This window comes from Phodopus roborovskii, unplaced genomic scaffold (assembly GCF_943737965.1).
Source record: "Phodopus roborovskii unplaced genomic scaffold, PHOROB, whole genome shotgun sequence".
NCBI lineage: Eukaryota > Metazoa > Chordata > Mammalia > Rodentia > Cricetidae > Phodopus > Phodopus roborovskii.
The window spans coordinates 9,142,071-10,295,503 of record NW_026126469.1 but is presented as its reverse complement, the minus strand read 5'-3'; the positions used below and the strand labels follow the sequence as shown (position 1 = coordinate 10,295,503).

Below are 1,153,433 nucleotides of genomic sequence, written 5' to 3'. Positions count from 1 at the left end.
CATGGTGCACTTCTGATCTTAAATAGAGAGGAATAATGTGGCCTCTGCTCCTAGCCTCACTTATGTATACATAGCTCAACCACCACATGGAAAAGCCTGAGCTAGCTTGCTAGAAGCCAGAGACATAGTATCTCACTAGCACCATCAATTGACCGTAAACCACCTACTGCCTGTAGCTGCCTGAATATACCAAGGAAATGGCTGTGCAGCTGATCCCGCCCCAAATGATTAACCAAGAATCAGTGGGGCAATAAATATGTTATGCCACTCAGCTTAACACTGGTTTGTTACACAGAAAATGCTAACTGACATACATAGTGCATGCCGTTGAAGGCCATTTATTTTGGTGAAGTTGGCTTGGCCATTAACAAGCTTCTCAGACTTTAATAGAGACCCTGGAATGAAAAGGGTCATTAAAAGACTTTGAACACAAACTCACCATAGCATAAGCATAGACTGCTGAAGTTTTCATGGAACCTGTTTTGCCCCCCCCCCCAAGGGTGATGCTACCATATGCTTTAGACTTACAAAGAACATGCTATTCACTGTGATCCATCTTATATTTTACCAAGTACTTTCAAACACAATGTCTCATTTGGTCTGGAATTAAAAATCCTTAGAATTAAAAATCATTAGAGCTGTTCATTGCCACCAGATAAAGTCCCACAGAGCTGAGCAGCCAAGATATGTGACTTCACCAAGGACCAGGCAGCAGAATTCAAGAAGGTCCACCAGCTGTTTGACAGAACAGGTGATGGCCTCTACCTGTCCTACAAATGTGGGGATGTGATGAAGGCCCTGGGCCAGAACCCTACCAACACTAAGGTGGTCAAGGCCCTGGGAGAACCCCAAGAATGATGAGATGGATGTGAAGGTGCTGAACCTGGTGACAGCTTCCTGCCCATGCTGCAGACTGCGCTGAGAACAAGGACAAGGGGACTCAGGAGGGTTGTGTTGAAGGACTTCCTGTATTTGAGAAGGAAGGGAACAGTACCATCACGGGTGCTGAGAACCATCATGTCTTTGTCACATTAGGTGAGGTGATGGCAGGGGAAGAAGTGGAGATGCTGGTGGCAGGGGATGAGGACAGCAATGATTGTGTCAGCTATGAAGAGCTTGTCTGGGTGGTGCTGAATGGCAGAGGACATTTCCATATCCTGAGCCTGTGACTTGCTCAGTGTGAGATCTCTGTCACCCCAGAGGCTTCCCAGGCTCCTTGCCCATCTAGTCTGTTTTGCATGATGTTTGCCTTCACCATATAAATTTTGCTTTCTTTGCCCTAAACATAAATAGATAGATGATAGGTAGGTAGATAGATAGATAGATGAAAATTAAAAAAATCATTAACAGCTCAGCTCTAATATCAGATGCTTTCCAAGTTGCTATCCCAGACCTTAGGGCCCTTACCCCAACCCTCTGTGTTGCCTGTTTTTAAATTGAGATTTAGTTTGAAGAATATGTGAAATGGTAACCTATTCAACTCAAACTGTCCATTCACAGAAACTACAAATGCAACATTCTGCCTTCTACACACATATAAAAGCATGTTTTGTACCTCACTGCTTGCTCTAAAACCCCACTGGTTCCTATTTCCTTCTGGTTTGGTATCACTCAGCCTGCCAATGCTTTCATGCCAGCCTATGAAGTCTAACCCAGGTCTTCAACCTTGACAATGGTATTTGAGAACTTATAACTTTGTTAAAGCTGAAGCCACAGGTAGATTATACACACACACACACACACACACACACACACACACACACACACACATCTCACACACACACACACACAGCTGCCCACTTGTTGCCATGGTCACCATAAACAGATTCCTAGTTAATTTTAGAGAGTGAAATGGTCTATGTTTTGATATTCTTATATACATCTTTATGCACTAGTATTAAAAAAGCATTGGCTTTCTTCCATCAGTAACTCACAGAAGAGAGACAAGTTTGTCCTTGTAACTCAGAGGGTTAGAAATAAACTCAAAAGCTAGAGGCAGCTGAAGGCAGAGTAGAGCTTAAGTGAAATAATAATATCAGTAGTCTAATTATTATATAACTGGTGGCTACATTGGGGGTTAGAGCACTTGCTGCTTTGGCAGAGGATCTAGGTTTTGTGCCTAGCACCTACAGTGGGTGGCTCACAGCTGCCTGTGACTCTAACTCCTGGAGATCTGACATCCACTTCTAGACTCTGAGAGGATGCATACTAGTGCATTAAATAGATCTTTTAAAAATGGTAGAGACTGAATTCTGGACTAAGACCTTAGATAATATAACACCTGAGACTTATGTAAAGAAGTTTTCCAAGATCATGTTTGAATTCAGATTATCACTTTTAATGACTAAAAAAAAAAAAAAAAAAAAAAAAAAGCCTCTATCCCCAACACTGAATTCCTCATTCAGGGTTCTAGAGCACAAAGCAATTTGTCCTGTTAGCCTGGCACCCATAACTCTTCAGTCCATCATCTCTGACAGCACGTTACCAGAAATAATAGTCCAGCCTGCAAAGGTCTTGGGTATTTTTATTTTTTGTGAGAATACTGTCCATAGTGAGGGAACAAATTCCAATCCAGCAAGGAATAAACAAACCCCATCGGTTTGCCTGATTCCGTTCACACAGAAGAAAGAAGATGCAATGGGTGGAGCAGAAAACGCAGTAACACATGGCATTTCATTCATCCTTGAGTTTCTGTCTGGCGTGGTGCTTAGAGTTTTACCAAAATTATTTCTTTCCTCCTCAAGACAAGGTCCACTCTCCTTATTTCACACACAGGTTAAGTTTGTATGTCACCAGCATCCCACTCCCCATTTCTAAAGGGGTGACCTGGCTCCAAACATACGCTGGTACTCTAGAACTCACAGAGAAGGGTTTGGGCAGTAGGATGTATTTCTAGACTTAAATTTAAAAGAATACTGATTTAATGTATTTCAGCTACTTACTTTGTACATTCTGGGCATTCACCTCCCCCTCAGGGAGTCCTGGAGGAAAAGAGCCCTATTCTGGTTCCCAAAGTTCACCATGCCTGGCCAGAAGCAGGCCTCTGCTCAGCACCTTGCTTGCTTGTGATATAGGAATTTAGTCTATGCAATTTCTTAGGCCCAGTTTCTAGCTCTAAAAATTTGCATGGGCTCCATCAAAGGAAGCACTTATTACCTGAGAGATGCGTGTCAAGGAATTTCTTTCAATAGCAGAGAATCCCTATCTCCTTGAGTTTTATTTTTAAGCCCTTTCTCTGTGCTCATGCATTTTGGTATGATTAGAAGGTGTTAGAATTGGGGGCCTTTATTTATTCCCAGGGTGTTTTTGGCATAAGCAAGAACTGCTGTGAGAGCTTCCCCCACACATGAGCGTCACAGACACCTCTCAGAGGGTGTGAGCAGAGCCCTCCTCAGGCTTTGCTGAGAAGGTAGCAGCCTGCCATGTGGGGCTGGAGGTGATAGGAAGGGTGATGGGAGCCAGCTGGAAAGAGCAGTGTTAGCCATCATGAGATTCCATTCTAGAGCAGACCTGAAGTCATGGTGTGGGGTATGGTCCTCTTGGCCGGCTCTGAAACAGGCAGTTGGGTTGACAGCAGATGGCTAATGACCATTTAGCATTATTCATTGGTTGGGAGTCTTCAGTCCTTTGGAGCTAGATGTGAAGCAATCTCTTTTGCATTACTTTGTTCTTCATCCATCCTCTTTGACTATGTCTATGGGTTAACTTCCTGGTAGACTCTCTGACTCAAGATTCCAAGCCTGGGACTAGAATCAATTTTTCTGTTTATGTAAAAAGACATTTCTTGAGAATGAATAGTCACCTGGTAAGCATGCAGAATTCATACAAAATGACTGTGGGGAGATAATGTGTTCACCCTTGAGTACAGGTCTCACTGTCCCTCACAAACAAGCCAACAATGGATCTAGACTCCAGAATTTAGTCTCAAGTAGTCTGGGGGGGGGGGGAGGCTCAACTCAGTCTTTTCCATTGGTTTCAACCCAAGGCTTCAGACTGAAAACCTTTGGATTTAGTTCAGTTGGTAGAGAGTGCTCATCTAGCATGCATTTAGCCCTGGGTTCAGTCCCCAATATAGTCATAAACTGGGCACAGTAGCTAATAGGTGTAATCTCACCAATTGGGAGGCAGAAGTAGGTAAATGAGAGGTTTAAGGTTGTTTTAATTTCCTGGGCTATATAGAAAGTTTGAGGACAGCCTGGGCTAGTGGCCCTGTCTCAAAAATATATCTTGAGTGGTGGTGGCATGCCTTTAATCTCAGCACTCGGGAGGTAGAGGCAGGCAGATCTCTGTGAGTTCAAAGCCAGCCTGGTCTACAGAGCAAATTCTGGGATAGCAAGGGCTATACAGAGAAACCCTGTCTTGATAAACTGTATATAAAGCCAATTTGTTTAGAACATTCTAAAGGATAAATCATCTCCTTTCAGAACCATTGGCTGCAAGATTGTTTATCTCATCCAAAAGGCTATATTAGAGTTCATTTATAAGTCCTAGAGAATGAACTTGAACAAGAGACAGATATCTGCATTCAAGGTCATATGTCAGCAGCAATCTGGTTCACTGTAGTAGCTTTGAACTTCAACTGTCTTACTATTGGATCCCTAGCCTTCGCTTACTAAAGAGCCAACATCCTGGAATGTAATTGGTCAAGATCAAGCTGTGAGGTTCAAGCCTGGCTTCTTCTAAAGACATAATCACTGACTTTTATCAGGGAACATCTAGCACATTTATGTAGCTTCCTGCTTTACACCTCAATGGTACCTTCTAGCGACCCACCCCTGTCCTGTCGAGGAGAACATAATTATTCTCTGAAAGATTACTTTGTGAAAATGAACAAATTCTACCATCTTATCCAGTTGCAACTCCCAGCTGGTTAATTTTGTGTGTAGCTGTGCACTTCCAAAATCTTCACTAAAGCCTTCCAGTATCGTTTAATGAACTTTTTAATTGGCTTTTTAAAATAGTAGTGCAATCAGCCTCCTCATTTGATTCATGAACAAAAATCTCCAGGAAGGCTGAAAGGGAAAGTATGAATCATAGTTTAAAGAGATGCTTTTTAACTGTGCCATGAGACAAACAGGCACATTAATCAGTACCTACTCCAGGGCATGCTACATACCTATACGGTGGAAAGTGAGCAGAATCCTATCTCACCAGAGACAACATTTCCAGCCTCACCTACAAGATGACATTTTGTTTCTAGAAATGCCTGCTCCTGAGAGCAATGAGTCTGAGGCTTTTTACAGGTCTTCAAGGGCCTGGATGTGCACAAAATGACCTCTAGCTCTATGTAATGTATGTTACAGAAAGATGAGATGGCAGCCTCAGGATTGTGGGAAAGTCTTTCAGCAGACACCTGTGTGAAGAATCTCCATCATTGTAGAGTTAAGACTTTGGGGGGCTGGAGCAGTTAAGAGCACTGTCTGCTCTTACAGAGGTCCCAAGTTCAATTCTGAGCATCCACATGGTGGCTCACGACCATCTATAGTGAGATCTGGTGTTGTCTTCTGGAATACAGGCATACATGCAGACAGAACACTGTATAAATAAATACATAAATAAATCTTTTTTAAAAAGTCTTGTGAAGATGTCTTTAGAAATAGCACAATTGTGCCCTTACACGTCCAGAACTTAAGAGGAAGAAATTTAAAGTGGCAGGGAAGGTGAATATCCTGGTGTGTGTGGTATTATGCCGAGTGTTACAGATGGAGGACAGGTTCCTCCCCCCAATGAGATTTAAAGGGGTCACATGGATGTAGACGTGGATTTAACGAGTCACGTGTTCTCTCTATTTTGCTATTGTAGGAAACTAATGTTATTATGTGAAAGATGAGTGTTTTCTTCAGAATGAAGACCATGTGATTCATTATTGGACCTTTGCTATTGATCCCCACCCACTTTGGGTGGTTATTTGCACAGGGGTATAGGTCTGAGTTTACTAGGGCTCAGGCAGTAGACAAAGGATTATGTTTCCTCCTCCTCCAGTAATGTCATCCTAACATATACATTATTCTTCATATGTACTTGCTAAGTGAATGAGTTGTGAGACAGAACAAGGGAGACACGGGGATCCTTCTGATCTAGGAAGAATTAACCTTACTCACTTTAGCTTCACTGTGAAATTAAGAGGCCAGATATAAGCTACATAGTGGAAGTAAACAGGTTTCAACTTATATCCATTATGTACTTAGTCTCCTTTGGGGGGGGGCTCTATATTCATATACTGTCTTTGGCCAGATTGTATACTACTGGCATGAGTAAGCAAGATCCTGCCTCATAGAAATGAGATTGGAAATTTTGAAATTTCTGTACATTCCCAGCTCACCTTTAGGTTGCTATATTTATAATTTTTCACAGAACGAGGAGGAAATAACTTGTGAAAGAAAATCTTAATAGCATGCAAAAGATGTGAGTCACTACCAGCCCTTTTATCTAGGTAGAGTCTTACCCCCCCTCAGGTCATTCCCTAGAAAAATCATAATTATCAAGTGTGCCGGTGTAATCGAGACAAAAAGGCAGTGGTGTACTTGGCATGCCAGATGCAGACAGGAGGAGCCCACTTCTCTGACTGAAAAAGAAGTATGCTTGTTAGGGGTGTGGGCTCTGAGCCCCACCCTAGAATAAATGACTCAAAACCTCAAGACTGAGACTTGGAAGAAACATTTATACAAAAGAAAAATTTTCCAAGATGCTTCTGACATGAAGCCAAGAATAGCAAGCACTGTTTTTAGTGGCTGAATCATAGCCCCCAGAGCATCCCAACAGGGTGAAGAAGTGGAAGAAATATGATACCAGGAACAAATAAATGCAAATGCCTCAACTGAACAACAGCAGGAATTGGGGAAACAGGGCAGGGTGGGGTGGGGGATTGACAGCTTTTTATACTGAGGTTGCAGTGTAGCAGTCTCTCAGCATGAACCAGGTCTGAGCTGCATCCCACCAAAACAGCTGTGGTCGTGATGGTTTTCAGAGCAAGAGAGATCTGCCTCCCCTAGTCTGCCTTCTCAGAAGACAACTAGGGTGTTCTCATTTAATATATCAGTATTTGTAGTAGCAGTATCAAGCCATCAGTGGTAGTTCCAATAATTTTTGTAGAGTCTACCATTTGCAGTTGTTCTCTGTACAACATTTTATTAACTCCAAAGAAGAATTTTTTTGTCTACATATTAGCTTGTTGGTGATTATTTTACCACCTTAGTCTCACATACTCCTTAGAAAACTTATGGTAAAATAGTTGAAAGCCATGTCATCAGAAGTGCTAGGTTCTTTATCCTGAAGCAGACTAAACAGCTATGTCTCTTATTGCCAAAGGCCTGGCATTTCTTGGACAGAAGGGCAAGCATTGTTGAGTGAGTCCTCAGAGGCCAGAATTTGACTAGTGCTAAGGGTTACAGGGAGACAGACCCTTTGGGTCACACCAACCCAAGATATTTCTTCAAAGCCAACATGCTATAAAGGGAGTCTGGGAACCTGTTGACTAGGAATGCCTTCAGAGGTCCTGAAAGCAACTGGGTTGTTACAAAGCTTGGCCCTTATAGTGTTGTGCTGAGTATGGTGCCTGGGACAGGCTGGTGTGTGGATAAGGATGGCTGTCTTAGGCTTGGGAAACTCCCTCTCTATACCCAGAGGGCCAACAGATTCATTCTTGTCCTTTGACTTTTACTGGAAGAGCTCATATCTTACCTTGAGTTAGGCCATTGGGAGCAATTTGATATCCTTTCTGCTTTTAAGAATCAGACTCACCTTTGACACTGGCACTATGAGCCTGGGCTTAGTCATATAACTGCAGATACCCAGTGTCTACTTAGGGCACTCAGCCCACCTGGTAGTCATACAGATAGCAAAAGAAACAATTACCTCTGTGATGTTAATCTCAAACAGGAAGTACTGGAGTTGGACCAGACTCTCGGGCCAAATTCTATCTCTCATGCTCTTTCATTTTCCTGCAGCATGATTGCTTAAGATCATGGTGAGGGATGCCATGATAGAGCATGCTTCTCTCAGTGTGATGTCCCTTGGGTTAGAAGTTTCACCTCCTGTTTCTCACCAACCTCCTGTTCTTTCAATCTATTCCTCAAGGGAATGAATGTATCGACTGTCTCGGGAGTCAGAAGGGCCAGAGCAGAGCTCACAGTCACTCCTGCCCCTTCACAGAGCTACCTTCTCTGAGAGCCTGCCCTTAGCACTGCAGAAATTCTGTTGAAGAAGGCTGTAAACCCATCATACAGCTGAAGATCTTGATCAGCTGTGACTGAGGTTTATAAATGAACACTCTAAACACATCTTGGGTAATTCTACCTAATAATGCCCCTGTGTGTTATTTTCATGTGTGCATTGTGTGCTCAAAACCAGAGTTAGTCTCATGGTTGGAAAATAGAATTTAGAGTACAATAGAATTTATGCCACCCCCTTTCCCGTGTGTGTGTGTGTGTGTGTGTGTGTGTGTGTGTGTATGTGTGTGTGTATGTGTGTGTGTGTGTGCAGGGACGCATGAGTATGCAGAGGCCACAGGAGGACATCAGGTGTCCTGTTCCGTCTTGTCGCTTTCTTCTTTATTCCCTTAAGAAAGGGTCTCTCCCTGAACCTGGAGCTAGACTGAAAGCCAGAAACCCCCAGACATGCTCCTGCATCCACCCCCACAGAGTGCTTGTGTCACAGAATGCAGTAGGGCTGCTGGCAATTCAAAGTCAATTACTCCATGTTTATGCAGCAGTTCTTATCTGCCCAGCCATCTCCCCAGTGGAAGTTTGTCCTTTCAGATGACATGAAACAATAAGCAGGAATTGGTAGTTTTCCCTCACCTCCCACCCTCTCCACTCCTGCCCTTCATTTTCCTTTCTTTTCTCCTGACTCTTCCAACTCGAGGTTGCAGGAATGTACTGACTGGAGAAAGAACCTCCTTACTTTTCACGCTCTCCCATAAAGCTCTTATTTAAGGCTGCTCTATTCTGTCCTGCCTCTCAGCTTCTTTGCTGAATGAGGGTCAGAATTGGACCATCAGACCTTGCCCAGGGTCCTTGTTAAGTCTGAGGTACACACCCATTTGCTAGGAAGGACTACCTACTTCAGCAAGGCTCAGCATTTGCAGTCCCAAGCACCAGAGGTTACCCGAGTGCCTGTTTATGCTGTGTCAAAAATTCTTTTTGTGGTGGTTCACCACTTCAAGAAATTTTCCTTTCTTTCCTGGAATTTTCCACAGGATACTCTACCCAAAAGGTGAAATTTTCTACTGAGGAAATACAAATATCCCGTTTACAGATTTAAAACAAAAACGTCATGAGTGCCACTTTTAGAAGGAAAAATTCTCCAGCCAGAAGATCCAACTTTTTAACATCCAATTGCCCCCTATGAAGTGACTCTCTAGGTGAAGAACAGATTTCCCCAAATGAACACAAGCCAAAAGGAGTTTGGAAGCAGTGGTGGGAAATGGAAATCCTTAGGAGAAAAGAGTGAGCATGCAGATCGGGGTGCATTAGGAGGAAGGCCCCACATCTGCTCAGCTCGTTTCTGTTCATAAATCACTACATGGGCTCTCAGGCTGTTGGCAGAGTGCATGGCCAAGAGCAAGTGATTTCACCCCCCTCCCCAGCTCACATGTCTACCCACACATGTGCTATAAGAAACAAATAGGCAACTAACTCTACGGCATGATGAATGGCTTCCCTGGCAGCAGAAGTACTGAAGGAAGCTGGAGTGAGCAGAAAGCTGTGAGGGCAGACACAGAGAAGGTATACAGGGCATCTATTCTGGAGGCAGCAATGGCTAAGAGCAAGGGTCAGCAGGAGGCCAAGGCTGGCCTGAGCTGCACACTGATGGTCTTAGGATCCAGAAGGCTAACAGAAGAGACGAAGTTCTCAGAGGATGTAATGGAGTTCACACTTGGAGGTGGCAGGCTGGGATTGATAACATGGGTTCAATCCTCAAGACTCACATAGTAGAAGGAGATAACTGCAAGTTGTTGTCTGACCTCCATTTGCATGCACATATGTACACACACACACACACACACACACACACACACACTCACATTCTTTGACGACATGTACATATGCATTTTGATCAGGGATCCCAATCTTATTTTCGTGTGTTAGGAACTTGAGATTTGACTGTGGGCCTCACTGCCCATTTTCTTAGTATAAGAATATTGCTAGATAGGACAATTTCTTCTCTACCCATGATACCTATCAATTTCTGATTTGCGGACAGTAGTGCTGAACAAGGAGACAAAAGATGACACTTAATATACTTTTCAGAAGAACAAGGAAAAGGGATCCTGAGGATCTACTAGAACAGGGGAACCGTGCCCCATTTCCAGTAATCTCTGACAAGCACATTCTAGCAGCAGCAGCTTGCGTCCCCTTCTCGGAGTGTTTGTGGAACCGGAGATGCAGATTGTAAGTGGAAGTCACAATCTTCCTGTCTCCCTGACAGAAATATCTGTCAGGGACATGGTGAATATCTTTGAATGTCTGATAAGGGACGAGGAAAGGGGAAATGACATTTTATGTTAATTTTATTCATTCCATCAATGCATGCCAAGTACACATTATGAGTCTGTGTGCATGGCCTGTGGAAACCCCACTTGATTTGGGTCCTATAAAAGTTACAGTGTTGTGTAGGAGAAGGAGATGTAATATAAAAATCTACTTTACGAGATCCACCGAAATAAGACTTGGAGAGAGGTTGGATTCACATCTACTGGGCTAGTTTGGAAACACTTCCCACAGACAGATAGGAACTTGAAAGTTCAGTGAAAGCATTGAGGAAAGGGAATTCCAGGCTATGATGAGGGCATGAGTATGGCAAGTGGAAAATTTGAGGTATTTCTAGGGCCATGTTTCCGAAACACATAAACATGTGTGATCTCGGGGCTGGAGAGATGGCTCTGTGGTTAAGAAAACTGACTGTACTTCCACAGTACCTGGGTTTAATTCCCAGCAACTACATGGTAGCTCACAACTGTCTGTAACTACAGTTCTAGGGGACCTGATACCCTCACACAGGCAAAATACCAGTGCACACAAGAAGTTTTAAAAAAGAAAACAAAAAACATGTGTGATCTCAGAGAAGGAACCATAAGGGGAGGGTTTTTTGCTTTTCTTTAGTTTTTTTGTTTTGTTTTGTTTGCTTGTTTTGTTTGTTTGGTTGTTTTTGGTTACTTTAATTTTAATTGAATTTCCCTATGGCAATTACTAAGGAATTTTACCCAATAATTATTTAGGAACAAAGAACAAAAAAGATGCTTAGGAAGATGATGCCAGTGTTTAAAAACTCAATAAGCGGGTGGTCTGCAGATCAGGCATCCAGAACTATACAGAAATGATACATATTCCTGAAAAATAGACCTTGGTTTTAGTTGGTTTATTACTAGGAAGAGATATGTTGTAGCTGTAAGAAGACTTGGTGTTTATGATAGGGGGTCTTAGACAAGTCTTCTAGGCCACTTAGCTAAAGACCCAGGATGGATTAAACATACATTGGCCCCCCCATTCAAAGCCCCATTGCAGACTCTGACCTTAGACACAATCAGCTGACTTTTTTATATCTCAGCCTCCTCAGAAGATTGTGGCAATGCTGCTGACTTACCATGGCAGGCTCTCAGTGGGTGTGAGAGGCCACTGGAACTGACCACAGACTTACTCTAGTACTCCCACAGGCCGGCTCTTCTCGCTCCAGGACCCAGGTTCATCACAGGCATGTCTGAGAAATAAATGAGGCCCCGAAGCACTAACAGCACTGTGAAGGCATAATTGTTTGAAGCTAGCACTGCTTGGAACACTTGCTGAGCATAGACATGGAATAGTTCATTGAAGCACAGGTATACCCATCTAATCTCATATATTTACCACCAAGTTTATTTTCAGGGCAACAGTAGGGAAAAGTTGGGACAGTGAACTAATAGGGGATTGGAAAGAAGAGTTTCCTGGAGAATTTATGGAGCATAAAATATACAAGACGTACAGACTGTGCCCAGATCTGCCTGAAGTTGAATCTCTGAAATCTAGGGATTGGGACACACTGAGGGGATCTGCCCCTAACCTCAGCAATGGCCATTTTTGGCTTGGGGCAAGGCAGTATTCCCAGGATATCTGGTCTCCCTTGGGGCATCTTATACCTTTGGAAAGGTTTCCTTTGCTGGAGTCGAGGTCTTCTCCATTTACTCTTCAGAGTCTTCAGAAGAGGCCCTGGAATTCACCTAAGGCAAGCTCAGAAAGTCTGCATCCAGCACCCGGATGTGCAACCCTCACTGAACATTTACCACCCCTGTCTCAGCACTCCAAAAGGAATGCCAAGACAGAAGGTGACTAATTGTTAGGAGAGATGTGGCTCTTTCTCTGGTAAGGTTCCCCCCCCCCCACCAAACATTTCCTCTCAGCTATTGAATCTTTCAGTGACTGTGGGTCCCCTTAACTCACTCTTTGGAATCGTAACTTTCATAGCTCACTTACCATACCCTTGACTATTCATCAGGGACATGGAAATGCATTATTATCTCCTTCCTAGTGAATTATTCATTAAGTATTTCTGTTTAAACTTTCTCCTCAGTTTTCCTAAGACCATACCCACAACATTTATCTCAAATACTCCATTCTTAATAGTCACAGAAGCCAGGGAGACACAGACTTTCTCAGAGGCACTTCCCAAACCTCCCCTTAGAAGTGCTCTATTTGTCTCCATTCAGACTCTGACAAGGGCCTCCCTTGTCCCTTGGTCGTGTTCTGCCTTGTCTACAGGTCTGTGGCTATATATAGAAGTCACATGTTCTTCATGTCATCCTAAGTTTTATCACTCATCTTCACCTGTGTTTAAGTTTTAACTAATGATTCTGTTTACTATTCCTGTACATGGTTGAGGGATGGGAAAGAAGTAATATCTCCCCGCTTACTGTCACAAGAAAATAATATGAGCATTAGCTGCTGCCACCAGCACAGATTAGAAGATTCTGAGATCTATGGTTCACTTTTCTTGTCTTGTTTATGTCGATCCTTAGAAGAATCTCCAGATAGGAATGTTTGAGGACCAAATAAAGTCCTGTGTGACAGAGCCCTGGCTCACGGTCGCTGCTGCCATCAGGGTAAAATTAGAATTCATCACGACCTTGTAAGTGACAGACATTGGCATGAATATGTGGCACTGGGCTTGAGGGAAAAAAAATGAGTTCTCTGACAAAGGAATGGCAAAAAACTAATAATCGAGAAGTGAAATTGCCACTAATTCACAAAGTAAATATGCAACAGGAGGTAAAATGCAGAGAATGTTAAAGATAAAAATTACCCCACATTCAGGAACAGGTGAGGATGGATTACTTTAGAATTCATTAGACCTTTCCCACAGTTCATTGTCTTAGAACTGTAATTGTTTTATCTAAGTAAGGCCATATGCATCAGAATCTCAGACTTTCCGGGTACAAAATCTAGATGTGTTAAAAACATGATATCTAAGATCCCACCCAACTCTGAAATTTGTTCCGAAGCATTTCAACTCACCATATAACTCTTAGATCAAATATAGGTGTAGTTATCATAACAACAGAAACAGCAGTCACAATGGCAAACCCTCCACTTTTAATTAAGAATTGTAAAGAACATGAGAAATGCCAGGGAAACTGGTCGCAATGCTAGTTCCCAGGCATTGGAAAGGGTATTATTGTATGAGTGGAGGTTTGTAGATATTGGGAGTGTAGGGATAGATGGCTTCCTACCATTTCTACTGAAGGCAGAGCCAGAGTGAACTAATTTAAAGTGAATGAGGTCTTTCCAGTTACCAGAGTCATGTAGTCTGGAGAAGGTTTGAGAAATCAGGTCTTTATGAACAAGCAGAGAGAGTCAAAGGCTTTAGGATTGCCCCTCCCCACTGCCCAGCCCATTGGCTTCTCACCACACATTTGTACTGAGGTTATCAAATACTTCCTATTTCTGTGTGCTTTGCAGGCATGCCTGTTTCTACTTCCTCTCACTTTCACTTACTGTTACAGGGCTGATTGGACAGAGAGACTCAGAGCCATTTGGGCAGGTGGGATTCTTCCTTGCCCTATGATGTCAGTAGCAGCTTGGTGACACCACCCATGGTGGTGCACAGCTTTTGAATGTATCTCTTTTGCTATCCCTTGCAATGATTTTGAGCTATTGCCGCATTGCTAAGATGGAAAAGCTGATGCCCAGAAAGATGAAAGTAGAAACACAGCATCAAAATGAAGATGCTTCTTTCTGGTTGTTGGTCTTTAATCTGATCTTCTAATGTTGTTAAGTAGGGCCTGTAAATCACCCAGTATCCCCAGTATCCTCAGTTACTGCATAAGAGAGCCACATGGTGAAGATTTGGGAAGCAGGGAAAATGAGCACACATGACAGAGAATGTTGCTGTGGTAAGCTAGAACTGGGAGGAGGGTACAGACATCTAGCAGATGCTGTAAACATCTGGAGTCATTTGAATGATCATGGAGGAGAACATGGAGCCCATCTGTGCTAAGGCTGTGATCTGCTGTTCCCTGTGGCTGTGGATCTATCTAATGCATTCTATATTTGAAAAACAAAGGATGGCTTGGGGATGAGTGTGATGCAGGAATGGCTTCAGAGACCTTGGTTCCAGAGCTGGCAACACTATGAACTTGCCATGGGACTCCTGGTCCTGGCTCAGGGCTTGGTTTCCTTCTTTGTGGTGAGGCAAACCTTTAGGTGTTGGGACATGGGAATTCTGGTCAAGTCACAGGATGGCCTCTTTGTGGTTTATTGTGGACATGTGGACACAAAGGCAGATGCTGGGCAGAAAATGTAGGTATTCTACTGCCAGAATTAGCAGCAGACGACAAGCAGCATTCTGGGGAGAGCTTTAGAAATTCAGCTAACATTGCAGACATGCATGAGTAACACATGGCCTAAAAACAATGGCTTGGGTAAAGAGAAGTTGGTTTTTCTCCCACTGTGGTCTTACAAAAATGTTCTGGCCCAAACTCCTATGGCCAATAAATGAGTTAGGTTATGGGTCAAGCCCAAATTAGGGAAGATGGAACTAGGTTTGCTAACAAACTAACTTCAAAACAGATGGTTTTTGCATTATCTAGGCAGACGCATGTAATCATAACGGAAAGAGAGACCAGAGATATAATGGCACAAGGATTGGCTAGACACAGTTTGCTTTGATAAGAGACAGTCAGGATTCAAGGAATCTGATTAGCCAGCTTCTAGAAGCTGAGCAAACACAAGGAAACCAGCTTTCCCCAGCAGCTTCCTGAAAGGAATGCACAAGCTGACACCTTGATCCTATCTTTCCAAGATCCCTGCCAGACTTCCACAGAACTGTAAGGTTAAAACAAATTGTGTTGGGTGATAATTTGTCAGAGCAGCAATGAGAAATGAATGTAAATGCCTGAAAGACATTTGAAGCAGAAGTGGGAGGTAGGTAGCTTCTGTCCCCTAGATCAGCAACCCTCCCTTCCTGCTCTACTGTGTGGTTTCTAGTCACAAAACTGCTTCAAGGGCAACAATGGTGTTTGCTAGAGCTCCAACTATTACATCTAAAAAGAAGAGGCCATCTTTACATCTTTATAACCCCTTTTAGAGAGTTTCTAAAAGCCACACACAAACAGCTGCTACTTTCTGACTACCAGGAATTGGTCCCTTGGAATTATCAAGCCAAGGAAAGGCTAGGAATGGAGTGTTTGACTTGAGTCTGTCCCTTTGTGTCCAGCCAAACTCAGGGTGGTTAATGAATAGAAAAGAACAGGTTTGGGGCAGCGACTAGCACTTTCTGGCACATTGATGACATGATAACAGGTTCTTTCTCTCTGTCCAACTAAGATCTGTAAGGCTTTGAGCTTCTGGGGTGTGGTGTGGATGTGAGGTAGGGCCAACTGGAGGTCACATGTCTCCTGGACCTTCCTTGCTGAGACCTCTCTACCTTTGGTGCTGCTGTTCTGGTTAAGTTGAACGCTACCCGTTTTGTTACCATGGACAGAGGGCATATAATTAACCACCTCCTCTCCAAATGAGGATGATGGAGAGCAGGGAGGAGTTGGAGATGGAGAGCAGGCTGTGTTCTTCTAGCCACAGGGTGCAGATAGCAGCAGTTGCAGTATGCTTGGCTGACAGTTGGCTGTCTGATCTCTCGCCAGAGTCCATGACTGCCCAGGCCTCTTCATGGGAAATGAGCTAGCTGATCATGCACCGGCACTTGTTTTCTCTCCTATCAAACACTGAGGTAGTTTATAGTCTCTGTAGTGTTGACTGAGAAGCACAGAGGTGAGGGAGGTTGGGAGGAGTCAGAGATGAAGCTACAAGGTGGATGCTCTCCTCTGTAGCATCAGAGTTGGTATGCTGCTATTTACAAGGGAACCCTGGGACATCTCTAACCTTGGCCTTCCTTCCCCAAAGTCCCTATGGTACTTCCCAGGGTAGAAAGATTGGAATCATCTTTATTGTCCCCTTCTACTAGCTTATTTCCTAGTTTGTACCATGACTTCATTGCCAGATACTGTCTGTGTACAACCTGTCATTCCCACTGCAATCTGAGCCTGGGTCTCACTGCAGAGCCCTGAGCGTCCTGGAACTTGCTTTGTAGCCCAGGAAGGCCTTAAACTCACAGACATCTGCCTGCTTCTGCCTCCACAGTGCTGATACAAAAGGTGTGTGCCACTATCTCCAGCCTAGTTTTGGATTTCAAACTGAATGGGGTGGCTTCTTTTCCATCTCCCCCTTTGTTCCATATCAGTCCACACTCTCTCTTCTCCATGGAATTTTCTTCCTTTCCCACAACGTTCAAGTCATGTGTGCCTTCATTCCTGAGTGCCAATGGGACTTGATCTATTAAACATTCATACCTTTCTCCATGAAATGATAGTAAACAAGTAAGCCCTTTTGAGGCCAATATTTTCAAACACTGCTTAGGTGTGTCTCTAGCTTTAAAACCTTGCAACTTCCATGTCTTCTGGCTTGGTCTGTGCAACGGGTGTTAAATTTGTAGTGGGTGTGAGTTTTGCTGCCATTCTCTCTCTCTCTCTCTCTCTCTCTCTATATATATATATATATATATATATATATATATATATACATATATATAATGTGTATGCATATATGTATGTATGTATGGCGTCACTATGCGCACAGTGTGGTTTGAACTTGTAATCCTCCTGCTGCAGCCTCCAGAGTGCCGAAACAGACTTAATTCTTCAAGGACTAACTAGACTACACTGAATTTGTCTTTGTGTCTCTGTACCTTCTCCTGTCACCCTTACCCCATGTGTGTTATTCATTCAGGCAGCAAACAGTAAATGAACTAAATGTTACAAAGAATTACACGCATGCATTTAGGAAGCATCTTTGTCTTCCTTTGCCTAGAGCGTGTTTGGTTTTGGAGTATTAAGGTGGTGCCACCCCTTGCCCTCATTACGAGAACTTTTTGATAAAAGAATCCTTAGTTCTAAAGGGGGGGGGGATAGCATTTCAAATCCAAGACCAACATTTCAAAAGCAAGCAGATGGGCCCTGCAGGTAGCATTAAGTGACTAACTCAGATGCTTTCAACTCCCTGAGCTAAAATCGGTGCTGGGGGCTGTTGTCTAGCTTGTCCTGTCTCATTAGAAAGCCATTTTCTTTCTAAGATGTATTTCAGAGAAAGGCAAGAGAGAAATGAGAGGAGAAGAAAAGACAGCTGCCGGGTAACTGCCTGGGGAAACTGTCCAAAGACAGGCTGTAGCTGAGAGAGACTGGCAGCCTCACCACTCATCTCTTTATTAACTGGGCACTCTGCAGCAGAGCATCAAACTCCCCATCCCAATTGGAGCCTTACAAAGGAAGGAGCATGACCTTTCTTTTGCCTTTACCAGGCTTCCAAAGGTTCCTCTGATCTGCTCAGCTGCTAGTTAACTGAGCAGGATGCGACCTGGCTCCCTCCTGCTGATCAGAGGAGGAGCTGACAGGTCACCTGCCCACACTGGCAGTGGGGGTGCTTTGCCCAAATTAGCATCACTAGGAGAGCTCAGAGGTTCCTTCTGGCCTCAGCGTGTGGTTGTGCAGCTGAGGTTGGGCAAGGGCAGAGAGAGATAGAAGCCCTGTGGAAGCTAAGTCAGGGATAGAGAAAGCAAATAAGGCAGTAGACAGATGATAAGCCCACGCCCACAGAGCGATGCCCCTCCCAAGCCTTGGGGCAGTGCTGGCTTGGGATCTGAAAGGCAAATGTATGGGGACAGCACTTTGTAACTGATTTTTCCCAAACTGGCAGTGTGATAACTCCGCTTGGACGAAACTTGGCTGGGATGCCGTTTAGACTTCTTACTGTAGAAAGAACAAAGTTGAGAATTGTTTGACTATTGGACAGATCACCTTCTTCCTTTCCCGAATTTGAACAAGTTAGAAAAGGATTCAAAGCCTGAAGGGGAATGGAGTTTATCTGCTCTGGGTACAGGCCACCTGCATCTTTCCCCTTTTTTTGAGATATTGACAAACCAAAGACAAATCTAGTTTGAAGCTGTGACTTAAACTCTAACCTGGGAAGAAGTGAACATGAAGAATGGACAGACACCTGGGGAATAGGAGTGTGGGTCTCTCTTCAACTCACCATGATCTGTTGAGAAATGATCTTGACAGCAGATGTCTAGCCAGAGAGGGGAGTGTACAGTATGTACAAGCAAACCACGCAGACACCATCAACCCAGCAGGGGAAGTCACAGAGACACCAGGCAAAGGAGGGTCCATCAGAGGGACCCTGCAGATGAGGAAAGAGAAAGGAGCCTAATGTGAACCCTTTGGAAATCTAGTAACGTAAAATGAAGTTTCACATTCAAGACACAGAAAGTGCTCATTTGGAGACTTGCTGGTGAACCTGGTCTGCCATCATCACAGGTCTTCAGTCATGTTGGACATAGTTGGAACTCACAGAGCCATCTCCTTTGCACAGGCAGCTGCATTCAGGTGGGTTGCAATCCAGGCTACTCTGCCCAGATGAGCATCCTGTCCCTCCACCTGGGAGCATGAGCATGTATGTGTGTATGTGTCATCAATTTGAAAGCCTTCATGAAATTAGAGCTGTATATGTACAGTTGTTTTACTTAACTTGAATGTAAATAGTATCTACTTAAATCTTTTTTAATCAAAATATCATTCACATGCAATAAAAGTTACCATTTTGATATAAACAACAAACAAACCAAACCACACTGTCCTACTTATTTAAATAAAATAAAAATATGTAGGTTAAGCACTGGCTATTTTTCCAAAGGACCAGGATTCGGTTCCCAGCACCCACAAGGAGGCTCACAACAATCTATAATTCAAACTCCAGTGAACATGACACAATTTTCTGGTCTCCATGTGTACTGAAAGTATGTGTGGCACATATCTACATGAGGGTAACCCTCACTCCCAGAAAAATGTGTATTCTAAATAATCTGTGCTTTTATTTGTTTGTTTGCTTTTAGCAATGTGTGACCACAAAGGACCTTCTCCTCATGGTCTAAGATGGTGACTAATTCCATTGCATTGATCTTCTGGATCCAGAAGAGGCACACTCATTGTCTTTGAAGCTGGGACAATACTTCCATTCATACACTATTGGTCAAGTCTATCATATGGTGGGCTCAGAGGCAGACAATTTCCTAGCATGTGTAAGGCCATAGGTTTGATCCCTAATACAATAAATAAATAAATAAATAATTTGGGGTGGTGGTGCTGCACTCCTTTAATCCCAGCACTCGGGAGGTGGAGGCAGGTGGATCTCTGTGAGTTTGAGGATAGCCTGGTCTACAAACCTACACAGAAAAACCATGTCTTGAGAAAACCAAAATAAATAACTTTATATGTTTATCCAATGTTAGAAAAACCCATATACACTACTGTCTCATTCATTTAAAGTACATGTCATTTTTTAAAATTATTTAATTTATGTGTATGATGTTTTACCTACATGCAAGCACATACACCACACATATGCAGTACCCACGGAGGCCAGAAGAGGGTTGTTGTATCTACTGCAGCTTGAGTTCCAGATTGTTATAGCCTCCATGTGGGTGCTGAGAACTGAATCCTGGTCCTCTAGAAGAGCTGCCAGTACTTAGAGGGCACATCTCTATTTTACTTACATGAAGACCTCCCTGCCATATCAGCTCCCACACAGAGCCATGCAGTTGCTTAGAGCAGTGATGGGCGTTTCCTAGGATGCATCCATAGTTGTTGAATTATTGGTTGACATTTACACTCTCTCTTCTCTGTCCTCTGCAGTGAATATCCCTGACTACCCTCCAGTGTACTTGTGATAGGGACTTTTCCCATTGTCCTTCACTTCTTCAGCATGGGGTTCCCCAGAGGTGAAATATGCTGATTAGAGAAATCTTCCTCAGTCAAAACAGTGAGAGCCAGGGGAATGAGGAGAGTAGTAACTGAGCTTTTCTCTTCTCTGACATAAATCATCAGGACTTCACACATCTGGATTTCAACATCGCCAAGTGCCTTTCACTAGCCACATTCCTGCTAGCACTGCTTTGGTAGTAGTACCTATCTGTCCAACTTAGAGTGTTGTAATCAGATGGGAATAGACCCCTCCCTCCCACAATTCATCCTTTCATCCCCCAGTCTATCTTCATGAATGTTACAGAGGGAATTTGTAAACAGGCACCTTGGTGCATATGATCACCACACAAAAATGATCTTCCCTTGCTCAAGCAATGATGTCCATTCTCTTCAGTCTCAACTCTAAGGTCCTTGCTAATTGTCATCTGACCCCTGCTGGGGTCCCAGCATTCTCTTCTCCAAGACTTTCCTCTCAACTGATGCACTCTGATCTCAGATGGCTCCTGTGGTTGTGGGCATGACTGTTGTCATGACTTTCACACATTCCTGTCACAGGTGTGTGCATACTTACCTGCTTTAACTTCTGAGGTCTCACACAATACACGGGATGAAGTAGGGAAAGCAAGAATCCACAAGAGAAGCTCATGTAGACCAAGGTAAATAGGAGCCATTCCAGAGCCATGTTAGGATCCCATTTTCTATCACTGAGGACTCTACTTTCCCAACATCCAGCCTAGAAAGGCCCTCTTATTGATTTTATCAATACAACTCTCTGTTCTGCATTGTTGCTCCTTTTTTTTTTTTTTTTTAGGTCAAAAGCTTTAGAGGGAGTAACAGATTTAATCCATTGAAAATTAACCTGTGATATTTTAGGTTAAACTGAATAAAAAGGATATCTCTGAATTCCTTAATTAACACTAGGGAAAACCACAATGGCAGGAGGTCACTTTGGTTCTAGGATTTTAGGTAGATCAACCCAAATGGTAGATTTGGTAGATTTTCATTTTCCAGGAACATCAATCCATTATGTGTTTTGAAATATATTGACTTCATAAAACAACAGCACCTTATAGATTAAGCACTATATTCCAGGCACTGTGCTGGGCAGAGAAGGGAATAATGAATGAAGCATATGCTTGACCACTAGACTTAATGGTACTCAAGAAGATGGACAACTGAGCAGGAAGTCAAGATAGACAGGGACCCACACCACAGGACTATTTGGGTAAGTGGGGAGGTGTGGAGACCCTTGTTACTTGGAAAAGGGGTCAGAAATGAAAAGACAGCTGAATCAGTGGGCGGTTGGTCTGTCATGCATTTGGTGATCTGTTTCTGTTTCTTTTCTTCTTTCTTTTTTCTTTTCTTTTCTTTTTTTTTTCAAGATAGTGGTTCTCTGGAGCTTTGGAGCCTGTCCTGGAACATACTCTATAGACCAGGCTGGCCTTGAACTCACAGAGATCTGCCTGTCTCTGTCTCCTGAGTGCTGGGATTAAAGGAGTGTGCCACCATTGCCCAGCTGATCCTTTCCTTTAACCTTATTTTATTGTTTTGGAGATGCTTGGAATTCGACCCAGGGCCTTGTATGTGCTAGGCAAGTATCCTAATGCTGAGCTCCAGGCCCAACACTCTTTAACTACCGTTAGTCATCCTCTTTATTTCCATGAGACAGGCCTCATTATGTAGCTCAGCTAGCCTGGGACTCCCTCTGGATACCAGGCTGGACTTATTAGAGACTGGCCTGCCTCTCAAGGGTTGGGATAAATACCTGGGTCACCACACCCAGTTTTCTTTGGTTCTTCAAAAGATTTTAATCAGTAATAGTGACAGACATTCTTTCAAAGTCTGACCTCCATTCCAAGCCTTTTGTTCAAGTCATGTTCCATTTGAGAGTAGCCATTTCACCTAATTCTAGTCAAGACAGTAAAAGGGTGAAACAGATAAAGGGATTCTTAGAAATGTCACTGATGTCACACTTTCCTTTTATCCCACTCCCAACACTGTGTGTGTGTGTGTGTGTGTGATGGTTAGCACTGAGTCACTAGACTTCAACCTTTAGTCAATAAACATCTAGAGAGTTTTGATTTAGCACAGTTGCAGTGAGCATATTGAACTGCTAAACTATCACAAGCAATATTGTGTCTGAAAAACAATCCCTTTGCCTGAGTTACAATAGTGGCTCCTTAGAAACGTGTGGCTGAAAGAGTATCTTACACATTTGAGAGCACTGTTGACCAGGACTTTTGTTTTATGATCTCTTTAAACAAAGTTATCTACTGCCAACAATTTAAAAAAGAAAAAAGAAAAATTGTGGAGTGAAGAAAAGAGAAGGAAAGACAAGACAAGCAAAGCCAACCTTGGTAGATAACATCTCTTTGGTTACTCCTTTTTCCTCCACAAATGAAGCACTAGTAAGATTTATCACTGGGCGATTGGGACAAGAGTTATAGGTGTCTGGCCTTCTGTCTTTGCAACATCATATATTTCTTTAATGAAGTGTGAGACCAGAGCTTCATAAATTCACATAGTAGCAGAAGCAGGCAGGAGCTCGTCAGCGGAGCTATTCAGGGAGCCCAGCATCACTCTTTGCGTATTAGAGAAGTTCACAGCTGGTTAAAAATAGGCTTGGAGAGAAGTCACTTTTAGACCGCAGCTCATTTTGGATTTCTCTGGAGCCCCATTCTGGGCCACAGTGTATTTCCTTTTTCCTTTCGTTCTAGTAAGAGCACCCAGGCGGGTCAGAGACAATAGCTGCATGGTTATCTTTAGTTCCACTGTGCACTGAAAGCAGAACTCTGAAGAAATAACAGAACGCCCCCCAGGGCGCATGAACTGCTACAGTTTTTTTTTTTTTTTTTTTTTTTTTAATAAGCACTAACACGAATTGAGCCTTTCCTACGTCCTGGCCGCTGTTACTTGTTTTAAATTCTCAAAACAACCCCAGGAAATTTAAAAAAGAAAAATGCTATTAATAGCCTCCCTCTTTGATGAAGAACCAAAGATTCTGAGGAGACAAGCAAACCTGTTTCCAGCCAGCCACAGAGCCTGGAGGTGTGACCCAGTGACTGATCTCTTCAGAGCCTGTGTCCTAGGAACCACCCCTGGAAGGGGCTTTCTGATCACTTCAGCGTGACTCTTAGTATGGGCCTATGAATCGAGCCGAGGAGACACCCCAGGGCCTTCTCAGTGAACAGTCCCCACACATGAAACAGGGACTTGAGCGGACTTCTGACTTTGAGTGTCAGGATCTTCCAAGACACAGGTGGATTGGGCATGGGAGTAGGTGAGGAGGCACCCTCTCCGGGGATGAGTTTGAGGACTCAGCAGCTGGCCCAGGGCTGCCCTGATTTATTTGAGTGTCTGTTAAAGCCATGTTCGTCCCTTACACATCTAGTGAGCAATGTCTACGACTTTCGCTGAAGACTTCAAATGTAATACTGTTTTTACAGTTAATCTAACAGTCCTTCAAATCCCAGGAGCGGAGAGTGAGCTGAAGGGGATAGATAGCTCTAGTGGGAGCCCGGCCAAGTTAGCTGATAAAGCTAATACCAGATCTCTTGGAGCATTTAAATTATCTAGTGACAAGAAAACTGAGGCTAGCTTATAAGGGCTGGGGGCAGGCATTGTGAATGTGAATGTATTTTTTTTAAATACCTGAGTTTTGAAAAATAAAAGTGCTCTGCCCACATTTCCAAGCACAGTAGTAATCAAAAGGAACCTCTATGGAGGTAATAATACCTTGTATTTTAAGTACAGCTTCTCTCTGAGAAGCTCAAAGCACTCTGTAATCATTTCCTTATTATCATTCTCAAAACTTCCTGGGTCAAAAAGTTACAAAGTTTGGATCTTAACAGCCCAGCCTCAGTTTCCTCTTTGGGCAGAAGTGGTGGAGCTGCTATCTAAGAACTGCCACTTCAAACAGTTTTCCTATCCCCCCTCCCCCCAGTGGCTGCCAGCCAGCTACCCTGCTTAACTCATTGTAAGCCTAACAGGGCAGTCACAGGGCATAGAACCACACAACAGTTCGAGGAGAAAGTTTCACTCTGGTGAGCTGGAGGCAGAGGAAGTGGTTCCAGGTGCCATGTAATCAAGGTGGCTTCCACAATATCAGTTTTTACACACTTGGGAGACTTTATTTTTAAGGAAACGTGCAGTGTGATCCGGCTCCTTCATTTTACTGACACTTTGCCCCACTACTTCTGGGTGCATATTGCTTCCCATCCCTAGCGTAGACTCATGGCAGAGGGCTCAGACCCTGGGCTCTGGAATATGTTTGATACAACAGTCTTCCTGATTTATTCTACCTTGACTAGAATGTGAAGAAAGAGGCTGGTGCAGCTAGTTCGCACATGCTGTTTCCAGCTAGTCCCCAAATGGTTCTCCACCTCAGCTAGGTCATAAAGAAAAACAGTCAAATACAAACACACACATGCATGCACGCACACACACACACATACAGACATTTCTATAGCTACCATCTTCCAGTGAGCTCAAAGCATATGTCCAAATACATAATCTCATTGGTTCTCTTGATCATGGCAACTCAATTTGTCCAAGATCATTGTAGAGCACAATAGCTGATCTCTGCTTAAACCCTGGCCCAATTGGTGATACTGATGTCACTGGAAAGAGGTTTTATATTATGTTGGTGTTCTTTAGATGTGCTCTTGGTCCCTAGACCAGGGTTCCTAGCTCTTAATTTCAGTTTCTTCCAGTGGTGATTGGATAGAGAAAGGGTGTTGGTCATTTTCTTTCGATGGCTCCCTTCACTGAGGAAAGATAGCAAGGCACAGGGCTGGGAGCTGCCCACCTGCATGGGGGTGACTGCTCTCATTTGTAACTAGGGGCACTCCAGCTTTGGAGGAGTATGTGGCATCATAGTTCTGTTGGACTCTGAAAAGGGATACACAATGGTGCTGATCCATAGGAAGAGCCCAAGTCTTAGCTGTCGGTAACTAGGGCTGGGAGTGAGAACAGATGTGTGGATGTGGGCCTGGGTGTGAACATATAATTGGTAATGGTTCTGCTTACGGCCTTAGGGAGGCAGACTTGAAGCAAGATGAGGGACTGACTCTATTTGGGCCCAGGAGTGATTGGGTATTTGTAACTGTTTTAAGCTGTTTTGGGGCCTTATTTCCCTTTTGTTTCCCCAGAATGTTAGCTATCCTATTAAGTTCTCCTTGACATTGCTCTAAGGAAGCCCATGAAATGCTACTCAGCATCATTAGTCACCAGGGAAATGCAAATTGAGTCATCATACAACTCCATAGCCATATTCCACTTACCTAAAGGGCTATGCCAAAAATACAAAAAATGCAGAAAATTACAAATGTTGGCAAGTATGTTGAATGATGGGAACCTCACACGTTCCTGGTAGGAATGTATAGTTGTTTGGCCATGCCAGGAACAGGGTGGCAATTCCTCAAAACGTTAAAAATCACTTGGTAAGCCAGTATTCCAGGCCTGAGTGTAAACACCAATGAGTTGAGAACAAAGCTCAAAGCCAATCCCTATGTTCACCAGTCTTCATCAGAGATGATGAAGTCAGAAGATGGAATAAACTAAATGTTCATCGATGGGTGAGTAGAGAAATGAGTTGCTTACAATGCCATATTATACAGCCACAAAAATGGAAAGACACAAAGTAGTTCTAGAATTGTACATTAGCTAATTAGAATCAGAAGTAAGGGAGAGGGAGCAAGGTCTACCTATTGTGTTTGTGAAGTGTGGGGTGTGAAATGTGGTCTCTTGTTCTGTTACCAAATGTGATTCTGTGGGGACAAGCTGAGTTGCTTATACTCCCTGAACTCAGAGCAATAATTCCAGACAGATTAAGTGGGAACTTTCCTTGGCTCATTTCCTCAAGCAGTAGAGGAGCCATCACCCAGAGAACAACCAGTCTGAGCTTCCAGTGTGCATAGCTCAGTTTGGAAAGTCGAGGGGGAAAAACTAAAGGGAGCTGTTTCTGACTGAGGACAGCATGGTAGGCTGTTTCCCACTTGAACCTCATTACAGCCTGAGAAAATGTTACTTTGACCTGTTGGTTCATCCCATGATGATGGGAGGCGGCTTAAGGTCACAAAACAAGCATAGGGCTGTGATTCTCAGTTTGGGTTCCAGAGCTGTGTTCAAAATGCAGGAAGTTTCTGGACAGAGGTGGCGTCGCTGTTATCAAAAGTCAGCAGAGCTGTGCAATGCGTTCATGTTCAGGGTTTCCTTTTCCACATCTGCTCAGCAATGTAGGAGAGCCTTTCGAAGGCTTCCTCTGCTGCTCTGACCGTGGCTGCCCCAGCAAGCACGTAGCTTGGTGTTTCCAGCAGTTCAGGTTGACAGCCTTGCCAATGACTCACAGCGAAGCCTGGGACCACACAGCCTTCTGTCTACATACTTCCGCTCAGCACAGCTATGAAGAAGGTACCCTTGAGTTGTCCGGTAAACAAGGCAGGGAGGTTGCCTTGGTGTCTTTCCATCCCTTTCTGTCTCTTAGGAGATGCTCACAGTCCAGATTGGAGAAGCCTCTGAGCAACAATGAGACAAACGAAGCCAGAGCTTCTCTGTGCCCTTCCTTTGCTGAAATGCCTTCATTTTTGAGCAGGGCTTTGATGTGTTGTTTGGGAAAAGGCATAAGGTACTCACTTCATCTGAGGAAGGATTTAACATGTGTTATTATTGTTGCTTTATTCACCATCAGGGCTGTTCCAGTTTGGAAGGATGGAATGTGTTACCTGGGAGGTAGCACGTTCCCCAGAACTGTGAGTTTCAAATAGATGAGTGAAGAAGACTTGGTGGTACATATGGCAGCTTTAATAATGAGGTGGTCTCTTCAGTACGTCTTAGCCTTGTGACTGGATTATAAATATTCTGCCACCGAAATAAAACAGAGTGAGCTAATGCCACAAAAAGTCACAGAATGGGCCATTATAAAGGTATGACAGAGCCAAATGGGAGGGCAGTCTTTTTGGACAACATGGAATTTTCAGGTTCTTTGCTTGGGTGTTTTTTTTTTTTTTTTTTTTTTTTTTTTTTTTTAAACGAAGCAGTACACTGATACTGCTCCATGTGCATCTTCTGGACACTTGAGAGGACTGTACCTCCTGGCTACCTGTGGTTAGGGTCAAAACACCATGAGCAGCAGGGGTACCCACCATGTCCAGCAATGTTTTGTTGTTAAGTTCCATCCTTCAGTGCTTTTCTTTTCTCTGTTCTACAGTCCCAGCAGGATTTGAAGCAGGAGCTGCTCTATCCGCTTGAGTCTCAAATCCAGGGAACTAATGGCGTGGCAGTGAATTTCCGACTTCCAAACAAAGGTACATAGAGGGAGTGAGAAATAGCCTTCTATTATCTGGTAAACTTAACCTATTCTGACCAATGATTGCAGCGACAGCCGTCAGACTGAAGAGTTCTGGAGTACTAAGCAGGCCATGGTATGCAAAGTAGATTTCTTTAGAAATTAGAGGAGAGGGTGAGAAAAGCTAACCAAGAGAAAGCAAGTACATGGGGAAGGAAGTGGAGGAGAAGGTTAGGGAATTATGCCGAAAGTGACCCTCAAAAGTACTTTGAGGGAGGAGGTGACCTAGGGCCTAGAAGTCAATGAGAAGACTCTGCAGGTGCATTTTCAGTTTCACACAAAGACTTATCTATTGCTTCTATTTAAGTGCCTGTGTGAGAGAGTTTACCTGTATGTAGGTTCTCATGGAGGCTTTGTATTCCCTGGAACTATAGTTAAAAACAGTTGTGGGCCATGTGATGTGGGTGCTGGAAACCTAATCTGGGTCTTCTTCAAGAACAGTAGGTGCTTTTAATCATTGAACCATCTTTCCACTCCCCAGGGAACTGCAAGCGCTCTCATTGTCTTACTGTACTATATGCATGATTACCTAAAAAAACAAAAAACCAAAACCCTGGGATGTCATTCTTGGTTAGCCTCCCTGGAAAGAAAGCATTCATAAAGGAAGAATTACATTCTTACTCAAACTCAGCTTCTTTCTCATACACTGCCCCCTGAAAATTTAGCTTCTCATGGGATCTGGAAGAAGGCTTCTTTCCTGGACAGGTAAGGGAGTCTGCTCTGGAACCCGGCTTCCTGTGAACCCCCAATTTTAGCTTTCCCAAGGAGTTCTTATAAACAATCACACCCACTAGCACCTGAAAGCCAGTCAGCTGAGTGTCACCCACGTCCATAACCTCATGACCTATACAATGGAACAGCACCCTAGCAAATCCGGAAGGATGCCCTGACCTTAGAAGACCTCTCCCTGGAAAAGTTACAGGGTTCCACACATCATACTTCTGACCTTTACCTTGGGAGGCCTTTTCTCTTTTGAATAACAACAAAAAAGCAAAATCCCCTAACAACCCCTCTTTTGTAACCCATACTGTCCCAAACCCAGCTGCTTTTGCATGACAGGTGTGACAGCTAGTCATGCACAGTGACCATGGACCCAGACTCACAGTTCCCCTCTTCAGACTGCTGAGGTAGACGGACAGATGGGCAGAGAGCCTGGCAGGGGATCTTTGGATCCCAAGTCAACCAAGAAGGCTGACACATCTGGATTCTTAACCAAGGCTGTGCTCAAAATGGCTCATAGCCTTCCTCCCAGGTAGGCAGGCCACCCAAGACACTGACTGATTGCAATACCCTTCCTTTTTTCTTTTGAGAGAGGACCAACGTTGTCCATAAGGGCCAGTTTGCACATTTCCTGTTGTAACCTCCAGCCCCGGACTTCATTGAGGAATTCTCAAATGTTTTCTGGGCTTGCATGTCTTACCTGAGTAGAGTCCAGGGATGTTTGAGTTGGTTCTTTGGGGTTTTAGGCATACATACTGGATAATGTTTTCACTGGTCACTAAAGGCCAATATCATCTTTCTAAAGACTCTTGAGCTACAACTTTGTTGAATTAAGGCATGGTTGTGTTAAAAACAATAAGACATTAGTTGTAATATAGGGCAGTACTTTTGTCTTCCTTTTGGTGGCAGGACACGGGATGGTGGTAGATTGTTGGCACCTGAGAAAAACAACAGATGAGGGTATTGATAAGAAACTTTTGCAGAATTTCTCACAATAACTTCTGGGTATTTTTAAGGATTGTTTCAGGCTGGTGAACTGTTTTCTGTGTAATATCTAATTTCACTAGAAAATGAAGGCCTTCCTCTGTTTTTCCCTTGAGCTGTGGTTCATACTGCTCTTGGGGTTGTCAGACTCAGGGAGTGGTTAGTGCTGCATCTAATGAGAAGGAGAGGCTATGAACAATGGAGAAAAGAGGGTGAAAACCCTAGAGAGGGTGCTTGCCCACAGAAAAGAGATGTCCCCTAAGAGGAATTACCCCTGGAAGGTGGTGAAGGAAATGGGGTGGGAGCTACCACAGCTGCAAGATCCCCGATGGGGAAAAGAAAGAGTAAAGACAGTCCCAGTGCCAGCCATTTTCGTTCTGGTCTACCATAAGTCTCATGTGTATATAAGAGGATGTGAAGCACACTGTAGGTGATAGGTGTTTCTCCATAACCACAGCAGCAGCATAGTGGAAGACACAAGGAGTTGAGGCATTTGATTTTTCTGTTCTGACTTTTGCTTTAATCTACTCACTGCACAGTAAGTGACCACTGGAGAGAGTGGTTTACATGTCTGTGTAAGTGGACCCAGGATTGTGGTGGCTTCCATACCCTGTCACCAGCAGTGATAAATCAGGAGAGGTTCCTCTCCTGTGCAAGGCCTTTCTTCAAAAGTTTTCATTTATGTGATGCTGAGATTGAACCTAGTTCATCATGTATGCTCCATGGATGCTCTGCTATTGAGCATCACTTCTAGCCTATGTCCATGGTTATGCTTGCTGTGTGGACCTTGGACCATCCTTAAAGGCAGATTTGATCAGGAAAGGATGGAAGTGGAAATTAGAAGGTGCCCAGGCTGTAGGCTCACCTCCAAATGACCAATCATGGAGATCAGATAGAGGTCAGGAGTACCCCACCTTTGTAGCACCCCATCTTGAAGGAATTGTCAGAATGGAGAATGAAGAAGGAAGAGACCTTCCACACCTAACAGAACATATAGGAAAACCGTACTGTCCCATGGCTGTCATGTCAATTCTGTTGGGATACATTCCTCTAAACTGCAGAAGAAATGAGATAGCATTAAGACACACCAAAGGAGAAGAAACTATTAAAGATTGAGGGCTTATTCCATGGACCTGATGGGATTGCTCAGTGGGTAAAGGTGCTTGCCCCAAAAGCATGCTGACCAAAGTTGAGTTATTGAAACTGTGTGAAGGTAGAACTGTGTAGAAAGAGAGAGCGGACTCCATAGAACTGTTTCCTGGCCTCTACACACACACACACACACACACACACACACACACACACACACACACACACACACAGAGTTTTAAAAACATTATATATTTTATATTTAATGTATTGCATAGTTTTCTAATTTATCCATCAACATCCTCTCTAACTAAATGTGTGTGTGAGGAGCAGTTACAGATATTGACAGGCATCACTACTCAGGGATAATTAAGAATTGCTGAACTGGGTTGGGAGAGTGCCTCACCATGCCTGAACAACACAGTAGAGCTGGTCCTGAAGGAGGAGGTGTGGGAGGTCTGCCCTGGAGAATGTGAAAGTGGGGGAACTGGCTCTTGCTCATCACTGCAAGGGGTGAATGAGCCAGGGCAATGCAGGAGAGCTCACCCTGGTGCTGAGGACAAGGGAGAACTGGAGGACTGACCAACCCTGCAACTGCCCAGACCCAGAGTCAACATCCATCCCATCTGTGAACTGTGGTCTGCTGGAGCAGGCGAAGGAGCCAGTCCTGCACACCCAAAGCTGCACGATCTCCATGGCATAGGGCAACAATAGAATAGCCAAGAGTTGCAGGGAGGGCCCAGCATCAATAGTGTAGCAGAAACCAGAGGCCTGGAACCAGACCAATGACTCTGCAATGAACACTTGCAGGTAAAGATACATGGACTAAAGGGTTTACTGCCTGACTCACTGTGTCACTCTACAGATTCCATGACAACGCTGGTTTTTGCTTTTTTTTTTTTTTCTTTTTCCTTTTCTCTTAAATTTTATTTTGAGGGTGTTGCAGCAAGGGAAGAGGGTGGATACAAAAGGATGGAAAATGAATGGGATAGAGATACATGATGTGAAAAAGACAAAGAATAAATAAAAAGAAGGGGAAAAAATAAAAAGGAATCACCAAATTGCAAAATATCACTGTTCAGAAGTTCTGATTTCTCCTGTGAGGTACTTTTCATATCTTATTTTGATAACTGTATGCAAATGAGACCCAGCAGCCTCCTCTCACGTGTATGTATTCTCTGCATGATGGTACAACAGTGTCTGTTTACTATTGTCTATTAGTAGATGTGTATCCCAATTTAGACATATACAAATCACTTACATTTAGGGAGCTAAAGGTCTTTTTGAAGGCTAAAAACAAAGGCACTCTTTAATCGTACATCTATTGATTTCGCCTTTCTACAATTATTTTTGACTTTTTAGGTTGTATTGGTGTGTTCAATGGAGTTTGAACAATTGTGAACTCTTGTATATGGACGGATCACTGCTTCCCTTGTCCTTGGTAAAACAAAACAAAACAAAAAATCTAGCAAACTCCTTTTCTGGGCCTGTGTCATTGAGTTGCTGGGGATCTGGGAAAAGTATTAGCTGAGGTTTTCCTAGGAAGAGCCCCAGAGAACAAGGGACATCTATTCCATGTCCCAGCAGGTGCACAGACACCAAGAGCTCTTAGGAAAAATTAATTTAGCTGCTGTTGTTTTCGTCACTGTCTCCATTGTACTTCCTATGACTGCGGCTAACAGTCATCCTGCTGGTACCCTTTTAAGTGCCTCGTAATCATGTATAAAGTTAATTAATTCAACAAGCACTGACTAAGCCCCCGCCTTGCATCATACACTGTTAGAGGGAATACACAGCCAGATAAGAAACCTTACACACTCAAGTCGTTAATGAATGGTGGAAGTGCAAACAAACTCACCTAGGATCTGGGCTCTTTGTTGATAAGCTCCATTCCCAGCAGATGGCTTGGTGGAATGCTCTAGACAAGGTCTCTGTGAGCCTGACACTGGACTCTTCTCTCTAGTACCTAGATGAAGAAACAAAAGAAGTTAGAACATAGTCAGGCCTAGCCAGTGGTCTGCCTGTGATGTTTTCTCTTAATATCTGAGCTTCTGGCTTTAGTAGAGAGCGAGCATGTACTGGGGCCCCATTAAATATTGTGGCAAGAACTAAAAAGGCACGTAGTATTTTGTCTTAAAGTATGCATAGGTGGGTCAGATGCTGAGGAGATGCCCTTCTTCCCACACCCCAGCTGGCTCATTTGCTGCTTTCCTTCTCACCACACTGGTCATGCTTAGCAGCCATTTGCCACTTAGTGTGTCTCTGGAATTGACTGGCAAGTTGGAAGAATGAAGCAAGTCTTTGAAAGCATGTGGCAGGTGACAACGATGATCATATAAGACTTGAGACTGGAGAGGCTGTCAATGGAGCAGTCATTACTGTCTTTCCTGCATAGAACTAAACTGGGCACCTAGAGTAATGAAAACAGTGACTAAGCAAAGGTAACTCTATTATGTCAAGGATTGCCTCCTAGGGCTTTTAAAAAACAGGTTAATTATCATCATAGATAGCTAGAATATTAGGGTTATGTGGGGCTAATCATGCAATTATGATTACATGCTAATGAGTTGAGAAAATATTGGTCCAAATGTTTAGTATGGAGAGCTTAAGGTAGGATGGCAGAGTGGGTGGGCTAGCCCCAGGGTGATGACCAGACACAAGAGGCCTCTGCTTTCTGTGTAGTGGAAGGTCAGGCATCACTCAAAGGGGCCACGCTTGTGCCTTTGCAGGCGTCTTTTCCAGGATTCTCCATTTCTGATTCAGTCCTATTACTTACTAATTATGATACCTGAGGAAAGTCACAAACCTTGAAGAAACTCATCAGTACAATAAGATGACATCTTGTTTGCCTACTTCATGGTGTCTTGATAAGATTAAATTTGCAAGTACTTATAAAATGTGCTATAGAGCACCAACTCTCGGCTCTTTGTTTGCTGGCTACGGATGCAATGTGACCTGCTGCCTTATGTTCCCTCTGCCACAACTCAAGCCTTTAACATCACTTTGCTTTTTCCACCATGATGAGGTGTGCTTCTAAAATAAACCCTCCCCTCCTTAAGTTGCTTTTGCCAGGTATTTCATTGCAAAAATGGAGTCAGCTGTTGCTATGACAAACTGGCTGTATGTTTTTTTTAAAGTCTTTGCAGAGAAATATGGAAGGTCTTGGAGAGGTGGGATATAGAAACCCTACAATTCTGTAAACACATTTCATAAGATGTTTTTGTGGGAGTTTGGAAGACTAGAATGTGGAGAGACATGCATACAGCAGAGTCCTGGCTTGTGAAGCTTTGGAGCGAACAAGGACTAAATTGGACTTTGGGGTTTTTGAACAATATTAGAAATGCTATGCTTTTGAGGACTCTCACAATGAGCTAAATACATTTTGTATTTGGAGATGTCCACAAGCCTTTGGGGACTAGAGGTGGGTTGTTATGATAGAATAATTGTAAAAAGTGGGTTTTTATGAAGGTTAGTCTTTATTGTCAACTAGTCTGGATTGGGATTTACCCAGAAGATACATATCTGAATTGTAGGCAGGCCTGATTTTTGTTCTCACAGAGGGCAGAACTGCTGATTTTAGTTTGGATGGGGTTTGTAAGTTGTCTACTGTTCCATATTTTCCCTTCTAATTCCAATCTAAGTGCAAATCACATTTACTCCTGATTTTATACTATACACCAGGCATGTAGGATAATGAAGTGTACAAAATATCGTGATAAAAATGAAGTGCCGCACAAGTAATTGTACTCCAAGCAAACCATAGAGAAGTGAAAACAGTAGCTTTTGTCTGTGTGGGAGAAATGCACCCTGGAGGTTAAGGAATGACTCAGGAAGACCCCTCTATGGTCTTCTAAATTCTGGACACAGGCTCATTAGTATGGGAATATTCCAGATCTTAAGGACCAGAGTGGACTGCTTCTTCCACAGCCTTTTGTTGTCAGAGTGAGGTAGTCAGCAGCACTGCCAAGTGCTCTCATTGCCTCTTTGTGAGTCCTAAGCTCTGCATGGCTTAAGTTGGATGCTCTAGACCACCGCACATCCCAACGGGTAACCCTTAGGCAAACCCTGTAGACTCTCTGGAAAATGGGTGTCACAATATTTACTTCAAGGGAATTTTGTAATAGTTAATTGGTGTTTGCAAAACCTTCTGAGATCTATAGATGAAAGGCCTCAGAGAAACACAACACAGTTATTAAAGAGAAGTTCATGCCTTTGTCAGCTCCTGGCAGTGATGTGCTCTTTCGATGTGCACCCTCCTCTGTGGAGACCATGGGTATGCTTTTCCAGATGCAAAGCACTCTTAATGGGAAGACATACATTTGCTTGGTTTCCTGATCACCCTTTGGACTTCTTCAATTCTTCATCATTCTAGACATCCCTATCTTCTTGTCTTTTCCCACTTTTGAGGTAACAGCCTTGCCCTCTCCCTCCTGGTCAGCACTCTTCCTGAGTGTCCCTTGGAGAATGTTGTGAGTGAGGAAACATCACTTCCTGCTTTTTTAACTATGGCTGACCATCGTGCTCATGTTGGATACCAGTGACCTCTTGGATATCAGTGACATCTTCATTGCTTTCAAAACACAGGTCTATTGTCTGGAATCTGATACTCTACATGGGAAAGTTAATGTCATAGCATTGGTACCCTTCCCCCATTTCCAAACTACTGCAAAAATCTCATTTGCAAGCTTTTGTCTGTTGATCATCTGGCCTGTGAACACCTGCAGCAAAGGGGAATTCACTACCCAGCCATGCAGTCTCTGACATAGTTCTGAAGTTTCTCATTGATTAAAAAGCCTTTGTCAAAGTGGATCAGCTCCCAGAACTGGCTCATAATTCTTGCTCCTTTCTTCCCTATACAGGGCTTTTCAATTTGTCTCTCATGCATTCTCACTGAACTCTGTCTCAAGATTTCTCGTGATTCCAGAGGCATTATCAGTGCTTTGTCCAACAACGGGGTAAGCAGCCTGACATGCAGCAGAGTGGGTGGGAAATGCCGGGTCCTAGAGTTCTCAAGGCTACAGAGAACAGCACATCTAGGACACATTTTATCACTTAGATGAGAGGCAGCTATCCTGGCACCCAGTGCTGCTAGTGCCTCAGACACAGTTGGAACAAATACTGTGAATGGGAGTGTACAGTGAAACCTTTGCTGTGTGTAGAAGATACATTTTTCTTCGTCCACAACACTGTAGTTTTGAAATATATACTTTAACAGTTTTGCACATAAAGCATCACTGTGGAAAGATCACACAACTTTCAGTTACTTCTGCCCTGAGATGTGTGGAATCCCACTGAAGTTTTGCCTGTGAGGCTCAGGCTCCAGAGCCCATGACATGAATTGGAATTTGGTTGTAAAAGGGTGCTGCCATCCCACTTTTATCTGCAGCTCTTTCCCATACCCAGTTACCCGGTTACAAAACATTTAGCCGGAAACACCTGTAGTAGAAGTCTCATGGCATTAAAATGTGGTTGTAGGGGCTAGAGAGATGGGCTCAGCAGTTAAGAGCATTTGTACTGTTTGGACCTGGATTTGGTTCCAAGGACACCCACATGGTGGCTCACAACCAACCCAAACTCCAGTTCCAGGGAATCCAGTGTCCTCTTCTGACCTCTGTGGGTACCAGATGCACAAGTGGAGCACATGCATGCATTCAGTCAAGACACTCATAAATAAAAAATAAAATAAATAAACATAGATAGAACATGTGACCATGACTGAGTCACAGGTCCAAATGGGAGAGACGCTAGATATCAGCCAATACAATACAACTCCTGATATGATCTCCTTGACAGCATCACATCCTGGCTAGGTTCTTATTTATCAAGAAGGTACAATGTAGCCTATAGGGAAGCAAGATAGGTGGGACTAGGAGACAAGGAGGATTCTGGGAGATATAGTAGAGAGGAGTTGAGATGTAGGACACAAAAGGAGTAAGAGGTCCAGACCCTCCCTCCGGTAAGATAAGACCGCGTGGAAACACTTAGATTGATAGAAATGAGCCAATATTTAAGACAGAGCTAGCCAATAAGAAACACTAGTAACCAGCCAATAATTTCATATTTTTTTTAAAAGAAGCTACACTGTAACAGTCACTTGGCTACACATTCTTGCATAAAACATTCATTCCCTTCTCCCTTCTCCCCTGTTGTTGGTGGTGTTTCTTGTCTTGCTAAGGCCCCCAGCCACTTTGCCCCAAATAAGGACACAAAGACATATTAATTATAAAACTTTTGGCTGGTGGCTAGGACCATTTCCATTAATCCAAGTATGTCCACAGGGCCTCTAGCTTCTTGTGGCTACATGTTGTTTCTTTCTGGAAGACTTTCTCTGCCTACCTTTCCCAAAATTCTCATAATCTCCTAGTCCCACCTATCTCCATTCCTCTATTGGCCACAGTGTTTTATTCATCAACCAATGAGAGAAACATATATACAGAAGGACATCCCCCATCACTCCCCTCTGCAGTAATGCAGGTATTAAAGCCATCCTTCTCAATTAAGGAATTGAGACTGACATCAGTAATGTGCACCTATCATTAACACCTACCATTTCCAAGGCTATGTGGATTAGTTAAATCTACATGACTCTCAACAGCAGATCCAAAGTCCTTTCTTTCAAGCTTGTGGAATTATTGCAAGGGATTTCTACATCAAGATACAATTTTGGGATTGTCTAGGAACTGCAAATAGGCCTATTCACTTGATTTCCTCAAGTATACATGAACCCAATTATGATTAAATGCAATGTAAAATTTCTACTAAAACATGGTGGATTTTTCTCACTATGTATTGTATTAATTATTAAATTTTTCATAACTTATGAGGTAGTTTTAGATTCACAGAAATAATGACTAGAGAGTCTGAGGAGTTCCTTATACATCCTCTCCTTCCTCCCCCATTTCTTTCCCTGCATTGTGTTCACACATTACTATCAAAAAAAGTCTGTAGTATTCACTATGCCTTAGGGTTTAATTATTAAGTGCAATGTGTTTTGATAATTGTGCTATAACAAATATACTACTACCAAAACACACAGAATAGGGTCTGGCAACATGGCTCAAGTAAAGGAGGTCTAAGCTAATCCTGATGATTGGAGTTCAATCCCAGGACCCACATGATTGAAGGAGAGAACCAACTCCCACAGGACATTTTCACTGTTGTCCATCAGTTATCCTTCTCTTTCTCTCCCTACTGAAGCACCATGGGACTCCTTGTTGTTGCCCTAATTTTCCTTTCCTGAATGTTAGATACTTAAAATTGTGCAGAGTGCAGGGTTTTCCAATTGGCCCTTTGTTTTTTCATACACATTGACAATTTGTGTTTTTTTAAATTGTTAAATAACATTCCATTGTATTGATGAACCACAATGTTCAAAGAAAATCCATTTTCCTCTTAAATTGTATCTTGGTTGTTTCCAAGGTTTAGTAATTATGCATGAGGCTGCTAAAGGTATCCACATGCAAGGCTTTGTGTGGGCAAGTATTTCAATTCCTTTGAGTGGCTACTAAGGAATGTTTTTGTTGGATAGTATCATGAGTCCACATTTAATTCTATAAGAAATTTCTGAATTGTCTTCCATACTTTGTTTCATTTTGCATTCCCACCAACTAAGAGCCTCTGCTGCCCTACATCTTCATCAGCATCTACTGCTGTCAGTATTCTGAGATTTCCTATCTTCATAGGTTTGAGTAATAGCTCACTTTTGCTTGACCTTGCAGTACTTTAATGGCACAGCGTATCCAGAGTACTTTAATATGCTCCTTTATACCAGTTAGTTATCTTCTGAGAGGCACCAGCTCAGATCCTTTGCTTATGTGTTATTTGGACTGCTTGTTTCTGAACTGTTGAGTATTTTGTTTTGAGAGTGTCTCTGGTGGACCTGGAACTCACTGTATAGACCAGGGTGGCCTTGAACTCACTTAGATCCACATGCCTGTGCATCTTGAGCATTCTCAGGCTTATTGCTGAGTTTTAAGAGTTCTTTATATATTATCTCAGGGTTGTTAGCCTGGTGTTCTGGGGGGACTCCTAACAGTGGGGATGCTTCTGACTCTTTTGCTTGCTCTTGGGACTCTTTTCCTCTTACTGGGTTGCCTCTCCCAACCTTGATATGAGAATCTGTGCTTAGCCATGTTATATCTTGTTATGCTGTGTTTGGTGGCTATTCCTGGGAGGCATGCTCTTTTTTGAAGAGAAATGGAGGAGGAGTGGATCTGGGGGAGAGGGAGTGGGAGATTGTGGGAGGAGTGGAGGGAGGGGAAACTGGGCGTGGGATGTATTGAAACAAAACAAAACAACACAGAGTTCTTTATATGTTTTGGATGCCAGGCCTTTATCAGGCAGGTATCTTTCAAATATTCTTTTCCTAGTCAATAGCCTACGTTCTCACCCTTTTAGCAATGTCTTTCATAGTAGACCTTTTGAATTTTAAGGAAGTTCAGATGGTCATTTCTTTGATGACTCATACTTTTGTCACTAAGCTCATGGTCATCAGGACCCTTGATGCTACCTTCCAGGAACTTTAGTTTTCTGTTTTAAACTGAGTTCTTTTTTTGTAGTAGCTGTCTACATCCACAAAACAATTTGCTGAGATGTTTTTCCTTTTGAAACAAAGTCATACTATGTCAGCAAAGCTGGTCTTCCATTTGTGATTCTTTAACTTAGTCTCCCAGGTGCTGGCACTGCAGGCATTTCTCAGCATACCGTCCTGTTCTGGGGGATTGGGTTGCTGTTGTGTTCAATCTTTAGGTTAAGATGGGGAACACTGAAATCTTTACAGTACTGAATTTTCCTATTTGAGTATATGGAATAGCTTCCCATCGACTTAGATCATTATTGTACCTGTGCACTCATGTTCATGTGTGTATGCAAACTCTCTCTCTCTCTCTCTCTCTCTCTCTCTCTCTGTGTGTGTGTGTGTGTGTGTGTGAAGGCCAGAGATTAATGTTGAGTGTCTTCTATTGCTTTCAACCTTATTTTATTTTTCTGAGATAGAGTCCCTAAATCTGGCACTCAACTCACTGACTGGCTAGAATAGCTGATTAGTAAGCTCAGGGATTTTAGCTTTGTAGGTAGGTGTTGGGCATCCAATTTGAGTCCTTATCCTTTCAGACTAGGCGCTTTACTGATGAACCCTCTTTCCAGCATCTGGATCATGTGTTTGTTGTTTTTTATCACAAGTGGTTTGTCATATTCCTCATAGAGACCATTTGCATACTGTGTACACATTTTACTGGATTTATGTCTAAATATTTTTAGTGTCAATATTAAGGGTTATTAGAATTAAAAACATTTAAAAATGACACTTAATGGGAGGTCTGGGCAGGTTACAATGTAGTTCATTTATGTAGGAGATAAGAGCTATCTGGTTATACGACATTGTATAGGAAGCAACTAATGGCAGGTCTTTAACAATGCCAGTGGGAGCTAATGATGCTATCATTGTAATGTCACTTGAAGACCAGACTCCAAGAAGGAAAGAAGTTTTCCCAAGCCAAAGACCAAAGAGTTTTAAAGTCTTTCCTCTTGACACAACTCCCATTGTCAAAAGATGCCAGATGAAGGAACAGCCTCTGCAGAGAACACCCTCTCCAACTGAGGCGGTGACTCATGCCGTTGCTCTTAAAAGACAGCAAGAATTCCTAACCTACAGGGCTATGATGTCCAGTCTCTTAAACTACAACCTGTCTTCCTCCTCTGTGTGGTCACAATGGCCATACACATCATTAATGCACTTCTTCCATGGGGCTGTTGCACATGTGGTTCATTTCCCTATTTCTCCAAAGCTTTTATGGGCTCAGTTGATGATGTGACCACAAGTTTCAGGAGGGCAAGCACTGTGTCTGGTTTACCTACCACCATGGTCCTAGTAGCATAATTGCTGAGGAAAAGAATGATTGATTGGATAGCGTACACATGCATTACCTAGAGTTCTCATTTAAGAGTAAGGAGTTCATCAAGTATTTTGTTATCCTAAAGACTCTTCAAGTTATAAGTTAAGCCTCTATTCTGAGCATCTGAACCATAAAGACTGCAGTATGCAAAAATTTCTATTGTAAAATATCACAAGTAGAAAATTCTATACCCAACTTCATGAGTAGGTCATAATCAAAACACAAGTGGGCTACAAATAGTGTGTATAAAATTACCTTCTGGATGGATATGAAGTAAAAGTGAAATGCATATAAAATTTGTATTTATTTTGGGGTTTTATTTCCAGCACATCTCATCATGAACATTCAAGTATACCAAAATCTAAAAGGAAGTAAAAAGTTCAAATTATTTCTAGTCTGATACATTTTAGATACATGATATTTAGCCCATATAATGATATAAATAGTCAATATATTGGGGACTTTCACCCTAATAATATACTCAACATTCTGTTTGCTAGAACAGTAGAAACTGGGTCATGGCTTTTTAAAAAAAAACACTAAGTTAATTTAAAAAGTTCATTTATGCCTATAATCTCAGCCTTGAGGCTAAAGGCAGGAGGATTGCAGTGACTAAAACATGGACTACTAGGCTACATGGTATTACCTTATAGCTTGAAACTAAGATGCTATGAACTTCTATGAGAGAGTGTTTGTTTACATGTTAAAATCCTGGGTTTGGTCACCTGCACTACAAAAACAAAACAAAAACCCAAACACTCCTTCCAAACAACAACAAGAACATGGAGACCTTGGTCATGGACGTCACTGGAAGACAGTGTGATGTTGCTCCCACACAGAGTGCAATGCTCAGGAATAGAGCCTCAGTGGGGACCGTAAATGTGTCAGAGGGCCAAAGCCATTCCACTCATGCCTGTTTTAGTTCATTTTATGTATTGTCTGAACAGCCATTTGGGGCTTTTTTTTTTTTTTTTTTTTAACCTGAGTGATTCAGGCAGTTCCTGCACATTTTGTTCTCTGTTTCCTGTCACTCCCTACTGTCTCATGCCTGATTTGGAATTTGTCGTGACTTTGCTGTCTGTCTGTCTGTCCTCTAGATGCAGCCCTTGTCCAACGCTTGGTTGAGTCCAGCCTTACTTTGAGTCAGAGAAAGGGACTGCTTTTCACATTACTGTTTTGTGCAAAGTATGTTGTGATAGACGGTTAGATTTTGAATCATGCAGGGCCTTAGCATCCAAGAACTCACAGTCCACTCAAGAGTGAGACATGCACATAAAATGACCAGAATAGTCTGTGCCCGGGTGATTACAAAGCAGCTATGTAGAGGGACTGGAGCACACACTCCTGACCCTTGTGCCTGTGGCTCCTGTCCCTGGAACAGTGGAGGAGTGGGAGAAGATGAGGCAAACTGGCTATGCAGGTCATTAACTCATCCTTCCTGGTGACATTAACAGTGACGATGCAGACACTCAGCAATTTGCTACAACTTTACCTCTTGGAATCTCAATTTCTACCATATAAACTGGAAGTAATATTAAGTGGCAATTGAGCTATTACAATGCTCAAAAAAGAATGCATATGAGGACACTTTGCATGTTTCTTCATTTAGAAGAGACAACCAACTCCTATCAACCCAAATTTTGCTTCACAGAAACACCTATAGAATCCATTGCAGGATGTGTTTGCCTACCTCTCTTAGACAAGCTCTACAGGGTTTGGGACAGCCTTCATTCCTGTCCAGCCATCAGTTGTGCAGAACATTTTGTGCAGCTGCCGGCCTGGCCATGTGACCTCTAGTCTTTCTTGGCTGTTCCCCCTGGCAAGCCCTGAATAGCAATAGACACCCTCCGCAGTACTGAGGCCTTTTCCCAAAGAGCCCAGGGAATGCTCTGTGTTCCAAAGCTGGTCAGTCTTCTGGAGCCAATTCTCCTGAAGATGCAGGGTACAGAACTGTTTTGTGTTCTCCAGGTCTCCGCCCACTCCGTTGGTGGTCACTGAAGCCATGCCTTTTCATCACAAATGAAATGCTGGCAAGTCAGTACTTGACAGTCTCTGTGGTCACAGGCACACAGTTTTGGGAAGTAAGGAGGAAGGCATTTCCAGCCTTATTATGTGTCCCATTTCAGTATTTTATGGTGACAGAACTCAAGTCTCCAAGACACAAAGCTGAGAGCCCCTGCCTTCCCGACTTAGCTTCTGCTGCTCCAATCTCACGTTGCCCTCTGTGTGAATGCAGAAACACTGAACATATTAGGATGTTAACTCCAGCACTATATCCCTGAAGATGCCGTTAGGTGAAAAGAGTCTTCCGGGGAGAAGGGATCTGTGTAACAAGAAGTCAGGAGGATGTGGGGCCGCGGCTGTTCCTGGGATTTGCTTTCTCTTCTCCGACTCTTAGCATCTCTGCCTTTATATTGGCTCAATCCTAAGGCCCTCTTTTCCCCAGGAAGGCTTTCAGAAGTTTCCGGAGCAAAGTTCCCTCCAGATCACATGCTGTAGGAAAGTAGAAAAGTTCTCCACCCCAACTTTCTCTGTAAAAAACGGAACAGTTCACTCTGATTGGGCTTCTTGTGTCATGTGTCCTCTTGTGAGCCAATCGCAGGCTGGACAGTACACTGAGCTAATTGTGTAAGCCTAGGCTATGTGTTCGGCCTGGAGGAAATCGCTGAAGAGCCCGTCCAAATCCTGTGGACCATGTATGGAGTGTTATTAGGATAAGGAAATGGGGTTCTATGGACAAAAACTAAATGTAGCTTCTGTGACTTCTTTAATATTTATAGGTATAATACACTCATTGTGTAGTGGGTTTAAGGAGACTGAAACAGGGAGATTGCTTGCAAGTTCAGAGCAAGACTGAGCTGAACAGTATTAGGCTAAACAGAGCTACATGGCAAGACTATCTCAACAAAGAGCAATAACAACAGCACACACACACACACACACACACACACACACACACACACACACACACACACAGAGAGAGAGAGAGAGAGAGAGAGAGAGAGAGAGAGAGAGAGAGAGAGAGAGAGAGAGAGAGCAGAAAACAAAGTGGAAAACTTTTGCTAAGAAAATTTGTCCTAATACATTGTTACTGAAGATGGAAGTTGTATAGCTGTGAGGAGGCTGGGGTCTGTGTACCCTCCTGGCTGAACCTCTTCTGATCAACTCCTGAAGCTTGGTGCTAACCACTTCCGAAGCATGCCCATGTACCAGGCAGTGTACGAGGTGAGATCATCCAGCACTTTTCCAGGAGCCAGTCCCTGAACTTGTCAGTGACATAATTCAGATACCACCCTAGTGCCTTCACTTACAATCATCATGTTCTCTTATTAGGGGAGGCTACCACTTTATTTCTCCACATTAAAGGAACATGTCAAATGAAAGATGCAGACGCACAAGCAATACATCTTCCTTTATTATCAAATAGAAAAATGTTTAAAATATTAAAAATATCACATTTTATCCAGAAGGTGAGAATATGGGTTTTCTCCTCTATTGGTAGCTTTGTAAACTGATAACATCCTCCCAGTCAAATCCTTTCTAGAAAGTTCTTTTATTTTTTTGAGATTATAATTATATCACTTCCCCCTTTCCTTTTCTCTCTGAATTCCCCTGTGTGCCCCTCCTTGCCAGCAGTCATTTTAAGAGGTAATTGTCTATTTCTAAAGAGAAAAAGCAAAACTATTCATCATAATATCATTTAGAATATGTTATTGTAAGTTTTCTGTCCCAGCCTGGTCCCACAGCCATTAGCCCCAAATAAACACACAGATGCTATATTAGTTATTAAGCTGTTGGCTGATGAGTAGGGCTTCCTATTGACTAGCTCTGTCTTAATTATTAACCTATTTCTATCAATCTATGTATTGCCATGAGGCTGTGTCTTGCCGGGTAATGCCCTGACATGTTGTTACTCCTCATTTTAGGGCTATTGCACATCTATAGCAGCTGACATAGCTAGCTAACCGCCCTGTGCTATGTTAAAAGAATTGTGGAACAATTATACAGAATTAGACCATTTTCACAAATAGTAAATTGCAATATTTTTACATGAACTCTTTTAATTTTGCATATTTTGAGGATACTATACAGTATTTGAAATTGTGTTCCCTGTGTGGTGACCAAACCAGGTAGATTCTTAAACTTGGAATTTGCATAACATGCAGTAATGTCACCTATTTATGTTTTACAATGTGGTATTCCTGACACATGTACCATAGGCACTGAGCCAATTGGGGAAGCCGTTTTCCATCTCCTCATGGCTGCTTTGTGTTTGGGCATGTGATGCTCCTCTTTTTTAGTTCTTCATAGATACACAACAGGTTATTGTGAACCCCAGTCACCCCACTGTGCTACTGGATGCAGCACTTATCATTTCTGTGTTTTATAGCAGCCTGCTGGCACCACCTTCCAAACCTCCAGCTCTCTCTAGTGTAAATTCTTGCTATTTTTTATATAGCCTGTAGGAAAGATCATGATGCTTTGTATTTCCATACTTGGCTTATTATTTCACTTAATATGACATCCTCTGGTTCCACCCAATTTTGTTGTCAATGATAGGATGTTTCTTCTAATGACACTAGAACTAGGAGTAGAGAAAGTTTAGAATTAGTGGAGAATAGGAGAGAGGATGGGGTCAGGAATGAGACAGTCAAGGTCCACACAGCTTCTTAAAAAAATGGTTTGCTATTTTCCCAAGGCTCAGGGAGCATTGAGGAAAAGGGAGTGTCCAGAGTGTGAGAGCTGGAAGGTGGGGAGAAGTAGTGTGAGAAGCTATGCTCTGGACTCATAGGGGCTCTGGTTACCTAAACGAGGCCTGCCTGCTATCAAACCTCAAAGAAGTGCTAGCATGGGGTGGGGGAAGGGCTCCCGAGGTCCCATTCCTAGCTGAGAGCTGCTGGGAGTTAATGGTGTCTGGGGAGGGAAAGTCACTATTCTCTAAGACTGTGTAGGTTCCCCATGCCCAAGTGGATGGCCCGTGTCCAGGCACACGTGACCAACCTTAGTTGGACTCTGTGGATTTAAAAAATTATATATAAAAAAGAGGATATCAAGTTGGGAAGAAGGTGGGATAGGATGGGGGGGCGCTCTTGGGAGGATTTGGAAGGGGTGAGGATGGATATTATCAAGATACATTATATACATGTATGTATTTGCCAATGAAACAAAGAACAATTCTTCAATCCAAGCTACCATATTTGGTTCTGGATGTCATGAAATATTTTGCAGTAGTAAAACTCTCCTGAATACACCAGGACCAAATTAATTCCAAATCAATGCATAATGATTCCAGAGTGTTTCTGGGTGTGTTGACCTACATTGCCTGTGAGGACTTCACTGTGGCCTTTGTTCTGAACACACAACTTTTGCTGTTGGCACTGTGTGTGAAAAACGATACACAGTCAATGCACACTGCCCTCACCCCCCTCTCAGATCTGAGACTCCCTTATGTAATGCATCACGGTGTTTCCTCTGTAATACAAAGTTTGCTGTTTTTACAGAAACTTAATGGTTTATTTATGGAAAATAAAAGACTTTTAACATTTTCCTACAGTCTCTCCTCAGCAGGCATCAAGTTAGTAAATCTTTGTAGTATATCATGTGGGCAAGTTTTTTTTTAAAATTGCTTTTTTATTGCTGATTTGTGTTCTAATTTTAAAAAATATTAAATGGGTGCTGGAGAGGTGGCCAAGTATTTAAATCACTGGATGCTCTTCCAGTGGACCTGGGTTCAGTTTCTAGCATCCACATTGTGGCTCACAACCATCCATAGCTCTGGTTCTAGGGGATCTGATTTTCTCCTCTGGCCTTTGGGAGCAAGGCACACACATGGTGTAGAGACATATGAGCAGACAAAACACCTATGAACATTAAATAAATAAATGATAAAATAATTTAAGGACATTAAATGAGTTTTAGTTTGAGATATGACAGAGTTTTTAACAACCTCAAACGGCCCTAAATGTATTTATGTCACATAAGTATACAGTATTTATGTGAAGTGCTATTCTCAACACTGATAATTATGAAATAAAAATACGATCAACTCTGAAAATCATTGAAGGCACTCTATATCCTGCAGAAATATTCAACCAAAATTTAATCATTTATGCAAACAAATAACATATCCATTTTACAGTTTGCAAGCCTGCTTTTATCTTTAGCACATGGTAAAGTTATGTGTATATCATATAACTAGCTTAAAATACATTTCTTTATTATTTGTTATTGGTATATGTTTAATTTTTATACCTTTTAAGAATTCTCAGGACTGCATATGGATTTCTTAGGCATAAAAGAGTTGAGAGCAGAGAATATTTATGAAGTCCTGACCAAGGAGATGTTATCTGTGGTAGTTTTCACTTTCTAGAGTGTGTCTGTATTTGTATTCAACTTTTATAATTTTAATATTAAAATGTGCTTTTATCAAAGTATACTACATAATTTGGATTAAGACATTTTGTTGGTAGCTAAGTTTAAGAGGAAAAATAAGATTTTTTTTTCAGAACTTTCTTCTCAGACTAAATACATCTTGAAATCCTTCTTAGCCTCATGGCTTTGACACTCTGAATTTCACATCTACACATCTTTCATGCAGGAAGAAGGTAGACCTCAAAGGTACTTGTAAGTGGAGAAATAGCCTGCTGAGGATCACAGTGCAGTTACCTTCCTATTTCATTTCCAAACAACCCACCTAGTCAGGCCTATGTAGCAAAGGCTCAGGTCCTGGCTTGTAGTGTGGACACGCAGGCATCATGTTGCCTTTGTATTTTCTTACGACAATGGAGGCAGTCAGTGGTGATAAACGGACTTGGGGGCAGTCAACCATGAGAAAAAATGATAGAAGTTGATGTCATTGCTCTCATTTCCATTTCCCCGAACATGGAAATGTTGAAGTGACTTGCCCAAGGACAAGCAGCTACAGGACCAGGTTGTCTGGGCCTGTGGGTCTTTGTGGCACTTTGCAAAATGGGGTATTGCTTCATTCATTCCTGAGAGGCTCCCTGCTTCCCATTGAGGCAGAAGTCTGTGAAGTCAGAGGGAAAGACCTGGGCACCATCTTACAGTGCACTGCTATCAGGAGTGTGAACTTTGGTGGAAACATGGATGCTGGGCTTTCCCGTCTCTAGATTAAGTACTCAGGTACTATTGCTAAAACCCTCTTTAGTACCAGGAGTCTGTGACTTTAAGACTGCACTCCAACAGTACAAATCCTCTCTAACCAGATGACCCACTCCCCTAATCCACTGAAGCCTGGGAAGCTTGGGAAAGTCCTTTGGGGCTGGGCCAGGGTGAGAAGGCCAGGAATCATCCAGCTCTTTCATGTGGGGGCAATGAGCAGGCTTTTGTAGGAGCCTTAACTGTGGTGTCCTTGGCTGATGTGAGCTTGGATGTAATAACACCTTGTGCTCCTACAGCTTCTTGCTTCTGAGTAGCTCAAAGAGCTTCCCAGACATTATCTCACTGTTCCCACCATCTTCTTGGGAGGATGGTCGAGGACAGTCTCCTTATTCCCTGGTCCATCCCACACCAAACGGATTAAGTGGTTTTCCCACAATCCTATCCTGGCTGAGTCAAGTCCAGGATCCCAGAGGCCAGATTTCTGGCCTCCTAATTTGCTCCTGGCCTCATGTTGCTTTCAGGATTGATTAGGTGCTCCTGAAGCTGAGATGTACCTTCACTATCATACTAACTTGAGAGAGAGAAAGTGCCTGGGGAGCCCAGGGAAAGGAGACTCCTTCCTTCCAAGAGCATGATATTGCTGATGGATAAATTGATTAGAGAGAACAATTTGAGCATAGGGTGACTCATGCTAGAGAAGAATCTGGCAGCAAATCAAGAGACTTGTATAGATACTGGGATGATATGTGTAAGACGGTGGCCATCTTAGTCTACTAACTCATTGTGGGCTCAGTTAGTATTGTGTCTGACCAGTACAACATCCTGGGTTTTAGACAGATCCTCTGGCTCACTCCTTGGTCATTTTCTGAGTAGTAAATCAACATGGACGCCAAGAGAAAGGACTGAGCTTAAAGTAAGGAAATATGGGTTTTATTCACACTTTGTGTATTTTGGTCCTATATACTATTCTTTGTTCTTTAATTTCCCCATTCATGAAACTGGACAATATTTGCTTATCAGTTTGTTATGCAGAACAAGGAAAAGGCCATTGAAGTCATGTTTTTTTACAAGTATTTGGGTGACTTAATAATTCCAAGGGCAACAGACTACAGCTAGGATATCTGAATCTTCTTCGAATCCCCCAAGACAGCGCCCCTTACCAGCAGGAAGTAGTTTGGAAAGAACGACGCCCAAATTCCCAAATATTGTGTATAAATGTTTGTTTTCATTTAATTGGACTTTGTTATATAAAATTAAATAAAAAATACTCTATAAAAAAAAAAAAAAAAAAAAAAAAAAAAAAAATAATTCCAAGGGCATACTCCAAACCATGGTGCTTCTGGATTCCAACTTTACTACATATTTTGGGAGGACTAATTTTATATTAAAATCAGTAAAATTTATATTAAAATATACAAAACAGTATGCTAAAATGGAATACTTTAGAAAAAAAGACAAAATGTTTAAAATAAGTTTCGTCATATCTCTGGGGTAAGGTCACACCTGTTATGAGCAATTTACTGCCAGCCTGGTCCCATAGCCATGTCAATCCCAAATAACATGCATAGACACTGTATTAATTATGAAACTGTTGGCCAGTTACTACCGTTTCTTATTGACTAGCTCTGTCTTAAATATTAACCCATTTCTATCAATCTAAATGTTTCCATGTGGTTTTATCTTACCAGAGAGAGGGTCTGGATCTCTTCTTTCATTCCTACATCTTGACTCCTCTCTACTACATCTTTCAGAATCCTTGTCTCCCAGTCCCACCTACTTTGCTTTCCTATTGGCCAACAGGACTTTATTCATTAATAAATAGGAGAAACACATTTACAGAATGACATCTCCCATTACACACTTAAAGATAGATTCTTTATCTATCCTACTGAATAGAGTTCCATCTTTCTTCAGCATCAGACACCATCAGGAGTCTAAACAAAGACTCCTGAAGTAGATTTGCTGGACAGTCCATTTCTGTGGTTTTTCAAAGTTGTATTCTTTTGTCAGTTTTGGTCACTTACATGTAATCAGTTCATATTCTTTCATTGATATCTTTACACTTCTTTTTCCACCCCTGAAAACATATCCTTAGCTGTTATGACATGCCAATATAACAAATGATTGTATGGAACATTGTACGTTCACTGGAAATCCATTGCTGAAGGGCTTGTCTTTTCAGCCACTTATCGCCTCTTCTGTAAGGAAGCAGGGGACAAAACTCAAGCTGAAGTTTCAGCCCAGTAAGAGGCTGTTTGGCAGGAAGAATGGGGCTGAGGCTTTTGATCACGTGACTACTGCAGAACAATTCATCAGTGGTAGCCAGGAACCTCCATGCTGCTTCATTTTCATATTTAGTGTCATCCAAAGAAACAGCTCTCACCCCAAAGGAAATAATGGCTTATTCTAGAGCAAATGTAAGAGATCGTGGCTAGGTCACACTCATAGGTCTCCCCAGATATGACATTCGGGCATGGAGGCAGTTTGTGGAGTTCAATAGTAAGAGAACAAAGAGAGTCATTAATCAATGCAGTTTTAAAATACATTTGTGAGCACAACAGAGAGGTGGTTACAGGAAGATGGGGGAAATCTCTCCTATTGGCCTCCTGAGGATAATCTTAGCTTTCCGGTTGATGGTAGGAGAAATTTATAGATTCCAAAAGGATTTTATCTATTAGTCACAGGGCATTAGTTGCGGCTCAGAGGCGAGGAAGGAATGGCTATGTCAGGACTATAGCTAGTCCAAGATAAGGTAATTAGGCTCTGGACCTGCAACATTCCAATCTCTCCACAGGACTACAGTTCTAATTCAACCACCAGTCTCTACAGAGACGGTGTCTTTCCAGGAAATTGCATCACATAAAGACAAACAAATATGAGGTTTCTCTGTGTGTGTGTGTAAATTTTTTTCTTTTTAAAAAAGTTTTCATATGTGTGGGTATTTTGCCTTCATGCATGTCTGTGCACCATATGCATACAGTGTCTGAGGAGGCCGGAAGACTACATCAGACCTCTCAGAACTGGAGTCATAGCTGTCTTGTGGGTGCTGGGAATGGAACCAGGGTCCTGTGGCAAAGCAGAAATGCTCTTAAGCACTGGGCCACCACTCCAGCGCCCTGGTCTACGCATTTAAAGCTCTAGTGATTTAACAATAATTCTTTACCAGGTATTTCCACTTGGATTGTTTTAGTTTTTCTCTTTTGAAACAGATAGTATATCAATGACAAGGAATTGATTCAGCTATGGCTGTATTTGCATATCAACACAAAAAGTGTTGAGACTTGAATTTAAAGTATACAATTAGATTATTTCAGAGCTGAGTCCCAAAGGCAAGCTGGAGAAGGATCCTGGGTTTGCCTCAAGATTTTTTTTTAAAAAGATTTATTTACTCCTATATTATATGTGTATGAATGTTCTGTCTTCATGCACACCAGAGGAGAGAATCAGATCCCATTACATATGATTGTGAGCTATCCTGTGGTTCCTGAGAATTGAACTCAGGACCTTTGGAAGAGCAGCCAGTGCTCTTAACCTCCAAGCCATCTCTCCAATCCCACCTCAAGTCTTGTAAGCAACCCAATTCAGCAATTTCTGCTTAGGAGAAGGGCCTTTTGTCTTCTCTACCTCTACCTCATCCTCAACAAGAATCATTCCAAGTCTGTTGCTCTACCACTTCTGTCCCTCACCCAGCATCCTCAGGTCAGTTCAGAGTGCACATGGGGGCCTTTGTCGGCTGTTGTCAGCATCTGGTGCCACTGAAGGCCTGGCACTGATGTAGGCACCTCACAAGTTTCTCAAACTTTTCCACCCAAGTATCCCTGAAGAGTGGGGCTGGGGCGTAAAATATTGTGTCAGTAAGCTTTCTCTTCTGAAGAGGTAATACCCACTGAACAACCATATGGAGGAAAGACTCGTGGCTTCAGGATGTGGTCACCTGACCCTGTGACCCTGAAGCTCTGGTGCTTGGCAAGGCAGAACATCATGGTGGAAGCCTGTGGTAGAACAAAGCTCTGGCCATTCTATCAGAGAGTGAGGAGAGATGGAGAGAGGAGGGGAGGAGAGAAAGGGTTGAGGGGAGGAGGAAAAGGGAAGGAAGAGTATGGGATAGGAGGGTAGGGAGGGGGAAGGGAGGAGAGGGTATGGGAAGGGAGAAGAGGAGAAGGAAGGGGAGGGAAGGGGAGAGGAAGAAAGGGAAAGAGATGGGAAGAGAGGAGAAAAAAGAGAAATGTGGGGCTGGGATTAAAGTCCCATTATATTTGTAAAGAGAATACCCTTAAGGACCTTTCTTTTTTAAGTACCCCTGCCCCAATATCTACAACTTCCTAAAAATGCCACCTTGGTGATCAAGATTTTAATGCATGGCCTTTAAGGGCCATAACAAATGTCACTCACTTCTTTCATCCCTGGAACACCCTTTAGCATGAAGTGGATCTGTAAAGCTGTTCTTACTGCAATTATTTTGGGGTCAAGGTCTGGGCTCCATATCCATAATAAACCAGGCTCAGCCACATGTACTTGGTAAACCAATGAAATAAACAAGCAGTAGTGGACCACAGAAGAAAGATATTTATGTGAGTCCCAGAGCTGCGATCTGCTCTAGGTATGGGGAAACCAGGGGAGAGATGAGCTATGGCCTGGAAGTTGACTTTAGACCATTGTGTAGGGACATTTCAGGGCCTAAGGCACCAGAGATTCAAGATGTGCACATTCATGTGGTCTTGTGCACTTCTCACCTGAAAGAAAGGCTAGCATGGCAGGAAAGGCCAGTGTTCTGACCCTGAGGCATGGAGTCTGTGTTAGGAACAGCAGTTGTCTAAATATGCTGCTACCTTGCAGCTATTGTGCATAGGGCCTGCTCAGTGACCTATTCAGTCCTGGGACCCTGAAGTGTAGGAGCTGGGTGATCGTGGTGACCACCTGTCCAATGCCTCATTTTAAAGATGGGACTGTCAAACTCTACTGAAATAATGAAGCTCTCAAGTCCCTTATATTGTACATTAGCTACCCATGTAAGACGCCCCATCCCATACAGGGTTAGAGCATGGAGAAAAGAAAGATTCATATATATGTACTGGTAATAGCACAGTCAGATCCACTGCATTGAATATATCTGCAATTAGAAACTCCTAGAGGTCTTGTCATAAATTGTGAGAAATAAGAGCAAGGAGTAGGAAAAGAATACAATCAAGCTGGACTGTTAGAAAAAAAAAATACCCACCCTAATCCCAGATATATTGTACTTACTCCAATCTGCTATTGCAAAGCAGAGATAAAAATTAATAGCTTTGTTTCCTGTGATCTCTTTATCAGACAAAGTGCAGGACTATGGCTCTCAGTTACTTTAATGGAAAAACTGAAGTTGTATTATCAGATGATAAGGCTGTGTCAGGTGTTATTTTATTCTCTTATCTTCCTTGTTCAAGGTGAGGTGCTGGAGTCCTGATGGATGAGCTGGCCTGATGCAACTGTGGAGCCTTGATCTCACTCTGCCTTTCAAGATAACTGTGGCAGGTGAGAGAGGCCTCTCGGCCAGCTGATTCTGATCACAGGGACCTTGATGGCTGGGGTCCTTGTCACAGGACTAGGGACTTGGGGGAGATTCCAAACTCAATCACATGGCCCAGGGTAGCTGTAAAGCAGTCACTTCATGACTCCCCTGGAGAGTTTATTCAGCAAGCATTAGCAGGTGATCTCAGATGTTCCTTGTGCTATGTTTGATAACGATGAGTCATGCCAGTCCCTGCTACCCTTGGGAAGCTCACAGCCCAGAGGGCAGCAGGCTTGATCACAAGGGAAGGAGGCTTAGTCACATCCTCGTCCTCTGGGCTCCCAGAGCACTTTGTACCTATTTGTACTTCAGCTGTTGTTGTTGGGTGTGTGCAGTTATTTTTCTGCAAGACCATGTTTTCCCTATTTGAATGCATGCTCATCAGAAAAGGACAAAGGCTTAGATGTGGTCTCATGTCCATTGTTTAGCACCAGAGATGAAATATAACCAATATGCGTGAACTGTTAGTGTGCAAGACAGTTAATGAGCTTATTTGTTACTTAACGATGGGGGTATGTTTCCTCTTTAGCATCCCCTCTGATCAGTGCTTTGCTGAATGTCCTGCATGAGTCATCAAACAGGACAAACACTCACAAAATGGCTCTGAGGGCTCATCCTGTTAAGGGTGGATGAGGACTGACCACGGGCCAAAAGAATGTGGCCACCAGTGAGGCAACATGGGTGGTGGTGAGTGCTCCAGCTCTCCACTGAGATCAGGATTAGGGGACAGGTTGTTCCCTATCTAAAAGCCTGTTACTTTATTTGAGATTTTTAAAAAATTTTCTTTTGCATCATAAAGTTCTGTTTGACATACTTCAAAAGGCTATTGAGGTGGTATTATGTAAGTGGATGTAGGGGACTTCTGGGTTAAGATAGTAGACTATTCACTGCCCCTGTGTGTGTGACCAGGTGAGAAAAAAAAAATCAAAACATGAAGAAAACACACTGTGGTTGAAAAGGAGAAAGAGGAAGTGATTCAGAAATGCACAGAAGTAGTGATAGGATACCTTAAGAGTGTAAATCCAAAGATAGGCACTGCATGAAGAGGAGGCTTTGCCAGACAAAGCTCCAGCCGGGAGGCACATTCAACATCAGCTTTCCCATTTTCTGATCAATGGCCATTGGTGATGTCAGTGATCAATGTATTCCTGTATTGCTTGTCCATTTGATGCCAATGCCATTCTAACAGTTTGTGTTTTCCTCACTGACTGGTACTGGTCAGTGAGCCCTCAATAGTAGATTACTCAATAAGAAAATCCCCAAACCAAACTAGATGAGATGTCCAACAAATGCAAGGATCACATCACAGAAACACAAGACAAACCAAATGACAAGGTGAGACGACTCTGCTAAAAGATTGCAACTCTTTAACTATTGAATTAAAGATGCTAAATACTGCATGGAGGCTTCAAAAAGGAGGATGCAGACAAGCACATGAATTCAAGCCAGGACACGTGAAAGTCAGCAACTTAAAACAGAAGTCATCAACACAAATGAGAAGCTAAGCAATACAAGTGAAAAAGTGAGCAGCATGGAAGAATATTTAAACAAATAGAAGTTTTGGAAATGAGAAAAAAAAATGAAGAAGGAAAAAAAAAACCACAATGGAAACATGACAAATAAACTCAACCAGGGTATATTCCAGATGGAGAACAAGATTGAGGAAATGCTTCTCTCAAATGTCAAGTTAAGAAAAATGGGCATAACCACAACATTCAAGAAGTCTTGGAAAGTCTCAAGAGACCAAACCTAAGAATCCAGAGCCTGGAAAAAGAAACTGAAACAAATACTAAAGGAGTAGAGAATTTTTTATGACATTGTAGCAAAAAATTTCCTAATCTAGAGAAATGGATGTCCCAACACAAGAGGCAGTTAGATCCCCAAAGACAGCATGAGATATTCTCCAGAACATTCCAAGATGTGAAGAATACAAAGCAAATAGACTGGCTGCCTAGATAAAGAGCCTAGATGTAATTGCCCATTGTCTCTAATAAAATCTCACTGATAAGGACACCCAAAGTTGAGAGTCAAAGGGTAGAGATCACTTTGTCAAAATTAGTCAGAGGACCCAGACCCAGCACCCACACCACAGCTCACAACTCTTCCAGGCGATGTCCTCTTCTGACTTCCAGGTCAGCAGACATGCACATGGTGCACAGAGATGCATACAGGCAGAACACTCAGACACATGAAATAAAATGATCAAAAGAAACAAATAACAAAAAATAGAAGTCAATAACAAGAGAAACTACACAATACATGGAGACTAAATTATATACTCTTCAATAAACATTGAGCCAGTTAGATAATTAAAGTGTTCCCAGAACAAGTGGAAGAGAAAGTGTACCCTGTTGGAACCCTCAGGGCACAGGTAAGGCTGTTCTGAGAGGGAAATTTATAGCTTTGAGTGCCTACACTTACAAAATACCAGCAAGCTCCCCAATAAGTAACCTAACTTTACTTCTCAGCTGCTTTGGTAAAATGCCATGACCAAAGGCACTTGAGAGGAGGGAAAGGGTTATTTAGTATATATGCATCACAATGAACCATTGAACAGGTCAGATTAGGAATTCAAGGCAGAAACCAGGCCACTGAAGGAAGCTGCTTGTTGCCTTGTTCAGAAATTCCTCTCTGGCTCACCCACAGGTTCCTACTCAGCTAGCTTTCTTATTTTAACTTTATAGGAATGTGAATATGCTGTGTTCATGTTATTTTATTTTGTTTATGCTATTTTGTTTTGTTTTAATTTTATACATATGTGTGTGCTCTGTGTTTGTAAACATGTATGTGGATATGCTCAGAGGACATAAGAGTGTCAGATCATCTGGAGGCAGAGTTATAGGCATCATAAGCTACTGACATGGGTTCTGGGAACTGAACTTGGGTCCTCTACAAGGTCCTAACCACTGGGCCATCTCTCCAGATCCTTTGCTAGCTTTTCTTACAGTTCGGGAGCTGTACAAGGGTGTCCCCTCCACAGTGGTCTGGGCCCTCTTAGATCAGTTAAAATGATTAAGACAATTCATCATATATCATAGATATGACCATAGACTAGCTTGATGAAAACAATTACTCAACTGACATTCTTTTCTGGAGGTTCTAAGCCGATGCTGAGTCAAGTTGACAGCTAATGCTGCTAACTGAGACATTCGATAATGCAACTCATGACTTTAGAAAGACAAGAACCAGCCATACCCAAATGCAGCAGGTAACAGATGACAATAAAGATCAGTGCAGTATTAAATGGAGTATGCATATAATAAAAGAACAGGACACAGAATTGATCAAGCAAATATTAAGTCCTATGGAAGTATAAACAAGATTGGAAAATCCCTAGCCAAACTGACCAAAATAATTCTCAAAGTAAAAACTAGAGATGACAAGGGGCAGTTACAACAGGTTCTCTCCAGGGATCATTAAGTCATACTTTGAAAAGTTATGACCGCTAAAACTGGAAAATCCATAAGAAGTGGATAAATTCATAGGCAGATATGAGCCACCAAAATTTAATCAAGAAGACACAAGCAATGTAAACAGATCTTTAACAAACGATGAGACTGAGTTCTTCCCATAAAGAAAGCCCAGGTCTAAGTTATTCACTGCTGAATTCATTTTAAGAGCTAATTCCAATCCACCTTAAACAGCCTGAAACAGCGACATTGGCTAGAAAGGGAAAGAACACTAAACTCATTCAACCAAGCCAGTATTGTCCTATTACTATAACTGGTAAGAGCAAAATGAAGAAATAAAACAATAGACAAGACTTTCTGATAAATACTCTTAATAAACTCTTGTAAATCATAGTCAAGAGCACATTACAAGAATCCTATACCATGATCCAATTCCTTGGGGTCCAAGGATTGATCAACATGTAAGTTAATAAATATAATTCAACACATAAATAGACCTAAGAACAGAAATCCCAAGATAATCTTCATAGATACAGAAAAGACCTTTGATAAAGTTCAACCTTACTACCCAATTAAAGAACAGAAGAAACCAGGGTGCAAATGATGAAGACTACCCACTACAGCACTGCTATAGAGGCTCACTAAGTGGAGAAAAGCTGAAAGCATCTCTCCTAAAGTAGAGCAAGGAAAGGGTGGCCACTCTCACCACTCTTTCTCTTTCTTTCTTTTCATTTGTTTTTTTATTAATTTATTTTTTAATTTTTATTTTACATATCGATCCCAGTTCCTTCTCCCTCCCTTTTTCCCTCTCTCCCACCCTCCCATGCCCCCTGACCACCCTCCCCCCGACTCCCTCCAGGAGGGGTCATCTAAATCTGACAAGTCATTTGGAGTGGGAACTAGGACTTCTCTCCTGTCTCTAGGCTAAGGGTGTATCCTCCATGGGGGATGTGTCGGCAAGGTCCTTTTGTGTACCAGGGATACACCCTGGTTCCACTGTCTGAGGTCCCTTAGACTGCTCAGGCCTTCTAGCTGAGTCCCATGTTCAAGGGGTCTGAGTCAGTCCCATGCTGGATTCCCAGCTATCAGTCTGGAAACCCATTTTCTCCTCCTTGTTCAGGTCAGCTGTCTCTATGTGTTTCTGCAGCCTGATCTTGTCCTCTCCATCGGCATCTGGATTCCAGTTCAGCTCAGTGTTTAGTTGTGGGTGTCTGCTTCTGTTTCCATCAGCTACTAGATGAGGGCTCCATGATGGTGGATAAGTTAGTATTTGATCTTATTGTCAGGGAAGAGCATTTATGGTAGCCTTTCTACTGTTGCTCAAATTGTTAGTTGGGGTCAGTCTTATAGGTTTCTGGACATTTCTCCAGGTTCTGTTTTCTCTTCAAACCTATAATGGCTCCCTCTTTTATGCTCTCTCTCTCTCTCTCTCTCTCTCTCTCTCTCTCTCTCTCTCTTTCTCTCTCTCTCCTCTTGTCTATTCCTCCCCTGACTCAATCTTCCTAGTCCTACATGCTTTCCTCTCTTCCCCTTCCCTTTCTCCTAGTTCCCTTTCCACTCACTGACCCCCTCCACTATGTGCTCTGGAGATCTTGTCCCTTTCCCCTTCTGTGAGGGACCTTATATGAATCTCTTAGAATCCTCCTTGTATCCTATCATCACTCTTTTTCAATGCAATGCTCAAAGTCTTAACTAGCACAACAAAACAAGAGAAAGAATAAAAGAGGATGGAAAGGTAGAAGAAAGAATATCCCTGCTTGCAGATGACATGATTGTACTGCTAAACCATCCTCATTACTCTACCCAAAGACTTGAAACACTTATCAGGGTAGCAGAATGCAAAATGAACACACAGAAATCAATAGCCCTTCTCTGTAATAACAACTACCTTGCTAATAATCAATAAAAAATATCATTCACAGCAATTTGAAAAAATTACACAGAATTCCTAAGAATAAACCTAACTAAGAAGGTGAAAGACTCCTTCGATGGCAGCTTGAAGATGGGAGAATGCAATTGAAGACACTAGAAGAGATCTCTGATGTTCATGGATCAGTCAGTCAATATTGCAAAACAGGCCACACTACTAAATGCAATCTATGGATTTAGTATAACTTCTATCACAATTCCAATTATGATCTTTACAGAAACAGAAAAATAATCCTAAAGTTCATAAGGAAGCATAAAAGGTTCCAAATAGCTGAAACAGCCCTAAACAGAAAGAACAATGTGTAAGACATTACAGTACCCTAGGTCAAGCCATGCTACAGAGCCATGGTAACAAAATCAGCGGGGCACTGGCAGAAAAAAAAGAGCCATGTAGGCCAATGGGGCAGAATGTAGAACCCAGAAACAAGCACATAGAAGCACACAGAGCTACAGATCCCTAATTTTGAACAGATGCCAAAAGCATAGGTTAGAGGAAAAGAGACTCTGTGACAAGTGGTAGGAAAATATGATCTCTGCTTATAGAGAATGAGACAGAAATTTTCCTCATCACTCAGTATCTGCCAGCTATCATACCTGTGGACAGCCAGAGCCTCATCTCAAAGTGAAGGCTGCAGGTGTCCATTTGAAGTTCTGGAGGAGCCAGTAACAGCTGCTCTACTCTTCTGTCCTGAGCTGTAAATTAGCACCCACTTGGCATCCCTGTTGAGTTTAATCTGCTCACTGCTAGACTATGAGGCGGTGTTTAGATAGACCAGCTCTGACTCAATTATTCAACTCCAATGAGCACCTTTCTATGAGGCCTTCAAGATCGCCTTGTGGAACTTTCTCTTTCTTGAGCATTTGTGGCACCATTTTGTACTTTCCAAGGACTCAAGGCTTTCCCCTTGGCCCTTCAATTAACCAGGCCTGCTTCTTGGTTGTCTATAGTCTGTGAAGACAGTGAGACAAGCAGAATAATCTTGTTTCTTATATATCCTGGAAATTTTTTTTCTCACATGAATAGTGATCTGAGGAGTTTGAGATTTAGATTTGATTATTTTTATGCTTGGTTAGTTATGTTCATCTAAAGACTGTTGGTGTACAGAGAAGTCTGGTTAGTAGTAATGACTGAAGGAGGCATTAAATAGAATTATTTTGGCTGTGAATGACAAAAGCCCAACTGGAACTGCTTAGAAGTAAAGAAAAGAAGAGATGTTGGTGGACTTTTCTTTCCTGCCTGCCAGTTCTCAAGTAATTGACACAGAGACTTAAAATTAATTATAAATGCTCCACCAATAGCCCAGGCTTATTACTAACCAGCTCTTACAAACTAAATTGACCCATATTTCTTATCTAAGTTCTACTATGTAGTCTATGTAGTTTATGGTTCGTTACCTCATTTTGTACATGTTCTGCTTCCTCTGCATCTGGCTCATGACTCCCCTGACTCCACCCTCCTTCCCAGTGTCCTTAGTTTGGTTGTTCTGCCTATATTTTCTGCTGGCCAGTCAGCTTTTCATTAAACCAATTCAAGTTACAATTTTCTTTTACAGTGTACAGAAGGATTATTTCACAGCAAAAAGAAAAGAAAGAAAAAAGAAGAAGAAAAGATAGGACTGACTTACCTCTGGAGACAGAGCTGGCTTAGATTAACATTCTGCTCTGGATTAGTATTCTCACTTTTGTTCCTCTGCAGGTTACTGCTGGGGCTTACACCTTATCTTACTTAGTACCTGATCTATTGCTGGAAAGAGACACCAAGACCAAGGCAAATCTTACGAAAGAAATATTTCATTAGAGGTGGCTTACACTTTCAGAAGTTTAGTGCCTTATCATCATGGTGGGAAACATGGTAGCATGTAGGAAAGTTTTAGAGCAGTAGCTGAGAGCTATATCCTGATTTATAGGCACACACACACACACACACACACACACAGAGAGAGAGAGAGAGAGAGAGAGAGAGAGAGAGAGAGAGAGAGAGAGAGAGGACAGACCCTGGGCTTGGTATGGGCTTCCTCCAACAAGTCCAAAAATTTATATCCTTTAAATTCTGTGAGAGTCCCACCCCCTGGTCTAAGTATTTGAGCACATGAAATATGAACCTTTTGGAGCTATTCTTACTCAAACCACAACAACCGTCATGGTGGTGGCAATATGACTGACAACAACTTTAGTGGAAATGAGTAACTTCTTCTCTAAATTTTCAAGAGTGTCAGTTTATCTCTCAAACTTCAACAGCTAACAGTCTTTACAGCCAAAAGGGAACTAGGGACTGAAGGGGAGATCCTTTCCTAAAGGAAATGTGGACACTGCCACCATTGATTTCAACACAAGGCCAACTGGGAATGACAACAATATTTTCAGTGTTTCCAAAAAGTCTAACAGAAATGCCCCATCTGATAGGCCATGTTGACAATAAAGGTCTAAAACGCCATAAAATGGGCCACATTAACAGTAAAAGTCTAATAGAAATCTGTCATACAATGTGCCATGCCTGCATTCAAGGTCTATAAGCTAAAGAATGCACCCCATTTCGTTGTTTTCTCTGAAATTATATCATCCTAGTTTAGGAGCATTGACTATCATCTCTTGCTGACTAACCTTGTAAAGAAATTAACTTCTCGTAGATTCCATTTACAAGTGCTGGCTTATTATAACTCAACTTTTCCTTGAAGCATTCATCCCATTATATTGCCATAGTCTCACCAGAAGCTAGAGGACTAGTGTACATTCAACAAGAGCCAAACAAACTTGATTGGACTTAGTCAGTCCCCAGCAGCCCTCAGCCAATGAGTATGCCAGTGTACTTTGAGAACTGTCTTTGACAATTTGTGGGTTTTCCTCTATAGACAGGTGTTTTGTGCTTTAGCTAATAGCTTTACCTTGTTACCTCATAAAGGATTTAGAAATAAAATAAGTATTTGAAGAAGTTGAATTTGAAAATAAAAGTTTCAAGAAACCTTCTGAGAAACAATGCAGGGGCTCCAGGGAGATGGTTGTGGGTTACAAGTGCTGGCTGCTCTTCCAGGGGACCTTATTCAATTCCCCACAATCACATGGCAGCTCAAAATCATTTGTACATCCAGTCCCAGGGGATCCAACACCCTCTTCTGGCTTCCATGGAAGACGAATGTGCATGTGGTGCAGAGACATACATGTAGGCAAAACATGCAAATAAAAAAGTAAAATAAATAGAAATAGCCCAGAGCCAACATGTAGAAGCTAGGATTTATGGAAGTCTCAAGCTTGGAAACATTCAGGCGAGAACACTTGCACCCAGCAAGGAATGGTGGGCAAGTACAGATAGGGAAAGTCATTGGCAGACCAAGTTTTGGTTTTAGTACATGGAAGGAACCAGAAGATTCCTTTCCTAGAGAAACTAGAGGCTTTATAATGTGAGCTGTATCAGGTCAAGCTATAACATCTGGCTCTCACAGTTTTGAGGATTTGCAAATGTTAAAGGGAAAAATTTTATTTGCTGTATGGATTCATTGAAACACCCAAGGAAAGAAAAGAAATCATGCTTCTAAATTGTGTTCCCAGTCTTTAAGGAGTTCGCTCTTTCCAGGGTTCACTTCTTCTGAGCATTTCAACTTGGTTAACCTGTAGCATCACCCTGCAGGATGAGCTTGAGGGAGTGGGTGTGATGGGTTTTGTAGAGCTAAGAAGGAAATGTTTTAGGTAGAGTCAGTCTGCTTCTCAGACATTTCTGTTTGGGACAGGAAATGGGCTGCAGAGGTCCTACTTAAGGACATGTGATTGTATCCTGGGCCTGGTGTGGAAGACAGTAACTCACAGTCAGAACATTGTGGGTGGTGTGCAGCATGGAGGAACCAGCTGGGAGCCCTCAGCCGCCACACACTTCACATTGTGTTCTGCATAAATGAACTATCTTTGAGTCAAATGTTTCTGTAAGCACATGGCCTATTTGAACTACCAAGGCAACTGAAGGCAAAGGACAGCCAATTCCCAAGTCATTAAAACTCTGTTGCCTGAATCAGGGCAGAAACTCAGTGAGGATCCTGGACCTGCATCTTCTACTCCCCTGTGGAGAAACTGACAAAGAGAAAGAGTATGTGAAGGCTGACAGGGTCTGACAGGTCTGTGTGTCAGCAGGGGCTGGTCATGCGTGTGGAGTGCCAGTGCTCTCCCATACTTAGGAAATTTGATGCTCTGGAAGTGGTTCTAGATACTCCACTTGTCAAAGCTTTTTGCAGCAGACTTTGAAACAAAAGTCCTGACTATTTCAACTCTGTTCTTTGACACAAGTGAAAGCATAAGACAGTGGAGAGAGAAGAAGGAAAGAGGGAACTATAAGGAACCATATTTTATTTTTAATTCTTCCTACCATTTAAGGCTCCTTAGTATCCCCTCAAACTGTGTGTAAACTTAGGAAAGGAGTAAAAGGAGTCGCATTAGCCATCAAGCTGTAGTTACTCTGTAAACCTCAGGTAGGCCCACACAAACACCTCTCATTGTCTTTCGAGACAGTTACCAAGATTCCTGTTAGAACTTACACACTGGCACAATTCTTTGTATAGTTCTTGAAAACAGATTTCAAGTTACCAACAAAGACAAGTCACTTTACCTATGGACAGAAAATAAGAATGATTCACTATTTGGCTTGTTTAAAATGACGTAGTGCTTTATGGATAGTTCAAATAACATTTCCTTCTTGTTGTAAGTAGGCATGGGTTTTCAGAGTTTTTCACCTAATGACTCCTTCTAGTGTTTTGAGCAGATTTCTTTGGGATGCTCAAGAGCCTTATGTTACTAAAGATCACTTGATACAATGTTATTCTTTTAAACTACATATAGTCATAAATAAATTACCAAATTATGTATAAGCACAAAACAAAAAATATGATTTTTTAAGCAATTAGTTTATGTAGTATTTTTTTTTCTTTTTTACTCTTTGGGGGTCCACCACTCAGCTCTACTCAGATTTATTGTTACTTATGAATACCTAGACTTAACTTGGCTTGTTTCTAGTCAGATTTTGTAACAAATTATCCAATTTCTCTTCTACATTTTGTCTCTGGGCTTTTTAAATCTCTCTTTAATATCTACATCCATGTCTATATCTTCCCTTCTCACTTCATGGCTGGCTGGGTGGCTAGTCCCTGGTGTCCTCCTTGCCTTCTTCTTTTCTGGCTCTTAGCTCTTCTCTCTTGAGACCAGATTTCTTCTCCTAGTTATTCTCTTCCTTGCAGCCCTGCCTATTCTTTCTCCTGCCTAGCTACTGGCCATTCAGCTCTTTATTAGACCAATCAGGTGTTTTTGGCAGACAAAGTAATACAGTTTTATAGAGTTAAACAAATGCAACATAAAAGAATGTGACACATACTTGTATCATTAAAAATATTCTACAGCATAAACAAACGTAACACATCTTAAACTAATATTTCACAAAAGGTTTACAAATTGCTATAGAAAATTTAACTGATTGTTCAGTGCAGCTATTGAATCCTGACTCCATGGAGAGTATTCTGTGTAACCCTGGACAAGGCACTTCCCTTCTCTGGGCTCAGAATGGTGACATTGCTGGACTTGTGAAAGCTTCAGGGCAAAGAACTATCGGGTTGTGAAATGTCGCACAATGTGGGAAGGAACAAACATGTCATGACTTTGTTCCATCATAATGTTTCACATTTAGTGTCGTCCAACCTGTGAGAGGTCCTGTGGGACACAAATGACTCATTTCCTGTCCTAAGTGTGTCTTCTCTGAGATGTGGAACAGATCCTGCCCTCAGATATGGAGCCAGTGAAGGGGGTCAAGTCAGTGGGCCTCTGGGTAAATTCTGCAAGCTCTTATCTGTGTAAAAATAAACCTGGCAATCAGTGCACCACAAGTGCACACATGTGAGCACACACACACACATAGATACAGAAAGACAAACAGACAGACACACACACCACAGAGACACACAGATACATGCATGTACACACAGACACACACACACACACACAGACACATGTATATACACAGACACAGAGACACACACATATATACACAAATGTACAAAGAGACACACACACAGATACAGAGACACACATGCAGACACACACATATACACACACAGAGACACAGAGAGATAAACAGATACACAGACACACACACACACACACACACACACACACACTTGTATGCACATACCCCTCCCATACACACATTCACTGTCATTTATGGACACTGTAGTTTAGAAGACAGATATTCCTGAAAAGTGTGCCCATCAAGTTCCTACAAACTCAGTGACATTTTAAGCTCAGTGGAGCAGTTGGCAATTGAAATGAAGCTTAGATTTTGCAAGATAACAAATGCTTGCTGCTAAGTAATTCTGAGGGGTGAAAAATTGCAGTGGAGCTGTTACTTCCTCCAGGGAGCCTCCCCTGCTACTCAATGTTGGTGCCTTCTTTCTCCATTCATTCCCTCCTGTTCTACTGCACGCGATGGAACCACACCAGAAAGTAAGAAAACACAGCCTTAAGCCTATAGGCTTAAGAAGAAGAAGAAGAAGAAGAAGAAGAAAAAAAAAATGGAATACTCAAAGTTCTTCACTTCACCCTTAACTTCATTCATTCAGTTATTTATTGGAAAGAAAGAATGACAGCGAGGATGAGAGAGAGGATAGAGAGAGAAAGATAGGGAGAGACAGAGAGAGGAAGAGAGAGAGAGAGAGAGAGAACAAGCAGGTTGGTGGAATGGGGAACCACTGTGTTACATAGGATGGGTAGAGAAAGTTTTAATGATACCCTGAAGAATGAAATTGAACTGATCATGACAAATATTCAGGGACAAAGGAAAAACAAAAACCTGTCAGATACCCAATGGTGTGCGAGACCAGGGAGAATGTAAAGACTCAGACTTGAGAGAGGAGAAAGGCTGGAGGCATAAGAGCCAGGCGAGGTGGAGGAGAGGGACTTCTGAGAACAGGGGAAGCCTGTGGATGGTAAGAAACAAGTAAGTGACCAATCTAATGCATGTTCTGAAAAGATCCCTCTGGATGTCTTTGGGAAAGTGCATATGAAAGGCTGAGCAGGCAAGCAGAAAACAATGAACAGGTCTCTAGGTGTTAATGGGCCTATTTGGGGTTGTTAGGATGGGCTGCAGGAAACTAGACCTTTTCAGGCAAATTTGGGACTTGGTCACACAACACTTATTTCTGTGTGGGAAGAGGAGATTGAGAAGGACTTCAGGGCAAGCTCTCAGCTGGGGGACAGGGTGGGAGGAACTTAGTGCTGAATATACCATGGACCAGTGGTCCTCAACTTTCCTAATGCCAGGACCCTCTAATACAGTTCCTTATATTGTGGTAATACAGTTCTAGACCTTAAAGTATTCTGTCACTACTTCACAACTGTCACTTTGTTATTGTTATGAATTATAACATAAATATCTGATATGCAGGACATCTGATATTTGAAAAATATGAAAAAGTTGTTTGATTCCCAGAGGGGTGGAGACCCCCAGGTCACCATAAACTTTCAGAGGGACCATAAAAAGCTTGTTTCGGGTGTAGTAAGTTTTATGTTGTCATTGGAGTATTAATGGGAATTTGGGGTAGGACTAGAGAGATGGCTCAGTGTTTAGGAGTGCCTGCTGATCTTGCAGAGGACCTGAGTTCAGTCCCCAGAACCCATGTCATTTAGATCCCAACTCCTTATAACTCTAGATCCAGAGCATCTGATGCTCTCTCTGACCTCTGAGTGCACCTGCATACATGTATACAAACAGACATAATTTAAGTAAATCTTTTTAAGATCCATTTATTCTAAAAGAAAAAGGTGCAACTCAACTTAGGGTTGATAGATAGTAAGTTTTCTCAAGGGGAGCCAGAAATATGAATTTTAATGAGGAAATTCTCAGCTGCTAAATGTTGACTTCAATTTTTAAAAACTCACTATAGTCCAAACAAAACACTTGTACTGCCTTCACAGGACTCACCAGTGTTAAGCTTTATTTGAAGTTCCCATACACGACCATCCATCCATCCTAGGGAGAACAAAGAGAAAATAGCTCTCCTGACAACCCTGGAATATGAGCTGCATCACGTTTATTTGATCGTAAGATGATATTTTAGCTGCAAACACCATTCTTTAGCATGAAGAACTATATGCATGCCAGTTGTGTTTGTTTTTTTTTTTTTCCCATGTAACTATGGGCCCATAAGGTAATGTCTGCCATTCTGCATCTTGGTGTCTTCCTGGTATGTAATACAAAGGACAGCAAATAGGCACTTGTTTTGGAAGGAGTCTTAGAGACAGTTTACCTGTTTTCCTGAGAAACTGATGCTCAAAGAGAAGCCTCTTGTCACTGTCATCAGTAATGAACCAGCCAAGAGCAGGGATAGAACCCATATCTCTGAATGATGGGTTTCAGTAATGAAGAGCTTCTTGAGGCTCAGAGGATATTTGCTGAATTACCAAGTGCATACTAATGCACTAAAAAGGCAGAAAAATGAATGATTGTGTCAACAAATAGACACAACTTGACATTGCATCTTGGCTTGTTGCGCATAGTTTAGAGAATAGTATAAGTTAGCATCTTTTCCCTCATTTGTGGAAACTGTAAATTTAGTTCCTTAGAAGATGGAATGTATTAGTGGCTAGAAGAGAGTAGGAAAGGCAGGGCACAGTTGGACAGACAGAAGCTGGATAAACACAGTTAGTTCTGGCTTCGTATCAGAGCAGGATAATTGTTGGTTATAGCAATCTATGGTGAATATCAAAATAAACAGGAGTATTAAAGATCCCAACATGTAAAATAATTAGTTTGATTAGATGAAAGAACTTTAGTTGCCTTTATTTAACCATTATACATTATATACATCACATTATTTTACTGTGTACCATAAAGAAATACAAACATAATGTCCCCACTTGAAAAACAATATTAAGGGAAAAGAATCATGTGAGTTTTGAGTTGGATCTAGTTTTTCAGCCAGCTACCATGCTTCCCTAGATAAGTCCCTCTGCTCCTGGGATTTTTTTTTTTTTAAATCAAAGCATCTTATTTCTCTCTTTTCAAAAAATAACTATGTGTATGAGTGTTGGCCTGTATGCATGTATGTGCCACTGTGTGCATGCTTGGTGCCTGTGGAAGTCACAGAGGGTTTTGGGTCCACAAGCACTGAAGTTGCAGATGGTTGTGAGCCATTGTGTGAATGGTCCTGGGACCCAAATCCAGGGCCCCTGGAAGAGCAGTCAGTGCTCTTAAGCATCTCTCTAGTCCCAACATCTTGTTTCTTGATGATACTTCAAACTAACATAAAGCAACAACATTGGTCAACACTACTGTATGTGGTAGAGCAGTCTTGATAGACTACACAAGAGGTTTTGTTAATTATGCTTATAGCAATTCTATGAAGTCTACACTGTTTTCATGATCTCCCATTCAAAGATGAAGACACTGAGGTATGTTCAGCGTGGTGGTACACGCCTTTCATCCTAACACAGGAGAGAAAGAGACAGACAGATTTCTGTGAGTTTGAGGCCAGTCCGGTCTGCATAGTGATTTCTAGAACAACCAAGGCTATGTAGAGAGACCCTGTCTCAAAAACTAAAATAAAATAAGAAGAGAAAGAGAGAAAGGAAGGAATAAAAAGAAAGAAAGGAAGAAGGAAGGAAGGAAAGAAAGAAAATGGTAGGTCTCAAAGAAACCCAGGACAAATGGCTGAGGTTCCTATTTAACATATCAAAAGTGACTCTGGCCATCACAAGTATTTGCTACAGGGTCCTCTTGGCTGACATACCCTGCCCCCTACCCTAACCCTGTCCATCTCCTCAGCTTCACTTTTACCCCAGCTTCTCTGACTCCCACATAACCCAGTCTCTTGGTCTCTTGGTCCACTCTGGACTTTAGCAAGTGCTTTAATAGGTCTTAATAACAAAAACCCAGAGTCAGATATTGGGGGTAAATGTTGAAAGGTCAGAGAAGTAAAGGACCCAGTCACAAGAGAGACCTCTTACTAAATCCTCAGACCAAAGGGGTGATCCTGTCCCTATGAGCTCCTTTCTCCTCCAACTTTATATCCTCTTTCTGCCCACCAGTCATATCACACCTGTCTCCACCTCCCAAGTCCTGGGATTAAGGGTGTGAGCCTCTATAGTCCGGCTCAGTTTCTCTTTTAGCCTGGATCAATCTTTTATAGCCCAGGATGGCCTTGAACACACAGAGATCCAACTGCCTCTTCCTCCTGAGTGGTGGGATTAAAGGTGTGCGACACCACTGCCTGGCCTATATTGATTGTTAACTAGTGGCTAGCTCTGCACGCTGATCTTCAGGCAAGCTGTATTTGCTAAAGCACAAGCAAAATGTCAATACCCTGGATCTCTTGGTCTGCAGTTCCTGTTTTAGCCCCTTCTCTCCTCTCCCCTCTCTTCCTCTGTCGCTCTGCCTGCTTCTCTCTCTCCCACCTCAGTTTGGTCTGCTGGCCCCATTTAGTCTGTATCTTTACAGATGCTTTTGGCTGTCTCATATCTACAGTAAACCTTCTCCTCAACTTCACCTAGGAGCAGTCATGTCCTTATTTTTTTATTCATTCATTCATTCATTCATTCATTCATTCATTCATTTATTCAGAAGGGAAGACTGAGGCACAGAAGTGTAAGTAACTACTGTCATTTATAAATAATGAATGGAATTTGAATGATTTGAACTCAGGCATTTTACAATGGAATTATAAATATATAGAAAGTGCTTTGAAAAAAATAAAACTTAATACAAATGTGTCAAATAAAAATTTTGAGATATTTCAGGATAAGGCAATTTCTCAGATATTAGCTATTTTTTTCCCCTGTATGATTCAACATAGAATTGATATTAGCAGTGATGTGAGTGAGGCTTAGATGAAATGATGTCTGAGGGACACTGTGGACCAATTTAGAAATCTAGCTTCTAGTTCACTAACTTCTTTTTGTAGCTTCTAGCAGATTCTGCCAATGCCTCCATATAGACTAAGGGCTTAAACATATCTGAAATTCTCTCAACAGTGATATTTTAGTATCTTGTGGAAAAGTTAAGAAGAAACCCTCCTGCAACCATATTCTTTTTGGTTGCAAATCACAGCAACCTACCTCAAACTAATCTAACCTAAAGAGGGGATTTAATGTCCTTGTAAAAGAAGTTTGGAAGAGTGTTGATTTAGGTTGGCTAGTACCCATGGCCTGATAAACACTAGCTTTCCTTTCTCCATCTCTCTTTGTATTTAGGCAAGATAATTGTGGACATGGCATACATGCTCCTAACCATGTAAGCCTAGTGCAGAAAAAGGCTCACCATTTCTGAGAGCAGAAAGTCCTCAGGAGAAGTTGGACAGAGCCAAATTTGGTCACCTATTTGTCACTGAGTATTTATTTCTTTGTGGCCCAAGCTAAGTGATGCAATGCATGTAAAGCTATGCAACAATGGCTCATCTGCTTGCTTCCTTGCCTATGGGGAAAAGGTCTGTCTTCAACAAAACAAAGGGAGCAGGCTTTCCAAAGAATGTCAGTTTCTGTGTAGCAAGAAAGGGCAAGTGTTATGGGATGTTTGTATACTGTGTGACCATATATTGCCATGATTGGCTAAATAAAGAGCAGAAGGACCAATAACTAGGCAGGGTTATAGGTAGACCTTCCCAGAAGAGAGAGGATGTAGAAGAAAGAATGTAGGTGCACAAGAGACATGGGGTTCAACCTAGGTGACAGAATGTAGAATAATAGAAATGGGTAAAATAAAGTTATAAGAATTAGTTGAGACAAGCTTAAGCTAAAACCAAGCTGTCATAATTGATAAGAGGCCTCCATGTCATTATTTGGGACCTGGCTGGCAGGACAGAGAAAGACAGGTGGGCGAAGGGCAAGTAGAAATGATGGATGCTAAGCCCACCTGGTTCCATCTTCCCCAAAAGGAAAGAGACAGAACCTTTGTGGACCCATACCTTCAGCTCAGAACCACAAGCTGGGCTCTTGGGCCTTAGAATGAAGCAAACCATTTGTGTGTACGTTTTTTGGAATTTCTTTGTCCCACTTTTGGAAATATTAGGCATGCATAGTGACATTGCTGAATGCTTTAGAGTTGTTCTTTTACCTTTTCAGAACAGTTCCCTACAGTGGTGACCACTTCATATGCAAAGGAGGAAGGAAATAAATGATCAGGCCTTTAAAAAGGATTGCTGGAGCTATCTGAATTTACAAAATACTAACTAATGAAACCACATGATCAACACCTCCTATTTACTCAGTGTCTCTGGTTTGTGCTGCAGCAGGTGACCAGGTTCTTGGCCTCTTTAAGCTGGTACAGATAGTCATTTGTTGTGATTGACAGCAGAAAGCTGGCAAATTGTGATGATGACTTCTTCCAGGCTGTGACTCCTGTGAGATTAAAGGATAGAAAAGACCATGATTCCCATTCAAAAACATGGCGTGAGCTCACAGGTTGTTGGCTAGAACTGCTAGGATTTTAGACATTTCCTAATCCAATGCTTTCACTTTATAGATGAAAAAGTCAAAGTCCAGAGAAGGCAAATGGCATAGTGTGGGATTGTATTACAAAGGAGGACTTCATTGAATTGGAACCCAAATGCAAAGTTCCCTACTTTCCAAATGTCCTTGCAAGTTCCCCTTTGCTTTGAACTCCAAGGTTCTGGTAAGAATTTTGAATTATATAAGCTTTGCCCACTAGGAAATTGCATTAAATTTAATCTTTATTGGAAATATGGGTGTGTGTGTTTGTGGATATTTCGATATTCTAGGCCAGCGGTTCTCAACCTGTGGGTCATGACCCTCATAAGGGTCACATATCAGATGTCTTGCATATTAGTTATTTACATTATGATTCATAACAGTATTAAAATTATAGTTGTGAAGTAGCAACCAATGGTCGGGGTAGGGGTGCGGGGGATCACCGCAACATACAGAAGTATATTAAAGGGTCACAGCATTAAGAAGTTTGAAAACCATTGCTCTAGACTTAAATGGTCTTTAAGTCTCATTTTTCCAAGATAAAAGAAGGGATACCATGTAATTCCTCTACCTTAGAGAACCAAATCATAAATTTTGGGTCCCTGACAGAGATGAGGAGATGTAAATTCTGTTTCCTCTCCTACTCATATTTCTGTTTGGCCAACAGACACTGAGGTAGTGCTCAAAGAGTTGGCCATCTGCATTCTGTACCTGAATCTGGGTCCTGATGGGTAATGTTGTACACAGAAGCCTTTTAGGGTTTTGGTTTCCTCATTTTCAATTTCATACATTCTTAAGGCTTTAGTCACCTTTGGGCCTTGGGAGTTCTTTAAAGATTCTGTTTTGGGTGTCATAGTCAAGAAAAGAAAAAAAAAAAAAAAAAAGGAACTTTCTAGGTAGAAGGTTCCTGTGTAGAGCTAGTGTGCATCAGTGAATCTAGTGCCTCCCTGTGAACATAGTTCAACAAAAGGCACATCACTAATATCAAGATACTGAGTTTGCACAGGGATGATTCTTTGATTTTCCCTAGGTCTTAAAAAACAAAGCAAACAAACAAAAAACCCCAAGTCCAACACCCAGTTAGTACAGAAGACAAAAGAGGTAGAAATGTCTTGCTACATGCAGAATTTTTTTAAAATTTGGACTTTGTGCTTAATGGCAAAGAACAGTGTAGAGACACTCTACAGAATCATTAAATTGGCCAAGAGGACACCAAAGGAACAGTTCTCCTTTTCTTGGGATTACTTTGTTTTTATGACAGTACAGGCTGAAGCCATGATCAGTATGATGTGTGCACTCACCTTCTTGGGATAGTCCTGTCCACGAGCATCTTGGTGCAGTTACTAATAATATAATTTTTTTGTTCTTAAAGCTGTTTCTGCATTGGCAATAAATTACAGAGTTGCCCTAAACTTAGGTATTGTTTTTGTCTGGGCTCTTCATCTTATTTTTGAAAGATGAAGGTTCATAGAAGAGAAATGACTTCCTAATTCACTTGTTCAGTCTTCTCAGAGCCCAGCTGGCAAACTCCTTGTCTTTGTACCAGGGAAGGAAGGGGAGGGGCCCATCGTGAGAGAATGAATGGTTCTCATCTTTCCTCTTCAGTCTCTGGGATGGATTCCTTAGCAGGGACTCACCCCCATCCATCTCGATTTCCTGGAAAGTTATCAGTCATGGTGTAGACTCCAGTGGCCACAACAGAGTTGGGGAAGTGAATGTTACGGGAACCTAGAGAAGAAAGCATTTGTGGTGTGTGTGTGTGTGTGTGTGTGTGTGTGTGTGTGTGTGTGTGTGTGTGTTTCCAGTAGCCAGGAGACCAAGCCCAGAGGGAGAAGCACTGTCTATTAATGTAATTAGGTCTGGTTTAGTACTGCCAAAGCCAGGATCTTGACTGGTGTAACTCATTGGCTTTGTAAGTAAATGCTGAAGACATCATCATTAACCTTGAGAAAACAAGTCCTTTCAGATAGCTGACTTGCTTTAGGCTTCCCACTGAGCATCAGACTGAGTCTAAACCTTAGTGTCCCAACTCCTTGCTTAGCATTCCCTACATCTCCTTTCCAGCAAAATGCCCTGTGCATGTCCTTAAGGCATTTCCTGTGGCCTATCCCCATAGTAATGATAACAAGGTCTTCTTGACATTCAAGGAACTAAGTCCATTGGTTGGATCCCAAGGAGACCCTACCTTGTATTCTGAATTTGGCTCTGTGGACAGTGGTGTAAGAATATACTTCATGATCAACTGGAGACTGCTCAACAAGCATCTTTGCATAATGAGTGTGTGGATGAAGGTTAGGGCTTTTTATCAGGAAATAAGACTTTTGCCTTAAGTCATTTCTGGGATGTGAGGCATAGGGTCAGGCCACCCTGCAGTACCTAACTGCACTGTGCTTGTGAGTCACTGACCTGGTGACTCGAAGAATCCATTTTAGAAAGATTTGTCCTGCCAGACACTGAAATTCCTTATTTGTAACTCACAGCATCCTCGATCCGTAGGAATCCAGCTTGATAAGACATGCAGTTTTATCCATCACCATGGTTGCAGGATGGGTACAGGAGTCAGGGACCCCAGATAAGATCTCAAACCCTAGCTGACCCATGATGAAAGCACTTTTTCAATGGCAGGGTCTGGTGTTCTCAAATGCCAAATGTTGAACTTGCATTAATTGGTGTGCTGAGACTTCTAAGGCCACTAAATTTTCTTTTCTTTCTATGAACACTATGGTAATCTAACATATGTATTTAGAAGTGGGGCCAAGCAACTCAGCTACTCACTGTGATACCGTATGGCAACTGTGGGCTCTAAGGCAGAAATGGGGTATAGTTTTCTTTTAGCCTCCAACACCAGGCCTCTGGGGCTAAATAAAGGCTTCAAGACAGAGATGTCCCCTTTCCTGAGGGCTTGCAGTCAGTCTGGAATTCAGGATACAGAACTGGACAGATGTGGCAAAGGTTGTGAGACTAGAACTAAGTGTAGGATCTGAGGTTGCGAGCGTCCCAATCCACCATGCTTCATGAAGTTGTGTGTCACCATACTGCCCACTTGTGCACAAAACGTAATACTCTATAAAGTATTTTCACAACCACTGTGTCTTTTGGTATGTTGGCATTCACATAAAGGCTTTTTATGGAACACTATGAAAAGCTGTAAGAGAGATGCATACAAATATTGGGAAGACAAAGCAAAACCACCTCGTTTTTGTTTGTTTGTTTTGTTTTGTTGTTGTTTTCCCTCTCTGAGGAGGGGAGAAAAACATGCATAGAGTAGGAATCTTGTGAGGATAACTCCCTAAGTGGATAAATGAGAGCCAGCCATAAAAACCACACACCTGAAGCTGTGAAAGCCCCAAAGAGCCTAGTGCCAGAGAGAGAGAGAGAGAGAGAGAGAGAGAGAGAGAGAGAGAGAGAGAGAGAGAGAGAGAGAGAGAGAGAGAGAGAATCAGGGAACCAGGTGTTGGTAGTGAATATAGTACTACAACATGAAGTCAGGCTATGGGCTAACTGGTTAGACTTTGAATACAATGCAAAAACTTTGGACCCTAGGACATTCTCCAAAAGAGGAAACAGGCTCCCAGAAGTCAGGACCTTTGCTGAAGCCACACTTGTGTGTAAGGTGACCGCAGGGCAGGCTGGAGCTCAGCACTGATGCTGTTTTTTGCTACCCTGTGCTGCCTCCAGCAGGCCTGAGCCACAGCGGGCCTTGCCTTGCGTGGGAGAGGCCTCTGGGCTGTTTATCCTGAGCCAGTGGGGCTGGCTCTGGCAGAGAGTGGAAGTGGGTGGGGTGGGGGCTGTGGAGCAGAGGCGGGGCCTGACAACAAGGGCTATATTCAAGGCCTGCACTGGAGCTGCTGGGAAGAGAATGGAAAGCTACAGTCTCTTGGAGCCGTCCAGCCTTGGCAAGGCAGCCCGGGGCCTTATAAGGAAATGTTGTTCCCTCTCAGCCAGTGGGACTAGGATAGAGCCCCAGGCCTGTAGGACAGAGCTGCCCTTGTGGCAGTAGGCTGGGGGTGCCACCCGGGAAGCTCTCAATGGGCCACTTCTGCAGGCTCAGCATTCCCTCTCAGTGCTGGCGCTGAAGCCCCCACTCCCCAGACTCACCCAGTGCCGATTGGAGAAAAGGAAAAACAAAACAAAACAAAGACTTGGCAAGGTCCCTGGCCTCGTTGCTTTTTGATGCTGAATTTACCCAGAAAACAGATTGAAATCGAAATCTGTCTCTTCCCTGAAGGATATATGAATAAAGGAATCCCTCTTTGACCCCCTGACCCTTACAGCACCTTGTTTGTCTGTGAGCACAAGAATTAGCGCCTTTCTCAGTCTGCTGAAGAAGATCTGGAACCTGAGACTGACACTGACAGTGCCTTAAGTCCGTGAATTTGCCTTTCCCACCTCCCATGGGAAAGCAGAAGCCATTGGAGAAAGGTGACTCTCCTCGGCGCTTCACCTGTGCCAGGCAGGCCAGAGGGCCTGCTAGACGCGGAAATGTGTTGAAGAAAGACACAGATTGCCCCAGACTGAGAGCTGTCTTTCTTTGGGCAAGAACAGTTAAGCATTGCTCAGCCCACGGCGCGGCAAGGGGCGCCCAAGAGGACCTCACTCAACCTGGTGCTGAACTGGCCAGTGGGGTGGAAGCTGAACTAATATTTAATGTGGCCTTTTGCTTTGATTGCTCAGATACACAAAGATTCAAGAAATCCTGGTGCTAAGAGGCTTGGACCAGCCTGCCAGAGCAGTGCTCCTCCTTAGGCTCACATCCCCTTCCCAGCCTGCTTGGTGCTCTCCAGGGAACGTGTCCAACTATGATCATGTACTCAGTCCCTCAAGGCAGCCCAGCCAGGGTCTCCAAGTCACCCGAGGAATAATAATTGAGGTCAGGAGAGAATTGTTGGCATAAAGTGTGTGTCCAAAGCAAAGCTATTGGAAGCACACAGGTGATACAATGCCAGGGCTACCAGCCCCGGTGAAAACACAGGGAGGTGTTAGGAGCCTGTGGAGGGAAAGTTCTCTTGACTACTTGTCTTAGAGTTTCTCTTGATGTGATAAAACCATTGACCAAAGTGAACTCAGGGAGGGAGTGTTTACTTTATATTTCCAGCTAGTCACTGAGGGAAGTCAGGCAGGAACTTGGAGGCAGGAGCTGATGCAGAGGCTTTGGAGGGATGCTGCTCACTGGCTTGCTCCTCATAGCTTAATCAACCTGCATTCTTATAGCACCAGGGATCACCAGCCCAGGGGTGCTACTACCCACAGTGAGCTGGGCTCTCCCTATCAATCATCAATCAAGAAAATGCACTGTAGGCTTGACCACAGGCTAATCTGATGGAGGCATTTTCTCAGTTGAGACTTCTTCTTCCCAAATGACTCTGAGTTGTGTCAGGTTGACATAAAACTAGCCAGCGCATGATGTTCAGCCAAATAGGTGAGTACAAGTGCTGTAGAAAAGGTCGTTTGTGGTGGGGGGGGGGGAAATGGACAAGATTTGAAAAGTGGCGTTTTGAGAGAGTGGAAAGAAGGGGTTTCATTTCTAGAGAAAGCAACTACCTTGAGCAAGACTCAGTTGAAGGGAAGTCTGGGGCTCTTACAGTGCCTGTAGAGAGATAGGTATGGCTATACACAAAGGGAAAGGAAGGATTTATGGCTGGAAAATGGGTAAGCAGAATATTTTGGATCTTGAATGCTGGTGAGAAGACTCAAGAGATAGCCAGGAGACATAGGAAGCTCTTGAGCATTCAGGAGGTGTGGCTATAGTCACTGTAGATGTACTGTAGAAACTCGATATAGCCTCAGGAACACAGAAAGAACTAGGGGGTGGGGTATGGCCTTACAGTCAGGGCAGACTCTGGGCTGGGAGACCCTGCTCTTAGACTGTCCACCAAGGGCATCAAGCCACTGGCTCTTTGAGGTGAATCTGAAGAGTTGGTAACATTCCCCTCAGAAGAGGGTGGAGACTGGTTGCTTTGATTAATTTCTCTTCTCCCTTTGAGCTCTTCATACACAAATCACACCATTCAGTAGTATACTAGAAACCTAGGCTTCTGTTATTTTTTTTTATAGGACACACACACACAGAATTAAAGAGGAAAAGATACTATGTAAGGTGTCCACTGTCTACATTTCTGCACTTGCCTCATGGCCCCTGATATCAGAGCTGGTACCTACAACCTAACCACCCCCCACACACACACCATGTGATTCTTCCTTCCCTCCCTCTGGGGTTCTGCCTCTCTCTGCAATGGTACCAGGACACCTAGAAGACACAGGGCCTCTGCCAAGTGGTTTGGCCTATGTTGGAAAGACACAGAAATAACTTTTTACCCTTCAGGAAAAATCCAGAATCTCTAGAAAAGAGCAGTGGAGTGTTCCCTCAGTGTTCCAGACCTGTCCCATTACACAGCATGTCCAGCTCATATGTGATTGTATGGCCACAGAAGGATGTCCCTGAATGGCCGACGCTCTGTACCTTGGTAGCAAGCATTGCCTGCCATCAAATTTCTTCCTTGACATTACAGACACTGCTTCAGCACTGGGGTTCTGGTTCTGGATCATAAGGGTTTTTTTTTTCACGATATGAGTTTAATTTTTTTAAAAAGAGATTTATGTGATCGTTTATGGTGCAATGCTGTCATTACTGCAAAGAAAGAATTTCCAGGAGCGATCAACATGATGTTGGAGGTCTCGTTGGTAAAGCAAATGTTTGCTGCTGTTGATGTCTTGGTGTTTCTTTTCTTAACTTTTAGACTCTCACCTACATTGTCAACTAGCTAGTCTCAGGCTCTACACAAGGGAATGTCTTTGACAGTTCTCCCCTGAATGTTTTCATTTTGTTTGATTTCGCCTAAATGTTTATTCATTATTCGTGTAGTTTTCCAACATAGTAAAGGATAGTTTAAAGCCTCAAGTAGTATGAAGCCTTCTCTTCTTCCTCATTGCTGGAGTATTTCCCTCCCAGAGCAGTGAAGTTTCCATTTTTGGATGCAGATGAGCTATTTTCAAGGAAATGATCACCGATCACCAGAGGCTTTCCTTGTCCAGCTTGCACAGGAGGAAGCAGAACTATTCTCACAGAGTTCTCTGGGGGCATTTGTTCTCCCAGGCTTTTCTCCTCAGAGTGCAAAACCCTGCTTCTAAATGCCAGAAGACCTCATTTAGTGCAGACAAACCCAGAGCAACCCCTGACCCCTATCTTGACCCCACTTGAAGATTGCCTGAGGGTCCTGAGCTCACTACCTCGGATGACACTTAAAGGCTGCTTTATGCTTGTAAGATAACTCAGAATGAACCAAACTGGGACCTTCTCAGGTTTTGTGCCAAGATTTGTGTGGGGAGTAGGGTTATGTAGCATGAGGGGAGGCAGGGGATGGGGTGATATCTTAGCATTCTTCTCTCCAAGCTACATTTCTTTAGCTCCTTGTGTCCTGGGCTGGACTGAACTGGATACCATTTATTCTAGACCAAACCTTACATATTTGGGATATTATTTGACTATGCTTGCTGTATTTTGGTCCTACCTTCCCCATTGATGCTGTGGTGCTCTGCCTTGCTTTCCCATTGCCCTGAAGCCCTTCTCACTCACTAACAGGACTAGAGCCCTCTCCTGTTCCCTGATGTTCCCTGACTACTGTATTGTAGTTCTGAGGCTACATTTTTCTCAGAGAAGATCAGGATTGGTCACTCCCAGAAGCTGTCCTCTGTGCATGCTGGTTTCTGGGAAGGATATCTAGAGCCCATCGGGTCAACAGAAAAGGTATCTACCATTTGTGAGCACCACGGCCCTTTCAATGTGGTGTCATTGGACACTCCCCAAGATCAGCGGCCTGGAACACTTGCCCGGTGTCCTACGGGTTTCACTTACAGAGATAGCAACAAGTCAGCACAAACAGAACTATAAATATCTCGAGAGTGGCAGATGTATGAAATCCGACTGGGTGGGGAAAACAGATGCAGATAACCGGCTGAATAAGAGCACAGGTTTGGGCCTACTGAAATACTAAGCAAAGCAAATAAAAGGATAAAATTAAAGAAAAACTTAGCTGTGTGTCTTCTGACTTTAGTGGCGTTTTAATTTTCTGTCATCTCGTTCGTGCGTGCACACTATATATTTTATGTGGTTGCCATAATCATGCAAATGCTATTTAGCATTTTGTGTTTCCAGTTAATATCATATACACTTGCCATATTGCTCCAATCTTCATTTTATGGCTGCAGAAATGCCATTGTGGTGATTCACAGTGAGTGTTTTCTTTCTTACCTATAGCTGTAATTTTATGTCCCCAGCTGCTTAGCATTATGGATCATTTTTAAAGGAAGATCTTAGGATATTTAGTTCTGTGCTTTTATTTTATTTTATTTTATTTTATTTTATTTATTTATTTATTTATTTATTTTTAGACTGGATTCAAGGAGGGAATGAACTTGGTCAAAGTTTGGACTTCTTCACAGGCAACAACATTTCCTCTGGTATAATGCCAACAGTGTCAGGCTAAGCTCTAAGTCTCATACTGATCCTATTGGCTTGGAGCATGCTGAGCTAGTAACTAGCATGTCACCTGGCAACTGAGCAGAAGAGAAGACATTTGCTGGGTCCTCAGGGAAGCTGTTCCTACACAAGTTCTCTGCTGGTGACAGCAGGATGTACATGGGGTGGGTAGGATGTGTTCACTCCAGGAGTCTGTGTTTGCAGAGGTTAGCTCACTTGTGTCTGCCACTTTAAGGGCCTCTGAATTCCGATTGCTTGAGAGCAAAAGTAGGACAGTGCTGGGGTTGTGTTGTAGCTTAAGAGTGAGGGCTGCCTGGGGAGAAAGGATATAAAGTCAGAGTATTCTTAGTGATGGGTTACTACAGCCTTCACCAGTGACACCACACAGAGGCACACATCCTGTGGCAGATGTCTAATATGTATAGCACAGATGTCAGTTGAAGTCCTTATAGATCTGTTTAAACTTGACCAGACTCTACTGCCCAGCCTTATGAGAGCCTTGAACCCACAACATACTTGCTGTGAATGCCCACAGGACATGTGTCATAACATACTGCCCTGCAGCCATTTGAGGACAAATCCCACTTGCTCCCAGACCTCTTTGAGTTTGGTAGCTGCTGAAAATTTTGAATCACAAGAAGGATTCTCACAGAATGGGCAGCTTTTGCCACTGTCTTCCTCTTTCCCATTTTTCCAGCTCATTCATCTGAACAAGAGGCAACTGAGTTCTTCTGTCTTCTTCACAGCAGCAACCCATAGTCCGGCCCCTTCAGTGACCATCCAGGTATTTCCCCTAGCTATTACCTGAAAGAAGTCAGCTAGAAAATCTTTCTCCACATCTTTGCCAGCTGTAAATAATCTTGTCCTTACAGGCATGTGGTAGGTGAGTAGGTCCTTACAGGTAGGGTAGGTATGTAGTTAAGGTAAGGTATACCTTACAGGTGTATGGTAGGTAGGCGGGTATACCTTACAGGTATATGGCAGGTATATCTTGCAGGTATGTGGTACATAGGTATACCTTACAGGTATATGGTAGGTGGGCAATTATACCTTACAGGTATATGGCATATGGGCAGGTATATCTTGCAAGTATATGGTAGGCAGGCAGGTTTGTTTGTTTGCTTCTAGATGAGACAATTGCATCCAGGTTTCCCAGTATCCCCCACAAGTGTTTGGTTGGACAGATGCTCAGTATGAATATTGGTACAGCATTAAAAACTACCTGCTGAAACTCAGTCCCCAGTGTGAGAGCATTAAGAGGCATTGACTTGGGGAGGCCTTGTGATTTGTTCATATTGGAGGAGTGCCTCTGGATGGGATTAGAGTCCTTGTAACAGAGGCTTGGAAGCTTTCTCATCCTTCTGCCACTCAAGGATGCCCTGAAGAGAGAGTAGTGCAGGATGAAGGGCTTCTTATCTCCCCAGTACTTGACCCTTAATCAAAACCAAATACAATAAAAAATATTGTATATGCACAAAATGAAATATTATCCATCCATCATAAGGAACAAAATGCTGATACATACTGCAGCACAATAGGCCCTAAAACATTAAACCTGCAACTCTAGACTTGAAGACGCAGTAGCCTAGGATTCTACTCACATGAACCATTTACATAAGCAAATCTGTGTCAAGGGAAAATAGGGAGGTGTTGGTAGTCTCAGAAGAGCAAGAGATTGGTCATGCTACAGATTAGGATGAAGGTATCTTGTCACTCTCTAGGGGTGGTGGTTGTGCAACACAGTGATAGACTGAATGACACTAAACCGTGTACCTTAAAAGGGTTAGCTGTTATGTGATTTTACTGCAACTCAAAGCCAATGGAGAAACAGAGGAAGCGAGAGTGAAAATTGGACCAGTGCTTTTCCTCTTTCTACAGTGAGCCTCAGACATCCTTGCATGACTGGAAGCCATGATGCTGTGTCACTGGGTAGAGAATGACACATACAGTTCCTGACCCTGCTTGCAGCTGTATGGATTCCAGGATGTTTATGCCTCTCTGGATTTCATCCTCCCAGTTTAAGAGACAAAGACATCATTGAGACTGTACCCAAAGTATGTTCTGGAAAGTCTTCCAGGGATCCTGAGAGCAGAAGCAGAAGGCTTACACTGCAAGAGGAAGTGTTTTGTGGGATTCTTTGGAACTGCCTCTTCCCAGCTCAGAGGCTGCTGTGACTTTGAATATCCTATCACTTGGTCCCAGGGACAGTCACAGAGAGACCTGCATCAGCTCTTGATCTTGTTGGCAAGGCTGGGCCTCCCACCCACCATGCTTCAATAGCAATGGAAGCCCCCTGGCAATCCTTCAGTACCAACCAAATGCCTTCCATGGTGTCCCAGCAAGGAGAGCAACCCCAGCCAGATCATCAAGATTTGACCTAAGCAGCATTGTCAACATTCATGGAAATTTTAATTGGACTATGATTAGGAAACTCATCAGTGTTGAGACAGGATGAGCCCACTGTGGACTCACTCATTCACTTTGACCCACTTCCCACATGTGTTACACCCCAGGCACTCTTCTAGTCTTTAGGAAGATGCAGATACATTCAAGGAATTTATTTTCCCCCAAGAAGGAACCTCAAACAAGAAGATAGGGCAGCAATTGGAAATGTAAAGCAAATGGACAGGCAGAGCAGTTGAGAGACACAGTTGAGTTCGTGGTGGTGAATAGTGAGAGGGAGGTGGAGGGTTAAGGATGGTGAACTTACGCTGGGTTCTCGGGGGCAGATTGGGAGTTCCGTGCTCCAATGATACCATAGATGATGGCTGTTAGAGTCACAGCAGGAGGATGTCTTTTGTTACTGTCGATGGTTACAATTGCTAGTGCTGCCTCACATTAGAAGGAAGGCTAAATTTCAGCTGCATAATTAGTGGGTTTTTTCCTTTAAATTTATTTTACTTTTATTTATTTGTGTGTGTGTGTGTGTGTGTGTGTGTGTGTGTGTGTGTGTGTGTGTCTGTTATTAGTATTTAAAAATTCCCTGGAAATAGTCCTGATTCCCCCTTGTGAAGTGCTGAGGAGATGTATTTTCTTGTCTCACAGCAGGTCTGTGTCACTCACTTCTGCCAGGACCTACAGGCATTCACACTTGAAGCCTTTGCTTAAATCATCCAGTCCGGTCACCTTCAGTCTCTCCTGATTGTCTCTGAACAGGCAGGCTGTCAAGGGCAAAAAGGTCTTTCAAAGCTGGCTGCATCCCTGTTTTGGCTTTGACCATGCTCGTCTGAACTCTCCTCATAGGAGGGCAAAACACCTGGAGGCTGGTGTTGGGCATCTGTGTCTGCAGGGCTAAGTCATGCTCTGGTCATGCTCTTTTGGGAGGAAATGTGTTCAGGGCCTGTGATCTGTGAAGCTGGAGCCCACCACATGACTGAGCTTACTTGGCCTGTGCATATGGGGCATCACAGCCCACTGAGTCAAGTCGTCCTCACAAACAGATCTGAGGGACAGAACACCTGGATTGGGCTTTCTTATCAAACCTTTTCCCACCCGCTTCCTGCACAGTCTTCTATAATAGGAGGTAGGATGAACTCAATATTTGGTGGTAAGAGTAGGAGGTATTCACCAAGCCAAAGCAGAGCCCCCTTCCCCTCTAGTCTTGTACCCTTCATTTGAATAGTTCATGTTGGAGTGCACAAGCATCTAGCTTGTATTGTTTTAGAATGATCTTCTAAATAAGGAAAACTGGCATATGTGGTTTCAGATGCCTGGTCATCTTAGAACACACCAAACCCCTCTCTCAAAAGGTGGTCATTTGAGAACATGGAAAAGATCAGGCAGTCAACTCCCATCTAATTACCTTCTGCACTGCAGGTTAAGCCCAACCATCTCATAGGTTGTGTGCTTGCCTTGTTCTTCCAAGAGAGTACCATAATTCTAGATATCAACTGGTTCATTTATCTAACAAATACAGCACAGAGGCCAGTGGTCCAATGCAAAAGAACACAAGACAGCAGGGACTTGGGGCTGTAAATTCTGCGAGGAAGAAAACTGCCTGCTGAGTAGAGTCTTGCCTTTTGCTTGATTTAGTCTACCTCCCATTCTGTTGGCAACATGAGTCATGTGGTCTGACTTCATAGAAAATACAGCTTCTGGCTACTCTGTTGCTTCTAGAGGTAGTTCACATAGGGGAGTACGGGGCATTTGGAGGAACGCAGGCCATCATCACTGCCACTCCAGGGCCCCATTTCTCCATCTCCGTTTTGAGCATCTGGTGAGGAAACACTGAACGGGGAGTACAGATGCCCCCTTCTTTCGTCTAACTTCTAATCGGTAAGCAGTGTTTTCCCAGGCTTCAGTTCTGTAAATACCACTTTTGAGATCTTTGCTGAAGCTGCGTAACACCTGTACTATAATTGACTTAATATTCTCCTTAACTTGATTTGCATTATAATTTAGTTTCACCAGAAGAAGAATATCTTGGAAATCATAGTTTTGATGTGATAATTATATTTTTTCTAATATATTCTAAAACACATCTATAATTATTCCAATAAAAATATTTGCACATTTACCATACCAAATGCTCGCATCTCACCAGTGATGTGCACATTTTAGGGAAGATTGTGATTGAGCATAGACAGCCCTGTGTGCCCTACTTTTGATCTGAGTTTGTGTACTGTCTGTTTCCTCTTTCAGTGATCCCTCGCCTTAGCTAGTTATCTTTTATTTTTAAAGCCTCCCAACCATGTTATTCCTACCTCAGGATCCCTGTCTCAGGACCTCGGTTATTCCTAACTCAAGGCCTTGGTTCTTCCTATCTCCGGGCCTTGGGTATTTTTACCTCAGGCCCCCAACCTTGGTTGTTCCTACCACTACCAGGAACGTTCCTGTACCCAGATGGACTGTTTCCACCTCTCTCTGTCCCTGACAGGCACCCCTTGTCTCAGCACACTACAAACCCAACATTTTAAAAATTCATTTATTATTTCCTACCCCTAATTAAGTGTTCATTTCAAGCCAGATGTGATGGCTTATGCCCTGCAGTTCTGACACTCAGGCAGGAGAATAACAAATCTGAGGCCAGCCTGAGCCACGTAGTGAGACTCTCTCTCTCAAGCAACCAAACCAAATCAACAAACTGCAACCAGAAAAAAACTGGAAGGAGGAATCTCACAGATTTTATTTACTTTACCCTTCCCAGTATAGCCTGGCATCATTCAATAACATTTGATAAATGAATAAAAATTGAAAAGAATAAAAAATTAAAAATAAGTTTATTGACTATGCTAAAGCTTGCTATGCATTGTTCCATTTGTAGACTGAGAAGCAACTTGGCCATGAGGCTCTTGGGGGTCACATCTGAGCTTATAAGCTCACAGGCCTCCTGGCTTCTCTACCCACCCACAATGACAGAAGCTGGACAAGAGAGAGGAGCAGCCTGATCATCCACCAGTAGGCAGATCCTGCTCTCACATAAGCAACCTCAGTGGAGGTGCAGAGAGCATGAGGCTAGCCTCAGGCCCAAGGAGCCTACCCTCAGCAGACTGTCAGTCCTTAGGTCACATGGAAGGGGAGGGTGGATTTAAAATGAGAAGACCTGAAAATCCTAGCATGTCTGTTTCACAACTTAAAATGGAAAAGGAGGAACAGATTGGAAGTCTTCCTGTTCATAGAATTATGAAAATGGTGGATGTTGCTTTTGTTGCAGAATAGAAAGCAGATAAGAAAATCAGTCTGAGGTGAGGGAGAGGGTACCATCTCCCAATTCCAGCTCTCTAGAAAAATACCCAAGTGAACCCTCTAGAACAGGGTTCACTTCCCTGATCCCCTTTTGGACCAAAGAACTTTTTCTTGCTACTCATTACTGCTGTAATTAAAGCTGGTTTATCCCCAGGAAATGTTCTAAAAGACACACTTGCGGTAGGGGCAGCTCAGATTCAGACTAAAGAATATGAGGGTTCAAAGCCCTACTCTCCCTCTAATTCCAAAGGGCAGGACCTACTGGGAACCAATGACATTGCTTTGCAATCCCTCCTGTTGCCTGAGCCGCCTTCTCTCACATAGCCTGAGACTCTGCTCTGCCCTCTTTCCCCGGGAGCCACAAGACCTCATGTGTCAAACCCAAGTTGGCTGTGTCCTCATCATCGTTACTGAGTTGCCTAAGAACCAAGCAAGCCCTTATCAAGGCCTTTGGTACATGTATTGCATTTCAGGTTGAGACAAGCCACATCCAAGTAAATGGCGCTTCATGTATGTGAAAGAATTAAAACGACTCAGGAGAACAGGGCATGGTGGCAGGTACTTACTTGTCATCTGAGCTTCAGGGGCTCATCCTGGGAGAGCAAGGCTAGCAGCTCTATAGGCCAAGACCCTGACTCAGACAGACAGATAGACAGACAACTCAGACAGACAGATAGACAGACAACCATTACTCAAGACCAAGAGAGTTCAAATTATAACCTGTCTGTAGAGCAACCAGTGACTCCCCAATCTGTGCAGTGTATATGTGCTTCCATCCACTTGGCACAGTTGTCCCCTGATCTTCAGATTGCTCAAGATAGAGCCTGAATGGTTCCCACCTTCAAGGTGTCCTTCACTACTGTCAGACTTCTCATATGCCCTCTGACCCTTCCCATGAAGGAGTTGGGTTGTGGCTTGGCTTCTCAAAAGTCTCCTGCCATTTCGGTGCCCAGGTCTGACTCACAGGCCATGTCAGCTTACTCTGAGGTATGTGAGGAGCTTGCTTCATCATTGGTTGCCATAAACAGCCAGGTGCACCACATGGAAGTTTAGGAGAGCGATATTCATGGCGTGACCTGGGAGGGAGGTGATTTATATCCCTATATTTTTTTTCTGGCTCCTTTTAGCCCCATCAGTGTGCTGTTATGTACAGCAGGGGCTCCTACAGTCTCCATCACAGGCCATACTCTCTACGGGGATGTGCAGCATGGTGGTTGTCTTCTTGTTTCTTTTCCTGGTTTATGGCCCTTCCCTTTTCTCTTGCTCTGCTACCCTGGAATTATAGCATCTTTCCCCACCACACATACAAAGAAAAGCATTAGTATGTACACTTTTCTTATTTTCCCCCTTTGGGAAACCCAGGTGAAGACACTAAATTTGATTTATTTTATTCTCACTAAAAGTTTTATGGAGGTAGGGGGCGGTAGGTGATGCCCCAAGTTGCCCTGGAATTGGTAGATCAGGATATAGCCTGTTGTTCGACTCCATTGTTTAGCTTTTTCTTATGTCTTGATCATGGAGAACCTAAACAACTGATTAATGTTTCTTTCCCTGCAAAGGCAGTGGGGATGTGGTGTGGTGGGGGAGGGGTGGTGAGAGAAGTAAATGGTAATCCCTAGAAAGGAAATTGAAAAACGCTTCAGAAAGGAGGAAGAGGAATCTCATTTACTTTCTACAGGTACACAATCAAATGCTTAAAATGTCAAATGTCATTGTGCATGGTAGTTACCTAGGTCTGCCATAACAAACAGCCACACTAGCATGGCTTAAAACAACAGAAATGCTGGAGGCTTGAAGTCAAGGCACCTCCATGGGCATTGGAGTAGAACCACTCTCCTGGGTTCCAGGGATGCCAAGGACCCTTGACTGTATTCTTAGGTTAGTCTTCACATGTCAACTGTCCTTTGCTTGTCCCTCCTTTGAAGGTATTGGCAATGCATATAGGGTTTTCTCAATCTAGGATACTCTCCCCACGTCAAGATACTTAATTACTTATAGAAAATATATTTCCCAACAGGCAATTATAAATTGGTCAGAAGCTCGTGGGATTTAGATGGCTATGCTTTAGCTTACTAGAGTTACAGTGACATGCCTGGATATGTTTACATGTCCTTAAGTGTGTGTGAAGAATTTCTGCGTGTTTCTTCACACTGTACCATTGTTTTGTCTGTTGGTGAAGAGGGAGGATGTTCCAAGTTACACAGCCAGCTGAAGCCAAGCTTTCTGCCTATCCAATAGTTAGTGGCTCTGGACTGAAGTGTATGATGTTTCACCATCCCTGCCCAAGGTGGGGAGAAGGACTCCTTGTGGTGACCCTATCTGTCAGACTTTCTTGAGTCTGCTCATAGACCATGAAGGATCCTTGAGCTGCCTCTGTGAATCACACTGATCCAATATTTACATTTTCCAGAATAGCTTTGTGGTAAATTTAAGAATAAGAATCGTTCGTTCGTTCCTTCCGTCCTACCTTCCTTCCTTCCTCTTTCTTTTTACTTTTATTCTTTGTGGATTTCACATTTTGCATCTCAACCCCACTCATCTCCCTGTTTCCTCTCATCCATGCTCTGTCCTTGCAACCTCATCCCCTAAACAAAAGCAAATTTAAAAGAAAAATCAAACAAAACAAAGAAACAAAACAAAAAGAAACAGAAGAAAAAGGAGGAGAAGAAGAATAAGGAAGAAGTCATGGAAACTGTAGTGTGGGCCACTGAGACACACTGTTTACCCTTCAGTCTGTTCATCTTCACTTGCAAGTATTCATTGATAGCAGTCATTGGTCTGGCTTGAGGCCCCTGGTTTCTGCTACACCACCAATATGGCAGCCATGAGGGAAAGCTGACCCTGGGGGCATAAGAGTGAGAGAACTAGCCCTGCCCTATACCATCTACAGCACACAGGAGAATGGGCTGTGCAGCCCAATCAGGAAGTTGATCCTGCTGGGGTCACAGTTAAACCAACCCTTAGGCATGAGAGCAGGAAGGATGACAAAACCCCCTCACCTTGTATGTCCCCTACAACAGGAGAGAGGGTCCTACACCTTTCCTAGGCAAAACAGTAGAGCTGGCCCTGGAGATATGAGTGTGGGTGACCCAGATCTGAGGAGAACAGAACCGGCCCCTCTCCTTGCTGTAGGGCTGCTTTGGATGAGATAGCTGAGGCGGTGCTAGAGAGCTCATCTGTACAGTGACAACGAGGGAAACCTATCGAGCTGATCAACCTAGCTACCGCCCAGGCCCTGAACCAGGCCTATGAATTGGTCCTCCTCAGCATCCACTGATGATGCTGAACTGAACATCCACCCATCTATGAGCTGTTGGAGCATGTGAAGGGGATGAACCTATAGACCCTAAACACCTGCATCTATACAACACAGGACAACAGAATATCCAAGAGGAGTCCCAGTGAGGGCAAGAATCTTTGTAATCACAAATATTTTGTGCTTGACCTTGTTGCCCTGTGGTCAACGGTGTTGAAAACAGCCACATCCAGCCCCAAGGGCTCCATCATCATTCTTGCTTTCATAGTTTAGGGATAGAACTAAGATCCTAGCAAAGTTCTAGGTGCTAGAACAACAATCCAACATGTCTGAGGCCGGGTGCTATGTAGAAAGTCTTGGCAAATGCCAGCTTTCTCCTATCTAGTCTTAGGCCATCACTCTTCCTTTTCCATGGGAACTGTACTTATTTAATATTATCTCCCTCCCAGGTTCCCCTCCCAACTCCTCGCCTACTGCTTCCTGCAGTGCACACCACCCAAGATTTCTAGAAAGTCCAAGCTATTTAGAAAACCCTCTTGATGCAATATATCCTCCCCTTTCCCACAGGCACAGCTCCTTTCTGCTCTGTTCACCCCCATAAGCATCCAAAGCTAAGACTGCCTTTGCTATGGCTGTTTAGCTGTTTGCTCTCTCTTTTGTCCTCTTTCCTGCTTACTTATCATTTTTTGCAGGTCTAGAGATTGGGCCCAAGACCTTGTGCAAGTGATCTGCACAGAGTGGCCTCCACAGCCTTAGCTTTTCTTATCACCTCTGTATCTTAGCGCTTGCCCCCTTTCTCATAGTACCCTTAGGTGATGCAATTTACATCATAAAACTCACCAATCTAGGTGCACTATAATGGTTCATAAATGTGTAATATGGGTCATCTGTATCTAATTCTAGAATATTGTCACCATAACAAAAAACCCTGACCCACGCACATTTGAAAGTATTGTCCTTCTTCTGCCTTCTTATCTCTGCCCCTAGCTCTGTGTGTAGGATTTTCCCATTCTGAGCATTTCATGTAAGGGGCTCATATTTAAAAAATGGTCTTTTGTATTTGCCTTCTTTTACTAAATGTTATTTTTTCAAGGTTTATGCACATTGTAGTATATAGTAATGCTTTATGCTTTAATTTATGGATAATAGTCTACCACCTTTAATGTACCTATTTATCATGGACACATACCTAGAAGTAAAATTGCTGGGACATGAAGCATTGTGATGGGTCCACAGATTTAGAGGTAGCTGCATGATGTGCATCCATTAATTAATGGATAAATCCACTCACAGATTCATAACGTGATGCATTATTGGGAGCTTTGGAAACTGTGGAAGGTGGGGCCTTATTGGAGGAAGAGATTGTGGAGCATGGTTTCTCTCTGTCCACCATGTAGCCTACTCCAGGGTGGTTCAGTCTCACTCCAGAGTATCATGGATCGAAACCTCTGAAACCATAAGCCAGAATCACTCTTTCCGTCTTAAAAAAAAAAAAAAAAAACCAACTGCCAGTTTTTGTAAAATCACTTCTCACAAGTACTTGTCACAGTGAGTACAAGCTAATAACTTCATTATCAAAATATATCCCAAATTAACTGTACTGTATTCTCACTATAAAAAAATTCAGTTTCCAATTCCTCACCATCTTCAGCAACACATGTATTACTATTTTTATTATACCGAGCCCATTCAATGGATTTGAAATGGCATACCATTTTCTTGATGACTTCTCTATGTGACTGACAGTTGTTCCGTGTCCTCTTTGAAGAAATATCTGTTCCAATGCTTTGCCTGCTTAAAATCTGGGTTGACTATTATTGAGCTGTGCTCTTTAAAGTGTTTTCAAGATACATTAGTGCCCTACCTGATTTATACTTTGAAACTATGTTATTCCATTTTGTATGTTTTTTGTTTGTTTTTTTCTTTCATCCATTTTGTATTTATTTTCTTTTCATTTTTATTTTCTTGTGTTTGTAATTTACACATGCTTATAAATTCTGCTAAATTTATTATTAAGTCCAATTTACTTATAATTTTGTTGCCTGTCTTGAAGCAAGGTTTAATCCTTGATGATAAAGATTTATTTTCTTCTTATTTTCACTTCTAGGAGTTTATGTATTTTCTTTTTATGTTTATGTCTGTAATCCATTTTTGAGTTACAGTTTTATATATGGACTAGATTAGGTGTTCCAAGTCACTTTTACATATAGGTATATGGATATCAATTCTTGAAAAGATTATTTTCCCTATTATCTTTGTGAAAAGTCAGTTAACAAGGGGGTTTTATCTGGATTATCAGGTTTACTCCATTGACCTGTAAATCTATATGCTAGTGTGTACTATCTTGAGTGTGGTGTCCTCCAATTGACCCTGAAGTCAGGACATGCCTGTCCTCTAGGTTTGTTTGCTTAATGTAGCTTTGTTCACCTGGCTCCTTTAAATTTCCATCTGAGCTTTAGGAGCAACTGCCACTTCCTGTAAAAAAGTTAAATGAACTTTGGAAATGGTTCCTACCAAATCTGTAGACTGATTTAGAGAGGGTTACTATTTTAATAGGTAGTCTTTCTTGTTAATTTTACATTTATTCATTTTCTTTTATATGTATGAGTGTTTTGTCTTTATGTGTATACAGAGCCCTTGGAGGGCAGAAGAGGGCAATGGATGCCCCCAGAACTAGAATTAGGAATGATTGTGAGTCCCCGTCAGGGTGGTGGGGATTTAACCCAGGTCCACTATAAGAGTACCAAGCAGCAAGTCTCCTTCTTCTGTTTTTTTATGATAATATTTTTATTTTAGTTTGAAACAAGATTGCTTCACATGTCAATCCCAGTTCCCTCACCTTCCCCTGCACCCCCTCCATCCCATTCCCTTTCTGCTCCCCAGGGAGGATAAGGTCTTCCATGGTCTTTAGAGTCTGTCAAATCATTTGGAGAAGGGTCCAGTCGCTCCCCCATGTGTCTAGGCTGAGAGAGTATCCCTTTATGTGGAATGGGCTCCCAAAGTCAATTTGTATACTTGGAATAACTACCAGAAGCCCTATAGACTGCCCAGTCCTATTAACTAACATTCACATTCAGGGGGTCTGGGTTGGTCCTATGCTGGTTTCTGAGCTATCAGACTGGGATCCATGATCTCCCCCTTGTTCTGCTCAGCTGTTTCTGTGGATTTCTCTGGCCTGGTCTTGACCCCTTTGCTCATCACTGCTCCCTTTCTGCAACTGGATTCCAGGAGTTCAGCTAGTGTTTAGCTGTGGGTGTCTGCTTCTGTTTCCATCAGCTACTGGATGGCATATAAGGTAGGCATCAATCTCATTATCGGGGAAGGGTGTTTAAGGTAGCCTCTCCACTATTGCTTAGATTGTTAGTTGGGGTCATCCTTATAGATCTCTGGACATTTCCCTAGTGCCAGATTTCTCTTTAAACCTGTAATGGCTCCCCCTCCATTATGGTATCTCTTTTCTTGCTCTCCTCTATTCTTCCCCTGACTAAATCTTCTTGTTCCCTCATGTCCTCCTCTCCCCTTCTCTTCTCCCCTTCTCTTTCTCCTAACTCCCTCTCCCCTGTCTCCATGCTCCCAATTTTCTCAGGAGATCTTGCCTCTTTCCCCTTCTTAGGGGGACCATGTATGTCTCTTAGGGTCCTCCTTATTTCCTAGTTTTTCTGGCAGTGTGGATTGTAGGCTGGTGATCCTTTGCTCTATGTCTAAAATCCATATATGAGTGAGTAAATACCATGCTTGTCTTTTTGTGACTGTGTTACCTCACTCAGGATGGTTTCTTCTAGTTCCATCCATTTTCCTTTGAATTCAAGATTCCATTGTTCTCCCTCCCCCCACCCCGCTTCCCTGGCTGAGTAGTATTCCCTTGTGTAAAAGTACCACATTTTCTTCAGTTGAGGGTCATTTAGGTTGCTTTCAGGTTCTGGCTATTACAAATAATGCTGCTATGAGCATGGTTGAACAGAAATCTTTGTTGCATGAATGTGCATCTTTGGGGTATATGGCTAAGAGTAGAATTGCTAGATCTTGTGGTAGACTGATTCCCATTTTCCTGAGGAACAGCCATACTGATTTTCAAAGTGGCCGTACAAGTTTGCATCCCCACCAGCAGTGGAGGAGAATTTCCCATTCTCCACATTCTCTTCAGCATTAACTGTCTTTGGTGTTTTTGATTTTAGCCATTCTGACAGGAGTAAGATGATATTTCAGAGTTGTTTTTTTTTTTTTAAATGTGCATTTCCCTGATGCTAAGGATGTTGAGCACTTTCTTAAGTGTCTTTCAGCCATTTTAGATTCCTCTATTGAGAATTCTCTATTTAGTTCTGTACCTCACTTTTTAATTGGATTCTTGGGTGTTTTGGTAACTAGCTTCTTGGGCTCTTTGTATATTTTGTAAATTAACCGTCTGTCAGATGTGGAGTTTGGTTGGTGAATATCTTTTCCCATTCTGTCGGCTGCCATTTTGTCTTGTTGACTATTTCCTTTGCCTTTTCCTTTTCAGTTCAGGAGGTCCCATTTATTAATTGTCGATCTCAGTGTCTGTGCTACTGGTGTTATGTTCAGGAAGCAGTCTCCTGTATCAATTCATTCAAGGGTACCTCCCACTTTCTCTTCTAAGAGGTTTAGTGTGGCTGGATTTCTGTTCAGGTCTTTGATCCATTTGGACTTATGTTTTGTGCATGGTGATAGATATGGATCTATCTGCAGTCTTCTACACACTATCATCCAGTTGTGCCAGCACCATTTGTTGAAGAGAGCACCAAGTATTCTTAACCACTGAGTGATCCCTCTAGCTCCTTAATTAGTCCTTCAATCCACGAACATGGGATACAATCTATTTCTTAACATATTCTTCCTTCCTTCCCTGCTTCTTTCCTTCTTTCCTTCCTTTCTTCCTTCCTTCCTTCCTTCCTTCCTTCCTTCCTTCCTTCCTTCCTTCCTCTTTCCTTCTCTTTTTCTTTTTGGAGACAGAGGTTCTCTGTATTGCTTTGGAGCATGTCTTGGAACTAGCTCTGTAGACCAGGCTGGTCTTAAACTCACAGAGATCTGCCTGCCTCTGCCTCCCAAGTGCTGGGATTAAAGACATGCACCACCAAAGCACGGCTTTAACATTTTCTTTTAATTACGATTGTGGTTTCCTTTGTACAAATATTTTATGTAGTTTGTTAAATTCCTTGAGTATTTTATTCTTTTGACGTTATTATAAACAAGATAGTTTTCTTTTAATTGTTGGAATTGTTATGTACATGGAAATACAATGAATGGAGTGTTATTCTGCAAACTTACTAGGATTGTTAGTAGTTCTTGTGTGTGTGTTCATGCATGCATGTGTGTGTGTGTGTGTATGTGTGTGTGTGTGTGTGTGAGAGAGAGAGAGAGAGAGAGAGAGAGAGAGAGGAAGAGAGAGAGGGAGGTTATGTTTTACCGCCTGTAAGATCATTTCATCTATAAGTAGAAATACTTTTACTTCTTTTTCAGTATGAATTTGGTTTATTTTTCTTGATAAACTGTCCTGGCTAAGTAAGAATTCTGGTACATTGAACAGAAATGGCAAATGGGAATCATCCTTTGTTTCCTTATCTTAAGAATGATGTATTCAACATTAGATCATTTTGTAGGACATTAGCTGTGCATTTTCACATATGATCAAAAGTTCTTTGCATTCCTTGCTTGTTGAGTGTTTTTTTAAAATTTATTGCAAAACAGTATTGAACATTATCAAGTACTTTTCTGTGAACACTGAAATGCCATTCTCCTTTGTTATAGAAATATGATTTTCACATATTAAATTGACTTTGCACCTTTGGGATGGATCCCATTTGTCTGTGACATATAGAATCCTATTTATGTATTTTGAGCATACATTGTTGACTAATTTCTTTCATTTAATGAATAAACAGAATACAATTTCTTTCACAACATCAGAAAGACAATGTACCTTTTGGGTCATGCAACTTCTCTCCTATATTTAGTTAAGTTTTGGAGAGATTTGTCCTCTTTTTAGCACAATATCAATTTATCATTCAACCATATGGAAATGCTTTTATTGATGTATGAATGTCTTTCCAACTGCCAAACTCTATGCATACTTTATTCCTTCCTTTCTAGACTTTCTGTAGCAGTCTACAGTTTACCACTTCCTTCCTCTTTGAGACTTTCAAATCTCTAGCTGTCTTTTTATCTTTTTGGTTATAACATGTTGTTCTCTTTTGAGGATACTTTTTTCCATACAGTTGACTGCTGGTGTCCCTTAAAATTCTGCTTTAAGATATTTCTCATATTATATTCTGTCTATTGAATGCCATATTGTCTCAGAATTTACTGCTACCAATATGCTGATGAATGTTGGGTTGTTAACATTCTTATATCCATCCATGTATCCAGCTACCTCCTGAACAATTTATTTTTTATTGAAAATAGGTATTTTTCATACAATATATTCTGATTACATTTCCCCTCCCCCTACTCTTCCTGGTTGCTCCCCACCTCCTCTCCTGTCTGGATCTACTACATTTTCTGTCAGAAAACAAACAGATATCTAAGGAATAATAATAAATTACAATATAAGATAAAGCAAAACAAACAAACAAACAGGAATCCCATAAAAACACAAAACTAAAAGCCATAATATATGCACAAAAGAACCTGTAAGGTTAAAAGAACAAACACAAAAACAAGAAAAGTCCTGAATTAATATTATGTGGCAAAAAAACCTTCCAAAGATGCTGTTAAGTTCAGTTTTTGTTAGCCATCTACTTCTGGGCACCCGGCCTATCCTTCAGAGAGGTTTGTTTCTCCCTTGGAGAAAACTAATTTTTCATTTGCAAATGAATATCAATTGGCAATAGTTTTTCAGTTAGGGATGAGCATGTGTTCACTTCTTTCAATACTAAGACCCATCTGCTGCAGACCTGTGTATGCCCTGTGCGTGCTGCCACAATCTCTGTGGCACAACCAGCCTGTTGTGTCTAGAAGGCCTAGATTTCTCAGTGTACTCCATCCCTTCTTGCTCTTACACTCTTTCCACCTCCTTCTCTGCATTGTTCCTTGAGCTTTGAGGGGAGGGATTTGCTGAAAACATCTCTTTAGAGCTGGGTCTTCCATGGTCTCTCTGTCTCTGCATATTGTTTGACTGTGGCTCTCTGTATTTGCTCCCCCTTGCTGTAGGAGGAAGCTTCTCTGATGATGGCTGAGCAGGACACTAATCTATAAGTATAGCTGAATGTCTTTAGGAGTGATTTAATAGATGTGTTCCTTTAGCAGACCAGTAGTCTTTGGTTTTCCCCTAGGTCTCTTGCCTATCAATCTCAGGTTTTGGCCATCCAAGAAGCATCACTGACAGGTTCCATCTCATGGAGAGGGTGGGCCTTAAGTCAAACCTGATAGTGGTTGGTTACCCCTGCTATCTCTGTGCCACTATTGTGCCAGTGTATTTTGCAAACAGGCCACCACTTTGGATAGAAGTGTTTGTAGCTAGGATGGTGTTGACTTTTCTTCTTTGGTAGCTTGGAAAGTACCTTCTTGTACCATGAATACTAGTTCACAGGGGGTGAAGTTTCTGTGTAGGCACCAGCTCTGCTTCTCCACATTCAATGAGATGAGTAGCTGCTGTCTTCAGTAATAGAACCTTGTCATCATTTTGTGGAGAACCATCAATAGCCTTAACAGTAGCCTGGGTTGTTTCTGATTATATTTATTTGAAAATTCCCAGGGATTCTCAAATATAAAAAAGTCAAAACAACACTATGAAGCTTTTTTATCCTCCATGACCTATTCTTCCGTCTTGATACAAATTTTGGAATCCAGGAGAAAAAAATGGGCAGTTTCCTATATAAGGTAAGAAATGTCTCTGTTTGTTTTTGTTCTACCTCTTCATTAGAATGGGATGGAGAAAGATTGCTCGCAGATGGCTGTATTCCATGGCTGATGAAGAAAAACTGAGAAGAAAGACAGAGAGCTACAAAAGGACAGAGAGACAGGTGCTCAGCTAAGTGGGTCTTAGCACTTAGCTTCTTAGCTAGCTGGGCTGGTGGGAGGGATGATGCTCACACACACTAAGGAAATGTGTTTTGGTGTCTTTTGTGGAAGGTTGCAGGTGTCAAGGGCGAGGCAAGAATATGCAGTGCCTTGAACATCACATAGAATATTTGACACTTGTGCTTGCAGGGAAAAATCTCAATGCCACCACTGCATTAGGGTGGTGGCAGTTTTCAAACCATATTTTAAGAATACTTAAGGAGTCCTATGCATCTAGACTTTGTATGTTTCTCCCTCTGTGTTTTTAAAAGACATTGCTGGATGAGTAATATTTTTTTAAAATCCATTCTTCTGTTGAGGGACACAGGTAATTTCCAATTTCTGGCTATTATAAATAGAACATCACTGAACATAGTCGAGCAAATTTCCCTGTGATAGTATGAAGCATCCTTTGGGTATATGCCCAAGAGTGGGGTAGCTGGATTATGAGATAGATCTATTCCCGTCTTCATGAGGAACCGCCACACTGATATCCACAGTGGCCATCCACGTCTGCACTCCCACCAGCAGTGGACTCCACATCCTTGCCTGCATGAGCTGTCATTTGTGCTATTGATCTTAGACATTCTGACAGGTGTAAGATGACATCTCAAAGTAGTTTTGATTTGCATTCCCTTGATGACCAAAGATGTCGAACATTTCTTTAAGTGTTTCTCATTTGAGTTTTCTCTTTTGAGAGTTATGTTTAGGTCTTGTAACCCGGGTTGTTAAGTATCCTTTGGGTGTGAGTGTAGAAGCTTGTGGAGACTGGAAGGTGGCGTTACATTCTCTGAAGCTGGAATTACAGGAAGATGTGAGCCATGCAATGTGGGTTCCATTAGTATTAGCATGGATTCCAGTCTTCTTTAAGTAGAGCAAGCTCTCCAGGCCCCCTTTTATTAAGAATGTTATTCTTTGATAATTTCATACATATATAATACACTGAGATAGGACCATGACCTGTCCTAGCACGAGGGAGGTTGTGAATTTAAGGTCATCCTATGGTACATGATGAGTTAAAGGCCAATGCAGAAGAAAAAAATATTTTAAAAGAGTTTTGGATTGTAAATATGCATACATTTGTGAATAGTATCAATATACATTTTTGCAGTAATAACCTATATAAATATGGTGCTAAAGTTTTCCAAACTATATTCATTTATCTACACAAAAATAATTGCAAAAGTATCTAGAAGCACCCTCCCCCTTTTGGAAGTTTTGTGAGGTGAAATCTCCATCTGTAGCCCTGGCTGACCTGGAACTTGAGCATTTCCCCTGTAATGCATATGGGCATGGGCATGGACACGGTCAACTTCTTTAATAAAAGGAAATCCTGCTGTGACAAGAAACAAAACTAAACCCCAATGCCAGACATTACTGGGTACCTTAGAGTCAGCGAAAGGTAAAAGGTCTTGGGAGAGCACTTGTCACTCTCTGGAAAGTGTAACTCCTTTAAAAGTAATATATTACTAGCATGGTGGTAGTCTGCATTTAGTAGTCACAGGCAGAGGCTGTGAATCTCTGTGAGTTTAAGGCCAGCATACTTTACAAAGGGCATTTCAAGCATGAAGTGTTACATACTGAGATCCTGTCTAAAAACAACAACAATAACAGCAACAGCACCAACACACAGAGAGATACATATATAGAATAGCAATAACAACAACAGAACAGAAATCAATAAAGCATTACCAGACACCATTATTATTGGCATTAAGCAGGATTGATTAAAGACGTGGAGAATCAACCAGTTTTGAGTTAATGAAGTCCAGCCTTCCCTACTAGAGGAGTATCTTGTCCTTTGTTGTGGTACTGTACTTGCTGAAGCAGAAATGTGTGTCACTGTGTCCCAAAGGCAGGAGGAAAAAATATACATTAAACAAACAGGAAAAAAAAAGACAAAAGCAAAACCCACCAACAGTCACACATGGCAGGTGTACAGACTGTCCCCTAGTCGGTCTCTTTGCCCCAACATCCTGTGAAGCTGCTGCACCTGGAAAGAGCTGGAGCCAGAGAGGGGCTCCCTCAGGGCACAGAATTCAACTTTCTCTTAATTCATCATGATCTTGTTCAGGGTCTCCTTGTCCCCAGACTAAGGCTTACCTTGCATGGGGAGCAATCTCTCCCACTCTTCATCTCCGGTATAGATTTTCTCTTGCTCCCTTTCCTATGTTGCCTGAACTCTTGAAGGCAGGAACTGGGCCCTCTGGTACTGGTCAGCACAGAAGAGGCATCCCTCAGGACAGTGATCTGCAAAGTGTTTCTTGGTTGATGTGATGCAAAGTACAAGCTTTTGGAGAATGGGAAAAACATTCTAGAACTTCTACTCATGCATACTTCTTACCCTGAAATATAAAAGAAGCTAACCTTTATTGTTCTCTACGGTCTAGATTAAAGAGTTATCACATATAAAATATAAGACTATGAACAAATGACTTGGTATGACTTTTTTGGGGGAGGTGCAGGGTTGATTTAAAGTATTTGGGGATTACTGCTCTAGTGTGAGTTAATGATTATTGCTTCAAAAATTAATAACTTGAAAGAATTTAGCTTTAAATAGGAAAGCCTAATGCCCAAGAAAAACCTAGGTATTCATTTGTTTTAACCAATAAGTAAATACAAATACTAAGGCCAGCTTGTATATTGAAGATCACATATAAGGCCCTGAGAGTTATTTTGTTTCTCAAAGGTAATTCCTCAGGTGTTATTATAGAAGGATTTTAAGGAAGCTGTAACTCAAATTGCATCATCATGCAATAGCAGAATGTGAACAGGAAGGCTTTTGGGAGATGCATGTTCCTTATCTTCTGATGATGGTATTTGACACCATTTGTTTCTGAAGAACATCTTGACAAATATTTCAAGGCTTTAAAAAAATATCATGCCCTAGCAAAAAGAGGTCTATGAATATTTAGCATTTTACACACACACACACACACACTATCACAGCCTATTACTGTCATTATTGAAACTAATCCAGAAAGGCATAGAGACATCAGCAGGGGGGGTAGGAAAGAAATAAAACTGAATAAAAAGTCATGACCCCAACAACCACTGTTAAACATCTCTGAAGTCAAAGATTTATGTAGCTATTTAACCTAGAATGATTACCCATTGTTTCTAATGCTGAAAGTCATAATCAACCCTTATACCCAGCTATATTCAACATAATACATGTTTTATATCAATTAAATGTAGCACGAGCCAACCATCAAACTTGATACGCAACTCAGATTTAATTACATTGAACATTAGTACTGCAAAATTAGAATGGGTTACATGTTGTGTAATACAGAGAGATTCTATCAATATAAAGTCCTATAGGAAAAGCACATCTGGAGTATGGGGACTTCCCGAAGGTTGTATTTTTAAATCGGTATAGGCTAGATTACAGCTTTATGAGTGTAGGTTAGGTGTGGATTTGTATGACCATCACAGCCCTCAGGAGTGACAGGCTTCACATCAAATACACCTTGTGCTGCCAATTGGAGTCACATGGCCTGCTGTTCTTGCCTTGAATCTGTGGAGTTCCCTGCTGCCATATTTCCCCTTTCCCAAGTGTTGGGGTCATGCAATGCTGATGAGCCCTGTCCCTAGCCCTCAGCTGTCTGTTTTTCTCCACAAGGACATTTAAGGTATTTTCTCTCAAGTGACCTATGATCTATCATATCGGTGTATGGATTTTTATGTGAACATGTTCTTTGCTGGTCCTGTGGTAAGAGGATTTTTGTTTCATGTGATTCCGTCAAAATGTGCCCTTTTGCATCTCCATCAGAAATGTATAGGAGAGAGTGATCGTTCTATTGGATTCTTGTCAGCATTTGCTATTGTTAGCTTCTAGAAATGATTTTATATTAGTGATTCACACACATCGGAATGAAGCAACCCTGGTGTTTTGTTTTCAATCCTAATGCTGAGCACCTTATATACCATCCATGCATCTTCTCAGATGAAGAACTTATTCATAGCACAGGTACAATTTTTAAAAAATTAGAGGAATTGTTTACTCTGGAGTTGTGAGCATTCTTTATACACAGACAGAAATGCCTTCTTAGTTACAATGAGCAATAGTCCCCATTCTTTACCTTGTTTTTTGCTCTTAACAGAGATTTTCATAGGGAAATGCATTTAGTGTGGATGAACATTTTATTCTTACATGTATTGTGTTTTTATTCCAGTATCAAAAGCCTTTGCATAATAGACTATTTTGAGTTATGTTTATATGATAAGATGGTAAGCAGCTCATGCATTTGTGTGCATGTAAGGATCAAAAATAATCTGATTCTTACAACTCAGATTTTTTTTGAATTTTTGGTTATGTACATGTCAGTCTATGTCTGGACTGTGTGCTGCTTATCAGTGACCTCTGTGCTTATCCGCTTTCCAATACAGTATTGTCTGAGTACTTTACAGTACACCATGAAATCACAAAGGTGACTCCTCCAGCCTTATCCTTTCTGTTTTGTTTTGGTGATCCTAGTTCTGTGTTTACATAGACCTTAAAACCACCTTCTCCATAAATAAGAAAAAAAGGGATGTTTTTATTGAAGAATCCTTAATTACCTGTAACTATGTGTACAGTTATAAAGATCTCTATTTTAGCCTAGTGATAGCCTATACATATAACCTAGAACTCAGGAGGCAGAGGTAGGACTATTTCATGTTTGAGATCAGCTTGGGCTACATAGTGAACTCCAGGATGTCAGGAGATAGATGTCATTGACCCTGCTTCAAAACAAAACAAAAATCAAGTATCATCTCAACTGGACTGAATTTTCCTGTCCATGAATAGTTTATGTCCCTCTATTTGCCTTGACTTAACTAAAGTTTGTGATCACTTTCCATTTATTTCCTTCTTTGAAAGTCTCCTGTTGAAGTTTATTTAGAAATCAAAAGGCCTTTCTGCAAATAACAAGGGAGAGTTAATTAGGAAAACATTGGAGCTACAGATCAGGGAGGCTTGCCATTCTAACCTAGGGGCAGCTGCAGCTGCTAGGGAACTGATGACTTCTAGTGTCAGATGTGGTAACCTATGTGGGACAGTGTGGGGACCTATGTCTGAGGGCTAGTATCAGGAAGGACCAGGGGAAGGTGGGGACTCCCTGGTAATGGAAAAGCATCACATGTTGACTCTGGTAGTATCAGAGCATCAACGGGAATAAAGAAGTAGGGTCCTAACTCCTGGCATTTAAGTGGGATATACCTAGTTTTATGGGAGTGGATATTGTCAGCAAAAAGCTCAATATGGGTAGTAATTGCTTCAGAAATGCCAACTGAAATACATATAAAAGAAGAACTAGATAGAAATTCAAATCCAAAGTTTAACGTTGTCCTGAGACATAAGCCAGATATGTGAAAATGCCAAATTGTTTGGGAACGTAGACTATAGACTCCAATATTTTGTTCAGATGCATCTTGTGTTAGTCTGAGAAGAAGCACACACAATATTGTGCCTGCATTCAGGTGGCCTCAGCTGTGAGAAGAGGAGGAACACCAGGGTACTGAACCAGGTGACCCATTGGTCATTTGTTCATTTGTTTGCTCATTTACTACATGAAAGACATTCTTTTATTGCTACAGCTTGCTTGAGGAATGAACCAGACATTATGCTAACACATGCTTGAATACATCCACCTATTCATGCACGTGTGAGCATGCGAAAACACACACACACACACACACACGCTCACACACACACACACAGGCACACACACACACACACACACACACACACACACACACACACACGGGTGGTTGCACAGGAGGAATGGTAAGCATTGGCAGCTTGCCAGCTGGGAAACCCACAGCACTACTGAGCCTTGGGCACTGGGAGCTACATGGATCAGTTCACAAGACAGCTGACAACATCAAAGAGGGACAGGTTTGTTTCAGAACCTGAGGTCTTGTGTCACCAGAAAGCACATTGTCGCCTTGCCTTAGAATTAGCAGAAAAGAAAGAAAATATTTGAGTGGCCTTTGAACAGCTAAGCCCAGGGACAGGATGAACTGATCAGAGAGAGGACCCAGTTAAAAAGCCAATTAGCTCTTGAGGAGTGGGATCACATATTTCCAACAAGAAAGCAGGCCAGCAACTTCTTTTCAATATCTAAGAGCAAAAGCACAGTTAGTTTGCTGAGCTTGAACTTGCTTATTATAAACCTTTATCAGAAGTCATCACTCTTTGTGTATTGATTTCTAGACAACTATTAACTAGATATGACCTTAGAGCTTTGATAATAGCCAGGGAAGTCACCAAGGAGAGTGAAGCCTGCTGGTTTATGAACAACGCAGTTGTTTGTGGGCCCCCTTAGCCTCAGATGAGTACTTGCCCATCCAGGTGGTGTAAGAAGTTACGCCCAGCTCAATGGATCCCTTAGTGTCCGCTTGTGTGCCCACCCAAAAATGTGAGGTGATCTAGACATGACCAAGAATAACTTCAAAGCTGTGGTACTAGCTACATGCTTTGAAGGGTTAAAATTCATCCTCACGTAATAAAATTACTGATAATAATGGTATTTAGCGGTGTGTACTTTGCACTTGACAAAAAGTATTGATTATCATGACAACATTTTCTCTGTATGAGTCCATTTATGTGAAGTTCAAAACAACTGCGTTGTTCAGAAATCCATACTTAGGTGAAACTATGAAGCCTATTCAGGAAATGGCAACAGTTACATTGGGCCTTGATAGACACAAACTGAGAAAAGGTGTGTGACTGCGTTAGGGCATAAGGACCTTTGAGAATGCAGGCTGTAGTAATTTTTAACTTGAGTGGGTCTTACACAGGGGTTAGATTTATAATAATTTGTTGAGCTGCACATTTGTGACTTGTTTCACTTATGCACTAGTATTTTATTTCACATATACAACAAATAATCAGAAAAAAAAAAACAAGTTATTTTGGGGTGCTATGTCCAAAATTGGCTATTTATATCTCAGCAATGTTGGGGAAAATAATTAAAACTTAAATACATGTTATAATATTCTTGATATTTAGGCACATGGCTTATTGTTGGAGAATGGGAGATGTAAAGACAATACTAGAATAAGTATAGTATATAAATTAAACATGAGTGTATAAATTGAAAATGTAATCAAATGTTTCTTTAATCCCCACTCTAAAGCACCTGTCTTCCAAAGCTCACAGCTTATTATAATCGTCTCTGTAAAGGAACCATTATTATGTTATTCTAGATAGTTAATTATAGTAAAGGTTAAGAAAAATGCTGTCTTCATAAGAACATCATTATTACATCATGAAGTCTGCATAAGAACATCATGTCTTCAGTACTACAGTGTGTATCTTATGTATATTTGTACATATGTACGTACAATACTAAGACATTAAACACCAAATTACATATTAAAATTGTTTATTGGTTATTGTAGTTATAGGTTAGACATTAGGGATGACTCAAAGCCACATAATATAAAGCAGTAAGATTGACTTGGTAATAACTAAAATAAATATACATTGAGAAATTTTCTTGATGATGGGTGATGACTATGTTTGTGGGTATAAGGATAAAATTCTTAGAATATAGCTATGGATTATGCTGATTTAGAAAATTGATAATTTTAATACGGGTGTGGTGGCTTCACAGGGAAACCTTGTCTCAAAAAAAAAAAAAAAAACTCAGAGAGAGAGAGAGAGAGAAAGAGAGAGAATTGGTAGTTTTAGGTTCTCATACAAGTCATCCATGACTTCAGTAGCCCTGGATAGTGGGTTAGGTTTCCAGTAGGCGTGATTTTTCTCTTATTGAGTAGATCTTACACCCAATTAGAGAGCTGGTGGTTGCTGCCAAGGTGCGTGTGCCACTACTACACTCTTAGGGTTATTGTGCCATGCTGGTCATTGTTATGGTTCATAGGCTTCATAGCTGTGTAAGATGGTTGGTTGCCTCCCTCCTTTGGAAGCTCGTGAGGAATTCTCTGCAACAGATGGAGACCATCAAGCAAATCACAACCAATCAAAATGCTGAGTTATGGACCCCAGTTCCAAAGGATACATTTATAATACAATCCCTACACCTAAGGCCCAGGAATCACTGCAGAGAGGAGCAGAAAGACTGTAAAAGCCAAAGGAGCAGGGAGATTGCTGTTTAATTGTGTTTCCTAGAAATATCAGAGGCTATATCCATAAGGTTACACAACTGCCTAAACATGAGTTGAACAAGACAACAGCAAAAGCCATGCAAAGGTGGATGAGGGAAAATCCATGAGGTCTCAATGCTACACAAGAACTACAGGCAGTTAAGGAACACTGAGGGGGGAGAAATAATCTTCCTCAGGGAAGAACACTCCAATTGGTTATTCAATTCCAAATGTTCATCCCTGAAAAAAAAATTACAAATAACATTGTACAGACTGAGCAGTTGTACTTATGCATGTAGGAATGCACATGAATGCATGTACACATACATATGTAACAAGAATGAATGAAAAAAGATGCTGTGAGTTTGAAAGAGCACAAGGAAAGGTATATGGGAGGGTTTAGAGGGAAAAAAGGGAAGAGGAAATGCTATAATTGTATTCTAATCTCAAAAATAAAAGAATTAAATAATACACATTGATCTTTTGTATCACTTGCTTTTAAAGGTATCTCTGAGCCCAGAGCTTTCCAGTCTGGAGTTGTAACCTAAGCAGGACCAAGGGTCCTCCTGCTCAAGCTGTCTGCTAGTGGTCACTAGCTGACATCATGCAACTGTTCTGACCCTACATCGAATGTTCTGGAGAAGCAGTGACACTAATATTAGCAATTCCACACACTTCTTTATTTCAAACAGAACTGAGCAGGGATTCTGGGCTGATTTTGGAGACGTTCATTCGTTTTCAAGTTTTTTTTTTTTTTAAACTGGTCCTATAGCAGTTAGAAAAGTCTAAAAAGTTTTGCTTAGCTTAGCCTTTCACTCGAAGCCAGTGGGAAAGATGTGCCCGATTTCTCAGTAACAACAATACACTGAGAAACTGAAACTTTTACATATGAGGTTAAATCTTCTCGTGACATTTTCTACACAAGTATGTCATATGCTTATTACAAAATTCTTAGAAAAGTTCAGAGGAGACTGAAGATGGAAAGAAAAACCACTGAGAAGCCCAACATTCAGAGAAAATCACTGCTGCATTTATGTGTCTTTAATGTATGTTTGTAAGGTATTCACAAAATTCACATCCTGAAAATACCATTTTAATGATTCCTTTTAATACTCAGCATCACATTATGGCTATTTTTCTATAGTAATAATTCTTCAGTAACGTAATTCCTACTGCCTCTCTAACATAACATTGTATAGGATAATAATATAACAGTTGAAAGCCATTCTATTTGTTGACTATTTGTCTTTTTCTACTTGCTGCTGTTAAAATGTTCCACTAGTCATCACTGTAAATAAATCTTTATACATACCCATTATCATCACCTTAGAAAAAGCTCCTAGGAGTAAAATCACTGGGTATGGGTCAAAGGGTATGCCTTTGAACACTTTTGGTAGTATTTGCCAAATTGCCTTTCAGAAAAATTGCCTCAATTTATACTCCCACAGAAATGCATAAATGTATTTCTATAGTCATGCCAATACCAGATGGCCAAATTTAAATAAAAAAATTTATTTTATTAAGATTAACGTATTTGTGTTTTTTTAACCTTTCTGTTGATTTGATTGTTTTAGATGTTTAAGTAAAATTTTATGTTATTCCTCCTGTTAGAGCTATAATGATAGATGGAACTTGAGGACCCAGAAGCCTCAGTATTTACATGTCTTAACATTTCTACTTAAAACATCAAAGGATCATCTTTTTTAGAGACAGAATTTCTCGGCATTGCTTTGGTGCCTGTCCTGGAACTAGCTCTGTAGACCAGGCTGGCCTGGAACTCACAGAAATTTTGCCTCTGCCTCCTGAGTGCTGGGACTAAAGGCATGCACCACCAATGCCACAACTATTAAGACAAGAGAGTAGATTTGTCTGTATTAGCATTATATCAGTCACTTATTTACCTTAAGCAATGCCCGCATATCTGTCTGAGAACATACAATATCTAACAATCATTCACAGAAATGAAAAGTCCAGCAAACCTCATGTATCAATTTGCCAAATTCAACAACTCCTCGGCAATCTATTTAGAAGACCCTACAGGGGACAGCTGTGGGCAGAGGTTAGATTGCCCATTAGTTTGTGTGAAGGGCTCCTCATGCAGCAATCACAGTCTGTTTGCCTGCTCCTCATACATTGGCTTCTCTCTTTGAGGTTAGTGTGATAGAAAGCTATTTATCCCACAGTCATTTAGCATGATGGAAAAGTTAAACTTGGATAAAAGGAAGATGCTGCAATGCAAATCTTTCTACAACAGCAGTGTTGGGCTCTGGGGTGGAAGTCCATTCATTTGAAATATTTATTTTACGTCATAAAATCTTAACACAATAAAATAATTGGGATGATGCTTTGGCTGATTCTGTTGGGATTTAATTTATTAGAGGCAGCTTGACTAATGAGGCTTCTGGAAAGAACTTTGGTTAAAGTAGCCTGGAGAAACTTGGGAGAGGTATGGGTTTGTCTTTTGTTATTTCAGAGCTCCAGAGGATCGAACTGTAAAAGTGAATGATGGAAGCAGCAGAAAGGCTGTTTTTAGGTGGCTTAAGGAAAGGCATTTCTAGGAATAACAGCTATACCAAAAGGAGAAAAATCAGGGGACAGCTGTGGGCAGAGGTTAGATTGCCCATTAGTTTATGTGAAGGGTTCCCTCATGCAGCAATAATAGTCTGTTTGCCTTTTCAAGCTGTCCCTGGTGTCATGATAAAGCACAAGTGGCAGGCCAGGGTGACTGAGAAGGCAGGACACATGGACACACGGACACACGGACACACGGACACACGGACACACGGACACACACACACACACACACATACACGACACATATGCCAGGCAGAAAGAGCTTAGTGAGAAGTTTTATTAGAAAGTGGAGGGGTAAAGAAAGAGAAAAGAGGTAAAGAGACACAGAGACAGAGAGAGGACAGAAGAGAAGAGGGAGACAGGAAAAGTCCTCTCTGCCCCCGGGGAACAGCAGGAAAGAGAGGGAAAGAGGTCATAAGTGGAATCCTTACACCTGGAGATTGGGTAGGTATTTTGAGAATCCATGTCATTCTCTTGGGGCCCAAAATGGGTCATGTGGACATAGGTAACAGTGGGGGTTCTCCACCAAGGACTAGGCACTAAGCAACTGATAACAACAGGAAACTTCAACTTAACTATTCTCCAGATGGCTTATTGGCTTTTGAAGATTGGACTAATCAAATACAGCTCACAGGAGTAAGAAACCATCAGGTTGGGTTAGGCTAGACAGTGGTTCTCAACCTGTGGGTCAACTAAGACCACTGGGAAACACAAATACTTACATTACAATTCATAGCAACAGCAAAATTACAGTAGTAGCAAAAATACTTTCATGGCTGAGGGGTCACCAAAACATGAGGAGCTGTATTAAAGTGTCTAGGCATTAGGAAGGTTGAGAACCACTGGGCTAGAGTATTAGGTTAGATTGTTTTCAATTATCATAGAATTTCTTACAGAAACTTCCCTGGGAGCTTCATGGTTCTCCAAGGTAGCCTTCCTTCAATCAGTGACAATCCCATTTTCTTTAAGTTGCACCTTCATTTCTCAAAGTAGAGCTTCTGGCGTCTGCATGACAGGGAAGGAGACAACACAGGAGACTCCTGTCCTAGTCTGTTATCTGTTGCTGTGACAAACACCATGTCCAAAAGCAGCCTGAGTAGGAAGTGGTTTATTTCATTTTGCAGGTTACAGTCTACTGTTGAAGGAAGCCAAGGCAGAAACTAAAGGCAAGAGTCTGAAGCAGAAATCGTGGAGGAATGCTGCTTACTGGCTTGCTTCCAGGCTTAAGTTCACTACCTTTCCTGTGTAGCCCAGGCTCACTTGCTTAAGGGTTGCTTTGCCATTAGTGGGTAGGGTCCTCTTATATCAACTAGCAGTCAAGTAAATGTCCTATAGACATATCTACAGCCAATCTGATGGAGACATTCTTCAATTCAGAGTCCCTTCCCAGGCGTGTCAAGGTGACAACTAAGATTAGCCATCACTGCTCTGTGCTTTGCTTGATGTCACATTTACTTGTATCTATTGGCTAGAACTAGTCACATGGTCTTCTCTGGTAGTGAGGCAGAATGGTAAATATAGTGTCCTGTTCACTCAGAAAGAGACACATAAAATAGGTCTTAAGAACTCAGAGCATTCTTATTTTGAGAGGACACACCACTTTGCCTTAGTATTCTACTTTGTGTGGTGATAATATTGTTTATGATCTAATAAAGCTACTGAACATCAGAATGCAAAACTAGCCACCCACAGTCATAGAAGCTGGGCAGTGGTGGAACACACCTTTAATCCCAGGACTCAGGAGACAGAGGCAGATGGATCTCTGTGAGTTCAAGTCCACCCAGGACTACATGAGGGTGACTCAGTCTAAAAAAGTAACAGAGCCTACACGTTTAATCCCAGCACTAGAGAGGTATATAAGGAGGAAGCAAAGGGTCTCATGTGAGTTTCAGTTTTCAGTCTCAGGGAAGAGAGAATCTCCATTTCAGCCTTTGTAGAGTTAAGTGCTACTGGCTGGCTGCTTTGCTTTTCTGATCTTCAGCTTGAACCCCAATATCTGTCTCTGGGTTTTTATTATCCGTGCTAAAAATTTTGCTGGAAAATGTGTGAACTTTATCGCATCACAGAACAAATTGTACCATGGTTTATGCTTTACCAGAGAGACAACTGATTTGATGTAATTTTGGCAATATTTTTCTTTCTTCATAGTTGAAAAAGAAAGTTTGTTTTGTCTGAGGAATTTGGGGTCTGTTCCCTGTATCTACATTCATACCCTCACTTAAAATTATTGTCATGTATCAACTGTACAAATGACTTCATTATGGGTGACACTTCCACCATTCAGTACGTGGTGGTTTGAACATGAATGGTCCCTCTAGGCTCATGTGTTTGAAAGTTTGGTCACCAGAGAATGGCACTATTTGAAAGAATTAGAGGTGTGGCCTTGTTGGGGGAAGTGTGGTTATAGGGTTGGACTTTGAGGTTTCAAAAGCCCATACCAATTCAGAGCCTTTCTCTTCCTGCTGCAGATCTGGATATAGAACCCTCTGTTTCTTCTCCAGCATCATGTCTGCCTGTCTGAGTGCCGCCATAGTCCCCACCATGATGCTAATGGACCAAACCTCTGAAACTGTAAGCAAGCCCTAATTAGATGCTTTCTTTTGTGAGTTGCCTTGGTTGTGGTGTCTCTTCACAGCAATAGGACGGTGAGAAAGACACAATGTGATTTCGTCATATTCACCTCTTAAGCTTTCTCACAGGCCATGGTTGGCATCTGCTCCTTCCCCTTTCCTTGTGGCCCCTCCCTGCCATTGCCAGTAGACCTTTTAGTTTCTTGCTTCTTTCTCTTCCTCTGCATCCCCTTGCTTCCTGTGCAAGAGAAAACATGCAATATTTGTCTGTGTGGAACTTATTTCACTTAAAATGATGATCTTCATTAGTCTATATCCTTTGTTTAATTACTGTATTTTTGGGGAAGGATTATCAAGAGAAGTTTCTACGGCCTAGATCTAGTTATGACTTAGTCCTGGAATCTCTAAATACTGAGGATGTGGTCTGGATTAGTGAGCAAGACCACATGCTGGGTGGTTTGAACAACAAAATCCACTCTCATAGTTCTGTAGGCCAGAAGCCTAAGTTCAAGATGTCAACAGACATGGGCCCTCTGAGGACAATCTGTCCCAGGCTCCCTTCCGACCTTATGGTGTTTTGATAAAAATCTGGCCTTCCTTGGCTCGGAGAAGAGACATCCTGATCTCTGTGTGCCTCGTCTACATATGTTCTCTCTGTGTGTCTCTTGGTGTCCAGATTTTTCCTTTTTATAAGGACACCGAGCATATCTGATGAAAGCCCACTCTGATGACTTCATCCTAACTTGATTACCCCCAGAAAAGACATGATTTCCAAAAAAGGTCCTAGGCTGATGTCCTAGAAGAACTAGAATTGCAACAGAGTTTGAGGGAACACAGTTAAACCTGTCACTAGGGAAACAGAGCTGTTCTGGGCACAGCACATTAGTCAGGTTAGCTTGGCACACTGCCCACATGTGCCCATACCCATTGCTGCCCAATAACACTCTGCTATCACCGAGGATCAGGGACACGTCTCCTCAGTGAAATTGGGGCCGTGTATGGGCTAAATAGGAAGGACAATCCCTGTCCTTACTCCAAACATGAGGGTGACAAGTTTCTTTTTGTAGTGAGCTTTGGGAGAGGGTGTACTGTGTCCCAAGCCCCTCACCTTTTTTTGTGGAGCTCTGTTCTTTCTGGCGACATGGGTATAGTCCTGGGATAGCAAGGGAACACTGTGGACAAAGAAGCAAGAGACATGACTTTAGAGGTCTAGTTTCTGTTTGAACCTTGGATGGAGGTGGGCTGGAAGCCTGTAGTTCTAGAATACATTGAGTTTCTGTGTGACAGTTGGTGTTGTTAAAATAGATAAAGGCATATTAATAGAGGAACCTATGAAAGCCACAATGGTCTGTGTGGCTTTCTGGGGCTTGGGTGTGGGGTAGGACGTGGAGGGAGATAAGAATTCATGGTGTATGAGCCAATGGTGATGGTTGTAACTTGGCCCCTCTCTAAACTTCTCTCCATGCCTATCTCAGCACCTATTATCTATCCTGTCATCTATCTATCTTTGTATTACATACACACATGAATTCGCACAGCTACACTTTGGTGTGGGGGAGGGAGATGCTTTTAATAGCCAGTTCTTTACTCTTTCTTTCTTTTTCCTGGAATAAGATGAAATTGTTCATTTACTCTGAACCAGTTATAAACCCTAGAAAGCAGAGGAAGAGCTGAAAGCTTGATCATAAAAACATGTACACTGAGGGAGGAGGAGGGAAGGAGGAAACTGTTATTGATTGGCCTTGTAAAATCTGCTGCTGAATCGATAGCAATTTCTGGAAATGCCAGACATTTATTTTTGTGTGGCTCGAACAGCGGAGATAATAATAAACACACTTACAAAGTGGGTCTCCTGACACTATTTCCTTGAGTCCCTTAAAAGAACACATGTACATTAAAGAGTATGAAAGCCCCATGAAGCAGAGTGAATACACTTCCAAGGGGAACCCCAGCTGATACTCCTTCTGTGCTGGAGGTGGTGCTTGGGTAGGTCTTCTTCATTAGAGAGGCCCAGATGATTCATCTGCTTGACGGGGTTCGCCCATGTGAGATATGCGCTCTCAGCTGTGGAAAGCTTTGTGCTGTTCTTTTGTTCAGGGAAGACAGTCCCACAGTGACACAGCCAGACCTGCTCTGTACTCCAGGGTCTGTGCTCTCATCTGTGCCCTACAGTTCCGATCAGAGCTCAGGTCAGCATTTCCTTCTATGATGGTAGCTGTCCTGGATTCACCACAGACTTCATCTTCTGTTGCTTCCCTCTCCATGCTCAGGGCATGTAGAAATCTTACCAGGGTCGCTGAATCTCCGAAAACCTGGTGGAGCTTGGGAGAAATCATTCAACGTGTCTCAACAGGCTAAAGTCTGTCTACTGAGTGCCTTCTTTTTCGTGGGTGTCTCATTTCTTCCTCCATCCTTTGAGTTGTTACTTTTAAGCCTCTTGGGAGGACACTGAAGCTCATCAAGGCTGAGAAGGCCACACAAGATCATAAACCAATTAGGAAGTTGAGTCCAATCTGACGTCAGCTCTATTTTATATTAGTTCTCTTCATCTTGCTATTGCATGGTTGGGTATAAGCAGGATGAGAGGGGTCAATGTTATGACAGGTAGACTGTCTAGTGAAGGAATCTGGACCTTATTACTGGAGGGCACAGGATCTAAGGAGGTTTATTTGAAGGTAGAGATGGGGAGAAAAACCAACCCAGGTAAACTTTGAGGAGATCATGCTGGTGCCTCTGCTTAGAATGCACTGATATAGGGAGGCATAGGCTGAGCCCGTGTATAAAAAAGGATATGGCAGCTAACATGGTGGGGGTTGGGGTGGGGATGCCCATTTAAGAAGGGCAAGAGAATGAGGTGGATTCTGAAATCTCAAGGATAGAAAACTTGTGCCTTTCTCTTGCTTTTTCTTATCCCACCTCTGCCAGCTTTCTTCGCTTCTCCTTTAGTTCCTCCTGGTTTGTGATGGTGGATGATTCAGTCATTCCAAGCTCAGACCTCTCCACAAAGACAACTGTAATGATACTATTGCATATGTCTACCTGATGAAATGAAAACAGATAGAAGCCATTTTTTTCTTACTGTGCCTCCATCTAGTTTGCCACAGCCAGCAAGAATTTGCACTGCTGATTTTAATGGAGAAAATGGGCATTAGTTCTGTAAACTAGTGGGTTTCTTGTTCTCTTGCTGTGTGTTATCATTACACATTACTTGCAGTGTTCTGGGTTGCCATGGTATTGAAAGCCAAACAATGTCCTCTCATAGTGCCTGGATTGGTAAAGAGTGATGATTTCTCTCCAAATAGTCAAGAAAACAGCTCCCAGTATATAATAAACTGATCTATATTTAATGAGGTAGTCCTGGAAATACAGTTCTTTAAATACCTGGACATAGAAAGTCAAAGAAACTTCTTGATTGAACTACTATGTGGAAAAAAAGTTAATTATTTAGCTGTTTTTCTTTCTGTATACATTGTGCCAGGGTCTATAGAGAAGGCCAAAAAGTGTCACTTGTGGCTTCATACCTAGTTAGCTTTAACTGTCAACTTGACTGTCTAGGGTCACCTGAGGAGTCTCAATAGAGGGATTGCCCAGATGAGATTGGCTTGTGGGTGTGTCTGCGTGAGGTTGTCTTGATTGTTCATATATGCTGAGGGCCAAGCCTGCTGTGGGCTGCACTATCCCTAGGTCCTGAACTATGTAAGAAAGCCATGTCTAAAAGCTGGCCTGTGAGAGAGGCAGCATTCCCTCATGGTGTCTCCTTCCAGTTCCTGCCCTTTGACCTCCCTCATTGATGGTTTGTAACCTGTAGGCCAAAACAAATCCTTTCCTCCCTTCCCTAAGTTGCTTTTGGTCAGTAGCATGAAGGAAGCCAGAACACTTCCTAAAGGAACTCCGAGTCTGTTTGTGGAGATCAATTCATGTTGGCAAGATGTAGGAGGTATTCCATATCACAAAAATGCCACAGATCAAAAGGAAGTAGAAAAGTTAGGCTCTAGTTGCTGAGTGGTCAGCCCTTCTATGTGAACAGAAAAAATGAACTTTGGGGTTGTCTAGCTGTATGGAGTAGAAAAAGGAAGAGGAAGTAACATGAAATACAAGGAATATAAGAGAGGAGGGAGTCCCAGAATGAAGGAGCCAAAGACTGAAGAGGGCGCTTCAGACAGATAGTAAAGACTTTAAACATCATTTGGTAGATTTCTACGCTATTTCAGAGGCTTTGAGATGTCACAAGAATAAAAATGATACGGTTGTCAGTATTTCAGTGGTAACATCACAGTCTACTAGGATAAAACCCTGAGTTTAGCAGATATAAAACCATTTTAGACTTTAGTGGGACACACGACCCTAGGCTTTCTCCCACCTGCACCAGCAAAAACCAAGAAAGAACCATAGATTTCAGGGTGGTGAGCTAGCTGGCTTACTGGGTAACAGCACTTGTCACCAAGTCTGATGACCTGAGTTCCATCTCAAGGGCCTACAAGGTTGAAGGAGATAACAGCTGTCCCTGTACTCTGACCTTCATAGGCACTCCATGTCATGCAGTGCTCCTCATAAACAAACAAACAAATGAATAATGTAATTAAAAAATGAAAATATAGGGTCCTCTGGGTGCCAAGATGTATCCCTACATCTGTCCGTTCACTGGGTTAAAGCCACAAAGAGATATATTGGGGGTTGGTATTTGCATCTTCACTGGGCTCAGGCTGATTTAAGATCCTTTTTGACTAGCGTAGTATAAGCTTTTCAGCCATGTGAATGTCAGAGCCTGCATGGATACTCTGAGCCTCTCAGCCTGATTTCTTCCAAGCTGGAGAGTCACAGCTATGTCACTCTGTGGAATGAGGCCATGTTGCTGGTGCTGTCAGTGGGCTACAGCAATGAGGGTCTCCTTCGCCTTTGAACTGGGAGGTTTCTTTCTGGGGCAGGATTCCATTCTGCCCAGCAGGAATGAGGAGCCTCCCTTACTGTCAGCAGGGACTAAATACACAACCTGATTTTTTACTGAGGGTCTGTAGCCACAAAGTACATTCCTTTCTCTGATGAACACCATCAACAGAAGTCATCCAAAAACTCCCAAATTTGGCAAAAGACAGGTTCACATATGGGAGAAAACTTCACTCAGAATAAACTTGAGTGAGTTCATACCAAGGCATACCATACTCCATTTCTGAGACCATCATTTGAAAGCAGCCAGAGAGAAGCCAGTCCTTGGTTGCAGGAGAAAAGCAGCTTGGTGGCAGATCTCCCATTAGAAACCACACAGGCCAGAGAGAAGCAGCCCAGTGATGTTCAAGTTCTGGAGAGAAGCGAGTGAATTTGGGGTCTCACATCTAGTAGCATCACATCCTTTAGGAGTGGAGGGAAAGCAAGACACTCACAGATATAGGGAAATTGCTGAGCATGAGGGCAGGAGGGTATGTGCCTGGGATGCCAGCGCTTAGGAGGCAGAGGCAGAGGCAGAGGCAGAGGCAGAGGCAGAGGCAGAGGCAGAGGCAGAGGCAGAGGCAGAGGCAGAGGCAGAGGCAGAGGCAGAGGCAGAGGCAGAGGCAGAGGCAGAGGCAGAGGCAGAGGCAGAGGCAGAGGCAGAGGCAGAGGCAGAGGCAGAGGCAGAGGCAGAGGCAGAGGCAGAGGCAGAGGCAGAGGCAGAGGCAGAGGCAGAGAGGCAGAGGCAGGTGGAAGACTCAGAGTTATGTTACCAGAAGACTGTTCCGAAAAGAATGCCCAACAGATACTCTTTAAACAGAAGGGAATGAAACATGAAGAAGCTTACAAAACTGGGAAGGAAAAATACAGTAATCCCAAGTATAAGCGGACACGAAAAACCTTCTTTCAAGTTCTCCAATTTGCATTTGAAGATTGACACAAAGCATACAGCTCTCTAACATTATCCCAAAGTATAGAGAGAAGAGATCTAATGCAGAGCAGAGAGAAATGATAAAGTAGGTAAATTTTCTATACTTTAGGCAAATTTTTATTATGGCATGTATATGTGATGTAAAACCTAGAATGCTCATTTAAAGTACTTTATAAGGCGATATATTCAAGAACAATATGAGTTCCCTAATGTGTTCATGTAATATTTTTGAAAGGTCAGGAAAAACTGGACAATAAAAACAGAACAAATAGAAAAAAGTGACATGTCAGATAAATTCTATGTTATCTATAATTTTGTTGTATGCTAATGATATGATTATGTATATGTATATAAACTAAAATATGAAACAGAGTAAAACATATGGATCTATAGGTTGTGTGTAGTGGCACATACCTTTAATCCCCATGGTAGGAAGGCAGAGGCAGTTGGATCTCTGTGAGTTCAAGATCAGCCACGCTATAGAGTGAAATGGTGTCTAAAGAAAATGAATAGAATGTGAATGCATAGCTACATATATAAATACAAAGCTATGTAAGCTGCCCACAGGAGTTCACCACAAATACAATGCTGTGCAAGTAAAAGGGCAGGAGATGTAGCATGCAAATGGTCAAAGAAAGTACACATGGCTGGCAAATATCAGAGAAATAGACCTTTTGAAACATTTTGTATTGATTCTTTGGGAATTTCACACCCATGTCCCCCAATCGCACTCACTTCCCAGTCCCCCCATATCTTCCTTTCACCTTGCAGCATCCCTTCCTGCCAAAATAGAAAAACAATATTAATTAAGAACAAACAAGCTGAATGATAGTAAAACCCACCTTTAATCCTAACACGTAGGAGGCAGAGGCAGGAGGACTTCTGTAAGTTAGAGGCCAGACTGGTCTACAAAGTGAGTTCTAGGACAGTCAAGGCTACACAGAGAAACCCTGTCTCAAAAAAACAAAACAAAAAAAAACAGCAACAACAACAAACAAACAAACAAAAACCCCCAACACTTCCCTCTTCCATTTTTCCTGCCTTTTCATTGGTCTTAGTGGCATTGGGAGCTGTGGTGTATCACGCAGTATACCTTTTTATTCAAATAGCTTTACTTGCAAATCTTCATTGCAATGAGTTGTTGGCCTGGTTCAAAGCCTCTGGCTTCTGGCTCACCATCAGTCCTCACTAAAACTCCTTTTGGATGTCGAGTCATGGAGATGATGCAGCTATGGGTTCTGCAAGACCAGCCCCTTCATGTACTCCAGCAGATAACAAGGGGTAGATGTTGGAGTGGGCCAACTCAAAGCATGGAGTGTGGGCCTGGGTGGCAGCTGAGTTGGTCATTCCTGGTCACTGGGACCACCCCCATCTGGTGAGCCCGCTATTAACTCTCTTGCACTCATGATATTGGGGTCATTTCTCCCGCCAGGGTCTCATGTGGCTCAAACTGGCCTCACTTCAAGATGATCTTCATGCTCTGACCTTTCTGCCTCCACCTCCCAGGTTCTGGGGATTGTAAGCCTGCTTCCTCTGGTGCTAAGGATCAAGCCCAGAGTACTATGCATGTTCAATAGGTACTTTGAGACCTACCTTCAACCTACAGAGAGGGGAGTTCTTATAGAAAGGAGATGCTAGAGAGAGATGATGATAAAGAGGGTCATTTTAGCAGAAAGGCAGAGCATCTCTGAATGTGATTATATCACGTAACAATGTTGCAAAATATGTGAAATTAGAACTGATATGAAAAATACAAAAATCTATAATTTTAGTCAGATATTTCTTTTAAAATTGTTTTTCTGTGGCTAACCTACTTTGCTTGATAAGGTAATCTACATATGCACCAATGTTGGTACAAATAACATAATTTAATTTTTTGAATTTTTCATTGTTTGAGAATTTCATACATTAATATAATATAATATATTCTGATCAAATATACCACATTCCATCCCTACATTTCTTTCCTTGCTCTCACCTCTGCTTTCTCCTTGCAACTTCATGTACTATTTTTTTATTTAAACTTGCTAAGTCCACTTAGTGCAGCCTATATGAGCATGGGTATAAGATAATCTATAGCCTGGGTATAGTGCCCGCTGTATGAACATGAGTACAAGATAATGTGTAGCCTGAGTATAGTGCTGCCTGTATGAGCATGGGTATAAGATAATCTATAGCATGGGTAACCTCTCATGTTTGCATCCCTGAAGAAAACTGACTTTCCTTTCTGCAACAATTGCCAGTAGTTCCTAGTTTCTAGTTTGGGGTAGAATGTCATAACCCTTCCCCAACCCATGTTGGAATTAGGGCTGACTTCATCTTGTGCAGTTCTTATGCATGCAATCACAGCTGCTATGAGTTCAGTGTGTAGTGATGCTGTCATTCTAGAAAATACTGTTTTGCCGCAGTCTTCCAACTACCTTTGGCTCTTATAATCTTCCCACCTACTCTTCCATAATGATATCTCAGCCTTGTGGGGAGGGGATATATGTCCCATTTAAAGTCGAGTCTTCTATTCTCTGCATATTAACCGACTATGGATTTCTGTATTAATCAGGATTACTATGTCCGTCCAACAGCATAATAGTAGTAGGTTCTCTCCAGGGCCCATGGCCTAGTCACCCACAGGTTCTTGATGCAGTAAATGGTACAAGACATGGTCTCTGCCTTGTGGAACATGCCTTAAATACATTCAGAAAGTGGTTGGTTACTGCCACAACATTTGTGTCACTATTGCATGAGCAGCACATGTTGCCAGGCCAGTCATTACTGTAACTCTCAGGGTTCACAGCTGAGTAGGACTGTTGATGACTTTTTTTCACCTAAGAGTGTACAAAGAACCTTCCAGCACTGTCAAAAGGTAGCTAGTAGGAATGAAGCATCTGGTAGGTACTGGCTTCATTTCTTCACATCCTATAACTCGACTTTGTAGTACCTTCATAAAGTTCTAGAGGGCAATCAAGAGCAATGACAATAGCCTGTAATGTTTGGGGGTACTTATAGGATCCCACCAACCCACAACTCAAAAAAGAGGTCATCTATACCTGACAGTGGGGTTCTGTTTTGACAGCCTATGATGTCTGAGAAAGGCACTGCCCTCCCATTACAGGTTGATTCTATTTAAACTCCTTTTAATATATGTATATGCATATAAATCTGAAGTAACCATTTTCCATTTGGCATTTTCAAAGGTCTTCAGGATTAGTTATCCCTCTCTATAAGTCTATTCTGTCCTTCCAGCCTCCACACCATTCAACCCCTCCTGCTCCATTATCACCCATCAACCTCTTCATATCATCTGTATTCTCTCCCCCTTTCACTGAAATCTCTACCCTTACTAGATTCCCATCTTCTATGAGTTCTCCAATTTAAACACAATATGTCTAAAGATTCATTCAAATATGGCATCTATATGTGAGAAAGAACATGTGTTTGCCTTTCTGGCTCAGAGTGAACTTGCTCCGAGTAAGTCTTTTCAACTCCATTCACTCCCCCTTTAAACTTGGCAAGAAATGCCCATGAAGCAAGAGTGGCATGGATGTTATAGGAATAACTAACTACTTTCTGATTAGATTAAAGTCTTCTCCCAAGACAGAACCAAAGCCTACCATCTGACTATGGGTCCAAGTACCTACAGCTAGGTATAAGTCATAGCCCCTAGGGAAGAACCTACAATTATTACTCTATTAAATGGACATAGGGTTATACCAACACCTAATGACTTATATCTATATTGTATCTATGCCTCTTTCAACCCCCAAAGGGAAAGCTTCTTGCAAAACATGCAGATTAACACAGAGATTCACAAACTGGAGAAAGTGCAGAGAATAAGAGACTGCAGGATGCTCCAGTCTCGAACAAGGCATCCCTATTACATCCCCGCCTCTATGCCTCAGGGATGACTGTGGAAGACAGAGTGGAGATATTTGCAGAAACCATTGAAGCCACTACAAGGCTTTTACAGAAAGCCTTGCAGCCACTACAAGATATTTGCAGAAACCATTGAAGCCATTACTACAAGGAAACAATGTCTTCAGGACACATAAGGGCATCCATACATATGTTTTCACAAAAGTTGTGACAACGTGCACAAGACCTTGCAAGAACAGCCAGGATAAAGCTCCAGTGTGGAGAGTGAGATGAGCATGAAATCTCGTCCCTAGCTAAGTAGCTATTGGCAGTTGATAGCTGTGAGGAGCGGGAGAGACAATTTTCCTTAAGAGTGTGGCACCTGGTGGGATGACCATGCCCCAGTGGAAGGTCACATATCCATGAGTAAACATGCCGCACAGATTGGTCTTGTGAGGTTTATTTTACAAAATGATACAGAATTGGTGTGGTTTTGGGGGGCAGAGTGGGGAGAGTGAACCTGGGAGAAGAGGGACTGGGGGAAGGGCTGGATATGATCAAAATACATTGTACAAAATTTTCAAAAAACTAATAAAAATGAATATGAAGGAAATAAAAATGAAGAAAAAAAAGGACCCCAAGGAATACAGTCTGAAACCAATGGAATATATTAAGAATTCCACCAAAGATTACATACAGCTGGCCAGTAAGTGTGAGGAATGACTTTCAATGTTATCCATGAATGGAGAATCCAAGTTAAAATGGGAAGCATTGTATCTTTACACCCATCACAATACCAAAAATAAAAAATCATGGCAAAGTATGCAGAGAAACTGGCTCCCCCAACACCTTACACAGCGGATGGGAATGTAAAACAGCACTGTTTGTTTGGAAAGTAATTAGGGCAATGGCTTTAAAAAACAGGAAATGAAGCCAGGTAATGGTGGTGCACTTTAATCCCAGCACTCAGGAGGCAAGCAGATCTCTGTGAGTTCAAGGACAGCCTGGTCTATATAGTGAGGTCCAAGACAGCCAGGGCTACACAAAGCAACTCTGTTTCAAAAAACTAAAATAATAAAACAAACAAGAAGCCCCATAAAGCAAAGAGGCAAGCTAAACACCCATAGGAAATGGAGCTGGGTGGAGGGATAATTCAGTGTTTAGAAGTGTGGATGGCTCTCACAGAGGATCTGAGCTTGATTCTTAGCACCCACATAAGGTGACATGCAACCACCTTCAGGGGATCAGATGCCTCTTGTCTCTGCCTGCACTTGCATCCATGTGCACACACCCACATGTAGATAGGTACAGTTATAGAATTAACAGTAAAATAAATATTAAAGTGAAACCAAAGGAAACACAACTTCCATATACAAAACAAGTGTACTTTAAGTATATATCCTAGGGAAATGAAGATCTGTGCACAAATGAGGGAATTTATAGTAGCTTCAGAAATTACCATGATTTCATAACAGCCCCAAACTGGAAATAACCTAGGTGTCCTTGGTAGATGAATAAACTGAGGTGCATTCATTCATATGATTTTACCCAGCAATAAGTTGCAACAAACTACTGGCTAGTATTCTGGATGGATCCCCTCTTTACAAGTGACTATTTAATGGTAAGAAATTTTTATTTATGTGACTGAGTATTCAGTGTGTGTGTGTGTGCTTGGGTGTGTGTCTGGGAATGTCAGAGTCAGTGTATTTGTGTCTCTGTGTGAGTACATGCCTTGGGTGTTCCAGTGCCCAAGGAGGCCAGAATAGGATTTGGGATCAGCTGGAGTTGGAGTTTCAGGTGGTTCTTAGTCATCCAATGTGGGTGCTGGGAACTCTGTAAAATCAAGAAGTGCTCTTAACCACCGAGCCATCTTTCCAGCTCTGTGATGGATCCCTTGTTAGAAATTATCCCATTAGTAAAGGGCTGGTTCTAAAATGTTACACTGGGTATAATTACATTTATAGTGTATTTTTAAGTTGAAAAAAGTTTACCCAAAGAAGAGAATAACAGTTTTCAAGGTGGGAGCAAGAGCAAAGTGGGCGTGGCCCCAAAGAAGCAGCAACGAAGGATTCCTCAGCAATGGACATTCACTGGTGAGCACTATTTAAACATCAATAGTCAGTCATGACATTGTAGTACAGTTTGGCAAAATGTTAACATATGGGAAAGCTAGGTAAGAGGTGTACAGAATTGCCATGTAATTTCTTTTCAATAGCAATCACCTTGACATAAAAAGCTTAATTCAAATAAAAGTCCAGAGGTGACCCCACCTGTGATGGTGGAGGAAGAGTATCCAGGCTGTCTGGAGAGGCAGATGAAGAGTAAGGCATGGGTGAAAACTGAAGCTAAAGAGCTGCTTTAGCTTCCTTATTTTCCACCCTGGTCGCATCTCCTGGAGGACTGGATGCTCTCAGGCCTCTGGAGGACAGTGTCTCTCTCTGCACCTAACGTCCATCGCTGAGCAGGAGTTTGTGTGCTCTGATCTCTGGACATCATGTAAGACTTTCAGGGGCCCATCTGCCCCACCCACTGAGACTAAATTTGGAGAAACTACACTATATATATATATATATATATATATATATATATATATATATATATAATTCTTCAAGGTAGGAGGGAGGTGAGGTGCACAGTGTGGGGTTGAACTGAATATGAACTTGTTTATGAAACCCATGGGATTAATAAAGAGAAGGAACAAAAAGTGACGGGACATTGGCTTCTAGTGAGAAGACAACATTGTTCCTCTCAAGTCTTTCACAACATATCCTCACCATCCCTATGCCCACATTGCTCACACTCAGAGGTGAGTCTGGTTCAAAGCAAGGCTGTGAACCTTTGTGTTATGGAGTGAGCCTTGGCAAATGTGCTGACGTCATCAGTCACTGACGTCATCAGTTGTCTCCTCCTCTCCCGGGGTCTCTTGCCTGATGCTTGCAATGGGCTGTCCTCCAAAGACAAAGATGGTCCTGGGAAATCTGAGATGGGATTCAGGTGAGCTGGTTTGGCTTTTCCCTTTAGCCCTGACGAGTGGAAGTGTGCTGAGTGCTGGGGCCCAGCTGAGAAGAATCTGCCTGAAATCTGACTGCGGTGATGGGTCTTCCTCTGCCAGCCAGCCTTGTGGGCAGTTCCTGCTAGAAGTGACTACGGCAATGGGATCCAGGATTGGGATCCTGAATCAGAACTTAAAGTCAGGCTTGGGGGTCAGGGAGAGGGAATATAGCCACTGCATCTCTTTCTTTCCACAACGTCCTTATCTTTTCTTTCCTCATCTTCTCTACCAACAGCAACTTTCCTTCATACACTTTTGTGGGGCTTGTTTCCCATTTACTGTCCTTCTTGTCTTATTTTGTCGTTCATTATTTTTACTTTAGGCAGATGATAGCAGTTCTGTAAGTCAGCTCACAATCCCTATCTCACTCCGTGTCTTTAACCTTTCCCCCATTTCCTCTCTACTCCAGGCTTTCTTGATTAGTACTGTTTCTTGAACATGCCGCTGTGTACTGGTCTCCGGGCCTTTGTACGCGCTATTTCAGTTGCTGACTCCCATTACCACATAGGACCACATGCCTCATTTTCTTCTCTAGAGCCTGTTTAAAAAACAAAACAAAGACACTTTCAAAGACATTGTCCCTGAGCAAAGCTGCCCCACTCCTCTCCCAATGCACCCACCCCCTTCCCTCTGTTCTCTGGTCCAGAAAGCACAGGTAACTCTCCAAGCCAGTCTACTCCTTTCTCTTATTCATTGTCTGCACCTCACAAACCAGACTATAAACTTTATGGAAGGCAGGGCCTTGCGTCTGTTTCTGTGCACTCCTGAGAATATCTAGGACAGAGCCTGGCAGGATAAATGGAATAAGAGAACAAATATGATTCTTTCTAATAATAGATAAAATATACACATATACTATTTTACTACTATAAATTAAATCTATTAAATATTTTATTGGTTCAATGGCCATCATTAACTACACTTGAGATAAACACATTAAGTGTTTTATAGATGCCCTTATTTCTGTAATGTCTGTAGCTTTGAACAGGCTCCCGGGTTGGAGATTTTGCGGAGCCAGGTGAGACCTGCCTTCTTGTAAACAATGGACAGAACAGCCTTCTTCATCCTTGTCTTGATGTGGTGTCTCTGCTAGAGAAATGGTTTGCACACTCCCTATGGACCTCATGGGATTATTGGGTTAATTGAACAGCACCTTGACACAGACATGCAAAGACTCAAAGCTAAGTCACAGGCATGTGCAGACCGCTGCCAGGTCAGCACTCACTGGTTCTGTTACACAGCAGGAGCAGAGGTCAAGAGTGGGCTCCTCTTGGTAATGGAGGCACCTGAAGGGACAAGAGAGCCAGAGACTGTGCGGGACTCAGCCTTCGTGGGGACTGGGAGCTGCTTGGAGAAAGAGACCTTACCAGACCTGAATGTTATTTGGAGCTTATCATTAGGGGAAGGAGAGCAGAGCCAGCTGTGTCATGGAATATTCCTTCCTTTCTTCCATTCCCCCAAGCTCTGAGCTCTGGTATCGCTTGCTGTGGATTATTGACAGAGGAAATGCTGATTCATGGGCCTGAGTTACAGGAAACCTTGTTTCCTGGTGAAGAAACAAGCTTGGTGGTGCTGCCAGCACCCTCCCTGCCAGTTGCTGCCACATGCCCGGCTCTGGGCCTGCACCCAGACCGTCTGAGGAGGGGCAGGGCCCACTCAAGCTTAGCCAGTGAGGTCACTTTCCCTGGCCCAGCTCCTTAACTTGCCTCTCTGGGCTTTTCGGCTCTGACCTCACAATACCTTTCCAGCCCATCTCCCTTGCTCCCTGCTTGCCCCATTGGTTACGGCCACAGTGAGCATGCCCACCCAGCTCCCCGAGAGCACCCTGTATTTCCCAGTCTGTGCCACGGCTCCTCCTGTTTCCTGCCTGCACTGCCCCTGACCCTTCGTTGGTGTACTAAAAAGCTACCCCTATGTCGGCTCTGCTACAGCTGTGCTACAGGAGGCCTGCTCGGCTCCTATTTATTAATATTTCTTTTAGTAAATATCTTTGACCACTTGAGTAACTTACTGGATCCAGCAGTTACATAATTCCTCCTAAGAAGCCCTAGCTCTCTCCATCTTTGAGCTCCCTGCTAACTCTTAAATGCCTATGTAACTTCAGTTGCCTGACTTGAACACAGAAGGTGGTCCATCGGTGGCTTTGGACTTCTTCACTCACTATATAACAGATGTGAGCTGAGCTGGCCAACATTATGAGACAAGACAATGGCACGCTGAGACCATTGCTTTCTTTTTTTTTTTTCTTAAAGGCCTCATGGTCTAATTGAAAATGATCTTATAGTCACTGTATTCTGAACACACCAGAAGCTCAGGTTACATTATTAGTATGTAGGGAATGAATAAATTAATCCTCTAGCCAGTTGATAGATACATGTACTTAGCTTAAGCTAAGCACTGGGCAGTTAGCACCAAGCAGCTCATTCTGTGGCCTGGTCTGCTCTGTTATATGACCTCCACCTGCTGCTGGAGATGGCCAATTTAGACAGAAAGAAAGCTGTCTGATTGTAAAGACCCATGTGAGTTAGTCAAAGTTTAAATTGGTAAGTATAATAAAATTGTTTGTCTTCTGCTGTTACATAAACTAGAAAGCAGACATCCACTAATGGGGGACTAACTGCTCTGAAGATACCTCTTACTGGGTGGGAAGAGAAATGAAGCATGTTTGATGTGTGCACTTGGGGAAGAAGGCATGAAGAGAGTGTTGGAAAGATAAAGCAAGACACAGAAAGCCAGTCCTGGAAGAGTGGCCCCCTTTCATCTGGATCCAGACACGGCTCATGCCTAAACTTTTGGGCTAGAGAAAAGGGTCTCCTGAAAGTCCGAAGGTGCTTGGATTGTCCTGTGTCACTATGGGAGGAAAAGGCTGTCTGGTCACCAGCCAAGAACTGAAGCTGTTGCCAAGGTAGAGTGGGGTTGGGTGAACCAAGTGAGTGTGTAGATAGACTTTCCTCATAAGCATGCTTCCAGAAAAAGGTAGGTGGCTCTGACCAACCCCCTCTCCCCAGCTACTATGCCAGCTCTGCCTCTTTTAGAAGATGATCACTGACTAGGTCACATGGAGGGTCCCACAATCACTATAATAAGGGACCAAAATGGGGTTTCCAAGCCTCTGGGAGTCCGGCTCCCCACATTTGGCATTGTTTCAGTTCAATGTTGGCAGGAGGCATTGTGGCTGAAGGAAGGAGAAGAGGTTGGGAAGAGGAGGAGAGTTAGGAAGGGAAGCTTGCACACCACAGTGCAATGTGAACCAGAGACACGGGTAAGGATACAGCTGGAGACAGTCCTGGGACTCTTGTTCTTTTCCCATGTCCTGGTTTTCTGTTGTTACTCCTGTAGAGATGCACATAAAACCTGTGCAAAGACAAAGCTGCCCATGTGCCAGGATTGGGGATGACATGTCCAGGCAGGGTTTGTGGGAGGAGTGGGGTGGGGAGAAATGTTCAGCATTCCACAGCAGTTACAGTTGTAAAGAGATGGGAATAAGTGGGATTTGTGAAACCAAATGGGGGAAAACACACAAAATCTAAGGTTTAACTGACAGGTATTTTCCTGGATTGGGCTGTGGGGAGGTCTTTCAAGTACGGGGAGAGAGAGAGAGAGAGAGAGAGAGAGAGAGGGAGGGAGAGAGAGAGAGAGAGAGAGAGAGAGAGAGAGAGAGAGAGAGAGAGAGAGGCAGGGGGTGCTTTTCAGAGGAAACTCAAGAACTCCATGACAGGCAGGCAGGGTTCCATGACAGCAGATGGCTGTCAGCCCACAAAACCATGAGACTGTTTCCTCATGAGGAGACCCACCTCTCTTCCCTCTCACAGATCACAGTTCTCATTACAGAAAAGCAAGAGATAGTTTATTCTGGAGCCATTGTGAGAGACCATGGCTGGGAACACAGATTTAGGTTACCCAAATTCCATGTTCCAGCATGGAAGCTGTTTCACGGGGTTTTTAAGTGATTTTTCAGAAGTCATGCCTCCAGGCAACCTTAAAATATGCTGGTGGGTGCACAAGGGGCAGCTACAGTGAGATGGAGTAGCTAATCTATAGGCTTAAGATGCTACCTGACTACATTCTTAGCTGTTGGATCGGCAGAAACTAGTGTTCTGCTGAATTAATAGCTTCTAAAACATTTTTATTTATTATCACAAGGTGTTAGTTCAGATGTTAATTCAGGGTGGGACAAGGAGTAGCTGTTCCAGAAGGCTAACACTAGCCCAAGATAAAGTAACTAGCCTCTGAACTTACAAAATTCCAACCTCTTCACAGCACTGACATTCCTATCAGTCCATCAGCATCAGCCTCTGTGGACACAGAAACTCCTTCCAGGAGTTTTACATTCGCAGCCAGACACAGTCTCTTTTCAGGGTTTTTCATCCCCATCGCCCCACGGCTCGCATGCAATGCACCTATTGATTTCTTTAATGAAGTCTTTCTTCGGGAGGATTGGCTAGGAAGTATGACCTGGCACTGAGCATCTTTTGCACACTTCCATCGTAGTCATCAGTACAGCGAGCCTTCACTGAACACCACAGAGTGGGAGGGAGGGAGAGCCAGGGCTCTCCCTCCGGACTCCTCCAGGAGTCAGAAATTAAATCGCTAGCGGTTTGGGCTCCCATGGTGCTTGTTGTACCTTAGCACATGTGTGTTGTTTGGAACTCTCCCAGCAAGAAGGAAAGGCAGGGCTTCCTTTTCATCTGCAAAAGGTTTGCCTACTTCCATACAGTTCTCACTACAGGACTTTTCCAAGGCAGCAGAAGCATTCCTGGAATGGATGGAGGACACAGTCACCGAGGGCTTGGGAGATTTCCATCAGTGCTCAGGGGAGAGTGCATCACCATGAGGGAGCCTCACAGGGAGGAAGTACTTGGGCTGGCTGCCTTGATCTCATTAGTCATAGGGTTAATCCTCCTGTTACTGTACATTCCTAGCCTGTTGGGTTTCTGTGATGATGTTTCCATTTCTTTTTTCAGTGCCTGGGATTGAACTCAGGACCCCACACATGTTAAACACATGCTCTACCACTTAACTACAGCCCAATTCCTATTTCCACTCGCAAACAGAGGTTGTGCTGTAGATTTTGATGAGGATTTAGCATTATTTTCACTGAGATGCAGGGCTAGTCTGTGGACATAAATTCTGAGACCTCCTCTTGATTGGATTATAATTGCAAGTTTAGGCCTGATGATCAAGCTCAAAGAGCATAGAAAAATGTCAATTATCTGTACCTGTGAGCCAGTAAATGTAAACAAACAGCTCTTGAGGGGTAAGTGGTTAATTCATAGTGGGGAAGTCTCGGTTTTGTTTTGGTTTTTATGGCTGCTTTTAAGCTCTCAATATGATAGCCACTGGCTACTAGGAAGCGGTGTCAAGAGCCAGTTCTCAGAGTAACACATTGACCCTAGCACAAGGCCTGTCAAAAGTCAGAATAGACAGACACACAAAGACTCAGTGGGGGGAACAGAGAAGTGAGGAATTCAGTCGGTATGTGTGTGTTTGGATGCAGGAAGCATTGGCAGTAAGTGATGACTGGCCAGGCAGTAGCTGGCATCAAGTATCCAGTCTGTCTAATTAATGCCCATCTTAAGGAAAGCAGCGATTGTTCACTAGACAATGATTCTATGTGATACTCTATAATATTGTCCATGTCAATGTCAATTCTCAGAGATCTCTATAAGGACACTTTCCTTGTTTTACAAACAAGGAGATTAAAACCTCATCAGATAAAATAGCTGGTCATAAATGAAGCAACAGATAATTCAAACCTGGGGTCTGTGTCTATTCTAGCACTATATTAGGGAGTGAGGTGTTAGATAGTTCAGACAACAATTGGTGGTTTTGTAGAAATGAAGACAGGATGAGATAAAATAGTGGCCCAGAATGCATGGTAGAAAGGGATGAATTTCATGCTGGGTCAGTCAATTTTTTTAGATTCTTCCTAACCCGAAACAAACTCAAGGCCATCAGCCCTGAAAGTAGAACTGAGCACAAAACTGGGATCTCTAACTGTCAGTCAATCAATGTATTGATAACTAAGTTCTTGCTGAAGCAGTTGAATTTCTGATATAGAGCCCTAGGTAAAATGACTCCAGAGATATGCTTTGTATCTACAGTACTTCAGAACAATATAGAGTCTAGGAAGCCAGCTTGGAAATGCTCAGGTGTATCTTGTTAATGTTACGTTTTATGGTCAAACATCATTCCATGGTGGTGTCCAGGCCATTCACAGCTGTCTACAGTGTAAGGCATGAAGACTGAAGTGCGGAAGTAGAGCTATAGTTATAGAGATGTAGATCCAGGTGAGCTAGTTTTTGGGAAACTGGTACTCCAAAGCATCAAGTACTTGCAGAGGGCCTGAGGTCTAAGATGAGAGCAGGAAGGATAGAGAAAAGGCCATAAAGTCAGGGGAAGACCAGCTTCCATGAGGAGGTTGAGAAGAAGGCTTGGCTCTGGGAAGAACCTGAAAGCCCTCCAAGGAGGTTTCCTCTTCTGTAGTTAAGAAATTTATAATCTTTGCCTTTCCATGTTTTGCATACCAAGTTTCAGCAGTATAAGAGGAAGTTAGGCTCTTAAGAAAAACACAAAACAAAAAAACCAGTGCAGCCTTTGGGGGTGGGATGCTATGATAGCAGGCGCACGCCCCCCTCAGGTCACAGAGGGAAACCCCATTGTAATTCTCCATAAACCTCTGATCATGTGACACATGTGGCCAAAATCTGTGTCAGTTCTATCAGGTGGGGATTTCTTTCACTACAACCCCCTCATGGTGTGGATGGTTGGTGTGGGATGATGCTCTTGTTCACTTTAAAGACTTACCACTTGTATTGGTTTAATAAAATGCTGTTTGGCCAGTAGCCAGGCAGGAACTAGGAGAATTCAGGGAAGAGGAGGGCAAAGACGGAGATACCATATAGCTGCCAAGGAAGCAAGAGACTTGGGCATCACTGGTAAGCCAACACTACATGGAGATACACAAATTAATAGAAATGGTTTAATAATTAAGAGAGAGCTAGACAATAAAAAGCCTGAGCCATCAGCCAAACAGTTTATAATTATTATAGGCCTCTGTGTGTTTATTTGGAACCGAATGGCTGCAGAACTGGATGGGACAGGAACTTCCATCTACAGATGGTGATTCATGTCAGGGGACAGGTGTGAGTCTCTGACACTTTATAAATCCTGATCCTGTATTATTAAAGCTCATGAAATTGATTATGTTTTTAAATCTTGAGACTGAGGGCTCAGATGTTAACAGCTCATTTTGCTCTCCCAGAGGACCTAGTTTCAATTTCCAGCACCCACATGGTGGCTCACACCTTTAACTCTAGTTCCAGTGGATCTGTGGTCCTGTTCTGTCCTCTTTGGACATCAGAAATGCACATGGTACAAAGACACCCATGCAGGGAAAAATACACATGCACTTGAAGAAAAAAAAAACATTAAAAATAAAATAAAAATTGAGATTGAATGTTGGTGATTCTTTGTCACTTGCTTTGACCCTCTCTATCTACTGAGAAGGAACCAGAAGTAAACAGATGTTGGTAATCCTGAGGCTAGAACAATTGACCAGCTGCAGCTGAAATGCAGAGCACTGCCTTAGTGGGAAAGGTAATCTCAGGCGCAGAGGTGATGAACTTGCAAGGTTGTCAGCACCGGACGTGACTTGAGTCTTCTCTTTAGGGAGTGGCCACTCGGGATGACTTAGCTGGCAAGAACAGGAGGAGGAGACAGCATGTTTCTGGGGAATGAATTTCATTCTAAGATGGTTCTCCCTAGTGAATACGTTTACTGCTTGCAGCTCAGCATCTTGGCTCCCTGTTGAAACTTGGGGAGAACAAATGGTGCTGTGGTAGAAAAGCCAGTGTTTGCTCATAGTTCTCCACTGGCTGAGCAGGTGGCTTCAGGAATATCCCTTTCTCTCCCTAGGGCCTGCGTTCAGTGGGCAGGCTTAGTCTTTTAATATTTTCTCTAGCTAATAAGGAGACTCTTAACAACCTGGAGATTCTTGGGAACCTTAAAAAACTACAAAAGGTAGGAGGTGGGAAATAAAATGTTCAATCTCATAGCTAGCACTGTGCTGTCTAGTCAGGAATTCCTAAAAGACTCAATGCTGGGGGTTAGCAAGAAGCCTAGGAAACATCACAAGCCTGGCACAGAGCCTTGTATGCCACCCCCACCCCAAGCTTCAGCTTCACCTGCCGCTGTGGGTGATTAGTGCAAGGCCTACCACTATGTGGGGCTTCCTGCCCTGCTGCTCCAGGGTGGGACCTCTCCCAGCCCCATTCTTATGGCCACCTCCTCATTCCCTGTGTGAGACAGCTGTGTATAATCCCCTTTCTCCTTCCTGCCCCAGCCCAGAACTCCCACCTGCCCCTTCTGATTCAGTGCCAGCAGCTGGTCAGTGAATAGTGCCAAATGTGCTGAACAGATGTGTGCAACACTGGCTGGCACGTGCAGGGAGACTGTCCAGCCCAGGCCTAGTGAGAGCTTCCTGTCAACGGGCGGAAGGCGGCTGGGAAGTCACTTTCTGGGGCCCTGTCAGAAGAAGGCATTATGCTACAGTGCTTGCCATCCGGTGGTCCTTCTCCCCAGCTTGCCATTCTCTCTACTCTTATTTACCTCATCCAACTTTTCATCCTGTGTTTGTTCCTCTCTAACCCGTCCTCCTTAATCAAGCTCCCAAGCATGTTAAGGATGTTATTTTTAAAAGGTTAAAACGAAGGCTTCAAAAGAGGTTTTGTAAACTTGGTTCTTCCAGATTTATAAAAGACATCACAACAGGTCAGAAACCAGCCAGAACAATAACAGCTGGTCTTCACCACAGCTTGCCCAAACCTAGGTTCTTAACATTATCACTTCCTTCCTTCCTTTCTTAGTCAGTGGCATGCAAAAGTCATGGTGATTCTCAGAAACAGGTACCCTTGCAAGCAAGCATCTTTGATTTTCTATACAATTGGCTAATCCTCCTAACTGCCACCCACCTGCCTACTTGGGGACGATTTAAGTACAGTAGCAGTTAACCTGAGAGAGTCCTGAGACAGATCAGAGCCGTATGGAGAGTAAAACCTTGTTGAAGATGAAATTAGCAAGCCAGGCATAATGATTTGAAGGTTGTTCAAATTTTAGGTACATTTACCTTATAGGCATGAGTTGAGACAGACAGCCTCCACAAAAAATGAAAAAACTGTAGCATCAACAAAAGTTTAGTGACATTTTTTTTATAGGTGCCTTTTTAAAAAAATATAAGGTCTTAACTGGGTGGTGGTAGCACACGCCTTTAATCCCAGCACTTGGGAAGCAGATACAGGAGGATGTCTGAGTTCAAGGCCAGCCTGGTCTACAGAGCTACTTCCAGGACAGCCAAATCTGCACAGAGAAACCCTGTGTTCAAAACCAAAACCAAATCAAACCAAACAAACAAATAAAAAACAAAGAGATACAGAAGAATAGTATAGTCTTAGATGTTAACAATCACCTATGCCTCTCTGCATTACCCATGAGTTCACAGACATGCCTTTTACATATTTTCTGTACTACAGAAACTACAGAAACAGAAACTACAAATAGGACCTAGTCTGGATTTTGTATATCACTTAAGGGGTCAAGGATGTTCACAGACTATTAAATGGTAAGGACAGGTTTTTTAGTTTCCCCTGACTTCTAGGAAGTTCAAAGTTGAATCTCATGCTAGGTCCAGTGATGGGTCTAATGCTAGCCTTTGGCATCTCTTTTAGTTTAATCACAGTTTCCACTTCCATTTTTAAATATGCTTTGTATATAACTCATTTTGTGATGCCAACTGCCTGGTGTTCTTTTTAGAAAAATTAGATGGTATGATCAAGAAAAGGAAACTCTATAAAAGAAAGACTTCGACTAATGATCAAAAGGATTCCTGACACATCCCTGTGACTTTAATGAGCTGTTGTTGCTTTTATTGTAAGGTCTGTTTCATGCTGCATGCTTCCCGAAGGTAGGAACTGCTCATCTGCCTCCCTGGTGCTGTGCTTAGTGAGATCCTGTTTAATAAATACAGCTTTAGGGTTAATTTCAGAGGCAGCAGAGTGAGGCTTCCTGTCCCTTTCCTTCCCCCTTTTTCTCTTTTTAAAGGAGACTACTGATAATGCTTGAAGTGGAGACTGCCCTGAGTTAGTCTGGTGCCTGCTGCTGTGATGATGGGTGAGATATTCTATGTTTCTCTTTCCTCCAAGAAGCCTGTCATAAATTTTTCCCCTATCTCTACATTGTTCTCTCCCTCTTCCTGAATAATACTCAGTAATGTTCTCCTACATAAATAATAACCACTTACATTTACATAAGCACTGCTAACATTGACGCATTCTTTCCAAAAAGGATTTAAGATGGACGTCTTAGAGGATTTTTAAGTTTTACAATGCACTCTCGGATGTTATTGCTGCCGTTATTAGCTAATAATTTATTGTGCATTTACCATGTGCCAGGCACTAGGCAAGGGCTTTCTGTACACTTTCTAATTTAGACCTGCCGGTAATCCGATGGAGAAGCCACTCACATTACTTTCCCTTTGAATGCAAACAAAGAGGCTCTGGGACTTGCCTATGGTCACACAGCCAGGAAGGGAGCAGGGCCCTAGGCTGCAAAGCCAGGAGCTGAGGTTCTGATCTCTATGTCGCTGTATCCCTTTGGACCATTGCTAAACACTGGGAAAGGGGAAGATTATTGCCTTGTCTTGAAATTGGAAGGAAAGGGAAGAGGCATCCGAGTGTGCTCATAGACACTTTTAGTCCTTTCAGTAGTCTTAGCAGGCAAACATAGGTATTTATATCACCAATCTGGGTTCAGAAGCCAACTGTCCTGAGATAACTCCCCCATCCACTCAGCTGAGAAAGCAAGGTTTCATTCAGGGTCTATTTGACTCCAAAGTCCTTATTTTCTCTGCTGTTGACTTAGAGAAACTGGTCCATGTTCACACAGTATACTATCAAAAAACACCACCAAATGTGATTGAAATTAACTTTCTTCAAGGGCTTTATACAAGTTCTGCCATTCTAGATGTGATCATGACCTACAGAATGAAGAGTGCAGCTCCAGATCTGCTTTTAATTAGCTTCAGGTGACCTTGTTTCAAACTGGCCTCATCTCCAAAGCTGGTCACACTCTACCCTGAAAGAGATGGGAACTCAATTACATTTTTGCCTTGTCAAGTCACAATAAGGTATGCCTCCAGCATCCAGGTCACATGGGAGAAAGGTGCTTCTCAGTTGCTAGGCACTATAAATTTCATGGTCACATGATTCCAGAGTAGAAGGAATAGAAAACTTGATAGACTTTCCATATAACCTCTAGACAGAATGAGAACATTATTCTAAAATTTGTACATGGAGTTGATAGTGGTTAACAGTAGATCAGGGACCATGCATCCAGACCATAAAGATGCCTAGAACTTGAAGCATGGAGTGTGAGGGCAGCTGACCTTTTTCTGTTTGGGCTTAAGTCTACTTGTGGGCATATGGTGGTGCCAAACACAATGCTAGTAGCTTGGCATATATCACATCTAATGCTCCCAATGACCCTATAGCATAACTGTCATCACATTTTCGAGAGGGGAGAAAGGAGAGACCTCCAAACGATCCTCTCCTCCATGGCTATTAGCTCTTGCCCAGTTAAGGGAGTACAGTAACAAGAATTCTAGTTTTTCAAACTATCAGAACTTCAAGGAATAGTAAAGATTATGTCTGCTTTTTGAGATTAACAGTGGAAAGACATCAAAACTGGGAATATGAAAGAGTGTTCTTGAAGCCACAGTATAGAGCTAATACATACACCCAGTCCTCTGGGGTGTCTCTGCATAGTGGACCAGTTTTTTCTTCTTATTAACATCAGGAGAACAAAGAGAGGAAATTGCCATCTGGGATGGATGGAACAAATGTCACGGCCTGCTCTGGCTCTAAACAACCATAACCACTGACATGGCATTTTTCAAAGAGTGTCCCACTTCAAAATAGGAAAAGTAGAGCCTTGACGTTCTGAAATAAAGCAATTTACCAATATAAAATTGTTCACTGATCTCTGTGAATACCATAGCCTCTCAGAAGCAGGGCTTGGAAAGCAAGATGCCCATAAGTTTTGAGTTTCGTCTTAGCTATCACACTGTGGTGAATCTTTGGAAAGCAGTAACCAGTTGCTTTTCCTATCCCTTGATTTTTTTTTTTTTTTCTCCAAAGTGACTGGGGTTCCAGGGGCAAGGTCTTCCAAGGGATCTTGCCTTATCTTACAGATCTCGCTGGACTTCATACATTGCCAAAAGAATTGTTTTGACTCTGTAAATCAGAAACCAGACCGGACATATTGTGGGACATGACTATAGGGCACTGTATGAGATAGCTGAGAAACAGCAGGACTGAAGAGGATGGTAGAGACTACATCAAAAGTCACATGCCACTTGTTCTCCATGTGACCATTGGCCCTGAGAAATTCTCAGATGCTGAATCTGTTGCTATATTGGTAACCAGCCATTTGCAAGAGCATAGAATAAGTGGTCTTCTAAACATCAGCTGGGGGTGGCTTGCTGTCCCTGGCTAATGTCTCCTTAGAGATGATATCTCTGCTTCGTAAATATCCAAAGGGATTTGGTGCTCAGCATTTTCTTATATGTCTGGTGAAAAAGTACACACTATTTCACTGACTCCCAAAAGGGCCTGTGGAGCAGATAGGAACGTTATTCGCATGTATGTATTCGGTTAGGGTCACTATTACTGTGATGAAATACTATGACCAAAACTAACTTGTGGAAAAGGTTCTATTTGGCTTACTTATCCCAAGTCACACTCCACTGAGGGAAGCCAAGGAAGGAACTCAAACTGGGTGGGAATCTGGTGCAGAGGCTGTGGAGGGGTGCTGCTTGCTGGCTTTCTCTTCCTGTTGTTTTAGCCTGCTTTCTTATAGAGCCCAGGACTACCAGCCAAGAGTGGCACCACCCAAATGGGCTAAGTCCCACAACATCAATCAATAATTAAGAAAATGATCCATAGGTTTGCCTATAGTCCAATCTTATGGATGCCTTTTCTCAATAAAAGTTCCCTCCTCTCAGATGACTATAGCTTTTGTCAAGTTGACATAAAACTAGCCATCACCATGGACCCTTGTCAACTTGACACATAAACACATCACTGTTAAAACATAAATTTCCTTTCTTATTCATCCCCAAGATCACAAATTAATGTCAACATTGAGATATAAAACATTTTATCCACTTCAAATGTCCCATAACCTTACAAATTCAAACACTTTAAAAGCTGTCTCTTTAACAATATCCAGTCTGTTTTTTAAAAACAAAATCTCGGTAAAACTCCAAAATCTCTTTAAAAGTTCAAAGTCTCTCAACTCTGGGCTCTGGCAAAATCAAAAATAAATACTTTCTTATTCCAAGAGCGAAGAATCTGGGCACAGTCACAATCAGATCAAAACCAAATCAAGCTCCACTAGTGTAAATAAATCACTGTTCAATGTCTGGGATTCACTCATGATCTTCTGGCCTCCTCCAAAGGTCACTTCTCTGGCTCTACCTTCTGCTGCACACACAGATTATCTCCAGTTCAGGTCAGACTGGCTCCATTACAAAGCTGATGTTGTTCTTGGCACTTGGTGGCCATCCCGTGGTACTGACATCTCTAAAATGCTGGGGTCTTCCATTGCCACTGGGCTGCACTCTCACCAGTAGCCTCTCCTGGACTCTCTTCACGGTGTCTTCATGGTCCCTTCAGTCCTGGGTTGTCAGTTGCTACCAAGGCTGCACCAATGGCCTCTTTTTATCATATAGAGGCCTTTTCTCAATTGAGGTTCCCTCCTCTCAGATAACTATGTTTTGGTCAAGTTGACATAAAACTGGTCAGTGTAAGATCTTTACTCTCCTTCTGCAGAGGAAGAAATCAAGGCATGTATTGGTGAAATACCCAGATGAAGGCCATACATACAAGACAGTGTCTCCTGACCTTCAGTCTAGAATTCTTCCTTCTGTATGGTGTGGGATATTTTCTCCACTTTCCTTAATCCCCAAGGATCTTATTCCCTAAGGACCATGAGGACCCGTGCCTTCTTGTTGTGACTATCTATGAAGGGATTGTTCTGTGCTCTTTCTTTCCCTCTCTGCATGGCCAACTGCTCCTACCCACAAGCACTCCCTGAGAGGTTTCCTTTAGTCTTCATGGTCTCTTTGAATGCCTCTGCTATAGTTCATCTGTGGACTCTGATGTGTATCTAGGTACTTTTTATGCAATCAGAAAAGGGAAAGAACCCAGTGACTAATTATGATGGAAGCTTGTTGAGTCATGGACTGAATATTTGTAGTTTTTTTTAAACACAATTTATGGTGATTCTTGGAATATAATAAATAGTCAAGAAGTGATTGACCAAAAGTTGCCTATCAGGCTATTCTGAAAAAGAAAGGGTCCAAGGTGGTAAGAAATGGAAACTAAGTTTTCAACTTTCAATATTCAGAGATTTCTTGAGGCGATAGATGGCCTCTCAAGCCCTGTGAATCATGTGATGATTATGAATAGTTGGGAGGAAAAGGGACTCTGGGAAGCTCGTTGTAAGATGGGTCTACCAGTACTTCTCGTTCTCAGTGTGCCTAAGCTCCCTTAACTGATGCCCTGAAGAGTTGGCATGAGCACATTGTTGCTTTAGTCCAGATTTTCCCTTTAACCAAGTGTCAAAAACAACTTTAGATGGAGAAAAATGAATTGGGTGAGGAAAAAAATTCATGAGTCCCAGAATAACCTCCAGTTTGGTAATGATTTATCCTGTTCCATTGTTAATTTTGCAATTAAGCAAGAGTACTTTATATGCCTGAATGACCCATGGATTGTATCTTAATCAAATTAATGTGTCTGCAACATCAGACCGATCCAGTGCTCAGCCATTAGAATGACAAATGAGCAAAGTTCACATTTTCTCTCTCCTTTCTTTCTCTTTTTCCCCTTCAGACTGTCTATCAAGAAAGGCCAGTTGCTGAAAGCTGTTGTTCTGAGGGCTGCCATGGAATCCTATTGGTTAAAAAAAAATGTGAGAAACCAGCCCACCCTGCCCCTAACTTCTGTCAAAGCAACTGTAAATGTGTGTGACTCTTGAGTTTGGATGAAAAAAAAAAAAAAAAAACATGTGGTTAGTTCTTCTTGTTGGGTACTTCCTGCCACTGACATTTGTTGCTGTGGCTGTGTAATGAGGTTGAGGCTGTGTAGGCGAACACAATGCAAGTGACCTATATATGTATCCCTGATTGTCACCACCCCTCTCAAGCACCATTCTTAGAACACCTGGGAAGGAGAAAAAGTTAGCTAGGAACATCATCTAGAATTTGCACTTCCTTATAACAACCTTCTCAGATTTTATGATCTACATTGATAAGACATCTGAATAATATGATTCAGCTTAATAAAATAATGTGCGTCTTTAAGATTATAAATCACAAACAATTGTTATTTGATTTAGATAAAGGGCCTATAGTTTGAGTCAAGGTCACTCACTATTGAACCTTTCTCTAGCTCTACTCAAAAACTTCCTGCGAGGATGTCAGCAACAGTTTTCTTGTCCTACAAGCAGTAGACAAGATCATTGATGGCTTCCCATTGTCCTCAGCACCTGTATGGAAGTTCAGAGTTCTTCCCATGGCTTAGAATCTAGCCCCTGCCTTCTCCAGTGATGCATCTTTTAAAAATTCTTCTGCCATTTAGTTGAGAATGTTATACATTCATATGATGAGAAATGATCATGCACTCCCCTCCAGCTCCCTCTCATTCACTGTGTCCACTTCTCTTGTAACCCTGCCTCCCCCACCCCCAGCTGCAGTGGCCACTCCCCTTCCATCCTCAGGCTTCCCCAGGCTATTCCTCCCCCGGCTCCCCCTCTTCTTGGTTCACAGCTGTGAAGGTCATTTTTTTCAGGCAGGGCTCCCCTCTCCCACCCTGAAGAACCAGGCCATCTCCTCTGCCATTTTCCTTACATGGCCCTGTGCTATTTCATCTTGGTCTCCTTAGTCTGTAAATGTTTCTGTCCCTCCTAATGTCAGTGTGTTTGCTAGCCAATACTCCTCATATCTGCTCTGTTTCATCTTTATCTAGTCCTGGTTGACTTCATAATATTTAAATTCCATGGTCTGAAAGTGGAGAGTATTCATGCTATCCTTATTCCACCGACTTTTGCTTCGTTCTGAACTTTGAGATAGTGGGAGGTCAGCAGGATGTGGAGGACACGTGAGGGTTTTGTTTTGTAATGTGCTTTCTTTTCCTGGGTTCAGAGTTCAGGGGCTCCTCAGAGTTTAGGAACTGCTATTGCTTTAACACACTCCAGGCAAGGCTGGCGGCACCATTGCTGCAGCTTCTTCTCTGGCCTCATTAGTCAGCATCTTTCCCTTATCCAAAGGGGCGAGGCACCGAGGACACTCAGCCAACCATTGGGCATGCTTTCCAAAAGGACTTTCTTGTCCTCTGCACAGCTTTCCAGAAGGTAAAGGAATCACTCAAAAATTGTTGAGGAAGGTACATGAGATGTCAGCGCTCTCCCATTTTTTTTTTTTTTTTTTTTTTTTTTTTTTGTCAAAGGGCTGAAGACTGGTCCTCTCCAGGCCCCCATGTCCTGAGATGCCATGGCCTAGACTTATTTCACTGTGTCTTCTCAGAAGCCAGGGCTCCGACTTCTTGTCTTCCCCTCTCTCTCCCAGGATATGCTGCTGTGTGAATAGCAGGGGCACAAAGGAACTCCTCATTTTTAGGAAAGCCAATGATTCTCTCTGTAAAAGAAGGGCAAAACAACCTTACACAGCTTCAAGACTAAATAAAATTACACATGCAATGTTTTTTCCAAATTTCTTACCTGGCTCTGCAAACATGCTAACTGATCATTACTCTGCTACCTTTTCTAGTCCCTGCTCTCTATCTGCCTCCAAGTGTTTGAACCCAGGATGGATGAGAAATCAGTTTCTGTTGGCTCATCTTGTCACAAGGAGCACTGGCTAGTGTAAAGTGGGTCATTTAGGAGCATTGGCCTCACTGCAGCCTTCATTTCTAAGTCTAGATTTCAACTCCCGAGTTTCTAGGATGTGAAGGGCATTTAGTGGGAAGCAAGTCCAGCCTGCCCTATTCATTCATAGCCAGCAAATCGGAGGACAGTCATGGTTAGAGCCATGCCACTATCTGGTTTTCTAGGCACATGCCTTTTCCACTTCCCAAAGAAATAAACCTGAGAAAGAATGTGAAGTGAGCAGGAAAGAAAGAAGTTGTCACTAAGCTACCAACAAATCATCAAAACCAAAGTAGAACTGTTTACTTTGAATGTTAGGCCTGGAAGGAAATGGTTGAGTTTTTAACCAGGAAGGCAGTTCTAAGGTTGCTACTGTTTTTATAGCTGTTCCCCTTAAATGTTGAGAGTTTCCTTGACTTCGAAGAAGTTACGTGGATAGCAGACATGGAAGGACACCCAGACGTGCAAGGGTAGCTGCCTGGGAGGCATAGTGAGATTAATAACTTTAGAAATGGGCCAAAGAATTTCCCAGCTGGCTTTCCAGCTATTTCTTTTTGCTGACTTCCAGCAGGGCTGAGTTTTGGAACCTGTTGCGTTTGTTTTTGGGGGCTCTACCTAGGTTCTCAAGCTGAGAAAGAAAGCTTCCTGCTCTGTGCAACAGTCCTGTTTCAAGATTTCCACTCCTTGAAGGGACCCAGCCTAGAAATGCAAAGTTAGCCCATTTGAGTTGAAGAGTGGAAGCCATGCTCCACTGTTGAGTAGTGTGAGCTCAGCCATCAGTTCCATTGCCTGCCCGTTGCATTCTTCTTTTATGGGGCAGTAGAGAAGGAGTTGGGGGAGGGGGTCAGACATCCACAGAGTGCCCAGCACAGGTCAGTCAACAACCAGTGCCGACTGACCAAGGCGGGGAGCCTCAGGACAGGAGGGTGTCAGGGGGTTTTGAGAGACAGATGGAGAGCTCTCTTACTGTGGGTGTGTGAGTGAAGCGGCCTCATGCTAGGCATTCATGTAAATGGATCTACGGTCTGAGAGTGGGAAATGACATTGTATGAGTAGATGAAGTTCCTATCGTGATGTGTTTATGTGCTATTTTGAATATACCTAAAAGCCCAGAGGAAGACTTCCACTTTAAAAATGTGCAGCATTTCCCCCCTGTATTTTGATTTTGGTTGAAAGTGGTCTTTTCAGTAAACCAGCAGGAGCATGGGGGTAGTTGGTGAGGAGCTGGGGTTGAGTTAATATGGGATAATAGATCCATGCCGGCCCCATCCCACCTGCTGTTATCAGATTCCCCAGCAGAGAAACTGGGATATTGAGTAATAAAAAGGACACTGAAGAAGTGACATGAGACAGGTGGTGTTAGGACCCTGAGACTACCTTGCAGGGTATGGAACCCTTGGAAGACAGAGGATGCCAGCTGTGGGCAGGAAGCCCTGCATGGAAGCGTGGCAGCTGAAGTGAGAACAGAGAAATCCAGGCAGAGTCAGGAGAGTGCCACTGTGCCACAGCCCCAGGGAGCACCCTGACAGTAGAGGACTGAAGGATGTTTGCTTGGGCTGCAGTCGCAGAGCGGGCAGGGGTCATTAAGGTTGTAAGCAGGATCCAGTTCACGAGAAGCCAAGTTGGGGGCTTTGTCTCCATCCTAGAATCACTTAAGTGTTTTGTTCAAGGAGTGATACCTGTTAGCAATGATGGCTGCAGGACCTGTCTAGACACAGGACAAGCAATGGAGCAAAGTGGCTGGACTCAGCCACTTTGATGATGGCGAAGTAGGGGAGAGGGAAAGAAGATGTTTTGGCAGCACAGACCTTGGCAGTAGGGCAGTGGGATAGATGCCGGGTGCTTGAGGAGGAAGGGACTTTGGAGTTTGATACCCTGGAATTTGAATGCGGGTGCTGGGTGCTGGGTGCTGGGAGCCAGTCAGAGAGACAGGAACCCAGCCAGGAAGAAGCAGCTGTGTGTGGAGATAAAGATTTGGGGGTTATCGGCATATTCATTATTACTTCTGAAAATATTTATGGGTGCCACCTGAATCAAATCCATCTGTGCCACTCAATAAAGAAGTTGCCAAGGAAGGGTTTAATCATGGCTAAACTGTCTGTAAGCATGTTATGTATGAAATAGGCACAGAGAATATAAAGTCAAACATTCTTTCAGAACCAAGTGACAGGGACTGACGGTTTCGGGTGAGAAACTTGCAGACAATGGTGGAGAAATGCGAGAGGCTTCTTGCCTTTCTCTTGTCTCTTATTTCTCCAGTTATTGGTTCATACTCCTTTGCCCTCAGCATGTGCTAATTTTATTTGTATTGGTTTAATTGGGAGGTGGGGACACAGTACAAATAAGATCCAGCCCACTCTCTCTCCCTTCCTTCCTTCCTTCCTTCCTTCCTTCCTTCCTTCCTTCCTTCCTTCCTTCCCTCTCTCTCTCTCTCTCTCTCTCTCTCTCTCTCTCTCTCTAACTCAAGGGGAGGGGCAAGCTTTCATCTAAAGACCAGATATCTTCTGCTGTGGTCTTTTGTGGTCGTTTCATTCTATTTCATTAGAAAGAAAATTCTCTTGCACACGAAGCTCATTTAAACATAATGGCAAACCCACAACAGGCTCTGCACAGTGGTGCTTTCGGCTGGGCTGGGCTCAGCCCAGGAGACCAAACAAGGAGATGTCCTGTCTCTTTGGCTCCCCCTTTTCAGGGGCCAGAGCAGCTGCATTACAGATACAAATGGAAGATGGGGAGGGGGACAGTGAAAATGCCCAGGAAGCTGGCCTGCAGGTGTTGAGGATTCCAGACATCACTCCAACAACAGGCTCTGGGAACACAACAGGCTTGAGCTTGCCCACTGGGAAGGCTCAAGTGGGCCCGCAGCTGCACTGGGCATTCCTCTTTGTGGTCATCAATGGGCCTTGTATTGAAAATATGAGAGGGAGCAACTGGCAGGTTCAGAGAAAGGAAACACTTTGGAAATGGAGTGAACACCAGGTTGTGGGGGCTTCCCCTTGGCTATGCTCACTAGTTAAACTCACGCCCATGCATAGAACAGATATTTGATATATGATATTATGGCATCTGAAGTCTGGAAGGAATCCAGGGAGTCATCCAGTCCACCTGTTCCTAAAGATGTGAAAGTACTCTCCCAGGGGTCAGGGACTTGTCCCAGGCCACACCTTGTGTCAGTGAGATAGAGAACACAAGAGGGGACCATGATACATATTGGGCCCTCTCTGCCCTAGACATTGTATATTTATACAATCTACACTGGAAAAGCTATGATATTGGCTTCATAATTTCTTCCTTTTTAATATGGGGAAATTGAGACTAGTTATCTTAAAAATTATTCCAAATTAAAAAGTGAATGAATAAGTCAGGATTTGGATCTATGCATATATTTGTGTGTACATGTGTTTTACTCTGAAATTCATCCCCATCATTATACTTTACTCCTGACTCCCAGGCAAGTGTTGTTTTCTCTCAGAAACAGCACTCATATCAGTACAAATGCAAATATAGTTTCTTTTCCCATATGTGTAAAATGCACTAACCTACATTTACATCTCAAATGTAGAACATTTGTCTTCAAACATATACATTAAAGTACTGAGCTATCAAATGCAGTATAAAGCAGTTCTGGCCAGGGTTGGTGGTGATCTCTTTCACATAATATGTGCCCAGCAACCAATTGGACTTTGTTTGTTTTTCTTAATTTAAAAGACAATGTTAAGAAAAACAAACCTGGTGTCCGCTAGCTTTATTATTTCTGTGAATCTTTATGTTTGCACTCTACCTGTGCTCATGAGACACGTGCAAGCCCTGGTTTAATGCATCTTGGCAATACTAGAAAGGAGGAAGCCAGCAAAGCTCTCAGTGCTATCCTATAGCTAATAACACTGAGGGTCAGAAAAGACAGTAATTCTCCCAGGGAAATCTAAGCTCAGGTCTTCTCACCAGCAGAAGCTGTTCAGTTACGGGCAAACTGTTGATAGAACCTGAAAGGTCATCAACACAGCTAAATTACACTTGCTTCCTTTTGAAAGATTATGTGGTCTGATGAGTAGAGCTACAGGTCTGTAGACAAACAAGCTGTGTGTGTGGGGAGGGGGTGTGCATGTGCGCGTGTGTGCGTGTGAACTCGTGGGTGGCACCTCAAGGTGTGGGTGGTACTGGAAGGGGAAGGGATGGAGGAACTGTGACCTAGAAGAGGTGAGACTCTGTGGGTGGCTTTCTTTGCACAGATGTATCACTCTCTGCCTGCCTGAATGCTGTGGCAATCCTTGGGTGAGAGCTGTCAAAAGAGGACCCAGTGGGTAGAGGACAGCCATGATTATGCTGATGGCATGACTAGGGTCATGTCCTAAGGTGGCCCAGGTTCTGGGTGCTGGTTTTAAGCAGATTCGTGACTTCAACCTGAGTTTCTATTTTGCTGTGTAGGTGGACCCACAATCCTTCCTTGGGAAAATTAACTCAGCAATATCCCCTGCTGACTGATGAGGCAGAAGAGTGACCTGCCTGTCTGAAGAGCAGTACAGCATGAGATCTGAGACTACAATGGTGGTATGCTGCCCAGATCACACACCTGTGTTATGGATGGAACACTGGTGACCAGAGGCTAAAGTAGCCTTCGTGCCCGCCTTTGGCAGATCACACACTCAACAAACATTTGTTGAGTGGCTACTTTAGAAAGTTATTTTCAGCGATCTCTCAGTTCACAGGAAAGGAAGCATAATCAAACAGGAGCAATAGAGGGCTCCACGGGAGAGAAAATTCGAGCCAAATGTATAAGGTAGGGAATGCTGGCTAAGAACCATACCTGTGAGAAGGAGTGGCACAATTGAAGATTCAGAAGTGGGAAAGAGGGCAGTGTGATACAGGACTCAGAGGGCTGGCTGCAATCTAGGGTGTGCCACTGTATGCATGAGTTTTGGGGTTGGGATCAGCAGGTCAAACCAGCAGGTAGAGAGGTGCTGGGTGATGACAGGCCTGAATTTCGACCATCGTATGAGAACTGGAGGAAGTGTGGAAGATGGCAAACTGAAGCACAACAAGACTATAAATGAAATTTGAAAATGTCATTCCACACACTGTCTGAAAAATAGTCTGAGGAGAGACCAGGAGGCAGGAAGACAAGTCAACAGAAGCGAGAAGCAGCTAATGGATGACAATGGTGAGTTGTCTACATCAGCTGTAAGAGGGAAGGGAAGAGAAAAGACAGGAGGAACCCCAGAGCTGGAGTTCATCTGGACATAGATGTGATAAGAACATATCCTGGGGTCTAGCTTGGGCAACAATGTAGATGTCACAGTCCACCAGCATAGCAGATGGATGTGATCACATGAGCTTGTACCCTGTGTTCAGGTGCAGATGTGCTGCTTGCATAAGCTCAGGGATGTGAAAATGTAACTGGGGGACAGTCTGGGACCTGGCAGCCTGTCTGGGTTAGAGCTAATACAAACTGACTTGGGTGATACAGGACATGTTTTTAAACCCAGCCCATTCCTGTGATACTCAAGTGTCCAATGCCCAGCTAACAGTGTCTAGAGGACTGAGGATGCTCAACATCAATACTGAAGGACATACAGGAAGCACATGAGGTGAAGTAGAAAAATACACAAGAAAGCTCTCAGGCCCCACCCTGTCTGTGCTGTCAGAGCCAGGACGGGGACCAGATCTGATCTCTTTATGTTGGAGCCACCCTTCATCAGATACAGTGTTCGCTCATTTCCTCTTCGCCCCCACCTGCTTCCCACTACCAGTACCTCCTCCCCTTAGTCACCGACCTGAGTCATCTCTGAGGCTATTCCTGTCACCTTTCTTCCATTGGGGTACATAGGGTTTGAGAAGGATCTACAGGGAGGGCAGAGGCATTACAGGGACAAGAGAAAGGTTCTCTTACTCTGGGTTCCAACCCACATTTCACTCAGGTTGCCAGAAGCCAGTGCCCATGGTTCTTGGAAAAAAAAAATAGGAGGAAAAGAGTTATGGCAAGAGAGTCCATCTGCCTTGCGTGCTCAGCAAAGTCCAAGTTGTCAACATCTGCTCCCTTCCACACCATTCGTAGGCAATGGTGTTCTCTTCAGTGAGGTTAAGCCTTCTCCTACGGCTTTACTATATGTTTAGCTGTAATGTTTCAAAGACCATTGTGTTGCATCACATTTCTCTGCCTCCTTATATCACTCCAGGGGAGAATGATTTTCAAGCCAATGCACAAGGAGTACCTACTATGGGCATCAGCCTACTACTCACTCGAGGGGTCTGTAAGATTCTGTTCTTGAGATGCTCAGAGTCCCTTAAGAGAGCTCATTGTCCATTGATTTACCCCTTGATAATCTCTGAGCCCCACCTATAAGTAGAGTTGTCATAGAGGTGTTTAGGTAGGTAACCAGAGCCTCTGCTTTGTCACTTTCTAATACTGTCCACAGGATGTTGTGGACAGACAAGATGGGTGCTGAATATTCAGTGACAGCTTCATGGGAGATCTCTCAGTTCATTTAGATACATCTTGGAGCATGAAGCTTTGTTAAGCATGAAATATGGAGCCAGAAACCACGGTCATGTCGATGAAGTGCATTGACATGGGAGACTGTGGGAAATGTCAGGTACCTGGTGAGATATGGAGGGGCAGCAGGATGGTAACTGTCAAGTGACTGAAACAGGCTTTCAAAGCTCTAGTAACAAGAGATAAAGTTTTGAGTACTTGTTTTTCTGATAGTCAGTCAGTTCTCTGTTTTATGCAACCTTGGTTCTACATGCTAGAGCATTGATTATGTTACAAAAGTGACCAAAAAGCAAGAGCAGCCTTGACATCAAGGAGCTCAAAGACACATTTCAATGATTGTTTTGAAAACTTGTATAATATGAAGAGGGTGGGGGAAGTCCACAGAATAGGGGGAATTGGTATGGGGGGGGAGTGGGTGGTAAGAAAAGGCCCTTTGAAGAAATGGCATTAAAATTGAATCTGAAAAACAAGCAGCAGGTGTGTGTGTGTGTGTGTGTGTGTGTGTGTGTGTGTGTGTGTGTATAGAGGACAGTGGACACAGGGAACAGCAGCAGGTGATGATGTTCCAGTATGATGACCTTAACAAAAGGAATCAGATGATAGGACAAGAAAGTCAGTAAATTAGCAAGACAGAATGGTCTGGAAGCCAGCTACACTCTGCTGACTTCCTTGAACTCAATTGTTGGGGTCATGCCCTTGAGTTCATCCTGAGAAGCAGCTGCTGAGCCCTGGTCTTTGGCTTTCATTGTTTTTCATTTTTGGTTTTTCTCAGTAACTAGGACCTTCATGCATCAGCATCTTCTTTTGAGCCCAGCAGAATACATGCCCTGGCACAGACATGAAACAACAACACACAACTTGTCTATAGACAAAATAAACCAACTACTGGACTTGATGTTGAATGTAAGAAAAGGGCACTGTAGCTTTAATTGATGATGCCTGTACACACACAGAACCCAGGAATTGAAACTGTCTGTCTCCAGTGTACAGGCATGGCATTTTTTTTTCCTGCCCACATATACCTAAAGGAAGAGGTGGGCTTTGAACTGATGATGCAGGGTACCCGTGCTCATTTGTGCTCCTTGGAACACTCTTGAGAAGAAAAACTTAACTCCATTTGTCTTCATTTCCAGGCACTTCCTTCCAAGGACTTGAAAAAGACTTCAGTGTGGAGCCAAAGTACATCATATACAGAGACCAGTGTCTGAGACAGGATGGGGGTCTTGACATCTACACTGTTAAGTGTCACTTTCTGAAAAGCCAGGCCAGGTTTTTCCTCTGTGGTTATTCAAGAGCCTAAGGAAATTTATGTTCTGCAGCTTTCAGAGACAAATGCAGAAAGATTTCCATGGTATACAGTAGGTCCCCATCCTGGGAGCTTTGTGGAGTGTGACATTTCTCAGAGTGTTGATGTACTGTAGGGGCACCAGCTTCGAAGTCAAGGCATAACATTTTGTTTTGGCTTCACTACATATTGTCTGATTACCTTTGGACATGGCCACTTTCCCAATTGTAGCCCAATTTTCTTGTCCCTGAAACAAAGCAGTTGGTGTACAGCCATTAAAGTCCTTGCAGCCTTTGCAGAGGACCTTGGGCAGCATTTAAGAAGGATTTGGGCAGCCTGGTTGGTGGACTGGGTTGTGGGATGGTGACTGGATTGTTTACTCTGTGGCTGGAAAGGGCCTGTTCTTGTTCATTCTGATGCTGTGCCACCTGAACTCAGACTGGAAAGGATTTCCTCCACGAGTTCGGTACTAGCATTTTGTGGATGGCTTCTACACACTTTGAACATTCTGTTGTGGAGAAGACCTCTGCGTCTATGCCAAACAAAATTTGATTTAGAATTTCAGTGACGCAGCGCTCAGCTGTTGCAATACTAAGGAAAGGTGACAGGTATACAGTGATACTGCCAGGGCCCAAACCAACAGCTGTTAAAACTTTCCCTTTCACCCCGCTATCCATCCATTTCCCTCCCCCAGGGGCCTAAGGATTGATTCCCCTGACAGTGAAGAGTCTGCTTGTGAAATTTAGTACTTTGTCTATTTTTAAATATTCATGACGGATGTATGTGCATATATAGTACATTTATGATTTGATATCTTCATATTCCTTGATTGCAATATCTTTGCTTTATCTAGCTAACTCTCAGGCATCTATGGTTGATTTATTTGGTTGGTTTAAAGCAGGGATAAAGAGTGTCAAGAGTTACATTGCTGTAAGACAGCCAGTTAGAAGCTGGCTGATTTCTCCTGGGCTAAGGTAGTTTTAAAACGTGGATTGATTCATCCTCCCAACCTCCCAACTCGAATTAGGATAACTCTCTTATATAATTTCTTAGCTATTCATGGGCATGGTGGCCCAGGCCTTTAATCTCAGCTCTTGGGAAGTAAAGGCAGGCATATCTCTGTGACTTCAACACCAGCTTGGTCTATATAGCTAGTTTTAGGACAGCCAGGGCTACCTAAAGAGATCCTGGGAAAAGAAGAGAACCCAGTGCTGTAGGTAGGACTGGATGAGGAAATGGCTCAGGAAGTCATTGACTCCCTGGTGCTCCAGGGTTGCAATTTGGCTAGGCTCTGTGAGTGACTTGGACAGATGCCCATCAAATGGTGGGCTTCCCTTTCCTTCGTTATGAACGTTACCACTCATGCTCACACATCTGTTATTCTCTGCCCCTTTGAAAGCCTATTTCATGGTTCAGTAGAGCAGGGTTTCGTTCAGTAGCACTCCAACTTGGTGACTTCCAAGTGCAGCCCCATCCCACCCCTGCTCTGACTTGGGTTTTAGGCAGTGATACCCAACAGTTCGACGATGAAGTGAGAAGCACTAATAACACAACAGTCAGATTTGGTTCCAATACCCTGATGAGGCCCAAGCCTCAAGCTATAATAGAATGATTACAAAAGGGTACATTTGTAGTTCTGAAGAATTCCTGCTTTGTTCTTCTCTAGCTAGATAGGACATGGAATAAATTTCTCCATGGACCAGGATGCTATAAATTTGAATTCTATAGACCACCTTCCAGATTCCATATACAAGACCAAAAGTAAGCTAGAATAATGAGTTCTAAAATTACCCCAGACAACCTTCCTTCTACATGTCTGGACTAGGCTAATATCTAAAGTGTATGACATTTCAGTTTTTTTTTCCTAAGCATTAATTAAAACCCCATCTCTAGTTCTGGTGCCTTGGGCTCTAAGGTCCCCAGAAATAGAGTGTCCTAACTTGTTTCTGTCCCATTTCTAGGCCAGTCCTGGCACGAGGACCCTGGTGTGATGAGGCAGTAGAGTTGCAGAGTTCAGTACCCTCAGATGCTCCAGGAAGGAAGGCTTCCTTCATGGTTCACGCCAGGACAATGCAAACTGAGCTATGCATTTACTGTAATTCTAATCAGATGATTCTATAATTGGAAGGACACCAGTGGCATTCTGTCTTTGGAGTCTTCTCCATTAAGCGACTGAACAAGGGCCAGGGGACCTTTGCTTGTCCCAAATGCAATCCTGATAGAGACTCTGGGATGTGTGTGTCATTGTGTTCCATTCTATTATAAGACTGCATTCCCTCTGTCTTGGTAAGAATATGTCATTCCCATATATTCTCAATAAATTCTTACTAACAAAGAAAGTCTCTCTCTCTCTCTCTCTCTCTCTCTCTCTCTCTCTCTCTCTCTCTCTCTCTGTGTGTGTGTGTGTGTGTGTGTGTGTGTGTGTGTGTTTGGAGCAGGGGTGTCTGCAGGTATGTGGATAAATATTTTAGGTATTTCTGAGTTTAGATAATAATCATCTTGGCAACAACTATCTGAAAACAACAAAAACAATAATTGGAACTTATGAATTTCTTTCAGTACCTGAGGTGGAAACAGGAACATTATGAACAGAAGTGTTATGGAACTAGTTTGTTATGGGAACATCACAGTGCGGTGAGAAACACAGAAATAAATCAAAAGTAAACCTAAGTTTGAAATACTAATTGAGAGTGGGGAGAGAGAGAGAGAGAGAGAGAGAGAGAGAGAGAGAGAGAGAGAGAGAGAGAGAGAGAGACTATGATCATAAAACCCATAATCTGAGGCATGATATTTGGATTTAGAGAAGAGATCTCTAACTGGCAAGAGCTGGTTGGATAGTGCTCGATGTGATATTTTTAAGGCAGACTTTACTGGATAGGAAAGATTTAGCCCAGGGGCAAAAAGACAGAGAAGAAACTGCAGGGTCCCAGGCTGGCACAGAAACAGGAGGACATAGAGCTGGTGAAGGTTGCCTGTGGGGTAAGCCAATATTACAGCCGATGGTGACCTCCCCCACCCCACCATGAAATGATTTCATTGCTCCTTCATCACTATGATTTTGCTACTGTTATGAATCGTAATGTAAATGTCTGGTGATATGCGGGATATCTGACCCCTGTGAAAGGGTTGTTCATCCCCCAGAGGGGTCGCAACCCATAGGATGAGAAGCCTTTACATTCTTGGCAGCTGGCACAGCAGGGGGTGGTTTCCTCCGATCATTTGCTTTGTCCCAGCTTCCTTTTCTTCTTCTAATGAACTGAAGAACCCAGATGGCAAGAGTACAATGACGGTTAGGGAGGGGGAGCACACTAAAGACCTGGATTCCAGAAACCAGACAGTGTGAACTGCAGTGTGAATGTTGCTTTGGTTTCACAAATGGTTCCTTTTCCTAAACTGTTTCCTGAAGGGCGAGCGTGAGCTGATTAGCTCCTATATATTTGGCAATGACTTAAATACCGGCCTTCTGGCTCGATCGCTAATAAAATATTATCCTAAGCTGGCGATGTGTTAGTTGTAGGTGAGGAAAGAGCTGGAATGAAAATCAGAAGAAGGTCTGGTTTAAGTTCTTTAACTGTCTTGCCTTCAGAAGCCTTTCCCCAGCCACTTCTCCAATTCTGATAAAAATCAAAAAGCTAACGGGCATAAGCTGGAGGTTACGAGACTTGCAGATGTCTTGGTCATCTCTTCTTATGCAAGGAGACATTAGCCTTTTCTCAGGTCCTGGAGGTTTCTAGTGGAACAAGTTAGTAACCAAAGGGAAGGAATCCAATAGTCTTAGGGTCCAGTCCTTAGGTAGCATGGCAAGAATTTGGTTTCCCACTCTTCAAATCAGGGTGCCACTGTGGCTGCCTGAAAGATGTACCTTTGTGTCTGGCTGTATAGCTTCCTGCAGTCTCTGGGGAAATGTTATCAGCAGCAATATTGCCACTCACACTCTCCCCTGGGAGTACCTTGGGGGCTATATTCAAATGCCACATCTGTTTCCTGAGTTATGACCTCTGTGCTTTGCTGCCCCTAGAAGGTCTTTTTTGGCCATGTTCCAGAGCAGGTATGTAGGTAGATAGGAGTGAGTGTTTGCCAGGTAAAAGCAGAGGCAGGACTAGAGGGAAGACATCAGCAGCCAACTTTTAGAGACAGATGTACCATTTAAGAGGAGTAAAGGAGGTAATTTCAAGAAAACCTATCTGTAAAACCAATACCTGGATCAGAAAGATGAACTGGAAAAATTCTATGGCATTGCATGGTTAATGGAATTGAGTATTCTTTAGATAAGTCATCAGTATCATGGAGGTCAGGTTTAATCCTAGAAACCTTTGCATATATATAGAACCAAAGTACTTAGCAGAAAGGTCTTTCCCTGGTTACTCTGAATTAAGAAAAGACTCCTGGACAAATCCCCATTTCTTGCTGTTTGAGGAGGGTCACCAGTGTTGTTCCTCCTGGTTTAGCTTCATCACCTGCAAACCTAACAAAACTTCCATCCGCTGACACTATTCTCCATACTGCAGTATGCAGGTGCAAATCCCAGGCCTGACGATCACCTTCTCCAACATCCTCTCAGGGCAATCAATCAGACCTTCTCTAGCATCCTCTCAGGTGGCAATCAGACCTTCTCCATCATCCTGGGTGGGTGGGTGGGGTTTGCAGGGTTGCAATTGTACTCAATCCCTGCTCTGAGACTCACCTGCTCTAAGAAGAATCAGTGAACTCTTCAAGCAGTTAACCACAGGATGGTGCCTAGGCCTGTTTTCTCAACCAGGTGCTCTAGGAGGGAAGTTGTATGAGTCACTGTCGGCCAGAAATGTAAATCTGGCCCAAGGTTTCCTTTGCAGTAAAATCCAGGTCATTAATAGTAGTGACCATCTGCATAGCACGTTACACTCACAAAGCAGTTTGCATATTCATTTGCTTAGCACAACTGTTCAGAAATGTGTTATTGTTATGTGCCCATTTTACAGGTGAGGAAAGTAGGCCCTGGAGGTATTGCATTATGTCCAAGGGGAGAGGAAAGAGTGACAAGTCATGGACTTGGTTAAGTCTTTGGACATAATAGTTCATGGTATTTGCAACTACATTTCCTATGTTAGGCTTTCCCTTTTGCCTAGTCAATCCTGAGCTGTAAACAAAAGCCAGGAAGGTCAAGCAGCCTGGGGTCATTTGCTCCAACTCCTTGTTTGAAAAAGGGCAGTCACAGTGTCCATGTGGTGTGACAATCATGATGCAGTTCTTTGGACAGGCAGGAAATTAAGCATGTTCTGACTTTTCTTATTCCTGCCATCTGGACTTTCTTCATAGCCCTTTTAGCTTTTTAAGGAAACAAACAAGCAAACAGAGAAATAAAAAAATAGCCTAGTCCTTTGTAGCTCACCTCTTCCTAGCTTTTTCTCTCTTGTAAGTGGAACTATCATCCCCAAAATGATGTGTTCATGTCGAGCCTATGTTTGGTTCATTTATTCCATAAGTGACAAGGACAATGTCAAGTATTGTTTTCAGGAATGATACAATGTTGATTTATTCTGAAGATTGCTCTTTTTCTTTTAATATTGTTGCTTTAAGCATACCAGTCTTGGTACCTTAGTCTGAGTTCATTCTCTGTAACTTCTACCTCTATAACATCTCTTTGTATGTGTATGCCACGATGTCTTAAGCAATTCTGTACTGGTGAGCCTTTAAATGACATTTCCCTCTTAGAAGCAATGATGCAGAAAATGTCCTTATACAAGGCCCTTTGTGTATTTATGCAAGGATTTCCTAGGTTGTATATGAGTGATCAGAGTTTCTTAAATAAAGTGTGTGCCTAGCCTCACCTTTGGGGGTATTGCAGACCTCTCCCCACAAGGTTATATCCATTTATAGTTTTATCAGCTTTTGGTTTCTTGTTTTATTGTTGTTTAACATCACCAAATCCTCCTGTTGTCAGATGTAAGACATTTTGGGCAAATGACAGCTCTTGCTTTTCGAAGTAGTGTTCCCTTGGCTGTGGGTAAAGGTATCTGTATGTACTTAAGCATCACTTACTTTCCCAGCTCTGTATGTTGATACATAGTCTGAGCGCTTATTTCTGTTTTCCATTCTTATGGCTGTGTGGATATTTTTTTCCCTCCTGTATCCCGAGTACTCGTTCTCCGTCAGTCACATAAGCTGCTAATTCACTCTCTGTATCTGACGTGTCTTTAATTTGGTTTACTGCCCAGTCACATTCTCTTGCAGGCTGTCAGCTGTCTCATGCACCCACTTGACTCTTTGGATCATAGCAACTCTGTGGTGAGAGTTGCTTGGAGCTGTGCTTTGGAAAGCCTAGGTGAATAGATGTTCCCTGACTCTAAAGGTCTGGAGTGAGCTGAGGGTGGTGTTCTTGCAGGACAATCTGGGAAAGACCTGTTTTGCTTGCTCAGGACTCTCGTTTGCTAATACAACTGTGTAGTGAAAGCAAAAGAACCAAGTGTAAGTGGAAAAAACCTTAGTCATTGAGGGTTGTTTGGGCTGCTTAATGGCTACTGTGGCAGATGGTTTCCCTCACCACAGGGCATCCTGGCCCAGTTTGCCTGGGTGTTTTTACATTTTGTAGACTTGATATATGGGTGAGAACACCTGAAAGGGTTGTCAGATTCAGTGTTTGCTCCTGTCCCCACCCCAACCTTGAACATCTTCACCAGAGACCACGATGCCTGCAAATTGCCACCAGAAGGTAGGAATACACAGATAGGTTGGAACATTTTCCCTTTGCAGTGAGAGTCACTTTGAGGCTTTGTTTATCTCTGGGTGTCTCAGCTATTCCCAAAGGAAAAGGGGAGCACAGGACAGGAAACAAAGAGCACCCAGAAGGATGACTTTAAAGCGTGGTGCTATTTATGCCACCTGTTGCCTGCCCTCCACACTATCCCACAGGGGGCTGTGAGGTGCAGGTGCGCTGAGTAGGGAGGGCACATGTGTGCCACCACTCCCTAGGAAGCCAATAGGTATTCAGGAGCAGAGCTCTGGGATCAATTATGTTGGTAAAACTACAGAGGCGGGGAGTGAACTAGAGGCTTTATGGCTTAGGAAGACTTACTGGAAAAAGACCTGAGGTTCCCAAGTGGAACCCTGTGGCCCTAGGGGAGGTGACCCCAGCTGTCTGGTTGGGCAGCCAGAGCACCAGGCCTGGGGAGCCAGGACACACCTTCCGTTCCAGTTGACTCACTTGAGTGGCAAATTCTTTTCTCCCTCACCAGCCTCTCATCTTCAAAGGGAATTCATTAAGTCCTACCATGCCTTCAACACTTGGCCAGGTGTCGTATTGGCCCATTAGGTGGACACGGGCCATAGCCCCAGGGAGCATGCCAAATGAGGTGGAGAATGGCAGCTGAGACCTATTGACATGGCGAGATGGTTCCACTGCACTTTCTATAAACCCCCAGCTGTTTCAAACTATTTGTATGATGCTTTCCATACACACTATGTTCTTCCCCTCCCCTGGCTTTAGCTCACGATGTCCCCTTTGTCTGGAAAGCTCTTCCACTGTCTGTTCGATAGTCTCACAAGCTCACTCTGGGGAGGAGCCTTCTCTGGTGAGTCTGGGCAGAATTACCGCTGTAGACTCTTTATATCCCACAGTGCTCTGTCTGTCTAATACAGCGCATACAGTCTGTGCAGGGGTCATGCTTGTACTACTATCTCCTCTGAATGTGGATTCTACTTATCCCTCTGGTTTCCCCTGCCAGAACTTTGTAGACACTCAGAAAATGTGAGCTGAATGAAGAGAAACAGCTCATGGCTGGATCTGACTCTACTTCGTGGTATAACTGGAAGCAGGCCCTATCTTTTTGAGTCTGAGTTTCCTTTTCTGCAGAATGAGTAGGGTGAGGCTAAATGAGAAAAAAAAGATCTTTGGGAGGTTTTTCTGGTCCTGCTGTCTATGATTTGAGTCCTCGACTGGAGAACAGAGTTCACCAATCTTTAGAGACCAAGATGATCTTTGACTAAAATCCAACGTTTCCCTCCCACCTCTGTCTGTCACCTTTTAAAAATATGTCTATTAGCAGTTTTCAAATGTCTGACTAAAGTTGCAGGAGGCTTTGTAGAATTGATTGATTACAGAAAGTGTGTACATTTTCTCTTTCTTGGGGAATAAAATTGTGGAACCAATTGATTCCTGGGAAGGGGCTTCTAACTATACTTTCTGACGAATTTGCCAACCTGGATGTTTGTAGGAAGGAGACACCATGTAGCCTGTGGCTGTCACCTGGAGTCTCTCACTTTTTGTCCCTGTACAGGACATGATGCACAGGCATGCCACTCCTCAGAGGGCCTGCCTCGTGAGACCTGTGTGTTTCCTCTGATACCACTTTGTCCTTTGAGTGGCAGTTATCCAAAGGTGATAATGACACCTGAACACAACCTTGAACATTCACATCTGTCGATGAAGTGAAGCTGGATGGGGCCATTACAGACCCGTTAAGTCTCAGAGAGCTTCATCAATGTCTCATCTGGTCACGTGGCCTTTATAAACTTAGTTATGGATGGCTTTTCTTTTAGTTAGTTAGTTTGGTTTTTGAGACAGGGTTTCTCTGTGTAGTGCCAGCTGTCCTAGAACTTGCTCTGTAGACCAGCCTGGCCTTGAACTCACAGAGATCGGCTTGCCTCTACTTCCCTAGTGCTGGGATTAAAGGTGCACCACTCAGTTTATAGATGGCTGTTTTATGACTGGCCGGTGTCAGGCGACTTGTCCAAAGCATATAGATTCTGTTAGAAGGAGAAGGAAAAGTAGCTACCTACCCAGGATTGACTTTGTGGGGTCAAGCAGCTGCATGCATTTGTGAGAGAGGGAGGAAGTCAGCTTAGTTAAACTGGCCACTTGGTGGCTGCTGTTATTAGCTCCTCACCATGCCAGTAAGCGAATTGTTGAAGCCTGAAGTAGAGCTTCCTTCTGAGAGCCCAAGAAGATTCTGACTGCTGGGCACTGTTGGGGTACATCACAGCAGGCTCTGTAACTCTTCACAGACAACAAGAGAGAGCACGGGTGTTTGGTGGCCCTCCCAGGGATTCGTTTCCATCTCTGTGAAATTGGGTAGTAAAGCTTCCCCAAACTGTCCCTGAAGACATTTGTGAGGGCCGGGTGTAGTGACGGTGGGGGCAGCATGCTCGGAGTCAGAATGGGCGCCATCATTTCACTGCTGCTCCCTTCCCTACTCTGGATCTTAGGGAAGGCTCTGAACCTCCTAAACCTCTAGAATGTACTAACCTTGAGAGACCATGGGCACTTGTACCATCTCTATCCTGTGAAGATGATAAAGATAGGACTCCATTTCCCAGTTATGAAAGTCATCATTGTGATTTGCTATCCCCATCCCTAGCCTATCTAACCCTTCCGCAGGCTTCCCTACTCATGGGGAGAACAGTGTGTTCCTGGAGCAAAAGTGGAAGGCAGGCCGGGCTGGAGCTCCGCTGCTCTGGGCTTCCTCTCTGTACTATTTGGCTGCCTATTTTGAGTCAATGTTTCTAGTTGTCTTTAAGGATATGTAAACTTCATACTCTCATTCCTAAGTCATCTCAAACTGAACATATTCCAGAGTGGACTTAGTACTTTCCCTCTAAAACTAGTTCAGCACCCTAAGCTCACTGTCTTAGTTAAAGCATCACACACACACACACACACACACACACACACACACACACACACACACACACACACACACACCGCTCTTGGTGCCATCTTCATGCCCAGTCTGTCTTGGACACTGCTTCTTCACTGACAGTCCAGTCCTCATCTGCTTTCAGCCCACCACTACTGCTGTAGCTCAGAGTCCTGTCATCGCTCACCCAAACACTATCGTAATGCCTTCTCAGCTTGCCTTCTTATTTCAACCTGGCTCGACACTGCCTCTCTAGAAACTGATCTTAAAAAAAAGTCTAACCTCATTTTTCTGAGACTCCTGCAAAGGCTGCCCATTGCTTTCAAGGAGAAATCTGCATGTGGGGCTGGGAACATGAACATGTCCACCTTCTTAATCCCTGCCTCATCTGCTGCCACATCCCTCACAAATCCCCTGTTCTAGTAATGCAGGCCACTGCACCCTTGGTGCACATGACTGCTCTTCCTTCCCTGCTTGGTACATGGAGCATACCTTGCGCAGACTATACCTTCTGCTTGGAAGTTCCTCTTCTTTTGCAAACTGGTGTTCTCCTGCTCTGGGTCACTTGCTCTGTCCCTTTGCAATGGTTTCTTGCCACGTTCCTCCCTGTGCTACAGAGTCTGTATATATCTCAGGCTCATCACACGCTGCTGTGACTGTCACTGCTTAGTTTCAATCTCCAAGACAATGGAATCCTTAAAATGAAATCACAGGTCCGAGTTTTCCAGCTCTGTATATCAGCCTAATATAGCTGGAGTTTGATGGGTACATGCCGATAATGCAGGGGGATACAGTGTTTATTTTTGACAGGGTCTCTTTACATAGCTCTGGCTGCCCTAGAACTTGTTATGTAGACCAGGCTAGCCTCAAACTCACAGAGATTCCTTTGCTTCTACCTCCATAGTACTTGGATTAAAGGCATGTGCCACCACACCTGGCTAAGGTTGAACAGTTTTTGATGCGATACCTGCTAGGCTAGGTATCACATGAAGGAATGAGGGGATGTGTTTTAGGTAAATGTGTCTGAAACCCTCTCTGATGACCTTGGGTCAGAGCTAGGCAGGAGAGAGTAGTTTTGTTCTTTACAGAGGTCAAGTATGCCTCCTTGGGGTGTGGCTGTGCATCTTGACCATCCTGTGTGTGTGGATAGAAGTATTGATGTGCTAGTAATGGAGGAAGAGGAAGCCTAGCCTGTAGCCTGGCAGTGTGTTATGAGGGTTCCCACTGCACATGCAGGGCTTCCCTGAAGCTTTGTATGCTATTGAGTGCCTGAGCCAATCGATAGAAAATCCTTCCTTTATTCCACTCCATCAGGTTTCATAGCTTGCAGGTTTCTTTTTTTTTTTTTTTTTTTTTTTTTTTTTTTGTTTACTTCTGCTTGTGAATTAATGTGAATTAATTACGTGAATTAATGAGGCCACTTATTGAAAATGCAGATTCCCAGGTCCCTATAACTCACTGGGGCCATGCCCCACCTGCTTTTGGTGGTTATGGTAACGTTGGGTCTGTCAGGGCTCGGGCTGCCTATTGCTTTAACCTCCACGGATCACTGGTGGTGAAGGCTTGTGGGCAAAACCAGTCTCCAATGTCCCTTGGCCCTGGATAATACCGCTCCCCTACTGCCCTCCAGGCTGTTCTGCATGTTATACAGCCCTTCTTGAGTACAGCTATACTTAGCAGAAGAAAATACAGGGGCTCATACTCTAGGAATAGGATTTGAATAGTTGGACAGGGCTTGGCTGCCATGGCACAGATTCCTATTTATTATTAATAATAACGAAGTCAGACCGTTTATTAGTCAAGGTTTGAAGTAATTAATAACAGCAATCTAAAGCAAACCCAATCTTGCTGCTCTCAAAACCCACACCCCTGTGTTAGTGCCTCTGGTCTCTGAGTCGCAATGCTGAGTGAGGCAAAGGCAGAGTGACCCATTTTACAGATAGGCTCTAGGCCACAGAAAGCAGGCAACTTGTACAAGGTCTCACAGATGAGATTGATGATAATTGGTTCCAGATTTGTCCGACTCCTCTTTCCTGCATTGTTTCATTCTACTTTATTTTCCTTCAGTCATTAGATTTGAAAACCAAGGGTCCCTCCTGCCCTTACATTCCTACCTCAACAATGTCAGAACTATAGTTTAGGAATCAACAATTTTGACAAAGGCACAATTAAAAGCAAGACTTCCCATCTGAAATTACATATGTATATATAATTTATTTTCTTTTATTATGTTCATGGGTGTTTTGCTTATATGTATGTGTGTATGAGGGTGTTGGATCTTTTGGAAGGGAAGTTTCAGACAAGTGTGAGCCACCATGTGTTGTGCTAGAAATTGAACCTGGATTTCTGGAAGAGCAGCAAGCAAGTGCTTTTAACCTGTGCCATCTCACCAGCCCTCACTCTCCATTTGAAGTATTAGAGGAGGTGATCTAGCGGCTGTCTATAATTTAGTGCCATGAGTCTAACAGGCTTGCAAACTGCATGGTACTAAGTAATATTTCAGAAGTTTCCAGTGGGGAGCAGAGCTTGAACTGGCATGTGTCTACATGTGTGGGCTAGCTATGGGCACTGGCATGTGTCTACACGTGTGGGCCAGCTGTGGGCTTTTTCTCCTCACCTGGTGTTACTGATGGCCTACTGATAACCGTGAAGTCAATAGGCCACGGTGCAAGTACTTACTCAACAGAACCCAGCCAATCTTATATTTCAGGGTTTTTGTCACCCCCACAGAACAGTTGTTAAACATTTACCAGCCACCCAGGTTTGCAGCTAACTGCGACTGGCATCAACTGGTGCAAATGTTCTGTCATCTGCACAGGCTCATCTGCAGGGCTGGTTTTGACTCTAACCACAAGTCATACCTGAGTGCCATTCCTTAAATGGGACATTCCTTCCATCTGAGCTTGCAAAAATTGTACTGATGGGTTTCCACTAATAGTCCTCTGCATTTGTGTAGCTTGCAAAGTGTTTTCACATCCCTCATCGCGTCTGTGCTTCATGTGATCCATGGAGCAGATGCCTTCCCTCCTTGGTTGAAAGGAAAGGGCTAGGGGTCTGACAGGTGATGCGACTGCTCCTATAGTCAGAGGACTTGCAAGTGGCATGTGGGACTTGGCAGTCTTCAGCTTCCTTGCTCTGTGCCCCCCGCCTCTCTTGCCAGCTGCTTCGTTCACCTCGGACACTTGAAATGCCTGCAGCATCGAAGTGCCCAGCAGCAAACTGGAGTTAACTCTGGTCCTGGATTTTGACAGGAAGGATTGACTATATAGCTTGAGGGTATGAGCATATGCTGCCCATTTCACTGGTCTGCTGCAAACAAAGGTGCCCACTTTTGTTCCTCCTCTGTGCTTGGCCCTCTCTGTGACCCCATTATCCACTGTTATGGGGACCTTGTGTTTTTGGATCCTTGCTCTCAGCAGGAATAAGATGCCTCTCAAATGACCCAGCATAAATGCTCTGCTTCCTCCCTTGCACAACCCCCAGCCTTGCTACTGCCCAGTGGTGTATTGATTGGAAAGCATTTCACAACACATTTTCAAAACATGCCGAAGGTCGAGATTGAATGACTCACAGGCAGTCACATTTCTTTCGGCCTTAGTCCCTCTGGACTTTATTGGTTAGGTTGGCTAATGGAAGTCCCTAAAGAAACTGAGTCGAATGTTTAACTCTGTATGGTCCTGGCCAGCAGGATTAGTAGAGTAGGTGACTTCACAAAATAATTCCCTGTCATGTTTATGGTTATGGACCTGTGGAATCTCATTGGTTTGGGATGTCAAGTCTCTAAAAGAGTAAGAGAAAGCAGGGAAAGGGTCCCGATTTCATTTTTCCAGCTTTGGATCCCAGAGCATCAGAACAGAGGAGTCAGGTGAGCAAGTCAGCTAACATCTGGGGTTCTTCAGCTGCTCTGGTGGCCTATGATTCCACAGTAGTCTGCAGAACTTGGGGCTATGACCCTAGTTCAGGCCTGCAGAGCAGCTGCCAGAGGCCAAAGGAAGCTGGCTTGTGGAGTAAAGAATGCCTTGGAGCATAGTAGTAATGGATAGTTCCGGGTCAGCAGTAAGGGATCTGGGTTGACACACACTTGCCTCCACCACCTGAGTTTTCTGACAAGTGGCTTAGCCTGTTAGCATCTTAATTTTCTACTAACCTGGTAAAGTAAGGGAAGGTCTTGATGGTGCTTTATTCTACAGGATTGCTTCGAAGAGCAAGTATGCAAGCATCTGGGATATGTGGGAAAACCTACAGTGTGGTTCTTGTGGTCCTCGTGGACTAGTAGAAAGCTTTTCTTTTTAATTCTTTACATGCAAGTTTTTTTTTTCTAAAAAGTAATTCGTCATAAAAATTAAAGCTTCTTCCAGACAGTGGTGGGTGCCTCCCAGCACTCGGGAGGCAGAGGCAGGCAGATCTCTGTGAGTTTGAGGTCAGCCTGGTCTACAGAGTCCTGTCTCAAAAAACAAAACAAAACAAACAAACAAACAATAAACAAACCAACAAATAAATATTAAAGCTCCCAAGTGAAGCTTTGGTTTATGTAGAGCTGTCTTGGGGTTGAAAACTTTCTTAGTGACCCTCCTCCCCTGGGATTTTACCCTCTTAAGTATCTTCAAGGTCCTTTCACTCCACCTTAGCATGATCACGGGAATAGTGCCACAGAGCTGAGGTAATTCTGCTGTCTGTGGGCTCTCTCACCAGCCTCATTTCAGTCAACCCCTCCTGCGAGTGTGCTGATGGCCCTCAGCCTCAGGCTTTCACTCCTGATTGGAGGATGACCAGTATAAAAACAGCAAATTCCACCATCCAACGTACATTCCCAGTGAGGAACGGCCACAAAATCTTTCTGCTCCACCGGGATTGTCCCACATGCCACTGCAGTCACAGCTCCTAACTCTTGACTTTAGAAATGAACATACTAAAGCTCCGTACTGCGGAGTTGGGGTTTGGGCACAGGACTTCTCACTATTGTGTTGCACCCAGACACTGAGAGGACCCAGAGAGCCCAGGAGAAGAAAGGATACAATAGATCTTTGTGGCGTGTGTTGGACATCTGGGTTTCAAGGAGATTTATATTAAGTAGCAATGAAGCCTCAAAAGCCATGGTAGCTAGCTTGAATGAACTTATGTAATCAACATTTATCAGGAACATGTGTCATCAAACACCTGCCAGATCTGAGTGTTGGCACCAAATCTGCTTTCATTGTCAAAGAGAAGAAGGGAGAAAAGGAATTTGGCTGAATAAAGTTGGCAGACATTTTTACTAGAAAATTCAGAGATTATTTTCTTGAGGAACAGAAGTATACTTTCAACATCTTAAAAACTGGTTTCAACACGATTGTGTGACCTTAGTCGTCAGAGTAATTTAAAAAAAAAAAAAAAACCTGCATAAGGTCACCAGGCTCCTATCCTTCCTGTCTGCCTTGGTCACCAAAGCCTGGGAATGGCATGTATAGAGGTTACCCCAGAGCAAGACCCCAGGTTGGTGACCTCCTAGACAGAAATACCCCAACATGATTTTTGTTCTCAGTGGAATCTCTTCTCAAGGCTACAACACAAGCAGGTCAGAAAAACGCAGGACATTGTCCAGCCAAACTAAGTCCACTTCTATAAAGAAGTTAGCTTGCATTAGTTGAATCTGGAATGTCCCCACAGGCTCACAGTTTGTATACTTGGTCCTCAGCTTGTGCTACTATTTTGAAGTCTGTGGAGCCCTGGGGTGGCAGAGCCTGACTGATGGAAGTTGGTCACTAGGGATTTGCCTAGGTTGTTTACTGGTTATAACTAACCTTGGTCCAGGCTGTTGATGGGAGATGTCATTCTGTATATGTTTCTCATACTGGGTAATAATAAAGCACTGTTGGCCAATAGGAAAGGAAGATAGGAGAGACAAGGAGGAAATAGGAAGTAGTAAGGAGGAGCCAAGATGGAGAGTCTGGAGAAAGCAGTATGCAGCCGGCTCCTGGTAAGAAGACCACGTGGAAATACATAGATTAACAGAAATGGGTTAATACTTAAGACAGAGCTAGCCGATAAGAAACTAGCACCTGGCCAATAGATGGGAGATGTCATTCTGTATATGTTTCTCATACTGGTTAATAATAAAGCACTGTTGGCCAATAGGAAAGGAAGATAGGAGGGACTAGGAGACAAGGAGGAAATAGGAAGTAGTAAGGAGGAGTCAAGATGGAGAGTCTGGAGAGAGCTGGACGCCAGCCGCCTCCCCGGTAAGAAAAGGCCATGTGAAGATACATAGAAATGGGTTAATAATTAAAGGCAGAGCTAGCCGATAAGTAACAAGTAACCGGGCCAACAGTATTGTATCAAATACAGAGTCTCTGTGTGTTATTTGGGGCTGGTGGCGTGGTAGCAGGACAAGACCGGGCAGCAGGCGGAAAAACCGTACTCGTTACAGGCTGTAGTTTCTGATTCCTCGCTGGTGCCATACAAACAAGCTCCCTGATACAATGCTCCCACTGCTGCAAGCTCTGCTGCATCTCTTTCTTTCTCTGGTGAACTAAGCCCTCTGAAATCGTGAGCCCAAATACATTTTTTCTACTTTACCTTGTTTCTGTTGGCCTTTTGATCACGATAGGAAGGCAGCTAGTATAGAAAATTGGTGCCAAGGAGGGGTGTTGTAACTGTAGCCAAATCTAAGTATGTGGTGACAGGCTCATGGTGATTTGCATTAAAGATTATAATGAAAAGTTTATGAAGCTAGGGAAAGTGGAGCATGGGTATACGTCTTGTAAAGACCCCCTGAAAACCAGTTTATGAATCTGTTAAAATGAAGCCCACGTTACACTGGGGACCTCAAGAAGTTAGAGATGCCAGAACCATGGAAACATCTACTAAGGAAAGCTGCAGCCTAAGGGAGGGCCCATATGTACTACAGACTGAACTCAGATGTGCCGGAGTTCATATCGTGTCGCCATGGGTCCCAGATACCATCCAGGAAGCCATTAGGTTTCATGTGTGTCCCGCTGGGCTTCAGTCTTGCTTTGGTCCCGTCTTTCCTGGTATGCACCCTTTCAGAATGGGGATGCTTATGCTACTGTTTCTTGGAAGTGTGTAACTTAAAATATTATAACTGTTTAGAGGGACTCGAAGTTATAAGTTTAAGATAATCTCAGAAAAGATGTTGGGCTTTTGAACAATCTTGAGACTACTAAGACTTTGGGGACTCCTGAAGTCACTTTGAATGCAGTTTTCATTATGATATGGCATGATCCTTTAGGAGCCCCGGGAGGAAGATAATGGTTTAAATCTGAAATGTCTTCCTCCCCAGGCTTACGCTTTGAATGTTCAGTCCCCAGCTTCTGAGGTAGAGCCTCCTGATCAGCAGTTGGGGACTAGGGGAGGCTTCGGAATGTTACACCTGGCCCTAGTTCTCTCTGGACCCTTTGCTTCCTGTATGTTGCCAACTGAATAACACCTTGCCACATACTCCCATCACCATGAATTCCAACAGGCTTTCCCCACTGACAGACAGCAGCTGTCTGAAAGTGTGAGCCCAGCAAGCCTCTTACTTGTTTCTGTAATTGTGAATATACTGTGCACTGCGGGTTGAATTTATTATCCTCCCATCCCAGTTTCTTGAGAGCTGGGATCCAGGTGAATACCATACTCCACTAGAGTGATTCTTATTGGTCCCTGGGATCATGTAAAATCCTCCAAACTCCTTTTTTACAAATTCTTAATTTTGTCATTTTTTTAAAAGGTGCACACCTGCCTTCTTGAATAAACTCCACTATCTCACTGACAATTCACCTTCTCTTGAATAAAGTGCTTTGAAATATCTTCAGTTCTGTCTTCATTCATCACAACCTAAAGATAGGAGAGTTGAATCCTGGATCTTATTTCAGGGGAGTGGGGGATGAAAGAGAAAAGGATGGAAGAAGGAGAAAGAAAGGAAAGGGATTATGAGATTCATAGCTACTTTAATGGGATTTTTTTTTCTCTCCTTTTGCCAAAAATTCAGGTTCCATGTAACCTGGGAAATAAGTACTTCCATCCTTTTCTTTTCCAATTGGTCAGCTGTAACTCTTTCCAGGGATTTGGTGTCAGAAAGCAAATCTGATGAGTGGGAAGTTTGACAAGATTGAGAACAGTGTTGTCACATAGCAAGTCAGAGGGGTGAGGTTAGGTCATGTATAAAGGGAAGCTATGATGAGGATGTGGGCAAAGGGACTTAGAAGATTGTTGCTGGGAATGTAAGTTGGTCCAGTCATTATAGAAACGAGCACAGAGGTTCCTACAAGGAACTAAGAATAGGAGTATTCTATATGATCAAGCTATACCACTCTTAATTGTACACCTGAGAGCATTCCCTTTGGCACACTGCAGAGGTACCTGTCCGCCCATGTTTATTATTTATAATAGCCAAGTTATGGAATCAGTCTGGACACCTACCACCAGATGAATGGATAAGGAAAAGACATAGTATATTTATACAATGGAATAGTATATATTACACAATGCTCAGCTGTAAAGATGAGCAAAATTAGGTCATTTGCAGGAAGATGGACAGAACTAAATACTGTGTTAAGTGAAATATCCAGTCAGAAGGATAATTATCATGTGTTTCTTCTTACGTGTGGAATCTAGATGTGGAATATAAAATGAAATGAAATGAAAATAGAAGAGAGACAACTAAGAAAGAGAAACCAACAGGAGGCTACATTCTATCCTTGAATGGAAAATGGCATAATGAAATCCACTGGTTTGTACAATCCGTATTTACTAATAACAAACAAGAAGTAAGCTCAGCACTGGTGTGCTGGCTTAGCAAGGACAGGGTCCTGGGTTCAAGCTCCAGCATAGCAAATACAACTTTGAAAGGCAGCAAATACGAAGTTAATAATGACCTTACCATATATTTATTTGTATTAGGAAAAGGATTCGGGCAATAGCAGTTGAATAAACTGCTGTATGAATAAAACAGAAAACAAAAGAAACAGTAAGGAAGAACCAGGAAAAGCACCAGATGAGACTTTTCTTCTTGTAGGAATCACTGAGGCACAGACCCCTCCTGTAGTTCATGAAATAGATGCTCTAGTATTAGCAAAACAATCATTACAGCTAAAAACATTGCCATGGAATGAACAAAAGAGAGGGGGAAAAAAATCATGGCTCAAAGCATAATCCCACCAATTTAGAAACATCTTAATCCATAGAAACCCCAAAGGAAATTGGTGTACATTCATCATTATCCAGGTTAGAACTCTTGGGTGCCTAAGTAAGTAAGCCATGTAGTGCTGGATTGTTCCAGACAATGTAGGAGAAATTTAACACTCACCTTCAGCTTTTAGAACAGAACACATCATTCCCCCCTCCCCAACACAGACAATGTTCCATCAACACAAACAAGCAAACAGACCTAAGCAGGTCATTTTTCTCTCTTTGGCATGGTGCAGGACCATATGTTTCCAGAGATGGGAATTTAAAAATAGCCTGTCACACAGCTCTGCACTGTAGCCCTGGGACAAGGTGGGGGTGGGAAGGATTGCCTCACACTTAATAATAGTGACACTTCACTTTTGTGACTAGCTACTTTTTCAGAGCAATCAAAAGTAATTTTTCAGCTATTATTTTTGTCTCTTGAAAAAAAAAGATAATCTCATCTTCCTGATGCAGTTGAGAAGGAAGTAACTCTTCCCTCTTTGCAGAGATGGAGAGTGGGGCTTGGGGAGATCTAGCACTCTGAGTGATTAGTGTCTCTTGCTGTATGAATGGTCCGGAATGGCCACCTGCAGCAATATCCTGTGTGAGTTGTGGGTTGATTGGTCATTGCACAATGAGCTTGTTGCTTCCCATGGCCAGTGTTGAAAAGCTCTGCCTTTCCTTGTGACAATTTCATCAGGTTCTACTTTTAAGGCAGATATCTTATGTGTTGTGGTGACCCATATTCGCTGACATTTGAAATCCAAACCTCATACCACTAATAGCCTTGGATTTGCGTCCGGTACCTCCTTACAGTGTCAGGCGAATCCGGTAACTTTCCCGGGTCTTCTAATTCCTCCCTCGTAAAGGTTTGACATTTACCATCTCATCAGATCTGTATGCCAAACTACAGTTTGGGCTGAGTGGTTACCACAAGAGGGAACAGGTCCAGGGATGGAGAGAACCCGTCCATCTGCTAAATGCCACAGAAAGTGACCCCAGCCCAGGTCTTCTCCCAGCAAATCTGAAGTCCTTTCCTGCCAGCCACAGTGCCTCCTGGGTCTAAGGAATGCATGAGATTTGGCTGCAAAGCTCAACCCTGATGGAGAATTCTGAATCTGGCAGGGTCCAGGGGAAGTCAATAATGAACTTCCTTATGGGGGAAAAGACAACTGTGCATACTAATGTGTCCTGGCAGACAGTGGGGCCACATGAGCTACATTGACGATGGCTAGGTCTACTCCCTTCTCCAACATGCCTACTGTGCACTGTAGCCACTCTCCCCAACAATCTCATTTTTCCTGCAGGGTTCCCCCAGCTGGCAAAACATGTGCCTCTTACTCTGTGTTCTCTTGCACCTTGGCAGTGGGCTGTTGCCAAAAGCATCAGAGATGGTACTGACCAACTTGCATTAAGTACACCATCAAACACTTCTAGGGGCTCATCAGGTGGGTCCCACATGACTCACAGAAAATGGTCTTTTCAGTTTCTGGATTAACGTTTCTACGTCTTGGCTCCCTACTGTTCACCACATGCTCTGTGCCCCCACTCCTCAAGGTGATGATATGGCCTTCTTCCTGTCAGAGAAGAAGTACTTCATCTTTGTCAACAATAGCCCCTTAAGCCAAGCTGCCTGTGCCTGCTCCTACTATGGCTACTCCATCTAATCACATTGGCTTCCATTTTCCTTCTTGATCCCATCTTGTTCTAAAAAAAATATATACCAGGCTGTTTTCAGAACTATAGCTCTGTAGTAGAGCTTAAAGTCAGGGATGGTGATGCCTCCTGAAGTTCTTTTATTATACAGGGTTGTTTTGGCTATCCTGGGTCTTTTGTTTTTCCATATAAAGTTGATTATTATCCTTTCAAGGTCAGTGAAGAATTGTGCTGGGATTTTAATGGGGATTGCATTGAATCTGTAGACTGCTTTTGGCAAGATTGTCATTTTTTACTATATTTATCCTACTTGTCCAAGAACATGGGAGATGTTTCCATTTTCTGGTATCTTCTTTAATTTCTTTCTTTAAAGCACAAGTCGAATAGAAAATCCTGATATAAACCCACATACCTATGAACACCTGATTTTTGACAAAGCAGCTAAAAGAATACAATGGGGCGAGGACAGCATCTTCAACAAATGGTGCTGACACAATTGGATGATGGTGTGTAGAAGACTGCAGATAGACCCATGTCTATAGCCATGCACATAACTCAAGTCCAAATGGATCAAAGACCTCAATATCAATCCAGCCACACTGAACCTCTTAGAAGAGAAAGTAGGAGGTACCCTTGAACAAATTGGTATGGGAGACTGCTTCCTGAACATAACTCCAGGAGCACAGACACTGAGATCAACAATTAATAAATGGGACCTCCTCAAACTTAGAAGCTCCTGTAAGGCAAAGAACACAGATAACAAGACCAAATGGCAGCCCACAGACTGGGAAAAATTTTCACCAATCCTACATCTGACAGAGGGCTGATCTCCAAAATATACAAAGAACTCAAGAAACTAGTCAACAAAACATCAAATAATCCTATTAAAAATAGGGTACAGAACAGAAGAAAGAATTCTTAATAGAGGAAATCAAAAAGGCTGAAAGACACTTAAGAAAGTGCTCAACATCCTTAGCTATCAGGGAAATGCAAATCAAAACAACTTTGAGAAACTATCTTACTCCTGCCAGAATGGCTAAAATTAGAAACACCAATGGCAACTTATGCTGGAGAGGATGTGGGGAAAGAGGACCACTCCTCCACTGCTGGTGGGAGTGCAAACTCGTACAGCATTTTGGAGATCAGTATGGCAGTTTCTGGGGAAAATGGGAATTAGTTTACCACAGGACCTGGTAATCCCCCTCTTAGGCATATACCCAAATGATCCACATCCACTCAACAAAGACATGTGTTCAACTATGTTCATAGCAGCATTATTTGTAATAGCAAAAACCTTGAAGCAGCCTAGATACCCCTCAACTTAAGAATGGATAAAGAAGATGTGGCACATGTACACTCTGCAGAAAAAAATAATGGAATCCTGAAATTCGCAGGCAAGTGGATGGCACTAGAAGAAACCATCCTGAATGATGGTAACCCAGTCACAAAAAGAGAACATGGTATGTACTCGCTTATATACGGATTTTAGACCTAGAGCAAAGGATCACCAGCCTATAATTCACACCACCAGAGGAACTAGGATACAAGGTGTATTCTAAGAGATTCATATAAAGTCCCCAGAGCACATGGGAAGTGTGGGGGGCAGTGAATGGAGAGAGAAGTAGAGGAGGAGAGGAAAGCACGTGTGACTAGGGAGATTGAGCCAGGGTAGGAATAGAAAATGAAAGAGAGAGAGAGAGAGAAAACATAAAAGACGGAGCCATTATTGAAGAGAAAACTGAACCTAAAGAAAGTTCTAGAGACCTACAAGACTGCCACCAACTAACAATTTGAGCAACCGTGGAAAGGCTACCATAAATGCCCTTCCCAGATACTGAGATCAACAACTAACTTATCCACCATTATGGAGCCCTCATCTAGGACCTGTTGGAAACAGAAGCAAACACCCATATCTAAACACTAAGTGGAACTAAAATCCAGATGTAGAGAGAGAGGACAAGACCAGGTTGCAGAAACACATAGAGACAGCTGACCTGAACAAGGAGGAGCTAAAGGGCCCCCAGACTGATAGCTGGGAAGCCAGCATGGGACTGACTCAGACCCCCTGAACATGGGTCTCAGCCAGAAGGCCTGGGCAGTCTAAGGAACCTCAGACAGTGGAACCAGGATGTATTCCTGGTGCACAAAAGGACCTTGCAGACACATCCTCCATGGAGGGGTACTGCCTTAACCTAGAGACAGGAGAGAAGTCCTAGTCCCTACTTCAAATGACCTGACAGATCTACATGACCCTACCTGGCTGGCATTGCCCTACATGTGGAAGTGGGGTGGGGGGATGGGAGGGGAGGGTGGTCAGGGTGCATGTAAGGGGGCAGAGAGGATAAGAGTGAGTGAGGGAAGGAGGGAAGGAGAGAGGGAACTGAGATTGACATGTAAAATAATAATAAAAAAGAAATATACCTTTGGCCAACAAATATACCTTTTTGATGACCATTAAACATGCTCATAACTGTATGTCCCTCCACCTTGTTAACTTTGGTGCAGCCACGAACTTTTTTTTCTTTTGAATAAGATCTACATTTCCTGCCTGTACTTCTTTCAGCCCCTGTTCTTGTCTCAACTCTGTTCCAGTTTTCTTCTGACCCATCACGCCACTCAAGCAGCCTTTATCAAGGTCACCAATGACCTACATAGTTCCAAAGCCAAAATGTACTCAGCTAACTGGACTCTTGAGCAGGACGTGACACTGTTGTGCCTTCATGCCTCTTTAAACACTTGCTCCTCCAAGCTTCTTGGATCCTGAGTGGCCCACACCTCCTTGCCTTTCTGTCTCCTGTGTAGCCCTCTCTTGTAGGTCATAATTCCCAAGTGCTCCTAGGCTGTTTTCTGTGTACAATCCTTTCTGGATGACCTCTGAATTTCATGGCTTCACAATACCACCTATAGCCCGACAATGCCAAACCTCTATCTTTTACCAACTCTCCCTTGAGCCCCGAGCAGAGTGAGCTCTGTTTTTCCAGGTAATAGGCATTGCAAACACTACACTATGGGCCAATTCCTCTCCTCTCCTGGTTCCTCTTTCTCAAGTCTTTGTCAGTGAGTGGTTGTCTAGCCTGGCAGAGGACAGAACCAATAACAGTTATTGCAATTTTCTTCACTTTTTTTTTCCAACTATTTAAACGAGTCACTCAAGTAATGTTGACATTACATCAGAAATATCTGTAGTTTAGATGACTTCACCATTTCTGCTGGTGACTAGTTTATTCCCTTCCATCTTCATATTTTTCCTGCTCACTTCTGACCACCCCATAAGCCATATTTTCATATAGCAATGGCTGGTTTTCTCCTCACCCCCTGCACTCAGTTCTTACAGTTGTTTTGAAATAGGACTTTGTGGGCTAGAATTTTATACATAACTCAGCCTGGCCTTGAATTCAGAATATTTGTGCCTTAGATCCCTGTGGTTACAGTACTGGGCTTACAGGATGAGTTGTGTTCCCAGCCCCCAGCTGACTTTTCTCAAGCTGTAAAATAGTCCCCTACTGTTGAACTGGTCACCATGAACTACGCAGGCCTTTCTGATCTGGCTTCGGTCCCTTGCTTAGCCTCATCTCGTTCTTTACTTCATATGTAAGTCATCAACCTTCCTCTCTGTCACACTTCCCAATACTTTCCAATCTCAGAACTTCTGTATTTGGTTTTCCTTACGTATAGATGCTTGCCTTCCAGATTGACACTAATAACTTGTTGTCACTTGGTCCTCAATACACTTGTAAATTCACTTGAGCCAAGTCACTGAAATCTTGTAAATCCCAACTGTACTTCTGAGGAATTACTTATAGTAAGTTGAGTTTTAGTAACTAAGACCTCCCACTTTGGCAAGAACTAAATTAAACTTTCATTGCCTTGTCTCTATCTCTTGCTTTTATTGCTGCCAGTACATGAGTATCTGCAGGAAGCACCCAATGGGGTTCTTTTAGGTTTAAGTACATGAAAAGGTTCATTTTCCTAGATGAATTGGTAATGCTACACTGATTTTACTTTTCCTTTTTTGGTTTGGATAATATGACACTCAGACCCAAAGTTTTTGATAATTTATTACAAATATATTATCTGTCTAGATAACACTACACAATAGAAATTGCTACAATTGTGGCAGTATTCATATTTGCAATATCCAGTAGATAGTCATTAACCATATGTGGCTATGTGCTCTGTGAGCCCAGATTTTAAGTTTTAAACCATATCCAATTTTGATTAATTTAACCTAGATAAATACAGTGGCTATCAAGTAGTAGCATGGACCAAGATATTTTATAGACTCTTTTTATGATATTGGGCTGCATTCATTTTTATACACTCTTCATTGTCCATCATCATATTTGCTGTAAGTTGCCTGAATTCTTTGTGGCTAGAGGGATAAAGAAGGTGGGAAGGGGTGAGTCACTTTTGTTTTTGTTTGCTTTTTGTTGCTGTGATAAACATCATGACCAAAAGCAACTTGAGGACAAAAGACTCGATTTCAGTAGGAGCTCAAGGCAGTAACTTGAAAGAAAGAATGACAGCGAAAGAAAACATGTAGAGTTGCTGCTCACTGGCTTGTCAGGCTCACACTCAGCCCTCTATCTTATACAGCCCAGCACCACCTGCCTATGGATGGGACTGCCCGCAGTGGGCTAGGTCCTCCTCCATCAATTAGCAACCAAGAAACTGTCCACAGACATACCTATGGGCCAATCTGATGAAGGAAATTTCCCAGTTGCAGTTCCCTCTTTCCAGGTACCTCCCTAGGTTAATGTCAAGTTGACAGCTAAAGCTTACTCTGGCAACATTGAAATGAATAATTGAGGTGAAGGCAATGAGATTATGCATTGTTTAGAGGAAGCAGTCAGTACCTGTCTCCCATCTCTCTTGAATTCTGGGAAACTGCACCAGTCTAGTCTTCATTTTGCTGTTGCACATAATGTTTGGAGATCCAGTATGTTCTCATATAAGATGAGACTTCTGAATGGGTGAACTAGAGGCTTTGGCATTTATGCACATTAGCCACTTTACCCATCCCTACTTCTTCTCAAGTCCAGGAAGCTGACCCCTGGCTATGCACTAAAAATAAAAAGGAGACTAGAGCCGCCATCTTACTCAAGCTGCTACGTTTTAGGCAGGTGACTACTAAACTAACTTAAAACAAATAAGAACAGCCCTATATTTGAAGTACGTTCTGGGAAGGGAGAACATCACGAACCTGATGCTTGTAAAGAACTGTCATGCTCTATGGAATATAGAAACACAGCATGGGAATCAGAAGACTTAGCCAGGTGTGGTGGCTTATACCTGTTCTAGCAGTGGAAGCTGAGGTAGGAGATTTGTTGCAAGTTTGTGGCAAACCTGGGCTACAGACAGAGATGCTGTCTCGAAATAATGAAGTTCCAGTCAGTGAAGCTATGAGCTATCTGTGTGACACTTCTAGAGTCAAAGTTTCCTATTCTTTCAAGTGAGAGGACAGGACAAGATGACCTTTAATTTCCTGTCTAGCACTGGAGTAGATGAGCTACTGTACTGAGCATAAACACCGAGGAGGACAGTTACCTCATCCAGGGCTGTGCAGGTCAAACAGCTTCGTTTCCATTTCAAAGACAGAAGGAACAGGGCTTTGACGTGTCCCAAACCACAGAGGGCAAATGGAGGTTTCTGTCTGAACCCCATGATCTGGCTTCAGGAGTCGCCTCTTATCTGTTCTTCCACTCTAAAATTTAGTTGTCTAACAGGGCAGGATGCTGTGGTTTTCCTGGAAAGTCAAAGAACTGGGATCTTTAAAACAGAGCTTTCCAAACAAATTCTGCCCAACACAGTCAGAATAAGCAGGAATGTTGCTAACCAATGAGAACAAGCGCTTGTTTGCCTGGTACTAGGGCACATGATATTCCTAGCTGGGTATGCCACTGTATGAAGAATGCAGGAATGCATGGCTCAAACACAGTCCGACAGGCTCACAGGGCTTAGCACACACATCTCACAAGTCAAATCTCAAGAATTTCACAAGATACTATCAGAAAGGATAACTCAGTCAAAAACCATCAACAATCACTTTTTGAACTGCTTCCTTAATCCTCCTTGTATGCTAATGTGTTGGCCCTAGGTCCTGGTCCCAGATGGCCCTTAATACATAGCTTATTTTTCTATTGATAGAGCAACATTCTTATGCTGGTGAGTATCATGGAAACACAGGAACTTTGGAAATTTTAAGACTGACCTAAAGGAGATGAGTTTTTTTCTCAAAATCAGTATAGGAGCTGGGAGTAAATTCCTGGTCTTTCTTGCTTGCAGTTCAGTGCCTTCTTCCCCTTTTATCGGACTGGGAATGAGAGCTGTTTCCTAGGGAGCTGGGGCAAAGGAAACAGCTGGAATTTTATCTCACCCCTGCAGATGTCAGGAGCAATGTGGAACAGGCAGGAGAACCTATGTCCCCTGGCTACAACAAAACTCCAGACCTATGAAAACTGTTTAGCCTGCTCTGCGCCACATGCCTGGAGGTCACAGAGGCAAGCAGGAAAGTGAGAGGAAGTAGAAACGTGCTACCAGAGGGCTCAAAGCAATGTGCTCACCACCGGAAAAAAAAATAAAAATAAACACACTCAGAAATAGTGTAACTGATATGCAAAGAAGATCAAAACAAGGTTTAAAATATCTTGGCTGATTTAGAGTTGGTGGGGGTGGTAAATGAAGTTGAGGGCGCAAATGTGTTAGGGGGTGCTGAATAGGCCTCTGCAGTCTGTCACACTCTGGGAACCCTGGGCCTCAAGGTGAAAAATAGGACATTTACAATACCCCCCCAAAAATTGAACCCACAGAAGCAGAGAGAATGGTCATTCCAGAGGTCATGGAATGAAGGGACTGGGGAGATGTTGGTAAAATGAATGCAGGATTTCAGTTAGAAGAAAATAATTTCAATAATCTCATTGTATGTGGTGAGCAGAGTTAACATAGAATAATAAATAATATATTATCTTCTTAAAAATTGCAAAGGATTTCTTTTCAGTATTACAGAAGTAATAAGGTGATTCATATATTAATTAGCTTGATTTAGTCATTCTATAATGGGTACTGATATCAAAACATCATGCTGCATGTCTTATATATGTGAAATTTTAATTAGTTACTTTAAAGATACAATAAATTCATAAAGCATATGTGGGTGTTACAAACTCTCCTGGCTAACTGAGAGGCGGATATGGACTCCAGAGCAAGAACCTGGGGGTTCCTGAGTCCCAATCTCCTCCCTCTCAACCCTCTTGCTGTTCCTGAAGACTTGCTCCATTTGGAATCATGGGTATTTGTTCCAGGGCCCACAGGGCTTCAAGGTTCAGACAGCTCAGCGGGAAGGCACCAGTGTGTCCACTTGACTTGGCTGAATTTCAATGCTGAAGTTCTAGTTTGGAACAAATGTTCCTAGGTTGGAGACCAAGGCAGAGCTAACTTGGGGAAGATGAACTCGGTCTCATGATGACAAACTTTCAGTGTGTTGTGTGTTGTACAGACTGCCCAAATGTACTGGAGTTATAAAAGCAAGAAATTAAAAATGGGAAACCAAAGGGTTACTGCCGGCTGTTTTTAGCCTCCCTCTGCCAATTTAACCAAACCTAATAATAGACCAAGCATCATGGGGGCATTTCCAGCATCAGAAGGCCATGAGTGAAGAGCACAAGTACAAAAGGCAGCGTTTTCTCTCTTCAGATGTCCAGCAGGCTCGGGATGTTTAACAGAAGAAATATGTGGAGGGAAGACTCGAGGCAGGTGCTGCAGCAGGTGCCTGGGCTTGGGAAGCTAACCATCTGCCACACGTGTGTCTTACAGCAGGACTTACAAAGCACTTTCACAGCCATGATCCAGAGGGGTGGAATGGGTGAGGCTGATCACCAATTTCCAGGTGAAGAAACTGAGGTTCCGTGGCGAATGATTCAAGGTCACAAGTACGTTGTCTAGGTGCAAGGTGGGTTTATAAAAACCTTTGGAACCAGACACAGGAATGTGATTCTTTCCTTTTAAACAGGAAGCATGTTCCTCCACCTTGTCCTCCTCCCTTCCTTGATGAGGAAGGGCCTGTGGATAATTTTGTTCTTCTGTTTCTCTTGTTTTGTGAGGATAAAAGCCTCTCTCAAGTATGATCTTGAATTGATATCATAGTAGACCATCACCATGAGATGCTCAGAAGTAGCTCTTTCCTGGTTTGCCAAGCCCAGCCTCCGGCCGAGGTGGGAGGTGGCAGGTGTCCTATTTTGCTTTCTGGTCCTGTGATATGTCATGAGCCAAAGCAACTTTGCAAAGGAAAGAGCTTATTAGGATTCACACTTCCACATCACACTCCATCACCCAGAGAAGTCAGGGCAGGAACTCGAGGCAGGAACTAAAGCAGGAGCCATGGAGGAGCATTGCTTATTGGTCTGCATTCCATAGCTTTGCTAAGGCTGCTTTCTTTTCTTTGCTTCCTTTTTTAAACCTCCCAAATGACTCATTTATTAAAAAGCTGTATATTAAAAAAAGATTCCTTCATGACCAAGAGTTGGGGTCCCAATTTCTTTTTTTAAAAAATTAATTTTTATGTAAAATTTTAGACATGTTTTGATCAAATTCTTTCTCCATTTTCCTTCTCCCCTCTAGAGCCTCCCCATCTCTCTACCTACCTAACTTCATGTTTTCTCTTTGTTTCTTGCTATATATTAAAAACTCCAAAATCAAAACAAGTAAAATACCCACTCCAAACAAAAAAGTACCCAAACAAAACGTGCACAAAAGATATGAAGTCTGTTTTGTGTTGGCCAGTTACTCCTGGGCATGGGGCCTGCCCTGGATTGTGGTTTATAAACTTGGTGTCTCTCGCTTGGAGAAAACTAATTTCCCTTTCCAGGCAGGTATCAATTCCCATAGCTGATGTGGGAGGTCCTTCTGTATGTTGCAAATATGTATTACTTTTATTGGTTGATGAATAAAACTATTTCAGCCAATGAACAGGCAGAATTTAGTTAGGTGGGAATTCCAAACAAAGAGGCAGGGAAAGAAAGACACCATGTAGCCACTGGGGAGGCAGGATGCATCATTGGTAAGTCAGTCTATGTGGAGATGCTCAAATTAATAGAAATGGTTTAATAATTAAGAGAGAGCTAGGTGGTAAGAAGCCTGAGACATTGCCAAACAATTGTAACTGATATTAAGTCTCAAAGTGGTTATTTCTTCAGCAGCTTCTTGCCCATTGGGGAGTGTTAAGGACACAGGACACGTTCTCAGGTACTTTCTTCCTGACCCCTAGTGGGCATACAAGCATCAGGACCCAAAGTGGCAGGCCACTTGAGCTGGCCTTGGCCTTTGGGCTAGCCTCAAAACATTTGGGTGTGTTCATATCCGACTCCTAAAACCAGAATGTAGAAGGAAGTTTTCTCCATTTACCTAGATTCCATTGGACCAGTTTTCCTCTGCCCACTTGGTCCCACAGCTGCTTAGTTAGGAGTAGGATGCTGCATCCCCTCCCCTTCTCAGTGCTGGGATTTTGTGTTTTAAAGCTATGCACTTGTTATACGTTCAGCCTGCTTTCTTACACAACCCAGGACCACCTGTCCGGGAGAGGCACATCCCAGAGTGGGCTTGGCCTTTTCATATCTACCATTAATCATGAAGATGCTCCACAGATATGCCCACGGGTCAATCTGATGGAGGCCATTGCTCAATTGAGAGGATCACTTCCCAGGTGATTCTAGTTTGTGTCAAATTGACAAAAGCTAACCAGCCCACAGGCAATGGCAGCTTGCATCCCCACCTGGTGTTTCCTTACACTGCAGGCCCAGAGAGTACATGGTGTGGCAGGCTCAAGCTTTGGAATGTCAGAGGAAGAGGTGAGTTGGGGTGAATCCAGGAAGGTAAGGTGTTAGCAGAAGGTAATCTCAGCCTGTGTCTAAGTGTAGTGAAACCTAGGTGAAAACACTCCAGGGGCTTAAAAGCATACTGTGGGGTTCAAGCAGCCTACGGATAATGGGGGAAGGCAGGGCTTGCTCTTGTGGATGATAGGAACTGCTGAGTTGAGACTAGGCTAGGAGGATTGATAGAGAAGCATCTAGGCCTGCAGCCAGCCCTGGGCTTCAAGTGGAAGCATTTCACAACCCCTTTTCTCCAGGGGTTATGTCCTTGGATTGAATAGCCACAGGGGCATTTTGAGGTAGTGGAAAGTGTACAGGACTCAGAGCCAGAGAGCTGCATTCCAGGCCTTGTTCTGTTGCTGCTTGTTGGTGTGACCCTTCCTTCCTGGCCTAGGGTTGAAGTAGACTGGGTAATATCTGGGTTTTTTTTTTTTTTTTTTTAGATGCAGACCCCTTTCAGACCCTTTGCCTTTTCAAACTAGGATATAGAAGGATAGTGACAGTGAGCTGACCCAAATCCCAGAGCAACTGAATTCTATGACTGGGTTCTAGGTTTGGCCATGATGGTAGCCTAGAGAATTTCAAGCATGTTTGTATTAGGGCAGAGACGACTGTGTGTGGGCCAGATGACTAAGAAATGTGGGATTCCTCTGAGTTGATGCCTTCTGTGCTGTGAAGTTCTATTGTCCTGAAGGAAAGTTCCCTAATCAATACAGAGTCTCCTTCAGTTGGGGTCACAAGGCACAGACCATCTCCTTCCATTCTCATTTTCCAGTTTCCATTCTTAGAAGGTAATATATCTGCCACTCTCTTCCCCCATCTCCAAGCAGATTCTCAATGATAAATTAACCTTTTCTCTTGAACTTGCTTCATTTTCCTGGTCAAACAGAACAATATTATGTCTTTTTGGGGTGTTGGGATGTGAGGATCAAATTCACTGAGTTGACTGACTACTCAGTCACTTGCGTGGCCCAGGCTAGAGTGTGGATCCATCAGGCAGAAATGTTCCATAACAAGTTTCTCTATCTGAACATGGAACCCTCCATTCTTCCCCAGCAGTCAGTATCACCACCAAATGTCCCCAAAGCCAGAGGTTTTCAACTCATGGGTCACAATCCCTTTGGGGGAGGTTGCATATCAGGTATCCTGTGTATCAGATATTTGCAGTACAATTCATAACAACAGCAAAATTATGGTTATAAACTATCTGTAAAAATAATTTTATGGTCGGAGGTCACCACAACATAAGGAATTGTGTCAAAGGGTCACAGGATCAGGAAGGTTGGGAAGTGCTGATTGAAGCTCTTATTGCAGAGGTCAGAGAAATAAGTAAATGAAACAAAACTCATGGGAGCTTCCAGGACCACGATTAGGTGAAGGATGTGGGGTTGTCACAGTCCTTACGTTCAAGGAGGAGAACAACACAAGCAAGTAAGTCACTGATATGCCCTGCAGAATGCAGAACAATCTTTAAAATGCCTTCCTAAGGAATACAGGGCTGGGGGTGGGTGTGGGGATGGGCGTTGGTAATGTGCATTCACGCAATCACTAGGCTCTGAGTTTGGATCCCCAGTAGCCACATGAAAGCAAGGGAGTGTTGTGAATCTGTAACCTCAGCACTGGGAACAGGGATTGGGAGAGGCAGGGGGATCCCTGGAATTCATTGTCTAGATGAATAGGTGAGATTCGACTTCAGTGAGACACCCTGTCTCAAAAATTAATATGGAAAGTGATCAAGGAAGATACCGGTATCTGAGAAGGAGAAGTGGGATTCAGATGTGAGATCATAGACTGCCTTTTGAAAGAGATGGTGCAAGACAGGCCAATGGTCAGTGTTTCTATTATTTCAATTATTGTGATTTGTGCTAGCTTTTTATTCAGCATTATGTTTCAAGATACTATGCTCTGCACTTCCAGTTTATCTTAGTTCCTCTTCATGAAAATCCTCTGAGAGAACTCCATTTTGCAGATGAAGAAACTGAGGCCTGAGTGGGCTAACAAACTTTCTCTGAATCACCAGAGAGGGAAAGATCAGAGCCCGAATTTGTTGGAGGATTACAGGTGAGACATTATTTATGGAGGGTAAAGAACAACACTAGAATTTGGGTTGAGTGAGGGGACTGTGGCAGTTAAGGCCAATGAGAAAGGCAATCAACTCTCAGAATTGTGAGTTAGATGAGGTGGGCTCAGAGACTGGAGTATGACAGGTGATGGGGACTTGAGCAAGGGATGCTGGCCAGAGTCAGAGAAGTAGCAGCCCAGGACTGAACACCTGCCTCTCCCTTTCTTGCTCTGAGCACCAAAGACAACATTCACTCTGTTGCAGCTGCACAGGTGTCCTGAGAGCTTCCTGGCACTCAGTCTTGCATCCCAACGCATGCATGCCTCCCCTCCATCTTCAGTGAGAGTTCACTGTCTAGGATAGGATGCTTTGTACTCTCGGACAGTGCCCTTTCTCAGCCCTTCTTGGTTCCCCAGGCCTGGAACCCTAGAAAGGCAGTGGCGAATGAATCACTGAGTTCTTTTATTGGAATGGAAGTCTGAAGGAGAATACCTGGGTGGGACTGAAGAGGGGGTGTTCTGAGTCATCAGCCACCTCCAGAAGATCAAACAGAAGATAGATCAGAGAGACAGAGCAGGATGAGAGGCTGTGAATGTCCCACAAACTGTTAAGTTCAGGGTGTCTGGTAGGACTCCCCAATATGCATGCTGGCAACTTCTTTTTCCAAGATTCTAAGGAGAACCTCAGAACAACAGAAGCCAAGGCTATAGCAGAAACAAAGGCCATAGTGGTTTCTCCTCAAGGGGAAGGTCTGCCCACTGAGGATCACAGTCTGCCTTGGCCCTTCCCAAGAGCTTCTTGGGCACGAGTAGTACAAGGAGTATTTCCAGGACCACCATTTGGTGCACCATCCAGTTCAGTGTGTGTGTGTGTGGGGGGGGGTGTCTGAAGACCCTCATCCGGCCTGTGAGCTCCCTGGAGGCTAGGAATGACTTACTTAATGTTGCAACTTGGCTGTTACATCTCTTTTACAAATAAAAAAATTGAGGCATGGAGATGTCTCACAAGTCAGCGAAGGAGCAAAGCCTTCAGTTTGGCTACAGAGTCCAATTTTAGAACTGCTTCCCCTGTCACCTTTTATTCTGCTTTCTACTCTAAGATCATGGTTCCTACAATAAAGAAGGTCAGCTGCCTCATTTCTGACATCCTGGTATCCATCTTGGAATCTTGTCCTCTGTGTAGTTCAGGAGAATTAGTGCAAAGTTAGGGGCAGGCTGTCAGCCTTCAGTTGGCTGTTAAATACTTGGTGATTGTGTCACAAACATCTTGCCTCTCAAATATCAAAAATCCCAGCATTTCTTGGCTTGCTGCTACTGCAACACAGAATCAGCTGTGTCTGCAGACCCACTGGACCCCAGACTTTCACATGGGCCACCTACACCGGTTTGCAAACCACGAGCTGATCAAGTGGGAAAATAGGCCTCATCTAAGCAAAGCAGAGTGAGATAAGGCAGTGGCTCAGAAAGATAAGGGCAGGAAGCAGGAGCTGGAGCAGGGCTGTGGGAGAAGGTGGGAGTCTTCGGTTTTCTCAGCCAGGAGAGTGGGGCAGATGGCCCGATAGAAACGGGGTTATATGAGTTGAAGAAGTGGGTTTCCTCTCGTGTCCCACAGTGAGAAAGGTTCTGTAATAGGGACACAGTTTCAAAACTCCCTGGCTTGTTTAATCAGTGGGATAAAGGCTAGATTAACACTGTAGGCAGGAAGGCTGCAGACAGAGAAGAATGTGGTCTGTGTTTGCTTTTTTGTTTTGGGTTTTTTGTTTGTTTGTTTGTTTGTTTTTCAAGACAGGGTTTCTCTGTGGCTTTGGAAGCTGTCCTGGAACTAGCTTTTATAGACCAGGCTGGCCTAGAACACCAGAGATCTGCCTGCCTCTGTCTCCCGAGTGCTGGGATTAAAGGCGTGCACCACCACCTGGCATGGTCAGTGTTTGAACATCTACCTTGCAGCCCTTAATCTTCCAACAAAGTGTAGAAGCTTAGTCGTGTGTATCTCCCCTTGGCCTCAGATTGCCCACAATAGCAGCAACTTTCCCCTGAGTATTTGCTCTGCTGTGTTTTCAGAGCCTAAGAAATCTTATCACAGTCTTTTAGAAGTTCTAAATTACAGACACTGTAATTCAGAGGTGGAAAAGATAGCTGGAGAGGTTATGTGACTTAGGTGAGATGGCACAGTGAGTGGCCAGAGCTGGGAGTCTGTCCCAAAGTCTGAATACCTCCCCACCCCCCAGCACAGAGACACAACACCCTGCATGCCCCTTCATAAGCTGGAGGCACTTGAGATAGGGATCATTAGTCCTGACAGTGAAGTGTTTCTTTTAACTTAGGGTATTTGTGCTAACAATGGCCCCTCTTGGCACAGAAAGCAGCTTTGCTCTCTGACTTGAGTCTTTGTCTTGGTTGAGCCTGTGTTCTGATCACACGTGCAGTTTTGGTAAAGCATGACACTTTTTGTCACCTTGGGATTGGATTTAGGGATCTAGCATTGGACTCCTTGAGATAAGGATTGTGGCTCCAGTGGCATGACTGAGTAACTGCAGGGAGACCAAGCCCTCAAAGCAGAACAGCAATGAAGCAGCAGGGGACACAGAGGCAGAATGTAATGAGCTCAGTGGGGTGTGGCAGGTGCCATGTCTAGATGGCTCAGAAGCTAGAGCCCATTGCAGAGAGTCTGAGCTTGTCTTTCAGTTCTGTGAAGCTCGGGAGTCTCAGGATAACAAGGCACACTTCAGTCTTATTATTTGGGGCACATCTATTAAACACTGTCCCCCAAACCCAGCTGCTGAAGGAAAACTTTTAAGAGCTGTGCCCTAGGAGCTCTGTCAAGTCCACTAGCTTCTGCAGGCTGGGGGTTCCTGCCTTTGTCTAACTGCGGTGTGTACTCGGCCATGCATTTGCCATGGGCTGAACCCGAGTCTTTTCTACATTTTCTGTCCTGTGTCCTGCACTCCCAGAATCCTGTTCTCAGCCAGCATCATTAGCTGCTCTTAGGTTTTCATGCGCTCGCACCCACTTTGCCCATGTCCTCAATGACCTCATTAGTGATGGGTCCTGGGCTAGAATTTAATAACAGACAAAATATTTTCTTATTCCTCATCTCATTTGATTTGGTTCTTCTCAGGTGGATATGACCTGTCACTTGCAAGGGCAGGCCAAGGATCACTGCGGTTCTCTGTGAGGACAGAAGAAATAGATTTGTGTGGTTCCACCTCGGTCCTGCCCTGGGGCAAGGGCTTTAATTTTTACTTAATTTTTTTTTTTCAATTGCAACCTAGCATCTGATTAAATGTTTGTAGGAGTTTTGTTTACAGGAGAGTGTGCTGGCTGGACCCTCTCTGGTGTTCTCTGGTGTTGACTTCCTAAGATGCGGGTGTGGTAAGCTGTGTTCTGCAGAGGGACAGGCAAGGTTCAGCTGGCCCAGGCCATGTGATATACATGGTGTTTGTTTGTAGCTCCCTACTTGGTATGCCCAGTGTGTCACATGTCACCTGTCCTGAGGGAGTCAGCACAGAGGTTATTGTTATTAGTGGTATTATTATTTTCAGGTCTGAGATATACAGAAATATTAAAGATTTACATCCTGGGATTGAATAGAATAGTCTGGGATTTAAATGCAGAATTGGGACCCCACCCTGCTTGTGGAGCACATAGGATTTCCTGGTCTGGATTTTGCTGAACTCTCCTGAGGGCCTGTTCCAGACTGGCTTCCAGAGAGTTACAGCAGAGCCCAGGAACTTTATTCTGAAAGGCCAGAACCAGCCCACTCCCTGACTTTGTACCACATTCTCTGCAGTCTTCTTGGCTATCCTAGGCAGCGGCATTCTCCAGGGTGTTCAAGACCAAACCTTCTGATCTGTTCTCAGAGCTTTCTCCCAGCTTCTCCAGGATGCTGGATTTGGTGGATATTGACTGGAAGGGTCCCTTATCGTTTAGCTCCTGGCTAGAGTCAGATGAGAACTGATGATGAAGAAAAAGGTGGGAGAAAGGGGAGGCTGCTGTTTTTGCCCCTCTCTGGTACCCATAGTTGCATGGCTGCTTCCCTCCTGAAGCTCATTGCTGTTGCCAGGCTGCCTGTCCCTTCCACACCTCTCCAACATTCCCCAGACTCAGGGAACTGCATCTCCCTTGTTCTTTCAGGCGTAGGGCTGGGAGAGCTCTCTGTTCTTGTAAGTCTCAGCATGCATCAGCATCTCCTGCATTTTCTCAACTGTACCTGCACTTCTGGGAATTACTACTCATGTCTCTTCCCTCACAGACTTCGATGTGCTCTTTGCTTGTTTCTAGGACCTCGGATACACTCTGCCCCAATCTTGTTCCTGATCTAACATGTCATAAGAATATTAAAATTAGCCCGATTTTTTATTTGTCTTTAATTTCATGGGAAGATGTGGGGGATTCTGGGGGTGCGGGTATATGCATGGAGGAAGCCAGAAGGGAGCATCAGATGCCATATTGCTGAAGTTGCAGGTGACTGGGGGCCATCTTAAGTGAGCACTTGGAGTGCACACTCTTAACCACTGAGCCCTGTCTCCAGCCTGACCTCAGGTTTGTACAGGCTCTATAGATGCTGCTTCTCTCAGTGTGTGTGTGTGTGTGTGTGTGTGTGTGTGTGTGTTTTAAGCAACATAGAAGGAGGAGGAAGAGGAGAAGGAGGGGGAAGAGGAGGGGGAGGAGAAGGAGAAGAAAGAGAAGGAGAAAAAACAAAGGTAGGGATTGGTGGAAGTCAGCTTTCTGAAAGCATGGCAAAATACCAGAAATAAATAGTTTAAATCCAGAAGTTTGGATCCATCGTCACTTCGTTCCTTTTTCCGAGCTATGGGAAGACAGACCATCATGGCAGGAAACATGCTGTAGAGAAAATTGCTCATCTCACAATAGATGAAAAGGAGAGATTTGGGGGAATGTGGGAGGGAGGGGGAGAGGAAAGGAGAGCAGGGAATGGGCTAGGAACAGAGTGAGACAAGAGACAACACCTAGCTACCAAAGCCACATCGTGAATGACTCTTCATCCTGATCCCACTTTCCATCTCCACCACCTCCCAGCAGTCTGTCAGGTTATGAACCCATTAATCAATGGATTAATTTATTGATGAGGACATAGCCCTCACGATTCATTGCTGCCCTAAAAGCCCGGTGTTGGAATACCAGTGCACCAGGGGCAAGAATTTCAACACAGGAGGACATTTCAAAACCAAAATACAATAGGGCTGCAGGAGTTATAACAAAGGCCTGAGGCTAGGCCTGGGGGCTAAGTGACCCAAGTATGGCACTTACTAGTTATGTCATATTGTCTGCCTTCCAGACTAATACAAATGAGAATAGATTTTTTTTTCCTGTCTCCCTCGAGTGCCTCCTGGGAAAATGGAATTCAAAAAGTCTAAAGGAAGTACTCTGTAAATGCTGAAATGCTTCCCAAACAGCAGGTGTTGGTATTGTTTCCATCACACAAAGCATCCAGGTTAAGCCTTCAAAAGGCCACACACTGCATTTTCCAATGTATTCAGATGTCCCCTCTGCCTCTAGGCCTCCTGGATTCAGAGACCTGGCATTTGTGGAATCCAAGATCAATGTCCAAGAAGGGTTGGCAAAGTATGGGCCACATGGCATCACTAAAAATACTCCTGATCTCAGAGGGAGCATTTTAGGACCCAAAGGGGGCAGACGTGGTTAAAAAGGGGAAAGTGATCTCCATCAGCTGGGGTTAGGAGAGGTCAGGAAGGTGAATGTTCCGAGGTGCCTGCCAGAGTTTCCTTCCCCCCTCCCCCTTTCTGTGTGTGTGTCTTCTCCCCCAGCCACCCCCCCCCAGCCCGGTGTGGTGTGGTGTGGTGTGGTGTGTGTGTGTGTGTGTGTGTGTGTGTGTGTGTGTGTGTGTTCCAGTGGCAGGTGTGGATGGGAAGGCCTGATCTGACCTTTTGTGCTTCTCTGTTGGAGTAAAGGCTATGCCTTCAAGCCCTTCCTCATGGCAGGATGCTTCGGAATTTCCCCAGCCTGCCAGTTGGACAATAGACACCCAGAGCCTGAAGGAATTAGGGAGGGGTAAGCTGAAGAACCTGGTGTGGAGCGGTGGAGAGACAGATCAACAAGCCTATCATCTCCAGGCATGAGGGGTGGGCGGTTTCCTACCCCAAAACATACAGTTTTACAAACTCTGTATAACTACAGCTCTGAGCCTTTGCTACTTAAAATTCAATACCCAAGTCAGCACCTCCCATATTAACCAGGAACTTGCTAGAAACAGATTCTGAGCTCCTGCTCCAGACCTCCAGGGCTCTAAACTAAAGCCTGCACACAGACCACAGATGTTTCCACTTTAGACACACATGTGAACTCATACTCTTGAACAACTGTGAAGTCCCTTAGATGATCACCAATGAGTGAGATCCAGTTGTAAAAGTGAGGTCTAATTAAAAAATGAAATAGGACAGTCAAGGACGTTGGCACATGCCTGTAGCCCCAGCATTTAGCAGAGTGTATGGTAGAAGGATTACTGAGAGTTTGGGGCCAGCCTGGGCCAATAGTGAGTTCCAAGCCAACTTGGGCTACACAATGAAATAAAAAGAATATATATATATATATATATATATATATATATATATATATATATATGAAAATGCCTTCATTTGCATTTAGAAGATTACAAAGTTGAAACCATTGTAGCCTTTCTCTTCTTGTCATAGGTGAAGGAGTTCTATTTACATGAGAACCAGCAGACTGCTTTTCCTACAAAGTCCCCTGCTACCTGAACCCTGCCTTCTTTGATGTCTGAGTCCCTCTTGCCTCAAACAAGCTAGGTTGAGAAGGGAAGCTGCACTAATGAAGGTCCATGTTATAGGACTGGGGAATACTGGTTGGTTTCCCAAGCCAAGGCATTTCCAGCCCCAAAGGGCCAGCCCAAGTAGGGTTGCCTAGTGAGATGCTGATAGCGCACAAAAGGATCCTGTCATGACCTGGGTGTGCAGGATCCAGCTCCATCCTCTGAGAGGGGAGGGTAGAGCTTTCTCCTCTGTAGGTGGAATTATGCAGGCAGCTTAGTGTTTGTTGTATGAAGAACATCCTGGCAGGATGGGAAGAAGTGCCAGGAGCTGAGAAGAGATAAGCCTGCTTCCAGCTGGGATCTGGGCACAACCCTGCAGCAGGCAGCAGGTTTTCAGGATTCCAGAGGGAGTGCTTGGCGGCCAAGGCAATGTCTTTTCAGAGCCTCCGTTTGCGCCATTATAAATAACTATGATTTGCATTGCCTTTGCGCACAAGCCTGGGGAGATCTAAGCATCCCAGGCGGTCCAATGCTCCTGGCCCAGCCTTTCCCTAGTCATCTATGGAGAATATTCCTGGCTTCTGTTCTACAGAAGGGTAAACTGAGGCTTTAAGAAATCCTGCCAATTATACCTGAGATGGGGTAGGACCAGCAAACTGTGAACTCACTTGGAGAGTCTTAGTATGTAGTCTCAGAGCTCATCAGGATGCTGGCCTGACTCTGGCCTGCGTTCCCCCTCTCCTCTTCTTGTGTCTTGTCCTCTGCTCACACCATCCTCCTGGTTTACCTGCTCTGGATGCTCTGGCTGCTGCATGCACACATCCCCTTTTTCTGTTCCCCAACTTCTATGCTCCAGACAGGAATCTTTATTTCCCTCTGGTGACCCAGTTACCTCCCTTGATGGGACTCAATAATATGCTCCCTTGCTACTTGCTTGCCTTGAAAGCTTTGAAGGCAAGGGAGTGGCCCAGCCGCTTGGAACCCAGCAGAGTGTTGTCCTTGAGAAATGCTTGTATAATGATGAATTAACCAGAAGACTAAAACATTCAAGTTAGTGGCTAAAGCAGAGTCTGTGTTTATAGACAGCTTGGAAGGAGAAAGGCTTCTGTTGTTCAACAATACTGGCCTCGAGGAGGTGGTGGACCAGGTCTGAAAGATTTGGAGTAGAAGCCCTAGCTGTCTCTGGAAACTGCTGTGATTAGAGTGGTCTTAAGAGGCATGGCCTCAAGAAACTTGAGTTTCCCAAGTTAAAAATGTTAGGCTCCCCCTCCCCTCCTTCTACCTGTAAATAGAAGTATCCCAACTTACCATGCAGTTGTTAAGAGGTAGGCACTTGTAAAGCATGTCTTGGAGGATTGGCACCTATAATACCTTTGATATAAGGTAGTACAAGGGACCATCATTTCTTCTCCTTGGAGCCAACCAGTGCCTAAGTACAAAAAGAGGTGAAATCCCAGATTTGGACCCTGAACTATCTTCTCAGTGAATGAATGCTGTACATTTCAGGAAATTGTTATCTAGAATGTTACAAGATGCATGTTTTTTGGTTTGTTTGTTTTGTTTTGTTTTTAAATGGTGTCATACCTGGCCCCAGGCTAAGCAATTCCTTCTTTCCAATTATGTAAGTATTCAGCAGTAATTCACCAGTCAATTGAGTCTAGTCCCTGGGCCATGGACTCTGTTCTGGTGACCTTCCTTTGGAAAGCCACAGGTGTAGAGGTGGTGAAAGGAGGCAGGGTTCCTCTCAGCATGGAGTTCTCTGACTCACTCTCGGATCATGGACCATTCACTCCCCCTGTGGGCACCAGGGGAGACTGGACCAAGGTCCTTGTTGCTCAGTCTGCTGTGGAGGAGGGAACTCCACAGTCTCCTCCCTCCAGGTACATCTTCTTTTACTCATCTCCATGCCTGCCTCTTCTGGAGAATGGGGTGGGAGTTGTTTGAGACAGTGTGGTGATTTCTGTCTTTATCTTGCCTCCACATCCTTTCCTAGATGAAAACCTGCCCTGCAAAATACATAAGGTGTGTGTCATAATTCCCATCTTACAGATGTAAAACTGAGGCCCAGAGAGGTCAAGAAGCCCAGGATCCCCTTGTTCTGAAGGGGACAAAGTACTTTTACTTTCTCTGTTTTGATTTTCTTGACCAGTGACTTTTAGGACTAGTGGTGGCCACGGCTGAGTTGGCTCCTTTGCCAAAGCAAGGACCTTTACTCCTCCTGATCTGGTTTCCCTGTCCATTTGACTTGTTCCTCTTGCTTGCCCCACGCCTCACTGCCATCCTAGGCGCAAGCCTTCTTCAGGTAGCATCTTATAAGGAAGCCTTCCTTCGAGGACCTGGGGCACTAAAAGTGACTGTTCTCCTGGGACTCTGATGCAGAGTCCTGCTAGTACAGACAGGGCCAGGAGCAACGGTAGCCAAGTGTGACAGGGAGACTTCTGAGCTGCATGGTTGACCTGCTCTGAGGGGTTGAAGACAAGTAATTGGGCAGAAATGCACCTGGAAGATCAAAAGATAAAAGCTTTCTAAGAGGGGGAGGGGCAGGGAAAGGCATATGAGTCAAGGAGTTGGAGGAATTCAGGCTACACTGTTGAGACCTTTTTAGTTTCTCAGGTCTATGCCTTTCTTCCAATGTTCACTGCTCCCACCCTCGGTTGTCTCAAAAGGCTCCTGCTCCTGCTCCAGACTGGTCTCCCTGCTCCGTACACCCCTGCCTGCATTCCGCCTTCCTGTTAAGCCCTCTCCCTCTTGCTCTAGTTTGAGCAGGCAGCGCTGCATGGCAGCCGAAGCTGCTCATTCTTCCTGCTCCTGTATTTTTCCACTGTTAGTCCCCTCTCATGCACTGTCCCTGTGTGACATTCCCAGTCCAGGGAGTGCAAACACAACTTGAGACTTTTGGTTGGATCCAAATGTACCTGTGGACTAACCCCTCAGCCCTGAGAATGTATGTGGCAGCCTCCTCTGCTTTCCTGTTTCTCCGGTATTTGTGGCCATTTTCCTGATACCTAAGCTACTTCTCTACCTGTTTTACCTCCTGGACAGATGGAAATCTTGCTGTTAGGAACGGGCTCACATTCAAATTTGTGTCCTTCAGTATCTTGGTTGTCACTTAGTTTTTCCATGAATTAGTAATGATGTAAAGGAAGGGAGGTTCCAGTATTCTAGAACCTAAGCTTCAGTTAGCTCAACAATAAAACCCCGAGTAAACTGAGATATATTTTAATGGACATGCAGATAAACACCTTCAAAGAATGGGGGTGTGGGGAACACTGGCAAAGGAGTTGTATGTAAATCAGGGAACCAAGAAATTAGGTATGAGGCGGCATTGCTTGTCTAATGCTTGGTAACAGAAGTCAACAGAAGCTGGAAGAAACTTCAAAGGGTGGGTCCAGAATGAATCATAAAGTTTTCATTTAACCCTTATACAGCAACATGCATCTTCCTAGGCAGAAGTCAAGGAGGAAGAAACATCCAGCACATCAGTGGGCTTCTGCAGCTACTACAGTCCTCCGTATGAGCCAGACCAAATTGGAAAGTTCACAGCCTGTTTGGGAAAAGACAGCACCATGTCAAAAGTCCTGCCTGAGCACAAAAGCCTGTGTTTCTTCACTATATATCTAACTTCCTGTGGATGCACAGGAAGTCCCAACAGGTGTGGTGGGAGCAAAGACAAATGGAGAATAGATTTTAGAACCAAAGTTAGGTAACACTAAATCACACAAGTCTGAAGAAGTGGTCTGGGAGGAGTCATGTGTCAGTAGAAATAGAGAATTGGGTAAGGAGGCAAGCAAGCCTAGTTTCATCAGGGCCCGGGCACATGCAGTATGAACTTAGCCTTTCTGGGGCCACTTGACTGATGGAATGGCCAGAATGCCCATTTTGTCCTCTCTGTGCCTGTTTCTCTCTCCTTCCCTTCTTTCCCTCATCCCTCCTATTCTCTCAAAGGCCTAATAAAATTGTGGGATAGAATATCCCACTGAAAATGGACCTTCCCCACCCAAACTCTCACTATGCAGGTGACTTCAGGAGGAGGACAGGATGAGAAGGGATCCCCACCTTGGGCTCTTGTCATTCCGTGGTTTGGGGTTAAGGAATGTAAAGGCCAAAAAGAACAAGAAGTCCTTTTCTCTTTAGCAGACTTGCTTATTCATGGGCCTCATCTGCATATGTAAATAAGAGCAGTGGACAGTGTAGGATGGCAGCTGTGGCCCTGCAGCTGTTGCTCAGTGAAGCCCTGGGGAGTCCCCCAGAGCACTGGGCCACACAACCCTCACTGTTGGGGGGCTCATTGCATGAGAAGAGGGAGCTTTAAAGAAAGGGAATGAGAGATTGCATCAGAGATGGGTCCTGGGTGTCGTTTATATGAAAACCCTACTTCCCACACAGAGAAACACAAGACCAGAGAGTTGATCCAGTTAAAATCATTTGATATCTGGACTGGTTAGAAACTGCCTCTCCTGATTTGAGAATGGGGAGTCTGTTTTTGTTGTTGTTGTTTGTTTGTTTACTTTTTGGAAGACTGGAGTGGAAGAGATGGACAGTAACATACAGCTAGAGGCAAGCCATTAAAAAACAAAACAAAACAAAACAAAAACCCCAGTGTGTCCCAGGAAACAAGTTGGCATCTCTGAAGTCTCTATTCCCTGCAGGTCAGCTTCTGTGCTTCATTCTCCATCCATACTACAATCCTCTGGGCTCACAGAGAGGTCTGGGACATATGATTCCATACGAAAGGCGTTCACATACCCCCATGAACTCAGCAAGTTGATTTTGCTGTTTGTTTCAATTTTAGTGGAATTCTTTAAAGTATTTTCAGTGGCTTATTTTAGTTTTATTTGTTTATTGTGGGCAGAGATTTATAGGCACTAATTCTTTCTGAAGATTTCAATTTGTGAAAAGATGAGCATTAAAAAAATTCTTTACATTTTTTTAAAAGGATGATACATGTTCTGTGTTCTGTCTTAACTGTTTAAGGTGGACAAGCCTAGAAGCATCTATGTTCTGAAGGAAAACCTGGAACATTGACCACAGAACAGTTGATGTTCCCTTTTCTTAGTGAACTTAATTTCTGCCATCAGAAAGACAACCGTGGGCTGGGGAGTTGACTTAGTAGGAAAAAGCACTTGTCATGCAAACCTAGCAACCACATAAGGGTTAAAGAAGAAAACTGATGCCCTGGTCCTCTACACTGACACTGTGGTATGTGTGCCCCTTCTCTCCATAGGCCATGCTTGTGCACAGACAATATTAATAACTAATTAGCTAAAGAAGAGTTAAGAAAGAAGGACCAGATAGGGGAGCACACTTTGCAGAGTCTAGCAGGATGCTGGCATGTAGTAGCTACATAAACCACACACACAGGATCCTATCATGACAGCACAGGACTAGGAGGAACCTTACTTCAGTCTCAGACATGATCTTGCGATTCTCAAGATGCTCAAGTGTGCTGTCCTGGACCTTCCATTGAATGGTCATAGTCCTTCAATTTCACTATTCTTCTAATCTTTTCACACACACAAAACACTTGCCATGTATAAAACCTATGATTTACAAGATCATTGACCGAGATCAAGATCATTCACCCTTTACCTGTCTGTAGAATGGTTCCTGTCACATGGATGAGTTTTACTAGATTTCTAGATGTTTTGTCTCTTGAGTGACTTCTCTTCCTGACCTTCCTTTGGTGACTAGTAAGCACTTTCACTGAGACAAAGAAAGCACCAACAACTCTGCCTCTCAGTGACTTGGAATTAAAAAGGGAGTGAATATATTTCATGGTCAACAAAATGTCCACCTGACAATGGTGCATCTTAGGGGATTGGCCTTTCCAGTGGTGGGTGGTAAATGGAAGATGGGTCTCAGAACCTCACAGATTAATAGATATAATCCGTAAGGAAAAACTTTATGTTTCTATTTTGCAGTATGTATGTATGTACAGTGGATAAGACATGTGACAGCAGACACTGTGACAAGGACTTGATATAGTCACAGAACATATCAAACACCCAGGTTTCTTGAGGTACAATATCAATGCTTATCACTTTAGCCTTCCCAAAGCTAGAAAGAATACCTAATACTCTTCCTCTGGTTTTTAAGATTCTCTTATGTGATTGTTCAGTATATTAGAATTCTGCTCACAACACTGCCTTTAACAAATAGGACTGAGTACAGAATTTAAAATCTAGAGGATATAAAACGTGAGCCTCATATTTGTTGATTGGAATTTCCAATTCAAAAATAGAACCCAACCGGATATAATAAGGGTAATTGTGGAGGAAGGTTTTGCTGAAAATCAACGAAGAGAAGACTCTTTGGCATGTAGAACTCTCAAAATGTAAGCGCTATTACTGTGGAAGTGAGTGTTTGTTTTCCATTAGAGGTGAGCAAGCAGGGGCTTATGAGGCTGATGCTCTGCCTGGTAACCTTCATGGTCTCATGCATCTTCAGCAAACCCATGTGGAATGAATTTGATCCGAGTGTTTAAATAATCACCTCTTACAGCCACCTGTGCATGTGTGCTGCCAACCGGTTGCTATCTCTCTCCAAACTCGCCATCTACTATGCAAAGTAGTACTTCCTTTTATTGACTCTAAAATTAATTCTGGCAAACTTGGGCTAAAGGAGGCTGTTGTTCTGAGATTTGCTGATTAAGTGCATAGTTCCATACTACCATGCATTGTCAAATCCCCACTCACAGGCTCTTTGTTGGTTGGAGAAATATGTTTCTTGTATACCAACAAGGTTCCATCATAGGCATGACCTAAAAAGTTCTCTTCTGTTTCTGTCCTATGTCCCTGGTCCACTAAACGTTCCTTAAGATCCTTGAATAGGACTGCCAAGCTTTTCTTTTCTGAGCCCACACACTGCTGTATTGTGCTAAGGGTGGCTCACAAGTTTTCTACATTTCTCACTGAACCTGGATCTGGGTATTGTGATTAACTAGCCAGCCAGCCAGCCAGCCAGCCCTGAGAATCCACTTGTCTACACCCTCTCCTCCAAAGGCTGGATCATAGATGCATACCACCAAAACTGGCTAGTCCATGGGTCCTGATTCTGCACCCTTTATACTTGCCTGCCAAATACTTTGCTCATGGAGCCCTCTCCCTATCATGAACACAATTTCTGAAGGTAAACCAACAGACAACTGTCTTAACTAAAACCAAGCCAAACAAACAAGCAACACCCTTCTCAACAAGAAACACCCAATGCTGTGGCATTGAATTTATTTACTTGATCTGGGACACAGAGTTTGAGCTCAGTTGACTTAAAATTCAAGTCTTATCAATTTTTAACTTGTGGTAGCAAACAATTTGCTGAACTGTTCTCAGTTTCCTAATTGAAAGGAGAGAGAGAGAGAGAGAGAGAGAGAGAGAGAGAGAGAGAGAGAGAGAGAGAGAGGCCATTCTACTAGTGCAGCTAGACCTAGTCCTAACCATAATTCAACAGAATATCTGTATAGTATGGCCCCTGAAGAAGGACACGGGTTGATCTGTGGCTTGTACAGGTGTGCACACATGTTCACATGTACCTTCACCCAGATATGTGCCTACATGAACACCTACACACACACACACAGCCACACATAGCCACAGGCATGCATGCACAGGGAAGTCAAGGCTTTAGAGCATAAGAGAGAGAAAAAGAACAATCCATACAAGTATATTGAGTGGGTACCTAATGAGCGGCTGTGTTCAGTGTGTTCATGGAAGGGAAATGCAATGCATTTAAACACATTGAACACATCTTGAGTTTTGGTTCACTGGAATCCATGGTGTTAGAAATAGAGTTGTAGTATGTTTTGTCCAAGAGAGTTCTGTAGTTGCCCAAACCGGACTCAGTTGTTAACCCCCCTTTCCTGTTTATTCTGGGACTTCTATGTCCCTGGGGTTTAAAGTCATATGATTCCAATGTGAGTTCCATCTCTGACTTACTTGCTCTACAATCTTGGCCCATTAACATTTTTCAGGTTTTTGTTGGTTTGTTTGTTTCTCTCTCAGTTGTGGCATTGAGATCACTGAAATACTTGATCTGGGACACAGAGTTTGAGCCCAGTTGACTTGCAATCCAAGTCTTATCAATTTCTAGATTGTGGTAACAGTCTGCTACTATGAAGAAAGAAAAATAACCCTACCATTACAGATAGTCCTAGTTGTAATTCAACAGCATAACTAACTATAGCAATTAATGTAGTCCTGGTCACTCATGGGATCTTTATCTCCTTGCTATGGAATCATCCATGTGTGTAGCAACCTTAGAGATGTGTAGTTACTGGAAGTGTCCATCCACTGTGCAAGAGAAAGACTAGGTTGGAGGCCAGTTGAGATTCAAGTTCCCTAAGCTTTGGAAAGCTGTTGTTCCTTGTATGTGGGTTCCCTGTGTTAAATGGGGATGGACAGAAGGTGTCTCCCTGATTACTTCATGGGATGGTTTGGGTGTTGTTGATGGAGAAGCAGTGTAATCTGAAAGTGAGGCACTATGATAAGTATTTGAAAATTGAATATTTTTATGTCTTTATGCTTTTTCTGTTTCATTCATTTAAATGTAAAGTAAGATTCAAACTATGATCTTATTTATCTCCCCATTTGTGATTTCTGGAGGTCTTTGATATTATCTGCCACACAGGAAGGTTATGTCACATTTTACTGTACCAACACAGTTCAAGAGCTCTGCACCATGCCAACCAGTTCTTTACTTTGATATAAAATGCCAATGACAGACATCTTGCATTTGTTAGCGTTAAATTCTGTGTCAGGAATCTCTTCCTAACAGCTTAGCTCTGAGTTCTTAAAGGACAATGGCTTGTTAAAGTACGTCAGTCATTTTGCACATAACAGGACAGTCCATGATAGCAATCTTTATTATAGAATCCAGACATTGAAATAGTATTTTAGCTTATAATTTCCAGGTAACCCATCATGTGGATGGAATCCTGTGGGTAGTGGGATATTTTTCCTGGAGGGGTGACTGTTTATAATAAAGACTCTATATTCTGCACAATGCCCACACTCTTTGCTTACTACTTACTCCAGAATCTTCAAGTAAATGCTACCCAGTCTTGCCAGTCTATGCATTCGGTTTGTCTACTGTGTTCAGTTGGAAGAGAAGTTACAGAGCCTTGGATTGAGAGGTAAGCAATATGGGTAACTCCTATCTGCTAGTAATGTCTTAGATGAACCTGAGCCAAGTTTTTATTTCCCTTTGTGGCTCAACATTGTCCTTTGATAGTGGAAGGGATAGAATAAAATATCTCTGCTATCTCTCCCAATTTTGTCAATTTGTGATACTAAAATGTGCTGTCAGTCATAGTCTTCCTGGAAAGTTCCCTGATAGAATTGTCTAAAACACCTGATATATACTTCTCTTTTCTTGCCAGCACCCAGAAGCTTCATTTCAAATACATTTTTAAGGAAAAAACCTTTGATTAAGCATATTGGATACTATGAAATGCAGTAAGCCTCATGCTGACTTGAACCAGGTAAGGACTCAAAGGAGACAATAGGAACTCATCCATATTGGTTTTCTATTATTCAAAGAAATTGAAAAATACCGTTTTACTTTCCTTCTATTGCTGTGATAAAACACATTGACCCAAATCAAGGAAGGGTTTATTTGGCTCACACTTCTAGGTCACAGGCTATTGTTGATGGAAGTCAGGACAGGAACTCAAGCAGGACCTTGAAGCAGAGCTTGTGCTACTTTTCTGGCTTGGTCCATGGTCATGCTTAGCTAGTTTTCTTATGCAGCGCAGCCCAGGATCTCTTGCCACCCACAGGAGGTGGTGTCAAGGCATACCCCATTCTCATAGATATTTCCATAGGCCAAGCTGATCAGGCTAATCAGTTCCTTAGCCGAGACTCCCTTCCTAGGTGAGTGTAGGCTGTCAACTTGACAGTTAAAGTTAACTAGGATACCCACCAGTAAAATGTAGTGTAAAAGTTCAAAGAAAAAAGAGATTGCCTTACTTAGTCATTCTGCTGGTACTGTACTCGGGCTCAGGGAGGGCCTCATGTGAAGGCTCACACAGGAGACACACTGCTAGAGTCTCTCATGATTCTGGATGGTGGCCTGGGCACATCTGCTATCATTGCAGCTTTTATGTCTATCTATTGATGGGTATCTTGGACCACGAGGACGGTCTTGTTATAATGCAGATTGTGATTGAGAATGAAGCAGAAGGGAACAGCAAAGAAACCTCAAGTGACAAAGCTGCATATGGCCATGGCAAAACAACATGCAGCTTGCTGCCATTTGCAGAGAAGTGCAGTCGACTGTGGTGTACAGGTATGGTCCCGCGTGGACCCCTGCTTCCCAGTAAACCCGGAGGGAGCACTGCTGTAGAAAATAGGTGAGGGAGAAAGAAGGGACCAGTACCAAGAGTACCGAGAGAGGGGAGCCTCCAGGGCTAATGGAGCCTGGGCAGCTCTGACTTCCCAGAAAGGGTGCTGCAGGCTGAGGAGTCCCTGCCTGAGCCTGCTGCTGAGGCTGGACCCTCAGGTGCTGCCTTGGGCAGAGGTGTGGGGGAAGGAAAGTGCTTCAGCACACCACCAGTTTCACTTCCTGCCTCAAACCCAGAGAGTCCTTATATAAATATCGACCTCAGCAGCTGCTGCTCTCACCCCCTTCTCACTATTACTCCTGAGGCCCAGCTCCCAGGCAAGCGCCTGCAGCCTCTCACTTTCCCCAGGTCCCACAGCACTTACATCAGGCCCCACGCCAGGTGGGTGCCTGGGGCAGAAATGAATCACAACCTCTCCGTGGCCCTTCAGCCAGCCATGCCCAGAAGCTCTTGCCTGGCTGAGCAAGAGAGGGTGTCCTGACTAGTGGCCCACGTTAATCAAATTAAATCCTGTCCTCAGACATGACAGGCACCCAGCCCATCTGTGGAGGCCACAGAACGCATAGTCAGCACTCTCACTGGTAGCGGTTGGGCAGCCCAGAAATTGGCGTGATCACCTAGATGCACTTCGCATTCTGTGGACTGAACTAGACTCAAGACTCTCAGACATTCTCCAAGGCAGCAATGTAGCATGCTTTAAGGGATAATCTGAAAGGAAAGGTCAAAGTGTCCTCCCATCTCCATCCTACCATAAACAAATAAAAGAGTCACCAACCTTCAGCCATAGGAAACTTACCTTTGGACACTGGATCATTTTTAAAGCTATTTTATTTTTGGAGATAGCGTTTAAACAAACAAATGAGTAAATGAACAAGCCCATCCAGGTCACATAATCTCCCTGCATCTCAATATCTTCCTAAAATATTGGCGGGGTGTGGGGGAGTATCATGGGGAGATGGTTCAGTGGGTAAGAGTGTTTGTTGTACAGGCACAAAGACTAGAGTTTGAATCTAGGAATGCACATATAAAAGCTGGGCATGGCCAGGCCCACCTGTTCTTCCAGGGTGGCTGCAGATGGAGGCAGAAGGATGGGAAGGCTGCTTAGTCACAGGTTCAGTGAGAGATTCTGTGTCAAGAAGTGAGAGAGTGACAAAGAGGGACATTTTACATCCTCTTGTGCAGACAAAGGTGAGCATACCTGCACAATACACACACACACACACACACACACACACACACACACACACACACACACAAATAGCAAAATAAGCCAATGGTCGGAGAGATGCTTTTCTTCCAAGGTTGATGTGTGTCATGCAGGAGATAGATGCCATCCCCTTTCTGCCTACTGCTCAAACACAGTTGGCAAGTACTAGTGTCAAGTAAAACATAAGTTGTTATTCAAAAGTATTTTGATTTTATATAATATTTATAAAACTTTCTATTTAATTCACATAAAATAGTTAATCATATAATTTATATATATAATTATATATATTACAATATAGTACCTTAGATATATGATTTGTTATATTATGTAATCTGTAATAACTATATATATTTAATATACAATTTCATGTGAAAATATATATACGAATACATTACAATGTACGTGTATGTGTGTGTGTGTGTGTGTGTGTGTGTGTGTGTGTGTGTGTGTACACATTACAGTCTTAGGGACTCAACCCAAGGCCCTCCACATGTTAGGCAAGTACTTCACCATTGAGTTGTATTTCCATCTCTTCTCACTTTTCATTTCAGGACTATTTCTCTGACTGTCCCTGAACTTCCTCTGTAGCACAGACAGATCTTTAAATCTGCAATCCTCTTCCTGTAGTTTGCTGTAACTGCAATTATAGTCTTGTATTGTCAGGCCCTACAACCGCTCATATTTAACAACATCACAACCTTAGTCATTTTAGACAGTAAATCTCGGGCATATGATAGTAAATGGCCTCCCTGGGCCCCTGAGGTAAAGAAGGCACTGTTTAGGAATCTCCAAAGATTAAATGTTGCCAAAATATTATGTTTATTCTCTCCTTTGTTTTACATCAGATTTGATAGTTGTGATTTACAATTCGATGAAGGGAAAAAAACAGATCACCAAGCTGTTTGTTTGGGATAAATTTATTAAAAAATTACATATACTCTTCGAATAAGAAGACTGAGAAAAGATGAACACTGAACCAAAGGTTGACTACTGGCCATCTCTACATGTGGTTTCACGATGGGTTGTATTTCTTTCTCTGTGTCTTTGAACCATCCCAGGTGAGGTTTGTGTAGAGAAACCTGACAACACTCGGGAGAAGCCCATGGAAATAGCAGCAATGTGCATTCTCCCTCTGACTCTCAGTTTTGTTGTTTTCCGCTTTTAAAGGCAGGGTCTCTCGCATGTGCCACTGCACCTGGCTTTACTCTCAGCTCTGGATCTGTTCCATAACAGGTTCATGAAGACAAATGTTTCCAAGTCTTCAACCCTGGACACTCTATGAAATGAGCTAAAATTCAGGGGGAATTCAGCAGTCCATATGTGACACTGAATATTTCAGACAGTATTGGAAGTCCACAGACACTCTCTGGATCTGTCAGTGCTGATTTTGAGACTCTGATGCTCTGTCATATCAGGAGAGAGATGGAGAAGAAGTTGTACACGGCAAGTTAAAATCCACTTGAAATTCACAGACAACAGAAAATCACAAAATATGTATAATGCTTTTGCCTCCCGTGAGCCTCACCACCAATGATTTGTTCCTCAGATTTCACTGGGAGTCTGAAAGGGGAAGGTAGAAAGTGTGGGCAGTGATGAGCCCTGGCATGGCAATCTGTACCTCAGCTGGTGGCCAGCTAGGTGACAGCCATTCATTCTATCACTCAGCCAGGGAGCATTTGTAGAGCATCTACTATGTGGCACACACCAGAGCTAAGTTTGTGCTTCTGGAAAGCATGTGTGGCCTGTTCTTATTTACTCAATATCTTAACACCCGCCCTAGTGATCACCAAGGTCTGATTCTGTTGTGTCACCAAGGTCTGACGTTTACGTAGTGCCTTGCATGGAGAAAGGTCTGCATACAGACACAGAACAAAGGTCACAGAATAACCAGCAGCAGAGGTTAAATGAAACCACGAAGCCTCCAGGGAGTGTGTGAAGCAGCACATCCCTGCCTCCCCAGCTGACCCAGAAGGGCAATTGATCTACTCAGGCTCAGTAGGGCCTAGAGCAAGGCATTGGGTCTGTAAGGACCTATATGGTACCCTTTGTGGAGATGGAGCTTACATGAAGACCCAACGAATGGTGTCCTAACTGTTCCAGTACTTTAGACTTCAAACAGAGTGTTGGTGACACTATGCATAGAAAAATTAGAATCATTCAGGTCTTGTCACCTTCCCTGCCCCCCATGCTTTACCTGTGTCACCCAAAGTCTCAGAGAATAGCAACACCTACCTCACACTTAACTAGGCTGACTGAATGTGAAAACTCATGTAAGAGGTCTTGGTAAACTCTAAAGTGCTTTATACATGGAAAATAGAATTATTCATGGAGGAGGGAGAGATAAAGGTACATTAAGAAATCAACAGTCACAACCCAACTAGATAGCTGTTTAACTGGCCCAAGAGTGAGTCTCATGAGTTGGGACTATCACTACTCCCATCCCACATATGATATGCAGGGTAAGTACTTGATTAATGTCTCCGTCAGTAAGTGGCAAAGCTAGGACTCACACAAAGTAGTCTGCTTTCAGCGTTACTGGCCACTATGCCCTTCTGTTTCCTGTAAGGAAAACAATTCACTTCTACCCAGTGAACATGACCTGGGTGCTGGACTGTGCACAGACAGGGTAGATGACAATGAGGCACACAGAAACATTCCGAGGAACAAGGACTAAGGTGGTGGGAGTATGGTTGGTATTGGAACCATATGGAGAATACTGTGGCTATGAGGAAAATGTGAATTTCAAAATCTCCACTTTCAGCAGACTAAGGAAACCAGGGTGTGACAAACATGGGCTCAAGATTAGACTCAAAGCGGATGTGTTGGATCTCCATGATGAATGGTCTTGATTACCATACTTTAGTCTCCAGTTGGAAGGGGATTATGACAGGTATATGTGTGATAATATGGAATTTGAAGAAAGCTAAATTAGAAGAGAGCATTTACCTCAGGCCAGCACTATTACCATAATCTGAGGACTGAAGAAGATAAAGAGATGAAAGGGAAGGTTTCAAAGCAGACCTCTCATGCAGAAGAAAGGGAAGTGAAATGTCATGGATTTGTTATATCTGTGGTGCCCAAATCATGAAGAGTAGAGGGACAGAGAAGACCTGGATGAAGGGATACTTCAGAGTGATCCTCCCCATCCCATGTGTGACTTCCCTGCCCCATTATTGATGTGGTACCTTGTCATCTGGGAACTTTTCCAGTTGTAGAAAGTTTTAGATGATCAGACAGCCTCCTCATTGCCCATCAGAGAGACTCTACTGTTGGAATGAGCTACTACTGTTTGCTTTTATTTCTCTTATTTATCTCCAAGTGTTTAGATTTTGTTTTATGCAAATCTAAGCAAGTCTTTGTCTCAGAATCCCTCTTTTGCTAACCTCTTGGGGCCCAGACCTTCCTTAGTTGTCCACTCACTTTAAAGTGATCAAGAAGACTATAACTGGGATACTCAGGACTGAAGAGACCAACACACACACTAAGATTGTGCAGAGGGAGGGAGCCAGCCAGGTAGGGGACACCCAGTGTTTACCAGTAGAAGATGTGAGGTTGTTATTTGTGTGGTCTCATTAACCAAGCCCAAAGAACAGAGTTTTCATTATAACTGTTAGGAAATGAGAGAAGGGATCCAAATTATCTCTAATTCTTACAAGTAACTAAGACCTCACAGATCACGCAAACAGTAAATTATTGGTGTTAAACAATGGTACTCATAAGTAGGTTAGATGGGACTCCTGCCTCTGAGGGGTTTGAACTACAAGGAGGCAGATAAGGGGGACACTACCTATGTGTCATGTTACTATATGACTATATGTTATAATTATACAGTGTATCTACGGGGAGCCATCACTTTATATAAACTTCACAAAATCATCATAACTTATGGTTTTGTATACAATACTGTGTCCTTTGTGTTTAGAACAGGGGCAAGGACAGCCTCAAAAATATTTGTTGCAACATATAAATGAATGGATACCAAGATAAGTACCTGATAGTATCTGGTATAAAATAGGAACAGGTTCTTCTGCCCTTCAACAGAATACTTTACTCAGTATGACAAGGTGAGCCCCATATTATAATGACTACAGTGTGAGGCTTGCCTAATTGAGGATACCACAATGTCATTTCCTATTTTATATGCTAACACTGTCCATCCCAGTGCTAGTTTCTTGGCTATAGGACAATAGTCTTTGACCCAATCTATCAGGAGCCTGATCTTAGAAGGAAATGACAAAGGCTGCTCATCTCCTTAGCCATCCAGGGAACTTGGGCAAGTCATTGCTTGTCTTGTATGTTGAAGAAATTCCTTGTATGTTGAAGGATAGAAGCATCACATCTATTTGGCATAGTTGTTAAATCATTTCATTCTGGACAAGAGACCAATGTTGTTGAAAAAGTCTCTAAATTCAGTCGCTAGGTCTCATCCCTGAAGGGGCATGGTCTTTGAGAGCACTCACATTGAAGCTTCAGCTTGACAGAGCAGTTGAGAAAGTGGTATTTGAGCCTGTGAACTTTTAGCTTAAAAGTAAGAGTTCACCTTTCTATGGAGTTACAGTGTTGGCCAAGTGTGGCTGCTGCACCCTGCCTGTGTCGAAGACCGGAAACCCATATTAGCTTGCAGTCATCTGACAGAAGCACCTTCCCCAGTCCACCTTCAGATGTTCCATGGGGGTTGATGTGAGGAGGAGTTAACCTAGTGTGTCTGATGAGGTTAAGCATGCGTGTGTGCGTGTGTGTGTGTGTGTGTGTGTGTGTGTGTGAGTGAGTGTGTGTGTGTGTGTGTGTGTGTGTGAGAGAGAGAGAGAGAGAGAGATTATTGGGTGGGAGTATTCCACCCTGCTAGTGTAAATCAGGCTCACATCTACAGTGTTTTATTAGCCAGAAGGAAAAGATTCTACAACCACACCGAGGCTTTTCTGTGAGAAAGTTTAAGGCATTGCTTTTTCAGAAAGCTGCCAAGATTCCCTGATCAGCAGCAATATTTCAGTGACTTTTGCATACCTTCCTGCTTGTGGCATCATGAGTTGGGCTTTGCATTGATGGTACTTAATGCAAGGCCTGACCTTATTATTGGAGAGAGCATTCATAACCAAAGCCTATACATAGAAGCTTCAGACTGGAGTAGATAAAGATGTAGGTTGCATGGCAATTTTGTGTGTGAAACTTAATGTAAGAGGGACATAGCAAAGTGCTCAGAACTCTTGAGATGCTGCCATTGGCTAGAATCCTCCCAATATTTATCAATGTCTGTGAATAAATGTCTGTTTTCAGCTAAGGATTCTAATGCCACTTTCCATTCCTGCACAGCACATCCCCTCATAGAGGGGAAATTTGCATAGTTTACAAATGTCTTCGCTTCCTTGTAGTTCTTCATGGTTACCATCCATAATTACTCAACAGCCAGCTATTTAAAATAACTTATGTCACTTACCAGAGGGAATTATTTCCTTAGCGCCACTGGTTTTCCAGATAAGCATAAAGCAAATTCCTCAGCTTTCCAACTGGCAGGATCTGGTAGTTGCTGTCTTTCTGATTATGTCTCTGCCACTCCCTTTTATATTCTTTGATCTACCAAACTGAAAAACATCTGCGCTTACCAGTTCCTCTGTCTTCATCTTTGATTCTCTTATGGATCATTATAGGGTGGCCTTCTTCAGTGTCTCTCTGAATGTCTGTGTCTGTTCTGAAATACTTGAGCTGCATGGGATTGTCTCCATGAATCCTTCCTGACCTCATTTGCTCATGCTTACCTGCTCTTTGTTTCCAAATGATCTGATCATGGGTTATTCTACTTTCTACTTTGCTGCCTATGTCTTATATTCCATTCTGGTATACCAGGAGCTCCTCGAAGTCAGGGCAAGCATAATGTGGGAAGTATTTTGTACAATAGTATGTGCTATGGATCGCTTTTTGTTTTCTTTTGGAGGCTGCACATGGTGGCCCATATGTTATCTCCGCACTCTGAGGGCAGAAGATTCAGAAGTAAAGAGATCAGCCTGGGTTACACAGTGGATTCCATGTTAGCCTGGGCTACAAGTAAAATCCTGTTTCAAGAGCAATACATGCACACACGACCAAGCATCTGAATTTGTTTTGAGAATGTACCAATGATGATTTGCTGGGTTTTCTTTACTATGTTCTTGCTAGCTCACTTAATCACCACACAGAATAACCATGATGTTATTATTAGTGGTGTCACCTTCAATAAATGAAAGAACCAAAGCTCCAAGAAGTCCAAGCTTCACCTGGTGTTACACAACTGGCTGATCAGTAGGCCAGTTCGGAACCCATGACTATCCAGGCCAAGGACTGTCGGGAGCTACCTTCCTTAGTTCACAAGATCTGACTGTAAATTTCAGAGGCTCAGTCAGCTGGCTTGAAAGCATTATTTTAAATCATAATATTAATTCACAACAATTAATTCACATGACAAAAGAATTAGCAAAGTTATACTAAATGCTCATAACTTGCTGTTTCCTGTTTATTTTTAACTATTAATAAGTATACACTTTATGTTGCATACATTATCGGTACTTGGTAAGCTGAAGATAGTATACAAGGGTATATAGCTGTGTCTCTTTCAAATTTTATGTTAAAAAATGTTCCATTTCCAGCTTGAACTGGCCATTGGTGGAAGTGTTTTCACCAAGGACATTGGCAACCAGATCAGATGAGGGCTTCCTGTTTGTGAATGGGTCACTAATCATTAGAAGCACATCTCTAGCCTGAAAGACAGCTTATACTGCAGTAAGCAACAGGCTTTGAGCCCAAGGCACACATAAGCCCTTTCATTTCTTGGCTTAACTTTCACCAAGTCAGGCCCAGCTTTGTACCATCACAGACAAGCTGCCTCCTGAGATTAGAAAATTGCCCTTTGCGTGGCCTACTCAGCCTTCAGGGTTGAACTAAACAAAAATCTGTGTAGTGATCCTATGCTTATAGCTATATGTCCTATACCTCTATCACAAAATGTGGTTGCACACTCATCATGCTATCCACAGGAATATCTGACACAGCTTTGACAGGGTTAAGTGGGAGCTCTGAAATGTTAATGTGAATTTATTTACCCAAATTTACTTTAACATTATTTCTTCATTGATTCTTTGGAAATTTCATATCATGCACCCCAATTCTGCTCATTTTCCAGCCCCCTCTATATCTGCCCTTCACCCTTGTAGTATACCCCCAAACAATGAACATTTAAAAAAATAAAATCAAACCAACCAACCAAACTAACAAAAACTGCAATTCGATCCTGCATCTTTCCACCTCCCAGACATCTCTTCCTTTGTCTTAGTGACTGTGGGAGCCTTGCTTTTGTTCTGTCAGTTTTACTTGCAAATGTTCAATGCAATGAGTCACTGGTCTGGTTCAAGGCCTCTGGATAACCCACTGTTTTATCAGTTAACCTCAAACCTCGATTTCATGCAGTTTCCATACTGTGAGTATTTTATGGGATCGCATGAAATGAGACACACTTAGGCTCCGAGATTATACATGTCAGCAATGGGGTTTTAATTCAAGAAGTCCATCAGCATTGGACTTGCATGTCTTCACCTGTCTACAGATAAATATGGCCTAGATGCTCTTTGGCTGTCCTGCTGTATGTGTTCTAAATGATACTACACAGCCATTCTCTTCTACAGAGCTCAGCTCCCACACTCTATACTATGGACCACTGAAGTTAATAACAACTTTGAAGTCTTTCATAGCTGCATAAGCTTGAAGATTAGCATGGAAGACCAGGCTTTGCACTAAATGTGTCATTTTGGTCAGACAGATTCAACTTCACCATTCCAAAATGCCACCTGCTGATCACCCAAGGAAAGACTTTAGAACAGAAAGCCTTTCTGGTCAAGTGCTCTTACTGCCATAGGGGCAGACTGCAGCTGACCTCAAGTCAAAGGGAAGAGCACAGATGGGGAGAACTCCCGAGCTATTTCCTTTTAACAGTCTAGGAAACTAAACAAGAAAGAAAAGGAAAGCCTAAGATGTAAAGCAGATGATACTTCCTATTGGATTAAGAAGGCCAGAGGAGAGATGATGGTATCTAAGGGAAACATTTATGCCTGAGCCTCTGGTGGAGTTCTCATGGTCAGAAGAGCACACACAGCAGCTCAGGTGGAGCATCTACCACCTTACATTTGTTGCTCTTGATACTGAACCCGTAGATCATGTTTTTCTTCATGGAACATGAAGGACTGTGTCAAAGTAACTCCTCATTCTCATGTCCAACTAATCACTTCCTTCAGGTTCTAGGTTTACAAGCAATTCCATCTACCAGTCCACAAGGTTACTTTGTGAAATAGACATTATAACTTCTTCTTCTTCTCCTCCTTCTCCTCCTTCTTCTTATTATTATTACAAAAGAAAGAATTGAAGATTCTGCTAGGAAGTTAGGCCAGATATGATGGTGCATGTCTAATCCTAGTATTCAGGAGGCTGAGTTGAGAAGATCATTATGGGTTTGAGGAAAACATGTGCTGTGGAGAGGAAGCCTGTCTGAAAAATAAATTAACAGGCAAGGATGTTGGGTGTTGAGCCAAAATTGAAGCTGTGTGCTTTTGACTCTACTATGGGCGTGCTTTCCCAGCTTCCAATGACTCTCGTTACCTGGTTATATCAAAACTGTTAGCTGAGATGAGACTTCTAAAACTGTTACTTGCTTGAGAACCCACAGCACCACACTAGAGAAAGAAAAGACTCAATAAACTCATGGGTTCAGCAAAGCTTACAAGGGGAAAGGTTGTTCCTTTAAGTTTCAGGAGAAATGGAATCCACTGAGAATGTGGCATGCCCAATGTCACATAGAGTCAGAATCAAGTCTGGGACCCACACACAGACCTCCTGTCTCCACCCAAACATTCTTCATTCTCCCTCTCCTTCAGCTACCAGCAACATTAAGGAAAAAAAAATCACTACCGACAAATCCTTGACCATCATTGCAAGGACAACATAACATTCCCTGCCAGATTGGGATGGACTAAAGAATGGGGACAGAGGGAGGCAAGCATGCTCCAATCTCTGCTGTCACTTTGCTTTTCATCTGCCCTGTGCCAGGCACTGGATTTATTGCTGCTGAGAAGGATGACTCATGTTCTTCTAATGCCAACCAACTAATTTATCTCACCATGGCTTGGTAGGCTCAATCGTTTAGTATGGGATCAAAAATAGAGGCCACCTGTCATCCAGTACCTTGGAACTGGTCTTCAAGCCTGAGGACTTATTCAAACCCACATCAAACTTTTCACCCAAATGTAACCAGACCAACTTTGTTTTTAGGAATCATCATTTTATAACGCAGTGACAGAAATTAGAAAAGGTTAATGGAGAGAGGCATTCCCACTTGACATATTAAATTGACTTGTCTTTCTTTTTTGTGGGGGGAGGGGCAACTAATTTTCCTCTCTGAGCCCCATCATCATTATCTGCAGGAAAGGGCTAAAGTGGGTGGACCTTAGAGGATTGTCTTTATCTCTTTGTTTAAAAAATAATACTTTTAAATTAATTCTTAGAAAATTTCATACCATAATCTTGATCATATTCACCTCAGCTGTTAGCTCTAATTCCATCCAGATTTACCCCTCCTGCCCCTATTTTATCCACCCCCCTTTTTTTGTTTTAAGTTGTCACACAACAGGTGTCTTAGTCCTCTGTCTCTTACTACTTTTCACCCCCATCCCATGATGTTTCTTGAATGGTAAGTGTTGGGGATGTGTTATAAACGTATTAACTGGGTCTAGTACTCCATGGTCAGTTGATCTCTGCATTTGGACAGTTGTGACTTTCTATAATGATCTCTGTCTACTACAAGAGGAGACTTCTTTTATGCAGATTTGGAGGTACACTTATCTGTAGGTACAGGAAAAGTATTTAGGATGCTGTTAGGAATTATACTAGCTTAGGAAAGTGATCTCTGGTCAGAGATAGTGATTATCTATTTGATAGGGTCCTTAGGAGATCATACCTTATCAGAGGCACCTGCTGTATCTTGTTTTCTGTAAGATTCACAGAGTGCTAGAGCCTTCTATGTTATGGGAAAACAGTATAAATTCAATATGCTTTGACCAGCACCTTAGAATCTTCTATTTGACATCTGTATATTTCTGTGACTTAAGGTGATGGCTTCAGTGTCCTAAGGAAGCTTCGGGCAGTTTGATGGCTAGTGTTAATTGGGCATGCCTGTGGGGGGTTATCTTTACCTCATTCATTAACACGGGAAGACCCATCTTAATTGTGGGTGCCATCATTTCCTGAGCAGAGGATTCTGAGTTTTCTAAACAGAGAAAGGCTTGAATTTGTGCCTCTCTGTTTCCTAATTGTAGTTGTGATGTGACCAGATGCTTTGAGCTTCAGCCACCTTCAGACCATGATGGACAGTACCTTGATCAGTGAGCAAGTATAAGATGTTTTCAACAAGTTATTTTATCGCAACAATGGGGAAAAATGAAGACCACCTAGTCATTCAAAAGAACCTGAGATTCCATCTCATTGAACAAGAGTATACGGGGTCTTGATGGTTAGATGAGATTTTAATTCAGTGTGAATAGAGGAACTTGAGAGCTTACTCCAGTGTATTCATCTTTAAGAAACAAATCTGTAAAATGGGCTGGGAGCATCAGCTACATAGCCTTTTATGTATAACTAAGAAATCAGCATGCATTAGCACTCTAACACAAAACTTCCTGTGACATTTTAAGTGCTTAAAATATTATTTTATTCTTAGAGTTTGAGTGAAATTATCTACAAGTTCCTGTAGTCTCAAAAGATAACTGTGGAGGGAGAGCCATGATGGGCTAAGGATATGCTGTCATGTTTTCTCTCCTCTGTCCAACAGCTTTTCTCACAAGTCTGTGCCTCTAACACACCACACACACACACACACACACACACACACACATACACACTCACACAGAGAAACCTGTCAACCCTCACATACAGACAAATAGACAGAAACACACATTCACACACCCATATAGACAGAGACATGCACACACACATACATGTACACATATACTTATAAAGAGACAGAGACCATCATAGTCACATGTCACACATATAAACACACAAACACACACACAGGTAGACACACAGACAGAGATACATATTCACACTCATACACAGATGGAGACATGTACGCACACACTCACACATATATGCACACATACAATCTTTTCTGCAGAAACTGAACTATTTATCCAAAGCCCCTAGTACAAGTGTCTACCAAATACTCTTTGGAAACTGAAATTGCTTTGGAGATAATAGACTCAAGGATGTGGGTGTAATACAAATAATAGGCAAGTTCATACTGAAATCTCTACTTTTAGGAGTCATGGGCTTTCCTTTTCACTTTTTCTTTTCCAAAAGCGTTATTTTTGTGGTTTGTAATGATCTTTCCTCTGGAAATTAGACATCACAACATAAAATGCAAAATTGCAACTGATTAAATATATGAAAAACTCAATTACTTTTAAAGCAGGTTAAGTCCTTTTTCTGGCACGGCAGCCTACAAGAACAAATTTGCTTTGAGTCACATCTTTTACATAAACCAAAGAGGTTACCCCTTAGAATGACTGTCTGGCTTATTGCTCCCCACCCCCATGGTGTCCCACATACTATAACAGGAAGATATTAGCAGTTTCAAGACTTGAACTTTCAATTTTTTTCTTCACTTAAACAAAGCAGAGTTTCTACAGTCAAAAACAGTGATCACCATGGCACTTGTCCTGAGTGGTCATGGGCTGTTTGTCCTTTAGATAAAGAGACTGTGACTGGATAGTCTTCACACACCGAAGGATGCCAGGCAGGAAAATGCCCTCCTGGATTCAGCTTTGTTTCTCTGATTCCTCAGTGAAAAGTGTTGTTCTTTTGCTGCGCAGCTAATGCCTAAGAAACACAAACATGAGACTCAGAGCCCACGTGGAGTTTATTGAGAGAAGGGAGAGAAAGAGGGGGTAGCTGGTGGCCAATAGAAAGCAGGAGAGAGAGAAAGAGGGGGGGCAGAGAGAGAGCAAGAGAGGGCAAGAGGGGGCAAGAGAGAAACCAGAGAGGAACCAGAGAGAGAGACCAGAGAGAGTCGCGCGCTTGGTGTCTTGCGCATGTGTAACTGAGTCCTCTGGCAGCCAGGTAAAGCTTGAGCCACCAGGTAAGGCTGACATAGCCATGACATGGCCATGAGCGTCCTGCGGGCAGCGGGGGTCAGCTGGCTGCTAGTTCCTAACAATAAGAGCATGTAGTTGCTAGATGTTGGCCAAGATTAGGTTCTTAGGGATTATCTTACTTTACCCCCAAATCTCTTCATGATTATAAAACAGGAAAGAGAGAACGACTCATCCAAGGATATTTATGGATCAGATGCTTGAATCATAGGCCATGATTCTGGTAGTAGAACAAAAGGTTAAAACTCTAACCCAACATAGAAAAGTGGGTTAATAACATAATAAAAGTGAAATGTCTGTGCAAAATCTTTAAGTACCAAATGGATGACAACACTGTGGAACATCAACTCAAGGAAAAGTGAAAATAAGGTTGTTGGATTGTTTTTTATTTTCAAATAAAACAGAATATCCAAAGGTTTGTTGTTGTTGTGGTTGTTTTTAGACAGTACTCCATGCATCTTAGCCTGGTCTTGTGAACTCACTTTGTTACCATCTTCCTGCCTCTACCTCCTGAGTGCTGGGATTACAGGCATGTTCCACCACATCTGGTATATGTGGTGCTGGGGTCAAACCCAGGACTTCCTGCATGCTGGGCAAGTACTTTACCAATGAAGCTTTGATGGCTGCTGTAAGTGTCTGTGGGGTACAACCTTCTTTCATCCAGAAATTTCCTTTGCATCACTCAGTCCTAGATGTTTCACAGCATAGTCTAAAACGGAAGATAATTTATGTCAGTATGTCATACAGTTGAGACTCTGCAACCAAGTATCAGCTTTGCCTATGGTCAAAAGTAGGACCATTAAGTTTTTCTGTGTTATTTGTTGACCTAAACTCAAGCGATGAAGTCTCTACTTCAAATGGGGGCTCTACAATATGTGAGTAAACAATGTCTGTGACATTCTGAAGACTTTCCCTCTAGAGCAAATGAGATCGGAAGAGAAAGTTGATGAGTGATAAGAAGGTTGTTGATATGGAATTGCTCACTGCTCATTGGACTTTGAAGATAATAGTTTCAGATAAATGGAGTTACCCGCAAGTTGGAGACCATATGTCTGCACATGTTGGGTGTAGGATCAGACTTGATTGAAGTGAACCAGAAGAGGAGATTGCTATTAGACAGACTACAGTTAAGAACTTCTGCAAATTAAAGCTATAGAACATAGAGTTGCTCTACTCCATAGTTAGTGAGAGCCTTATCCCAGAAGCCCTTCTACAGAGGCAACAGAAAGGATGCTAAATGGGAAGAGAAAGGCAAGAGGGTTGCAGAATAACAAAATGTCTCAGTTGGATTCCCATGAATCTCTCCAAAGGTCTAAAATTTTTTTCTTTGAATAGGAAAGATTCTAGAATGGCAATGGGAATGGAATGACAATAAGCAGATCAAAACTTGGGCAAACTTGCCTCCTCTCTTCCACCCTGAGAAAATAATGGGATTCTCCCCTCTGGCAAATGAAAGGGCAGTAGAACCAAGACAACACAAGGCACTATCTCTATCCCTAAGCTCAGGGGGCATGTGGAAGTCTTTGGATTCAGATGGTCTATGGGTATTTTTTTTTTTTTTTACACAATGGTTTCTGTGGCTGTCAGATCCAGATTGTACATCTGGAATTGCTCAACTTTAGGTGGCACTGGACCTGAAGAACCATACTTCTTGGTGTAGCACGTGCGACACTAGCAGGAGGAGAGTGTGAAGATTTGTAGGCTGGAGTGGTTATAAAATCTGTAAGAATGTATACAACTGCTTCTAGAGACCAATGGGATAAACAGGGATGTTCATAATAGTACCATGAAAGGCTTATTCCATCGATCCACAGTATAGGGCCAAGTTTGATGAATGTTGCATGTCTGTAATAGACTTATGAAGTCTAAACAGGGTTAAAGATAACCACCATTTTGAATAATGGTACTTTTCACTAACTTATTTTGCTATGGAAGTCAGGTTATCATTTTTTCCCCCAACAGTCCTACTACCCGGGGAACTAATGCTCCAGAACAGACACTTTGAATTCAGCAGTCACTCATTCATTAGTCCACAGAGTGTTTGTAAATTAAACAGCATTTCTTCATATTTTGAGTAAAGAAAACTGAGGCCTAGAAGTGTTGTGTCAATGTAATGACCAATAGGCATTAACCTTAACCTGTAAGATCCCGAAATTTAAAAAGTCACCAGGTTCCTGGAGCATTTAGATCATGGGCTATGGTACATAGAGCATTCTATGTCAGGTTAGATGGAAGTTACTGGAACCGTGGCCTAGGAACCATAGCACTGGCACCTCTGGATTCCTCATCTTTCCACTCTCATTAGCATCAGGTCCCGTCATCTCTAAAGTGGGGAGGGTAAGGCTTGTGTGACTGATTTCACAAGTTCTGGTAAGAATCAAGAGAGAGAAAGGATGTGAAAGTTGTTTGTAAGTTGTACTGTGCTATGTAAGACAGGAGTCCTTCCTCCTGCTAGCAGGCTGATGCTGCCTGCAGACAGCACCCAGAGGATGTGTCTGTTTTCCGTTGCCTTGCTCTTCCTGAGGGCACTTTGCATGAATCTGTCCGCAGACTTCATCCTTTAACCACTGTCACGAGTTAATGAGGTGGTCTGTCACTCTCACCAAGCCACTTATCCCCAGGCATGGGACAACTGAACACACAGTTGTGCTCACAGGTAGCAGAGGTGACTAGCAAGGAGAATGGGGCAAATGGAAAGCTCTGAGCTTACCCAGGCTCTCAACAGGTGTTTAGATACTCAACTCCTGGTCCTAAATGCCACTGGAGGGAAGACAAGCCATCCAGAGTCTGTGCCATTCACACTAAAGCGAAGACGTTGTAAAGGGAGAACCCTGCAATACTATAGCAAAAGAAAAGGGGCAGTGAAGGGAGACAAGTACCGGGTTGGTGAAGTACTGGTTAGTATCTTATCTCTGGGATGTAATTGATGATCTGAGTATAGGGTGAGATCTTAAGTGAAATGAATCGGTGGTTTCAGTTCCGGATATGGTATGCAAAGAGAGAGAGAGAGAGAGAGAAAAAAAAAAAAAAAAAAAAAAGACTTGCTCTTTGAAATTCAGCACTTCCTTGTCTGTGCTTCAGGAAGCCACACGCCTGATGTTGAGTGTGGAAACTGACTCATATCTGGCCCTTTGAGATTAGCCTCTCCAGCCCCCAGACTGTGGGCAGGATCTGGGGCCTAATGGGAAGCCAGAATGGGGTCTAGTCTAATCTAGAGAAGAGGGCTTCGACACAACATCATTGATGCACAGGGACTCCACTTTCTGGAATGTTCTATAGGCAGTGCAACTTCTGGGCCATCACCAAAGCATTTCACCTTGTACTTGGCAGTGACTGAGTGGCCTGAAATGACAGAAAGCAAAATCACAAAAGCAGTGCCTCCCAACACCATATGTTCAGAGTTACACTTAAAGGAAATCAGCCAATTGAACCACTTAGTGCAACCACATGACCCCGAGATCTTATCATGTGTTTTCTCACCAAGAAGCCTCAGCAATCCACAGCCATTCTTCTCCTTGACTGTTCCAACATGCTTTTGTATGATAGTTAGGCTTGTTTAAGAGGGGAAAGCTTATCAGAGCCTGAGACGTGAGACCCTGAGTGACAGAGAGCTCAGATCTCCTACAGGGAGCCATGAGTGGTTTCCAGGCATTTCCCAGGTCATCTCAAGATGGGAAAGACCCACTAAAACAGCACATTTGCTTAATTCTAGTTGACATATTAGAAACAGCTTGCCCAGGAATAATGAGAAGACACTGGCTTAAATGAGAAGCCGATGGGAGACAGGTGGTGCTGAGAGAAAACTCCAGCAGAAACCAGCTTAGCGTTAGAAGATCCAAGCTTCTCTTTGACCTCTGGATAGACACTTGGTCTCTTCAACTTCCCTTTTCCCATCAGTACAATGCAAGCACTACTTACAAAATGAGATCATTCATGGGGAAGTATTTGCTTTATAGATGGGAAGACCTGTGCAAAGATTCATCATATTTCTTTACCTATAGATATTTGAATATTAATGGCTAACTTGTACTGCAAGTGAAGCTATAGCAGTCAGCCATAGAAAAAGGATTAAGCTCCCCAATTTTCTTATCTGAAATCTTTCATAAGATATATTAGTCTGAATGTTTACCTGCATGTTCCTTATTTACAGAAAGGGTATAGTGATCACTAAAGCACAGGGAAAAGATTAAGACCTTGTCGTGGAAGAAGAGAACAGGTGTGTGTGGGGGGCAGAATAAGAACAATTTTAATGAGGCATGCAGCATGATTTTGAGGTCCTTAGCATCTCAGAAAAAAGAAAACTTGGTGGATTGCATTATGCAGCTGTCTTTATCCACTAAATGAAGAGCAGTTATGGGTCAGGGTCAGCCAAATCCTTCCTGGCCATGAACATCATAAGAAACGTGTATCCTTGGTTAAGGGCTATCAAAAACAAAACGATAGGATCTTAAGGAGACACAGCGAGGATGCTGCTCCAGCTGGAGCTCTAGGCATTATTTTCCCTTGTGAATCAGTATGTTCCTTTCCAGACTACACAAGCAGCAGGATGATTACTAGAAGGAGAAGGCTTCCTTAAAAACAACAACAACAAACAATAACAAAACAAGGCATTGAAAGTCAGCATTCTCACTCCCAGGTTGGGGTGCTGCTGGCCAAGGTGTTTACAGAGGCTGTCACTTAATTTTTAGGGGGTGGGCAGTGAAGTAGGCAAGGCAAGATGCCTTGCACAAGGTCACTTGAGGTCTCTGAAACTGATTGTGCATTCTGAGCTCCTCAATAGTATTTTGTAGGTCACAGTGTTCTAGGCAAAGCTCCCTGTTGATGTACATCTCTCATGTAAGATTTAGATCACCTCTTTTTGGGCAGAGCTCCATGGAAACACCACCCATGATTTCTGAAATGGAATCTGATTGGGTCCCTGTAATGCCTGGCTGCTGTGGACAGCAATTGTACTGCTGACATACCACTGGACAGTGGCAAGCCAGAGACGACGAGTATCTAGTCACTGTAGATTATTATTATTCTAATGCTAAAGCAAGTTCCTGTTTATAGAAAATAGCTAGGGAATGGAGTCTTCTAGGCAATGGAAAATTCTGGTTCATCTGGTTACCATCCATATCATTTGAGATTCTTGGTTTCCAAAGAAGCAATTACAACACACCTTGCTAAAATGATAGAGTGTGACTTAAGCTTTCTTTGGTGATTCACAAGGTGCTTCAGGATCTGTCAGCACCCAATAGTATAATTAGCATCGTGGCTTCTCATTTTCTAGGACCCAGAGTGGAAATGTAGAAAGTGTGGAAATCTGGGTGGCAACCACAGGGCATTTCAACCAGATCATTGACACAGCTGGCGCTGCCGCAGGTGGGAAAGCATCATGTCATTTTTCAGTTGGGTGACTGGTGGAAGCACAGCGGCAGACACGTTGCATATTACTGAACATACAGTCAGCTATTGCATTACTAATATGCTTCTTCTTAAGGAGACCTGGGAAGCTGGCCACAGTGACTCAGGCCTGTAATTGGAGCTCTTGAGAGGCCGAGACAGGAGGGTTTCCAAGAGTGTGAAGGCAGTTTGGAGTACATAATAAGTTCCTAGCTGGAACTCTTTAAAAAGGGAGGGGGGAAGATAGATAGATGATAGATAGGATAGAGATATAGATGATAGAGATAGGTAGATAAGGAATGTTAGGGAAAATGAAACAATCTAATTCATTTACTTCCCCAGTTTGATGTTTGAGCAAAATCGGCAAACAGCATCAGTTGTGCTAGAGACCACAAAGAGAATACTTCAGGACTCACCATTTCTTTTCAGTTTTAACACTTATGTATTGGTTTATTTATGTGTGTGTACACATGAATTGGCACGTTCATGTTCACACCTGTGTGTGTGACCATGTTCCAGCATGTATACAGAGGTCAGAGGAAAACTGACAGGTGGTGGATCTAAAGCCTTGTGGGTGCTAGGAATCAAAATATGTCGTCAAGTTTGTCATCAGCAAGTGCAGTTACCGAACCGCCTTGCTGGCCCACCATTGTCACTTACCAGAGAAAACTCAGGCACAGAAAGGGTCTGTGAGTCCTCTACAGTCATGCCCAGTCTGGGTTACAGCTGCTGACTTAGTATTACACACACACACACACACACACACACACACACACACACACACACACACACACACACATACACTGTGTCTGCTGAGGCCCACGCACAGCAGAAGCACACACTGAACTTCCCTCAGTTTGAAGGCTATCAAAGTCTTCTTCTGTGTGAATGCCCTTAGTCCAGACCTGAGAGAGTTCACAGAGTAAAGGATGAACAGAGTCCCCAGGATTCAGTCAAAATGAAAACCTTCCAAAAATAGCAAAGAGCCACACAGCTCCCCACATGTGTGAGAAAAAAAAGTTCAAACAGCCACCCAGGCAGGGCTACTTTATGGCTGTCTTGCTTTGCCTATGCTTTGAACTGACCGGACTCATCCCTTCCTCTATCCTTGGGGACTTTAAGAAAGGCCCCGTGTGCCCACTGCATTTCCACTATGAATTCATGGTGACTCTTCTCTCTGAAGGAGGGGAAGAAGGATGTTCTTGCTGGTATGCTGATTACATCCCCACCCCACTTTGATTTTTCAAGACAGGGTTTCTCTGTGAAGCCCTGGCTGTCCTGGAACTCACTTTGTAGACCAGGCTAGCCATTAACTCACAGAGATCCACCTGTCTCTGCCTGCCAAGTGCTGGGATTAAAGGCATGCTCCACCACTAGGTGCTGCTTACATTTCTAAGGGCAGTATTCAGTCTGTTTGGACTGCGCTCTGGGGGTCTGGACATAGTTTTTCCTTCTGAGCTCCTGAGTGAAGGGCCTCTCTTCTCTTCAGCACCCACTCCTCTTACATTTGACCCTGGACCTGGAAACACCAGAGGCTTGGATCACAGTCCAGAGTGAAGGCAGTCGTCTCTAGGACCCAGCTTCCCTGCCAGAGCCGTGCATCAGATGTGCGGGCTTCTAGATTGTACCTCTGCAGCTCCAGATGACTTCAGAGCTATCTGAATGTGTGTCTGCGTGTGAACATTTTCCAGTTTTCTATAAATGCTTTGTATTGGTTATAAAGACACTCCATCACAGACTCTCCTTGGAAGGGGCCTTAGAGATTTCATGTCCAGCCCTCCGTGTGGGTGGGGATACTGCCAAGCCTTCACTGTTTGTGGTCATCCAAGTGAGAAATGGATGCAAGTCCACATGACTCTCCTGTACTCTCCATTTCCTGCAGTGTGTCCTAAACTATGGGTGTTGACATTCAGGGACAGCAACAGGGTCTCGAAGAACCTGGCACAAGATGATTTTTTTTAATTACATAAAGAGGCAGGTCCCTAGAGGTGGCCATTCCTTCTTTCTCACACGGAACAGTGTAGGATAAACATCCTCTTTTCTTCTCACCCTCATGTCTCTCTTCTCTGAAACACATTTGTTTAAGCAGTTTTCCTAGCTGCCATAGTGAATCCCTGCTTCCTTTCTTGAACATACTTTCTCTTCCCTTCCTCGTCCTTTCCTCGTCCCTTCCTCTTTTAAAGCATCATCCACGTGGCTTCCCCTCGGTTCTGCATATTACTTACTGACACCATCTTGTCATGTCACTGATCTTCTGGTGTGTGTAGACTCCCCACAGACAGGAAACATTACATTGTCCCCTGCGTCCTCCATACCATCTGAGATAGAGCTTAGCACATGACTGCATCAAGGTAGGCCTTCTGGCTTGACACAGACCTCAAATAAACTTCTCCTCTAGCCAGGCCAAGAGGAAATGCTGAATCTCCACTCTGTTCTCCTCAACTGAAACAGATTTAGAGGCTCTATCTATCTTGACCTCTGAACTAAATCTGTACATATCTGTTCTAAACTCTACACCCACAGGACCAAGGAAAGGCAAAGATAGCCACTGGAACCATGCATATATACCTGACCAAGACCTCTAATGGCTCTGGAAAGTTACAGGAATGTATAGCTGTGCTGTTTCTGAACCAGCCCAGAAACCTGTTTTTCTAGAGGGTTCTTCCCTTGGCAGGTATGTTGACATATTATGAATGTTGCCAACTGGGACGGGAGGACACTCAGCCTGTGCCCGAGATTTCTTTTTAACTCAGGTCAGGAGACAACACACTTTTTGATCTCTACTCATGAACCTGGAAGCCCTCTGAGTTATCTCAAGCAACCAGGCTAAGTAGGATTTCTGTTTCCAATGACAACAATAATCCTTTGTAATTTACTGACTCTTAGACCCAAGGATGTGAGGTCTGGAAACAAGCTTAGAAATCACCTCATCTTCTTCCAGTCAAAGATTGCATATAGACTGAATCTGGCTTGCTTTTAAAAAATGGGGAATCAACTATGGTTTATTCACACAATAGTAAATTCTTCCTATCTATGTATCAATCAATCAATCAATCAATCAATCAGTCAGTCAGTCAGTCAGTCAGTCAATCATCTATCCATATTTTCCACTCAATTATCTACCCACCTGATAGTTCATCAAATACCCATTACTGCTAGGCACATAGCCTGTGCTTAGCTCTTATCTATAAAAACATGAAGATATGGAGCTTGCTACAGAACTGTTTATTCTATGTATACATACAAATACTTACAATTCAATGTGATGCCTGCAAGTGTGAACCAAGCATGTTTTGAACACACAAAAGTTGCTGACTAGTCTCCTAATCCCCCTTTCCTGAATAAGAGAGGAAAGAGTTTTTAAAAATGACATAAAAAAAAAAAAAACCTCAGGGAAGGAAGGGAAAGGGCCCTCTCAGTAAGGACAGTGATCACAGAGGTGACTACCCCATGCCAGATTCTAGCCACAGATCAGGTCAGCATCCCATGAGAGCAGTGAGCAGGAGGTGCATGCAGGGCGGCTGAGACTCAGGAGGAGAACTAACTGGCTCTGTGACTGGGAAGGCAAAGTGGGAGGCTGATGTGGAGCCCTTCACAGATGTGCTGTGATAGTAGCTAGATGCTTGACAAGGAGCGCTGGAAGTTGTCAGAAGGAGCAAAGGCCTGTCTGTCAAGTCCAAAAGAGTCTTGGGATAAAGACTGTCTTTGGTGCCCATTAGCATACTAAAGGATGTGCTGACCTCTAGACTTCCTCAGTATCACAACTACCTCTGTCTCTCCTCAGGTTTCTCTCATCCCACTCCTTACCCTAAACTTTCTCAGATCAGGGGAGCCTTACCTTCCACAACCCTCAGCTTCACATTCCCATATAACTCTGTTGTTTCGGCGTCTCTCTCTCTCTCTCTCTCTCTCTCTCTCTCTCTCTCTCTCTCTCTCTCTCTCTCTCTCTTCTCTCTGTCACACACACCCTCCTTTCTTGGCCCTCTCTCCCTTTTTACTCTCACTTTCGGTCTCCTTTGCCTATATGCTCTTGCTCTCCCTCCCCTCTCTCATGGTTCAGGTTGGATCTACTACTTTCGCTGCTCTGGATTCTTCCAGATACCTCAGGCTGTACTATCCCCCATATCTACAATAAAAGTCTTCCTGTCAGCTACCCCTTGGAGCAGTCTTGTCCCCAGCTTTTACAATATCCCCTGCAAAATTTTTTAAAGCTCTCTTTGACTACAGTAAGAGAAGACGGAAATGTCGTTGAGAAGAGGAATGGCACTGCTGGGCAAATGTCCTAGAAATAAAGGCCACCAGAAGAAGGGTCCAAATACACACACCAGGTCGTGTCTCCATCTTGCTCATGACTCTTCATACCATTCCCTGCTCACTCCTGGGGATCTTCCTCACTGGTCTCTGTTGACTTTCTCACTTTGTTTTTTGACTAGCACCTATTACTATGTTAAATTATTGATTTGTTTGCACAGTCTTCCTCTATAAGGTGAAATCACTGTTAAAGCATACGCCTTCTACATCCTACTCTCCACAGGGTCTCCAGGCTTAACACGTGAATGTGTGTTCATATAGTGACTGGTAGAGAAACCTTGACCTTGGGGGGTGATAATGAGGCTGGGTTGAAGATGGCAGACAACCCGCTATTTTCCACTCTGGTTACATTTTATGAGTGGATATCACTGTCCTTAGTCAAGAGGGGATGAGTCCCTTCTCACCGACAGTGTTTGCTGCCCATATTTGAGAACTTTTGTGACCCCTGATTGTGCTAATGTCTATCATTTGTGTTTCCACACATTACCCTTTTCTGAAATAGAATCTTCCAGGGCTCTCCTGCCGTGTGTTCCTATGTTTCAACCCCAAGTCTGTGACTGGCTGCCTGGGGGACAAAGCAGCTGTTTTTCTCAGGGGTTTATTTGCACAGTTGTAAAATGAGAGCATTAACCAAGGACATAAAAGATTCTATCTAAGTTGCATGCTATGGGTCTGATTTTTTTTTTTTTTTTACAGCTAAGGTAAGAGTTCATATGTTTTCATTTTCCTAAGAATATGCAATAATTATATACAAAATTTCAGTAATTTTTTATGTTTCTTCATTATGTCTCAGCATTTAGTTCTATTTTTATCATCAGAACATATATATAGACATGAGTTCCACTGTTGCCCTGGAACATTATTTGTTATGTGTCTTTCATGTTGCCACAGAGTCTTCTCATTTATCATGTTAATGGGTACATAATTTTCTATGGAGTTAATATATCATAAGTTATTTAACCATCTCCCAGGGAATTTGGGTTCTTTCCAGGTTTTGCCATTTGAAAGAGCTCTGAGCATCAAGTTTTTTTTTTTTTTTTCTTTTTAGAGACTTTTACCTTAGGGTAAATCCTTAGGAGTGGGATCACTAGGTGAGTTTTATAGTTTTTAAACAGTATTGCCAAATGGCTCTCCAAAAGGATTGTTTCAATTTGTGTTCAATTTCTGTTCAGTACAGAATGCCAGTTTCACAGAAACCTTGCCAGATTCTTCTTTTTTTTAAATCAATTCCCTTTTTTCAAGTTGAACTTGTATGCAATGGAACTTCTTGATTGTTCCTCTATGGGAATTATCATACCAGTAGGACTGAAGTTTTAATACAGTGCTTGACAAATAGGAACACTCAATAATCAGTCTGCTATTAAATGAAGAGCAAACCTAGGAGGGGCAAACACACTTGGCCTGTCCTTGAACTCATCTTTTTTTCCTACCCATTGTCTCCAGTTCAACTTAGTTTAAGAATTCATCTTTTATCTTCAATATGGCCTCCTGTAACAGTGACAGCAGTCCCCCCTCAGTCCCAAAGTGACCAGTTGTCTTCCTGGTGAGTTCTTTCTTCCTTTTTGCATCTTGGATGAGAGTGTCCTCAACAGATATGGGACATTCCTTCCTTTCCAAGGGCTTCTCATGTTCACCTGAAGCCTTCAAGGGCTATCTTCAGTTCATCATCCCAGAGCTAGCCCCTGGCTACTTCATCCCAGAGCCGTGTCCTGGCTACTTAAGGACAATGATCATTTCCTCAGTGAACATTTCCTTTTTCAAGTTGGAATTGATTCCTTATTCCATCAAAATTGTTGCCCCCTCTCTGAGTGTGAGATCTAATTAGTACACTTTTCCCTCTAAATACTAGACCCATTTCTTTATTAAAATGCATTGAAAACCATCTAGGCAGCAATCAGGATAAAAAGATGACCGTGATCTAGTTTCTGCCTTGGAGCAGAGTGGGCCAGAGAGGAGCACTAGCCTTTGTCCTTAGAGACTCTTGAGCAGCTGGCTAAATGTTACTAGGTCAGGGATGATAACCTCGGGCAAATCTGGTGTCTCCTTTTCGTAACCAGCTCTACCAGTTCATCAGTAACATGAAGATTGTCCTACCAAGACTACATGTGCCATCTGATAGAAGTGCCACTCATGTTTAGAGCCTGAATTTTTGAGCCTTACTTACACCAATAAAAGACGTGCAAGTCGGACGAGTAGTGACCTGAGCAGAGCTGAATGATGCTCTAGGTGAGATGAAGACCCATACTCCTAGATGTCACCTAAGTGAGACTTCTGACTATTGTGCAGTTGGTAGGAAGCTAAAGCAGGTCATTCTCTTAGGTGGAAAAAAGAGGAGTCTCTGATTAGCTAGAGAAGAGGTGAATGGGGAAAACCCAGTTCTTACTCTGCCATTGTTTGATAAGTTGGCTTATTCCACTCAGCTTCTCTAGAATGCAGTTTATTTATGTATAGAAGTGTTTAGTGTTGGGTGGTTTATTTGATCTGCCGAATAGACCACACAGCTCTTACAACCCATGATCCACAGGACAGTAAATGCTGATTGGCCCCTCTTAACATCTCCAATCCTCCTTCACCTATCCCTGAAAAGCACAGGAAAGAAGGTGACCTCATGGCTCATGGCAGATGTTAGAGAGGCCCCTGGGAATCCATGTCCTCAGATCACCATAGTAATGGCGATTGTGCCCAGTCACAGCTGCAATCTGTTGCTGGCAGGGTTTGTGCTGTAGCTGTGGCCGCTTGCTTCCTGTCATTAAGGCAAACCACCATCTTATTTTGTTTTGTTTTCCCTCATGTTTTGAGTTTGCTGCTCCCCGGCGCTTGTTATTAGAACAGACAAAATTAATAACTCCTGGCACGTGGAGCAGCCAGATTGGACAATCTGCCTCCTGCTTTCTCGAACAGTCTTTGGTGCCTGAATTTATAGCCTGGACTGAATACAATGGATTGTTTTGTAATCTTAAGCAAGCTTCATAAACTCACCATACTGACAGATGAAGAAATAAAATTCTCTTTGTAGTTCTACGTAGATGTTTTACCCACTTCTTCAGTTAAGAACTATAAGCAATCCAGCCATGGTGGTCTGTGATGTAATCCCTGCACTTTGGAGGCCTGGGTAGGAGACTTACCAACTGAAAGCTACCCTGGGCTACACAGTGAGTTCCAGGACAACTTAGGGTGCATAGTGAGAAACTATCAAAAATTAAAACATGCAAATAGAAACAAGTAAAAATAATGGTTATGTTCTTTCTTAAATTCCCATTGAAAAAGAAGATTCTCTAGCTTTCCTTGGTTATGATTCCAGAATCTTCCATTTTGGGTAACTTGGATTCCGTTTCTGAAATCTAACTGAGTTAAGCCTAGACCCATTTTTCTTGGAATTCAAAGACTGATCATACTTGGTTTAGCTTTTGTGCAGTGGGACATAAGTTCACATCCCCTGTTTTCATCCAGTGCAGCTGCAAATCCAGAGCCTTTTCTCCTGAGGGGCTTCTGTCCCCAAATACCCACCATCCGAAGCCTGCTGTCTGGATTTATTCACTTGTCTTATTCATTGATGGGCTAGAACCTAAGTAAATCAATGTAACCATTTAGTAATATTTTCTGTGCTGTTCCTTTTGTGTGGTTCTGTGGGGAGCAGAAATTTAATAAAACAATGAGTTTACAATTTATAAAAAGTTGTGTGTTAATGATTACAACACAAAGTTTATTGTGTTTGAGGTATGACATTACTGTATACCACTGTCTCCAGAACCTGTCTGTGTATTGAATCTTTGGGGAGAAACTAAGCAAGATATAAAGGGCTTGTGCCACCCTTCAGAGGTTTCAGTATGATTGCTTTGGATGTACCTTGGACCTTGAGAGTTTTGGATGATCATGAGTGGGCCTGGTGTGTGGACCATTTTGCAGAAACACTGAGAAACACAACAAAGACAGGAGCTGTCTCTTCACTAGAGATTTCATGAATGCTTCACTGGAGGATTCAGAATAGAATTCCACTAAAGATTCTGTTTGACAATGGGAATGTAGCTGCTGGTTTGGGGGCTAGGCAAATTTGACTGGAATTTCAGTTCTGTCTTGTTTTTAGATGCTCAGGGCTCTAGGGTGACTTACTCTATCTGAAGATAGCCAGGAGCAAGGGCATAGACATTCTGGAGGAAGGGCACATGATGGAAGGTGGGAAGTTAGGGGAGGTGCAGAGTTTTCTGGACTGAGAAAAGTATATGTGTGTGGGGGGGTGGCGGGGGGTTGTAGGCCAGCTGGCTTCAGAGGAGACAGAAAGGAAGTGAGTGAAATAAATCTAATTGAGATAGATGTTCTTCATATCCAAAAGTAAAAGAGACCCTCCTCTCCATCTTACCTTCTAAAAAAAGGCCCTTCCAATGAGTTCCTGGTATGAGCTAGAATACAAATCAATGGCACTGTGTTGGAAAAGCCCATCTAAGCCATATCCCACTGACTGGTACTCCTGAGAAGGGCATGGGAGACCGCTCATACTCAGCATAGTATACACCCTCTCCCTGTCCCACTGAGAACAAAGGACACAAAGAAGAATCATGTGGTACTGAAAGGGCAACAGACTTGGGAACTGAGTATGAAAAAGACAGCCCTGGAAATAACATCTCTTTATCTGGCAATCTAGATCTGCCCACATTACCATTAATTGCCTTTAATGGCCTCATTGTAATGTTTGCTGAGGTGGAGATTGGTATACATGGAGAATCTTGGTTTCTTGAGCTCTGTCAGGAGGCCTGTGGTTGACAAGAAAGAAATAGCCCACACTTACAGAGCTGTACTGAAAAATTACAGAGAAAATGTCTCAAGAGTTCTGAGTATTGCATAGTCAGAGAAAGAAACTGTAGATCTTCTCCAAAAAGGAATCAAGTTATAAAATCCAGGTAATAGAAAAGGTTTGAGGTTCATCTTGTCCAGTCTCCCCTGTGTACCAAGTAAGGCTAAAGGGGGAAGGGAGATTATATCTTTTGCTTCTTAGTGAAGAATGTGGACTTTCCTTGGGTGACAGATTATCTTGCAGACTTCTGACACTCATCTGCGACAAAGTTGAAGGACCCCACATTTTATGAACCAAACTTTTCATCCTAATTTACTGCATTGCCTTTACTTTCTTCTTCTTCTTCTTCTTCTTCTTCTTCTCCTCCTCCTCCTCCTCCTCCTCCTCCTCCTCCTCCTCCTCCTCCTTCTCCTTCTCCTTCTCCTTCTTCTTCTCTCTGTCTCTCTCTCACACACACATATGGCCTATGTCTTTCTCAAGGATCACTATGTATGTATGTATGTATGTATGTATGTATGTATGTATGTATACTTTTTTTCTTAAGTCTTAAGTGAAGGTGAATGGAACAAGGTAGGGCAAAAATACATAGAAGACATAGGTAACTTCAATCCTTTTGGACTCTGCTTGCCCATAGTTCAGAATTTAACATCTATTGTGTATGCACTATGGTTTCTAGACTTTTTTCTTTGAATTCTCCTCACAGTGTCAACACAAGAAATGCACTGTTATTGTCCTCATTGTACAAATGGGGAAACAGTGTCATAGACATTGTCTAAATTGTGCAGCTGGAGTAAATGAGGTAAAATCCAGGTTGGGACTGAAACTGGGGTTCATACCCCTTCTATTACAGAGTGGATCTTTGGAATCTTCCCTCCCTGGAGTGGGAAAGCTCCCTACACTCAAACAAAGGCCTCAGCACAATGCTTCCCCATAATTCCCTGTTTTTTATTTATTAGAAATAACTAATTTCTTCATTCAGAAGACCTCAAATATTATCCCAAACAGCGTACTTCCAAGGAGTTGGCTATTTCCCTTGTTTTTAATGTCAGGGTGGGGGGAAGAAACCTAATCAGCTATTTTTCTTTTCTGCTGCAATGCTTTACTAGAACAAAAATAATCATATTAAGATGTCAAGAATAAATTTTAAATGTGCAAACATGGGATAAAGGCCCTCTTCTCTAAGAAGTTCCGAAGACATTTAAATAGAACTCATATGTGCTCTTCGTGTGAAACACAGTGGCCACAATTCAAATGAGGCTGTTAACAGGACATTAATGAGAATGAGCTTGGGATAAATATGGGATTGCAAAATAAGTTCACAAAGTTGAAAATGGGAACACACTGGTGGGAAATCTGCACTGCCATGTCCTGGCCATTCACGCTGACCCCTGGAGACAGCCTGGGTTTCTTCCAGTTGCTCCTTCTGTACATGACTAGACTCTGGGGCATTTTCAGTGCCTAACCCTGAGCCAGATACAAGGGGGGAAGAGGGAGTAAACAGTTGGTGCGCTTAGGGAGTTTCTTTGTGGCTCAGGAACTTGACATTGGTTATACCCAGCAAAACTTGTGCTCAAGAGACCATTAGCGTTCATAATGCCAGGCATGGTTGGACATAGCAGTATTTCCCTTTCATCTCAACACTTGGCAGGGAGATCTAGTTCATATAGCAATTCCCAGGCCACCCAAAGCTGCATATGAGACCTTGTCTAAAACAAAAAAAGTTATTCAGGACAGGTAAATTTCAGGGCTAAATGGTTGATGGAGCTTGGTGTGACCTCAGAGACACTAGTGATAACTCATTTTATAGAAGGGGGTACCAGGGAAAGGAAGAGGCCATCCAGAGAACCACTCCATTACTGCTAATAATCATGTCTATTCATTATATTTCATATGCTGTACTTTACATATTCAGACTCTTATATACACCATGGCAATACTTAGAGTTAGGTGTTTAGAGATAAAGGAACCCAGGCATAGAATTGAGAACTCCTAGCTACCATCATATTGTAGCTTCTCATAGAAGTAAGATCTGAATTCTAGGATGCATTATGTGGCTAAAAAGTCTACCTTCCTTTTTATTAGATCTGGCACTAGAATCCACAGACAATTTTATTTCACTGAAATGCCTCCTTTACCACAAAGAATCTCCAAATGTCTTCTCTAATAAATTTAATCTTTCCAAGGGCGGACTATGAGCAAACCTGAGGACATCAAAAGGAAACACAGGTTATCAAGCCCATGGATCTTAAAGCATATGGAGTGACATATGAAAATAAAAATTACAATAAAATGTGGTATTACCAAAATCCAAACAATTGCTGTGTAAGATTGGGGACAGGGTACGCAGTTCTGGCTGGCTGGAAAAAGGGGCAACTTCACAGGGGTGGTGCAGTGTCTGTGAGGTCTTGTTAATCACAGCACAAAAATATATCCCAGGAAAAGGTAGAGACGTGTGCAAAGCCTTCCTGCCCCCAAATTATAGAAGAAAGTGGAATGCTGATTTAAGAGCTCTAAGTAGCTGCATTATGTGGCAAGGATGCAGATGAAATATGTCAAGAGGATGTGTGCCCAGCCAGAGCATGTTTTGTAGACAGTGGACAAGAAGGGGAGTTTCAAGGAAGGAGTGTACCTTGATTATATTTCCTTTCTAAGGTGATAACAAGAGGAGACATAAGATGTAGGACATAGGTGATACAGGGGTCCTATTGGAAGAAATGAGGGCATTATGGGTGGAGAGGAAGGATAGCTGAGATGCTAACTTCCAAAGTTAAGCTCCCAGGGTTTAGTGATTGGCATGTGGCAATCAAAGGAAAGCCTTCTTTCTAACTTCCTGGCTGTAGAGGATGCTAATGCTCCAAATCAGGCAGAACAAAACAACCAAGAGCAGAGTTAGCAACTGAAGTGAAAGAATGGAAACCAGAGCTCTTTCAAGCACATTTTTAAAAGTGCCAGCAGGAAGCACTTCCCTGGAGATGTGGGGTGGTGTTTGGGAGGGCAGTGGTGGTATATGGGAGAGAAATAGGGACTAGCGGCATAGATTTTGGACATACTAGGATTTGAAGTGTATCTAGAAAGAGAAATTGGTAGAAAACTGAAACATATTCTTGAAGAATATCAGTACTGACACATGCACATCAGAGGACGGGCAGTGGGGACCAGGAGAGGTGTTTAATGCCCTCGAATTTGGGGTGGTAGCTCAGTGGCAGAGTACTTGCCTAGCAAGAACAAGTCTCTGGGTTTGGTTCCAAGAACACTAAAAGAATGGATGAAGCAGTTAATTTTGTTTTCAAATGAAAATACTATTGTGGGTATGAGAATGATGAAAATTGCAAAAGGATTCATTTGGCAATGAAGAGTTCCCCGGGGACCACAATGGGACCACAGAAAGAGGGCTGCACTCATTGGTGAGCATGTGTAGGGTGCTCTGATCCAGTGGCAGCAGGTAAGGAGTGAAATGAGACCACCACTGGCTAACTTTAAGCTCTTTACCAGTCTAAGCCTTTGCTTTCAAAAATTGTTCATCCAGTAACAATTTATGGAGAGCATACCGTCTGGCAGGGTGTAGAGCAAAGAGTCACTGTCTCTGTCTTCATGGAGTTTTTGTCTAATATTAGGGAGTGAAACAGCAAATTAAACAAAAAGTGTGAAAGTGCTTAGCGGGGTGCCCAAAATTTAGATGAGAAACTATTTTCATTTTCAAATTGATATACGTAAATAACTGAGAAGAAAAGGATAAGAAGGGCTCTGGTAACAAAGGGCTTCCTAGGTTTTTGCTAGGGACGTATTTTCGTTGTTGTGTTTTAGATAAGGGCTCACTCCATAGCCCAGCCTGGTCCTTAACTCACAGCAATCCTCCCAGGGCCTTCCAAGTGTGGAGACTGCAGGCATGCTCCATCTTGCTGGGCCAAGGAAAGGCTTCTAAGAAGAACTTAATTGTGAACATGAAGTATGGGTGAGATCTGAAGAAGCAGAGCGTGGATTACTGGTGTTCAGGGGACATTTCAGATGGCTAGGACTGGGGTTCAGGGGACATTTCAGATGGCTGGGACTTGCATGATGGAGCAATTGAGTTTGAAAGCGAGAAGAATTATTGATAGGAGCCAGAAACAATTTAGTGCCTATCTCGTAGCAATCGAGTTCCAGAACCATGGTTCTTAAGGCTAACTACCAGAAACAACACCCTTTCCTAAGAAAAAGGGCCAGAGACATTTGAGAGCCTTCCCCGCCCCCATTCTGACTCATTGTGGAACTGACTTGGGTTTTAGTACTTCATTTCCCTTGGTCAAACCAACACCATTTGAATGCACCTGCCTCCCTTCTGTCACCCCTGCCTGGCCCAGTGAGGGTGGCCATTGTGAAGGGGAGGGAGTACTTCCTAATTACCCTCCTGTGGCCAAGGCGCCACGTGAAGGCTTTTGGCGGTCTCACTCAAATGAAGTGGGGGGCCGGCTGACTGCTTCGCCACATGTGGAGGGCGGCTTGGCTAGTCCTCCCAGTGAACCCCTAGTTTGGTTTTGAGGTTGCAAATTTCAGATGCTGGTGGCTATTCTTAAAAAAGGTTGAAGACCAGGAGGGGTGGTGAAGTGGAATTCCACCTGAAAACCAGCAACCATGACTTGGCCACAGTCCATGTCCCCACTGTCCCCACTGTCCCTCACCCTGCCAATCTTAATTGTTCCTCTCCATCCAAGTAGTTGGCCCTGATATACCTAACAAGTGGCCTTGCAGGAGGTGTGTGTGTGTGTGTGTGTGTGTGTGTGTGTGTGTGTGTGTGTGTGTAAACTACAAGGGAATAAAAGGTAGCAATCATCACCACGCACATGGAAGGGCCACTATGAAGTGATGTGCCTAAGGACTCCTGCTCCAATAAGTAGGGAGCCACCTTGTTTATCTGCAAGTGCACAGAGCTCAGCTACTCTTACATCACACCTGCTTGGTGGCCAACAAACTACAGAACCCCAAGATGTATTAAAACAGCATAGTGGGGTCAATATTCCAATCAGAAATAAAGAATTTTCACCTATTGAATTTCCTTGGTCTCTAGAACAGATGGTGATAGTGATGGCTATGGTGATGGTGATGGTGGTGATGATGGAGATGAAAGAAACGTGTCAAGAGTCATTCTGCATATTACAATGTACCAAGACACATAAACTCATTTTCTCTCAAAAGCTCGTCTGAGATCCCAGTCGTCCTCCTCGTATCTGGAAAGGAGTAACCACCACATCTAGTAAAGTTAGACAAGTTCAGATTTGTTGCTTAGTACTAAGCACAGTGGAAATTCAGAGTTTTGCATTGTGGCCTTGCCCTTACCAGCTGGGTGACCTTGAACAAACCATTTCACTCCTCTGAGCTTCAGTGTCTTCATATGTAAAACTGTGTTAATAATAACCATCTCAGAAGGTTATTGTAGGGGTTTAATGATTTCATGTAAATAAAAAGGACATTGTAAACTCTAAAGCATTATGCAAATATTAATTACTATCTATACAAGAATGGGCTATCTGCAAGGATGAATGCCAATGCTGAGAAGCAATGTGTGCTTAGCCCGAAAGAGCATTTAATTTTGAATCAGAAGACACAGGTTCTATTTTGGTCCTGCATGTCAGGTGGCAGGGGAGAATGACTTTCAACAGGCAAACACAACCAGTGGTGCACTTGCCAGCAAGAAACAACTGCCACCCTCCACCTGTCACCTTACCACCTGCGATAGGCTGAATGATGGCCGCAGAGATGCCCACAGCATAATCCCCAGAGCTGTGAATGTATGCTAGCTCCCTTCCCAGACAGGATTAAATTGAGAATTGAGAGATGGAAGACAATCCATCCTAGATCATCCAGAAGGAACTACATAAGCACCGGAATGTTTAGAAGTGAAGTGAGATTGGGGTTGGGATGCGGAAGGATCTGAGTAAGACTGATGAAGAGGCTCAAATCAAACAAAAGAGGTTGAAGAGAGGAGGAACAGAATCCTTACATTTAACTTAAACTTCAGAAGTCTCTAGAACCTTAGCAACATAATTTGTCTGGTTTTAAAATACAAATGATTGCTTATTTCCTTACGGCAGCAAGTAGAAACTCACACATCAGCCCCTTCTCATGGCTCTCCGCTTCAATCACATTGACTGTTTTTTCTAACTTTCATCCAGCTGCTACACAGGCTGATTGGCTGTATGCTTTCTGCTCCACATGCTCTCTCCTTTGGCGATCTGGTATGGAGCTGCTCTTGCTGCTTCTACAGGGCTCACACATTACCAGGATTTATAACTAAATGGATTCTTCTGTTTGATGCCTCCAGTTGCTGAAGCTCTTTGTGGTGTATTCAGGCTGAGGAAATGAGACTTTGTGCCTCTGGATGAGTTATTGAAACTTCTAAGCTCTTGATTTTCTCATCTGTCATTTAGAGGTAAATTGTGCTTCTATGCCTATCTCACAGGGTGGAGACTTAATAGAAATGACAGCAAGGAAAGTGTGTGCCCTGTACAATTCTGCATAAATGTGGACCACTGCTATCATCATTATCATCATTACCCAGTTTAAAATATTTACTTTAAAATATCTGTGTGCATGCATGCTTGTGAGCACTTGCACACACATGTGTACTTGTGCATGTTGGTGCCGTTGAAAGCCAAAGGGCTTCAGCTCTCCTGAAGCTGGAGTTACAAGTAGTTGTGAGTCATCAATTGTGAGCAATGGGAGCCAAACTTAGCTCCTCCAGCCCCAGTCACTATTATGTTAGGCACGAAGAATCCTCCAGCATAAACTCTTAACATGTTACGACAATTAGAAAATGCTCTGATTCTAAACAAGTGAAAATATTTTTCCAAGGCTGCTTTCCACGTGAACATTGGAGTGTAGACACCTGGGTTGTCCTTGAGCTTGAACACTAATAAAATATGGACTGCCATCCCCAAATATACAAACCTTAAGCTGTCATACTCAAAACAATTGCATGTTTAACACTGCCCATTTGAAAGTGGTAAAGTCTAGCAGATTTCACTTGAGGAGCAACAACAACAACAATAACAACAATCACAGAAATGACACATGCAGATGAGTAACGAGTTCATTCGAAAAGGAGCCTTAAAAATATCTTTTGCCAACCACGTTGCCAAGAGCAGGGAGTTATTGTCCTTGCTGTAATTTGTCATGAGAAATGAACATTTCACCAGTTCACGATTCTTTCCCATACATTTATACCGGAATTTATGTAAAGCTCAACTTCAACACTTAGAATAGCCTATTACTTTGACTTCACTAATCAGAAATAAATAAATAAATAAAACCAACACTCATCTTCTAAGTTTGATCAAAGAGTAGAGCTTTTAAATGCAAAGGGAAAAGGCTGCCAGTGGGTGTATCAAGATAACCTTTACCAATCACTTAGTTCAAAGTTCTTTGTGTTTAAAATGATAGTGATGGTGGTGGGAGGGCTGGCTAGCTGATGAATCCATGTTGCTCTCTCCCCATGTCAGATGTCTCACAGCCTTTTTCTTAGCTACTGACTTATTTCTCGAAGCTCTAGTCCCATCATTTGTGTATTAATCCCCATTTTCCAGAGGAGGAAGCTGATATCAGAGACAGACATTAACACATCCAATGACATGGGTCCTACTTGACTTTCAGACTTTTAGTTGATTCTTTACACATACACACATATAGGAAAATGAAAGCTTGTTCTTTGCCCTGGGGTCATAGAATGTTCTGGGTTCTAAAATTAAGGTTATTAAACAATTGGTCTTGACTCTACTCTTTGAAGTTGTTCCCACATCTCTAAGAGTTCTTACAAATCCAGGAAAACCCAAATGGAGAGTGTGGCCATCCTTAGGCTCAGGTTTGGTGCCCTGGACAGCTTTTTCTGGTGAAGTTCATGGCTTCCTTGGAGTTGAGTCCATTGTGTGACTCTGCCTGGGTTTATTTTGTGGTAACCAATATTCCCTGGGACTAGTAAGGAGAAACTTTCCCATGCCTAATGTAAGAAGGAAAGCAAGGCTTTCGTCTTTAAATCAAGGTACTGGAGGTCAGAAACTTGCTTAGCTGTTCCTCACTGTGCAACGTGAGAATCAGGAGTGGGTCTGAATGATACCCCAGCTCCGCATTTCTCATTTCAGGGCATTCAGTTGACAGAATTGATGACTGGTAAAGAGGGTCTCTAAATGTGGCTGGCATTGGTCTTCTGAAATCTATTCTCCTGTTTGCTCATAGTGAGAATAAGCCTTGTGTTTCTTTGATGGTCCAGCAAGGTACAATGAGGCTGTGATAAAATGTGTATTTACTAAGTAGATAATACTAGATATAGGAAAGAGGGTAGCTCAGCACAAATGGCCAAACTAGAGTAGACTAAAGGGAAGAGAGAAAGGATACAGGAGAGAAGAAGCTAAGGTAGGCTGTGAGCGCTGACGATTCGTTAGATGGTCTAGTTGAGAATCAGCATCCAGAAAGCAAAAGATCTTGTGGACTCTGTCCAGGAGGTTGAAGTTCCTTGTACATCCGTGAGCTGCTCAATCTACCCTTGTCACTTTCCTGGGCGTACAGCTGCCCCACAACATTGTCATAAAATTTACACGAAGGTGGGGTATTTGAAATGTGTTGGTTATTTTTCTCATCCTTGTCACTGAATACCTGGCAGGAATATGCCAAGAGATGCAGACTCATAGTTTTGGAGATAGCTCATCTTTGAGCAGATGTCATGGTGTTAGGAACCTGTGGTTTCTTCTATCTGCACAGGTTAGGAACACAGGGAGCTTAGGCCAGGGCTGGCCTTTCACCCTCAGGCCCTATTCTTATGGTCCTGCATTTGTCAGCTAGACCCTGTGTCCAAACAGTCCTACCACTTTTCAAAAGTATTCAAACATAAAAGCCTGTGTGGAACATTTTCCATCCAAACCATTATAGGGACATATCCAGGACAACATGAAATGTTATACAGTGAAATCGTCATCATTTGCTGTAGAGCCCCCATGGACTGTACTATTAGCAGTAATTGTATTATTATTTATCATTATTATTATTACTGTATTACTACTACTACTACTACTACTACTACTACTACTACTATTTTTACACAAGGCCTTGAGTAGAGCTGGAACCCACTATGTAGCCAAGACTGCCTCAACTCAATTACAATCACTGTGTCTGCATCTAGGAAACAAGTCTTGTTCTTTATTAGATGAGGAAAATAATGCCTCAGATACTTTGGTAAGGGTTTTTGTTGAGTAGACGACAGAGCCAGGTACAATGCCACTAACAGAGAAAAGAAGGGGAATGGCTAGACACTAGCACGCCCTGCTGTGTGTCTCTGCTGTTGTATCCAGAAGCACCAGTGAGGCTGCTTGCTGCAAGAAGAAACACCCCAGAACAGAGTACCTGAGCTGTGGACTGAACTCTGAGGAGCCACACAGGGCTTTTCTGACTCAAGTAGCTCTAGTGATCATGGTGTTAGGAAGCGGTAGGGTTGGCAATGGAGTACCGGAAGCAGGGGTGGGGCCAGTAGTCCGCATCTCCTGAGACCATCTGTGTGGTCTCTCACTATGGATCACTGAGTTTCCTCACAGCATGGAGCCTCGAGGTGTGTGGATCACTTACATGTGCAAGTGTTTTAGAGGACAAGAAAGAAGTGACAATCACTTTGGAAATCACATGGGATCACTTACATTTAGTAGATTCTGAGGGAATTACCACTGTGCCCAAATTCACTCAAAGGAGACCAAAAACTGCCTTTTAGCCAGAAAAGCACAACTTTCTAGATGAACAGGTGGTATGGGATAAATTGCTTGCACCTGTCTTCTGAAAAGCAACCTGCTGTAGGAAAGAGTCTGGGACCATCAAAGTAAGTGTGGGGCTGAAACCTTGTGAAGTGGCCCAGATTTTTTCTTACCAAAAACATTAATTATCAAAGAGTCTCATGTTGGCAATACAGATCGCTTATGAGGGGAAGCAGAGATGAACAGCAACATCCTACCATTTAACAAGGAGTGCTATGAACTGGCAATGGGTTAATGGGGTGGGGAGCATACTAGGGAAGGGCCTGAACTCCTACCTGAGCAGGGCTGTCAGCTTCCTGCCTCTGGAAGCTAGTAGAGAGACCTGGGGACCAGTTGTGAAATGGCATTTTGCAGATCTGGCTTCTGTAAAATATTTTCAAGTGTGGGTTCTGCACACAGCATAATTGTCTTAGGGCATCTCTGTGTTCCCTGGCCCATCCCTACCACACATCCTACTTCACTGAGAGCCTGTAGATTTTTAAAATAAATGCAAGACCCATTAGCACCTAATCATCCCTTGGAAGGGCTGTTTTAAATGACAGGGAAAAGGAATTTATCCATGAGGTTACCTTTTTTTTTTAACCAATTTTATGGTACTTTGTGCCAAGTGCCACACTTTCTTCTGGTGCAAAGAGACATCAGGGAGTAGGGGCTACTCACGCTGCTAGAGGAAGGGAGTGAGACCAGGTTGGGAGTGAATTGTGACCTGAGAACACAATCCAAGGCCCAGGTATCCAGACTGAAGAAACGCTAACAGAGGCTATGTTGAAATCTGCTGTGCACCTGAACAGGCTTCACATGTGTGGCTATTAGAGTCCTGGAGTCATTGCATAACATCCAGAAGAACAGACAAACGGACAATCAAAGTATGCTGTTGCTATTATTAGGATGGATTTTAGCTTATTTTACTTTCTTTTTATTTACTAGTGAAGCTCAAGTACTAAATCTTCCATCACAAGCTCATGACTGCGTAGAAATATCTGAGTGGGCCACTATTCCCAGCCTCTTGGTTAACATCGGCATTAGCTATCCCATGACGAATGATTTCTGGTTTATAAATCACTTGTTTAATTGTGATAATATCCTGGTGATTTTAGCAGTGTAGTTAGGTCCCCCCACTTCACACTCCCGACATTAATATTCATGGAGGTCAAGTGAATCCTAGCTAGGAAGTGGCAACGTGGGCATTTTGAGCATGGTCATACACCAAAGCCACCCTTCTGACTCTGCCATGCTCTTTCTAGATTGCCAAGTGACCTTGCATGAGCTTTCTGTGTCCCGTCCTTCGCCCTGCAGACTAGTTTCTGTGCTTGCAAAGTCAGAAGGCTGAATTAAATTATGTTTAAGGTCCCCTTTGGGTCTCAAGGTCTCTGATGAAAAGCATGTGTTTCAGCCTGACTCCTGATTGCTCCCCAGCTTTTTGCACAGTTTGGATTCAGAAGGGCCTGGAGTCTGACCCCATTCCAGAAGCACAGGCCTGGAGTTGGCTGCCCTAGCTGTCTCTGACTGCTAGCAGGGCAGAATTCTCCTGAGGACTTGCATGCAATCTGGCCAACTCCTGATGACCTCAAGTTCTCCTCTGACCTTGGTCTTCTGGTTATCTGAACTTTATTAACCACTTAGGAATTGTTACAATATCTATCTCTCTGGCTATTGCTTGGTTTTCTTACCCTCATTTTATGCCTCTAACAACAGAGAACACTAACTGGGAGACAGGCGATCTGTGTAATCTTGTCCTCGATGCTGCCCTCCCATGTGATGTTAGGCAAGTCACCTCAAACCTGGGCATTATCAAGAAGGGCTATGTTGGCCTGAGGGTGTATGGAGGCATGTGGTCTTTTGAGGGGGGAAAATGAAAGATCCAAGTTACATATGACTAAGATGAGAACAGTATCTAATGTCTAGTAAAGGTTGGAAAACTGTCCAGGGATGGTCCATTTCCGATGCCATTGCGAATGGCTTTTCTGAGGTAAAGTCCTACAGGAAGTCAGTATTCCAGCAATGCTAGATGCAGCCTGCTCACTGGAGTCCAGCATGGATTCTCCTCAGTCATGACCTCCTTTCTTTTGTTTTGATTTAAATGCTTATTTCCATTAGTTATTTGACACTGAAAAATTCCCTCTTTATTTTTTAAACTATCTAATCTACAATATCTTAGGAAGACTATTAAATGGAGTAAACACCTTTCATATAAAAATACTACTAGGAGATATAAAATATTTATTCTAAATTTAAAATCCCTATCTTGATATTATAATTTCTTCAGAAATTCTTCTTTGTAGTTTTAGTTCTCACTCAGTACATTCTCTCTGGAGGAATTTTAATGTTAAAAAAGATTATGTTTCCATTCAGAGGAGGGAATCTCTTCAAAACTAGTGGCAAATACCACTTTATGGTATTACAGAAGCGACTAGGTGTTTTGAGGTGACAGTATGTGTTTGCAAGGTAGGTTAATGTGTGGGCTTTGCTTGCTTGGCCTATGAGTGAGGTTGATTCTAATACTTCACCAACCTTAAAAATGAGCATGCACATAGTTGTTTATGATTTTTATTTTATTGATAATAGTTTTTCATACAATATGTTTTCATTATGGTTTCTCTTCCCCTTACTACTCCTACTTACTGCCCATATCCCCTCTCATCCACTTCCCTTCTGACTCTTGTTAGAAAACAAACAGGTATATAAGGGGTAATACTACAATAAAATATAATAAGATAAAACAAAAACCATCAGAATAGGGAAAAAAAAAGCAAATGGAAAGAGCCCAAGAAAAGACATGAAAAAAAGATATAGACCCAGAGACACACTCATTCACACAATCAGGAATTCCATTAAAATGCAAAACCAGAAGCTGTAATACATAGGCAAAAGACCTGTAAGATTAAAAGTAAAAAGATAAAATTTTTTAAGAAAAGGCTGTAAGATGACATTGTGAGGCAAGGAACCTCCAAAGGTGCTTTGAGTTCATTTTGTATTGGTCATCTACTGCTGGACATGCTGTCTGCCCTCAAAAGTAGTTTGTTACTCCATGAGACTCCTTTGAAAAAAAGTAAATTTTCATTTGCAAGTGGTTATCAGTTGGAGATAGCTTCTGATTTAGCAATGGGGACATGTGCCTTTCAATTCTAGGACCCTATCTGGTACAGACTTATGCAGGCCCTGTGCATGCTGCCTCAGTCTCTGTGAGTTGGCATATGCATCAAATGTGTAGATTTAGAGAGGGCCATGTTTTCTTGGTGTCCTCCATCTCATCTGATTCTTACCTTCTCTCTCTGCCTCTTCTTCCATGGGTTTCCCTGAACCTCATGAACCCTGAGGGGAGGAATTTGATGGAGATGTCCCATTTAGGGTTGAGTGTTACAAGGCCTCTCACTCTCTTCTTCATGTCTGGCTGTGGATCTTTATATGTGTTCCCATCTGCTGAAGTAGAAAGGTTCTCTAATGAATGTTGAGCAGTGTGCTGGTCATATATGTTTTGGTTTCATTTTAACAGGGAAAGGGAAGACTGCTCTCTGACCCATGTACCACTTTCAGAATATGTTCAGACTCCATTGCTGCCAGTTGTCCCTGGGGTAAAGAAGAGGTCAAGTGCAACAGCCTGAGGACAGCACTTGCACAAGCCAGCCCAAGGCTCCAGGACAGTGTGGAAGAGATGACTCCAGCCACATAGGCAATGGATAAAAACCTGGCCTTGCTTCTAATCACAGCTAGCCTACCAACTCACTTCCAAAGAGTTTTGTCTGCTTCCTCACCTGTCAAACTAGGAAACAGGATGCTCTGTAGAACAAAATCCAAGTTTCTGTTTGAAAAGAACCATTGGTACCATTTAGTGCCTACTTGTTTTGTGAAGGTTGGAAACTGGGTGCCAGGCTCATTTCTAGAGCCTGAGATGTCCTTCTCATATCCAATTCCTGGTTTCTCTTCTAGATGGTGCATAAGGTTCATTGCAGGCCCGAGCTTTTCACTTAAAGACAGTGTCCCTCCCAGCTGCACCACGGGTTTGCTCTAGTATTGATCACTAGAGGCTCCGTTGGGTACTGCGGATGCCATACTGTCTACAGCTTCTTCCTTCTCTACAGTTTGTAAGGCCAGTAAGTCAGGACAAATGATCTGCACTGCCAAGCTCTTGGAAGGCACACTATACAATGTGTTTAACCATTCAAGGGTCAAGTCAGGCAGTATCTTTAAACAGGCTATTGGGCAAGGACAAGATCAGCTTAGCAAGTTGACACTGTAACCTGGAACAAACCTTATCCTCCACTGAGCTTCAGTTTCCTTATATTTAAAACAAGTTTGTTGACCACGCTGATCCCTAAGGCACTGTTCAGCTGTGTGTTCTGCTGCAGAGTGTTTCCTAATCTCTCTGTTCCTGGGGGAGTTTTAGTTAGAACCCAGGGGGGATGTTCTTTACCACAGGAAACCTAGGAATGTCTGTCAGCTTTGGTATTACAAAACATATGTAATATTTTGTGGTACTATACTTTTTGCTCATGTTTTCTAAGTCCTACATCAAATGTTCACAGCCTAACTGTATCTTAATTTTTTATGTGTAGACATATGGAGAGGGGAAGCAGGAGTTACTCTTGCTTTATAAATGACCTGTGCTTCAACAGAATTACTGTTTGCCTGTGTTGGGGGATGCTTGATTAGAGCCTCAGCTTCATAGAACTCGATCCTACTAGCCAAGTATTTATATATCAGGGAGTTCAGATGTGCATATTAGTAACTTGAAATATATGGCATTATAGCCAGAAAAAGTATCCTAGAGAGGAAAGAGAGAGCCTGCTTGGGTTATTGTGAAAATATTCACAAAAAGAGGAAAATAACATGAACAAGAGTAGAAAAAACACACCATGGGAAGTCTAGTGGATGGCTATTTGCTTTGCCTGAGCACAGTGATTTAAAGAGGTCATATTGCAGAGTAATTACATGCAAATGTCATATTTTTCCTGACTGGTACTAAGTTTTTGTTTATTAAAAAATATTTGTTCAACTCATCTTTGGTTTCTTATTAGGACTGATAAAAAAGGCATCTCTCAAAATTGATTAATGAATACATGAGCCTATGAATATATATGGGTGATATGATGAGGCACTTTCTCCCAAACTACCAATATACTGTAAAGACACAACCTTATCATACACTCTAGGAGTAAGGTTGAACATGACGCTTACTTTATTCACTGTCAAAGATGTGAAATGCTGTTCCTTAGCTCTGAAACTGCAGATAGGTTATCTCTCACCTGGGGAAAGGTGTGTTTTGGTCATCAGCTTCTAATAGTTAAGATGTGACACGTACATGACACAAACATGATGCTGAATTCAGTAACTGATACAGAGATAAACACATCAGCCGCAGACCTTCTTAATGGTCCATGAGACCATTCCTACAGACAATAGAACAAAGACAGGGGATTGTTCCTGCTCATCCCCTTAAAAAAAAGGTGTGTTCGTTACATTAGGGAAGGAAGGGCTCACGTTGCTTCACAGTTTGAGGGTGACGGTCCATTGTGGCGGGGAAGTTGTGGAGAGAGGAGTTTGAGGCAGCCAGGCACATTTTATCTACAGTCAGGAAGCAGAAAGATGAATGCCAATGCTTGGTCTGGGATCTCAGACCATGACATGATGCCGCCCACAGTTAAGGTGCATGTAATTAGTTCAATTCACTAAATGTAGATAGTTTCTCATGGCTGGAGGCTTGTCTCCTAGGTGATCTCACTTCCTGTCCAGTTGAAATCATTGTCAACTATCATAACAAAGATGTGTCCAGTTGTGACAATACAGGTAAAAAGGAATCTAGACTTTTCTCTGCATCTGGATTCCTAGTGTAGATAACATGCTATTACTTATGCTAAATTTTCATAGACCTAAACAGAGACACACAAATGTGTACAATCAAAATGAAGAAATTTAAATAACATAGATTGTGTCATGCAGGCATGGTGGGACACACCTTGTAATTCCAGCACTTTGAAAGCTGAAACAGGAAAACTGCTGCAAATTTGAGGTCAGTTTAGGCTACAAAGTTAATTTGATGCTAATCTGGGTCACATACCAAAACCTTGGTTAAGCACTATACAACTACAAGGTATTAACACTGGGGAGACTAGATAAAGGAGTAAGGTACCTTCTGTTTTCACTTACATCTACACTAAGGCTACAGTTACCATGATAAATTTTTATTTAAGGGGGCGAGGGAGATCAGATGGGTTCATTAGTGAATTTTTTTTTTTTTTCGAGACAGCATTTCTTTGTGTAAATGTGACTGTCCTGGAACCCACTCTGTAAACCAGGCTGGCTTGGAACTCATAGAGATCTGCCTGCCTTTGCCTCCCACATGCTGGGATTAAAGGTGTGCACTACCATCTCCTGGCCCCTCACCAATGAATTTTTAAAGAAAAAAATTACATCAGTTCCCTTTGAGAGGATATTATATAAAACACTTTCCAATGCATTCAGTGATGCCATCATTACCATAATACCAAAACTGGATAGTCAATAGAAATAAAGATGAATTCTATTGGCCAGCATCACTAATGAACACAGAGCAAAACTCTTGGGAGAAATAACAATTGAACCCAGTAATTCTTTAAAAGAATTATACATGTGGATAAGCTAGGGAGATGGCTCAGTGAGTGAGAGCATGTGCTTTGCAAGCATGAGGACCCAAGTCTGAATCTCTAGCAGCCCCGAAGTTAAACCCCACTAGACATGGCTATCTAAGACTGTCATTAGCACTGGGAGTTTGGGGGGGCATGAAGAATCTGGGAACTCATTGGGCAGTCAGCCTGGCTAGAAGATGTGAAATTAGGGTTCAGTAAGAGACCCTATCTCAAGAGAGTAAGATGGGAAGCACAGAGGAAAACACTGACATCCCCTTCTGGCCTCCTCAAGTGTATACACACACACACACACACACACACACACACGCACGCACAGTCAATCAAACAGTTAAAAAATAAAAATTATGAGCCACAAACCAAGTGGGACTTATCTTAAATCTAAAAAAAAAAAAAAAAAAAAAAAAAGGTAGTTTGACATTGAAAAACCAATTTATGAAACAATGTGGTGACAGGCTAAAGAGTAAACAACATAGGAGCATATTAATAATACAGAAACAGTATTTGACAAAATCTATTGCCCATTCATGATTGACAAAATAATATATAACCATGGTGGGTACTTGGCATTCATTGTCTCTTTGTCAAAATCCAGAGAACATCCAACTCCTGCAGGGACACTAATGAGAACTGTAAGATCTGAGTGATAATATCATGTCACTCAATGTAGGGTCACAGACTAGAAATGTTCCTCTGGGATGTGACACATGAACAGTGAGGGAGCTTGTACACGTGTAGGGATGGGCCATATGGAAACCCATTAGTGTTGTTCTTACATAAGACTGCTGCAAAAAAAAAAAAAAAAAGTTCACAACGACAACAAGGAATAAGTAAGACAAAAAGCCAGGACAGCTGTAAGTGGTGGTTCTCAGAGTGCTGTCCTGGAACCCCTGTGGCTCTCTGGAACCTGACTGGGGAGAGCTAATTTCACAACAATGATTTCATAATGGCCCTAGCACAGTGCACTACTTGTTTCTCTCACACTCATTTAATCATGAATGCAGATGGAGTTTTCCAGAGGCGACATGATGTGATATTGCAACAGAGGGCATGTGGCAGCAGCTAGGACTTTCAGCTGTCCCCAGTTAGGCAAGACACTAGAGAGATTTTGAAAAAAAAAAACAAAAACAAAAAACAAAAAACAAACAAAAAAACGAAACAACAACAACAAAAACCCCAAATAAAATAAATAAATAATAAAAATGTTAAATAGTAATTGTCTTTCACACTGCATCTGATTTGGTGAGGAAAATAGTTTCTTTTTAATATGTCATTTTAGCATGTAATGGATGTATTATTATTTTAAATAAGAGGTAATAAACATTTTCTTTTTAAAAAGGAAATGTGACAGGTTTGCTCCTTTGTGCAAGAGAGTAACACACAGGAGTTACAAAGGTGCCCACGTATATTATCACATCTGAACGAGTGAGTATTGAGGGGCCTCAGAGCACAGGAACTCTCCTCACAAGTGTAAGCAGAGGCTCCTCTGTAGCAGAAGTAATAAAATACTAGAGACAGATATTGGGGTTTGAGCTGATGATCAGAGAAGCAAAGCAACCAGCCAGTCACCCTTATCTCTACCAAGGCTGAAATGGAGATCCTGTCTTCCCTGAGACTGGAAATTAAATCTGGCACAAGACCCTTTGCTTCTTTCTTATATACCTTTGTAGTGCCTGGGTCTAAAGGTGTGAGCTCTGTTACTCTTTTAGACTGATTCATACTCATATAGCCCCAGGTGACCTTGAACTGACTGAGATCCATCTGCCTCTGTCTCCTGAGTCCTTCAATTAAAGATGTGTGCCACCACTGCCTGGCATCTATGGCTAACTAGTATGGCTAGCTTTGTATTCTGATCCTCAGACAAGCTTTATTAAATCATAAACAGTAAGTATATCACCATACTCCTCCTTAAGGGAAGGGACACATGCTAAGGATGGAGAAGGCACTGAGCAGAGCACACAGACACCATACAAGTCTAGTTAGCTATAAACTGAAGCCTGAGGCACAGAAATTGGAAGCCAAAGCTGACAAATAGGATGGGTCAAAAGTGTGTGGGGGTGGGGGGGGTGGGGGGTGGGGGTGGGAGTGGGGTTGGGAGGTCCAAGTAGTTAAATAGAAGATGTTGTTTTGTTATTATTTTGCTGTTCCAAGAGAGGCTTATGTAGATATGAATTATCTGCAAAAATTTTCTCCCATTTTTATCATCTAATTGTGTAAGTTTTGACAAATGCATATAGTTGTCTAGCCAACATCACAGTTAAAGCATAGAATAGTTTCATGAAAAGAGAATTTCTTTTTGATCTTTTGTAGTCAATGCCTCTCCTATCCCAAAAGCCTCGTAGCCAGGGCCACATAAGTAGAATGAATCAAAGTATCACTTTAGAATTGTTTCCTTTACATAAAATCCACTGGAAACTCACGTTGACAGATTTTTTAATTGCTGAAGGTAAGTTCATTGTATGGATTCTCTAGACCTTTAGCCATCCACCAAGCTAGGGACCTTTGAGTTGTTTCCAGTTTTAGGTGATCATTAATAAAATATTTACATATTACTTTACAGAAATTTCTGTGAATATATAGGTTGGAGAGTAGATTTACTTGAAGGAAAGGTAGTAGACATCGTCCATGAAGACAGTGAATCGTCTCAGTTTAAGCAACATGCCTACCCTGGTTCTATTCTGATTGTATGTGACTTAATGACTGTCACTGCAGGATTCCTAAAATCAAGTATTTTAGAGTCAATTTGACTAATAAGAGAGATGAAGTGAACAACTTAAACAACTTGCCAGCTTAGGCCTCAGAGATTCCTTTCAAGAGGCCAAAACCCAGCAGGGTGAACTAGACAGACAGACAAACAAACAAGATCCCATGGAAATTCAAGAGTAACCCTTGGTATTTTTCTCCATTCATCATCATGGTGGTCAGCCAAGAAGATTATAGCTGACACAGAAAAGCATGCAGACCCCAAAAGCGATCAGCAAAAACAGATGATGAACTCCTACATCATCATAGAGCTCACATGTTAACCGTTCTCTAGGATCCATTTAACGAATCTCAAATGAGTTGTCATCCAAGTAACAGTTCACCACAGAAAGGAAACTATCTTTTTTTGGTGTGGGTTCTGTCTGTAGATCAGAGAATTTGAAGTTCTAGCGGAAACTTCTGAGGGTCAAATCCCATACTGCACTGCATAGATTATCCAAACACAACAAAATTTGCCCTGGTGCCATCTATCATGAATGGGTTTTCTGGGAACGTGACAAATGTTATAGAATGGCGTGAGTGTAGAAACTCATTCTTCCCAGAGCATGTTCTGAGGATCCGCTTTACTCAAAGCAGCCGCACATCCCACTCTTGTTGCTTCCTTTAGTTGTGTTTGCTTAAGATCAATAATTCTGATGTCTTCATTCCCTGTAATTCCATTTCTTTAAACAGTACCTAGCTTGTACCAAGTACCCAATAAACATTTTTTAGCTAACAGTGACTCACTAGCTCCTGAAGCAGTCTGTTCCATTTGTCACTTGTAAACTGTTCTAACAGCAGTTTTCTTCTTGCTCCTCCTCCTCTTATATTATTCCTTCTCATTCTCCTTGTCCTTTTCCTCTTCCTCCTCCTCCTTCCCTCCCTCCCTCCTCCTTCTCTCCCTGCCTCCTTCTCTTCCTTCCTTCCTTTCTTCTTTTGACAGGCTGGCCTTGAACTTACAGTGTAGACAAGTATAAATATAAACTCTTGAACCTGCAGATTCCATCACATTGAGCTGAAAAGTTCTCTTCTCAGGAAATCAAACCAGGTCTTGGTGATGCTTCACCAGCCTCTTTGTGTTAGGAATCAGGACCTTTGCGGGTCCCCAGAACCATATTCAACCTACACATTTGATAAAAGCTGTCATGGGCATATTTGAATCTTCTCATTTCCCAGTGAAATTCTGCCTGTTTCTTTACTTTGTTTGAATTAATGTTTCTTTTATCTATGTAATTCAGGCAAGAGAAACCACACTAAAAATGTCATTAGGGATATGGTAATTGGCATAATAAACTGAAATTGGGAGGTCTGTCATGAATCATCCATGGTGATTTCACTTAATTTTTATTTTCTTTATCTAGGGGGGGGGATACAACCTGTGATTTTGAGGCACTTGCTGGATGATAGATTTAGCTGCATGTGGCCGCCTCCCGAGATCACAGACAATTATCTTTGGAAGCTGGAATTTCTTGCTGGCTTAACAATGACTTCGATGAAAAAGACATGTGAGGCTCAGGGACAGAAACTCTCAACTCTGACTTCATACTTTCATACTGACAATGCACCAAGCAACGTAGATGGCTCAGCAAACAGCCAGTAACTACAACAAACAACACAAGCTTACTTAACTTCGTATATAGGATTTCTCAGGCCAAAGCAGTACCAACAACAAAAATCTTTTGCAATTCAAGATAGTCCAAAATTAAGGTCAATTCACTTCAAAACTGTTTGATTATTTATCAAGGCAAAAAAAAAAAAAAAAAAAAAAAAAGACAAAAACACTTGTGTAGCCACCCCATGTTCAGTTCTTCAGCAAAAAGCTGGGGGTGTTGAGCCAGCTCTGAAAATTGATATTCCTTCTACAGGCCAGAGTTTCTATCTAAACATTTGATTATTCACATGGGGTAATATAGAAATAAATAAGATGCCAAGATGTCAGGACACACTGGAGACAGTACTCAGCCTGAGACAGTCATGAGTGATGTCACGGGACACAACACTGGAGTCCACTTTAGTAGTATTGCACAGACACAATTCACAAAAAGATGAGCAACCAGAATAGTTTTCTTAATGAAAAAAAAATCACTGACAAATATGCAGTAGACTCTCTTTAAATTTTATTACAGGCATTTGTTTTTGATATTTGGCTGACATCTTACTACAAATCTCATGAAGTCCCTATATCCACCAAGTATTGGAGAAAGACAAACACAAAGAGACACAGGGGCTTTGAACTGACACACACTTAAGGAAGCAGAAGATGCTGATCTTTGAAAAGGGCACGGGCTCTGGAGTCACAAGAGAAACTCATTCTAGAGCCAGCTCAGGCTCTGTTTACTTACTCAGTGTTTACTGAGCAAGGCAAACACAATCCCTCAGAGCTCACCAACCAACACTGTCACCACGGGGCTACAAGCAGTCACTTCTCAGTCACTTCTCTTTTCTAGGGGATGTTTCACTATGAGCAAAGAGCTGTCTTTACTTTCACTAGTCCAGAATGCAAGTCTCTTACCACTTTCTCCCTTTGCAGATAAACCAAAAATAGGAACTGAAAGATGGACTGAGATCGAATCCACCTGTCTCAAAATCCTGGATTGGGCAATCAGCCCTGACCCACAGGGGGAACTGAGTTTTCTTTTAATCCGCTGACCTTATTGACAAGTAGAGCTAAGGTAGGTGGAATACATCGATGATGTTACTAAAATTACCAGGCAGGGTATACTAAGATGTCATCAAACAATTGTTTCTGTCCCCAGTTATGAAATATGTAGATTCCAATAAGACCACCCCAAATCCCTCCATTGCTCTTTATTCTACTCTCCTTCCGTTTTCATGTCTCATGTCTCATGTCTCTTTTTCCACAAGGCCTCTTCCCCCTCTCATGTGTCACCTCATAAAACTTAGAAGTTAGGCTATACCTAGCAGACTGAACTGCAGTATTTGTCTTCCTGAGCCTGGGATAGCTCACTTCATCCTCTCTAGCTCCATACATCTTCCTGCAAATTTAACAGGTTTCATTTTTTTTTTAAATATCTGCCTGTGTTTACTTTATATGTATGAGTATTGAGCCTGTCCATATGTATGTGTGCCACAATCATGCCCATTGCCTGAAGAGGTCAGAAGAAGATGTCACATACCCTGAACTTGAATTACAGAAGGTTTTAACTCATCATGTGGGTTCCGGGAAAGGATCCTAGGTCCTTTACAAGTGTTCTTGTATACACATTGTGCATTTATACAATTTATAGACAATAAAATATGCATACCACATTTGATGTACATTAGGTTAATTCCATTCTTTTTCTGTTCTTTTCTCTCTTCTCTGTGTGTGTGTGCACACATGTGTGCATGCACAGGGGATTGATCTCACAGCTTTGTGCATTCTAGACAAACACTGTACCACTGACCTCTGAAAACTTCAAAATGCAGATTAAACACCAACCTAGAAACTGAGGATGGATGCATTCAACACACATTCAAGCTAGATCAGTTTCCCTGAAGAAAATGGGTGGAATTTACTGATTGTAAAGGATGCCTGGAGGAACATACTAAGCCCAGGATACAAGATCAATGATGGCTGGAAGGAGAAACACATCCCAGACAAGCCTGCCTGGGATGGAGGGTGATTCAGGAGAGAGGGACACACAATTTGGGAAGACAGATGGGTTAACACTGCTTAAGATCTTAAGAACCTGTTGTTGAGCTTAAGAGCCCATTTTTATTTGTTTGTATGTTTGTATTACATTATATAGTTTAGGGATTCCATTACTCAAGGACAAAAAGGCAAAAAGGGTTCCACTGCTCACATTTGATTCAATTCAGTGTGTGTGTGTGTGTGTGTGTGTGTGTGTGTGTGTGTGTGTGTGTGTGTGTGTAGGTGAGGGTATGACTTCATTCCAAATAATGTTAAGTAATCTCTTGTTTCATGTTGAGAAGTATGGGTTCATGCTCTATGTAAGTGGACTCCCAGAAGCAAGTTCCCAGCTCCTCTGAGAGTGACATCATGTTAGATGCTGTTATCTAAACCCTGGACTTGTTGAGGACACCCTCTATGGGTATGGGGACCAGGGTTTAGAATGTAGTTAAGGGTTATGCTGGTGGAGTAAAGTGCTGCTTATAGGTTCTCCCCTAAGATCCACAACTTCACCATAGCCCTGGGTAGTTGGCTAGGTTTCCTGTACCAGGCATGATTTGCCTCATGTTGAGCAGGGGACAGATAAAATTTAAACTCTGTATTACAGAATAATTTCAGGCTTTTAAGAGAGTTGTAAATATAGATTGTTCCTGAGTGTTCTCTCAGCATTTAGTAAAACCAGGAGCTGGGAAATTAATGTTGATAAAATATTAATGTTAATCTATAAGCCTTCTACGGATACCACCACTTGACCCACTAAAGAGCTTTTCCTGCCAGCATGTTGACGATAGTTTCTAGGGGTTCTTGTGTAGCAGCAGATCTGCCTAACATTCTTCTGTTTCTTTTTCATGGGGCAGTAAGTAGCATTGTTGATTAATAGCATTTTGTAATATTTATTGCACAAAAGAAGAGGTGTCTTCTTTATACCATTTCCCCTAAAATTGAAAAGCACTGCTTTAACTAATCCTCCATCGATGGGCATTTCAGCTGTCCAGATCTCACATTCAAGCATGCTGTAGGAAGGAAATGTCTATCTCCATCTTGTTAGCAACATGTGGTTATTTCTATGGATAAATGCAGAGAATGAAAGGCTGCAGGAAGGTATGTAGCAGAGATACTGCAGTGCCCCAGCTACCCCAACAGACATTGTAAGGATCATTCTGGCTCTTGTAGCTTAGATAAATATTTATTCCCAACTGAGCAGTTTCCAGGCTTCAGGAGATGTATACAAACATGGAAAGGCCTAGCTCTCCCCTCCCTCCAGCTTTCTGTGTTTTTAATTGCTGTGCATCTAAGGACAACTTTCCTCTTCCACGTCAGGGAGACATTAGAATTTTGAACAGGCTCTGAGCCGTATACAAATCCGCTTGCAAGCTCTTATCATCTGGGAGCTATAGGACCATTATCTATGCAGCTAGCAATCTAGGCAGCCTGGAGAACTCACAGTAGCAAAGAACAGTCACATGTGCTTGTCCGATCCAGCAGAGGTGATCATCTTCAGCAGGTAATGTCACCTCTCCCTTTCACTCATTTTCTGGGACACTATGCAAAGTGCTTGATAGAAATCTTTTCAGACCTGGAGATGACTCAGTGGTTATGAGCCCTCACTGCTCTGTCTGAGGACTGGTGTTCTGATCTCAGCACCCACATCAAGTGGCTCACAAATGCCGGAAACTCCAGCTCCAAGGGATGTGAGATCCCTATTCTGATCTCTGGGGGCTCCTGCACACACATACACGTAGACACACAGAGAGAAATAAAATAAATCTTAAAATGTTTTGTTTCCAAATAGTCCATGTTTTTCTTAGTATGAAAATCTCTGAAGGACCCTGTGGGGAATGGTGAAGTATCCCATTCTTCAGGAAAGAACACTATGTATGGAAGAGATGAACATAGCCAGCCCCAGACCAAGAAACACTTATACCTTCCTACTCAAAAGCATGCATATGCAACCTCAGAATTTTAGAGCTGTCCATTTTACATAAGAGGAGACTGAGGCTGACACAGGAAACTGCCTCTTGTCTCATAGTGGCCATTGTCATGGGCTCTTGGCAGGGCATCAGCAAGGGTGTGTTGGGGGAGGGGGAAGTCAGCAAGTGCTCACGGATTGCCAGAGTGTTAGATATTCTGGTTATATGATTTTTGAAATAATTTCTGATGCCCAGGAAGTTACAAAGTCAAATCAAGGGTGGTCCCTTGCAGCCTTCACCTAGTTTTCTCCAAATGCTGTCCAAAATCAAACCAGGGAAATCAACACTTGTGCAAGCCACAGCACTTGTGTTGAGTTCTCATGTATTTACATGTACTCTCTATGTGTGTATTCTTGATTGTTTTCCCACATATATAGATTTATGTCCATCAAGAAGTTATATTTATGTATACATTTTAAAAGTACAGAGAACTTTGCCAGCTTATATGTATTCATATTTCATAATATCTGAGCCAGCTGGGAGAATGGCAATTGAAAGCTGTTGCAACCACATTTATTCTTTTGTTTTTGTTGTTTTGGCTCATTTGTTCGAGACAAGATCTCACAGTGTTGCTTGACTGGACTGGAACTTTTAGTGTGGACCAGGTTGGACTTGAAAAACTATCCTGCCTCTGCTTCTTGAGTACTAAGACTTCCTCACATAGATTCTTTGGCTCTCAGTGTGTTGTGACTATCTTAGGGTTTTGATTACTGCCATGAAACATCAATATCAAAAGTATTTATTCAGTTTATACATCCACAGCATTGTTCATCACTGAAGGAAGGCAAGATAAGAACTCAAACAGAATCCTGGAGATAGGGCTGATGCAGAGGCCATGGAGGGCTGCTGCTTACTGGCTTGTACCCCTTGGCTTGTTCAGCCTGCTTTCTTATAGAAATCAGGACCACCAACCCAGGGATGATCCCACACATAATGGGCTGCCCCCCCATCACTGATCACTAACTGAGAAAATGCCTTACAGCTGGATCTCATGGAGACATTTTCTCAGCTGAGGCTCCTCTGAAAACTCTAGCTTGTGTCAAGTTGACACAAAACCACCCAGTACAGTGACATCTGCTAGTTAACAAGAACCCCATCAAGTACAGTTTGGATTATAGATTATTATCTTTTTAGAATGGACTCCAATGTGGTAAAAATGATTTATTCCTTAAAGGATTTGGACAACTAGCAGATTGAAAATAGTATCTATTCCACAAAGGAGAATCAGACAACAAGGAAATAGCAAAGTTGCCCATTCTGCATCTTCTAGAATATTCTCTGACTGAGGAGGTAGTTCAGTTGCTAGAGTGCTTGTCTACTATTCTTGAATCCCTGAGCTCAGTCCTCTATACCACATAAGCCAGGTGTGGTGCTCATACCTGTACTCCCAGAACTTGCAGTTAAGAGCAGGAGGATCAGATGTTCAAAGCCATCCTTGGTCAGATAGTGAGAGATAAAATTTTTCTACTGGATACATTACAAGTTAAAAACAAGTAACTATCTAACCAATAACAACAGAAAGTCAATCACAAAGAAACTGCAGATTTCCTGGAGTGATTTTGAAAATGGATTTATAGCCACTCTTTCTCACAAAACTCTGTGTGTTTTGTCATGATATAGTCAATGGCATGAAGAGGACATTTTGTGGACATCTTGAGTGTGATGGAAAGCCTTTATGTGGCAAGAAGTGAAGCACAAATCCTTCCCCTGCTGAACATCTGTATGTTGGCTGTCACACATGCCTTCCTGACTTCCTGACAGAGCAAGAAATAAAAGATGTGAACAAACTTCGTCAACACTGGCATCCTGTGCAAATAAGATATCACTGATTTTACCGTGACATTTTAGGATTAATTGATAGAATAAGATTTCTATGAACCAACAGGCACATACCCGAGAAGGCATTGTCAGTTTTTTGTTTCTTGTTTTGTTTTTGGTTTGGGTTTTTAGTAATGTGAGTAGAGTAATGATTCAAGGGAGAAAATATACTTGGGTCTATCCACATGGTATAACATGGACAGCCCTGGGCTTTGATGCTGCCTGTTATAGGTCTGAACTTGGTCAAGACAAGTCTACACAAATGTTTGTTTCCTCACTGGCAAAGGAGAATGACATAAAATCATCTTGAAGAGTCATTGTGAGTGTCCAGTGAGATGGCATATATACAGAGTCTGGCATGGTGCCTGGCACATTATAGGTTCTGAAAGCATGCTAATTTTCTTCTCTTTCCACTCTCCTTTCAGGGGTTTATGGAAATAGCTGACAGAAAGCTCCTGGTATTCTATCATTTTGTCCATTGTTTTGCATCCAAATATAACAGAGCTTTTTTGGACATTGGGGCTGATTGTCCTAATTTCTTTTTTAAGTTTTTGTTCCATTTCCCCCCCCCCATAAAATACACTGAATTTAACTATTTTATCTTATAATAGGTATAGTAAAGTCTTGTTTGGAGAACAAACAGTTGGGTCTAATGATCTCTAACAAGGGATTAATTTGAGGCCTTAAACCAAGAGCCTTTGGCCTTAGGAGTTCTAATACTAATGCTACAGCGTCTTGTCTTTATTAGAATGTGCCCTAGTCAGAGTCCTTCACAAGCAGGTATCATATACATGCAGTAACCTCTTTGATTTGTACAGAACATTCCAGTTTCCACAGTGCTTTGACATCCATTATCCTATTTGGTCTTTACTATAACCGCTTGAGTGACTTGGGCACATACATCTAAAGAGAAATTGTAGATATGTAAAATAAAGGCTTATCTAAGGCTACAAGGCCAGACCTCAGACAGCACTGGAACAGCCTGTAGCTAGAACACCAAATACATTTTGTTCATCACTCAGAGTTCCTAGACTCAACTTCTATTGACACTTGAAAAACTATACCAAAACCTAGAGACACACAATAATTTTACCAGGAGTGTGGATTCTCTGTGCCAGGAATTCAAAAGCCCCTAAAAGAGTCAGTTTGCTTTTACTTCAGGATGCCTGGTCCTTGGCTGGAAGGTGCACAGGTTGGAGATTCACAGCTGTAGATTAGAATCATCTAGAAGCATTTTCAATATCAGAAGTTCATACTGTCTCTCTGCTCATATGACTTGAGCTTTCTTACAGCTTGATGGCATGAGGGTGAAAATACTCCTTGCACATAATGCAGGCTCAGACTTCTAACTCCCTACCTCCAAAGGCAGGAGCTAGGTGGCCTTGTTGATACAGCACTGGAGATCCTGTCCTTTGTATTCTTTGATGTGTACTTTACCAATGACAAACAATTTCTGCCTTCACTTGCATCACAGGGGGAGGGGTGCAAATCTCACTCCTTCAGAGGGAGAAAGCAAAGAAATGGCAATTCCAGCGATTGGACTGTGTCCTACAGAAGTTCATGTTGGGACATCAGTTGCCAGTGTATCAGTCCTGAAAGATGGGCCTTTGCGAGGTGATTTGGTTACAGAGGTGGAGTGCTAAGGAATACTATTGTTGTAGAAGCAAGCCAGTTCTCAGAGTGAAATATTAGAGTGAGTTCAGCTGGCACTCACAGCCTATTTTAAGTACATTTGAGTTTTATATTCTGCCATGTTGTGATACTGTGTGAAAGCCCTCTGCAGATGCAGGCATTCTGTCCTTGAAATTCCCAGTTAGCATGGTAACAGACATCCTTGTGGCATTGAATAACACTTAGTTTTAGTCAACACTTTCCCCTTCTTGATCATCTCTCCCATTACTCTGATCTCTCTCCTATTTGTTCCCTCCCATGCCCGTGCCCACACCCTTCTGCTTTCATGCCACATGAATCCTATTACCTTTCCTATCCCTTCCTTTAAGACTCCTTTTCTTCTCTCATGGGCTCCTTTCTAGTTTCCTGACCTCTATCCACACCCACTCCCACATACACACACAAATGTAATATAAAAATTGGGATCTAGAATCTCCACATGAGAGAGACCATGTAGGGTTTGTTTTTCTGAACCTGGGTTATCTCAACTAATACAGTTTTTCAAATTCTATCCATTTTCTTGCAAATTTCATATTCCTTAATGGAGGAATAAAATTATCACCCAGTCATCAAATCATGGACATCTAGGCTGACTTAACATCTCTGTTGTTGTGACTAGAGCAACAATAAATGGACATGCAAGCACTCTGTGTTTGAACATAGAGCCCTGTCCAAATATGCACCAAGTGGCATCATTGCTCACAAGACAGGTCTATTTGAGTTGTTTGTTTTATTTATTGTTTTTGTTTTTGAGGAAATTCTACGTGGACTTCCATGGTTTCTGCACTCATTTCAACAGTACCAGATACCTTCCGTTTACATCCTTACTTGCATTTGTTGCCATTTGTTTTCCTGGTGACAGTTGTTATGACTGGGTTGAGACTGAATCTCAAAGTAGTTTTAATTTGCATTTCCCTGATGGTTGAAGATGTTGATCATTAAAAAAAGAAAAAAGCAGCTATTCATATTCCTTCTTTTAAGAACTGTTAAGTTCACTGGCCTATTTATTGACTGGTGGTATGGAGATGGTGTGTATGTGTGTGATGTTTATTTTTGTGGTTTTTCCTATATTCTAGATACTATTAAAAAATTAAGAAATACTCAACACCAACACTTTCAAATTGCTCCACAACATACCACTTTTATCCTGAAAAGCCAGAATTGCCCTTGCACCAAATCTGGTATCAGCATAAAACAAATCACAGGCTGATTTCTCTGTTGAACATGCACACAAAAATGAATGACAAAATAATTCCAAATCAAATTTTAAAAATATATATTAAGAAAACCATGCAACTTAACCAAGTTGGTTTTATTCTAGGGATATAATGTTGATTCAATATAAAAACCAGTAAATGTGATGTACAATATCTATAGTAGTTAAAAACAAGAAAATATATAATCATCTTAGCAGTTTAGCAGTCAGAAAAGACATTTGAAAAAGTCCAACATGGCTTCATGGTAAATGTCTTAGAAAATATGAATAGACTGAAAATAACTCAATATAAAATATAATGAGGGCTGTATATGACAACCTAGAGTCAACATTGTACTAAAAGGGGAAGGGTTGAGCCATTTCCTCTAAAATCTTGAATGAGACAGGGATGGCCCCTCTCTCCATGCTTATTCAATATAGTGTTCAAAGTCTTAGTTATATCAATAAGACAAGAGAAAGATGTAAAAGAGATAAAAATTAGAAAAGAAATTTAAGTATTTTAATTTGCAGATATACAAATTAAAATTCTACCAGCAAATCTTTTAGAGCTAGTAAACAGTTTCAGTAAAGTTGCAGGATAGCCAAAGCAATCCTAAGTAGAAAGAACACAGGGAACTTTAAGAGATCATTTCTATATTTTGTTATTCAGGAACAACACAACAGAAGCATTATAACATCTGTCCTTAAACTATAATACAGTGCCTCAGTGACAAAGACATCATAGTACTGTGCAAAAACAGACTCTTAGGACAACTGGAGAGGATCCAGAAACAAATCCATACAGCTTTCACCTTCTTTTGGCCAAAAGCATCAAAAATATAGCCTGGAGCTAGCGAGGTCACTCATCAGGTAAAACTATTTGCCATCAAGCCTTACACACTGAGTTTAAACCCCAAAACCTACAAGGAGTTGGGACAGAGCCAACTCTTGCAAGTTGTCCTTTGATCTCCACGTGTATGTCATAAATAAATGTATAAGAAATACACACATGGGGGGGGGCTACTTAACAAATGGTGCTGGTAAATTCTGAATATACCCTCTAGAGAATGAAAGTGCATCTTTATCTCTTACCTCGAACAAAAATCAATTAAAGGGGATTAAAGGTCTTAATTTAAATCCTGAAACAATAAAGCTGCTAGAGAAGAGGGTCTCAACCTGTGGGTCATGACCCCGTTGGGGGAGCCAAACAACCTTTTCACAGGGGTCACATATTAGATATCTTGCATGTCAGATATTTACATTATGAGTCATACCAATAGCAAAAATTACAGTTATGAACTATCAATGAAGTAATTTCATCGGGGGCACTATGACATGAGGAGCTCTATGAAAAGTCTCAGCATTAGGAAGGTTCAAAACCACTGTGCTGGAGGAAAACAGGGAATACACTTCAAGACACAGGTATAGGCAGGAACTTTAAATAGAGCCTCAATAGTCCAGGCAATAGTCCAAGAACTGGCAAATGGGATTACATGAAATTAAAATGTTGGCAAAGCAAAGGATACTTTCAGCATGGTGAGCAGCCTACAGAATGGGTGATATTCTTTGTGAGGTATACTTAAACTTCTTTCTTCATAAACCACCTGGACTATGGTGCTCTGCTATAGCAACAGAAAATGGACGATGACAATAGGAGATAGCATGCCCTTATTTGAGTAATACGTTCTTTCTAAGAGTATTTAAGAATGAGGAAATAAAAGCTCAAAGAGGTCGAGAAAATGCTTCTATTCACACAGCTAGAGTAGCCAGTCACCCAAGGCCTAAATTTTAAAATAAGTAAAGAAAATATTCTTCATATTGAAAGTTTCATGGAAGACCTTAAGTTTCATGCAAAATATGTGGTCTGTGTGAACAAAAGGCTCCAGTGTGTGGTAACTTTTTGTTTATGATCTAACAAATAAAGCTTGCCTAAAGATCAGAGTGCAAAGCTAGCCACACAAGTTAGCCATAGGGGTAAGGCAGTGGTGGCACACACCTTTAATCCTAGCAGGGACACTAGTTAATCATAGGGGCCAGGCAGTGGTGGTACACACCTTTAATCCAAGCACTGGAGAGACAGGGGCAAACAGATCTGTTAGTTCAAGGCCACCTTGGGCTACACAAAATTGATCCAGTCTAAAAGGGAAACAGAGCTCACACAAAGATGACCTCAACACTTGGGATCCCATGCCTTTATTCCCAGTGCTAGAGAGGAAGATGAGATGGGAGGAGACAGGAGGTTTGGTGAAGATAGATGCAGTCTGGAGATGCAATCTGAGGACAGGATTGCCCTTTTGATCTGAGCATTTGGTAGAAGTGAGAACTCTCTAGTGGTAGGCTGCTTTGCTTCTCTGATTTTCAGCTTTAACACCAATATCTGTCTCTAGGTTTTTATTATTACTACCAATCAGATGCTGAGAAGCCATAGGAAAGCTGGGTGTGCACACAACTGTGGTCCTTGAGTTTCTGAGGAAACATGCGAAAAAGAGATGTAAGAATTCCTGGAAACTCCTGACCAGCTAACCAGGAGCCCACTGTGGAAAAATGATGAAGAGGCCTTATGTCAAAAAGAAGTTGAAGGCAAGCACCAACCGGCACATGAGTTTGAATTCCTACTTCAATGTTTGCACCGTGGTACACATATGAACATTTGCTCACACACATTATTAATACACACTGCAGCACACACACACACACACACACAAGAGAGAGAGGGAGACAGAGGCAGAGTAACAGAAAATGAGTGAAAGATGAACTGAGACTTGAGAATGAATAAAATGTCAAATAAAATGTGAATATGATCATTGTAGGCAGAATGATATGGACAACAGCACAGAGAAAGTGTGAATGTTCAGGTCATGAATGTGCATAGTGAGGATTTAGTGAAAATACAAAGTTACTTCTGTTTTGTACAGATGGAAAGCAGAGGTCATCTAAAGACATGATTCCAGAGGAAATGATATAGCAAACACCATCTGGTCAACCTTGCGTGTCACAATGCTCTAGAAAGCTAAGGTAAAAGACAATGAGGAAGAGTGGGACTGAGGGAATTGATTGGGCTATTACTAGTACAGAAGCCATGTTCCTGACTCTGGTTAATGTCAAGGTGTCTGAGCAGGGCAGTTAGTGGTTTTGCCCATGGTCTTTAAAACATACTTAAGGAACTATGTACACCTTCAGAGGTAACGAAGCAAATGTCATCGAATTATTCTGACTCAGATAGCTTTACTATTTAAAACCTTCCTCTTCAGGGCCTCAGTACCTGAGGTCTGCAGTTTGAAATATATGTATGTATGTATGTATATATGTATACACATTTGTATATATATATATGTGTGTGTGTATATATATATGTAAATATGTGTGTGTCTCAGGAATTTAAGACTAAGTTAGTTATAATTTTTGCATATATAGTCTTTAATTTACTTAAACAATTTAATTTAAAAAACACAAAACATCTTTGACCACATGAACCCCATGTTCATCTATTCCACCGCTGCCCAAAGAAGACACTGTTTCCAATGGTCTTTTTCTCATTCCTTGCTTTCCTTTCCTATACAGTTTTTCTTATTTGTATATGTTTATTTTAAAGCATATTTTATTAATGTTATTCTTAACATTACGTAAGGGACCTTATAAACAATTGGTTCTCAATATTTTCACTTTTTAATTAGGGTTGTATTGTGAAGACTCACCTATACTGCTTCTCACAGTTCATTTAACTTTTACTGTTGTTTGGTAAGAATATCCAATAGCTTATTCTTTAATTCTTCTATAGAGTGGATTTTTGAAAGTTGTTGGCATGGGCAGTCATTCTGTGCACATTCATATCCATATTTCTTCTCTACACATGTAAAAGTTCTTGGTAGCATTCTCATGTGGGTAGAATTCATAATGCCCATAAATGCTCACTTTTATGAGATAATATCAAGTTGTTTTTCTTTGTGGTTTTCCAAACTTCTGGTTCTAGCCATGACTATCTCTTTTATGAAAACCAACTGTTAAACTTGGTCAAAGTCTATGAGATAACAGAGTGAAAGCATGGAAAGAAGCCAAATCAGGCAGAAGTTGAGGCATTGCATTGCTATGCTTGAGTCGTGGGAAGCTCACAAGGTAGACACTCTGCTTTCTTCTTTCTTCCTTTTCCCACTTCAGTTGTGGGGAAAGAGTACCCAAGTGGGGGGGGTGAATGAGGGAGCAGGCTTGCTGGGCTGAGGAGCAGACTGAAGAGATCAGAAGAGCTAGGTAGGCCAGAAGGGGGCCTCCTGAAGAGAAGAGAAGCAGTTCCTAGACATCTGCCTGAAGTTTCTCTTTAGTTCTGCCCATTTTCTGAGAAACACATGTGAAGAAATCTTCTAAGCTGAAAAATAACAGCAGAGCTAAGCCAAGCTGTCAGTAGCAGGAGGTGTTTCAGGCCTAGAAGATAGAGTATAAGTTCTATCATGGCAAAGGACCCTAGTAAGTCATGTGCGTGCTCTGTTAAAGCCCACAAAGAGCCACAACCCCTCCTCCATTTCCCTTCAAAAAAGGGCAGGTCTCCCAGGGATATCAACCAAATAGGCACATCAAGTTATAATAAAACTAGGCACATCTCCTTATATTAAGGCTGAACAAGGCAAGAAAGACAGTAGGAGGAAAAGGGTCTCAAAAGCAAGAGAGTCAGAGACAGTCCCCACTCCCACTCTTAATAGTCCCGCTGGAATACCAAGCTACATAAAACGTAACATTTATGCAGAGGACCTAGGCCATATCCATACAGGCTCTGTGAGTCCCTACAAGCCCTGCTTAGTTGGTTCTGTGGGCTATTTTCTTGTGGGGACCTTCACCCCTCTGGCTCCACCCCTTCCTTCTGAAAGTTTCCCCATGCTCTACCTAATTTCTGGCCATCAGTTTGCTCCCATCAGTTGCTGTATGACACCTCTCTGATGATGATTATGCTAGGCTCCAGCCTATGTGTATAGCAGAGTATCATTAGCGATCATTTAACTGACTCTTTTCTCTGCATTATGCTTGGTTTTATCCTAGGTCTCTGGGTTACCCAGACTCTAGTTCCTGGCCCTCCAGGCAGTGTCAGGAGTGAGTTCCCTCTCATGGCATGGGTCTCAAGTTGGATCAGTCATTGGTTGGACACTCCCACAACTTCTGTGCTACCTTTACCCCAGCACATCTGGCAGGCAGGACAAATTGTAGTGTGAAGGTTGTGTTGATGTCCCAAACCCTCCACTGGAAGCTTGGTTACAGAATATGGCTGGTTCAGGCTCCGTATCCCCCATTACTTGTAGCCACTGCTAGGATACCCTAGTGGATCCCTATCTCATCCTCTGAAATGCCACCCCCCTCAATTCCAGTCTCTCCCAGTACTCTCTCTCTCCACCCTACAACCTGATCCCTATTATTTCCATCCCCACCTGCTCCCAGTCTACCCATGAAAGCATTCTATTTCCCCTTCCCAGGAAGATCCTTTTATTTCCCCCTAGAGCTCTCATACCTAACCTGTCTGGGTCTGTGGATTATAGCATGGTTATCTTTTACTTTACAACTAATATCAACTTATGAGTGAGTACATACCATGTTTGTCTTTCTCAGTCTGGGTTGTGTCTCACATGATTTTTTTTTTGTTTGTTTTGTTTTTGTTGTTGTTTTTCTAGGTCCATCCATTTGCCTGCAGATTTCATGATGTTATTTTTTTTTTAGCAGCTGAGTAATACTGTATTGTATAACAACCTAGAAGTCTCTCAACTGAAGAACAGATAAAGAAAATGTGGTATGAATACTGTCACTTTTAATACATGATGGGTAAATTTCTCTTACTTTAAAACTTTTTTAAAAATACTTTTATTTTTATTTTATGTGTATTAGTGATTTGCCTGTATGTATGTATATCTATCATGTGCTTGCATGATATCAGGAGAGTTCAGAAGAGAGTGTTGGGTTCCCTGGAAATGGAGTTCTGGATGGTTATTCGCTACCTTGTTGGTGTAACAATGGTTCTTAACCCATGAGATGTTTCTCCAGCCCATGGATTTTAATAAGAAATGAAGACTGACTCCAACTAACAATTTGAGAAACAGTAGAAAGGCTACCATAAATGTCCTTCCCTGATAATGAGATCAACGACTAACTTATCCATCATCATGGAGCTCTCATCTAGTACCTGTTGGAAACAGAAGCAAACACCCACAACTAAACACTGAGCCGAACTAGAATCCAGATGCAGAGAGGGAGGACAAGACCAGGCTGCAGAAACACATAGAGACAGCTTACCTGAACAAAGAGGAGCTAATGGGCCCCTCAGACTGATAGCTGGGAATCCAGCATTGGACTGACTCAGACCCCCTGAACATGGGTCTCAGCTAGAAGGCCTGAGCAGTCTAAGGGACCTCTGACACTGGAACCAGGATGTATTCCTGGTGCACAAATGGACCTTGGGGGCACATCCCCCATGGAGGGATACTCCCTTAACATAGAGACAGGAGAGAAGTCCTAGTCCCTACTTCAGATGACTTGACAGATTTAGATGACCCCTCTTGGAAGGCATCACCCTACATGTGGAATGAGGGGGGATGGGAGAGGAGAGTGATGGGGTACATGTGATGGGGGAAGAGAGGGAAAGAGGAAGGGAGGGAGGTAAGGAGGAAGGGAGAGAGGGAGGGAGGGAGGGAGGGAGAGGGTACTGGGATCAATACATAAAATAAAAAAGTTCAAAACAAAAAAAAGGAAGTATAACATCTGCCAAAAAACAAAACCAATTTTTTTTAACTTTTCTTCTCGTCTTTAAGCAGCTAATTTATTTTTTCTTATTTACTGTAAATCTTTAGTTGATATGATGAATTATGTTTATAGATTTTCTAATATTCAAATTATCCTGTACCATTTGAGAAGCTCAACATGCTAAACTAAAGGAACTGTTGAAATAAATTTATTAAAATTTTGTTGAGCTGTGTGATTTCTCTCTTTCTCAGTTTGCCTTTTCTTCTTTTTTAAAGCTCTTCATTGTTTTTGGTATAAATTCTGTAATCTTCATGGTATATGATAATAGTAAATGTCTTAGATTCTTTGCCTGTTGCTGTGATAAAATAAAAGCCCTTAAGGAAGAAGGGCTTCACAGCTCCAGGGTACAGCTCATCATGGAGGATGTCCATAATTAGGAACAGAGAGACACAGATACTCCCAGTCTGCTTGGCTTTGTTTCTGTACCTGCACAGTCCAGGATTCCAGCCAGGGTATCAGGGGGCTCTTTTTCTCATCCCAAGTAACATAATCATAATGGTCCTCACAGGCATGCTGGGAGACTCCATCACGGGTGATTCTGTATCTCATCAAATTGGCGATTAGACTAATCGTCCTACATGCCAAGACTAGCTCTGCTTACGACTTCGTGATTAATCATTTAAGTCATATTTTTAAGTCACTAAAAATATGTGTTGCTTTAGACTGTGTGTGATGAAGAGCAAATATGTGGATTATTTTTAGTTTGGTGAGCTCAGTAATTTAAATCTGAAGTGGCTATTCACATAACCAGTACTACTCTAGCATCACGTCGACTTTCTAAATATCTATATTCTTTTTCTTCTTTGGTTATGATATGTAAAGTTGTTCATATTTTCACTCATATAAGACAATGTCTTCAATGTACTTTCATTATCCCCTACCTGTTATGGGAGTCTCATTAAGACTTTAAATTTTTGGTCTTTTTGGACATGCTTTCACTTCCTATTTTCTTTGGTCTCTTAACTTGTTTTTTAAGACAATAACAAACTTGCATGACATATCTCTTGCATCATCCTCTCTTTTGTTTCACTGAAAATGTTCTACATATGGTTGTTTGCATATCACACTTTCAAAATTGCATGTTTTAGAGCATTTTAACATGCCTTTCCATTTGAATAAATTTTGACTGGATACAAAATTTTGTATTTTCAAAAATTTGATAACATTTCTCCATGATCTTCTTACATCCTCCCTTGTTGCTGAAAAATTTTAATAACATTGCTGTTCCTTTGTGTTTATTCTTTGGAACTTTTATAAATGTATATTACACAATATATCTCAATCATATTCATCCCTCCATTCCCCTTCAAATCCCTCCAGGAGCTCACCATCAGATCTCCTTGTCAATTTCATGCCCTCTTTTTAAAACCAAGTACATGTCTTTCTCTCTTTTGCACACTGAGTCAAATAGTATTGTCCATATGCACATATGGTGTAGGCTCATTTACTGGGACATGGGGAACCTACCAATGATGTAACACAAAGAAAAGTGACTCTCCCCCAGCAGTCATCAGTTGCCAGTGGCTCCTTAGCTAGGAACTGGGCTGCAGGAACAACTTCCTCCTCCACGCTGGAATTTCTTAACTGACTTGGTCTTGAACAGATGATCACAAAAGCCATGGGTTCACGTGTTCAATAGGCACATCTATTTCACAGCACTCCTCTTTATCCTGTGGTTCTTCCCACATCTTCTGCACAGTGACAGTCTCTGCATTAAGACTGCAATAGGAAGCTTTTTGATCAAGGTTGAGAACAGAACAAATCTATTGAGAAACAAATATTTACAAAGCAGTTTGATAACAGGACTTAAAGTACCTCTAAGTCAGCACAGGACCTCTAAGACCAAGTTCCCAGGACAAAGAAAATTTATTTTCCCCACAGGGTCAAAGGACAAGGAATAAGAGACAAAAACAGGTGTCAGAGGACAAGGGAGAAAGGAAGAGGAATAAGGAGGAGGGGAGAAAAGGAGAAAGGGAGAGGGGGAAGGGATATTTGCCCCAGAGAGAAAAGACTACCTCTGGATAGCAAGGAGAAAGAGATGGTAAATGGCAGTTTATAAAGGAAAATGGGGAAATCCTGTGTTAGGATGAGATGCTTAACTTTGAGTGGGCATGTTAAATAGTGTAGTCAAAAGGGGGCTTGTGATAGCTGGACCTTGGTGGACAGCTTCAGCAGGAAGAAGTGGCCAAATAAAGTAATAGACCTCAGTGGCTAGCTTTAAGGAATCTAATGTTAGCAAGGAAGAGGGAATATGGGAAAGGCAAGGCCTGCCAAGAGCCATGTTTGACATGATTGGGCCTGCAAGAGTTCCTTCAATGACTATTTACAAAATAAATATCTGTAAGTACTCTAGTAGAGCCTATGACCTCCCTAGCTATAGGTTACGGTTTTAAGTATAAATTTTGTCCTGGGATCAGATTTCAAAATGCAATCAAGAAAGAAGTTGGTTAGCACATAGACAGTCTTGACACTATTGTACCAGAGTCAAGCTGGTCATTTTGTAGTGGATATCTTTCCCCAACTCCTTGTCTTTGTCCTGGTTTTACTGTTTCTTCCTGGAAGCTTTTACAACTTTTCATTTCTTCCAGTGTTTAAAATTTCAGTATAATTTGGGTTCAAATGCTTTTCATTATTTTATTTTCTTCTATGGGTTCTTTCAATCTTTGAATTTTTACCCTTTATTAATTATCTCCCATTATTCTCTCTTCTCTATTTAAAAACCTTTTCAGGACCATCATTGGCTTTTCTCTATTGACTATTGTTGTGTGACAAGACTTTTCCTGAGGGGCAGGCAGCACACACATCTATTCACTCCACATAGGAAGCCAGTGACAGACCAAAATACAGATACCATCAAACTTCACCTTGGTGAACTAAGGAGTTTTATTGGAGTTATTTACAGGAATATGGGTGAAGGGTTGTTTATGGGAGCAGAAATGACTCAAAGACAGCTGCATCACCAAAGCCCACAGCAGCATGGGTGACAGATCACAAAAGATGGGAACCTCAGCACACTGCACAGCCTGCAGACATCGGGACAGGTTAGAGAAAGTCCTTTCCAAGTGACTCAGTTGGACTACAGCTCTTCCAGGCAGTTTGGCTGGTTTCTGCTTCTTCCAGGCAACTAGTCTGGTCCAAGTGTCTTATTTGCATCTCGGTTGGTGTGAAAGTGACTCTCTTGGGAGAGAGGTACCTTGTGAATCTAGTAAGTTTCATGAACTTCCTGGAGCTATTTTGAATTGATTATCTTGTGGCCGGAGGAGCTTCCCTTCGGGATGAAGCATTTCAATCTCAAAGGAAATTGCCACACAACATCTAAATATTTTCTACCTTTAAAATGACTTCCTCAAGTTAGTCTCTCAGTTTGCTATCCCATTGCACTAATAAATGTATGCTTCTAATTACCATCATTATCTACAGTCTCAGACTTATAAAGACTTTTATTTATTTATAATTACGTGTGTGAGTATGTGTCTAAGTGTGAGTGTGTACACATGTGTGTGGCTGCCCCCCAGAGACCAGAAGTAGGTGTTGAATATCTTGGAGCTGGAGTAACAAGCAGTTGTGAGTCCCCTGACATGGGTCCTGGGAACCGAGCTGGGTCCTTTGCAAGAGCAGTACTGGTTTTTAACAACTTAGCCATCTCTCCTGCCCCCAAGTATCACTTTCTTATGCTCAGCATTTTATTTGATTCTTTCTATGACTCCTTTTATACTAGTACTAAGACCCCTTAACTGTGTTTATAATTTCCTTTATTTCTTACTGTTCCACTGGGGTGGGTAAATCACTTATATTTATCCATTGATAAATACAGTTGATCCATATTGATTTTTTTCCCACTCTAGCAACTGTTTTTAGAGAATTTTTAAAAACTTTTATTCTTCTCTCATACATTGCATCACAGCCTGAGTCTCCCTCTTACTTCTCCCAGCCCCTCCTTCTGACTCTCCTCTTCCCAAAATCAGCTCTTCCTCTGTGCCCCCACCATCACCAGAAAAAAAAAGAGTCTGTTTCCCAGGGATATCCACTAAACATGTCCTAACAAGTAACAAGTTACAATAAGATTGGGAACAAACCCTCATATCAATGCTGGATGAGGCAGCCCAGTAAGAGGCAAAGGGTGTTTAGTAAATTCTTGACCTGTCACTTTTAACACCTTTGGTTTCTATGGAATTGCTAACTGCTCTTTTCAGTTGGAAACATTTGCTTCTTCTTTCGAGCCATGAACTACCACTCCTTGAAGTCAGTGGGTGGTTCTGTCCAGCAACGTTGAAGGCAGAGGCTGAAGGCAAAATTCCAACTTCACATGTGCAGGGTGGAGATGAACCCGAGAGAGGACTTGTAGGTAGTAGACACCAGAGCGCCTCACTCCTTGCCTCACCAATCAGCTCCTCAAAGTGCCCTTGTGAAAGAAGGGATTGTAATCACCATCCCTGGAGGGTTAGGGGAGAGGATGGGGCAGTGAGAAACTGAGGCTGATCCTTCTGTTGTTTTCATTTTTCTCACTGAGGTACAGGCTTCAGCATCACCCTGGCTTTACACCCAAAGAGCCCTTGTTCACAAATTCTAGTTTCCTAGGCAGTGTGGTTGAGAAGGGAGTGAGGTGGAGATTTAGAGAAGTAACAACCCAAACTTACTCTGTTTTGCCACAGGAGCCTAGATACTTTCTGCTTTAAGTTGGGACAATTCCAGATACATAAACCCCACAGTCAAAAAATAAATAAATACATAAAAATGGCAGTGTTTTGTCTTCTATGGTTCCTCAGAACCAACAGATCAGGCTAGTTAAGCATCTTCAGAAACCCATTTTGCTCTTTCTCCACAGAGTTTTCACACTGTCTTCTGCCTTTACCCCATTTGCCTTTTGTAAAACAGAGGTGATTTTGAGATAGGCCATGCACCAAGTGCTCATATGAGAAACAAGGTGGGCTCTTCTCCTGGGAAGAAAGAGGAGGGTGAGTGAAGGAGTGCCAGTCAGAGGTCTCACTCTCATCCTGTTCTCCTTCTGTCACCAGACGAGTTGGGTAGCCTTAGACAAGTCCCTTCACTTGCTTGAGCCTCAGTGTTCACTTGTGAAGAGTCAAATTAGTAAGAACACCAACATAATTAGGGTGATAACAAGATTCAGATGAAAGCCGAATGTGGCAGGACTTTGTCAGCTGTTGCAGTGTTTTTATTGATCATCTGGAGGGGCTTGATGAAAAATTGACTTTGCCAACTTCAAATTTTTACTAAGTGTTGGCCCTGCTCAAAAACCTGATGCAACCGAACGAACGTTCTCTTAATATAGAGAATGACGAATCTGTGTTTGTTGCCAGAGTCGTCACATTCTTCCAAGAGTGCAGACTTTTATGGGTCCTTGGAAGCTCTGCTGGGCTCTATTTCTGAGGACGGGAACATTGTGCCTCGTTGGCAAGGCTTGTTAAACCGAGGCCACTTGTGGTCATTGAAGAATCTGGGTCTGCCTTTGTGACGCTGGGGCTAAGTTAAGGTACTAAAGCCACTCCACCCGTTTCCAGTTTGGATACACAGCTTCTGCGCAGTTTGGTACCTTTTGCTTCCTTGTGTCATGAGGGTCTATTTCTTTTTCCATTCTAGTTAAGGAATGAAAACTTAAAGAAGAAGAAGAAGGTGGGTGGAGCAGGTCCAAATCAAAGACAAGTAGCAGAGGTGGAAAGGAATAAGAATAATGTGTTCTCTGGGGATTTATGCAAGGACAAAGCTAACAAAACTTTGTTTTCAATAACTTAAAATGTAGTTTGTCACTGGAAAGATGATGTCATGGCTTTAAGACAGCAAACAAGCCAGAATCCCACACCGTATCCAACTATCTGTATTTCTGCATATTCTTATCTATTTCTTGTCTTTTCATCATATGCATGCATAATGCATATTTCATTTTATGGCCTGATTTTTTTCACTTAACATTACATAATGAACATTTCCTTTTAAAGTTTGCATTATAATGCCTAGATAATATAATTTACATAATGTTTTCTAACTAATAAAACCATGCTCTCACTTAGAAACTCTGCAGTTGTCTTAAGCTCTGTCTCTGTCTCTCTCTCTCTCTCTCTCTCTCTCTCGGTGTTTGCTTTTTAAAAAATTATGATTTCATGAAGATCTTTGTACATTTTGCTTTCTGTGCTGTCAAGCTTAACCTTTGCTTGGATTCCAGAATCCATCGAGGAGATGACTGGGGACTGTGCCCAGACATCTTATGACTCTTCTGTAGTGTTTTGTATTAAAAAAAATAAAGTGTTGATTCATAATACTGCTAACTGATTTAACCTCAAGTCTTCCAAGTATTCAGTTTGTTAAGTAAAGGGTTTTTCTACTTTAATATGTAAATGTTTCAAATTTGTTTTCACTTATACGTCTCTGCTTAACAGGGAAGTCTAATGCTTTCCATGTGCCCTCACGTTTTTTCTAGATTGTGTTATTAAAATTATAATCTGCCATGGATTTTCAGAATTTTTGAAAGCTCCCAAGACAGTGCTCCCAAAAATCCCTCCTGAGTAACTCAAATTTCCAAATTAATGAAATGTGTTTTTGTGGCCAAAAAGCAAAGTGTCCAGCTAGTTTGTCTTTCTTCTTCCAGTTTACTTTCATATCTAATTCATCTTGCCAAGAGTGTTTTAAGAGATTTTGAAAGCAACACATAATCAAGAACCCCCACCCCCAACACACACCCCAATGTCACAGTCTAGAAAGCTGTTGACATAGGAATGACCAGGATTCAAAAACTGCTCTTTGTTGTAAGAAAAGGAAAGAATAAGACTTGCAAATATTTGGAGAATGGAGCAATTATCTTTCCAGCTTGGCTGGTGGAATGTGAGGAGTCAGAGAATGCTTACTGGAAGAAATCATATCTGAGCTGAATGAGCAGGACCTGAGGTAGGCTCTATTTTAGGACTGTTGCAGGGTGCAGGTGGGCACATCAAAGCCTTTCACCCAGTTTATGTGAGGGAGCTCTTGGGATTTGGCTGTCTTCGAAGTTATAGATTCTCCTCTTGAAATGGGGAAATTGAATCTGTCAGGGATAGCAAGTTGGTGCTCACCAGTTCACACAAAAGTATGACTTTAGAAACAAAGATCTGGCTAGTTCTTATTGTTCCCATAATGTTAATATAACAGCGTGTAGTTTGAAAGACTTCACATTTACTATGAAGCTCCTTGTGCCATCCCTACCCACAACCTCATCCCAACACACCCATCAAGCCATGGTATTAATATCCTGAGATAGGCATTTAGGACTACTGGTTACTGGAGCAAATGGCTCTGAACCCTAGCTGCCTCAGGTACAGAAAATGGAATGGATCAACTCTTAAAAGTTACATACTGAGCACTGCATGGGACATTCTATAGGCAGAGAATGATGACTAATAAGGTCAACTTTCTGATCTAGTCAGTGTAGTAGTCAGTGTAGTAGTAGACTGGGCCCTGCCTTGATACTGACAAGGAGAGAAAAATGAAATCCTTGGGGAGTCCTACCTTCACCAAGCTGTCAGTCATGGGACAGTAATTTTTTTTCCAGTTTTACATGGGAAATAATATAATAAAAACCTGGAATTTTGACCAAGACATAGGACTCTCAGAGTCATTAGTGAACAGCAGCTCTCCACTGGCACCTTTTTGTGAAATCCTCACCAGACGCTATCTCATTATTCAAATAAGCATAGATGAGAAAATCGATACCTTTTGAAAGATTTTGAGTCTGTGAAATAATTCTGCCATGGTGTCCCTGACAAGTCTCTGTGCCAGCTAGAAATTCAAGCTTCAAAATCATCTAGAGACAGGAGAGGTTCCCTCTGAGACAAGTTACAGGACTTCATAGAGAGAAGATGTTTTCCCATTGTCTGCTAGTCTCAGCTGTAACAAGGGATCCTATAGTACTCACATCCCAAGCAGGCAGAACAACAACAAGGAGATTTCTTACAGTCGCATTCAACACATAGAACAGTTTGTCCGAGTTTTTTGTTACTTACTCAAACCCTCTCTTGCTTCAGACATTGTTTCTACCTGAAAGGAGGAACCGTTTTCAATGACTTTCATTAGTATACAAATGTGGGGTTATAAAAACAATTCAGAAAAATATTTTGCATATTTACAAAATAGATTTGCATGAAAACATTTTCTCAGAATTTCACAATTGGCTGAGATTCCTAAAAAGCCGTTGGGGCAGACTAGAGTGTCTCTAGTGCCTTGCTTATCTTACACCTTAAGGAAATAAAGCAACATCATGGAAGGGCCATGTTTCAGCACTTCAGTGACATGTGTCACCAGAACCCAGTTTTCCAAGAGCTCTGGCTTCCCCCTCTGTTCTGGGAGGTAGGTGTGGGTGGTGTCAGTCACTCCAGGGCAGAAGTCAGAATCCCTTGGTTCTCCATCCAGATTGTGGTAAAGCCCTGGATACACCTTTTATTTCCCACCTCAGGTTCTCTGGCAGAGGCCCTCTGCCATGTATTGGGGCTTGTGGTCAAATGGAAATACTTGAAAGATGGCCAGGTGGAAATAGGATTTAGGCCTACTTTGCTTGGTCTCTGAGAACAGAACTGAGACCAGTAAGACTGTCAGAGATGCCAAAAGGACTTGGATTGTGCATAAGGTCAAACTGTGAAGAAAATATGTAATCTTAATTATGTAATGGTACTTCTACCAGACAAGCCACCTAATTTGAATTCTCAACTTAATTCTCTCAACAGTCCATAAAATAAGTATTATTAATTTTATGGATCAGGAAACTGAGACTCAGAGAGGGAAAATAACTGGATTCGAATTGCATCACTTTTGAGTAAACCAAAAACAAAACTTCAATCAAGCCAATGCTTAGCTCCAGTCATTTGTATGGAACTGCCTCATAAATTAAAAAGTGAGCAACACTCCCTTGATAAAGAATAGAGTAAAAATGAAACCTCAAAATCAAACATTGTTTTTCAAGCATTAAGTTACTAAAGGCTTTCTGAGTGATTAATGCGAGCTTGGTACACAGACAATAGAGACTTGTGGGGACAGTAATTCTCCAGGGAATAACCTACTGTACAGGAACTGGGTCACAAATAGCTGATCAGCTGACCAGCAGAGGTACTGAGACATGTGTAATTAGGGATGCTATTAGCATGTTTTCAAACCCTTTCTGATAATCAGAGCTCACCCAGACAGAAATGGCTGCCTCCAGAGTCAGTAAGACTTGCTTGCTCATGACATTCTGGAAAAAAATAGATGTTGTGATTTCAAACCATGGTGACAGGAAGCTAGGAGGAAGGATATGACTTTCCCCTGGGTCCTCAGGCAAACAAGGACAAGCTGGGCACAGGAGCATGTGCCTGGATCCCAAGCTTGTTGAGGTTCTTTCCACTGAGCATCACAGCCTGTTGCTCCCATGATGGGGAGCCCCAGTGCCTGCTCTGTGGCTCTATGAGGTCTGGCTGAGCTCTCACACTCACACTCACCCACATCTTTTGCTGGTCTTGGGGACTTGCACTCTCTCCTTTAAAGTGATTTCCATTCTTTCTGTTGGTGAAGTTAAGTATTCAGCTTGTCTAAAACTTATAGCTAGAAATGGAAAGCAGCTCAGATGAAAAGTAGGAAGTGCAGATGAGAGTTGGTATCCCAGATACTGATGAACACTGTGCAAAGTGCCTTTTATGTGTTGCTTCTCATGTAGAGGTGTGCCAGTTGCTATGACAACCCATGAAAACCAGCTCTCTCCTCTCAACGAACCTACAAAACAATGAGTTGAAAGGACATGTGACGAAGTACAAGGAGGGATTCCTTGATCAGAGTGTTTTTTAATGTTGAGTGACAGGAAATTTGAATCACAGTGGTCCCTTTGAGATGGCAGTTTCTCCAGTAATACAGCTGAGGAAACTTGGATAGAGCCTTGAAGAACCAGGAAGCCTTGTGGTGCTTTTGGCACAGTCTTGAGACGTCCACCTCCAGCCATGTGCTCACAGTGTTGAGTCAGGGAGGCAAGTCTAGGGAGGAAATGTGAAGATTGGGGTAAGCTGGAGAGTGTGGGGCATACTAAATAGTCCATCTCTTTCTAGGCTTGATATTGTCATAATCAAAACCCATCTAGCATAGCCTCATGGCATATCAGAGAGACCCTCCCTGAATGATTCACTTCCTTTGGGAAACTCCCTGTGACTGAAGTTGCTGCTGGACCTTGGCATTGTTCTCTGCCCAGGGCTCTTCTCTCCAGATGCCCTTAGATCTGCTTCCAAAGTGTGTCTAACAATGATGATAGAACATGTGCTACCTGCCCATGTATGCTCATCCACTCCTTGGTTGACCACCCAAACTTCTGTGTGGCAGTGAAGTGGGTGCAGCTTCCTGTAGTAGAGGAAGAGTTCCCAGCACCTCAGAGCAGGACAGAGCTGATTGAGTGGGATTCAGAAGTCCTATCTATGAGTACTGGCTCCATGCCACGAGGCTTTAGGTGAGCCACAGATACCTAATTAGAATTTGGAAATTTGTCAGAATGTGACTGCATTAGTCTTCTCGCTTTCTGGAGATATTTAGGTGTCTTGGAGGTGGAGGTGGACAGCCCAGCTGGACATTGCCAAGGCACCCTTTCCTCTCTTTTCCTTTATTGATAGTACTGAGGGATGGATGGTTTCAGGTGTCTAAGCTGCATCTGCACGGAACAGACTAAAGAGCTTTCGGATGCCTACCTTCTGCTCAATGGGTGTAAATGGGGCAAAGGAAGACAAATGGGTGTCATGTTGTTGGAAGGAAGACCAGCAACTGCAGCTACATTTTTGACCATATGAATTACTCATATTGTTCCATCAATTACCTATGTTTACTTTCATATCCAACCAGTAGCTAGCACAGAACAGATGATTGGTAAATACCTGTTTGGACAAATACTTTAAGTTCATTTAATGAAAATGAATGTTCTGTGTGTATGTGTGTGTGTGTGTGTGTGTACATGTGGGAGGTACAGGTGTGTGTGCCTGCATGTGCAGCCAGAGGGCAGCCTTAAGTGTTGGTCTTTAGAAGCTGTCCACCATGTTTTTGAGTCAAAATCTCTCACTGAGACCTGTGCCTGGCATACTAGGATAAGCTTTTTAGACCAGTTCCAGACATATATCTGTCTCTACTTCCTCAGAACTGGGACTACAACTGTGTCCCAACATCCCTGGCCTTTATTATTATTTCTTTGTTTTATGTGTGTGAGTGTTTTACCTTTGTATATGAATTCATACCATGTGTATATCTGGTGCCCAGAGGACAAAAGAAGATTCAGATCCCCTGGAACTGGAGTTACGGATAGTTGTGAGCCACTTAGTTCAAACCAAACCTGGGTTCTTGGGAAGAGCAGCAAGTACTCTTAAACCAACTCTCCAGGTCCAGAGGCCTGAACTCAAGTCTTCATGCTTGCATAATGGGCATTTTATTGACTAAGTCATACCCCTACCTCAACTGCCCAAAAGAAAGTTTTAAAGCATTTGCCAATCAAGTAAAATTGAAGTTGCAAGATGATTTACCAAGCTTAATACAGGCTATCAATATCTTGCCAAGGTTTGTCAGTACAACCTCATCATCCCTGAGACCATGAAGCAAACAGAGCTAGTCCTTCTAAAGATGGAAGATCTAGGCTCATTTATGTGAGGAATCAATACCAAGCTAGTCAGAGGCCCAGGTCTCCTATGTCCCAGCCTAGGCCATACCACCGAACTCAGGCTTTTTGGCGACTCTATAACCCCTGTTGTTTGGATCCCTTTACACCCAGTACTAGGAAGTACCAATCAGAGAGAGCTCTCTGGGCTGCACTGAGGTTGTGTTTCACAATTTTGATAAATAATGTTTGCTCTTGTTTGATTTTGGAGTTCTCAGCAGTGACTCTTAGAACAGTTCGATTTATGACTGCTCCCTTTCTCCCTGTTTTTGTCTTAAAGGCATTTCAGTAGGGACTTTCTGGGGTGCGCTTGGGAGAAAAGCTCCCTAGCCTGACTTTGTGTCTAAGGTGGTCCAGAGTAAAGAAAACCTCTTAGGCAGATGCCAGTCCTAGACTCACAAACCATATTGCATCAGGTGCCTTTTGTAGACCCGCAGTGTACCAGTTTCCCCGCTTGGGGAAACTGCTCATAGCCTGCTCAGAGAAGCCTTTCAGACCTAGACACCCAGTTCTTCTAGCATCCATGACACCTCTCTCAAGCCAGTCTCTTCCCAGCATACCTAACATTTCCTTTTTCTCTCTTCCCCTACCCTTCCCTCTCCCTGTTGGCTCCAGTCCTCTGCTCAGCATTTCCCTGGTTGTCAGAACTTGTCTCTTCTCAGTCCCTTGTCTTGAAGCCTCGAAACACCCAGCACAGTGCCCTTGACAAACAATGTGTTAAGGTGATGCAACAGCCCAAGGTGTCAAAATAATTAGGTAATTAAAGCTGAGGAAGGTCAGAGTTTCCTCCATCTGGAAAGACAAACACAGGGGGAAAAGCTAAACAAGGAGATCAGTTTCACATCTCCCTTTGTTTCCTTCCCCTTGCTTTCCAGCTCTGCTCCTAAACCCTGGGACAGCACCATCCCTTCACACTGCACCAAGTGCCCAATCTGACTGAGAAGGCGTGGCCAGCTTGAACCCTTCAAGGTTTCAACACACAGCTTGTTTTTGTCTTCCTTGTTTGTTTTCACGCCAGCCCCACCCTAGGCTCCAGTTGGTGCAATGGCCCCAAGTAGTGGCTCAATGCCATGGATGGGATATTGCTCAAAGGGGGCTGTGGGTGCTGAGGACAAAGTCTTCTCCCAGGCCACAAGGCCCTCGGGGTCACCTACCTCTGTTTCTCTGTTTTTTTTTTTTTTTTTTTTTTTTTTTTTTTTTTTTTTTTGCTATATGCAACCAAAAGTCTGCTTATATCAGGGGCTGAGGGTGGTGGGAGCGGCAAGGATGCAGAGACTTACTCCAAATTAGAAATTCACTGCCTGGTGAGAGAGTGAGCATAAGAGAGGCTGTGCAAGCTTTAACTGAGAGCTGAAGATCCAGAGGTGGAAGAAGATGCCGTGACCACCCCGCTAGGGTGTTCGTTGGGAATAAATGTTGAGTATGCCATTTGAATTACATGTCTTCTCCAGACAGGCAGGAAGAAAGAGGGCATTGTGACTAAAGGAAGAGCATGTGTGAAGGTGTGCACAGAGAGGGGAGGAAGATGACACATGCAAAAGTTCAGTGTTTGCCCAGACTGAGGCCCTTCTGGAGGTTGGTGGAAACAAAGACAGCTAAATCAGTTGATTGGGGTAAAATGGGGCCATCTTTAAGAAAATACCAAGGAGTGGAACCTGCCCTACAACACCAAGGAACGAAGGGGAAATCAGAAACAGGAAAGATGGGACTAGGTCTATGTGAGGGTAGAACCTACTCTTTCACAACCACACTCCTGCTGAAGCCACATTCTCCCTCCCCTCTCCACCATCAGTTGTGCTTATTTCCCCCATGAGACAAAGCAGCTTTTTGCTCACCTTCATCCCTTCATTACTAGCTCTGGAGGTCTGGAGACTCTCCTGTCTACAAAGTAAGGAGCGGAGCGAGAGGGTTAGAATAGTAGACATTGCACACAAAGCTTCATCCTCAGAAAGTTGTGGTTCTGCACTTGCATCTTTTGCTAATCAGCTGGTGAAGTGGAATGAAAGGACTGTCACACTTCCTTACTAAGGCTTCTAGCAGAGGAAACCCAAGCATAGTACTTAGGTGAGGCACGTGGAGGTATTCACCAATTGTGTGTGCTAAGCCTGACCAACCAGCTCCATGTAGCCACTGAGCCATCTCTCATAAGCAAGCAGCAGAGCTTCTTGCTTTAGACCACTGGCTTTGCCTCTTGAGGCAAATGTCACTGTGTATCCTGAGCACGAAAACACATGGACCTGGAAGAGAAGGAGTAGCCATTTCAGCCGTCCAGGATCTGGTTCATAACCCAAACTACTTGTTTTTGTGACAGACCTTTGTCTGGCCTTCAGATCATTTGTTCTATGTCTCAGACATAGCGAGCAGCTGGGAATGGTTGGGAGCTGAGCTCTTTGTGGTTTTGGGGAAATGGTTAAGGCTTTGGAGAATAAGGATTGACTACTACAGAGACAGGAGTGAAAGAATCCACTAGTGGGTTTAATCCTTCCTGTTAAAGAGCAAAGCTGTGTAGATGTTGGCTAACACTACACCCCAGTGCCTACTTTTTGTTTCTTTTTCTTTTCTTATCTGTGACTCGTGAGGTGATCATGAATTAGCACAGATGTCCAACTGTTCCATGAGGCAGCTAAGGGAAATTGTACAAATTAAGCAAGTCATATTACTTGTAAAGCAACAGAACCAGCACACTGACATTTTCAACAAAGTAGCCATTAGGAACCCGAGTTGTTAAGCAGTTCAACTTGCTTAAAGCACAAGCTAAAACAGATTGGATTTTCAAAATCTGAAATTTCAAAACTTGGCTTGACTCAAGGAATTTTTATTTTAAGACATTGGTATCATTTAATTATGGTTTGTTTATAGATTTCCTGGGAATCTTAATTCATAATTTTTAATATTTAAAATATTTTCGAAGAAATGTGTATGGTAAGTAATTTTAATTTGCTCTTTTACATTGACTTTCATTTGCATTTTAATGCAAATACAGACTCATTTCTAAGATCAGCATTGTCTGCTAGAACTCCTTGCCATTCTGCAAGTATTCTGCATTTATGCTGTCAAATCCACAAGCTCAGACAATGCAGATGGTGAACTGAAGGTGCTCACTCTTATTCCATTTCATTCAACTGAGGTTTAAATGTTGGCCTGTGTCTATGGCTACCTTATCGCAGAGCATAGCTTTAAGTTTTAGAAAGTAGAGCAGGTACAGATGCTGGGAGAAATGGTCAAGCCTAGATACGATTTTTCTCTGAAGGAAGAGGGTCTGGGTTGGAGAAGCTCCAGAGGACTTTGTGGAGAAGGAAGCTTGAAGACAGAAAGAAATGGCAAGGTGAACTGGCTATTCCTTAACAGAACTAATGAAATGAGCAAATTGCTTTGTGGACAGAGAAGTCCAGGTGGGGTTGTGTGAACAGATGGGTAACAGGGGCGCTCCTTCACTGACAATGGGCTGTGCTGTGAGCTCATTGTCATAAACTGGAAGTGGACCTATTACACTTGCCCTACTGAATATTGAATCTCTAAGACACATAACTTCAGAGTGTCCCTTCTTTACCCTTGCAATTGCATTGCATAGTTGAATAGGAGCTATAGTCTGTATACTAGCCCATGAAAATATCAAAGTCACAATTTGAAAAGTGGGTTCTACTTGAATATGTCTGTGTAAAAACCACAGCTCTCATCTTAAAGGGATAAGAGATAATTTATTCTGGAACCATTTTGAATGACCATGGATGGGGAACACAAATTTAGGTTACCCCAAATTCCATATTCTGACGTGGAAGCTTATAATCCATTCCTGGGTACATCAGAGAGGTGGGTACAGCATGATGAGGAAGATTTTCTATACATCAAAGGTGCTGTCTGATGATATTCTTAGCTCTTAGATTGGTGGAAGCCAGTGTTCTGTTAAATCAATAGCTGCCAAGAGGCTTTTATTTACCCATCACAAGGTGTTAGGTCAGATACAGCATGGGGCAAGGCATGGCTGTTCTAGAAGGCTAAGACTAGCCCAAGATAAAGTAATTAGTCTCTGAACTAACAAGACTGCAACCTCTCCAGAGTACTGAAATTCCTATCAGTCCATCAATGTTTGTGGACACAGAAACTCTCTCCAGAAGTTTTATGTTCACAGTCAGGACGCAGCTTCTTTTTGGGATTTTCATTCATAATTATATTTTGGTTTTGCCCCACATAAAGAAAAAAATTCCTGATTGGGGATGGTCTGGCAAACCATAAACAGCCTAACTATTAGATCCATCTTCTCAGGACACTTTTTAAAATTTTGGATTTGGTAGAAATGATGTGGAAGGGAGTCGAAATGTTCAAACACAAAAGGCAAATAAGAAAGAACAAGAAAAGTTTTCATTAGCAAATTGACCTAGAGTGTTCCAGGGGCAAAGTCACATCAAACAACTAGCAACAGGCACACACACCTCTGACCTACACCAAAAGGAAAATGAAGACGTCAAAATAAACTTCATTGGTTTTACACTGGGAGTAGGGGAGACCGTGTCTAGATATAAGTATAAAGCTAAAGCAGTGATTTTTAGTTTTATTCATTTATTTCAAGCTTGACTGAAGCAAGACTATTTTATCAGTAATGGAACAACCACAAAAAAAGTCTCTGCACTGGAATTCTAGCCCCAAATTCAAGAGTGTTTTGTGCTACCTGTGGTTTGTAAATTATATCATTATTGAAAGATGAGCTTCAATCAGAAACGTAAAAGCCTGAAATCATATATGTCAGGACAAATCAAAGATTATACTTTTATATATTCCCATTTTGGGGTTTGCCAAAGGATCTTGAAAAAAAAAAAAGCCCATATACTTGGCTTGAGAAACATCTTAGACACACAATGGAGAATTCTGTTAAGGCCATTTTATTAAAATTGATGCAAGATAGGTCCATTAGAAGAAGCCAGCAAAACTAGAAGAGCTGCAAAGAATTGTAGTCTATGGCTAGAAATAAAATTTTGAATTCATACTATCTCCTATTATTTACTATAAATTGTTGATTGGTACTAATATTTAAGTTGTAAAATATCACAAAAGAGCCAAGTTTAATTCTTCTTACTTTTAAAGTTTTTTAATTAAAATAGTTTCTGAAGTAAGACATTTAGTCAAATATGACAAAGCATAGTAAAAACTGTGAGGAAACTAGAAGAAAATCAAGCATTTTTGAGATGATAAGAGAGAAATAGTATATATAAATAGTCTTCAAGCTGTAGAATGCATTTTCCAGCCACTGTAGGTCGGTCATAATATGTTCGCCATTAAACAAAAGCCTGAGCAAATTACTGTTTTCCCATTGTGTTTTAATTATTGAAGCAAGTTTTTTAAAAACTGGGGAAAGTTAAAAACAAACAAAAAACTATGGACACTAGAACTTCAAAACTTTCTGAAAATGACCATAACATACATAATTTTCTCATATGTATTTCCTAACAATCCTTGAAAATGGTATGTGAAATTACAGCTCATTTTACAGTATGTGCTGGTGTAATAACTTTATTGACAACTCCAGGTGCTATTCTCTCCACAAGTGAGTTGAAGAGCTAAGCTGGTATCTAGGCCTTTGGGAAATGACGTAGAATTTCTTTCTGGTTGCTAGAGAAACAGAACCTCTGGAGACTTGAGGGACAGAGCAGGGGATGTTTGGGGTTCGGGCTGTGTAGTTTCCTTCATATTGACTTTGGTATGTAGGGAGAACACAGACCATAGTGTTGGATGAGAGGAAAGACATCTGAGTTTTCAGATTGCTAACATGTTTAGGGGTGCTTAGGGGGTGACAGGCCAGGTGCTGTGCAGATATCTGGGAATCATTTGGAAACAAGACCAGAAGAAATATCTTCCACAGGCATGTCCTAAACACAGTCCCCTTGATTTTAAGTTCCCATGCATTTGCCAGGAGACTGACGTCCATACATTCATGACCTTCCCCAGTCTTCCTGTATAGGCATAATTTTAGAAAAGACATTTGCTGTGAGAAGTCCATGTTTGAACGGAAGTTATACTTAAGCCTATGTCTGGATCTGTAACATCTATATGCCCTTCCACAGCGCAGAGGATTTCATCTTTCACAAGTGCAGTTTCAAACTTGTTGCCAGTGAGAGAAGCCTTTGCTGGACTCATGTGTGCGGAGTCTGTGAAGAGCATCTTGAAAGTTAGCTTCTCCGGGACAGCTTCGGTGTGCGGCACATTTCGTTAAGGTGTTATTCTTTTAAGTTTCTGATTAACATAAGTTTTTTTTTTAAAAAAAATTATACAAAAACATAATACCATGATTATGGAAATAAAAAGCCACCCACAAGCTTACTATCTTTACAAACCATCTATTTTCATTCTTTCCTGTCTCTTCCAAAAAAGCATTGCCCCCACCCCCCCAGTGTTGGACATGCAGCACAAATATGCCTTTGAGTTCTGATCTTTTTTGTGAGCCTCACACAATGAGTAATACCAAGATGGTCTTAAGAGTAACAGATGCAAGTGACTTCAAAGTATGACATTATTGGACATATCCTAATTTATATAGCATTCAGTTACCAATGTGAGACTCTTAGGGTACCTGGGATTACTCTTGTTTTCAATAATACCTTGTTTCTTCCATTTCTCCTTAATTTTCAACTTTTTTTTCTTATAGTTTTTTGAGACAGGGTTTCTCTGTGTAGCTTTTGTAGACCAGGATGGCCTCGAACTCACAGAGATATGCCTGCTTCTGCCTCCCCAGCACTGGGACTAAAGGTGTGCGCCACCACTACCATCTCCAACTATTTCCTTAGAACACATCTTTTAACATTGGAATTATAGGGGCCAGAAGCTGATAATGGTGAAGAGTTGGTTCTGGCCTCCATGGATTAATTTATTTTTTAATCACACTCTTTCTTTGTTGCTGTTTTGTTTTGTAGCTGAGGATGACCTTGAATTTCTCTTACACCCCCGCCCCCCACCTCTGTCTCTTGAATGTTGGGATTACAGGAAACAACCAGCTCTTGTCTCTTTGATTGTGAGCCTAGCCTTTAATGCCTGAGCCATCTCTCCAGGCACACAGCTCTTAATCACAGTTCCCCTTTTTCACTGAAGCAGGCTAACATAGTGCCTCTCCAACACATTCATTGGCTAGATTTCCAGGTTTATGTCACAGAGCCCCTGGCTTTGGCTTGCACCTGACAGTGAGCAGCTGGGTCACATGTCCTTACAGACAGCCTTTCACTCCCAGATCAGTCCCTTCAGAGATCTACTTTCTGGCTTCAAGGAATTCCCCATCTGTGAAAACAATCCTGAGACAGTCTCAGGATTGTGAAATGGGCATTGATAGACTAGGGAAGGGCTAGGCTCTGTGGCTATCAACTCCTGTTTATCACCAATTTGCTCCTGGCAAGGCACCTTGGGTTCTGACACCAACCTGTCCCACCAGCTCCTACCAAAATGCAGGCAGCTTTGTGAGCGTGGGCACATGCACCCACTCTTCCCAGAGCTGACCTAGGTCTCATGAGGTCGGGAACTTAGATGTGATCTTTTCCTTCAAGAACCCTGTGGGCTCAAAGTTAAGATTCAGATTTGTTTACTCTAAGTTTATGATTCTACAGAGTGTCAGAAGTGAAGGTTATTATACCCAAGGTCCTAAACTAGGATTAGGGTATATCCGAGAGGAATTCAAGAGATGAGTGGGAGCTTGCAGGACACTTAGTCAGTAGGTGTGGTTAAGCACTTAGCACATCCAAGTTTCTGGGCTAGGTGCTAGACACACACAGGTGAGTTAGAGAGAACCCTGGTTTTCCAAGAAACTACATGCTTATGGAGACAATTACAAGGCTAGCAGGACAGACAACATGTAAAACTTGCTAGCCAAAGAAATTAGCAGAAGGATGTCTTTGCAAAAGACAAAAGGCTGAGACAGAAAAGGAGGGACTTCAAAGGACATGGAGTTGCCCCATGGAAGTCACATGAATCGGGGAGGGGGAAGGAGGATATGAGCCCCAAGGCTGACTCCTTGGCAGTACATTTTAATCTGGGATCTGAGAGTCTCAGAGCCTTGGTTTTTTTTTTTTTTATCACTGGAAGCACTGGGAGATTAAAAGAGAATAGAGATGATTAAGGGCCAGCTCAAGACCTGTATTATTATTATTGTTACTATTGGAGAGGGAAGTGTTGTAGACATCCTCTGACCCAGATAAGTTAGCAGTTATTGATATGATGGCTTGATTATTGCTATCCTTCCCGTTTTATCATCCAGTTTTTGTTTTGTATTGTTTTGTTTTGCATATACTTGAAATAAAAGGGGGTGGGGGCTAGGACTGACCAGAATTTACCCTTTTTGCCCACCATATCTTTTTTTCCCCTTTGGGCAAGTTCCACCCTGTAAAAGCACGAAGTTTTGTTTTACATTCCAAAGTTCTGAATTTGATTATTAGCATGTATTTCTTCTTCTTTCAGGAAATTAAAACATGTAGGATCTAGTAAACCTACGGAAATTTAAACTGCGGGAGGACTGGCAGCGTGCCCAGGATCACCTATGCACCCAGGCATTACTGTACAGGCCACTGGCTTCATCATTTCTCAGGAGAGACCATAGCACCTGCCAGAAAGAAAAGAAGTACTAGGAGAACTGGATGAGGGTGACCCAAGGTAACTGCTGTTCCCTGAAGACGCATCCTTGGGCTTGCAGGCTGTTTGGGGCATGGAATCTTCTGATCGCACTATTGCTAATGAAGGGAAAAGGATTTACATTCCTGGAAGCCTCCTGGGTTTCACCCAGGCTCTTCAGACCATGCCCCAGTTAATCCCCTGGTGAGGAGCTGAATTCATATTCCTAGACGGTTTACTCTGTGTCGGGGATCATGCTGTTCTCATGCTGCCCCACATGTGTGCAGGTTATCTCCACCTTGCAGAGGAAGACACTGAAGCATAAAGAAAACAAGTAGCCGACAGTTACAGCCAAGAAAGCTGGCATGGAGGTATAGGCTGTCTGGAACCCATACCTGGGATGGGCCTAGAATGCTGCCTCCTGCAGGCATGTGAGCCTGGGATTCACATGGCATAAGACAAGCCTGATTGTCTCAAGTCACATGTCAGAGCTGAGGACTGGCTTCTTACACAGCAAGAAACTGAAATGGGAGGAAAGGAGAAAGCTGAAGGCTTCCCCCTGCCCTCTTCCTGTGTAGCAGCCACAGGAGGTCTGGATCACAGAACAAGACCCACATAGTTCCTGCTGGTGCTTTAAGCTCAGTGGCTTACCTTACTCAAGAAGAGAGGACAGGTTTTGGGGAGAGAAAGAGCCAAACTTCCTAACAACTAACCCAGACTCCACCTTCCTTTTCAGCACCCCATTTTGGGTTTCCTTGAGAAAAATGAGATGAGAGTCCCTCAGATCAGCCCAGAGCATCATAACTCCTGCTGCCTGGGCATCATGCTGATGGTTCCAAATAGCTAAAGCAGCGAGCAAGCTTTCCTGGATGCTCAGCTCTGCTGGTAAAAACCACTTGCCTACAGCCCGAACATTCATGACTCACATGCGAACTTATGGAGTAAATCCCTCCCAGTATGTTACTCACGTATCAACAGATCAAAGCTAGAAATTATAAAATAATTATTAATCCGTAATATAAGAGAAAGCTTCTAAATGTGTTGATCTCAACAGCATTATACTGTCTTCCTGGGCCCAATTAGCACCCAGGAAGCTTCACCATTAACAATAGTTCAGGAAAGCTATTTTTCACTCTTTCCCAGGATATTTATTTATTTATTTATTTATTTGTCTTCTGCTTGCTCCATATGGACCAGCACATCACTGGCTCTGGCCCTCAAGGTGTAAATAAAGGAAAAACAGGAAAAGGGGAAGCCCTGCCATGATCTTTGTATTTGCTTGTTTGTCCTGGGTTTATTCTTAATCCTCCAGAGTTGTTGCAGATATCTTTAAAGAATCCTAGTGATGTCCTATGGCTGTCCCACTTCAATACCCCAGGTCCAGGAGCTCAATAGGCCAGGCTGGTTAGTGATGGAATTGTCCAACACCGGCCTATTCCTGTGAGAGTTTATTTGGTGTGGTCTATATAAGGAATCTATAAACTGGTCAAACAGGCTGAAGGAACATAGCAGACCCCCACAGGGTGCCATCCTCACAGTGCCAGAGAAAAGCCATAGCTGGAGATGTAACAAGCCACTGGACAACGGTCAACACACATATGAAATAGCATTGATGTCAATTATTTTTAAAGTAAAAGTAAGTACACAAATGAAAATTGAACTCAATCTTCATTTTCTCCCAGCAGCATGTGCTTCCCTTTAGAAACCATGCTCTACCAAGATCAGAACTGTTGGCCTTCCAAGATCTGTGACCTACCCATGCCTCCATGGATTCCTCCTCAGTCTCCTGCACGATCTCTGGCCCCGATCACAAGCTCCACTGTACAAAGGTACAAGGTAGTCATTTTCCCCTGGAAACTTTCTTCCCTCGGGACTTTGTTCTGACTGTTCCTTCTTGGAGCAGCCTTGCTTCCCTTCCATGTCTTTTGCAACTGAGCTCACCCAGGGATGCTCACCTGCCCAGCCAGCATCGGGAACTATGCAAGCACAGCAGGACCAACCCAGGGGATCCTAGGGGAGGAAGAGAATCAGGACAAAGTTGAGAGACACAGTGCTCCAGAGTCACACAGCTAAGAAATGAGAAAGGCAAAAGGGAACCATGTGAAAACGGCAGGTTCCCACACCATCACTGCAACTTCACTTATCCAGAATAGGCAGAACCCTGAGCTCTCCCATCTACTTACTTTAAATATCATGAACTGTTTACTCCACCCTGTCCTACAAGGTTGTTCTTTGTGCACATGTCTCAAACCCCCAATGATGCAGTGAACTCTCTAGATGAATCTTATAGCATAAGTAGTGAATGTGGTCACTGAATAAATGAAAGGATTGCTGGAGCAATAGGAAGAAAGGGCCTTAGGCTGGGAATAAATTCTTTCTACTATAACTTGATATCTGTACAGCTTAGGGATTGTTCTAATTGGGGCTACAGGGCACACTGACAGAAAAGCTGGGATCAGGTAAGCTGTGCACTCTGCTGGTGACACCAATAGCCCAGAAACTCAGCACATTTATTTTAAAACTGAACTAAGATGCAGGTTTATTGTGTCTAGGTGAACAAGGAGTGTGTGTGTGTGTGTGTGTGTGTGTGTGTGTGTGTGTTTGTGTAAGAGAGAGACAGAAAGAGAGACAGAGAGAGAAAGAGAAACAGACAAAGCTGTCTCAGCCTCTCTAGCAGGAGGAAGCTGTGATTGATGCTTCTGTATACTGTCTCAGCAGTCACACTCTGACCTGGGGAAGGCCTTACAATTCCCATGTATCTGAGGCACTGGGGTCTTTGACAGGATGGTGCCAATATAAACAATACACATTTGCTATCACTTCATTTTCTCTCCCACACAAATGGAATATATCTGTGATAGGTTACAGAGAATTCAAACCAAAGCAGAATACCGAAGTTTCATTTCCCCAAATGCCTTTGAGTAGACTGGGAGTAACTAGTAAAATGTTATCTCGCTCAGGTTTGTTCTTATGTAATATAACATCCTGAAACACTGAAAGCAGTAAAAGGCTATCTGTTAGTCTGTTTTATTACACATAGACATTTGGTATCTTGGATGATTGGATGATCTGGGGACAGGTCACCCTAATAACAATAACTAATAATAATTGAAGTGGGTGTTAAGGAAACTTTGGCATATTTGATATAGAAAGCATCAGCAACAACAACAACATACACCACACACACACACCACACACACACCACACACACCACACACACACACACACATACACACACACACACACACACACACACACACACCTCAGGATGTTCTTTCTCCATTTTATCAACTGAGAATCCAAGACTCACAAAACTGAAATGATCTGACCAATTACTCACAGATTAAAAAAAAAAAAAAAAAGGAAGTTTATACCCTAACCTAGGTTTCTGGACTCCAGTCTATTGACCCAAGTCATCCCTATGCTCCTCAAATACGAAATGAATCCCAGAACATCAGACATTTGAGCTCAGAAACTCTTTCCTATGGACACAGGGCAAGCAGCTCCAGTCCAATGCTTCTGGAGTGCTGTTCCATATACATTTGCAGCCTTGACCATTCTTCATGACAAGACAATTTTGCAGGTGTGTGTGTGATTCCTAGAGGACTAAACAGACACCTGGCCAGTCTGTGATGGTTATCCCTTCTGGAGGCCACAGGCATGCCATAGACAGTGAGCATCTTTCTTCTCCACTTCCTTGCAGAAGCACTCATCTTCCATAGCTAGCTCCTTCTTTTTTGGTTTTCTCATTAAAGTTTGTGCAAGCATGGTGGTCTAGTGACAAACCAGTAGACACCTCCAGGACGCAAGTATGGGAGGCTGTAGAAAGACGTCATTCATTCCTAGACCAACAGAGATGGAAGCGGCAAAGGCAGAGCTCAGTGCCTTTTTCATGAACACCGGAGAGGGCAATCTGAAGCTCCCTGGAAAGAAAGGACAGTAAGGCTGCCTTCTGTCACTGGTGGAAGTGGAGATGGAAGGCAGACTCACCATGGAGACTCTTTCAGAGAACAAAAGTAGTGAAGGACGGTGCAAATGGAAACAGCCAGCCTCCCATTTGGTGAAGGACAGAGCTTCCTGAGAATGATGAACAGTATAGAACTAGGTTGCCTCTGGAAGGGAAGTCGGCTGTCAAGAGAAGTATGCACATTGGGCCATCTCAGCTTCAGAAGGTAGCCTGTGTTGGTCCAGTGGCCCAGTAGGCCTGGGTTAGGGTTCAGGTCAGAGGCCTTGGGGAGGCTGAGGTTGAGTAGATAGTCTGGTATGTTAACTGCTAAAATACCCCTTCTGGCCATGGCATTTGGGGTTTCTACAAATATTCCACACTTGAATGCCTTGGGAGATGAGTTTAGGCAAAACTCATTTGTTCCACAATACTTGGCTCTGGTACAATGCCTAATGGCTGGTCACAGAGAATTTTATAGACAGCTGTTATCATCTTAGTTCAGCAGTGTAGTGAAAAGAAAATTCAGAGATCAGTGAGGGACTGGCTCCCATGAGATCAGCTGGGGAAGTCGCCTAGCTCCAGAGCTGTGGGTGCCTGAGCTTACACTGTGATTCCAATCATACAGAACAATGCCATCCACCGTGAAGTCTCCCAACCCTCCCTTCTTTTCTAAGTTCTCACTGTCTCAGGGCTCAAAGCACTTTAGTGGGCAGGGTCATGCTCCCAGGAATCCACAGGAAAGTGGTGTTTCCCTTTGACCTCACTGAAAACTAGTCAATGCAGTAAGTCCTTGTGGAATCCTAAGGAATTCTGCCTGGGCTCTGAGGAAAATAGGGTGGAAGTCACAGCCTTAGAAACAGAATTACTCCTTGTGGGGAGAAAAAACAAAAAATACAAAAACAAAACAAAACAAAAAACATAAAACAAAGCTGAGTTCCAGGAATGGGGTGATATGAGATATTGTTTGTGAGGATTGCAAGCATCTGGAGTGACATGAAGCAATGATGATACAATCAGAAGTAAACATATTCTCAAAAAAAAAGACTTGAATATTATGGGTGAGGAAGCAGGAATGTATAAGAAAATGATGAACTCCAAATCAAAAGCACTCGGCGACTACAGACATGCTGTATGTCACTTGGAGAAATCAACCTCCTTAGATCTTGTTTTCCCTACAAGAATAAGAATCTGTGGCCAGACTCGACTGATGGCATCAGATGAGAGACTGCATGTGAAACTGCTAACTGGCAACATTAGGTAAAGGGGAGAAGCCAGTATGACCAACCCTACCTACCCTTTGTGCTTTCCCATGTGCCTAGGCAAATGTGCTGACATTGTTATCATTCCCCATTTCCAAAGACCAAGACACATGGATAGGAAGAGTTATGGGTCTCATTCCACAGGACCTGGGCCAATAAGAGTGGTGTCCCTCTGTGGGAAGACAGCAATGTCTGCCCATGGCATAGTACTTCCTCTTCTGTGAGAATGGCACCCCATTACAGAACTATCCAGGGTGGGGCCCCAGACCACAGACTTCCTTCTGCCTGGCTGCTGGAGGCACATCTGCTGGGATGGTGAAGAAGGTACCCACTGTCACACAAGCTCCAGGGTCCAGCACTGTCTTCTGCCTCTCCACCCTGCCTCCTTCTGTTCTTGGTATGGTCTCTGCTTTGTGGTTTAAGAGTGGAGGCCTGGATGCTGCCTCCCTCCATCAGGAAAGGGACACCTGCCCTTTGTCTTGTTCTGTGCTCTTCAGCCTTCATCTATATCTACGAGAGACAGAGCATTACCCACGCCATTTGACTTCTGCTTCTGCAACAGTGTGGCCTCCTGTGAGGTTCTCTAACCACGGGTTCCTCACCCACTCTGTCCCCCAAAGCTCCTCCTCACCATCGTCATGACTCCATAAAATGACAAGAGAAGAGTCATCATGGCATGGGGGATGGGCAGGGAGTATTGCTTAAGCAGCCTGTTGATGGCTTCATGGGATTTTTCTGAGTCCTGTGAAAGGAATATAAAAGCCAGGGTAGTGCCATATTGTCTTCAAAGGCAGCCAGGGTGAAAATGAACCTCCCAGAACCCAGAAGAGCTTTCCCTCAAACCCACAGGTGTGAAACATGGCTGCCTGCTCTGTGCTAAGGGAATTACAGTGTCACATACCTAAACCTCAGCTGCCTTCCTCAGGAGGGTTTCCCTGGAACTCAGCCTCACTGTCCCTGAGGCCTTCAACACAAATTCTGCATCAGGCCTTCCGGGCCACTGAACCACTGGACCAGGATGCCATCACAGGATACCTTCTCAAAGAATCAACTGATAATACCCTTGCCTAGGCACACTCCAGGGTCCCAAACTGTAGACATCCTTGAGGCCTTAGAAGCCAGGGATTTCCCTGAGCAGAGTGCAGAGTGGGAATATGTGGGCCTATACTCCATCATCAGCCTAGAGAACTCAGACCTCACTGAAAGAAAAATAGCCTATAAGCAAAGGGAAAGGACTTTGAAAGCCTCCACGTGCATAGCACCGTGGTTTTCAAACGTGGCCATGTCTCAGAATATCTGAGGACCAGATCAATCCAGTGGTTAGCTGGGCTCCTCTATGGAATTGCTGATTCAGACAGTCAGCACACAGCTACACTCCTGTTGCTCTCTATGGAACTCCATCACCGCTGCTCCGCGGCTCACATTCAAGAGTCACTGGTTGTGTTTTGGTTTGGGCTTTGTCTTTTAAGAACTTGATTCTTTCATTTCATTGGCCAGAGTTGTCAACATCTCCAAGCTTCCCCAGCAGGTGAAAAGGTAGACTGGAATAAAGTCATGTTTTCTTATTGCCTGACCCTCTTGCCGCCTCCCACCCATGAACTCTTTTTCCTCGCTTGTCCATCACACTCAACCCTCTTCCACTGCAGCATGGTCCTGAGCAAAGAAAGCCATCCTGGCTAGGGCTCTCTGGTGGTGTTACCCACTCATAGGAGGAGACATGCCTAACTTAGAGGTGGTACTCAGCCATCCTGTATCCCAGCTGGGGACGATATAGCCCACCCTTAGGATTTCAAGGTGCTTCTTCAGAATGCCACTGATCCATATCTTCACTTTCTTTGTTTTATCTTTATGTCCAGTCCAGTGTGCTCTGGCTGACCACTTGGAAGTGCTAGGTGCTGTCCTAAATGCTGAGAAAGATACCTTTAAGTGAAAGGTCCCTACTTACATTCAGGGTCTTCACTTTTGGCAGGAGAAACAAAATGAAGGCAGGCAAACAAACAAACAAACAAAAAACAAGCAAGGCTCTAACCTATGAAGGGGAAAGCAGGGAGTGCCTGGAGTGTATGAGGAAGGAGGGATGGAGAAGGATGCCTCGGGCTGCCAGGAAGTTCAGTTCTAGGGAAAAGGCAGCCAGTGTAGGATGTAGCTAACTTAGAGGTACTCAGTGGGACTCAGGGGAGATCAATTGCCTTCATCCTGCTTCTGTCCTCATAGTCATCCCTCCAAAGGGTGCTGTTATCAAATTCTTCTTTTGAGGTGGGAACACCGAGGCTCAGAGCTTAATGAAGGTCACACAGCTATCAAACATGAATTTTCTGACTCCAGAGCCACGCCTAACATACCATCTCTCTGTTCTTTGCAAGAAATCAGCAACTATCACCTGCTGTAGGGCAGCGAGGACAGGTTTACCAAAGCACTGGACAGGTGTGGGCAATGAGTACAATGGGAAAGATGGGAGGAGGCTCGGTGCGCAGTGACTCTTGATTGACAGCATGAACCTTTGGCACCTAACTCAAGGGGCGCTGGGGAGCCAGGGACAGATTTTGAACAGGAAAGGAATGCATGGCACAGCTATGTTTTAGGAAACCAGGGCAGAGGTGGGTGCTGACAGTACAGAGAGAGAGAGCACATGGCAGCTGAAACCAAGGCCTGACTTAGGGTGGGTGGCAGGAGCAGTTGAGACCGAGGACAGATGTCATTCTCACTACTGCCGTTGCAAATATTTGACCACTGACTACATGCTTGACCTATGCTAAGTCATCTGATCCTGCGGTTGCGACCATATCAGATCTCCCTCTGCCCCTTCTCTTCTCTTTCTGCTGCTCATGAGTCTACATTTCTCCACGCTTAGTACTTTTCCTATTTGGGAACAGGACCTAAGACTCCTTCCTGAATATAAGGGAATTCAGGGCTGAGAAAACTCAGGATCAAGGAATCTCAGAGCCACTCATCCTCCTGAACAGACATCAGAGGAGTGTAAGAGCCGGAGACAATCAGTAACTTGTTCCATCTAGGAAGACAGTGCACTGACCAGAGGCAAGAGGGCTTCCCTGAACCCCTGCCAAGCCCCCACTCTGGACTTGTAGGCCAGGCTGGAAGCCCTGCAGCTGTGGTGGGTGCCAGATGGCATCCCAGTGGCCAGGCTGCAGGGCGCCTGAGGACCCTGTGGTAAGCCGCGGCTGGCAGCTCCTCCTCCCCGTGGTGCTGTGTGCACAGAGCTCAGAAGGACTGAGTGAAGGGAGAGTATCAGTGTAGAGGGAAGAAATTGCTGGTGACTCACCACTTTGTAGTGTGGGTCACAGCTGCTCAGGGCCATCCCAGCCTACATGAGACAGCTGCCATCTTCACCTTGTCAGGACATCACTCTAGCCCAGGCAGCCAGAACAGAGGAATGGGGTCTTACTGGAAAATGGCTGCATTGCCCAAAGAAACACGGACAAGCTATGAGTTAGGAAGCTCCTGCTCACTTGCAGCTCTGTTCCTGGTTTTTCCAACTATGAAGCGTTGAGGAACCTCTTTATCTGTTTGTGGATATACTCTTCTTTGTCCTCCCTGGCCTCAAAATATAGGGGCTCGCTGTGAGTTAATGTGAGGAGAGGAGAGGGGAGTTGAGGAAAGGAGAGAAAAGAGGAGAAGAGAGCAGAGGAGGGGAAAGGGAGGGCAGAGGAGCAAAGGACATTTGCAACCCAAAGGTTCTGCATATGTCCTTAGAATTATATCTAGTAATGTTACTTCTAATATCACTAGTCTGCAGGGAAATACATGACATAATGTGTCTTTGCAAGAAGTTTATTTGAAACCTGTACTGTCTTTGCCATTGCTCTATGGATTTTAAACAATCTCAAAAATGGTAACTCTTATGTTCTCTTTAATTGTATTCTCTTCCATTTGGGCAGCTTTGCCTCAGCAGGCACACTTCAGGCACCTTAGGTTGGCATCCTAGCAGGAAGACCAATGTTAGTCAACATGATAGTCAAGAGAACGATTTGTGGTGCCAAGAGGGGTTCTAGCCCAACAGCAGAAAATCCTGGCCTGGGGTGGCCAGGGACCCGACTCACAGGGTGGACACAAAGTTCCAATGGCCTTGGAGGAGAGCAGGGGCTTACCAAGCAAATAGCCATAGAGGTACCTCCCTGGAAGCAAGGCTTGGAGTACACTCTGTGTAGTGGTTACCTGATCATGCTGGGGTAGAGGGGCACACAAGGAAGGAGTAGGCATTAACGTCAAGGAACCAAGCCTGTAAGGCTGTGTAGTGCTCTCAGAGACTTAGGGGGTCACTACAAGAGAAGTGGGACATGGAGGGAGGACTTGAGCAAAGGAGTGGCACAATCCAGGGCATAGTTGACGGCAGCCCGTGTTCCTCGGCTGGAATGTTCTTTGGGTCTGGCAGTCTTCCTGCTCTCTTTCCCCGACCCATGCCCTCTGTACTTCCTTTTTAGGTTTGAGACTGAGAATTCTAGAATTCTAGAATCACAGAGGAACGCCAAACATCTCAGCTGGAAGGAACTCTGTAATCATGTTGTTTTAGAGAGGGGCTTCTTCCCACCCCCAGTGTTTAATGTGCCTTGTCTAGTCAGTCCTGTGACGGCCAAGCTTCCACCGTGGCAGGACTCCAATTTATTCAAATCCTTTTATTCCACACACAGTGATCCCGGAGGCCTTGAAGCTTATTACAGCTAACTTGGTAAATCAAAAGGTCCCAGCTTTCCTGATGATGAACTCGGCTGGTTGAGCGTCAACCTAGGCATAAGACCACCAAGGAAAAAGTTCTTCCCTGTGTGTTGCCGGAGGCAGTGGTGTGCCAAACTTTCTTCTATCACTTCAACAGGTCAGTGCTGTGCCTCTGTGCCCATCTCTACTTCAGTGAACTCATTTTAGCAAACTGTGATCTGCTGTGGGAGGGACTGCAGTTACTTCGGAATCAAGCAAGACTCCTTTTACTGTCCATCAAGTACTTAACAAATATGCTTAACATATATCAACACACCACCCCTGCTCGGGGTGTGCCGCCATCTGCCTCACAAGCTTTGGAATCGAGATTCTTGGGGAACAAAACCCTTGCTTCTTAGATTTTAAAGGCTCTTAGGAAGTAGTTACAAAAGATTGCCTGAAAAACTGTTTGATGGCCTTGTCTAGAGATTATGGGTCTCAGTGCCAAAAATGACAGATAAGAGGCAAATAAACCAAGCAGCTGAGTGAGAGAAAGAACTGTGAGGAGTATGGTAAAAAGTCACTCTGGTTTCTTTGCTGGGAATGCCACAACACAGCGCAGACTGAGCCAGCTTAACCATCAGAAGGTACAGTCATCCAGGTACGACTCTAGATGTCCAAAGTCTAGGTGTGAGCATAGTTGATTCCTTATGAGGACTGAGAACAAAGATTTGTTCAAGGTCATCTCCTTGATTTACAAGTAACATCTGCATATTCATGCAACATTCTCCCCACACGCACACCCTTGTCTGTGTATAGATGTTCTCTTTTATGAGGGTACCAGACATGCTGGATTAGAGCCCATCCTGAATTAGACAGAATATTCTAGCTTGGGTACTTCTGTAATGACTTTTATCTCCATTGAAGATCACACTCTAAATTACAAGTAGTTAGGCTATCAACATAGTAATTTTAAGGGGGCACAATTCAATCCATGACACTCAGCCAAAGCACAGACAAATCAGAGGGTTAGATCTGGCAGACTCACTGCTCTGATTCGAGTTTCGTTCACCAAACAGTGCATGAGTGGAAACACCAGGGAAGTCATTAACCAAACAATGCATGCGTGGAAACATGAAGAAAGTCATTGACTCTCAACACCCTAGAAGAATTAGTCCACATCCGGGGTCCCAGGTTATGGGTACTCTGTGTTCCTAAACTTCCCTGAATGAGACCTTACACAGATGACATTCAGAAGGCACAGGTGGGGCTGGCATGGTCTGTACTTAGCAAGGTTCTGAGTGTGTCAGGTTAGTTGCTGACCTAGCACTATAGGCAGCTCTGGGGATTTCTTTGTCAGTGGTAATTTCTGACTCTACAACCACAGAGATAGAAAGAAGTCTCGCTGGACTTTGCTGTCTCATGTCTAAGAGCAGACATGTTAACAGAAAATCAAAGCCTATAGCCTAGTGAATGGACACTAGCCAGGTGGAGTGGCTCATGTCTATAATCCCAGCACTTTGGGGAAATGACGCAGGGGGATTCCTATGTGTTTGAGCCTGAGTTATTCGGTAAGTTGCATGTTATTCTAAGCTGTAGAGGAAGACCTGTTTCAAAAAATACTGCTATCTTGATGAACTCTGGTTAGCTGACTAGTGGACTCACTAGTTGGATACAAACAAAGTAGAATGGAAAAACCAGGAAAAATAAAACTAATGCAGGTATAGCATTGTTGAAAGCCATGTTCTCATTTATAATACTTAAGGAATGTATCTAACTCAGCAGCCACAGTGGCTCTTCCTTGCCTACACAAAGATTCTACACCATCTGACTTTGCATTTGTTGATTTTGTGATCTTTAACTATCTGTACACACCTTTTGCTCAGTGAAGAAGCCATGTTCACCTGGACACTTGGCTCCAGCTCCTTCATGGTGGACACATGGCAGGGAATCCACTCAAGTACTTTGTTAATGAGAGCCAGACCAATAACCTCCAAGGCAGTGGTTCTCAACCTTCTAATGCTTTGCTCCTTTCATACAATTCCTCATGATGTTGTGGTGATTCCATGCATAAAACTATTTTCGTTGCTGCTTCATAAGTGTAATTTTGTTACTGTTATGAATTATAATGTAAATATCTGAAACGCAGGAATATTTGATATGTGACCCTGTGAAAAGGCCATTCAACAACACCCCTCACCTGAAAAGGGTCAAGACCCACAGGTTGAGAACCACTGTTCCAAGACATATGTGGTTGTTTCTAAGGATTTTTGTAGTAGATCTTCCAGAATAACATATATCCTCTTTTTATTCAAAGGAATGTTGCCCCATTTTGCACTAATTATTACCCTATATTATACTAATATTACTATCTTGACTGATTTATTTTCTGGTTAACAGATATAATGCAAACACACACACACACAAGGAGCTCAAAATTAGGTAGGAATGTGACAAGAATTGGTATTTTTTCAAGCTATGTACAAAAATGTTGAACATTTCCCTCCCTTTTTGAAAATTAAATATCTGCAGGCATGGGGCATACAACTGTAGTCCCAGACACTGAGGAAGTTAAGACAGTTGGACACATAAGAGGATCCTGCTTCAGAAAAGAAAATGATAAAACTTCTCACGGGTAACTTGCATTGGTGCAAGGATCTGTTAATGATACTACACACATCCCCTGCATTTGTTTTGTCCAGAACACACTGTGAAGAAGGACACTGTCCTACACTCCTGTTCTGTAGTGACATAAACTTATCCCGGATGCTGCAGCATAAGTTGTGACAGACTCTGGGTCCTCCCTCTAGTGCCAGCTGTGCCCCTTCTCTTGTTTTCTTCACCCACACAGTCTTCATGGCCTCTTCCAGCCTCAAGAGCTGGTAGAGTGGAAACTCCTCTGGGCAAGCAACCTACATTCTGGTCTAGGACTGTGGAATATTCCTTTTCACTGTGTGAATGTGTCACTGTGGTTGGTTAGTAAAGATGCTGACTGGCCAATAGCTGAACAGGATACAAGGTTAGGCTGGAGAGCCGAACTGAAAATGTTGGGAGGAAGAAGGGCTGAGTCCGAGGAGTCACCAGCAGAGGCAAAGAGAAGCAAGATGGGCATGCTGTACTTAGAAAGGAACCAAGCCATGTGGTAAAGCATAAATAAAAATCTGTGTTAACATAAATTTAAGTTAGTTAGTAACAAGCCTAAGCTATTGGCTGAGCCTTTGTAATTAATATTAAATCTCTGTGTCAGGTATTTGGGAACTGCTAGGTAGTGAAGAAAAGTCTGACAACACAGGGTAGTACTCTGTCGTCTAGTACAGGGCCTGACAAGTCCCAGGAACTTTATACATGCTGATTCCCACTGAGTTGACGTTCATGACTTCCACATTGCTGTGCCCTCTAGACTTGATACTGAAAAGATTACCTGCCAGTAACTAGGCAATCTCTGGCAGTTAGCTAGCACTATAGGCCCTTGGAAAGAGTCAGCCCCAGCGGCAGAGCCTGCATCCTTGGGATGCAAAGCTCTGTGTCACAGCTAACTTCACCACCACCAGAAATGCAGATGTAAAGACAAGCTGAAGAGACATCACCAACTCCATTTTATATTTTTTCCTTACCTTAAGGACAACTCTAAAGGATACTGGAGATGTGTATTCTTATCATTTAATAAGTTAAAAAAATTTCCCCGGGTTTTTCCAGCCTGCTAGCACTTCCTCCTTTGAAGCTTTTACTTTCTCAAGTTGGTAAGCAATCACTTTCAGTTACAAAATGTGCTGTTTATTGATGTGACATACTAACCCGACAACTTATCCATCAAGAGCTTCTTACAATTTACACAGTGTCTTGCCAAGGAAAACTATTGCTAGAGCATGAAGAGGGAGAGGACTTCTTTCCCCCACACTTCTTGGTCATTCCACCAAGGCCCTTCCAGTATAACTCTGGAACTGGCCACCCAAGTATCTGGGAAAACAATGGGCTGTGAGCAAACCAGGGGAGCAGGCTCGCTCATGGCTTCTCAGAATCACTCTGTGTTTGCCTTGAGTTCTTTAACCCATCTCATTTCCCACCCTATACCATATCCTGGGTTCACCAATAAGATTAGTAGTGACTGTAGCAATGTCTAGAATTCATGTGAGATGTGGGAGACCCTGCTCAGCTCCTGACATGCTCACTCAGCTTGTCAAAATTAAACTCACCCTTCCTGCTGTTCCCAAACTTTTCTTGGGTTGTAAGCAACTGCCCCATGTGCCTCCATAAGCCAGGCCTCTTCTAGCTCCTCCCCTCCACCTTCAATGGCATTGCCATCTAATCCCTAAGACTGGCTCATTTTCCTTCTTTACTGGGTGTTTTTTTAAGGCACCACTAGATGGTTAGGATCCAACAGGAAACACAGTGGGGCTTTGACTCTGCACCAACAATTCATAGATAATTGTGTCACCATAGATCCAGTTAGTCAGTGAGCTTCTTTGAACCTTGGTATCTTCATTTGATAAATGGGATTACCTAAGGATTATATAAGATCAATGTCAGGCAGGAAAGACAATGCCTATGAGTCATGACACAACATAGAGTGTTATGATGGCATCCTAATGTTTGTGGAGTGATTTCTAGAAGGTAATTGTTGAATCATCTCAGCTCAGGGTTTGCATCACAGCTAAGCCTAGCATGCTACTCTTCAGAGGTCTTTGCCAGGTCCTATTGTGTGAGATTCAGCACAAGGAGCCTTGACCCTACCTTTTGAGGAGAACATGCCCCTGAGGCATGTGTGATACAGGCCTGGAAAATCCCAAAGGAAGGGATCCTGTTTGTCTGGAAATGGTCTCTTATCTGTGGGTGGTCTGGATCCCAAACAATATTTAAGTATGAATCAGGCCCCAACAAGGGTGCAAGGGCCACGAGATGAGGCAGGTCCTTCCAGGGCAGGAGTACTCACAATGCCTCGAAACATCTGTTAGAGGTGACCCATGCAGGTTCTGCAGCCAAGTTAACCATGCTTCCGTGCAAAAGGGAAAAGTAGAGAAAATGCAGGCCTGACTATGTTCTACCTTTGCTAGACTAGGCCACAACCACACAGCTTCTTGTTTCAGGGTCTCACTTATCTTTCCACAGAGCATTACTTGACCTCACTGGAGACTGTGTGGGCTGTAGTAGTGTTCAGGAGACAAAAACACAGGATCCTCACTGTTCTGGGAGAGTTCCTCTTTTGCTCAGGAGTCACTGTGACTTTATTCCCACAATCTGGGATTCATCTCTACTAATGGCAGTGCTATTTAAAGGGTTTGCTTCTGCTGCTCCACATCAAGGTTCAGAAGGAACGCAGAGGCCCACAGCCAGGACTCCAGAGCATTGCAAATGAGTAGGGTACCAAAGACCTAAAGAAAAGTAGAGATGGGGTTTCTCTGTACAGGCCTGGCTGTCCCAGAACTCACTCTGTGGATCTCGTACTCAGTAGCCTCATCCTCAGAGACCTGCCTGCCTCTGCCTGCTGAGTGCTGGGATTAAAGTCTTAAAAGCCTTTATTTAAACTTGTGGGGCTGTTGGGAATAACAGTAGCAAAGCAGGCTTCTCCTAGTGACAGGAATGAGCCAAGATAAAGAATACCAGATATTATGTAGCCAAGCTGCAGGCTGCTGCACACCTTCTCACTATCATCCTCTCTGGCTGAGATAACCACCAATAAACTGCCATCCGAATCAGTCATAGTTTCCATCTCCTCCATAAACTCCACTCAGCTTAGCGTAAGAAAGCATGTGTCTGATGTCATGATAGCGCAGTTACACCCTATCATAGGGGGTTACAAAAGCAATATGGACTGTGTGTGTGTGCATTCCACAGAGACATGTTCTTAACATGTTATGCAAGGGGTTTTGCCTTTGTACAATGCCATTATAAGCCATTCACATTTCTTCTAATTTTTCTCATTTCCTTTTGGACCATCATAGGAAACCATGACAATAAAAATTCTAGAATTTAAAAAATAAAATTTAATTGCTGTAAAATTTAAATATTGATAAAAACTGTCATCAGAAATCAATACCAGATGGTGTTTTGTTTTCAATACGTACAAACATATGTATGGTATCCTGATATGTAGTCGAAGTTAGGAACATCGTGTTAGCTAACCTGTCAATTCCAATCAAATTGAAAACAACTCATAAGCAGAGACCTGGGTCACCAAGCTTCAGCTTATCAACACCCTGAATGAAGAACGCTGCAGCCCCAGTCTGCCCCTCTCTGTGTGCCCATCAGGCAGGGCACTTCCTTGTTATAGACTCAATTTTATCCAATACAAGGGCTAAGAGAACATCTCAGTTGATCTTTTGCACTGGTCATGTTTTATTCTGAGGAATCATTCCCAATTGGGAAGACTCAAAAAGAATTGGGAAGTCAAACCCCTTAGCTCCTCTTTCTAAGACCCTTGTGACTTTCCCCTTTGGATTAATTCAGTTCCCTTGCAAGGTTACTTACTGTCTAGGGACATTGGGATATGGCAGGGTCTCTTAGGGAAGCTAGCTCTCATGTATGGGAAGAATGGAAAGACTATATGAGCTTGGGTTAAAGTTCTAGAAAGGTCAGGATGTGTAGCAGACTGGGAAATGACATTTTATTGCCAGGAGAGCCCCAAGTTAGGCATCTTACTACATCATCCAATAGAGGAGATGTGGCAAGTCCTGGGCCTGGCAGCAGATGAAACCCTATGATGACAATTTTGCATTCAGAAAGGCAGAGGCTCTGTCTGAGTCTCAGTATCAGCCGTCCATGGCTGCTGCTGCCACTGCCTGGAGAAAGTCTCCCCTGAGCACTTCTTCCGGAACTAGAGGATCTATTTTCACAGAGCCTGTTTCCTCATCTGTGAATAAAAGGTTGGACTAGATAAATTCAATTCCACTCCAAGTTTGGCCATGAATACCGATCATGAATTCAAATTTTATCCTACTTTCCTTTCTCACGCTTTGGCTTCTGTAGGACGTTTGCATAATACCGATTATGAAGCAGTAAGGGCTGAGGAGATGGCTCTGTGGTAAAGTGCCACTGCAGCAAAAAGCAGAAGGACCTGAGCCTGGATCCATGGCATCCAAGTAAAAGCTGGACATAGTGGTGCATGTCTGTAATTCCAAGACTGGTGAGTCGGACAGGCAGATCCTTGAAGCCAGCCAGCCTAGCTCAATAAACGAGTTCCAGAAGGTGCCTGTCTCCAAAAATAAGGTAGTGAAGTGATCAGGAAGACATCTGATGCTGACCTCTGACCTTCCCAAAGATGCTCACCTACATACACATGCAAGCAGACACAGGAGCCACACACATGGCAATGATAGTGATGATCACAATGAACTCTATTTTTCTTGTGTGATGAGAAAACATCAAGTTGCATGAAGCTTCTAGGTGTTTACTGATCTACCCTCTGTGCCCTTTACCCATCTACCTTCTGTGCCTAGAAAGGCAATACAGCCTTTGACTGTGCTGTTCCGGCCCCAGCTTTGATTCTTCGTTACTTTTCCTCTCACTTTTTGTTTCACTCTTTATTCTATGTTTAAGGGGGATCTATTTGGTGTTTATCATGTAAGTTAGAGCCCATATACCTACGGGAACAAGGCTAGCCAGCTGCATGCTGGGAATAATGGGGGAACCCTCTACTGCCCCAGTTATTCAATTGGAACTCCAAACTTGAGTTTCCATTTTAGTTTGAAGCTGGTTGTTGACAACTACATTGAAAACAAAACAGTCCCAGTCTGTGCTTACTCCATACAAATGTGTAGTTTTAAAACGTATTTCCTTGTTCATATAAAAAGTGAAGTGTCATACATTCATGGCATGCCTACACCTATGTAGGAACCCTTCCATCCATATAAGCTCAAGTCTCCACTAAAGGAAACCCAAAGAGCTCCACCAAGGTGGGGCATTGCTGGGCTAGAAGAAAAGCGAGCTCACCTAGGGGTGTGTCTTGTTATTATTTCTGTCTCCCACAGACTGTGCGGGTGGCTTTCAGGTGGTAATTACTTGGCAGATCTACCAACAAAGGTTGACTCGATCATGTAGAATATAGACTTCCATTCTGAAAAGACAGGCACTAAATGTCCATGCAGAAACATTGTAGGCCATAAAGCTTTCGTTTTCATCTACTCTTCCTCAACCTTGACTCCATAGAAAAGTCATTTTCTCTGCAAGGCAAGTAGACAGATCACCCATTCATGTGTGGGAGAGGCTTGTTTCTTGAAGAGCTACCTCAGGGAAATGAGTGGCAGCCGGCTGTGAAGCCAGGCTCCTGATTCTCACTTCCTGATTCTGAGAGCATTGGCCAATCACTTGCTTTTCCTGGTCTTTGGTTGCCTTGTTTATAAAATGGAAATAGTAATCATAGTCGTTGCTTCATTCTGTGGCTGTAAGGACTAAACAGTGCTCAGAACAGTGTTGGAAACAAAACAAGCACACGGGGCGTTGTCAGTCAGCTAACCTCACCAGTGTGGGAGAGACTGTCAATCTTGGAAGAACAGCCTGCTGTGTCACATGCTGAAACAGACTTATGTGATAGGGAAGTGATTAATTCCAAGGAATCACAGATGACTTCAGAACAGTTAAGTTTTGACCAAGAAAGCAAAACATGGGCTATGATGTAGACTTTCTATCCACACTGTCATAAGCGCTGGTTAATTAATTTATGTCAGACTGCTGCCCTTCAGTTTATGTTTCACTTGAGTCAGAGCAGCAGACAGCTGGGAAAGGGAGAAGGGAGTGGAGTAAGATGGAAGGAAACAAAGACAGCCTGGACCCCAGCAGGACATCCTGCCTATGCTGGTCTGGGATACAAAGTTGCTATGAAATGTCAGCTGGGACCACTCCTTAACCACATTAAGCCAGCCAACCAGCAACAACTTGTATCTGACACTATAACACATGTTGTCTACTCCTTGCACCAGCCACCTTCTACATGTTAAAACAAGGTAGCTTCACTACTGTATTCCAGGACTCATTCAAAACATCTCCTATAGCCAACCAATGTTGACAGGAAACAATGCAGTGGAAGGGGATTTTGGGAAGTGTAGTTTGGCTGCCAGTATTAATTAATCTGGTAAGACCCACCATACTTCCAAAGATGAAGCAGTGCAACTAGGTTTGAAAGTGTAATAATCACCTGTTCTGAGAAGAAATAGAGGAATATTTCCATCTCAGGTAAGGCAACATGCTAAGTGTGAGCATGTCCAGTGCATTCAAAATGTTCATAGAGGCTGCCAGTAAGATAACACCCATTCCCTCCAACCTGAACCCTGCCAGACCACAGAAGCAGTCCAATGTAACCATAAGCACTGCAGCTTGTAGAAGTCAATTGATCTACTCACCAGGTCTTAATGTTTTCACTAAATAAAGACCCAAAGACAGACTTCTTAATGCCTTCTGGGTTAATTAGTTTCGTTCCTACTATTAAGGTAACGACAGAGTTACCACATTAGGAGTGCTGACCCTGGAGCCTTGGAGATCCAGATTTAGTCTAGCCTTGCCCCATGCTTTCTTGGTTACCTCAAACAACCTTCCAATACCCTCCTCCCTAGAAGAAGGCAACCAAACTGAAGCAACAGCTGTATCTCCAGAGTCTTTTAGAGCTTTAATGGTGTCTAGTTTTGTGCCAGTTGCAGGCTGACAGGCTGGGTAATATGGCTTCAAACTCACAGAGATCCACCTACCTCTGTCTCCTGAGTGCTGGGATTAAAGGTGTATTCCCCCACTGCTGACTAGGAAAATACTTTTGACTGGAGTAATTCTAGATGAGGAAGTGGATCCCTCCTGAAATATTGGGCCAAGTCAAACGGAGTCTTCATCTTCTTTGGCCTATTTTACAAATGTTTAAATATTGCAGTCCTGGAAAGCTGAACCTTCATCTTCTGAGTTGTCCAATAAAAAGTTGATGCATTTATTTTTTTAACATAAAATTAGTTTTTTTCCTAACTAAATTATGGTTGTATTTATGGCTATTTCTTAGAATTGTGAGAAATATGAGATTTGAAGTCCAAAAAGCTAGTTTCAAACTTAACCTTTATTACTTAGCCCTTTTGTACAAACTTGGTAAATTATTTCTTCTATGAAATAAACAGGATAACATTAATTAATTTATTTTTTATTACAGTTCTCAATTGTGACTACCATGAACCATGTGATATACTTTAAGTGTTCAGTAAGTATTATTTCTTATTCTTTTTAATGCTCAAAACAAAAAGCAGAAAATAAGAAATACCACATTTCCAATTTTCCAGTTTGCTAGTTACTGTCTGCTTGCTGGCTGAGTAGGTAACTGGTGGCAAGCACAACGAAGCTGATAAAAAGGATTAGGGAAAAAAATAAAAGCAGACTTATTGGTGTTATTATTATTATACATACAAATCACTAAAGATACTTTGTTCCCTGGTGTTTGGAGGCACAACTCATTTATCCCCCTATTGTGAGAGACATCCTGCAGAGGCATCTATCTGCAATTGGGTTTCAGCTGCACACAGCCATGTCTTAGACACTAAAGAGTCCTAAGCCTGGGCTGAAGAGCCAGAGCCCATCAGACCTAAAGTACTCTTAGCTATCAAGTGAAACCCTTCACTGGTGGAGAATCTGAGACTCAAATTGGTACCCAAGTGCTCCCACATGGTGAGCCACAGTGTGAGGACTGGTATGTATGTTGTGCTTCCTTATCCAATGACACATGCCATCAGAGAGCCTTTAAGGATGATCCTGTAATTTTAGGAAATTCCTCTGACTTCTGGGTACCCATCTTTCCATAAAACAAAAGATATGTTAAGCCCAACCCACAGTAAGCACTCAACTAACTCCCTAGAGTTGGGCACAATTCATTTATTATTGATAAACACCACCCCAGTGTTACAAAGGGAGATGTTTCTTCGTTGAGAAATGATAGGATTCTTCTACCACATAATTGGCTGAGTCAGAGATTAGCAGGCCAGGAGAAGTCATTTAACTGTACCCATTGGTAAACTGCTGGTCCAGACACTCACTGAACTTCCTTTTGGGCTCAAATGCATGTTCTATTAACCTCTAGTTTCCTTCAGTTTAGAACTCAGATGTGGGCTAACTGCATTTTCCAATAGCAATAACCTTTACTGTTTTAGAGGCACTAGCAAGGAAGTTTCAAACACTAACGAGAATGAAATGAAACTAGGATGGGAATACACATTTCTTTCTAAGCATGGCTCACCTGGTCTAGAGTCGTGACTAAGGAAAGATACCACTAGGATTGCTTCACTTTTGAGTTTTCCAGTCAGTGTTTTGGGAGAACTCTGGGTTTCTAGTCTCTCACTTTTCTCAGGGCAAACATCTTCCCAGGGACTAGATCTGTGGATATTTATTGACCAACGGTGATGAAAAGCCAGGAGATGAAAAGCCATGCCAAAAGTACATGTCAGTTTTTTTTTTTTTGTTTGTTTGTTTGTTTGTTTTTTGTCTGTCTCTCACTCCACCTACTGTGGGTCTGACATGGTGAAGAGAGTTGAGTCCTGGCTATGGGGGCTGAACCTGAGACTTTCTTGTCTTCTGTCGGAAAGAGCAGTGTCTCTGTCAGGCTCTTCACAGGTCATTTGAGAGCTATCATTCTACTCCTGACTCCTCTGGGTTTTCAGAACAGCGTCTCCAAATCAAGCAGGAACAGATAAGCTTTTAGCAAAGCCTAGGAACTTTTTGGAATCTTTTCCAAACAAGCCTTTGAGCCTGGAGACCTTTGTCCACCTGAACCTGTTTGTTCCTCAAATGTTCAGCTGGGGCTTGCCCATTATGCCCCTCATCTTCGTGAAATTTTAACTCTTTCATCCATGGTTTTAATTCCCATTTAATTCTCCAATGAAAGTGAACTCATCAGGCTTATATTTAAAAGAAATCTCTATGAATGTGTCAGCTTGTGCTTGGTCTTCATCGATAAAAGGTCCCTGGCGGGAGCATACAAAACTGAGCTAGAGACGGGTCATGTCATTTGGACATTGTCAACTCAGCAGTCTGAGGGTACCAGAGCATTTCAGGGGAAACAGGCCCCCTCCCCACCTCCAGCTCTTTTTCCTTCCTTTTACCTGCTGTGAATTCAATGCTAATTAGAGTCCTTGAGGATAGCCTTCGGATTTATTTATTTCAAGCTTCAAAAAAGGTTTTGGAACACAAAATGGGTGTTTCAGTGGAAGAGACTTCAGCAGCAAATGGATTAAACCAGATGCCTGGAGGGATGTGGAACGGGGATCCCCAGAGCTGGGGGACAAACTTGGTTAAGGATGCTGGCTTTGGAGACTCCCCTCTGAAAACCCAGGGGGTGGGAGGCAGAACTCGTTGGGAAGGGTCTGGCCTGTGTGGAACACCATGCCAGCCTGAAAACAGAAGCAGAGATGAGGAAGCAAGTGTAGGGCTTGCATTCGGTTGTCTCCACATACCCCTGAGCAAGCCCTCCACCTCCAGCATAAACTCATCAGATGAACTTCGGATCCTTCACCAGGACTTCATAAGTAGCTGGCTGCTAAGAGGGCGCCTCCAGCTGGAGATGTGGTTATGTGTACAGACTGCTCATGCTGAGGACCTGAGTTCAGTTTCTTGAACTCACATCAGGCTGCTCCCTATAACACAGCTGCAGGGGAATCAAATCCTTCTGGCTTCCTAGGGCAATCAAGCACAGGCTCTCTCTCTCTCTCTCTCTCTCTCTCTCTCTCTCTCTCTCTCTCTCTCTCTCTCTCACACACACACACACACACACACACACATAATTAAAAAAAGAAAATCAATGGTGAAAGACAAAGCATGGAAACCCCCTGTATAGAAGTGCATCATTGACAGGCAAAAGCCAGCCCCCTCCCAAAAAAAGGCAGAAAGGTGGGAAGTGGGGGCAGCAAAAAGACAGAACCTCACATATCACATATTCTGTGAATCTAAGAAAAGGTTACAGAGCAATATATAAATATAAAGGCCTGCATTTAGAGTTAGGCCCCTGTGGCTCAAATCACCTCAGTAGCCACAGCCCATCCTCCAGGCTGACCTCCAACTTGCTATGTAGCTGAAGATGCTCCTGAACTCCTGGTCCTCCTAGCCTAATGGTCCTCCTAGCCTACCTCCCAAGTCCTGGGATAGTGGGCTTGTAGTATGGCACTACGCTATTCCTCACACATAAAGCAGGCATTTGTGTGTGTGTGTGTGTGTGTGTGTGTGTGTGTGTAGAGGTCAGAGGTCAACCTCTGGCATTGTTTGTTCCTCAGGGTATCCATCATGTTTCTAGATGTGGGGTCTCTCACAAGGGCCCAGAATTCACTAATTAGGTTAGCCCAGCTGGCTAACAAGTGCCAGGAATCCACCTGTCTCAACCTCCTTAGCTGTAGGCGGTTTTTTTTTTTTTTTTTTTTTTTTTTTAACCTGAGGCTCAGAATCAGGTCACCGTGCTTGTGTATCAAGCACTTTACAGTCTGTAATAACGCCCCAGACCTATAAAGTAGACATTTTGTTCAAAAGTCCAGTTTCCTGTAGTAATAAAGACTAAATTAAATAATATTTATGAAAAGTTCATGTTCTGTACCTGGCACAAAATAGGCACTGAATCAATATTTACTGCATTTTAAATACTTAATTTAAGTACAGTTTTTATCCTTCTGTGCTCCCCAAACTGGTTCACCCTGTCTCCCACTCACAAGCACTAGTTGTCACCAAGAGCAGCAAGGAGCACCTTATCTCTGGAAACAATATAAATTGGCTCGCATATTTTTTTTTCCCGCACAAAGAAAAGTGATTTCAAAATGCTGGGAAAAGCCAGAGCCAAAATAAATTACCCCAAACTACCCCTCCAACACTCATTCTTCTCCCTCTCCACCTTCCCCCAAACCACCCCCTGTCCCCCTCTCTGTCTCTGTCTGTCTGCCTCTCTCTCTCTCTCTCTCTCTCACACACACACACACACACACACACACACACACACACACACACACACACACACACACACACGAACTTTTAAACCTTGAAAATCAGACAAGAGAAAGGGTGGGTAGAAAACAAAGCATGCCCCGCCTCCCACCGCTCTATCTGCTCTCTTCACAAACACAAAGTGCACTGTCAAAAGTGCCTTGGGCAAAGTTTGTACTTTGCTTGAATTCTCGCTTGTGTTTACCAAGGTAATAAACCGGTCCTCCGCTGCTCCAGGTGTAAAGCTATTATGAAAAGGCACATTTGTCTTTCACCCCACCTCAGATGCACCATTCTTGGGACAGTTTGCTTTGGAAGAACAGTGGCAAATTTATTTACAGAAAGAGGCACTCAGACTCAGCAAGGAGCAGCTCTAGGGTTGGGGATGCTGAGGCCTGTCCCTGTACAGGCAGCCTTTGGGTGCCTCGATGGTCTCTTTCCCTCCCTTTCCACTGATGGTCTGGCAGACACCTGTGCTTATCCCCCTTGCCCTGACAAATAGCCCAACCTGCTAGGCACCTTCCAGGAGCCCTTTCAGTCCCTGTTTAGACACGTTACATTGTCCTTAGCTGTCTTCCCTAATTTTTCCAACCAGCCCATCGTCGGCACACTGTATTCACTTTGATCAGTGCAGATAAGCACAGTAGCTATGAACACCTCAGCCTTAATGCCCTGCCTGAAAACCTCCAGGAGCTCTCCACCCCACCCCTCTGCAGAGGTTGATCACACCCTGTTGGGTTATCTGAGGCCTAGGCAGAGTGGGAGGAAACTTTCACCCTAATCTCTGACAGAGCGAAATGGCCTGGAACCCACTCGAAATCGTCGGTCGACCAAAATCTTGGCACTCAGAGAAAGAAAGAATGTATGGAAAAGGGCAGGCTTGGAATGCCAGGGCCATTAGCCTAGGCAAGTGGGAAAACCACAGAGGGGGCCAAAGAGATGTTGCTGACTTCAGGCCCCTCTGACAGACTACCCAGAAACACAGAAGGCACACAGAAGTAGCACACAGCTGTACACCTTAGTGGCAGACACAGGCATTTCTCTGCCTGGCTACAGTCTGTCATCCCCTCCCAGCGTGGATCCTCTGCAAGGCAATTCTAATTCCACTTGGGTTCTCGTATTTCTTGAGCCCTTACTAGGTGAAAGAGCTTAGCCAGGGTGGGTGTGGGGTGGGCGTAGCCCATTGTAGGCTTTGAACCGTGAATTAATTCCAGCATTATTACTTCAAAAATTATGCTCTCACAGGATACTTAACCCCTGTAAGTTCAAATCCAGTACCTATAAAATTGAAATCACAATAGGATCAAAGTGAAGAGCCCTTTGTCAGCTCTAGCTGAACACTGCTAGTAACAAGGCAGGGCACCTGACTAAGAATGTGTGGTCTCATGCCTTCCCATCAGACTTCCCAGTCACTGTTCCCCTTAAATAGCCTAGATATTCAGTATCACACCCATTCACTGAACAACAACTAAGCACCCTGTGTGAGGCAATACACAGAACATTTCTCTGACCTCAGGGAGTCTAGTGGACGAGGAATGAGAATGGGAAACAGACATCCCATCAGGGAATACTCCTTTCTTGAGTGTCTAATATTCAATTTGACACTCACTACCCATTGAGGGCCAGTTATTGTACAAGGGATGGTTCTTGGCACTGGTGATTGTTTGCTGGGCAGGCTAATGTAATGAGTCAACACAGCTAACTTCTCATTCATATGACAATCCTGGTTGGGCATGTCAGTTGCTGGGGCAACTCTACTGAACTTAGTTGTCTGGAAGCCTGACTTTCTTTCATCTTGTGCCTACACCATTCCCCAGGGCCTTGTCATTACCTGGCAGGAGGTGAAACTCATAGGAATGGGCACAGAAGGCTTTCACAGACAGGCTGGAAGCTGCATTACACGCTTCCCCTAGAGTCCCAGCAACTAGCACTCAGGCGTGCAGAACTAAAAAGGATTTGAAATAATCCATCTTGTTCCCAAGAACACACAAGCACTGGGAGGCAGCTAACTGATGCTGATTACAAAGTCCTGCCCTCAAAGAGCTCTCTCTACGTCTAGCCTGGGAGGGCTGGGGAGGATGATGAGCAAGTCAACACACAACAACCAAGACCATCTCCCAGAGTATGGAGAGTAAGACAGGGTGCCACAGCGCCTGGGGTGGGATGACCTGGCCAAATGACAGACAACTGAAACCCACATGTGGACAAATTAAGGGAGACTACAAAGAAAGGTACAGGCCCTGAGAAAGGCCAAGGGGAGTGGGACCTGCTGTGGAGACAAGGGCCAGGAATGTAGAGAAGGATCATACTATATGTGGCTAAGGAGCCAGGCTAAGAAAAAAAAAATGAATTTCAAACACAATTTGTATGTGGACATCTACTTCCACTGGCACACTGGGCTTCTAGCCGGGAAGCAATCTTAGGGTGCTGGAGGACAAGCAGAAGGGAGCGGCTGGGAGGAATCTTTCCTTTTCTACCTCAACAGAAGGTCTTCTTCAGCTGGGCTCTTCAGGGATCCTGCTCCTGCTGAATAGGCCCACTGTGGTCCAGCTTTCACTGGAGATTCTAGCCTCTGGCCTCCAATGACATGACCTCCTTTCTCTGTCCTACTGGCCTAACCAACTCCCAATGGAGTACCAACTCTTCTTGCTAATACCTGCACTGGCTTCTCTATCTTTCAATCACCTGTGTAGACAAGACAACCCCCTCTGTGTAGACATTTGAAGTGGCTTCAGTTCCTTAGCTGGACCCTAAGGACAGATGCAAATACATGCGTTGGGAAAGCCCCTACAGCATGAGGTGCCAGGTCCACACTCACCAAATAGGCTTTCTACTTACTGCTGTTACAACTGTACACGTCTATTATCAGGCAGTTCCAGACATTAGAAGCCTGCCTCTCACTGAGCTAAAATCCAGTGAGTGCAATTGGAGAATCTGTTTGCCAGGCTGTAAGGGCTGCACCAGCCCTTGGTTTGCAGTCCTCTTGCCTGCTCTTTACACTAGCAATTGAGGTGGAACCTTTTCCAAGGTGCCACCACTCTGCTCTGACCCTTCAGGCCACTGTTCATGAATGTTTGTAATGACGCTGGTGTTACACAGACAATGCACAAAAATTCCATTTTTGAAACCAGCTGCCACAAGCCTAATTCTATCTGGAAATTTAATTGACTCTTGCCATGTGAAATAACACATTCATAGGTTCCAAAGATTAGGGCAGAAACATCTATGTGAAACATAATTCCACCTACAGTATCACAACTAAGTAAGGTAGAAACAAGGAGGGGGATCAGCTGGTTTGTTAAAGGGACAGCAGTGTGGTACTTTATGTGGTACACATGAGAACTCCTGTCTGTGAGTTCAAATGAAAGTAGAGACAAAAGTCCTTTGGTCTCTTGGCTCAGAGACTTTCTCTCAAGATACCATGACAAAGTCCTCAGCACATGCTCTTGCTTGCCATGCCTGGGATGCGATGGTGGGACACAGTTCCTGTTTGTCTCTCACTCAGGGTGGCACGTAGGTTTCTTGTTTTCCCAGGAAAGGGCTCATTGTGGAGAGGGGAGTGGGTGAAGGCAAACTGTTGGCTGCCACACGTGAGGCCCATCAGTTGCATTTCAGAGACAACTGGAGTTGACGCAGGCATCCCTTCCAAATGTAATCAAACGCCTCCTTTCGCCAGACGATGTGTTATTCAGTGAGGTTCTGGTGTGAGTTGTTAAGAATCTGAGATGCCTTCTGTAACTCTATCAGATGGGTCCTGGGAGGAGAAGGAGGGCGGAGGGGACTCACTTTACTGGCAAGTTAACATCCAAACTGTTGTGATTCCAAAAAGGCCCTTATTACTGGCTACTGAGGAAAAGATGCACAGAGAGGTGGCAAGTGATGACACTAGGGTGAGAGAACAGGCCATGGTCAGGACACATAGCACCGGCTCTCAAGGAATGGCTGCTGAAACAGAGAGCCACAAAAAGGTGGCAAATGGTGGCATTACGGCAGGAAAAGAGGGCATGGGCAGGACCCACAGCATAGACACCCAAGCAGCATCCTATGCCCTGCTAAGCCATTTCTGTGTGTTGGGGTCAGTTTGAAGAGGACAGAGTTTGTGTAGGAACAGATAAAATGGTTTTCTCTATTCTAGCAGACTTTGTGGAAATGACTTTCTTAATCTGCTTTATTTGGAGTGGAATTCACACATACACACACACACAGAGAAACACACACACACACAGACACACACACAGACACACACACACAGACACACACACACAGACACACACACAGACACACACACACAGACACACACACACACAGACACACACAGACACACACACACAGACACACACACAGACACACACACAGACACACACACACAGACACACACACACAGACACACACACAGACACACACACAGAGAGAGAGAGAGAGAGAGAGAGAGAGAGAGAGAGAGAGAGAGAGAGACCTAGGCAGAACAAGATGAAAAAATCTTTCTCCGTCTTTTCTGTGGAAAGGGAACCTCTGTCTTTAGAGGCCTGGGCTGGGGGTGAATGATTTAGTAGCTACAGCCAAGAGTCCTGAGCTCTGTCCTGTTTTGAAGCTTTAGGAACCACTGCCAAGTCCTGGGAAACCTCTCTAAAGAATCTTTGGGACAGACACCTGTCAGAGGAACAGGTCTTGACTGGGTGCCTCCAAATACTGATGTCATTTGGAAACATTTTTTTTAGAATGATCTACACTATAAAATTGTAGTTAAGCAACATGCAGATGATGGCATGATTGTATCTTAACAGCGGAGATATTGCATTAAAAATGTTTCCTTTTAAAGGCACATTTTAGTTCTTCAGTGTTCAAAGACCCAGGAAAAGGTGAAATGACACTTGAAAGAAAGCTGGAGGCTAGAGGGAGATTGACTTCTTGTTGTCTATTCTTTGGGACTTATTTCATTTTGCACCTAATGTGTGTATTTTCTATAAAAACCTAAAATTTCAATGTACAGAATCAATATAATTTCAACTCTTAAAAAAACTAGATAGAACAAGTAAACTACAATGAAATTTAGATTGTATTCAACTCCCTGTAATGAAACTGCCTCAGCCATAAACTTTAGATATTTTTTACATTTTCCTCAACAAAGAATAACAATAATTAGATCCCTTTTAAGTTATGACTTGACCAATCAAGAGAGGCCAGCGTTATTACGATGCTGTTGCAGACATCTGCAAGTCAGGCTCAGTTGGATGAGGTAGTCTCCACCCATATGCATTTTCTGTCTCCCAATTTCTATCAGGTTTGCTAGTGAGTATGGTATGTTTTTATGTCTGACTCTCGTCCTTTGCTCAGCCATTGTGAAATGTGTTCATATTGCCCTGGGCAATGGCTAGGTTTCGGCATAGGTTGCCATCATACATCACTGTCTGCCCATCAGCAAGCTCTTCTTGGTTTTGTACCATTTGCATTTCCTAAGCATTTGAAAGCACTGGTTCTTCACTTTTTGGTTAAGGTATGTGTTGGAGAAAAAGTGAATCAGGAGTGACTGCATCTGATCTATTACTTCCTTTGACTGAGTCCTTTGACTGAGAGAGGCAGCATATATGGAGTTCCACTTGGATCCTGATGTGATAATGCCCTTCAAAGTAACCATGACATAGGACTATAGGAAGCCAGAATCCCTTCTTGGATCCTCATCTGGCTTCCCTTTACCATACTGTTGTGTGTCATGTTTTCTTGTAGGGTATTTTCTGGCCCAAGTGAGTGTCACATTAAAATAGAAAACAAGCATACTACTATTGGGCTTATAGGAAGCTGAACTTAATGCTACTTTGGAAGCAGAATGCATCGAGGAAGTTACATTTGCACAGATTCTGAGGGACAGGTGGCATTCAGCTGACTGAAAGAGAAGAGTGACCTCAGGGGAGGTCACGCTGTGTGAGGATGCACTTGTCTGAACTTCAGACTTCATGTGCAATGTGGAAGGTGATTACACCACTAATCCAAGAAGCTACTGTGTAGCCAAGTGGCACACTGAGTGCTACAGCTACATTTCTCCACACAGCTGCCCACAGGCACTGAGCTATGGAGAGCAGGGCCAAGGTACACACTCAGCGTATGGGGGTAACATCCTTCGCCACTGATTCCACACTGCGTGTAAGAGGTGAAAACAGGCCAGAAACAAAGGTGTCTACAACTGTGGCTTGCATTCTCCCTCCTGAACCTGATCTGCAACTCCAGAGGCTTCTGATGGAAAATTCTAGTTTGGCTGGGTGTCATGGCATAAGCTGATCCTGGCACTTGGGAGGTGGAAGAAGAATTATGAGTTTGAGGTCTGCTTCAGTCACAGACTGAGATCTTGTCTTTAAAATAATAATAACAACAACAAAGAGAACAGGAAGAAAAGAAGAAAGAGAGGGAGGGGAAAACTGTAGTTTGATCCTGAACCAACTGTGCAGCATTCTGAGCAGCCGGTAGCCTGCTGGCCTGGTGTCTTGTCTGTTTGTTAGGAACTGAACAATATGGTTCTAACCAGAGGACCTAGCCTGATTAGGTCTGTGGCTCTGGGTATTGAGAGGGCCATTCACCCTAGTCCTAACCAACCAGAACTAGGGTCATCTGTTCCCAGGAAATTGCCAGCTCGCCATCGCCTTTCTCAGTTCTGAGGATCTCAGCTACTGAAGACACAGCCACTCAGACACCCTCTAGGATGGCAGGCTTGCTAAGGAAAAAGGCAACACAGAGCCAAGCTACTCCCAGGTACATGACAGTTAACTGAAACTCTCTTAACTTTGCTTAGTTAAGTGGTACCTTCTTTGAGGGGCTTCTGTATATACTGGAGAAATACAAAGTAACTCCATGGCAGAAGAATGAAGCTCATCATTGTTTGATTTTATAACTTCTGGAAGGGGATCTATGATGTCACCATTATTATTCTTGACAAACAAACAAAACCCAGGTGCAAAATATCTGTTTCTTTGATTTCTCAGAAAAAACCAAATAAATAAATAAACAAACAAAAACAACAACAAACCTTACACATGTGTTCTGTTTTGTTGTTTAATTCTATGTTTCCCACTCGCATAGCTCTTAGTCTTCCTAGCAACCATGTGGTAGTGTGTGAACAGGATGGATAATGGGAAGAATTCATGGAGGAGGAGAATTACATTTGTTGGGTTCATGTGGGACCTGAAGCTCACAGAGGTTAAGCTGATGAGGATCACAACCGATCAGTGCTGATGTAGAGATCTGCCTGGAAATCTCAGACATTCTACCTCTCCTGGGCTCCCCAGAAAACCTATCTGTAGGTCACAGGAGCTATAGGAGTCTCTGTGGTGCCTGCTTCCCATATCCACTCCCCATCTTGTCCACTCTGAGATCCTTCACCTAAGCAATCCATCCATTTGGTTTGACAATACAACCAAAACCAGAAACCCTCAAGTAGAGGCCATTTCTTGCTTGGGAAGCATCTGGCAGTGTATGGAGACATGTTGGGGCACCAAAAAGGGGGGCAGAATTACTGGGGGTATATATCAGAGGTACAGTAAACCATCTGACACTGAACAGAGCAGCATCCATAACAAGAGATCATTGTGCCTCAAACAGTCTTCATTGTGCAGAGGGTGGGAAACCCTGGGTAAAAATGAAGAATGAACCTCCATCCCCATAAGACAAGCTGAGACACTTCCTACCTCCCATGCTTTGCTCTCTCCACACCAGCTCTGCTCGAAGCCTTTTCTGACTCACTGATTTAATAAAATGTAATCTGAAACTACTCATTGACACAGACCAGGTTATCACCTATTCTAGTACAAACCTAGAAGCCATGCAGACTGACACAGGTAGCCACTACTTAGAACTTCAGTCTGCAGAGGCTGACCCATGCATATGGCAGAGGTGTTCTCTCTCTCTCTCTCTCTCTCTCTCTCTCTCTCTCTCTCTCTCTCTCACACACACACACACACACACACACACACACACATACAGTTTCTTAGAAGTGAAAGATTGTTTTTCTTTTTGATTTTTTTTTGTAGCTTGTTCTGTTGATGTTTGCTTTGTTCTGTTTCTCAGCCAACTAGTGGAACAGGTATGGTCATGGAAACTTTCTAGGGTCTGTAGTTTCACTTTTGGGGGCTATGATTTGATTGGAGCTTCTTTGGACCTTCATAGAGCTAGTGAGAGTGCTGAGAATCTTAGTCTGAAACTGTTTACAGTCACGGAGATGCAGGAAATGTTCAAGTAGTATTTGTTGAGCAGAGTAATTCCTGTGACATATTTATCCAATGAGTGCTGTCAGGACACAAACAGAGTTAAAGCCTGGAGCAAGAACAAGGAGATTCCCTCCCTAGACTGCTAACAATCTGTCTGGGGATTTGAATGAACAGATAGTTTTCATGTCCTCAGAAGCATCCCTTGAACTCACGGGGCAGGGGAGGGGGCAGCTCTAATTGTGCCCTTTTTCTACAATATCCTTGCATTTTTGTCAAGTGGCTATTTATTATTCATCAACACGACCAGATGGCAGTTCCTTGAAAACACCTCAAAAATCTCCCCAGGTAATGAGGATGTTTGTGAAATACATCCCCCACTTCTCCAGATGGTTACATCTGTAAGACATCCAGTAAGGACAGTAGCTTCTTGTGGGGAGCAGCAAGCCAAGTTATTAGGAGGTGTTCTTGATGCTACTCTAGTTGTATTACTTGTTGATGCCATGAGCAGTTCACCTAGCCTTTCTCTGGGTCCAGTTTCATCATGCTTTGTTGCAAGCATGAAACATCATGAAAGACTGGGTGGGTATGGCTCAGTGGAAGAATACTTGCCCAATATGTGCAAGGCTCTGGATTCATACCCACCAATGGAAACTAAAAGATGTAGTGTCATAAGCCATATACAGTAACTGGCATGTGACAACTGTCCCATGCAAAGTTAGCTCAAGCATCAGGCCTATGTTCTTTGTGCTACAGAAGACCTCAAACTCCAAGCACTCTTTTCTAAAAGTCCATATTATAGCAAGTAAACAGGAAAGAGACTTCAATGTGCATCAGCATATTTACCATAAGAAATGTCAGGAAGCTGGTAAAAATTATTTCTGAGTGGGTGCAAGAACTCTCTATTCTTAGAAGAGATAGAATTCCAGCTAGACTTCGAAGTGAGGCTAAAATGTTCCAGGAGGTAAACCTGTATTGGGCCTTCTTGGAAGAGCTGATGGCTTAGCTTCAAGAGCACCAGAAGTGAGAGCCCTGGATGAGGCCATATTTAATGGTGGAAATATAAAAAGACTTCAGCTATGAACTTAGGGTGAGAGAAAGAGAGGGAGTTTATTAGCAGAATTAATTGGAAAGATAATACCAAGCTCTGAAAGGGCTTTTCCTTAAGTGCCCAGTACAAGGGTCTGGCTTTTCTCCCTGAGGACAGAAGAGAGCCATTCACGGTTGTGAAAGAATAGCTGGTACTCATCCGACCCCTGCTACTGAGCTGCTAAGCCTAGTGAAGAGAAAGAGTTGAAGAAGGAATGGGAAGTGGATGTTAAGTGTGAGAGGTCGGAAGCCTAAGAAAGGAATTATTAAGGTGAAGCCTTTGTGAGAGGAAACAAAAGGCGTAGGGTTGGAGCACCCCTTCACCGATAGTCTAGCCTGTCCTCATGTCTAGCATGTTTTCTTCCCTGTGCAGTGCAGCCCTTAAAAGGCCCAGGAATAGTGTTGCCATTCTGCAAGCCTTCAAAAAATGTTGATTGAAAGGGCAAGTTGTAGACAGCTGTGGACACAGCATGAAGCATGTATTTGGAAGGAAAAGTGTAGCAGCTGGGAGGCCTGCTAGGAATTTCTTTTTTTTTTTTTTTGGACACAGTTCATATGAGAAAAGGCAGGGCTGGAAGAAGGGCATTGGACAGGATGTGGAAGATGTAGGATGGAGCAGAAACTGAAGAAAAACACAGCCTGTTGAAGGTGAGGCCAGTGACAAAGCAGTTGGGGGTCAAAGTCTACCAAAGGTGTGTCTGGATTCTTCGAAGCATGGTGATGATGCCATGACCTGTGTACTCATGTCACTGCATATCTGTGGAAAGCTTGCATGGGAGAAAGGATGGGTGGGTGAGTTCTTGACACTAAATAGGACTCAGCGACTCAGCCTCAGGAGGATTGAGGCAGCCTCAGGAGGATTGAGGCAGACTTAGAAATCACTTCAGTTCCCCATAGGAGTGAAAAGAGGGAAGGTGGCGACTTAGAGCTTTTGATCCCACAGTTGCCTGGTGGTAGATTTAAGGCATGAAACTAAATCTCTGGACTTGTAGGCTAGTTTCTTTCCAGTATGTGATATGGTTATTTTCTTCAATTCTTAAAAAGAACTTCAGAGGAAATGGTATGCATGAATATCATATACCACTTGTAATTTATTTTTTTAACTAAAAGCTACATTGGGAATTTCATTTCCGTTTCGGTGATTAAAATAGGAATTTTGAGAGTCATGCATATTGATTGAGGCATCCTTGGCTTTGGGGCCAAATTGTTCCAATAACTGTTACCTTCTGCAATCCCGTTTCCCCAGACGTTTCTCTCTGGCCCACCCTGATCCAAGAGGCCTGGACTGGCCTGGGGAAATGTGTAGGAGTAGCTAGCAATCTTCTAGCCTAAGACATCTCTGAGCATAGCTCCTCATTTGCAAAGGTAAATTTGACTGAAATAAACATTCCCATAGTAATATAATTAATCCATTTCCAGGATGTGTGACTTTAAATTTCCTAAAGTTAGACCAAAGACCAGTCCCAAGATGTGTCCTCACTTTGTGTATATTGAGTGGCCTCTGAAGATCTTCGCTGCCCTTGCTGCTGCGGTGGGTAATGGAAAAGGTTTAGTCCATCCTCTATAGAGTTTCCATCCTCATTGAGGAGGGAAAATGCTTGAAAAAAAAAAAGGAACAACCTGGCTTATGAGCAATGCCTGTTTCTTTTCCCAGGAAACCCTCAGGCATTAAACAGCTGAGTGAATGAACACCATCTATGAAAGCTGCAATTCTCACTCCCAGTGGGCATGTGAGTGAGTGTGCCTCCTCATCTGAGCCTATTGTCATTTTCTCTGAAGACACAGACCATTCCTCATCACTTTTTTTTGTCCCATGGGGAAAGTAGTGTGGTGGACAGTGAATCAACACATTCAGATTTAAGGTTTCAAGACAAGAGAGTACACATGGAATGGAGGCAAAGTCTCACTTTCAGCCCAGGAGGACCAGTTCAGAGCCTCTTGTCTGACTTTTCTCACCTTTCCAACTCATCTCCCATACTGAACCAGCTGTTAAAAGCTTGAATGTTTCTCAGTTTGGGCAATGTGCTGTACTAACACCAATGGCAAGTATCTGGCGAGTGTTCACCCTGTGTTAGGCAATGCTCTGTCTGATTTATGTGCAGCTCTGTCTGATTTGTGTGCGGTGGCAGCGGCAGGACATCTTGGTTCTGAAACGCGGTACCTGTCACACACTGTGACAGTTCTGCTGCTGGGGGCTGGATGAGGAAGAGACAATCAAACAATTGCCAGTTGGAGTATAGTCCAGCTTGATCTTCAGGAAAAGAGAGATGCAATTTTTGATAAGACTATAAATGCATGCTTTCTTAGATTTAACCCATCTAAACTCTAGGAATCCATGTTATAACAATAGTGGCAAAAAAATATGTAAGGATTCTATGATAGTGCCACTTGTATAATCAAACATTTCAAATGATCAAGAATGTCTATCAACAATAAAGCGAGTGGCAAGATATCCAATCTATGGAAGGCTAGACTTCAAAATAAGATGTGGAATTGGAGTTGTTATCACAAAATATTTTAAAATAATAATGAAAAAACTATATGTTGGGGCTGGAGAAATAGCTCTGCAGTTAAGAGAGCTTACTGCTCTAACAGAGAAAACCAGATTTGGCTCACAGAACCCACATCAGGCACCTGTAACCTACAGGTAGGCTCACACCTACCTGTAACCCCAGTTACAGAGAATCAGTGACCTCATTTGGCCTCCAGGATTACCTGCACACATATGGAAGACATAAACTCAAGACATCTGTATCATATAAAATAAATTAATAAATAGGTCTTTAAAAGAAAAAAAGCATATTTAGTATTTGCTATAAGTAAGAATGTTAGTGTAATGTACACATCTATGTGTTTAACTTAGGAAAATATGCTTTTGGTGATGGATGGTATTGTTGCTGTTTTGCTCTCAGTGTATAGTCCTGGTGAAACTTGAGCTTACAATCCTCCTGCCTCATCAGCTTCAAGAAAAATACTTTGATTGACAAATGTTAATAGAGATGAGGGGGAAACTTGCCCTGTTTAAGCTCTTTCTTTTAAATGGGGGAAGGGTAGTTTTTACTGTTTATGGCCATCTCAAAGATGAGCCAACTGTTTAAATGCTTCCGTAAATGCTTGTTTTTGATGGAGATGGCACTGACAGGAAGCTCTTAAGGCCTGATGACCTAGCTCTAGGGAGGTGAGCCAGAAGGTCAGTGCTGAGGAGACCCTTTAGAGAGAAAGTAGACGATGGCTGAGGTCATGGAGGCAGAGGAAGATGGCTGAGCAGGTATAAAGGGGAAGGCCTCTACAAGAGAATTTGCCTGGCCTTAAATTATCTCTGTCCAATTTGTATAGATTTCCTCACACACAAATATTCTTTACAAATGTCAACTGAGCAGGTGACATGCGCACTCCTTTAATCTTCTAACTAACACGTCCACTATCAACCCTCTCAGATGCCTGTTTTGATCTTTTTTCTTCTTCACTGTATGCCTCATCTGGCTTGCCCTGCCTGCTACTTTCCAACTTCCATGTGAATTCACATCTTCCACCTTTCACCCGTCACCTTTACCTGCCTTTCCTTGGATTCCTACACTTTGCCTTGCAGGTCCTACTCAGCCCTTCAAGCTGCTCTCAAATGTCTGTCTCCCTTCCTACATACCTTGCTTGGCTCACAACAGAATCAGCCTCACTCCCTTCTGAGTTCTAAAGCAGGGGGGAGCTGCATTGCCACCGTTCTCTCAGGAGGACCCTGAATGTGTGCCTGCTCTTGTCTGTATCTTCAGCCTCCATCACAGTGGCCATGCAAGGCAGATGCTCACAAGCAGGTGAAGAAATGCCAAATGTATGGATTATGAGTCCTAGCTTTGGCCTAGCTTTTGTTTCAAAAGTCTTGTTGCTCAGAAAACTTTCTCCCTAGAACATGTTTTTCTACTGGTTGAAGATCTATGGAACTATCCTGCTCCAAATGACTACTGCTCCATTCACAAACATGGCAGAACACTATACTAGATAGGGATTGGTTGGACTGGTCTGTGCTGACTCCTCAGGGGTCCTGGAAACCTGTTCACACTCCTAGGGTTGGGGTTTAACTGGGTCCTCAGCTGAGCTGGGAACAGAGCTAGTGACCAGGCCAGCAGAGGGGTGTGGCCACAGGGGCTTCTCAAGGTAAAAGGTGGGGCTTGCCCTGTAGCCACTGGCCCTTTAACAGTACAGTGATCATGTAAGAGTCCTTTGCCTGGCCTGAGCACTCACCGCTGGCAGTAGCACTCCACCCAGGCTAATTGATCTGTTTCTGTCCTCTGATGGCCCTGGGCAGGAGTCAGCACATTTTCCTCTGTGTCCAGATCTTCCTCGTGCCAGGCTGACAAAAGCAAGCCTCTTGAGCTGAGTGGCACAGGCATGCTTGACATTGTCCTGCATCTTGTCCCCATTCCTCTCACCCCATCCAAGTCTGGTTTCTCCCTGGATGCATCATTCTAGTCAGCCTTCCTGCCTGCCTACCTGCCTGCCTGCCTCCCTCCCCTCTCTACCTTTCTCCTTCCCTGCCTCCCTCCCTGTCTGCCTCCTTCCATCCCTCTCTGCCTCCCTCCCTCTCTCCCTTTCCTTCCTTCCTTCCTTCTCTTCCTACCTCCTTCTTTTCTTTCCTTCCCTTCTCCGAGCCTTGTGCTCAGTCTTCCTATCTCTATCTGGTACTCTCTATACTCCACCATACCTTCCCTTCCTTCCTGTTTACAGGACTTCCTGTCTCTCTCACCCTGATGCCAGCATGTCTTTCCTCACCATTTTTGAGCTTTCCCCTATACTTTGCCTGCCCATGGTATTGGATAGAAGTCAGATGGCCTTTTGTGTTCTTTGCTACTTCTCTCCTCCCCTAAGCACCTGAGCAAAGAGAATATTGTTTCCAGCTCCCATCAATGCTATGTCAGGCCCAAGGCCTGTCTCACCTTTGCCACATTTCCTTCCCAATGTCGGAAGTTGACCTATGCTAATGCTCAGAGCACAGATCCAGGACCCTGGCCAAAGTCAGTAGGGGGTTGGCTCATGCCCTCATGCTGAGTCTGGCAACCCAAAGTTTATGAATTGTCTTCTTGCCCTTTTCCCCATTTCCTGGCAGGATCACTCTGTGTTCTCAAGCTACCCATGAGTGGCCATGGATAAACTTTCCTTTCACAAAGATGTAAGATGGCAAACTTGATGCAGCCACAGCCCATGGATCTGCCCATTCTCTTCAAACCCAGAGCCTAGCACATGCTAGGCAAGCACTCTGTTCTATTTCTTTTTCCATTCTACTTCTGCATAGAGAATGAAAAAGAGGCCCCTACCCAGTGTCCCGTCACTGAGGCCATAACTGAGGTGAGGATGAAGTACTTTCTTCATTTATGCAGCCAACAAAATGTACCTGACGTCATTTATGTCCCTGAAAATAAAGTTGTTCCCAGTTTCCAGCATTTACAACTTTATAATAAAGGAGATGAGCTGGCACACAGGACTGTGAAAAATGTCTGAGATGCCTGCTAAGAAAGAATCCGTGAAGTGACATAGAATATAGATGTTCCAATGAAGAGAAACACAGAAGAGGGGGCATTGGAAATGAGTCTTAAGTTTTTTTATACAGACAAGCAAATAAACAGACTTCTCAATCATTTGCAAGGCAGGGAGACTGGCTTTACAAAGGAAAAAAAAGTAACGAATGACTTTCAAAAAAAAAAATCTATAAAATGAATGTTGCCCTAACAAAAACTATTGGTCAGAGGTTTAAGCACTCTGCACCACTGCCAATTCCATTGACATTTTAAATTAATGTAGACGTGTTCTCGGCTTGAGGAATGACTCAGGGGTTAATATCATGTGAAGCTCTTACAGAGGACTGAAGTTAGATTCCCAGCATCTCCATCCAGAGCTCACAATCACTTGTAACCATGGGATCGAACACCCTCTTCTGTATTCCATAGATACCCCCTCCTATATGTACAATACCCAAACACACATACAGAGAGATTTCAAGATAAATCTTTAAAGTAGACTTTACTTTTTAATGAATTTTATACACAAGTATAATGTATTACATCATTTCCAAGTCTGCTCCTTTTCCCTACCCCTCTTGAATTTGTGACTCTTCTTTTATGATTATTATTGTTGTTATTGTGTGTATAATACACACATACACACACACACCCCTGTTTGTAGTGAGATATTCACCTTGTCCGCACCTGTGGCACAGACCATTCCCACTGGGGGTGGAGACAGTGCTGGACGTGACCTGGGGGAACTAAGGCTGAGGAGTGGGCTCGGAGAGCTCTCTTGCTTGCAGCACAGGGACAGGAGTACATCCTTGGGACCAGGAACCTGTTGATGTTCATTTGTCTATGTTGTAAGTTATTTCTCCCTGAATAAACATCTATTCAGCCTATTTGTTTCTCCTGGTCCTTATTGAACATCAATACCTGTTGGCTACGATAGTAATATCCATATATGCATGTGTTTAAGGATGACCACTTAGGATTGGTACCTATAGAGGGGCTCATCCCTGAAGAAAACTGATTCTCCTTCCCTCCCCAGCCACTGTTTGTTTGCAGTTTTTCATCTGAGGGTAGGGCCAGGTGACATATTCCCCATCCATGTTGAAATGCCATCTGGTGTGGTCATTGTTGCAGGTCTTATGCAGGTACTATATTGTCACGGTGAAGCATCCCTATCATGGGTAAAAGACACTATTTCACAGCAGATGTTCTGGTCCTCTGGCTCTTTCTCTTTCTAACTCCTCTCCCACGTTGTTTTCTGGGTCTTTGGAGTATGGTTATGTTATAGCTATATCAATTATGGCTGCGTTTCCCATGGCCACTAATTTTTTTGCAGTTTGAGCAATCATGAATCTCTGTAGTGGCCTGGGTCTGTTTCAAAAAGAGACTTATTTTATGGGGATTGAGAGCTACACTTACTTGTGGGTGTAACATTTATATTTTTATATGTGTATATAGAAAATATTTACAATATATTCATAGTTATAAACTATATATATTGACTTAGGAAATTACATTAGCAGGTTCACATCTAGGATCTGTGACCTTTCCCACTGTGGGATCATACCTAGGTTTACCATATGAGTTCCTTCTATTGAGAAAGCCTTAAAATGTATTGGTAGAATTAATATTGGGATGATAGTCATCCTACCAAAAGTGATCTACAGATTCAATGAAATCTTTGTTAAAATTCTCATGAATTTCTTCACAGGGATAGAAAAAAATCATAAAATTCAAATAGAAACACCAAAGAAACACAGATATCCACAATCATGGCAAAAGAATAGTGCTAGGTATATAGTAATAAAAACAACATGGTATAAGCACAAAAAATAGACATGTAGATCAATGAAAACAGAATATAAGACCAAAAATTAAGCTCATATAATTACAGCCACTTGAGATTTGATAAAGATGTCAAAAATACAAACAGGGGGAAGGGTAGCATCTTCAACAAATGATGCTGGGAAAACTGGATGTTCACATGTAGAAGAATGAAATTGGACATCTACCTATTACCATGCACAAAAAAATCAGCTCCAAAGACATTAAATAAATCATTGTGAAACCTTAAGTGCTGAAACTTCTAGAGGAAAGCATATAAAGTACCCCCATAGATATACCCCAAGAAAGGACTTTCTGAATAGAACCCCATTCTCTCAGAAATTAAAGCCAGCAGCTGGCAAATAGAACCTCATAAAAATTAAAAAGAAAATATCCATCAAGTTTAGATGAAATCAGGGAGTAAGAGTCTTTGCCAGCTTTACATTTGAGAGGGATTAACAGCCAGACTATACAAAGAATTCAAAACACAGAAATCAAGAAAACAAATAACCCAATTTAAAAATGTTTTATGGATCCAAAAGAAGAATTCTCAAAAAAAAAAAAAAAGTAAAAATAGCTATAGCTAAGAACTATCTATAAGTGGTTTCTGTCTTTAGCAATCAAGGAAATGTAAATTAAAACTACTTTGAGATTTCACTTTATCACAGATAGAATGGCAAAGATCAAGAAAACAGCTGACAACAAATGCTGCTGAAGTCTCATTTGCTACTGGTGGGACAGCAAACTGACACAGCCACAGGAGAAACCAGTGTGGAGAATTTTCAAGAACATAAAAGTAAGTCTACCAAAGAACCCAACTATACCAACTCCTTAGTATCTGCCCACTTTATATCCTACTATAGAGGTACTTGCTGGCCCGTGTCCATTACTGTTGTGTTCACAATAATGAGGAAACAGAAGCAGCCGTCAACCAATGGACGAATAATGAAAATGTGGAACACACACACAATCGAATTCTACTCAACCATAAATAAAAATGAAACCATGAAATTTTCAGGTAAATGGATCAGACTACAAAACATACTGAGTGAGGTAACTCAGACACAGAAATGTGGCATGTCCACTCTGACTTGTGATTAAACTCTGAATCTTTATATGAAAATGGACATGTCTTAATCCATATGTAAGCCCCAATTCAAGGTTAAGAATTCTAAAGGCAAAGAGGAAAAAAAAGCATGGGTATTAGAATCAGGAGACCTGAATTGTGTGCAATATGTCATTGTAAGCAAACTCCTCTCTCAGCTCTTGATCATATTCCCGGATCACATCACTTTAATTATGTTTGATTCTCAGTCTTTCTTAATGACCTGTGGGTTCTCCCATGCCTTGAACAAGGCCTTCTGTGTATTGCAAATCAATTATGTGTTTTTAAAGTGACAATATTTGGGGAAAGGAAATATGGAAAATGTTTTGTAAAGGAAAAACAAAAAAGTGTTTAAGCACTCTATCTTTCAATAACCACATCTTTCCAAGATACTGGATACAAAGGGGCAAAGCAAAAAGACTTTTGTGTTACAATGGTAAAAATCCAAACACTACCAACAAACAGGAATCTGTGTGGATCCTAGTGTAGAAAGGTGGTCCAGTTAAGTTCTTAATTTTATGAACAGGGAGACTAAGACCCAGAGAACAAGTGGTTTAACCAGGTCACCATAGAAGTTCATGACACAGCTGAGATTCAGTCTTGTTCAACAATTATCCAGTGCCCTTTTTATGCTATCACACCATGTTTCCCCTCAGCTCCTCAGTAGTTGGATGACAGCTTTGCCCACTGGCATTCTAACCCCTCCTAAGTCCAACAGGGAATCAATCCTAGATGGAGATATGACATGTTGAGGAAATGTCAAAGTCCATTTCAAAATATACACTGGTGTGTCTCACTGCTGCATTAATCTGATGTCTGTTATTATAATAAAATACCCAAGGCTGGAGAACTTTATAAAATCAATGTTTATTTAACTCATTGTCTGAGCAGCTCAATAGCATAGCATTAACATACAGTTGGCTCTGGTGAAGATTTCACCACAGATGACAGCAGAATGACGGGGATTCATGTGAGAGGAAGAGATGGCCTGGCTAGAGAGAAACTCAGTGACTTATGGATCAGGATGAAGATTTTTATCTTTTTTTTTAAAGATTCATTTTATTTTTATCTGTGTGTATGTGTATGTGCTTGTGAGTATAGGTCCTTTCCTGAAAGTGGAAATACATGTGACTGTAAGCTGCCAAATGTGGGTGCTGGGAATCAAACTTGGGTCATCAGAGAGACAGAGACAGAGAGAGACAGAGACAGAGGGAGAGAGAGAGAGAGAGAGAGAGAGAGAGAGAGAGAGAGAGAGAGAGAGAGAATGCAGCAAATGTTCTGAAACACCAAATGACCTCTGCAGCCCTCAGGGTTAAGATGTCATGCTGTCATTTTCATAAGAACTAACTCCTTTCAAAAACAACATCTCAAATTACATAAAGACCTGCTTACTTATTATAGGTCCCATCCCCTCATTAAGAACCAAACTTGAAACCCTTGAACTCATAGATGGTGAATCACATCAGAGCCATCAAAAACACCACCCTTCTTTTACATGGGCTGCTGAGACTTCTCCAACAGCTGGTGCCTCACTAGTCCAAATCAATACTATTTATTTATGCTAGTTGGAGGAATCAAGGGAAGATCCTGCTGTCAATATTAAGACACAGCAAATTACCTTGTGTGATAGTTTGAATGAGACTGGCATCATTTGGCTCATGTGCTTAAATACTGGGTTTCCAACTGGTATAACTGTTTGGAAGGATTAAGAGGTGGAGTCTTTTTGAAGTAGATGTGTCTCTCTGTGTGAACATTACGGTTCCAAAAGATGCACACTGTTCCCAGTGTGCCCTTTCACTCTGCCTCTTGGTCATAGATCAGGAGAGGAGCTTTCAGTGGCTGCTTTGGTTATTCTTGCCGTTATGACTTTGCTCCACCACCCAGGACCAAACCCTCTGATACCAAAAGCTAAATGAAACACTTCCTAAATAAATAAATAAATAAATAAATAAATAAATAAATAAATAAAATTGTGTCTGTCATGGTGTTTTATCACAACAATAGAAAAGCAACTACATATTGGTCTCCATTAAGAAAAAGTGAGACGCAGGATGGTGGTGGTGCACACATTTGATCCCAGCACTCAGGAGGCAGCACATCTCTGTGAGTTCAAGGCCAGCCTGGTCTACAGAGTGAGTTCCAGGACAGTCAGGACTGTTGCACAGAAACACCCTGTCTTGAAAACACAAAACTTAAAAATAAAAGAAGAAGAGGAGAAGAAGAGGTGATGAGGCATGATAAAAAAAGGAGGGACTGGAGCAAAGACACTTGTTTTTTGCGGAGGACACCTTCTCATTTCAACCAAACATTCCACATGAAGAGAGTCAGAGTTATACCCCAACCGTCAGGAAAGAAAGATGCTCCTTCAGCAATGCAGTAACATGAGCAAACCTGGGAAGGGCAAATGGATCATCATCATTGTGAATGGACTCATAAGATGAAAATTTCCAGAGGAAGCTGTGAACTCTCTTTGTCTCTTCTGACTTTAAATGCTAATTACTCCTGATTTTGTTTATGTGGGTGGAGCTAATGAGTACACCCATCTTTTGACCATTGAGCTGACTGTATCTGTGTTTGGACAGTGGTGATTTATTTGGGCCCACATGCTCCAGTTAGTGCTAATTACTTGAAAGGATTGGGGATTTCTCTTCTAAGAGGGAGAACTGCAGAATGTCAATTTACAGTTTATGAGTCTAATGTCCACTTATCAATGCATTCCCCACCAGCATGGACTTAGCACCTTCTCCATGAGATTTGGCTTCATGTTATCAGCCATTCCCTAGACATGTCCTCTTTAAAACTTGCTTTCTAGTAACTTGTAGGTGTGCCTGTGCGGTTCTCTGTACCAAGGCCCTTTGGAGTCATAGCTGTACTCCAGATACATACCTACTTTCTAGCTTCCAGGTCAAATTCTTCTGCCTTAGAGCCTGCCCCAATTACTTTCACTGAAGAGTAAGTTTCCCTCCTTTGAAAGTCCCTGGAACAGTTTGCTGATCCCCAACAGCCTCGAAGCCTCGAATAACTTGCTGTACTTATTTATTGACATTTGCTCTTTTTGCCTTATCTGAGTTATCTTTGCCCTGGTGTGACTGAAACTTTCCCTGGTGAATAGTAAATGATTTATACGTTTAGTTAATTGAGGTTTTCCCCTAACGTCCCACCTGTACCAGACAGAGTTTTCACTTTGCGTATTTTAAAATGTTTTAGAGTTTTATGTAGAAAAGGAAGTCCTATAGACATATCATGTTTCACTGTGTGGCATTTATTGTGTTTTGTAGATAATACACTTTTACAGCCTAAGAGTTCCTGCAGCCCTAAATCAAATATGTCTTTAAGTAGACTGGAAATAGAACAGAGTTGAAAAGTACTTGTCAAGCACTTAGAAGACCTTGGACTCTATCCCCTAGATTCTTCACCATCAAAACAAACAAAAACTGCTTTACCAATGCCAGTTGCCCAATGGCATACTCATTGTGTCTTTGTGTCACTTTTTCTTTGTAAGACAGAGTCTTTCTATCCTTGACCTCACTATATAGACCAGACTGGCTTAAAACTCACAGCAATCTGCATGCCTCTGCCTTCTGAGGGCTGGGTTGAAAAGCATATGCCACCATGCCCAGATATCTGTGTCACATTCTTACAATTTTGTCAGTATTTCACATGCTCCCATTATTGCTAGATATGTGAATGTGCTCTTTACTTGGGGATCTGTGATATAAATTTCTGGGATGTCGTGGGTTTTAAAAGCAGCTACGTCAGCTGAGGACTAACGTGTGTGTTCTAACTGCCTCACCAGCCAGTTGACTCCCCACTTCTCCCACTCTTCCTGGGCCACCCCCTTACCTAAGACACACAGTATTGAGATTATGTCACAGTGGTCCAGATGTGTCCAAATGGAAGGAAGAATCACACATTTCTCACTTTAAATCAAAAGTTGGAAATGGTTATGTTTAGAGAGGAAAGCGTGCCACGGGCTGAAATGCATTGAAAACTGGGCTCCTTACACAAAATAGCCAATTGAATCCATAGGAACAGTTTAAACATGCAACTTCAACAAGCCAGCAGGTGATTGCATAGTTAACAGGCCTTATTGATGACATGGAGACAGTGTTCATGGTCTAGGTAGAACATCAAAGTAGCCAGCCACAGCATTCCTTCAAACCCAAGCTCTCTTCCGTTCTGTGAATGCAGAAAGAGGGAAGGAGGCTGCAGAAGAAAATGTAACAGAGCTCAGAAGGCTTGAAGAGGAAAAATAAAAAGAGCCATCTCTACAACAATGAAGGACAATGTGACACACGCCTCCTGCAGGAGTCACAGAAAGGCTCCACGTCTAGCCACGAAAACCAGTGAAGACACGCCACTCGGTAACAGACTTTCACTGTAAACAAAGCAGGCTGGTCTTGGAACAGGAGGCTATGTAGGGCTTTTTCAGGGCTACAGAAAGTTCAGTGGCTGGCTTCAAATGTTCAAAGTTCAGCCTGACTTTTGCCAGGGGACAATGCTGCCGGTAAACTCAAAGTTCAAGGCAAAGCTCACTTACTACTATAAAAAGCCTAGAGCCCTTAAGGGTTGCTCTATATCTACTCTTGGCTAAGTGGGACAAAGTCTGGGCCATAGTATGCCTGTTCATAATATGGTTTGCTGAGGATTAAACCCGCTATTGTGACGACTACCCCCAAAAGTAATTTTTTTATCTTGTGTTGTTGCCCATTAATAAAGCGCCTAAGAGCTCAGATGGGGACTCACAGTGAGACGCCTGCTCCCCCTGCCCAAGCACATCGTCCATTCTGTCATACTAGGGGCAATTCCAAAACTCAGGTCTTAGTTTTAAGAAACACAGCAGACTGTAGCTACCATAGATAAGGGGCTCACCCAGTGGGTGTGGGCATAGTAAACTGGGGACTTTTGGAAAGGTTTCATGTTCCCAGGTGCCATGAGAGAAGACACTTGTGACCCATGGGCAGTCTCATGAATTAACAAAAGTTTAGAAGGATCTAGTCCCAGTGTATGGGAATGACTTTGAAGAGCATATGACTTCGGTGGAAAAACAACTACAGATGTGGTGGAAACAGCAAGAGGAGGAGAATGGGGAGTCAGAAAGAAGCAGCTGAGTGGTGCAATCTCACCGCAAAACTTACAAAGCTAAGACTTGCTTTTTAAGTGGCTTTTGACATGGCGTCTACTCTTGGCAAAGATGCTATGAATGCTATTGAATAACAATGAAGTCTCTGGAATATTATGTAAATTTAGAGGGGAAAGCAGTTCTTCTTTGGAAAGAATGCCTGATCTATTGTGAGAAAGATGTTCTCAGTCAGTCAGGCACAGTATCTATGCCTTTAATGCCAGCATAAGGGAGAGCTTGAGGTTAACCTGCTCTGCATAGTGAATCCCAGGACAGCAAGGACTATGCAGTAAAACATGGCCTCAAAAAGGAAAAGAAGCTGTGCAGTTGTGGTGCTCACCTTTAGTCCCGGCACTCAGAGTGCAGGGGTAGGTGGCCTACAGATCAGGACAGCCAGGACTGTTACACAGAGAAACCCTGTATTGAAAAAAAAAAAAAAAAAAAAAAAAAGGAGGAGGAGTAGAAGAAGAAGAAGAAAAAGAAGAGGAGGAGGAGAATCAGTTTCTTGTACTATAGGGAAAACTTTCATGAAAGGGAGGAGTCCACTAATGCTTTTAACCCAATATTTCAAGAATTAATTTGTTTTAAGAAATTGCTGCAGCTGTCCTCACTATTACCAACCAACCACGAAGCTGAGCAGCCAATAGCCATCAACTTTGATGCAAGAACACCCACTAGGGAAATGAAATGTCAGTGTGAGAGCAGGTTTGATAGTGTGGTTGGTGGAGTACGTGGTGAATATGTGCAAGGTCGTGCATTCCATCCCCAGCAGCACATAAACTGGGATGGTGGTACAGGTCTGTTATCCCAGAACTCTGGGCATACAGTGTAATCAGACTTTCCTGGGACCACCAGACTCCAAATAATGACACAGAGACAGTATTAATTATAAAAGCTTGGCTTTTATATTATTTCTTATCAGTTAGCTCTTATAACTTAAATTAACCTTTTCTTATTAATTTATGTTCTGCCAATTGGCTTTTTACTTCTCCTTCATTCTTTACATCTGACTTGCTCAGTGTCTTGCTGGCATTTCCAGAGAGCCTAGATTCTAAACCTGAGTTCCTCTTTCTCCCCAGAAGTCCCACCTATTTGCTCCTGCTAGCTATTGGCCATTTAGTTCTGTATTAAACCAATCAGAAGGCACCTTAGGCAGAGACACATCTTCACACTGTACAAAAAGATTATCCCTTAACAGTACAGGCTGTCATCAGATGTACAAAACCTGTTTCGGTTACACAGTGTGTTTAATGTCAGCCTAGGCTACCCGAAAGCACATATATGTATATAGTATATATGTATACACATACATATAATGCATGTTGTATGACTCACTTTAATGTAGCATTTACTTTCTTATAGTAATAGTAGCATTAAACCTAACTCACAATATCTCTGAGACATGCTTGTACATCCACACGGACATAAATAAAATTACCAAAGTCTATAGTAAATGATGGATAACACATCACTCCTAAAAAGAAAATAAGCATGCTTGCTATAGGAAATGACTAGAGGAAGATCAAAGGATTTAATACTCAACTACTCCCAACAAAGAACCCAGATGATGATATGATAGTTGCTGAATGACCTGTTTAGATGAACATTGCAGGTGGACTACCAACTGCAGGTATGGAAGGTGCAGCCACTGAGTACAAAGAGTGAGTGTGGAACATACTGTGACTGGCCACATATGGGACAAAGGAAAAACAGAAAGCGGGTCAACCCTAATTAGTTTGTTTATCCTTCACTTGTTTATCTAACAAACCTTTATTAGTATGTCTTAATATCAAATTCTGTGCTTACACTGCAGATACAAAAATAAACAATAATATCTAATTCTTGCTATTCAGCTCTGCATGCTATGGTCACTGGCCAAATCTGGCTGGACATCAATAAAGTCTTATTGGAACACAGCCATAACACTTCTGTTATGTGTGTCTTCCCTTTGTCAGTACATAGTTAGTACATACTAATATAGGCCCTGTATCTTGCAGTTCTTAAATATCAGCATCTGTAGAAATATCAACAGCATCTGTAGAAATAAATAGTTGATCTTGACTAAAATACACAGAAAATAGTGCCACGTGGAAACAATGCCACAGCTGACACACACTCTTGAAAACTCAAGGAAGGCATTTTTGGCTAACACTGTGGGGGCAGAGACTGTGTGCACCTTTGCTGCTATGTTATAGATGACTGTGTGGTGCCTGGCACATAGTATGTACTCAGTTCATATTTGTTGAAGAAATATATAAAGAGCAGGGCTAGAGAGATGTCTATGTGGCTGCTCTTCTAGAGGACCTGGGTTCAGTTCCCAGTATTCACATGGCAGCTCGTAACTGTCTGTAACTGCAGACCCAGGAGATCTGATACCCTGATGTGGTAGGCATGCAGACAAAATGTCCATACACATCAAAGTAGATAAATTTAAAAACAATACCACAATATGACCATGATCCATTGCATACATACACAAAATTGTTGAAGAATAAATAAAAATTTTAAAATACAAATAGATTGTTTGTAAGGTTAGAGTGGCAAACTGATAATCCAAGAGATGTGTGGATGGATGGGCACAGCACACAAGATGGCCGGGTGCCTTTGAGAAGTGATTCAGTCAGAGAGTGTACTCTGTAGTTTGAGGAGGAAGAGGTAAGAAGACCACTATGAGTTGGCTCAGCCGGGGACATTTAGCCTTCGGTATAGAGCTAGGGCTCTATTGAGAGACACTGCATTTTACAGTTTAAGACAAGCTCAGAATGTGTCTTCAGGAGGGTCCCCTGGTGGGACACTGTGGAGAATGGCAAGCCTGGGGCAGGGAGCTTGCCTATGAGTTACAACAGAATTTCAGAGGCTCACAGGTAGTGACACTGGGAATAGGATCTGTAGATTAGTTGAAGGAGGATGTAGGATGTAAGGATAGTAGGGCTCTGTGAATGCTGTTGAGACTTGGGGAGGGGCAGAGAAGGGGAAAGAGAACTACAAGAAATTTGAAAAAGAAATGGTTTTATCTATTCTGTCACAATTTTATACCTACTTACAAAGTTTCTTGATCACATCCAACCATACTACCCTTTAGTCTTAAAAATTTGAGTAGAAGGTAGAGTCTTTCACTGAGATGAAAAACACTAAAAACTTAAAGAGTTAAGGAGGTAAATCCATCAGCATATTTTAAACATTTGGAATTAAATAATTCAGGATATGTTTTAAATAGATAGATTCCAAATTCAAATAAGGAACTGGTACTGATGCTGCTTCTGCAGAAGACAAGGCTCTGGTCCCAGCATCCACCCTGGGGGCTTGCAACACTTGAAACTCCAGCTCCAGAAGATCCAGTGTCTTCTCCTGGCCTCCAAAGGCATCTTACATGCCTGTGCATATACACCCCCACAGACACACATGCATGTAAATAAATTAAAGCTTAATTTCAAAAATCTAAAAGAATAAACAGGTAAGTATTGTAGTGTGAAGGGAATTGGGAATTATTAAAATCTAGAGAATAAATTAAAGGCATAAAAGTAGTTCCTAGAAAGAGAGAGAGAAAAAGAGTTTAAAAGAAAAGGGAAGAAGGAAGGCAGGAAAGGAAGGGAGGGAGACAGGGAGAGAGAGAGAGGGGGAGGAAGGGGAGGAAGGGAGGAGTCTAGAAAAAGAAAGCAGGAGGGTGACAGTATTTAATAGAAGAACAGAGCCCAAGAGGTCAGAAGGGAAATCAAGAAAGAACACTTCAAGATCAGGAACAAAACTAGTAAATTTTCATGCAAAAGAAATAAAGGACATGATTTGGTCAAGGTCAAGTGTTGCAGATGATTAAGAATGTCTAGTGTATAAATATTGGAGCAGAGAAACAGGCAGAACTGATTTACAATTGTCTTTCACCACAGCATTTATGATAGAGGTCAACAGTGGAAACCAGATACCCAGCCAAGACCGAGAGTGGGGAGTGGGTGGGGTGGGGGTGCAGGCAGGGTGTCTCACAGGAGTTTGGTAGCTTGCTCTCTAGCTGCCCCTGGCTCTCTTGCATGCTCTCCTCTCTCTCTCTCTCTCTCTCTCTCTCTCTCTCTCTCTCTCTCTCTCTCTCTCTCTCTCTCTCTCCTTTTCACTTTCCTCCCACCCACCCCACTCCTCAGTATGTGCTTAAGCTTAAACTCCAGCTGAGGGGAAACGATATTTTCATTCTAATAATTATGAAAAGTTGGCTTCTGCAGCAGATGACTTCACAAGTTTTGTCTCTTTAGAAAGAGAAATTTACTGACCCAACCTGTTCTCTTTTTCTGCTTGGTTTCCAAGAAGCTTAGAATCAAATTCGGTTCCCCAGGCTGACGGGTAGTATTTATTGACACTTCCCTCGCCTGCTTTCTGTTCTGTTTTATACCTACATACCCTACTTTAAAATAATTACTTGACAAGAACTTTCTTATTTATCATTCACAGTGTCTGTCCTCCACCCAGCAGTGTGGCTGCTGCTACGGTCTGGAGGAGGTGTTAGCTAAGAAGGGCAGGGATGGCTTTCCAGAACTATGCAGTATGGTACTACGCCATTCTCTCATTACGGCGACTTTGGCCATGTAAAGGACAAAGAAACCATTCTATTACTTTAGCCATTCTTATTTTCTATCCCTGTGAGAGCGGCTGAACCTGGGGCCTGCCATGCAGTGTCACCAAGGAATGGCAAGCAGTACACTGAGCTAACATGGAACAAAAGTCACATGTAAGTCTGAAGGCAGAGTAAGCCGGTGAGTTAGGCATGACCACCTCAGGAAACATAGCTGGGGACAGAAAATGTCAGGCACATGCCTTTCAATCATGCAAAAAAAAAAAAAAAAAAAAAAAAAAAAGAACAGCCATAACACCCGAAGACAGGGTGATGGCCCGATTCACAGACATTAGGACAAAGATCATCATGACAAACCCGTAGTATTTGAGTTCAGCTTTCAAGAAAAGATAAAAATTTGATTTGATGCATAGCATTGAATAACAAGAAGGCTAGGGTCTAGCTCAGTGGTGGGCTCTTGATTAGCACACAAGGCCCTGGGTTCGGTCCCTAGCACCTCTGGAGATTAGCAAAACATCTCAGGCAGAAGGAATACTATGTTACCTTTGGATTTTAGATTCCAGTCATTCTAAGAGCATGAACCCCCACCCCAGAGTGGTTCCAGATCACCCCCTACACTCCCAAACAGGAGGCATTAATATTGTGAAACTATGACAAAAATGTTTCTAGCACTTAGGAGAATCAAAGGTTTTTCAGAGCCTCTGATCTACCCCATTTCCAAAGAGGCCCTTGATCTGCTCATTTCAGAGCATGTTGATGAATTAATTGGAGCATTCCTCTAAGGGCTTTCCCAAGCATGGCTTCATGGGCTTATTTTGAATTACAGAAAGTACAAGAAGACACCAAAATTGCATTCTTCTACAGAAACACCCACAATGACAACTGTCTCCTAACATTAGCATTGTTTTAGGAAAGGACTACAGTCTTACACTACTGGGCTTTTATTGCTTCCTAGTCCCTGGTAAAGGGGTGAGCCATGAACAAACCCTGATGATGCTACTTTGAGTGAAAATAAAATCTATTTTTGTTTTGTCCTGTAGTACTGTTCATGTGGAGTACAGTATGCCATTTAAATCCACATATGCAGCCTGCGATGATTAGATGAAGTATTTGGTGATTCAGCTATCACCTGAGGCATTTATCATCAATTTGGGTTGAGGACATTTAATATCTTCTCAGTCAGCTATTTTGAAAGACACAACTAATTTTTGGCAACATTGTCACTCTACAGTGGTACCCAACATGAAAAATTATGCTTTGTATCCAGTAATGCATCTGGAGTCTAGACTCAGATACCAAGAAGGAAAGTTTTGAGTTTGTGTAGGAGAAGAAGGGTCTGTATAAAGGACCTGAAGCTAGCTGCAAAGAAGGGTTGGGTGTGCAAAACAGTTGGAAGGAAAATCAGCCTCTCAGATGTGTTGTTGGTAACTGCTCTAGAAACAGGTGAAGCAGGCCTGTAACTTTGAGCTGTTTAAACTTTCCTAAGGTCATCCTCCCATAGTTCAAGCCTACATCATTAAGTTAAGCCTAACTATAGGCCAGAGATTTCTCTTCATTTGGGCCCAACAATATAGACTATTGGTTGCTTGACTTCTAAACTCCTGAACTAACCTATGAGTCATTTGTTCTCGCCACACCCTTTTACCCTCTTGTCTGCTCTCCCCACAGCTGCTGGAGTGATCACTTTGAGCCTAAGTCGGATCCTCTGGCATTTGTAATCAGAACCTTCCGGCGGCTCCCGATCTCCTGCAGAGTTAGAACCACATGTCCAGCAGGTACCCCTGCTGACAGGTGGACATCATTTCACATATTGCTCCAGCTACCCTGGTCTTCTGGCTTTTCCGAGGATGCTCAATTAAATTCACACAATACCATTTCAAATGATGTCTGGAACACTCCTCTTCCCAGTGTCACAGGTGCACTCCTTCACGACTCAACTCCAGCTGAGGAGTACATGCTTGACCTTGCATCCTTTGCACTCTGCTTAATAGAGTCTTAGAAAGACTTCAGCAAACTATGCTGTGTCTTCCATGTGTCTGTCCCTTTTCCTTTGCCCCCCCCCACTAAATACACATTCTGTTGCTTGGAGACTGCATTGGCTATATTTCTACTGCTAAGAAATACATATGGAATATAGAGGCACTCTGTAAATATTTAGTGAAGGAATATTCAGGGAGAGTGGTGGTATATACCTGGAATCCCAAGCTCTCCAGACTCAGAGGAAAAAGGACTAGAAATTCAATTCAAGGTCACTCTTGACTTTGTAGAATGTTTGAGGCAACCTTGGGTTAAAAACCCTGCCTCAAAAAACAAAAACAAAACAACAGGAACAAAAAACAAACAAAAGAGTATTTAGAGTGAGATACATCTTTCATAGGTTGACTGTTTTTTGGTCTAATTTTCTTGGGGGGGTTCATTAAAAAGTCTGAGTCCAAAGAGATGGTTCAACAGGTAAAGAGCTTGCAGAGCAAGCCTGACAACCCAAGTTCAATCCCTGCAACCCCCATAAAGGGAGGAGGAGGGGGCTGACTCCATACAGTTCTCCTCTGACTTTCACATGCATTCCATAGCAGGTGCATGCCCACATATATACGTCATTTGCATGCATCATAATAAACAAGTTCTTTTTTTTACCTAAAAAATATTGTAGGGAGGTGTCAGACAACACTCGGTTGTGATTAATCCTCTCAGCCTTGGTCAGAGAAGTTTCTGTTTACAGTGGGAAGCAGGTACTAGAGCCCCATAAGTGGTCAGTAGAGAATGAATAACTGTTAAGTGCTCAACCTTATGAGGGATACCTACAGTACACCTTCCTAGGTGCAGGGGACATCTCGACTGAAGAGGTAGAAAGAAAAGTTAGAACTGCAGAAGAGGAAGGAGTGCTGGCAAATGCTGTGACCAAGATGTGGCATGGCTGATGCTCTCATGGCAACAGTAGCTTCCTGTGCAGGATATGCCCATCAACATTCCATCATGGATGGGGATGGGCACATGAGGCCTCACTCTTACTTGAGGAGCTATAGGAGCTAATATTGCAGGGAGATGAAAAGACATATCTTCCAGTGGTGTAGCCACTAAACATTGGCCCTTGTTCAAGTAAATAATCTTCATTTGTGTCCATGCAAAAAACCCTAGTTAAATGAAGTGGGCACACACAAAAAAGGTGTGTTAGTAGAAAGGGATTAATGGCAGGGGGAAAAGATAAGAGAGGGTCATTGAGAATAATATAATTGATGAAAGTACACTGTATATATAACATGAGATTATGGAAAATCAAAGTGTAAAATTCTATAAACTTTGTAATTGGAAAAAATGTTAATATGTTTAATTATTTTACTCTAATGAGACTTTACATGAGACCAGCAGTGGTGGCACACGCCTTTAATCCCAGAACTTGGGAGGCAGAGGCAGGCAGATCTTTCTGAGTTCAAGGCCAGCCTGGTCCCCAGAGTGAGTTCCAGGACAGCCAAGACTGTTGCACAGAGAAATCCTGTCACGAAAAACCAATAATAATAATCATAAAGATTTTTAAAAAAAGATTATAAATGAATGTTATCTGATCAAATAATTCAAACTGAAAAATATAATTCTTTTCTCTGATATAAAAATCAATGACCATCTTGGAGTCAACTAATTTTTGTCAGTTACAAGAGTTTTCAATGGTTGAAAAGTTGACACACAGAAATATCAAGGAAACTTATGAAAGCAGGTAGCTCATTCTCAATAGACTTTTGTTTGTTTAAAAGATTTGTTTTTATTTTTATTTATGGTGTGTTTTCATGTGTTTATGTGCATGTCTATGTGTGTGAAAAACAGAGAGGGTAGGAGCGGGAGGGAGAGAATAGTGCCTGGGAAGGCCAACAGAGGTTATGGAATCCCTGAAAATGGAATTACAGGTGCTTGTAAGGTGTTTAAATGTGCTGGGTACTGAACTCAGGTCCCCTAAACTAGCAATCTAGGACCCTTAACCATTGAGCATGCTTTCTAGTCCAGTGTTTGCTTCTTCTAGACATGGTCTCATGTGGTCTTGAACTTGCTATGTTACTAAGCAAATTCCAGGACACTCCTGAAGGATCAACTGGTCAAGTGGACAACTCCCAGTCCTAAGGGCCCAGAAGTCCTACCCTATCATTCTCCTGGGGTGGATTTCATCAACCTGTCAAACCCAGATGCCTATCATTTCCTTTCTGAGTAAACCATATGATGGACATAGGTGCGATGTAAGTGTGAAGCCTTTACAAAGCCATTGTGTCCATTATCTTGTTTTACAGGTGCTATATCTGTCAAGTGGTTTGGGCAGAGGCAGGCTTGGTTCCTGTCGAGCTAGACTGAAGTGTCTGGAGATGTCAGAGACGCATACAGTGTGTGAGCTCTGGGAACCAGCTTCAGCTAGCAATTCACATGTGCACTAGACTGCTTCACACAGACCAAGCTTACAAACTTCCCCAACACCAAGTCTTTTCTTCTGCAAAAGGAGTCACAAACTATTCCTGCCCCCAAACTTCAGCAGGGTTAGCTTCTCTAAGAAGACGAACTCTGTAAAAATTGTTCAGTGAATGACTAAAAGCCATTATCCAGGGCCTTAACTGATTCCTGGAATCAGTTGTGGTCATGTCTGGTAGACAGTCTTGCTCAAATCTCTTCACTGGGGAGCAAAGCTGGGGGATGAAGAGTTCTAATTTTACAACCCCCAGTTTAAGGAGCCAGTCTTGGAGATGTGTTGTTCACCCACGTGGCCATACATCCGGTGAGGACTTTGTTATGTATGAAATGTTGAAACCCAGATTCCAAGTCAGGCAATGTTACACAGGTCTTCTCTGGAAGGTATTCCTTGAACACTGGTGAAGATCACTTCCACCCCCACACAAACTCACACCAGTGCACATAGCAAGCAGTGTGTTAGGAGAAGGAACAAGAACCCAGAATGAAGTTGGTTTCACATGGCCTTTGTCAATCACTCCACGTCCCTAGACTCTTATTTTCTCTGGGATAGTTAGTAACTGCAAGATGATTGAGAAGCAGAATAGGACAGCATTGTGTGTGTGGGGGGGCTTTGCAATGTGTGAAGTGCCTTTCAGCTTCTTCCTTCACTTCCCTACCTGCTCCTCTCTGCCTCTCCTTTCCCCTTCCTCTACTCCACTGCCCCATTTCCTATTTCTCTTTGATGGGCTTCCTGAAGTCAGAGAGGCACTTCCACAGCTGATTTGCTTTCTTCACTTGAGGGACAGCACCGTTGGAAATCCTAGGCTCCAACTTGTTTCCTTAGTGAATGTTTCACATGATGGCTCAGAGTCACCAATAGATCCAACTCTTGTCTGACTGATTTAGACATGTTTTTCCAGTTTGTTGCAACATGAGGGATGGAATCAAGGGGAGCATTGACCTTTATTTCCGAAAGATATACATATACCTCAGGACAAGGTTGTTTCTAAAGTACGCAGTATTTCCAGTCAGTTAATACTAATGAGCTAAACTAGACTCACCCACAACTTCACCTGCCTTCACCTGCACACCCTGGAACTTGGAATAGAATGATAGGAAACATAGAGATCATATTCTTGATGCATTCTCTTTCCTCAGCTGGTAAACTGAGGCTCAGGAGAATGATCCAGTTACTATATAGTTAAATCAACACTAGGAAGTGTTGAACTCTGACCTTCTGACCTCAATTTCATTCTTTCCAATACTCTGTGGATTCTTGCCAGGTCCAAAGGGTTGAGTAGACACAGGCTCACATTGCTTCCAAGTACTCTCTTTTCTTTTTAGCGTGGATTTCCCTCTTTGGACATTCTCCTTCAACATTTAAACCTCCTCTCGGAGTCAGTTTCCAACAATGAAGCCTCACCAGCTCAAGGCCATCAGGGCCAAAGGCAGACTTACGTATTTAGTCCAGCACAACAATATTCCATTTTCCAATGCCTGTTGTCACAATCAGTGCTATATCTCCACAGGAATCAAAAAGGCTCTCTGTTTCTTCTTACAGGGTGGTCACCAAAGCTTGGGGGAGTGTGTTACGTGCCCTAGAAAGCAGTAGGGCCAAGATCTAGATCAGACATAACCAGTGCCAGAGTGGGTTATTGCCTTAGTGTCCCTCGGTGTAGGTTTGACCTTGGGAAGGGAACGTGGAGGTTGAAGTTCATCCCAAGGGGTAATTGACTCCTGCCTCTTTCCCGGGGGTGGTGGCCCTGCGATCTCAGGCTCCGGAACATTTCTGCAAGCCTAACCACATACTAAGTGGTGAGAACTAGGGCAAGTCACTTTACTCCCCCTCAGATACAAGGAGAGATAATGCCTCCCCCAGCAGTTGTGAAAACTAAGGATTAGGAGAGATAAGGTTCCAGCTTCAACCAGTAGTCTACAAAAGACAGACAGCCCCAAATGTCAGTAAATGACCTAGCTATTCTAATCCATATGTTGACCAGGATAGTGTTTACATTGTTTTATTGTGAGGCCCTTCCTTAATTTTTTTAAGATTATTTTTCTTTGTGTATGTGTCCATATGAGCATATGTCACATGTGTGCCAGTATCCTTAGAAGCCAGAAGAGGGCATTGGATCCCCTGGAGCTAGAGTTCTAGGCAGTTGTGAGTCACCTGATAGAGATGCCAGAACCAAACTCAGGTCCTCTGGAAAAGCTGTGAAGACTCTTAGGTGCTACTGCATCTCTCTAGCATCTTGTGAGCTTTCTGTAATGCTTGCTTAAATGGGAAGACTATGTGCAATAAATGTAGAAATAACTTTTAGAACCATTGAATTTTTACACCTGACCTAATAGCTAAGTTTATTTATGGCTTATGATGTTGTTATACTACCCCTTTAATCTAGACAAAAACACACTGTTTACATATTAACAAACATCTATTGAACACATGTCAGGTTAAATAATGGTTAAGAAAAAAGACTGATTAGAGACACCTAAGATGCATTTGATGGTGCCTGGAATCAGCCCTGTCAAAAGAAAGCATTCAGATGTTGTGAGTGACTTGGAGACTTGCAATCCAGTAGATATAAAAAGTGGGCAAGATGTAGATAATCAATTGTGGATTTATGAGTCTACATGTGTATGTCTGTGGGGGGGCATGTGCTTGTTTGTCTCTGTATATATGTATGTGTTTGTGTCTGTGTGTCTGTGTACGTGTGAGAGTGTTTGTGTGTCTATGTATGTGTGTGTATGTATGTGTCTGTGTCTGTGAATGTGTATGTGTGTGCTTGTATATGTGTTTGTGTGTGTCTATGTGTGCATCTGTGTAGGGAGGCATGTGCTTGTTTGTGTGTATGTATCTGTATGTGTGTGTATATATGTATGTGTATCTGTGTGTATATGTGTATGTGTGTGCCTGTGTATGTGTATATGTGTGTGTGTATCTATCTGTGCCTATGTGTACATGTGTCTATGTGTATGTATATGTATGTGTGTGTGTTTGAATGTGTGTCTGTTTGTGTTTGTATGTGTGTCTGTCTATGTATGCATGTTTGTATACATCTGTGTGTAAGAGGGAAATGGTGTTCATTAGGCAGAATTGTGAATAAATATTTAAGTTACAGACATGGTATACGTATGGTGATAGCCATTTCTAAGTGAAGCCATTTACAAAAAATGACCCTTACTGTGAACCAGGATAAATGTGCAAGCTTTCCAGACAACAAGCCTCTCCCAATGTAGAACTCACAGAATTCTAGATAAATTGCTGAATGAGTATGTTTACAATTTTTAAAACAAAAATCATTTTGATTTAAATAAATTTCCTCTGGAGGGTATTCTTAAAAATTGTTGTCTTAATTTGCTTGTTTGTTGTTTTGTATTGTTTTTCAAGACAAGATTGAAAACAAGATTGTTAACAGCTCTAGCTGTCCTGGCCCTCACTGTGTCGACCAAACTGGCCTCAAACTCATAGAGGTTCCCCTGCTTCTACTTTCCCAAGTGCAGTGGGGAGGGGGAAGGAATAAAGAGGAATATTCAGTTTGGGAAAACATGAGGGTAGCTCTGGAATAGAAAGAGACAAGTCCTTTAAATGGTCAAGACATTGGGCACAGGCTACTTTCATCTTCAGTGGATCTTAGAGCTTCTCACAAAAAAATCCAATGTCCTGAAAGCTAAATAAAGCCAATGGGGCTTCTGATTCCCCAAGGTTCAGGTTAAGAGCCCAGCTCTTCCATGGAGGACAGCAAAATTGAGAGATGGAATGTCCATTATAAATAACCTGAGTCTGGTCAATAACAATTTCTTTTGATGTCCTTTAAAAAACCTGAGATGCAGCCAGAAGAAGGGTACCCAATAGGCTAAGCCAAGAGAGCAGGAAAATATCTACAGTTGATTTCATTTTCATAGCACTTAACTACTACAAATCACAGCTGGAGGACCTGCTGTCAAAATGTCTCCCAAACTGTCCCCACTCTGCCACTCAGGTTACGCGGCCTGGAACTCTAGCATACCTGCACCCCCTGAACCCCACTCCAGAAAAGATGCCTGAAGTCAGAAACAATGATGTCCACATCTTAGCTGAGCCATGTGACAGCTGTGGCCAAAGACAGGTTATCTGCCCTCCCATGAGCCTTTCTTCCTCAGTAAGTCGGCCTCACCTCTGCCAGAGAGCCCAAACTTCTTAGATGACATCATCACTAAAGAAACACAGTGGATGTAAAAGCACACTTGGATGCAAGCATGTTTTCTGAACAGAAAGACTATATATTACTTAAAATATGCGGGGTATGAGATGGAGAAACAGCACAGTGGCTAAAAAACGCTCACTGTTGCTCAAGAGGACTTCACCTCAACTCCCCGCACCACAATTGGTTGCTTACAACTCCAGCTCCAGTGTGTCAAACACCTTCCTAAAGCCTCCATGTGCAGGGGTATTCGCTCACACAGACACCATGTATAAAACATAAACATAAGTCTTCGAAAAACCCCAAGAGGTGAGAGTACAGGTACCCACATCACCCAAGGTTGCAGTCAAAAATACAAGGAGTGAATGATGTGGGCAGACCCACAGAGACACCGCTGCACCATTAAGAACGGAGCCCCAATGCCCTGCCTGGACCTTAAAATACTCCTCCTCCATGATGTAGTGAAGGATTTTCCCTGTGACGCCTCAGTGTACTCCCTTTATGTATTCATATTAATTGCCTAGTTGGACTCTCTACTTTTGGGGATTTCTTTCTCTGCCACGTCTGCCTGTCCAGTTCTTCATTTTCTCCCCAAGGAGGAAAAATACCCCGTGTTTCTTCCTGTGTCATTTCAAGGTCAGTCTGAGCCGATCTGGCCATTTTTTCTTTATCATGTATCCTAACTGCTCCCTTGCCAGGGATGCATAGTTCTTTGAGGTCAACAGATTTTCTTGGTTTCAGTTGCCAAGCAAATGCTAAGAGATAGTGGTTGACTGGCATGAAAGAGCACTTTACACCTTTAACCTTTTAATCCTTTAACCCTTGCTGCTAACCAACAATGTTAATCCCTCACTTAGCAGTAGAGGAGGCAGAAGCTCACACAGCTTGGAAAGATGTCTAAGTTTACCACTGTTAAGTGGGGAAATCAAATTGGAAGTCAGGGGTTTGTAGTCCCCATTGTCTTCATGTCCATGCTTCCACACTCTGTACAGACGTGGAGAAGGCACACTCTAAATGCTTATTAATTAAATGAAAGAATGAGTAGACAGCGGGCGAGGAACCTGCCAGTTATAATATGAACATGTCTCTCCTCCATGTGGAGCCTCATGTGCCTTCTGGGTAGTGGCTGCTCAGGGAGCATTTCCTGAAGGAATTAGAAGGCACCTGCGGTGTCTGGCTAGCTCTCGGTCTTTTTCCAGCATTTATAAGCAGGCTGCCATGTCCTGGACAGATGGCATAGGAATAAAGAATACATCAGCCATTTGCTCTGTTCTTTGGGGACTTATCTTTGCTAAAATGGGAATGACTGGTGTTTTTCAAGTCTAGGAAGGAGCTGTTGCTAAAAGAATAAGGATTATTTGAACTCGGGGAATGACTACCAGAACGTTAGAGGTGGCCATTAATGTAAGCTTCATCCTGATCATGAATAAACTGCTCTTTGGAGAGGAAACTGAGCTGAAGATCATGAAGAATAACCAGATGACTCACCCATCAAAATAGGAAGCTCTCACTGGGAAAGCCGATGGCACCAAGGAGGCCTAAACCACAAAGATCCGCTGAGGCCCTTACCACACTGGGGGATTACATTCTTGTTTCTTGGTGCCTGTGGTAGCTGGACCTTGTCAGTCTGCCAGGGTATCACAGAGGCATCAGAGAAGGAGGGTAGGAGACCCTTAGACCTGGACTCACACTGTCTGCCTCTAAAGCAGAGGTTCTGAACCTTCCTAAGTTTGCGACCCTTTAATACAGTCCCTCACATCATGGAGACTCCCAAGCATAAAATTATTTCCTTGCTACTTTATAACTGTTTTTTTGGTACTGTATGAATCGTAATGTAAATGTGTGATACATGACTCCTGACTGGGGTCACGACCTACAGATTGAGAACCACTGCTCTAAACAAAGCATCTCCCAGGCAGCAGCTGTGAAAATGTGGTCACTGGGCAAAGTGGAGGCAATAACAGTTCTTCCATCACTTAATTGTGAAGAACAAGGTTGATTGATACCTGTGAAGTGCATAGACTAGTGGCTGGCTTATAGTAAATACTCAGGAAAGGCTGTTAGCATTTATGGTACTTTTGACTCTGTAATTTAGACTGAAGTATTCAGAAAATTTCAGAAGGAAGAGACGATGTTTGCATCCCACTCAGATTTGAGAGAGATGTACAGCATCATTTATCTTACACCTTAGACACTCTGTGTCTATGAATTCCACCATCAACTCAAAGGGGAGAAGAGAAGGTTATTCTTCTAAAGTCACTAAAGTCTTTGTTTTTACTTAACCAGACCAGTAGATTTATCAGAGCCCATGGCCTATTGTAAAAAACAGAAATAGTATTCCAGCCTCAAAAGTAGATATTTTAATAAAATAATGGGATATTGATTTAAAACACATTTTAAAAACAAAAAATATACATTAAAGAAATAATAATTTGATGCAAACAATTGAAAGACAATGCTGGACTTAGCTTTAATGAGAAAAAGTTCTGATTTAAAGCTTTATAGATTTTTAAAATTATATAAACATATTTTAGCACAAGCAATTTTTTAAAAGTGGTGAGCAAATGTTTTCAGAATTTCACTTATTTACTTATCATATATTTTAGCTTGCCACTAAATGCTAAAGGTTTTAATTTGTCATATTTTCTATAAAATGTATCAAGTACAATGACCATACCAATCATGGTATAGGAGATACTTCTTGAACTGACAGAGGAGATAACCAAGCTAATTTTACAGTAATTTAAACAAACAAACAAAACAAAAGTTTATTCCAAAGCAGTAATAGCCATATTAGGGCTTGCTGTTAAATGAAGCTCCAAATGAGTCTGAGACAGCTTAGAGAAGGTGGTAGCTGTGGTCAAAACAGAACGAGCCAAACCTCAGCTCTGTCACATTGGCTATTTGCCCGACAAGCTTCAGCTTGTTCACCTAAAAAGAACCAAAGTAACACCAGACCTTTGAAGTTGTCAAAAGCTGAGAGCCAATCATGTGTGAAAAGCACTTGGAACATAGTACATGCAGTGCTGATACGATGATGATGCATTTGAAAGGAGGTACCATCAGGCAGCGTTTATGATATATTTGTTTGTTTTTATATTGATATTGCTTTGTAAGGCTGTCACCATGAGAGCCAAAGGAGGCTGGCTTGGTTCTTTTTTTCTGTAAAATTTTCTCTAGTTTCTTCATGAAAACATGCCAGCAAGCCCATCACACCCTATACACACTGGATGTGGTGTGTTGATAATGACAAGTATGGCACCCAAATAATTGGGAGATGTGTTCACTTCTGGCTTTATCTCAAAGGGCTGTGTGAACTTGGATCAACTACTGTCTGTCTGTCCTCAGATCAACTTTGTTCTGGGAAATTTCCTCTAATACTGCAAGTGGAACCTAATTCTATGCATTCAGACATTTAGACATGGGTTCAAGACCAGAGAAGGGGAGGGAAAAAAATCTATAAAAATGACTTCAGGTATTAGAAGTGTTAACCGTCCACAACATGTCCAAAAAGATGCTGTATCGGTTTTAAATGCACAGACCCTTTTAAAATTTAAAATGAAAGTGAGTCAATCAAGCTCTCCTCCCCTATGACAAACTGTAGTTTTCATCATTGATACCTAAGTATGACACTTATACATATTGTTTCTAGTCCTGGTAGTAGGCATTTACTATGCTTCATATATAATCTTTCCCTTCTCCGTCTTGTTCTGAACATATATTTATTAGTGACCTGAGGCAAAATGTATAGTCACAGATCTTATTTTCATCTATTGAAGTCCCATACAGCCCCAAATGTGATTACTAAGTGATACTGAATGCTTAAAATTAAGCCAGCAAATAGTTCAAATGAGTATTTTTTTGTCATAACTTAGCTTTTGATGGTTGAGCCATCTCTCCAGCCCATAAGTTCACGTTCAAACTTTTCAACTTCCCAGCTTGGCCAAACATAGAAAGAATCAACTCGAGGGACAGACCATTCTCTTCTTTAGAAAGATCCAAGAAGTAGATGCTAGTGGATGCTTTAGTAGACGTGATATGCTAGAGATTCAAATATAGAGTAATGCCTCCCTTTCCTCTGAACCCAACAATTATTATGATTCCCTAGTTGTATTCACTCTTACAAAACCAACTCTGGAAGTTGGAGTGTTAGGCTATATATTGAGATTAAAAAAAGAAAGAAAGAAAGAAAAGAGTTGTCCAGCCATGTTGGGGAAGGGGCAGATATGACACACGGCTAGTTAAATTGTAGTGCTGACAACTCCTGAGTTCTGGGATTTGAGACACACAATTCAATTAAATATAGATGGAAGCACTGTGGCAAAAAAAAAAAAAGTCAGTAGAGGAAACTGACATGCCCAAACCTGGACTTGGCATGCAGAAGGGAGCAAAATCACCATACTGGTATTCGCTATGGTTCCTGCCGATTACCTACTTGTTTTCCCTCAGATCTTTTGAGAATCCTGAAGCCTCCTTGGTTTGTGCCCAGTTTGGTGCCCTGCCTCTCCAGATTCTCCTGAAGTTTAATCCACTCCTTCTTTTGGCAGGCTGCCAGGTCCAACTTGAAATTTAAAAGGTTGCACTTCCTCAAAAAGCGGCATTTCCCAATAGAACCTGCATCAATCGACTGGTTAATCACTCCTGCGCTGCTCACAGATGAGCACTGGGTAATGAGCTCTGGCTCTGTCTTCTGTAGGGCTGGCCTCTCCCTCACCCTTCTGAGAATCAGCTACTTGAGAGGAAGTTCATGGGATTACAGGGAATGCAGCAGGGAGAACATCTGGTCAAGTCACCAGAGGCATCCAGCAGCATCTGAAGCATCTCTCCAAATCTGGTAAGGCTGTGGAGTCTTGATTTAAAGTTCAGGGTTTGAGAACATCTCCGGAGTTAAAGAATAGCATCGAGATGAAGGGCTTCCCTGGCTAATTCTTGTCTCTCTGGATCTTTTGAAAGCCCCACACCCATCCTCCTCCTCCTCTAGATTAACATGGCTTACCTTGGGTTTCTGTTGATTTGCTGGCCAAATGAAGGAGTAGCATAGTCCAACCGATCATCCGCAGGGCAGCTGTATCTGTGTGAATCAAAAAGGGCTTGGAGCCTTTACAGGACTCACTTTGGCTTCAGACTGAACCCAAATCTGGGAAGAAAGGCCCATCCCTGCTAGGACTGTACCTGAAAGGCCAGGTCCATGCTTGTCAAAGCAGAGCAAGGTGTTAGTGACTGGCTTTCTCTAGTGTTCTTTCAGGAACCACAAATGGGTGGTGACATTCCCACTCATCGAATAGGGCTCATGTTCCTGCTCCTGCATGCTCCTGTCTGGGGTTGCTGTGACTTAACTATTCTGGAAGAAAACTCTTTGGCTCTAAACTAAATTAATTCTCATTAGCTCCCAACCATCCAAAGACTATTAGTGCATCTCTCTTTCTCACCGTCTCTCTTCTTTCTCAGATCTATTTTCTTTTGTTCATGCTATGTTGAATCAGGGGCCCTAGATGTTTGACATGGTCACCGGAGAAGCCCAAACACGAGATCTTTGAATCTGTTGGTGAAAGGGAGGAAGTGAAAGTGCCCATTGGTTGAGTGGTGACAAGTCTGTGTTCTGGGATCTGCAGGGTGGCTGGGAGATTTGCTCCAAGAAGAAAATTAAGTAACATAGCTTTCCAGGAAAAGAATGGTGTTTTCTTTGTACTCCCTTCATGTCTCAACCTTTCAGAAATGTGAGCATTGGATACAAAGAGATCAACTTCATTCTGTGGAGAAACCTGATGTCATTGAACATCAATACTAGAATTTTAAGTAATTCAAGAGATTATATTCAAATGTTGTTCTGTTAACTTTGTTGGTCTCTGAACAGTAGAATATAAAAGGATGACTTTAAATATTACCAAATTTTCCAGAGGGGCCAGAATGTGAAATGCTTTGCCATAGATGGTAGTTACAAACATGGAATATAATAGGCATTTTCTTTATTTGGGATGTTTTTAATCTACACCAAGACTAAGTCTCTAGATTCTACAGTTGGCCTAAACACCAAGAGAAAGGGTTATTTTTTAAATGTGGGTTGAAGATTCATTAGCCTGCAATTTCTTTCCTGGGACCCAAAACAAAATCCTGCAAACCCAGACTAGAACTTTTGACATTTCTTGTTTATTATTTGTTGTATCTGAATGTCTAGCTATGTTTTAACTTGACTAGAAAGAAGGTTTTCTGGGATCAGAGTCCAGTTATGATATTTCTGTTGTAGCCCAGGGAGTTACCATAAGCACGTTCTTTTGGTAGTGACAGTGACAAGAGCTGACGTATGAATAATCACACTTCTGGCACAGATCATCACCTGAGAGACTGTTGGAGTTCAGCATGCTGCTGTGGTCATTCCAGGGTACCTGTGGAAACAGTTCAATTAATGTGCCTGCCTGCCTGTGGGGGAAATTTCCACTTCTTATCAATTAACACTGTGATAAAGGACCATTTCTCCCATCTTTTCCTCTCTTGATCATTATCTGCATCATAAAACTAACCATGAGTGGAACCTTAGAAAGGCTGATGTATAGTTGGATACACTTAGCTAGGAGTGTGAAGTCCCAGGTGATTTCCAGGACCCTGTGGTCTTGGACAGATGGCTCAGCTTTGCAGTCAATAGTTCCCAGCTATCTGTTGAGAACTGGACTACACATTCTGGCACTGGATTGATGCTCTCTGTTTCACCTGCTTTCTCCTCCTCAGCTATAACTTTGTATTTGTACATATAAGTTGTACATATTTGTACAATTTGTACATATTTGTACAATACATAACTTGAATTTCTTTTGTTAAAATTAATTTTATTTTAAATTGTATGCATATATTCATCTGTGTGTAGAAATGTACACATGTGACTACAAGTGTCTGTGGGGTCTAACAAAGGCCATCTGATCTCCTGAAGCTGGAGTCACAGGTGGCTGTGAGCTTTCACAGTGTGGGTGCTGGGAACTGAACTAAGCTTCCCTGCAAGAGAAGTGCTCACTCTAAGATGCTGAGCCATCTCTCCACTCCCACGTTGAAATTTTCAAGACAAGAAATCCTAGAAAAACTAAGAAGTTAAAGAACAATAGATATTAATAAATAATTTATTTTATAAATAACCATTCAATGTATAAAATTAGAAAACAAATATATAGAACTAAAAATTACATTTCCTATTATCTCATCATTCAAAGAATTCTACTATGAGCATTTTAGTGAGTTTATTTTCAGGGTTTTACATATGCAGATATACTATGCACATATAAAATATATGCATATATGTATTTATGTACCACATATAATGCATACATGTATTTGTTTTTTCTTTTTCACTGGTATTCCAAAGGATGTTCCAAGACTTGCTGCTGTGTGTCTGTGACCTTGTATCACTTATGGAAGATCTAACTCCCAAGATAAATTCTTAATTCTGTATCATTTATTGTCGCTCTGCTTTCCCGCTTGAATTCTGTCTGATACAGGAATGAGTTTTAAAGCATTAAGACACTATATTACAAAATAGCTCCAGGGTTTAAAAATAAAGTCCTCCATTTCCCTACTATATTTAACATTTACCACACATATACTTCTGTTCATGTCAGAGGCCATGCTAAGTGATTTATAGGTATAACATTACTTAATCCTACTCCCTGGAGGGAAGTATATCGTTGTTCTCATTTACGGATGAGGAAACCGGGATTTAGGCAAGTTGGTTGGGCCAAAGCCACTAGCTAATGAGTGTCAAAATCGTGATTCAAACACAAGCAGTTTGCTTCCAAAGTCCACACCATGGACTCAGAGTTAAACTTGCACTAACACACTGATGTCAAGGGTCCTAACCTACTGGGGCACTGCTGGGCTAAAGTGCTTGCTTATATTGTGGGTGTGCTGATGCTCTGGAGTGCAGTTGTGGAGAGAGGCATCCGCTGTGGCAGAAGGAGGTCATGAAGCCAGACAGGCCTGGGGAACCATCATGTCGACCATGTGACCCTGAGTCCTAGTCACTATCCTATTGTTGTGAATAGTCACCAGGATGAAGGCCACTTATAAAGGAAAGCATTTCACTGGGGGCTTGCTCTCAGTTTTAGAGACTTAGGCTGGGGTCATTACCATGAGGAGCATGGCAGCAGGCAGGTAGGAGTTGTCCTGGAACAGTAGCTGAGAGCTTATGTCCTGCTGATCTGAAGGATGACAGAGCAACTGGGCCTGGCAAAGGCTTTTAAAACTTTCAAGGCCCATCCCCAGTGACAACCTTCTCCAGCAAAGCTATGCCTCCTAGTCCTTCCCTAACAGTCAACCAACTGGGATCCAAATATTCAAACATATGAGCCTATGGGACCATTCTTATTCAGATCGCCACACTGTACATGACACTTTCTTGTCTAAGGCATCAGAGATTTAGTGATAAGGGTTGTGGTGTCAACTTAGAAGGGAATATGTGGAACTATTAGGCATGTTTCCTATAGAATAATAAACCCAAGTAATTTTACTGGCTGTTAATTTGATCAGAAAAGTCCCAGTGGAAGCCTGGTCTGCAGTCTTGGATGGGGCACAGTTGTTATGAGATTTTGAGCAAGATCTTTCAGGGCTAGGTCCTCATCTTTTGGATGATCACCTGGTTGAATTAGGTCAGTGGTTCTCAACCTGTGGGCCTAGACCCCTTTAGGGGGACATCAAATGGCATGGGTTATATATCAGATATCCAGTATATCATATTTAAATTATGATTCATCGCAATAGCATTTGGATTTGAGTTAGGTGCCATGTCACAGACAGGATCAGAGTAAGAGAGATTCTGGACAGAGTTGCTTAGGAGAGAGGGACCCAGAACAAAGCCCCAGAGAGGGGATGATGGCACTAGGTAGGACTGGACTCACTGACTTCCACCATCAACATTTTCCTTTTTAATATCATTTCTTCTGGAGTATCATTGCCTTTCATTTTTAAGTGACGAAACCCCATTGTTGTTGGTATAATAGAAACCTCACAGTGGGACTCAGAGTCAGAGACCTGAATTTAGAACTATGACTGTGATCTAACCACTAACCTCTCTGACATTCAGCTTGCACATCTACCAAAGTGGCAATGGCTTGCAGCTCTTGAAGGACTGTTGTGAAGTTGAAATGAGGTGAATAATGAAGGTACTCTGCTCTCTAGTTGGGCCACTGCAGTGATTGGTGGAAGTGTGAATGTGTAGATACATAGTTACTCACACTCATTTCATTTACCTCAGTGACCTCAGTGGTGAGGGAAATGGGAGGGGAGATCCAGACCTGTGGCTTGTCAGGGGATCCCTCATCTGCCTTTTGGACAGAAAAGTAATGTAAGGAGCATGGGGCAGAGTGGATAGAAGACACACCTTTCCAAGGATGTGGCCAGTGTCCTAATAATGTTCTCTTTCTTCCCTGCACACCGGGAATTACTTCTCCTTTCATCTTTACATACATGTTGGCGTTGGAGATCAATAGACTCCTTCTTTAGAGATCAATAGACTCAAGCTCAGAAAGGTTGTTTGACTTACCCACGGTTACACAGCTATTAGTTTTAGTCTCAGGGGGAAAACATATCTTCATCTCTATAGCCTGCATCCTTTCCATGAAGCTGACCCTTCAGATACCTTAATGCCAACAATTAAGCTCTGATGGTGCTGTGTCAAGCAGCCTGAATGTGGAAACGTAGAAAAAGCACATCCATTTAAAGTAGGAGCCAAAGCAGGTAATAGACTGGGTTGTTAGATACATTCTGAAGCTGGGAAAGAGGGCGTGGTGCACCCAAACCTGCAATAAAAGACATGATGACTTTTTTTTGGTTTTTGTTCTTAAAAATCAGGTGTTGGCATATATTTTACAAATAAAAAATATAGAGCTCGGAGTGATGCCCTCTGGCCTTTTTCAAAGATATCCTTTTTCAAATCAGTGAAATGAAAATAAGATCTTTGGGATGATAGCCTGTCACTTAATAGGATTTAGCAATGGTTACTAAGTATATTCATGGGTCTGTGTGTGCATACAGAATATGCATGGCAACAGTACAGTTTGGGTAAATATGTAAGTTCACTCAGATGGGTGATGAATGTCCAGATGGATGAACAGAGATGCTCCATACACACACACACACACACACACACACACACACACACACACACACACCTAACCTGTAAATGGGTATGCAATGCTGAGGGATCCTATATTAAAAATCAATGTACAATAAAATTTGTAGAACACCTCATAGAGCAGGTAATAGGAAACGGGAGGCAGATTACCTTGCAGTGGCCTCAGATGACCTCAAGAAACATACACAGGCAGTTTTAAGTTATCATTTCTGTAGTTAAGTAACACTTGTACTTGGAGGCAAAGAAGGACAATGGCTTTTCTTCCACGTGACTCACCCATTAGAGAGTGTTAGAGATAAGGAAGACTGGGTCACTGGCTACATTGAACCATTTCAGATTTCACAGTTGAGCCACATAGAGGAAAGTTACACCGTGATCCATAAGCAGACTCAAATAATTAAAACAAACATTCTTTCCTGGGCCATCACCATTTTCAGAAGGTTCCATGGAAAGTTCAAGAAAGAGGTCTTTGCAAGGAAACAGAAACTTTGCTGTGGCCTAGGGATGTAGTTCAGTGGTAGGGTGTTTCCCTAATATGCACAAATACATCCCAACCTTCAATCCCCAGAACTGCAGAAGAAGAGAAGGAAGAGGAGGAGGAGGAGGAGGAAAAATGGGAAGGAAGGCAGAAAGGAAGGAAGGAAAGAAAGAAAGGGAAAATCTTGGTGAGATGGTTGGCTTAAAGTCAGGAGTATGGACTTGGGAATCTGGGTTAAGCGCCACCTCCCTTGCGGTTTCCCTCTCGCCTGCTTATTGTCCCTCTAACCAGGAAGGTAATTCCATGGACTCCTAATTTATAAAATGTAGGTACATGCTTCATGAGTCTCTGGTTGGAATAAAATGAGCCACTGATTTATGAAGGCATAGCAGAGCAGGTCCCCAGCCCACGTGTTCTCGGTATCTTATCTCCTTCTCTATGGTCCTATGTGCTCTTACACATGGGCAAGGCACACTCTGTGGTCTCCCTTCTCCTCAGCCACCATCCTTAGGAGATCTAGAAGGTTCCATTCAATGACTCTTTTTAGCCCAGCCCCTTTCAAACAGAAGGCCTTGATAATGGTAACATAAGAAAATCTACTCTCTGCATTTATGCTTACAAGATACTGCTGTTCTTTGCTACCCTAAGTCCTCAATGCATTACTTGCACGGTAGTCATTTCTTTCCCCTTCTACAAAGGAGCCAACCAAAACATGAGCCACAAAAAGAAATAATGCTGTCTAGCATGTAGGGGAAGCAACAATTAGGAATGGGGTCTTTCATCAGAAAGATTTATAGCCTTGATAAATAATATGTAAATTGTTTAGATTCTTGCCAACTGTCTTCTTGCACCCAAAACTTTAGCTATCTTTCTTTCTTACTGTCCTTCTTAAATTTTACCTTTCTGGGCTGAGATCACAACTTTCCTAACAGCTGTGATAGAATCTGGAAGACAAAAGAACAAAACACAAAATCCTCTGAACCAGGAGCCCTAACTAGACATGCACAAACAAATCCGATGGTGCTTGGGAGCCCAGCCCTTCCTTGCTGCCAGAGGCTGGCAGCTGGCTGTGAATTTTTGCTCATTGCTTTGATTATCTTTCTTTTAGCATGTGACTTGCTTGCCACTGGATCCAATCCTGTTCCCCGGACACTGCTTGTATCATCTCCCTGGAGGGTCTTAAACTGTGTCCTATGATATGTACTTACTGAACTCTATCTGATGTGATCACCAGTACAGTACAGGGTTTTGTCATTACTTCAGTAATAGACTAAGCCTGGGATATTACTGGCTGCCTTGTTTGTAGCCATTTCCACACGGACACAAAGCCCAGTTTCAACTAATTCTAATAATGGAATTAATTTAAAAAAAAAACTGAAACCAGGTTTCATATTTAAATATTGACTTTCACCACACAGGAAAGGGCGGCCAAATGTAAGAAGGATCGGAAGATTCTGGCAAATATATTAATTGGGATTTTCCATTGTCAGAAAAGCTACCTAATGAACTCACAGGTGATGTCCCATGGTTCTTAGGGACAAAAATCTGAGCAGAACCTGAAAATGAATACTAGGATGGCTCAGTGAGAGCCACCAGGTTCCAGAAAGGAATCTCCCTTTGAGAGACAAGAACACTCACCACACAGGAAAACCATAGAGATGAAAAGAGTATGCTGTCTCCCCACACTCCCTCCCCTTGACCTGTATTTTGAAATTCTGCAATTCACTCATAAGGGTCTAGAGTAAGAATGAAGTGCAGGGTGCAGATTTTTGAAGTTCAAGTCCCAGCTCTGCTAACTGGAGCTCGACCTTTCTGCACATCTGTTTCTGGTCTATAAAAGAGGGACAGGAACAATACCACCACCACCACCAATTTTATAAGACTGTTACAGTGACTAAATAAATCATAAATACAAAATGTTTTTTTATAACAGCCCATATTGGGTACTATGATAAAAACGGACTAATTATTTCAAGGCTGCTTACTGGTTTTGTGTCTGTTATTTCAGAGATCTGTTTGTCATTTTACTTTGTTTCAATGTTACACTCAAATCTCTCATCTCCAAAAAGCTCCCTTCAATCTTTTAGTCTAAAGCAGCATATACTTATATTCAGCTTACTGAACTAAAATATATTGTGTGTCTCTGACAGCTGTGGTCACTGCTTCTGTGTGTTGATACCTCCCTCCTGCATTGACCTTGGAGTACCAAGGGACAGGGGCTAACCCTTTGATTATACATGGTCAGTGAACACTAAATAGTTGTTGATAGAAGATATGCAATGATATACACATGGATATGCCTACCCATGTTGCATAGAAGCTAATATCAATCTTTATAGCATAACTATACATTTTAAAAAGTATTTTATTTTTTGAGATTTTAATAGAATTGCATAATTTTATCCTTCCCTTTCTTATCTCCAAACCTCCCATATACCCCTCCTTGTTCTCTTTAAAATCATGTATCCCTTTTTATTAATTGTTGTATATACATACATGAATATACATATATACATACATGTATATTTCTAAATACAGCTTGTTCAGTCTGTATAATGTTGTTTTCATGACTAACCATTTGATATTAGATAACCAAATAATTAATGTTCTCAATGCTGGGGAAGACTTTTTCTCCTGCATTCCTTAGCTGTCTGTAGTTCTTTGCAAGGCTTCTGGGCTTTCCTTGATCCACTGTGGTGTGTCTATTGTTGTTCTTGTTTAGCTCATGTATAGGCAGTCATGTTGTTGAGACATTATGGGTGTAACTTCTGATATTCTTAAGAGTCACAATCTCATAACAAACTCCCCACCCTTACAATTTTTCTTTCTCCTGAAATTTTCCCTGACCCTTAGCTGTGGGAGTTGTTTTGGAAATGTATCCATTGGGACAGTGCTCCAAAATCTTGGATTTTCATTGGTTGTGGTTTTCTGTAATGTTCTCCATCTGATGGGTGAGGACCATACTTCTCTGTAGGCCTAAGAACTGATACTTGGAATGTTAGTGATTATAGTGGTTTAGTAAAACAGTGGTTGCAAGTTCTCTTCCAATCACCATGACTTCACCAGCCCAGAGTAGTTGGTTAGGTTTCTATTACCAACCACGGTTTCTCTCATATCGAGTGTCTTAAGTCCAATTAGAAAGCTGTTGGTTACTGCCAAGTTATCTGAGCCAATGCTGTACCTTTAAAGTTATTGTGTCATGATAGTTGTTATTGTGCCATAAAAGAACTATATTTTAATTATATTTTAAAGATTGAACAACTTCACAAACATCTGTACTCTAACTGAAGCATAGTATACTCACAGTAAATATGTTTACATGAAATATGGAAAGAGAAACGAAGATATACCCAAAAAATGTAATACAAGTTTCTCTTCATCAGTTGCCTATCATTCAAAACATGTACTGGATGGGTAAATTGTTTCACACTGGCCTAAAATTCACTATACTCCAGGGCAGTATTAAACTCATGACATCTCTTTCCAGCCTTCTGAAGGCTGGTATTGCAAAAGTGGACCCCTACTTTTGGCTTAGTTCGTTTTTGTTGATTTTCTTTTAAACTTATCTGGTACAAAAATCAATTCTTTCTCTTGCTATCAAAAACTATCAAAAGTTGATGAATTCCAAATTTGTGTCTCCAAACTGGAGTCATTCTTTAGTTCAGGACTTGAATATTTAATTGCCTTCCTTAAAACTTCTACCTTGGAGATATCTTAAATATATCATGTTCAAAACTGAGTTTTGAATAATTTTTTTCCTAATAGATTATTTTTACCCTGTTTCTGAGTCATCATCCAGCTGCCCAGTCAACAACTTTGAGATTTGTTATTGCTAGCTCTCCTTCTTTCTTCCGATACCCCAGCTTAGTCTTATCTGTTGTTAATTCCTCTCAATTCTCACTCAATTCTCACTTGAAAGTGTGCATCTCAAGTCTTTTTGTGTTTCACCATAGACAAGGCTAATTCCTTAGTCTGTGTTAGTTCATTTCCCAACAGGGATCCTTGTTAAAAATTCTCTTCAGGACCCTTTCTTCTATAAAACAGTTGTAATGATAAGCTGGTTAGTTTTGTTTGTCAACTTATCACAAGCTAGGATCATTTGGGAAGATGAAGCATCAACTTCTTAAAAAAAAGTTCATAAAATGGGCCTACAGGCAAGTCTGTGGGTAATTTTCTTGATTAATGATTGATGTGTGAGAGCTAAACCCACTGTGGTTGGTGACACTGCCGAATGGGTTGTCCTCGCTTGTATAAGAAAGCAGGCTGAGAAGGAGGAACAAGCCAGTAAGCAGCACCCCTCCATGGTCTCTGCTCTGGTTCCTGCCTTGAGTTCCTGTCTTGTCTTCCCCTGCTGATATAAGCTATAAGTCAAATAAAGAACTTCCCAAGTTGCTTTGGGTCATGGCATTTATCATAGTCACAGTAAGGGAATTAATTTTCTTAAAACAAAAGTCCATCTTGTTACCATCTTGTTAAAAAACCTTACACGATATCTTTATGCATTTGAAATAACATGTCCAACCATGGTCTGTGAAGACCTGTATAATCTACCTTCTGTCTCTCTCCCTAGCTCACTTTTCTACCATGCCATTGAGCTGTTTGAACATACCATGAATTTATTCTCTGTAATGTTCCATTCCTGTTTCCTTGGCTTGAACATGTTCTCTCTCACTTTTGGCCTGGCTAACGCAGCCTCCTCTTTTAAATCTAGTATTAAAGTTTACTTAACAGATACCCCTGTATATCTGGGTAAATTTGGCTTTCCCTGTATCCCAGTTGTCACAATTTTGACAGGACACTCCATTTGTGGATGCTTATCTCCTCATAGAGAGCCTGAGTTCCTTCAGGGATAAGCCTGTGGGTTTTGAACTTGTGAACTCTAGGTTAGAATTCAGTGTTTACTTGGTGCACAGCTCATATTTAACTTTTGTGTTTTTTACTCTTGTGACTGCTCATTTAGTAAGTCCTGAAGCTATGCCTATGTGGTGAATCCCATGCTGAAAAAGTATGACCAAGTGGGTGATCAACTGAGGAAATATAGTTACAACCAGTTTGTCCACATATATGTGTTCTAAACTCCACAGATCTTAAAGAACTCCACAGATCTTAAAGAGTACTTTGTTCTCTTCTTGGACAGCTCAGTTTCTCAGTTTCCAGTGTTGAGAAGGACATACCTTGTTATGGTAGTTCCGTGGCTTTGCTTCCCCTAGGCATAGATTCATTTGGGATGGTTGGATAAAAGGTGTTGGGAATGGGATGACTGGAAAGGGAAAAACTGGAACAGTAGTGGGCAATGGCTATCCTTGCCCAATATGGACATTGTCCAGGATCCTAATTTTTGTCCTGGTACACCCATTTTCAGTTTTTAGGCCATATACACCAATATTCTTGCACCTTTACCTCTAGGAATCCAAAAATAAGTGCTCTATTAATCATAGGCTTGGTGCTGACCAAACTGGCAAGTACAGGCAGGTAGTCAGGCTCCAAATTGTAGGAGTTCTCAAGCTATGCTGTAGCCTGCCACCTTCCCCCTTTAGAGGTGCTGTACATCCATTCTTGTGGGATTCCCTGAATTTTCTGTTCCATATAGGTACTCATTGTAGACTATTCACATGGGGGAAGCACCTGACATGATGGCACACACCTTTAATCTCAGAACTTGAGAGATAGAGGAAGAAAGTTAGGTCTTCAAGGCCCATCTAGGCTACATGTTGAGTTTGGGGGTCAATCTTTCTTTGTTTTGTTTTTCAAGACAGGGTTTCTCTGTAGCTTTGGAAACTGTCTTGAAACTCAATTTGAATACTAGGCTGGCCTCAAACTCACAGAGATCTACCTGCCTCTGCCTCTGCCTCCCAAGTGCTAGGACTAAAGGTGTGCAACACACTGCCCGGAAAGATTGGAGTTAATCTTTAATGAAAAGAAATAGAGGGAAGGAGGGAGAAAGGAAAAAGAAAGGCTTTTTAAATTATTGTTTTATTAATTTGTTTTCATTTTGTATGGGTATGGTATATGAATGTGTGTTCATGTGAGTATATGCACATGTACATATGGCTATGTGTGCGTGTGGAAGACAGAGACTGATCATTGAGTATCTTCCTTGACCTTCTGTTGACTGTTCCCTATCATAGCTTTTGAAGCAGGGTCTCTCCCTGAACACAAAGTTCACCAACTCATCTAGACTTGTTGGTCACTGGGCTCTAGGGATCTGCCTGTCTTCACTCATTCACCAGCACTGGGGTTACAGATGAACTCCATAGTGACTGGGTGTTGACTGTCTGAATTCCAGTCTTTATGTTTGTGCCACCAAGTATTTCATCCAGTGAGCCACCTCTGATCCCCAAGATGGGCTTTTTAATAGTGTGTATGTGTGCATCTGCATGGGAATATGTGTGCATACACATGGTATGGAAACCAGAAGTCAACAATAAGGTATCTTTTTTAGAATATTCTCCATCTTATGTTGTGAAACAGGATCTCTCATTGAACCCAGTGCTCAACAATTGGCCAGACTGGCCATCAGTATCTGAGGATGGGCCTGGCACTGCCTGCCTTCCTCTCTATTCTCCCATGTGCACTAGGTTATAAATTCACACCGCCGTGCCAGGATTTTCACAAGGCTGCTGGGGATCCAAACTCAGGTCTTCACAGTTAAGCATCAGTTACTTTACTTATATTTGCCTGTCTTCCCAGCCTCACAAGATAGATTTTTGTTTGTATGTTTTCTTTAATGTAATACACATAGGTGTTTTGCCTGCATGTATGTCTGTGTGAGGGTGATCAGTCCCCTGGAATTGGAGTTACAGACATCTGTGAGCTGCCATGTGGGTTCTAGAATTGAACCCACATCCTCTGGTGGAATAATCAGTGCTCTTCAGTGTTGAGCCATCTCTCCAGATGCATTATGGGTTTTTGAGTAGTTATTCTTTTGACTTTACACTATAGCAGACATCAAACATCCATCATTTTATTTGCTTTATCATTGCCTTCTTCAGTTGGTGGGTTGACTCTCTCCCTTCAATGCCAATGCTGATATTTTCCTTAACCTCCATGAAGATTCTCTTTTATTTACTGTGATGTCAATGTCCCGGGGATAGCTCTGTATTTGCTGCAGAGATGAAATGGGTAGATTTAGAGATTCTCTTATGGGATGGAGTTAGACCAGGGTTCTTTGAATCATTTAGGATTTCAGGGGAGATAGTCATCCTACCTCATCATTTTGATAACTCACTCATCACTTCTATTGCTTGAAAATGAGATAAGCTGCTTCTTTGTGGATCTTAGAACACAGGCTTGGTCAGTTGGAAATTCACTGTATATTTTTCTAAGAGTGGAATTAGCTGAAAACAATGGCTATTTTCCTATTTGGGTATAGAAGAGGTGTAGGGAGGAGCTAAAGTAAAAGGGGGAGGGAGAAAGGGGAAGGAGGTACTAGAAACAAGGATCTAACACTGGATTTCAGTTCCCACTACAGGAAAATGGTTCACTTCCAATTCTGCATTTCAAGAACAAAAAGACTTTCTGATGATCTTTTAAATTTTTCTTTGGATCAGTGTTTATCATTAGCAGAAATGTATGTCTTCCAGTGTTTAAAGGCTTAAAGCATTTGAGGAAGTGAAATCGTCATATTTAAGGGTGGTTACAAAGTCAAGACAGGGTACTTGAAATGCAGTTTTTCTAGAAATAATGTGCATACCAGAGTGTGTTATCAAATGAGGTGATGCCTTCCTGTGTCTGGGACAGTTATCACCTAGTTCGTCATCCACAAACCACTCTGAACTAACATCATCTTTCCCTCTGTCACCCTCAGTCCTCATGAGGTGCCTGTTAGGGTCCCCCTTCATAGAGGTGACTGCTTTAGAGAACAGGAAACTCAGATCCAGAGAACCCAGTCAACTGTGTAGCTTTGAACTGTAACCTGGGTCCTCAGGCGTCACACTGAATTCTCTTTCAGTTCTTCCTTCTTCAACTTAGTGAAGCATCCTTTGTCAGACATATGCTCAGAAAACAAGAATGAGGCACCCCAGCCCTGATTTTATACCTTAAGACAGAGATCAAGGCTTCTGGGCAGTGTTTGGTTCTCTGGGGAATTCCTGGGGGTCTGGTGCAGAAATTTCTGTATGTGAGATTGGAAAGAAGAGAGAGAGCCGAAGGGCTTCTTCTTTTTTTTTTTTTTAGGTTAAGATCATTTCCTCGATTCTCGATTCTCAACATGCCTTTCTAAATTATGAACTTTACTAAGACATCATTATTAGTCTTTTTATGTCTGTTTTCTGTTAAGTATTTTGCTGAAATTTTAGTGTTAGTACTTATTAATGGTAAGGTTAAACTTAACAATTTGATGTTTAAACACTGACAGCTGCTGGACTTTTTATTAAATGTAAAATCTCATCTGGGCATTATGTATGTGCCATGGTATCTGTGCAGTCTGGATAGTGAAGGTCACCCAATGGTCCCATGTGTTAAAGGCTGGACTCCATCCCATTAGGAGATGAAGAACTAAGAGGTAGCTCTCCTAGGAGGACTTCAGTTTGTCAGGGTGAGACCTCTGTCTTTCATCTTTTTCAGTCTTGCAATGAATGCACCATTTTCTTCCATCATGTTAAGCTGCCTTGCCATAGGGCCCAAGCAACAGGCTCAACCAACCAGCCTGAGACTTCTAAAACCTGGCCAGGATAAATGTTTCCTCTCTCAGTGTTATTGCATTGGTGTTTGTTATAGGAACAGGAAGTTGAATACTACAATATACTATTTGCTTTTGCCTAACCACAGAAAACAAAGAGTCACAGCTCCTGGATCATGGGTCCAACCTGAGGCAGGCTGGGTCTTGACTGAAATGCTGTGGAAACTCATCGTGCTACAGGGCTGGCACCTTGAGATAATACCTACAGTTTATGACCCAAAGTTCTGGAATGCCCACAGAGCTGAGGTGAAGTTGACCTTGGATGGATAGATATCCTGGTGCCCAGGTTCAGCTATAAACAATGCTGGATCCTAGAGTCCTGGATGTGGATGTTACCTGTGGTTGTGTGCAATAGAACAGCATGAAGCTAGGTGGTTTTTGTTTATGGTAGAATCAAATAGATTCTGAACATGTAGCTCAGAGTAATAGACTTTTCAAGAAGGTTGAAAGTGCAAGGGTGAGCTAAGATGGGGCTCTACTCTCCCTGAGATAATGGATGGTGATGATGGTGGAGAAAGCTCAGGTGTGAGCGAGCATCTTTAGTGCTCTCTCTACATGGAGAGTTAGAATTTCCCACAGGGTGCATAGAGGTGACTGGATTATACTCAGTCTTAATAGATACTAGGGCAACAACTCAAAGGGCTGATGTTTTCTTGAGGGAGCCAGCACCTCACCCTGATATGAGAGTAGTGTCAGAGAACATTTACGGGGCACTGAATCAGAATGTTTGGGGCAAATCTTAGTACAGTCACCTAAAACATGTCTCAGCACCTTTCTGGATCTTTACTTCTTCAGTTGATGGTGAGCATCTGTGGTCAGAAGCCCACAGTTTATTCATTCAGTGCAGTGTCTACCTCACAAAGGGTTAATAGAATGTGTGAGCTTGAATTTGGAAGTATATGTGTGAATTCAATGTGTGAATTGAATGAAGAAAAAAAGGGAGGAATTGTGTCTGTCATTTAAGAGAGGACAGTCTTATGAGAACCATGATCTTGGTTCACATTGTCTGGATACTGATGTCTATGCCCATGCCCTTCTTTGAAAACCAGTGACTCTGATAATGGCATAGTCCCCAAAGTTCTTAACAGCTCTGTGATTCTCTGGTGATAACACAGTGAAATAGTTTATCTCTATTTTTTCTTCAACAGTTGGTAGCCAAGCATGCTATCAGGAATCAAAATAAACCACCTGTTGACCCAAGAGGGTCTTGGGGATTTAGCTGCCAAGATAGCACAGGGGCCAGGAAACCCTTTGACATTTGCAAATGCCCTGGAGCACTAAGGAACACGATACCCACACCATGGAGGTGGAGGGAGACAGAGCAGAAATCTGCAGATTGATTTTCTCTTTTTGCAGTCAATGCCCAGAGAAAAGGTTGCCAGGGAAGCCAGTATCTTCAGAGTCAAGGGCCTTCTCCCCAGTGCACAGGCCACTCTCACTTTCATTGTGAGCCTCACAGATGTGAGTGACTGCAAGTTGACATCAACTATTCAAAACTGGGAATTTGAGCAACTCACTGTCTGCTTCACTTGGGGTTTTCCATGTCTTGGGTATGAGCTGGAGAGATAGGTGATAGACATTAGACATTTTCAAAGTCAACGAATAGAGGGGAAACAATCGTTTATCCATAATCCTACTAAGCTAAAACAGCCACTATACATGTTTTATTAGATGTATACTCTCATTTATATCTAGTCTACTTACTATAAATATTTCTAAATATAGTTGTAAATGTATTATATTGACCTATAATAGGTGTGTTGGTGTATATTCAGCTTCATTCTTTTACCATTTGTATTTGTTTGTTTCTTTTGATACAAGTCTCGCCATAGCATTATGGCTAGCCTGGACTTCACTGTGTAGATTAGGTTGGCTGGACTCAACAGAGATCCACATGCCTCTGCCTCTCAAAGAGTGGTGGGCTTAAAGGCATGGACCATCACACTAACCCCATGTATATTTTTCAATCTCAACCTTTCAGACTAAGGATTTTGTGACTTACTTAACCATTGTCTACCTAATACCCTTTCTACCAACTCAGTCATGACAAGACATGTAGATTAAAAGTTTAAAGTTTTGTTATTTGATGCAATGCTAACAGTTGTATATTCATTCAAAGATTTTGCTTTCCTACATGTTCAACTATACCTAAAGCATGGATTCCTAGAAGTAGACAACTAGGTCAAAGGGCATGACTGTGCTTATGATTGTTGACACATGTGACCAGATAGGTTTCTGGAAAAGTCATGTTAGTCACAGTAGGGCTCAGTCTTACCACTTTTCTCCAAGAATTATTTAAATGTTCTTTATACAATTAATGTAAGTGTTGGTTCAAAGACTCTATAAATAGTTGATATAGAGGCTGGTCGATGTGGGAAAAGCTAAAGAGACACTCAACTTGAATAAGCTTTAGAAGCCACTGATGCTGACAAACAGCTAGAAATTAATGGGAAATTTTTAAATCATTATGCATATTGATGTTGTAGTAATTGTCAGTTTACTAAAGTAACCACTGTGGCTAAATAGCTGACTCAGTGTAGATATTATGGAGCATAGCCACATAAACTTGCTAAGTGGTCTTTGTAAACCATGTCCCTTTCTGGATTTTCCCTAAACATAGAACTTAGGAGTAAAAAGATGAGACTAGAATAGGGGGGAAATATGTTCAAAGAATATAGTATATTTGTATGAAAATAGCCCGATATAGCTCAGTTTAATCATAAAAATTAAGCTAGAGGCTTTCCCCATGTAGACTATGAGGTTTATCGAGGGAAGCTCATGGTTAGTGGTTCAGTCTATGGCTTGTCTACACATCCAGAGTTACAACTCTGATGACCTACAGTTCCACTAGAGTTACTAAATAAACCAGACATGCTGGAAAGATATTGAGGGATCCTACAACTTGAGTAACAAAGCCCTAGGTTCTGTGTGTTCTATATGGGTTGATGGCAGGTTTACTGAGAGTTTTGTTTCCATGGAGAGTTTCCACAGAGAAATGCTAAGCATGTGGATTGATGAAGAGGCTTGGGTCATCTGTTCCTATAGTTACATTTGGCCTTGGCCATCTCTCTGGAGTTCTCATGGCTGTTTATCTAGATGGTGGCATACAAAAGCTATGTTGCTTTCAATTTAGGAGTTAGGAGAATAAACAGAAAAACTGGGTAAGATGGTTGATGGCTTTAGTCACTCTGGGAGCTGAGGCAAGAGGATCATGAGGCCAGCCTAGATGACATAATGAAATCCTGCCTCAAAGAACCAAATGAATGAATATATATATATATATATCAAACAATAAATAAACACTGTCTTGACTGTGCTTTGAGTGATAATAAGAACCTATCGGAATCCAAAAGAGGTCTAGGTCATTATTTGGAGGTTTCTTAACACTGAAAAAAAATCACACATAAATATTATCTTTGAGTTATAGGTTTTACTTTAAGAATAATTTTGCATTAATAAGAAAGTGAGGAAATGGTCCAGAGAGTGACTCTGTACCTAGTTTCCCCTACTATTGGTAGTTCCTAAACCACACGGTCTGTGCTATCATTGATTTAGTCTTGCTTAAATTTCTATTATGGCTTTTCCTGTCCAATGATTCCATCCAGGATGCTCCCCTATTTGGCTGCCATGTCACTTATGCTGCTCTTGGCGGTGACAAGAGAAATCAGTTCTCTTACTTCCCTTGTTTCAGATGCCCCTGATGGTTTTGAGGATGCAGGTCAAGTGTTTTGTAGGATGCTCCTACTAGTATGTTTGGTGTTTTTCTCATGATTAGCTATAGACTATGAAAAAGAGACCACAAAGATAAAACTCTACTTTTATCATATCTAGGAAGGAAACATAATACCAATATGACTTATTTTTGATGGCAGAGCTCTTGCTCACCAGGTTGAGATGGGATATGCCAGACTCTTTCATTTTAACTCTCCCTTACTCAGTTTTACGTATTGTATCTTTGGGGGAAAGTTTCTATGAAATCCATACTTAGAGAGTGGGGACTTATGGGCCAGCAAGATAATGAAGTAGATAACAAGCCCCATTACTTTTTGATCCCCAGACCCCAAAGGTAGAAAGAGAAAAACGACACTAGCAAGTTGTCCTATCACCCAAACACACACACACACACACACCACCATGACAAATGTGCACACACCAAGACAAATGTGTGTGCACACACAAATGAATGGATATCTATAAAGAGTTAGGATTCATGTTTCCTCTATATAAATTAATTAGACTTTTGCATAAGATATTGCATAAGATATTGGTCTTTTCTCTTCCCCTTATATTTTTAGAAATACTTTTTTATATCACATGGACTTGTGGATGCTTATTCCATATTTTGGATAATAATCTGAAATAGTGTTCTATTTCTTTGCCCAAATTTGTCCATCTTTGGTACAGGAGCTCTGTACTGGGGTCCTGTGTATCTTGGGAAGTCCTATGACAGTAGATTTATTTTCAGAATTATGTACTTCATGTACTCTCATGGTGTTTCATTTTTATTTAGTCGACTTCATGTCCTGGTTCTAAATACAGCCCTTTCTCCAAGGAGCCTTCTTTCTTGCTTTCTCGTTATAAAGATACATTAGGCTGTTGGGCAGTGGTGGCATATACCTTTAATACCAACAATCAGGAGGCAGAGGCAGGTAGATCTCTGAGTTTGAGGCCAGCCTGGTCTGTGGCACACAGCCAGGATGTCCAAGGCTATACAGAGAAACCCTAACTCAAATATTAGAAATTAAGGATTGAGCACTTGGAGCGCCTGCTGCTGGCCATTGATTCAAGGCCAAATACATTTCAAATCTTACATTTTAAGCACCAGCATACACAGGGTTAGAATGCCTTTTCATATGACACCACAGACTTGTTGAAAGTAGCCAGTCACAGTCCTGTGTAAGTCTATGGTCCTGATTGTAAGATTTGCATCTTATGGCCTTCTCTCAGTCTTGTGAGCACACCACTAATATTGATGTGCAAAATCGCTCCTGTACTGGACCACCTACCCTATTCCTGTTTTTGCTAATGAACAATGCAATAAGCATGGTGAGTTCATGGCCTGGGCATGAGCTTTGGGTCCAAATCTGTGACAGGGTACATGATGAATGCATTCTGTGTGAGGTTCAACTAGTTAAAATAAGATCAGTTACACTGGCCTGGGTAATGGGAAGGACTCTAGCATCTTTAGCACAAATCACAATAGTATAAGGCTGAAGAAATGTAATTGGCTCACACACAGGTCCAGGATTCATGTAGTCCAAATGGTGGCAGGTTGGTAGGGCTATCAATGCTAACAACCTAAGGGAACTGTATCATTTTCTGACAGTGACAGGACAAGGTCATAAATTATTTAGATGAACAGGTCTAAGAGACTTCAGGCCTTTCTTTCTAAAAGACCAGAGAACAAAAATGTGTAGGAAATAATAATAGAAAGTAGGTATCATCCCTTTCAAGCTTGGTCTGCTACATCCTGGAAGCTGTTTGCCTGCCTGCTTGCTTGCCTATGCCTCCTTCCCTACATCATGAAATATTTCCCATATCCACAAGAAGCCCTGTGGCTTAAAGACTACCCAGTTTACAACTGTCCTTCCGTTTCTATCACTGACTTGGACAGTTTTCCTGAACAAAAAGAAAAATAAATAATAAAGGTAAAAACAAAATAAACCTCTGAAAGGCAGAAAAGCACCTAGTGTCTGCCACCTCTGATCATGAGCGAGGAAGAGCAAGGACACTGGGCCTCAGAACCTGGGATTCTTAGAGTTGGAAACCTTCACTTGGCTTTTGGACTCATTCGGCACAATCGGAGACTTTGGTCTACAACTGGTTAAAAATTGATAAGGTGAGTATTTGAGGACTGCCTTCCTTTACTCGGAAGCTTACATTTTAACCTCTTGCTCCACCCCAGACACAGACACACAACAGACCTTTCCATCCCCCAGTTCTAAAGCCACATAAAGGTATGTCTAGATACAGAGCCACAGAAGTGGAAGCCGGCAAGTCACTGGGCTACTGTCCCTTCACACAGGCGAGGAAACTGAGTCCTCACAGGGGCTCTGCCCCTTGTCTGGTGAAAAGTTCCAGGCAGAATTGTAATTAGAAACCAAGAGCTTTGGCAGCCAGCCCAGGCTTTTCTTCTCACTCACTCTATGTACCTCTGAGCCAGGTTTGTGTTCTTTGTATGCACAGGCTACACAGACACTGGCATGTAGGGCACATGCAACCAGCCTCGGCAGCCTGACCTCAGGGGACACAGTTTAATGACTTGAATTTCAGGCAGCTGAAAAAGTTTCTGCGGGCGGAGGCTGAAATAAACAAGAAAAGCCACTGTGGAGATGTGAATGGAAAAGTACCAGCCCTCCCTCCCTCAGCACATTCTTCCACTCTCCAGCTTTCCCTGCCACTATGCCAGCTTCAGATAGGCTTGTGCATGGTCAGGTGTACAGAGGGCGGTATGGGGAAGAAGAAAAAAGGCAGGCACAACACGTAAATCAAGTTTTTCCACTCCTGGCCTCAGGTAGTAGTGAGAGCAGCAGCCTGGTAGGCAGGCTAGCCACTCTGAGTTTACAAACACACCAGTCCCTTCCTCCCTGCATCCCTCTCACTCGACAGTCCAGTTTCCGCTTTTCCTCATGCTAAGGTTTCATAGGAAGTGAAAACCTTGCTACTCAGTGATCGAATGCAAAACACCAAATGATCGCGTGTGCCCAGTCCCAGCACTTCTCTATTTTAAAATCCAGATATTCATGGCTGTCTAAATAAGTGAGGGAAGTACGGACAATCAGCACTGTGATGGAAAAGTTCTTAAGTCAAGCTGGAAAGATTTGCTAAAGAGCAGTAGATGATGATAGTGAAGAAGAAGGAGGGGGAGTAGGAGAAGGAGGGGGAGAAGGAGAAAGAAGAAGAAGAAGAAGAAGAAGAAGAAGAAGAAGAAGAAGAAGAAGAAGAAGAAGAAGAAAGAAGAATGAATGAATGAATGAACTAACCTGCATTGAGCAGACAGAGAAAATGAAATTCAGCTGTAGCCTCTCCAGAAGATGGTAGCTGGGAATCTGTCTAGATCCGTCTGTCCTCTCCTGTCTCAAAATCTCTACATTTTTGCTCAGTTTCCTCCTCTTCCCTCAATCTCCTTGACTCTTCTACCTCTCTATTCTTTAAAATTCACAAAGGTCTTCTTCTGTGTCTAAGGATAATACAAGGCGGTGCTTACATCAGGTTGGTTTTTAGTTTGTTTGCTTAGTTTGTTTTTCAGGGATGAGTTCTCATGTAGCACAGGCTGGCCTCCAACTCACTCTGCAGCCAAGGATGGCCTTGAACAACTAATCCTTTCCCCTCCACCTTCCCAAGTGCTGGAATTACAGGTATTGCCTGGCTTGTTTAGAGCTGTTCTAAATGAAGGGTCTGAAATAGAATAAAAAGGCAAACTTTAACAAACATCTCCCTAGCCTCTTCAAAAGTAGTGTCAAGTTCTATAGCCCAGACTATGCACATAACCAAACCCAAATAAACAAACAAATTGCCACAAACATGGTCTGTAGTTGGTTCTCAGAACTGGCTACAGTTTACAGGGGGATAACACAGTCCTACTTTCCTCCACTCTGCAAGAAACAGGATATACAACCCCAAGCCCAGACCCTCGGTCAGCCTGACCTTCAGAAATGACATGGGGCCATCAAATCACAGACTTGTTTTCAACTCAGACTCCAGGTTAGTAATACCCCTTCATGGGACCAGTCTAGCTTTGGGAAAGAAGGACCCAGAGGAGTGATCTGTAAGACTCCTTGTTCTAAACTCTACAACCATGGGACAGGACAGTTTAGAGACTGATGGAGGTCCCAGAAGCTCCCAACAGGTATGACACACTTCAATGCCTGCACAGAGAGGGGACAGAACAGTGTTTATCCCCCTTGGGTTCCTTTTCAAATATGTCTGAATTGTGGGAAAGGTTTTGTGAAGGGAACTGGGTGTGAAATGTGTTCCATCGTTTAAAGACATGTAATATTAGTACTGGGATATTTTATTTTGTAATAAAGCTTATATTTATCCAGCAGCTGTGCTCAGGAACCCATTCCTATGCTGAGTCCATGGGTCAGCATGGAAGCTGGCCTGGCTCTCTATTCTCAGTATTAGCAATCAGGACTCATTAAATCATGGCATTAGTTGATACAGTGTTCTCAAGGCTGCAGACATAATTCTTGGGACCCGGGGCATGGAATTACTCGTGTGAGCTCCATAAGGATAATTTAAGGGAATCTGAATATATTCGTCTTTTTTTTTTTTAAGCCCAATAATAGATAGCACTGTAGAATTAAGGGAGCTCACATAGCTGGAAGCGCTAGGGAAAGACCAATAATGACAGAAGGAAGGACATGCAGGAAGAGAATACATTGGTATAAAACTTGATAAAGTTACTTTCCCAGGACTTGAAGAAATTGAACGGCGAGCGCACAATTTTCCTCAACATTCATTCAGTAGAGAGAAAAGAAGCTCCGAAAAAGTAGATGCCTCCTTCCGTTCTGGTCAATTTCTTCCAACATCAACACTTTGATGGGGGGGGGCGGGGTAGGGGTTAAGAAACAGACAGAGAGAGGATAAAAAACAAAAACAAACAACAAAACCCCAGCACAGTAATACAGACTCTGGCACACGGTCCCAGGGAGGATGTAAGGACTCTGGTGATGGAATAATTACCTATAAGCAGGCCTGGTGGGCTCTAGCTCCGGAAACTCTTGAGAGAATCAAAGCGGGCTTGAGGTATGAGAAGGGTAAATTCCTTCCCAGCCCCCACTCTGGCTGGCTCTACCGCCTGAGGGAGCACATTTCCCTTTGCTCTGCAGCGCCCCCATGGGGCTAAGCGTGGAGTGGCAAAGGAAACACTAGATGGACAAGATGTGTGAGTGCTTAAGGCTTGGGGGTAGGAGTCGGGGGACAAGGCATGAGGCCACTTCGACGAGAAAAATAATCAAAAATAAATAAATAAAAGTAATTCTATTTATAGGAACAACGATACGGCAAAAACCATACAATTACTGTTGCAAAGCTACAGGAATTGAGAAACGCAAAGTACTGACTGCCAGGAAAAGGTAGATAGCTAGCTACACAAAGAAAACCGCTTCAGCCAAATTGGGATGCCATTTTGGTCCAATGTGATTTATTTAATACCCTAAAATGAGAGGGAATGGAGAGTCTAAATACAAAAAATCAAAAGCAGCTACCCTTGCTTCCCAGCCGCGTGGACCCATTTGACAAAGTCATGTGTCTTGGAAGTACAACTTTCATTTCCACGACAGTGGTAGGATTAGGCCTATGTATATTCCTCATAAAAAAAATCTTTCATAACTGTCTTTTCCACCCGGACTGCAGTTATCCATCTGCCAATACGTGTTAAACTTTCAGATTTCCCAGGGACAGACAATGGATTTTGTAAGTTCCAACCACTGGGGAAAACAATCAGCTCCTTTGGACTCTCTCAGTTCTAAAACCTGTGACATGTGACCTTTGCGGTGGTGGTGTTGCTCTAACAACATAGCTGAAACTTCTTATAGGTCCTTTCAGGGGACAGAGACTCCCCCGAAAGCCAAAAATTCAGCAGTGGCAGGGCTCTGCTCACATCCTTATTCTTAAGCCCACATTTGGGGTTGTGGTCCCCAGATATTCTTTAGAAATTAATATGTGAAGACATTATGCAGAACCTTTCAGAACCCATCCGTGATTTAATGAGCCTCTTGAAGGACTTTCACAGCTAAAGCCCAGAACAGCCTGACCTTTGAAAGCCTCTTTTGCTCCAAACACTTTGGGTTAATTCTTAAAGAATCCGAATATAATTCTCCCTTCACACCCGTCTTCCAAGAGACAGACATAAGAGAAACAAGAGTCTCCCTCATTCAGCAATGAGTAGGAGGGCGAAAAGCCCCAACCAACATTTAAAGAGGGAAACTGGCAGCTATGAACAAACAAATCAGGGCCCACAGTAAAAAGATTCTGCCCTGCATTTGCCTTCTAAAATAAAAGAAGAAAGAAGGGAAAGAAAGATCTACACACACACACACACACACACACACACACACACACACACCCTCCTGTCAGCTCTGCTCCAGAGCTTCCAGAGCCCAGAGGACCCGGCTGCGTGCAGTGCGCCTAGTTGTAGCACAGCTTGTTCTCAATACGCGCAGTATCTGTGATCCTGGCAGCCAGGCCTTCAGAATTCCCTCAGGCTGATCCCTGCAACACATACTGAAGAGATTTTTTTCCCCCCAACGACCTTGAAACGAACCGGGGGTGGGGTGGGGTGGGGGTTAGGAAAAATATGTCCAAGACCTTAAGAAAAGGCAGAACACAAGCATGTATTTGGCTTCAGAGAAGCTTGTAGCAGTCAAGAAAACATGTACCCCCCACCACCACCACATTTCTAAGATCAAGAAATTCCCTAAGAGTCAACAGTAACAGAAAAAGTAAACCCACCACTTGCTGTCCTGAAAAGAAACAAACCAAACCAAATCCTTTTACACATCTCTTTCAAGTGAAGGAAAGCCTCCTTCAGTAAAAGTCCAAGAGAAAAGAGAAACTGCACATGGGTGGTGTGTGTGTGTGTGTGTGTGTGTGTGTGTGTTGGGGGGGCGGGTTGAGGGGCGGGGAGTGGAGGTTGAGGTTGTCAAATGTCGTCAAAAAATGTAAGCTTCTGTCAATGGCATTAGGTTTGAAATAATGCATATTTTAAATGCCTGAGCGATTCAAAAGGGAAAGAAAAGAACACAGAGACAATAAAAACAACGGATGACGGCTCCTACGATTTACATAACACCACAAACTTGCAAAGGCAAAAATCAGAAGCAAAAAACCCTCTAAATCATCAAAGTACAACCAAAAAGCAATCCCAAGCCATCACCCCAAAAGGAAAATAAAAAACCCTCACCCCTCCCACACACACACTTTGTCCCAAATAAAAAGAAAACAAATGAACCCACCGAAAACTGCTTGGCAAATATTTTTCTCGTGGTGCCTAATATTCTAGCTGGAAGGAGCTGTGGCATTTATTGCTTTCTTTGACTCGCCTCTCTAAACCTGCCTCCTAACATACTTGTTCCAACGGCTCAAATCTCTCCCTTTTGTGTTTTTAGCTCGAGGAGCCGAGTTTATGGGTAGGAGAAGAAGAATTAGCCCCAGACCCCGGGAAAGCGAAGCGCACTCCCCCTCTTATGTCACCGAATAGCAAATTAGTTCTCAGAATTCCAGAGGCCGAGCTTTGCTACAGCGAAGACGGCGACGTCACGGAGGAGGAGCCCACGTGACGGCGGCGGAGCGGGCCGTTCCATCGGCGGCCAGGGGCAGGGAGGGTCGCCTGCTAGTCGCGCTCGCCCGTCGCGGGACCCTCGGTGTTCCGGGCGGCGGTGCTGAGGGGAGCTCGGTCGACATCGGATGGTGGCCAGCGGCGGGGCTCCGAGGCCGTGTGCCGGCGAGGAGGGCGCCGCGGCGCTCGCCGCCGTCACCGAGTCCTCCCCTGCTGCGGAGCAGTGGTAAAGCCCGCAGCTCAAATTCCGAGAATTGAGCTCTGTTGATTCTTAGAACTGGGGTTCTTAGAAGTGGTGATGCAAGAAGTTTCTAGGAAAGGCCGGACACCAGGTGATTATTGCTGTTGCTGCCGCCGCCGCTGCCGCTGCCGCCGCCGCCGCTGTTGCCGCTGGTGCCGCTGCCGCCGCCGCTGCTCATGATCATGATTTTACCTTTTAATTCTTTTTTTTCCGCTTTTGCCAAATGCTTTGGCTCCAAGTTTCCTATGTGTATCTATTGATATAAATGTATCTATTTATTGATTCTAGCTGTCAGGTGTTAAAATAAATGCTGAAGATCAGCCCCACGTCTCTCCCACTGTAGGATCTAGCTTTACGCATACGTATTCTTCTTCTTTTTTTTTTTTCTTTTTCTTTTTCTTTTTTCTTTTTCTTTTTTTTTTTTTCTGTCTTGGAGCGCCTCGGCTGCCTCGGGGAGGCTGTGCCGCCTTGCCCGGTGTTGTTTCGGTGTTTGGAGACGCTGGGGCGCGGGGCGGCGGGCGCTGTGCTGCGCGGCCTGGGAGGGCGGACCGCGGCGGCCCCGCCGGCTTCGCGCGGCTTGGCTTGCTTTCTCTGCTCGCTTGCAAACTGCCTTCCCCGCCGCTGCCTCCCTCCCCGCTCAGTTCTCCCGGTGCCCGCGTTGGCGGCCAGCCACCGGCCCCGGCTCCGCACAGTCCCTTGCCTTGCAGCCGAGCCGGGAGTCGGCTTGGGGGGGAATGCAAGCCAACTCCTCGGCTGGTTGTTTTATTTTCCCTTTTCTTTTTGGTCATAAAGCCAGATGAAGTAGCGTGTCTGCAGTTTCCTTTGAGAGCCGTGATCTTCCCAAGGAGAGACAAGAGTGTTTTGGGGAGGCTTCGCTTGCACGGGGGGGGGGGCGGGGATGTTGAATACTTTGAAAATTATTCTTTCTTGGTTGTGAGTCGATGCAGTCGGGAACCCGGGTGCGCTCGGTCTGCCCAGCCTGAGGAAGGAGGCTCGAAGGCGGGACAGGGATTTGGTGGGGTGGACGGGAAAGGGGTGCGCGGTTTTTTTGTTTTGTTTTGTTTTGTTTTTTTGCACCTGCGGCGCTTTTAGCGTGCGGGACCCGGGGGATCTTGGCCAACCAGCCCAGAGCTCCGGGGAGGTGGCGGGATTTCTGGCGGCCGTGGTGTTTGTATTTTGGGTGCTGCGTGACTGTGTTGGCTCTCAGCGGTAGTTCCCTTCCCTTCCCTGAATTTAATTTCATTTTTTCCCCCTTGGTGCAAGCTGTGTAAAAAGGCAGCTATGGGCCTGGGTATAGCGGATTCCAGGCTTCAGATCCCCAAGGTCCTTCTTTTGGGCGAAGGAATTAAAAGAGAGCCGCAGCCCGCGTTCCTGATGTGAAAGGCCAGGGGAGGGAAGAAGGGCACTTTGTGACTCTGACTGGGGGACCCCAGACGGGAGAAGAGGGTGCGGGAGGGAGGTCTTTGTGAGTGATTTTGCAAAAACAGATTGCGAGGTTGGTTGGATTTGCAACCTGTGGCTCTCCTCGAGGGAGTAGGAATGGGGGAAAGCAGCGGCGGCGGCCCGGACCGGGAGTGGGTTGGGAGTTGGAACCTAGGAAATCGGCTGCTTGGGGGGCAGAGGGGCTAGAGGCCAAAGCTGCCGGAAAGGGTGAACGTTAAATGTCTTGAGAACTGTGGGTTGCGTTGCCTTTATAATACCGTGTTATTGGAACCCTGGCGAAAATGGAACTAGTCTTGCAAAAAATGAGTTTTAAAACTCCTCCATGAAAAAAAAAACAAAAAACAAACAAACAAACAAAAAAAACCAAAAAACACCACCAACCAACATTTAAAAAAAGAAGAGTAAAATAAATAACCTCTGTGTTGTACTCTCTCCCTTAGAGATTGAGTGTTGGTGCTAGGGATAGTGAGAAATTACCGCAAACCCGGGGCTGGACCTCTGGAGCTGTTACAAGCAGTAGAGACAAGCATCACATTCCACCCCCTAAAAAAGTGATTTTTATCTTTGTCTTTTTTTTTTCAAACACTGTATAGTTTCCAGGAGGAAAATATTGCTATGTCAGTGGATGCATTACTATCCATAAAAATAAAATAAGAAAAGAAAGAAGGGGGGGGGGCGAGAGAGAGGGACCCTCAGAAAGGACGGTTTAGAAATACAGTTTGTGGCCCTGAGCTACGCCGCTGGCTTCCTCTGCAATTCTCTGGTTTCCCTTTTTCTTTGCGAGGTGTTGCGTGTGGTTTTAATAAATAGCTTGAAAATAGGGGAGGGGGCAGCATGACCCATTCGGAGACAGGAATCTATTTTGCTCACTATTTACTATCAAGAGCCTTTGGCACTTGAGCAGGACCTCGTAAATCTGCAGCCCAAGCTGAAGTTCATCTGGCCCCATTCCACACGCTGTTCCTGGAGGTTGCAAACATGAGCTCAAAAGAGTGAGGTGAAATCACATTCTTCTTTATATCCCGATTTTAGTAAGAAGGAAAGATATTTGTCCCCGGGAGAAGAGGAAATGGAGAGAAAACACCAGGAGATGGACATTTTTCCTGCTAAAATGACTGCAGTTGATCCTGGGGCCAAAATAGAAACCTGTAGATGGACAACTCATCCCCAACCCCTCCCCCCCCCCGTTTATAAATAGAAGTTTCCAGTATCCTATTTGGAAGAACTTCTTTTCTAATACTTTCAGGCGCTGAGTGATTTTAAGGGTCTGTTTGGTACCGACAATAAGTCTGGATGCTGTTCACAACAACTCAGTGAGTGGAGGAGAGACAGCCAGGAGAAGAGTGCGTTCACTAATTACCCTGTTCCTCTCCTCAGCAGTATTTTCTTGAAAAGACTAATTTATTCTGGGCTTGGTGGTCAGGAATGGCATCCTAGATTTCTAAGTTGTCGTTTAGTGAGCCCCGGAGGAGGAGTTCCAGTTATGGGTTGAGTAAATGCCATGACTAGATGTCAAAATCCTTCCTTCCCTCTGTCCCCTGCTGGGGATATCCCACTCTGTTGTGAAAAAAACTTAAGTTTCAGGGGAGGCGGTGCGGCAGCGCCACCCGTTGGTGGGCGAAACTGTTGTTAAAAGCCAAATATTTGAAAAATTGTGAAATGACAGTAATTAGGCTTGTGGTCCCAACTCCCTCTGAGAGATTTTCAAAAATTTTCAGAGATAAAACCTTTAAAGTGAATACAATTAATCTCTTATAGGATAGAAACTCGTTGTTTTCCAAACAAGCACGGTGTCACGATAGGAGATGTTCTTCTCATAATTTAAGGGACACCTTGCAGGGGTGGGATATGGTCTGCTCTTGGCAGCAACTTCTCTGGGCTGATGTAGCTGTAGCTATTTTCTCCCTTGGACTTGACTGCTCAGGGTACCTGAAGTCTGCCTTTGAGAAAAGTAATGCTTTGGGGTGAAAAACCGTGGGACTGAAAGTGCTGTAGTTTCCCTGGGGGCTGTGGTGGCGTGTGTCGGGGTGGTGGAGAGAGGTTTGTGGACCGCAGGTAGCAGCGGTAGACTGGGCTGCAGCCATGTGGGAGTCAAAGCTGTTTGGCGCGTGCCAGTTTCCTACACTGTGCAACAAGTGGGACCTTAGCGACGCGTGAGGGCTCTGCACAGTGGCCCTGCTGGCTGGCTTCTTTTCTCTCCTTCCGACTCTCCCTGCTTACCATTTCCAGACCAATAGCATCCCCCCAAGAATATGTTCGGTTCGGTTCCCCTCCCCCTGCTTTGCTCAGTGGGTCAAGGTCTTAACTCCGGTTTCTCCTTCCTTTCTTCGCGAGCTTATTCCCGATCTTTGCCTCTCAGTCTCTCTCTCTCTGTCTCTGTCTGTCTCTCTCTCGCGCGCTCCCTCCCCCTTCTCCCCTTTTCTTTGCAAGAATTTCTCTAGTACTTAAGTGAATGTAGCCAGTTTCGAGGAGGGGAGGAGGGGAACAAATAACTAACTAGTACCCGAAAGCAGCTCCCGAAACGGTTCGGTGTTAGCTAGGAGACACGAGCGCCGGAAGCACGGAGTTACATCTGCTCAACTAAATGTTTTCCGACTTCAGTTTTGGAAGCCCCCGCCCCCAAGATTCAGACAAAAAGCCTCTGGTGATGGGTAGTGTGTGTGGAAGGCTATGCTAACAGGGTGATTCTTGAATGGACTTAGCCTGCCACCTAGTGGTAGGTTATGGTCAAGCTTCCTGCTCGGAGTGGTGGTCAGGTGCCAGGGCTGACGGAGAAGGCCATTCTCCAATGAGGATGGCATTTGACTTCCAGAGTTTTGACAGGACAGATGAAAGCCATATGCTCACGCCATCCACATCTACAATCGCTCAGCCTTAAGTATCTATCTCAACTAAGGAGCGGTACTGTCACTGAGGACATCTGTGGCCTCTCCACAGAGAAAGTTGGTAGCAGAAAGATGATACCCGAAACGCTTGGGATCTTTAGGGTTTGAACCACGTCTTAACTGTTGTGGAATTAGTCCAAACAGTAAGTTTCTGAATTCCAGAGAATTCATTAAGAGAGTTTATCCCAGTTCATGGGGGACAGTTTAACCTTAGGTCACTGGAGTCTCCAGAGCACATTGGAAACCATTCCCTACTGATGTTTAGTGTAGACATGGAAAGATTACAGAGGTGCTGAGGAGGTGAGGCGTTTCAAAGCTGTAGCACTTACTTGTACTGAGGGTTAGGTGTCCGGGGACTACTTAATGTAGTTTGGGGATATACACCAGCTGTCTGCAAGCTTGACCTCCGGACTCTCTTTCCATCCGTTTATTCTGGATAGAAAGCAGGGAAGAGGAGAGAGAGACAGTGACAGAGAGAGACAGTGAGACAGAGACAGAGGGGGTTGTGAATAAACAGAGCACTATTCTTTGCGAATCTGTGCTCCATCTCTTAAGTTACTTCTCGAAGCTCTTAACTGAGATGGCCCGCTTGCATTAACGCGCGGGCGACCTCTAGCGGCGGCCTGAGTCCTCACCGCAGAGACACAGCTGTCTTCCCCCTCCCGGGCAGGGTGGAATCCAGTTCATCCTCTATCACTGCGGGAGTTGTCCCAGGCCGCCGCGCGGAGAAATGCGCCTCTGTTCCGGTTGGAAACGAATCTGGGGACGTGTCTGAAGCGCGGTCAAGTTTGACTCATCGTTTTCCAAGGACAGTTAGTGCCTTCCATCTTCATTAACGTGAATAAAGACCTTGGCTGACTTCTTTCTAGATCGAATTTTAAAAGGCATTGTTTGCTTGGGGAAATCGTGCCTCTCCTGCCCCACAGTATCCCTCACCCTCAACCCAAGACCGATCCCAGTTCAGTCAGGATTGGGGAAGGGATCTCTGCTGAAGGACATGGTTTGCTGGCATTGTCTGCAGACTTCTGGAGGCTGTCTCCGCCAGGCTCACGGAGCGTCCGTTCAGCTCTTCAAACCTTGATGATAAAACACATACCTTTATTTTACTTTATTTCCTCGAAGTTTGCGGTCTTACGAGAGTTCTGAGGCAGGACATGTAACAGAAATGAAAGTCAGGACATAAAGTCCTCTAGTTAGCTCACGCAGCTGAGAAGGCCAACACACGACCAACATCTCTTCTGATTTTTAGTGTCACCGTCGCCCAGAGGCAAAAGCACCAGTATTGTCCTTCCTTGACTCCAGTACAGAAGCTACACTTTGAGTCTATCCATTATCGCCAGAACCAGGTGGCTAGACCTGAGCTCCCTGTTGAGAAAAAGCGCTTCTGCTGGAGCCCAGAGGCAGGTTTCAACGTGTCAGCCTCCCCCCACCCCCACCCCGCCTTTAGTCAAACTTCTTGTCCCTAGACACTTTTAGAGTCCTCTTTAGATTCTTCGGTGCGCTATTGGAGTTATTAGATTACCAATAATCTAACAACCATCCTGGATAGAGAGGAGTGGAAAGACGTTCTCCAAATCCAGACACTGGCCAAACTAGGTCAATGGGAAGGAGGGGCGGGGTGAGCAGACCGTTGTGGTTTCAAACCTTGATGGAGGGTTCCCTCTAGCGTCAGTCCGAGGTAAATGCACTATTGTGATGGCACTTCAATAAGTGCAGGGACTCCTCAGACACTCACTGCTGTCCCATATAAAATTCCCAGGGCGAAGGACGAGGAAACAGGATCTTAAGACCAGAGAGAACCCATCTTGGGGTGCGAGCCTGACCCTGCCTCTGCTACCGAAAGGATGTGCGGTGCAGAGATACAACCCGTTACTTTAAGGACTGGACCAGGATTGTGTAGATTCCTCCCCAAGAAACAAGGCGACCCAGAGCACTTAGTGGGTGGCCACAGGGGGAAGGCGAGGCAACGCTGCCGCATATCAGAGCCTGCACTGCAGTCTCTACGGTTTCAGGAAAATAAGATTCTGAAATCCCAGAGCCTGTCTGGCTTCAGCCTGGTAGCTCTGACTCTAAAGAGGCTGGGCGGAAACCTCCCCTTTCTTGCCAACGTAGGCGGAAGGGGTTTCAGCTCAGTTTTCTTTCAGGTTTAGTTTTCTCCCCATTCGGCCAGGTCTGGAAGGGTGGGATCCTTAGTCCCAGGGACTCCATCTTTTTTACCTTGACTTCTTACCTACTCATTCCCTTCTAAAGCAGGGAAAGAGGTAGCAAACAAGAAGACCAAAAGAAACCTCAAGTAATAACATCAAAACCCTAAGACAAACAAGGACAGCTCAGCCAGTTGCCAGAATGGGGCAAATTGGAAATCATGAAGCGAGCCTCGGACTATCTCCATACTCTTGGGTTCCACAATCTGCGGCTTTTAGCTTGCTGGGGGCAGGGGTGGGGACTAGGTGAACTCGGACCTGAAAGTTGGAACCTGTGTGGAAGGCGGATTTAGGGGAAAGGGTGCTCTGTCCCTGGCCAGCGCTGCACAGCCAGCAAACCCGGACTGGGCTGTCAGGCCGCGGCTTCCTGGAAAGTTACTTCTCGTTGGAGCCCGCGCTGGGCAGGAGTGTTCTATGAAATCCTCAGAGCTGAGGTCGACTATGTTCCGGGAATGAGAGGGCTGTGCCATTCCCCTTGTGGCCCCCTGGCTTTGACAGAGTAACAGAGAGAGAGAGAGAGAGAGAGAGAGAGAGAGAGAGAGAGAGAGAGAGAGAGAGAGAGAGAGAGAGAGAGAGAGAGAGAGAGAGAGAGAGAGAGAGAGAGAGAGAGAGAGAGAGAGAGAGAGAGAGAGAGAGAGAGAGAGAGAGACGCACGCAATACCGACGTGCACGAAAATATTTATTTGAATGTAACCAAATTAAGGGCCGTTACAATCCTACCAACCGGTCCTGGCCGCACCTTCCCGGGCTTCCAGGCAGATGGGCACTGACTGGTGCCAGCCGATCGCCAGGGGGTGGGCGGTCCCAGGAAGACAGGTACAGCTAGGTACGGTGAGCGATTCTGCGCAGGCTTGCCAGGTGGCGGTGGCGGGGTTGGGGTTTGTGCTGGTGTGTATGAGCAGGCTAGGAGTGAGGCTGCCTGCCTAGTGTCACCCCTGCCCAGAAGGGAAGAGAAAAAAGGATGGAGTCTTTTGCAGTGGCTCCTTGGCTAGCTCTTCCTCTCTCCCTCTCTCCCTCCCTCTCTCCCTCTCTCTCTCTCTCTCTCTCTCTCTCTCTCTCTCTCTCTCTCTCTCTCTGTCTGTCTGTCTGTCTGTCTGTCTGTCTCTCTCTCTCTCTCTCTCCCTTCCCCCTCCACTGGAAAGTCCTTTAGTGACTGTCTCATTGAATGTGCAGGGGGAAATGGCCCAGGGAGGGAAAGGATCCAAGTTGGGCTGGGAGTTAGAGGGGGGATCCAGTTGTGATTCAGTTCTCCTTGCTGTTGCTTGCATAGAACATTGTTGGAGAATGGTTTTGAGACCTTAGGCAAGGGCTTATTCTTTGTTTTGGGAGCCTCAGTGTCATTCCTAGTGAATCCTGGACATTATAAAGACACAGTACAATGGTGGGTGAGAAGGGACTGAGTGATTTGTAAAACAAACAATCTGGAGGGAGGTGGCATTCTGAATGAATGTTAGCCCTCACTGTGGGGAGTTGTGGTGAGACCCACTGAGAACAATTGGCTTCCAGAGAAGTAAATCCTTATTGAGGAGTGACTGACTCCACAGGACACGGGCTGCCCTTGTCCTTGCCTGTGCTTTGTAGAAGGAGACAGGCTGAGGGTAAAAAGCCCAAGGCCGGTCTGACAGAGGACACAGCAGAGCTGCCTTTTTGTTTGCTTGGGTAGGTCCTCATCTGGAGTGAGTCATTGCCACTTGTCATGGTGAAATGGCAAATCTGGGCTTCCTGTGGTTCCAAAAGTCTGTGACTGGAATCCACAAGTGAGCTGGTGGTTGATGCTCAGCCCACGTATTCCAGAAGGGTTTGTGGATCTCTTTCACGGGGGAGCAGGAGAAAGTTAGTAAATAAACTTCACGTGTCTGCAGCATCTATTTGCAAAAGAGAGTTCGTTGAACTTGGATGAGGATCAAGTGGAATCTGTGTACTCACTCAGAGTTAGGATCGGTGCAGGGAGAAATCGGTTCTTTGGTCTTTTCCTCTCTCTTCCCCCATTGCCTACCCTAGAACCACTCACTCACACACACGTATTAACTTTGAAGTTGATGAGATTGGTTGACTGGCACTTGGGACCACAGAAATATGAGTAGTTGCAGTACCCAGGAAACCTCTATTTAGAGCGCTCCTTTGGTTAGTCTCAGCCCTGTGGAATGGGGCAAAGCTTGTGTGGGGGAATGAGCATAAAACTGAGAGTCATCCACCTCAGGGTGCTGCTGTCCTGTGTGTTCTCCAGCACGTAGGCTGACTTGGAAAGAGGACAGGAATCTGAGCCAGAAGACCTAGGGCCAGGCCATCAACTATCTATGTGGCCCAACATGACCTCGCTGGCCTTAGGCTCCTTCACCCGGAAAGTCACTCTGGAGGGCTGTGCTGTTTCAGCATAGTTCCAGTAGATGATCTCTCTGTTTTGCTCATGTCTGGTCATAAAGGAGAGGCTTGCACCTATGTTCTTCATGATTTTTGCATTGGAGAAAGCACTTTGGAGAGCATACATGCTTCATTAGCTCTTTAAGGCTTCCTGGCCAGTTCTCAGCTAACCCACACAGCAGCCAGGAGAAGCCCGAACTTGGAAGCTATGATCATTTCTCTATCTAGTTTTAGACCTGGAAGCAAAGGGAAGGGGAACTTTGAAAAAGAGGGCAAAGATACGGAAGGAATGCACAAACATGATGTCTCAGGTTTTATTCTGCAGACTCGGGTATTCGGTCTTAAGTGTTCCAGAGAACCAGGAGACACTGCCTGGCTGTTTGTGCTCAACAAGTCATTTGAACCCTGGGTCTCAGTTTCATCACCAGTGAAGTAAGGATAAAGATATTGGCCCTATCAGCCTTGTGGAATCATTCTAAGACTTGAAAGATAGTATTTTTAGCAAGGGTTTGAATAGCATCCAGTATTTTTAGGTCCCTGAAGAATCATTATCATTAATATTGAAAGAACTACTTATTTTTTTTTGTTTCCCATAAACTCAAATGGCCTTTGGATGTATATTGTTTTTTATCCTGTGAAAGGAAATAAATGTATACAGCTATAGGTAATTAATGTATGCAATGGTATTCCCAGAACTAAGGATAAGGCATTGTCACCAAATGGCTTTGAGTGCCTGTTGTTTCTATAAGCACCGAGATGGAATATGTTTGCTAGCTTGTGGGAAAACCGCACCAGCTGGCAGGCTGCAGCTATCAAAGCAAAGCTAACTACGTGTGTCCTAAAATAAGACCGGAGTGGACAATCTTACACTCATTTAGTCAATCTCTGTTTGCTCTCCTCTCTGCAGTTTTAAAGCAAAATTTTGGACTGTGAATTCAGCAAGGCATTGGGTGAGTAAATTGAATTGTATGCTATAAGATTTGTAGATGAATTATTTTGTTTGAATTTTATCCATGCATGTTTTTTATTTGTTTGTTTGTTTTGTTTTTTTGGGGGGGTTAAAGCTTGCCACCTTTCACTCAATAAACAAAGGATAATGAATTCTCTCCATACTGATCTGAAGCCTCACCCCCTTGCCCCTGTACCAACAGACTTAATACTGTTGCATGGCATCATTCATTCGTCTCCTTATTCGTTCTTAGTTCAGGCTAACCTGGTCACCTACTATGCCAGTGTGTGTTAGTGCTAAGTATTCAAACTATTGAACAAAACAACTCACAAACCCAGAGCATGGGATGGGTAATGAAATGACATACTGATAAAAATAGCTGCACCCCCCCCTTCTTTTTTAAAGAATCTGTTATGGTCTAGGCACATATTTCTAATTTTAAATACCACATAGGTATTGCTGTTCCTGTTTTGGAGAACCAAAGCCCAGAAACAGTAACAGCACACTCCAAGTCACAGAGTTGGTGAAAGGCAAGGCGAACTGGGTAACTCTCCAAGAGTGGTTTTCTCCATTGCAACATACTCGCTGCCTCTCAATGCTTGGCAGAGTCTTTAGTATGTGGGAAAAACACTTAACAGTCCTTCCCTTCCCCTTTCCCCTAAAGAGCTTTCTACCCTAGCTTTTATTCTCCCCATTTGATAGCTATGAATAGTAATGCCCAGAGACGGGCTATGAATTGTCCACTAGACACCTGAGTTGCATTCTATTCCTTAGCATGCTAAGCTATCTGTTTGGTACTCTTGGTAAGCAGTGGGGTTCTCGAGGACTAATTGGAGTTTAACTTCTGTTTAGGCGAAGACAACATGGCCTCACCGGCTGACAGCTGTATCCAGTTCACCCGCCATGCCAGTGATGTTCTTCTTAACCTTAATCGCCTCCGGAGTCGGGACATTTTGACTGATGTTGTCATTGTGGTTAGCCGTGAGCAGTTCAGAGCCCATAAGACAGTGCTCATGGCCTGTAGGTGAGTGGTCTTGGAGGGGTGACTGTATAAAAGGGGAGCTTGGGTTGACAGGAGAAGACATTCCCTTAGTTTACAGAGCTCAGCATGTGGCCTGGTGCTCTGAACTCTCAGGAAACAATGGAAAGAATACCATTTGGAAATAGTGTCTGTTTTGAAGGCATAGTGGGTGAAGAACTGTACTCTCAAAGGCAAGGTGTATCTGAGGCCAGCAGGGAGACACATGCTGGTTAACTAACAGAAATTCAGTTAAACAGTGTGAGGATGGAAAGTAAAGGGATCTTCTAAACAGTTCAACCAAGCTAGACAGCTTTTGCCCTTTTATGCCATAACTGTATTTTATTTTTAAAAAAATTCTTTGAAACAGGTTTAATGTAGAGCTAACCTTGAACACTAGGCCTAGCTAAGGCTGGCCTTAAAATTCTGATTCTCTCACCCCAAGTGCTGGGATTATAGGTATGAACCACTATGCCAAGCTTACTGTTTTTCATTTATACTGTAACTATATGGCCATTGTTTAAGCGTGGAGTAAGCCAGCTAATTCTTCATCTTTTCCCGAATTTCAAGTTTCCTAGGTGATATAATATTAGTCATTTCTAAGCTTTTCCTACCAGCTGTATGTCATGGATGGCACTATGTCTCCATTTTGTAGATAATGAAAGCAAGGCACAGGTCTATGTAATGATGCACCAGCTCTGTATTGCAGTCAGAGAACATAGCCAGTGTCTAATAATAGCACTTAAGGAAATAATGTGAAGGGCTGGCTGGTGAGATGGCTCAGCGGGTGAAAGCACCTGCTGCCAAGCCTGATGACCTGAATTCAACCTCAGAACCAACATGGTGGAGGGAGATGGGTGACTCTCACACATTGTCCTCTGACCTCTACTCTTATGCCATAGCACACACACACAAATAAATAAATAAAAATTAAAATACAAAGATCAGAAATTTAATAATAGCTAGTGTTTGGTATTCACTTTATGCCAAGTATCAGTGTATACCGCTGACATTTTTTATTCTTGCCACAACCTATTAAGCACACACGATGCTCTCCTTATTTGGCAGATAAGGAAACCAAGGCACAGATAAGTTAAAGATATTAGGCAAAGTTGAAGAGTTATTGGGAAGGGAGGTCTGACTCATTCCTGGTAACCCACCTAGAAAGAGTAGAGTTGATATGACAGTCTAGTCTAGAATCCTAGTTATAACTGATATGACTGCATGACCTGATTAGTAAGTGTCATGGAGCTTAGGGACCTGTGCTCAGGGAAGGCAAGACCCTCAGGTGTTTTGTGACCACTGCAGTGGCCCACCCTTCTGTTTGTTTTACAGTGGCCTATTCTACAGCATCTTCACTGACCAGTTGAAATGCAACCTTAATGTAATCAATCTCGATCCTGAGATCAACCCTGAGGGGTTTTGCATCCTCTTGGACTTCATGTACACATCTAGGCTCAACCTGCGGGAAGGCAACATCATGGCTGTGATGGCTACAGCTATGTACCTGCAGATGGAGCATGTTGTGGACACATGCAGGAAGTTCATCAAGGCCAGGTGAGCTGCCTCCTGGTTAGGTGTGGCTGTAGAAAGGGTAGTTCCAGATCAGAAACCATGCATGTTGACAGCCTCTGGGACACATCACACCCACCTTCTACAATGATTGTGCGTGTGTACCTTTTATTCATGTACTCTAGGCAGATGCCATCCCTTGCAGCAGCCCAGATGTGTATGTTGTGGGTACTCCTGTCCCTTACCTCTGACCCATTTTCTTTTAGTCTCTTTCCTTCCACTCACCCTGCCCTTCCCATGGAGGTTCTTCTGACTTCCTCAGCTCATCTTTGTTTAGCAGTCAGCATTCTGCATTTCCTGTCGACCTTCTCTTAACATTTGTATGCATATGCTAGTTCTCCTTTAGATTTCTATTGTAACTATTTATACACGTTCTTTAGTTCCCTACCAGAACATCGGCTGCCTGAGTTTATATGGCTGCATTGCTCTTCATCTATGTCACCTTGAGTCTATTGGGAGGACACTCCATGAATCGATTTGAGTTCACTTGGTCTCACCCTTACCCAAGGGGTAGGAGACATAAACATCACCAGAGGGTGAGGATACTGAGGGCCAAGGAAGCAGAGAGTCTTGCTAAATGGAGCACTACTTGAAGCTAAACTGCTTCAGATTCACTTGACTTGGCAGCTTTAGGGAAGCTGCCTTCTTTCTTAATAGAAGGGATTTCCAGTCTGTATTTGACCACTTCCAGGCACTAAGAACTCATGCTCTCAGAGCCAATACCATCTACCTTGGGTAGCTGGAAAGTCCCTCTTTTCGACATTTTAAAATCTGGCTCTGGTAACCCTGGCTTTGTAGCTCTGTTAGTGGAGATTGTGTTGAGCTGTCCTACTTTTTTCACCCACATAAGTTCCTTTAAGTATTTGCAGCCAATGTTTTTGTCTCCAGTGGGTGATAATGGCGGCGAGTTCATCATTGCCGTCATTTGGGAGTGCTTTATAACAGGCCAGGCCTTGTGCTCCGAATGGCTAAGCAACTTGCTCCAGGTCAGAGCTGGGTTTGCAAAGTAGGCTAGGCTGCTCTGGAAGCCTGGCTTTTGCACTGGTCACCGCCTACACTCCTCCATGAACTTCCCAGTGAATCTGTTGAACATACGGTCTTTTAGTTGATATGGTCTGAATATATAGTATCATCATTGAGTACATTCTTCCTTCCTTGTTTCCATGTGTATAAAATGCCTGATTTTCCTTGTATGATTTTGCTCGAGCAATTTATCTCATTGCTTGAAATGAGATAAGGACTTTAAAAGCTTTATGTCACCCATAAAATTCTAAATCATATGTGCCTCTAGTGTACAAAGTCATGCCCAGTCAGACACAGAGTATATGAGTAGCTCATCTTCCTCGGTTTCCCCAACTATAGCCCAGGTTGCTGGACTTCTGTGTATAAATGCCCTATAATTGTGTTTTCCGACCCCAGAGTCACATCTGTCATGTCTAGCTGACTCAAGCATAGACTTGGTTATATAACAGTGTCACTGGAAGGTCACCTGTTTAGCATTTCTAATTTTGGCTTTTTTTTTTTTTAAAAAAAAAAAAAAACCACAGTGAAGCAGAAATGGTCCCTGCACTTAAACCACCCCGAGAAGAGTTCCTGAACAGCCGGATGCTGATGCCCCATGACATCATGGCCTACAGAGGTCGTGAGGCGGTGGAGAACAACCTGCCACCACTGAGAAATACTCCTGGATGTGAGAGCAGAGCCTTTGCCCCTAGCCTGTACAGTGGCCTGTCAACACCGCCAGCCTCATATCCTATGTACAGCCATCTCCCGCTCAGTAGCTTCCTTTTCTCGGATGAGGAGCCACGAGATGCTCATGCCCGCATGCCTGTGGCCAACCCCTTCCCCAAGGAACGGACCCTCTCCTGTGACAGTGCCAGGCCAGTCCCTAGTGAGTACAGTAGGCCAGCCATGGAGGTGTCCCTCAGCCTGTGCCACAGCAATATCTACTCGCCCAAGGAGGCAGTTCCAGAGGAGGCACGGAGTGACATGCACTACACTGTGGCTGAGGGTCCCAAGCCTGCTGCCCCTTCTGCCCGGAATGCCCCATATTTCCCCTGTGACAAGGTCAGCAAAGAAGAGAGAACGTCTTCAGAGGATGAAATTGCCCTGCATTTCGAGCCCCCCAATGCACCCTTGAACCGGAAGGGTCTGGTTAGTCCGCAGAGTCCCCAGAAATCCGACTGCCAGCCCAACTCACCCACAGAGTCCTGCAGTAGCAAGAACGCCTGCATCCTTCAGGCCTCTGGCTCCCCTCCAGCCAAGAGTCCCACTGACCCAAAAGCCTGCAACTGGAAGAAGTATAAGTTCATTGTGCTCAACAACCTCAACCAGAACACCAAACCAGAGGGCTCCGAGCAGACAGAGCTGAGCCGCCTTTCCCCTCGTGCCTACCCTGTCCAGCCTGCAGGCCAGCCACCTCTGGAGCCTGAGAACCTTGGTCTCCAGATCCCAACCAAGCTCAGTGCCAGCGGGGAGGACTCTACCATCCCCCAAGCCAGCCGGCTCAATAACATCGTTAACAGGTGATTTCAGAGGCTGCATGGGTCTAAGGTCAGGGGTTACCTGAGCGCAGTTCTGAGGTTCATAGCCACCGATGGATGAAGAATAAAGGATTGTTTTACTTTCTGTCTGAGGTGCTGAGGGGGATAAATACCAGAGTGAGTTAGCCTGAATCAGGATGCAGATTATACACCGAAAGTTGTGTTTTTGTTTCATTTTGGGAGAAAAGCCTTCCACAAATCCCAAAGGCACTTTCTGTGGCCCTGATGGGTCAGGGAATCCCTCTTTTAGACTGAGAGAGGCTGCAGGCTGCAGGCCTGGGGAGAAACAACTAGGCCTAGAAGTGAAGCTGACTCCAGCCAGTAGAAGAGGGCATGGGGAGGGCTCTGAGAAGTACAGAATGCTCAGAGGTCTCTGGGCTGGTCCGGGCATACCAGAGAGATTAGCATGTGGACCAGGCTTCAAGGCTGGGAGCTGACCCCCTTTTTATCCTGTTCACAGGTCTCTGACAGGCTCTCCCCGAAGCAGCAATGAGAGTCACTCGCCACTTTACATGCACCCCCCAAAGTGCATGTCATGTGACTCACAGTCCCCACAGCATACAGAGATGTGCCTCCACTCTGCTGGCCCCACGTTCCCCGAAGAGATGGGAGAGACCCAGTCAGAGTATTCGGATTCTAGCTGTGGTGAGTCCCTTTCTCTTCCTTCTTCTCAAGGCCTAGGAGAAGGGAAGGGAGGCCCCTCTGCTCTGAGAGATTTGCGTTTCCATTTTATTTTTGCTTTTGTCTCTGGGACATGGCCTGGATTAGAAGTCTATTGGTACTCACCATCACCACCATTAGTTACCCTCCCTCCTTCTCCATCTCCCAGGACCAGCTAATCCAGACAAGTTATCAGGTGTAGGTATTAAGCTTGGGTAACTGCAGTGACCAAGCAATCTTCAGCTTCATGCCAGCATAGGTGGCCTGCAGGGCTGCTGGAACCCCCAGAGCTTTCTCAGCCTGTCTGTGCCAAAACTACTGTACCAACCTGGGTATATGGTAGTGTTTCTTGGAAGGCTGTGGAGAAACATCTGGCTTTAGTCATTCATGTGTCTTTTACAGGCCTTTGTTGGTTCCTAGCTTGGAGGAGGTGCTTAGAAGATGTTTGCTGAATTAAGCTAGTTGAACTTAATTATTAAATTAACATTTCCATATAGTCAGCATTGGCTCCCTCAGTTTTTAACCTGGTAAAAAGTCTCACTCTTTATGTAGCTCTAGCAACTATCTTTGTGATCAAAGAAATATATAATCAGGGTTAATTTGCAGTGATATACCATTCTCAAACTGTTGTAACAAAATAAGGAAGCAGCTGACTGAGAGCAGTTTGGCACAGGGTCACAAGTCAGAGGGAGAATAGTGACTGTGCCCGCCTGACCTCAGACTACTGTCCTGCACTCCAGTTCCTGCCTCTGGATCTCCGTTTCCATCTCCACCATCATCTTTAGTGTGCTATCATTGGTGCAAAGATGACCGTAGAGTCTTTATCATTAATCACTCCTGTAGGGACTTAAAGAATAATTAGATTGGATCCATGTTTCATGTCCCCATAACTTGTCATTCTTTCTTTTCCACTGTATAATGTGCTCCTGTGAGTAGGCAGGGCAGGGATTATTAGCCTCACTTTGGAGATAGAGGCTCAGAGAGGCTTAGAGAACTAACAGGTCTTGCCCCAGGGCTGCTGTGTATGAGTAGAAGTTAAACCTTGAACTGATAAGAAAACCTCAGAGCTCCAAGAGGAGGAAAAAACAAGCAAACAAAAGAATAAACTAAGGTGTCCTTAAATTGATGAGGCCATATGAGAGCCCTAGATTGAGTGTCTGGACTTGGAGAGTCAATCTGTCTCCTCTCTCTGTCTTCCCTAGTAAGAAAAAGAAAAACCCCACTGGTGCTATGGGTTCCCAGAGTGTGGGTTAGGGAGCCTGTGGTCCAGAGGAAGGCCTCTGAATTTTACCCTGCCTCCTAATGTGACATGGTATCCCCTTCACGCTCTGCAGAGAATGGGGCCTTCTTCTGCAATGAATGTGACTGTCGCTTCTCTGAAGAGGCCTCTCTCAAGAGGCACACGCTGCAGACGCACAGTGATAAACCGTACAAGTGTGACCGCTGCCAGGCCTCCTTCCGCTACAAAGGCAACCTCGCCAGCCACAAGACTGTCCACACGGGTATGGCCTTGTCCCACAGCGAGTGCTCCAGTTAGGGGCTACAGACAGTGATCTTAGGACAAAACTGGGGTCTTTGTTGGAACGAAGCCAGAGGCAGGCCCCACCCTGGCTTCACCTAGGGTGGTGGTTCTCAACCTATGGGTTGTGATGCCCTTGGGAGTTGATTGGCCCTTTTACAGGGCCGCATATCAGATATGTTGCATATCAAATTTCACATTATGATTCATAAAGGTAGCAAAATTACAGTTATGAAGCAGGAACAAAAATAATTTTATGGTTGGGGGTCACTATACCATGAGGAACTGTATTAAGGGGTCAAAGCATTAAGAAGGTTGAGAACCACTGAACTAGAGACTAAACCCTGTCTTGTCTCTGCCACTCCACTTATTTTTTGTGTTTCCTTTGAGATTTTATCCTGCCTCTCTGCCGTTGCTGGGGCTAGAAGTATTAATCCCCCCCGACACACACACACACACACACGTTGAGTGAGAAAACTAATGCTGATAGAGGCAAAGTGGATTGGGCTTGGGTAAAGCCAGCTAAAAAATAAAAGCTACTTGATGGCCCTCAATGATTTAGCAACCAACTTACATTCTCTTTCCCCAGGACAATTCTCACAGCCTCGTTGTTGTGGGTATTAACTAGTTCTCAGACCTTCCAGTGGCCCCATTATTCCCGAAACTTTCCATGGTGGAAGGCTCAGCGTAGATTGGTTTCCTCTGCCCAGCTTCTGCTCAGCCCCACACCCTGCCTTGCTTGCAAATGGGATACAGCTGTAGTTGCAACAAGCGGAAAAGTATGTTCTGAGGGAGAAACTAGAGCAGCCTGATTGTATCTCCCTGGTGAGTGAGTGGATTATTACGTCAGTCTGTCCAAGGGAAGAGCCTGAAGTCTTCCCAGGTCGTCTGCATCAGCCCTTCCCATTCAGAGAGGGAACTGAGGCCCAGAGAAGGACAGTGTGTTGCTCAAGCCCTACAGGCTGTCTACCTGAATGGCAGCACTGGATCTGCAGGTTGGGCTTCTTGAACATGCACCATCGTGCCCTATGCACAGCACTGTTTCTATCCTGCTGTGCCACTGCCTCTTTCGTCCCTGTTAGGTGGGCTGGTGTGTGTGAGCAAAGATGTCAGGCGCCTAGATCAGTGATTCTCAACTGGCAACTTGTGATCCCTTTGGGGATCGAATGACCCTGTCACAGGGGTCACCTAAGACTATCGGGAAACAAAGGAATCTACATTATGACTCCTAATTGTAGCGAAATTACAGTTATGAAACAACAACAACAACAATATATATATACATATATACATATACATACATATATACATATACATACATATATATATATATATATATATATATATATATATATATGATGGGGGTCACTACAACATGAGGAACAGTATTAAAGGGTCACAGCATTAGGAAGGTTGAGAACCACTGGCCTGGATTCTCTCTCTGACCTCCCTGTAGAGAAGGGAAGGCATAAGTGGCCTTGGACAGGGGTAGTTGCCTTGAAATTAAGGGTCAGTGTAGACCTCCATTAAAATGATTCCTTTTTTTCCATCTGTCTTGGCAATAGGTGAGAAGCCCTATCGCTGTAACATCTGTGGAGCGCAGTTCAATCGGCCAGCCAACCTGAAGACCCACACTCGAATTCACTCTGGAGAAAAGCCCTACAAATGTGAAACCTGTGGGGCCAGATTTGTGCAGGTGAGCAGGGCAGCATGGAGAAGGGACGCTGTGCCAGTGAAGGCCTGGGCATAGGCTTGCAGTGCACCCTGGCAGCATTTCTCACACTGGGCTCCTCCTCCAGGTGGCCCACCTTCGCGCCCATGTGCTCATCCATACTGGAGAGAAGCCATATCCCTGTGAAATCTGTGGCACTCGCTTCAGGCACCTTCAGACTCTAAAGAGCCACCTTCGCATCCACACAGGAGAGAAACCTTACCATGTATGTAAATCCTGTGGCTACTGACTGGCCTGGGAGGGAGGGAGGGAGGGAGGGACGGAGGGAGGGAGGGAGGGAGGGAGGGAGATGGAGCAAGTGGGCAGCAGAGCTAGCTATTTGCTCCAACACGAGCATACAGTGAACTAATAATGTTCAGGAGATCCAGACACGAGCCTGATTGTCAAAGTCGTCCCAGGCCTCAGTGTGTTCATCTTTGAAATGGTCTGGGTGATCTGGGCCTTAGGAAAGGAGGCATAGAATTGGGCCCTTCATTTATTCCACTAGTACCTGCTGAGTGTCACTATCATACCTCTATACTAGACACATATGTTAAGAGTATCTAAGATGTCAAAGCAATGCTTGGAAGTAGGAGACCAAAGAAACATGGCAAAGAAAAACACCAAAACCAGAACCAAAAATAAATCTAGAAAACATTGTTTCAAGAAATAGCAGGCTAGCACTAGAGGGTGGTTCGGCAGTTAAGAGTTCTTGGTGGTCTTGCCGAAGATGTGGGTTTAGTTCCCAGCACTCAAATTGGGTGGGTCACAATCACCTATAATTCCAATTCTGGGGAGTCATTGCCCTCTTCCGGCCTCCCTGGGTAACTGCATTCATTTGGTGCAGATATAAACACATACACACATACACTCACACACACACACACACACACACACACACACACACTTCTTTGTAAATACAAAGAAATGAAATTTAAAAGAAAGAGCATGTGCCTACATGCTTCTTGTCATGTTAAGAACAGGCTTTTGGAATGGCTGTATCCCAGAGCAAAGTCTGAGTAAACTACAGCCTGCTGTTTTAAGTTTTGAATGTTGTGGAATCTGTGACATAGTGAGTTGTATGAAATTTAATTTTCATAGGACATAAATAACATATAATTGGAATGTAGCCACACTGATTTGTTTGATGGTGTATGGGCCTGTTTTGAGGCATCAGTGGCTAATCAATGAGTGATTCGCTCACACCCGCATGGTTATCAGCAAAGTGGCTATTTTTGTTCACTGGAGTCTAAGGCTTCGAAAGAGTATCTTTGTGCTTGCTATTTGTCTCTTGCCAAATTAGTTATTTTCAACCTTAGTGCCTTAGTTTTCTCATCTATAAATTGATCCAAAATAGTGCCTACTTCATGAACTGGCTATATTAGGTACCTGATTCATTCAGTGCTTTGAGTTGTTCAAGCTCATAGCTATGACACCATCTGCTAGAATTTTAGTCACAGAGGCAATAAGAATTGAAAGTGACATTTGGCATTGTTGACCCAACCCCTTACAGAAGGCAAAGTCAGGGTGCATAGCAATTGCTGGCATAGATGCCGTGGACCTATATCATTAAAAAATATCTGCAAGACTCAAGAATCTCTGTGAATTTAGGCAGTTTAACCCAACTGTGTTGTTGCATTCAGACTGGTGTCACAGTTTTCTGAGGATGCCTTCCACTAGACCATAGTGGAATAAGAAGTAGTCACTTCAAAGTGCTAGCCACCTGATGAGGACATTAATGCACTCGGGTGATTGTGGGGCAAGTCTGTAAATCTGAGATCCAAAAAGAGACAAGTTATTTTATCCTAGATTCAGAAATGCTTTACTAAATAGGGGGGTTTGCATCGGAATTTATCTTTTGACTAAGAATTGTAATCATGTAGTTAAGTCAGGGAAGGGCATCCCAAGCCCGGGGAAGGGAAGGCAGGGACATTTGTGCAATGTATACTTAACTGCCAGTGGAAGCCAGGATTCAGATGGGTCCTAAACCTGTCCTGTGAAAGGGAGGAGCTGCCCCCACCCCACCCTCAGAGATGTCTCTGCTCTGAGTTTTTGAGAAATGACATGTTTCATGACTCGATAATAGCTAACGCTTTGCTTCTGCTGTCTCTGCAGTGTGAGAAGTGTAACCTACATTTTCGTCACAAAAGCCAACTGCGACTTCACTTGCGCCAGAAGCATGGCGCCATCACCAACACCAAGGTACAATACCGTGTGTCGGCTGCTGACCTGCCTCCGGAGCTTCCCAAAGCCTGCTGAAGCATGGAGTGTTGACTCTTTTCTCCCTAGCCCTTTCGCAGCCCCTCCCCACAGGATGCTGTAACACTTTACAAAGGTCACCCCATGATGTAGTGCCTCTCTCATCCACTAGTGCAAATCATAGTTGGGGTGGGGGTGGGGGGTGGGGTTTGCGGGAACGGGAGCCAAGGCAGCTCCCCTTCCCACACTGCCATAAGACATTAAGAAAATACTATTGCTTCTTCTATGTGTAAGGCAAACCATGTCAGCAAAAAGCAAAATCATTTTCTATATCAAAGTAGGGGAGAATGCGAAAGTTCTGATGTGACAGGTTGCAACATGAGGAATGTAGTAAACCTTCTGTGGGAACAGAAATCTCTTTTGTATGTAAATGTGTATTGTTTTAAAAGACAAGACTTCAGGATGTTGTCAAAGAGAGGGCTTTAATTTTTTAACCAAAGGTGAAGGAATATATGGCAGAGTTGTAAATATATAAATATATATATATATATAATATAAATATATAAACCTAAAAAGATATATTGAAAATATAAAACTGCGTTAAAGGCTCGATTTTGTATCTGCAGGCAGACACGGATCTGAGAATCTATTGAGAAAGAGCACTTAAGAGAATATTTTAAGTATTGCGTCTGTATAAGTAAGAAAATATTTTGTCTAAAATGCCTCAGTGTATTTGTATTTTTTTGCAAGTGAAGGTTTACAATTTACAAAGTGTGTATTAAAAACAAAACAAAAAAAAGAACAAAAAAAAAGCTGCAGAAGGAGAAATGTATACTTTTGTTCCAGTTTTCAGTTTGTATATACCTGTAACGTGTCCTCACGGTGCCTTTTTTCACGGAAGTTTTCAAGGATGGACGGACGTGTGCCATCCTCTTTTGAAGTGTAGACAGACACAGGGACTTGAAGTTGTCACTAACTAAACTCTCTTTGGGAACGTTTGACTCCTCCCACATTCTGCGTCATGCTTGTTGTTATAATTACTCCGGAGACAGGGTTTGGCTGTGTCTAAACTGCATTATTGCATTGTAAAATATAGCTGTACAAACATAAGAATAAAACATTGAAAAGTCAAGCGGGATTTTTCTGTGGATCAATCTTTGCATGGAGATCCGAGTGGAGCCAGCCTTCTGTGTTCATATACCAGTGGGCAATGTTCTAGGAGGGGAGAGTTGCTGGCCAGTGAGATGTTGAAGAAGGGCATTACTTGAAGCTAGACTGGGGTGTGGTCTATTTCTGTATATTTCTGTCCCGAGCACAAGATCAGCTGCAGACCCCAGCCACTGGACCTGAAGTTCATGTGGAAGATTTGAGCAGACCTTTGCCCAGCTCTCGACTGCGCTCTGCCTTCCAGCCCTTGCTCTTTAGACACAACGTTTCATAGTCCCTTTCGCTTCTGAGCCTCAGTTTATTATTCTCTTCTAAAGTGAGAGGTCCCATCTTGGCCCTGGCATTATAAACAAGTTCTCTTCACTTGGCTACCCAGGGCAGGCCAAGGGCATCTGGCTTCAGCCACACATTTCTCAGCCTTGGTACATTTGATGTCTCCTGGGTGACGGACAGACATTTACAGATTTAGAATCTTTATGATTGGCCAGAGGCCAAGCAAACCTCCGCCCCAGTGCTGGAGCTCCACCACCCCTCTTGTGTGCATTGGGTCATCATTTTTGCTTTAGGTCTCCTCTCTAAGAGAAGACTGGGTTAACGAGACCATTTCTGAATCTATGATTCAGATGTAGGTTCACACTGGCCTGCATTGGCATCTGCTTTTATTTTACCTCAGAAAACCCCAAGGACCGAGTTTGATAGACAGGTTCTGAGAACTGGGAAGGCAAATGTGGTTCTGGTCATGGGCCCAGAAGAGAAATCCAGCATCCCCTTCCTGTTCCTGGGTGGCAGTGGAGAGGGGACATGTGCCCACTGACCAGTTCTTGGCAGTGACTTTGTAGCCGACACTGAGCACGTGTTGGGAAGCTGGAGGAGCTGACCACCCAAAGCCCCAGAGAGAGCGTCAGAAAGTCACACACCCTCTGCCAACTGCACAGCCTTGTGTCTCAGGTTTCCTTTGAAAATGACTTTAAAGGACTTGCCAGCTCGGGGCCTCAACTCACCCTGTTCTTTGAAAAGGGAGAAAATGATCCCTCTGCTCCCATAGAAACCTGGCAAAACTACTTACAGAATAGAGAGCCTCAGGAATGACAGTTCACAGGCCCGAGGGAGACTGGCCCTAGGCTCCTTTTGCTCCTGAGAGTCTGTTTTTGTATTATTACTATTTATGAGAGAGACTGAGGAGCAGACAGGGAGGGTGGTGTTCCGACAAAAGAGAGATCAAAGACAGAGCTACTACAGTCAGCTGATGATTAATAATAAGTAAAAAGAAAACATCTTTGAGCAGAGTTATTAAGGGTATAGCCCAGAGCAAAGGGAAGAGAGAATTTTATTAGAAGAGCATGGGATGAATGCATTTTCACATTAAAAACAAAACAAAACAACAACAACAACAACAACAAAAAACAAAATGGTATCTCAAAAACCAGGCTATACTTGATATTCTCCACATCATGGAAATATTTGGGACAATACTTCCCAAAATCTTGAGTTAGGTCCTCAAGTTGAGGTGTGTTGAGGTAGGTGTATTAGCTTTAGTTCTAATTTGCTTTCTGTTGCTGTAGTTAAACACTGACCAAAAGCAATTTGGGGAGGAAAGGGTTTATTGGACCTACACATCCTGATCAGGGTCTACCACTGAAGGAAGTCAGGGCTGGAACTCCAGGCAGAAACCTAGAGGCAGGAACTGAGGCGGACCACTGCCTACTGGCTTGTTCCCTGTGGCTTGCTCAGCCTGCTTTCCAATGCAACCCTGGCCCATCTTCCCAGGATCCTCCCACATCAATCATAAATAAGGAAAATGCCGCAGAGACTTATCTACAGGCCAGAGGGCATAACTTTTTTTAATGATTTATTTTTTTTGTATTTAATGTATATTAGTGTTTTTCCCAGATTGTATGCCCGTGTGAGGTTATTGGATCCCCTGGAACAGGAGTTGCAGACAGTTGTGTGTGAGCTGCCATGTGGGTGCTGGGAATTGAACTCAGGTCCTCTGGAAGAACAGCCAGTCCTCTTAACCTCTGAGCCACCCCTCCAGCCCCTGATGGCAGAATTTTCTCTGCTGAGGTTACTACTTCCCAGATGATCCTAGTGAGAGTGTTGTTGAGAGCTGGGCAACACAGAATTCTTTTTGCTGTGGCACAATGCTCAGTGCATCAATGAAGGGTTGGCGTTTTTAAACTCACAGCTTCAGATGCTTCTGTCCATTGTCCTTGGTTCTGCTAACATTGGGCCTGTGATGAGTCAGGATATCATGGCAGACCGGAAGCAAGGAGAGACAAGGAGGACTCGACAAGGGCATGCTCCAAAGTGACCTATTTCTTCCAGCGAGGCCTCAACTTATAAAGTGTCTAGGACTTTCTAAAATAGTGCCACCAGCTGAGGATAAGCCTCGTAAAACAATAGCTTTCAAAGGAGTTGAGGGCTTCACTGTAGATCTAAATCACAGTAGTAGATTTATGGGTGTGGCTGAGTAGACATAAGCAGAGCTGTCTTGGGCTAGAAGACACAGTAGAGAGAACCCTCTACCTCACGTGCCTCTTCTGACCCATGAGGTGGCTGAGGGAGTCAGGTCTGCTGCCATCCAGTGACTGGCAAGTATGGGGACCCAGGTTCTTCTTTCCCCAGCCCTAGGATTTAGTAATGACAAAGTGGCAAGTCCAAGGTCACCAGCAGTGTCCAGCATGCCTGAGTTCCCACATCCAGCTGTTTGTAGAAAGTCAAGTTCAGTCAATGGTTAGAACTTAGGCATCTCGTTTTCATTTCTTTGTGTCTCTCACAAAAGTAATGAATAAGAAATTGTCTCATGTTTTCCCAGAGGCATGCTCAGGAAAGCATGAGAAGTGAGAAAGAAAACCAGGAAAGCATGAGAAGTGAGCTGTCCCCAGGCACTAGTCAGGCCACATCAATGTCAGAGCCCAGAGCCAGGTACTTAGAAGAAGACCATTTTATAATACTGGGTTCTACGGAGCTTGCTATCATTTGCAGGTTCCTGGACTTACTCTATTACAACTATTTATAATAGGGTAGCATGTCCAGCACCTTCTCATAACATGGGCTAGTCTTTGTGGGTTCCTATTTCCTGGAACCAGAGCACAGTTTATGTTGGCAGTCAGACTTCATATATATGTTATTTAAAATATGTAAAGAAGGGTCATTTACTAGTCTCTGAAGTAGCAAAGGGAAAAATATCTACAGTCAAACTATTAAATGAGATGATTGAAAATTGTTAAGTAGTAACACTGCTCCCCCTTTTGGCTAAAATCAAGGGTGAAGTCATTAAGTAATGGTACTTTTGTAGTGCTCCCTCAATAGGAGAAAGTAAAAATACATTTATTTATAGCAATTTGTCCATTTTGCATTACTGGCTGGAAGGAACAATAATGTGAGGGGCTAGAGAGATGGCTCAGCAGAGAGTGCTTGCTCTTCTTCAGAAGACCTGAGTTCAGTTTCCAGCGTCTATATCAGGCCGCTCACAATGGAAACCTCTGTCCCAGGAGTAAAGAATAAAGAAATATGAAAGATCACATCCGACTTTGGAGAATATTTTACAACAGCTGAGTTACCAGTGCATTTCACAGCAGATCGGTAGAGCTGATAACTTTATGACTTTCGTAAAGAACAAACATACTTTTTAACCATAGCTTTCCCACAGCTCATGTCCTTTGGAGCAAAATTCATTTCAGTATTAAATTAAACCGAAATTTGTAACTGGTTATAATTAACAAAACAGTGACTGCTGTTGGAGGGTCTCTCTCTCTCTCCTCTCTCTCTCTCTCTCTATCTCTCTATCTCTATCTCTCTCTCTCTCCCTCTCCCTGTGTGTGTGTGTTCAGCTACATATCAGACCCATGTTTATGTGGGTGGAGGTAATATGGTCTGCTTCAGGTGTCTTCTCCAGTCTTTTATCCATGTCATTTATTGAGGTGAGGCTTCTAACTTGAACCTCCCTGATTTGGTCAGTTTACCTAGCCAGCTGCCCCTAGGGACTACCTGTCTCAACCTTCCAAGTGCCCGAGTTACAGGCCGCTACTAAGGCAACCCAACATTTCTGTGGTTGCTGGACATTTAAACTCACAAGCCAAGTGCTTTACCAATGGAACTGTCTCCTTGATTGAATGACTAAATTTCTTAATGGTGACCAACATTTGCTGAATTCCTTCAAGGAAAGATGCAGATCTTGGTTTATCCAAAATTCTGTGACCAATGGGGAAGACTAAGTTCCTCTAATGCCCAAGGAAGAAAAAGGGGGTTAAGGTGCCCAGCACCACCAAGATAGTGATCAGGGGCATTTGATCACACAGGGGAACACGTCAGTGGGCACTGGGAAATCAGAGTTCTAGGAGGGGAGTGGCAAGACAGAAAGGGCTTGGAGTTTAGGGAGGGGCTGGGGATGCTTGGAGGACCATTGTATCCCCACCTTTAGTGGTCTACCTCCCTAGGTGAGTGATTGCTTAGCACACTTAACAAATGAGTCAGGCCTTCCTCACTTCCACTTTGTAGCCCAGGCCTCTCTCAAACTCACTACATACCCAAGCAGTCTTTGAACTTGCTGTCAACTTATCTCAGTTGCCCTAGTGCTTGGATTATAAGACACAAAGCTTCTCTTTTGTTTTTGTGGCCTGAACAGCCAGACTGGTGAAGTAGCAAGCATGTGAGGAGTCACAATCATCGACAATTGTAACTGAAACTCTTTGGGGATTATAATAGTTCACCTAGTCAAGAAAACCAGGCCCAGAAAAGAAAGACCACAACAAGGGTCACAGCAAGGATTTTGATGGGACTATTTCCATTCATACCACCAGACTCGCTGAGCAGTTGAGCTGGAGATAGCATCCTGGGGTCTCAAGAGCCCCAGCCTTCCCATGGGTGCCAGGGTTCCCCTGTTTGGAAAAAGCTAACTTTCTTGATGTGACCATCTCTAGAGTTTATGAGGTCTGCTGTACCAAAGTACCACAAGCTGAGTGTATTCATCAACAGAAGGTTGCTGCTCCCACGTCTGGAGGCTGGAATGCTGAGAACTGGTGTCAGGAAGGATGACTCCCCCTGAGAACAGTGGAGGAATGGGTTACAGGCTTCTCTTTGAGCCTCTGCTGGCTTCCTGGCAGTCTTCAATCCCCTCTGACTTATGAAAACATCATCTCTGTCTCTTTTTCCTTAAGAACTCTCTCTCTCTCGGGAGGAGGGATGAACAAAGTAGTCAAGACCGTGTTGGAGAAACCCATAGAAACAGCTGACCTGACCAAGTGGGAGCACATGGACCCCAGTTGTAAAGCTGGGGAACCAGCACAGGACAGAACCAGGCCCTCTGAATGTGGGTGTCATTCAGGAGGCCTGGGCTGGCTATGGAACCTCTGATAATGGAACCAATATTTATCCCTAGTGCACAAAAGGATTTTGGGAGCACATTCCCCACAGAGGAATACTCTCTCAGCCTACACAGGGGAGGGCCTAGGCCCTGCCCCAAATGATGTGACAGACTTTGATGATTCCCCATGGAAGGCCTCACTCTTCCTCGGGAGTGGATGGGGTGTGGGATGGGGGACTGGTGGGGGGTATGGGAAGATGGGAGGGAGAGGGAACTTGGATTGATGTGTAAAATAAGATTGTTTTTAAATTAAATAAAAAAAATCTCTGTGGGTGTGTGTGTATGTGTATACATGTGTGTGCACTCACAAAGTACATGTATAACCAACCTCCTTTACAGCACACCAACTTAAAAAGGCCCTGTACAAGGAAGGAGACAGTCAGCATACCAAGGAGACAACTTATAGAAAGAGACAAAATATTTCCAAACTATACCTTCAGAAAAGGGTTAATGCCTAGACTCTGTGCAAGACTCAAGCTACTCAATAGCAAGAAAAGATTGGATTATACATGATTGTGGGGGCTGGTGAGACAGGTTGGTGGATGGAGGCATTTGCCACACAAGCCTGGTGACCTGAATTTGATCCCAGGAATCCACGTAGAAGTGGAGGGGGAGGACAAACACCACCAAGCCACCCTCTGACATCTGCAAGCACACTGTGGCCTGCATACACCAATAGTTATAGTTATAATAATTTAAAAATGATATCGACATTTAACATGGCATTTCTATGGTCAAGAGAAACATGAAAAAAGTGTGTCGAGAAAGGGGAACTCTACACACTATTCTTAGCAATGTAAATTAAGATAGCCATTATGAAAAGTAGTATGGAAGTTCCTCAAAAACTAGAACTACAACTATCAGATGATCCAACAATCTGACTGCTGAGTATACACATCCAAAGGAAACAAAATCACAGACTAGCATCCCATAGTCACTACAGTGCAAGTCACAGTAGCCAAGTAGTGGAAATGGCCTAATATCTATAAACATATGAATGGATTTAAAAAGCGGTGCATAAATGCAGGGATCTATTATTTGGATTGGCTTCAGAAGAACCCAGAGATCACTCTGTTAGGAATGGGAACGTATGGCCAACAGGCCCAGTGCAGGTAGGAACAATGATTTATGGTGTTTTAATAAACAGCGATAACTATTATTAGCAATGTTGTAGCAGATATTTGAAAAATATGTAAAAGAAAGGATGTTGAATGTTTTCTCTGTGAAGGATTGATACATAGTTGAGGGATATGCAGATCTGATTATTACAATTGTATACAGACCAAAGCACACATATACCCAATAAGTGTGCAGAACAATATTATATGTCAATTAAACACAAAAGAAAAAATTACAATGCTGAAGAAAAAAAACACAATAAAAACAAAGACATCAGCCATACTTGGTTAATATCTATGAATCTTAATGACTATGTACTGATTGATATTGATTGTCAGCTAGATAGGATTTAGATTCACCCAGGAGACAAGCATCAGGCATGTTTGTGAGCAAGTTCCTCGATTTGGTTAATGGTTAATAGAGCTGGGAAGACCTACCCTAAGTATGATGGCACCATTCCACATACTGTGTGGTCTGAGACTGGAGAGAGAGAGAGAGAGAGACAGAGAGACAGAGAGACAGAGATACAGAGAGAGGAAGAGACAGAGAGACAGAGAGAGGAAGAGACAGAGAGACAGAGAGAGGAAGAGACAGAGAGACAGAGAGAGGAAGAGACAGAGAGACAGAGAGAGGAAGAGACAGAGAGACAGAGATAGAGAGAGACAGAGGCAGAGAGAGGCTCTTAGTATGAGTAAGGCCTGGGTTTGGTCCCTAGAAACAACAACAACACACACAGAAAAAAAGAGAGAGAGAGAGAGAGAGAGAGAGAGAGAGAGAAAGGACACTTCTTTTGTACAACCTTGTATCCTAACTGGGATTACAACGTGATTAGATGCTCCATCCTCCTGCCCCCATGCCTTTCCCATCATTCTAGATTGTATTCCCTTGAACTGTAATCTGAAACAAACTCTCACCTCTTTAAGTTTCTTCTTGTTGGGCATTTGGTCACAGCAAAGAGAAAAGTAACTACTAAGTAACGACTATAGAATATTGGTGCCAAGAAGTGGTCCTTCAATTGCTGTGACTGTGATACACCTGACCATGTGGTCATTGGACCTTTGGAACTGGTTTGTGGGAGGACTGTGGAAAAGTCTGGACCTTTGACTTAGAGATGCCCTCTATCCTATGAGCAGAACTTATCGGGTCATCCTGGTAGGAGATGGTTAAACCACAAAGCTGAAAGACATACTGACAGTGTTGGTCCAGCTCTTGAGGTTTTAGTGGGAAGCATGGTGTTATCAGGGACGGGGTCAGAGGCCATTTGTGTGATATTCTGGCGGAGTCTGACTGTATTTTGTCCTGAGAATGTGAATGAGGCCGGATTAAGAAGTAATGGAGTCACCTTTTTGATGAAGAAAAATTTGGAGATAGGTTGCTATCCAGTCTACAGCTCACTGCTCTGATCCAGGTCTACAGTGAGGGAGAGCAATAACACAGCCAATAAATATGAAATTGGATTGCTTGATATGGAAAGAATACAGTTTAAAGTTATAGGTAAGGTGGGTGCTGAGAAAACAGCTGTAGTTGTTAAAGAGATCAGTAACACCAAAGATTGCATTGGATTATTAGTAAAACAATATTCAAGGGCAAGATCCCACCCATCAGGCTATTTCCTGTGGAAGTAAAAACGTCATTTGGAAGATGAGGGTCTGAGCGTGAATGCTACATAAAAAGTTTCTTGCTCAAAATGTCTGCCTAGGAAGACGTTTTCACAGGTTCAGCCATCAAGGCACACAGGGGCCACTACAGCTTTTTTTTGGGGGGGGGACAAGGCTCCATCCTTCTTGCTGTAAACTTGACAGCGTACTCTACTGGACTCTGATTTTGCAGGTATGAAAGATGAACAAGTAAAAGAGTAAGGCAGGCTTGCACCAAGTTCTCTAAAAGCCAGTCAGGCAGGCAGTGTGTGGCCAGGAGACCTGAGAGACCAGTACTTGACTCTGGAAGAAGAAGCAGCAGCTAATGTTGCAGGGGGAGTACCCTGAATGATGGAGATGACAGGACTACCAGCTTCCTGCTAAGGGAAGCTGCAGACATAGAGTAGATTCCAGGGTCTCTGTTTGTTATAGGTAGCAAAGCTGTAGATGCATGGCTGGTCAGCTCTTTGCTGTCCAGATGATATCACAAGTTCTAGATACTGAACACAGAGCTTCTCTGCTCTGAAAGTTCTGGTCTGAATGTTCTCCATTTTGAAACAGGAATGCTTACTTGGTACCATTACGTATTAAGACTATGTAAATAGTTGATTATTCTTTTTCTTTTCTTAATTTTAGAGGCATTTATGGTCTGAACAGATAATTCAGCCATTAAAGGCTAGGCTCACAACCAAAAATACAAGAGTTTACAGCTAAGGAATTGCCTTGAATCTCAGAAGAAACTTGGTTTGGACTTTTAAACAGTGTTGGAACTGCTAAAGGCTATGGGGACTTTTAAAGTTGGACTTAATGCATTTTGCACTATGAAATGGCCTCAAGCCTATGGGGACAAGGCGTGGAAGGCTATGCCTTAAAAATGATGTACTTGGGTGTCAAGTTGACAAAGGGTAAATTTGAAATAGCTAATATCAAATTGACTGAATCTGGAATCACTCAGGAGACAAACTACTGAGCATGGCTATGAGGAATTAGCTAAAATTAGGGTAATCAAGACAGAAAGAGTCACCCTAAATGTGAGTGGCTGGGGAATCTAGACTGAATAAAGGAACCCTTCCTCCCTTATGCAACTTGTTAGGTATGTTTGTGACAGCAATAAGAAAAGTGTGACACTAATTGCATGTGCAACAAAACTATTGGGAAACCATGCCACATTCTCAGATACTCAGGATTAAAATTTCAATCTATGACTTTTGAAAGGGACACAAACTCAGAAGAGAGGCCACCCCTGAGGGATACTTGGGGAAGCGTTTTTTTCCTAAAGTCACCAGCATGGCTTCTCTTTCCTGTCTTCTCCCATCCACTAGAGGGCCAGGGATTTGAGATTTGAATTCCTTGTCTTGGCCAGACTTGGCCTTGCTTCTTGCTTAAGAGAAGGGGGAGATGGAGGCAATGGTGTTGGCTCAAGCTCAGTGGGTTCTTCACTCCTGCTTCTAACTAGATTTGTCATTCATATCATTGTGAGTCTTTACAGATAAACATCAGTGAACAGAAAGCTAAGCGTTGGCCCATGAGTTATAGAGATGTGAGGAAGAGTCAAAGTCAGCTAGGAATCTTTGAAATAGAAAGCATCAGGATTTTGTAGGACAGACTATTTCAAGACTGGTGGAAATGTCTTGACATGAACTGAAGACTATGGTAGTTCATTGTATTTGAACTTGTGAAAGCCATCACAGACAGGAGGTCGGTACCCACAAGAGACTTCTTTAACATGTTGTGCCTTGCTCATGGGAGTTATAAGATGGTGTGTCAGACTCTGTAAATCAAGATTACGGTGTCTGGCCAATCCTTCATGCTGCCTGGCTTGCCTTATTCTGTGTCGACCCTTCCTTAACATACCTCAGATCTGACCAAAAGTGGCCTGAGAGGTGGACAGCATGTTTAAGGATGTAAATCCGTTCATTTATTTTTGAAAGTAACTATCGCTTTGTATCTCAGCCTGCCCTGTAACTCCCAGTAATGCTTCGGCCTCAGCCTCCCCAGTGCTGATATTAAAATTGTGATGCCACTCCCAGATCTCTGGTTGCTTTTTACCTGTGCTTTATTTATTTTTTTAAATGTGCACTGCATTTACAACATTTTCTCTTTCCTCTCCTCCCTCCAAGCCTTCCTGTGCCCTGCCACTCCCTCTCAAATTCATAACCTCTTTTTCTTTATCATTCTGACAAATATATGTGCATTCACAAATAAATGAACAAACACAACCTACTGAGTCCATTCAGTGCTGCTAGTGTGTGTGTGGGGGGCGCTGATCACCTGGCATGGGATAACCCATTGGAAGGGCACCCTAAGCTCATTTTCCCTCTCTCAGCAACTTCTGGCTTTCCATTTTGACTCTTTTACTTGTGCAGCCTTAAAAGTAGCCACAAGGTGGCAGTGTAGGACAATTAGTGGCTGTTTAGCGCCCCCCCACCCCAACTCATCAACCCCCCAGGAAAGTGTAAATTGGGTCAGGCTGTTTTTCTGGTGCTCCCATAGGAGCCTTTTCCTTTCCTTTAATTTCTTTCACCCCAAGTGGTTAGTGGTATATTGGGTATGATTTGAAGTCCCACCTGAGAGCATAAATTTCCACTCTGGCATTCCTTTGAATTGCAGGTTTCCAGTTTTCCTTGAAAATGAGGAAATCAGAAGTCCTGTTCCAATTTCAAGTCAAAGGAGACCAATCTCTCCTAGAACCCTTCAAAAGCCTTCAAACAATACTGCTAGTGAACATAATGCAATTTATTGGTCAGAAAAAAACACTTTCTGACCCAAGAGCTTTGGTCCTTGCCACAATTCACTGGCTAAAGAAGAACAAAGAAAAGGAAAAAAAAAGCCAACTTATTTGTCAAGCAAATGGTAAGAGCTAAGAAAGCTGGGCTGGTAAGTGGCCAGGCTGGAGCTCAGGTGACAGAGCCACTCCTTGGAACTTGGGGCCCCCATTTCTGCGCAATCCTGTGCACGGCTTTCCATATTGCAAAACATAGTTCAAGAAGACAATTAGGCTTTCAGAATTGGAAGGTTTGGCCTTGGTTGGTGGTTGGAGCGTGGTACTCAAGTTCTGGGTAGAGTTAGAGAGGAAGCCACCAGGGACACCTAGAACTCACATCATTGTTACTGAGGCTGTGGAATGGGTACACCCCTACTCACACTGCTACCCTTCAGTGACAGGCAGAAGTATCTCTAAGCATTGTTCAGGTCATGCCCCGAGACTGTGGATGGGTGTGGAGGGCTTTTTTGAATCTCTGCAGAGCAGGGCCCTACTGCAATGAGACCAGGCAAACAGCCCTGGCTCAAGATCCAGCTCCACTGTTGATGAGCCTTCGGCTTTGGTGGGAAAGCTTTTTGTCCCCAGGCTCGGGTTTCCAGCTGCAACTGAAAAGACAACAGCAGTGATTTATGGAACAACTCGTACCCAGAAATGCATGTTGTCTTAGCATCTCTTTTCTGTAGCTGTAATGAAAAGTCTACAGAGGAAACTTCAGGGACGAGGAACATATCCTGTCTCCCACTTCCAGGGTACAGTCCATTGTGGCAAGAGCTTGAAGTAACTGGTGACACTACATCCATAATTAGGAGGCAAGGAAGGACCCATGAATGCCTGCTACTAGGAATGGTGACACCTACAGTGCATGTGTTAGTGTATGTGTGTATGTGTGCACACACACATGCCTGTATGCCTGTGTGTGTGTGTGTGTGTGTCTCCCCACCTCAACTAATGAAATGAAGACAACCCCCACAGGCATGCCCAAAGGTCTATATCCCAGGTGACTCTAGAGTCTAGATACTGACAACACTACCACACTGACTCTGACTTCTCCAGTTTAAGTAAGTGGGGGCTGACACCAGAGGCTGAGTGCTCACTGGAATGTTCTGGGAACAGCCTTAGGTTCCCTCACAGTATGGCACACTGGGCATCACACATTTCCCACTGTAGTGATGAATGTGCCGCCAGCGCTGTTCAAAACCACATCCCTGAGAGTAGGCACCATGTCCCAGAACCCCACATCCTCAAAGCTGCATCCCACACAGACTCACAGATTCAGCAGAGGCTGTTGGATTCCAGTCCTGGAGAAAGTCAAACTGCACCCCAGGGCACACACCTACTTTCTCTGGATCATTTGCGGCAGAGACAAAGCTGGAAGGTGCTTGTAGGCCCTGGAAACAAGGCCAGGCCAGATGAGGCATAGGGACACTAAGTGAGCCGTATCTGTGTTAGGATCAGAAATATGGACCTTATGTGCTCCACATGATTAGTGAGTGAGGTCTTGGGTCTTGGTGCCTTTAAACATGAGAGAGAAAGTCATCCACAAGTATACATGAGACCTGTAATCTAACAATGTAGAACCTTAACATCATGTGAGAATTTTGCCTAGAGAGGAATCCTTTAAGTAAGACACAGAAATATTTGCAAAACTGTTTTTGTCTCTTTGTTTTTTGTTTTTCACCAAAGCCACATTTAGAGAGAATAATGATGTGAGTCAGAACCTTCCAGAGGAATAGAACCATTTGGGTCAATCCATCTAGATCTATCTGTCTGTCTGTCTGTCTGTCTGTCTGTCTGTCTGTCTGTTTGTCTGTCTGTCTGTCTGTCTACCACTTCTCATCTATCTAGCTAATCACCTGTAAATATAAAAGCACATATTTAATGTGTGAACTAATTCTGCAAGATGACTGACTGATTAGAACTTCGTGATTCTAAAGAATTGCGATGTTGCAGACCCAAAGCCAAACTACCTTGAATTTTCTTCAGCTCCATCAATAGCTACTCACTATCCACTTGTATGTTGTCTAGAACCCTTGTGACTATCCCACGAAACCTCTTGATATGTACTTATTTAGACCAAAGCAAAGGCATCATTAGACAAGATTCTGAATCCTATAGTGCAGTTTCCCCTGCTTTGCTCTAACCTTCTACCTGAGATTTCCACCAGCATACGTAAAAAGCACTGTGATTTATGGCTTTTTAACTTCTTTAACTATTAGAACTAACAACTATGGGGCTATGGATTTGAGGTAACCTAAGCCTGTGTTTCTGAGTCATGGTAAACTATCTTACTCTGAGGTGAGAGCTCTGTCTTTGTACTGATGACTGTAATATAGGAAGAATACATCCTCTGTTGAAAGGATATATGTGGTGATATCTCATGTACACACACACACACACACACACACACACAGACACACACACACACACCCGGCATATGGTTCCTATATATCCTATGGTTCCATGGAGAAACAAAACCAATGGGAGGGGGAGAATTGGTTGTAAGGAGTAAGGTTTTTCCTTCCGCCGCCGGTCTTGTCCCACCGCTGCACCAGCCCCAATTAACACAAAGAGACTCTGTATTTGATATAATGCTGTTGGCCAGGTACTAGTTTCTTATTGGCTAACTCTGTCTTAAATTATTAACCCATTTCTATGTATTTCCATGTGGTCTTATCTGCCTTCTCCAGACTCTCCATCTTGACTCCTCCTTACTACTTCCTTTCCCCTCCTTGTCTCCTAGTCCCTCCTATCTTCCTTTCCTATTGGCCAGCAGTGCTTTAATTAACCAGTATGAGAAACATATATACATAATGCCATCTCCCATCAGGAGCTTGAGGTAGCTGTCCACATTTGCTCATGTGTATCAGGGACCAGAGCATGTTGGGTTTGGGTGCTGGGTTTAACTTTGCTTGTTTACTCAGGCTAGAACATCTGCTCACAGAACATTGGCATTCATATGCATGGAGGTATTTCCTACCTCAGGTAGACCAGTCTAGGCAATTTCTTAAGGACATGTGTGGAGGCATGTCTGTCTCCTAGGTGATTCTAGGTCCTGTCAAGCTGACACTATTAATCATCACATTAATCACTATTAGCCATCACATCATCTGTTAATGGGCACAGGCTCACCAGGTTCAAGTCTGGCTCTCCTAGGCCCTTGTGTGCCAAATATATACTATAAAGTGGTATGATACCTTTATTACTGAGTTCTAGCACTAAATAAAATTTGAACTTTAATATATTTTTGAATTGTTTGAAATTTTATAATGATTAAGGAAGCTCCATGTTGAAATTCACACAGATGGTGGGTGTTTGGGTGGAAGTTCTGTCTCAGCTTCCCTTCCTCCCTCTCCAAAACCCATCCCCCAGAAAGCCCACCAAGGGGTGGTTCCTCCTCCTGAGACCTCTTAAATACAGGGTATTTAAGACTCAGTCTGTAGACAAGTCACATGGTTTCTCTTTTCCCTGGAGACCACTCGGGAGGTGCTTTACTCATTAAACCCGGACTTTTAATTCGGCTTGATCTGATTTATTGCATCAGTGGAGAGACTTAATATCAGGGTACGAAAAATCTTTCAGTGAGCATATGCCATGGCTCCAAATCCTGGATGTTATGATGCATGTTCACTTAGAAAAGCTCATGGTACATGAACAGCATGGCATCATGATTAACGTTTATTCTTGGATGAGGACTCTATTGTTTCCTTGTCTGATTCCTGGTGCCTCAGGTTGCAGTTTCTTCTATTTCTTACATCATACAAAGTATTTTGGAAGAATGACCTGGATTCCCTGGTTGAGAATTGAAGCTACCTCAGAATTCCCTGACCAGTTTCCATCAATAGGTCCCCTCAGACATTGAAGCCACTTGACCATTTCTTACGTGCTCTTCAGGGGACCTCACAGACAGATTAAATCTCTGTGATGGCTCTTGTACCTGGAGGTTCTATTTTATGTTCATCACATTGACTTTGTCTTCTAACTTAGTTTCAAGATTCTAATTTCCCTTATATTGAAGCAGAATAAATCTACTTCATATTTGTAATGTAAAGACTACTGGCTGAATGAGTTTTCATAGCAGATATTGGCCTTGCCAAGGCTGGAGAGATGGCTCAGCAGTTAAGAGCACTTATTGCTTTTTCAGGGGACCCAGATAAGGTGATTCACAATGATTCGTAACTGAAATTCCAGGATATCCAATGCTGTCTTCTAACTTCTGTGAGTACCAGGTATACATGTGGGGGGCACATAAATACATGTAGGCAAACACACACACACACACACACACACACACACACACACACACACACCAAATGAAATAAAAATAAATTCAAATTTAAAATTTTGTCCTGCTCTTTGTCTGTATCATTTTTTCTAAAACTAGTTAAGGCAACATTTTGATGGATGTACCCTGTAGGCTTCTGCCTTAGTCTGGTGCTGTAACAGAATGCCAGAGACCGGGCAACTTATAGACAATATAAATTATTTTATCTCATAGTTCTAGCAGATGGCAAGTCCCAGGCATGGCACTATATCTGGAAAGAGCCTTTGTTCTACCTCACCCAGAGGTGAAAGGCAGAAGGACAAGAGACTATGAGAGCCAGAGAGAGCTGAACTTGATGCCTTGTTTTGTTTGAAGTAAGACCTAACTGTGTAGATCAGGCTGGCCTTGAACTTGGTGATCCTGCAGCCTTTCTGATTGCCACCAAGACCTGATGACTTTGTGTCTTTTGTGTGTGTGTGTGTGGCAGGGGGTAGATGGGTGTGTGCATGTGACTGCTGTGACCATAGAGGACAGAAAGAGATACAGGATCTCCTGGTTCTGGACTTCTAGTCTGCGTGACTGCCTGAAGTGGGTGCTGGTGATTGAATCCTCATCCTCTGCGAGGGCAGCATTTTCTTAACCACTGAGCCATCTTTCTAGGGGCTGAAGATTTTATAAAAAGGTTACTGTTGTGGTAGCGAATCTAGTCATCTACTCCCATAAGATTAGTTCCTTCAAGAGAGCAAAGACAAATGACCATCTAACCATCTCTGATTAGGTCCCATTTCCTAACATTCTTCTATTGTGGATTAACTTTCTAAGACATGGATTTTGAGGGACAGGTTCAAATCATAGCATAGTCTTTGTCCATTTTATAAATGTGATGAAATACCACAGACTTACAAGCAGACTGGACCTGTTTCTAGTCCACATGAGCTCCACTGGGGAATAGTCAACAAGAACTTGTAAAGTCTCATTAAGAAATTTAATATTCTGTCTCTGGCAAGTAAAGTTAATTACTTTCCAATGTAAACATTATCAATTTTTTCTCCATTTACTTGTAACACTCAATGTCACAAGTTTTAACTAGGTGTGGACAAAGAACATTCCATGGAATTTTATTGGACAATGTAGTGAGGTGTCTGATAAATCCATTTCCTTCAGAGGAGCCTGGGGTTTTAAGGAATTAGATCAGAAATCAGAGTGAATGTGTCAAGGGAACATGCTAAGCTCCAGCCAAGACAGGAAATCAGAGGGAGCAATGTACCTATGTAGTCTTTTAGCGACAGGCAGATGTGACCGTGTAGTTGAGGTATAAATCAGTTCAGAGAGGGACTCCACATCACTTTTAAGACATCTTAACTCTTGTTTGCTGTAAAAATGTGTCCTATATATTGTTGAGGTCTCAATTTTGAGCGTTTTTCTGTTTTAACCAAACATACCAAAAAATATGGGATTTTAGAAATGGTTCTAGATTATTTCACATACAGCTCTCTGCTCAGAATGAATGATTTACTACCAGGGTCTAGCCTCAGCTCAGGTTCAGGTCCTGAGATGGGAAAGAGGAGTCAGTGCAAGGAGAAATTCTGATTACCAGGTAGATTGTACTCAAGTGGTTTCAAGTAGCTTGAGATGGGCTTTATTTAAATTTAAACAGAGGTTTTCTTACCAGGGTTACATGAAAAGCTTTATTATTGGCTCCTAATTTGACTGTTAAGAAATATATTGTATTTTAAGAAATATATCATAATCATTATGAAAGTCCTCATTGTTCCCCTTTATGCTTCCCCAAATACACTTTCCTACTCCCTACATAACTTTATTCTAGACATCGAGTTCAGCATTTCTGCAAGCTTAACTATCAAGCCAGACACATCCTGCTCTTAAAGCACTTATGTCAGCTGGTAGCTACTTGCTGTTACAAAGTTAATTCTTTAAGGACAACAATATTCAAACCCAGGCGATTATTTCATGTCTGTAAAATATATTTTTATACAGTTCCCTTTTCTACAAGAGGGTTGCATGTATCAATCTCTCTGAAAAGCATAGACTTTGATAAAAGACACTCTTCCTGTCCCACAATACCATACTTCTCCCACTAATATAAGCTCCTGGATATGGTAAAGATGGATTATCCATCCTATATTTTGCAATGCATTTCCCCATTGGGACATCACTAGATCTTATCATTGATTCTATATACTTTGTGTCCAGGGGACTTACTCTCAACAGTTGGCACTATGTGTTCCTGAGGCTTTTTCCTTTTCCTATGTGTGCAAGCCTTATTCTTCTTTCCAGAACTGTGAGACATGGTTAATGTTCCAAGGTTTGTTTTGTCATATGGACTTAGGCATTGTAGTTAGTAATTCCATGTAAGAGGTTTTGAGAATTAAACTTTTGCTGAATCTTAGGGAAAAATATTCAAGAAATATCAGAATTTCCAGGGAAAATTGCATGTGTGACTGACAAAGTAAACCTAAAAACCACCCAAAGAATCAACAGTATAATGAAAGGGAAAAGAGCCTGCAAGTTGCATGAATTTTGCAAATTCCTGCTCTGTCCCATAGACTACTGGTCCTTGCTAAGTGAGAATCTGCTTCTATGGATGCCTTGCTCTGAGGAGACCCATTGGACAGGTAGTCATATGCTGATCCCAGACTAGGCTACACAGCTCCCGACATATTACCCTCCCTGTTTGCCTGCTAGCTTCTCATTCTCTAGGGATAATGATATGGCTCAGTCTTCTAGAATCATCTTCACCTTCCCCACCAGCCATGACAATGTGAATTACCCCAAAATAATCACAAAATTTTTTCCTGGATTATATTTTCTTCTTTCAATGTAACATATGCTAATATGTGACTTTACATTCCTTTGCATTTAATCTGGGCAAAGTGGATGTGGCTTCTGAGACTCAGTCATAAAAGGAGATATTGCTTCTGTGGGAGAGATGCCTTCTCTTGGAACACTAGCAGTCAGAACCAGGTCACATGGAGAAGCTGTGTGCAGGTGACATAGTTCATTGTCCTGGTGGGGTACTAGCTAGCAGGCATCATTGACCAACAACAGTCAATGAGGGATTCTCCATCTGAGTTTTCCCAACAGTTCCTAATTCCTTAACTGGAGAAACTTGGGTGTGTGTAGTAAGTAGACTCATTGCTAAGGGGGTCATATAGAAATGAAAATTCACTGTGCTTGCAAAGACACAGGGCCTGCATTGATGGTTCATGCTGATGGGAAAAGAAGTAATGTTTTACTTATGTTATTTTTGCTCTGTAGAATCCAGTGTGGGTGTCCAGTCACCTGCAGATGGGTGGATGTGGAGAACAGCAAAAAACAAGACAGACAGAAAGGCATGAGATAGAAAGAGAATGGAATGAAACTTGATTTCTGGGGATGATGATGCTTTGTGTCCAGGTGCCATGTGAAAATAGTTCTGGGCTATGTGTATACCGTAGGTTTAAGTGACTATATATCTATATCTATGTCTATATCTATATCTATATTTATATCTACATCTACATCTATATCTATATCTATCAGCTAGGGATGGTATATCAAGTTACAATAACACTAGGCACCTCTACCTCTATTAATGCTGGACGAGGCAACCCAGTAGGAGGAAAGGGCCCCCAAAACAGGTAAAAGAGTCAGAGACAGCCCCTGAGCCTTCTGTTAGGAGTCCCACAAGAAGACCAAGCCCAGTGTTTAGCTGTGGATCTCTGCATCTCCTTCCATCAGTTACCAGATAGAGTATCTCTGATGACAATTAGGGCAGTCTCCAATCTTATTATAGTAGTTTAGGTAACTTATCTGCTACTGTTAGGAGTCTAAGCTGCAGCCATCCTTGTGAATTCCTGGCACCAGGTTTCTCCTAACTCCCAAATTGTTCCAAGCATCTCATCGATCATGAAAGTGATGTTTTTGTATCCTCTGGGAGTAATAGCCATGCTTGGATTTCTTTCTATTCACCACTCAACTGGGTGTGGCCCTTGGTAGTTTCTTCTGTCAGTGTTCCTTTTATAGTCTCTTTCTGTGTGGGCTCTTGTGCCTGTTAACTGGCTCTTTGTGTGTAGGGGGGATATGTATGTAACTACCCACATGAACATGTCTGCATGTGAAGGTCAGAGGTCATCCTTGGATGTCATTACTCAGAAGTTATCCACCTTGTTGATTTGAGACAGGATCTCTCACCGGGGCTTGAGACTCATGGGTTAGGCATGGTGCTACCCAGCATGACCTGGGTCTGCCTGGATCTACCTCACTGGCTGTAGGATCTACATGCCTGGCTTCTTACATGGGTGCTAGGGATTTGACCCATGCTATCCTCTTACATGACATGTCCTTTATCAGCTGAGCTATTTCCTCAGCCCAACATGTGGGTCTTCTCACGGGACAAATCCACAGTTTTGATTTCTTTATGTTGGCAATTGTCTTTTGAGGAAGCGGTGGGGGGGGGGAGCTATACCCTTCTGCTCATGTGCTGGCTTCAGTTCTTTATGCAAACTCTGGGCTGATGGTGTTTTTTCAATCCTGTGTGTGTGTGTGTGTGTGTGTGTGTGTGTGTGTGTGTGTGTGTGTGTGTCTTCAGTGCTTTTACATATATTTTAAGGCACATTTTAAAATGATGTTCAGAGAAATGGCTGGCCCATCTAGTCAAGTCTTCCAGTGACTAGAACCAAGCTCAAAACCAATGTCTCTTTGAACAGTCATAATAGTGCTAGACGTTGAGGCATTTAATATTATCTACCTCTTATTTTGCTAGTTGCCATTTGAAAAACAAACTTGTTTTCCTTCTTAAGAGGACTTTGCCAGGGCTCTCTAAAGTTAGCTCTCTAAAGGTTGGGACTAAGATTCTGCAGCACTTTATGCTGTCCGCAGTGGCCCTCAGTCTATTGAACACTTGTATATCATGTAATAGGGCAGTTGCCCTGACACACAGATCTTCCTAGAGGCCTAAGACACTCAGCTTCTATCCTAGGTGGGTCTCTTGTCCCCTAATCACAAGGAACCCAGTCAAAGGCCAACACTAGGCATCAGGACTTGTGAATTCGGTGCAACAGAACCTCTACTGACCTTTGTTAGGGTGGGATTTTATGCTTCCACGAAATATTCAGATTTGCTCCTCAAAGTACCTCTCCTTCCTGCAGAATTAGATTTCCCCCATCCTATCAAGTGGATCAAGTGGGCTTGGTGTGCTATTTACCAGTGGAATCTGAGGGGAAATCTGTCAGAGTTCTCTGCAAGTGCAGACCTGATAGAATGGTCACACACACACACACACACACACACACACACACACACACACACACACACACAATTTGTTAGGTTGACTCATACAGTATAGTCTAGCAATGGATGTCTTTACTGGAAAGGCCAAGAATCCAGTAGCTATTTGGTCCACAAGGCAGATGCCTCAGCAGTTTCACCCTGGTGCAGAAGTCCAGGTGCATCCCTCCCCGGAGAGTCTCTGTTGCAACCCCACAGAAACTGGTTCTGATATCAGAGGATCTCAGCAGTCACAGGCTTGATAAATGTGCCGGCTAAAGTGAAAGCAGGCAAACATCGATGCTTCTTCCTCCACCTGTGTAATAATGCTTTACGATGAAATGTCTCTTGCATGCTAAAAGACTGGAACTTTTTTTTCTCTTCTTTTTCTTTTTTTTTAAAAGAGAGATACCTTAGAAGATGGAGCCATTGTAGGTTTTTACTCTAGAGAAATGTCCAGAGACCTACAAGGATGACCCCAACTAACAATCTAAGCAACAATGGAAAGGCTATCTTAAATGCCCTTTGCTGATAATGAGATTGATGAGTACCTTATATGCCATCCTAGAGCCCTCATCTAGTAGCTGATGGAAACAGAAGCAGACACCCACAGCTAAACACTGAGCCCAACTCCTAGAATGCAGAGAGGGAGGAGTGATAAGAAAATGGGGGCATGACCAGGCTACAGAAACCCACAGAGACGGCTGACCTGAACAAGGAGGAGCTAATGGACCCCCAGACTGATATCTGGGAAACCAGCATTAGACAGACTCAGACTCCATGAACGTGGGTCTCAGTTAGAAGGCCTGGGCAGTCTAAAGGACCTCTGACAGTGGAACCAGGATGTATCCCTGGTGCAGGAAAGGACTTTGGGAGCACATTCCCCATGGAGGGATACTCCCTTTACCTAGAGGCAGGAGGCCTAGTCCCTACTTCAAATGACTTGACAGATTTAGATGACTCCTACTGGAAGGCATCACCCTCCCTGTGGAGTGGGGAGGGGGATGAGATGGGAGGCTAGTGGGGGCGGCATGGGAAGGAGAGAGAGGGAACTGGGATCAATATGTAAAATAAGAAAAAATAATAAAAAAAATACCTGTGGGGGTGGGAAGAGACTGGAACTTTTGCCCACTCTCACCTAAGATTGCTGTCCTACTGTATGCTCAGCCTGTATGTTTAACTTGCCTTTAAAGAGAACAATTTAGCAACTAACCTTACTTGCCTTTTATCCCCCATGTAACCAACTTTTATAAGCTAGGCTAATAGATAGCTGTAGTCTTATGTATTCTTGCAAGCCCATGACTCAGAGTAATACATGCATGGCCTAATCATTTGCTGAAAACAGCAAAAATAGAGATAAAAAAATCATATAAAATGAATATCCACTATAAATGTTGACTACAACATACAGACATTACTTGATAAGCAACAATGTTTTGTAATACTGTTTATTATCTGGGCCAGTTGGAGTCAATGACTTAGTCCCTTATAAAGCTGCTACCACTTTCTGTAAAGAAACATTCATTCCTTCTTCATGAGCTGCTTCCTGTGCCATTCAATAAAGACAGTGTAAAGCCCAGAGACAGACACAGGTAGATACAGACAGACGCAGACAGACCCTGAGACAAATACAGAGACAGTCAGACACTGAGAGGCTTAGACACAGAGGCAGACAAGACAGACCCGGACCCAGACAGAGACAGACACAGACACAGACAGAAACCATACAGGGACAAACAAACCCAGACCCAGACCCAGATCCAGACCCAGACAGACACAGGTAGAAAGATATGCGAGAGATTCACAATGTGGCCTTCTTTCAGGCACAGATTCAGACTCATACAACAGACAGGTGGAAGACAGAAGATGGGGAACAGGGGAGCAAAGTATACAATTCAGATCTGGGCTGTCTTAGCTAAATGACTCCAAAGGGAATGCTTTGATCTCTTTCTTTAATGTGAAATCGGCACATTAGTGGTGACTTGGAGTTTATCATTAATGTGTTTAAACCAACCACACATTTCCTTTTATCTGGACTGACACCAAAATGTGATACCCAAGTTAGGGTGGGTATTTCCACTTCAAAGAATCTGATCAAGCAAGTTCCTTACAGACGTTCCGAACACCTAGTGTTTTACTTGATCCCAGATCTAGTCAGGTTGACAACCAATATGAGCCATCACAAGTACACCTGTTATCAAGTTGACACCCAATCACATCTCCTTCTGTCATGTTTAATTTCCAAAGAAAATAAAAACAAGATCATAATTCTACAAAACATAATATCACTATTCCAAATATAACCACAGGCACAATATGTATTTTAGAAAAAGTGGCCAGGTCCCTTGAGGAATGTTTAATATTTTAGTGCCTCATAACTTAAATATAATAACACAAACTTGTAACACTCAACCACTGATACTATCTTTAATTGGTGTTACATTACACAATATAGAAAAGAAACTACAACTATCAAGTTATTATGTGTCTATATGCAGAAACAAAAAAAAATAGGACAGAAACACTGATGTGAATTATTGTCTTCATTTTTACATCTGGTTATGTGACTTAAGCTAATATTTACATAACTACTTTCCTCTGCCCTCGGCAAGCACCTTGCAAGTCTTGATTCTTTTCCTGGAGGAGTGACCTATACCTTCATCATGGAAAAGGTCTGAGCACTTGTCATCCTGTCTGGATTGTGTTGTTCTAATTTCCCATTGACTTTAATCACAGGACACAGGACACCAAGAGATGCTTTAAAGAATCTCCTGTAACTCCAGTCTTCCTATACTTCCACTTCAAAGAAGCAATCCAATTTCCTCACTGTAATCTAGATTAATCACCTCACCCAACATTGTTACTACTTTCTTAGTCTGTTGTTGTAAGGGCATTAGAAACAAAAAGTAGCGATGAGGAAGGCTTGGCTTCCAGTTCAATGGAATGCTAGTTCTAGGCCAGCAGAACATAAGGCCAGGAAACAGAAATTAATTTTCCAAGTGGGAAATTTACCTGAGTGGGAACCATCTCCATTTCTACCCCTGGTTTCTGAGCCTGTGGATCCTGGCTGTAGGGCAGATATTACCATGTATTGGCTGCTGCTTCAGAGCACATCATTTTCTGGAGAGCCCTGCCCTAGCCATACAGGATGTTGCCACCTAATTGGTGCTGTAACTTCATCTTTAAAGGGTCTTCCAGTGTCTTATCAAGCTAACTGCTTTGGGTGGGGAACTTTTTGGTGGCTGAGATAAAATGCCATAACCAAAAGCAACTTGAGAAAGAAATAGTTTATTTTAGCTTGGACTTCAGAGGGATAGAGCTCATCATAGGGGAGAAGGCATGGCAACAGTCAGGGAAAGTGTAGAGGCAAGAGTGGCAGCTAGTAGATCACATTGTCATTGAGACATGAGACAAGAGGGGGTGGAAAGGAAGGGAGGGGCAGGGGGAGAGCAAGAAGTGGAGTAAACTGTAAGCCTTTACAGCCCTCCCATGGTTGATGGGAGATGCCATTCTGTAAATATGGTTTTTATTCTTGTTAATGAATAAAGCACTGTTGGCCAATAGGAAAGCAAGATAGGTGGGACTAGGAGACGAGGAGGAGAGAGGAAGTAATAGGGAGGAGTCAGCGTGTGGAGACTGCAGAGAACAGCGGTCCGGGCCCATTTCTGGTAAGATGAGACCACGTGGAAATACTTAGATTAATAGAAATGGGTTAATACTTTTTTTTATTAATTTATTTTATTTTATTTTATATAACAAAGTCCAATTAAATGAAAACAAACATTTATAGACAATATTTGGGAATTTGGGCGTTGTTCTTTCCAAACTACTTCCTGCTGGTAAGGGGCGCTGTCATGGGGGATTCTAAGAAGATGCAGAAATCCTGGCTGTAGTCTGTAGGGCTGCTTTGTCCAGCTGTTTTGAATGTAGGATCACCTGGTACTCTGTTTCAGGTGGTCTGGCGTGATCAAACCACATTAGTCTGGAAGGAATCCACATCTTTTCATTTTCTGTGGAAACAAAAATAGAAATCCTTTTCCCCAGTAACTTGTCCTTCAACTTAAATTTTGGAGTCAAAGCATTTTTTTTTTAAATTTATTATTTTACATGTCGATCCCAGTTCCCTCTCCCTCCATCCCTCCCTCCCTCCAGAAATGGGTTAATACTTAAGACAGAGCTAGCCAATAAGAAACAAGTAACTGGCCAACAGCATTGTATCAAATACAGAGTGTCAATGTATTAATTGGGGCTGGCATGGCGGTGGGACCAGGCCGGCAGGAAAAACCTTACTCATAACACATGATTACACACTTTCACATTCCCATAACCTCCCAATGGTATTTAAACCAAGGATTTAAATACATGATTCTATGAGGGACATTTCTCATCCAAATCAGCACAGGCTGATGTCACTTTAGAACGAACGCTTGAAAAGCAAGCACAAGCTACCCTATGTTCCCCTTTCCCTACACCATGATGCTGGGCATTGTCCCAGAGTGGAATTGTAATTATTTGTGTGTATAATACCCAGTTCAGCTAGCAGCATCTGCATATAGCCAAGAAAACTTAATGGAGTCCTTCAACTTAGAACCAGCTGTACCTGTTCAAAGTGTCCCTTGTTTCTCACTTGACTCCTGCTCCTTGCCCTTGCATAGAGCTTCCCTTTTTTCCTCCCCAATCTTTTGTTTTCTTATCATCCATAAGTAGTGTGATGATCCGTTTACTGCGTCTCTGCCTAGGTATATGTGATGCTTTCAGTGAGATATCCTCATAGTCTCAGGCATGTGAATACTTGGTCCCCAATTGATAACTCCATCTGAGAGGCTTCGGAGGTGTGGCCTTAATGGAGGAAGTGTGTTACTTGGGGCGGGCTCTGGGAGTTAAAGTCTTGTGACATTTCTAGTTCTCTCCATTAAAGATGTGCTCTCACTCTCAATTTCCTGCTCTTGGTGCCACACCTCCACATGGCCATCATGTCTGGGACTGTAGACCCAAAGAAACCCTTCCTTTTATAACTTGCCTTGGTCACAGTGTTTTATCGCAGCATTAGAAAACTATTATAGCATAACTAGATAGATCGTGACCACTCTCTTTTCTGTGAGGGTTCGAGAGCTCAAGCTCTGGCCTTATTTATCCAGACAAGTATTCTACTACTGAGACATATCCATAGACCAGGTAGTCTGCTTTTTCTAAAGTTTAAATTGACTTAAATAAATAGGTGAAAATTAAAAATTATTTGAGGCTATTAGGTGACATTTAGATCCATGTATATACTGTGAAATGTTAAAACGAAGACAAACATATCACATATCTATTTCCTCAAGAATTTACTACTTATTTATGCTGAGAATATTCAAAGTAATTTTTTTCTAACTTTTTGAAATACCCAGTATTGCATCATTATCCTTAGTCACCCTTGTGTGTGAGTACACATTGTAATTCTTTATTCTTATCTAATCACAGCTTGGTATGAGCCCCCAAGGGTTGGAAGAAGGCAGGAAGAGCTAAGTCCTGGAATATCAGTGGTGATAGAATGCGGCCAGCTCCTGTTTGCTCTGGCTGCTGCTCACCGATGGGAGGACAATGTGGACAGCATCCTTTCTTCACCTCTGTGAATGCCTATGAACTGTTGTGACCAGGTGAACTACTCTAAGATTCAAAGGTCACTTCCACCTAGAGTGGATCGTGGACCTCAAAGGCCTGAGTGCTATAGATGGAGAAGCCATCTGAAATAACTCGAAAGGCGCCCACCAAGGACTTTCGAAAGTCCTTTGAACTTAGACACAAAAAGGCATAACACAGCTTTTGTTTTGCTGGATTTGTTTAGAAATGTCATAAGCCATTGTTTTGTGGAATTTTAATCCATATAGCCAATGACTTTTGGGGCAACAATCCCCAGGACATGACAACTTAAAAGCTGAGGGGATTGCTCTCTCTCTCTCTCTCTCTCTCTCTCTCTCTCTCTCTCTCTCTCTCTCTTTCTCTTGTGTGCGCTCCTTTGGGTGGTTGGAATGAAGCAGGCAGCTTGCTGTTTGTTGGTGCTCTTCACCCCTGGGCAGAACAACTTGATGGAGGCAGCTGGATCATCAGTGCTGTCTGATTATTTCTATATCAGTGAGTGTTTGTTCCTATCCTGTACCTAAATACATTTTTGAGACCCTTTACAGACTCTCATGGCTTCTCACTACACCACTAAGTTATTTTACTTGAACTTTCATATCCCATGTGTTAGCACATGCCCATCAGTAATAACGGTCAGCTGTGGTGTGAGTCAGCCCAGCACGGAGCTGCTGGAGGGTGTCTGATCCCTGAAGAGCATGTGCTGACCTCTCCAGGAGGCAGTTCCCAGATGATTTTGATTTACATACTTCCCCAGCTCTTCATTGCTTCGTCATGTTAGGCCCCACACTGATGTGACATATGATATTCTAACAAGTAAAATCTAAATAATGGACATTTTGCAAAAATACTTATTAGTTGACATTCCATGAAAGAGTACAAGAGTGACCTATTTTGCTTGTGGGATAGGGGTGGACAGTGCTATTTTACTAAGACTGAAATTAGTTCATTTTAAGGAATATCACCAAGATGATAAGGCAGCTCTGAACTGTGACTTGCCAGTAAGCAATGTGCCCACATGGGGAGCTTTTTAATGGTGCAGCCAGCACCTCACTGAGAAGACTGAGGTAGTAATTGCTACCTCCTTGTATAGTAATTGCTACACTCATTGTATAGTAATTGCTACACTCATTGATGGCAACCCAAGAAAGACTTTTCAGGGCAAAGAGCACTGTTGTATAGAAAGATGAATGGCGTTGGTCTCTGCTTAGAGGATTTCATTCTAACAAGTGTGATCCTATGCCTAAGGGGATTGCATCATCTGAGAGAAAAACAAAACAAAGGAAAACAGATGAACACTGGCAATTCTCATTGCCTTTTTGATTTTCCTTCGCTGACACTTGGTCTGAGGACAATGGCTTAGTGTGTCTCAGAGCTGGACCATGGTATATAGCTCTAGGTCAGGCCAAATCTCTCAGCTTCCTTCAGTTCCTGAGAATTCAAGGGTTCTGCATGTCACCTGTTTTGAAGCGGATTAAGGGCAGTCCCAGTGAGCCACCTGGCCCAAGGTTCCTTTTGGGAGCAGTTACCCATTTCTAGGGCTCAGCTGTCCCGATTCACTATGAAGAGATTTGGGTTGGGCGTGGTGGTCCATGCCTTTAATCCCAGAACTTGGAAGGCAGAAGCAGGTAGATCTCTATGAATTCCAGGCCAGTGTGGTCCACATAGTGAGCCCCAGGCCAGCCAAGCTACATAGTGAGACCTTTCCAAAAAAGAAATAAATCAAAAGAAAAGGAAAAGGAAAATGGGGTGTGATGATGTGAGTTGAGACCAATAGAGAAACCAGAAATCAGGCGTTCTTCATGGCTTTACAGCATAGCTTCATCCTTTCTGAGGCTGTTAGACAAAGCTACTGGAAGACCACTTCTCTACTGTGAGGACACCCAGTAGCACTGCTCCTAACCTCACCCCACATGGAAACCAGATGGAGGCCAGTGACAAGGCTGGGGCCCTGCAGCACCTACAACTCCCAGCCCCTAACAACCCACTTTTACCTTCTCTACAGTTCTAGGGAGTGAGAGCTTTGGGTTAAAGAACTGACAACCAATGGGCTGCAGGCATTACAGCATTCTGGACAAAGCCCAGGTATAACTCCACACCTTCTGGTGCTCATCCTATCCAAGATTGCCTCCCCTTTGGAGGTGGGAGTCACTGCCTCAAGGATTATGCAAATGTGAAGTTAAGTCCCTCTGGCCTCTGAAGAATTTAATTTGGGTGTGGGGAGCTGAGGTGCTCTGTGGCTTGCTCTGCAGTAGCTGAGGCAGTAGCAGGCTGCAGCTCAGAAGGAACTAGCTCCTCTTGGTGACCCTTGGGAGCAGGAAGTGAATGTTGCAACCGTGTAGTCTGAATTGCCATCATTGTGCTTTTCATGGGTATTACATTACTTCTATCTCACCTACTGGATTGAGAATTCTCCAGCAAAGGGCTGCATACTACTCCTCTCTTAATCTCTTAGAAGCTTAATACTCTTGCAATAATCAAAGGGATAGGTATGGTTTAGGAAGGCCCAGATCTGAATTGTGGATGAGCTCTTGGAGATTATGTAAGCCTGTTTCCTGGTCTCCCTCAGCTAATACACAGGTCAAGTAGCTTGTGCCTGGCACACAAGGAATAGAGGTCACAGAGCATCAGGACTGTGGAAGTATCAGGTCCCTCATCTCCATCCTGTTTCTCCTGGACTCCCTGGGGCATTACGGTTGCCATGGCACACAGCAGGAGAAAGTGTGAACAGGGCGCCTACATAGCCTTGCCCTCTGGGGACCTCTGTCAGCGCTGGGCAGTTTGGGCTCGGGCTCATCTCCTACTGGTTTTTCCCATCTGGTCAGTCTTATTACTCTGTGGTCTAGTTCAGGACCCTGGAGCTCCCATTGGGACTTTCTTCCTCCCTAGCTCTGGCTCCTGGTACCTGCCTAGCTGTCATAGCAACAGCTTCCAGGGTGACAAAAGAGTGAGCTGGGTCTTGTGGGTAAGCCTTTTTGGACCACAGAGACTGCCCGGGCTGCATCTATTCAAGCTTTCTGTGTTCTTCCTCAGACTGAGCTCACACTCCCATCCAGGCCAAGGGGACCATGTCCACCAGTCTGACCACTTGTGAGTGGAAGAAAGTCTTCTATGAGAAGATGGAGGTGGCAAAGCCAGCTGACAGCTGGGAGCTCATCATAGACCCCAACCTCAAGCCCAACGAACTGGGCCCAGGCTGGAAGCAATATCTGGAGCAGCACGCCTCAGGCAGGTGAGAGGCTGCTGGGAGGGTCCGGCTGGCAGTGTTCCCCCAGGGGGAGGGGTCACAGACTGACTCACCTCCCTGTCAGCTCAGGTGACAAGCAGAGAAGGGAGGGCCACAGAGGCTTTGCTTCTAATCACAGCTGTTAGGATTACTCCCAGCAAACTGTGCTCTGCTTTTGGGTCTCAGTTGTCCACAGAAAGCCAAGAGTGGCAATGCTTCGGTACCCTGGTGTAGAGATGCCATGAGGATTGGCAGGGGTCTCAACCTCAGAGTAGGGGGACTTATGATCTGGGACTCTGGTGTTTGTCGGCTCAGTCAAAAGCAATGAGACTTGAAGACAGAATAAGTTATTGAGCACATGGCATTCTTGAGAACCTGGTTCCGTACTCTGTGGAGTTGGGTGTGTCCTCTTCTTTCTCTGGCTCCCAGTCTTCATTCACATTTACAAAACAAGGGGTTCATCTTAGCTCATCTTAGCACATCACTCAAATCCCTTCCTACTTCACTATCTGTGGCTGGGTGATAGACTGCTGATCCCAGGCAGGATTTCCCTAAACTTTCCTTTCTCTTCCTTTTCCTTCCTTCCTTCCTTCCTTCCTTCCTTCCTTCCTTCCTTCCTTCTTTCCTCCCTCCCTCCCAGCCTCCCTCCCCCTCTCTTTCTTTTTGTTATTTTATGATGTATTTTTAAAATTTTTATTCTATGTCTTTGACATCATCTATCTTGATCCCTGTCCCCTTGCATCTAGCCTTCCACTGCTGTGCCCCCACATAAAACAAAATTTAAAAGACAAAAGGGAAAAATTAAAAATCTCATCATGGAAGCTGCAGTGTGATACAGTGAGTAACACTGTAAAGCCCTTTGTCCAGATATCTTCATGTGCAAGTGTCCATTGCAGAGTCATTGGTCTGGTTCGAGGCCTCTGGTTTCTACTACACTATTGATGCTGGGCCCTCACTGGGACTCTTCCTGGGTATCCTGTTGTTGCCCTCTGTTGTGGAGATCCTGAAGCTTAGGATCTGCGGGTCAGGTTCCTTTATGCATTCCAGCAGATCACAGATGGAATGGATGTTGGTACAGGCCAAGTCATAACCCTGGGTGTAGGCCTGGGTGGCTGTAGGGTTGGCCCTCTGGATGCGAAATGGGGATAGCTTCCTTATGTTTACTCTGGGGCTGGTTCACCCGCACCTGCCCTAACAGGGCTGGCTCTTCTGCTCTTAGGAACACAGGACCAGGTTTCCCACCTGCCCCAGGCATTGATGGGTGCAGTGGGGAGGGACAACTCTCCCCTATTCATGCCACCACAGGACAGCTCTCCCATGCTCACAATTTTTGGGCTGGCTCACCCCACCGGTGCTAATAGGGCTGGTTCTATTGTGTCGTGCGAGGTGCATGGCCTGCTCTCCAGAGTGTTGCAGTTGGTAGGGGTCAGGGATGGCTCACTCTTATGACCACAGAGCCAGCTCTCCCACTTTCTAAGTGTTCCTCACTTCCCACCAGGCATCCTTTTAAAGCTGGCATCATTTCCCTCTTACAGACTGGCGATTTGGGACTTGGGCTACAGTTTCTTGCTCACAAGGTCTCCAGCTCACCTTCAGGAGCAAACCAGCCCTCCTCTTTGGGCATTTGGATTCACATGAGACCAGCAGGTGGCTGTGTTGTGGAGGTGTGAACAAAACACGGCAGAGACTGAGCTGTCCATAGTGGGTGGGTGTGAAATTTCTTCGGTAGAAAATATCATGCAGGTGGGAGCAGAAAGACACATGCTTTGGGTGGGCACTGGGCATCTGCAGCCTTAGCACAGGTCTTGGAAACGAATAGATGGAATCTGGACTGACATAGGTCAGAGAACGGAGGTTGATTGCTTTGTGTTGGTGCCTGTTACAGACACGGGTGCTTCTCTCTAATTAGCTGTGTGCTTTCTCATTTCCTAAGCCTTAGTCTCATCTATCTTCAATGCTCACCTACATCGGATGCTTCTGGAGATGTGGGATTTGGCTTGAGATAGAGGAAATAATCCTGGACTAGCTTGTTTAAAAAGATATGAGACTGAAAACACAAAGCATTTGAACCTCTTGGAGGACACTGTTCAGGAAGGTTGTGAACGGGTATGCAGGGCTTCTGGAGTTTCGGGACAGTGCCAAAGGCTCACAGATCTCCCCTCAGGGCTTAGTCCAAGCTGGCCTCAGGAAGAACTGAAACATAGCCATCCTGTGCAGGCTCCTTGATTTTCACCTTTCAGAGATGTTAAATCTGGGGCCCAACAGTACTGGCCCCATACAGGGATAGGAAGAAGAGTGAAACCCTTCCAATTCAGGACCAATCAGATTCCTCTTCCCTTTTGACCATGTTCAGGGTGGCAATGGGTGCTGTTCTATGCTCATGTTGTCAGTGGCTTCCAGGGGTCAGAGGCTGGCTTGTTTTCAGTGCTATTTCACAGTGGCTGAGTAGAGCTTAAAGTACAGTAGGTGCAGGTTGAATTGAATTGATTCCTCCGTCACAGATCCTTTGAAGCGGTTGAGCAATGGACTTGGGCAGAGCCAGTGATGAGGACAGAAACAGCCCAGTGGACATGCAAATGCCTCTGAAGCCTTTGGAAACAGGGGCTTACAAGATACCATTTCAGGGGACCAGGAGCCACGGTGGAGTTAAGGAATGATCCATCACATGTTAATACTATTGGGAGGCTAGAAGGAGTAGGGCTTGGCAGGTGAGCCCCAGGCCAACACCCTCCAACTTTCTGAGGCTGTGGCTCTACAAGTTTAGGTTAGACAAAGTGGCCTGTATGAAGGCTGGGTTGGGGGTAGGTATGTGAAGAAACAAAGTCTACTTTTCCTGTTCTCACACAGGCCTGCTGCAGTACCAAGGGATAACTCAAGACATCTGTGAAGATGTAAGAACTGAAAGTAGTGTTCTTTGGATTCCAGTCTATTGCAGGCTGCCAATCTACCCTGCTTTTCTGGCTATCGTATTGCAGTCCTACAATGTGCTAGGATCTGAACTTGCATGCCATCTCCTCAGAGCAAGCAAGTTTCAGCCATCGCTGCCCTCTTTTCAGAGAGATATCTGAGCACAATGTCCAGCGTGGACACCATCAAACTGCAACCAGCAAATGAGAAACGAGTTGCAGAGAAGAGGAGCCATACTTTCTTTGCAGGTTGACCAGATGCTACTCTTCAGTAAGCTGGGAGTAGGGCAGAAGCTGTAGGAGGGCACACAGAAGGCAGCTTCCAGATGACCACTGGCTGCCCAGTGGCTCCTGTGCTAGGCTCCTAAGTATGCTACTCTGGTCTCCAGGGTGTAGTGATATATTGTTTGTAACCTAACAAATAAGCCTTGCCTGGAAATCAGAATACAGAGCTAAGCCACTAGTTAGCTACAGAGGACAGGCAGTGGTGGCCACACTTTTAATCCCAGTACTTGGGTGCAAGAGTCAGATGGATCTCTGTGAGTTCAAAGGCACCCTGGGCTTCACGAGAGTGAATCAGTCTAGAAGAGAAACAGAGCTCATGCCTTTAATCCCAGTACTAGAGAGAATGCAAGGCAGGAACTCAGTGCCATCTCAAGTTCTTGGTTAAGAGCTGAGGATTTGTAGAGACAGGATCAGAGCTGAGGATTTGTAGAGACAGTATCACCCTTTTAGCCTTGGTAGAGATAAGAACTCCCTAGTGGCTTGGCTGCTTTGCTTTTCTGATCTTCAGGCAAGGTTTACTTGTTAAATTACAAACAATATATCACTACACCAGGGTGACCACCAGGAGAGGGTGGTAGCTGATGATCGCCAGTGATAATGGACCCACAGACTTGGAAAACATCAGGCTTCCATTTTCAGCCTCTAACATTCCAGCCATTTCTTTCCTGTGCTCCCCAGGGCTGGCTGTCCGTGAGTCTCACCTGCTCTATTCCTCCTCCCTTTTCTGGCAGGTTCCACTGCTCCTGGTGCTGGCACACCTGGCAGTCGGCTAATGTAGTCATCCTCTTCCACATGCACCTCGACCGTGCCCAGCGTGTTGGTTCGGTGCGCATGCGCGTGTTCAAGCAGCTGTGCTATCAATGCGGCACCTCACGCCTGGACGAGTCGAGCATGCTGGAGGAGAACATCGAGGGCCTGGTGGACAACCTCATCACCAGCCTGCGCGAGCAGTGCTATGACGAAGATGGTGGCCAGTACCGCATCCACGTGGCCAGCCGGCCGGACAGCGGGCTGCACCGCAGCGAGTTCTGCGAGGCCTGCCAGGAAGGCATCGTGCACTGGAAGCCCAGCGAGAAGCTGCTGGAGGAGGATGCCGCCTATACCGATGCCTCCAAGAGGAAAGCCCAGGGCAGTTTTGTCTACAACTTCTTCTCATTCCGCTGGTGTCTGTTTTGGGGTGCTCTCTGCCTGGTTATTGTCTATCTGCAGTTCTTCCGAGGCCGCTCTGGCTTCCTCTAGGGGAGCTGGGTAGGGGGTGGGGAGAGGGGACATGGGATTGAGAGTGAGAAGGACTTGGTCTCCTGGTTCTGCTACAAGATCAATCTAGTCGTCTGTACCATGACTCTAGTCGTCTGCACCGTGCTCACTCGCCTACCAAATGAGGAGTGTGCACTAGGAGGTGCTCGGTGGTCCTTCTACTACTTTGACAGCAATGAGGGGAAGGAGGGGATGGGAACTTGAGGAGCTTGCTGGGATTTGGTGTGAGTGCGAAGTCGACTGTGCTGCCTGGTTCCCTTCATTTCTCAACCTCCACCTCCCGCCCTCCATTTGTTTTATGTTCATAGCTTTGGGTCTCACCTTGAACCTATCACATCTTCGTGATCACTCTCGGCTCTCTCTAATTGTTCTGCACGTGACCTCTTGGAGAGAGGGTGCTACCCCTTACCATCCACTCGGTACACAGGGACAGCAACCTGTTCCTCCTGGGGATCCGACTCCTACCATTCTGAAAGGCTCAGAATGTCACTCTGGCGCTAGGGTTGGGATGAGATTAGAGGTGGGAGGGTGGAAGAGGGGGTGGATTGGGGGTTCGATGGTCAATGGCACAATGGGGCAGCAATTGGCCATATGTGGCTGTTTCAATTTAAATGAATTAAAACGAAATAAAAATTGCTCCTTAGTAGTTCTAAGCTCAGCTGGCCTCACACAGACGTTGATCCCATCATTGGCAGATAAGGGTGATTTCTAGGAAGATGAACACCAAGGTTTTGGGCATCAAGTGTTCCCCAGAGGGCTTCCATCCTCTATGTTTAGTCTACCCTGAACCTCAAGGCAATGCTGAGCAACAGGACTGGGATGAAGAGGCGTCAGCCTGCATCTCTTGCTAAAATGTGGTTTTGGGTCTAGAAATAGATTGCCAAAATTCTGTCAGGGGAATAGGTCATGTTTCATATGGTCAGAAAAACTGGGGCATTTGGTCACTGCATCTTCAGGAGGAGGAAATACTGCTGAAGATGGTTGCAGGGCAAGGAATTTAAAATAGGTGAAGAGAAGAGGCAGGGCACATTTCCAAGAGAAAGGCTACTTTACCAGCTAGGTTTCCTCAGTAAATGATTTCTGCATTTTCAGGTTTAACTAGAGTGATCATTCCCTGACTTGGTGTGCCACCCCCAACCACTGTAATGCTTTTATCCTTTCAGGACTGAGGGAGTAGACTATATTTGTTTCCAAGACTTTTTTCTTCTTTAATTAGTGGAAATTGCATTTTCATGCCCCTACAACCAGCACTCCATACTTGACTCTAAAACACTGGCTGCTTTTCTGTTTGTATTTACTTCATGTGCCTGTGACATTTTGTAGTCCCCCTTTTCTGTAATTGTTCTGTGTACTGAAAAGGTGAGTTTCACTCTGGTATCTCCTATACATGTATACCATGTTTTTTTCTCATATTCTTGTCCTTCCAATAACTGGTTCCCTCTTCCATTATTGCTTTCATATCTGTGTTTAAAAATCTCTCTTTCACACATAAGGGAAAGCATGTGACACTTTTCTCTCTTAGTCTAACTTATTTAGCTTAATATGATCTCCAGTCCCATCCATTTCCCAGTACCTGGTATTATTTCATTTTTCCTTCTGACTGACCCTATCCCATTGTGTACACATTACTTATTTTTCATCCATTGATCTCTTAATGGGTACCTAGTGTGATTTCATAACATGGCTATTGTGAATAATATCATAATAAACATGGATGTGTAGGAACTTCTGTGGTTTGCTGACTTAGATTCTTTGGAGTATACACCCAAGTACATTTTTAATTTTTCCAGGAACTTCCATAGTGGCTGGACAGTACCTGCTCTTCATGTTAGATTGTCTACCTCTCTATCCCAACACTCTTCCTGGACACTTTCTCCCATCCTTTATATGTTTGGGTGCCCAAGAGTCTCCTTTACTCATTTCCCCCCCATGACTTGGGTTTTTACTACATATTAACTCTCAGTCTTTATGGCTTTTCAAGATTTTATACAGAGCTTGAGACACAAAACCCAGGCTACCTGATCACCAGGCCTCTCTACCAAAGCAGCCTGGCTAAACCTAATCACTTGCTTCTTTGAAATCCAGTGTTCTCTTCTTGTCTCTCTTCACCTCTCTGACCCACCCCATGGTATTTTCCCACCATGTCCCATGCCATGTCAAGTGTCTTCTTATTCCCCGTCCTTGCCTTACGCCACCGACACTGCTTAGCCACCATTTCCCATGCCATGTTGCCTGTCCCACCCCACAGGGATTGGCCACCTTCCATGCTATATTGAATGTTGTCTTCTCACTCTTTTTCTCTGCCCTATTCCCCCTCACATCATTTGGCTGCCATGTTCCATGTTGTGTTATTATACGCTGCCTTCATTTGCCCTGTTACTCTTCTATTCTACCCCCATAGAACCTGGCCAACAGGTTTAATTCTACATTTCTTGACATTCTGGGTTTCTGGACCAGCTTTCAGACAATTACAAGGCTTACAATACTGGGCTCACTAAGCTTCAATTTTCTGTATCAGGAACTATAGCATCTAAATCATCAATTATTAGGAATAAATCAAGATTCCATTATCTGCTGGTAGTATTATAACTCATGAAATTGGTTTTTGGGGTAAAGGAAGATAACATAAGGAATACTGTACTTTACAAGACAAGAACTAGTCAACCATGCTAATTAAACAGTAACTCTGTGCTAGGTATGACACAAAGATGAAGACAACTTACAGTGATGTGCCTGTGGGCAAGCAATGACAATAAAAATGATTAGTGCAGTGGCAGAGGTAGCCTCAAGGTGCTGACAGCCTACCTCTAGCTGAGGCTGTGATCAGCCTTACTGAGATGCTGTGTGATATTTTGATTGCTCTGAAAAATAAAGCTTGCTTGGAGTAAGAGGGCAGAGCTAACCACTAGCTAAGCATAGAGGTTTTGGAGGACTGTTGAGAGAGGAGACAGGAAGTAGTAAGGCCAGGTGGAGAGAGGCTCTCCACCCCTTTGGATGGAGGAACTAAGAGGTAAGAAGTGACTGTGTCTGTTCCCAAGCTTCTTTGATCTTCCCGGTTTTTACCCCAATATCTGACTCCTGATATTTGTTGGTAAGATTAATTAGATTAATGCATCACTGAGAGCCAGTGCTTGTGCTTAGACTAAAGAAAAGCCTTTGAAAGCCAGTGGTGACAAGATCCTAAGGACCTGAGATGGAAGAAACAAGAAAGGAAACTGGGAGGTTCAGTATTTTAAGAATTGCAAATGAAGAGTTGATACATAACTGTCATGGTTAGTTTTATGTCAGCTTGACACAATATAAAGTCACCTGAGAGATGACTTGTAGAGCATTTTCTTAAGTAGAAATTGAGGGGGCAGGCAGCCTATTGTAGGTGGTGCCATACCTGGGCTGGTGGTCCTGGGGGGGTCTATGAGAAAGCAGGTTGAGCAAGCTATCTGAACCAATACAGTAAGCAGAACCTCTACATGGCCTCTGCATCAGCTCCTGCCTCCAGGTTCCTGCCCTGTTTGAGTTCCTTCCATGATGAACAGCAATATGGAAGTGTAAGCCAAATAAACCTGTTTATTTCTGTCTTAGTTAAGTTTCTATTGCTTTGAAAAAAACATCATAATCAAGGCAATTCTTATAAAGGAAAAAAATTGATTGTGTCTGGCTTACAGTTTCAGAGGTTCAAACCAATCATTATGGCTGGAAGCATGAGTGTAGGGTGGCAGACACAGTGTCACAAAAAACAGCTGAAAGTTCTACATCAGGATTGGCAGGCAGCAGGAAGTGGATGTCACACTAGATAGGGCTTGAGCCTTTGAGATCACAAAGCGTGCCCCTTAATGGCACACTTCCTCCAACAAAGCCATACACACTTCAACAAGACCATACCTCCTAATAGTGCCACTCACTGAGACTATGGGGGCTGGTTTCTTTCAAACCACCACATTCCACTCCTGGCTTACACAGGCTTGTAACCATATCATAATGCAGGAAGGCATTAGGTCAACTTTAAAGGTATCCCGAGTCAATATCAGTCTTACCATACTCCCAACTTGCTTTTTGGTCATGATGCTTCATCACAGCAATAGAAACCCTAAGACAAGTTGGTAGCAGTATTGCAGGGTATTTTTGTGACAGACATGATAATGCTGTTTTGGGGAGGATTGTGGAAGTACTTTGGAACTCTGTGCAAGCCAAGCACACTACAGCTTTAGTGCTTAGCAAGCTGTTCTATAGCATCTTGAAAGATAAGAAGGTTGAGAGCAGTACAGATGATGGAGGCTAACCTTGTGAAGTTTCATGGGGAACCAAAGACTCTTTTGGGCCATTGTTGTGAAGAACCTGTGGTGTCTGGTCAGCTGGAGCTGAAGAGTCAACTTTGATTAGCAAGAGACCAGCACCATTAAAGTGGAACCTTTGAGTTACTGGGATGGTTGATAGTTAGTTGAAGCTGAGAAATTAGCAGTAATTAAGAGACCAACTTCACTAATGTGAAGTCATCTGAAACGTGTTTCCTGAGAGCACACAGAGGCTGAGTTCTAGAAGCAGCCAAGATTGGTATTGTAAGAGTCTTCCAGGTGGAACTGGTTTTGAAGGTGTGAAGGGGTCATGGAGAACATCCTAAACTTGGCACTGTGAGAGGCCAGGAGACGCCACTGGTGAAGGCACAACCTCAGTGGCAGTTGAAGGCTCAGGATGGAAGGGGTCATGGAGAGAAGTTGAGGCTTGACACCATGAAGAGAGCCCAGGAGAGGCTATTGGTGAGAGTGCAGCCAAGTTGCATCAGAAGACACCAGCATTTTGGAGCTGTCAAAACTATGGGACAACCACCCAGAACAGCAGCAGTGGAGTGGTACCAGTTGGAGCCTAGAAGAAAAATGGTATGTGTTGCAGGAGAACACACTTCCAGAGAAGTGACCCAAGCCCCATGAAGGAGCCCAGAAGATTGAGTGAACCCCAGATAGTGAACATTGAGTTACTTACGCTGCTGGAGTTTGGTTTTGCTTTTTTCAGATGGTAACTGTGCCCTAGTTCTTTCCTCTTGAATTAAGAAAGTATTTAGCTTAATTTTGAGTTTTATAGGAGTGGAAAGATTTTAAATCTTTAAAAGAGATTTAGGATTTTAAACTGAACTTTTAATGTGTTCGAATTTATAAAGATCTAGATTTTAAAAGTCATTTATGTTTTATGTTGTGATGTTAATATTAATGTTCCATATTGGGTATAAAAGAGAAAGGAAGGATTCTAACTGGAAAGTGATGTGTTTGTGCATTGAGTTGACAGGGGTCAGTTGTGCTGTCTAGTTTCATGTTAACCTGTCACAAACTAGTCATATGGGAGGAAGGCACCTCAGTTGAGAAAATGCCTTCATATGATCAGGCCTGTAGAGTATTTTCTTAATTAGTGATTGATGGGTGGCAGCCAGTCATTGTGGATAGTGGTACTGGAACTGAGGTATATAAGAAAGCAGGCTGGGCAAGCCATAAAGGGTAAGCCAGTAAGAAGCTCTCTTCAATGACCCGTGAATCAGTTTCTGCCTTCAGGTTCCTGCCCAGCGAGTTCCTTCCCTCACTGCTTTATGGAAGGAACTGTGAGTGAAAGAAACCCTCTCCTCCCAAGTTTCTTTTGGTCATAGTGTTTCATCACAGCACTAGAATAACCCTACCTAAGACAAATAACACATAATGTGGCTCAGTTCAAAGGCTATCACAGCACCTTGTCAAGAGAGCAGAACCAACCCACTAATATCTGGGTCACAGCTTGGCTTCTTAGCACTGTTTTTAAGAGGACAAATGTAATAACCAACCTTACTTGCCTTGGATTTCCCATGTAATCATCTTTTGCAACCTTAGCTAATGCACAGCTGTAATCTTCAGCTATATGCTTTCCGTGCCCCTGACATAGGCAATGCACATGTATCATCTGCTGAAAGCAGCAAATATAGAAGTTGAAAGCAACTTTATAAAATCTATCATAAGGATCGAAAGCAACCATTTATGGATATTGCTTGATAAATGATTATGTTTGTAGTCTGGGTCAATTGTGATCAGTTGAAGCCAGTGACTCCATCCTTGTAAAACACTGTTAAAGATTCCTGTAAACTACCCCTCATTCCTTTCCCATGGGATGCTTTCTAGACTGCATGATAAAGACAGAATGAAGCTCTTTGTTAGGGAAAGAAACACATAGACAGAAGACACAGTCACACATACAGGGAAAGGCACAGACACATGAGTAGACAGATTTACAAGACAGCCTTTCCCAGGCAGGCACAGACAGGCCCCATGCAACAGGAAGATTCAGATGGAGAGAACCCAAAGCTGGACTTGATCTTGGTTAAATGACTCCAGGGGAAGTGCATTTATTTCTTTCCTTAATGCAACCCCAATACATTATTGGTGACTCAGGGTTAATCACCGAAGTGAGTAGAGATAGAACACAGTGGTATAAAGGGTTAAAGGGAATAATGATGCAAGGATTTAATGGAGAGGGAGACAGGAGGGCATGATAGATGAGGATAGATAACACTAAAGAATTTTTGAAAAAGTAATATGGATACCTACACTGTATAAGCTTCTTAAAACACATACACACACATACAATACATGCACACAGAGGGAGAGAGAGAGAGAAAGAGAGAGAGAGAGAGAAAGTAACCCTATAATGCAACAATGCCCCTGCTAAAAACCACAGGAGGAGGAGGAGGAGAAGAAGAAGAAGAAGAGCAGGGAATGGGTTGCCATTTTTGGAGTTGTTGGTCAGTGAGGTGTAGTGATGTATTATTTATGATTTATTAAAGCTCACCTGAGGATTCAGAATGCAAAGCTAGCTAAAAGACATAGAGCCAGCCATACTAGCTAGTCACAGAAGCCAGGTGATGATGGCGATGATGGCACACACCTTTAATCCCAGGACTCTGGAGACAGGTAGATGGATCTCTGTTAGTTCAAGGCCACACTTAGCTACACAAAATTGATCTAGTCTAAATGAGATACAGCTCATACAAAGGTGATCTTAGCACCTGGGATCACATGCCTTTAATCCCAGGATTTGAGAGGTATAAAAGGAAGAAGCAAAGGGTCTTGTGAGAGATTTATTATCCAGCCACACTGAGGACAGGACAGCCCTTTCAGCCTGAGGTTAGAGGTAAGAGCTAGTGGCTAACTGCTTTGCTTATCTGATCCCCAAAATCTATCTTTGAGTTTTTATTTTTCATATTGCAATGAGGTTCCATAGACCCTCAATACCATCAATTATTGGCAATGCTATCGAGCCCTCCAGAACATAACAATAAGACCCTATTGCTGATGGTACCACACACTTGAGTCCTAGAACGTGGAGAAATCAAGCTTCATCCCTACCTGCTAGCTTTTTCAAAACCGGAAGGTTCTAAACATGCTACCAGGGGAGAGTAATCACTAGCGTCATCCAGATGTGAACCCACAAGTCATGACAATGACCTGCCTGTCAACACATGTTCACTGATGAAGTATTAGTATGAATGTCATGGCAGTGACCAGACTCTGGTTGGATTTAAGGCCTGCTCCACAAGTTGAAACTGTCCCTGACACTGTTACCATGTACAAGAATCTGTAGCTAGGTAGGCATTAGGCCCCAGAAGAGAACTAATTGACCCCCAATTCATCACTTTTTGATAAATAATCGATCGTTACTTATCATTATGTGCATAGACTAGTGTATCAGTTAACGCTAATCAAAGAATCTTTTTGTTTTGTTTTGGTTTGGTTTTTGTTTGTTTTGTTTTTTTTCAGTATATAGTACTTAACACAGAGACCCACAACTCCAAGGTGCAGAGAGTGAGAGACTGCAGGGTGCAGAGCCGGGAACAGAATACCCACAGCACATCCCTCCCTGCAAGGCTTGACCCTGTCACCTTGGAGCTGGGAGTCAAGATCACACTCAGAAAACAAACGAGATAGAGCAATCGCGATCCTAATATCACCAAGTGCCTTGAAGAAATGTAGCTCTGCTTCAAAAGCCACCGCAGTCTTGCCTTTGTCCCAGGAGGGACCTAATGGCGACCGTTCTGCCTCATTAGGGAATTTGTTCCCATACTGTGTGTTGCTTCTTAAACTGCTCCCTGCACTCAAACAACGGACCCCCCTTTCCCCCCCCTCCCCCCGCAAGCCTACAAGCCCTGACTCTCATTCAGCAAATGGTGGTTTATTCTAGTCCAGCCCACAGTGCTAACCTTGACTGTCAGTAAGTGCCTCCTTATCAGAAATGTTCTTTGGTGTCTGAGGCAGAATTAAAGACAGCTAGGTCCCATCTAGCAGGCCCTCATAAACTATTTCTCGGATCTGATCTTAGTGAGTGCATTTTGTCCTGTATCATAGAAGTTGATATATCTCCCTTTCTCCTTGTATAAAGTGTGAGGGTTTTAGAGGTGAGTGACACTTTACATTCATCATTACCAACACCCCCCCCACACACACACACACACACACACACACACACACACACACACACGCACACACACACACACACGCACACACACACACACACACATACACACACACACACACACACACGAGCTGACAATTTTCCAGGGAATTTAATTCAGAATCCTGATTCTTACTATATTTCAATCTCTTTGTGCAATGAATTTCTATTAATCCCTGTGAAGAGAGAGGTTTGCATTTGTTTTTTTCTTTTTTCTTTCTCTCTCTCTCTCTCTCTTTTTTTCAAGACAGGGTTTTACTGGGTAGCTTGATTGTCCTGTCTTGGAACTCACTCTGTAGACCAGCATGGATCCGCCTGCCAGATTAAAGGTGTGCACCACCACTGCCAGGCTACATAACATTCTTGTTCTTAGGGAGCCCCACCCCAAATTGCAGCGCTCCACTTCCTTGTGGAGGATAGGAAGGGGGCACTGGAGGATATGGGCATGGCCACACTGTAGCAGAAAAACTTAGGGGATGGAGAGCACACTCGTTCTCCTAACCATGCAGCGTGTGTGTGGTAAACAAAACAGAAGTTAGAAGGATGTTCCGCTCCCAAGGGCCTCAAAAGTCAGTTCCAGGAGTGGGGACTTCCCACACCCTCACATTGCAGTGATTTCTATTTGAATTATTGAGTGGAGACAGTTACAGGATCAAATGAAAATTTAGAAGCTGAAGGAAACCATGGAGTATAGAATAATTCTGAAAGCAGGCTGAGTTGGTGGTGTCAGTGGGGAAAACTGTTGGTGGGAAGGCCGGTTAGAAAAATACAAAACTGCTTACAAGAGACACACTGTGGTCCTGAGTTAGAGTGGGGGCTTTATTTGGTGATAACAGAGAGAAACTAAGAAGAAACACACAGAGAACAAATAAATAACAAAGGTAGTAGTTAAAAGCAACATCAGAAAGGAGAGAAACAGAGAGGCAGGGGATGTGTGTGTTTAGGAGTCATTTGCATAAAGCTGATAGCAGAAGATTGTGATTGACATTACACATTCATGTAATGCTCTGTAAGTGTTTTTGCAGGAAGTTACTATATATATCTAGGTAGTTTTCAGGGAAAACCAAGGCAAGAAACATGTTAAGAAAAATTCTTTAGTAACACAGGCAAAGCTTATTTAACAAGGAGCCAACAGACAGGTGAACTACCGACAAACAATATGGTAATTGCGCTAATGGAAAACAAGCAACCATATAACATGCCTTGCCTCACTTCAGAATTATTTAGTAATATGTCTGCCCCTTTGTGCTGTGGCTTCTCAGAAGATAGGATGCATGGTTTTGCCTTAGTCCTGTGAAGTTGTCAAAAGTGTACAGAGGGTCAGGGCTATAACTCACTGAGTGAACACTTGCCTGGCATGCACAATGCCGGAAACAACTATGTCTGTCCTCTTTTTAAGAGAAGAAAGTGGGGGCTGCCTGCAAAAGACAAAGCACTAGATGAACATAGGCGCACGGGGGGGGGGCAGTACCTTTGCATATTGCAGAGTCCTTTCTGCCTGGGGCTTATCTATCTCTGCTCTCATGGCAGCTAAGAACAGTTTTCTGCTGAGCCAGTCCTCGTGGTAGGAACCTGAGGTTGGCATCTGTTTCCCCGTGACTCCTGCTGTCAAATGTTGCTTATCCAATGGTTTATTTTTTTCCCAAGGCATGACACTGATTCATCAGTTTATCTGAAAGTTTTCCTGAGTAAGAGGTGCAGAGCTAGGGTAAGGGAGAATGGGAGCGATGGATGAGCCCCATCCAGCAAGTGGAGCAGATGGTGATAGAAACAGATTCAAAGCCGAGTGGATACAAAACACCCCTGCTGAATTTTGCTTTGACCTTGTCTGCTCAGACGGTGTAGTTTCTATAACACTATTCAAATGGGGGAAAATACCTCCCAAACTCTTCACCATTATGCTGCTAACACTCAGGTAAACAGGCACTACTTATGCATGATTTGAACAAATCTTCTCACTCCTTGGGATTTTAACCTTCACACTCAGCCCACCACGTCGCTATGGCAATGCTAAGCCTGACTTTCAAGTCAGCAACATGCCTCCAGCTGTTCAGCTGATTAAGATGGAGCATGTTGACCATCAAGGAGCTTGGCCTAAGTGACAGAGGTCCAAATACAGTCTACTCTTTGGGAAAAAGCACCTGAGTGTCTGTGCCTGGCTCCAGGAACACAGTTGAGGTGGGGCCAGAAGCATGGTCCCCGTGTAGAGTGGAACCTGACCCAACCCTGCCCAGCTATCTGGGCTTATCGGAGCCAGAGAAAGTGGAGAATGACAGAGAGGTTGTGTGTTCTCATGGCTGGTATTGTACATTACAAGGTTAGGGACTTAAAACCACAGATGTGGCTTTTCTTTCAGGTCTGGGAGTGAGGGTAGAATCTAAAACTAAGGTGTCAGCAAAGGCCACACTTTAAAATGAGAGGGTGAAGGTACTTCCGCTTCTGGTGGCTCCGTGTATACCAGGACTCATAGCTGTGCCACTTAAATGCTTGTCTTCAATTTTACTTGGCCTTCTCCACTGTCTTTTCTTCTGTCCTTTGTAAGGATTCTTGTCATTGGCTATAGTCTCTGCCTGGGTGACTCAGGAAAACCAATAGGGAGATCTCTAAATGACTTACACCTACAAATTCCATTTCTTTTTTTTTTTTTAAGATTTATTTATTATGCATACAGTGTTCTGCTTGCACGTATGCCTGTAGGCCAGAAGAGGGCACCAGATCTCATCACAGATGGTTGTGAGCCACCATGTGGTTGCTGGGTCTTGAACTCAGGACCTCTGGAAGAGGTCAGTGCTCTTAAATACAATCATATTGGAAATTTTTAGGGGTTAGGAAACAGATGTGACTCTGGGGAGAGGGGCACCACTCAGCCTACTACAGTTAGTGAACTGTGTTTCAATAAGCAGGGAGGCAGGCAACTCTGTGACAAGATTGTGTAAGAGTGGATCTCAACCTTCCTGATGTTGCCACCTTTTAAACACAGTTCTTCACGTTGTGGTGACCCCGACTTTAAAGTTATTCTTGTTGTTACTTCACAACTTTAACTTTGTTGCTGCTGTGAATCATTATGTAAATATTTGTGTTTACCAATGGTCTTAGGTGACCCTTGTGAAAAGTCATTTGACCCCCAAAGTTTGAGAAACACTGGTCTAAAAAGATGGAAGAGAAGAGCTGAGCATCAGTGCCCCAAAGTGGATGGACAGCTACAGGGCATGCATGCCATTAGGACTGAGGAGCTGCAAGGGAAACATTGAGCTGGGAACTTCAGCGGTCCAGCCACTTGCAATGCGGGGACACCACATGGTTCCTTTCTTTATTGAAGATTAAATAGGAAGCGTCAGAATTTATTGAAAGTGTTTAAAAGCAAGTATTTTAAGAACTGGATGCAAGTGGGCACTGGGTTAAAAAGTAAGGCATCCTTCTGCACCATCAGGGAGAGAGTCAGGAAGGATATTTGATTCCCAGAACAAGGAGATTGACTGGGAGTCCTGAAAGACCTGGTAAGTCACAACAGCAATTCCGAGACAAGCCACAAGAGGGAGCGCATAACACACGATCCCTTTCCCCTCCTCTCCACTTAAAGGAGAAATTTGTTGGTGTGGAGAGAAAAGACAATTAAGTCTGTGAATTCTGGCAGCAGCTTCTTAGAAATGTGACACCGATTGTAAATATAGGGCCTGGAGTGACCCATTCCCATGAGGAGGGAGGGGGGAGTTAGGTTTAGAACTGCTACCTTCTAACTTTGTTTTCCTTTCCAGCTCTTGTTCTTAGGAAACTTTCTGGCATCAACTTGTCAATTGGGCAGAGTTCCTGAAATATATGTGATTCCCCTCTCTTGGCAGTTTCTGTGCAGGGAGAGATCCTCAAATCTATTTGGGAGAGGTCAAAGTAACACTGCCTTAGAGGGGGTTGGCTGTCCCTTTCATTTCGTGGCTCAGGGGGAAAAAAATCTGCTATTGGTCAAACCCTTGGCTTCTTCCTGAAGCCAAGGACAGTGTTTTGCTCATGTCTGATTGCATAGGCACAAAGTCTTCAAAACTGGAAGTTTGAAAGAAGAATAGGTGGTGTGTGTGTGTGTGTGTTTCTGTGCGATTTCCACATCAAACACAGTGCCGATGACATTGACAGTACTTTCAAGTGAAACAATGAATAAAACCTGCCCGCAGCTTTTAGGATGCTTTGTCTGCTCTCCGTGTGCCACCAGAGGGCAGAGGAGCTCAGTTTAGCAACCTGTCCTCCCCTGTGAGCGCAGTCCAAGACAACACAGCAGCCCTGGCTGGGTTTTTGAGATTAGGAAGCACCCAAAAGGGCACAGGCAGGGCGTGAAAGCCTGAAGGAGCGTTTCCACATCTCTGCCCGTTTATCACCAAAGCTTCTTCCGTGGGATAATACCCTTGTCCGGGAGCCAGGTTCTGCTTTAAGGACGCTCTGGGTCCATAGAGAATAGAGCAGCGATCCCCATCCACTCAGGAGGAAGGGATTAACCCCTGGGGCACTTGTCACAAGGCGAGAATATAGAGCGAGGGACGTCAAGCTTCCGAATTGGTACAAGTCAAGCAGTCCCTAGCAGCTCTCCTTGTCGCCTGGCTTCAGCTTTTCTGTATGTGAATTAAGGTGCTTTTTAAGGCTCAGGTCTAGACTAGGTTCATTTCCCACGGCAGTCCTGGCTCTACCCTCAACTCTGGAAGAAGTATTGGGAACCCTGATGAAGCAGGGGCTTCCACTCCACAGAGCCAAGCCCTGGAGAGAAAGGGAGGGGAGGGCTGTGACTGAGGCAGAAGCGGCAATGGGAGCCAGGAAAACAACAGGACAGCTGGGAGAGAGGGTGGGAAGGGACAACAGCAAGGAGGTGGAGGGAACTTCAACGGAGAAAATAGAGGGAGGGGAGAGGAAGAAGGGAAGTGCAGAGGGAGACAAGCAGGGGTGATGGGGGAACTGGCTCAGTCTCCAGGGGAGTGAAATTTCAGTTGGAAACTTAGGCTGTTGAATGTGAGTTCAGGACTGCCTGCCACCGTGGTGCCCAGCCAGGCCCTGCATGGAACCGGCACTAAGAATCACACTCAGACTTGAATATGGGGAAAGGAAAGCTGATTTAACGGGGGCCCTTTGTATTCATGAGGATTCTTCATTCTATCAACATGGAGGACTCCAAATTTCTCTAAAGATGTTTTTTTGCCAGTTGGTCTGAGGAGTAGGCTTTTCAAACCTGCTGGTGGAAGGTTCTGGCCAAGAGCTCCCTTCCTCTTGAGTACACTGGGCAAATTCTTGGAACACCTCTGAAAGTGGGCATGCAGGTAGGTTTAGCAGGTGACACAAAGGCACAGAGCTTGGCTCTTGGCTTTCATTTCACAGGGAAGTCCTGAGCAGAAGTTTCTGGAGGAACCAGTGAATTGTCACAGAGAAGGGAAGCTTAGAGAGACACAGAATTCTCTTCCCAACCTCTCAGGACTTCCCAACCTCCCTCAGAGGAATGACCAGAGCGGCAGAAGCTGCCCTGATACCCACCAGCTGCAGAGGAGCTGTGAAACATGGCCCCTGTCTGATTGGCATTAGCACATGCAGTCAACCATGAAACACAGCCCAGAGCTGGGTTAGGAACACAAGTCTGCTTTAGAGGTTGATGTTTCCCTTCCAGACCACTCAGTAACTAGGAGGGCTTATATTTTTAGAGATGCTATTAGCATAGTCATATGACAATACCAGTTCTCAGTATAAGAAGCAATCACAGTGAGTAGTGTTTAGGTGGATTTCTTTTCTTTTCAAAGTTCAGAAAGGACCAAAGACCAATATGTGTATGTCCTGAAAGGTTGCATGCAGTGGGTAGTATAGGTCAAATGGTGTAGTCCTTAGTAACCCAAGGCCTGTGATACTTGTCCTACTTGCAGAACCCACAGAGGCATCACACTTGAGGAGAAAGAAGCTTGTCTGCAAATTAATCATCATTTTTTGACAACGACCTTATGCTCAATTTTCTTCTGTTTGTTTGTAAGATAGGGATTTAATGTCAACCCCTCACTGACATTAGATTTGCTATGTGGCTTCACTGGCCTTGCTGTCACAAATCACCAGTTCGTTCCTACCCCTGAGTGCTGGGATTCCAGGTATGGGTCACCAAGGCTGGCCTGTGTCTAACTTTCTTAAGCAGACATGGTTGGAGCAGGTGTCTGCCCTCATGAGCCCCTAGACTCATGGGTGAGACATAGACTCTCAAGACCTGGGAGAGACCCAGACAATGGGTACATAAGACTCATGTTGGGGCATAGCAGAAAGCCTGCTAATTCTAAGTAAAGTGTCATTGGAAATATCTGAGCTTCAACTACATGACCTAACTGTCAGGGACAGGGTCAATGATATTCCAGGGAGAGGACACAGTGAGTACAAATGGATGTGGGAGAGAACAAACAGGGCATATGCACTGAGGAACAAGAACTTGGAGGACCAGGGGGACTGACTGACAAGGAGGGGCCTGGTATGAGCCTGATTACAAACCTTGGGTCTGGAGAAGCATGCCTGGGTGGCTGGTGCATCTGTATTTGGACTTGCTGGTAGTGGGGCTTTTGCAGTGGAGAGGAAAAAGATCAGACAGATGAGATACTTCTAAGATGTCACCACACAAAGGTTTTCACTCTTTAGTTATCTATGGCAGTTGCTGTGGTGTGGGCTCTGTGGAAGTCTGCAGCAACACCTGTCTCTGCTAGAACCAGAAGTTCCTCGGGTCCGAGCTGGACTCCTACAGACTAGAGGATTGTCAGCGTTCATTCCTGCACTCCTTGGTGGTAGGGGCGCTTAGGAGAAAAGGGCCTTGTGGGAGTTTCACCCTTGGGGAAGAATAGGTTATACACAGCCGTCTCTCAGCTCCAACACCACACCTTGGCCCACCTGCCCTGTGCGAGGCAAGTGTTTCATGTTGCAAGTTCATCTTTCTTCGCCTGACTTAAACATTTTGTGAACCAGATCTAAATCTAGACAACAATTCTAGTCAATCTATACAAAAGAGTTAATAGTTTCCAAATAGCAACCTGTGTGTTTCCAAGGTAAAGATGGGATGGAAGAAAGTTAGCTTTCCACTGTGTGTGTGTGTGTGTGGGGTCTGGGGGGGCAGCAGGCATCAGCATCCATTTGCTGTCTTTCTGTGGAAACTTCTTGTTTGGCCTCCAGGTCCTGCCCTCCATGTTCCTGGGAGGAGGAAAGCATGCCTAGATGGACCATGACAGCAGCTTGAACAGTCTACCTCCTGCAGTGTTTGACTGGCTTACTGGGAATCAGTCCTCATGGCAAGACTGGCTACTTCCACAGCAGCAAAACCTTGCCTTCATAGTCTGCTGCTGCTTTATGGCTAGTAAACACTTTCCAGTCCATTGCCTGGCCTGGTTCTCAAATCTTGCAAGGACTATTTTGGTGGTGGTCAGCAAGAAAAACACAGAGATTTGTGCCGAAGATCTCAGACAGGTAGCCCATGTCTCTCTAGACGGTGTTACTTTCCCCACCAATGACTTTGTTTCTCAGTTTATTCTATGTGGAATATAAAAGGCTTTCCACTTGCAGGATGCCCAGAGAGAAGTGATTTGTATATGCCCAGGCTTCTTGAATCCTCAGGAACTCTCAGAAACATTTCTTGTATTTTCAGAAAAGTGAAAGCATTTTAGAGGAACACAAATATTGCTTAATGTGTGGTGTTTATGCACAAACACATTGCTGCTAATAACAATTAAACAGAATATTTATGTTAATTACAATCTATGTTTTTGCTGGTATTTAGAACTTCCTTCCTCTACATTTTGAATGTCCTCCACCCTCAGACAGCACCCTGGCCAGTTTGGGTTCTTTTCCTGGAGGAGTGACCCATACCTTTCTTCCTGAAGGGCCCTTTGTCATCCTGTGTGGATTAGGCTGTAATTTCTCATTGACCAAAGAACATGGTCACAACCAGAGACACCCTAAGAAACAACCTCACTTCCATTGTGGAGAAACAACCCAGTCACCCCCTACTCTCCATCCCCCATCCTGCTGGTCTGTATTAATTGCTGCCACCAAACACTACTATTCCTTTTTTAGGCTATTGGTTTAAAGGCATAAGGAGTCCCAAGTGGAGGAGTAATCCAGAGCTTCCAGTTTAATGGAATGTTTGTTGTGTCTCCAGGCAGAACTCTGGCTACCCTTGGAACCAAAACTTCTAGGCCAGCAGAACTTAAGCTTTTGGTAATTGCAAGCAAGAGCTCTCCTAGGTCACTAGGGGTGATAGCAAGTGTAGTCAAATCTTCATGACTTCATGACTATGGGAGAAGTATGATGCATTTTCCTTTGACCATATTGCTCTCTGCCTCAGGCCTAGTGCAAAGCCCTTATGCTCTCAAGGCCTCAGTCTCCTTCTGTGACATGTGAAAATCATGTCGGTGACTCATAGAGACTGCCCGGTGAAGAGGACACATGACTGTTGGCTACCACCTCAGCAGTCCACCTTCCCCTCTCAGCCTTGAGACTTGGGACAGAGGTCCTGGGGTTATTTCACAGTTTGCAGGCTAGAGAGTTTGAGGTAGTTCAATGCTAAGCTGTCCTTTGTACTAAAATTGCCTGTTGTGGGTTTGTGGGAAAATGTGCCCTGCCTCTTCTTTTAAGAGGATCTTAGACTCATAACAATCCCAGGATTGAAAAACTAAACCAAACCCCAGGAGTCATCTTGTCCGAAGCCTCAGCACTTCAGCGAGAGTGTGGGAGAGGCAGCTCCTACTCTGATTTCCAAGTAGGTGCTCAAAAGGCTTTCCAGTAGAAAGCAGCTGAGGAGACAAGAGAGGGGGCGGGGGGGGGAGCCAGAGAGGAGAGCTGCCTAGAGGCAGAGTCTGAGCCGGGCATTGGCCAGGCAAGGTGAGAAAGGAGGGGGAAGGGCAAAGGAGGCAGGAAAGAGCCAGATGAAACCAGAGGGAGATGAGAAGATAACTGTCATGTGAAAATACAAACAGACATGAAGCTAGCTGTGTAGGCAAAGGGTAGACAAGGACTAAGTGAGAAACAGTCTGAGAGAGAAATTTGGGAAAAGGGTATGAAAAGAAGAAGGAGAACATGCTGCTGAGGGAAAGGTCAGGCATGTGGAAGGTCTGGAGAAGGAGGCAGAAGACAACGAGATGGCCAGATGCCCTTTGCTCTTTCATTGGTTTTCATTTGCTACTTGTGGGGCTGCCAAGGGCCAGGTCCACAGCAGGAGATATGGGAGTCATTTGAGGATGGATGGGTGGGTGACAAATACAGACTCTGAGGCCCCAGCCTGGAGCCTGGAAAGATCTTAGGGTACATAGGGGTACGACTTATTTTCCAGGGTTGGATTCCATAGCTCTGTAGACTCAGTGCTCTTGCGGATGGTTCCAACACTTGAGTGATTTTTCAATTTAATGCTTTATTTTGTGCTTACCTTGCCTGGAACTAGTAGCCCTAGAAGCTTTAGCACTCCCTGCTGCTCATGCTCTCTTTGCTTTGGCTTACAGGTACAAAAGGAAATATTATCCAAACCATTTGAAGATGCTGAGCAACCCCTCTCTCTCACCTGTATACTTCATGGTTTGGATGCAAGTATTGGTAATGGTCCAATTCATGATGCATAGCCCACAGCAGCATTGGGAACATCGATTTCTGGAGCTATTAAAAAAAATCAAAACTATTGGCCTCCCCAACAACCCCAAAATATTAGTCCTTGAAGAGCCTGTGGAGATTACCTGTTCTGTGCTGGGAGGAGTTGGCATTTCCTTAACAAGCAATCACTTTGAAAACTGCAGCTCGAGCTCCCAACTAGATTCAAACATCCCTTAATTTCCTCTGTAGTAGAAGAAAGAGGCCTTGACACTCTGATCACCCTTTCCTCACAAAAATACACAATGGCTGTACACTTCCAGGGCCTCCTGGGCTTGCATATGCCCATCCTGGGGATTCCTAACCTAGGACTGTCCTCCTGGACAGGAATCTGTCAGAACATTAACAGCAAGAACCCTGGCCTGGGAGTCTAGATGTCTTGTCTTCTTTGTTCCAACTGTGCACAGTAATTCTCTGCCAGTCTCTTAAGCCTTCTTGATTCAGCTTCTGAGATGTATTGGGTAATTTTTGAGACTGCTCTGTAGGGCAGTTTTCAGGTGCCAAAATGTAGTCTCCCTCCCTCTCTTCCCTCCTGCATGTTCGTCTCTCCACTGTCTTTTGTCATCCTAGAAGGATAGGTAGATTAGACAAAAGCAAGGTTCCTTTACTGCCCAGTCTCATCCTTTTTCCTAAAAGGCTTTAGGAGATGGGTGTGGGGGGGGCGGGGGAGGAATAGTTCAGTCCTCTTAATTGCATATTTCATTCTCTGATTTGTTCCTAGATGATGGTTCTAAGTCTCATTTGTCATGTAACACAGTTAAACACAGTAACAAGTATCCAGTTATGTGTGATGCTGTATTTGTTGGCCAAGAACTGAGTGTTGTCTGTGTAATTGAGTGTGCACATATGTGGCTGAAATATGGAATATGTGTGTCAGCACTGACTGAAAGTAGGATTGCACGGTCCGTATGGGGAATTTCATGTGCCTGTGTGGGTGTAGGCTTTTTTTTTTTTTTTCTTTTTAAAAATAAGCCACTTTAGATCGTGTCGCCTCCCCTCACTTCTGTGATTGATTTTGCGAGGCTAATGGTGCGTAAAAGCACTGGTGAGATCTGGGGGCGCCTCCTCGACTGACGTCAGAGAGAGAGTTTAAAAGGGGGAGACCGTGGAGAGCTCGATAGCGGCTGAAGGGGACGCTACTCGGAGCCGTCGCTGCTGCTGAAGACCCGTGTCCAGACCGACTCACCGCGCTCCTGCTCGGCTGCCCGTGGCCACAGAGATGCTGTCCTGCCGCCTCCAGTGCGCGCTGGCCGTGCTCTGCATCGTCCTGGCCTTGGGCGGTGTCACCGGGGCGCCCTCGGACCCCAGACTCCGTCAGTTTCTGCAGAAGTCTCTGGCGGCTGCTGCAGGAAAACAGGTAAGGAAATGGCCGGGACGTGTCCCTCATGCGAATTCCCCAGCTTTCCCCTTAGCCTTGCTGCAGCCTCTGCGACAGGTGTTTGGCTGGCGCTTCTCAGAGTTGCTCAGCCCCTAACCTCCCGGGAAACTTTTCAAGTCTGGGGTCCCTTCTTATTATTTCCTGACTTGATCAACGTAGTTGGGTCACCTTGCAGGTAAGCTCCTCCCTGGCATCCAAGAAAATACACAAAGTGGTTAATTAAGCCCCAAGGGACTGGGCTCTATCCCTGTTGCTGCCATGAGGGTTGCTGACCCAGGTGCTGAAGTGCGATGTTATTCCATAAAAGATGAGGCTAGGGCGAGGGGCTCTAAAGCCCAGCGAGGAGGTTTGCCTTCACCTCGGAGCCAGGGTGGGAGTGAGGGACCGGGAAGAATTCAGGTCCACTGTATCACAGAAAAGGTGGAAATTGAACTGCGCAGACTGTTGGCATCCTATTTATTTATAAAACCACTTTTTAATCAAATGCAGTCTCTGTGTTTTAAGCCTATGAGGCAGAGCACTTGATGGAAGACTTAGGTTTTTGGAAGTCCCCCCTCTCCCATAATCTCGTGAATATAGCAACCGCCCCTATTATTGTGAAAACTGGATTTTAAGTGACTAAATCTTATTTTCAAACTGCATTTCCCCCTTTCGCCCGTTTCTCCTTTTGCTCTTCTTTCTGCCCCATCCAGGAACTGGCCAAGTACTTCCTGGCAGAGCTGCTGTCCGAACCCAACCAGACTGAGAATGATGCCCTGGAGCCCGAGGATTTGCCCCAGGCCGCGGAGCAGGATGAAATGAGGCTGGAGCTGCAGAGGTCTGCCAATTCGAACCCAGCCATGGCACCCCGGGAACGCAAAGCTGGCTGCAAGAACTTCTTCTGGAAGACATTCACATCCTGTTAGCTTTAATATTGTTCTCTTAGCCAGACCTCTGACCCTCTCCTCTAAACCCAGTCTCTCTCCCTTAACCCCACCCCCCAACGCTCAACTAAACCCCGTATTAGAAATCGAAGACTGTAAATACAAAATAAAATTATGATGATGTTATGAGAAATATGTGCTTGACTTCTTATTGAGTAAATTGATTTGTTCAAAAAATATATGGTAAACTTGAGTTGTGGCTACTGAAAACATATTTTATGTATGCATGCCAATGCTCTCAAACATCTATTAAAAATCCTCATGGTAATAAAGGTTAGACTTTAAATGATGGGTCATTTAAAACTTAAATAACTTCAAATGTCTATAAACCGAAGCATATATCCAAATGATAGCTCTTGGAAGCAGGTAACAAAAAACATCATTTACATATTAAAGACAATTGGAAATGGGTGTCGGATCGTTAAAATGTGTTTTAGAACTTAAAGACAGGCAGGCTGAAGTATTCAGCTGTGTACTGTGTTGATTCACAAAATAGAACATGATTGAGAAGCGGGGAAAGAACTTGGTTTAAACAGCTAAAAAAAACTTTCAGTATCTAAATTTTGGTTTTAGTTTGTGAATGCTCAGCCCCCAGGGACAACACTGACTTCATATTTTCTTCAGCAACTCTCTCTGCACCTGGAAAAGGCTGGGAGACTGACTCCATTTTAATAGCACCCATTTAGTGTTCACAGGGGAGATTATCCCTTGTCACAAAATTAAAGCACATGTGGTTCACCAGAAACATGTGTCGGGTCACTCCACTAGATGCTACAACACACTCACAGTGCAAATGTCTCAAGCCCTTTTGATCTTAGCACCAAAAGAGTCGGATAAAAAGCAAAATTCCAATAATAAATAATCAATAAATCATAACTGCTATTATTATCATTAAACAACATAGTAAATGAGACTACGCAAGATTAAGGTTAAAATAATTGGTGGTTTAACTCAAAGAGCCTAGAAATGGGGGGGGTGTATGTTTTAATCCTCATGGCTGCTGGAATAATAAACCAAATATAAAATGAGCATAAATAGAATAGGAAAACTTACTAAAGGAGCAAATAAAGACAAAAGAGTTATTTCACATTTTTCCAGGGAATATGTGTGCCCAGCAAATAGCATTTCTAATAAGAATGTGTTTTTGTGGATGCTAATTCCTGAGAAGCTAATTAAAAAAAAAAAAGGAAGAGTACCCCCATCCACTTTACTAATTAATCTCTATGAAAACAAAATTCCCTTAGGGTGTTGGGTGCCCCTTTTGTCATGGGTATTCAAGGTGGTGACAGTGCATGTCCACTTACAGGATGTGTCTGTGTTGACATGACAGCTTCATGTATGTCAGCTGCCAGCAATCCACAGAGGATAGGATCACGTTGTTATGAGTAGAAGAATACAGTGATGTTTGCTGAGCAGCAAATGAACTCTATGAGTGCAAGGAGATTTCAAACTTTTAGTGTTGTCTGTAGCTGTCACTTCCTAACTGCAGCATGGGAATCAGTAAGAATCACACAGTCGGGTGTCTGCACCTAAACAGGTTAGCACATACATGCCACAAGACTTTTGTCCAGCACTACCTATCCCTCAGCCCAAGTGCTTCCACCTCCATGAAGAGGGTCAGGTTGTCAGTAAAGGAGACTCCCATCCCTTCCTGTTTTCTCTGATGTTTTAGACTTCAACAATGATGAAGGTACCCAAGTAGTGCTGATTTTGATTTATTTAAATAATGTATAAGGGACACATGTCATGGGTCAATGGGGGGAAAGTAGGGGAAGGAGACAAGTTAGAATACAGACTGGTACATGTGAAAATGCCATAATGAAAACCATTACTTTCTATCCCAACCTAGAATTCTGCAAGAAAGAAACACACATGAAGAATATTATTCTACTTCACTTTATTTAAACACACAGAGGCTCTTGCCTTTTTCTTTTGAATCTTCTAGGTTGGATTCCCTGGAAGATCACCCGAGTGTTCTGACTGCTTCTCATTTAGCCCCAAAGAACCAGGCAAATGTCTCCATCTTCCCTGGCTCATGTTTCAGCATTCTTGAACCACCTGCTGTGACTTCCAGGGAGTGAGCTTGGGTAAACATTGTTATTTTCTAGATCTCATTGTCCTCATCTGAGAGGAGTGCAAGACAGTGGACCACCCCACACCCCAGCATGGTGAGGCTTTGTTTGATCAAGACTTTAAAGTTCCTAGGAGCAGATGAGCCCTGGCTTCTGTTAGATGCTAGTGTTAAGCCTGTTTTGCCATGTGATGTATTTTCTAGCTGCTGCTAAGACAAGGGTCTGCTTTTCCCTGTTTCTGTGAGTGAAAACCTAATACAGCCTTTAAAACCCATTTTATATGCTTCTTGCTCCATAAAATTCTTGCTTTATGCTGTCAATTGAAAGCAGCCTTCTCTGATCATTCACTGTGCCTCTGCCATGCTGCTTGCTGATCTTATTCTACTGTTCGCTACGGTTGTCTGAGTGTGTATGGGGGAGCAGGCATTCATGTATGAACTTCTTTTAGGCAAACATATGTTCAGGCAGTATCTCATACAGTGCTGTGTGTGTGCGTGTGTGTGTGTGTGTGTATGCTCACACATTTATATTGGTGCCTGTAGAGGCCAGAGGTGTTGGATATCCCTGAAGCTGCAGTTACAGGCAGTTGTGAATCACCCAATATGGGTGCTGAGGATCTAACTTGGGTCCTCAACAATAACAGCAAGTCCCTCTCTAGTCCCTTGTGTGGTGCATTATACATAGTAGTTTGTCAGTGTTCACTGAAAACAATAAATGATCTATGAACTTCACTGTCAACAAAGCAAATTTCCATTTAATAGTACAAATTCTCTTCAGTGCTTGATTTGATGTTGTGGCTGGTGTGACACCAGAAAAGTACAGTGCAATGATAGGAGTTTAATGAGCACTGAAGCAGGAGCATTGTAAACCTCTTCCAGTCTAGCTTTCTTGAACCCATCTCCTCAATCCCTCAGCAGGGGCTCATTTATTGTCTACCAGTCATGGCTCCCAGTCACAGAGAACACAGTCATTAGCTTCTTCTTTAGGTTTGTTTATATCGGTTCTTAATACAAACATAGATTTAGTTTTTCCTTCTGATGAAATTGATGACCTAACAAGGACTTTACCATCAGTGCTAATCTGTACCACTAGCCTCCCTTTTTTGAGGGGGATGTTGAAGAAATATGGTTTCATTTGTAGCCAAGGCTGGCCTTGGGCTTGCAACATTCCTGCTTCAGTTTTCTGAATTCTGGAATTATACGTGTGTGCCACCATGCCCAGCTCTCTCTTTTCATTTATGTGCCTATTTACAGAACAAAACCAGTTACCAAATGAAGACTCAGAGCCCAGTAATTTCCTGGGTATTAGAAGACATGCTGCCAGAGACATTTCGAAAAGATCAAATGCATACTAGGCAGCAAGACAGGGAGAAAGCATACACAAAAGGGCTGATTTGAATTTGTTTGATGACTGGCAAATAAAACCCCAAATACATATCAAATGGCTACCTCTTCCAGTGTCTTGCTTGCAGCTCTAACTATGCTAAAGGCACATAGAATTCTGTTTTATGATGACATAGCACAACCTGTCATTCTGATGCCCCACATAGACAGGGGCTGTAAAACCCCCTTTCCCACCTCCCTTGTTTTACAGAAAGAAACCAGAAATTATTTTTAACTGCCCAATGACACAGTAACTTGATGTACAATTTGGGGAAATCCTAGGCTCCCATTGTTATCCCCCAAGGTTGTTTTCATGACTTTGTTATGTTGGCTCCAAAAGAGTCTGACTGTCTCTAGAACTGATGCTTCATTAATCGAGTAAACACTTTGACTTTGCAGTTCACTTACTTCCTACCAGACAAATGGTCTGCTTCTGGGAGGGGACAAGAAGAGGTATAAAACAGAGAAACATTACAAAGAAATGATGAAGGTACTGACTGAGGGGAAAAGAAACTCAAGCATGACACTGCCTTAGACCCAAGGCTTGAGGAATGAGCCTGCCTTGGAGTAAAGACAAAGGGGCTATCCTGGCAGGCAGATGGATCTTTACAGAGATCTGGCATGCCTGGAAGGTGACCTTCCCAGATGTCCTCATCCACATCTTCACAACAAGGGAACCTCCCAACTCTCCCTGGCTATTTAATAAGCACGAGTGAATGCTTTAGTTCTGCCATTTGGGTTTTCATAAAAGAGCTTCTGAAGACTTAGAAGCAATGCTTGGAGGCTAAGTTTGCAGCCTTCAGCGAACTGAATACAGTGTCTGAGATGTGTTTGTCAGGAATGACCAAATGCCATTGCCGGGGTGGGGTGGGGTGTTGTGCAGAGCACCGGGAAAGCAGGGCCCATCAGAAACTCCCCTTCTCTCTAAGCCAGGTTTCTTACTAGTTTTACATAATGGTTTTCAAGCCTTAATGGTTTCATTCCAGATGGACTAAATAAGTTATGCATATACTGATGCAGTATGCATTCTGTAATATAGGATAACTTGAAACATGTTAACATTCCTCTTTTGCAGATGTGAAAAATGAATCACAGACTCAGTAACTTGTTCAAAAGGCATAGCACTAGAACCAGAGTGTCTAATTTTTAATCCAATTCTATTCCTACTATTTCTTAGGGGAAGGGGTGGAGTTAAACGAAAACTATAACTTGTCAAGTGAATTAGAAACAGCTTGGCTTTAGACCATCTTGACTTAGTTCTCCATACAATACAAATGAGATTTACTGCTCCATTATTTCCAGAGTAACAGGGGACTTGAGCTCTGGGACTGGGGTTTGGTTTTCCGAATTTGCTAGAAGCACTATTTCTCTGGAATTATTTGTAACTTTTCTTTTTCACATGTTAAACATGTCCTTGATTTTGCTAAATGAGTGAATGAAAACAAGCAAGCAACATTAATGACCTCTGGACTTGAGTACTCCTTTCCCCTGATGCACAAGTTTTACTGAAAGCCAGATTTGACAGAGTTACAGCTTTTGGTTGCAGTGCTAAGTATATAGACCAAGTCAGCACCACACTGAAGACTGCGTAGTAGCCATTGCTATCATCGGTCCCACAGTGGTGGATGGGTTAGGAGCTTGTGACAGACAGTAGTAACACCTGGTGAATCCTTCGAAGGCAGGACCTCTGTAGAGTGGATTAGGTCATGGAGTCATCATGCAGGAGGGGATGAATGCTGATTTTGGGAAGAGGGTTGGTTCTCAAAGGAATGATTCTTTCCTACATGAGTGAATTCTTGCAAGAGCAAGTTGGGGCTTCTTCCTTATCTTTCTCATTGTGTGACCTCTCTCTCACACATGTGCCCTGTCACAGGGTACCATCTGTGTTTTGACAAAGCCAGAAGGTTGACATCAGAAGTTGAACAGATGGGGCCTCCTGATTTTCAATTTTCAACTTTAATGCCTGTGAGATAACTGAACACCTTTCCCATTTGAAGTACCCAGTCTCAGAGTATTTTAATTGCTTGTCTGTCTGTCTGTCTGTCTGTCTGTCTGTCTGTCTGTCTGTCTGTCTGTCTTCACTCCATTACCCTGGCTGGGCTTCAGTCTTGTGATGTTCCAGTATCAGACATTTATGTTTTCTTTTTTTCTTCAATTGAATCTAAAATACAGGAAGAACTAACCTGAAGTTTAGAGGTTGTGAGTCTTTATTTTCCTCCACCTTCTTTTACTTTATTGTATTATACAAGTAATTTGAAATTTATTCTGTGAGAATCTCATACATGTATATGATATATTGTGATCGCACTCATGATCACTTCCCCTCCAATTCCTTCCTTAGCCATCTTCATACTTAATCTTTGTAACTTCACATGCTCTTAAAAAAAACTATATAACTGTCCAGTTACTGCTACTTATATGTGCACAGGTATGGGATCATTTACTGCAGTGTGGACAACCTTCTAAATGACCCTAAAAGAAAAAAAATGTTCTCTGTCCCCAGTCCCCAGGTGCAACCAATTGCCAATAATGCCTGATTTAGGGGTGTGCCTCTAGAGATCCCCTGTCCTCCACGCTGGAATTTTGACAGGAATGGTGAGTGCAATACCCACACCCTTCCCAGAAGACAGTGTTTTATGGTGCTCTCCCCAACATTCTGGCATTTACATTCTTTTCCTCCTCTTCTGAGATGTTCTCTGACTTCAATGGAGAAGCTGATAAAGATGTCCCAGGTAGGGCTGAGCGCTTGGAGTCACTTATCACCAACACTTTGACCAAGTAGAAGTCTCTGCTTTAACCAAGGTTGACAGCAGCTCAGGCCCATAGTATAACCATAAATATTTAGAAAGCAATGTGAAAACATGACCATTTAGTTGGCTCTCCCTACTACATAGGTCTGGCCTATGACCTTATGACCTATGGGCTTTTTGACAAGATTTATAGGATCACCAGGCATGCATTCTCTCCTTAGGAGAAGGCTTACAATCCTGTCAGAAATTATGGTTACCTCACAACAGTCATGCCACTACTATACTAATGGTTACATTTTGCTGGGCAGGTTGGCATTGTAGCATACAGGATCCAGTACTGGGTAAAATCATTAATGTTTTTCCCCCTTAGCACTGAGAATAGCACATTCTAGCATTTTAAATACTAGCCAACAGGAAGTTCCCTGACAATCTGAGATTGATTTCTCTATGTCCTACAACCAAAATATATGGCATCTTCAGAAAGAGGGTTTCTGATGGTTTCTTTATGGTGGTTAACCAAGACCAAGGGCAATAGCTTGGGTTATTTTGGAGACCTCTGGGCCTCCCTGACTAATAATTAATAGGGCAATATCCCATGTCTGGTACTGCAATCTTTGTTTAATAAATCATACTTTCTGAAAACTGTATGGTTATTTATAAAGTATGCCTCCATTTGAGCTCAACTTTAAAAATAAATATTGCAACTTGAGATTAGTTTAGTAGTTAGTATGTTTCTGTAAGATTTATTCATAAATTTTTAGTTTTGGTTCTTCACTCTTTACCTCTCTACTCCTCCATCCTACCCCATCCATCCATCCTAGCCCTATAATTCCCCCATCCTTTCAACCCTCATCATCCTCCCATTATTTCATATCACATGTGTTCTATTCTCCCCTCCAATTATCTTTTGAAATCGAGTTGGATGCTTCCTTGAGCATTCTTCCTTTGGATAACCCTCTCTTCCCTGACTTCCCCCATCCTCTGACACCGCTCCCTGCATAAGGTTTTCTGCCCCCCCAGAATTCCACCTCTATACTTACATTTTATCTCTAACCTACTGTCATTTTCTCTCTAATGAATCTCTCTCAGTACCACCTTTCTAGCCCTTGACATTTATAAGATCAACTTTTAAAAGTAAGCACTTATGTCACTGAAGTTACTGTCTCACAGGATCTCAAGTAAATATTCTAGGTCACCCAAATGGTCACTTCATTTTCATTAGCTTCACATATGTGGTACATTAAGATGATGACATCATTATCTCAATATTTCAAAATAAATATCTCAAAGAAATTCATGCATTTAAAATAGAATTCAAATAGTTAGGAAAATGAAGTGCATTGCCAGATAATTGCTGTTTAATTCTGCATTTCCTGTATAAAAATGTGAAATTTCAGTGGCAGTGTGCATTAAGGCCAGACAGCACATTTTGTGAAGGAAAACATTAAGCTGCCCTAGAATTGGTGTCCTTGGATAGCAGTTTACTGGCTATAAAATGTAAGCACGAAGATACTGAAACTTAGAAGACTTGAAATGCCTCTCTCCAAGTTTACAGGGGGCAATACACAATGGCTGGGGTGGGTGGGCAGCAAAATGTCAGTTCGTGAGAACTCCAGGAGTGCAGTGTTTGAGAGTTTGTACTTCTGTTGGGATGGGCTTTCAGTATGCAGCTGCCTTTGACTCTCCTGTGTGCCTGTAAGTAACACCTCAACACACTCAGCACTTCACTAAGCTAAACTTGGGTGAGCTGTTTCTTTGGTTTGCCATTGGTACCCTATCAGGATGCACAGGAATTGTTATCTCCTCAGGAAAAGTCACACAACACAAATGGCACCTGAATAGGACCTGACTGAACCAAGATTGAGTAAGGATGGAGTAAGCATTTGGCCCCTTCAGTGGTGTCAGACAAGAAACAAAAGTCATATGAGGACGGAGCATACGCATAGACAAGCCCAATACTGCTTCCCTCTCCCCTGTGGCATAGGATGGTATGCCTCCATTCTTCAGTGGTGATTGCATTATTCCCTGCAATGAGGGGTGGGCACACAGCCAATGTCAAATTATCTGAGAGTGGAGTGTCCAACAGGAAAATTCCCAAGGTGACTGTCTGACTACTTGATAAATGAAAGACAAAACACCAATATGAGGAGGCCCCAAACTATAAACCAGACCATAGACTATATTACAAATCCTGAAAGTAGCATACACAGCAAGGGGTCATGAGCAGATTGTGGCTTCATTTGCATTGCCTTTCATATAGGTAGGAAAAAAAAAAAAAAAAAAAAAAAAAAAAAGGACATGCGTCAGAGCCTTGGCTGTCTTCCCAGAGAGTTTGTTCCAGTAAAGGAGGGGTTACAATAGAAAAATGGCCTTGATTCTATCCTCTGCTTTAGCCTCTTATTTGGCAGGAAATATGGAAAAAAGGAAAATGAAACAGGTGTTGAATTTCTATTTCTTCCGACTGAAAGAGACTGCCAGTGAGATCCATGCTAAAGAGCCATCCTCTGGGATCCATGTGAATCATGGAATCGTGTGAAGAGTCAGACAGGGGAGAAAAAAGAGAGTGAGGGAGGATGAAATTCATGATTTTCCATGTAGATGGGAGCTTCAATAATAGTCCAGTACAGGAAACTAATGATAATTAGAGAACATGCTGAATCTAAACTGCTTGAGCTGGGACTTTCAAACGAACAACGAAAGAGCCCCTCACCAGTCTGCCATGTGAGGCAGTAGGGCATGGGTGGATGGCATCATTCAAGGTCCATGGAAACAAAGAAACAGAGTAATAAAACTACACATCCCTCCTTGAGACAAAGGCTGCATCAGAGTAGACAAGACAAGGGAAATCACAAGACTGGCTCACATGAGACATTGGAGACTTGATTATTACTGGCTGAGATCTTCACTGGAAGACAAGAGGAGGGACAGGCATTGCTGAAACAGTTGAGCATTAGATGCTGTGTTTCATGTTCAGTTCACAGAGATTTAAGAGGTCGGTTCAGCAGGGATCTCAGCATGGTAAGGGGCCTTCAAGATTTTGCTAACTTCCATAGTGGGATGCAGCTCTAAAAGGTATCTGCTGTGGTATATTAGTTGAAGATGTATTATATTTGTTTATGCTGTGGAGCATTTGTTTAATGATGCAAAGGTGTGTTGCGTTCTTTTACGTTGTATTTGTTTAACTCTGTGACGCTGTGTTACTTTGCCTGTCTAAAACATCTGATTGGTCTAATAAAGAGCAGAATGGCCAATAGCAAGGCAGGAGAGGGACAGGCGGGGCTGCCAGGCAGAGAGAATGAAGAGGAGAAGAGCAAAGAGGGAGGAGTGAAAAAAGGAGAAGGAGACGAGGATACCAGGGGCCAGCACCCAGCCTCCCAGCCAGCAACAGAGTTAGAAGTACGGAAAGACATATAGAGTAGAGAAAGGTAAAAGCCCAGAGGCAAAAGGCAGACGGGATAATTTAAGTTAAGAAAAACTGGCTAGAAACAAGCCCAGCTAAGGCTGGGCATTCATAAGTAAGAATGTGTTTCCATATATTTATTTGGGAGCTAGGTGGCAGGACCCCAAAGAACAAAGAGAAAAAAAAGAAAACCAACTACAAGCATCCCTTACAGATTTGAATGGCCTTGAACAGTATGCAGGTTGGGGTTTAAAGAAAGTCCTAAGGCAATCAAAATAGGAGAGAGAGAGAGAGAGAGAGAGAGAGAGAGAGAGAGAGAGAGAGAGAGAGACAGAGAGAGAAGAACATAAAAGAGGGAGCCAATATTGGTTTGAAGATAAAGTTGAACACAAAGAAAGGTCGAGGGAACTCAAGACTGCTCCCAACACAATCTCAGCTTCCGTGGAAAGGCTATCATAAAGCCCTGGAGAGTGAGATCAACAACTAACTTCTCCACGGAGCCCGCAACTAATGCCTGTTGAAAATAGGAGCAAACACCCATACATAAACACTGAGTCGAACTAGAACCCAGAAGCAGATGGAGAGGACAAGACCATGCAGTAGAAGTACATAGAGACAGCTTACCTGAACAAGGAGGAGCTAAGGGCCACTAGACTGATAGCTGGGAAGCCAGCAGGGGACTGACTCGGACCCCCCTGAATATGGGTCTCAGCCAGAAGGTCTGAGCAGTCTAAGAGACCTCAGACAGTGGAGCCAGGATGTATCCCTGGTGCACAAAAGGAGTTTGCAAACATATGCCCCATGGAGGGATAACTGCATTATTCTAGAGATAGGAGAGAAGCCCTAGTCCCTACTTCACAGGACCTGTCAGATCTACATGACCCCAACTGGATGGCATTCCCCTACATATGGTATTGTGGTGGGGGGGTTGGGAGGGGAGGGTGTTTAGAGTGCATGGGAGAGGGCAGAGAGGGTAAAAGGGAGGGAAGGAGGGAGGGAGGGCTGGAGGGGAGGGAGGAAGGGAGGGAGAGGGAACTGGGATCGACATGTAAAATAATAAATTAAAAAAAAAAAAAAAACGCTTTGACTCCAAAATTTAAGTTGAAGAACAAGTTATTGGGGAAAAGGATTTCTATTTTTGTTTCCACAGAAAATGAAAAGATGTGGATTCCTTCCAGACTAATGTGGTTTGATCACGCCAGACCGCCTGAAACAGAGTACAAGCTGATCCTACATTCAAAACAGCTGGACAAAACAGCCCTGCAGACTACAGCTAGGATATCTGAATCTTCTTCGAATCCCCCAAGACAGCGCCCCTTACCAGCAGGAAGTAGTTTGGAAAGAACGACGCCAAAATTCCCAAATATTGTGTATAAATGTTTGTTTTCATTTAATTGGACTTTGTTATATAAAATTAAATAAAAAATTATATATATATAAAAAACTTACATGGAAATAAAAAAAAGAAGGTATGAGAAGGGGGGGAGGGAGCACACAGGGAGTCTGCCCTGGATACTTTAAGGCAAATGCTACAAGAATTGTGACAAGATGGAGTTCCTAGAGAAAAAAAAATGCTAGGCTAGTGAACTTCTGGAAGACTTAAAAGCCCAACATCCACAAATGGCATTAGTGATTAAAAAATGAAGGAGAAAAAAAGCCAAACTTGTTCTTGAAGCTGACAATTATTTTTCTCAGAGTGTGGTATACATTTATACCCTGAAAGAATCAAAGTTCCAGGATAGGCATGGCTGGGTAGAGCCCAGCCTATTCCCTCTTGGATCTGAGTTGGGCTTAGCAGTCAGATTCACCAAAACCAGTAGGAACAGCAGCCCCTTGGCAGTATCAGTATGGTAAGACTAAGAAAGCAGAATGACTGTAGACTGTAGTGGGTGAGATGGGGTAATGTCTCCCATCCATGCTGCTATCCCCAATGTTGCTTTTGCAAGAAAAATTGATACAAGTGATGAGATACATTAATGCTGCATTAAACCTTGCTAAAATTCATTTTTAGAACACTTATAGTTATCCAAGACCAATTGAAACTTGTCCTTATAATAATGCTCTTATAACAGATCTTGCCACTTTTGTTTAAAAATGTTTCTTTTATATTATTCCAACCTTTGAATGTCCTAGTAATTTGGAAAATCATCTGAAAAAACAGCAAAATCATCAAACAAGGAATTTCAAGAAAAATATCACAGATGGGTAGAAAGGGACATTTTTCAGGAGCCAAATAGGTGTTGGGTAAAAACCCCAGTGCCAAGGATAGGCTATTTCCCTATGAGATGTTAGCCAAGGAGATTCTTAAGGTTCCACAAACCATAAAGCTATTGCAACTGCTCTTGGTTGCAAACCAGAATTGGTTGATGAATTTGTATGACTAAAAGCACTGGCTACATGTTTTGACTACCAGCCATAGAGAAACCAGGTTGGAAATGAATTAGAACCTACTTTCCTGCTGGCTAGCTTTTTAGTTCTACAAAATAGGATGTAAGCTTCTGGCAGAGAATTATCGCCAATATTTTGATGTGACTACATGCCACATGCCAAAATGCCTGGTAGGATGTGCCTACCTGTGCAATATTGGCATAGCTGTTACGGGTGCATCCTGCTACTTTCTAAGTGGATGTGATGCTCACTGCACAGTGGAGATTGTAACAAAGGAATAGGGCATGTCAACTTTTCTAAACATCTTGATAAGATATTTCATGAAGTAATAAATGGAATATTCTTTTTAAATCTGATGTTGAGTCGATAATTTGGCCAAACCACCTGCCATACAAGCATGAGGGTGTGGGCTTAATTCGTAGCAACATTGTAAAAAATTCAAGTATGGTGGCACACACTTGTAATTCCAGCCCTGGAGAGATGGAGGCAGAAAGTCCCTGATGTTCACTGACCAGACGGGCCCCTTTCGTGGGCTCAAAAAAAAAAAAAAAAAACTGTGGCGCCCCGGTCGCCTTGCGTCCCCGTCCTGTCCTCCTGTCCTTGCTCGTTTTCGTTTTCTGGCCTGTGGTGGGGTTCTGGGGGCCCTTCCCCCTTTGTGTTGGTTGTTTGGGTTTTACCTTGTTTTTGGGCCGCTCATTACGTTTTCGCCTTCTGCTCGGCGGTTTTTGTCTGGTTGTTCGGTCTCTTTTCCGTGTTGCGTGTGTGCCCTGGGGTTTGTCTTGTGGTTTGTGGTTGGTTTTGTGGGTTGTTTTTCTCTTTTTTCCGGCTTTCGCGGCCGTTCCGTTCTTCCGGGGTGGTGGCTGGGTTGCCTGTCCCGTTCTGTTCTGTCTGCCTCTCCTGCCCCCTTTGTCCTTCTTGCCCGCGGTTCGCGGCTGTTCTCTTGTTTTCTTCGGCCCCTGTTTTGTTTGGGGGTGTCGTTATGTTACACTGTTCCGTGGCCTCGCGCGGCTCTCTCTGTGTCCCCCTGTCGGGCTGTGGGTTTCTTGTTTTTGCTCCTTTCCCCCCCTGTCGGCTGGGCCCTGTCTCTGGCTGGCCTCTGCCGCCCCCTTTTCTCCCTTTTTTCTCGGTTTCTGTTGTCGGTTGCCTCCCCCTTCCTGGTGTTTTTTCTACAGTAAACCAAGAAAACATGACTTAAATTTTATTTAGTGTAGGGCAATTTAGGTTTTAGGATTAAACTAACTATGTGTGAAAGGTATCAGAGCAACTCTAGCCACTAGAGCTAGCACACACCATCCACAGTAAGTAATTTCTTCTTTGTAAATTTGTGTTCACAAATTCGGTCTAACCTGATGCCATCCCTGCTGTTCATATTCATATAAATCCCCTAGTTTACTGTTAACCCATACTGGCATTTGCAAGTTCTTCCTCAAAGTGCCACTGGTACTCTGTCATCTGGAGACAACTGGGAGGACAGTGCAGTAAGCATTCTAGAGACAGAGACCATAGGTGTAGAACCTGAGCAGGATAACCAGCTCTCCATGTGTTGTGCATCCATGAGATTCTAGAAACATCAGAGGAATTACAGTGTTCAGGCACCAGCAATAAATGAAAAAATATTGTCACATTATACATGGAAAGTTTTAGAGGACAGATAAGTGACTAATGAAGACATTGTTCCTTTGAAGTTAGTATTGACCAACACACACCCTGGAGATGACATATTCATTATTATTGAATTCACAGTTTATTTGACCCCCTGCCTCAGCCTTCTGAGTAGCTGGGGTTGCAGGAATATGACACCATACCTGGATGTTCTACTCTACTCTATTTTAAAATTTTCAACACATTCATATATGTATGCAATGTATTGCAATCCTATTCATCCTACTACCCTCTCTTATTGCCCCCCCCACTTCTGCTGACCCAAATCCATCCTCTTCCTTTTATTGGGTATAGGAGGCTACAGCTACTGTGTGTTCATGACTGCAGCAGCCATGCATGTCCAGCAGATAGTCTTTCCCAGTGCCCCACCCCTCCTTTGCCTCTCAGTATCTCTGCTCCCTGTTCTACAGTGATTCCCAAGCCTTAGAGAGAGAGTGACATAGATGTCCCATAGGGTGGAGTACCCAACAGTTGTTTATTCTTAGCACTCTGATCAGTATCTCTCTCTCTCTCTTTGTGTGTGTGTGTGAGCAAGTGTGTGTATTCCTAGATTAACTGTCACCTACTACAAATAGCAACCTTTTACCAAGGCTGAGTGCAATGCTAGTCTATGGGTGATAGTTTGACTACATCCCCACTTAGGTTTCCCTCTGGGGCCCATGACTTCCACAGGGGTAGACTTTGACCAGGCTTACAGTCTAGGTGTGCATTCCATCCTATTCACAGGCCTCAAACCCAACCAGAAAATGGCGGGTTACCTGCAATGACTGCAATGATCAGGTCACTAATACAATAGTGCTCATCTCTTCCTAGCCAGTCTGCATTGTGCAGCCAAGGTCTCCAAGAGGGTGACCTTTTCCTCCCATAACTTCTTTCCTCTCCTTCCTGGCACTATGGATGCTAGCCATCAGGAGGGAAGCACCCAATCTAGTCTCATCTGGATCTGCCTGTGTTCAACATTCAAACTGTGTGTTGGCTTCAGCAATAAATTCCTCCTGTTTAGTTCTAGTGGGAAGCCAAGAGCAATGGCAATAGTCTGTGTTGTTTGTTTGGGATGCTTCTGGGATCCCTCTATATGCCTGGATTTAAGTTGTTTTGTAACATAGCAAGCACTGTGTGCTATTATGTCTAATTTGCAACCAATTTCCCAAATAGCAGTGAATTTAACTGATTTTATTTTTTAACAGTAAAACATAAAATATCATTATGTTAGAATACAGTTCCAGGAACAGTTTCATATGTAAATAGGTTAGCATTGTTTTAAATCAATATATGGAACATACACTTTGACAAATACTTTTGAGTCTATAATTGTATTTGCAAATTTCTGTGAGTTTTCATACTGACTGCTCCTACCAATTCACCCCATGTGCAGTATCTGAGTAGCAACTTTGTACTAGTCAGCAAGCCTGGGTTCCTCTTCACTTACAAATAAGGGACACTGTAGTCATCCCCAACACACAGAAATACTAGGAGATGCAAAGGAATGAGCCAGTGTGTAAAGAAAAGTAAATATGTATAAATAATGCCTTAAGTTAAATATGAAACCTCCAGAATTTGAAATTTATTGACTTTTTTATTCTTTTGTTCACATTCTAAAGCTCAGAGTATTTTTTATGGTTGAAGATGCTTTCGAATTGGAAGGAGGGAAAGAGAGAACAAGACAGGGAAAAGGAAAGGAAGGGAGAAAGATAAAAATTTGGTACATCCAAATGATGTTACAAGTCTTCTATCATCTATCTATCTATCATCTGTCTGTCTATCTATCTGTCTATCATCCATCCATCCATCCATCCATCCATTGTCTACCTATCATCTATGTCTTGGTACCTCAGGATCTGTGAGGCAGTCCCAGACTTGAGAGACATTTGAACATTCTGCATCATAACACATTTGCTATCGCAAGTGTTAAAACCCTGAGTCATGTGAAGACTCAGTCCACAATAAGAAAATAACACTTTAGATCAATAATAAGAAGTATTTTTGGAGATACAGATTTTTAATAGATCACAGAAGACTGCAGAAGAAAAGAGTGATTTAAGATGGAGTCATCAAGAGATTCCATTTGGAGGAGACAAAACATGAAGGACAGGGGCTAATAAAGGGAATGACATTCTACACTGGGAACATGCGAGGGAGAATCGATATACCTTCATTTCTTGTCTGAGTATTGAATTAATTTTACCTGAATGTAAGAAAGTCATTTTATACTCCCATGGCCGAGTCTGTAGAACTGTAGTGTGCATTCAGTAGGAAGAGCTATAGGGGTGCAGTTCCAGAGACACTTATCCTTGTCGAAGAGGATAGAGGAGACCAGCAGACTGATCAGTTCAGTGGAGGCAGAGGCTACAGTGACCCCTCTGGGCAGGAACAACTGGACTATAATTTAGTCATGCTTCTGAAGGCTCTGTGAGGAATATGGAGAGATAAGTCTCCTGGGGACCTGGTCTTAGGAAGACACTCATACTTTCTTAGATCTTACAGCCTGGAGCCATACCAGATCAATGCTTGTAGCATTGAAGACAAATTCACTCCTGCTTATGATGGGAGAAAACAATCTTTTTGAAATATGCCTAAGGAAAATTATTTCAGTCACAATGTATCCCCTCAAAGTAAGCTACCAGAATTCCATCTGATTTGGGGCAGGGGAATTAGATAAGTCTATGCACCTCTAACCTGCCTTACATAAGAGGAGAAAAATACCTTAGAGAGACATTGAAATTCACAGTGTAGAGACTCAGGCCAGCAAGCACAATTTAGATTCACCATAAGATCACACAGTGATTCATCTGCACATCTTACTATCACATCAGGAGGACTCTAGTATAATTACATTTGACAATAGCTCAAATGGCTGGCTGCAAACCCTAAACTACTTTAAAAGGAGTTCCTAGGAAAGCTAAAGATGACAGAAGGGAAAATGAAGCAAGGAGAACAGATAAAGCTGAGTGAACCCTGTGTCTTCCACAGCTACGCCAAACACAATTACAAAGTACAGCTCAGTTCCCAGCTAGATTTACATGCAACCTCCTATCAATCATTCCTATTACAGATATATGACCAGCTTTAGGCACAGTTTAGAAGCCCAGCGACATAATCTCCAGAAGACAAAGCACCAACCAGAACAAAACACCCATTAAAAAAAAGATGTTGGGAGTGTTAGAAAAAAATTAAATCATTATCAATAACATGCTAAAGTAATAACAAAAAAGATAGGTAATATGGAAAAAGACAACTGTTCAAAAGGACCAAAGAGAAGTCTCATAAAACAGATGGGAAATTAATTCAGGACCTAGACAAGAAGGTTATAAAATAAATTCAAGACTCTTACCAAAATATATTAATGAATTGGCACCTTGGAAAAATTAAAAAAAACATTGAGGAAAGAGTAAACAACAACAAAAAATTAAGATACTGAGAAAAGAACCAAATAGAAATTGTGGAAATTAAAGAACAATCCATCCCAAAAGCACAACAGAATGTGTCAGCACCAAAGAGACCAAGCAGAAGAACAAATGTTAGAAAATGAAGGTAAAGTTGAGACAATAATACATATATATGATCATATACAAAGAAAAATTAATTAGCATGACGAAAACTGCCAAGAAGTCGAAGGATACATTCAGGGATACAAGTTCAACAATCCATGGGATAGAAAAAGGAGTGATGACAAAGCCAAAGGGCTTAGACAAGCCATTCAATGAAATCAAATGAAATCCAAGAATTTCTCAAACCCCAATAAAGAGACATTCATATATAGGAAGCATTCAGAACTCTAAATGGGTAGACCAGAGAAGAACCTGTTCGTGACACATCACAGTCAAGATGTCAAAATACAAAGCAAAATCCAAGTCTACAAGCTGTAAGGGAAAACTAGCCCATACACAGAGGCAGAAACATGAACTAATTAGTGTGTCATCAACAGTCCTAAAGAACAGGAAAGCATGAAACAATATATTTTGTTCCCTGAAAGTTAAAAAAATATTGTTAACCAAGAGTGCTATCCACAGCCAAGCTATATATTAACAATTGATGGGAAATTAAGAGTATTTCAAGACAAATACAAATTAAGGTAATGTAATCCAGCATAATAGAAGATTCTTAAGAGAGTATTATACACAGAAAGGGAAGATGAAGAAGAAGAGGAAAAGAAGAAAAGAAGGGGGTGGGGAAGGAGGAACAGGAGGAGGAGCAGGAGGAGGAGCAGGAGGAGCAGAAGCAGGAAGAAGAGGCAGAGGAGCAGCTGGAGGGGGAGGAGGAAAAGGAGCAGCTGGAGGAGGAGCAGGAGGATGAAGAGTATAGTTTCTTCCATGAACACATGAAGAAAAAAAAAAGTTTCACGAAAGGAACAGAGAACAGAGAAGGAATCAATCACGTTCACCACAGCAAACAAACTAACCCCAATACTACTAGGAGAGGAAGAAACAACCAACAAAATAATCAGTAAAAACAAATCCCTTTCAATAATAACCATACGTACTGACAGCTTTCACCCACCAATTCAAGACACACATTGACTGACTGGATTATAAAATAAGAGTCCAGTACATACCCATTATTACCAAGAAACTCACATAACTAGGAAAAATTAATTAAAGAGGAAAATCCCTGAGTGTCAAAAATGGGAAATCACTCTACCGAGCAATTGGAAACTATAACTGGCTGTCATGGTGATTCTTATAGGCCCACAGAAGTTCTATGCCTCACAGCAACTCCAAAACTTGTTACACACTCAGGGTGACAGGGTGAGGTGGTACTTCCAGTGGGGTGGAGCAGCCCTGAACCAGGGAAAGGCCTGTTGGTGTCAGGGCAGTTACACATTTTGCAGTAGCTTTAGAGGAATGTACAGACCCAGAGTGAGGCCAGATTTAACTTTGCGCAAGATCCAATGATGTGCAGAACCAGGAAGGGACAGCCCTAGGTGACAGAGAACAGTACCTGATGCTAGAGGAAGACTGCACATCACATAGAACCTCTCTGATCCTAAGTTCCTGTCCTATTGAGGGGAAGTCACCTCAATCCTGCTGAACATTCAACACTGCAAACACCATCATTGCAAGAAAAAAGTGACTAGAATTTTAAAATACAAATGAAAGAAAGAAAAATTTGCGGAATGAACTAACTCCAGTTCTGTGCAGTCCCAGCACAGAAACAGAAACAACATGAAAATCAAGAAAATATTTTTCCTCCACAAATCACCATCCCGGTAAAAACATCACCTCATAAAAATAACTTAGGAGAACTACCAGGCTAAGACTTGAAAAGAATGGTTGGAATTATTTTGAAATGATCTAGAGAGGACATAGGTATATTCCAAAAGATCAAAATAGTAGATGAAGAAAAGGAGGAAATCAATCCAAGGCATAGAAAGAGGATATAATTTACTACATTGAGTTTTTTCATTTCCATAAAAATCTTAATGAACAGAATGAAAACCTCAATGGGGAGCCCTAGAAATAGAACACATTATGGAGAAAATGGAATCAAGGAGAAGACAAAATAGAGGAACTGGATCACTCACTAAAGATAAATGATACATTTAAAAAGAAACGAGAGCAGAAAGTGGAAGAGCTTTGGTACAGGAGGAAAAGACACAAGTTTTGGGACATGGACATAGAAGAAGAAAAACACCACAGTGAAAGAGTAGAGAATATTTTAAAGTGAAATCATAGAAGAAAATTTCCAAAACCCAGGGAAAAAGGCCTACAGAACTCTAAATAGACAGGACTAGGAAAGAAAGTCATCATGATATATTATAGTTAAAACATTAAAACACATTAACTGGTATAAAAAACTTTCAGAGAGAAAGGCCAAATTATTTCTAAAGAACCTAACAAAGAGTGGGCCGTGTCCCCAACTCCAGCAGGCTTTCCCTGGGAACCCATTGGCTACACAGACTAGGGAAGCTAAATGCAGATTTTCATCCCCCCCACTCCCCTCAAAATCCAATCTCCCAGTCTCATCCCCAGCTTTGTAGTAAACCATTGCTATAGCCTCCCCACCCTCCCTGCCCTTATCTCCAAGGGATCACACATATTTTCTCCTCCAACCTTCTTCCCCACTCATCCCATTTTCCCAGAACTTAACTACAGCAGGCATTCCCTGGGAATCCCAAGGCAAGTGTGTCAGAGAAACATGTAGGAGAGCTAGGAGAGTTTCAGGTCTTCACTTTCCCTTCCCTCCTCCAAATCCAATCCCCCAGTCTCATCTCCAGATCTGTGGTAGATTACCTGCTGTGGACCTTCCTCACTCTCTGCACCCATCCCCAGTGAACTCAACAGAAGATTCTGATGAAACACCCTGCTTTCTTCCTTATGAATCCTCTCAGGCCCTTGGTTCTAGCTCTCCCCTCCCCCATTCCTAAGTGTCAACTCCAAATACCTGGAAACACATTGTACCAAGAGCCTCCAGTGATCACACATGGCAGGATCATTCTCTGCCAGGCAACACACAGCCACCACACTTTCCTAAGAACCAGAGAAGACAACATAAACCAGGAACAAAGCACACACCCAACAAAGGCAAGACCAGATACCTAGAATTAAAATAATCTCAAACCCAGATGCCTAGGTGCCAGGGGAAAAACACAATGATGGCCTGAACAATATGTCTCCATTGGAGCTAAGCAACCCTACTGCACTAGGCCTGGAGAAATGCAATGTACTGAAGCACAAGACAAAGACCTAAAAGTAGCCTTTATGAATATAATAGATCCCTAAAGAGGAAATGAATATATCCATTAAGGGAATCTATGGAAACACAAACAGTGGAGGGAAACTAATAAGACAGTTCAAGACCTAAAAGTAGAAATAGCATCAATAAAGAAAACCCAAACTGAAGAAAATTTTGAAATGAAAAATTTAGGAACTAGAGCAGGAACCTTAGAGGCAAGCTTCACCAACCGAATACAAGTGATGAGCTCAGTCACTGAAGGAAAGGAGAGAAGAAATGGATAAGTGAGTCAAAGAAAGTGTGAAATCTAGAAAATCTCCTGGGACATCGTGAAAGAGTCAAATCTAGGAATAATAGTAACAGAAGGAGAAGAAACCCAGTTAAAGGCACAGAAAATATTTATGACAAAATCATAGAAGAAAATTTCCCTAACCTAAAGAAAGAGGTGACTATCAAAGTACAAGAAGTACTCAGAACACCGAATAGACTGAACCAGAAAAGGAAGTCCCAATGCCACATAGCAATCACAACACTAAATGTGCAGGACAAAGGAAGAACATTAAAAGCTGCAAAGGAAAAAGACCAAGTAACATATAAATGCAGACCTAATAGAATTACACTTGGCTTCTCAATGGAGACTCTAAATACCAGAAAGGCCTTGACAGATATTCTACAAACTCTACGAGACTACAGATGCCAGCCCAGTCTACTAGACCTAGCAAAACTTGCAATCACAATAGATGAAGAAAGATATTCCATGAAACATCTAACTATGTACTCAGCCCTACAGAAAATGGGAGGAAAACTTCAACCTGAAGAGGTTAACTAAAGCCAAAAAACACAAGGAATAAATAATTCCAGACAAGTATATCAAAAAGAGAGGAGGAAGAACATACAACAACAAAATAAATGTAATCAATAAGCATGGCTCACTGATAACTCTCAACATCAATAATTTCAATTGCCTAATGAAAAGACATAGCCTAACAGGAAAACAGGACCCATCTTTCAGATGCATCCAAGAAACACACTTTAACATAAAGGATAGACATCTTCTCAGGGTAAAAGGAAGGGAAAATATCTTACAAACAAATGGACCTAAAAGTAAGCTGGTGTAGGCATTTTAATTTCTGACAAAATTGACTTTAAGCCAAAACTAATCAGAAAAGGTAGGGAAGGATACTACATACTTACCAAAGGAAAAATTCACCAAGAGGACATTGCAATTCTTAATATCTATGCATAAAACACAAAGACACCCAAGTTCATTAAACAAAAGCCCAAGCAAACAACAATAAAAAAACCACTACTACAACTTAAATCAGACATTGACCTTCACATAGTGATGGTGGGAGAGTTTCCTCTTGCCAATAGACAGGTCATCCATAAAAACTAAACAGAGAAATGGTGATGGCAACTGATGTCATAAACAAAATGAACCCAGCAGATATTTATAAAACATTTTATCCAAACACAATAGAATATACCCATTTCTCATGGAACTTTCTCCAAGTTTGACTCACAAAAATCAGTAGCCTTTCTATATACAAATGACAACCAGACTGAGAAAGAAATCAGGGAACACACCTTTCACAATAGCCTTGTAAAATGAAGTATTCTGGGGTAAGTCTAACTATGCAAGTGAAGGACTTGTGTAATAAAAATTTTAAGACAGAGAAGAAGGTATCAGAAGATGGAAAAATCCTCCATGCACATGGATCAGTAGGATTAATAGAGTAAAAATGGTCATCCTACCAAGAGTACAGATTCAATGTAATCCCTATTCCAGCACAATTCTTCATAGACCTTGAAAGCACAATTTTCAGCTTCATATGAAAGCACAAAAAATCAGAATAGCTAAAAAATCCTGAATTATTAAAAAAAACTGCTGGAGGTATCACCATCCCCATCTCAAAGTGTGCTACAGAGCTGTAGTAATAGCTTGGTACTGGCACAAAAACAGACATGTTGATCAATAGAATTGATTGGAAACACAGACATAAATCCACACAACCTGATTTTTTTTTCTATAAAGAAGCCAGAAATACAACCTGATTTTTTTTCTATAAAGAAGCCAAAAATACACAAGGGAATAAAAGACAGCACCTTTAGCAAACAGTGCTGGTCAAACTGGATAGCTGCATGTGTAAAAGTCTAAATCCAGATATATCATTGTGCACAAACCTCAACTCCAAATGGATCAAAGACCTTAGCATAAGGCTAGATACACTGAATCTGATAGAAGAGAAAGTGATAAACAGCCTTGAACTCATCGACTGACACAGGAAATGGCTTTTTGAATAGAACACCATAATACAAGTACTAAGATTAAAAAATTAATAAATGGGACCTTACAAAACCAAAAGTCTCTGTATGACAAAAGATACCATCATTCAAAATAAAGTGGCAGCCTATAGAATGCAAAAACAATTTTTTAGCAACTATGCATCCAAAAGAGAGCTGATATCAAAAATATATAAAGAACTCAACCCTCCCCCAACAGATATCAAGAAAACAAATAACCCAATTTAAAAAAATGGTGCACAAATCTAAACAAAGAATTCTCAAAAGAAGAAAAGCAAATGGCTGGGAAATTCTTAAAGAAATGTTTGGCATCCTAAGTCAGAAGGTAAATGCAAATCAGAACTACTTTGAGGTTTCATCTATACCTGTCAGAATGGCTAAGATCAATAAAACAAATGGCAGTCTCACTGGTGAGGATGTAGAGTAAGGGAAACAGTTATCTATTGCCACTGTGGGATTACAAACTTGTACAGCCATTGTGAAAATCAGTGTGGCAGTTCCTCAGGAAGAACTTGTAGGTATATACTCAAAGGACACTTCATTTTCCCACAGAGACATTTGCTCACCTATGTTCATTGACCTCTATTTATAATAGCCAGAAATTAGAAACAGTATAAACATCTATCAACAGATGAATGGATAAAGAAAATATGGTGCATTCACACATTACATTAAAAATTAAAACATGAATTTTTAAATAAATAAATTTTAAATAAAATAGGTAAATGAATGGAACTAAAAAAAAATCATCCCGAGTGAGGTAATCCAGATCCAAAGAAAAATATGATATATATTTACTTATGTGTGAATATTAACTGTTAAATGAAAAACAAGTTACAATCTGCAAAACCACAGAAGTTGGGTACAGTGTAAGGGACTACGAGGGATGGGTAGATCTCTCTAGGAAGAGAAAATAGACTAGATAGTTATGGATGGATGGGGTGGAGTGGATTGAAATGGGTGGATCAAGTAGGGATGGGGAGGGAAAAGGGAGTGAGGGTAGAATACAGGGAAAGACACCTAAAATTAAGGATCATTTGAGTGGTAGTATTGAAACCTAATACAAGAGAAATTTCCTAAATTATATCCATATATGAAGGTGAGCTAAATGAAATTACCCAAATAACAGGGGACATAGACATCCAACTGGATATGCCTTTTCACCAGATAAGCTTCTAGTACAGGAATTGGGTTACATCTAGTTGAGTTGTTGGCTAAAGGGTCTTATGGTAACCTCCAAACAACTCAGGTTGTTGCCAAGGTTGCTCTCCATAAACTGATGAAAAGGCCCTGTTACTGAAAACAATACCTACACAACTCACTGAACACATAGTGCTAACACAGAGCCTTCATCCCATGTGTTGGTATTCTAGGAACTGCAAGATGTAATACATGGTATCAAAGCAGAAACATAAACACCAACCCAGTTACAAACCCTTTCAATCTACACTACAATGTGTTAGTGCAATAGTGGCACAAACATGTGGGAGTAACCAACCAACATCTGATTTGATTGACTGCCCACTTCACAAGGTGGGAGCCATACCAGTACTGCTTGGGTGATCAAGAACCTGAGACTAGATAGCCCAGTGACCTAGGGATGTATAAAAACTCAACCCGCTCAGTTCAGTGGGTGCTGCAGAAGCAAGGATTTGCTGGGAAGCCTCAGTGTGAGTGCAGGCAGAAGGAAGGGCACTTACCTAGCTGAGCTCTTTGCTCTGGAAATCAGAGAGCAGACCATATATTAACGATAATAATGAACAAAAGTTGTATGGCTGGAAAGGCAAGTGATTAAGAAGCAGTATGCACAGGAGTTGATTCTTCTAAAAGATTGATGAAGTTAATAAACCTCTAGTCAAGGAACTGAGAAAAGAGGCCAAAATGACTAGTATCAAAATTAAAATCAGTAATTCCAACTAATTCCATGGTCTCTGCAGTGAAAGCAAGGGAATGGAAATAAAAGTTTCTCCGCCATAAATTTTGATCATTTTGACAAAACAGACTAACTCCTTTGAAAAATCACAAAAGACACACAAGGAGGAACAGTCTCAATGTTAAAAAACAATTACACAATCTTTCAAATATAAAACACCAGGCCCCAGCGGGATTATCAGTGACTAATACCAAACAGTTAAGAATACATTTTATCAGTTATCTGTGATCCCTTTCAGGACACGGAGGCACAGGGAAATAACTCAGCCAGAGGGGACACCTTTCACAGAGAATGGAAAACTACAAATGAATATTTCTCATAGGCAGAGATAAAAAACAAAAACAAAAACTTCACTGGAATACAAGCTACCAAACCAAACTCAACTACATGTACATCATAATCAAGTGTTCTCCTTCAATGTTGTCCAGGGTGCCTGTGAGCTTCTGTGTTTGAGTAACCTTTTCAATCCTGCTGAATAACTGTGATTTCAAGTGAGATCACTGGATCTGACTGGCAGTAATGATTTTTCAAATGTGAGCAGGCCGGGTATTCCAAAAACAACTGATATAACCCATCATGTCAGCAAGTTCAAGAGAAAAGTCCTTTCGTGATATCAGTAGATCTATCAGATCAGTAAAAGCATTTTATAAACTCCAAAACCAGCTCACAGGCTTTGGAATGCATGTATAGTGTGTCTGTGCTGTGCATATGAGTGAGTGTGTGTGTGTGTTTGTGTGTGCATGTATGTGTGTACATGTAAATGAATCTGTTTGCACACATGTACATGTGCTTTTATAAGTGTGTATGTATATGCATGTGTGTAAATATTTATGCATGCATATATCAATGTGCAACATGCGCATGTATATGCATGTATACATGTGCATGTACATGTATTTGTGTGTATGCATATGCCTGTGCATAAGCACATGAGCATATGTTTATGGTGAATTATTTTTGAAGGTTTATTCGTTATATGTATGAAAAATCTGTAGCAAGTCTTTCTTTGTCCTGCCAGTCAGCTCCAAAATAATGATACATTATTTCTTATTAATTAGGAAGCTCAGCCTATAGCTTAGGCTTGTTCCTAATTAGCTCTTATAGCATAAATTATCCCATTTATAATAATATACATTCTATTGTGTGGCATTATCTTTCTTCCATCTTGTACATCCTGTTTCCCCTCTGTGTCTACTGGCATCTCCTATGTGCCTAAATTCCTCCTCTTCTTCCCCAGAAATCCTGCCTAAACCTCCTGCTTAGCTATTGGCCATCTAGCTTTTTATTACACCAATCACAGCAAATGCATCTTCATACAGTGTACGAATATTCTACAACAAAAATCTTTCTCCTCAGACAATTCAAAGTCTGAATTATGTAAGAGTTTTGTAAATGTTTGGTCCTGATCTCAGATCTATGGTAATAAAAATTATGTTGGGGATAGAAACTTCCAGTGTGTGGACAGGCCTTCTAAGAGGTTCAGATACACACTAAATTCTAGTCTAAAATAATCAGGAAAAATGACCTGGGCTGAACATTGTACCAAGTAACCATAGCGAAAATAACAGGGATTTTCAAATACACATGTTTACTTGACAATTTTACTAAATCATTAAAACAATGGAGCTGAAGCAAGTTTTTTGTTTTCTCTTCCTCAGTTGTTTTTTCTTTTCTCTTTTCCTGTAGAAGGAGCTACTAGTGAATTCTGTGTGCATTCTTTATGTCTATAGTTACATATTTTTGCAAAAATACATAAAATGAAAATAAAAATGTGTTGTTTCTTTGTACTTGATCTGTTTCGTAGAGACAGGCATTACCCACTTAACCACTTAACATCAGTTAGTTTTAATGTTGCATAGTATTTCACAGCAAGACACACCTCAAGGTCTTCAATTCTTACACTTGTACTTGAGGTGTTTGGAATGAGTACAGGATAGAAAACTGTCAGAGCCCTTCTAGCACTGTATGATTGATGGGTTTTCTTTGCTGAGGGCAACAGCTACACATCTAAGTAAGTGCTGGACTTATGGTCTGTTTCATTTAGCCATAAGAATGCCATGCTTCCGTGCAATTTTTGTATTATAATTTTAATTTGGAGAAATCTCTATAGATATAAAACTCTCTGCTTGCTAGTGCCTTTTGAAGTTTTCTATTAACCCATCATTCAACACTTGAATCTGCTGTGATGGACAAGGAATCATCTTAGTTTTGTTTATGTGCTTCTGGTGCCTGCATTTACCACCAGTGGCTTCCATGTCTTCCGCCTTTCTGCAGCTGTGTGTGAGTGTGTGTGTATGTGTGTGTGTGTGAGAGAGAGGTAGAGATATGTTGTGTGTGGTATGTGTGTAAGTGTGTGTATTATGTACATATGTGGTGTGTGTGTGGTATGTGTGGTATGTATATGTGTATGTGCTCTCTGTGTATATGTGTGTGTGTGTATTGTATATGTATATATGTGTGTAAGTGTGTGTATCATGAATATATGTGGTGTGTGGTACATATGTGTGTATGTGCTTTTTATGTATATATGTGTAAGTATGTGTGTGTGTTGTGTATGCGTGTGCATAAAGAATTGTGTGTGCATGTATATAATGAGTTCACTTTTCACTCATCTTTGAACACACTTTGTATTTGGTTGGGGTATTTCTGGAATCAAGGAGGCATAATAAAGGTCTAGAAAGAAAGAATTTTAACTATAGAATTAAGCACATTGATTTGTTTTTACTATATTTTTAACGGACTACTTTTTGGTACATTGACTACATTGATCAGCATTTGATTGAAATGTGCTAGCTTTTTGGGTACATTACTGCCACTAGACTATGGAAAGATATTTCCTCAACCACTCAAAACTCAATTTTAAAGATGAGAAAAAAATTGAAATTTATGGATTACATGTTCGTTGCTGCATTCAAGGCTAAAACTGAGTTCTGATTATTTAAAAATAAATCCTTAAAAAACAGACACTTGTTCCCTGCAGTCCTATTATTAGTATTATTTGTGCAGTGAGGAGTTGCATGGTCAGCAGCATTCACCACGGAGCCTCTTTCTCATTTCTAACATTATTGATATAGAACAAAAGGATGGGGCCAACATGGACCATGACTCTCTCTGACCCCTAAGTACAGCCTACAGTTCAAAGCCTGAAGGAGTGAAGTACAGCCTACAGTTCAAAGACTGAAGGAGTGGACAAGGGCATTAGTCTTGTGGTGCCTGGGTGCTATGGGAACAACACAGCCCTTGACCCCTCACCAAACCCCATGGTCGACATGGCTCTGTAGGTCTTTATTGCAGAGTCTTGGTTCCATCTATAGTGGCAAAATTTCTGCCAACACCTCTAGCTTATAGGGTGGTCAAAGGTGAGTTTTTGACATAGTTGAGCTGGGAGAGGCCCAACTCAGTCCAGTCGATACTCTCACTGTCCTTGCTGCCAGGGTAGACAGCAGGGTAGATGTCTCCTGCTGGTGGGGTGAAGGCACTGAGCATCCAGAGTGAGTTGGCTATTTTCTTCTCTGGGGGACACCCAGGGCAGGGGTTCAGCCTTACTCTGAATTGTCATTAGTTTCTGTCTTCATCTTCTTCACAATCAAGCTGTCAAACTGTCTGCCACCCAGGACCACAATTTTCCTCTTGGCCTCTGGGTTTTCATCCAGGATGACAGAGGGATTGGGCCTTGTGGTGAGCCTCATTAAAGCAAGGTCATTCTGGTCTTTGGAATCAGAATGCTCTAGAAATGAGCCTTCACTGGCAAGACTGCAGTCTCCATGGTCATTTTCCTCCTGGGACAGGCAAGGTTGCATCAGCATGGCCAAGAAGTTCAAATGTGATTATCATTTATATCCTTGCAGGTTCTCCAGCACCTTCATCTCCTGAATCTCCTCCAGTGCTTCAATCTCCAGTGCCTCGTCTCCTGAATCTCCTCAAGCTCCTCAATCTTCAACACCTCATCTCCTGAATCTCCTCCAGCACCTCCATCCACAACTTTGAGTTCTTGGTGCACATCTCATGAACAAACTCATAGGGTTCAGCTTCTCATGCTCTCACTTCTTCTGCATATGTATGTCCTCCTCCTCCAGAAGCTTCTCTGCCTGGAGTTTCCCCAGGGCCACAGACTCCATGGTGTTAGTCTGGGTTTCCAGGATCTGTCCTGAAGGTGACCCCTGTAGGAAGCACTGGCACCTCAAGGAGAAGTCAAGATGGGCAGGCCCAGGAAGCTTCAGTTCTGGGCCATCTCCCCATGCTTGCTAAGCTTCTTCCCTTTGTGGCTTTATTGTCCTCAAGTCTTACAACTCATGTTGAAGGAAGTTATCAGCCACACCATGCCCTGCCAGTCTCTGGGTAGCTTGAGTTTGGGGACCTTGGACAGATGGAAGTTGGGTGGGTAGTATTTGTCTAATATTTCTACTCTGACATATTCTACTCTGACTAGCCCAAACACCCAGGGCTAGTGGATCTCACAGGAAAACCTGTAGCTGCCACTTCACCAAATTCCCATAATTCCAACTACTTTTTAAATATTTGTCTTTATTCCCTCAAATAAGTGTCACCCTCATCTTTCCTCAAAGAACGTCTCTTTGCAATGTAAGGAAATCATTGCAGAAAACCACAGTCAACCAAATGCAGAGACACTCAGTCCCACATGACACAGCCTCCAAGACACTGGAAAACCTAAGGCTCAGGGATCAATGAGAAAGAGGGGGCAGAAGAATTAAGAGCCAGAAGATCGGGGAGTTTGCTGAGAAAGTGTTGTTTCCTAAGAATGTCAGAATCTATACCCATAAAGTCTCACCCACATGACTGCCTAAATATGAGCTGGACAATTAAAATAACCATAGACAGGCTAAATTGGATGGAGGAAAGCCCACGAGGTCTCGATCCTACATCAAGAGGAAGCAAAGGGACGCCAAAAGAAGTATGGGAAAGGAGTATGGGAAGAAGTGCCAGTGCCCATGTTTTACCTTGATCTAGAGTGTTCTTTGCACACCACACCAGTTTAGTCAACAACTTCTTTGTCCACTTGTGAGAAAATTGATGTAGAAACATAAAATCTTCTCAGAGAAGGATAGAGAATATATGTATTCCTCTTTGAGATGTTCTGTGAATATTTTCCAAATTCTTCCTGAAACTAAAAAGGATTTTGGAGGTCAGGGCAAAGATGTTTTTGCAATACCAGAAAAGCAACAAAATTAAATGGTCTGTCAAAGTGGCTTTTCACAATTCTGCCTTGAAGTGACTTCAAATAGGAAAAAAGTCAATTGAAATGTCCATCCATTGGCCTAGAGCCATTTGTTTCTCTAAATTGTTCCTTTAGTACCTTTCTTTGCTCTTCTGTCTTAATTTATGGTTAGTTTTTTTCATCTACTTTAACTGCCAAGGGTCGAACCTAGGCAAGTACACTGAGCTGTACTTCCCGCCCTTGTCTTAATTTTTATGGAAAACTATAACTATTCATTTCACAACATCTGTGACAGATTCAAACATCAGAACACAGCATAAGCCAGAGTTTGGAGGAGGTTGGAATGATCTAGAGAATGTGTGAAGTCTTCACCCAGGAAGCTTGGAGACTGTTTGCCTTATTTATCTCAACTTTTCCTTTGGGTCATTGTGTAGACCTTAGCAGTTTATAGGTTACTCTTTGCAAGTGGTGACTCTTGAGTTGGGTCCTGAGGACAAATAGAAATATGGAAGAGGATTCAGTCAGGAGGAGAACCAAGAGGTAAACTTCTAAATCAGGAACACATTGAGGAGTAACTTAGACTCATTTGTGACAAATGAAAGGGACCCACAGCATACTTGTTTAAACAAAAATGTGGCTGCTTGAAAGAAACCATGATCATGACATGAACTGCGAGGTCAGGGTGCTGTCAAACCATAGAAAAGGCTGATTTAAGAACTGAAAATCAACTCCCTGAACCACAGATATCTAGTTTACAGATTCCAGTCTGGGCTCCAAATTCTTGATAGAGATCAACTTGCCTGGCCCAAGCCTAGTGCCTATAATCTACTCCAGCCATAAAGTGGCAACCACAGGGTAGAAATATATCCTCTAAAGTTTTTCACGATGAGTAAAGCACCAAAGGAGGGGTTTCAAAGGCCTAAAAGACCCCAAGGCGCTTCCTGATCTATTTCAAGCCGATATGATGCCTCTAATAGGCATGTATACATAGTGTCAATAGCAGTGGAGGGTATGAGTTAATGGTCACAGTTGAGAATGGAAGCCGATGGGGAGGGCATTGTGTGCTTTACTGTTTTGTTGCTGTTGCTGCTTTGTTTTAAGATGATGAGTTTTTTGTGTATCGAGTAAAACCATAGGCATTGTCTGTAGGTAGTTGACTATGGTGGCATGGAGGAGGATTTGAAAGGAGCAGGCTGGAAGAGAAAGGGCTGGTTAAGAGTATTTGAAACAGGATCATCGAGTGAAGCAGAAAGGACAAGGATGAGAAGAGGAAGAGTAGGAGAGGAGGAGGGGAACTCGAGGGATGGGGAAGAGGAGGAAGAGAGGAGGAAAAGATGAGAAGGGGAAGATGAGGAGGATGAGAAGAGAAGGAGGGTTAGAGGGGTAGGAGGGGGGAGGAGGGGAAGAGGAGAAGAATGGGAAGAGGAGGAAAGTTTCCTGGAAGCCAAGAACAGAGTTTTGGTAGAAGAGGGGTTGTTGAAAACACCATCTTTGTGTTGTAGAGTGGGGAGACATCATTCCTGGTTTAGAGCACAAACAGACATTTAAAGTCAAATCTGACTTGTCTATAGTCACAGCAGGCCAGCAGCATAGGAAAGACTACAGCCAGGAACTTTGGACTCCTAAATCTGTTTGCCTTCAATGGCAGAGCCACAGAGCCCAAGACTGCCCTGACAGAGACTCTCTGAGGCAGCCACCCAGTTTGTCCAGGCCTTGAAGGAACCCTGTTTCTTCCTACTGCTGTATGTCCCCAGCTCTCAGAGCAGAGTGGAATGGGGACAGGCTCTGGGGTCTGGCACCAGCCTGGAGGCCGGCTGAGCCTTTAAACTGGACCTGACATTAGCTGGACTAGGCCTCCATTTCTTCTGTAAAGCTGAGAAGTTGAATTGTATGATTCCACCTCTGGTTTTATGGTTCTTATTTTATGACATGGTTTATTGGTTTTTCCTCATTATGGAGGGAACACATCCTCATAAATTTCCAATCCTGTCTCTAAACACAAAGGCGAGAGGAGATGCAAGGCAGCAGGAGAAACAGGGATCTTTGTCTTTATAGACACAGGTCATTCAGAATTTTACCAGCCTCTCTCTATAAAGCATGGGTGCATGTGATGGAGGGATGGAAGAGTCAGGTAAAGAGGCAGGCGCTGGTGAAGTCCCAGGGTCAAAAGCAAGTCACCCAGAGCGATAATTATGAAAAATGAAGCCACACTAATTAAAAATAGCAGAGACCCTGGAGAGGCATTGCGGAGCAGGCTCATTGGATTGTTCAAATTAAGAACAACAAAGCAATGGCTGTGCACGCTCACTCCAGATTCTGAGTACTTTTTATTTTTTAAAAATTCACCGATATTAGGGGGGGAAGTGTTCCTTTTGTGCATCCTCCCCATGTTGTGGAAAGAGAAACCGTTGCCACCATTTCCTTTAGTGTTTGCATCATGGAGTTAAAGGAGAATAAAATTAAGTTTACTTTAAGTGTTTTCCTTCCAGGCTGTAAAGCTACTGGCATCATTTATCCCAACACAGGCACTTACATAATCTAGATACCATGGGAGCCCTTGGAAATCATTAAATAAAAGAAAACATCAAATAATAAAAGAAAAAAGAGGAAGGCAGTTAAAATAAGGTAGGCAGAAGATATGATTTACATGAAAACCCAGGACCCAGACTATTGGCCTCTAAGGAGCCAAGGTATTCAGCTTATTATAGAAAGTTATTAGGAGTGTGGAGAGGGCAGGTGCATTGTGACTACGTAGTCTTACTCTAGGAAGAGGAGGAAGAACATCACCAAACTTGCTGGCTTTCTAAGGCTCACTGAGCCTTGGAGGGGAGGTGGGCACTGAGCAGAAGTAGTGAGGAAGGCAGTGGCTATTTTCTACTAGGACGGAATATTTATATTTTAAAAGTGTATTCATTCATCCTTTTATTTGTGCTTGTGTGTGAGAGAGGTTGATGTTAAATGCCTTGCTTTATCCCCTTTCTTTCTGCTTTTGAGTTGAGGTTTCTCACAGAACCTAGTATCCATCATATGTTTAGACCATTTGACCAGCAAGACTCAGGGACCACCCTGCCTCTGCCTGCCTTCACAGCACTGGGATTTCATACACAATACCATACTTCTTTTATGTGGATGCTGGGGATTCAAACATTAGTCTTCATGCTTGCACCAGAACACTGAGCTATCTTCTCACGACAGTGTGGGATATTTAGTAAGAAGACATCCAGCATAGGTAATATGACCTGGAAGTTGTCTCCTTTTCTTTTTCCCTTGTTTCTGGCATTTCTGACTCTCATAGAGGCCAAGAGTTTCCTGCTTAGGCAAGCAGTATCCATGCATGCTGCAAGCTCCAATATTCTAGGTCTCAACCATCTTGGGGTTGGGGCTGATGCTATCTTGGTAAGTTAGGATCTTCAAACAAATGACTTAAGATCATCTTTTTGACTCTTACGCTGTAGCAGAGTCATTCTTTTCAAGACCATGGCTTCTCTGACTGTCTACTATTTCCCCTGACTCTGCTCTTGATTGCCCTTGAGAGTAGTAGCTTAAGACTTGGTGAAGGCTTGGAGCATGTGACAGGTACACTCACAAACAAGGAAGGCTCTGGTCATGCCCAAGTTTAAAAGAAAGCATAAGATGCATCCAGTGACTTCTAGGATGCAGCAACCCTCAAAAAAGAAAGTGTGAGAGTCTCCCTTAGATCCCATTTCCAGCAGGTGCAATGGTGGGGACGTTGTGGGAAAGAGGGTCTGCAGGCTTCTCAGGTTGTGGTCCTGACACAAGCCCTGCCAGAACTTGGGAAGGCACTCTCCTCAACTGTTCTCCTACCTTCACATATAAGTAGCTTAAAGGTACCAGCAGGAGGCTGAATAATAATTCCCAAATAGCTCAGAAGCTGATGTCAGGAACCCATGTGTGTTAGCCTACACCATTAAATTAAGAATGCTAAGATGAGTGCATGATCCCAGACTGCCTAACCACAATCTCCAGTGTCTTTATCAAAGGACTGGAGAGGTGGGGGGGGATGGAACAGGTGAGTTGGCTCAGCTATTGAGAGCACTTGTTTGCTCCTGCAGAGGGCCTGTGAGCCTCCAGGGCAGCTCACAATTGTCCATAATTCCAGTTCCAGGGGAATTCAATGTCCTCTTCTGACCTCCTCAGGCACTGGGCATGCATAATGGTGCACATACATATATATAGGCAAAACCTTCACATAAATAAAATAATAGTAAAAAGGGAGGCAGAGGCCATCTGGTACACAACAAAGGGCAAGGTGCAGCTAGGTATAAGTGGACCTCCTGGCTTTGAAACTGGAGTGAGTCAGGAGCCAGAGGATACAGCCCTGGAAGCTGAAAAGAGCAAGGAAACAAAGCTCTCCTCCATCCTTTGTAGGGACCTGGATCTTGACCCAATGACAATGACTTCAAATGTCATCTGTAGAACTGTAAACAGCTGCTAGGTGGTGGTAGCAAACAGCTTTAATCCCAGCACTCAGGAAGCAGAGGCAGGCGGATCTCAGTTCTAGGTCAACCTGGTCTACAGAGCAAGTACCAGGGCAGTCATGGCTACACAGAGAAACCCTGTCTTGAAAACCAAAAAGTAAACAACCAAACAACACTTGCATGTTATATATCATTGTTTGTAGTCACTAATAGACACAAGGAATAAACCAGCCATTCCAGTCACAGGGGTGATATTTGATTGTTTTGGTAGAGGGATGTAAAGAAAACAAGGCTTTTTAAGACCTGGGACTTAGGCTCAATGGCTGTGTTCTATTGCTTTTTAAAAATTCTGTATCTCACAATCTGTATCAAACATAAAATTTCTCTTTGCTTAACTATTTAACAACTAAATCCCTGAGTCCCATGCCAGTTTGGTTTGGGTTGAACTTAACTGCTTTATATTTATTTCTGATAGCAACATCAAAGACAGAAGACCTGAAAGGTTGGGGTGCTCCCCTTCCCTCCTATGGATGCAAGGTAATATCGCATAAGATAAGAAATGTGGGAATTTTTTTTTTTTTACCTCATATTGGCAGCAAGGACTAGGTCAGCAGAGAAGGTAAAGGTATGAGGACTTAGGGCACAAACTTGGCAGGCTTGCTTCTTTCTGTTCAAGATTCAAATGGAATTATCAGCCTCTCTGTAGGCCGAATCCTCTGTAGTGATAGACACCCACCCCGCCCCTGACAGGTCTGATAACAAAGGGTTAAGGTTACATTCTAGTTTAGACCTCAAAGAATGAGTTCCAAAGGCCCTGATGTCATCAAACACATCTTGCCATCAGAGGAAGAAGGTGATATTTAGAGGAAGTAATGGCTTAGCATGCATCTTCCCTAGGACTGGAGAAGAAAACAGGCAAGCAGAACCAGCTAAACTATCTGTGTGAGCTTCAGGTTGCTACTTGGAGCAGAACATTTTGTTGTGGGGCCTTCCTACTGGGAAGGCTCCTATTCTAGGATCTGTAGAGATCTGCTTCTGGCCTGGAAAGACCCTCAGATTTCAGAATCAGATTAAGAAATGTAATGGTAAATTGGCATGGTTTTGCTTGTATATGGAACATGGAACGTGGATTTGTAGAAATGGAGTGAAATGAATGTTTCTTATTATCACTACTTGCTTGTTTTTTTTTTTTGTTTTTGTTTTTGTTTTTTGGTTTGTTTGTTTTTTGATCAACTTGACACAAGCTAGAGTCATCTGAGTACCACAATTCAGGAAATACATCTATAAGATTGGCCTCTTGATAGGCCTGTGGGTATTTTCTTGATTAATGATTGATGTCAGGTGTCCAGCTCATGTGGGCAGCACCAAAATCAAGACAGACTGCTATAGGAATAGTCGACAATGCTTAAGTGGCCATGGATAAAGGAGTGGACATTTGGGTGTTTAGACTGGGTGATGGACATGGCAGATGGAGCAACTGCTTCCAAAGGCATTGTGGCCCTCATTGGTTGAATTTAGGTAGCCTGTGCTTCCCCCATGTTGGAGAAACCTATGTCCCTGAGCTCATTTGAATAATTCAGATAATTTCATATAACAGACCTTTAGCCTAATCAATCTGAGAAGTCACATTTGCCATGCAGTCTAACATATTTAGGGGCTCTAAAGAGGGGTCTCAACCTTTCTAATTATTCTATCCCTTTAATGCAGTTCTTTGTGTTGTCATGATCCCTAACCATAATTTTTTTCATTGCTACTTCATAACTGTAGTTTTGTTATTGTTATGAATTTTAATCTAAATATTTGCTATGCAAGGTATCTGATGTGTGACCCCCGTGAAAGAGTTTTTCAACCCTAAAAAGGGTTGTAACCCACAGGTTGAGAAACACTTCTCTAAGGGTTTGGACAGAACTATCCTTGGGAGGCATTGTTTTATCTGCTACAAATAGTCTTATACATTTTCCCAATACATCAAACATGAGCACCTAGTTGAACAATGTCTTTAAATTTAGGTGATCTGTAGGAAGTTATTCTTTTTGAAATGAGTTCAATCTGAGAAGGCCAATGATAACATTAAGACAGGTCATAGGAAGCCATTGTTCAAGTTTAATGGAGTCCATGCATGCAAATAGGGCCACACTCAAAAGAAAGTAACAGAATGGTGTCAAATCTTTGATTGCTACATAATAAGCACTTGCAAGATGTTAGCTGCAGGATTTTGCACTGGCTCAAGGAGATGTTGCATATTTCTGGCCAGTATGCTGAAAAAGAGATTCAAGATTCAAGATTCAAGTGACTGCAGGATTCAGAGACCTTGTAATTCTTTAAATTATGGCCATCTATTTGCTTACTTGATGAGTTGGAAGTAGACAGTCCATCTTGTTCAGGAACCACGGTGACTTGGTAGTAATTGCCCACTGTGTATTTATAATGATGAGCCAAATCAAGTTTCAAAATTTGCCAACAAGAAGCAGAAGTCCCAGGGGACAAAATGGACTGCACGCCCACAGCTTCCATTAAAGTTAATGAGAAGTTAATCATGTCAATAGACGTGACATAGAAGAGTCTCGAGAAACGAGGTGCTCAAAATGCCATTGGCTGAATACTAATTCAAATAATTCAACTTCCCAGAGAGTGTGGAGGATAAAGGACAGCAAGAGATTGCATTAGTGCTTTGCAGAACATTCTAATTCTAGCTGCAGCAACATTGCCTCTTAGCTTGAAGTGTTTGTCCAAATGAAGCACTTTATTAAGAGGAGTGGTTTGAGCTGCTTAATAACTTCACTCTCAGTCATGAAGGCTTGGAAAAGGTGGCTTAGCCATGAAGTCATTCATATCCTGCCTCAGAAACATCCCGCCTCACTCTGTCTCCATGTCCCTTTTTCATGCTTCTCACCCTGATGTACCTGAAGTCTTTACATGGGTACCATTTCCTATAAGCTGTGACCTGACTCTTACGTGCTTATGTACAAATGAAAGAATTGGAGGGGTAACCAATGTGTGTGAGTGGACAGTGGAGGGCCACAGAAGAAGATGTCACATCTCTTGACCAAACTGTAAAGTCCTAGTATGCCAAATATGGCCAGGTTTCAGTGTTTATTTCATGTAAGTTTCTCATTTTATAGCTAAGAGCAGGAATTAGACTCTCAACTAGTCATGTACTGTGATGTTTCTACTGACTAGGAAGCCTGTGACTTCCTTCCCCCTTCTGTGGTTCTGTGGTAAACACACTGGCCCTACCCATTATTGCTCTTACATCTTCTCATGCAAACGTTGATACCTCTACTCCCACCAAAAGTGAGTCATCCTCTAGCCCTACTTGGTGTCATAGGGTTCTTTATATTCTATATTGCTGTTCCTGGCAGACCCCTTCTGTATCTCCCTTTATAACATATGCCTTCCAGAGTGTCTTCCTGGTCTCTCAAGCATCTCCTACTTCCCACTTAGTTCTCATTCATGACCTCTGAACCTCCAGAGCCTTCCTTATGTCCTTCTCTCAGGCATATGTTATTTTTAAAATTGTACAACTTATCTGTAAAAGTGTCATAGTACATACGGTGACAAACGGGGCTTAGATATGATTCATCCCCATATTCCACCCCCACCTTGGCCATAGAACAGCCTGGAACATGAAAAAAAAATGACCATAGTGACAGCACATGCTTGCACAGTGCTAACAATGCCAGAAGCTGTTGTTTAAACATTTAACACTGATTTATTTCTTTAATTTTACAACACTGATTTGAGTTGGGTATTCCGCTCACAGTTAGTCAGTAATTGTGCCAGAACTGGAACCAGGGAGTCCGACTCCAGACTTCAACTCTTAGCCACTTAGCAGAAGACCCTGCTTATGCGTGTTGGGATACATATACATTTTTTCATCTGTGTCTATGTCTACATGTCTATTTACTATCAACCTGCCACCTATTTATCTACCTATCCATCATCTATATGTACACATCTGTGTTCTCATCTCTAAGTATAAAGGTGTTAGTGTCTGATAGATGGACACTCATCCTAATTAAAGACTCCATTTTTTACTGTGAGTTAAAACAGTGAGCACCAGGGAACAGTGAACCTCCCAGGCAAGCTGGGAGCAAACATGCTAGGGGGCAAAAGTGGGGCCTTCCTCTCTAAATCATCCCACCTAAGATCTGTCTTGGATCTTATGAGAAATGGAAATGAGAGCAAACATTTTATTTTTAATTGCCTCTAAATGTTTGTGGCTTTCCTACTCACTCTAGAAGCTCTGAGGTTCGGGCGTGGGAAGCTGTAACCAGGCTGTCTTCACGTGAATAAATATTAACACCATCTGATTTCCCTTTTACCAAGATAAGCACCAGGAGCTTTAATAATTAATCAAATTAGGACTTAAAATCATTTCCCTTTTAGGAAGTTTGTTTCTGTTAGCTATCAATTAACAGTGATGACTTGGCTCCCTTCTCAGCGTGTTTCTGAAAATGGGAAACAGAGAGGCTCCGAAGTATGTTAATGGAGCCTAATACACATCACCTAATGAAGCATGAAGGCCTTGTTTGCTCTGAACACTGCAATCATTTAGGAGCTTTTAAAACCTGGTGTCAAGCCTTATCTGTCAACTGCCTCTTCCTCAGGACCTGAGTGATGCACTTAAGGTTTTCTCTGTGCTTGGTGGAGGCGAGCAGCTTATTGCACTTTTCATTTGCCAAATTCTTTCATTGCAGTGAAAGGCTTTTGCCTGTGTGAGCTCTTGTGCAATGCTTCACAGTACCTCCCAGAACCACCAATGTGAGCCTTACATTGGTAACTATATTTGTTGGGCCCTGATGTGTCTAAGGGCCCACATTGGCTTGGAGCCCAGACATTTTTCCTTTTGTGCCAGCAGGTCACACTGTCTACACACACAGTTCTTGAAGTCTAGACTTCTGTTTTTAAATTCAGGGTCCACTCTTTACCACTACATGACCTTAGGCAGGTGACTGAACCTCTCCATGACTTTTCTTTTTAAAGGAGACTGGGCTAGATATTCTAAACATTAGCCTGGTCCTTCTAAGTCCCTTTTCAAAAGATCTATATGCCCAGGTCCCTGTATTTGTTTCTTTGTGAGAGTCGAGATAAGTCAGTGTATGCAGAATTTCTAGGCTGGATATCTGACCTCATTCCTGATGATGTCTGATAACCTTGGCCTATCTTTAGCAAGGATCCTGGTGGGTTGGTCCTGCCAATCTCCTAGCTCTTATGTCTCTGCTTAGTAATTCTCCACCCACTAATATATCTTCCTTCCCAATTTGCTCAGTGCCTGCAAATTCCCAGTTGTTCTGATTGGACTTGGAATTGTGCACAGTTCTGAGCTAGGCTCTCTCCTACCCAGTTGCAAAAAGATTGAACAAAACCCTTCCTTCCTGCCTTATATTCTGTGTGGTTTTCTTGTGCAGCTGAGCATGACAACAGAACCTCTATTAAGGGGTTTCCACTTGTGTGAGCATTCTATAGTGTATCCTTCAGTAAAATGCCCTCCATGCTCTAAGAGAGAGTGAAGCTTAGTAATGGTTATCGCCTCACTTGGTTGGTCTCTGGAAAGTCTCAAACAAACAAACAAGCAACAACCACATACTACAAGTATGAAAATAGTGTGGGACTAGGAATTGGGGCATCTCCACTCAGCTGCCTCTCTGGCCAGCACCTGGGGGCAAATCACTTCTTCCTTCTACACGTCAGTCCAGCTCTGTCAACTGGTAGTTGAATTCTTCCTTCTTGGCCGTCCCTTGAACCTACTGTGAAGACTAACGGCTACAGTAACACAAGAGGTGCCTGAGATGGGCTGATACATTGCTGTAAGGGGGCCTGAGGGCATGAAGGTGTTCCACATACTTTGCAAGGTGGAAAAAAAGCAACAGTCATCCTGTCCTTGAAGGCTTTTCCACTTAGGAGAGTGTTTAGACAGACCTACAGATGGCAGACACCACATACAAAGAAGTGCTCCGGTCAGAATGTGTCTCCCAAAAGGTTTATGTGTTGAAAACTTATTCTCCAAACTCACAAGTTAATGGTGTTTGGAGGGGATAATTAGCATTAGAAGACACCATGAGAATAGGGAGAAGAGGGGTCCCATGATAGTGTTAGTGCTTTTTAAGAAGACAAGACAGGGTCTAAAGTGCAATGCTTTCTGTGTCTTGCTAATGCCTGTCATATTAAGTACTGAGAAAGCCTTAATGAGTGCTGAGCCAAAGCTGGGGTTGGGGCTTGTAGACTCCTTGGCCCTCAGAGCTGTGAACCAAATACACTTCTTTATAAATTTCCCAGTCTCAGGGATATTGTCACAGCAGCATATAGTGGACTAAGATGGGACACAAGGAACTAAGGAAACAGGGCTTGTGTCATTATCAGTAAGATAGACAGAGACGATTCCTGAGAGAAGTCATGTGGGACCAGTCTGTGACTGAAAGAGAGCTCCATGGGAATAAAGTAAGGCGGAGAACATTCTAGAAGAACAAAACATCACAAACCAAGTCACAGAATGTGTGATTAATGCCATGTCCACCTCTAAGGGGTTCTTATTCAGGGATTCTCTGGGAAGGCTTTAGATGCCAGGTGCAAAGTATTTTGGTTCATTTTGGATTGAACTTTACTGAATAAATATGTGTTTTGTTTTTTGAAAGTTGCTTGCCTTTCTGTGGTGTTGTTTGTATTCTAACAACAACAGCAGCAGCAACAAAAAGCTTTCTTACAGATTAGAGGGCAGAGTTAACCTCTAGTTAACTATAGAGGTTTGGAGGTCTGTACAAACAGACAGGAAGTGATATGGCTGAGTGGAGAGAGGAACATAAGACTGAAAAGAGATCAAGTTCCTGTTTCCTCCCACCTTATATTCCTCTTCCGTCTAGCCATATCACTTCTTGTCTGTCTGTACAGACCTCCAGACCTCTATGGTTAACTAGTGGCTAGCTAGCTCTGCCCTCTGATCTTTAGGCAAGCTTTATTTGTTAGAGTAATATCATGGTTTAATAAGGATCAGGAAAAACAAATAGGCTGAATAGATGTTTATTCAGGGAGAAATAACTTCCAACAGAGACAGATGAACACCAGCAGGTTCCTGGTCCCAAGGATGCCTCCGGATGCTCTCTGTCCCCATGCTGCAAGCAAGAGAGCACTCTGGGGCCCCCTCCCCAGACCTAGTTTCCCCAGATAACGTCTGCCCCTGTCCCCACCCCAATGGGCATGGTCAGTGCTACAGGTTCGGACAAAGTGAATATCTCACTACAGAGTACAAACTAGCTATCACCACACCTCTCAGGCCCCCCTTTTTATATATATTTAAAATGGAATCCAAGAAGTTGAGTAGTTGAGGCAGGAGGATGGAGAATTTAAGGTTTGCACAGGGAGACACAGAACAAAATGAGGAAACAAAATAAAAAGGAAATTCTAATTATACCTTACTAGCATCTGTAAGGACCTATATATTAATCAGTGTAAAATTCTTAGAATAGTACCTGGCCCATAGCACTTGCCCAACAGAGACACTAGAGACAGAATCACGTGGACACGTAAATAGAAATGGTTTGGGGATTTCAGAAAAGTATAGTATATTGTAGGGAGGAGTGGGAAATTCAAATGCCTAGCCATAATGTTCTCTGCTCAGACCATGAACTCTTCTGGAAAGCTTCTTGGAAGGCAAATAACTGCAGGCCAATGATCCCTGCTCCAAGGTGAGGTCATCTTCCCAGAAGTCTTTGCAGCCACATGGTGCGTCCACATTGTAAGATAAAGACACAGACCACCACAAAACAAAGAGATTAGACCTGAAACGCCAAACAATCTTCCTGCTGTGTTTTCAATGTTTGCATACGCCAAATCCATACTGAATGGTAATTCTCAATACAGCAGTGTCTCAATACAGACACTGGCCATTTAGGATGCGGACAGTGACCTTATTAAAATCCTAGAGGGAGCCAGCCAAGCCTTTTGTCCTTCTCCTTATAACCATGCAAGGAAGCAAAAAGAAGGTAACAATTTAAGTGTTTGGAGGGATGGCTCAGTGCTTAAGCACACTTACTGCTCTTCCAGAGGACCCAAGTTCAGTTCCCAGCACCTGAATTAGAGGCTCACAAATGCCTGTAGATCCAGTTCCAGAGTCTCTGGCAGCCTCGTTGGCTCTGGTGGACCCACCACCACAAATAGACATACACATGTCCATAAAAATTAAATCGAATTCTTTTTTTTTTTAAGGTGCCACCTTGAAAGCAGAGAATGGATGTGACCAGACACCAAACCTGGGAGTGGTCATGAACTTTACAGGCACCAGATTATTGAGAAACAAAGTTTTGTTGTTTGTATAATGCCAGGTCTCAAGGTTTTTGTTATAGTAGCAGAAACATACTAAGGCATTGAGTAAATTGGTATAATTTATAATGGCAGAGCCATTAGTAGACTTGGGATTTTACTTTCTGATCTAGTCCTCCATACTACAGGTGAGTTTGGAAGGCCTGTTGCTATAGACTATCTTGTAGCCCTTATTAAAATAAACTACTATGAGGATCAGATACTTTTGAAAATAAACGGGCATGAAGCTAAGGGAGAACAATGGAGGGGCACTCAGTTATCCAGACCCTGGGGTCCTGAGTACAACAGTCTGTGAAGTAGTTCATGGCTAAATGACAGGAAGAGAAAGTCACACAGGGCTTATGCACTCAGGTTCCTCTGTGGGTTCCACACCTCATTTGATGAGATATCTCTTCCACCTTCATGTTGTCCCTGGACAATGCTATTCTTTGCCAGCCTTGACCTCTGCACACTGGCTGACAATGCCCTGCTGGGTTTACAAGGCCTAGCAGTGGTCTAAGGAAGTCAGCTATCTTCTCATCCTTTCCTATAATCTAGCCCTAGGAGGTTCAAGCATGACCTCTGATAATGGGCCTCATGTATCTGGCCCAGGAATGCAGGCATCGAAGACTGGACTGTTTTGTTGACTCTGAGTCCCCAAAAGCCCCTTAGACCAAAGAAAGCCCACCAGGTGATATTTATTTCTCACGCATATGTCCTCAAGGTTGCAACATGAAGGTGAGGAGGTGTGGAGACATCTTCCTGACAAGACCCTGGGGATCTCTGCAAACTGGGTTCACAAACTCACAGGGCCCTGTTTGGCTGGAGGATAGTTAGGAACATGACAGCCTCCCAGAGAATGTGTCCTTTTGCTTCAAGTTATGTAACTCAAGCTATTTTCTTCAGCTAGAGTCAACAGCCAAGTGTTAGGACCACTGGCTATCTGCCAGTGTGCAGACTGCATTTGAGATCTGTCTGCTCGGACCTACCCTCAAGCACACACAACTTGTTTTATAGTGGAGGCCAAGTGTCAAGTGCCCTGACTGAGGGGCCTCACTCTCTCTCCTCTGTCATTTACTATTGATTTTTCTGCTATTGTGCACCCCGTATGCACAATCTCCTTTTCCTCAACCCACTGGGATCTATCTACTTCTTTTCCACTCACATCTGTCTCTGCCTGTCAACATTTGTGAGTACTGGCTGCATTTAAAACTCTCCTCTGCGAAGGCTACCATGGCGGATCATTTTTCCAGTTAAAATGATGCCCGTAGTGATATCATAAAACTGTGGCATGCACACAGATGCTTCCTTTTGTTCAGTCAGTTGGTAAGATTGAATTGAGTTTTATAACAAACATTCTAAGCTTAACTTCATAGTGCTCGATTTATTAATAAAACTTCAGCCCCATTTGGCTGCACAGTAAATATTTGAGTCACTAGAATTTAGTAAATGGAAAAACGAATCTGATGTTCCCTGAGTAGCAGAGGGCTAGCAATCTCCCCTCACGGGTGTTTACTTAGTGGCTAAGAAAATGGAGTTGAAGCATAGCTTCCAGCTCTGAGGCCCTGGCCACACCACTTACTAGCTGTGCGATCTTGAATTGTATAACCACAGTGATAATAATCATCTTGTTTTTAAAGCGCAGATTAAAATTGTACCCATGAGGGAAGTTTTAAATCAGCTCACATAACCAGGTAAAAGTTACACAGATAATGATGCTCTGTGTGTTACTAGATTTTGGCATTTGCAGTTGTTTCTGCTATGTTAGTATAAAAGTCCTTTGAAATGAGCTTGTTGTGTCCTGCTGTGTCTTTGAGAGCTGTTCCCTGGTCCTAGGCCCCAGAAGTGTGCTCCTCTTTGCATTCTCTATACCTGCCTGCGGCAAGCTTCCGGGTGCTGGGGGAGGGAGGTACCTTACTACAGACTGTTCTGCACAGCAGAGGAGAGCAGGAGAAAATGCCCTAACATTTTAGGAAGGCTGTAGAGGCTGTAGAGGAGGTGGAGGGAACACCTGAGCCAGGTCTGGAAACTGAGAGTGGAGAAGACAGACACATAAGTGAAGGACATTCCCAACTAGGAGATTAAGATGATTTTTTTAGGCTGGGCCTCGGAGATTGATTGATTGATTGATTGATTGATTGATTGATTTTTACATACTGATCACAGTTCCCCTTTCCTCCCCTCCTCCCAGTTTCTTCTCCTTGTCACCCCTCTCCCCCCCAAGTCTCCACCCACTCCTCCTCCTTTTCTCTTCAGAAAAGGGCAGGCCTCCATGGATATCAAACAGCCTTGGCATATCAAGCTGCAATAAGACTAGGGCCTGGAGGGTTTTAAAGAAAGCCAGGAGATTTATAAACCTGCACAGCATACTTCGGATGAAAATGCTGTTAAGTGAGGGATGGGTTGGCCCAGGTTTTAGCTTTCTGTGCTATTCTTCCTTTTAATCAAAGGTGAAGTGAAGGAGAAGGGGAAAGAACACTGTCTCTGGGAAATGACTGTCTACAGTACCAGTAGAGGTTGAGCCCTGTGAAAAGAGGTGGGAAGAGACAGAGCTGGGGGACTGCATGGTGAACCTTAGAAGGCCAGGCTGGAGGGCACAGGGAGCCACTGGCTGCGTGAGGACAGATGTCCACTGACTCTGCTGGCCTGTGTTCAGTTTACACATAGACAACAGAACAGATAAGTCAGTAACCTGGGAGTTTTAGAACATGAGGTTGTGGCAAGAATGCAGATGGTTTCGCTGAATTGCATTTATCCTGGCATCCACACTCACCCCAGCCACTCTACTCAGGAATGGAAGCTTTACAGTACAAAGAGCTAATTCCCTTGCCCAGGTGGGACAGACCCTGTGATAGGTGCTCCCATCGGACTACACCTGATTAAGATTTTCCCTCTACTTTTTTTCTGCTTGATCCTGAGCAAAACACAACTCAACAAATCATTGAAACAAGAGCCTGAATCTACAACTCCACTTCCAGACAGCTTGAGTTAAGTAAGATGTATACTGACCTGTCTGAGGAAACGCTAAAACTGGCAGTGTTGTGTGGGGTAAACCCGACAGGTTGACAGCTTCCTTCAGGCTATAGGCAGGGTTATAGGATGTGGTAACACATTAATCAGCAATTGCAGTCCCAAACCATGCTCTCCCTTGCCTTCCCACCAGGCACACAGAAGGGCTAGCTTAACCATATTCGAGGAAATCAACTTCATTTCGTATAGGCAGATCCTTTCACGATGTTCAGTAGAATTTCCCTGGCTGTCTGTGGACAACACTTATGAGACTTTGGGGTATTTTCTCAAATCATTAAGAGCATGTTTACTTGATCACCTGTAGGTGGGCTTGTGAAAGCTTTGGGAAGCCACTCTGTACTCACTGGAGCACCTCAATCCAATTAAGCAGCTACACACACGCACATGCACGCACACCCACAAACGCCCAGCCACTGTCAGCCTAACATCCGAGTGCAGCACTGATAAATATTTGTGCTTAATGCACTTAAGGGGAGCATTTTGATTTCTACACATTAACTGGTGAGTAATGACTTTACAGAGAGCAAGCACAATGAGGGTTTTGCAATCTTGACTATTCCTAGGCTCCTGACGACATGCAATTATTCCATACTGCAGAAGGGAGTGGACAGAAATTCTTTAAAGAGCTCCTCAGGGAACAGATTCATCAGGGAAAAAAAGTAAGGACAAAGAAAACGAATTCAAAGGCAGTGAATTCAGTATTTTCACCACCATTTCTTTTGCTATGACACCAGAACCTGTTGTAGGGCCCTCTCCTTGCACTGGGACTCAGCAGCTCTGCTGGCTTAGTCCTTGTTCCCTAATGGACCTAGAGATAGGTCCCTGGTGTTTGTGAGAACTTGAACAAGCCCGTAGCTGTCAGCAAGTGTAGATGCATCAACCCGGAGAGTGTAAGACCCTGCAGAGGAGGTGTGAGCATGGTTGACTGAGCTACTCTGAGAAACAGCTGCCGTCCCAGCATTTCAATTTTTACAGTTAACAAGTGAGAAGCCCCCCTGAAGGCAGACAGAGCTGTAGCAAGGAGCACCACAGGCGGCATATGTCAACTAGCAGAGCCTTGCCTACAGAGAAAACACTGACCAACATGTATCTTGTCCAGGGGCCAGGTTAGTCCCACCTCTATGATAGCTGGAGTGACAGAGGTAGTAGGGAAGCCATGAGGTGGCTAGAGTGATGGGAGATGACATCTTTCTCTCTCTCCTACTGTTAGGCTATGGATATGGGTCAGACTTTGGCCTCTGTCACCCCTACCTTGTGTTCAGGCTTCATTGTCTCTGCTTTCTGAGCCCCTCCTTGTCCTTAAGCACTGGCTGGTGCTTCAGCCTGTTTTTAGTTGTGTATGTCATCACTCCCTAACCATGATCCAAACTTCCTGAGACTAGGGCCTCATCACACTCATAGCTACAGGCACTTCATTCCCCCCTCTTTCCTTAAATGCATGTATAAACACACTGAATACTAGGTACATACTGATTAATGGAAGAGTTTGGGTTAGTTTGTGAATTGGATTCTTGGTTTAGACTATGAAATGTCTGATTCTAATCCTCATTTGAAAAGTATTCCTCGCATCAAGTATGTTCTAGGCTGAGCTCTCAAGTCCAGGAAAACAACAGAGAATGAAGTATACAAGGTCTTTGCTCTCACGATCCTCATACAATTGCACAAAGAGGAAAATGCAAACAAACAAGGAAATGAATATGTTGATAAATTACCTTGACATGTGTTTTGCTAGAATGAAAGCAGGAAGTTACAGGTGGCCAGAAACACTCAATTTGAATTGTGGGTGACCAGAAGCAGCCAGCCACACAGAGAAAGCCAAAGTAATGTCAGAGTGATGGCCAGACAGACAAATGAGTTGAGGGCTCTGCCAAGTGCTCAGGTAGGGCCATACAGCATAGGTCAGTGGTCTGGCGAGAATGTGAAAGTCAGGAAAACCGTGTGGGGACAGTGACTTCCTCCACAGGCACACTAGCTCATTATGCCCTTCCCTCTCTCTTAGTAGCAGCACAGATTCTGGTCCCAGCCTGTGCTCAGCACTGTGTTGACAGCTTCTGGTTTTCCTCTGAGGAGCGGTTGCCTTAGGTTTGTTCTTCTCTCTTTTCCCTTAACTAAGGGAACTTCGAGCAGCATCACTCTCTGTCAGATGGTTTTGCTCTCTTACATTCCGTATTTCAGAAATTGCAAAATCCCAGAAAGGGTAATCAAATGTTAAATTGGTTATTTTCTCTCGCTTTCCCTCTCTCTCCCTCTCTCTCTCTCTCCTCTCTCTCTCTCTCTCTCTCTCTCTCTCTCTCTCTCTCTCTCTCTCTCTCTCTCCCCCCTCTCTCCCTCCCTTTCTTTTTTTCTTTTATTTTTTTTAATCAAACAGAAAATACGACAAGCAAAGTCATGGAGGACCTTTTCTGGCGGGATGGTGCAGAACTGTTGACTGTCACAGAAGGTACTGGAGACTAGACAGTCTGAATAGAATGACTCTGCTCTCTGCCTGAAGACACAGTCTCACAAAGCTCCTGGCCAGAGGCCCTAGGCAGCTGCTCTGCCCTGGGCTCCAGGGCCTGCATCTGAAATGATCTCGAGGGTGCTGCTAAGGGAGCATCTCGAGCTTGTTTGGGTTTAGAAACCAGGCCCCACTTTCAGTTATGTCTCACCCTCTTTGAGTCCCAGTCTTGCCGTGCTGCAGACCAGGCTGGCTATGTTGGACAGTCTCCTGTCTCTAGGGCTGGCATTGCAGTTGTATACTACCACTCCTGGCTTGGTTTTAGAGCTCCCTTATTCCAGCTGGGGCATAGACAGGCAGGATGGAATCATCAGGTAGGAGAGGGTGCTTGGAAAAGTTCAACCTTGCTGTAGTGATGGCACACCCCAGGGAACCTGTGTGCTGCATCTGAGAGTCTGCACTCAGGGGACCTTCTTGGGTCTGCATTTTTGTCATTGCCTGAATTATTCTTTGTCAATAAGAGTAGACGACTACTTTATGTGATGGGGCTTGTCTAAGTACATTGAGGCTCCTGTCACAAAACACCACAGACTGAGAGGTTTACAATGAGCTGAAACTTAATTCTCGATGCTCCAGAGGCCAGGAAGTCAACGGTAAAGGTGAGGGAAGATTCAGCATTCTATGCTTCCTTGTATAGTTAACCATTGTTTTTACATGTCCTCGTATGGCAGAAGCAAGTAGATAAAGTCTTCCCAGTTCCTTTCATAAGGGTGCCAATGCTATGCCTAACCCTCCCGACTTGGTCAATTGCAAAAGGCCTTTCCTCTGAATGCCATCACCCAAGGAGCAGGTCCAAATAGAAGATTTGCAGGGACACATTTAGTGTATAATAGAACTATCCATGCAATAATAAGGATGATAGCAACATTTCCCTGGCAGAAGTGTAGACGGAGCCAGTGGGCTTGCAGCTCATAGCAACTATCTGGGGATTGGCAGTGCCTGCCCCATTTTTCCTGCTTTATCACTAGAACCTAGGGGTCTGGAGCCCACTTCTTCATGCTCAGAGAACGACTGGCTCGGCAAAAGAGTGTCTTAGAGATAAGTCAGCTGCCCCACGCTTGTCGAAGATTTGGCTCCGTGGCAACACACTAAGAATTTCTAATGTTTATTGAGCATTCTATGTGTGCTGCCCTATGATAAATGTCCCATGGTATCTTTGAATGTGTCCATGGCTCTTCTGAAGTAGACAGAAACACTGAGGTTCAGGGCAGTCTATTTCTACTGGCACCTCACTTGGCTGACTCTGAAGTCTGAGCTCTAAAAGCAAGTGAAATATTTGTGAAATAACAAACTTACCCCCAGCACAGCCAGTTTGAGAACAGCTCTCTCTCTCTCTCTCTCTCTCTCTCTCTCTCTCTCTCTCTCTCTCTCTCTCTCTACCTATCTCTCTCTCTCTCTCTCTCCCTCCCTCCATGTTAGTGGTATAAATCATTTAGTGTAGAGTGAAAAACTTAGATTTCAGTGTTGGCTTTTTCCATTTTTTCCCAACAGGACATGGGTGTGAACTTAGGCAAGCCATTGGACAAGCCTCTTAGTTGTTTTCTGAGTGTCAGGAAGTCAAGTGCTCTCCAGCCCCTCCTAGGGACACAGCGAAGCTTCAGTCAGTCCTCCTCTAATGCCCCTGAAAATGCCACACAGAGCACACTGCTGCTGTTATATGGTGTTGCCCACCCCTTCCATCCAACATTATCAGGCTTTGGATCCCTTTCCCCCACCAATGTCCTTTTCATCTGGAAAGACACAATTGTCTGGTTACCAATCACCTCAACCCTTAGGGCTGTTTGTGAAAGGAAAACCATCAGGTTTATCTCTGAAAACAGCTGAGGAGAGGAGCTTGCTATAGTTGGGGGAGGGGCTGAAAGTGCCAACTGTGTAGATGTGACTTAGCAAGGAGACAAGAGGTGTGACCCACCTCTGTCAGTAGCAGAGGGAGGACCTGGTTGAGGACTGGGAAGCTGCCAGGCCTATGAGCATCGCTACAGCCAGCATGGAGAAGGGGGATTCCCTTTGAAAAAGAGAATGAAGTGGAAAGTCTTAACTCTCAGGCTTTTCTTCCTGGAGCAGTCTAATTACAGTGTTGACCTTAGTCCCTCTAACTATTCAGATTTGTTGACTTGGCAATTACTTTTTCCTTCCCTTTCTTTGTTTGCTCTGTCTTAATGGACTGATTAGACCAGTGGGCTGTCAACAAATATAGTGGGTGCCTGGGAACGTGCCTCCGGAGAGGGAAGGTGGGGCAGGGTGCCAAGAGAGGCCTAATGCAGGGGTGTGGGCATTGGCTCTTAGAGCTCATCTGAAGGGGAATGAGCACTTCCTGTCATTTCTGAGCCCGGTCCCTGGAGGGCAGAGTAAGGCAACATGGGATACTGTGCGATTGCTTCTGCCAGTCACTGGGCCAGGTCTTTTAGCCTCGATCAGTTCATCTAAAAAATAGGAAGAGGGCTGTAACAAATTGGAGCAAGACTACTGAGATTTAGTCCTTTAGTCCCTCCATAGGTGTTAACTGAGCAACTGCTACATCCCAGACACTCTGGTCAGTCTCCGGAACACAGCCAAGCCAACCGAAAAGATTCAGGTTCCCAGGAAGATCACCATCGTATGAGTATAGTGCACAGTAACAGAAGGGAGTCCATTTCTATTTCTATTTCTGAAGGGAGGAACCTGTATCATGGAGAAGTGAGGTGAGTGCTGTTAATACTCTTCCTTATGGCCTCTAGGAAAGGTGAGCAAGGACCTGGACGAGGGGAGCCAAGCTGTCCAACACAAGGGTGGTCCCAGTGCAGGCCACAAGGGCAGCATCAGACACCATGTGTGAAGACCCTTGCCAGGGGAAAAGCTTGTCTGCCTATAGGATTTTGTTATTATGACCTTGACCCCAGTACCTCAGGGCATCATAAAAGGCACAAGTTGTCTTTCTATGTTTCCATGTCTATAGCATCTATCATGCATTAACCACTTCCAAGTTCATGTGTAGATGGACTGGAAGTGATTCCATTAAAAAAAAAAAAAAGAACAGCAACAACAACAAAACAACAAAAGGGTCCAAATTGACATTGCATTTTCCAAGCCCCAGATTTAAAAAGGAAACAGAAATGAAGCACCTGTCAAGCTGCCAACTTTTTTCTTGGGCATGTCCTGCCCGCATGCTGCATTGTAATGGAACGTTGTTCTTTACCTTCCCTTTGGTTATACTAGAACAGAAGTAGCTCCTCCCTGCTCTAAAATGTACGCTTTCACTGACATTTAGAAATGGCTCTGAGTGCTTCAGATGAACAGCTCTCTAGATGTGCAGGAAGCTTCAATTATTCTGCCGAAGAAAATAAGTTTTCAGAGATGTTTTTCAGCCCCAGGAGGCCTTGCCTGAGACAGGTGGGAGAGTTAATGAGCAGAATTGATAATGACAGGTAGGGAAATTGATTGTCAGTCAGGAAATGACAGGCACATCAGTAGGGAAATGGAAGGTAGAGCTGTTACAGAGGGACTACGGCAGGGAGAGATGCTTTCTTTACCAACATAAACTGATACCTATCTGAGGCTGAGGGATGGAGCTCAGGGGTAGACTGCCTTAGTCACTGTGCTGTTGCTGTGAAGAGACACCATAACCAAGGCACCTCTTATTTAAAAAAAGTATTTGATGGTGGCGAGCTTGCTAATAGCTTCAGAAGTTTAATCCACTATGTCATGATGGATGTATAATTCTAGAGAAGTAGCTGAAAGCTACATAGCTACATCCTGATCTGCTGACAAAGATATACATATATATACATATACATATCCTGAGTGACATATCTCCTCCAACAAAGCCACAGCTTCTAATTCTTCTAATCTTGCCACTCCCTGGTGACCAAACATTCAAATATATAAGCCCATTCAGTAAAATACACATCACAAAAGGCTGGGGGTGGGGTATGATTTCAACTTATCTATGCTACTGTGGTAGTTTGAATGGAACTGGCCTCTAAAATCTCATAGGGAGTGGCACTATTAGGAGGTGTGGTCTCGTTGGAGGAAGTATGTCACTGTGGGGTTTGGGTTTAAGTTTTCCTATGCTCAGGATACTGCATAGTTGACTTCCTGTTGCCTTCTAACCAAAATGTAGCCAGCATCATGTCTGCCTGCATGCTTCCCACCATGATAATAATGGACTGAACCTCTAAAACTGTAAGGGGGACAACTCAATTAAATGTTTTCTTTATATGAGTTGCCATTTCATGCTGCCTAAGAAGCTTATTATTCTACATCAACAAGTTGTTATTTGTTGATTGGTCAGTTTGTCAGTGATTTACTTATTACAGCCATAAGAGAGCTTCTTGTTCTGTCTAATGCTCTATGACAGCTAAACTCAGACCCAGGATGGCTGGACTCTAAAATTTGTGTAGAATTGGGCAGCTGAATTTTATGGATTGAGTACCATATGAAGCAGGAGATGGAATACTTGGTTCAGACCCTGACATCCTGGCTTTGGGACTTGGACAAGGCATGCACTGTGGGTACCTAGGAAGGAGCTTAATGAATATGGATGTGTATCTGAGCCAGTTCTGTCTACTTACAGTCCTTGGATCAGCAGATCATTTCCTTGGAGGGCAAATCTAGTGGCTGCAAAAAATCATTCTTAAGCTTATTGAAATTCACACATTCCTCTTAAATATATTGATCCAATGTTACATTTTTGGACCTCAATTTTCTTGCTAGCATATTGAAGATCATAACCTATCCTATGCTGTCTCACAAACATAATTTTAGAAGACTTATTTCTTCAAATGTAGCAACATAGTTAAAAGGACACAGGATGTCCCTGCTGGTTACCACGGCACTGCAGTCTCTTTGAGATTTGACTTCTGGTCCTATAAAGTGGAAACACATATACCTCCCCTTCTTTTCCAGTAGGATTTTTGTCAGGTCCAACAGAGGAGGCAAGAAGAAAGATGATGTAGCTGGAGCATGCAGCATTTGGAGCCAGAGAGCATGGCTTGCAGCCTTCACCAGTAAGCACTGAATACTCATCCTTCTAAGATTCAGAGTTTCTCTCAGACTCAGTTTCGTAGTTTCTAAACAGCCATGCTTGCTCTTTACTTTCACAAGGTTGTTAAAGTCCATTGAGATCCGATTTACCAGTAATTTCAACACCATTACTGACTGTGTCTCCCAGAGCATGCAGTGGGGCTCTACCATGCCTCCATTGTGTCTCTACTGCCCCTCAATGTTGCCTACTCTGTCATAATCCTCCTTTGTGTCGGGCCTTACTTTTTTGCATCTTCTAGGATGATAGCTCCAGGTGATCATGAGTGGTATCTGAATGTGCAGGCAAGCATCCCAGGAAAGCCCTGGGGATGCTCTGGGCTGAATACTTGCTTGTCTTTCCTCAGAACAAGAGACTGTGCTTTTCTCTCTGGTCACATTCACGGTGAATAAAGAAAGTAGAGGCAAGTCGTTTCTCTTGGGCCTTGGACGATGTTTCCCTTAAGCACCGTGCAGATCTCTTATCTAGCTCTAGACTACGTTTCAGGCTGCAGGCCATGTACCAGAGGTGGGAACAACCTAGTCTACCGCTTTGATCATACAGACAAGGAATCAGAGGCTTGAGAAAATCCATGCTTTAGCAGTGGTTAAGGTGATGACCAGACATGGACTGCAGGCTTCTACCTCCAAGTCAGAGCTCTTTGATTCAGCAAACATCGAGGGGCTCACAACATGTTAGACTTCATTGGATTTGGTGGCTGCCAAGACGGAGTAGGGCTTTGGGAAAGTCTGGGAGAGACTGGAGTCTGACGTAGTGATAAGCTCTGCATGGCCTTCTCCATCAGGACTTCAGGTGATGAACATCAGATGAGATGGTGGGAAACAAGCTGGTGAATGGCAATGGTGTCGGTCTGAGTTCAAAGGAAGTGAGGTCAATCCTAGATCCCCCCGAAACAGCTTACAACCACCGAGTCATGAACACATAAGCAAGTAGATCTAGTACCCAGGCAAGATCCCCCCGTCTGTTTAACTTCCCAGTGCCCTGAAGAGTTTTGGATTTTTTTTCTTCCTGTCACAATCTGGTTTGATTTTATAACTCTTTGAGTTTATTCCAACATGTCTAAAATGACATTATTTGTGTATCCATCCACACATGATCAATTTGTCAGCATATACTTGCTATACTGTTCTGCACATTTTCTTGTTATATGTATTAATTTTTATTTTCTATGTGAGTGTTTTGCCTATAGGTTTATTGTGCACTACATGTGTGCATGGTACCTGCAGAAGCCAGGAGAGGGCATCACATTCTGATAACTATAGTAATGGGTGGATGTGAGTCACCCTGTAGTTGCTAGGAATCAAACCTGGGTCCTCTGTAAGAGCAATAAGTGCTCTTAATCAGTGAGCCAGCCCCAGACTATACTATTCTTAACCTTCACTCATATCATAATTAGAGCTGTGACAAAACACGCAGTTCTAGGCTCTGCTTAGACAGAGGTACTGGCTTAATAGATACAAAATCTATGCATCAAGAGCAAGATGGTTCAGGTGACCATGACAGCAGCTGTTTTAGTTTGCTGTGATAAAGACCACTGCCAAAAGCAACTTTTGGAGGAAAGGGTTTCTTTGGCTTGCACTTTGCAGGCATGGTCCATCATTGAGAGAAGCCAAGGAAGGGACTAGAGCAGAACAGAATCCTGGAGTCAGGAAGTGAAGCAGAGGCCACAGAGGAGTGCTGCTTACTGGCCTGTTCCTCCTCCTTTCTTATAGAACCCAGCACCACGGGCCACAGTAGACTGGACCCTCTCAAGTCAAGTTCATCAGGAGAACACCTATAGACTTGCCTATAAGAAGAAGTGGTTTTTCTATTGAGGTTGCCTTTCCAAGATAATTTTAGCTTGGGTCAAGTTGAGCTGAAAAGCAAACAAACAGACAAAACAAATCTAACAGCAGAACAGTTAAACTGAGAATTCATGGCTTAGCCCGGTGTGGGTTGTTGTATAGACACTAAGGTACAGACATATATGAAACCTACAACTGCCCTCAAGGTAATTGCAGGCTATTTGGAATAGGGAGTCAGGGCAAACATCAATCTAGCTGGGATACAGTCTCCTGGTGAGTTTTATGCTTGAAGTGAGAACTGGTGCATGACAACATAGCATGGGTCACTTAACCACTCCCGGAGGGTTAGGTAAGACATGAGAGAAGCATAGAGCTGAACCCCGAAGGCTCCATGCAACTGACTGGAGTGATATGGACAGGAAGTATGGGAGGACAAGAATCACTTAATGTGTTCATGCAGAGGATGGAAGGCTGAGAAGGACAGGCTGGTGTGATGAGACAAGGCTGAGAGGGGTAGAGAACGGTGCTTGAAGGGCTTTAAGCACAGGCAGTGAGAAGAGACAGATTTATTCTAAGCAGAGGCATGGCGTGATTCAACGTGATCTTCAGCAAGAGCTTTGGCAGCTGTATTACAATAAATTGGGGCTCTGGGAATGGCAGAGTGAGGCAGGAGGCGGAGGCAGTGATGAGCTTCGGTGACATGTGAGATGATGAGAAATCATTTGGTAAACAGTATTCTTCTGGAGAAAAAGAACAGAGGACATTGGTTTCATTACAGCCTTGGACCTCCAGATTAAAGGCCTCTTTAAAGGAGAAAGTGACCAAGGTAGGGTCCAATAGGAGAGTTAGAGTAAAGGGAGGGAGACAGGACAGAGAAGTGCCTGGTGTCAATGGTGTTTAAAATAACTCTTTTGCATCACACTAGCTCTTAATTGGCACCAACCACTGAGGGGATGATTGATCCCAGTGCGAGTCCAGCAAAACAGATAATTTCTTACAAGCCTCTGAAATTCATGAGCACGGTGGGGTCCCACACACCAAGGCTTTGCTGATGTGAAGTCTGAGACTTCCTTGAAGGGATGAGTTTCCCGGGCAGTTGGTTTTGTGTGTATTTTTTTTTTCTTATCAAAATGCAGAGTATATCCATGTAGTTAATGCCTGGGGTCTTGCTGAGCAGCACAAGAGAAAGCAAGCAAAGAGCTAAGCAACACACCACTGCTACGGATTAATTTTTCACACCATGGGCTCATTAAGGAGCTGCTAAGCCAAAGCCTGTGCGGTGGATGTCTGATATGGAGATGCGGGCTTGACCAGCGGGTCTGCCTACTACCCGCTCAGAATTTGGGTCAAAGCCTCACTGTAAAGTCACCTCCCACATATGGCAAGGGCCACAGTGTATCCTTTTAGAGTGCCAGGCCTTTTCAGAGGGAAAGCAGCCTGTATTTATTGCAAAGCTACTATGTTCCTGGTATTTAATCCCCCATTCAACCCCCAACACACCCACACACACACACACACACACACACACACACACACACACACACACACACACACACACAGAGACCCCAAAAGTCTTAATCAATTTGGATAATACCTTTCCTCATTTCTCAGATGAGAAACTTAATCCAAAAGACTACACGATACACTCAAGCTTTTACTAGTAAGTGCTTGGGAGAGTCCTGGGTACCAGGATGGCAGACTTCCTTTAAGGCCTGATTTTGCTCATTGTTTTTACTGACGTTGGCATGGTAGAGTCAAAAGTCTGCAATTACTCAGACTATGTAGATTCTGTTCATCAGAGTTCAGACAGTAACTTGTGTGGGGCCCAAAGGGTAAAAGTTTCCACTTCTCTGTGAATGAATCACCATGAATGATGAATTGTGTCTGGAAGATGGGAGTGTTCAATAGACTCAATCCGTGTTGTGCTTTACCTTGGTGTGTGTGTGTGTGTGTGTGTGTGTGTGCGTGTGTGTGTGTGTGTGTGTGTGTGTGTGTGTGTGATTTCTGTTTTCCTGGCCTATGAACTCTGACTCTTTCTTCTTACTGTATTGAGCTATCTCATTTTTCTTCCAATTTGTCCTCCTCTCCCTGCACCTCACTGGAGGTCGTATGTGTACATGTGTTCACAAGTTTCCCCATGCATTCTATGTAGATTCATGCCGATGGGTGACAAATCCCTCTACAGTTAGAGACTTAGTGGCTGTTTAGTATTCTAAGGGGATAATATCATGTGACAAAATATTTGGGTGAACACTCTCATTGGTTTGAGTCTGAACACTGAATCTTTTTTCCTTTGGACATCATCTGGGATTATTCAGACCCTAGCCTTTAAAAAGGACACACAGACATGTGCTGTTAATCTGGCTTAGGACTCTGTTATAGCCTCCCTCAAGTTAGGGGACATGTGTGCCAGTAAATTGTGCCATAAGATGATGTGATCGAGATGATTTTAGTGGGAGCACTTTATGGACCACATTCATCCTTTGTGTCTAGTTCATGTTTGTCATAAAATGGTGGATTGGACATATTAAGGAGGAAACCTATTTCAGGGAAAGGCAGACAGTCTCTGAGAATCTCATATCCTCACTGGGCTTGGCAAAGTTGAACATTTTTTTCTTAATCTTTCAATTGTGCACAGTGTTTGCTGGGTGCAGAGCAAGAGATTATTTTGCTTAAATCTAAAAGAGCAAACAAGAGGCTGAAACCTTGGTAATGAGCAACCAACCAAACAATTTGGCTCAACAATAGATTTAGCTCAAGTGTCAATGTTTTGCAGTTTTCTTCATACAGATCAATTCCTGAAAGAATCTGAGCAGAAAGGCCATTCATCCTGGCTTCTCTGAGACAGGTTGGTTTTCACCATCTTAATGTGCTTTGTCTAGCCCTTCCTCACGAATGCCTGTGCACAGTGTGTTCAGCTGTGGTGACATTGCAAATTACAAATGGTAATTAACACTCTTCTGTTCTTAAGTATTGGAACCCCACTAGGAACATCCAGTAAGCGAATTTTGTTCTAAAGGAAATAGACTAAATGGGAAATAGTTCCTTAATTTCCAAGTAGGCTGAGAGCCTTCCTAGACAAGGATGAGGTGGATTATTACATTAATTATTTTATTAAATCTGCCATAGCAAGACACTCCATGGGCTAAAAACATTAAAACAAAAATGCCACCCCACATTGGAACAGAACATTTCCAGCTGGTCAGTGAGAAAGCCTGGAGCTTGACCACCCTTTGCCCAGTACAAGCTTGCTAAGGGATTTTCCACCCAATCCAGTCACTTCTGTACCCTGTAGTGCATAAACCCAGTGTCATGGACATTTTCAAAGTTTGGAGTAAGACTCAGACAACCTCTGGTGGTCAGCAAGAAATCCTTTTTGAATGAAGATGAATATACAAATCTTATCAGACCAGTGCAAAATCTCTCCTTAGACTGTATGTCTAGTCTTTTTCAATACTCCGAGCCAGAAACTACCATTGGTGTTGACATTACATTGCTGTGAGAATGTGAGTTATAGGCTTTGGAAAGCAACAGCTACCTAGCAGGGAGAGATTTATTCACTCCATCAAGCACAAAAAAATTCAATTTTGAAGCTGTCAGTATGGGCTAGTAATGATGTTTAAATGAATTCCATTATGGGCAAATCTAAAATGTGAACAATATTTTTTTTATTGATTTTTCAGTGAGTTTTTTTGGGGGGGAGGGGCAGCCTACATCACCAACCTTCCGTAAATTTTGTGCTGTCCCTCTGGGTAAAGTGACCCTGGTTTGATTGGCAGTTGTCTTCTAGTAATCATTTCATGCAGGAGATGTTCCTTATCAGTCACGGCCATATTGCAGGCCATGTAAATCTCTAGAGCTGCGTGTGGACTATGTTACATGATTGATGGAGGCAAGTAAGTGCTCATGTAAATTGTAAGCTGGTTCCTTCAGACTGTGTCATGGGGAAAGATACTTGAAGCATAAAACTGCCCACCGTGGGCTCTTCACAACAGCTTTAAAACAGCTTTAATATGCAAAATTTCTCTTTTGCCTCTCCTCAAATACAAAGATGGCTTGTTTTAGAGAACTTTCTCAGTGATGTCAGATGAACGCTGTTGGTGGCCCTGGCTGCAGGGTTCATCTATACATTTCCTCCATCTCTGAGGCTCCCTGTAATTATTTTCTAATTTCTTGATCGAGCTTTGCTGTTAATTCAAGTAACCCCACTATGCAAATTGGAAAGTCCTTTACAATTTGAGAATAGCATAGCTGTGCTAATCTTTGAGATGGGTGGCATGTAGTTCCTAGCTGTGAAGTCCCTTGCAGACATACCCCATTTACCTTGGGGCAATTCTTCTGTCATGTAAATTCAGCAGCTTCATGAGTTTAACTCTTTTTTTTTTTTTTTTTTTTCTTCTTGAGACAGGGTTTCTCTCTGTATTGCTTTGGAGCCTGTCCTGGAACTAGCTCTGCAGACCAGGCTGGCTTCGAACTCACAGAGATCCACCTGCCTTTGCCTCCCAAGTGCTGAGATTAAAGGTGTGAGCCACCAACACTCTTCTAGATGAATTCTTGGTGTGATGTGTTTTCTAAACTGCCAAGAATTCAGCATTCAAGTAACAAAAGATTCACTTTATGTTCTTGAAAACTAGGTGCTTTTAAGCCCTGTAGGATTTTATTTATCATGATAACATACAGACCAGCACTGTGGAATCCAGAGAGTATAAATGTTTACCCCTGATTCTACCACCACAAATTTAGCCACAGGTGCTCACTAGTCTTGTCCTAAAACAGTGTCCCCACATAATGGGATTTTTGTGATCTTTGGAGAGCAATTGATATATGAATTACAATTTGATTGCAATTTCCTCTATTCCTTTTTCTTCATGTCTGCCCATCAGTGGTATGTTCATAATGTTTATGTTGTCCTGTGTACATTGCTTTGTCTGTGTGGCATTTGCTCTTATAGAAGACACACTCTATAATGGATGAATAGACACAAGAGAGCATTCTAACATGAAAGTTGGAAGTGTTGCTCAAGCATATTGCTTTCTGAAGGTGCTAGCCCTTAGACTTGATGTTAATGCACTAGATGGGAAATGAATTAGAGTCAAAGCTTGAAAGTCACTTCATTGTCTGTGACATAAACCCTAAGTACTGGCTGCTTTACAGAAGTGTCAGGTTTTCATGAAAAAAAAAAAAAAAAAAAAAAAAGGACTGGTTAAAATCACATCTTTCCCAAGAATCATTCTGATGGGAGATGTCATTTGGTAAGTATGTTTCTCATATTGGTTAACGAATAAAGCACTGTTTGCCAATAAGAAAGCAAGATAGGCGGGCTAGGAGGCTAGAAGGAGAGAGGAAGGAGTAGGGAGGAGATCCAAGATGGAGGACAGAGAGAGAAGAATGCCAGCCCCTCTCCCCGGTAAGATAAGACCATGTAGAAGTACTTAGATTAATAGAAATGGGTTAATAATTAAGACAGAGCTAGCCGATAAGAAACTAGTAACTGGCCAACAGAATTATACCTAATACAGCATTTCTGTGTGTTATTTGGGGCTGGCGCGGCTGTGGCACCAGACCGGCTGTGGGGGGAGGGGGGAACTACCTACTCATAACAAAATGGCATCCAACGTGGACCGAAGAATTTATACTTAAAACTTAACAAAAACTTAAAAAAATGGTTTTAGAAACAAAAGAACAGAGACAAGCAAGACTTCTTAGTAACAGCATTTTTCTTAGTAGTACTCTGTTTTGCTAGAGACAAGCAGAGATTTGTGCGGCTCCTTTAAGGGAGGTTTCCTGACTCAGCATAAGTGGCAAAAAAAAAAAAAAAAAAAAACCCGCATGACTTTTAAAGAGCTCTGTTAGCAACTGAATGGTGTGTACGAGAGTTGGCAATGGCAGTGACCACAACTCCAAGCTGGCAGCATGCTGCTGGATGGCAGCGTAGACCAAGGCAGTGATCACAGCTCTCAGTTCTGGCGGTAAACGTACCGCCGCTATCTTGGATAGACCGTGGCTAACATAGCTGTGGCTTTCATTTTAGCAATGTTGTTTAGCAGATAAAAGACTCATAGCCAGAAAAAGAGAAAGATTTACAGTAAAGACAGATTCACATCAAGAAAAACCTTTAAAGGTTTACAGTTTGTTTTAAAATATAGTTAGGCTTTGGAGAGAAAAAGAATAGAATGGTTTTAAAAAGACAGAGAGTGGCTGGGTGTGGTGGCATCCGCCTTTAATTCCAGCACTCGGGAGATAGAGGCAAACAGATCTCTGTGAATGCAAAGTAAACCTGGTATACAGAGTTAATTCCAGGGCAGATAAAAGTTACACAGAGAAACCCTGTCTCAAAAAATGAAAAAATAGAAGTAGAAGAAACAGAGTAATAAAAAAGCCATGTAAAGATGAAAAGCACAGAGAAAATCTGGATACTGTATAGTATTATATTGTCTTTGTATCGTTTGACTGCTGAAGAAACAACAACGGTTAAAAGAAATGCTGCTGGATTAAACCAATTTATATATTTTAAAAATGCTTTGACTTCAAAATTTAAGTCTAAGGACAGGTTACTGGGGAAAAGGACTTCTATTTTTGTTTCCACGGAAAATAAAAAGCTATGGATTCCTTGGAGATTAAATGGTTTGATCAAGCCAGACCCCCTGAAACAGCATCCCAGGTGATCTCACATTTAAAACAGCTGGGACAAGGCAGCCTTGCAGACCACTAAAGCCAGGAATTTGACATCATCTTAGGATCCCATTGACAGCACCCCCTACCAGCAGGAAGCAGTTTGAAAAGAATGATGCCCAAATTCCCAAATACTGCTTATAAATATTTGTTTTCATTTAATTGGGCTTGGTTATAAATAGTTAATGACCACAACCAATCTTTTTAAAGGTAAAAAGGGAATTATGGTATAGATATGAACAATTTGTTTTAAAATGGGATTTCATTTATTGATACAAATTTAAGGTCAACTTTGTGATATGTATATTTCTCCTCTTGTTTAGGTATTGTGTTTATATAGCTCATTTAGAAATGTATAAATTAGTACAGATTATAGATAGTTACCTATGATAGTCAAAACTTAGAGTTAAGTTAGTTAGGTTTTCAAGATGTATTTGAGATGGATAGGCATTCTACAAACCTTTCAAAGACATACAAGATATGGCATTTAAAATGGTTTAGGGTTTTTCTTGACAAGGAGACATAACAGCTCCTGGCAACACCAACTCTGTCAGAAAGGAAGATGGACATCACAGAAACTCTATGGAGTTTGCTTCCCATATAGCAAGACTAGCTATTTGGGCAAAATACTGCTCATGTCTGGGCTGTTTGACTTTATGCTGTATAAACTGGACATGCAGGACCCACAGAAAAGTGACGGCTGATACAAGATGGGCATTGCTACAGGGTTCCTGCTTCATGTAAGAGTCTGCCAGACTTTTTGCAGGACACAGAGAAAAGTGACTGACAAACTGCCAATACAGGTATACAGTTTAAAGTTTCATGTTTTGCTGAGGAGTCTGCCAGATACACTATGGCCTATAGGCTGAAGATGAAACATTACAGAATAACTTTGGTTGACTGACCAGGCAAGTTGTCTCTGTTATTTCTAGAGTTTATAAATTATCCTTCTGTGGTCTTTGAAGGAATTGAAGACAGATAGTAGTTATGGTTATAGTTTTCCTTAATTAGGATCAAAGATAAGTTACATATAGTACTTTAGACTCACAAAGATAGGATAGATGATAGAATATTTTCTTTAAATCTTACTAAATGTTAATGAAATGAACATTGTTAACTATGGTTCTTATTTGATAACTGTTTTGTTATATATTTTACTATGTTAAAGTTAAAACCCTTCTTTTTATTTTAGACAAAAAAGAGGAGATGATGGGAGATGTCATTCTGTAAATATGTTTCTCGTATTGATTAATGAATAAAGCACTGTTGGCCAATAGGAAAGCAAGATAGGTGGGAGTAGGAGACAAGGAGGAGAGAGGAAGCGGTAGGGAGGAGATCCAAGATGGAGGATGGAGAGAGAAGAACGCCAGCCGCTCTCTCTTGTAAGATGAGACCACGTGGAAATACTTAGATTAATAGAAATGGGTTAATATTTAAGAGAGAGCTAGCCCATAAGAAACTAATAACTGGCCAACAGCTTTATATCAAATACAATGTCTCAGTGTGTTATTTGGGGTTGGCACGGTTCTGGGACTATGGCTGGTGGAAAAACCTTACTCATAACATTATTCCTTCTCCTATGTGCCACACTGGCCAGTAACACTAGCTCAATTCATAATGCAAAATCACACAGCAGTGGGCGTTCACTTAGAAATTGCCACCAGTTTCAAATTTCCACTCTATTAGTGAATAATAGTGAATACTTTACATTCTACAACCCACAGTCTCTGAACTCATGGGACCCAGGTAACAATTACTAATACCACACAAGGCTTTGGGTACTGAAGATGAAAACATGTCCCCTCTGGCCTAGTGGGGTTCAGGCATGGTGAAAGAGAAAGGTTGCCACATTAGCGAACAACTCACAGGAAATGATGCAAAAGCCCTGGGCTAGGCCTGGAGAAGGATGATGTTGGCAACCATAAAAGCAAAGGTATCTCTGCAGAAAGAGGTGATGTCTGAGGTCAAGAAATTAAGACATGAAGACTAACAACTTGGATCAAGGCAGAAAAAACTGAATGTCCTGAGAGAGATGACAGAGACCATGTCGGAGTTCATTCACATGGAAGGATTTTTTTTTTTATGGTAAGAGGAGTTAAGACAAAGATCTAACAAGCAGAGACATTCAGTTACAGCTTGACAGGAAAATAGCTGGGTGTGAGCATGGAGGAAGGGTTCTGTTGAGTTGGGTTACATTTGTCACCTGTCTGTGTTCAGCATTGCAAAATTCTGAGTTTGCCCTTCTTTTAGCAGTTGGTTTTGACCTTTTAGGTCTTAGAGACAGCGTTTGCACATGGCCAGCATATGCAGTTCCTTTGAGAATGATCTGGAAATATGTAGCCATTCTGGCCCATGTCAGCTGTGCTTTCCTCCTTCTGGAGTGGGACCAGATGCCCTGGTGCTAGCTTTGTGACTGTCCACAGGGCCCCTTTCCTGCAGCAGCATGACTATCTGCCCTTGATTCGTGTGGCCTAGAGCACCTTGCAGTCAAGGGCATATGCTGAAGTTTCTAGGGGAATTAACTTCCTGACCTCCAAGTGGATGGAGGGACGACAGGACTTTGGAGCAGGTGGCCTTGTCTCTCTACAGGAGGAAGAGTTGAACACCAGAGGAGGGGGAGGAGCTGCCTATGAAGGTGGGATGATGTGGCCTCAAGAAAATGAATGCAATTGACCACAGTAGGCAGTGCATTAGTCAGGGTCCATGTCAGACACTCCATGTGGGCATGGAGGCCCCTGGAGGTGGAGTATGTAATGTCCCAAGTGGGCAGGAATTTCACACCATTCCTGTGTCTTGATGGTACTTAGGAGACTCTAGTGAACACCTGGGTTCTAAATTAGAGAAGCTAGAAAGAACAAGTTGTTTCAGAATTTCTAGCCAAAACAATATCTTGCCTTACCTACATGCCAGGCTGGGCTGTGAAGGATTTTAGCCACAGCAATTCTTCTATTGCGTTTAGTCTTTGCAGCAGCTTTACGAGGTAAGGGCTGTAATAATTCTCATCTTAGAGACTGTCAATGAAACAAGTGTGTAGAAGATGGATGTGTCTTAGGGAATATCACAGGGCTTTGGAAAAATCAGATGTGCTCACATCTGTGAATCTACTTTAGGACCTGTAAACTGCTCCACATACATAAGGGATCTGCTATACCATAAGTTCCTTTGGGGATTCTTTGTCTACTTGTCCTGAGAGTCTCTAAGGGAGGATCAGATGAAATGGGGCTTGATGGAAGAGACCAGGCTACTCCCTTAAAATCAATAGAGACAGAGCTTGAAAAATAAAGATTCTGGGGGAAGTGTCAGGAGCTGACTGAAATAATTCCTATACAGGGGTTTAGAATATGTTTCTGGACTAGGAGGTGGGGGAGGAGTCAGCTGTGGCCCTCTGGAGAAGGCTGCTTGCAGTTGAATTCTGAGAGGTCAGCAGCCCTATGCTGTCCCACTACTTTCCCAGTGATTTGTCATGGCACAATTAATTCCTCATTTATTTTATTCACTCAATTCTCACTATTTTCTTGGCACTTATACTGATCTGAGTGATGTGTTGGAAGCTCACAGTAAAAACATCTCTGCCAGTCCTGCTTGGTCATTCCAAGCAGATTTAAGTCATTCAAGCTCCCAAGGGCACTGTTATCTGTTTATAAACAACAGGCCACCAGAGCACTGGACCATGCTATTGTCATTCCGTTTGGATCTCTCAAATCATTTTTCATCACTGTTAATCAGAAGATAACAGCAATCCTTCTCCACCTTCTGCCTCCAAGCCTATTTTAGTTGCTTGCGGCTTCACACTGGGCTAGACTGTTCTGTTTGAAATCTAGTAGACAATACCAGAGAAGAGCTGTAATTTTCAGATTTGCCTATGGGTAATGTTCATGATAAACAGCAAGTACGAGGGACTTGGTTGTCTGAGATATAATGACTTTTCACATCAGTATGCAGGAGGTGAAACAGGCACAGTGTCCAGAAGCAACATGTGCAAGATTCAAGAAGGTCCGCAGGGTTTCCAGACATGGAAAGGCATGGCTGAGGAAGAAAGCAAAGGCTGGCATGGCACATGAACATGAACGAGTACTGCACCTGAGGAAATTCAGACAGAGTCAGTTTGCCACTTCCTTGAAAGGGCTATTTCCTCCTTCGTAGAACTGGCTGTGTCTAGCCCTGAGTTAGGTGGTCAGTGCTGCGCTTGTCACCACTCACAGTATATATTCTCCCAAGACACTGCCATACTTCTGAACTCTGAAGTTGATGGATGAAACTGCATTTCCAGTGAAAGGCTCTGTCCACCAAGATCAGACTACACAATTCTGTACAACAGAGCCATCTTGTTGTAGAAGGCCACCCTGGACACTCCCTGAGTCAGAAGCTTGCTTGATAAGGATGGCTTCTTATGAAGAAGAACCCCACAAATCAGATGTTAGTTGCATCAGGTACTCTATCTACCATCTTTGAGTCTAAACACTGATGGCCTCCATCTCCAAGACAATGCTGGCATGGGCATTAACAGTGTTCCCATCTGTGATATTCTTTATTGATTTCTTTCAGTTTCCAGCCTAGAACCTGGTCTGCTTTATCTTTATTTACTTTGTTTTTCTGTATGGTGATGGAGTTGAACACATAACAAGTAGTCTGGGCTGCACTCTCAGCCCCCTACTTCAGTCTCTGACATAGCTGGACTATTGTGGCGGTTGCCCACATTGGCTATAACAACAGGTTCTCAAAATGTCAAACTCTAACGACTTTACCAATTCCATACTTACTGAGTCTGCTTTACCTACAAGGTACAGTTAATAGGTATACTGGGAACAGATTTAGTGCTGGGAAGAGGTACAGGGGTTCAGACTTTGCCCCCAAATTACTTGGTGGATGTAACTGTAGATTTATCAAGTGATTTATGACCTTTAGGGAACTAGTATTTTTACATTAATGACTGCATTTGCCCCAGCAGCAGGGAAATTAAGAACCATGCTTGCAGTTTTTTTCAGACAACAGGGTAAGATCATATGGTATATATTAACTGTGCTGATCAGAGAATGTCTGGTTTTTGCCTTTTCTGTGGTTTTGTTTCTCTTGTTAAAATCTGTACAATTGTTTTATAATTCTGCAAACTGTTCACACAAGCTTTGTTATATAAAGGGAACTCTGAGCTCAACAATGCCAATATGCCTGCTGGCAATAAATTTCTATATATTAAAGGAAAAAAGCTGTACATTTCTTGGAAAATTTGAGAAAGAAAATATGTTTTCTTTGTGGAGTTCATTGAACTCAGCAAAATTTTTTTGTAGTTCCTTAGAAGTGAAATTTTCTAACTACTAGCTTTGTTGAGTATGAGCGGACATGGTAAAGATGAACCAGCGAAATGAGAGTAAAGATGACTTCACACAGATTGAGAGGGCCTCGTGTGCTCGGGGAGGAACTTTGTGCATATGAAAGGGACTTCATACAACTGGGAGGCTCCGTGTCTAGTTATGAAGGGAGTATTGGGAGAGCTGGAAGAGTATTGGCAGCCCCTAACTGTACAGGGCTTTACAGCACTGTACGTCCAGTCGTTAAGAATGGGGGGGGCTCTTTGCTTATGGGGTTTAGAATTATGTTCCCCCTCTGTGATCAGAAGAAACACAGTGGTCTCTAGACTAAGCATTTCATTGTAAAACGGGAACAGCTAAGGCTCAAAGACAGACTGACTTGCCCAATAATATTGTTCTTTAATACCCAAGCTAGAGCAGAGTCCTGGCTGGACCTTTTCCAGACCTTTCTCCTAAGTCCCATATTAGACTTCATTCTCTGCTTAATTTTACACTCTGAATGTGCTATTGTGCTCCCCCTTCTTCAAAACCAACTCTCCAAGAAAAGACCCGCGAGCTGTAGAATGTGGAGCTCACTGGAAGTGGTCCAGTATTCCCAACAGATCTGTCAGTGTTTTATTTGGGGAATGGTTTCTACTGCAGGAAAAAGAAACAGAGCAAGAAGATGGCTGCATGTGTGACAGTATAGAGGTCTATTATCTCTTTTTCTCTTTTAAAGATTTATTTATTTATTTTATGTGTATGAGTGTTCTATATACACACACATGACTTTGTAACAGAAGAGGGCACCAATCTCATTACAGGTGGTTTGTGAGATGTGTGGTTTCTGGGAATTGAACTCAGGACCTCAGGAAGTGCAGCCAGTGCTCTTAACTACTGAACCATTTCTCCAGCCCCCTAGAGGCCTATTCTCTATCAAGTGATGACACTAGGGAACACACTCATACACTGCATACATTCAGTGTGTCTCATACACACAAGGGGGAGCTGAGCATCAGCACAGAGGACCTAGAGTCAATGCTGGCACTTATGGTCAGTGGCTGGCTGACAACCTCTGGGCTTAAGTTGGTTTCTTATTTCTGCCATTAGCTCTTCCCAGAAATCTCTGCACTACTGGGCTGGGCACTGTGGGAAATGCAATTGTGGGAAAATTTCTTATAAGTTTGTCTCTTCCTTATATGAACCAGGGGTATGGACATTAGCTACCATTATGTTCTAAGGCCCAGGAGCCAGGTGTGAAGTTAGCAAAACATGCTGCACCACGAGCAGCTACTGTAGAGTACCTCTGTTACATGCCTTCCTTTGCCAGATCAAAACAAAAATACAACACCTCCACTGTTCAAAGCTTTTTTACGGGGGAGTCTTCAGAATAATGAGGCATCCACTAAAATCCTCTATGCCATCCTCCCTCAGGAAAGGCTCAAAGCCACGAGAAACTGTTCAGATAATAGAGAGAATTATTGGGGTGACAGGATAGGCAGTGATATGGTTATTTTGAGAAAATTCACCTGCCAGAGCTGTGATAACAAAATACCATGAACTCTGTGGATCAGACAATAGAGATCCAAAGTTCTACAATCTGGGAGGCTGGGTGTTGTTACAGAGGTGTGGGCAGAGTTGTCACTTCCTGAGGCTGTGACAAATGACTGTCCACACCTGTCTCCTGACTTCTGGTGGCCTTCTGGGTATCTTTGGCATCACTGTGCTCTGTCATCATCCTCACGTAGCATTTGTTGGTTCTATGTCACATTCCCCTTTCTATAATGACACTGCTCATATTGGGTTAGGTCCCTCCATAATGGCTTCATTTTAACTAGGTTATCTAGATTCCATCTCCAAATAAGGTCACATTTCGAGGTAGTAGGGGATTAGGAATTCTACAAATGAGTTTTGAATGGATGTAATTCATCCCATAACACTGGGGAGTAAAAGTCAGGAAATGAGTAAGTGGATTACCCTCCGTCTGCAGACATAAGGCTGAGCACATCCTCCACTTAATTCTGGTGAACTGGGAAACCATGGTCATATTCTAATTCCAAAATATGTACTTTGTAACCTTGTGATCTCTGACTTTTCAAGGGGCCCATTTCTCCAGAATAAAATAAGAATCTTAAAATCTTCATTGGAAGGTCAATTATGCATTCCCAGAGTGGCATGTGTTAAAGTAAAGTGCTTGGCACATTGCCTTTGTCTGAGGAATGGTCATTCTCCTTCTTCTAGCAATGTTAGGTAAAGTTTGAGACCAGGAAATGGTGGCTGGTGGCAGGTGGTGGGTGGTGATGGGTGCAGTTATATCAATTTGTCTAGTGCAATTGTTCTCGTGAAGAGCTATTTGAGTTTGAAGCTTGGAAATGGAAAGCAAGCAGTCAAAAAGCTTTTTAAATTGACAGGAGACAAGCTCTCTGGTAATCCATCACCTCAAATCGCCTACCCCAGATTACGCCCTGATATTTTTTTCTGATGACTTCACCAATAATGACTTCTTTAAACTTTCCATGGGACTTTTAAAAAGATGATTTATTTATAAAAATATCCTTTACTTCTGACCTTGAAAGCCACAAGAGATTTGATTTATTATTTTAATGTGTTTCCCTGTTGCAATATATGTTTGGAATGTATAATGGGAAAAGGCTTGACTCACCATCTCTGGCTTAGGGAGGTAGAAGGTGATGACGGTATCAAGACTCACTCTCCTTGCTTTTCAACTAAAGAACAGAGAAACACTCACCCAAGGGACAGATCCTCAAGCAGGTCCTGGCTGTCCCAATCCACTCCATCTTATGCTCAAGTCATTCCAGAGTTTCATTCTCCTTTGTAAAAAGACTGGACCAAGAGTCTGCTTTGGCATCTCCTAACAAAACCTACCATGCCCCACTAATCCACTGCCACACTTCTCTGAAGATTCTCTATAAGATTCCAGGATCTGAGTCTGATGACAATTAGTGACACAGCCCTGATCTAGCTGAAAGTTGACACACAAAGATGGGAGGGCATGTGGATTAGTGCTTTGTCAGCTTGACACAAGCTGAGTCATAAGGAAAGAAGGCCCCTCAATTGAGGAATTACCTCTATCGTCTTGGCCTGTAGGCAGGATCTGGGCATTTCCTTGATTAATTATTGATGTTGGAAGGCTCTGTGGGAGTGTCACCCCTGGTCAGGTAGCCATGGGTTGTATAAGAAAACGAACTGAGCAAGCTGGGACAAAGAGGCTGGTAAGTGACATATTTCTGTGGTCGTGGCTTCAGTTCCTGCCTTGAGGTTTCTGCCTTGAGTTCCTGCCCTGACTTCTTTTCACAGCTGACTATGATCTGTGGGATGAAATAAACCCTCTCCTCACTAACACCCCTTCCAGGCATGGGTCTCATCACAGCAATAGATTAGGACATACTCCGATGGGCTGATCTTTGTTTCCATCTACAATGAGCAGTAGTGATAGTGGTACACGAAGTAGAGGGGATCATCCTGTCAGCAGGAACTGCTCTATGAAGTGCATCTCTAATTAACTGAGGTTAAGCTAAACTAAGTCAGTTACTAAGCTTGTTAGCTTCATTAATAGTGAAAACAAGCATATCTAAATGGAGCTTGCTATATTCTGGTACTTGGGGAAGTCTAGAACAGTCATCTTAGAAGCATCTTAATAGAAGTGTTTTCCATGAGAAAGCTGAAGCAGATCATAGATTCTAGTCTGTTCAAGATGTGCTGGATGGTGGTTGCCTCCTTTCCCACAATGTAAGTATATACTCAAATATACAAACAATTTGGGGGTTTAAACCAGCCCGAGGCACATGGAAGGCTGGAGTAGATAAATCCTGTATTTGAGGCCAACATCAAATGATGAGACCCTGTCTCAAAAACCCAACCCAACAAAAGAAACCCAAGAATAATACCAGCAACAAAACACTTTTGAAGCCCATCCATGGTATTTGGAAGCCTATAGAGCCCATTTAAGAACAAGAGACTATCACTTTAAGATTCTGCTTTATTAGTGATTCAGTGAAAATTTCCACTTACCTACAACCATGGAACTGTGCAGATCTTCCCCTCATGGACTGAACCATTATACTCCAATAGTAAGAAAGACTCCAACAGCAGCATGAAACAGAATAAGAATAGGAACTTAGATGAAAGGAATAAATTGTCCTCAAATTCTACATTAATTCAGAATCAAGTTAGCAGCTATGGGGGTGGAGGGGGCGGTACCTCATTATGATTTCACAAAACAAGAAAAGGCCACATGGAAGATGCTAACAATCTCAAACCCCGAGAAGGAAGACTAGACTGCTGGCCCTTGGCCAAGCTGCCCATGACCCCGAGGGCACCCTTTGCGTAGCAGCCCCTTTGCAAATAGAAGTTATGGGTTATATTATTCCCCAAGGTTCCCTTTGTGAATTAAAAAAAAAAAGTCTGGTTGTCTAGTTGGCTCATTAGTTTGTTTCCAAGAGTCTTTACAGACACTCCTTTCTGAAGCTTAACGATTCAGTGTGGGTTAGCACAGTGCCCCTGCGGATGTGGCTTGTGCTGCCCTGGCTGTTCATAGAGACACACTACCTGCAGGGTTCTATTGAGCTGTTTTGAGAGACAAGAAATGAGGCTTTAGGTTTGTTTTGAATGCCAACTGTCATTTCTGCTTTATATTTTTCCTGTTGGATGCTCTTTCTGGCTATTCTTTCCCTCCAGTTACTTTATTTACAACTCCCAGAAAGATGGTGGGGAGGGGTGTCTGGCAGAGAACTTTATTCCTACTTTACCAAGGAGTCTGACACCAAGACAATGTAGTTGTCTCTAGGCCACGGTGAGAAAAGGTGTGTGGCCCTGGTGTAAATGCAACCTTCTTGCACTCACTATACACAAGTGCTTTCTCCTTTCTTGGTTTAATATTGAGATTACACATTAGATACACAACTGGCCCAAACAGAAAAGGGACCATGGGAAAGTAGAGATAAAGATCCCTTTAAATTGGCCAACAGAAAGGATCAGCAAGTGTCTATATATGTCTGTGCACATCTTAGGCAGATGCAATCTCTCTTTTTTTGTTTTGTTTTGTTTTGTTTTTTAACCACTAAGTTGCCCAGGCTAGACCCAAAGTGGCTTTGTAGGCCAGGCAGGCTTTGAATTTGTAGTGCTCCTGTCTCAGCTTCCTGAGTACCCAGGAATACAGGCTTGTGCATTTTGGCCTGGCAGTAAAGTCTTTCAGGAGACGCGTTTGAGGGCTCATTTGAATCTCAGAGTATATCCTTTCCTTCATCAGTGCTCAGAGAATTTGCAGACTGTCTGAATTTCTCAGTTGCTGTGGCTAAGCATGGCTGTAGCATGAGTCCTGCTGCTGTTTGGATAACACAACTCATTCTTTCAAAGATAAAATATTTATTAACCATCTCTCTATCCATCATTCTCCACCATAGGGTAGAAGGCTTAGGAAACACAGTGATGATTTCAACTTACACAGATGCGACTGCACATATATGTTTATGGACATACATGACTTTCATTTTCCTTGCAGAGCCAATGGTTTTGATTTGGGTGCCTGTCACTGTATCTTGTTGGTTCCCAGGGGGTTGCCTGGGACTACATGAAGCACTACAAACTTGTTCTCTCAGTTTTAAAATCTAAAAGTTTAACATCAAGGCACAGCAGATTTGGCCCTCTCTGGAGACACACACACACACACACACACACACACACACACACACACACACACAGAGAGAGAGAGAGAGAGAGAGAGAGAGAGAGAGAGAGAACGGTAGAGACAGGGGAAGAGAGAGAAGGTGAGATAGGCAGAGGCTGAGAGAGGGGACAGTGTTGCCAAATATTTGTTTAAGTGTGTTAAGATGGGTTGTATTTGTTTATGTTATATAACATTTGTGTAACTATGCAAAGATACGTTGTATTTGTTTACATGTATAAAGATGTGTTGCTTTTTTTTAGCTTACCTGACTAAGGCACCTGATTGATTTAATAAAAAGCTGAATAGCCTATATGAGGGAGGAGGTATAGGCAGGACTTCCAGGCAGGGAGAGTAGGTAGGAGGAAGAATTTAGACTCTGGAAGAAAGGAAAGGAGACACCAGAGAGAGGCCAGGGATCACACAGACAGACACAGAGGAAGCAGGACTTACAGAATGAAAGAAAGAGGCTGGGCGTTAGTGGCACATGCCTTTAATGCCAGCACTCAGGAGGCAGAGGCAGGTGAATATCTATGAGTTCGAGTACAGCCTAGTCTACAGAGCAAGTTCCGGGATTGTTTCCAAAACAATACAGAGAAACGCTGTCTCGAAAAACAAACAAACAAAAACACAATGAAAGAAAGGTAAAATGTAGATGAATAAAAAGAGCTAAAGATAACTTAAAAGAGCTAGTGGGACAAGTCTAAGCTAAGGCCAAGAACTCATAATTAATAGTAAGTCTCTGTGTCTTTATGTGGGAGCTGGTTGATGGCCCAAAGAAAATCCCAACTACACGGCAGAAAGATATATATCTTTAATTAGTAAACACTATGGAAGAGGTACTGATCTCAAAGATGGTGACATTCAATAGGAAAGAAGGAAGCATCTTGGTTGACTAAACAAAGTTGGAGTGAATGGAGCTCCACCCTGAGTATCCTACATGTAGGTAGCATAAGTAGAAAGATCTTGATCTGGATTTGTCTCTCAGGTGTAAAGTGCTCTGAGCCTCTGGAAAAGTGATGGAACTGCATTTCTGCACATTACCTATTACACGGAGGCTCTGGGCTGTTCTTGTATCAAGTATGTGTTCCCTTGAGCTACGAAACTTCCAAGTAGGCACTTCACATTGAGAAAGAGATATCATGGAAGTGAATTTATAGTGAGGAGTTCAGATAGCTAGGGTGTGTTTGGGTGCATGCAAGGATAGAGATGCAGACAGTAGTAGTGTTCAGATTGGGAACACTTCATATTAAAAGTTAAATATAATCACATTGTTTTCCCCTACCTTTTTCTTCCATTCAATCCCTTCCATGTGTTCAATTTATTCCCTCTAACTCGTGCCTTTTTTCTCTAACTTTATATAGGAGTATACATGAATAAAAATGTACAAATGACCTGCTTAGTTCATTTAGTGTTGATCACATGTATGTGATCTCAGGGCTGGGTAATTGGAATTGGATGACATAATATTTTTTTCATTGATTGCCTACAATAAAGCAGAAAATGAAACCCAATCATATAAAATTAAAATAATTCCTTCAATTATTTAAAAGATTAAAAACACTGTAGAAGTTTCTGGGTCAAATAATAGCTACTTATAATAAGAGAAAATTTAATGTTTTCTAAAAGAGCCAATCCCTAGAAAAGTTATCAGTAATTTACCTCATTACTTTGAAACTTTAACTAATTCAAAGCATCCAGAGATCTGAGCACTCCTCCATGGCCTCTGCAACAATTCCTGCCTCCAGATTCCTGCCCTGTGCTTTTGCCCTGTCTTCTCTCAGTGATGAGGGAATAAGCTGTAGGGTGAAATAAATACTTTTCTCCTGCAGCTGCTTTTGGTTGTGGTATTTTATCACAGCAACAGAGAAACTGACTATGACAAGGAAAGCTCATTTTCGGCAAACACTTTGTGTAAACCACTTAACAGCCATGATGCTTCATCAGACATCTCCTGTCCCTTCTTTAAGGCATGTCTAAGGTGCCTAATGGAATCTGACACGTTTTCACTGGGTATGAAACATCAAAATGGCACATCCTGATGTTTGCCTTGAATAAGGACACTTTAATACCTCATGCTTTTCCTTGTCATCTTCAATTGATATCAGGTTGGGACAGGTCATGACTATACCCTGACTACCCGTTATAGTTTAAAATGCGTATATCCATTCTTTAAATATGTTCTGTGATGTGAGAGACCACCCAGAGTGATGGAGAACATTGTGCTAGGGCCAACAGGAGTGGCTCAGTGGGCAAAAGTGCTTGCTTTTAAGCTGGGTAATTGAACTTCTATCTCATAACTCATATCATGGAAAGAGAATTGACTCTTCTTTCTTCTGATAGATATTCCACACAATACCATGCTGTGTGTCTTCCTTCCCCCTCAATAAATACATATGGAAAAAATAAAACCCTGATCTCCACTTTGCCAACTGTAACAAATCAGCAGAACTTAATAGATATTTATTCCTCACTATGTGATAAGCCTTGCAACATAAGGAAAGTGAACTGAGATATGGGCTCCACACATAGTGTGTATAAAATTACTTGAGTGTAAGATTTGTAGAGATTTGTGCCACAAATCAAAACTACATGAAGAAGATTAACCCCTCAAGAGAGTGAGATTGTGTAGATGCGCAAAGAACAAGGAAGTTAAAATTGAAGCGACTGATCCATAAGCAGAGTTTTTGGTACGCAGATGGGCAGAATGAACCACATGGGTGAGCTTATGGCAAAGATTAAGCACATTGTGCTAAAGAACTGAGAACCCTGCTAACTTGGGGACGGAGCAGCAAAGGAGGGCAGTACTGTGGATGGAGGAGGCTGAGCTAGAAAGGTAGTGAGTTCAAACCAAAATATAGAAGATATTTGTTGAGGTCGATTTAGAAGGAAGAGGAAGGGGAAAGAAGGAAGGATGGGAGGGAGGAAGGAAGGAAAGAAGGGAGGAACGAAGGAAGCCAACAAGGGATGAAAGAGGGAGAGAAGCTCTTGTTTGGAGCAGGCGTGTGTCCCTATTCAGTACTTCTGTTTGGAAAGAGCAAATGTAGCAAGCCCCTTGAGAGACTGCATCCTGTCAAGCCAACACCTTGATTCAAGGCACAGTAATCAGAGTGGACTAGCATTTCTGTCCAAGTCATTGTGGCAGGCTTCATAAAGGACAGAAGAAACACACTTCCAAGCATATAAATCCAGCCAATATCCCTGAGGGGTCATCCCTGTGTGTTGGTAAAGGAACATGTTATTACTGACATTGATCTGAGGCAGCATTGTGGTTCATACAGTCTTAGAAAGATTAGGAGACCTCTGTGTTCTCCCATTTCCTAGCTCAGTGGACAAGGAGAAGAAAGGGGTAGAGATGGAAGCCAATTGCAGGGTGGGGGGTTATAATAGTGTCAATGATACCAGACAGGTGCCTCAGACTGATATAGTATTGGGCATTTTAAATATTTTTTTTAAAATCTGAATCTTGAAAATGACTGTTCTTGAACAAAATACTGACCTCAGTCTTATGATTCAACCATTAAAGTGCCCTTGAGAGAACTACTTTTTTTCTCTTGGTTTATATTTCATTTCTAAAATAAAAGATATAAACCTGACGTTTATGTCTTCCCTGTTTGCTCTTTGTATGACTTTTAAATAGCATCTGGCTAAAACTGTCACCTAGATTTTTACCTGCACTTATGAGATATTCAAATAGGTGGAATTTTCTCTCTTGTTTAAATATAGAATTAATACATGCCAATTTTTAAAAATATAATCAAACAGTGCAAAAAGAAATTAAAAGTAAACTCCTCATCACTGCCACCCTCACCTGGGACAGCCACTGTCAGTACTCTCTAGTTCTTTGGTAGTTAGTGTCACAGCTTTATATAACATAGTTGAGTTCTACTTCCTACTTCTTGACTATTCAGGACCTATTATTTGTTAGGTATGTAAGAGGGCTTATGTGCATATTTACATCACTATCTGCTTTTCCTTTTCCTTCAATTTCTCAGTTTTTGTTAGCTTATGATTTTTGGATAGTATGCCTGCTGTCTTCATGCATTTAATTCACATTACTGAACTCCATATCATGAATTAGTGACATTAGACAACTGCAAACTCCACTTTTAAAGAAAATGACGATGGTATGGCCTTTTATAATCTAGAAAATTTTCTTTCCTCTATAATTATTTTATCCTATCTAAATGTATTACATCCAATACTCTCTGTCATGTTTGAAAAGACAACTTATGTGATTATATAACAGAGGGACTATTTTTAAAATGGACAATCAGAATTTGTGATGTAATATGTATATAAATATCATTCATTGTTGAACCAGGAAATGTAGCACCTGCACTATCATTTCTTCCACAAATCAGGCGAAGGCCTAGAGATTGAAATAAAGACAAGACAGCGGGTCGTTCGCTCAATGGCAATGTCGGAACGCCAAATGCCGAATGCCATTTATTGAGGGGCAAGAACGGGCTTAAATACCGACTTATAGCACAGTGGAAAATTACAGGATTTTTTAGGCTTAGCTCCTCCCTACAAGGTATGTGTTGTCACGGGAAGAGTACCAACAAAAGCCTTAGGGCAAGGAGTTCCCGCCAACAGCTTCAGGCTAGCTCAAGGTGCCTCAGGGGTCCATGCAGGGCCCTACAAGGAAATATGAAATTATTAATATCATTGAAAACAGAAAACACTAAGATTTCAGACAGAGAGGAATTTTCAAGTATCCTGCCTAGTGGATTTTCTCTTGCTCAAGTTCTAATTTTCCCTACTCATCTCTGTTGCTTCTGCTGCTTCTGTCCCCTGCACGTTTCACTTTAACTTCTTTTCCTTATTGATGAAGGGCCACCTCTCCAGTACCTTTTTATTTTTTCAGGAATGTAATGTGAAGGTGGTAAACTTGAGTTTTGTGCATACAAACGATCAGAGCTTCATTTATTTTTGGATCACTGATGATTTGGCAGGTAGAGTTCTATGTGTCAACCCTTCCCCTTTAAAACACGAGGTTTTAATCATCTCTGAATGCCCAAAACATGCTGACCCCACTCTGTCTTTTTCCTCTATAATGAACCTTGCTCTCTCTCTCTCTCTCTCTCTCTCTCTCTCTCTCTCTCTCTCTCTCTGACATCCTGATGCTTCCTCTGTGACTAGAGTTTTCCAGTCACCTCTTCCTGTGTTTGGCTGGTTCTTTTCAGTGGTCCTTCTTGATACTCAACCACTCTATAAAAATCATGTGATATCAGTGAGAGGTGATGTCACTGAAATGTGATGAGGTCCACAGGACTGAACAAAGTTTTTGCAGGCAAGTGACCTGAATTCAAATCTTGATTTTACCATGTCTTATTTTATGGCTGTGAAACCTTGTAGGATAGTTGTCTTCATTTAGACTAATTTTTTACTTTCTATCTGGACAAAATGGCAACCATTTCAGTCCTGCTCTTGTCTGCATGGACCATATGTGGTTGGTTTTTAATGTGAATAGCTGAGACTGAAACTATTTTGTAAGCTGAGGGGCAGATATTAGGACTAATATAATTTTGAGGAATGGAAATTTTATGGTGTTAGAAAAATATTGTATTCTTCCTTTCCCCATGCATTTGATTATTTGTCACTTTGTCTGGTATTGTAGACACTTGTGGTGTGGTTATACCTCATGCAACCATTCAGGGCAGGCTTCCTGGTTAGAAAAACTGGTCCTTTGATAAATAATAGACATCTGTAGTGAGCATAGCTGCCTCAGTAATTCTCAGTGAAGACACTAGGTACACTCCATGATGGGGAGATAGGGCTGAGCAATAAACAACCCATCCCTTTATGCTTATTTGGGTATCTTTTCACTATCTAGGCATAGAAATCACACACAAACTAATTCATTTTTTTATTTTTTTATTTAATTTTATATAACAAAGTCCAATTAAATGAAAACAAACATTTATATACAATATTTGGGAATTTGGGCGTCGTTCTTTCCAAACTACTTCCTGCTGGTAAGGGGCGCTGTCTTGGGGGATTCGAAGAAGATTCCAAACTAATTCATTTTGAACCTCTAAATTTCTATCAGTCACAAGCCATAAACATTGTCTGAACCATGTGCCTAAACACTTCCAGGAACTTGACTCTTGTTGATTCAGTACATACATAGAGTTAAAACAAAATTTAGCTTTCAAATGTATATGTCCCAGAAATAGCATGCCATAATAGAAGCTGGAAAGTTGAGTATGAGGACTCAAAGCATCAGTTTTAGGAAGAATTTCCCAATCCCAATCTGATCTGTCTTCTACAAATACAGAAGCTGAGACATTGATTTCAGAAGGGACTTACACATGGCTACTGAAATGAATGGAAATGGATTCAAGCATTCCTATATTGACTCCATAATTATGATAGAAGGGTCTGTTATCTTAACACTCTTTCAAACTTCTAATAGAGAATGGAAATTGTCCCTGCCCTAGGATACTCTAGAGTAGTGGTTCTCAATGAAGTAGCAACGAAAATAATTTTATGAGGGTCCCAGCATTAGGAAGGTTGGAAACCACTGGTCTAGGGTCAATGTTAAATGGCAGCAGGGAGGTGGCAGAGCCTGCTGGTTCATACCCAATGCTTGGCCAACAGCACAGTCCATGGGATGCTCACAGCAGTAACATGTAGCAGCAATGATTGCTCCTCTCCCAGAGGTGCAAAGAGAACTAGAGCCAAACTTGGTTTTGGTTTTGATGAGGGACAGAGACTGCACTTGAATCTGAACCTCATTTTAACCAGGAGACCAGTTCTCACAGTTGAGTGGGAAAGGGAATCTAGCACCCCCAGTGTCCTCAAGATTCAATTTTCCTTCACATTTAAAGGACATGGAGTAAACAGAAGCAAGCAAACCACTTTCACAATATTCTGGGGTTGGAGGTGCAGCTTAGTGTTACATAAGCTTACCATGGGCAAAGTTCTGGGGTAATTTCCCAGCATTACAATAACTAAACTAAAAGAATAGCAATGTCTTGACACAAGTCAAGGACGTTTTAAGGGATTTTACATTTGGTGAATCGTGTTTCATTTTCCTTTTGTATGTAGATTCTCTTGGAATAAGCTATTATAATAATCATGGAGCTCAGAGGTTTAAAATGCCTGAAGAGGTCTTTCACCTCCTTGGTTGGGTTTATTAGAAGGCATTTTACTTCTTTGCAGCTATCAGAGAAAGCTACAACTAGTCAAAGTGCAGAGAACAGCTAACCATGGGGGCCCAGTCTCCACTGATACATCTACAATACAACTCCTGTACCCTGTGCTCAGGGAACATCATGGGAGAAGGGGCAGAAAGATCGTAAGAACCAGGGGCCCAGGAAGTCTACTGTGAGATTGTGCTTTGTAGCTATGACAAAGAAGCTATAGCCAAGAAATCCCAACAATACAGCACCCGAAGAAGACCTGAGCAATCTAACAGCATTTGACATCCTGAAATGGTTAGAATAATTCTCATGGGGCTTCAACCAGAGATAAAGAGCCATAAGCATTTCATGACTGCTAAGGAGGAGAATTAGTCTAAGCCTCCCAGCTGGTAATTCAACACTAAGTGTTAATTCCTAGAAGCATCCATGCAGGCCACACTCAGTAGACACAGCAAGTTGCATATATATGCTCATTCATTTACATGTGTATGTATCAATGACGGCAAAAGAAGAGGAGCCATGAATTTGGAAGGGAAAGGGTAGAAAAGGGAAAGGAGGAAGGTGAGAGAGTAGAAGATGATATAACTAAGGAAGTGCCCAAAGAGACAAGTTATGTCTTTTCTTGGTGGAATATCCCTGCCATGGTGTGTTAATCCCTAGTGACCATCCAGAGTGAAGTACCACTTGGAGCAATGAGGAATGCTTAAGGCAGGAGAGGCCTGGGACCAAAGTATCAGTAAAAACTCGGAGGAAGTGGACATGTTTAGCTCAGTGGCATCACCAAGAAGAGACTTCCTAGATGATCAGTGCTATGATCTGGATAGAATTTGAGTGTGTCTCTAGAAGATTCATGTGTTGGAAGATTGACTCCTGGTGTGGTGATGATGGTGGTCATCAGTGATAGAACTCTGAAGAGGCAGGACTAGTGGGAAGCTATCTAACTTTGGAAGCGCTGTCTAGGGAAGGGACTAATGATAACACATGTGGAAGTCTTAGCTCTCTTGAAGGTAAGTGGGTATAAAGAGTGAGGCCTCGGAATTGCTTTTGACTTACTGTTGAAGATCTGATCACTTACTGATCCACATGGATGTCCCATTGCCTTCTGCATGAGTTAATGCCACCCAGCAGGCCTTCACCTGAGCCCACACCGGGCAGTTTAGACATTCAGTCTTCAAAACTTAATCAAACATCTTTTCTGTGTGACATTTTCCTGCCCCACATGTTGGTCTTATCAGACAAACAGAAAATGTACCGACCCAACCATGAAGTGGAGATACTAGACTTGTATCCTGTCTCTTTAAGGGACTGTCCAGGCAACAGTTTCTCGTGATGGAAAACTACACTGTGTCTGGCAATCAAAATGATGTTCTAACAGTCAGTCTTTCTGAAGATGACATTGACCAGCTTTAGACATTGCCTGGGTCTGTCCTGGGGCACAGCATGACTGACCCTTCCTGAGTAGAGAAGCTGTAGGAGAGCTGTGGTGAGGATTATGACTGATCCTAACCCTTCCTCAATGTGGGAGCTGTGTGATGGGAATTAGATTAAAACCATCAGAAGTCGCTCTACCACAGACATATTAATAATTTTCAATGCAAGCATTCAATCCCTCTGTAATCATAAATAACATACACTTTAACTAAATGCATTGGATCCTTAATATGCCAAATTTGTTCATGTTTTTGTATATAGTGTTAATCTAATCATTGCCATCCTGTTAAAATATATTATTATGCATTTAACAGATAATGTATGAATAATAAGGGTTAAGTAAAATGCTTACACATTATAGCTAGTGACCTGGGGTCTGAGACTTTAATCCAGATGAGCCTGGCACTAAGATTTTAAACACTCTGTTCTCCTACCTCTTTCCTTAGTAAAGATTAATATCATCAAAGTGCCAAAATAACTTGGTTGGCACCCAAAATAACTCAGAGAGAGTTGGAGGGTGTTGAAGATACACTAAAATAATATTATGATTTTCCTGTCACGGATAACTGACAGCTGTGCTCAATTTTGCCTGAGGAAGTAAAAATTTCTTATTAATGAGAGAGAAGTAGACATTCCCATCTCCGAAGGGGAAAAGCTTCCCAGTTTGAGACGATCTCTGTCAGTTTGAGATAGAGGAAGCTTCCTAAGCCAATTCCGATTGTGGCTGTGTCTTTGATACTCTTCTCCAGGAGCCAAGGTCAGGGGGGACTAGGATGAAGAGCACCAACTCTGCTCGGACTCAGAAGAACATACTTAACTTCACATCTCATTGGCAGTTTGAATAATTAGAAATGAGCATGTGAGTGCGTGTTGCTCCCAAGGAAGGTTTTCCTGGCTGTGAGTTCTGAGCATCCACTGTGCGCATTTCCTTGAGTAGCAGCCACTTCAAGTCTGACTAGACTTTAAAAGATGGAACCAGAAAATAGAGACATCCTCCTGAGACTCCTTGAGACAATAAGGGAAGTAAACACACAGCTTTCTGGGCCGGGATGGGCATTTGAGAGGCTCTTTTCTGGTGTTTACAGCCACCTAGAGATGAGATTTCCAACTATGGATTTCCAAACACTTGGTGATCTGGGCTCTGAGATGTTTTTCACTATCTGCTTTTCTACTGAGGGCACTTCTGTGCACCAAATTCTCCAGGCTTCACATTCCATGATGCCCCAGGAGCACTGTGCAATTAGATTCTACCAAGAATGTTTCCCGACATTTCTAAAACCAAGTTCCAGAAGTCTTTTAGAAACTATGTCCCATAAAATGTAAGGGCTTGATCAAAGACAGGCTCTTGCCCCAGAAGCAATGGACCTGAAGAAGTAGTCTACTGCCCAGGCCAGCGGGGTCAGTCGACAGGGACCCTCAGGGAGAGAGTGAGAATGAGGAGACAAGAGACATGAGAGATGGAGACAAGACAGTATTCTGATCAAGTCTCATTTAATGAATATAACCACAAGATTTAGGTAGTGAAGAAATGATGGAATGGGCCAAAGGGGGGATGTGAGGGAGGCAGAATGTCCTTCCAAGCAGGATGCCAGTGTTCTGCTATTAGAGAAGTTGCTATACGATAAGCCTGCAGCTGGGACTCTTTCAGGATCAGGCTGCATCATATGCTTAACAGGAGAACAGTCATAGGGGAATGGAAAGTTACCAGTATGTTAGTATCTAAGAGAGTAGTAGGAAATTGTCTGTGAAGATGGTAACTTTGCTCTGGGGTTCCCCACAGTCCACAGTAACTAAAAGAAGTCAGAGAGTTTGGGAAGCATAAGATTTTGTTTAAGATCATGACCTGTGGAATCTCAAGTATTCTATCCTTAGCTGAGAAAGTGGGAACAGTGTGCAGTGAAGCTGAAAGAGTGATTGCCCCTCAAGCTCTCTTTTTCACTCTGGACTACTAGAAAGTTGCTTGCAACCCCTCATTACTAGAGACTTGATAATTGTCTTGGGAAACAATTGTTAATTTCCTTGTTGAGGATGCTAGATGCTGTGCAGGATTCATGCAAGACGTGCAGCCCCTGATGAGAGAATGAGCGAAGTGTTGAATGGGCAGATTCCTATCCCATATTCCCAAAGCCTCACCTCAAGTCCTGGTAGCTGAGAGCCTGGTTCCAAGGGAGCATGATCTCTTCTATGAGCAAGTTGTTTGCATTCAGGAATTTGAGGGATCCACAAGAGGGATTTACAGATATTGATATAGACCCATACTCACAATACAAGGGTGGACTTGATGCCCAAGATCTCTACCAGACAGATGGAGTCAACATGCCTTGTTCACACTCATAGAGAAGTACAAGGGTCAGGGACCAGTAAGGATACCAGATGTCTGAAGTCTTCTGAAGTAGGTAAGAGAGATTGTAAAAAAAAAAAAGCAATGTAAAACTATGAAATGCAGAGAGGAACACAGGAACAGATGGACATTTTAATAACTAATTTGTGATTAACCTCATTGAGTATGACAGCACAGACTGTAATCCCAGAACCTGGGAGATGGAAATAGAAGAATTGTAACTTTGACACCAGCTGGGGTCACAAACTGAGACCCTCTCCGTCCCTTTCTTTTCTCTTTCTTTCTTTCTTTCTTTCTTTCTTTCTTTCTTTCTTTCTTTTTCTTTTTTTGAATGGAAAACACAAAATGGAACACAGCACTCTCAGGAATAGGATTACTCTTTGGAAATTAAAAATGTCTATATCCAGGGCCAAGGGGACAGTTTATGAGGTGAAAGGCACATGATGTCAAATCTGATAACCTGATTACATTTTCTGGGACCCTCACGGTGGAAGTGTAGAACTGACTCCCACAAGTTATCCTTTGATCTCCACACAGGCACCATGAGTCAACCTATATATGTAAACACACACACACACACACACACACACACACACACACACACACACAAAGAAAGAAGCATAGTATATTATCTTTATTTATAATTTCCTTTATTATTGGGAGTTTCTTACATGAGTAATATGAGTATATTTATTATATCTACCTCTCATTTCTCTTCTCCAAATTCCCTCTATCTCTCTTGAAAATTCCCTTTCCTAACTTTATATTGGTTTCTTCTCCTCCTCCTCCTTCCTCTCCCTCTTTTTCTTCTTTTGTCTTCTTTTTCTATAATCCACTAAATCCAATTACTGCTGCCTACATGTGCATGGGTGTTGGACCTTCCACTGGAGCATGGGAAGCTTATCAGTTGGAACATTCTCAAACCAACCAACCAACCAACCAAACTAACAAACCATGATCTTCCCTTCTCTAGCAACTGTTAACTGCCAATGTCTCCTCAGTAAGGGGAGGAGCCTGGAGATCATCCCCTGTTTCTATACCAGAATTTTGGCTGGCTGGATTTTGTGCAGATAAACACAGCTGTTGTGAGTTCCTAGGTGAGCTAATGGCACCATGTCCAGAAGACTTCACTACATTCCTCCCATCCTTCTAGTCTTAGATTCTTCCTGCATCCTTTTCTAAGGTGAGAGAGAGAGAGAGAGAGAGAGAGAGAGAGACCTTCAGTCATGTATTTTGATCTGATCGTGAGATATCTTGTGTCTGTAATAAGATAATATAAAAGAATCATAAGGTGAAATAAAAATAACTTATCATTGATAAGTGATAAGGGCATAGGCATAAAAGTTTTGTAATATAATTGGAAGTAATAGAAAAAGAGAGAAAAACATACAGTCTGGGTACTGGGTATCCTAGAGTCAACAGAAAGAGATAGAGGAGAAAAGATTAGGGGGGAAAGGATTCAAGACCTAAAAACCATGAGCTTTCACATTGAAGGACTCTTTGAATGCTCAGTCCAGTGATTTAAAAGGGATTCTTTTACTAAAGGTCTCTGTCTGGACCTGATATTTCCAGGTTCTTGGCATCTTGAGCCAAACAAATAAAAACAACAACTACAACAAAACTGAAGAAGCAAAAATGAACAACAGAGAAGCGAAAGATTTTATTCAGAAGCCAAGTCACATTACAGGCCAGCTATAAATGACACCATATAAAAGGCTGAGTGAGACTGACTAAATAACCCCTGGTTACTGCCTGCTGTTTCCTTTTGTTGGTTCAGGAAGAGAAATTGGTTATAATGGGTGGAGTGTGGGTAGTTTTGTTCTGATTGATAGGCTTAGATTGTATAAGCCTTTATTCACTAAACATGCTCTTTCCCATGATGCATCTGACTTTAATCACATACCAATCAAATCATAAATAGGCACAAGATAGTATATAGGAGTTGCCTTATTGTGTATGTACCCAAAAGCCGGTATATACAGGATCAGCCCATTGTCCCTGGCTTCAGGATGTTTCATACTGTTTGGCCACAAAAAAGGGGTTTACTAAGGGTTTCAAGGGAGCTATAGGTAGGAGTAACCCAATTGCTCTGTTTGCAGAGGGGTATGCATGCAGGTGGGTGTTTCAGATTGCTAAGAACATTATTAAAAGGGTGTGAGTGTGAGCATCTCAAGACAAGATGGCCCCCCAGGATGCTATGACTTCTCTACACTTGTCTCTTTTGACCCCAATTACACATCATGGAAGAGAACTTACAACTGCCACTTTACTAAACCAGTATAATCCCTAACTGCATCCTAAACTCACAGATAAGTGTGGTTTTCACCATTTGGCAAGGAAACTTCTCTTTGTAACAGATGAAAACCACTACAGGAAACCACACCAATTGAAATGCAGAGCTGTGGATCCCAGTCTTATTGGATACATCCATAAAGCATCCCTACACCTAAGACACCGGGGTCACTGAGGAAGAGCAGCAGGAGGATTGTAAGAGCTGGAGGACAGGGAGTTTGCTGTGACGCTGTCAGAATGAAGTCCCATCAACATTATTGCCTAAGCACTAGCTGAGCAATGAATGACAACAAGAGACAAGCTAACATGGGAGAGGCACAGCACACTGGGCCTCAGCCCTTCACAAACGACTACAGGGAACTAAGCATGACAGCAAGAGAAAGTCTTCCCCAAGGAAGAGTATACCGACTGGTTATTCAGTAGCAAAAAGTCAGCTCTGAAAGCACACATGTAAGTAGCATCATACAGACTGATTTATAAATTTAGGAGCATGCCCCCCCACACACAAAGCAAAAGGGCCATGAATTTGAAAAACAGTAAGGTAGGTTACATAAGAGGGTTTGGGGGTGGGGAAGGAATAGGAAGGGGGAAATGATTATATTATAATCTCAAAAAGCAATACACACACACACACACACACACACACACATATATATGTATATATATATATTATAAAAATTGCAAAAAAATGTGGTAAATGTTGAAGAGGCAGAACAGGTTCTAAGTGAAGAAAACAGGTCTGCACCCATGACAGGACATCAGAATGAAGAGATAACTTTTCAACTTTCCAAAATGGTGAAGAAAAAAGATTTTCATGTTTGGTTTATTTCTGATCTAGTATGTAGCTAAACCCTACAGCCCAGATTTGCTCTCACCCCCTCCTTCCGTGGCTCAGCTTTGGCAGTTTTCTCTGCCCACCCACAGTGCAGTAGGTAGAGTCCACAGACCACCAAGTCACCAGTGGCCCAGACCTCTCTGTCACATTGCTCTGCTCTCCTGGAGGCTGTCATAGACCATATCAGCATATGACAGCTGTCCTCCCTACCACTTGATCTCCAGAACATAAGAGGCACAGAGGAAGCTTTGTTTTCAGAATATAGAAGTTATATCCATTAATTCCCCCACAGCCTTGTCTTATAGTCACTTCAAGCTGAAGGACAGACTGAAAATACTAGACTCTGGTGTGGGAAAGAAATATTCCTAGCAAAGCTTTCTCACTAACAGAAAGAAAATGGATGTAGAGGCTATTTAGTAGTCTCTGTTAGGTCAAGGGAAGACATAGTCATAATCTCACAATAACACAGTTTAACTATTGACTCAACCAAAGTCTTAGGCTCATGGGATATTAAAAAGAGACACAACAGGCCTGGAGACAGGTAAATTCTCTTTTCTTGTAACAGTCAACAGAAAATGTCTACAATTGATAAAGTACAACTCATATATTATTCAGAGATAGATTTGCAAATGTTCACTAGGTAACCAGAGAGCTAAGTGTGTTTGATGGGAAGGACTGGAGGACAGGAAGAAATAGAAGAGGAATTTTCTATATGTCTTTCTAGTAATAGATGACTTAATTTAGATGTATGCAAGTACATGCATTAATTTCAGAAATTAAAAATAAATGTTTGTATAATCAAACTTAAAGGACATTAAAAGGTCTTTGAATGAAAATGAATATAACTTCTGTATATTCTTTATAAAATGTATTCGTACTATATGTATAGAACATACATATTATATATTATATACACATATTTATGCACATGCATATATAAACATGGTTTTTATATAGCTATGAAGTCCAAAACTTGAATAAATTAAGGCTTTTTTCTAGTTATCTTGCTAGAAGTCAGTTACTATTCTTAGAAATATTTTTTTAACTAACCAAAAACTCCCATCTGTACGGAGCTCGTTTGAAATCTCAGAGCTGTTTCTAATAACATTAGCCGGTATTTCTCTTTGCAATGAATACCTGTGAGCTAACTCTGTCTCGTGTCCCATGAGAGGTGTTCAGGTCTGCCTGAGCCACACCAAGCCCAGCAACTAGCCAGGTAATGGCAGATAATTCTTCCTCTGGAGGCCATCTGTCCTGTCTCTGTGGTTTCACCTGCCTGCTCTCTCCCCTCTGCCTACTCATTCGCTGTGATCAGTCATACCAACTGCAGTCCCTCTCCCCCAGAACAACCTAAGGGCTGACCTGACTCTTAACCTGAGTCACCCTGGCTGGATGCTGTTTCCACTCTGTATGTCTGTACTTATTATTTAGAAACAGAAGGTTCTCAGAAGTTTGGTTCCTAGAAAGGATCTATCCATGAGAGAATGAACTGAAATGACCTAGTCTTTCAGAGAGGGACTGGCTAAGCACAGCAATTCCACCTGAGGTAAATTCGCCATCCCATGCAGCAGGCACACGTAGTTCCTGAAAACACCCTAGGGAGAACTCAGACTGTGCTCCCAGTGGCGGTCCATGCTATCTGTGGGGACATATTAACAGTAGTGCCTGTGTTGTGTAATGGTTTCCTCTGAGATAGAAACATCCATCATGCAGGGAAACTCCTTGAGCAGGAAGGTGAACAATATAAGACAGTTTTAGGAAGTCCCTGAAACAGACCAGATTCACCACGGCCAGCTCTGGCAAAGTAAATAATAGAAGATGAGAATCACTCTCACGGAGAAGAAAGCTGAGGCACAAGGACTCTCAGAAAAGCCAAGTTGCAAAGAAGACTCTGAGACTGAAAGAGCCAAGGAGCCAAACCAACCCATAGCAGGCTCCAAATAGCCCTGCCAAGGACCAGGCCTCAGTTTTGGTTTACCGGAACTGATTAAGCAGTTTTTGGAAAGACTACAACTCAAGGGCAACCAATCAGCAAGTGCCCCACAGCTAGAGATAGCTTTTCCTGCCCTGCTGCTCAAAAGTCCCTAACTACTGAGGCACCAACCAATCCTATAACAACCCATAAACTATATGTTTAAACCCACCAATCAGCCCCCCAGACTAACCTCCCTTACCTGGAATTCTGCTAAGCTTGCTTAAAAGGAGTCTTCAAGCTTCTCTGAGAGTTGCCATTTATTCATTTGCTTAATGGTTGACTCCTTGCATGCATGAAAAAAAAAAAACACTCTTGTTGATTGCATACATGACTGGTGGTCTGTTTGTGGGACTTCTTGCAGACCCTAACAAGACCAGATGGGTAGAGGTGGAGGTTTTCTTTGGGATGATACCAGCTCTGTTCCACCAGCTGCTTCCCAAATAACCATTCAGAGACTTATGATTAATTATAAATGTTTGGCTAATAGCTCAGGCTTATTACTGACTCTTACATTTAATTGAACCCATATGTCTTATCTATGCTTTGCAACATGGCTTGGTACCCTTTCTCAGTACAACATGCCCTTCTTGCTTCTCTTTTATTCTGCTAGCATTTCCTCTGACTATGTCCTTCTTTATCCCAGCATTCTTAGTTTGGTTGTCCTGCCTATACTTCCTGCCTGGATACAGGCCAGTCAACTTTTAATTAAACCAATTTGAGTAACAAATTTTTAGAGTATACAAAAGGATTATTCCACAGCAGACTACCTGCCTGGAAGAGATTTAGACCAATGAAGTCACTTGGAAAGGACACTCTCTAGCCTGTTTGAGGTGCCTGAAGGCTGTGGACTGAACTTCAGGATCTTAGTATTTGTGGGCTATCATCCATGCTCAGATGAGCTTTGGTCTTAGAGTCATTCCTGCTTCTGTAAATAACTCTTCACTATAAGTATTCCTGTAAGTATTCCCAATAAAACTCATGGTTCACCAAGTTGCACTTAGTTGTTGTCCATACTGTGGGTTGTCATGGGCTCCCTATCTGGGGTGAATAGATATGTGTTGTATCTCTCCAGGAAAAGATTTGTCACATGACAGGAAGCTACCTCCTATACTGTAGAAGGAGATGGAAGGGATTAACGTGTAAGAATGCCCAGTCAATATGCCTACTGATGACCAGAATTTCCACATTCTGAAAATATTACAGAAAGAAGAACTGGGCACCCCTATAATCTCTAATGGGGAGTTCATTAAAATGGAAATTGAGACTGTATTTTGGTGTGCAAGGAGGTGGCGAAGCAACTCTCATGGACTATCAGGAGGTCAGGAACTCCACTATGATGCTCTATACTCAGGCAGGATTGATATTGCTTATATGACCTGAGATCTTTTTCTTTTCAGAGGCCATCACAGGCTAAGGTTGTCTTACCATCAAAATGCCACCCCAAAGACCATTTTATGTTCATGGAGATTTGCTTCTCCAGAACAATAAAACTAGAGGCACTGAGTGACTAGATGATGATTAATCCATTTGATTCATCCATTCTATTAGATGGATAAGAAACACTGCTCAACCTGATAGGGAGCAGTCAAGACATGCTCCCCTTCTAAGAAAAAGGTATTTGGATCCACTGAGAAGAAATGGCCAGCTTCAGGGAAATGATGGATTACCCAAATCACAATCCTGGGTCTATGATTGTCAGAATACACTTTTTGAGAAAACAACCAAAGTTTTGGAGACCTCATTATTTGGAGAGGGGGAGAATACAATGTGTAGGTTGCTGACAAAATTTTATCTCTTAATTCTGAGCTGGACACAATTGTGAAGAAACCATGTCATGGAAGACCGTTTAAAAACACACCCTTGAGGCCCCTGTGTTGTCTTTGCATAGGAATATGGCCAGCTTCAAGTCACCTGTCACATGATTTTGAATCCTTTCCCTTTTTACCTCCAGCTAGTATCCCTAAGCATGGAAAACCTCTTTTATAACTACTAAATGTACCATGGAAGTATTTGCTTTAAGTCTCTCAAGAGTCAAACAGCAAAATGTCAATGAACCAAACCTGTTCTTTGAGTATTTTTTCACTTACCTGTAGCCTAGATAATACTACTTGCTAGGATAGAAATTCTACAATAGATTATAAATTGAAATACCATATGGACACAATACAAAAGAGTCCTTAGTTAACAGTGCCAGTGGGCAAGGACATTGGTACAGGAGATGTGCTATCTTTAACACAAGGCTCCCAACACTTCCTGGAATATCCCGAGTCTTGTTAAACTGTGGAAAAGCAAATAAGGCAGTGTGGCATAGGAGGAAGTGACACATATCATTTCCTTAACACTTCTGTGTTGACATCTCATTAAAGTGGCCATAATGAGCCATGAGCTTGAAGGGATGAATGGGAAGTACTTGGGACATATGGTCTTTGGTTAAGCAACAAATTTCTTGCCATAACCCTTCACCAAAGAAGGTACTGATGCAACTGGGAGACAGACAGCCATGTTTCTCAAATGAGCACTTTCTTAATAGGTCCAAACTCAAATCAAAGTAAAATACAATGCTCTCAACTGATGCCATTTTACTTAGCAGAATTTCTTTCAAAACTTCTAATCTACTTTATAAGGAAATACATATTACCTTAGTTTTACTTTCTCTTTGTGATAAAAAAAATATACTGATAAAAGCAACTAAGGGAGACGGGGTTTATTGGAATAATAGTTCCAGGTTCCAGGTCATCATGATGGGGGCATCATAAGGAGGGTGATGCAGCTGCTGCATTCTGTCTGTCATTAGAAGAACATCTGCATGCAAGTGCTCAGTTTTCTTTCTCCATACACAGCCCAGGGCCTGCCCACAATTAAGACAGGTCTTCTTGGGGTTTATAGAACTGGCTCCGAGGTTAAGAGCAGTGGCTGCTCTTCCAGAGTTTGTGAGTTCAATTCTCAGCAATCACACAGTGGCTCACCAACATTTGTAAAGAGATCTGGGTCTGGTGCCTTCTTGTGTGAAGGCCTACATGGAGGCAGAGCACTTTGTACATAATGAATAATAAATAAATAGGTCATTTTTAAAAAACAAAAAAAATGGGTTTTCCTACAATAAACATAATCAGGACAATCTCCCATGGGCATGGCCATCACCCAAGTGACTCCAAATTGTCACAATGACAATTAACACTGATTATTTCATTTGCCATTCTGCAGATAGACCAATTTTTATTTGGCCCTTATCCAACCATTTTAAAAAGTCTCTAACTTTATAAAAGACTAATCAGTATTTATCACTTGCAGTTAGGCTTTCTACTAGATGTTAGGGATGCATCACTGAAAACAGACAAGCTACCTGCTTGCTCCATCCCATGAGTCTAATGAACTCAGGTGGAAAGCAGGAACAAACAAAATTTAATATGACTAAAATGATTTGTAATGACTTACTTCAAATACCCACAGGTCAGATTATCTCCCAGCCAGCATCAGAGAAGCTACTCCTTGGGGGAAGATTCCAATTAACACAGAGACCCTCAACTGGCCAGTATGAAGAAGACAAAAGATTGTAAAGAGAATGCTCCAAAGTGGACATTCATATCTCACCCCAAAGCTCCAGGATCTTTGCAGGAGAGGGAGCAGGAATATAAGAGTCAGTGTGGTGAACAATCTCTAGAATACAGTGTTCTCAGACACACAGCACAGAAGCACATAAGAAGCATAGCAATTGTGACAGCATACACAAGCCCTTTGAAAGCTCCAGCCACCTGAAATTCCAGTAGGTGGGGGTGGATATCTAATATCACCACTGTACCACTAGCTGTGGAGTTAGTATTGGATGGTGCTGACGTGGGGAGAGTAAGGGTGTATGTTTTGTTTTGTTTTATGATACACCTTGGTAGGGTTGCCAAACAGGAGACCACCAAGCCTTTGAGTAACTGGGTAGTATAAACTGAAGTCAATGAGGAAAGAAGAAAAAAAAAAAAAAAAAAAAAGAGTGATCTCAAAGTTTGATGGGAAGAGATGGGAGGGTTGAATGCATGGACAAAGAGGGTAAATGTGTTCAAAATACAAGAATTAATACCATTTGATTTTAAAAGGTCAGGTAGTGAGTGATGAATACTAAGAATAAACAATGGCGACAAGAACAATGGCCAAAGCTATCCAGGTCTTGAGGATAGGTGCATCTTCTTTGAGGATGGCATGTTTGTAGTCCGACACCAGTGACAAGAATGAGTTGACCTTTTCGAGATTGTGCCCTCCAAGATGTGTGGGGAGCAATTAGTGATCTGAAGCATGAGAGTGATCTTTCCTTCACTTGGCTGCTATAGTCAGAACAGATCGAAGGGGCCAGCAAAGGCAAGAGGAACACTCAGGAGGCCTTTATCTTGGTCCCAAACAGGATGAGAGTAAGCCTGGGATTACAAGCAGAAGCAGCAGCAGCAGCAGCAGAGATCAATGGAGGTTGGGACTCTGTGGCCTTGCTGAAGTACTTGTTATAGACAAAACACGAGGAACCCAAACTGCCTCATGTACAGTATCTGGTCTTGGAGAGCTCTAAAAGAAAGCTTTCTTAGGGTCTAGGCCGATGGTCAGGAAATGTGTTTCTGCTTCCTTTACTTCCTGTTTTATTTGCCGGGACATATCTTCATCATTGTTTAACTTTTACAAGAAAATGAAACAGTCCTTGCCACTTACTGGGAAAAGCTGGTACAGGGTGAGAAGTGTGGTAACAGTCTCTGTAGCATAGTCCCAGCAGGGGCACACAATGTCCTTCTGGCTGAGAGAGATGTCTGGAGCATTTGAATTTCATCAGACCATAACATATTTCTTTGCCCTTTTACAATGATGATGACTAACTGGCTCCCAAGTGGGTGAGTTATATTTTAGATGAAGGAGGGCAAATAAAATTACTCTTGGCTTGGGGCACTTAATATTTAATTGAGTCATAGCTGCACAGACCATAACTGAATATGCCTGAAGAGGATAACACGGGAGAAGTTTTTATATGGAAGGAGTGAGTCTTTTATGTTCTTTCTTCTTTGCTTTGTCATTCCTCAATGAGAAGAAAGCCCTCTGTTGGTTCTAATTTTTTTTCTCATTTGACATAGGTATAGGCAAAAAGGCCTGGTATGTGTGTGTGCTGGGGCTGTGTGCAAATTCCCTGTCTGTATGATCTCACTTGTCATTTTCCATAGGTGTGCAGACCCTCAAGGGCTATAGACAACACCGAGTTGAGAATTTCAAGACATCACAGCTCCAAGGACAGCTGCAAGTCAGCCTCCAGATTAGAAAGTTTGCAGTGTGCAAACATCTTAGTCAGATGGCAAGCAAATGGTAGTGGTTTTGTTCCTGCAAACACTTTACTGCTGAGGAAGTGCCACAGTCTGTTCTCAGACAGTAAATCCCCTAGCTTGGAGAGGGAAGAACTGTAGAGAAAGCAGGAGTCCTGGAGATAGCTGGAAGACTGTTTTCTGTGACTCCTGCTTCCTCAGGGTGGGTGTGAGAGTTCAACACTGGCATCCATGCATTTTCTGTTAACACCAGTCTGAAGCTTGCTGCCTAGTAGGGATTCAATAGCTATCAAAGCTGCTAGTAAAACTGTGATCATGATAATGGCTGCTCAACATTAGACCAGATCACGTGGCCTTTTAGAGCACACAGAGTCAATTCCCAGCTATGGTAGCATTTCTGTTAAATGGACATCTTACTATCTATTAGCCGTTGGCTCCACAATTATTTCTGTATATAAAGGCGCAGTGTAGCTAATGTTTCTTTTCCCAGCTTTCATGTTTTGTATATATTTATTTTGAACATATTTTTAGAGTCCATAGATAATCCTAGGAGTCTTTGGGGATTTTTCATTTGTCTTTTCAGTGATGGAAATGGAACCCGGTGCCTGGTACATGTGGGGCAAGTGCTCTGCCACTGGGCCGATGCCCCAGCACTCCCAGAGACTTGTGATGATGAACACTAAGGCCCCTCTGGGTGTGTCTTTAAGGGCACCTCCATAGGAGTGCAGTTAAAGGGAGCACCTGCCCTAAATATGGGTGGCACCATCCCATAAGCCTGGATGGACTAAAAGAGGAAGGAAGAAAATGCCAACCTAGAGCAGACATGCCCCCTTTTGTTGGCTTCCTGGTCCTGGTGAGGTGTCTGCTTTGTTCAGCCTTGCTCACCCTTCCTCCCTTGCTGTGCTGACACGGGCCAGGGAGTCAAAATCAGTCGGCTCGCACTCAGCAATGCAAAAATGAACTGAAACAAAAATCTTTAGTCTGTGGTTTCTTATTCACAGAATCTTTCTTTTTCTCTCAATACCATAAATTTCCTGATGTTTTCCCCTCTAGTCTTGGTAGGAATATGGTCAATATTTAGCCAGGATTTTGTACCGGCTTTCTGAAAATTGCCACAGATGTTGGGTTACTATCTGGATATATTTCTTAAATCTTGGAGTGATTTTAGATTCACAGAGAAGTCCCAAAGCTAATAAAGACTGGGCTTCTAGACGCCCAGATTTCCCTGTCACTAAAATTATACATTCATCATAACCAATGAGCCAGTGTCCTTACTAACTTAAGTCCGGGTTTTGTTAACATTTTCTTGTATGTACAGAGTGTTCCTTTCCAGCAAGGGACCACATTCAGAAAATCATGTTAAAAATAATTTACTATGTTGTTGTTTGAGTGTGACCTGTCCTCCTAGGCTGATGTGTCTGTGTGCTTAGACTCTAACTGGTGGTGCTGATGGGAAAGTTATGAGCATCCAGAGAGAGAGGCTGGTCCCCAGGGATGGACCTTTGGGGTGTAACACTGATTCTGCTTCTAGTCTGAGGGCTCAGCTTCTTGTCTGCCCTGGCAATGCTACCACCCCCTCACACTCTGTGCCACTCCCATCACCATAAGCTGAGCCTCTTAAACCATGAATTAAAACAAACCTCTCCATGCTCTGGTGATGCATCATGTCTCAGTAAACTTCTCTACAGTGGCAGTCTCCTCTCCCAGTCTTTGTGAGAACTTTGACTCTGTATCTCCCACACATCTAAGAGCACATCCTCAAAAGATATAAACAGGGAAAGGTTCGCTTCCAAAGAAGAAAGTGTGAAAATAGGGTGGGTGGCTTGATGCCTGATAAATTAAGTAAGCAATATCTGGGTAAGACCAGTGTTTGAATCTCATGATGCTCAAACCCAAGCTCTATATAATTCAACTTCTAGATATCCTACTATTTCAAGGTTACATGAAATATTTACAAAGATTGACCATCTGCTCACAAGCCAGGTTTTAAGAAATATAATAATCATGGCACATCAATTAGAAATTAATTATCAAAGATAATTAAAAACCCACACATATTTAAAAATAAAAGAGTACACATAAATAATTCATTGGATCAAATGAGACATGGAACGTGAACTCAGAAAATATTCAGCATAGACTGAATGTGTTACAACTTTTGGGATGCAGCTAAAACAGAACTGGAGGAAAATTTTGATTTTTAAAATTTGTATCAAATAAGAGGAAAGTCTGGTTTTAAATTTAGTGGACTAAGATTACTCACTTTTTTCATAAAATTTAGTTAACTTTATTTTATGTATATTGGTGTGAAGGTGTCAGGTCCTCTGGAACTGGAGTCATAGATAGATGTGAGCTTCTACGTGGGTGCTTGGAATTGAACTCAGGACCTCTGGAAGAGCAACAGTCTCTCCAGTCCCAAAGATGACTCTTTGAGAAAAGAGTGGGGTGTGGCTCGTTGATGGAGTAGTGGCATGCACATGACCCAGGGTTCAACTTCCAGCTCTGGAGTAAGTAAATAACCAAAGCAGAGAAAGAAGAACATGAAACCCAAGGAGGAGGAGGGGCCTTCGTTCCGCGTGGTAACTGTGAGGTGAGGGACACCATTGCTCGGGCCTGTCTGCCCACAGGCATAAACACAGTGTATGCAGAAGTGATATGGCATGGGAGAGGTGAACTGAGTACACACTTCCAAGCAAAATTTAAGTTAAAGTAATAACAGGAAGCCATCTCCATGATGATCTTCAGTGAGATCTTGTTTTTTTTTTTTTTTTTTTTTTTGTTTTTGTTTTTTTTTTTTTTTTTTTTTTTCCTGTACTATTGCCCAGTCAGTTATGGATGTTGTTAAAGATGTCAAATAGCTAAATGTTTATTCTTCCAGGAATAATAATAATCCCTTCTGCTTAGCTACAATACTACTGCCACTTCAAAGGAATTAATGCAAATTCCACTCGGTCACCAGAGAGTCCTTGGCTGGAATTGCCTCAAGCTTCTTTTGTAGTTGCTTTTCTTTCTTTCCCTGTCAGATCCTCTTTATTTTTTCATAGTCTAATGCCAACACTCAAAAGAGTTCTCTTCCACTTAAAATCTGTAAAGTGCTCTGGTGGTAGTCCTGTAGGACACAACACAAGTCAGGGATGGACTCACTCATGCTAGGCCATGGTAAGCTACACCGCCATCTCTGTTTATTTCTTCATGTGTCATGTAGCTGGTTCTTCTTTCTTAGAACTTCTGCACATTGGAACTTGGAGCTAAAAGGCTTGATTATATTCAGCTAAAAATCCTTTAGGCTGGAAGCAATCATGGGTAACTTCCAATTTGGAGCTGTGGTCCAGGGAGCCACTAATGCAGCCTATCCCACTGCTGCTGGCGACCATATCGACCAGCACCTTTTCTGGCACAATGACAAAATTTCCTTCTTGAGTTAGTGACTTATTTGGTGAGGTTTTTATCCTGTGAGAATATTCTGTTCCCTCTGTTACCTACAACCCCTTGCCTAATTGTTTTAGCTTCTTCTGATGATCTTCGCTTGAATCAGTTGTATTTGAACTTAAGAATGAATGGTGATTTTTGTATTTCAATAATTTACCTATTAGCTTTGGGACTGTGGATAACCTTCAAGCATCCCCAGCCTCTTCTGTGTGCAAAGTGGAGTTACGGAGCAAGGAAGGATGGAGAACAAAAGATGAACGGCCTTTCATGCAATTGAAACCAAGTTCCAACAGTACTTTCTCAGTGCTTTAGTTAGGACACTCCTCCTAACTGAGACCATTTATAGAGACCATGGCAGACTTCTGGCACCTGTCTATGAAGCTTTTCCATGAGCAAAGGTGTGGATCTATGATATAAAGACATTTATTAAATACATGTGTGTACAGATCTAGTGCACTTTCTTCTTGGTATCAGATGCCTACACAGGTGTGACTCTGCTCACAGGTCACCCCCAGTCTCCTGTCCCTTTGCTTCTAGCTTTCCCAAATCAACCTCACTCGAAGAAATGAGAGAGAGGTAGACTTTCACAGAACACCAGAGCAGCATGGAAGGTGGACTTCATGGTGCACAGGCCCTCACCTTAGTCTACCCAGGAGCCCTCACAGGTCTTTCAACCCTGCCTTTCAAACCTGTCCGTACACACAGCTTCGAACCCGCCCACATATAACCCTTTGTCTGCGGTCTCCTGACTCCTCCTCGAGTGGTTCTTGGCTCCCCTGATTTCCCTTCTTAATTCCTGGAGGACACGTCCTTCCTTACTATTACTCTGTTTCATCAGCTTTAATCTAAGACTGTCAGGAAAGGAGAAGGAAATAAGCCTTCACTTTTTCTCAGTTATTCTTGAAATATCAAAGGTGGTTGGAAACAACAATTAGTTTTCTAACAAATGTGTTTTCAGCATTAAATAAATGTCCTATTATTCCTAAGTGTTTCTTGCATAATACTTACAAATACAGAGAGAAAATGGGTACCCTTTCATTGTCTTACACTGGGGGAATGTTCTAGTATACAATGAGATACAGATGAGAGTGAACAGGTTAGTACAAGGTAGGGACCACACGGCTACAGGACAAACGCACTTGATTAAAGCAGGGCTCTGCTACTGGCCTGGGGAAGATGTAGGGGATTAAAGTTCCAGATATGGATTCCTTTTCTAAAACTCAAATTTAAGCAAAAGCTTAATGTAAATGTGAGCATCCTCAGCTACAAAGTGAGTACATGCAGAAAGGGGTGCTGTGGGCTGCCAGGCTGTTTGGTGCAATTCTGTCATCCCTCCTTTACTTACCCACTGACTGCAGTTCCTGAGCAAGGAGATTCGTAAGCAGAATGGGAAACAACAAAAGCTTTTATAAACAATGATTATGAATTACAAGACAAGTGTAGTGTATAACTTTCGGTTAAAACACCTGGAGGGCTGTTCCTGCAGAGGACACTGGTTCAGTTCCCGGCATCCACATGGTTACTCTCAACCATCTGTAGCTCCAGGTTCAGGGAATCTTTCCTTCTTCCTCTCCCTTGTTTCAATTCTTGATTCAGCAGACTCTTTCTATAAAATGTAAACATGCTCGGAAATCAAGTGGAAAAGCAGCACCCCCTCCCCATCAGCATTTCCCGCAAAATAGGCTAGCACGGGAAAGGTACCTGCCCACAGGCAGGTGCACATGCGCAGTTGGCTTGTGTCTGGCAGGGCGTTTCTCCCAAAACCTGAGAGCAGGAGAAAGGCTGGATATCTAATGAGTGTTGTCATCACAAGACTGGATGAGTACCAGGAACTCCTTAACAAACACTCCCTATGACAAAGGACGAGCTGCTGCATATAACGGCAAAACAAAGTCCATGGCTCATTATTTCTTCTCTCAAAGGCTTACAATGCGTTTCAAGTGCTTCTCATTAGAGGAAGAAAAATATGATGCTGCTGGTCCTTCTAACTGATGAAACTAACTTCAAGCCAGCAAGAATATTATCCGACCCTTCACTGTGAGGTGTTTAGGGGGAGTGCTGATGAGGTCACATGTGACTTTTATGGGGACTCTCATAATAAAGGTTTTGATTCCTAAAGGGCCACACACAAGTTGTTCCAGAAACAGATCTTTCAGTCTCCATTCACATGAAAAGCTCCCAAACCTCAGTTTCCTAAATGCTGGTGTTACTGTCCCTACCAGCTGCTACTTTCCTTTGCTTTGATGAAATTTTAACACAGCAAGCAAGCAAGACCCACAAGAAGACTTTTTCCACCCATCAGGTGCATTTTATATATTTATTTATTTACATAATTATTTATTTTATGTGCATGAGTATTTTGCCTGCGTGTATGTCTGTGCACAACATGTATACCTGGTGCCCACAGAGATCAAAAGAGGGCATCAGATTCCCTGAACCTGGAGCTACAGATGGTTGAGAGTAACCATGTGGATGCCGGGAACTGAACCAGTGTCCTCTGCAGGAACAGCCCTCCAGGTGTTTTAACCGAAACTTATACACTACACTTGTCTTGTAATTCATAATCATTGTTTATAAAAGCTTTTGTTGATTTCCATTCTGCTTACGAATCTCCTTGCTCAGGGACTGCAGTCAGTGGGTAAGTAAAGGAGGGATGACAGAATTGCACCAAACAGCCTGGCAGCCCACAGCACCCCTTTCTGCGTGTACTCATTTTGTAGCTGAGGGTGCTCACACATCTGCGTGTACTCACTTTGTAGCTGAGGGTGCTCACACATCTGCATGTACTCATTTTGTAGCTGAGGGTGCTTACACATCTGCGTGTACTCACTTTGTAGCTGAGGATGCTCACACATCTGCATGTACTCATTTTGTAGCTGAGGGTGCTCACACATCTGCGTGGAACAGAGAGTATTTACAATATGCAGCATATCTGCAAGGATGGGATTGGAAACCAGAAAACCATGTTGTGCTAAACACTGTATCTAGCATGGATGATGTTCAGTACCCTGTGGTTTTCATCAAGATCTTTCTTAACTTCCACCAAAGCCAGTACTGCTTTTTCCTGTACATGGATTCTCAGTGTAAAGGCAGCATCCAATAACTGGAAAAAATATGCTTGAGAAACAGCTTCAAGTCTGATTTTCTTTAGTTCTCTAATGAATAGCTATGGACTGGAGTCTGCTTACAGGCCATATTCCTTGCAAGAAAGCCACTGAATAAAGGGCACCCAGGAAAAATGTAAGAGTCACCATTGCCAGCTCCTCTGAGAGGTCTCCTGTGGCACCCCCAGAACATGGGTTGGTAAACTATAACCCATGCTTTAAATTCAACCTATCACATCACATGATTTTTTGTGTAGATTGCAAGATAAGAACTTTTGTTTTATATTTTTCTATAACTGAAAATTTAAGCATCACTTCTTTCTCTCTTGCTGGGTCCTCCAGCAAATAGGGTTGTGGAAGGGCCAGTTTAGACGGTCTTTTCCTGGGGCTGAGTGATGGAGAGTGTCAAAGGCCCAAACCCCCTCCTACTCACTGGAGTAGGAGCCTTGTCAAAGCAGGATCTCCTTTTATTGTAACAGGCAGGCGCTTACATAGTGTTGAGAAAGTGGGTGGGGACCTCGGGATGGGGTGTAAGGGGCAATAATATTCCACCACGTTAGCGTAGCTGGGCAGAGACAGTTCCAGATCTGGCTACGCTGAGTCATTTGCATACAGAAGTCGCTGGCCAGAGACACGTCACTAAACTCAAATCAGGCTCAGGAAATTACACTGAGCTTACTAGGCCCTGGGCTTGAGTCTTCTAAGGCCCAACACTCTCTCTTTTTAAAAGTATGTATTTTATGTGTTGGCATTTTGTCAGCATGTATGTCTGTTTTCCACGAGTGTCTCTGGTACCCACAGAGGCCTGAAGAGGGCACCAGATCCCCTAGAACTAGAGTTACAAGCAATTATAAGCTGCTACTTGGGTGCTGAGAATAGAACCCAGGTCCTCTGGAAGAGCAGCCAGTGCTCTTAACCACTGAACCATCCCTCCAGCCCCTCCCTCTTTTTCTTTCTCATTTTGGAAAACATCAACTCCTACTGAAGAGTGGCCTTGGCTGCCTACATTGCCACTGTATATCTTGGTTAGCATAATGGCTTGGCTCAAGAAATAGAAACTCATAGAAACACCCATGGAACTTAACTAAACACCCATCCCGAACACCACCTTAGTCACATTAGAGCTGGGAAGAGGTTGGGCAGCATAGTTTTGCTTATGCTCTACCCATGGTTTGGATTCCCAGCTAGAGGCAGTAGAGGGCTCAGTAAACAGTAGTCTATGGCAAATGAATTGAGACAGCTCCCAATGGTATCCTCCTTCTCTGTGCTTTCTGATGCCATCTGAAGAAGTTGGAATTCTGCACCACACCGGGGCATGCCACGGTCACCCCTGATCCAGTCACTCCCACCGAAGAGGACTGATTGCCTCAACTTCAGCATCACTGGCTGGTGGGGCTCTTAACTTCTTTACTCTCTTACCCTTCTGTGGCCTCCACCTTTGCCCTCTACGTACTTTTCCTATCGATTCTTGGCATTTTCCTCTCTTCCTCTGCAACTGTCTTGGCATTTGTTTCCTACTGTTGCTTATCTTACCAGTAGCACCAGCTTCCTGCCAATAATACCACCACAGCTTTAGACTCATCACAATTTCTTTTTATTATTACTGTTTAAATTAGTTTTGCCCCATGCTTCATACCAGGAAATAAATCTCTAAGCTCTCCTTTCCTGCTATCTAAATTACTGTCTCTGCTACCAGGTTATTTGTAGCAATTTTGAGCTGATGAAAAAAATAAGGAAATGTAACCTCTATATTTATAGAAAGGGAAACTGAGGCCCACAGCGAGAAACAGAAACAGACTGCCCTGGGTCATGGAGACAGCTCAATGCAGGGCTGGACCACAGAGTCATCGTGTCCAGTTCAATTTTCCTTCCTGCTGTATCGCATAGCAATTTCCTCTATGATAAAACATTTCATCCTGCAATGATGTTAAGACTCTGGATGTCCTAGAGGGAGGTGAAACATCCTGCCGGGAAGCTCCTTAAGCCTCAGGTAGTTCTAGTGTGAAGGTCATTAAGACTGAGGAAGTAAACAACTCAGAAGCCCCAGGAAAGCCCTGAAGCTAACTAAATGTACTAGGTCCCTTCCTCCCAAAGCTTGTAACAGCAGCATGGGCTACTGAGAAACACTGTATCTGCCTGCAAGTTGTGCAGCAACCTCCAGGCCCCAGCTTTTTGGAGGCATTATCCATGCTGGGGTGGAATTTTGGCTATGCAGCTGTCTTTTAGTCATGCCTGCCCTATGAGTGAGCACTTGCCCCTTCACTGTAAGTGGCCACAATAAACATGTGGGTTCTCTAAGCTCTACTTTAGTGATGTCCCTCCTTTGGCCTGTCATCAGGTATTCATTACTACTCAGAACAGTGTCACACAACTTGCGGCCACATGGATTGACCCCTGATTTTGGGACAACTCTGCCTCTCGGTCTGGCCTGAGCACTTTCCCCAAACCGCTCCTTGCCATACACACTCTATGGATTTGAATACACAAAGGAAAAGGGCATGTTGCTGGTGGTAACCACATGGAAATACTGGAGAGACTGACTGACAACCTTGTGTTGCTGGCAGATCAGAAGACCCGTCTGTATATGCCTACACCTCCATTGTACAGTCCAGAGAAACAGGGAGTGGCAGACGACACTGCAAAGCCCAGGGAGCTCCACCCACAATGACTTGGTCCTAAACAACTGTCTACAGCAGCCTCAGATCTGCACTGTCCATTGCAGTGAAGTCTAATACAATCATAATTTACTTTAAGTGCGTGGGCAGCTGCTGATGCACTGTTTTCAAGGGTTCTGCATCAGGTAGCATACGTACTGAACATTTCCAACATGGATGAACATTCTTTCAAACAGTACAGCTCCAGGTGCTTTGCAGGATCAATTTCTCTGGTGAAGAAAGACTATGAAGAATACACACTGTCCTCTCGGGCTCAGGAATGTGATTTCCACTTTATACTGTAGCCATTCAGCATCACTGGCCCCCTTGCTGCCACCCCTGTGTGGGTCCTGTCATCCCTTGAGACAGGAAGTTACTCTGCTGTCATGTCTGCCTTTGGTTAACTTTATGTTCCCACAGAATTGAGTGCAGGACCTGCTGCGGGAATGACTTCAGTAAATAGCTCTAGTGAATGTATACTGTATTCCAAATAAAACTATGATTTAATTTAGTGTTCTTTATCTTATATTAGCTGAAAAGGGGGGGAAAACCCCAGCTGCTCTCAACACACAGGTTAAAAAAAAAGTAGTTAGTAAAGAAGAACAAATGTGGAAATTGGCTGCTGACCAAGAAGACTGATTTTTGAAACAGATACGGCAGGTGGTAGATAACAAGGTACTGGGTTGAGCCCAGTACCCCCACAAATATGGGCTCTCAGGTGTGAGCTCCACTACGAGGAATTACCTACACCTCCTGTGCAGGACTCTGGGGTGGCATTTGAACTCATAATTCTAAGCCAAAAGGCAACGTGGAGTGTGTTGGAGACCAGGTTTTAGACTCAACACCAACACCAAAGAACCGTTCTTGTGAAGCATTGTCTCTTCATACCAACCTGGTCTGTAATCCCAAACTTCTGTGCCCTCCAGAACACAGGCAGGATGGAGGTGAAACTCAAACAAGAGAAAGCACCAGGAAAACCTAGGGAGCCTGAACACTGCATGAAGACAGTGGTCCTGAGGCTTAGAAACATAACATTTCTTTAATGTTTGGATGAATATAATGATACTGCATGTACAGGCCCCTGTTTTCTTAGCCAGTTGACAGACAGCTAGGTTCATTCTGTAAGTACTTGCCAAGAACTCCTGAAAACACTCCTGGATGAGCAGCTGGTATCTGTGCTATGTAACCAAGTACTTAATTGTGACAGGACCAGTCCTATATTTGTGGAATAAATGCTACAGACATGAGCATTTTAGGTAAGCCACTAAAAATAGGTTTAAGAACCTATTTTTGTTTGTTTTTTAAAAGTGATTTTTTTCCCTTTTTAGAATCCCTTCAAAATATTATTCCAGTTTCCTTTGGTACCATAACAAATAAAACAAAATACAAAACCATTCAAAAGTAATGAGAGGGTACATCAGAGCAAAAGAGGAGGAAAAAAGAACCAATCCAATCTAAGCATGTTCACGAGAGACATGAACTTGAACTCACTCTACCCATGTAACAGCTTTTGAGGGAGTTACCCAAGGTCACATAGCTGGTGAATGGCTCCTATAGGACCACACCATCTATGTCTGACCTTTGCATTTTGACCTCTAAGCTGGTTAGAAGTTGATGGAGGATTGGGAATCTATATTTCTTGGCTGCAAGCCCTAATCTCTCCCTGGCGCCCCTGAAATGTCTAACCATCTTTGTGCTCATTTGAAACTCCTTGCCCTAAACCATAGCACTGATCATCTCTCTGCTACTCATGCTAGAAATGTGGCATGTACAATGCAGCTACAGATGCTTTTTACCCTTTAGAAAAATTCTAGGCAATTTGGGAAGGTTTCCTGGTCCAAGATAATCATATTTAAATATCTTGATCTTGTTTGGGATTACAGCAACTCTGTTCATTATTCTATGTAGTTATGGCAACAAAGAAATGTGAATGTGCCCAAAGCATGCAGCTAACCTTTGCATTACTTTGTTAACCTTACACAACCCCTATCTAGTGTCATTTCCTGTATTTATAGATGGATGACTTTATTATAACAGCTGGAGGAAACTAACATACTGACAATGGTTTTTCTTGTGAGTGGGAAGACACTGGGGTGAGATTTAGGAATACAATATCTGCAATGATATTGGCCTACAGTCATTGCTCAAGGCATGGAACCTCATTGGACCTAAGTTTCATCCATGAAATAGGATTCAGTGTTGACAATCTTTTTCTTCCCAAGGATTAGGTAGTAGAGCATGTATGAAACATTTTGCAAGTTACAAAGTTCTATTGAATTCTTATTACTTGGAAAGAGTCTATTTGTGATGTGGGGAAGGACAGGAGATGGGACAGGGTGACAGTTACAGACATAAGGCATAATACATTGATTTGTTTGGTCCCAATCAGTCTGAGGTGTAAGATTCCTTTCTCCTCTTGTGATTCAGCACACAGGAACCAGGAACAGGAGCGAGGGCTTCCCACGTGGGAAGCCTACCCTGGAGCTACCAGTTTGCTTCTGGCCAAATTTCCCACCCATTCACATATGGGCTCCTTCCCATCTCCCACCCCGGCATCCATTCTGATAGGAGTTTACATGTCTTCTCTTCATGAGGAAGTTGTGTTGCTATCCAGCTGTTTTCTTCTCCATTCTCTTCACCTCTCACTAGAGGTCCTATGCCATTTCAGAGAAGCCTTGTCAATGTTTCCATCATCCTATGATAGTGCGTGTGCACATATGTGTACAGTGTCAGTGACTCTGTCTCCTCACAAGAGGGGTAGCTCATAGTATCTGTACTCCACACCTGCCCTCTTCAAGTGCCTGAAACATGCAAAAGACAACACATGTGTGTAAGGAGTGAAAGGTTTCTGTGCCCAGATATCAAGTCTCTCTTCTGATAAAATAAATCAGATCAGGGTACCAAGTCTTAAACAGCCTGAGTGGAGCTTCCACATAAACACTGAGTACAAGACTGAATGGCTTGTGTGTGAGAGAGGCCGCAACACCTAGTATTAAGACCTTAAGATGGATCAAAGTTCCTGTTTAATTTTGTCAGTATTTACTAATATGTGGAAATAAACAAGACATAGCCTACAACCTAGAGCAGCCTTAGGACTGTGACACTTGCCTACCTACCTGAACAATATTGGAAGCTAAATGGGGTAAAGGCTAGCACAATAGCTACCTGTGCCAGTGTGGCTGGGCTGTATCAAATAATGAATGAATCTCCTGTGTCACTGTCACTTATTTTGTAAATGTGCTTAATGTCTGCAGTCAGTTAACTTTACATAAAAGGAGATTGCTCTGGAGGATATCTGTAGGGCACAGCTGAGAGCCTTGGAATCAAGACACTTGGTTTTCACGGAAAAAAAATACTTGTTTTTATGGTCAGCTTTTGCCTGAGCCTGGAGCATACAGGCCTAACTTACTGCTTATTATAGCACAATGCCACCACTCAATACATCAGAGTTGTTGCTAAAAGAGATGTAAAGCATCTCTTCCCCTCTTCCTGAGGTCCCAAAGACAAGCCAAACAAAGTCACGATGGGAAACCAATTAATTTGTTGGCTTTCCTACAGAGCTTAGGTAAGAAGTTACTGGGATATGGGTGTGTCTCTCTCAATCTGTAGCACCTGAAAAGCCTTACCCAGTAGGGATGAGGGCTTGCACAGTAGCCTATTGATGAGTCCCTCCTACTATCCATCCACCTTCTTCTACATCCCCTAGTCCCTCTCCCAAGCCAAGTGCATAGCTTGTGGATAGTAGAGATCAGTTGTGTACTCAGGAAAGAATCTTGTGCCCCAGGCCTCCCAGGGTACAAACTCTTGATAAGCCACTAGGATGATCTTTTGCAAGAGGGTGCAGCTGAATCTGCCAAGATGGCAGATGCTTGGCACATAGGATAATCACTCATGGCAAGAATAAATAAATCTTGACATATAATATGTGTAATTTCAGGGAACATACATATACAACATATCAAATATAAGCTACATATACATAAATATACATAAATAGTTTCTAGAGAACACTGAGGATGAGAGAGTGTTGGTCAGTATGGAAGGATAGAAAATGAAGGACAGAAGTGAAGGAGGGAGCCAGAACCCTCACTGTTTAAGCCACAGGAGAGAGAGGCTGGAAACTTAGCACAGCTGTCTCCATCTTCCTTGGAAACTGCAGAGAGCTGGAATACTTTCCACCTCCCCCGGTCTTGGCTGGGGTTAGGCTGGCAGACATCTGGGGCTGACCATTTACTACAGGGCTTTTAACAAACTGGACCTAAAGGGGAGGAAAGGACAGTAGCAGCAGCAACAACCCACGACATCCCGCACTACAGCCTTGGAGCTGCCCGTGGGTGTTCTGGCAATCTAATTAGTACAGGTTCCCTCGGACGCTGGGGAGTTTCTTTGATTAATGCCTTCATTAAAAGGTCTCCCTTAATCAATCAGCTACCATATATGCTTATTGGAAGAAGAAGGTTTTGGGGGCTCAAATAAGGCTCCGTGCCTGTGAATGGGAAATCTACAGTTGAGGTGCACATGAGTGAGTCTTCTTGCAGATACTGCTTTCCCTTCACTTATCCCTGCCACTTTCCTGAAGCCCCCTCCCACGCCACAGACATTTTTATGACAGAATAAAAATTAAACTCAATGTAGCACTTTTTTTTCTCAGAGTGAAAAGCTCTCAGTCACCTCAATAATTAGCTCATTTGGGACAGGAGATGCTAGCTCTGGCACTCCTCCACTGCTATGACAGCTACATTAATTATTCTCTACCTCAGTGCATCAGCATGGGCATTGAAACCTGCATTCACATTGTTATTTGCCCTGAGCCTACTATGTGCCAGTCCTTGGGCTCGAACCTGGAATGAAAGATGACAGACACTACATATTTGATCCACCTTGAAAAAAAAATAATGGACATTTTTAAGCATTATGCTGGGGAGAGGGGGCCAAAGGGGAGGGGATAAAGAGTGTAATAGGCTTATGATCAAATTGCACTGTATCTTTCCCAGGTGGCTGCCAATGTCAGAAGGGCATGTTGAGTGTCAGATGGCAGAGGATGGAGGACATCTTCTGGGCCTCCTGCCAGCCATTGTGGCCAAGAGGATACTTCTGGGCTGAGAGGTAATGGTTGTGTGCTGTGAGGGCATCAACATTTATGGCAGCTTCTACAAAAGCAAGGTAAGTTATCTGATCTATCTCTGAAAGTGGATGAATACCAACCCTTCCTGAGGTCCCTGCCACTTCTGAGCCTTAGCAGCAACTTTTGACGTACTTTGCAAGGTATGATGCCCCACAAGACCACCAAGGCAAGGCTGCCATGGGCCGACTCCAGGTATTGGTTGGAATCCCTCCACCTATGACAGAAAAAAGAATCAGATGGTGATCCCTGACATCCTCAAGGTTATGTGGCCAACACCTACCAGGAAATTTGCTTGCATGGGTCATCTAGCTCATGAGGTCAACTGGAGGGTCAGGCAGTGAAAGATACTCTGGAGGAGAAATCCAAGGAGAAGGCCAGGATCTGCTACCAGAAGAAGTTGCTCATGAGACTAGGGAAGCAGACAGAACATGGAGGGGAAAAAAATCAACCACTTCTCTGACAGCCAATGCTTCCACAAATTCACCATGGAATGCGATTCTGAACAAACCAACACAGCCAGTGCCGAATAAGTAGTGAATTCTGTTTACCAGAGACTCTTTACAACAACCGCATGAGACAGACAACACTGTCATCACCAACTTGAGATAGGAAAACGAAGCACCAAGAGTTGTGACTCACCCAGGGCCCTGCGATTATTTAGAAGAAATCTGAGAACCCAGGCAGCATGGCTGCAAAGGGTAACAACCACTGTTGTTCTTCTTAACAGCCCAGCAACTGTGCTCTTGACATTTGCTTAAGCAGCTGAAGTCACAGCTCAAGCTCATTCATTCTCAAGTACATAGCAGAATGTGCCATTGACAACCTGAATGTATCATCCTATAACTGGATTCCAGGCAACACATTCATGGATGTTTTGAAACTCGCTTGGGGAACACCTTTTCTGTTGCTCTGAATATACCATTTCTTCTTGCCCTCTGCCCATACCATAGGCCTTGGGTGAAAGGGGAGAACAGCTTGTTCTCTATATTCACAGTTCTTTCCAGAAACTAACACCCCCATCTCCATAGGTCTGAGGAAAAGCAGTGGAGATCTAACCATCTTAGAATCACAGAGGGCTGGTCAAGGTCTGCATGGGCCAGCTACACTCTGGAACAAGGACACGTGTGACTAGCTCCCGAAGTCCCAGCATCCCATGTGGTAGGGCCTTGTTTCCCACCTGCCTTTTATTTGCAGTCCTTTGATGTCCTGTTGCTCCCCACAGCAGTTATATAAGTTACCTTCTGGTTCTTAAATCTCAATGTCCACCCCACCTTAGTTTCTCCAAACACAGATGGGGTTGTCTTCCTGTCAGGGTCCTCTCTGATCTAAAGCAATTGGCCACTTATGCGTCCTCAAGAAGCTCACAGGGCTTTCCCTTTCATCTCTTGTGAGGTAGAAGGGCCTTATCCTCCCCTACGTGCCCTGGCCTCATCCTTCCCAGCTCTTTCCAGCACCGGCCCTCACCCACTCCCTCCTGAGGATCTGCTTCCTCAGTTGCTTTTGTCCCATACTTCCATGCAGATGCCATATGATGGAGATCTGAGAGAGCTCACTGGATCTGCACTTGGCCTACCCTGGGCATGGCCTCATCTGTCTTATTGTTCTTTTCCTGGGCTGAAACTACTCATTCTCAGCACCTCTTTCTCTATTCCCAGCAAACCCCAGTCACACTTAAGGCTTCACCTCTTTTGAAGACTACAGAAAAGGCTGCAAACAACAGGCCTTGTCAGTATCAGAATTCCATCTTCCAAACTAGTCCTTCCTCCTTCTCTCTGCCACTAACTTGCTCTGGATCCAAGCCAAGACTTCCTTATTTTTAGACATCATTTCTTAAATATAAGCTTTCTTATGTTTCACTCATATAGAAGTATTTTCAGGACCCCAATATGCACAAGAGGAATGAGGCAGGCTGCTCAGGAGAGTTGAATCTGGGTTTGTCTATAATTAGGTGCATGAATGCATGTATGTATGCTTGCATGTGTATAAAGGCCAGGGAGACCACCAGTAATTAAATTAGCAATTTAGACTTTCTGTTTTCTAAAATCCCCTACTCTTTTCACAGAGGTACCTGTTTAGCAGATGTATTTTGAAATGTAATTCTGTCCAATTAGCAATAATCAGTTGGAGGACCTTCCCTGGGGCCTCCTTCAGCATCCCATAGTTGCCTGTCATTTATTTAGAGTTGAGTCCCCATGAGATTTAACTCTTCCGTGCTAACCTGCCTTGGAGTTGTCATTGTTCAATTCTTGTTTAGGTAGCCATGTTGACAAGACTTCATGTACAAACAAATAACATTATAAAACTAAGCTGGATTAATATACTTAAAATAATATTAATACAAATAATATGTAAAATACATATGTAACAACAGTTCAAGAAAAAGGCCATGGATATGAGAGATGGTGGAGGCAGGGGTCTGGGAGAAAGAAAGGAAGAAGAAAATGGTGTGGTTGTATTTTACCTTCAGAAAAGTAAGAATTATTTTTTAATAATGTAGTTCTGTCTCCATGGACAGAATTATGTCTACAAGAAAAGTGCTCAGCTCCAGCAGAGCCAGGCAGAGCCTCCTGTGGCCATACAAGGTCTGAGTGGTAGTCTAACTTGATTCTTGAAATAGGTAGCTTTGGAGATAATTTCCAATGGCATCAGTTCTAGTCCTCACCACTCCATGGAAGCCTCTTATGTCCTTGTATGTGGTATTTAGGGAGTCACATCTCGTGGGTAAAATGGGTCTGAAGTTGTGCAAGAGACTTCCTAGATTAAATAACAGAATTAAATTAGATTGAAACAATGTGGGACAGCTGGACATGGGAGTCTATACCTGTAATCCTAGCATGGGAAGAGAAAGGTGTGGGGATCTGGAATTCAAGGATCTGGTTATCCTTGTGCATAGTGCATAGTGAGCTCAAGGCCAGCCTGAGCTGCATAAATCCTTGTCACAAAAGAAAGAATAAAATAAAAGTATATCTTTGAGCCTTGGAGACTTATGGATAGTTTCTGTCCATAAGAATAAAGCAAGATGTCATGTTGTGAGCAGAGTTGTGAAGAGATGCATGTGGCTTGACATGAAGCAAAGAATTTCATCTCAGCAGTGCACAATGGATTGAAGTCTAGTAAGAGCCACATGGGATAATTTGGAACTAGGTCTCCTGAAATAGCCATCAGCTCCATGAGCACACTGGAAACAGATCCTCCTCTGTATGGTGATTTCTGTGTTTTTGAGAGTAGCCTGGTCTACATAGTGAGTTATATTATAGCCAAGACTATATATAGAGACTCTGTCTCAGAAAAAACAAAAACAAACAAAAAAACTTTAAAAGTTCAATCTCATTAAGACACCAAAAGTCTCTATCAGTCAAAGTACAAAGCCTCTCCAAAATGCCCTCTCTTAAATAGCCAAAGTCTCTCTTAAGTTCTAATTCTCTGTAAAATTCTAAAGTCTCTTAACCATGGGTTCCTGGGGAGGGGCCAAGAGGGAAGGACCAGGGCACAGTCACAATCAGACCAAATCAACAGCAAAACTCAAGAGTGTTTGATGTCTAGAACTCACTCATGATCTTCTGGGCCGCAAAGGAACTTGGCAGTTCCACTCCGTTTCAGCCATCCACAGCACATGTAGCTCGTCTCATTGCTCAGGCTGTCTCTGTGCCACACCTGCTGCTGTCCTTGGTGATTACCCCTGTTACTACTATCTCCAAAATGCTGAGGTCTCCACTGTAACTTGGATGCAGCCTCCACCAACAGTCTATCCTGACTTCTCTTTAAGGATTCTAACACTGCTACCTGGGGCAAACCTCAACTCTGTCCATGACCAACTGAAGCTGCACTGTCACCAATGGCCTTTCACAATGTCAAGTTTCAGCTGTTCTCCATGACCCCTCCGTGCCTTTTACCAGTACTACCTGGGGAGCTCTTACACAATACCAAGTTTGGCTACCAGAGCTACCAGAACAACGTACATCTGTGGGGCCCCTCTGCACCACAACTGCTATGTAGTGAACCTGAGGAAACACTTCCTGGAATATTTTGCCTCAATGATGCTAGTCTCTTTTTATTCACAGCTGATTCTTTGTCTGATCAATATGGATTGCCCCAGTGAAACGAAGAGTTTGCCCACACTAATCATTAATCAATAACAGACCCTGTAGACTTACTTGCCTACAGGCAGTCTAGATGGAAGAATTTTCTTAGTTGTAGTTCCTCTTCCCAGATAACTCTATCTTGTGTCAAGTTGGCAAAATAAAACAAAACTAAGACAATTAACCTATTGTCAACTTGACAAACACATCACTATTAAACCATAACTTAATATATCTCAATATAAAACATATCCTAACCTTTGAAAGTCTCACAGTCTTTAAAAGTCCAATCACTTGAAAAAAAATTCAATCTCTTTAAAGCATTCAAATTTCTTTCAAAGTCCAATCATTTTCTAAATAATCCAATGCCTCTCATCTGTGGGTTTCTTTAAACTAAAAAAAAACAAGTTAAATAATTTCCTATGCCAAGAGAGAATGACATTCAAGACAATGCAAAACCAAAGTCCACCAGCATAAAAGGCTCAGTGTCAGACACTCATTATCTCCTGGGCTCAAAGAGCAGGTACAGCTCCACTTCTTGGGTTCTGACATTCACAGCACACATAGCTCATCTCACAGACTCAGGACAGCTCCACTCCACAGCTTCTGCTGCCCTAGGTGGTCACCCCATGATAATGGAATCTCCAGTATGTTAGGGTCTCCATTTCACCTGAGCTGAATCTTTACTGATAGCCTCTCCTGGGCTCTTCAGGAATTTGGACTCTGCCACATAATGTCAAGCCTCAACTTCTCTCCATGACCCCTTCAGTTCTGGGGATTCTGCTATGACTGAGGCTGCACCCTCACCAATGGTCTCTCACATAGCCAAGTTTCAGATCTTCATGCCTACAAAACCTGTACCACCTGGGTGACATTTATTTAATACCAAGTTTGGAGTCAAGCACCAGGTACACACTTGACCCTCTCTGAACCACAGATCTTCCAAGAAGATCTGCTTCATTGATGCTTATCAGACCCAGCTGGTCAGTATGGATTGTCTCAGCAAAGCAAAGGTTTCAATTTAATGGTTCTAGCCTCTTGTTAATCACAGCCGATACTTCAGCCACAGGTGATCAGAACCACGGGTTCTTAATTTGTCATATAACATGAATTGCTCTTGTAGGGCCTTTGCTTCCCTGTGAAACTTCACAGGCCAGGCTTCCATCATCTACATTACTTTCAACATTCTCATCTTCCAAGCTTCCATGAAACAGCATATTGAGCTCTGAGCACCTAATGGCTTTTCACACCCCAAGTCCAAATACCACAGCAATCCTAAGAGCACATAGTTAGGTGTGTCACAATAATATTCCACCATCCTGGTATATGTGAGTGGACACAGTAATTTCCAACATGATCACTTCATGATATGGGAAAGGGTTTATTATGGATATAAAAAGAGAACAGTCAGAGGCGTCTGCAAGAGTACAGAGCAGACAGAGAAAATAGAGTGAACATGGCCAACTGACTGGACATGGCTAGAGCTATCAGCAAGACAGGGGAGACTAACAGGGGATGGAGAATATAAAAAGCATAGTAAGAATAGCAGGGGCAGTGGTGGGCAGGGGAACTTTGATAATATGAAGATAACAAACAGGTATCTGGGAAGAGGGAAGACTGGGGAGGTGATAAGTCAGCAAGCCAGGGTGCTGTCTTTGAGATATGTAACAGGTACTTGTAATACTGAGGAAGCCTGGAGACCAGCGTGTGATCTGATGAGTAACCACAAGTATATGTTGAAGCAGAGCCCTGTTACCCTTCTGCCAGAGGTAAGGGAAATGATTCCTTTCGGTAGATAGGAACTGGTTTCACAAGTTCCTGGGGAATGCTGACTTTTATCTCTCTACCAGAGATCATCCTGAAGTCTAGGTTGAGCTCATTTCTGGATATTTGGACCATCTTTAGAGGAGTGTGAGGAATTAGAGTTTCATTTGGATCTGACACCTGGTACCACATTTAGTCTTAGCTAAGGTTTCTATTGATTAAAAAATTTCATAATAAAAGGCAATTTGTGGAAGAGAGGATTTATTTGGCTTAATCTTCTACATCCGATTCTATCTTTGAAGGAAGTGAGGACAAGTTCCTGGAGGGAGGAACTGAAACAGAGATCGTGGAGGAGTGTTGTTTATTGGCTTTCTCCCAATGGCTCGCTCAGGCTGCTTTTTTTTTTTTTTTTACAACTCAGGACCTCCTTTCTAGGGAGGTACCATCTCTCATGCTCTGGGTTCCCCAATATCAATCAAGAATCAAGAAAATATAGTCTTGCCTGTAGGCAAACTGAGTGGAAGAATTTCTCAACTGAGGTTTGCATTCCAAGATTACTCTAACTTACATTAAATTAACAACAATAGCAGAACCAAAACCAAAACAAAACAACCCCAAAAAGCCAGAATAGGCCTTCTAGGGAGCATCTTGAACAAAGTCACTAACACACAAAAAACACCTGGATCATTCAATGAATAACAATAACAAGTAGACTGAAGGCTAGAAAGTTAGACCAAGGCCCCATTGTGGAAGGTTTTAATTGCTGTGGTAGTTTGAATGAGAATGGCTTGTTCAAACAGCTTTTGAATACTTGGTCCCCTATTAGTAGAACTCTTTGGAAAGGATTGGAAGGTGTGGCCTTGGTAGAGAATGTGTCACTGAGGATGGGCTTCTCTTCCTCCTATTTGTAGATGTGAACTTTCAACTACTGTTCCAGCACCATGCCTACCTTACTGCTGCCATGCTCCCTACCATTGTAAGGATTCAAGCATTATGCTGGCATGTTCCTGTCACCTGGCAGAATGCATTCAGGCAATACTCTGGTCAGCCCAAGGTTCCATGAGTACTAGTCTGCACGCAGGTGTAAAGGATGCTTAAAAAGACAGACCCTGCCCACTCACACTCTTTCTGCTCTTACTGCTCTCCCGCTCTCATCTGTTCTCATCTCCCTCTTCTCTTCTGTTCTCTCTCTGTCTTTACATCTCTTTACCTCTTTTCTCTTCCCTACCCACTCCTTCCCCTTTTAATAAAACTTCTCACTCAAGCTCTGTCTACCTGGAATGTTCCTTCCCCTCCCTTGATCAAGGGAGAAGGGCCCTTTCCAGCTTTATCCTATCATTGGAACAAAAGAACAACAACCATGCCTTTGCTTCACCATCATGGACTATAACTCTCTGAAACTGTAAGCCCCAAACAAACCCTTTCTTCTGTAAATTGTCTTGGCCTTGGTGTCTTATCACATCAATATAAATATAAGGAAAGTGTTTAATCTCAGTTTACTTTGTCTTCCAGAATTTTTTAAAGAAAGTCTTATCAGATTCACTAGTATAAGGGATGACATCAAGGACAATGGGTAATAGGGATAGAACTCTACTATAGATTGGGTCAAGTGCTAGATAATGGAGATAAGGAAATCCATTAAAGTTCTGACCTCAGGAATTGAGGTAGTTATGACTATGGGAGTGTGTGAGGAGGAGTGCTTGTGACCATCAAAGTGTTCATGGAGGTGTTCTGGTCATATGCTAGGCCAGGAATCCCACATTGAAGGCTGAAACAATATTCAAATAGGGAAATGTTATAAACTGGATAGTTGGTTAATCAAGTAAGGATGAAGGAGATACAGGTTTGAAGATGAACAGTTCTTGATTAGCTATTTAAGGACTGGCCAAGATTGGGCTTCATGTTACAGTCCCATTTGTAAAACACAGCAAGTGTTTTTCTCTTCCTTTCATACACTTGGGTATTATATAAACTGATAATATGACCACCCCATGGTATGGTTAATGGGAAAGCATTCTATTATAGATGAGAGAGAGAGAGAGAGAGAGAGAGAGAGAGAGAGAGAGAGAGAGAGAGAGAATAGCCAGATGCATCTGGAAGAGCCCAAAGCAAAAAAAAAAAAAAAAAAAAAAAAAGTGGCAGACTGTACATGTACAGCAGGTTCACAAGAGAGAGCACAAGGAGAGTGAAAGTCAAAGAGGGAGCATAGCATAAATAGCAGGGTTATAAGGAGAATGAGTGGCATAGAAAATCCCATGGGCTAGGGGAGTTTAGGATAAGAGAGGGGGAGAGAAGAATTAGGATTTGAAATGTGTGACAGGTAGTTGTAATACTGACAGACTCTAGAGGACAGCATTCACTTTGGTATGCTAATAGGCACAACAGATCATCATTTATCCCTTCTAACACTGACTACCATGAAAAGGTAAATGGTTCCTTTGGTAGAGGAGAACTAGCTTCACAAGTTCCAGGGGAACACTGGGTTTTATCTAAATGCCAGAATTTGGGGAACTGAAGTTTCCTTTGGACCTGACAGGTATCACTCCCTGTGATAATGCGAAAACCTCTGATTCATGTTGCAAAACTCAATTGGTAGGATAAAGAATGATAGGAAGGAAAGAGGGGAAAGTGATGGAGAGAAAGAGGGCAGAGAGAATAAAGAGGGAAGGAGAGAAGTAAAGAATGGAAGGAAGGGAATATGAAGGGAGGAAAGAAGAGGAAGGAAGTAAAGAGAGAGGACAGAAGACAATGAGGATAAAAAGAAAAAAAGAGAAAGAAGAAGGTAGAGAGGAAGGAAATGAAGGTGGGAATAATGAAGACAGAAAATGGGGGAAAGTGAGACAGAAGAATGAAAGGAGAGAAGAGGAATAAAGCATCAAACCTCCTACAAAATCCTAAAATAAATCAAGACAACCAAGCAATTATAACAGTTTTCATAAACAAACTCTTGGGATTCTTTCATAAAACCTGGTGACAGGGTTCTTTAGAGATTTTGAAATATATTGTATGGATTGTTTATGAACTGAAAAGAATCCTACTCCAGATCTCCGCGGGTCCACTCTGAGTTCCCACCAGCAAGATCCCTGACCCCCAAAGCAGGGCCTCTGCTAAAGAAAGAGGCCTCAGCTGGAGAATACCAGTTTCCAGTGAGATCCAACAATCCTGCAAAAACTTCCCAAGTTACAGCTCAGCCTTTGTCCTCTTCTGCCAGCCATTGGCTAGAGGTGAGTCTGGGCCCAATTGGGGCTGCCTCTCCCCTACAACCTCTCCCCTCCCCCCACCCGAACTCCCTGGGTTGGCCCCTGATCCTGCTGCTCCTGTGTCCTGTCCCCATCAAGAGCACCCTTGGAGCTCTGATACACCCCCACCCATCTCCACCATGAGCCTGCCCCTCCCACTCTGTGCCCTACCCTGCCCACTGTTCTGCTGCTCTGGTTGAGCACTGGGACAGAGGGTGGAGCCAACTGTCCACCCTACTTCGGAGACTTCTGGGAGCAACTCTGAACAAAGGAGACCTGCCTATCCACGCGGAAGCACCCTTAATTTCCACCTGCTTGGTCTCTGACCCTACCTCCAGTACTCTGCTGGAGTCCTGGGGCCCTCCCAGAGAGCCACCTATCTCCATGGTGGAGATAGGTAGGAACTCTGAGTTCCCGCCTGCAAGATCCCTGACTCACAAAGCAGGGCCTCTGCTAAAGAAAGAGGCCTCAGCTGGAGAGTTCCAGTCTCCAGTGAGGTCCAACTATCCTGTAAAAACTTCCCAAGTTACAGCTCACCCTTTGTCCTCGTCTGCCAGCCATTGGCTAGAGCCATTGGCTAGAGGCATCTTCTACTGGATCCTCAGCCCTGACCCCATCCCTGGGTCCCTGTCTGCAGAGACCCTCCTATAGAGCTTCGACCACCCAGAGCTACAGATATTGAATCTCTGACCTACATAAGACCACCAGGGAAGTACCATAGAGAGAGGGGGAGACCCCACCAACACCTACTGGAAGAAGCTATGGGAAGACAGCAATACAAGAAAACACGTAACAACAGAAAGACAAGCATGACACCACCAGAATCTAGGGAATCTACACCAACTAGAACAGAACACAACAACAAAGCAGAGGAAGCAGAAGGGAACGACTTAGAAATTACCATCATAAAAAATGATAGAGGCCCTCAAAGAAGATGTGAGAAATCCCTTAAAGAAATGGAGGAAAAAACAAACAAAAAAGTGGAAGAAATGAACAAATTCCTTAAGGAAAGTAAAGAAAGTACAGAAAACCAAGAAAAAACAATTAAGCAGGTGAAGGAAACGGTTCAAGACGTGAAAACTGAAATAGAGAAAATAAAGGCAACACAAATTGAAGGAATGCTGGAAATAGAAAAACTGGGCAAAAAATCAGGAACTACAGACTCAAGCATAACCAACAGAATTCAAGAGCTGGAAGAGAGAATCTCAGGCGCAGAAGATAAACTGGAAAAAATAGATTCATCGATCAAAAAAATCATAAATCCAACAAATCCTTAACACAAAAAGTCCCAGGAAATGTGGGATACCATGAAAAGGACAAACTTAAGAATAATAGGCATAGAGGAAGGTGAGGAAGCCCAGGTCAAAGGTGCCTAAAACTTATTCAACAAAATCATTGCGGAAAACTTTCCCAATCTGAAAAAGGACATGCCCATGAAAGTACAAGAAGCATACCTAACCCCAAATAGGCTGGACCAAAGAAAAAATACCCCTCAACATATAATAATCAAAATGCCTAGCATACAGAATAAAGAAAGAATATTAAGAGCAGTGAAGGAAAAAGGACAGGTAATATATAAAGGCAGAACTATCAAAACTACACCTGAGTTCTCCATGGAAACCCTCAAGGTCAGAAGGTCCTGGATAGATGTTCTACAAGTATTAAGAGAACACAGATGCCAGCCTAGGCTACTATATCCAGCAAAACTCTCAATCACTATAGATGGAGAAAACAAGATATGTAATGACAAAACCAGATCTTCCCAATATGTATCTACAAATCCAGCCTTACAGAAAGCATTTGAAGGAAAATTCCAACCCAAGGAAGGTAACTATGCCCACAAAAATGTAGGCAACAGATAATCCAACTACACCAGAAACTAAGAGTAAAGCAGAACAAATATATTCCCAATACCACTGCCAACAACAAATCTAAAACAAACAAGCATCAACAATCAATGGTCCTTACTCACCCTCAACATTAATGGTCTTAACTCACCTATAAAAAGATACAGGCTAACAGAAAGGATACAAAGACAGAATCCATCCTTCTGTTGCATACAAGAAACTCATCTAAGCTTCAAAGATAGACATTACCTCAGGGTAAAGGGTTGGGAAAAGATTTTCCAATCATATGGAACCAAGAAGCAAGCAGGCACTGCTATCCTAATATCTAACAAGTTAGACTTCAAACCAAAATTAATCAAAAGAGATGAAGATAGTCATTTTGTATTCATCTCAGGAGAAATCCATCAACACAAAGTCTCACTTCTGAACATCTATGCCCCTAATACAAAAGCATCTACATTCGTAAAAGAAACACTACTAAAACTCAAAGGACATATAAAACCTCACACACTTATAGTGGGAGACTTCAATACACCACTCTCAACACTATACAAGACCACAAATCAGAAACTCAACAAAGAAACAAAAGAACTAACTGAAGTTATGTCTCAACTGGGATTAACAGAAATCTATAGAACATTCCATCCAAACACAAAAGAATATAACTTCATCTCTGCTCCACATACTAGGTGGCATAACAAACCTCAACAGATACAAGAGAATAGGAATAGTCCCCTGTATCCTATCAGACAACCATGCTTTAAAATTGGAATTCAACAACAACACAAATAGCAGAAAACCTGCAAAATCATGGAAACTGAACAATGTGCAATTGCACCACACCTGGGTCAAAGAAGAAATAAAGAAATTAAGGACTTTCTAAAATTCAACAAGAATGAGGACATAACATACCTGAACTTATGGGACACCTTGAAAGCAGTGTGACAAGGGAAGTTCATTGCACTGAGTGCCCATATGAAGAAAACAAAGGATAGTCACATAAGAGAATTAACAGTGCAACTGAAAGCCTTAGAACAGAGAGAAGCGAACTCACCTGTAGGAGTAGACGCCAGGAAATAATCAACTTGAGGGCTGAGATCAACAAAATAGAAACCAGGAAAACAATACAAAAAATATCAATGAAACAAAGAGTTGGTTTTTTGAGAAAATCAACAAGATAGACAAACCTTTATCCAAATTAACAAAAAAGCAGAGAGAGAACATGCAAATTAACAAAATCAGAAATGAAAAGGGGAACATAACAACGGACACAGAGGAAATCCAGACAATTTTCAGGTCATACTTTGAAAACCTGTATTCCACAAAAATTGAAAATTCAAAGGATATGGACAAGTTTCTGGATTACTATCACTTACCAAAATTAAATCAAGAACAGACAAACAACTTAAATAGACCTATAACCCGCAATGAAACAGAAGCAGTCATCGAAAGCCTTCCAACCAAAAAAAGTCCAGGGCCAGATGGATTCAGTGCAGAAATCTACCAGACATTCAAGGAAGAACTAATATCACTACTCCTCAAAATCTTCCACAAAATAGAAACAGAAGGTTCATTACCACACTCTTCTTATGAGGCCACAATAACCTTGGTACCCAAGCCTCACAAAGACACAACTAAGAAAGAAAACTACAGACCAATATCCCTGATGAATATCTATGCAGAAATACTCAATAAAATATTGGCAAACTGAATTCAAGAATACATCAGAGAAATCATCTACCATGACCAAGTGGGCTGAGGCCTTGGATTGCAGGGATGGTTTAACATATGAAAATCTATCAATGTGATCCACCATATAAACAAACTGAAAAAGAAAAACCATATGATCATCTCACTAGATGCTGAAAAAGCCTTCTACAAAATTTAACACCCTTTCATGATAAAGGTCTTGGAGAGATCAGGGATAACAGGAACATACCTAAACATAATAAGAGCAATATACAGCAAACCAACTGCCAACATCAAACTGAATGGAGAGAAACTTAAGCCAATTCCTCTAAAATCAGGAACAAGACAAGGCTGACCTCTCTCTCCATTTTACTTGAAGTTCTAACTAAAGCTATAAGACAACAAAAGGAGATCAAGGGGATCCAAATTGGAAAGGAAGAAATCAAACTGTCTATATTTGCAGACGATATGATAGTTTACATAAGCTACACAATAAACTCTACCAGGGAACTCCTACAGCTGATAAACACCTTCACCAAACTAGCAGGATACAAGATAAACTCAAAAAAAAAAAAAAATCAGTAGCCCTACTTTTTTCAGAAGACAAAGAGACAGAGAAAGAAATCAGAGAAACATCACCCTTTACAATAGCCACAAGCAACATAAAGTATCTTGGGGTAACGCTTACCAAACAAGTGAAAGACCTATATAATAAAAACTTTGTGGCTCTAAAGAAAGAAATTAAAGAAGACACCAGAAATTGGAAAGATATCCCATGCTCTTGGATACGTAGGATAAATATAGTAAAAATGGCAATCTTGCCAAAAGCAATCTACAGATTCAATGCAATCCCTATTAAAATCCCAGCACAATTCTTCACTGACCTTGAAAGGATAATAATCAACTTTATATGGAAAAACAAAAGACCCAGGATAGCCAAAACAACCCTATACAATAAAAGAACTTCAGGAGGCATCACCATGCCTGACTTTAAGCTCTACTACAGAGCTATAGTTCTGAAAACAGCCTGGTAATTGGCATAAAAATAGACAGGTAGACCAATGGAATCGAATCAAAAATCCTGATATTAACCCACACACCTATGAACACCTGATTTTAGACAAAACAGCTAAAATTATACAATGGGGCAAGGACAGCATCTTCAAGAAATGGTGCTGGCACAATTGGATGAGAGTGTGTAGAAGACTGCAGATAGACCCATGTCTGTCGCCATGCCCAAAACTAAAGTCCAAATGGATCAAAGACCTCAACATCAATCCAGCCACGTTGAACCCTTAGAAGAGATAGTAGGAGGTACCCTGAACAAATTAGTATAGGAGACCACTTCCTGAACATAACTCCAGAGACACAGACACTGAGAGCAACAATTAATAAATGGGACCTCTTCAAAGTTAGAAGCTTCTGTAAGGCAAACGGCACAGTGGACAAGACAAAACGACAACCTACAGACTGGGAAAAGATGTTCACCAATCCTATATCCGTCAAATGGCTGATCTCCAAAATATACAAAGAACTAAAGAAACTAGTCAACAAAACACCAAATAACCCTATTAAAAAATGGGGTGCAGAACTGAAGAAAGAATTCTCAACAGAGGAAATAAAAAAGGCTGAAAGACACTTAAGAAAGTCCTCCACATCCTTAGCTATCAGGGAAATGCAAATCAAAACAACTTTGAGATACCATCTTACTCCTGCCAGAATGGCTAAAATTAGAAACACAAATGATGACTCATGTTGGAAAGGATGTGGAGAAAGGGGAACACTCCTCCCTTGCTGGTGGGAGTGCAAACTCATACAGCCATTTTGGAGATCAGTATGGCAGTTCCTCAGGAAAATGGGAATTAGTTTACCATAGGACCCGGCAATCCCCCTCTTAGGCATATACCCAAAGGATCCACATCCATGCAACAAAGACATCTGTTCAACTATGTCCATAGTAGCACTATTTGTAATAGCAAGAACCTGGAAGCAACCTAGATGCCCCTCAGCTGAAGAATGGATAATGAAGATGTGGCACATCTACACAATTGAATACTACTCTGCAGAAAAAAAAATAATGGTATCTTGAAATTGGCAGGCAAGTGGATGGCACTTGAAGAATCCATCCTGAAGGAGGTAACCCAGTCACAAAAAGAGGAACATAGTATGTACTCAATCATATATGGATTTTAGACATAGATCAAAGGATAACCAGCCTATAATTCACACCACCAGAGGAACAAGGTGTATTCGAAGAGATTCATATAAAGTCCCTCACAGAACCGGGAAGGGACAAGTCCCCCAGAGCACAGGAGAAGTGGGGGGGGCAGCAAATGGAGAAAAGTAGGAGAAAATGTGGGAGAGGAAAGGAAAACATGTGCAACCAGGAAGATTGAGCCTGGTTAGGAATAGAAGACAGGAAAGAGAGATAGAGATAGAGATAGATAGATAGATAGATAGATAGATAGATAGATAGATAGATAGAACATAAAAGAGGGAGCCAATATTGGTTTGAAGATAAAATTGAACCCAAAGAAAGTTCTAAAGAACTATAAGACTGCCTTCAACTAACAATTTGAGCTTTCGTGGAAAGGCTACCATAAATGCCCTTCCGGGATAGTGAGATCAACAACTAACTTATCCATCATCATGGAGCCCTCATCTAATGCCTGTTGGAAACAGGAGCAAACACCCATACCTAAACACCAAGTCAAACTAGAACCCAGATGCAGATGAAGAGGACAAGACCAGGCTGCAGAAACACATAGAGACAGCTTACCTGAGCAAGGAGGAGCTAACGGGCCCCCAGACTGATAGCTGGGAAGCCAGCATGGGACTGACTTGGGCCCCCTTGAATATGAGTCTCAGCCAGAAGGACTGAGCAGTCTAAGGGACCTCAGACAGTGGAGCCAGGATGTATCCCTGGTGCACAAAAAGACCTTGCTAACACATCCCCCATGGAGGGATAACTGCCTTAACCTAGAGACAGGAGAGAAGCCCTAGTCCTTACTTCACATAACCTGTCAGATCTACCCAACTGGATGGCATTGCCCTACATATGGAATTGGGGTAGGGGGATGGGAGGGGAGTGTGGTTAGGGTGAATGTGAGAGGGCAGAGAGGGTAAAAGTGAGGGAGGGAGGGAGAAAGAGGGAACTGGGATCGACATGCAAAATAATTAAAAAAAATTGCTTTGACTAAAAAATTTAAGTTCAAGGACAAGCTACTGGGGAAAAGGATTTCTATTTTTGTTTCCACAGAAAAAGAAAAGCTATGGATTCCTTCCAGACTAATGTGGTTTGATCAAGCCAGACCGCCTGAAACAGAGTACCAAGTGATCCTACATTCAAAACAGCTGGGCAAAGCAGCCTTGCAGACTACAGCCAGGATTTCTGCATTTTCTTAGGATCCCCATGACAGCGCCCCTTACCAGCAGGAAGTAGTTTGGAAAGAACGATGCCCAAATTCCCAAATATTGTCTATAAATGTTTGTTTTCATTTAAATGGAATGGATTATAAAAAAGAAAGAAAGAAAGAAAGAAAGAAAGAAAGAAAGAAAGAAAGAATCCTACTCCATCTCTCTCAGTCTAGGGGAGACAACAGAGCTGGGGATGGACTTTGAACACAGCATAGTCAACTAGGTGGGGAAGCAGAGATTACAGTGAGGGTATTAAGAGTTGTTGATGGCTGATACTGTCATTCCAAGTATACATTCTACAGAGAAGAGATTGTAGAAAGGGTTGTAGGTGGGCAGGAAAATGTAGTTGGAAACATTACTCATGAGGGAACTGATGAGGGGTTGTATTGGTTTCCATTTAACTATTGTTTGAGAGTATTGTTGATAATAATTAATAATGTATTTGTCAATATGTGTAACACAGAAAACAAGCTCAAGTAGTGGAGCATTGAGAAAAATATTCACTACATATAATTTTAAAACTCTACATTTTCACTTCCTTATGGAAGAGGATTTTGAACAGTTTTAAGTTAAACACACTTGTGCACAGCTGGGTAATCAGATATTTGTCACATGCTCAGAGATTAACCATACCTATGATTAAAACTCACATGGCAATATAAACAGAGATATGTAAAGAAATGTGTGCAGAAGGATGTTTATCACATTGTTACTTATGAACAAAAGTTTTGAAATAACAAAAATTCTCCTTGACAGAACCACACTTAAACATACAAAATATTTTTAAAGGTTTTATCAGCCAATAATACTCATAATTTCAGAACATTTAATAATGAAACATAATGTTCATTTTGTAACAAAAGTAAAACAAAACAATTTATACTTAGAAAGTTACCTTGATTTTGTAATAAAGTAGTAAAACCAATATCTGTCTTATAGGTCTGTGCAAAACAAAAGGCTTTCAGAACATGTGATTATGGATAATTATGACATTCATGTGCATTCATTGGTATTTTCCAAATGTTCTTCAGTGAAGTTCACCACTTCCTCAGAAGGAACAAAATTCCCGCCTCCTCTTGACCTTCTCTTCCAAGTATTGGCCCACCTTTTTGTCAGTTTCTGCCTAAGCAAACTTAGTATTTCTCATTTAACAATGAGTTTTAATTTTACTTATTTATCTACATATTAACTCACAAAATACTTATGAGTACTTGGGACATGGTAAAGATGGAGGTATATATACTATATTAATGCAATGAAAGCTATATTCAACATTACAGCCAATACCATGCTTAGTGGAGCAAAAACTTATAACACTCCAATTAAGATCAGGAATAAGACCAAGGCATCCACTCTTTCTACTTCTATTCAACACAGTACTCAAGTTTTTAAGAAGGATATGTCTCAGATACTGTTTTAGGTACTGTGCTTTATAAAGTAAGTGAACTAAGCCCTCGTTTCTTTGAATGTGTGGCCTAGGCTTCAGTTTGTCCTGGTAAGTAAACACTTGAAAGGAACAGTTATTTTACTTTTTTTTTCTAAAAAGAAAAAAAGCCAAAAACAACAACAACAAAACACACCATTCAATTAAAATAGAATTATGTCGCTTTCCTCCTACTAGGCCTTCCCAGGTATCCTCCTTCAATCCTCTTATGGCCACCACTCTCAAATAGTCTCTTTTTCTCTGATTTTTGTTTTATGTATTTTCAGGTATGCATACATACATAAATACAACCTGCACTTTTAAGGGTAGAGTGATATATTGCTACCTGTTCAATTTTATGTATATGTTGGTGTGCACCCTCATGCTCTGATTCTAAAACCACATAAAGACACACAAAAAAAAGGTAAAATTATAGTTTAATCTCCTGATGAACTTGTGAGAGAATTCTCAGTAAAATATTTAGAAACTAAATTAAAAACCACATTAAAAAAAAGATCATTCATTATCATGTAGTTGACTTGACTTCAGAGATGCCAGGGTGGTGCAGCATACACAATTCAATAAAAGTAATATGGCATATACATAGACTAAAAGACAAAAATCACATGATCATGTCAGTAGACACAGAAAATGTCTTTGACATAAATCCAGTGTAGTGAGATATTCACTTTGTCTGCTTCTGTGGCACTGACCATGACCATTGTAGGGTGGAGCCAGGGATGGAAGTGACCTTTGAAATTAGGTCTGAGGAGGAGCCCAGGAACGCTCTCTTGCTGGTGGGATGGGGAGAGGAGAGCATCTGGTGGAACCTACTGGTGTTCATCTGTCTAGGTTGTAAGTTATTTCTCCCTGAATAAACATCTGTTTGGCCTACTTGTTTATCCTGATCCTTATTAAACTGCAATATCTGGTGTCAGGAGTGAAATCAGGATTTTTATGGGACTTGGGTTTCACTCAGGCAGCAGGCACCATTCCCTTCCCCCACCGCCCTTGAACACATGGTTGCCTTGCCTAACTAGGCTGACACACCGCAGCTTGTGATACATTTGTGTCTGCCCTACACCTCCTTTTATTTCCATCATGACTCTGAGACCACTGCTCATCTCCTGCCCATTCCCTCATATTGCATTCGCACAGAGTCCTGCAGCACCAGCCCTGCTCTTGTGTTCCTGCACAAGGCCCAGAATTTGGGCCTGCCCTGTTTGGGCGTTTCTGCAGCCCAGCAGCGCCAGTTGGAGGCAGCACCTGTTAGCCCTGTGGTCCCAGAAATTTGCACAAGGTTCATTTCACTCCTTCATTTAACAAAATTTCTCCTGCTTTAGTTTTGTTAAGAGCTGTTCTACAGGGGCTGGGATCAGAAGGATCATCTGCTGCCAACGCTATTTGGTGGTACACTTCTGGACACTATTTGGTGGTACACCTCCAAGTGTAACTACCACAAGTTGAGATCTACAACTAAAAGCATCAAAGTTCCAGGACAGCAGAATTACACCTAAGGTAATTGTAACATCCTTTGCAATTTAAGCTTATATAATATCTGAGATCAATTGTTCCATACTTATCTATGGTGGATATTTTTACAATGCAGGACTTTAGGAATTCTTTTACTTCATATATAGAAGGAATTTTGGCAGAAGAAAATTATGACTGGACATATATATATATATATATATATATATATATTCATAATAGTGATGGGTTTCATCATTAATATGATATTCTTAATGAAATAGTTTGAGATTAGAGCAAACAATAAGGAACTTGTACAAACCATAGGAGACTTAGTAACAAGGATTCAAAATATTGAAGATAGCAATAGAGAGCCGACAGGTAGAATACAAAACATGGAACATAAAAATAACCAAGTAGGAAACAGAATTTGTTCCATATCCGATGCCTCAATAACTAAAACAGAAACAATGCAATGCATTAACAAGTTAGCAAAACAGCTCTTACCTGGTAGGATGAAAGTACTAATAAGTTTAAAAAACTGGAACATCAGATACAAAGACTATATGATAGAATCTCTTCCATGTCTGAGGATAATAGAAAGCTAGCAGATAGAACATTGTTTCTGGAAGGCAGTTTACTTGCCATTCAGATAATATCTAAGGATGGGAATATTAAAAACATGGAATCATTCATAGTTGGAGAAAGTAAGAAACTCACTGATGCAATGAAGTCTCTAGAAAATTATTTGATTCAAGAAGTTCAGACACTCAAAGAAGCAATGGTGAATAGAATTCAGGCCTTAGAAGATCTTCAATCTGATACATTAGAAGAAGAACTACAGGTAACAGAGCATGAAAAAGACTTAAAATTTTCTACACCATTTAGGGTCAAGGGAGCTTCCCTGTCTATTAATGAAAAAACAGCAATGAAAAAACACCCAAAAGGTGTCATTCCCACATATCAGTGGGAACCAATATGTATGAAAGGTTTAAAAAGTATAAAGGAAACAGTAGTCTCTTATGGCATGCACTCACCATATGTGAAGCAATTAATAGAATCATCGGCAAGGAATAACAAGGTAACCCTAAGTATTGGGATCAATTAATATCAGCTATCCTTGAAAACTCCTCTCAATTAGAATGGAGGGCTTTATGGAGAGAGGAAGCAAAAGCTCTTGAACTTCAGGGCTTAAATAAAGGTTATAAAGCTCCCCAAGATAAAATTCTTGGTGAGGGTCTTTATGCTGAGCCAGAAACCCAAGCTGCCTATGATGAACATATCTTGTCTCTATGCAGTACAGCAGTTCTGAATACTTGGGATAAGGTTCAGGAACTAGGGGAGAGGATAGAATCCTATAGCAAGATAAGGCAAGGACCTAGCGAATGCTTTAGTGTGTTTCTAGAAAGATTATCTAGGGCAGTACAATGACAAGTTGCAGACATAGATGCTAGGCAAATACTCATAGCATCATTAGGTTATGAGAATATGGATCCACAATGTAAACAAGTGCTTTGGCCTTTAAAAATCAGATCAGCACCCTTGGATGAATGAATGGGTCCTATATACAGCCAACATTGAGTATAATGACAATAACACTGAAGCTTGGGTAGGAGAAGCCATATCTAAAGGTCTGAGAAGACATCAAGATAACAGAGGTCTTAACTATGATGATATAGAAGCTTGGGTAGGAGAAGCCATCTCCAAAGATTTGAAAAGATATCAAAATGGCAGATGTTATAACTGTGGTAAGATAGGACATCTAAAAAGAAATTGTAGGCAAAGCATCTCAAGAAATAACACTCTCAGGAATGAATTGAACAGAAGGCCTCAGCCTTCTGGGTTATATAGAAGGTGTGGCAAAGGCAGACACTGGACAAATGAGTGTAGATCGACCAGAGACAAGTAAGAAAACCCTTTACCATTGGGAAACTCCTTAGGGGACTTCTCAAATGCCTCCATGTCAAAGGTGGTCCAAACATTCCCAGTCACAGTGGAGGACAGTCTCCCACAGGACAATTAGAAAATCCTGTGCCTATTATAAAAACTCATACCGCTCTGGATGACAAACTAGTGATGGAAGTCGAATCAAACATGACAGAAGGAAATGAAAAACGTATATTTTGGCAAACCGCTATAAACAAAGGCCTAGACTGATAGTTAAGGTAACAGATTGTTTGAAGGTATAGTTGACACAGGGACTGATGTAATTATCATAACTAATAAATCTTGGCCTCGAAGATGGCCCCTGCACGAGGTAAATGTTCAGTTCTTAGGGATTGGAACCCTGTCTCAGGTAAAACAGAGAATGAGATGGATTGAATGTATATGACCAGAAGGACAGAGAGAAAGGTTAAGACCATATGTGGCTGATATACTGATAAATTTATGGGGTTGTGATCTATTACAGCAATGGAATAGACAGATTAACATTCCTCCAGTATTAGATAGAAACCATAAGCGACCTCATGATTGTGGAAAAAATATTATAAAGTACTATACAAGACAGATACCAAATATCCAGGCTGTACAAAAACAGAATACAAGTGCCGAACAGAGGAACCAAAAGCACTACCCTTAAAATGGCTAACAGATGAACCTGTCTGAGTAGGGCAATGGCCTATGACCTCTGAGAAGTTAGAAGCTTTAGAAAGCCTGGTTCAGGAACAGCTAAATGCTGGACATATCGAGGAATCAACCAGCCCTTGGAATTCTCCTGTAATTGTTATCAAAAAGAAATCTGGTAAATGTAGAATGCTTTCAGACCTGAAAGCCATCAATAAAGTTATCCAGCCAATGGGCCCACTACAGCCTGGAATGTCCTTGCCTTCTTTGATACCTAAAGAATGTCCTATTATAGTTATTAATTTAAAGGATTGCTTCTTCATTATACCTTTACAAGGACAAGATAAAGAGAAACTTGCCTCCATGGTATCTAATTACAATAATTCTCAACCGGTGAAGAGATATCAATGGAAGGTTTTGCCACAGGGAATACTAAATAGCCCCACCCTGTACCAATATTTTGTACAAAAACCACTAGAAATAATTTATAAACAGTTTCCAAAATCCATAATCTATCATTACATGGATGATATATTGTTAGCTGATTCTAAAATAGAAATATTAGAAAAATTGTTTGAGAAAGTAAAGGAAGTTTTACCTCTCCGGGGATTACAAATTGTACCCGAAAAAACACAAAAAGGAGATTCTATAAACTACTTAGGATATAAAATAGGTCTATAGAAAATTGGACCACAAAAAGTACAGATCAGGAGAGATCGCTACCAGACTCTTAATGATCTTCAAAAATTACTAGGACAGATTTCTCAACTGCAAACCATTATTGGAGTAGAAGGGCATGATTTGAAAAACTTGAAAATGGCCCTAAAAGGGGACAAGGACTTGAATAGTCCATGAATACTATCAGCTGAAGCTGAAAAGGAATTAGAATGGATAGAAAAGAGGATACTAGAAGCACATGTGGATCCAAAACTAGACTGTATTCTGGTTATATTACCATCTAGAGAATATCCTTCAGGGATTTTGATGCAAAGAGAAGATATCATATTAGAATGGATATTTCTACCACATAAACAGAATAAAAAACTAAAAAACATATATACAAAAAAATCTCTGACTTGATTATAAAAGGTAAATTAAGACTTCGTCAACTAACAGGAAGGGACCCTGCAGAAATTATAGTACCTTTAACTAATGAGGAACTTTCCTCCTTATGGAAAGATAATGAATATTGACAGAGAACATGCAGTAATTTTTTGGGGGGAATGATTAGTAACAATTATCCCAAAAGTGAAAGAATAAAATTCATAAATAAAATGATTTGGATCCTTTCATGCATTATAAGAAAAACATCTACCTCTGGAGTTCATACATTCTATACTGATGCAAACAAATCAGGTAAGACAGAATATAAATCAGGAAAAATATGTAATGTGGTTCAAAGCCCTTACACTGCTGTGCAAAAAGCAGAATTGTATGCCATTCTCATGGTATTTATGGATTTTACAGAACTCCTCAATATAGTTACTGACTCTCAATATGCAGAGAGAGTCGTCTTACATATTGAGACTGCAGAATTTATTCCTGACGATACAGAATTAACTTCATCATTTATACAGTTACAAGATACTATAAGAAAGAAGACTTATCATATATATATAAATATATATATATATATATATATATATATATATATATATATATATCACACCAGATCCCATATGGGTCTGCCAGGCCCTCTAGCACAAGGCAATGATGAAATTGATTGGTTATTGATAGGAAGTGTGCTAGAAGCCTCAGGGTTTCATAAGAAACACCATGTGAACAGCAAAGGTTTAAAAAAGGATTTTTCTGTCACTTGGCAACAAGCCAAGGAAATAGTAAGGAAATGTCCTACTTGCTCATTCTATAACCAAACTCCTTTACCACCAGGCAGTAACCCTAAAGGTATAAATAGGAATGAAATAAGGCAAATGGATGTGTTTCATTTTGCAGAATTTGGAAAATTAATATATGTACATCACACTATAGATACATTTTCAGGATTTCAATGGGCTACTGCCCTGAGCGCTGAAAAGGCTATTCTGTTATCACACATCTATTAGAGGTAATGGCCATTATTGGCATACCTGTACAAATAAAAACTGACAATGCTCCAGCATATGTCTCCAGCAAATTGAAACAGTTTTTTGAGTATTATAACATAAAGCACATAACTGGTATACCACACAATCCTACAGGACAAGCAGTAGTTGAGAGATCCAATCATACTTTAAAAGAAATGCTCCATAAACAGGCAGCAGGAACCAAGACACCCAAACACATATTACATAATTCTTTATTAACATTAAACTTACTTAATGCTGATGAAAAAGGAAAAACTGCTGCAGAAATACACTGGACAATAGAAAAAACTTCTGAACTAAATCAGTCAGTGTACTTCAAGGATGTACTGACCTCAGAATGGAAAGCAGGATATGTGTTACGTTGGGGTAGGGGTTTCACATTTGTTTCTACAGGAGAAGAAAAGCCATGGATACCATCTAAGTTAATCAAGATCCGAGTTGAACAAGAGAAACATCTTAATGAAGAGAAATGACAAGTCATCCAACAAATTAGGTCCCATGAGATGTGCGGAGACCCCTCAAAGTTAGGGGACGTGTTCTGTTCTTGTCCTTACAGGAAAACAGAGAACACCTATCTTCAAACAGCCAAAAGACAATGAACATGTAGGTACCTATAGAGGAGAAGATAGCTCTCCAGAAAGAATCACTTAATGAAGAGGAATATGATTTATGGTAAATATATTTCTATACAGAAATCTATTTCTCTTTACTATCTAGTATTCCTGTAGTCCCAATTAATGTAAACCAGTTCTGGCTTTGGAGTTGGATTTGGCTTTCCTTCTCTAAATTCAAGCATGTTGTTAAGATTAAATTCACAGTATCTGCCTTATATCAAGAAGCCAATTGGTGTAAGGCAGATGAAAACAAAATCTGGGGACTCATTTGCTTATATACAATTTTCTCTCTGAAATCCTAAATTTCTCATATACATTTTAATGCTTATTGTTGCCTTTCCATAATACATACCTTAAAACTTGAAAATTTTACTTTGATATTGATGTTTAAGTTTTTCACAAGGAATAATAGCAATTCCTAAGAGCAAGCTTTCAACTTTCTGGAAAGAAGATGTGGCCCTACTTCGACATTTCCACTTGACTCAACCTGATGCATCTGGACTACAAACATCACCCTAAAACCGAGTTGAGACTGTTTGCTCGAGACAACTCCTAACTAGTTAGCTGTAATGATGCACCTTCTTACTACACCCTGACCAGAGTTTCAAATAGAACACCAGTCAAGCATTTTCTGTTATATAGTGACTAGCTACATATGTCACAGCCAGTTCTGTTGAGAAATTTGGTTGCTTAAAATTTTCTTCCTACAGGATCCCATGGAGCAATCATCATCCCATTTCAGCAGAAAGTAATCTTAAGATAAAGATGCCCCCTTTCCCCACTCATGGAATTTAGGGATAATATTCATCTTCTTAGGGTTGGTTTTAGTTACTTAGGGTTGGGTATGGAAGGTGATGCTTAGATTCAGGTATCTCTTTTAGACAGGAATAGGGTATGGTTGGGAAAGGTATGGTTTAGAATGGATATAGGTATATTAGCCTATCTTCTTGTGAATTACTTAGTAAGAGTGAGATATTAGTATTATCCAGCTTACATTGTTTTATATTCTTATTTGTGGTAACCTATGTACAATTAAGTTCATATTCCTTTCCTGGGAGAATTGTATATTATATTTTGTCATGTTGTGTAAAATCTTTCCACTTATGATGTTTTACGCACAGTATTCTTACCATATTCTATGTATGTATACTTTTACTTATGTTCAAGACATTTTGTATATTGATACAATTTATGCACATTATTCTTTCCATATTCTATGTATGTATACTTTTGCTTGTGTTGAAGACATTTTGTATATTGATACAATTTGGAATTTTTTTTATCATGCTGCTCTTTATAGTTCTACCTCTTGTCTAGACATTTCTACTAGGCATTTCTACTCTACCTCTGTTTTAGGGATATACATGTATACATATGTACATAGTTATATTGTTTAGATATTTGTCCCTGCTTTCCTCAGAGAAGTTTCAATCAGTTTTTAGCTAAGTTCCCGAGTATTACAGATTACTTCACCCATGTTTCCTATACCTATGAGATTATTCAGACATAGATACTTAATCTTCAATCACTTCATAGACCTGTAGAACATGGCATTTAAATGTTTTAATATTAGTACTCCATTGACATGAGACACTATTGCTCCTAGCACTGTGCACTTTCCTTAAAATATGTTGGACACTGTTGTTGTTCCTTCTGGAGTCCATCCTCACTTCGGCTAATGGCCTCTTGGGCAAAGAACTGTCCCTAACTTGATCACTGATTTAGACATGCAGTCCTATGTGCTTGCAGGAGACAAATATAGAAGATTGCTGAACCTTGTCAACTCAGGGTAAGATAACCTTTCTACCTCCCTGCTTTTGTTGTGGTCTGTCAGATACTCTAGGCCTTAGCCAAAACTGGGTGTACCAACGTTGCTATGAGACCTAAGGTGACTGTCCAAGTAGCTTGCTGTTTCTGTCCACGCTGCACCTTTTAGAAGTTGCCCATCCGCACTTCCTGTCTACCCTAGTATTGTTATTTTCCTTCTCAGGTCTTGATGAGGTTGAGGATTAAGCTATCACAACAATTATTCTCTCTTCCTAGTTAGATATATTAGATACTAGACTTAAGCTTTCCAGCTTAGGACAACTCTATTGTAAACTCTGTTATGCCTTCACCCTAGGACTAGATATGTAGGTCATTTTGTTCTTGATTTTACTTTTCTTAGAGCATATTAGTTATTCAATGTTTTGTATATAGTTTTGTATCAAGCCTAAATCTTTTCTTTAGACCAAAAAGGGAATTGTAGTGAGATAATCACTTTGTCTGCTTCTGTGGCACTGACCACGCCCATTGGGGGATGGAGCCAGGGGAGGAAGTGACCTATGAAACTAGGTCTGAGGAGGAGCCCAGGAACGCTCCTTGCTGGTGGGATGTGGAGAGGAGAGCATCCGGTGGAACCTACTGGTGTTCATCTGTCTAGGTTGTAAGTTATTTCTCCCTGAATAAACATCTGTTTGGCCTATTTGTTTATCCTGATCCTTATTAAACTGCAATAATCCAGCATCCCTTTATGACAAAAGTCATGGGCAGGGTAAGGATGAAGGTAGTGTACAGCAACATGATGAAAGCTACATACAAGGCTATAGCCAGCATCATGCTTAATGGAGGAAAATTCCAGAGTGTTCCAGTAAAGATTAGGAGTAAGACAACAGTGTTCACTCCTTCCACTTCTACTCAATACAGTGCTCAAATTTTAGCTAGAACAATAAGATACAAATAGGAAAAGAAGAAGTCAAAGTATCCTTATTTTCAGATATGGTTCTATATACAAGAGACCCTAAAAGATCAAATAAAAAATAACCCCACACCATTTAAAGCTAAATGACACTGAAAAAGTGGGGTAGGAAGTATGCAAGTGTTGGGCAATAAACAAGGGGGAGGATTATGAAAAGCCTCTTCTAGACTTCAAAACAAAATTATAGACATGAACCCACAACTGTTGTTAACTACAACAGGGCACATGCAACTTCCTACCAGGTCTGCTGGTATTGAATCTAATTAATTTTCTTTTCTAAACTTGGTTCAATTTCTACTTTATTCCTTATGGGAATTTTTACTTAGACAGAATTGTCTTCTCTAGCAGTCTTAATGCCATTTTCCCAGTGAAGTCTGTTTGCCGTTGTTTCTGATGAGAAGTCTGCTGTCACACAAGAGCATTTGTGATGCACTGCTGTCTTCCCAGCAGTGTTGTTGTTGCTTTGTTTGTTTGTTTTTTCTGTCTTCATCTTCAGATTTTATCTGAAGATACATATATTATCATATATGTGGGCATGCATTGATTTGAATTGACCCGATTGAGGCTCAGTATGTCTTTATATCTTATTGAACTTACAAATCTTTTGTAATTGACAATTTTATAATCATATTTCTTCAAATGTATCTACATCAAAATTTAATTCCTCTTACAGGGCAACTTTGAATATCATCATACCTTTGGGTGTTATCATAGACAATGCATTGACTCTGATTATTTATTTTACTGTTTATCCCTGTTTTCTGTGTGTTTGTTTTGTGCTCCCACAGCCCCAGCTGATCTAAAACTCACTACGTCATAGACTTCCTGACCCCCCTGCTGCCATCCCCAAAGTGCTATGATTTCAGGTATAGACCACTACACTCACTACCTGTTTTCATACTGGATGTCTTTATTAATACATCTTTAAGTTCAGTGACATTTCTCATTCTACTATTGAGACCATCACATGCAATTTTTAAGTTTGTGTTTTCTACATTTTAGTTTTCATATTTTCCTTTGTGTCTTTTTAATATATCCTATTTATCTACTTTCTCTTTCTGTGTTAACATTTATCTAAGCATGAGCACCACTCCGTTTTTGAGCCTGACTTAAATAACATCTTTAATATCTGGTAGTTCTGACATTGTCTTCTGATGTTAGTATGTGTTGAATATTGTGTCTCAAGCAAGTTGAAAATTTCCTGTTATTTCTTTTTTTGAATAATTTTTCAGGTTATATTCTTTGACACATTGAACACTGTGCCATGAGGCACTTGGTCCTAAGTTTTATAGAAATTATTGAAGCTGATTGTATCTAAGTAGACAAATAATTGAATTGGATTTGTTTAGGTCACAGACTCTAGGGGGATTTCTGAGACACATGGTTCAAATGTCAATTCCGTTTTGAAAGCCACTGCAGTGTTGTTTAGAGTTGTTTTGCTTATGTACTACGGGGAATTCATGCAACTAGGCAGTGTTCTGCTCCATACATCACCTCTCTAAATTGGGTATAAATGTTTTAAGTTCACATACATGCATGAAAAAGCCAACAATGAACCAAGCACTTGCTACCAGGCTTGTGATAGCTTTCCCAGCTCTCTCAGATGCTTGGCTCCCCTGGTACTTTCTATCTGTGAGCACTGTCTTTCTTAACTTCTGGCCAGACATTGTGGTTCTGTATTACCTACACTATGTTTCTATTTTGCTTTGTTTTAAGTTCAAGTGATTGGGGCGGGGAGGGGGAGGTGCATTGTTGAAAGGGGAGGGAAACAAGGTGAATTCGCCCCTTTTCTTGCTTCTGTGTGAGGCACCTGTTCTTCCTGTATTTCTGTTGCTTCTGTTATGATTCTTCTGTTTCTGCTGTTGAAGCATCCATGGGGTTTCCTTAGGCAGATGAATGAGAAGACAGAAAACAAAACATACTGAAAGCAGCAGCAAGAAATCACTCCTGTTCCCTCAGGACAGCTTTCTGTACCTTTGTGTAGCCAGGTCTCCTCTCCAAGCTCTTTCTGACCTGGTGTGTACTTCTGGGTTTTGGAGCTCAAAAGTAACTGTGAGCTCAGGTTCTACAGGTCCTCAAACTTCGCATCAGCATTTGACTATCAGAGTTTCCGATAGCTGCAGCATGAGACATGCATGCTCCTTAGTATGCTTAGTTACTTTCCATGGGAGAGATGGGAAGCAGTAAATTTAGGGCATCTTACGTAATGCCTGGACTCTTATTTCCTAAGGTTACATTGCCTTGTATATATGCATCTCTATTTTGGTGCAAAAATAGAGATGTGAACCTATGCGGATGGGCATGTATCTGTTTATTGTTAGCATCCTAGCATGAAGTCTGGGGGGAAAGATCTGCCTTTAAAAAGTTTGAATTAAATTTCTTTCCAACTTAGCAAACCTGTTCCTTAATGGATGAAGGTTGATAGTGTTTTTTAATGTTAAATCTTTATGGAATGTTTGGTGCATTATAATGTTCTTGATAAACCTAACTGTGACTTAAATGCCCAAGAGTACCACCTTATGCACCTCACTTTCTCAGGAATAATTTAATCAGGGGACAAAATTCCCTCAATCACAGTCTAGACTCACAGGAGGCAAAAGTGCTGCCTATTTACCCATAGCATTAGTCTTCAGCGTGGCATCTTGGTCTTATGGGCAATCAAATATGGCTTTCAGTGCAAAGTGGTTCAGATATTTAAATAGATGGATGTTTTAGAAAGATTCTCTGCATCCCTAAAGATGCAGAAAAGTAGCTGTAGGTGTGAGTCATGTGTTAACTCATCCATTAGAGGAAGTTAGAAAGCAGCCAAACTAATAAACTCAAAACAATACAGTCATTAGAAGGAGCAGTGAAAAGTAGCGTGTTAAATGGGAGTTTTGTAAGGATGGGGCCAGAGTGAAGACACCCTCTCCCAGGCATGTTGCTGTCCTCTGGAGAATATTAGGGAGACTGTAATAAGAAAAATGGTAGCTTTGTCCTCCTCTTTTGTACCCTGTCCTCTACCTGCAGAAAGTATATAAACAAAAAGACCCAACTAATATAGGCTGTTTGCTTAGAATTGGGACTATGTTGTAAAATTAACACCAAGATGTTATAGTTTACTAGTCTGACAGCCAGACTTCCGGAAATGAATTATTTAGATGACTAAATAGCAAAATGACGAATATTTAAGGAGTTCTTTTTTTGTTGCCTCTGGCTGTGATTGGTGATGTGAAAATGGGAAGGCTTTAAAAAAAATTAAAAAGACAATTATTACTATAGCTTCCCAGCAAGACATAGGAGTAAACCGAGTGCTGGACCTCAGGATATCTCATTACTAGAAGTACCAAGAAGCCTGTAGACTTAGAAATGCTACTGTGGCTAACAGAGATCACACTGGAGACAGAACAAGCATTTCTCCCTGAAAACAAAACAAAATGCAGCCAGCAGATTCTTCCTGGAGCTTTTCAGCCAGAAGGAGCTTTGCAGATGTATCTAGGTTGGCTTTGTGCTCACTGGAGCCTTACAGTCACAGGGGGATTAATAAATGTCAAAATAATGTGAGGTAATTACCCACTGAGGCTACATAAAATATAATATGAAAAGGGGTTTTAAAACATCCTTCAAAACATTCTCACCTTAACTCACAGCTATGTGGTGAGCTTTTCCCTGCCTTGGGTAATTTTTCTTGATTTCTAGTAATTGAAATGCTTCAGTGCTAAAATGAGATAATATTCCAGAATCATTAGTATTTCCCCCAGTGTCTTGATTTTTTGTGTGTTCTTTTAAAAATGTCTTCATTCCTTGAGAATTTCATGTGTTTTGATCATAGTCACCCTTCTTGCCAAGCTCTTCCCAATTCCACTTCCTTTCCTGTCCCACTCAACATCGGGCCTCCCCTTATCAAGGTCACTTTGTACTCCTCAAATATTCTTGGAGGTAGGGCTTCCAACTGGAATGGGGTAGAGTTGTCAGGGGATATGCTTTTAGAGAAAACTGATACTTCCTCTCCCAGTAGCTAAGAACTGCCAATAGCTCCTCTGCTAAGAGTGGAACTTCATGCCTGCCTCCTTTCTCTATGCTGGGGTTGCACAGGTCTTGTGCGTCATAATGCCATGCGTGCATATGTGTGGCTGCCCTGCTGTGGCCAGAAGATACTGTTGAGGTCATTCACTACCTCTGACTCCTGAACTTTTCCCACCCTTTCTTTCACAGTGACCTTTCTGCCTTAGGAGGAGGGAGTGAGGTACACATGTGTCATTTAGGGATGGGTATCCTGAAGTCTCTTATTCTCTGTGCATTGGACAGTTATGGGTCTTTATGTTGATATCCATGCATTGCAAACAGGATTCTCTGATGAGGGTTGAATGGTGCATTAATCTGGGGGTATAATAATAGGTTCTTGGGAGTTGGTTTAATATCTTCTCCCTTTACCAGAATAATAGGATTAGGGTCTCTCCTATGACCTATGACCTCTGTAGCCATAGGTACTTTGACTGATAATGGTGCCAGGTATGGGTGAATATAGATGGAAAATAATTCTAGATAACAAATCATACTGTAACAAAGTTGAGCCTGTGCTGTTGGATTGTGTTTTTATTTTGTTTTCAATCTTTGGGGGCCCACTACCCAGCTCTCAAATAAACACACAGAGACAAATTGTAACGTATGAATGCCTAGACTTAACTTGGCTTGTTTCTAGCCAGTTTTTCTAACTTAAATTGTCCAGTTTCTCTTCTACATTTTGCCTCCAGGATTTTTCTCTTTCTTTATTCTGTCTTTCTTCCATTCCCATTCTACTCCGTGCTGGTTGTACAGCCGGGTGACTGGCCCCTGACATCTTCTTTTCTTTTTCTAGATTCTTTCTCTCTCTTCTTAAGCCTTTATTTCTACTTTTATTTATTCTCTCTGCCCTGCAGCCCTATCTATTTCTCTCTTCTGCCTGGCTATTGGCTTGTCAGCTTATTTTTAGACCAATCAGGTTTTTAAGAAAGGCAAACTAACATAGCTTCACAGAGTTAAACAAATGCAACATAAAAGAATACAACACACCTTTACATCATTAAGCAAGTGTTCCATAGCATTAAAAAAATATAACACATCATAAAATAATATTCCACAACAGTTTTGGCAAAAGACATTTAATTCCCCAGCTGTCTATGCAACATCCCAGACAGAGCTAGCTCTTTACACTATCGATCCATATGGGGCTGACTCACACCCCAGAGGTAACTCCTCAGGCTCACCTTCATGAACATGCTACAGTCTGTGGCTACTGCTGAGGAAGCAATGGCTTTTGATGTCCATGTCACTAGCAAACAATGATCACACCTCTTGTATCCCTGTGCTTGTGATAGCAATGGGAGCTAAAGTTCTGGGTTTAATGGACTGCAGTTGTTATTGTCAAAGTGAAGTTTGTGCTACTGAAAGCTGTCAGTTTGCACATAAGGAGATCAAGAATCACACAGCACTGTGCTATAAAGAGTCTCAATTTGCTACCCTCACCCACCTCTGTGCTCCTAGCTCAGTGCCAGGAATCAGGAAACAGGAAGAATCAGGATATAGGAGGACCAGATTGTCTCTGAGTGCATATGGGTTCTCACACATGAAGAAGAATGTTAATGTCTTTCTTGTAGCACCCAAAACAGGTATACAGGTTTGATACAAACTATAAAAAGCAAAGCAAGCAAGCAAACAAACAAACATCAAAAAAACCTAGATAATGTCTTACTCACTATACCTACTTCCTGCAGGAAAATCTTGGAACTGGAGTTGTTTCTTTTCAGCAAAGAAGAAAATATTGTGGTTGCCTACCTCCTAGAAGGTGACATCTTTACCTAATTGAAAGCAGAATTAATTCAGTTTTATAGGAAGTGCTGAGGTAACAAAATGATGCAACCTCCATTATTAAAGGAATTCTGTCTATTTATAAATGGCTCAGTAATTCCAATACACTGTATGAAGTAATTCCAAGTAATTTGTTTTCAGAATTATTTTTTACCCATGTCTTATTGGACTTTAAATATGAAGTGTGGCGATGTGAAGGACGGCATAGTAAAATGCATACATAGTGTGGCTTCTACATGTTTGAGTTTTAAATGCCTGTTCATGCCACATGGATAAACAGCATGAGCAATGGGCAGAGTAGCAAGTGATCTCCAGTGCTTCCTGAATCAATGCAGGGCCATTCCCACAAGCCACCTCTGATCTCAAACCTAAGAAACTTTGCTGCCTTTCCAAGTAACTGCTTACATTCTCCCCATCTTTTAGGGAAATAAATTTTGATTTCATGTTGAGAAGCCAGAAGTATTTGTAGTGTTTGTCTAACTTCTTTGCAATGCCAGTTGGCACGTAGCTAGGATATTCTGTTTGTGTTTATTATAGATTAGAACCATGAGTACTCTTTTTTTTTCAATGTGAAAAATAAAACTAAGACACTGAATGCAGACTTATCATATAATCTCTACAATAACAGTGGTTATTGTAACTGTTATTACAAGAACAATGTGTGCTACTAAAAAAAAGGCACCAGGAAAAGATACAACAGTGACACCTTTACAAATGACAAGGAAGGCATTGGTGTGGAATATTTGTACACTGGGTGAATATGCATTGCTGTGATTAGTGTAATAAAAAGCTGAATGGCAAATAGAAGAGGATTCAAGGAGAGAGAGAGAGAGAGAGAGAAAGAGAGAGAGAGAGAGAGAGAGAGAGAGAGAGAGAGAGAGAGAGAGACTAGGAGACATGGAAGAAGCAAAATGGGCAGTAAGTGACAGAATGAAGATTAATAGAAATGGGTTAATTTAAGTTTAAGAGCTAGCTAAAAACAAGCATAAGCTAAGGCCAAGGTTTCACAATTAATAACGTGTCTCCATGTCATTATTTGGGAGCTTGCTGGAGGGACAGAGAAAGACTGGTTACAAGGCATCTTAAGGAAAACAAGATAGTCAGAATTCATTAAACCTAGCTGTGTAACACCATTCAAATGCAAGTGTCTTCATAAAATAAACTTGGATATCATTCATAAGAAATCTTGTGCAGATGTTCCAGTGGATGCTTCCTCTGAGACCAAAGGCTATCCCAAACACAGCTTCTTAGAGTCCTCAACTTCTGATAGACCGACTGGCAGGACACAAATCAATGACCTCATGATTGAACAAAAGCAAAGACAGACAAACATCATATTCAATGAGATCATCACCAGAGCCTAGGCCAGTATCTATGGAGTTGTGGAGGAAGACAAACTAATTATGGCTGGGAGGGTCCTAAAAAAATCATTACTATAAAGTTGACTTTAAGCCTGAGCCTCTGGGAGCAGAATGCCTGGAAGACTACCCAGTAGGAAAAAAAAAAGTATAGAAGTCTAAGAAGAGAAAGGAGCATTAATCCAGAATTTTGGAAAAGCATGGATGTCTAGACATATTAGAGGATGGTAGGAAGGTGACATAGGATCTGGGACATTAGAAAAGTAAGGCTCAGTTAAAAGAATGTATAGCAAAGCTGGGAGGAAGAGGAGGAGAGGTAAAAGAGGGCACAAGGAGTCACAATGTTAGAAGAAAAGATCAAGCAGCGGTGCAGAAGACCAGAAGGAAACAAAATGCAAAAGGTTTTCATTGGGTGCAGAGAGAAGGCATGACAATGTGCATGTGTGCAGTAACAGGCAGTGGGGAGGCTCAGCTTTCTGTGTAGCCGAAGGACAGAATTCCTTTCTTACTTTTACTCCTCAGTCCCTGAATTGAGGCTGTTGATCATCAGCTGAGAAAGGCACATCTCCTCCCGACCCTGCCTCCTCTGTTTGGTCCTTCCCAAGAAATAAAGGACTCCATTTCCCCTTTCAAAACTGCGGAGTTGTTGGTTAAAGGGTACCTTTTCTGTAAAGATTCACAACTGTGGTAGAACAGGAGGACTTCTGTGGACTTCATCCACAGATGACTTTTGCTCAGCCATGTTCATTATTACTCTAGCCAAGCAATGGGAACAATTCAGAAGTAGGAATCAGGGAAGCTGAAAAGCATATATATATATATATATATATATATATATATATTTAATAGGAAATTCTTTTATGGTTCTATGAATAAATCCAACTGTTTTAGCTATCTCCTTGATGTCAGTAAATAGTACTATCATGAAGCATGGGCCAGTAAATTCAATTATGTAGATTGTTTTGCCTGGAATGATCAAAAACATGTCAGCTTCCTTGAGTTGTGCATTTCTACACAGCCCTGCCTGGTTGGCAGCAATGGCTGTTTCAGAGACCGCAGACATTCTGGTTATTAACTAAGGATTGGTGTCTATTTTGAACAAGATTAGTTTGTACCACAATGTTTCGTCCCCTCATCCCCAAAGTGTCTCTCATTCAAGTCTGAGCAGTTCCATTGTCAATAAAGAAGCTTCCAAATTACTGCAACCCAGGGAAAAGGCATCAGCAAAATCAATGAGACTTAACAGCTATGGTGTGATACTTTCCATCAGCTGTCAATTAAACCCCAAGACTTAATTGGTACTGTGGTTAAAAATACACATTGCTGATAAGTATTGGCACAAAGAAATAGATTGACACATGAGAGTCCAGGCATTTCGTCTTGTGGTTTCATTTATTTTGTATAGTTTCTGGCCCCTTGCCCTCTTCTGTCCCCTGCAGACAAACCCTGCTATCTGTTTTTGAAGAAGTTTGTCATTCATTCTCTAAGCAGAAATAGTTCATCAGGTTTTTCTGTAGAAAGGGCATGGATAATAAACTCAATATTGGCTTGGAGTCCTTGTGTGGATAGTTTAAATTGACTCTGTGTTACCAAGCTATCAAATGACTGCAAGGCATCATCATAGTATCCAAGAATCTTGAAGTTTTTGTTTTAATTTTTCTACTAATTGTAGCAAGTGCAGGGGGGCAGGGGGAGGGATCAAATTCTAAGACAGTATATTTAATAGACATTTGTTGAAGCCTGGTATGAGCCTAACAGCACTCAAGATAAAATGTGACAGGAAATGAAGATAAATAGAACCCAACATCTATAGGAGAATTGTAAAATCTAGCAAACAAGCTTCACAAATACAGTTTTGATAGAAATGATGGATGGAGGGAGGCACACAGGGTGGGGCCAGGGGGTGGGGGCAGAGATTGGAAATACTGAAAAGCTGGGCCCCATGTTCTTTTGATCTGTGTGCTGTCTAAAATGTAAAAATGGTTCCTGGGTGTCCACAATCCAGGCAAAATCCCATCTATGTTCACAGCACCTCTACAACTGGATGGTATTGTCTTAGCAGCTTAAAACTAAGACAGCTGGAGCTCATCAAAGGCAGGTAGCTTTGCCAAACTGAATAAGGGGTGGAATTAATATTTAAACTTGGTCTGTCTGATTCCCAACTATGGTATTGCACTAATCCCAGGTTCCAGGGAGAGTGAAGAAGCCCACAGATTTGGTGGGGGATATCCCGTGAAGATGATTCAAGGAACCTTGGTGATGTATTCACCATGCAGGCAGAGTAGACCCCCATTTTATTTGTTGTTGTGGTGGTGGTGCATTTGTTTGAGGCAAAAGCCAGATGATCAAGAGATTGAGAAAAAATAAGTCATTTTTCTTCCCGTAAGACCAGTGCTTCTATTTAGTTCAAATTCGTTTAGTTTGGATAAGCACAATGACGGTTAGAAGCTTAATTTGCAGACACACCTGAGGGCTGTGCCTGAGATCAAAACTTCTGTAGACAGTGCCTCTCTAGCCACCTGACTATAGTGAAGGAGCTACTGGAACCTTATTGGGAGGTCACTCTCTTCTCCCTCTTTCAGAACTCACCATGCACCTCCAGTTATCTCAAGGTTGGGTGTATGGCTCAGCAGATCAGGCGTGCCTCCATTTGGGGAGCTGGGGCCCTTCCCTTGCTTTTATAATCACTCCTATTGCTCATCTCAGTTTCTTGGGAAAGATTTTTCTCTTGTATCTTGCTCCTTTATTAGAGCAAGAGGCTCTACCTGAATTATTTCCCCCAAGAAACCAGATCTGCCATGAGCAGAGCTGCACTTCGTTTTGTCAGTCTCCAACCTCCACCAGTTTCCTGGCAAACCTAGATGAATGTTTGGGCTAAGATTCCCTTACAGACATTCAGGTGTATCCTCTCCAGATCTACCCACTATGTGCGTGCCCTTGCATGGTGATGTCTTGGCCACCTTCAGGGGCAACTCTTCTTTGTTTCTGATGACAGATTTCTCCTGAATACCCCCTTGTCACCAGTACCATGTTTTCTATGACACATCAACAGAACTGTCATCTACAGTTGAGTCTCTCTTCCTGCTCTTCGGGTGATTGATCCCACCTGGGGACTAGATCCCAGCTAAGGTTTGATGAGGAGAAGTGGTGGGGGGAGGAGGCCATAAGCATGAAGGAGTGAAGGAGCTGAGAGGAGAGGGGAACTAAAGAGAAGAAAGAATGGGTGCAGAGAGAAAGAGGAGAAAAGACATGGCTAGGAGGAAGCCTGGAATTGTAAAAGCAACTGAAAACACTAATCTCCCCCAGCCAGCAGCTGCTGTGTCTCCAGTTACTCAGCAGAAGCAAATAGCTCTGCAGCTTCAGAAACCTGAAGACAACCTGAATGGCGAGGAATTGTTCACCACAGCTTCTAAGAATGCCTCCCAAGTGTGCTCACTCTCTGTACTATTTCCTACACTCCTCCCGAGAGACATTTTCTACCTCTGCTTGAGTTTCTTTGTTCTGTTGGGGATAGTTACCTTATTTCCACTAACTATACTACAGCAAATAGTTTGATAAATAAAGGAAATAAAAACATCCCAGGGAGTGCCTATGCCTCAACCAGCAAGTAACTTGCTGAAAAATTGTAATCAGTGAAACCTATATATCAATAGTTTTGTTTGTTTGAGTCCCTATAGTATAAGACTATATCATGCATGATGAGATATTCAGCCTGGCCTTGGGTGTAATATCTGCCCCCCCCCAGAGAGTGTTCCAAGCAATTCCTGGGGAAGGGACATTTACACAGATAATTATCACCATGGGGAAAGTGAAAAAATGATCTTTACTTTTTTCCTCTTTTTTGTTATTAATAACTTTTATTTAAATTAGAAACAATCTTATTTTACATGTCAATCCCAGTTCCCTCTCATCCTCCCATGCTCCCCTCCAATCCCCCCATCACACCCACCATCCACTCCCCAGGGAGGGTAAGACCTTCCATGAGGGATCATCAATGTCTGTCAAGTCATTCCAGACAAGGCCTAGGCCCTCCTGCTGAGAGAGTATAACCTCAGTCTAAGCTGAGAGAGTATAACCCCATGGAGAATGGGCTCCCAAAGTCCATTAGTGCACTGGGGATACATCCTGGTTCCACTGCCAGAGGACCCAAAGATTGCCCAGTCCTCCTAGCTGACACCCATGTTCAGGGGGCCTGGTTTGGTACTGTGTGAGTTCCCTAGCTGTCAGATTGAGGTCTATGAGCTCCCACTTGCTCAGGTCAGCTGTTTCTGTGGGTTTTCCCAGCATGGTCTTCACCCCTTTGTTGGTCACTCCTCCCCCTCAGAAACTGGATTCCAAGAGTTTGGCTCAGTGCTTAGTTGTGAATCTCTGCTTCTGTTTCCATCAACTCCTGGATGAAGGCTCTAGGATGGCATTGGAAGTAGTCATCAAAAAATGATCTTTTTAAGACAAGAAATGGTTACAGGAGTAAAGGTAACACTTAGCTACAACTTCACATTCCCTAAAGTTGGACAAGGGTCATAGGCCTATTAACTAAAGAGGTACATGTGAGTACCAAGGTCAAGTAGGGGGCAAGAAAAATAAATGTCCAGGAGTAGTAGACGGACTGTTGAAAAAATAAATTTAAATTATATCACTTTACTGATGGGAAAGGACAATTTGACTTACCAGAGAACTTGAGGGCAAACCTAGAGAAGGGAATCTTCTGTATTAACAAATGAAACTTTGTTACAGTTTATACTTATTTAGTTTGTGATCAGATCTGGGCTTTCCATCTCCATCTCCATAGTTTCCGGTCCCCACTATTACCACTTTGCTCACCAGTGTGTCAGAGCCCATTATTATTGACTCAGTCCTTCTTGACTTTAGGTCAGAGAGTTTAAACCTATTTTTGTTCCTCAAATTTAAAGGACAGGAGGTTAGGCCTAAGGTGTGGCTACTGCTTGTCTTGACCCTCAGGACCAAATTACAAGATGTTTGACTTAAGGTATGGTGACTGGATGTTTTGGGCATTAGGGAGAGGGGTAATTATATTTGTTTGTTCCTTGTATGGTGGTAAGGAAATCTTTTGCCCACCCTTTTGCCTGGGGTATATAAGGGGGATGAGTAATAAACTTGGTGTATCTACAGTATTCACTGAGTCCATCTGACTCTATCTTCTGTCTCTTGTGTCTTCTTTTTTTTAGTTCTGATTCCCCCTTTCAGGTATGTTTGAACTTGTCAACTGGGCCCAACACTAGTGCAAGACATTTATTAAAGAAGAAAGGTACCCATTCATTCCCTGCCCAGTCACCTAACCGTTTGAGAAGTGGCAGTCTTTCAGGGGCTTCAGAGGAATGAAGAAAAGTGGGTTTGTAGGCTAGTTCCATGGATGCTTGCTTAGCAATCTACCATAAGCATTCTGTCAGATGAATGCAGAAATAAGTGATACATGTGAGAGGCTTACTGCTCAGACACAAGGCCAGCCATCATAAACCAATCACTGAAACATGGTGCCCAGGTAGGCATGGCCTGTTTTAGCTGTTTTAGCAAACATTCTTGAGAGGATGTATGGCCATGCTCACATAGTAATAAGTATGGCCCAAATGCACAAGGCCCAGATGCTGGGGCACTTTAGAAGGGGCTTCTTATTGCCTAGTGTGTGTGTGTGTTGGGGGGGGCATTTCTTGTGCTCTCCTTGAGCATGGATGTCACCAACTGGTGACAGCTTTCAGTTAGTTTTCTTTAACATAAGTCTTTATTAAATTGTCTTACCTTTCAAAACATTTCATTATGGAGAACGTAAGACATATATGTATAAGATATATACATATGTACATATGCATATAAAAGATAAATGTAGACTTCTGGGAGTGGCTCTGAACACATGAGACCTGCCTATCCACAGGGGAACACCCATAATTTCCATCTGTCTAGTCTCTGACTCCCACCGCTGGTCATCTACTGGAGTTCCGGGCCCCTCCCAAAGATCCACCTATCTCTGCAGGACCATTCTGAGTTCCTGTGGCAGGATCCTTGACCCCCATCGCAGGGACTCTGTTAAAGAGGCCTCAGCAGGAGAGTGCCAGACCCAGACTAGATCTGCCTATAGGCACAAGGAACATCCTGAGTCCCAGCCTTCCGGATCTTTGACCCCCATCGCCAGTCTTCTGCTGGAGCCTGATCGCTGACCCCCATCGCCGGGCGCCTGCCTGTGGAGATACTCCTAGAGAGCTTGATCCACCTAAAGCTACAGCCATCGAACCTCTGACCCACCTAGAGAGAGGGAGAGACCCCACCAACACCTACTGGAAGAAGCTATGGGAAGACACCAATACAAGAACAACAACAGAAAGACAAGCATGACACCACCAGAATCTAGGGAATCTACACCAACTAGACTAGAACACAATAAAGCAGATGAAGCAGAAGGGAATGACTTAAAAATTATCGTCATAAAAATGATAGAGGCCCTCAAAGAAGATGTGAGAAAATCCCTTAAAGAAATGGAAAAACAATCAAACAAAAAAAGTGGAAGAAATGAACAAATTTCTTCAGGAAAGTAAAGAAATTACAGAAAGCCAAGAAAAAACAATTAAACAGGTAAAGGAAATGGTTCAGGACTTGAAAACTGAAATAGGGAAAATGAAGACAACACAAACCAAAGGAATGCTGGAAATAGAAAACCTGGGCAAAAAATCAGGAACTGCAGACACAAGCATAACCAACAGAATTCAAGAGATGGAAGAGAGAATCTCAGGCACGGAGGATAAACTAGAGGAAATAGATTCATCGACCAAAGAAAATCATAAATCCAACAAATTCTTAACACAAAAAGTCCCAGGAAATGTGGTACACCGTGAAAAGGCCAAACCTAAGAATAATAGGCATAGAGGAAGGTGAGGAAGCCCAGGTCAAAGGTGCCTAAAACTTATTCAACAAAATCATCGAGGAAAACTTTCCCAATCTGAAGAAGGACATGCCCATGAAAGTACAAGAAGCATACCGAACACCAAATAGCTGGACTAAAGAAAAAAGACCCCTCGCCATATAATAATCAAAACACCTAACATACAGAATAAAGAAAGAATATTAAGAGAAGTAAAGGATTAAGGACTGGTAACATATAAAGGCAGACCTATCAAAATTACACCTGACTTCTCCATGGAAACCCTCAAGGCCAGAAGGTCCTGGATAGATGCTCTTCACGTACTAAGAGTCCATGGATGCCAGCCCAGGCTACAATACCCAGCAAAACTCTCAATCACTATAGATGGAGAAAACAAGATATTTAATGACAAAGCCAGATTTTCACAATACGTATCTACAAATCCAGCCCCACAGAAAGTTTCAGAAGGAAAACTCCAACCCAAGGAAGTTAACTAAGCTCACAAAGATATAGGCAACAGATAATCTCACTACACTAGAAACCAAGGGTAAAGCAGGACAAATATATTCACAATACCACTGCCAACAACAAATCTAAAACAAACAAGCATCGACAATCAATGGTCGTTACTTACTCACTCTCAACACTAATGGTCTTAACTCACCTATAAAAAGACACAGGCTAACAGAATGGATATGAAGACAGAATCCATCCTTCTGCTGCATACAAGAAACACATCTAAGCTTCAAAGATAGACATTACCTCAGGATAAAGGGTTAGGAAAAGATCTTCCAATCAAATGGACCCAAGAAGCAAGCAGGTGTGGCTATCCTAATATCTAACAAGTTAGACTTCAAACCAAAATTAATCAAAAGAGATGAAGACGGTCATTTCCTATTCATCTCAGAAGAAATCCATCAACACAGTCTCACTTCTGAACATCAATGCCCCAAATACAACAGCACCCACATTCTTAAAAGAAATACTACTAAAACTCAAACCTCACGATCTAAGATGGCGACTGTGGAACCGGAAACCACCCCTACTACTAATCCCCCACCTGCAGAAGAGGAAAAAACAGAGTCTAATCAGGAGGTTGCCAACCCAGAGCAACACCCTCTACAGAACAGGTGGGCACTCTGGTTTTTTAAAAATGATAAAAGCAGAACTTGGCAAGCAAACCTTCGATTGATCTCAAAGTTTGTTACTGTTGAAGACTTTTGGGCTCTATACAACCATATCCAGTTGTCTAGTAATTTAATGCCTGGCTGTGACTACTCACTTTTTAAGGATGGTATTGAGCCTATGTGGGAAGATGAGAAGAATAAACGGGGAGGACGATGGCTAATTACATTGAACAAACAGCAGAGACGAAGTGATCTCGATCGCTTTTGGCTAGAGACACTGCTGTGCCTTATTGGAGAATCTTTTGATGACTATACTGATGATGTATGTGGAGCTGTTGTTAATGTTAGAGCTAAAGGTGATAAGATAGCAATATGGACGACTGAATGTGAAAACAGAGACGCAGTCACACACATAGGGAGGGTATACAAGGAAAGGTTAGGACTTCCTCCAAAGATAGTGATTGGTTACCAGTCCCACGCAGACATAGCTACAAAGAGCGGCTCCACCACTAAAAATAGGTTTGTTGTTTAAGAAGACACCTGAGTATTCTCACAGGAGACTGTGTCACGCAATCGAGACTGGGAGCTGAACTAAAGCCTCGTCCAAGCAGAGTGGACTGCACTGAAGTTTGATTCCATCTTTTGTTGCTAAGATATAAGAGAAGTCTCATTCACCTTTGTCTTGTACCTCTGTGTTCATTTCTTACCCACCCCCAATTTTTGCTAGTGTGCCCACTATCCCAATCAAAGAATTACAGTATCTGTCACCCCAAAACTCGCAGATGTGTTCCTGGCCCACACTGTAACAGCTGGTTAGAATTACCATGATACACACATTTGCCTTTCCACAGTATTCAAAAAAGAACTTGCATTTCTGTTACCTTAGCAGGAAAAGACCTGTTTCTGTTCCACTCCGTGCAGGAGTGTGTTTTTGCTGGTAAGAGTCTGAGTACAGTTTTCTAGCAACCTCATTTCCTTTCCCAGCATTCTTCTTGCTGTCCTCTTGCTGATGGCTGCTAGAGTTTAATTTATTTGCTTCCCTCCTTGATAACATTAGCGATTCTGATTTCAGTTTTTCATTTGTTTTGCTTTTGTTTTTTCCGCATGTAACATTGGTGAAGGATCCAGGAATATGACAGAAAGGTGGAATAAACATTAAATTTGTGCATTCTTTGGTTAAAAAAAAAAACAAAAACAAACAAACAAAAAAAAAAAAAACCTCAAACCTCACATAAAATCTCACACACTTATAGTGGGAGACTTCACACACTTATAGTGGGAGACTTCAACACACCACTCTCAATGCTAGACAAGACCACCAATCAGAAACTCAACAAAGACACAAAAGAACTAAGAGAAGTTATCTCTCAACTGAGTTTAACAGACATCTATAGAACATTCCATCCAAACACAAAAGAATATAACTTCTCTGTTCCACATGGAACCTTCTCTAAAATCGACCACATACTAGGTGGCATAACAAACCTCAACAGATACAAGATAATTGGAATAGTCCTCTGTATCTTGTCAGACCACTATGCTTTAAAATTGGAATTCAACAACACAAATAACAGAAAACCTGCAAAATCATGGAAACTGAACAATGTGCAATTGCACCACACCTGGGTCAAAGAAGAAATAAAGAATGAAATTAAGGACTTTCTAAAATTCAACAAGAATGAGGACACAACATACCTGAACTTATGGGACACCTTGAAAGCAGTGTTATGAGGGAAGTTCATTGCACTAAGTGCCCATATGAAGAAAACAGAGGATAGGAACATAAGAGAATTAACAGCACAACTGAAAGCCTTAGAACAAAAAGAAGCAAACTCACCCCGTAGGAGTAGACACCAGGAAATAATCAGTTTGAGGGCTCAAATCAACAAAATAGAAACCAAGAAAACAATACAAAAAATCAATGAAACAGAGTTGGTTTTTTGAGAAAATCAACAAGATAGACAAAACTTTATCCAAACTAACAAAAAAGCAGAGAGAGAACATGCAAATTAACAAAATCAGAAACGAAAAGGGGAACATAACAACAGACACAGACAATTTTCAGGTCATACTTTGAAAACCTGTATTCCACAAAAATTGAAAATTCAAAGTACATGGACAAATTTTTGGATAACAATCACTTACCAAAATTAAATCAAGAACAGACAAACAACTTAAATAGACCTATAAACCACAATGAAACAGAAGCAGTCATCGAAAGCCTTCCAATCAAAAAAAGGCGAGGGCAAGATGGCTAAAGTTCAGAATTCTACCAGAAATTCAAGGAAGAACTAATACCAATACTCCTCAAATTGTTCCACACAATAGAAACAGAAGGTTCATTACCACACTCTTCTTATGAGGCCACAATAACCTTGGTACCCAAGCCTCACAAAGACACAACTAAGAAAGAAAACAATAGACCAATATCCCTGATGAACATCGATGCAAAAATACTCAAAAACATACTGGCAAACTGAATTCAAGAATACATCAGAGAATCATCCACCATGATCAAGTAGGCTTCGGCTCTGGATTGCAGGGATGGTTTAACATATGAAAATCTATCAATGTGATCCACCATATAAACAAACTGAAAAAGAAAAACCATATGATCATCTCACTAGATGCTGAAAAAGCCTTCTACAAAATTTAACACCCTTTCATGATAAAGGTCTTGGAGAGATCAGGGATAACAGGAACATACCTAAACATAATAAGAGCAATATACAGCAAACCAACTGCCAACATCAAACTGAATGGAGAGAAACTTAAGCCAATTCCTCTAAAATCAGGAACAAGACAAGGCTGACCTCTCTCTCCATTTTACTTGAAGTTCTAGCTAAAGCTATAAGACAACAAAAGGAGATCAAGGGGATCCAAATTGGAAAGGAAGAAATCAAACTGTCTATATTTGCAGACGATATGATAGTTTACATAAGCTACACAATAAACTCTACCAGGGAGCTCCTATAGCTGATAAACACCTTCACCAAACTAGCAGGATACAAGATAAACTAAAAAAAAAAAAAATCAGTAGCCCTACTTTTTTCAGAAGACAAAGAGACAGAGAAAGAAATCAGAGAAACATCACCCTTTACAATAGCCACAAGCAACATAAAGTATCTTGGGGTAACGCTTACCAAACAAGTGAAAGACCTATATAATAAAAACTTTGTGGCTCTAAAGAAAGAAATTAAAGAAGACACCAGAAATTGGAAAGATATCCCATGCTCTTGGATAGGTAGGATAAATATAGTAAAAATGGCAATCTTGCCAAAAGCAATCTACAGATTCAATGCAATCCCTATTAAAATCCCAGCACAATTCTTCACTGACCTTGAAAGGAAAATAATCAACTTTATATGGAAAAACAAAAGACCCAGGATAGCCAAAACAACACTGTACAATAAAAGAACTTCAGGAGGCATCACCATGCCTGACTTTAAGCTCTACTACAGAGCTATAGTTCTGAAAACAAATTAGCACAAAAATAGACAGGTAGACAAATGGAATCAAATTGAAAATCCTAATATAAACCCACACACCTATGAACACCTGATTTTAGACAAAACAGCTAAAAGAATACAATGGGGTGAGGAAAACATCTTCAAGAAATGGTGCTGGCATAATTGGAAGATGGTGCGTAGAAGACTGCAGATAGATCCATGTCTGTTGCCATGCACAAAACTCAAGTCAAAATGGATCAAAGACCTCAACATCAATCCAGCCATACTGAATCTCTTAGAAGACAAAATAGGAGGTACCCTTGAATAAATTGGTATAGGAGACTGCTTCCTGAACATAACTACAGGAGCACAGATACTGAGATCAACAAACTTAGAATCTTCTGTAAGGCAAAGTACACAGTGGACAAGACCAAATGGCAGCCCACAGACTGGGAAAAGATTTTCACCAATCCTACTTCTGACAAAGGGCTGATCTGCAAACTATACAAAGAACTGAAGAAACTAGTCAACAAAACACCAAATAACCCTATTTAAAAAATGGGATACAGAACTGAAGAAAGAATTCTCAATAGAGGAAATCAAAAAGGCTGAAAGACACTTAAGTGCTCAATATCCTTAGCTATCAGGGAAATGCAAATCAAAACAACTTTGAGATACCATCTTACTCCTACCAGAATGGCTATAATTAGAAACACAAATGATGACTCATGTTGGAAAGGATGTGGAGAAAGGGGAACACTCCTCCCTTGCTGGTGGGAGTGCAAACTCATACAGCCATTTTGGGGATCAGTGTGGCAGTTCCTCAGGAAAATGGTAATTAGTTTACCACAGGACCTGGCAATCCCCCTTTTAGGCATATACCCAAATGATTCACATCCATGCAACAAAGACATATGCTCATGTGCTCAACTATGTTCATAGCAGCATTATTTGTAATAGCAAGAACCTGGAAGCAACCTAGATGCCCCTCAACTGAAGAATGGATAAAGAAGATGCGGCACATCTACACAATGGAATACTACTGTGCAGAAAAAAAAATAATGGAATCTTGAAATTCACAGGCAAGTGTATGGCACTTGAAGAATCCATCCTGAATGAGGTAACCCACTCACAAAAAAGAGGAGCATGGTATGTACTTGCTCATATATGTATTTTAGACCTAGATCAAATGATCACCAGCCTATAATTCACACCACCAGAGAAACTAGGATACATGTATTCTAAGAGTTTCATATAAAGTCCCTCACAGAAGGGGGAAGGTAAAAGTCCCCCAGAGCACATGGGAAATGGGGCGGGGGCAGTGAATGGAGAGAGAAGTAGGAGGAAGAAAAGGGGAGGAGAGGAAAGCATGTGTGACTAGGAAGATTGAGTCAGGGTAGGAATTGAATATAGAAGAGAGAGAGAGAGAACATAAAAGCGGGAGCCATTATTGGTTTGAAGAGAAAACTGAACCTAATGAAAGCTCTAGAGACCTACAAGACTGCCACCAACTAACAATTCGAGCTTCCGTGGAAAGGCTACCGTAAATACTCTTCCCGAATAGTGAGATCAACAACTAACTTATCCACCATCATGGAGCCCTCATCTAGTACCTGTTGGAAACAAAAGCAAACACCCATACCTAAACACTGAGTCGAACTAGAACCCAGATGCAGGGGGAGAGGACAAGACCAGAGACACATAGAGACAGCTGACCTGAACAAAGAGGAGCTAACAGGCCCCCAGACTGATAGCTGGGAAGCCAGCATGGGACTGACTCGGGCCCCCATGAATATGGGTCTCAGCCAGAAGGACTAAGCAGTCTAAGGGACCTCAGGTAGTGGAACCAGGATGTATTCCTGATGCACAAAAGGACCTTGTGGGCACATCCCCCATGGAGGGATACTCCCTTAACCTAGAGACAGGAGAGAAGTCCTAGTCCCTATTTCAAATGACTTGACAGATTTACATGACCCTACCTGGATGGTATTGCCCTACATGTGGTATTGGGGTGTGGGGATGGGAGGGAATGGTGGTCAGGGTGCATGTGAGGGGGCAGAGAGGGTAAGAGGGATGGAGGAAGGGAGGGAGGGAGGGAAGGAGAGAGAGGGAACTGGTGTCAACATGTAAAATTAAATAAAATAATAATAATAAAAAGATATATATGTATATATATATATATATATGAAAGAGTACAGAGAAGTGTAAAAAGTCTTCATGTAAAAAAAAAAAAGTCTTCATGTACTTGTCATGCAGCTTCAACAACTCTCACTATTTTCTTCTCTTCATTCCTATTCCATTCCCTCCTCTTCACACAGTATTTAGTTAAATCACAGTCATCAGATGATTTTCTTCTATTCACACTTCATTGTTCTCTTAAGTCAGTATTTTTCCCACAGTATAAATTGTATTAAAACAGTTAAAAGTCTCCCGGTACCTTGCTTGGAGCCTCCTGGCCTGGGGCTGTCCATGCTTGGGGGATCCCACCCAGGTGGACTGTCCTGTCCAGAGTCTGCCAGTGTCCTTGTCCCACCTCCACCTAATGGAAGAAGAGAGCCATTTGAGTATTGGACCTACTTGCAGCCATAGGAAGAAAACTTAGGTCTGTACCCACCAGGAGAGAGAGAGAGAGAAACCCGCCAGTATACACGGGAAGAAGGGATGGGTAGATGACAGTATAAGAACAGAGTCAACAACAGAAAGATCAACATGACACCACCAGAAAGTAGGGACTCCACACCAGCAAGACCTGAACATTCCAACACAGATGAAGCAGAAGAGAATGACCCTAAAAACAACTTCATGAAGATGATAGAGATTCTAAAAGAGGAAATGAGAAAACCCTTTAAAGAAATGGAAGAAAAGACAAACCAAAAATTGCAAGAAACAATTTAAACAGTGCACATTTTGAAAGGTGAAATAGAGACCAAAAAAAAAAAAAAAAAAAAAAAAAAAAAAAGAAAGGAAGAAAGAAAGAAAGAAAGAAAGAAAGAAAAAAGAAAAAAACAGTCTGAGGGAATGCTGGAAATAGATAGAAAAGCTGGGTAAACGACCAGGAACTATATATGCAAGCATAACCACAGAATATAAGAGATCGAAGAGAGAATCTCAGGCATTGACAGTACACTAGGAGAAATAGATTCATCCATCAAAGAATATCTTAAGTCCAACAAATCTCTAACACAAAATATCCAGGGTACATGGGACACTGTGAAAAGGCCAAACTTGAAATAATAGGTATAAAAGAAGGCAAAGAAGCCCCATTCAAATATATTCAAAAAATATATTCAAAAAAGCATAGAAGAAAACTTTCCCAACCTAAAGAAAGATATGCCAATGAAAGTACAAGAAGCTTGTAGAACACCAAATAGAGTAGAACACAAAAAGTCCCCTCCCCACATAATAATCAAAACACCAAACATACAGAATAAAGAAAGAACATTAAGAGCAGCAAAGAGAAAAGCCCAAGTAACATATAAAGGCAAACCTATCAGAATTACACCACGGGAACACTGAAGGCCAGAAGGTCCTGGATAGGCTTTCTACCAACACTAAGAGACCATGAATGCCAACCCAGATTACTAATCCTAGCAAAATGTTTAATCACTATAGATGGAGAAACCAAAATATTTCACAACAAAACATAGGCATAAATAATTCCACTTTAACAACAGCCAGAAGAAAAATAGGGTGGGGGAAATCCACACATAATACCATCACCAACAAACAAGAGTTAACAATCAATGGTCATTAATATCCCTCAATATTAATGGTCTTAACTTGCTTATAAAAAGACACAGGCTAACATAATGGTTACAAAGACAGAATCCATCCTTCTGCTGCCTACAAGAAACACACCTCAACTTCAAAATCAGACATTACCTCAGAATTAAGGGTTGGGAAACGATTTTCCAATCAAATGGACCCAAGAAACAAGCAGGTATAGCAATCCTAATTTCTAACAAATTAGACTTTAAAATCAGACAAAAGAGATGAAGAAGGTCATCTCTTATTCATCACAGGAGAAATCCATCAAGATGAAGTCTCAGTTCTGAACATCTATGACCCAAATGCAAGACACCCACATTCGTAAAAGAAACATTACTAAAACTCAAATCACACATAAAACCTCACACACTCATAGTGGAAGATTTCAACACCTCACTCTCAACACTAGACAGGTCCACCAGACAAAAATTTAACAAAGAAACAAAGGAACTAACAGAAGTTATACCCAATTGGGTTTGACAGATATCTATAGAACATTCTATCCAAACACAAAAGAATATACCTTCTTCTCAGCTCCATGTAGAACCTTCTCTAAAATCAACCACATACTCAGCAATATAGCAAACTTCAATGGGTAGAAAAACATTGGAATAACCATCTGTATCTTATCAGACCACCATGCTCTAAAGTTAGAATTCAACAACAACACAAATTGCAGAAAACCTGCAAACTCATAGATATTAAACAATGCACAATTGCATCATTCTTGGGTCAAGAAAGAAATAAAGAAAGAAATTAAAGACTTCCTAGAATAAATGAGAAATGAAGACACAACATACGCAAACTTATGGGACACTTTGAAAGCAGTGCTAAGAGGAAAGTTCATAGCACTAAGTGCCCACATGAGGAAACTGGAGAATAGTCACATTAGAGAATTAATAGTACAACTGAAAACTCTAGAACAAAAAGAAACGAACTCATCCTGGAGGAGTAGACTCCAGGAAATAATCAAATTAAGGGCTGAAATCAATGAAGTAGAAACTAGGAAAACAATACAATGAGTTGGTTCTTTAAGAAAATCAACAATATAGATAAACCTTTATCCAAACTAACCAAAAGGTAGAGAGAGAACTTGCAAATTAACAAATCAGAAATGAAGTGGGGGTCATAACAAAGATCACTGAGGAAATCCAGAGAATCTTCACGTCATATTTTGAAAGCCTATACTCCACAAAACTTGAAAATTTATTGGAAATGGACATGGAAAATTTTCTGGATAGATATCATTTACTGAAATTAAATCAAGAACAGTTAAGCAATTTAAAGAGGCCTATAACTCCCCATGAAATAGAAGCAGTCATCAAAAGTTTTCTAAAAAAAAAAAAAAAAAAAAGCCCAGGGCCAGATGGTTTCAGTGCAGAATTCTATCAGAAATTCAAAGAACAGCTAATACCAACACTCCTCAATGTACTCCACACAATAGAAGCAGAAGGATCATAGCCAAACTCTTTTAAAAGGCTACAATTACATTATTATCCAAGTCACACAAAGACACAACTAAGAAAGAGAACTACAGACCAATATCCCTCATGAACATTGATGCAAAAATACTCAATAAAATACTGGCAAATCGAATCCAAGAACACATCAAAGAACTCATCCACCATGACCAAGTAGGCTTCATCATGGGGATGCAGAGATGATGCAATGTACAAAAATCCATGAATGTAATCTGCCATATAAGCAAACTGAAAAAGAAAAACCACATGATCATTTCACTAGATGCTGAAAAAAGCCTTTGACAAAATCCAACATCCCTTCATGATAAAGGTCTTGGAGAGATCAGGGATAATAGGAATATACCTAAACATAATAAAAGAAATATATAGCAAACCAACAGCCAACATCAAACTAAATGGAGAGACTCTCAATGTGATTCCTCTAAAATCGGGAACAAGACAAGGCTGTCCACTCTCTATCTCTTCAATATTGTACTTGAAGTTCTAACTAGAGCAGGAAGAAAACAAAAGGAGATCAAGGGAATACAAATTAGAAAGGAAGAAGTCAAACTTTCACTTTGCAGATGATATGATAGTTTAAACAAGTGACCCAAAAAACCTACAACAGGGAACTACTACATACAGCTGATAAACACCTTCTGCAAAGTGGCAGGATACAAGATTAACTCAAGGGAAAAACAAAAAAGTAGTCATATTATATGCAGATGATAAAGGGGTTAAGAAAGAAATCAGAGAAACATAACCTTTTACAATAGCCACAAACAACATAAAATATCTTTTGGGAATGCTAACCAAACAAGAGAAAGACCTGTATAGCAAGAACTTTGTATCTATAAAGACAGAAATTAAAGAAGATACCAGAAAATAGAAAGATCTCCCATACTCTTGCATAGGTAGGATCAACATAGTAAAAATGGCAAGCTTGCCAAAAACAATCTACACTTTTCAATGCAATTCCCATCAAAATCCCAGCACACACAAAAACAATCCTCAACTTTATATGGAAAAATAAAAGACCCAGGATAGTCAAAACATCCCTGTACAATAAAGAAACTTCTGGAGGCATCACCCCTCTCTGATTTCAAGCACTATTATAGAACTATAGTCCTGAAAACAGCTTGGTATTGGGACAGATAGACCAATGGAGTTGAATTGAAAACCTTGATGTTAACCCACACACCTATGAGCACCTGATTTTTGACAAGCAAAAACTATACAATGGAAAAAAAGAAAGCATCTTCAACAAATGGTGCTGGCATAATTGGACACTTGTTTGTAGAAGACTGCAGATAGATTTCCCCAGGGGAGGAATAGATAAAAGAAAAAAATTTTAAATTAAAAAAAAAGAGAGATAGGTTTAAATAGAAAACTGACTCTAGAGAAATGTCCAGAGACCTACAAGGATGACCCCAACTAACAATCTGAGCAAAAGTGGAAAGGTTACTTTAAATGCCCTTCCCTGATAATGAGATTGATTACTAACTTATCCACTATAGCTGATGGAAACAGAAGCAGACACACACAGCTAAACACTGATCCGAACTGCTAGAATCCAGTTGCAGAAAGGGAGGAGTGATAAGAATATGGGGGCAAGACCAGGCTACAGAAACCCACAGAGACAGCTGACCTGAACAAGGGGGAGCTAATGGACCCCCAGACTGATAGCTGGGAAACCAGCATTGTACCTACTCAAACCCCCTGAACATGGGTCTCAGTTAAAAGGCCTGGGTAGTCTAAGGGACCTCTGACATTGGAACCAAGATGTATCCCTGATGCATGAAAGGACTTTGGGAGCACATTCGCCATGGAGGGTACTCCCTTAGCCAAGGGACAAGAGAGAGGGTCTAGTCTCTACTCTAAATGACTTGACAGATTTCACTGACACCTCCTGGAAGGCATCACCCTCCCAGTGAAATGGGGGGCAGAATGGGAAGGGGACAGGGCCTTGGGAGGGAGGAACGGAGGGAGAGGGAAGTGGGATAGATATGTAAAATAAGAAAAACACAAAAAGAATGGACTTTGGGTAACCCCTGTGCCATCCTACATCTCGACTGCCCTCTGCCTATACTTCCCAGACCCACCTATCTTGCTAACTTATTGGGCACAGTGCTTTATTCATCAACCAATAAGAGAAACATATGTACAGAAGATATCTCCATCAGAAAATCACTTCCAAATACTATCAACAACAGTGTGTTCCATGATTGATTTCAACTAACTTGATCTCTTGGTAGTGGTATTTGCCAGATTTCTCCAACACACATGTAAATGTTCCTTCACTGATTAGTAAATGGCCTGTGTATACATATTTTGAGGTGGTGTGTATATCCTTATCTTTAACAAATATTGACACACTGGTAAAGTGGATTATATAATAATTTCTGCTCCGACTAGTACCTTTTTTTTTTTTTCCCAAATCAGAGTCTTTCTAATGCTCTCATTTCTTGTGTACTTATTGGCTGACATGTTTCAATAAAAATCTATCCTTACTCCCCTCTTTCAGAGGTTGTAGGTTGTTTTTCTTTGGAAGTGTTGCAATCTTTTTCTTGTTATTTATTTTTCTTTTCATATTAATGCTGAGGCCAAAATCAGTCCTTCCAAAATGCTCCTGTGTCATATAGTTGTACAGCAATGAACCAGCCTACCTATATCTTAGGACTGAAAGCCATCTTATAGTAAAGACAAAGTAGACTCATTCCTGCTTCTGATTATACTTTTGTTTATCAAGAATTGGGCTAAGACCCACCATGACCTTAACTACAAATGGGTCTATACTGTCTGTTCCAGGAAATGGCAAGCATGTCTTTGTTTCACAAAGCTATTATAACAGTCTTGCAATCCTATCTTTGTTCCAGAAGGTTGTTATAACTACCTCGTTATGACAACTTTGCAATCATGTCTTTGTCTCAGGAGGTAGTTATGACTAACTGGTTATACTTCTGTTCTGTTCCTGTAACCTGACCTATTTGGTTCACCGAATTTTCATTTTGGAAACCTCTTGCCCCTGAACTATAAAAACCTTGTCTTCCTCATGGCCAATGCTGATCCCTTGAATACAAATAAAAAAAATCTTGCTTTATTTACATGCTTTGTTTAATTAATTTGGCCATGATGGTTAGGGTCAGTGGTCTTTCTGAACACTCTTCTGGAAGGATATTTTCCTGATTTAAATCAGGTTTCCAAGGATCTCTGGTTTCTTTTGGTAGTAAATATTATTTAGAAACTAAAATCTCAAAAACCAAGGGAATTTTTGCCTTAATAACACCTTTGTATTATCAGACCAAACACATCAAACATTCTTTATTGCCACCAAAAATATAGCGGGAGTATAGAAGTGTCTAACTTTCTTATAAATATATATTTTTTTCTCATTCTATATAGTGTTGCTCTGTATGTGCTTTAAGTTTAAAACAAAACAAAACAAAAAACAAAAATCAAAGCTGTATAGAATTGCCTATTCTCTTTTTGTGACCTGACTTTTCATTCGTTGAAGGAATCAAGCTGTTTCACTCTCTAGAGTTCTCCTGGATATCGTTGTTCACACTCCCATGGCTTAGTTTTAACAAATCCCTTGCCATTTATATTTTCCATGCATTTGGCAGTTGAATCTAGGCCCATTATTATTCTTAGTCCTTCTGCTCTCAGCAAGACATCATCAAAGCAGAGCTGTGCTTCTCCAGGAGGCTCATGGGGGGTGTTTGTCTTCTTTCTGTGGCATCTGATATCCACAGATAGTTCATTAGAGTGGCAAAATGGCAGTCTGTCAATTCTTCTTCATTTGTCAGCTAAAATATTGCCACAAAGTAGAAAGTTTCTTTTTCCAAGTTAGAATTTTTCTTTAGACACCTGATGATAACTTAGAAACACAAGTTAAATGTTTCAATCTTTCCTTTTGTCAGTTTTCAAAATAATGAATTGATTCCCTGGCATTCCTGTTGATAAACAGCCCGTTCTTCCTCTCAGCAGCATTTTGAATGTGTGGTTAAGGTATATTTGACAGATTCTCACTACTGGAGTCTCTTCCTTGTTGATGCCCAAATTACCTCACTTTCAGTCTCTGGAGCCTTCTCATGTTGGCTTATAAGTCTTTGGGGACAACTTTAGCAGGTGTTAACACCTTCCCTACCATCTGGTGTAGCAACTTCTTCCCGGCTCATTTCCTTTCTTTCTCCAGATATAAAAATTAAAATCTTGGGACCAGAAATGTTGTTAGAGGTTTGCTCATAAATTTTCAGGGGTCTATGTTTTTTCTTCAAGATTTCATAAATCTCAGTATGCATTGACTTAACACCATCAGTATTTTGCTTAAATTGTCAACTTTACAAAGTTCTCTCTGAAAGAGCACTACTGCTCAAGGACACCATGAACAGTACTATTAGATTTCTTTCATCACATGTTATACAGTAAATGCTCCCAGAATAGCAGTACGGCAATGACGCTGTCTATGTGTTTACTGAATATAGTTTGAAATATTTGTTACTGATACTTTTGTTCTTACATTGTATCTCCTTTAGGGATATAAAATCAAATTTACATGCTTTAAAGATTCTTGGAATAGTCTTGTTATGATAATGTGTCATTAGTAGATAACAAGCAAGTTTGTGTCTTTTGGGGGATTAGAATTGCTTATTTATATTAGATTTTATTTTAAAACCTTATAATATGCTCATACAGTTCCAAAGTCAAATCTATTTATATTTCTTCCTCTGTAATACCTATGTTTATAGTTAAACTTTTAAAAATATTTATTGCAAATACATGGAAAAACATGTTATTTCAGATTCTTGTGAGAATGGTGGTGGCTATGATTAAACTAATGACAGCAGCGAGAACATTGAATTACTCAAATGTCTCCCCCCATATAGAACATGCTGAATGGTACAATTTCATCCCACACACTGCGTTACCATGCAACAGCTTGTAGAGAATAAAAGTTATTTCAGCTTCATAAATATTTGGATTGCCATATTATTTGCCGACTCTTAGAACTGGTGAACTTCTAAACAATACTGATCCCTATTCTCTGTAAACACAGTTCAGTCCAGCATGCTTCCTGTTACTTCATCCTCTGTGCTTCGCTATCCCTTCAACTACAAGTCCTTATTGAAATGAGAATAAGAAAATCATGACCTTAGCTTTGAAAAGCCATATTTCAATTCTAATTTATCATTATCATTATAAGGTTTGAAGGAAATTGTTTACTATCTCTTAGGGACACTTTCTTAGATGGGAACTGTGTAAGTTGATGAGATACTGAGACATAGTTGTCTACAGCAGAATACACCTCTGCCCAAGGGAGAGAAGATACTCAGCTCAAGTGTAATCAAATACTATTCTTTCTACTGAAATGACAAGGTGACAACAGTTTATTTTGTATTCATTGTTGGCCAGAGATAATAGAGACAGACACAGGACATAGCCTTCAGGACAGAAGGGAACCAGGCCACTGATTTGAAACCATCAATGTCAAGCCACCCAGTAAAAATGAATTGTTGTCATACATTCTATAGAAAGCTCCCCAGTCATATTTCTGCATGAAAGTATGAGCAACACTACCCTGTTTGTGCTAATGAAACAAAGGTGCCTTTTGTGAAGACTTCAGTGGTCCCGCTGATTAGTGAGACATTAACCATTGCCAAAGTAGTGATCAGGACAAACAATGGTGTTGTTTTCACCACACACCACACTGCTACCCATTTCTTATTGCTAAGGGGATAAAAGATGAGTTCCATAACACATTGCATCCATCAGGTAGACACAGGGAGAAACTATTAAACTGAATTGATTGAATGCATCTTGTTCAAACTTTCCTTCATCTTCATAATGTCCTGGGGACAAGGGCACATTCAGAACAGACATAAATTCAGACTGGGTGAGCAGCTCAAATATTATTTTTCTTCATTCTCTAGCACTCAGCAGGCACTATTAGATGGCTGTGTGCCTTATAAGAAGATGACCTACCTGGGTGCCATACTTGTTAAGTCCTTGTATTTAAACACACACACACACACACACACACACACACACACACACACACACACACTTGAGATTCCATTTGTGAATATCTTTTTCAGGTTCAGGAGGCCTAACATAAGCTGCAAAGGCTATGGCCCTCTTCCTTTAGCCAATGTCTTACGCTTAATCTCTTGTCAGATTGTTGAACCAGGAAAAGAGTGTCTTCCTAATAAACAGCTCCTTGGAAGTGTTTCTAGATTCTTCTGGAGTTTGAATAAGGCTTTGTTTTGTGTCTTAAAATAGAAAGAAAAAGCTCAGTGCTTTTAAAAGCCAGCACATTTCATTTTAATTTCTGCTACACTGAAAGAACAAAATGGGTTTTGTGGGACAGTCACAAGCCAGGTCAGAACTTAAAACCACCAATATCTAAGACAGCTTCTAGGAGCCAGATGCTTGATAGAAAAGTAATTCTCTCTGGCCTTGGTTTGTTCATCTTTTTTGTATGATTAACCATCTCCATCAAGGTAAAGTAACTGGCTATATTTTGTATGTGGCTATTCCCAGAGCCAAGCAACCACCATCTTGGGGAGTTTAGCTGTTCCTGCTTGCAAAAAGAATTATCCAAGCTGGGTGTGTTAACTATTTATATCCCCTCGTGGAGGGGTGGGGAATGTCACAAGTCCCTCCCCTAAGAATCCAGCTGCTCCCTATGCCCTGTTGTATGCAATTCTGCCTTGTAGGTGGCTTCAGAGAGGTGCTGTAGTTTATAGGGTGAGGAAGATAATGGGAAGGGGAAAGCATCTTTGTGGTTGTAGGAAAGCCCTCATCCTTTCTGGATAAAGATGTTCTAGTGTTGCCTTTTAGGAAAGGAGTATCTTCCCCTATACTCTGTAAGAAAGCCCAATAAAATTACTGGTTCCCAGAGTGAGTGAACTCAGTTCATTGTTAGGGCAATAGGAAGGTAGATGTTGCTTACATCTCCCCTTGTAAAGAAATTGTAGCAAGACTATGTAAGAATAAATATTATTATGTTAATTTCATAAAGGGTCAGATATCACAGCTCTGGAAAATGAAGTCTCTCCATGGTGTGGCGGCAAAGTGACCCATGATTAAAGACTCTTCCCCTCCCTTTTCTTCCCCATGAGGCACTTAACTTCAGGGAAAGAGCACTGGCATCCTTTAAAGATCCACATTTCCTAGCACTTAAGCATAGATCACCTGTTATTGAATCACCTTTTATAGTATCACCCACAAGTTGGAAATGTTTGGTATTTCTACCAACTCATGGAGAAATTTTCAAATGTGTTAGATATTTGAAGTGCCTTTATAGTGGAGTTGAAACATTTTTCTAACCCATGAAAGGGAGTCTTATGTTTCCCAAGACAGCTTTGAACGTGTCCAACACAAAATTGTATGCTTATTTAAAATATTACACAGTTCTTTTTCATTTGATTGCATGGTTCCTTGAGTGTAAGCTTTTGTAGATGATCATGTTGTGTTACAAATGTGAAATGGTTGGACACATATGCCAGAGTAAAGAGAGTTCTGAATTATCATGACAGAATTTAAAAGAACCCAGCACTGCCTTCAGTTATGTACCCAAAGGTGGCCCTACCAGGCTATAGTGGGTACTTCTGATCCAAGGTTCATGCAGACAGCCCAAACTAAAACCACACAGGTAACAAAAGCAAAGCAAAGACATTAGTCTAAGAAAGGGATGTTATTGATGAAAGTGGTTAGTGATAGAGGTGGGAGGAAGATAAAGAGAATGGGGAAGAGAAAAGTAATTGTATACATTGTATACATGTATGAATTGTCAAAAAATAAAAAAAACATAAAAGATAAAAACTAAATGAAGAAATAAACAGAGGAAAGTAAGATTCCTCAAACATTCAAACCAATATCCAAATAATTGAATTGTAAATTATTTCAAAAGGCCAATGTGTTTAAAGGAATGTGAAAACTCTAACAATTGATCAAAGCACAAAACCTTACACACAATTTGTCTAGAATATGAAGTAACGTAATAATAAAATCCATAATAAAGTAAGAAGCAAATGACACAGACCCAGAAGTTATATGGATAATAACAAATAAGCCTAGGAATAGTTATTAATATGCATAATGGTAAAAAAATTACTCAAACACAAAGTAAACACAAAAAAGCTCTTAAATGCAATTACTAAAAATGAAAAATACATCAAAAATGGAAAGTGTACAAGAAGTGGTCTTAAGCAGGCCATCCATGCTGTAAGCACTGAGTTCAGCTTTGGTGCACTGTGGTCCTCTTTCAGACTTACTGTCTATAGAAATAGACCTTCAGGTACTGAAGTTTGCTTTCAGATGCACAGCCAGGATTGCTGGGCTTTGTAACATGTTTCCTACTTCCACTTCTATGGTCCAGGTCAGAGGTACAAAACCTGTGGCTCTCAACCCCTTTGGCAATTGCATATCAGATATTCATGTTATGGTTCATAACAATAGAAAAATTACAGTTATGAAATTGCAACAAAAATAATGTTATGGCTGGGGATCTGTACTAAAGGAAGATTGAAAACTGCTGTCCCAGGTGATGGATAACAAAGTGTGTGTCCTGCATCATCACTTCAACCTGACCATCTCACTCCTGCAATTCCAGTTAGTTGCCATCTAGTTCATGCTTCTCCAGAGTTGGTCCAGTTCTCCCCTTAGTGACTAGCTACCCAAGTTGTTCTTTGCCTGGACCTCAGCAGTGCCTCCTGCTCCCACACTAAACTAATCCTCTAAAGCCAGAGTGGATTTTCCAAACCAATCTGATAACTCTACCCCACCCCCCAGTAATGCTTCTGTGTTGTCTATAAAGTAAAATGTAAGCCTATTGAAGGGTGTGCGATCTCATAACTCAAACCTTTTCTTGTTGCCATGGCCTCAGCTCTTTCATTTGTTGCATACAGCCTCTACGCTGATCACTACTGTGGTCTAAATGTGAAACATCCTGCACAGACGTGAATTGGAGCATCTGGTACCTAGCTGCAGGCTTTGTTTGTAAGACAATCGTGAAACCTTAGGAAGTGGGACCTGGTTGATGAGGTGGGTCACTAGGTGTGATCCTTTGAGGAATATGTCCTTGCACCTGCCTCCCAGGTGACCACCAAAATGGGAAGAGCAGCCTCTTGCTGCTGACACTGTACTATAAATGAGAGGCTGAAACCCTCTGAAATCTGAGCCCACAGAAGTTTTCCCTCCCTTAAGTTGCCCAGGTCAGGTGTTGGGTCACAGCAAGTTGAAACTATAGAAAGTCAGCACATCTTCAATGTTCCATGTTCTTGTGTGTTTCTAGGACCTCGTGGAGAGTTTGTCATCTTACTATCTTCCTCAAACGCAATTCCCTTTTAGCTGGGTCATGTATTGTACCTACCAGGGAGACTCTGACCCAGGTCTCTCAAGCCTGGATTGTGTTCTTCCACCCTGTCACTAAGCCTGTAGTGAAGTGAATCACAGCATGTATACTTTCACCTCCTTCAATGACTCAATGGGCTTGAGGACGAGGACTGCTCATTGCCTAAGACAATAGTTGGTGCTCAACTATAGATGAGGCAAAAATCATTGTTATGAATTATAGCACCTGCGCTACAATCTGTTCCACTAATTGGGCGAAGGCCTAGAGATGTAAATAAAAGTCAAGACAGCAGGTCATTCATACAACAGGAATGCCGGAATGCAGAATGACATTTATTGAGGGGAAGGTGTGGGCTTATATACTGACTCACAGCATCATGGAAAACAATCAAGGGTCAAGTGTGGAAGTTCTCGAACTTAGTTCTTCCCCAGCAGATAGGTATTAGCAAATCAAGAAGAGTACCAAGAACTACTCTGGTGCAAGATGTTCCAGCCAACAGTTTCAGGCTTGCTGAGGGTGCCATGGGGGTTCATGCAAGGCCCTACATTGAATTACTTTATCAGAAAGATTAGTTTTTGCATCACAGTCCCTCATACATGTTAAGTACTTGGCACACCTTACGGCAGCAATTTATCATTTCTTATGCCCTTCTCATGTAATAATGCCCTTCTGTAAACACGATCACATTTTATCTTCTCCACTATTCTCCATGAAGTATGCTTTTTGTTATCCTCAATTAAAACATAGAAAAATTAAATTAAGAAAATTTTATCAGCTTTCTTGTGACCAAATTAATATCAGAAATGATGTCCAAACTCATTTTTCTTCTCAGTTGAAGAAAATTCATAAGCTTAAGAAAAGAGGAAGAATAAACATGTGGTTTTGTTGCTTTTCTCAGTCTGATCTTTATCATGTTTATTATAGGAAAATTACTTAATATCCATGCAACATATTTTGTCTGTTAAACTAAGGGGGGGATCAAAGGGAGGAGCAAAGGAAATAGGAAAACATTCATTTTCAACTCATGTAAATTTTTGTAAAATTGAATGATGGGTGTTTGTGAGTCACCATGTGGATTCTGGGAACCAAATGTGGGTCCTCTGCAAGAGCAACAATGTTCTTAATCTCTGAGACAACTCTCCAACTCCCCATTTAGTACAATCTGAGTTTCTGTTACAGCAACATAAATGGGAGTTTTCATCACAGCAATAACAACCCTAACTATGGCAGGGTCTAAAGATCAAGTAAATGTTAGACTTCTATTAACAAACGTGTCATGTGTGTGTGTGTGTGTGTGTGTGTGTGTGTGTGTGTGTGTGCGCGCGCGCGCGCGCGCGTGTGCACGCGCACATGCTCAATATCTGACTTCCAGTGATTCTTCACATCTGAGGATATGATTTAATGTACTTTTTCTGAGTATACCATAGCTCAATAATTCTATGTATAATTTTTCTGGGCAACAGCATCTACTCAGAATTTGGTTGCCTTGATGGGTACTGCATCATGTGAGCCCCTCATTCCCCTGCTCTAATCTAGAGTCACCAGTTAGCCAGAGTCCCCAGTAGTACTTCATGCTACCAAGATATCCCAAACAGCTGAAATTAGGATGTCTGATGATGTCATAATTAGTTAATTATAACATTCACTAAGACAAAAACAAAGAGGCTGGTTGTCACAGCCTGACTCTTCAAGCAGGATTTATAGCTTCAATTTGAACATCTGCCTACATCGAGACAAATATCAATTTAGTACATACACTGTAGGAATAATTGAGACTGCTCTTCAGGAAAAAGAATTTGACATGGACAGAATTTCTCACGCTTGCATTAATCTGAATCCTCTTTTGGACAGGCATGCTGTTCTTCTGCTTTGTATTTGCTTTTCTTATATATTTACTAGTCAAGTTCTTGACTACTCTCCAGTAACCACCTGTTGATCCTAGATTCTGGTACCCAGGACCTCTGAAGAGCTTCAAGACAATTGTGAGGGGTGTTATACAAACTACTCCCTTGGAGCCGCTAGGACTTTCTCTCACACAGAGAGAGTTAGGAAAGATCCCTGTTGGAAATTGTTGAAGTGAAAAACTTTGGGAAAAGATTCTCTCTGATTTCTCACCATTTCCATTTTGGCAATGTCAACTTCCCAGCCTGGAGGTGTGTGATAAGATGAACAAGCTCCAGCTTGTTGTCTAGTTTTGTTTCTTCCTTCCTTCCTTCCTTCCTTCCTTCCTTCCTTCCTTCCTTTCTTTCTTTCTTTTTAAGTAGAGATGCTATGCACAAATACAGGGGGAGCTGGAGGTGATTAAAAAGAGAATATTGATCAACATCAGGCAGCAGGCATGACCCAAGCACTATTCTAGGTGCTATAACATTGGTTATCCTATCTTCCTGCCTACAGGACTATAGTCCCAGCTACTCAGAAGTGTTAGGCAAAAAAAGTGTGAATTTTAGGCTAGCCTGAGCAACATAGTGAGACCCTATCTCAACAAAAACAAATCAGAGAGATAAAGAGATGACTTAGCAGTTAGGAATATTTTTTATTCATGTGCCCGCTTTCGTGTGTGTGTGTGTGTGTGTGTGTGTGTGTGTGTGTGTGTGTGTGTGTGTGTCTTCCAGTGGACCTGAATTTAGTCCCTAGCCCCTTATTTATCATAACTTCAACTCCAAGGGATCTAATGCTCTCTTCTTATCTCCTAAGCACTTGTACACACTTGGCATACACACAGTTGTAAATTTTTCAATTTTATGTTTATAATACCAACTATTAGAAGAATGAGAGAATCTGCTATTATGCCAAAAGTTATATGGTCAGTAATAGGGAAAGATCAGACTCTTCCCCTAAATTCTTTCTAGCTCTTGTAGACCAGACTGTCCTCAAACTCACAGAGATCTGCCTGCCTTCACCTCCTGAGTGCTGGGATCAAAGGCATGCGCCACCACTGCCTGGCTTCCCTTAAATTCTTAAGTCTTTCTATTTCCCTATAACTTGAGTGCAGACCTAGCCCCAAATCTTTATCTCCCAAAATTGCTACTTTAAAACTTGAGGACAGAGCCCGTGAGACAGCTTGATGGAAGATGTCATTCTGTAAATATGTTTCTCATATTAGTTAATGAATAAAACACTGTTGGCCAATAGGAAAGCAAGATAAGTGAGATTAGGAGAGAAGGATGATTCAGGGAAAGATAGTAGGAGTTTTAAGATGTAGTACCAACAGGGTAGAACTCTGGGCCCTCTCTCCGGTAAGATAAGACTACGTGGAAATACTTAGATTAATAGAAATGGGTTAATATTTAAGACAGAGCTAGCCAATAAGAGGATGCTAGTAACAGGCTAACAGTATAATATCTAATACAGTTTCTCTGTGTTATTTGGGGTTGGTGCAGCTCAAGGACCAGGCTGGCAGGAAAACCTACTCATAACAACAGCTCAGTGGCAAAGGTGCTTGTAGCCAAGTTTGATGACTTGAGTTCAGAAGCTGAAAACAACATGGTAGGAGAGAACTGAGTCTTGCAATTTATCCTACAATCTCCAAACAATGTTGTGGCAGAAATGCACACACACACACACACACACACCCTTGAGTTCATTACTTACATATTATTTTTCAACAGCACTTAACATAAATCCAGGGAAATCCATGGGTAATTACCAGACTGGAAAATCAGTTGCTGGACTATGCTAACAGATAGGCTGGTAGATCATTCTAGCTCCAAAAACGTTCCTTTATTTATGGTATATAAAAGAAAACACTGGATGGAAAGTCTGGTAAAATGAGTTTTAATGCTTGGTTTTCCTTATCTGGCTCTATGAGTTTAGACAAGTCACTTTTCCCCAGATAATTACTCACCTTGAAAACTAAGATGGCCAGTGGTAGCCTTGTGTTGATGTGGACTGAATGCATCACTCACACCTGAGACTCCTAACAGGAAATTTGGGGAAGGTGGATAGTTCTACAACCTTGCTAAATCCTGATAAAAGTCATACAACAGATAACTAACAGGAGAAAGCTAAAAATCCCCTAGAAATTATATATAATTGATCATCAGATCATTGACCCACAAAATGCAAGCAGAATTGTAGGTCATTTTGTTCTCGATTTTCCTTTTCTTAGAGCACACTTGTTATTCACTGTTTTGTATATAGTTTTGTATTAAGCCTAAATCTTTTCTTTAGACTAAAAGGGGAATTGTAGGGAGATAGTCCTTCTGTGGCACTGACCATGCCCATTGGGGGTGGAGCCATGGGCGGAAGTGACCTGTGGAAGGAGGTCGGAGGAAGAGCCGGGAAAAGCTCTCTTGCTGGCGGGACTCGGACAGGAGAGCATCCAGCGGAACTTGCTGGTGTTCATCTGTCTAGGTTGTAAGTTATTTCTCCCTGAATAGACATCCATTCGGCCTATTTTTGTTTATCCTGATCCTTATTTAACAGCAATACAGAATAGATCATCACAAATGTCAATTGTATTTAAAACTGTGAAAGAAACAAAGTCTGGAAGTTTACAGAGCCTGAGAGCCCCAAGACATGCTCAGTTGCAGATAACCACTCCCTGGAATACCCACCCAGCTGTCTAGACAGCGGTGGGACTCAGTTTTTCAGGTGAGTAGAAGACAATCCTATGAAGTTCAGACTGGTCCAGAGGGTGGAGTGTCTAGAAAGCATTCATACTCACCTCTAATATCACCTCTAAAATCCTCAAAATCAGGATACACATCTGAGAACAGATATAGTTTGAGATAACAGGGACACCTGGAGAAAAATGAGAAGGAAAAAGGAGAAATCCAGTCCTAAGAATATATGAAACATCCCCTTCCTGATCCCTCATCTCCCCAAAACAAAGGAAGAGGGTGTTCTGGAGCTAGGAAGCTAGACAAATACTCCTCACCTCTCTCTTCTTAAACTACAGCCCCTCCTTTTTCAGTGCAGTAGCCATCATCCTCCAGTGACAATAAAGTTTGACTTTTTTGGTTGCTCTAGCCACATTTCAAGTTCCTATAACTCTTACATAGTTAATGGCTGCCACATCACACAATACTAATATGTCCCAATTGGAGAGGGACAGCCATCTGACATGTTCAGTGAGTGACAGAAAATCTCTGTGCCCAGATCCTGTGTGAGGCAGCAAGACAAGAAGAAAAACAGCCCATCTAAGATTGGAGAGAGGTTGATGAAAAACTGCTTTTCAGAAAGATAGCAAATGTTTTAGGTTTTACAAGCCAAGCACAGATAGTAAATACTCCAAGCAGATGATAGACAATTTTGGCTATATGTACCATCTGCTCTCTGTAGCAACTGTTCAATTCTGCTAATGTAGGGCAAAAATAGACATAGAAAACAAGTAAAGAAATAAGTGTGGCAGTGTTCCAAAAAGATTTTATTTGGAAAAACAAAAACCAAAAACAGACGAGAGGCTAGATTTAGGCTCCTGGCTATCCTTGGCCAAATCTACTATAAATCATAAAATTTTCAGGAAGACACATCTACAAATGAAATGAAAGTGCTAGTTGTCTTAGTTACTATTCTATTGTTATAAAGAGACACCATGGCCAAGGCAACTTATAAAGGAAAGCATTTCATTGGCAACTTGTTTATAGTTTCAGAAGGTGAGTACCTGAGCAGCATGATGGGGAACATGGCAGCTGGCATCAGGCATGGTGCAGGAGCCTCAGCTCAGAGAGCACAAGGGTGAAAGGAGAGAGACAGACAGACAGACACACAGATACACACAGAGAGAGACAGAGAGAGAGAGAACGAGTGCACACTAGGAATAGTGTGGGTCTCAAAGCCCATCCCCAGTGACACACCTCCTCTGCAAGGTCACACCTCCTAATCCTTCAAACAGTTCCAGCAACTTTGAACCAAGCATTTAAGCATATGAGCCTATGCCACCTTCCTCATTTAAACCACCACAGTAGCTTAACAATCAGAATCAGCTTTAAGAGAAGAAGGAGAAAAGGAAGGAGTCAAGTCTTTATTCTGCAAATCAAACAGGTATGATGGGGGGGGGGGATGTCAAAGCAGCAGGAGCTTGAAATAGCTGAACATCATATTCACAGTCAAGAAACAGGAATAAATGCAAGCTGTTGCTTAGTACACTTTCTCGGTACAAATGGAATGATGCTACACAGTTATATGAGCCTTCTCACATCAATCTACATAATCCAGATAATACTCCATGAATGGGCCCAGAGTCCCAACAACACTCACCATCAAGCTGACTTTACTTCATGCTACCAAGAAATCCTCAGTACACTTCAAATTTTCAGTGAAACAGAAAAATGAAAAACCCAGAGATAATAAAGGTTAAAATACAGCTCTTTGAAAAAAATCAAGAAGATATTCAAAATACCAGCTAATTCAATGTTTGACAGAAGGTAAGTATAAATACAAAATTTAGAAGTGACAGAATAAAATAATGAACAAATCAGAATAAATTAAAAACTTCTGAATTGAGTTTGTTCTCTGTCAAATATGTTTGAAAACAACATGTTTTACAAATTATGACTTAGGAAATTTACTTTGAAAAAGACAGAAAGTTTAGAAAAAAAACACCAAACAAATACCACAGAGAAAAACATGGAGCCTAAAGAACACAGGACCAATTAGATCAGCATTTAAGTTAACGTTGCTTCCACTGTGTCCCCCAGAGCCCTCCAGAAGAGTTCTGGGCTTACAATCTCTGCTTACAATCTTGCTTTCTCAATCTTACTTTGTACTTATGAGTTAGATAGAGGTCACAGAGCTGACTAAGGTGTTGACTGTAAGAAGCTCAGCTGAGGCAAAAGCCTGCAATGATCTTTGCAAACCTGGGTTTGAATCCTGGTTCTTCCAGTGTATATTCGTGACCTTGATCTAGCAATTTAGTAATTTTCAGTGCCACTGTCTCGTCTCTAAAGTGAGAATACCCCAAATGCCTACCTTACTTAGTCGTGATGATTAAATTAAGGCTGTATCCACAGACATGATGGTGAACTCGTGCTCATCACTGTGTTCCATTTCCAAACCTCACTATAATGGTGGAGACCTGTTGTACAAGAAACATGTGTGAGAATGGATAGTGGAAGAAACAAAATAGCATGCAACAAGATTTTTGGAGGTCACTGTGGTTTGGAATTCACTGTACCCTAAAACCCCACATGTTAAGGTCCTGGCTGTTAGTCTGTGGGATTGTTGGAAAGTGTTGGAGCCTTTAGCAGGTAGAAGGAAGATAGGTCACTGGCAGATCAGACTTTAGAGGGATATTGGGGTCATTATCCACCCTTCCCCTTATCCTGCCCACCAGGAGGTGAGCAGACCTCCTTTATCATACACTGTCATGATATACAGTGATGGTGCCACAGTGTCATTCAAGCAGTTCCAAATGAACTGAAATTCTTGAAACAATGAGCAAAGATGAACCCTTCCACCATTGAAGGTGATTTATCTCGGTTATTTTGTTATCTGCATAGAGCACTGACAGTTACAAACCTTATAAATCTTGAAAGACAAATGAATGGGTGCTAAATTATTAGTGAGCCAAGAAAAGCTGAATCTTACTATCTCTGTAAATATTCTTCAAAAAAAAAGTTGACTTTCTTGTAGATCACCTCCAAATATTACAAATTTTCTAGTAACTCATATTCTGAGGACACAGCATTACATAAAAAATTCTAGGTATGCTGTAGGAAGATTCCAGATCTTATCCCTTATGCTTACAGCAAGCTGAGAACATGTAGCTTGGCCTGCTGCTGATGATCAACTGTGGTCTTTGGTTAGGACAAATCAGATGAGCCCTCAACTAGAGTGTGCCAAACACAGTTGAGACAGAGAAAGGAGGGAGGAAAGAAAAGATGATGTCAATGGATTATGGAGTGGAGTTCGGTCTCCTAGAACAAATCTTGTGGGATAATCAACTTGAAAAATCAATATACAATTCTTCCTAAGCTTAGTGCCCCTGATGAACCACAGTCTCCCACCCATCACACTCTAAGTAGGGAAGAATGTTTAGAGATCATAGTCTCTTCTTCCTGACCATTCTGTAGTGACTGGTGTCCAGGAGCAGTCACAGACCATCAACTGGATAACAGCCAGGGTCAGAAAAATGCAAATAGCAAACAAAATAGCTGTGCACCTGCCATTTAACAGGGTCACACTTTCAAAAACAAACACATGAGAGAGGCCTAAATCGGCGAAAGCACTATGCATCCCCTAAGATAGCCAGAGTGAGACATTCTGGGTCAGAAGCCTCATGTAGGTTCCCTCCCAGGCACAGAGAGGACCCTCACAAGCCATGTAGAAGCATTGGAGGGTGCAGCCCATGTGAGCTGGGCAATGCTGGACTCGGCTCTGTCCACTGTAACTTCACAGGAAAACACCAGGGAAACACCAGGCAAAGTCCACACAGTTCAAGGATCCAGGAGAAGCAGTGAGTTTGTTTTATCTAGTAAATTCCAGGGCGATTTTAAAATAGCAACTACTAGTGAATCAGAGCAGAGGGCATCTATTCCAGATCCCTCATTTTAGCAATAGGAAAACAAAATCTGGGCAGGATGTCCCAGAAGTCTGTGCAAAGGATGGAGTGGAGCAGATGGCTTCCCAGAGGTCTCTGCAGAGGGCTGAGTGAAGTAGGGTGGCTTCCCAGAGGTCTCTGAGGCAGAGGACACTGAGTCTCCAGACCTTGTTTCCCCCTCCCGCTTCTTTTTCTCCTCCCTTTGTTCACTTCTCTCTCTCTTCCCACTCCTCCTTGTTGTAACTTTTCATTTTGATGCAGTTTCAGTAGTTCAGGAAACCCTCACAGCCTCTTGCCTCAGATTCACCTCCAATTGCCTTTCCCACCTTTGCCAATGTTCTTTTCAAGGGACACTTCCCACTGATGGGCTTCTCACTGAGTGGTTAGTCACCTTCCCACCACCCCAGCAGGGGAGGGAGAAGGAACAGCTACCTGGAAACAGAGCTGTGTGGGAGGGAAAGCTATGGTAAAATGAGGAATATTTAAAAAAAGAAGGCCAGCTGTTTAAGGACCAAGAGGGCTCCAGAAAGTTCTCAGGGCTGATGCTCCAAAGCTCACCTTGCTGAATACATAGTGAGATTGAAGTCCAAAAGACCCCACTTCAAATCCTCACTGGTTGACATGGAGAGACTCTCCTTGATATCTCATCCTTGATTTTACCCTTCTTTATAGGCAAACTTAAATGAACCAGTGTACAAAGAGACTTAGAGAATGTTAGTCAAACTGAAGAACTTGAATTATCTTTATTCTAGAGAACCACCTATGTGGTTTAACGAAACCCTCACAGTAGGGTCTTCCGTTAGTTATGTTTCTGGTGGTGTGGTAAAATACCATGTCTAGGGCAACTCATCAAAGAACGTGTTTATTTGGCTTATGGTTCCAAAGGATTAGAGTCCATAATGGCTGTGCCAGCATGGCAGTAGAGAGAGGACTTGGTGACAGGAACAGGAAGCTGAGATCTCACATCTTGAGCCACAAGCACGAAGCAGAGAACAAACCAGAAGTGGATGGGGTTTTTAAATCCAAAAGCTTCCTCCCAGTGGCATGCTTCCTTCAGCAAGGCTGCACATTTTAAACCTCCTCAAACAGCATCATCAACTAAGGACCAAGCCTGAGAGTATAGGGACATTTCTCATCCTATCTGCTGCATTGTACTCCCTGGTTCCCATAGGCTTGTGGCAATATCAAAATCCAAAACACATTTAGTCCAACCTCAAAAGACTCAGCACTTTTTTTTAGATTTATTTGTTTATTATGTATACAGTGTTCTGCCTGCATGTGTGCCTGCTGGCCAGAGGAGGGTACCAAATCTCACTACAGATGGTTGTGAGCCACCATGTGGTTGCTGGGAATTGAATTTAGGACCTCTAGAAGAGCAGCCAGTGTTCCTAATCCCTGAGCCACCTCTCCAGCCCCAACTCAGAACTTTTTAAAAGTACAAATATTAAAGTCTCTACTGAGACTCAAGGTAACTTTTAACTGTTGACATTCCAAAGGAGAGGGATGGGGGCATAGTAAGGAGATGCAAGACAAAAAAACAGCAGGACAAACAGCAAATCCTACAGCTACAGGTCCAGCATCAAAAGATATAGAATGCCCTGCTCCCCTAGGTTTGCTGCCTGCAGCATACATCTCTTTCTTGGGCTACTCTTACTCCTTATACACAGCTGTCTTCAGCAGAAGTCTCATAGTCCTGGTATCTCCAACATCTGTGATCTCCACAGAAACCCACACTCACTTTCACAGCTTTACTCAGTGGCCTCACACAACGTCTTGCAAGGACTCTCTTGTCACACTCTGCCTGGTGAGAGCTCTCAGAAACTGTAATGGGCAAATCTATGATCCTCTATTTCCACATCACATACGCCCCTGTTCTTAGTTAGGATTACCATCACTGTGATAAGACAATGACCAAAAGTAAGCTAGGGAGGAGAGGAATTTTTTACTTACATTTCTACATCAAAATCCATCACTGTAGGAAGTTAGGACAGGAACTAAAATAGTGCAGGAACCTGGAGACAGGACCTGATGTAGAGGCCATGGAAAGGTGTGCTTATTCCTTGTGGCTTGCTCAGCCTGTCTCCTTATAGAATCCAGGAACACTAGGTGGGCCCTCCCACCTCAATCACTAACAGTGAAACTGCCCCATAGGCTTGCCTACAGCTAGATGTTATAGAGGCATTTTTTTTCAACTGAGACTCTATCTTCTCTGATGACTCTAGTTTGTGTCAAGTGGACATAAAATGAGCCAGCATACCTCTAAAGCCCGTACCACTGACACTAACACATTTGGCTGTCTATCTTGGGATAAAACTGGGCTCCTTGAACCACATTAGCATCAGGGCTATTATTCAAATGCTTCTGGGAGTAGAAAACGCCTTCTGCTCTTCCATAGGCTAGAAGAATAAATGGGTGAGGGTTTGCCCTGATGAAGTCCCTGTCTGTATTCTAGTGCTGTGCAGGAAGACCCTCCTTGACAGATTCACCCACTTATCTCCACACAAGCCTCGGCTGCAACACTGTTTCATGGTCCTCCTTTCCTGCTGAACTCCACAGTTTGTAGTTCCTTCTAGCCAGCTTGTTCCTTCTTATTGCAGACCCATTTAAGAGTTATTAATAATAACCATGTCACAAATTATCATTATGCTGCCTTGAAATTGTTTCTACCAATGAAAATAATCTACTACTTATTAATTTGGCCTCAGGCAAGTTATTGGGACAAAGATAAGATGCTACCAGTTCTTAGCCAACATATCACAGGAGTGGCCTGTAGTCCAGTTACAGATGCTCTACTCTGAGACTTCTTGAGCTAGTCCTCCACAGTCCACTGTGATCTCAGAAGTACTGTCTCCAAGGAGCCTATCAGAATGGCCCTTTACATTGCCTTTCTAGTTCAAAGGTCACATCTTCCACATGCTTCCACAGTGCATCATGGTTAGCCTCTTCATAGCCATGGGCCCACCAGAAATTGTTCCTCACACTGTCTGAGGTGAGGCTTGGATGCTGCTGCTGTTTAAAGCTTCTAGACAATTTTTAAGTGACTCCCAGATTGAGCGCCACTGCCATAGAAAGTAATGCCATCACACAGGGTCTGGTTACACTCTCGACTTCTTCATCTCTGTCATTGCCCTCCTCTCAGATGTGAGACCCTCATGTAGAGTGGGGTACTCACCACTCTGGGCTGGATCTATCCACTCCCAGACCTGCTTTATTTTTGCACTGTCAATTCCTATATTGCCTGGATATTCACACTACACACAGCTTCTTGGACAGGCCATGTGCAATGTCAGTCTGTCTGTAAGCAGTCAGGTTTTAACCCTGTGTAGGGACTCTCCTGTCTACCTGACTTCAGTACCTGCTCTGACAGTTGGTGTACCAAATAACCTCCACAAATCTGTGTCATGTAGCATTGGCAGAAACCAGCTCCTGTACCATCACCTCTGAAAAAGAGGGAGGGAGAGGTTTCTTTTCCTTTTTGGTCTTACCAGGGCAAAAAAGAATAATTTTCCAGATGAGGATAACTTCTCTTTAATTACCAAATGTCATAACTGTTTAATTCCCATTTTATCACAAATATACATGAAATGAATTGCTTGTACATTTTGAAGTTTAAATTTCTTCCCCTCTTTATATTTCTCTGTTCCTTCCTGCTTTTCCATCTCTCTTCCCATAAAGCATTCATTGACTACTATCTCTGTTTGTCACTGAGGATAAAGACACACTAGAACTGTTCTATCCTCCATAGACTCAGTCAATCTAAGGAAAGGAACATTGAAGTATAACTAAGATGTTATAGTATAACTTCACAAACTTCCACAGGTTCACTGTATTTGTTTAATCCTCTGGTGCTGTGATTAAAAAAAAAAATCTATCCAAAAGTGACTTGGGAAGGAAGAGCTTTATTTGGTTTAGAGATTATAGTCTGTCATCAAGGAAACCCAAGACTGGAACTCAGGGCAGGAAGTTTGGGATCAGGGACTGAGGCAGAGGCTATGGAGGTGTGCTACATGCTGTCTTGTTCCTCAAGACTTGTTCAGCTTACTTTCCTGTGCAACCCAGGTACTCTCACAACAAACTTGAATCAATAAAACACCCAGCAGACTTGCATGCAGGCTAATCTTCTTTTATTATTTTTTAATTTAAATTAGAAACAATCTTGTTTTACATGTCAATACCAGTCCCTTCACCCTCCTGTCCTCCCCTGCGCCCCCCCTGGCCTCCAATCTCATTCCCTTTCTGCTCCTCAGAGAGAGTGAGGCCTTCCATGCAGGATCTTCAAAGTCTATCACATCATTTGGAGCAGGGCGTAGGCCCTCCCCCATGTGTCTAGTCTGAGAGACTATTCCTCTATGTGGAATGGGCTCCCAAAGTCCATTCATATACTAGGGATAAATACTGATCCACTACTAGAGACCCCATATACTGTCCAGGCCTCCTAACTGACACCCATGTTCAGGGGGTCTGGGTTGGTCCTATGCTGGTTTCCCAGCTGTCAGACTGGGGTTCATGAGCTCTCCCTTGTTCAGGCCAGCTGTTTCTGTGGGTTTCTCCAGCCACATACTGGCTAATCTTATGGAAGCATTTCTTCAACTAAGGTTTCCTCTTCCCAGATGAATTCAGCTTGTGTTGAATTAACAAAAACTAACCACCACAACACTTGCCCTCTGTCTAAAGCTTTTACAAGATGCAGGATGCTGTGAGTTTGGGAGAATGTTCAGGAGAGTTCTCCAGATGGAGACAAGAGATAAAGCCATTCAGGTCAGAAAACAGCATGTTGCAAAAGCCCTGAACTTAAGCTATCAGTGTGTAAGAACTGCTGGACAGTTCTACAGAGAACTCTAAGAAGAGGGTGAATGGGGTTGTTGCCTAGGACTTGGTATTTGGGGAATTCCTAGGAGTAACACTCATCTTAATCCATTTTGATCCAGAATCTGACTGGCTCCCATCTCGGGGGTGTTCATTTCTTTGAGCATCATTGTGTCTACTATAACAGGCATAAAGCACTTGAAGCAGGATGCATTTTACTTTCAAGACATTCAGTTTACTGTGTTGGGGAGGGCAGATCAAAAAGAACTGTTCACATCATGGAGATTCAGGCAGCAGAGGAAGAAAAACAAGGACACTTAGGTGGCCTTCTTCTCCTTTATCCAGGTATCCAGGTATCACATTCAGAATAGATCTCCTGCCTTAGATAGTCCTCACAGGGGTTAATCAGAAGTGTACCTCTAGGTGTGGCTCACCAATGTCCTAGGCAAATCCAAAGCCAGTCAAGCTGACTGTGATGATTAATCATCACACAAGGCTTCCAATCTGTTTTCTTGGCATCCACAGAAGCCATGGATTTGTTTTGATTTTTGCCTCTCCACCTGCTAGTCATACCTGCACTCTACTCCTGTGATTCAGGTGGTCTGTGTGCTGACCCCACTCGGAGCCTGATGACAAGGTCATCTGTCTTGGAGACTTTATTCTTGTTTGTCCCTTTGCCTGCATTCATCACACAATGGGAATCCTCCATCTTGTCATTTTGGTCTAATTCAAACATCACTATCTCAAAGCAGTCTACCCCAGCCAATCCATCTGCAGTTGTCCTCCTAAGTTCAACCATCCTCTGGGGATTCACCATGGCCAACATTCTCTGTAGTGTCCTTGCCTTGCTTGAGTATTGGGCTTTATTTTCTTGGTCGTCTATTTATTGCCCATCTACCACCTAATTTCTCCACTAATCCCTAGTCTACAGTGCTTGTTAAGAAGTCAGAACCTTTCCTGAGTAAGGCAGGATTACTAGAGCTATGCTTTCATAGGAATGAGAATACTCACACCTTTTAGCCCTACTCCAACTATCAAAATATCTCAGAAACAAGCCTTGCATTGTTGCTAGTGAGCTTGGAAGAAAACTATGAAGAAATTGGGAGCCCTAAACAATTCTTTGCATTGTTGAGGTTTAATAAAATGCCCCAAACTTGCAACACAAAAAAATCTTGTCCACCTTCATAAGGGCACAGGCATCTCTCACACATCTAGATATCTATCCTTTCAAGCATTGTTCTAGGCTCACCTGCTTCCATGCCTTCATTTTCTGACCTGCCACATCACTTCTGGTATATTCATTCTTAGCTCTGTTATGTCTATAGTCATGCTGCTCTGACTCTGAAAGTTGCTATTTCTTCATACTCTCGGGGCTCAGGCCCTGTGTACAGTTTGTGTAAATGAAGATAGAGTGAGTATACTTCACTCACTCATGGTGAGGATGACATGTGTTAGAAGAGGGTTAGAATTATGAGAAACCAAAAGCAACTTTAATTCCAGTAAGTAAGTGTAAGGAAGTAAGTGTAAGGAGTATGGTTTTTCTGCCTGCTGCCACGCCAGCCCCAAATAATACACAGAGACTCTGTATTTGATACAATGCTGTTGTCCCGGTTACTTGTTTCTTATCGGCTAGCTCTGTCTTAAGTATTAACCCATTTCTGCTTATTTCCACGTGGTCTCCTTACCGGGGAGTGAGGCAAGCGTCTGGTCTCCCCGGTCTCTCCATGCTGACTTCCTCTTCCTCCTTGTCTCCTAGTCCCTCCTATCTTCCTTTCCTATTGGCCAACAGTGCTTTATTTATTAACCAGTATGAGAAACATATACAGAATGACATCTCCCATCATCTCCTCTTTTCTGTCTAAATAAAAAGAAGGGTTTTAACCTTAACATAGCAAAATATATCACACAACAATTATCAAGTAAGAATCACAGTTAACACTATTTAGTCCATTAACATTTAGCAAGATTTGAAGAAAATATTCCATCATCTATTCTATCTTTGTGAGTCTAAAGTCCTATATGTAACTTATCTTTAATCCTAACTAAGGAAAACTATAACCATAACTATCTGTCTTCAACTCCTTTAAAGACCACAGAGGATAGTATAAGCTCTAGAAAACAGAGACAACTTACTGTCTGGCCACCTGAAGTTCTTTTGTAATCTTCCATCTTTAGCCCATAGGCCATAGTGGGTCTGGCAGACTCTTTAGTGAAGCGGGAAACTTTAAACTGTCTTTTTTTTATTGGCAGTTTGTCAGTCACTTTTTTCTGTGTCCTGCATACTGTCTGGCAGACTCTTTCATGAAGCAAGAACTCTGTAGCAATGTCCATCTTGAATCTGTAGTTACTTTTCTGTGGGTCCTGCATGTCCATTTTATACAGCATAAAGTCAAACAGTCCAGACAAGAGCAGTATCTTGTCCAAATGGCTAGTCTTGCCATATTGGAAGTAAACTCTATAACGAGTTTCTTCAATGTCCATCTTCCTTTCTGATGCAGGTGGTGTTGTCAGGAACCATTATGTCTCATTGTCAAGAAAAACCCTAAACCATTTTAAATGTCATATTCTGTAGGTCTTTGAAAGGTTTGAAGAATGTCTATTTATTTCAAATACATCTCTGTGTATTTTGAAAAACCTAACTAACTTAACTCTAAGCTTTGACTATCATAGGTAATTATCTATAATCTGTACTACATTATACATTACATTTCTAAATGAGCTATACAAACACAATACCTAAACAAGAGGAGAAATATACATATCACAAAATTGACCTTAAATTATATCAATAAATGAAAATCCATTCGAAAACAAAGTATTCATATCTATACCATAATCCCCTTTTTATTGTCTATAAGTGTTTGTTTTCATTTAAATGGCCTTGGTTATAAATGGTTAATGATCACAACCAATATTCTTTTTAAAGGTAAAAAGGGGATTATGGTATAGATATGAATACTTTGTTTTGGAATGGAATATGGCATTTAAAATGTTTAGGTTTTTCTTGACAATGAGACATAACTGCTCCTGGCAACACCATGTATGTCAGAAAGGAAGATGGACATTAAAGAAACAAGTTATGAAGTTTTCCTCCAGTATGGCAAGACTAGCCATTTGGACAAGATACTGCTCTTGTCTGGACTGTTTGAATTTATGCTATATAAACTGGACATGCAGGACCCACAGAAAAGTGACTGCTGATTCAAGATGGACATTGCTATAGAGTTCCTGCTTCATGGAAGAGTCTGCCAAACAGTGTGTAGGACACAGAGAAAAATGACTGACAAACTGCCAATACAAGAAGACAGTTTAAAGTTTCCTGCTTTGCTAAAGAGTCTGACAGACCCACTATGGCTTATGGACTAAAGATGGAAGATTACAAAAGAACTTCGGGTGACCAGGCAGTGAGTTGTCTCTGTCATTTCTAGAGTTTATATACTATCCTTCTGTGGTCTTTGAAGGAGTTGAAGACAGTTATGGTTATAGTTTTCCTTAGTTAGGATTAAAGATAAGTTACATATAGGACTTTAGACTCACAAATATAGGATAGATGATAGAATATTTTCTTCAAATCTTGCTAAATGTTAATGGACTAAATAGTGTTAACTGTGATTCTTACTTGATAATTGTTGTGTGATATATTTTGCTATGTTAAGGTTAAAACCCTTCTTTTTATTTAGACAGAAAAGAGGAGATGATGGGAGATGTCATTCTGTATATGTTTCTCATACTGGTTAATAAATAAAGCACTGTTGGCCAATAGGAAAGGAGGATAGGAGGGACTAGGAGACAAGGAGGAAGAGGAAGTAGTAAGGAGGAGTCAAGATGGAGAGTCTGGAGAGAGCAGCCAGCTCCCGGTAAGAAGAACACGTGGACATACATAGATTAACACAAATGGGTTAATAACTAAGGCAGAGCTAGCCGATAAGAAACTAGTACCTGGCCAATAGCATAATATCAAATACAGAGTCTCTCTGCATTATTTGGGGCTGGCGCAGCTGCGGGACAAGACTGGCGGCGGGTGGAAAAACCGTACCCTTACAAGTAAGTACTTCATTAGCTGCTTATTTATAAGAAGTCTCCAGGTTTTTAAGAGTGTTTTAAAATTATATACTGTATTTTAAATTAAAAAACATCTGAATTTATGTAAATATAAGTAAATCTTACTAAGGAAAGCATTTTTCTAGACTGATTTTCTTTAGTTAAAAGCAATGGACCATGAGACAGCTCACTGTAGGTAGATAAGGATTTTGCCACCAAGCCTGACAATTGGAGACCCATCCCAGGATCTGCATGATGGAAGGATAGAAATAGCAGGTGCCCATGGACTTCTATATCCAACATAAAATATGTGCATTTTGTACATATACAAAAAATGATCTTCTAATTACCTAACAACGATATAAGAACAAAATTAATTCAAGAGTCATTTTAATGACTAAGAAAAACCATGAAGTTTGAGGAATGTGTTATTTTCTCTTGCATTTGATGAAGGAAGGTTTTGTTGCAGCACAGGGAAGACTTTTTCCTTCAGTGCTTAGCATGCTTAGGAGCAAGGCCGATAGCTCAAAGCAGGTTTCCACTTCAGCCACTTAACCAGCCTTAATTACCTGGTGAGGTCACAGAAGGTGATGCCAAGTAGTATTTGAACCTGTCATTTTCTTTTACTGTTTGGGAGATTTAGATATTTTCCACTTTAATGTGGCAAATTTTCAATCAGCTTAAATTATGCATGTATGGCAGATCAGGACAGCCAGATGTCAACAGCAATTCAACACTTCCTTGAATATGGGAGACCAAAACTCAGCAAGACAGAATGAGGAGAGGCAAATACAAATGGACTCTGCATACAGAAAAAAAATGAGCAAGGAGGTGAGGAGACCCTGGGATAGCTAGAGAATGTTCATCAGTTTGTGTTCCAGCAGAAAGGAGGACCGTTTGATTTCTAGTGCCTGTCTGGGATCTATGTCTTCTAAACAAAGGAAAGCCCCTATTTCTGATGACACATACTTCTGAAATAGATCTCAGAAAATGTAGGCTAGACCTTGTAAGAAAACCTCTTTCCTGGGGGTTAGCTGTCATAGTACTAGAAGGTGCAGTGCAAGCTGCCAAGGATGGAGAACATTCAGTAGTCCCACCCAGCTGTGATGCCTATGAACTACAACAATGATTAGCATGGCGGGATATCCCAAAACAATGGTGGCACTCAGTTGTCTAATTGCACTTACTACAAAAGGGAAATCTTGCCTGGTACTGTAAATCTAAGCAAGGACCCAGGACTAGTGAGGCCATAGAACTTAGATAATGTTGTGGTTAGTTTTTTTTTTATCAACTTGACATAGGTTAGAGTCATTTGGGAAGAGGGACATTAAATTGAGAGAATGTCTCTATCAGATGTGTCTACATTTTCTTGGTAATTGATGTGGGTGGCCCCAGCTAACTAGGGATGGCCCCACCACTGTGAAGGTGGTCCTACATTCCTAGGAAAACATGGTGAGCAAGTAAAGGGGAAAGAGTCAGTAGCAGCTTTTTCCACGGCTCTGCTTCAGTTCCTGTCTGCCTTTCTTCAATAATAGACTGTGGACCTGCAAGCTGAAATAAACCCTTTCCTCCCCAAGTTGGTTTTGTGTCGATTTGACACAAACAAGACTTATCTGAAAGGAGGGAAGTTCAATTGAGAAAATACCTCTGTAAGATCCAGCTCTAAAGTATTTTCTTTCTTTTTTTTTTTTCCTTTTTTATTATTTGATATTTTTTCTTCTTCTACATATCTATCCCAGTTCCCTCTCCCTCACATCCTTCCATGCCCCCTCCCATCTCACCCCCCCATCTACTTCCTAGAGAGGGTGAGACTTTCCATGAGGGATCATCAAAATCTGTCAAGTCATGTGAGGTAGGGTCTAGGCCCTCCCCTGTGTTTCTAGGCTAAGGGAGTATCCCTCCATAGAGGATGTGCTCCTGAAGTGTGTTTCTGCACTAGGGATATATCTTGGTTCCACTGACAGAGGTACCATAGACTGCCCAGACTCCTAACTGAGACCAACATTCAGGGGGTCTGGGTCGGTCCTATGCTGGTTTCCCAGCTATCAATCTTGGGTCCATGAGCTCCCCCTTATTCAGGTCAGCTTTTTCTGTGGGTTTCTCCAGCCTGGTCTTAACCATTTGCTCATCACTTCTCCCTTTCTGCAACTGGATTCCAGGAGTTTGGTTCAGTGTTTAGCTGTGGGTGTCTGCTTCTGCTTCCATCAACTACTGGATGAAGGGTCTAGGATGGCATATAAGGTAGTCATCAATCTCATTGTCAGGGTATTTTCTTAATTAGTGATGAATGGGGGAGAGCCCAGCCCATTGTGGTGGTGCCATCCCTTGGTTCATGGTCCTGGGTTCATAGCAAAAAACATGTGAAGCAAGCCAGTAAGCAGCACCCCTCTGTAGTCTCTGCATGAACTCCTACCTCCCGATTCTTGTTGTACTTGAATTCCTGTCCTGACTTCCTTTAGTGATGAACAGCAATGTGGAAGTCAAATAAATCCTTTCCTCCCCAACTTGCTTTTTGGTCATGGTGTTTCATTGCAGCAATAGAAAACCTGACTAGAGTCATTGTGTTTCATCACAGCAGTAGAAACCTAACAGAGAAAGAAATTGGTGCCAGGTCATGTGGTATTTCTGTGACAGACCCAACCTGTGCTTTTGAGAGGATTGTGGTGGCATTTGACCTTCGGGTTGGAAAAGTAATTGCGTGCTCAGACCTCAATGACTGCTCTGTAGGATCTTGGAGGATAAGAATGTTGAGAGAAGTGCAGATTGCAGAGGCTTGGCTTATATAATTTCAGATGGAAGTAAAGACTCTACCAGGGATGTTTGAGTGATATTTTAAATTATGATTCTGTGGTTCTGGTCAGCTGGGGCTGAATAACTGGCCCTGATGAACAACACCACTGAAGTAAAACTTTGCATTACCAAAGCAATTAATGCTGGTTAGCAGGAGCTAAGAAATACAGTGATTGAGAAGATAGCAGCACCACTCATGTGAAATCTTGTGGGAAGCTTTTCTTCAGACTAGACCACAGAGAAGCTATAATCCAGAGGGGCTCACGGTTATACTACATACTGCATCTGAACTTGGCCTTGTATAAGAGCCTCCAAAATTGTGCTAGATTTGAGAACATAAAGAGGTCATGTGAAATCAGCTATGACAGAATAAGAGAGGTCACTGGTGAAGATACAGCCTTCAGGAAAACGTCTCAGGATTAAAGGGGTTATAAGAAAAATTGAAATTTGGCACCACAGGCAGGGTTTGAGCTCGGGAGAGGCTATTGATAAAGGTATAGCTCAGTTGTAGTAGAGACACAAGGGTTGTGGAGTACCAGCACCATGGGAGGACCACCAAGGACAGGGGCAGCCTTGGAATGGAGCTGGCCTGGTCCTATGAGAAAAGCTATGAGTGCTGCCAGGAGTAGTATGAGGGAAGAGGACTCTTCAGAACCCAGAAGATAATGAGGGGGGTTCCTGGATATGGAGCACTGAACTTTCTAAACTGTTGCATTTGGGTTTCTATTTAATCTGATTGTAACTGTGCTCTGGTTCTTCCCTTTGAAATAAGACATATGTAATTCTTTTATTTTTTTATTTTTAACAGGAGTCCAAAGTTAAGAGATTTTAGAATTATAGAGAGGGTTTTGAAACTTTATGGGGACTTCAGATATTTTAGAGAAATATTGGATATTTTGTAAAACTTTTGACCTTTCAAAAATACTTTAAATGTTTGAAAGATACTGAATGTTTTAAGTTTTTAAATTTTTTAAACTGAGACTTTTAGAACTAGGAATGCTTTATATTATAACAGTGATGTTAATATGAAATCCTGAAGGACAAACAGGAAAGTCTATGTTTTTAATCATGATATCTTGGTGTGTCAAATGGACAAGAGGTCAGTTGTATTGGTTACTTTTATGTCAATTTGAAACAAGTTAGAGTCATTTTGAGAAGAGGGAACCTCAATGCAAAAAAACAAAACAAAACAAAAATGTCTCCACAGGATTTTACATAGGCAAGTCTACAGTACAGTTTCTTGATTAATGATTGATATAGGCAAATCCAGCTCACTGGAGATGGTGCTCACTGGAGATGGTTTTCTTAGACTAAGAAAACCATGAAAAGCAAGCCAGTAAGCAATGTTCCTTCATGGCTTCTGCTTAAGTTCCTGCCTTGAGTTCCTACTGATTTCAGGAATGTGAAGTAAGACTGCAAGTTGAAATAAACACCACAACTTCACCAAATTGGCATAGTTCCTAACTGCATTTTAAGTACTTATCCTTGTACCCACAGATAAGTATAGCTCTTGACCTTCACCAAAGAGGCTTCTCTTTAGAGCCTATGGGCACCATTATAAAAAACCACAACTACTAAAAATGAAGGGAACAACTGATCATGAGGTCCCTAGACTCAAAGAATATTTCTCCAACATAATCCCTATACCTAAGGCTTAGGGGACATTACTGAAGGGGAGGCACAAACCATGTGTAACAGCCAGAGAACCAGGAGGAAACCTGGTATGAGATTACATCTCTTACAAATGACAGGAAATCTAGACCCACATTAGTACAACAATATGACTACCTAAGCAAGATTCAAAGAATGACAATACCAGTAGACATGTTAATATTGAAGGGGAAATCTGAAAGGGCCCATCCATAGACAAAGATATAATATGATGTAATTATATTTTAATTAGATTTTAAAACTTACAAAAGAGAAAAGAAATAAATGAATGCTATAACATATCAGACTATCATTTGATTTGTGAGTATGGCAACATGGCCATTATTGTGTGTGTGTCATTGCACTCATTTTTTTTTTTTTTTTTTTTTTTTTGGGTAGAAAAAAATGCCAGGATTAGATTCACCATACAAAGGCAAGTTCTACTATGCTAGTTGCTTAAGTGGTAAAATTGATTAATTCTTTGCGATTTTTGGCAGATTTATTAAACACCATGTGATAATCAAACTATGTTCAACATGAATAAAGCACTGATCCTACATGTAAGCCTGGAATATACATAGCCCAAAAGTGGGTGAAATTAAGACTAAAAAAGGGCCATGCTGGCAACTTAGTCTATAGACTCATGGTGATGGCTGTTCATTGCCAATTGACAAAATGAAAATTCACTTGGGAGGCGGGACTCTGGATATGCCTGTGTGTGTGTGTGTGGAGGGGGGGGGTTATCTCATATTAGTTGATGTGAGAAGACCTATGCAAATCGTGGGCATGAAACTCTTTATGTCAGGGATTTTGGATTGTATAAAATAGGAAAAGCAAGCAGAGAACTAGCACACTTGACTACCGCTCCATTTCCTGGTTGTCTTGGTTTCTCCACCATAATGGACAGTACCATGAACTGTGAGTGAAAATAAGCCTTTTCTCACTTAAGTCCCTTTTGTCCGAGTATTCAACAGCAATAGGAAAAGAAATTAGAACACCCACTGCAGGGACAATGGAGACCAAAAAGGAGCTCAATTTTTGATGAGTCTGAGCACAAGCTAGCAGGATGGTACACCTTTAGGTAAAAGAAACAGCTCAAACAAAGGCATGGAACTATGTACCTATAGGGAGAACTTTCTGTTCTGCCACATAGCTCCCAAATAACCACACAGATTCTTATTAATAATTATAAATGCTCACCCAATAGCTTATGGTTCTTACTAGCTAGCTCTTACAACTTAACCCATATTTCTTATCTAAGCTCTACCATGTGGTGGCTTTTTTCAGCAAGGCATGCTCATCTCCTGCTTCCTTTGTATCTGGCTGGTGACTCTGCCTTTCTTCATCCCTATGTTCTCTCTTTGTCCACAAGTCCTGCCTAACCTTTGTTTGCCTAGGTAGTGAACATTTAGACCTTTATTAAACCACTGAGAACAACAAATATTCACAGTGTACAAAAAGATTGTTTAGAACATTCATCCACCAACTCTGTTGCAGCACAGGAAGTAAGCCAGTAACAAGGCTGGCAATGGTGCAAGAAGAGGAAGTACCAGAGGATGGAAAGATGCAAGAAGAGAATACACAAAACCTCGGAAGCTTGTGCAATACTTGGAATAACAGACTCAAGGAATGAAGGATATTCTGTAGGTGTAAGAGCCACATAAGGCTTGGACACAGAGTACAGGTTTGTATTGCTTCAGTGTTTATTTGTTGGGATTCTATCACAGGAGGGAAAGTAGGCTGAGAGTATGTGGCTTCCCTGAACTGGCACTGCCCTTAAAGGAGAAATAGAATGCTTAATCAGTACCACTCATCTGCCAGAAAACACATTGAGAAGGCTGTCTCTAAGCCAGAAAAAAAAAAAAAAAGACAACCTCAAAATTGTCCTAAGACATCATCTGTCTGCCATGGCTTTGATGTTGGGCTTTCCAGATTTTGAGGGATTGTTAGAAATAGGTATTTCTTGCTTAAGCTTTCCAGTCCATCATCTTTATGTTACATCAATGTGAACCAAGATAGCTTCCAAGCAGAGAGAATTGGTTTTAAAAGTTAATTCTAACTGTGAAGTTATAGTTCCTGGCAGAAATGCAGGGCTGACAGACTCCTAATGAAGACTATTGTGTTGGTCAGTATATTAAATGTGGGACACTAGGAACAGAGATATAGAATCAAGCTTCCTTACCTCAAAAAGGCTGCAGAAATATATCTTTATAATATCAGACCAGTCCTGCTTTTTAGGGCTGCTGTTCATACAACCAAGAAGTTAATACCAAGTCTTCAAACAACACTGATAAAAACAGACATTCACCAGAGATTGGCATTTGCTAAAGCCAAATAGATAGCTTGATATTGTAAAAATTGCCAGCAAGAGTCTATAAGCCGTCTCTATTGTGTATTTGTTACACACACACACACACACACACACACACACACACACACACACACACACAAACCAATCTTCCAACCATATAATAAAAGTCAGTTGGGTTAGAAATCTGGGTTTGGGTTCTAGGCACATACTTTGTACTTTTTTTCCTCATTATGAAACTAATTCAATCTTTTTAACTCAAATGCAATGACAAATATTAAAGTGTTGTGCCAATCATGAATTTTAAAGAGTTGTCATATATGGTCAATTTTTTTTTTTTTTGGCAAGATCAAACTCCAGGGTCAGGTGGCTGTGACAGGAAGTGACATGAATTTCCATTCTCTTCCCACGCATCTCAGAGGCTCAAAACTCTGACACTTGTGACATTTTTAACAAGTTGTACCTCCCAAGACAGGAGCCATTCCTGCTGTTCATGATTATTCCAGAAAGCCTAAGATATGCTCTGACTTGAAGCAGGCATGATTAAGAGGTAAGATAAGATGGAGTGCTGACTGCAGTTGTCTTTCTTTTTATAGGAGATGCAGGTTTTACACTGGGCCTTTGAAATGCTCAGTTATTAGCCTGTATTTGTATTGTTATACTTAGCTTTTCTTCCCATTTAAAAAGAGTGGCTATCTACTTAGTGCTACGTACTATGTTAAACACTGAATATGAAGTAGAAGAAACAAAATCATCTGTCCTTTCACCTTCAAATTCTGACCAAGTGCTGCATGGAGCCTAGTGAACAAAGGACTCATTGTGGACAAGGTACCAAAAATAAGCAGCAGTTGATGTCTCAACCCTTAGCAAGACAATTACATCACCACCCCACTAAGGCTCAGAGAACACAGAAGAGAGGCTATAAAAAAAATTAAAGATAGGGGGAAAGGCTACAAAAGGCCACCCTCTAGGCTTTTGGAGTCATGTGCTCATCCCCGGCTTCAGGTACCTGACTGGTAAATAGTAGGTTATGGATGAAGGAGGGTATCACGGTAAATAAGGATCAGGATAAACAAATAGGCCGAATAGATGTTTATTCAGGGAGAAATAACTTACAACCTAGACAGATGAACACCAGGAAATTCAACCCGATCCTTTCCTGTCCGAGTCACGCCAGAAAGAGAGCACCTTACTTGGCCCCCTCCGACCTCCTTCCACAGGTCACTTCCGCCCATGGCTCCACCCCCCCAATGGGTGTGGTCAGTGCTACAGAAGGACTACCTCACTACAGGAGGGCACTCGGAACTTGACATGAGCACTTACAGGGCTTTAACCCGGGAGGAATAGGACAGACTCAGTAAGTTGGTTTTGAATATACATATTTTAATTCACACTTATGTGAAAGCAGAGGCAAAGTCCTAGGGACCATAGCCACTAGGCTCACAACCAGGATACCTCTCCAGCGCAGGGTCATGGCTGGCGACATCTTTAACTTAGCAGACTGGCTTTTCAGACAGTTCCAGAATGTGCTTTCATGCAGTTATTGTGCATTCTGCTTTCTCAGTCCTGAACTGGTCCCTAAATACTTTGCTTTCACACTCTGCCACACTCTCACATACTCTCCTTCATTCTTATCTCTAGCGGAGGCATTGCCTTCAGTGGTACACACATTGATCAGCCCACTGGGCTTGCATGGATAGTTTCAAACTGTGGCCACACAAACAGCCACGGTTGAGCTCACTAAGTCACAAAGCAAAACAAAGAGGAAAGAGGATATAGGGAGGAAAGGGTGTGTTGGGAGTAGGGAGGAGAAAGAAGGTCAGAAGTAAGAGCAATCAGAAGTTGTTATATACTGAGTGAAATTGTTAAAGAACAGATTTCAATGATTCAAAAAAATGCCCTTGTCCTAAGAACCTTCCTGAGATTAAGTTTAAAAGTAATTAACTCATTGCTTTGCTGGAGGAGATTTCAAGACCTTAAAGTTGACTCTGTAACATGGCTGTCAGTAACCACTCTTACTCAGGTTTAAAATGAAGAAGAGGAAGGGAGCAGAAAGAAACACAGAATATAGTTTGGAAGGGAAAGAATGGGGATGTGACAGCCAGCCTTAACCTGACAGCCAGCCTTAACCTGATGTCACTGTTCTTTTGCCTGCCCAGAAATGAACTGTTCCACTCCAGTCACCAGAGTGCTCAGACCTGAGTAATAACTTACATGGGTCCCCTGTGATGACTAAAGAAACTTAATATGGAACCAGGCACCCCTTAAGGGCTGTTCCAGACCTTTTGCTCTGGAATGCCTGGGAGATACTAGGGGCCTGCAGGTAAGATAAGAATAGGATAATGTGTTGTGAGGTATTAATAGCTACCTTTGCTTCTGTAAATCTTGCTTATCACCATGGGAAAGAAATGGAATGGTGTTTTTATTACTGTATATTGGGAAGGAATGACAATTTCCCTGCCCTGGATTCTGAGAATAGTGGTGGATTCTGGTGTCTACTTTAAAACCCCACCTTACCTACACCACCACCACTACCACCCCCAAAGGAATGCTGTTTGGCTCAAGGCTGCCCTCCTTCTGCTAGTAAGAATAAATTCATTAATCTAAATATAAATTGAGTCTAAGTCTTTCCCAATGGATTTAAATGCCACAACAAAAGGACAAGCCACAACCAAGGCTTGTGGTAGAAGAGAAGCTATAGCTGTTAATTAGATTAGTTCCATCTTGTAGATGCCAAATCTGCATTGAAATAAAGGGAATTGCGCCCTCAGGACTAGACCCCATCTATCTAAGCTTCTGACTAGAGAACAGATAATGCCCATGGCGTTTTCTGTGGCTAGAAAGGAACAACAAACAAAATCTGTTGCAAATTGGATTCCAGGCTCCATCCCAAACTGGCAGTTGAGTTTGGCAAAGTGGTCCACAGGGTGCGTGGCACATGCTTTAGAGTCATGAAAGGTTCACAAGTAAAATTGTTGTGGTTAAGGAGAGCACCTGAGACTAGGTGTGTGGCAGAGGCCTCCCTTCCTGATATGAAGATGCAGAGAGATTGTCATCCGAAGCTAGAGAAGTAAAGAGTGGGTTTCACTGGAGACCCCAGGATGATGGAGTTAACAGAGCTGTGGGATATTTGCCAAGGAAAGCTATACACAGAATATAACCAGCCCAAGAAGTGTTAAAGGGATGCAGGCACAGAAGGGCAGAGCCATCTAAGTCCTTTGATGTGGGGCATGAATGTTATTATAAAGCACGTGGGGGACCTCGCCAGATTCCATGGCCAGCAAGGGACAAACATGCCAGGCAGACAGAGCTTGAGTGAGTTTTATTAGAAAGAGAAGGAAGAGGGGAAGCAAAGGGGGGGGGGGAAGAGGTAAAGAGACACAGAGACGGAGAGAGGGCGGAAAAGAAAAGGGAGACAGGAAATGTCCTATCCACCCCTGAAGGGGAACAGTGGGAAAGAGAGCAGAAGTGGGTGGGGTTTTTCCTTTAAAGGGTCTTTTGTACCTTCTTGCAGACTACTAGGGATGTAGCATCCCTGGAACCCTGGGCTGACCAGGGTACTGCCTGAGTACATTCGTCCAGGTGACGGGGCAGGCCAGCATAATGCCTGAATCTTTACAATGGAGAAAAGGATAAGGAATGTGTCCAGTGCAGTTCTGGTCCAGTATTTCCTCACTGTACCCCTGTTCCCCCCTTTTGGAATTATAATGACTATTCTGTGCTGTATATTGGGAGAATGTAATTTGTTTTGGTTTTTTTTTTTGTTTTGTTTTGTTTTGTTTTGTTTTTTTAAATAGAGTTTCTCTGTAGCTTTGGAGCCTGTCCTAGAACTTGCTCTGTAGACCAAGCTGGCCTCAAACTTATAGAGAGCTGTCTGCCTCTGCTTTCCAAGTGCTGGGATTAAAAGTAATGTTTTTAATTTTACAGTGGATTACAGTTGAGAGAGTACCTTGAGGCTCAGAATAGACTTTGGACTTTAAAGCAGTGAAAGAGTATGGGCATTTTCGAAGCTAGACTCAGACATCTGACATTGTGATATGGCCATCAGACTATGTGGCCAGAGCGGGGAGTGTGGTAGTTTGAATGAATGCCCCATATTCTCAGGTGTCTAAATACTTGATCCCCAGTTGGTGTCACCTTGATGGAAGAAGAAAATCACTGGTGGCAAATCCTAAGGTTTCAAAAGGTATACTGTGTTTCAGTACCTGTCTCTGATGCCTGCCATCATACTTCCCCACCACATCAGTAATGGACTCTCATTTCTATGGAATACTAAGGAAAACAACACTTCTATAAGAAAAAAAAGGGCTGTTGTCAACTGTAATTGTATATGGATTCTTTTATGGTAGCCACATCATGACTGCTATCTTTTACAAACCAATTCTCCACATTATTAGTTCTAGTAAATGAAATCATGTTAATGAGGTAATTTGAAACATTTAGGAATATCATATTTAAATTGTCATGCAAATTAATAACTAAAGGACTTATAAGTTGCTAACAATAACCAATATGGATACTGTGGATACCTTAAAGGAATCTTGAAAATAAGCTTTTGTTCAGTATATTCTGATGATTTTCAGGACAACATAGGAAAATGCACTTTAGTAATTCACTTGTGTTCAGAATCAAATACTGTGGAACTACCCAAAGTGTGAAGATACAGAGAACCCACTTACAGAATGTTTATGCCTCAATTAAAAATTGGAGAAACTAAAGCCAAAATTAAAAAGGCTTCCAGAGGATGATAATATGTATGTCAAAGAAATGTCTCAATCTATCAGTAATCTAAAAAAAAATATTTGAAATGGACATTGAATTGAAAGAATACTTGCTTATAGAGATGGATGTATGGATGGGTGGGTGGGTGGGTGGGTGGTGGATGGATTTGGATATTGCACTTAAATTTGCTCATACTGTAGAAAATGCAACCTGAAACAATTTTAAGTTGATTGAGACTTTGGTATTCTAATGAAGCCAATATTCTACAAACTTAGTGTGGGCTCAAAACTGGCAAGATTGTTTTATTACATGTGTAAGAATGTTTTGCCTGAATACATGTCTGTGCAACATGTATGTGCCTAGTGCCCTCAGCAGCCAGAAGAGAGCATTTGATCCTCTGGAACTAAAGTTACAGATGGTTGTGGGTGCTGGGAAGCCAAACCTGCTCTTCTGGAAATGCAGCTACCACTCTTAGCCAGTGAGATATCTTTCCAGCCCTTTGCTCTGGTTATTTATGTTCCATTTTGTTTTCATTTCTCTTCATTTTTGAATAGCCTGTGTTTGTGGCTTCCATGCCACCAACTTTCCTCCATCAGTTTATAAGTTTTACATTTCTCTGTTCTAGCTTCCATTAAAATCCACCATACACATTTAATATTTATAAAGTGTCTTGTCATTTTTATCTCAAACAAAGGAAATAAAATGCCTAGAAGCATTCAGTCTGCTAACACATGCCAACCTGGTCAAGTTCAGTTTTATCTTGTTTTTTTTTTTTCCAGTAGAATCTGTTTCATTCCATCTATAAGTCCACACTTTGTCTAGTACTCCCTGCTGCAACTATCCTAACTCAGCTTGTGTCTCCGTTTGCTTTCTTGTTCTAATGAAAATCACCCAGTGACTCAATTTTCCATTTGTTCTTGATTGCTCTACCTATAAAATACTATTTTGATAATTATTTTTTTCTTGCCACTTTGAAGACACATTGTTGAGTTGCTGTTGAGTTGTTGAGGATGGAAAATAAACCACCAGTTCTGAAGGCAGCTCTTTTTCTCAATTTACTTTTCATGTCTTAATGTGGGTTTCTTTTTATGTAAGCTACCTGGGATTCACCTAGCTTTGTGAATTTAAGTATTCTTCAGTTTCTGAAGATTCTTTACCATATTCCCCATGTATGTTGTGTCTCCTATTCTGTCCATTCTTTTGGAATTTTAATGTGTATGCCAAAGATATGTACTTCATTTTTTTGTGCATCTGATTATTCAAATTCTCATCCTTCTATTCTCTATTCAAGCTAGTATTTCTTTAAATTTGTCTTATGGTCCAATAATTCTTCCTTTTGTGATACCTCTTGGGTTACTGAACAAACCATTAATATTTTCATGGATTTTTAAACATTTTTAATAAGTACACATTCCACCATGGTATTCTCCCACTGTTCTGCTTGGTCTAATTGCATAATCGTATTTAACATCTCCTTTCTACATTAGATATTTTAATTATGTTTATTTTCTATTGCATTTTGGGCAAATCTCATATCTGCCTTCATGAATAAGACTCTGTAGCTTGCTGGGCTCCTCACACCTCTAGGTAACAGCTTCCAGTTCATGCTTCTTGAATATCCATCATAGACATCCTCAGAGGCCAGCATTTCAAGAGGGCATCAGGAGAATTCAACCTTGCCTTCTAGCCATTTAAGAACACATTACCCCAGGAAAATTTCAGACTAATTTCTGAATTGGAATATTTTAGATTGTTTTGTTTTCTGGTGTCACAAGGATAGGATTGGATCAGGCCTTCAACCATGTGAGCTTGCCAATGTTTGAGAGCTGTTAGAAGAAACTACTGTTTTCTTTCTATTGTACATTTTTCTCCTTTTTCTTGGTGAATTAAAGACAATCCCAGCATGTTTCTCCATCATCTCCTCCCTGAAGGCTGGATTCCTCCCCTGAGGGGAATCATCATTATATCGTGGTCCAAAGACCCTAGGCCACCAATGGTGAGAGGTCTCATAAAGACAGTTCTATCCCAAGGGACTCATTCACATGTCTGGCTTTCTTAATTTTTCCAATGCCTAGTCAATGCCCTGATTTGTTGGTCTATTTTAGCTATCTGGTTTTTGTATTCTAATTGGTCCATGTCAGGAGAGGTTTTGCTTTACATCTCTTTTTACCATTTTGATCAACCATTTCCTTAAAACTCCTTTCTTCACCTTTTGTTCCCTTCTCTGCAAACCAAGTAACCACCAAGGAAAAACAAAACATTAAATTGTGTTCATTATGAACTGTGTTACTTGGTTTGCCATTGGTTAGAAGGAAACTGTCTACTTTATGTAAGTTTTTCATTGATCTTCTGTCCTAAGTTAACACTACTTTTGGTGTCTACTGGTGTGTGCCTACCCTGCAAGCTGTTTTCTTTGGTAACCTTCATGAGTGAGTCCACAGGATAAAGGCTCATGCCTAAAGGCAATTTATGTTTAAGATGAACAATAACATTTTGTGGAAAATGCAGAGCCTGGGGACACACACATAACCATAGCTAACTCCAGATCGAGTTTTATGTCCCTACAACAATAAGATGACTCTATTTTTTTTCCTTCTTAGAAGATTCCAGATACTAACTAGGCTTTGGGAATGAAGAGGAGTCCTTAGAAGGGGCCAGCAAACACTTAAAGGATGATACTCTCAGCAAGAAATTGTGCTTGTGTCATAGATGCTTATCAGGTATAAGGAGCAGCCTCTGCTATTCAGTAACTTGCAGGCATGAGAGCATCTAAGACTGGTGGCTGAAAATCTCTATTTAAGTAAAAGGTAGTAAGGCTGTGTCTTGTCATAACATGAACAGTGAAAATGGTTTGCTATTCCCTTGACCTAGAAAACATCACAAAATCATACAAATCAAGAGGTACAAATCTTCTTCTTTAATTTGAGAACACTTATGTGTTATGTTCAAAGTGGAACCCAAAATGGCAGTGCTGCCAACAATGTCCTAAAAGACAGCCTAGGCTCAGCTCAGGCCGAACCATGACTCAGTAAACAGAGGATTGCTATTGGTAAACAGAAATCTAAACTCAGCATTCATCAGAAACCTCATGAAGGGAGTTTCTGTTTGTCAGAAAAAAGCCATTATTTGCCTTATCTATCCCCAGTGGTCAATGACCTGGGGTGAAGGGCATCTAGATCCTGATTAACCCAAACAGCCAAAAACATATCAAAGCCCTGGTGCTAAATCTTTGGGTGTTCTGACCAGCACCTCTCCTCCTGCCACTGCTTGTCCCCTTAAAACTGACAAAGCTTTTCCAGTGGCCTTCTGTCCTCGGGCAACAATTCCACAGACAGTCTGGTGGTTTGATTCCCCAAATAACCTGTCCTTCTACCTACATATTGGTCTAGTTGGTGGTCCCAAAAGAGTGCTGAGTATTTTCTATGTGTCTTGATTAGGGTTTCTATTACTGTGAAGAGACACCATGACCACAGCAACTCTTACAAAGGAAAAATATTTAATTAGGGTTCAGTCCATTATCATCCTGGTGTGACATGGTAGCATGCAGGCAGACATGGTGTTGGAAAAGTAGCTTAGAGAACTGAATCTTGACTTGCAGGCAACAGGAAATGGTCTGAGACACCAGGTGGTATCTTGAGCATATATGAGACCTCAAAGCCCACCTCTAGGTGACATACTTCCTCCAACAAGACCACACCTACTTCATCAAGACCACTCCTTCCATTAGTGTCATTTCTATTGGGGGTCATTTTCTTTCAAACCACCACACTGCCACTGCACATGGCAGAAAATGAAGAGAATAAAGCTGCATTAAAGGGTTTGGATATAGATTCTGTAGTCACTGTAAGTATCCAAGTGAACAAAGCACCTAAGATGCACTGTTGAATTTACAGAATTCATGATAGGATTAACACGTACATGAGCTTCCCTGTCAAATTGAGGTGACACTCACCTAAAAGGAAGACATTGTTCCTAAGTCAGAAGAGGGGGTTGCATGGAAGAAAACAACATTCAAGAGAGAACTGAAGAAATAGGAACCTAAATTCACCATATCTTAAATACAAAGAAAAGTTTGGAAAAAATGAAAGAGTGTGTTCTGGATAACCTATACAAGAACTTATCACTGGAGAAGACAAATTCTTTCTCTCTCAACAGCTAGAAATTGCTGTAGATCTTCATATAGGGATGGGGCCCTGTGAGACTCGCCCTATCTGTGTTGATTTGTCAACTATTGTTGTCATTTTTTGAGTCTTAAACAAACCCACATGTTGAGATTTAATGGATCCAGCTTCCCCATCATCTACAGAAGACACCAGCTTGCAGCAAACCTCATGGTCCTCAGGTTCTTAGAACTTTCCACTCTCTCTTCTGCAGTGTTCCCTGAGCCCTACAGGTAGTGACTCGATTGTAGATTTACCCATTGAAGCTGAGCATTATAAGGTCACTTGTTTCTCTGTATTTTGACCAGTTGTGGCTTTCTTTAACAGTCTATGCCCTGTGCCTACTAGGGGAGAGAGAGAGAGAGAGAGAGAGAGAGAGAGAGAGAGAGAGAGAGAGAGAGAGAAACTTAAAGACTTCTTTGATGAAGGGCTAGAGCTACATTTACGTATGGTATAAGGGTGAGTATTTAGAAAGCAGTTAGGAATTATACTCTTTAAGAAAGTCCTAATAATAGGTTCTCACTGAGATCTGTGAGCTCATTACTCATAGGTAGTTAGCTGGATTTAAAGTAGCAGGTATGAATTTCCTTCTACTGAGAAGGTTTTATATCTGATTTGACAGGTGTTGATTATTCCCAGGATATGAGTGCCACTGTAGAATTGTTGGAGACATCTTGCAGGGCTGGTCATTGTTGTGGGTTATTAGCTTACAGCTAAGTAGTTAATACTGACTGCTTTTCTCCTTTGTCAGCTTGCATAACACCTTCAGATGTTATGAGAGCTAGGCCTTAGGGAAGAGGCTTCTAGGTCAATTCTAGTTGTATTACTCAAACTCCTAAGTCTGATGTGTGAGGTGACATGCAGGATCTGTTTTTCTGAGCCTGAGTAAAATATTTTCTATTTTTATCCATTTCCTTTCAAATTCCATGATTCAATTTTCCTTTATAGCTTAATAGAATTCCATTGTGTAATGTACCTATTTTATTATCCATTTACAAGTTGAAGGACATCACAGGTGATCAGATATACATATTAGCATACACCCATACTAGCAACATCAAATGGACTCAACAGGAAACCACACACACACACACACACACACACACACACAAAATCTATCAAAGATGTCATCCTCACAGGCACCAGACTTCTATTGTCTAGATGGATATGGATAAATAGATAAAGTGTGTGTGTGTGTGTGTGTGTGTGTGTGTAAATAGATAAATGGATAGACAAATAGATATAGACATATGTAACAATAATAATTAAAGAAGAAAAGATCAATGATTTGAGAAGTAATGAGTTCACAGGAGATGTTGAGAGAAAGGGTAGAAGTGACATAAATATAGAACCTGGAGAGAGAGATTAAATGTTTGAAATAGTGTGTCCTGTATGCTGTTGTTTTTAGCTTTAGGGTGAGAGAACAGTTCTGCATCTTACAAGGAAACATTTGTACTGATTTTGTTATGGGGAATTCAGCTACAGTTCATGAATATCAACATGTCAGTTGTTATTAGAACATTGTTGGATCACAGAAAAGCTAAGGACCTACCATGCAGAAGGCAAGAACTCAGGGATTCTCTTGGGCTCTTCAACTAACCTCCAAGTCAGGATGATTATTCAGGATTTCTAGCAGCCAGATATCACTGTTGGTGATAAGGTATGGTCAATAGCTTTTCTCCATCCTCTCAAATGTAACCTTTCTGTTTTGTTTTTTTAAGCTATGGATTTTATAACAGCAAAGACAAGTGAGAAACAATGCCTAATTCTCCCTCTTGAAAAACAAAAGAAAAAACCCTGCCTTGTATTTTTAAAGAACATTTATATTAGGAAACCATTTCTCAACACATCCTTGAAATATACCCATTAAAAACTGATTTGACATGAGAGTGTCTTGGGATCTGGGAGAATTTATTTATTTATTTATGTGCTTACTTACTTATTTATTTTCAATGAATGATTAAAACTCCCTATCTGTCAGTTCCTTTGGAACCCTAATTTTAGTGGGCATCTTGCTTTTATCTGCAAAATTCCCTGTAAGGTTAGAGAGGAGGGTCAGTGGTGGAGTACTTCCTGCCTAGTAAAGTGCATGAGGACTAAGCTCAATTTGCAGAGCAAGAACAAGCAAAGCCCCATCTTAATCAGTGTTCTGCTGCTGTGAGGAGACAACATGACCATAAAAACTATCATAAAGGAAAGCGTTTAGCTAGGGCTGGCTTATGGTATCCGAGATTTAGTCTATTGTCCACAGGACACAAGCATGGTGGTGTGCAGGCAGGCGTGGTGCTGGAAGAGTTGAGAGTTCTGCATCTGGATCTGCAAGCAGTAGGAAGAAGAGAGAGCCACTGGGCCTGGCTTGAGCTTTTGAAACCCCAGAGCCCAATGCCCTAACAAGGGCACACCTCCTAGTCCCTCTCAAGTAGTACCACTCCCTAATGACCAAGCATTCAAATATGTGAGCCTGTGGGGGCCATTCTTATTCACACCACCATAGCTCCAGAAAGAGGGGCTGTAAACAGAAGAGAAATTTGCCCAATTGTCTTCATGGCATTAGGACAAATTATTAAGTGACAATAGTGCTCTTGACAAGTCCTGCTTCTTAAGGACTGGTGATTGTTTGGTTTGTAAATGCATGTGGAATGGGATGTGTGCATTCTTTTCTGTCTGACAGTCCCTTAGCAATCTGCCAGGGGTGATATCACATCCTGGTTGGTGAAAATGGGAGTTTTTCCTTCCTTTTAGGTGATATATTTTGCTTTAGAAAGAAGCTTTATTTTTAATGATGTTCCTCGGCACTTCTGTTGTTGTTGTTTTTAAATATTTATTTATTTATATTCTGTATACAGTATTGTGCCTGCATGTGCACCAGATCTCATTACAGATGGTTGTGAGCCACCATGTGGTTGCTGGGAATTAAACTCAGAACCTTCAGAAGAGCAGCCAGTGCTCTTAACTGCTAAGCTGTCTCTCCAGGCCCTCCCCCTCCCAGAGCTTCTAAAACAATAATATCCAATTATACATCATAAGCACTTCTGAATTTGTTGCTTTTGCTCCATGAAGGTCCAGTGCCCTGACACATGTGTTCTTGAGAGTCAAGATCGGTGTTAACAATGACGTGCACAAGGCACAGGCCCTTCTCCCTACCCCAGGCCTTTTCCTCTGAGGTGGAGATGGAGTTTGAGTTGATCAGCAAGGACAAAGAGGGTGCAATGGCATGTGCAGATTATAACATACCATTGGCTCCTAAATAAAGATTCATTGTCTTTCAGGTTCTTGCCAGTGGGCCACAACTAAAATATAATCCAGTCTACAGACATACTAATTCATAAACCTTACATTTTTATTTATTTATTTTGCTGTCGTTCAGAAGGCCATGTCCTTGTGACATGCATGAACAATATACCAACCTAAGCAGACAACTGCCAGCTGTAGTATTTCTTTAGATTTATTGGTCAACTTTATTCACATGCATTATCTCAACCGAGTGTCACAGACATACTGCAGGCAAAGTAAGTGCTTTTTGTCCCTATGTTTCAGTCAAGTCTACAGTTTTTAAGAGAATCAGTTTCTCCGGGGTAAACTCCTAGTTAATAATAAAACAAAGATGTGTTTGACTAAGTCTGGGTTGATTTCAACAGACTGCTGGTTTTCAATTCTTTAAAAATTAGAGGCTTACTAATGAATGTCTGTGTGTCTCCCTAAGGACAGATTTGAAGAATGGAAAATTCTAGGACATTTGGGCTGCTGACAAGAGGAAGTTTTGGCTCTGGCCACTGAACAATGACAGTCATTGTATTGGCAAGATGGGATCCAAGGGGACACAGATTGATCTGAGTACTTGGGAAGGGGTTAAGGCTCTACAGGAAGATTTGTAAGTCGAAGAGATTCACTGAGAATCTGGTATCCAAGTTCATTTTGCTGGGATTTCAGAAAATTGATAGTCAGCATGTGTTACAGACTTCCGGACCTGGGCTGATCACAGCTGCTAGCCCGGCAATTGAAAATGCTACTGTTAGAATCATCCAGAACTTTAGACAAACTCTAGGTTCCTTTGTACTCTGCTTTGTGCCTCTATAGCTATTTATCTATAAACCTGAGACAAGTACTGTCCAGATGATCATCTGCCTGAGGCCTCTGTGAATTGCCTTCCAAAACTTTCTGTTCTTAGCTGTCATTATTTGGGAAAGTACAAAGAACCACGTTATGTGGAAGACAATAGCTTTTGTACTATATGCATGTCTTAATTTCTGTCCAGTTGATGACCCCATGATACTGCACAGGAGGGTGAATTGTTGATTGTCTGAATCAAGGAGGTATGTTTTTCCAGTTAAAAATTACTCTTGAAATGACCTATAAAGAAATTGACTTACAAAGGGATCATGAAAGTTAAACCAGACAGAATGAAGGCGATCTGGGCGCTTTGAGTCTGTTCTTTGCCAACTTGACAAGCTGGGTCATTTAGGAAGTGAGAACTTCAATTGAGAAATTACCTCTATCAGGTTGGCCTGTGGGGCATCTTCTTACCTGCTAATATAAGAGGGTTCCACCCTAGGTAGATGAGTCTGAGTTGTATAAGAAAAGTGCTGAGAAAGCCAGAGAAAGAAGGCCCACCTCTGTGGTTCCAGGTTCCTGCCTTGAGTCCCTGCTCTGACTTCCCCCAGTGATGGATTGAGACCCTACAGCTGTAAGATGAAATAAACTTTTCCCCACCTTAAGTTGATTTTGATCAACGTTTTTATCACAGCAACTGAGAAATAAACTAAGACAGTCAGTTATCTGGGTCTCGTGTATTTTCACATGCATGGGTCTATTTTCAATGCACTATTATTAGACCTCAATCTCTGTTCACTGTTGAATAACCATTGACCTGTGAAAGTGCTTATGTGGGGTGGAGGAAGAGAGACAAAGCAGGGAAAGAACCCCAGGGTAAGGCCAGGACTACAGCAAGGCCATTAGACAGACATATGGGGCTCTACCTACTCTTAGACTGTACTTGAGAGTGCTGCAGAGATCAGGTCTAGTGATGACTAGAGAATCAGAATAAAGGAGCCCAGAGTAGAGAAGATCTTTGGGTCAGGGTGAGAGTTGAGAATACTAATGTCCCTGCCCACTTGGAGCAACTTCTTTAGAATCCTTTTGCTCAGTCACTGGAGACGGGAGTCTGATTAATGATGATACCATCTGTATTGTGTGAAATCCTGGCAGCCATCTGCTCATTTTTCCTCTCATTTAGTTTGTGCTAATGGTAGAATAAACACACCCTGGCACAATACTTTGTGTTTAGGACGATACCTGTTTTCCTGGAAAAGCTAACCAGAGCACCAAATTCTTCCTGACTACCTTTGGTCATAGACACAAGGGATCCCATCATCACTGTGAGTGTAGTGTGCCCATTAAAAGTGAGGAATTAGGCAGCTCTGTGATGCCTGGCCTGAGGTAGTGTGATGATGAGAAATGGGAAAGAGACCTAGTAGGTTGTATGACACACATAGCTAATAAACACAAAAAACACAGTGTAACACAGTGGTGGTGACAGAGGGAGATGATAATATGAAATCCTTAGGGGATGTCATATTTCAGCTAGGCTTTAGATGATAGGAAGAATTTGGACAAGCAGCTTTCAGAGAGAGAGAGAGATAGAGATAGAGATAGAGAGAGAGAGAGAGAGAGAGAGAGAGAGAGAGTAGGGGATTCAAATCACTGGAGTGGGAAAGCACCGACTGTGCTCAGGGATAAGCGAGCAGCTCCATTTGGCTGGAACATATGTCGGAGGAGAGGGGATGTTGAGAGACAAGATTTAACCACCAGAGGAAAGCAATCAGGCCTTCTGTGGAGTAAAATGGAAGCCGCATACAGAATGGAGCAGTCTTCACAGCCACAGAGGGATAATCACAGCATTCTAAGCAGCTCACAGCATTTCACCAGCGAGATTTTTTTTTTTACCAGCCTCTCTGTTTACAGAATACAGAGTCTGTGATTAAGCTTTTCTCATTTCAGGTGGAAAAGAAAGAAAAGCCAACCTTCGAGCATGGGACATTATTTGCCAGTTGATTACCAGAACTTGGGCTTAGAAGCAAACAGCTTTGCAACCTAATTTCAATTCATACCCTGTTTTTAACAGTGGTGGGACCGCTTCTGCAGATATTAGGCCATGTGGGTAATCACAGAGTTCTTCAGCAATAGCACTGAGATTAAAATTCTCTATCTAGTTAGAGCAAGTTCAGCTCATTTCACTGTATTTACTAATGCAGGAGGGGATACATGAACTGTAGTATATGTAGAAATCAAAGGACAAATCCCAGAAATAATTTTCTCTTCTACACCACAGGTTCTAGGGATCAAACTCAGGTTATTAATCTTGGAGGTGAGTGCCTCTACCAGCTAGCTATCTTGCCAGCCTTTCAAGTAAGTTCTAGAACAGTGGGACTAGTGTAGTTTGCTCTGTGGCTGTGGTAGTAAAGCAAAGAAGATACAAACTCAAGAGAGAATCTGAATATAGACTCAATAGGAGGTGGAACTTGGAGGACAAGAAAGACTAAAAGGGGTGCAAATAAATTCAGATCCTCCAGAAAATAATTCAAGACAGTTAAAAGCACAAAGCTTTAATGGAGGTTATACCTGCAAATGAGGAACCAGAGGGAAGAGATGCACACAGAAAAATGTCCAAACTTTGATGTATACTTGATATCCATGGAAGAGATGAAAGAAGGGAGGAAAATTGAATGAGGGAAGCTTTGGGTTGTGATGAAGTTCCAAGAACATTCCATACAGCACATTGGAGAAATTTGACCTAAAGCAAGTCTGGAAAGAAATCCTTCATTGGCAGGGCTCATTCATAAACTAGGAGTTTGTGGAGGAAGAATTGTCCCAGCTCTGATGCTCATAGGGATCTAAAGGAACTGCAGGTGGTGGTGGTCAGCTACCTGCCTTCCTTACCTCAGGCTGTCTCTACATGAGTCTTTGGAAGGATATTTTCCATTGCTACTGAGTAGGAACAGATGACAGACAGGCAATGATGACACCAAGAATCATGAATGGGTAAGTACATGTTTCCTGACATTATGTTCATAGTTCATAGACTGGAACAGCTATGTTCTCCAGATTGTCTGTGAAAAAAACTCTGCTTGAAGCCCAGTGTTTTACTTCTTATACTCACCACATCTGTTGTCTTGCAGGCTACAATATAAACTGTTCTCCAAGGCTCTTCTCAAGGTCACAGTCTAGGACTGAAGGGTGAGTGATTCAGTCATGTCTGTTTACTCATTGGTACATAACATAGCATTCCTGGATTCTCTTCCCTCAAACTCTTTTACTTCCTTCTTATATACAATAACCTTCTTTTCTCTTGTGGCAAAAATATCTATGGGAAAAGCAACTTTGGAAGCATTTATTTGGGGGTTTTACAAGGCCATCATGGTAGATAAGCCACAGCAATGGGAGGACAAGGTAGCTGGCAGCATTGCATTTGAGCCAGAGCAGAGAGAGGTAAGGTTGGTGCTCCAGTCACTTTCTCCCTTCATTCAGGGTAGTACTCACGAGATGGTACTGTACATTCAGCGTAGTACTTCCCCATTCAGTTAAACCATTTAAGAAAATAGTCCTCATTGGTACCCTCTGAGGTCTGTTTTCACAATAACTCAAAATCCCATTGATCAATTGATGAGTTAGCTCAGTGGGGAAGGTTCTTGCTACCGAGCCTTCCAAGCTGTCTTCTGAAATCCACATGCATGTTGTGGCATAAGCATACACACACACACACACACACACAGAGAGAGAGAGAGAGAGAGAGAGAGAGAGAGAGAGAGAGAGAGAGAGAGAGATTTAATGAATGTAAAACCCTCACCATTGATAGTGGAAACTAATAATCACCACTCTACCCCTTGTCTACTTGATATTCAAAATCATCTATCTATGCTGTCTCCCTTAGCCCCTAGAGTCTCATTTTTATCTAATGATGCAATATGCATCAAGTTCATCCCTAAAGTCACAGAACCTTTAACAGGATTAACATTCTTCTAAGACCCAAGGCAGTCTCTAATTGTGAGGTGCTATAGCCAAAATACAATGTCACCTATCTTCTAACACATGATGGCACAAAACCCTCGCTCCATCTTAAAGACAAGGTTGTACTTTACATGCCTGGGGAACATAAGTAGTAACAGTCAAGGTTGCGGTGTAAGTATACTGGGAACATGGGAAAGAACAGCCAGGGTTGTACTGGGCATGTATGAGGGACATGAATAATAACAGCATATGGGGGGCATGAATAACAGCCATGGTTGTACTGTACATATACAGGGGACATGAGTAATATTCACCAGTACTGTACTGTATATGTATGGGGGACACAAGTAAGTCAGTGCTGGAACAATGTAAACCTCGGTTTTTGTGATAACTACTAGAAATACATCATTTGTATTTCCAGAAGTAAAGCACCTTGCTGTTCTAGGTTCTTGCCCTCCTCTGCCCTAGTGATCCCCAATCAAGGATAACCACTAGAAAAAGTTTATCCATCACCTGACATTATTGTACACATCATTGCTTGGTCACTCCCACCAATGGTCAATCTCAGATCAAAGGGAAGTTTGTGACCACCCCTTCATAATTATACAGTGTGCAAACAGACATGAGCTTTCTGGGTTCTCTAAGTAGAGCTCTCTGTTCTGCAGGTGTTTCCTGGGATTCAAGCTACACTCCTATGAAGTCATATGTCCCATTATCTGTCTTTCCTCTATCACTGACCTTTCTATGGTAGGGTCAAAGACACTAGGTTGTCACCCATTGTGTATGTCTTCCTGACTAAGCCAATAAAGTTCTTTCCAACCTAGGAATGAGGTTTGTTTTGTTGGCTTCCCTAAGAGACAATTACATGCCATGGCCATTCCCCCTGGTTCCTGCACCCTGTTGGGCTTACAGGAACAAATGCTTAGTAAACCTTCCTGGGAACATCTTCTTAAGTCTGTTTCCATGGTGATTCTAATCTCAACCAGTTGAAAATGGAAGATTCTCATCCCCTATTAGTCTTCATACCTGTCTTCTTTAAGAGGTGTTTCAACTTTGTTAACTTTAATTAATAGAGATCTAATAAATATACTTGACATATAAGAGTGGATGAGATTGGGCACATAACAAGTAACAACACCTCAGAGGTTTCCATCAACTTCCCAAAGCTTCTTCATATCTTTCTGTAATATATTGTTCTGTTTCTCTGTTTCCTTATTCCTCTGACTCACTGATTTGTGCTCTGTCATGGTAGATTAATTTGCATACCTGATAATGCTTCGGTGACCAAGAACCTGAAACTAGATAGCCTAGAGACCTAGGAGAAATCCAAACATTTAAAAAAAAAAAAGTAGTGATACTTCCAATGGCATTCTGCTGTCTCATAGGTCAGTGCCTTATTCAGGCATCATCAGAGAATCTTCTTCCTGCAGATGAGGGAAAGAAATATGGAGACCCCTGACAGACATTATGCAGAGAAAGAGAGAGAGAGAGAGAGACAGAGAGACAGAGAGACAGAGAGAGACAGAGAGAAATACCTTAGAATACTGAACCTTAACTGGGATGTTTCTATAAATCCCTTCCCTCAGAGCTCAGAAAACTCCATGGAAGAGAAGGCAGAGAAGAAGGAAAACACCTGGAGAACAAGGAAAGCTCTTATGAATTCACAAAGCCTGGCGCAGGGCCTTCCCTGCTCTGCATCAGGTCCTCTGGTGAATATATTGTGACTTGCAGTTCAGTGTTTTTATGGGTTTCCTGAGCATATGAATGCATGGGTCTCTGATTCTTGTGCCCTCTCTTGGCTTCTTTTCCTACTGTTGGTTTGTCTTGTCCAACTCCATAGTGATTTTTTTCTTTATTCTTATTATATTTTGTTGTATTTTTTAATGAATGAATAAAAATCTAGCCATTAGGGTAAAACATTAACAACTGAACTGTCATTTATACCTGCTGGGAGAGGAAAAATCAGTTTTCTTTGATAGAGTGACTCTGGGTTATCAACCACGCCAGGACAGGCCTCGTGTTCAGGAGTAGTTGACCATAACGGACCCCATTGTTTCTTTATGTGGGAGTTTTTATTTGATTACAGCTTTATGAGTTTGGGAGAGGGTTGTTTTACTTTCTTGGTTTGTGGGGAGGGTTGTAATTATATTGAGTTTTTGCTTGTTTTATGAGAAAGAACTTAAAGTTGGGTGGGTACGAACAAGGACAGGGAGATGTTCTGGAAAGAGTTGGGGAAGGAGAAAATAGGATTAAAATATATTTAAAGTTAAAGACTGCTTTAAGTAACAAAATACATAATAAAATATAACAAAAATTCTAATTGGAAAATTTTAATATAATAATATTGTAGAATATAGACTTTGCTCCCTCTTTCTCTTTCTGTCTCTCTGTCTCTTTGTCTCTCCCTCTCTCTCTATTCATGTATCAATAATCTGTTCAGTTTTATAATAAAACAGCTTTGAAAGTGTTCTCTCCTCCCAAGTCTTAGAATGAAAACTTGCATCCTTAACTATGTTCTTGGTCATGTTTTTTTTCCTAGATTTTTTTAAAATCAGGTAACATTTTTCTCTAGTTTTAGATTTTTTTGGCATTTTTTTTCTTTTATCATGAACAGGTGTTGAATTCTTTCATGTTTTCTGTGTTTATTGAGATGATTCTTGGGTTGTGTTTCTTAGTTTAATGATATAATAAGTTCTATTGACTGATGTTTCAGCTGTTAAAGGAAACCTACACCTGAAATAAACCCCAGTCCTGAAACACTCATTCATTTTTATATTATTAAACACAGCTAAAATGTTATTATGAATTTTGCTGTTCAGGTTAAAGAGCCTTGTTGGTTTATAGTTTCCATTTTGGGCAATATCTTTATACACTTTGAATACTAAAGGCAAGGCTGGCACCTTGGGGTAAACAAGGATGAGCTTGTGCCGCTACTTTCCAGGAGAGATTATGGAAAGTTAGTATAATTGTCCTCATCGAATATTAGCAGAATCCACCACTCAAACCACCTGAATTTGGTGAGGTTTTGAGCAATTATTAATCTTGGCTTTAATTTCTGTAGTAAATACGTGGGTATTCAGATTATTTTTTCATGTGTATATGAGCTTGAGTGGCTTTTGATTTTAAGATATTTTCACTTGAAAGATTATGTAGACTTTATTGGTACACAGGTGCTTATAATATTCAATTTACCATTTTAAGGATTATGCCCTGAATAATGATGTTCTTTCAATCCTGATGTTACTCATCTCAAATCACTGATATCTTCTTTATTTTCCCATTTCTGTCTCATTGGCTTTCACTATGATTTTTTTTTATATCATCTCCTTTCCTCGACTTGTGTCTTCCTCAGTCTTAATTTTTTTCAGTCTAGTTTTTAAGTTGTTTGTGGTAGGAAAATAATTAGGTTCCTGTCACTCTATCATGGCCTGAAAGACAAGAGTCCCTATGTAGCGCTACACTGAGGTCTCATTTCTACTCCTTCCATCTTTACAATTACTGAGGTTTTATTAGCAATGATAACTAAGGCTGGGTCTGCAGATTCATTAGAAGGTTTCAGACCACTCTGTGTTTGTGATGGAGTTGAGAGAAGGAACCCCTGGGAAGCCACGAGGTGAACAAAAACATCCTCATTTAGAGAAGATAAGGCTCACTGAGGGACAAGGCTGCCCTACTTGTGTCGATAATTACATCCCAGAATAAGAGTTTGACTTCTAATAGAATTGGGGCATTTGAGATGATGTATTGGAGCAAAGGGAGACAGGTTTTCTCTGTCAAATTTGAGCTCAAAGCAAAGTGATTTCTGGGTGGACATGAGACACTAACCTTATACAAACTGGAGAGAGGAAACATTAGAGTTCTTATCAACTTTAGGATTTGCATCTCCAAAGTCGGGCAGGTACACATTCCAGCTCTGCTATCTCTACAAAGAAACTGTATGATCCCAGGCCAGTTATTTAATCCACATCCCAACTTTCCCATGCCTGGATGGATGAATGGTAGTGATAATCATACCTACTGCACAAGGAAGTGGAGTTTAACTATTACAGAAAATACAGAGTATGCATTTTATATTTATTTATTAATGATACATTCTTATACATCATTTCCACATGATGAAGTCATACTTACACATCATTAGGAGCTTTGGGGCCCTTATAGGTCATTTAGAGAAAGCCATTATCTCACGGATGGAAAGAGTAAAAAAGAAGTTCATTGCTCAGAGTCAGAGTTTGTCATTTAATAAGATGAGCTCTAGAGGTGGAGTCCTCAGTCTGTGTGGTCCACCCATCATTCTGTCTCTTCATCACCCTGTAAAATGTGGTTCAGAATACAGGAAGCTCCATTCTCTGCTGGCTCTACCACTGGAACTGTGTGGTTATAAATCATTCTCCTTGGTATTTTCTCCCATGATACTTTGTTTGAGCATTTTTTACCCTACTGGTCTTTCGTTTATATATTATGGTTTCTGATTTTATGTTTTGTTTTGTGTTTGTGTGTGTGTGTGTGTGTGTGTGTGTGTGTGTGTGTGTGTGTGTGGTGTATGTATGTGTGGTGTGTATTGTATGTGTATATGGTGTGTGATGTATGTGTGTATCTGTGTATATGTGTGCGTGTGTGGTGTGTATGTAACTCTCTGTGTGTGAGATGTATGTGTGTGTGTGCGCGCGCGTGCATGTGCTTAGTCTGTACATGTGTGTATGTGTATATGGTGTACATGTGGTGTGTATGTGTGTGTGTGTGTGTGTGTGATCTGCATGTGTATGTGTTCCTTCTGCTTTTTCTTTGTTTCTTTGTTTTATTCTGGTTTGTTTTTTATTTGCTTTTTATTTGCCTGTTTGTTGTTTTAAAGAGAGAGAAGGTATGGTGTTGGCTGAGTGGAGAGGTGGAGAGGATCTGAGGGGAGGTGAAAGAGGGGAAACCCTGATCAGAGTACATCTTATGAAAAAAATATTTAAAATAAAAATAAATAAATAATGAATCAATTTCCTCTCTCTCCAGGTCTCAGTCTCTTCACCTACAGAACACTAACGAGGCAGAGTTTCTAAAGCCTTTCAGAGCCTGGCATCCTGTGCTTTCAGAGGAAACAGTGGCTGGTATGAGGGCCATGCACAAGAATTGTTTTCCTAGAGCAGGCATCTCTATTTCTTTGCTATTAGTGTAAAAAAAAAAAAAAAAAAAAAAAAAAAAAAAAGGCTTGGGGGGCACAGAAATCTTTTTTGTTTATGCTCCATTTAAAAACCGCAATCTATCATTCATTTCCAACTTTGTGTGCAGCTGTGTTGAATAAATAGTACAGCAAGCCTAGATCACCCCCAGGCAGCTTCACAGGAAAGCAGGAGGAAGCTTCTCTTTTCTTCTCCTTATCTTCCTTCCCAGTGCTGATAAGCCAGCCTGCCTCGGCCTGTCTCTAGCCCTGTGGCTGTCAACAGCTTAGCAAATCACAGAAACCACACTGTTACCTCTTCTGTAATTCTCATCCTACACGCAGGGGAATTGTGCGCTCTCCCTGTTCCACAGTTGTGGGATGCTTGCTCCAGTGGCCTCATTAGAGAATGTCTGGGTCTCAATGGAAGACGTGTCCATTAGTATGTCTACCTCACAGCTTTCTTTTGCTTGATTGAAGGAGAGAAATCTCCCCTTTCCCTAGAGTGCCCATTGCAAGATCGTGTTGTCACTGAATGGGCACACAGCCAAGGACACATGTGGTGTCTTCCTTCCAGAACATGCTAGTGCCACCCTACGATGACTGCTCTTCCAAGGCATGTTCCATGCCCTCAAGAAACTGATAGGTCAGGTTCAGGAAGAAAGTAAGAACTTCAGGTGAGAACTTAAATGAAAAATAAGTGGAGTGCTGAGAGAGCATGGCATACGAAACAGAAGGGCCATTGGCTGGACACCAGGGAAGGTCTAGAAGTGGCAGGACTCACAGCCTGGAAAGATGAGTGGAACACATGTGAGCAGAAAGGACACTTTGCATAAGGAATTTCTCACATGGACTTTGTGACAGTTCTGGAAGGAGCTGAAGAGACCTTATATCCCACCCTTTGGCCCTAAGACAGCTAAAATGATGGTCCACAACCAATTGGAATCTCCCCAGGAGTCCCAAGCTGGAAGGAAAAAAAAAAACAAAACAAAACATACAAAAGCAAAACCTGCAGAAGCCACCAGCTACAGGAAGAAAGATTTCACCCTGAAGGAATCAGGCCCTCACGCAGCCCCCTGCTTTAGCAGCCACGACAGGCTGCAGTAAAGATCCAGAAAGATGTAGGCCTCTGACTCAGCAATGGGTACTGAGCTTCCTGACCTTGCCGGACCTCCTGGTCACTAAGAGGTCAGATACCCTCTGTGTGGCAAGGAACTAATCAGAAGTTAGCTTGTAGGCTCTGGATGTGCTTTATGGTAACAGTGACATGCAGAGCATAGCCAACTGCCCTGGGAAGGCCTATAGGACATAGCAACCAGTTGACCAATCAATAAAGGCCAGTTCACCCAAGCACAGAAGAGCACCAATCCTGAATTCAATGTAATTGTATCAGTTATCTAACTCATCATCTTGAACCAATACATGACAAGAAGCAACTCAGAGGAAGATGCCCTTCAGATTACAGTTTGAGAAGGTAGGCTCCTTCATGTTGGAGAATGTGTAACAGAGTCCATAGAAGAGGAGTATAAGACTCCTTGGATTTCAGAGGGTTAGAAAACAGAGAAAGCTTGGACCCAAAGCACAGACAGCCCATAATCCTCAGGCCCACCCCTCATCTAACCCTAACCCTAACATCTCTACCAGCAAGGTCCCAATTCCTATAGGTTCCACCAGCTGGAAACCAAGGACTCACATGGATGAACCTGTGGAGGCCATTTTTCATTTAAACCATAGCAGCTACCCTGGGCTACACAGTGAATTCCAGGCCAGCCTGTGATGCACAGAAAACATTGCCTAAATCAAAGAGAAACAAGCCTCCACGTCTTTCTAAGATTAAGGGAGGCTTGCTCTTCAGATTGAGTTGCCAGAGAATCTAGGAAACGAGACATATGAGAAGTTTTCCTGAGACCCGGAGGAGACAGACTCAGCAGCATCCGGATTCTAACTGCCAGCTAAGGATTGTCAACCTGGGCACCATTGACATTTCCACTGAGGTAATTCTTCCTAACATTGCCTTGTACTCTCCTGTACATGGCAGGTTGATACAAACCAACCCAGGAAGCATCCAGCAGCCAGTCAGCCTGCCCCTTTGTGACCATTGAACCTAATCTTAGCCAAGAGCCACTTCATGAGGTTCTTGATATATTGGAAAGATCACAGCCCAGGTCCAGCAGAAGACCTCACCACTCTGTAGCCCTCAGCAAAGCCACTCACAGAAGCAAGAAAATACCCAGGTGTGGTTCAGCTGGCTCATATGGAAGTTCCAGCTTTCATGTTTTTGAGGAACTGCCATATTGATTTCCATGTTGGCTGATCCTCTTTACACCCCTATCAGCAATGAATAGTTTCTCTTTTCCCCAAACACTCAGCAGCATTTGTTGTTATTTGATGTTAGACATCCTGACATTTATGAAAAAATGAAAGGATCTGAAAATATGTTTAGAAAGGAACTATGAGAAGGAAGGAAGAGATCTTAAGGCAACATATGTGGCATGAACAAAGACAGAGACCTACTTGGATAAGAGGGTTCTAGCAGAATAGGGATGGGGCATGGGAAGGAGTGTGAGGAAGGAGGGTAAGCAAGAACAAAGTATGTATGAAGGTGCTATGGTGAAACTGTCTTTGCCGTGTGGTAATTTTAAAACTAATAAAAATAAAAGAAATGGTCAGATGTTGTTCCCTCACTTGTCATGCCTTTTCCTAAGTCTCTTTTATGGGTCAGCCCTTCTATGGCCACCAGGGTAGCTTGGTGACCCAGGACAACAGGATGCCTGACCCAGGTTGCTTGCACTGCAAGAAACAAATGGACACGTTAAAAGAAATAAAGTTCCAGGTAATTCAACTTCTGTGAGGGAGACAAACCAGAGGTCTCACAGGAAGTGCCTCCAGATAGGAAACTACTCCCTGAGAATGATTCCAAGATGACATTTGAGCTGAACCTGAGTGATGAAGGAGCTGTCCGTGGAAAGGCCTAGAGAAAAAATGACCCAAGCAGAGATAGTGAGCTTTGAAGGATCTCTGAGAGGGGAAAAACTCCCTGTGTGTGGTGGTGATAAGGAATAAAGAGGAGATGCTGACAGATGAAGTCTGAGGTATGGACAGGGGCCAGTTCCATTAGGGTTGTGGAGTGCACATAAAAAATCTTGAATGTTATTTTATACCACTGGAGAGTTTGAAGCTAGAGAGTGGCACAGTGGGATTTATTTTTATAAAGCTGGTGCCTCTTGCTATGGAGGTGAAAGAGTTCAAAGGGCCAAAATCAGGATCAGGCAACTAAGGGATGAGGAAGACGAAGCAAGCCAGGGGAGAGGTGGGAATGGCCTAGGCTAAGTGGAATGGGGGGTAGAGAGAAGTAGATGGAGGTAGACCAGATTTACTGATTGACTGTGTATAAGAACAAAGGTAAAGTGAGGGTTTGAAAGGGGATACTCAGGCCTTGGAACCAGAGAATTGAGTGGTTCATCTTGACACTTTATATCAGAAACAAGCAATTGGGGAGGTTGTATATTCTAGTCCAAGGTATGTTTAAATTTTTCACAGCTAGGCAATTCAATTCTATAATAGAATTAAGTATTGTGTTTGTTTTCCTCTCTCCAGAGATTTCCTGCTTGCACAGCCCACATACATCACAGACACACACAAAAAGCAGGAACAAAAACAAACTCAGGAGACAGCGTCATCACAAGACATCAGGCTGATTTCCAAACTGCTCCATGCATGAACAGTCTCACATCTGACAAACAATGACGAACTTTGCAAAATTGTGTTAGATGAGGACTTGTCAATGGGAGGTTTTGCTATCAAGAAACCTAATGAGGCTTAAAGAAAACCGATAACTCATTAGCATTCTTGAGCATGTCCTCCCTTGGCTGTGCAGTAATTATTGAGCAGCTATAGACTGGTTCAGAAATGTGGTGACAAGACAGACTGTTGCATCCTTCAAACCCCAGAAGCTATAATCATCTAATGAAAGCTACGTGAAGCAAACAGTGGAAAATAATAATAAAGACTTTGCACTCCCACTGAGTTTTAAGCAAGAGCCTATAGTGAATCGATTTACCAAAAAGTTTGGCTTCCTCTTAGGAGCCATAGGATGATGGTCCTCCTTAGACCCAAGGCAGAAGAGATTGAACAAGAAGAGAAGGATCCTTTTGGCTTTGTTCATGCTGAGGTGAGAGGAATTCTCAGTTTAATCTTGACAGACAGCCATGGCTCCTACAGGAGTGTGATAGTTTAAAATAAAATGGCCCCCAAAGGGAGTGGAACTACTAGGTGTAGCCTTGTTGGAGCAAGTGTGTCTCTGTGAGGATTGGCTTTGAAGTCTGTTTTCTCAAGTGTCCCTCTGTGATAATCAGTTAGTTGACTTCCTGTTGCCTTCTGGTCAAAATATGGTCAGCACCATGTCTTCCTGCATGCTGCCACACTCTCCATCCTAAAGATAATGGACTGACCCTCTGAAACTGTAAGCCACTGCCTCAATTACATATTTTCATTTATAAGAGTAGCCATGGCCGTAGTATCTCTTTTTAGCAATAAAAACCCTAACTAGGACAAGGAGGCTTAAACTTTTCCAGATTCCAAAACAAAAGTGAACTTTGCAGATGGCAGAGAGACATTTCTGGAAGCTTAAACTCATTTCACCAAACCGTGGTTGGAGAGGCATGTGGACCAGTGACAAATCCAGTGTCTGGATCCCAGGAGACAAGAACACATTGCCTATCACATTTTTCTGTTGTAGTTATGAACAAATGACTTCCACTGTCCTAGGGAACATTCATATTTATATTTGTAAATTAGGGATAATAAAGTATAATTAATCTATCATAATTATGAAACTACCAAATGCTTTAGGAATATTCAGGTCTTACTTATTACTATTATTTTGCTAACAGGACATGGTATGGAACTGTTTTCTGAATCCTTCTCTTAATACCTATAGATTAGTGCAGTTCTCAGACATCTTTCTGCAGCACCTCTTATGTACACACATGCACACACATGTATGCCATTCAGGGAACATCATGGAAGAGGAGACAGAATGATCATAAAAGCCAAAGGTCAGGGAGGAGTGCTGTGTAACAGTGTTTTCTATTCATGACATATGTGATGCACTCATGAACTCACTGCAACTGTGATGACCTGAGTTAGGTCTGCGCAGGAGTGGGCCTTCAACATTTCCTTATGGAAAGGGGAAGGGCTCATGAAGTTACACACCTCACTATTGACAGTTAATGGTGGCTGAGTGAAGGGGAGTCACTTCCTTCAGTAGCACAACCACCAATACATTGGCCATTCTCTAGCAGATAATCTCCCACTTATTGTCATGGAGGCAACCCTATTTATGCTCAGTGGGTCACACACACATGACATGGAGGTACACAAAGGGGTTGTTTGGAAAGTGGTGGGCAAAACAGGGTAATGGGAGGAAAGGGAACAAATTCACTATATACTTGTATGACACCACTAAAAATAAAGAAATAATAAGGGTAAAAAAGGAATATTTAAGTTCTAGAAAAGTGACTTTTTAAATAATTTCTTGTTAAGTATAGCTATCTTAGGGAAGGATACACCAGTGAGCCATATCAAGTCTTTGAAACAAAAGCTTCTCATGTTCACCCCTCAGTTAATCTCCTTCCTTGTCTTATGAGCATCAAGGTCCAAACCTTGTATCATCCTGGAAAATACATGAATCTTGGATTTAGAATTGGTGAACCTGGATAAGTATGTGCTGTAAACAAACACGTGGCTGAGGACGGGCAACCTATTGACCTTATTCCTGCCACTCTGCTTTGAAAGTGATGGGCTTCTCATAGAACTTGGCAGCCTCCCTAGAAGACGATAATGGAAGGAGGCTGGGTACTATGTCAGAAGAATGGTATTCATGCTCTCTTTCAGCCTGAGACAGGACACATGTCCTTCATTGATCATCAGCTGTGTATAAATGGATGAGCAGAGGTATTCAAAGCATGAGTTCCAGCCCTCATATTTCAGCCTCCATGTGGGTGTAGGCTTTAAACTCTTGCCTGTTTTTTTTTTTAAGTCAAGCCCAGAATCTGGCACACCTGCCATGAATGGTCAGGAGTAGTTTTTCTTCTTAGGCTTGGTAGTCAGTCATACCTAGGAGCACCCTGGCCCCACAGGCTCCCTCACCCAAGCTGTAGCTTTTCCTTGCTTCCTGTGTGTTTCCTCAGCCCATATAACTAGGCATGTATGCACCAAATTCCTCCTGAAATTGCTGGAATAATTTAAATGTGTGTATATAGTCTATGTGTATCCTGTGAGTCCCTCCTTTTGCACAATTGGGTTTTATTTCTTCTGCCTTCCCCTAGCTAGTCCTGAAGTGCTATCCACATAGATCGTTTGCTAACTATGATCTGTTGCTATACTTATGGCATCCTCGTAAGCACTGCCTGGCCACTCCTGCTTCATGCCTCACATGCATGACTGGAACTTTGTTGTAGTTGTCCATAGTAGTTGAGTTTGCATACTCCTCTGGACTTTGCAAGAGGAACCAACAACCCCACATATAGAGTCAGCTTGCAATTTAGGAGCATTCCCACAGTCCTGGCCCAACTCTGTCCCCTGAACTTTCTCATGGGGGTCTTACCCTGGGATTTCAAAAGAGCTTGTCAAAACCTTGGTTTGGAAGAATCATCTGCTTCCACAACTTTGCTGGCAATCAATTCTGAGAAATTCCATGCAAATAAATCACCCTCATTACTTTTAAAACTCTGCTTCTTCCACAATGAAGATGAAGTATCTTGGCTTTCTCAGTCCACATCTTTTTGCTCTTTTTTCATAATCATGGGAAAATCTAAATCGGAAAGGCAATTCAATTAGCCCAAAATGCTTGTCTTGTACTTAAAATAGTGAATGTCAGTTTGATTTTAGTCCATCAATTTGTTGGATTGAGTTAAGCAATCTAGTGAGTTTAACACTATTAAAAATACTCTTCACAGTACTACACAATAGCAAAGGCATCAGCTAAGAGTACAAAGGATTCCAGGGTCATTTGAACTAATGCCTTGGAGATGAGGAGCTATCCTGCAGAGCATTCAAGTGGAAGATGTACCCAGCAAATGAAGCAGCAAACACTGCTTCAATCTCCATGGGGATCAGGAAGAATTGCAATTCAGATGTCAATTACTGCTCCCTTTGAGTAAAATACACATTAAGTTCATTGACCATTAAACCTTGTGGTGTTCAATTTTTCACTTGTTAGACAAGATGATTATCACAGCTCAAGGAAATGTCCTGTGACCAAGGCACCACCCTGTTCTACCCACTCCTGGTACCTCAGTTCATTTATATATCATTCGAAGACATTGGACACTGTGATCTCTCAAGATTCCTACTCTTAAGATTTTTGTCCCTCCCTCCCTTTTTCAGTCCCTCCCTCCCTCACTTACTTTCTCTCTCTCTCTCTCTCTCTCTCTCTCTCTCTCTCTCTCTCTCCTCATTGGCTTACAACTGAAAGTCCTTCAGACTTTAACTCCAGTTTAGAGCTGACCTTTACACTAGATACAGCTTCGTCTTTGTATATGTTTTCTTGGTTACAAACTTCCAAGGTTTAAATTGTTTATCTCTAAAAATTATCAGACTCTTAACAAACATAAGATTCTAGGTTTGTTGCATATATTAGGAAATGACTTTGGAATCAAATACAATTTCCACCTCAAATGTATTGGTTTGGTTCAGTAAGGTTTAGACAACTTCTTCCTTCACAGGTTCCTTCATGGAAGACCCTTCCAACTTGAAGACAACACTCTCACTGCTCCAGAGACAGTGTTGGAGGCCAAGGGAAACAAGCCCCATTGAACACTCAAACTCCTGCCTGAAATTTGGGATTGCTGTAAGATTTCTGAAGTCTATAATCCAGAAACCCTCTCTTCTAGTAAGGAGAGTAGGGCTCAGAAGGGAGAAATACAGTGCTAATCATTGGTTAAATGCAGCAGAAAAATATGTTGGACCAAGAACTGAATATATACACTCTGTTTGCTGTATGACCTGTTGACTCATTCAAATATTTTATACCTCATGATCCTCATTAATATGATGATAGTAGTAACTGATGATTTCACAGATTTGTGAGATTTTCTGGGATTTATGAGAATGAATACACAAAATGAAGGTAAGTGCCAAGGGGAATGCTCATTGACTCCTGGATGAAGGTCAAATGTATTTATGGGAGCATTTTGGGGTCAGCTTATCCTTCTTGGTTGCCTGGTGGGAGGTTTGCTTTTGTAGATCCAGAATGAAGAGCTAGGGAGAGATTGCCAGTGTTTTGAGTTGTCAGAAATGAGTGCTTTTCTTAAGATGAAAGGTGTTTTAAAAGGTGAGACCAATTACTAGATTTTGTTACATACAGTCAGAGCATAAAGTGGGCTGACAAACTGTAATTGTAGAAGCTGCAGGAAGAGACAAGAGGCTCATTTCACAAAAGCATTTGCAAAATGCCTAAGAGCCAGGGTAAGTGGAGGACTGGACATGGAAATATTGGTGGTCCCAGACTGTCTCTGGTTAAGGGACATAGGACAGGCAGCACATGGTGGTGACATCAGTCAGCAGGTCTTGGGAACTCAGCTGTGGAATTGGAGGAAGGATAGAGAGAGAAGACCTGCTTCTACATGAAGAACTGTATCTTGGTTTGGGTTTCTATTTCTATGAAGAGACAACCCTTAGAAATGGAAACATTTAATTGGAGCTGGCTTACAGTTTCAGATATTTAGTCTATTATCGTCATGGTGGGAAGCATGGGGGCACATAGGCAGAATGGTGCTGGAGAAGGAACTGTGAGCTCTACATTTGAATCTGTAAGCAGTAGGAAGAGTCAATGCTATACCAGGCCTGGCTTTAGCATCTGTGACCTCAAAGCCTACCCCCAATGACACACTTCCTCCAACAACACTGCTTCTACTCTAACAAGGCCATATCTCCTAGTAGTATCACTCCTTATAATTCAATGGAAAACATTTCTCACTATGCTGGAACTCAAACATAGGTCCACCTATAGCCTGAAAATATAATGAGACTTAACCTTAGATGAGGACTCATATTTTATAGCTGGTGCTCTTCCTTAGCCTGATCTAGGAGAAACCTGTGTGTTTTCCAAAAAAATCTGACCAGGGACCAAGGAAGGGGCTGAACTTCCTAGATGAAGAATGGAAGTAAGAATGTCAAGGTAAAGGCTCGAGAGGTGAGTAACTCCTCTTTCAGAGGACCCAGACTCAATCTCCAGTACCACGTGGTAACTCAGAACTGTCTGGAAGCTCCCGATCCAGGGGATCCAATGCCCTTCTTCCAGCTTTCATGGGCATCAGGCAGTATGTGCATGATATGTGGCATACATCCAGGTAACACACACAAAGTAATGAAAATTAAATTTAAAATGAATAAGAAAAATTCTATAATGGCTGTTTGATAAATAAGTGGCACTTTTCAAAGTGATACATGCAGGTGAAATACCAATACACATCAAGTAAATATATTTTTTTTAAAAAAATAATATTTAGGAAAAACATACACTGTTAAAGATTATAAGTGTAAACAGGGCAAGCCACTAGACTGTACTCATACCAAGTACCTCATACTCTTGGCAAAAGATGCTCCAAACAACCCTTGATGGTGACAGGATTGGTCCACCAAATGTGGACTTTGAATAGGGTATGGGAAAAGAAGAACAGCTGTCAAGACTGGAAAGATGCAGGGGCCCAGATGAATTCAAATCCTGTAGTCCTACAATCATAACCTATCATGACTATGTATGTGTCTGTCCTTCTGGGTATAGAATAATGAAGGAAGAGATGGTGAATGGCTATGGTAAATAGTGTCCTCATGTAGCATGAACTCAAATTCTAGCCTTAACTCTCATTGTCTGTGACTCTAATGCAAGTTTCTTAACCTGTATTTCAGTTCCTCAACTGTGGATAAAAAATCAAATTATTCAAGAAAGTGCCTAGCATACATTGAATACAACTGTTTTCTAAATAAACACGAAGTGTACCTCAGTCACCAGCTCTTGGTTTGCTCTCTCTGCTTTCTCTCAATGTTTGATAAGGGATTGCTACTTTGAAAATTAAATGGTAAGGCTGGGCACATTTCACTGGCAGTTGCAATTCAATAACCTTGCCTTGAACCAGTACCAAATGATGGGTGGCTCCGGTGCTCAGCTATGGGAATAGTGGGGCTGTCACTGTGAATTAAGAGGACACAACAGACATCAGCTATGTGTCTTGTAAATTATTTCAAGCCAATGGGCTCCTAGGAGAGACAATGATTGCTAGTCTTCTACCCCCCTTTCCTGCCTCTGCCTTTTAGCTTTCTTGTAATTGGAGATATGAGTACAGGTAAAATCCTGTAGGCTCTGGGAGAAGTATATCTGCAGTGTATAGCCTCTTATGCACACATAACAAGCTCTTACGAGGAACATATCTGGCAATGGGGAGGGGAGTAACAACAGAAACATAAAGTCAAAAGAAGCCTCACCCTTAACTACTCCACTGTTTTAAGTGAGACCTCACCTGCTTTTCTTTCTCTCTGACCAATATAGCACCCACATCACCTAACGCATGACCACCAGCGCTGAGCCTCAAGAACTGAATCGAGCTCCAGCAGAGATTCCCTTGCACAGGCAATGGTTCACTTTCATTACAAACAAACACCCCCATGGTGGAAATTATTTCAATGAATTTGCATAAAAGTCAGACCTTTCAATTTCACTTGAACCCAGTAAGGAAATCTGTATGTAAGGAGAACGGTATGTAATGAAGATGAGTTCATAAGTGGGAACGGGTGTGAGGAAAGTTTTGGACTAGAGGCTTCCTGTCATTCTACTTCCTTGTTCGGATATGTTGATGTTGAGGCTGGAGAGTGGAGCTCCATGGTAAAGCATCTATCCTGATTCCATGAAGTCTGCCTCCAGCACCACAGTGTATGAAGTCGCATAGGGTTCCAGTGTAGCCAGTGAGGCCAAGCAGTCTAAGTTTAAGGGCATTTGTAACTGTTGATTCTTGTGCTTATTTTGTATCCTCCACATATGGGGCATTGTTGAGAGTCACAGTGGAGCTTAGTAGGGAATGTGTTTCGTAAAGTGTAGAATAACTTATGAGTTTTAGGGATAATTTATCAGTTGGTGATAAAACCTGTGATCAAAACCAACTTAGGACTTTGAGATTTCAAAAGCCCTCCCATTGCTCTCTCTCTCTCTCTCTCTCTCTCTCTCTCTCTCTCTCTCTCTCTCTGTCTCTCTCTCGCTCTGTGTGTGTGTATGTGTGTGTGTATCTTTGTCTCTGTGTCTGTCTATCTCTGTGTGTGTCTGTCTCTCTGTGTGTCTCTGACTCTGTTTTCTCTCTCTTTCTGTCTCTCTCCAATTCTTCCTCCCTCCCCCCCTCTCTCTTTGCCTTGTACTTGTGGATGAAATGTGAACTCTAAGCTCTTGCTGTATTCCCATCATGATGGCCATGGACTCTCACCCTCTAGAACAGTGGTTCCCAACCTCTGAGGTTGTGACCCTCTTGACAAACCTCTATCTCCAAAAATATTTCCATGATGATGATTCATAACAGTGGCGAAACAACAGTTATGAAGTAGTAATGAAAATAACTTTATGGCTGAGGGTCACAACAACATGAGGAACTGTATTAAAAGGTCAAAGCATTAGGAAGGCTGAGAACCACTACTCTAAAACCATGAGCCACAAATTAAGTTGTTTGTTTGTTTGTTTGTTTCATAAAATGCCTTGAGCATAGTGTTTTGTCACAGCAGTAGAAAAGTAACTAAGACAAATGGTCAGTGTGAATTCAGTTTTGAGAGAAAGTAAAGATACTGATCAGTTGTGGGTTTGGCATCAACTAAAATTATTGCCCCCAATGAGAAGCTTGCTCCCTGTTTTCTTCCAATTTCCCCTAAGGACAAAAGGCATTATTCCCTTTGATATTCTTCCATGTATGTTATATGCTCAAAATGGCTACAAAATAACAGATATCTCTTCACAAAGTTAAGTGCAGCAAGGATAGTCTTCTGAAGTTTGGAATCCATGGTAACTATGGTTTTAGACTGTATCACAGCCGGGAGCACCCCACAGAAGGGATTTCCTTCCTCTGCCCCATCTAGGGTATCACACATGTAATCTTGCCTCCATTCTTCGATGGATCTGGTTTTGCCATGCTCTTGGTAGCCTGGCTTTCTGGAAGGGCCTCTCCCAGAGCGGTTTCCTGACCTGTATGAGCAGATTCCCAGACCAAAACCTCCAATAAAGACTGCACAAGAGACTGCTTTCCTATAGGAAACCATAAAGGTCCATCCCCCAGGCTCTCTCCTCTGGTACCACCTTTGGTGGGTATCACTTTTGGTTGCTGTATTCCCACCAGCTCTTCCAAGCACTGCCCTGAATGCATGTGTTTGGTGTGCACTGCCCACAAGCATGCCAGAGGAACAGGAGCCCTTTGGCTGTATGACAAATATCCATACAAGCACAATTCGGATCAAAGAAGTTCACTGGGAAATGTCTGTTAGTAAGTCTTTCACCTTCTTACCTTTCAGTTTGTCCTGCATCCCTTTAAATCACATCTCTCTTCCAGTCCAATCTCCCCTTCCCCCCAAGACTCAAGGCAGTTCCCAGAAGAAGTGTGTTTAAATCTGGCTTCCACGCATTACCAGCTCTGTAGCCAAGGGCAATTTCCCTAACTTCTCCAAGGCTTAAGTTCTTCACTCACAAAAATGTCAGTTCTGAAGATTAAATATGAGCACATAGTAAAAACACCTGACCCGTGGTGGGAACTCAATAAAGCTGAAAGGAACCATGAAAGCATAATCCGACAGAATCCTATCACCAGAGTTTAACAACCATCTTCATACGCAGAAACAGCGGGAGAACAGCTCACCCACAGGAGGCAGATGGTGCAGAATCAGCCCTTTGCAAACAGACTGATCGATGGAAGCAGTGATCAGGAAAATTGAATTCCACTGAATACACACTGCTGTCTGCCCGCCATCATCTTATTTCAATGAAGCAAAATTGTAAATAGTGGGAGGCACTTCTGATAAGTTATGTGTTTGGGAATAAGGGCTTTCAAATGACATTTGGAGCTCAAATTAATCAAATTTTGAATAGAAGAGTCTGGAGAAACAATTCAATACCATCTAAGTGGTGATTGAGAATTTAGTCTGAGCTACAAAATAGTCACCAACAATGATGTCTTGGTGCTTTCTTGACCTAAGAAAAACAGTCTACATTATATTCATTTTTGGATTGAACAATGAAGAGTTATCTCATGTACCAGGAAGTATGCAAGGCACCAGGGAAACTCAGATCGGGAGACGGGCCCTGGCTCAGACAATTCAAAGTGAGGGCACAGAGGGTACTGAAATGAAAGACAGATGTTGGCTGAGGTCACTTTTCTTAGACGTCTGATAACGACATCCCATGACCCGTAATGTCCCAAGGCTGCCCTAAGATTGTTTAAGCTTCATGTCCTGCTGTCTTTTTCTTGTTCTCATAACAGAACTAATGTGCTTTTCAGTTTTTCATTATCCTGGATATAGATTTCACAGTGCCCCTGAAATTACCTGTTATGTATTTCATAAGGTTTTTTCATATGCTTTACTTAGAATTGTAGTGTAGACATATTGCATCCTGAATGATCTTTCTCTTCTCTAGGGTCATAAGCCATCTCTCTTCAATTTTGAGCAAAGAAGTTGTGATCTATCCCTCTAAATACAAAGTTGTATCTAAAGTGCTCACATTGGTTTTGCATAATACAGTCCCCTTCCCATGGGAATACAATAGCTGCTGTGACACCTTCCGCAATGCCATTCACTAGGATATGTGACATATTGAGACTACTAAGGTAACAAGGAATCAATGGTCTGTCTGTGTAGGTCTGGGATAGTCAAGGGTGCCTTTAAAAAGGAAGGGATATCTGCTTGAGTTCTAGCATCTGAGCAGGATGGGAATGGGCTCCAGCAGCAAGAAACGACCAGAGCATTTGATGGATATGGAAGGAAATGTGCTATGTGCTGTGTCTTGGGGGTTTTGACAGGATGGTGCTTGAACTTGGTGAAAGGTGTCAGCATGAAGCAACAGCAAAATCAGGATGCCTCTTAAGGGGAAACCACAGAAATAAGATAGTATAAAATGTAAGGTGGAGCAAAGACTCTAAGTGTGTTGAAAAGTAGCACAGTGAAACCATGGCTTGAGCTGACAAAACTCCATGGCTGTGTCCATCCAGAGATCCTGACTGCACTGGTCCAGGCTATGGCTTAAGCATCAGGATTGGTTCTTGTGGTAAACTTGATGTGCTGCCAAAGTTGAAAGCTGACCTTCTAGGAATTTCCAAATTCCTAGTCACTGTAGAAGCTTATGTCCAATCCTGCTGCCTCCATTGTGTTGGGGGTGGGGTTAATAAAGAGGAAGCAAAAGTCCTTGGGATGTAAACCACTTTTTGAAGCAAGCCCAGTGAATGATTTACCTCCTCCGGATCACCTGGAGTTCCTTATTAAGATGTGTATTTCAGAACCATGGCTCAGAGCCTCTCAGGGTGGAGTGGTTCTGAGAATCTCAGCTCTATAGATAGTTATACATCTTTGAGTGTAGCCATCATTTCCATCATAGATTTGTATATTTCACACCATGGAGGACAACAAATGGCATCAGCAAGATAAATGACATTCCAGACTGCCTCTGTCCTGTGTCTGAATGCTGTGCATATACATTTCATTTTACCCTTAGGTAAACACTTTGAAATGGGTATTGTTTGTGGTTCATAGATGAACTAAACAAAAGTCTGAGAGATTAAGTGTGACAGTTAGAGTCGTGGAGCTGGTGAGAAGTAAAGCCAACCTTCGGGACTGGGGTGGTTAGACCCTGGGTTTCATAGGGAAAACCCATCTAAAATAAAACAAGCAAGAACAAAAACCAGCCTACAAGCTATTCCCTGACTCCAAAGCCACAGTCTTGTGTGCATGACCATAAACTTGAGCTTTGGCATAGGTGAGCATGAGTTCTTGCAGGGCATGTCTTCTTCTGTTTCTTCATTTGCTCTGGCTGTGCCAGCCCCTGGTGTTCATGCCAGTGTGTAAGACACATTTGCATCTGCTCATCTTCTCTCTAGTATAGCTTGGACCAGGCCAAAGTTTACTGAGGACTTGCCAAAGATGGAAGGAGGCAGCTTCCAAGTAATTTGGATTTTCTTAAACTCATCTCTGCCCAGAGCTCAGCACAGCCAGAGGTCTGTGTCCAATTCAAAGTACCACATTTCTCATGAATATCTATAGCAGCCCAAGGCATGTCAGCAAATGCTCTGGTGCCCCTGCTTATTAGCTTAAGAACCCAGCCACAGACAAACTGGCTGCAACAACTTCTAACCCAGTACACTGAACATGCTGCTTCTTCTTACAATCAAAATTCGCTTGGCTTCATTTCTAGCTCTGTGTCTCTGGGTCTTCATGGAAAGCTAACCTTGCCTGTACCACTCACTGTTGAGGCTCTTATTCAGCCTTTTCCATTTTCTTCTGTTCCACCCTCTCTCTGAGAACAAAGCTCCCATCTTTCCTGCTGAGCTGTTTCTCTTCACTCTGCTTACCTCTTGACCCTGTTTCTACAGGCATCTAAATGTTCCTTTTTGTTCTGGCTGCTGTGATGAGATGGAAGAAATCCTGTGATGGCCATTCTGGTTGTCAGCTTGACTACATCTGAAATTAACTAACACTCAAATTATTATGTACAACTGTGAAGGATTCCTTTTTCTTTATTAAATCATTGGAAGTAGGAAGACCCACTTCTAATCCAAATCTTTGAGATGGGAAGATCTATCTTTTATCTGAGTCATACCTTCTTCTGGTAGCCTATATAAAGGACATGGGAGAAGGCAATTTCCCCTCTCTCTGGCAAGTCCATTCTTTCACTAGCTTTAGGGCCCACATCTTTGGGACTCTAGTATTTACTGAAGACCAGCTAAGATATCCAATCTCATGAACTGAACAACTATTGGATTCTTGGGCCTCGCATTTGTAGACAGCCATTGTATCAGCTGGATCACAGCTTATAAGCCATTCTAATAAATCTGATAGATAGATAGATAGATAGATAGATAGATAGATAGATAGATAGATTCAGTCTATCAGTTTTGTTTAATACAACCCCAATCATAGAACAAGAAAATAAAAATTGTACCTTGATTATTCAGGGTTGCCTTGGCAAAGCCACTTTGTCCAAGTATTTATTTTCTCTAGAAGTCAGGGTACAACTCACTATATTCTCCAGGTACAATTCTTTACCCACTTCCTTTTTTGTCTCCCCCAAAGTATAGATGACACCACTCCTCTACTCTGCCTCTATCTCATCAATAATGTTTCATACCCAGGATCCTATTGGAAGACCAAATGGGCTTGCTCTCATAGCAGATTTCAGAACCTCAGTAGGCCCATAGACCTTAGCACAGCTGACACCATGATGGAAGTACCATTCCGACCTTGGAACACAGGATGTAGGCAGCAACATCTGCCAAAACAAGAGCGAAGACATAATCCATCAATTTCCATAGTTCTGGGAATGTCTCTAAATGCACTAACCTTGCTTTTTGGCATCTGTAGTTCTGCTTCTGGCTGACTGTTCTTGCTAACTGAAGTGTATCAACTCAAGATGTGATTTTTGCACTGAAAAGCTCACCCTGAGAAAGACCTATGGCTATGCTAGAATCCTGAACACTCAGTGTTGTCACTGGCTGGCTAATAAAGATTTTCTATTGGCTTGAAACCATGTCCAAGTAGCCTTCTGTGGTGGATACCTCACAACATTTCTGAAAGCCCCAGTAATAACCCCAGAGTCAAGACCTCTACACACCAGGAGTCTCAGTACCCCTCTTATTGGGGAAGAGTCAAAGGACTCCTAAGGGGTGCAAAAAGACCAGAGACATCAGAAAAGAAGGAGAAAAAATGGATACTCGGCTCAGGAGGCAGAGGCAGGAGGATCTCTGTGAGTTCGAGGCCAGCTTTGTCTACAAGAGCTAGTTCTAGGGCAGCTTCCAAAGCCACAAAGAAATCCTGTCTTGAAAAAACAAAAAACAAACAAACAAACAAAAAGAACAAAAGGTTACTCTGTCCCTACATAGTGATTAAAAAGGGATCCTTGCCCAAGTACTGGGACCCTGAAAGAGATGAGTGCATATCCTTCCAAAAAGACCTTATCCTGTTTCTACTGATTACCCAGCTCACTTGTGAGCAAATGCTGCTACAAAAGAAACTGATGAACTTATGTTTGGCCAGGAACTCTTCCAAATCACCCCACATTCTGTAGAAGCCCACTGAGGGAGACCCCAGACACATGGATGTACAATGTCTAAACAATACATCATCAGCACTTCTCTTGGAACCTGGGAAACTTCAGCCACCAGCCCAGCCAGCCTGCTCCCAGATGATAACACAACAGAGCCTCTCCAAAACAGTATGGTCATCAGATTCCACAGATCAGTTAGATAAGAGGCAGAGAGGGTGTGATTCCATGATATAGCAATGGGTGTGGGTGGCATTCCTGGGCACCATCCCCAGTGAGGGAAGATACTACTGTCTGGACACTGCCCCAGCCCCATTCCTCTGGCTCAAGCCAGAAGGAGCTTGCAGCTCAACTGGATTGGAAGATACTGGCAATGCAGAAGTGCCTATAGCTGGGTGACAAATGAACTCAACAGGGTCCTGACCCTAGCCAAAACTATAATTGCTGCATCCTCTGCTCTGCTCTGGTTTAGGGCTGGCCAGCCAGGAGCCTCCATCCTCTGTCTGCATTTCCTGATACCCCCTTTACCTGAAAGTGGCTGGCATAGTCCTATCCTTCAGACATGATCTACCAGATGCCCCACTATGAGAAGCAGAAGAGGTACTGCACACTGATTTTCTATTGTCTTGAACCTGTGTCCAAGTGGTCTTTTCTGGTGGTTACCTCCTAACACGCTTCTCATAAGTTTGGTCAAGCTATGTCAGATCTATAAATCTCACTTTGTTAGAGAACAGCTGGTTGCTGCTATCTTTTTGCTATGCCCAGGAGAGACTTGTGGATAGGAGAAGCTTCTCCATACCTCCTGTCAGTTTGAAATTCTAGGTGTTTGGTTGCCATGAGGCAGGTGGCAGCCACAGCAGGAAACCTCAGCACATGGTGATATCTATTGTGAAAGTTCACTAAGGCTCAGAGCACAGAGGTCCTACAAACTCTTGTGTAGGCCCAGACATGGAGAGATCCTCAGTCCTAGGCAGTGGCCACGGCTGCCTAGAGCATTAAGATCACCCAGATCTTGATAGCTGATGCATTTACACAGTCTAAGGTCCTTTTCCCTTAAGGTCACAGGCTGTTTCTTGATGGCACTGTTCCAGAAGTATGCTTCTGGCTCCCAGGGCTGCTGTTGAGGTTCTCTGTAACTACCATATGGATGCCCTCACAGCTCTGCCCCTGCCGCTGCTCCTGCCCCTGCCCCTGTCAAGGACTCCTCACTCCCAATGCTCTACCACTCCTGTGGCTATGGAAGCTCAGAGACTCCCCATTTCTACAGCTTGGCTTGTTGCCTACTCTGCGCTATCACTGCCAGGGTATACTACTGGCTTAGCCTACCTACTAGCAACAGGCATCCGTAGAATCAATTTAAGAATGGAGGGCCTTAAAAGGAGTTAGATGGAGGAATTTGGGAGGAGGAGGGTGGGGGAAAGGGTAGTGGGAAAGTAATCTAATTCTGTTTTAGTTAGAAATGTATATAAAAAAATAAGTTTTTAAAAATCCAGTCAAGAAAAGAGCACCTGAGAGGAGCTTCGCATTGAGCCTGATACTGGATCATTGGAAGAAGCCATTCAAAGATGAACATCTTCAGACAGCTGCCTAAGGGAGTTCAATAGCTGCTTATCCAGTCACAAAGGAACTGTTTGCATCAATCCCAGTAAACCTTCATGCAGCAAAGTGTGTGTTTATACCAATCATAGCACTGACATTGCCAAAGTACAACAGTCCCTGTACTTGGCAACCAGGGGAAGCACTCCCCTCTGATCTATGCGAAAAAGCTGTAAAGTCATCTAAAGGGTGTGATGGGGAAAAGAAAAATAATCCCCAATAAGGGCAAACTGTTTGAAGTAGCTGTGGCTGGAAGTTCACCTCCAGGAGACAGTTCTGCTACAGCTGCAGGTGTCACTGGCCTATGGCTTTCTCAAGGTACCTGTAAGGAGCAAAGTGGCAGGTGCTACCCTGAAGATTGAGGTTGCTCAAAGCAGCCAGAGGACCAGCAAAGTGGTCATCAGCTGTCAATTAGAACTCTGATCAACCAAACCCAGTAATTTTGCTTATTCATAGGAAGATAAACATCTAGAGGGCTGGCAATAAGAACTCATGAACATGGAGACTGGTTTCAACAACGGGCAATGTTCAGTTCCTGCCTTGTGCCCCAGAAGAGGTGTCTCCTCTCTTCTCACACTTTGACAGTGGCAGGACAGCATTCCCTCTCCTACCTCCCTGTGGGGGAGTTGAATAAGAATGGTCCCCATAGGCTCATACATTTGGATGCCTGGTTACCATGGAGTGGCACCATTAGAGGTGTGGCCTTATTGAAGGACATGTGTCACTGGGGGTGGGCTTTTAGGTTTCAGATGCTCAAACCAGGACCAGTGTCTCTCTCTCTCTCTTCCTGCTGCCTATGAATTCAGATGTAGAACTCTCAGCTCCTTCTCCTGCACCATGTCTGCCTATATGCCATCATGCTCTAAAACTTTAAGCTAGCCCTAATTAAATGTTTTCTGTTAAAACTTGCCATGGTCATGGTCCCTTCATAGCAATGGAACACTTATTAAGACACTCCTCAAACCAAAGGACTTTGTTGTTGTCCAAGTCTGGACATTAGATGAGACTGGTTTTCTTTTCACTAGATTACTGGCTTACTATACCTGTTCATGAGATGACCTGTTCCCTTTATCTGGCCTGAAATCCAGGCAAAGTCTGGTTTCAGGTCAGATTGGCTAGCTTGGGTAATTTCCAGCTTTTATTCATGGCCAATTAAACAATTTTGAGATCCTTGTAGGGCTCATTTTTCCCTTCTTTCTCTCTTTCTGTGAATATTTCTGAATGAATGGGTCCTGACATGGAGATTTGGCCTTAAGAAGGCAGTTAATATATAGTTGTAGTCTTTAGATTGGCTTTTTCAGAACAATACTTACCAGAAATTATCACACTCTGGTCTCAGAGGCAAAGCCTCATTTGTTGCACAGGCTGCTATGAGATATTGTGTGTAGCAATTTAAGAATCCTATGTTGAAAACAGGAGTCAGGTGTTCTGTGTATAGACTACATACTGTCATCATGTAACCAAAGCTTCTTTCTTCACATCCAGCTGTGTGTACATGTTTCCTTCCAACAAGCTGTGCAGTCAAAATGTGAACACTGATTCTAAACTCTATTTCTTTCTTAACCTCTCCTGTTCCAGCTACCTGGGCAGTGCCACTCTAAGTCAAACCTTGTATGTATTTGATGAATTAAATGGTTCTCAAACCCTCTAAAAACTTTGATGAATAGAACACACACACACACACACACACACACACACACACACACACACACACACACAGCCTCAAAGAACAAAACAAAAAAAATTAAATGCTAAAGGGTCTGAATGACTCTGTGTAGTCATTTCTTAACTAACTGGCTGGTTTTGGATGATTAAAATCATGAGGAATCCAAAAATGGAAGAATTCGTCATGTTTGACGTTAGCACATTTTAACCAATTTAAGAAATTGCTTCTGCATCAGCAACATGGCCAATTTACATGTACTTAGGCAATGAAGAAGAAAAGATGCAGACACTGAGAGGAGGCAGGAGAATCACCAAGAGGGGCAGGAGGAGGGGCCATGCCCAAACAAGACAATGAAAGAGACAGAAAATGAAAGAAGTTGACAGCATTAACACAAGATGTCCTCCTCATTTAGAACAGCCAAGGAGTTTTAGGTGCCTAGAGTTTGTGGGATGTCAGGACTGGACTGCCTGTCTCTGAGTGACAGCTGTAATTCTTTGAGTCTAGCTTGTGCCTGCTGACTTACCACTTTCCCTCATCCTAAGCAGTATTCCACAGATAGTAGCTAATGAACAATAAGAACTTGTAGAGCAAAGAGCACAATGCCTCACACTGACATCTCTGACATCATTTGTGTCTCTGGGTTAATGGGTTTTATATTTCATAAGGAGAAAAATTTCAAAATACGTGTGTCCCACTCCAAAGAACCTACAGACACTGACAGTGTGAGAGCCAAAGTTATATTTTAAGTTTTAATTGCTATGCCATAATGATCGATGAAATAAAAATGCTTCTGATCTCTCAGTTCCTTGTCCAAGGACAGCTAGGTCCTGAAGTGCTAGAGGCTATTGTTTTTGGAAGACAACAAGCCATGTGTTTCCACTGCACTAAAAAAGTGTGTGTGACCCATCTGCACCAATGTGCTTGATCCCATGTGGGCTCGGGGTTCACAGGCAGGAAAAGTGTCAGAATGTATGCTTGTCCCTGATTGTACACGATAGGAAATGCAATGAATTGTGGGTTTTCCTTGGTAAGTCCTTTTAAAACTTGATTCAGGGCCATTTTTTTTTCTGGGAATCCAGAGATTGATCTGGCCAGAGCTCATCCACTAGGTCAGTACTTAATTTAAGCTTTCTTCAAATTTGGCTTTGAACTGTGCTGGTGGTCATATTCTTTATCAGTGAGGTTAGCACAGCCCATTACAACCTTCCTACCTCCAAAGCTTCTCTGTCACCCATTACTTCTCTTTATTTTTTCTATATTTGCAATTTATTGTGACCATCTTTTACCTTGTAGAATCCATCCATTCAGCCTCTCTGTGTGTCTCTCTCTCATCTCTGTCTCTCTCCTTCCTTCCCTCTCTCTCTTTCTGCCAAGTCTTCCTTTCTAGATTATGGCAAACCATACCTGGGATATGAGAGGAGGCTTCAGTTGTATCTCCTAGAATTCTGAGCTCTGTATTAAAAGGGAAGCTTCCCTTATATCCATTCTACATGAGGTGTTAGAATGAAAAGGCCAACTGATGGTCATGGGAATATCTACAGCTCACACTTTATATTAAAGTGTTCCCAGGATTGGCCTTCTCTGTGTTGTAGCCAAATTGTGTGGTGTGTTCTGCAATCAGGTCTTACCCACTGACACAAAGAGTGATGACAATGGCCTTTGTTGTTTTGGAGACTTCTGGGGTCTCCCTGACCAATAACTTGTAGGAAGATTTTCCTTTAATAATGTACCTTAGGGAGCAGCATTGTTTACCCATGTGGGGTATCTCCATTCATAGCCTTTTAAATTTTTAATTTTTTATACCCATGCAGGGTATTGTTGTTCATATTCTTTTAAATTTTTATTATATTTTATAATTAGATCACAAACTTGTGGTCTCCATAAAGTTTTTTCATGCATCCTTGGTTTTGGTTAACCCACTCTTTACCCTGCACTCAACCCTTTCCCCATCCCCACTTAAACGTTTGACCTCCCATATTGCCCTCTCCTCCATCATACCACATGTATTCTATCTGCTATCTTCTCTTATTTTGTAATTGGATTACAAATTCTTCAAACTGAAGATTTATAATGTATACAGCACAGCAGGAAAAAAATGAATCCTCTTCTAGATACTTAGAAATAAAAGAGCTATCAGAGAAAAAGAGAACTTACCCATGGGAGACATGACTTATAATAACAAACTTGTTAGTAGCAAACCTAGGAACCTGAAGACAATAGACTATTATCTTCAGTCTGTTAAAATTATGAGAAATGGGAAGAAAAATAAGCAATCTTAAAACATTAGTCTAAATCCAAGTAAACAAAACTAACTTTTAAATTATTAAGTACAGGGGCTAGGTAGCTGGCTAAGCAGTAAAGAACATTTGTTCTTTTATTGGAGGACCTGGGTTCTGTTCCCATCACTCACATGTGTCTCTCAATTGTCTGTAATTTAAGTTTCCTCTGGGTACCTTCTGGTCTCCATGGACACCATGAACATATACAGTGCATATAACAATACACACACACACAGGCAAAACATTTACATACATAAAATAAGTCTTTTTTAAAAAAGCCTAACTAACAAGGGTGTTTAGGAGAGTATATCTGAACTTCATTCTGATTTTACACAAGGTGAAATCGTAGGGTGCAAGAAAAACAATAAGGTAGATAATGCAGTAGTTAATGAACTACTGTCGACTTTGCCTCTGGTGAAGGTAGAGTCCCCTGAGATGGAAACTTTTTAGTGTCTAGTAGGTAGTTCTGTTAACAGAACACAGAGGGGTGGGGAATAAAAACCCAAGAAATTATAAAGTTGAACACATCAGATGGAATACAAATCGTCCAGATCGATGCAAGTATTCTGATCAACAAGAGAGAGTGTGCAGCATCAGATGTGGCTGTTCAAGGGCCACGAGGAACAAGGGAGGGCACACAGCACCCAGATGTGGCTGTATGATGGATTCTGATGGATTTTAATGTTAGAATACTGAGAGAGAAAGAGAGCATAACATCAGTATTAACAAGCTGAAGCTGTGAGGAAGCCTACTACTCTAACATAGGATTTGCTGTATTAAAATTATTTGTAGTCTTTAAAATTATTTCGTAGGTTTAGCTCAGGTCGAGTGAGTTTTCTAAACCATGCAACCACCACAAAAACCACCACAGAACTGTTTAATTAGAGTAAACAATCCCCTAGTCACAGTGCACACATTGTCCCTGAAAAGTTTCTACACCTGGATAAGCCTCTCTGCCCTGCAGGAAAAAAGACTGGGTGGTGGGGTGGGGGTGACCAGTCCGGTTTCTGGGGGCAGTTTAAATACACAGTGGGAGTGGTCTTGAACATCTCTGCGGGAGGGGGTCACTATTTGGTGGGCTTTCTGAGATGCAGCAGGAGGGTTTGGAGGGCGATGGGGGAGGGGGCTTGTTTGGCGCCTGCACCATAAGTCATAGTTACCTCCATTTTGATTTGCTAACGGAACCCCAGAATGGAAAGCAGGGGGTTCATCTAATCAAAACCTGTTTCATGGAGACAAGAGTGAAGCCAAGGAAGGCCAGACTTCCCAGAACCCTGCTGGAGTTCAAACGACATTCTAAGCTCCAGCTGACGCCGTTTTCCATGAACTCTGAGATCCTCTCTGCCTCTCAGTGGTGATCTAAGGACAAAAGAGAGCATGTCCACAGTGGGGAAGGTACTGCAATAGATGAGGCAACCTATTAGCACCAAACATCTCTAAATGAGACCCAATATCATCCTCTATTAAGTCATGCTGAGAAGCTGAATACAGGGGGGTGTTTTAAATGTCAGCACCATGCAATTATGAATAGGACTGATTAATAAATAAGCAAACAAATACAAGGAAATCAGGCCTGCCTTAATGCCACAAATTCACAGCAACACCCTGTTAACACGAACTTCAAGTATTAACACTAATAAGTACACTAATCAGAGGTTTGAAAACTCCAAATTAATTCAACTGCTGCTCAATAGACTGTCACTTCGTCATCTTCCGCCTGTGACTTTCCTATCTGCTCTGATCCCTGTGAAGTAATTAAATCCATTAACATGTAAAACTGGCTTTTGTACTTGAGGGGAGGAATGAAGAGGGGACCTGAATAACATTCTTGGCAACAAAGCTCCATTTCTCAGAACTTCATTATGTCTACTTTCTTGGCCTTTTCTCTCTGCAGTAACAGCTCTCCTGCTGTGGACTGTGCTTCAGGCTGGGACAGAGAAGTGGCTTCTGGAGGGAATGTGCGGCACTCAAGTAGAGCTGGAGACAGTCTGATGTTTTATATCAAGGAGAGCTGTAGACCCTTATTGTTTTTCTTGCACCCTACGATTTCACCTTGTGTAAAATCAGAATGAAGTCTGCTCTCCTGGTCTCCTCACAGGACCCAGCAGATCACCAACGTAAACGGCACAACTCTCATCTCAAAGCAAAATAGAGATCATTTATTCTACAGCTAAATTTGAGTGACCATGGCCCAGAAACATAAAGTCAGGTTACCCCTAGTTAGATGCGGAAGCCGTTTCATGAAGTTGTATATTAATAGAAGAAAGTCATAACTCAAGGCAACTTTAAAATATATTGGTGGAAACATGAATTGAGCTGTTACAGAAGGCTGATGAATCTCAACTACAGGCCTCTGATGCTGGCAGAGAGCATCCTCAACATTTCCCCTGGTGGAGAATAGGCCTTCAAGAGGTTTATCAGGATGTTAGGTCTGATTCAGAAGTGGGCAAGGCATGGCTCTTAGGAAACTAAAGATAGCCGCAAAGAAGTGTTAATTAGATGAGATCAGGCGCCAAGTGAAATCAGGGTGGTACACCCCCAGGTGGGCATAACAGTACTCACTATCCAGTCATCAAACACTCCACAGCATGCATGATACACAGGCGACTAATGCCTGACTTGGATTCTGCCCTGGGGCTCAGGCTCTCAATGGTTCCATTGCTGGATGACCTATTCAAATCCTCACCTGTTCAGACCAAGCCCTGTGCCTTGCATTCTGGGCCTGTTCTGTGCTTGAAAGCATCGGGGGTCTGCCTTTCCTTTCAGACTGAACTCATCAATGTCTTTTCTTTCTTTCTTTTTTTAAAGTTTTTATTTAATTTAGAAACAATCTTATTTTACATATCAATCCCAGTTCCCTCTCCCTCCCATCCTCCCATGCCCCACCATGGACCTCCCCATCCCACCCCCATTCACTCCCCAGGGAGGATGAAGCCTTCCATGGGGGATCATCAAAGTCTGTTACATCATTTGGGGTAGGGCAGTTGTAGAGAGGGAAGAGGGATGAGCAAAGGGGTCAAGACCATACTGGAGAAACAGCTGACCTGACCAAGTCGGAGCACACAGACCCTGGTAGGGAACCAGCATTGGACAGAACCAAGCCTTCTGAATGTGGGTAGCAGTTAGGAGGCCTAGGCATGGGACCTCTGACAGTGGAAGCAGCATTTATCCTTAGTGCGAGAATGGAGTTTGGGAGCCCATTCCCCATGGAGGGATACTCTTTCAGCATCTTTCCTAGTCACCTGCAGCATCTTCCTTGCATTTGTTTCTGTTCTCTGCTAGCTCCTTCAGCAAGGGCTCTTTGAACCCAGCACCTCTTTGAACTTTTTATTGCCATTCTATATCTCATATACACATATTGTTATGTGAAGTCTAGTATGAACTAGGAGGTCAATCTCAGTGACCAAGACAGTAATGAAAGAGCTTGTGACTGCCAACAGCCATGTCTACCAAGCCAAATCAGTAGCACTTGGTGAACCAAAGCCAATAAAACTGAGGTAGCTTATAGATTTATTAGTTTTTCAATGAAGCCTCACATCACAGAGACACAAACTCAACTGTCAACGTTTCTGACATTGCTTACTCTTGGCAGTAACATACCCCAAAGTATGGCACTTTGGAACACTGACTACTTTAAAATGGAAACCGTAATTTCAGAAGCAAAGCCCTTCTGATGTCTGCCCTCCTATTCACTGTCTGTCTCCCCTGAAGTGATGTGCAGAAACCAAAATTAGGAGCTAGAGAGATGGCTCAGGGCTAAAGAGCACAGGCTGCTCTTGCACAGGACCAAAATCTGATTCCCAGGACCACATCGTGCCTCACAACCACCTGTAACTCCATTTTCAAAAGATCCAATGCTCTCTTCTGGCCTCTGAGGGCACCAGGCATGCATATAGTGCACAGATGTACATGCAGACAAAATACCATACACATAAAGTAAAAAAGAAAAGTGTTTGTTTATTTTGTTTTTTGAGACAGGGTCTCTCTATGAAGCCTTATTTGTTCAGTAACTTGCTCTGTAGACCAGCCTGGCCTCAAACTGGGAGATCCACTTGCCTCTGCCTCCTGAGTGCTGGGATTAAAGGTGTGCACCAACTCTGGGCAAAAAGGGGTCTTAATTAGGCTGTGGCATGAGTTGTTAAAGCTTCGGCCAGTCCCTCAGTCTAGGCAGCGTCTCTCTGGTGCTTTGAGAACACTATGGCATTTCAGTTCAGAAGTAGAATCGAGCATGCAGTGAAACCATTGCACTAGACTGCTCCTTGGGTAGAAAGAAAGTTTTATTGAGCATCAAGCTGGTAAGTCTATCTCTCAGGGGGCAGAGAGAAACAAAATGGCAGATAAGCAAATAGATTTCCTATGGTCAGCAGGATGGGACCCTGAGCCTACACAGGTTAACTAGATGACATTACCAGAGATAGTTGACATTTGGGGAGATTAAAAGAGATTTCTGGTCAACAGAAATCTGCTTTAGGAGATTCCTGAGGAATTAGGAATTGAGGCTTTGTTTACCCGCTCAGAGTCCTGTATAGGACATTGTCACCAGCACTGTCATTTTGGGGGAATGGGGATCCACAAAAGACCTAAAAGAAGCTCAGAGGAATCTTGTGTTTATTCATTAAGAAAACTATGGATGGCAAGATAAGGCACATGAATTATTTACATTAAGACTCACTATGAGGATACATTGCAGAAAAAATCTAATGTAAGTATAAAGTGACTACATTGCTAAAGAATTTGTTAGCTCCTCAATAATCGAGGAGCGGGTAGACAGTATGGTAAACTCAAAGGGCCACAAACATTTTTTAATGAAATACCAAATTAGAAAATGTGGCAAAGGAATCACAACTACAGGACAAAAATCAGTTGCATTCTATCAAAACTCAATTTGCATTTGTATGGGCAAAATTAATTCATGTTGATATTTATTCTGTCCTTTCATCTCTGGCTGAAGCGAACTATAAAATGACTTAGTCAAAAGCAGGAGAAGCACTAAACCAGGGCAGTGAGCTGGCCAGGACTGCCACTAACTGTCACAGTTGTTCATAAGTGTTCCTTATAGACCTTCAATTAGATGAATGCCGGACCTACTCAATATTGCTGCTGAGGCATTCCTTTGCTGATGTTAGAATTTACTTCCTCAGGATTCTAACACATACTAAAGACAAGCTGAGAGAGCCATCCTCTTAGACTGAACCACTAATGGATTCTTGGATTTTCTGTCAGGTGATAGCCATTGTTGGATTGGCCAGACAACAGCCTGTAAGCCATTATAATAAACCTCATCTTTGATAGAATAGTAGAGATAAATGAGATAAATAGAAATTTATTCTATCAGTTTTGTACTTCTGATAGGGGATGTCCTTCTGTATATGTGTTTCGCTTATAGGTTGATGAATAAAACACTGATTGGCCAATAGCCAGGCAGGAAATATAAGTGGGGCTACCAGACAAGGAGAGTTCTGTGGAGAGTGATGTAGAGAGTGAGCTGCCAGGAGATACTATGTAGCCAAGAAGGAGTAACAGGCCTGGGAATTCTCCAATAAGATAATGCCATGTAGAAATACATAGATTAATAGTTATGCATTAATACGTAAGAAAGATGTAGCCAATAAGAAGCCTGAGCCATAGGCCAAACAGTTTATAATTAATATAAGTCTCTGTGTATTTATTTGGGGGCTAAAGGGCTTCGTGACCTGGTAGAACAGAAATTTCCATCTACACATCTGGAGCAGGAGTTCTCAGCCTGTGGGTTGCGACTCCTTCGGGGCTCATATATCAGATATCCCACACATCAGATATTTATATTATGATTCATAACAGTAGCAAAGTTACAGTTATGAAACAGAAATGAAATAAATTTATGGTTGGGGAGTCACTACAACATGAGCAACTGCATTAAAGGGTCACAGCATTAGGAAGGTTGGGAACCAACCACTGCTCTATGGTACCCTGATTAATACAATAGTCATATGAGTCTGTCCTTATAATCTTGTGTGTGTGTGTGTGTGTGTGTGTGTGTGTGTGTGTGTGTGTGTGGTGAGTCCCTGGGATTGAACCCAAGACTTTGTATTGATAGAAACACACTCTACTAGAGTTACAGCCCCACACTGACTACTTGAAAAAGGATCCCATTGTGTAGCTGGCCTTGTACTTGAGACCCTCTTATTTCTGCTTTCCCCACATTTGAATTATAGACATGTACTACCATGCCTGATGTCGCAACCATTATTAGAAATGTTGTATGCATGTATACATGTTTCAGTTCTGATTCTGTAGAAAACCATAACTAATATATACAGCTCCCCCAAGTGAGAGTCAAAATAGACAGTCATGGGTAGATTTCATGGATGTCATGGCACTGCTGGCAGATACTCCCCAATGAAAATCCAGGACATTGTCTTTGGGAGGGAGCAAGACTTGGCTAGTGACCCTGGTAGAGTCTGCCCTTGCCATCAAGAAGCCACTTCTTGTACCACACAACAAACACTGTGTGTTTCCCGACAAATACACTCTGGGGATGTTGAAGTCTACAGAGTAAGGATGGAGGACAACCTGAGCTGCAAGCATCCTGGAAGAAGTAACAGTGCCTAGTGTGAGCTTTCATCTTCCTTTGCTGAAATGCACAATGCAGGTGCAGCAATATCACAGAAAACACTGTTATGTCAACTACTGAATGCTGCCATCGTGCCAGGGACACCAAGTTCACTTTATGTCCATCTGCATTATATACTTGTGTATAAATGTGACCAAAATACCTGAGGAAAAAAAAATAGCTTAAATGGAGGGGGAATTTATTTCCTCTTTGTTTTGGGAGATTTTCATCCACAGGTCTTGGTCATGTTGTTTCTGGACCCAAAGAGAGGCAGAATGCCATAGTAATAGGTGGCAAAAGCTGTTCACTTCATGACAGACAGGAAGCAGTAGGAAGGGAAAGGGGCCTTGTATGACCTGCAAAGGCTAACCCCCATGAGTTACTTCCTTAGACTAAGATCCAACTCTTACAAGTCTCCATAAAGTACCAAAAGAATGCCACCAGTTAGGATCTAAACATTCATCTCATGAGCCTATGGGATGCTTCACACTCAAGTCATGACTCAGCTATGGGGAAAACTGCAAACATCACTCCTGTCAAGTGGGACATGGGAACTGGCATCCAGGAGGGAAAATAAGCTCCTCCAAAGCACCCAGCCTCTGAGGAAGAAATAGGATCCTAAAGAAAGTGTCCATTCAAAGGCCAAACAGCTACTGAAAACTCACCACGTGAGCTTGTGTCAAGAAGGAAGATGGTAGTGGGTTAGGGAAGGGGCCACATAGGCAAGCCTGTGGATGGCTTGGCTAGAGGCCAGTGTTATTGTCCCTTCTCGAGACTAGCTGCTGCTCATTTGTGAACCAGTGGTTGCCAGAAACATGTCAAGTCCTCCTAATTAAAGCTCATCAGAGTCAACCAAGAACGAGTATAGTTGCCTGGATATGGTCCATGTGGGCCTACCTGCTCCAATACTCCTCAGAGCAATATAACTTATTCGCTAGTTTTTGCTAACACTTAAACTGCATTGTAGAGAGCCTAGAAGCCAATAATTCAAGGCAATATGACCATATGCCAAAATTTCTTGCAGAGAGTACTTGGAGTGGCTGAGTAGTATATGAGATAGGAAATGAGTTATAAGATAAACATTCCCTGAAACACAGGCTGGATGGAAGAAAGATATGGGTCTAGGTGCCAGCAGAATGGGTTATGGATCATTCTCAAAGCCTTGCTACTTTGGGCAAGGCTTACAGTTTTGTGATGCTACTACAGACCTACCAAGACTACCAAATAGAGGTGTGCATGTAGTTTTAATACATTAAGGCTCTAGTCAGCAAGCATTTTTTTCTACAAAGGGCCAGAGAATGGAATTGTGAGCTCTGTGGATCATCCAGCATCTGCTATAGCCATCCACCACCACTTTTGTGGTATGCAATCAGCCGTAGACAGTCTATGATCAATGGTGCCAGACATTCCTCCAGCATGTGCTCCTCAGGATAGCCAGAGTACACCAGGAGTGCAGCATCTATTGGTCTATCTGCTTATCTATCCACTTACTTCTTCAGTACAGGGTCCTGTTATTTAGCTGTCTGGCCTCAAACTTGTTAGGCAGTATTGGTTGAGAGGCCTCAGCTTGCAGGCATCCTACCTTTGACCTCCCTGGTGCTGGGATTACAGAGGTGTGGGAAGCTACATCTTGAGAAAAGGTGGAACTGAGTGTATGCTCTGTCCCAGTACCACTCCTCGGCACAGAAACAGAATTCCCTTCAATATGTTGGCCCATGACTCATGTTCTGTGGGCTAAAAAACCTGAGATGGGATGCCTTCAGGGATTCTTAACAGCTGTGCAAGGAAAAGTGGTGCAGATGAGGCTGCTTCTCCCCTGGCAGATTTTCTGAGCCAAGGGGACTGACATACAAGGAAACTTGGGCATCTGCCGTCCCTCGGCATGCTAGGCAATGAGCCCACTCCTGTGGCTGTGGATTCACACAGACTTCTGACCAGTGTCACTGTCTGCTTCATACGTGTGCCTGGCTGTGATCCAATAAAACTTGATTGATAGACTCTGATATTCAAATTCCCACATGGTTTTCATATTTCCTGAAATATTATTCATCACTTGATTGAACAGATTAAAATAGTTGGAAAGAAACCATAAAAAAAGTATAATAATGTTTTTTTTTTAGCTTTATGCTATACCAAAAGGGAAAGCAGGTAGGATCTGACCAGTGGATTCATCTCTGTTCCAAAGTGGTTGAAATGCAGAAAATGAAATGAGAAAGTCATTTTGCAAAAATGGAATGAATGCTGCAAGTTTTTTGTTTGTTTGTTTTTGTAGAAATGTGCATTTTAATATGAATGACCAGAGAAATGTGGGGGGATGGGACAACTATAGACCACAGGCATGGATTCAGAGGAACAGGGTGTGGTTTGAGCTGAAAGGGAGGCTTCACAAAATGGAGCTAAGGCAGCAGGCCTGGAGTTGGAGGGAGAAAACAGGCAGAATCAAGGTAGGAGCCTTACTGGTAATCAATCACACAGGGGGACCTGGCAGCCCTGGAGTCCAGAGCTGCTTCCCACTTATGGACTTGACATATAGATATGTGTAGGTGCTGGACAGAGTGTATGTATGAGAAGAAAATTCTGGAAGTGCTCCATTTTAGGACAGCTTAACACACAAGGTGATAGGCTATCTAGAGGAAGTTACTTGAAAGTGCATCACCAGTTGACATTAGGCATTAAATATTGGGCAGATATTAAAGTGTTTAGGACATAATACCCTTCTTAAAAGGTCTGGATGTCCCCATTACCTTCACTTCATAAAGAAGGGAACTGAGAAAAGGTAAGAAATTCTCAGTGGAATCAACAACCAACACCAACAATAAGCACATAAAACATTTGCTATTTTCTGAAGGTTCAGGAAGCCACAAAACGAACATGTGAATAGTAATCTAGGGGCCACACTCACCTGACTGAGGCAGCAGTTAACACCTCAGGAGGGGCAGCCAGCATCCTGGGAGATGGACCAGTGGTGGTCCATGTAGATGACTCAACACGCCTGACTGGGGGCCATTGTGGACACCATTCAACTGTTAGTAAGCCTGGAGCCATTCATAAGAATGATTACAAATGCTTGCTGAGCACTGTAGCATCAATGTAGAGGTTAGAAATAATTAAGTAACATTTCAGCTTTCCTGAGAGCCATTGGACTAAACAAAGGAACAGGTGAAAAGAGGAAATTGAAGGCTATTTGCATTTCGCTAATGGATCTTTAATCTGCAGACCCCCACTCCTCTACCAGAAGCAGCCTGTGCCGGCAATCTGGGGAGACTGTTTCCTCACAAAGCGCCCATTCATGAGGCATGGAGGCTGGCACAATGCAGCAATCAGGCAGAGAATCTTCTCCGAGTGCTACACCTGCACCTGCTATCAAGCAGGAACAACTTTATCAGCCCTTAGCAACTTACCGTCTTTCATCAGCTCTTTTCCAGCCTCTGGGGGTTTACATATATAATCCCCCAGCAACGCTAAGCAGGCAACTTCTCCGGAGAGCCAGGAAGTCTAGGGGCTCTGAACAGGTCCAGGTCTGTCATATGGCACCAACATGACCTAGATCCTTGAACTGTGCACTAACTCTCACTCCAGGATTGGAAAGGAGGGTGGGGCTGGTGACTGTGGCTGGAGCCAGGGGGATGGAAGCAACATTAGCATCCATCCCACCACTGAGTGAGAATGAATGCATGAGCTGGCTTGTCAGGTGCGGAAAGACGCTGAATGCTTTTTTGATTGCTATAATTGCAGTAAATTGGACGTTTGCGAGTGCCTGTTTCACAAGAAGATCTCATGGATGAGACTTAGGGAAGACGCCCCTCTTTAGCTCCCTCTGCTTTGTCCCATGTAGATGAGATAATTCTGCAACCATCGAAGATTGTGAATAGTCTGCTAATTTTAGTTGTGCAAGCCAAACAAAGACCCTGGTTGGTAGATCCGGAAAGTGACTCATGTGATGTGATGTGATGTTTGCACAATGGAACCGAAGGGTCTTGACAGAAACCCCTGATTATTCCAAACTTTCCCTCCAAGGAGTTGGAGGTATGTTAAGTGGCTGTTTCAGCCAGGCAGCCAAACATGGTCTCTGGTGGTTTCCTTTCTGCTTAGGGTCCTTGCTTCTGCCTCCAATAGTGCTGTCTACTCTGTGAGTATCCTTTTCAGAAGTGACAAGAGTCAGACAGGCAGCAGGGACTCAAAGCCAAAAGGCACAAAAACCTGACAGAACTGAAGCTGGTGGTTCCTGACAGCATTGAGGAGCCTGGGAGAGCAAAGAGCATCAGGGGCTGAGTGGGAACAGCAAGGCCATTGAGGGTGCTGTGGTTCTTCCACTAGGTACTTCTAAGTGTGACACTTGGACTTGAACCGAGAACTGGAGAGTCCACGCCTTTTTCCAAGAGCTGAACATCGTGGCCAAGATAAGCAACACACCTGACTCCAAACCTGGTTTTGCCCACATGCTGTGCACCACTTACTCTGGGCCATCTGCTTTGGGGAGGCTTGGCAATGGTCATGTTGGATTTGGCAAGTCTTTCCTCATAAAGTATAGCAATCTGGAAAACTCTGTTCTGAACAAGCTAGGTTGGCTGGGCTCTCTGCTGGGCCACCTGACTGCCACCTGGGGAGTGGGTGGGTAAGGGCCTGATGGCAATAGCATGATGGGGCTGGTGAACCCTTCACATCCTCCTCTTCCACACTCCAAATGCTTCTCGGACCTGCTATGACCCTTTGCGTTTTCCCTGCCTTTGTTCACACTGTTCTTCCTTCCTGGAATTTCCCTTTCTACTTCTCTTACCAATGAGCCAGACCATGGTTCATTCTTCAAGACCATGGTTGTATGCTTCTGTCTATGGATGAGGAAACAGAATTGCAGCTGCCAAGGGACTCGGCCGAGCTCATTCAGTTGTCTGGCAACAGAAGTGGGATTTAATCTCATGGGCTCTTTCAGGGATTGCACTTGCTCCGGTTGCACTTTCCCACCTGCCTCCTCGACGGCACTTGCAAAACTGCACTAGACACTGCACACTCAGGTTCCACGCCAGGCCACAGACTCCTTGAGAACAGAGTCCTCCCTCATGCTGCACCTTGAGCATCTCACACAGTGCCAGAACAAGATGCACACTCAGTAATCACCTGATAGGTGATCAAATTGACCATTGGCATACACTGAGAGGAGGGACAGAACAGGCCCCTGAACCATTAAAATAGCATATTCCTGGTGGGAGACTGGGTACCTGAGGCTAAACGACCTATTAAAGAGCTTGCTGGAAGTTATCTGAATTCTCAGATTATATGAGACATGGAATTATCACTCAAAGTCACTTACAGAGCATGCCACCCCACATTTTCATAGGCCAATATGTTGAACTATTTGATTTTATCCTCCTTCCCCCCATTAAGCCTTCTATGTCCATGTGTCCATGTACAGGAAAGACCACCCCAAAGGGAAGCAGAATTTGCAAAGTCTTAGAGAAATTGACTGTGAAGACTTTCGGATGAAAGAAAGAATGGAAACAACCCTTGAAAGATGGGCATTCTTAGCTAATCCCTGGTGTACTGCTACTTGGAAAGAGAAGACTAAAACCTAGCAACCTTCAAATGTCATCTATATAAGTGGATGTTTTCAATAAGGAATTACAGGAAATCCCAAATTCACTTGTCTCACACTGGGGAAACCTTACTGATTTAGTCAATGAGAGGGCTGAGACTTGAGGCTAGCATCAAACTGAACTGTATTTCTCCACTTTGCCATGCATGGTGTCCGCTCCATGCCATGTCTCATTCTACTGTATTGCTGCCAGTAGCTACCAGTACTACAGTGCCTTCTGCTAAATGGGAGGTGGAGGGTTAGTGTTTTCTCAACCTGAGTCAAATTCTTGATTCTTACTTCTGTGGGTCCTGCATGTCCAGTTTATACAGCATAAAGTCAAACAATCCCAACAAGAGCAGTACCTTGTCCAAATGGCTAGTCTTGCCAAACTGGAAGCAAACTCCATAACGCATTACTTCAAGGTCCATCTTCCTTTCTGATGCAGGTGGCGTTGCAAGGAGCAGTTATGTGTCACTGTCAAGAAAAACCCTAAACCATTTTAAATGCCATATTCTGTAGGTCTTTGAAAGGTTTGAAGAATGCCTATTCATCTTAAATACATGTCTGTATATCTAGAAATCTTAACTAACTTAACTATAAGATTGACTATCACAGGTACTATCTATAATCTGTATTGAATTATACGTTACATTTCTAAATGAGCTATATAAACACAATACCTAAACAAAAGGAGAAATATAGATATCACAAAATTGACCTTAAATTGTATCAATAAATGAAAGTCCATTCCAAAATAAAGTATTCATATCTCTACCATAATCCCCTTTTTACCTTTAAAAAGAATTGGCTATGATCATTAACCATTTATAACCAAGTCCATTTAAATGAAAACAAACATTTATAAACAATGTTTGGGAATTTGGGCGTTGTTCTTTCCAAACTACTTCCTGCTGGTAAGGGGCACAGTCATGGGGACCCTAAGAAGATGCAGAAATCCTGGCTGTGGTCTGCAAGGCTGCCTTGTTCAAGCTGTTTTTAATGTTGGATCACCAGGAATGCTGTTTCGGGGGCTGGGGGGGAGGTGGCGTCTGGCTTGATCAAACCACATTAGTCTGGAAAGAATCCACAGCTTTTGATTTTCTGTGGAAACAAAAATAGAAATCCTTTTCCCAGTAACTTGTCCTTAGACTTAAATTTTTGAATCAAAGCATTTTTAAAATATATAAATTGAATTAATCCAGCAGTATTTCTTTTATCAGTTGTTCCCTCAGCAGTCAAATGATATAAAGACAATATAATGGCATACAGTATCCATATTCTCTCCATCTTTACATGGCTTTTTTTATTACTCTGTTTCTTGTACTTCTATTTTTTTATTTTTTGAGACAGGGTTTCTCTGTGTAACTCTTATCTGTCCTGGAATTCACTCTGCATACCAGGTTTACTTTGCAAATCACAGAGATCTGCTTGCCTCTGTCTCCCGAGTGCTGGGATTAAAGGTGTGTGCCACCACACCCAGCTGTTCTCTGTCTTTTTAAAACCATTTCTCCCATGTCTACGTATATTATTAAACACACTGTAAACCTTTAGTGGTTTTTCTTAATGTGAATCTGTCTTTACTGTAAATCTTTATCTTTTTCTGGCCACGAGTCTTTTATCTGGTAAACAACAACATTGCTAAAATGAAATTGTTAGCCACGGTTTATCAAACAAGGCCGCAGGTACTTTACCGCCAGCAGTGAGAGCTCTGCTCACGGCCTTGGTTTGTGCTGCCATCCAGAAGCATGTTGAGGGCTTGGAGATGTGGTCACTGCCATTGCCAGCTCTCATACACACCAATAAATTGTTAGCAGAGCTCTTTAAAAGCAGTGCGGTTTTTTGCCACTTATGCTGAGTCAGGAAACCTCCCTTAAAGGAGCTGCACAATCTGCTTGTCTCTCACAAGTCAGAGTCCAACCAAGAAAAATGCTGCTACCAAGAAACCTTGCTTGTCTCTGTTCTTTTGTTTTTAAAACCCTTTTTAAAGCTTTTGTTAAATTTTAAGTGGAAGTTCTTATTAGCCATGTGGGTGCCATTTGTAAGGAGTATGTTTTTCCCGCCTGCTACTGGTCTTGTCCCACCGCACACCAGCCCCAAGTAACTCACAGAGACTCTGTATTAGATATAATTATGTTGGCCTGGTACTTGTTTCTTATCAGCTAGCTCTGTCTTAAGTATTAACCCATTTCTGCTGATCTATATATTTTCACATGGTCTTCTCTTACCGGGGAGCCGGCAGGCATTCTGCTTTCTCCAGACTCTCCATCTTGACCCTCCTTACTACTTTCTCTCTCCTCCTCATCTCCTAGTCAAGCCCACTTGCTTTCCCATTGGCCAACAGTGCTTTATTCATTAAACCAGTATAAGAAACATATTTACAGAATCGCATCTCCCATCAGAGGCACGGCTCAGTGTCACTCTCTGACTATTGGCTCAGGGTACAGTGAAGGTGGTGGCCTCTCCAGTTCCTGCTATGACCTCTTCTCCAACTTCTTTTAGTCCAGTGCTGAGAACAAGGTTAGGGGCTTTTCAGTCACTGCAGAAAAATGGCACCGTCAAGTGAGGCTTGTTTGTTTGTTTGTTTGTTTGTTTTAAGGAGTATAGGATGACTGAATTGTCTACTGGATTCCCTGATGTGAACTGCATAGTTTAATGAGAAGACCATGGAATTCACATCAGAGAACCCTGAGTCTTTTTGGGTTATTTGTGTCATGTGTGATTGCCGAGGTGTCTGGGGTTCTGCCTCAAGTTCGCTTCTGCCTTTTGGCAAACGAGGAAATAAAGTCTGTATGCCTAGAACAGTGCATGTCAAAGCATGGTCTAAGAACCGTTGTCAGTAAGGTCATCTGGACAACTGGCTACAGCACAGATCACCTCAGCTCTGCCTGCTTAAAGTTTTTCCATGTAGCTTTGCTGAAATTTAGGAGCCACTCAGTGTTCCCTGAAGAGAATAATAGGAAAGGGGAGAAATAAATGATCAGATGAACAGAGTGTGTGCCTGCATGTGAGAGAGGGGAACAGAAATGCACAGCCTGAGGGGCTTCTCCCCGCTTCCATGAGTTAAGGGGAGGGCTGTGCTCTAGTCACAGGTCTGAACTCAAGGTGACTCCAGATAAGTTGATAACATAGACCTTGTCTCTGCTCCTCCCAGAAGCACCTCTGGAAACAGCTTGAGAGGTGTCTGTGAGACAGGTTGTCATCCTTCAGTATTATGAAGGAGCCAGGAAGCACTCACATGGGGGACATCGGAAGGTGAGGCTGCACCATTTGCATCTGGCTGTCATTTCTCCTGTGCCATTAATTAGAAGTGTCTCTCCAGTCTTCATGGGTTTTTCATTCATTTCTCTTCTCCTGGGAAGTTATATCCCCATCTTACGCTGGCCAGACATGCAGAGGTTTTCTCTGGTGACCCTGCCTGTTAGCAGCCTCTGGGGCCAGCTTGCAGAAGCAGGGCAACCCACAGGCTGTACAAATTGGACTGGAAGAGGGCAAGGCCAGAGGATGAAAAGTTCCCTTTGGGCAGCTCGTGGACATCATTAGCCACCGTAGAGGCTGGTAATGAGGTCTCTTCTTGCAGTGAGACTGGCCTGGGACACCAGCACTTGTGACTAGAGAAGAATTTTTTCCTTCAAGGCCTGAAATGGCTCGTATGGGTGGAGGATACAGTTGTTGTGCACAAGGCATTCCTCTTCACCGTCCACTTGGAGCTTCCTCCCGCCAAGTGTCATATGAGCAACCTAGGCTGCTTAGAACTTGATGGAAAAATGTTAGTAATTAACAAATCTTCTCTACTAGAAATGATTTATTTTATTTTTATTGAGGGAACTGGGATTGGCATGTAAAACAAGCTTGTTTCAAATTTAAATAAAAAATAAAAGAAATTTTATTTTTATTTACGTGTCTCTCTCTCTCTCTGTGTGTATGTGTGTATGTGTGTGTGTGTGTGTGTGTGTGTGTGTGTGTTGGTACCCGTGGAGGTCATAAGACATCCTCTGGATCTAGAGTTACAGCTAACTGTGAGATGTCTTCCTGAGCGCTAGGAACCTAGTTGAGGTCCTCAGGGAGAGCAGCAAGGCTCTTCACCAGCAACCCATCCCTGCAGCCCCAGAATGTACCATTTTTTTCTTTAAATTGTTTGTTTGTTTGTATTTTATGCTTATGGGTGTTTTGCCTACATGTGTATCTGTTGGAGAGGGTTGGATCCTCTGCAACTGGATATGCAGACAGCTGTGAGCCACTATGTGGGGGCGGAGTATCAAAGCTGGGTCCTCTGGAAGAACAGCCAAGGCTCTTAACTGCTGAGCTGTTGCTCGAACCCCTGTATCACTTCTTAGAAGTATTTTACTTTTCTAGGAAGTAGGTTTGGACAACCAGGGACCAAGAACTCTGTGGCGATGCATTTCAGTGTTGCTGTTTAATCCTTAGTGCCTTCTAAAACAAATCACTGCAGAGATGACAACTGAGGTTCTGCATGACTTGTGTTTCAAGGTGCCTATCTGTAGTGAGAGACCAGTTTCCTTGTATTAATAAACACACCTAAAGCAACTTGAGAAGGAAAGTTGTTCAAAAAGTCACAGGAATGTGGGTTAACATGACAAGTTTTGTCAAGCTTTGGGGATCAACCCTAAGAGCCAAATCCCATTTCTATGGTGTTTTTTAATCTCTTTAAAATTTTTTAAAATTAGCACTTACAGTGTAAGTTTCCATTATAGAATTCTGAAACAAAATTTGTTTCTGTTGATCCAACAAACTTTACACCATTTCCAGATTGCTTATAAACTTTAAATGGAATGATGTATAAACAGTTTATTATACAGTATTGCTAGGGAATCATGAAAAGAAAAATAATTTGTTCATATTCACTACAGACTTAATTTTTCTTCATTAGAACATCTTCTGCCTACAATTGGTTGAATTTATAGGGTCTTATTGCACAAATACAGACAGCGGATTCTGCCTACAAACACAAATTCTACATCTATTCCATGAAAGATGTTTCAACAGACAGAGTCAAAGATAGCACTACACAGTCAAACATGTTTTACCTTTACTGGATAAGATGATTTTTGTAATCCCCAATTTCCTCAAAAGCCTATAATAGTGGAGACAAATCAAGTGGCAGTTTTACCAGGAGAGTTCCTTGATGTCTCTTGTTACATCGGGATGAAGGACAGATTAAGAATAAAGTGGCTGTATTTATTTTAGGATCCATTTCCTAGAATCTGATACCAGATGCTTCTAGAAACTACCAAGGCATATACATGCCAGATACCAAGCCATTCTGGTTCTAACTAGGCATATCTAAGGAACTTCCTTGTTCTACTTCAAATCCAAATCTGAAACCTCTTGTTGACCATCTATGTATGATGGTTAGTGTTAATTTTCAACTTGACAGAATCTTGAATTACTTGGAAGAAGGGTCCCTGAACATGTCTTTGGGAGATTCTTTTAACTGTGTTAATTGGAAAAATGAAGATGTGCCCAGTGTGGTTGGCACCATCCCCTAGGCTAGGGGATTCTGAACTATATAAGAGCAAAGAAAGCTAAGCCAAGTGGCAGACATTCACTTATTTGTTCTCAGTTTCTGATTGTGGATGCAGTATAACCAGCTGCTTTCATCTCTTGCTGCTATGACTTCCCTTTCATGATGGGCTGACCTAGAACTTTCTTAATAAGTTGTGTTTTAAAAATTATTTTATTTTATTTGCTATGTGTGTGTAGTGTGTGTGTGTGTGTGTGTGTGTGTGTGTGTGTGTGTGTGTGTGTGTGCGTGTGTGTATGACAGAGTGTACATGCAATGGCAGTTTGCATATGGAGGTCAGAGGCCAATTGCCAGAGTCAATTCTTTGCTTCCATAATGTGAATGCCAGGAGTTAAAATCAGGGTGTCATGCTTGGCAAGTACTTTTATTCACAGAACCATCTCCCCAGTCCTTACATTGTTTTTGTCAGAATTATTTTATCATAGCAACAGGAAAACCATCCAAAAGGGATGGTTGATCATTCTACTAGAGAGTTAACTTCAAGGACAATTAAAACAAAAAGGCATTTGCCTTGTCATAGGCTTACCTATTGACTTAGTTAAGATGACGATTGCTTCAGTGAAACACCATGAACAAAAGAACTTGGGGAGGAAAGGGTTTATTTGGCTTATGCTTCCGCACCACAGTTCATCAATCAAAGGACCCTAGTAGGGGAGGAACCTGGAGGCAGGGGCTAATGCAAAAGCCATGGAGGGGTGCTACTCATTGGCTTGTTCTGCATGGCTTGCTCAGCCTGCTTTCTTATAGAACCCAGGACTACCAGCCTGAGGTGACCCACCCAGAATGGGCTTGGCCCTGCCCCATCAATCACTAATTAAGAAAATGCCCTATAGTCTACATCCCAATCTTATAGAGGCATTTTTTAAAATTGAGACTCCCTCCTCTCAGATGACTTTAGCTTGTGTCAAATTGACATAAAACTATCTAGCACACTTACTCATTGGAAGTACTAAAGTCCTGTACCCACAGATCTCCAGGGAAACCGGGAATGCTAAGCACACAGGTTTGTCTTTCCAATGGAAAATATGTAAAACTCGTTTTTCTGCCCAGAAATCTGGGAATTGGAGGTGATTAATATTTTGGGCATAAAGTCCAGAAGATCCTCTGTGCTCACCTTCCTGGCACTGGAATTACAGGTAAGCCACACCTGACTCCTTCTGTAGGAGCTGGGGATCTGAACTCAGGTCTTCATGGTTATGTGACAAGCTCTGTGCATCACCTGCCGTACCTATCAAAGAAATGAGTTGATTTATCTAACCTAAATTATGACATTGGCTTTAACTAGTATAATGTGGCAGAAATAACATGCCATTCTCTTTCTTTCTTTCTTTTTCCATGCAAAATTTTAGGTAACAACAATTTAATAGGTACAAAGGGCCTCATATTACAGAAATATGTATACAATAAAGAAAACAGATCGGGGTTAAACAGCTAGTACACAATAGCATCAGTTAACAAGGAGACTAGAGACCAATGTGAATCACTGCTGGTAACAAACACACTTGCATTCCTTGTTTTGGTTTTTAAGACAGTTCTACTTATATACCCCTAAAACTGGTCTGAAACTCACCAGGTGAATTCTGGACTTTGTTTCTTAAACACAAACAGATTAATGTACATAAAAGCCATTTTCAAAGTTAGGCTAGAGGAGGACTTGTAAGTCCTATTTTGCCTTCTTGGAGATCTCCTAGAACCACCATGGAAGACAGGACAATTCAATCTTGGGAAGGATAAGCAACTTACTGAAGAATAGAGGCATCCTAGGCACCTGTCAGCATCAAGTACCAGACATGGGAATGAAGCAACCCTGTTCCTTCCAGTTCTGCCCGACTTTCCACTTGACATTAGCGCATAGAGAGGCCATGGAAATCAACAGAGTCTCTTCCTGGTCAATGATAAGAAGCCAGGCAAATGAAAATTAGATCACTGTTTTAAGGGAGTAAATTTAGGGTACTTACTAATACCACTGGGTACTAGTGTATGAGCAGTAGATGTGTCTAGAAGTGAAGCACAACCATAGGGAAGCCAGAAATTTGGAGTACAAGCCAGTGCTAGGGGCATTCCTAGAAGGCAGAGCCCTAATCAGGTCTGGGAAGAACACTGCTTTTTTGCAGAAAGGATGGCTCAAAAAACATCAAAGGACTAAGAAAGGGAATTTCCAGAATCCTCCAGGCTTCAGGCTGCTTTAAGATGTGCTGAGAACTCCAATGCTGGGGAAATTTATGATAGACAGGAGGTTTTACTGCAAGACAGAACTTGCATAATGTATAGCTGGATGCCCGAGGCCACCTCCCATAGCAGGCATTCACTTAGGTTCTCCAAGTTGCATCTGAGATGGCAGCAGATGCACAATCATGTCAAATATGTTAGGTTGCCTTGAGAATACACCCTGACTTAGCAAAATTAGAAGCAACACACATGAGAGAAATAATTTCTCCATGTGCATAGTTCATAAACATCAATGTGACCGGGCTGACCAGAGTAGGCACCGGAGGATTGTGAGAATGGTTTGCCATGAAAACATCAATCTCAAAAATGAGGCCTCCAGGCAGAAATTTCATCTCTTCTGAGTCTCCTGTTACACCAGGCCCAGTTGTTACCATTAAGTGAATTGCTGCATAATCATAATAATAGCACCAGCAATAATAATAATAACTTCCATAACACCATAGCTCCCATTGGCCCCTCACTGCCTGCCACAGATCTGCCACTATGATTAAGTGTCAGTAAAATGCCAAGTCTTACTTTCCTCCAGCATCATAGACCCCTTGAGGCCTCTAAGGCTGCAGGCTGGAGGGATGCTCACAGCACTGCCTTTCTCCAGTGTTCTAAGGGGAGTTTAACCTGTTACCTGTGTGCCAAATGCTGTGCTGGTTTTCTTTTTTCAACAAATGCAGCGAGGTCCCCAAGACTGACCATTCTTATCCTCAATTCTGTCTCAGCATCCTCACCAGAACAAGAAGGACACTGAAGAAGAAAGCACTTTGAAAAGTACAATGATAAGTTGCATCAGCAATGAAGTCCAAAGTTCCTTCTGAGACTTGAGTAATTTCTGAAGTGTGAGCCCTTGTAAATTAAAAACTTCACTACACACTTGAGCATACAGTGGCACAGAGAAAACATTCCCACCCCTAATGGGCGGCAGCGGGGGGGAAAGAATGGAGACAAAGCAGGAAATGGTCAGACCAAAGCAAAACTCAAATGAGTAATCATCAGATCCTGAAGCTGCCTTCAAATAGTTCTCCTTTTGCATCCATATCACACGTACACTTGCATATCTGTGCACATGAATACACACATACATGCATGTATATGAGTAAATCTACCTTCTTATATTTTTGGTTGTGACTAGCCTTTAATAGCTGAGCCATCTTTCCAGCCCAAAGTAAATCTAACTCCTGAGAAAAGTCATTCAATATTTTATGTTTCTCCCCCCATTTTTATTCTTCCTTCTCCTTCCGTGTAGAACATTGAGGGATTTTTGATAAGGATTTCATTGAATTGGTAGGTTGCTTTTGGAAATACAGAAATCAATATTAGTTGTTGCAATCTATGCACATGGGAGATCCCTGCCTTCTAAGGTCTTCGAGGTCTGTCTTCAGCATTTTAAAGTTTTCATTGCAGATGAATGTTTTCTCCTTCTCAGGATTATTTCTGGGTGCTTTGCTTTCTGAAAGCTACTGGGAACACTGTTCTTTTCCCCTGATTTGCTTCCTGGCAAGTTCATTTCTAGTGTGGAGGGAAGTACATTGATGTTGTATCTTGCCATGTTCCTGAAAATTTTTTTCAGATGGAAGAGTTTTCCAGCAGATTCTAAAGGCCTTTTGGGCTACAAAATCACAATGTGAGCAGGAATAACGTAATCACTTCTTTCATATTTCTATTCTTAGTGCTTTTTTTTCTCTTTCCTCGTTGCTCTAAATAAAACTTGGAGGATGATATCAAATCTATATGGAGAGTCACCCTTATATCATTCCTTATTTTAGAGGAAATGCTTTTAGTCTTCTACCTATTGAATACAACATCATATATAGACCTGCCATTACACCTTTTATTGTGATGAGGTATATTATACTCCTAGTTTCTTTGGGGTTTTTATCATGAAGAGGAACTGAACTTTGTCAAAGGTCTTTTCTACATCTATTGAGGTAGTCATGCACTTTCTGTTCTTGTCCTTAAGTCTATATGTTGCTTGTAGCTTATTGCTTTGGTTGTTATAGCATCCTTTCATTTATTTTATTGAGAATTTTTGCCTCTGGGCAAAATTCATGTTCATTAGGAAAATTGTTCCATAGTTTTCTTTGGTATGTGTTTATCCCGTTTTATTATCAAGGTTATGCTAGTTTTACTGACTGTGTTTGGCAGTGTCCCTTCCCTTTCTGTTTGAGGGGACAGAGGAAGAAGCATGGGTGCCAGTTCATCTTTAAAGGTGGTGAATTCAGCAGTGAATCTGAGTCCTGGCTTATTCTTTATTGACAGTTTAATCTCATTGTTTACTTCTGTTTATGTCCACTTTATTTTGTTTTGTATCTAGGAATTTACTCATATCTTCTAGACTTCCTAATTTGGGAGACTATACATTTTCAAATAATCCTCTAATTATTCCACGAATGTCACTGGAATTTATAGTAATAACTCTTTCGTTTCTAATGTTACTGATCTATGCCCTTCTCTGTCTCTGTCTCTCCCTCCCTCCCTCTCTCTGTCTGTCTGTATTAAACCTCTAACTGTAATTGTGCACTTTTCTTTTGACTGTGAGTTGGTTTCAAGTCTACCTGGGCTCACTGTCTCCACTCATCTCTGGAGATGCTTTGTGCTTTGTCGAACTGTTTTTTCATGACCATCGGTTCCTGGCTTGTTTTTTTTTCCCTACCCTATATTTTATTTGTTAGTGTATTTCTCTCATAAACAGCATTTACCCATCTTCCACTCAAATTTAGCAATTTCTTTTTTATTTAGATTGTTTTCCAATTTGTGTTCAATGTAGTTATTATGTTGGGCTTAACAACACTAATTTTGAGCCGGGCTTTGGTGGTGCACACCTTTGATCCCAGCATCTGGGAGGCAGAGGCAGGCAGATCTCTGTGAGTTCAAGGCCAGCCTGGTCTACAGACTTAGCTCCAAAGCAATGCAGAGAAACTCTGTCTCGAAAAACAAACAAACAAACACAAACAAACAAACAAAAAGAACAACTGATTTTGTATTTGCTTCCTAACTTGGGAGTCTATTTTGTACCCCTAACTTTTCATAATTTCATTCTTTGTGGATAACTACTATTCCACTGTCCATATGCCACATATTCTTTATTTTTCCACTAATGAGGACCTAGGCTTATTCTACAGCTTTATTGTTGTGAATAGTACCACAATCAGTATGAGTATATTATTTCTTGGTTCACCGATGGTTATTTCTTTTGGATTACCTGCCCACAATGGGGGGTAAGGGATAACAGGATTGACCTTTAGTTTTGTGAGGATCCTCTGGACTGCTTTTTCATAATAGTTGTAACAACTTTATAGAGAATCCTTTCTCCCCTCACCCTCACCAATGCATTCTTCTGTGTATAGACATTCTAATGTAATGATGACCTTCACCCGTTTATCTGGGTAGGCTTGTCACTGGGGCAAAAGTAAAATTTGTGACCTGAGACCCAAGACAGCAAAAGGTAATGCAGTTGACATCTTAAGAGCCTTCCTGTCAGCATGAACTCCATATCACGGAACAGCCAAAGAATTGTGTGCATACAGAAGCCATACATGGGCTTAGCACAGCCAGCAGCAACCTCTGGCTGGACAAGGAAGTATCAGAAGCCTCTGGATTAAATTTTCAAGCAGCTTGGGTCCATGCTGGTTACAGCGATGCTCTCAGTTGCTGAAAACACCTGTCCAACCCTGATTGACGAGCCCTACAGTCCAGTGCTCCTTTAAGCCACCGAGTGGCTTGTTAGGTACCAGTAAATAGCTGTGACGCTGTGTTCTCTCCTTTCAGTAGGCAGTAAAAATAATCCTAACACTGGAGGCCCTCACTAAACAAAGTCCTAAAAGGAGTCCCAATACTCATAAAAACAGAAGGTTCACTGAGCCTGAACTGCTAACTGATACACGAAAGAGAGCAATGTACTAATGATGCTGATAGTGTGGTCTACCAAAAGGCCATCCCCTGCCTGTGAGAAGCTGATAGGAATTTGCTAGCATCAGATTCTATCTCCCATAGCAATTATTTTGACAATGCATGTTCTGTTACCCACAATAATGCACTTATTTTCTAGCAAGGCATGACTTATTTTTTCAAAAACAAGAAAATTATGCTTCTCTTTATGTAGACAAATCCAAGTGAGTTTAAATAATTAGGACAACAGGCATCCTTTTAAATCATTTTGCTTGCTTGCTTGTGTGTGTGCTTTCTTTCTTTCCCTCCTTCCCCCTCCCTTCCTCCCTCCCTCCCTTCATCCCACCCTCCATCGCTTACTCCTCCCCTCTCCTGTCTTGCCTTCCCATGCTTCTGCCACAAAGCTCCTAGCACAAATGTGGTCACAGAGTTGTCATATCAACTGGAGATCATTTGGCTCTGTGTGGAGAGAAAGATTGAAAACTCAGAGGTGGAAACACCTTTCAGGGCTCCTCCCACTCTCTTTGAGGTGGACTCATGTTCTCTCAAAGCTGTTCCTGTGCATTTGTTTGAGAGCAGAGACCCAGCAGCCTGGGAGGTACCTGCTGAGATATCATGTGGGAAAGGCTGTGGAAAGGGTTGCAGATGCACAGGCAAAGGGAGTGTTTACCGTTCTTAAGAGATGCCAGGACTCACAGATCCCATGAAAAGTCCTGTAGCTGGACATTTGAATCCAAGACCTCAGTTTGTTGCTCAGACAAGGAAGGATGGAGGGAAAACCTCAGCAAAACTGGACCACTGCTTTGAGGAGTCAAGCTCTGAGCTGGGCACTTCTACCCGTCCTTTGGCACTGTCAGAGAAGCCAAGACTGTCCCATGACACAGACTAGGAAATGTCTTCCTTCTTTTCTATATGACAGCTATTAATATCCCAGTCATTAAATTTGAAAAATGTCAGTCTAGTCCAAATTCTTTGTTTTAGAACACGAGAAAACAAAATCCAGACAGAAGCAACATGCCTAATCTCAGACAGAGCTGGGGCAGCATGGAGTCAGAGTCCTGCTCTGTGTCCCAGGCCTGTTCTCTAACCACGTTCTCTTCCGTGAGAAGGTTTTCCTACCGTGATGGCCAGCCACTGGTCTCAAGATGAGGAAAGCATAGCAGAGTAATTTATTTTGGAGGAAGAGAAACACCAGCAGATGGGGCAAGATTGGGAAGTCAGTCTACATAGGTTATTGAATCGGCAATTACTGTTGGTGACTAGAGACTAACACTATTCTTCTAGAGGATAGTATAGGACACAAACTTCAGAACTGTGCCACGCAGTAGATGAGGAAGCTTGACTACTTATACCCCAACTCCTATTAGTCATAGGGTAATGGCTACTTGGGAGGCAGAAAGATGAATAAAGCCATCATTTCCAACTTCTTCCATAATGGACTTTCATGGCCAAAGACACACAGTAAGAGAAATGAGGATGCCAGGAGTGAGGAATGGAAAGTCCCTTGTATGATGCTGAAGATGAAGGAAGGAACATGAACAAGTCATCAACACTGTGAACAGCAGGAGCATGTCTACCCACAAGTCAGACTTGTGGCTTAGTGTATGATGAATTTGTGTGAACCTTGAGAAACTTGGCTTCTTAGTCAATATGTTTAGCCTGCCCTTAAAAATTCACAGCTAAGCCAGGGAAGTCCTTCTGAGACAGCAGCCAAGATGATAAAGGCCAGCAAGATGAGGTGGCAACTTTGGTTTTATTTAGCCTGCCGAGAGGGAAGTTGAAAGGGAGTTTAATTATTGTAATCCACAAAATCTAGCTTCTTCCCAAATTCATTTAATTCTCCAATCAAAACCGTTTTCTTTCCCTCCCCCTCAGGCCTTTGCCTAGGTTCTCAGCATTTATCATCCAAACCAGTTGTCTTTAGCGACACTAAATCTCATGCTGATTTTCTTTAAAAAAAAAAAAAAAGAAAGAAAGAAAGAAAGAAAGAAAGAAAGAAAGAAAAGAAAACATACTTTATGAGGCCTCATTTCATACCTACAAAGTATTAGATAATATTATTTGTCAGCATATATCCTTTCACCCAAAACAACTTTGTACTTTGAATTCAATACATGGAGAAAGTCATTTGAAACATAATAATAATATGTGTCAGTGATACGATTGCCAGAAAATTCCTAGAGTCTGGTATGCTTGCAAGCATGTTGAACCTCAGCACAGCAGCCCTGCAGTGTCCATAACTGCCAGCACAGACAAGCACTAACGTTATATTGCTATTCAAACACCATTAGCACTTCGTGTACGTGTAAAATAGAAGCTAAGACTATTGTTAAGTGTTATGTTCAATTCTAAGCTGTTCAGAACCATGTTAGGGCAATGTGGTATGTCTGTCACTTCTGATTCTTACTCACTCATGCCAGTGGCATATCAAACAGTCCACAGAATACCAAAATAGCCCTGTGAGTGGTGCTACTCCCAGGGGGAAGCAACTACTTAGTGTACAACCTTTCATTATTTATCTTTCATCTTGCCACCATTTGGGCATCAGAGTCAATTTCCCAGAATTCAGAATGGGTCCTTCTGTCAAACTTTCTACAGTTCCTTCGATACGATTTTTAAACCTTACTGTGGCAGTCTGCAGGTTAGCACAGATGGCAAGAGAGTCAAAAGGCTTGCACCAGGCCCATTCCATACAGTTTTGTTTGTTTTGTATCGTTTGATCCAGAAAAGATTTCTTACACTCTTCTGGTGCAGATGCTCTGCAAACTTAAAGTCAAAGAAGTGTGGCCAACCTAAAGCCACCGTGTGAAACTACACACAGTGTTCCACCAACAGTGGAGCATCGCTGGCTTGCTCTGGGCTACAAGAATGCAAATGCTAACAAGACCCCTCTCACAGCTGCTTCTGGCATGCAAACACGGAAACTGATGTTGCAGTTGGCAAGCACTTGGATGTCCCCTGTGTACATCTGTCAAGCCCTCACTGCCACCTCTGGGTCTAAGTTTTCATCTGCACAGTCAGAAGTGATAGAAGATGGGACATAGAGGTCAGCAGATTGAACTGTCCAACCCCAGAGTTAACAACTTCACCTTCTGTGAAGGTTCCCAAGTAGCAGTCAGAGTTCCTTAGGGTGGCTGGTTCTGAGAAAGCCAGAGGGCTTCTGGGGATTGAAATCATTTCCGTGGTACCTGTCAGTACAGGCCTTCCATTGGTCATTGTCCAGCATAGCCAGGTCCCCCTGATGCCATGGAGACTGTGGTTAGACACCACACAAGGCTGGCAGTAAGTGTTCAGGGAGGGGGGAAAGTTAATGGACACCAAGAAATTTAAAGGAGAACATTGTAAATATACATTTTCTTTGAAATGTCACTCCTTATTTTAAAAATTCTATCATCTTTATATTCCACTAATATCAATGTTTATCTTCATGCATATTGGAGGTTTTATGCATATTTGTTTGGGATTGTATGTGCCAGGATGTGTATGATGTGTAATGTGTGTGTTAACATGGGATGTGTGTACATGTGAAAATGTGTATGTATGTTTCTGCATGTATGTGTGTATGCATGTATGTGTGAATGTGTGCATGCATATGTATATCTATATATGTGTTTCTGTGTATGCATATTTGTATGTGTATATGCGTGATTATTTCTGCACGGTTTGTGTGTGTTTGTGAGTGTTTCTATCTGCCGACAGTGGGAATACCAGCTGTGTGTGCTGATGTGTTGTTAAGTCCAGCTCACAGCCATGTGTTCTTATTCTGCCTCTCTTGTCCTTCAGACAGGTCATTTCTTTCAGACACATCTCCTGTCTACTCTCTCCCAATGAAACCTAGCTAGAACCTTTTTTTCTTAGTTTGTTTTCCCCAGGCTCAGCACAGTATTTACTTCATAATTTATGCTTGCTTCATACTATTATATTTGCTGGTTATTTTCCATTCCCATAAAGAATATATACTTATATATTATTTTTAGCTAAGTGAAATGTCTAGCATGTGACCATTTCTTGACCTACAAAACTGGCAGTTATCCCTGGTTCAGACAAATATGTACAAAACTGACATTGTTTATGCCTGCACAAAGAAGCTATGGGCAATCTGGTCTCTCATGCAGTACTATTGATGGGTGAGTCAGGATTTACTATAATCTTTTTCAGATATTTTTGAAGTAACCCTGCTTCGTCCTCTGCTTCCAGTTAAGGCCTGCAGTGAGGTTCAATAGCAACCCGAGCACAGGGACCCTGGAGAAGTCTGGTACATAGCATGGGTGCCCAGTCTAGTGTGGCTGTGCTTGTGGAGAGGTGCAGTTCAGGCTGCGGGGTCCCAGTGGGGTTTGACATCCATCCCATTATCACCGCCCTGAGGTCTCCTCAGCCCCCCACAGCTCCTTGAGTTCAGTCAAGCCCATGCTAAGGGGTTCATTAATTGTAACAGTGATTAGAAGGGCACTAAGCTTGTGGCTTGGAAACCCTTACACTCCAAGGAATCTCTGGTGTGCTTAGGATTCGCTTCCTGGCCAGCTTCTCTGACTCCCGGAGTAGAGACAGACACTGCTATCTGTCTCCTGTTCTCTTCAGTTTGTTTTGTTGTCTGAGCTTCCCATCCTGAGCTCTTGTTTTGATGAAAGAAAGGCCACTGACCTGGAGACCTGTGGTTCCTGCAATTATCCACAAAGAATGCTCCTTTAAGCCTACACAGCACTGGCAATCCTTCCTGCTAGTCCTGGTTTACCCATATGAAGAAGTCCTGGCTTGCCTTTAAACCCCAGTTCTCCCATGTGTTCAAGGACTCATTAGTTCTCAGGTTTTATGAGTGTTTGAGTTCTTCAGAAATGCATTTCAATAATTCTTTATAAAATATTTATTTTATTTTATTATTTTTGTGTTTGCCGGCATATATGTTTGTGCACCACATGCATGCAGTGCCCATCGAGGCCAGAAGAGGGCATCAAATGCCCTGGAATTGGAGTTACAGAGGCTGCCATAGATGCTGGGAATTGAACACAGCCCTCTTAAAGAGCAGCCACTGCTCTCAACTGCTGAGCTACCTCTGCAGCCCCCAGCATTTCAGGATTTCTTACACATCAAAAATCAGAGGAATTCTTTATTTTTCAAATGCTTTTTTTTCTTATACAACATAGATCAGTCATCTGAACTTTTGGTACTATACTGTTGCTAGAAGCTTAATTTATTATCTATGAGAAGAACGGTGTCCTCAAGCACAGGAAAAAGTAGATAATAGCAGAGAGACTGGGGCTGAAGAGATGGCTCAGCAGTTAAGAACACTTTTTGTTCTTGCAGGGGACCTAGCTTCAGTTCCCAGCACTGGCTGGCTCACAACCATCTATAACTCCAGTCCCAGGGTATCTGATACCTGCTTTTGGCCTCCAAGAGCAATGGGCAAGCATGTGAAGGAGGTGCACATTCATACATGTAGGAAAAACACTAAAAGATAAAAACTAAAGTAGTTAAACAAATATAATAAAAAATGTAAATAGCAGAGAACCCCCCCCCCCCCCCGTCGTGCCTGTAAGCCAGGCAGCCACCGCTTTAAGGGTATCACTTTAAAATAAGAGCGTGCAGGACGATGATTCCTCACCAGATGGAATTCCTGACTCACATCAGTGCTGTCGATACATGGCACTCTAGGGCTTCTCCTGGGTGAGACAGCACGTGAGAAATGGTAGTGACCACAGCTATCACACACCTCTGTGGGCTGAATTAGCTGGAGTCCTCGGGAAGCTGCTGACTTGACAGGGACATGGCAGGGATGTGGGTTCAGGCTGTTTGAGAAGCAATTACAGCCCCGCATACAGAACAATTGTAGGAGGAAGTTGACAGCTGGGGTTGAAGGATGTGATACATTAAGTCTACAGACTAAATCAAGAAAAAAGAGAGGGATTGGCAATGGCATGGTGTCTTGTGTTTGATCACTTTTCTGTACTGGTCTGTCTGTAGAGAAGGATTCCATAGACCCAAGGCCAGGTTTCAAATATAACTTTGCTTTCCACTATTACAATAGAACCTTTTTGGGCAATTCATTTGACCTCTGCCAGGCTTGGGTTCCAAAGAATAAAGGAGCTGGCTTGTGTAAAAGCACTTACTGATGACAGTTGAACTCAGCAAGGGTATTTCCTGAATTGTCCTAGTATGCCAGGCACATAGCTCAGTCAGAGGGAGTGAGTGGGGGGGGGGGGGCAGGTCAGTGACAGACACAAGTAATCAAGAAAAATGTTAAACTTTTGATTCACCCCAAGACAACCCATTTCATTTAAAGGAGTTCCCTGGACTCATTTTGTTGTGGAATAGGATCCTTTCCATAACCAAGAAAAAGTGAATTTATCTGCACATTTCATTTGGGAACATTTCAGCGATTAATTACTTTGTACTAAATAAATTAATCATGAGCTTCCCTGTTTCAGCTATTTCCATGATTCTGAGTATTTAAGGACCTTCTTTGTTAAAAATTCAGGAACTGAATTTTCAAGAAAAGCCAATGGTCAAAATTATATTACCCACAGCACTAGCTACCTAACATGAGAGCTGGATGCAGAAAATCAAGACTCTGGGGATCTACCAGGCGTATCTCATTGGAGGATGAGTCCCTGGACCTAAAATAATTGCTTTTCATCCCCGCAATTCATTTCAAGCTGTGAGGACCTTCTTGGCCCCAAGGAATGTGGAGTTCTAACTCTCATCTTGCCACCATATTATTGAACTCATTACCATGGTAAACAACAGTTTGTTACCACAATCTTACCTTTTGTCTCCAGCAAGAGACATTCACTGAGCAAAATGGTTTGTACAGCCCCAAACTGAGAACAATTCATGTGTCTACCAAGCAGGAAACTTGTACACAGGCGGGACACATCATTGACTGGAACAAACACTGATCAGCGACCGGATGGAGTAAACTACTGATGAATGCTAAAAAGAGGAAACAGGCAAACAGTGCAAGATGACCCCTGTTTCCTCCAAAGCTCTAAAGAGGTCACACTGCAGGGACAGGAAGTAGAGCAGCAGTTGAGAGGAGACGGCTGGTAAATGGGGACCAGCACAGTCTTGCATGAGGGACCTTTTGTGGTGGCGGAAGTGTTTTAAAATGGACTGTGGAGATTGAAACACCCATGTACATTTACTAGAAATTGATCTACAGTGCACTAATAATTGATGAGTTTTATAGGTTATGTTTTACATGCCAATAAAGCTGCTTTCAAGAAGAAAGCAATTAAAAAATAACTGTTCCTAAAATTACACAAACACACATCATGGATAGAAAAAACAAACAAACAAACAGACATTGTTAGACTAATTACCAGGGAACCACTGCTTCGCATAGTTTTCATTTCACACAGCAGAGATCAGACTGTCATTGCATCCCCCTTCTACCCAGTGCCACTGGGAATGTGACCTTCTCAGCTGCTTGACCTGCTGTCTCTCAGCTCTCTGCTTTCAGCGCATCAGAGTCAACACCGGAAGGCACATCGGTATCAAGGTTTGGGAGTCCAGTGAACCTGGGCTTGTATCCTGGTTGTGTTATTTGGTATGAGTAATTAGAATTCTCAGACCTATGACTCTCTCAAACATAAATTACCATTCATTGATTATATTTCATGTGTATTATGGAGATCAAATAAGATGACCCCAATTAGATACTATTTCCCAAATTAACCCAAAGTTGTTGGATTAAAACTACCTTTGTGGTATAACTAATGATTGTCACAGCTAACCATCCTGTGGCTTGCTTTCAAGGGCTGAGTGAATAATCCATGTGTGTGATCCACATGACATCCGCCCAAGCAACTGGGGCTGGTGTGGCTGCTTCCTAGACAGCTTCCTTATTCATATCGGCTCTGCTCTGAGGCTTCTCTCTCTCTCTCTCTCTCTCTCTCTCTCTCTCTCTCTCTCTCTCTCTCTCTCTCTCTTTCTGTGGCATCTTACCTACCAGGACCTATTCATAGAATCTGCGATTCTCACAACATGGTGGTCTCAGAAAGCTGTATTTCTACAACTGCCAACTAGTTTCCTATTGACATGGATCAGATGTTGCAGGTAAGTTAAGGAAGGTTTTTATTGATGAAAGAAATATCAAGGTCTATCCAGATACAGCTCCACCAATACCCTCTAGGTAGGTGTAGGATAAAGACATTTCATAAGAGCATGAAGGTTAAGAGATACTATCAACATTTGGAAAGCTACAGCCCAGCACAGAGATGAAGGCCTCATAGTGCAAGGACCAGCAAGGGCCAGCTAACTTTGTAAAAGAGCCAAAGAGTAAATGTTGTAGGCTTTGCAAGACAAACAGTCATCATCACAATTACCCACTCCTGCTATGGTACACAAAAGTGGTTCCAGGTCATAGCAAATAAATGGCTACAAGTGAATTCCACTAAAACTTGAGTTCAAAATTAGGAGCTGACTTTCCTCATTTTGGGTTTCCCATGTAATCAACCTAATGCCTTTTTTGTTGTTGTTCTTGTTTTTGTTTGTTTGCTTTTTTTTTTTTTTTTTTTTTTTTTTTTTTTGATTTTTGGTTTTTTAAGATAGGGTTTCTCTATATTGCTTTTGAGCCTGTCCTGGATTAGCTCTGTAGACCAGGTTGGCCTCAAACTCAGAGATACGCCTTCCTCTGCCTTCTAAGTGCTGGGATCAAAGGCGTGCACCACCAACACCTGGACTTAAGTTCTGTACTTACTATCCCACACCCCTACCAGAGTAATGCATGTGTGTCATTTGCTGAAGGGAGAAAAAGCAAAGGTTGAAGGCAATCTTCTAAAATGAATGTCCATTTATGAATATTCGTTGATAAAAAATGATGTTTGTTGTCTGGGTCAGTTGGAGCCAAAGACTTGATCCCTTGTAAGAATTCTATGAAGATTTCTGTAAAACATCCCATTACTTCCCCCACACAATGCTTTATGTGTGATTCAATAAGGTAAAGCCCTTTGTGAGGAACAGAGGCATACAGACAGAAGACTCATATATAGACAGAACACACAATCATTCGGCACATATAAACACGTAGGGACAGACACGGGACAGGGACAGATTCATAGGACAGCTTTGCAGCAGGCACAGATTCAGACTCACACCGCAGACAGAAAAAAGATGGAAGGCACAGGGAGTATAAAGCAGAGAATTCAAATCTGAATTAGTTAAAGGACTCCAAGGGGAAATGCTTCTATTTCTTCCCTTGATATGACACCAATGCATTGTTGGTAACTCAGAGTCAATCACTAATATGTTTAATCCCAACAGGTTAAAGTATTGATACTTTAGATACCTTTCAGTTTTACTTCATGAAAATATTTAAGCTTGCTGTCTAGTTAAAGCCAACTCTTATTAAGTTTCATTCACACATTAGCAGTGGGTCTTCAGGGACACCCCATGTGTCTTTGTGTAGTGACTCATCTTAAATACTCTTTGAATCAATGACTAACAAGCTTCCTAATGAGATTTTTAGAATTCTTTATTGACGAGTCTGTCTTTGTCTTCCTGGGCTGCTGTGTTATCAGTTTTGAATTACCTTCATCAATATAAGCATTGCACGTCAAAGCTGTAGACCATCCGACTTCCCAGTGTGTTTATCTGATTGGTTTCCATCATTAATTCAAACACCAAACAATCCATCTATTATCTCAGTGGAAGTTATCTCTTCCTCCTAATGAATTTCTTCCTTTGGTTATTTTTGGGTTTTATAATAATTTGCTTCTCAATATAAAAAAAAAAAAAAACAACCAATTCTTCTGCTCATCTTAATTGTTGTTTCATGTTCCATTAATTTGTAATCCATTTCCTGCATTTTATGATGGGAATTTTCAAATATGCAAAAATAACTTTAAGTGGTAGAATACTTATCTGTTCTTTTTCATCTCAATTTTCTTCAGTTCTTTAATAAATCCTTTTTAAGGACAAAAACTATAATATTCTTTATTTGCATCAGAATCAAGAGTGGGCAAACTCTCATTTAATACGCTAAGACATTGTAATATATCTTTTCAGTTGAAATGGTACATTTAAACATTACCTAACCCTTCTGCATAATACTGTAAATATTATTCATTTTCAAATAAATGCAATATACATGTATCCAACTCACTGCAACTCAACTTTCTCATGGTTGGACTTCAAAATACCATCAACCTGGATTATATCTCATACTCCTGAATGTTAGATGGTGGCAGTCTCAGAGCAGAAAAAGCTATTAACCCCGATCCTATAGAATTAAAACACCTTCATGTTTTGGAATCTATAACAGCAAATGAATGCCTTGCTAACTTCTGCCCTCTTGCATGGTTTATTGCTGTTGTTTTTTAGGAAGAGTGGGAGAGGCAGTAACCAGACTGTACAACTGATCCATTTTTCCTTCCCAGGTATGGCACTGTGTTCCTATCTCAGTAAAACCCACTTGTATACAGATAAAATGTGCTGGCAAAAGCCCAAGGTCCCACAAGGAATATGTGATTGACATGTCTTTCCAGTCTTTGGAATTATTTTTCTCAAAATTTCATTTTTCTACAGAATGTAGGGCCAGGAGACTCCTACCAAGTCTCCATTTCTTTTATATCATAAATATAATCAAAATGCCCCTTTAGCTAGAAACATATTGTCCCAGAATCAAAAGAAAGGGGAAAAAGCCCACACAATTTCCTACACAAGGACTCCAGAGAATCTTTTGGCAAAGACAATTGATTTCCAGCATCACAATCATTAATTTTCATGACACCCTTTCTGTGTTTTGGAAACAAATGGGGTTGTTAATATTTGAAGACATTGGGTAGTTTATTTGGAGTCACTGCATTAAAGAAACCCCACTGCCAACTAAAACTAAGGAGGACATTTTAAACCCAAAGTCTACACTTAGAGCAGGGTGTGTAAAGAGCCAAGCACTAGCAAGGCATTACACTACTCTTTCACACCATGCCTCTCCTCTTATGTACATAGAGATAAAAGTCTGTAGGAACAGATGAAAGGAGACAGGGCTTATAGGTCTGAGTCTAGAGGAGCAGCCCCTGGGTAGAGGCTGATCTCCACCTCTGGCCTTCTGAAATAGAAACAATGATCTCCACTTCCAGAATTTGTGTTGAAGGATGACTATACTATAAAGTGGTTTTTAAACTGTGTAGCTGTATGGCAATGTGAGTAGTGGTCTCTTTAAAACAGTGGTTCTCAACCTGTGGGTCAAGACCACCTATTGGGGGCAGTCAAATGACCCTTTTACAGGGACACCTAAAACACTCAAGAAACACACATCTTGACAATCCCTAACAGTAGTAAATTGCAGTTATAAAGAGGCAACAAAAAGAGGGAGGAGCTTCAAGATGAAGGACAAAGAGAGCAGAACACTGGCCCCTCTCTCCGGTAAGAACTACTTAGACTAATAGAAATGGGTTAATATTTAAGACAGATCTAGCCAATAAGAAACACTAGTATCAGGCTAACAGCTTCTCTCTCTCTCTCTCTGTATATATATATATATATATATATATATATATATATATATATATCAACAAAAATATGTTGAGGGATCACCATAAAATGAGGAATTGTATTAAAGGGTCATAGCCTTAGAAGGGTTGAGAACCACTGTTTTAAAATGTTTCTTTATTTAGAAACCTTTGTTTAAATATTTCAGTTACAATGGAGGTTTAGCTTTTTGGTGATAAAGAAACCTAACCCCCCCCCCAAAAAAAATGTGTTTAAGGAAATGATGAGTCAACTTGCACAGGTTTCCTATACACTCAAAAGTAAAACCAATGAATTGTGCTTGTGATCAAACCCAAGACTTTGTACATAATAGGTTAGAACTCTACATACCCAACACATAACAGTGACTTTTAAAGGACATTTGTCTTTCTGGCCTTAAGTGCCAACTTACCTGCCTGGACCTGTGGAGATACTGAGTGACGGATAGATGTTTTGTGTAGAGAAGAGAGATCCCAAGAATGTCTTAGGAGAAGGAGCCAGACAAGATTCAGAACTAATGGAAAAGACCTTCCCAAGGCAGGTGAATTTTATCTATGGAAATTTGGTTCTCAACCTTCCTAATGCTGCAAACCTTTAATACAGTTCTTCATGATATAGTGACCCCCAACCATAAAGTTGTTTCATTGCTACGTCATAACTGTAATTTTACTGCCATTATGTATCATTATTTAAATATCTTATATGCAAGATATCTGATATGTGACCCCAAAGGGGTCATGACCCACAGGTTGAGAACCACTTCTCCAGGACTTAAAACTGGATTGGATTTTGACCAAAGCAAGGAAAAAATGAGGGATTCTAGAAGTCCAGACTAAGTCTATGCTAGTAGTATCCATGGTGTAAGCTGATCAATAAACAGTTTCAACTGGCCAAGAATTTCCTACATCCTCACATCTAAGTTTCCATTAGATTATCTGCCTGAAGCTTGCTTTTCACTCAGATTTTAAGTGACTTAAACAAATAAGAAGTCTATCAGGTCCCTATAAGACTGTGGAGATGAGTTAAATCCCAAGGTCTACATGGGCCTATAACCCTGGATTCTTCTGGGTTTTGCCTTCAGCCTTCAAATAAGAAAGTTATAAGCACAGCCTCTAGAAAATTCTACTTGAAAAGTAAGTGTAACTCTCCCAGAGGCCTCTGCAAACCTCTCCTGTGGCTGACTGACTGGCTTTGTATCTGATGCTTATCTATGAGTCAGTCCCTGGCCAGAAGGATATGTTTTCTCTTAGGTTAATTAGGGCATGCATTGGAAGTAGGGATGAGACATGGAAGTATGAGGCAGTTTGAGCAGGAATAGCTCCCACAGACTCATTTGTTTGAATGTTTGATCATGAGGAGTGGCACTATTAGGAGGTGTGGCTTTGTTGCAGGAAGTGTATGACTGAAGGTAGGCTTTGAGGTCTCAGAAGCTCAAGTCTGGCTAGTGTGCCTCAGTTTTCCTTTCTTATGCCTACCAGTCTGGATGTAGAACTCTCAGCTCCTTCTCCAGCACCAAGCCTGCTATCATGCTCTCCACCATGATGATAATGGTCTAAATCTCTGAAACTGTAAGCCAGCCCCAGTTAAATATTTTACTTTATAAGAGTTGTTGTGATCATGGTATCTCTTCATAGCAATAGAAACCCTAACTAAGACTAAGACAGAGTATGGATACCTGACAAATGTTAAAGTCTAATTAAGGTGAATGAAAAACGGAGTTTAGGCAAGCAAACAATGGCATCCATTGAGTTCGATATCGAGGTTAAATAAGGATCAGGATAAACAAATAGGCCGAATAGATGTTTATTCAGGGAGAAATAACTTACAACCTAGACAGATGAACACCAGGAAATTCAACCCGATCCTCTCCTGTCCGAGTTACCAGATTACAGATGGCTGTGAGCCACCATGTGGTTGCTGGGAATTGAACTCAGGACCTTTGGAAGAGTAACCAGTGCTCTTAACCTCTGAGCCATCTCTCCAGCCCCCAATGGGCGTGGTCAGTGCCACAGACGGACTATCTCACTACAGTTCAGTTTTTCTATCCCCTTGGCTCTGAACTCAACTGCTCGAACCCCTTCTCTGTCCAAGATTTTCTGATTTTGACATGGGCCCAAGGAAAGAACTGTGTGCACATCTGGAAGTAGAATTTAGTGTTGAGGAGGGGAAGCAAGAAGAGAGGAGGCATGGCGGTGCTTGCATCTGGGTGATCCCACAGCACAGTACACATGCACAGTCTGAATGTTGGGGTTCCAGCTCTGTTGTCACCAGTTATGAGATTTTGAGCAAGTCCTCAAGTATCATCAGCCTCAGTTTCCCACTTATGTATTAAGCTGATGCTCTAACCTTGCTGCTGATGTGAAGACTGAACTACTATATGTAAGCAGAGAGACAGAACTGAGCACTTGCACTGGCTGCTCCAGAAGCACTGTGATTTCATTGTCAGTCTGGGGAGAAGCTAAGAGATAACCCATGAGGGAGACACTTGGTAGTAATGTCCAAAAGGGCAACAGCAGGTTCTGGAGGGCATAGTGACAATGACTTGGCATTCAAGGGAAATAGTTGGATTTGAGAAGTGGGAAAATCGGGGCTCCTGTCACTCCTGCCTGTGTCTAGTCTCTTTGACCTTCCTGTTGGGACATCTTAGGAAGAAGAATACTAGCGGCCTCATCTTAGAGATATTTCTATTGCCTTGTCTCCTACAAGTGATATGCAAACTACTGGAAACAGCTGTGTGAATGTGAATAAATTGTGTTTTCTCTAAGTCTTCATATCTAAGGTGTACAATGCCAACCTCTCATAATACCAGGGACTTTAAAGATGAGGAAAATATTGAAACCTGGGCCCAGCATTTTCAAGCTGTTCCCATTCCAACCCCAGATTTGTGCTCTACACTTGACATTACGGTGATTCTCAGTTTCGCTACACACAAACCACTTATCCTAAAACTTTTTCTCTTCTTATTCAAAGGGCAAAGAGAATGCATCAACAAACCTCAGAATTTGGGTGTGGGGGCAGCTGACTCACTCTCCTTGTGTTATCCTTTGATTGGTTAATAGCCAGTACTGTGTTCCCCATTCCTTCTGCGCCTGAATTCCATTTCAGACAAATAAAGTGATCATGAAAAAGACAGTCTTGCGGAGGCACTGTCAAGGTTGATGGACTCTGGTAATGAAATTATTTCAACCTCTGCCACCCACACAAATCTGGCAAGAACAAAAGAATAAGCGGGTGTTTGTGCAGATGCCTTGTCACAGTCAGTAAGCAGCTCTGTGTTATTTGCCCCAGGCTCCTAAATCACTTGGCAAATAGCTCACTCATCCCTAAGCACTGCCACAAAGGGGCTCACTAGTGTTGGTACTGCTGAGGAGCCAGGAAATTTGAACTTTCATAGAGCCCCAAATACATCAGGAGTACTATAAACAAACCCTCCCAGGCTTTCTAGAGTCTGTGTGAAACTCATCATTCCTAGCTATTACAAAATCCCTCAACTTAAGCACTGGAAGGACTTTAAAGGACACTGTTGTCAACCAAGCACACCCAGGATGTGAGTCTGGTTGGTTAAGTATCTCAGAAGAGATGTAAACTTTAACTCCCCTTCTCTTTCCCCAATAAACTTCCTTCCCCAATAAACTTCTGCCTGATGGTGTGTTTGTCCCCTACCATGGGATTCACTAAGCTGCATATCATAACAATTGCCACTACTACTTTGGCCAAATTAAAAGCCCAAAACATAATGTTATGCTTTAGATCTGAAATGCACCCTTTCTCCAACAGGTCATATCCTAAAACTTGGTCCCTGGTTTAATTCCAAAGATCAGTGCTTAGAATTGTTGCCCTGGGTGGTGGTGGGCACTGGATCATGAGGGCTCTGTTGCATCAACAGATTAGCCTGTCAAAGTATTCATAGCACAGCAGATTATTAGGAGATGGTAGACCTTTAGCAGGTAGGACCCAGTTAGAAGTATGCATTCTCCAAGAGAATATTTTGTTCTTTCTTTTTAAGTCTCAAACTCAGGATGAAAGGCTAACTGAGATGCCTATTTAACATATCAAAGTGAACTCTGGCCACCAGTGTCCTTCAGCCCCTACCCATTACTGGGTCTTTCTGTCTGGCATAACCCATTCTGTACCCTGAACTCTCCAGCCCATGGACTGGGCTGGGCTTCCCTTCCCCCAGCTTCTCTGATTCCTGTAGAGCCAGCCATTCTGACCACACCAGTCTCTTAGTCTCCTGGCTTTCTTCTGGACAATTGGCTCCTGGTTCCTCTCTCTTCTCTCTCACTTTGTATTCAGTGAAATTCCCCCTTCTTTCCTCTCATGGTCTGGTTCAGTCTGGATCACTCCAGATGCCTCTGGCTATGTTCTTTCTTTTACCTACAATAAATCTTCTCCTCCACCATACGTAGGAGTGTGATGACCTCATTTTTTTCATTAATTTCTCTCCTCTCCCCCTTCCTTCTTTCATTCCCCCTTATTTCTCAGCTACCATGAAGTGAATAATTTTAATTAATCCCATGTGGTGTCCTGTCTTACAAGAAATAGTGAAGCCACATTACAGTAGAGTACAACCATGAGCCAAGACACATCTTTGCTTCCTATGCTGGCTTCTCTTGGACATTTTTCAAAATGTTGAAAATCTGACTAACACACTTAGAATTAATTAGACCAGTGATATTGTTGGGTTTTTTCAAGGTTGAGCTTAACTGAATTTACTAGACTATTTTGATTGACTATAAAGGATAACAGATTTCATTACATAGAAATACAAATAATTTATGACTAGGGGTCCTAAATATTATAACCTATAATCCTGCTAGGAAATGTAAACCATTTTTATATAGCTTGTGACCTGGCAGGTCATTAAACTGCCTTTCTATACCTGACTTCTGAAATGATCTTTGGGACAGTTCTAAATCTTATTCTTTCCACATTAATTAATGAGTTGAACCAAATTTCTGAAACATATTGATTTGCCAGCTGTATAAGGCACACAATTTTATGAACAAGCAACTCAGTCATGCCTCCAAGGATTTGACCTCTGTATCTGTTGAAAGATGCATTAGCCTTAGAGGACCTCTCAAAGATACTGTAAGGTATTTGAGTCACTAAAGTCACCTGTGGCCCCTCCCTCCTCCTTCTCAACATCTGAGGGTCTCTAGAGAAAGGTCATTCACTCTGTGTCAACAATGAGAATTAGTGACTACCTCACTCACTGTTGTCCCCACTCTCTGGTCCCCCAAAGCATGTTACAACACTTGAAGGCCTTCAGCAACTCGGAGTCATTTGGAAAGTACTCGGAACCAGAGTATGTTGTTTTGCTTTGCCCAGTTTACCTGCATTCCTCTAACATGTCATTATTCTTTTTGCAAAATTGAGATAATCTTAGTTCTGAACTACAGCTTTTAGTTTAACCCTGAGGCCGGGTCATTACCCCTGAGTGTTCACATATCTGACACCCTTAAATGGAAGCCTGTGCCTTTGGGTCCCAGCTGAGGCACCAGGGTCAAATAGCTGCCCTTTTCACTCTGCTAAAGGGCATAGATCAGGATTTCACCAGAAAGTCGTTTTGGACTGACATCAGATGGCTCTGTCCTTCCGTGTCTCCAGAGGCATCTCTCCTTCTGTTATTTGGCCTAAGGATGTTTAGGATCTCATGCCTTGCTCACCAGAGTGGACATATGGAGGGTGTTTGGGGCCAGAAAACATGAAAGGTGGGCGAGGGGCTACATTAGCCTGCTGGAGATCTGTAGCTTTTAGCCTGCAGCTACTATTACTGACCCACACAGGGAAAGGCTTGTCCATTTCAGAGGATGTCTGATCTTGTAACAGCACCCTTTATTGAGCCTGCTCAGGACAAATATCTGTTTGCTTGAGAATCGGCTTGATACTTACAATATTCACCAAGTAAAATGTGATTCTGTTTTAGACCCCAACTTGGCTGCTTGGCCTGACTAACAATGCTCACTGGTGGCTCACAGGACACCAGTAAAATTTCTCCTTCCAGTGCTGTTGTAATCCATTACTGTAGGAATAAGGCCAATCCTCTGGTATGTAAATAAAGTGACACTCGCCAGGCTGCTGGCCATATCCTGGGCCCTGCCACTCTGGGGCTGAAGTTATTGAGAGTTGGTGGCATATGGTGGTAATGAAAAAAAAAAGCACATTATAATCAGTTTTGTTATGGATTCAAATTTCACTACAGTCAGTGGAACACTCTGTGCCTATGGTAGAGTCTAATCATGCCTGCCATGAATGTTGGCTTTGTTGCTTTTCTCGTATTGTGACCTCTAACGTGAAAAATAAAGTACCCAGAGACTGATATTAGGGATCAAGCTTAAAGTAAAGCAGCTGGTCATTAGCTCTTACCACTACCTCAAGCTGAATGGGCTGATCTCCTCATCTCCTCATTGTGTCTGGAGAATCCTGAGACTTCAATGCCTTTCCTTTCCTCAAGGTGGCTGGAGAAGGAATGCCTGATACTGACTGCCCTGCTGTTATCTTTTACATCCCTCTAGAGTTGGGATTAAAGGCATGTGATCCCAGGTGCTGAGATCATCTTTGTCTGAGCTGTTTCTCTTTAGGACTAGATCAATCTTGTGTAGATCTAGGTGGTCTTAGACTCTATCTCTTAATCCTGAGTGCTAGGATTAAAGGTGTGTATCACCACCTCCTAGCTTCTGGCTACTGGGATGAAAGGTGTGTGTCACCACTGCCTGATCTTTATAGCTTGAAGCTGACTTTGCTTTTCTGAATCTTCAGGCAAGCTTTACTAAATTACAAATAATATATCACCGCAGTGAACAAACACCCAACAGAAAGCATCCTAATGAGAGAAAGGTTCATATTAGTCCACAGTTCAGAGGATTGTAGTCCTCCATTGAAAGCATGGCAGTGAGAAAGGCTCACTCCATGGCACTAACTAGGAAGCAGAGAGAGGAGAATGTAAGCACTCAACTGGCTTCCTCCAATTTTCCTTTTAACTTGGTCCCAGGTCCTAGCCCATAGTTGCTGCTACTCATCTTTACAATCGGTCTCCCATTCTTATTTAACACTATCACAGCTGTAACAAGAGTGTGTGTCACTGATGTCTTGGCTGCTGTTTTGTTTATCCAAACAAGTTTGTGATCAAAATTAAACATCATAATAATCACCCTGGACTAATGGACTTATATCTTTACAGTGTAGGTAATAGTAGTCTAGAGTTGCTACATTGTTGAGCAACTGAAATATTTTCTTTCTTTGAAACCCACAAGAGCAATCACATTTAAAATATAGTTGAAGAAAAGCAAGAGAACAAGGAAATTTGAGAGGAGAAAGGGGAGCACAGAATGCAAATAAATAAACTAATTAACAGGACTGATGTGATGAGGGGGGATCTAGATGAAATATAGTTCATCAAAAGAACTATCTTTTTATCATAATCACATTTGTACATAGCTTGAGAAATGTAATTTTGCCTTGCATGGTCAGTCATGCGTGCCTTTAATCCTAGCACTCCAGAGGCAGAGGCAGGCAGATCTCTACAAATTGGAGGTCTGCTCAGTCCACATACGGAGTTCCATGATGGCCAGGGATGCATAAAGAGAGAGAAGAGGGGGAACAGAAGGAAGAAAAGAAGCTTAATATTCTATGATTCATATTACAATAAATTTGCCTCCTCGTTTAGCAGTATAAATCAAACAGGTGAAGTTCCCCAGCTGCCTGCCTGATCTCAGATGTCCTATACATGTGTCAATGTGTCTGTCCTTTCTTCATTCTCTCATTGCTCCAATCAGAAAAAATCCAAAGTCCTGCCTGTGGCAGTAGAACTTTTAGGTTAGACATCGGAATTCAGCTGAGAACCAAACTTTTAACATTTAAGCCTTTTCAAAAACACTTAAAACTTTAAGGAAGCATAGACAGTGAGATTAGAGGAAGAGATGTGTGAACGGATTGCTAAGATGGGCACAAAACCAAACAGCAACAACAACAAAAAACCCATGTGTTATGTTAATGCCTACCAGAAGGTACCCACCAGAGAAAGGACCTTGAGCCATCTAAGTAGAGAGAGTGATTGACATTAAAAGTCTCTGTTATTGTTCAGTTCCATACTGGTACTTTGAATACATGAGTGGGAAATCCATAAAAGTGTAGATGGAGGCTATGAATTGGACCCATTGTATGAATTTCAACTAAATATGAAGGATATGCATATTACTGCAAACTTCTCAGTTTACAATGAACATATGAACCCTCATTATACTATTCCCTGAATAAACAAACCAGATAATTGGTGACAAACTAGTTACATTACAACATATCATCACAGAGAAAGTAGTTATTTTATCTTGGCTAAAATAGATATTCTGGAAGTCAGCCTACATTTCTTGCTTGGGGTGCTTTGATCAGCACAACTTTCTAAGGGCCTATGGATTAATGAACCTATAAAAGCAGATTCTCGTAGGCTAGGAATTTAGTTGTACCCCTCTCACTCCAAAACACACACACTGAATTACTAACTCCTGGTATCTCATCCCTGGGGAAGGTGTGGCGGCCAGTGTTTTCTGTGCACACTGTCAACATAACATTCACACTTGCCAGCCCTCGGAGCCTCACCTGGAGAAAGCTTGCTAGTTCCATGGGGCACAGGTGTTGGGGTCCTTGACATGCTCATGTCAACAATACACATTCACGGAGGATTTCATTCACTCCCTACAAGTGAGATCTATCATCAAGGAATAGGTAGGCTCTTGGCCAAACATGAATATCATAGTTTGTTTTCTATTGCTGTGATAAAATTCTGTGCCCCACAGGAACTTGTAGAGGAAAGGGCTTATTTTAGCTTATAGTTTATAGTTTATCATGAAAAAAGTCAGGCAGCAACTCAACCAGGAACCTGGAGGCAGGAAGTAAAGCAGAAGTCATGGAGAAAGCTTGTTGCTGGCTTTCTCCCCATGGATTGCTTGCTCAACCTGCTTTCTTATACAACCCAGGAACATCTGCCCAGGGGTAGCACCACCCACAGTGGGATGGACCATCCTTGTTAATCATTGATCAAGAAAATGTACCATAGACTTGCCTATGGGCAATCTGAAGGAGGCATTTTCTCATTTGACTATTCCCTTCCCAGATTACCCCAGCTTGCATCGGGAAAAAAAAAATTCTAACCAAGACAGCTTATATAACATGGAAATATATATGCAAATATGAACACAAGACAATCTCATGTGAAGGAGTAGGAAGGATCCAAGCAATGTACCTATCTATATTCTGAGTAACATAATGTTTACTAACAAATTACCAGAAGCTGAGCAACAGGCGTGAACTGTTCTATCTCCTAGCCATAGCAAATGAATATCACTTTAGATCTAGTAGTCAGACTTTCAGAGATGGTATGACTGTGGTAAATCCTACATTTATCAACTATGGTGTTGTGAGGAAGCTGCCAGGACAATAACTCCAGAGATCAATTTCTTAGAGGTTTTATTTACGTGCAGGTTGGACAAGCCCCCTTGATGATAAGATAAACAACTGTCAAGGATGCCATAAAAGATGAGCAGGAGAAAAGAATGCCACAGGATACTGAATCGTGATCATGGTTGAACAATGTGGCTACAATAGGTAAATGTATGTGCTATTAGAAATCAAGGACTACAAACAGGAGTGGCCCTGCTTACCATCATTAATTCAGCTGCTTACTTTGTGTCCCCATGGCTATGACTCAAGACTCTAGCAGAACCAGAGATCCTTAATGTTGAGTAGTTCTTACCAAGGAATTCAGCAAGAATACCATGTCCAGCTAGAACCAGTCAGATCTAAGATTCTCAGAGATAGGATAAAGTAAGCAACTGGATCATCAGGTGCCAATCGAAGTGGGTAGCAACCTGTCCCTTGGGGAATCCACAAAGTACAGAGACTCTGTGAGTATGTTTTCAGGGAACAAGGCTTTGATCTCTTCACTGGGTTAGGTGAAAAGCATTTGCCTTGCTAGGATGATGAGGGAGTGGGATGGAGTCAATCTCCCAAGGCACATGGAAACATACACAAACTTGTGTGGTGGTTTGGAGAGGGGGAATATGAATAGAGGCTGCTGGGGATAGCCTGAGAGGAAATGGGAACAGATGATTTGGCTATGGTTTTCTGGCCTCTCCTACTTCACTGATAAAATTACTTTAATAGTCATTGTCTTCTAGGGACCTTTCTATGCTTTCTACTACCTTGAAGCAAGTACAATTGCCATGTACTATTCTAACTGCCATTGTTTCCCAGAAGCATACAGTAATGTCTACAAATTTCAAATGACTCCTTAATGCCTATAGATAATCTTGAACTAAGCAGGGACCAAGGACAACAGGGAAACAAGAAGTAAAGAGATGGGAACAACAACAACAGAGTGGATGACAAAGATGACAAAGTAATATATAAATTGAAGGTGAGCTCAGGTGATATAAACAGGAAGATCTGGTTGTTGATTAATTTTTGTCTTAAATATAGTATAGCAAAGACATTGTGGCAGCCACACAGAGACATCTAACAGACATATGGAAATGGGGTGAAAATTGTGGTGTTATGTCATGGAATCCCAGACTGGAAAATTCTTACATTCTTTTCAATCCACTGCTAAAAGCCATGAAATAACATGATAGCTCCAGGAAATATCAAATCAAAGGGAAACTCTCAGTGATGGGGCAATTTGAGTAGGTTTCACAAGACGGAGGGACAACAGAGAATGGGAAGAAGTCATGTTTCTAACATATAAATTATTTTGTTTTGTTCCATGAAAGTTTAGGCATATCTAAAGCCCAGTTCCTTCTATGGCGCTGCACTTCTATGCTGCTAAACAAATGACCACAGTCTCAGCACCTCAGTACAGATTTACAGCCTTATAGTTCTGGAGGTCAGATCTCTAAAGTCATCCTCACTAGCCTAATGTCATGATAATGGTTGGGACAGTGAAAGGGCTCAGATTGTAAAGGTGGCTGCAGCCAAGTCTGACATGGGTTCAGTCTTCAGAATTCATGTAACAGACAGAGAAAGCTGGCTCCAGAGGGTTCTCCTCTGACCTCTACCTGTGCCCTATGGCACATGTACACACACACACACACACACACACACACACACACACACACACACATTAAAAATAAATATTATTAAAAGTTTACACCACTTGATGGCAGGCTCCAAGGAAGCTCCTATTTCTGTACCCGCGTTAGCTTTCAGAAGGTCACCTCTGCTCTTTGTGACAAGTCCTTTCTTCATTTTTGAAATACATCGCTCCAACCTGTGATTCTTGCCTCAAATCTCTCCTGGTGTTGACCCTGTTGCCTCCCTCTGGCTAGGACATGTGTTTCTCAGATTCCTCTTGCTCTGACAAAATATCTGAGAGCAAGCTTCTTCAGATAGGAATATTTAGCTGAGTTCTATTGCAGTTGTCAACAATGTTATTTGACTGTTATTTGGGATCCTGTGTCAAGGCCGAACATCACAGAAGTTAAGTAAAGGGAGATGAAGGGTACTCACCTCATGGTGACCAGGAAGTAAGAGAAGGGAAAAGTTGAGTGCTTACAAAAACACGCCCTAGCATTGCACCCTGTCTAAGCCATGTCCTAAAGCTTTCATCACCTCCCATAACTCCATCACCCAGAGACCAAGCCTTCAACATTGAGCTTTTCGTGGACCTTGATTGAAAAGACAAAACAAAAGGACATTTTGTTATTATTCATCCTGAGAAAGCAAGACAGTTTATCTCAAGATCTTTTAATTAATCACACCTGTAAAATCCATTCTTCCAAATACTGTATGTAGTATAGCCATACGTTCTAAAGGTTATGGTGAGTACATTGGGGTAAGAGCAATTTTGATGGTGGTGGGGGGAGCATTATTCAGTCTGTCACATTAAATTTACAATAATACTCATGACTATTAGTTCTTGTCAAGATTTCTTAATTGCTTAATAACAAAAAGTGAGCAAGCAAATACAAACTGTTCAGTGATTTAAAATGAATTTGTTTTGGAGTCCATTATGTGTTTGTCATGTTTTAAGCTATTTTCAGAGCATGTCCAGGAAACCAGGTTTATTCTATACATTTGGTCATGTTTGATCTCAAATCAGTTCACTGATATGTTGTAATGACATCCACTTTATTGATAACTGTGGAATGAAAACAAGATGATAAGCCTACCATTTCAATAATAGACGAATAAAGGTAAGTGCAGCAAGGGAGAATGCTGCTATCAGCCCTGGGTTATGGGACTCTCTGTGTTCCTGAGAATGCATATTCTCAAAAGATATATTGTAAGTCTGAGGTGAAGGGCTGTGGCTCTTTGGTGGGGAAGAACTGTAGCTCTTCGGTGGGGAAGTGCTGTGGCTCTTTGGTGGGGAAGAACTGTAGCTCTTCGGTGGGGAAGTGCTGTGGCTCTTTGGTGGGGAAGAACTGTAGCTCTTTGGTGGGGAAGTGCTGTGGCTCTTTGGTGGGGAAGAACTGTAGCTCTTCGGTGGGGAAGTGCTGTGGCTCTTTGGTGGGGAAGAACTGTAGCTCTTCGGTGGGGAAGTGCTGTGGCTCTTCAGTGGAGAAGAACTGTAGATTGTTGGTGGGGAAGATGGGGATTTAGGCAGCTTTGCTTCATATGCAAAGGCACACCCTCCATGGTAGCCCAGGGTGCATGCCTCACAATTGGCTGTGTCATGGGGTCCATCCAAAGGCACCCTCTCATTCAAGGTTGATGGTGTCTTCTTCAAGCCATGTCCGTAGTATTTCCGCAGAATATAACTGACTAGGTTCTCCAGAATCCTTTGCATGCTCTCAGTGGAGAACTCAGGATTCTCAAATTTAGACCTAGTACACTTCTGGCACCTCTGTGCGAAGATCCTCATGAGCACCCGGCCTTGAAGTTTCCCGGGCTCCCGGTACAGGTGGCACAGGATCTTCACTTGGGCAGAAACCCAATGTCTGCTACATATAGAACACTGGAACCTGTAGGCAGAACAGAGAAGCCATTGTGCCCTTAGCTGACAATTGACCTGTGAGGAAATGGTCAGCTAAGGGATTCTAGGAATCCCCTTCACATGGTTTTGAATAACCTGGTGTCAGAGAAGGAAGAACAAAAGACATTGCATTTTAGATGCTTTCCTGATACTAAGCCTGCATCTTTGATAGTAAAAGCCTCTCTGGAAGTCTTAAAAAGAAGAGAATTTGCAGGGTGGCAGTGGCAGAGAATACCTTTAATCCCAGCCTTAGGCAGGCAAAGGAGGGCAAAGGCAGGCAGATCTTTGTGAGTTCAAGGCCAATCTGGCCTACAGAGTGACTTCCAGAACTGTCAGAGCTGTTACACAAAGAAACTTTGTCTTGGGGGAAAAAAAATAGACAAGTGTTACTATGTGCATGGAGTTTCCTTCTTTGTTATGACAACAGGAAACTTCTATAAAATGCTTATTTTGAGACAGGCAGTACTGATACCTTTCGGTGTTATCACCCTTTATCTGTAGATCATTCCTCAAGGTGTTATTAAGCCCCTTGTCACTAAGAAAAGTGAATAAAATTACACAACTTGCCTGTGATATAGAGCCTAGGCCATTGAAACCAACCTTATTATCCATCTACTACAGAGCATCCCTCCAGGGAATAATATGACTAATCTTAGAAAGCGACCAGAACAAGTAGGAATGTATGTGTGAGGGTTCATGTGGGGTGGGACACAGTATTTTTGAGGTAGGGCAAGGGTGGGCAGGCAGAGGGACAGATGAGGAGATAGGAAAGAACTGTGGGTGGTAGGAGCTCTAGAAAAGGCCCTAGGATTCTAGAGAGGTTGGGTTCTCAGACCAGCCATCTTACTTTCCTGACAATACAGGAGAGCTGTTTTCTACAACATGGAGCTGGCTTGGGACTGAAGAGACGACAACCAATAAAGAAGGGACATTCCACAGACACTCTCTGACCTGGGTTTTGGGTTTTTCTCTTTTTATCGATAGGATTCCTCTAAACCCATATTCAACATGGCTGCTTGATCTTACTTGATTCCTAGGAACTAGCACTGAGCATGGGTGAGGCAAGGGAACTTACTGCATCCTGTAGGGGCTGGTCAGGATTAGCACAGGACCTTAAAATTCCATCCCCTCACCCCCTTCTTCAATTCCAGCTCCCTATAGGCAATAGCATTCTGGGAGTGGAGAAGGCCCTGCTCAAGAAACTCTGGGCCCCGAGTAAGAAATCTGTGTCTCCTGAGAAGGTCAACTCTCTCGTCTCGTCCACAACTACATCTGCTTGTTAGAATAGCAATACAGCCCCCCCCCAAGGGCGAACTCTCTCCTTGTGTCAAGAGAATAGACTATCAAGAGAATAGTATCTGGGTGGATACTTAACTTCCAGTTGGACCATCCAAGCACCTGGCCAATTGACCAATCACCCCTAAGAAGACCCGCTCATCTGAGGCCATGCTAGCGGATAAATGAGTCATCCTTTTAATGATATTGTACATTTTCTTCCCAGAATTTCTGCTCCTTACTTCGTAGCTTACAAAACCCAGCTCGGCAACTCTCCTTGCCTGGCTTCATAAGGAAAGCGTTAACTTTACCCTTTCTCCTTCCTGCCTCTGCTCTAAGCATGCTTTCCTTGTACTAGCATTCAGGCACACCTGGCTTGCCTCTTAGAGACCTGGCAGAGTACAGCGCCCCTGTGAGCATGCGCATGCGCAGTAGGCAGGCAGTGATCTGGCCTGCTGTGAGGTCTCTGTGCACATGCGCTGCATCCCTTCCTTTGCCCACCTTTTTCTCTCTTCTACCTCTTCTTCATTTTCTCTCTCTTCCCCTCTCCTAGCCCCTGAACCGTCTCTCTCTCTGCCTCTCTGCCTCTCTCTCCCTCCTTCTCTCTTCCTCTTCCTATTTCTATTTCTCCCTCCTCTCTCTTCTTGCTTCACCAATAAAACTGTCCATATGGGTGTTGTCTCTTAGCCGCAGTTGGGCCCTTTGGCTTCACAGTATAACACTGTGACACTGGCCTTGCTTACATCTTCTCTGTGTGCCCCCACCACATAGCTCCATAGCAACTGAACTCATAGGGTAAAGCGAGCCTTCTGCCCCTTCTCCATTCTACTTCCCCAGGCAGCTACTGAGATTTGCAGCTTGCCTCCCTGATGGCTTGACTTTGGAACTCTAATAAAATTGTCCTCAGGCTTCCCTCCAGTCCTGTCCATTTTAAAATTCTTTTACTGAAGAAATTAAGAACACAAAGAAGGAAGTCTACTTCCTCCTAACAGTTCCATGATTGCAAAAGCCTGGGATCCTAGCTAGCCATATTTGTTCTTTCTTTTATAATAGCAAGCTGACAGAGGCTATTCTGTACTCAGTGTGACCTTGAGGACGACCAGCTGCCCAACCCCCACTCACCTGCCAAGTCCTGTTTGCTGGTACTGCCTCCATCCCAGGGCCAAGTCATCGGGTAGAATGTTCTTATCCAACTGCAAGGTCCACTTGGCCTTGGGTTTCTCCTCCTGGATCAGTTCTTGAAACATTTTCTCCCATGTACTGGCATCTGAGAACAACATTTTCTGAGGTGGAGGCTGAGGTCTGGGCATAGTAAGCAGCTTGCTGTCTTGCTCAATCTGGGAGACAGAGGGGAGGGGGGAAAAACAGTTTCAGTTTCCTGTTTCTCTGTTCTCTTTAAGTTTCGGTTTCCATTTCCCATCTCTAACTTTCGGTTCCCAAGGTGCACCGAACAGTTCTCAGTTGAAAAGGCAGAAGGCAGCAGAGTCCCACCACTGTGTTCCCTCTCCCTCCCTCCCTCCCTCCCTCCCTCCCTCCCTCACATGAACCCTGACCACCCTCCCCTCCCATCCCCCCACATACACACTCCACATGTAGGGTGATGCCATCCAGGATGGGCCATCCAAATCTGTCAAGTCATTTGAAGCAGGGACCAGGACTTCTCTCCTGTCTCTCGGTTAAGGGAGTATCTCTCCTGAACATCTTTCTAACGTGGGGTATTTTGTAAGCAAGCACACTGAGGGCTGCCAAACCTTGCCCAAAGTTACAGGCAGATAAACCGAGGGAAAATTTGAACCTGGGTCTCATGGATTTGAAAACCTGCAGTGTCTGCACCCACCTCACTGCCTGGAGAGAAGCCCAAGAGGGTTGCTGTGAGCTGGCACAGGGTACCAGAGTCAGAGGACAGTAGCAAATCCCTGATTTGGCAGTCTGAGCTAGGGATTCCCTGTCTCTCCAGGGGACAGACTAGGAGACCAAGCTGAAAAGAGTATTTGCTCACAGGAGAAACATGCCAGTGAGGTAGTCACAGCTACTCTGTTGTCGCAGGTGTTCTGCAGACTGTACAAGTTAAGGGCTAGTACAAAGAGGTGTTTGTGAGAGAAATGCAAAGCTGATGAGCCACAGTGGTATTTATAGACTCACCAAACTAGGAAAGAAACTGGCCCCTAGTCCTTTGGACTGCAGTACCCAGCTTCAAATGTGTGCTCTGGGCTCTCGGCTGGATCTTAGCACTTCCCCTCTCCTAGGATCCTGTTTGTCTTTGGGTTTGTAGAGCATATGGAAACTGATGTGGATTACAAGCCTGGCAAGGACCATTTTTGGCAGTTAGCCAGTTGCCTATGAAAGTTGCTAAGGTAGAAATATCCAGACTGTGGAGTTCTTTTTTGACAATTAGAAAGAGGACCCTTGAAGCTTTTGAAGCCTTGTGTTTGTATATTGGCTTGTACTTTCATATGTATATTATCCTAGAGCCCAGGTTGGGGACATCTCTCACTGATAGAATAGAATGAATGTTTGTTTGGGGTTTTTTGTTCTGTTTGTTTGTTTGTTTTGGGGGAGGGGGTGTCAGGGATTTAACTAGATCTTTTAAAGGCATACCTAACTCAGTCTGAAATTCCAGTCAGAAAACCTGGTCCCTCTGAAGTTTAGTCAAATGCAAAAGATGTAAAAAGCAGGACACTCCATCTTTAGAACTCCATTACCTCTTCTATCTTGGGAACAGAATCCTCCTATGGTCTAGAGCCTTCTAAGCTTTAATGTGACTTTATTGGGAGCCAGACCTGTATAATCTATTCTGTAACCCTCTCCTTTATAATTCAGGAAAACACCTAAATCTAGACAAAGAACACAGGAAATTCTGGGAGCTTGGACTTGGATATATTCTGTCTAGAATACTCGAGCTAGACAACCCTTAAGAATCTTTTCTATTTTGCTCTCCTTTTTGTTTTAAGATTTAAGCTTTTATTTAAGAATGTTCATGCAATGCACTTTAATCACATTCATCAACTCCTCTCACATCTCCTACATTCCTAATGTTAGAAATAAATTCAAGGTGTGAATGAAAGAAGGAGACCACCACTCCAATGGAAGTATCTAGAAAAGCAGACTTTACCCTTGATCAGAAGGGTGTGTCCCAAAGAGCAAACACACAGACAAGAAGTACACTTGATTTTTATTCTAACTCAAATAGAGATTGAGTCTTTTCCCCACTGGTTGGGATCCAACCTCACAGATCTGATTGGCTAGTCTGAAAAGAATTGCACAGGAAATGAAGGCAGGAGTGGGGAAAGGCCATTGTTCTAAGGGGTAAAGATTGTTCCAGGCCATCAAATTCCTGGAATGCATCAGGGGCCGTTATATAAACAGAATTTACCAGGTATTTTATAGGGCCTGCTGTTTTGGTCTGTAAATACTTGCTAGTGTTTGTACACACAATCTATGGGTAGACAGAAGCCTACTTGAACAGAGACTCTTCGGATAGTTACTAAGAAACTTCTTCAGGAAATAATTCTTAGGTTTAGACTGTCCCTAGCTTTGGGGACCCTACCCATGGATGGTCCAGCCTTCATGGCCAGAGTGTCTCAAAAATCTGACAAAGGTATTAAATATTAATTAGAAATTACGTTGAGCTTATAGGATATAGAGCTTAGGTCAGATAGAGAAAATATATAGCATTCTTAAGGAAACTCTGTTCAATTGATTACAGAAACTGGCAACAATTGGACCCAATATGCTCCTTTCTGGGAGAGGCTTACACCCTTTGAAGCTATGTTTGGAAGACACCTCCCATCCTCCTAAAACCCCTAGATATTCCCCAGCAGACTAATCATTCCCTTTTCAAGTTATTGCTGGATTTGCACAAAGCATACCAGGCCATTGACAGGGTTGTGAAGGGAATCCTGCCATCTTCCACCACCTAACCCTTTCACCAGGTCCAGCCAGGAGGATCCCTTTCTGGACCCTGGAACCTCTCTGGAATGGTCCCTACCCAGCTATTCTCACCACCCTAACTGCTTCGAAAATGTTTGTTGTCATCCCCTGGACTCATCACCCTCAATTAAAAAAAAAAAAAAAAAAGCTACTAAAGACAATGACAGGTGGACTATCAAACTTGGACACCTTAAAGATAAGATTGACCAGATGACCAGAGTTTACTAACCCAGACACTCAATCCTCATCTACCCCAAACCTGGACATGGGAATTCAGAAAAGCTGGGCTTGGGAAAATCGTTCAGGTGGACCTATATGCTCAAATATCCCTTCCATGGGTGATTGCCTATGGGAAGGACAGGAGGAGGTTGTGGAGGAGACTGGCTAGAAAGAGGCCTCCAGGTACTACATTTTTATGCAGGCCCTGATGATTGGTGGTGAATTGTCCTGCCAAGGACAAGGTCCTCAAATTACAAATTACAATCTTGCCTCCTCATCTTAAAAGGTTTGCTCAAATATTCAAAGAATCAACACCAGCCAAGATTACTACATATTTTTTTTTTTCATGCACTGGAATCTACCTGGCTGGCTTGATTGTACTAATGGTTTGACTAAGATGTGCCTCCTCTGACTCACTGGAGAGTCACACCCCCACTCTATGTATACTGCTCTACCATATCCCCCAAATATATGTCGATAATGGAGAAGAAGGGAGAGCTCATGTTGGCCTTGACTCAATGTTAATGAGGGTCAAACAGGCCCCAATTCTGGCCCCAATCCTATTAGGGGAAGAAACAGCTCCTTCAATTTCCATAGGCACCTCAGCCTTGACTGGTGGGAGTCAAGATGTTAGAGAACTCAGTTCCTAAGATAAACGTAGACCTAGGCCATTTGAAGAAGTCTATTTCCAGGCTGCAGAGCCAAGTTAACTCCCTCACAGAGATAATTCTGCAGAACTGGAGGTGAACTACATTTTACAAACCAAGGAGGACTTTGCATGGCCTTAGGAGAAACTCAATGCTTTTGTGGCCACCAACCAGGGGTAATTGGGGGAAAACCTTGCCATAGTCAGAGAAAACCTCAAGGAAAGGGAAGAAAGGAGACACAGATAAGATAGTTGACATCAGTCTCTGCTTACCTGGTCCCCATGGCTGACCACCTTACTGTTAGCATTAGTTAGATAGCTGATGATTATCCTGATCAAACTTACAATGGGACCCTGCATATTCAACTGCATGGATAACTACATCAAATAGAGAATAAATTCAGTTAAGCTACTTGTCCTTAGGACCAACTATGCCCCACCACCCCCGGAACAGGATGAGTCAATGATTTGACTCATGCCCATAAAACCAGTGGGGAATGTGACAGGGCAATCAGTGCCAAGGTTCCTCCATCGCATATTATTGCTGAGGCCATTTCAGGCTTAACTATAATTTGATCTCTTTGATGGGAAGCCCCATGGAAAGTTACCCAACTCTATTGTAGGAACCCAAAGTCAAGATGTCCCAGCTGATTTACCTTAGTTTCTGTTAAACTGCCTGCTTGTAAAAACACCCTCTGCAGCTGCAGAGTGAGATAACAGGATGTGAAGTTTGCCATTAAAAGACCCCTTTTCTAGATGCTTGGTGCTACACTTCGGTGCAGAATACCGGAGTGTATTCCAGCTGCTTAGCACAAAGACTTTCAGTTTGCTATAGACTGTCTGAGTAGTCTTCTCCAGTGGGCTTACCAGAACAGTGGGAGGAGCAGCTGCATAAAAGTCTTACAAGGTGAGAGGAGATAAAAGAGGATTTGAACTGCTTGTCCTAAACACATTTTTATATTATTTGATGGGAAAGACTCTATTTGGTCTTTCTTACAACTACCCACCCAACTTCCCATAACTTCAGCCCCCAACCTCCATCAAGTTCAGTATTTGTTGGCTAAACACTACTGGGCATAGAGCTGTCTTGGAGTATGGTCCATGTATAACAGGTGTCACACCACTGAGGACAACTCACTCTCATCCTTCGTGCTTGGTTTTGTCTGGTTTAAGCTATCGTTGTGATTATCCCTCCCCACACCTCACTAAAACTGAGGGAAAATGACTCACCCCGTGCATACAGTGTAATGGTGGAAAGCTATCTGTTGTTAGAACCCTTGGGTCCAGGAATTCACTATGCCTCCCCTGGGCTCCTCAGTCCATGTGCTCTTTGTCTAATGACTTTAGATATAACACCTTCTAGAATATCTCAGTGGTAAAACAGGATTCTCATGGAATTACAGATGACCATGTCCCACCCAGAAAGGAATGTTTGTTGAGACAGCCTGCTTTACCTTTGGCAAACAGTTTCAGGAAGGTGAGACTGCAGGATAGACATGTATGTCTTCTGTGGAACAATCTTTTTACACTGTAAATATGAATTACTCTCACTGGTAAATAAAAGTTGACTGGCCAATAACTGGGCAGCAGGGGTGAGGCTGGATTTGCAGACAAAAGGAGAGAGTAAAAAAGAAGGGACGGCTCTCAAGAACCTCGAGCAGATGGAGAGAAGATGGACTTGCTGTGTTGAAAAAAAAAAGAAGAAAAAAAAAAAAAAAAAAGGAATACTACATGGTAGGGAAATATAGGTTAATTCCCTACCCGATAGTCTGAGCTATCGGCTGAGCATTTATAATTAATAGTAAGTCTCTGTGTGGTGATTTGGGAACTGGCTGGTGGGACATAAAATCCATCCATATAAAGAGTATAAAAAACAGGTAGCACAGCCAGGCGGGGGTGGCACACACTTTTAATCCCAGCACTTGGAAGGCAGAGGCAGGTGGATCTCTGTGAGTTCAAGGTCAGCCTGGTCTACAGCACTAGTTCCAGGACACCCAGGGCTGTTCACAGGGAAACACTGACTCAAAAAGCCAAAAACAAACAAACAAATCGAACAGGTAGCATTTGCTCCAGAATAATAAAAGGCACTCTCAAAGGTGAGCCTGGCGATGTTGCTAAAGGAGCCCTTGTGGAAGCAAGCATTCTCAGGAGGTGAGAGTGTGCAAGCAGCCCTTCTGAGTGTCACAGGAAAAGAACCCAGGAACAAAGTCTTATTCAGAGAGCCTGCAACCAGAAAATATCCAATACTCTGTCTGCATCTCAGCTATAGCCTGTGGATTACAGAGAGGAGCAACAAAGGCTGTCAGCCCGCCAGAAGACTTGCCCCTCTAGTCTCTAAGATTTATGGTGTTGCTGCCTTTCTCCTTGGTCTCCTCTTGGTAGCAGGGAGGCTTTGTAACACCAAGGCCACAGAGTCTTGCAGTCGACCCAAATCAGACCTTTTGATGACATCTACATTGAAGCTCAGCTCATAGCAAATGACCCATCAGCAGTGTGCACATGGAGATTCCTTTCTATGGGATGAAGAGCAAATGTGTTCTTACCATGAAGAGCAAACAGTGTCTGTCTTAGTTACGTTTATTACTGCTGTGATGAAACACCATGAGCAACACAACTAGGGGAGGCTCGAGGGTTTATTTCACTCACAGTTCCATATAACATCATCCCACAGTGAGGACAGGAACTCAAAGAGGGCAGGAACCCAGAAGCAGGAGATGATACAGAGGCTGTGGGGGAGCGCTGCTTACTGGTTTGCTTCCCCTACTTTGCTCAACCTACATTTTTATAGAGCCTAAGCCCAGGGATGGACCACCCTCAACAGACTGGGCACTTCTCATCAGTCACTAAAAAATTACCTTACAGCTGGATCTTACAGAGCATTTTCTCAACTGAGGTTCCTTCCTTTTAGATAGCTCTGGCTTGTGTCACATTGACACAAGCACAGTGCCCTTATATCTATGTGACCACTGTGGACCACTGCATTGGCCACACCTTTAGGGGTGAAAGTGAGCAATGGCTAAAGGGACAATTGAGCCAGTTACATGTTAATGCAGGCATGCAGGCTCTATACTATGCCACCCCATGGCTATTCTCCTGTCCAGGAGGTTGACAGGCCCAGTTGGGTTGACTTTTAGAGGAAGGGACAACAGCATGATAGCATGTCTTTCTTCTTTGCCAGAAAATCTCTAGCTACTTGATAATACTAAAATCTTCCTAGCAGTTGAGAAAGTCACTCTCTAACCTACTTAGATCATTTTTTTAAACTAAATATCGTGTAACAGAATAGATTTAAAGAAAGTAAAATAAATTTAAAAGAAATAGCTTGCTTTACCAGAAAGAAATAGCCTTCCCTTATAATAGGCCTTCACAAAACCACTCCTGCCTCCCTATTTTTCCTATACATTTGAAAACATAAGGAGAGGCAATGGTGATCTTTTCCACTTCTTTAAAAAAAATATTTTAACAAAGACACAGGAAGAAGAGATCCATCTCCAGTGATCTCCAAGCCTGCTGAAAGCTGACTGGCCACGATCCTACTGAAGAACTTCTGAGGGTTCGCTGTAAAGAAAACCTCCTGACCTCAGGAAGAAAATGCAGATTGATGCAGCTCCAAGGACTGATTCCAGAGTGCCCTGAAATAGTGAGAGATGCCATCCTCTGTTCTTTCCAAACAATTTATTTCTTCAGTGACTCTAGCTTGTGTGCAGAATGCGATGGAAGACTGAAGCTTGCTTAGAAGAGAAAAGTGGAAGTGAAAGAGGTATCCATGCTTTCCTTCACAGACGCAAATTGCATCAGTTAGTTAGCACATGTTCCACAGGATTTGCAGAAGAGGTGAACATGGGAACACACTTCAGCCCTTCAGGTAGAAAGGGATGAATTATGAGCTAAGTAGAGTCCCTTCACTGTTCATGTTAAGTGTGCATCTCCTTCCATACCCAGAAGAGCCTGGTAAGCAGTAGATTTCTCTGTGCTCAGATTTCTCTGATGCAGAACTCTGAGGGAAGTATGCATGCTCCCAAACACAGGATAAGTTGACAACGATAATCAAAGCATCAGAGGCACAGCAAATCTAGATAGGTGTCTTCATAGTAATTCCCCAAGAATTCCTTTCCTGAGCCATTGAGGACATCCTTAGCTGGACCACAGCTCCCATTAATACTACTGCCTCTTAGCAGAAGGCCATCGTGGAGGACAAAGGTAATTATAGCACCCAGGTCCCAGGGCCCCAGCGTTGTTATAGGAGTCCTAAGAGAGAACAGGTAGACTTAAAGAAAAGCAGAATGAGAGAGCTGGGCTGAAAAGGCCAATGGCACATTTAGTCAATGCCTATAATATCCTAGTTCCATCTTCCTTATTTCAGGTGATACCTGGTCTATAGGGAAGACAAGGATGATCCTAGCGACTTTGTCCCACTCTGGAATACTGAGAACTGATTTTTCTAGACCTTCCTTTTTTCAGAAATGACCAGTGCCCTCACCTTTTTGGATCCCTGCTCGATACACCCCTGTCTTACTCACCCCTTCTCATCTGGGTTCCCTCATTCCATCACTAGAACACTGATCTAGCACCAGACTGCCCATTTTGAGTCCGGTTCTACCATTTTCCAACTGAGAGACCTTAAACCTTTCTGTGCCTCACTTTCCCTGTCTAAAATTGAGATAAGGATATTACCATTTAGTGGGAGCTGTTGTGAGAACTGATTCAAATATTTGGTAACTGGCAAATAGAAGTATTTACACTTTTAATGTAACATCTTGTTAATATAATATGGTAAAATTTCAAATAAAGGCTTTCTTTTTTAATTCTAAAATAAGGAGAAAAATATGTATGGTGACAGAACTTTATTAAATGAATCTCTTACATTAAAAAAAAGACTGGAACATTTGTTGACCCTCATATCCAAGTTAATAATACACCTTGATGTTATATAAGACTTAGGCTGTTATTCACGGGGTACCCAGCCTATTTGTTGTTTCTGCCTTCAAGAGAGCAATGTAACAACCAACCCTTCTTGCCTTGGATTTCCTATGTAATTAGCTTTGATAACCTACACTAATACATAGCTTTAATCTTAATGTATGTACTTTTCTGTGCCCCTGACCCTGAGAGCAATGCAAATGCATTTGTATGTGTGTTATGGTAACAAATGAAAGCAACCTTAAACAACAAATATCCTCCATAAATGTTGAAAGCAATATTTATAGATAGATAGTGTTTGATAATGGTATGTTTGCAGTTCTGAGTGCTTCAGGGTTGGTTGGAGTCAGTGACTTAATCCCTTGTAAAATTGTTGAAATTACTTCTGTAAAATATCCGTCATTCCTTCCCCTTGTGCTGTCTTGTGTATTATTCAATAAATATACAGCAAAGCCTTTTGTGGGGGACACAGCAACACAGGCAGTTAGCCACCAGGCAGGCATAGATAGATACACACAACAGAGAGTCTATAGACAAGCCAGAAACCACAAACTATATACAGAAGCCACAGGAGGAAACATGGATAATTTATACTTGGTGAAATGACTCCAAAGGGAAGCACTGACTTTTCTTTCCTTAATGCCACACAAACACAATGTGGTTCCTCTGAGGTTATCATCCATGCATTTAAAAGACACACATGGGAGTATATCTATAGTCAGGGAGCACCGAGGCCATTTAGGAATGTAAATTTACTGGCAGTGTTCATTCCTCCTATGGGCAAGTCCGGCTCCCTAGCATGCATCCAATATCTGTCATGATGGCCACCTAACACTGTAAAGAGTGAGCAAGAGCAGAAACAAGTGTGAATCTGGAACCAATGGCTTCTCAAGCCCAAGAACTCCGTCTGCTAAGGAAGCTGTCCAAAGACCAAAGATCATGCTGAAGTAAGCTAGAGAAAGGATGCAGATGAAGTTCCACTCTTCAGAGGGACAAGCTGATTACCATTTCTGTAAAAACCATTTGGCTTTAGGCTTAGGGGGCCTGTCCTCTGATATGTTGGGTTCAGTTTCAATAGACAACCTATGGATATTTATATTACAAAGAATTTCCATGAGCTTGAACAAACTAAGTTCTAGAGGGGGAAGAGCCACCTGTATTCTCCAGCCAGCCAAGGCCACCACATATACAGACATGACTCCCATTTCCAGCTGTCTTCAAGGCAGAGTCTTAAAACCAGAGTCACAGCTGTCCATGCACTGTTTTGAGGGTGTGGTAAGCACATTCACCCCAGAGGAGCAGGGTGTGTCACCACCTCCACCCCAGGCCAGTATCAGAAAACAAGCTGACCAAAGAGGCCCTTGATTTGGAGTTCTTACAAAGCCCATAGGTACAAGACTGAGAATTTTAAAACCCTAAGGGGACCACTTTTACGTTTTGCTGATAGAAGTCATTCTGGGTTCTCATGCTGAAAATGGAGAAAAAGTCTGTGCTTCATGTTGATGCAGAGAATTAAAAACAAAACACCAAGAAAAATCTCAGATCCCTCTGATCTCCTTAACATGGTCTTCCCTAAAGAGATCCTACCTTTAGCAAATGTGGTAGACTAAATGTCACCAAGAGTCTAACCTGGGCAAGAAAATATTCAATGTTAGTAGCCCCCAACCTTCAACATAGTAGTCGTTAGGGGAGCTACCTTATATCTTCCAGGGTGATTTGCCATCTATTCAGTGGTCTGGCTGGCAGTGACAGGGGGGGGGGGTCAGGCTGCCTGGGTGCTTTTCCCCGGGTCATGAGTCGAGTCCCACAGAATGACAATTAATTCTCTACTCAGCTTGGAATATCTGAGAATGAAAATAAAGAACTCAATCAGCTGTGAGAAAATCCAAAATACAAATGGAATCATCAACCCTCCAAACCATGGAAAATAATTTAAAGCTTCTTTAAGGTCCTCTCTTGCTGGTTGGCATTTAATTAGAAGACAAGAGCATTAATCCCCACATTTACTGATCGATTTACCCTCTTTGAACCCTGATATTTCTTTCTGAAATATAGATATAATACATATTTCACTAGATTCAATGATATATAGTAATATGATTTAGATATGGACTGAATGGTGAACTATTGGGTAATATTACTTAAAGAAATAAAGGATATAAAAAGTCTTGAAATAATAGCATTTGGATGAGAGAACATTTGAACTGAGGACCCAGACATGAAGAGAAGTTTAGACTAAGAATGTATATGCTTCTATGGTTGGAGAGAAAACAAAACAAAAGATAAAATGAACAACAAAACTTAGAGCACTTCATCTCAAATAGTATGCATTATCCGCATGACTACATGGTCCCTGTAAAAACCCACTGGCCAATGATGCTCATCAAGGAATGTTTCTGAGTAGATGCATCTAATGCAGTTAGTTGTCACATGTCCAGGCTTGTCCCTGGGAGTTTATACTGCACAAGTATATAATATTAACACACGAGATAAAACTGCTATAAATATGAATGGCAGCATTGAAGCAAGGTACTTTAACTTCTACCTGTGTGCATTTTTCTACTGTGTGATTCTGGGAGATGACGACAACCATCATTTGTCTAGTCACTGTGGCTATGTTGACCTGGCTTGCCCTTTGATGGATGGAAACAGCCACAACCTTAATGTATGAATTTAATTAACAGTAAACCACATTGAAAGCAAAGGAGGAGAGCTAGAAAAAATAGAGATAGGTCATTACAATACAAAGCTGAAGAGATATCACACAGCCTGTTGCTATACCATTGGTAAATGATCATCTTTCTTGCCTTTGCAGGCTCTCGCTAGGCATGGAAATGAGGCAAGAAACCAGTGGTACCCATAGGGCTTTTCCTGACATCAGAAATAATTTTCAGACTGTACAAAATGCAGCCATGCAGCCCAGATCCCAGGGAACAAGCAGTCTACCCAAGAAGTCTCAGTGGGTGTTTGAAAGGGCTCCTAATGGTGACATCCATGCAGAGGTTCAGACTCGTCCCCCACCTCAACAGTAAATTCATGAGGTTCATGCTGACATGCTGAGCCAGAGTCTTCCATCAGGGCTATTGATTTCTCCTGGGTCAGTTCTCACAGGTCATCTTCACACTCTATGCTGTGTTCCACTCCTTGGAGCACCTTTCTTGGGCAGCCACAAGACTTCAGGTTAGATTTTTCATTGCTATTGAGAAAAAAGAAGTTAATTCCCTTTCTTCCTTTCAACTCTTTATCAGACAGTTTTTCTTTCCATTTCCATTTTTAAAAATCCACATGGACCCCTACTTGCTCTCACTGAGGTTTAATTATTGGGTTCCATTTGCATATTGCTGAGAACTCAGAGAGAGATCAGTGAGGGCTACCGCTTCAGAAAACAATCCTGAGGGCCCATGACATATTCTGAAGAAGACAAAGCAGCTGGGAGAGCATAGGCGATGAATGCGGCTCAAAGTGGCAGCACGATTGTGCTATTTTTCTCTCTTTGCTCTTCTCGATCAGCCCTGGTATTAATAATGCTGTCCTGTCCAATTAGGTTACAGCCTGATGAATGTCATAAGGTTGTACATGCTGAAATTTTCAGTTCTTGTGTGAGTGTTCTCCTACATTGAATCTATTATAACCCCTGTCCCGTAATACCAGACAAACTTTAAGACTTACTTCATTCTTTCTTTCTTGTTAAGCTCGGGGGTTTGGAAATGAATGTTCAGAATTAAACCATACAGAACTGAGTCTGAAAAATTATCCTGACCTTGATATATAAGGGGGAGAACAAACAATATTCCTTTTTATTTTTTCTTTTATTTAAAAATTTATTTTTCATTTCACATACCAACCCCAGTTTTTCCTACCTCCCCTTCTCCCACTCACCAACATAACCCCTTCTCACCCTCCCCATCTGCTCCTTAGAAGGGGATAAGCCCTTCCTTGGGGAGTCAAGTCTGACATACCAAGTTGAGGCAGGACCAAGCCTCTCCTTCCTGTATCAAGGTTGGACAAGGTAACCCCCCATAGGGAATGGGCTCCAAAAAGCCAGTTCATGTACCAGGGATAGATCCTATTCCCACTGCCAGGGCCCCCCTACAAAAAAAAATCAAGCCACATAACTGTCACCCACATTCAGAGGATCCAGTTCATTCCCATACAAGTTTCCCAACTCAGTCCATACTCTGTGAGTTCCTACTAGCTTGGGTTAGATATCTCTGTGGTTTTCCCCAGCATGCTCTTGACTCTCCCCCTCCCCCCCCCCCCGCCATTGTTCATATAATCCCTCCTCCCTCTCTTCAACTGAACTCCAGGAGCTCAGTTGGCTGTGGGTCACTGTATCTGCTTCCATCAGTTACTGGATGTTGGTTCTATGATGACAATTAGGGTAGTCACTAATCTGGTTAACGGGGAAGGCCCATTCAGACACCCTCTCCACCATTGCTAGGAGTCTCAGCTGGGGTCATCCTTGTGGATTCCTGAGAATTTCTCTAGGACCAGGTTTTTCCCTAACCCCATAATGGCTACCTCTATCAAGATATCTCTTTTGTTGCTTTACCCCTCTTCCCTCCCCCCAACTCAATCTTCTTGAACCCTCATGTTCCTATCCATCATCTCCTTCCTTCTATCTCCCCTCCCAGTTTACCCAGAACATCTTAACTATTTTCCCTTCCTGGCACCCTGTATGTGTCCCTCTTAGGGTCTCCCCCTTTACCTAGCTTCTCTTGGGTTGTGGATTGTAGCTTGGTTATCCTTTGCTTTACATTTAATATCCCTTTATGAGTGAATACACACCATGTTTGTCTTTCTGAGTCTGGGTTACCTTACTCAGAATGGTTTTTTCCATCCATTTGCCTGCAAATTTGATTGTTTTTTATAGTTGATTATATGTATATTGTGTAAATGTACCACATGTTCTTTATCCATTCTTCAGTTGATGGGCATCTAGGTTGTTTCCAGTCCTGGCTATTACAAATGATGCTGCTATGAATATAGTTGAATAAATGTCCTTGTGGTATGATTGTGCATCCTTTGGGTATTGCTGGGTCTTGAGGTAGATTTATTTCCAATTTTCTGAGAAATCACCAAACTGAATTCCAAAGTGGCTGTACAAGTTTGCACTCCCACTAACAATGAAGAAATGTTCCCCCTCTTCCACATCCTCTCCAGCATAAGCTGTCATCAAGTTTTTTGATCTTAGTCATTCCAGTGTTCTTTTTCTTTTTCTTTCTTTCTTTCTTTCTTTTTTTTTTTTTTTTTTTTTTTTTTTTTTTTTTTTGGAGACAGTGTTTCTCTGTATTGTTCTGGAGCATGTCCTGGAACTCACAGAGATCTGCCTGTCTCTGCCTCCCAAGTTCTAGGATTAAAGGCATGTGCAACCAATGCCCAGCTCTCTCAAAGTTATTTTGATTTGCATTTCCCTGATGGTTAAAGATGTTAAGCAATTCCTTAAATGTCTTTCAGCCATTTGTGCTTCTTCTTTTGAAAATTCTCTGTTTAGATCGTACCCATTTTTTAATTGGATTATTTTGTGTTTTGGTATCTAGTTTCTTGAGTTCTTTATATATTTTGAAGATCAGCCCTCTGCCAATTGTGAGGTTGGTAATAGATCATTTCCAACTCCGTAGGCTCTCATTTTGTCTTATTGACCATATCCTTTGCCTTACAGAAGCTTCTCAGTTTCAGGAGGTCCCATTTATTGATTGTTACTGTCAAAGTCTGTACTATTAGTGTTATATCTAAGGAGAAATTTCCCATGCTAGTACATTCAAAGCTACTTTCTACTTTCTCTTCTGTGAGGTTCAGTGCACCTGGATTTATGTTCAGGTCTTTGATCCATTTAGACTTGAGTTTTGTGCACAGGAATAGATGTGAACTTACTTGCATTCTGCTGTATGTCAACATCAAGTTATGCAGTACCATTTGTTGAAGATGCTTCCTTTTTTCTATTGTACAATTTGGGTTGCTTTGTCAAAAATCAGGTGTTCGTAGGTTAGTTAGATTAGTGTCAGGGTCTTCAATTTGATTCCATTGATCTACATGTTTGTTTTTACTCCAATACTAATCTGTTTTTAATTACTGTAACTATAGTAGAGCTTGAAGTCAGGGATGGTGATGCCTCTGGAAGTTTGTTTATTATACAAGATTGTTTTGGCTATCCTGGGTTGTTTTGTTTCTTTTGTTTTTGTTTTTCCATATGAAGTTGAGTATTATTCTTTCAACATTTGTAAATAATTGTGTTGGGATTTTGATGGGGATTGCATTAAATCTGTAGATTGCTTGATTGCCATTTAGACTATACTGATCCTACCTATCCAGGAGCATGGGATATCTTTCCATTTTCTGATATCATCTTTCATTTCTTTCTTTAAAGACTTAAAGTTCTTGTCATACAGGTCTTTCACTTGTTTCATTAGAGTTACCCCAAGATATTTTATGCTGTTTGTGGCTATTGCGAAGGGAGATGTTTCTCTGATTTCTTTCTCAGGCCATTAATCATTTGTATATAAGAGGGCTACCAATGTTTTTGAGTTAATCTTGTATCCTGCCATATTACTGAAGGTGATTATCAGCTGTAAGAGTTCCCTGGTAGAATTTTGGGGTCACTTATGTAAACTATCATATCATCAGCAAACAGCAATAGATTGACTTCTTCCTTTTCAATTTGTATCCTCTTGGTCTTCTTTTGTTGTCTTATTGTTCTAGCTAGAACTTCTAGTACAATATTGAATAGATATAGAGAGAGTGGACAGCCTTGTCTTGTTTTTTATTTTAATGGGATTGCTTTGGATTTCTCACCATTTAGTTTGATGTTGGCTATTAGCTTGCTGTATATGAAGGGGTGTTGCATTTTGTCAAAGGCTTTTTTTTAGCATCTAATGTGATGATCATGTGGTTTTTTTCTTATAGTTTATTTACCTGGTGGATTACATTTACAGAATTTCTTATGTTGAATCATTCCTGCATTTCTGCAATGAAGCCTACAAAATCATTGTAGATGATGTTTTTGATTTCTTCTTGGATTTGCTTTGCCAGTATTTTACTGAGTGTTTTTACATCAATGTTCATGAGGGAGATTGGTCTGTAATTCTCTTTCTTGGTTGCATCTTTGTGTGGTTTGGGTATCAGGGTAACTTTAGCCTGAATTTGGCAATGTTTCATCTATTTCTATTGTGTGAATCAGCTTGAGGAGTATTGGTTTTCGCACTTCTTTGAATTTCTGGCAGAATTCTGTACTGAAACTATCTAGTCCTAGACTGTTTTGGTTGACAGAATTTTGATGACTGCTTCTATTTCTTTGGGAGTTATAGGTCTATTTAAATAGTGTATCTGGTCTTGATTTAATTTTGGTATATGGTACCTATCCAAAAAACTTGTTCATTTCTTATAAATCTTCCAATTATGTGGAGTATAGATTTTTGAAGTATGACCTAATGATACTCTGAATTTCCTCAGTGACTATCATGTCTCCCTTTTTATTTCTGATTTTGTATTTTCAATATAATCTGTCTGCCTTTTGGATAAGGGTTTGTATATATTGTTGATTCTTCTCAGGAAACCAACTCTTGGTCTCATTGATTCCTTGTATTGTTCTCTTTGTTTCTGTTTTCTTGATTTCAACACTCAATTTGACTATTTGCTATAGTCTACTCCTCCTGAGTGAGTTTTCTTCTTTTTGTTTTTAGAGCTTTCAGGTGTTCTGTTAAGAGGCTAGACTGAGATTTCTCCATGTTCTTTATGAAAGCACTCCATGCTATGAACTTTCCTCGGCATTGCTTGCATCATGTCCCATAAGTTTGGGTATGTTGTGCTTTCATTTTTGTTGAATTCTAGGAAGTCTTTAATTTCCTTCTTTATTTCTTCCTTGACCCATTGATGATTCATTTGAACATTGTTCAATTTTCATGAGTTTGTAGGCTTTCTGCAATTAGTGTTGTTGTTGAACTCTAACTTTAAGCCATAGTTATCCGGTAAGATATAGGGAGTTATTCCAGGTTTTCAAAATCTGTTGATGTTTGTTTTGTCACCTAGTATGTGGTCAATTTTAGAGAAGCTTCCATGAGGTTCTGAGAAGAAAATATATTCTTTTATGTTTGGGTAGAATGTTCTATAGATGTATGTTAAGTCCATTTGAGTCATGACATCTGTTCGTTTCTTTATTTCTCTGTTAAGTTTCTGTCTGAAAGACCTGTCCAGTGGTGAGAGTTAGGTGTTGAAGTCTCCCACTATTAGTGTGTGGGGTTTGATGTTTTAAACCTTTGTAATATTTCTTTTACAAATATGGGTATCTTTATATTTGGGATATAGATGTTTAGAATTGATACTTCATCTTGATGAATTTTCCCTATGGTGAATATGAAATGTCCTTTGTCTCTTTTGATTAATTTTAGTTTTAAGTCTATTTTGTTAGATATTGAGATAGCTATACCTGCTTGTTTCTTAGGTCCATTTGATTAGAAAATATTTTTCTAACCCTTTACTCTGAGGTGATTCCTGACTTTGAGGTTGAGGTGCATTTCTTGTATGCAGCAGAAAGATGAGTTCTACTTTAGCATCCATTCTGATAGCCTCTGTCTTTTTATAGGCAAATTGAGAACATTGATATTAAGAGACATTAATGACCAGTTATTATTAATTCCTGTTATATTTGGTTTTATTGATGGTGATGGTAGTGTTTTGTGTGCCCATGTGCCCCTTCTTTGGGGTTTGCTGATGTAAGGTTATCTGCTGCCTGTGTTTTTGTGCATGCAGCTAACTTCCTTAGGTTGGAGTTTTCCTTCTAGTACTTTCTGTAGGGATGGATTGTGGATAGATCTTGTTTAAATCTGGTTTTGTCATGGAATATTTTGTTTTCTCTGTCTATGGTGATTGAAAGCTTTGCTGGGTGTAGTAGTCTGGACTGGCATCCATGGCCCCAAATAACACATAGAGATGCTGTATTAGATATAATGCTAGTGGCAAGTTACTAATATTTCTTATTGGCTAGTTCTGTCTGAAATATTAACCCATTTCTATTAGTCTAAGTGCTTCCACGTGGTTTTATCTTATCAGACCTCTTCTCTCTCAAGTCTCTACATCTTGAATCTCCTCTACTACATCTCCCAGAATCCTCCTTGTCTCCTAGTCCCACCTATCTTGCTTTCCTATTGGCCAACAGGGATTTATCCATTAACCAATAAGAGAAACATATTTACAGAATGACATCTCCCATCATCTTTGTGTCTGCAGAATCACTGTTCAGGACCTTCTAGCTTTCGAAGTTTCTACTGAAAAGTTAGGTGTAACTAGGTTACCTCACTCAGGATGGTTTCTTCTAGTTCCATCCATTTACCTGTGAATTTCAAGATTCCATTGTTTGTTTTGGTTTTTTTCTTGTTTTGTTTTATTTGTTTGTTTGTTTGTTTGTTTTTCCACTGAGTAGTACTCCATTGTGTAAATATACTACATTTTCTTTATCTATTCTTCAGTTGTGAGGCATCTAGGTGGTTTCCAGGTTCTAGCTATTACCGATAATGGTATGTACTTACTCATATATGGATTTTTGACATAGAGCAAAGGATCACCAACTTATAATTCACACCATCAGAGAAGCTAGGACACAAGGAAAACCCTAAGAGAGACATACATGGTTCCCCACAAAAGGAGAAAGAGACAATATCTCCTGAGCATATTGGGAGGCTGGGGTGCTGGGCAGTGAGTAGAAAGGGAGTTAGGAGAAAGAGAAGGGGAGAAGAGGAGGGAGAAGGAGAAAATGAGGGACCAGGAAGATTGATTCCGGGGATGAATAGACAAGAGCAAGAAAAGAGATACCATAATACAGGGAGCCATTATAGGGTTGAAAAGAAAACTGGCACTAGAGAAATGTCCAGAGACCTACAAGGATGACCCTGATGGGAGATGTCATTCTGTATATGTTTCTCATACTGGTTAATAATAAAGCACTGTTGGCCAATAGGAAAGGAAGATAGGAGGGACTAGGAGACAAGGAGGAAATAGGAAGTAGTAAGGAGGAGTCAGGATGGAGAGTCTGGAGAGAGCTGGAGGCCAGCCGCCTCCCTGGTAAGAGAAGGCCATGTGAATATACATAGATCAGCAGAAATGGGTTAATAATTAAAGGCAGAGCTAGCCGATAAGAAATGAGTAACCAGGCCAACAGCATTGTATCAAATAAAGAGTCTCTGTGTATTATTTGGGGCTGGCGTGGCGGCAGGAAAAGACCGGGCGGCGGGCTGGAAAAACAGTACTCGTTACATGACCCCAACTAACAATCTGAGCAATAGTGGAAAGGCTACCTGAAATACCCTTCACTGATAATGAGATTGATGACTATCTTAAATGCCATTCTAGAGCCTTCATCCAGTAGCTGATGCAAACAGAAACAGACACCCACAGCTAAATACTGAGCTGAATTTCTGGAATCCAGTTGCAGAGAGGGAGAAGTGATGAGCAAAGGGGTCAATACCAGGCTGCAGAGACCCACAGAGACAGCTGACCTGAACAAGGGGGAGCTCATGGATCCCATACTAATAGCTGGGAAACCCACATAAGACCAACCCAGACCCTCTGAACATGGATCTCAGTTAAAAGGCCTGGGCAGTCTATGAGAACCAGGATGAATCTCTGGTACACGAAAGGACTTTGACTTTGGGAGCACATTTCCCACGGAGGGATATTCCTTTAGCCTAGAGACAGGAGGGAGGACCTAGGCCCTACCCCAAATGACATTGACAGATTTTGATGATCCCTCCTGGAAGGCCTCATATTCCCTGGGAAGTGGATGAGGAATGGGAAGGGGGTAGTCGTGGCAGGAGAGCATGAAGGATGGGAGGGAGAGGGAACTGGAATCAATGTGTAAAATAAGAAAAATAATAATAATTTTAAAAAAAGTCAGGTGAAATTCTCATAGGTCTGTCTTTATATGTTATTTGTCCTTTTATCCTTTGGAGCTCCTAGTATTCTTTATTTATTTTATATGTTTAGTGTTTTGATTATTATATGTCAAGGGAAATTTTTTTTGTTATTGTTGTTCTAGTCTATTTGGTATTCTGTAAACTTCTTGTAGCTTCATAGACATGTTCTTCTTTAGATTTGAAAAGTTTCTTCCATGATTTTGTTGATATATTTTCTTTGCCTTTGAGCTGGAATTCTTCTCCTTCTTCTATCCCTATTATTCTTAGGTTTGGTCTTTTCATGGTGTCCCAGATTTTCTGAATGTTTTGTGTTAAGACTTAGTTGGATTTAACATTTTCTTTGACCGATGAATCTATTTCCCTTATTATATCTTCAATGCCTGAGAGTCTCTCTTCTATCATTTACAGTCTATTGGTTATGCTTGCATCTGTAGTTTCTGTTTGTTTACCCACATTTCCCCTTTACAGAATTCCCTCAGTTTGTGTTGTCTTTGTTGCCTCTATTTGAATTTCAAGTTTTCAACTGTTTTCTTTACTTGTTTGTTTTGGTTTGGTTTTTTTGTTTTTTTGTTTGTTTGTTTGTTTGTTTTTTTGCTTTGGGGGTTTTGTTTTTGGGTTTTTGTTTGTTTGTTTGTTTATCTTTTCCTCCATTTCTTTAAGGGAATTTTTCATTTCCTCTGTAAGGGCCTCTGTCAACTTCATAAAGTTATTTTAAAGGTTATTCTCTTCTGCTTCATCTGCTTTGGGGTGTCCAAGTCTTGCTATTGTAGAACACTAGTTTCTGGCTCTACCATATTGTTTTTTAGGGTGTTGAATGTGTTCTTATCCTGCCACTTACCCATCTTTTCCTCTGACTGGTGCAGGTGAAGCCTGTGCCTCTGTGGGTCTCTCTTCCTCTAGTCAGTGCACTGAAGCCTGTGACTCCAGGGTTGGCTCTCCCTCTAGATGCAGGTGGGGCCTTTGACTCTGGTGCTTACTTTTCCTCCAGGTTTAGATGGGATATATGGCTCCCTGGTGGGGGGATGGGGAGGATGATGCTGCCTGGTCACTGGGGCTGCAGTAGTTGGGTTGGATCACTGGATGTGGCTCCAAGGGTCTAGAGAGAAGGGCTGTTCAGTCAGGAGCTCAGACACTCATCTCTTCCTCCCGAACAATATTCTAAAAGGGAAAAAGATGAATAAAGAAGGTTGGATCAGGCATGGGCAAATCCAAATTGGAGTCTAATTTCTACAATTATCTGGATGAGTTCCCTGGTCTCTTGGCCTCTATTTCCCTTCCTGAATATTACACATCACTGGGGTAGCCAGCCTCCAAATCCACTGAAGTTCTGACATCTTGTGAATGGATCAAGGCTCTAGAGCTTTGAGTCTATGTGAACCAGTGAAGAAGGGTCCCCCTGAGTCTCCTGTTACTGCTGTCATGAAGTTGCCCCAGCTATGTAGTAGAATAATGACCTTAAGTATAGACTCCAAAACATGGGATGTCAGTCCATGATTGAGCTCACTTTCTCTTGGAGAAAGATGGAGAAGCAGATGAGGTTGAAAGAGGGAGACAGTATGTGTAGAGGACAGTATGCATCAGTTCCAAAAAGAGAGAATGATGGAGTAAATGAGTCTGAGTCTACTTACCTAGAAGAAAGAAAATTCCAGGGTAATGGTGGCTATTTGAAAATACCACAGATTTCCATTGCTAGAATCTGGGTGGTTCATTCATCTTTCCCTTCCTCCAAACTGAAGATTAATCATGAAAATAATATTTCTTCTTCTGATGCAAGTCAAAAACTTTTAGAATAGTAGAATGAGCAGGTGTTCATTTGAAAAGGATTAGAATGGCTCAGTGAACCCTCATACCAATGAGCACACGATGATCAATATCCTTTGTAGCCATCTTAAATACTTCCACTCCCTGTGTGGTTTGGTTCCCTTAAGTGCAAATGCTAAACAGATTTGAAGTGTAGCAAAGGCTAGGGTAAAAACCTGCAAGCTCAGAGAGGCTGAGTAGCAGCTGGCTAACCTTCTCTCCTTGCTGGCTGTGGAAGACCCTCGTTTCTTCTTTGGCAAATCAGAAAAACCTGCACCACTCCAAACTGCATCCTACTACTGTATGTCTCTCTGTCTCTCCTGGATGTCCAATGAGGCTCTATGATTACTTTCTGTCAACTAGTTGCTAAAGCCACCTCCTGATCCAAGATTAATTTTATTTAATTAACACAAATGCAAACTCAGGGTTCACAGTATGATTGAATATCATCCAACAGCTCATCCTAACTTTCACCTATCTGCTTAATATCAGTTGCTGAATACTGTTAGGAAATTAAACACACACACACAGAGAGAGAGAGAGAGAGAAGAGACAGAGACACACAGAGAGAGATTAAAGCTGTGCATTTGTCTTTAATCACAATGTAAACCTCTCTCCCTCTACACACACACACACACACACACACACACACACACACACACACTGATGTCCAAGCAGCTGTGCATTTATGTCTTTAATTACAACATAACGCCACTTACACATATACACACATGCACAGTGTCCACAGTGCATGCTTGCGCCTTCAGTCCCAATAGAGTCCTGCATATTGGTCACACTTTCCATAACTGCAGTGTCTATTTCAAATTCTGTTCATTCTCAGGCAGATTCACAGCTTGCTGTTTCACTGACTCCCTCTTTGGAGAAGCCCTTATCTCTTTAGAGCAGCATTTCCTCACTCATTCCACCATTGTGAGAAAGCCTTCCAGGTCTGCATCTGACTCTTCATCCTCTGCCCCTATTTCCACAGTAGAGGCAGCCTTCCATCTACCTTGAGCAATGACTTTGGTCCTTCTCCCAAATCCTTGCATTTTAATTTCCCCATTTTCCATGTAAGTAATCTTTCCTGACCCCTACCTCTCTACTATGTGCATTTGACATTTAAACATTCTGGAGTATTCCCTGGCTCAAAAAGTTTCCAAGATTTCACACTCCCTTCCAACCACCACTAACATCTTTTTTGGTGTCACAGGCAAAATTTTTTTTTGTTTTATTTTTTCTTATTTTACATATTGATCCCAGTTCCATCTCCTTCCCATCATTCCATTCCCCCCAACCCCCTCCCATCCCATTCCCCACCCCTCCCACAGGGAGGGTGAGGCCTTCCAGGAGGAATCATTAAACTCTGCCAAGTCATTTGGAGTAGGGCCTAGGCCCTCCCTCCTGTCTCTAGGCTAAGGGAATATCCCTCCGTGGGAAATGTGCTCCCAGAGTCCTTTCCTGTACAAGGAATGCATGCTTGTTACACTGTCAGAGGTCCCTTAGACTGCCCAGGCCTTCTAACTGAGACCCATGTTCAGGGGGTCCAGGTCGGTCCTATGCTGGTTTCCCAGCTATCAGTCTGGGGGTCTGCAACTGAACTGCAGGAGTTTGGCTCAGTGTTTAGCTGTGGGTGTCTGCTTCTGTCTCCATCAGCTACTAGATGAGGGCTCTAGGACTGCATATAAGTTAGTCATCTATCTCATTATCAGGGAAGGGCATTTAAGATAGCCTCTCTATTATTGCTCAGATTATTAGTTGGGGTCATCCTTGTAGGTTTCTGGACATTTCTCTGATGTCAGTTCTTTCTTCAAACCTATAATGGCTCCCTGTATTATGGTATCTCTTTTTTTTTTTTTTTTTGTTCTTGTCTATTCATCCCCAGACTCAATCTTCCTTGTCATTCATGTTCTTCTCTCCTCCCCTTCTCTTTCTTCTAACTCCTTTTCCTCTCACTGCCCCCCCCCCTCCGCCAGGTTCCCAATATACTAAGGAGATCTTGTCCCTTTTATCTTCTGTGGGGGACATTGTATGACTCTCTGAGGGTCCTCCTTTTATCCTAGCTTCTCTGGTGGTGTAAATTGTAGACTGGTGATCCTTTGCTCTATGTCTAAAATCCATATATGAGTGAGTACATACCATGTTCCTCTTTTTGTGACTGGGTTACCTTACTCAGGATGGTTTCTTCAAGTTCCATCCATTTGCCTGCAAATTTCAAGATTCCATTTTTTTCCCACTGAGTAATATTGCATTGTGTATATGTACCACATTTTTTCTTATCCATTCTTCAATTGTGGGGTATCTAGGTTGTTTCCAGGTTTTCCCTATTACAAATAGTGCTGCTATGAACATAGTTGAACAGATGTCTTTGTTGCATGGATGTGGATCATTTGGGTATATGCCTAAGAGTGGAATTGTCAGGTCCTGTAGTAGACTGATTCCCACTTTTCCTGAGGAACCACCATATTGATCTCCAAAATGACTGTACAAGTTTGCAATCCCACCAGCAATGGAGGAGTGTTCCTCTTTCTCTACATCCTCTCCAGCATAAACTGTCATTGGTTGTAGTGGGATATTCACTTTGTCTCCTTCTGTGGCACTGACCATGCCCATTGTGGGGGGGTGGAGCCAGGGGCAGAAGTGACATGTGGAACTAGGTCTGAGGAGGAGCCGGGGAACTCTCTCTGGCTGGCGGGACATGGAGAGGAGAGCATCCGGTGGAACCTGCTGGTGTTCATCTGTGTAGGTTGTAAGTTATTTCTCCCTGAATAATCATCTGTTTGGCCTATTTGTTTATCCTGATCCTTATTAAACCACAATAGAGCACTTTATTAAGTGTCTTTCAGCCATTTTGGTAGTGACCCGAAAAACTCTCCCATGGAACTCCTACAGCTGATAAACACCTTCAGCAAAGTGGCAGGATACAAGATTAACTCAAAAAAAAAAATCAGTAGCCCTGCTATATATGGAAAATAAAGGGGCTGAGCAAGAAATGAGATACATTACCCTTTACAATAACCACAAGCAACATAAAATATCTTGGGGTAATGCTAACCAAACAAGTAAAAAACCTATATAGCAAAACCTTTTTGTCTTGAAAGAATGAAATTAGAGAATATGTTCTTTTGTTACAGTTACACCAGAAAATGGAAAGATCTCCCATGCTCTTGGATAGATAGGATCAACATAGTAAAAATGGCAATCTTGCCAAAAAACAATCTACAGATTCAATGCAATCCCCATCAAAATCCTAGCATAATTCTTCACTGACCTTGAAGGATAGTACTCAACTTTATATGGAAAAACAAAAGACCCAGGATAGCCAAAACAACCCTGTACAATAAAGAAACTTCAGGAGGCAACACCATTCCTGACTTCAAGCTCTACTACAGAGCTATAGTCCTGAAAACAGCTTGGTACTGGAACAAAATAGACAGGTAGTCCGATGGAATCAAATTGAAAATCCTGATATTAACCCGCACACCTACAAACACCAGATTTTTGACAAAACAGCTAAAATTATACAATGGAAGGAAGAAAGCATCTTCAAGAAATGGTGCTGCCATGACTGGATGATAGTGTGTAGAAGACTGCAGATAGATAAACCCATGTCTATGGCCATGCACAAAACTCAACTCCAAATGGATCAAAGACTTCAATGTAAACCCAGCCACACTGAACCTCTTAGAAGAAAGAGTGGGAGGTACCCTTGAACGAACTAGTACAGGAGACTGCTTCCAGAACATAACCTCAGTAGCACAGACACTGAGATCAACAATTAATAAATGGGACTTCCTGAAACTGAGAAGTTTCTGAAGGCAAAGGACACAGTCAACAAGACAGCAGCCCACAGACTGGGAAAGTATCTTCACTAACCCCACATCTGACAGAGGGCTGATCTCCAAAATATACAAAGAACTCAAAAAACTAGCCATCCAAACTCCAAATAATCCAATTTAAAAATGGGGTAAAGAACTGAACAGAGAATTCTCAATAGAGGAATCCACAAGCACGTGTCTTATATGAAATGTTCACATCTATGGCCTTTATATCATGCCTAGCAAATTCACATAGGAATGGGCAAAAGCTCTGCCATTTTCCATCCATTTCACTCAATCAATAAAGTTTTATATGATACTTGACACATATGTATGTAAATAACTTCATAAATTATAAATCAAACATTTACTGACACCAAAAAGCTTTTATTTTTAAAGAATTCCATGGTATATGGGTAATTTTTCACTTATTAAATATTTGAACACTGTGCTGTTTGGATTTTGTCAATTCAACACAAACCTGGACATATCTGAGAAAAGGGGATCTCCATTGAGAAAATGCCTCCATAAGCATTCCCTATAGGCAAGTTGGTGTTGGTGGGACATCTTGATTAATGATTGACGTGGGTGGGTCCAGAACACTGGAGGTGGTGTCACAGCTGGACAGATGGTGCTATGTGGTATAAGAAAGCAGGCTGAGCAAGCCATGGGGAGCAAGCCAGCAAGCAGCATCCTCCATGGCCTCTGCATCAGCTCCTGCCTCCAGGTTTCTGCCCTGGGTGAGTTCCTGTCCTGACTTCCCTCCGTGAGTTTCTTTTGGACACATCCATCACAGCAGCAGAGACACTAAGACGCGCACTAATGAGAGATATGTGCTTCTTTCTGCATACAGGCCTAAAGCATGGCTCAATACATGATATTTCAGGGTATCAAACATCATCATTTTGGTTGGCAGATATTTAGATTTTATGATGACAAATGCTGAGAATGCCTCCTCCCATAAATAAACAACACAAAAATGGCAGAAGGATGTTTAGAGCTATTTTGGAAATTGTTGGTAATTCTGTCTGAAGTTCCATCCAAAACATATTTACTAAGCTTTTAAAATAAAACTTGAGTTGTAGATTGGTGTCACTTGAAACTCAGCAATTTTTTTTCTTGAATGCTCAGTGGCAGGTGACTGGTTATTTTATTTATTTATTTTATTTCAGTTGTGTATAGTTTGCAAGGCCAACATGAAGGGAAACCCTTCTGAAGCTGAGATTCTGAGAAGGTGGCAAAGCATAGGCCATATCTATGAGGTGTGTGCACATATATGGAGGCCAAAGGTCAAATTAGGGTGTCCATTCCTTAGGAGCAATTCACTTAATTTTGTTTTTATTTTTGTTTGGTTTTGCTTGGGCTTATTTTTTTGGCTTTATTTATTTTTTAGTTAGTTAGATAGTTTGTTAGTTTTTGTTTTTGAGACAGGGTTTCTTACTTGACTTAAAATGTGCTAATTAAGCTACACTGTCTAGACACTAAACCTCAGAGATCCACATATCTCCGTCTTCCCAGTGTTAGATTTTTAAGTACATGCCACTATAACCGGGACGCAACATGAGTTCTGAGGATCAAATACAAGTTTTCATGGTTACATGACCAGTGTTGGACTGAATGATGAACTAACTCTCAGGTAACTTTTATTTTTATTTTCTAGTTTTACATGCACATATAACTATAATTTCAAATTTTTATTTTTAAAATATTCTATATGCGATTACCATATTTATATCATTTCCACCCCTCTCGTCCTTATTCATCTCCTCCCATGACTCCCCATTCATCAAGTTCATGGCCCCTTCTTTATTACACACACACACACACACACACAGTGTTGGTTGCATGTACATGTGATTAGGGTTGACTACTTGGGATTGGATAACCTATCAGAGGGCTGGTCCCTGGAGAAGACTGATCCTCCCTCTCTCCACCCCCACTGATTGTGTGTAGTTCTTCATTTGGTGATAGTGCCTTGGGAAATTTCCCTTATTCATGTTGTTAAGTGATATTGACATTATGCAGGTCTTGCTTAAGCCATCACATTAAGAGATCTTGGGGATATTTTCTCAGGCCATGTCTAAAGGACACTATCTCAGAGCAAGCATCTTTGTCTTTTGGTTCTTGGATTCTGTTCCATCTTGCTTGTGTTCCCTGACATTTAGCTGAAAGGGTTGTGTTGTAAATGTATCAGTTGGGACCGGGCATGCCACTCACTTATTCTTTGCCTTGACCAGGTGTGGATCTCCACACTAGTCCACCTGTTGCAGAAATAAGCTTCTTTTATGAGGGTAAGAGCTGCACCTGTCTGTGGGTGTTCAGGTCCAGCCAATGAGTTTACACATGCCTGAAAGGAGGAGTGAGGATTGAGAAAAGAAAGAGACAAGAGATGGACTACAGAGTCAGGAGGGCACTCAGTGAACACTGCAGATGCCCCACCTTTATTACTCATCACTCTTGTATACCCCAAGATGGTGGTATACAAGAAAGACTTCCTTACCATGATACAAGAAACAGACAAATGCAATTATCTCCCCAATACCCGAAGCATACAGTCACCACACCCTGAGTCAAACAACCTGTAATTTGATCTTGGGGGTCAAGACATCCAGTATCCATACTTTAGACCAAACATACTGCCCTTTAGCCTTGAGGAGCAAGAATAGGTTTGAACTCTCTGACCTTAAGTCAAGATGGAATGGAGTCAATAACAATGGATTCTAATGTAATGTGGGAGTGTTTAGAATATGGTTTAAAATTATATTGGTTTAGGAAAATGTCAGTAGGAGGCTCTCTAGGATCTATGTCCTCTCCAGCAATAGGGAATTGACTAGGCGTATAGTACCAGACATGAATTCCTAACTATGACAGGGACTTAAGTCCAATTAGAGGGATCTTGTTACGCCTCAAGATAAAAGAGCCACTATTGCATCACTGGGGATATCTAGGCAGGCTGGTCAATGTTGTGGTTAAACTTTGCAGTTGGGTAGGACTGTTGTTTGTTCTTATTCTTTGACAGCTTGCATAGCAACTTCAGCTACTATGAGAACTAGTCATCAGGGAGGAGGCTTCCAGGTCAGTTACAGTTTAATCACTTCAAACCCTGTCTTCATAGAGTATGGTGTCTTTTAAGATGGAGTATTTCCTTCAAATTCTGGGAAGCAACCAAGGGCAAGGGAAATAAATATAGTGTGTGGTGAATGCGCCACCCAACAGATAGGGAATATAATACTTTTTTAGTGAGGAATAGAATGTTCTCTATTTGTCACATATAGGCCACAAAATTCTTTTAAAAATATTAAGTTCCTACCTCTTATCAGCCCACAGAGGGATAAAGTAGAAGCCAGTGGCTGTTCTAATCCCAGATAGCACACAAATACCAAGAGATCAAGCAATTCACTTTAGAATAAATGGTGTCTATGGAGGAGATCACATAGGAAAATCTCCTAGAACCAAATAAACACAAGAGAACCTCTGGGTCCTGCCATGACAGTCCAAAGAGGGAGATTTATAGCTATATGTGCTTTTATTAAAAATTATCAAAGTGATCTCAGATTACCTAGTGATGATTTCAGTAGCTTAGAAAAACCAATAAGAAGCCAAATATAAATTCAGTGAACAGAAATAAGTCATAAAGATTATGGCTAAATTAGCAAAGGAGAATTAGAGAACAACACATTAAGTTAATTAAACAAAGAGTTGGATCTTTGAAAATATCAACACCACCATAGCCAAAATAACAAAAGAAAGAGAAGTCTCAGATTAATAAAATTCAAGATGAAAAGGGAAGTATTTCATTAAAATCCAATCAAATATCAAAGACTATTAGAGTATACTTTCAAAACTATATTTTAACAAGTTGGAATCCTAAAAGAATTAGATAAATTTCTAGATGCATATGACCTGTCAAAATTAAAGCCAAATGATACTGACAATTTACACAGACTCATAACAAGCAACGAGACTGAAACAGTGGTGAAAAGTTCCCCACAGAAAGCCCAGAGCAGGATGGAGTCTGAAACCTGCCAACCTGTTAAGGAACACCTACTACCAAGACTTCCCCAACTGTCCCAGAAAAGTAAGAAGCAAAGGAAAAAGTACTTAATTCATTGTAGGAAGCCAGCATTTTCCATCAAGACACAGCAGGAAAGGAAACTGAAAACCAAATTCCCTGATGAACATGGATATAAAAATTCTCAAAAAAAAAAAAAAAAAGAATTAAAAAGCACATTCAGAAGATGCAGCTTCAACACCAAGTGGGTTTCATTTCAGGGGTGCAAGTTTGATTCATCACATCCAAACCACTGGATTCCATCCACCATCTTAATAGACTTGAGAACAGAAATACATGACCATCTCAATAGATGCAGAAAAGTCATTACCTAAGTTCAGAATCTGATCATGATGAAGGTCCTAAGAAACTAGGAGTGAATGGAACATACCTGAACATGATAAAGGCTGTATCATGATAAAGGCTGTATATGACAAAACCTACAGTTAATATTATACTAAGCAGGGGGAAAACTGAAGCATTTTCTCCAAAGTCTGAAATGAAACAAGGGCAAACTGTCTCTTCACAATTACTCAATATAGTACTCACATTTTTAGCTAGAGCAATAGGACAAGAGACTTTCATAAAATAGAAAGTAGAAATGAAAAACATAAATTGTCTCTGTAGACAGCATGATTCTACACTATACTTAAACAACCTCGTGAACTCTACAATAAATGTTTTACATCTGAGAAGCACTTTCAGTGAAGTTTTAGGATAAAAGGTCAACATGAAACATCAATAACTTTCATATACAATAATAAATTTGCCCAGAAATAATGTGAAAATATCCTGTTAACAATAATAAAAAATTTCTAGAAATAAACACTGTCAAGGAGATGACAGGCATTGCAATGAAACTTTGAGACACTGAAAAATGAAACTGTAGGGAAAAACAACAACAACAGAAAGACCTTCCATACTCCTGGACTGCAGAATTAATATTGTGAAGATAGCTGTACTACCAAAAGTAATGTGCACATTAACTTCAATATCTATAAACACTCCAGTGGTATTCTTCATAGACTAGAAAAATATTACATAAAACTCATGTGGAAATATGAAAGGCTGTAGATCCTCAAAGCAACCCAAAGAAGAAACCACTGCAAGAGGTACCATGCCACCTGACCTCAAACTATACTGCAGAGCCATAGTGACAAGGACAGCCTGCTATTGGTGCAGAAACAGACACATAAACCAATGGAACAAAAAAGAAGACCCCAAAATAAGCCTATATGTCTATAGCTGCCTAACTTTTGACAATAAAGTCACAAGCAAACACAGGGAAATGGTAGCAGAAAAACTCTAAAACCACTCAAAAGAATGAAACAACATCCATCTCTCTCACCCTTCATAAACATCATTTCAAACCTTACTCCAAAGCCATGGTTGTCAATCTTGCTACAGTAATGAATTTTAATGTAAATCTGTGTTTTCCAATAGTCTTAGGAGACCCCAGTGAAAGGGTTGTTTCACACACACACACACACACACACACACACACACAGGCACGCACGCATGCACACACGCGCGCACAAGAAAGTCTCGACACACAAATTGAGAGCCATTGGTCTAAAGCCTGAAACTCTCACACTCTTAGAGAAAAAACAAGAGAAACACATCAGGATACAGATATAGGTGAGAAGTTTCTGAATTGAAACCCAATAGCACAAGCAAAGAGACACATAGTTTGACATAAAATTAAAAACATCTACAGCAAAAGAAACTATCAGTAGCCAGTTGAAAGCCTACAGGAACAGTAGGAAAACCTTTGACAGCTCTATGTTAGATGGTGGATTAATGTCACAAATAAAGAACTGCAAAATGTAATAATAGAAAATAACAAATGAACTGAAAATCTATTCCTTTTCAACATAATTTTTTTAATTAAGTCCTTGGGAATTTTACATCATGCACCCAAATCCCACTCATTTCCCATTCCTTCCATATCCCCCTCTACCCTTGTAACCACCCCTCTAAAACAAAATATGTATTTTAAAAAAAAGTATCTCCCCAACTCCTCTAGGAAATGGCCTTCTCTCATACCAGTCACAGCTGTCGTGTCCCCAGTTCTGTCTTGCTGGTACCACTCTGCTCCTCTGTCTTCCTCTCCTCTCCATCACATATTAATTTGTCACTGTGGCATTGAAGCTGTGGTGTGTCACACAGTACACCTTTTTGCCCAAACGGCTTTACTTGCAAATGCTCGTTGCAATGAATCATTGGTCTGGTCAAGGCTTCTGTCTTCTGCCACACCATCAATACTGGACCCTCACTGAAACTCCTCTCAGACATCCTGCTGTTGTCCTGAATCATGGAGATCCTGCAACTATGCTTTCTCAGTGTAGGGCCCTGCATGGACTCCCAGGGCACCCTGAGCAAGCCTGAAGCTGTTGGCTAGAACATCGTGCCCCAGAGTTGTTATTGGTACTCTTCTTGTTTTGCTAACACACATCTGCTCGGGAGGAGCTAACCCTGAAAACAGTACTCTTGACCCTGTTGTTTTCCAATGTGCTGTGAGTCAGTATACAAGCCCACTCCTTCCTCTCAATAAACAGCATTAAGCATTCTGGCGTCCCTGTGTTGAATGAATAACCCACTGTTTTGTCTCTCATTTCAATCTCTAGGCCTTTGCCCCATTAGTGGAACAGATTGTAGCATAGGTGCTACACCTCAGAACTGCCCCCTTCACATGTTCCAGCAGTTAACAGATGGGGCAGATGTTGGGGTAGGCCAACTCATGGCCCTGGCTCTGGGCCTGGGTAGAAGTAGAGTTGGTCAGTGCAGGCCTCCCCTCACCTCCACCCCTGGCCCTGGAGATGAGCAGAGCCAGCTCTCCTGTGCTAACAAACATAGAGGGGTGGGTCCAGCTCTTCTGCCCCCATGTCACTGCTGGTGGCACTAACCAGTGAGGGGCATTATGCTTGGACATCAACATGACTTCAGGTGGCAGCCCAGGCCATTGACACCACATTCTGTGGTCACATCAACCTCAGACATCAGCACAGCTATGTTAGGACCATGGATCCAGAAATGGCTCCCAGCAGTGGTTCAGGGTTAGGAATCATCATGGCCTCAGGTGGCTGTGCAGGCTCCTCATATCTGCCCATTCCTCACCACCATGGCATCTGCAGTGCTACTCTCTCCACAGAGTAGAAACCACTCCATTTCTCTTTTGCTGCCATCACTTGCTCGATCTTTCCCATCTTTCCATCACTTACTTCTTCATTGTGGCAGTGCTTGCAGTTCTTGGATCCTGGGGTCAGGCCAGGCACCTGAGTGTCTTCTGGAAAAGACTGTTCTTAAAAGAAGAAAAACAGATAACTAGTAAGTAGTGTAAAAAGTGTTCAACATCCCTAGCCATTGGGCAAATGCAAATTAAATTGATTTTTCAGTTGTGGCTGACCCTAGTGAGAATGTCTATTGTCAAGAAAGCAAATGACAACAACTTCTGTAGGAACCCTTACTGCTGGCCGAATATAAACTGTTGCAGTCATTATGGATAAAAGAAAAAAATTAGTTTCAAAGGACCACTCTTGGGCATAGACCCATAGGACTCACTGTCCTACCAAAGAGATATTTGTGAATCCATGTTTATTGCTACTCATCTCATAACAAGAAATGTGGTCAGCTGACAAGTCCATCAATGGATGAATGGATAATAAAAATGTGGTATGCATTCACCATAGAATATTGTTCGGCCACAAGGAAAAACGAAATAACGAAATTTATGTGAAAATGTTTGGAACTGGAAAATTAGATATTAAGTTAATTAACTAGTATGTTGGCAATTTTTGTTTTGTTTTGTCAATTTGACATGAGCGATAATCATTTGGGAAGAGGGCATCTCAACTGAAAATCTACCCCACCAGACTGACTTGTGGGACATTTTCTTCATCAGTGACTTATGTAAGAAGACCTGGCCCATTGTGTATAGTACTGCCCCTGGGCAGGTGGCCTTGTAGGAAAGCAGGCTGAGCAAGCCACAGGAGCAGCCAGTAGGCAGCACCCCTCCATGGCCTCGGCATCAGTTTCTCCAGGTCCCTTCCTTGAATGCTCACCCTGAATGCCCTGAACAATGAACTACGGACTCTAAGGTGAAATTGAACCCTTTTCTTCCCCAGTTGCTTTTGGTCATGCTCTTTTATTGCGATGGTAGAACTATTTGACAAATGTCAAATGTTCTCTCTCTCTCATATGTGAACCCTGGCTTCTAATTTTTATTATGTTTATTTATTTATGTTGGTCTGAGTGTGTATAAAGGTGGTGAAATTAGAAAATTGACCATGAGAAGGGGGAACGACTTCCAAAAGAGAAGTGGAGAAGCTTGTGGGACATACTTGATGTGGAAGTAGAAAGAGAAATACTGTGTGTGTGTGTGTGAGAGAGAGAGAGAGAGAGAGAAAGAACGTGTGTGCACACGCACGTGTGCGAGTACATAAAGTAGGAGAGAGTAAAGAGATGCCAGAGGATCAACCAACACAATGTATCAAAATGCCATAAGGAAACATATTAATTTGTATGCTAATTAAAAATAACATTAAATTTTAAAATGAAATATTGCTGAAACTATGTCTCCAGGCATTCAGATAATCAATTATAACTCTTACAATTAAATCGCAGGAAGGTTATTTTCCTCTATAAAAATCACATGTCACTGCAACATTCTAAGGAGCTGTTTTTCTACCTTACTCTTTCAAATCTTAACTTTTTAAGTAAACTTTTAATTTTTCAACAAAAATTTCTGTCTTGAAGTGACATATTTAAAGAGCAAAGTTTAAATTTTTTAATCATTTATTTACTGTATGTGTATGTTACACTAGGACAGCTTACACGAATGGGCTCTCTCCAAGCACCAGATTCAAGTGATCACAGCAAGGGCCTCTACCTGCTGAGCCATGTCCCCATCCATGCAGGGTTTTTTCCTAATAACTGACACAGTTTCTGATGACATAAGTTACCATGAAATGTTTTTTTAAGTCAGCATTCTTCTCAGACTATATATATGTATTGTGTGTGTGTGTGTGTGTGTGTGTGTGTGTGTGTGTGTGTGTGTGTGTGTATACATGGCTTTTAAAACACTTAATGATTTCTGTGGTATTATAAAATACATCATCTGACTCTGGTAATGAATTGTTTTAGCTCTAGTGCTGCCCGTGGACACAGTGTTGGAAAAAAAAACATACAAACAAACAAACAAACCAGTGTGCCAGGACTGCATGGATCACACAGTTAGTGGCAAGTTTGTTACGAAAACACAGGACCTAAGCTCAGATCCCAGCATCCACATAACAAATGAGCCTAGAACTGCAAGCCTTACCCCAGAGCTGAGGGGTAGAGAGAGAAGGATCCTTGGGTCTCACTCTCCAGACACTTTATTCCAGGTCAAGGCTCAGCTTCAGAGAGGATCAAGTCTCAGGGAACAAGGTGAAGCCAGAGAGCAAAGACACTCTGATGTCAACCTCTGGCTCCCATATGTGCCTGCTCTCACATGTGAGCACACACACACACATACATGTGGATCTTCCAACACACAGAGAGAGAGAGAGAGAGAGAGAGAGAGAGAGGGAGGGGGAGAGAGAGATGGAGAGAAAGAGAGCAAGAAAGAGAGAGAGAGAAAATGTGCAATGTTTCCAGCATCTTTAAATCAGTAGTTGGTATAGAAACCATAACAGTCTTCCCACTGCAAGACTTTGCAGGTGAAACATTCATCAGCCCTAAGATAAGTATCTCCCATTGTGTGTCCCTCCAAAGAGCTGACAAATAGTAACTCCTCATGGACACCTTCTTCATACAATTCTCCTACATAAAGTAACAACTCCCTCATCTTAATAATACCAGGTTTTCATTTAACTGAATCGTAAACTTTGTGCTGCCCTAAAGCCAGGTAAGAAGCTGTTGGGATTCTCCCTTACTCATTTCAGAAATCCTTGTGGAAACATTATTTGATAACGGAATTTTATAATTTTGTCCTTATACTTTTACTCACAAACTACTTCTGCCATTTTTAATGGCAGTGGCCATCTTTTACTACTACAAAAATTTTTTGTGATCACCACATTCAGTTGTGTGACCCTATGACAATTCAAAAAGCATGCTTCCTTCTTCTTCAGGAAAACATCAAATGACAGATGACACAGGTCCAGTGAGAGGGAACAGAGGACAGGGGTTGGGGGAGACTTAGAAGGCTGTGGCAGTTTCAGCTGTGGAGCTGAGGGTCATAGTTAAGGCCCTGGCCAAGTCACAGGATATGTGGGGATAAGGCTGAAGAGGAATGGACACCTGTCACCAGGCTCAGTTGCCTGGACAAAGACATGAAGATCAAGTCCCTGGAGAAGAATCTACCTGTTCTTCTTGTCCAGTAAGAAATCCAGGCTTATCAACTTTTTCCTGGGAGCATCTCTAAAGGATCAGGCCAGTTCTAAAGAGCTGCAGAAGCAGACTTGTGCTGGCCAGTAGATCAGGTTCAACACTTTTTGTTACTCTTGGGGACAACAGTGGTCACACTGGTCTTGGTGTTAAATGTTCCAAGAATGTAGATACTGTCATCCAAAGGGCCATCATCTTAGCCAAGCTCTCCATCCTCCCTGTTCGAAGAGGCTACTATGGGAGGAAGATATGCAAACCCCACACTCCATGCAAGGTGACAGATCACTGTGTCTCTATGTTGGTGTGTCTCTTTCCTGCTCCCAGAGGTGCTGGCATTGTCTCTACTCCTGTGCCCATGAAGCTTCTGACGGTGGCAAGTATTGATGACTGTTACACATCAGGCAGGGGCTGCATGCCACCCAGCACAATTTTGCTAAAGCTCTATCTTTGATGTTGTCTCCAAGATCTATAGCTACATGATCCCTGACCTCTGGAAATAGATTGTTAACCAAGTCTCCTTGTCATGAATTCACTGACCATCTTGTGAAAAGTCACAGCAGAGTCTGCGTTTAGAGGACTCGGCTCTAGTTGTGGTTACTACCTAAGGAAACACGGTGGAGGGGGGGGGTGGAGAGAGAGAGAGAAGTAAATCTGTTAAAAAGAAAACAGCTTGCTTGTCTTGATAGCTCAAGCTTTTAATCCCATTATTTAGATGCTGAGGTAGGTAGATCTCTGTGAGTTCAAGTTCAGCCTAGTCTGCATAGAGAATTCCAGATGAGTCAGGGCTAACAAATAAAACAAAAACAACAATAAAAAAGAGTATGCTGTAGCAAATGAATAGAAGACACTGGCCATCCTTGTCTCATGCCCCCTTCCTACCCTTTCCAGGCCTTAGGAATGCAGACAAGTGGAGGAAACATTGTAAATTCAAATCTTGTTTGTCTTCCACTGTTTGGACAAAAATACCTAAAAGATCTGTAAGTAATTCTTAAGTGTTTTAGGCTTTCCTGGTGTTTGATATAGGAAAGGCATGGATATCTAGAATCACAGCAACAACTTCCTACTGAAATCACTAAAGAAAATACTTAATTTGTATGCTGAGCATATAAATATCTCTGTACAAAAACAAATGCAGTTTAATGTGAGAAAGATTATCTGAAAATAGTGTCACCCACAAAATACAAAAGTGGGCACCATGAAAATCAAGCTAGAAATAGCACATTCATTGTCTCTCAAAGTCATAGAAAAGGGAAAGGTAGCAAGTGGTTCAATTCAAACAAAGACCCCATTTACACAAAATATAATGAGTCAAGAGGAAAGTGCACAAAGCAAGAAAAATTATTCCAAAGAAGTATATTCACAATTCATTCTAATTACTGTCTTAAAATATGGGTGGGTAACAGGAAAACCCATGTGTAAGCAAGCAAAGATGGGATAATACAGTTGACCTACAAAGAAATCAGAATGAAATGATCTCTCATTAATATTAAGTTCAGAAGGAAAGGAATCAGTTGCAGAGTTTGATGGAAAACTACACAAGGGTAAAAAGCTGCCAAATCAAGTTCATTTCCCTGCATGAGGGGAGGGGGGAAGATATCCTTACCACATATGCTCCACACTAGCTTCCCAGAAACACTGTTGAAATGTGCTTTGGAGAACAAAAGAAGGAAAACTCTGGAATCAGGAAGTCTATTTCTTTAACACTTAGTGTACATTTTGCTATTAGCAACTGACATGTCTTACCATATTTAGGATATTTCAAATATTTACTGTCAGCCTAGAGGGGTGGCACATACCTTTAATCCCAGTACTCCGGAGGTCAGATGCAGGAAGATGTCTCAGAGTTTATTACCAGCATGGTCTGTCTAGTGGATCCCAGACCACTCAGGGCTTCATAGTATGACATTGTCAAAAGACTTTAAAAAATATCATTTGCATTGAGTCTTAGATACTACAGTGTATCTCACAAGATAGAATCGCCCTGCTCACTGCTCTAGTCAACCTACTAAACTGTTTAGGAGGAAGTGGTGATTGGGAGATATTAGTCAGAAGAAGAGTGATTAACCAAGGCAGGGGTTGAACCCAGTCTCTCTAAGCATTGTGTTTTCATGTTTGATAATATTCTAATTTATCCGAATCTCCCAATACTGAACCATAATCCTTCACTGCTGTGTACTGGGAGAACTTGGTTTCACGGCCACAGTAAATGGTCCAGTGACAGTGTGGGAGTCAGTCGGGGCTACTGAGCCCCTCCTTAGGACTGGAGCTGGAGCCCCCTTATACGGGGCCCAAGCCAAGAGTACATACATCAGCCTGGGCCTTTTGGCATACAGCTTGCCAGAGCCAGGAAAACTGTGGACAATGCAGCAAACACAGAGGGATGCTTTAACATGAACACCAAAGGACACTGCCATGTCTTCTGGTAACGTGAATAAACAAACTCCTTTTCCTAAAGTCAGATTGCCGGGATCGTTGTATGTCTCATTAATCAGAACTGTCTATACTTTTGTGTTCTTACCAAGAGGTTTCATACCAGGCTAAGTCAGCTCCACAAAACAGTTTAGGAAGATTTTTCACTTCATCACACTCCAGAACATTCTGGAAAGCTGTTACTCATGCCTCTGTTCAGATATATTGACAAATAGACACTAGGCCCAGGAGGAAATTAAAAACAATATACCCTTTATTATTGGCACCATGGGACTGAAAAACAGCTTGAAATCCACAGGGGCTGCTCTTTTCATGGAACTTCTCAGGGGCTGGAAGCTTCTGGAAAGTTATGCTCCTACACTACCTCTCCCACTGTATATAACAGCAGTGGAGAGGGAACTAGAGGATCCTCAATTTTCCCAAAATTACTTCATTTTCCCAAAGAATTGTATATTTTATTTTGATTTTTCATCTAGTTACATCTTTCTCATTCCTAAGGCTTTATATTGTCACTTTATTTTATCCAATGCCTACATTTCTGGGAACTTGCTCATACCATACACAAAAATCTGAACATGTTAAAGAATGAAGCTTGTGACCTGAAATTGTGAAACTCCAGAAGAAAACAGAGAAGCTTCTCATCATTGGTCTGGACAAACATGCATTGGGGGTTATCAACCAAAAACCACAGAGAACAAAAGCCTAACTGGATGGTCGGGGCTATATTTTGTATTGTTCTTTGTGAAAATTCTGCAGATTCATCTTTCAACCTTTTGCCACAACTTGCTGAAGTTGTTTATATAGGCCTAGGCCTTGTAGCCCTTGTAGGACTTGCAATGACTGGTGTGCGTATGTGTGGGAGCATGTGTTCATGCATACGAATTTATATGAAATCTATGTACACTTTTGTGCATGCTCTGTGTACACGTTTGTATACTGGTACACATCCTGCATATATGGACGTGTATATGAAGGGCAGGGGTTGACGTAGGGTATCTTTCTGGGTCACCCTTCACCTTATTTTTTGAGATGAGAACTTTCAGTGAACCTGATCACTCTGATTTGACTATGCTGTCTGGTCAAGGAGCTCGAGGGATCCTCCTGCCTCTGGAGGTGCTAGGCTTTATCTTCCCATCATGCCAACACCCCCCCCCCCGTGCTGGTGTTTTAAGTGTGGGCCTTGCTTTACTTTGCCTGACTTAATTTTTCACTTCATTCTTCTCTTTTGTGAATTTTCTTTTTCAATCACTGCTATGCATTTGGTTTTATTAGGGGTTCGTTCTGTACATTTAGCAAATGCAGTTTAACTTTTCCAAACACAGACCTTAAATTCCTGTGTTACATTGCCTCCTCAAAAGACGGGAGGCTTGCCCATCTTTTCATACTAGCACTTTTGGTTTTTGTTTCTTTTTTTCAAGTCAGGGTTTCTCTGTATAGCTTTGTAGACCTGGCTGGCCTCAAACCCCACAGAGATGTGCCAGCCTCTGCCTCCCAAGTGCTAGGACTAAAGGCAAGTGTCACCACCACGCACCTTGCACTTGCTTTTGATTTTAAGAAACTTTAGGTAGTTATACTCACTGCTGTGCCACTCAGTGTTTGTGAACTTGACATGAGCTAGGGTCACCTAGAAGAGGGAACCTCAGTTGAGAAAAGGCCTCCCTCTTAGGTAAGTATGTGGGTCATGTTCTTGATTAATGATAGATACATGAGGGCCAGCCCACTGAGGGCAGCAGCCCTGGGCAGGTGACCTGTGTGCTATAGGAAAGCAGGCAGAACAAACTATGAAGAACATCTTTGGTTCTTCCGTAAAAGGCATATAGAGGTTCATAATTTCCATTTACATTCTTTAACTATTGTGGGCAACAGAGTTTGTTTGTGTTTGTTTGTTTGTTTGTTTTGTTGGAACCACTGGTCAGCTGTGTCTTTCCAGCAAGCTCCCAAATAACCACACAGAGACGATACTAATTATAAATGTTAGGGCAATAGCTTAGGCTTGTTGCTAACTAGCTCTTACATCTTAAATTAACCTGTAGTTGTTATCGTACTCTACCATGTGGTGGTACCTTTTTCAGCACAGCAGGTTCATCTCCTGCTTCCTTTGCATCTAGCTGTCCACCTGGTGACTCCACCCTTCTTCCCAGCAACCTCTTAGTTTGGCTCTCCCACCTAATAACCTTCCTCCCTAGCTATTGGCCAGTTGGCTCTTTCTTAAACCAATGAAAGCAATATATATTCACAGTGTACATAAAGGATTATTCCACAGGAAACTACTGCCCAACTGTTGTAAATATGAACTAATGTTAAAATTACATTCTTTCCCTTGAAGTAACCCAGTCTTCCTCATTAAAACTTACAAAGTGTTCTTTTTAATTTTTTGAAATTAAAATTTAACCCACACATTTTTACTCCCTCTAAGGATATTTTTAATTTCAGATATCACTTTAAAATTGTATTTTCTCATTTCTTGGAGTTCCTTCTTAATATCATCTTCCCTGCATGTAGCATTTTCTTGACTCTGAGGGTTTCATAACTGTGTTCTCATTCCTCCCTTTCTCTTCCTTTCATTTGGGTTAAACCAAACCTACTTTATTTTCATTTGCCAGTACTAAATATCTCCCTTTAGGCCTCTCATTGTTTTAAATTTCCAGTATTTGCTTCATAACATTTTAGTTTCTTTTGTATTCCCCTTCTCATAAACATGGGCCTAGAACCACCCATAGCGACAACACTCAAGGGTCTTCAAGGTTGTGCTTGCCTTTGCAGGAGGATCCACAATGGCAGCAGGCTAGACAAACTTGGACTCTCCAGTTTATGAAGTAAAAAGTCACTGAATTAATGAACTTCCCTTAGCAAACTGAGACAAAAGTAAGCCATGAAAAAGAGCAGCACCCACTCCACAGTGACGATCCCAACCAAAGGGAAGGCGCCAGCAAGGCCAAGTGCCTTTGGGGCTATTGACTACCACAGACTGGCCAGCCAGGCTGCTGCCAGGCTCAATTGTTGCTTTCTGAAGTGAAAACTGTCATCTTGGGCTAAAAGCAGATCCCTGGCTATGGACTGAACCATCTCCATGAACCTAAGGCTACTAACAGGTGATCACCTCTTCTAGGAGCCTTCCTTCCCTGGGCTTTAGAGGCGAGGTTTAGCTGCTTCATAGGAGTTCTAAGCAGATAAGTAAGGCCAAACAAGAGAGAATTTAATTTCCCCCATTCACTGTGGAGAGTGATATTACCATATTTTAAAAAATGAAAAGTAAAAATTATCATTACCTTTAAAAGGGATACTTGCCGTAGCTTTCTATGTGGAGCTGGAATCCCCAGTCCTGGATATATAGCTTAGAACCAAACAGTCTTATGTCCTTCAACAGCCACACAGGCTAAGGCCCCCTTGTCCCATCAACCATGTGAAATTTGAACAGTACGGACATGAAAATGATCTCTGGAGATAAAATACTACTTAACAAAAACTAATCCCTTCATTAATATCAATACAAATTAGAGTCTCGATGCAAATGAAATGACTGCCTCAAATAGCAACAAAACTCCTGTCACTGGCAGCATCCATGAAGTTGCACAACCTCTTTTAAGGATGCTTGGGGACAATGATGCATAGGACATTAGCATCATTAATCTCAAAGCCCCATTTCAATTTTTTTTTAAGTCTGTGATTCATCTAGCACTTGGAAGTGCAATAAACCTGGGAACAAAAATTTTCTCAAAGTTAAATTCAATTCTGTGAGTTTGAAATCAAGGAAGAGCAAATATATAATGCAAACTGGGGTAAAGGATGGCCTTAATGTGTGGCTAATGTATGCAGATCTCTCCACTAATGACAGAAAAATTAAGGTGGGAATTCTTTCCATGAAATAACAAGCTGCAGCCCATTGGCATCACCCTGGCAGGCTGAGGGAGCAGTGGGTCCCAGATTTAATTAGCAAAAGTTGCCAAATTATTTTTTCTTGCCTTAGGTTACAAACCCACCTGCACTTCTGCAGCCTCAAAACTCAAAGTCTCTAATCTGTCCCTCCAAATGGTGTAACTTTATAGGCTACAAGTTATCAGGAAAATCTGCCCACTCATGTCCAAGTGAAGCCTAAGCAAAAGTGGCCTCTTTGTCAGTATCAAATGTAAAATGGCCAGGAAACAAAGGAGTACAGTTTGATGACTTCCACTGGATACTGAACAGAGCCCCTCCTTGTTGTGAAATATTACTTTAAATAGGTAAGATGTGTTGTATTTGTTTATGCTTCCAAATATTACTCTAACTATGTAAAGTTGTGCTACATTTGTTTATGATGCATTTGCTTAATTATGAGAGATGTGTTCTTGCTTTACCTTGTCTGCCTAAGGCCCCTGGTTGGTCTAATAAAAAACTAATGGCCAATAGCTAGGCAAGGCTGTAGAAGGTAGGTCGGGCTGGTGGACATAGGGAATAAATAGAAGGACGAAACTAGGCTCAGAGAGGAGAGATAACAAGGGAGAAGGAGAGGGAGACACCTAGGGCCAGATAGACAGACACAGAGCAAGTACTTAAAGTTGGACATACAGAATGAAAGAAAGGTAAAAGTCCCCAGGGCAAAATGTAGATGAAACAGTTTAATATGTTATAAGATCTAGCAAGAAATGAGCATATGATAAGGACAAGTATTCATAACTAATAATAAGTGTCCATGTCATGATTTGTGAGCTGGTTGGTAACCCAAAGAAAAATCCTGCTATTCCTCCACCTGTAGCCAAAGACCAGATTAATGGATAATCAATTTGACTTTAGATGTCTTGAGTCAGTAATTCAATCAGCATTAACTAAATGCCCTTCATATGTTGAAGCATTTGGCCTACACTTATGGAGGAGATACAGAAGGGAAATGGTGATAGTTTTTGCTGAAGATAGATAATAGATTATATATATGAGATATAGAGAGACATGAGATATGAAATATAGATAGATAAGAGATATAGCTAGATAGACACAGATAATAGGTGGATAACAGACAACTAGATGATACATATGAAATAGATGATAAATGTGATATTGATAGATGAGAGATAGATTGTCAAAAATAATATATATATATATATATATATATATATATATATATAAAGAGAGAGATAGATTGTCATGTAAATAGGTGTGCTAACCAATTCCACCACTGGAGCTCTGAGAGGTAGATTGTAGTTAGATGATAGATAGTAAATAGATGATAGGTAAATGATAGATAGATATGAAGTATGAAACATAAATATATAAATAATTGGTAAATATATAGATGATAGATAGATGATAGATAGATAGATAGAATCAATCAAATGATAACTGCTATAAGCCTTGCTCCAAATGTGTTTGATGACCTAGGATAAATGTGTGAAGTTGGTGCCATGAAGAGATTATGACTACCTGTTGTTCAAACAAGTGGGCCCAGATAACCTGGGCTATCTTTGTTTATACAGTTTCAATGGTTCTCATGAAAAGTTTTACAATCACTTTCTACTTTCTAAAAATGGTTACAATAATTACAAGTTTCTTCCTTGTCTCTTTCTCCTTCTGTCCCCCAAATTTCCCACCAGTAACCACTACCTTTTAAATCTACATCTCTACTGTTAGAAGCATAAGCAATCTTGCAGGCTACAAAGGAAGTTTTCTAACTAAGCACGCCTATAGGTAAGAACAGTGTGCCCAGTTGGCAGCACATGCAGTTAAAGCATCATGTGGGGTAAGAGATAGTTTTGTCTCTTGTGGTTCATATATACATCTGGTAGAAATAGGATTCTCACATTCAACTCACCAGACAAAACTGGATCAATTCATTCCTGTACTACTCATGTTCTGTACTACTCAATTTCCTCTGAAGATATAGTAGGTTTTTGCTATTATCCTATAAACAAGGTAACTTGGAAACTCATTCTTAATAGTTAACAATGTTTATCCCTTGTTGCCATGTCCTTCTCTCTTAAGTTCTTGTATTGGCGCAGTTATTAGAAATGAGAGAACTGTGGGGTTTCTATGATTCTACTTCATTCCCTGTCTCTAGACTCTTCCCATTAACTCCTGATTCATCTATTTACTAACATTTCTCCAAGATTTGTGTTGTTAAAATCATTCTTTTCAGAACAGTTACATAAATATGTAATATTACACTGCATGACCTGTGACTCATTCAAGCCAGCATGGCTAGCATGGTGAAAGAAAGTACATCGCATATATGTTCCTGGGGTCATGCCCAGAACTGTGCAGCCAACTGTCCACGAGTCTTTGTCAAGTGTGTCAGTGCCCCCAGGGCCTTGCCACAGATGGTTGTCCATGCTTATTCTCAGGTCATGTTTCCCTAAAGAAGTCACATGGCTCCTGCCAGCCAAGGTTCTTTCTTACTTTTAGTGAGCATAGACCCTCCAAGTTGAAGATAATCTATACACCTCATCTGAAAGATGAGCAAATGTGGTGAATGTTCATGGGACAAGGAACCAGCACTAGATATTTCCTGAATGTTTTACCAGATGTCAAAAGCTAACCAAGACACCTTTTATTTCATTAGGAAAGATAAAGCATAAGGGCTCAGTTAACCATCTTGCTTGAAGTCACACAGTTTAAATATAAGAAAGTTGACATAATGGCAGGTGGCGGTTATAAGAATATATATAAGCTGCTGACATTAGAGCAAGAGGACATTAGGTGACAAGCTCAGGAGGCAAATGGTTTGGTTTAAGAGATATTTTTTGAAACTTGTGTTGGCAAAAAAAAAAAAAACTCCCCATATTTCCTCCTGGTGAACATCATCAAAGTCAGCTTTGAATTACTGTAACAAACTATCCGAGACAATGAACTGAAGAGAATAATTGTTTATAGGCTCATAGTTGGTGTTCCTTGCTGCTTTGGGCCACAGTGAGGCAGCCTCATAACAGCAGCCATGGGAATGCTCCTCACTTCATGTCAGCCAGGAAGAAACAAGAGGCAGGAATCACATGGGTCCCCATTGCCTCTTCCAGAGCATGCTCCAGTGACCATATTTTTCCTTGATAGGTCTTAAAGTGTGATCAGCCATCTGATGGCACCGTGGGCTGGGTACCAAGCCATCCACACAGGGGTCTTCAGTGGACCCTCACCCAAACCACACTACAGTGGTTGGAGACTCTGGAAAGCACAGAATTATTTATGAGAAGTGAGTGATGGCAGTTTCTTCACCCCTAGTACTCATCTGAGTTAAGCAGAATGGGGGGGGTGATCTAAACTAAGCCCTGCTCTAGTTGCAAGTCCCCTCAGCTGTGCAGAAGAGAGAAGTAGACAGCTGGCAGTTTTGGAATGGAGACCCCACTATCTACTTCAACCTGAAAAGAATTGTAAGTCCCATTCTGTGCTGAGTAGACAGAAGGTACTAGAAGAAGGCTTGACAAACCAGGGGCCAGCAGACCAAGTCCAGTTTTGCAAATTGTTTTGTAACTAACAATGCCAATTTACTCATTTATTGTCTAGACTGTTTTTCCTGTTGTGAAGAGTGGCTGTGACAGAGACTGTGTGAGCCACTAAGCCCAAAATACTTGAAAAAAAATGGACAAATTCTGAAAGAGAAAATGTAGAAAATCTTACCACCTTCTGGAAAAAAGAACGCAATTATTTAAGCTCCCCCTTTCCTTCTTCTCCCAATTCATCTCATCCACATCTTGAACATGAAGTGTCTGAGGCCTAGATTTGCCTAAGCATTAATGCCTAATTATCCAGATTCCCAACACTAGACCATTTCCCCTCTACCACATCAATCCCCAAAGAGCAGTTTGTTCTCTGAAAATTACTCAATCATTTTAATGACCCGGGACTCCAGTACCATGTCTTCTCTGACAATGTGAAGAATGTTTGACACCTTCCCATCATGACATCTACCCCAAAGGTGCTGAGAAACCTTACGTGGTGGAGCTGTAACTTTACGTACTCAGCATCGCTCCCTTTAACTCCTCTCAGAAGTCCCCACAGTGGAAACGTAACATTTCTCAATGAGCAGACACAGCAGTGGGCCTTCAGGACTTGAAATGATTTCTGGGTTTGGGTAAAGTTTCAGATGAACTCACTGGTTTGGGTATAGCAGCCACATAATTCATGGTTCCTTGAGCTCTATGTGGCACGGGCAGTGCGGCATGATAAGGGAATGACTGCCTATCACCTATGTCAACTGGCATGTTTCCCACCTCTCTGATGTTCTCCTCTCTCATAGGCTGATAGTTCAGTGAGGGCAAGTGTGACTCTATGGAACATCAAAAGCAAATCTGGAAAGTAGACACAGGGTTGTAAAGTTCTCCTGATCCTGTACCTTGCTGGAGAGAGAGACAGTAACAATAGAGAATATGAATGAGTAGAGTTTAGGGTCACAAATCAGAGAAATGACAGATTTTTTTCAAATAGGAAAGGTTACTTTGGAAATAGAAAAACCATTTCTTGTATCCAAGACTTTACAGAATTTTCTATGTCATTTGTGGACCCTCACAGGGTCCAGCACAGGACCTGCACCTAAGCACCTCAGAGAGATGCTCTGAGAGGTCCCCCAGCTGGTTAAGTTCGGTGTTTGTGAGGACCACTGCCTCTGGCAGTTGCTGTTGTCAAGATATTTCTTTACATTAGGATGGGCTTATGGTTTTTTATCTCTGTCTCCTCATACATAGAGCAAGTGTCTTTCCCTGTGATGGGTCTTAGGGCACTTATTTAAGTTAGTCAAATGTCCCTTTTCTCTTCTCATAATGATGGAGCAGTGTGAAGGGATATATGCCAGGCACTGAGTCCTGTGGATGTGTGTGTATGTATATATGTATGTATGTATCTGGATGTGCGTGTGAGAGAGGACCATAACATCATGGAATTATAGTAGTATTAAAAACTAGGGGAAAGAAGTGTTGGTACATAGGCAGGATGTTGCATGTCAAACAAAGATGCCTAGCATTTGAGTAGCACAGTGACAAGACTAGGCTGCAGAGAAGTTATTCTGCTTATACTACAGAGGAGAAACCCACAGGACCAGTTGGGGGAGAGGTCCATTAGGGAAATACTGTAGAAGTCTAAATGAGAGCCAATGAGGACTGGGAACATCAGAGAACACAAAGATGGGAACCAGAAATCTTTAAGAACTGTCCAGGAGGGAATGTTGACTTGGACAGAAATCCAGTCTGAGGTGGAGAGAGAGAGAGAGACCAGTGATGCTACAAGGGCTTTTGATTGGAGTGATGGGAGGGTTAGCCGATGGAACATCTCCAAAAGGTTGTTACTTCTAGAAACTTTTATTTCATGGCCTCTTTGGAGCCCTTTCCAAGTAGTTCTCCGCAGGGAGAATTGCTGCATTAACTGTGGGAGCTGGCAATGATAGGAGCAAAGGAAGTGCTAATTACAGGCCAAGATAATTAACCAGCACTGGGATCAGCTGCATGTAACCTCTGCTCATCTGCTCCTGGAAATGGCCAAGGGAGGGAGCAAAGGGAAAGAGTGGGCGGGACCTTTTGCAAATGCTAAGGGAGCAGCTGAGCTCAGACCTCAGTGACACTTGAGTTTGATGTGTTTGGCACTCTGGCTGTGGTTTCTGGAGCCCTTGGGGTGCCAAATGCACTGTATCCAGCAGGGCAGTTGTCCAAATGTCATTTATGCCTCTGGGCTGCTAATTACCAGGGTCTCCTTTAGCCTTATTGCTACATACTCCATTAGGGTGATATGCTCAGGAAATGGATTGCAGGCCATTAGACTATCAAGGTTGACAAAGGTCAGGTCTTGCCTTCTGGGAGAAAAAGTCTGGGTACCAGCTTTTTAATCTGGTGCTCAGAGCAGGAAAAAAAGTCTCAGGATTGGGAGTGAAGAATAAGTTCCTGTCCCAGCTCAGACTACAATCTTGAGCTTGCATATAATTTCATTTCACACAGCCTTCCATTGCTTCTCCCTGGTCATGATGAGATCAGGTGATGTCAAATGCATGGAAGGGACTTGCAGACAAAGAGAGGGACTTTAAGGAGCAACGGTGACAATTAATGCCATTTCAAAACATGAAATTTGGTTATATTGAACCATAAAAGAATAACACATGGCTCTAGTATCCTTGCTGCCACTAGTATATGACCTCAGGTAAGTCGCTGCCTCTGTGCCTTAGAATCCTATGACAGCCAAGAAGGTCAGTCTAGATAGCTATTCTCAATCAGAAGCACACATGAGACTTACTTATAAGGTTTCACAAAAAATGCTTAGGATCCACCCTAGATGTGCTGCAATAAATCCTCAGGGAAATTAGACTTGAGTGGCCACAGAGAACAATTGCAATGGAAGCCCAGGCCTTGCCACCTTGCCCCTCTGCACTGCACTCGTGCTCACCATGCACCTAGACACATTTATCTCTCCTCTCAAGATGAGGCTGACCAAAGAAAGCCTGGAGCTCTCATCTCCAATATCATAATCCTGTGCACTAAACTGCCTGCTATATTAGACCTACAAAGATGTCTGACTGCTGACAGAGAAATACAGGATTTCTGCAATACACAGCAGGTTCAGTGAACATTACTCTCTCCTTTCCACTCTCAGAGAGCACCAGATGGCTGGTCCCAAGAGAGGAACCACACAGGACAGAATTTAGCAAGTGTTTGTGGCCCTCCTCTGGACCCAATGGCATCTCCAACCCAAGCAGAGGCTGCAGCAACCAGAGTCTGATGGCGGAGCTGGACCAGCAGTGGGAGTTCAGAAATCCTCAGAAGAGTTCTGCCAGGGTATCTCTTTAATGGATAATCTTTTGTAATGCTGAGGCCTAGCCATAGAGATTTCACTGAATGGTCTAGAATATAGTCTGAGTTTATTGTTTTCACATAATCCCTCTGGCTATTCCCAGTGTGCAGGCCTGGATGGGAGCCACCAGTCTCCATTTTCAGAGTCAAAGGCTGAGGCACTAGAGGCAAAAGCATTAGCCCAGAGAGGGAGCTCGAATTGAGCAGACCTGCCTCTACCCACAACTCCCTCCACAAGGCAGCATTAGATGCTTTTAATGGAGAGAAGAGGTGGCTTTCCCAGCATCAAACAAGGCTGGGGAGATCTAGTTCTCCCCACCCTGGAAGGTCTGTGATTAAAAGCCTGTTTATGGAAGAAGGGTGTAATTATGAGTGAATGAGTATAATTTCTTTACTGTGATGAATATTAATTAAAGGTAAACACAGCATCAGTATTCATTTGGGGTTAAAAATTAAAGCTAAAAGGCAGACTGCTTTTACTAGGGTTGTCACTCACTTTAGAAAGTAACAAGTTGACAGGACCCAAGTAACAAAATGCAGCTCTATTTCCTCAAATTCTCTTGAAGGAAAATCTACAGAAAGGCTGGTCTGCACATCTGTTTGCCACACTTTGCCCAGGGCACAGCCTCCAAGGGGTCTTGGTTACATAGACTCATCTTACACAGGTATGGGACCTAGTTGGGAAGCTGGCCTTCTCAGCCTTCCTAGAAAGTCCAAGTGGCTTGTCCTGATGTTCTAGACTAATCCCAAGGAGGGGGCAAAAGGACAGGCATTCCCAAGGCCCAGGAAAGAATAAATGTGCCTCAGCTTGAGAAGGTTTCAACTATGCAGTTTGCAAGCCTCACGCCAATTTTCCTGACTCAAAACACCTGGAGCTGAAGCCCAGGCATATACTTCCTAACAAGCTGTCCTCCTGGAGCTGAAGCTGAGGAATACACTCCCTAACAAGCTCTCGCTCTGGAGCTGAAGCCCAGGAACATACTTCTTACCAAGCTCTCTTTCTGGAGCTAAAGCTGGGGAATACACTTTCCAACAAGCTCTCGTTCTGACCTTTGTTTTGCTGCTATTCTGCCTCTGCCTTGCTTAGCCTTACTACCAGTTTGACACAACTTAGAGTCAATTGAGTGGACAAACCTTACCAGAGGAGCTGCCTCGATCAGACTGGCCCATGGGCATGGCTGCGGGAGATGGTCACTTCACAGAAGAAAGCCCTGCTCACCATGGGCAACGTTACTTCCTAGGCAGGAGGTCCTGGGCTGTGTAGGAAAGCTAGCCAGCTGTGACCCTGTGAGAGGCTGCACACAGCGCTCCTCCATGTCTTCTGTTTCAAGTTCCTGCTTGAGTTCCTTCCCAGACTTTTTTCTGTGATGGACTACAAACTAAAAGTAGAAGACAAATAAACCCTGTTTTACCTCATAAGCTGGTTTTGGTCAGCATGTTTTATGACAGCAGCAGAGACAGGATCTCAGGTGAGTCATCCATTGACTCATCTGTCCATCTGATACATGTTTCTCTTTATGCACTGGCACTGTGGTAGTCTTGAGTAAAGACAGAGGCATGTCCTCTAGTTTGTTGTGGTCCATCTAGAGAAACTAAGGTAAAGGAAATGGACTTGTATTATACCGTGAAGGCGTGGAGAGGGGGACAGCAATGTGAGGTAGCACAGCAGGGACCACACTTTAAATGAAGTGTAAGACCTCACAGAGATAAAGAATCGAGAAATTGATAGGTAGCACCATGTGCCAGTAGTGCAGGGGCAGAACCTTGGAGGGCAACTCTATTCATTCAGGCTCCATATGATACATTGCAAAAGGAAGCCATATAATTTAGTTTACCTTTTGTTGTTGCTGCTGTTGTTTTTTGAGACAGGATTTTTTCTCTATGTAGCTTTGGAGCCTGTCCTAGAACTAGCTCTGTAGACCAGGCTGGCTTCGAACTCACAGAGATCTGCCAGCCTCTGCCTCTCAGTGTTCTGGATAAAGGTGTGTGTCACCACCTACAGGCTTCATTTACCTTTCTGAGATTGGTCCCCTCTCTGGTAGGGCCTGGAGTTGGCTCCACAACGATTGCTGAAACAAAGGCTGCTGTGGGAGCTGAGTTGATTAATCTGGGCTGAGGCATGGACGTCTAGAGCCTTTCTTACTCTGGATTAGATAGTCAGTGAGCGGGGATCAGAGAGCAGTCACCACGGAGTTAGTCACCCAGAGGTGTTGCCACTTAACTGGAATCTCATCGTCCTGAAGCCTTAGGCAGGAGGATTGCCACAAGCTTGAGGCCACACTGAACAACTACACAGTGACTTTAGGGTCAGCCAGCGATACAGAGAGAAAGCCTGTCTCTAAAAAATGCAAACAAGAGTTACCCAGAAATGTAGGCTTCCTTTCAGCAGGGTCTATTCTGTGTGTGCACATTTTGCAGGTTTCCTTTCATACTCCAAACATAGTTAACATTGCTGTGGCCCAGATCATGTGCTAAACTATTTTTGTATCCCCCGAAGTTACTCTTGATCTATTTTATTACTTTTTCTTTAAAATTTTGAACATTACTGTGACTTCCAAAGGCCTAGTATGTTGGGGGTGGGGGCGGAATCAATAACTAAAATAAATACCTTGAATCACAGTCTCTCAAAAACAAGATATGCAATACTTCTTCAAGTGACTAAAAAGACACAAAAAGTTTAAATAATCTAAACATTCTCAAATTTAAAGTCATAATTGAACTGAAATTTAAAAAGCACATTTTTAGTTGCTAAAAACAGATACTGGTAGCGTTAACACAAGGTGGGAGGTCATTACACCAATCTGAAAGGGTGCTGACAGCGACAGCTCAGGGAATCTGGGGTGCATGGGTGTGGACACTCAGAGGGCACCTCAGCCGGGCGCCTCACACTATTCCCTGAGGCTAGACTCCTTCTCTCCCAGGCCTTTCCCATCTCCAAGTGTAATTTCCCCAAACAAAGGGTTCCTCTAACCAACCGACATGTGCCCTGCTCTGAGTCCAGCCGGTCTTCTATTTTCATCTCTGCAGAGAGGGGCACAAGGATACTGCCCCGTTCTCAGACTGACCCTGTCTTGACCACAACACTTCTATTTTGTCAAGTTTCTTTGGATAAATTAATTGCTAATAACAAATGGCAAGCTTTGCAAATGTAATGAATGCCAAACGATTCCTGACAAGAAAACTGGGTTTGTTTTCTGAAAGAAATGAGGAAAAGTTCAAGTGATCGAGAAACCACTGGAGAGGTAAAAACAAAAGCAATCTAGATAAATGTAATTCCACGTTCCCTGCAGCTCCAGAGTTGGGGTGGGGATTGATATTAATTGACTGTGTGTGTGCATGTGTATGCATGTGTGTGGGCAGGGATGGACACACATGTCACCATGCACATGTGGAAATCAGAGGACAGCTTTCAGGAATCAGCTCTCTCCTGATTGAATTTGGATCACCAGGTCTGGCAGCAAAACCCTTGCCCATTGAGCCACCTTGCCGGCCCCACCTTCAGGTTTGTTGTGCTGAGTATTTCCCCATTCACAGTAACAAGAAGGTCAGTCTTTGGCTGCCTGTGTCCTTCAAAGGGGTCACTTGGGTCTCAGATCTACCAACCATTGTACTAGATTTCATCATAAGCTTTTGGTGTTTTGTTTGTTTGTTTGGCTGGTTGGTTGGTTTTTTGTTTTTTTGTTTTTTTAATTCAGGAAAGTTTCTCTGATAATTTTCCCTTTGATTCACATTTATTTCATTTTGTCAGCTGTGGAAGCTTAGTGATTAGCATTGTTGTACAGAACTCATATAATTGAACTGCACTGGTTTTGACCCTACATTCCAGTGCCCCTGTGGGTTAGTTCAGAATGGAATGGAAACTTTTATTCCATTGTCTTTGGTATCCATTACTGACCAGCAGAAGCCTGGGACTCATTGTTGTTACAGTCTTCCAGAAGTTTTCTTTCCAGATGCTTCTAAATTGTTTTCCTCCTCATTTCCCCAAGATTTTATTAAACTAAGCCTAGCAGTGATTGTGTGTGTGCGCGTGCGCTCGCCTGCCCTTTTAGTCTAAGAACTCCATGCTAGATTATTTCCTTATCTTTTGTCTTTTTTTCCTCTTTCATTCATTTCATCTGTTTTCCTGATAATTGTTGACCATTCCGATTTATCTTGGGTCCTGGGCATCTTGTTCAAAGTGAATAATCACATGCAAATATCAAAATAGCTAGGACTTTGATTAAGAAGTAAAAATGAAAGGGACACACATGGCAAAAACAGACTCTGTGGCTTGGCCATGGCTCGGCAGTTGCTCAACCATGGAACCAGCTTCCTTTCCTGGTGTTCCACGGAGGAGGGGCTTCTGGTAAAACTCCAGTTTGTCAGACAAAAGCATGTACCTTCTGTGCAACCATGGATCATATATGTAAAAGTCCCAGTCATGTGTAGGTCAGTCACATGAAGGCAGGCGGCAATAGGTTGGGGGGTTTCCCAGAAGGTCACTGTGGGAATTCAGAAGTCCTGCCTGACTGTGCATCAGTACAGGCTAGATGGGGCTGCTTCCTCTAATTCCAGACTGTGTTTGACCACAAGCTAACCACAAAAGTTCTTCTCCAGTCTACGCCACAGTCCATTTACTGAATTTCCTTTTTACCTAGCTCTCCCTACCCCATTTCTAGGATCTTTAATTGAAATGGTTTTCACTGAAATTATTTCAAGGATATAACTATCAATTAGATGTTGTTCATGTCACTAAATGCTGTACCCTCCTGGCTCCACTTTCTCTTTTTGTAATTGATGTTTGTTTGTTTTTGACAAGATCTACCTATTATGCAGCACTGAGTATCCTACTGGGTATGCCTATACTCACTGTGTAGGCAAGGCTGGCCTTGAACTCAGAGTCACTTGTCTCTGCCCCCTGAGTGCTGGGATTGATCATGCCTGGCTGTTGTACAATCTAGTCCCTCTATTTCTAATATTCCTTTAAGTTTTGGAGCTGAGTTAGAATGGAGTTGGAGGTTATTTGTTATAATTCCTTCACCTTAGTGTTTTAAGGTTAGTTGATACATTTATATTTTAATGTTTATAAGGGTTTTGCACATGGACATGCTGGTACACACCTGTAATCTTAGTACTCAAGAGATAGAGCTAGGATGAGTGTAATTTTCAGGCTAGCCTGGGCTATATAATTAGTTCCATCCCATAGCTACATCATGAGAGCTTTGTCTCAAATAAGTAAGTAAAACCAAACAACCAAACAAAACCCCAACATACTCTTTGTAGAAAGTAAAGATAAAATGATATACTGGAGAAAATATCCAAACGCCCATAAGATAGAGGCAATTAATAATACCAGTTCCACACTCCATCCTAACTGGGATGTCTTCATCAAATCCTTTTGCTCAAAGCTCAGGTACCTGTGCAGAAGAGGAAGTAAAAAGATTGTAAGCCGGAGGTGATGGATGGATGACTCCAAGGAAGCAGCATCTTGCAGACACCACAGGACTGATGCACTGTGAACTCACAGAGCCAGGGGCAGCACAAACAAGACCTGACCAGGTTCGAGCCAGAAAGAATCTCAGCACTAAAAGGTGAAAGTGGACACAGGCTCCCACCCAGAGCTAAGAAAGTATCTGCAACTGACACTCACTAGCAAAGAGGAAATCCGTTTCCTCCAGTGTAGTCTCACTGGGTATGTTAACCACACCGCAGGGCAGGCCTATGCCCAGGAGTGCCCAACACAAAACAGACGCAGTGGTAATTTTTGTAGACTTTTCCACCTCATTTTGCTCTGTTTGAGCTTTTTTTTTTTTTTTTTTTTTTTTTTTTTTTTTTTTTTTTTTTTTTTTGTCTTACTGGTCTTTTGCTTATTTATTTCGATTTTCATTTTTATGGTTTTGTGGGGAAGTTTTTATTTGTGTGTTTCTTGGGTTTTTTGTTTGTTTTCTTTAAAAAGAGTGAAAAAAATCAAAGCAGGTGGATAAAGGGTGGGGAGGCTCTGGGAGGAATTGGGTAGGGGGAAAACTTAATCAAAATATATACTATAAAAATACATGTTAATTTTAAAAAGTCAAAAAGAAAGGACTACAAAATATTTACTTTATAACTTAGTAACTGAAGCTGAGGAAGGAGAACTGGTGAGTCCCTAAGTGACCAGGGAGCCACCCCACTCCCACCCCACCCCACCCCCACACAGCTCCTGTATCTTCTGGAAAAGAAAACCAGGATTTATTCAGGTCATTGAAGAAACACACTATTAGCTGTAAACTCACATGTGGGCACATACATGTGTACACTACACACCAAAAAAAAAATGGAAAAAGGAAAAAGTGTAGAAGGCATGTAAGTGGACATCTAACTGTGTGGTCACTGGTTGAACACATCCTATGGGACCTCAGATCAGGGCTCCCAATATTTCTGAACCTCGATGGGTCAGTGCACATGCCCATCTCCCATCCAGTCAGCCCAGTGTGAAACAGGCCAACACTGCCTCTAAAGGGAAGCACTTCACAATATGAAAAGAGAATCGAATCTCACACTGGAGATTTAAGTGGGAAGGTCAAGCCTACAGCTAACCGATGGTTGGGTTCATCCCTTCAGGGTTCCAAGCACGTCCTGAAAGTGTTCTGTCTTGAAATTGGAAATGGGAACAGTTGACATGGGAAACTAGTTATGGACACATAGCAAACGATGAAAATAAAAGTCATTTAGATAGAGAAACACTAGATACTTCTAGAGAAGAAACAAGGAGGATGAGAAGTAGGTAAAGGAGAAAAGACCCACAGGGGGCCTGGTATATCCTAGCGGATTAGGACTGAGTGACTTGTGGATATGTGGGAAGTGAGTGTGGGATGGTCTCCTAACTCTGCTCCAATGTCTGTCCTTCCCTTCCTGCTTCTATACCTTCGCTGTCCAATCCTTTGCCTCTCTCACAGCTTCTGGTCCTGTATCTCTGTCACAGTGAGCCAAAAGTACACAATGCCTAAGTTCTGGTTCCGAACCTCAGAAGACGCTTCCTTTCTCCATGTACCAGCTTTGTCGTCTATAAAGCTAGAGTTACTACAAGATCCCTACACAGACTTCTCTTCCCTCTTTATTTCTGAACTATCATCATAATTTTATTATATGCATTCTTAACTCCCTTTCCTCTTCCTCCCAGGGGCTGCATTCCCCTTGTGAGACTCCAGATCTCTCTCCTGCCTCTATGCTGCTGAGTAGAGCTTGGAAACAACTTATTATCCGAAGCAATTAGAATGAAAAAAATGTTTCATGTAGGCTCGTGTGTTTGAACCCTCAGCCCACTGCTGACGCTGCTTTTTGGTAGGCTTATGGACCTTTAGGAAGTGCAGCCTTGAAAGAAAATTAGGTCCCTGGGATCAGCTTTGAGGGTTTACAGCTTTGCCTTGCTTCCAATTACAGTCCAGCCTCCCCACCCCGACCCTGCTTTCCATGGGCAGTTGAGTGAGATATGATTGCTTAGTTAGCTTCCTACTTCTGGCTCCTGTTGCTGTGCCTCCCCCACCATGTGGGACTCTTCCCCCTGGAACCATAAGCCAAAGCAGATTCTTCCTGCTGTAACTCGCTTTGGGTCATGGTGTTTAGCACAATAATAGGAGAGTAACTACTACAGCATCACTTGTTCTCCTACATTATGAGACCAAGGGTCATAGGTATGGCCTTCAGACTGCCTGGCTGCCGTATTGTAATTCCTTAGCTTGCTTACCCTCTCTGTCAGTACAAACAATTTCACAACTTCCCTCTCTCTGTCTGCCATTACTCACACCTTCAGCTAAGGACCTTGCTTTTTTTCATAGCTTGGAGAAAATTGAAGCAATCAAAAGAGTATTTTCAAGTCTTCTCACAAATATGTTCATAAACCTGCCTCATTTTCAGACAAAGGCTCTGCCTGCCCTCTGTTGCTAATGATGGACTGTTCACTTCTTATCTAAAGCTGTTCCAGGAGGGGAAACATATTTACAGATAGGCATCTGGGAGAAAGGCACAGGCAGATGAAGGCTTGGACTGCGCTCGGACCACAAAGATGTGCCTAAAAGCCAAAGTACACCAAAGACTGTCAGCAAACTCCAGAAGCTGGGGAGAAGGCTTCGCTCTGCTCACAGCTCTGGGAGAAACCAGCCCTGCTAATGGCTTGATCTGGGGCCTCTGGCCTCCAGACTTCCACATTCAAGCCACACTGTTTGTTGCTTTTGTTATCACTGCTTAGTAGGCTTCCGCATATGCTAACCCTTCAGTCATCAGAAGAGGCTAGCTCTCAAGGCTCACATCACAGCTGCTCCTGTCCTCACAGCACTTCAGTCTCCCTTCTACAGTGCAGGGCTGCCTCTCTCTGCGATCCTAATCAGCATCTACACAGGTTTGTCCATCACGTAACTTTTACCTCTCATTCACCTGTCTTCCTGGTTGGTATCATTTTAAATTCTGCTTTCCCTATTGCCTCGGACTCTTTAAATGAAGGCGTCCCAGTGAAACTACATTAAAATACCCGGGCAATCTTTCTCACCCTCTGTACCAAGCTACATTTCCAGTGGCCTCCTAACTGGCATCCTTTCTCTTCTCTTGCATCTTGCAGTCAGAGCTCATGTAAACACAAGCTGCTTTCTCAGGTCCTTCTCAGCATCCTCTAATAGCCTCCCCCTTGTTCTTTCTTGTTCAGAGAGAAAACCTAGACTTATAGAGCCCCTTAGCACACCCCCTCCCATCTCTAACCCTTATGCCTCTCATCTTCTCCCTCCCTCCAGCCACTGGGCCTCTTCACCATCCTAGAGCATCTGGGTTGTTCTCAAAGTCCTTGCACTGGCTGATCCCTCTGCTCCCAACACTATGCTAGAATCAAGGTCTGAGTTTTTTGTTTTATTTCTCTGAGGATGAAATAAGTACTTCAAACACACACACACACACACACACACGAGAGAGAGAGAGAGAGAGAGAGAGAGAGAGAGAGAGAGAAGAGGTGAGTAACTGTATAAAAATGCTGAGAAAATGTCTCATCAACGGAGCAATAATCATCACTATTAATCGAATGGTTAATAATCATAAGCCACCATCACCACTACCTCCATCCCTCTGACCAAACTTTGCAATGCAAATATCTAAGAACTGGGCCAGCAGAGCACTGCTTGAGGGAAGGCCAGAGGTAAAGGAGAACAGCAGGAGACACACCATTTAATGAAGCTCAGTCAAGACTCATTTATTTCCAGTTGACTTTGCGGAGGCTCTTTGAGTTTCCTCCCAACTGCTCTCTTGTGCCAGCCTTGGATGGATCCCTTGAACCACCCCTGGCAGGGTTCTGTTGAAATCACTGCTCTGTGCTGCTAGGGAGAACCACAGCCTAATTCAGCCAGCAGGAAATAAAAATTAATAACCTCAGAGAAACCTCAGCCTGGTTTTGCTATTGCCTCATTTCTAGGGTTTTTCAGTCATTAAGACCATATAAAAAAATTAATCCCAAACCTAAGAGCTGGTAGTGGTTATCACTTTTGAACAAGGACAGACAGGCTCGGGATTCCAGTGATCAACAGAGAACACAAACCATTTTTAATACTTTTGGGTGGAAAATTGGCCTAATGATATTGCTGTTTTACATAATGTTTCTGTCTGTAATTTTAAATCTGGGTTTAGGGATCAAGGATAAATGCGAGGAGACTAAGAAGCAATGGCAGTCACCCCAGAGGGAGATGGGACAGAGGGGTAAAGAAATGGGCGAATTCTAGATATACCTTGAAGTAGAGTGCATTGGGATTGTCTGGTGTGAGAGGAAGATGGTGTTTACTCACATCAACACAGTCTGGGAGTGGGCTCCTGGGAGAACAGGATAGCACTCAGAGGAAGGAAAAGGCATCCACTTGACATTGGGACTCTGGTGGTGTCTGGCACTTGTGTGGTTGTGACAATATAGGTTGTCTTAAATACAAATCTGTCCATTTTTACTCTATGTCCTTTGTTCTGGGAACAAGAAATGTCCAACCTCAGAGTCTTAACCACTAAATCCTCCTTGTCTTGCTTGTTGTCTCTCTTCAAAGTAAATGACTTTTCTGAACAATTCTTGTGGGACAGGATTGCCCAAGTCAACCACACTCACACTCACACACACACACACACACACACACACACACACACACACACACCTACCTTCTGAGTGAACAGGAACCCTCAACCTGAAGAGCTTGTCTGAAGGTCTTGGTGTCCACTTCATGGCCCATAGCATGAGAAAGTAGACAGTTCAGGGATGGAACACATTTAAGAAAAGACTTCTAAACACTTGGGATGTGAGTGGAACCCTTTGGGAAGGGTTCTGACACTCAGCAGTGGCCTGTCCACTGAGACTTGCCCAGAAGAGGTGACTTCATAAAAGGAAAAGGGGTCAAGAACAGGAACTATGAATCTGGAGTCCCCTAGAGCCTGTTACTATTTCAAATTCACTTTATGTCTACAACCAATGGTGCTGGGAGTTCATGAGTGAATGGAGCAGCATGATCCAAAAGAAAGATCATCGAGATTGTTTGGGGCTCCCGGAGTGGGGGCCAGCACACTGTAGGAAGGGGTACACACAGTGTGGCAACATGGCTGACAGCAGTGCCCAGGAAGCTCCAGACAGTCCAGTTATGGCCAGGACATAGATGGGACTCTACTGTGCCCTCGGCCAGTGTCACATGGATGAGCCTATGGCCATTCTCACCAGGGAACTGTGATACACTTTTCAAACTGCTGGCTGCTGTCTCTAGCAAGGGGCAGTCAAAGCTGTTGTGTTAATAATAGCACCATCATCCCCTTCCCATTTGCCTTCTAAAAAGAGTTCAGGCCAATGTGCATCAATGGAATCCCTAAGGAGAGTTCTGTCCGAACCCAGGCACCCACGTGCCTCAAGAAACAAGAGCCATTTACCTCTGTGTCTGGCACAATCAAAGGAAGAAGAAGGGACTGAGCAAAGAGAGAAACTACCTTTTCCTAGAGGTGTCACTGGGGACCCCAGCCATCCTCTAATGAAAGCAGCCGGAGAAACAGCCCAGGAAAAGTGTGTACTCTTAGGGAACCACACCAGTCATTCTTGATACTCGACAAGCATTTGAAGCTTAGGATATTCTTCAATGAAGAGGGGTAACTACCATCCATAAGGAGCCCTGGAGTGAGAATCAATGTCACTGGCCAGGTAGATGGCCCTTGCAGGGAAAGAGCCTCCTACAGAATCTAGAGACTTTTTTATCCAGTTTTGGGCTCACTGGGGCTGGCACTGAGTCTTTGTAGACAAGTCATATCACCTCTCTACATCTCGGTGTCTTCATCTATAAATGGCAAGCTGATTCTCCAAATCCTTCAGTTTATAATTCAGTTTATTCTTACAGCAAGGTGGAGATGTAAATGGAAGAATATACGTTTCAGGATTGCAGACATGTTGCAATGAATGACCCATAAATTACTATTACCAGTCTGGAAACTACCCGGAATGGCACTGTTATATCAGCCAGAATCTGCTGCATAACAAGCCACCCTATATTTAGTCTTTCATTATTTTTTTTTCTAAGTCTATAGCTCAGCGGGGTGATTCTGCTGAACTCTGGGCAGGATTTAGCCAACCCTGACTGTGCTTACTTGGTGTCTGTAGTTGGTCAGCTGGCAGGTTTCTGGGGACTCTATGATCAGCTCTCTCTCTCTCTCTCTCTCATGTTCCTTGGATCTGTCCAGCAGTCTTGCCTAACCCTGTGAGCAACAGCAGAGGCCAGAGAGAGAGAAAGCAAACACTCTGGAAGATTTTGCTGGGACTGAGTCTGTGAGCCTCCCAGCCAAACCCAAGGTAAATGTGAGAGTTAGAAGTACAGTGTAAAGACCTGTGAAGGACAGAAAACTAACACATCCAGTCTTCTACACGGTGTCTCTCAGGGGAGAAGATGGGTATAAGAATTAACAAGAGAGGAAGGAAGCTGGAAAATGAACACACAGCAAGGACTCAGCCTGGGCAAGAGCATCCCAAGAACAGAAAAGGTTGAGTCTTAGGTAAGTTAGAACTTGGCCTTGAACAGGATCAGACATTCTGGGTCTGGGTGACCAGAAAGGAAGGTAAGATCTGGTGGCCACACTATGAAACCAGGTAGGGGACTGGTGTGGATGATGAGGAGACACCTTGGTGAGCGGGAGGAAATGAGGGACTCAGAGCTCTTCTGTTGCTCAAAAGCCCACCTTTCAAAGGCATTCCCACGCTGCATAGCTGATTTTTTTTCTTACTCCCTCATTTTAGGATTAAGTTCTCTTTCTCAATGTCTTAATTAACCAATTGTGCTAAAGAAAATGAATAAGCTGTGGGACACTTTAAAAGGAACGGGATACAACAAGAAATAAGTTATTATCCCTGGTTCACATTTGAGGCCAATCCCACAGTTAATAAATTTGACCAGGACCAAACTGAGACTCCTAATTCCATGGCCATTGCTAGTTCCTTTGTCCAGTGCTGATTCTTGCTTTGGGGTGCACAGAACCCTCAGGCATGTGTGTATGGAGCAGCTACATACGACAGAGAGGAGCAGGCACAGTGCCTGGGGCGTCCTGGCACAGGGAGAGATTTACAAGGCAGAGCATCAGATGGAAAGCTGACAAGCAGCTGTGTCTTTCCTGTGCAGCCTGGGTGCAGTCCCCTTAAGCAGGTTCTGGCTGGGGACTGTGAGTCTTTCGTCTCCCCTGCAGCACAACTCTAAACTTCAGCATCTTCTCAGAGCTTGAGTGTACCTGAGAAAGCTCAAATCCAGTCGGTGGCCTGCTGGGTACCACAAAGCAATGGCAGTCAGTGGCCTGCTGGGTACCACAACACAATGGTAGGATTCTTCATGTACACAGCTTCTCCTTGATAGAATCTAGTCTCACCACAAATTAGGAAGTTACTGTGGCATGTGGCTATCACACAGTGAGATTGTCAGACTTCAGGTATTTAAGGCTGGCAGAAATCATCTGCAGCTACAGAGTGGTTTTCCAGAGTGACTGAAAGGGAATTCTGGATGGGAAAGTCTATGACAGTCACCAGATTGTCATGGGGTGTTCTCAAACCCAGATTTATAATGGTCTAGAGTCCTTTCTCCATATACTGTTTTTGCTCAGAGGCCAGGAAGGGGGAGAGCAGATCTCTGCAATCCACCCATGCAATTCCCTGCCATCCTTACTTGTCCTCTAGAACAGGGTAGGCAAGAGGTCCTGGGACATCAGGTCCAAGACAGGTCACTTCCTGTGTCTGGGATATGGAGTCTGAGCCAAAGATGCTAGGATAAGTACAGAGACAACCGTTGCATGCTTTGAGGCAGGTGGAGGGGCTGACTTTTTAAAATGTGCATATTCAGAGACAAGTAATGAATAGTTTCATTGCATCCTCCAAAATGAGTACTTTCTCCACATCTCAGAATTACCTTCTTTTGAGATTAGGTTTTGACACCTAGGCATTTAGGATGAGGATTCTGGAGTAGACAAGCCGTTTGTGCTGAAGGAAGTCCTCTAGTGTCACCTGGTGGCTAGTACGTGTTACTGCAGCTTTCACAACCCAATTTGCACCAAGTTCTAGCTTGAATTACCTTTAACCCACTTATCTTTGCTTGCACTCAGAGACTTTGTAATCTATTAATATGGTGTTAGTGACAGTGCCAGATCTTCTTTTCCATTGTCCAATTCTCTCCAGTTCTGTGAGGTGGTTCCCCATAACTCTACCCTCTCCATGTGACAGGATATTTCATCCAAAATAGATGGGGACAGCTATGCATCTTCTCTTACTGCCATTTCTCTGGTAATTTCCCTCAAAAGAGACTTTTTTACTCAAATTGGTCACTTTTGACTTTCTAGTGTCCTTTTCTCTATAACAGATTTGTGACGGTCCTGTTCACATCGTACCGAGTTCCCATCCCTCACCTGTTCTCTGGAGACTAGAGAAGCAGATTGTGGTCCTATATGCTGAGCTCACCTGCTGACTTGAGCCCAGCAAGTCCTCCCTAACCACAGTAATGATGGTGTGACTTACATAGGGGCACCTGAAGGACAGAGAGGAAAAACTGTGTTCAAGCTATGATGTTCAATGCAGCCTCCAAGATTTAAAGACCCTGGCTTGGAGGAGGTGCTATTCCTTTTTTTTTTTTTTTTTTTTTTTTTCAGTTTCTGGATTGAGGCAAGATCTCGCTGTATTGTCAAGGCTGAAGTGAAACTTGATGGCGTTTCTCCTGACTTAGTCTAACATGTACTGGGGTTACAAGTGTGCATCATCACACACAGTGGTGAAGCAGAGTTTTAGATGGGTAGGGCATTTTGGTAATAGGAACTGTCATACCCAAAAGCCAGTGTGTGTACATTGAGGTCAGGAGTCAGCGGCCAATCCAAGAACTACACAAGAGCCAAATCACAGCAGTATGTGTGTGCCAGGATATCTAAGGTTCTGAGAGAATCGCCAGTGACAGGGCAGGTAGAGATCAGTGGGGACAGATGGTGCTGAGAAGCATTAAAGAGCATGATTCAGGGAAATGGCGCAGAGCCCCAGGAGAGGCCGTCTGTCTTGAGGATCCTGGGCCTGTCAGTTCAGCCAGTTGCAAGTCATCTGGGTAGTTCAGCTACAGATGGTGCTTGAGCCACCCTGGAGAAAGTGAGGAAGAGAGACAGAAACAATATCACAGGGAGGTGAAGCAAGAGGAAGCCAACAACTAAAGGAGCTCTGTTAGTCAAGACACAAAAGCAAAGCCAGCACGATGGCTGACTGAGGTGTGAGCAAAAGAAAGGCTGACTGGGCGTGAGAACTTCCTTTGGGATGCCTGGGACTCAGGAGCCAAGGGAGAGAGTATCACATGGAAGCAGTCCTCTGTCTACAGCAGCTGTTCTCAGCCTCTGGGTGGTGAACCCTGTGGCGTCCAAGGACCCTTTCACAGAGGTCACCTAAGAACATCGGAAAATAGATATTTACATAATGATTCATAACAGTAGCAAAATGACAGCTACGAAGTAGCCATGGCCATCATTTTATGGGTGGGGCTCACCAATACATGCAGAAGTATGTTAAGGGGTCGAAGCATTAGGAAGGCTGAGAAACACTGGCCTAGAGGTTCCTCTAAGGAAGAAGGGGGGGCTGGAGGACAGCTGGAAGGGGAACAAAGGGCAGAGATGGAAGCGATTTTCTTTTTATTTAATTTTATATTCCAACCACAGTTCTCCCTCCCACCCCTCCTCTAACTCCCCTCGCCTCCCCTGCAGCCTGCAGCCCACCCAAGTCCACTCCTCGTCACAGGTAAGGGCTCCCATGAGGAGTCAACAAAGTCTGGCTCCGTAGGTTGGGGCAGGGCCAAGCACTTCTCCCATGCTCTAAGGCTGAGCATGGCATCCCACCATAGGGAATGGGTTCCAACAAGATTGGTCATGTACCAGATTTGTATCGCGGTCCTACTGCCAGGGGCCCCTCAGATAGTTCAAGCTTCACAACTGTCTCCCACATATGGAGTGCCTAGTTAGGCTCCCCGCAGTCTCCACAGTTGTAGGTCTAGAGCTCATGAGTTTCCACGAGATTCGTTCAGCTGTCTCTGTACATTTCTCCATCATGATCTTGACCTCCCTTGCTCATATGTTCCCTCCTCCCTCTTTGATGGAATTCTGGGAGCTTGGCCTGGTGCTTGGTTGTGGATCTCTGCATCTGGTTCCATCAATTACTGAACAAAGGCACTATGATGTTGGTTGGGGTAGTCAACAGTCTGATTACAGGGATAGGCCAGTTATGGCATCCTCTCCACTATTTCTAGGAGTCTTAGCTGGGGTTATCCTTGTGAATTCTTGGGAGTTACCCTAATACCAGGTTTCTCCCTAATCCCACACTGGCTCTCTCTACTAAGATATCCCTTTTTATTGCTCTCCCACTGCATCCCTGCCCCGCTTTGTGGTGGGAAGACTGGGGTCTCTGTGCCATGGGGATGAGCAGCCACAGCAGCGTCTGCAGGATGAAGGGCCAGAGCTGGTGAAGGAAGATGCTCTGACTGGAAGAGGGCCCTGAACCCAAGAAAGATGAAAAAGTGGGTGCACAAGCCAGTATGCAGGTTAACGATAGGTAGGGAATGCCATACTGCAAAGCTCACCTAGTAAAGTTTCAGTTGAGACACATCTTGGAGAGGCCATGGCATCCATTCAATAACTGAGTGGAAATTTGAAAAGACACTGGGAGTCTATGGCAGAGCGCTGAAGTAAATTGTGCTGCTGGGTTCAAAGTGCGAATACAAGGTTGACTTGGATTAATTAATGGTGCCATACAGCTCCTGCATCTGTAGGTGATAGTCTCGGTGGCAGTTTGAACATGAAAGCTCCCCCCAGGTTCATGTCCTGTGCTCTGGGTTCCAAGGTTATGGCACTATTTTGAAGCCCCTGGGAACCTGTCTGGCAACAAAGTAGTCACTAGGATGGGCCTTTGAAGTCCTCCCCACCCCCACCCCCACCCTCACTCCACCCCCTCCCCACCCCCACCCCCACCATCACCCTCACCCCACCACCACCACCACTCCACCCCCACCCCCACCCCACTCCACCCTCACCCCCACCCCCTCCCCACCCCCACCCTCACCCCACCCTACCCTCACCCCACCCCCACCCCCACCCTCACCCCCACCCCAACCACCCCACCTCCACCGTGTGCAGTCCATTCCTGGTCCTACTTTGTAAGGCACAGGTTCTTGCTCCTCCTACCATATACAGAGCCACACACCCTGCCAGGCCTTCCTACCTTGATGGACTGAGATTTCTCCGAAATTATGAACCAAAATAAACTTCTCTTCCCTCAAGTTGCTTCTGCGTAAATATCATCAGAGCAGTGCAACAATAACAGGCATGTTTCCCATTTACTAAAAGGAGCTAGGAGACTTTAAAAGCTGAGGAATTGGGGTTATCAGTATTTCAGGTTTTCTACCCTACTATCTACTATTTCACCCCTGTCTAAAGCTACAAAACCGTGAGTGCCATAGTTATTGAAACAAGGCCCTATTCTCATATTTCATGTATTTGCAAGAAATGGCATTGTAATCATTAACTGGGGCCGGTTCTTTGGAACTCCCTGTCAAAACTGAATAACCAGAAGTCATGCTTGCAAATAAGGCTCACAAACACCCTGGATACTTGGAGTAGCTTTGTGTGAATGGAGTATGAGGACCCCGACAGTGCCTGCTTCTGCAGGTCTGGGAGGGGGTCAGAGGACTCACCATCTTGATGGAACTGGGACAAAGCCAGAGCATCAAAGCCGTTTGGCAGCCCAGGGAACTGCATTGCACGTAGCTGGTTTCTACCCTAAACCCCAAAGAGAAATGCTCTTCCCCATGCTTCCCATGTAGTCAGAACCAGCCGTAAATATGACAAATGTGTGGCTTGAAATGCAGCTTGCTATGGTCCACTAGTGGCATTTGTTGGTTATTGTACATAAGCATGTAGACAGTTGGTGTCACAATCCCAGCTCCCCAATAAGCTGGAGTAGGAAGACTACTTGAGCCCAAGAGGTCTAAGTTATCCTGGACAGCACAGTGAGATGTTGCCCTTAAAAACATTACAAAATACAATAAATAAATAAATAAATCTAACCATTGCTTGGATTTATAAAAACCCCATTGCTTATTAAAGGATTTCCAAGATAAATCTAAGCGGCATCCACCTGTTTATTCTTACGGTTTTCCACTAGCTGTTTACAAACCACGTGTAATTTAATGATGTTTAATGATGCTGTGGATACTGTGTGAAGAGACAATAACATACCAAGAGATTATACCAAACTCTGCATGCCTGAAGAACACAGTGCAAATGAACAAAATCCTCTATTGTCCCCACGTCAGGCTTAGTTTTGTCAGTCCCCATGCCTCCTGTATCCTCAACCTTCATATCGTGTGTTTGTGCACTATTGCTGTACAGTTTGGCGGTGTTATAAGTGTATGCAACCATCAGGAGCTCCAGAGCCCTCTCCTCACCCCACACAGCCCCCCTCCTCTGTGCATTCCTTTAGCTCAGCAAACCTCTGGCCTGCTTTCTGTCTCTCTATTGTTTTGCTTTTCTAGAAATTTCATATAAATGAAACCATACAATAGTTGTCTTTGATGTTTAGCTTCTCCACATAAAATACTGTCTGCGATGACTGCCCCTGTTTTACAAGTATGTGTAATTCATCCTTTAGTTTTATATCTCCTGCTAAGGGGCAACCCACTTTAAAACAATTCTGCCTACCAGGTAAAGTGTGAAAGTTTCCAGATTTGCTATTGGTGGGCATACAGTTCCCCCACTACAGCTTACATGGGCTGTACTTCCTCCCTCGAAGCCTTGCAGCTCCTCCAGGAAGGCTTCTGCATTGATTTATCCATTCTGTAGGAAGGGTAAATGTTGGTTTGTGAAACTTCCTTTGTGGTCATTTGATATGCACAGTACTGGGTGACTATGAAAAATGGATCTCCCATTGAGGATTAGAGTAAAAATAATTCTAAGGAACACATTTATTTAGGCAGTACCAAATAATATTCATAATAAGATCCTGGGATCCAGTAAGACACTCTACAGAAGACAAGAATAAGACTCCAGGGAGAAAGTTAACTCCCCAAAGCTGAACAGGAAGCAAGCTTTGTACTGGCCTGGTAATCCCCATTTTCCTCTGCACCAGAAGCCACCACCACCCCCACCAGCTCCTCTGCAGCTCCTTGCTGCACAGACACTGCCTGCAGACACGGTGCCCAGTCTGGTCCTGTAATGGACCAGCAGGCTTTCCTTAGAGGACTGGGCTCCAAATGCAATTTTTAAAAAAAAAGGCAGCACCATCAACATCCAGTGGCACAAACATAACAGTAGCATCTTGCTGAAAATCATGTAGATTGTCCAGGAACATGTGAACTGAACTTCTCTCATCTCATGTAGAACAACTGTTGTAAGTCAGAGCAGCCAGGATAGGTTGACCACAGGGTCTCAGCAGTCATATCTGTAAGTAGTAAGGTTTTTCCGCCTGCCGCTGGTCTGGTCCCGCCACCGCACCAACCCCAATTAATGCACAGAGACTCTGTATTTGATATAATGCTGTTGGCCAGTTACTTGTTTCTTATCGGCTAGCTCTGTCTTAAGTATTAACCCATTTCTATGTATTTCCACGTGGATTCACCTTACCGGGGAGTGGGGCAGGCATCTGGTCTCCCCAGTCTCTCCATGCTGACTCCTCCTTTCTACTTCCTCTTTCCTCCTTGTCTCCTAGTCCCTCCTATCTTCCTTTCCTATTGGCCAACAGTGCTTTATTCATTAACCAGTATGAGAAACATATATACAGAATGACATCTCCCATCATTTCTCTTAAGAGTTATCATCGCCCTGGTTCCAGAGCCTTACTCTGGATAGTCCATTGTGTAAGTCAGATTTAAGGGGCTCCTTCCCTTAGCCAGGCACATACTGCTTGGCTGTATTTCTAATTGGCCTGCCCTGGCTCTCCCTGTGTGTAGGCAACAAAGCTGCCCTTTGAAGGACAAGTACTTCTGCAACATGCACCTACTTGAGGTTTATTCATTCATCCATGTACTCAGAAGCTGATGTGAGTGCTGCTGTGGGGGAGGAGCAAAGCAGGGACCAAGGGAGCACAGTTATAGAAAGTTCTGACGCTCAGCAAAGCATGAGCACAGCGCGAGCTTCCATTCTACAGAGATTGGCTCTGGGCTCCAGATCCCTCCCTAGGACAATCTCAGAAGACTTTCCGGTTCCTACAACCCTGCACCCATGAGCTTCCACCCACTTCCACCCGTGCAGTGGACAGCAGGGCCCTAGGGGTTCTATGAAGGTCTTGCAGAAAGGTTCAAGCGCCTCCTCAGAGGAGGTCTGAGAACATTGTCCTGAATGAGGTTGTGCCTGAATAAGAAAAAAAGAAAGGAAATGCTTAGACAAATATAAATTCTGCATACAATAAGCCCACAAGGATACACAGGGAATGTCTGTAGTATTTGTGACTGATGGTCAATCTATAGAATGTAGAGTTTAAGTGCCCCCTCTCTGGTCTTGGGAATGGTAAGGTAGACAGGCAGGGACATGAGTAAGAGAATCTATGAGAACAATACTATCTTTACATTTTTATGCACTCAAAACCATTTTAACATGCAAAGTTCAAAAACAGTTTTTAAAATGCAAGCGACTGTTTATTGGTAAGGCTTGGGTGAGCATGTTGCTGGGCATTGGCAGACATTGGCTTTCTACATGATCTTGGGCAAGTCCCTCCTCCTCCTAACCCTTGCCCTGTGGCATAATGATTCAATAAATGAGCTCTCCCCCTACTTTATGTAGAGTCCATCCTCAGTGGCTCCGCATCACTCTTTCCTCAGAGCAACTCCAGATGTCCACATCTATACAAATTAATTCTCTCACTTTAGAGGATGTTAAAATAAAAATTAGATGAAACAGTGGGTGCCAAGTGCACAGACCATGGGAATTCCTCAGGAAATAGCAGTCCCACAAAGCAGAAGTTAGCTACTTAAGTACCTCCAGCCCCTCACAAGTCCCAGGCCCCAGTCTGTAGAGCCAGTATGTAGTCTTTGACAAAAACCTGAAGGGTCAGCACAGGGCTTGGCAAGAATCAAAGAGGAATGATCAGGCTCTCTGCTTTCTTTCATGTCTTTTTTTCTTTAAAACTGTGGTTTTCAACTCTTAACACACACCAGAATTGCCTGCAGAATCCCTAAGAGCACAAACTGCTTCTTTCCCTTCCCAGCATTCTGTAGGGTTAGTGTAGAACACCAGTGAATTTGTGTCCCTGCTGATGTCTCAGGTGGTACAGAGGCTGTCTGAGCCTAGGGGACAACTCCTTCCCCAGGTCTCAGGGCAAAGCCAACCCCAGGGGAGCTTGGCCAGGGCGAAAGAAGCAGAGTGAAGGGGACAAGCCCCAGAGAGGATGAGCCTCGTCTCCCTAAGAGGACAGCTTTTTCTCTTTTCCTCCCTTCTGACATGGTGCAATGCTGCCCCAACCCCATAGTCATCTGAGGAGGCTCCAGAGCTGTAAGGCTGGAACTCGGGGACAGGAAGGTGTGTCAAGGCAAAGGGATGAAATGTTGCCTCCTAGGACAGTGAGAAGGGAAGGGAGAGTGGAGAAAAGTCCCCAATGCCCAGGACACACAGATGGGAGGGAGGTGACAATGCAGTCATTTCCAGACTGGGTTGCTAGGAGTGTGTTCTTGGGTGGTTTGGGGAAATGCGTAAGTTGGAAGATGCCCCTGGCTGTGTTTGTCAACACCCTTGTGGTCCAGTGGAAAAGGAGGTGGAAGATGAAGAGTAGCCAGCTTTTACTGAGTGTCAGTGCCTAACCCCGTGCAAAATGCTTTGCATATCCTATCTGCATGAAGGAGGCCCAGCTCCACTCATATACTGTGAGTGTGTATCCTGCTGGAACCCATGCTGTCCAAGGTCTGGCAGCAGACCCTTGCCCTGAACCCTGGGTTGCTTCATAGCTTCCCTGGCTTTGTCATTTCCTATTAGTATTAAAACAGACTTCTTTGATTCCTAGTCCCTCTGCCAGTAAAAGGAGTTATAGCAGAGATTCCCAAAGGAATTTTAGAGGCTCAAACATAATAGGGAGGGGACATTGCTACACAAAACTTAAGTTGTTCTATGTATCTCAGCCACCAATTTAATGACTATAGTCAGAGCCACGGCCTCTGGATAGCTTCTTGAAGACATTCACTCAGTCCTGGGAGACACTGAGTTAACACTTCATCTTGTTTTAAATAAAGCTATTACTTGCCACTGTAACTAATGTTTTATTATTACTAATTCTGGAACCATTGTAGCATGGAGCCTGAGTTTAAGAAGAATTTAATTGAAGGCCAAAACATACTTAGTAGCCAATCCCTACTTTATAAATAATTTGGGTTCCAAATTCCAAGTTGGTGTAAAAAGTTATTTTGACTGTATTTGATTTTTCGGTGTTTGGTATAAAATGTTTTGATTATAGCTCTGTGTGGAGTCCTGTAACACTTATAAAACACCAGTAAGCACCAATTACCTTTGTATGGTGACAAACAGCAGGCTGGAGAGTGACAGTGATGGACTCCCTTACTAGAGATTCAAGAAACAAGCCCAGGCAAGTTATGTGAAATGCTCAGATCAGTCAGCAGGGCAAGGGCTGTGATTGCTCTTGGGGCAGCCTGAATTCAGGCTGGGATCTCTGTCCTCTACCAGATGTCCACAGGACATTTGAGAAAAAATGCCATCAGCTTTCCCCTGCTCCCACCAAGGCATCACCTTTCTAGTGTAACCATATATTGGTGGTAAACTAAGAAATGCCCTTTGAAAATGAAGACAGTGTCAGAATCAGAAGGGACTCACCTAAGGATCCAAGGCATAGGCATCCTGATAAGCCAAATTATCCACCAAAAACTAGAAGGGCTGGGGGCCAAGACCCTCTAGGAAGTTCTAAAGAGGAAGCCTGTGTCTAGTTAGTTCCAGAGCTATGGAGAAGAGACTGGAGGACCGAAAGGAAGATAGCTGCCAAGGGTTAGAAGGCATTTCTGGAGCACAGAATGGGGCAAACGGTATAGAATTTTCTGATGAGTTCCACGTCTAAATTATAGCTCACCCCCTTGAATTATAGGTCCTGGAATCATTGACTAAAATTCAAGGGGTGAACAACATTGTAAGTAATCCTTTCACCATGTGGAAAAAGTACACTTTAAAGACAAAGTGTGACTTGAAAAAAGGCACCTACATTTCACTGTGGCCAAAACAGAGAGTAGCATAATAATGATATGTAAGTGCTAAACAGGACCCAGGTACTGGGACCGATTTTTCCTAAGCCATCTCACATAAAGCTCATAGTAGATGAGGGCTGAGGTTCAGGGAGAAAAGACTTCCACAAAGCCAAACATCTAAGAAATGGTAAACTCTAGATTCCCAACCAGATGTGTTGGGCTTCCGGGTCTCCAATTCTATCAATTTTTACATGTCAATATGTACTTAAGAACTACTGGTGAGAATAGTGGATACATTAGAAAGTGAGAGCCTATGGGCAAAAAGAAAAAGCCAGTTCAGACATCCTCACAAGGCTCCGGATGACACAGTGAAGAAAGACTTCAACCACAACTGTGGCAGAGATGTGGTACATGGGGACACTATAGCATGTGTCCCATCCACTGCTAATACCTGGCATAGAGACTAACGGGAAGGTACATGCCACCAGCGACAGGGAAGTCCTTGGGGTGCATAGTATATCTCCTAAAAAATGTTGGCTATGTGGAGAATATTTGAGGATGCTCCTAACATTTCTCAACAGTTTTAGAATACATTTCAAATATTGCTGTGGGCCAGAGAGTCTAAAGCACAGTGATATTAACAGCTATCTCTAAAAGACCTAGTAAAGGTGAAAGTCATGAACCTGCCAAGGACATTTTGGTAACTACCTTTACCCAGATCCAAGAGGGGCTTTCTGGAATGTCCAAGCCATAATTTTCCCCAGCACTATTCAAGCAGACACTCTTTTAGTGACATGACGGTTTACAGGCTGTGAAGAGCTGCTAAGTGTGTGAAGTATTGTGACTGTCCTTGAGTCCAGAAATGAGGGAGGTATTGGTACAGCCTTCTGAGCACTAACAGATTGACGGAGGTGTAAGGGCACAAACCAAATTGACTGTAACAGAGATGAACCTAGATGGACAACTTCAAGACAAAGGCAGGGTGGGTCTGGAATTTCAAAACAGATACTTCTAGCTGGAAAGGCTGAGGAAGAAGGAGTCCAGAAGGCTGGAGGGGATGACAAGCCACAAAACAATCTAGAGAGTGTTCATGGATGTTCACTGCACAGACCGGCAGGCAAAGCAGAAGGGTAGCTTGGAAGGGTATAACTATCACAGTAAACAGAGAAGGGCACTCATGCTCAGGATGTGATTCCATTTAGACAGGACTACATCCCAGATCTTCTGTTCCTCTTGTCACTGGCTTGGTCATGACCTGACAATATTTATAATAGGAGTAGAAAAGGTGAATTGAGACTGTAGGGCACATGAGTGTGTATTAAAACCATATCAGAGAAACCACGTACAAGAACTCATCAGAAACTAGACCAAGGAAAGGATATAATCCCCTCCCCTAGACCCCATAAGAAGCCGACACTCACTGCCACATGGCCATGGCCCCATCAGCTTGCCGCCTGACACCTCGTGTGTGCTCCAAAGACCAGCAAGCAGAGAACTCTGTACCAGCCCTAGGAATTCAGCTCTGAGAAGTTCATACTGTTGACACAGCTTGCTGTTCATCTGTCTTTTTGTTTACTGGTCTAGACCGCCTCCTCCCATCAGCCTGCCCCTCCCACGCCTGAACCAAGTCCACGCTTCTACCTCTTAGCTGGAATCTTCTCAGCATCATTGCTCTCAACCCTACAATCCACAGCCTGGCTCAACAGTGGCCACCTGTTCCCTGCAGGAGGCTCAGGCCTCACAGCTTCTCAATGCAGACTCTATTTACATTCCTGTAAATTACATACTTCTGTGACCTATTAAAATGCTGCTGTAGCCTCTTTAATCTTTTGTAACCACCATTCTATAACACAGGTAGGTATATATAGATCTATATGTGCAAATATAGAGAAACGTAATTACTATGTGATATGTCATATGACAGTTAATAGTAGCAATTAAGATTCAAATTTAAAAAAGAAAAGAAAAAAAAAAAACCATGATTTTGCCTCAGCCAAATAGCCAAGGAAGGTAAGATCATCAGGCAAATTTGGCCTTTGAAACTGCTGTGTGTGTGTGTGTGAATTTATTAACTATTCAACCAACTCTGACATTGTAGAAAGATACAAGCAATTCTGTCTGTTTCTGATGTAGTATAACCCACTCTACATAGTACATTTTGTTGATCTCATTCCAAGTATATTTTTGGGGAAGCTCTATGGGATCATGAGGGGAAAGTTTCTGGGCCAAGCATTGTATAGTTTCTGCCTGTGATTCTAGCCTTCAGGACTTGAGGCAGTTTGAATTTGCAGCCACCCTGAGCTTCAAAATGAGACCATGTCAAATGAAGAAGAAAAGAAGAAAGAGAAAATAAACATACAGTCCAGAATTCCTGTAAAATTGCTGATTACCTCCCTCAGACACCAGCATGAAGTATTTCCTGGAGGCTGTGATAGTGAACTTCCATGTCTAACCTGAGTGTGGAGTCAGCTCTGGGCATGTTTATGGTGTTTGCAGACCCACCCTGAATATGTATGGCACCACCCTCTCTCTGGACTGTAGTCCTGGTTGAATAAAAAGAAACAAGGGGAATCCTGCTAAACAAGATCTTCCCTTCTACCTCTCCTCTCCTCTCCTCAACTCTACTCTCTTCTCTTCTCTCTCTTCCTCTCCTCTCCTTCTCTTCTCTCTCTTTCCCTCTCCTCTCCTCTCCCTGAGTGCTTCTCTGTCTTCTCTCCCACTCCCTCCTCTTCTTCCTATCCATCTTCTCCCTCTCTCCTTTTCAACTACTACTACCTCACACTCCTGCATCCTTGCCTTCCTGCCATGATGTACTGAATTCCCTCTTGAACCATAAACCAAAACACTTTCAGCAGGTAGTTGATTACAGTGATCAGAAAGGTGATTAATACCAACTCCATTGCTGCCTCTTCTATCCAAGTAGACAATGCAACACTGTGGTTACAGGTCTAGGCTGTATAGCTACACACATATTATTTGGTAAGCAGATAACACTGGACAACAACTACAGGGCAAATAATATTTATGTTTGGCATATGCAAACTGTTATTTTTATTATGCCTTTCCTAGGCCTCAAAATTACACAGAATCTTTTGCTACTAGTAAAAATACCTTTAAAAAGCAAATAAAGACTTCTTTATGTCTAAAATTTATGTCTAAATTTATGCCTGCCAATAAACCCACATTAAAAGAAATATTCAGGAAAGTTATTCAGACAAAGAAAAAAAAAATACTAAAGGAAATGTGGAGCATATGGACACAAAGGCACCTAATGGGTAAATATCTAAGATTGCCTTCATCATTATTTCTGATTTTAAAAATATGGATGGCTGCTTACTCAAAACCAATGGGATGTGGGATTATAATGAATACTTAAGGAGAGTTAATGACCACAGTAATCTAAAGATATGGAGCAGGAAAATGGAAATTATCAAAAGTTTCTTATAACACACAGGAAGAGTATACCATCAGTTGAGCTATATAATGATACATTAAACTGCAAAACAAACAGTGGAATAACAAACCAATTACAGCTATAGACAGAAAAAAATAACAATGAATATGCTATTTCTAATTTAAATTGGCCTAAAGGTCAGGAAATAAAAAACGGAACAAGATAGACAAAGAATAGGAGAGACCGAACAAAAAGAACACTGTGACACATTAGATCCAATTGCAGTCATATTCATCTGAAATGTAAAGTCTGGGTTTGCAAGATAAAAGAACAGGAAGTCCTCTACCTGTACCCCACAATTCTAAGAATCTGGTAATCCCACATAGGCAATGTTCTTAAGTAGGAGCAACACTGTGTGACCTGTTTCCACTCTACTGATCCTTGAGACTACCCCATAAACACAACAAGGAGTCAATAGGAAAGGACCATCAGTTGCTGAAACTGGTCTGCGAAGAAGAGGTATTTGTTTAAATGGTAGACACTAACTCAAGGCTATAAGGATAATAAGGAACCAGCAAACAAGATGGGACAGACAACCGAAATTTGGGAAACAATGCATGAACAAAACTGGAAGTTAAATTTAAAACTAGAAACCATAGAAATTCTAGAGCTAGAGAGCATAATTACAGAACTGAAATACACAGAGCAAAGTTTCAGTGAAGATGAGACCAAGACCATGCAAAAGAAACACAACATCTTTCAAATGTTCTCAAACAATCCGAATGTAATTTATTCAATTAGTGAAAACAAAAGTGAAAAAAAATCATATTGTATCTATAGGATGAGACTAAATAAGCAATCACATCAACTATGGGGTTTTTGGAAAGGAAGAGGAGAAAGAGGTGCTATGGTTATATTTTAATTTTAAAAAACAAAAAGAATTAAAAAGAAAGAATAAAATTTCTGCATCATGAGAGATATGTATAACCAGATTCTTGAAGCTTAAGACTCTAAGGAAAGAAAGTTAAACAATAATATCATGAGACACATCTCAAAAGAGAAAACAGGGCATCTTGAAAGTAGAAAGTGAAAAGAGGAATATACATGAGTCATAGCTGACTTTAAAAGAGATAATGGGGTGATACATTCAAGGTACTGAAAACCAAATTTTAAAAACAAATCACAAAATTTCTATACCCAGTAAAGCCATCCTCTAGAAATAAATGAAAGACAGTGATGAAGACATAAAAGACATTCACAGACTAACAAAATCTGGGTTACTGTACCATCATTACATGTGACTCATAAGAAATACATTAGCCTTGCAAGAAATGCTAAACAGAAATCTTAGAACTGCAATTAAATGAGACTAAGTAACAATATGAAAACTTCTGAAAGTATAAAACTCACGGATAGGGTAAATTGGTGCTAATCAACATACCAAAAGACAAGGTTCTGAATTTCATAACCCCTCAGAATTTCATAACCTCTCAGACGTTGAAATCCTGAGACCCAAAACTCCAAAGATAAAAACCCCTGGTCATAATAACAAAATATTTAACTTTTCAAATGCTGAAATTCTGAAAGCCTACACCCTGGTAACTGCCATTTCCATGAAAAATAAAAATACTATGTAAAAAGAATAGAAAGCTGAATTGTAGTAAAGAACTAATACTTTCTGTGGTTGTGCCCATAGCAGTTGCTAAATTATTCAGTCATGCATCGTCATTGTCTATGCCCCTATCACACATAGTGTGTCTGGGAGTGAAATGAATTTGGCTCAAAGACAGCTGTTTGTTAAAATCCCCCACCATGTTACAAAGCAGACTGCTTTAGTCCCAGCAATTGAGAGGCAGAGGCAGGTGGATCTCTGTGAGTTTGAGGCCAGCCTGGTCTGCAGAGTGAGTTCCAAGTTAGGCTCCAAAACTACACAGAGAAACCCTGTCTTGAAAAAAAGAGACGAAAAGAAAAAGAAAAGAAAAGCAGACTGCATAGTGAGTAGAGTCATGGTTAACACAGACAAACTACTGCATGCTTACGGCAACTAGCCATTGCACTTTTACAATTGTTCCCACTACATTTCAGACAGATACACACAATGTGTGCCCCACCAAGGAAAGTCATAGAACCTAACCAATTGTTTCTATATTATGAGATGAAAGTGAAACATCCTAGTATTGGAATGTTTTGCAAACTTTGAATGAGAAAATAAATTTCATCTGAATCCATGGTTATAATGACCCACATGGAATCAGATATGAGCAAGGAGTCTAAAGGTGAATTTCAATGTGTTACCAATCGGTTTTGGTTTTATTCCCATTCAACTCTGAGTATTTGGTGGAAAATTTCAACAAGTGGATTGGCCACATGATAGAGTAATGACAAAAATTTTAATGTCAAAATGCGTCATTTGTCTGCATTGACATTCCTTCCAGCTGATGAAAATCCAGGAGCTCTTAATGAATTCAAGCCACATTTGGAAGAAGCCAGCAGAGTTACTGGCCAGTTTGAAAATAATTATGTGCAGGGTCGGGCAAGAAGGCACTTACGCAATGGTGTTGTTTGATCACCAGTATTGTTTCCATAAAATCTGATGTCTGTATATGAGTAAATAGGGATTAGATTTCTCTGTGTTCCCAAAACAATACAGAAGGGTGGCCCTAACCATGGAAAAAAAATCACACAGGGAATACACACATTGGTGGATATCAGTTCACAGAAAAATACCAAGTAGGGTGAATATGTTCTTCAAGGGTAGCTATTGCCTTAAAAAATAGTCAGCTATTTGCCATGATGTAGGTCTTGAAAACACAGTCAATGATTGTAGAAGGTGGCCAGTGTAAGTAGAACCACCTCAATAAACTGCCCATAATCTATGACTCTATCATACTTTTTCATCATAAATTTCTTCTTAGTTCTTTATTTTGTTTTATAGTTTTTCTACTATTTGTAATTACCAGTATTTCTTACCATTTTCTATGCTATACATCTCACCAATCCATTTTTTTAATACAGGGGCTATAGATTATAAATACTTCTGAAGAGTTCCAATTAACTTCATGCCTTTTTCTTTTCTCCCTCCCCCCACTTTTATTTAACACCACAAAAGTATGTTATCACAAAATTGTCTTCTTGTGTAAGAATTCTGCATGTTTATAAAAACATTGAAATCTCTTAAATGGATGTAGAAAGGACATTTTTGTGTATCTCCATTTGTGAACCATAAAATTTCTAGGATCACATTTTGCCTAAGTACATATTTGGTGGTGACCAACCATGAATTTATTTCAGAGACTGAGGTTCCTTTTATTAGTTCCAGGCAATTTTGTGGAAGAAGACAATTCTGTGGAAATGCCAACAAGCCAAGTGAAGTTGTGTGGGCTTGTTCACATGTCCAAAATGTGGTTTGATATTCCAAACATTACCCGAGAGAAGAGCTGGAACATCATGCCAAAACCAAGAGATACTCCAGAGATGCTCAACTCAATGCCACACGGAGGCAAGAGGAACCATGGTTCTGAGACAATAGAGGGTTGGTAGAGAACACAGGGAAAACAAGTTCCTGGACTGAAGCCCTGGCTTGCTCCTTGAAGGCTGTTGATGGCCATCCTTTACTATTGTCAGTGCAAATCATCTTTCCCCAACTGCCAGCTCCTGTAGCCTTCAGTTCAGTAAAATCTGTGTCCCTTGACCTGGAAAAGAGTCTGAGTGGGGCTCAGTTGCCGTTTGTGCTATGACCATTATTCAAGGATGCACCAACTGGCGTCAGGGGAGAAACCAGAGGTTTGGAGCAATCTTTCTCTTCTCTGGGGTAGCTGGGATAGGTGCTGGCTGGCTTTGTGATCCAGATCACTTTCCACTGATCTCTGTAATCACATGACCACAGGTGACTATGCGTATGAAGTTGGTATGCACAGTTATCAGCCATAGTGATACGTATTTATACAATTCACTTCTGAGTAATTTTCTCCATGACTAAGATTTCACTGTTGATGACCATTAGGATGCTGATATTGTCATCAGAGTACTTGAACATTATGCTTGTAAAACTACATTTTTCCTTATTGCCTATCTTATTGTGTAAGGTAGTATGTAGTCTGTGTTTCTCAAATCTTCTTTTAACATGTAAATGAACATCTCTTAACAAATTTTAAATCCTACTTGAAGGATTTTGATCTTTGAGGATTCCAATATTAAGAATTATTGTCCTGAGTTATTTTTGGAGTCATGGCCCAGCCTCAAAGACAGATGCAAAATCAAGTTGAAATGTGGATACTCAACAATGTACAATACTTTGGCTTCTGACCCTAAACTTTATGATGGCATGAATTAATATTCTCCCATTAGGATTAAAAAAAAACTTAAAGGAGAAATAGACTGAAGTACAATAATACTAGATGATTTTAGTGCCTCCTTTCCAACAATGTGTAGGCCATCTAAACAGAAAAAGAAACAGTGAAACACATGACTGGGGTAATACCATCATCCAAATATTGCAGGAAGTCATATAGAAAATATTTCATTAAGGAACAAAATACACACTTGACTCAGTGAGTATGTTATGTTACATTTACCAGGATACTGTGTAACTTAGAGACAAATCTATTCTTTTTCTCCTTTTGTTTCTGTTTGTTTGCTTGAGGGAGATTGGGGAGCAGGAGCAATGGTTCCAGAGTAAGTAGCTCTTACTGCTCTTGCAGAGAACTGGAGTTCAGTCCCACCAGCATCCACAATGGGTGGTCCACAACTACCTGAAGCCCCAGCTCCAGATGTTCTGATGGAGTCTTCCGGCTTCCATTGGTACCTACACACATGTAAACATAAACCCCACTACACACAACACACACTCTCTCACACATACACACACACTCACACACATTCACTCACACATATACACACATAACACACACTCTCTGTCATACACACACTCTCTCTCACACACATACTCTCTCTCACATACATACACAACACACACACTCTCTCTCACACACACACTCTCACACACATACAGACACAACACACACACACTCTCACACACATACTCTCATGCACATACATACACAACACACACACACACTCTCACACACATACACAGACACAACACACACACACTCTCACACACATACACACACAACACACACAACTCTCTCACACACTCTCTCTATCACACATACAGACACAACACACACACACACTCACACACACTCTCACACACATACACAGATACAACAAACGCACACTCTCACACACATACACACACATACTCACAATACACACACAACACACTCTCTCCCACACACACACTCTCTCTCACACACACAGATACAACACATACAACACAGATACAGATACAACACATACACTCTCACACACATAAACACACAACACACACACACATATACACACAACACACACACATTCTCATACACATACACACCACACACACACAAACACACACACATGCACAAATAAGAGAAAGATCTTTTAAAAGAAGAAAGATATTATATCAGGCATTTTTTTTCAAACACAAATGAAACTATGAATCATAACAGAAGTAACTACTAAAAATTTAAAAGTATGTGGAAATGGGGCAATGCCCTCCTGAAGAATTCAGTGAGTCAAACAAAACAGCAAAAGAAAAATATAAAAGTATCTAAAAATTGAAAATTAAATCAGAGCACACCAAAAGCAATAAAAAACAACAAAGACAATCATAAAATGAAAATTCAGATAAATACTGGGTATAGTCATGCCTGTGACCCTAGCACTCAAGAAGCTGAAGTAGGGGGCTAAAGAGTCGGAAGCTAGTCTGGGCCACATACAGGGAGACCTTATGTTAAACAAAACAAAAGGAAGGTAAAAAAGATCATGTGGTGATATATTATTTATGAGTTATTAAGGCTTGCCTGAGGGTTCAGAAAGCAAAGCCAGCCTCAAGCAGTAGAGATCTGGCAGTGGTGATACACACCTTTAATTAAGAGGTAGACAGATCTCTGTAAATTCAAGGCCACAACTGACCTACGCAAGAGTGAAAAGTAACAGCCCTTTGGTCTTAGCACTTGGGATAATATGTCTTTAACACCAGCACTAGCGAGGTAGAGACAGGAGGTGAAGAAAGGAATAAAAGGAGGAGAAGACAGAAGTTCAGAGACTTTTGCCTCTGAGAATTTATGGAGACAGGTTGGTTGACATCTCAGCCTTGGTAGAGGTTGGCTTGGCTGTATTGCTTCTCTGATCATCAGCTTGAAGTTTGAACCCCAACATCTACTCTGGGTCTTTTATTTACCATGCTACAAGATCACAAACAACTTAATAATAGACTTTGAGGAACCAAACCAGAGCAACAATAATGATAATATTAATATGCTAACTTAATGTAATCAGAAGGCAAGAAATAATAAATAATAAATGTTGCTTTACCTACACTTTAAACTACTAGCAGCCCAGCCACTAAGGCTGTACCCTGGGGTGGGGGCAGAGGCTCGTGGGGAGGGGAGCGGGGGAGGACTGATTCTTTCCCCCAGACAGTGATTCTGTGGCTGCTGCTAAAGGTAGCTCTACCTAAATCTTCCTGGATGAAGATACAATGTGACCAGCCACCTCAGACTCCTATGTCTATGCCTTTCTTTCCTCAATGATTGTAATCCTCAAATTTTAAGCCAAAGCAAACTCTGGGTCCTTTAAATTACTTTTTAAGGTATTTAGCTATAGCAATAAGAAAAGTAACTTGTTGGTGTCAGGGGCTGGGTTGCTGTTGTGATAAACTTAACCATGTGGTACTTTGGTCTTTGGAAATGGATTGGGAGGAGTCAGGAAGGCATTGGAGATGGAGGCTAGACAAGCTCTAGAATGCTATAAAGCAGAGCTTAATGTGCCATTCTGATAGGCATTTGGGAGATAAAAATTCTGAGAGAAACGTGACAGTGGAATTCTGCCTCTTGAGACGCAGAGACAGAGAGGAATCAGGGGTTAATAGGGAACCAGGCTAGTAGTCTTCCATGTGATGTTGTGGCAAAGAATCTGGGTTCATTTTGGCCATGTTCTAATAACTTAAGAGGGGCTGGACTCAAAAAGCACAGACTAATTTGTTTGACAATAGTCAGTTTCAGCTTTTCATCTACTGTGGAAACAAGAGCAAACTCTTTTCCAAAGTAACATGTCCTTAGACTTAAAACTTGAAGGCAAAGCATTTTCAAAATATATAGGTTGAATTAATCCAGCAATATTGATAATCAAATGGCTGTTAGCAACTGCTGCTCCTTCCTCAGCAATCAAACAATTCAAAGACAACACAATAACATATAGTATCCAGACTCCCTGTATATTTTCCATCTTTAAATGGCTTTTACAAAAAAACTTTATTCTTTTATTTATTTTTTATTTTTTGAGACAGGGTTTCTCTCTGTTTCTTTGGCAGTCTTGGAACTCATTCTGTAGACCAAACTAGCCTTGAAATCACAGAGATCTGCCTGCCTCTGCCTTTTGAGTGCTGGGATTAAAGACATATGCCACCACATTCAGCTACTCTATTTCTTTTTTTAAGGACTTTCTCTGGCCTTTTTCTTTTCTCTCTGAAGCCTAGATATATTTTTTAACACACTGTAAACCCTTTAGAGGGTTTTCTTCATCTGAATCTGTCTTTATTATATATCTCTAACTTTATCTTGGCTAAAATTAAAGTGGCAGCTGGTTGCATCCTATTACTTGGCTGAGAGTCTAAACTTCATGGTGGAGTTTCTAGGTCCATGCCACCACCTAGAAGCCTGCTGCTTATTGTTCATAAACACCATTTAATTGTTTGGTGGCAGGACCTCTTAAAAGAGTCATGCTAATGCTGAGTCAGGAAGCCTCTCTTAAAGGAGCCATGTCTCTGCTTGTCTGTAGCAAACAGAGCCTACTGGAAAAAAATGTTGCTACCAAGAAGCTGTGCTTGACTTTGTTCTTTTGTTTTTAAAATCCCTTCTTAAGCTTTTGTCAGGTTTCATGTGAAATTCTTGCCCCATGTTGGGGGCACCATTTGTAGATGGAGGGTTCCCTAATCAAAACCAGTTGCCTAGAAAAGTGTTTTCCTGATTCAACAACCAATACATAAAAAGGCCACGACAGCTTGCCCCAGGCAGGGCAGGCTATATCTTTAGTTGACAGCAGAACTTGATAGTGTCATTCATGAGGTACCAGTTTTGCAGCAAACTAAAGCCAAGTTTGCAGTGCAGATCATAGGATATTGGAGATAGCAAAATTATAGGATGTCCATTGAGAAAAGGTGCAGTATAGACTGGAGCTGGACCACAGGAGATTGCATGCTTGCTGCAGGCAACAGAAGGGAGAGCTACTCACCGTTGTTGCATCCCAGATGATTTCATCGTGAGACCAGACACAGAAATGTCCAATTGGTTGTTTGCCTTAAAGGGATTTAGTGTTTCTTTGTTATGTCCCATTCCTCCCTTGTGGAACAGTAATGTTGACTTCAGGTCATTGTATATTGAAGTACATGCCTTGTTGTTGATTGGGGTTTGTTTGTTTGTTTTTGCTTTCTTTTTGTTTTTTAATGTAACAGAGACACTCACAGTCTAGAGACTGCCTTGAATCTCAGAAGAGACTTTTGAGCTTGAAGAGTCTTTGAATTAGGAGATTGCCATGTGTCTATCAGGGCCAAAATTAGGAATGCTATGTTTTCCCCTTAGGTCCCCACGTTGGAGTACTTGAGCCTCAGCTAATGATACTGTTTTAGAAGGGTATGGAACTTTTGGGAGGTGGACTCTTGCTGTAGGAAGTTGGCCATTGTGGGAGGATGGTGTTTTGCTTGGTCTCACTATTCCACCTGCTATCTACTGCCAGCTGCCTACTCTAGACACAATGTGATCAGCTGCCTCATGTTACTGCTACTGTCTCCTCTAGCATGATGGGTGGGAACCCTTTACATTATAAGCCAGATTAAACTTGCTCCCTCTTTGGGGGTGGGTGTTTGAGATGTGGTTTTTCAGTGTAGCCATAGCTGTCTTGGAACTTGCTTTGTAGCCCTCATAGAGATTCACCTGCCTCTGCCTCTCCAGTGCTGGGATTAAAGGCATATGACGTCACCACCCAACCTACACTTTCTCCCTCTTAAATTGCTTCTCATGAGGTATTTAGTCACAGCAAACTAATACAAATAGCTCGATAAATGTCAATCCATAAACATGATATTATAACAAAATGGACAAAAACTGTATGATCACCTCAACAGATGTAAAAAAGAATTGACAAAACTGAACATCCTTTTACAATATTAGCAAAGTATAGAAGTAATGTATCTTTTGTGGTTGGTGGTTTTGGTTTTGTTTGTTTTGGATTAAGGTTTTCTCTGTATAGCCTTGATTTTCCTAGTACTCACTCTGTAGACCAGGCTGGCGTCAAATTCAGCTTGCCACTGCCTGGGATTAAATGCACATGCCTCCATCACCCAGCTAAGTAATATGTGTTAACTAACATCATATTCAACTGTTAAAAACCATGAACCTTTTGTCTTCCTCTTACGTCAGAACAATACAAGAGTGTTCATGTGTGCTGGTACTGTTCAAGGTAGAGTTAGTACTAGAAAACACAAAAAGAAAAAGAAATTTAAATAAATCAACAATATACACAACAATATAAAGAAAAATGTTAAATTGACATGTTCTTACTTATAGAAAGCTCTAAAAGTCTATTAAAGAAAACTATTAAAATTAATTTTAAAAACTTGTCATAGGATACAGAGTCAATCCACAAATACCACAAATAACATTTCTATACATTAACATAAAGCTACTAAAAAAAAGGAACTATAAAAACAATTTATAGTACTGATGAAAATATTAAAACATTTAGGAATTAATTACTAAGGTGATATAACATTAATATATTGAAAACTGTGAAAGACTGGTGAATATAAACAAATTGGGTATGTGTCCCTTATAAGGATTTGAAGGACTGATAAATTTCTGGGCTAGTAGGATTATCTACTGGGTAAAGGTGCTTGCTACCAAGACTGAGGAGCTAATTTCAATCCCAGGCATGCAACTGATGAAAAAATAATCAACTCCCCAAGTTGTTCTCTGACCTCCTCTGCATGTGTTTTGTGGCACACATGCATCTATATACAAACATAAATAAATATAAAAGATATAAATAAAATACCCCTACTGCCCAACGTTATATATAATACTGTCACTTTCAAAATTCTAATGACGTTTTCACAGAAGTAGAAAAAGTATCCAAAAATTTTGTAGAACCACAAAATATTACAAATAGCTTCAAATAAGTAAATAAATAAACTTTACATAAAAGAACCATGTTAGAGGCAGCATAGTTCCTGATTTCACATTATACTGAAAGTAACTTTTAACCCTATAAATCTATAACATTTAAATCAAAATAGCTTGACAATGGCACAAAAATACATCTGTGGACTAGTGGCACGTAATAGAGACCCCCCCCCCTGCAAACAAGGCAATGCAGAGGCAGTCAACAAATCTTTGTCAAAGGTATCAAGAATACCCCATGGGGACAAAACAGGCTCTGCAGTAAGCAGTACTAAGAAAACTATCCCCATGGAAAAAAGGAAATTGGGGCCTTAGCTAATAATAAACAACAACACAAATATAATTTGTATTGAGAAAAAATGAAATACAAATACATTAGAAGAAAACACATTTGTTTGTTCTTTGCTGTACAGCGGTTCTGCTCTGGAAGGCTGTGAAGCACTAGGAAATGGGGCTTCCCTAGAGGATGTGGGTTGCTATGAGGGTAAACCTTCAGGTTAAAAGGTAGACCAATTTTAATTTTAATTTAGATAGAGGTACATTTATTTTAAATTATATTGTATGTCATAAATATATCATTGAGATTGGCAATTGAAACTGTTTCATGACGGTGGCCATTCTGACTGAGGTGAGATGAAATCTCAATGTAGTTTTAATACTAATCTCCTTTCTTTTTTTTAATTTATTCATTGGCTGCTGTACTTTATCCTCTTTGTAAACTGTCTATTCATTTTATTTATTAATTAGGGTTTTTTGTTTTTGTCTTTAGAATGTTTAGGGTTTTTATAGTCTAGGCATTAAACTTCTGCCAGACATGTAGCTGGCAAAGTTTTTCTCTTGTTCTCTCTGCTGTCTCTTCGATAGATTGCTTTCTTTGTTATGCAGAAGCCTTCCAATCTCACACAATCATTTGTCCACTCTTGGTTTTAGTTTCTGAGTTGCCAGAGTCCTTTCCAGAAAGTCTTTCCCTAACCCTATATCTTGATACACCTTCCCTGTGTCTTGCTCTAACAGGCTCAGGGTCCAGGTCTTACATGAAGTCCTTTGACATGCTTTGAATTGATTTGTGTGTAGTGTGAGAGATGTGGGTCTAGTTCTATCCCCTACATGTACCTAGTTTTCCTGGCAATGCTGTTGAAGTGGCTTTCTCTTCTCTAATGTATATTTTTAGCATCTTTGCAACAAACAATGTTTTATGTATAAAAAACTCTAAGGACTCTGTCAGAAAACACTTAGAACTGATAAACATGTACAGCAAAGTAGCTATACAAAATCAACATACAAAACTCAGTACCTTTCCTGTGTACTGAAAAATAATGTGCTGAGAAAGAAATCAGGAAAATAACACCATCTATAACAAAAGTAACTATAATAATATACATAGGTATGAACCCGATGGAGGGAGTGGGAATCTCTACAGTGAAAATATAAAACATCAAAGAAAGAAATAGAAGACACTAGAACACTGAAAGGATTGACAGGATTAATGTTGAGAAAATGGCGATACTATCAAATTCAAGCTATAGATTTAATGGGATCCCCATCAAAATCTCAATGGTATATTTCACATAAAACTTGTACAGAAGCAAAAAAGAGCCCAGATAAACCAAAACCATCCTGAGCAAAAGGAACAATGTCGAGAAAAAAAGAAAACAATCACTTCAGACTTCAAATTACACTACAGTACCACAGTGACAAAAACATCAGAGTGCTAGCCAAGAAACCTGTGTACAGCTCAGTGGCATAGATGACCCAGGGACACACCCAGACAGCTACTGCCTCCCTGGACTTTAACAAGGTTGTTTATATGTGTGTATATGTATGTATGTATTATGTATATGTGTATGTGTGTATACATGCATACATACATGTATACATACATACATACATACCTATATACTGTTTTCCCCTGTCTCTATTTTTTAATCCATAATGGTATGTGTCATGAAAACTCAAATTCAACAAAAGGTATCAAGTCTACTAATGAATAGAATGAGCCCTGGGCTTGAGGTCTGGCAGGCCTGAACTGCAGACGTTAATCATCTGCTTATAGGCATTCAGAGGTCTCTAAACCTCCATGCCTGCATCTGTGAAAATGTGACTATTCCCTGCAATAACATAGGCATGTCTGCAGAAGCCTAAGTAAATCATAAAATGTAAGGAGGCGTTAATTCTAAGACGTTCAATGCTGTATGCATCAAAAATCATGCCAGGTAGAGTTTCACGATTTCAGATTCAACAACCACATTGTTGATTAAGTGAATTTGAGTCTCCTGGGATGGGACGAAGTGTGGGAATTCTTTTAATTTCCCACATTACTGTGATGACCTGGAAGGTCAGATGCTGTGGTATTTTGCTTACTGATGGTCAATGTGCTGAACAACCTGATGTTTAATTTTTGTTTTGCTTTGGTTTTTGATGCAGGTGTCACTGTGCAGCCCAGACTAGCACTGAATTCACCATCTTCTCGCCCCTCTCCTGAGGACAGGATTGTAGTTGTGCCCTGCCACATCTCCTTCCACACTTTAATTCCAAATTGCACTCTGCAGTTATTTGCTTGGATTTCAGGCTTTGCTCCCTGCACGAGAAAAACCCATTGACCGAATTCTTTACATTTTCTGATGCATTAGTAGAGTTCCAGAAACTTTCACTCAGCCACTTCAAAATAAATACTTTGGTGGAAAATGTAAACCCAGTGTCCCAGAGTAGGATGCTGTGGAACTCACTCCCCCAGATGCTGCCTTTCTGATCGGGCTTCCTGACTACAATGTGAGGGCTCTGAGCCCACCCTTGTTGTCCCCATTTCTTTGCTTAGAACTAAAGAGCTATTGGTTCCTTGCGTACATTTTAAGCCATCCTTGTTAAACTATTAAAGAAACTAATTGAATCTTTCCAAACATGATTTGTCTTAATATGTGTGATAGGGTTCTTGGTAATGAATGACGACACTGTCAAAACCACAGAAGAAGCCAGTGACACTGCTGTGATGGCTCCTCTGGCCTGTCTCTGTACCCACAAGCAGCCCACACTCAGTGCATGCTCTGTGTGCTCCCACTTGAACTGAAGCAGGTGAATTTTCTGAGGCCACAACTGGGACTACAGAACAAAAGCCCAGTGATCTTAACCCCAGAGCATCATGAGCATCCTCCCACACCCAGATCTGATGAGGAATCTTCATCAAAAGAAAAAAAAAAGTTCAAACCACTGGGAGCTGTGGAGAGTCACACAGCCTTCACTGCACCTTGGCAAGAGTCTTCACTACTGCAGCCCTGACTGAGTCTTGGCTGACTCCTAGAGGAGGCACATACCAGATCTGCTGCATCTTGCCAGGACCTTAGCTCAGAATATCCTTCAAATGTCTCCCATTGATCACTGGAAAGCTTAAAAAAGCATGGGCAGGAAGCTATTCCTGGAGGCCCAATTGCTCTATGTGACATTTTACAAGGGGTGGCTTACAGCTTTCTCTCCCAAGCCCTTCCTTCTGTGCCAAGACCCAGAATAACTGCCTTCCCTAGCGTGGATGCTAAACCCAGGGAGGGCAGGCTCTGCTGCAGGGAGAACTGGGGACTCCTTCCCGGGCAAGGCCACTGCACTGTGTGCATCTTGCCAAGTTCTTTCTCCTTTGGTTTGAAAACCCTTGTGTATTCCAAAAGAAATGCAACCCATGTGTTTCTGATTCGTTTACACTTAAATCATTAAAATGTTGTTTTGTGAGAGTTATTTGATGTCTAAGAGCCTGACAGTCTGCTTAATGGGAATTTTACAGGCTTTTCTTTTTATCCTGCCTGAAACAGAGCACACTTCTCTCAGACAACGCCTGAGTCCAAGCCTCCATCCTCATCACACACACTTGCACCTGCATTATCTACCACAGCCTTGTAACCATGCCAAGCACATGAGGCTAACACCCAAGAGCTAAAAATAGAGAAATTGGAGCGAAAATGGGTAATGCCAAGCCATCGCTTCCCAAAATATGCCAAAGGTGTGCTATTTAAAGATAGAGAATGTGTGTTTGTCAACTCGATTCAAGTGGCAGGTAGCCTTCTGGATGACTGGAGGGCGCCTTCCACAGTCATGATCTCACATGTGCCTTGTTACGGCTTCCATTCAGCAAAAAACCAGGCAGGATCCGAAACTGCCATGCCTGAAGTGTTCAGCCAGGCTGCACAGAAAACACAGATCATAGCTAAGTTCTCGATTGGTGTCTAAAGCTCTTTTCAAATGATTCAAAATTTATTTTCTCCATTAGTGAGTGTATGCATTGTACAAATGCCACATGCATTATAATATATTACAGAGAGCTGGTATCATAGAATTCTTCCTCCCTTTCTAGCTATGTGACCAATTTCTCTGGGTAGCATCTTCCTTGGAAAGTGAGGATAATGCTACCACTGAACAAGACACAATGGTACTTGAAGGAATGGGAGTGAAATGTGCTTATCGCAGTGCCTGTTCTGAGAAACAACTGGCTTGAAGAGGCACCAGTAGCCTCAGGAGTGATAATGGGTCTCTGGTGGTCTTAGCCAAGCCATCCTTCCTTTGCCTGTAAAAGATGTATCACAGAGAACCCTCAAAAGTTTGTGGAAGCAACTTAGATAACATTTGTATGTAGCACAGAGATGATGCTCAGTGAGTCCCACTTTTACACTCTGTGATGTGCTGGCTGCCATTTCTGTAGAAGGGATTATTATAGTGGAGGGAGCTATGTTACCCAGAGAAGTCAGAGTACAGAGGATATATTGTAGTGGCAGTTATGGTATAAGGGTTAGTTGTGGAAAGGTTTATGTGTGGAGAAAGTCCCCATTTGGGGCTGCCTGTCTTTATGAAGAGGGCTGTCTCTTGTTTCTCTCCTCAGCTAAGATCCACTCTACCATTTCTCCACAGACCTGGGACATTGATATCTCATAGGTACAGGTCTTCCTAGACCCAGAGGTCACCTGGCTCTCTGACTACACAGAAACCCTTTATCAAATGCATGCTGGAAGTTAAACAGTGCCATGAGTCTGTCTACCTTTCCAATGCAGAAACTGGTGCTCCCTCACAGTCTGGGTCAGCCACCAGGTTTCCAGGAAAACTTGAAGATGTCCACAGACAGTCCGAGGCTTGGGTTCTGCATTTTTTTTTATAATCTCCTAGAACTGCCTTTTTAGTTGGCAGTTTCTGTTTAATTGTTCTTTTGCTGGGATCCTGGAATAGAACGAACTCAAGCTAGGAGGCTCTCTCTCTCTCTCTCTCTCCCTCTCTCTGTCTCTGTCTCTGTGTGTGTCTGTGTCTCTCTCTGTGTGCCTCTTTCTCTTTGTGTGTGCCTCTGTCTCTCTGTCTCTCACTCTCTCGCACACACACACACACACACACACACACACACACACACACACACACCTCTGGGTCTCTCAGATTTTTTTTTCAAGGGCTGCAGTCCCTCCCAAGGAGGGGACTGGCCAGCAGATCTTCCAAGGAAACAGTTCTATCAGGTCCCTCTGAGTGTGCATAAGCTCAGTCAGAGAGAGAAGAGAGGGAAAGCCAGCGGGAGAGGGGGAGAGGGGATCTGTTGCAGGCAGGGGAAGGCGTGACCTGAATGGAGAATGCCAGCCAATTCCAGAGACACACAGGGACCTCAGAACAAAGATAAGACATCGCTGACACCACACAGGGACGGGGACTGGGAAGAGCTCACAGACAAGTCCAGCAGACAGGACCAAGGCCAGGAGCATACAAGGCAGGAAAATGAGGTGAGTGCCAGGTCAGGGGAAGGCACTGGGTTCCCTCTCCAAGACCAAGTGTAAAGCAGCCGGCTGGGTCTGACCTTGTCTCTAGGAGACTCACCTGCTTGCCCTCTGTGTGGCTAGGGACCGGGATTCTCATCAATCCTCAAGGCTTTGCAAAAGGGAGCCTTGTCCCTGGGGCACCTTCCCAGAGACTCCGGAGACGGAGACGCGCAACTTGAAACCAGATAGTTTGTACAAAGCCTGTTCCTGGCTGCGGAGGCTCACATTTCTCCCTCTGCCAGCACAGAGTGCTGCCTACTGGCCAATGTGATCCTCCTCCTCTTGCCCACAAAACTGATTCTTCATTTTCCTACTCAGGAAAGAGCAATGATGTCTTTCTCGCAACACTTTGAGAGTTAGATAATGTGTTTGCGTGTTTATTTCTTCTAAAGGGGAAAGAAACAAGTTCCCCACAGCCCGGCTCGTGGTTTCTCGAGCCTTCAGAAGTTTGCCAGTTAAACCTCAATTTAGAAAACTAAAAACCTGTCCCCATTTTACAGTTCCCTATAAATTCTGCATTTCTCACTGAAATCAGAGGCAGCTGGTGACATGAATCAGGCTATGAAATGCACCAAATGGCTCTTAAAGAGACACCACAGTTTTTCAAGAGTGTTTGGAATTCTGAAACCTACCACTTTAAATTCTAAAGGCTCCAGAAGCTCTTCAACCTTTCTTGTTTCTTGTTGTGCTATTTGAGGCTCCTCACGAGGCATTTCTTATGAGCTTTTCCAGAGTCTGAAGCCCCAACTATCCTAATTATTATTTATCACTGTGTCAAGGCGGCTAGCAACACTCAAAGGGAGCAAGAAAAACACCCAACACCCTGTTGATGTATTAAGTCCCCACATGCCTGTTTCCCCCTTAAACTGGGAGTTTCTGTTTGTTTCTCTTCTTCACTCACCTGGTAACTTTGCTGAGTCCATGGCCAGTAGGGAGCTTCAATATGTGTAACTTTGAATTCCAGGTATCTATGGACCAGAGGAAGACAAATATCTAAAAGTTAATTTCGTCATCCTGATCTTTGTAAATGTTTTAACCTGCCAGAAATTTTCATTTTCCTTTCTTTTAAAACAATGGCTTTCTTCCTTTGTATACAGAATGATAATCTGCTCTATGTATGTCTCCACCATTCCAAAGCACACCCTTGCATATGCCTAACCCTTGATTTAGAACAACCCTTCCATTCATTTCCCACCTAGAATAGACTGAGCAGGCTCAACATTGCTTCTTCATCCCTGATCTCCATCCCCCGGACATGGCACCTCTTCCTTTGTTCTCCCCTGTGACTGTATTTCTTATCATCTTTGAATGGTGGCTTATTTAAATGTCCACTTCCCCTTCCAAGAGATGCAATCAATTCACCTTTATAGAATGTCTGCACTTTCATGTTATGAATAACATACATTATGTTCGGTGACCAGCACCGAACATAATGTCCCTTCTCAGTAGAAATACAATAAATATGATTGAATTGAATTTAAAATTACTGAGTATCAAGAAGTTCTGGGGACCCGTTCTACTAGCTGTCTCTGAAGGGGTTGGACTCCCAAGCATACAGAGTTTGCAAGACACTTTGATGAGCATTGTATCCTCTTGGCTTTAGTTTTTGTGTGACATAAGGATTAATAAACACATGAGATAAAAGCAGTTAAGCAACTTGCCCAGAGCCACACTAATGATCTTGAAAGGGACCAGACTCATTCTTGTGTCATTGCACTCCAAGAATTTTCCTGCTATACTCTGCTAGGCTCTCAATTCCAGCTACAGATCACAATGGTCTCCGGTACTTAAGGAATGCCAGTCCCCAGGCAATAGAACAGAATTTCATGCATAGGGGTGGGGGTTGGGGCTGTTCAAACATTAGTATTTTTTAAAATTTCCACATAAAGCTATGGTTTTTTTTTAAAATTATTTTTCACAGGATTAATTGCTTTGGCCTGATGCCTGGGCATGATATGGGCATGGTCCCAACTTCTTCTGTGAGCTTTTGTTATTCTTTTCTGCTGTTGAAGTTAATTCACCATATGGTATTTGGCATGATGTGCCATCTCTTAGGGTATACTTTTCATCGTCTGTCAAGTGAGGGTGGTGAGTAAGGGAGTCTTCCAACTCTGAATCTTAAAAATGGAGTGTTGGTGGTGTGTAAACTGAAAAGGGGGGATGGAGATGCTAGGAAGTGCCATTCATCCCACAGCCTGACACATGCAGTCTCTTTATGCATCCCTGATAGCCTGCTCTCCCCACAGAGACTATGAAATCCCAGCTCTCTATATCGCTTTTGACATTTCAAGCAAATGTAGCTCAACTTTTTTGATCAACTGGAGAACAGATAACAGGTGTCAGGAATTGTACAACCGGCACATTATGCCTACGAAGCCAAAACACGAGTGTGACGAGAAATGAAAGCTGCCATGTACATCCTTTAAATCACAGCCCCTAAGGCAAGCAGGCAAGCATATGCTTCAGCCTTGCACATGGATAGAGATAACTGCTTCATGTATCTACGTCTGTCTTGAGATGCAAAGAACAGAACACTGCATGGGCCTTTTGTACACATTCACCCCAGCTAGCTGGCTGCCACACACAGCCCTGCCTGGGCTAAGGGGTCAGTCAACTGCCAGGCTCAGCAGAACTGGCCTGAGGAGCTTTCTCCTCTGTATGTTCTGGAAAAAAGCAGACATGGACAAAAGCAACCTTTCAGCCTTGTGTAATCCAGTTGTCACTATTGCTGGGAAGTCAGGGTTGGGAGCCAAAGTTCCCACTTTCAGGAAGTGGCGTGATGATGGATCATCAGAGCAAGCCTTCACCTAGGGCTGGATACTTGGGGCTATTCCCAGTGCCCGTGTGCAGAACAGCCCACTGGGAAGTCGTTACTATCGCCCTACATGAGATGAAGAACTAAATGCAGATTGATCACTTCCCTTTAAAAATGGGTAGGAGAAGTAAGGTCAGGGCCTGAAGTTGAATCTATTCTTCAGGGCACAGCTGAACCTGTACTCTCAGCCCTGGAAATGAAAGGCATGGACAACTAGCCTGTAATTCCAGACCTGAGGAGGCAAAGATGGGAGGATCCCTGAGTCCCATTGGCTAGCCAGTCTAAGCTAATCAGCAAGCCCCAGGTCCCAATGAGAGAGCTGTCTCCAAAAGCAAGGTGGATGGCTCCTGAGGAACAGTGCCTGAGGTTTATGACTGGCCTCCACATTCATGCACACGCATATGCATACACACATAAACACATGCACACACATGCATGTGGGCAGACAAAAATATCAGAAACAAGCACAGGGACCTGTTAGGAGAGTAGCTAAGGAGTTATGCCTGAGATGTTTGAGTTCAAGGTCCTTAGATCTTTCTGGGAAAGTGCTATGTTGTGACCTGACCATTAGAATTATGACTGGCCTTAGTTACCCTGCCTTGGTATCACATTATCCACATTTGATACTACATGTGCAACTCTCTTAATAGTCCATTACTTTCCATTTCTTTAGAAATGAATTATAAACTTTGATACTTACACAATATTCACCAAGACCTGTTTTGTTAATTCTCTTTATAAACTTTTTTTTATACGTTGACTGGCACGTAGTAAGCAATCTTTCAGAATATCATTTGTGTTCAATATCTGTAGATTCCTCCACAGAGCTTGGGTTTTATCGCAATACTAGCTATTCTTACTTATATTTCAAAACTGCATAATTTATGGTTCCTAAGTGAGGTACAATTAAAGAAGTAATACCAAATATCATCTAATTATAATAGTTATGCTTACAAGAGTAGGAAAACATGTGTCAGGGTCCCAAATGGTCTACTTTATAGAAAACTTGATTATTCAAAACAAATTTTCAAAAGACCAAAGCTAAAAGCAATCTTGGAAATCACCTAATTACTTTCTCCAAACATCCTGCAGAACAAGTGAACAAGGATAATGAAAGCAGGTATTAAGCTCAGTGTTGGGGACCTGTAATCATTGAAGTAAGCAAAACTTCATTTGTGTCTTTCAGGTTGCTCCTTCTCTACCATGCTCTGTGCCTAGCCCTGTTGGAGGTCTCAGCCCATACTGTGGAGCTAAATGAAATGTTTGGCCAGATCCAATCCCCTGGCTATCCAGATTCCTATCCAAGTGACTCCGAGGTGACTTGGAATATTACTGTCCCAGAGGGGTTTCGGATCAAGCTTTACTTCATGCACTTCAACTTGGAATCCTCCTATCTTTGTGAATATGACTACGTGAAGGTGAGACCTCCAATGTCCTGCAACTGGGCATAGATTAAGTACCATTCTTACTTTCATGGGGATGCATCTAGTGAGGGAGAAACACAAGGAGACTGTGCAATTAAAGATGTAATGGGAGTGGTATGCCAAGTTCAAGCCTATGAGAGTTGGTGGTATGATTTGGCATTTGCTAAACATATCTTTTCCCCTAAGCTAGTCTCATTGCCTGTAATGCATCCAGTAGCATCTGCTCCAACATCCCAGTAAAGGGTATAGACCCATGAATAAGCAGTAATCACAGAGAATGATAATATGTCTGACACTGAGATATTAGAAAGCACTGCTAAAGTCATTATATAATGATTAAATGTTTAGGAGAATAGGCTGTCCAGTAGTCAAAAGTAAAAGGTGTGGTTTGAGTGGAAGGATGGTGTGATTCTGAGGGCCTTAAATATCATGTCAAAAGTTTATATTTCATTAGTCACATGCATGCCCAGGGAAGGAAAGTGATTTTAATGGGAAATATTAAAAATGTATAGGGAGAATAGGATGGTATCAACAGACAGTATTCTCTGGAATTGCCATGGGTGGGAAATTCTGGTTTTATGTGTGTGTATGTCTGTAATTCCAGGACTTTGAGGCTGGGGACAGGACAATGGTGGGTTTATGTTTATCCTTTGAACAAACTCAGGTTGTATCTTCAAAAATTAAAACAAAAATTTAATAGTAATAATGTGGGTTTGAAAAAGGCTTAAAATATTCTAAGAGATCAAATTTATTAAGGTTGTACCTACTTCAAAAAGTTTTGAAAACTGAAAAAAAAATCAGCTTTCTTTTTAATATATTTATTTTTATGTATATGAGTATTTTGCCTGCATGTGTGCAGTGCCCACAGAGGCCAAAAGAGAGCATTGGATTCCCTAGAACAAGTGTAGGCTTTTTCCCCCTCTTTTGAGGGCCTGCCATCCAGTACCCAAATAAATATACAGAGACTTATTCTTAATTATGAATACCTGGCCTTAGCTTGACTTTTTTCTAGCCAGCTTTCCCCATTTCTCTTTAACTACATTTTGCCTCTGGGCTTTTTACCTTTTGTTATTCTGTATGTCTTTCTTCCCTTGTTACTTCATGGCTGACTGTGTGGCTGGGTAGCCGACCCCTGGCATCCTCCTCTCTTTCTCCTTTTCTTGCTCCTCCCCTTTTTCCCTAGATCTCTCCTTCTATTTATTCTCTTTGCATGGCATTCTGGTCTAGCCTTTCTCCTATCTAGCTATTGGCCATTTGCTCTTTAATAGACCAATTGTGTGTTTTAGGCAGCAAAGTAACACAGCTCCACAGAGTTAAACAAATGCAATGTAAAAGAATGCAGCACATCTTTGCATCACTAAATATTCCATAGCACTCACGAATGTGACAAATCTTAAACTAATATTCCACAGCATACAGCTACAGCTGGTTGTGAATCACTGTGTGGGTGCTGGTCCCAGATCTTCTGGAAGAGCAGTCACCACTGGCTCATCTCTCTAGCCCCATGAAGCACCTACTAAGTTCTCTCTGGCTTCCTGGAAAGGTTTGCACCAAATAACCCAAATAACTCTCCAGTCAGCTTTCCGCATTGTAGCCACTAGTCTATTCTTGTTTCCCACAGCCTGTCACTCAGCAGCACTTAAGCTCGTATTAACCAGAATGTTTGAACAACAGCTAAGTAGTGATTTTACAAAGACCCTTTACACTTATCATCTCATTCAAACTTCATCAAAGTTTTATGAGACATAAATTCCTGTCCTATTTCACAGCAAAACAAACCCAGAAAGGTTAGGCGACTCCAGGTAATCCATCTGGAAGATGGCAGGTCAAGATCCCAACCCATGTCATGTGAATTTGAAACCTACACTTGTTTGGCCACACTGAACAGATCACAAGGTGTGCTCCCCTGATTCCAGGGTACAAAGCATTATGAGAGGCACAGGAAATGCTCAATGGAGCTGTGGACTCCTCTCCTGTCTTGGCTCATTTTATACGTAGAGCATTACTGTGGTGTCAAGGTCCACCCATGTGAGGGTTCTCAGAATCAGCACTGTTGACATCTGGAGTCAGGTAACTCAGTGCTGAGGAAAGCGGTCTTCAGCATGGAAGGATGCTTTGGAAGATTCCCTGGTCTGTTTGTTAGATGTCAGTGGCTGTTCCACCAGGTTGTCATAGCCAACAATGTCCACAGACGTTGACACTATCCCAGCACCATTGCTGTATGGGATATTGCCATTGTCTGGATGCCCCATGCTATGGACAATAGGACAGTCAAACTCAAAATATCCAATTCCCAAGAGGAAAAATAAGCCTAAAGAACATGAGCTCTTGACACTTCAAAGTATACTTGAGACAGCTTGCAGAACAAGCTGCTGACCTGAAATCTTTGTGAATTAGATACATCTGTCCAATCCCTGTTTGGAAAGGGATTCATATGGGGGAGAGAGTTTCCATGGGTGACTCTCTAGAACACCCTCCTAGTATCAGCATCAGCATCAGCTTCTTGTAGAGGTTCTGGAAGCCATGAGCTAGAGACAGGGCTCCCACATCTGCTGGCAGCTGGTGCTTACAAAGTTCTGTGTGCTTGTCCACATATGTGTAAAAGAGTTTCCCTACAAGATTCAAGAACTCACAAAAGTTAATCTTCAGGGCCTGTAGAGGTCCACACAATCCCATTGTACAGGGTTATGCTAAATGTTACTGTGGCTTAAATATTTTCCCCATGATGAACACATTCTAATAACCCTTCAGTTTGGTCCAATGCAGAAAAGGACAGATGTAGAACTGTTTGGGTTTAGGTGAGCCTTAAACCCAGGATAGCCACTAGGTTTTACTTTTAATGAGAATCTCTTCTCTTTCAATCTGAAAACAAGCACAAACATGCCACATGGCTCCGGGATAAGTCAATACCACTCTCCCAAATTCTATTTGTTCATCTGTTCAGTGAGGGATTGCATCACTTTTCCTGGGTAAATGTGAACAAATGTCTACTTTCCTTGTTAGGAACACATAACTGACCAGAGATATGATTCTACCAAAGTCAGAGATGAGTTCATTGGGGTCATATACAGGTGGATGAATGAGGAATTACTTGCAATGACTCAAAGGCAACTACACCACCAAAAACTCACCTCATCCTGGGTAACAGCTCATGAAAGCAACATCCTGCAGCTCTGTGTGACTTGTGACTGTTGGAGACAGGCTGGAGAGACTCTTCTGGATAGCTCAGAAGGTGGGGGGTTCTCTTCTACACAACAAAGAAGGCCTAGTGAATCTTGTTAGTTTCAGCAACTTCCTGAACCTTGTATAATTGCTTGAATCTCAAGGAGCTTTCTGCAGGAGAGATTGCTGCAGCATGGAGGAAATTGGTGGAACAAATAGTGGAATGAGATGACCCCTAAAGTACCTTAATTTCTGGGCCTCTCTTTGCAATCTTACTTGCCAGAATTTCCCAGATGACCCCTTCAAGTCTTCTTGTTCCTACTTAGCCAATTCTCAAAGTTTCATGGCCATTAGAACTCTAGGTAGAGCCTACGCTCTTCAGGGGAATGCCTTAGTGACACCCTATTTGAGTCAAACTTGTAAGCATAGCACACCACTGCTGTTCTTTACCAAGTAACTTAAAACTATATCAGTTTCCTTTGACAAGATAACATCCTGGACTATTTTGAGGCTTCGTTTGAACCACAGCTGAATTTTCCTTGCAGCCAAGGGGTAGATTTAAAGGACCACTCAACTCACAGGAACCCTTTCCAGTCTAACCTACATCAACAATCCTCCCTTCTGACTTCTCACTTACACCTATTAGGGTGACCATGAGGGAACGAACCACTGACACTGAGCATCACCAGCCCAAAGGAAAGCAGGACCTCAAAGCTGTAGACCGTATGCTCATATTTATGGGAATTCCTCTCTAGCCTGCTTTCCCGCAGAGCTCAGTCTTCAATCCACATCTGCCTAACAGCATCTGCTGAGGCATCCTGCAGTGCACAGATGAGGAGTGTGCATCACAGCTGGTGGGTGTTGGGGACCAAGGGCCAGCACAGAGGCTAGGCACTGGGATTGGAAGCCTCAGTTCTGCAGATTATTCTACACTACTACATTAGCCTTAGGTAAGTGGCTTCTTCTAGAAAGAATCCCTCCTTATCCATCTTCCTGTCAAACAGGGAGTTGATTTACATGGTCTATAAGGTCCATCTATGCTCGGTATTAAGCAACCTTAGAAATCAAGGTCTGGCTTGATCAGGTCAAAAGATTGGGGAAGGACAATCCATTGACCCACATCATGCCTAGAGCAGAATTTACATCTGAAAATAGCCAGTCTTGCCAGAAGTAGTGGCACACACCTTTGTTCCCACCATTTGGGAGGCAAGAGCCACTGGATATATGTGAGTTTGAGGCCAACCTTGTATATTAGGTTCCAGGCGAGCCAAGGTTTGACAGAGAGACCCTGTTTTTTTTTTTTTTTTAATGTCTATTCTTTCTTCTTTTAATTAATTAAGCTATAGGAGAGCCTCATCTTCTGAATGCCTACGTTTTAGATTGCAATATGTAGCAAATGTTGCTTGTAGTAAAATTGTTAAAAACTGTATCAGAGTTGAACTCTAATATATAGCCAGAAAATACAGTATTTTCCCAAAAACTGCAACAAATTATGTTTGACTGAGCTTCAGATCAAATGACTGACACAAAAAGGTGTCATGAGGTGAGAGCTGTGGAAATGCAAACCTTAAGGCACAGAGTTCACACCTCCCATTTCAAGTTCACTTCCTGCCACCTGCTTGTTAAGAAGGAGGTATGCAGCATTTCAGCTTCTCTCTCTCTCTGTCTCCCTCTCTCTCATTTCTGTTCCTGACCCCAAAGCTCAGTTGGTACCTACTGTGTCCATAAGATGTAGTGCCGCTGTTTTGTCAACCCTCCATCCCTTAGATAATGAACAGTTCTCACATCCTTTTCACTGTGCAGCCCTTAGCTCAAGTCCATAGTCAGCCTGCCTAATACATTGCAGTAGTGCCCACCCTCTGTAGAAATGCAGAGGGATCACCTTCAAATATCTCTGTTTGTGCCGTCTCCTAATCTTTCAATACCTGCCGACTTTCTAATGATGCCCAAGAATTCTGCAGGTAAACTATCCCAACAAGAACCCTGCCAAAGCATGTACCCAAAGACAAGCATTATCATCCTGCCGTCTAGGAATTCACAGTTCCAAAGGATGTAATAAGACAATTACATCATTAAAATTTTAAAGCGTACACAAGAAACATAAGGCAGCGCACACACGTGTGTGAGTGCTCACTTCTGTGTGGTTGGAAAAGGCTTCAGAAGTCCTCAGTGTTTGAGATAGGTCTTTAAGGGTGAATGGAAGCCCAGCATGGCAGTTCTTGGAATGAAATGTGTCAGCACATAGCTACGGTGAAAATTGAAAAGGATGCATGATGAGAGCATAGAGTAGTCAGTGCTGACATATCGTAGGGAGGCACACAAGAAAAGCCCAGAACAATTACATGGGGAACGACTAAGAAATTGTCTAGCAAATTTGGGGTTATACGTGGGCATTCAAAGTGGTAAACAAGTGACCAACTGGTTGAATTGATCTGGGGACTTAAGCTTTACACCCTTGGTCATAATCAAGTCATCAGTACGTTGAATTAATGCTTCAGTGTATTTTGTGTGTTAGTTTCATACACGCCTACTTTGAAAAAGAAAATTAGCAACAATGATAAAAAAATAATTGTGTGAGCATAAAACCTCTGATCTCATGCAAAAATAGCCATTTCCTTTAATAAATCTGGCAACATTGGGAGACAAACAGCTGGTACCCCGTAGAGTTGACCACGTAGTTAGGGCTCCCCCATCCCCATGGACCTCCTGAACCCAATGCCAAAGTTTCCCCACATCTTGCTTGCACCATTACTTCCCTTGTAGGAAGGAATGTGAAACTTTCCCCTCCAGTGTGTCTACCAAAATGGGAAACAGGAAAGTGCCTGAGAAGGCGTTTATTTCAAGGAAAATTATTTGAAAACATTCTTTGTGGAATGAAGAATCTCCGTCTGCGTTTAATGTGCAAAATATGTTTCTATCTAAAGAAAAGGCACTTGGCTTCAGTCCTTTATACTTTCAGGGTGGCATCATTTGGCATTTGAGTGTAGGATTTCCAGTGAGAAGCAATGAAATGTTTGGGGACAGAGGACATGGAGGTAACATGTTTGAGTAAGTTTGATCTAGACATACAAATACAGGAGTTAGGCACAGGCCATGAAGGGAACGACTAACTGGGTTAAGTGTAGCTGTGTGGGTTGGCTAGGATGCAGGTCTGGAGGAAGCTCACAGGCCAGCTCCTGCAGCAAGCTTTGGAAGCACAGGCAGAGCACCACAGGAATGGGTGCACAGGGGAGGGGGAGCATGATGAGAGCTTCCAGCCCAGTTCTGAAAGTGCCAGATGAGATCCCTCCTGAGCAGGCATGGAGGGACCAACAGGCTTCGAAGGCACGATCCCATGTTGAAGAGCACTGAGTCTAGAGCACAAACTGAAGTGCTAATCCAGATTTTAGGATGGAGTTTAAACAGACATGAGGAGAAAATTAACTGAGCCACTCTGCGTGAGACCCCTTGGCCACACCTCTTCATCTCCCTTAGCTCAAGCTTGTTGTCAGCTTTTTAAAAATCCAGAATGGGCAGTGTCTTCCTCACAGTTTGAGGCAGGGCAGTCTGAAGTGGAGTGAGCTGGAAATGGCAGGGCAGTCAGACTCAGTGCTTTGTTAACTCTGAGACAGTTAACAAACTCAACAGGAGCAGAGGCTTCCTTTGTGGTGTCCTTGGGAAATTGAGATAGCATAATCCCTTTCTCATGGGCTTAATGTGAAAGTAAATGAGAGGAAATGCTTGTAAAACCTAGGTTTGATGCATATTAGTGAAGCAAGGCAGTATGGTGTGAGCCGGAAAGCAAAGCACTTGCCTGGCATCTCCAGCTGCTCTGTGAACTAAAGCACCCTCTCTTCTCTCTCTGCCTTGCCGAGTCACTGGGTGTTTCCAGGTATCTCCTACTAAGTGCTCTGAAAGAACTGTTTCAACCCAGGAGGCTCTGCATTTACCATCACAATTTTTATGGAAGTTTCTAATCTACTTTTCATGGAATAAGAAACGTGAGCACAATTATACCTATCTTACAAAGAAGGAAACTGAGGCACAAAGAGAACTTTAAGTACCTCTGGAAAAGCCAGGTCTCAGTCCCCAGTCATTGCACAGCCAAGATGTGGTTCTGTTTCCCCATGGTGCCCCTCCCATGCCGGCTCTCACCTGGAAAGGACCCTAGTTTGTTTCTCAGCCAATGCATTTCTTTTTCCTAAAGCAACAGTTTGCCTGCCATGGCATTTTAGTGAAGTCTGTAAAATGACCTCAGGGGTTTTGAGGGTTCCTGTTTTGTCCAGGTTCTACTAAGTAACTTTCTCCTTGATCCTGACTCTGGAAGAAAAAATGTTTTAAAAGTAATGAGGAATGAAGGCTGGCACAAAGGATGAGGCGTGCTCAGTTGATAGGTTTGCAGTGCATACATCCAAGTGACTCCCACCAGACTGCCAGCTCCAGGAGTTCAAGGCTGTGTCTGTGTTTTCTCTAACAGCAGGCACTACTAGAGGCACAAGTCTCCATCCAGGCAGCTGTGCAGAGAAAGAAAAGAACTCAGTGCTAGAAATCGCACATTAGCTCAGGGTGAGAACTTGACCAAATCACCAGTGCATTCTGGGTAGCAGTTTTCTTGGTGGTGGAAGTTCACTAGCAGGCTTTCCCCGGTCCTTCCAGTTTTTGTTGGTCTGAGACCCAGTCCAACACCCTTTTCCCCAAGCCACATAGGTCAGTTTGCATCCTGCCACATAATTAAGATAGAAGCCTTCTGACCTCAACTCCTGATTGATTCCATTACAGCTCTGTTTACTTAGAACATGGCCACGACCTTCAGTCCTCGCTGACCCCAGCTACTGTGGTGGCTCTGTTCATTCTCTGAGAGGGACAGCAGGCCTTGGCCTCAGAAGGAAATGAGAAATGGATGAGGGTTTCTTTGAATTGTATAGTCCCAGCAGGATTCTTCCCTCTGGGATGCTGGGCCCCAAATACCAATTCCCACTAACTAGGAAGTGAAAATGAGCTTCAGAAAAGTGTGACCTGAAGCTTATTTTAAGCAGGAAATGCAAACAGTGCAGTCTCTGGGGTGATGAGAAGCAGAAGGAAGCGCCTCATGCAGGGCCAGGGTAGCAAGGGAGTGTGGAAGGACGCACATGGGATAGATGTTTTCTCTCTGAGGTGTGGGTGTTCAGAGTGTACATCTGTGTGTTTGTGTATCCACAGAAAACTTATTGGTGAACAGAAGGGGCATACTTTCCTCACAGGAAAGAAAAGAAAGTGGGAAAGGTGTTCATTCAAGAAATATTTACCATGTAGCTATGATGTTGAAGTTACAGCAGGTGGGCCTCCATTGCAACATAAGCAGACAATAAACAAAAGTAATCAGTATTGTACCTGGTGAGGGATGAACCAACAGTCAAAGAAACAAAACAGAGCCAGCACAGGGGTCCTGTAGTACCGAGGTGTGTGTTGTGACTTGAATGTGGCATGCAGGGAAGCCCCCTGAGAAGACAGTATTTGAGCAAGGACAGCAAAACATCTTAGTTTTGTGCTTCCTGGAGTAAAAGTACCCACTCAGAACAGCACAAAGACCCTCAGGAGGGAAATGTCCGGTGGATCTGAAAAAGGAAATTAGAAGGGGTTGGGTCAGAAGGTACAGATAGGGCCAGGGAGGGAGGCTGGGGACTGAGGATCCTGCAAGATGCTGTAGGGACTGAAGACTTTTTGGACAGCTGCCTGTCTCCTTTGCCCTGACTCTTGGAGGACAATATTAATGTCTGGGTTCTGGAAATGTTCTGGAAAGCCAAAGCCTAGAGACAATGATATGTGCATTAAAAAGAAATGAAGGAAAGTAGGGGGCATAGGATGGACAAGACATTAAAACCCCAGGAGCAATGGTAGGACAATGCTAAAATAGCTTAGAAATGATGCATTTTCATAGAATTCATTTACTTATAATATGGTTTGTTTAATTGTCTTTAAGGATGGCTGTGTGGCCATGCTAAACAATAAAAGCAAAATCCCAGAAAATTTGATAGTTGGCTCTTATAAGCTAATAGGCATTCCCAGATTCAACATGGCAGAATTAAAGCTGCAAGACTATGGCAAGAACCCAGGGCACCTGGGTCCATATTTCCATTACCCCTGGAGTATTTCTGTACAGAGATTGGGAGATATAAGTTCGAGGTTCTGTACGAGAGGGTTGGAGCTGTGGTAGTGGACAAAACAGTTCATACATTCCTGCTAGCTGATGGTGATGACAGTCAAAGCAGGGCTGATCACTGTCCCTCAGTTCAGACTGTGACATACCTTGAGCCTGGCAGCCTTGCTAGGGAACACAACCACCCTTTGTTTTTTCCTGTCCCTAAGCTCTTTCCCTGCACTGAGTTGTGGGGCCCAGCCTCCCAACACTAAAGGGATTTGCATGTGAATGAGCAACCCCCAATCCTAGAAGAGATGAGATGAAGAAGTCCCAGCCATTCACAAGCTGGAGAGAGACTGTAAATCTACCCTGGCCCCCCTCCTCAGTTACAGTACCAGGAGCTTGCTGCCCCACTGCGGCCAGCTCCAGCTGAGATGTGGGCACTGCTGGTTCCCACCTGCAGGATGCCTGGATGCCAATTCCCAGGCTCGGGGCCAGATGCCCCCCCACTCCCACCCAGTGCCAGTCCTTTCTTCTCTCTCTGCACATGCTGGTCCTTTCTGTTCACTATCCTTCTGGCACCGGTGGCATCCACAGACTCTCAGGACCTGGGAGCTCTTTCTCAGGCCCCCTTGTCCTTTATGATGCCTGCCCTTTGCACAGAGACAGGACCTTCCTGTGTATTGTCAAGCTCCATTAAGAGGTTTTACTGCAATTAGCTAAATAAAATAAAGTAATAGCACTGGCCTGGGTAGGTCAGTGTACCTGGGCCGTTGTGATACTTTGAACATGGCCTATCTTCCCTAAGAATAAAAGGTGTACTCTTAAGGTCTATCTTTTCCAACTCTGACCATCTGTATAATTATCTGACTCTAATTATTTGACCACAGTTGGAAGTTAGAACATGTGAATTTTATCATGGGTTTCCTATTCACAGGTTTGTGGTCTTAGGGAATTCAATATGACCTCTTTAGACTCAAAACTGTGATGTCTGTCTGAGGTACACTCATCACATGATCATGATTAGGAGTAAATAAGACAGAGATAAAAATGCCCCCGGGTGAGGATGAATTACAATCATCCTCTCATTTGTTTGTTGATGCTTGGTTGGTTGGTTGGTTGGGACTGGGTGTCACTGTGTAGCTCTCATAACGTCTGGCATGGAACTCACAGAGACCTCCTGCACGAGCCACCACTCCTGGCTGTTCATCGTTTACTTTTTCAGGCCACGTGATGTGGGTCAGAGCTGTGTATCAACCTCCCAGCAAGTCTGTCTGAAGTGAACTGAAATCTCCTATCTGCTAGCTGTGGTGTTTACAGGGATGACTTTCAGGGGCCAACACACCCCGAGCTACCCCCTTTCTCCTCAGGACTGGGTTCTTGTCTGGTGTCCGGTACACTTCATCTGCTTCTACCTGTGCTCCATGACTGAAATTTAAAGCCACAGGCTGGAGTAGCAAGACCGGACCATCAGCCACTGGTCTAGCCCTTGGAAATGAAGGTGGACCCCTTCTTTTTATCAAATACCCCCATTATACTTTTGTGTTTGTTGGGTTTTTTTTATATTTAGATAGATTCTGCACAGTAAGGAAAATATTAAATATTTGTCATTCAAGTTTGGCTTATTAGAGCAATGTATTTTTAAGCTCATGATTATTTTTAACTCTGAAAACAAAAAACTACCTATAGTTTGGCACTAATTCCTTCTACTTTGGGCTCTCAGTGTATGTAATCAGTGTATGTGTGCTCACATCACATTATATAGTTTCCCTTGCTAAGACTATTTGCTGGTCATTTTACATTCTCCATTAATGTGACAACTAATGTTTACTAAGTTAATGGGAATTTGTACACACACACACACACACACACACACACACACACACACTGTTTACCATGGTTGACTCTTTCCCCCAAGGGTTAGATTCCTATGTATAAGACCAAGGCATAACTTTGCAAGTGTAATTGGTCTTGGAAGGTACCAAGTTTCTCACTTCCTCAGATGCTAGTGTAGTGGTGGTAATTGCTTTTCTGGTTAAGGGTGTAGAAAAGCTAAGGACAAGGAGCAGGTGATTTTCAAGACTCCAAGAACCTATTACATTGTCACACTCCGAATGTCCACTCACAAATGCCAGGCTTACTCACTGTCTCCTAAACACTTCTTTCACAACCCAGGCCCAACAAGTTCTTTTTCACTGGAATAAACCACTTCAGCCATTCATAGCTAAACAGTATCATTCTGTTTGTTCAAAATTCTGTAGCTGGGAGTTTGATCTGGGCTCAGTGGAATGGTCCTCTGCTGGGCTAGCGTACGGTCAGCTAAGCATAGACAATGTTCTGAGACTCACTGAAGCCCAAAGGAGTAAAATGACCTCACTCACCTATCTGGTGGTTAATGGTGAGGGTCAGCTAGATGTCCTAGAGATCTCATGTAGACAACCTTCTCTGTCCTACATCACTCTGACACTCCAATAGGCCTCCTGAGGCTTCTTGTGGTGGTGACTTCAGAACGGTATTCTACATGTGAAATCGTGTTAGAGGAAAAGAGCTAATCAACAATCAAAAATATCTAGTAACATTATAAGAGCACTATGCAAGCTGTGCTCAAGAACATCTTTCCTGTCTAAGGATTTTTTTTTCCTTGCTAAGAATTTCCCAAGAATATTTCCAGGTCATTGCAAATTCTCCATTAATATAACAAGTAATGGCTCCCTAATGTTTACTGTTAGTACAAAGTAACTATGTTTCTAGTTCTATTATTAGAGTTTGCACCCTATTCAAATATAGCCCAGGAAGCCAGGAACTCACGGAATACAGAAACTGCTATTAGGAAACATCCCAGTTAATAGGTATTGTGTCTAAACTAATCTAACAAGCTACTTGGTGAAGACAGGCCAGGATGTTCAAATATTACCCAGGGAGTAGTGGATGGTGGGGAAACCCATCAGATACCTAGAGGAATGGAGTAGAGTTCTTTCAAAACTGCCTTAGCAGGGTTTCTTGCTAGTAGTGAATTTTATACCACGGGCCTAATTTGGAATCTTTACTATAGTTTAGATATGCAAAGAATTTTGGTCAATACCTAGGACTGAGAGGTCTAAGCTCAGAAAAGGCATGTCACTTAGAACACATAACATACTTTTGTCAGCACAAGTCATCAGTGCACTGAACACAGACCCTTCTGTTATGTGACTTCAATGCTCCTGGAATGAGACAGGTGTGGGTGCTTTTGGAAACACTATACCACATGCTCTAAACGAAATCATTCATGCCCTTTACAAGACTGAACACAACTTCACCCTGGCACCTGATTGCATTATGAGATCAGGCTTGAAGTTCAGGACCCTCACGGACCAAACCAAGTACAGATGAAACACTCACAGTAGGCCCTCACACAGCATAGTAGAGCCCTCATTGAAAAGTGAGAGAGAGATGGAAATAACACAGTCATTACCTATCCTTAGTCGTTATGAGATCCAGTAAGTCCTGTGTTGCCCGCTCAAGAGCTTAGGGGTGTTCCTTGGACAGAGCCCAATTCTGTTCTCTGAACATGGTTCCCAGTCTACCACTCTCTGTGATTCTGGACTTCTGCCTCGGTTCTGCCTCTGGCTTCATAACTTCACCTTCAGAAACATCCTTCCCCTCCCCTAAGACAGCTCCTGTTGGCAGTCAAGTGCTCTCAACCCACTTTCTATGTTTTGAAATCAAGGCCTCATCTCATCTGGAATTGTCTTGTCATTTCTAGTTGAAGCTGGCATGTCCCCCTTCAAGTCCCTTTTGATGTGAGAATACAGTTCTTTATAGAAACAACAACAGATAATAACCAGAACAACCAGAGTTCTTTTCCGAGTTGACTTTTGCACTTAGCAGAGCTCTTCAAAGCTCCTAACACCTATAGTCATCTCTGGCTTGGATGTTTAGGAGTCCCAGGCACTGCCCTGAGTCCCCAGAGCTTAATGCACAGGTCTCAACACCATGCCTTTGAATTCATCCTGACCTTATAGTTCTTTTTCTTTCTCCACCCTAGCCCCCTGCAAGTTCTCACACTTGCTTCTTCTTGATGACTGTGTATTGCATGGCTGACAGCATGTACCCATTCGCAGTGTCCTGTCTGGATGTCTCCTTAGCCAGAACACCAGCCCACTGTGTTGATGCAGTCTTCTAAGCTATGTCAGCTGCCTTCCCAATTGATTCACCACTACAGAGTTCACATGATCTTTTTTATTTTCCGAGATGCCTTTGGCGGTTTCCTTACCACTCTTCTAGAGTCCGTTTGTGACCCAATCCCCAACCACGGACAATGGACATAGTTTTCTGACACTCCAGTATTCTACTGTCAGTCCCCGTTCCGTTAGGAGAATTGAAACAGACTCTGCGAGCACTGGGAGATCATGAATGTTAGTGCACACACTACTGTAGGTAGAGTTAGGGGAGTGACAGTTGGGAATAGAAAGGCAGAGGGCCACAGAAGAAGCTACCAAGCAATTCCCCTAAAGATCTGGCACCAGTGGAAAAGTTGGCACCTGCAAAGGGATCTAATTAAAGAGTCCTCTGAGAACTCTTGGCTCAAAGGAGGCAGTGATGAGTCCACATTCCTGTACCCGACAGTGGGTATGGACCACTGCTGGCCCTCAGAGTATGGTGTGGGAGGGAGAGCTGAGAGCATAGAAGAATAAGAAGAGAAGTTAGAATATAAGGGGCTTCTTCCCATCTGTCCAAAATCACCTTGACAGACTGATGGTTACTGCCTTCCAGATTCACACAAGCTCCTCTTTGGGCCAACTCTAGCATTATACGGGAAGGAAACCCTTACTGGAATACCTCACTAGCAGTTAGTAGTAAGGTATTCCTTACTAGTGAGGTCTGATGTCTCCCTATAATAAGTTTGAGAAGTTCTTCACAGGCACAGAGTAGGTTTCGGAAGGGCCCTGAGATAGTTTGTGGGTATTGACAAGCTAAGTGCAAGGACCTGGACTGTGGGAGAGGCTTTCTCTGTCTACTGTTCTTAAAGCAGCTCTGGCTTGGGTAGTGAGCCACTCAAAGGGAGAACTCCACTCAAGGAAGTTGGAGCACATAGGAGAATTCTCATGTTATCATTCTGGGCCTGGACTTGTGTGTGGCTCACTATATTCATCTAGTGATAGATCATGCATCACTCACTCGTTCTTATTCACGTTGCCCAGTTCAGTAAACTTGTCTAGGCATCGCTTTCTTCATCTGCAGAGCAAGAACCATCTCTCCTGAGCAGTATTCCCCAAGTGTTCTGAGCGAAATTAGTGTGATAGATCTACACACGTATGAACTCTCACTGTCTTTCCACAGAAATTTACCCTGCTTACTGGTACCTACCTCAGCTTTGTCTGGGAGGTTTGTTTTTGGAAAAGAATTCTTGAAAACAAAAACTAATTTCTCTCCTGAGATGTGGTGTCTAGTTCCCAGTAAAATAGAGCCCTTTCTGATACAGCTGGTGGCTGGGGTATGGGGGTGTACACCAGTGTGAGACTCTCGACACCCTAAGTATTTACTCCTTCTTCTACCTGTATGTTCTCTGCTCTCCATTAACTCTCTTTACTGACTAAATCCTACTCACCTGCCATTCTTCGGTCCTAAGGATATTTTTCCTGCTCTTGTTTTCTTTCTTTGACCTCTTTTTTCTCTTTGTGGTACTGGGTGTAAAACTCAAGGCCCTTGACAAGCTGAGCAAGTACTCTACAACTGAACTATGTCTCTAGCTCACAAATATTTTCTGGGCCCTCTCAGTGGGATATGTTATGTTTTTCTGCCTTTAAGCCTGAGGCCACCCATCTTTCATTGAAGCTATCGTACCGCACACATTTGAGCATTTATATTATTCTCCTACTAAATTTCACTTCCCCATGGGTAGAGAGCATACTTATTAGCTCATGCCACAGAATAAGTAATTTTTGGGCATCCTTCGTACTGTAGTCCAGACAGAACTCAGTACATAAGCATCTACTCAGTGGAGTTATAAGAAGCCAAACTGACTACATGCAACCACATGCCGGTGCCCTAAATAACAATAGCTTAGGACAATATGGCTGCCACCATAAGAAATAGGAAATGCAGAGCTGTGACGCTCAGTCACATGAGCCTCTAGTTGTGATTCCCCTGTTTTCACTTGACCACATTGATATGGTAACTCCAGATACGAGGACAATCATAACAGAAGCCACATCTCAATCCTGCCGCACTCAGAGGCCAGTGGTCTTTGCAGTACTATTTAATCCAGCAGTGGGATACGAATGTTTACCAGGGTCACTGAGCCTTCGATTTAGGTTAAGGCTGGAGCTGTCACTGAGCCACATTCTCTCTGGGAGGAAAATCCACGAACCCCAGATAAGGTTTCAAGAGGCTCTTGAGCCAGGAAAATTGTTTGGCCAAGTGTCTGTCCTTTGTCGCACTCTGTTTCACTTACTGGGTTGGTGGCGTCTCCCGAGTTACAGAACTGTTTCAAAAGCAAAACTTGTATCAGGAGTGCTTGTGTTATCTCACTGTTCTTCCGGAAGTCACTTCCCCTCCGGGACTCAGTTTTCTCTGGAAGAAGGGAGACTAAATCTCACGCAGGCCTCTCACCAGCAGTGCTCTCAACTTCTGTTCTAAGCTGCAGGCTGAATTCCTAGGACCTCAGACTGTTTCTTGTCTGCTTCTAAAAGAGTCTATGACTCAGTTTTCTGGCTCTCAGCTGGAGCATGCCTCCCTGTTCTCTAGACTGCTATGGCTCTACAGGTGAAGACTGCTTAATCATCATGAGAAGATCCTCAATCCCACAAGTTGCAAGGTTGAGGAATAGAGGTAGACCTCTATTCCCAGCGATCTGTACTTGATTTTGTGTGACCAAGCCTGTGCTCCCTGCATTGCAAAAACCAAGAGATAGCAAGGCTTCCAGGCTGCAGGAAGGTTTCCATGCTTGAGCCCTTATTGCTTAAGGCCTGACAGTTCATTGGTATAATAAAATTTCAATGTGGTTCAAAAAAAAAGTTCAGCTTCACCAGGCAGCCTAGACCTGTGTGTGGCAATGCCTGCTCACCATGTTCTAGTGTGTGTCTTTGGTGTATGGCATTTTAGGACAATAGTCCTCATTCAGCCCAGTGACTTAAAACTCCTGCTTTGCAGGTAGAACAGTGAGAGGTAGAGAGAAGGGAGCTGGGGCAGGAATAGAAAGCCTGGGTGAGCACGTTGTCCTTACAGTGCTTCAAACCACAGACAGCAAGTGGGTTTTTGCAGTTACCCACTGAAGAATCTCTTCTCTAGTCCTTCTAAAATCTACTGTCTCCTTTCTATGAAAGGAGCAGTGTAAGTAGGTTCTAATTTAATTCTCAACACATTAAAAGTAGGCAGACAGGAAAGTATAGCCACTACATTAATTAAAAGATGCAAAATAGAACACTTCATAATGAAAGCATAAAACCCACAAAGACATACAGCTAAGCAGTGGTCCATGCAGGGTGGACAGTTCTTTGCTTATCCCTGAGGGTCTCACTTTGATGTAGTATCATGACATTTGTCATTTGTAATGTTTGATCTTTGTAAGGAAAGCTTAGTTTGGTGTGTTGTACCTGAGAAACTTAGTGCTTCACACAAAACACGCCTTTGAAAGAAAGTGCTTTGCCTGATAGAGGGGCTTGGAAGGATTACTACCAGAAAGCCTTTGGTTATCTGGAAAAGCCCACTAACCACAATAGCATGGCAGCTGGGAAGCAGAGGAGTGGGGTTTCAGCTGAGTGTGGAAAGGTACATTCTCAGTCAGAGGCTGTGGGAGACCCTACTATCTGCAGAAAGCACAAATGGTAAAGGCATGAGCTCATCTCCTGTTTACACTTCAGTTCCCAACATTAGTGATTAATTGTCCTTGTGTTTTGTTGCCAGGGCAAATTGCTTTCCTTCTTATTTTAAATAAATAAACCATTAGTCTCAAAACAGAAGTGTCAAATGTCAAGATATTCTGCCACACTGCACTAAGGAGCAGAACAATGGACTTAGTGAAAGACACTCGAGACAGACAGCCTTTGGGAGCTCCCCTTTAGCAGCAGAAACCATTCTCCATCGGATCTTCTCCTGCAGCCTGGTTAAAACATCAACACAGAAAACAGAAATACAAGCTTAAAGGAATCAAATGACCTTTAAGACTAGAAAGCAGGAGTAAGGAAGTCAGTTGAACATACATAGTCAAATAACTACACCAACCATCTTCCCGACAGGACATAGAAAGTCAGCTTTAAGCAACAGTAGATTCCTGCTGCTTTCGTCTCCAGATATATATGCACAGAGTTCCTGACTCTTCCAAAATGAGAAATACTTTTTTATCAAGTAGGGGAATTTTGCATTTGATCTCAACACACTTACATAAATGCAATTTCTGGATGCCTCCAAAAGACAGTTTCTAAAATTTTGAGGACTACCTATTAAATATAGTTATGAGTACATGACTTCTCATTCAAAAATTTTGAGAGTCTTCCACTCACAGCATTGACATCATCAAAGGTCAACCACAATGGGCTGCAATATCCTTTCAAGCCCAGTTTTCACCAACTCCCTGGCTCCTCACAGCCCTCACAATGTGTCTTGAAGTTTTAGTTTTGTTAGTAAATATTTATTAGATAAATAACTATATGCCTGTTTCTATTCCATGTACCAGGGAAATGGTGATTAAACACCAAACACTCCTAATACCCAGTAGCTTGTGTTCCACTAGGGACCCTTCACCCCCTGACTGCTTCTGTGAATTCTCTTGTCACAATGCCACAGCTCCGCTTGTATCTGCTCGTCTGAATGCCACCATCGCATGAATAGCACCGAGCCTTGTTCATCTTTCACCATCCCATCTCATGCTTTGTTCGGTGGCAGGCACATACTGGATGCTCTGTGAATGACTTATTGTGTGTGGTTTCTTTTCCCTGGAAGTGTGGTTAAGTTACTGAAGCATTAAGAACACGTCTGTGAGGTTATCTAGCTCTCTTTTAAATTTTCCATTGAATTGTTTCCAATGAACAACTCATCTTGCTGGCAATGAGAATGAGAGACACTAAGCGCCTGCTGAGGGAATAAACAAAACAAATGGAACTGATCAGGTGGCCACATTCACTTACAAAAGTCCATGTCTTCCTCATATCTGAGAGTTCCCAGTTCCCTCTTACTGAGTTGCCCAGGCTGCCTCATCTGCTGTGGGCAGCCCTGCCCTCTGTCAGCAGAGAGAGGCTGACACGGGAAGGCAATCATCTCGTTCCTTTTCACTTTGACCCCAAAGGTAGAAACAGAAGATCAGATGCTGGCGACCTTCTGTGGCAGGGAGACCACTGACACGGAGCAGACTCCTGGCCAGGAAGTGGTTCTTTCCCCTGGCTCCTTCATGTCTGTCACTTTCCGGTCGGATTTCTCCAATGAGGAACGGTTCACAGGCTTCGATGCTCACTACATGGCTGTAGGTAAGTCTCCTCATCAATTGGTCTCCCTTAGTCTCTACAGTTGAAAATCGCCTCATGCTCTCTCCTCAGCTGACACCTGTGCACCTGCCTGTGGATTCTGCCTGCAGTGGCTTGCAGCATCTGTTCCATAGATCATAGATCCATCCATCTAGCCAGCCACCACCCATCCAACAATTTACCTTTCTTGAGAAGTTCCAGAGCAGTGGCACCCATCCCTATACTGATTCCTAGTTTAGTACTGCTAGCAATGTTTTGTTTGGCTATAGAATATATGTATGATGAGATGCACAAATATTAAGCATGCATTTATTCTATTTTGAAAAATGTATATTTCTGTGTGACCAAAACTCTCAACACACATTAAAATCCACTATCTACCAGAAAGATCCTCTTGCTCTTGTCCAATTCAATCCTTTGCTCCCAATTGCCTTGCAGTAAACACCACTTCTTTCTTCTTCCATGGATGAGTTTTTTCCTTCAAAATGTCATATAAATGAACACACAGGAAACATGTGGGGGGCATGATTGTCCTTTTGCTCAGCATAATGTTTCTGAGATTCATTTATTTTGTCTTAGCTTCCCAACAGAACTATGTTCCATTGAGTGAATACACTGTAATGTTTTTGTCCATTTTCCCACCAAGAGACACATGGGCTTCACTTTTTTTTATTTCTTTAACACACACACTTCTTAACAAAGTTTCTTTCAACCTTTTCATGAACATATGTTTTCCTATTTATTGATGAATATCTAGATACAGAATAGCTGTTTGAGGACAGCTGTGTTTAGTTTTACAAGAAATTGCCAGCTTTTCTCCACACAATTGTGGAATTTGTATATCAGTGTATGACATTTCTGATGGCTCCATGTTCTCATCAACATTAAATGTTGTCAATCTTTTCCCCTAATTTTTATTTTCCCTGGTGAATATGTGTAGCTTAAACTATATCCCCTCATGACTAATAATGATGAACATTTTTGTATACTTACTGGCCATTTGTGTGTTCTATAGGAGAAAGGGATGTTCAAGCGTCTAGGAGAGGACTTGATCTATATCAGGGGAAGAGAAAGTAAGGATGCTGTAGTGAGCCAAGCTCTGGAAGAAGCCCCAAGTTTTCTGTCTCAGTTTCATCATCCGTAGCATGAGGATGGTAAAACTGTGGCTCCGAGTGTGGTAATTATAGCAATCACCTCTACCAAGGCTCAGATTGCCTAGGTTCAGACCTAGCTCTCTGTGATCTTGGGAAAGTTGCTTAACTTCTCTGGTTTCTGCTTATCTCATTTGACAAATGGACATAATGGCCACCTCTGGGCTTTACACAGGATTAAATGTAAGAAAAGCACAATCCTCCCTGAACAATGAATGACCTCAAGTGTTTTGTAAATGTGGCCTAATCACCACATGTGCAGTGGCTGATGAGAAGCTCTGCCTGCCCCACAGATGTGGATGAATGCAAGGAGAGAGAAGATGAAGAACTGTCTTGTGACCATTACTGCCACAACTACATCGGCGGTTACTACTGCTCCTGCCGCTTTGGCTACATCCTCCACACAGACAACAGGACCTGCAGAGGTAGGAGCTAAAGATGATTCTGTGCTGTGTCATGATATGCCACATGTTCCAATCAGATCATGTGAGACACATACACATAGTGCATACAATTAAAAAATAAGCCAGGGCTGGGAAGACAGCTCAGTGAGTAAAAAACCTACTTCACACACATGAAAACTTACATTCAGAACTCCAGCACTTGTGTAGACGCCTTGGCGATGTGTGCTTGTAATCCCAGTGCTAACATGTAGCTCCAAAGAGTTTGCTGGCTAACCAGTCAAACAGAAATGAAACTGTGAGCTCCAGGGGCAGCAAGGGACCGCTCCCAAACCTGGGTGGGGAGGCACCAGAAAGATCTCTGTCATGGAACTCTGGTCTCTGTATCATATGCACAGGTATGCACACCTGCCTTTGCACACACACATATAAACATACTCCCAGAGAAGGGGGTAGCACTAGAAAATAAAGTCAGAGATACTCATGCATACCATGTGGATATATGCTGAGGTGCTCACCCCACTACTAGTCCAGGGTTCACTGTCAGAAGAGAATATAAGAAGCTCTGAAGTCAGACTGCCCTTCCTGGCACAAAGTTTGTTCACAGGTTTCCACCTCCTCTCCTACTGCAAGTAACCAACCTGGCCAAGTGATGGGAAACCTGGGTTTTCCAGTCCTTTCTCTATGAGCCATAAATTCAGCCAAGGATTTCCTTTTTCTATTTGTTCAGTAGCCCTTCTGTCCCTCTCTAACAGAACTCACCTCAGACCAAAGGACAAAGGATGAAAGGGTAAAGATAGCAGGAAAGTGGCTCACTCCTTCATCACTGTATCACCTTCTACCATCACAGCTTCTGCTTTGCTGTTTCAGGTTGAGTCAGAGATAGCGAGCCAGGCTCACTGGGCAACAGCCACATATACATGTATTTAGAGCAAGTAAATGCTACACTTGCTATGCTTACATAAAGGAAGCATGGTCATCTGGAGAAGTGACAAATGTGTCTCTTGACAGAAGTGAAAGCATATGGGATGTCCCTTCCACACAGAGAGAACAAATCCTAAAGTGATTCAGAGGTGTGCTAGAATGTAGGACATTTAGGGACTTGCCTGTGGGTTAGTATGGCCCAGGGTAGGGTCTGTGCTTATGAACCTACTTGGAGAAAGCTCAGAGAAGGAACCCAAGACTGGAGATAGGAGCTCTTTACTTCTTCAAACCTCGCTGAGTAAAGCCATGTGTCTCCTGTAAAAACTTACATAAAGTAGTACTTTTAAAAAGCAATTTTCTCAAAGAGCCACATGAAAGCTCCGGGTCAAGGCTTCTCTCTCTCTTTCTCTCTCTTTCTCTCTCTCTCTCTCTCTCTCTCTCTCTCTCTCTCTCTCTCTCTCTCTCTCTCTTACCATGACCCCAGGAACCTTTAAAAATAAATACTACAGATGTACTGTGCATCTGTTTATGAACTACATATCTACCTGTGCCATGTAAATAAGAATAGTCAGATTTCCCCTTCCCCAACCATTCCCAGTCCTCCTAGGGGTGAGATTTCCCCAAGAGAATGCTCAAGGTAGAGAGTGAAAACAGATGGGGCTTTAAGAGGCCTCATTCTGCAGTTCTTGTTGGAACTTTACATTAGTCATGCTTGCCATTCTGGGCCACTGTTTTCTCATTTGCAAAATGAGCAGAAGGAACAAAGGCTTACAAGGCACAAACATGCCAAGCCTGGGAGGGGTCAGCCCAAGGGACCAAGGTTCAGCAGCCTATAATAAGCCAAGTCATGGCAAAGCTCCTGCAGAGATGGATGTTGGGTAGCAGGAAAACAATTACAACAGAATTCTGGGGTTCACAGAACTCAGTTTAATGGGAGGGGGTGGCAAGTAGTCAGTAAAGGAATGTGCGACCGACAAGATGTCAGGCAGGATGGACCTGTGCAGACAACAAGAGAAAGGCAGTGATGGGGGGGAGGGGGGAGGGACTTTGCTTAGATGAGGACCAAGAATGGCTAGAAGGAGACCTAATAGACATCCAGGCAAAGGAGGAAGCAAGACCCAAAAAGGCTCAGACACAGCACCTGCCCCTTCATCTTAAAACCTTTCTTTCTCAGAGTGGCTGCCTGCCCCTGCCAGAGGGTCATCATCCAGAGAAACCTCACCTAGAGAGAGACTTAGAAAGTCTACAGTTGAGTCCTCCCGGCAGTTTTTTACACAGGTGACCGTGGATGGACCATTACCCTCCACAGAGTTTCAGTTCCTCTGTAAAATAGGGATTCTGACGCTGCCTACCTCTTGGGAACACCCTACATATCACACAGCAACAGATGATCAAGGGTTGGCTGTGTATCAACCAAGTGCCATTTTCTGTTATGTTTTCCACAGTGGAATGTAGTGGCAATCTCTTTACCCAGAGAACAGGCACCATCACAAGCCCCGATTACCCCAACCCTTACCCCAAGAGCTCCGAATGTTCCTATACCATTGATCTGGAGGACGGCTTCATGGTCAGCCTGCAATTCGAGGACATTTTTGACATTGAAGACCATCCTGAGGTGCCCTGTCCATATGACTACATTAAGGTAAGCCTGCAATAAGGGAAAAAAAATCAACGTTCTGGGCTTTTGGCTTTTCATCTTCTCTTAGGATAGAGAGCCAAGCCACCAGCTTCCCTGAATGCCATTGTTTAAAATGCTATTTCAGCTTCGTCTGCTCCAGGTTGGGGTCTCCTCTAATTCCAAACTAGCACTCTGGTCAGGCCTATATTTTACAAAATCAAACCTATATTTTAGGAAGGTCTCCTGAAGCTGATTCGGCATTGTGGAGTGCACCCTGGACAGTTGCATGGGGCTTTGTGCTCACAAAGGACTTGTTCTGGGTTTAATATGCTACACTCTGAACAAGATGCTCACAATTTTTGTTTGGACTAGGTCACACACATTATGCAGGTGGTTCTGTTTGAGGGAAGAGACAACTATAAAGGCAATTACAAGAGAAGAAAATGTCCAAGGCCAATAGCTTGAGGTTATTCCACTTGAGGTTATTCTAATAGTGTAGGTCAAATGCAAGGTAACCTAATTTTGAGCTTTGTCTGGGATAATGAGAAAAACAGTTCTCAGATGTAAAGTGTCTGAGTAAAGCCAATATTGAGCTCTGATTTCAGAGGAGATGATGAGTCTGAGAAATAAAGGTGACACCTAGTATGTAAACAGACACTAATCTAAGCCAAGTGGATAATAAGCAGTAAGAAAACAAAGGTGATGGGAACTGGAGCCCCTGAGTTCTGAGAGCTATGCAGAGCAAGCAGGGCCATCAATAAGGTCAGAAAGGGCGCTGTTAGCAGTCAGTAACAGAAGCAAAGAAGCCCAGGAACCCCTTTGAGAAAGCTCAAGAACTTGAAGCCTTGCCAGCCCCCTAGTGAGTCAGAAGCTAAGAGGGAGCTTGTTTGCAGGTAGCACAGCAGGAATGTTTGTGACACAGGGCATGTTTGTGTTGCTGTGGAGTAGTTGCTCCCAACACAACAGCTTGCAACAATTCTTATCACATACTTTGGTAGACCAGAAGTCCCAATGGGCTCTATCGGCTGGCTCTCTGCTTAGAGTTTCATGGGATTGAAATCAAGATGTCAATTTGATGAAATTCTTACCAGCAAGCTCTAGGGAAGAAACCACTTCCAAGATCATCTAAGCTGGCATCAGAAATTTGTTCCTAATTTTTGCAGGACTCAAGTTCTATAACGGTGAAAGAGCTGTTCTCACTTTCCTCTGTATTGGTTTCTGAGGAGTCCCTCTTGTCAGCCTCATGAAATCCAAAGGCTTCTGTACAGTAAAGGAAACCACAAACCTAGTAAAGAGGCAGCATCAGTATGGGAATTAATGCTCGCTGTACATCTGACAAAGGATTAATGTCTGGAATATATGAAAAAAAAAAAAGCTAAACAATCAAACAACAACCTAACTTTTTAAAAAATGGACCTGAATAGAGAGCTCTCAAAGTAAGAAATACAAATGACTAAAAGTTAAAAAAATTACTTTGAGATTTTATCTTGCCACAGTCAGAATGGCCAAGATACGGAGAACAAATGACAACAAATGCTGTGAAGCTGTGATGAAAGAAGAACCATTATTCACTGTTGGTAGGAATGTAAATTGACACAGCCACCATGGAAATCAGTGTAAAGATTACTAAAAAAACTAGAAACCAAATTACTATATCACCCAGTTGTATCATTCATTGGTATCTGTTCAAAGGATTCTATATCCTACTGTAGAGATAATTGATTATGCATGTTCTTGCTGCCCTAATCACAATAGCTAGAACATAGAAAAAGCCCATCACCAGATGAATAGATAATGCAAATTATATATATATATACACTATATATATGCATATATAATTGTGTGTGTGTGTACAATGGAATTCTATACAGCTGTGAAGACAGATGAAATTATTAAATGGTAATGGATGAAACTGGGGAAAACTATTGAGTCCTAGTATTACATGTTCTCGATCTCATATGTGGATACTAGCTTAGAGTCCTTAGATATGTGTGATTAATTTGGAGTAACTATAAAGCCAGAAAACTAGAAACAGGTGGTGTAAGGATGAAAGGAGATGCTGGGGAGAAAGGTTTGGGTGGGAGAAAGGCTTAAGGGTAAGGCAGAGGAGGGTGTGTGCTGGCTAATCTTATGTCAACTTGACACAGGATAGAGTCATGTGAACCGCAAATGAGAAAATGCCTCCAATAAGATTGGGTTGAAGGCAAGCCTGTAGAGCTTTGTTTCAATTAGTGACCAATGGCAGCTGGGGGCAGCCCATTATGGTGGTGCCATCCCTGGGCTTGTGGTCCTGGGTTCTATAAGAAAGCAGGCTGAGCAAACTATGTGATCAAGCCAGTGAGCAGAATCTCTCCATGGCCTCTGCATCTGCTCCTGCCTCAGGTTCCTGCCCTACTTGAGATCCTGCCATGACTTCCTCTAAAGATGAACAGTGATATGAAAGCATAAGCCAAATAAATATTTTCCTTTCTAGTTTGTTTTTTGTTGTGGTGTTTTGTCACAGCATAATAACCCTAACTAAGGCAGGAGGGATAACTAACACCAAACGTGTTGGAAAGAGCCATATGGAAATATATTAATTGAGAATCTTCATCTATCTATCTATCTATCTATCTACCCACCTACCTACCTATCTGTTATATACACAAGAGTTCAAATGGAGTTATCTAATATAGGGGAATAATGCTCCTCCCAGAAGTCATAGTTATCAAACAAAGAGCCCAGTGTCAGGTATAGGATACTACCCTTCAAGTTGTCAGGCAGAGAGATCTCATAGAACCCTGATAAACAAAACAGGCTATTTTCATTTGTTCTTTGCTACTCACCAGAAATAAATGGTCTTCTTGCTGAAGACACCATGCACTTGATAACAGGGCATGGAAAAGTCAAGCTGGTCCTGACCTAGAAGTTTTTTCCTTCCTAGCCAGCTTTCATGGTGCATGTGGTGCCATAGAAGCTGCTGAGGGAAGACCATCACCAGACAGGAATGAGCTTTGTGAACTACAACAGCAGCCTGGCAAGATATGCCTTGGGTGCTATAGTGGCATAAACATTAATGGGGCAACCAACTGTATTATGGATGAATTTAAGGCCCACACCACAAAATAATATTCATGCCTAGCCCTGTAAATTTGGCAAAGAACCTATGCATGGGAAAGTCATAGGCCTTAATAAGAACCCACTACTATCATTTTGTTATACAGGCATACTGTCTGTCTAACAAAATACTTCTTGCTATACCGGTGGATTAGTGATGCTCTCAACCTGAATCATAAAACCTTCTTTTTACAATGAGCTATGATTACTACTGAGGCACACATCTGGTCAGAATGCAGAGAATGTGTAAAGACTCAGCCCTAGATACTCTTCTACATCACCCCTCTCCCCGACACAGTTCAAGGACTACTGTAGAAAAAGAAGTAGAAGGATGTGAGAGTGGGTCGTGGGGGAGGACTTCTGCAAAACAGGACTTCTGGACACAACAGGACTGCTTCACTCATGAAGTGAGAGCAGCTGTTGTTGCTCCCATGAGACATATCCAAGATCAAGCCAGTCAAAAGCTCATCATAGATGGGGAAGAGGCTCACTAAGCCCCATGCCTAGCTGAAGAGCTTTGGCGGTTGAAGGCTTCTAAGATAAAATGCATTCTTTAAGGAAGTAGCCCCTGGTAGGTTGCCTAAGCTTCAGTGGATGGTCCCACACCCATGTGCATATGGCCAGCATAGCATTGATTAGACTCAGTGGATTATGGAAAGAGAACATTTGTTGTGTTGAAAGGCAGATGTGGTGGTGGAGTCTATGTAGAGTTGGAGGGATGTGAGGGGCAAATATAATCAAAACATACTGTAAATATATGAAGTTTTCAAAGAATGAAATCACATTTTTAAAAATCCCTCTAATCACAAAGGGACATGTAGGGGGAAGGACATGCAGAGACTGTCTTGGATTACTAACCCTTGTGTTCCAGGAACTCAGCATGGGATCCATATGCCGATGTTGAATGTCTTGACATATCACTTCCTCTGTCCCCAACAAAATGATGATGTCACCCAGGATTATAAACATTACTAAAAGCTAAAAATGGAGCCCTGATTCTCCGAGACAGAAGAAAAAGGGTTAAGTGCATTGGACTGGGAGTCAGGGGGGTCTGAATTAGCCAATTGTGTTTTAGACCATCTCTCCTGCCCTATTGCCTCCATTATAGACCACACCCCACCACCTCTGCCCTGCTCATTTGCAACTTCCCCAGCTGGTACTCTTGCTTCATTCTGGCTCCTGCAACCCCTCTTTTCCACAGCATAGAGGGTTACAGCCAGATTGTACCAGAATTAAGCTAAATTCTTCAACAAAACAAGACCCTTGCCAGTCTCTCCAACTTTGTCTTCTATCACTCCCTCTGTTCCAACCAGCAGGGTCTCCTGTTCTTCACACCTGCCAAGCCCTTTCTCACCTTTGACCTTGCTTTTTTATATATGCTGTTTTCTCTTCCTGGAAAGCGGCTGGAAAAATATGCTGCTTCCCTGTTTTATACTTGTCCTGTGTGTCAGATCTAATGTCATTTCATCATAGGGACTTCCTTAACACCTAAAATCCTTAGTTACTATGTTTCCCTTACACAAAGGGTGACTTCTCTAGATATGTACAGTCTAATACTGGAATTATAAAATATGGAATATTTTCCTCTGACATATATGTATGTTTGTGTGTATATACTTATTTCACTTATTTCTTGTTAGTCATCAAAGTAAAACTATTGTACAAGACTGCCCACTAAATGTTCACTGCTAATCACAGTGTTATTAACTTGCTTTGTTAAATCCAAAGGCCACTGAAATCATGACCAAAAAAAAAAAATGGACTTAAAGCCATTTGGTAATCAGTAAGTCTAAAAATTACTAAGAGTATTATTTTGGATTTACATTAGGGCTTCCAGAAAATTCCAGCACTGACCCACCTGAAGCAAAGCTCTGCACCACTCAGATATGACTTTTTTTTTTTTCTAAATATATATTGTCTTTCTTAGATTAAAGCTGGTCCAAAAGTATGGGGGCCCTTCTGTGGAGAGACATCCCCAGAGCCAATCAGTACACAGAGTCATAGTGTTCAGATCCTATTCCGCAGTGACAACTCAGGAGAGAACCGAGGCTGGAGACTTTCCTACAGGGCGACAGGTAAACTTGCTCCCTTACCCAAGTCACCCTGAGCCACTGTGCAACCTGCTCACAAAGCTGGTTGTTGAGGGAGGAGGGAAATAATCCAAGGGGAACTCAGAGAAACTGAGAATCAAGGTACATGCTACCTCCTGGTTGAGTTTGCCAGCCGGGAATAGAGGATAGGTACCAGGGAGAATGAGCTTATACTTCAGGATGGCTACACTTCAACATCACATACAGAGACTGCAAACACGCTGGTTCTCTTTTCCCCTCACACGGAGATTCCTTAAACTGAGAGGACCTCCCAATCCTGGCCGTCTCCAAGTCTGGCACCGGAGCTTGTGGTCCTGGAGCTCTCTACAGACCAATCTTTATGCGGATCCCTGGCCTGGCACTGCCTGCAGCCCCAATTCCTAGTGGCCCAAGGCAGCTAGTCCCAACACAAGCCCAGAGGGAGTTATGACTCAGTAAGTCTGTAATAACTTAAGGAAAAAGAACAAGGTCCGCAATGAGGAGTGACTAATCATCCTCATAGAACCAGGAGGCCTGACTCTGCCTGCATTACCACATGGAGAGAGGAGTGACTGAAAGTTAACAAAAGAAGTTTTGTCCCTGAGAAGGTGTCAGGGCTAGACCTACTGAGTTTCTTGTCAGGATCAGCTCCTTAAAGAGAAACAGAAGCATCTGAACACAGTCCCTTGGTGTCCCTGGAAGAAAGGGTCACTGTGGTCATCCTGAGTAGCCAGTGAGTGAAAAATGCCAGGGCACCAATTTCAAATGAATAGGATGCCCTTGTTTATTTAACCAAATGTATCCCTTGAGTTCAGGCCTCCAGAGTGAGCTTCCTGTTGTTGCTGTGGGACAATGGCCTTTAATGTTCCTCCAATTTCTGAGTGTTAGTGAAATTATTTGGTTGGACTCTTCATTTTACAAAGGAAGAAATGGAAGGCGTCGTTAGAAAATGGCTCATTCCTGGTTTCCAAACTCTTGCCTCTAGACACCCAGTCCTGTAGTTTCCACCTCCTTCAGGCCTTGCTTCCTAATTGCTGACCCTTCGCTGTCTCTTTTCCTTGTTTCTCACCCGATGTCTTTTCATTTGCTTCCTGTCAGGAAATGAGTGCCCAAAGCTACAGCCTCCTGAGAATGGGAAAATTGAGCCCTTGCAAGCAGTGTATTCCTTCAAAGACCAAGTGCTCATCAGCTGTGACACCGGCTACAAAGTGCTAAAGGTGCAGAACCCTACCTGGGAAGAAGAGTGAGCAGGCTGGAGAAATTCCTCCAGAGACCCCCAGTGTGCATGAGCATCCACACTGCCAGCTCAGCCTTTCCTAGCACCCCTTCAATTTCCCAAGACTCCAGGAATTCAAAATGATGCATTCCAGCCACCTCTCACTTTAGGACATGGCACAAAATTGTTTATCGGGGCATGAGTTGCCCTGAATTTTTAAATATGGGACCCATATGGCTCTATAGTTAGGGACAACTACCTTAACAAGTTCATCAGAGATGGAGTGGGTTGGTACTGAAAGAGAAGCAGGGGTTGTAAAGATGGCAGATGACACTGCTGTAATTCCTACCATCCAAAGTAGCAGTCCACCTACCTGTACCTTTCAAAACAACAGGAATAAGGAAGAGAAGTTTCCATGTGTGGAGGTTTGGGGCGGGAATCCGTGGTTGTTATCTTTATGTTCCCCGGGTGAGCCCAATGTACAGCCAAGCTAAAGACCCCTGCTCTGAGGAATTGCCCTCAGGAAGGGGCTGGATCAGTAGCAGCAGCACCTGGGAGCTTGTTAGAACTATGACTCCTTGGGTAGGTCAGATGTTCTGAACTGGAATTGTGGTGGCAGGGAGCAGGAGTCTGTCTCTGCTAGCCCTCTCAAGGTGATGCCAACTGCTAGCTCTAGTTGGAGAAACATTGCTCTGGAACTAGAGTCAACACTATAGTTTTTCCTCTAGAGACAAATGCCTATGCTCAGAGTACAAATGAGGGTGGCAAAGTGAGCAGCTACCTCTTTGTTATGGACAAGTTTGCAAGTTTGCCTGTGGGGCTCCTTAAGGGAATTCCCAGTAGAAGATAGCCAGGTGTGAAGTTGGAGTTATCTTTGCTAGGAAATATTCACTAATCCACCCCCCTCTTTCTTCCCATTCCCTTCTGGATTTCTTTCCAGGATAGTGAGATAATGGACACATTCCAGATTGAATGTCTGAAGGACGGTACATGGAGTAACAAGATTCCCACCTGTAAAAGTAAGAAAACCAAATGGATTGGCTATAATGATGCATTACTTCATAGTAGGGTGAGAGCAATGACTATGCAGGGTTGAAAGCTTTTGCCAGGGTTCTTTAAGAAAGGCCAATTACTGTGATATAAGACTGGACATAGGAATATGAGAACCAATTTCAGAAATAAGTTTTCAGAAACACACACACACACACACACACACACACACACAGTGTTTTGAATGGCCTATTTTAATTTTTAAACATAAATTTTACTCTCTGCCTGCAGACAGGATACTAAATGCAGTAAAAGGAATAGCATACCTCAAGGTCTGAAGTGAGCTCCAGCTGGGGAATTACTAGTTTGAAAAATTAGTTTGGTACTGATGCGCAGAGTCTGTTGAGAGGTGTTGAATATCTTCATGATGATCACCTTCTAAGTCTTCTGGGTCAGCTGGTGACTTGGGGCTCTGTAGGGACTGCAGTGGTGTGAGTATAGAGGACCTACATAAAGTAGAGGACACTTGCTTTGGTAACCCAGTTTTTGCCTTGTGTCCTTCTAACATATCTCGTGACAATGGACAAGATCTTTTGCTGTCACTGTAAAGCACAGACTTAATTCTAGAACATGTTCCAATGGTTGTTTGTTTGTTTGTTTGTTTGTGTTTTTCAAGACAGGGTTTCTCTGTATTGCTTTGGAGCCTGTGCTGAGATTAAAGGCATGTGCCACCAACGCCTGACTCCAAAGGTTCTATAGAGGAATAACCCACATAAATTGTCTTTTGAGTTTTGTAAAACAATATAGATTTCCAATTACTACCCCGTTACTCCCATACCCATGTGATTTCAAATGTAAAAGTTTAGATCATGATTTTAACAACTATATATAGCAAAAGTGTAGTGGGAGTCAGGCGGGAAGCAGGCTCTGGGACTTGCTTTAGAGTAAGATGAGAAGTCCAGACCTTATGGTCAATTGTATGGACGCCCAATTCATGCCTTTGGGCTCTTTGCCCTTCCTTTTCTTCTAAGTAGCTCCCATCCAGCATTCAGATATCTCCCTTCGTTCTGTGCCCAAGGAATCCTGGCAGAAGGGCTCCCTTCAGGCAAACCCCAGGCAGCACCAAAAATCAGAGTGGGCTTGTTTCCTTTTTCCTGTGGAGATGAGCTGTGATGGGGGCAGGGTATGAAACACAAAGACAGTCATTTCATAGCTTCAATAATGTCAGCTCTTCCTGGACGTCAGTGCAGAGTTCTGTAGAGAATTCAGATAGAAAGGGCAGGGTCTAGCCTGAGGACCTCAGATGTTCCTCTGCTAGATGACCCAGTGTGCAATGTGTCTGGGTTCTGAGCTAAGTCCCTTGCAGGGCACAGCAAGGATCATTCATCAGTGGAAGTGTCTGGTGCTCGGGACGGAACTCAACTCTGAAGTTGTGGCTCTAAATGTAGATTCTAGCAGTGGGTGGGCCTAGGTAACTCGCTCATACTCTTTTGGCCTCATCCTCTGTGGTCAAGACTGTGGTGAGAACTAACTAGGTTCCTACACACACCCATGCCTGTAGAGAGCCAGAAATACATTCAAATGCAATAAGCATTTATTTATATTCAGACCACTCCAGCCGGTGGGCAGGGGTTGGTATCTCTGTTTCATATTTCTGGAAGCAGAAAGTGCCATGGGTTATTATAATGGACACATTGACAGAGTAAGGCCATATCAAATAGTATCTATCATTTTGTATGACCTATGCTTGAAAGCCACAGAACTTAAAATGATAAGTATAAAATATTACTGTTTTATACTTAAAGGTTGACCCAATTAATTTGCGTTAAGCTAGATTAGGACTGTTACAGCTCTTGTTAACACATGCCTAGCATCTTTGAGCATCTGTGGGTATCTTGTACTCTGCCAGGTGCCAGGGAAGACATCCAGGTAAGATACATGAGTTGAATCATTGGGATGTGCAGTGAGGGGTTCGAGACAGACGTGAAGTATGCAAGGTGTGACTAAGGACTATGAAGCAGAGAGACTGGAAATGTAGCTCGGGTGGTAGCATGTTTGCCTAGAAATGCACAAAGCTCTGGTTCCAGTCCCCAGCTTTGAATATACTGGGCTTGGTAGCACATGCTTGTAACTCCAGCACTCCAGAGATGGAGAGTGGAGACAGGAAGATTAAGAATGTACAGTCATCTTCAGCTATATAGTGAGTTCAAGGCCAGCCTAGGCCACATGGTCTCTAGAAGAAAACAAAAGGAAAAATGATAAAATGTGCAGAAGATCAGGGAGTGGGAATTATGGGCTATTGTCCTGGTCCTGCCTCCATTTTGTGGTGACAAGTCCCACTATACTCTGAATGCCATCTGTCAAATAAGCATTTTTGGCCAGATGAATCCAAGCTCCCAGCCAGGGGCAGAATTTTATCTTCCTCAGGAGCCAGGATGTAAGACTATGCAAATTCTCAGAATGTTACAAATTCAGCAAACCCAAACTGTCCTTCACACTGGCTGTGCCCAAACTGCATTCTTAATGTTCTGGTAGAGTGGTTTCTGTATTTCCTGCATGGACTATTTCTGCTTCGCTTGCTAATTTTTCTCTCTTCCTTTTCTCTCTCTTTCTCTTTCTCCTCTCCCTGTCTCTGCTTTCTTCCTTTTGTCTCCTGATCCTACTATGACTTCACCATGGTTACAGAGAGCAAGATCGATTTGGAGAACGAATTCGAGTCAGAGCCAGTGACAGAGTGAATGACAAAGACGGGAACCCCACACAGTACAGACATCCAAGAGTGGATTACTTACAGAGACCCCCAATCCCAGAGATACCCCACCCTGCCCCACCCACCGACACTCCATTGCCCACTTCAGTATGGGTTAGATGGGTTAGAATGGGTGCTGAGAAGGTGTGCCTCAGCCATGAAAGATGTTGCCTGCCTGAGAACAGATTCTTTCTTGATGGTTTACTCACCATTCAAACTAACTCTGAATTTTTTTAAATCTCTAAGTAAACTGTACTCTCGTCTCAAAGGAAAATATGTCCTTGCGTCAAGAAACACAAATTTAATATACAATGTTGTGTCCTAGATCAACATGGACCCTGGCTACTGATCAACTCCAAACTTTAAGTTTAACTGGGTCAGGGTGCCAATGACTTAATGACTTTCAAATTTTTGGTTTGTGCTATTGTCTTAACAACCATGAATTTATAAAATGAATAAGAACACCAAGTGTGGAGTTTTGAGAGTCTGGATGTCTTCTCATTCAGAAAGTGTATTTCCTATCCACAATGTTGGGCTGAAATTATTTACTACTGGGACTTACAAGTTTTGTGTTTCTTAAACCTCTCTGATTAAAAACCTTACAAAAATGAGCATCCATCACATCTGGAGGCAGTGGTCCTCAGCTTTGGGTGGTGGCTGTTTCTAGGTCATAAACAAAGCAAAGAAAGGGTCAAAGAGTATCAGCATGCATGCTGCAATCTACAAGGCAATGTCTGCTGAGCACACATGTCAGAGAGGTCCTGATTTTAGTCTATGACTATCCAATCTCATGAGTAGATGATCACTTAGTGAGAGCAGAATCCTGCAAGCATGGACAATGAGCATTCTGGAGCCTAAGGTGATGTCTTAAGGTAGAGATGCCCTTGATGGAGAAGACGGAATGAACGCTAAAGACAAATATCATCCATGCAAATGTTTGCCAGCCCACAAAGTATCCACAATCATTATGCAGAGGGATAGACGGGCTCACAACTTAAGAGGAAGATTTGATATGTGTCCAAACAATTACAATAACAAGCAACACAAGTTACATATCACCTAAGAGACGTGAGTGACGATTTCAGGGGTTGTAAACATTTTAGGAAGAAGCAGTGGTGGTATGGATACAAAGTGCCCAGATATCAGGGTGACACAGGCAATGCTGGAAAGTCTGATGGCATTGGAATATAAGTGCACTGGGGAAAGAGAATGAGGCCAGGAAGGTCCTGGGGCTTAATCCTTGGTCCTGAGTACCAGGGTCAGATGCTTCTGTGGGACTCTCTAAGAAAGTCCTTGAACTACAGAACATTAGGGCTTAGGCCAAGAAAGCTGTGTTGGAAGAAACATAAATGGCAGCAAGAAATGAGCAGAGAGACAAGATGTAGACTACCACAGCTCATACCACAGAGTAGTGAGCAGAGCAGACTGGAGAAGGGAAGGAGAGCAGACCATTTTGACTCCAGAGTGTACAAGGGGCCAAAGACAAAGGAAGGGCGCATTCCTTTTCTATAGCTAACAAGCTAGCACAAGGATGGCAGCTAACACCAGTATGCGCTGACAGCTCTGGAACTTAGGCATCTGGATGCCCGAGGCTCAGGGCTTTGATCATCCCCAAGACTAAATTCTAGCCAGTCAGGAGTTGTGTTGTGGAACTCGAGTCCCTCTGGAAAGTGCGGAGAATGAGGGCAGAGGCAAACATACAACAGGGATAAAGCCTTATTAATCATCTGGGGACACAGTTTCTGATACACACTGATTGTGTCAGGCAAGAAACTTTCGTTCTGTCTGCTCCCAAAGACGCAGCACGTTCTCCCTGTCATTGTGCACTTGGGAAGAAGGTTGTTCCAGCCACACTGACTACCATCAAGAGGACGTGGCCCTCTGTTTTCTCTTTATCACCGCCTCCCTATGGCAGTACTGTCAGTGGGCAGAGTTACATATCTGGGATGATGTGAAAACAAACCCTCTTCTGAGAAAATATCTCCCACTATCAGCAACCACTCAAGCACAGGGACAAGTACCCAATCCCGCCATTAGGAACAGAGGAGTTGAGCCATAAGGATTATTGAAGCTAAAGAAACTTCCAGAAGGCTCAGGGAGCTAAAAATAGTACCAGAATCCAGGTACTAGTCTGAAGGATTTCCTAAAGGAAGAAAATCAGCTTCAAGTCCCATCAGGAAAGTAAATCTAAATCTACTTAGGGTTTTAAATAGCAATTTTTATTTCTTATTATCCTGGTGTTATTCTTCACATACTTACCCCACAAACTGTATCTCCGTTCTGGCTTATCAATGCAAAGGAAGTAATTAGTTCAGGGGGCTTGCAGGCCAGGAGCCCTTTGTCTAAGAAGTGCCCACATGAACTTCCTTCCCTCATCCCCTTTAATCTAGAAAGTCCTGAAATCAGACAAATTATAACTTAGGTAGCTCTAGTCAATCTAAAGGTGAGTGTAAAGTCCCAGGGTTAAAAACCACAATGTCTGACTGGCGGCGCTCAGAGATTAGCTGCCCCTCTCCAGTGGGTCAATGTGGGGGGAGGAGGAATTTTGGAAATTCTGCCAGAACTCTGGAAATATTGACAGCTAAGGTCCACATCGGCCAGCTAATGTTTACTATTTAACTGGAAAGCAGATATTCAGGGACAGCTAGTACCATTTACTGGAAGAACACTGAACCCAAGGTCAGGGCTAGTTCTCAAACTAATAATTCCCTAGGTGACTTTAGACTGGTCAAGTCTTTTCTCTCAGCTTATCTCTGATGCAGAGGAAACTCTACATGGTCTGTCTCCGTTTCTTTTCCAACTGTGGAATTCCATGTTTCTCCAACTCTGGCATATGTAGGATTAGGCTTTCCTTAAAAACAAGCATCATTCTCTACAGGTTGCCCTTGAAAAGAAACCAATAGATTGTGTCCTCAGCCTCTGATGCAACCATGAAAAGATGCGGAACTAGGCTGACTCATGCTGGACTCCATCTGTGTTAACATCTATGCTAGCAGCTCACCTAAAATGTGGCATCCTAAAGCCCATCCTAAGAAGGTGGCGTCTCTGGTCATGTCCTATACTAAGATGATAGACAGCCCCAGTATGCAACTACTATGGGAAGAGAAAAATGGGCAGGTGGAGACAGGAAGTTCATCCACATGACACTCTGAATTCTGTGACAGATGAGCTGCTTGCAGGAAGCCAGCAGGGTGGGGCTGTTTACTCATTCACATAGGGACTGGGTTTTTTTGTTTGTTTGGTTGGTTGGTAGGTAGCTAGGTTGGTTGGTTTGTTTTATTATTTTAATACTAAGTTCCAATGTGAGCACATTAAATGTTCTTATTCACCCTGCGGTTGGGACTGGAAAGAAGGGAAGATGATTTAATTCAGGTCAACCAGAATTTTCTCATTGAGCTGTGGGCTTCATGCCTGGACAATGGAAGCAGAGGAGATTGCAAAACAAACTGGAAGTCAACGAGGCTATGGTGAGGGAGAAACTTTGGTCCCCATAATTCTCAGCAGGCCTGCCCCTGCCCTGAGTTTGACTCCAGGGCAGGTAAGTTGACCACAGAGTAGGACTGTAATGGAGAGATGCCAAAAGTTGAGATGCCAGCTATATGGATGGTACATAGCTGGGGTACCAGTCAGATAGGATATAGTACTTCTTCTCCTGGAGTTGGGTGTAGTGTATAACTGGCACATCTAGAGAAGATAGATGCCCTCGTGGCCACAAGAGGAGGAATGAATGGTAGCTGAGGCTTCTGTATCACTTCTCTCTCAGTTGTAGACTGTGGAGTCCCAACAGGGTTGAAACATGGTCTGGTGACCTTCTCCACAAGAAACAACCTCACTACATACAAATCTGAGATAAGATACTCCTGCCAGCAGCCCTATTACAAGATGCTTCACAATATCACAGGTAAGTCTTCCATACCAACTGTACCTCAGATTTCCTAGGCCTTGGGCTGGGGGCTGAAATAGCTCTAGGAGTGGCTGTCTAGACATGTTCAAAGCCTTGTAATACAAAGTATCCTGTCCCACAAGGCACACTATTTGACCCTTGATCTCTAGATGCTTAAGGTGACAGATCCATTTAGACATATTTCAATAGTCCCAAGACCAAAGCCAAGATGTTTTGCCTTTTATCTTGAAATACCTGGAAAAAATTCTAGTAAATATAGAGCCTATTGATGGAGCATGAAACATGAACATACCACAAAATTCAGAGAAGAATTGAGCTTCTCAAGGGAGTTTGGACTCTCCCCAAAATAATTCCTTCATGTGTCTGAGGTAGAGCTAGGGTTTCTAGAAAATGGTTGCTGTAGCTGACCCCACTGTTCTCTGCTTCCTCTTTGGGTTGACCAGATCAAAGGCACCCAGTAGAGTTGTAGCACCCCTGTAGGACTTCCTTCAGAGATATGCTCTTATGTCTCTCACAGAGGTCCAATGGGCCGAGAAAAAGAGAAGAGCTGACCCATTTTAGCAGGAAATCCAATGTGGCCCAGACCAAGGCCCAAGCATAGCCACAGCTGTTGCTGTCCAGGCCTCTGCACAGCTTCTGGCCAAGATTCTTGTCCCTCCACCCACCATGGGGGGTTAGGAGGTAGTACATAGGCCAAGAGCAAAGAACTAGCACAGGCAGTCTGTTGGTCACAGGGAAGGTGTGGGAGAAAATCACTGAATGAGAAATAATCAGAAATGTGCCCACCCTACTTCTCCTGAGAATGAGGCCTTGTGGACTCAAACCAGCACCCTCAAAATCACTTGTGGGCTCCAGCTAAAACATAACCCTCATGGAGACAAGAAGGTCTGCCGTCTGCATGTGATCACTGAGGACAGTCCCTTCGTTCCTCTACATTTCCATAGCTCACCTTTAACTAAGGGAGTGTGCTATTTAGCTCTCGGGGCTATTTATTGCCAGGCCCAGTAAAGCAGGGTACACAGATAAGGCTTATTGCCTAAAGAAGGGAGAGATAGGCATGTGTGCTGTACACAGCATGGTGAACAAAGGTTCTGTGACCCATGAGGAGACAGTGTCAGGGTCCAGGAGTATAGAGAAAGGCACAGACTACACTCAGGTAGGCAGGGTCACACTGTCAGGGTCTATGGAGCCTTGCTGAAAAGTGTAGTGTTTATTTCTGAGGAGAGTAATTCAGAGCTGAAGAGAAAGCTTCTTCAGGTTGCAGAGAGGACTGGCTCATAGAGACCCTGGAAAAGCTGCAGTGACCTACGTTAGAGCAGCTGAGAACCCAGACCTATTTCCTAGGTGTTCCACATAATCAATGTCTTTCTCTGCTCCCTCCTTCTCACTCACAAAGGTGTATATACGTGTTCTGCGCACGGGGCCTGGACAAATGAAGTACTCAAGAGAAGCCTGCCCACCTGTCTTCCAGGTACCTCACCCACCGAGTCCTCTGCCTCAGTTTCTCAGGCAAGGCCTGTTAATCTGAAGTTGAGAAGGAAATGCTTTGTTTTTGAAGTGATGTCATCAGAAGGTTAAAGGTCAGAAAAGTCTAGCCCCACCTCTTCTCAAATTAACCAGTGTCCATACTTGGCCTACGTAAAACACCCAGAAGCCCTCTTATCTCTTTGCTTTTCAATTCCAATCTTCTTCCACTAGGTATTTCATCCAAAGCAATTTGTGTGTGCACCTGGTGTTGTGCTAGAGAAATCAAAGAAGATAACTATAATGTGCTATTGAACCCAAAAAGAGTTATGTGCACAAGTAGTTATGATTCGGCCTCCTCCATGTTTCATCTACTGGCCCCACTTTAAAGTGCAAAGAGGGTTTTGAGGTAACAAGAAGGGTCAGGATGAATATAGATGTTGGGGAATTTGCTTTGGCATTAAAAGTATAGACAATTATTAGCTTTGCATCCTGACTCACAGTGCATCCATGAACAGTTAGAACGCCGTAGCCAAACCCACAAGAATTAACTTCAGTATATACAATGCTGTGATTTATATGTTTTTAATTTCTAAAATTCAAGAGCAATAGCAATTAAGTGATGCAGCACCTAAGATGGCACATAGGCACACAGAGATGTCATTGTCCTTCCTGATCCATATGCATATTTCCATGGACATCAGCTTTGCATCTGGTGGCCTTTGTGTTCTACTGAATGAAAATGATGGGCAAACAGATATTGTACTGTATGAATGGCAAGCATTAATAGTCATTGGTTTACCGTTAGTGGGCTTGTAACTATTGGGTCACACATTACAACAAGAGGCTAAGGAGTTTTCTGAAATTAACCCTCATGATACGAAGAATGCAGCAGCACTTGAGCCAGTTCCATCAGTCACACTAGCCCTCCAGGAAAGGGGGAGTAAGGTATATGCTTGTGCAGGAATGGAGGGAGGGGTGAACACCAGAAAGGGACTAAGGCACGGGTATAAGGAAGAAGCCATGCCACTCACACTCCTAACAACTCCACTTACCTCATGCTGCCTTGGCCAAAGCACACTCAAGGACTCAATGTGGGGAAGACTTTAAAAAGAGCAGAGTAGTGGGTCCGTGGCAAGCTGGAGGTTCAGGTATCCATATTCTGAAAAGATTAAGTGGCCAAGAAAGCTAAAATCAGTTCCTACCCTAAAAAGCCACAATGTGCTATCTGGATGGGGAATACATACTGGCTGGGTGCATGCCTGCTGAAGCTGCTTCACAGTGGGGTATTTGGTAAGAAATGATGTTATCTGGAGCTGGGATTCCATCCCTCAGAAATGAGTGAGCAAGATATGGCTCACATTCGATGGTTCTCCGTGGTCATTGGCCTCACTCTGTAAAGAGCATCTTGGATACACTGAGTTATGAAATTCTTTTGACACACAGAGTTTGGCAGAACCATAGTGGATTGTTAGACCATACTTGAACTTTCCAAATTCTTTCCTTCTGAAAGGCTGGGTAGCAAGCCAGAAAGGATACAACCATTTCATCCACCACCACAATGCTTGCCCTTTTTGGGGTCGAGAGTTATACACAGGATTCCACTTTCAGAAGGGTGTGGTGACTTTTGCAGGGCTACCTTTGGAGCTGGGGCTGAAATACAAGGTAACTCAGAATATTGTCACATGTGCAGTGCTGCACTTTCCTTGGTGGGTTATAGTTTACTTCCTCCAAAGGGATGCAGAATCCCAGAATATCAGTTTATTTTAAGGAACCCACTTCCTTTGGTGGCCACCATTTTTATTTTTTGTTTTTACCTGGCTTCAGTATCACCAAAGCTTTGAACATACATTCCAAGACCATTCTCTGTCCAAGGGAAGATCTGTAGGAGAGTAGCAGTGACCAACATGGAGGATTCCAGGCATGGAATCTGAGTCGTTGTCACCAACTGCTGCGTTTCACTGAGCTCAGTGGTACACACCTACTTAGAAAGATGAAGCAAAAGAGGATGGGGTGGGGGTGGGGAGGAGAAGGATGGAGAGGGGAATGATGGGAGGAAGAGGGTCTTGTTTCAGTGAACTCACCCAATGACCCGTTGCATCATTTAACCCCTTGAGAAATCAAAGGTACACCAGAAGTAAAACATTGTAAAGGCCAAATGAGGCTAGTCCCCGCAAAGCAGGCTGCATTTCCTTTTCCTAATATAATGACTCTTAGTAAGCAAATAACCTTTTCTGAAATGCTTTTTGCTCCATATATAAATTAGCTGTTCTCTAACATTCATTGGGTGGTGACCTTCTGTGATCTTGAGATATACTTGCACCTTGACTGTGGATAGGAACTGTTTGCTGGCCATGAACCCTGTGTGACATAGACTGAGTCATCTATTTGTCCCTCACCAGATTATGGCCTTTGTCTGCTAGATGAGTTTTTATGTAGAGCATGTCACAGACCTGCCTTGAAATGTCACCTTGATGTCCGCTGTTTGTAATGAGAGCTGGCCCTCAACTTCAAAGCCCAGGCCAAAAAGGGTTAGAAGGCTTGGAATAAAAGATGGCCCAGGATGATGGAAGAAACATTTGGCACAGGGAAGAAGAGCATCCGAAAAGCATTAGCCTGTTCAAAGCTTACCCTCCCAAAGTAACAGAAAGCCCAAATGCTCCCTGGTCTAAAGGATTGTGAGAAGTGCTCAGGGCCAAAGAGGATAGCCTAACCCTTGCAACAGGAAGCACATACCACACCAGCCTCAAAAACCCTTCCTGGGAAACGCCCATATGAGGCTATTCACAGCCAGTGAGGGCTTGTTACTGAAGACCCTCTGCTCATAAGCCAGAGAAGTGTGGCTGTGGGAGTCTGGTGACACTTGAGTGTGCTCAGGGTGCCACTCTCTTAAAGGTACTAGAGGACCCCCGGGTGCAATGATGGGTGACCCTGAACAGGGCTCACGCATCATTGCTTGTGGATTATGCCACCTTTTCCTTACCCTGTGTACATTGAGCCTTAAAGCACAAGCACCAGTGAGTCCTTTAGGCCAGAGAAATGATTCAAGCCTATGACCATGGTCTTGATATGTAATAAAGCGGTATAGGATACAGGTGAAACATCTATATTATGGTCTAGTTTAGAGCCTGCTTCTTGATCTGATAGCCATGTCACATTGAGCTAACCTCAACCTTTGACAATGACGTTTGTATATAAATTGTGGACACAGTAAACAAAGAAAAAATCCAAGAAATTTAAAATTTGGAGGTCAGCTTTCAGAAGTTGAAATCCAGGAGTACTGACTTAGTTCACTCAGAAAGTGGAAAATCTAAGTCAAGAACCCATGTGTCCTGGTCTGGCATGAAATCTACAAAGTTCTCACTGAACTTAGTAATTGTGCCATATACTTCAAAAATAATAAAATTAGCATTAGTAACACACCCATTCTACAGATGAGGAAACTGAGCATCTGAAAGTCGCACAACTTGCCTAAGGTCCCATTCCTCATGAAGGGGAGGAGTTATGGAGTTGGAAGCTTGACATCTGACTACTGTTTAGGCTTTCTTTATTTCTCTGAGGACCCCTAGAGAAAAATCCAGGCAGTTCTCTGAGTACCTTAGCACAAATGTCTTCTGGGAGATAAGATATCTTTCTGGAAGAGAAGAAAGGGTATAAGTGTCCTCGGCTAATGATGACCTGGCTATATGTGGTCCAATCCAAAAGTGGTTTGGCCAGAAGTGGCTCAGGTTGGACAAGGCCAAAACATAAAATGATCTAGCACAAGAATGTCTCTGGTTATGGTGGTTCAAACTAGAGATAGCCCAACCCAGAGAGATTTAGATGACTCAGAGAGATTTAGATGTAACTAAATCAGAATTGAGATCTCCCAAACTTGTAGGATTCAGGCAAGTGAGGGTTCCGTGGTGGCATAATCCACAGTGGGTGAATGTGAATTTCTCTTGGTTCTTTTCATATGATTGATTCTGTCCCTGTCTCTTGTTTCCACTTCCTCCTTCTTACAGTGTGTGGGAAGCCCTCCCGCCCCCTGCCCAACCTGGTGAAGAGGATTATTGGAGGCCGGAATGCTGAGCTTGGCCTCTTCCCATGGCAGGCCCTGATCGTGGTGGAAGACACATCCAGGGTACCAAATGACAAGTGGTTTGGGAGTGGGGCCCTGCTCTCTGAATCCTGGATACTCACAGCAGCCCACGTGCTGCGCTCCCAGCGTAGAGACAATACAGTCATACCTGTCTCAAAAGAACACGTCACCGTCTACTTGGGTCTACATGATGTACGGGACAAATCAGGAGCTGTCAACAGCTCTGCTGCCCGAGTGGTACTCCATCCAGACTTCAACATCCAGAACTACAACCATGACATAGCTCTGGTCCAGCTACAGGAGCCCGTGACCTTGGGAGCCCACGTCATGCCCATCTGTCTACCGAGACCTGAGCCTGAAGGTCCGGCTCCTCACATGTTGGGACTGGTGGCTGGCTGGGGCATCTCTAACCCTAATGTGACAGTGGATGAGATCATCAGCAGTGGCACACGAACCTTGTCAGATGTTCTACAGTATGTCAAACTACCTGTGGTGTCACATGCTGAATGCAAAGCTAGCTACGAGTCTCGTTCAGGCAACTACAGTGTCACAGAGAACATGTTCTGTGCTGGCTACTATGAGGGTGGCAAGGATACATGCCTTGGGGATAGTGGTGGGGCCTTCATCATCTTTGATGAGTTGAGCCAGCACTGGGTAGCCCAAGGCCTGGTGTCCTGGGGAGGACCTGAAGAATGTGGCAGCAAGCAAGTATATGGAGTCTACACAAAGGTCTCCAACTATGTGGACTGGGTATGGGAGAAGATGAACTCCCGGAGGAGTGTTGGGGAGCTCCAGGTGGAACGGTGAAAGCATTTACTTCCTCAGGGCCTGCTTCCTCTGCCCCAGATCAAGTGAGGTTATACTACACACTGCCAACAGCATACTCCATGTTACCAGACCAAATAAACCACAACACACTTACCTGGCTGGGCACTCATCCTACCGAGATAGCCCTACCACCACCATCCCCCAAGACTGGGGTTAGTGTGGGGCAGAGAAAATCTCTAGGCAAGAGAACTTAGTTCAAAGTCTCTTCCTCTCTCTTAGCCTCGCCTCTCCAGAAGTGGAGGTGGGGCTACTCCAGAAGGCTTCGATCCTAAGTGTCAATCACTTCTAATTATTTGTCAGTATTGATGTGAGAAACGGTTGGACCTGATCACTAGGACAGGATTCCTTCACCTAGTCTGTATCCATGTATTTGCCCAGCTCTGGTTTCTGGACCTGCCCTTAGCCTAGTCCATCATGTAGGAAAGAGCCTGAGCTAGGTCTTGGAGGATAGTAACCTGGGGCACTTCTGTTCTGGGAATTTCTACTAAAAGCTTCAAGCAGCACAAGGCTCATGCTTTGTGCTTTTGTTAGAGTTTCAAACGGCTGAGAGATTAATGTGAGGGACTGAGGGAAGAGAATAGCAGCAGCTCTTCCAAACCCCTTAAACAGCTGCTGTCCACACAGAATACATTGGGCCTATATGCCATTCAAATACCAACTGGTACAATAAAGTGTCAACACCTGCCACTCCACACAAACACAAAGCAACCTCCCAGCCCTGGGATGTTTCATCTATAGGCTTCCTGTCCCCTGATACATGTGTAGAGACCAGGCAACTATTTGGAGAAAGAGAAGACTGTGCCCCACTGCTTCTTAGCAGAAAAACAGAAGAAAATAAGGACTCAAGACATGATGAATCACTCCAATACTGCACTCCCCCCTGGAGCCTGAGCTCAGCAGACAGTCTATCAACTAGCATTCTCCAAGCCATTCACTACTTGGTGGTCCAGTGACCAAGACCAAGGAAGCAAAGACTCACTCGTTGGAAAGAGATGGAGGGGCCCAAGTCCTGGGTTCTGTCTCTGGCTCTGCCTTCGGCTGCCCAGGTGACCCTTGACATCATTTTCTCTGCACCTCATCCTCATCTGCAGGGAAACAGCAGAAGATCCCTGGGGTCTTCCAGCACTCTCAATGGCCAACTCCCTGATTGCTAGCAATGCTCCTCACTCTCAAGATTGGATTCTCTCCTTTCCCCAAGTTCATAATCCCAGGAATCTCCATCAGACAAAGGCAGCTGGAGGGGCCTGGAGAGGGATGGGAGAGAACTGGGAAAAGCTGATCAAATCACACTCCTGTATCTATAAATGGCACATGTAAACGATACTATATTTTGTATATTTAATACCACAGGCTTTGCTACTCTCCAAGGGGCGTCTACAGTCCTCTTGTCAGGGCTCTATGGTGGCAATAAATCTGTGGATAACCAATAGCCTTGGTTTGAAAGCTTGGCATGAAGTGTGTTTATTCATCTCGATCTTTTAAAAAGAAATCAGCCTTCATTAAGCTCCCACTCCCTTTGTAGGCACAGCTGCAGGCATCTGAGCATCATCTAAGATGAGGTAGTGAGGAAAATAGATTATTTATTGGTTATTGGCATACTTCTTTCTCAGAAGATGTAACCCCCCTCATTTAACTGATTATAATTGCACCTCTCGCTTCAAAAGCTCACACTGGCAGACAAGACAGGGCCATGTGCATACAGACATTAACACAAGCAAAGGGACCTAACTAGCCAAAGGAATGAGATTTAAGTATCATGGAGATGTGATTAAAAGACAGTGTGACTGTATAACTACAGGTACTCAGAATGGCTTACTAGAGGCTGCAAAGACTCAAGGGGAGGAGAGAGAACTCAGTGGACAAGAGTGGAAAAACAAGACAGCAGGCCTGAACTGAAGATAGAACAATGGACACTGACAGACAGACAGTCTTAAAAGCCTTGGCCCACTCTGTTTCCTAATCGGAGATTCTCTGAATACATCATGTTTGATTCAGGTTGTGTCACTTGCCAAACATTACAAATTTCTGAGTCTCGCCCCATGGAAATTTGGAATTCAACAGAGCCTGAGTACAGCTAGCATGGTAGGGAAAGTGTCAGGGAAGGCCTGGGCTATTGAAAATTGTCTTGGTGAAACATGTGGAGCCCCCACCACACATTATGATACAGATATGGCAGTTCAGGCCCACTTAAATGATGTGTCGGCAAAGCTTGGGCCATAGGCATCTCCTGAGACACCACACAAATGAGGATGAAGGGGTAGAATCACCTACTGTGAGAGTGATGCTTCTTTGTGGGACGTACACATGGTTTGCCTTCGTTTGGGTTTTGTTTCATACTTTCGGGTATATGTCATGCTTTATATGATGCTGAGAACTAAAACAATTAGCATTTGAAAGATTTACACTGCTTGTTTCAAGGATTTCATGACTTGAATTTGGTGATATTTCTGATTTGTGTTTTCCACTAACTACGCTGACTTTGTATTGTGGTACATGGATTATTTGCAGCATTCTGTGAGGTGGAGATGTATTACCCTGAGTCTGGTAACTTTGCACCAGCTTAGTGACTACTAAGACTCAGAAATGAAAGAAAGGGAAGTGATAAGTGTGTGGTCAGTTCTGACATCAAAAGAGGTCTGGGATAGCCAAGGGAGGGAGGGCAGCTTATGGGAGAAGAGAACGAGGGCTCAGCTTTGCCAGCTTTAAGGGATTCTCAAGCAACACAGCTGGAAATGTACCAGGGACTTCAGAGGAGAAAGCACTTTCAACACTATCCTACCAGCAACAGGTAGGATAAGGCCTAGAGACAAGGTATTGTCTGGCAGGAAAAAAGCAGAAAACAGAAGGAAGCCAGGGGCACAAAAAAGAACCCTAAGACAGAGGATTAAAGGCAAGGAAAAAAAAAACGTGCTTCTGTAACTAAGAGAGGCTGGAGAGTGGTAAAGGGGTCACCCATCCAGTGTGGACTGGGGGTCTTGGCCAAGGCCGCTGGGGTGGACATTCATCGAGGTAAGATCCAGGCTGCCATTGTCCTTTCTGAGGGACTGTCAGGGTGCAAGCTGCCTGTGCTTGAAATGCCTAACACCCCATCTCCCTCTACCCACGCCCTCCCTCCTAGCATCCCCTACTTCCCTCCAGCTTTTCCTGTGCCTGAGTAAGCTTTCAACTCTCCTCCCCTGAGAAGCAGGAAGCTGCAGTGGCATCACCCCCTCTCTGTGGTATCCAGTAAAAGTTATGCTCAGTTCCCAGGCTTTGCTTCCTTCAAACACATAAATCTTTTATTCTTACCACAGTGCCTAACTTCAAACAAAAGTCTTTCTTCCCCTCCCTTGACTTCTGCTTTGTTCTTTAAAGTTAAAGTCTATCTATCCTTTACTTAATAGGATGGCCAGCTTCCATAATTGGAAATCCACAGGGCAAGGAAAGGTTGTAAGAATGAAGAAAACACATCGGACACAATTTCAAAACCAGTGCTCTCATATATGCAAATATCACTGTTGAAGTTCCATTTAGGGCCCAAAGCCACCTGAGTGTAGGTCTATTGACTGTTCCAATGACGGTCTTATTGCCAGGTGTGACCGGTAAATAGCACTGTAATCTATATCCAAGACCAAAGAGGGGGAAGAATGTGAAGGGTTCATGTTCTGAACTCTGGGGAGAGGCTTCATTGCAAGGGAAGAGAAAGAGAGACTAGAAGTAAAGAAAGTTATTGTTTATGTATTCACTTTGTGTGTGTGTGTGTGTGTGAGAGAGAGAGAGAGAGAGAGAGAGAGAGAGAGAGAGAGAGAGAGAGAGAGAGAGAGGAGGGAGGAAGGGAGGGAGAGAGAGAGAGGAAAGCCTTGACCATGTTTTGTAAAAGGAGACATGGAAACTGCAGAACAGCAGCAGCCCGCAGGGCCCTGAGTGTCTGCTGGGGATGGGTAGGATGTTGGGTAGGACCACTGCCTAAACTTGGATCAGCAACACTGGGAGATGCTAAGGTTGTGATCAAGGGTGCAACATATTTGCTGTGATTCAGCCCAGTCTTTGCCTTGAAAGTGGTGCATGGCCTCTTGGATCCAGAGAGCTCCATGGCCCCTGGAACCACATTGTTGAGAGTACATGATCCTGGCTGGAGTGGAACAAGGCCAGAGTTGGGGTCAGTGATCCAGAATTATATTCTTGCCATTCCCCAACAGAATAACTTTCAGCAATTCAGATATTTTCTCTAGACTTTGACTTTTATTGTTGTTGTTTATGAAACAGGGTTTCTGTGTGTGACAGTCCTGGGTACCCTGAAACACACTTTGTACACCAGGCTGTTCTGGAACTTGCAGAAATCAGGCTGCCTCTGCCTCCCAAGTGCTGGAATTAAAGGTGTGCACCACCACCACCACCACCCAGCAGACTTTGACTTCTTGTGGTGAATGATAATGGGGACAAACGGATGGCTTATAAAGACATTCAGCTATGGGTTTGCTGTGAATCCACTTCAAGGAAGGCCAGGGGAAGAGGGAATAGGGGAGAAAGACCTTCACTGTGGGAGTGTGCAACTCCACAGGCTCTGAGGAAGGCTCTGGGGACAAGGCCGCTGCTGATGGAGCATGAAGCTTCTTTGCTTGTGACTTTCTGAGGCACAGAAACCAACATCAAGAAAAGGAGGAGGAGGGAGAAAGACAGAAAGAGGGGATTTCTTCTGGTTCATGTAACCAAAAAGGTCATTTCCAAAGGCTTTTGGTCTGGTTCCCTGGCAGAGTTCAGCACTGGGATGGAGCCGCACGGTAACCCTTATCTTCCAATTCTGTTTCCCTCGCTGATTGACAGTACTGCTCTCCTGTCCCCGCATGCCCCCCATAAGACCAAAGCTGGCAGGTCTGGTCCCCCAAACAATAGCCATCACAGGAGAGAAAAACTTACTCTTATTCTAATGTCTAGTAAGATCTTCAGCCCAAACTTTAATAGGCTGTCCGAGGACACATCTCATTTTAAAGATATTGCTATGGCCCAGGATCAAGACCTTTGATGAGTCACATTCTGTACTCCTAAAACAAGAGTTGAGGCCAGTTACACTCAGGCTACTTAGACCATGAATGGGGAAAGTATACACACACACACACACACACACACACACACACACACACACACACACACACCCCACGTGTGGAAACAAAACCTCAACAATAACACTATTAGAAGGGCCAATGGGTGGCAGGTGATCTGGCAGAAACAGATGTTCCTAACAGAATGATAATGGGTAACCCTAATGGGTAAGGTGGAGTATAAAATGTGACTTTCCCTCCCTCCTTTGGCTACAGTGTGTGGTCTCCCCAAGTTCTCCAGGAAGCACATCTCCAGGATCTTCAATGGACGCCCAGCCCAGAAGGGTACCACTCCATGGATTGCCATGCTGTCACACCTGAATGGGCAGCCCTTCTGTGGGGGTAGCCTTTTAGGTAAGGACGAGGGGAAAAGGGTGAAAGCCCGGGGCTGGGAACAGGGTGAAGGCTAAGGGCCAACCTTCCCTTGAAATCTGGCCAATTCTTCATCGAAAATCACTGCCCCAAAAAGACAGCAGAAAAGCAGAAGAGAGAGCCTTCAGCTAGCAGCAGGACAAGCACACTCCTGTGCTAATTCCTTGAGCTGTGGAGCACTTCCTGAATTCTGGTCAGCCTCCTCACAGACAGTTAGACATGGACTGTGACCCATGGCACATACATGTGGCACAGAGGTAAGGCTTGTCAGAGCTGCCAGATCAGGGAGAGCCAGAACACTTACCCATCTCCCACACCACCACCACCACCACCTGCAAACCTAGAACCAGGGAAAGTGGATTTTTAAGGGAATTGGATGTGACTTGAGAACTTAGTTCAGATCTTGGATACAGAAGCAGATTTCTAGCCATTCTGGCCAGTCCAGTGTGGATCAAGGCACAGGACAGGACCAAGAAAGAAAAAGGGGAGGGAGATAAACAGAGAATACCAGTGATGGAGAAAGACCAAAGAGGCAGCACACACAGATCTAGGACATAAGAGGGAGAGAATAAAGACAGAGTAAGACATAAATACATTACTTGAAGGTAAAATATTGAAAGCACAGTTGCTGGCTACATCAGCCCCTATGATGTACCTGATTAATGTGTTTGGTAATGAAGAAACTAGGAGAACAGAGAGGGTGAACTGGACTCTTCTATACACTCTGTTTTAGCAAGCAGATGGATATAGTCTGTGTGACTAATTCAGTTAGTCACTTCTAAACTAACTACTTTCTGCATATTAAATTTATTTCACATACACACACAAAGAAAAGAAAAAAAAAGGTGACAAGGAGAAGAGAGACTGGTGGGGACGAAGACACCCAAGGGAGAAGAAAAAGTCAAGAAAGAAGAAAGGGAGAGAGGAACCCTGTTGAAGAAACAGAAGGCAGAGAGATGGAGAGGAAGGACCACAGGCGTGGGGGAGGCACTTGTCAGGGTTCCAGCTTCATTAGAAAGAATGAAAGATGGACTTTACTCATTACTTTAAGCCTTTGAAGTAGCTTTTTTAAAACATCAACTTCTTACGTCAATAATATTCATTCTGTGTTTGAAAGCTGAAATTCACTCTTGGCCCTCCCCACAGCCCTGCAGATCTGTAACCCCAGCTTCTGCTCATCTTTGTGGTGTGAGGGGTGGATAGAAGAGAGCAAAAAGATCGGAAAGGGTCTAGGAGACTGAGGAAGGGGTAGAACCCTGCCTCTGTGTCCACACTGAGGTTCTGTGGGGGATTTAGTGTGTGTAGGGGGTTGTTGGTAGAGTTCAAAGGTGAAGATGATCTCTGGGCAGGACAGCATACCACTAGACTCATCTAGAGAGGCCTGCTCTGAGGTAAGGTTTTCTAACCTGTGTTCCTCAGTCCATCTTAGCCACCACTCCAATAATCCCTGGTAGTGGATAGGTTCAGGGTGTGCCTTGTGAGAAGAGGGTGCCCTGTGCTGAGATTTGTCCGGAACCAGAACATGAGACCCCTTCTAAGAGGGGCAAGTGGAGTCTGGAAGCTGCTGCAGAACACCCTTCTGCCTTTGACTCTGAGGTATAGCCTCGATGCTTATGTCCCCCAGCCCTGTCTACAATGATGGTTTTCTGCTGGGCTCCCACTGGGTGTGTCCAGGCCTCAGTTATTTGCAGACTTGCTTTTGGTCCGTTGGAAGAAAGGACAAACGTTTGACTCTGCATTAAATAGCCATGATAAGCATAGTCACCTAGGGGAAGATGACAGCCAAGAAGTGTGCTAGGCCACTAATCAAGAGAACTGGTACCATTGGATTACTGCCATTCCAGCCATACAACCTCTCTGAAAGACTGTCTCTGAAGGGTGGTCCTCAGCCCCAATTGCAGTCAAATTACAGAAGGGAACTTTCATATATCCTTGGCCTAACCCTCCAGCTCCAATGGCCTGGATGCAGGTCACAAAACTGATGGCATTCCTAATTCCCAAGGTGAATGCAATGTGCAGTCACCTAGACAGCTACTAATTATTCTCCTCCATACTTGCCAAGCTATTGTGTGCACAGGAACTACTTAGGGGTTGCTAAGGACATTCTGAGGAACCCCCAGGTGATGCTAATGCTGACAGCAGAACCACACCTGCCAGAGAGCTCCAGCCGGGTTCTTGTGCCCGAGAAAGGATGTGTGACCTGGCCAAAAAATTAGGAGTCTGACCACTGGTTGTCTTTCAAACTGATGGCCCCAACTAGCTCAGGTCATCTTTATTTATATAAGTTCTAATGCATTCAAGCATGCACATTTCAAAACATTTCTCTTTCATCATTTTCCAAGAATAATTGACATTTATTTATTTTAGTTTCCCACTCCCTTGATGTCATTGACCTTTACCACATATCATTATATAGCAAGACAAATGTTTATATCTAGCTAGGTGTATCTTAATTTATATTGTTCCCTAGGTGGCAGCAAACATGTGGCTACAAAGTAAGCAATCCAAACCCTGTGATAATTCTTAAAAATATGATAACAGCTGAGTGTATTGGATGTGTAGGATATCATTTTCAGGTGTATACCAATTTCTGAGTAATCTGTATGTCACCTTTATTATATAGAACCAGTTATAATCCTATTCTTTATAAGTTCTCAAAATAATGATTAATACCTAACACTTTATCGAGACTAAGTTTCTTTGTTCTTCATGGCAATTTCTACATGTACTTTGCTTTTAAAGGAACTAGGAGTTTTAAATTTCTTTATTGATACTTTGATATTGAAAACTTGAGTGCTCATATCCTGGTGCCAGAGGAATATCTGACCTTTCATGTCCTATTTCTTTTTTATTCTGTATTCCTATAAGGTTTTTTATGTCCTCTTTTAAGAAATCATTTTCTTGGTTCTTAAGTTCTTTGGAATATATTTATCTCTTTTTGGAATTGAATAAGCAATAGTCATTAACCTTAGTGAGTTCCTTATGATTATTCAGGATGCTTGCACAGGCAGCCAGGGACAGCTGGAGAAACTGGTTTCTGTAACAGATCAGAGAAATGTAATTTTTCTATAAAGACTTTTGTTCCTAGTAAACTCGGGCATTATCACAACTAATAAGGCAAAACTAAGTTACCATGGGAGCAAGCATAGCAAAAGTTAGAGAAGCCTGAAGCCCATGCACTCCCTCAGATCAGTGCAGGAGTCTGCAGTATTGTTTCCTTGCCAAATGAATGGGATTCTCCAAAGGGCCTTGCCTTATAAGGAGATCCATTTGCAGCACACCTATGCACAGTTCCCAAGGGTGACAGCATGGCTTCTGCCACACACCCAAACAAGCAGAGCTGGGAAGGAAGCCAGTGCTTGCAGGATTTTTGTGGACCTACCTTGAGTGAGCAGTCACTCAACCATGCCCCAGGCCTTAAAGAAGTGTAGAAAACCTATTTGAAACATCTAAGTTGGCCTAGATTGAATTAGGGAGTTAGACTTAACTCCTCATCTTCCCATGGGATCCTGTGAGTGTCTGACTCAGGGCAGTGAACACTATGGAGACAGGTTTGGACATTAGCAACATTTCAGGCAGTGCTCTTGAGTAGCAGTAGGGCCCTCAGCTGGACACAGTAGGAAGCTGGCGGGGACAATGCAGGACACAAAATGTGTGTTCTCTGTTCTTCAGGTTCCGACTGGGTGTTGACAGCCGCTCACTGCCTTCACCACCCACTAGATCCAGAAGATCCAACCATACACAGCTCATATTTACTCAGCCCTTCTGACTTCAAAATCATCATGGGTAAGTGAGAGTCAAGACTTCTAAAGCCAGGCATGGTTCTTGGAACAGAGTGCCCCTGCTACCATGTTTAAGGCTCTTCTTTATAAAATAAAAACCACCTATTGGCTTGATTCAGTTGAACACTCAGTCATTAAGAACTAGTGTCTGCCCATGGCAGCCCACCACAAAACAAGAGCAGAGTCGACAGTAAGAGTGGAAGCTACAAGTTTTGAGTCAGGGAAGTTCGTAGGGAGGTATCTTTTTTTATGCACATCAAGATTTTTAGTAGTTAAAATTTTGTTTGAGGGAATTAAAAGAAAAAAATCTCCTAGAACTGACTTACATTGCAAAGTCGGAGAACCTGCAAGATAGCTGGGGAATTTAGAGCATCTGTTCCTACAGAGGGCCAGACTTCCTTTCCCACATCAGCAGCTCCTAAAGACCTGACACCCTCTCTCCTGACCTCTGCAGGGACCAGTGTACATGTGCATCACACACACACACACACACACACACACACTCACACACACTCTCACACTCACTCACACACACTCTCATACACTCACACACTCATACACTCACACACACACTCACACACACTCACACACTCACGCACACACTCACACACTCTCACACACTCACATACACACTCACTCACACACACTCACACACACACACAAATGCAATTTTTAAAAAATCTTTGAAACACCAAAAACATAGCATCAGTAATAAATAGCTCAGAAGTGTTTTTGAATTTTTATTTATTATTTTATTTTTTAAATCAGTTTACAAAGTAATAGTTCCATATGAGGGTTTACACACACACACACACACACACACACACACATCGTTTTGGCCGGATCCCCCCCGCCCCCCACCTCTCATCTCCCTGCCCCACTTCCCTGCTGTGCCTTTTTACTCCCAGTATTCCTATATTCCACTTTGCTCTATTGTCCTCCCTCCCCCAGCCCTGCAGAGAATATTTTATCTTTTCTGGTTACATGGGTCCCATTCTAGTCTTCTGGTCTTTACTCACATTTTCTCCTGCCTGCACATACATATTTAATAGAGGCTAGGATATACATGAGAGAATATACAGCATTTGCCTTTCTCCGCCGGGGTTATCACATAGGAAAAACCTCTAAATTAAGCAGACGATGAAGTGTGATTATTACCAACTGGACAGTGGCAATGAGCATCAGAGCAAACATTCTCAGTCAGTGTGGTCATCAGAGGCAAAGCAATGAGAACTTGCAGGGACTGGCAGGAGAACAGGATGGCTGAGGGGGCGGGGTCAGAGAGAGGCGGGATTAAGACTGGACCCAGTACTAGAGGGGATGGGGCTGGTAGGGAGCAAGGCTTCCCCTTTCCCTTCACTGAGCTCTATCTCACACATGGTCCATGGCCCAGGAAAGCACTGGAGACGCCGCTCAGACGAAGACGAACAGCATCTGAGTGTGAAGCGCATCATCCTGCATCCGCTGTATGACCCCAGCACTTTCGAAAACGACCTGGGTCTGGTGGAGCTGTCAGAAAGCCCAAGGCTGAACGACTTTGTGATGCCTGTCTGTCTGCCTGAGCATCCCTCCAGGGAAGGTACCTGCCTTAGTTAGGGTTACTGTTCCTGTGGTGAAACACCATGACCTGGGAAGGAAGGGGGTTATTTGTCTTACACTTCCACAGCATTGTTCATCATCAAATGAAGTCAGGATAGGAACTCTAGCAGGGCAGGAACCTGGAGGCACGAGCTGACGCAGAGGTCACGGAAGGGTGCTGCTTACTCCCCATGGCTTGTTCAGTTTGCTTTCTTGTAGAATCCAGGAACACCAGCCCAGGGATGGCACCACCCACCATGGGCTGGACCCTCCACATCAGTCACTAGTTTAACAAATGCTCTACAGACTGTGTACAGCCAGATCTTATAGACGTGATCTCTCAATTGAGACTCCCTCCTCCCAGGGAACTCTAGCTTGTGTCAAGTTGGTGTTACAACCAGCCAGCACAGGATCTCTCCCCAGCTGCTCCTCTGTAGTGTGGCTGTGGCTACGGCAAGGCATTCAAAATCAGTCCTACTTCCATGGTGGCACAGGAAGTATTAGGCACGAGAAAACCAGTGTGCTTGTTTTTCCATATAGGAACACAAAAGCCAGCCAGGCAATTATAATCGAAAACTTAACCAAGTGTTGATGAGCTAAACAAGGTAAAGAGAAAACTCTGGAAAAGGAGAGACATGCCTACTGAAGAAAGTGCATACAGCCTTGGGGGAGGGGTAGGAGAATGGAAATTATGGAACCTAGAAGAGTAGAAAGTGCCCTTTTCTGAAAACCCGTCCATCAAGAGAACCTGCCATTCCATGCTGTGACTCCCAGAGTCACCAAGTAGTACATAGGAGAATGTCTGGGGTGTGGCTCAGGCTGGCCACAGAGCTCTGCATTGGCATGCTTGTCTCTTGTATGCACTGGGCTGTAGCTCCAAACCCCAGCACTACACGACCAACCAACAGTGGAAGGACAGATTCCGTGCTTTCCTGGTGAGTCATCTTGAGAATGCTGCCAGCCTCACTAAGCCTAAGTCCCTCACCTCTTAACTGGACACGAAACCCCATCAGGCTCTCTGTGTTATTAAAATGAAATATCATAAACAGACTATAACCAACTGAGAGCAGGAGGCCAGCCCAGGCCAGCTGGACGCATTTTCATAGGAATTCAGTGTGTCATATCCTCACTCATTTCCTGAAGCTTAAAGATGTTGCAAAAGAAAATGCTGGTATCTGAATAGTGTTTAGGAGAAGTGAGCTGACAGGAAATGTGTAGGTAAGGCTGGCTGATTAACCAGGCGCTATGTACTTGGCATGTACCAGCTGCCTGGAATTCACTAACTTACTTTACTCCTCTTGGAGGCTTTGTACAACATTTTGACATCACGTATCACCATGCCCGTAGATTACAGAGGTGGCAGATGCCTACAGGAGACTATCTTGTGGACACAGCAGGGCAGCGGCACATATGAATTCCCAGCAATTGTGACAACATGCACAAGACCTAGCCAGGCAAAGTCCCAGCATGGAGAGGGGAGCTTGGCACAGCTGAGGACATACAGGTGATTGATGGCTTCTGAAAAAGGGAGAGTCAGTTGTACAAGGGTGTGGCCTCTATTGGGTCAACCAAACTCCAATGTAAGGCCAAGCATAGACTGCACAGGCTGGATGTCTCAGATGAAAGAAAGGAGAAGGGGGGGGGGTCATAAAGTTGAGTGGGTCGGAAAGTGGGTAGATCTAGGACAAGTTGGAGAGAAATGAATGAATATGATCAAAATACATTGTCCAAATCTATCAAAGAACTAAGAAAATAGAAAGAAAGAAAGAAAGAAAGAAAGAAAGAGAGAGAGAGAGAGAGAGAGAGAAAGGAAGGAAGGAAGGAAGGAGGGAAGGAAGAAAGGGAGGAAGGAAGAAAGGACTAATAAGATACAAAAAAGGAAGGAAGGAAAAAAGAAAGATTAATAAAATACAAAAAGGAAGGAAAGGAAGGAAGGGAGAAGGAAGGAAAGAAGGAAGGATGAAGAGAGACGCTGAAATTCAGCAGTCATTAGAAGCAGACGCGGGAGTAGAGCTGAGCTTCTCTGAATTTAAACACAGCACAGCTTTCAGTATCCAAGGCTCCTTATTAAATAAAACTGCAATTGCTCTCTGCACCTTCAGCGCATTGTCCCCACATTTGTGACTTCATAAGCTTATGGAATGCCAGGGCTGATTTCCAGGCAAGTCCAGCCTCTTCATGTTAGAGATGTGGATCTGAAAGCGAGGCAAGGGGAGACAAATGTAACCTGCCCTGTAGCTGGCTAGGCTGGGCTCTTTGTTCACTCATAGTCATTGACTGGCACCCCTCTCTCCAACCTAACACTGCTGTGGACATTAGGCTACAACAGGGAGCACTGGATGAAATCGAAGCTCTCCCAGAGCCTCAGGTCCTTGCTGGCTGCCAGGAAGGTGAGGTGACCAAAGAAACCAGGTAGTGAAATCACAGGACCAAATGCCATCCAACTCTTCCTTCCCTGCTGACTTTCTCTGAGGTAGCAACTTCAGTGTCCCCCACCCCCAGCGGAGGATGACGCAGTTGACAGGGCCAATCTTCAGCATACTCCACACGCCCTTTTTCCTCACCGTGTCTTCTCTCCTCCAGGGACCATGGTCATTGTCAGCGGCTGGGGCAAGCAGTTCTTACAGAGGTTTCCAGAGAACCTGATGGAGGTGGGATTCAGTTTATATCCTATAAGGGGTGACACTGTGGCTGTGCATCCAGTCCTCCTACTGTGTACTGCCTGCTCTGGGATTTGGAAGAGAAGGGAAATGATAAGAGACAAGACAGGGACCAGACTCAGCTCCAAACTTTAGCGGGACTCAAAGTCCCAGAAAGTTTGTTATGTTTAATTGGATATGGGCTCCAGTCTCTAAACACCATTCTATGTCCCTTATAGCTTGTAAAAGTCTCAGAATATGGAAATCCTTAGGACATGGCAAGTGTGGTTATCTATGTCTCTGATAGCTTGTAAAAGTCTCAGAATATAGAAATTCTCCCAGGACACTGCAAGCGTGGTACCCAACAGGCTCAAGATTCATCTGTATGCCATGAAGACTGCATACCAAATTAGCAAGAACAGGGCAGGCTCTAAGATACAGTTATTTCAGAAATGAGCTTGGCCACTGTGTTTGAAAGTCCCACCCCTATCATTTCAGACAAGAGTGCTGAAATTGACTCGATGAGCTATGGCTCCAAATCTGGGACCCTAGTGACGTCTTTAGTCACCTCAAAGAAGTCATTTTGGCCTCCTATGGTCTAAGGGGTAGGGGCAGCATCAAACTAGATTCCCTCTGTAACTGCCTGGTTCTGACATTATTGGGTTCTATTATGGAGGTTGGTTCTAAATCCTTCAACACATCTAAATCCTTGACCAGGATATGTGACATTTTTATCACAGTCTAAAGTTTTGAATGTGTAGCAACTAGCTATTGCTTCATTCATGATTTCTGGCTGGTTACTTGCTGTCTCCTGTGAACTAACTACTAGGCACGCCAGGGAGAAGCATGGGCAAAAGGAGTGATCTAGTTCCCGAGCTCAAGTGGGATGGACAGGAAGTAGCTATGGGTATGGTAAAGATGATCAAGATGCTCTGGCATGTACAAGGGAGACCTGGTCCCATCTTGGAGGCTCAAGATGGCTTCCCAAAGGATACTCTTAAATTGGACTCCAGCATATGCTGAAAATATGTCCTCATGGCATGGCTTCCTCTCCCCACTTTCCTAGGAAGGCTATAGCCCAAGAAGACTCTGAGTGGACTATACTTCCCTTGTAACGAAAACTCACAGAGGGTGTTGTATGGGGCACAAGGTCCATTCAGTTCTTGCAGGGAGGAGAAATGAGAGTTATCTATAAAGCAAGTATAATAAACTTTCAAGGACCTACTATTTGAGGGGTAGACAGATGAATCAATAGTTAAAAGCAATGGTTGATCATCCGGAGGACCCAGGTTCAATTCCCAGTACCCACATGTTGGCTCAAAGTTGTAACTACAATTTCAAAGAATCTAATATCTTCTCCTGTCTTCCACAGGTACCAAGTATGCAACTGGCACACAAACATACAAGCAGACAAAACCCCATATGCATTAAAAATAATAGTACTCTTAATTAAAAAAATAAAGATACCTAGTATTTACATACAGTATGCAGTACCTTTACACTGTCAAAGCACTTGGTCATTTATTTCCTTTGTGAAACTTCATGTGATTAGTTTATCAAATACGTTAAGGTCCATCTTGGAGATTATGCATGAGAGTCTGAGTGGTATAAGAAAGAAAGAAAGAAAGATGAAGTCACATTCCAGAGCAGGGATAGAGGAAACATACAAACTGACATGGGTTTTCTATGTGTTGTTATATTTGAAGCTGGTATGTGCTAGGCAAGTATTATTGTCTCTGTATTACAGAAAAGGTAATTGGGTCTCAAATAGGCAAAGCTGCTTGGCCAAGGTCACAGAGCAAGTCTGTAGCCGAGGCTGTAGCAGATGGGTCTCCAGGTCTCCATTCATCTGTGCCTTTACCTGTACCACACTGCAGTTTCTGAAACCAAGTTGAAAATAGCTGGAGGCCTGCTCAAAGCTGCCAGACAGCAAGGTCCCCTCATCCCAGAGTGGGAACCTATGATAGCCTTGTGTTCCAGATTGAAATCCCAACTGTAAACCATGACACCTGCCAGAAGGCCTACACCCCATTGAAGAAGAGAGTGACCAAGGACATGATCTGTGCTGGAGAAAAGGAAGGTAAGCCAAGAAACTGACTGCAATATAGGTGCTGAGAACCTGGGGTGCACACTGATGGGGGAGGGGCTGGCAGGTTGGGGGGGGGGGCACAGAACTTTCAGCATCCCTTCCTGAACCAGCTCGGATTTGGATACAATGGTCTGCTCCACCCTCTAGTGCCCGATTGTATGAACTACAAGTCAAACTCAGGTTTGCCCTGGCTAAGGGGTTTTATCTGTACCTCCCTTTCATCTAGGAGGGAAAGACGCCTGTGCTGGTGACTCTGGAGGTCCCATGGTGACCAAAGATGAAGAAACAGATCAATGGTACCTGGTGGGCGTGGTGTCCTGGGGCGAGGATTGTGGGAAGAAAGATCGCTATGGAGTGTATTCTTACATCTATCCCAACAAGGATTGGATCCAGAGAGTCACAAGGGTGAGGGACTGAGTTCAGCTCTCCCCAGCCAAGCACCTGCTGTGTGGTCAGTCACCAGCAGGGTATGATCAGTGGATGCCAGCAATATTTCCTCCCCCAGCCCTCAATCTTCACTGCCCATTCCCGGGTGATAATGAGATCCCTCCAGACCCTTCTCTCTGCTCGACAGAGGCGAAGTAGCAGAGTGGTCAGAGTGAAAGCTGACCACCTCTTTAAGCCTGTTTCTTCAACCATGAGATCCAACATGGCTATGCCTTATCCTATCTACCTCCCAAAAGTATGATGAGGAGAAAGTTAATCTCTGCACAGGACTTAGCCCTGTGTATGAACTAAACCACTTGTGACTTAGAAAGGGGGCATTTGTCCACCAGGCAGGTGGAGTTCTTTTATAAACCTGCTTGAGTCTCAGGAATGATTAGAGACACATTCCTCCTCCCACCTGCCACCATTTTCTTAATCTTCCCCCAACCTCCAAGCTTCTTCACCAAATGCAGTCGCCCAATCAAAGCCCCAATCTCCCACAAAAGGGCAAAAGAAATAAAGTTCTTAGCCCCATGGCCTGACCATGCTCACACACCCAGCAATGTGAGTAGCCACTCGAGCTCAGTACCAAATGGTAAGAGTGACTCCAGGAAGCTGGGAGGGGAGTGACCCAGGAAATCAGGCTGGAAGGGAATGGTGGATTGTGACATCAGACACCTACTCCCATCTCTCATGTGTCCCTCCACAAGTCCCTTTCCCTTATTAAGGACCTTGCAAGCACTGACATTCTAGAATCCAATAAAGCCATGTTTTCTAAGATGGATTAGACTTGAAGTTACCCCAAAGGAAAATATTCATTAGGTTCAAAAGACAAAATTCCCCCACTGCCCCTGCAATACCCACCTTGGTCCATCACACCCAGGTCCCAAAAGACATAACCAAGGCCAAGTGCAGCCAAGGGCCTTCCCATTACTTTAAGTGGAGTAGCTTCCCTGGATGCCCACACCCATCTCATCCCCAAACATGGGCTGTCCGCCCTGGCAGGCTCAGTATCAAGTGCCTGCTGTCTTCCTCCTCACATCCTCGCTGACCTTAAATAGCCATTGCTCTCGGTTCCTGCCCTTTTGTCTCACCATATGAGACTCCTCCTCTTTGAAGAACCTTCCAGAGGCCTCAACCAAGACAGAAGATTTCTATGTGTGGGATTTGTTGTTCACAGAAGGCTTTGACCCTTGAGCTGTATTGCTGCTGTGAGTCTCTGGTGAAAGAGGAGCAATGAATGAGAACCTCTAGTTATTAAGGCCAAGGCTTCACACTCAAGGACAACAAACAATTCCCAGCCTGCTTCTGTTTCTGGGAGTAAGTCATTCTACCTACAAGGGCTTTGCTCTTGTCTTGACTCTGCAAGGTGATGGCACTTGGACCCAATAATCAGATACATCTCAAGCAAGCTGGTACTCTGTTGAACTATCTGGTTCTCTGTGTCAACTTCACACAAGCTGGAGTCATCAGAGAGGAAGGAATCTCAGTTGAGGAAATGCCTCCATGAGATCCAGCTGGAAGGCATTGTCTCAATTAGTGATGGGTGGGGCCATCCCTGGGCAGGTGGTCCTGGGTTCTATAAGAAAGCAGACTGAGTAAGCCAGGGGAAAAAAGTAAACAGCACCCCTCCACTCCTGCCCTACTTGAGTTCCTGTACTGACATCCTCCAATGATGAACTATTATCCTAAAGTATAAGTATAATAAACCCTTTCCTCCCCAACTTGCTTTTTGGCCATGGTGTTTCATAGCAGCAATAGAAACCCTAAGACATCTATTTTTGTTCCTGATGAAGACTTGTGACGAAGTTTTGAAGTGCCGTTGCTAGCACTTCCTGAACAGTGTGCTGTTCATGGATCATGCTGATTGCTGCATCAGGACTGATGCAGTAAGGAGGGTATGGACCATGACTTCCAGGAGCTTATGATGGACTGCCACGTGGTGGTGATCCCTGAGAAATCCATTTTAGAGATACGAGATACAGAGATAAAAAAGAAAGCCTGCCTTGGTATGGAGTTTGAGGAAAGGAACATTGACCATCAGTCTAGGGGAAGAAGACCTTCAGAAAGAATGCATTTCCACAGTTGAGACCAAGAAGACTCTACAAAGATGAACAGAAGTCTGTGTCCACTCAGGCTTTCCTCAACAACATCAGGTCCTCCCACAAAAATACTATTTCCAGGAAACCAACATTCAAGTATGGGAACCAACATCTAAATATGGGGCTCTCGCCATAGAATCAGAATACTTAATCTTTAAAAAATGCTTTAAAAAAAAAAACCTCAGGATTCTGGTGCAGATACCACCTTCTGGCTAGGCCCAGGTTATCCTGTTTATCCTCTAGATTATAACTTCATCCTTATTTGAGAAAATAACTAATTGGCCCATGGAACTTCAGCTTTGTCCAATAAGCACTGGTTAGGTGATATGTGGTTTGAACATGAATAGTCTCCATAGGCTCATGTATCTGAATGTTTGGTCATCAGGAAATGGCACAATTTGAGAAGAATTAGGAGGTGTGGCCCTGTTGGTGTAGGTGTGGCCTTGTTGGAGTAGGTGCGGGCTGTTGGAGGAAGTATGTCACTTTGGGTGAATTTTGAGGTTGTCAAAAGACCGAGCTAGGACCAGGGGCTCTCTCTTCCTGCTTCCTGTAGATCCATATGTAAGACTCTCAATTACTTTTCTGCCTGTGTGCCATCATGCTCCCTACCATGATGAAAATGGGCTAAACCTCTGAAACTATAAGGAAGCCATAATTGTTTTCTTTTTATAAGAGTTGCCTTGGTCATGGTGTCTCTTCAAACACTGGAACACTGTCCAAGACAGAAGTTTAACTGCTGTTGTGGTCCAAGAAACCTGATCTCTTAGAGCCACAGAAACAGAAAGATGGTATAGCCATGAGGTCCACCTTCTCTAAGTTCAGAACCTAATGCTAACAAACTTGCTACCTTCAAATCCAGCTAGTTCCGAAACAATTCTAAAATGTGCGGCAGATAAAAAGACCTGGCTTCCAGGCAACAGAGATCTACCTCCCGAGAAATTAACTTGTATAAAGAAAACTGTGATTTCATACTGTGAGCACTGTTATTAACAATGATGACAATGCCTGGGATTCATTAGTCAAAGAAGTTGTTGTTCTTATGGGAAACTACACATTCGTTCCAATAAACATCTGCGTTGAGTCAAAAAGCCCTGCTTGGCTTGTGTGCTACTTCATGCACTGATGAGTCTGGTAAGTTGTTTACATGTTTCAAAAGTGTGTTCTATTCGATTAGGATCACTGTACCATGAAGAGAGAGAATCCGATGGGAAGACTGAGTTATAGATACAAAAGCATGTCTCTGGTTTTATTGATTCGTTCTGTCTAAAAGCCCTACACTATTGTCCTTGCCAATTATCAAGATACCATAAAGCAAATGTCTCAGCACACAAATTATATTACTTGAATACCACCCATATCCAGATTAGAAAGGGTTTTTGTTGTGTTTTGGGTTTTTTTTTTTTTTTTTTTTTTTTTTGGTTTCTTTGTTTTTCTTTTTGTTTTTTCAATTTGTATGTTCAATGTCTACTTCAGAGAATCATGTCTATATATTGTAACATGTCTACACTGGCATATTCAAGATTGGAATACACACCTTCTTTCTGCTCTAAGTTACTCTTGCCTACAAAGACATGACAAAAAACAAACAAAAACAACCTACCTATGACACTTTTCAAACAAGCGGTAGGCAAGATGCAGGGAGCAGAAATCAGGATCACTTACATACAGAGCCCTAGCAAATCTCAGTCTAGAATCAAGCTTGAAACCAAGACGTGAGACCTGAAACAGTGAAGGTTGACTTCATTAAACGACAACAAAACAAAATGCTTTCCTTCCCTTGTTGAGATTATTGAATCCATAAATTGGCAGAAAAAATTTTGAGAAATTATAAACTTAGCTCAAATATACCAAACTTTTACACACACTCTCTCTAATTAAGCCCCAGTGACAACCTGTGATGAAATTCCTCCTCAAATCCCCATTCTACAGTGAATCAACTGAAGTACTGCAGTGGATCCTAGAAGCAGAAACTTCCCGCACCTACACCTACACACACACACACACACACACACACACACACACACACACACACACACCAGAGCCCCGGATCTTGCTGTATGATATAATGTTCCAAGGCCCCACTGAAGGAGGCCTCATTAAAGTTGGTTCTAGAACTGGGACATGAAATGTACAAGATGAGCCTGGAGCATCTTGTAGTTCATGCCAGAAAGTAAGGAAACATTCAACAACCTCCTTAATGATGGGGACATCTCCAAGAGGCAAAGAACCAACAGAAAGAGCTCCAGTGGACAAAGTTGGAACAATTTGAGCCACAAAACAAAGTTGTATTGAATAATAATCCAAAATATAAAACAAGTAACCACAGTACATATTTTATGAATAAATTGTTTAATGAATACATAAATTGTGAAGGAGACAAGCCTGCTGTGAAATTTGCCCATCCCTTAAGGGTGAGCAGTACATAATAGTCTTCTAAAAGGCACACTCTGGGGCTGGGTGTAGCTCAGCAGAAGAGCACTTGCCTAGCATGCAGGAGGCATCAGGTCTAGTCGCCCACCACACACAAAAGAAAAAGCACAGTACAGGAGGAAGGAAAGAGTTAGTCCACAGTGCAGGCACCAGTCGACCCTACCTCTGCCAGGAAGTGAAGGTTACTACCAGCAGTAAGATGCCATAGTGAGGCTGAACATGCTCTGCATCTCCCCGTTCTTCCCCACAAACTCTACAACCCCTGTCTAACTGTGAGGGATGTGTCAGACGTATTATAGCAGAAGAATATTCTACAAAGTATGTGGCCAATGCTCCACAAACTATTCAGATCATAAAAAAGAGGGAGGGATATGATTAAACAAAAAACTGTCACCACCAGCAGATGATCAGAATGGGTTCTATTGTGCCTCCCCCACAACACATTGATACTCTAAACCCAAGTACTTCCACATGTGAATTATTTAGAAATATCTTCATTACTGATGGGATTAATTAAGAAGAGGTCATCCTAGAGCCAGTGGACCTTTTATGCAGGACAGCTGTTATCCTAAGAGGAGATATGAATACACAGGGGAGAGCACCATGTCAGTAGCATTCTACAAGTCAGGGAGTGCCAAGTCACCACCAAGACCCCAGAAGACAAGAGCAGGTGAGGAAGATCTTGGTTCTAGACCTCTGGAACATGAAAATAGGAGGCCTCACAGGCAAATGCTTCTTGTGTGGGATCCTGGAACGGGGTTGGGGAGGTAGGGGATGGAATTAGGCAAACACTAAGGAGATTCAAACAAACTATGGACTTGGTTGCTAGTGATATATCCATATTGGTTCCTTGATTATAGCAAAAGTGGCACTCTATTGTAAACTGATATAAAGCATTTCTGAAACAGATACAACTAGTGTAGGCTGTATCATAGCTGTCTGTGCCATCATCGTGATCTTTGTAAATGAAAACTGTTCTAAAATGGAGACTTTAAAAATTATGTGACTTGTCAGCCAGAAGGTATAGTGGGCTCTGGGGCCTCATCCCTGAGCAGGCACACCAACTTTTGAAAGGGAGGCTACACACAGCTTCAAATTGGGAGCTTACGGACGTACAGACTCCCAGGCCTTTGTCCTGTCTGGGGTAAAGTTTGAACATTGGAACTTCTTAGAAGACCCCCAGATGATGGTAACAGATGTCCAGTCTGAGAACCCCTGTTCTGAGCTATCCTGCCCATATGACATGGCCCTTCTGGGAGACTTGAGAACCATCATTTTCCAGGCTTCAGCCTTTGACTAAATTGATTCAGCTGATAGGAGATAGGGATGGGGTAAGGTGCCCTGGTGCCCTAGCCTGTGATCCAGAACTTTCCTGTGACTCAGTAGCAATGCCATCACTAGGTCATTCCTGCTTCAGTGTCTTCCTAAACAGAACTCATTTACTTACAAATAATAAACTAAGAAAAGGAAAGCACCCAGAAACTGGGGAGCATATTGGGGAACAAGAAGATAAAAGGACCCTGGTATCTTGGGGAATCTGAGTGACACAGTGTCCCTCAAGAGACAGGCAGGTCTGAGGAAAGAACCCCACACCATCTGGGGACACTGGGGGCTGTGGGGTTATGGACAGCCTTGGAAGCTTTAGGTTTGGGGGATAGGGAAACTTGAGCTTTCTGAACCAAGGAGATGCGTGGTGTTTCAAATGTGTTAATGCAGGGAATGAACACACGGAGACCCAAGATGGCTGCAAGACATCAGGCAAGAGACCTAGTGTTCCTCTGCAAGGCCCAGCCCATGCAGAGGGTGGCTCTGTGCATCTGCAGTTCTGAAAATCTAGGACCAGGCCCAAAGAAAATGTCTTTAGCTAATCTCACCTTCTTGAATACTTCTGACAGAAACAGCAAAAGAAGAAATGGCTCACGGACCAAAACACAAAGGGACTGATGTCTTTCCAGGGCCCTGGTCTTTTTCTGCCTGCTGGCAACATGCTAGGAAGGAAGCATGGGCTACTCTGAGCTTGAGACAGGGAGACAAACAGGGCCTTCGAAGTGCTCTCCTGCATCTGGTACACATTGGTGTTTTTCCCCCCAAAGAGATCAAGAAAATGTCATTTGGAGGCATAAACACAGGCTCAATTCCCAGCAATGAGCTTCTGATCACAGGAAAGAAGAGCCAGGGCCATTTCAACATCAAGGCAGATCACAAAGGCTCCAAGGAAGTTCCCCCAGAGAAATGGGGGACAGAGCAGTGTTACAAGGAAAAGGTGTGTCTCATCCAAGTGGTGCCCAGGGCATATGTGTGTGATGAATGACAGGTCAGAAGAGGTGGGAATGCCCTACCCTCACAGCTTCTGCTAGTCCTGTGGTTGCCCCTACAAAGCAAGAGGTCTCTGAGAAACAAACATGGGGAGAATCCCCTGCTTATATGTCCAGGGATGGCTGGCAAAAAGCCCAAATGAACACTGGAGTGTTTTGAAGATCTCCATATGGTCCTAATGAACCACTGTTCTAGACTATTCTGCCAGAATGCACCCTCTGAAGAATGTGGCAGCCTGTTTTTCCCAGACTTAAGACTAGGATTGAGGTCATTCAGTAAGAACCAGACAGGAATGGAACCAGGGTAGCATTATTCAGAGGTGGGAGCATTTTTAGGAGGTAGCTCTTAATGATAGATACTTGGGTCACAGGGGCCATGCCCTCAAAAGATTGTGGTGACCCATTCTCTCCCTTTGTCTCTGTTTCTTGGCTTAAAATATCAGTGCTTAGTCTAACATGCACACTTACCATTGCTATCCACTGCCTTCATGAGAACTGGCCCAAAAGGAACATTATGCCCTTGAGCTTCCAGAGCCCTTAACCAAAATAGGCCTTGCTTTTCTTAAGTGTTCTGCATCAGCTATTTTGTTACAGTATCACGATGCTCCATTCTACAGTGATTAGCCAGCATCAAACCCTCAGATCCTCCGGCTCCAGATAGACGCAGCCCAGGCCCCAGGTCTCAGAAGCTGTTGACCCAGTTAGAAAGTGAGGACTTTTATCTCCCCTTGGTTATTTATCATGTGATGTTCTTTGCCAACTCCTACAACCATGTGGTTTATTTAATACATGCCCAAGGCCTGCCAATGGGACCCATGATAACTGAATGTGTTCCTCTAAACAACTCAACAACATCACTGTTTTGGTTGACCCTGTGTGTTCAATTCCTAATTGGCAGTCTGGGCTTCCCACTAAGTCATTTTTATTTCAGTGCATTTTAAAATTATGAAATACTTCAAACATGCTGGAAAAAAATAGACACAAATCTGTGTCCTACTCAGATGTGATGAAACCTCACTCTGTGTGAGGAACTCCAACAGGACTCCAAAGCATGCAGTGAGATGGTGTCATGAGAGGAAGGAGTTCTGACACTGGCTGTGAAGTCACAACTCTATCGTGGACTCAAAGTCACTACCACATATGTCCTCTGTGCCTCCCCCAGTGACTTCCCCTTACCCTTTAAACTTCTGTGTGTGGAGTGTCCTGAGTTCCAGTCCTCAGGACTCTTCTCTATCCACTCTCATTCCTGGATAGCATCACTTAGTCTCTGAACATTTAGTGTTGCCTAAGCACAGACGACTCTGTTTTTCTCTAGTCGGGGCCTCCCTTCTGAGCCACTGACACCACACCATTTCTTAGATCCAGTGTCTAAAAGAATGTCTAAAAAAAATTCCAACCATCACATCCCAAACCATTCCCCCAGAATTACCCACAAATTATTCCTGTGGTAGTCTCCATCTTAGGAAGTGGCAACCCCATTCTTCTGGTTTATTAGCTCAACACCCAGAGCCCTACTCCTCTCTTCCTTTTAAAGCCCCCTGGGTCATCAGAAGGTCCTCTCCAATCTGATTTTAAAACACATACACTTGCCGACACCACAGCGCCAGCCTCCACTCTACAATAGGCCTCCATTGCCTCGTGCAGGAAAGCACAGCCTTGACAATCTTCCCTTTTTTCAGTCCCTCAGCAACCTATTAACACAGTGTCCATGAATTAGAGAACATTACTCACTGCAGTTCAAAAGCCCCTCGTAGTCTCTGGTATTTGAGTACTTGGTCCCTAGTTGGAGGCTTAGGAAGTATAAACCTTTTTGGGTTCACTCTCTGTTTCCTGTGAGCTCTCAGTTATGTTGCCTGCCTGCAACACACTTGGTGGTGATGGACTCTTACCCCTCTGGAACCATAATCCCAAAGTAAATCCTCCCTTCTATGAGTTGCCTTGGTCTTGGAGTTTTATCACAGTGAAACAGAAGTAAGTAATACAGACATTGACACCAGGAAGTGGGCTAGTGCTGTGACAATTCTGACTATATAGGCTTTCGGAGGAATGAAGATGGCTCTGAGACTTTGGTGATGGGGTTGTCTTTCTGTATGTTTGACTTATTGGATGATGAATAAAACACTGTTGGCCAATAGGGAGCAAGATAGGCCGGTCTAGGAGATGAGGAGAATTCTGGGAGGTGTAGGTAGAAAGCAGTTGCAATGTGATCCCGACAAGAGACGATGGGACTCAGACGTTCTCTGGTAAGATAACACCATGTAGAAATACATAGATAAATAGTTATGGGTTAGTAATTAAGACATAGCTGGCCAATAAGAAACCTTAGTTATTGTCCAATAGCTTTATAATTAATATAAGTCTTTGTGTGTTCATTTGGGGCTGACACAGCTGTGGGACCAGGCTGGCAAAAAAGAATGCTCATTACACTTTGAACTAGAAAAGTGGTTGAACATTGTAATCCCAGCAGTAGCGTGGAAGTCAGCAGCACTGAGAGTTAATGTGCACTGTGGAGGCCCAGATGAAAGGCTTCAGGGAACAATATCAGCACCTGAGAGCATTCTTGTGATTGTTTGGGAAAGAATGTGACTGTTTTCTATCATTATCCTAAGAACTTCCCTAAGGATAAATTTTAGAAATTTAAAAAATAAGGATATAATAATGGAGTAATTTCTTTGGCAGAGGAGATTTCAAAACGTAGTTTATTAATGATTACTCTTATACTAACTTATTGTTACAGCCAAAGCTTTTATTAAAAGAGATAAGCTTGATGCCATTAAGGAGGCACAAATCTGCAGTGGAATAAAGGGAAGGGTGCCATCAAGGCAAGGTCCTGTCCAACTGGATGCCCACCTATGACAGGAAAAGGCCTAAGAGCATTCTGCTTCTAGAAATGAACAACAAACAAAAGCCACAGCAAACCTGACTCAAGGAGTCCGGCTTCCTTCTAGGGGATAATGAATTTGGTAGTGTTGTCCACCTGGTACTGGCTTTAGAGCCATGAGGATTATATGAGTAAAGGGGTCATGGAATCTTCTCCTGCAGGTTCAGAGCCACAGAGGCCAGGCATATGGCAGGAATGTCCCTGCATGGGGGCCCCGAGAGGCCATTGTGTTTAAGTATAAAAGTGAAACCTGGGTGGTCCTAGAGACACCAAAATGAAAGAGGTACCAGAGAGTCGTGAGGTGTCTGCCACAGGAAGTGGCACCTGCCCACAAGACAGATGCATGTCACAGGCAGCAAAGCTGCAAGGACAGGGCCACCCAACCTGTGACATCAGACGTGGAACTACAGGATTTGGAGTTTGCCCTGCTCAGTTTCAGCCTTGCTTTGGCCCAGAATTCCCTCACTATGTCCTCACTTCCTTCCTTCTGGAATGGTAATGGATATTTTGTGACATTATATTTTGGAAAAATATAATTTACTTTTTTATTTTACAGGGGATTACAATTAAGAGATTGCCTTTAATTTCAGAAGAGACACTGAACTTTGGAATTTTGAACAGTGTCCTGACTAAAAGAGTAGGGACTTGAGAAGTTTGACTAAATGCATTTTGCATTACAATATGGTTGCAGCTGTATTTGGAGAGCTTAGAATGAGAAGGGTCCCATTGTCGGAGACAATATTTTGTTTTGAGTTGGTGCTTCCTGGGAACATTTAGCAGGTGTGGCCTTGCTGGAAAAACTGTGTCAGGGACTGGGCTTTAAGAGTTTAAAGACTCTTGCCATTTCAAGTTCACTCCCTCCGTTTCCCGCTAGCAGTTTGAGATGTGAACTTTCAGCTGTTGCTGCTGTCATGCTGGATACCTGCTACCATGCTTCTCCAACATGATGGTGATAGCCCCATCCTTCTGAAACGGGAAGCCCTAAATATACCCTTTCTTCTGTAAGTTCCATTGGTCATGGTATTTTATCAAAGCAATAGGAAAGTAACTAACACATCCACTGGCTTCCACTCCAGTGGCTTCCGGTCTAATTTATATTTAAAAAACCCAGCATGTCAACCATGACTTGGGTATGTGACCTATGTTTATATGCTCAGAGCTACACTCCTACTTCTTTTACACTCCAGTCACAGAAAACATTTCCAGTTGCTTCTATTTCAAGGCCTTGACACAAGCCACTGTTCCCACTTCCTTCCGCTTTTCTTTCAAATGTTACTTTGTTATTGAGATGACTCCCCAACCCCTGCTAGCTGTGCAACCTACATATGTAACTCCGACCCCTTCTCTTTCTATTCATGCTACTTTCTAATCTTATAAACAATTAAATATGCCAGCATCTTATTACTACCATCAACAGGGGCTAGTTAACCTCTTAGTCCTCTGTTATGCACTTACTCAATGGGCTTTTGTTGAGTGAATAAATCCTGCACATAACAAACATCTTATTACATCTGCAACTATTTCTACTTCCATAGAAAAGCCAATGTAAAGAATTATTGGGCTTATTATAAAAAATGAGGAGATAAAACTGCCACTCCCCTAAATCCATATACTTCCTAAGTTCATTTAAATATTTATCCTTATTCTCTCAGATAAGGGCAGCTCTCACCCCACCCCATCAAAGATGTTCCCTTTTTCAGCAGGCAGAAACCATCACAGAAGTCCACAGCTGGTCACATTGCAGAGCACAACTCACCAGGGGATGTTCAGCTCAAGCTGATACATCTGCAATGCCATCCCTCACCTAAGGTTCAGGAACCATTAGAAGAGGCAGTGTAAAGAAACAAAAGACCAGAATGCCTGCTGGGAGATAGTATCATCTGTCTAAACGGGGAAGCTGTGTCCATGAAATCTCAGCAATATGGTCATATAAACAAGACAATGACAACACTAGTGGACATGGCAATATAGAGATGGGAAATCTCTCAAGGTCCTTGCCCTACATGAAGGGCTGTAGGCAATCAATGGCTGCTGAAAAGGGAGAATCATTCCTCTCTGGGGATGAGCTCCCTAAGAGGTTATCCATTCACAAGCAGCCCTAAACAAATATACATGCGAGCTGAACTAATGGGACTGATACATGTGTATAACAGTAATTGAATAAAAGAGGGAGAATTTGGGAGGGAGTGAAGAAAACACAGGGGGAGTTGGGGATAGACGTGGGGGTAGAAATGATGTAAATACAGTATTTGTGTATAAATGTTTTTAATGGCCTAAATAAAAGAGAAATGGGAGAATAAAAACACAAGCTGAAACATTGCACAAGGCCAAGCCTTTCGAGGTAACTGCCTTTCAGAATAAGCTTCCTCAAAGAAAGACAAGTGTTCGATGGATGAAAGTTTGCTTCAAAGGAATAAAGAGAAGGACAATGCTAAGAATTTATCAAATTAAGAACAAACTCCAAACTGGTAAAGGTGTATGAAAACTCTGGGGTAACTGTTCTATAGCACATTGGATGGATGAATGCCAAGAAGCCCCTGAAAATGGCCAAGGATAGAGATAACTGAACAGGGCAGAAGCAGAGTCAACAAGGGGATGACCAGCCCAGGTAACAGTGAGCCAGCACTAGACCAAAGGTGTCTAACTCCTAGGCCAGGAAGATTTCTGCACTGGAGACACACATTTCCCTGCCTTCTCGAGAAAATCAGGCAGCTTTCATTTCTCTCCTGCATTTGTGCCAGGACCCAGACAATGCCAAAAATGGCACCAGAGGAAATTCCTACAGTCGGGAGTCCTACAGAGAGACAGAAGGAGACTTGGAAAAGAATTAAATTCTTCTTGGGGTATTGTAACCAGTAGGAACAGGGTCCAAAAAACCACTAGTGTTTTCTGTTTGAGATTTTTAAAATAGCAATCTTTGAAGAATGGAATGTGGTCACCATGCTTCTGGAAAAGTGAAGTCATTGCTGTGAAATAAATAGAAAGACATGGAAAGAAATTGCTATGGATTGCATCAAAATAACCCAGTTTTTAACCTGGGCTGAGAAACTCATCCTTAGGTATTGACCAATAGCATTTAACTGAAGTCTCAGAACAGAAAGAGTCTGTCAGGGCTCAAAGGAAAAGAGGCTAAAAGGAGAGAGGATATGAGCTTCCGGTAAGCATGTGCTATGTGGCAGGCATGGCCCCAAATAGTGCGGTATGTTATAACATTATCCCCATTTTGATGGAGGAAGGGATGAAACTCAAAGTGTGCAGATACTGTATTTAAGGTATGGGCTACAAAGAAGCAGGATTACTCTCAATGATTCCCAGCTCCATGTTTAATGACCTTCTTTGAACCCTTGATGCACTGTGCCCATTAGGCTCTTCATTTGTCCAGGCTCCAGGTCCCCATCTGTGAGATACGAGTCCTGTACCTTTATTTCACAGGTGCCTTTGTTTTCCTCCTTTGAGGTTTCTCGGTTCTCAGGACTTACTTACTTACGGCTAATGTCCCATCTCAGTGGGTTGGGGGACACAATCAAAACAATACTTCTTGCTGACCCTGCACTAAGGATCTGGCCCCTGGAGCTGCATGTGGTGCCTGCAGGTCTCTTGTTGGTGTGAACATCAAAATCCATGTGCAGACACTCCAGTGGGAGAAGGGCCAGGTCTCTGGAATGTCCTCTGGGGAGTTTATTTATAACACAGAGTACATCTAACAAGTTCATCGTGTTGCGTGTGGCATGTGGAACCATCCTAGAGAACTCAGCAAAGACAAAAGAGACTACAAACAAGCCTGGAATTTCCTATCTGTCACAAGTACAGGAGACAGCAGAGGAGACAGGTGAGTGCAGAATAAGAAAACTAGAAGCATCTCCCTGGCGTGACAGAAGGAGTCCTGAGAAAGTTGAAGACTAAATCTATAGTAAGAGTTGGAATCTGTCCCTAGACAGTTGCCTTGCCCAGCCTTGAAAAAGGAGGAGGAGGAGCTTGGTCCTGCCTCAACTTGATGTGCCATACTTTATTGACTCCCATAGGATGCCTGCCCCTTTCTGAATGGAGACTAAGGAGGAGTGGATGGGGGTGGGGGGTAGATGAGGGGTGAAAGAAGGAATGGGAGGAAAGGAGGGACGAGAAACTGCCTGGTACATAAAATAATGAAAAAATTTAATTAAAAAAAAAAGAGTGGGAGTCTGTTGTATGGTAGTTTTGTCCTGATTTAAACATTTTCTATAGGAGTTAAAGTCCCTTAAAACACAGGAAATAAATGAAACTTACAAGCTTGGAAAGTAGACAAAACTCACAATTCTCAGCAAAATTCTAAAACTCCCAAGATGCACTTGGCTCCTCACCAAGGTAAGCAGTAATAATTTCTGGGGAGAGGCCCACCTGCCAAACAGCCTCCGGGTGGTGCAGGGAGCTCCAGGGTCACCGCTTTGAGAGTCCTTGCCCGCACTTGGATGAGGACACACTGTCAGTGTTAGAGCTGCCTCAAGTTCCTCATACTGCAGCAAGCAACCCCAATAAACTCAGCGCATCACTAAGCTGGTCTTGGGTGGACTTGTTCCTTTGTTCTGTCATCAGTGCCTTATCTGGGGTGAATAGATGTTTGTCTGTATGTCTCTCCAGGAAAAGACACAGCAGGCTGCTTGCTCTGCATCTCCTCACATGTTTGGAGATGAGATACTTTTACACTCTGACCACATTTTACCATCTGCGTAATAAAGTGATTGAATCTCTAATGGTTCTTCCAACTCTAAAATTTATGGCTTTGCAAAAATGTACTGTCCTAGATGTAGAAGGCATGCAAGTCTTGTGCTCATGGAGAAGCTCTGGGGCACAAAGGAATGTTAAACACACAAGATTATCTCTTTGATGTGTAATCTACTTTCCACCCAGAAGGCTGGGAAAGGGTGTCGTTAATAGCCTGATGACTTTTGCTCTGTCTATGTGGCTGAGGCCATGCTGGATCCAACCCAATACATTTATCTTGAGGTTTTCTCAGCTGATCTATAAAACAAGTCTTTATGGAAGATATCCCCATGTACTTCACAAAGAGTTTCAAAATGGTCATGTACATAACCCTTTTTGTGTATACAGGATTGAGTTAATTACCACCAGGAAACTTTTTTCCAAATTGTACTGTGCTTAAACATGCCTAAAATAAACTATGGGGGGGGGGTCGGACTCTGGAAGTTGGAAGCAGCATTAGCTACTGAGTTGTGCTGAAGCAAAATGCCTTCTTGCCTTTCAGGGATCATTGCTCTGTTTGTCCTGGTGATTGCAGAGACCTGCACACCTAGACAGCCTTACAGTTAGAAAGAGGGTCTGTGAGAGCTAAAACAGAAGGGGCAACAAGCATTCTCAACAGAAACACTGGGTTTATCTTCACATTAATGAACTGTAGAGGAAGTAATGGAAACAGGAAACTAGAAACTATTGGAATTCCTGTCAGAGAGAAAAGAGGAACACATGGAACCCTAAGAAGAAGTGTCCCCACTGCCCTGTGCAGAGAGGCTGGTTCCATGACAGTGCCCCCAATGATCTATGCAGAGGCTGGTTCCATGGCAGCATCCCCATGGAACTATGGTGAGATTGGTTCCATGGCAATATCTCCACTGTTCTACACAGAGACTAGTTCAAGGACAGCGTCCCCACCACCCTGTGCAGAGTCTGCTTCCATGACCACATCCCTACCACCTTGTGCAGAGCCTGGTTGCAATGAGGCCAAGAACAAGAAGAGCACTTGAAGCCATTATAAGAAAATGGTATGCTAGGAAGCCCCAAGCCTGTGTCCCCCCACAGAAATATTATAAAATGGCCAGAAGGTAACTAAAATGATGTTATAGATTATTATATAACCCCAGAGCTCAGTCAAACACATGGAATCCCTAGGAAATGTTTTGCTTTGTTTTGCTTAATTTGTTTCTCACCTCAGCATCCCCGTCTCCCAGAAGAAGTGGAAACGACCTTACTCTCAAAGTCTTGATGTTATTGCAATGTTCTAATCAGTCTTGGAATTGCCTAAAGGTCTGGCCTCTGTCTTGCCAGGGTTTCAGCAGAAGTGTGGCTCTTAAGTCTGAAGGAGAGCCATACATCTACACATTTTCAGGACAAGGCATTATAGCTAGAACCACATAACAGAACACAAGACACACAGCACATACAGCACATCCTTTTAAGTCTTGTTTTTGTAACCCCGATAAGAATTCAGCACTAATGACCGACCAACTCCGGGCTTTACTTAGTTTCCTGGACACATGGTTCTTGATTCAACTTGTCTTTTCTGGTTCCTTCTTTTTCTTGCCTCTACATAGGTTTCCTGCTTCTTTCTGATTCCTGCATGTGAGTGGTATGCAGAGCCCCCTCTTGAGTCTCTGTGTCTCCTGGATAGCCTCATCTCTTTTAAGACCTTCATTTCCTGCTGTCCTCTTAATTGTGATGCACAGAGGTAGTAGCCAATCTAAGGAAAAAGTGGAATGTATTCAGAAAATATGGGAGGGGGCTGAGCAAGCCAATAAACATCACTCCTCCACAGGCGTGGCTTCTGCTCTGGCCTCCAGGTTCCTGCCCTGCCTGAGTTCCTGGCCTGACTTCCCTTGATGACTCTATGGAATTGTAAGATGAAGTGAACCCTTTCCTCTCCAGGATGGTGTTTATCACATGGCATTTATAGAAAGCAAACTAAAACACTTGCATTTCTTCCCTCTTCCTAAGCCCTGTTTCCTTGGGTCATATTCCTCAATAAAGTACCAACATATAAGGCCCTGTCTTAGACTCAGAGTTCTAGGGATCCAGACATACAGGCACAAGAGGCCTGGAATAGAGTGTGTGGTGGGCATGCAGGTTGTGGCATAAAATTGCATGTCAAAGGAGGGTTGATTGAGGATGGAGCTCAAAAGGCCTTGAGGGAGATCAGACAGAGAGCCAGAGCCTTGCTGGAGACTCTTCCTGGCAGAGGGAACGAGTCAGACAGTCCCTAAGGGAGAGCAAGTCCAACATGTGAGGAATAGTACTTATACCAGTGTAGCTGCAGAAGTGGGCAGGTGCTGTAAGCCGTCATGACATGATTAGAGCCACACCATTTCTGACCTTTACAGAATGGGAAAGGGTACAAAGGGATGACAGGGCCTGACTCGGGCTAAGATGATCTCCCAGCAGCAGTGCTGAGAAAAGAGCCAGGTTAGAAGGAAGGAACATCCCCATGCCCGTCCCACTTGTGACCACAAAACCAGAGACTCAAAAGGAGCAAGGGCTTCTTCATGAGACAGCTAGCCCAAGAGGGCATGAGCTGCTTTAACCAATGATGATCTCCCTGCCGTCTGGGGTGTTCAGAAACAGACTGGGTAACCTGGCACAGGGACATTCGAGAAACCAGGCTTCATGTGGTTGAGTACAGGAAGGGAGGGGGTAAGACCTCAAGATGTTTTTAATCCCAAGACAGGATACCTGAGCCAGAGAGAAAATGAGCAGCTTCAGGTCCCAGGGAAATCAGTACAGAATTAAAACAGAGCCCATGGCTTCCTGTGCCTGGAGAGTTCACCAGTGCTTGTCCAATTCCATGCTACCATCTGAAATGAACAAACTCTATCCTCCAAACATTTTGGTTTAAATATTTTATTTGGGGCATATGAGTACAAGATCTAGGAAAAGAAGTATTGATAGGAGAAGAGGATTGTCATACACTACAAATGCAAAGATCTGGATGAAGATGGCCCTGCTCATTGGTTTTACTTAGTCATCCAATAAAATTTTACTGAGCTCTTGCTATGTGCTCAACAGAGGTAAATACAATGCTTTGAGCCTGTGCTATTTGGAACCTACATTCTAATGGTAATTATATCCAAGAATGAGAAATTACAGCAGGTCTAATGGGTGTTCTAGAAAGAAAGACTCAGCCATGCAGACCAAGGGGCGGTTAATGTCAGTGTAGCAACAGATCACCATGGTGGGAAAGGGAAGGGAAGGTTTCATTCCAAGAACACAGAGTGAAAAGCATTGCAGCTGAGGAGAGATGCATTGCCCGAGTTATAGAGAAGCCATTAGAGGATATAAGCACACATAGTTTGTAAACTGGGTACAAATGAAGCTGCCACTTGCTTAGAGGCATTGTATCAAGCTGTAGAGGCAGGATGCCGGGAAATGGGAGATCTGTTCTTACTGGGGGGGGGGGGGGGGGAGGAGGTGCACTGCTATTTCTTTCAAAGCTCCCCAGGGTTCCTAAAATACAGCAAGGTCTGAGAATCCCTGAAGTGACCAGAGGCCTCGGATAGACTGAGCTGGCCCAAGGTGCCTACTATCGCATCCGGCACCCAAATAAGAACTTGCTAGAGAAGAGGTGCCCAGGATATGTGGCTGGCTAGAGAAATTAATACTGTGAAGGAAGAAGTCACAGCTGGTTACTACTGCCAGAGTGAAGGCGTGTCCTTATGCTGACCTCCCACATCACTCCTTACTAGGGACAGGGCTGGCCCAGAGCAGTAACTGGATAGCCTCAGTAAGACAGAAGGCAAGATACTGAAAGGGGGAATCAATAGGAATCAAGGACCTCGTGGGGACTCTGTAGGTGCACCAGTGATGTCCCCAAGGTCTTTATGTAAGTGGCCTCCTGTCTCCCCCACTACAGACATTGTGACTTTCATTCAAAGAGAAACACCAGGAGGGCAGGAAGTTGGTTACTAACAGAGACAGTGAACAAGGGCCTCTAGGGCTCAGGGTAGGTAGTATTCCACTCCAGCTTTTTGCCTCTCCCCCACCAGCCTTATTCTACACTGTCTTCAGAGGGTGCCTGGTCCTATGATTGCAAAACATTCTGCACCCCATTTTGAAGAGCTGTGACATTCTGGGCACTCTCTACCAACAAGTGATTTTATATGTTTAATTCATTTCTTGCTGAGATGCCCCATCTCTGCGGTCAGGTAGAGAGCCTCTTTGGCATAAATGCCAAATGCAGAAAAGCCACCTTGTGTCAGCAAAGTCATAGGTGGTCTGGCTGTTCCCCTGTTCTGGCCATCAGCAAGGCTGAGGATATGAACCCTGAAAACCATCTGCTGTAATGGAGGGTCACTCTATGTGCAGCTTGCTTCCAAATCTCTCTGAAGAGAGTGCTGGCTCACACGCACTGAGTGGAAGGCCTCACTGTGACTCTACCCCAGCAACCAATCATCAGTCAGTCAGGTAGACTGTGGGATCCACCTGAAAGACAAGGAGCTTCAAGTCCGGAGAACACAAGCCAAGTCCAGTGGATCCAACAGCTGTGTACTCCTACCTCTCCACTTCAGGGAAACTACATGTGCATGAGGCAGAGGTGTGCACCAGGCTATAACTGAATGTTACGGTAGTGATGAGGACAGAGCAGGGATTAACAAGAGAGTAAAGTCAAGTTCATTGGCTTTAAGACCTTTTGAGATGACCTAGTCCTGTAATTTCCAAGCTTGTTTTCCTTTTGAAACAATTAAGCATGTGTATACACACACACACACACACACACACACACACACACACACACACACACACCATGGAACTCCATGGAAAGTAGTTCTATTCTGATTGCAGCAAGGGAGAAGACAAAAGTTGGAAGGAGCCTGGTGGTGGCACATGCCTTTAATCCCAGCACTCAGGAGGCAGAGGCAGGTGAATCTCTGTGAGTATGAGACCAGCTTGGTCTACAAGAGCTAGTTCCAAGACAGAGAAAACCCATCTCGAAAAACAAAACAAAACAAACAAACAAAAAAGTTGAAAGAAACTGTTGGAATATGAGAAAGCAGCTAACTCACTCCATCTATCTCCCTAATCTGATATCCCTGGGGTACTTAGAAGGACTTTGGAACTCTAGATTTCTTTAAAAAAAAAAAAAAAATCAGCCGTCCAGCCCAAACTCTTAATTTTACAGGTGGAAAAATTGGGTAGATTGTTTATGTTTCTCACTGAGTCAGTGACCACATCGTGTTAGAACATGCCCGGTTTTCCCAAGCCAGGTCTCACCTCATCCCTTCCCACCAGCTGCCCCACCCCAAGCCTCAGACCCACGCTGGAATCTTAGACAGAACTACGGAAGGAGAATTGCAGGTAGATGATGAGCAACAGGACCGTGGCCCAAAACAAGCACCAGGGAATGGAGCAGAAGTTGCAGCCTGAGCCAGCTTCGGCCTGTGGTTTGGTGGGGCTTGGCGCACGGGAGAAGGTGTAGGTGGTCGCCTCCTCCTCCAGCAGCTTCTCGCTGGGCTTCCAGTGAATGATGCCTTCCTGGCAGGCCTCGCAGAACTCGCCACGATGTCTCCGGTTGTCCTGGCGGCTGGCCACGTGGATGCGGTAGTGGCCACCACGCTCTCCATAGCACTGCTCGCGCAGGCTGGTGATGAGGTTGTCCACCAGGCTTTCGATGTTCTCCTCCAGCATGCTTGACTCGTCCAGCCGTGCTGTGCCGCACTCGTAGCACAGCTGCTTGAACACGCGCATGCGCACCGAACCAGCACGCTGGGCACGGTCCAGGTACATGTGGAAGAGGATGACTACATGGGGCGACTGCCAGGTGTGCCAGCACCAGGAGCAGTGGAACCTGCCAATGAGGGAAAAAGAAAGTGAGAGCCATATATGGAGGGATGAAAGCAAGCCAGGATGGCAGGGGTAAGGGGATGGATGTTGCAGCTGGCAGAAGCAGAGCCCAGGGTGGGGCGGTGTGCTGACAGTCCCGAGGGTTCATTAGCTTCCATAGCAGGCCACCCTCCTTGCTCTATATGAGTGCCTAAGGGACAAGAGCAGTCTCCCAAACTTGGCACCCGGCATCTAGCATTGGTCTGCTCCATGGTTGCTTTCCAGAGACCTTTTCTCCCTTCAGCCAGGTTTTCTCAGGCCTTGTCCCTTGTCCCAAGGAACTTGTTCTTCATCTATTAAATGCTCATTGAGTCCTCTGCCACACCACGTGGAAGTCTGATAGCAAATCTGAATCTGTCGGGCCAGGAAATACACAAGCCTGTCTGTCAACACTGACTGAATAGGCTAGGCCTAAATCAGGAGAAAATGAACTATTGGTACCATCAACTCTTAGCACACAGCCAAAACTAATGCATTCCCAAATCCTGGAAGTAGAGGTAATGTCAGGGCAAGGTAACCACCCCCCACAGCCAGGAGTCACAGTTCAACATCCAAATCTGAGATAACCACAAAGCCCTCCCACCCTGACCCACAAGAACCTCCAGGAACAGCAACCTGCTAACATCTGATGAAGAAACCGCCAATGTTTTCATTTTAGTCTTTTTGTTTATTTATATCTTTAGCAACTATTTCTTTCACTCAGACCACATTTGGCTTTATTTTTAAAAAGTCAGAATTGGAGGGGCCACAGAAATCAACCTGTCATTCATTTTGTTTCAGGACACAATTAAAAAGCCATCAACATACACACAACTAGTGAGAGGCAGAATCAGTACCCTGCAATGCTGACTGAAACAGACTTAACAGAACTGCTTTGGCTAAGCCAAACTAACCAGGAAGGCCTTTGCTTCTGACCCAGATACCTGCACCACTGAGCTGCCCTCGCTCAAGTCCTGGACTAGACCCATGATCTGGACCCAAGGAATAGAATGCTAGGTATTCTGAGATAGTTTTGTGGCTACAAATCACCCAGGAGCCTTCCTAAAATCAGGGTATTGAGTCTGGAAGGGGCCCAATATTCTGAAGCCCTGACAAACTAAATGTTCAGTGCTATCAACATCCCTGGAGCACAAGGTGAAGATCTCGGGGAAAGCATAATCCAAAGAGGAAAGCAGATTGCTCAAGAGACATGGAGCTAACAGTAGAGCTGGCTTCTAGCGTGCTTCGTGTGTTCAATGTTTTAAACCAAATAAAGTTGAGTTAATTAGGTTCAAACTAAACTTCCCCAATACAAGTGTACAGATCCCTTGACTCTCACTGGACCCAATCCTCCCTTTTCTCAGCTTACAGATACTTTTAAAGACCTCATTAAAGTGAAAAAATGTGTAAACTGTCAAGATTCAGAAATTAATAATTATATTATTGTAATACACACACATACATACATACATACATACATACATACATACATACATACATACATACATTTTGTTAAGTGAACAAACATATAAGAACAGGTCTCCTGGCAATCAGTATAAGAACTGAACCCAAACTTGATGTCCTTTTAGAGAAACATGACTTCTAGTCTACAGTAGCCTAACAGACTGAAGCAGGTCCGTCTCTCTCCTCCGAAGGGCTAGACCCCAGGGCTAGAGTCCCAGAAGCTATTTGCAGGTCCCTCTTTCTGGGTCACTCACCTGCCTGAGGCATGAAGTTCCAGGTACTGCTTCCAGCCAGGGGCCAACACATTGTGCTTGAGGTTGGGATCTATGATAAAGTCCCAGCTGTCAGCTGGCTTTGCCTCCTCCATCTTCTCGTAGAAGACTTTCTTCCACTCGCCTGTGGTCACACTCTTACACATGTCCTCGTCAGTAGTGACAGAAGGCAAACTCCAGTTAATAGAGAATGTGGGGAATGAGGGCAAGTGCAGGGCAGGACAGCGCAGTCTCCACGGTCTAAAAATCCTCATTGGCAGGACCAAGAGGAAGCAGGACCCAGCTCCCTCCTTTGTCCGCAGTGGAACCTGTTTCCAAGGCAACCAGGCAGGGTGCCAGGAGACACAACCTGGGGAGGAAAGAGTCTCTGGGAGGGTATTTCAGAGGCCTGATTGCAGTCAGCAGAAGCAAGGTCTCTGAGTCTAAATGATCCAAGGCAGGTTGAGGGCCTGACAAAAGGCTAGACTACAGACCTTATCATCTTGGCCTACAAGAGCATGGAGAACTGATGATTTGAGAGCTGGCTCAATTTCACCTTGCTGCCCCTGGAGGCATCATCAGCACCTGGCTGCTATGGTAACCACCATGCCTTGGGGAACCAAGGAGAAATAAGGGATGGGAAAATGTAGACTTGTTAGTAGGTAGAACCAGAATATAGTCTCCCTCTGTATAGCTGACCATGTCATACCTGAAACATTGCCATTTAATATATACCATCAGAGATCTCAGAAATCACAGTGACTATGTCACTGCAGATTGGGAGTCTGCACTTATTGTATAAGTGGCTGATGATGAGCCATTCCAACTCATTAATTCTTCTGTTTCAAGCACTCTGATGTGTCAGACCCTATGCAAGGTGCTTGTAACTGGATATCTAGTGGGGAACAGTAATGTAATGAGATCCATACTTCAAGAACCATTTACAAGAGCAGCCACCTGTGCCCAAAGGTAAAAGTCATTGCATCATCCAGGTACCTAGACAAGACTACTTCCAAGTTGGTTACAGAAGAGCAGTGGATGAAAACTATCTGAGGCAACACTGCAGGCACAAAAAAAAATCTGTAGTCTATTAACTTTTTAATGGTAAAATAGCTCCTCTTATTCACTTTGATTCAGGTTATTGGAAATATTCAACAACAATTAAACAGAGCAGGGGCTGAGGAAGACAGGCTGGCTAACCTCATTGCAAATTCATTCAGAACAGACAAGGGGAACACAGATGGGACAAGAAAAAGCAAATTTTAACCAGGGGACACTGGAACAAGGAGACAAGGAAGGACAAGTATGCAAAGAACTTTGGCTCTAAAGGGGACTTGGGGAATGGGGAAATGATTGAACAGGGGGTGGGGTGGGATGTGGGTTCATCTACTAGGATCAGCAAGGTCTGTATTAGGCTCTTGGGAAAGGGCTAAAAAGGCCCTGTGGGGTGGACCCTGTACAGGGGGACCCAGGATGGAAGCTAAGTGTGTGGATAGGTTGGGAGGTAGAGACAGAATCCCCCCCTGGGATGGAAGGAGTTCTGCAGGTGGAAGCAGGATCAGGACCTAATCTGGCAGTTGCTGCATGCTATTTGGGTAAGGACACAGTGGCTGTGTCTTGAGGATGGTCACATATGACATTGCTCTGCTAGTCTTTGCCTTCCTCTCCTCTTCCTCCAAGCTTCCTGGAGGTGTCAACAAACACCTGAGGTTAACAAAAGATGAAGAGGGGAGCTGATTCCATCTCAAGACTGGCCAGGCACACTGCAGTGGCTGAGCAGCCCAGGACCATACCTTTCTCAAGTCAGGCATCTATAATGTGATGAAACCCACTGCCTGCCAGCTGCTTGCTCCTGAGGACCCATAGCTGGTGGGCAATGACTCACCCTGTTTGGGGAGAAGCTAGACCTATAATTTTTAGCATGTTGTTTTACCTTAAAAATTTATGTGTGCTTATTACAGAAAACTTACAAAATAAAAATGAATTTAAACAAAGGCAATCTCTTCCGTAATATCCCTATCCAAGATGACTGTTGTTAGTATTAGATAAATACTAATTGTATTTGACATGTTTTATAAATAATAGCATCTCATGAATATTCATCTAAGTCATTAATATTATTAGCTAGTCATATGCCCTAGGTTGCATTATTCTGTTATATGAGTGAGCACAATTTACATCTTGTTCTTGGGGCAGAAAAGTTTAGTTCAGTCCCTTACAGATGAGCCCTTGTGTGTTTAAAACCTAGGCCTGTAACTGTGCATTCTGAGCATCAGAGACAATGCTGCTCACAATTAGAAAGCAGTCCCTCAGCTGGGCATCGTGGTTTACATTTGTAATCCCAGCATCGAAGAGTCAGAGGCAGGAAGACTGAGTTCAAGGTCATTCTCAGCTACATAGGGAACTCATGGTTAGCCATCTCAAAACATAGAAACAAAAAGAAAGCCATTCCCTGACTTCTCCACAAAGTCTCATTGTGACTGCAGAATCTTCAAATGGTATGACTTACACACAGATAGCCTGCAAATCCTGAAACTAGAGGTTAAGAAAGAAGGGCCTCAGCTGGCAAGATGTTCAGTGGGTAAAGCTTTTGCCACCAAGCCTGACAACATGCCGGAGCTCCAAACCCAGAACTCACGGGGTAGAAGAAGAGAAAGGAGAGAACTGATTCCTGGAGCCTGTCCTCTGCCCTCCACATACATGCCATATCACACATACTCTGTAAAAAAAAATGGTGATGGGGCAGAGGATATAATAAAAAATAAAAGAAGAAAGGCCTGAAAAAAAATCTAATTTTTCTATCTGGTACCAGACACAGTCCTCCAGGAGCTCCTGACTCTGCATGAACATTGTTTAAGCTCAGTTGATTTAGCAATGCAAAAATGAGAACACAGTATCTTTGACTATTAATGCATGAGCCCTGGAATAACCCATGTTCATTCATTGTTTTCTTTTGAATTCCTTTATATCTTATCCACGGCTATTCTGTATTATTTGATGAGTATCTTTTCATTATGGTAAAATGTGCCATTGTTTTATGTGAGTATATATTTAACTTTCAGCATAATAGCCACCACTAAACAACAGTAGGTGCCAGGCACTGTTCCAGATTCTTTATATACAGTAGTTTATTTAGCCACAATAGCTGTGGCAGCAGTTTCATCTTACCAACGTCCCTATGTAACTGAGAGGGTAGATAACCTGCCCAGGGTTCATTATTCAGTATTGGTTGAACTTGGATTTGCATGAGTGTGACTTCTTCAACCAGTGTGCTGTCCAGTGTAGAATTGAGAACATACTGTTTGCTAATTAAATGTGTGTGTCTCCCGTCATAACAAGATGTGCCCATTTTGGTCTCCAAAAATTGCAGACACTATGAATCAATATCCTTTCTGCAAATGCTTCACTATGGTATACTGGGGTGGCAGCTCCTCTAAATGAGGACAGAACAGCAAGCACTCCCCCAGGCTCTTTTACTACCAAGATGCAGCCTTCACTGTTGAATTTAATGAAGCAATCGCACCCACAAACCCACAATGTTTAGTATAAATATTTCAGAGCTGAAAGAGTGATTTAGTCTCAAATCCTTTTCTAAATTTAAAACCATTCCCTAATTTGTATGTCATCCTTGCTCAGGGGCCATGCTTACCTTCTCTGAAAGGTTTCAATTTTAGTATATGTGCAGGTGAAGTGAGCACGTAGTCTCAAGTCTATATGGTACAAGTTCTGTTTATACACAAAGACCCTGCAAGATCATAAACATTTGGTACCAGGTACTCAGGCTCAATGGAAAGAGCTGTGTGTCTGGAATCAGAAATTCAGACACCTTCTGCCAGCTGATTCTGTGACCTCATGACTCATTTACTTCCTCTTGGCCTTGATTTGTCCACCCATTCAGAGCAGGCAGAAAACCTGTGGTGCCCCTAACTACTGCCATGAATGGTTTAAAGAATTTTAGACTTAGAAACCTAAATAGTTGGAGGATAGGTCAGATGAGGTCATGGTATGGAAGAACGCTTCAGAGGAGGGGTGCAGGGGTGCTTGGAACCAAATGCTGACTCCTTGGAACCTGTAGTGTAGAGCCTGCCACATAGAGCCTGATGCTCTCGGCAGATGTCACAACTAGGTTTGCACTAGGGACAGCAAGAGGAACGGAAACTAAATCTAGAACCTGTTGAGTGATATTTTGTTTGTGTTCTGACAAATAAAGCTTACCTGGAGATCAGAGGGTGGGGCTAGCCACTAGTTAACCATAGAGGCCATGGTGGCTCATGCCTTTAACCCCAGCACTCAGGAGGCACACAGACAAATAATAAGGCAGGGCAGAGACAGGATCTCAGCCCCCTTTGGATGGAGAAACAGAGACAAGTAGGAAGCAACTGGCAGCTACCCCCAATTCTCTGATATTCCAGGTTTTGACCATAATATCTGACTCCTGGTTTTTATTAATAAGACTAATTAGGATCACACTTCAAGAGCCACTAAATATCAACACTGGAAATGACTCCTAAATTCTTTGGGATATTTCCTCAAATTGTTAACTAAATCAGCACTCTTGTCTCTGAATTAAGACAGTCAACTCTCAAATAAGTAAACTGCTTTAACCAACTTCTGAAAAGTGATGGAAACTGTCAGGAGTGGTAGCTGCTGGCTAAGTTGAGCTGGAGGCTGGAGTAGTTACTATAACTCCTAAAGCTAAGGAAAGCTTACAACAAACACAATCAGAATTAATCATCTAGAAGTATTTTGCAGTTGTTGCTACAATAAACATTCTGATGAAAAACAAGGATACCAAAAGTAAGAATCACTCTGTGTGTGTGTGTGTGTTTGTGTGTGTGTGTGCGCGAGTGCATTTATCCAGCTGATGCAATCCCCATTGGCACAAATTAAGTTTAATTTGAGACCTGAGCTCCCTATGCAGAGGCCAGCATGATGCATCCTTCTGTAAGGCAGAGTGCTTATAATAATTTCAAAACTCTACCAAGACAAAGAAGCAAATAGAAACCACCCTGTACCTTGCCCTTGTTGAACGAGCTCTGATGCTATGGAATCCAAACTCATAGATCACAGATTTAAGTGTCTTTGAAGCCTTTAGCTTAGATTTGGTTGTTGAGAATATGTGATAATATTTTAAACTCACAAATGGCTTAAAACTAAATCCCTAGTAGAAAATACAGTGATTAAAAGAAAAGACAGAAAACCATGTTTCTGACGTATTTGGCTTGACAAAAATTGAATATACAACTCATTATGCTGCCATTGTTTATCAAAATCCTATAAAAATAACTATTGTCCATCTTAACATAGCATGCTAATGAAAAGCAAGTACCAACCAGGAGTAGTTTCCCATCCCTATGTGCCATTTGTGGAGATAAAGGTGATTTGGGGGGAGCTACACCAAACACCAAAAGTTTCTCGTGACTCTCAATGGCCAGGAATCAAAGGTCTAAACTTCTTGAGATCCTATAGCAAAGAATCTTTCCTCCCCAAGGTCCCACAGGTGCTGAGCACAGCAGTAAGCCTCTTGTGGTCTTGACTTTATGATGAAGATGATGCTGTTACTACTCTTGATTTCCAATTCAAATGAATCATTGTGTTTCTTCCTGAGCAGAAACAGCCATTCCTTGGGAATCAAGCTGTCTACACCATCCCAGGAAAAGGTTGCTAGCATAGTGCAGGGGCTAGCTTTGAGTTTTGAGAGTGCCATAGCGACCCCTTAATCAGTTGGGACTAGACAGAAAACACAAACAAACAAACAAAAAAAACACTGTATGTTAATTACTAATTCAGAGCTGACAGTACACCTCAGGCAGTATCCCTGAAGCCTGGCTCCATAAATGAGCCTCCAAAAGACAGGTCCAGTGTAAAATCAGGCCAGATGCTTCAGAATGATGGTCTATATTGTAAAACTAAGGAGTTTGAGCTGTGAAGGTCATCTGGCTATTACCTGTCATCCCATTGGCCACCAAGCTGATTTGGCAGATCTGGCTGGGTAGGCCTCATTACTCCATGTATACTCATCCCAAAGCTGCACCTTCAGTTAGAGATGACAAGCTTCCTCAATAGAGACGCATCATTCTTTAGTCAACATTATACAAGCAGCTGCACTAGTCAACTCAAGCCTCCAAACCAGGGCTGAAGGTCCAATAACCCCATAAACTTTGGATGAGTTTCTCACAGAGATTAACTTCCCTTGGTGGCCTTAGGAAGACATACAGCTGACTTGCTCTCAAGATCTGACTTGTGGAATGTCTAGGCAGGAGTAAAGCACATTGCCAGATGTCTTGCTGCAGTTCAATATCAATCTCACAGTTCAGAGGACAGCAAAACTAAATAAATAAATAAATAAAATAAAAATTAAAAAAAAAATAACTTTTCAACCAGGCAGTGGTGGCACACGCCTTTAATCCCAGCACTTGGGAGGCAGAGGCAGACAGATCTCTGTGAGTTCAAGGCCAGCCTGGTCTACAGAGTGAGTTCCAGGACAGGCTCCAAATCAATAAACCCTGTCTCTAAAAACAAAAATAAACAAACACACAAAAAGTAACTTTTCTATCAAGCCACCCAGAGAGAATGTGTCCAGAACTTTCCCTACTTTTCCCAGTTCTTCTAATGTCTCTTCTTCAATTTTCCCACTCTACTTTCAGTGAATAGACCTCCTTGTCACTTATAGTGACCACTTCACATGGGAAATGCATTCATTTCCACGCTAACAAACATTAGCCCATGAGAATATGAAAACAGAGAAGTCTGCAAGGCGGAAACTCATGAAAGCTGGCGGTACGGTATCACTCCATGCCTAAAAGTTGGACAACTAATAACATTAGTGGTGTGAGGACCATTGTGAGAAATCACCCAAGCCAAAGCCTCAAGGAAGAGGGTAAATTTCCCTGTGCCAGTTAGTTCCTTTTATTGCTCTAGCATGCCGAATCCACAGCTCTCAGGCTGCATACACCCTAGAATACCAATGAAAGTGGTTCCCCCCAAAAGTCACAAACTCATTTAAAACATGAGTGATATTTTGGCTATCTTTTTTTTAATTACTCAATTGCTCAGTTCTAATGTGTAAACTTTGTAGATAACAATATCATATCATTGTGTCTCAAGGTTGTAAGGCCTTCAAAAGGACTGGGCGCCCATACAAACTAAGATTTCACTGCTCAACTCACTTGAAAAACCCTTAAGTAAGATCAACAGAAGTAATGCTTCCCAAAAACTTCCAGGGGCTACAAGATACTTACTGCATTTCTACAGAGCACCTCTGAATCCCAGCTTCTCAGCAATGAAACTGTTAATGAGAGATAACTTTGAACTTAGTGGAAAAAATAAGGACATGTTACCAGACTCATGGTCATGTCTGATTTTGGAATGGTTTCTCCCCCCCCCCCCCGCCTTTTTATGTTTTTCTTTCCCAGCTTACATACACACAGTAATTATGAGTATTATGGCGCACAGTATATCAGGGTAACCTGTATACCTATAAATTCAGACATTTATCATTTCTTTATATTGGTAACATTCAAATGCCTCTCCACTAGTGGTTCTGAAATGAACAAAATAGCTGTGGCCAATGCAGTTGCCCTACTGTGCCATGTTGGAAATGGTTCTTCCTCTCTAGCAGTACCATCCTGCTTCCCCTTCCTCCTTCCAGAAGATTCTGCTTTTGACAGCCTTTGGTTTGGAGGATTTGAAAGTTAGAGCTTGTTATATTTGACATAGGGGAAAAAAGTTAAGGGTTATGTGCAATACGTAAATAGGGCACAAGGCAGAGAAACTACCAAGGATGTCCTCCAATGCTGGTCACTTTGGGTACCAAATTAGTTAACCAAAACCTGAAGTGGGAAAAAAATATGGAAAGTAATGTTGCTCTCCCAAAGACCTAATCAATTCTTTAGTGGATGTGACTCAGGGGAGACAGGAAGGGGTCACTTGTCAGTCACTCAGTAAAAAGAATCCTCAAGTCCTGCTCCTGCTCCTGAGGGGACTACAACAGAGACCTTTTTCCCTAGAACCCAGTCCTTCATCCACATTGTCTCCAGGGTGAATGACAGAAGTTCCAGAGAGAGAACCCCATTGGCACTTGCTGAGCAAGGCCCTTCCCTTGAGATGGTTATGGACCATACCCACCCAAAGCTTAAGAAGGACAGGATGGCTACTGCTGGAAAGAACCCTGAAGAAATGTGGTAGAGTCAGCAAAAGATAGACCAGCAAGGTCAGTCTTCCTGAACTGAAGGCTATAGTCAAGAGCAGTATTATCTCACTCCCTCTCTAGGACCAATGGCTCCCTGAACTCTGCAGGAAGGGAAGTTCAGACCAGATCCAAGGACAGGACATTGCAGCCTTATATCTGTGTACCCATGATGAACAAGTTCTCAAGGCCCAATCAAATAAGCATTGCAGGGGAAACTGGCCAAGTGTTTACCACAGTGAAGTCATTAGTCACTGACACTGGTGTCATCTTACATAATAGCAATGCAAGGTTGTGTCTAAAGGCTTTGGCACCTAGAGCTGTTTCCATTTAGACTAAATCTTTACTATTTTCTGTTGTTTGGCTGAGTTACATTTTAGACACCCAAGACCTTTGCTTTTAAAAGCAACTGGTATCTGGAATGACAAGGTGGGGCCACATAGCCCTGCATAATATGCAGACCTATTTTAGGTGTAAATATGATACTCAGCTAAAACTTACTACAAATGCAAACTACGAGAGAGTCTGTATCAGTAAGGTGTCTATGGGAAGAACAGAAAGGAAGAAATGAGAGACCTGCACTGTCACTATTGTGTGGCTGGCTAAGTGACCCATAGAACACCTTCACTCCCCCAACATTTTAATGTCCCCTGGACTGGACCATGTGACCTTGAATTCTTTTCCATGCTGTCTATGTGTAGGCTGCAATCATCTCCAGCTTACCTAAAAGGTCTGTCTCTCCAGACCTACCCCGTGTACTCAGAGATGCCAACATGCATATGATGTTATGATGTTGTCTTCTCCAAGGGATGTTGCGTTCTAGTGTCTTTTCTGCCGCTGTGATAAAACACTCTGACCTAAAGCAACCCAAGAAGGAAAGGGTTTATTTCTGCTTATACAGGTTACACTCCATCATTGAGAGAAGTCATGACAGGGACTCAGGCAGGAACTTGAAGTAGAAACCACAATTACTCATACTTAACTATCTTCCTTATAAAGCCCAGGACTTCTGGTGGGAAAGCCACAGTAGCTGGCCCCCCTACACCAATCAACGCTCAATTTCCCACAAACATGTCTACAGGCCAATATGTTATGATTTTCTGATAACTCTAGACTGGGTCGTAATGGCAATTAAAGCTACACAGGACATGTTGATAGATCATTCATTTCCCCTTACTCAGTATTTTCCAAGTTAAAAGGAGAGTTGTCTAGAAACTGCCTCAAATTCTTAAATAAATAAAGTAATAGAAAAGTCATCTTGTGATAGTGTTCTTGGTTATGCCTTTGCCTGAACCAAAGGACCTCCCAACTTTGTTCTGATTCCATGGAAATGCAGCAGGGACTACACAGAGTAGAGAGTAAGTTTGGAAATCAGAACCCACTCCTATACTTGGGCCACTCTATTTGTGTTGATGATACTCAAGTTGCTCCATGGACTGGGCTCACCCTAACTTGCCAGAAGTGCACCCACAATTAGTTAGTTTTGTATTGCTGTGATAAAACATTGTGACCAAGGCAACCTATAAAAGAAAATGTTGAAGTCAAGCTTGTCAAATGGCCAGATTGGTGCCTAACCCAGCAAACACCAGAGAATCTTCCTTTGGCAGCTAATGGGAATAGATGAAGAGATGAAGAATCCCATACCCAAACATTAGCTGGAGCTCAGGGAACTCCCCAGGAAAGAGGAGGAAGAACTGTAGGATCCAGAGGGGTAGAGGACACAAGGGAACACAGCCCACAGAATCAACTAAGCAGGACTCACAGGGGTTGACATGGATTCAAATGACAATCACTGCATGGGTCTGCTCTAGGTCCTCTGAATATAAGTTGTGGTTGTTGAGCTTGGGAGTTTGTGGGACTCCTAACAGTGGGAGTGGGGATATCTCTGACTCTTTTGTCTGCTCTTGGGACCCCTTTCTTCCTACTGGGTAGCCTCGTCAGTCTTAATATGAGTGTTTGTTTCTGTTCTTATTGTTCTTATTAAGCCATATCTGGTTGATGTTGAGAAACCTGCTCATTTTGGGAGGGAAATAGGGAGCAGTAGATCCAAGTGAGAAGATTGGTTAGGTGGGGAAATTGGAGGAGAAGAGAGAGGGGAGACTGTGACAGTCGGGATGTATTATATGAGAAAAGAATAAATAAAAAGAAAGTGTTTAATTTGAGCTTACCTTTTCAGAGCGTTGGAGTCCATGATAGCAGCACAAAGACAAAGTAACATAAATAATTCAAAGCTTACCTCTTTATCCATAGGCTGAAGGCAGAGAGAGAGAGAAAGAGAGAGAGAGAGAGAGAGAGACTGGGGAATAGCAAGAGTCTTTTTTTAGACTCCATATTATATTTTTTATTACTGGACAAATCATTCCCAATTTAAACATGACCAAATCTGCAGGTTAATAATCTTGATCTCCATCCATCTGGCAGATAGATCATGTTGACCATTCAGTACAAACTCTCAGTCTTGCCATTGTGTGAATCTTTCCTTACAGGCCCAGCTTGGTTCTCCTCCAGTGTCTTCTCTTGGAGTTATACCTGATTTTGTTACCGGTTTTCATCCGAATCCACTGAGGAATTGGACGATTTTGCTTTTGTTTCTTGGCCAGGAATCGCTTGATTCTGAAAGTCTTGTGAAAAGACATGGCGAGAATCTGAGTTAGGCGTGTGCTGCCCGATGGCGGAGGAATGGCGAAGAGAGAGCACAAGAGTCTTTTTTTAAAACCTCAAAGCATACCCTTAGAAGCACACCTCCTCCAAGAATGCCACACCCCTTAATCCTTCCACCAACTGGGGACCAAGTTTTCAAACATATGTACCTGTGGGAGCCATTCCCATTCAAAACACCACACTGATGCTTTCCTTACACTGGAAATGACCTGGAATGCCATGTGTGTGCCTTTGTTCAGTTACTCATTCCCATCTCAACAGACCCTCAAGTCTTCCACACTGATAGGCATACTCCTATATTCAGGTGGGTTGCGTGGGAGAGTGACTATGTCTTTCTATAGTACCCTAGTTTCTACACTGTAACATTTATAAAGAATGCTAGTACTTATTGGGCACTATGTCCCTAGATGTCACTCAGCAAAGTTCATATTCTCTCCACACACCAACCCTCATGAGGGACTCACATATGTCTTGAAATGACTCAGTAACGTGTCTTGGATCACCTGATGGTGTGATGACTGGAGGGATTTGAACCTGGGGCATTCTGGTAGAAGCACCCAGTTTCTTAACCACCAGGATATGTAAGGGCAGGATTAACTATCATCCTCCCCAAGAAAAGGTAAACTCGCTAAGGACAGGTTCTATATCACCTTACTTGCTGACATAATTTCAGTAATAGATACAAAGGAAGTTGGCACTGAATGAATGAGTTAAAAGTCTTCCCCTTAGGAACCTGTTTTCTCTCTATTAGGCCACAGTTGTCTCTATTACACTTGTCAGGTTACTGTGTGTATGAGCAAGATATGAGAGAAACAATCATTCACATACTTAATACCAGGATTATATGGTCTCAGTACTCTTAAATATGAACTTAGGGTAATTTGGAGGGTCCATAAAGGGACCTGGTAGACCCCAAGAAACACAACTATACTTCCTCCCTTGAAACACCCCCCATCAGATCACTAACTGGGTCACAAATTCACAACTTTCCTCACAGGACAAGCGAAGAAAGATGTCTGCAAACATTCCACAAGTGCTGAGGAATCAGCTGCTTGGAGATGGACTGTCAAGGGCCTGATTATCTCTTTGCTCTAAGGTAATAGGTAGTGAAGTGTCTCCTGGGTGATAATATTTGTAGACACTTTATAGATTACTGAGCTAAGTACCTCACCAAGCAGATGGGAAATTGGCAACAGAGTCTATCACTGTTCCTAGTCTCTGTTCTCTCGGTCTTGCGACTGTCACGGAAGAGGAAGGCTGTATAATCTGCCTGTCTGCATTTAAATCTTGTCTTTATAATTTACTGACTGTGTGACAATTGGCTGACTTGATCTCTGTGCTGGTTAGTTTTGTTTGTTTGTTTTGTTTTATTTTGTTTTTGTTTTTTTTAATCAACCTAATATGAGCTACAGTCATCCGAGATGACAGAACCGCCTCTGGGAAAATGCCTTCGTCAGATTGGCCTGTAAGCAAGACTATAGGGTATTTTCTTCATTAGTGATTGATGCAGGAGGGCTCAGCCCTCTGTGGGTGGTTCTATCTTTGGCAGGTAAATCTGGGTTATATAAATATGCAGGCTGTGCAAGACATGGAAGCAAACCAGTACACAGTGTTCCCTGAGGTTATCTGCTTCAATTTCTGCCTCAAGTTCCTATCCTGCTTTTCCTGGTGATGAAATAAGCCCCTCCCTCTCCAAGCTGCCTTTGGTCACAGTATTTATCACAGTGGTAGAAACCAACCTGGGATAATCTCCCTATGCCAAGATTTCCTACTTACAAAATAAATGAATTGCAGCGCCCCCTTGATTTGCTTACAGGTATTCAATGAAGAGGCACAGTTCCTAAAACTCTACTATGCACGGAGTCATAACTGACTCACATGACAAATGCTAAGCAAATGTGAGTCAATACCACATTTCTTCTGATCTCTCGGTCACCTGTGCTCACAGTGACTGAGCCCTAGTGACCTTGGCTGTATGCAGCTGCTGCAGCTTATGACTTCACAAGCTGCCAGAGCTGGGCACGGTGCTGCCTTCTACTAAACTCTTTCAAGGAGTCAGGCCATTTGTTTTGCTGTTTCGTTCACACAGTGATGCCCGTTTGCCATCTGGACCAGTCTGACTTACTTACAGTTACTCTTCCTCCTCTACTTTATGAGCTCCGGGTGTTTAAAGGCAGAAGCTGCCAAGATCCTCAGAGCTTTCCTGGTCCTCATCTCAAGTCAGGATCATAAAATGGAATGCTAGAGACCAGAGGAAGTCTGAAAGGGCATGAAACACCATGACCAAAGGAACTTGAGAAGGAAAGGGTTTATTTGGCTTATACACTCCCATATCAGTGTTCATCATCAGAGGAAGTCAGGAGAGGAACTCACACAGGGCAGCAACCTGGAAACAGGAACTGATGCAGAGGACATGAAGGGGAGGCTTGCTTAGCCTGAATATATATATATATATATATATATATATATAAATTTTTTATTTAAATTAGAAACAAGCTTGTTTTACATATCAATCCCAGTTCCCACACCCTCCCACCCTCCCCTGTTCCCCCCCACCAACCCCCATCCCATCCCCTTTCTGTTCCCCAGGGAGGTTGAAGTATTTTATGGGGAGTTTTCAACGTCTGTCATATCATTTGGATCAGGGCCCAGGCCCTCCCCCATGTGTCTAGCTGAGGGAGGATCCCTCTATGTGGAATGGGCTCCCAAAGTCCATTCGTATACTAGGGATAAATACTGATCCACTACCAGAGGTCCCATAGACTATCCAGTCCCCCCAACTAACACCACATTCAGGGAATCTGCTGGTTTCCAGCTATCAGTATGGAGTCCATGAGCTCCCCCTTGTTCATATCAGCAGTTTCTATGGGTTTCTCCAGCCTGGTCTTGAGCACTTTGCTCATCATTCCTCCCTGTCTGCAACTGGATTTGAGGAGTTTGGCTCAGTGTTTAGCTCTGGGTGTCTGCTTCTGTTTCCATCAGTTACTAGATGAAGACTCTAAGATGACATATAAGGTAGTCATCAATCTCATTATTGGGGAAGGACATTTAAGGTAACCTCTCCACTATTGCTTAGACTCTTTGTTGGGAGAGGGTCTAGGATCCTTGTAGATCTCTAGACATTACCTTAGTGCCAGATTTCTCTTAAAAACCTATCTCTTTTCTTGTTCTTTTCTATTCTTTCCCTGACTCAATCTTCCTGCTCCCTCATGCCCACCTCTGCCCTCTTCTCCATAACTTCCTTTCCCCCCCCCCACCCCATACTCCCAATTTGCTTGGGAGATCTTCTTTCCACTTCTCGGGGGGACCATGTATGTCTCTCTGAGGGTCCTCCTTGTTTCCTAGCTTTACTGATGGTATGGATGGTAGGCTGATAATCCCTTGCTCTATGTCTAAAAGCCATAAGTGAGCGAGTACATAACGTGTTTGTCTTTTTGTGGCTGGGTTACCTCACTCAGGATGGTTTCTTTTAGTTCCATCCATCTGCCAGAGAATTTCAAGATTCCTTTGTTTTTTTTTTTCCTCAGCCTGCTTTCTTATAGAACCCTGGATCCCCACCAATCCAGGTGGGGTACCATCTACAATGGGCTGGGTTCTCCTTCAATCATTAATTAAAAACATGTTTTACAAGCTTGCCTGCAGCCCCATCATATGGGGAGGTTGAGACAGGGTCTCACTATACAGTACTGGCTGTCCGGGAACTTGCTCTGTAGATCAGGCCAGCCTCAAACTCAGAGATCCATCTGCCCCACCTCCTGAGTACTAGGATTAAAGGCATGTACCACACCTGCCTGACTTGGAGACATTTTCTTAATTGAGGTTCCTTGCTCTCAGATGACTTTAGTTTGTGTCAAGTTGATGTAACACTATCCAGCACAGAGTGTTGGGGGAACACTCCCCACATGCAACCCCCTACCATGTTACCAGTACTAACACAGGAGCACACCTTCAGTGGACACCTCTCTTCCACCCACCCCCTGGACCTACTCACTATGCTTTACCCCAAGCTGTTAAGAGGGCTTCCCTAGTCACAGTGTTCTGTCTCCTCCAAGATCTACACAAACTACAGAAACAGCAACTAATTCCAGACATCTACCTCTGTCTGCATTCTTGTCTCATCTCTCATTCCCGCCCTTTGAGATCTTCCTGTCAAGCTAAATTCAAGGCTATCTCCTCATGCTGTGTAAGTTTACTCCCAGATTGAAATGTTCCATCCTGCAGAGAAGTTCCTTCACCAGGAAAGTAAACAACTCAACATAGCTTAAGGAAGTCCCTGAAACCAACAAAATTCACTAGACCCCTCCCTCCCAGACTATAAATAATAAATAGACAATAAAGGAATACGAAAGGAAGCCAAGTTGCAAAGAAGACTCTGAGACCAGACGATCTGCCTGAAAGAAACAGAAACCAATGCATTTCTAAGGAAGAGGTTTAGACCAGTGACTTGGAAAGGACATTCTCCAACCTCTTGAGCTGCAAGTTGTGCAGTATGCTCCAGGTTCCCAGCTTTTGTGAGCTGTCACTCATGATGGGGTGGGTTTTGGTGATACAGCTGTCTTTGAACCATTTCTATTCCTGTGTCCCATCAACCCTATTCATATAAGTAACCTCAATAAAACTCATTGGCTCACCAGGTTGGACTTTGGTGGTATCCATGGTCTGGTCTGTCTTGGGATCCCTATCTGGGCTAAGTAGGCCTGTGTGTTGTCTCCCCGGGAATAGTTTTATCACACAACACCCTAGGGGCTTGCCTAGATTCTGTGCCAAGAATCTCTCCTTTTCTCTGCCTTTTTGTTCCTCTACTAAATTAGTTGTCTCTGTGTTCTGTACATGATACTGTGCACCATCACTGTAACAGGAACCATAAAAAGCAAAATTTCCCCAGGGCCTGATGCTCAGAGAGAGAAGAGACTGAAGCCAAGGACTACGGGGGAGGAGCACCACACACCATCTTGATGGCCCAGTCTACAGCTAAAGCTACATGCACATATTTCCTGGCTTTTAAATGAACCAATCCTACTCCTGGAAAGATGATGAGAAACTAGGAACTTTTCTCTCCATAGCTCTGGCCCAAGCTTCAGGCACATCTGTTTCACTGTCCGTCTGTGCTGGTTTTCCTTTGGTCTGATGGCAAGCTGGGACCTCAGATTCCAGACTCCAGAAACTCTATGGCTATAGAAAAGAGGGTATGTGGGCATCCACTTTTACTGGGCAGGTGGAGGCAAGGTCCACCTGACCCTACCACAGCTCTCCCAGCAGAAGCTGTCCCTGTCCCTGATGGTTTACTGGGAATTGCCCTTCACAAAGCCCCCCAAGGCCAGTGGCTAGGGTAGCATGTCTGAAGCACTATCACAGTGTTTCCTGCTACATGAGCTGAGGCTGAATGGCCACGTACCGCATTTCAGCCCGTAGGAGCCATTCCTGCCTTTCTCGCCTTACAGGGGAAAGTTCTCCAGAGTGTTCCCCAGCACACCAGCATCCTCATCCCAGAGGGTGCTCCCAGGAAAGCCAGTGCTGGCACGTTTAGACCGCACAGAGCACACCGCCACTGCCACACACCTGGTGCAGCTTGCTTTCCTTAACAAGCTCCAACAAGTGAACACAGGAGCAAGGGGATGCTGATGTAAGATGTGAGTACACATGCTGCAAGAGAAACAGCCACAGGGACAGGCTGCACCCAGGAGGCCTGGGGACTCACAGGGCCTACAGCTTCAGACCCTGTCGCTTCTGCCAAGTCACCGAATACAAAATGAGAGGAGTTCATGGCAAGCACGCCAAGTTGTTTGTCCGACATATGCACTGCAAGGGAGAACAGGGGAAATAGAGCAAGTGAGACACACACAAAGAGGAAAGAAGGAGCTGTGTGTGTGTGTGTGTGTGTGTGTGTGAGAGAGAGAGAGAGAGAGAGAGAGAGAGAGAGAGAGAGAGAGAGAGAGAGAGGAAGGAAGAGTCGGAAAAGAGACAATGGAGCCACAGAAAGACAGTGTGAAAGGGAGGCAGAGTCTTCACAGGATGCACTGCAGTAAGCTTCTCTGAGTCAGCATCATCTTTGAATATTTAGGATGGTATCATGCTTTTTCTGGTCTGTTAGTCCATTTTGGGAAGTGTTTGAGATGTGCTTGGCTTGATTTGGTTTGTTTTTTACTTTCTCCTACTTGCCCATTTCACAAATGGTCCATTGAGACTCTGTCTGCCTGCAGATGGCGCTGTGCATCTGTCCCCTCATGCTGCCTACTGGCCTGGGCCCCCTCTAGGACAGCAGCTAGGAGAATGACAGTTCTGTGGGCATGCCTCAAAAGCAGCCCACTCAGACTGAGAAGGAATCCGCTGCATCTTCCACTGTCCAATGGGATGACTGTGGAAAGCCGGTACAGGTCCATGGCAAACATCACAGTCCACAGAGGCAGTAAAAAATACTTGGTAGGATTACCGGTGTCTCTGGAGTAAGTTTCCACCTCACCCAGCATTTCCTACTAGACATATGTCTCTCTGAAATCTGTTTTCTTTCTCCAAAGTTCCACCCAACAACCCATTCCTTCCTGGCTTACCTGGGCCTTTTCTCTCAATAAAACCTATTAATTAATTCATCCTCTCCCCTGGGTTTTCTTTTCTTTCTTCCTTCCTTTTTTTTTTCTTTCCTAAATGGCTCAATGGCCATTTTCTTAATCCTTCTGATTCCTTTTATGCCTATGTCTGTTGACACAAGGACCTGGAGGGTAGGCAGATTTCACTAATGAACCCAATTCCTTGACCTCACTACTTCTGAACTCTTAACTTCCTGCTGGGCCATTTGTATATCTTGTTCCAGACTAAAACTACCATTGACTCTACCTCAATTTCATCTCACTAAGGACACTGCTGTGTCCATCCAGCTGTTAGGAAGAGGCAGGCAGGATGTATGAGCAGTGTGTGAATCACTTCTGTAGGTCATCATGATGACAGGTCAGAATGAGTGTTGGCCAATAACAAGGCGCTCTGCATCTCATTTGTGAAGAAATTTCCCATTCTTTAATCCCAATGTTGTGGTCATGGTGTGTTTTGTGTGGCTTTATTTATTTGATGGCTAGCCTGAGTGACTTGACAGGCTTTAATGAGGACAGCTGGTTATCAGCCTGAAGGGTTTATCTGAATGAGGAGAGACAACAGAGTGGCCCTCTGAAGTCAACAGCTATCCTCCCCAGAGACGACTTGGCAGGAATCGCAGTGATGGGTTGTGACAGACAAGGCTGACTGCTTGTTAGGACTAGAACTTTAGAGATGTTCATGTCCTCTAAAGCCCTCTTCTGATGTGGTCCACGGGTGGCAGGGTGTGCAGTCTCTCACTCTTTGCTGGTTCTTGAGAGGATGTGAGTGGTAACTATATGGAAATTTTACGATGACTTTTAAAAGTTGGAACTGAAACCAGAGTGGTGAGCAGAAAAGGACATTGTCTGGGAAGAAAGGCCACCATCAGGGGGATAATCTGGAACTCAAACTGTGTGTTGGCCAGCAGAAACCAGTCAGGTTCCTACACTGAACCTGACAGGAGGAAAGGCACTCTGGAGACACAGAGTGGCAACAACATTCCAGGATGTTGCAAGCAGCTCTTCCTGAGAGGCTCCTGACATGGACCACCTCACAGAAGCCTTCCTGCAGGGAACAGAGTTCCCATTAGCCCTTGGGGCCACAGGCAAGACAGCTCAGGCTTCTCCCACTACAGCAGCAGTCTGACCATAGTTTGATTCCCTGGGTTATTCAGCTTGGCGAGTACACTGGCTGCACTTTGAATCAAGTTTTATTTTCTATTGTTGTGCTTTATTTCTTTTTCAGAACGTTTGCCAATGATTGATGTAATTCTGTTTGCCAAGACCTGGAATCAAGCAGTTGGCTGTAAATGAACATCTGGTATAGCTCAGCCTTGCCTTGTAGGTCTGCTTATAATTAAAGGAAGTGTGTTAATTAATGTGTAACCTGTCTCCACTGACAGGCAACATAGATCTTAAGTGTTTCCATTTGATGTCCTATTGAAGCTACAGTCACATAGATGGTCTGACACTACACTTAAGATCCATATGTAATGCAAGAGCCACCAAAAGGTAACTGTACATTTTTCCAAAAGAGGACAAAGGTAACTCTGATTCACAGATCACATTGTTCACATTTCTGTTTTCCTTCCCTGCTTCTGACTTCATGCATCCATCAGAAGCTCACTAACTACCTCGGTTACTACCACGTGATCCCTCCAGGCCTCTAGCTGCCTGAGGTGATCCTCCACCATAAAATCATTCCTTCTTTATAAAGATTGTATTTTGTTTTTAATCATGTGCCTGTGTGTCTGTGTCTCTGTGCAGATATACACACATGAGTGCAGATAACTTTAAAAGCCAGACACGTAGGATCCCCTGGAGCTGTAGCCACAGGCATTAACAAACCACCCAACATGGTTGCTAGGGATGAAACTCAGGTCCCCCAGAAGACCATGGCATGCTCTTAGCAATTCAGCCATCTCACAGCCATCCCACAGAATCATTCTTAAACCTGCTTAATTTTTTCCAAACAAGGTTTCTTTGTGTAGCACTGGCTGTCCTGGAACTCACTCTGTAACTTGCTCTGTAGACCAGGCTGGCCTGGAACTCACAGAGATTCTACCACAGACACACTTGCCCAACCATGTACATGGCTGCTCTATTCATAATAGCCAGACTTTGCAAACAACCTATCCACCTACAGATGAGTGGATAAAGAAAATGTGGTACATTTATATAATAAAATATTACTCCACTGTTTAAAAAAATGAAATTTGAACTTCACAGGCATATGGAAAGAACCAGAAAATAATTTCCCTGACTCTGATAACTCAGACCTAGACAGGCAAATATGGTATGTATTTGCTTGCACATGGATGTTAGCCATTTAAGTCATTGATGAGCAAGATACAATCTGTATAATCACAAATATCTGGTAGAGAGTAAGGAACTTGGGAGAAGGGATGGATCTCCCTAACAAGGGGAAATAGAACAGATAGTTACTGGTGGACAAGACAGGAAGTGGAATGGGAGGGGGGAAAGGCAGCTAAAACTAAAGGCCATTTGAGGGGTCACATGGGAACCTTTATAATAGAAACTTCATATAAGATATACATGATTGAAAGCAACCTAAATAAAATCACCAAATAACAGGGAAGACAGAGCCCCAACTGGACATCTCTCGGCACTAAAAGAAATTTCCTGTACTGTGAACAGGTTGCATCTAATCAAGCTATTGGACCACAGGAACCACATAACTATCCATACTATTGCTACAGCTATTGTTAAACTGGCGGCAAGGCCCTATTACTGCTCTCCACTGCTCTCCAAGGAGAAGTTAAGCTGGTGATTAACTAGAGCCTTTACCCCTATGGACTGGAATTCACAGTACTAGAAGGAACTCTGCACACTACCAAAGGAGAAAAGCAAACAAACACCAAACCAGCTACAAACCCTTCCATCTGCAGTGGTGACCTTCATGCCAGATACACTGGTGCAATCATGGCATAAAGCTTCGAGTAACCAACAAATATATGAGTTAAGACCCACTCGATGAGATAGAATCCATACCCTGCTTGGGTAGCCAAGAACCTGAGACTAGATAGGACAGAGACCTGGAGGAAAACCAAATACCACTGTTCTACTACAGGATCATAGCAATAAAAAGACTCCTTATGAGAGTCTGCTCAGTCATCATCAGAGAAGCATCCTCCTGCAGCATATGGCACAATTACAGAGACCCATAGCTGGACAATGTGCAGCTATGGGTCTCTGTAATTGTGATGTTTCCACTTAAATCCCTCCCCTCAGGGCTCAGGGAAGAGTGCTGAAGAGTGAAGAGCAAAAAGAGTGTAAGAATCAGAAGGGATGGAGGACACCAAGGAAATCAAAGCCTTCTAAACACAACAGGCCAACACACATGGACTCACAGAAACTAAGGCAGTATGCACAATACCTGCACAGGTCTACACTAAATGGGATCCTAGAGCCGAGAGGAGAAATGGTCACACAACCCATCTCTAACATAGAAGCATCTCCAATTTATGCTTGTTAAGGAAAACTTAGTTTTTTCCAAGGGAGGGGAAAACAAAGCACTCTTAGGGAAGGCCCCGTGCCCAGCAGTAGACACAACAAACCCAATAGCATCTTTGGAGGTTCCTTGTCTCATAATGTTAAGTCAGAGACATGTGATTTTCTCAGACAAATGAAAGAGAAAGGAGAAAAGACCAGAGGCTTGAGGGATAAAACCAAACAGAAGTGTGGGCATTTTGGCTGCTGCTAATAGCATCACCTGTAAAAAAGACACAGTTAAGATATCACAGGAAGCCTGAGAGATGGCCCCGTTAGTAAGGTCTTTGTAGTGCTAGCATGAGGACCTCAGTTCAAACCACTACCCCAGCCACGTTTAAAATATAAATAAATATAAAGGACCTGGGTATGGTGTGTGCATTTTTACCCCAGCAATGGGAAGGCAGACAGGAGGTCCCACACCCATGCATAACAAGGCTGTACAAAGTGGACTCCAAGGTTTTTTTAAAAAGCACATAAAGTAGAAAGGCAAAGTTGGGAATGTGCAGAGAGGAGGGGACAGGATGGAGGTCAATTTTATTCAAACAAGTTATATCTGTGTATGAATATTAAATATTTTAAAATAATGATCATGAAAAAGTATGAATACTTTGTAGATTCTACCTGAGTTTTATACTAAAAATTACATAAGCAGTAAAAATGACAGTCCAAGGGTACAAAGTAAGGTTATAAAGAAGATAAATCCAGGACAAGAGTTTTGGTGCACAAATTAATTCTATACATCCCTAGATACTATTGTGGGCAGGGCCATATTGGCTCTGTGTCTGTAGCCATCAACACGAAAGAGGAGATAGGAATAGCAAGATGGTGCCCAGTGCCTATCCAGGGAAAGAAAGATCTTTAAGTACAGCTCCATTCCAGCACTGAGGCCTGAGCAAAACCTCCCCTGTGGCTGCTCATTAGACAGCTACTAGAGGAACCATCTCCAAACACACTCAAAACAAACCCAGGATGCCTCTCTTCCTAACTTGATTTACTGAAGGTTTCAAGTGTCTACACCAACCCCAATGACCAGACTAAGAGCCAAAAGACCGGACCCTTCACCACTATAAAGATGTTGACTACCTTTCACCTCAGCATCTCAGCACATGCATGCTCGGAACGCCGAGCTTGTTTTACAGCTACAGTGCTGCTTCAAGCAGAGAGTTCAGAGTCTACTGGGAAATGCTGCTGTGCATAAAAGAACACCATTGTGTACAGATGAAACTGTGTCACAAGAGAGCAGCATTGATCTCTGCAGGTATATCAAGGAGCTCGATTCAAATTCTCAGAACAAATGTGTTTTGTTTGTTTGTTTGTTTTCTTTTCTTTTTTTCCCTGAGAGATGGATGAAGCCAAACACAGAGGTCATCCAGAACTGTTTGCCTCTTTCCCCATCCTCATATTCCTTGCCCACAATGCTTCAAAAATACACCCTGAGATGAGATCTCTTCACCATGCCATGTTTAACAGTTCTGAACTCTGTGATTTCCTACCAGACAAAAACAAAACAAACAAACAAAAAACCTGTTTTGGAAGCTACATATGCTACATAATCAACTTCCTGCCAGCATCCACTGCATCCACAGAGACAGCTTTGGGGTTTCACTACATCACACCACACTCCCTCTCAAACTTTCTAATGGATTCCTATCCTATTGCTCACTACAGAAATCTGACTTTTGAATCAAACGCTTCTACAAGGCCTCGTCCATCTCCCTGAGAAAGAGACCACTGAAAGGAGTTTCCCAGCCCTAGTGGCTAGGAATGATGTGTGCTTCCTTCTCCTCCAACCTCGCATTCCCTCAACAGCTTTGCTATTAAACACAGAAGTGGTCCACAAAGCCCAAGGGTGTAGAGCACGGTCCTCCTTGAGGCCAGAACAGCTAATGCAGATGAGGCTCAAGAAGCCCACACACACCCTCCAGACAAACACGTAAAGGAAGGCTTAGTGGGAATGGTTAAGAAGGCAAAAGCCTCATTGCATAGGATGCCCTCATTCAGTTCCCAAATCAGTTCAGCTATCAGGCTAGCCAGCACAGTTCCTTCATAGGGAATCTTGCTCTCTCAAGTGAGTTACCAGGGCCACTGTGGGAAGATCTAAAGAAGGCCTCGAACTTCATCTGCTGCTACTTACCCTGTAATTCACTAATTTGGGAGGTCGCAGCACTAGGCAGTGAACTGTCAGTTAACCACTAAGTCTGCCAAGGATCATGCCTCTGGCCTTTGACCTATGATTAACAGTTGCTAAAGTTACTTGGGGAAACATAAAAGCCACTTTTGCTAAAAACCCTAACTCTTCACTTGAGCCTACAGAGAGCTGATGAGGATCCAAAAACAATGAGCTACAAGATGTATCTCTATTTTTATATTGTTTCTGTCCCATTTGCTGTCTTCCCCACCTCTGCACAGGAATCATACTTTAAAATGCTTTGGCCAAGACTCCTAGAAGGCAAAGTGGCCTCATCGGTTACAAGAAGGATGGGTTTCTTGTGTCTTGTCCTTGAACCCTCTCTGTAGCTCAAGCACCCCAAGTCCCTAGCCTTGTGATAAATCCAGGCCACACCATAGGCCACCATAGGCCACCATAGGCCAGAGTGTTTAAAGAAGGAGCCACTGGCAGGTGTGTGAATAAGCTGCTCCTGAGTTAAATAAACCACCCTCTGGCCTATGAACTTCAAAGCCAGGATGCTTGTAGATACAAGGCAAACACATTTTGAAACCATAGCTATGGTTATAGAAAAACTACCCAGCACACCCTAGAGAAACAACAAGAGCTGCTGCAGCCTTTGGAGCCCGATCAACTCTTTGATCAACACTGATTCTCTTTACCTTGTGGGCTGAAGTCCCACTAAAGAAGCCTGGCCTGTCCCACTCAAAGACTTGTTCTCTCTGCTGTCCCCATATCATATGATCCCACTGAAAACACAGTCTCAACCTGTCTCTTGCTGCTCCTAGCTCTCCTTTGCTGACCTTCCACACTGTTTTTCCTTTTTGTTCATAATTTTTTTTCTTTTCTTGAAAATATATCTTTTTCTTACATTTTTTTACATTATCCTGATTACATTTCCCCCTCTATCTGTTCCTCCCAGTCCCTCCCTTCCCATATGGATCCACCCACCCTCTTCCTGTTTCTCATTAGAAACTAAACAGGTTTCTATGGAATAATAACAAAATAAGATAAAACAAAACTTAACACATTGGAATAGAAAAACAAAAAAACAGAAGGAAAAAGCTCAAGAAAGAAAAGCCTCCAAAACAGATACCCACTCACTTGAACACTCAGGAATCCCATGAAAACTGGAAGCAATAATCTATATGCAAAGGCACCAGGCAGTGGCGATGCACATTTAATCCCAGCACTCAGGAGGCAGAGTCAGGAATGTCTCTAAGTTCCAGGCCTGCCTGGTCTACAGAGCAAATTCCAGGACAGTTAGGGCTACACAAAGAAACCCTGCCTTGCAATACAAAACAAGGGAAATCCCTGACACTCTGAGACAAAGAATCTTTAAAGGTGCCATTGTGTTCACTTTCTGTTGGCCATCTACTGCTGAGCATGGGTCCTATCCTTAAGAGTAGTTTCCCCAGGGAGACAGCCTTGGAGAAAACCACTTTTTCATTTGCATGTAGTTAGCAATTGGAGATAGCTCTGGGAAAGGGATGGGGTGTCCACTTCTCCCTTCAGAAGCAGGACCCCATCTGGTGCAGACCCATGCAGGCAGGCCCTGTGCATGCTGCCTCAGCCACCGTGAGTTCATATGTGCATCAGCCTTGTTGTGTGTGGAAGGCGTTGATTCCTTGGTGTCCTCCATTCCCTCTGTTCTTACACTCTTTCTGCTCTTCCACAGAGCTCCCTGAGCCCTAGGGGGAGGAATTTGCTGAAGACAACCCATTTAGTACTGAGTATTCCAAAGTCTTACTCTGCATAATGTCAGGTTGTGGGTCTCTGCATTTGTTCCCATCTGCTACAGGAGAAAGTATCTCTGATGATGGCTGAACAATATGCTAATTTATCTATGAGTATAGCAGAATGTCATTAGGAATCATATTGTTTTGTTTTTTTTGAAACAGTAATATTTGGTTTTACCCTAGGCCTCCAGGCAATCTAGTCTCAGGTTTTTGGTTACCCAACTAATGTCGTAGTGTCAAGTATGGGTTTCATCTTGTGGAGTAAGTAGCTCTTAAGTCAAATCAGATATTGGTTGGTTATTCCCACAAGACTAGTGCCACTAATATAGGACACTAATGTAGATCACAGAGTTGTGGCTGGGCTGATATTTACTTTGCTATTTTGTAGCATGCAGAGTACCTTCCTGTACCAAAGACACTAGAATGTATGGGTAAAAGCTAAGTAGGCACCAGTTCAACTTTCTCCATGTTCAATGAGTTGTGTAGGTGTTGTTTTCAGCAATAGGGCCTTGCTGTTAGTTTGTAGAGAGCAATCTAGAGTCTTGGCAACAGCATAGATTATTTGGGGGTTTCCATGTTGGTGGACCCTAAACAACTCAAGTAAATGTAAACAATCCCATTACTGGTATCTTCATTTGGTGGTGACAAGAGATTTGACAATTTCAGATTGCCTTTGTATGTGTGTATGTTTTGGGAAGCTTCTACTGTATTGGGTTTTTCATAGGACCTCTCAAATAGCCCTTAATTTTAGTTGTTTTTTCCCATATACCCTCCCTTTTCCCCTCTTCCCTCCCTTGTTCCTTTCTTCCCTCCTCCTCCCCATTTAATCCTCCCTTTCCACCACCACCCCACCAATCTTTATCCATTCTATTTCTTTTTCCTAGGGAGAGCTATCTGTCCCCACCTAGTCCTTTACTCTACAACTAACCTGTGTGCTTCTACAGATTCTAACTTAGTTATCATTGACTTAACAGCTCATATCTGCATATAAGTGTATACATACCATATTTGTCATTTTAGGTCTGGGTTACCTCACTCAGGATAACTTCATTATTTCATTTTTTAATGACTTGAGTAATACTCCATTGTGTAAACATACCACATTTCCTTTTTCTATTCATTTGTTGAAAGACATCTAGGTTGTCTCCAGATTCTGGCTATTATGAATAGAGCAACAATAAACATGGATGACCAAGTGTCTAAGTAGTAGCATGGAGTGCCCTTTGGGCGTATGCCCAAGAGTAGTATAGCTGATCTTGAGGTAGATCGATTCCCATTTTTCTGATTTCCATAGTGGCTGTATGAGTTTCCACTCCCACCAGCACTGGAGGAATGTTACTCTCATCAGCATGAGCTGCAACTTGTTTTATTAATCTTAACATTCTGACTGGTCTAAGACAAAATCTCATGTTAGTTTTGTTTTTCATTTCCCTGATGACTAAGAATGTTGAACATTTCTTTTTCAGATTTATTTATGTATATGGTGTTTTGTCTGCATACACATCTGCACACCAAAAGAGGGCATCAGATCCCATAGGACTACAGTTACAGACAGCTGTGAGCTGCCATATGGATCCTGGGAATTGAACTCAGGACCTCTGAAAGAGCAGTCAGTGCTCTTAGCCCCTGAGCTATCTCTCCAGCCATGTTGGACATTTCTGTAAGTCTTTCCAGCCATTCGAGTCTGTTTAGATCTATACCCCATTTTTAAAATTGGGTTGTTTGTTTCCTTGATATCTAGGGTTTTTGTTTTTGAGTCCTTTATATATTTTGAATATTAGCTCTGTATCAGGTGTGTAGTTGGTAAAAATTTGTTCCTGTTTTGTAGGCTGGCACTTTTTTCTGAATGATGGTGTTCTTTGCCTCACGAAAGCATTTCCAGTTTCATGAAGTCCTGTTTATTAATTGTTGATCTTAGTGCCTGTGCTATCAGTGTTCTGATCAGGAAGTCTTCTCCTGTGCCAATGTGCAAGGCTAGTCCCGCTTTCTCTTCTATCACGTTTAATGTATATAGTTTTATGCTGAGGCCTTTGATCCATTTCGAGTTGATTTTTGTGCAGGGTGGTGAATATGGATCTGTTTGGATTCTTCTACATTCAGCCATCCAGTGAGACCAGCACCATTTATTGAAGATGTTCTCTTTTTTTCCACATGTATATTACTGGCTTCTTTGTCAAAAGTCCAGTGTATTTATGGCTGGGTCTTCAATTCAATTCCATTGATCCATGTGTCTGATATTGTGTCAATATCATGCTGCTTTTTTTACTAAAGCTCTGTAGTACAATTTAGGGTTGGGGATTTTGGTGGTTTGAAAGAAAGTGGTGCCAAAGGGAGTGGCATTATTAGGAGGTGTGGCCTTGTTGGAAGAAGGGTGTCTGTGGAGCAGGCTTTGAGATCTCACATATGCTCAAACCATGCTCAGTGTCTTAGACCCACTTCCTGATATCTTCTGATCAAGACATAGCCAGCACCGCATCTGCCTTTACAGTGCCGTGCTCTCCTCTGTGAAGGTATTGGGCTAAACCTTGAAATTGCAAGCCTCCAACTCAATTTAATGTTCTCCTTTATAAGAGTTGCCATGCTCATAGTGTCTCTTCATAGCAACTGAGGCTTCAACTAAGACAAAAGTGCTGACACTTTTAGTAGATCTTTTATCATTTAGGATTATTTTTTGCTTCCCATATGAAACTGAAAACTGTCCTTCCAATTTTTGCCAAGAACTGTGTTTGGTGAGGATTACATTGATTCTGTAGATTACTTTTGGTAGGCTGGTCCTTTTACTATGTTAATCCTAGCAATCTGTGAGTATCTTTCCATCATTTTTAATCATCACAACTCCTCCCATCTCAAGGCCTGTCCTGTACTCTCCCCAGGGTCTGCCCTTGACTTGCATTGTTATTTCATTATTTCATTTGTACTTCTAGTGTCATTGTCTTTGAGAAGTTTTCCACAAATCATTTTTGCACTCTTAGAAGTAGACTGTGGTTTGTTTTTGTTTTATGTTATTGTATTATATGTATTGTGTTATTATTCCTTAGAAAGCTGTGTGGATCCAGATGGGAAGGGAGGTGGGGAGGAACTGGGCGGCATAAGGGCAGGAAAAACTGTAATCAGAACATATTGTATGAAAAAAAAATTTTTAATAAAAGAAAAATTAATAAAATAAAAAATAGTAGATTGCAGTAGTTATTTGCTAGGTTATTGTATTTGTTTAGCTTTATAGTCTTATGACAAGAACATTTGGCACTCAATAATATCAGGTAAATTCAAGAATGAAGCACCCAGTAAAATGAATGTGATGGGCTGGAGGGATGGCTCAGCAGAAAAAGTGCTTGCTGGGCAAGCATGAGGTCCTGAGTCAGATTCTTAGCATTCACATGAATGCCAGGTGGGTAAAGCAGGCTGCCTGCAGCCACACTGCTCAAGAGTAAAATATGGAATTCCTAGCACAAGCTGGCTAGCCAGAGCCACTGGTCCACTGAGCTTGGGGTCAAGTGAGACCCCCCCTCCTTAATCTATAAGGCAGAAGAAAAAGACACACAGCATCAACCTCTAGACTTCACAACCAGGTACACACATACCTGTACATACATATGTACCCACAGACATGAGCATGTAAACACACATATATGATGAACATCTCTATTCTGCTTTCACAGTAAGTCTTGGTATGTGACTTAACAACATGACGAATGATAGTGTCTGGTAAGCACCTGCACACTGCATGTGGGCAAATTTACTTGTGCCAAATTCCTTTCTGATCAGATAACAGATTCTCAGCATTGGGCAGAGCTAAAAGCTTCCTCCTGGAAACAAAAGCCGTTTCACAGGAGAGTTCCCTATAAGTGACTCATGTGGCCTCCTAACCTTGCAGGTGTAATTTGAGCAAGAAGGCGTTCTGAAACTCTAGCTGCTTTGGGGACAGTTGATTGCCTCTGAAGATTAAGAAAGGAATCATACAAAAGGTTGTGATAACCATCACAGAACACAAGGGAGCAGCACTTTCTGCTCTCACTTTTAAAATCTGACAATGGGAATTTTGATAACCAAAATTAGATGTTCAATGGGTTGTCTAAATCTCATTGAGTATTAGCCATCAGTGAAAATAGGAACTAAAGCTATAATCAGCCACATGGGAGACTCTCACAATATACTTCCAGACACAAAATTTGTGTGTATGTATGTGTTGTGAGTGTATATGTATGTACATGATATTCAGAAATAGGCCAAACTAAAGTATTTTGTCTAGGATATAGTCATAGATGGGGAAACTATAAAGCTTAGCAAGGAATGGCAGTCTCCACTGTGAGCTCACCACAGTGGAGGTATCCAGGGTTGGGAGGGTACACAGATGGGCCCTGCTGTGTTCAGCCTCTTCACCTAGGCAGAAGGTGATACATATTTGTTAAATGCATATTTGTAAACATCCTGGCAGCAGAGGAGATATTCCAAGGAGAGACAACTGGTTCCTTCCTTTGGCCATCACCCTATTGAAACACTGAACCAAAAGAATCAAAGTTTCCCAGGAATCCCACGCTGGGGGATGGGGGGACTACAACCAGGCGGGGAGGGTTCACATTCCTGGAAGGGTTACATAGTTCTGAAGACATGTGTGCATTTCATGGGGCCTGTCCTTCTTCCTTTCCTTCCTTTCTTTCTCTCTTCTTCTTTCATCTTTTCCATAAAATTGTAACACTGCTTACAAATACACGGGAAACTGGGGCCCCTTTTGAGGATCTTATTCTCTTTAACAAAACAATTTAAAAATAATCAGATAGGAGTGCCTGGACAATTTTCTTGGGCTTTTAAAAGGAAATCCCCAAGGTAGTAGGCTTGTAAATCTTGCCCAGAGGACAATGGAGAAGGGGATAGGAGCCATGCTGCTTGAATTAAACAGGCATGGAGGTCAGCCACAGTGAGGGCAAGCAGCCATGGCAGGGATGGGACCTTTAGATGAAAAGTAAAGCCGGACACACAGGGAAGCCATGCTTAGGAAAGGGGAGGAAGAAGACAAGTTAATTTTCCTGTGAGTCATTCACAAAAGTGGGCAGATTTACCCAGCTTTGTGGCTGTATTCTGAAGGAGGCTGGGCTGGCTGTGGGGATTCTGGGAAGGAAAATACGTCACCTCACTAAAGGGATAATTATTCCTGCTTAAGGTGAATCACTCTGAAAGTGGTTCCTTGACCACATGATTGACCTGCCTACCTGAATTAACTCTTAGTTGGGAGACAGTAGCATGCCTCCACCCAGAGGCAGATTCCATTTTATTATTTCTTCATGGGCCTCCAGTGTAACTAGAGCCCTACAGAAAGGGAGGAGAAGAGCTAGGAAGCTCTCTCTCTATCTCTCTCTTTCACTCCCTCCTTCCCTCCCCCGCTCCTTGTCTCCTCCCTCCCTCCCCCCTTGCAAAACTACAAGTAATTCCATCTCCCTTCATCTTTTCCAGTTCAGCAGCTTTAAGGGCCCATAATCTGCAAGGACTTGCTTCCTTGAAAGAACAAGAAAAGGAAATAAGAGGTTAAGGAAATGAAGAAACTACTAGTGGGAGGTGGCAGGTGTATTCTAGGGGGCACAATAGAGAAACTGCTTCCTCATGGGCGGGGAGTTTTATTGTAGCTAAGGGAGAGAATAGTCAGAGTCACTGGGGGAGTCTGCAGCCTCAAAGACCTAAAGAGGGGGAGATAGACAAAGTGGGGAGGTGAGCAGACTGGCAATTGCCAGGGCTTTGGGGGCAGAGAAGAAAGCAAAAGTAGTGACGAGTACTGCCAGTTATATGAGGCTATGCTTCGGGGAGGAGCGCAGGTTCCCTGGAACAGCCTGGGAACTAAAGAGGCTCTAATCTGTTACAGGCTTCTTTGTGTTGATTGAGAACTAGAAGCTGGCTCTAGAAGACATAGGAGCAGTGGGGAGTGGGGGGAGCTATAGGAGGGGATGTCTGTAGGAGCAGATAAGAAAGCATTGGCTTTATGAGGTTTCTGAGGGATGCTGAGTGTTCATGGGTCAGAGACCAGCCTGAGCTGAGCCCCCTGTGTCTTTCTGGGAGGCCGAGACCTGACAGCACACACTTTAATCACAGCACTTAAGAATTAGAAACAGAAGGGTTAGTAGCTCAAGCTCAGCCCTGGCTACATGCTAAGTTCAAGGTCAGCCTGGGTTACATCACACTGTTGTAAGGTAGAAAAGACCACTGGGACACAGATTAAAGACAATAGAAAGTACACTGAGTACAGGCAGGGTAAACTTTTAAGCACAAAAACCACATCCTGGGCTGACACACCTCAGTTAGCAAGAAGGATCAGCTAGAAGCAGAATTGCAGAAACCAAAAAACAAGGTTGGTACATCTAGGAACTTTCTAGAACTATGGATTTGGTGAGTTAGGTCTTTGTTCTCATTTGGCAGGCATTGCTGCCTACATGCTGGGTTCCAGGCCTGAGTGACACTTCCATCATGGTGTCAGCTATGCTAAGGTCTAGGAGCCTGTTACATTCCCCACCAGTTCTATGGCCATGAGTCAAATCATGGACTCTTCTGGGCGTGGTAGTTATATCATCTCCTTAGCACTAGTAGTTTAACAGAATTTATCCTCTGTTCTACATAGCTAAGTAGCTAACTATGGAGTTGAGCAAGCAGAGTCCTACACTGAGGTCTAGGAGCCACAGGATTAATGGTCCAGCCATGACCGTAAGTAGAGTAGTCAACCAAGGGGACCAGGAGAACAAAGACTGGCACCAGTTGTTAGATTCTCCACATCTCCTTTCTCTGTCCTGAAGGTTATTTCTGACCACGGCTAAACCTTCTCTAATTATCCCTGACTAACTGACAGAGAATCAGTGAGTTTCTCCCAGTGTCATACAGAGAGTTCTTTGTCTCTAAAGAGGAGGTCCAGTCCTCTTAGACTCTGAACAACAACCTCAAGTAAGGAGGCTAACTGGGTTTCCAGATGGGAAGCAGAATTTCCTAGATGGTTCAGGTCCATGTCTACTTGAACACTAAGTTCCTAAAAGCTTTTACTCCCCACAACTAAGGCAGAAGTTCCATCTGTAGTGGAGCCCCAGTGCCTGCTCCACCAACAGGGAAATGAGAATGGGATGGTTTGCCATGCATGGGGGAAGAGACTGGAATCTAGATTTAGGTGGGCATTGTCCTTTTCTCCATTACAGATGAACACCTGTGGTATAACAAGCATGAGGATTCAAAGGAGTGGGTTCTCCTCCAGTGCAAATAATTCAGAAGATGCACACGTGATTAAGCCATAGTGTGAGCAAGTTAGGCAGTCTATGGAGCCTGGAAATATACTCAACAACCGTTTGCATAGGGAAAACTCTCTAGTGAGTATTTTGTTGACATTAACCAGGCACCTTTCCCTTGGATATTCCCAGGTGTGAGCTTAGGTTGATCCCATTTACAGTTGTTCGGGTTAGAAGTGGAGTTTCTATGAACTCTACAGTTCCAGTTGTTCTTAATTTTCATACCCAAGGTCCTAGCTAATGGGGGTTTGAGTCCTTTCCCATGGGGGATGGATATATACATATACATATATGTATACACATATGTATACACACATACATACATACATACATACATACATACATACATATATACATACATAATAGGACAATAATTACAGGCCCCATGTCAGTCTTATCCTCAAGGGACCAGAGGACCTGGAGACAACCCATCTGTGTTATCTTCTGTGGCCTCCTTCAGCTGTGTATGGTGAGTTCTCTGGCTGACACTGATGACCATCACTGCTGTAGCTACAGTGAGGACCACAGGGTAGGCCTTTCCATGCTGGCTCCAGCCTCCAGATCGGGATTCTCTTCACCCACACAAGATTCCTAGGTTGCAATTTGTGGGCAGGCTCAGACATGGGCAAGGCTCAGCCTCTTGAACCATCTGACGAATAGCCCTCTAGGTCTGTGGCAGGGCCTGTAATGACTTGAGGAAGAAATGGTTGGTAATTTCTGTCTTATGAACTTCTCAATATGGGATGTGCCTTGCCCTTAGGTAAGCAAAGGGTAGGAGGCTGACCCAATTTTTACCAATCTCATCAATATATTTAGTTTAACTTTTCTGAGCTTTGTGGCTTCTAGATATAATGTAGTTTCCAATCAACATTTAGAATCTTTGCATGAAGCAGGTAAATTTTGGCTATGAAGGCTGGACAATTGTCAGACCCCAGGGAGAGGGGCAACCCAAATATATTGTAATATCTGTGCCTGAACGACTCCACAGTTTCAGTTGCCCCTCCTCCTCCTCCTGGATGTGTGGCCTGGGTGGAGTTTGGCCACCATCTATGTCTTCTGATAACATCAGGGAGTACAGGTCTTTCCTGGCGAGAACCACCACCCATTTGCCAATCTGTGTCCACTTGGTTTCTTTGTGTATAGATCTTAACTCTTCTTCCTTGGAAACTTCACAACGGTACTTTTTCTTTCTTTTTTTTTCAAGACATGGTTTCTCTATGTAGTCCTGGCTATCCCAGAACTCAGAGATCCCCCACCCCAGTACAGGTTTAAAGGCATGTAACACCACTGCCCAGCTCACAAAGACTTTTTTTTTAAAGGTGCAAATATAGAGGAAAGAGGATTGAGGATGTCATTCCGTGGTAGAATGGTTGTCTTGAAAGCAAAAGGCCCCAACACTATATATAACTAAATGATTTTGAAAAATATTGAGTGACTAGGCCAGCAAGAAGTCTTGGTGAATAAAGATGATTGCCATGACCTAAGTTAAGTCTCCTGAACCCATGAAAAGGGAAAAAGAGAACCAACTCCTCAAAGCTGTCCTCTGACCTCCACATCCATGCCATGATATACAGCCCCAGACACACACGCACATACACATACACATGCGCGCGCACACACATGCACAAACACGAACACACACAATACACCCAATGCATACACAGTAATCATAAGTTTTCTTAACTGAGTGATCATTTGCAACACCTACAGCAAATGAAATAGTGGTTTCAGTTGACCAAGAATGTGAAGACATTTTTGTGGGGGAATGATGTTGGTGGGACAAGACTGCAGAAAATTTTGACCAGCCATCACATTTGAAGAAAGGGCCTGAGAGAAAAGGTAACTGAATAAGACTGTGTTAGAACCTCAGGGAACCACCATAGTCAGGGCAGGCCAGAGACAGCCATAGGACAGCTGATCAAATTATTTTCACTGCTACTTCATAACTATAATTTTCCTACTGTTAGGAATCTTATTGCAAATATCGGTGCTTTCAGATGGTCTTAGGTGACCCCTGTGAAAGGGTTGTTCTAATCCCAAAGGGATCACAACCCACAGGTTGAGAACGACTGCTCTAAAGGCTGAGATACCAAAGATGCAGAGAGACTTTGCCAAGCCCCACACAGCTCCAAGTTTTTCCTGGACTGACCTGACATAGACTCCCATCTTTCACAACACAGAATGCTTCCTCTTACATAATTCCCACAAGATCTAGAGGCAAAATCAGAAGAAAGAGGCATTGGGAAACCTCTGCTTTCTTCACTACTGAAGAGAAGGCTTTGTGTGATGTGTTCGGTTTTCCTCGTGATATAGAAAGTGTGGTCTGATCAGAGCACAAGCCCTTTGATCCCCCTTCTATCTTATGCAATATCATGCTGCTCTCTATTGACTCTTTGGGGAGAGGGAGGTTCTGGCTTGGTTACTGTTTGTTTAAAAGTTCGTGCTTGACATGTGCTGATAATAAGAAAGGGGTTATTTACTTCTTACTGTACTGTTTTCCACTCTCAGTCTCTCAGTGATCTTAATTACCAAAGTAACCCAGTGGCCAAGAACAAACCATGGCACAGAAAGCGTTTTATACTCTTGGTTTTTTTGGTTTTGTTTTTTGTTGTTGTTGTTGTTTGTTTGTTTGTTTTGTTTTGTTTTTGTTTTTAAGAATCCTATAGGAGTTCTAGAAACATACTGGAATGTTCTAGAAGACAAGGAGCCATTCTACCGGAGTTCTGCTGCCTACTTATGCTCCTTAGATAGAAATACAATGAAACACAGTATATAATACCATCAAAGAATCTCTAACAATCCCAAAGAGATTTTTGTTTAGTACAAAACAAAACTTTTAAAGTGGAATTAAAAAAAAAAAAAAAAAACAAATACAAAGCAGAGGATTCCCCAAGAAGAGATCTTATCATGTCAGGGAGTCTGTGGATTTGTTTCCAGTGTCACCTTCCAAAGTGTCCTTTCATGGTTTCTCTTCAGATGTCTCCTGGAGACAGGAAACATTCGAGTCCAGTTTTGGAAAAAGACCTGTAGTGTGTGAGGTCATGACCTAGAGCTCTCAGGTAGGTCCCAGTGATGTGGGAAGCGACAACACAACATATGTTTCAACACTGTGCATCTCACAGGGAACAGAAGCACTCACCTGGACAGAAGGGTCATTACAAGGACCAGGGTCAGAGAAGAATCATAAAGCTACAAGAGACACTCAAAAAGAAACAACATGTAAGAGGAGTGTCTCAGTATGACATTTGTGTGGTCCATACCCCATAATTCATATGTTAAAATCTAATCCGATGTGAGGACATTAGAAGGGCCCTGTTGGATGGGATTCTTCTTATGGGTTGTATGTGAAATGTTCCCTCCAGGTCCCCATGTTTTGACACTTGCTTCCCAACTTGGGGCACTGTTTTGGGAGATCCTAGAAATTTTGGATGGGAACTAACTGGCCAGTGGGGTGAGAGAAATGTAAGCCTTAAGGATTATTCCCTGGCCCTACTTCTAGACCCACTCTCTGCTTCCTGGCTCACATAGACATGAGCAAGCCATGCTGTAAGCTCTTCCCATCATGGACAGAGCTGCTCAGCTACCACCATGTTCTCTCCATGATGGAAAGATACCTCTGAAACCAAGAGTCAAAACCAATCCATTAAACTGCTCCTGTCAGTCATTTTGTCTCAATGATGAAGAAAGTAGCTAACATTATGGATGTTCTTAGAAATAAGCCCAGTGAGGTCATTTGCCTTTTCTACTACACAAAGGCACTGCAGAAGGTGTCATTGGTGAACCCTAGAGTGATCCCCACCATGTACTGAATCTGTCATGGTCTTGATTTGAAACTTTTCAGCTTCCAGAAGCATGGGAAATAGATTTCTCTTGTTTATAAGCTGCCCAAACTACTGTTTTTTGTTACAGAAGTCTGAATACACTACAGCATCAACACTGGGAACTTACTGTATGCTACCACTCCAGGTTCCCTCTTGATAAAGGTGTCTTCAGAGGGACCTGATAGCAACAAGCTGGAAACAGCAATGGCTACACTTTGTCATTTCATCCTCTTCCTGGAGACTGAAAGCAATAGGTACACTATGAATTCTTTCTTCAAATAAAGTAGGAAGTTGATGAAACTAAAGAGGAAGGGGATGGGCAAAGCAGTAGACATGTTTGAACAGTATGGGAAAGAGTGGGGTGCAGGCTTGCCATCTCAAAAGATAACCTGCAACTTCTGTAAATATCTGGGAGCAACCAAAGTTATTTAAAACCTGGGTCACCAAAAAAGAATAAGAAAAGGCGTGTGCTGAACTATAAGAACAACTTTCTTGTCCTTTTGTGTCATGGAGGAGGAGAGCACCAAGTTCTCTTTATGGTGCAATTATGGCTGACCTCTCAGGACACTGGGATTCTGCTTCATTCAGGACTGGGCAGTTCTTCCCAACTGCCAGGCATATTCTGTGAGCTGCTGGATACTATTCTCCAGACTCTCATGTACAGACCACAGAGTGTCCATGGCAACTATGCCACATATTGTCTCAAGGCTAGAACCCTTGTCCTTTTTGGTCAAGAAAGTACATAGAATTCAAAAGATGCTTATCAGGGAGAGTCACTTTTGACATTCTGAAACCTCTGAATATTTTGTCATTGGCTTTTAGCATGCATGAATGTACTACACACACACACACACACACACACACACACACACACACAATGTACACAGAAATCTAAAAGCTGTAACAGTTCATGGTGGTCTATGTGAACAAAAATGGAACAATCACAGAAAGGAAAAAAAGATTATCTTGAGAACAGCACAAATTGAAACTCACCAATGGACACAGAAAAAGTGAGGAAATAGACCCCCATTAAATGGAAATAAAGGCCAGCAGGATTATAGAGAAACTATGTAGGGAGACTACACAAAATTCAGTATGCATTAGATCTCCATGTTTAAACATGTGGCAGGGAAGCAAGAGGGGTGACTCAAATGCAGTTTTCCAATAAGAAATTGATTAAAAATTGAAATAGCATGCAATTTCCCAAGAAAAAGGAACAAAGAGTCATACTGTAATAAAAGTTGCAATCTTCAAAGACAAAGAACTCTTTGTGTGTGTTGGGGGGGGGCTATGGGAAAATATTGTCACTTAAAAGGAGGAAAAAAAAAGAAGGCTGACCTCAAATTTCCCCAGAGTAAAACTCCGGTCCAGAAAATGGTGAAGAAATGTCTTACAGTCCTCAGGGAGACTAAGAGTGTACACTTTGGATATGTGGTGAGCCCAGTTAGAAAATACTAACTGACGAAGCTCTATCAGCAGAGGGACTGATGGAAGAGCAGCGGCACTCACACTGAGATTGAATCTGCTTTATTATATGCCAAGGCTTATGAGAATCCAGGGGCTGCAGTCACAGGGAAGAATGAGAACCTGTGAAAATACCTGGCAGAATAACTTTATGCTTGCGCATATTGAATCCTGTATAAAAGGAGTTAAATGATGTCAATACAAGACATTAAATCAAGCATGAACATTGAAAAGTTATTTACAAGACAAAGTAACTGCTAAGAAGATAGAGCATTGCATCAGGGAGAGGAAGAAAAGGGAAACAGACTAATTTCAGGATACTCGTGACATGGTGTCATAAGATTGTGCTACCAAAGGTTAAAAATTTCATCTTAATTTACCACATCTTTATCCATTCTTCAGTTCAGGAGCATCTAGGTTGCTTCCAGGTTCTTGCTATTACAAATAATGCTGCTATGAACATAGTTGAACACGTGTCATTGTTGCATGGATGTGGATCATTTGGGTATATGCCTAAGAGGGAGATTGCTGGGTATTGTGGTAGACTGCTTCCCATTTTCCTGAGGAACCGCCATACTAATCTCCAAAATGGCAGTACAAGTTTGCACTCCCACCAGCAGTGGAGGAGTGTTCCCCTTTCTCCACATCCTCTCCAGCATAAGTTGTCATTGGCCTTTCTAATTTAGCCATTCTGGCAGGAGTAAGATGGTGTCTCAAAGTTGTTTTGATTTGCATTTCCCTGATAGCTAAGGATGTTGAGCACTTTCTTATGTGTCTTTCAGCCTTTTTGATTTCCTCTATTGAGGATTCTTTCTTCAGTTCTGTACCCCATTTTTTAATAGGGTTATTTGGTGTTTTGTTGACTACTTTCTTGAGTTCTTTGTATATTTTGGAGATCAGACTTCTGTCAGATGTAGGACTGGCAAAAATCTTTTCCCAGTCTGTGGGCTGCCGTTTGGTCTTGTCAACTGTGTCCTTTGCCTTACAAAAGCTTCTGAGAAGATGTGTCACATTTACACAATGGAATACTACTTTGTGGAAAAAAGACAATGTAATCTTGAAATTCACAGGCAAGTGGATGGAACTTGAAGAAACCATCCTGAATGAGGCAACCCAGTCACAAAAAGAGGAACATAGTATGTATATGGATTTTAGACATACAGCAAAGGATCACCAGCCTATACGGGCAAGATCTCCTGAGCATATGGGGAGTGGGGGGGGCAGTGAATGAAGAGGGAACTAGGAGAAAGAGAAGGGGAGGAGAGGAAAGCACGTGGGACTAGGAAGACTGAGTCAGGGGAAGAATAGAAGACAGGAGAGAGAGAGAGAGAGAGGGAGAGAGAGAGAGAGAGACCATAAAAGAGGGAGCCATTATAGGTTTGAAGAAAAAACCTAGAGAAATTTCCAGAGACCTACAAGACTGACTCCAACTAACAATTTGAGCAACAGTGGAAAGGCTACCATAAATGCCCTTCCCTGATAATGAGATCGATGACTAACTTATATCCACCATCATGGAGCCCTCATCTAGTAGCTGATGGAAACAGAAGCAAACACCCACAAGTAAACACTGAGCCAAACTGGAATCAAGATGCAGAGAGGGAGGATAAGACCAGGCTGCAGAAACTCACAGAGACAGTTGACCTGAACAAGGAGGAGCTAACAGGCCCCAGACTGATAGCTGGGAATCCAGCATTGGACTGACTCAGACCCCCTGAACATGGGTCTCAGCTAGAAGGCCTGAGCAGTCCAAGGGACCTTGGATGGAGGAACCAGGATGTAGTCCTGGTGCACAAAAGGACTTTGGGATCACTTTCCCCATGGAGGGACACTCCCTTAACCTAGAGACAGGAGAGAAGGCCTAGTCCCTACTCTAAATGATTTGACAGATTTTAGATGAGACCTCACGGAGAACATCACCCTATAAGTGGAGTGGGGGGGATGGGAGGGGAGGGTGGTCGGGGACATGAGAGGGTAGGAGAGAGGGAAAGAGAGAGGGAGGGAAGGGAGGGAGGGAGAAAGAGGGAACTGGGATCGATATGTAAAATAAAAATAAAAAGATAAATAATAAACCTATGACAGCGCCCCTTACCAGCAGGAAGTAGTTTGGAAAGAACGCCCAAATTCCCAAATATTGTCTATAAATGTTTGTTTTTATTAAATGGACTTGGTTATATAAAATAAAAAAAGAAAAAAGATAAATAATAAAGTATGAATCCACACCAACAAAAAAAATTCAACTTAAATCACAGATATAGTAGTAGCCATTATACTAAAAACAATACTCCAAAGTATCAAGGGAGCATACACATAAAAGAAAAACAAAACAAAAAACACATCAAATATATTTCATGGAAGATACACTACAAAAACATGAATAATCTGACAGAACAAAGCCAAGTGGTCCTGATGCTGGCGATGCTTAACAGATGCCCAATGCTGGGAAAGAGAAGAAATACCTTGGTTGGCATCTTTGTTGGTGTCCCTAGTGTACAGCCTTTTTCTGTGGTCAGTTTCAAACTATTGATCTGAGATCTGATATTGCTGAGATCAATTGGAAAAGAAATGGACACTTTTGTTTTTATCCCTTGTGAGCTCTGATCTGGCTTTGACACAGCAATGCTCACATAAATAAATTGAATTCAGATAAGGAGAGAGGTTTTGTGCTGGATTACAAAGCAAAACCAATTGCAGGCTGTCTTGGAGGGGTCCTCTCACAACTTGAGAGTTGAATGTTTTGACAGTGGTGCCTTGTGGGTTCTGGGGCTGAGGAAGGTGGGAGGACAGAACATGCTTGAAGAAAACAGGATTAAATGAGATGCTTTAAAGAATGCTTCATAGTAATGAAGCACACAGAAACAAGATAGCAATTGTGAGAATCTGTGCACTAGACAATACATGCATACATAATACATACATACATATTCATGAACAAAGATGCTATATGTTGCAAGGAGAAGTGGATAAAGTTTTGGTTAAAAGAGATTGAGATTTTATCACTCCCATGCCAAGAAATTGCAAGAGAATAAAAATGAATAAGTAAGAATATAAACCCCCAGATGATATAGCAAGCCACTGAAAGACAAAACAAAACAAAATCATTTTTATCAAATCATCTATGAAAGGGCCTTACTTTCTTTATTAGAAGTCCCAAAAGGACAGTCATGAGAGCCAATCACATACCAGACTATAAGAATATAGTGAACTTTTTTTGTTGGCTTTTTATTTGAGTTTTTGTTTTTTGAGACATGGTTTCCCTGTGCAGCCCTGGCTGTCCGGGAACTCACTGTGTAGACTAGGATGGCTTCAAACTCAGAGATTCAGCTGCTTCTGTTCCTGGATGCTGGAATTAAAGGTGTGCGCCACTATTGCCCAGCTTGTACATTTTTTTTTTTAATGGAGAAAATCTATTCAGGCAACTTGCTTTATCATAAATAATAAAATTATGACATTTATACTAAATTTGAAATAAAATTGCCCTACCACTTGGAAATTTCAGCTTCACAACTTCAAAACAATTTTTTAATCAAATTCAAAACTAAAATTACAGAACATGTGAGAGCAAATAATAATTATCAAATTATATCCCGAACATAGAGGTATAACAATAGTGTTCAGAGAAAATGAAAGGAATGCATGCAGTAGCCAGCAAGAGAGACTCTTCAGAACTGAAGGAAGCAGCAACCCTTTCAGGTCAAAAAAAAAAAAAATAACCTAAAATAAATAGTGAGTGGAAAGAATTCAAAAGAAAATGCTGGAGAAATTATGAATGCAAATATTTTAAAAGTTGGAATGCATTTTAAAGCCCAAATGCTTGCTTTTTAGAGAACCATAAAGATAGCAGTAAAGTTAGTCTGTTCTTGGTCTAATTTCATAAAATTAAAAATTCAGTTATATAAAGTGAACAGCAACAGAGGAAATTATGGCAGACAGAATCACAGGATGCTTTTGCAAATCCAAGCAACTAAATTTGAAAATGGTGATGAAACATGTAATTTTCTAATAAAGCTAATTTTACTGAAATACAACCAAAGTTTGTTGAAATAGATCAGTTGCTACCGCAAACTTATTTAAAACCTTACAAAGGCCTGTCTTTCCCCCAAAACACTACTTCAAAAACAGTTTCACATGGGACTGTTTCTGAATCTAAAATAAACAGGCGATACAAGAACTTCCATTTTTGAACAAGTTCCGTCAGCAAAAGATAGAAGAAAGATGGAAACAGGGAAGGGAGGAAAGGGGAAGGAAGGGAGGGAGGGGGAAATGGAAGGAAGAAAGAGATTTTAAGAGAAAGGAAGAAAATATACACCCATACAACATGACTGAGGTATGTATATACAAACTCCTAAGAAAATCTACAACCAAAGCAGCATATTCAAGGACTCTTTACCCTGATCAGGTTAGCATTGTGGTATAAACAGATGGGCCTGCATGGAGGAGTGTGAGCTATGTGTGAAACCCTGGAGGCAAGAAGAGCATGGAACCAGTCTTTGGAAACATCCTGATTCCTGCACTGCACTTCCTGGCACTGCCAGCATGCTCAAACCCAAGTCCTGACACTGAGTGAGGCACACAGATGTAGACCAATAAGAGCTGGCTTAACATCATTCTACCCTCTGACTGCTGGTGGTCAAGGAAACCTGTTTCTGATATTGCCCTGGCTTTTCTATGTCTTGACACTTCTTTTGTCTCTTCTAGTTCCAGACACTTGTCATTTTTAATTTTACCAAGGGACCCTATTAATGTAACAGGCCCCAAGACCTTAACACAAGTGACACCACGATGGAGGTACCATTCAGGCCTTGAAACCCAGCACACAGAAACACCGGCTGAAGCAAGAACAAAGACCTCATCCATCACAGTCTGTAGTTCTGGGAACGTTCCTAAATGTACTAACTTTGTTTTTGTCTTCTGTAGTCCTGCTTCTTTATAACTGAAGTGTGTTAACCCAGGATGTGGTTTGGGTTTAAAGGCTCACCTTGAGAAAGTTCTCAAATACCCAGTGCAGTTGCTGGCTGGCTAATAAAGACTCTACTAACTTGAACCCATGTCAGAGCAGTCTTCTCTGGTGGATACCTCACAATGTTAACATTTGGGACTGGGAAGTTCTTTGTGCACAGGGTTCCCCATGCCTTAAACCAGCCCCATTGGCATCATGACTGAACACAGGAAACTCTACACCTCAGTGACTACTCTCAATCCCACCACAACGACAACCAGACTGTTTCTAGACACTGGCAAATGTCTCCCAAGACTCAAAATTATCTCAATTAAAATCAGTTTGCTCACCACCATGTTTTCGGATTCTAACATCCTCACTTGACATATACAGTTTTTAGACTCTGCTGAAATGTTCTCACACCTCCATCCATGCATTCATACTGTTTTCACTTTTCCTTCTAGAACCTTCCATGCTGATGGTATTCCAAATTCCTTCTTCCATATTCTAACAAGTAGGTTATGCCTTAGCCTGGTTCTACAGATTACCTTCTATCATGACTGAAATGGTTTGGCAGAGGATGAGAATATTACCAGGGTTTGAGTCGAGTCAGCTTGTGTCCTTAGCAGCCTTAACAAGATGGCTCCCCTCCCTTACTTCCAGCCCATCTGGCTCCTTTGTGTCAACCACCAATATGTAGAAACACTATCTACGTGGGAATCCAGGGACCACATTGGGATAGGAATCAAGTAGACAACTTCTCTCTCCTTCCTGTCCTTCACTGCCCATTTCCCAGTCTCATTTGCATCTCTATAGCAGATCACTTATTTCCTTTATTTCTTGGGAACTCTGTCAAACCTTGTAGTGGACCCAGTTGTCCTGGTTCCTGGGGACTCTCTCAGTCCCCCTCCTAGCTAGCTCCCACTCTTTCCTGTAAAACACTAGCACCTAGAAACCCTCTCCTCCTAGGATTGCAGGTAGTCTCACCATACTCAGGTAGATGGTGACCACTCTCCTTGTCCTACAGTGTTGTCACTCCAGCTTCACCCCAGTCCTACAGCAGACTGCTTCCAGGAACCTGTCCTCCCACCCTACCTCCAATCCCTATGGACTCTGCCAAACCTTGTGATGGACCTTTTGAGTCTCCCTATCTAGCCCATCCTCATTCCTTCCTGTCAGCCCCCCAATACCTTGAAACATATTCTACCTGGGACCTCCAGTGACCACAACTGGCAGGCACTCAGAAGCACTTCCTACCATATAACACACAGTCACCACACTATCCTGAGATTCAGAAAGGGTAAACAGAAACTCACCCAATAAAAACAAGAACAGATATCAAAACCTACATCACAATCATCCCAAACCCAAATGCAACAATAATTAACATCCAAGACAATGTGTCTCCACCAAAGCTAGCAAGTGTACTACAGTAGTCTATGAGGAATGCGACATAACTGAATCACAAGACAAAGACTTCAAAACAGCTATTCTGAATATGCTCAAGGCCTCAAAGAAGACGCTAGGGAATCCATTAGGGAAGTCTGTGAAAATGCAGACAAGTAGTGGAGTGAAATAAAGAAAATAGCTCTGGACTTTAAAGTAGAAATAGGATCACTGGCAATCCCTGGGCACCTTCACTGCCCTTCCTCTTCTCCATACCCAATCCCCCAGTCTCATTCCCATCTCTGTAGAATACTACCTATTGCAGCCTCCTCTATCTCTGTCCCTATCCCCAGCATATCACAGAGACCTTCTACTAGCTCTCTCTCTCTCTCTCTCTCTCTCACACACACACACACACACACACACACACACACACACAGACTTCATTTTGTCTTAGCAGTCAATTTCCACAGGCATTTCTCGGGAAACAACCAGCAAGGCTGCCCAGGAAACCAGGTAGGTGATCTTTAGACCTTTACTCTCCCTCCTCTCCTCCAAACCCAATCCCCAAATCTCAACCCCAGATCTGTAGCAGACCACCAGCCATGGCTCCCTCTCATCCTCTGCCACCATTCCCAGGGTACTAAGTAGATTCTGGTGGCACACCCTGCTTTACTTCCTGACCCTTACCCCCTTTCCAGTCCATTTCCATCTTTAAATGTCAGCTCCCAACACCAAAAAGCACATTCTAACTGGAATCTCCAGTGGCCAAACCTGGTAGGATCTGAGAAGCATTCCTACCACACAACCCACAACCACCACACTCTCCTAAGAACTAGAGAGGGAAACAGAAACAAGAAAGAAACATGCACCCAACAAAGACATGACTAGATATCAGCACCTAGAATTACAACCATTCCAAACCCAGAAGTCTAGACACCCACATAAAACAGCAACCAGTAATAGCAGGAACAATATATCTCAACTAAAGCCAGAAACCCTACTACAGTAAGCCATGTAATATAGCTGAAGTATCATACAAAGGACTTCCAAATAGCCTTTATGAGTATGTTAGAAGTCTTTGAAGAGCAAATGAATACATCCATTAAAGAAATCTAAGAAAACTCAGACATTGAAGACAAAATAGAAGAAATGCATTCCTCAGTCAAATAAAATGTTAAATTGAAAAAAAAAATCCAGACACAAAACATACAGGAAATCTGACATACTAAGACCAAATCTACAAATAATAAGGGTAGAGGAAAGAGAAGAAACCCAGGTCAAAGACACAGAAAATGTTCTCAACAAAATCATAGATGAATATATCCCTGACCTAAAGAAAGAGATGCCTGTCAACATACAAGAAGCATAACAGAACACTAACTAGACTTGACCAAAAAAATAAATTTTTCTCCACACATAATAATCAAAATATTAAATGTATATAACAAAGGAAGAATTAAAACCTGCAAGGGGAAAATATCAAGTAACATATAAAGGCAGACTCATTAGAATAACACTTGATTTTTTAGTGACGACTCTAAAAGTCAGAAGGAAACAGACAGATGTTCTACAAACTCTAAGAGACCACAGGTGCCAGCCCAGACTACTCTATCCAGTAAAACTTTAAACCATAATAGATGATGAAAGAAAAACATTCCTCAGTAAAATGAAATTTTAAAAGTATCTGTCTACAGAAGGTACTAGGGAAAAAAAGTTCAATCAGGAAAGGTTAACTACACCCCAGAAAACATAATCCCAGAAGCAAAAGATCAAAGGGAGGGGGAATCTACATCACAACGAAATAACAGGAAATCAACAAACACTGCTCATTGATAACTCTCAACATCAATGGTCTCAATTCCCCCAATAAAAAGACACAATGTAACAGAATGGATTTGAAAACAAGATTGATCCTTCTACCAAGAAGCACATCTTAACATAAAGGGTAAACATTACCACTGGGAAAGGGGATAGAAAAAGACATTCCAAGCCAATAGATGTAAGAAGCAAACCAGTGTGGCCATTTTAATATCTGACAAAATAGACTTCAAATCAAAACTAGTAAGAAAAGATAGGAAAGAACACTACATACTGGTCAAAGAAAAAAACATCAAGAAAACAGTGTAATTCTAAACACCTATGCATTAAACACAAGGGCACCCAAATTTGTAAAGGAAACACCACTACAGCTTAAATCACACATTGACCCTCACACAGGGATAATGGGAGATGTCAATACCCAATATCATTAATAGACAAGTCATCCAGATGAGAAATAAACTAATATTATAAACCAAATGGACATAAACCAATAGCTAACTGACATAAAACAAACAAAAAACCAAAAAAAAAAACAAATGGACCTAACATATATCTATATAACATTTCACCCAAATGCAAAATGGTATACCTTCTTTTCAACACATGGAGCTTTCTCTAAAATTGATAACATACTTTAGACACAGACTCAACAGATAACACGAAAATTTGAAATAATACCCTGCATCTTACCAGACCACCATAGATTGCCCCTGGATATTAACAACAGAAACTTTACAAACTCATGGAAACTGAAAAACCCACTACCAAGTGAAAATTGAATAAACAACACCCAAAAAAGAGTAGACAGCAGAAAAGCATCAAAGAAACTGAGTTGGTTGTTTGAGATAATCAGTAAGACTAGCAAGTCCTTATCCAAATTAACTGAAAGGCAGAGAAAGGAAACTCAAATTAAAATTAAAGATGAAAGAGGGGCATAATAGCAGACACCAAAGAAACCCAAGAGAATCATAAGGGCACACTTCAAAAACCTGTATTCCCCTGAAGGAGAAAACCTAAAAATAATAAGAATAAATTTCTTGATACATAACACTTACTAAAGTTAAATCAAGATCAGATAAACATTTTAAACAAACCAACAACCCTTAGTGAAATAGATGCAGTAATTAAAAGTCTCCAGACCAAGTGTGTATGTGAGGGGAGGCATCCCTGAAGGCTTTACAGCCCACAAGGAAAGGATTGGGTGAGGTAAGAATGAAACTTAATATACATACATACATACATACAAACATACATACATACATACATGTGTATATATAATTTGAGGATATTGTATTTCACAGCTACAGTAATACAAACAGCATGGTTTTGGTATGAAAGCAGGTATATTGATTAATGTAATCAAATTGAAGGCATAAGTTCATACATCAATTGACATCTGATTTTTAATTTTAAAAATAGACCAGCAATATACTCTAGAAAAAAAGAAATCACCTTCAACAAATGGTACTGACCAAACTGGATGGCTACGTGTAGAAGAATACAAATAGATCCATACTTATCACCCTCCACAAAACTCATTTCCAAATGGATCAAAGACTTCAAACATAAAGCTGACAGACACTGAATTTTATAGAAGAGAAAAGTGGAGAATAATCCTGAATTTATTGACACAAAGTCTTCCTGACTTAACACTGATAGCACAGGCACAGTCTTAGGATTGCCATTATTGTAAAGAGACATGATGCCCACCACAACTCTTATAAAGAAAAACATTTAATTGGGGTTGCCTTATAGGTTAAGATGTTTAGTCCATTATCATCGTGGTGGGAAGCATAGAAGTGCATAGAGTTCTATATCTGGATTGGTGGGCAGCAGGAAGACAGAGAGGCACTGGGCCTGGCTTAGACATTTGTTGCCCCATAGCCCTCCCCAGTAACACACTTCCTCCAACAAGGCCATGACTACTGTAACAAGGCCACATGTCCTAATCCTTTCAAATAACGCCACTCCCTATGTATCTATGAGGACCATGTTCATTCTAATCACCACAGCACACAATAGCCCAGGGGTGCCACTTCCCACAGTGAGCTGAACTCTCTAACATCAACCATCAGTGGAGAAATTGATCCACAGGTTTGTCCACATGCCAATCAGATGGGGACATTTTCATAACCAAGGTTTCCTCCTTTCAAATGACTCTAGCTTGAATCAAGTTGACATAAAACCAGCCAGCACAATTGACTCCTTATCAGCTTGACACATGAAAATATCACCATTCAGCTAGAAATTTCCCTTTCCCATTCGTTCCTTTGTTCCTGAAATGACTTATTAATATTAATATCACAATGCAAAAAAATCCAACTTTTAAAAATCCCACAGCCTAAAAATTTAAATACTTTAAAAGTTCAACCTCTTAAGCTATCCGAGATCTCTTTAAAATTTCTATAAAATACACAGCTTCTCTGAAATTTCTGAAATCTATAAAAGTCCCTAAATACCTTAAATGTGCTCCTGTTTAGGGAATAAAGGTTAAATGCTTTCTTACTTCTTCTTATTCCAAGAAGAAAGAACAAGGACATAGACACAATCACAAAACCCAAACTCCAAGTGTCCAGTGGGCCCGACAGGCTTGCACAGTTGCACTTCTCTGGCTCACAATAATTGCATCTTGTCTCCTAGGCTCAGGCCAGATCAACACCATGGCTGCTGCTGTCCTTGCTGGTCATCCCATGGTGCTGGCATCTCCAAAATGTTGGAGTCTCCATTGAAACTGAGCTGCACCTTCACCAAGAGCCTCTCCTGGTATCACTTCAGGGACTGTGATGCTGCCACATAATGTCCGGCCTCAGTTTCTCTCTCATGACCCTTCCAATCCTGAGGGATTCACTGCTACTGAGGTTGCACTTTTGCCAATGGTCTCTCCTCACCTCTCTCAGTGCCAAGTCTCAGGTGCTCTCCATGACCCCTTTGTGCTTTCAGAACAAGGACTACCTGGGAAACGCTTACACATCACCAAGTTCAGCTACCATCATGAGACAAAGCCTTGGTCAACTCTGGACCAGAGTTTCTGGGAAACAATACTCCCAGAAGATTTCCTCACGGAGGAGCTGGTTTCTTCTTAACCATCATTAATTGCTCAGCTCCAGCTAGCCAGCATCGATTGTCCCAGCAAAGCCAAGGGTTCATTTGAGTGGTTCTGATTTTTGTTGTTCACAGCTAATTCATCAGTCACAGCTGATCAGAGTCACAGAGTCTTAATTCAAAATATCTAATGACCCAGACAGTGTGTTTATGAGACTCTCAAATTTCTCTCTGGAACCTCGCAAGCCAGGCCTCCATCATCTGCATCGCTCTGGCATCCTACTACCAGGCTCCCACAGAATTGCCCACTGAGCTCTAAACACACTATGCATTTTCCAGCCCAAACTTTAAGTGCCACTCAGTTCTCTCCAAAACACACGGCCAGTTCTGTTAGAGCAATACCCCACAACCTGGTGCCAATTTCTGACTTAGTTGGGGTTTCTATTGATGTGATAAGACACGGTGATCATGAACAATGCCTTTAAGTCTGTACTAAACACCTCTGTATTCTGTGTTCATATTGCTCAGTCACCCCCTGATGGGAGATGTCATTCTGTATATATGTTTCTCATACTGGTTAATGAATAAAGCACTGTTGGCCAATAGGAAAGCAAGACAGGCGGGACTAGGAGACAGGGAGGAAAGAGGAAATAGGAAGGAGGAGTCAAGATAGAGAGACTGGGGAGACCAGACACAGGCCCCATTCCCTGGTAAGATGAAAGCATGTGGATAAACAGAAATGGGTTAATACTTAAGACAGAGCTAGCCGATAAGAAACAAGTAACTGGCCAACAGCATTATATCAAATACAGAGTCTTGGTGTGTTAATTGGGGCTGGGCAGCGGCAGGACAAGACCAGTGGCGGGAGGAAAAACTGTACTCTTTACAACCCCGAAAGCCCAAATGGAAGGGTAGATTAGAGAAAAGACAGCTGAAAGCCCATCCCTTCCAGAAGGGTATCACATAATCCCCCCTCTTCCTGGCCAGCTAAGAGCTCAGAATGAGAGGTAGGCACCTGCTTCGTGTTTGTACTCCAGGAAGGAACCTGTAATATAATGAAAAACTGCCACCTCACCTCTATTAATCTGTTTTTACTTACAGTAATATTTAATTTCCTCTGCTATTTGCCCAGTCCATGTAATTCTAGAGTATCTTGAAACTGAGAATGTAGTTCAGCAGAAGCACTCACCTAACATATGTGAGGTCATAGATCCTATCCCCAGGAGAACACACACACACACACACACACACACACACACACACACACACACACATACACACCTAACTCATAATTGATGTTTGTATGATCATAATAGTCCCTTTTTCCAGCTACAGTAACTGGATGGGAGATAGGCATTAATCATGTCAGATCCTCTCTGTGATTTTATATGTGTCCCTAAGGGACAGGCTTTCAATTTCTTCCAGTTATGAAGATTATGAAGGTTGGAGGCTGCCATATACTTTGAGAAACTTTCAGTCTTTATAGCATCTTAAGGGCCCAGAAAGCAATTGACAATGGGGTTACACCAAACTAAAAAACTTCTGCAAAGCAAAGCCAGGAAAAGACAGTGAAGAAACAACCTACAAAGTGGGAAGAAATGTCTGCCAGCTCTTCATCTTAATGAGGATTAAATCCAGATGCATAGAAACCTCAAAAGATTTCCTAATAAATAGTTATCTAGCTTTAAAATGTGCAATTGATCTGGACAGATACTAGTAAAAAATAAATAAATACAAATGGCCAACAAACATGAAAAACATGTCATTAGCCACCGGGGAACAGCAAACCCAAACTATAACTAGACACCAACTCACCCCAGTCATGACGGCTTTCCTCAAGAAAAGAACAAACAAAGGATTCCTCATTGTTTTTTTATATTTCCTTTCAAGAACTCCTGTTGCAGATGTGTTGTCTTAGTTCGTATTTTTATTATTGTGAAGAGAGATCATGACCACAGCAATTTTTATAAAGAAAACATTTCACTGGGGTGGCTTGCTTACAGTTCCAGAGATTCATTCCATTATCATCACAGTAGGGAGCATGGTGTTGTGCAGGCAGGTATGCTGCTGGAGTAGCTGAGAGTCCTACATCTTGCAGGCAAAAGAAGTCAACTGAGACACAGTGTGGTATCTTCAGGATAGGAAACCTCAAAGCTCACCCCCACAGTGACACACTTCCTCCAACAAGACCATACTCACTTCAACAAAGCCACACCTCCTAATAGTGCCACTTATATGAGACTATACAGGTCAATTTCATTTAAACTCTCACACATTCTACTCCCTAATCCCTATAAGCTTGTAATAATATCATAATGCAAAATTCATTTAGTTCAACTTCAAAAGTTCCCATAGTCTATCACCGTCTCAACAATGTTTTAAAGTCCAAAGTTCAGGATCTTCTGAGATTAATAGAATCTCTTAACTGTAATCAACTGTAAAAATCAAAAAGCAGATCTCACACTTTCAACATATACTGGCAAATACCATTGCTATCCAAAAACATAGGGAAGGGAGCATAGTGAAGAAATACTGGACCAAAGCAAGACCAAGAACCAGCTGGGCAAATTCCAAACTCTGCACCTCCATATTTGATGTTAAAATGCTCAGATCTCCTACTCCTGTCAGCTTTGTTGACTGCAACACACTTCTTTCTCTTGGGTTTGTTCCACTCCCTCTTAGCAGTTCTCCTTGGCAGGTATCCCATGGCTCTGGCATTTCAAACATCTTGGTGTCTCCAAGGCAATCCAGGCTTCACATTCACAGCTTCACACAATGGCCTCTTTAAGCCTTTATTCAGGGACACCCCTGACACATGCCTGACCACAGTTGCTTTCCTTGATCATGACGGAAGGTTCCATAATGCCTTTCCTCTATTCTTGACTCTAAAGCTACAACCATGTGGCTGAGACTGCCAAGTTCTTGTGCTTGCTGGGGCTGGAACATGATCACTTCATTCAATTACATCACCACCAGCCTTTAGTTCTTCACTGCTTAAGCTTGACTGTACTGAAACTTCCTCTGTAGACCAGACTGGCCTCAAAATTCAGAGATCTGCCAGTCTCTGCCTTCTAAGTGCTGGGATCAAAAAATGTGCCCCATCACACCTAGCTCTTAAGTTTTTCTCCAATTCCTTTTGATAAGCTGGATACTTGGCTGGATGAGATCTTGTCTTGAGATCACCACTCCCTTTATTCCATTTCTTAATTAGTTTATCTCCTTGAATACAGGATTTAGCTGCATGCCACTTTCTGGTTCCCTCTTTTCTCAATCTGAACATTTTGGTATTTTTATTTGCTCTGCTTGCTCCTTTCCATTATAAATTGTCATCAGAGTTAACACTAAATAACCACACGACAGAGAGTCTACAGTAGGCTGTTTTGAGATTTCGTCTGCCAAGGGAACTAATATAAAACATTTCACTTTAGCCTCAGGCAGACTCTTTGGACAAGGGCAAAAGACAGTCACTTTCTTCACCAAAATATCATAGACAGAGACTCCAGGCAACATATCAAAATTCTTCTCTGAAACTTCTTGGGCCAGGGCCCCCACAGTTCAAATCAAATCGTAAGTTCTTTTATAGTCTGTGGGAATCTCACCCCTAAACTTGAAAGTTAAATACAAGGACAGCCACCTTATAAGAACTACTGGCTTTTGATTTTCTAACAGCACAGAAGGAGGATTTGAGCCATCATTAGAGTGGCACAACTCACAACTGAAACAGTATGTCGTCAGTCCTAAAGCTTCCAAATTAACCTCTGCCTGATTCTGCCTTAAACTTCAATGATCTTGGTTACCAGGTGCCTGGAGATGAAGAGGCCCTGCTGTTGCTGATGACCCTTTAAAAATAACAATGTTTGCTGGTTTTTGTTTTGTTTTGCTTTTATGAAATTGACTGAAACTTAGACATACCTTGGAAGAGGAAATCTTCACTGAGAAAATTCCTGTAAGCAAGAAAAAACTGAATTGTAAGCCATCCCTGGGATGGTGGTCCTAAATGGAATAAAAAAGCAAGCTGAACAAGTCCTGAGGAGCAAATAAGCAAGCAGCACTCCTCCACGTCCTCTGCTTCAGTTCCCGCCTCCAGGTTCCTGCCTTGAGTTTCTGCCCTGACTTCCCTCCATGATGGAGTGTGACCTAGAAATGTAAGACAAAATAAATCCTTCCTCCCCTGGTTGCTTCTGCTCCAGGTGTTTTAATTACAGCAACAGCAACTCTAAGACAGCTTCGCTTCATTACACACATATGGTTTGACATCTTGAGTAACAACACCCTCTTCTGGGTTTCTACTGAATGATGCCAACAAGTTTATCTGCAAACTCAGGCATTCTCATGTTCTATTTAGATGCCACTAATGAAGATTTTTGAGTCCCTGAATAGGTAATGTTTATGTTCCTGTTTAGTACCAAGTAAGTGATAGAAGATAAATATCCAGCTTCAAAAACCCAGGAGATTCAGTGATCAAAACCACAGAGGTGGGCATTGAGGCGGGATGGAAATGTAGGAAAAATCATGGGGACATGAGGAGGAATTGGAAGCTTTCACCATCTGAGAATAAAGAATTCCAACACAACAATATGTGTTTCAGTTCCTTCTCCCTTTCCAGCTGTAAGCCTGCAGTTTTCCAGGAGTCTCCCTTGAAAACCACTCGAGAGCAAAGGGACATGTCCTAACTAAACCCTTGTGTAGCCCAATGGCTCCTGGTCTAAACCTTTGGTCATGATTCCATCCAGAGCACCTCTGGCTCCACCCTATTCTCAATTATTGAAAAGAGGCTTAGAGATAGAGAAGGGAGGGTCTGTTCTTTCAGTTTAGTTTCTAATTTTAGGAGATTTTTCTTTTTCATTTTCATCCTGACTTCAAGCAACAGTCTTAATTTCATCCTGTTTCCCCCAAATCATGTATCATGTAATTTCTGATTAAAAGTAGCTTCTTGCATTTCCAAATATGCTTTTGAAATCCCTTGATTCAAGCCTTGTTTACTTTCCTGGATTTATTTACTTAGTTGTTTTTTTCTTGAGTAGCCATGGCCTTTAACTGGTCTTACACTGACTTATACTTACCAATTCTTTGTGGAGTTCGGATGAATTTCAGTATTCTTGGATTAATGGTGCCCTCTTCTGTCAGCATGGCAAAGAACAGTGATTTTTAATGATTATGTTTTGGATGTTATCCTCTCCGTGAATCCAAATCTGGGAAATTCTGAATCATGCAAAGCTCTGTCTAATCCACTGCGGTCAAAATGACTACTCAAACAATATACTTTGTAGGGATGGGGGGGGGCATCAATAGGGATGGGAAGGAGGTTAGAAATCAGGGAAGGCGTAATCAGTATTTTATACAGGTATGAAATGGTCAAAGAATACCATTATTCAGCAAAAAAGTGAGTGGTAAGACCAGTTACTGTCATTTCCCACTTGTGGGTGTATATTTCTCGCCCCTCAAACTCATGCTCTGTGGATCTAATGCCCTGTTTCCTAGGAGGTATAACTCCATCAGAAGATGCATTTAAGAATACCATTAAATTTCAAGTTTAGTGACTAACTGGTTACTTCCTGTAGACTAAAAGATACAGACATCTGCACTAACAGGGAAATTGACTCTCAGCATCATAAGGCAGAGCTGTGCTGCATAAAGATTGTGGGGAGAAATGGGCATAGTATTCAGACAGTTTAATGGAAACTTCTCATGGCTAACATTAAGTATAAATGGGTGACTACACCAGGCATGGTCTGGAAAAACATGGCAGCCATGGACTCAGACCTCCCAGTTCTAAGGTACAAGTCACAGCACCCAGAAAACCATCTGAACTAGTGGCAATAGCTAAGGATAAGGAGAAATTTTAAAAAGGTAACAGAGGAGAAAATGACAATGAAATGCCAAGCGAAAATCAACTGCAATGGTGAGGACCATGGCTTACACCATTAATGTAATCCTTGTAAATGTTCTCCCTCAATCTTTACCCAAACAGAATTTTGGAAAGGTATGAAAAGACAGGATAAACTCAGGATGGAGAGAGGCCAGCTTGTGTGGGAGCTATAAGATAGACAAGCGACCCTCCCCATAGAATACTTGGTATGTCTCAAACCCACACATCACCCTTTTTCAGTCCTGTGTATCCACAGCTCTGCATGTTTGTTTTAAGATATTAACAGGATCGATCTCAGGCATAGGAACTTGTGATCTTGATTGCCAATATGATTGGATCTGGAGACAGGCAGGAGACAGGCTTCTGGGTGGGTCTGTGAAGGTTACTCCAAGAAGGATCACCAAGAGTGAGAAGACCTCCACCCCCACCCAGAGTGGGGAATACGATTCTGCCATGGTTCAGGTATTTTAATGAAATCAGATCATGGCCTACTTGTATGCCTTCACTTCATCCCAGTGAATGAGTCCGTGTTACAGAAGCCACCATCCTCTCCTGGCATCATTATCTTTGGCTTGCTGGGATCGACCGGAGACCAGCATCTCTGCAGGAATCCCCGAGGCCTTCAGTGTCAGACTGGAATCGCCAAGGCTTCCAGCCTATGAACTGGGCAGCTCCTGGGTTCTCAGGCTCTCCAGCACATTGCTAGCCATTGTTGGGCTACCCAGTCCATATTGTGAATGCCAGCCTAATCAATCACCCCTGTGAATTACTGGTCCTGTTTCTCTAGACAGCCCTGACAAACACAGAGCAGTGTAGTCTTGTCCCACCACTTGACTGTCATACCCAACAAAACTGGGGACTTCAGATTTTACACCTCCACAAATGTAAAGGATTTTGTTGCCAATTACTGGCTAACAGGAACTCAAAAGCTCGGTTTCCTTACTTCTAGATAGGTTAAGGTGTAATTTACACTCCTGTATTCCCCTTAGCCTCAGATTAAGACTGGAATTTCACCTAAAGTGTCCCTTTGCTGGCACTTTGTATCTCTGTCACACATCCAGTTCCTGTTTGGTTGTTGGTTGTGGTGTTAGGTTTTTTTTTCCCCCTAAGGTATGTGTATGGGTTTTTTGTTTTGTTTTGTTTTGGTTTTGTATTCCAAAACAGGGTCTCTATGAGTAACAGCCCTAGCTATCCTGGAACTCTCTTTGTAGACCAGGTTGGCCTCAAACTCACAGAGAATCCATCTTTTCTGCCTCCCAAGTGCTAGGATTAAAGACATACACCACCACACCCAGCAAGTTTCCAGTTCTTATTGATTCCTTTGCAAAGGTGTCTAACCTTTTGGAATTGAGGCATGGCATTGTAATCTACAAAGGTATTGGGGCACATTAATAACTCTGCTGGGACACATATGGTCTACAGGCTGCCAGTTGGATGGGCTGTCCTGGAGGGTAACTTCTTTAATCAGTCGCAAGCATCCAGCTCAACATTGCAATTGAAAGAACCTAAGACACATCCCTGTCATTCATTCTTCAGACTTGGGGTGATCCTTGGACCTAACTGTGTGGATCTCACCGCACATAGTGTTGGACATCTGAGTACTCTGTAAATGCCTTTGAAAATAGGAGTCATGTCTAACTAATCTGTCTTTTGTCTGCATAATGTTAATGATAATGATAATGTCTTCTTTATGGAGTTCAATGACTTGTACTGATAAGCTCACCAACTTCTCAATGGTTGCTGACAAGTCCCATCCGAGAGCCTGTCACTGATGTTGCCACCGTTACTTTTGTAACGGTGTAGCTTGGGGTATCAGGTCAAAGAACAGTATTGTAGACTAATAGTTGTTGGCTGAATTAATGAATAGACAGGAAGATGCACAGGAGCATGGATGAGTAAGTGAACAAATTTAAAATGAAAAAATGTTCCATGCCAAAGAATTAACTTCACTTCTATGTTTCATAGAAAGATGTGGAATAAGTCTAGATGCTCATCAAAAAAATGAGGTGATAAGGAAAATGTGACATGTGGTGGAATAATGTTCCTCCCAGAAGCTATAGCTTATTAAACAAAAGGTCCAGTACCAGGTGTGGGACAGCTCCCCTTGACTTGCTGGTTGGTAGAACAGAAACCCCCAATACAATATAAGGCACTGGCATTGCTCTTCATTGCCCACCAGACTTAATGGTAAGACTATCACATATTTGGATTACAGAAAATGAAGAAACCAAGCAGGTACTGACCTGGAAGCTTCCTCCCTGGTAGCTAGCTTTCATAGTGCTGGAAGGTATTACGCATGCTACCTCAGACAAAAAGTGATCAGCAGTCTTACCTAGCTATGAATCCTGTGAAATAAAATGACTGGCCTGGCAAGACATGCTCATTGGTATAACGATGGTCTGAATATTAAAGGACAACCAGCGACTTTCTAATTGGACTGAAGGCCTGCTGTACTGGTGAGAAGTCATCTCTGGTACTTTAAACTTGACCTGTGGCTGGGGAAACCATAGACCCTAGAGGAGAAACTATGACGACAGTTTTGTTAAATGGACATAGTATTGGAGCACCTTCCAAATACTTAAGTACTTATCCTGATGCCCAAGGATTATTGTCCATCATCAGAGAGGCTTCTTTCTGCAGGAAATGATGGTTATCACAAAGAATCACAACTGGCCAGAGTACAGAGAATCATTTGGCTGTGGCTTCCTCATTGCTAAGCGAGGCATCTCTATCACACAAGGCTCAGGAAGCATTGTGGAAGAAGGGGCAGAAAGACTGTCAGTGCCAAAGGTTGTGGAGGACTTCTGGGAAACAGTGTCTTCTAGATATGGCACGTCTGATGTACTTGTGAGCTCATATCCCCTTGGCTTCCTGCACAAGATCATCGTAGGGTACAGAGGAAATCCTGAGTGAGTGTGTATTATGGACACTCCATGCTTCAGACCCTTGGAAATGCCAAAGGCTTCCTCAGGTTTAAGCATGAATGTTGACAGCATGTGAAGAAAGCACATTTCACGACTTCCTCCTTCCAGATGTTGACAGTCCAAGACTGCTCCCCTACAAAGATCTCACACCCAAGACTAGCTAAGCCCTCTACCTTGTGCTGTACCTAACAAATGCTCTGAGTACTGGGTTACATAGCCGTGACTTCCATTAGAATGGGTGCAGCCCACCTGATGCCTGCTGTCCTATATGTGTGCCTGTCTCTTTTCAGTGTCTGCCATGTCTGCATTCCCTGGAAACCCCAGTCAGGTTTCCAGGACCAAGCCCTGCATGATACAGCAGGTCAAACCAGTCAACATTCCAGCAGGGTGCTAGACGGACATAGGAGGATTCACCTTTAGCCAAGGAGACTTTGGCAGATGGCTGTAGGGGTGGAGGAGAGTCTGTTTCCTTTAGGGGTATGGCCGGTTGTAAATTGTTCTACATCTATACACATATGGGCAGCACTAATTGTACTCAGAGTGTTATAAAGTTAATTATTTGTTTAAATTGTTTTTAAATTATTTTTATTGTATTATTTTGTGTGTATAGGTGTTATGTCTGAATATATATCTGTGTACCTAGTGCATACAGGGCCCACTGAGGTCAGAAGAAGGCACTGAGATCACCTGGAACTGGATTTGGAGACTTTGTGAGCTGCGATGTGGGTGCTGGGAATTGAACCTGGGTCCTCTGGAAGAGCATCCAGTTTTTATAACCACTAAGCCATCTCTCTAGCCCCCTATTAATTTATTTTTAATAAATTTATTAGTTTTTAAATTATTAACTTATTTAAAGTTTGTTAATATATATATATTTAAGACATCAAGTTAAGAGGGGTGGTTCAAGAAGAGTTAGAGCAGGTGAGAGGGTAGTGGAAATTATCTATAAACATTGTGTACATAGATGAAATTTCCAAAGTATAAAAAAAGATGTGGTCCATATACACACACTGGAACATTATGTATTCTTATTGTAGCTAATAGATGGAACAGGAGAAAACAATGTTAAGTGAAGTAGTCCAGACCCAAAGAGACAAGTCCTGTGTTTATCTCCCATTTGTGGTAGCTAAAGAAAATTGGCCTGAATATAGATTATCAAAACTAAAGGCCAGGAAGGGAGGATTAGTTCCATGTGTGAAATACTGAACCCAATCCCCATTCATATGTACAATCCATAAATGCTACTCAACTATACAACCTTCAGAGTTCTAAAGGAGAAGGATGGGATGATATCTAGCAATGTTGGGGATGCCAAATTAAGAGATTCAAAAGCACTTTAGGGGTATTAGAGACTCTCACAGTTGTAAGTCACTGAGTTAGGCAACAGTAAAATCTCCAATGTGAGCACAGCTTTGGAAAGCCAGCATACCTCTTGGGAAGCAGGGTGGCAGGACTGATATTCTTTTAGCTGGTAATTGTGAAATATAACTGTGTGGCTTCTGATGGCATTTACCATGATCTGATGAATGAGTTATTTATTTCTACTGGAGTCAGAGTGGGTCCTAAAGTCAGATAAGCAACCTGCTTTTTTTTTTTTTCCAGCATTGGTTGGGGTGCTACAGTCAAGTATGGCTGGGTGATCTCATTAGAAATGGGGCCGCTTGGGGATTCCCTGTGTGATGGGAGATGCCATTCTGTATATATGTTTCTCATACTGGTTAATGAGTAAAGCACTGTTGGCCAATAGGAAAGGAGATAGGAGGGATTAGAAGACAGGGAGGAAAGAGGAAGAAGGAAGAAGGGGTCAAGATGGAGAGTCTGGAGAAGGCAGAACTGCCAGCCGCCTCTCCCTGGTAAGACCACGTGGAAATACATAGAAATGGGTTAATAATTAAGACAGAGCTAGCTGATAAGAAACTAGTACCTGGCCAACAGAATTGTATCTAATACAGAGTCTCGGTGTATTATTTGGGGCTGGCGCGGTGGAGAGACAAGACCAGCAGCAGGTGGAAAAACCTTACTCCTTACAAATGGCCCCCAACGTGGCTAATAAGAACTTCCACTTAAAATTTAACAAAAGCTTTAAAAAGGGTTTTATAAACAAAAGAACAGAGACAAGCAAGGTTTCTTGGTAGCAGCATTTTTCTCGGTTGGATTCTGCTTTGTGAGAGATAAGCAGATATTTGCGCAACTCCTTTAAGGGAAGGTTCCTGACTCAGCATAAGCAGCAAAAAAACCGCACGGCTTTAAAAAAGCACTGCTAACAATTTATTGGTGTGTATGAGAGCTGGCAATGGCAGTGACCACATCTCCAAGCCAGTATCATGGGGCTGGATGGCAGCTCAGACCAAGGCAGTAAGCACAGCTCTCACTGCTGGCGGTAAAATAGCTGCCGCCATCTTGGATAGACCGTGGCTAACACAGCTATGATTTTCATTTCAGCAATGTTGTTGTTTATCAAATAAAAGACTCATGGCCAGAAAAAGATAAAGATTTACAGTAAGGACAGATTCACATTAAGAAAAAGCACTAAAGGTTTACAGTATGTTCTAAAATATATGTAGGCTTGGGAGAGAAAAGAAATAAAATGGTTTTAAAAAGACAGAGAACAGCTGGGTGTGGTGGCACACACCTTTAATCCCAGGATTTGAGAGACAGAGGCAAGCAGATCTTGTGATTTCGAAGCAAACCTGGTATGCAGAGTAAATTCAAGGACAGATAAGAGTTACAAGGAGAAACCCTGTCTCAAAAAATAAAAAAATAGAAAGTAAATAAACGAAATAATAAAAAAGGCCACGTAAAGATGGAGAGAATTTGTATACTGTAAGGTATTATATTGTCTTTGTATTGTTTGACTGCCGAGGAAACAACTGTTAAAACAAATGCTGCTGGATTAATTCAATTTATATATTTTAAAAATGCTTTGACTCCAAAATTTAAGTCTAAGGACAGGTTACTGGGGAAAAGGATTTCTATTTTTGTTTCCACAGAAAATGAAAAGCTGTGGATTCCTTCCAGACTAATGTGGTTTGAGCAAGCCAGACCCCCTGAAACAGAGTACCAGGTGAGCCTACATTCAAAACAACTGGACAAAGCAGGCTTACAGACTACAGCCAGGATTTCTGGGTCTTCTTAGGAGCCCCATGACAGCGCCCCTTACCAGCAGGAAGTAGTTTGGAAAGAACGACAACCAAACTCCCAAATATTGTTTACAAATGTTTGTTTCCATTAAATGGGGTTACTTCTTACACCTGTGGGCTGTTTTCTCCTGGAACTCCTTTTGAATGCCACTTTAGTATGTCACCACACTTCTCCTGTGCAGTGTGCTCCAGGAATAAGGTACCTCACACTTGTGTAGGGGTCCTCCACACAGCACTGCAAATATTTCTCTTCTAGTCTGTACTTTTGGGTTTAACTGGTTTCTAGCTATCTTCTGAGCAGTATGCCCATGCATGAAGCCTGCTTCTTTTCCATCCTGTAACCAGGGCACCAAAGGCTGTACAGCCAAGTGATTTTCAGAGCTTCCTGAAGAATTTCATGCAGTCTTTCCCCACCTGCTTTAAGGCTTTCACAATCCCCTTTTGGCAAAAGCTTAAAGGAGGCCTCTGAGGAGCCTCCATTGAGAGCCTCTGGCAAAGCCAGGCTCTTACTCCTGGTCCCAATTTATTCAGCCGAGCTGTGGGTTTCCACAGAGCCAAATCTGGCCATTAGAAACAAAACAAGCCTTCGTCATCACAGAGAAGCAGCTTAGACATAACATCCAGAAAGAACTAAAGACTTAAAATTCACTTATTCAAACCAACCACACCAAGCTGTGGCCTACTGCCCATCCCGCATCCTGTCCCCATCCTGGCTGACCTACTTGCATGCAAACACAAGTAACCCTATGCACATTTCTGTTAGGAGCCATTTTTACTCCCAAGGTCCTCCTGGAACTCTGCTCATATAGTTGGAAATCCAGTCTTCTCAAATTGTAACTGAAATGGGGCCAAGAGCATGGTTCTGAGGGGATTTTGTCTTCATGGCAGTGTTCCTTGTTTTTTTTTTTTTTTTTAATTTTGTTTTGTTTTGTTTTTTTGTTGACACTAATGCTAGGCACCAGACATTTTTGTTTCCTCTCCTTGCTACCATATTATTTTATTGGTGTGTTAGCTTGTTCATGCCATGCTAGGATTTCCAACCCCATAGGTCTGAAGAATTAGAACTTACAGATCTTCTACTTGCTACAGTCTCAGGATGAAGAGATACAATATGACTACTATCCTACCCCTCCCATTCTAGTCTCTTGAAATTGAGCAAGGCAGGTTTGACTCAGCTTTGCTGTCGCCTTATAGGCAAATGGCTAGAAGTTCCCTACCCATGAGGCCAACGGATGCCCAAAAAATCCCTGCATTCTGTCTCTGCTACACATCCAAATGGCCAAAAGGACCAATTCCACTGACATACACCTCCTGTAACAAAATTATTCACTTTAGTTTCAAATGGAGACATTCAGAGGCCTGACTGTTGAAAGAGATTGGATTCTTCTGACTGAAACAACTTGGTCAGACACCCAAAGCCAGGTAGTAAACGACAATGACCCTTGAGAATGGAAAAGGAAACATGCTTGGAGTCAGTTACTATAGACAACAAATGATTGCCAAGAAACATAACTGTAGTTCTAGAACAACGCTGAATATATTTATCAGAATCCAAAAGTACACAACAGGCAAAAGGAAAATATTTACAATGCCTAGCATCCATTCCAAACTCACAAGGGAGACACATAAAGAATAAAAGTTGTGCTGTTTCCAGGAAAGGGAATACAGCTGGAGATGGTCACAATAAGTGAGTTAAACCAATTTTAGATAGAAAAATATTGTGCTTTTCCCTCATTTTTGGTTCTTAGATTTTATATAGATACACAAAGTCATGTATGTATATGTGATATGAGAGTAGAAGCAAAGCCATCCGGGAACCAAGGAATAACAGGAAGTAGAGGGTCAAACAGGAAGTAGGTAGAGAACACATTCAATGTGTAATATATACTTGTAAGAAAATGTTCTTATATGGCACAGCACCACAACAATTAATGAACATTGTGGAAGTTTTTAGAAGTTAGAATTTACCACATAAACCAAGAAGCAAGAAAGTATCAGTTTAAATTGTCTAAAAATTATACACCTGATAAAATTTGTAGTCAAAGATGTTTTTTAAAAGTTTGCTAAAACTATGTTTTAAATATTGGATAAGGTAAAGAAAAGATGAAATCTTCAGTAGGAGAAAAAGACAATGGACACAAATTCTACAAACTACCCAGTGTGAAACCAAAGAAAAGATAATTGAAAACAGAAAGAACCACTGAGTGATGGGATAGCCTAAAGCTACTGTTCATGTAATTATCTCACAAGGGGGAAAGAGAACAAGACAATCTTTGAGGAAATATCTTAGTTTCTTTTCTATTGCTGTCCTAAGGTACCATGATGAAGGCCATGCATAAAGGAATGGGTTTAATTTGAGCTCACGGTTTCAGAGGATTGAAAGTCCGTAATGGAAGAGTAAAAGCATGACAGCTGGAACAGCTGAGAGCTCACATTGATCCACAAGTAGGAGGCAGAGAGAGCAAGAGTCGGGGGGAGATGTAATGGGAATGGTGTCTTTTGAAGTGTCAAGGCCCACCTCCAACCAGGAGGCCTCATCTCCTAATCTCAAACAGTTCCACCAACTGGGGACCAAATATTCAAGCATGTGAGTCTGTGGGGACCATTGTCCTTCAAACCACCATAGGAGAAAATAGACAGAACCCCCCAAACAAGGCAAAGGCACTCACTTTGACTACAAAACTTAAAACACACACACACACACACACACACACACACACACACACACACAGGGTAAAAGGAACAGTATCATTTTGACTGTATTGCCTCTCTTCTAAGATAGTACACTGACGCACACAAACAATTCCTGGGGCCCATGGTTATTACAGAGGAAGGAGAGAATTGTAGACAAGTGTCAGTTCTCCACCATTCTATGGTCTTGCCCCATGAATGCCGACTCTCAGTAGGAGACAAAGAAATCTTGGTTGTAGCTTTGCGTTCATGTTAGCAGAGAGAAGGCAGGGGCATCACTCTTTAGAAGTAGTCAGTGGTCTCCCAAGCTCACACACACCAGTCTGGCTTCCACATCTATCCTTAATGCTCACCTTGGACCCTCCCCAAACCAGGGAATAGCGCCAAGAAGATCTCTACTCACAAGGGAACATTCATCCCTCCCCAACCCCAGGTCTCAAGCTTTAACCCAACCAAACACCAACCTTCCCTGAGATGGGTAAACAGGGTCAGAGAAGCAATTAACCACAGAGGGAGGACTCAGCTTCACTCAGGCCCAGTGGTGAAGCACTCTTTACAGCCCTTTATAGCCAGTCTTGGTGTACTACTTAAGTCTACCATAGGCTGGAAGGGAAGCCTACATTCACACATGTATGTGGACCCTAGGCTTTGGCTCTGCCTACTCTGAGCATTTAAGTCTTGAAGCCAGAGACATTGCTGAGCTCTGGAGCCCAGCATGCATTTCCTAGCCAGCCTCACCCCCAAATGGCGAAGAAGCAATCTGACACAGAGAAGTAATCTTCACTAGACTAAAGAGCTTAGCCTGTAGTTGGAGTCAGTCTCATACTGTAGGTTACAGCCCAGCTCAACTGGAGAACACAGTAGTGACGTCTACAATAGCTAGGCCACTAACTAGCCAATAACTAGCATGGCAGAAATCAAAGGCGAGACCAAGTAGTAAAGACCTACCAGAATCAAAGGCTGCAAGTGGAGGCTGGAGTGGGTCGCTGTTTGTTTCAGTGCACAGGTGTCTATGACACAACACAAAAGACAGGAAATAGAACACAGAAAGAAATAATTACATTAAAAAGATAAACTCTGAAGAAACAGAAATACATGAAATGACCAACAGTCAATGAGGAATAGTCTATTCCTTGAAATGTTTTAATTTTGCAAAAATACTGAATTGTTATTGAATGGCCTAGAATATCCATTTTGGTCAAAGATATCCAATGCAGTGCTGAAGGGAAGTATCAAGGATGCTATTTTCTTCTGGATATTAAGGGAAAGACTTTAATTATCTACCACAGTAGAAAATGTCCATAGGAATGGCTTTCTATAAATAGCCTTTATTATATGGGGTGTATTTTTCTATATCTAATCTGTTTGAGAGTTTTCATAGGCCAGGTGGTGGTGGTGCACACCTTTAATCCCAGCACTCGGGGGGGAGCAGAGGCAGAGGCAGGCTGATCTCTGTGAGTTCGAGACAGCCTGGTCTACAGAGCTAGTTCCAGGACAACCTCCAAAGCCACAGAGAAACCCTGTCTTGAAAAACCAAAACCAAACAAACAAATAAATAAATGGTTGAGACCAGCCTGGTCTTCAAGAAAGTTTTCATAGTGAAAATATATTTATTTTTAAGAAATATTTCATCTACACCTAATGAAAGGATAATGTATTTTCATTCATAAACAATATGAAATTAACAGCGACATAGAAATAAGAAAAGTAGAGCCCCTAGAAATACAGAATACAATAACTGAGCTAAATATTTTGGTAGAAAATATCAAGCATAGACTAGTCAGGCAGAAAAAGTATTAGCGGATGAAAAGATAGAATATTAGAAATTATACATTCAGGTAAGTGCAAAGAGTGCCAGGAGATGACTCTTGGGTGAGGCTCTGGTATGTAAGCCTGATTTACAGACTTCAGTGTTGAAAATTCATATCAAAATCTGGATTAGGTGATACGTACCTGTAATCTCAGAATTCCTGTAGTGGGATGGGAAGTTCACCGGCCAGTTCGCCTGGTGTATACAGCATGGCAGAAACAAGACAATCCCTGCCTCCCTGATGAAAGGCAATGTGATCCCATGCAGCCCACAAGAAGAGGGGGAAGGAAAAGAGGGGGAGAGAAAATGGAGGAAAGGAGGAATACCAGGAGGAAAGAGCGAGAGAAGAAAAAGAGGAAGAGGAACAGGGGAGATCCTGCTGTTGCAAAATTGGAGTCCACAAAGGCTTCCCTACTTCTCATTAAGAAGAGTCTGCTTGATCTTCAGCTTCCACTTTGAACTTGATCTGCACTACCATGTTTCTCCCCTTGACATTTGCATGTATTTCCTTTGGAGCAATTGTGAATGTGCTCAAGAGTACAGCACTGTTGCCCAGGTTAACATTGCTGAAAATACCCACACACAGGCAGGGCCATCTTCCCAGGCTTCTGTTTCATGGAGGGCAGGAGCCATGAGACACTTCCTTATCTTCCAGTGCCAGGCACACAGCTTTGCTCATGTGCTTACTATACTGTACAACATTTCTCTTTCCATTAAAATTTATTTCTCAGTGGGCATTGGTGGAGCAAGCTTTTAATTCCAGCACTCGGGAGGCAGAGGCAGGTGGATCTCTGAGTTTGAGGACAGCCTGGTCTGCAGAGTGAGTTCCAGGACAGCTAGGGCTACTCAGAGAAACCCTGTTTCGAAAACACAACCGCAGCAAACATTAGTTTGCCAGTTAATCTCGAGGGAGCCTGAGAATGAGCATGAGAGCATCCATTCCACTCTCCTGAGCTGATGCCAATCTTTCAGCCTGTGGGACAAACTTTCTGGATTGGAACATTCCTGCCTCCCAAGAGAGGGGACACCCAGCCTAGTATCACAAAGCACATCACAGCACATCACAGAGGCTGTGCTGAGGGCCTCATGGAGGACAGGGAGCTGGGAACAAGATAGTAACAGTCCCTGAGACCTGGCATGCCCTTCCCCCATTCCTAGTCTGCCTTTTGGCTGGGGGCTAGACAGCAGTGTGGGTTCAGTGCACTAACAGTTTGTGAGACAGCACAGAAGACCACTCTCTAAGACACCAAGGGCTGGGCTGTCAATGAAGAAAGCCCCATGGGTGGGGTGGGCATGGAAAGTCAGGTGAGCCCTCTTTTGTGGAGGCGTGCCTCTTCCCTACAATTAGCCAAGGAACTGGGACCCCACTTCCACACAATCCCCCCCCCAGCATTAACATGTATATCCTAAAAATAGAATTGGATCCCAGAGGAACAAGAGAAAACTGCTTCTAGACACAGATGGAGACCCGCCCACCAACTCAGCAGCCCAGCGGGAAGGCCCTCGGCACAGAGCCACTGGAAATTTGGCCAAATAGAAATATTTTTCTGTAACTTCTGCTTTCAACTCCCATTCTCATGGGATCTATACAATGCTTCTCTATCATTATGGAGATGCAAGAGGCCAAGGAGCTCACAAAGCCAAATCACTGGATGAAGGATCAGGGACACGCGTCAGGGTTCTCTGGCCAGTCAGGAGTCATGATGTGACCAGAAGTGGGTGCCAAGGGTCCTGTCTTCCTGAAGGAGAAGCCTCACTCGCCTCAACATCTATGACTGTATTCCCCAGAGTCCTGGCTGGTTAGCAGGCACCACCCTTGAACAGCCTGTGGTCCTTAGCCATCCCCAATCTAGGAAGCTGCAGCGGAGTGGAGGGAGGAGGCATTAGGCTTGATTTGTTAAGGGCTATGTGTACAGCACCTCAAAGTGTGTGGCTTTGACAACAGAAGTGCATTGTTTCAAAATATCTAAAAGCCAGAACTCCCAGATCGAGGTTAGTCCCTCTGAGGATGAGAGAATCTATTCCAGGCAGCTTCCCCAGCTTCTGGCAGGGTTTCTGGCAATCTTTGGCATTCCATGACCTGTACATCACCCTGACCTCAGCCTCCATCATTATGTAGTGTTTTCTCTGTTTGTGCCTGTCTCTAGATTCTCATTTTTATGAGGACACTAGTCATAGTGGAGGAGGGGCCCACCCTGCTGCAGCATGACCTCATCTTAAATAATTAGATCTGCTATGATCCATTTCCAATGAGATTCCACTCTAAGTCCTGGGGTTAGGAACTTGGTGTTTGGGATTTGGGGAGACGCCCTTATCTTCAAAGCAGCCAGTTCAGGGAAAAAGAGATTCCCCTCCCAAACCCTGCTCGTCTTTAGGATTTCGCTAAACACCCTTGGCTACGCCTGTGAGATGTTACCTTATGAATCTAAAGGTTTCCAGCAAGGGCCTTTCCTTCCATTCTGTGTTCTCCTTTCTCCAATGTGTAGGGTGAATGTTAACTTCATTACCTGTATCTAGCAAGAGTAAACAGGAGAAAAATCAAGAAACCCTTCACATTAAATACAAACACCTATATGCCTTTTCCTAGAGTGTTGAAGAGGGAGATTAAGGTCAGAAACTCCTGGAGGAATACTGGGGTGGGGGGAGGGCGTTCCTGATGTGTCTTCTTGGGATACAAGAGTGGACGACTGGCCATCCCCTTTTTAGCAGGTATGAAGAGACAAGACAGATTTTTGAAAAAGAATTTTATTTTAAAATTTGTACAGTCTTTGGATAATTTAGAACGAACAGGTACACTTTTAAAGTCTCTGGTACACTGTCTCACACCCCAAACCAAGAGCAACAGCTGATTTGATTGGCAGAAGGATCCTATGATTTAGGGTGCATACATGGCTACTGAAGACAGTCTCCATGTAGGCAGAGCTTTCCTGTCAATCACAGATTCTAAACTACCTGTCACAAGTATTAAACATAATCAAACTAACAATGCCCACATCCACTTCAGTCTCCTTCACTCAGGCCTCCATATTTAGAGACCACAGAGAAGGTTTTACAGACACCAGAATCATGTGACACTTAATTTATTCCCCCACATTAATAACAGTTAAAAACTAGAATCTACCCAGTGTCGTCCATCCCCACATCAACAAGTACCTCCAGCTTACAGAACAACTGCTTCCTGGGCAGTCCATCTCCAGGCCTGAGAAGTTATGAGTGTGTGAGAGCAGAACTTGGAGGAAGCCAGGAACGCCCTAGCCTCATCCCACACAGTAGCTAAGCAGCCCAATGCACTAGGTACCCTCAAGCAGAAATAGACCTGAGGTGCAGGCAGCAAGGAGGGGCAGGCTCGTCAGAGCTACAAATGGGCGGTTGCCTCACAGTAGAGAGGATGCCACGTTCCTATCCACTGCCCTGCCTTGCAGCAAAGGCCAGCCCTGGTGAGAATGCCATGCAGGCCCTTCATGATAAATAAGAAAGGACAGCAGGGTACCTACTTCCTATGCACCATGGACATAGTCTGGCCACATGCTTTACTGTGGTCCCCACACAGCCCTGTGAGGTAGGATTGTCACCCCCCATTTTAGAGATATGGAAACAAGGGCTCAAAGAAGAGATGGCATGTAAAATGGCAGTGAGCCAGTGGGGTCCACCTGAAACCCAGGGCTTTTCACTTCAGGCTTCTGTTGTCTGGGTAAGGCAAGGGGTCAGCAGTAAACAGGGGTCTGAGGCTCAAACACTCCAGCCCTGTGGACACACAGGGCCAGGCTTGGCAGTCCAGTGGGCTTAGTGGCCTATGTTCATTTGCCTTCATTTTTTTGGTTTATTTTTAACCATAAACAAGTCATCTAATGACTCTACATCAGGGGCTAAGTGAGCCTCAGAAAAGTCTTGTGAGAGCATGCTTGCCAAACACAGTGGGTGTTTCCTGCCCAGAGACCAGTGTCACTCCCTCACAGGGTTGGTGGAGAAAACAATCAACAATCACACACCTCACACCTTGTGAGCATCAGTCATGATTAAGATTCTAACCTAAGTCCTAGAAAACATAGTCCCCATGCCCTGAGAGACCTTCCATGGACAGCCCATGAGGTCAAAGAAGTTGGGGTCAGGATATCTGTCAAACAGAAGACAATTAAAAGTAATCTGGAAGGGGGGCTGCTTTAAGGGAGAGTAATGGGGGGGGCAGTTAGAAGGTTAGGGAATAGACATTTAAAAAAACTAAAAAGAGTCCTCGTCTATCTGACTCGCGTGATGTCTACTGTAGGGCAGGACTTGCTGCCAGAGCGGGTAGGGGCTTCCTAACAAAAATATCTTGGGTCCCTTTGTCCTCAAAGGGCTTAGAGAAGGTCAGAAAATGATAATGAAAGAATGGAAAACACAGCTTTTCTGATTCAGGTGACATCTGCTTGACATGTGTCTCTTTCCCAATGCCACATTTCTACAAGAAAATGGTAGAGCTGGCTCCTCCTGGGTGTACAGACAGCAGGCCCTTCCTCCCTAAAGCCCAGTACCCTGAGCGCAAGGAATATTTGCATTCTAGCTGCCTGTTGGGTGTCTGTCTCTTCTACTCAATGGTAACTGGGTTGAGGACAGAGATAGGAGCTTTTTGTACCTTTTGCTTCCCATGGAGAGGGAAGGGGGGCACTCAAAAGCTTTTATTCACAAGCACCAAGCTTGAGGATCAGCTTAGCTGGACAGAATGACAACAGGATTATGTTCCCAGAAAAGTGCTCTTGAGGACGACTTTGCTCAGGAGTAACTAAGTATGCTTCCACGTCCTGTACCAATGTTTTGCTTCTCTTCCCTGCCCTCAGGGCCACCCTGCATCTGGCCCAAATCATGCCTTGGAAAGAGTTTCTTGAAGATATGGAGTCAATACCTCCATAAAGATTTCAAGCTATGTAGGGTGCTGGTTTATGAGGATAACATCATTCAGTTGAGAAAAACAAAGTCTAGTTTTGGAAAGCCTGGTGAGAAATGAGGCTCTTTCCCCCCTGCCCATGTGGAAAGAGAGGAGGGTGTTGTCTCGGGAGGAATGTGTGTGGCAGGAATCTGAGCTCCTATACTCTGGCTGTGGGAAAGGCTGGGTCAGCCTCCTTGCCATCAGACTCCGGAAACCAGAGAGGCTGTGCCAACAAAATTCCCTAGAGTGCAAAAAGTAGGCTTGGAAAAAAAGCAAAACACCATTCCTCCAAGCATGGATAACCAGGAGACTAGCCATATAATGAGTGACGGAAAAGACAGAGAGTGCCCAGCTAGAGACATGTGCTCAGCACTGAATGCTCCGGAAGCCGGACAGTGTGGCTTTCCCGAAAACGTAAATGTCTTCATCTGTGCCCTCGTTGAGGTGTTTCACCATATTCTTCTCGAAGAGCAGCGGGTGGTACGCGCCCATCGTGCAGGCAGTGTCGAAGAACTTCTGGTGGTAGTAGCACACGTCAGTCTTGCGCTTGGATGGGAGGAACTCATAAACATCTACCTGGTCACACAGTGTCATCATGATGACGATACCTAAAGAAGGAAGCAGAGGTGAGCCATGTCCAGCAACTACAAGCAACCCAGAACACTGCCCAGTGATGGCAGCTGCTCAGCAACTTGAACTGGGTGAGCAGTCACCCAGAGTTCCATCTATTCCTATGACTCCAAGTCTGTTTTTTTCTGATAAGCCAAGGCCAATGGACTGGTCCATTTTATAGCTGTGTACTCTCGGCACCAAGGCCACAGCCTAGCACATATAAACCTCCCACCATTCTACAGTATTAAAGGACTCCAGTGAATTTTTTAATGGAGTAAGCTAGAGTAAGGCAATGTGAAGGAGACAATGAATGAAACAATGCTACCACTTGTACTTAGCACTTCCAAATATTACAACATCCTGCCAAAGCCTCACGGGGAACAATTGAGATGACTGACTCATGGAAGACCTGTAGAACACAGTTCTGAGGATCCAAAATGCCTCCCTTTAGTTGGGATGAGACAAGGGAAAGCAGAGCCAAAGCATGGCCCACACTGTTGCTGTCCAGGGAGGAAGGGCAGTGAGATACAAGCCCATCCAGGTACAGGGACTCACATGAACACCCAGATGACTTGATCCCAAAATGGCTGAGTTGTCTATTGCAGAAACAATGTCTCTATGTGCCTTAGGCTCTTCGCCTGCTCTAAGAGGGAGACCTAGGCAATGCTTCTACTATATAGGTCATTGTTCTACTATATAGGTCAGTAAGGCCCCAACTGAAAAAGCCCTTTTCAGTAACTATTAATATAAGCTATCTTTAAAATGGAGCAGCTCGCAACCAAGGGTGAAGCTACAGACTGTGGCAGCCGCTTTGTTCTAGAAGAATCATACACTGAAAACACACTTCTGCCCTCCAATTGCTCCTGGCTCAATGATGAAAAAAGTCATCAGCTCTGTACTGATGCAGGCACAATGGAAGCAGTCTCCCCAGTAAGGCCTGAGGGCACTGGTGTTGGGTGAAGGGGCAGTGTACTTAGGTGGCAGAACAGGGACAACACAGACAACGCAAGGCAATGGGGAACAGCATGTCAACAGTCTCTGCTCTAAAAGCTCCGGGAAATACCAGATGCGCCTACCTGAAGCAGAGGTTACAGAGGGAACGACACACTGCAGGGCCCTAATTTCTTTTCATCTCCTCTCTAATAGGAAAGCTACTCATTTATTCCCGCAGCATTTACCGTGCCAAACCCACAAGGATAAGTAAAACACAGTTAACAGCCTAGTATGGCATAAATTGTACAGTGGTGGGTCCCTGGAACTATCTAGTTCAAAGTGTTCCACTATAGGTACCCAAGGAAGGAGTGTCCATCCCTCTGCACAGACACCCTGGTCACTCATGGGAATGTCCCAGTGGTCCATCCAATGAGAAAGAGAGGGAAGGACACATGGGTGGTAAGAACTGAGGGATGTGTAAGGAGCTTAAGAAGAGAGGCTTTGACCGGCATTCAGGACCCCAAGCCGCAGGCCCTCACACATCAGCTTCCCACTTCCTACACCACCCCACCCACACAGGCAAGCTTGCCCATCATCTCTCAAGGTTATGACTAAGGCATCCACATAGTGGGAGAGCTACAACTGACTCGGTCTCTCTGATTCTGTAAAGCAGTGTTAACAGTTCTGTCTGTATTTAAGTGTATGACATTTTGTTCATTAAAATTTTTGGCATTGTGATTTTTTTAAAGATACTGCATCAAAATATTACTTGATTAATGAGTTTTGGCATACTCTTTAAATTGTAAGCCTAAGACAAGGGTCTTGCTCACTCCACCCAAGGTCCTATTTTCTCCCTTCCTTCTCTTTGCTTATGCCCCTCATCAAACCCTTCCTACTCTCCTCCACAAGGGGAGTTCTTCTCTCTGACAATAGCAAGGGTCTCCTCACTGTGGCCCAGACTGGATGTGACCTGAGATGTCTGACCAAACTCCCTTGTGAGACATCCTAAGTAGGAAAATCACATCTTATTTGGGATAGAACTTAGCACTGTGTGCAAGGAAAACAACTGTTTGGTGAATGAATGGGGCCAGTAGAAGGGCCAACCTCTCCTACAAGACATCACAGGACTTCCCCACACAACACACGGACTCACCCAGCATGCCAGAGGATGGGGGGTTTGGCTGAATCCTATCTGGAGCGATTTCCTGAATGATGTCCCACAGTTCCCACGGCATCTGCGGCCTGAGGATATAAAAGGGCTGGCTGGGATACAGCTTGCGATAACTCTTATACGTTTCGAAGAAATTGTAGTCTGGCTTCTGATACCACTGGGGGGGAAAGAAGTGGTTGAATCAGCAAAGAAATGGGCTCCTTGCACAAACATTCATGCTAGAGGATCAGCCTTGTTTTATAGCAGATTACAAAGTTCTCTAAATCACAGCATTAGTGGGCGGTACAGTAGGACTCAGGATATAGTCTGGTGACCCTGGAAAGGCTTCCTATTTCTGAGCCACCAAGTCTGGGAATGGTATCAGCTGAAAGGGGGTCCTGCACCATCTAAACTGTCTTTATTACTGTTTGTTTGTTTTTAAGCAGTTCTCACTATTTTGCAAAGGCTGCTCTTGAGTTCCTAGTCTCAAGTGATCCATCTGCCTCAGCTTCCCCAGTAGCCAGGACCAGTATACATAAGTACTCTTACTATAGAAGGAGGGGAAATTGGGGCACACATTGTTGCATCTGTGTTCAAGAATCCTTCACCTGACTCAGGTCAGACTTGGGTTATAAGTGAGATCAGTGGGGAACTGTAGACTTCAGAAGGGAGGGGCCCTGGTGGCTGCCATAGCCTACGAGCTGTCAATGGACACTTAAGGATTAAGCGTGACAAGAAAGGTGCTTTCTGTCCTGCTTTGTAAAGCCATTCTCCTGGGGCTACGCCGAGAGGATAACCTACATATATAACGAAAAATGAGAGGGCAGTTCCACAAGGCCTGAGAAGCCAGAGGGCCTTCCTCCCTAAAACAGCTGCTCTTGCAAATCGGTGCCATTGAGTTAGGAAATCAAGCCCTGGCACGGGTTTCCCCTATCTATACTCAGCTTTCCCATCTGTAAAATGGGAACCACCACATATCCACCTACTTCCTGATAGCATTACAAGAGTGAAATGAGAAGAATTCTAAACATCGGAAGTGAGGACCAGAAACATGACAACATTATTGATAGGAGTAACTGTAACTATTATTCTTTCAGAGTTCAGGGGCTGATTAGGACTGGGGATTCTGAGTGTGCTAGTCCCCCGTGTAATGGGCTGCCTAAAACTCAAACAGCCAGGAATGGTTCCCTCAGACATGACTTCAAAAACTGAGAAAAATAAGGAAATCTAAGGGCAGATTGGAGGACCACTTACATTTGGGATATCTGCATGGTACAAAGATGGGTCCCACACAATTAGGATTCCTTCGTTGTACAAGCTGTCCTTAAGGAACTGCTTTTCTGTGGTGATTAACTGCAGTGAGAAAGAGACACCATATAACATAAGCACTTACGTGTAAATATTTGGCCCATAATAACAATTGACCAGGTTGGTACTATCTGAGGCCCAGATCCCCATATGGGCACCTATGTGGATTTAGGCTTACCTTCAATGGAAAGGCAGGAACGATGCTAGAGTGAACTGTGTTTATTAACAAGGTGTTAGCCATAGAGTAGAAAGGGTTCCATTCAGACTCTGAATTTAAAGGGTCACAGTAAAAATGGTACAGAACTCTAGTCCTATAGCCATACCTTGCCAGGGGTAGAGAAATGAAAGCTAATGAATGGCTCATTTTGAAAGATACTACAAGAAAGCTTGGGCCCAGTTACAGATACACTGAGAATATTGGATCCCTGCCAGTATCTACTAGTCTAGCTACAGTCCCACCCCAAATTACTAATAGCCAAGCTTGCCTAATCACCAGGGACATGACAAGGTCACATGCCTGATAAGCTTTAAGTAAACATGATGCAATGACCAGCCCATCTACTATCTTTGGTAAGAAATAGAAGAACATTAGTGACAGAGGGAAGGATAAACGCACGGTGGGGACACTCCCTCGGGATTACTCATCCAGTGAGGAAAACGAGGAAGAGTCAGACTCGGCTGATGCCTGGTTTTGCCAAGTCATAAAATGATAAACTAACTGCCTTGATTTGGCCACCCTGCGTCTCTCTCCAATGCTCATATTTGTGACTCACAGAAGTCAGAGTGGGGTTTTAAGTCCTAATTAAGGATCCACAGAAGTCCTTTCAACTATCCACAAAGTCTAGGGTTTAGTCTGATCGCATCGTCTCTCATAGCAGCCAATACAGACCCTAGTTTCTCCATCACCCAGACAAGGTCACTGTGTCTATTGCTGAACACCAGAAGTCAGCAGCACCTGTGGAGGGGCCAAGTATACTAAAAAACATTACGCACTTTGGATGCAGGTTCTCACCAGGCAGAGATGCTCATCTGCAACCTAGTATGAGCATGAGCCACAGCCCAATTCCCCATCCTTCCCCAGTTGCAGAAAAGTGGGTGTGCCAGCTGCAAAAAGGATGGGGCAGTTTCATAAAACACAGTAAGAAACTTAAACCACACATCATATTTAGATTCAATAATTTCACTTTAAGGAATTTATCCCAAGAAAGAATCTAAATTCAAGGGAATGTGTGCAAGGAATTGCTAATTGCATTATATATCAAAATAATACTGTGTAGAAGGCAAAAGATAAGGCTTGGATACAAAAAAGACCCAGGTCTGTTCTTGTCTTTACCACTAATACTCACTCTGCTCTCCCCAAAGGAGCTATTTTAAGTGTGCCATATGACCCAGCTATACCACTCCTTTCCCTGTGACCAAAGAACTCAGCATCCTACTTCACAGATACTTGCCTAGCTATATTCATTGCTGTTCTACTTGCAATAGTTAGGAAGTTGAAACAACCCAAATGTCCTTCAGCTGATGATAACAAAAATGTGCTAAATATATACCTTGGAATACTACTGAGCTGGAAAAAAAAAATCAAATCACAAACATTGCAAGGAAATGGATAGAACTGAAAAGATGCTATTGAGTGAAGTATCCAGAAAGACAAATGTCACATGTTCTCTCTTATTGAAGGTTCCTAGCTCCAAACCTTCAGATGTGAGCACATCTTGCCATAAATATAGAAACCAGAAAAATAAAACAGGACCATGTCAGTGTATCAGGGTTGGGGGACAATGGAGAGGGGGAATAACAGGACACAAGTAATCTAATCAAGGAAATGGAAAAGGGAGGCTCCCTGGGAAAGTGGGGAGATAAATACAGGGAAAGGAAAAGACAATACGGATGTCTGAAAAAGCCACAAGAAATTATGCTATTAATCATTTACCTTAAAAAAAATGTAATACATGTAAGTGTGTGTGTGTGTGTGTGTGTGTGTGTGTGTGTGTGTGTGTGTTTATAATTTAAACAAACATCTGGGCTGATGCTTGCTCCAAGAGCCAAAGACCATCTAACAAAAATGTTAATACCAGCCACGAGAAGCCCACTTTTGAGTTGTTGGTCAGGGCTGTATAAGGGATTCCCCAAACAGCCTACTGCTGTTGTGTTGATTATCATGAACTGCAGAAACTGAGCCCAGAGGTCCTGAGCTGGACCTGACTTGAATGCCCCTCACTGAGGACCAGCTTTCATGGTAACAGAAGGTGCCATGCAAGCTTCGAAAGGAGGGAAGCAACCAACAGTCCCCCTAGCTATGACATCTATGAGCCATATCAACTACCAACAAGGCACAATAACCCTATGGGTATAGTAGTGGCACACAATCCTTGGTGATAACCTACAGTTCTCTCATTGGAATTAAGGGGAATCCCATGCCTGGTACTAGAAACATAGCCAACCACTCAGTGCTAGTACAACCACTACTTCATTAAACCAACATAATCCATAACAACAATCTAAAAACATCTGACCTTATATCCACAGATAGTATAGTCCTCACCCCTCATTAAGGAAACTTCTGTTCGTAACAGATGGGGACCACTGCAGAAAACCACAACCAATCAAAACGCAGAGTCATGGAGTCCAGTCTCATCTACAAAACACAACCACACCCAAGGCTCAGGGAACAGGAAAGAGTGTAAGAGCCAGAGGATCAGGGAGTTTGCTGAGAGATTGTGTCTCCTAGCAACATCAGAAACTCTACCTGTAAAGTCTTACCAACATGAATGCCCAAATGTGAGCTGAACAAACTTGTCAGACTGGAGGCTTCAACCCTACAAGAAGAACTACAGGCAAATGAATAAAGCTGGGAGCAGGAGAGGTGGGACTCCCCAGAGAGGAGCATGCCAACTGGTTATCCACTGACAGTCAGCCCTGAAAATATACATACAAGTAACATTATATGGACTTGACAGTATATTGAGGAATATATATACACAAATACATATACACATGTAATAACAATTAGTGCAAAAAGAGGCTGGAAGGAGAGTGAAGAGGGGTATAGAAGAGAGTTTGGAGGGAAGGAAAGGAAGGGAGAAATGTTGAAATTAGATTATAATCTTAAAAAGGAGCTGTTTTAAGAATCAAATCTGGAATATGAGTAGACAGGAAAGATTAGCCCAAAGGTTTAATAATGAGAAGAGCCACATCCCTTTAAAACACACACCCAAACACACACACACACACACACACACACACACACACACACACACACACACACACGGCCCCTGCAAGCCTGCAGACATAATCTTCTACAAGTCATACTCTCCTAGGAGACAGGTGTTACCAGCAGGAGACTCATGTCAGTCAGGATTTGTATACTTAGAATACTAGCCAAAGAGCCAAGGATTATACACAGTCCTTGTCATGTCAGGTCATAGCCTGATAGAGATGGTAAACAATGAAATAATGGCTAAACATACAGTAGAATGACACTAGAGATGGTGAATGACAGTGGGGTGTGTAAGCATTAAGGGAATATGCTATGTCATGGGGGTCAAGGGAACAAGAATGCCCCAAACACAAAGAACAAGTGCAGATGACTGATACAGGAAGATGTGAGAGCCTGGTGAAGATGAGGAGCTGTCAACATGTACCCTTCTTCCTCCCTCAGTAACACCTCAGATATTTATCTCATTGAGTAGCAACCTACAAGAGACTATCGGAAACAAATGCTTGTCAGCTGCTCTTGCAGTTAAAAGGCCACGTAACTAATTCTAACAAATGATATGGTTTCCAGGAGGTGACCCTCTCCCTCCTGCTTGCTGAAATGTGGAGGTGATGTATGGAGCTTGAGTGGTCATCATGATGTTGCATGCTGACAACAGCAAAATAAAAAGTAGAAGAACCTAGGATTTTGTCACAGCAGATAATGTGGAAGTCAAAAATGTCTACCCAGGAACTTTCATAAGAATGGTCTAATTCAGGAAGTCTGGGGTGAGGGGAGATGAGGTGGTTCCTCTCACTTATAGCCAACCTAATTTCTGTTTGGGGATTACAAGTTGTTCAATGTGGTTAGAATACAGGGACAGAGAGATGTGGGCAGTAGCCAAGTTGTAGGTCATTCCCATCTGTATCACAAAGGCGAGCCAGCTTCAGGCAGTTTTCCTAAACACACACACACACACACACACACACACACACACACACACACACACACACACACACACCCCACATCCTATAAGGCCTTGCAATACCAGCAATACTGGAAAGAGCAAAGCTTTTACCTAAGGCTTCTGTACTTATGTGGCAAGGCAGTATGACCTGGTTCAGAGGATCCTGATGGAAGAGGGTGAGATCATTATGAGGAGACCCAACCATCCCCATAGCAACAGAGCTTAGAGAAACAACTAGCAAGAAAAGGCTACTCTAGGGAGATATGTGTTGCTGCTCAAAGCAACCTTCCCAACCATGAAGTAATACATATTAATATACAGAAAACAAGTGTAGAACACACACACACACACACGAGGGTACTCATCTATGATTACAAACAACTCCACTGTTCAGACCTTACCTCCGACTAATTCTAGTTGGTACTTTTTTGCTTCCCAGACCACTTTCTCTCTGTGTAGGGCTGTGCCTCATCATTTCCAAATGATGACAATCTGATTGACAGTGTGTCTGTATTTAGAGTCAAGGTCTTTAGGGAGGTACTGAGAGTGGAATGAGGTCATAGGGCGGAGCCCTCATCCACTAAATGTGATGACCTTAAGAGAGAGAGGCACCACAGTCTCTAGGCATGCCCCGATGAAAGGTCAAGTAAGGACACAGCAAGAAGCCACCTGGAAGAGTGTGTGTGCATGTGTGCGTGCATGTGTGTCCTTATAAGTATTTGTTATGAAATATAAAGATACACCTGAACATCAAGGAAGGAACTTAAGAGTGTGAAGCTTTCAAAGATAAAGACAAGCATGTGTATGCATATGTATACACACACACATACCTATGTGCACATATATGTATGAATGTGTATAAATATGCATGAACTTTATGTTTGTATGTACATAAAACACATAGTATATATATATATGTATATATATATATAAGAACATGTGTTTATGTGCATATACTGTATATGATGTAGGCATTCACATGTTTCTTAGCTCTACCTGCTCAAAGCATAGAGAATCATCACTACTCCATCAGGAGTGAGCACACCAGGGTGAGAGCTTTGCTTTCAGAGCCATTTGTCAATAAAAAGAACTTGGGAGATTAAAGGAAATTTAGAAGAAAATGGAAGTCCCTCTGCAACCAAGACAATAGGAAAGTTTTTTTTCAACTTTCAGTGTTCATGAAAAAAGCCATATCCCCTACCACACACACACACACACACAAATCTTCATTTGAGAATCAAATCTTTAGCTGTGTCCTGAATTCAAGCCTCTGCTCTGAGGTCACCAGTTAGGCCAATGGTCACAGACCACACACAGGGAATGTTTAGGGGGGAGATCTGCCCACAGTGCACATCTAGGGGAAGCCCTCTGGGGCCAGAAGATTGAAGAGAGGGATTTCCTGGGTCTTTATATTTCAAGATAGAGTGAAAGACCCATGAAACTTCACTTCTGGGTGAATTTATTTATAAATTAGTGGGTGGGGTCTAGTAAAGGAGCCCATTAAGGGCAGCCACACCTGGCTTTCACAAGCAAGAACAAAACCACTTTTGGGGGGTCCTTGCCTGAGCAGTGTCTGGTTAGTAATTCTGACAACTGACCAGGCTTTTGTCACAACCCCTTTAACAGCAAAAACGTAGGCCAACAGGGTCAACTTGTTTACTTACTTCTTATTTAGAGGCAGGGTCTCTCTGTCACCTATCCTGGCCTTGAGCTCCTAGGCCAAAGCAATTCTCCTGCCTCAATCTTGCATGTAGCTGGGACTCCAAGTGTGTACCATTATGACTGCCTCTCCTTCTTCACCGTATTTACTAAGGAACTTATTCCTGGTCCAGAACATCTCGTGTGTGCATTCACAACAAAGTCAATATTTAAAACTGAACAAATATCCTGGAGCATCTCACTATACCAGAAGCACGAAAGTGCTAAAAGTAGACAGACAGATAGACAGAGGGAGAGAAGGAGAAGAAAATGTGAGGGTGTGTACACCACAAGGAAACAAAAGCCACCACTGGAACTGACCCTGTTGGTGGTGGTACAGGTGAGCCGGTCTTGGAGGTGAGAGAGCAGGAGAGCTGACCCCGCCCCCTTGTATGCTCCCCATAGCAATCAGGAGATTGGGCCCTGTACCTTGCCCAGGCAAGACAGTGGCACTGGCCTGGTGGTATGATCATGGGTGAGCAGGACCAGAGGGCCTAAGAGTAAGGGAACTGGACTCACTACTTGCTGCAGGCAGCAGTTGGATGGGCTGGCCAAGGCAGTGCTGGCGAACTCTCAGGTGGTGACGATGGGAGAAGGTTGGCAGGCTGATCAGCCCAGCTACCAGCCAGGACCAGAACCAGGGCCATGGGTTTACCCACCTCATCATTCACCTCATCTATGAACTGTTGGAACAGGTAAAGGAAACAAATCTACAACTGCAGGATCTCCATGACACAGGACGACAACAGGATATCCAAAAGCAGCTCCAGTGAGGGCCCAGTATCAATGGTGGGGCAGAGGCCAGGTTTTGAGTAAAGAAGAATGGACTGAAGGGTAAACCATGGCACAGCAGGCCACATACAGCTTTAATGGTGAGATTCTTCTGGTTTTTTTTTTGTTTGTTTTGTCTTTAATTTTTGTTTCTTGTTTCTATTTGCCTTGTTTGGTCTTATTTTGGAGGGGGAAATTGCAAGGGGGAGAAGGGAAATAGGTGGGATTGGGATACACGATGTGAAACCAGCAAAGAATCAATAAAAGTCCTAAGACTAATGAAAAATAATTTTAAAAATATAAATATATAAATAAATAAAAAGGGGGCAGCTTTGAATATATTCACATTAAACAAGATTAAAAGAACAAAACTGCAGAATGCATTATCTATTTCAGGGTTAGTAGTGGAAAGGAAAGATATAAAATTAGCAAAACAGAGAGATGAAGGAATGACATGAATATGAAGCAGTGCTTTCCTATTGGGCAACACATACCATCGTACTGAGGGACCTATGTCTACTGTGTGTACAGAATGTTGATAATTACTGTGTTGGGGAGACTGTGGCAGGAAGAGGGTGAGTTTGAGGTTAGCCTGGGCTATACACTGAGGAAGATTCTGTCTCAGAGAAAAATCAAATCGAATTAGTCTGTCTCGGTAAACTATTATAAAGGAGCAGACTATCTAGCAAATAGCATAAAGTGCTAATCATAACTGAGTCTGAATAACAGCTCAGTTTGTTTGTTTGATGTAGTCTTGTAATGTCCAAAAGGTTTGACGTATTTCCAGATAAGGTGTTAAAATAAGCAGAAGAAATCTAAAGCTAATCCCTACAAGGAGGTTACCTAGCAGCTTGTACTTGTGTGGTGGTGAACACCATAATTTCACTGGTTGAAAAATAACAGGGCATTAAAGAGGTACATCTTTTCATATGTTGGTGCAGGGGTTTCCAGACACATTCAACAGAAGAGAAAACTCACTCTGAACAGGGTGACCCATGTTATGGGTCAGAGTGCCCGAATGAATTAATTAAAAGGGGTAATACTGAAAGCCAGCTAAGGACTGGCACCTCTTGCTCTGCTTCTGGGCCACTGCCACAGACCAAGCCATTCCTGCCACCATGCTTTCCTTACTATGATGGACTACATTCCTCTGAACTGCCAGCCAAAATTAAACCATTCATTTTAAGTTGCTCTTTGTTACAGTGATGAGAACAACAAAAAGATGAATACAACTTCAACAGGTGCCTATCACCTTGACTATGTAACTGGTATTAATGGTTTGGTATTAACTGGTGTTGCTATAACTAGTTTGCTTGTCTGGTGTTGGACTATGTAACTGGTGTTGGACTATGTAACTGGTGTTGGACTATGTAACTGGTGTTGGACTATGTAACTAGTGTCATTCTCGACACTTTGTTAAGTATCTACTCACACAGATCTCACTTCGTAGTGGAAGAGGGCAGTAATAAGGAAAATGTGTAAACAAGGTAAGGAATGAGGGCAATGAACTCGAGGATGTCCTTAGAAAACCAGGGGAGTGCCTTGGGCCAGCTGTCAGAGAGGCGATGTCCTATGCAGGCACTACTTTCGATGCAATTTGTGCAGGTCACCCCACCCTCACTTCTGGCCCTCATTTGTACAGCGAAATGGTAGGGTAAGAGCCTGGGTAGAGAGCTGCTATTTCTGTCGGACAGCTATTTCTGACCTACCTACCTGACATTACAGCAGTGTGCTGAAAAGCATGTTGATTTATGACTTCCTTTGCTCTGTTACTATATAAACTTCATGAAACTGTTCCCATCCTGGAATATGCAATTTGTTTCTGGACCATGGTCATCTCATATTGGCCACAGAAGAAACTTACCTATTGTCCCCATCTGAGGTGAAAGGAGTGTTTCTTGCATTGGCCAAGCACAGAGAGAATGTATCTCAACATAAGCAAAGCTACACATGACACATCCATAGCAACATCCTAGAAAATGGGAACAGCTCACTGCATTAGCACTAAAATCAGGATCAAGACAAGAATGCCACTTTCTGTTCTTATCCAGACTACCTACTGATGAACACGATGAAATGTGATATATGTACACAGTGGAAATTTATTCAGATGCAAAAGTATGAAATTTACATGAAAATGTGTAGAACTGGAAAATGTTGTATTAAGTGGGATGACCCAGCTCGGAAAGACAAATGTGCACCCTCTCATATGTGATCCTAGCTTCGAATGTTTCTCCGTGCATATTTCTGTGGGAGCCAGTGCACGTGAGACCTGGAAACTAGAAGGGAGTTAACAAGAAGGAGAAGAGACGCTTGTAAAGGAAAGGAGTGGGAATGGTAACAGAATATATAGGATATGAAACAGAAGAAGAAATACCAGGGGTAGAAGGGCTTATGTAAGCATGGGAGGTAGAGACATGGGATGGGCAGGGTGGGGGCGGGTCAACAAAGTATTTACAAAACTGCCATAAGGAAACCTGCTACTTTGTAAGATAAATTTTAAAGAATGTAAACAATAAGCTAAAAAGGATACCACTGAGTTCACCTTAGCTGTGTTTATACATGATAGAAATACACCCCTGCCTCCTCCCCAATAACACTTGGGAAAGAAAGTTGGAACTTAAAGAAAGCTCTAGAGGCTGGGAGATGGTTGTACTGGGCACTTCCTGGCACATGCAGAACCCTGGGGTCTGTTTCTAATGCTGTAAAACTAACAAACAAACACACAAATGCTGCTTTGGGGTTTCACGTAGCGCTGGGAAACAGACCGTATCCAATCACCCCCTCCCTGTTCCCTATTGGTTACTTTCTGCATAACTCAGAGTAATTCCTTTCCACTATCTGAGCCTAAATGACCTTAGGTAACACAATGATCAAGCTCCACACGTCATAAAAAAATCAAGTGAGCTAGGACATGGAGCAGTGTGAACAGTATCTAATAAATGGGGGCCTACTATTACTTTAGGACCAACCCCAATAATTACCAGGGGGTGCCCTGGATGAACCTGGATGAACACTTGTGGCTCACCACAGAAATTAGGCTCTTTCCCCTGAGCTCCAGATGTTTCTACATTAGCCACTAATGTCTTCTTGTCCTGACATCTCTTCTTTCAGCCCCCTGACCACAACAGGTGCACCATTGAGTCTCACAGAAACCATCTCAAACTGAGAGTCAAAACAGGGTCTATGCCCAGACCCACATTTAATAGATCATGTTCCTGCCGAATCTTACCACACCTGGCATGGAGTATAAATGGGTCAGCCGAACCAAAACTCTGAGGTATGACACTCTTTTCTATAAAAAGTCATTTTCTTAATGACATAGGCACCAATTTGTTTCCTGTGGTTTTGTCACAACCCAGCTGTGCCCAACGCTAGCCTCTACCACAAAGATATGGGATGGAGGAGGCCTGGACAAACACAGGTTCAACCTGGAAGAGAATTCACCCACGTGGCCTGTGAACCCTGCCCTCCTTCTCACAGTTGCTGGTTCCCCAGTCCACACATTCTCATCGACACTGTCAGAGCATTCTCCAGACTCCTTGTGTCCTCAGCTCTCAGCATCTTCCCATCAGGTTCCCTGGGAACTCCTGCTGTTGCAGGTGGTCCTCCACTGGGAGGGCTTGTCACTGTCCCAGTAATCATTTATCAACTCCCTTTTTAGTATATTCTATGTCTCCCTCTATCAGATGGTTTCTCCCCCAATGAGCAAAAAAAAAAAAAAAAAAAAAAGAAAGAAAGAAAAAAAAGAAAAACACCACACATTTTACATGACTAAAATATGGACAACTTAACCTCATTTTGGCCATTTTCAGAATACCAAGTTCAGTGACATTTTAGCCATCTTTAGAGTACCAAGCTCAAGCACAATCACTTTTCTGTGCAATTATTAAAACAATCAACCCCCAGAACTATGTACTCTTTACAAAGTGAAACATAGCACCCATTCATTCATCAACAAGTCCCATTCTTTCCCTCCCTGCATTTGAGCAACCACCCACCTTTCTACTTAACATCTACAGCGGTGACTGCTACATCTGCTCTGCTATGACTGGAGCCACAGTCTTTATCCTCCTCCAATGACATTTTTCCCCTCAGGTTTTTGCTTTGTCTCATTTTTGGAAGCAAGGTCACTTATGTGACCCAGGGTGACCTCAAGCTTGCCCTCCTCTTACTTCAGTTTTCTGATTGGCTGCTAGGGTTATGCCACCAAGCATAACTTTTTCCTTTTCCAGGTTTTCTTTTCCTTTCCTTTTTTATTTCAAGTTCATCTAGAAACATTCAGAATGTCAGCAAAACAGCTGCATTAAGCATTTGGTTTTGTTTTGGGGGAGGTTGCTGTTTAAGATTTTGTTCTTTGTTTGCTTTGCAATTTCAAAGTGATGTTCAGGTATCAGAAAAATGTTTTCATACAAGCTGCATCAGAGACAACTGGAGAAAAAGTACCATCTCCACATAGGAAGGTACTATGGCAACAACCCACTTTAGAGTTTAATGCCAATTTCCAACCCATTCTGTACCACCAACTTAGGGGCTATTAAAAACAGGGCTACTAAAGATATGTGAGATAGTATGTTAGATGTACCAAAAAAAAAAAAAAAAAAAAAAAAAAAAAAAAAAACTACACAGTTGAAAAACAAATATTATATGGCTCTATATGATTTGGGTTTCTTCTTCTTCTTCTTCTTCTTCTTCTTCTTCTTCTTCTTATTCCTCCTCCTCCTCCTCCTCCTCCTCCTCCTCCTCCTCCTTCTCCTCCTCCTCCTTCTTCTTCTTAAGGGATATGAGTTGCAGGGAGGAGCAGGGGTGGGTGGGTTGGCTCATTGTCCTAGTTAGGAGTCCTATTGCGGTAATGAGATACCATGACTAAAAGTAAGTTGGGGAGAAAGGGGTTTATTTGGCTTACACTTTCACATCAGTCTATTAATGAAGAAAGTCAGGATAGGAACTCAAGCAGGGCAAGAACCTAGAGGCAGGAGCTGATGCAGAGGCCATAGAGGAATGCTGTTTACTAGCTTGCTCGTCATGGTTGCTCAGGCTACTTTCTCTTAGAACCCAGGACCACCATCACAGGGATGGCACCATCCACAATGGGCTGCACCCTCCCCCATCAATAACTGACAAGAAAATGCCTTGCAGCCAGATTTTATGGAGGCATTTTCTCAACTGAGGCTCCCTCCTTTCAGATAACTCTAGCTATCTCAACGACATAAAACTAGCCAGCACATTAATTGTTTGTGTATGTTGTATTCAAAAAAAAAAATCAACTGTTTTCATGTGTGAAATTTGTACTCTTGTTATTTTTACCAAACGAGTTATTAGTTCTAACAGAACTTTTTTGGGGGGCAGGGTGATGGTAAAATCTAGAGTATTTTATGGATAAGATGACAATAAATTTAGATCCATTTTACTTTTCTCTTTCCTAATTGTTCTGGTCAGGACTTCCAGTGATAACTAAATACAAAGAGCACAAGCAGGTATCCTGTCTTCTTCCTGGATTTAATGGAAGGCTTTTGGTCTTTTGTGACTGAACATACCATTTGCCTGTTTTTCATAAATGTCACTTACTGTGTTAAGGTGGTTTCCTTCTATTTCTAGTTTACTGAGCGTTTTCAATAATGAAAAAGAAATGATTTTGGTAAGATGCTTTTTGTCAATCCATCAAATTTATCATTTTTCCCTCATCCTATTAATTTGTCATATTATGTTATTGACACTTTATGTCAAACCATCCTTGCATTCCAGAAATAAATTCCTTTTGGCCATGGTTGTAATCCTCTTAAAATGCCATCTAATTTGGTTTTCTGGCATTTTATTGAGGACTCTCGAACAGTCCATAAAATACTTTGACCTAGCATTCATTCCGTCCAGTGTCATTGCTGGTCCCACTATCAGGGCAGTGTTGACAGAATGAGTTAGACTCTTTCCTTCTCTTCGTTCTTTGGGAAAATTCTGGAAAAACAAATGCTGTTAACACTTTAGTGTTCAGTATAGTTCACCATGAAGCTGGGCTTTGTCTAATTTTTTTTCTTTAATATTGATTCAGATTTGTTAGTTGTTAAGTACTGGAGAGTTTATGCTTCCTTATGGCTTAGTTTTTGATAGTTTTGTTTCTAGTAATTTGTTTATTTCATCTAGGTTGTGCTTTTTGACTAGTGTAACTGTTCACAGTATAGCTTTCATAATCTTTTTAAAAGTTTCTGCAGAATTGTGGTTAATGTCTCCATTATAATTTCTGGTTTTAGTGGGAATCTTCCCTCTTTTTAACCTTTGTTGCTTGAGCTAAGATTTATCAATATTGTTAAATTTTGCAAAGAACTAACTTTGGGGTCCTTGTTTCCTTTGCTGTTTTCTCTCTCTCTCTCTCTCTCTCTCTCTCTCTCTCTCTCTCTCTCTCTCTCTCTCTCTCTCTCCTTTCTCTATTTCTCTTGTCTTTCTCTCTCAAATCTCTCATGTTTGTTATTACCTTCCTTCTTTCTGCTATCTTCATATTTCTTATGATGTAAAGTTTTGTTAATTGGAAGTCTTTCTCATCTTTTATTTAATTTATTTAACTTGATTTTATGTGTAATGGTGTGAAGGTGTCAGATCCCCTAGAACCAGAGCTGCTACAGACAGCTGTGAGATGCCATATGGCTGCTGGGAATTAAACCTGGGTCCTCTGGAAGAGCAGCCAGTGCTTTCAACCACTGAGCCATCTCTACAGCCCCCTTTCTTGGCTTTTAATGTAAGAATTCATCAGTAAAAATTTCCCTTTACTGGGACTTGAATCTTGTAAGTTTTATATACTTCATTGTGTCTTAAATCATTTCTAAGTATCCCTGATTTCCCTTGTTGTGGGCCACTGAACTACAGTTATGCTATCTCATAAAAATATTCCCAAGACTACTTTATGTGCTAAAACAATCTTGGGTAAATCTTGGGACCAGCCCTAAATTCCAATGCATTCTGACCTGGGCTAAAGGTTAACTGCTGACTCTCCGCCTCATTAAACAATGCTTGCTTGCTACGGAGGTCTAGAATTGCCTGTCTGTATATGTAGCAATTACATCTTTTGCCCTTCAAAACTTGAACCAACTGGAGGTCAAGGCTGTTTCCTTTAATTTATTTGGGAAAGTTCTGCCAGTGGTTAAGACTCTTTTGAACTCATTCAGGCCTCTCGGCAGTTTTTCTCTTGAGGTACCCCACAACACCTTTGTGATTTCCTTTATCCATTGATCACTTAGGAGTGGGCTGTGTGATTTTGGAGATCACTATGGCGGTTCCTCAGGAAAATGGGAATTAGTTTACCACAGGACCCGGCAATCCCCCTCTTAGGCATAAACCCAAAGGTTTCACATCCATGCAACAAAGACATCTGTTCAACTATGTTCATAGCAGCACTATTTGTAATAGCAAGAACCTGGAAGCAACCTAGATGCCCCTCAATTGAAGAATGGTTAATGAAGATGCGGTACATCTACACAATGGAATACTACTAGGCAGAAAAAAATAATGGTATCTTGAAATTTGTAGGCAAGTGGATGGCACTTGAAGAAACCATCCTGAATGAGGTAACCCAGTCACAAAAAGAGGAACACAGTATGTACTCACTCATATATGGATTTTAGACCTAGATCAAATGATCACCAGCCTATAATTCACACCACCAGAGGAACTAGGATACAAGGTGTAGTCTAAGAGATTCATATAAAGTCCCTCACAGAACTGGTAATGGACAAGTCCCCCAGAGCTCAGGGGAAGTGGGAGGGGGAAGCAAATGGAGAGAGAAGTAGGAGAAAATGAAGGAGAGGAAAGGAAAACCTGTGCGACCAGGAAGATTGAGCCTGGTTAGGAATAGAAGACCGGAAAGAGAGAGAGACAGAGAGACAGAGAGAGAGAACATAAAAGAGGGAGCCAATATTGGTTTGAAGATAAAATTGAACACAAAGAAAGGTCTAGAGAACTACAAGCCTGCTCCCAACTAACACTTTGAGCTTCTGTGGAAAGGCTATCATAAATGCCCTTCCCAGAGAGTGAGATCAACAACTAACTTATCCATGGAGCCCTCAACTAATGCCTGTTGGAAACAGGATCAAACACCCATACATAAACACTGATTCGAACTAGAACCCAGGTGCAGATGGAGAGGACAAGACCATGCGGCAGAAACACATAGAGACAGCTTACCTGAACAAGGAGGAGCTAACAGCCACTAGACTGATAGCTGGGAAGCCAGCATGGGACTGACTCAGGCCCCCCTGAATATGGGTCCCAGCCAGAAGGACTGAGCAGTCTAAGGGACCTCAGACAGTGGAGCCAGGATGTACCCCTGGTGCACAAAAGGACTTTGCGAACATATCCCCCATGGAGGGATAACTGCCTTAATCTAGAGACAGGAGAGAAGCCCTAGTCCCTACTTCACATGACCTGTCAGATCTACATGACCCCAACTGGATGGCATTCCCCTACATCTGGAATTGGGGTGGGGGGATGGGAGGGGAGGGTGGTTAGAGTGCATGTGAGAGGGCAGAGAGGGTAAAAGGGAGGGAAGGAGGGAGGGCGGAAGGGAGAAAGTGAGGGAGTTTGGGAAGGAGGGAGAGAGGGAAGGGGAACTGGGATCTACATGTAAAATAATAAATTAAATAAAAAAAAATGCTTTGACTCCAAAATTTAAGTTGAAGGACAAGTTACTGGGGAAAAGGATTTCTATTTTTGTTTCCACAGAAAATGAAAAGCTGTGGATTCCTTCCAGACTAATGTGGTTTGATCAAGCCAGACCACCTGAAACAGAGTACCAGGTGATCCTACATTCAAAACAGCTGGACAAAGCAGCCTTACAGACTACAGCCAGGATTTCTGAATCTTCTTCGAATCCCCCATGACAGCGCCCCTTACCAGCAGGAAGTAGTTTGGAAAGAACGACGCCCAAATTCCCAAATATTGTCTATAAATGTTTGTTTTTATTTAAATGGACTTTGTTATATGAAATAAATTAAAAAAAAAAAAGAGTGGGCTGTGTGATTCCCAGACTTGTAAAAGAATATTGGAAGATTTTAATACTGCACTCTCAGTAAAGGGCAGAACAAACGGCAGATAGGGACATGGGAAGAATCACACTATAAGCCAACTAGATCTAATAGGCATGTGGAGACACTCTCCAATCAAGAGCATACATACATTCTTCTCAAGGGCAAATGGCATGTTTTCCAGGATTGATTATAAGATGTGTGACACACTGAGAGTGTCAACATTTGTCTTAAGTTTAAATTACTGTGCTTAAGTGATCTATAGAACACAAATGTCTCTAACCGGTAAGCCTCACTTGCCCAAGGACAGATAACTTCCTGGGATGCTAGGGGCTGTTGTTCATGTAAGATAACAAGCCATGTGTTTTTGCTTCCGTACAAAAGCTTGGTTGCCCCAACTGCACAAGATGTGCTTGGTCACATGTGTGCATGAGGTACATAGGAAGGATGTAAGTCAAGGAATGTGCTTGTCCCTAACTGGATAAAGATGAGAAGTACACAATCTTGTGAGTTTGCCTTTATAAGCCCCTAATATAATTGGCAGTATACTCTTGGAATTTTGGGTATGGACTTGGTTAGTTCCATAGTCCTGGCTATTTAATAATGTTTGCTTCAAATTTGGTTTAAAGATTGTGATAGTGATCTTATTTTAACCCAGTGCTATTAACATTTTCTGAAGTCTATCAGTGAGATCAGATCATCTACCCAAATGTCAAGTGATTTTTACCACCATCTTGATTAAAGTTGATCACATGGAATGGGCCTACCAAGGAGGTAACAAAAATCAAGATATTTTGGATTAGGATGGATATTTGTATCATGATAAAAATTTAAAGGTATATTTACCTCAACATATTGTGTATTCTGTTCAACTCTTGTTTAAGAAAACCTTTTAAATAGCAACCATATGGTTCTTTCTCCTCCATCTTGGCTCATGACCTCATCAGGATGTGGACGGCTATGTGACACTTCATAGTCCTAATGAGCTCTCTGTTCATTATATCTCCTTTTAGATTAAGGAAGCAATAAGTTTCAAATATTTTGGATATGTATGGACTTTCGTGTGATAGAAATGTAAGGTTATGCTGGGTGGTGGCGCACACCTTTAATCCCAGCACTTGGGAGGTAGAGGCAGGCAGATCTCTGTAAGTTCAGTGCCAGCCTGATCTACAAAGCCAGTTCCAAGACAGCTAGGGCTGTTACACAGACAAACCCTGTCTCCAAAAAAAAAAAGGGGGGGTAAGGTTATATTTATTACAACATACTGTATATGTGACTCAACTCTATATGATGATAAAAAGGTCTATTCAGATTAACAAAATCTGACTAAGAGATTAACATCTAACTATATCTTTGATAAGTGTTCAACACCAAGCTTCTAGAGAATTTGGATAAGTGGCAACATGTTTGATAAATAACATATTTGATAAATAAGACTTATAGATTCCTCAGGTTCACAGTAGTATTTATCTAACTTCGTCCTTGCTCACTTTAAGCTTCAACTATTTGGATAAACTAAGTCATACACACACACACACACAACAACAACAACAACAACAACAACACTTCTGATATTCTATTAATGGAGTGTCTGGTCCCCCAAGAGGGTCCTTTTCCCAGGGTTGGGCATTTAGGCAGGGGCTCCGATTCCCTCGGGGGCTTGAGGGAAGTTCCTGTTTGCTAGGAGGAGAGTCACTGTCCAGGTGGGGGGGGGAGCTTGTGGCCTTTCCATTAACATGTGACCATGGTGCCTACTTGTCGGGGGCCCCCTCGGTCCCTGCTCATAGGCCCCACCCCAGTTCAACGCCTCTTTTTCTCCTGTTCTCTTTTGTCCCCAGGGATCTTTTCCCTGTCACCTTTTCTTGATTTCTTGGGAGACATCCTTGGCAGTTTGGAACAAACTTTTGTTTTCACACACAGAATGGTTATTTTGGTTTCTTTACTGAGCTCATTATCTATGATTAAAAGTTTTATTTTGCTACTAAAAGATCTTCAATTCAAAATTTGATATTTTTTTTAGGCTAAATCTAACAGGGATGAAAAATGGAGTGTAATGTCCTACTCTTATAAAAGCTTCTAACTTACTGTAACCTGTTAAGGATAATTTAAAAATGCAAGTTAATGGTCAATCACCTTGAACAAAGATGGAATATAAGGTCCTAGTCTTACAAAAACTGCTTATTGTGGACTGTTAAGGAACACAAGTGAATAGTCATTTACCTCATAAAGGGTCAATTTGATATGGTCAGCCTTAGCTTCTCAGTTATGTTTTCAAAGTTAAGCCTAAAATGAGCAACTAGAAATAAGCAAAATTTGTCTAGATTAGCTATACTTAGCAGATGATGGTCCTCAAACACTTCAGAGATCTGAGAATTTGACACTTTAGGTGTTTAGTAAAGGAGATTTTCCTGAGAGACATGCCAGTTCGTGGCAGCACACCTAGCTCTTCAAAAGATGATGGGCTCAGAAGAACCTCCACCTGGAGCTTGCTTTAAATGTGGCAAAGCTGGCCACAGAGGGGGAAAAAACTGTCTTCACCTCAACTGCTGCCAAGACCCTGTCTAGACTGTGAACAAGCAGGACTCTCGGGAAGTCAATTGCCCCAGATGTGCCTAGACAAGGCCCCACACCAACCCCAAGTTCCTACTCTGTGGGCTCTTCTGGGCCTGGCAGCTGAAGACTGATCCTGCTCTGAGGCTCTGCCCCCAAGACCATGGAGGAACCTGGGGTAGCTGTCTATGTAGCCACTTTGTCATTTTACTTCCTGCTTGGTCTGTACCTCCTGCTTACTCAGGTGAAATGTATCTTCTCAGAATTCTGATGGACTCCTATGACCAAGCCACTGACAGCCCTGTTAGTTTAACAGCAGCAACCTAAGGCTTCAGCAGCCTTCCCAGTCCTTTGTGTATAAAATTCAGGCTTCAGGCCTCGCTCTCCTAGAGCTACAATTAGGTCTAGACACAGTTTACCTTGTTACCAGACTCAGAAAAGAGATTAAAGGAACTCACTCTACAATGACTACCCTCAGTAATCAACCTCCTGTGTCTCCTGGTGAATGACTAGATAGAAAGAAGGTGTTTTAAGGTATAAAGTTTATGGGAGAATGTGAAAACTTCAATTATGATAGGAAAGTGACTTAAGGTGTGTAAATACCAATTATAAAAGTTTGAGGATGTAAAAGATTAAATGATGATAAAAGTGATTTAAGGTATACAAAAGAATGAAACGTTTCAGATTTCTTTTCCTTGTCATCAAGTTGAATCAAAACTTCAAACATTCATAGTTTTAACATTAATCAATGGAGTTCTGATAATCTACTAATTTAGCTCTGATAGAGCATCACTACCATATCATAGTCACAAACTCAAGATTTTATATCCCCTTTGGTTGTTTTCTAAGTGTATATTTACTTTTCATTGTGCTATGAAAACATCTATCATGTATATCTCCAGTCTCTTGGATAGAGGAAAGATTGTTACTGCTTTTAACCAGAATCATTTTTGGGCCCCCTATGACTCAAAGGCATGAGTCTACTGACTTTTCTACAACATGGATTTCAATACAGTTTACAAACAGTGGAAATGCTGATGTGTCCATAACTTATTTCTTTTTGTAGACTCAAAAAATTCTTTTAAGATCCAGGGAGTCAATTTGGATGCACCTCTAACAGGTCAAATGGATCCCAGATAAGTATTGCCAATCAACAGCCTAAGTTTCCCTACCTAATGCCTGTTCCTGAGGGTAGGATATCCCCCACCTTCCACTGGACTTCCCCTCCCTAAATTATCAGGACCTCAAAAAAATTCCCCCTAAAACTTAACTTTATCTTCTGCCAGCATCTTTCCAAGTCCCCTCAAAATCTGCACCCCTGATAGTGTCAAAGTGGCTACCCCAAGTAGTCCAACCTCACAGACTGCTTCAACTAGGCCTGACTTTCCTAGTGCCAGATGGCACCATAGAGCCTGGATGCGAGTGAAACAGCCAGATACCCAGGACTTGGCCAACAACACAGCTATCTCAGGTCCCCTAAAGTAGCTGATGCCACCAGACAACATGAAGGAGTCTAGAGAACATTGCACCTCCATTCCCACTTTATCAGCTACCCCTGCCTATTCCTTTTCTCTTAATAATAAACAAAAATGGAGGAATGTTAGTTCCTGCCATGGCAGCAACCTGCCTCGGCCGCTGAGGCACTTAAATCATCGCCATGTGCACCCCTTAAAAGTGTCCACCAGACACAGTTCCCTGTCTTGCCTTTTTTGGCTCCTTTCTTGCTCATTCTTTCTGCCTCCTCCCTGCCTCCCTCATGTCCCCAATCTGAGATGGCCTTTCATTTTTTCACTCTTCTCTCCCCATTCCCCCAATAAACCTCTTGTACCCGTGCATGTGCAACACACACACACACACACACACACACACACACACACACACACGAACTTGCTTTCCAATGACTGCTCTCAGTAATAACTACTCATGTCTCTGGAAAATGATTACATAGAAAAGGGTTTAAAGTTACAAGGATCTAAAAGAAAGTAATTTCTGAGGACGTGGAAGCTTAAGTGAGTTCTGAAAGTCTAAGGAAGTTATTTAAGGTATGTGAAAAATGAGAAATGTTTCCGATTTCTTTCCTTTTCAGTATGCTATTATTATACTAAAATTTCAAAAGGTTACATCGATCGATGGATTTATGATAAGCTGGTAAAGGACTGACTACTGTTATTGGTCACAAGTTCAAGATTTTAAATTTCCTTTGGTTGTCTACTAAGTATAGACTTAAAGGTGATGCTCATTGGGCTAAAAAAACATTTCTGTACACCCTCTAGACAGAGAAAAGAATGCTCATGTTTAATGGGAATACTTTTATATCTTGGTCATTTTGTTACTTTTGAAAACAGTTAAATTCACTTGTTGATTTATTAACTCACTTTTCCTTTTTGTGTTAATCACCAAGAGCTGTTTATATGTTCCTAGCGTACAAATGACTGATGAATTTTTCTTTTATGTTAAATACTATCTCTTCTTTTTGTTTTCTATGCTATTTTAAAAAAGTTTATAATTAAGCTCAAATAAAAACAACAACAACAAAAAAAGAATGTCATGCTTTTTAACCCAAAGCTATACTTTTTGCTACTAGATGTGAGTCTACTCCAGCTGTTTTATAGACATCTGTTAGCTGCTTTTTCTACAATGTGATTTCCTTACAGATTACAAACAATGATAATGCTAATATATCTAAAACTGTTATCTCCTTTTGTAAACTAAAAAACTCATGTAAGCTTCAGGGAGTCACAATTTGAATCCATCTCTCACAGGTGAAACAGACTTCTAATAAGTACATCATAAATTTCCCACCTGCCTGTAAAACAAAAACTCCTCTAACCCAGTGTTTCTTCCAATGTTGTGACCCTTTATACAGTTCCTCATGTTGTGGGGACCCCCAACCATAAAATTATTTTCATTGCTACTTCATAACAGGCTCAAATCTACCTGTGAGACACAGTAAACATTTTCTTGTCTTTAGGATGTATTATCATCTTAAATTGTGTGTAGGGGTCTGTGTTCATGAGTGCAGGTGCCCTCTGAGGTCACACTGTTGTAAGCCAGAATGACAGACAGTTGAGAGTCACCTGGCATGGTTGCTGGGGACTGAATTTGGATCCCCTGCAGGAGTGGTACACACTGTTAAGCACTGAGTGGGCTCTGTAGCACCGAAGTGTTCTCTTTATAGACTGGTTTTCTTGTGCATTTTCAGTAATAAGAAAAGCTAATTAAAGTTTTCCATAAGAACTAGTTTTCAATATCTGACTCCTAAAAGTGTATAGGAGATGTGGGCTTTAAAATCTCCCTAGCCACGTTAGCCACAGGGGAAATTGCTTTTAACAATAAAGAGGAAGTGTAATGATGATGGCTTTCTACCCAGTACTTGTTTCTCTGTGATAAGAAACCTCAATTAGCAAGATTTGATCTCTATCTAGGCTCATCTAGGACTGTGTACACAGCTGTCTGTCCTGGGGCTTAAGGATGAGAGGTGGGTGCTTCTAAACTCTAACAGCAGTGATTGACCCAAATTAACCACATCTTACCATCCAAACCTTTCCCTGAATCTCTAAGTCACCTAAGACTGGCAAGACCTAAAATTGTGTCATCAACACTGGATACAGTGGTTGTCTGGGGGGGGAGGGGCAGGTTTGGGGGCTTCCCTTCCATCTGCATGGGTTTTAAAATTTCCTCAGCTCCATCCTGTTTACAACATGAAGAGAATAAAAACTGGCTATGCCCTACTCCAATGTACTCCTGTATATTATGTAAAATTGTGTTTTATCAGACTGCACTGTCCAGAGAAAACCCATTTGTAAGCAGTTCGACACCACCGTAAAGGCAGAGGATGACCTGCACTGGGGTGGACATGATGAGTACCACTCACACAGCACAGACTGATAAATGATCTATTCTTGGGAATAGAAAGGGAACCATCCTGTCAATTTATCGGGGTGAACTGAGAATGAAGGGGGTACACAAGCATATTAAAGTCACATCAGGTAAACCAGACCTGAAACCTTATTGGCCACTCCAGACCATAGCAAGGGAAACATCTACCACTACAATGGCAACAACCCTCACTGACCTGTCAGCTGACCACCTAGTGTGTATGCCAAGGAACCAACCAGCAGAAAACTCACCACTGTCCCAGAAGCAGCAGCTTGACTCAGTCCCACTTTTAATACAGTACCAGAATTGCCATCTACTTACCCTCCTCCTGTTTGCCCACCTGGCTCTGCCATCTGCCCATCTGCCCACTGATATTTAAGGAGACCGCTTATTATTTTTCCAGCAGTCCAGGAAGAAAAAAAGCCCAATAAGACACTGCTATCAGAGACAGAGTGAGCTCCTGACTGGAGACTAAATGATAAAATAGCCCTTGTCTCAAAACCTGGAGCTGTGGCTATCATCCTCTCTATAATAGGTCTCCCCAGTCTGGCTGTATACAATGATAAGGGTGTATACAGTAGCTGGATGGCCTGTAAAATAGCTAACGGTTTAAACTGTATCTCCACAGAACAAAAAGAACATGGACAGGCCATACTAGATAACAGAACTGGTATTGATTACCTACTGTTACTGCACTGAAAATAATGCTGAGAAGTCAGAGGAATGTGCTGTTTTTCATCTGACAGTAGAAATTCAATTAAAGAAAAAGTTAAAGAGTTAAAAAAAAAAAAAAAAACTTGCAGAAAGGGTCACTCAAGATGGGGCCTGGGATCTGATTGGAAAGCTCACTTTGGGGTATCAAATTTTACCTGGGCAAAGCAGGTGTCTTGTTTTATGCATCCTGATGCTCATTTTCGAGTGTCAATGTTTCCTCTTTGTATCTTCCCCCAGCCGATTAGAAGAAAAAAGACACTAAAGATACCAGGGACCCCAAAATTAAATTTTCCAGATGGACTCACTCTACTAGAATGAGTAAAGAATGTAGTGCGTATTAGTTTTACTCTCTTGTGAAAGTATTCTTAGGAATATACTTAAGTACTAGGATTATCTTGAGTAAACCAGCCATAAATTTCTATGCAAGGTGTCCCTGACCTCAAGGTTATGAGAAGACCAAGCCTAAACTGCTATCTCTCCACTTTTGCAAACAGTGCTTCCTTGCTTCCTGTGGATGTCCACAGCCTCCTTTCTGTATTCATCACACAAGTGATGAAGCAAATCTGAAGCAAATCAGAAGTCGGGGCTACTCCCAGCTACTCTGTATGGGATGGCCCTGACAATGGAGAATGATGTTTTACCTATTCAGGTAAATGTATGCACAGTTAGTAGTCCATCTCACATGGGAGCAGAAGATAGATATCAGTGTTCCCTAAGGTGCTTCCAGCTCAGAGTTCCTGTGTCGGGGGCATGAGAAGAAAATCAGGTGAAATGTAAGGGCAAAACATAAGGAGATATTACAGGAAGGAAAAAGACCCTAACTCCATACCAGAATTTCAGGCATGTTAATCTCAGCACCTGGGAACCACAGCCTCATCCTGCTCTACCAGGCAACCTGAATCCTGCCACCCTCCTCCTTCAGGCCGCCAAGCTAGGAATCTCTCACTTCCTGTGTATCTCTGTCCTGTCCATCTCTCCTTCAGGCAGGCATCCCTGACCATATTTTTCCAAATCCAGCCCCCTCTGGAGTCAAGGTCAGAGAATCTTGTAAACTAAATGATTTATCTCTTTTCTAGTTAAACAAAGTGATATAAAAACCCACAACGTGGGGCTAGGGAGATGCTTGCTGAGTGTGCACAAGGTCATGTGTTCCATTCCTAGCACCCACAAGAAAAACTGGGTGAAACAGCGCGCTCTTGTAACCTCAGTGCTGGTGAGGCAGAGATAGATTCCTGGGGTTTGCAAGTCAACCAGTGTACTTTTGTCTGCAGCCCCAGGTCCCTGTGGAAGACCTTGTCTCAACAACAACAACAACAAAAGAAGAACAAAAGAAAAGGAAAAAAAAAGAAAGAAAGAAAAATCTTTAAGTGGGACAACAGAGACACTGAAAATACCTGGGCACCAGATGCTGCCAGGGTAAAAAGTGACAGCTGTTTTTAAATTGAAATGATAATAACAAAAATGTTTAAAACTGGTCATGACAACTTAAGCAGATGACTCGTTGCACTTGAAAGGTAAGGAGAACTGGGTAACATAGCAAGATACTGCCCCCACAAAAAGGTTTTACAGGGAAAAACAACAACAAAACAACAGCAAAAAGCAAGAAATAAGTTTGCATGCACAGCAGTTCTGTTCCTTGCTTCCCGCCCCCCTTCTTCCCACCGTGGGTCTCAAATAGAAGGAACACTGTACAGGAAACAGTGCAGGGTCCAGCTGGATGTTCCAATGAGTCAGAAAGTGAAGAGAAAAAAAGCACCCATCTTTTCTTCTTTGTGGACACATCACAAGGTTGGCCATGGGATCACTGCCCCTTCTTCAGTGACATATCTGGGACTTAGGAGGTCAAGAAACCTAATCAAACCAGTAGCTTTGATGTGGATGCACTCAGCCCTGGGATCCTAATGCAGGAGAGGAAGCAGATCCTATACCAGCAAAGTGCTGGCAGGGCTTTTCTGATGCTGCCCAGGCCCTAGAGTCCCAAGAGGCAGAGATTAGACACTCACAGGGGAAGAGCTAAGGCTCCTGTGTTTGCACAGGGAGGAGCAAACAGCAATGCCAACAGTGAGGTTTGCTAGACTAGAGGTCCTAGGACAGAATTAATCTGTCTGTCTATCTATCTATCTATCTATCTATCTATCTATCTATCTATCTATCTAATCTATCTGTCTAGAGATGGAGTCTCCTGGGTGGCTGGGACTGCATGTGCACAGTGCTGTGCCTGGCTACGGGCTGTGTACCATTCCATTTTTATCACTAAATTTATTAACAGACCTTTTGGCAAGAACATGTCTAAAGTTCCTGTTGGTGTTGAGAAGTACAATGTCTACTACTCAGAAATACTTAAGGGAAGGACTTAGGAAACCTATGAAGTAATGCGTAGCTTCTGGTACACAGTCTCTATTTAGACTCCTGTGACACTGGTGCTATACCCTAAGCTGGCGCTGTGTTTTATAGCCACTTCGAACTCTGTGTATCCTTGCTTGCTTTGTCCCTTCTCCCCTGGATGCCCTGTACTCTGTTGTCTCTTGTCCAAAATAACAGGCACACTTGCATGGGCACAAGGAAAACCAGAACCTCATTTCCCTAGACACTAGGCAGCTCCATCAGAGCACACTCAGTGTGGAGACGACCTTATAGACACATCACGAAGTTGGCCATGGGATCACTGCACCTTCTTTGATGACGTATCTGGGAACCAGGAGGAGGTGAAGAAACTTAATTAAGCTGACAGCTTCAATGTGGATACACAGCACCAGGGCCCATATTGGAGTCGTTTTCATCTCGTGCACTACCTGCAAGAAAGAACTTTCTTACCTGAGAATTCATCAGGCGAATGGTAGTTTTCGTGCCCACATCCTGTTGGAAGTCAGCTACTGGTGCCCCATTAAACCTCAGGACTGCATCATGACTATCTGGAAACCACAGGAAACGGAAATAGGCGGGTAAGTGCTAGCAATATGTAGGAAGAGAGACAGAGAAGAAGAAGGAAGGCATAGGGGAGATCAAAACACATGCCATTTGTATCTTGTGATACACAGAAGACACTACAGTATGAGTGTGGGACTCAGCGAAGCTCACAAAGATGACCACCTGTCTGCCCGCCATTGCAAGAGCTACAACAATGTCCATTAACTTTGAGGGCCATTCACTGGCACCAGTGTGCTGAGACACAACATAAAAATGAACAGGGACAACAAGCTACTTACAACAGAATCCTTTGTCAGGTATCAAAGGAACAGAATACACACACCCTTGCTGTCACCTGTAAGTCATGTTTCTAGCTGCCTCATATTACATTGACGTGAGACTTAAATTCCAAAACTGTAGGGATGTGCTTGTTATTTTAATCAAATGCTTTGTTAGAGATACTACATTTTGTTAACTCTAGTCAAGGTCAGATAGATCATTTCAAGAAAACACACAACTACTTCCTGATCTCTGCTTTCTTAAAGCATAATTTGCTAGGTTTGCACAAGTTTCTGAACTTTTGACCAAGCTGATGGGGGTCAGAAGCAATGGTGTTTAGGTACCATCCCAGTCCCAAGCCTCTGGATCCTATAAGAGCTCACCCCATCCTAACTTGCTCAAACAAGTTTGGGGTTCACTAGCAAAATCTGCACCAGATTGGAGACCCTCTATTGTGTGTGAGGATTTGGTTACAGCTATTCAATATCTACAGAGATGAGAAGAACAAACACATTCAGATCTATGGAAAATGGCCGTGAAGGAGGGTGCCTTCAGAATTAAGCAATGCAAGCTTTCCTCTTTATTCTGATTCATATCTATTTTTCTAAACCGCAGGAATCTAGACACCTTATTCATGAGAACAACAGAGCTCAATTCCTAGACAACATGCCTTTGGAATGGTTTGGGAATGACACAGATGAGCAGAGTCCAAATCTTATCAGCTTCCAGGCAGTTCTCTGCCGGGAGGGTAGCAGGTCTACCCTTCCACAAGATAGAACAGATAGGTTTCTCAGAGCCAGGCACAGGGTCAAAAGTAAACAGTAGGAACCACAGGGGAAGCAGTCCTATCAGAAACTGCACTTCAGCTACTTTCCCAATCACACATCCCAGGGGCAACGAAAGTGCTGTTTACAAGGCTGAGTTAGGAAATGAACTGACACCCAGGGCTGCCTAGAGCTATTTCTACCCCAAGGCATGCCACAAGCAGGAGCAGGGACTCCCGATCCCAGGAAGGACACCGTCACCAGCTGTAGCCTGCAGGAGAGGAGTACCTCTACTAACATCCAGTCAGCAAATAGAGGGAGGAGGTCAGCAGCTTCCCCTCCCTCTGCTTCATCCCCTGCTCTCACGGGACTGAAGGAAAACAGAGAAACAACACAGTGGACAATCCCACCTTCTGACAAGAGCTCAGACTTTCTGACCCCAGAAAACCAGTCAGAGGTCATCCTTGGGGCACTAAGTGAAACTGAGCAGAGTCCCACCTTCCTTCTTCCCAGATGCAAGCCTGTACTCCCATGAGCTGGTTTCAAATAAGCCAGAAGGCAGGGCATACTCACTGACACAGCCCAAAACTTCAACTCCCAGAGGCAGATGGGAAGGGAGCAGGGGCTGGGGTTGGTAGGAAAGATGGAGGTTCCTCATCACAGAAAGTTTTGGATAGGTCCTTGATGTTGAACATAAGAAAGAAAGGATGATCATTGCTTCGTGCAGAAAATGCTGACTGAAGACCATGCTCTGCCGGGCACAGGTCTAGGCACTACAGTCAATGATGTGGGCAAAAAAGACAAGGCTCCTGTTTGGCTACATGAGAGGGTATACATAGCAATGTATGCCTATCAGACTATGATAGGTTCCACAGACACTCAGGAACTCTCCTTTTGATAATGTTCAGAATTGAGACTGGAAGAATAGTCAGGCCCGGCCAAGTGTCCCTCCAACCAGAAAGTACAGCTTGTGCATAGTCAGACATAGGCAAGGAGCTGGTCAGAGCAGTGTTCTCAACCTTCCTAACGCCGCGACCCTTTAATACAGCTCCTCATGTGTGGGGACCCCAACCATATTTTCAGGGCTACTTCACAACTGTTATTTTGCTACTCTTACAAATCGTAATGTAAGTATCTTGTGTTTTCTGATGGTCTCAGGTGACTGCTGTGAAAGGGTCATTCACACACACCCCCAAGAGTCGCGCCCCACAGGTTGAGAACCTTTGGGCTAGGCAGGGACAGGGAAATGAAGAGAAACATAGGTCAGCACTGATTCCAGGAGATCTTCCTGGCCTAACCTTTCATCCTTCTCCCTTCTCCAGGCACTGGGCTCCACATCCCAGCTTGGTGGGGTGAGGGAGGTGCAGACGCCAGGGGTGGAGGGTGGGAGGGTACCCCTAGCTGAAAACCCAGGAAGAGTTTATGGTTTCTAGGGAAGAATGAATCAGTTTTCGTTAAGGGTACAGCCCCTAGTGGTTAACCAAGCTGCAGAGGATGGCCCCACACCCGTGAGCATGTGAGCAACAGAAACTGAACTCGGAGAGTTATTAAAACAAAAAGAGCACTAGAAGTTAGGAGGAGCCAGAGGTGAATCTGAGAGGAGTGGGCATGTGTATGAATATGATCAAAATAAACTGTTTGGATGCAGGAAATTCTCAATGAACAAAAACATTATATATTTGAAACTGAGGGGCTGGAGAGATGGCTCCACAGTTTATACTGGATGTTCTTCCAGAGAGCCCAGGTTCAATTTCCAGAAGCCACATGACAGCTCACAACTACACATATAACTCCAGTTCCAGGAACCTGATGCCCATCTTCTAGCTTCCATGGGCACTAATTATGCACACAGTACATAGACATATATGTTGGCAAAATACCCATGTACAAAAATGAAATTTAAAAAGATGAAAGCAGGTTTGCCAAGCACACAGTAAGTATACAATATATTGTGCTTATTGGTGATGGTATGTGAAAAATTTACTATTATTTGGAATAAAATTCTCAACTACATATCTACATAGCTTGCACATGTAAATCATTATCAGTAATAATGAAGGGCCCCAGTGATGATGGAGCCACCGTAGTCTGATTTGTGGGACTATTGGAGGCAAAAGACACTGAGGAGTCTCTCTGGTGAACAGCCTTGCCATGGATGGAAAGAGACCACCAAGCAGTGTGCCAATCTTCCTAGCACTGTGACCCTTTAATGCAGCGCTTCCTGATGTGGACCCCCAAACCATAAAGGTATTTTCATTGCTGCTTCATAACTGTAATTTTGCTACTATCATGAACTATAATATAAACTGATATGCAGGATACCTAATATGCAACCCTGTGGGGGTCATGACCCAAAGGTCAAGAACCACTGTGCCAAAGTCCTGGACAAGTGGACTTTCTAACCCAGTCCCTGGGGATATTCTTCTACTGGAGATAAGTGGTGGCCTCTCAGATGATCTGGACTCCATTGTTAGGAGTGTCATGAATGAAACCATCATTAGGCTTGACAGTAATGACACACCTGATCGCGTCAATGCTGCATTGAGTCTTGAGCCTTAGTGTTTCTGGCTGCTGTTCTGTGGTGGTGATGAGTTTGTGAATGAAGCTGTGGCTCCAGTTTACAAGGACTCTTCCTTCTGCTTTAACCCTGAACACAACCTTAGCCAGACAATAACTTGATAGAAAGAACTGTGGTTGTCTGACACGAACCATCCTAAATGCCATTATTCGATAACAAATGCAGAGAAGAAACAGAGGACATTAATTCTATTACACACAACAGAATTCAATCACATTTAGTTTCTAGGAACAAGTCCAAAGAAACCAAAGGGCAAAAGCTAAAGTTGGGGTAGGGTTGGCCATCTGGGGGGGTGGAAGGGGGCTCATTAGAAGCACTACAGACTTGGGGATTCAGAGTAACACATTTATGACTGTGTTCCTTCTCTCAAAGTTTAGGCCTGGTTTCAGGCTGTTCTCCCAGTAGTCACCAGAATAAAATTAAAAGGAGTATATGACTTAACTATCTCCAGGACCCCACCCTGACAGCAAGGCTTTCTCTACAGCCAGAGTTCTCTCAAAATAACAGAAGTAACTAACTTTGTACACGTTAATTAGTTCTCAGTTGCAGGTTTACAATATGAGCAGACTTTGACTTTTTAGATGTTAGGGGATTCACGAATAGCAAAGTAGTGTGTTTGGAACCGGGTCTCTTTCAAGCACAGAGCACTCTGAGAATCAGGCCCATGTCCAGAAAAGGGCAGACAGGCTTGCAAGTACCTCCTGGTAACTTTGCAGGCAACTTTAAGGATTCATACAACACCTGGTGTTAACCTATAGCCCCCCAATTTAAAAGTTCCAGCTAGAAGGCCTGCAAAATACTCATCAGCTAACAGCACTTATGGCACAGGACTGGTAACTTGAGTCTGATCTGTAGAATACACATAAAGGTAGCAGGAGAAAACTAACTCCATAGAGTTGTCTCTGACCTCCATACCCATACCCAGCAATGTACACACATTCTTGTGCATGCCTGAGCGCACACGCATGTGTACACACACATGCGTGCACACACACACTCTCTGCTGAGTATGTGTATGTATGCGTATATATACATACATACATACATATATAGATTTCCTTTTTTTCTTTTTAAGAGAAAAGCTGAAAATTAGCCAGGTGAGACTTAAAGGAATTTGCCACATATCAGAATCTTGACTAACAAGGCAACTCAGGGGGTAAAATGCAAGCCTGTGGACATGAGGCAAAACTCTCAGTACCCACCTGAAGCCAGACACGGAGACAGGAGAATCGCCAGTAGCTCAGAGGCCAGCTAGCCTGGGGTACCCAGCAGTGGCAAACCACAGAAAGACCTTTTCTGAAACAAGATAGATGGTGATGGCCGAAGCCTGAGGCAAAGCTCTGTGGCACATGATTGTCTGCTTGCCACAGGATTATAAACAGACAGACAGACACTTAGATACTAAAAACAAAGTCGAGTTCTATGCTTCAAGTATTTTCAAAGGTCAAATGTAGGCTTTTTTGCTTTTTGGCAGTGCTTTTTTTTTTTTTTTTTTTTTTTTTTAATGGAACACTCCATACAGCCCCAGTATTGGAAACAGATAGAAAAAAATATTCTAATGAACAACAAAACAGTAGATCTTCAAGCAATGTCATGGAAGAGGAGATGGAAAGACCGTAAGAGCCAGAGGCCAGGGAGGACTAGGCAAAAGAGATATTAGCAGTCACTGCACTCAGGTATTCCAAGTGGCTGCAACTGCCTACCTAAGACCTATATACCCTCAATAATCTCAAGTCGAGGGGGGGGGGGGAGATGGAGGTTGAGAGTCTATCTCTAGGGGAAGCTCAGGGCTTCCCTGTGAATGGCTCGGTTTTCTATAGGGATGTGGGACCAGGTAGGTTGATGGTGCTACAGTGGAAGACTACATCCACGTGCATATGGGCAGCACTCATCAGTGGGTTATTGAAAGAAAAGGGGGGAGACACAAAACTGGGAAGGGAATGTGGGGGGGGGTCTAAGAAGATTGAGAAGGAGAAAACGTATTGAATAAGTTAAAATAAATATACTGTATACATGTGTGAAATTCTCAAAGAGTGAATTCTTGAAACTACATTAAAAGAAAAAAGGTTTGAGCTGTGGTCCCCGCCGTTTTAGACATATTTATTTGGGAGCATTTTTCACTCCAAGAAAGGTAGCTGAGAACATGACTTTGGGACAGCTCTACTGGTCCTCTAAGCTATGCACCCGTTCTTGTTCTAGGGCCTTGAAAATCTCCAACCAGACCCAGAAGCAGCAACTGCTTGGAGAACAACCCACATACCAATCTCTCTGCCCAGATGGGAGGATTTCAGAGATCCTGCGGAAGAGACGACGGCACACCGGTGCCACGGCCCAGCCTTGGTCCTAATGTTCTCTTTAGGCAGGTAACCCTCCCATTCAGTAGTGTTGAAGGGAAAATCTGTGGCCTCTATCATGGATACGTTCACATGGTCTCGAAGGTGGCAGCGCAGGGCCTCAGCGCTGAACTTGACGCCTGGCCCTGGACCCTTGTAGGACACTTTATACTTGTTCATGCTCAGATAGTTCTTCAGGATCTTTTGCAGCCTGGGATTGAGGTTTTTGGATGAGGAATTCTTGTCCCACACCTGGTAGGGGGACTGTGGTTTGACCTTGGCTGTGACCCTGAGATGACTGAGAACTTGACTGTCCCGCTTAGGGTATTGTTTGATGCTTGCAGATGTAGACTGGGAACCAGACCCCATGGCCAGCTTCTCCAGGCTCTTTGTCACCTGAAATTCCTTGGCTTGCAATTTAAGAGCCTCATAGCTCCCTTTCTTCCACACACAGATGACTGCAAACAGGAGAAAGGCCAGCACGAAGTAGCTAAATTTTTTCTTCAAGTTGGTGTGAATCATAATGAAAGGTACGGGCAGGAGAGCCACGGTTGTGAGCAGGAACCAAGCCTAAGAGAAGTAAAACAAAGGAAAGAATGATGATGGAGAGGATATCCAAAATGGCATGCAGTGTGGTGATGCACCAAGCAAAGGATGTAGCATAAACAGACTTCAAGTCCAGCCCCAACCGCCTCCCACCAACGATGCAGCCTTGAGCAAGCCAGGAGGAAAAGAATAAAGAGCCTTCATTTGGGCTCTGAATATTGACAGCATTCCTCTGAACTCCTCACTGAGCCCTGAACATTTATACATCATTCCCCCCTTAGTCTATGCACCATGACTCTTGACCTGTGGTGTTCTGCTCTAGCTCATTCAAGAGCCTGTAACATCACCCACTCCTACGGCCCATACTCTGTGGCACAGGGAGACTAGTCTATACACTAGACCCAGATTCTCAGAAGTCCTCCATCAGTTAAAAGAGCCACAGAAATCCCTTATGCATGGTTACACAGTTCTGGAAGGCCTATGATCTGGGACTTCTGGACAAGAGTTAGCCTCACAGTCCAGCATTCGGTGTACTCAGGTAGCTAGATCATTTTGTGACAGAGCATAGGAAATCTTGGTAAGATAGCAAAAAAGAGTCCCTTCCCATCTGGGTAAAGGGCTACTTTGTTTTCTCAAAATTCACTGTGTAACTAAATGAAAAATGGGAGCACTTTGAACTCAAACAAGGTCTGTATACTTTGGAAAACACTAAATTCTTTCTTCTCTTGAGTGTACTCACTGTGATGAAAGCGATTGCCTGGGGCGTTGCTAACACTGGAAGTCTGAAGTCCTTTCCCACCAAGTTTGTTCCCAAGGATGTTTGAGATAAAACAGTAGAACTACTAGAGGGAAATTCATGAAGCCTGGGGTATTGATTGAGTCCTTCCTTAGTGACCTTGACCAAGATGCCCCTGAGCATCTAAAGATAGTCATCTCTGCCCAATTGTCTGTGGTGTGTTGGAAACGTTAAATGAAAGTGTGCGCTACCAAGCTGGAAGTACCTAAGAGCAAAGGCAGGAGTAGAGGAAAGAGAGCAGCATTTTGACAGGAGGGCCATGTGGGCAGTGATGCTGCAGGTGAGTGAAAGGCAAAATGGAGGATATTTTACAAGTGATAATAATGTACTCAGAGGGATAAGGATCCAGATGCAGCATCATGAAGTGGGAGACTGAGGGCTTGTCATATCATTGAAAAAAAATCAAGTAAATTTCCCCACTCATTCATTAGCACTAACCATGTGACCATATGAAGGCTCAAGAGTAACTAGAGGAAAGATAGCATTTAAGAAATCCCACTTCAAAGGGCTGGAGAGATGGCTCAGAGGTTAAGAGCATGGGCTGCCCTTCCAGAGGATCGTGGTTCAGTTCCCAAGCATCCACATGAAAGCTCACAACTGTCTGTAACTCCAGTTCCAGGGGATCTGATACTCTCACACAGACATGCAGGCAGGCAAAACATCAATGCACATAAATTAAAAAAACAAATAAACAAAACCCTACCAGAGCTTGGCAGCAGTGGCACATGCCTCTAGTCCCAGCATTCAGAAGGCAGAGGCAAGCAGATCTTTGTGACTTTGAGGTCTGTGAGTTCAAGGCAAGCCTGGTCTACAGAATGAGTTCCAGAACACACAGGGCTACACAGAGAAAACCCTGTCTTGAAAAATCAAAAACCAAAAATAAATAAATAAATAACCCAAAAAAAAAAAAACAACAAACAAAATAAAAAAAACCAAAACTACTACTTAGGTACTTTACCTTCAATTTCTCACCACACAGACACTACAAAGTAAATTTTTATGCTCTGTATTATAATGAAGACACTACTAAGGTACAGTCTTCTCCAATGTCACCAGATCACCATACTGCTAAAACCAGGATTCCAGTTCAGGTTAGTTTGTATCTAATGGTTAATCAAAGCGGTTCTCAACTCATGAGTCCAAACCCCTTTGGGTATTGCATACCAGATACTTACATTCTGATTCACAATAACAGCACATTTAAAGTTTTGAAGTAGCAACAAAATAATTGTATGGTTAGGGTCAGCATATGTGGATGTGTATGAAAGGGTCACAGCATTAGGAAGGTTGAGAACCACTGGTGTAGTCTTTGCACCGAAGGACTGACGTCTTTCATCAGGATTGGAGAACAGCAAGCGCTGACTGTCAGAACTCAGAAACTAGAGTGCCCAGAAATGAAACTCTCAGCCAGAGCCAAGCGTCCTCCATCAGGCATCACTGTTGGGCTCTATTTACCAGGGATTCTTTCACACGAATTAAGTGTTATAATGTCCAGTATGGTGCTCCCATGAGCTCCGTGTGAAGGTTTGGGAAAAGCACGCAATTCTGAACTCATCTTAGTGACTAGGAAATAGTGACTTGGAATGACTTACAATTCTAAGGGAAGGGCGATGGCAGTGAGCGTCCCACTTCACTGTTTTGAGACTGGAGGCTCAGGGGAGGTTGCCATTGCCTTCCCCAGGATGCTTAGGGGAAGGAGTTCTCATAGATGACCCTAATGACAGTCTCAGAACCCTCAGTTGGCCTGTATGCTTGTTCTCTCAGGGTCCAGGCCAGACTCACACAACAAGTGAGTAGAGCTAACTGAAGGGGTCTGAGGGCGAAGGAATCAGTTCATAAGCATATCATTCTTGTCATGACTCTTTATTCTTAAAAGAAAAAAAAGTTGTTCCCCTAACGTTCTCTCTAAAAGTTCTCCTAGATCCCACAAGGTTTCTAGTCTGTATACCCACACAGACACAATCAGCAATTCTCTAGAAATATCAAGGGTGCCCAGCACGCATACCCCAGGGCCAGGAAGGCAGCTAAGACCTGACAAAGCAGCACCTTAAGTCTCAGAGGAGACATAACTTGTAAAATGTCTGGGCATAACTTAAGAGGCGTTGAGGGTTACTGGAGTAAGGGGCTATGATTTCTAAGATAGCAGAAGGGGAGTTAGTATGTAAAACTAATTTCTGTGGTTAGTTAATTGATAAATGTAAAAGAAGTCGGGAGTGGGGGGTGGGGGGGGAGGGTCTATAGCTCTGTGCTTTCTACACACTGCCCTTTGCTTGCTTTTCAGGTTGCTGGGAACACAGTGTCACAGTCGCTGTGGCAACTTGCATAAGCTGTGGGAGGAAAATGGGAGGCATTTGACCCGCATTAGCATTTTTGACAAACATTAGCTGACTAAAGGGGACTTCTCTGTGTTATATCAAAGGGAAAAGCTAAGGCTATGTAGTGTGAGATCTGGAGGCTGCTGCTTCCAGCCTCAAGATAAGCAGTGGAGCACTCTTACCGCTGATGCCTGAGTGAGAAGAAACTCCTTTTTCTGGGGCCTATTCAAGAATACAAGGTACCCAGTATATATTCTATAGATCAAGATTATGGAACCAAATGAAAAGCCATCCTCCTGACAGATATATGTGCCCAGTGGATGGAATATTTAATGAAATAAAGACACTAGCAGTGGAAAACACCCAAGCTATTCTTAGGGAAGAGATGAAGTGACTCATGGGAGAAATCACCATCAGGAGCAACTGATTTCCAAAATCAGTGACTCCACACCCTTGCCAGTTCCCTGTCACTCATGTGATAGGTCTGCCTGTGGAGTACTAGCTATCCTGTTGTAGTTCTCATGGCCATTGACAGGCCTGGACCTTCATGGCCTGACCACATGCATCTGGAACCTTCCATCAGTGCTTGAGTGGTCCCTCCATATAATCTTCACCTGAGGCCAGCTGGGGTTTCTAGTCATGGCCACTCAGGGCTGAGCAGCCCATTCTCACTTGCCTAGACACAGGGGAAGGCCTCATTTAATACCTATCTCAGGGAAAAGAGACTGACTTTTTCTCCAAAAACTTTTGGGACAGTATATGTTTTGATTTTTTTTTTTTCTATCACCAGACTTATTCTGTAAGCTTCCAGGGTTTGCAGCTCATGAATTCGCTGCCCTTGACTTTCACCACACCCTGCTTGTTAACAACTCTTGTTTACAAAGCTTGGGTTTTAAGCCTAAGCACCTTTTCAGAGGAAAATGCTTCCTGGTATCATGTCTGAATAATTGGCCCCAGAAACACCTAGAGCAGAGTCATGCTAAGTAAGGGACTGGTGAGCCAGCAAAGCTCACCAATGAAACCTTACACCAAGAAGAAACTTATAGAAAAAGAATACTGCAGCCATGCAAATTATCACCCATAAAGACCAAGTCAGCAAGATAAACAATAAAGAAAATGTCTGTAACTAAAGAGTTCTGTTCTATCTACTCTTGGAAGCATGCTTATTGTTAAATGCAATGCTTGGCACATAAACACTCTCATAAAAGGCTGTCAGTTATACAACAATTCAGACCTTCTATGTGAAGCTTAGAGTTGGACAAGCCTACTATTCCCACCTCCTGGGCCATCACTGGCTGAGTTCTTAGAAGACTAGGCAGGAAGGAATAGAGACAAAGTGGTGAAGCTGTGGTGAGACAAGGAAGACCCTAGCTACTTGCCAGCACAGTTGAGCCCATGCTGTTTTACTCAGAAACATCACCCTCCACTTTCTCAAACTTCTAGGAGCTTCTTACCTGCTTCTGGCTAATCCCTCTGGGGCTTCTGGCCCTCCAGATCCTCAGGAATACCGGCACTATTCTCCATGGGAAAGAGGTTTACTTGATTAGGTCTGGAGGCCAAGGCTCATTTTTCTCAGGATGATCAAAAACCATCTGAAATACAAATAAAAAGGGGAGGATTAGAGTGATTTTTCTAGCAGAGTGGTGTTAAATATTAACAGGATGGACAGGTGCTTTTGTAGCTGTGGGCTATGGCATATCCCAGGAAGTCCTGAGCATGCTGGAAAGAGTAAAGGCAAATTACAGATGCAACACTCCAGATACACGGACCGTGTAAAGAGCCCAGAAAAAAACCATGACAGATAGGGATGCGTTAGAAAGATAAAGTGGGCACTACAAAACCATCTGGGAAGAAGAATGCAACTCATCTCCCCTTAAGAATAAATAGCAAAAAGGTTCACCCCTCCAAAATCACTCCAGAATGATTTTTAAAAATTATTTATTTGTAGCAGAATATTTAATGATATGGGGAAGTTCATATATTTTGAACATGGGTTACTGAACTGTAAATGCTATTCAGATTCAGAAATAATACTTTGAAAAGAAAATAAAGCACTAGGAAAATATGGTCCCTAGGACTGTGGAATAAGGGACATTTCCATCTTTGAAGTCTTATGCCCATTCAACAATATCTAAAATAGACATGAATTACTCTTTATAATTAAAACAAAATAAAGAATACAGCTCAAGGGAGAAAAAAGGAATATAGCTCAGTGGTAGAGTATCTGTATGGTAAACTGGGTTTGATCCCCAGTGCACCCATTAAAAAAAAAAAAAAAAAAAAAAAAAAACCCAACAACAACAATAACAAAAGCCAAGCTTTATGTTTAGCATAACATACATAATGGTTTTAAAACTATAAACAGAACTCACTCTGTATTTATTGAGTCTTTCCAGTTTTGATGCTATATTTACAAAAAAAAAAAAAACAGCAATTGGAAAGCTAAATGATTTGAATTGTAAGAAAACATAAAAATAAAAATAAAAGATTAATATGGCAAAAAGCCTCCCAAAAGAAAGAGGCAAGCACCTTGAACAGATAAATTATAAATTAAAAACAACAGTTGAGACACATATGATATTTAAGGTTGATCTTAAGGGAGGGGCATTAAAATAAGCTTTACAGACTTGAAAGCACTTTGCAGTCTTGAAACCAGCCTTATGCATTGCTGGGCAGATCACAATAAAGTTGTCAGATCACTGAAGGAGAAGTACATAGCTTAAGCCTTCTAGAAAGTACTCTAGCACTAAGGTCTTCTGACTATTGATCAAATTGCCATAAATCTAGGGCTGGATAAACAAAAAGGAGCAAATATATATTTCAGTTTCCTCAAGTATAAAATGAGTTCCTACCTCCTACAGTTGTGGGGATTGAAAGAGGATTAATAGGGAAAGAATGGGAACTCTACAAAGCAGTATGTGTCTAAAAAGAAAAAGGTTTTAATCACAAACCTATATATAACGGTGAAAATCTATTGACTTAAAGTTACATCCATATTAATGAATATAAATACATGTGAAATTTGGTAGCTGCAGATAAGAAAACACTTAGAATATTATAATGGAGATAGAACATGTTATCCATACCAGGACTGCAGTCACAAGTCAAGCATGCTCAAGGGTCAGGCCTGGAAAGTTGGTGAGGAGTTGAAATTCTTTCTTACTCTGATTCTGTCTGTTGGGTAACTAAGGCAAACTCTTGGGGACAATAGCGAAAACACACTTCATCCTGTACTTCAACTGGCAGCATAATATTGGGCTGGCCTTGAAGCCTATTTCAGGGGATCTAGCATTGTAAACCAGAAAGCAAGCATGAGATCATAGCCTTGGACCACAGAGTCTCTCAAGTCAGCTAGTTCTCCTGTAAAATGGAAACAGGAAGTGATCCTATCACAGAGGACTAGCCACACCCAAACGGTTTACGTTGGTACCCTGACAATGGATGCAGAAGATGCTCCATTGAAGACAGCAGGGTCTGGGCATGATAGAAGCACATGCAGAAGATGTCAATTTATCCTTCACCAAAGAACACAGGGCTGGGGTTGTGGATTTAACTCAGTGGCAGAGTGCTTGCTTGGTAAGTCCTGAGTTCAGGATAGGGGAGGAAAAACAGTTCAGGGCTTTCTTTACCAATTCAGAGAATAATTGGATTTGTGGCAGTCTCCTGGGAGAATGAGAAAATGTCTCTGGCAGCTCCCCCTCTATTCACAAGTTTCCTTTAGTGTCAGTATTTACCACTGTATGTGCATTCCTACTGATTGCTGCCTCTCTTCACTACAGATAGAAGAGATAGAAGAGACCTTGTCCGTCTTCTCCAGTGCTATTGTCAGTGAGTAACTCCAAACACTTAGTGAGTGTTGAGCACATAGTAGGAGCTCAGTAACTGGATGAAGCTGTTCTTTAAACACTTTTGCTTAGACATTGTTGCTTAGGCTCTCTCATAACCCCCTCAGAAAGCCCTGACCCTTGGATGAACCTCTTGCCTACAGACGAAAGTTCCCTGACAATCTTAACACACTAGCTGTTGGGACATGAGATTTTTTGTTTTTTGGATTGGTAACACCCTGACATCAAAAGAAGCCTCCTAGTTCATCATGCCAACTGCATTTCCTCAGAAAGTCTTGCCTCCTAAGAGGATTAAAAGCCACACCTAACTTGATCCCCAAAGTAAGCCAGTTGAGACTGTCTATGTAGAACTACTGTGGGTCAGAAGGGTCTTCCAAAAGTAGGCACTGCCACTGATGAGATGGCTAGTCTGATGATCTTAAACCAGCTACAAAAGTGAGAGCAGGACCCTTGGCTCTGAATGACAAACTAACAACTATGATAATGACAGCCATGATTCATTTAACACTGGATACATGCTAAGCACTGGCCCGAGTTATAATTGCAAGCACATGACTTGTTATCAGTTTGATCTGGGGAAGGGCCCATGCTCTGTCTCTCCCCAGTCATGTGATCTTGGTTGATTTCATTTCCCATTATTGAGCACTGATGGCCAGTCTATGCTTAATGCTGTCCAGCAATGATAGTCCTTTCCAGACATATTCACTTGCCACTCTTCTAGACTTCTGCTTGATCTCCTTTCCTAGACTCACTCGACTCTGATGGACTTGCTCCTTGTTCACTAGAAAAGCAGGGTGTCCCAGTACAGACCTTTCACTACTGCAGTCATAGCCCATGCTACCTGAGTTCACCCATATGAACTGCCATGTTCATCACCTACAGTGACTTATTCACTTGGATTCCACTTGTAAGCGCCTCAAGCCACATGAGTGTCCAGACCCCTCCCCAAAGGACCTCTAACTGCCAGGTTCTACCTGTAAGCATTGAACCTCAGATGCAAAGGTAACCTGGCAGTCGGGAGCCAAGGAATAGCACAAAGTCACTGTAAGCATAGAGGATTACACCCTGCTCCAGAGAAAGGTTTCCCCAGTATAACAACAGTGTATGTCCCCCCTTCAGTGTAACAACTCCACTCGGCTGGGGGAGCCCAATCTCTGGACATGAAATCCCACTGATCTCCACCCTAGAAAGCCCCAAGGTGAAAAGTCCCACCCCCTTCCCAAGAAACTCTATATAAGTCCTGTATCCTATTCAGTTTGCTGCTATTTCTGGCCCAAGCAGAAGCAGCTACCCTCCTGGCTCCCCCCCCCCCGCCCCCGGAATAACTCTCTTGTATGAGGTTTGTTTTGGAGTGTGACTTTGTGGTATTCCTTGGCTCCTGATACCAGGACAGCTTTCCATCCCAGCTGTAATACTCACACTATATACTTGTGTCTACTTAAGGAAATGGTCCCATGAAGGTGACCCCATCTTCAGATAAACACACCATTATTCTTTTCCCTAAATACAAAATTTTTTTTAAAAGAAAATGCAGTCAAAGTAAACACAAGTCATTCCCCATGATTTAGGAAGCCCCCAAGAACAGCAGAGTCTTGGCATCACAAAGAGTGGGGCACATAGACACCATGTGCCCCCAGAACAAGACAACACAGAGCGCTTGGCATCACCTATGAACATCCTTACCACAAATGTTTAATCTATATATTGCCAGGGCTTCAAATGCAGTTCCAGCTATTAGAAAATATGGGCAGGGGTGGTAACTTAAGATAGTAAATAAGGAAGTTCATAGACATTCCTATTTACTAATTCAGAAAATAAGTTTTCTATATGACAACTGAACTACTTTTATCAGCAAATCAATAGACATATAAAAACCAAATATCTTTAAAATACAATAATGATATGTAATTAGTCCTTGTTTGAACCTTAATTTAACAAAGAAAAAATCTTTGAGGAGAAATAGGATTACTTGTATATGTAGTATGTGTTTGTATTTTTAAATGCTTCAGGCAAAACCAAGCCATGGATAAAACAAACACTGATTTTTTTTTTCAAATATATTTGCATTAAACTTTATAAGGGACAAGATTGGTCTGCAAATTCATTTCCTCTTGACTAATGGATATGATTTGCAATTGGAAGATTTTAAAAACTTTAAGGAAAAAGGTTACAACAGGTAATGGTTTCTCTTCTGCTGAAGGGAGTAACGGTAAAGTCAGATAAAACTTTACAAAAGGTAACCCACTATGGTTATGAATAAACTCAGAGTATGCCTCCTCTACCTTGTCTCTCAACCCTGTTTCACCTCCTAGTCCTGGCCCTATTATCCTTTGCAGTAAAACTCTCTGAGATACAATTCATAGTCTTTGTTCCCAACTTGCCATCTTCCCATTCTCACTTGAAAATCTCCCAGCTTCATAAACCAGTTCTTGTTAGAGGCACTGGGGCCTCTCTGTTGCCAACCACACAGTCTACACTGTCTTTCATTCAGCCATCAGCAATATTCTGTGCACCTGTGTATCCTCCTTCTTGACACATCCTTTACCCTCCTGGGTTTTCTCAATCATATTGCCCCCCACACACACACCCCAGCAGTTAGTAGCTGGTCCCTCCTTCTCCCCCATCTCTATGCACTGAAATGCCCTAGGTTGTAGGTGGACTCACTCTCCACAAGCTATATGCATCTCATGGTCTAAGCTCCCTCTACCCAGAAGGCAGTTTGCACTCAAAACATGTTCACTAAAATACATCCAAGTACATTCTGTTGGAGAGAGGTGGACGGGGTGTGAGAATAAAGAGTGCAGGGTGGCAATGGGGGGGCAGGAATCACCTGCAGCAGCCTCGCTCATTCATTCATTCATTCATTCATTCATTCATATGGAGACAGCATTGCAGAGAACCAAGGTTCTCCAGAAAGGGAGCAGAATGTCCTATCAATTGTAGCATCCTAACTTCTGTCATAATCATTCTGATCTAAATATTCCATGCTAGGGATGAGCAATATGCATTTAAGAATCGCCGTGACCTTGACCTTTAGGCCCTAATCACCTGGGGCACGTCACACACTCCACCCCCACCCACCAAAGCTCCAGAAAGCTGGGGCAGCCTCCCCACACCCCAAACTATCCAGCACCACATTTGCTGCCATTAGAGCCTCCGAACCACCCCCACCAGGAGAGGAAGAGCTACCACCTAAGTCACCAATTGGAAAAAGAGAAACCCCTTGAATCATAGGCCCCACATGCACCCACTGGAGGAAATGATGGGTAGGTAACAGTATAAGAATACATTCAACAACACAAAGAGCAATAGGACAACACCAGAGACTAGGGATTCTTCACCAGCAAGACCTGAATATCCCAATGCAGATGAAGTAAAAGAAAATGACCTTAAAAGTAACTTTATGAAGATGATAGAGACCTTTAAAGAGGAAATGAGAAACTCCCTTAAAGAAATGGAAGAAACACACACACACACACACACACACACACACACAAACACTCACTCACACACAAACACAAAGGAAGAAATGGAGGAAAAGACAAAAAAAATCAAAGAAATCAACAAATCCCTAAAAGAAAACACAGAAAGCCAAGAACAAACCATCAAATAGGTGAAGAAAACAATTCAAAGAGTTTAAGACATGAAAATAAAGAAAACACAAACTGAGGAAATGCTAGACATAGAAAAGCTGGTAAACAATAAGGAACTGAATACAAAATATTCAGGTCATCTGGGACAATGTGAACAGACAAAATGTAAGAATAATAGGTATAGAATAAGGTGAAGAAATCTAGCTCAAAAGCACAGAAAACATATAACTTTCACAAGCTAAAGAAGGACATGCCTATGAAAGTACAAGAATTTTACAGAACACCAAATAGACTAGACCAGAAACAAACAAACAAAACAAAAACAAAAAAACCCACAAAGCCCCTTCCCACATAATATTCAAAACACCAAACATTTCAAGAAAGAATCTTAAGAACTACAAAGGAAAGGGGCAAATAACATATAAAGGCAGGCCTATCAGAATTACACTGACTTCTCCATGGAAACTCTGAAAGCCAGAAAGTCCTGGATAAATATTCTACACACTAAGAGAGTACTGGAAAGAAAACTCCAACTCAAGGAAGTTAGCTACACCCACAAAAACATAGGAAATAGATAATCCTACATTACCAAAAAAAAAAAAAAAAAAAAAAAAAAGGAAGCACACACACACAATACCACTACTATCAACAGATCCAAAAATAACAAAGAGATGAAGAAGGACATTTCATATTCCTTACAGGAAAAATGATCAGGATGAAGTCTCAATTCTGAACATCTATGCCCCAAATTCAAGGGTACCTACATTTGTAAAATAAATAATACCAAAACTTCAATCATACATCAAATTCCACACACTAATAGTGGAAGACTTCAACAACCCACTCTCACCACTGGATAGGACTAGCAGACAGCCACTTAACCGAAAAATAAAGGAACTAACAGAAGTTATGGCTCAGTTGGGTTTAACAGACATCTATAAAACATTCAATCCAAACACAAAAGAATATACCATCTTCTCAGTGCCACATGGAATCTTCTCTAAAATCGACCACATACTCCGCAACAAAGCAAACCTCAACACATACAAAATAATTAGAATAGCCCCCTATATCTTATCAGATTACCATTGTTTAAAGTTAGAATTCAACAACAACACAAATTGCAGAAAGCCTACAAACTCATGGAACAGGCAAACAATTAAAATAGACCTATAACTCCTAATGGAATAGAAGCAGTCATCAAAAGCCTCCCAACCAAAACCAGTCCTAGGCCAGATGGCATCAGTGCAAAATTCTACCTGAAACTCAAAGAAGAGCTAATACCAATATTCCTCAAACTGTTATACACAAAGAAACAGAGGGTCATTGCCAAACTCTTTTTTAAGGCTACAATTACTCTGGTACTCAAACAACACAAAGACACAACTAAGAAAGAGAATTACAAACCAATCTCCTCCATGAACATTGGTGTAAAAATACTCAATAAAATACTGGCAAATCGAATCCAAGAACACATCAGAAAAATCATCCATCATGATCAAGTAGGCTTCATCCCAGAAATGCAGAAATGGAGGGATAGTTCATTGGAAAATCTGTTAACGTAATCCACCATATAAACAAACTGGGGATGGGGATAAACACACACACACACACACACACAAAATCATCACATTAGATGCTGGAAAGCTCTTCATGATAAATTACATAATAAAGGCAATACACAGCAAGCCAACAGCCAGTATCAAACTAAATGGAGAGGGAACTCAAAGCAATTCCTCTAAAATCAGGAATAAGACAGGGTTGTCCACTCTCCCCATATCTATTCAATATTGTACTTGAAGTTCTAGCTAGACCAATAAGACAACAAAGGGAGTTAAAGGGGATACAAATTGGAAAGGAAGAAGTCAAACTTTAACTATTTGCAGATGATATGACAGTTTACATTAGTGACCCAAAAAGCTCTACCAGGGAACTCCTACAGCTGATAAACACCTTCAGCAAAGTGGAAAGATACAAGATAACTAAAAATAAATAAATAAATAAATATTAAAAAATCAGTAGCCCTCCCATGATAAATGGCTGAAAAAGAAATCAGAGAAATATAACCCTTTACAATAGCCACAAACAACATAAAATATATTAGGGTAACTCTAACCAAACAAGAAGAAAACCTGTATGACAAGAACTTTAAAGAAGATATCAGAAAATGTGAAAATCTCCCATGTTCTTGGATAGGTAGGATCAAAATAGTAAAAGTGACAGTCTTACCAAAAGCAATCTATAGATTCAATGCAATCCCCATCAAAATCCCAGCATAATTCTTCACAGACCTTGAAAAAACAACACTCAACTGCATATGGAAAAAGAAAACACCCAGAATAGCCAAAACAATCCTGTACAATAAATGAACTTCCAGAGGCATTACCATCCCTGACTTCAAACTCTACTATAGAGCTATAGTCCTGTAAACAGCTTGATACTGGCACAAATGTAAACCAATAAAATTAAATCGAAGACCCTGATATTAATCCACACAGCTATGAACACCTGATTTTTGGCAAAGAAGCTAAAATTATAAAATGGAAAACATAAAGCATCTTCAAAAAGTGGTGCTAGCATAGCTGGATGCTGACATGTAGAAGAATGAAAATAGATCCACACCTATCACCATGCACAAAACTTAAGTTCAAATGGATCAAAGACCTCAACATAAATCCAGCCACACTGAACCTCTCAGAAGAGAAAATAGTTAGTACCTTTGAATGCATTGGCACAGGAGACTACTTCCTGAATATAACACCAGTAGCACAGACACTGAGATTGACAATAAATGGAACTGCCTGAAACTGAGAAGCTTCTGTAAGGCAAACACAGTCAACAAGAGAAAACAGAAGTCCACAGAATGGGAAAATATCTTCACCAACCCCACATCTGACAGAGGGCTGATCTCCAAAACATACAAAGAACTCAAGAAACTAGACACCAAAACACCAAATAATCCAATTTTTAAAATGGGGTATAGATCTAAATAGAGAATTGTTATGAGCAGTTTATTCCCCGCCAACCTGGTACCTCAGCAGTGCCAGCACCAAATAACACACAGAGATGCTGTATTAGATATAATTCTGTTGGCCTGTTACTAGCATTTTTTATTGGCTAGCTCTGTCTTAAATATTAACCTATTTCTATTAATCTAAGTATTTTCACATAGTCTTATCTTACCAGAGAGAGGGGCTGGCATTCTGTTCTCCCAGTCCTACATCTTAAATCTCCTCCCTACTTCTTCCTCTCAACTCCTAGTCTACTAGTCCCACCTATCCTGCTTTCCTATTGGTCAACAGTGCTTTTATTCATTAACCAATATGAGAAACATTTACAGAATGACATCTCCCATCAGAGAATCCTCAATGGAGGAATCTCAAATGGCCAAAAGGCACTTAAGGAATTGGTCAACATCCTTCACCATCAGGGAAATGCAAATCAAAACAACTCTGAGACACCACCTTACTCCTGTCAGAATGGCTAAGATCAAAAACACTAATGAAAGCTTATGCTGGAGAGGATGTGGAGTAAGGGGAACATCCTCCATTGCTGGTGGGAGTGCAAACTTGTACAGCTGCTGTGGAAATCAGTATGGTGGTTTCTCAGAAAAATTGGGAATAAGTCTACATCAAGACCCAGCAATACCACTCTTGGGCATATACCCAAAGGATACACATTCATACCACAAGGACATCTGATCAACTATGTTCATAGCAGAATTATTTGTAATGGCCAGAACCTGTAAGCAACCTAGATTCTCTCATCCAAAGAATGGATAAAGAAAAAATGTGGTACATATGCACAACAGAGTACTATTCAACAGTAAAAAAAAAAAAATGACACCTTGAAATTTGCAGGCAAATTGATGGAACTAGAAGAAACCATCCTGAGTAAGGTAACCCAGTCACAAAAAGATGAACATGGTATGTACTCACTCATATATGGATTTTAGACATAAAGCAAAAGATAATCAACAACCCCAGTGGAGCTAGGAAACAAGGATGACCCTAAGAGAGACCCCCGGAGAAGGTGAAATGGGCAATGAGCAAATTGGGAGCATGGGGGAGGGAGAAGGGAGGTAGGAGAGAAACAAGGGGAGGAAGGGAGGAGGGAGAAGAACATGAGGTATCAGGAGGTCAGGTTTGAGGGAGAACAGAGAGGGAAAGCAAAGAAAGAGATACCTGGATAGAGGGAGCCATTGTAGGGTTAACAAGAAACCTGGCATTAGGGAAATTTCCTGGAATCCACAAAAATGACTCCAACTAAAAATCTAAGCAATAGTGGAGAGACTATCTTAAATGTCCTTCCCTTATAATGAGATTGATGACTACCTTAAATGCCATCCTACAGCCTTCATCCAGTAGCTGATGAAAGCAGAAGCAGAGATTCACAGCTAACCACTGGGCAGAACTCCTGGGGTCCAGTTGTAGCAAGAGAGTAGTGATGAGCAAAGGGATCAAGACAATGTTGGGGAAGCCCACAAATACAGCTGACCTGAGAAAGTGGGAGCTCACTGACTCCAGACTGACAGCTGGGCAATCTTCCTAAGACTAAACTAGGCCCCTGAACATAGGTGTCAGTTGGGGGGCGCCTGGGCAGTCTATGGGACCACTGGCAGTGGAACCAGTATTTATCCCTAGTGCATGAATTGGTTTTTTGCAGTCCATTCCTTATGGAGGGATACTCTTTCGAGGGGTAGGGCCTTAGTCCTGCCCCCAAATGATGTGACAGACTTTGATGATCCCCTATGGGAGGGGTAGATAGCAGGGGAATGGGGAGATGGTGAGGGGTGAGAGAGGAGGAGAGGTAGAGGGGACTGGGATTGGTATGTAAAATAAGATGGTTTTAAAAAGAAGGAGAAAGAGGAGAAGGGGGAGAGGGAGAGGGAAAGGGAAAGAGAGAAGAAGGAGAAGAAGAAGAAGAAGAAGAAGAAGAAGAAGAAGAAGAAGAAGAAGAAGAAGAAGAAGAAGAAGAAGAAGAAGAAGAAGAAGAAGAAGAAGAAGAAGAAGAAGAAGAAGAAGAAGAAGAAGAAGAAGAAGTACTGAGGGTGTGTTTTTGTTGTTTTGCGTCCTGGGACTCAAACCCAAAGCCTCCTGCTTCTGCTACTGATCTATATATACTCCCCAGCCAATTCTGATGCAGCTGGTCAGTCTATACACAGGCTCTGAGAAGCAAGCTGCTGGGGCAGGGCTAATCATAGTGAGGTGAGGACAGAAGCACAGCCTGAGAAAGTCTTCAGAATCCAGGAAAAAAAGAAGAAATAGTAATGTTAACAGTGTTTTACCAAAACCATTTTATGCCTAACTTATATGACTTTGAAAAATGCGGTTAATATGTTGAATATCCTTTCTTTGTATATTTACTCTCTAAGCTATGTTTTGCAGAATCTATGATACATGAGAAATGGGGGTGGGGGCTAATAGTACTTTATCACAAATAGATAAGATGCCCAACTTTGGAGAAAGCATTAGCAGGAGCTATTGTCTCAAAACTCCAAACTGAAATCCTGGCTTTTCTACCTGTCTGTTTCACTACCGTTGGCCAGTGAAGCAAGTTTGGTGAGCTTTGCACTTCATTTGCAAGACACAAGTTATATTAGAAGTTCACCTGTACCATATGGTAACGATTAAACAACATGTTTTTGCCACATTGCCTTACATTCTCAAGACAATGACACTCGAGTGCTGTCTGTGTGCACCTGAGACGTGGTCAGCCTCACTTCATGACTGTAGCCAGGGTGATTCCTGAAGGAATACACTTAGAAGCTTAGAACATACTCCTGCTGTCTGATTCCAATACACAAGCTCCTAACGTTGGAAACTCCCATGGGTCCAGATTAAAACTCCTAAAGTGGAAGCCTGTGTGGGTCAAGATTAAAATCTCTGCCAATACACTTCCCACAAGTCATTATTTTGTGAGCAATGGCACATGATAAGCAACAGGAAAGCGAGTGATAGCTGAGGAATCTTAAGTATATGTTTAGGAAGTCCTGAGCCATTTGCTGTTGGAGGGGCAGCAACCTTTATAATGTTTACCCAAAACCAAATTTAGTAAGGCTGGGGTTGGGGTGGTGGGAGGGAGGAATCTTGCCCAGATCAAAGCTTTGAGGCTAAGGGGGATTTCTAAAAAGGTTCAGGTTAGGGCTCTTGTGCCAGAGATCTGGTGTTTCTCCAGTCTGGCAGACAATGATGGAAAAGATGCCAAAGTATTCAGACACACGGGAGTATATTCCCACAGAGGTCATCAACAGCCTACAGAACAGACCTTTGTGGAGATAAAAGCACTGAGCCCACAGCTGTAGTCCCTAACCAAAACCAGTTAGCCTGAACAAATAAAACACCTCCTGGCCATTTGCTGTCTTCAGCCTTGTACCCTACAGGCAAAGCAGCAAATGTTTGCCAGCCTATTACACAGGTTCTAGATGAAAAGCAGCCCTACATGCCCCATTAGATCTCCTTCTGTGTGTAACACAACCCCCCCCAAAAGCAAGCAGTAGATGCCATACCCCCAGAAGGCATCTCCCCCAGTCTTACCACACCAAAGACCAATCTGCACTCAGCTCGATAATCAAAGGGAATAAGCAGAGGAGGAAGGCACAGAAAGAGCATATAAAGAGGCCTGAACAAACACCATACTGCTAACAACATATCCACGTCTTTTTCTCTCCACTCCTCCCCTACACTACACCACACCCCTAGGCTTCAGAAAAACAGAAAACTAGGTCTGTCTCCACACCAGGAAGAAGGACTGTTTCACTTCCTTCTAATCTCCTCTGCCCCCACCATAGACGTATATTTTTTCTCCTCTAGTGCTTTAAGGTTTCATATCACTTCCACCCCTACAGCTTTTGTCAGCTGGGGTTCTATGAGAAAACAGAGTTCAAACATCCTAAAACATTCTTTGTTTGTGATGTGTAAGCTCATTAATAGGGGTCTAGAACGTATTAACTGTTGTTGTCATCCTTGGGAGAACAAAGAATGCACTCTCAAAGACTTTCCCATAGAACTTGTTTTCTTAAATATGGCTTCTCCCCGATATGACTGACATTCCCCCCCCCCCCCCCCCCCCCGCTCTCAAGCCCTGCAAAATGAGTGCCTGATTTCAGACCTTGAATTGATACCCAAGCATTTCAAGTTCAGCAGTTCCCATGGTTTTCCTCATTGTTGCTTTGGTTGTATATCTAAAAAGACCAAAGTCCTAGCATCTAAGAGCATGGGAGTAGGGTGTGGGGGAGGGTCTTCTATTTGCAGCGGTCCCAAAGCATGAAGGAAACACAAGCCCAGTGCTCACAGTGGGCACATTCAACCAATGAAGACTAAAGAGGGAAATCCTAACAGAGGCCAGAGAGTGTCATGCCTAACATTCGCCATGTGGTTGGGGGAAATAAAGAAGCCAAACGAAAACATATGGAGGTGGCACTTTGAAAAGAGATAACTTTTTGCAGGCTATGAGAGGGCAAAGAGAGGGGCCGTGTGAGAGGCCATAAAAAGAGGGCATCTCCACAGACTTGCAGAAGGCGCAAGAGAGAAGAGGGTTCTATATGGAAGGAAGGATTCCCAGACAGGGACAAGTCTGCCATGCTTCCAGAACAATGCAAGGCCTGCAGCAGAGGGCTCATGCAGACTGCTGGGTCCTGAGAGACATCAGATCATGTGGGGTTTTAGACTAACATGAGAATTTTGGCTTTCCCTGGGTGACATGTTTGAGAAGGCTCACTCTAGCTATTGCACTGAGAATCTGCTACAGGAGGCAGCAGACTAGAGAATATATAAAAGAAAGGTATCCCAAGATGCTACTCCAACAGTAGCCAAGTCTAATGACTCATGCCTACAACCTCAATCTCAGGAAAGAAGCTGAGGCAGGAGGATAGAGCTTAAGTCCAGCATGGGCAACAGTGTGAGATCCTGTCTCAAATGGCAAAACAAAGAACATGGTGGTGTTGGTGGTGGTGATGGTGGTGGTGGTGTTGATGGTGTTGGTGGTGATGGTGGCGGTGATGATGATGGTATTAAAGAGGGTGGAGGAGGAGCTGCCATTACAGCTTATACACTGTAGCTCATAGAAAACACATACACTTCTTTACTGAGATCCTACTGTATGCTATCAAAATTGGCCTTATCACCCTAGGAGCCAGGGTATTGACAATCATCTTCTTTAGTGAAGAAATGAGGTTCAGAGTTTATGCCATTTTAAGGTGTCTTTATATATCATATAGCAGTTTCCTCCAAATTGGAATATTATCAAGAGATTAACATGTCTAAGATGACCCCCTCCCCAGGGCTACAGAATGATCATTTGAGAGCCTTGAGCTGCCTGGCAGCTATGTAGAGCTCCAGAAAAGCAGCTTCCCTGCTCCTTCACCCGGGCTGGGCATTTCAGCGATACAGCTGCATGTGAGTCATCCCTGCTCCTGTAAGTAACCCCTCCCTCAAACTCCAGTTAGTAAGCCCAATAAAAACACATTAATTGGTTCACCAAGGTGGACTTCGGTTTGAGTATGGCTTTCATTTGTCATGGGCTCTCTTTCTAGAGTGCTTTGTCTCTCCAGAAAAAAAAAAAAAAAAAAAAAAATCTTTCTCTCTAGTCAGGCAGTGGTGGTACACACCTTTAATCCCAGCCCTTGGAGGCAGAGGCAGGTGGATCTCTGAGTTCAAGGCCAGCCTGGTCTAGGTCTAGTCTATAGAGGACAGCCAGGGCTACACAGAGAAACCTTGTCTCAAGGTGGGGAAAAATAGTCTCTAATACAATACCACAGTTACCCAAATGGAATAATCCTCATTATTCTAACACACAAAGTGGCTGTATTCCCATGCATACTTATCAGCTCAGCCCACTCAGTGGACTGCTACCACTGTGTCCTGATTTCTATCTCCTTAATCATTTTATTAGTTATCTTCAAATGTTATCCAAAATAAAATGTATCACTTCTGAGTCAAGGCAATCCAGAAGCCTGTTGTACAGTCTACATTGTCTCATTCATTTGTTTGTTATAGCAACTAACATTGCCCTGTTAGAACCACCCAGTAAAAACAGCCTGGAGGGTTGAACATGATCTGACTGTTCAATTAGCCTTCTGCCTCCCAGCACTTCACTAGGACCACAAACTAACAAAGGCTCCAATTAGTCAAAGCCAGTGGCTCCTAAACCATTTCACACCAAGTACCTTTTGTATTTTGTTGTAACACTGACACAATCCCTAGATTGTAGCAGCTGTTGTTAGCCAGGAATCTCAGTTCTTGTGTGTTTTAAATATGCAGACATTGCTCCCCATAAGAGGTCTGCAAGGAGACGGTCATTGTTAACACAAATCCTGATAAAAGTTCAGCTCCACACACACAAACCCAACTTCCTTGCTATGCAGATTTATGGTGAACACAGGCTTTTCCCATTATGCTCTTTGAAACACTGAACACTTTTAGTGGTTCCAAAGAAACCTTGTGCAAGGAATACTGCTTTTTCAGGGCTAACTTTAACGCTATCATAATTCTCTTATCTATGACCGTAGCACCTTGAATGCATCCAGTCTTGCCTTATTTAATGATAACTTCCAGTCCCAGCAATGGACACATTCACACCTCCCAGAGAGCAGGTTTCCCTAGTTGGCTCACTGGTAGGCAGGCACTTAAATACCCCCAACTGCCCCTCACTTGGCAGGGGTAGTAACTCATTCCAAGTTTACTCATTCCAAGAATCAGACTAAGTGCCTAGAAACCAGAGCATCAATGTAAAACTAGGATTTTAGTGATTGCCAGATCAGACATGAGCCTCCCTACCCAGATCATCACTCAGTGAGCAAATTCAGTGAAGCACCTATATCCAAAAGAGGCCTTGTGAGTGAGGGTTTCAGCACCAGATCTATGCAGTAAAGAAACTGCCGATGTGATTGCTCCATGGTATGATTAAGGGGAAGGGAGAAAACATCCTGAGGCATCTGGGAGAGTCCAGAGCAGAGAGAGAAAGAAATAGACTGAATGTGATCCGTGGAGTGGACGTGGCCAGAGCTCTCTGCAAGAGAGGGGAGAGGAGCAGGGAGGAGATGGAGAACAGGAGCCAAGAACAGTCAGAATAGCAGGATTATAAGAATGAGTAGCTGCGGGAAAGGAAGCCCATGAATCAGAGGGAGTTTAGGCTGAAGGAGGGTGTGAGAAGGGCTAGGATGCTAGAATGGACTTTGAAATGTATTAACAAGTACTTGTGAGTAGAGTCTGAGGGAGTGTGGAGGCTAGCATGGGCCTTGATATGTTCCTAGGAGCCGTGGGTTAATTTGCCAAAGGTAAGAGAACTGACTCCTGGCCAATGGGAAACAGCTTCACTAGTCCCTGAGAAACTATTTAACTGCCAGAAACTCTCCTAAAGTTCAGATGGAGCTGGAACTAGACCCAGTTGTGGGGGAGCCAGTGAGCGCTCATCTCAGCAAACTGTCTTCCATAGGACCAGGCGAAGCCCACAGGGCACCATGCATGGAGAAAAGGGAAGGAAATTTGAGGAGGAAAGGCTTGCCCAAGTCTGATAACAATATCCGGGCAGCACTGTCAACACACTGGTGCCCAACATTACTCTTGGTGGATTGTGACTGAAACGATCTGAACCAACGGGGGGTTAATGCATGTTACAGCTTACAATAGGATGGTCTTCACAGAATGGGATGAGGTCACACTTTCCCTAGGAGGGGAATGAAGAAGAGCAATACGTGGGACGTGGCTGAGTAAATGCCTGGTCAGGTGCCTAGTAACTACAGACTGTTCCAAAGGCTTTCTTGTCAGATAGGAAGCAGCAGGGCCACAGCACCAGTCCAGGTCTCGGGACATTGATCCTGGGCATCCAGACACAAAGGAGGCTACCACCTCAATTTCTACACAGCACAGAGCACTCCATCCTCGCCACAGGACCGGGAAGTTGGTCTTCCCAACTTGTTTCACAGGTCAAGAAGCTGAACCCAAGGTTCTTGAAGGACTCCTCCTGGCAAATAGTACCCAGGATCATCTTAACTCAAAGACTCTGTGTGTTTGTTTTCATATTAACTATTTTATTAGCTGTCATTTTCATGTGAATTTCTTCCAAATTTGTCAAATAATTTAATGCTATTTTGTAATGTTTTATTTAGGCTAGCATTTCATATTTATTCTTTTTAATGATTTGGGAAGTTAACATATAAACACATGGGTTTCATCATGGCTTTTTCTTTGTGGTCCCCTTTCTCTCCCTAAATAGCCCCCTCCTCCTGCCATGACACACACATCTCATCACCTTCTCTGTTTCACCCCCACTGAAACCTCTTCCTGTCCTCTCCTGGTTCCCTTCCTAACTTCAGCTCTCTCTCTCCCTCTTCTTCTCCCTCTCTCTCCCCCTCTCTCTCTCTCTCTCTCTCTCTCTCTCTCTCTCTCTCTCTCTCACACACACACACACACACACACACACACACACACACACACAACTAGAATCTGTATATAAGAGAAAAATAAGCTTTTTTGAGTCTAGCTTATTTCTTTTAACATATAACCGGTGATCTTTACTTTCATTTTGCTGTACTGTCACAATTCTTTCCACTGAATGAAAATCCACGGTATCTATGTATCTCATTTTCCTTTTCTACTCATCAGCTGATGGTTCCATGTCTTGGCTATGATGACTAGAGCAGGACTACTTATAAATGTACAAGTACCACTGTGGTGTGCTGAGTCTCCATCCAATGGTCTATATACCCAGGTGTGGCACAACTGAGTCATATAGTAATTCTATTTGTGGCCTTTTCAGGAAGCTCCACATTCATTTCTGTAGTGAGTGGACATTCCCACCAGCAGCAAACAAGGTCTCCTTCCCCCACACCCTTGCCTGCATTTGTTGATTGTTTTCTTGAAGATATCCATTATTGGTCATTCATTCTTATTTCATCTTTTAAGAATTTAATTAATTAGCCCACTTCTTGGTTGAGTGGGGGTGCTTAATATTTCCCTTTAAACACATCCAAAATCTCGCTAAAATATCCAGTCTATAAAACCCCCAAATCTCTTAACTGCGGACTTCTCAAAAATCAAAACTAATTTTATTCCAAGAACGAAGAGCCAGAGCACAGTAACAATCTGAACAAAGCAAAACCAAGCTGGCAGTGTAAATAACCCAGTGTCCAATGGACAAGATTCATTCATGACCTTGTGGGGTCCAAAGGTGTCTCTGGCTCTGCCATTCACAGCACACACAGTTTATCTCAGGCTCAGGCTGGCTCCAGTCCACAGCCACTGCTGTTCTTGGCAGTCATCTAATGGTGTGGGCACATTCAAAACACCAGGGTCTCCATTCAGCTGAGCTGCACCTTCCCCAGTAGCCTCTCGTGGGCTCTCAAGGACTCTGACCCTGCCGCAAGGTGCCAAGCCTCAACTTCTCTTCAAACCTGGGCTTCTGCTACACCTGGGTTCACACCTTCACCAATGGGCCTTTCCACAGGGATTCTAGCTCTGCCACACAGTACCAAGCCTCAGCTGCTCTCTATGAACCCATCCACACCATCCACTACCAAGTTTGGCTGTTAACATAAGGTACAACCTTGGCCACTTCTGGAACATGGCTTCTGTGTGCTGACTTGAGGGGACACTTCCCAGGTTTCAACTCAATGATGCTGGTCTCATCTCAACTGCAGCCAACTCCTCAGCCCCAGCTGACCAACATAATTGTCCCAACAAAGCAAACACTTCACAGTTTTACGAGTCCCTTATTAATGATGGCCATTTATTTCTTCTGCCCCAGTAGGTCAGAACCACAGATATTTAATTCACAGTATCTACAGCCTGGTAGACAATCTTTAAGGGGTTCCCAAACTTTCTTCAGAAGCTTCACAAAGCCAGGCCTCCATCATCTTCATCTCCCGTAGCCCTTTTACCTTCCACACTCCCACAGAGAAGCTATTAAACTCAGCAGACCCAACAGCTTTTCCTACCCAACATTTAAATGCCACTACAATCCTCCCCAAAACACATAGCCAGGTCTTCCTTAAGACCTGGTACTAGTTTCTGTCTTAGTTAGGGTGTCTATTGCTGTAATGAAATACCAGGACCAAAAACAGCTTCAACCCTCAGGTCACATTCCATCACTGAGGAAGTCAGGGCAGGAACCTGGAGGCAGGAGCTGATGCAGAGGTAGTGGGGGAATGCTGCTTGCTCCTCATGGTTTTCTCCACCTGCTTTCTTAGAGACCTCAGGACCAACATCAGGGTGGCCCCACCCACAATGGATTGGCTCCTCCCACATCCATCATTAATTAAGAAAACATACTGCAGACTCACCTACAGGCAGAACATATGTGAGCATTTTCTTAAGATTCCCTCTTCCAAAATAATTCAGGCTTGTGTTAAGCTGACATAAAACTGACCTCTAAAAAGCCCTAACTCTGTACATAGGGAGCTCACACTGTCAGCCCAGGACCCAGTTTTTCAAGTTCTCTGTAACCCCTGTATATCCAGAAGTGAAGAGTACCTGCCTGTAATCCATGGCTCCCAAGGAAACTAAACAGCTAGTTTATGCTAAGGACTTTTGTGCTTAGGGATGAATTTCACTCAGCAGATACAAACATTCCTATAGCCATATATATATATATATGGACTCAGTGGGGGAGAAAAGTCATTAAGTGTTCAGTTTGCCTAACTGCATAGAAACAATACACAAGAAGGCCTGGAACAAAGTGCAGGACTCACAGAACAGCTCACGTAGGCTCTACATAATAGACAGCAGGCTAACAACAGCTCACGTAGGCTCTACATAACAGACACCATGCTAACAACAGCTCACGTAGGCTCTACATAACAGACAGCAGGTTATCTGTCTGACAAGCCTGGCCTGAGGATTCTCCGAGATTTCAAGATAAGTCTCAGGAATGTCAATAATAAGCTTACTATCCCAACAGTCTATATGTGGAGAGGCTAAGGCTGAGGAATGTTAGGTGAACATTTTTAAAAGGTTTTTGTTTTGTTTTGTTTTAAGAAATTCGGGAGAATTGTGGGATTTTCCACATTCACCCTGCTACAGAATCAGGACAGCACTCCGACTTGCATCTGGCTCAAAGCACATGGAAACCTGGGTACTGGCTCTTAGACTGGTAAGATGAACCCCAAGACAGAGATCTTGAAGCCCTTGACAAGGTCCAAGCTGGGGATTCATGATAACTCTCATTGGAACCACACCCCAGACACAGACAAAACTAGATTAGGATCTGTGCTGTATTATTCAATTTGAGGCAAATAATGGGAACACCCCAGGATTTATTTATTATTTTCTCTTCTGTAAGATGTGCACACCTGCCCACCGCCCCCAGAAAGTAAGCAGGAGCAGCAGGAGCCTGGCTGAGCTGCTGTGGATGGGAAAGTCTTCCTTTGGTAGACAAGATAGTGTTTCTGGGAGTGCCATGAGTCAATATTTGCCTTTGGCTTAACCCAGGACCTACATGTTCATCTCAACAAAACCAATATTTGTCCCCTTTAAGTTCTCCTGTTTCAAAAACTGCCCTGTGGCAAAGGGAACAGGAACACAGAACCCTTAGGGGAACCGGAGACAGAGTGGATGACACCAGTCAACAGAAACCTGAACTCTCGAAAACCCCCAACCTAGACACACATATGGTGTGTTTGTTCCTGACTCAAACCATAGTCTCCATGTTCTCCTTAGCAGTCATCCACTGTCTCTGTGTCTACTTGGATGTCCCTATCTCACAGCTAAGACCAGTACTCTGTGTGCCCACATCACTGCCTGAAACAGAGGGTACTGTCCACTCACGACAGAAAAAGACTGTATGAAACTCCTCATACACTCACTCACTCTAGATTTTTCCTTAACTTAGAACCCAGGCCAGCCACACCTTCATCATCGCCACTTCCTTCAAACTCTTACCCAGGAACATGTCCAGAAAAGATACCAGACATCAGTGCGCTGACCCAGAGAGATATGAAGAGGCCCAAGGTCTGCTGCGCTCAGTCCTGATTCTAGGAGAGCTCAGTGCACTGGAATAAGGCTCTTGGCTCCACCTCTCACTTTGTATCCAGATGATGTCAATGACACTTATTAACGCTACTGACACTCACTGTACCCACCAAGGAGTCTCTCTGGGCCTGCAAGCAGATAAGTTAGTAAGAGTCGCTCCCTGTTTTGTTTCCAGTGTTTCCAATGTGCAAGTGTGTTCCTTTAACAAAATCACGTTCACCTAAGAAGCAGAGTCTGGGTTCAGCAGAGTGAGGTGGGAGGAAGCCTATCAGCTATAACCTTTCAGTGTTGTCACTTTTCTCTCTTTGTTCTGTGAGTTCAAACTTCCCCCTCACTCCCCTTGGACTGAAGAACTTCTAGAATTCAGTCGGGGCAGGTGGGCACACAACAGAGCCTTCTGGCTGTTAGCAAGCTTCTTCCAAAAAGGAAAGACGGAAACATTCTATCCTTCAGAGAAGCATCTTTCCACAGAAGGTAAACAACTTCAGGGCTCAGGAAGTCCCTGAAACTGACCAGATTTACTAGGCTCTTCCCTCTCAGGATTAAACCATACAAGCTAGGAAGAGTCACTCTCCCATGAGCCACATGGCAGAGAAGACCCTCAGACCAGGCCAGCCAAGTGGGAAGAGGCAGGAAGAACAGGCAGCCTTGATTATAAAGCAGCTCATTGACTTCGCCCTGTTTGACATTACTAAGAGATTCTACTATATGTAAATTTCTTTCTCTGCATTTGGGGCATTTTCAGCCATTCCTCAAGTACTTTTCCTACACCAATATCTTTACATTCACCTTCTAGAGAGGACTCCAGCAACACCAATTTCCAACTTCTTAATACTATCCTATGAAATTCTGGTTTTCCAATATTTTTTCTGTGAAATACTGTTTTTCCCAACATTTTTTTTTTTTTGCTTTCCATACTGTGTAATATTTGTATTCATCTACCTACAAGTTCACTGATTCTTTTATCTGTCATCTTCATTCTGTAGCTAAAGCTAACCCAGTGAATGAATTACTTCTGGTGCCATTATTTTGGTTTAAATTTTTCATCTAGTTATTTTGCACTGGTTTCTGTTTCTCTGCTGAGAATTTCTGTTTTTCTATTAATTCCAAGACTGGAGAATAGATACAATGGCTGCCTCAAGCCTATCTGAGTCATCCCAGGGTCAATTCTTGCTAATTATCTTTTTCTTTAAATACTGTTTGAATTTTTTCTCTATTGTTTTAATGTTGCATAAACATGCTGAAGTAAACCATGGCATTTATTTGAACACTGTATTATGAGATGCTGGGCACTGGTGAAATCCTCAAGAAATGTGGGTTCTGTTTGTTTTGGCAACAATTAAGCTGTTGGCATTGCCCCTTCCCCTTTTAAAAGAGGCAGCTGATATTAGTTCAGATTTCAAAACCTTGGCTAGGCTACCCTGTGCATATTTGCAGATATCACATGTGCCCTTCGGGAAGCTGTCTAGGCCTTGGTAGTGATGATTAATTCCACAACCATATTTTCAAAACTGCTGAAGTACATCTTTGGATCTGCTCCAAGCAGACACATCCCCAGTGTGCCCAGGGCCTCTGTGCAGAGGTTGTGTTAGCTAGTTTCCTTCGGCATCTCTCTCCTCAGGCTGTCCTCACACTTGTTGGCTTCCGTGGTTCTTTTCCAGGGCCCCACAGCTAACATGCTGGTGGTGGTGTCACAAAAGTCCATCCAGCCTTCTGTGGTGTAATTCTTAGAGACAGGGCTGTCATGAGTTCACATTCAGGTTCCAGGACCCATCCTGTCTATTATTTTCCAGCATTTCTCATGTGGCCGAGTTTTGAGAAGCTATAGCAGAAAGCCAAAACTCCCAGTTTCCTCTTGTCTTTTTCATAATAGAAATGCTGTGTGGGTTTCCCTGTCCAAACAATACACGAGCAGTTTCTCTAACAGACACCAGGAAAATGTCTCTCAATTCAGTTCACTCTGGCAGAGTCTGCCTGAAGACAGCATGGGCTCCCTCATCTCTCAGCCACCATTATAGTTATTTGCTAGGCATCTGGTGAAGAAGTGTGTGGCGGCTAAGACTATGCAGTTAGGCTGCCTCAATCCCAGCTCTGCTAAGTGTAGGATATGTGACCTGGGGCAAGGCAACTATTTCTCCAAACTTGAGTTTCTATACAAATTACAGCAGTAATAATACTTCCCAGAGCATTTGGGGAAGATTAGATGAGTTATTGTCTCATAGTCATTAAGGACCTAGAAAAGTGCCTCTTATAAATATCCGGTTGCCAGAGTTGACTCTGCGAAAATGGGAACAAAAGCATACAAGGAGTCCATTCTCACTTCCTCCAAATTGCTGAAAGTGAAAGTAATTTTTGTTTTGAACAAAACAAAAACACAAAAATCCCTTAACTTGTTTATCTGTGTGGATCTTCTGAAAACCCCCATGGCAGAGAAGGCGGGTGGATCTGTGCTCTGCAATGATCCTCCTTGGGCTCTTAGTCTCCTGCTCTAAGTCATGACAGACACCACACTCTACATATACAGAACTGGCAGTGGCCTTCAAAGTCGAGTGGGACAGGGTCATTTCTCCATTTACCCTCCAGCCCTAAACAGAGAAGAAAATCTAAATCTTTAAGCTGTCTTACAGAGGCTAATGTGACTTTTTCTCCTTTTATCTGTGCCCTCATTCTGGAAGGTCACTCCCTTAACCACCCTACTTTCCAGCCATGTTGAACTAAGGTCAACCCACCACCTCCCCATCACTGAGCTCAAATGTATATCTTGTCATCAAATTTCCATGTGTCTCCCTTCCCAACAGGACACTTCTTCCTTTCCCACAGAAAGTGACCCTCCTGTCTAAATGCTTCACAGCCCTCTGTACACAAGCCAGGGTCACTCTTACAGTGGGTGGGTCTGTCCAGCCCACTGTACACAGCCCAGGGTCACATTACACTGGGTGGCAATTGCCAGTTCCAAGAGGTTTGGTCTCCGCCTACACCAATATTTTCCAAAACGAGTATCATTTTACTACTTCAAAGTCAACCTGGAGACCATGGCCATACCATCCTGATACACCTGGTCTCAGAGTCAGAGTATAATAACAGTTTTTATTAAAATAAAAGCTTTAAAGTTAAATATCAGGATTTACTGCATATAAGGACAAGCAGGGTTTCGTGAAATTTTGCCTTCAATAGATAATAAGAACAATGGCTACACAGAAATGATTCATAGAGAACTCCCAAGGACCAGAATCAATGAGAAAATCATGGACATTTTTGTTTATAGTCCTATTTCTGAATCTCCTAGATTATTTTTATACAAATTCATTAGTCATTCATTCACAAATACTTCACTGTGTGAATGTTTAAAAACAAAAGCTTTTGCTGGGCATAGTGGTACACACCCCTCAATCCCAGCAATTGGAAGGCAGAAGCAAGTGGAACCCTGTGAGTTTGAAGCCAGCCTGGTCTGCAGAGTGAGTTCCCGAACAGCCAGGGCTACATAGTGAAATCCCGTCTCCAAAACAAAACAAAACAAAAAAACCAAACAAACAAAAAATCTTTTTCAAAAGGCAACCATGTTGCTTAGTTTGGGGGAATGAAAGTAAAAACTCTGTAAGACTTACAAGCTCATCACAGGAGCTATGCCAGCTTAGCTATATCCACCAGCTTAGCTATATCCGTGTCCACATGGGCAACTGCACACCCGGACCAACAGAAGGAAGAGGACAAGAATGGAAGAAAGTCATAAAGAAGGGGAAAATCTACCTCTTTTAGCTTTGAACCGTTTGAAAGCATTATTAAACTTCTCAGAAGCAAAGAAATTAAAGAAGCACTACCTAATGTTTCTTGACCTCAACAAACTGCTAGATAAATAAGGTTTCGATACTTAGTGGCTAACTCCTGGGGCATGACCCTTGACACTGCTTGCAGCATTGTTCACAGCATAAAAGCATTTGTCCCGTGTGGGCCACAGTATCCCTGGTTTCCCCCCATTCTCTAGGACTTAATGTATATTATATAATATATATTGCTCTACTGTCCCTCTCTACTACTCCCTCCAGCTTCGTCTGTGAAGGCCCAAGCAGAAGAGTCTCCACAAGAATGAAGCCCTTGGAGATGTGTTCTTGGTAACAGTCATAGAGACATCCTCATGGGGTGTGGCTTTAGTACATGAGGAGGGTGTCTCTCAGGAAAAGTTCTGGGTCCTGAGGCTGATTCTGTTCCTTGCTGTAGTCACAGGACTCCTTGATCACACCCTGAGGGTCATGTATCTGCCTAAATGTATTCTCTCTGTCTCCCACAGCCTTTATGAAAATCAAAGGAAGAAAATGTTTTGGAGATGACAAAACAGCGTATGGGGTAAAGAGTGTTCCCAAATCACTCATGGTTACACTCTGCAAGGACACACATCTGCTTTACCGGTACCCACAAGGCTGACAATTACCCTTCTGCTTTGTTTTGTTTTTGTTTTTGTTTGAGACAGGGTTTCTCTGTATAGCTTTGAAATCTGTCATGAAACTCACTCTGTAGACCAGGCTGCCCACGAACTCAGATCTGCCTCCCTCTGCCTCCAAAGTGCTGGGATTAAAGGTGCCAGGCTTGACAGTCATCCTTCTAAAGCCTCTGCTTATAAGTCCTTAAAGGTGTCAATTCACACACACTTGGGAAATATATTTTGCTTTCCACTTTTAGTCACATCTCAATTTGAAGCTGTTTAGTGAAGATGGGCATGCTCTGCCTGAAAACTACAAATCATCCTGGGGGCAATTATCAAAAGACTCACATAAATGCGAATACATTTATGCTCCTGATTTTGAAGGTTTAGTTTTAATACAATTTGACTCCCAGTGAGGGTTAGTTTTATATCAGCTTAACTGCTCCGCATGTACCCAGATATGCAGTCAAGCATTAGTCTGACTATGTCTGTGAGGAGTGGATGAGATTACTATATACATCCGTAGTTGGAGCACATAGAATTTCAATTCCCCGGGAGGAAGGCCTCACTCAGTCAGTCAGAGGCTTATATAGAGCAAAAATGCTGTCTTGCCCACAAGCAAAATGCAATTCCTCCTGCCTTGAGCTGGGCCATTGAGGGGTTTTCTTGCCTGAAATGTCATCTCTTCCTGTGTTTTCTGCCTTTTGGCTTTTTGTCTAGAGACACCTTCATCATTCCCAGTTCTCAGACCCAACATAGACCATAACAACATCTTTAGCTCTTTTGTGTCTCTTGTTTGCCAACTGCAGATCTGGAGACTTTTCAACCTCCTCAAGGGCCTAAACCAATGATTGCAGGGCACATGATTGGTTTTGTTTGAGGCTTAATACTTTGATCAACAGCTTTGGTACACGCTCAATCAAAATCCAGCTACTCTTTTGTGGAAATCAACAACGAGCTGATTCTAAACCAAGGAAAAATTATTTCAAAGTGGCAATCTTCAGAGAACAGAGGAAAGGCTTTATCAGAATTCTCATGAAACTACCATAACCCAAAAGAACAGAGCAACAGACCCACAAAAGAACGAATCTTGTAGAGGACCACACACCTATAGTCTTTCATGTCTTACAGCAATACCAATAAAGTTCAGTAGAGCAAACAAAGTCTCTTAATAAATAGCGCTGGTGTGTCTAGACAGCAGAAAAAATCCCAATTGAGCTAGAAACAGAATGTAAATTTGAGGTGGACCCCCAGTTGGTTTCTTTTCTCTTTGCTGTGACCAGATACCTGACAGGGACAACTCAAGAAGGATTTCCTTTGGCTCAAGGTTTCGGACCACAATCACTTGGTCCCAAGTGGTCAGAAAGCCATGGTGGCAGGATGTGTGGCAGAGGCTGCTCTTCATGTCTAATAGGCAGAGATTAGGGGCCAAGGCAAGAAGTAGCCCCAAGGACATAGCCATGATCATGTACTTCTTCCAACTAAGCCTACCTGTATCTGAACTCATTCATCAGATTGAGCCCTCATGGAACACAGACACGCAGACATGTGCTTCACAAATCCCTCAGTGTTTCTTCATCCAACCAAACTGACCATCAAGATGAACCATCCCACTCCTGTGCCAGTCTATGATCTGTGTAGCATGAAGGCTGAAGAAGGAAACAGTGTTACCTGTTTTGAAATGCCCAGAATCAGCTTTGATCCACAAAACAGAGGCAGACACACCCAGAACTTCCCCCAAGCAAGGGGGCACTTCGATAGAGAAGTGCCGAGAGCAAGGAGCTGCTCAGGCTTATGAATGAGCTGGAATAAGGGATTAGCCAATGCTTCATGGAGGACAAGGTCATCTGGGCAAGGGGAAAGTCCTTGGCATTTCCAGACATAATCACTGCTTTCGATTTCCCATAGAGTAAATGGATAATGCTGCTTACCTGGCCCTATCCTTGCTCTGCAAATCCACTTACCATAATTACCCATCTTCTAGCATCTCAAACAGATATTTACAAGTTCATCAATGTAGCCAACAAACACTCATGACCAAGCTCCTTCCCCAAACATCAAAGCATTCCCAAGTGCCTCTGCTCCCAGAGGAGAGAAGCAAAAAGGAAGAAAATTACAGCTGCAAGGTGGCCTACATTTGAAGGGGCTAGAACCCAGTCAAGATATTTCTAGGAATGCTCTTAGAGACATACAGCTCAACCCAGATGTGAAGAGGGAGGGCTGTGCACAAGAGGGGAGGGCATATGAGTCCCTTCAGTCACTTTTCTGTGCTTCTTCGAGAACATGACTTTTCCCTTCTCTTGTAGGCATCTTTGAGAAGTGTTGCCAAGCCAAACACATGACATTTTCCACAAACCAGATGTTTCTTTGGAAGCTGCCTGTAGTGGAAGTCACTAAACTAAGGAATATATCAAAGAGAATGATCTTTCTGTGAAATTTTGCACTGGTTACCTTGATGACACTTTGCTAAAAGATGAAGAAAAAAAAATCTTGATTTGCCACCCATTCTGATGGCAAGCCTCCACACCTCCAATATGACCTCAAAAATAGTCCATAGAAACAAATACCATCAAAATGAACATGACCGCCGCTTATACTGTGTAAGGGAGGAACATCTTTTTATAAAGAACAACATAAAACCGAGAACGAGTTCTTTCATTGCTGCAATTGAGGAGGGCCCTTGGCATGCAGGACGTGGCATTAAATGCTGAGTACATTCCATCACACACATCTCTGTGAACACAAGTACTGCAATCCCAATTACAGAAGCCTGTCGAGAGGCAGTCTCTAGAAAGTGTAGAAGGGAGGCAGACCTGTGCCTGCGTTTACTGAGTACTGCTCTCAGGGCTTTCTGTATGAACAGTAAAATCCTTACAGCAGTGCTGTACAGAGAGACACTGCTGTCACCTCTATTTTATTTTGAGACACAATCTTGCCAAACATTCCAGGATGGCCTCAAATTCTCAGCATCGGCATCCAAGTTCTAGTATCACCAGCATGAGCTACCACACTTTCTCTTATCTCTATCTGGGGGAAGTGGAGAGGAGGTGAGATAAAAAAGAGTAAATAATCTATCCAAAAACACATGTTTGTGCCTGCAGAGCCTGTGTCAAAGCCATACACAACAGGGCTAACAGAAGTGGGCAGGTCAACCCTTCCCTATGGCTGTGTACCATTTAGAATGAAGATCCTCTCTTAGACACATGTCATTGCCAGCCAGAAGACCCTTTGATGGGAGAGGTCATTCTGTAAATATGTTTCTCTTATTGGTTAATGAATAAAGCCCTGCTGGCCAAAAGGAAAGCTGCTGAGGAAATAGCAACAACTGTTTGTTAAAATAAATGCTGCTGGATTAATCCAATTTATATATTTTTAAAATGCTTTGACATCAAAATTTAAGTCTAAGGACAGGTTACTGGGGAAAACAATTTCTATTTTTGTTTCCACAGAAAATGAAAAGCTGTGGATTCCTTCCAGACAAACATGGTTTGATCTAGCAAGACCCCCTAAAACAGTGTCCCAGGTGATCCAACATTCAAAACACCTGGGACAAGGCAGCCTTGCAGACCACTACAGCCAGGGTTTCTGCGGCTTCTTCAGGATCCCCAAGACAGAGACACCCCTACTAGCAGGAAGCAGTTTGGAAAGAACGATGCCCAAATTCCAAAATATTGTTTATAAATGTTTATTTTCATTTAAATGGAGTTGGTTATAAATGGTTAATGATCACAACCAATCTCTTCTTAAAGGTAAAAAAGGAGATCATGGTACAGAAATGAATACTTTGTTTTGGAATGGATTTTCATTTATTGACACAAATTTAAGGTCAATTTTGTGATATGTATATTTTTCCTTTTGTTTAGGTATTGTGCTTACATAGCTCATTTAAAAATGTAATGTATAATTTGGTACAAATTATAGTTACCTATAATAGTCAAAACTTATAGTTAAGTTAGTTAGGTTTTCTAGATATACAAAGACATATTTCAAATGGATAGGCATTCTTCAAACCTTTCAGAGACCTACAGAATATAGCATTTTAAATGGTTTAGGGTTTTTCTTGACAGTGAGACATACTGCTCCTGGCAACACTATCTGCATCAGAAAGGAAGATGGACATTGAAGAAACTCATTATGGAGTTTACTTCCAATATGGCAAGACTAGCCATTTGGGCAAGATACTACTCTTATCTGAACTGTTTGACTTTATGCTGTATAAACTGGACATGCAGGACCCACAGGAAAGTGACTGTTGATTCAAGATGGACATTGCTACAGAGTTTCTGCTTCATGGAAGAGTCTGCCAGACATTCTGCAGGAAACAGAAAAATGACTGACAAACTGCCAACACAGGTGGACAGTTCGAAATTTCCTGCTTTGCTGAAAAGTCTGCCAGACACACTATGGCCTATAGGCTGAAGATGGAACATTACAGAAGAACTTCAGGTGACTTACCAGGTAGCGAGTTGTCTCTGTCATTTCTAGAGTTTATATATTATCCTTCTTTGGTCTTTGATGGAGTTGAAGACAGATAGTTATGGCTATTGTTTCCCTTAGTTGGGATTAAAGATAAGTTACATATAGGAATTTAGACTAACAAAGATAGGATAGCTGATGGAATATTTTCTTTAAATCTTGCTAAATGTTAATGGACTAAATATTGATAACTACATAGTTCTTATTTGATAACTGTTTTGTTATATATTTTACTATGTTAAAGTTAAAACCCTTTTTTTTATTTTAGACAGAATAGAGGACAAGATAGGAGATGTCATTCTGTAAATATGTTTCTCTCATTGGTTAATGAATAAAGTCCTGTTGGCCAATAGGAAAGCAAGATATGTGGGACTAGGAGACAAGGAGGAGTTTGAGAGATGTAGTAAGAGAATCAAGATGTAGTGACTAGAGAGAAGAGGTCCAGTAAGATAAGACCATGTGGAAATACTTAGATTGATAGAATTGGGTTAATATTTAAGACAGTGCTAGCCAATAACAGGCCAACAGCTTTATATCTAATACAGCATCTCTGTGTGTTATTTGGGGCTGATGCAGCTCTGCAACCAGGTTGGTGGGAAAGCTGATCGTAACAATGCTTATGATCAGTATGCAAAGCAAGGGTGTCTAAGCAACTTTCTGGTGAAAAAGGCATTCATTTCCCTGCTAGTTGTGGCCTCAGCTTGCCCAGCGCTCAGCTAGTCAAGTGATACTGTAGGAGGCATGTGGGAAAGGACACTGAATGTAAAACCCACTTCCTTCAGTTAAACTAAACACAACTTGGAATAAATGTTCATACCCAATACTAGAAAACTAGCAAAACCAGGGCCCTCTAGTGTCATAACAAAGTGGGAAAGCATAAGCAATACCCCACTAACGTCTAAAATCTCTGAGCACTCTCTAGGTGCTAAATACAAAAGCTGAGTGTTTATTATAATATATGGTTCAAAAGTCAAAAAGGAACTTGAATGGGAGGTTGCACGCCACAACATCAAATGTGATGTCAAATATCAAAGCAACCTAAATATTTATGCACAGCAATAAGCAAATTATGAAATGGAATTCTAAGTCATCTTATGAATATGCTAGCCTATTAATGGCACTACATGGCTGGAAAATGTTTATGACAAATGGAAAAAAATGAAATGAGCTTTTCATCGACACTAAAAGTATAATTTCATTACACACATCCCTGACAGTAGTCATTGGTGTCAGGGGAACACTATAAAGTGACGACAGTGCATCGGGATGCCGGGATTCCAACTTCACATTGTAACGCTTAGGAAATAAAGCAGAACCACGGTGGTTGTCCATAGTACTGGCACCTACCCTCCTAATCTGCCCCTCCACAAAACTTTGTGTATGTGAAATAACATATGTAAACTGCTGCGAACTTACAATGCTATAGTCCCTGGCCACGTGTGGCTATTCAAACTGAGACATGCTAGCAGGGGAAAAGTTCTCACTAGAATTCCTGGATTTTACATGGAAAGAAGAATCTAAAATACCCAGTTAATAATATTTATGCTGATCACATGATAAAGTAATATTCTGAATATATTGAAGTAAAACACCATCTGAATTCATTTTACCGGCCATTTTTTACTTTTTATAAAGGTATTCCAAATTGGAAGCGTACACACAGCCGACATCTGTGGTTTGCCCAAGGGAGGCACCTCCCACAATGGACTGCACCCCCCAGACTCCATGTGTGTGTGCTGTTGATCACTAATTGAGAAAATGCCTTCCAGCTGCATCTCGTGGCGACATTTCTTCTCGGAAGACTCTAGCTTGTATCATGTTTGCACACACAACCAGCCAGTACATACAGCAGGGTACCACCGAGGGGACACATGATGGAGAACAGAAAGAAAATTAAAGCAAAACTCAGAAGACAACATCCTAGGTCTCTACCCCTAATAACTGACTTTCAACTTAAGTCCTCATTTTCGAGGCACAGCCCTATCTGTCATTAACAAGACAAAGGGTCATGAGGCCTTATTCCTTCAATGCAGATATATATGGTGCTTGGTAAATTGCAAAGGGCTTCAGACAAGATTAAGATTGTCACTTGCAAGGTCACACTACTTGGTCTGTTTTGTGTCCCTAAAAACAAATTTTCCCAGGAATACATCTCCTTCCTGCCTGCCTTCTCCATAATATAGCCAGTGCTGCAAGAAAAAGCCCCTCAAACCTCCACACAATTCTAGAGGAGGCAGGCCTGAAGGAGCTCCAGGAGAAATGGCCTCCCAACAAAATAGCAGTATTGGTATATGGTAGTGCTTTATGATGGAGTGGTCAGCCCAGAGGATTGAGGAGTACAGGGCACTATCAAGTGGACATCACCGAGGACTGTAGGCCACACACTTGGACAGCCAAGACTATGCGAAGGTCTAAGTAAGCCCAGAATCTACGGCATTTGACCAGTGCATGGGATACAGTGGCCACTCAGTATGAAGTGTATGGTGAGCTACAGGTACTTTCTGCCAATGGAAAGCTATGGCTCCTTCCCTATGCTGCTCCAGCTCAACCCATGCCCTACTCAGTGATGCGGGGATGCATGTGGTAAGAACTGGAGTACCACCTGTGACATCTGTGCAAACCTCAGCTGTTTTCACAGAGGAACTGCTAAGTGTAGGAGTGCCTGTCTCACACCATCCTGTTTCTGTCAGGTGTGGAACCACTGGTAACCTCACCACTCAAGCCACTTACTACTGGGGCAATGGGTTTGTTTCACAGCCAGCCTGGGCTGCATAGCAAAACCCCCATCTCAAAATAAAATTTAAAAAAAAAATTAAAAACCAAAAATAGGTAGAGGAAAGGGGGAAGGGTGACTATACTCAGCCTCTCAGCCTCTAGAATTAGAGTCCATGGTGTATGATGAGGACAACCACATAGGACCACATAGGGACATGCAGACTGGCTCAGTTTGCAGGCGTGCTCTGACCACACAACTCTGTCTACCCATGGGATCATTTTGGGACCATGACCATTATTGTAAGGAGCATTTACACAAAGGACTGTGCTGGGCACTTTACTAGAAACCTGCAGGCAAATTGTTCTACCTCTGAGGAAACTGAAGCTCACAGACTGTGAGCTTCCCCCTCGCTCCCCCCTCCCCCAGAGGCCACGCATGAGAATGTGGCAGAAAAGTCACTCCTCATTCACAACCCTAGCGCCTTTTAAGGTAGTTATTTCATCCTACATGGCTTGTTTTCTACAACAATAACACACACTCACACTCATACCCTCATTCACACACATGCACACACTAATACACACACTCTGCCTCACACACACACACACACACAGCTGAATTGTCTAAAATGCAGAGACCATCCTCACTCTGTGATACCCATGGGATAGCGTCTATAATTTTGTAAAACTGTGTTGTTGTTGTTGTTCTAGCCTGTTGAAGATCTTTCCTTCAATTCCACTGATCTGTTTGAGAAAGCAGAAAGTAACTTCATTTAGACTGAAAATGTATATATCCAGAACTTGGATTAAAAGTGGGAGGAAAGTTTAAAAAAATACTTTTTTTCTTTAAATCTCAGCCTCATTGGGTTATTATGGACACTTAGCTTGGCTGGTCACAAGACAGACCAATAAAGGATGTGTTCTGACCAAAGCCCAGGCTAGCAGTGACCACAGAAACCCTGAGGCGTCTGAGCTGCAGATTCCTTTGTGAACTGTTGCTTGGAGTCTTTCCTAAAGGAGATCAAAGGTCTGTGAAGGCAGCCTCTATCCCAGCTGGATCAGTGAGGCATCCATCTCAAGTCAGAGACCCAGCTCACAGCGAGGTCCAGCTCTCAGAACTCAGGAATGTTACCCTCTCCTGGAGGACATAGCACTGTCATCCCAGGAAGACCCCAAAAAGATGGGCTGCAGTGGGGGTCAAAACAGATTGTCATGGGAATCATGACACTGGCTTCTGGGTGTCTTAAGGGTGGGGGCCATATCCACTCAGCCTTTGTAGTTCCCTGAAGTGTGCACACATGCGCACAATTGCTAACAGCGGAAAGATAGTTTTAGTTGAATACTGAAACTGCTCTCAGGTACAGTCTGAAAGATTCAGTTTGACTGGTTTTGGGGGGAGGAACTTGCATATCATATATGCAAGTCTTCCACAGTGCAGCCACATTCTTAACATTCCTAGGCTTCAATTATCTGGTTTGAACCACTGGATTCCAGTTCTCAGAAGGAGTGTGGCCATAAGGGAAGTTGAATGGAGGGGAAGGGGATGGGAAATGCTAGAATAGTACCCAGAACCTCTCAAATCACCAAAACCACTGGCATCCTAGAGGACTGCAGCCCCGTCACCTTTGAGAAGGAACTGAGAGGAAGCCTACTCCAGCTGCTATTACAGGACATTGCTGTGGTCTGTCTCTACATGAAATGTCCCCATAGGCTTATGTGTTTGAACACTTGATCCCCAGCTGGTGGTGCTGTTTGGGGATGGTGTGGACCTTTAGAGGTTAGAACCTTGCTGGAAGAAGTATGGCAGTAGGCATAGGCTTTGGGGTTTTATAGTCAGGTCCTACTGCTTATTCTCTCCCTCCCTCTCTACTTCAGGACTGCCAATGCAATGTGACATGATGAGCGGGCCACATGCCCCTGCTGCTATGCCTACCCATCATGATGGAGTGTATCCCCTCTGGAACTTTAAGCTAAAATATGCGAGCATCTTCCCTTAAGCATTTGGGAGGGACCGCGTATTTTATCATAGCAACATAAAAGTAACTGAGGAAGAAGGTAAGCAGAGCCCTTCTGTCTAACAAGTTTTACAGCTCCAGATACAGCATCAGCATTATGGGAACAAAGAAAGTGTGATGACTAGGGACCGTCCCAATGTCTAGAGCAACTGACATCTATGTTCAGTATGGGGTGAAGCCATCACCTGAGGGATCTATACTTCAAAAATTACAGATTATATTTATCTCTGAGTCCTGAAAGATGGAAGAAATGAACCCTTGGGTGGAGAAATCGAAAGACTGTATCGGCCACCCAAAAGAGAACTGTAAGTACATTTTGACTTGACATGTGAAAAGAACTAGTGGATCTTTACCTATACTTTGTTGAATACAGGGAAATTCTGAGGCTGTTCCCTGTATGAGGAGCCCTTGCCCTGTATGCTCACACATCCTGGGTTAAGCCAGGCCACACACCTCTCCCACAGATTCTGTGTCCACGTACTTGACCAGGAATGGATTCTTAGAAAGTAGAAACTCAAGGCTCAGGCACCTAGCACACTTCTCAACCCAAACTGAGTCCCATGATGTGGCCTTTGCACACCTGGAATGAATGTTCCCAAGTGATTTGCCTACCAGCAAATCAGTCACACTTGCTAAAATCCAGGCCTAGCTGAAGAGCCCAACCTGGCAAGCACGGGAGGGAGCAGCTAGCAGGCAGGCACTGTCTGCTTCTCCCCTGTTATGAAGGGAAAGTTTCAATATCCACTTCCATAGCTTAGTTACTAACAATGACAAAGGACAGAAGCCTAGTGAGGTGACTCATGCCCATATCGTGAAACTGACCGACTATTTGCAGGGTAGAGGCTGGCTAAAGAAAGATCAGTAGATAGCGTTAGAGTCCTTACAGGAACAAAATCAAAGCTAGCTGCTTCAGAATAAAGCCAGAATCTGGTTCATACAGTCTTCACTGAAGGGAATCTTTAAGAGAATTAGTTCCCAGCACCATCCGACACCAAAACTTACAGACACTCAGTCCCTTATAGACAACGGTGTACTTACATGCAACCATATACATCTTCCCACATACTGAGTTGTCTCTAGATGATTTATCATATATAACATGATGTGTATGGCATATAAACAGTCATTATACTGCCTACAGTCAATACAAACCTAAATTTTTTTTCTGAATAGTCTCTGTCCAGAGTTGACTGAATCCACAGTTGACAACCCTCCAGATGCAGGGGAACAGCGATATGATTTGTCCAAGTTTTCTTCTAAAGAGGTCAATAGGGGATATCACATGGTAAAGGGTTGCAATGGTTTAAAAGAGAAGACATCTCTGTCAAATCTCTCCTCAACTCCAGCAATGCTCAACAGGGAACTCTCCCCAGCATGTAGCTGTCAATCAACCATCAGCATCACTGTCTGGTGAACAGTATGTCAGTGCAATGCTGCTAAGTGGCTGTCTCTTTCTAATTATTTTCAAGAACCTGCAAGGTAGAAACAAAGCCTGTAAGTTTTATAAATAGAAGTTAAGGCTCCTATTCTCTCAAGACCATGCAACTAATGCACAGCTGAGACTCAAACCCATGTCTACAGCACACTGAGGAAAGGCTATTCCTACAAAGATTCCTGGAATAAGGTAGGAAGTGGCCTTGGACCTGGTTAAAATAGTGCTGACAAGACAACCAGAAGGTACTGAGCATCCCTGAGGTCTCCTGGGAGAATACACTCAAATGTTAGTTAGTAGTAGTGTTTTCAAATACTAACTGCTACTTTACTATACTCAAGTTGGTCAGTTCTCTATGCTGAACTCACAGTATGCTAGATTATATTGAAAATAAGTCAAATGAATGTTTGATCACTAGTTCTACATCCAAAGCTCACACCTTCTGGTGCACTATGTCACGGCCACCCACTGCCACCAGCAGTCCTTTCCTGGATTGCAAGTAGCAACTGAGACCATGGGCTCTCTGAGATGGAGAACTATTACCATTGTGGTTAGGAAAAACTATAGAAAACAGTCTGGCCACCCTTCAACCAGAAAACACAGTTCCACTCAATTGCAAACAGAAAAAAAGGGGCAGCTTACTCCAGCTTAATGCCTGCAATAATGAGTCTCTAAACCACAGATAGCCATGTCAATTTTACTGGCACTAGTCTGAACTCCTCCATGCAGTCCTCAGCTCCCACTGGTGGTTCAACTCTACTCTTTAGACAGAAACAAATGCGCGTGAAAACAATGCTATCTCCCCAGAGTCTTTCCCTTTTCAAGTTAAAGATTCTGTCTCTGAACTGTTCCTTAGACAGTATAGTTTCTGAGTTCCTTGACCTCCTCTGACCTAGTCCCATTTGTCTACACCTGTCTTAACAGACCCACACACAGTTTCTAGATGTGACCAAGTATGGAAAGGATGGTTGATACAGCATCTTTATTGCCAACTGTTAAGTTTCTGGGTAGATTTTATTGGGTTCACTTGAACGGCTCTCAGTTCAGGATCTCAAACGCGCTGACTTTCTTCCAAGTCCCACTTTTCAGCCCAATGGCCCCCAATGTCTTTCTTAGACACTAGAAGCTGGAGCCTGTGTAGTTTAAATAGGAAATGCCATCCGCCCCCACCCAATAGAAGGCATTTGAACACCCACTCCCCCAGGTGGTGCTTATGTTTGGAGAGGCTTAAGTAGTGGCCTTGTTGCAGGAAGCAAGTCCCTGGAGGTGGTTTACAGAGTGCAAAGGCCCCTCATCATTTCCAGTGTGCTCATTCTGCTTCATGCTGGCCGTTCAACTTCCGTGACTGCTGCCTTGTCTGCCACTTGTTGCCATGACAGACATGGACACCTTTGGAGCTGTATGTCCAAACAAACCCTTCCTTTTGTAAGTGCCCTTGGTCACAGTGTTTTACCACAACAACAGAAAAGTAACTAATACAGAGTCTACAGGCAGATCCTCACATGCACCTTAGGGTAGCCTTTCTTCACATAGCTCTTCCAGCCTAAGTATACAGAGAACATAGCCTGGATACACAGCATTTGCTGAGTCCTCCCTGCTTTCCATCACCAGGAATGTGATCAAGAAGCCTCCTGTACATTCATCTAAGTCACTAGTTAAAGGAGAGGAAATGCACTCTGTGTATGTATGCGCTCTAAGGTCACTGACACTCACTACTCACGCACTACATCTCAACAAATGAAACATTTCCTAATCCAGTTTCCATCTTGTCTGTAAAACTGTGCCATGGGTGGTACACAGAGATGATCATGTCTAACAGGAGAACTTTAAGCACAAAGCATGATGTCACATATCTGTTAACTATAGCAGGAAGCTGAGAGAGGAAGATCTTGGCTCCAGGCCAGTCTGGGTCAAATAAAGGAACTCAAGTTTAGCTCAGTGGTAGCATGCTTGCCTAGCATGTCAACCTACAGTTCATAACACTGAACAACAACAAAAGAATCAACACCATCAAACACGAAGTTTCCTTAGGTTTCTGTATTGTAAGAAATGGTTTGGGGAAAGCTGGGTGGTTGTGGCACACACCTTTAATCCCAGTACTCCAGGGGCAGAGACAGGTGGATCTCTGAGTTTGAGGGCAGCCTAGTCTACAGAGTGAGTTTCAGGACTACTGAGAAAAACCCTGTCTCAGGAAAAAAAAAAAAAAAAAAAAAAAAAAAAGAGTGAAAAACCCTGTCTCAGGAAAAAAAGACACACAAAGAAGACCTAAAACAGGCTCAGGGGATCGGTTGTTGTTTTTGCTTTTTGTTTTCTTGCTTCCTTGCTTTTTGATACAGGGTCTCTCTACATAGCCCTGGCTGTCCTAGAACTCACTATGTTGACCAGGCTGGCCTCAAACTTACAGAGATCTACCTGACTCTGCCTGGTGAGTGCTGGGATTAAATGTTTGTCCCACTACCCTGGCCCTATTAAAAGATATTTAACTAAAGAAAAGCTTCTCCTCATTTCCCAATATTGGCCTCTCTATCTTATGTCCAGCTGTGAGGAGAATCAGTGGGTATATATTATGATAACTCCCTTAAACCTCAAAGTTATCAGTACTGAATACTACCCCATGTTATGAATTAGACACAGGTCATCTTAACTATTTGCTTGATACTGTTGGTTTATAATTTTTAGAAAATGTGTTTTCTTCTCCCCCTTTTCTTCCATTCTCCATGAGACTCGGAGCACTTCTAATATACTCCATCAAAAATAAATGAATAAATAATACAAGCCCAGAAGTTTTCTCTAGGGCCTGATAATCCCTTCTATTAATAAATAAAAATGCCTAAGAAGGAGGCATTGTGCTAGCTGCTAAGAATCTGCTGATTTTAAGCACCTATGTCTCTTAGATTCATTCTTTAATTTTCTCTCCCCATGATTTGTCTCCCTACTGTTAGCCATGTGTCTTGGGTAGGCTTCTTCAAACACTGACACACTATCCTTTCCCTGAAAAGATGGAGGTAAGTGTGCATGTGCCCAAACCAGGTCTGGAGACATAAGATGCATGACCATTCTGTGGTTTGGTTTTGATTTTTCCTTTCTTTCATGCTTTCTGTGCAGTCTGATAATATGCACCTTCTCAAAGATGATGGGATTCAAACAGAAGTTGAACACTTCTGCTTTCTCCCAGGATGCCTGCCATTTGCTGCCATTGGAGAACTAGGTCTGCTGTCTCAGCACACTACTTATTAAACAGGGCAGGGATTGGGAGTCTAATGTGCTTTGCAAGACATGGTTTCTTTTTCATTTGTTTTCCATCCTTTCCTCCCACCATTTAAATCCCCCTTTCAGACAGGTAGCTTAGCTTGGTTTGGTGCCAGCCTCCAACCTGAGTCCTGAGGTCATCCTGCTGTGTTTGGGAAACCCTCATTCCCTGGGTTCTCTAGACTGACTGTCACATTTGTGAAGAATAAAACATTATTCTAGTCACACAAATGAGCTGCCTGGAGATTTATTTGTCAAAATCATAACCACGATGCAGGAAAAAAGGAAGCAAATAAAACCACATACAGAAGCTCAGGGCACCAGGGGGTGTGTTGCTAAGGCAAGAAAGCACCTAGAGCCAGCCCTCCCATTAGATGTTTTTTTAGTGCTGACACAGTGACCTTCTTGTAAGTTCTGCAGTGTTTAATGGACTCCTTCTTCTTGTGCACTCACTGTGTAACAGGCATGATAATGCAGCCTTGAACTGAGTAGCAGCCTTTCAACATGACGTAAATTTGTGGGCATAATTGGATGATGTTTCAGAAGTCAGTTGGCATGTCATTTGTTTACTGTATGCTCCTCCCTTGGTGACTTCCTCCCAGCTAAAGAAAAGGATAGCTTTTCTGTGGCAGGGTGTTCTGAATTGCTCACACTTCCCCATTTCTCAGAAAATCATTGAAATTAACTCAGATCATTCCACTGAAGTCACTTTTCTAACAGCAAAATCCAGAGGCCACCCTGCTCCAAGTCTTGCTTGAGTCAGGCCTGCTCTCTTCAGACCCCCTGATACTTTTTTATATTTATTTTTTTTTTTATTTTGGGATTCTCTACATTTCCCTTCTCCTGGCTCACCACTGCATTCCCTCAGCAACTTGTTGGCCCAGAAATGCTTCCATGACTCTACCTCTTGCATGAAGATTCCTACATCCTGGCTCAACAGGACAAGGAACAGAATATCCAGTGCATCCTTCTAGTAAGTACATCCTGTGGTCATAGTAAGTCTGTGAGCACAGGCAGAGAGCATTCTGATTTAATGCCACCAGAACCACTCAAATAAGTCACTGTGTGGGGACAAGGACAGGAAGACTCACAACAGCACTCATGGCTCAGACTATGCTGTCTTCAGTGGAGTTGGTAAGAAGTGGATATACATTAGATATGCTGTGAAAATGTGCCTGGTGTTTCAATGTGACTGCAAACTAGAAGAGTCCTAGTGTCTTCAGGATTGGAGTTCACCAACAGTGAGGGTGGTGTCGCTTTCAATGGAAAATGAGGGGCCGAAAAAAAGCAGATCTGGGGGCATCCATTGTAAGTTCAACTTGGGAAAATTCCAGGCCCAGATCAGATCATCAAACAGAGGAGGCAGAAGTTCTCAGGTCAGATGGACAGACATGGGATATGGGTGTCAATGACACAAACGCCCTTCAGACATCCTTGACATTCTTCACAGGCTGCCCAAGTGTTTTCTCTGAGTTACTGAGCTTAAACCCAACTCTACTACCTCATAGCTATGTGGTCTTGATGGCACTCAACAACTCTTGAGAATGCAGGCGTACCTACCTCCTGGGGCTATTGTGAGAAAACAGAGGTAGTTTGTGTCCGTCACCCTGAGCACTGCAAAGAGTGTTCAATCAACTCTCCTCGCCCTGCTCACCTCTCACTGTATTAGCCAAACATGGGATCTTGACTCTTCTTTCTGACCTTGAATTCAAGTCATCCTGACACACAGTGCTCCTAATCAGTCATCAAAAACCACAGTGTTCTTAGTCATCCTGACCCACAGTGTCCCTAGTTATCCTGACTTGCAGTGCTCCTGGCATCCCAACCCACTTGACCAGGAATGCTCCTGGCTCATTGTGACTTAATTCCAATATTTAATGATTTTATAGGAAACCCAGAAAAGGTATGGAATCCATAGCAATGGTCAGAAAGTGTTTTTCTGATCTGAACATATTTTGGAAATCTGCCTACCATATCTTTCTTTATCATTACTGACATTAATGAAATTACACCCTCCTCTTTCTCTCTCTCTCTCTCTCTCTCTCTCTCTCTCTCTCTCTCACACACACACACACACACACACACACACACACACACGCACGCACGCACACACGCACGCGCACGTGCATGCGCACACACAGGGTCTCTGTGTAACCCAGAATGGGCTTGAACTCACAGTCTTCTTGAACTAGCCTCCTGAGAACTGAGATTTCAAATATGTGCCACAAAGCCCAATCTCACAATGAACAATCTGAATCATACTTACATCATTTTAATTACAAAAGGAAACTAGAAGGGCCACATGTTATATGCTTATAATCCCAAATACTCAGGAAGCTAGGGGTAGGAAGATAAGGCCTATAAGGCTGAGATGAGTCAACCAGCAGTCTGCCTGAGGGCTTAGCAACAGGTGCAGTCAGAGGTTCTGATCATGTCTAGCCAAGAGGGGGGACCACTCAATGTCAACAGATAGGAACATGCAGCCTGGGTGCTGGGAGGAGGATGTGTAAGGCTCATCCTGTTGCTGAAAAAATGAGTCTGCTGTTTGCTTTTTACCTGACTCCCAGTACCTGTGCCATTGATATGACGCCTTTTCAGCCCATCTCCTGAGGGAACCATTAGCACCCAGCAACCTCTAGCACTCGAACAGTTTCTGGTAATCTCCCTCTCCTCATTTGCAGCAATGGACAGTACCCCCAAAGACCTGTAAGAAGGCCCCTCAGTGTTGTGTGGTTTGGGTCCCTTCAGCGGGTAATCATCCTTCTTTGATGTTGTCTGCCCATTCGACATTTTTTTTCCTGTTTCAGTTCACCTGATGCCTCCACATAAGGGCTGACCGCTAGTAGGCAGAACCAAGACTCATCTCCCAAACATTGTCCCTCATCAAGAGACACTGTGTAGGCATACAGCCATGGCCTAAAAAACCACAGAAGTCCCCCGCTAAGCATAAAATGTCAAGGTCTGACCCAATTCCACCCCTGTTGACTGCCCTCTCCTCTCTGACTGATGCTCACTTGCTATCTCCCTCTACAAAATGGGTAACCTCTCCATCACCTCTACTCCTTGCATGTCTGATCTCCCCTGGCACCATATGAGGAGGAAGCAGGCAGCTCAGGCCCCTTGAAACCTGCTGAGATGAGTACTGCCACAGTTAAGACAGCAGGAGCCACTTCCCTGTCAGCTCCACTCCTGTGGTAGGAGGCTAACCCTCCCCTGCAGTACTCAATGTCCACCTGCCCCTGAAGGCAGACATTTCCTTGAGCTATACTGCAGTATGATCCCCAACTATTGCAAACCCTCCTTCCCTATGTCAGGCCTCAGAGGCCTGTGGAAGTCTTTCTGGTCAACCAGAGAGAAAATGTCATTAGAGGCTGTGCTGGAGCTGGCCACCTTCCTTAGCTGGAAATCGCAGCTTACAATGATCAGGCAGAAGTTCAAGCACAAACAAACCTCTTAATTAATGTTCCAGTGAACCTCAACATGCTCACTGGACAAGGTAACTTCGTCCATCCCATCCATCAGGCGGAGACTGGTCATCAAGCATCCTACCAACAGGGTTCTGACCTGGTCTTCGAGGCTCTTAAGGCATGCACCCAATAAGACCCTTCAGTTTACTTCCTAAATCATATTCAACAGCCAGGGGAACTTTTTATTGATTTTTTCATATGTATCAATGAGACAGTGGAGTGAAGAGTAGAACCAGGCCCCACTTGGGAAATGTTAATCAAACAATTGGTTTGGGAAGGGCTAAATGCCCCAATACATAGTGTGGTCACAGTGGTCCACCACCATGAGGACATTCACTAGTGGGTACCGTCCACAAGAGAACTTCACCTCAGTAATGGTCCCATTACTGCCCTCACCTCTTCCCTGGATGCCCTCCATTTAGACAGACAGGACACTAATGACATGCCAAGAGGCCCCCAAGTAGATAGATTTTGTTGGGAATTTGGCAAACCAGGCCATCTGTTGCATGACCACCCCTGGGCAAAACCTAGGACCTGATGCCCCAGATGCAGCAGTAAGGGATTTCATTGAGCAAAGGGTTGCAGATCACAGCCTGCCAAAGTAGCTGCCCCTTTAAACTCCAGGCAGGGTGCTCCTCAGGCCCACCAGTAAGAGGAAGCTCTGGCAATCCAAAAATCTACTGAACATTGCCCATTTTTCCATGCTCCCTAGTGCTGACCATCTATCTTGATAGACAAGCCATCAGAAGCTTGGTGGACACAGGTGCAGATGTCACCACATTAATAGAAACAGAGGCACCTCTGCTTCCCCATTGTAGACCTGGCCCTCCCATCAATGGAGTAGGTCACAAGATTCAAAACTTACCTCCTGTCCAGTCCATTGGAAAGAGCTTGATGGCAACAAGGGAGCCATTCACCCTATCATTTCTACAGTACAGAGAAACCTCTGGGGCAGAGACATCCTGGAGGATATGGGTGCTGTCCTAAATATTGACAATAGAGTTTTCTTTGATGATCTTCAGGTCCATGAAGACAGGTTTGGCGAATCACAATCCTAACCCCAATTCTAAGGGTCACTGTCCCTCAGAAATCCACCATGAGGGAACCTCCTAGCCCCATTCCATTGACATAGCTCTCAAATCAGGACATCTGGGTAGAACAGTGGCCTATAATGTAACCCAGGCTGTTGATCCTAAAGAAATTAGTTGCAGAACAGCTAAAGATGGAGCACATAGAACATACCACAAGTAAACACAGTACCCCCCCTTAATTGTTGTGCCCAAGAGATAGGGACACTACCTCCTCCTGTGGGATCTTTTTGTACAGTTAATGATCAAATGGAAAAAATGCTGTCCATTTAATCAGGCCTCCTCCATCCTAGTCTTATTTCTTCATCTTATTATATTTTAGATAATTAGTTTTAGATATTAAGGATTTCTCTTTTCTTTTTTTGGTGGGGGGGAGTGGTGAGAACTTTTTTTTTAATTTTACTTATCGATCCCAGTTCTCTCTCCCTCCCTCCCTCTTTCCCTCTCTCCCACCCTCTCATGCCCCCCACCACCCTCCCCTCCCACCCACCCCCCACTCCACATATAGGGAGATGCCCTCCAGGAGGGGTCATCTAAATCTGTCAAGGATTTCTCTTTTCAAATTCCCCTGGCATCACAGGATGGAGACTGCTTTGCCTTTACGGTATGGGAACCTAATATGCATAACCCAGCTAAGAGATATCAATGAACTATTTTACACCAGAGAATGAAGACTAAATAACCCCACAATCTACCAGTTATGTTTCTTGGGCCTTGGTGAATATTCCCAAGGACATCCTCTTAATCCATTACACTGATAGTCTCTTTCTGGCACATCTGAATGCAGTCTATCTGCAAAGGACTGCTAAAAAAGTGTTAAAAGAGCTCTTGTCATTACATCTGATGGCAGAACCAGATCAGGTTCAAATGGTACCCCTTTTGCCTTTTTAGGATTTTCCATTGCTAAGCATGTCTGCCCCCTTTCCTTTAAATTGGAAATGAAGGTACAGTGCTCATTCTCAAAATTTCAACAATTATGTGGCACAGTTAATTGACTTAAACCATTTCTGTGCATCCCCAATCAAGAGATGAGATACCTCTTTTCATTGTTGGAGGGTCCCACCTGCCTGTCCATCAAGATTAGGCTTACTCATGAGGCTAAAAATCTACTACAAAAGGTTGTGGCCATTCTAGATACCTCTAGCCTACAACATCATAACCCTCAGAAACCCTTGTTGGCAATGATCCTCTGAACATCCAGGGGTTTGGGAGAGCGTTATTACAATCTGGGCCCCTAGTATGGATACATCAAGCACATTCTGGTATGTGTGAAGTCATCACTAAGTCTGATCAACCCTTCCAATTTGGCCTTAAGACATGAATGCTGGCATGGAGAACATATTAACAAGAGCCAGAGAAAGTTGTCTTCCCCTTTTCTTCAAAGAATACCCAGTCCCTCTAGGTAGACTCTACCTCATTCCAGGAAATGGTCACAGGACTCAGAGGGACTATTAACAATCGTTTACCAAAAAACAAGATCTTAGTATGGCTCACTGTACTTCCAATGAAGATGCAGCCCCATGCAGTTCCCTCCTCTAATTCCATTCCTCATGCCAGCCTGGCCTTTTCAGATTCCAATAAAAACAGATATGGTGTTCTTATCTAGGGTATTGGCTCCAAAGATATAGATGCTATCCCTAATCCTGGTTCCATTCACTTGGGTGAGCTATTGGCCCTCCTTGAGACTCTAGTGGAGTGCTAGACCGAGCCTGCTAACATTATTTTCTGACAGCCAGTATGTTGTACAGGCAGTTCATGTGTTGGCCTTCTCTCGAGTCAAAGACTTACTGACCCCATTAATGGCACTATGCTGCTCATACAAGATGTCTTAAATCAGAAAACTGAACCCTGGCACCTGTCACATACTAGATCTCACTCCAAATTACCAGGAATAGTGACTTGAGGAAATGAGGTCATAGACACATATTAACAGCTAGTGTGGATCTCCTAGAGCAAGTCAGGACTCCTCACCAGCAGTTCCATCTGTCTCCACAGAATTTACATAGACTTCCTCCAAAATTACCAGTATTCTAAAGTAAACATTTCTCCTGTACATGTGTCACTTGAGCCTCTTTTGCCCACTAAGGACTGCTGCAACACATAGCGGTTAATCACTGGGGCTCGTTGCCTAACACCGTCTGGCAGATGGATTTTACACACTATGCCTCCTTTGACAATCTTAAATATGTTCATGTGATAATAGATATCTGTTCCTCCTTTGTTTATGCCCTCACCATTTCTGGGGAGAAAGCCGTCAATGCTATCAATGCCCTTAAGCTGGCCATGATCAAGATAGTTATAATGCTACCTTGGATGCTTAAGACTGACAATGGCCCTGCCTATGCCTCTCAACAATTCAATGACTTCCTGGGGTCCTGGAAAATTTCCCATACCACTGGCATTCTCCACAATCCCCTGGGACAAGCCTTGGTGGAGTGGACCAACAGAGCTCTTAAGGAGCTGTTAGCCAGGTCTCCTCATCTGGCCTTAACAGAGTTCCTTTTCCATATGAACTTTCTCAGTTTTGATGACAAGGGTTTCAGCCCAGCCAACAAGCACTGGGCATCTCTACCAAGGAACAGAGCCCTGTCCCTGGTGAAATGGAAAGATCCTATCTCCCTCCAATGGCAGCTACCAGACCCCTGCTAACCCATGGGTAGGCTTGTGTTTTTCCTTAGGCTGCCACAACACCACTATCTGGTCCTAGTAAGAGATGTGCCCACAGCCATGAATCAGCCTGCTTCCACCAAGGAAGGAATAACTTAAATAAATTGATTTATTGTTAGAGGAAGAAATTAGCACTTTAAATACCTTGATGATACTCAATTGTGACCCTCAGGTTTCCTTATTTTGTATGACACCTTTTGACATGAGGAATGTCAGTTTAGCATGCCTAAATATATTAAGGGTCCATGGTCAACTTAGTTTCTTTGTTATTCATTACAATTAACACATGATTTTTTTTTTCAATTAGATCAGACAAGGGCAGAGTTATAGCCTTTGACTTTAGTTTTTGAAAAATTTGGCATAATATAAAAAGGCTATTTGATCCCTCCTGGGTGCTCACATATGCATTAATTGGCAGGGTGGTATTGTTAATCCTTATTCCCTTTAAATGTCTCCTGCAGCATATTTGACAGAAGCCTGCAGAAACTAAGGCAACTCTTCAGGTGTTAATGGCTCTTAGGCATCCCTCCTGCAGTCCTCCTCCACAGAAGGTTATGCTTGCCTGGTTATCTGAAGTTCAAAAGGCTACCACCTTGCTGCCACACCCTGGCAGCTCTCCAGGAATGGGTATTCTTCAAGGGCTGGCAGTCAATGACAGGTAAGAGCTTGTTTGGCAGGCCAGGCTAAGACAAGCACAGTCCAGTTGTGGATCCCTCCTGACTCAAGGTCAACAAGGCCTGAGCAAAGAACTCTGGCTCCCATTGAGCAACTATGCTATAAATAAAAAAAAAAAGGGTGGACATGTAGGAAGATGAGGCCTACAAGACCAAGAGATGAACCAACCTGGAGTCTGCCTGAGGGCTTAGCAATAGGCACAGTCAGAGTTGCTGATCCTGTCTAGACAATGAGGGGCAACAGCGCGATGTCAATGGATAGGAGGATGTAGCCTGGGTGTGGGAGAAGGGTATATAAGGTTCTCCCCATCGCTGCATAAACAAGTTTTCTGTTTGCCTTTTACCTGACTCCTGGTATCTGTACCAGTGATGCCACCCCTTATCTCCCCCTCCCCCAAGGGAGTCTTTAGAACCCAGCAACAGCTAGGAAGGAATTACTCTATAACTCAAGGGTTACTTGAGCTACAGAGTAAGTTAGTGAGCCTCTGTCTCAGACTCATGATCTAAACCAACAAGCAGAATCCATCTCACAGGTGCAGAAAGTAAAGCTTAAGGTGCAGAAAGCCCTGGCATTCCCATGCCACCCCTGTGGGATGTCTTTCTAACACAGCAGATCTACACACTAGATGCCTACAAAAAGCATCCCTAATAACAAACCTCCTCCAACAAGGCCACGCCTCCTAATCCTTCCTAAATGAGTCTATGGGGGCCATTCTCATTCAAACCACCAAAGGCATCATTATTAACATTAATGCAGGCTCCCTGAGACCATATGCCAGCATTCCATCTCCGCTGCAACCATCACATCCACATTTCAAACACAGGAACCCCCACCCCAAATCAATCTCTTATAGCTTTACTCTTTCATAACAATCAAAGCAACTAATCCCTAGTTCCCTTCTTACTCAAAGGGACAAGACAATCTATTCCGGTAAATGACACAAGCAGATGAGACAGTCTCACCTGAGAGTCACATGGGCCTGGATGTGAAGTCCAGGGCCATTCATCACACTGTTTCCTAGGGCAACCAAGGTCAGTTCTCTGTGTCTCAGCTTATTTTATTTATAAAACAGGAATCCTGTAACCAGGGTTAGATAGTTGACTTACGGATGAAGTGAGAAAGGGCCCAGCATACAACTGAGCAGTAGTCCTAATGGACCCTAACTGGCAGGTAACCCTGGCTCTTTGGGATGGAAACATCTGAGATATTTTTCCCCTGGCCTCCTTTCCACTATAACAGCACCTTTCATGGCATTCCTATTCTATTCCTTTGCTGAGTTTTCTTGTCTCCATTTGGAAACAGAAAATGCTCTAGGGTAGGAGATACAACCTCTCAGAGACTCTGATGGGGAAACTCCCCTAACTACCTTCTGCAATTAATAACCCACAATATGGGCCTTGAGAACTTAAAACTATGGTGAGTTAGAAAGGCACCATCCATTCAAGAGTCTCTGAGAAGAACAAAGTGCTTGAGTCTGCTAGCAGTGCAGCTTCAAAGGCAGAGGTTCAGAACCTGTACATATCAGGGCAGCCTCTGAGGACCAGAAGTGACAGCAGGACATGACCTATTCACTGCAGCCTCTGCCATACTTCTGTCAACTCCAAGAGAACAGGAGCCTGTTGTTAATTCTGTAACTAGAGCTCTTGTGTAAACAACCCAAAATCCAGCTCAATTCAAATACAGGCTGCAAACAGCCATCACCTATCATACACTTTCTGCTGACCTTCACAAAGGGACCTCCTCCAGCACCTTTCAGAAATACTTGCCAGTCTTACACCTGATCAGTCCATGATACCTTACTGGCCTTCTGTAACATGAAAAAAAAAAAAGGACACAAAGACCAATATTAGGGTTCAAGCTTCACGCTGAAGACCAGAGAAGCAAAGCAGCCAAGCCACTAGCTCTTACCTCTACCTCAGGTTGAAAGGGCTGATCATGTCTCCATGAGCTCTCACCAAGCCTCAGACTGCTGCATCTCCTCAGCATGGCAGCAGAGAATCAATGCCTTCCTATCCTCAATGTGGCTGGAGAATGAATGCCAGCTCTGAGAGATTGTTCCTGTCTTAAACACCTCTCATGAGTTCTGGGATTAAAGGCATGAGCTCTGTTACTCTTTCAGACTGATTCAATCTCATGTAGCCTCTGTCTCCTGTGTCCTGGTATTAAAGGTGTGTGCCACCACTGCCCAGCTTCTATGGCTAACTAGTAGAGCTGCTTTGTTATTTTGATGTACAGTGGCTTTAATAAATTATAAACAAGATATTGCACAGACTTCTCTGGTTCTAGTACTGGACAGCTGCTGGGATAAACTGTTGTATTCGTTCTTTTTTGAATGTCTGGCTCTCTTTCTCTGTGGTAGAGATGTCATTAGCCCTTATTCAGCATACTGTTCTACCAACTGTGCACTGCAGTTGAACCCAGGGCACCTCATGGGGGAAAGGGCTACTTTGGCCTGCATGCACAGAATATGGGCTGCAGAATTAGCTTCCCAAGCATCACCCCCACCAGATCATAGTAGCCTTATCCCAAGTGATAGCGACAATGGAAGGCAGCTCATTTATTCACAAATAGTGATTGATTTGGACTTTCAGGATGGCAACTCAGTAATCAAGTTCTGGGACTAATGAATTTTTTTTTAAGATGAATATCCTTTCATAGGCAAGTTTCTTTTGAATCAAGAGGGTCTACCATGAGCCACACCTTAACAGGCAAGAAATTAGCACACAGTTTTTCTAAAACCTGGATTTTGTGATGACAGGGGTTCCCTCCTTCCCAACTGGGTTCATTTTTAACAAGAGACCCAGAGAGTCTTAGGACCAGACAACTGGCAAGCAATGACACAGTAGTTGAGGAGAAGCACACTTGGTCCACAACACAGCACCATCATTTAATCATATTACTTTGGGCAGCTTAACTTTGCTGAAGCTCAGGTGTGCATCTATGATTTCACAGTGTTACGGGCATTGTCTTAAGGGGACTTAAAGACACCAAGAAGGCAATGGTCATGTGCAACATCCTGCACAAAGCATAAAAATTGACAGTTGGGCCTGAAGACCTTAGCAAATAAGACCACTTTGCTCTCTTAGCTGCACAATGAGCCATGAAAGTATCTGAGACCAGACCTTAAACCCACATCTGGCTATCTGCACAATCCGAAGCATTGACACCAGGGACTTCCCATAAGCCTCAGGAGGAAGAGGATATAGATGGGCAAGATGCCAATCGGGTAGAATGGCCCATGAGCAGTATTGGCTCCTCAGGAACTGCTCTTAGGGAGTGGCACCAGCCAGCAAGGTGCTCATGAGCACGGCAGGGAGGAAGGGAAGCTTGTCTTGGGCTTCCTCCAGTACCTGCTTTTATCCCACCCCACATGGCATCTTCCCAACTCCCTCGGGGGATAGTCAGCACTTCTGCTCTTCCTCAGCCCCACCTCATGAGGCTCCTCTCCTGAAGACAAGACTAGCCAAAGTCTGAGAGTCTTACCTGAGGAGCCTGAGCTCCACTCTGTACAGTCACTCCCATTTCATGATCCTTAACAGGGAGAGGATGGGAGACTGGTGTTAGGGTGGGTAGGAGGCTTTTGTACTGTACGTGGCCTTCAGATCAACCCAGCCCATCATTTCTCTTGTCTCTCAACAACTCATCCTGTTTTGAAGGATGAATAGGAGTTTACCAGAGCAATGTAAAGGGCCTTTGTGCTCAGGGCTGGGAAAGCAGGGAGAATAGGAAGCCCAGTGATCAGTACCAGGAGGCATCTGCTCCAGGAAGGACTGGCTCCACTCCCAGCAGGGGACATCATGATAGCTTTTTCCTCTAAATCAGTGGTTCTCAACCTGTGGGTAGAGGCCCCTTTAACAACCCTCTATCTACATGCACACATACACACACACACACACACACACACACACACACACACCACATACATATATATTTACATTACAATTCATAACAGTAAAATGAAAACCCAGAATAGCCTAAACAATCCTGTACAACAAAGAGAGAAAAGAGTGATAATACAAGCAAAGGGGTTAAGACCAGGATGGGGAAATGCACAGAAACAGCTGACTTGAGTTAGTGGGAGCTCACTGACTCTAGATGGAGAGCTAGGGAACCTGCATAGGATTGAACTAGGCCCCCTGAATGCAGGTGACAGTGGGTGGCTTGGGCAGCTTGTGGGGCCACAGGCAGTGGGACTAGGGTCTATCCCAGGTGCATGAACTGGCTTTTGGAGCCCATTCCCTACAGAGAGATACCTTACTCAGCCTAGATACAGTCAGGGAGATGCCTTGGTCCTGCCTCAATGTAATCATGGGACAGAGTTTGTTGATTCCCCATGGGAGGCCTTACCCTCTCTGAGGAGCAAAATGGGGGGGGGGGGTGAAGGGAAGGTGGGAAGAGCATTAGGAGGGTAGGGAGGAGGAACTTGAATTATATCTAAAAAAAATACAAAATAAAATAAAAAATTCATAACAGTAGCAAAATTACAGACATGAAGTAGCAACAAAAATAATTTTATTGTTGGGGTCCCTACAACATTCAGAACTGTATTAAAGGGTTGAGGCGTTAGAAAGATTGAGAACCACTGCTCTAAACTGTGATGAGCTTGGGTGGAATGTGAAGAGCCAAAGACATTCCAGCAGAGAGCAAGCAAGGTGTGGCCTGACTTCTCCCACTCCCAGCCAGCACATTGCCCTGACCAGCTGGTGATGAACACAGTCAGGTCCACATAGGAATGCAAGGCTTAGTCACAGCGACAGAGATGAGACACAAAGGAGACTGTAACTGCCCTGAGAGGAAGGGGACATTTTAAAGGGACACTTGGGGCCATCCCTTTGGCTGTCAAGACTACAGAAACAATGAACCCCAAGAATCTTGAATTTCCCACAAGAATCTCACGTTGGAAGAAGAAACGACTGAGTGTCTGGGAACAGCTAGAGGAGACTGCAGAGGAGTGTCTGCTGTAGAAGGGTAAGCTTGTCAGGAGGCCTTCCATGGAGAAGCCAGGGCTGAGGATGCAGTAGGCAGAGCTCACACCTTGTCCAGGACTGCTTAGGGTACACACTGCTTGACACCTGTTTAAGCCCTAGCTTCATCTTAGATCCCTAAGATGGACTTGTGGGAAGAGGTCACTGGATCCTTGTCTCTCTTCCCAGGCTGTTAGGGCCCAGAAGCTGTCTCCTAAACTCAGTAACAGGACCAACTTCAGGGAGAACCTAAGAAACATTGTGTTGTGTCTCAAGGCATCAAAGTCCTGAAAGGAACCTGAACAAGTCACACCTAGGTTTGAATCCCACCACTGCCTTTACTACCTGCACAAACTTGAATAAAAAACTGTCTTCTTGCTGGGTGGTAGAGTGCCTGCCTTTAGCCCCAGGACTTAGGAGGCAGAGGCAAGCAGATCTCTGCGAGTTCGAGGGCAACCTGGACTACAAAGCCAGTTCCAGGACAGCCAGGGCTACACATAGAAACCCTGTCTGCAAGGGAAAAAAAGAGGGAGAGAGGAAAAAAGAAAAAGAAAGGGAGGGAGGAAGAAAGGAAGAGAAAAAGAAACTGTCTTCTCATCTTTGAAAGGATAGCGCGCGCGCACACACACGCACACACACACACACACACACACACACACACACACACACACACCATAGCACTAAAGCTAATTTCTGTCAAAGTGGGTGCTGTATACAGCTATGCTTCTCTGCTGCTAAACTAATTACTAATATCTTTGTTTTCATCTTGCTGAGGCTTCAAAGAGCCCCATAGGGAGAAGGTGGAGTCAGCCCAGAGGCACAGTGAGTGCTGCTCTGTCTCCATGGGTGATGGAAGAATGCTTCCAAATGCTTTCTGCCTAGCCACCCACCCCTGCCCGCCCCATGCTCTCCACCTCTGCAGGATCAAGTTTCCCCCTGACCCAGTGGGTCCAGAAGAGCTCTGGGTCTCACATGACAGCCTGGCGGGTGCAGCTGTTCCCAGTGAGGGCATTAATAATACAGGCCTTTTTCCGCAAACTCTGGCAAATGGTCTGAAATGACAAGTGAAAACACTGTGTCCAAATTCTCCCTGGGACACAGGGCGGGGTAGCCAGAGGAACTCACCTTTAAGAGTAGGAACTTAGAGCTCTCTAGGGGAGGCTAAAGGAAATGGCTAGGGCTCCGAGTGATGGGTGCTATCACAGGCATTATGTGAAAATTCTCTCATCTGTGGCTCTCACCTATAGCTTTGAAAGACTACTGTAGAGTCCCGAAGCAAGAGTAGCTCTGTGACCTACTGGCCCAGTGGTGAACAGAGCTGTGGATTTCCTCTTAGCAATAGCAAATTACAACAGCATAGTTGCCTGAGACAGGAGACAAGGGAGAGTGTTGTAGAATACTATTTTAACTATGAAAAGTTAGAAATAATGTTGTTTTATATTTGGAATATTATTTGAACTATGTAAACACTTGTTTATGTTGCAGTATGTTACTTTAATTATGTAAAGGTGTGTTACTTTTGTTTCTGCTATATTTGCTTAATTATGTAAAGATATGTTGCTGTCTCACCTTGCCTGCCTCTGGCACCTGATTGATCCAATAAAAAGCTGAACCAACGGCTAGACAGGAGAGGAACAGGTGGGACTAGCGGGCAGAAAAAAAAATAAATAAAAAAGAGAGAGAAGAGAATGAGAGAAAAAAGGGACACACCTGGGGCCAGCTAGATGAGGGGAGGGAGGGAGGGAGGGAGGCAGGAAGGGAGGGAAGAAGGAAGGAAGGAAGGAAGGAAGGAAGGAAGGGAGGGAGGAAGGAAGGAAAAAAGCCCCAGGCAAAATGAAGATGAAGATGAAGAGAAACAGGTTAAGTTATAAGAGCTAGCAAGAACCGAGTCTAAGCTAAGGGTGAGCATTCATAACTAATAAGAAGTCTGTGCCGTGATCTGGGAGCTGGATGGTAGCCCAAGAGAAAGCCCAGTACAGGGGAGCACACTGGTGTGAAGGGACTTGCATGCCGTTCGTTGTCCATGCAATCTCTGCACCTAAGAGGGTAAGGCACTAGGTAAGTACCAGTAACTGAAGTAGGATGTGGTACACAGGAAAAAACCCAAGCTTTGCGCCCACGGCACAGTCAACACAAACTGATACCAGCCCTCCACTTGCTCTCACCTTCGGTTTCCTCATCAGGGAAATGGAATAATGCCAAACAATCTAAAGCAATGCATGGAAACAGGGCACTCATAAATGGACTTCTCATATACAGCACAGACCCTGAGTCTATCTTCAGTTCCAGGGAAATGTCTGTGAGGAGGTGAACAGGGTACAAAACAACTGGCCATACCTCCTAGGGTCTTGCATTAGTTGGATCTCATCTATGGCCTGGATTTCAAGAGCCTCTAAAGCAGCTCATCTCTGAGGCATCAGTGCTTAGCAGACCAAGACTTTGTCATGCTCATCAGCACCCTCCCAGCTACCATTGTCTCCAGAGCCAGAACAGGGAGGGGCAGGGGAAACATGGTCAATTCAGATTTAATGAGAAACTCACTCAGTTGTGCAAGCTCAGATCACAACCTGAGGGTCTGGCCTCCCAGGCCCATCTCACTCACCTCTGTGGTGTGGTACAGCTGAGCACCCTGTTGTGGAAATCTCTGTGATGCACTGATGCTCAATGGGACAGTAGAGGCAGTACACACACACTGTGTGTGTGTGGCACATGCAGGTAGGTGGAGAAAGAGAAACAGGAGAGAGACAAGTTGAGAAGTGGATGAAGAGGAAGCTTGCTGGGAGAGAGAAGTGGTGTGGAGAAGCAGCTGATGTGTCTATGCACAGGCAGAGGTCAAGGTTCAGGAGCAGCAAGGGATGGCCAGGGCAGAAGCAGACCTGAGAACATGGGGACAGAGGAGTGATTAACTATGTTCAGCCAGCACAGTTTCGCTGCCATTCAGTCCTTTTGTCCCATTCCCCTCGTACAGGTTGGTCTCCATTGTCTACCTCCAGGACCTTCACCACAGCCTCCTAATCAACCTCTGCTTCAAATGCCTCGCCTGTGAAGTCTCCTGAGTCTATATTAATAATCAGAAGTGCGTCAAACATTTAAAACAACCCCTATGTTTAATCCACTCCGTGGAAATTTCTCAATCTAGCAAAGTACACTCCTTGCTCCTCAGCCACCAAGCAGCACCATCTTTTGAACCCAAAGACCCTTAAACTCTTGGTCCCTTCATATGCCCTCACTTGCTCTTCCTCTTCCCCTCCTCATGAGAGAGCACATTTCAATTCACTGACAAATCTAAGCACCCTAATCAGCTCAGCTTATCTCCTTCCTCCAAAGATCATGCATCCAAGCCTGCCAAAGCCTAGAGATGTGCGCAAGCAGCTTGATCCTGGTACTGGGCCAGCACCTGAACCTTGCTCTACACATGAGAGTCATGGAGCAGAAAGCAAACATGGCCCCATACCAGAGAGCCAGAGAGCCAGGTCAAGGTTAAACTTGTGTTCAGCAGGAAGCTGGCTAGCTGCAGAAAAGCAGCCATGGGCACTTGCTTATTTCTTTATTCCCTTCTGCACCTCGCCCAGCTGTGGGCTTCCTCAGGCTCTCAGTAAATAACAATTGAATTAATTAATTAATGAGAGCCTCCAGCTATAAGTACAGAACCAATCTTATACAAAATAAAAATATTCCCATCTACTACCCATAATGGACTGTGGCAACGGTTGTACAACTCAGTAACTTCAGAAGGAAAGTCGCTGAGTCTCTCCCCTGCCCCCATCTCCCACTCCCTTTCTTTCTCTCTCACATACATTTATTTCCTACCTACTTATTTTGTGAAAGTATGTGTGTGTGTGGTGTGTGTACCACAGCATTTGTGGAGGCCAAAGGACAACCCGTCTGTTCTCTTCTGAGACAGAATCCAGGGTCATTAGGCTTAGTAGGAAAAGTTTTTGCCCACTGAACCATCTCTGAATCATTCTTCTAACCTGAGTCATTTTCATGGACTGTTAACTGCACCTCAGTAAAGTTGTTCCTAAACTCTACATATTACTGTCTAAGACATCTACATATTACTATCTAAGACATCTAGATTTGCTGAACAGCCATTAGCACACTCCACAACAGAAAAAGATGGCTACCCCCAGGCACAGTCTCGGAGTCTCCCTTAATACCACTGGGTACATGAGCAGGTAAAAAGATGGACATTGGTAACCTTATAGATCAGCCTGTGTTGAGGGGGAAGGTCCTGAACTGTCAAGCATTGGACCAGGCTACAATCGTCACCCAGCAGAAAGCACCAAATACCCTGCTGAATATGAAGCAAGGATTCTGCCTAATTCCCAAAGCTAAGACCAAGGAAGTAGCCTGTTTCAGACTGTTCACTCCCGCAGCATCGGCATTCCCCACACAGAATTGGTGACTTCACATTTGTTGGTGTTCATATTTCTGTCTCTCTCTCTAGACAACATATGTGAGGGCGAGGACTCGGCCCATATGTTCACACAGAACCAAGATGCACAACTAAATGAGTAAACAGGATGCTTCCCCAGATGGCCAGGGTGTGGCATACAGTCAGTTTTCATCTGTCAGCCCCACCCGATCTGTTCATGCAGGAGGCACCTGAAGGAGAAGCAAGCAGAGCTAACACTCCCCAGGGTGGAGAACAATATATCACCACACCTGGGGGCCATGCACCCCACCACCCCAATCTCTCCTCCTCTCTGCCCATGAAGCAGCCATTACTCCCACCTTCATTAGAGGGAAGGCTACTGGAGCCCAGACTTGTCAGAATAGACTGCTCACAGTCTCTCCGGGCCACTGCTGATGGGCAGAAGTTGGGGGGGGGGGGAGTCGCTACAGCTCACACTCAAGATTACCTCTGCCAACCCAGTAGATGAGAATCTTAGCACTACTGAGGTCCCATGCTGTTCCCCAGGTCAGGGACCTGTACCACCACCCTCTTTCAGCCTCTCCCCAGAGTGTGTATAAATGAGCCCCAAGCACACAGCTGGCTCAGAACCCTGGCTACATCCCCCAGGTGGATATGGAATTTGGAACCTAAGCTCCACCCATACCCATGCAGAGTGGGGTCCCATCAGCTCTCCAAGGAAGCGCCCATCCTCCTGAGAAAAGCATTCACTCCCATCAACCCCATTTTCCATGGTAATATCCCAAACTGCTCCCTTCTCTTGTGCCTACCTAAAGTGTACTTAACACAGCAGGATCTCAGATAGCATTCAGGTAGGACAGTGGCAGCTGTCACCTTGCTGGGGTTGAAATGGCTTCCTATTGGCTAGCTGCAAAACCTTCCTGCATCCTGCCTCTCTGTGTTCAAATGTTTAAAGTATGCCCCTCTAGGATTTGTGGTGAAAATAAACAAACCCGAGAGCACTCGGTGCCCATAACAGGAGCACATTGTCACCACCGTTAAGTGCACTGGGCAGAAGCTGCTCTCTGCCTAGACAAAGGAAGAGCAGATGTCACTGGGTCTGATGGGCCTGAAAACGGGCAACTGTGCTTGGCACTGTTACACCACACCAGGGCCAGTCCCAGAGGTGCCGAGGAGGGGCAGGGTGGGACCACAGCAAAAATAAAAATAAAAAAGTACTTGTAGGTTGTTTGCTCAACTGTGAAGGGGGAAAAAAAGCCAGTTCTCCCTGGAAAAATACACAGCTCTGAAATATCTCTCTCCTTAGCCACCCAGAACAATGAACTGGGCCAAAGAACAAAGAAGGAACACGTCCAGGACGGTTCTGGACACAGTGAAAGAGGGAAGCCGGCACTGGATCCATCTGCTTGTGCATCGGAGGGCACGCTAGGCTGTGGCTGCAGACTGCTCTACATTCATTCAGACAGGTGGACCCAGGACTGGCAGGAAAACAGACAGACAAGAACAGGAGGGAAACAGCAGAAGAAAGCATACTGGCATCACCCGACGTGGGCAGGGAGATGGGGAGGCAGAGACTAGATCATCACTCTACAAATCATTCTGGAAGTCTCTTTAGAAATGTAACAACACATTTGCTGTAGAACCCAGTTTCCAGTCCAGGCACTTGTCCCAGAAAAAAGAAACTTTATGTCCATACGAAAGCTGCTGACACCAGCCCTAAGCCTGAGAGTAACTAAAATATCCTTCAATGGGTGAAGGGCTAAAGTGAATGGGAAATTTGGTCCCCACAAGCTAAAGTATTTGAACACTTGGTCACACACGGTGGTGGTGTCTGGGGACGTGGCCTGACTGGAGTAACGTTTATCATTAAGGAAAGGTTGAGAGTTCACTCTTTGTTTCCTCCAGGTGGATGATGTGAGTTCTCTGTGTCCTGTAGTTCTTGCCTATTGCTCTATATTGCTTCACTGGCAGTAGGTCTTAAAATTGTGGGTTTTTTTTTTTTAACCTTTCCTTCCCCTAGAGCACACTTGATATTTGCTATCATTGTATGTAGTTTTGTATCAAGTCTAAACCTTCTTCTTTAGACTAAAAGGGGAATAGTAATGACATATTCGCCTGGGCACCTGTAACAGCAGCCACGCCTTTTGGGCATGGTTATAGGTGTGGACATGACCAGTTAAAGGAAAAGGATCAGATGGGGTGGGGTGTGGGGGACCTCTGAGGCAGAGAAGAGCATTGAGGAGGCAGGGCTGCATCCTTGGAGCAGGAATGCCACGACAGTCACTTACTGTTTTCTATGTAAGTTCTTCTACCAATAAAACTCCACTAAACATTCATACTGGGTCTGGTAAACCCTTAATTTCCAGGCCGTCAGTGTCCTGTTCCTGCCAGCATGCCTGTCACTTGCTGCCACACCATCCCTACCATTATGAACTCTAATCCTCTGGAATCATAAACCAAAATAGACTTTCTTCTTTGACTTGCGTCTGGTCATAGTGTTTTATCACAGCTACAAACAAGTGAGTCATACACACAGGTTAGCATAGCTTACATCCACACCACGGAACAGTACTCAGCAGTGAAAAAGGGAAAGCTAGCAACAGAGTCAACAACCTTGATGGGCTTGAGGCACACCCAAAATGCCTCTCAGAATTGCATATTGTGTCAGGCAACGATCCAGAAGGAGAATGGGGAGGGGCCAGTGTGAACCCAAAGGCAGAGCACCAGGGAGGTCTCTGGTTAAGCAACACTTGTGAATCCCAAGTGCAGTGGCGGCTGCACTGGTCTACAAGAGAACAGCAGGGCACTGACCGGCCAGCACAGTAGTTTCAGGGCCCGCCCTTCCTAGTACACCGTAATTATGCAAGACAGAGCTCCTGGAAAAAACACAGCTGGGTTCTACCCGCCCCTGAACCACCTGTGCAGCCTTCTCTGGATTCTGTAATTATTTCAAAATGAGAAGGACTTAAAAACAGGAGTGCATAGCCAGTAATCAGGGAGCTGGGATTACAGACCACTTGTATCGACTTCAAACCCCAGTGCTCAGAGCACATCAAACCACCCTTACCTCTGTACTACTGTGAACAAGCCTCTACTCAAGCCGCTGTCTACACTCCACCACAACACACAGCTAACTCTTCATTTCCTGTAAAGCCACCCATTCTCCCCAAAGACACTTCCCACTTTGGGACCACTACTCTCTCCTCTTGCCAGAGTTTCATCTGTTATAATTAGGTTATTTGTTTGTATCTCCAGTGCAGCACAGAATCTGAGGTAATATTTACAAAACTTAGCCAATTAAAGCCTTGATGGTAGAATATGTAAGTCAATTCCAATTGAATTGTAAGAAGAGAGTCAATGCAATTTTAATACAGTTTTAAAGATTTATTTATTATGTATACATTGTTCTGTCTACATGTATCCCTGCACACAGATCTCATTACAGATGGCTGTGAGCCACCATGTAATTGCTGGGAACTGAACTCAGGACCTCTGGAAAAGCAGCCAGAGCTCTTAACCTCTGAGCCATCCTGCCAGCCCCATTAATACATTTTGTAAAAAGTAAAAGCCCAGAGATTTGAGTTGAAGCTTAATATAAGGAAATATATAGATAGTAGGTGCATTCATGGAAAGAGGCTGAACAACATTAACCTGGAGGGAATGCAGACATCAAAGAGAAGACATCCCAGGGAAAGTGGCTGAAGCTAAAACCGCCTGGCAAGAATTGGCAAGGAAGTGGAGCACCTGCAAACCAGAGCACAGCTGTTCTGGAAGACAGTTTTCAGCTTCCTAAAAAGTAAGCGCATGGGCTGCAAAGATGGCTCAGTGGTTAAGAGCACTCTTCAGTGGACCCGGGTTCAATTCCCAGCATCTACATGGTGGTTCACAACTGTCTGTAACTCCAGTTCCAGGGGATCTGACACCTTCATACTAATGCACATAATATAAAATTAAATAAATTATTTTTAAAAATTTATAAAAAATGAAAGCAAATGCATGACACAGCCATGGGTTTTCACAAGAGAAATCTATGACTGTATTAAGTTTCTCCGCACACACACACACACACACACACACACACATGCTTAATGACTTTAATAGTTACAAGTTGAAAGCACTCCAGATATTTGCCAAAGGTGGGTAGTTAAACTGTGGGACACTCTTCAGCAATAAAGGAAGAAATGGCTGATTAGCGTGACAGTGACCAACACTGTAATGGTGTGGAAGGAAAGAAGGGTGCACACTACAGAATTACCTCAGTGACGTCCCAGGAAAGGCACGTTGTGGTGACAGGAGTCAGAATGGTCATTGCTGAAGTGGAAGGAGACAGAAAGAAGCAGAAGGGAGGGATACAGCTCAGGGAGCAGTGTGGAGAGGCAGGCAATGGCTGTGACCATTGATGTGATATCCACGGGTGTGTATACAACATATGCCAAAACTCCTCATGTTGTGCAACTTACACATAGACAAGGTTGTTGTCTGTCAATCATTTCTAGGTAAAGGCCAATGGTGCATGATAATGGACCATTTATTAGGCACCTCCTAAAGAGAAAAGCCTTATGTAAATTATTATTGAGGAGGAAGCTGGGTCAGAAAGCCTTGGGAGTGGGGGGATGTCATCAAGTCAGGCTCTAGCAGCACACTCCTCCAAAGCTGAACACTTCTCTATGAGAGCTCAATGGCAAACCCCCAGCCTGAAGGCTTATCCTAACAAAAGCATACACTAAAGTGGGGGTAGGAGCAGAGACCTCCAGTAACCCATCCTAGGTTGTCACTGCCACAAATGCCTCTAGCAGCAAAGCCCACTGCAGACTGGGATGGGAAGGTGGATGTGCCAGCCTCTACAACATTATATTTGGCCAGAAGGGTTTGATGACACAGACACTGGTCCATCAGGAGACTAGATCTCAGTTCCACCTGAGCAGTGAGCAAGCCTTCCCCTTCCTGAGCCCCTACTTATTCTAAGGAAGGAGGTAAAGGAACTCTTTCATCCTTATTTTATGTTCTCTGGGCACCCTACAGAGCCTCACTTTTCCTCCACAAGCTGCATGGATGCCACGGTCAAAAGGAGTCATGTGAATGTGAACCTCTGACCCCACCAGCCCCAGCTCCTGGCCACTCTGCCTCCTCCCTCAGTTGTCCTGCTTGCCCCTATGTCCTAGTTAGGGTTTCTATTACCATGGTAGGACACCAAGACCAAAGCAGCTGGAGGAGGAAAGGGTTTATTCCACCTATACTTCCTTCATAGTCCATCATCAAAGGAATCAGCGCAGAATCTCGAAGCATGAACCTGGAGTTTGTGCACAGGCCTTAGAGGACTGCTGCTTACTGGCTTGCTCCTCGTGGCTTGCTCAGCCTGCTTTCTTATAGAACCCATGACCCCAGCCCAGAGATGGCACCACCCTCCATGAGCCAGCCCCTTCCATATCCCTCATCTATCAAGAAAATGCATGCCAGGCTTGCATAAGGCAATCTAGTAAGAGTATTCTCTTATTTGATGCTCCTCTTCTAAATAGCTCTAGCTTATGTCAACTTCACATAAAACTAGCCAGCTCTCCATGTGTTGCTTAGTGTGCTAGTCAGAGCCTAAACACTCCAAACTGAGGTTAGGTGTCAGGGCACCCTGGGATGTACAGTCTCTTCAGTCAGTGAAAGACAAGCTGGAGTGCATGGCTCCAGCAGGAAGGAGAGCCTATGTCTATACAGTCTTGTTTCAATGAAGTTCCTCCTCTTGCCTTTGTCAAATCTGTGTTCCCAAGGCTGGTCGAGAACTTCTTACCCAAGCAGACTGGGCCATTTAGTTGCCGTGTAGTAGACACTCAATAAGTATCTACGAAACCAGATCGGAGTCTTCTCACCTAGAATTCTTTTTCTAAACAGGGCTCCAATAACACAAGAAATAATCCTGGGGGTTGAAATGAAATCAAGAAGCTTCTATACAACAAAGAAAACAATCACTGGAATGAATAGGCAGCCTACAGAACAGGAAGAAATCTTTGCCAAGTATACCTCAGGCAAGGGATTAGTATCCAGGAAGCAGAGACTGTAAAGATTAAACACACAATCAATGAATGTGTCAATGAATGGAACAAACAGGCAGTCCTCATAAGAACAAATGCAAATAGTTGATACATATATTCTAACATGTCCCATGTCCTTAACCACCAGGGAAATGCAAAAATAAAACTAATTTGAGATTCCATCTCACTACAGTCAAGAAAATAAATAACAACAAATTCTGGTGCAAGATGTGGGGGAAAGGAACCATTTTGCTCACTGCTGATGGGTGTATAAACTAGTATAGCCATAGTTGAATTCATATGGAGTTTCTCAGCAAGCTAACATAAAACTACCTACTGTATGAGTCAGCTATACTTGGGTATATTCCTAAAGGGTTCAGTCAACACATCAGAGAAAAATGCCTTATGATCTGAAAAGTTTCTGCACTCCAATAAGCCCCTCCACCAATGTAGCAATTTAAGTCAGACCAAATCAAACTGAATAAAACGATCCCAGATGATTTTCCAGCCCCACAGAGAGACAGAAAAGAGAGACTGGAAAGCCATGCCTCTGGTTTGGGAGGGGGCAGTTTAAATACCCTATGGGAGTGATCTTGAGCATCTCTAGGGGAGGGGTCATTTGGCAGGCTTTCTGAGATGCAGAAGTGTTTGAAAAGAGATGGGGGTGGGAGGCTTGGGGTGATGCTTGACCAGGCACTGTCTATCCATCATTTCAGACATTCACTAGACCTTACCCATAAGCCCCAAAGCTTTGTTCCATTTCTTAGAGCCCCTCTTTGACCCTAACCATCTCCAGGTTCGCATTTCACAGGTTCATTCCTGTGCCAAGGCCAATCCACAGGGAGCCCTCCATATGTGGTAGCCTCTGCACCAGCGTCCTAGACATCAACTGGCAGAGGATTGCCAGGTTGATTTCATTCACATGCCCACTCATAAAAAACTCCATTACCTACTAACTCTTGCTGACAGTTTTATAGGATAGATTGGAGCAGTTCCAACCTCCAGAGAAACAGCAGGCGTGGTGGCTCAGGTACTCCTGGACCATATCATTCCTCAGTCAACCTTCAGTTTCAGGGTCATGGAGCTCATGTCGGAAGCTCTCAAAATTTCCTGGAAGTCCCACATACCCTAGCCTCCACATTCCTCAGGAAAGGTAAAGAGGGCAAACGAACTCATCAAGCAATAGCAAATAAGCTCTCCACTGAACCCATGCTATCTTGGCCCTCCCTTCACCCATACCCTTAAAACCATCTTCCGGGCCACCCCACATTCTCCTACAGGCCAAGGCCCTTTTGAGCTACTTTATGGAAGGCCCTTCCTCCTCAATCACCACCTCCCAGCCCAGACTCCTCCATTGACTGGGTACCTTCCCTGTCTCTCCCTTTGAGGTCCCGTCTCAGTTCACACGCTGACAGCTATCTCCCTGCCTCCACACCAATGAACCCAACTGCCCCTGAGCCTGCCCCACTCTCTCCGGCGGACAGAGTACTCCTCCAACAGCTAGCTCCTAAGTCTCTGGAGCCCCAATGAACAGGACCCTGCACCGTGATCCTCACCACCCTTTTGGCTGCCAAGCTCCTAGGGCATCCATGCTGGTACCACCTGCCCAGGCTCAAGTGGGTACCTATTCGGGATACTTGGTCTGTGCAGCAGCTGGGACCCTCCACCCTCCAGTTTTCCAAGATGTCACAATGAAGGGCCTATCTGCTCTTCTTCCTGGCACATTCATCTTTGTCAGTACAACTAGGGCAGGTGTTAATAATCTATTTTTTTGTCCCTAGCAACTTGCCTTTTCTTCTTCCTCAAGAAACAAATGCCTGAAGTTCCCAATATGACAGTTAACCAGATGTTTCTCCACCCACACCTCCTGGTAAGCATGAGCAGACTCTCAACTCCCCCCCCCACACCCCCTCCCCCGATGTCACTCATGTCCTCAGGAAGCATCCATATACCCAAAGAGTCTGGACTATTCTGGTGGAGGCATCACCCCAAGCACACCTCCCCCTCCTCTCTCCAAACCCTGTTGCATCTCAGAAAGCCAGCCAAATGATGACCCCTTCCCCAGAGATGCTCAAAACTACTTCCACAGGGTAGTTCCCCCAGAAAAACAGCCCCTTGGTTTTCTGGTCTCTCTTTTCTGTCTCCTCTCTGTGGGGGCTGGAAAATCATCCGGGAATGTTCTATCCATTAAGCTTGAGCTTTTTCTAATTCGGTTTGATGTGGTCTGATTTGGACCACTGTGCTGGTGGAGAGGCATATCAGGTGTAGATACCTTTCAGTTTCTATGTTTATGGCAGCACTATTCACAATACCAGGTAGATGCCCTTCAACTGAGGAAGAGATAAATGGCGAGTCTACACAGCCATAAAGAAAATTGAAATCACAAAAGTTGCCGAAAAATCAACAAAACATTGTGGTGAACGAAATAAGCCAGATTCAGAAAGACAAATGCCTTATGTTTTCTCTCACATGTGAACTCTACCCCCAACCATAGAGTAAAATAAAGCATATACATAGTACTTGTAAAGAAATCTGAGAACTCAGGGGACAGAAACCCTGTTTCTAGCCAGCTGGGAGGGCTGGGACACTTCCAGCAGGCTCACCTCCTGGGGCACCAGGAGGGAAGGGCAGGAAACACAGGCTTCCTGATCTGATGTTCTCTCACACTGCAAGGGATTTCCAAGATCAGTTCAGAGATTTGCAAACTCCACTGCAACTGTTCAGGGCAATTCAGAGGGGAAGCGATACTCCCCTAGGGAAGGAGATGCTTGTAGAAGCTGGGTTGGGAACGCCTGCCTGGATGACCACTTGCTGTGAAGGGCACTTGGCGGCTCTTATAGGAGCTTCACTGTATCCAAGCTTCATGGGTCAGACACACTGTCATAGGGTGCAGAGTTAAGAGGGCACACAGACAAAGCACAGAGCATAGGAGCTCTATCCATGGCCTGCCCTTTCTTACCTCACAAAGATTCCTCATGATCCTTAGAGTAAGACCTTCTGCATCATCATTGAGAAGGAAAACCAAGGCCCTGATGAGGAAGGAGGCTTATGTCCAAGAAAACTATCCTATGCTGACTTCTGCAAAGATGGCTCAGCTGTTAAAGGTTAGGCTCACAACAAAATATAGGCTGACTTCTGTAGGGCATGGGCTTTGGCTGCTGTGCAGGGGCAGGCCTGGGAAGGGCAGAGGCAGGGCTGGCAGCTGGAATCAACAGTCATGTTCCCTTTCTGGTTGCATATAACAAGAGCAGGCAGCCTCAGGGACCAGGCCTGGTCACAGCCTAGAGTCTTCCTCCCCAGGATCCCATAGCTCCACCAGCAGCAGCTGCTAAGTGGCCTGGATTCTTAGGATGAAGGTGAGGGCCTGGATGGCTGTTATGACCCTTCCCAACTTTCTCATTCTCTGAACCACAAAGGGAAACTGGAATGTCACCAATGTCTCACACTGTCCCTAACCCTCCCAGAGGGCACAGGCAAGAAGCACAAAGAAGGAGCCAGAAGACTGGAAAGAAGGGCAGAGGCCAGGACTCCATTATGCTAATTTATTAGTTCTAATCTGCTGATGGTGGGCCTTGAAGAAAGAGGCTTTTGTTGAAGCCTCAGGTTTGGCAGGAAGTCACCCTCACCCTCCCTCAGAGATGAGGGGTCAAAAGCTCTAACTGGGTCCTGGCTTTCACATCTGATGTTTCTAAGCCTTCCTTTCCACACTTCCCTGGCCAGCCCCTCAACTTTTCCAGGAAGAAAATGCACCCCAGATGTTGATCCATAAATGGAGGGTTTTCATTGCCTTTATGAAAGGGTATCAATAATTCAACCCCCCCAAGATGTCCATCAGTGAGAGAGAGAGAAATGCAGCCAATTTTTCTCCATCAGTAGACCAAAGGCTTCCTGGTGGCCTAACCCTCTCCCTGTAGCAGTCAAGGAGCCTCACCCTATCAAACATTCTCATTGTAATTATGTAACAGGAGCTTCATCATGGCTACCCATGAGACACTGCAAACAGACCACAGACCACTCTCTAATCTCACACCTACTATTCATAGGAGAAGAGACTCTGAGTTAGTGGTCCAGCATTTGCCTTACATGCTCAAGGCCCTAGGTTTGATCCCAAGCCCCTCCACAAGACAAAAAGTCCTAGAAAGCCTGGCTTTGCAGCTTTGCCAGTTTGCATGGCAATATGTCAACTTTCCCACATTGGTCAGTTTTAAGCTGCCAACTATTTTGTATTACTTTGTCTTTTGTTTTTTTCTGGGGTTCTTTTGTGGGGATGGAGTTAGTGCTTTTTGTTTTGTTTCATTTTTCTAGACAAGATCTCTCTGGGTAGCCCTGGCTGTTCTGAAACTCACACTGCTGGGTTCGAACTCAAAAGATCCGCTGCCTCTGCCTCCCAAGTACTAGGATTAAAGGTGTGTGTCACCACTTTTTAACAACTGGTTTGTAAAATTCTTGGATGCTAGAGATTCTAGACTGGACAAAAGCTCTCCTGGCCCCTCATGGGGTCATCCCTCCACCTCCAGGCAGAAGGCACCAGTATCCCATGGAAGGGAACTCTAATAGACCCTGCTTATTTTCTTCCAAATGTTCTAGGAGTACTTGTTATCTTCATAATCAAAACATATCTACATTTATTTAAATTGCTTTTGGCAAGCCTACTGTAATGCTTTGCCATACCTCCCTCATAATTTCTCTCATCTGTGTGTATGTGTGTGTGTGTGTTGGGTTGGTGTGTGTGCACACGTGCATGCACATGAGCTTGCTTTCCCATGCATACGTTTCCTGGGAGCTTGCTTTCCTATACCAACCAAAGCATAGAAACATCCATCTGAATCTGGTGTAGTTCATTCTCTTTAGGGTTCAGATTTCCTTAGCAATGGAGAAGATAGAAGATTCTGGAAGTTCTGCACTTACAAAGACTTTGGCCTCCAGTAACTTTGCCTCTTCCTTGTGAACTGAAATGGAGACAGATGGTTGTAACTAAAAACAACTGTTCCTTCTTCCCTGAGCCTTAGAGAACTGCCCTGGTCTTTCTTTCCCCCAAAGAAGCATTCTGTCCACTCCTCCAAGCAGGATTTAAGGGTTCTTACCTCAGCATCAGGATGGAAAGTGGGTAGCAGGTATTGAGAGAGGCTCAAGGGGGCCAGTTCATTTCAGTGGACTTCTGCAGCACTGATTGCTTCTCTCTGGACGGCTGGCTGCTAAGTTTGGCACAGTTGGCTCTACCTCTGCCTGCACGGAAAAGTAAGAATACATGCTAAGCACAGGCTTGAATACAAGCCTGTGAGTGAGCACCCTTCCCCTCCCACCCCCTCCACCTCCTCTCTGTCCCAGGAGCTTTCCCTTCAGAGCCCCTTTTCCCAGAAGAAGCCAGCCTCTCCCAAATGACCTATGCTGGACATCTGCTCACCCATGTCCACACGTTTTTGCCCAGTCTGAGCAACAAATTAAGGAAAGCAAAGGTTGCTAGAGCCATCAAATCCTGACCCTATGCAGTATTAGTAGCAACAAGGCAAAGTAAGACATCTTCCCACCCAGTTCAATTCCAGTGTTCAGACAAAGCCTGTGGCTTTGTTCATTGCATCAAACCTGCCCAGTCTCCTGACCCAGAGCATGTGGTTTCTGCTCTTGCAAATGTGAAACTTCTCATTCATTCTGAAAGCACTTCTAACTGGGTCTGAATTTTTAATCAGATAGAATGAATTAACTGCATTTTATCATGTGCCAAAAAAATTTAAGTTCCATTTATACATTTAAAAAAATAAAATTTAAATGAAAATAAAAAGTTACTCCCTCTTGCTCTACCCAAGAAAACTACCCATGATAGGCATGTCCTTTCCAATTCTTGTTTTGCCTTTCTTATTAGCCAGATTTTTTTATAAAGATGGGAAAGGGTTGGGTGTGGCTTAATAGGAGTTCTCGCTGTGCTCTGCGGTGTCATTTAAGGGCTATACAATATGTGTGTGTCCCTGGGTACCCTATGACCCACAGACAGTGCCCTACATAGTGGGACTATAAATTCTACCTTCAAAGGCTTGGCATTTAAGTCCCCAGGAATTCTTTTTGTGCTAATTACAAAAGTATTTGAAACTGTATCCCCCCAAAAATAAGTATTTAGAAATATATCAAAACAAAGACACAAAAGACCTCTACAACAAAAAAACAGATCTAATGTAATACCTATCAAAAGTCTACTGTCAAATTTCCCAAGTTTAGGGAAAACAATTCCAGAATTCATTTGTAACCACAAAAGACCTTGAATAGCCAAAGCAATCCTAAAGAATAAGAGCACAGTTGGAATTAATCACAATACCCGGCTTCTAATTATATATTACAGCACGATAATGCTAAAAACAGGCTGGTAGTGACACCAAAATCTACAGGAAGACCAATGGAATAGAACAGAGGATGTAGAAATAAATGCCAAGCTACAATCACCTAAGTTTTGTCATCGGAGGTAAAACACACTGGGGATGGTGGGGCGGAGTGGGGGAGGGGTGGCAGAGAGAACCTGTTCAACAAACTGTGCGGGTGAAGCTGGATTTCCACCTGCAGAAGATGAAATTAGATCCACGTGATAGAAAATCACTACAAAATGGATCAAAGGTCTTCATTAAAACCTGAAGTGTATATGGGGTAGGCAAGAACATTTTAAATAGAAGGCCAATAGCATATGTGCTAACCCCAACTATTAACAGATGGGACAACAAAGCAAAAGAAGCAATCATTGCATACACACAGCCCACAGAATGGAAGAACATCTTTGCCAGTTACACTGCAGGCAAGGGTGTGGCATCCTGAATTACAAAGAACTGCATAAACCAAAATCCAAGATCGCCAATTAACAAATGGGCAAATTCAATAGACACTTTCAAAAGAAAAGAAAGAATTTTTAGGAGTCTTCACTACCCCCAGCCATCTGGGAAATAAATAGAAATTAAACTTTCTTTGAGATATCATCTCATCCCAGTTGGAATGGCTGTCATCAACAGATCTGACAACAAATGTTGGAGAGGACATGGAGAGAAAGGAATCCTTACCCACCACTAGTGGGAGTGCAAATTAATGCAGCCATTATGGAAATCAGTTTGAATATTTCTCAAAAAATAAAATAATAAATAGAAACAGAACTACCACATGACCCAGCTATTTCACTCCTGGGCAAATACCCAGAGAACTCCCTCCCTTTCCATAGAGATATTTGAACATCATGCTTATTGCTGTTTTATTCACTCTAGCAAACAATTGGAACCAACTTATTTGCCTATCAACAGATGAATGAATATTGAAAATTTGGGTTTGTGTGTGTGTGTGTGTGTGTGTGTGTGTGTGTGTGTGTGTGTGTGTGTGTGCGCGCGTGTGTGTGTAATCACAAAATTTTCAGAAAAAGAAAAGGAAGAACTTGGAATGCTTAGAATGAATAACATTAAAGATCACATAATACCAGAAAGAAAGGTAGGAAGGAAGGAAGGAAGGAAGGAAGGAAGGAAGGAAGGAAGGAAGGAAGCCCACATATTATCCTTCAAATGTGGAACCTAGCCAACAATATATGCTTTTATGTAAACAAATGTTCTTGTGAGCACAGTAGAGCATGCAGACAGGATAAGAAGAATAATAGTTAAGAAGAAAGGACGAACATGGGCAAGGACCACAGCCATGAAAGAGGAGGAGCTTCAAATCAGGTATGCATTATTAATTTTCTTCTAGGATAATATGTGCATAAAATATATTTGATACTGAAAACTTAAAGTCTAATGTGAAGCTCCACAACTTGAGATATTCTAACTGTACAGAAGTTCATTGAGATGTTCAGATTTTGGGTCTGTTTAATTTTAGTGTGGGTTGTTTTTTGCAAATATGTATGTGTGCATGTGTGTACATGAATGAGAGAGAGAGAGAAAGAGAGAAAGAGGGGGGGGAGGGAGGGAGGGAGAGAGAGAGAGAGAGTGTGTGTGTGTGCTGGCAAAACCCATAATTAATTCCTTAAGCCACAGTCTGGGAGGTCAAATTGCTGGGTCAAAGCATTCCCAAATTGCTCAGGTGTTTGCATAGTAGGGACATTCTGGCCAGGGTGCCAGAAAGGAGTAGCATCTATCTCTCCATGATGCCCTCTCCTCCACACCACACCCACACTGGTGGAAATGAGTATGTCGTACCAGGAGTCTGGATTATCCTTTCTTGTGTTCACAACAAGCTCCTTGATGCCAGCTCCAGGAAGAGGTGCCTGAATAAGAATAGGCAAGGAGAAGTGAGGAAACCATAAAGAGCAGGGAAGGGAGTATTCAAATCACAAAGTGTCCAGGTTTTTAAAAAGAAAAAAGGCTTAGAGACAAAGAAAAGCAAGGGCCATGCCCAGAGAGGACAGAAGTGAATGGAAACTAACAGAAAACTGAAGCCAACCTTGCCATTTGCAGAGCTGGAAATATCAGTGTCTCATAAAAATTCTGGGCAGAGCCCAGTGAACAGCAAAGGCAACAGGTGGTACCAAAAAAAAAAAAAAAAACACAAAAGAGTTGCTGGAGGCCTTGGGCACCTTGCTTCGTGTGTAATTAATGTCAACAAAACACCAGAAGCCAGCCAGAGGCACTGTGGTGAAGGCAGGCAGCCAGAGATCAGCAGCGGGCCTGCAGGAAGAGGCCTTCCCCAGAATAGGAGAGCCTTGGGAAAGCACCCATCCCATATCCCACACCCCACACACATACTCTCTCTGTAGTCAGCTCACTTGCCTTCTTTCTTCAAAGCCACTTTTATTTAGTGAAAGACAGATAGTATTTCACCAGGTGATCCATCCAAACAAATGGCTGGATTTCTGAGACCCTGATGCCCCAGGCAAGGAGGAGCCAATTCCTGGCCTTTCCTAGTTGACTATCCCTGCATACCCTGCACTCTGGCAGGCCCCTGAGGGGATTGTGGGTCCCTTGGGGGTTTTTCCCCTCCTCCTTTAGTAAATAGCTAGCTAGTAGGCTTCCAGTATTGATAGTCGGTCACACTCTGGAACTGCCCTGGGAGATGAAGGGAAGTACTTGAAGGACAATTAAAGAAAGAAAGTAGGCTGACCAGATATTGTTTCAAAGACTGGGGATAAACCCTGCTAGGGAAAAGTAGCAGAACCTGAAATAAGCAAATGACACATAAGATAAGTTAGGAGCATTAGGGATGAATCTGACATGCAGAGACCCATGCCCAGGCAGAGAGAGACAGACAAGAAACCATTAGACCCAGAGACAGCACAAGCTTGGTGGGCACAGTAGCTATGAACTCTGCTCTTCCATTGTGCTCGTCCACAAAACCCCCTTTTGATGGAATTTGGATGAGTTAAATTACCCCACAAAAACAGTCTCTCACAGGCCCTAAGTCAGAAGTAGTTATAGACTTGTGAGCCAACTGTGGTTGCTAAGTACTGAAGTTGCTAAAGGTGAGTTTGCCAAGATTTTTCTACCAACACTGGGGAGGTCACTGGTCCACTTGCATCTCTTACATACCCTCTGGCCCCTCCTGCAGTGGTGGTTTGAAAGAAAATGGCCCCCAAAGGGGAGTAGCACTTTTAGGAGGTGTGGCCTTGTTGGAGGAAGTATGTCTTTGTGGGGATGGGCCTTGAGGTCTCTTGCTCAAGCAATGCCCAGTGCCACAGTTCACTTTCTGTTGCTTGCCTATCAAGAAGTAGCCAATACCATGTCTGCCTGCATTGCTCCCATGCTCCCCATCATGATGATAATGAACTGAACCTCGGAAATTGTAAGCTGCCACCTCAATTCAATGTTTTCCCTCACAAGAGTTGCCGTGGTCGAGGTGTCTCTTCACAGCGATCGGAACCCCTGACTAAGTCATCCCCCATGCACATCCTCATAGTTTCCATGCAGCTCTCACCTGGTCCATACTCCCAGCTCAACCTGCTCCCCCTGACCACTCTCAGATCCCAAGAGGGTCATTCACTGGGTTTGACACCTGAATTGGTTTCCCATTTCTCTCCTGGGGCCTAGCAGCCAAGGCCTTCTCCCGGGTCTACTCAATGGACTGTCCCCTGCCTTGTTACTCTGGCAGCAAGTCAGCCAATCTCTCTTCCACCCAGAAGACAAAAGATGGTATAGGAAAGGGGCTGCCTCAGTGATATCTTCCTTCAGGAGTATTTTCCCTTGAGTACTGATGCATGAGGTACTGACCACAGACCACAGCAGAGACTTCAAGAGCAGTGCCTATTGTGCAAGAAGCCCACAAACTGAACATACACTGAGAATTTCATGGCCCAGGTTTGCAAAACACGACAATGCTAACAAGTTCTTTCTCCGGTCAGGGTGCCATAGCCGTCACAGGAATGGAGCAAGGGCCAGGTCCCTGGCATCCGTGAGCAGCCACCACCAGGCACTTGACACTTAGGTAAAGGCTCACACTGGAGTCATTATTCCACACTATCTAGGTTGTGGGCAGTTTTTCTGATAACATTTGGGCATGAACATAAATTAGCTCATTGCTTTTATAGATCCTTATACAAAAGACATCTCAAGACCCGAGTCCTGCAAATTGGATGGGCACTGAAGTCACGCGAGAAGACACTGTACTGGAAATCCAATAAGAAAAATTCAAGCAGCTTATGGGATGGCCCCTACCCCTCTACTCCCTCTAACCCCTCTACTCTCCTATCCCTCTACCACCACCCCCAACCCCGGCACCACCATGCTGTCCCTCAAAGTTTTGTCTGTGAGGCCCCAGCATTAATGGAATTCCTATCTCAGAACAAAGACTAGCTGCAGCTGTTCCCTATGGATTTTGTTCTTATTTATTTAGCAGCTGCCATGCTAGACACTCTGTGTTCTAATCGGCTTTTAATAAATAACCCCACATAGTCCTGTGAGGTAAGGAGTGTTCTGTCCATTTTCTGATACAGTGACAGGAATTTTAGTAAAGAGCCTAGGCAAAGCTTAAGAATTTCACTCACAAACCAGCCTCCCACAGGTCTTTACTCACTCCCAGGCAAGAGCGGAAATTAAATCTGAGCTGAACACAAAATGCAGGAGTGGTTTCTAATACAGAGAAAAAGCATAGCATAGGGGCCCATTTTCAGGGCTAAGGTCCTGACACTGCCATACCGAGAATATCCGTGAATGTGGTGTCTACAGCGGTCACTGTCGATACTGGAAACACTGAGTCCTCTTTTTAATCACGGAAAAACCCATCCGTGACCCCACCAGGCTCACAGCAGTAACAGCAGCCCCTTGGCAGTCCTCCATAGCCTTGGTTTCTGCAGCCCCAATGCAACAACTTGCATCTCTCAGCTACTACTATGCTACTGCACTAACTGTAAACCACATACTTACATAGACCTTGCTTTTAGCATTAGGTGTTGTTAGTCATGGACTTCCTAATATGCAAAATAAAAATTTGCTTCCCTTTGAGCCCACATACTTCTCCTAATGAAGTTCCACCATTCCTATTAAGTCAAACTCAGAGCTTCTCATTATTATGGCCATGTGGTTATGCTCACAGTAGAACATGTGAGGTGTCATGACTCATTCCTTTCACATACAAGTCTTATCTGTCTCCTGTTTGAATGATATATATATATATATGTATGTATGTATGTATGTATTCGTTATCACTAACGAATTCAACCTCATCTTTCCCACAAAACTACACAACACACAACCAAATACTGTTATATAACCATATGGTTCTTTTGTTTGTTTTTAATTTCTTAAAGCTCTCCCTTCTGGAAATTTCTCTCCTCCTACACCAACCCAAACTAGTTGGCTTTAGGGCTTAATAAGGGACCCTGCTTATTCTTTCTTGTTTACTCCCTATTTGGAGGAATAGAAGCTGTGTCTTCTCAGAAAGCCTCTGTGAGGGGCAGGAAACTGGCACGTCTCACATCAGAGAACATCAGTATTCCACCCACTCATTTGTCTGGCAGTTTCTCAGAAATCATCTCCTCTTGAAATTTTTCTTAATTTTTGAACATATTTATGTATTTAATGTGCATGTGGGCACGCAAGAATGCCATAGTACTTGTGTACATATCTGAGGGCAACACAAAGGAGTTGATTTGAGGGGCCTGGGGGACTGAACTCAGATAGACAGGCTTGGTGGTGAGCGCCCTTATCTGCTGAGCCACCCCAAGAGCACTCCTCTAGAATGTTCAAGCTCTACATTCAGTGTCTTCAAGCCAGTGTTGTATCCTCCCGTTCTCACGTGTAATCCATTCAGGCTTCGCGGTTCCACATTTCATCCCATGCATACATGGGCTATTTGTTTGGTGTTCTTCCACTGAGACATGCCCCATTGCTATCTAGAAGTGTCCATTTGCATGCATCTTTTTTTTTTTTTTCTTTTCTTTATTCATTTATAGCACTTTGCTCCAAGTACTCTGGTCAATATTTTCTACCCAGCAGCCTACATCCTTCAGTTCTCTGTACTGGTTTGTTTCTGTTTTTCTTTTACTGAAAATAGATACTTTCCCCCTTTAAATATATTCTGATCATGCTAGACGGTGGTGGTGCACACCTTTAATCCCAGCACTAGAAAGGAAGAGGCAGGTGGATCTCTGTGAGTTTGAGACAAGCCTGGGCTACAAAAGCTAGTTCCAGGACAGGCTCCAAAGCCATACAAAGAAATCCTGTCTGGAAAAAACAAATGTGTATATACGTGTGTGTGTGTGTGTGTGTGTGTGTGTGTATTCTGATCATGATTTCCCCTCTCCAACCTCCTCCAAGATCCTCGCAAACTCCCCACTCATCAAGACTCCACACCCTTTCCATCTCTCCATAGAAAACAGGCAAAAGAATAATGATAAAATAAAATAAGGCAAAACAAAAAGAAAGAGAATAAGAAAAAAAATCTAGGTATTTATTTATTTTTTGAGACAGGTTCTCATGTAGCCAAGTTGTCCTCATGCTTGCTATGGAGCTATAAATGACCCTGACTTTCTCATCTATGCATCTCCAACCTTCCAGTGCTGAGAGAGATTACAGGCTTGTGATGCTGTGCCCGAGCCCAGGACCTCCTCCATGCTCCATAAGCTCTACCAATTCAGCTGCCTCCTCAGCCCCAACACCTTTTCTATGATGATTTCTCCTTCGGTATCCCTGATCTCTTGCTCTCAGATTTTAGACTTTTTAAGAATAACCCATTTATTTCCCATTCCACTGTTCTTTATTTGTTGCAACTTTCTAATCCAAACCCTGTAGCTATTTACTTCATCTTTAGTGCCTTTAATTCCAAGAGTTTATTCTCATTCCTTGCGGCAAGTACCTCTTCAACAAGCCTTCACACTTCGGAGTCTAGCATTACAGTTTGGGGGATTGGTTGGTTGGTTGGCTGGTTGGTTTCCTGTGCTGTGCCACTGAACACAACCCAGCCCTGAAGTTTTCCACTGCTCTCTAATCGCCTCCATTTCTTTGAGTTGTTGTTGTTGTTGCCTCTTGGTTTGGGTCTTTCATGTCTCAATTCCCCACAGATAACGAATGATCCTTAGATATCCTATTAAATTCCAAAGTGAAGCATGCAAAAGGTGTGAAGGGAGGTATGGACTCTAGGCTGGCAAGTCTTAACCCCAGAGACATTGAGATCACTCTGTACATTTTATTGGGGAACTCCTAACTGTAAGCCTGTAGGCCTCTTAGTTCGGACTACTTTCCTCTCATCACATGACTGCCAACAGAACATCACCCTGTCTAGCAAGTGTGGGTGGTTGGCTAGTCTCACTGAGGACCTTTTAGGCTCCCAACCACTCCTTCCCTCTGGGGCAGAACAGCATGTTAGACATATCTCTCTTATCTTGGCCTTCTGTGTTAGATTTTGTTTTTAGAAGATCTGTTTCTTTTTATTTTATGTATATGAATGCTTCTCTCAAATGTATGTCTGAAGCCCATGGGGGTAAAAAGAGAGCATCAGATCTTATAGAACTGGAGTTATGGATGGTTCTGAACCATACACAAACAATTGCTCTTGACCTCTGAGCCATCTCTTCAGCCCCCTGTGACAGATCCTATTCAGGTCTAAAGTCTTACTGTGTTCCTGGAAAGATCTTTAAAGGAAATATTAGTTACAAAAGTGCACATAGCTTTATATAGGCCATCACTTCAGTTCCACCAAATGAGCTAACGACAAAACTTGATTTCTGCATAGAAATTACATATGTGGCATTCAATCTGTGTTTCCTATCATTCCAGGCACAGTCAAAGCATTTTTCGCAGGGGGCTGTTTGCTCACAACAAGGTGTGAGAGACTGGGGCCACTTAAGGAGGTGAGTGTGAAGGGGAAAAAAGCTCACCAGAAAGATAGCGGACAATGTCCAGGAGGACGATGATGTGGACACTGCGGAGGTCTCGGGCATAGCCCTATTCTAGCAAGCTGTAATATTTTGAAACAGTTACTTCCCCTCTTTGGACCTCAGACTTCTCATCTATATAAATTACTCTGGCTAATTCTAAAGTGGAGTTGAGAGGATTTAGTTCAATTCAACCCAGTAGTGTGTTATTTTGGATCTTGGGCCTAGGGAAAACAGTTATGATAGAAAGAAGAAAGATGAAGCCCTTCCTTGGCCTCATGGAAAGAGTTTTCTAATGGAAAAAGACAGAACATAAGTACATCAGGTAGCCTTGTATGCTACTGGAGGACAGCACAGCTTGCTGAAAAGGAATGAGCCAGGTGTGAGAGTGGAGGGGCAGATCATTATTTTATGTCAGGCTGCTAAATTATCTCTCTGTCAAGAGGACATTCAGGGGTGGAGCAAACCATGGGACTGTGTGAGGGAACAGCCCTGAGGGACCAGCAAACACACAGGCCCCAGGGCAGCAATGCGCCTTGTGTCTGAGGTGCAGGCCTCAGAAATGAATCAAAGAGGCAGAGAAGAGTAAAAGATGCAACCTGTTAGCTGGGCACTGGTGGCGCACACCTTTCGTCCCAGCACTCGAAAGGCAGAGGCAGGCGGGTGTCTGTGAGTTCGAGGTCAGCCTGGTCTACTGAGCTAGTTCCAGGACAGCCTTCAAAGCCACAGAGGAACCCTGTCTCAAAAAACCAAAAGGAAAAAAAAAAAAAAAAAAAAAAAAAAAAGATGTGACTTGTCCAGGCCAGCCGTCTAAAAGAACTAAGAGGAATGGGAAAGCTTGACAGTTTTTGAACCAAGAAATTATGTGTTGATGCAACTTTTGAAATAACCACTCTGTGCTTTTGTGCTTTTTAAAAACAAACCAAGCCAACAAAGCAAGAATATAAGCAGGCCCAGGCACAAATTATCCTGGAAATTAAAAACAGAGATAGCCGGTCCTGAGCCAGCAGGAATGTGGTGAACCAAATAACCTATCTCTTGACTTATTACAAAGGTACAACTATCATGGTTTGTGCTTACGGCGTGGAAGAAATATCAAGAAGGACTTTGGAGTCATAAGGTCTAACTCTTGTCTACGAGAGTAGGGTGGCTGCTTCAGAGGACAGCAGCTCGGTTTTAGGCTTATTGCATTTTAGATATCTACCACTCACCTGAGGAAGCCTGTTCGGTGGATGGTGAGCATGGGTTCAGAAGAAAGATCTGGAGTGTAGGTTCAAATAGAGGGTTGTCAGCATAACAGCCTGATCAGATCACAATTAGCCAACCACAGAAAGTGAGGAAAGATGGCTAAAGAAGAGAGCAAGGAGAGCACTCCAGAAGCCAAGAGCAGACACCCTTAAAATGGACAACCTGTTATACAAGCTCCTACAGGGAAGACAAGACAAGGCTTAAGATGTGGCCATTGCATTTGGCAGATTATTAATGAGCCTGATTGGTAGAGTCTTGGAGAGCAACTGGGAGAAAAAAAAAAAAATGATCACACTAGGCTTAAATGGGAGTGATCTTGAGAAGATGAACCACAGGAAAGAAACAGAAAATTATTTTCAGGAACAGAAAAACATGGCAATTACTAGAAGGCCTAAGAAATCAGGGGAACTGTGCAGGTATACACAAACAGGTAGGTGAGAGACAAAGTTACCATTCAGAAATAGGTAGTTAGATAGATAGATAATTAGTTAGATAAATTGTAGAGAAGGGTACAAGTGGAATGTCACAACAGAGAAATAATATTGGAGAGAGAAAGGAGAGTTGCTAGAGCCACACCTTAAATTAAGATAGAATATAGAGGATAAGTAGGAATGAGTGATTTAAATAAGAATGACCCCCACAGGCTCATATATTTTAATGCTTAGTCACCAGGGAGTAAAACTCTTCGATAGGATTAGAAGGGTTAGGAGGTGTGGAGGAAGTGTGGCACTAGGAGTGGGCTTTGAGGTTTCAAATACCCAAGTCAGGCCCAGTGTCAATTCTCTCTTGGTCTGGAGATCAGGATGTGGCTCCCAGGTGCTTCTCCAGCACCAAGTCTGCTTGCATGCTGCCATGTTCCCTGACATGATGACAACAGGCTACACCTCTAAAACTGTAAGCAAGCTCCCACTTAAATGTTCTTTTTATGAGCTGCCTTGGTCATGGTGTCTCTTCAACAGCAACAGAACAGTGACTAAGACACAGGCACACCCGTAATAACAGGAAGAAAGGAGAACATATAAGCACAGAATTGGTGATGGAGATGTGGTAAGGTCTCAACATTTGCATCCCCAAAAGCTCATGTGTTGAATTCCTAACCTTCAGCACAGTGGTATTAGAAGCTGGAGCTGATGAGGTCTGGAAGGCTCTGCCATCACAAATGGCATTAGTGCTCTTACAAAAGAGACTTCAGCCCTTTTCAACCTGGGAGCTAAGAAGTGGTTTTGCCAATGCCTTGATCATGAGCTCCTCAACCTCAGTTGTCACTGCATCTTACAGTGACCTGAACTGGCTGAGGCAAATCATGCAAACAATCTCTTCATCGATACCATTTCTCAGGCAAGTGTGAAACAAGGAGCAAGAGAGTGAAGCCTGGCTATGGAGAAAGTGGCATGGGCTTTTTGAAGACAAGGGAAGCAATGTAAAACATCCCTGCAGAAGATAGGACAACAGTTCTTAGCTATGGTTGCCTGGGAATCAACCACAGAGCTTTACACAAAGGCTACTGCCCATAGCCACCTGACAAAGACTTCAATTTCATCAGCTTAAGGCAGAATTGAGGCTATGTTCAGGTACACTACTGGTGGCCAGAGGCGAGAACACAGGACCAAAAGGGATAGCATCTGAGCTACAGCATGATGGGGGTGAGTAACCACATCTCACGCCACATTCCCGTTTGTGAAGCAGGTGTGGTACTGAATACTGGATTTAATAGAGACTGAACAAGAGAAACACAAAGTTCATACTGTACCTGGGAACAATACACCACCATATGAAACTTCATGAGTCTGCTTCTATTATCAGTTAAATGACCCACAACAGCCTTATAAACCTGTGTGTCTATCTTTATCTCATTGAAATAACTCACTAAATGTCTATCACATGGCTCTATATTTGTTTGTAAATTACTGAGACCTTGAATACCAAAGACTGCACACAAGGTCCCTGAATTGCACAAGTCACTCTGTCCACTTAACTCTTTCTTGACTTGGCATGAACACATGACCGTGAAGCTCTTCCCGCACACACTATCTGCATCCTGCTCTTGGAGGCTCTGTATTCCTAAATCCTATGCAGCGATGGGCCTCAGTCCTTTGCAGAGCCCCACCAATGGCCTGAACCCTGAGCCTGGGGAAAACTCTGTAATAACAAGTAGCCCTCTAATGCCCCTGTATAGTCAGGCTTGGCTGGGTTCCCTGCTCATGTCCACCCACCTGTGGAAAAAAAGACCTGTAGACGTTGTCATAACCCAATCTGAGTGGGCTCAAATGCCAGCAGGAACAGAAGCCCTATGGGTTTGCTTGCCATCAGCTCCTGCCTTCCTCGTGAGGAAATCTAGGGCCAAATTCCAACAGTGACCTTCCTGTCTGGTCCTGATAACTTCCTCCTCACTCCTACTTTACATGCCAGGAAAGCTGTTCTTTCTTCTTTATTGTCTTGCGGGGGGGGGGGGGGAATGCCTATCTCTTCTCTGGCCTTGCCCTTCCTCTCCCTCTCTCAGCAGCTGGCTCAGCTTTTGGAACCCCACAGCACATGACCATCTGAGCTCCTCCAGGAAGAAACTGTTTCTCATCCACCTTTACAAACTGCAACGCCTAGCAGAACATGGCCCATTAGGTGAGCAACAACTGAAAACAACTAATGAAAAAGAGCTGTCATATCTAATTTTGTAATTAAAGTGACACTTTATATATAGAAATATAATTTACAAGTCAAATAATGTGTTAAGATATTTGATATGGTTATAAACAAAAAAAGGTGAGGGGGGATATCAGGCTACTATGTCCCTCTCCCCAAAACATTTTAAATCACTTTTTCAGGACTAGGGAGGTGGCACAGCATCTAAGAGCACTTGTTGCTCTTGCAGAGGACCAGGATTTGACTTCCAGCATCCATATGGCAGCTCACAACCATCTTTAATTCCATTTCTAGGAAATGGGGTGCCTTCTTCTGACTTCCTTGGGCACCAGGCAGGCATGTGGTGTACACACATGCCTGCAGCAAAACATTCATACACATGACATTAAACCAAGAAATCTAAACAAAAAGGTAACTTTTTCAGTGAGTTAGTGTGACAAGTCTTCCATACTAGTCATGTCTGATTCTAAAAGTATGAAAGTACAATAAGTTCCAGAACACCAAATAGAGTGTACAAAAAAAAGTCCCCTCACCACATAATAAAACACCAAACATACACAACAAATAAAGACTATTAAGAGCAGCAAAGGAAGAAGGCCAAATAACATACAAAGGCAAACCTATCAGAATTGCACCTGGAAACTGTGAAAGCCAGAAGGTCCTGGATAGATATTCTACCAACACTAAAAGACTACGAATGCCAGCCCAAACTACTATACCTAGCAAAGCTTTCAGTCACTATAGATGGAGAAACCAAGATAATCCATAACAAAATCAGATTTAAACAATACACATGAACTAATCCAGCTCTACAAAAAGTTGTGGAAGGAAAACTCCAACCCAAGAAAGTTAACTACACTCACAAAAGCAAAATCCCACTTCACCATCAGCCAAAAAAAAAAGAAGGGAGGAAAATCTACATACAATACCACCAACAACAAATCCAAAACAAAAAAAAGAATTATCAATTGTCACTAATATCCCTCAATATTAATGGTCTTAACTCACCTATAAAAAGACACAGGCTATCAGAATGGATACAAAGATAGAATCCATCCTTCTGCATACAAGAAACACACCTCAACTTCAAAGACAAATATTACCTCAGAGTAAAGCGTTGAGAAAAAAATTTCCAACCAAATGGACGCAAGAAACAAGCTGGTGTAGCTATCTTAATACCTAATAAATTAGACTTCAAACTAAAATCAATCAAAAGAGATGAAGAAGTTATTTCATATTCATCACAGGAAAAATCCATCTAGATGAAGTCTCAATTCTGAATATCTATGCTCCAAATACAAAGTTATCCACATTCATAAAAGAAATGCTACTAATACTCAAATGTCAAAACCTCACATACTTATAGTGGGAGACTTCAACACCCCACTCTTGTCATTAAACAAGACAACCAAACAGAAATTTAACAAAGAAACAAAGGGACTAACAGAAGTTATGGCCCAATTGGGACATCTATAGAACATTCCATCCAAACACAAAAGAATATACCTTCTCAGGGCAACATGGAACCTTTTCTAAAATCAGCCACATACTCAGCAATATAACAAACCTGAACAGATGCAAAAGAAAAATTGGAATAATCCCTGTATCTTATCAAATCATCATGCTTTAAAGTTAGAATTCAACAACAACACAAATTACAGAAACCCTACAAACTCATGGAAATTGAACAATGCCCAATTGCACCAGAGACTGCTTCCATACCAGTAACACAGACACTGAGATTGACAATTAATAAATGGGACCTCCTGAAAATAAGAAGCTTCTGTAAGACAAAGGACACAGTCAACGAGATAAAATGGCAGCCCACAGAATGGAAAAAGATATTCACCAACCCCACATCTAACAGAGGGCTGATTTCTAAAATATCCAAAGAACTCAAGAAGCCAGTCACCAAAACACCAAATAATCCTATTAAAAAGTGGGGTTGAGAACTAAATAGAGAATTTTCAATAGAGGAATCTAAAATGGCCAAAAGACATAAGAAAGTGCTAAACATCCTTAGCCATCAGGGAAATGCAAATCAAAACAACTCTGTGACACCATCTTGCTCCTGTCAGAATGGCTAAAATCAAAAACACCAACACAGTTTATGCTGGAGAGGATGTGGAGAAAGGGGCACACTCCTCCACTGCTAGTGGGAGTGCAAACTCATACAGCCACTTTGGAAATAAGTTTGGAGGTTCCTCAGGAAAATGGGAATCAGTCTACCTCAAGACCCAGCAATTCCACTCTTAGACATATACCCAAAGGATACACATTCATACCACAAGGACATCTGTTCAACTACGTTCATAGCAGCAATATTTATAATAGCCAGAACACGGAAGCAAACTAGATGCCCCTCAATCTAAGGGTGGATAAAGAAAATGTGGTACATTTACACAATGAAGTACTACTGGGGGGGGGGAGATAACACAACAATGTAATCTTGAAATTTGCAAGGAAATGGATGGAACTAGAAGAAACCATCCTGAGTGGGGTAACCAAGTCACACAAAGACAAACATCATATATGAATATTAGACATAGAGAAAAGGATCACCAGCCTACAATCCACACCAGCAGGGGAGCTAGGAAGCAAGGGACCCTAAGAGAGACACACATAGACCCCACCCCAGAGAAGGGGAAAGGCACAAGACCACCTGGGAAACAAAAGGGATTATGGGAGGATGGGAGAGGGAATTAAGAGAAAGAGAGGGGAGAAGAGGAGAGGAGAGGAGGACATGAGGGAGCAGGAAGATTAATTCTGGGGAAAAATAAAGGAAAGCAAGAAAAGACATACCATAATACAGGGAGCTATTATAAGTCTAAAGAGAAATCTGGCACTAGGGAAATGTCCAGAGATCTACAAGGATGACCCCAACTAAGGATCTAAGCAGTACTGGAGAGGCTACCTTAAATGCCCTTCCTGATAATGAGATTGATGACTACTTTATATGCCATCCCAGAGCCTTCATCCAGTAGCTGAAGGAAACAGAAGCAGACACCCACAGCTAAACACTGAGCCGAACTCCTGAAATCCAGTTGTAGAGAGGGAAGAGTGATGAGCAAAGCGGTCAAGACCAGGTTTAAGAAACCCACAGAAACGCTGACCTGAACAAGGGGGAGGTCATGGACTCCAGAATGATAGCTGGGAAACCAGCATAGGACTGACCCAGAACCCGTGAATGTGAGTGTCAGTTAGGAGGAATGGGCAGTCTGTGGGGTCTCTGGTAGTGGATCAGCATTTATCCCTAGTGTACAAATGGACTTTGGGAGCCCTTTTCACATAGAGATATTCTCTCAACCTAGACACACAGGGGAGGGCATAGGCCTTGCTCCAAATGATATGACAGACTTTGAAGATCCTCCATGGAAGGCCTCACCCTCCCTGAGGAGCAGAAAGGGGATGGGATTGGGATTGGTGGAGGGCAGGGGAGAAGGGGAGGGAGAGAGAACTAGGATTGACATGTAAAACAAGATTGTTTCTAATTTAAATTTTAAAAATCATAAAACAAAAAAGAAGTTGTTATGGTCATGATGTCTTTTTATAGCAATAGAACCCCCTAAGACACCACTCTTATACCTATTTACATACATGTGTGCATATGTTATAGGCTCGCATCCAAATATGAGGGTGAATGCATGGTTTGTTTCCATGTTCGAGTCACCTCACTTAACATTACACTTCTCAGGTCCTTCCATTTTCCTACAATTTTCATTTTTTATTTACAGCTGTGTAATAGTCCACTTTGTGTAAGTACCACATTTTCATAGCCATTCATCCGTTGATGAACATTTAGGTTGGTTCTGTTTTGTTGCCATTGTAAAAAGAGTAGCCGTGAACATGGCTGGATGTGCACGAGCCCCTGTGGCATGGTATGGACTCTCTAGGTATATGTCAAGTAGAATGGCAGTGCCACGTGGACATTCTACTTTTCCTCTTTCTCAGGAACCTCCATTCTAACTTGCACCATATTGGTTTGACTGTATAATTTGCACTCTCACTAGCAATAAATAAGGGTTCTCCTTCTCCACATCCTCTCCTGATGACTTGGGGATGCTGATCAGGTTTTAAAATATTTACTGACCATTTGTGCCTCCTCTTTTGAGAACTGCCTATTTGTTTCATTGGTCTTTCTTTCACTGGCAGTTGTCTCCTGGGTTTCATCTTTTTGCCGCACTTTGTAAATTCTGGGTACAGGGCTGTGGTCTTAAAAACAGCAATTTGTTGGTCACAGTCACACGTTCAGCTCTGGGTTAAGCATGCATGCCAATGCTTTGGTACATACAGAAATAACTAACACAGATTAAGGCATGAAATGAGGATCTGAGAGGTGAAGTCTTCATGTTCACAGGGTAAACAAACAGCACTTAACAGATTTAAACCCAAGTCCACCTAGCTGGAAAGCATGTCACACACACACACACACACACACACACACACACACACACAAAGTGCTGAGGGCTTCCTGAGGAAGTGAGACTATAAACCTAACTGGATGACAGCAAGCCATTCTGCCTCACCTTGTGAGTCAGCTAGACTGTGGAGATGTGGGTAAGAACTCTTCAGATGCAGGAGTGCTGCTGTGGATGAGGCTTCAGGGCTCCTCTTTGCCTATTCTCCTACCTCCTCTAAACTGGAAGCCCAGAATAAGACATCCATTGTGAAGATGAAAAGAGAAGCCGCCACATGCCCTCCAGCAGGAGGAAAACTCCGGGGAGTTTTCCTCACACTGTCATTAACCTCCTCCAGCTCAGGCTCCGGGCCAGCATCCTCCAGCCCCACAGCACACAACCTGACAAAGGTAGCCCACAGATGAGTAACTCAGCCTCATTGCCTTTGTCAGAGCTCCTGGCTGGCTGCCTTCCTCCCTCTCTCACCTGGAACAAACTCCTATGTTCTTGCTCCCTAAAAGGCTCAGAAAAACATGGCTGCAAGCCTGGCTCCCCACCACAGTTCATATCCATAGATATACCAGACATGTCCTCTCTTCCATTTCTGCTTGATTCTCCCTCCCAAGGCCATAACTTGGCAGGTAGAAAAAAACATTCTTTCACAGATGCAAGGTGTTGCTTGCCTGACACTACAACTTCCTCTCTTAGCTGTTCATGCGGCATGACCAAGTGTGATCTATGAGCTGAGCCTATTCCAATGGATGCCCCAGTGCTCAGTGCTCAGTGCTGGGCTGGGCTTGGGGCTGTGTACAACACCTACTGTCCAAGAAGCCATAGCTTATCTGAGTCAGGATGGCACAGTGCTATGGCTCTTCACCAAGCAGCTTGTTTTCAATGCTTCAGGGACCCTATCCCTGGATGTGAGCATTCTCTCAGACAACTGTCTGTGCTTTGACCACTGTATCCTTTCAGGAAGGCAAAGCCCACGTCCACAATAATAAACCCTCTGGGTGGCTCTTCTATCCATGCTTGTCCTGTGACATCTGTAACAGAATTTCAACATCAAACCTCCTGAGACTAGGGAATGGCACAATTATCACCCCTTTTATGAATAAAGAAACTAGGGGTGTCATTAAGTGAGCAAGGGTCATATAGTGGCTGGATGCCAGAGTCTAGACTACAGATTGCTATGAGGTCTAAAATTTTAGCTATAAAATTTACAACTTGTGATAGGTTGAGTAAGAATGATCCCTACAGGCTCACATATTTAAATGCTCAGTCACCAGGGAGCAGCTGTGGCCTTGTTGCAGATGTGTCACTGGAAGTGGTCTTTGAAGTTTCAAATGCCCATGCCGGGTCTAGTGTCTTTCTCTCTCTCTCTCTCTCTCTCTCTCTCTCTCTCTCTCTCTCTCTCTCTCTCTCTCTCTCTCTCACACACACACACACACACATACACACCTGCAGATCCAGATCAAGATGTAAAAGTCTCAGCTACTGCTCCAGCACCATGCCTATCGCCTTCCCATCATGATGATTATGGATTCACCCTCTGAAACTGTAAGCAAGCCCCAATTAAATGCTTTCTTTATGAAAGTTGCCTTGGTCATGGTGTCTCTTCACAGTAGAGTAACAGCAAGTAAGACACAGCTAAAGCACATTTTATTCTGTTTTGTTTTGTTTTTGTTTGTTTGTTTTTGTTTTTCGAGACAGGGTTTCTCTGCATTGCTTTGGAGCATGTCCTGGAACTAGCTCTGTAGACCAGGTTGGACTTGAACTCACAGAGATCTGCCTGTCACTGCCTTCCGTGTGCTGGGATTAAAGGCAAGTGCCACCAATGGCCAGCAGCATATTTTATTCTATAGGTAAATGTAATTATGTAAGCACACAAAATATTTCTCTACAAAACATAATACATTTATTGATAAAATGTAACCTAAGAAATACATATTTCACATCTGTCTTGTGTATTTTTTGTTTCATTAAGGTAGGTAACCAGGTTTCACTATAAATCATAGCACAAGAGGAAACCACAGGCTTTGGAAATCAGAGAGCTTATGGGGTTCAAATCACAACTCAGCCCTGAAAGATTTTAAGTAAATCTCAGGAGAAAGAACAATGCATTCTGCAGGTCTGTTGGGCTTAGAGACATTGTCAGGTCCAAAGAAAACACAACTCCTCCCAAATCTGGCACTCACAGCCGTCTCTCTAATCGCTGTCAAAGGGGACATGGCTATCTGTGGTGCCTATTTCCCTACCAACGTGTGTGCCTCCAGGCTCACTGAGTATCACAGATGCCTGTTACAGGGTCCATGCAGCATCCTGACTTCTCACACTGCCCAGTAGCCTAAACTTCTCCAGCTCATGGGCTCCCCTGCCCCAGCTTCTCATTCTCATAAACCCTACTGTTTGGAGATAAACATTCTCTTTTTTGTCTCTCTCTATCTCTCTCTCTCGGCACCCTCTCTTTTGGTCTCCTTTGCTCACGCTCTCTTTTTCTTCCCCTCTCTCACTCTCCCATCTCTCCTCTCTCTCTCTCTCTCTCTCTCTCTCTCCTCATGGCCATGTTCAATCTTCCCTTTCTCCCTCTCTGCTCTGAAATCTCCCAGATGCCTCATATCTATAATAGAACCTTCCCCTCAGCCATACCTTGGAGCAGTAATATCCTTAGCTGTACATCTGGTGCCAAAACCCTCAATTTATACAGGCATGTGTGTGTACTGCCATGCCGAGGCTTCAGAATTAACAGTAGCTGTTCCTTCGTTTGTCTCTCCAGGCACAAGTTATTCACAATGACCCAGACAGGCCATGTTCTTCCACTCCTCTATGTTCTCACTACTCCCTGGGCCAGGAATGTAATTTTTCCAAAGCTTAACTTCAGAATTCATCTTCAGCACCCAGCCAAACTATCTCCTCCTTGAAGCCTTCTCCAGCAGCTTCTGGGTTTGATGACCTATGACTTACTTTGAATTGCCTGTGATGGGGGATGTCCTTCCACATGCTGTAAATATATATTTCTCTTATTGATGAATAAAGCTGTTTTGGCCAATGGACAGGCAGGATTTATCTAGGTGGGAAATCCAAACGGGAATAGAGAAATGCAGTAGGCGGAGTTGGAGAGATGCTATATAGCTGCCAAGGAAGCAAGAGGCCTGGGCATCACAGGTAAGCCAACACTACATGGGGATACACAGATTAATAGAAATGGGTTACACAGTTGACAAGACCTAACAGCAGCCCACAGACTGGGAAAAGATCTTTACCAATCCTACATCTGACAGAGGGCTGATCTCCAACATATACAAGGAACTCAAGAAACTAGTCACCAAAACACCAAATAACCCTATTAAAAAATGGGGCACAGAACTGAAGAGAGAATTCTCAATAGAGGAAATCAAAAGAGCTGAAAGACACTTAAGAAAGTGCTCAACATCCTTAGCTATCAGGGAAATGCAAATCAAAACAACTCTGAGATACCATCTTACTCCTGTCAGAATGGCTAAAATTAGGAACACCAAGACAACTTATGCTGGAGAGGATGTGGAGAAAGGGAAACACTCCTCTACGGCTGGTGAGAGTACAAACTTGTACAGCCATTTTGGAGATCAGTATGGCAGTTCCTCAGGAAAATGGGAATCGGGGACCCAGCAATCCCACTCTTAGGCATATACCCAAATGATCCACATCCATGCAACAAAGACATCTATCTATTCAACTATGTTCACAGCAGCATTATTTGTAATTGCCAGAACCTGGAAGCAACCTAGATGTCCCTCAACTGGAGAATGGATAAAGAAAATGTGGCACATCTACACAACAGAATACTACTCTGAGGGAAAAACAATGGAATCTTGAAATTCGCAGGCAAATGGATGGAACTTGAAGAAACCATCCTGAATGAGGTAACCCAGTCACAAAAAGAGGAACATGGTATGTACTCACTCATATATGGATTTTAGACATAGAGCAAAGGATCACCAGCCTACAATTCACACCACCAGAGAAACTAGGATATAAGGAAGAATCTAAGAGATCCATACAAGGTCCCTCACAGAAGGGGAAAGGAACAAGATCTCCTAAGCATATTGGGAGTGGGGGGGGGTGAGTGGAGAGGGGGTTAGGAGAAAGAGAAGGGGAGGAGAGGAAAGCACGTGGGACTAGAAAGATTGAGTCAGGGAAGGAATAGATGACAGAAAAAGAAAGAGAGAGAGAGGGATACCATAAAAGAGGGAGTCATTATAGGTTTCAAGAGAAAACTGACTCTAGAGAAATGTCCAGAGACTTACAAGACTGACCCCAACTAACAATTTGAGCAACAGTGGAAAGGCTATCATAAATGCCCTTCCCTGATAATGAGACTGAAGAATAACTTTTCCACCATCATAGAGCCCTCATCTAGTAGCTGATGGAAACAGAAGCAGACACCCACAGCTAAACACTGAGCCGAACTGGAATCCAAATGCAGAGAGGGAGGACAAGACCAGATTACAGAAACCCACACAGACAGTTAACCTGAACAAGGAGGAGCTAATGGGCCCCCAGACTGATAGCTGAGAATCCAGCATTGGACTGACTCAGAACCCCTGAATATGGGTCTCAGTTAGAAGGCCTGGGCAGTCTAAGGGACCTCTGACAGTGGAACCAGGATGTATCCCTGGTGCACAAAAGGACTTTAGGAGCATATTCCCCATGGAGGGATACTCCCTTAACATAGAGGCAGGAGGGAGGGCCTAGTTCCTACTCCAAATGACTTGACAGATTTAGATGACCCCTCCAGGAAGGCATAGCCCTACATGTGGAGGGGGGGATGGGATGGGAGGGTGGTCGGGGAGATGGAAGAGTGGAAGAGAGGGAGGGACGGGCAGAAAGGGAACTGGGATCAATATGTAAAATAAGAAAAATAAATTAAAAAATAGAAATGAGTTAATAATTAAGAGAGAGCTAGCCAATAAGAAGCCTGAGTCATCAGCCAAACAGTTTATAATTATACAAGTCTCTGTGTGTTTATTTGGGACAAAACAGCAGTGGGATTGGGTGGGACAGAAACTTCTGTTCACATGCCTGGAGGTGGTGTTTACGTAACCAGCTCCTAAATCTCATGAAAAGACACTGTCCTAGTCACTCTCTGAGCACTAATGTTTAGTGACACTAGTTTAGATGAACCTGGGTAGGTCACCCTGTCTGGTCCAGAACTCTCATACTCTCAGTACTAGAAAGCCTTCTCCACTCCCAACTATGGCAATGAACAACAAGAACATGAACAAGAGTATGCCTCCAAGAATTCTCTGATGGTTGAACATAAGGTTATGTGCTCTGAGTACACTTATAGGCTTGCATGAAAGCAACTTTGTGTAACCCTGCATGATAAAACTTTTGAATAAAATGTAAAACTTTTTTAATTCCCCGGCTTTCATTCTAAAGGCTCACCTTTGTACAACCGTCAAACTGCATGTGTATATCTTAGTTTTGTCCTTAGCACATGCTGTGGTTTTTCCTTGGGCTTGAATCCTGCTCGGTTCCCTCACAAAGTTGTGTGTGTTGCTGGAGTTAAACCCAGACCTGCCACTGGAAAGTGGAAAGTGCTCTGCCACTGAGCCTCTGTTACACTGCCAGCTCTATCATTTTCCTCAGTTACTTTTCTTGTATAACTTTATTTCAGCCCTTAATTTCATCATTCTGTCTCTGAGGTCTCAATTTATTAATTTTCAATAAACTTTACTTTGAAAGCTACCCTACTGTTCCTCCCCTAATCCAAAACCAACTGCAAACCAGAAACCATCTTAGAAGATAAAGACAACAGAAGATCCCATTCCTCTTTGGGTAAGACAGAGCAGTTTTGTTTTTAAGTGAGTTTTGTTCCTTCCCAAATCCTTCCCACCTATCCAGTCCCTCTCTAAACCCTTGCCCCGCCCCTCCAGCCCCTCCACAGTTCCCATCCCAATCCAGATGTTTCACAGGTAATGGTTGGACTCCGGGTATGAATGTGAAACATTTTAAGAAAAATAATTCTTTTTCCTCTTTGTCACATAAAGGTTTCTTTGGAGTCTCCTGATCTCCAGGTTGGCTGAATGAACAGGATAGTAGAACCAAGAACCAGGGCAGAGGAGAGGTCTACATCAGGTGACCAGTCTCAGTGTAGCAGAGATGGGTTACACCAACAGACAGAAGGAAGGACCAAGGTCCAAAAGAAAGGTCCTCTTGAACCGGCCGATGGTGGTGCCCGCCTTTAATCCCAGCACATGGAAGGCGGGCAGATCTCTGTGAATTCGAGACCAGCCTGGTCTACATAGTGAGTTCCAGGACAGGCTCCAAAACTACAGAGAAACCCAGTCTGGAAAAACCAAAAAAGAAAAAAAAAAAAGGTCCCCTTGAAAGACTGAGAGAAAAGGAAGGCTCTGTTAGTCAGCAAGCCAGAGCTTGGCAGCCTGGAGTGACAAGCAGCAGCCTGACTAGAGAGCAAGGTGCCCATGCTCAGGCCCAAGCAGATCAGTCCACTGAGTGGCCTGCCTTTGAACAAGTCACCAGGCCACCTTCTGCATCTGTTTCCTCACCCAAGAAACAGGGAATACCAGTATGTGGCACACAGGGAGTGAGGAAAGACCGTCCTACACGTTCAATAAAAGGCTCCCCACAAACAACAAAACTAAGCATTTCCCAGACCCAAAAGGAGGAAGAATACAGGCAGCGAAGACAACTGCAGCAGACTCTGGAGTAAGAAGTCTATGGAGCATGATTTTCTCATCTGCAAAATGGAGCTACTAGTGCCAAGATACCAGTCATGCCGTCAGGGCTGGGTGAAACACACACACACACACACACACACACACACACACACACACACACACACACAGTGCCTATTGAGAGCCAAGCACATAGCAAAACCTGTGCCATGTTTCCCTCATCAAACTACACTGATGCTTAAACAAAATGACATGGCAGGGGGTGCACTGTTAGGGCCCAGAAGACCATTAAGAGGTTACAAAGGATTGATTGACCCAAATTTTAAATCTGCATGAGGGCCTGAGAGTACAGCTTATCTGGTAGAGTACTTGCCTTACATGCATGAAACCCCGGGTTTGATTCCCAGTCCTGCAATTTAAAAAATAGAAAAAGAAAAAAGGAAGTAACATCAAAGCACCATGCTGACTGTGCTGTAGAAAACTCTACTAAACAGCAGACAGCAGCAGAAAGGCTATAATGAAAAGAACTCTACAGTTATCTTCCTCGGACACACAGTTCTCTCCCAGTTGCCAGGTTTCCTGGTCATGTCAAGTGTATGTGATATATTTATCCATGTGAACATAATTTATGAATATGAGGTCAGACAGAGCTGAAGTCAAGGACAGAACAGTGGAGGGTTGCCAAGATCCAGGGGAAACTACAGTCAGGCCTTTTTGAAGGCTTTCATTTATTCTACTTTTGCAGAAGAGGTGAAAAGTGGCATTTCTGTCCTCCACTGGTCCCATACCTTCAGTATCTTTCATGTCTTCCTACAGTCAAAGTCGTCCTAGACTTCTGTTTCTGTCCAGCTCTGAAGCATCTCGCCTTGTAGCATAGCTCATGCCCCAGCTGGGTAGTTCTGTTTTCTTCACCAGTCCCCACCCCTCCCAGCCCACCCATTCCTCATAGTGGCTCTCTTTTCCATAGCAGTCATTCGGTGTAACACTCCATGAGAGAGGTGTCTTATTTTTTTTTAAACTCCTACAGCGTAATAAGTTTGTTTCCACATCTAGTCATAAGCCCCCACCTGTGATAGCCCACCTCTGTGGGTAGGACTCGGGGAGGCAGCGCCTTCTAAAGGATCTGAAAGCAAGATGGGAGTAGAAACCCCCTCCTCCAATGCCTAGGAGCAAATAACACTTTTTCTCACTTCTCCCCTTCCTCCGCCTAAGATCCCCAGGCCTGACCCTGAGGACAGAAACAGACTTGGAAGCTGGCTCCGTGGGATGGGGGAGAAGGGGATGACACAGCTCAGTCTTCACACTTGCAGCTGAGGGCACCCAACCAGGTCAGGCTACTTCCAAAAATATCTTTTCATCCAAAGACAGCCTCTTGGTAGCATTCTGGGTCGCCTTTGGTCCAGTTTTCCAAGACTGGCCCTTGGTGTCCCTGTGCTCACATGCTTGCCATCCTCCCCAGAGCCTGGTGAAAAAGCTTGTAACTCACTGCTATTTACAAGCAACACAAAGTGTAAACACTGCAATTCTATTTTATGAAAACAAATATATCTCCCAGCAGAAGATATGTTAAGTAAATATACTCAAAATACAGACTGTGATGTAGCTGTGATAACAATACTATGTGCACACTGATGTGGAAAGACCTCCTCCCTTTCATACAGCAAACTGGAGACCCATTTGTAAAGTGGCAATCTTGCTGTAATTCACATCTGAGTTTATAAAGTGCGTCTGAGCCAGGCAGGCCTGGTGGCCCACAATTTTAGCCTCAGCACTGGGGAGGCAGAGGCAGGTGGATCTCTGTGAATTTAAGGCCAGCTTGAGCACTAGGCCAGTCAGGGTCACACAGTGAGACCCTGTTTCAAGAAACAAACAAACAAAAGGCAGAAAGGGCAGAAAGGGCCTTCTTCCAACTATAAAGAGGAATCACTTTAGAGAAGTGGATGGGCTGAGGCCAGGGCTCAGTGATCACTTGCCTAGGATGCGTGCAACTGGGCTTGATCTCCAGGGCTGCAGGCAAACAAACAAACGCAGTATTTGAGGAACAGCACATGGGACGCAGACTAATTCTTTGTTATCTGAATATTCTAAAATAATTTCCTTTATTGTTTTTGTGAGAAAACCTCTCAAATTTGCATACATCTTTGATTTGGTATCAGAGCTGGAATGGGGACAGGGAAGAGCCAACAGTTGAGTTCCTGGCATGCCCCAAGCTATACAGCTAGTCAGTGACTGACAGGCCACAGATCACAGGCTAGGTTTAGGAATGAGAATTCCAGTAAACTGAGGCTTTACTGATCACCATATCAGGTCCTCTTCCTTCTAGCATCCAGAGCCAGAAGAAAACAAGACTCACCGAAGTCAGAGACAGACAAGCATGGGCATTAACCCTTTGTAACAGAAGGGGGCTTCAGAAGGATATGTCACTCAAGAAATGAATGGCAGAACCAGAACTGTCTTTGCTCCAATCCATAAAGCAGAGATGGGGGAGGGCTGGGAAGGGACAAAAGGAAGAGTGCCGAGCAGAGTCATTGGAGTTAGGTGTCCATTGGAACAACCACCCCTTAGACATACCATGGGAGAGCATGCTATGAGGGTGGGCCCTCCTCTCCCCTTCCCTCCTCTCCTGGCCCCTCCCCCCCCCCAACTCATATAAGAATCCTGCCTCTCAAGAAAGAAGGCTGGGCTCAAACATGATTTAGGCCTAACTAATACTGGCCATCTGTACTGCTTTGATCAATAGTCATCCAATTCTTGTAAATATGCTGTTAAAAAAATAAATATAAAAGTCCAAGTCACTTGCCAAATGCAGACTAGTTAAGAGGTTGAGTCTTGCTCAAATCAGGTCTCCTGACCCTAAATTCTGTGTTTGTCTTTTGGAAACATGGCATGACCTCCATATTTGAGCAGCAAAGCTTTAAAAGTTCCCAGGACTGCTGTGCCCTCCCTCCTTGACCCAATAACGGAAAGCTTGAACAGTTCCATAATGGCAAGAGAGGGGAAAGGCCCTGAGCCAACACAACCCAATGCCTCAAATATGCACCATCAGGCTGGGTGGAATATTTATGGCTTGGCTGATAAGATGTCCCAACATGCTTCACAGTAACATGGGGCAGAGGCAGGGTTGTAGGTCAGCCGTGCACTTTCATAAGGAGTTGAGAAGTATGGGGCCCTGCGAGTTATTTTTTTCCGTAATAAACAAAATTAAACTGTGTCATGCAAATGATCATTTCTCTCTTGATCTGTCATTTGGCCAACAGGAGGGGTTCCCTTTTACTTAGCCTTCTACTTCTCTGGGGACAAAAAGCCACTCCCTGCTTTCATGATGAGAAATCCATTAGAGCCAAAGCTTCTAGCTTGTGGGGGAAACCCATTATAACAACAACAGCTAGCACTTACTGAGAGCTTAACCTGGTACAGGTCTTTTACCTTCAAGGTCATCTTACAACTGCCCTGTGGGATAAAGCCTGCTAGCCCCCTTTTACAAAGAACTCTAGCTGATGCTTAGTACACTTAGGTATTAAGCATCTACCACTACTAAGCACCTACTTACTCAGGCAAGCAAGGATTCAAGTTCTGAATTGCTTGTTTGCTAGATTTACTACTCTCTCGCCTGAAGATTTTGTGTGTAATTAGACTATGTCACCAAAGTTTCTTCAACAGCTATGCCTTTTACAGTGTGACCCAATAATCCCAACATCCAGGCTCTATCCTGTGGAAGTTCAAGAAAGTCAACTGGAATTAATCTGTTAGCATGTTAATCAGAACATCAATTGAAACAGGTAAAAATGACTTTGCAGGAGTGGCCTCCATGGACATGCCCCAGGCATGACAGGTTGTCACCTCTGTGATCTGCACCATCTGGCATTAATCCCTGTCTCCCATGTCTCCTCCTTTAGACCATGAGGCTTTTATTCACTATGTCAAATGAAGTAATAAATAACCCTTGAGTTGTTCACTGAGCATTTACAGAAACTTTGCTCAAGGCCATGCACAGGGTCCTTCTCCTTTTGCTGTATTGCCAGTGCTTCTGGATTTCTCAAAGAAAAACTGTGGCTAATGCTTGAAAAAGAGGCAGGGATGGGATAGGAGAGGGAGGTGGAGGCCCCTTCCTTGGCATTGCCCTCACTGGAACAAACACTACAGTGATCAGGCCTCATGGGGCTGTGGGAACTTGAAGGCACTAGGCATCAGTGATTATCATCAAAACTTTAATATAAACCATGAGATACAAGAACCATAACTATACATACAATTATGATCAATTATTTCCAAAAAAAAGTCAAGTTTTTTGTTTTTTTTGTTTTTTGTTTTTTTTTTGTTTGTTTGTTTGTTTGATTTGTTGTTTTGTTTATCAAATCCAGAAGCAAAATTGCCAGATAGCACATGGCTGTTTGGGATAGTGGAATTTTTTTTTTCTGTTTCTAAATATTTTTTTTGGTATAGTCTTCAATGTGAATGTTTTATTTTAATCACCAGAACACTGTGATTCAGAAAGCTGACATGACCTTTCTAGTAATGACCTACGAAAGATCATCCCTAGTATTTTAATATAGGACAACAACATTGCATGATATGTTTGTTAGTGTTGCAAATGAGCTCATAAAGACACATCCATGGGAGTCAGAGGGCTATCATGAAGTGAGAATGCATGCAGACAAGCAAAACAAAAATCAAAAATCAAAATTAAAAATAAAAAAAAAACCATGTTTCCCCAGAAGGCTAGGAAGGGGATAGAAACAGGAGAGGTCAGATGGGATTAAGATAGAGGGAGAGAGTACTGAGAAAGACAACTGGAATCTAGGGGCCTCTCTGGGACAAAGTAGAAACATAGAACAATGGAAACTCCCAACAATCTACAAGGGCCAGGATCCAGAGACCTAGGATAGAACTAAATATGATTGGGGGAAAAAAGCCAATGAAATGATTCCTAATGACATTCTGCTATAATCATAGATTGGTGCCTAGCCCAGCAGTAATCAGAGAGCCTTCATCCAGCAATTAATGGAAACATACAGAGACATACAGCCAAACATTAGGGGGGAGCTCTTGGAATCCTGTGGAAGAGGGAGAGGGAGGATTGGAGGAACCAGAGGGGTCGAGGACATTACACAGAATCAACTAACCTGGACTCAAAGGAACTGACAACCAGGGAGCCTGCATATATGTGACAGCTGTGTAGCTTGGTCCTCCTATGGGACTCCTAAAGTGGGAACAAGGGCTGTCTGTGACTCTTTGGCTGGCTTTTGGGCCCCCTACCCCTCTCCTGGGCTGCCTTGCCCAGCCTTAATACAAGGGGAAGTACTTAGTCTCACTGCAACTTGATAGGCCATGTCTGGTTGATATTCATGAGAGACCTGCCCTTTTCTGAATAGAAATGGAAGGACTGGATAGGGCAGGGGTGAAGGGGAGGAACTGAGAAGGGAGGAAGAGAAACTTTGGTCGGGGAGTATAAAAATAAACAACAAAAGAAATTACTTCCGTAAATATGCAAAAAAAATCATGTTTTCCTAATCAAGTTCTCATCCACAAAAGTCACACACTGATGCCAATGCCAGGTATGAGCAATGACCTCCTCAGACTCTAAGGCCTCCAGCAGCATCTACTTCCCAGAAGAGCCAGGGAAGACACTGGTAGATCCACCAGGCAAAAAAAAAAAGGGGGAGCCCAGAAAGTTAAATACAGTGAATAGCTAAGGACTCTCTTGTCTTCTGAATTCCAAGTGTCCTTTGCTTTGCAAGTATCTACAAAGCAGCTCCCCAGGACAAGAGCAAAGTAAACCACTCAGCAAGCCAAAGAAAACTGATTCTCAATGTTAACTGCAATACTCTACACCACACCTGTGATCAGCATCCATTCCTCCGCCTAACAGCCAAACCTATTTAAATCCTTAAGGAACTCATTGTCTTACTTTAAAGAGTGTTGTTATAGCAACCATAATAACTTTGGTTTTACCCTGGGGTACCAACAACAGTTTGTTTGATGCAACACCTTCCCTTTGAAGCAAAAAGAGACACTAAAAGTTGGTTGACAGTGTTTCTGTCACAAGTAATTTCCCTTCTCCAGTCCTTAACTTTTCCCATGTGAGAAACAAAGGCTTGAGGAGCCTCAAGTTCATTACAGTAGCATCCTGAGGAGACATGAAAGGAATCTGTATCTTCAGAGACCAATTGGCTGATTAGAATTTCAGTGCTGTGGATACTGGAACTTTGCAGGTCCAAAGGCTAATTATGTTATTCTGGGCTAAGTCTGGCCCTCAAGGACAGCCGTTCCTCAAAACCTCACCCCCATGCTGCCCATGCTTTGCCCCACCCTCACCCCCATGCAGGAATTAACATCTTGTGGCACAAGATAAAAAGCCTTTAAGACTCTATTAACTTAGCAGGAAGCAAATGTCTACCAATCTAAAAGCTAGGAATGCCATCAGATAGCATCTTGAGCCTACAGAAAAGCTTCCAGCATTTCTATGTAGCATTTCTATATACCTGCCTCTCTTATGTACCTACCAACATATTTTAAACTTGCCTTAATTTATAACTTCGCCTTAATTTATAACTTCCTCTGTCCTGCAAAACTTGAAAGTCTTCATGTAACTGCTTCCAAGTTGGAACATGGAATTTGGGGTCACCTAAATTTGCATTTCCCTGGGCCATGGTCACTCAAAGTGGCCCCCAGAATAAACGACCTTATCACTAAGTTGAGCATTGACATTACAAAGTTAAACAAGCTGGAAACCAAGAGGAAGGTAAACACACCTGTAGGAGGTGAGGGGTGGAGGCAGAGGCCACAGACCACAGCTAGTTTTGGGGAACCTAACCTCACTGTTCCTTCCTTTGCCTCTGTTTTCCTCTGCCAAACCCAAAAAGCAGTTACTACCATAGAACTCATAAATAATAGAAAAATTAATTAAATAAAATCAATGAAAACAATGCTTTGTTCTCCAGCAAGAGGCTCAGGAGCAGCAGGTTACAAGAGGCACTTTCCTCCCAATGGGGCTGATGTCAACAGCCCCTGCTTCTGCTCAAACAAAGGCCTCTTAGCGCCGGGATGTGAGGCAAAACATCTAAGTCTCTATAGTTGGCTCTAATTCAATCTGAGAACAAGGGGGCAGCCAGGAGAGCAAAACAAAGTTGTGGGAGCAGGATAGGCTGAGGATTGGGGAATTTCTAAATCTTCTCTTCTCCACTGAACAGAGAACTCTTGAAACGCATAATGGAAGGGTGCAGTTTCCAATTTGAATTATTTTCTTTGTTTAACTCCCAACTGCTCTGCCTAAGGCTACTGCCTTTTAAGCCAACCGCAGAATCCTGTGACTGCAGGCAGAGCAGCTGAAAGACCCACACTCAAGCCGCTGAACTTTCAGACCTCAGCTTCCTGCCTGTAAAAAATACAAGGTTCCCTAGCTGCGTACGGACCCTTTCGGTAATGACGGTACATGGCTGGAGGCTGTCCAGTTCTCCTCATTGACAGGTTAGTCTCTAGAGGAACTATCCGAGGTGAAGCATCAGTTAGGTAGGGTGCTGTCATGTCATTCCTGTACAGGTCGCCTGGGATACACACACACACGACCGAACCCATCCTCAGGGCTGCCAAGCCTAGACCTCAAAAAGTATAAGCGGGCTGCGTGAGCAGAGTGAAAGTAAAGCGAAAGAAAGCGCGCAAAAAACAGACCTACCTCTGCGAGCTTCAGATACCAGAGGACATGGGTGGCCTTGTGTGAAGAGAAGGAGGAGCCAGTGACACCTGGAGAGTCTAGGCACAGGGACCTCGGAGGCGAAGTGCAAGCGAAACCCAAGACCTTACTGGTGGGTTTGGTTTAAATCAGACTATTCTTTCGGTAAGCTAGGGAGGCGCTCGAGATTCCCCAACAGAGGCGGCTGCCAGAGCACGGGGACAATGGTGTGTCCAGCAGAGTCTATTTTAAATAATAACTACAGACTCTTGGTTCAACCTACAGCTCTAGGAAACCTCGGGGTAGAAGTGAGGGCTTGTCACCTCAAAGCACGTGCCAAGGGGTAGAGCACACAACCTGGGGAGGGGGGCTTTTTATAGGCTCTTGTTTGCTTTTTCCTTTTAAAATCTACAGGCTTAGTCCGATCCCTTCAGGACACCTTTTCGAAACGTCTCTCGCCCTCCAGCAGTTTTGTGTCGCCTCCAAGCACCGCCGCACCCATCGGTTTGGCTGGGACAATAACCTGCTCACAGGCGGCTCAGCAGAGCTGTTCAGCTGGGCTAGCTGCACCCCCAGACTCCCAGCAGGGCACATGTGCGTTTGTTGTGGTGTATGCTCACCCTCTCCTCCACCAGGCTCAATTTCCTGATGTTACCCCAACAGACAAGAGCGAAAGCGACCCTTCTTCCGCAAGGCAACGCCTTACACAATACAGACGCTGCGGCGCAGGCTTCTGCGGCCCCGCACACGTGCATTTGTTGTGGGAGCGCAGAATAGCGAGCCGCGGGAGGCCAGGGTACCCCTCCCCTGAGCCAGAGACAGACACCCCCAGCCCACGGAGGCGGCTCTTGCCCAGGCAGCTGAGGCTGTCCCTCAGCGCACCCCTCCTCCCGGCCGGTGCCTCCCGCCTCGCCCCTACTCACTCGCAGCGCTCTCTGCCGGGAAGGCGGCGGCCGCTGTGCCCACCGCGCGCTCGCGCGGGCCGGCAACCCTATTCCCTTTGTTAGGGTCTGGCAGTGCCAGGGCGGCTCCCCAGGCCGGCTTGGTCCTGGACTCCACACCCCCAGGTGCCTCCGGATCTCACCGGGCCGGGGAAGACGAGCCTGGGACTCAAGCTCCGAGTAAGTCACCTGAGAAGGGGACCAGAGTGGAGCAGTGAGGGACTGGGGGAGGTTGGTGCAGTTGATAAGAGAAAGAGGGAAGAAAGGCACTGCAGACGGGCGGGAGGAAGCTCGGTCTCCGTTATGCAAATAGAGTCATTAAAACTAGAAGCGTCCTCGTTCACAGCGGTCCCAAACCATCCTGGCCCTCTGGAGGTCGCCAGCGAGCAGGCTCAAGGTTAAAGGTGCAGGCTTAGGACTCCTGTAAATCAGGGACTCTTGTGGTCCCCCTACAAAGAGCAAGCCTGGGGGCGGAGCAATGCGGCAGGCAAGGAAACCCAAATGCTGTCTCCACCCCCTCTGCCTGTCCCGAAGTATTGGATTCAATGTGGTCTGATGAAAACGCTCCTGCAAGGGTGCATGTCCTGGCTCCACAGAGGAATCCTGATCAGGAGAAAACTCAAATATTTATGTAGAACACACACATTTAGACACATAAAATTTAGAGTTTAATAAAAATCTCTCAATATCAAACGTGACCTGTACACAGCAACCTCAAACTTTCTCTTTTTTTTTGGGGGGGGGGGGGCGATGTCCTGAAATCCTGCGACCAGGAAATTTTCTCTGCAGGTATTCAGGCAGACAGGCCTCCGCTGAAATGGTAAAGACAGCCTTCCTTCCACTGGGGTTAGTGCAAGGCTACTGAAGAAGTCAGGAGGAAACATCTTGTTCAAGAAGCAGCCTGGCAGGCAGACCATATCTGATTACCCAGAGGCCACTTCCGAAAGACCACAAACATCTCTAAGAGGCCTGGAAGCAAGCAGGCGCCAGGCTGCTTCAATTCTTCATATCCCAGAGAAGAGGTGCTACTACCAGAAGTAGTAATCACATCCCAGATACCTGGAAAAGGAATGAAATAGAGCTCCAAGGAAGCAGACAATTGCTGATTTGGGTCTCCTGGGAAGAGTGCTTGAAGCGGAGGGGGGGGGGGGGGGTTCAGAGCGCTGGCTTCAAGTCCTGGTAGTCCCTGGCCAACTTGGGAAAGAAAAGATTACATCCGTCTTTCAGGTTGTACTTCCTCCAGCCTTTGGTTCCCCCTCCCTCTGCTACTGGCCCTCCCCCAGCTCCTCTGGAAGCAGACAATGGCTTAACACAGAGACCTGAATTAGAACTTGCCAGGCAGTGGATTCAGTTCTGTGGCCAAGGAGCTATTTGTTTGTGGGTGAGTTCCACAGTCTCTCTGGGCCATTCTTTGGTCTTCTGCAACATGGAGCTCTAGAGGACAGCACTAGTCTCATGATTATACAAGATGATTTGTATGAAGCGAGTAACTTGGGGTCCACACATTAAGCATGCTCCTAATAATACAATGTGAGTGAATAAACAGAGGCAGAGGAATGCAGATTACTGTTTCTGAAAGGGTACTAAGGGAAGGTTGATGATTTTGTTCTGTTACAGTAGGAAGCCTCTAAACAATGTTACATTTTTGTGTTTTACATTTATTATTCTGCCTACAGGCTAGAAGATGGAACTAGGAACAAGAAATATGAGTAGGAAGACTAACTTGGAAGCTGACGGATCAGTGGAATCTAGTAAGAACCTGAACTGTGACACTGACCAGAGAAATTAAGAAAGGGCATCTAAAAAATAACTACCAAAGGCACATTGCTTGTTACAGAGTATCTTGTGCTACAATAGGTGTTAAGCCTACTTATGAATGGGAAAATTAAGTCACCTGGGGCCTCTGAGAAGTCACAATCCCCCACATTCACTGAAAGCCATAATCTTTTCTTTCAACCTCCCTCTTGTTTCAACTCAGCTTAGAAACTAAGAAGCAGAGAGAGAGAGAGAGAGAGAGAGAGAGAGAGAGCAACTCTTTTCAAATGTGGAAATGTGGTACAGTCTTGAGTTCTGTTTTCTGGATCTTTGACCAGTCAATAGAGAACACATGGAGGAGCTCACTCAAGATTCTGATCATGCTAGACTCATAATAACCACATACGTGGCAAGCCTAAGAAGTTCTGGGGCTCTGGGCAGATAAGCAGACATCTGTGGGTGTTACCCGCAAAATCCCAGGGTGGGATCACCATCTAGTGGCTTTCCCAAGGTGGCTCTCTCATCGGCAGAGCCTCCTGACCAACAAGTGAGAGACAAGATAGACTACTAACTTGGAGACTGTTGGGTAGTCCCTGCCTTGACTGGTTGCTTTCTTTAGAAGTGCACATCCTGTAACTTCTGCTCCACATCTGAATATATCCTTCACTCATGTCGAAATGCCAAACCCCACTCCAGTGATAGCATTAGGAGACACAATGCCTTGCAGAAGCAGAGAGATCACGAGGACAAAGCCATCTTGAATGAGACCAATGTCCTTGCCAAGGAGACAGTGGCATGTCCTTCTACCAAGTTAAGATGCAGATAAAAGACACCAGCTACAGACTGGACACCTGTCCTCACCAGTTATCAAAGTTGTTGTTACCTTGGACCTAGTAGACTTCAGAATAGTGAAGAATACATTTCTAATGATTTGAACCATCTAATTTGTATTTTTGTTGCTCCAGCTTTAATAGACTAAGGCAGCCCCTCAGTGTCTTACTTAGGTCATACTTTCTCAGTTATCTCTTCAGACAGTGATGAGTAGAGATGACATCTTGCTTTGTAATAGTCAGTTACAGCAAGCCACTTGCAAACAGTATTTTCATGACACTCTTGAGAAATACCCTGGGGGCAAAGGATATGACAAACAATTAGAAGTTTCTTCCCAAATTCTTTTATCCAGCTCCATATGGATGTTCACAAACACCTGAAACAGGTTTTCAGGGTTCTCCTCTGAGCACCTTCAGCACACATTGTCCAAAATAAAGCTGTGATCTGCCTGAGCTGCCCACATTGGCCCTAAGTGCTGACAAGCTTGAGGATGAGGCTCTCTCACACACAGGGAAGTATATAAAACCCACACAAGGAAACAGGAATAAAATGGCAGTGTGTCTAAGCACACAAGAGGGCTTCTACTGATTGTTGAGAAGCACAGATGGGTCAATGGCATGTTGGGGTCTCAGGAGAACATGACCAAGTCTCTGGAAAGAGGACAGTAGCCACAAGACAGGGAAGCAGATGGCCAGAGAGCCCATAGTACAACAAGCAACAGCTGTAGTACTGGAAAGTTAGGCTAGACATACTATGTGGGTACATGGGCTACACTTTACCCAGTTAACTCTCAAGTCCATCCTACATCCTTAGGGAGAATGAGAAAAATACCTGAGTGTCCATTATTAAATCACTTATGCTCTAGCCAAATATCTCTTATTGTACTATAGTGCCTGGCATATATTCAGTATCTGAATGAAAGGCAGTTCATGTAAGCGTTCTCACTAACCCTCTAGAAGTCTAGTATTTGCAAGTCATCCCATTAATGTTTTCCTTGGTTTTGCCTAAAGCCAATATCAGTATGATGTTCACGCCTGGGGATGGGGAGATAACCATAAATCTGATTTCAAAATATTTTTAAAGAATTATTTTATTTTTAATTATGTATAAGGGTATGAGGGACGGGGTTTGTAGGTGTATGCACATGTGGCCTCAGAGACCAGAAAGGGGCATCAAGTTCCCTAGAGCTGGAGTTAGTGGGACTATGAGCCACTCATCATGGGTGCTAGGAAATAAACTCAGGTCCTCTACGAGAACAGTATGGGCTCTTAACCAGTGAGTCGTCTCTTCATAAATATTCAAAAAAAATTAATTCCAAACAAGATTTCACAGCTGTCTTGAATTGGAGATGATATATTACAGAAAATATGTGTTCTTAAGAACACAAAATGATGTCATGTTTTGACAATATCATAAGGCAAGACTCCCAGGTATTTGCTGACAGCAAAACTTTCTTTAAAATTCTCTAGACAGCCCAGGCAGGTAACCTCCTGCATTCCTATGCCTCCACCCCCAACATCCATCCACCCATTTCCCAGATATTTTCATCTGAATGGCTTGCTTAATTGTACTCTTAAAGAAAATACCAACTTTCCTTGGTATATCTGAAAGTGAAAGAAGGGGGAGGGAGGGAGGGAGGGAGGGAGGGAGGGAGTGAGGGAGGGAGGGAGGGAGGGAGGAAAGAAGGGGGAGGAAAAGGGAATTTGGAACTGGAGGAATGGCTCAGAGGTTAAGAGCACTTGCTACTCTTACAAAGGGTCCTGGCTCAGTTCTCAGCACCCACATGATGGTTCAACAACAATCTCTAACTCTAGTTCCATAGGATTCATGGCCCTCTTCTGGCCTCCATGTGCATTAGCATACAAATGGTGCACATATATATGGGAGCACTTATACATAAAATAAAAACAATATTTTTAAATCTAGTAGAAAGCTACCAAAAAAAGACAATTTATATGAATTTGTACCTTCACATTTGCAGAGTTTATATATGTGTAAAAAATACATGGATTTTAAATATTTTCATTATTTGCATATTTGCATATATAAATACATCGGGTTTTTTCCCTCCCCAGGATTCCCAGTCAGACTCAATTACTTGATGGGTGGGTATGCATCATCTGTATACAGGTGAAGAACAGATTTCGAGGTGAGTGTGCAGCCTGGAATCCACTAGCAAACACTGAGTTGGGTCTTGCCACCAAGGTCTTTTTAATTCTGGCTACCTCTGGTCCCCTGACTGCCAAAAAACAAGTCCCCATGGTGATGCACACCTTTAATCCCAGCACTCAGGAGGCAGAAGCAAGTGGATCTCTGAGTTCAATGCTAACCTGGTCTAGAGAGATTTCTAGGATAGCCAGGGCTACACAGAGAAACCCTGACTTGGGAAATGTGGGCAGGAGAAAGCTAGAGACACCTCACAACCTGCAGCTGCCAAAATTGTTGCTCTGCTTCCCTGAGCACTCAGACTTGGAAGGAAGCAAAGGTGCTTGCCATACATTCTAAAAAGCGCTGTGAAATCCGCCTTCCTTGGGGACTTCTACAGAGGAAGCCATCTACTGTCTACTTGCTGCTCCAAGAGCCCCTGTCAGAGTAACTGGAAGTTGTAGTTAAGAGAAGATGTGGGTTCTAGAAACTTCTTTGGAACTAACTAATGTTTTTAGGGTGAGGTGGACCAATATTTTATGCCCGGTGGCCATTTGTCTCGAACTTAACTTCCTTCTGTAAGGCCTCATGTTATTATGTTTTGGTTCTTTTTATTATTCATTTATTTTTATGTTTCACTAAAACCTCTTTGTTCAGTGAAATGTCTAGACTTTGGCTCTGGTTAATTTTACTGCATGTTGTTTTTTTATTTCCAAGGTTTTTTTTTTTATGGAAAAAAAAGGTTATTTTAAATATAGACTTTGAAATAACTTTTTTTTTCTTTTTCTGATTTTCCAAGTAATGTGTGTTTTAGAAAATTTGAAAAAGGTCAAGCAAATACATAAAGCAGAGTGGAAAGCCATCAGTATATCAGCCACAAGCAAAGTTAAACCTTTTGGCCTTTCTCCATCTAGTTATTTCCTGTGGGCGTTTCTTCAGCTTTCGGTAGCTAGGATTACAGTGTGTAAGTAGTGATACCCTGCATTTCCCCTCACTGAGAACAGTATTTCTGGTATGAACTTGAGGGCAGATTTTTTTTTAAATCCACTTTAGCCTTTATTAGATGCGAAGCAATGTCTTCGGGCAACTTATTTGTGGTTATCAAGCTGGTCTTTGGCCATAGGAGAGCTGACTCAGTGTGGTAGCAAAGTGAGCCTGTGATGAGGCTGTTTGAATTTGAAGCCTTACTCTGCTATGTAAGCCTTGGGGAAGATTCCTTACCCTCTTCTGGCTCTTTTTCCTTGCTTAAGAGCAGAAAGGTGGTGCCCACTTCATAAGGTTTTTCTAAAGACTGAGTTGATTGTAAGAGCAGTGCTTACAGCAATGTCTGACACAGGAAGTACAGAGTAATTGGAGTGACATCTACTACAGAATTGTTCGAATCAGCTGTCTCCTACAGCTGGACACCAAGGTTGTTTATAAAATTTCAGCTAGTCTAAATGATGTGCAGTAAGTCATTTGTCAAATGCATGAGGTAACTTTTTGGGAAAGATACATAAGCTGGGTAGTAGTGGCAAACACCTTTAATCCCAGCACTTGGGAGGCAGAAGCAACTGAATCTCTGAGTTTGAGGCCAGCCTGGTCCACAGAGCAAGTTCCAGGATAACCCTATTGGGGGAGAGAGGAGGAGGGAGGAAGACAGGCAAAGTAAGTCCTCCAGTAGAAAAACTCTTTGTGGGACAGTTTCTCATGTAACCCAGACTGGTCATAAACTTAGTATGTAGCCAAGGCTAGCTTTGAACTTCTGATCTTCCTGTCCCCACCTCCCAAGTGTTAGGATTATGGAGTTAAGCCAGTACACCCTGCTCAAAACTTTATTTCTTGACAGGATTTCTATCTTAGGGTTTCTATTGCTGTGAAAAGACACCATGATCATGGCAACTCTTAAAAAGGAAAACATTTAATTGGGGTGGCTCACTTACAGTTCAGAGGTTCAGTCCATTATCACCATGGTGAGAAGGAGGGTAACATGCAGGCAGACATGGTACTGGAGCTCAGAGTCCTTACATCTTGATCCAAAGGCAACAGGAAGTGAACTATCTCATTGGGTGTGGCTTGAGCATATATGAGATCTCAAAGCTTATCTCCACCACGACACACTTCCTCCAACAATACCACAGTTCCTAATAGTGCCAATCCCTTTAGAGGCCATTTTCTTTTAAACCACCACAATAATATTTATCCCAGTTGGCATTTACTAAACTCAGTAGACCCAGAAAGGATCTAGCTAGGTTAAGGGCCAAAAAGACAAATGAGAAACAGGCCCTACCTTAAGGACCTTTAATCATGTTTACAAAATGTCACCATTATTGCTTCTATGAGGACATTTTTAAGGTGAGATCGTTTCTAAAAGTGACTCACATGGACAGCAACCTCAAAAATGCCCAGCTGTGATCAACCAATACAACAGTAGGTACGAGTAACATCAATTCCTCCCCATGCTCCCCTCCAGAAGCCTCATCAGCAATGGCTACTTGAGAGGACAGTTGTGGATATCAGGAACAGTGCCTGTAAAGTACACAGGACCATATGCTCTACAGTGAGTGCCCTAACCCTAACAGCAACCACATACCAGGCACATCACTAAGCATCTTGAAAACCCAAGCATATGAGCCATACTAGACGAGTGCTATCAACTCTATTAGTTATGGTTTACAGCTAAGGCATTGGGAGGTAAGCAACATAATCGGGGGTGCACACAGTGATGAAGTTGGATTTGTAACCTAGACATCAAACCAATTACAGTAAGCTGATGACAGGAGCTGAATGCTGGTGATCTTACAGATAATTGCTTACCCCATGAATTTTATACATCTCTCTCCTTCAAGGAAGAGCTGATTTTTACAAAGGCCACCCCCTTACACAGTGTAAGGGGAGGAGAAAGTATGTGACATTCTATAGCTGGTTCTCATGGCCTATGCCGCCAAGGTATTTTCCTTCTGGTTCTGTTTCTTCTAGTGAGATAAAGGCAGGTGGACTGTTGTTTCTGAGCTTGACTGGCCAGCAAAAATTGCATTCTTCTTCTCCTCCAGATCCAGTGACATCTGTAGGTAGTGAGTTCCTCATGAGAAGTCACTGATCACCATCACTGCCTCCTCTCACAGAAGTTCCTCTACACGGCAAAAAGTCAACCCCAGTGCCTGAAGAAAATGGAATCCATAAACAACAGAGCTCTGTTCCCACCACTGTCCTTGAGGGAGGGACTCTGCCACACGACTATACATTTCAGACTGTCCAAAACACAGGCATGGCTAAAGCCTCAGCCTTAGTCATAACCATCACCTAAAACTAACTGGGCACAAACAGCAGAGCAATAACCCTTATTTTTTAGTTATTGTATGTGTGTGCATGTGTGTGCTATGGTACACATATGGAAATCAGAGGACACTTTTTTGGTATTGGTTCTTTGCTTCCAGCTGGGTCCCAGGAATTGAATTCAGGTCATTCATTGGGCTTGCTTGTATAGCTAATGGTTTTACACACTGAACCATATCACCAGTCCAATAAATTTTAAGAAAAAAGACGCACTTCTGCATTACTAGAGTGTTCCCTAAAGGTTCCATGCTTCCTGGGAAAGAACATCTGTTTTCTACCCTGTATTGTATAGGTCATAATGTAAACCTTTGACAGCTTCTAATTAGATCCCTGCATTTTACCGCCAAAGGGTCTCCTGGCAGGGGCTGGTGAGGGTTTCATGATTTGAATTAATTCCTAACCAGCTCAGTTAAAGTCTAAGTGTGTGGAAAATCAGATATGCATTTGCCAGTCACTGGCAGGCCTCACTGCCAGAAACAGCCCCTGCAGGATGTAGCATTGCCCATTACAGCCTTGCTTGGTGATGTCATAAAACATTCAACTGTCCAGTTCAATTAGCAAGCAGTGCATAATGATAATAGCAACCTGATGGGCTCAGAGCTATATAGGTCATGACCTGAGGGCCTCTAGATGACTCTATCTGAGAGGCACAAGCTTCCAAACATGACCACTGATGCTGAAGATTTGTGTTTGTGTTGGACAGCATGGGGATGTAGGCACATGTATTAAATCTACACAGCCACAGTGACGAGAAAAGGGAACAGAATGCTAGCTGGAGATTTCAGCGTGGGAGTGGAAAGTTCTGAAGGAGATTAGTGCTGTAGAGGGGGGCCACTGGTCAGGAATTTTTATGTGAAGATGGGCCTACAATGGTACATTCTTCTCAGCCTGTTGTTTTCCCCATGAAGGATGAGGTAATTTATAGCTCTGTGGCTCTCATTAGCCAGAATAAAAGTTTTCAAATGTTGGGTCCTGAAGGGAAATAGAGCATAGTAAAGTTAGAAGCTGGATACTCCAGAATGATCTGAGAGATGATGATTTCCTCAAATTACTAAGCCAACAACTGAGCTATGCTTCACTGCAAATTAGATGACCAAGACTTAAGGACTTAGAATACTGGGTCAAAGGCTTGTAATTGCCACTACTGTTGATTGAACTAGGATGTGTGTGACTTCAAGGCCACACGTTAGCCACCATACCCTTCAGTTTTTTCCTTGCAGCCTTGTATGTCTTTGCCATTAGAATGTTCTTATGCTTTTTCAGTCCTCTGACATACCTCACTCATCACTCTTAGCTCTCATGAATACAAGCCATTCTGCAACGCCAACTTCATCTCTGAATTCTCTTGGGAAACCTCAGATCTACAACTAATTTCCTCTGGCAAATTATTAAGCATGTGCAGAACTTCCCGAGACCTTATCTGTAGTATTCTTTTAAATTTTTCATTTACAGCTCATGGAGCCCTGTGGAAAAGGAAGTGGAAAGAATGTACGAGCCAGAGGGGATGGAGGGAATCAGAGAAACAAGGCTTTCTAGACACAGCAGGACAATGCATGTATGAGCTCACAGTAACTGAGGCCTGCACAGGGCCTGCACAGGTCCTTACCCAATGGGGTCCGAGAACTGAAAGGAGAAGTGGTCACATGTCCCCACCCTTAACCCAGAAGCTATTTCCAATTGATAACTACTTGCAAATGAAAGTGTAGTTTTCTCCAAGGGTGCCTCACTGAGGAAACAAAGTACCCTTAAGGGAAGGCCATATGTTCAGCACATAGATAGGCAACAGAAAACAAACACAGTGGCATCTTTGAATGTTTCAATTTGATAACTTTTATTTTTATGTATTTTATTTTCTCTTTTTTACACTACAGATCCTTTGCATATATTATGGCTTCTGGTTTGTGTTTTTATGGGATTTCTGAGTGTGCAAATGAGTGGGCGGGTCTCAGCATCTGTGTTTGTTTCTGGTACCTTTTCTAGGGATTCTTTCCTTTTGTTTGTTTGTTTTGTCCTGTTCTGATGTGTTAGTTTTTGCTTTAGCATAATTTTTATAACATATATTATATTCCCTTAGAAGCCTGTTTGTTTTCTAATACGAGACAGAAAAGGCTGAACCCAGATGGGAGGCATGGTGGGGAAGAACTGGGAGGAATAGAGAGGGGAAAGAACAATCAGGATATTTTATATGAAAAAAAACCATTTTCAATAAAGAAAAGTAATAAATTAGTCATTCAACATATAATCTATGAAATTTTGTTTTTATACATTTTTAAGTGAATACATAAAGTGTGTGATAAAACCTACTTTATTTCATGTAAAAAAAACATAAATTATGGTAAAATTTTTTTGCCAGGTTTAGATTTGTGAATTCATTCCGATCAGTATCATCTCTCTGTTCTTAGCCATTAGTCATGCCTTCATGGTAAGGGTTGCAGAGGTAAGGAAGAGGGACTCTCCCTCCTGACTCTATCCATGGCCAGGAAGCAGATTTGTTTCTTTTGGCAGACACTTTCTGCCCTGATGCCTTCTGGGCTTTTTTTTTTTTTTTTTTTTTTTTTTTTTTTCCGAGACAAGGTTTCTCTGTAGACCAGCAGGCTGGCCTCAAACTTACAGAGATCTGCATGTCTCTGCCTCCCCAGTGCTGGCATTAAAGGCATTTGCCACCTACACCTGGCTTGCCTCCTGAGCTCTTTAGTAATGCCTCTGTAGTATACTTCTGCACCAGGTTGGTGACATAGCTTATTCCCTAAATAATAAGACAGTCAGCGATTCAGAGTCATGGCAGCAACCAGAGCACAGCTTGAATCCCAGTTTGCATTTTACTGGCCATGTAAAGTGTCTTTAAGAAAGACAAAACAACCTCTCTGGCTCTGAGAAATGGTAGACTTCTGCTCCTTGAGAGGTCACAATATAAATCAGCAATAATCCCACTGGATACGGTGGCTAGTATTAAACGGTTTCTCAAAAGTATAATCACTGCTAATGAGCCCAGCTTAAAGGAGGTAAATAAGCTGGAGATGTACAGCGGCACTACTTGGTAGAGTATGGGCCTAGCTAACGAAGGCCTGAGTTTGATCCCTAGCACCACATAAAACCAGGTATGTAAGCACAGTGGTGGTGCACACCTTGAGTGCCAGCACTCACTCAGAAAGTAGAAGCAGGCAGATCTCTGAGTTTGAGGTCAGCCTGATCTGCAGAGTGAGTTTCAGGATAGCCAGGGCTGCACAGAGAAACCCTGTCTTGAAAAACAAAAACAAAACAAACAAAATGAACAACAACAAGAAAACAGGCTTATACTCCCAGCATTTGGGATGTAGTATAGGAAGATCAAAATTTAAGGTCATACCCTGCTACATAGCAAGTGTGAGCCTGGCCTTGACTACACGAAACATAAGGTCTTGTCTCAAACATTTCTGTAATCTAAAAAAGGTGGTAAACATAATCAAAAAAAAAAAAAAAAAAAAAAAACAAGAAAGAAAGAAAAGAAAGAGAAAATGATTATGGCCTTCCATAGGAAGTCAATGAAACTTTCTACTTTTTTATTTCTTTTGCAGAGTTCCCCGTGTATGAATTCACAGCACTTTTCCTGCCTGGGCTCTCCAGTGCTGAGACTGAAAGTATATGTCACCATGTCCAGCTTCGGTTCCTTATTTCTTCCTTTTACCCCACTTAAAATAAGTTCTTGTGGCTGTGACTATGAAACAGATGTGTATCAGTGAGAAAAACAGTGCTGTTTCCATCTCTAAATGATTTGTAGCCACACATGATAGAATCAAAAGTTGTAGCATGGAAATAATTTCCTGACATTTAACTCTGAAATCGCAGGCATGGGGAGGGGGCGGGGTGTTAGAGGGGAAGTCTTGCCCAAGTGGTTACCCATTACCAGGTAAGAAAAACCTAAGATACTGCTTGAGATTGGGCCCTTCAATACTCCATCTTGGATGGGGTAGGGTGGAGATGAGAGTCATTTTTTTCACTAGTGTAGCCACTGGCTAGTGTCCCGTGCTGTAGTAAATTCCAATTCCTAGTCATGCTTATGTGGGCAACCCTAATTAAACTCAGTGGATCACAAAACAAAAACCAGAAAGACATGAAAGCAGGAGGAGAACTTGTTGGGAAGAAATGGATGTTCAAGAGGGAGTGGATGGAGAATAAAACAGGGTAACATAGGGCTGGAGAGATGGTCTAGTGGTTAGAGGACCAGCGTTCAATTCCCAGCACCCATCTGACAGTTCACAGCTATCTGTAACATAGCTCTGGATCTGACACCCGCTTCTGGCCTACACAGGCACCAGGCATGTACATGGTATACAGAGATACATGTGAGCAAAACACCCATAGAGAAAGAGAGAGGAGGTGATGAAAGTAGATACGATCAGAATACATTAGGCAGGTGCATGGAATAGTCCAAAGATACATTTTTACAGCTAAGTAACTGGGCTCACAGGTGCATGGAATAGTCCAAAGATACATTTTTGCAGGTAAGTAACTGGGCTGAGAGGTAGCTCAACAGTTGAGGGTGTTCCCTCTGAACATCCATTTCTTCCCAACCAAGTTCATCTCCTGCTTTCATGTCTTTCTGGTTTTTGTTTTGTGACCAACTGAGTTTAATTAGGGTTACCCATATAAGCATGGTTGGGGATGGTTATAGCACTGCTCTTGCAGAGGACTGGAGTTCAATTCCCAGCAACCCCATCAGCAGCTTTTAACTGCCTGTAACTCCAGCTCCATGTGGATGTGGGACCCTCTGCTTGCCTTGGCAGATACTGTACTCCTGTGCACAAACACACACACACACACACACACACACACAGAGAGAGAGAGAGAGAGAGAGAGAGAGAGAGAGAGAGAGAGAGAGAGAGAGAAGAGAGAGGTACATCATTTAAAAATTTAAAAAATAAATATTTTTGTTAAAATTAAGATGATAATGAGAAATTGCCTGACACATGTAGAAGGTCAAAAAATGATCTTTTTTCCCTTGCAAAAGAGCTGATCCCAAAGTGGTCAAGAAACTACCCTGAGTTTAACAGTTACTGACCAAGCAAAGCCTGGACTCCACACTCCAGATCTCTTTCTGCCACCTTCTAGAAACCCACTAAAGTCTTGCTGAGTAACACCTGTGAACTAATTATGTGCTGTTTGGAGATGAGAGAAGACGAGGGCTAAAGCTCAGACTTAGAAGAGGCCATTAGATGGAAAAACAAAGCTGCTTCCAGACATCCACAAAGATACTTCGTAACTCAGAATACTAATACTACTACTAATAATAATAATAATAATAATAATAATAATAGTGGGGAATAGTAATAACAGTACAAACACTAAGTGGATGGCCAAGACTGTAAGCATGCTCCAAGAGACAAGAAGTACCCAGCCAGGAGTTTATCAACAAGGGACTACATCTTACTGGAGAACTGTGTTTGTCACTGTGAACATCAGAGGCTATATAAACCTAGATGGCAAACAGTCACTGGACGTGACCCCTTAATGCAATCAAGAGACACTGTAACCAGGTATATGAAACTGTTATTGTTCAAAGCCCTTTTTAATACACAAAAAGACATGATCAGCACTCATAAGCTGCATAATACAGCAAGGATAAAAGCTGGTTACAGCCCTTTGCTGTCATTATTAAGTGCTACACATTATGTACAATTGTATCTATTATGCTTGGACACAATTAGCAATGAAATGTTTTACTTACCTCAGGGTCGCTACAGACATTGAGGATTGTATCCTGATACACAGTTACAATGACTGTGGTATCGCTAGCCTGTCACACAGTCTGAGGGCACCACAGTGGTAGATAAAGCCCATCTAGCCAAAGTGCTATTGAGATTGCCGTGGCTTTGACCACTTCATCCTCCCCAGAACAGGCTGGCAGAGGTGATAGGTATAATCGTCAGTGCAGTGTGGCTCTGACCACAGTGCTTGGGGGCTGTGCCTTGTTATCCTGTTGGTAAAACACAGATGGTACTGGGAAGATAAAATGAGATGACCCTTAGCAAGTGCTATGAGCCTTGGCCTTGACTACTGCACTAGACAAAAATACTAGAGAATGAACTGAAGTTTGATAAATATATACATTCACATATGTATGTTTTAGTGGATATTATTGGGGTCACAGGAAGAAAAAATTCCTGCAGGCTGGAGTGCTCAGTGAAGTTTTCCTAACAGGGGCCAAATATCTAAGCTACTGTAGGAAATAGGACAAAAGCAGAATTCATCCATTCTCAGAATCTCTCTTTGATAGACACATTTAAGGCTATTTATTAATGTGTCAGCAAAATAATTATTGGAAACTGCCTCAGCATCTGAGCTATTAAACACATTTAAATCTCTAAAATAAATTATCATGGATCCATTAAAATGGTTTCTACCAATGCTTAATGGTAAGTATACTCATATTATAAAGCTGGTACAAAAAATATAATATAAACAGTATCATCTCAAGTTTAAAAAAAAATCTAAAAGGGAAAAAAGACATTAATGTCTCTTTAAATCTTCCTTTGTTTTCCAAGTTGTCTACAACAGGCATATAAATGTGACTTTATAATAATTTCTTTAAAGAGGTAATACATGCCTAACATAAAATTTGCCATTTTTTAAGGCAGGTTCTCACTAGCCTAGCATTCTCTATGTAGACCAGGCTGGCCTCAAAGTCACAGAGGCTGGTGCTTCTGCCCCTGGGGACTTCCATGTAGTCAATGTGTTAGAAGGCTGTCATGCCTGGAAAATAAGTGCATCCTCCATGCTCAAATTGCTCCAATCTCTCTCTGCTCTTGCTCCCTAAAAACACAGTTTTCACTCAGGTCCTCCAAAGCTATCAATCAAGAGGGCTCTGCAGTACCGAGTCTCTCCAGAAATTCCTTTGTGCTCCCTAGCAAGTGGACAAAGGGGATCCCGGTTCTCAGCACTGGCCCTGTGCTGCAATGAAGTAGAGACTAACTTCTGTGATGGAAGCCTAGCCAGAGGGAGGCATCCGGAACACACCCCTGTGTGCCTGATGTGGACCAAGATCCTGTGAAGAGCCATCACTCTTGAAGTATAGTGCTGCCACTCCCCCTCACCATGCTACCTAATCTATCAAGATATAAAAGTGTGGCTGCCCCATGCTCTACCTAGGACAGAGCCATGCCCAGCCATGATACACAGTGTCCTCTGACACCATAAACCTAAACAAGGCCTTGTTTCTCAGCTATTGGGTGACATCAATGCAAAAGTAACTGACACAGGTACTGATCTCATAGATCACAGCAACAATCCTACAGCTGCAAACACCTGACTAAAAGACCTCCCTTAAACTACTGACCCCTTGCAACCACTATGACTGGACTGTTTGCCCCATTTTTTTATTATGATATTATTTATTAGTATAAATATGTTTCTGGGTAACTCAGGTCTATTTTCACAATGTTATATAACCATGACGTTGATACACATTATTTTTTTCCTTTTTTAAATTTAAATTAGAATCAAGTTAGTTTTACATGTTGAGGGGGTCTGGGTTGGTTCTATGCTGTTTTCCCAGTTCTCAGTCTGGGATCCATGAGCTCCCCCTTATTCAGGTCAGCTGTTTCTTTGGTTTTCTCTAGCCTGGTCTTGACCCTTTTGCTCATCACTCCTCCTTCGCTGCAACTGGATTCCACGAATTTGGCTCAGTGTTTAGCTGTGGGTGTCTGCTTCTGCTTCCATCAGCTACTGGATAAAGGCTCTAGAATGGCATATAAGGTAATCATCAATCTCATTATTGGGAAAGGGCATTTAAGATAGCCTCTCCACTATTGTTTAGATTGTAGTTGGGCAGGGGGTCATCCTTATAGGTCTCTGGATATTTTCCTAGTGCCAGATTTCTCTTTAAACCTATAATGGCTCCCTCTATTATGATATCTCTTTTCTTGTTCTCCTCTCTTCCTCCCCTGACTCAATCTTCCTGCTCCCTTATGTCCTCTCCCCTCCTCTTCTCCCCTTTTCTTTCTCCTAACTTGCTCTCCACTCCCTCCATGCTCTCAATTTGTTCAGGAGAGCTTGTCCCTTTCTCCTTCTCTGGGGTACCATGTGTGTCTCTCTTAGGGTCCTTCTTGTTTCCTAGCTTCTGTGTCAGTGTGGATTGTAGGCTGGTAATCAATCCTTTGTTCTATGTCTAAAAGTCATATATGAGCGAGTTCATACCATGTTTGTGTTTTTGTGACTGGGTTACCTCACTCAGGATAGTTCCTTCAAGTCCAATCCATTTGCCTGTGAATTTCAAGATTCCATTTTTTTTTCTGCTGAGTAGTACTCCACTGTGTAAATGTACCAAATTTTCTTTATCCATCCTTTAGTTGAGGGGCATCTAGGTTGCTTCCAGGTTCTGGCTATTACAAACAATGCTGCTATGGGTATAGTTGAGCAGATGTCCATGTTGCACGAATGTGCATCTTTTGGGTATATGCATAAGAATGGAATTGCTGGATCTTGTGGTAGACTGATTCCCATTTTCTTGAGAAACTGCCATACTGATTTCTGAAGTGGCTGTATGTACCAGCAGTGGAGTAGTGTTCCCCTTTCTCAACATCCTCTTTAGCATAAGCTGTCATTGGTGTTTCTAATTTTAGCCATTCTGACAGGAGTAAGATGGTATCTCAGAGTTGTTTTGATTTGCATTTCCCTGATGGCTAAGGATGTTAAGCACTTTCTTAAATGTCTTTCAGTCATTTTAGATTCCTCCATTGAGAATTCTCTAGTTCATTCTGTACCTCGCTTTTTAATGGGATTATTTGGTGTTTTGGTAACTACTTTCTTGAGTTCTTTGTATATTTTGGAAACCAGCAGGGTTGGCGAAGATCTTTTCCCATTCTGTGGGCTGTTGTTTTGTCTTATTAACTGTGTCCTTTGCTTTACAGATGCTTCTCAGTTTCAGGTGGTCCCATTTATTAATTGTTGATCTCAGTGTCTGTGCTACTGGTGTTATGCTCAGGAAGCAGTCTCCTGCACCAATTTGTTCAAGGGTACCTCCCACTTTCTCTTCTAAGAGATTCAGTGTGGCTGGATTAAGTTGAGTTCTTTGATCCATTTGGACTTAAGTTTTGTGCATGGTGATAGACATGGGTCTATCTGCAGTCTTCTACACACCAGCACCCAGTTATGCTAGCACCATTTGTTGAAGATGCTTTCTTTTTTTCCATTGTATAATTTTAGCTTCTATGTCAAAAATCAGGTGTTCAAGGTGTGTGGGTTAATATCATGGTTTTCAATTAGATTCCATTGGTCTTCCTGTCTATTTTTGTGCCAATACCAAGCTGTTTTCAGGACTATAACTCTATAATGGAGCTTGAAGTCAGGGATGGTAAGGCCTCCAGAAGTTCCTTTATTGTACAAGGTTATTTTGGTTAATCTGGGTCTTTTGTTTTTCCATATAAAGTTGAGTATTGTTCTTTCAAGGTTAGTGAAGAATGTGCTGGGATTTTAATGGTGATTGCATCGAATCTGTAATTGCTTTTGGCAAGACTGCCATTTCTACTATGTTGATCCTACCTATCCAAGAGCATGACAGATCTTTCCATTTTCTGGTATCTTCTTTAATTTCTTTCTTGAAAGACTCAAAGTTCTTGCTATATAGGTCTTTCACTTGTTTGGTTAGCATTACCCCAAGATATTTTATGTTGTTTGTGCCTATTGTAAAGGGTAAAGGGTGATGGTTCTCTGATTTCTTTCTCAGCCCATTTATCCTCTATATATAGTAGGGCTACTGATTCTTTTTAGTTAATCTTGCATCCTGCCACTTTGCTGAAAGTGTTTATCAGCTGTAGGAGTTCCCCTTTTTCATTTCTGGTTTTGTTAATTTGCATGTTCTCTCTCTGCCTTTTGGCTAGTTTGGATAAAGGTCTGTCTATCTTGTTGATTTTCTCGAAGAACCAACTCTTTGTTACATATTCTTTGTATTGTTCTCTTTTTTTTTTTTCACTTTATTGATTTCAGCCCTCAATTTAATTATTTCCTGGAGAGTTTCCTTCTTTTTGTTCTAGAGCTTTCAACTGTGCTGTTAATTCTCCAGTGTGACTGTTCTCCAGTTTTCTTCATCTGAGCACTTGGTGCTATGAACTTTCCTCGTAGCACTGCTTTCAAAGTGTCCCATAAGTTTGGGTATGTTGTGTCTTCATTCTCATTGAGTTCTAGGAAGTCTTTAATTTCTTTCTTTATTTCTTCCTTGACCCAGGAATGGTGAAATTGTGCATTGTTCAATTTCCATGAGTTTGTAGGATTTCTGCAATCTGTGTTGTTGTTGAATTCTACCTTTAAAGCATGGTGGTCTGATAAGATACAGAGGGTTATTCCAATTTTTTGTAGCTGTTGAGGTCTGTTATGTTGCCGAGTATGTGGTCGATTTTGGAGAAAGTTCTATGTGACACTGAGAAGAAGGTATATTCTTTTGTGTTTGGATGGAGTGTTCCATAGATATCTGTTAAACCCAATTGGGTCATAACTTCTGTTAGTTCTTTTGTTTCTTTGTTAAGTTTCTGCCTGGTGGTTCTAGTAGTAAGAATGGAGTGTTGAAATCTCCCACTATACGTGTGTGAGATTTTAGTAATGTTTCTTTTATGAATGTGGGTGCCTTTGTATTTGGAGCATAGATGTCCAAAATTGAGACTTCATCCTGATGGATTTTTCCTGTGATGAATATGAAATGACCATCTCATCTCTTTTAATTAATTTTGGTTTGAAGTTTAATTTGTTAGATATTAGGATAGCTACACCAGTTTGTTTCTAGGGTCCATTTGATTGGAAAAAATTTTGCCAACCCTTTACTCTGAGGTCTGTCTTTGAAGTTGAGGTGTGTTTCTTGTATGCAGAAGGATGGATTCTGTCTTTGTATCCATTCTGCTATAGACGAGTTAAGATCATTAATAGTGAGGGAAATTAAGAACCATTGGCTGTTAATTATTTTTTGTTTTGGTGGTGGTATTGTGTGTGGATTTACACCCCCTCCCGTTTGTTTGTTTGTTTGTTTGTTTTGGCTTTTGGTAAAATGGGATTGCCTATGTTTAGTTAACTTCCTTAGATTGGAGTTTTCCTTCCAGTTTTCCTTCTGTAGGGCTTGATTGGTGGATATGTATTGTTTAAATCTGGTTTTGCCAAGGAATATCTTGTTTTCTCCATCTACAGTGATTGAAAGCTTTGCTGGGTATAGTAGTCTGGGCTGGCATCTGTGGTTCTTATTATTGGTAGAATATCTATCCAGGACCTTCTGGTTTTCAGAGATTCCATCGAGAAGTCAGATATAATTCTAATAGGTTTGCCTTTATATGTTACCTGGCCTTTTTCCTTTGCTGCTCTTAATATTCTTTCTTTATTCATATGTTAGGTGTTTTGATTATTATGTGGTGAGGGGTCTTTCTTTTGTGGTCCACTCTTTTGGTGTTCTGTAAGCTTCTTGTACTTTCATTGGCATGTCTTTCTTTAGGTTGGGAAAGTTTTCTTCTCTGATTTTGTTGAATATTTTTTCTGCACCTTTGAGTTGGATTTCTTCACCTTCTATACCTATTATTCTTAGGTTTGACCTTTTCTTTTCTTTTTGTATCAAACTGTTTATTGATTTTGCTGTGTCATAACCTACAGTAGCTCTGCTCTGCTCCAGGACTCAGCACATATAGAAAATGCAAGGACTAGGTGGTCGATAGGCATGGCGATCAGCTGACCAATGAAATGAGTGAATAGTCACAGAAAGTGCAGCTGGTGCTTCACAAAGGTCACTTAGGTGGTAAGGCTGAGCCACCGTCCAGCCATAAATGCTGGGGGCAGGGGTACAGCAACCATTCCAGCCCCTCGGTCACTCATATTTCAGGAGAGAGAAGAATGGTACAGATCCTAGCTTCTCTCTGCCCTTAAGCGAGGTCAGCTCCACCAGGCTCATACACTCCACCACCTCAGCCTGTAGCTGGCCCAGCAACTCACAGGCAGCTCGCATAGTTCCTCCAGTGGCCAACAACCACTTTCTGCCCAGGTTCTAAGGCATCTTTCTGGATTTCCAGCTCAGCCTTGCCATACTCCAGAGCATAGGAGGCTGACACTGTGGGGTCCGGCAGCTTCCCGCGCTTCTGGATGAGCACACAGCCTAGGCCCAGCTCCTGAGCTAGGGAGAGGCCAAACAAGAAGCCCCTGGAGTCTAAGCCGGCGATGTAGTCTATCTTGCCACCAAGCGTGGACTTCAGGTGACTGGCCAGGAGGCGGATGGAAGCTCGGAAGGAGTCGGTGTCCTTCAGGAGGGGCAAGATATCCCTAAACAGCACGCCGGGATGGGAAAGTCGGGAAAACTGCGGATGCACTGCGCCACCAGCTGCAACTCGGATTCCGCCAAAGCTGCGTGCACGAAAAAGACAGAGTGGTGTCAGCAGGTTCCGGTCATATCAGTCTAGGAACAAGGGTGGGGCTTGGTGGGCTGACCTTTTCATGGTGTCCCATATTTCCTGGATATTTTGTGTTAGGAATTTGTTGGACTTAGATTTTCTTTGGTCAATGAATCTATTTCTCCTAGTGTATCTTCAACACCTGAGATTCTCTCTTCCATCTCTTGCATCTCTTGTATTCTAGCATTCCCTCAAACTATGTGGTGTTTTTGTGTGTTTGTTTTGTTTTGTTTTATTGTCTCCATTTCATCTTTCAAACCTTTCACTGTTTGAATTGTTTCTTGCAATTTTTGGTTTCTCTTTTCTTACATTTCTTTAAAGGATTTTCTCATTTTCTCTTTTAGGGTCTCTATTATCTTCATGAAGTTGTTTTTAGGGTCATTCTCTTCTGCTTCATCTGTGTTAAGATGTTCAAGTCTTGCTAGTGTAGAGTCCCTAGACTCTGGGGCATCATACTTGTTTTTCTGTTGTTGTATGTGTTCTTACATTGTCATCTTCCCATCTCTTCTTCCAGTGGGGCAGGTGGGGTTTCTTCTTCTTCTGGTGGGTACGGGTCCAAGGTTTTCAGCAGGTCCAATATTCTGATGGGTCTCACGATGGGTGCAGGCAGGTCTGAGACACTCCCTGTCCCTGAGAGTGAAGGCAGGACTAGCAAGCACCTTGATATCAGCAGACTCTTTGTTGCTTGGTCCCTGGGGCCAAGTCCCCAGGCCAGGAGATCCCCTGTGTTAGCCCCATTTTATGAACTGCAAAGCCCAGGCTCAGGAACAATAAAACATTCTCCCAGAAAAACTTGCAAAGGCTTTTGTTGTTGTTGTTGTTGTTTTAAGATTTTTAGATTACAGAATCTCCTTCTCCCAATATTTAGCACAATCAATAGCAAGAATAAAAACAATGGGAATCTTTTTTAAATTACCAGCAATTTTCACTTTAAATACAGATAGATAAACCTCCAACTGCTGTTAGATGTAGCCAAATTAATAAAAATACCTATCCGAATGCACTAAAGATAAAATGGAAGCAGGGCCTGGGGTGGGCTTCGATATTAAGAAAACAGAATAGCTATTTTTGTTGGGTTGTTGTTGTTGTTGTTTCATTGCAGGCTGAAGTTTGTTCAGTATGAGAACTACATAGAATATGCTAGAAAGAAAGGATGGAGCATACTAGAGAGAAGTGAGATTCAGACTCTGTGTATAAAATCAGACCAAAGTTTGGTGGAAAGCCAGATATGCAAAGCAAATGCTTAGCAGCCTGCCCAGAAATAGGAAAAGGAGAGGCTTTGTAGTTAAGGCCAAGATGATGTCTTGCAGAAAACAAATCAAGACTAAGCATGGGACATACTGGGATGTAGAATAGCTGCTGTGCTGAATTCGCCGTCACCTAGACATGATCCAAAAGCATACAGCCTACAAAGAAAAAGGAAACATGGGGCACCATTAAGAGAACACACAATTAGCCAAGACCAAGTCAGATATTACCTCGTTCCAACTCGCCTGTTCCATGAGGACTCACTGAGGGCTTAAAGGAAGAAAACCCAACAGAAAAGATCTGGGAGCACTGCCACCGAGCACTGCAGTGGGTGAGGATTAGCTGGGCTATCACAGTCTGGGCACCCCCCCCGCCCCCCCCCCGGGGGCGCTGGGCTATCACAGTCTGGGAGCACTGCCACCGAGCACTGCACCAGGTGAGGAGCGGGTTTTCTCGCTCGGGGAGCCCCCCCCCCCCCCCAGGTGAGGACTAGCTGGGCTTTGACAGTCTCCAGAAGGCTGAACTGAGATGAGGTACACACAGGAGGGGCATTGGTACAGGCAGGAGAAGTACTGGATGGCAGAGAGGCTAGAGTCAGACTTGGACCATCCCTCACCTCTCCTGCAGCTCTCAGACTCAGAGAAGCAGCAAACAGAAAGCACCTCTCATCCCTCAGGCAGTGGCTCCCTGAGAAGTTTTATAAAAGAGGGGAAGTGTTTCAAGGAAGAAGCACCAAACAAGATAATGATTTACTAAACAGTCTCTGCTAAGCAAGGGTTACATGGAACGGTAGGGTGGGATAGAAAAAGAAATCAGGCAAGAAATCAATACAGAAAAACATGCCAATCTGAAAGAAAAGAGCTGAATCAAGACAGAGGATATTCATCAGTAATTCCATGCTCTTCGGGCATTAATACTTTAATAAGGAATATGGCTTAAACAAGAACACCAAAACAAAACAACAACATGAGACACGAGTGGAGATTCAAGTCCCGCAGAGAAAAACTGTGTAGCAGAGCTCTCCTTCGAGTCTAACTAATAAGTGATCAAGCCACAAAACAGACAAACCGAATATAAGTTATTTTCAGAAGGGGACAGTTTGCTGTTCTCATAATGGAAATTAGGAAAATGAACAAAGAAATAAAAATAGTGACTAAAGGACCACAGACCGGGGTTGCTGCTTTTCTGAGAGTATTAACATGTTTAGAAACATGACACTGGACATCTCTCTAAAGAGTTCGATCTTTCAAACAGCACAATGTTTGGGTTCCAATACTGTATGCAGGAAAAAAACTATTCAGGCATGTGCTTTAGGAAAAAACTATTCAGGCATGTGCTTTTTTATTGAAATTAAAGGGTTTTTTTTTGTTGTTGTTGTTGTGAAACAGAGTCTCACTGTAGCCTCAGACTCTCCATCTGCATGCTACCTATCTCCACCACTTGCTAGGATTGCAAGTGTCCTCCATCAAGCCCAGCAATCCTAACAATTTAAAAACAAACAAACAAGCAGCCTTTTCTTTTTATTTATTTGTATGTGTGTGTCTGCTCAACTGTATGTACACCATACATGTGCAGATTCAGAAAGAGGCATTGGGTAGCTTGAAACTGGAGGTCCAGGAAATTATGAACTGGCCAAACATGAGTACCAGAAACCATCTCATCCTCTGCAAGAGCAGCAAGTGCTCTTAGCTGCTGAGCCATCTCCCCAGTCCAGTTCTATGTTTTAAGTATGTATCTATTTCTTCCCATAACTTCAGCATAGACAGTAAGCAATAATCATAAACGTTGACCTATGTGGTACCACTCCAAATTCCTTACACAATGAAGGAAGTGAGAAAGAAAGCCATTAAGCAACTCAACCCAAATCCCTAAGCTAGCAAACAACAGACAGCCCATGCCCTTCTCCCCATCTTTGAGCATGTGATAATAGCCTCGGTGACACAATGCATGCGGTGGGCAGGACTTGAAAAATTAACGTGTGTGTCAACATGCCAGTTTGGCCCGGCCGTAGAGTAATTAAAGTCTGTATCCTAGTTTCCCTGGGGATGAGGAAATACTCATTTTTAAGTTCAGCAATCCCTTGAATTTCCCTTTTTGCTGATCATTTATGTTTAAACAACAGAATCCAGAAAATAATTTTGTTGTTTTAAAATTTAACTTTTAATTTTTAAAAAATCCATATGTTGTTCTAACATGCAGGTCCACTTGGAAACAGCTATCACCATGCACACAAATACTCATTTTCTTGCTAAATGGTGAGACATGGTCCTCAGAGCCTTGCAATATGAGGTGCAGCAAGCATGGCAGCCAAGCCTCGCCCTGGCGGGCAGGACCCTCTAGTTTGCCCTCACAATCCCTCACCATCTCTTTACACTTCACACTTTTCCCCAGAGTTGGTAGGCTATAGAGGGGAGAGCAGGGTGAGGTGGTTGAGGTGAACAGTGGAATCGGTTTGGCCACATCTTAATACACCCCAGAAAGCTGGCAGCTCTCTTTAGAAGGGGCAGTACCAGGGCCTACTCTTTCAGCTGCTGGCCCTGCTAGCCAAGGAAACAAAAAGAGCCCTCTCAGCCTCTTAAGTGAGGCGCAGGAGAGGTGATGGCCACCTGGGCCATGGGGGCTTAGTTTAGAGAGAAAAAGCAAATCTGTATCCCAAGTAGGCTGACCTGGTTCTGCATTTTATGGGTATCTTTAAAGGGAGTTGTGCAAGAGAATTATATCCGAGTTTTGGGTGGGAGGCGAGAGGTATCAAAAGACCACAAATATGCCTGAGGAGAGAAATGGTAAGAACCTGTGTCAGGTGTGATGGGAAGAATAACCTTTGCTCTGTAAAGATACAGGTTTGCTTTCGGCAGGCTTCTGGAGCAAGCTTGGAGCTTGGAATCTCCGTGCACCACAGCCATGCTTTGCAAACCACTAAAAACTCCTCTTTCTCAAACAAAGGTCCAGAATCATGAGGTGCTAGAGTTATGGGCCTCCTCCCTACCCTCCTGCCCTCAGGCTGCAGACTGGCTTTTCCAAAAGACAATAAGGATCTGCGTTTAATAGGACACTCCTGAGACCAGTAGGGTAAAGGCAGGATCAGGCCCCAGGATGCGGAAGTCCTGACAGGGCTGACAGTTTGGACACCTGTTCTGTAGCTCTTGGGTGATGCCTGCCTGGCATGGCACACATCAGTTTTGCACCCTCCCTTCATGAGTCATTAAAAGCAGGAAGATTCCAGGAAGGACATGAATACCCAGGAAGCCACTCTACCATCACACATTCTGGAAGTCTGGGCTGCAAGGCAACAAAACTTCCCCTGGAGCCAGTTCCAAATGATTTTTCTGCAGTATCACGGCACCAACCCATCTCCTAACCCCTCTGAGCTTCTGGTCAGGTCAGCTCTTTCCATCTCCCTCACAACCTCTGAGAATCAAAACCCAGGGAGGCTGCCAGCCTCAGAGAAGGAAACTAAAGAAGTTTAGATGTGGGAATGCAACTTATCTGTAATTGTAGCCACAGGCATCCATAATTAAGAAGCCAAATTTACTTCCAAGACAACTGTATAATGCCTTCTTTGCCCAAGGATGTTTTAGGGGGTTTTCTGCTGTGCCAAATAGTACCCAATTCCCACTTCGGCATGAAGTCACCTAAAATTGAGTATGTTCCATCGAGAAAATATATAGGCTTGGTGAGACGGGGGCATGCCCTCTTCGCCTAGATTTGCGTCTCGAGCTCATAAGGGCTATCTTATCTTGGAAAAGTTCATATTTGGATTCAGAAACAAATGATAATGGCCATCTTAAATCTTCTTGGGGTGCTGTCTACAATCTGTCCCATGACAAGTGTCCAAGAGGTGCTCTGTAAATGTCTGCCAAACAAAACTGCCATATGAATCTGAGTCCATCAGGAAAGTGACCTACCATAAGTACTGTCTCAGTTGGGGTTTCTTTGCTGTAACAAAACATCACAACCAAAAGCAACTTGTGGAGGAAAGGGTTTATTTCATCTTATATTTCCAGATAACAGGCCAGGTCTGCAGGAAATCAGGGCCAGAATTCAAGCAGGGCAGGAACCTGGAGTCAGAAGCTGATGCAGAGTCCTCAGAGCAGTGCTATTTATTTACTTTGCCCCATAGCTTGCTCAGCCTGCTTTCTTATACACCCAAGGGCCACCTGCCCAGGAATAGCACTGCTTGCCCAAGAATGGCCCTCCCCTGTCAATCACTAATTAAGAAAACAACCCCACAGGTTTGCCTACAGCCCCATCTTATGAAGACACTTTCTCAATTGAAAATCCCTCTTCCCAAATGGCTCTAGCTTGTGTCAAATTGATATAAAACTAGCCAGAACAAGCATTTACAGCTAACCTTCCGCCCTCTCTCATAACATCTCTCTAGAAGTGAAGAAGCAGATTTAAATGTCTAGGAAGATGAAAAAAGACCTGTAGCAACAGAGAGAATGAGGCAGAGGTACTTCCAGAAGGGCAAGTTCTGAACTCAGCTGATCATCCACAGTCACGAATTTTATAAAACTTAGGTAGAGATGAGCCCAGGGATCCTAATTGCTGAGAACCATAATCAAGTTACTTATCATTTGTAAGCCCTAACTTCTAAAATAAGTGCCTTCCTGCTGCCTTAATCACAAGGCTGAAGGACCTAACAGGCCAGATGCATTAGTCTGCCTCACCTGTGAGAAGCAGAGATCAGCATGCCCAAGGAGAGGCATGATGTCATGGGCCAGAAAGGAAAGGGACACAGCCAGAAAATGGTCATGTGCTCTCTGCCTGACAATCAACTGATAATAACCAAGGGTCTATATGGGACAGGCATGCCACCAGTTGCTTGGGATTTGTCTGTGGACAACCTAGACAAAGATTCCTGGGAACAGGCAAGAAAATATAGTGTGTTCAAAAGTGTTAAGTGTTATGGGTGGGGGGAATGGGAGAGGAAAAAGAGGAAGTGGGGGGCATTGAATGGGACGCAGAACTAAGAGAGCAACGGGAAAGCTGCCCACAGATTGTCACCATCAATGCAATGGCTAAGGTCCATAGCTATCGTTGAAGCAAGACAGAGCCAAACGTTATAGAGACTGAGGGTCCTAGATACCTGGGGAGAGCAGCCTGACACTAGGATGGCTCTCAGGTCTTCCCCATGCACTTCCTCTAGCATCCCATATCCAGGGAGGCAGAGGAATTATCTGAGTGACCAGTCACAGCAATGGGGACATTTCTCAGAAAAATTTCTAGCACTCTTCCATGTGGCTGATATAGAGGAATCTGTTTCAGGGTGGATTGTTTAATTTTCTCAGAGACAAGTCTCAGCAGGTTGCTCCTGGAGGTCACACACACACACACTTTTCTGGTTGGAGAAACTCAAAGGAGACAGACTTCAATCTCTTTGGCTAATTTTAATGCCTAAAATATTGAACTGTGGCAAACAGTGAGAAGGAATGTTTACAATGTGGAGAGAAAACAAAATTTTCTGTTTTCTTCTTATTTTTCTAGGTGATTTTTGTGGGGTATCCACCAGAGAAGACTGCTTGGACATAGGTTGAGCCAATAGAAATTCTTTACTAGCTAGCCAATGACTACACTGGATATTCAGGATCCCAGTGTACCATAGAGCCTTTCTCAGGGTGAACTTTTAAGCACCGATAATCCAAATTCTTTGTTGACATATTTCAGTTATTACAAGAACAGTTAGTCAGATGTAGAATGACAGAAGCCAAAAAGGCAAGGTTAGTACATTTAGAGACTTTCCCAGAACTATGGACTTTGATGAATTGAGGCTTTGTTTTCATTTGGCTGGTGTGCTGAATCTTATGGCCTAAATGGTAATCCCATTGAGGAATCAGTTATGCTAAGATCTGGGGCCCTGTTATACCAATTGAGTTTTAAAAATCTGTGTCACATACATAAGACATAAACTTTGAAAGGCAGACTTAGTTTCTTTCCTCACCCATTGGCTGACTCAACAGCTCCCCTCCCCCTAGGATCAGCATGGTCATAGCTGGTTGTACAACTTCTCTGAGGCTCAGGAAGCAATCCCTTCTTGTTGTGAGCTAGCTGTATCCCCTTCTTTGGTCCAGACTCACCTGTTGAAGTCCAAGCTCCTCGTAACTCAGAAAGGGACTAAGTTAACTACACCTGAAAATAATTTCTTTAAAGAAGAGGTCAGGTGAAGTCTGTCACTGGGACAAGCCCTCAGGCATGTGTTGTTCTTATGCAATTAGGACAGATACACAGGCTGAAGACCTCATGAAGACACTGGAGGGAGCCGTCTACACATCAAGAAGAGAAAGAGCTCAGAAGAAAAAAAATCCCGAGGACACCATGGTCTTAAAGTTCTAGACCCAGATTGATGAGAAATATTTCTGTTGGGAAATCACATCAAGTGTAGTATTTTCTGAGCACTTCACATGTAAATAAGCCATAGGTGGATGGGAAACAGGTAAGTGGTCCTTTTCATTCACAACTTTTATAGATGATGGTACTACTATATCTACTTCACATGTTGGGTGATCGCTGCTGTTTAAAGCTGCAGCTTAGTCAGCATTCCTAGTCAGTATACAAAAAGCTGTCTCATTCTTTCGAAAACTCACCAAGTTTTGCATTGCCTGGATACATGACAATTTATTTAATCCTTTCTTTATGATTGATTTCAAGTCGATTCCAAAAGAAGCAGTGAGGGTGGCCAGCCTGGCAATCTGAGCTTGATCCCTGGAACATATACAAAGGTGGAAAGAAAGAACAGACTACACAAAGTTGTCTGTGTCCTCCACACACACATCATGGCACAGGCACATACATACACACACACACACACACACACACACACACACACACACACACACACACAGGCATTATAACAATAATTCTTTTGTAAAAGTCTTTGATGGGGCTGGAGAGCTGGCACAGCAGTTAGGAGCACTGGCTGCTATTCTAGAGGATCCGGGTTTGATTCTCAGCACCCACACATGGTAGCTAACAATCACCTATAATTCCAGTCACAGGGGAGCCAACAGCCTCTTCTGACCTCCATGGGCATTGTATATACATAATGCACACAATACAGGCAAAACATTCATAAACATAAAATAAAAATGAATAAAATCTCAAAAATACATTTTAAAAATTTTATGGGGGTAACTTTATCTGCATTCCATTTCATGCATGTATAAGCTTGTTAGTCTGAGATAAATTAAGACTGGCTGGCCAAAAGTAAATGGGTTTTTTGTTTTGTTTTGATTTGGTTCAGTTTGGTTTTTGAGATAGGGTTTCTCTGTGGAATGCTGGTTGTTTCAGGACTTGTCCTGTAGACCAGGCTAGCCTCAAACTCAGAATATGCCTTCCTCTGCCTCCCAAGTACTGGAAATAAACGAGTGACCCACCACCACCACCTGTTTCAAATTTTGACAGATACTCTCAAGCAGCTTTCTAAAAGTATTCCATCATTCTATCTCCCATCTGTAAATGCTGTCTTTCCTTAACATTACAAAAGTATAACTTTTTGATTATTTCTAATGTCATAGATGAAAAATAATATCTTACCTGGGTGATGGTGGCATAGCTGGGCACTGGTGGTGTGTTAGAGCATGCCTTTAATCCCAGCACTCAGGAGGCAGAGGCAGGCAGATCTCTGAGTTTGATGCCAGCCTGGTCTACAGAGTGAGTTCCAGGACAGCCAGGGTTGTACAGAGAACCCCGTATCAGAAGGAAGGAAGGAAGGAAGGAAGGAAGGAAGGAAGGAAGGAAGGAAGGAAGGAAGGAAGGAGAAGGAAGGAAGGAAAGAAAGAAAGCAAAGAGAAAGGAGGAAGAATTTAAGCTCATTATGGATATGAGTGTCGTTTCACATGTTCAGATTACTATGTAACTTGAAGATAGGGCTAATGAACATGTTTATACTCTATGTAGAAGTCTGGGTAGCAGAACACTAAGCTGCCTTTAGCTGTTTGACATTTCATGTTCCCATTGCCAGTGAAATTTCCCATTCCTTAATTCCACAGGGTGCTTTTCCTGCCTGCTCCACAACTGAAATCACTGCTACAATAGACATAACTAAGATATTCACTGTCTAATTCAGTTAACAAATATATGAACAAATATTTTCATGTCCCTGTCTATTGGAAATAGCAGGGAGGACTTCAAAGTGGAAATTATACTTAAAGACACTGATTGCAGCCAGCCAGCTAAGAAGCCACTCTCAGCATGTGACAACACATAATATTGAGCCCAGTGTACTCATGGGGATTGGAACAGTGCTAAGAGAAAGCAGGAATGAACATTGTTGACCAGCCTCAGCTCCTGTACATATAGGTCAGTGAATGGCGTGACCACAGCCTCTTCTGCTTTGTTCTAGCACCCACAGAGTGGCCAACCCCAAGACCCTTCCAGACTCTCCTCTCTCCAAGAAGACACTTTTATAGAAACTCAAATGACCACAAGTACCTTATTTAACTTTTAAATTATAGCAAACTCTTACATAGAAAATTCTAACAATATATGAATACTATGAAAAATAGAATATTAATCCCTAAAAGTAACTATTGTTGTATTTTGTAGAAAATCTTTTCAGGGATCCTGTCAACATGTGTTATAACTATTCCAACACACACACACACACACACACACACACACACACACACACACACACAGGGCAATACTATTAGGAGGTGAGGCCATATTGAAGTAGGTGTGGTCTAGTTGGAGGAAGTGTGTCACTGTGGAGGTGGGCTTTGAGGTCTAATATATGCTCAAGCCATGCCCAGTGTCACAGACCACTTTCTGTTGCTTCTGGGTCAGGATGTAGGAACCTCAGTTCTGTTTCCTGCACTATGTCTGCCTGCAGGCCACCGTGTCACACCATAATGATAATGAGCTAAACCTCTGAACTGTAAGCCAGCCCCAATTATATGTTTTCCTTTGTAAGTGTTGCTGTGGCCATGGTGTCTGTTGACTGAAATAGAAACCCTAAGACACACACTAACTATATAAATATGCATTGCTATCACTGGGTTTGAGTGTTTTCCTTGGTAGATATTCAAAATTTCTTCCAGAATATGTATTTAGGAGTGGAGGAGTTGATGGTAACCCACACCTGTAACCTCAGCATCTAAGAAGTTAACAGAAGATCATGTGTTTGAGGCCAATGTGAGCTACATGGGGAGACTCTGTCTCAAAAAAAAAACACCATCAGGTGAAGCTTTAAGAGAAGACCAGTGCTGGAGCAGCTATGCCACTCCGCACCCAACACTGCCCAGAACAAGCTTACTGTTGTTAGGGTTAGTGCTGCTGATGCAGCTTGTACCATCAGTATGGCTTGTTTGGTTTGGGGGGTGGGGGTTATTTTGTTTTTTGTTGCTGTT

At 42.8% G+C, this 1,153,433-nt stretch overlaps 8 protein-coding genes, 1 non-coding gene and 5 pseudogenes across 16 annotated transcripts; 9 read left to right on the top strand and 5 right to left on the bottom strand.

Annotated features, from left to right (window-relative positions):
• LOC127227229 (myosin light polypeptide 6-like) overlaps nt 1–1,169 on the top strand; it is a 3,726-nt pseudogene extending 2,557 nt beyond the window's left edge.
• A 198,424-nt stretch (nt 1,170–199,593) lies between these two features.
• Nucleotides 199,594–393,365, top strand: Bcl6 (BCL6 transcription repressor). 4 transcript variants are annotated; one of them, XM_051191224.1, is made up of 10 exons: nt 344,969–345,209; nt 380,970–381,012; nt 381,864–382,035; nt 383,365–383,586; nt 385,149–386,126; nt 386,605–386,789; nt 388,139–388,306; nt 389,889–390,019; nt 390,123–390,260; nt 392,150–393,365. In XM_051191224.1, exons 3-10 carry the CDS (start codon nt 381,875–381,877, stop codon nt 392,291–392,293), a joined length of 2,127 nt encoding a protein of 708 aa, XP_051047181.1. In that variant the 5' UTR covers nt 344,969–345,209; nt 380,970–381,012; nt 381,864–381,874; the 3' UTR covers nt 392,294–393,365. The 4 variants fall into 4 exon arrangements, with proteins under 4 accessions (XP_051047183.1, XP_051047181.1, XP_051047180.1 ...); XM_051191223.1 differs by lacking the exon at nt 344,969–345,209 and adding an exon at nt 371,107–371,260; XM_051191225.1 differs by lacking the exon at nt 344,969–345,209 and adding an exon at nt 379,253–379,360.
• On the bottom strand, nt 356,683–1,122,836 carry St6gal1 (ST6 beta-galactoside alpha-2,6-sialyltransferase 1). Of its 4 annotated transcripts, XR_007834948.1 has the most exons (9): nt 1,122,389–1,122,836; nt 1,089,668–1,089,809; nt 1,022,071–1,022,208; nt 1,016,887–1,017,529; nt 1,010,913–1,011,010; nt 985,262–985,360; nt 984,011–984,185; nt 980,060–981,920; nt 356,683–356,693 (listed from the first exon to the last, which is right to left on the bottom strand). XR_007834948.1 is itself a non-coding variant. In XM_051191227.1 (8 exons), the coding sequence occupies exons 4-8, from the start codon at nt 1,017,479–1,017,481 to the stop codon at nt 981,679–981,681; spliced, it is 1,209 nt and encodes a 402-aa protein (XP_051047184.1). In that variant the 5' UTR covers nt 1,017,482–1,017,529; nt 1,022,071–1,022,208; nt 1,089,668–1,089,809; nt 1,122,389–1,122,836; the 3' UTR covers nt 979,137–981,678. The 4 variants fall into 4 exon arrangements, 3 of the variants coding, with proteins under 3 accessions (XP_051047184.1, XP_051047187.1, XP_051047185.1); XM_051191227.1 differs by lacking the exon at nt 356,683–356,693 and having other exon boundaries at nt 979,137–981,920; XM_051191230.1 differs by lacking the exons at nt 356,683–356,693; nt 1,089,668–1,089,809; nt 1,122,389–1,122,836 and adding an exon at nt 1,076,788–1,076,812 and having other exon boundaries at nt 979,137–981,920.
• On the top strand, nt 422,297–427,170 carry Rtp2 (receptor transporter protein 2). Its single transcript, XM_051191234.1, has 2 exons — nt 422,297–422,665; nt 426,582–427,170. Exons 1-2 carry the CDS (start codon nt 422,502–422,504, stop codon nt 427,087–427,089), a joined length of 672 nt encoding a protein of 223 aa, XP_051047191.1. The 5' UTR covers nt 422,297–422,501; the 3' UTR covers nt 427,090–427,170.
• On the top strand, nt 446,200–447,547 carry Sst (somatostatin). The gene is made up of 2 exons (XM_051191237.1): nt 446,200–446,533; nt 447,247–447,547. Exons 1-2 carry the CDS (start codon nt 446,396–446,398, stop codon nt 447,457–447,459), a joined length of 351 nt encoding a protein of 116 aa, XP_051047194.1. The 5' UTR covers nt 446,200–446,395; the 3' UTR covers nt 447,460–447,547.
• LOC127227227 (60S ribosomal protein L13a-like) lies at nt 555,417–555,997 on the top strand (annotated as a pseudogene).
• On the top strand, nt 597,528–598,357 carry LOC127227013 (eukaryotic translation initiation factor 4E). The gene has a single exon (XM_051191235.1). It carries the CDS (start codon nt 597,532–597,534, stop codon nt 598,174–598,176), a length of 645 nt encoding a protein of 214 aa, XP_051047192.1. The 5' UTR covers nt 597,528–597,531; the 3' UTR covers nt 598,177–598,357.
• On the bottom strand, nt 731,597–735,483 carry Rtp4 (receptor transporter protein 4). The gene is made up of 2 exons (XM_051191231.1): nt 735,243–735,483; nt 731,597–732,834 (listed from the first exon to the last, which is right to left on the bottom strand). Exons 1-2 carry the CDS (start codon nt 735,428–735,430, stop codon nt 732,039–732,041), a joined length of 984 nt encoding a protein of 327 aa, XP_051047188.1. The 5' UTR covers nt 735,431–735,483; the 3' UTR covers nt 731,597–732,038.
• LOC127227224 (40S ribosomal protein S2-like) lies at nt 761,953–771,274 on the top strand (annotated as a pseudogene).
• Masp1 (MBL associated serine protease 1) lies at nt 825,668–889,424 on the top strand. 2 transcript variants are annotated; one of them, XM_051191222.1, is made up of 16 exons: nt 825,668–825,989; nt 830,027–830,258; nt 848,789–848,966; nt 850,408–850,539; nt 852,885–853,081; nt 858,081–858,228; nt 859,321–859,439; nt 860,379–860,457; nt 866,941–867,078; nt 868,478–868,552; nt 878,749–878,886; nt 882,577–882,690; nt 884,080–884,265; nt 886,848–886,915; nt 888,884–888,983; nt 889,219–889,424. In XM_051191222.1, exons 1-16 carry the CDS (start codon nt 825,985–825,987, stop codon nt 889,407–889,409), a joined length of 2,100 nt encoding a protein of 699 aa, XP_051047179.1. In that variant the 5' UTR covers nt 825,668–825,984; the 3' UTR covers nt 889,410–889,424. The 2 variants fall into 2 exon arrangements, with proteins under 2 accessions (XP_051047179.1, XP_051047178.1); XM_051191221.1 differs by lacking the exons at nt 878,749–878,886; nt 882,577–882,690; nt 884,080–884,265; ... (1 more) ...; nt 888,884–888,983; nt 889,219–889,424 and adding an exon at nt 872,550–873,624 and having other exon boundaries at nt 825,679–825,989.
• Rtp1 (receptor transporter protein 1) lies at nt 909,100–911,984 on the bottom strand. The gene is made up of 2 exons (XM_051191232.1): nt 911,422–911,984; nt 909,100–909,689 (listed from the first exon to the last, which is right to left on the bottom strand). The coding sequence occupies exons 1-2, from the start codon at nt 911,691–911,693 to the stop codon at nt 909,170–909,172; spliced, it is 792 nt and encodes a 263-aa protein (XP_051047189.1). The 5' UTR covers nt 911,694–911,984; the 3' UTR covers nt 909,100–909,169.
• Nucleotides 915,010–915,116, bottom strand: LOC127227281 (U6 spliceosomal RNA). The gene has a single exon (XR_007834967.1). It is a non-coding gene; the product is annotated as a U6 spliceosomal RNA (small nuclear RNA).
• Nucleotides 1,122,837–1,142,010: 19,174 nt separating the features above from the next.
• LOC127227222 (adenine phosphoribosyltransferase-like) lies at nt 1,142,011–1,148,803 on the bottom strand (annotated as a pseudogene).
• Nucleotides 1,148,804–1,149,007: 204 nt separating this feature from the next.
• LOC127227221 (L-lactate dehydrogenase A chain-like) overlaps nt 1,149,008–1,153,433 on the top strand; it is a 5,413-nt pseudogene continuing 987 nt past the window's right edge.

Coding starts and splice junctions, on each gene's coding strand:
- Rtp1 (XM_051191232.1), bottom strand. CDS start 911,693: ATGAGGATTTTTAGACCGTGGAGACTGCGCTGTCCTGCCCTGCACTTG. Junction 909,690..911,421: donor GAACTTCATGCCTCAGGCAG/GTGAGTGACCCA, acceptor CCTCATTGGCAG/GTTCCACTGCTCCTGGTGCT.
- Masp1 (XM_051191221.1), top strand. Junction 860,458..866,940: donor CAAGATTCCCACCTGTAAAA/GTAAGAAAACCA, acceptor CTTCTCTCTCAG/TTGTAGACTGTGGAGTCCCA. Junction 867,079..868,477: donor GATGCTTCACAATATCACAG/GTAAGTCTTCCA, acceptor TCACTCACAAAG/GTGTATATACGTGTTCTGCG.
- Rtp2 (XM_051191234.1), top strand. CDS start 422,502: ATGTCCACCAGTCTGACCACTTGTGAGTGGAAGAAAGTCTTCTATGAG. Junction 422,666..426,581: donor GAGCAGCACGCCTCAGGCAG/GTGAGAGGCTGC, acceptor CTTTTCTGGCAG/GTTCCACTGCTCCTGGTGCT.
- St6gal1 (XM_051191227.1), bottom strand. CDS start 1,017,481: ATGATTCACACCAACTTGAAGAAAAAATTTAGCTACTTCGTGCTGGCC. Junction 1,011,011..1,016,886: donor CCATCTGGGCAGAGAGATTG/GTATGTGGGTTG, acceptor TGTGGTTTCCAG/ATAGTCATGATGCAGTCCTG. Junction 985,361..1,010,912: donor TTCGCCTGATGAATTCTCAG/GTAAGAAAGTTC, acceptor TTCTCACTGCAG/TTAATCACCACAGAAAAGCA.
- LOC127227013 (XM_051191235.1), top strand. CDS start 597,532: ATGGCGACTGTGGAACCGGAAACCACCCCTACTACTAATCCCCCACCT.
- Rtp4 (XM_051191231.1), bottom strand. CDS start 735,430: ATGCCCAGACCTCAGCCTCCACCTCAGAAAATGTTGTTCTCAGATGCC. Junction 732,835..735,242: donor CAGCAAACAGGACTTGGCAG/GTGAGTGGGGGT, acceptor TTCTGCCTACAG/GTTCCAGTGTTCTATATGTA.
- Sst (XM_051191237.1), top strand. CDS start 446,396: ATGCTGTCCTGCCGCCTCCAGTGCGCGCTGGCCGTGCTCTGCATCGTC. Junction 446,534..447,246: donor CGGCTGCTGCAGGAAAACAG/GTAAGGAAATGG, acceptor TGCCCCATCCAG/GAACTGGCCAAGTACTTCCT.
- Bcl6 (XM_051191226.1), top strand. CDS start 381,875: ATGGCCTCACCGGCTGACAGCTGTATCCAGTTCACCCGCCATGCCAGT. Junction 390,020..390,122: donor GTGGGGCCAGATTTGTGCAG/GTGAGCAGGGCA, acceptor CTCCTCCTCCAG/GTGGCCCACCTTCGCGCCCA. Junction 390,261..392,149: donor CAGGAGAGAAACCTTACCAT/GTATGTAAATCC, acceptor CTGTCTCTGCAG/TGTGAGAAGTGTAACCTACA.